At 42.6% G+C, this 1,112,899-nt stretch overlaps 8 protein-coding genes, 6 long non-coding RNA genes, 1 other non-coding gene and 1 pseudogene across 31 annotated transcripts in view; 8 read left to right on the top strand and 8 right to left on the bottom strand.

Annotated features, from left to right (window-relative positions):
- LCP2 (lymphocyte cytosolic protein 2) overlaps nt 1-47,125 on the top strand; it is a 51,676-nt gene extending 4,551 nt beyond the window's left edge. The window contains exons 2-21 of the mRNA XM_003900500.5: nt 895-957; nt 6,324-6,370; nt 18,297-18,362; nt 18,806-18,837; nt 19,835-19,872; nt 23,556-23,754; nt 26,292-26,389; nt 27,704-27,770; nt 27,888-27,971; nt 31,755-31,780; nt 31,886-31,905; nt 32,005-32,112; nt 33,538-33,568; nt 35,766-35,778; nt 36,478-36,607; nt 38,052-38,101; nt 41,986-42,080; nt 42,691-42,768; nt 44,318-44,473; nt 46,388-47,125. Of these exons, the coding sequence (XP_003900549.1) occupies nt 895-957; nt 6,324-6,370; nt 18,297-18,362; nt 18,806-18,837; nt 19,835-19,872; nt 23,556-23,754; nt 26,292-26,389; nt 27,704-27,770; nt 27,888-27,971; nt 31,755-31,780; nt 31,886-31,905; nt 32,005-32,112; nt 33,538-33,568; nt 35,766-35,778; nt 36,478-36,607; nt 38,052-38,101; nt 41,986-42,080; nt 42,691-42,768; nt 44,318-44,473; nt 46,388-46,510 (1,524 nt within the window). The 3' untranslated portion in view covers nt 46,511-47,125. The remainder of the gene's footprint in view (nt 1-894; nt 958-6,323; nt 6,371-18,296; nt 18,363-18,805; nt 18,838-19,834; nt 19,873-23,555; nt 23,755-26,291; nt 26,390-27,703; nt 27,771-27,887; nt 27,972-31,754; nt 31,781-31,885; nt 31,906-32,004; nt 32,113-33,537; nt 33,569-35,765; nt 35,779-36,477; nt 36,608-38,051; nt 38,102-41,985; nt 42,081-42,690; nt 42,769-44,317; nt 44,474-46,387) is intronic.
- A 2,146-nt stretch (nt 47,126-49,271) lies between these two features.
- C5H5orf58 (chromosome 5 C5orf58 homolog) lies at nt 49,272-56,829 on the bottom strand. Its single transcript, XM_031666597.1, is given in 5 exon segments — nt 49,272-49,461; nt 49,463-49,545; nt 54,712-54,805; nt 55,574-55,657; nt 56,747-56,829. Coding segments are annotated over 4 exon segments (345 nt in total). The 5' UTR covers nt 55,637-55,657; nt 56,747-56,829; the 3' UTR covers nt 49,272-49,356.
- A 32,827-nt stretch (nt 56,830-89,656) lies between these two features.
- Nucleotides 89,657-99,193, top strand: LOC101017723. Of its 3 annotated transcripts, XR_002522868.2 has the most exons (4): nt 89,657-90,399; nt 92,530-92,676; nt 95,149-95,239; nt 96,912-99,193. It is a non-coding gene; the product is annotated as an uncharacterized LOC101017723 (long non-coding RNA). The 3 variants fall into 3 exon arrangements; XR_001903961.3 differs by having other exon boundaries at nt 89,657-92,676; nt 95,154-95,239; XR_001903960.3 differs by having other exon boundaries at nt 89,657-92,676.
- A 17,449-nt stretch (nt 99,194-116,642) lies between these two features.
- Nucleotides 116,643-119,694, bottom strand: LOC103885575. Its single transcript, XR_648721.3, has 3 exons — nt 119,542-119,694; nt 119,087-119,191; nt 116,643-116,816 (listed from the first exon to the last, which is right to left on the bottom strand). It is a non-coding gene; the product is annotated as an uncharacterized LOC103885575 (long non-coding RNA).
- An 18,747-nt stretch (nt 119,695-138,441) lies between these two features.
- LOC110743577 lies at nt 138,442-148,460 on the top strand (annotated as a pseudogene).
- Nucleotides 148,461-171,250: 22,790 nt separating this feature from the next.
- Nucleotides 171,251-177,559, bottom strand: FOXI1 (forkhead box I1). Its single transcript, XM_003900499.5, has 3 exons — nt 176,911-177,559; nt 174,830-175,392; nt 171,251-173,876 (listed from the first exon to the last, which is right to left on the bottom strand). The coding sequence occupies exons 1-2, from the start codon at nt 177,482-177,484 to the stop codon at nt 174,830-174,832; spliced, it is 1,137 nt and encodes a 378-aa protein (XP_003900548.1). The 5' UTR covers nt 177,485-177,559; the 3' UTR covers nt 171,251-173,876.
- A 22,342-nt stretch (nt 177,560-199,901) lies between these two features.
- On the bottom strand, nt 199,902-633,270 carry DOCK2 (dedicator of cytokinesis 2). 6 transcript variants are annotated; one of them, XM_017960117.3, is made up of 52 exons: nt 633,138-633,269; nt 615,973-616,056; nt 601,686-601,726; nt 600,421-600,476; nt 599,842-599,938; nt 596,693-596,841; nt 589,296-589,431; nt 586,812-586,966; nt 581,750-581,831; nt 574,957-575,092; nt 572,461-572,536; nt 571,445-571,521; nt 570,764-570,889; nt 568,458-568,582; nt 562,318-562,416; nt 558,568-558,640; nt 558,352-558,455; nt 556,367-556,550; nt 556,120-556,217; nt 554,290-554,379; nt 553,119-553,219; nt 551,811-551,945; nt 524,336-524,444; nt 514,169-514,239; nt 512,327-512,433; nt 470,505-470,653; nt 440,193-440,288; nt 298,621-298,719; nt 295,863-295,957; nt 285,116-285,194; nt 274,164-274,264; nt 274,015-274,073; nt 264,006-264,154; nt 254,688-254,773; nt 248,306-248,462; nt 246,309-246,349; nt 241,738-241,828; nt 240,747-240,866; nt 237,024-237,113; nt 235,333-235,437; nt 232,507-232,648; nt 227,519-227,600; nt 226,135-226,219; nt 225,238-225,324; nt 215,575-215,751; nt 214,053-214,136; nt 207,211-207,348; nt 205,468-205,595; nt 204,178-204,349; nt 203,014-203,134; nt 201,314-201,456; nt 199,902-200,488 (listed from the first exon to the last, which is right to left on the bottom strand). In XM_017960117.3, exons 1-52 carry the CDS (start codon nt 633,178-633,180, stop codon nt 200,426-200,428), a joined length of 5,493 nt encoding a protein of 1,830 aa, XP_017815606.1. In that variant the 5' UTR covers nt 633,181-633,269; the 3' UTR covers nt 199,902-200,425. The 6 variants fall into 6 exon arrangements, with proteins under 6 accessions (XP_017815606.1, XP_021795939.1, XP_021795940.1 ...); XM_021940247.2 differs by having other exon boundaries at nt 201,314-201,369; XM_021940248.2 differs by lacking the exon at nt 440,193-440,288.
- On the bottom strand, nt 343,094-355,436 carry LOC110743622. The gene is made up of 2 exons (XR_002522963.2): nt 355,216-355,436; nt 343,094-347,539 (listed from the first exon to the last, which is right to left on the bottom strand). It is a non-coding gene; the product is annotated as an uncharacterized LOC110743622 (long non-coding RNA).
- On the top strand, nt 395,384-420,307 carry INSYN2B (inhibitory synaptic factor family member 2B). Its single transcript, XM_031666596.1, has 3 exons — nt 395,384-398,976; nt 400,084-400,158; nt 417,164-420,307. Exons 1-3 carry the CDS (start codon nt 397,631-397,633, stop codon nt 417,348-417,350), a joined length of 1,608 nt encoding a protein of 535 aa, XP_031522456.1. The 5' UTR covers nt 395,384-397,630; the 3' UTR covers nt 417,351-420,307.
- A 41,023-nt stretch (nt 633,271-674,293) lies between the features above and the next one.
- Nucleotides 674,294-695,257, bottom strand: SPDL1 (spindle apparatus coiled-coil protein 1). Of its 5 annotated transcripts, none has more exons than XM_003900497.5 (12): nt 695,093-695,257; nt 690,564-690,745; nt 687,915-688,091; nt 685,604-685,798; nt 684,857-685,006; nt 684,658-684,756; nt 684,469-684,579; nt 682,458-682,598; nt 680,485-680,588; nt 679,909-680,096; nt 677,450-677,795; nt 674,294-675,019 (listed from the first exon to the last, which is right to left on the bottom strand). In XM_003900497.5, exons 2-12 carry the CDS (start codon nt 690,720-690,722, stop codon nt 674,872-674,874), a joined length of 1,818 nt encoding a protein of 605 aa, XP_003900546.3. In that variant the 5' UTR covers nt 690,723-690,745; nt 695,093-695,257; the 3' UTR covers nt 674,294-674,871. The 5 variants fall into 5 exon arrangements, with proteins under 5 accessions (XP_003900546.3, XP_017815604.3, XP_009207811.3 ...); XM_017960115.3 differs by lacking the exon at nt 695,093-695,257 and adding an exon at nt 694,737-694,927; XM_009209547.4 differs by having other exon boundaries at nt 674,294-677,795.
- On the top strand, nt 695,136-935,687 carry LOC103885573. 4 transcript variants are annotated; one of them, XR_004183892.1, is made up of 8 exons: nt 695,136-695,211; nt 700,295-700,359; nt 851,374-851,541; nt 852,533-852,917; nt 857,989-858,038; nt 934,285-934,390; nt 934,840-934,931; nt 935,479-935,687. It is a non-coding gene; the product is annotated as an uncharacterized LOC103885573 (long non-coding RNA). The 4 variants fall into 4 exon arrangements; XR_001903947.3 differs by lacking the exon at nt 695,136-695,211 and adding an exon at nt 695,331-695,418; XR_004183893.1 differs by lacking the exon at nt 695,136-695,211 and adding an exon at nt 695,483-695,669.
- On the bottom strand, nt 727,284-727,390 carry LOC116275054. The gene has a single exon (XR_004184027.1). It is a non-coding gene; the product is annotated as a U6 spliceosomal RNA (small nuclear RNA).
- A 39,673-nt stretch (nt 935,688-975,360) lies between the features above and the next one.
- The window catches only part of SLIT3 (slit guidance ligand 3), a 636,360-nt gene continuing 498,821 nt past the window's right edge, over nt 975,361-1,112,899 (top strand). The window contains exons 1-4 of one of the 3 annotated variants that reach the window (XM_017960112.2): nt 975,361-975,983; nt 1,024,294-1,024,365; nt 1,030,977-1,031,048; nt 1,082,954-1,083,025. In XM_017960112.2, coding sequence (XP_017815601.1) covers nt 975,787-975,983; nt 1,024,294-1,024,365; nt 1,030,977-1,031,048; nt 1,082,954-1,083,025 — 413 coding nt within the window. In that variant the 5' untranslated portion in view covers nt 975,361-975,786. Of the gene's footprint in view, nt 975,984-1,000,595; nt 1,003,630-1,024,293; nt 1,024,366-1,030,976; nt 1,031,049-1,082,953; nt 1,083,026-1,112,899 lie in introns of those variants that run through there. The other 2 variants (XM_017960114.2, XM_017960113.3) reach the window with 2 other exon arrangements.
- Nucleotides 975,992-991,287, top strand: LOC110743574 (keratin-associated protein 10-1-like). The gene has a single exon (XM_021939947.2). The coding sequence runs from the start codon at nt 985,624-985,626 to the stop codon at nt 986,575-986,577; it is 954 nt and encodes a 317-aa protein (XP_021795639.2). The 5' UTR covers nt 975,992-985,623; the 3' UTR covers nt 986,578-991,287.
- LOC103885571 lies at nt 1,079,591-1,081,438 on the bottom strand. The gene is made up of 3 exons (XR_648717.4): nt 1,081,336-1,081,438; nt 1,081,090-1,081,235; nt 1,079,591-1,079,697 (listed from the first exon to the last, which is right to left on the bottom strand). It is a non-coding gene; the product is annotated as an uncharacterized LOC103885571 (long non-coding RNA).
- Nucleotides 1,097,722-1,112,899, top strand: part of LOC110743575 — a 62,659-nt gene continuing 47,481 nt past the window's right edge. Inside the window, exon 1 of the long non-coding RNA XR_002522865.2 lies at nt 1,097,722-1,098,167. This is a non-coding gene — a long non-coding RNA (uncharacterized LOC110743575). The remainder of the gene's footprint in view (nt 1,098,168-1,112,899) is intronic.

The raw sequence follows: 1,112,899 nt of genomic DNA, 5'->3' as shown, positions 1-1,112,899 counted from the left end.
TGCCATGATGGTCTCTATTTTGATTGGGATGATGTACCCAAACAAATGAAGCTGCTTCGCCTTGCTCATTTTACTTTACCGTATATAAGTTATACTGATATTAAAAGGGGAATATTTCTGAAAGAGACATTAAAGCCTGTTCTGAAACCTGTCACCTAAAAATCCATGGAACCTCATGTGTTACTTGTTGTCTGTGTCTCTATTCCCATCTGCAAAATGTGAGAGGTAAAATGATTGAAGACTAGTTTAACCACTTGGACCACAGTGCCTGCCATACAGAAAGCTGATAATTGTTAGCCATTTTTATTATCATTATTGAAATAGCAGTTTGGTAAATAAACGTCCAGCAATAAGGAATGATTAAATAATGTTAGGTCATTAAAATATTGTTTAAAATGAGTTTAACACTAGGCAGTGTTTATATTATCCTTTCCAGGTAATTTAAGAGAAAAAAAAAGTCAGATAATGAGACTGAATCTAAATCATAACCTCAATTATGTTTAGAAACATACTAGGAAGAAAGCATTGAAAGAAACACTGAGGTTGTCTCTGGGCATCGAGACAATGGATGGTATTTCTTTTCTTCTTTCAGCCCCTCTCTACCTTCCTGAGGAGCATAGGGCAGAGCTCTGCATGCCTTGAAGACAGTCTTTCTGGAAGGGTTGGCCCCAAAGCCTTAGAGCAAGGCAATTTCTCCATTTCAGGCAGTCCCAAGGGGGTAGTGAAAGCGAGGCTGAGGTGGGGACTGGGCCCTCTGTTAGCCAAGGGAGGGCAGTGGGGAGCCTGGCTAGCCACAAGTACCGCAAAGTGCTAAGTTTCTGGGGCAGACAAGGGAGAGGAACCAATGGTATGAGCCTGCCCGTCAGTGACAACACCTTCCTCTTCTCTTTGCAGCTCAACTATAAGGACTGTGAGAAGGCAGTGAAGAAGTACCACATCGATGGGGCTCGCTTCTTGGTAAGCTCTGGCTAGTCCAACACACTGAAACCAAGACTGTTCAGCACTTTTCCCCACGGCTGCAGGGCCAACTGGCCTACCCTTCCCCCGGGGACACCCATGGTCAACGCCTGTCTTTAGGATCCCCACACAGCCCTTTGCCTTCTCCAGAAATTTGGTAGGGTCCCCTCTCTCACCACCTCTCAGGATCCTACCATCCAGAACCCCTCTCTGATCTTCTACTTCCACTTTAAAGAGGAATCCAAGTATAGTAAAAAAATGATCTGGAAAATCTATTTAAATGCCATCCATCCTTTGAGAAGCCCAAGGGGAAGAAGGACCACATAGGCGAACAGAAGCTTCTCACCTCCCATTTCTCACTCTGGAGCACATACTCATGAGTGAAATAAAGGATGGCATCACCCCCATTGTTTCAATTACTTCCTTCTTTCTCACTACCAGATTCATAAAGCTGATATTGTATCAAACACACATGTGATATGGCTGTCTCCACTGTATTATACTTCAAAAAGCTTGAAGTCTAAGACCAAGGTGCAGATGTATATTAAAGACTAAGCCATTAAAGGGAAAATGATGCAGCTTTAATGGTGGGGACAGAGGTGCTAGGTTGTGGTCGGGGAGGTGGTTTGAGCATTTTCCCTGAAATGACACCTTTGCCCACGGGTTAAGAAAGACCCTGACTGCACCAAACCATCCTTTCTGGGAACTTTTCTTTACTCTTTGAAAACAAGACTTCAAGGGTCTCATGGGGGTAGATGTTCCTAATATAAATTCAGAGTGAGGACAATAAGCTAAGTTGTGTCTCCCTGTAAGACATTGTCAGTAAGGGAACTTGACCATGAGACTTCAGGCCATTTGGACAAGACCAGAGAGATCACAGCTCCAGCTTGCCCCCAGAGAACACCAATCCATTTCTTCTATTACATCTCTGCTACCAACATCTTCTTGAATTCCTTCAGTGATGGTGAGCTCGCCACTACCCACAGTCATCTGGCCCTTTCTAGGCAGCTCTCAAGTCTTACGCTGAAACTAACCTGTGCTCCTATTTGTCTGAGTTTTGCTTCCAGGTGCCATGTAAGACATGTCTACTCACTGTCCACCTAAATCATTCATTCATTTGCCTATTGGTTCACTTGACAAGCAGTTTCCTGAGCTGCTTTTACATACTGGAGAGCATTATAGGTGGTGGGGATAGAGAAATGGTTAAGATGCGATTTCTGCCTTCTAGAAACTTGTTTTATAGCAGAAACGTATGTTCAGAAAAGTTTCCAACTACCTCATTTGCAGATGAGGAAACACATGCAGAGCTGTGATGTGATTTGTTCTATGTCACAGACCTCATAATTGAACTAAAGCATACACTTAATTTAGTCTAATACCACTTGAGTTTTTAACAATATTTTTTTATTCGTAGTGAGATTTGAGTCAGTAGAATTCCTGGAGTTTTAGTGCTATTTTTGCAAATTACTGCTAAACCCAAATATTTCATTCTGGTGCTATTAGCACTGAGAACAGAGACTTATCACAGTTGAACGGAAAGGGAGGAAGACATCTTTGCAGATGGTGCCTGCGAGGCCCTGTTGCCTCGGGCACAGGGTCTTCCTCAGGGTCACCCTGAGCAAGCACTTGCCCTCTCTCAGCCTGCCTTGCTTCCTACCCTGTTGACTGAGCACAGTGGACTGGGTCATAGTGGGTGATGACCCCTCCCGGCTCTGTGATTCCCCACAACAGTCCCGGTGGGAGTGTCAGGCCTGGTAGAACAGGGTTGTTTGAGAGATAGTATCTAGGCAGCTATGTTTCCTCTGCTCCAATCAGTCCTCTCTCAGTTCTTCAGACAATGTGGCACATTCTGTTCATTGTATGAAGAGGAGGAAGTGGAAAGTAGGGTGATAGGAACCAGAAGAAAGGAAGCAGAATCCAGTGCCTGTCCCAGCAACTGGGAGATGTAAAGGCAGCTTCTGCTGAAACCCACCCTCCACCACAGGTGTGCTGGATACAATTGGGGATGCTTGATCTAAGCTCTAATTACTCATCTATCACCCTTTCCAGCTCTGTAATTCCAGGGCCACTCTGCTATTGAAGGCAAAAGTGAAAGGCCCTAGTTATTTTTCTAACTTCCTTTCTTCCTTCCTTCCTTCCTTCCTTCTTTCCCTCCTTCCTTCTTTCCTTCCTTCCTCCCTCCCTCCCCTCCCTTGTCCTCCCCTCTCCTCTTCCCTCTTTTCCCTTCCCTTTCCTTTCCTTCCCTTTCTTCTTTCTTCTCCCTCTCTCTTTCTTTCCTTCCTTCCTTCCCTCTCTCCATCTCTTTCTCTTTCTTTCCTTCTTTCTTCTTTCCTTCCTTCCTTTTGTTTCTTTTCTTCTTTCTTTCTTCTTTCTTTCTCTTTCTTTCTTTCTTCTTTCCTTCCTTCCTTTTCTTTCTTTTCTTTTCTTCTTTCTTTCTCTCTCTCTCTCTCTCTCTCTGTCGCTCTCTCTCTCCCTTCTTTCTTTCTTTCTTTGCCATTTTTGTTTTCTACTGAAAAGGATAGATCCTTATCTGGTAGAAGCTATGCTTCTACAAGGTATAAAAAGAAGAGAAAAGGAGCTTGAGACCTGTGTCAGTTGGGAAGGCATGTGACTCATGTTGCAGAAACCTGACCACAGTGGCCCAACCAAATAAGGGTCAGTCTGTTTCAAGTAATAATAAATGTATAGGGGGGTGCTTGGCGATGGTGAAGGAAGTCATCAAGAACCCAGCCTTCATCTAACCTATGGAAAAGCCTGTGGCTTCTGTCCTAACAGTTATGAGTTGGCCACTTCACCTCTAGGCATCATATCTCCAGGGAGATATGAAAGAAAGGCAGGGAGGAGGGGAGAAAGGCAAAGAGGAGAAAGTATATGGTGAACGGTAAATGCATGCTCCCTTTTTTCCAGGAAAGTAGTGACTTTTCCAGGAGCTCCATCCAGCAGACTGTGGTTGTATCTTACTGTCCACAGCAGAGTCATGTGACCTCCACCCTCTGCAAGGGAGTCTGGGGAGTTAAATATTTTGAGCAAGCACATTTACTGCCCTGAATGAAATCCAGGTCCTGTCAGTAGGAAAACAAAGGGACAGTGGGTATTGGGTAGGCAAGCAGCCATGTCTGCCACATTGCCTCTCCCACCAGGCCCAGTTTGTGGCTTTCCTCTTTCTGTACCCCTCTTCTCAACACCCACAGCATATAATCATACTCCCACAAAGCCACAAATCTTAACTCCAAAATCATCATGCAAATAACCCAGAGTTTGCTGAAGGCTTTTGGAAGAGGTGGAAGAGGGGGTTACATCACATAGCAAAACTCTCCAAAAATTCTCTTTCAACATCTCTCATCTTTCCTTACAGTTCTTGTCCCTGTTCTGAATGTCTTCCTCTTTCCTAACACTCTGCTCCTATGTGTCTCCAGCCATGCTCACATCCTCCTCCTCCTCCACAATCTTCCTGAAATTCCCTCAGCTTACGCCCTCCTCTCAGCAGAGCAGAAGCTGGTGGCCAGCTGCCCAGGGCTCAGCTGCCGCCCCTCTGGCAGCCCTTAGGAAGGCTTCAACTCCTCACATCACACTCAAAACATGAGTCTTGGTACCTCCCTGAGTGGGGGTAGTTCAGAAGCAGGGAGATGCTGCTGCTCAGTGATGAAAAAAAGAAAGAAAATCAAAAAAAAGAAGAGAAAGGAAGAAAGGAAGGAAGGAAGGAAGGAAGAACGGAAGAACGGAAGAAAGAAAAGAAAGAAAGAAAGAAAGAAAGAAAGAAAGAAAGAGAAAGAGAGAGAGAGACAAAGAAAGAAAGAAAGAAAGAGGAGTTAAGAAGCTTGGCCAAAAGCCTGATGCCCTCAGGACTTCTGGCTGACTCCCTTCACCAGCCCCAACCCTGCCTCAGGTGGTCTGACCTGCGTCCAAATCAGAAATCATGACTATGAGCTGGATCAGATGGGTCCAGTGAACATGTTGCTAAGATGCCCTAGCCCCAGCCTCTGTGCCAGCTGATCTCAAAGAATAGTGCCCAGATCTTTCCAATGGTCAGAAAACCTGACAGGCAGCTCCCAGAACAGACAAGGAAAAGAAGCAAAAACACTAAACTCTAAGACTCACACAGACCCCTGCTGCTTCCCCACCAGGGGTAGAAATTCCTCTTCTTACTCCTCCATTTCTCCGTCACACACTGTGCCAGGCACTGTGCCAAAACACATTACATACACCATCCCACTCAGTCCTCACAACCCTGACAGATGGGTATCATTATTATTGTTATGGTCCCCATTTTACAGACAAGGAAACTGAGGCTCAGAGAGGCAAAGTGCATGCCCTAAATGAGACAGCTGCTAAGTGAATGAACCAAAATTCAAACCCAGCCCATCTGATTCCAGAGCTCCCACCCTAACTACCCAGCCCTCTGGCCTTAATTAGAATGGTGGTGGAGCCCTTTGTCAGCTCATCGTTGGTTCTATGGAAAGCATGCCCAGTCTCTTTTCTGTTCCCAGTTCTGACGTGCTCTCCTCTCCTCCTCCATCCCAGATGCCTTCTTTCACCCTTCCCCCCATCTTCCCCTCCAACATGGGGCACGGGGGCCCTCAAAAGGATCAGACATGGTAGGATGGAGGTTTGCAGGAAGAAAATAGACTGTGGATGTCCTAGAGTGGAATTCCAGCCCCAGCTCATTCCCCACAAGTGGAAATCCCCTTCATATCCCTGAGCCTCGGCTTTCTCACTTGCGGAATGGGAATGCTGGTAACTCCTGCATCACAGAGTTGATCACTAAGGTGTTAAGAGGCAGAGGCCCAGAGTTAGTTCTTGACAAATATGAGTTTCTTTCTCCTCTCCCTTCTCAGTTCCCAGCCTTTGCATGGCATCCCCATATCTTAAGAATTCTACCAATAACGCTGGTGAAAGAGGCTCTCCGGGGTGTGATGTCGGTAAAAGAGGCACACAGTGCTCCAGGCTGGCTTCTCTGCAGCTGACCTTGTGGAGACTGAGAGGGCCTGAGGTCTGGGGTATAGGGAAGAGGTCACAACATGGCCGAATGCAACCCACAAAACGAGTCGTTTGGTTTCACAGATTTAGCTCTCACAGTGCTTAAGTCAAAATTATTTGTCAACATTTAGAACTCAGAGCATTTTACATAAAACCCAGATTTAAGGATTCCTTTTGAGAAAGCAGCTCCAGCAACACCAGGCCCACAGGCTTTTAGGCAAAACATCTAGAGGCTGCCCACTTTGGGAGGGTGGGTGGGCGGGAGGTTTCTCCTCTGTTTGCCACAGTCCCCACCACTCCCTATATTGTTTCACATATCACTCTTCCCCTCCTACTCAAAGCCCTTTCTGTGGGTTGTAACCTGCCTGCCGTATGTGTCTTCATTTCAGAACCTGACAGAAAATGACATCCAGAAGTTCCCCAAGCTCCGGGTGCCGTAAGTACTCCTCCAACTCTATGGGTGATCTGGGAGCAGAGGTGGGAATAGGGAGTAGTGTGAGTGAGGGCTGGGTCAGTTCTATGTCACTGTTGGCTTGAAATAATAAAGCAAGTAGGAAGGATGAGGGCAAGGGCAGGATGTGGGGAACAGAAGTTACGAGAAGATCTGGAAAACAGAAGGCGCAGATCCAGCCCAGCTGGTGACCTGGATGCTCTTGCCAAAAACAAGCCCAACTTTGGCCCGTGTTTTCATTTCCTCTCTTCTCATGGGGTGCTTGGGCCTGTGAAAATAGCACCAGTGTCAAGGTTTCATCGTGGCATCACCATTGACTCAGTGATGGCTTAAGTTTTCTTGACCTCCATTTCTCACACAGTAAAATGAGAGCTGAACCAGATGACGGCAATGGACATGATTATGTGTCGATACTGAGTGCTTGGGAATGGCTGCCAGGGAGGTTATGTGGAGAAGAATCCCAAGGAAAGGGAGCTGTGATTGATTATTCATGTCTGCCGTAGGTGCTGAAATGGGAAGTTGCAGTATGCGTGTCATGCCATGTATTTTTCACCCCTCTAGTAAAGGTCTCACACACTCAAATACCTGCAGGAGCCCACTATAAATGTGTAAAATTGGCACACAAAGCCCTGTTGTTTTGTTTTGTTTTATCATCATTGGACAAAACAGTGGTAAACATTCTGTGTGATGAAATATTTCTCCATTATAAGAAAAATAATAGCACAGTTGTCATATGATGAAAAAAGTAACCATTGCAAAGCCTCATTGTTGGTGAAACAATAGAGAATGGTGGGGACTGTGGCAAATCAGATATCATATGTTCCATTCAAAGAGTGCAGCAGCTCCTCAGCTCCAGCCAGTGTGTACCCAACAATGTCCAATCTTCAAATTTATCAAGAATAACTAGAAATATGGGTTTCACATGATATATCTCAATTTTTAAACATTGGTTCAAATGTTTTAAATATTGTGAACGCCACAGTAAACACACCTAAGGGCTACATATAGTCTGTGTGTTACCAGTTTGAGTTCTCTTCTCTGGACATTCTATGAGGACCCTTCTCTTACTCTAAGGGTCTCAGAGCTCATCATAATAAAAGGGAGTAGGCCAAAGGACTAGGAGGTGGGGAGATCTCATGAATAGGTAAGAATGCTGGCAGCTCAATTAAGGAGAATATTTTTAGCATGGCTATAGGCTTTCCCTTGTCTGGAAGAGGGAAGGAAAAGAGAGGAATAAGGATTTGCCTTTGGTGCTGTCTATCTCCAGGGACACATGTTGTTGAAGATGGCTTGAGCTTTCTAAGGATATCCTCTAACCACATGTGGCTACTTCAATTTAAATTAAATTTAAAATTCATTCCCCTGAGGCACTAGCCACATTTTAATAGCTATGTATAGCTGGTGACTACTATGCTGGAGAGTACAGATATGGAACATTTCTATGATTGCAGAAATGTGATGTTGTAGAGATAAACCATAGTTATTTGCAAAACAGGGATCTTTACACACAGGTATGAGAATTGGTGGCTGGTGGGCCAGTCCCAGGCTGCAGATGTGTTAAGTTTGGTGACCACTGTGCTTTGAAATCAGGAAAAGTTTCACAAAATCCAGCCTCTTTAGAAACAAGTGAAAGATGTGGCAATTTAGGGCATATATTCTACTGTGGCAATAGTCAGCCGGATCTGATGTCTGCTGCCTGTTTAGTTGGGATTTGTGCTCCCCAGTTCACCAGGGTCCCATCATTCCCTGAGGGATCATCCTAAGGTGCATCAACCATTTATTTCATATCATGGGAACTTTGGCTTTCGAAAAAGATGAAGCAACAGGGATCAGATTTACTTTCCCACCTGAAATAACCAAATAACCAGGCAAAATACATGAAAGAGCAATTTTCAAGACATTGGGCATCAGACACCGAGGGATGGAAAACAAAGGCGGTGAAGTCTATGGTTGTTGCTGCTTTGAGAATCTCCAGGCCATGGCACAGGGAGCAGGGAACACAGTGCCGGGTCTGGTGGACGACTTGAGCTGAGGAGGCAGCAGAGAGTCCAGGAGCCTGGAGTTCATTCAACAGGTGTCAGCGAGGAGAGAGCTGCATCGAGTCAGCATTCTGGAGAGCTTCAGAGGGGCCCCTCTTTAGCAGAGCACAGATCAGTCCATGCATGAAAGAAGAGACTACCTGTAGGTGGCAAAAGAACTACCCAACAGTACTGGAGGAAAGAGTAGCCACTCACAGGGCTGGAAATGGTGCCTTTCCAGCCTGGCTAGAAAACCTGGAGATTCACAGTCACTGGGTAGCACGCCTGGAAGGATCTTGCCTTAGCAGTGGGCAATAATTAGCCCTAATCTAAAAACTGTTCTGATCCTGGCTAGAAAACCTTAAAAGCAAGACCCAATAGAAACAAACTGCTTCTAAGTAACTTAACTACATCTCAGAACAAAACTTAAAACTATTTATAGCAATGCAAAAATATTCACTACCCAACAAATTAAGTTTATGATATTAGGCATCTAATCAGAGACTAACAAGCATGCAAATGAGCAGGAAAATAGAACCCACGACGAGGAGAAACACTAAAACATCAAAACTGACCCATAACTGACACAGAGATTAGAATCAGCAGACAAAGAGAATGTTGAGTGTATTTCATGTGTTCTAAAAGTTAAATTTGGGCATAGGAAATTTAAAAAATACAAAACAAAAACCCAAACAGAACTTCTAGAAATGTAAGCTATAAAATCTGAGATTAGAAATACACTGCTTGGAATTAACAGCAGATTAGACATTGCAAAAGAAAATAGTAGTAAACACGAGGATACAGTAATAGAAATTGTCCAAATTGAAACACACAGAGAAAAACACCTAAAGCAAAACACTGAAAAGAGCATCAAGGGGCTGGGTGTGGTGGCTCACGCCTATAATCCCAGCACTTTGGGAGGTTGAGGTGGACGGATCACCTGAGGTCAGGATTTTGAGACCAGCCTGGCCAATATGGCAAAACCCCATCTCTATTAAAAATACAAATATTCACCGGGTGTGGTGGCAGGCGCCTGTAGTCCCAGCTACTCAAGAGGCTGAGGCAAGAGAATCACTTGAACCTGGGAGGTGGAGGCTGCAGTGAACTGAGATTGCACCACTGTACTCCAGCCTGGGTGACAGGGCAAGACTCCATAAAAAAAAAAAAAGCATCAAGGAATTTTGGGACAATTTCAGAGAGCCAAATATATGTCTAAAGTCCCCAAAGGAGAGGAAAGAATGTGCATGTGAGTGGGGTAGGAGAGACAGAAATAAAACACTTGAAGACATAATGGCTAAAAATGTTGCAAACTGGATGCAAATTATAAACCCACAGATCCAAGAGGCTCAACAAATTCCAAATGTAAGAAACAGGAAGAAAACTAGCTCTGAGGTACATCATAATCAAATTGCTCAAAACTAATGATAAAAAGAAAATCTTAAAAGCAGTCAGAAAAAAAAAAAAAGACATATTACATACAAAGGAACAAATGTAAGGATCACAGCAGCTTTCTTGAAAGTAAAATAGCAAAAGAAAAATATTGTCAACCTAGAGTTCAATACTAGGCAAAAATATCTTCTAAAAATGAAGACGAAATAAAGACTTTTTCAGACACACAAAATCTGAACTGTACTGCCTTTTAAACTGTAGGTGCTTTTTAAAAGTCCTTCAAGCAGAAAGGAAGTGACACCAGATATTAACCTGGATGTGTATCTAGGAATGAAGAATGCCAGAAATGGTAACTATGTAGGTCTATATATGTACGTGGCCCTTGAGGGCATTTGAGTTTGCATCCTGTGGTCCCTATACAAGATTAATAGTTCCATAATACTTTATTCATTTAGTGAACTGCTATTAGATAACTACAATGTGTCAGGCCTTTGTTAAAATTACTCAGGCTACAAAGATATGGGACAGAATCCTCATCCTCAGGACACTCACATTCTAAAGGGAGGTCAGATAGACAAGCAAAGCAACTATACTACAATTACAACAGTGCAATGGTGCATGCATGCACAAGTTCAAGGGCTAGTAGGAAGGCAGGAGTAATTTTCCCTAGAGTATTCAGGGCAGACAAGGGAGGAAGGGACCGTAAGTTAAATCTTGAAATAGGAAGGATGGATTGGAGGACATTCTAGAAATGGGAACATATTACAGAGGCACCACCCAGTGTGCCTGGCGGAACGGCCAGTGGGGCAGAGCAGCTGGGGCGTATACCTAGGTGAGTGGAAAGCAGAGGCTGAAGTGACTGGTTGGGGGCGGTGTGCCACAATTTATAAAGGTCCCGTGAGCAGTTCTCAGGAGCCAGAGAGTGTTGGTGAAGTAAGCATCAAGGTAAATTTGTGTCTTATCTCTGTCCAGGACATGTAAGTGATGATCTGGAGGACAGCCCAGCTGGGGACATGAGACCAAGTTAGTTGGTAGTGACCAAGATCCTGCCAATGAGCTAAGAACCTCCCTTAGCACTGTAGCTATGAAGATGGGAGGATGGAAGAGATTTAATCAGAACAGTGGAAGGACAGAGATAAAGAAGTCACTTTCAACTTGGAAGATCCTTTTTCACCTTAAGGCTAAGCTCAGCTGATGTCTTCTAGCTTTTTTGAGAGCCTGGAGAAGGTGGTAGGGGTGGGAAATGGCTTCTGGTTAGCGTGAACAGGAGAATTATAAACATGTTGCGAATGGACTGGGGTGGGATATTTCTTTAGCTCTCTGAAAACTGAAACAAAAAATTGGCCTGTGAGGGAATCCCCTCCTCCAATGTGTTTGAATGTGCACCCTAGAAAGACTATGAGGCCTGCCTGCCCATAGAACATGAAAGGTTAATATGGAGAACGATGGAGAAGATATCAAGGGAAGGTCCAGGCTGCCCTAATGAGGTGACTTAGGGACTCACTGTCCCTCTTGGCAGAAATGTGTAACAAGGACCAATTCCAGCTCTACTTCCAATGACTTATGTGACCTGGGACACATCCCTCGACCACCCTCAGCTTCCTAAACTATAAAAGGAAAGAATGGGTTACAGAGACTATACAAGCCCACGAATTTTAAGTGCTATTATTTTGGGTATAAACAGGCAGAGAGGAGAGCTTAGTGAGAAAAAGCTCAGGCTTTGAGGTCAGGTGCTTGAAATCCAATCCTTCCATTCACAGGCCGTGAGACTTGAGGGCAAGTTAGCTCAGTTCTCCGAGCCTCAGCTTCCTCATCTGTATAATGCAAATAATGTTAGAACCTACCTCAGAGGGTTAATGGGAAAATTAGGGGAAATAATGGGAAAATAACAATATGCACTGAATAAGTGTTGGCTATTCTTGCTTTATGTAAAATCCCAATTAGAGCAATTTTAGTTTTTTAACTCTTCTGTCTTTCTGGAGAGGAGAGATTAAAGAATAGAGAGGACATAGGGTTTTGGAGTGAGGGATCTCCAGGCTCTGAAGCTGACTTTGCCTCCTGCCAGCTGTAGGACCTCGGAGAAGTCATTTAAGCAATCAGCCTCAGCTTCCTTGTCTGTAGAAGGGAAAAGAGCTAACTTCTAAGGAGTGGGGAACATTGAAGGAGGCAGCAAACATAAATTGCCTGGTGCTGTCCTTGATACTTACAGGTGTTCAATACTTTATTCATTCCAGCCCTTGTACACAGGTTTATTTGTCTTGATCATTACCCCAAAGGCCTTTGGAAAAGAAATTGTGTTCATGTACAGAAAACCAAAACAATATTACACTCCTCTGAATGTCTCTATTTCCTTCCCTGACGCTTACAATATAAGTATTAAATAGATTTTTAAGAAGGTAAGTTGTGGTGAGGAAGGTTCTCTCAGCCTGAAAATACTGTCACTCTCTCAGGACATGGTTGATCCCAAGACACCTCCAACATTGTAAAGGTGGAGGATTTTTAAAGAAAAAAAATAAAGGCTCCCTTTATAGGGCCTAGGTTGACCCTCATGGTACAGCTGACGACAGTCTGGTTAAATCAATAGAATACATGAATACGCGTTCAAATCTACTGGTGCCTTTTCGGAGTTCATTAAAGGAGCGGATGTTATATGTTTTGTATTTAAATCCACAGTGTAACTTTAAAATTAAGGAGAGGAGAGTGACAGGTGGAGGCAGCAGATAGGTATTGGATAATACTCTTTCTGCTGGTTCTCCCTGTAGCCATTACCAATAGTGCAATTAGGTTGGGAAAACTTACGATTCAAGCTGAGAAATAATGCAGAAGTGTTTGTCTGTCTTCCCGAAAGGCTGTGAGTCTAACGGCAGAAACAACCTCCTGAGGCATCTCCTTTGTGCCTATTTCCCTACCAGAGACAGAGAAGACAGGAAAGGTGTGGGGGAAGGGACACAGAGGCGAAATGAATATTCTTGTGCCTGTTAAAGGATGTGGCCACTCAAATGCCTGTAATCCCAGCACTTTGGGAGGCCGAGGAGGGCAGATCATGAGGTCAGGAGATAGAGACCATCCTGGCTAACACGGTGAAACCCCATCTCTACTAAAAATACAAAAAAAAAAAATAGACAGGTGTGGTGGCGGGTGCCTGTAGTCCCAGCTACTCGGGAGGCTGAGGCAGGAGAACGGCATGAACCTGGGAGGCGGAGCTTGCAGTGAGCCGAAATCGCACCACTGCACTCCAGTCTGGGCAACAGAGCAAGACTCTGTCTCAAAAAAAAAAAAAAAAAAAAAAGAGTATGGCCAGCCCTCAGCAAAACCAAAAGAGTGACAGGGCCTCTCTCCAACATGGTCCTCCCCTGTCCCATTCAGTGGCTAATTGCTGTCCAGGGACCCAGGTCTCGTCAGTCCTCAAGGGCCCTCCCACAGGAAAGGTGCCTCCGTCGGCTGTTGCTCCTTCTCTTCCAGTGCAAGCCCACAGCTCTCAAAGTGAAGCCTCCTCTCCCCATAAATGCTGGTCACGTGCCTTTTGACAGCTGCGTCCCTCAGAGCCTCGCCCATTTTTTTGAGTTGGAGTTTCACTCTTGTTGCCCAGACTGGAGTGCAGTGGCGCAATCTTGGCTCACTGCAACCTCCATCTCCTGGGTTCAAGTGATTCTCCTGCCTCAGCCTCCTGAGTAGCTGGGATTACAGGCATCACCATGCCCAGCTAATTTTTATATTTTTAGTAGAGATGGGCTTTTGCTACGTTGGCCAGGCTGGTCTCAAACTCCTGACCTCAGGTGACCCACCCGCCTCGGCCTCCCAAAGTGCTGGGATTATAGGCATGCAACGCAGCTGGCCAGCCCTGCCTTTTTTATTTGTAAAAATGAGAATAATTATATTTGTATACCAGGAAAATGATCGTGAGGCACCAGGAAAACACTCCATGTAAAACTGCAGTGGGACATGGGTGACAAGTAGGGAGTACACCCTGTGTCCTCAAATTATTATGTCCTACTCTTACGCTGTTGATCGAGGCCTCAGGTGATGGTGAAAGGCTCCTTCCTGAGTCTTAAAACATCTGGCTGCCTCTGGCTTCTCAGGTAACAAGGATAGAATTTAGAAGGTTTAGCTCTTGGTTCAAGGGACGATCTTTAAAGACGGAAAGAACATTTTGTTCCTTAGAAGAAGGATTGGAATGCAGAGTGAGAGCAGGATTGAGCATGGGAATGTGTGCAGGGAGGAGGGGTGGGGAAAAGGAGAGGTCCAGGGTCCCACTGCGAGAACAGCGAGAACAGCGCTGTGGAAGAGGCATCTGCCCTACCCAGGGCCTGGAAGCCTTGTCCTGGGAGGGAGCAGCAGGCAGTCTGAAATCTGAGCCCAGGGAACAAGGCTCCTACTGTGGGAGGGCCCCATAAAAGGAGTAGGTCAGAAGTTGGCCAAAGCTGTGGCAAGAACGCGCTCTATATCCATAAGCCAGTACACAGCTACACGTGCCACAGTAGAGGAAACGAAGATGGAATTTTCACGGGACAATGGATGCTTTGTGAGCTGATATTTTCTATTCTGTACCCCTCTCCTTCCCTTTCCTTTCCTTCCGTTCCCTTCCCTTCCCTTCCACCCTCCCTCTCTCCCTTCTTTTCCGCCTGCCTGCCAGCCTTCGTTTCTTGTATAGTTTCTTTCGTCTTGTGTCATCAGCAAAGTTGATTTCTAGACCCACTAGTAGGTCTTCCTTCACAGTTGTTCAAGCATGGGGGAGAATTAAGGGCTATATCAAAGGCCAGCTAAGGCCTCGTATACCCCCACTCCCCTACTTCACTCCCTTTAGAATCACCAAGTTCCTTCTCCTGCCTTTCCTTCTCCTTCTCTTTAAAACAAGCAAACAAACAATTTCATCAGTGTCAAGAATAACAGGATTTATTTCACAAGCTTTTTGGATCATCATAAAAATCACCTGGGGGCTGGTTGATGTCACTGAGCCTCAGGCTTCTCTCCGGAGAGTCTGTTCAGGTAGGTTTGGCTGGGCCTGGTGATCAGTGTTTGTAACAGGTAGAGCTAGGGAATCATGATGATCAAGCCCATCAGGGATTCACTAATCAGGTTTAACCCCTGTATTGTGCTGATAAGGAATCCGGGGCCAGGTGAGGGCAGCTGCCTTGTCTGAGGTCACACAGTGGGCGCCACCCTTGGGGCCAGACATTGCAGTTAGACTGTCTGTGCCTGCAGCCCCTGTACCTTGTACATTACCAGGAGAGCCCTTAGACTGAGAAGATGAAGACTGGCCCCCACCAGGCTGCAAGTTAGGTCATTGTAGAGTGCCACCTTCCTACAATGGGCTGGCTTCCTCGGGGGAGCTTCAGCCCATTTCCAGGGCCAGCTAGTTCCTTAAACGAGGGCAAGCAGAGAGGACTACTGTCTATGGCTGCCCAGCCCCCGTCACTTCTTGCTCTGGTCCTGAGTGAGGCGTGGGGTTTATGGGGTGAAGGGAGAATGAGTCACCTCCCTCCACTCACTGTCACTTGGTCCTCTGGGGGTAGGGTGTAACTTGAAGGTTTGCACCTAGTGATAGCCATAGCAACCACCTCCCTGCTGTGCCCACCATCACTGTTGCCCCGTCCACCAGTCCCTGGCAGTGGTCCCATAGGCTTGGAAGGTTCTTCCTGTAGCCCATTAAAGCAGGAGAACCCTAGGAGCCCACACTTTGCTGCAAGCCAACTGTCAGGCCCAGTTCTGCCCACCCCCCGCTCAGCTCTTTGCTGCTCCTCTGCTGAGGCCTGCGGTTTGGCATTTCCTTCCTCACCCAGTTCGAGCCCCAGCAGCCTCCAGCCTGGCTGTAGAGATACTGGTGAGAGGCAACACCACAGAGAGCAGGAGGTTCTTTCAAGATCCAAAGCAGCGCTGTGAGCTGGTCAGAGCGCCGTCAAGCTCTGTAGGAGGAGGGCGTTGAGGTGAGCTTCAGTCCCACCTCGCTCAAGTCATTACTGAAATGTCACCTCTTCAGTGAGGCCCGATCATTTTAAATGGCAACCGCACCCCACTCCTGCACTCCCATTCCCCTCCCCAGCCCCCCACGCTGCATGCGCACAGTGCATATGCATCACATTTCCCCTCCTTAAAGCTTCCTCTCCACTAGCAGGGATCTGTCTGTTTTGTTCATTGATGCACTTTGAGCACTTCTAAGTTCCCAGCACTTAGAAGGCCCTCAGTGCACATTGTTGAATAAACAGGTGACAGAATGGGAGTGGCTGCTGCAGCCAGCACTGCCTGACATGGCAAGGACACAGAACACTAATGGGGCTCCCTCGCCCGCTCTGTAGGAGTCCTTCCATCCCACATGCCCATTGCCTTCTCGAAACAACCACTTAAAGGAACCAAAAAGAACCATGTCACAAGCACTCTGACAGCATGGTCAGGAGGCGACTGGGAAGCCCCCACTGCTGCTCTTAAAACCTCTCTCTCTCTGCGCAGTCACAGAAGCCTGGAGTTGTCAACAATATTATTACAGAGAGCAAACCTTTCCCTTTCTCCTTCTTTTTCCTCTTAAGTACCCAATGTGTTGATCAAAATTTGTTTATCCTATTATTCTAATGAGGTAGGAGGTTTGGATCCCATTTCTTTTTTTTTTTTTTTTGAGACGAAGTTTTGCTCTTGTCCCCAGACTGGAGTACAGTGGCGTGATCTCGGCTCACTGCAACCTCTGACTCCCAGGTTCAAGTGGTTCTCCTGCCTCAGCCTCCTGAGTAGCTGGGATTACAGGCATGCAGCATGCCCGACTAATTTTAGTATTTTTAGTAGAGACGGGGTTTCACCGTGTTGGCCAGGCTGGTCTCGAACTCCTGACCTCAGTGATCTGCTCACCTCAGCCTCCCAAAGTACTAGGATTATAGTCATGAGCCACTGCGCCCAGCCTGGATCCCATTTATTGGGAGAAATGGGGGAGTTGAGGGGCAGGGGAGGTGATGGAGGAATCAAGAAATGGTGGCTGCTAAGGACTTCCTTTGCTAACTTAGCAAGTTTATTTTACGCTAAACTCGTTACTTTGAGATGGTCGTTAAGCAGAAAGAGTAGAGATCATGAGCCACTCTCATACGCAGGCCAGGGACTCAACAGTGTCTGCCTCCAGAGAGCTTGCAGCAGAAAGGGAACTGACACAGGGGTGTGTGCGTTGAAAGGGCGCTGGCTTGGAAATTAGAAAGGCTAGCTTTTGGTGCTGGTGTGAGTTGTGGGAAGAAGGGTGGTCTTTACCACTAACTACTGTGTAGATTCAAGCTAGTCCTTTTTTTTTTTTTTTTTTTTAAATATGGAGTCTCCCTCTGTCGCCCAGGCTGGAGTGCAGTGGTATGATCTCGGCTCACTGCAACCTCCACCTCCTGGGTTCAAGTGATTCTCCTGCCTCAGCCTCCCAAGTAGCTGGGACCACAGGCACGCACCACCATGCCCCAGCTTTTTTTGTATTTTTAGTAGAGACAGGGTTTCACCATGTTGGCCAGGATGGTCTTGATCTCTTGACTTCATGATCCGCTAGTCCCTTCTTTGTCTGGGCCTCTGCCACCTCCTCTGTAAAATGAAATTGGACTGATAATCTGAGGTTCCTTCCAGTTGCCCCAAATCTTGAGGAAACACTAAGCCTGTTGACTACCAAGGGTCTTGTTGGTCTCATCAGTGACCAATGGGGCTGGAGTCTCAAGTTCTGGATGTTTGAGAGACTGGAATGGATGCTTGTTGCTAGGGCATGCTGGAGATACAGTTCTGACAGCAAAGCCCTCTTGCCCCAGCTCCCCCAGCTCTATCCTGGGATTTGGGGATTTACTAGTTCTGACATGAAGGAACCTGGGGACTAAGAGTATCTTCAAGTGTCTTCGTCAAAGCTGGTCTCAGGGACATGAGTGATTCAGGGAGTCTCTCATTCTACAGCCCCTGCCATTATAGAGAATACCTCCCCAAGCTTTTATAAAAATCCACATCACCGAGTGGGAGTCTGGGAGGGGAAGATGGAAGGAGATGGCAGCCCACAGAACAGCCCACTAGAGGTTGTGATAAGAAATCTCCAAGGAGTAGCTGATTCCTGTGGGTCTAGATGATGGTCTGAAGATTCTTGGGAACAAGACAGCACTGCCAGGTCATGCAGAGCCAGGGGACCTCAGCCCCAGGAATAGTAAGACAAGAAAATACACAGCTATTGTATCCAGATCCTAAGGCTCCTGATTTTCAGAGGGAAAGCCAGGTGTGAGCTGACAAGTCTTAAAGGGGAGCTCTGAGCTGGACTCGGAAGGTTCAGCCAGACACAGATCAGCAAGGAGGAAAGAAGGCTTCCTGGGCAGGAGGAAGGTCTGGCCTGGAGAATAAGGTGGCAAATTCTGGGAGGAAGTGAGGAGCAGAGGGTCCCTGCAGAGGTGACAAAGAGGAGGTTGGCTAAAGTTGGCCCTGGTGCCCCAAGTTTCTATAGACCAGGGGACATCAAGGGTCGGGGGAAGGTTGAGACTGAGAGAAGGTGGTTTTGTCTCTTCATCTGTCTCTTTATCTTGCAGGATTCTCAGTAAGTTAAGTCAAGAAATCAACAAGAACGAAGAGAGGAGGAGCATCTTCACACGCAAGTGAGTGGGGCTGGTGTAAGGAAACGCAAGGTTTTTCAATCCCAAGTTGAACCTTAAAAGGGAGGCACAGAACTGTTTTTGCCTTACTTTTTGACCTGCATTGGTCCCCTGAATCCCAGGGGTCTGGAAGATGGTGTCCAAGGAGAGGAAGGGGTTTCTTCCCCTGCCCTGCATCCTGTCCCTGGGTCTGGGACATCAGGGGAACTTCCCTCTAGAGCATCAGACAGTCATGAGCTTCCAGTCATGCCACTCATGTGGCTTGGTGATTTCCAGAATTTTCAGGGTATCCTAGCCCCAGTTGCTGAGCAGCAAGGACACAAGCCCCTCTTGAGCAGTGAGACATGTCCTCCACTGGGGCTCCCTCTCGCTGGGCCAGATTGAGGAACGAGGGAGATCGCCTTAAATCAACAGGACCGTTAACGCAATGCTATTTGCCTTTGCAGACCCCAAGTCCAGCGGTTTCCTGAAGAGACAGGTAAAGCTATCAGGGCTGAGAGGTGATTGCTTTAGTTGGTGATAGGTATTTCCGTTTTCTTGCCTTTCTGGTTCCGGGGGCTCCTTGAGTTCATTCAGGTGACCTTACTGACTTGTCTGTCAGCCATTTCTTACCCAGAAAACAGTTTGGGTCTAGATGGAGGGGAGGAGATGTCGCTCTGCAGGGCACCTGGCTTATGGCCCCTGTTCTGCTGGGACCATCTTCAGAGACACACTGAGGAACTCTGGGGGCTCTGTAGAGGAAAACAGAGGGACCCCGCCTCTGAGTGAGCACCTGAGCTGAGCTAGTCCCCCTGCATCTGAGTCTTTAAAGCAGCTTGTCTTTTTTTTTTTTTTGAGACAGAGTCTCGCTCCGTCGCCCAGGCTGGAGTGTCGCCCAGGCTGGAGTGCAGTGGCGCGATCTCGCCTGACTGCAAGCTCCACCTCCCAGGTTCATGCCATTCTCCTGCCTCAGACTCCCGAGTAGCCGGGACTACGGGCACCCACCACCGCGCCTGGCTAATTTTTTGTATTTTTAATAGAGACGGGGTTTCACCATGTTAGCCAGGATGGTCTCGGTCTCCCTGACCTCGTGACCGCCACCTCAGCCTCCCGAAGTGCTGGGATTACAGTAAAGCAGCTTTTCAACTGTTCAATCGCACAAGTGTTGCAATGCAGATTCCTGGGGCCTGGCCTGTCCTGCTGAGTCAGAAGCAGTAGGCACAGGCCCCCAGGTAACTACAGGTCTTAAAGCACTTCCTAAATCACTGTTACACATGTGAAAGGTTGAGAACCATTGCTCATGCTCAGGTAGAATGAGCACCTTGGGCAGGGTCTCTGGAGCTCACAGTAAGTGGCTCAACCCCCAGGGGTGTGGAAGGTAGGTGGAGGCCGGGGAAGGGGCATTGGTGAGGGAAGGCATCAAATGGGGAAGCTTTGACTTTCCTTCAAGCGGCGGCTTTCTTCAGTGCTGACGGTGGTGTCATCTCCTTCCACAGAAAGCCACGAAGAGGACAATGGGGGCTGGTCGTCCTTTGTGAGTATGGTGTGGGCTGTTCTTGCACCTTTACAGCAGTGTCCAGGGCGGCTTTGTGATATGGACCCAGCATGGAGCCAAGTGGAGTGGGGCTCTAACATGGTGCCAGCACACCCACCCAGGGCCCAGAAAAGGTGCTCTGCATAGGGCCAGACAGGAAATAATTTTGGCTTTGGGAGCCATGCAGCCTCTGTCTCAGCTACTCAACTCTGCTGCTGGAGCACAAAAGCAGCCACAGACAAGGAGCAAACAAATAGGCTTGACTTTGTGCCCATAAACTTTCATTTACAAACACAGAGGGTGGGCTGCACGTGGCCCTAGGCTGTACTTTGCTGACTGCATTTTACCCACTGCTACCACCCCCCACTCACAACCCCCATCTCCAAAAATGGACACTCCTAGAAATCTACCCTCAAGTAGCTTTTCTCATGGACTTAAGTCCCCATTGGTGGCACGGAGGGAGAAGAACTTCAGAACCCACTGTTAGCCCGGAAAAGACCTCAAAAGGGTGCGATCCAGTTGGTTTTTACATTGCAAGGTCACAGTGCCCACTCTGAGAGTCTGATGGATTGTACGGCCCCTCTCCAGGAACCTATATACACAGTCACCACCCACGAAGCAGTCTCAGGCTAAGAACTCTATTGTGGACTGTAACCCAATCTGTTCATTTTACAGATGAGGCAACTAAGCCCACAGGAGAGCAGAATGTGACTTGTGTAGAACACAAAGCTAGTTAGAGGCAGACCTAGGACCCAGGTAACCAGACCCTCAGTTATGTGGTCCTTCCCGTAAGAGGCTGCCTCTAGTGCCTTTAGAAAGCAAAAACAGGCCGGGCGTGGTGGCTCAAGCCTGTAATCCCAGCATTTTGGGAGGCCGAGGTGGGTGGATCACAAGATCAGGAGATCCAGACCATCCTGACTAACACGGTGAAACCCTGTCTCTACTAAAAATACAAAAAAATTAGCTGGACGTGGTGGCGGGTGCCTGTAGTCCCAGCTACTCAGGAGGCTGAGGCAGGAGAATGATGTGAACCTGGGAGGTGGAGCTTGCAGTGAGCCGAGATCACGTCACTGTACTCCAGCCTGGGCGACAGAGCGAGACTGTGTCTCAAAAAAAAAAAAAAAGAAACAAAATGTCCCTTGTCCTATTGGGATTCTGGTAAAAGAAAGCATTTAATTTGGGGGGAAAAAAAGTTTTAGCTAAGTTTATGCTTTCTACCTGAAAATGAAGGAATCTCACAGATTTCTTTGGTACAAAGGGAAAACAGCCCAGAGTTTCCGCTGAAAAGCTTCTGTTTACTCACAGAGGCGGAATCCCTGCCGTGCAGACTCTCTTGTGCTGTGCCTGAGGCTAGTCTCCAATCCTCTCTGTAAACCGAGGGCTTCCATTCACCAGTGGCTATAGAGCTTGGCAGCTCCATCATGTGCCCAGCTCTTTGCAAGCACATACAGGGAAAGGAGTGGAGATAAAGGACCCAATCCTGAGCATTTCACAGTATGGATACCCCATTTTAAAAAGATAAACTGAGGCATAATGCAATTTTTTTTTTAAAGGAGTTTATTTGAGCAAACAGTGATTCATGAATCAGGCAGCACCAAACCAGAAGGAGGCTTTGCTGAAGAAGGATGAGGGATAAGCGTTTATAAAGTGAATGTGGATATAATACAAAGAAAATATTTGGGCTGGGTGCAGTGGCTTACACTTGTAATTCCAGCATTTTGGGAGGCCGAGGTGGGCAGATCACAAGGTCAAGAGATGGAGACCATCCTGGCCAACATGGTGAAATCCCATCTCTATTAAAAATACAAAAATTAGCTGGGTGTGGTGGTGTGTGCCTGTAATCGCAGCTACTCGGGAGGCTGAGACAGGAGAATCACTTGAACCTGGGAGGCGGAGGTTGCAGTGAGCTGAGATTGCACCACTGCACTACTCCAGCGTGGCGACAGAGTGAGACTCCATCTCAAAAAAAAAAAAAAAAAAAGAAAGAAAGAAAGAAAGAAAGAAAATATTTGATGGATTATAGTTATAACCGATCTCATTCAGTCTATCTTGCTGGAAAGCTCCTAGTTATATAATTATAAGTTTGCTGGCTACTTCTGATTGGTCGAGCTTAAGTTCTGTTTTTCTTTAATATAAACATTGACAAGAAATAACCCAAGTTAACTTTTGCTTATGCTTGCAAATCAAGTAAGGTTTAGGTCACTGATGAGACTCAACTGGTTTTGTCTGCTCAGGGATTCTTCAGGCCTTGTCTCCATTTTAATTTACTTTAACACACATATGGCAGAATATAATTAGCAACACCACCATGCATACAAATTTAGAAGCCAAATGATTGGGAGAAAATGATTGTTCTAGAAGCAGAGAGGAAAACTCTGTCATTTGAGAAAGGTTGATAGGGTAAAGAGCTGGTGTAAAGTCAGGAATCACGGGCCTAGGGCAGACAGGGTGAGGGAGGGGTCGGCAGCAGCTGGAGGGAGGCCACGTGCCTGCAGACCTCCATGCTGAGGCTCTTGATCTGAAGCAGCATTCCTCCGGGGCTCTGCCCACCTGCTCCTAAGTAATAACAACACTGACAGGGCAGGACAAAGTCATTTTTTGGAGTTGGGAAGGCACCCAGTGCTCACTTTGCCACTCTATTGTTGATGTTTTTAATATTCCTCAAGTCAAAAACAAACACAGGAATCTTTCAACAGAACAACTTAAAGACAGTCTGCCTGAGACCACCCAAAGCTGTCAGGATTTCTAGGACATTGGAACATCTCTTTCCTCAAAAAGTGGCCACTTCCCATTGCTTTTTCCCACACTGCCCTTGAGCGTTGAGGTCTGGGCTCATTGACTCGCGCCCTAGAGTTTGGCATGACTGTGATGAGCACTCATCACTGTTGCTGATGCTGCTGCCTCTGCTTGGGAAGTCAATGCTCGTTCACCTTCACAGACTGCTTCAAAGGCAAAAGCACCCAGCACCTCAGGCTTACTTTCCCTGAGACCCAGGAAGAAGCAAAAATTAAATACAATAAAAAATCTAAAATTTAGAGATTCCTTCCAAGAGAGCAGCTTCACACTCAGTGTCAGATTTCATGAATAATGGATGTGTTGATACACTCAACTCTCAGCAAAAAGAATAGCACAGGCTCTGACCGTCCCCTCCTAGACACAACCTAATCTGCCTTCCACTTAACAGGCTTTGTTTATCTGTTTTCCCCATTTGCTAGGCCTTCAGTGCTGCGCTAGGTTATAATGAGAGGACATTTTCTGAGCACAGGCACACTTGAACAGAAGTGGCAATTAACTACTATCATCACAAATGCTCCAGGCCTTTAGTCTTTCTCTTGGTGATGCCTGGAGCAAAAAATGTGTTAACTCAAGACAGAGTCTATTCCAGTACCCTCTATTCCAGCATCCTTCTCCTTTCTTCTCTTTTTCTCTGTGGTGCAAAAAGGTGTTGTGTAAAATGATTGTCTGAAGACATTCACCAGGTCTCAAGTCCATGACTGGCTGCCCCTGTGATACAGTGCTCCCTGACCTCAGATTCCTCATCCGTAAAATGGGAGTAACTGTCTTCAGGCTGCCTGGCCCCGGGTTATACTGTGATGAGGCTTGGCAGGGAGAGAGTGGGCACAGGCACATCGAGGGCTGCATAGCCTCTACAAACTGCGCTGTCCCTATCACTGCGTTGGCAGGAAGAAGACGACTATGAAAGTCCCAATGATGACCAGGATGGGGAGGATGACGGAGACTATGAGTCCCCCAATGAGGAAGAAGAGGCACCCGTGGAAGACGACGCCGACTATGAGCCGCCACCCTCCAATGACGAGGAGGCTCTGCAGAACTCCATCCTGCCTGCCAAGCCGTTTCCCAACTCCAACTCCATGTACATCGGTAAGGGCCCATTTCTGGATTTTCCGGCCCCAGCAGCCCAAAGCCAAGCTCCCCACTGCTGCACGGAAGACCGATGCCCCAGCTTGCCCGTGTAGCAGAAAGCTCTGGGTGCCGATACCTGCTCGGCTTCTCAACAGCTATGTGGCTTTATTCGAGTAACTCTGCCTCTCTGGGCCTCAATTTCCTCATCTGTGAAATAGGGTAATAAATGTACAGACCACATAGGTTTGCCGTGAGGACTACTAATACTGCAACCAATTCTTGCCTGCGGTGGCTGCTATCAGCATTGAACTACCACCTAAGGCTGTTTGGCAGTTTCAACTCATTATGCAGTTTACTCAGGTACTCCAAGAGTACTTTCCTGTTCCTCCTCGTCTTTTTTTTTTTTTTTTTTTTGGAGACGGAGTCTCGCTCTGTCGCCCAGGCTGGAATGCAGTGGCCGGATTTCAGCTCACTGCAAGCTCCGCCTCCCGGGTTTACGCCATTCTCCTGCCTCAGCCTCCTGAGTAGCTGGGACTACAGGCGCCCGCCACCTCGCCCGGCTAGTTTTTTGTATTTTTAGGTAGAGACGGGGTTTTACCGTTTTAGCCAGGATGGTCTCGATCTCCTGACCTCATGATCCACCCGTCTCGGCCTCCCAAAGTGCTGGGATTACAGGCTTGAGCCATCGCTCCTGGCTGTTCCCCGTCTTTTGACCAAATTACAGTTACATGGCATTATTATGCTAGAATAAACATGAAGATATTGAGTAGGGTTTGACTGTGACTTTTAAAAAACTAGACAGTATTTACGATTTTTCTTGTCTATCTGTCCTTTTGGCCCATTTCTCTCTCCATTTGTTCATTCAACAAACATCGTTGATGTGCTGGGAGCCCAGGTCCCATTCTCAGTGCTTAGAAATGATCAGGAAAGAAGACACAGCCCCTGCCTCCTCGGGCTTACATTCTAGTAGTGGTGTTGACAGAAAATAAACAAATATATACGTGCATAATATACTTTCAGGGAGTAAGCTGAAAATGGAAGATCAGTACCACAGAAAACGAATACCATTTAATCCTTTATGTGGTATAACCCATTTCCATGTTAAAGCCCTTTCACAAAATGCTGTCTCAATGTCTCATGGTGGTTTTTAAACATCTGTGTAATAAGGATAACCATGATCAAGTCTATTTCTTATATAGGGAAGTGGAGGTCCGGAGAAGCAATGGATAAGTCAGTTGTTGAGTGCCTTGTGTGTGCCAGTCATTAAGATACAGAGTGAATACGACAGCCCTTGTCAAAGGACTGACAGTCCGGCGGGTGGGGCAGCCTCCAACAGATGAGCCATGAGGTTACTTAGTGAAACTGTGACACAGAGACAGGAAGACAAGTGCAGGAGATGAGGCTGGAGCGTTTGCCTGAGGGTGTAATCTTTAAGCTGTGATATTAAACCAAGATTAAAGGATGAATACAAGTTGGCCAAGTGGAAGTGGATGTGGTAAAGAAGAACATTTGAAGCTGCAGAAATGGCCGTGCAAATGCCCTGAGGCTCAAAGGAGCACAGCCTATTAGAGAAGCTGAGAGATGGCCAGTGCGGGTGGAGTGGGGTGGGATTAGGTCAGGCTGGGCTTGCTCCTACCCGCTTCCCTGTGGAAGAACCGCACCTCTCCAAGGCTGGGACTAGAGTCAGGCAAGAGAGGCACCCAGGGCACAAAGCATTAGGAGGCCCTACCCACTCACCCCTCTTGCTTGATGATCTTGTCCTGGGCTTTCCCTGTCAAAGGGGTAGGAAATTGCCAGCCTGTCAACCCGGCCTAGGGACACTTCCCTGGAGATCTGGGTAATGTGAGTTTCTACCCAGATAATGTGAGTTTCTGTTCAAGGCAAATCTAGCTTCCACTTAAGAGTCTGTGGTCTGGTAAGAGAAGTTGGTGACCAGCTCCTCCCTTTATGGGAAGAGATGAGCAAAAGGAGGAAGTGTCAGGGAGGAGAGAGCCCAGGACATTGGAGAGGGGAAGGAAGGGCAGACAGAACAGGATCCCTATGGCAGTGAGAGCTTCACCCTGCACAGGCAACTGGGTGTGCCTGTGAGATTTTTGGCATGCGTATGTGTCTCTTGTGCACGCGTGTCTCTGTGTGTGCAGGTGTGTGCATATACATGTGTGTGCGTGCATGTGTGCACATGTGTATATTTGTGTGTCTGCATACAGAGGCATGTGTATGTATACTTCTTTACAAAATTGTCTGAAAATCCTCCCTTCCAGTTTTGGCTGAGCTAATTGCAAAGAGGCCTTTCTTGATTGGCAAAATCTCGGATAAATACCTATTCCTGTGAAGTGCAAAGAGAGCCGAGCCTGCGTATAAGGAGAGTGACACAAACTAGGACAGAAAAAATGGGCAGGGAAGGGTGGGTGAGATCCAGGCTGGGTCTCCCCGTGGCTGGGGCTCCTACTGACACTGGTGTGGGCCTGGGAGTCCCGAGCTGCATATCTGTTCCTGGAGACCCCTGAGCTTGGCTCACACTCCCATTTCACTTTAATAACCTTGTGTTTCCACAGACCGGCCCCCCTCTGGGAAAACCCCCCAGCAGCCTCCTGTGCCCCCCCAGAGACCGATGGCCGCCCTCCCACCCCCGCCCGCTGGCCGGAACCACTCGGTAGGCCTCCTCCCGTTCTTTTACTTGGTGTCCACTGCAGTTATTTCCTCCGCCAGAGAGAAAAATAAAACTATAAACATCTTTATCTCATTCTAATTTTGTAAGAAAAGATTATAATGTTTTCCCTCGGCTGGGGAAATGCATACCCAAGCACTCACAAGTGTTTCTTTTCTGGGGTCAAATACTGGTGGTTTTTGTTTACTTCCCACTATTTGAGAGAAGTGAAAACTGTAAAATAAACCCAAAGAGAACTGAATTAAGCCCGTGGCACCTACTGGTGTTGCGTGGGCCTCTCGCCTGCAAAAAGACTTGCGCCACCTTCTGGCCGACACCTGAAATTCCAGGGACAGGTGCCTTCCGACCGGAGGAGACAGAGGTAGCAAACCCCGTTTTCTCTTTCTTCAAGCATACAGCCTAGCTCTTGTGAATCTGATAAGTTTCCAGAGTGACCCTGAGATGCTCAGACTAAGGAATTGATAGTTACGAATGTGTTCTCTTCACAAGTTTATCCACAAATGCATATTACCTTTGACATTTGAAGACCTTCTTTTGAGATTCAGGATTCACTTATTTAATCAGCAAATATTGACTGAGCAGCTACTATGTGCCAAGCAGAGTTCTAGGCATTGGGGATGAAGTGGAAACAAGATAAATGAGGTCTCTGCTTTCTTAAAGCTCAACTAGGGCTAGGGGGAGACAGGTCGTCAGATGGTAGACAGATGTCTGAAAGAGATCATTTGAGTAGTTATGTGTGGTTGGGGGGACAGAAGACCAGGTAACATGATGTTGTGGAGGGGGGAGGTGACAAGGAGCTGGGACAGAATGAGCCAGTTGTAGGAAGAGCTGGGAGAAGAACATTCTAGGCAGAGGGAAACAAGTGTAGGGATGCCAAAGAGGGCATGACCTTGAGATTTTCCAAGAACTGCAAGAAGATTCTAAGGTGGAGACCCCATGGGTACTGAGAAGGGATCACAGGAAAGAGTTGAGAGAGCAGACGTGGGCCAGCTCAGGCAGGGCCTTGCAGGACATTAACGAGTTTTAATTTTGTTTCTAATGTGGTAGGAGCCACTGGAAGTCTTATCAGGAAAGTGACATGCTCACTCCGCTGCCTGCAGAAAAGAGCTTGTGTGGCAGAGTCTAGAACAGGGAGCTCAGATAGGAGGCTACTGCAGTAGTTCAGGGAAGAAATGGTCATGGATGTTTTTAGGCAGAACATGAAGATAAGGAAAAGTGAGCAGATCCAGACAGGTTTTGGGAGTGCCAGGTCTTGCTGATGTATTGGAAATGCTTCCTAACGTTTGGATCTTTATGCAGCCACTACCACCACCCCAGACCAACCACGAAGAACCCAGCAGAAGCAGAAACCACAAAACGGCAAAGCGTGAGTACAAGGGCTGCTCTCTCTTGCCCTGTTCCCACCAGGCACTCCCCTAGCCCCACCCCATCCCCAGCCGACTGCTTTCTTCTTTTCATTGATGTCAGCCTTTTCCCCTTCCAGTCCCTGCTCCTTCAATAGACAGAAGCACCAAACCTCCCTTAGATCGTTCATTAGCTCCGTTTGACAGAGAACCCTTCACACTAGGTGGGTATGATTCACATTTAATGCATAGTAATAATGATAAGCTGTTATAAAGTGCTTCCTGCATGCGTTTCACATGCACCATCTCATGTAACTATGGCCACAATACTAGGAAATGGAGACTAGTAGAATCATCCTCATTTTACAGATGAGGAAACTGAAACACAAAGAGTACCTTCCCAAGATCACACAGCTACCAAGTGATGGGGGTAGAGACCTAAACCCAGATTTGCCTCATTAGAAAGCTCCTGCTCTCTGCTTCTGGGGGTGGTGCTGCTTCTCTATGTGATGTGTGTGATCTGTGTACAGAAATCCCGTTGTCCTTCAGCCAAGAGGCTTTGGGGTACAGAGAGAGGATCTGAATTGAGACAAGGGGGTTAGGGGAGCTGCTGTCTGCTGCCTTGCCTGCTACTTAGTAGCTCACAGACCACTGGGATGTTGGTTTTTCAGGGCTCAATCTCCTAATCTGTAAGGTGGATGTTCTGTACATAGAAAATGCTTTATAAAATCCCTAAGGTGCTATTCAAATGTCAGGGATGTTTTGGTTTTAGGTACACAATTGACCAAACTTGGGTATACCACAGTCCTTTTTCTTCACAATTTACACGGAATATTCTTGGATTGCAGTTACCTTCATGGGGAGCTATTTTCAATTCAATTCTAAAACTTAGCTACCATTTATTGAGCAACTACTATGGGGCAAGTGCTCTACATACTGCGAATACACCTACAGTATCTCTAATCCTCACACCAACTCAACAAAGGACATGCATTTTTATCCTCACTTCTCAGATGATAAAATTAAGGGTCAAAGAAGTTGAATAATTTGCCTACATTTAAACCCTCGTCTTTCTAACTTCTAAGTGGGGGCTCTTTTCCACCATATCACGCTGCAGTTGAGGACCCTGGGTTTTAACTTGCTGTGAACTACATGAGTCTGAGGAAGGAACTCTGCAACTGAACGGAAAGGAGCTCAGAATCCCAGCTGCCCCCCACCCCTTTCTTGGCTGTGCTCTGAGCCAGGCATTTAGCTTTCTGTGGCCTCAATCCCTTTTTGTCTGTCAGCAAAATGACTTTCAGTTCTTGGATTTGAGGCTGCTGCTCACTGCTCCGAAGTACATCACAGCTCTGCTGAGTCATGCAAAGCTGTGCTGGCTGTTTTGGCTTGGAATCGTCTGCTATAGAGAGCTGCGTAATTACATGGAAATGAAGACAGATTTGACTTTAGATTCCAACCCTGTTCACTGCCATGAGCCAAGACATCAGAAAAGTGGAACACTGACATCAAATCCTTCACAATCCCCTCCTGACACAAAAGTTATTATTTTAAAAGATTCTTTTTTTTCTATATTTAAAAACATTTTTAAAAGACACACTTTTCTGACAATTTCTGTTTTACCCTTGAATTAGGCCCTTTTCTGTGATGTTTTGGAAGGATTACTGACTTCTTAAAATGTTTACACTCCACATGAGACTTTTAACGTACTCAGAGAATATGTAAAAATTGGCAAATTTTAACATACTTATTAGAGGTTCCACCCCAAAGCAAAGTTTCATAAACAGCTTTTATACCATCAAAACTCTCCCCACTACCAGCAAGTTCCTTTTTTTTTTTTTTTGAGTCAGGGTCTCACTCTGTCACCCAGGCTGGAGTGCAATGGCACCATCATAGCTCATTACAGCCCCAAACTCCTGGGGTCAAGCAATCCTTCTTCTCCAGCCTCCCAGAGGGCTGGGATTACAGGTGCATGCCACCATGCCTGGCTAATTTTTAAATATTCTGTAGAGACTGGGGTTTCCCTGTATTCACCAGGTTGATCTTGAACTCCTGGCCTCAAGTGATTCTCCTGTCTTGGCCTCCCAACAGGCATGAGCCACCACACTCAGTGCCAGTAAGCTCTTCACAGTGAGGCAATATTCTTATCATGGGCCTGGCATATACTTGGTCCTTAAAGAATAAATCATGTTGTGAAAATACAACTCCACACCATTCGCCATAGGGCATTAGCTGTGCCTGGGTGTGGAAGGAAGGGAAAGAAAGGCGAGTTCACTAACAATCGTCAGCCCATATGACCATATCAAAGTCAAAATAAAAACGTAGAGGCAAATCTCTAAATTTGTTTTATTTAGGAAGAAAGAATTGCAATTTGGGGCAATTGGTCTTCAGGGTCTTCAGTATGTCTGAAGAACATAAAGAAGATTGGAGGTTTTATTGAAAAGAGAAGTGTTACATATCGCTCATTGACAAAGTTCATTGGTTATAGCCAGGCGCCGTGGCTCATGCCTGTAATCCCAGCACTTTGGGAGGCCTAGGCGGGAGGATCACGAGGTCAGGAGATTGATACCGTCCTGGCTCACATGGTGAAACCCTGTCTCTACTTAAAAAATACAAAAAAATTAGCCGGGCATAGTGGCGGGCGCCTGTAGTCCCAGCTACTCAGGAGGCTGAGGCAGGAGAATGGCGGGAACCCGGGAGGCGGAGCTTGCAGTGAGCCGAGATCGCGCCACTGCACTCCAGCCTGGGCGACAGAGCGAGACTCTGTCTAAATAAAAAGAAAAAAAGAGACAAAGTTCATGGTTCTGGGGGGCTGGCAAGTTTTGATTGGTGAGCGATGGCAGAGGGCAAATTAATCTTCAAGTGGCAGCAGATTATTTCAGCAACTACCAGATAAAAGTGGTTTCAGGTTACAGCAGGCAGTTTCAGCAGCCAACCTCGCACAGAATCACATTTCTGGAGCAATGATATGTGTCCTGAGTGCTTTTCCCTCTGGCTTCTCGACTGTTTTCCTTGGATGTGATAAAATTCCCAGTTTGTATGATCAGCTTTCACAATCAAGTGCCTGATCCTGCATACAAATTGTCACCCAATTCTTACGGCAAACCTATAGAGTTTTAATCTATAATCTTCATTTTAGAGATGATAACGTTGGGACTCAAAAACCTTAAATAACTTGCTCATGGTCATATAGGATTTGCTTCTAGACCTGGTTGAATTCTGTTAGTAATACTTTTATCACATTGAAGACAAAGGACATATTTATTCTAAGGGACTTCAGATAGAATACAAATTAAATTGCTTTGAATAACTTTGTGATGCAGAATTATCAAGTACACCTGGCATTTCTTCAGGGAGCCTGAATATCAACTGTGCTAGAAGAAAAGCAAAACAAACAAATACCAACAAAAACCAAGCAGACAGAAAAGATTTGCAGCATACCAGGAGAATCTCCTGAAATGCTCTCCCCAAGTTAAAAGTTTTTTACAAACTAAGTGGAGTGTTTCATTTAATTTCAAGTGTTTTACAGAACTGGATAAAAATTAACCTCTCCGTGGCAAGTGGGTTTATTTCAGATATGAAAAGAAAACTTAGGCTGCAGAAGAAATACTTTGACCAATTAAAGAGGCATAAAATCCCAAAGAAAACATGAATCCTTTTGATCATCAGTTATATAAAAGAAAATTTTTTTTTTTTTTTTTTTTTTTTTTTTTTTTTTAAAGCACAGAATCCGCAATACTACTGGTATGTACACAAAGCTGTGTGACCTTAAATGTAAATGGTCAAGCCATTTAATTTCTCTGAGCTTATAAACTTTGGTGCTCTGTAAGGGACTCTTCCTAGTCTAAAGTTTCTGCTTAAACCCCATCAACCCCCAAAATGCTTTGATGCTTAATCCTCGTCAACCTCCAAAAGGGTTCAGACATAGTTTCATCAAACTGTTTTTAAACCTCATGCTTATGAAGTTCTGAATTCATGGCCCATCTGCTGTCTGTCATTTTTATTTACAGGAAAGAAACCACCGTTTTCTGACAAGGTAAGCTGTGACCTTGATTTTTGGTTTTGCTTGTTTTTTTCGCATCTTGTCTTTATTATTTGAAAAGTGCTTGGACACTCATACATCTTCCCTCCTGTCTTGCAGCCCTCAATTCCAGCGGGAAGGTAAGAACGTTGCATCTACATGAGGGTACACGGGACACTCTGTAAAACTCTGCCTTGGCAAAATTTGTTTCTCACACATCTTTTTCCTGAACTCCACAGGTCTCTCGGGGAGCATTTACCCAAGGTTCAAAAGCCTGCTTTACCACCGACCACGGAAAGACATGAAAGAAGCAGCCCCCTACCGGGGAAGAAGCCACCTGTGCCAAAGTAACTGTCTGGTGTTGCTTGAGCTTGTCATTCGGAGTGGCCGACAGACAGGCTGTCCTGTGCTGACTCTGCAGTGGGAACCGAGGCTCCTTGGTGCTCCTGGGCTCCACGGTGCTCTGGGGCGGGGTGGGCCTTTTTTTTGCTGTGGCTTGAGGGATGTTCAGGCTTCACAGGTTGGCTATGAAGGATCAGGGTCTCTTTGAAGGAAATGGACTCTACTGAGAAATGAGTAGAGCGGCATCTAATCAAAGGCGTGGGTTGACTGCTGTTTTTAGAGATTCCAGTCAAATATTTCATTGAGTTTTCCTACCTCGTCATAGCAAAGCCTTCACAGTGCCTAGGAACTGTACTCACCATTTTATTTTTCAATACAGGTAGCAGAGAGGAAATGACTGGGGGAGGTTTTTAGGTCACTGCAAGTGTCTTCCTTACTGCTCAACCACATTTTATAATTGCAGAATACTGAGCTCTGCCTTAGTATTTTTAACTTTGCTATGAAGTAGTTTTCAGCCTATTTACCAAATGGCACACATGTACCTGGGGTTAAGGCCAACCTTGCTGCTTGCAAAGGATACAACCAAGGCTTCCATCTCATTTGTGAATCAGGGATCATAACTATCGCCCTTGCTTGGCTGTTGTGAGGATTAAATTAGGACCAAGGCTAAAGTGTGTGCCAAAAATCTCCTCAGTAATGGAGTTTGATAACATTTTAGTGTAATATTTTTAAAAAATCAAAATAAATGCAACAAACTCATAAGGAACAAAGTTCCAAAATTTTAAATAAACACAGGTTGAGATGATGATGTGTGAAGCAACAAATTGTCCCGCTCTCCCCCATCTCCCCAGAGAGGACATGATCAGCCCAGGCAGTGCCGATGCCTGTTGCAGCCCTAAGGCAGCTGTCCACAAATCTGTTTGACTGGCTCATTCATCTGGGCACACCGTATCAAGCCCCTTCTGGAATAGTCCCAAAGCAGCAACATTTTCTAATTGTGTTCTCTTTACACCTAGGCGGGCCCTGAGAGGGCTGTTTTAAAACAACAGCAAGGGAGAATATTACCGAAAATGTTTTCATTTCTTGGGAGAAACAACAGCTCAGTGAAATTTAATAGCTCCTAAAGAGTTAGTTTGCTGACTAAACCATATATATATATATGTATTATATATATACGCATAATTATCTGCTGCATTGGTTATGCAGAATAAAGGTTCGCCTAGCTCAGCTTGCAATGACGACGGAACGTTGAGTAACCGGATGTCCGTTCCACCCCTCTCCCCTGCTCCTTGGGGGTTTGTTGCTTCCCATCTTCCCTGGGCTCCGTGGGTTCAATTTCTCATTATTCAATGAAGCAAAACTGTACTCTGAGGCTGGCTCTTGGAAACGCTTCACGCTCAGTTCTTTCTCTTTGCCCTAATTCATTTCAGGCATGGATGGGGAGCAGACAGAAGAGAGAATGTAAGTACAAAATGTCAGTTTGTAAGTGCTTGATACAGGGAAAAGCCTCGTAGGCTCTGAGGAGGTTGGGACTCCCTCCACCTCGGCCTTCGTCCAGCACCTGGATCTGGTCCTGCACCCAGGACACTCTTAAGGGCTGGTGCCTCTGTCTTTGGGCCTTGGTCATTGTCTGGAGTCCATCATGCTGTGTTGTTTAGCTCATGTCTCTCTAAGAGCTCCCAGGGTGGCTGGGTTAACTGCAGCCCCATTACCAGGGGCTGGTAATTAGAGAGCGCAAGGAAAAGAAGAGGATAAAGTGAGGGATGCCCAGAAGTTTGGGCCATGCCTAAATTTCCAAGGCTACTGTCTTCCTTTTCAATACTTCCTCAACCTGAAAAAGAGGGGAAATAGCATTTCTTGAATGCCTATCACATGCACATTGCCATGCTACTTAAATATGACCAGCTGTCCCTTGTTTGCATGGGATGCTCTCAGTTTTAGCACTGAAAAGCCCCATGTCCCAAGAACTGCCTTCATCCCAGGAAAACCAGGAGAGTTGGGTATTACTCACTTTACATATGAGTATATTGAACCTATAAGGAAACATCTTTTCTCTTTTACGGAGAGGAAATTGAGGCTCAGAAGGAATAAGATACTCTTTGCAAATTGCGTGCTTGTAAAGAGCCAGGATCTAAGCCCAGATCTGCTGAGTTTCTCTTCACCATAAATCCTCTGAAGGCCATCAGACCCCTGCTCTCATTCAAGGGCTCAGCCCAAAAGTGCCTGCTATTTTTGCAGCTCTGTGCTAGACTCTGCGCTTCTTCCAATGAAGTGCTGAGATCTTAAGGAGACAGGTGCACCCACAACCGCACATGCCAGACAGCATGCAGTCATGGGATGCTCTGTGGAGCTGAGGGAAGAAAGTGTCCCATGTGGCTCAAGGAGCCAGCAGTGACTTCCTAGATGAGGTGAGATTTATGCTGGTCATTGAATGATAGGAAGGACACAGAGTCATTCTTAAAGAAAGCCCATAGGGATTCCCCTGAGGAGTGTCCTGAGCAGGTGGATACCAGTGCCCACGGAGGCTGCAGATAGTGAGAACAGTAGCTTGGCTGGAGAGATAGGGACAAGGCGGAGGTAAGGCTGGACAGTGAGGATAACATCACATTCCAGGTTCCTGGGCTCTGGAAGGATTGACACTTGTGCTTAGGAGAATCTGGGAGTTGTATTTTCTGGAACCAGAGGGGAAATACTTGCAATAGTATTGAAGAGTGATTTTGTCGTGTGGGGTTTGTGAGCCCATGTGCGTTTATTTATGCAGCTCTTTCCTGGGACTCCCAGTTGGCCAACTGAGATGAATAATTTTGACTGTGGCCTTTTTTGCCTTCTCTCAGTGTGTGGTAGGATTGTTGATGGCAAACTTTTATTAAAGAGCACTTAACATAAGCCAGGCACAAGTAGTAACTAATTTAATCCTTTTAACAACACTTTGAGAAAGATGCTATTTCATCACTACAGATCTGGCCTAACTAAACAAATTCAAGTTAGCCCTTTTGGTCTACTAGTTGGTGGCAACATTTTTTCTCTTCGAACCTCATTTCTTATCTGAGTAGAAGATAAAGTAGTCCCTCCCTTGTCTAATTTCCCAAGGTTGCTCTGAAGATAAAAATGGTGAGGATTGTAGATAAACCTTGTAAGCCACTGTATAAATAAGGTCTTATTGCTCTTAAGAAGAGTGACCATTGCAAAAGAGAGCCAAAAAGAAGGCTGAGCTTTGGTCGGACATATTTGGGGTTGAATCCATCTCTGTAACTCATGGCAAGCTAAGAATTCTTCCTTAGCATCATGCTTTTGTAAAATGAGGATGTAAAATTTTTGGAGGGTCACCACAGGAACTGAATGAAATCTTGTGTATGAATCTTTTGGACACATTGTAGATATTGTCAATATTATTTATATCTTTTAGGCACCTCAGAATTTATTTGATGCTAAGTATATGAGAAGAATCTCATACTGGAATGCCCTTAGATGATTGTTTGTATTAAGAAATTATAAACCACTTAGCAAGTTCTATTATTCTCCACAGTATATTTATTATAAGGATGTATAACTGCCAAAGACAGAAGCAGATACTTATTTGATGGAGAAATACAGTTTTTATTTTAAGAATTGTATTTTGATGATAGCTTAATATCTTTTTTTTCCTTCCCCTTCCCAGGATGAAGATGATGGTACGTTCGGAAACACATTCTTACAGCTTATAACTCATTCTTTCATTTTCCTGCTCAGGCATTCAAACAGAATTGTTTAGTACAGGAACCCCATAGAATCAATTACAAGTCTTAAATTAGTATTAAGTAGACTTATGTCAATTGGCGTACCGCATAACTATAGTACAATGGAATTACTTGGTTGGATTACCAAAGAAGACGAAATTCTTGTGTAACAGTGCAGATTACTTAATCATATCAGAAAATGTAAAATTGCATGCATGATTTGATGGAAAAATTTCTCACATTTATGTCTTCTAACACGCTTGGGTAAAAAATCAGTAACTACCAATGAATGAGATAGCATAAAATTTTGACTTTCATAAAACAAAACTTGTAAATCACTTCTGAAATTTATAAGGTTTCCAGCTGACAATTTTCTGCCAAGTTAACATTTCAAAAGTGAAAAACCAAATAAATGTGTATTTTAGAGTATTATCTAGATCTGCATCCCTTTGTAAATGGATTCTGTGGTGGTTAAGTCATCTAGAAACACCTTGAGAGCAAGATTCCATCCTACTACTGCCTAATTGGATGTGATCTGCTGGATTTTTGTGACCTCTTTATACTAGCTGTTTCTAACTGGGGGCAGTTATGGAATGTTTCTTAGTGAGAGCTGGGATCTGACAATCATATTCATTGTTTTCTACCTCTGCACAGTGCATCAGAGGCCTTTGCCCCAGCCAGCACTACTTCCTATGAGCTCCAACACTTTCCCTTCGAGATCTGCTAAGCCAAGCCCCATGAACTCTCTCCCGTCCTCTCACATGCATGGAGCATTCTCAGAAAGGTTTGTGGCTCTGTCGTGAAATTCTAGCTGAATATAATGTTTAGGTCCATCTAGTACTGAAGTAATGCCAGGTGGATTGAGAAAGAAGGAAATGATCAGGTTGATAGTAGGGTCTGAACATTTTGGGTCTTAAGACATAAAACCAAGCTGAGCATTTAGAAGGGTGTGTTAATCCACCAGTGTCCTCTGAGTCTCTGCTTGAGATGAGAGGGGTGAGGAATTGACTTCCTCCTTGATCCCTCCAGTAGAATGGGCCTTTTGGTAGAAAACAAAGAATATTTTCACTTTATGAGTTCAAAGAATCAACAAGGATTAAGAAACCCAGTTGGTCTAAGTACTTGAAGTTCATCTGCATCTTGGCTGGGGAGACTGAGAAAATGCGCCTTGTGCTTGGCTGGTGTTAAGAATTCATTGCAGTCTCTGTCCCCCTGTTTTCTCAGTAGCAGCTGTGTTTCTCAGGGCTGGTATGAGGCTGCCCAGGGGCAGAGGCATGAACAGGAGAAAGGTCCAGTCATTATCCCCAAACAAGCCCAGGGACAGCCTGTGGTGTTCCCCAAGTCCTCCAGCCCTGTGGGCTCACCTTCTCTCTTAATATTCAAGGAAAGAAGTCAAGATCATTCCCTAAAATTGTAGAAAACTCAAGCACCGACAAGGCTCATCCACCCCTGCCAACTCCTAGCAGGATTCTCACAATGTTTCCTCTGCCCTGGGACCCTCTGCCCCTGAGTTTCCACTGCTCTTCTCTCTCTTCCCCCTGGCCCCTGCTGCCCTGTCTGCTGACTCTCCTGCCGCTTTCCTCCACACTAGCCTGAACCCCATCCTTCATTCGCACAAAATCCCACTTGCACAAGGTTGCCGTGCAGGGCAGGCTTTTCCCAAAGGCTTGGACTGATGGGTGCAGGAGTTGCTGCTCAGCATGGAGGGAACAGACAGCATTTCAGGGCCCCCCTGGGCCCGCTTCCCCACCCCAGCCCTGCAAATACTATCACCCTCTGCTGCAGAGCCCACCTGGCCTGCACTTCCCTTCTCACCTGGCCTGCTCTCTCCTTGCAGACCCTAAGCCTGGGGATTCACTGCTCACTGAAGACATGCCTATTAATATAATTTCCGAGCAAAAGAAAAGTCCTCTGAGAAGAGGACTTCTATATTCTCCCAACTCAAAGAGCTCAAGTTGCAGCCAATGTTTAAAGTAACTTTTAAGTGCCCTTTACACAGTTGAATGTTGTTGTTGTTCTACTTTATAAAGCTTGTTAGACTTTGGCATGGTCCACAGTGGGATGTGGTGAAGTTCTGTCCCTGTGCCCAGCCCCCATGGTTTTGGGGGCAGCAGGGGAAGTGATACCAGATCAAGAAACTTTTGCCGTCTGGCTTCCCTAACCAAGCTCCCCTATCTGGCCCCATCACCCCAATCCAAATAAATTTTGTTCTTTTTCTGTCTCTTCAGTAACAGCAGTTTTCCACAGAGTGCCTCCCTGCCGCCATACTTCTCTCAAGGTTTGTACCCTGGGCTTTTGTGACCTGCTTCAGCCATCACGCCTTTATGACTGGATCCCTAACCTGTCCCAAAAGCTTTTGACAAGGGTTTTGTTGCTTCCAAAAAGCATCTGATTTCCTCATTCAACGTTTAATTCAGTGTCTGCCGTGTGTCAAGGGCTGTCAGACTGATAGGATAGTACCTAAAACACAACACACACACACACACATATATACACGCCCATACACACATGCACATATACATGCACACGCACACATACACACATACACATATATACATGTACACACACATATACACAAACACACACATATACACACATACACAATACATGCACACACATGCATATACATACACACATACACACATGGACACACCTACACACACTTCACCAGGAAGCCAGCCCTCATCCCCAATCTTCTCGTGCAGAACTTCTTCTCCGGCTGCTGTTTCCCTACAGACCTCGGAATCGTGCTTGGCTTTCTCTGCAGTTTTAGATTTCCATGATTAATCTGTCCATGGTTGTAAGTTGGGAGCATGTTCAAAATACAGACTAAGAGAACTTAACCTCACAGATGCTGATTCAGTAAGTCTGGAGTGAAGTCAGGGACCTGTGTTTTTAGTAATACCACCTCTGGATGTCCAGGATAAGTATTGGCTTAGGGTGTTCTGCAGCTTGAACATGCATACAAATCACCCGGGATTGCAGATTCTAATTCAGGAGGTCTGGGATGAGGCCTGAGTTCCTGAATTTCTAACGTATTCCATGCGACACTGTGACTGCTGGTTCATGCACCACTTTGAAAAGCCGGGGCAGGACTAATTTGTGTTTTTTATCCTTAAAGACTTGCAAGTGACAGGCACTTGGTAGGCACTTTAAAAATGCTTGTTGAATGAGCATCAAATGACTGTGGAAAGTTACCCAACTCTAGTAAGTAGATCTTTACCATTCCAGGAAACTGGCTTAGCATTGCCAGATTTTCCAATTTTTCCTCAAGAAAAGTGAAATTATTTAATGTTTAAATGTTGTCTTAAATTTAAAAAAAAAAATGCTGTGAAGAACAACAACAACAAAAAACACTTTTTGGCCAGGCGCAGTGGTGCACACCTGTAATCCCAGCACTTTGGGAGGCCGAGGTGGGTGGATCATCATGAGGTCGGGAGATCAAGACCATCCTGGCTAACGCGGTGAAACCCTGTCTCTACTAAAAATACAAAAAATTAGCCGGGAGTGGTGGTGGGCGCCTGTAGTCCCAGCTGCCCAGGAGACTGAGGCAGGAGAATGGCATGAACCCAGGAGGCGGAGCTTGCAGTGAGCCGAGATTGCACCACTGCACTCCAGCCTGGGAGACAGAGCAAGACTCCGTCTCAACAACAAAAAAACAACAACAAAAGCCACTTTTTTTTGCAGTCATGTTCAGTGTGTGCACAGGCCAGTGTGCATTCAGTAGAAAACTATATTAGTAAATTTGAATTGACAGCCTGAGAATCAAGAGCACATCTAAGGTATTCAGTTGGATGCATCATTCCATAGAGGGGCGAGATCCCACTGCTGACACCAGTGGCACCCACTAAGTTTTCAACAGTTTCTAAGCATTTGAGGTTATGGTGTCCACGTTCACCACATGATTTTCACAGTTTCCCACCCAACCCCTAATTTTTTACAATCCCCAAAACTCACTGTGTTTTGCAAACACACATTTGTGTTACCTTCTTGCCTCTGTAGCCATCTGGGTTCCAGACACATCACAGCAGTATTTTCCAAAGCAAGTTCCACAGATCTCCAGTTTTATGAGTCTGAGATGGAGCTTATTAATGCAAATAGTTAATTATTTCTGGAACATTAGCTTCATCCAAATTGATCCCTTTTGCCCTAAGACTGCCAGGACACCTGGTCCTCGGTCTTCTCCACTGGTTGCTCCAACATCAGAAGGGTAAAAGTTGTGTTGTGCATTGTCCAAAAATCTGTGACGACTCCCTTGAGAGTCTAGATATTAAGGGTGGTAGGCGACTACAATAAAACAGTGTATGTGCTTCTCTGTTGTGAATTATAACTCTATGACGCTGACCTGTAGGTACAGAGGCAGAAAGAGAATCATTTCTTAACTGTAGAACAGCCATGCAATGCGGGCCTTGGTTCTGTTACTCTCCTGTATTGTTAGGTTTCATTCATTCAACAAGCATTATAAAAGTGCAAGTGTTTGACTACAAAAAAAGTGGGATGGGGAAGGTCTGTCTAGGCACTGGGAACTTGAAGAAGGAAGGTACTGGCAGCTCTGGGCCAGCTTGTTTAGAAACAGGGAAGGGGCGTCTTAAATAATCCTGGTGATATGGCTCAGGAGACTTGTTTAGAAACAAGGAAGGACCATCATAAATAATCTTGACGATATGGCTCAGGAGGCTTTAGCCCTTCCAGGTGACTCTCCTCTCCTCAGTGGTGTAACAAGGTAGACATAGTGACAATCCCTGGTGTAGAACCACCAGAAGTACTTGCTAACATGCAGATTTCTGGGCCCTAGGTGCTTGAAAGTCGCCCAGTGATTCTGACTCATGCACAGTAACATTTGGTAACCACAGGTTTAAGTTTTGGCTTTGCCACTGATAGCACATGATTTGCTTAGCCTCTGAGCCTGTATTTCCCCATATGCAAAATGAAGACAATACCTACCTTGTAATGTTGCTGTGAGGATTAAAAAAATGTACACACAGTACCTTACTCAAGATCTGGGCAGAGTTGTACTGAATACATATTTGTTGAAGGTATTAATGAATGATGGATGAATAATTAAGAGAACATTCGACTCACAGAATTTTTCTGTCTTTAACCACAGCCTGGCACACAGAAAATACCCTGGGCAACCGCAATAAACACAACTAAACCTTTCCTGAGATTCGGAAACTTTCTCCTAAAGTTTCAAGGAATTGTAAATGAGAAAAAAGGGAGACATAAGTGCTGAGTAATTAATAGGTGCCTAACACAAACTTCCTGATCTGTAGAGCCTTCTATGTGAGTTGAACAGTTCTACCTGTTTAGTTAGAACAGCAGGTAGCAATCTTTGATTCTAAAAGCTAGCAATATTCTCAAGGTAATTTCATCTTCTCTTGGGTCACTTACATTTCTTTTTGTGGAAACATTAAGAACGTAATTATCTTCATTACTGCCTGTCCCTTCATCAGCTGTTGGGAATCCATTCTGCTGAGATTATAAGAATCTATGAAAGATATCTCTTGAGCATTCATTTTGATGTTCACACTCATTAAAAGAATTGCGAATTTTTTAGTAAAGGGATCTAGTCACTTTATATTATGTAACATGCACATTTAGAAAATCACTCCAAGTTGAGGTTCTCTTCTCAAAGTTTTACTGGCATGATTACAGAATGATGCCTGAGTAGCCTCCATGGTTTCAAACAGAAGAAAATTATTTTTGGGCCGGGCGCGGTGGCTCAAGCCTGTAATCCCAGCACTTTGGGAGGCCGAGGCGGGTGGATCACGAGGTCAGGAGATCGAGACCATCCTGGCTAACATGGTGAAACCCCCGTCTCTACTAAAAAATACAAAAAACTAGCCGGGCGAGGTGGCGGGCGCCTGTAGTCCCAGCTACTCGGAGGCTGAGGCGGGAGAATGGCGTGAACCCGGGAGGCGGAGCTTGCAGTGAGCCGAATTGCGCCACCGCACTCCAGCCTGGGCGACACAGCGAGACTCCGTCTCAAAAAAAAAAAAAAAAAAAAAAAAAGAAAATTATTTTTGAAGCCCTGGTTTCTTAAAATGCTAACTGTAGGACCAATCGCAAGGGTATTTTTGGGGGGGGGGCGGGGGATGTGTTTTGATAGCAGTAAACAACAGCTTACAGTAAATTAACTTTCGGAATTCTATACTGTTGAAGGCCCTAGCAACAGACCACCTATCAGAGCCGAAGGCAGAAACTTCCCCTTGCCACTTCCAAACAAACCTCGGCCCCCATCCCCCGCGGAAGAAGAGGTAAGAGAGTATATGTTTTTATTTTTGTTTGTTTGCTTTTTCCCTGGTAAAAGAATCACCAGAAACTCCCACTGAATGTTCTTCTATACTTTTATCTTCCGTTTGTTTTATTTTATTTATTCGAAAAAAAAGTTAAAGGAGAAGATCCAGATGAACAATATGTTCTTTTTCCTTGGCATTCTTTCAGACTCTTTCAATGGCAAACGTGTGTTTTGCATTAAACGGCAAGAAAAATAATCCTGTTTTTTATGTTTATGACCTTGATTCGTCACTTAACTGCTCGATAAACCAGTTTTTTTATCAAGCAGGTTATTATGCTAAACTGAAGAAATTACTGTATCTGCATCTTTCCTGATTAGAGGTTCCATACTGTAAGGAACACTTATTCACAGGTATTTTTGCAACCAGCGTCATGATAAAAGCAGTTCACACAAAATGTCTTCTATTTAGCCTCAGCTAAATGACTCCGAATGCAAATTAAGAAAACAAATGTTTCAAACCTCCTGGAATTGAGGTGGTGATTTATGGAAATGATTACTCAGAGGCTTTTCTTTTCACGTACATCTGTAACTGTAAAATTTATTCAGTTTCTAAAAATTTACATTTTCAGAATTCATTAAATGAAGAGTGGTACGTTTCTTATATTACCCGACCAGAGGCAGAAGCTGCTCTTAGAAAGATAAACCAGGTATTGTGCTATAGTTTATTTTAACATACTTATAAATATTAATGGCAGAGAAGGGAACTGACTTGTCCTGAGTACCCATTACAGGCTAGTAATTCTGCTAAGTGCTGTTGCTAACTGTGATACCGAGGAGACCCATTAGTGCCAGCTTCACAACTATCAGCACCCATAGCAGGGATTCCTAGGTTCGGGAATCATTAGGCTGGCAGAAGAATCTCAAGGCAGTCATTTGACTGGCAGAATCTTAGGAGATTTGATTAATGAAAGAGTTTGTCTTGTCATACGAATCACATGGTGTCAGAAGGAGACTCTCTTTCCCCCAAAGTTCCAACATTGTACCAGTTCTATCTTTCTCTTAACACAGATGTGCCATCCTTGTTGGTGTGAAAGGACCGATATTAAAGAGATGGCAGCAACTTTTTGCTTTTTGCCCTAGACGTTTCTAGCTAGTCCTTTAATACATAACGTCTTGAACGTATTTCCCGTAGCCAGTGCCGAAACCTTACCTTAAATTTATTTATCGGAAATGGGAAAGCAAAACTCTTTCATCTTTCACATTTAAACTCCACACCAGTAGTTCTCAGTAGTAGCTGCACATTTAAATCACCTGGAGAACTTTTGAAAATTCCGGATTCCTGAGTCTCGCCTTGAGATTCTAATTATTCTGGGGTGCTGTGTCAGCTCTGGAGTCTTCAAAACTTCCCAGGTAATTCTGATTTGAAGCCAAGACTGTGAATCACTGATCCAGAAGTATGTTTGTTTAGCAGAGATGTTCTGACAGGCTCAATTAACTTGCAACAAAAGGAACAAAGGAAAGCCATTATTGCCAACTCATGGCTATTTAAAGCTATCCTGATTTGGTATGAGGAGAAGGGAGTAGTTTAAAGGAGTCCTTTCCAATTAATTCTATCTTAATATTAGATCTTTATAGCATTAATATTATGTAGCAATAATTTATTGAATGGAAATTTAAAGTACAGGACAATCAAAACAGTAGTTTAGCAAATATCAGAAAAAAAGAAAAGAAAAGAGAACATCTGCATTCAATTTTGTTCAAGTGTCTGATGAAGGAAAGACTATCTAGGGATCACAAGGTTTTAAGAAGGGTGAATTTCACGGCATTTGGGTCTTTTCTGACTTTGGATGTGGAAGAGAAAGGTTAGGGAATTAACTCACAGGAATAGTAGGAAGATATATCTTGAGTTAACCAATAAAGTTTTTTATTTCTCCTGGCCTTTTATCCACTCAACCACCCATTATTTATTACTGAACAAAAGATTCCATTTTTATAAGAGACTTTAATGAGATTGACTTGGAAATTTCTCTGATACAATCTCTGTTGCCTTTCTTAATAACAAAATAACTCGTAACACACGGGATCTGTAGCTGTGTGGAGAACTGAATGTTCGTTGAATGACAGGTTTTGCACTCAAGAAGCTGCAAAGTGCAACTGACATGTTTGTCAGATCCCTGGAGGCTGGTCTACTATTCTTGCAAGCAACAAAAATATTGACTTTTACTCTCCCATAATAACAGGAATTTATCTTTTTAGGATGGCACATTTCTGGTTAGAGACAGCTCTAAAAAAACAATAACCAATCCATATGTCCTCATGGTGTTGTACAAAGATAAAGTTTACAACATCCAGATCCGTTATCAGAAGGAAAGTCAAGTTTACTTGTTGGGAACTGGACTCCGAGGGAAAGAGGTAAGGATTTCAAATTTCAACACTTTCCCACAGTCTTTAAATATGCCACTCTGCATGCCTTCCTGGAGCAATCTTTGGGAGTCCATGCTGTATGGCAAATTTACAATTAAATCACATTAGTGAGAAGCCCTTCATTTATTGGAAGAGAAATAAAGCAAAATCTTTGCAACGGTTACTTCTGCCACAGGATTCTTTCTTGTATATCTTTTATTCCAAATAATCATATGTATAATTTTCAAAAGCAAGAAAAAGTATGTTAACTTGAAAAAACCTATTTAGATGGTGTCAAAGGCAAGTTCCTGCTATTATTCACCTCTGTGACATAATTTTAATGTAGGTTGCATTTTAAGTTGACACCACCTGGAAAAGAGGAAAAATTAGAATATTTGCTGGGGTGATTATTCAAATACTTGGCTCATTTCTTAACAAAATGGAGCTTTGGCCTTGTGAAGATGGCCAGATTGCCAAAGAAATTCTTCTCTGTTAGGCCAAGGTTTAGATTCTCATGCCGTCACTTTTTGAGTGATAATCAGAACTGATGGAAAAAAACCCTCAGGGCTAGTTTTTTGCAAAGGAAACTAACAACTGAAGGTAATGCCCCAAACAAATTCTAAGTTCAAAGTTCCAAGAGGAGGACCAGCTGAATCAAACATGTCCAGAATGAGAAACAGCTTACCCATAACTTCGGCTTCACATACTTCTGTCATGATAATGATAATGAATAGAAAAAAAAATGCATACTTGTGGTCAAATGTTTGAATTACTGCTTGGCAGTAGATAGAGCTGCACAGACCCTATAGAAGCAGAGGTATTTGCCCTTCAAGATGTATCTTGGTACAGTGTGGAAACACACAAGTTCAGGCCAACCACTCATTGCAGCTCCCATGGAGGCAGGCACCTAGCAGATTAGTCTTCAAGGAAGTGCATTATCCTGTTAGGGTTCCTAGGTGAGTTGTGACCCATGTCTAGAAAAATGAATTAGGCTTTTCCCTCTCTAGCAAGCAATCAAGGCTGGGGCGATCCAGGCTATGGCTGCAAAGACTTGCCTGCTGAGCCCTTATGAGTGTGAAGGTGGCAGTGAGGACACAGCAGAGAGATCAGGAAGGAACCCCTGTGCCATGCTGCATATCCCACCTCTAGACACCATGAACTGTGTCTGACCTCCTGAGTCCTTATACTTCCTAACACTATTAATGACTGGGGGTGAAACAGAGATACAGAAACCGAAACCAAACCCAAAAACAGAGCAACCCGAGGCAAGAATATTGTAATCGTGACTATGTACATGACCCCTTCATATGAAGTTAAAAATATATGTGTTTCAAATTACATATATATATAAAAATATATATATATACACACACACACACACACGCACATATTTTCTTTTTTTTTTTTTTTTTTTGAGATGAAGTTTCCTTCTTGTCACCCAGCCTGGAGTGCTGCAGTGGTGCAATTTTGGCTCACTGCAACCTCCGCCTCCCAGGTTCAAGCAATTCTCCTGCCTCAGCCTCCCAAGCAGCTGGGATTACAGGCGCACGCCAGCAAGCCCAGCTAATACTTTTGTGTTTTCTAGTAGAGACAGGGTTTCACCATGTTGGTCAGGCTTGTCTCAAACTCCTGACCGCAGGTGATCCACCCGCCGTGGCCTCCCAAATTGCTGGGATTACCAGCGTGAATCACCGCACCTGGCCCATATTTTATCTTTTATCTATGGTTTGTTGGATGTTTATGGGAAATTTTTTTTCAAAGTTCTATAGCAGAAATCATTAAACTAATTGCCACATTTACATTTTTTCCCACAATCCTCATCACTTGAAGAGGCAGGATATATTAATGCAGATAAAAAACTGAAGGTGAAGTTCCTGCTTTTCATTCCAATGTTGACTCATCTCCCTATCTTGACTCTTTCAGGACTTTCTGTCTGTGTCAGATATTATTGACTACTTCAGGAAAATGCCACTTCTGCTCATTGATGGGAAAAACCGAGGTTCCAGATACCAGTGCACATTAACGCATGCAGCAGGGTACCCATAGCAAGTTATAGCCGAGCAAATGAACCATCCTCCTGCCTCTGTTGCCAACATGAGATCAACCAGCCTTGGTCAATGGACAAACACTTAGGACTGAACTGAACCCCTCCCCATGAACACAAGGGTTTTATCCTTCCCTTTAAAAACAGTGTTTGAAATGAAGACTGTCAAATATCCCATAATTTATTTATTCTTCTTCAATGTTTGTAAAGTGCATAAGTCATGTTCACACTTGAAGTCTAGTAGTGCACTGTAATAATTCATTTTTTAAAAGTTTTTTTAATGCCCATTTCAAAATACAATAGTTTACACAGCTACAGAAACAATTTGGGGCAAGTTTTAAAACACTGAAACAGTAATAGTTATTGGTATCACATAAAACTGATTTTCTTACAGCCAAACCTCTGTCAGTCAGAGGCATTCATTAGTTTTATACATGTAATTTGAAAATTACTAAACCTCATTTTCTCAGCAGCAATAATTTAAGAGGCTTCAAAAATATAATTTCACTCTTACTTATTTGGTATTTTTTTCCTGGGGGGATTTTTATGTAATTTTTTAATGAAAAGATAAATGCATGTTGAGATAACTTCTGGGATTAAAATAGTCTTTTGCTTTACTTTTTTGGTTTCCTAAAACAACTTTATTGACTTTTAGTCCATACTGTTACATTTTCATCTTAAAGAAAATTTAAACTACAAATACCAAAACATTTTAAATTTAGGGATGAGACTTTGGTGTATCGTGGGTCTATGTTTAATGAATACATCTGGGGTTAAATTGGCGTTTCTTCACATCTCCACACCCACACTAACCATTACACCTCCCCACCAACCTTCTCTCAACCCCAAAAGCATTGTCCAGGGACATAGATTTTACCAAAGGCTCCCTGGGAGGATGAGGGAGCAACACTTTAGATAAATTTGATCAGACTTTCTTATTAGATATGGCTCTTCTATCTCTTGTTATCCCCCTGACAGCTCTGCCATAAAGTCCCTTCTCCTCATCCTTCCCAAACAGTGCTTTGAAGTAACTAAACTCTTTCCTTCAGTTTACAAATCTCACTTAACAAAAAATATAGGCATTCAGCCAGATTAAAAAACTGGTATTCAGTCAAATAGTGACAATCAGTTGTTCTTCAAGTTTTTCCCTTTGGGACCTTGGTTGTTATTGCACAACTTTTATTAGCAACAATTTTTGGTATCTCTGCTTAATCTGCAAGTTTTCGAAATGGAAGAGTATCTTGCATCTTCATTTTCATGAGCTAATAAAAGGGGTATTGGAAGGAATCTAAGAAGTCACCATTTTAAAACTGATGATATGTTAAGATAAGGAGTATGCGGAATGTAGAGACTTTTAACTGGTAAAAATGATGTTTCACAAAATCTCATCCTTAATAACCAGAAGTTCTCAGTTAGGGTCCAAAACTTGGGAGTTCTAAGACTGAAAACTCTGCATTCATTTACATGTCTATACAATAGGCTATTCAGCAAGTGTTTACTTAGTGGCTCTTCTGTGGTAAACAAGTGAGCTAGGTGCGAGGTAATAAGGATAGCATACACCACAGGTTCTAGTATCGAGTAAGCTCAACTTGTCTTGCTTCACCGTATTCTATCCTTACGATTCAAAAATATCTAAAATGAAGGACCTGATCGATTTCAAAGCAACTATTTGGTAGTGAATCATGTTTATAAAACAAACCAAAGCTCATTTTAAGTCTCTTAGTGGAAAGGGCCATTAGGATTAAGATGTTCTATTCCACGGCTATGACTGAAATCAGTATTGGGAAGCTAATGTTTTCATGACTAGCATTCTCTCTCTGTTCAAGCACTGGCAACTCCTTTTTGCCGGGCCTTGCCTCTTTTGGCCACAGGCCTGTATATGACCCCAGGTGCATCAATCACAGGTGCTCAGAACTCTGCTCAGTGATAAATAGCTTACTAAAGCTGGGTCAGTCAGGGTCACTCTCTGGAATGTTAAACATGAAGCCTGAGACAAGATCTCTCTTCTTTTTTTTTTTTTGAGACGGAATCTCCCTCGCTCTGTCACCCAGGCTGGAGTGCAGTGGCATGATCTCGGCTCACTGCAACCTCCACCTCCCGGGTTCAAGCAATTCTCCTGCCTCAGCCTCCTGAGTAGCTGGGACTACAGGAGCCTGCTACCACGCCCAGCTAATTTTTGTATTTTTAGTAAAGACGGGGTTTCACCATGCTGGTCAGGCTGGTCTTGAACCCCTGACCTTGTGATCCACCCACCTTGGCCTCCCAAAGCACTGGGATTACAGGCATGAGCCGCTGCGTCCAGCCAAGATTTCTCTTTTATCTGGGGTCCCCAAAAGGCAATGCTGTATGTACACTTGGAGCTGCCTGCTGCCCTGCAACTATTCCCATTTACCAATTATCTGGAAGAACCAGTCTACAATAGAAGAGAATGAAGCCAACACACAAAAACACAGTAAAAGGATAAACAAATTAGTGGGATCCCTGAAATCTATTCCAACCATGGGCTTCCAAGTCACATGACTCAATATAATGCTTCAGCTGGTTGAATTGTGCTTGGCGTTCACTACCAGGAGAGTTCTGACTAATACGAACTCATACCATCAATTAATAATTTAGTAGCTCTCTTTCAACCTGAGCCAAAATCAAGCATAAGCTAAAGGATAAGCAGTGACCCACGGCCAATTTCCTATGTCATACACTTGCCATTACTGAAGTAAGTTAAGCCATTCTTCAAAACATTAAACAGCCTTCAAGAACATGAACTGCTTGTTTACAACATTATTTTTATTTTGTTTTAAATTATACATATACAAATTAGTAAACTCAACTCTCCCAAGTATTTGTTACTTCAACAATAAAAACAGAAACTTGTAACAAATAAGAAATCAGCAGAAAACCTGTTAGAAACAAGGGATATATCTGATATTTTAGACTCTTCAAAGAGGGGGTTGTTTTCTTTCTGCTTCTGTTAAGTTCTCAGTCTTGATGGGATGATTAAAATGTAGGATAAGGTCACAAAGCAATAACTGGGAGAGCTCTGTAAAACAAAACAGGAGATATTATATTGTAGCACATATGTCATAAAAAAAACTACTATTGCTTTACGTAGCTATTTCTTCCTAGTTCCTAATTTAGTTTTTCCCAAGTGATTAGTGATAAAACCACAATTTAAGTGTGTCTCATTCTGACTTAAAATAAGATTTATGTATTAGAAAATAAGCGTGACATAAAAACTTACTAAAAGTGTGCTCTTTAACCCAACTTCTCAGCTATATTACTAAACTGCAACTTGATTTTAACAAATTTGATTTATATGGTTTTAACTTATTTTTACCTGTTATACATGCATATAGTACCAAGAATCAGGTAAGTCTAAGGCACGTTACAAAAAATTGCAGTTCCAATCTCCCAGAGGCAACCAATTTCAATTTTTTGTTTGTTTGTTTTTTAAGCTCATTTTGTTTTTGTTGCTTTGGTCATTTCAGTGTGTCTGTTTTGACTACTGTTATTGGGGGGAGGGGTGCGATGGTGTTTACCTCCGTATCTCTAAATTTTTTGCGATTTTTTTTTTTTTCAATTTTCAGTGTTACCTGCCTCTGACACAGAAGATTAAGAGACAGCTCTTTAACACACCCTCTTCTCTCCTGATATACTTTAGGAAAAATTTTTGCTTAGCTCAATTATCTAATGTTTAAATGTTAATTATACAAATACTCTTCACAGCTGAGTCTTGTCATATGACATTTTCCTTCCTGCACGCAACCCACCAGAGTTAATAAATGTGTTTTTTCATTGCTGCAATATCAGAAATAATATTGCTGCATTATCAGAAATGTCCCCCAATTGAGTAAATTTGCTCTTGGGTTATTCAACACCTTAGCTATGCTATTGTTAAACGTCTCTCCTCTCCTGGAGCCTTCTGATTTGCTCCAATCTGAACTGATTGCTTATTAGCACTGCTGTACAGTTGGTATCTTGGGAACTCCCTTCACCAATATCCTTGAGACTCCTTTTATCCCTCCATTCTGTGGAGTGCCCTTTCCCCCAAATTCCTGTGTCTCTTTTTGATCTATTCCCTTGTTTGGTGACACATAGGCTCAGTAATTATCAGAATAAAATTATATGTCTGAAAATTTCTCTACACTAATCCTTAATTAGAAGGTTGACTCGCTATGGAAATCTAGATTGGAAATCATATTTTTTCAGATTTCCAAAGGCACTGCTACATTGTTTTCTAGGTTCCAGTGAAGCTGGAGTCATATGAGAACTTTCAAATGATTGTTTTGTTTTCAGAAGCTTTACAGATCTTTTTGTTCTCTCAGTAGACTGAAATTTCACAACACTCTGCCTTGGTATGAACTTATTTTCATCCACTGTGGTGGACTCTTTCATTGTAGAAACTCATGCCCTTCAGCCCTGGAAAATTTTCTCTATTTCTTTAAAGAATTGCCCGTCATTCATTGTCTACGTTCTCTCTTTCTAACACTCTTATTTGTTGGATGTTGGACTTCCTTCACTTATCTAATCCTTCTCCTCCCCATCATCAACACTTTCCATCTCTGTTTTGTTTACACTCCAGAGGAATTTCTTCATTTTACCTTTCAACCTCTCAAGTTTTTCATTTCTACAGTCACACTTTTAATTTCCAAGAGCTCCTTCTTGTTCTCTGAATATTTTTTACAGTATTTGGTTCCTTTTTCATGAATACAGTATCTTCTCTTCTCTCTGAATACTAATAATTTCTTGAAGTTTTCATCTCCCCTCATTATTTCTGTTTCTTCCTCATTGAATCTGTTGATTTTTTCTCTGCTTTTTATATAAGATATGCTTCTCAAATATCTGTTGTGTCTTAGTTGCCCATATTTAAGACTGTGACACTAAAAAGACAATTGGAAGTTCTGCACCTGTGGTACTCAATAATGTGGGATGATCTGGCTGGGTTATTTTGTTGGGAGAACCTCTGCTATTAGTATCTTTAGATCTTTTACCTTGGACTGGTCAGATTCCTGAGAAAAAAATCTACTTGGAGGGTATAAATCTGGCTGTCAGTATTTTGGTAGCCCAATGAAGAAAAAAAATTCTGGGAGTCTTGTAATTTGGTATGTAAACTTTGTTTCAATATCCTTCTTTACAGTATAGTACTTTCTCTCAACCTATGACTAGTGACTCCAGGGTAGACATCCTTGTTTTAACCTCAAGTCTTTTATCACAGTAAAGGGATAGCTGCCCAGCTATGCAGAGGGCAGAAGAGACCTCAGGGATCTACAATTCTTATATATTTAACTAGTCCTCCTGTTATTATTCAAACTTCAACCCTACTTCCAGAAGATTCTGGTGCCACCATGAATTGAGTCATAGGGGCTATTTTTGGCTTTACCCAGCCAGCTTAGGGTTCAGATTTTCAGACTCTGGGGTTCAGACTTGTCTATTTGCTTCTCCATTTGCCTTTTGTTTTGTTACCTCTTATTGGAATCTCTTTACTTGTGGATTTTTGTCTCTTTAAAAATCAGTTAAATTTAAATCTCAGGTCTACCACTGACTAGTTGCTTGACCTTGAAAAAGTTAAATCTCTCTATTTACACATCTGTAAATGCCAATGGCAACAGTTCCTACCTTATACGATTATTATGAAGACAGTTCATTTATGCAGAGTTCTTAGAAGAGTCCTGGATTACGGTAAATGCTGTAAGGGTTGGCTGCTGACATTATTATTTAGGGGATGAAGTGAGGGTGCACAGAGTGTTCATTTAATCCTCTACATTTACCAGAAGTCTACCTTCCAAGTGTAGCTCTACAGGTCCCTCAGAGCCTAACTGCCTGACCTACCATACAATGTCTCAAGAAAACATCTCTCATAGTTATTACATTTTATTTCAGGAAAGATTATTCTCCAAACTAGAACAATTAGAGTTTGGGGGGAATCTAAAGCTTAACTGTTTTAAATGAGTTCAAGCATTCAGAACCATTTATTCATTTAATAAACATTTTTTAAGAATCTAATCAATCGAGCCACAGTGTTAAGTACTAGAAATACCCGTAAGGAGCTTACAGTTGAGCAGGGATAAGAAAAGTAAGGAAATATGCAATTATAAAATAGTATAACAGGTGATAGCAAAGGGCAGAAAGGATAACATGCTGGCTCAAAAAAAGTTTTCCAATGTAAGTGACCTTGACTACTAATAGTTAACCTGGTGTGTTGGAGATGGGGTATAGCAATGGGATTTCAGAAGGACAAGTATGTGTTGAAGCAGATACAGAAAAGCACTTGTGGATATGCAAATAGTTAAGTATGGCTAGAGCACAGAACATGCAGGAAGAACAGAGTGAGAGACTAGAGAGGAAAAGAGGGGCGTGATCTGAGCAGGTCATATAGTCCATTCTAAGATGTTTAGACTTTATCCTAAGGACAATGGTGAGTCAGTGAGGGTTTTCTGCAGATTGACATTTTAGAGGGAGAATCTTCACTGTGGTGTTGAGGCTGGTTTTGAGAAATGATGAATTAAAGGTAGTCAGATTTCTTAATATGCACTGCAAATTTGTGAAATACATAGCATAAAGCACTTCCCAAACTTATTTGGCCATAAGAACATGAACTCTGTTCTACTGTATACCATCTATTAACATCTCTTGAAACGGCAGGGTTCTCAGATCAAAGTCCAGGAAATGCTATCCTAGGGAGAATACATGGAAAAAGCATAATAGGCACTCACTATTTGGTGCCTAACTAACGGCCACGCCCTCTTCTTCTTGGTGTCACAGCTTGATTTCGTTTGAGGTGTTCCTTTCCCCAGCTCCTGTAGTAAGTTCTGACTGGTCCAAACTGGTCTTGGCAATCCCAGTCCCCTTAGCTGTGGCTGCTGTAAGCATCAGCATATGATGCAAATCTGGCCAATGAAAGGGAAATGTGCTGGAGGGATCTGGGAAAAGACTTATAAAAAGAGACTGTCTATATATCACCACCTCTGAAGGTAATGACCATGAGGAGTGATAAAGAGAGTGAACATGACAGAGCAGAAAGATGGAAAGATCCTGGTCCCTGACAAAATCTTTAAACCTCTTAATTAACTTTAGGGCTGGGCTACCTTGAATCTTCTTGTTTTTCTTTATTGTATAAGTCAGGTTAGTTTTTTGTTATTTACAGATGTAGGCCTCATAAAGACACAAGCTATCTTTAAATACTCAAGAGTTGTTTTAAAAAGAATAACTACATATTCAGTGTAGTTTTCATGGTTAGAAACAGGACTCTCAGGTGAAAGCAATAGGAGAACAGATTTCAGCTAGCCCATGAGAAGGAATTGTTTAAAATGGAATGGATTGACTAGTGAGACAGGAAGTTCCCCAGAATAAGAAATGTTTGGTCAGGGATAGATAATACCTAGAAATCTTCAATCACGGCCGGGTGCGGTGGCTCACGCCTATAATCCCAGCACTTTCGGAGGCTGAGGCAGGCGGATCACCAGGTCAGGAGATTGAGACCATCCTGGCTAACATGGTGAAACCCCGCCTCTACTAAAAATACAAAAAATTAGCTGGGTGTGGTGGCGGGCGCCTGTAGTCCCAGCTACTCAGGAGGCTGAGGCAGGAGAATGGCATGAACCTGGAAGGCAGAGCTTGCAGTGAGCTGAGATGGTGCCACTGCACTCCAGCCTGAGTGAGACTCCATCTCAAAAAAAAAAAAAAAAAAAAAAAAGAAATATTCAATCACAGAGGTTTTCTTGGGATAAAATGACAGAATATGTCTGTGAGGTGAGCGACTAAACATCATGACCTATAAGGTCTAATCCTAGTATATGAATCTGTTTAAAATGAAGAAGCTTTAAGTCACAGAATCTAATTTATATTTTTAATTTGGGATGAACCTTAGGGGCTTAGTAAGAATTCACAAAGACAATGAATTTTGCTGAATGTGACATAGTCTTATAATGGTGTGTTGAAGGGAAGGAAGGGAAGTAAAATTTACAGAGGTTAGACAACCTGATAAGCTTGTTAGTGTCAGGGATGGGAATTCAGGTCTGCTAACTCCAAAGTCGAACATAATTCATCTTTAGAGATCTAGTTCACTTACACTGAAAACATTTCTTAAGAAATAGAGAAATCCTAATTAGTGGGCAAAATTTATTTATACCCCAGCAGAAACATAAATTGGCTCTACCATTTATTTTATAACAATGACATGCAAACATTTTAGTGATTCAATACTTACCTTTTATCTTCTTCAACTCCAAAGAAATTGTGTTAATATTTTTAATTACTTTGTCCACATTTAGCTTATGATCAGTAGCACTCTTCTTACCCATCTGATTTTAAAAGAAAAACAGAAACAATGTATAAATCAATATTTATGTGTACTTTTAAAATATTTACATTTTCAGTATTTCTATAAATCTGTTATTTCAGAAATAATTATGAAACAAATCTTTATAAATGGTAGAAATCTAACATCAAAAGGCATCAATGTGTTATGTAATATTTTTCCAACTGAAAACTCCAACTGGAATTCGTAGGATTCCTCAATCAAACCATATCCACAAGAGAGGGCTTACAATAGAAATAAATACGTCCCCTTTTCAGAAAGTCTCAGCCCTTATAAACTACCTTACAATTTAGCATTTGTGTTAAGATCTTCTCTAATTTTGTTTATGTAAGTCCATGTCTTTTTCTAACTTATTTTTGAATAACAGGGCCCACATATGATTTAGGTACACAGTGAAACTCAAAAAAGAATTTGATTATAATTCGTTAAGAGGATAACTCAATTATAATCCACTAAGAGGATAGCAAATGGCTAGTTTGGTTTTGGGAGTTAGGGTAATAGACATTTTGATTTTGGTTAACCGAAACGTATAAATCAACGCATTACTATGTTATACAGTACCTGTATATAACCAATTGTGTCAGATACAAACATACAGAGAGGTGGTTCACTAGAAACTAGTCTTAAGCTGTTCAGTCTCTCAAAATGACTTGAAAAACTTGATCTCAATTACCATACACAACTCCAGCAGTGGGAAAGGTAGGCATTTGTGGGTCAACCCGCTTCTCCAAAATAATGAAAACAAACTAACCTTTAAGTCAGTTCTTGCCTCTACCTTTTCCTGAGCAGGGAGAATTTCTCCAATTTCTCTCATTTCAGAGCCACTGTAAAAGAACTAATTTTGTTTCCCAGACATTAGTAAAATGTGCTTTGCATCTACCCACAAGACCCTATTCTCCGGGATGTCAGTTATCTTCCCTGGGCATGCCAAACCAAGAGTCAAGTTGGAAGGAAAAAGATGATATTTTAACATGGGGTGGAGTGATGGAATTAAAGAACTTCAAAAACGAGGGAAAAGTTTTCTAAAAAAAGTAAAGTAGAAACTAAATGGTTTTAGAGCCCAAGACAGCGGCCTCTCTCCGCTCTGGGGTCCGGTTCTCCAAGGCCCTCGAGTGCCCAGCGGGTGGCTGGGGTGAGGGCACAGCAGCATGTGGCTGGGACTCGACTGGAGGCAGGACAGGGTTGGGTCAAGCCCTCCCCAGGGAGCTCGGCCAGGCCACTACCTAGAAAGGAGAGGCGGCTCCAACAGCAATCCACCGGGAGTGGGGAAGCGGAGACCAGGCTGTAGGGGCCGAAGGAATGGAGGGTCAGAAGCCAGGATGCCCCGACTCAAGGCCTGATACCACTAAAGCGCCATCTCCCGGCCACAGGACGCCGCCCAGGCCCTCAGCCCCGCGGAGCCATCGTTAGCACCGCAGGTTCTACTCCGAAAGCCCAGCCTCCCCCTTGGCCCAACCGACACCCGGGAGGAGCCCCAGATCTTTGGGGCCCTCAGCGACCCAACCGCCCATGAAGACCCCCCAGATCTTTGGGGCCGTGAGCAGCCCAACCACCCGCTCAACGGCCAAAGATGGAGTCTGAGGCACCTGGAAGTTTCCACAGTCCTCGCCCTCCCACACAGGATTTGGAATGAACCTTAGGGGCTTGCTAAGTTTCTTGCCAAGTGGACAGGATTAGGGCAATGTAAAATGGCCTCAGAGTGACTCTGGCCTGGGGAGAGACACCAGCCGCCCGGCCCACCCAGCCAGCTGCCCCCTTCTCCGCCCAACCGACACCCAGGGAGAGGCCCCGAGGCCAGCCTGGCCCACTGCCCACCCGTTGGGTGGTGGAAGATAGAGCCTCGGGCAGCCTGGAAATTTCAGCGGTCTTCACCCTCCCAAACCAGATCCGGATCCTTCAAGACAGAGCAGCTGTCACTACCCACCCAGCCAACCGTCACCGAGGTTCTGACAGGAGCAGGGAGTCGACTGGGAAGGCGAAGAGGCGCCCCCTGATTGGCCAGCTTCTCCGCCTGCGGCATCCTGGGAGTTGTAGTCCCAGGCAAGGCCCCTACGGAGAAGGTTCTGGATACCGGGTTACAACGGACTCGCGCTGCCACTTGGGCGGAAAAAACACTGACATTCCCTGCCCGCTATGTGCCAGGCCTTTGCAACCCTTATCTCCATTTAAGTTGCACAAGATAGCGGTAGCGTTAAGTGCGGACTCTGGAATAAAGCCGCTTGGGTTTGAATCCTATTCTGCCACCTGCTTAGTTGTATAAATGCAGATAAGCGATTAACCATTCAGAGTGCAGATGTCCTCACCTATCGTGTGGAACGATAATAACTGCCTTCCAGTATTAGTTTGAGGGTTAAGTTAGATAATGCATCAGAGGTGCTTGGCAGATAACAAGGGCCCAGAACTGTTAGCTATTATTATTCCTATAACATTTTATAGGAATGATAATAGTAAAGAGTAGAGTAGCATGAATAAAGAGATGGAAGGTGGTTTTTTTGCTAAGCCGAGAAGATGGGATTCAAGCCGTCTTTTGCTTGACTCCAGAGGAAATCTCTGCCACTGCAACCTTTGAGGCAGGCCCAAAGATTTTTCTTCGTGCTCTGAGAAATTGAGGAGTTTAGGCCTTCAGCACAAGGTGCTATACGACAAGTGTTCGCTGTGTCTATGCCTCCCCTATAGTACACACCAGCCTCTGGAACCATCACCTTCTTGAAAGCCCACATCACAATTGTTGGGTATATTATATCCAATTTCCTTCACTTTAACACTGCAGAATTTGTTGTCGAATGCAATTACCTAGATGAGGAGGGACAGAGGAGAACAGAGCTTAATGATAACCAGTTGTATGATCTTAGAAAAGAATATCTTCCTTATTCTGAGTCTCTGTTTCCTCATTTGTTTTCTTATGAGAGGGATGGGCTAAACCAGTAGTTCCTAAATTGTACTCACTGCTGGGCCACTGTTAAGATTCTGTGCTTATGGCACTCATATTATTATTACCTTCTCCTAAACACCTTATTTTCTCCTGTGGTTATCTACAGGGAGTTTCTAAAAGTGAAGAAGTTTTTAATGATAACCAGCTTCATAAAATACGAAGCTATATTATTACCTTCATATTTTAAATCTACTTATTTTTAAAATTTAAATCTACTTAAAAATATTTATATCACTAATGTTAAATAGAATAAAACACAAAGTCAGGCGAGGCACGGTGGCTCACGCCTGTAATCCCAGCACTTTGGGAGGCTGAGGCGGGTGAATCACGAGGTCAGGAGTTCGAGACCAGCCTAGCCAACATGGTGAAACCTCGCCTCTACTAAAAATACAAAAAATTAGCTGGGTGTAGTGGCAGCAGCCTGTAATCCCAGCTACTCGGGAGGCTGAGGCAGGAGAATCGCTTGAACCCGGGAGGCGGAGGTTGCAGTGAGCCGAGATCGCGCCACTGCACTCCAGCCTGGCGACAGAGTGAGACTCCGTCTTAAAACAAACAAACGAACAAAACTCATAAAGTCATTGGAAAAATAAAGACAGTGAAAATAAGGCATATTTTAAATCATGTATATATGCTCGCAGCCAGATACAGTGTTTTCTGCAGCCTGATCTTTTTTGTTAAAATGGGTTCTTGTTAAGTGTTAGAGAAGTGTTAAAGACAGTCTAGCACAAACCAAGACTTTCTTCTTGATATAATTAGAATGACTGAAAGAGTTAGAAGAGGAATACAAATATGGGGAGAACCAACATAGGGTAAAGCAACATTTATTTCCTAAATTAAGGACATTAATAATATAAAACCAAGCAAAAAGAACTGTCCTCGTTGTGTAATAAAAGCAAGGATAATTTAACATCAAAACAGAGGGAAGAAAATAAAAGGAAGAGGGTCTTAACTTCAGAAAAAGACTAGCTTGACAGAAAGCTTACAGGATATATCCTTTCTCCCCCTCATTTATTTTGATGATGAAGAAGTAAAAAATTCTTCACTTTTAGAAACTCCCTGTGGATAACTGCAGGAGAAAATAAGGTGTTTAGGAGAAGTAGGTGGGTGGAGATAGCATTAAGACTGAGAATCCTAACAATCAAGTGATGGGCACTAGGGTTGGCAGGATGGAGCATCCCCTTGTCCCAAGCACACTGAACTCATTTTTGGGTTCATTGAGTGTTTGCAGGAGCTATCATAGCTCTACTACCTGTGAATTAGAATCCACAGGATTTTTTTTGGCAGAATCTGAAGGTCTTGGATCCATCCAAAATGCTGACTGCTTCTTATGAATACATGCAAACTACTGCTATTTGGAATATATCATCATTAAGCCATTAGTTATTCACAAATAAAAATCAACTTTGTGTTCCTTTTAAATAAGAGTTCTAAGGAGGAAAAAAAAGAGATTTAAAAACTCAGAAAAATATAGATTTAATAATGTATTTCTCTCTATAAAACTGTCTTGGAGCAGTAATGACTAATTATTGCAGTGTTTTCTCTCCTTAAGTAACTATAGATTTTGTGTCTTTGGATTTTTTTCCCCCCTAATAAAATGAAAACTTAAAAGCATGGTTTGCTACTCAGGGCTAGAGACTGTTACAGCTAAGGTCCTAAAAAAAAATCTGTCTTCCTTAATAAGTTTGCAAAGACAACACTATACTGGAACCCAACACAGGTTGCAGTTGTTGATTCTAATGTTAATCAAACAAAAGGATTTAAAAACTGGTAAATGCCCCCATAAAGAGAAAAAGGTGCTGCAGACCAGCAAGGTGATCAAGCATTTTATGGAGTTGCGTGTGTGCACCTTGGCTAATTTTATTACAGATTCTTGACATAAAGTCTTCATTTCCAGGAAAACAAATAGAGTAAATTATCTCACTTCTTCCACTAGATCTCAGGGTTCCCATTTTCCTCCTGTCCATTATCAATTAAGAATGCTGGCCTCTGTGTCTAGGGACTGGCTCCCTGCTGGAGCATCAACCCCCTTCTGAACCTGACTTTGTATACAACCCCTGTGTGCGCTAATTTGGGAGGCAGCAACATAAGCACGCGTTGGATCATTACCTGGGGAGCATGACCAGCATTTGAAAGTTTAAGCAGATTCCTGTGTATCTGAACAACTATTGTGTTTCCCAAAGTCAATCACTTAAGGAAAGCAAGAAGCACGCTGACTTCTGCTACCCTGGTGTGAACTAAAAGCTGGAGTCCTTGTCCACTGTCTTCTTCGAGTAGCTGATGTTATATTATCCATTTTCTTATTATCCATTTTCTTTTTCTATATCATCCATTTTCTTTTTCTTTAAGAGAAACACTTCTGAAACACAAAAGGATATCATTAATGAGCATCCACATTGCTCCTAGGTTAACTGGAACGTTTTCACTTCTAATTAAGAAATTACAGTTCTGTATCAATATTTCCCTCTGAACAGGGTCATGAGATATAATATAGAACACGCAGTTAAATTTGAGTTCCAGAGAAACAACAGATACTTTTTTAGTATAAGTATGTCCTGAATGTTATATGGCCCCCAATTATACTCAAAATGTATTCGTTGTTGATCTGAGATTCAAATTTAATGGGAAATTCTGTATTTTTATTTGCTAAATTTGGCAACTCTTTACCCTAAACACTTCAGTCCTGAAGAAAGAAAAGCAAACAGTGTGAAACTTTGTAGATTCAGTAAATATGAAAGCCAAGAGAATGTTGAAGTTTTCCACTGTGATGTCCAAAGTAATAAAACAGATACACTTACTGTGCCGGAATCTGGCTCTCCTCCTCCGTCAGCGTCCCTGGAATGCAAGAGAGAAGCTAGGTTTTTGAAACAGCAGATGGAAGGAAGCTGACAGTATTCAACATGGCACTGTGTTTTGACAGTTGCTTGCTATGCCTTTTTGTTTGAAAACTCTTTGTGCTTGGCTTTTTAGAAGATGCCTTCATCTGGCAAGGCATATTTATGATACAATTTGTGTTAATTTCCAGAGATCCACCAATCAGAGAATACCTGTCTGTTCCAAAATAAAATATGTTTCTAATTCTCTCATGTCAGGCATCCATTCCCCCATAATACCTCCTCCGATTATTAAAGACATAGATCCTGGTGGGTGTCATTTCCCTCTGGGCATTGCCCCACACCCCTACACTGTGCCCTCATCAGCATCCAGGCAATGAAGAATGAGCATCTTTATCAAAAGACATATTGTGTTCATGAAGTCAATTCCTATAGAATATAAGGGTGTACTCACGTTTTTTATGAAAAAAAGAATGCATATGTGCATAAAAGCAAATCTGGAAGCGTATCTACCAAAATGTTTACAATGATTGTTAACATTAATGATAATGAGATTTGAGGGTGATTTCATTTCTTTGTGATTATTTATTTAGCCTAGTCATAATTTTAACCCCATTTCCTTCTCTATATTTTAACCTCACAGGTCATTTCTCAGCATGATACATCAATCCCTTTAAAGCAGAGCTTCTCAGACTCTGCAGCGCACAACTTAGGGAGCTTGTGAAAATGCAGATTCTGGGGCCCACCTCAAAGACTCAGCTTTAGTGAATCTAAGGTGAGGCTCCCTGAATCTGCATTTTTAATTCCCTGCCCTCCCAACTCCTTCTGTGTTAACCTAGGAGGTCTTTGGATCATGTTTGAGGAACACTGGCTGGCAGTTTCACTGGGCATCTTACACAAGTCTCAAACAATGGGACCGTGATTGAAATGTATTTTAGTTACTGATGCCAGAATTCAAGTGGGTTTTTTTTTCCCTAAGTACTTATATTTACAGTCATCAATAAGAACCTCTTAATTAGGAAAAAATGTTTGGGATAGAACACGCCCCACCCCAGCCCAGCAGAATATGAAGACTCAATGTCTATATTCTCTAAAGTGAGAAGAAGGAGATGGGTATCCCAGTTTCAAGTTCTTTCTAATTTAGGTCTTTATTTCTTCTACTTCCTAGTAATTTTATTTATTTATTTATTTATTTATTTATTTATTTATTTAAGACAGAGTCTCGCTCTGTTGCCCAGGCTGGAGTGCAGTGGTGCAATCTCGGCTCACTGCAACCTCAGCCGCCTGTGTTCAAGCAATTCTCCTGCCTCAGCCTCCAGAGTAGCTGGCATTACGGGTATGCGCCACCATGTCCGCCTAAGTTTTTTTTTTTTAGTAGAGACAGGGTTTCACCATGTTGGCCAGGCTGGTCTCAAACTCCTGACCTCAAGTGATTCACCTGCCTCGGCCTCCCAAAGTGCTGGGATTACAGGCATGAGCCACCACACCTGACCGTATTTTACTTTATTTTATTTTTTGGTCTCTAGTTTCACTTGCCATCATAATGGAAAGTCTAGCTCTAAGATCTGAGATGTTCGATGATTTGTAAAATATTTATGTTTTTGTGTGTCAATTTCCATACTCAAAAGCCCTCTCTACTCCTGCTTCTACTCCTACTGCCCTGGTCCTGCCCTGGGTTGCAATAACATCCTTCCTGTCTGCTCCCACCACCTACCACCCTTGTCCCTAAGAGCCACTCTCCATGCTTCAGCCTCTACTGGGAAGCTTTTTAAAACGTAAATGGAATTGTGTCTTTTCCCTGCTTTAAAGCCTCCCAGGGGTTTCCAGTAATAGAATAAACACCGCACTCCTGACCCTGGTCCGTAAGGCCCTACAGCTCCAGACTGCCTTCCCCTCACTCTCCTCTCAGGCCTGGCACAGGCCGGCAGTTGTTTGGCATCTGTTTCCTTCTGAGCCTGCCATGATGGCTCCTTGTTTTGCTTTAGGGTTCAGAGAGGCCTTACTCTGATATCGCCCCATCCTCTCTCCCAGCCCCTTCTGTGTTTCCATGCAATACTTGATATAATTTGTTATGCTTTATTTATGTTTCTGTTTACTTTTTGGTTTTGGTTTTGACCTGGCTTTTTCCCTATAATATAGTTCCTGTCAAGGGCAGGAACCAAGGGTCTAGTTCACTGTGCCTAACACAATTCCTGGCACATGGTAAGTGCTCCATGCATCCTTGTTCAGTAGCTGAATGAATGCAATGGGCCCTGCTATAGTGGTATCCTGGACAGTTGGAGACACCCAGATGCAAATTACCCCCAGACACCCTGATGGACTCAACAAAGCTCTGAGGGCAGAAGTTGCACCTGCATGCCTTCTAGGTCCTCTGAGAGAAGGACAGACAACCCCCATGGTGGCCAGGGAGAATGTGGGGCAGTGACAGCAGTCCAAACTAAAGGCATTCTCCTTTCATCCCGTCTGCTTTCTGATTCTGTGGCACAGACCAGCGATCCAATAAAGCAGTGGCAAGCCGACTCAGTACTGTTCCAGAAGGCCATTGCAGGCCTGGAAGCTTCCACACAGCCCCATGTGGGAGGGATTACCCAACCCTGGTTTCTGATAAAAGAACTATCTCGGCTGTGGATCATCATTTGAATAAAAAACCAAATGACTTAGGATCTGTCCAAAATGAAGGATGTTTTAATACTTTGTGTGTAAAAACACTGATATTTTGCTTCTTTTTTATTAAACAGATTTTATTATTTTTCAGAATCTTGTCAGCATAATCATTTTATGGGTGGATGAAATATTCAGCCCTGCTGCTGCAGGAGTTCCTTCACAGCAATTACCTTGTGGCACTTTTGCTGTAATTAGGTTTTCGCCTAGGATTTTTCCCTGGGTCTGGGTAATAAATGAAATATGACCAGAATTTAAATTTGTCAATTACAAGCAAGCATAGTGCATAAACACACAACAGAGCCATGAATTCCAAACCACAGGCTGTTGCTGGGGGGCAGATGCTCGGAAAATTAAAATGGAAATAAAACTACTGACTGGAAAACGAAAAGTGGCCCCCAAAGAAAGCAAATCTCCCCTAACGCTCATGCCTGATTCTACCCAACTGTGCGAGCTCTTGACTACAAATTCTTAAGCGTGAAACTGACAACTCAAGAAGCAAGCAGGGATTTGCATTAAAACAGTCTACGCAGGGCTCTGATCTCCTGCCTTATGAACTCCTGTTTCTTGAGGCCAGATCGAATGGTTTTTGGACATAGTGGGCCAGGGTTCTGTGGTGCTGACGTTCTCTCCAAGCTGCTCAAGGACTGACAGAGATTTGGGCACAGGATCGGCTTTCAGCAGCTGCTGTTTCCTCTGACCTGACTTCAGTAATTGCTCCTATGGGGCCCTCTGCTGACCATCTTTTGCAGAAAGGAAAATCCTAGGGATCTGCACTGTTGGAGACTTTCACAAATCATCTGTTTCATTAAAACAACCACCAAACAAAAACATTTTTTTTTTAACTTTCATGTATAAGAAGCCCTAGACAAGGGAAAAAGAAGTCGCAATTTTATAAACTTCCCAAGTGCCATGCATTTAATATTTATACAACAAACCTTTCTTGAGCATCTCTTGTGTATCAGACACCATGCTAAGTTTGAGGCATGTAGTGATGAGCTGTGGAGTTCATGGTCTGGTGAAGGAGACAGCCTGGAATCCATACACCACACAAATGCATATTAAGTGACGATTCAATTAGATGCTATCAAGGAAGGAAGGATGTCCCAGTGGGGACAGTGACACGGCTGGGGCAGCTTTCAGGGAGGGCTTCCCTGGAAAGGGAACATTTGGGCTGAGATGAGAAGGAAAGACATGATAGGCAGAGGGAACAGTGTGTTTCAGGCCCTCATGTCAGGAGGCATCCTGGCAGATGGGAGAGCTTGAAAGAATGTCATCAAGGCAGGGGTGCACGGAGCGATGGGGAGCCCAGGGCAAGATGAGGCTGGAGAAGGACTGAGGGGGAGCCCAGGGCAAGATGAGGCTGGAGAGGGAGTGAGGGGGAGCCCAGGGTGAGATGAGGATAGAGAGGGAGTGAGGGGGAGCCCAGGGCGAGATGAGGCTGAAGAAGGAGCAGGTGCCAACCACCCTAGGGCACAACCCTGGGGGCTGTGTAGAGGGTTATGTTCTCTCTCCTGATGCCTGTAGGAAGCCACTGAAGGGTATTAAGCAGGTGACGAATGGGAATGGTAGTGGGTGATATGCTCATAATTGGGGTTTAAAAAGGTGACCCTGGCTTCACGATAGAGAACAGATTGGACAGGAGGAAAGAATAGATATGAGAAGTCCAGTTGGGAGTGTACTGCAGTCATCCATGGGGAAGATGATGGGGCCTTGTTTCACATGTTGGCAGAAGAGATAGAAATGACATTAGAGAAATGTTTAAAAGTAGAATCAGCATGGACTCCGTGATGGGTGACATCTCGTGATGGAAGAATGGGATGCTAAGCATGGCCTCTATGATCTCATTTAATTGTGAGAGCCTTGGAAACAATTCATATTCCCATTGTATGCCTAAGAAAATTGAGACTCAGAAAGGCTCAGGGTTGGACTTCAGATTATTCAGCTGGGAAATGACTGGACTTTATGCCTTATAAGCCAAAAAATATCTGAGACAGATCTCAATCAGTTCTCAATACTTCAGAGGTTTATTTTGCCAAGGCTGAGGACACAACGGGGAAAAAGAGACACAAGCCACAGTCAGATCTGCGGCCCTATTGCTTCCGAAGAGAATTCTGAGGGCTTTGATATTTAAAGGGGAAAGTGGGTAGGATGAGAAAGGGGAAAGAAAAAATAGAGGGAGATATGGTCACATTCCACATGTTGTAGTGAAAAGGAGGAGGTAGAGGGAATAGTCAATTACATGTTTGTCTCATGCTCAGCAAATCTGCACTTTACATAAGATAAAGTAAACATGAAGTAGAGGAAGCGGTCAAATGCACATTTGTCTTGGGGTGGGGAGTGGGGACAATTTCTAGTCTCCTCCTGTCCCATACCCAGGAAGATAAGCTGTTAATTTACATTGTCAGGGAGAGGAAGGCCTCCTGTGGAGACACGCAACCTTCTGTCTGTAGCTATCAGTTTAGGAACACAAGCAAAGGCAGGTCTTTTTGTGTTTGTCTTTTTGTTTTTGTTTTTTGTTTTGTTCATGACACAGATTCCAGGATGAACCCTTTCCCTTTGGCACTTTGTATTTGGGGATCCTGAGATCTTATTTTCCTTTCATAGCCTTCTACTCCTCTGTATTGTTTCTAGGGTTGCATAGGACATTTGCTTAGAAACTCTTCTCCCTGCATCTTTTCATCTATCCCCTCCATTCTTGAGACTACCCTGAAAGGTCTGCCATGTTTGTTTTCCAATCTGTCTCTCCCACTAGACTGAGCTTGTTGAGGCCTGCAGTTGGGTCTAGTTTGCCTCTGTTCTGCAAGTGCTTAGTTCAGTGCCTGGTTCACAGTGAGATTATTTACTGAGTGACTGAGAAACTTTCACCAGTCTCCTAAAGAAGACAGACATTTAGAGGGCAGGGTGTGTTTAAATTTTTCTCACTGGCCTAATTCTCTCTTGTACCCAGACCACAGTTTTGGGATTTTTGGCTGGAATGCCCAAAAAGGACTTTTAAGAAGGAACTGGAAGTTTCTAGAAGCCTAGTGTGGCAAAACAAAACAAAACAAAACAAAGAAAACTGGTTTTAGAATCATGAGGCTCTGGATCTAAATCCTAGCTCCTCAATTAATGAGCTGTGCATCCTAGAGTTACTTATCATCTGTAACTCTTCAGGGTCCTCATGCATAAAATGAGGATAATTTGAGTAGCTGTATTTAGTTAATAGGGCTGTTGGGAGGATTGCATTTGATCTGTGCAAAGGGCTTGGCACATTGATATATGAATTCTCTGTTTTTGTAGAAAAGAAGGATAAGAATTTTTATGGCTAGCCAAGAAAGTGGATGGGGCTGGGAATTTGTCTCCACTTGACCTTAAAGTTCCCCTCACTTACTGACTCCTCTTCTTGTGGTTTATTCTAGAATGAGGAAAGAGAAAGTTGGCTCTCTGGGGGTCCTCAACAAGCTGACAGATGTCCCTTAAGGCAGCTTTCAACAGAGAGCTCTTTATTATTATTATTATTCTTTGTGATTTACAGTGTGTGTCTATAAGCCTCTGGGCACAATCATGGAGCAGGAATGGAACTAATAAATTGGATCTGTTTCCAGCTTAATTCATGGCTCTGACAAAAATAGAAATTGAGACAGGTGGGAGAGCCTAAATACACAAAGTGTCCCTATGCCTAGGTTCTCAGGTGCACGAGGCTGCAGGCAGAACACTCCCCTGCCAGAACTGCAGCTGGTGCAAGACAGATCACATAGATGGAGCAGAGGAGACGTGGACACCCCAGAAAGCCACAAATCTTTCCATTCCGAAACTGTTTGACTTAAGGATCCAGGCCTCTGGGATAATAGATGCATGGGTTCAAATCCCAGCTGCACTGCCTATTTCTATAAGCTTGAGTAAGTGGTTGAAGATCACACAGCTGGCTATTGCAGTACTGGATTCAGAGGCAAGACTGATCCCAAGCCTGTGGTTTTTAACCATTATATGTATTATGTTGTTTATGAACATAGTTTGTCATATTATGATTGCACAACTGTGAATTAATTCCTTCAAATGAATGCATTGTATGTGGAAGGAACTCAAGAAACACAGGCTGAAAGTTTTGCTCAGATTATTTCCCCCCTGAAATTCCTTTGCTCCCTCAATTCCCAACCACAAAACAATTACATTAATCACTAGAAAAAGCATTTTAGAGAAATGCATCTTAAGATCTTCATGAATTATCAAATTCACAACCTAAAGATAAAGATCCTGACTGTCTCTCAACTCTTATTTTCTTCCAAAGCCATGAGCTCCCTGGACAAACCCTCACGTCTTCCATTAACTGCTGCCTGTTCTTTTCCATTATCCTAGACCCACTTGTCACAAACTAACAGGATGTTGATTTCCCAAGTTGCTCCATAGGTGCTGCAGGGTCAAGTGGTGGTGAAATGGGAGAATGGGCAGTGGTGGGACTCCCTCCCTTCCCCCATCCCAAGGGCAGCAGGATTCAAATTCTCACATCAGCCAGGTGCCAACTGGCCATGCCACTCATTAACCTTTGGGGTGCTTTCCCATAGTCAAAGCCAGCACAAAACCAGCAAACACCAGGAGCCCACTACAGTATTGCAAATTCCCCATGGGCCATTCCTCCACCAAGGCCAGGCCCCATCCTTATTGGGTCACAAGCACCCTCTTCACATTTCCAGGCTTATATTTTATCATAGTTAATTTATTATTATTATTATTATTATTATTGTTATTATTACATATTTTGCGATGGGGTCTCACTCTGTCAGTGGTGTCATCACAGCCTACTGAAGTCTGGAGTACAGTGGTGTCATCACAGCCCACTGAAGTCTCAACCTCCTCTGGGTTCAAGTGCCTCAGCCTTCCAAGTAACTGGGACCACAGGTGCGCACCACCATGCCCAGCTAGTTTTTTTAGTTTTAAAATTTGTATAGGGAGGAAGCTTTCCCATGTTGCCCAGGCTGGTCAATTTGTTTCTTTTAATGGAAATTTCTCCTAGTTACAAAACCAAAACCATCACGGAAGACTCAGAAAAGCACTCAAAAAGAAAAACAGAAACATTACCGGTAATCTCTCCACTCAAGGAATGTAACTGCTAACATTTTAGTTCAAAACCTTCAGTCATTTTTCCCCTTTTGTTGTACAGCTTTTGAAAAAGGATTTTTCCTCCAAATGTTCTTAGGTTTAAGAAAAGGGGAGAAAAAAGTACTTATGTTATCCTTCCCAGAAAGAACTCGAGTAATCCCTATTATGTAAACTCTTTCAAAGAAACAGTGTGTTCAGTACAGTTGCTAAGTCATTTGTTGCTATAGCAATGCTTGGCCCTAGAGCGCCATAAACAACCATCCTGTCTCTAGTCTCCAAATACAAGGCACCATTATCTCCCTCAGAGCTCTTCGGGGGAGCTCATTTTGCCAAAGCTATTCATTTAAATTAGCAACTCCCTTCTTAATCACTTGAATTGCTTGTGCTTCACACCAAGTCACACTAGGGGGCTAAAAAAGCAGTTAAGGCAATATATTGGGAGGCGGAGAGTTGGGGTCAGTACGCCTTTGATTGCACAGATCTTTCCTTCCGGTGCTCTTCCTCAGCCGCTGTCAGTCTGCCATCTTGGATGCCGGCCACCCAGGGCAAAGCAAGGTTAGGCTAGGGGCTCCTGGGTGCAATGCCATTATAGTGAAAATTCTGGCAACACCATATTTAACCAACCCCGGGTAACTTTGTTGCATTATAAGTACTAAAAAAATCAGAGAACATTCTGGAAAGCTCCTTGTAATGTTATATTACAGCTGCAGAATATCGTAACTAAAGGAAGATGTTCTAGGTGCTCAATATGTATTATTTAATTTGATTCTGGCAACAACCTTATGGGTTCAGGCAGCATTTTCCCTTGGTCTTATAGATGAAGCAGTGGGGGTGAAACTAGGCCTCATAAAACTTAAAAAATTAGCACCAGGTGGCCCTAGATAGGGTCCCACCCTGCCTCGATAGGGTCCCACCCTGATAGGGTCCCACCCTGCCAATTCTGGGAAACAACCTCATGGGGTCCCACCCTGCCAATTCCGGGGGTCCCACCCTGCCTCGAAGTTCCCAGAATCAACAACTCCAGGAAAGAACCTCATAAGGTCCTGCTCTAACCAATTAGAACAAGACACCTTGCTCAGGCCATAGCTAGACCCAATTATTTTGCGCCTTAAACTTTGTTTGAATTTCGCGCCATAAGCGGTGTTTGAACTTGAGTTTGCCTATATAAACAGCCTGTAACAAGCAGTCAGGGTCCCAGGGCCAACTTAGAGCTTGGGACCCTAGCGCGCTAGTAATAAATAACTCTCTGCTGTGAACCTCGTGTCGGTGATCCTTCGCGGCGACCCCTGCCCAGGAGGGAATCGAGAGTTCGGTTCTAACAGGGGCTGAGATATTAAGTGACTTGCCCAAGGTCCCTGACTAGAAAGTGGTAGAGGCGGTTGGTTTCAAGCCCATGACGTGTACTTCACTCAGAGCCTGTTCTCTTGACCTTTATGTTACATTGCCTTGCAGCAAATGGATACACATGTGTGGAGATCTGACTCTGCACAAAATACAAGGGATTTAACATGCATTGTCTAAATGCTGTGATTGGTCTGGATAGACATTACCACTTACATTGGTAGGTAGGGGAGCTAAGACCCAGAGATGTGGTGTTCCCAGGGTTGGCCAGCCAGCTGTGGTATAGAGGATTTGAACTCACCTCCCCCTGCTTCAAAGTGCTTCTTCCTCTACACAGCATGATTTGGTACCTAGAAATCACTAAGCCTCATGCTCTCTTTTTACACATGAGGAAACTGAGGCCTGAAAATATTAAATGGCTTGCCCAAGGCCATTTCTCCAGGTCTAGAGCATAACTCCCTGCAGCCTGACAAGGAAGATGGAAGAGAATTCATTTGTGCTTAGCTGTTCTGGTATGCAAATCGCCCCTTTTCATTCAGCCAAGTCCCAGGGGTATCTGCAAAAGCAACTGCACTTGAAGAGTGCCCGTTTAATGTGAAATGACAGTGAAATCTTCAACCACTTCTAGTTTGAACTGGGCCATCTCGTCTTCCTAACCTGGCTTTGTCAAGCTGTGTATGCAGAGAAATCCACGCTGGAAGTGCAGCATCTGGTGGGCAACCTGGGGGAAGAATGACATCTCTAACGTTTGGTCGCATGTGTTACTCCTACTCCCTCCCTGCTGATGGCTGTGGCTCCTGTGGAACAGCCCTCCAATTTCCTCTTGTTACGTCTTCTGGGAACTGCTTTCTCCCTGTGCCCCTTTCAGGCCTAGAGACAGCAATGGTGCCCTACTGTTTTTAGCCTTGGGGTCGGGGATGGGGGCGTCCCTATAACTTTCTCCTTTATCCAGTCTTGCCCACACCCTGGTAAATTGTCTCTTTAATAAATTACCCAATTTGAGCGTGCCCTCTCTTTTCTGCTGGGACCCTGACTGAGTCACTCCTCCAGTATTCCCTGATTTGTTACCCCATTTATTTTCTTCCTAACTTACCACAATCAGGAAGTGTTTCATTTATTATATATTTGCTTTTTATTGCCTTTCTGTCCTCCAGAATATGAGCTTCAAGAGGATCTAGAAGCTCACTGGTTGATTACCAAAGATTTTCCTCTAAAGTCCGGATGGCCACATTCACATCCCAGCTGTGACAATTTACTGCAAAGCTGTGAAATGACTCATTGCAACTGAATGTAAGGTTGGTGGCTGCCTCAACTGAACAGTCCCTTCCAAAGCTCTTTTCAGGGTGAGAGCAAAGGTTATAATTTCAGCTCTACATCCTTAGACCCTGGATGCTATTTCTTTTTCTGGATTTTTCCTGGATAATTTCCACTGCAACAATGACGACGGTCAGGACTACAGTGATCATGTTGCTGAACTCACATTCATTTCAGCCAAGAATTTGCATCCAGCTAGTGTGGGGGTTGGATGGTGCTGTGGCTTCCAGGAAGGGGAACCCATCTCAGACGGATGCTCTCTACCTGGCTGGGCACTTTTTGAGGAACTGAGTGAAACTTCCATTTGCCTGACGAAAGAAACAAAAACCCACCCACGGGTTCATCCAAATAATGTGTCAAAGGCTATTCAGGAGGAGCTCTGGGCTCCATTTGTTTGGTGTCCCCTCCTCTCCCATTTCCTCCCACTTTCTTCTCTTCCCTTCCTTTCTCTCTTTCTCTTTCTTCTCTCTCTCTCTCTTTTTTTTTTTTCCTTTTTTGGAATAGGTGTGCTGAGGTTGGCAATCAGATGGGCAAAACAGAGCAGTTTTTGCAGGCGGAACAGCTCCTGGCTGCTTTCATAACACTCACAAGAGAGCAATGATCCTGGCAGGTGCTTTTGACATTTAGGGCCTGTTTGGTACTGTTCTTGCTGCTCAGTCTTTGTCATAGCTGAAAAGGCCTCCAAGACACAGCCTGCTTGCCAGCCTCTCTCTCGCACCTCTCCAGCCTACCCAGCCAGCCATCTGCCAGTCACCAAACACACCAGCTTGCTTCACGTGGCTCTGCTTTTGCCTTCAGTGCCCTCCTTGCCTGCTCTTTTCCCCTTGTCTCCTGGCTGAATGCCACTTATTCTTCCAGACACAGATACCGTCGGTGGCTCACTGAGGTTCTCAAATACTTGCCTCTCAAAGTGTGGTCCTTGGCAGGTGCCAGTTTGCAAACTCTGTCCACAATGAAAGAAGTACAGTAATAGCAATTTGGTGGAGTGATTTTATGACTGTGGAATCCAGTAATCATACATTTGTGCTATTATTTCATATGTTCTGTTTATTTTATTTTTATACTAATTCACATTTTATTTATTTTACAAAACTGTTGGTATGTGTGGGGACAGAGAAACAAAATAAACAATTTTGTATATTATTGTTATACAAAAATCAGTATATCAAAGGGATACTGCACCCCTCTATTTATTGCAGTACTTGTTCACAATAGCGAAGACATGAAATCAATATAAGTGTCCATCAACAGACGATTGGATACAGAAAATGCAGTATATTTTTCCAATGGACTACCATTTTGCCATAAAAAGAAAGAAATCGTGTCATTTGCAGCAACATGGATGGAACTGGAGGTTATTATGTTAAGTGAAATAAGCCAGGTCCAAAAAGACAAATATCGCATGTTCTCACTCGTATGTAAGAGCTTACAAAGTTGATTTCAGGGAGGTACAGAAGAGAAAAACGGTTACCAGAGAACTATCCTGGAAAGGATTTGGGTATAAGCGGGGGGATGAAGAGAGGTTGGTTACTGGGTAGAAACATACAGTTAGATAGAAGGAATAAGTTATAACATTTGACAGTAGAGTAGGGTGACTATAGTTAACAGCAATGTATTGCGCACTTGAAAGTAGCTGGAGGAGAGGACTTGGATTGTTCCCAACACATACAAATGATAAATGCTTGTGGTGACAGATATCCTAAATACTCTGGCTTGATCATTGCACATCCTATGCATGTAACAAAATATCACATGTCCCGTGTCAATATGTACAAATATTATGCATCCATTTTTAAAAAGCAGAGTTTGTGCTTCCCCACAGCTAGTTTAGGAAATGCTGCTCCAGGGCTAAAATTCCATATTCTTAGCTTTGATTGATTGCCCATGACCACTGCCCGGCTTCACTTTCCTCCCCATGTCTCCTTTGCCCAACATCCCTGCTCCCGACAGCTCCCTGACGTGAACCTTCGTGCCTGCTACCTCTTCTGCTGGGCAGCTCTTCCATCCTTTCTCTGTTTAGAGAGAAAGTGCTCCTCGGTGCTCCCCAGCCTTCTAGGGCAGCTCAAATGCAACTTACTCGGCCAGGTCCTCCAAACACACCCTCATCTGACTTAAGGCACACCTTGCACTCCTGTAGCACCCTGCTATACCTTTCTTGAAGGGGTGGCCTGCCCCTCCACACCTGTGGGTGTTTCTCGTTAGGTGGAACGAGAGACTTGAGAAAAGAAATGAGACACAGAGACAAAGTGTAGAGAAAGAAAAGCGGGGGCCCAGGGGACCGGCGCTCAGCTTACAGAGGACCCACGCCGGCACCGGTCTCTGAGTTCCCTTAGTATTTATTGATAATTATCTTTACCATCTTAAAGATAAGGGAGTGGCAGGACAATAGGATCATTGTAGGGAGGAAATCGGCAGTAAGACATATGAACAAAAACCTCTGTGACATGAATAAGTTTAAAGGAAAATGCTGTGCCTTGAGATGCATATGCAAACATCTCCATAAACCTCTTAGCATTACTTCAGCCTATCACATGGGGAGAAACCTTGGACAATACCTAGCTTTCCTAGGCAGAGGTCCCTGTGACCTTTGGCCGTGTATGTGTCCCTGGGTAGTTGAAATTAAGAGAATGGTGAGACTTTTAACCAGCAAGCTGCCTTCAGGCACTTGTTTAACAAAGACACATCCTGCACAGTCCAAAATCCATTAAACTTTGAGTCACCGCAGCACACGTCTCTTACAAGGGCAAGGTTAGGGGTAGGGTCACAGATTAACAGCATCTCAAATACAGAACAAAATGGAGTCTCTTATGTCTACTTCTTTCTATATAGACACAGTAACAGGCTGATCTCTCTTTCTTTTCCCCACATTTCTTCTCAGCACTTGCACCCAATCTGAGAGGTTGCTGGGAGTTCCACTGTCAAATGCTGGAACCCCTTATCCTCCTGATTATAGGCTGCATGAAGACAGGTGTCATTATATTAGCTTGGTCATTACCATCTCCCTGGTTTCCATATCTAACTCATAGTAGGTGCTTAACAAACATGTTTTAGACTCCTTTGATGACTGAGGAAATGAGTAACTGACAAAACACCCAAATCAGCAACTGTTGTAGTGAATTACCTGACTGCCTCTATATGGAATTGCTTATTTCATCTTCTTGACCCCCTCTGGGGCCTGAATAAAACTTTTTCTTTTTTGTAATAATTTCTTCCAATATATCCTCTCAAAAAGTGTGGCTTTGCTATCAAGGAGAGCTGAGTTTAACTTCCAGTTGCTCTGCCAACCTGCTGTGTAATCTTAAGCAAGTCATTTGAACCCTCTGAGTCTTAGTTTTTCTCACCTGTAAAATGGATGTATAAAAACGTACCTCCCAGGATTGTTGGAGAATGAGATGAAATTGCCCAATTATAAACACCAGGCATAGTGCCACAGACTAGATGTCTAATCAACATTAGTTTTTTTCTCCTCTTGTTCTCCCTCCTTTCTCTGTTATGACTTTACAAAGACAAAGGCAATGCCTCATTCATCCTTGTGCCTCTAGAGCCTGAAATGCAGCAGGTGCCCAATACAGGTGTGTTGTGTGAATAAATGTTACATTATTCAATAAAAGTAATTGTGCCAAAGGATCAATGTTTCCAGTTTCTTAACTTTCCATTTTATGGAACATGGATATGGTAATTTTTATTGTTGAGAGATTTGAATAAAATAATGCATGTAAGTGCTTGACATAATACCTGGTTTGCTAATTGTTGTTATTATTAGTAATAATGATAAGAATGTGTCAGATGGCATCCCCAAATTCTCAATACCAATTTCATTTCAAATAGATTGAACAAACAAAAGAAATGAACAGTGGCCCAGGTGGACTTCTTTCCAGAGGGGTAGTGAAGGGGTGTCAATCCAATCTTGACACAGCTCAGATAATATATAAAGCAAATCTGTATGTAGTCAGGAGTGACAGCAGGGGACGCTGTTTCCTTAATAAAGAGGAAGCCAACTTGCAGCAGCTCCCAGTAGCTCCGATGCAGCATTTGAGAGCTCAGTTCACTTGGAAGCTTGAAGGGCAGTAAGTTTCTTGTGGCAGGAACTGTGTAAGTACTGAACAGAAATCTATTGACTAACACTCCAACGTTTGGAACCCTGAATACTCTTTCTGTCTTTAGCTGGTTTTTGGACTGTGGGCTAGTCACTTGCCCTCTCTTGCATTACCAGCATAAAGGGAAGTTGTCCATATTTATGGATGAAAGGAGAGAGGCAAAGAAACACAACCCTAATACCTCAAGGAACCCTTCAAATGCATTTGAATTCTGCTTCTCTCACCAGGCTACGCTGCGGGGGAGGGAGGAAGGAGAGGAGGAGGAGTGCTGAGGCTGCTTCCGGCTGCCTTTTTCTTTTTTCTTTTCTTTTTTTTTTTTTTCGAGACGGGGTCTTGCTCTGTCGCCCAGGCTGGAGTGCAGTGGCCGGATCTCAGCTCACTGCAAGCTCCGCTTCCCGGGTTCCCGCCATTCTCCTGCCTCAGCCTCCCGAGTAGCTGGGACTACAGGCGCCGCCACCGCGCGCGGCTAATTTTTTGTATTTTTAGTAGAGACGGGGTTTCACCGTGTTAGCCAGGATGGTCTCGATCTCCTGACCTTGTGATCCGCCTGCCTCGGCCTCCCAAAGTGCTGGGATTACAGGCGTGAGCCACCGCGCCCGGCCCCGGCTGCCTTTTTCTAATTCCTCTGCCCACAGGTGCATTAAAAAAAATGCACAAAGAACCCCTATAAGCTAGCAGCAGCTTTCTAGAGCATGTCTGCTCTTCATCAGGGTAACTTTCTTTCTCAGGTGGGAATGTTTTCCTGGTTGCTACAAGACTCAGCTTTGGCTCTGTCCCTATGATTATTAATAACTTAGAGAGAGACATAGAAGCTCATTTATCAGGTTTAATGATGCACATATCTGGTCATCCCTCTCTGATCTCCATATCCTTGATAGCTCCTCCAGAAGCCTTCCCTGGTCCTCTGGTCTGGGTTAGGTTCCCCTCTATGCCTCAGTACTGACATTTTTCTCCACACTCAGTCCCTTGTGCAATTGTCAACTATTTACCAGCCTGTCTCTTATACTGGACCATCCCACAGATCTTCAAGGACAGAGACCAAGTCATTCATTTCTGTACCCTAAGCCTCAGAACAAGTGCTCAGGGAATGGGCATTGATGAATGAATAAGTGAATGAAAACGAGGATTGGGAAAATAACCTCCTCGCTGAATAATCAATAAGGGCCTTAAAAAAGATGATACTCAATTTTAGTCGTTGTTGAAAGAAACAAGATCAAGATTAAATATGAAATCATGCTCCCAGTCTTAAGAAATCAGCTTGACAGATTGGCCTAAGGTGGAGAGAGGAGCTGCTAGTAAACTAGAAGTGAAACCCTAGGCAGAATTAACAGGAGTATTGTGTTCAGTGCATGGATGATGGCAGCCCTTCCCATAGTCCACTCTGGTTTGATCACATCTGGAGTACGAGTACAGGAAGATGCAAAAGAGAGATGCCTTACTGGGCAGGGCTTAGGGTAGAGCAAGAGAGGTACCCAGTGTGCAAAATATAAGGAGGAGCTCACTCTTGGGCTCCTGAAAGTGCAAGTTGGGCACCTGAGACCTACTGTCCTTTTCACATGCTACAACCTGGATGCCTCTCTTGCCTCCCCCTAGCTCTAGCCCTGGGTGCATTGGAGTTAGCTCTGAGAAGTGAGGTATGTTAAATGTTCAAGAGCTGTTTACTCTGAAGAAAGAAAACTCTAAGACGATCAGATAACAACACCTAGTCAATTAATTTATTAAACGTGTATTTATTGGATACCCACTATGTACAAGGCACCATGCTAGATACTGGGGAGGAGTCTTCAATATAAACAGGAGTAACACAATGCCATTGCCTTCGATGGGTGGAACGCCTTTTACCTCCTATTCATAAACAAATCTTGTGGTTGTCACTTTCTTGTCATTGCTTGGCATGGTGGCCTGGAGCTCTGGAGTCTGACTGCCTTGAATCATAGCCTCCTGGCTGGGAGTATATTAAGAATATGACCTTGGGCCAGTTCCCTTCTTTGTAAAATGGGGATAGAGTGTCTTCATAAGGAGGAAATGATGCAGCACCTGAAAAAGCAGTAGAAGAGCATTTTGTGCATGCAGGTGCTCAGTAGGTACTAGTTAGTTTAGTGTTATTATTCTTATTGTTGCTGTTTTTGTTGTTACTTTGGTATCGTAAGTTGTATTTGTCCCTTACTGCTACACTCTGTATATTAAACAGATGGAAATAGAGTTGTCTTTACTGCCACAGAGGAATGTGCTCTCTCAGATATTTTATTGAGACACTCACACTTCTGTGTCTACAATTCATTTTCTCACTATTGATACAGTTGCAGGTAAACATTCCTTTATTATCAAAAAAACCCCTCCAGCTAAACAATGGTGATTAATAGCCCCATTACTGGGCCTGCTGTGGGGCATGGGATAGAGGCTAGGAGAGCTGGATGAATTAAAGGAGACCTAGCCCATCTAAAGATGTCCACCACCCTTCAGCTTGGGTCAATTTTTGCATGGCAGATGCAGACTCTGTGTTGCTCTATTTTGCAATTTTTCAAGAAATTTAGACATTCAGATTTTGAAGTAAAGTCTCCTGCATTTTTTTTGTCTTTTGATGTTGGGTCAATTAAAACACATAATAAACACACACACACACATACACACACACACACACTAACAGGCCAAAGACTACATCAGCCTATGGATCATCAATTTTCTTGTAACTCTGGCTTACTTAAAAATCCATCCTTCGCATGAGAATCAGACTACCCCTAATTTTCATTGCCTAATTGCCGGGACTCCTCTTACACTCAACTTCTCATTCCTCTCAAGTATTCTAACCTTTTCACCTCTCCACAACCTGTAACTAGACCACCTTTCCTCTCCTATCTTGATGAAAACCTATGCTCATCCTTCAAGACCCATTCAAATGTTGCCTGCTTTCCTATTCCAGAAGAATTACTCAAACATGCTTACCTACTATATTCCTTTTATCCAGTGGTGATGTTGGCTGGCTCTTGAGAATAATAAACATCAGCTGCCAATACTGTTCTATAGCTTGTCTCCTCTTACTTTCATTTGGAAAGATTCTCATTCTTACCAAGTAAAATCTTAGGCAGTTAATTTTGTATTATGTTTAAAAAGCTTTATTATGGAAAACTTTCAAATATACTCAAAATTAAAAAGATCAGTATGATGAACCTACATATACCATCATACAGCTTCAATAAGTATCAACTCATGACCAATCTTCTTTCATTTATATCTTCCCCAACTCCCTCAATTGTTTTGAAATAAATTTCAGACATCTTATATTTTCATGTGTAAATATTTCAATTCATCTCTCTAAAATATAAAGCTCTTATGTATAAAGCTCTTATTGTTATCATTAATAGGAAAATTTAAAAATTTATAGAGAAATATACATACTACTGTAATGAACCTCCATCTACTCATTATCTGACTTCAACAATAATCACTTTATGGGCAATTTTATTTTATCTATATTCAGTTCTTCTCTTTCATAGATTATTTTGAAACAAATTCTAGACATTTCAGTTTGTAAATATCCTTATGTCTCCTTAGAAGATAAAGACTCTGAAAATTAAATAATTCATTTGCAAAATAATAAAATTGGACCCCAACCTCACACCATATACCAAAAAAGTAACTCAATATGGATTAACGACACAAAAATAAGAACCAATACTATTAAATGGAATAAAACATATGGGTAAATCTCCATTACCTTGGCTTTGGCAATGACTTATAGATATGACATCAAAAGTATGAACAAAAAACAAAAAAATAAATAAATTGAGAAATTAAAAATGTTTGTGCATCAAAGATCTTCAAGAAAGTGAAAAGACAACTTACAGAATGGGAGATAATATTTGCAAATCCTATATCTAATGAGTCTTGCATATAGAATATATAAAGAACTCTGGCAACTCAATAATAAAAAGACAAACAATCCAGTTTTAAGAATGGGCAAAGGACTTGAATGATCATTTATCCAAAGAAGACACAAAAATGGCCAACAAATACATGAAAAGATGCTCAACATTATTAGTCATCAGGGAAATGCAAATCAAAACCACACTGAGGTATCACCTCACACACGCAAGATGGTTACAATAAGAAAAATGAAAATCTTTGTACACTGCTGATGGGAATGGAAAATAGAACAACACCTGAGGAAAGCAGTTTGGTGGTTTCTTAGAAGGTTAAATGTAGAATTACCAAGCAATTCTACATCCAGGTATATATCCAAAACAATGGAAAACAGGTATTCAAGTACATACACGCACATATTCATATTCATAACAGCATTATTCACGATAGCTAAAAGATTGGAGCAACTCATATGTCCATCAACAAACGAATGGATAAACTAATTGTGGCACACACATACAATGGAATGTTCAGTCATGAAGAAAAGTGAAGTACTGATACACGCTACAACATGGATACATCTCATAAACATGTTAAATGAAAGAAACCAGACACAAAGGTCGTATGTTGTATGATCCACACAAATGAAATATTCAAAATAGGTAAATCCTAGAGACAGAATGCAGATTGGTGCTTGCCAGGGGAAGTAGGGAGGGGAATAGGGATAAATCGTTTAAGGGGTATGGGGTTTTCTTTTTAAAAAAGAAAACTCAATAGCTTTTGGGGTACAAGCGTTTTCTTTGTTACATGGATTAATTATATAGTGGTAAATTCTGAGATTTTAGTGCACCTGTTACCCAAGTAGTGTACATTGCACCTTAAGGTTTCCGTTTAAGGTGATGAAAATGTTTTAAAACTAGATAGATGTGGTGGTTGCATGTCATTTTGAATGTACTAAATGCCACAGAATTGTTTATTTTTAAATGGTTAATTTTATGTTTTGTGAATTTCACCTGAATTAAAATTTAAAAAGTCAATACCATTTTCACTCTAAAAAATTAAGAGTAGTTTCTTTAATATTAAATATCCAGTCAGTATTCAAATTTCCCTGTCTTTTTTCTTAAAAAAAAAAAAAACAAAAAACAAAAAACAAAAACCAGATTGCTTCAACTGGTATCCAAATAAGGTACATAAATTCTGAATGTTTGATATATTTTTTTATCTCTTTTAATCTATAAATTTCTTCCTTTCTTTTTCTCTTCCAATTTTTTTAATTGAAGAAACTGAGTCAAATGTCTTGTACTAGACAAATATCTTGTAGTTTTTTTTTTTTTTTCTTTTGAGAGAGGGTCTCTCTCTGCTTTCCAAGCTGGAGTGTAGTGGCTCAATCATGGTTCATTGCAGCCTCAAATCCCTGGGCTCAAGCAATCCTCGCAGCTCAGCCTCCTGAGTAACTGGGTCTACAGGTGTGTGCACCATGCCTGGCCATAGATTCTTAATTTTTCTCCCTGTATCTGTGTGGTGGTGTTTGACATAATCCTTTGTTTCTTGCATTTTCTGTAATTTGACAATTAGATCTAGAAGCTTGACAAGAGTCTACGTTTTGTTCTTTTGAAGAGAAAGCCTACTTCATAGGCACCAACTGTCTCTCTATGGTGACATGAACAGACATAGATGATCATTGACTAGATCCATTAATTCTTTAGCTGTGTACAAAATGTTGATATTCTACTATTCCCTCTGCATTTGTTAGCTGGAACCCTCTCATACAAAGCAACATCTCCTATTTAACTGTTTGATTATGCAGAGGAGCAGTTTATACGGAAGGAGTAGAATAAATACTTGATTTTCCCCGTATCATTTATACTCATGGATTTGAGCATAGTTGTTATTTTTCAATTCTTTGCGGTTATTATCTCTATTAAGGCTCACATTGTCCTATTTTTGGTCGGTAGGAGTCTCTCCAGGCTGTCTTCTGAGTCCTTTTGTCACAGCCCTGGTGGCCTTGATGGCTCCTTTGCTGTCTGGTGTGACAAGATGGCACATTTCCTGCCCTAGACCTGGAATTCGCCGTTTTTCCCAGGCAGGCTTGGTTTGTTTTAATGACATTTAGAGGCTGCAATCTGAAAGGGCCTGTTTTCAAAAGAAAACCTTATTATCATTATCATATGTAAAAATTAAACAATCGTTCCTTAATATGTGAATCCCATTTAAAATAAATTCCTTCAGTGTAATATTTTCAAAGCACTTCCATGTAACTTAGTTTTCACACTCTAGTCTCGTAATCTAATCTTTAGAATCTATCATGTGAGGCAATAATACTAAAAATATGTGCCACTTGCCATGCGAGGGGCTTTACATAGTTAATTCACAGAATACTTAAAATACACCAGAATGGGAGGAATATTACCCCTACCTTGTCTGTTCTATAGACAGGGAAACTGAGGCCTGGAAACATGAAATCATTTGCTTATGAATAGAAGCTTGTGCAGAATGATGTAACTTACCTAATTCTAGGCCACTTGCTTTTTATTCTGCAATACAAGAGGGATGGCACATATGTGGGAGGCAACCAAGATATACACATAAGTTTTGAAATCTTTAAAGCATCATGTAAATGCATGGTACTTGTTGCTGTTACTTTTGAGTGCTGCTACCATATTCTGCATTTGAACAACTTCTCATAAAATCAAGTTGCTTTGGCGCAAATGTAACCAGTCTACCTTTTTAAAAAGTATTACTGTTGTTGGAAATAATACAATTTCATCTTCTACCTCAGAGAAAAGCCTGGGTTTATTTTTGTCTTTTTTTATAGAGGACTTGAAAGTCAAGGAATCTTAGCGGAATCAATTTTTGAGATTTGTCAGAGAGGGTTGCAAACTGTTTATCAAATTCTCATTGATTTCTTCCCCACAGGAATTGCCGATGACACAGGCAGAATAAAAAGGATTTTCTTTCTGCCTCCTTCTTGCCCTTCTGAACAGATACTTTTGAAACAAAAATACAGAAATAAATACACACATCGATGATCCCCAAGGCTCTGAAGTGACAATCTATAATTTTTCTCTGTTGTTTGAGTTGGCCTCACAGTTCTATTATTTACTTTATTTCACAAACACGTAACACAGTTTTCTCTTCTATTTATTTTGCAAATGCTAACTCAATTCTCTTATAAAACCTCTGAGGTAGATACGCTTATTAGTCCCATTTTACAGGTGATGATACTGAGGTAAATAGAGGTAAAGTAATTTGCCAAGGTGGTACAACTAGTCAGCTGTGGTTCTGGGGTCTGAAATCTGTGTGCCTGACCACTATGCCACATTCCCTCTGCATTCCTGGGCCTCTCCCACTGGGACATTGATGCCCACAGTACCGGATGTAACTGAGACCTGCAAAAAGTTAATTTCAAGACCCAAGAATGACCTTGCCTCACTCAATGTTTCCTACCAGATTGAGCAAAATACACCTGTTATATTCTGAATGCCAGGGAACAAGGAATTTGAAATGATCTGCTTTATTTTTTCCCTTATCAGGTTTGATCTTGACAAAGGAAACAAAAATCTTATTTGTAGACGTAGATTCTGTTTGAGGACCCGCAGATGCTGTGGTACATGCAACATCTGGCTGAAGAGCCAATTATACTTTGCGTGCTTAGCCAGGTTTCTATGGCAGCAGCCCTCTGAACATCTATGCTCGATTATTTTGCTTTTTAAAATATGGCTTTAATAATTACAATAACATAGCAAATCCTAATCATTATGGTAAACATTTATCCAGTGTTGACCAGGGCCAGCGACGGTGCTAAGAGCTCCATGTGTCTAATGTTGTTTGATCCTCAAAATAACACTATGGAGGCAGCTTAGGAAATAAATAAAGCTTAGCTGTATTTTACAGATGTGGAAACTGAAGCATAAAGAGGCTAGGTCACTTGCTTAAAGTCACAGAGAGTTGCAGTTCTTGGGTTTGAAACTAGGTCTGTTTGGCTGGGATCTGAATTAATTTTCTAAACTGCCTCTCACGTTACAGACTCATGAGCTCAGATCAAAACTCTCATTCGTTAGGCTTTCACGTGAAAATTCAGTTTAATTTCAGCATATGTGTTGCAGAAGCCAGCACAGACATTCAGCTTAAGATTATTCCTTGGTGCTCTTTCCTTCATTCACTCATGAAAAAAGTGGGGAAATAAGATATAGACCCTGCTTTGTGGACTACAAAGAGCTTATAAGGGAGAGCGATGTGCCATTATAAGGAGATCAAGAAAAACCCAGACAAAGCTAACACCTCAGTGACTGGCAAGCCCATTGACTTTCTAACTTAGCTTAGGATTCAGTGAAGGCTTCCTGGAGGAAGTGGCTTAAAATTCAGGGAAAGCATCCTAGACAAAGTGGCATCTCGGTTGGGACAAAAAGGGACACACTAGAGTTTATCAGGAAAAACTGGAGTTAGGACAAGAGGCATTCTGGGAATAGGGAAAATTACTTACCCCAAAAGTGAGATAATATGAGACACTTTTAGAGAAATATAAGAAATGCAGTACAATCTGAATTGGGGATGGGGTGGGAGCAGCCGGAGCTGAAGCTAAAGAGTTAAAGACTAGCTCATTCTGGAGCTTTATATGCTGTGGGAGAGTTTATACAACACCGGATTTCTGGTGGGGTGGGGGAAGCCTTCCAAAGATCATTCTACGATTTTTGGAATTATCAGGAGCTGTATGCCACAGAAGTCAGCCTTTTCCAACCCACTTAGGAGGCGCTGTGGTCTGATGGTGGGACAGACCATTTGTTAAGGAGGTCACCCTGAGAAAATCAGAATGCTTGATGATGTTAGTGACAGCACTTGCTCTGTTGAAAATGACTTCTTTCCTGTGGTTGCTCAAAAGCCAGCTGATGCCCCAAGGCGGAGAACCATCAACGATGCCTTTCTAAAGACGCTTCACCAGAAAATAAGGTTACTGCCCTTGCACATGAGAACAGTGCGTGGGACATTGAATAAAGATTAGGAAATTGGGTGGGCATCTTGGGAAAAATGCAAACTGCAATAGCCATTTCTATCTGGTTGATTTTTCTGCTGCAAAGACAAACTGTTTACTTGTTTGAAATATTGTACTTTCATAGAATTGAAGACTTTGGGCTTTGGACTCAGACAAGTCCCAGTTCCAACCTGGGCTTAGTTATCTCTTTACTGAGGAACTTGGGGCCAATGACAACCCTCTCTATGTCCAGGGTTAGAGGGTCTAAAATGGTGACATACCTACCCCTTAGGGTGTTTGGGCCCATCAGGTGAGACAGTGTGCATAAAGTACTTACCACGGTGCCTGGCACTTGACACTCAGTCAATGATGGTGAGCCTGAGAACTTTGATCACTCTTCAGGCAGTCACTATACCTGACATTTATATCGTGAAAAGAGCAATCAGGAAACCTGAATTTCCATTTCCTCCTATTGTTGTAAGCACATCACAAATACCATTTTGTGTTAAGATTTTTTATTTTTCGCTTAACATTTAAGCATAAGAGCATTCTATTATTCTATTTAGCCTGCCATAACAATGTATCACAGGCTAGGTGGCTTAAACAACAGAAATGTATTTCCTCACAGTTCTGGAGGCTGGGAAGACCAACATCAACTCAATTTCTTATGAGGCAGGCCATGTGAAAGCTCTTCCTGGCTTTCAGATGGCCAGCTGCCTGCTGTGTCCTCACGTGGTGGGGAGAGAGAGAGTACAAGCTGTCCAGTGTCTCTTCTTACAAGGTCATGGATCTTATGGAATCAGGGCTCCACTCCATGGACTCTGTAAGCTGAATTACTTCCTTACTCCAGATACAGGCACAGTGAGGATCAGGACTTCCACATATGAATTTTGAGGGGAAAATAACTCAGTTCATAGCAAGTACATTTACTGTAGTTGTTATTTTAACACCCCATCAACTGTCCATGCCATAATTTACTTTTGTCCTATTTTTGGACATTTAGGCTATTTTCCAGATTTTTAAAGAACGTAAAGAATACTAGCATGCACATTTTCACGTATTTAATTGTTTGCTCTTTTCGGATGAATGACTTAGGCTAATTCTAGGAAATATTACCATTATGCCGAACATTGTGAACATTTTTCCTAAGACATATCACCAGTTGCCATCCCAGAAGCTCTTATTTATTCACCTGCCATGAGCACTGAAGGAATGCACCTCCACAATGCTATGGGTTATCATTACCTTTGATTTTTGTTAGTTCATCTACACAAAATTATTACTTCATTACTTTATTTATTTATTTATTTAATTTTTGAGACGGAGTCTCGCTCTGTTACCCAGGCTGGAGTACAGTGGCATGCAATCTCCACCTCCCAGGTTCAACTGATTCTCCTGCCTCAGACTCCCGAATAGCTGGGATTACAAGCGGCTGCCATCATGCCTAGCTAATTTTTGCATTTTTAGTAGAGATGGGGTTTCACCATGTTGGCCAGGCTGGTCTCGAACTGCCCTCAGGTGATCTGCCCACTTTGGCCTCCCAAAGTGCTGAAATTACAGGCATGAGCCACCACGCCCAGCCATTACTCATTTTATTCCATTTCCTCCATAATGAGTACAATCAAAAATTTCAGTCTGATTCTTAACATGTAAAATCTTCTTTATCAATATTAGATGTTATTCTTATTTATAATTTTTGCCTCTATAGAGGTATACAGTTATTTCTCATCTATGCTTATTTCTTTTTCTAGAACTGCCAAGATTAACCCAAAGACAAATACAGTGTGATAATGAGTTTAGTAACCATTGGAGCAACATTTGCTATTCATTTTTAAGGCTGCATGTTCATATTTCAGAGACATGATACCTCGTCAGAGGAGACCAAAAAAAAAAAAAAAAAAAAAAAAAAAGATGTGAACTACTACCCATTAGAAGGATGTTTGGACCAGCCCTACATGACTTGAGAGGTGAAGGTTGTTCACAATAGTCTGCTATCTCGTTTTCTCTGTTTCCCCCTTCCTCCTCTCCACAGCTCTATTAATGACACATTTTAGTACCCAGTGACTTTCTGTGCTATGCCATGGGCACTGAGCAGCTTTCTTAGGGATACCTTGCACTTGGCGTCACTTCACACCACAAATACTCTTCTCTCTTCATTAAGCAGATTTGCTCAGCAATAGGGTCTCAGTCAGCAATTAATAAAAACACTTCAAGCTCCATCTCCTCAAGATCTGCATGACAAATAACTCTAAGGGCGTATGCATTTAAAAACTGGACAGGTGGCCAGGTGCTGTGGCTCACGCTTGTAATCCCAGCACTTTGGAAGACCACGGATCACGAAGTCAGGAGATCAAGGCAGGCGGATCACAAAGTCAGGAGATCAAGACCATCCTGGCTAACACGGTGAAACCCCGTCTTTACTAAAATTACAAGAAAATTAGCCGGGTGTGGTGGCACGTGTCTGTAATCCCAGCTACTCAGGAGGCTGAGGCAGGAGAATCACTTGAGCCTGGGAAGTGGAGGTTGCAGTGAGCCAAGATCACACCACTGCACTCAAAAAACAAACAAACAAACAAACAAACAAACAAACAAAAACTGGACAGGTACATGTGAAAGATTGAATGAGTGATGGTGAAATTTCATACAGAAGGGAAGAATTAGGACACGGAATTGAACCAACCTTGAAGTAGGACTCAGGAAATACCTAGAAGCTCATACAACAGCCGGCAATTCTCTCTCTCTTTCTCCTTCTCTTTTAAACATTTTTATTTGCAAATAATTTCAAACTTACAAAAAAGTAAGCATACCCATTAGATTAATCTATTGTTAATGTTAACATTTTACCCCATCTGTTCTTTCTCTCTTGGCACACACAGATGTGCATACACACAATTTCTTTTTCTGAGACACATGAAGAAGTTGCATACACCATAGTCTTTCATCCCTGAATGCTATGAGCTTCCTAGAGAGAAAGATATTTTCTCACATAATCACAGTAGGGTTATCAACAGCCTAAATGCAAAACTGATACAACTCCTTTTATCTGACCTACGATTTACATTCCAATTGTGTCAGTTGACTGCAAAATATCCTTTATAGCATTTTCCCCTTTAGTACAGTTTCCAGTCTATGATCAGGCTTTGCATTTGGTAGTCATGTCTCATTAATCTCCTTTAACATGGAACATTTCCATCGTTCCCTCTCTTGACATCAGCCTCTCTGAAAAAAGAGGGCATCAGACATATTTGGGTTTCAATCCTGGCTTTATCACCTCGGAGCTGAAAAACCTCAGGCAAGGTACTTTACCTCCCTGGACCTCAGTCTTCCCATCTGCTAGATGGGTATAGTAATATAATGAAATGTGGTGAGAAGTCAGTGAAATCATGCACGATCTGAAGGAACCGAGCAAGGTGCCTGGAACCTGGTAAGTAATCACCACATTCAATTCATGTAATAAATTGGTTCTGGTTCTGTCACTTATTTGCTGTATAACCTTGTGAAAGTTGCTTTGCCTCTCAGAGACCTAATGTCCTAGGTTGTAAAAGTGGGACTTTTAATACCTTCTTCCTGGGATTGAAGGAGATAAACCAGATAAGGCATCTAGCTCAACGTTGGTGCATGGAAGTGTGCAGTCAGTGCTAGTTCCCCTTCCTCTTGCAAATGCTGACTAGTTTCTTAGCAATAAGGCCTCCATTTCCCTTATCAGTGTCCCTTTCATACAAAATTCTCAAAAGAGAAATACACACTTTGTGAACATTAACTCCAGCGGCAAAACCCTTACAGGAGGTGCTATCCTGTGAGAAGCTCTGAACATCCAAAGATCCCTTTAAAGGGGAAACCAGAAACTTCACCCTCCCCATGGATGTTTTTACCAAGTGTATTTTGGAATAATCTTTTCTCTGTTGGTCAAACAAACTGCCCTTGTAGGTGTGGTGGGTGTGGTAGAGGTCTGGGGAGTGGGGTGCTGGTGCTCCCAGGGTGGCCATGATTCATTGTTGATTGAAATTAGACTCTGGGCGTCCATGTGACCTTTGTGTCATCATGGAAACTCTGATGAGAGTGACTGCCCAAAACAGAGCTCTCCAGGGCTCAGCACCCTCCCTCCTGGAATGTGTCTCAAGGTCTTTCCAGGGCCAGTCACGCCTCAGCTCAGTGTCGCCTGTTCAAGGAAGCCTTCCCTGGGCTCTGCATCTAATGTTGACCTCCTGGTTTTAATGTCTGCTTAGCACTCTCTGGTCTGGCCTATCTGTTTATCTGATTCTTTTCTGTTTGCTCCATTATCTGTAAGCCCCAGATGTCAGGGAAGATGCCCGTGTTACTCTCCACTGAATGCCCAGCCTAGGTCATCAATTTCACTGGGCACCAATATCTGTTGCTTCAATAAATGAGTCCTCTTCTCCCTGTGTGCTCTGTGGTAATGAAGCCCAGTGAAGGCCTTCAGCCCCATCATGACTTGAAGGGTGGATTGTGAGAGCTCAAGAGTGTGTCTGTGTAGGATGCATTAGGACTGAATTAGGGGGGTGGTGACATTTGATCTCTGAAAGCAAGAAAACAGCTTCCACTCTAGGATACGGTTTGCTGTTTTCCTTCTTTGATTGCAGCTGGTTGTCATGATCCCTCCAGTCCATCTTGGGTGCAGAAGCCCTGGGGATTGCCAAAGGCTCCTTTCTGAACCATCTTTTCAAACACGTGGGACAGTCCCTGTCCAAGGGAGCTGCAAGGACAAAATAGAAATTTGTGGATGCAAAATGAGATTACTGATGTGGTTGCTGAAACTTATAGAACTCACTCAGTGATAGGGTGTGTGGTGGTCTGTAAAGGGGATAACCATGACACCTTCAAGCTCTCCTTTATACCCCACAGCAGGTGGAGTCAGGACTTAGGTTCGAATCCAGTCAAGCTATGTACAGCTGTGTGACTTGGGCAGACACTTTTCCTCTTTTAAGTATCAGTTTCCTCATCTGTAAAGCAGGAGTGATAAAACCTACCAAGCCTGTGAGATGTCCCCATGACAGAGCACCCAGCACGGGCCACATAAGGGCTTCCCCGATGTAAGCTTAAGCAGGACAGGCTCGGGCTCAGGACCGAGGCCTCTGGAGCTACTCTCCTACAGGCTGGGTGATCATGGACAATGCATTTCACCTCTCTGAAGCCTCTTTTTTCTCACCTGTAAATTGGCCATGTTAATACCTAGGGTATATTTCCTGGGGCTATTGGGAGAACCAGTGAGAATATATTTTTCACATAAAATGTCATTCAGGTAATTATGGCGTTTTAAGCCTTATAAACTTAGATCTTGCCCTCGTAGACAGAAATGAAACAATTGCTGGGACTGGATCAGATATCACAGCCAAACCCCTACACAAAACAACAGACTTACCATTCAAACCAATCAGTGAAAATAACTGGTCTTGTAAGTTGTCAATATCCTGTGCAACAAAAGCGGTGGTGGAACAACCTTGAGCATTTAGGGGGAGTTGTAGGGATACCTCCTAGAGAAAAGATGGAGTTGTTGCCTCCCATGTGCTCTGCTACATCTTCTCTTTAAGTTTTCCCTTTGCCCAAAGCAGCATGGACCATCCGTTTAATCAACCTCCACCACAACTCTGTTTAGTTCCTCAGGAAGCCAAGTCAGCAACTGCTCAAAGGCCTCATTCTAAGATGTGCTGATGGAGTATGGCCTGCCTCAGAGGGCCTCTCCCTTCAAATAAGTCTAGAGTGTCTGGTTTGTTTGTGAACAGAGCTAGGTAGGTGCCGAGTGGCTCAGAGAGGAGGCTGGAAGTGACCTTCCATGACTCAGTTCCACAGGTTTGTTTGCAAGAACACAGACACACGAGTGACCACTGACATTATGTGTTCCAACATTATATACGGGGTATATTTTGCTCAGAAACATGCCCTGTTAGTTGTTGAAACCTTTTTTGCATCCCCTGAAACAAATGACACTATGGTGTATTTTCTTTTGGGGGGCAGTAAATAAAAGTCTTTTATGTTGACAATGATAATATTATATTCTACAATCTATTTGCATTTCTCTATCCTGTGGATTTTATTGCTTAGTATAAATCCCTAGGTTGAGGTACATTAAGCTCCACTCAGAGAGAAACAATGCATTTTATCATAGGGCCAGACAGCTACATGCACAAGATGCTACCTGCAGAGAGTGGTTTCTGCCCAGATGTGCAGGAGAGATGCACAGAGAGGAAGAAATGCATACATGTGTGCAGGTTTTGGCATGTGCACAAGAAGCCTGGAAGGATTTTCTTTGGATCTACAGTCAAAACGGATTTCCAAGAGGAAGCGGTCTGAACACACACCTCTTCCCTGTGCTACATTCGGTCCCATCTCCGCCAGCCAGGTTTTCAGGAAAGTGGTCAGCACTGGCTTCAGCTCTGGCTAGAGCTCTTTGGCCAATGTGATGGGCAGAAAACTGGAATGAGGACAGAAAAGCACCTCAGAGGTTTGGAGAGTCGAGTCTCTCACCACCTTGCTGTAGGTTTTCCGAATACTTCTGAGTGTAGGAGCATTTTTTCTCAACAGGCAAGTCAGGAGCTGCTAGGATAAACCATGTCAGTAAGCTCGAGCCAGGGTTAGTATTTACCATTAATCGGCCACCAAGTGCTTGCTATGTGCCATGCATTGTGCTAAGCACTATCTCATTTAATATTTACAGCAATCTTATGAGGTAGATGCTACTGTTATCTCCATTTTACAGATGGGGAAACTGAGGCACAGAGTTCCACAGCTGGTAACTTGCAGAATAGGAATTCAGCCACTGGAGAGTCTGGCTGTAGTTTTTTTGTGGCAGGAGAAAATATGCCGTCTAAATTTGCCTTGGGAAACCATGATGGTGGTCACAAAACCACTTCTACGGCTTGCCTTGACCTAGCAAGAATGAAGACATAAAGAAAGAATGAGTGCATCGTGGCTATGATGGATGATGATGTCTGTTGTGTTGTTTGGTGTCAGTTTCTGTAACTCCTTTCTATTTCAATCAAGGCTATTATCTTTCCCTCTCTTTTAGTGAAGTTTCCTAGATGTAGAAAATGGGAGTGTATTGGGTATCTCAGGGTTTTCAGCTGAACTGAAGGGTCTGATGGTAACTTTACCCACAAATCCCTGAGAGAAAAGTAGGGAGTCTCTGCTTCAGCTCTGCTCAGAAGAGCTCCCCGCATGTGGCAGTTTCTGTGTCACTAGACTGGTTAGGTTAACCAAATAGGTCTTCTAAATACCCAATTTTAATAGAAAACTTCTGTGGCTTGGGTTATTAAAGTCATAACATGCTTATTTAATCGCATTTTAAGTCCATCTATCTTTTTTGAGTCTAGGGAAGACTCACTCAGTCAGAAGGAGTAGAGGGAAGAGGATTAATACATGATTTTCTCTTTTTCCCCTTTTTCTTTTAACTTAGCCTGAGACTTATTTGAATGCCTGTTTCATATTGAGCTTTTAAGTATAACATTTGTGAGTGAAATTGCCCCTTTTATTTTCAAGGTAATTGAATTCCATTTTTCACTTTCCATTTCCCTCTAGAAAAATCAAAACGTTTTCAGAGCTTGGCTTCTTAGTGGGTGATTTTCTAAGGTGGGAACTTCAGAATCATGAAACATTCTAGTGCGGCAAAGGCATTCAGGAACCGGATGGCCAGTCCCCTCCTCCACAGCTGAACAGCCTCCACCAGCCAGTCTTGGAGAACATATTGATTTCACTGTGTTTTTATTTGAAACACCAAAGGAATGCCCATGTCTTGTCCTTGGGCTAGGGCTGTGGGTTAGGGGAGCTGGATTTCTGTCCAGAATCTTGTCTTCTGTAGGGCAGCTGAGGGGCGTTATTACTCAGAGGTCCCCGGAACCCTGTGCTAAATTGGTTTGGATCAGTGTCCCTGAAAGTGTTGGACAAAGGAGAGTCGATTTTAACTGGCACCTGGACACGACTTTAAATAACACTGTATCACAGAGTGACACAATGATTGTCTTTCCAACTCCTTTTCGGTCTTTCCGATTATATCAGGGACAAAGTCTCAGTCTGGTGCTGTTGTGTCGAACTACCTTCTCATCTCTGTTTTTTAAAGACAGACAGATCAAGCCTTACTCTTAGGGCTTTAGAAGGTAATAGTTTCCGATTTGGATTTCATCACATTGTTTTATTTCTTTTTTAACATTTTTATGACAACTTTTGCTTTATAGCAGTTTTAAAGGTAGGATAAAATTTTCATTTGAAAACAAGTTGGTTTGAGATTTTTTTCACTTTTACATAAAAGACCCACCTTCACAGCATATGAGCTTCTAAAGTTGGGGAAGCAGTGGCTTAGGTGGTCAGGCAGGAAATTCAAGGAGGTTGGTTCCTGCCAAAGTCAGAGATGATTGCCACTTACCGGAAGGCTGTGTTGGAACAGAGTGGGCACAGGCATTGGGAGCAGAGCTGATTTCCAATCCTCCCGCTGCCCTCACTGACCGTGTGTGTCCTGGCCTTCTTGAGCTTTGGTTTTCTCACCTGTGGAACGGGTTTCATGAGTAGTTGGAAGAGAGCAAATGAGCTTCATTTTCTACAGCAGGGTGGGTGGTGTGATTGATATTCATCCCAAAGCTGCAGGCTCCGCACTTCTGTTTTTTTTATTGCCAGGGCTCCAAGTTTGCTTCTGGATGGAAGGGAAGATGGACTAGAGCTGATACCCCCTGCACCCTGGTGAAGAAATGCACCCTGAGGCCAGAAAATAGTATAAACGCATCTGGCTGCAACATCCCAGCAGCTTGAAGAGCAAAGTCACGTGTGAGTTTTGTGCACGGGCAGCCTTTCCTCTTCTCAGGCTGCAAATCTTTGGCAATCGGAGGCAGGCTCTGAATTAAGCTTAATTAAAATTCACTCTTAATTAGGGCCATTACTTAAAATCAATTCTACATAATAAAGCTGTGTAATCATAATTAAGCCCCAGAAATGGGATTAGGAAGCACAGAATGCAAAAGCCAAACATGGGTGAGCCTGGTGCTGGCAGGGGCAGTGGCAGAGACTTCTCGAATTAACAGAATTTTTAAATAGCCAAGGCCCCATGAGTGCTCTGATGAGAACCTCGGTGGCAGGCAGCACAGTGAGCTAATCAGAAAAAGGATTTGAGATGAATAGGCCCCGAGAGGCAAAGCTCCATGGTGTGGTGTTACGGGCAAGAGGAAGGAGCGGCATAAAACGGAGGGGATCAGATGAGTCTCCTCTCCAGGCCCCGTTTCCCCAGCTGTGAAATCAGGGTGGAGGGCAGCTGTTTCCCAAGCAAGGATGTCTCTAATGACTGTCTGCAAACTCAGGACCCCTGATGTGGGGCTCTCTTGAGGGAATTTCATGGCAGCAAAGTCAGGATCGATGCCATCTGCTTGTAGCTTGAGAGGGGTCCTGTGGAGATGAGTTTTGTAATTGTTGGCATCATTGCAGTTACGGTTGTCTATTTTTTAACTAATGAAGTGGGGGTGTGAAGTAATATTTGACAGTCTCTTACTTCCACACTCATAAGCACATAACAATTAGGAGCTTGGTTTTGGAATGAGCCAATCAATTTTGAATTTTGGATGTGCCAATTATTGGCCAAGTGGTCTAGGGCAACATTTACTTCACTTTTCAGTTTATTCCACTGTTGTATGAGAATTATAATAATGGTAGATACCTTGAAGGTTGTTCTGAGAATCATGCATGTGTGTATAGCACAGTGCCTGGCAAATAACAACTAATTTTATATTGTTTCAATGTATTTACAGTGTTAATTATATTTACATTTTGAATTTACTGTGCATCAAGCACTGTTCTGTTTTATATGTATGAGCTAATTTTATTTTCACAATCACTCTGAATAAGCATTATTATTTTCTCTGATTTCTAGATAAGGAATCTGAGGCTCAGAGAGGTTAAGTAGCTTGCTGAAGGGCACACAGAAAGTAACTAGCAAATAATAAGAGCCACATAAATAATAGTTATTATTATAAGGATACTATCTGTCTATCTGTATGTGCTCAGAAGCACAGTGAAATCCCAGGGGAGGTCACTTACCTGTACTCATCCCCCAGAACCCAAGCCTGTGCTTCTAACACTGCCAGAATAAGGCCAGGCATTTGAGTTCAGAGCTAAAGGGCCTGCCAGGTGCAGATTCCAGAGCTGTGGAATTGGAACCAGGAGGGAAAGCCAGAAAGAGCTCCTCCTCGTATCTATTTTTCTTTAATTATTTTATTTTATTTTATTCTATTTTATTTTATTTTATTTTACTTTATTTTATTTTATTTTAGAGATGGAGTCTCTCTATGTTGCCCAGGCTGAACTCAAGCTCCTGGGCTCAAAGGATCCTCCTGCTTCTGTCTCCTGAGAAGCTGGGATTGCAGGCGTGGGCTGCCATGCCCAGCTCCGTATCTGTTTTTTGATTTAGTGTTTTAGTTCGGGGGGTGCCTCGCACCTCTCACGCCGCGTATGTGAGTGCTAACTGTGTGCCTGATGCTGAGTTGGTCCAGACATACACTATCTTATTTAGTTTTTACCACAGCCTCGCAAGTCAGGAAGTATCACTCCCATTTTGCAGATAAGGAAACTGAGGCTCAGAAAAACAAAGCTCGTTGACAAAAGTGAAATATATCATTTGACCCCAAATTGGCACTGAGCCGGAAATTGAGTTTTCAATCCATTTCATCAAACACTATGCAGTTCCAGGAAAGCTGCTCAGGGTGGGGTGCCTCCCAGACTCTGCCTCTGCTCACAGCCAAGTCAGCTCGGCTCAGCAGGAAGGATTTTTTTGTTTTTTTTTCAGATGGAGTCTTGCTGTTATTATCCAGGTTGGAGGGCAATGGCACAATCTCGGCTCACTGCAACCACCTCCTCCAGGGTTCAAGCGATTCTCTTGCCTCAGCCTCCTGAGTAGCTGGGATTACAGGAGCGCACCACCACGCTCAACTAATTTTCTGTATTTTCAGTAGAGACAGGGTTTCACCATGTTGGCCAGGCTGGTTTTGAACTCCTGACCTCAGGTGATCCACTTGTCTCCGCCTCCCAAAGTGCTGGGATTATAGGCATGACCTGTCGTGTCCAGCCAGGACCTCTCTACAACTAGATTTGGAACCAAATATACCTTGGTGCTGGCGATGTCCTGCAGTTCACATTTCCCAGACAGCTTCAGGCCTATGCAGTGATTCCCTCAGTGGTATCCATTCTGCTTACATGCCTCCAGTGAGGAGGACAGCACCACTTACTAAGCTAAATTCTCATTTCCTTTGACAGAGTAGAGCCAAAGAGAAATTTGCCCTGGGCCTGATATTCATGAAGGCTTTCCAATTCAGACTCGATATCGTTGCCAAGTCAGTGTGTTTGGGTGAGTATATGTTGAAAGCATTAAATTGTTAAATGCAAGAGTTTCAATTGTATCACGATTTTTGCAAATCTGTATTAGAATTTCCTCATTTATTAATGTGTCGGGAACATTAATTGAAAAAGAAAATAGGTTGGGGTCTGGTCCATTGTCCATGCCTAGGGGCCCTGAGAGTTAGCAAAGACATTCCTCATTGAGCTCAGATTGGTACATTTGTGACATTTCTGCTCCCTGGCAAGGGTCCAGAGAGGACTGGCTCAGGGAAAGCGTCTTGTGCTGCTGCCACCCTTGACTCGACTGTGTGGGAATGGAGGGAAGTCTTGCTCTGATAAGGAAGGATACACCATTACTGCCCAGTGCCAACCTGATGTAGCCAAGGGCCCTCCTGTGGTTGAGAGGAGGGTAAATGGTGGACGGTAGCGGACTTGGTGGCCAGTTCAGGTTTCCTTGGATCCTAGATGGTCGGCCCTGTAAGCAAATGGTGACCACTTCCTTGTGCCTGCACCAGGCACCCCGCTACACAACTCCAGGGGCACCACTCCCATGGTATTTTATGTCAATGCCTCCCTGAGGGGTTGTGCTACATGGAACCCCTGAGGCAAACCCCAGCTCCAGAGAGTTGAACCCCACATGGAAGTGCTGGGCTCCCGGTGCCCATAGACCTTGACTCCTGACCAGAGCAGGCTGCCGGCCCTCTTCCTGCATAACCTCTTTGTCCTTCAGCATGAGAGTATTTGCCTCTATTTACACTAAATAAAGCCAGCTCCACTTGCTGGTTCCTGTATTTTGGGCAAGCTGAGCTGGAGGCCCCTGAAGCCAGTCCAAGCAGGCAGCACAGGCAGCCGTGTGTCCTGGTGGTGGTCATGCGGATGACTCTCCAGGCCAGGTCCTCCTCCAACAACGTTTACTAAACACCGTATCTCCCTGAAAACACGTGAGGTAATGTTTATGAAACATCACCCTGTCCTTTCCACCAGGCGGTGGGGGAGCCAGGGGGGCACTCCCTCACCTTCTTCGCTTCCCTCTGCCCTCTTCTGCTCCCCTCATTTGGGTGAAAAAGCACGCTGGGTCTTCCCTCACTGCAGGCCTGAGCGGAGAGCAGCACCCTCCACGGGCCTTTCCAGGCCTTTCCATCCACTCCATGTCTCCACTTTCCAGGGCACATTCACCGCCCCCTGGGAGTGTTGTCGGCCTCATTTTACACAGGAGGAGACAGGCTGAGAGCAGCAGAGCCTCTTGGCCAAAGTTACAAAGTGGGTTGGTGGTGAGCTGGGGACCCACACTCCTACCTTCTAAAGCCCCCTCTGAAATGCTGTATTTGTGATAACTACTCATTTAAACATTCCTGATTTTTCTACAGATGGATGACTGGGTGGATCAATAGCTAGTTACATACATAAATCGAAAGATAGCTGAACAAATGAATAGGTGGATAGAGATGATTGTGTGAGTGGATAAAGAGGTGACTGCAGACTCTTCTGGAAGAAAACAGGAGAAACTGTGGGCAACAGCTGCCTCTAGGAAGGGAATAAGGCATCTGAGGAAGAGGGAGAGAGATAACTTTTTTCTTTTTTGCTCTCTCTAAACTGTTGGAATGTTTTTTATGTGCATAAATTAGTTTTTAAAAGTCTCTTTTTCTATTTTTTGCCCTCTATTTCTGTGTGTCTACCTACAGGAGAAATCAGAAGCCAACACACTAGAAAAGTTGCAGGAGATTCCTAGGAGAACCCACAAAGTCAGTTCCTTGCCGGAAACCTATTCCTCCTCCAGATGAATCCAGTGCATTGGATGGGCTCAGATGCACAGGTGACGCAGGCAGACCCCTACTGAAAAGAACAACAGTGGGAGGCAGATGAAACTCAGACTGTGGAGTCCGAGAGCCATGTGGGCCCACTCCAGTTACCTCTACCCCTGGTCTGTGACCACAGAATCCTTCAGCAGCAACAGCAGGGATGTTTATTTCACTGGTATGTATAAAGCGACGGATTGAAAACAACTTGTATGCCCAACAAGTTGTAACTGGATAAATGATTTTTGGTTCAGTCACACAGTGGAATATCATGCGGCCATTACGAATAAATAAAAAATCCTATACTTTCCATATTCCACTTTAAACTGAAAATAACTCAACAAACACCTTCATAATTAGGCTCCCTGAGATTGGAACATGAAGTGAAGTCCACGTGTGTCAGAATGTTAATAACAGCTAACTCTTGGTTGTGATATTCTGAGTAACTTGTATTATTTTTCAGTTTTTTTCCCCATTCCTAACGTGCAAATGTACTATTTTTACTGTAAAAAATACACATTTGTAAAGAGCAATAACATAAATCTCTGCACAGGCAGATTGGAAGGACATCAGACAAAATGATACCTTTTGGTAGTGAAATTATAAATAATTTTTTTCTTCATTAGAGTTTCTGAATGTTCTGCATTTGATATGTTTACCTTTATAAAGGGTCAATCATATGTAAGACGATTTTTTAAAAGACAAGTAGACAGGGAAAGAGAGGTCTGCTGTTGCAAAACCAAAGCTGGGGGCTCTCCAAAGCCCACTTATGTCAGTCAATTGATATTTCATGAACCTCTAGAATGTACAAATCACTTTCCACTGGGATTGGGGGCATGAGAAATACAGAGATGAAGGAGATGCAAACACTTTAATCAAAGAAATCACAGTCCAGTTGGGAAGAGAAGGTTCTGCATTATATAAGTAGCAAGGTCTTATCTGAGAGGTTAGTCTGTCAAGAGTAATAGCAATAATTACACAACAGTATGTCAGAGTGGCTGGGAGCTCCAGCTTCAAAGCCACCTCGCCTGGGGGGAAACTCATTTCCATTTCTTAACCATATTGAGCCTGAGCCTCAGTTACCCACCTCTTCTGTAAATGTAAACTACCTCTTGGGGTCGTTGTGAGGATTAAATGAAGTTTGAGCCTAAAGGGGCTGAGCTAGGTGCTTTGCAAATAGTCCAACCTCAGCATGAGGCACGTTATCGTCGTTATGGCTGTGGTGTTTGTGGTCACCTGTCTGCAAGTCACGCTTTCACAGATATGCCAGAGCTGGGATTGGAAACCACATTAATCTAATTCCAAAGCCAATGATTCTACCACAACCAGGCACTGCATTTACTCTCTCTGCCTAACTGAAATTTGTTCTAAATCTCACCCTAAGGTCTTGCCAGAAAGAAAAGCTAAATTTTCATTAAAAGATGAAAGGAGAAATGAATCTGTTCCAAAGGACACGAGAAGAAGAAGAAAATATCCCTTCTTGTAGGATTTTGCAACTTTGTCCAAACTTCTGCAGTGTGTAAAAGCAAAAAATCCTATGCTTTCCATGGTCAACGTTAGATTTAAAACAACCAAAAAGCGCCTTCACAATTAGGCTTCCTCAGATTGGAACGTGAAGTCAAGCCAGTATGTACCTCTTACTGCAGATTTCTGCACTGGGAATGTGACAGGATTTGCCTCCTTACACAGAGGGTGTTGGTTCTTCCTGGCTGGAGGGTAGAAGGTCATGAACAGAGGACAAAGCGCAGGGAAGCGGCAGCATGTGGGGAAGAGCCCCAAGGATCTCAGTGTGAAAACCAAGAGGTGTGAGCCAACTGCCCAGGGTTTGGGCTAAAAGTCTGGGGAAACTGATTCACAACCAGTGGAGGCCCAAACAGAGGGAAAATTCTGTTTACGGACTTCCATATCATTCAGAAATGTTACCTCCTTGAAAAGAGTTAATATATTTTTTCTTCTTTTAAAATTTCAATAGATTATGGGGGACAGGTGGTGTTTGGTTCCATGAATAAGTTCTCCAGTGGTGATTTCTGAGACTTTGGTGCACCCATCACCTGAGCAGTGTACACTCTACCCATTGTGTAGTGTTTTATCTTTCAGTCCCCTCCCACTTAGAATCATGGTCTCCAATTCCACCCAGGGTTGCTGCAAAGGCCATTATTTCATTCCCTTTTGTGGCTGAGATGTATTCCATGGTGTATATATATATATATATGCCACAATTTCTTTACCCACTCATTGATTGATGGGTATGCTGGCTCGTTCCACACTTTTCCAATTGCGAATTGTGCTGCTCTAAACATCCATGTGCAAGTATCTTTTTCGTATGATCATGCATTTTCCTCTGAGTGGATACCCAGTAGTGGGATTGCTGGATCAAATGAGAGTTCTACTTTTAGTTCTTTAAGGAATCTCCACACTGTTTTCCATAGTGGTTGTACTAGTTTACATTCCCACCAGCAGTGTAAAAGTGTTTCTCCCTGTCCCTTTGGTCATCTGTCTTTTTAAAGGATCAACCTAAACTCAACCATAACCCATCCCATACCACCTCATCCTGCCTCAAGCTAGGAAATAGGAGTACAGAGAAGAAAACAGTACAGATAAGAGTGCTAGAAGGTTGTGTGTTTGAACAAGAAGGAACACAGGTAAATGGATCAGGTTGCAAGTACAGCACCTGAGGCAGGTATGAGGTAGTAGCTAATGTGGTGAGGCAGAAAGAAAAGGCTTCCAAAAAAGCAGATACTTGAGTTGGGTCTTCAAGACCATAGTCAGTGGTTTCCCAGTGGATCTGAGAAAGGAAGGTGAATTTAGGGAGAGGGAAGAACCCGCAGAGAGGCATGAGAATGCACATTGTGCATTCAGCGAGCTTGGTGGGTGGCAACACCTGGATCTCAAGTGTGTGTAGAGGAGACTTGGCACAATAAGGCCACTAGGCAGGTGGGGTGGCCCCCAGAGGGTCTTGGCTGAGTAGCTGAGGGACATGCTGTAAGGGTAAGGGCCAGGGGAAGAGATGAACTCTGACTGGCTCCCTGGCAGTGGGTCCCCTCTGTGGTCAGCAGTTCACGGGTCACAGAGAATAACAGGCCCGTATCTCCATATTGCCCAACATGTTATTGTGTTATCACGTCTTCAGTTTGGAGAGAAGAATTAAATTCGTCTAAGTTTATCACTTACCAGATGACTTTGGATAAGCACATATTTGGAACCTCAGATAATTCATCCATTCATTTGGTCATTCAGAACAGTTCTTGTGCATCACTTTATATTCAGTGCTGCTGAAATTTCTTTGGGGACTACACAAGTCACTGAGGCTCGGTTTTCATCTCAGGAACCTTATAGCCAGAACAAGGGAGAGGTGAGTACTAACTCCATGGTGTTGTCCCAACAACTTCGCTACTCGTTTCCCTTACCACCACCCCTTCAAACACTTCAGTGGACTTTCATCTCTCAAGAAAAATGCAGACTTTCATCTGGGCCTAAGAATCTCTATATGCACTACCCCTGCTCACCTCCGGGGAAACATCCCCTTCCGTCCCCACTCCCCTCCTTCTACTCCATCCTCATTGCCCCTTCTTTCAATGGTTCTGACAGGATCCCCTTCAGCCACAGGCCCTTAGCAAATGCTGTTCCCATGGCCCAAGTCATCTTCCCTGGTTCATGCCTGCTTCAGGTTAAAGTTACCCCTCGGGAGAATGTTCCTGATCAATCTGAATTGACCAAGTCCTTATTACACTCTCAAACTCCACGAGATGTCCTTCATAGCTCTCATCCCAGTTATAATTAGTTTGCATTTATTTACACAATGGCTGTATTAATATCTGTATTCTCCACCAGAATGAGAGCTTCATGAGAGTCAGGACTGTGTGTTTTCTCAAAATCAGCTTTATTGTGGTCTAATTTATGTATAATAAACACACCCATGTTAGATGTACCAATCAATGAATTTTTAGAAACTTATTAAAAATGTCTATATTTGTGTAACCACCACCACCACCACAGTCAAATACTGAACATTTCCATCACCTGAAGAGGCTCCGTGGTGCCTCTTCTCAGTCTGTCTCCACCCTCAGACAGCCATGGATCTGCTTTCTGTTCTTATACACTGGGTTTGTCTTTTCTGTAGCGTTGTATGAATGGAATCATATGGTAGGCATTCTTTTGTGCCTGGCTTCTACCACTCGACATGGGGTTTTGAGCGTCATCTGTGCAGTGTGTATCAGTAGTCTGCTCCTATTTATTGCTGAATGATACTATTTTCTGAGTGGCTCAAAGGGGTTACCTCTGTCTCTTAAGGCAAGCCATCAGCTTCCTGAGGGCAGGGGCCACACGTCTTGATAGTCTGACACTGGTTATGAGTCTGACACATAACTGACTTTGGAGGTGGCATACTCCATCTTATCTGACCCAGGGTGTGGGAGTGACTGTGTCCCCACACTCAACAATCACCATGACACACACAGCAGCCCTTCCCTCCAAACCCCACAAGTTAAACCTCTGGGCCCAGCAAACCCAAGCACGTCTGCTTCTGTTCAGAGTCGTACTGATGCTTCCAATAGCCACAGGGAGAAGTTCTGGATCGGCCACGGTGATGAGGGGGCAAGGCTAGGTGATCATGGAGGAGTCCCTCTAGCACTATGAACTTTGATTTCCTTCTTTGTCAAATGGAGACACCGATATCTACCTCACAGGATCATTAAGGGGGCCCGTGTGTGTGAAGGTGCTGTGCAGAGCAGGAAATACAATGTGGTACATTGATGGTCAACTTCATCACTTAATTTCACCCCGTCTTGACTTAACTGCCTGTGCTACCCTTTCTCTCCTGGACCTTCAGTTTCTGTTCCTGTCAGGTGAGGGGTTGAACTAGAGTTCTCTATGCTGCCTTCCATCTTGGACCCTCTTGGATTCTAAGTTGTGGGGCAAGAGAGAAGGGGCCTGTCTGGTTTTCCAGCATTGGAAAAATTGGGGTGATTTTTTCGAAAACAACTGACTGCTCTGAAAATTCTCTTCATGGATAAAGAAAGTCAGCCCCTAGTTTCCAGATCAAGCCAGTGTTTTGCATCCATAGGCTTAAATCTGTAGCTATTTCTAAGCCCATTAGGGACAATAACAGAGCTCCTTATTTCCGGGTGTGCTGACTGGTGCAACGAAGCATGTCCTTTGCTGGGAACTGGAGCGTTAATGGGGATAAATGTGTCCCAAGTCACTGGCGGAACAGGAACAGCATTTCATTTTGGAAGCCAGTAGTTAAGTTAAAACCACCTCTATGTGGGCCTATTCAACAGAAGATCCCTGCGTATCTACTGTGTGTTAGATGCCTTATATATATTGTCATTCCCAAAAGCTCTATGATAGGAACATTGGGCCACATTTCAAGATGGAGAAATGGGCTCACTGGGGCATGCCTTTGCACATTCCCTCAGTAAATAGCCAACTTGGGGCCAGAATGCCAGGTCCTTTCCACTGTAATAGGCCCTGGACTAGACAAAGAGGCTGTAAAAATAATTCAGAGACACTTGAGTTCTTTGTGGCCAAGAAGAAAAAGCAACAGTTTAATATTTACTAAAGAGAAATCCAAGAATGTCAGGACATCCATAACTTAACCATCTAATTTAACTTCCTCATTTTACTGGGGAGCAGATGGAGGTCTAGAGGGGTGATCTGATCTGCCCAGGTGATAGGCGGCTGGCCGCAAAGCCAGAGCTGTAACCCAGAGCTCCTGACTCCCAGGTTAGAGCTTTTCACTGCTGCAGCACCCAACTCCAGGGACAGACTGAGGCACTGTTGCCAGAACAAGGAAATGGAGAAGGAGGAACAAGGCTAATTCCAAGTCATCTGCCTCCGTATTCAGAGTTCAGAGTAAAGAACAGTTCTGGGAACCCGTCAGTGGAGACCTTTCCATAACCACACTTTTAAAATAGCAAAACACCATGTTCTTTTCCTGTGACCTCCTGCAGACTCAAGGACAATTTCAGAACGACCATTTAGTGAGATTCTGGTTCCTTACTCCCGACCCTTGGACATCTCATTTATTAAGACCTTAAGAGATCCTCACTCACTAAGGCCTAAGTACTTCTGAGCAGAAATCCCCATTTTGGAATTTTCCCATTTTTATTCCCAGTGGTACCAAGGACTTCATTTACTATTTTGCCCCAAACACCCTTTGTTTTGAAAGGGTAATTATTAAGTTGTCTGTATTCATCAGTCACAAATTATTTTTCCCCATTTTATCTTAAAGACAAATGGAAGCTTTGGATCAGTGTGAGATGGTCAGGGAATTGATGGTTCTAATGATAGCTGCCCTTGACTGAGCCCCAACCACCTGTCAAGTGTTCTGCTGAGAAAGCATGTGACTGGGCTTAGCTCATTTGACCTTCCCAACAACTCTTGGAGGTTATACCATTATCCTCATTCCACAAAGGTAGGGACCAGTGTTCAGAGAAGGCCATCTCAATAGGAAGTTGCAGGGCTGGGGCATCTGAGTCACTGAGCTATACTATACAATTTTCTCAGTCTCTGCAACTTGTTGAGGTCAAAAGAGCACTTGTAGACACATTTGGAACCTAGGGTCCTTGACTTCCTCCAAGCATCCTGAAAGAGTGGGCCTCCTCCGAGAGGTTGAGGGGGCTGAGAAGCTATAGAGGGTGAAGGTAAGATTCAGGTGGATCTCAGCCATCCTGGGAGCACTTGGCCAGGGCCCACTGGACCCCTTAACATTGTGCACAGTGACTGTTCACTAAACCAGGACCCAAGCATCCCACAGTGGGAAGGGTGGGTTGCACGACACATGAGGCAATATGATAGATGGGTTTGCATGCCAGGCAGACCCCCATCTGGTCTGAAACTCAGATTCTTTTACTGAAGAGCTATGTGATTTTGGGCAAGGGTTTTCATGTCTTCAAGCCTTGGCTTTCTCACCTGTCCAGTGGGGCCAGTACAACCGACCTCAGTGTTACTTCAGAGGATTCAATGAATGCCGACATTGTCCGATGCTTGGAAGACAGTAAGTGCATAATAATTGGGAGCTGCCATCCTTGCTACTTTCCAGGTGGTGCTCCAAGAGCCCCCTCGACTCCATACCTGAAATATTCTATGTCTGCCTCACCCAGAGTCTGTATTGCACTGAGACTAAGCTGTGACTTTAGGCATCTCTTGCACCAGCGTCCAGGGCCAGAGCGGCCTTCTGGGCATCACTGTTCCCCACTTCACAATCTGGCTAATAGCTTGCTTCCTCATGCAAAGACTTGGGGCTCTGCCATCCAGGACAGTGGTGCTGGAGAGTGATCTGGAGACGGTGACAAGCAAATCAGTTGAAGGCAACAGAGAACGGAGAAAAGATGGAAGAGAAGCATGGGAGAGAGATGGGAGAGAGATGCGGGAAGTAATCTGAACTCCAGGAGACAGGACACTATGGTCGGTGAAGGACAGGGTCTGGTGTCCCACAGACCTGGGCTGAAAACCTGGCTGTCCTCTGCATTAGTGTGTCACTCCGGACAAGTCACCAGCTCTCTTTGAGTTTCAGTGTTCTCATGTGCAAAATGAGGACACTAATAGTTCCTCCTTCAGAAGTTTGTTTTTTGAGAGGATTTAATGAGATAATATATGCAAAGCACAGTGCCTGGCTCACAGGAAGTGCTCAATATGACAGCCATGATCATCACAGTGATGATTATCTCGTACTAGTCAAGTGATCAGCCAGTTTTCTCAAAGGCTGTGTGGGGGTGGTATCATCATGGTTCCCATTTTACAGATAGGGAGGTCAAGGGGAGGGGCAGAGACACTCGAATAGATAGATCTTTTTGCTTGCACACACTGCCACCCAGGTGGGCTCTAGCTGGGCTCTGGGTGCTTGTTGGCCAGAGGTGCCATGTGCAGGAGCAAAGCCATTCCCAGCCTTTTGACCCTCTTCCCTCTGGGACTGTCCCACACTGAGAAGAAAAGTTGCAGGAGCTGACCTCAAGGGGGCAGCATGAGCTCTGGAAACCCCAGGCTGGCTGCCGGGACTGGGCGGAGCCAGCTGCAGGCGGGGAAGCAGGTGCATCCAAAGGCGATCCAGGGAGCCTGGGGAGGGGCTGGCCTGCTGGGTCCCAGGCTGCCTGTGCTGGGAGCTGAGGCCAGGGCTCGGCTTTGAAAGAGAAGGAACTAGAGGGACACTGAATTACGATGCTTGGCCCCCTCCCTTGCAACCCCCTCTCCCCACTATTTCCGTTCAGCGAATAGAGGCTGAACATGGCCAGGCGACACGGGGGATTGAGTGGGACGCGTTTCCAGACCTTCAGGGAATGGGGGAGCCCAGTGCAGCCTGGGGAGTGGCGGGGCGCGGTGTCATGCCAGATGGAATCTGGCTGAAAGAGTATTTCCCAAGCCACTAAGGGCCACGCAGAGCCCAGGACATTTCTTAGGCCTATGCTTGGACCCCTCTGGCCTCTGCTCACCTTGAGGCCCACTGGGTGCCCTATTTCTAGGCCCTTCCCAAGTCCCTGAGTCAGAATTTCTGTCTTTTTGGCCAGCAGTTCAGAGGATTTCTGTACAGGCTAGCTAATAACTGTGCTGGTGACAAAAAAAAAAAAAAAACAATAAAAAGGCCATGAGGGAATATTGGGACTGTATATTGATTACTCCTTGCTAGGCCCTGAGCTAAGTGCTCCACAGATATTGCTTTCTGCATTTTCCCCTTCACAATACTCCTGCACCTGCTTCTTATGACGATGGACTGCACTGGCTCAGAGAGGTGAAGTAACATGTACAAGGGCACACAGCTGCCAGACCTGAGGCAGATCACAACCCAGGGCCGTCTGGTTCTAAAGCCTGGGAGTTTCACTCCCAAGTAACTGGGTGTGGAACTGGAGAGGGCAGCAAGGCTGGCACCTGGCCCACGGTCTAGGAAAGAAACTGGGATACCCCCGGCCTTCAAGAGCGGTGCCTGTCATGGATCCTGCCCCTTGCATCCTGGCACTTGTTGAACACTGAAACACGTAAAACTTAAAAAACAAAACAAAACTGGTAAGACAGGAGAACTAAGCCTTCTGTTTTCTCCTCCACCCTGGCCTCTTCCAGAGATGGCTCAGTCCCCATGGTCAGACCAGAGTCCACATGGCTGTTGTACCTTGAACACTTTGGCAGGAAAGGGGCTGGGAGTGGGAGGAGAAGGGCTGGGTTTGGGGATCCCTGGTAATTCTGTCTTTAGACTCCTTCAGCTTATCAGATGCTGGGCCTTCCAATTCTGCTTGCCTTTGCCCTTGGATTTGCAACCATAGTTTCCTTATTTGTAAAACGGGTCTCCTGCTTCTGGCTACAAGGGCAGTTTGCAAGGACTCTGTGAAATCATGTGGGAGAAAGGAGCTCCAGGAACCCGAATGTACAGTATGAACATCAGTAATTACTTGGGACAACTGCTGAGTGCTTCTGGCTTTCAGAAATTGTGATCAGTTCAGTGGGATTCTCTGCACTGTCTCTGGATCCTGCTAGTCAAATTAGGCTCAAATAGTCTATTTGAATGATCCCTGTGTGCGCGCACTCTCTCTCTCTCTCCCCCTCATTGTGTCTCCCCATCCCATTCCATCTCTAATCTGTCTCACTTCTTCACTATTCAAATTAGTTATTTGAATGACTAGAAGCCAGAAGTTTCTTCCCAGGCCCCACGGCCCAGAACTCATTGAATTTTCAATCAATAGAGGCCCCTCCGTCAGGCCTCTATTGACTGAGAGAGGGACCTCTATTGATTGAGAAAAGCCAAAGTTCTCACCACCTTCTGTCCAGTGTTTTTACCACCTAAGATTTCAGCCGGTTCATGCAGCTTGTCTACAGGCATCAGTGTGTTCCCCAGTTTGCAAAGAGAGGAGAGAAGGAAAGAAGACTTATGAGCGCCCCTCAGAGTTCCAGACAAGCAAATTCCTTCATTGGTTAAAGGTGCCATTTAGCCAGAATACTGATGGATTAGTAACAGGGAGAAAAAAAGACAGCACCATTAATAACACTGACCATTCCTGAGCAGGGGTGGCCCTGCAACGGCATCTACTTGCCCTGACACCAGACACCTCTCATTTTTGAAATTGTGCCGGTCTTCCCACACAAGATATCATCAGCATATGGCTCAATCCACAGCAGCGACTGTGAGACGGCGATGGCTCTTCAGCTCCACAGAGTCAGGCTGAACTCTCAGAATCCCCCAGTTTGGGCAAATGCTTTCCTCTCTCTGAGCCTACATTTCCACTGTACCTGTATAATGGGCACTTCCCATCCCTGTTCCCTAATTTTCAGGGTTAAGGGGAGGATTTGATGAGATGAGATAATCCTTAGAGGCAGGGTGCTTGGCACTTAGTCGACGTGTGCTGCTCCATCCTCCTGACAAACCTCCAGGCTCCCTAGAATGTTGTTGCATTGTAGGCAACAAGTCTCTGACTCCTCAAATAAGGGTACAAGTGGTACTGACATTTTGGCTTGAAATGGCACTTCGGGGACTCTAACCAGAGAAAAATGAAAGCTTGTAAGAATGCATATGCACGTCGATGATAATTGCTGCATTGATTGTATTTGTCAAGAGGGAACTGGAAAATCTCCCCAAGACGAATGTGTCCAATAAGGGAGAGTCTGAATAAACTGAATACACTATGGCACTCTACTCTATCAGACTAAGCAGCTATGAAAAATAATGAGGTTTTAAAAATTGGTCTGGAGAGATGGCCAAGATGCATTCAGCGAAAAAGCATACAAAGAAATATATATATATACTTATAGTATGATCTTTTAAGAAAAAGCAAACCACGTTTTGTTCCCTCCACTCCTATGTGTGGACATACATCTTTCCATGACCCTAAAGAGAAGTACGGAGTGATTTACACCAAGTGTCAACCTTGCTTATCTCTGAGTGGGTACAAAAGGAAGAGACGAATGGGAGAAATGAGGTTTAAGAGTCTATTGAGGGCCGGGCGCGGTGGCTCAAGCCTGTAATCCCAGCACTTTGGGAGGCCGAGATGGGCAGATCACGAGGTCAGGAGATCGAGACCATCCTGGCTAACATGGTAAAACCCCGTCTCTACTAAAAAATACAAAAAACTAGCCGGGCGAAGTGGCGGGCGCCTGTGGTCCCAGCTACTCGGGAGGCTGAGGCAGGAGAATGGCGTAAACCTGGGAGGCGGAGCTTGCAGTGAGCTGAGATCCGGCCACTGCACTCCAGCCTGGGCGACAGAGCCAGACTCAGTCTCAAAAAAAAAAAAAAAAAAAGAGTCTATTGAGGCCGGGCGTGGTGGCTCACGCCTGTAATCCCAGCATTTTGGGAGGCCAAGGTGGGTGGATCACGAGATCAGGAGATGGAGACCATCCTGGCTAACACAGTGAAACCCCGTCTCTACTAAAAACACAAAAAATTAGCCTGGTGTGGTGGCGGGCGCCTGTAGTCCCAGCTATTTGGGAGGCTGAGGCAGGAGAATGGCATGAACCTGTGAGGCAGAGCTTGCAGGGAGCAGAGATCACACCACTGCACTCCCGTCTGGGCAATAGAGCAAGACTCTGTCTCAAAAAAAAAAAAAAGAGTCTATTCAATGTATTTTTTGTCTTTGAATTGTTCACTTTTTTCTAAACACATGCATCTTTTTTTTTTTTTTTGTAATGAAATGAAGTTGTTAGAAGGCCACTGCACAAACAAGTCCTCAGTGAATGAAATGAGTAAATGAATGAAATCTGATAATCCTACCATTTGCAATTCACTCTTTTGAGACAGGAGGTGTTTTCCTGTTCCAGATTCTCTACCAGTATGCAAATACCCCTGAGTGGAGCTGATAAAGCCGAAATTGTCACTGATCACTAATCTGGGCTTGTCAGCCTCGGGCCAAGATCAAAATAAGAGTGCGTGTGTGTGTGTGTGTGTGTGTGTGTGTGTGTGTGTGTGTGCGGGGAGGAGGAGAGAAAAGTATCAAGTTAGACATCTCTGTGTGCCTGGCAACATGCTGGGTGTCTTCACACACACCAGTGCACTGAATACAAAAACAGTCCTGCAGGAATTCAATTCACTTCTTTTTAAGAACAAGGCCACTAGGGCTTAAAGAGTTTATGATCATCTTGCCTAAGGTTCCATAGCCAAAAGCTGAGCTGGATGCACATGTAGGCCATGAACATCAAGACAAAGTAGAAAGCTTCCAAAGTCTCCTTATATAAGCAGACTTCTGTTTAGAAAACACTCATGATCGTCATTAACATAGTGATGACGGCTCATATCCGTTGAGTCTTAGCTTTGCTCCTTGCTGTCCCTTTGCTGAGTACTTCAAATGATTTTTTTCAATTAATCCTCACAAGGACACAAGGATGAGAACCATTATTATTCCCATTTTATAAATGAGGAAATTGAGGCACAAGAGGATAAGTAATTTGAGGAAAGAAACAAACTCAGAAAGTGAAGAGAAGGATTTTGAACCCACACAGTCTTAACTGTACTACCTGCCCTTTCAACCCCCAGGAGGACAGAGCTGTTCATTACAACAGCCCTGACCCTGGAACTGAGGTCTTGGAACTCTGGTCCAGGGCTCTTTGCAGTACACCAGACCTATGTCAGTCCCCAGGCCTTGCTCAGAAACAACAGAGTCCTGAAGAGAGAGAGGCTGAGAGACTCACTCTGTGTCCTCGAGTTTGCCCTGACCGACTTTACGGAGCTTCCAGGAGTAACTCTGGTCCTCTCTGGGTCGTCACAGGGCATTTTGGTTTCACATTTTCCTGGGCTTGCTGCTGCTTATTCCTCATAAGTCCAGTCACTGTGCAGCTCAGGCGGGACACTGCATGCCTCCAGGGTGGCTGGACAACCTCTTTCAGGGCTTTGTTAAGAAGGCCGTCCTCATCTAAGACAGCGGGTGCCAGAATCCAGCCATTTCCTTCCCAACAGAATGATTTTTGTCATTTCTATCAATCAACTGAAACATTATTTATTTACTATTTTAATTTAAACTGAAGAAACCCTCAAACTTTATTTCTAAGAGGAAATCTCCATCACCGGTTATAAGTGGACAACCAGCACGGCTTGCCATAAATAGAAGGCTACTGTAAAATGAAGATGATAGAAACAGAACCAAGCCACTCAATTATAGCTGGGCATTGTGGCTTGCAGAAGCGCTAAGACTTAGCAGGCCTGCCTTCTGCTTGTTAAAATGAGAGAGCAAGTGTTGCGGAGGTATTGAGACATCCTAGCAGCTCTCAAGACTTTTCAGCTTGATACTACCTGAAGAACTGAGAAAGAACTAGAGACACCTCCCTCTGCCTAGGGCTGGTAGTTCTGACCTAGCCACAATGGGAAGCACCACCTTGGACATCTTCCTCCTCCCTGATGCTCGGGTGTTATCTACGCAGCTCTTGCAACCCCTTGGAGGTCTTCTATGGTCATTGGCTTCTTGGGAAATGCTCTTGGCCAGAGGACTTGTCTTGCCCAGTGATGGTCAGCTCAGCCCCCCTGTGTCTCAGACCAGCCCAGGCCCTCAGCCAGCTCCTGGGGCAACTTTGAGAACGTTCCAAAGAAAGGGTCTATAAGGGACCACGTGCAGTGGCTCATGCCTGTAATCCCAGCACTTTGGGGTGTTGAGGTGGGCAGATCACCCGAGGCCACGAGTCTGAGACCACCCTGGCCAACATGGTGAAACCCCATATCTACTAAAAATACAAAAAAAAAATTAGCTGGGTGTGATGGTGGGCGCCTCTGTAATCCAAGCTACTTGGTAGGCTGACGTGGGAGAATCGCTTGAACCTGGGAGGTGGAGGCTGCAGTGAGCCAAGATTGTGCCATTGCACTCCAGCCTTGGCAATAAGAGCAAAACTCCAAAAAAAAAAAAAAAAAAAAATGGGGGGTCTATAAGGAGGTAGCATTACCACTAATAATAGTATTGTACCTAAGAAGGGAGTGGAATTAGAGGAGACAAATTCTTTACCTTTTCTGTCACTTGATTTTTTATAATGATAAAATATTTATATATTGCTTAATAATAAAGACTTTTCTAAGAAAGACAGCCTGACATTCCAGCTCACTGTCCTGCAAGCGTTAAGATGTCCTCTTTGGGCATTTGGGAGACAGTTCAGGCGAGCAGGCAGGAGCAGTGGCTGCCCTCCACGGTGTGGCAGAGTGGGTCTCGTGACAGCAGTGCCATCCTCACGGGGCAGGAAACAGGTGTGGGTTCCAGTTTTTTCGGTGCTAGGGAGACAGTGTGACTTATCCTGGAATTTGAATCCAGGCTAGGAACTTGCCAGTGGGTGACCTTTGGCAAATGGCTCGTCCCCTCTGAGTTTTCATGGGGATTATACAGCCTACCTTGAGGAGGAGCTGCTGTGTACATACATGATGCCCTAACCCACAATGGGTGTTTTGGTGTCTTGGCAGTCAATACTGCGCCAGGCTGGCCAAATCACTTTTCCTTCCTGGTCCTCAGTCTTCTCATTAACAAGCTGAGGATGCGATTAGATCTGTGGTCCACAACTAGGGACACTGGTCAAACCCAACTGCCAGACTTGTTTTTTATAGGCCACAGGGTGTTTTCTGGTTAGCTGCCGACATTTACAAATGAGGAGATTGTACGTAGGAATCTAGGTTTTGTGTGTCTCCTGAGAAATCTACAAATCTGGCAGCGTTAGGCCCACATTATGGCATTCATTGGGAACTGGCTAGGGGCTGCCCCCAAGACAATACTCACCTACTTGACCTGTTTAGCTATTTAAGTTGCTGAGTGTTCAATATTCACAGCGGCTGCAATTAGGAATAAGGTTAGATAGCTGGCCCCAGGTCATACAAATATGAACAGGAGAGCCCGGACTTGAACCCACGCATTTTGGCTGTGTGTGTATTTACTTCCCCATGCTGCCTCCTGGTCAGGAAGCCAAGAACTGTACCAGGTACTGCAGGGACAGAGGTTGAGGCAGCCTGAGGCTCTCGGTGCTTTCTGCAGGCCTGTTATTTCCTTTCTGTGCTGGGGAGGCAAGGGTTAACCTTACCCTGCTATCTCACCCACGCCAGAGGCTGCCAGGATGAACTGTGCAAGAACTTGCTGGAGGTGGTTGAAGCAAAGCCTCCCCTTCTAATGACAACTGGTGTTCACCCTGATAGCAACCGCAGGCCCTCAGTGGCCCCCCAGGGTGTGCGGGAGCCCTGCACTGACTCTGTTTTGCTTTGGCAGCGGAGCACACCCGCCTCCCGTTGCTCCAGCCCTCCTGTTTACCCTGCAAACAGCCAAGTGCTCCACACCATCATTTAGAGGCCAGGGGGCAGCTGCCATGGGGCACCAGGCAGTCCAGGCCTGTTTGAGCTGTCCTGGGACCTGAGGACTGCACGCGCCCAGAGCCCATTTGCCTAGGATTTAATGGGCCCCCACACCCCTGCTAGCTGCTGACAGGCAGCGAAGGGGAGGGGAGGGGGGTAAAAGGGGAGGGTGCTGCTGGGCTCTGGGTGACTTGGCTCTTATTGAGCCCCATGACCTTGAGCCTCTGGCTCTCAATGTCTCAGTTTCCCCATTATAATCTGCCCTTCCAGAGCTCCAGAGAGCAGCAAGCTCCTGGACTCAGAACATTCTGGTTCAGCATCTCTTGGGAGCAAGACCAGAGGACCCTGACAATCATTAGCATTCATTGTTGTTAGCAGAGCTCAACAAGAGGCATTGGACGAAGACTTTCAAAACTTGTCATTGAAGTATAACATACTTTCAGAGAAGTGTGCATATCGTAAATGTGCAGCTCAATGAATGCTCACACCCCAAGCACACCTGTGTAATTAGCACCCAGATCAAAGGCAGAATACCCCCAGCACTCCAGAAAAAGCCCTCATACTCACCCTGTAGCCACAGCCACCATTTGACTGGCATCGTCTCTTTAGTGCTCACCACAATTCCATGAGGTTCGTATGAAATCATTCCCATTTTATAAGTGAAGGAACAGGGCCTCAGAGTGGTCGACCACACCTGCTAGTGATTGGGCCAAGATTTGAACCCAGGCCCTTCATCTCCAGAGTCCACACCTGAACCACTGTGCTGGGAAAAGGGGCAGGCCTGGGTTAAGGTGCAGATGGGGCCTTGTCACACACCCACCCTTGCCTTCTAGGAACTTCCAGGTCCAGGGAGCTGAGGTAGAAAGTCTTAACCACCCCCCACGTGTGTCAGTGTTGTGTTATTTCTCACCTGTCTGCCCAAATTGATAGGACAGGGACCATGTCTTGTTTGTTTGCCACTCAAAGCCCTGCCGGATGCCTGGAACACAGCGGTGCTCACTAAATATTTGCCACACGAATGAATGAATGAATGAATAAATGAATGAGGGAATGAATGAGAAAGAAGGAAAGGAATGACGGTAGAAGGGAGAGAGGAAGTAGGGGAGGAAGACTGAGGGCAAGCCCTTTCTCCAAATTTTAAGCTCTGCCTCTCTCACCTGCCCCATGCTCGTTACCACACCTGAACTTTTGTTACAGACTTCCATTTCTAAAATGTCTTTTCAGCTCAGCCCTAGGCCCCCTAAGGCCACAGTGGCTACTATAATGTTTTCTCCACCTACCTGATGGTGGGCATGGGTCAGAGAGGGTAAGGGAATCAAGGTCGCCTCCAAGGGCCCCCTGAGCACAGTCTCCCCATTGCCGTCCCCACACTTAGGCCTCCCTCTTCCCTAGCTGTATCCCAAGTATTGCATCTCTCACCTTTGCTCCTGCCCTCCTTCTGCCTGGAGAGAACTTCCCTCTGGTCCTTCCACTTGGCAGGAAGGGCCACACTTCTTTTTTGTTTTTCTTTTCTTTTCTTTTCTTTTTTTTTTGAGATGGAGTCTTTCTCCGTCGCCCAGGCTGGAGTGCAGTGGCATGATCTCAGCTCACTGCAACTTCTGCCTCCCAGGTTCAAGCAATTCTCCTGCCTCAGCCTCCCGAGTAGCTGGGATTACAGGCACCTGCAACCACACCCAGCTAATTTTTGTATTTTTAGTAAAGATGGGGTTTCACCATGTTGGGCAGGCTGGTCTCGAACTCCTGACCTCAGGTGATCCACCCGCCTTGGCTTCCCAAAGTGGGGCCACACTTCTGATCATTTGAGGTTCCACTTGTATCATTTCCTATCTCTTAAAAATATATATATTTTAAAATTTTGTAGATTTAAGGGGTAGAAGTGCAGTTTTTTCACTTGGATATTTTGCATAGTGGTAAAGTCTGGGCCTTTAGTTGTAACCATCACCCAAACAGCATACATTGTACCCATTAGGTCATCTCTCGTCCCTCATCCCCTCCTAAAGACCATCCCACATTTCGTCTCTCCTTGATTCCCTTCCTCTATGATCTCACCTCCCCCGAGGTAGAAGGCCTCACTCCTGCACCGCCTTCCTCTGGTGCTGTAAACACACCTCCATAATCATTCGCATCTAATGAGCTCTAGTGATGGATTCCTGAGTCTCTGTCCCTCATTAGACTCTGTGCTATGACAGCAGGATGCAGGATCAAATTAATCGTCTTCACGCTCTGTGTTTGTCATAGTGCTGGGCGTAGAGCAGATCCCAATAGGCGTTGACTCCACCAAGTAATTAAAGGGTAGCTATCCAACTCAGATCCTTGATGCATCAACTTCTACCATCCAAGCATATTCTTTGTAATAAACAAAATTCAAATGCCCACCATTCCTGCAACTCGAATTTATTCTTTCCTAAGAACAAACGTTAGAGGGTGAGTAGGGAGAGGATATAGGTCATTTAGAAGAACTGAGAAATTGACACTAAAAGGGCGAATAGAAGAGAGGGTCATCTTCCTGTCTTCCCCAAGGACTGGCCCCAAGTTAGGCTTAGTGTTCTCCAACCTCCTTCTGCTTCTCTTCCCGATGTTTGACAGCCAGAAAACTGAATTGTGTCTATTGCTAACTCTTAACACTTTTGCTTTAGGATTGTATTACCTGGGAAGTCAGGAGGTCTGGGCCCCTGCTGTGTGACCTTGGCCAAGCTCTTTCCCTCTCTGAGCTGCTGTTTCCCTGTTGGTGAAATGAGGGCGGCAAGGATCAAGATGCTGTTTACAGGGCCCTCTGCTCTGACATACTGACTCCTCTACAGTTTCTTTGGATTGTGGAGATATTCCCTCCTCCCCTATTGGAAGGTGTAGGTCTAACTCTTAAGTTAAAATAATTTTTGTCAGGAGGGTTTTCTGAGGCTTTCATGGAAGATGTTTCAATAAGACTGGAGATTCCCTAACAGTGACAAAAACACAACAAGAAAAATAGCTACTATTTATTGTTTTTTTTGTGCCAAGAGTTCACCATAGCTAAGAGCAGTGACTCCTGATCGTGCCCTGTGAGACAGGTGCTGTGTGTTCCCAGTCATTTGTGTGAATACTGAGGGCCAGAGAAGTAAAGTCAAATTTGTCTGGATTTACTCTGTAAACAATTGGCAGAGTCAGTATTCCAAACCAAGTCTGCTAGATTCCAGAACCTGGGAGCTTAAGGATGAAGCTGGACCCCAGCCTAGACCTCCGTCTGTGGTAGCACGTATCTTGAGGGAGGTCTTAAAATCATGACTGCTCAGAGTCTTAGCCAGAACCAGTGAGGCCACCTGACGAAATTTAACTAGCTGCTGTCTCAGAGAAGGAAACTGAGACACAGAAAGATTTAGTGACTTGCACAAATTGGTGGTTCCCAATACTTCCGCATTCATGGACCACTTTGGAATATTGAAGCCTGAAGGACGTATTCAAAAGGATGACAAAGCAAACACCACATTTTATTAAAATAACTTTGGGGGATATATTGATGTTTTGGGTAAGTGTTAATTAAATACATGAATGAACACATGAGCAGAGACATGCATTTTTAGCTCTGCCTCCTCATCACCTTCTCCAGGGTTGGCCACTCTGTAGGCCCCAGAGTCTACTTCGTTGATGGAAGGAGTGACAAACACACTGAATGACACCCGAGATCTCAGCAACTCACCAGTTTCTGCCTGCAGGCTTGGGATGCTGGGATGTGATGTGTGGTCTCAGACCCAGCTTTCCATGACTTCCTAAGATTTGCAATTACCACCAGGGCCAGATAAAGGCAGTGGGAGACTCTAGGAACACCTGGTTTATAGCCCCAGACCCACAACTTTTCAAAATGTCTTTCTCAAGCTTAGAAAGCTTGGTGCTAGACAATAGCAAAGACTTGGAACCAACCCAAATGTTCATCAATGACAGAATGGATTAAGAAAATGTGGCACATATAACACCATGGAATACTATGCAGCCATAAAAAAGGATGAGTTCATGTCCTTTGTAGGGACATGGATGAAGCTGGAAACCATCATTCTGAGCAAACTATTGCAAGGACAGAAAATCAAACACTGCATGTTCTCACTCCTAGGTGGGAATTGAACAATGAGAACACTTGGACACAGGGTGGGGAACATCACACACCGGGACCTGTCATGGGGGAGGGGGAAGTGGGGAGGGATAGCATTAGGAGATATACCTAATGTAAATGACAAGTTAATGGGTGCAGCACACCAACATGGCACGTGTATACATATGTTACAAACCTGCACGTTGTGCACATGTACCCTAGAACTTAAAATGTAATTTAAAAAAAAGACAGAGAGAGAGAGAGAGAGAGAGAAAAGAAAAGAAAGCTTGGTGCTAGAGAGCTTTTTGCTTCAAATAACAGAAGGCCTGCCTAGAAGTGGTTTAAGCAGTGAGTTCATTTATTCTCCCACATTACAAGAACTCTGAACCATGAAAGTTCCAGAATATCCCTTCCATCTTTCTGATCCTTTGCACATTGGTGTGGTCTTGGCTCACCCCCTCATGGTTGCAATGGGGCAGCTGCAGCTTCCAGCATCACATCCCCATGTCAGTGTCTGGCATGGGAAGGTTGTTGGGAAAGAAACAAAGAAGGTTGTTTGTTTCCATGAATAAATTACATGCCCATGTGTAAGGAAGCCTGGGCAAGACAGTGTCTACCATTTTCAGCTTCTAAGATGGAAAGCGAGTTCTGCCTGCAAGGAAGACGTGCTTTGCGTTGCGGGAGGGTGGCTGCTGGTTGGTTAACCAGATGTACCTGCCACAGCTGACAAACAGGAGTCTATCACCCACTCCTCCAATATAGCTCTGCTGCCGCCTCTCGCGTGGGACATGGAGTGATGGAGGCAAGGGAAGCTCCTGCTGGGGTCACAGGTCCCAGCAGTGGCTTGTTCTCCATTCTCCCCACTTGCCCCTCATCCTAGGCTGCCCAATTCTTTCTTGTCCCTAATCTGTGTGAAGATGGGGAGTGCACGCAGGGATGATCTCTTACCGCAAAGACAAAACATCCATAACATGCCAGGTCCTGGGCTGAACACCTAATCTTTTGTCTCATTCATCTTCACTATAATTCCCATTTTACAGGCGAGGAAGCTGAGGCTTGGAGAAGGGAAGGGACTGGCTCAAGGTCACAGAGTAAGGGAAGAAACTGGGGTTGGGACTCAGTTGTTGACTCCAGAGCCTGCCCTCTCAGAAGTTATTATTGAATCACCTTCACTTAAACGCTCTGGGCTCCAATTCTAGAACCAATGAGCTGGAGCCCTAATTTTCATTCTGCCAGCATCTCCTTGGCTCAAGACCAAGCCGGCAGTGCCCCTTCTTTCCCCACCTGGCCTGGCCTCAGCTGGTCCCTAATCTAGGCTCTGTCGCTTGCCTGACTCCTTCTCTTCTCCTAGTTATTTCTTTGTATGTGTCTGTCTGTGGCGGGGAGTGGGGCTGAATGGGAGTCACATCCACCTGCCACCTTCAGGAGAGCTCTCTCTGGACAACTTAGACCCACAGCCTCCCCAAGGTCCTGCTCTGCTCCCAGGCAGGCCTTAAAAGGTACGCAGGCAATCAGACCCGATCTTGGAACCACCAGTGTGGAAAATCCAGGGGAACAAATCCTGTTGACTCCGGGCAGGTGCAGCTGTCACCATCCCCAGCCCCAGGTTCTGACTGGCTGGCCCCTCAGGCTCAGGGACAGGCAGAGGAGGGCAAGGGTGCTGCGGGAGGACGAGGAAACAGGGTGCTGTGTGCCCTCAATGGCCATCGCCATGCCGGCCCCAGCAGCCCCTCTGCTGGAATGAACCTGTTCCCCACCATGGAGGGAAAACCCACTGAACAGAGTGAGGTTGCACCTGCCAAATAAACACAGTGAACCTTCTTGTCAGTGTTCCCTAAAATAAAGTCAGTCAGATGCTCCCAGTCTCCAGGGTCTTGTTCTTTGGGAAGTGATCCCCTCCTCTAACTAGTTCCTATAAGAAAAGTCCGACTCAGAGGAGAGCTGTGAGGCACATAGCAAATAATCTACTGTATCCTGTCCATCTCGCTGTGCACATCCCTGCCTCAAGATGTAAAATGCCCATATAGGAAGGGCATTCATCTTCCTCTTACAGTGGAGAACCCCTTGAAGTTGAGCATAGAAATCTGTCTCCCCACAAATATTTCTGGAGCCCCTGCAGTGGGCTCAGGATGTCATCCCTAGCTTAGAGTACTGCACAGGCCTGCACCACGCTCCACCCATCTATCCATTTATTCATCTGTCCACCCAGTGAGTGCTTGCTGAGTGCTGGCTGTGTGCATCCCATGCTGCACACTGAGGGTCCAGGGACCAAGGCATCCCTGCCTGAACAGGATGTACTATGCAGTTGAAGAGACAAACAGGGCAGCTCATGATCAGGGAGCTAAGAGCCTGGAGTGAGGCCTATCCCCAGCTCTGCCTGAGCTTAGAGTTTAACCGGGCTTTGCGTCATTTCAATGCTTTCAGGAGCAGAGGATGCTCTCAGAAAACACCCAAGGCAGGGAGTGATCAGATTTGTGTTTTGGGAAAACCACCTTGGACTTGAGAGGGTGGGTTGGAGGCAGACATTGTCTGAGAGGCTGATCCAGAGGTGAGACACGGCAGCCTGAACCGAGGTAGGAGAGGAGGGGGAGGGGGAATGGAGGGGATGGATTTGAACAATAATCAAGAGGTAGCGCCAATAGGACTGAGTGAGAGATAAGGTGAGGGTGGTGAGGAAGAGAGAAGGTCAAGGGTGATGCTCACATTTCTGAGTCGGGTAGTTTGGTGGACATTGGCGCCCTTTGCTGATGAGAAAAGGGATCCTGACAGAGGGGGTTGACTCACCAGGTCATTCTCAAGTCAGTGGAACTGGAGGAGAGTTCAAACTTCTTCCCGAGGTACTCCCGTCCCAGGAGACGATGGCCTTGGTATGCCCATGGGAGAGGGCTCCTGTGGGTTTGGGAGAGGGGAAAGGTGGTTTTCAATTGAGGGTTCTCAACCCAGGGGCCATTTGTCAGTGTCTGGAGTCATTTTTGGTCATTGTGACTCTGGGGGTTGGGGGAGGTCATGGCATCTAGTGGCAGAGGCAGGGATACAGCTAGACACCCTACAGGGCACAAGACAGCCGCCCACAGCCAAGAACCATCTGGTCCACAAGGTCAGTTGTGCTCAGGCTGAGAAACTAACAGGCCTTAGGGAAGCTGAACAGTGAAGATGAGTCGTGACAGCTGTGGAACCAGATGCTCGCATTCAACTCTCAGCTCTGCTGATTAGTAGGTGTCTGATCATGGGCAAGTTACCTGCCACTTAAAGGAGCCCACCCAGGTCCTGGTGTAGAAGAGGTTGGCATTTAGTAAATGGTAGGAGGTCTCCAAGCTCGTCCATGAATCAGCTCCAATGGCCACACCCTGGGAGTGTGTGGAAGCTTACCTGCAAGCCCTGGATACCAGGTCAGAAACCTTTATGTAGTCGTTATGATCACAGTTGCCATCATAGGGCTTTTACGAAGGCAAGGCACCGTGCAGTGTTTCACATGTATTGACTCATGTTACCTTCAGAAACCCTGCCAAGTAGGGCTTTTATTCCTCAATAGGGGGAATAAATGGGGGAAACAGAGACTCAGAGAGGTTGAGAGTGTGCTAGGCACTGGGAATGCATGGAAGAATAAAGCTCATCTATCTGTGTTCTCCAGGACCTCAGTCTAGTTGAGGAGACAGGAGGATAAATCAATACTACTAACATGACAACAGTAAGTATCATTTCCACTCAGCCTCGTCTGACATGTATTCAACAAATAACTGATGAGTATCTACGGCGGGCCAGGCCCTGTCTTGGTCGCCTGAGTTCCTGCCCTCGAGTAGTTCAGTCTAGTGGGCGAGACAGATTATAGGATGCCCAAGCGATGCGTGCCCACCAGCAGCTGAGTGGCTTTGCGTTTCCCAAGCACCAGGTACTTACAGGCTTTGGCTCATTTAATCTTAAAATGTATCATGATGAGACATTATTGCTAGGCTCATTTTGTAGTTTGGGAACTGAGGTTGTAAAAGATTAAGTAACTTGCCCAAAGTCTTAAAACTGGTTTGTGGTGGAGCCGAGTTTGGACCCCTGAGCTTTCATACGCCAGTGCTCAAGGTCTTAACCCCTCCAGTAGATGCCTGCCCTGTTCTGCTGGGAGCCCCTGCTCATGCTGCACCCAGCAGCTCGTCTGCCACCTGAAGTCTGTTTGCTCCAGATATCCCTTTGAACTTCATCCTTCTGGAAGTGACTGGCAATCAGCCCTGTGCCTGCTTAACATTGAGGAGAGGAGCTGTTGCAAGGTGCAAAGGCGGTGAGATCCTAAGAGATGGCAGCCAGAAGCTTGCTCCTGTGGGGCCCAGATGCATGGTAGACATCTCCCGGTGCACTTCCTACCCATCCAGACAGGATGTCCTTGCACTGATGTGATCTTCAATGAGGAAAATGGGGTTCAATCTGTTCTCTGAGAGAGGCTGTGTGAACCAAAACAAAAGGAAGAGGAAATTCGAAATGACAGTTTCATAAAAGGTGCTCTCTGCAGGAACCCAGGGAGGCTAATTTGCCTTACCCAGTTTCCGTTTTCAAATGTCCTTCAATGAAATTCAGTCAAATGGACCCAGGGAACTCATCTTTTAACAAAATACAGACCAGGGGTTCCCACTGTCCTGGAAACAGACCCCAGGGCCACATACAAGTTGTTGCTGGGCACCAGCATCCCAGCCGAAGCCCCACTGTTGCCTGCACATGGAAGAACTGTAAGTCCTGCACATTTTTGTTCAACTCTCTTTGGATTCTGTTCATTCCACAAACATTTATTGAGCATCTCTCAGGCACTCTACAGCAAACTAAAGACACAATGGTGAGGCAAGGTGGTGTCTGTCCTCAGGGGACACACTGAATGGAAGCTATTTTCAGGGCTCCCGTTACTCTGGGGGCTTGGTCGCTTGCCTCCAGCAATAGGCAGTGCTTTTAGAGAAGCTAAAGAACGGATACACCTAGCTAGGACATGGAATGTTCTAGAATGAGAGTGTCAGGCAGGTCTCTACATTCAGCTGTTGGGTTCCCACGAGGACTCTCAGAATTGGTAGCCATTGGCCAGACAGGATCTTCACTAGTGGAGTTGGAGAAGTTCTTTCAGTGAAGAAAAATGGTCAGGCTGATATCATGAAGACTGACGGAAACTTGGGAAACTTGGCACACTCTGATATCAATATGAGCTCTACAAATCATGGATGAAATACAGAGTTTTAAATGGGGCTGGAGCTGAGTTGCCTCCCAATCATTCATTCCTTCACTCATTCATTCAAAAAATGTGTTGTATGCCTGGCACCATGCCAACTGCTTGACGTGGGCTATCTGAAGCTGCAGAACATCTCATGAGGTGGTGTTATTAGTGCCACATTGTACAGATATAGAAACTGAAGCCCAGAGAGAGGAAGGAAGTTACCCAAGGTTGCACAGCCAGAAAGTAGTACTGAGCAGAATTAGGTCAAACCTTGACTCTGCCACCTTCAGCGGTGTGATCTTGGAATAAGATAACTTTACAGAGTCTTGTTTTTTGCTTTTTCTGTGCAAATTGGCTATAATGATCTTTACCCCAAGGCTGCTATGAGGCTTAAATAAGATAATGTTCCCAAAGGACCTGGTCTATAGATACCCTTATACACTTTAATTCTCCTTCCCTCTTCTGTCTCCAAGGGGTTTGAGCTGCAGCTCCCTCTAGAATCAGGTGGGTTTGCTCTATTTCTGAGAATTGGCCCTCAGATCTCAGCCCACCCATTCCTGGCCTTCTGAGGGCATCTGGAACAGCTGCTCAGAGAGCACTGGACAGGTCCGGTTCCCTGGTGGGTGAGCTCCAGGGGTGCGGCCCTGCAGAACAGTGTGTGGGAAGGGCAGAGGCTTCCCTCAGCTGAGAATGTAAGGACCCAGCAGCTCTAGTTCCCATATCTCTGTGCCTGGGCACTGCTGCCAGAAACTAGCAAGGCGATACCTGTTTTAAATGTAAGTTCATCAAGATTAGGGGGAAAAAAAAGTGGAAATTCTGCCTCAGTGCTAGCACGTAAAAGGGCCTGCTTTTCCTACGTGGAGCCCCGTGAGCTGGTTTTCTTGGAAAAGCTAGTGTCAGTCAGAGACCTGACTTGGCCAGCAAGGGGTCCAATGGGCCCCTAACTACTTGGGTCTCAGTGTCCCAATGTCAGTCAGGAGATGGGGTGGGGACGGATGCCGTGGGTGATGGGGGGAAATCTCCCTGGGCCCTTTTGGACTAGAAGACTCAGAAACCCAGTTTGCAGGGTAGGAATCAGATAAAAGGTTAAGAGATGAAGTCAGGAGGTAAAAAATTTCCTGTGACTTTGCACTGTCTCTTGCCAAGTGTTGCACTGGATGCTTTAATAAAAGCATCACCTCCAATCCTTGCAGCATCCCTATAAAAGAAGAATGTGGATTATGACATAAACTACACCCGATAAAAGTTATTAGCTCTGTGATGGGACTGGCAGAAGGGTAAGAGAAGAAGGGTACCATGGCCACCATTTAATGAGGCCTTTGCTCTCAAGATTGTTATTACCAGGCCATTTTATAAATGAGGAAACTGAGGCTTAGAGAGAGAGATCACACAGCTAGTAGGCAGAACTAGGTTTGAAACCAGGCTAGCATGAGGAGTTTAGAGTGAGATAGGGATGAGATGAGGCCCTTGAACTGAGGCCTGGAGATAAGGTGAAAAGGTAGGACAGCTACAAGGGGAGGTGGCTTGGACTGGGTTGGCAGCAGCGTTGGAGTATTGCTGTCAGATTATGGGTCTATCATGAAAGTGTAGTGAACGCCTTCGAGAATGTGATGGAAGCTAGCAACCATCTCCCCAAAAACTGCACCCTCCACACTCCCATGACCTGCTGCATACAATCTCAGGGTGGTTATGGACCTCTCTAGAGCCAGTCTTGGTCTCCACATGCAAGACGCTCATGAGTTTAGGAGTTTTATATTGCGTGGGTGCAGTGCAGCGTGAGTCCTGGCCCATCACTTTTTATGCCTAGCTGTGCTCACAATGTATGCCTATTGCCCCCTCTCCCTTCCCTTCCCCTTGCACTGCCCCTTATCTTCCTGCTGGGACATGCTTGGATGGGAAGGCAGAGCCACTGGAGGTGCCTAGGGTTTCCCAGTTCTCCTTGATCCCCAGTTGGGACACTGCCTCAGTGAGCCGAAATGGCCCAGTGTAGATTCTGCTGTCATGAGCAGCACCCTGGCAGCTCCTCCTGCTACAGGCACTGCACACACTCGTGGGCCAGCTTAGGTTACAGAAATGGAAATGAGTAATGTAGAACTGGCATGTACCAGGAACCCAATAAAAGTGTGCAGAATCTGCGCATACTTTTTTCCATGGTCCTGATAATAGAACGTTGTAGTTATTGGTATATGCCCCATGCCTTCCCCATTAGACTATAAGATCTTTGAGGACAAAAGATAGCAACCTTACCTTATCTACATTGGAATAAGAGGTGGAAAGAGGGATCGAAGGAAAGAGAAAGTATGCTGTGGACATCACAGTTTCATTTGGTTCAGGTAGAACCTGTTTTATTAACACGTTAACTAAGCTGAGAGAATATGAAATTAGAGCTGAAGATTCTTGGATGCAATCTGGTAGGAGACAGTGATTACAGCACAGTGGGATGGAGAAAGCAAGCATTGACCATATCATTTGAACCCCTGGATCTAGCTGAACCTGAAGCCCCTTCTTGGTTTTGTAAGTCACTGTTTTTTGTTTTATTCTTTTATATTTTCTCCTAATACTAGTGTGTGCAGTATATCTGTCACTTCTAACTAAGAGTGTTGACTACTACAGAAGGGTGGAAGAAGTCAAGTGAACAGGAGGGAGGGAGGGCAGGAGAAAGGGATGTCTCCAATGTGTAGGGGGCACAAGAAAACTTGTGTCAGTTTGGATACAGCAGACTCATCCTAAGACCTCTGCAGCTCCCCTTCTGAGGATCTGGGGCTAGAATGCAGCCTCCAGGGTCAGCCCTAGACGAGGGCTTTAGGGAGAGAGGGAGGCTAAAGGTGGCCTCCAGGAGCTTTGGGCCAACAGAAGCCCTGGGAGGTGGGAGAGGGTTAGTGGAAGCCTGAGCAGCAGCTCCTCGTGTTTACAGTAAACAGAGGCGGGTGGCCCAGCCTTCCCTTGGCCCTCAGAGGGGAGGGGAGCAGTTGATGGAAAACTCCTCCTTCCCGCCTCCTCTAGGTAATTGAACAGGGGTTGGGTGGTGGGGTGGAGGACACACGGGACTATGAGGTGGTGCAGATTGCACAGTAGGTAAAAATCAACTGGGCTGGAGCGTGGGCTAAAGAAGAAAGCACCCACCCAAAGGCAGGCACTAATGACAACCACAGAGTGGCTGGCAAAAGCCTGCCCCTCCTCCCTTGGCTTTTTTATGTTCTAGGGAAGCCTGACTTCCATATAAGACAGTGCTACTGTGTTTTCATCTCTTGCTACTCAAAATATGGCATCACTTGGGAGCTCGTAGAAGTGCAGAATCTCAGACATCATCCCACACCTACTAAATCAGAATCTGTCTTAACAAGCCCCAGGGGGTGATTCTTCTGCACGTTTAAGTTTGAGATGCACTGTTATACTCCGACGAGTAGCATGAAGTAAGGACAGGTGGTTCTACAGTAACACAAATTGGCCCAGCATATGTATTTAGATGGGTTATTAAATATTTGGTGTCAAACACATTTTTTTGCAAATTAGATCTTATTGGAAATCCACCAAAGGATTAACTTGTTAAAACAGAACAACAACAGCCGCAGGAACAAAGAGCATGGAAGTCTCGCTTCACAACTTCCTCTAGGAAGTTTATATCTTTAAAATTAAATTTACTTAAATTGAAGCCTGACTGTCATCTAATGTTCCTCACTTGTCATATAGTTTGCATTAGTGGAGCTGTCGTAGTTACAGGAGCCACTGTACTCCCTGCTCCAAGGTGCTCCCAGGACCTTGGTTGTCCTGGACTTGGACAAGGTGACATATCCAGTTAGGTGATGTGTGCAAGTCTGGGGAATTCGGAGAATTAGAAGACAGTTCTCCATGGGTCTCCTGTGTCTCTTACCAGCTGGCTGCCTTTGTCTTTTCAAGGATGTTTATGTAAGGAGTAGCCTTGGAAGACAGAGACAGATACAGTGTCTTTCTGCAGAGCAAAGTGCAGATTTGTTTACTATCCAGAATGTCTCCCTCTGGGGTAAAGGTCAGATAGACTTACTGCTCGGTATAAAATATTTGCGTTCTCTCATCTTGGTAACCTCTCCCGGAACACACTACCCTCTGTTACCTATATGTGCAAAGTTACCTGGCCCTTTTCACTTCATTCTGTGGAAATTGGGGCAAGGGAAACTGACATAAATATGAACTCATGCTACTTGCTATGCTTTGAATAGTTGTCTTTTGTCTCTGACCCAAGAGTCTTGTATGTTCTGACAACATCCGTGAGACTGAAGTAGATAAAATTATTAGCATGAAAGCAGAGTAAAATCTTAGATCCTTCACAATTCTTGACACTAAAGTCTTTTGGTTCATGGAATTAAATATATAACCACTACTCGGAAGACCAGACTCGATCCCCTCACTAAGAAGGCTAAAGAAGCTGTCATGGTAGTAAAGAGTAGAAAAGCAAGGAGTCTGGGGCCAGATGGCCTTGGTCGGAAATCTGGCTCCTGACTTAAGGTGGTGTTTCAGCCTCACTGAGCCTCAGTGTCCTCATCAGTAAAACCGGGCTAAAAATTATTCCTGCTTTATAGGACTGTGGTGAAGAGTAAGTGAGATAATGAGATAAGATTAAAGAGTAAGCGATCTACAAATGCCAGGTGGTGTTGTTGCTATTGTCATGATCATTTGTAAACCTCTAGTCAGTCATTCCCGTAGAGGCAGTTACTGAGGGTGCATGGAACTGCGGACAGTGGCCCTTGACCGTCAAGATCCATTCAGACCAGCTGTGAGGCATCACCCGCTGTGACCCCAGTAGGTGGTTCAAGGTTATAGTAAACCACGTCACCTCTGTGCTAGGTGTTCTCTGTAGGTCCCTTGCCCCCATTTTTACCATACGTATTAGTCATCTCAGCTCCAGAACAAAATACCATAGATTGGGTGGCTTAAACAACAGCCATTCATCTTCTCACATTTCTGGAGACTGGAAGTCTGAGATCAGGGTGCCAGCATGATTGGGTTCCTGGCTCATGGTGCCCTCTCATGGTGCCCTCATATGACAGAGAGAGCACGCACTAGTGTCTCTCTTCTCATTAGGGCACTAATCCCCACCTCATGACCTCAGCTAAACCCAGTTATCATTCAAAGGTCTCACCTCCAAATACCATCACACTGGAGGTTAGGGCTTCAACCCATGAATCTGGGGGACACCATTCAGTCCACAATATTATCTCTGCTTCCCCATCCTGCTCAAGCCCCAGGAGACCGGCTTCCTTGGACTGCACCATCAGGATCCTTTCCCTCTGGCTTCTGGCTGGGTCCAGCCAACTGGTGGCACCAAAAGGAGCTTGAAGGGCCAAAGGAGAAAGAGTTTGGTGCATTTATTATCTCAGGATTTTCTAGGCCACAGATTGGTGGTAGCCGTGCTTCACCATTCAAGGCCACAGTTGTGGCACTGCAGGTCTATTCTACCGCTACAGACCTGGCTCGGTTCAGGTGATCACCCCCTCCTTTGCCCATTCTGGCCCCGGGAGTGGCAATGGCATCACACAATAAACAACCTGGGTGTCTTCTTACCTTTCTTGGTGTCTGTCCTTACGCCTGGTCCAGACTTTAGTAAGTAGGCCATTACATTTTCCTGAGTGAACTCTTCTGAGTCTGCCATCTGTTTTTGGCCAGGACTCTATGCAAAGGAGCCTCCAAGTGCTCTCATCACAGCCTAAGCCCAGAGAGACAGGCATTTACAATCCTGAAAGGGTCTGGGCACAGCTGGGCAATACTGGAGCAATGCAAGCCTCCCTTCTTTACAGTTGGCAGTGGTTCTCAAATATTTTGGTTTCAGGATCCCTTTACATTCTTAGAAATTATTGAGGTTCTCAAATAGTTGTTAAGTGACTTATATGAATCCGTAGCTACTATATAGAAATAAAATTGATACATTTTAAAATATGAATTTATTCATATGAAAAACAATAAACATGATACATGTTAAGACAGTATTTTATGAAAAATAACCTGATTTTTCTGAAACAAAACAATAACATTGTTTTACATTTTGCAAATCTTTTTAAACATGTGGCTTACTGGAGGGTAGCTGGATTCTCATTGGCATCTGCATTCAATCTATTGTAATATGTTGCTTTGGTTGCAGTATATGAGGAAATACGAGTGCTGCTGCACTGAGTTATTTTGAAACATTGCCTTTGTATAATATATTTTTTAAAGTAGTTAAGAATACCCCTAATGTCGTCAGGAGATTTTAAGTACAAGCTCACAGTGGCAGAAATAAGTTTTCCAAAATTCTATATATATTGCATAAAGCTCTAATTTTGTCAATGCAACACATTCTGTCAGGTTTTCTTGAGTTGACAAATTTATTTTGTTTCATTTTCAAGAATGTGTCTGGAATACTCAAGACTGAAAAGCTATAGTCATCTGCCAGTTGTTCTTTCAAAGTAAAAATGATGTTCCGCTGAAAGTAGTAGCAAGTTCAGCTTGCAACTGAAGTCATGGCAAATATACTTTGCCTACAGCCAAGCCAAGTATGCAGCGAAACCTCATATGCAGCATGAGTACTTTATGCACACTTCCTGTTTCATTACACAGAGTATTAAAAACATATGAACTCCAACTGCTTCGTCAAGGGCATTCTAGAGTGAAACTAGCTTTTTGTCCCATTCAGGTGAATGGTGAAGAATACAGTGATCACTAGTGCAGTTTGGTGTCACCACCTCCATTCCTGCTAAGAGTTGGCAGTTTTACCTTTCATTACTTTTGCACTATTAGTACAAATGTCAGTACAGAAAAAAGAAAAGAAAAGAAAACCTTATTATTATCAAAATAATTTTGATCCTACAGATCCCCTGCAAAGGTCTTGGTGCCCCCAGAGGTCCTAGAACAACATTTTGAAAACAACTACTGTACAGCATAGAATATAAAGTAATAGGGAGTGTTGAGCGTATCTTTATTTTGCCCAAAGACCTTTTCTAATCTGAAACTCACTTGAGCCTCTGGAATTTAAGCTCTATGAGAGCAGGAAGTCTTCCCTCTCAGAATTTATTAGTGCTTGCATGTGAAATGCCAAAAAAAATTTATTGACTTAGCAAGAGGATTTAAATTCAATATAAACCAAGAAATGATATGGCTTCTGATTTTTTTTAAAGGCTAAGTATCAGTTAAATGGATGTAACAATGCTTAATGAAAACAGTACCTCTGAGCCTCAGTTTTTTTCATCTGCAAAATGGACTTGATTTAATCCACTGCTTATCACAATTTTCCATTGAAGAACTTTAAGGAGCAAAGGGAAATGAATGAATATTTCTTGGGGGAGCCAGGAGTAATCTGTATCCAACCTATTTTCTTTTTTTGTTGGAGTACATGCGATAATCTAATACATTCATATAATTTGTAAAGGACAAATCAGTATATTTGGGATATCCATCAGCTTGAATATTTGTCTTCTTTAAATGCCAGAAACATCCCCAACCTATTTTCTGAAATCGCTTCTATTTTAATTTCCATAATTTTGGGTACCACGTAATTCTAATCCATAAAATATCAGTGTTTACTTTAATAGAGAGCAATGTTTTTAAATTACTTAGCAACAGCAAGTTTTAAAAGATCGATGCTCTATTTATCCAGACGCAAAGTTGGGTCTCAAAGGTTATGGTATGTGAATTTAAGTAATAGTCCTGAGTTTTGATGTTGGTTCTGCCGCTTCCTCTTTGTATGACCTTGGGCAAGTCTTTTGAGTCTCAGTGTCCTCACTTCAAAAAATGAGAATAATGGGGATCACAATTACAATAGTAAAACTATAATCTATAAAAAATAGTGCCTCCAGCCTGGGCACGGTGGCTTACACCTGTAATCCCAGCACTTTAAAAGGCCGAGGCGGGCAGATCACCTAAGTTCAGGAGTTTAAGACCAGCCCGGCCAACATGGCGAAACCCCATCTTTACTAAAAATGCAAAAATTAGCTAGGCGTGGTGGCACATGCCTGTAGTCCTAGCTACTCGGGAGGCTGAGGGAGGAGAATTGCTTGAACCCGGGATGTGGAGGTTACAGTGAGCTGATATTGTGCCACAGCTCTCCAGTATGGACGACAGAGCAAGACTCTGTCCTAAAAACAACAGCAACAACAATAACAACAAAAATAGTGCTTTCAACATGGCGAAACCCCGTCTCTACTAAAAATACAAAAGTTAGCTGGGCATGGTGGTGTGTGTGCCTGTAGTCCCAGCTACTCCGGAGGCTAAGGCAGGAGAGTCGCTCAAACCCAGGGGGCGGATGTTGCAGTGAACCAAGATCACACTACTGCACTCTGGCCGGGCGACAGAGCGAGACTCCATCTCAAAAAAAAGAAAAAAAAAAATAGTGCTTCCAACTCCACAGGTAGAATTCCCAAGAGAAAAAGACAGAAATGTACCTCTGAGTGTGTACAGAAGTTTTAAGTGCCGTGAAGTCATCTCATCCCTGGCTCCCTACCAAAACTCTTGGATTCTCAGAGCCGGAAGCACCCAGAGATTTTCGCACAGTGTTGCTGGTACCCTAGGATTCCTTAGAGATGTGTCAGAGTCCTAGTGAGCTGTGTTAGAGAAGAAAATTATTCTGACACATTAACATGGTCAGGAAGACTTAAATACAGCAAAGACAGAGGGATTTCTAGTCAATGAGCAGAGTGAGGGGGTCATTGAATGGAAAATTATTAAGAGGAGACATCAGGGATAGGGGATTCGTGCTAAACCAACTTAACAGAATTTCTGCTGAAGGCAGGCCAAAGACTTAAACATCAAAGATGGGGAATGAGGAATTTGAACAGATAGTGAAGGTGTTCAAATAGCAAGCATATGGAGATTCTTGGAAAACTGACTTAGCAGGATTTTTGCTACAGCTGGACCAGGAAGGCCAAAGACAAGGCCTGAGGATGAGGCCTGGTCTAAACGAGGGCACAGAAGAGCCTGTTTGAAGTTTGGTCAAGGACAGAGTTTTAATTGGCTGGGCTTGGGCACCTCTTCTCCCCACCTCCCATTCTTATGCACCTGATCAGCTCTGTTTGTATCTGTTTTAATTTGAATTCATGGTTCTTCAGGGAAAAACACATTGAGTAAATAGAGAGATGTTCCATGTTCATAGAAAGAGCGTCTCAATATTGTCGAAATATCAGTTATTTCCAACTTGATCTATAGATTCAATGCAATCCCAAACAAAATTTCAGCAAGTTGGCCAGGCGCGGTGGCTCACGCCTGTAATTGCAGCACTTTGGGAGGCTGAAGCAGGTGGATCACCTGAGGTCAGCAGTTCAAGACCAGCCTGGCCAATATGGTGAAACCTCGTCTCTACTTTAAAAAAAAAAAAAAAATACATGGGCGTGGTGTTGGGCACCTGTAATCTAAGCTATTTGGGAGGCTGAGGCAGGAGAATTGCTTGAACCCAGGAGGTAGAGGTTGCAGTGAGCCAAGATTGCGCCATTGCACTCCAGCCTGGGTAATAAGAGCAAAACTCCATCTTAAAAAAAAAAATCAGTAAGTTATTTTGCAGATATCAGCAAACTGATTTTAAAGTTTATATGGAGAAGCAAAAGGCCCAGATTAGCCAACACAATATTAAAGGAGAAGAGCAAATTCAGAGAACTAATACTATCCAACTTCAAGCTTACTAAGAAGGATCATAACATTGTGTATTGGTAAAGGCATAGACAAATAGATCAATGGAACTGAAAAGGGGATCACAGAAATAAACTCACACAAATATAGTCAACTGGTCTTTGACAAAGGAGCACAGGTAATACAAGGGAGAAAAGATAGGCTTGTCAAAAAATGGTGCTATAAAAATGGATATTCACATGTAAGATAATAATAATAATCTAGACGCACACCTTATACTCTCCACAAAAATTAACTCAACCTTGTTCATAAACCTAAATGTTAAATGCAAAACAATAAAACTCCTAGAAAATAACATAGAAGAAAATCTAGATGACATTGAGTTTGGTGATAACTTTTTAGATATAACACCAAGGGCTCATGGTGGGGACTGCATGGCTATCTATAGGGAGCAACTGTTATTCAGGGGCTCAAAATGCAGGTCTAGTCTTTCCAGATCTTCTGGATATGCCTAGATCCTTTTCAAGCAGAAGCAGGAAATCTCTTTTGTTATGTCAAACCCCTTCATTTTTGAATGATGACAATTCATTAAATGTATTTAAAAGACCATATGGGTCAAAGGCAGTGGGGGGGGGGCCACCGTAACGCCTCAATGTGCCTTCTTCTGAAAAGTAGAAAGGATTTATGAATTATGCTATAGAGATAAATGAAAACTCTTGAAGATTATGACAGTCCCAGTAAGTGAGGAGTCTTTGGTCCAAAGCAAACTCTGCCTTTTCTTTCTCCAAAACTAATGTTCAAAAACATTGAAACAAATTTAGTAACTGGGTATGCCCGAGGGGATAGATTTCAATATTCAGGCTACATCAGGCTACAAACTAAGCTTTGATCTAGGCAGAAACAGGAAGAGCTTGAGAAAAGTCAAGTGAAAGTTAAGAGGCCTTTAGTGTAGGGTAGAATTAAAGCTGAACAGCAAAGGATCGAATGCTGAGGATTTCCCACTCAAACCAAAGCCAAGGGGTGAGAAATGGCAAACAATAGCAAGTCAGTCTCTGGAAGTACTGAGGAAAGTCCATAGAAATGAACCCATCAAAGAAACTTGAACATTAAGAAGAAAAGCTGGGTTGGTGTAGCCCCTAATTTAGCCAAGCAACTCCAGCAAAGCTCTAACCCACCTCATCCTGGCTCTTAGGGGAGGAAGGTTCAAATCCCAGCTCCTCCATCTGGTAGCTGTTGTGATCTATGGCAGTGTTTGAATCTCACTGAACTCTGGTCTCTAGCAGACAAAACAGGAAAGATAACACCTACTGCAAGGGCTGTAATGAGAAAGAAGTGATAAACACCCTAACTCTCCATTGCTGCATGCTTACTGTATGGCACACAACGTCCCACTTAAGCTCATTACGTCAAGTCATCGCCATTGTCGTTGCCATCAAGATGTGTAGAAGCCCCCACATACAAGAGAAACTGAGTTAATGATAAGCGTAATGGTGCCATTTATGGCATCACTATCATTTCTATTACAGGAGATGTGCACACTTCGTAGTCCTGGGGTAGGTGGAAGCTTCTCTGAATCACATTATCAACCATCTCGGGAAGCCTGCCCTGAACAATCTGTGACACAAGAATCATCCTGTAAAACATACATAGTCTTTCTTGTCCTTATTCTCTAACCCTTGAACATATTAAGCAGCTTGAAATGAAAATGGATTGTCCTTGTTTTGTAAGTAGATTTGAAGATTTTTCTTCCATATCTATTACCTCTCACACAGTGCTTGCCCAAGTACTGGGCACGTTAATATCTGATAAATTTTGTAAAAAAATAAGTTTACTGTGTTTTCCCATTCCAAAAGCAATTTAGGCTCGTTACAATGAGCTTGGAACCTATAGGTAGGCAGGAAGAAGAAATAAGCTCTGAAGGGCGGTGGGCAATGCTAAGTTGGGTCTTTGGAGAGCAAAATGCAAATCCCAACCTGCAAACTATATGACTGGAGGGGTGGCTGCTTTCTTTGCAAAACCCTAGCAAGTTGGAACACATGACTTATTTGGTTTTCAACTACATCTTGCTCAGCTCAGCATCCCCTGGGCCTAGCAGAGCGCCTGGCAGAAAGGAGATATTTGATCTGAACACTGTATCACTAACCTCCCCATCCCAGGGTGAGTCCAGACATGTTGGGAGCAGGGGAGCTTCTGGTTGCCGTAAGAATCTGAATGTGACACTGGCAATTCATAAGCGAGAGCTCACTATGTGAGGGGCAGTCCTACACACCCAAATGCCATGAATGCTGCCCATGGAGAAATACCACGGCTAGTGAAAGTAGCAGTAAAAGGAAACCAGTTGCCCGGGTGCAGAGACTCATGCCTATAATCCCAGCACTTTGGGAGGCTGAGGTGGGTAGATCACAAGGTCAAGAGATCGTGACCATCCTGGCCAACATGGTGAAACACCATCTCAACTAAAAATACAAAAGTTAGTCGTGTGTGGTGGCACGTGCCTGTAATCCCAGCTACTCAGGAGGCTGAGGCAGGGGAATGGCTTGAACCCGGGAGGTGGAAGTTGCAGTGAGCCAAGATCGCACCACTGCACTCCGACCTAGAGACAGAGTGAGACTCCATCTCAAAAAAAAAAAAAAAGAAAGAAACCAGTTAGAAAGCAATGTGCTTGACAGTAACACAGAGTTCCATGTGTCTGAATGCACGGGGTGAGTCTGGAAGATCTCACAGCCCCAAAAGTTAATAGTGGTAACCCTCTGGGCAATGGAATTAGGGGAGCTTCAGAGTCATTTTTTTTTCACTTGGCAAATCTCTATTGTAATTATTTTTCCTGCAAAGATGTTTTGTGATGCATGTGATGTGATAAATAAGAAAATAAAGATTGTATTTACCGTCAGATTTTTTTTTTCCCTAGAGATAGGTATTATTTGTAAAGACAGTTGAAATATTGAAGGAAGAAATGACTGAATGGAGTGCTTAATGATCAATGGAGTAATGGATCAACTGAGGGAAACCCTTTTTAGGGGCAGCAGCACCCTCACCCTGCTCCTCATGCTTGAGCTCCCTGGGATCTGGAGGGACATAAAAAGTCCTTTATCTTTCTCCAGGTCCCACCAAGTCTCCGAGTTTCTGCAGGTGGCTTGTTAGTCACAGAGGCACAGGTGAAATGGAGAAAGCTGCTTATCAGCCTGGGCTGGTGCAGATGCTATCACTGAGGTCCAGAGCCACACAAGAGCCTCAGTCTGACCTGTGTTTCTCTCCTGTTCCCCCTCAGATCCCCTACGGCCATCTGATAAGACACATTTAGCTGTCTAGTTTGCATGGTCCTGACAATTTTCATTCAAAACATATGCAAATACTCAGGGCAGGTTGCTGAGGACAGAGGTTGTGGTGAAATGCTTCTAAACTTTTAACCAAATGATTCGATTAACCCCAAGAAGAGGAGCCTTTGATTTAGGCCTCAATTTGCATCAAAAGGACAGTTAGGCCTCTGTTCATTTCTACCTCCATTTGGCGGCTTATCTCCTCTCTGGGAAAGTGGAATTAGCAACGTGACACAGTGACTTTCCCAGAAGCACTGGGCTCATTGGTTCCTAGCGAGGTGGCCACTGAAGCCCCCTTCACTCACCAGCTAGGCCCTGTGTGAGATGGAGCCTGGGCAGGCTCCGGGCAGGTTCTCAAGCCACGGGCCAGTGGTCAGAGCCAGCACTTGCCAGAAGCAGTGGCAGGGTCAGCTGGGCAGGCAAGGCATTAGCAAAAACTGCTGCACAAATCCGACTGATGAATGAACGCTCTGAAAACAGCACCTTTGGAGTGGTAACCGGATACCTTACCAAGGGAAGCCGCTGATCTCCAGGAAGGCTATGGGGAATTCTGCAGAGGCATTTCCTGCTTCCTCACCCAGGCCTGGTGGACTCAGGCTATCTTCTTCTAATCCCAGACAGAACATCTGTTCAGACCAGTGGTCCTGGTGGCATCTGCCTAATGGGCACACAACTTGTGCGGTCACATGGGGAACTGTGTTTACAAGAACCCTGTCCCTAGTTTAATGCTCTGCTGTTGCTGTCTTGAAATTCCTAATTTTTTTATAAGGGACTCCAGATTTTTAGTTTGCACTGGGCCCCATGGACTATATAGCCAGTCCTAGACCTGGGTTACAGCATGGCACTGACACGGTCCTCGGCAGTCCTGGGGAAGGCTGAGGTAGCTGCTGTGCCTGAATTTGGCATTCAAGGCCTTTTCCAGCTTAGTTTTCTGACTGCCTTTCCAGTTATCTCCACATCCCACACTCTTGGGAACATGTGGCTTTCCGACAAAGATTCTGCCCTGCTCCGCCCTGCCTTTGCGCTTCTTATTCCCTGTGCCTGATTGACCTGTCCCTCTTATCTCCGTGGAGATCCTCTCACAGCTTTCATGACTGCAGAGGAGAATCTTTCTTTCTGAAGATTTTTTTGACATCCTGCAGGCAGGGTTAATGGCTCCATCTTCTTGACACCTCCAGTTGGAGCTCTTAGTGAATTCCAGAATGATCATGCATCTGTCTCCAAAGAGTCTTATTAAAAGTATTTAACAACTGGTATGGCAGAAGCACCAATCAGAGCCAATGGAAGGAGGCCAGGCACAGCCCCGGAGCAGGGTCCCTGCTGGATTTGGGGAATCAAGATGCCCTCGGGGCCCAGAGTAGCAGCTGTATACCAATCATTAAGGAGTATTTCAACTTTGAAAAGCAGGTACCACTCTCCGGGTGTGGCCAGGCTGACCAGAGAGCACCCCACTCCACCATGACCCTCAGCAGGGGTCGTGTGTGGTTCCTTTCTCTATCCTGGTGTCTAAGACAGGGCTTGGCCAGAGTCAGTGCTCAGAGAAGGAGGATGGATGGACTGGGGAAAGTCTATGGTAATGGGTTTCTTCCTGGCATCCTTCACAAAGGGAGGGAATGATGAGACTGTTTGGGAAATCTGGAGACATTCATCTCTCCAGTTTTGTACATGCCATTCAAACCCACCACACACTGCACATGCTACATACTCCCCAATACACCCTCATGCCCCCTAAAGCCAGGAGCGACCCGTGCTGGGTTAGGAGAATGGCCATGGGGTGGGGCTGCATGGGCGCTCTACAGGGAGAAGGGCCCTGGTGCTGGGAGGATTTGGAGAGGAGAGGAGGGAGGCTGTGGGCATAAAGGAGACAATGGGCAGCAAGGCCTCATCTGGCTGGGGCAGAGAATGGGTCTTAGGACACCAGGGAGAAGGAAGGTACAGCCAGGCAGGTTCTCATAGTGGGAGGGAGGAGGAAACTCATATGTGGAGAACCTTCTGCTTGCCAGGCATACACTAGAGATACTACAGGTATCATCCCTGCTAATTCTTATACCTACCCCGTGAGGCAGATGTACCTCCCTTACTGCAAGGGGGATGATCCTCTTGTTTCACAAATCAGGCTCAGACTGATGAAGTGACCTGCCCAGGGCTCCACAGCTAGGGAATGGAGCCCAGGTGCAGACCCAGGTCTGCAGGATTCCAAATCCCCTGTTATGTCACCCTTGCTGTCCATCTGGTAAAAAGGTGTGTCTTTTGGCCTTTATTCCCACCCTGCACTGGGCCACACTTCTTGTCTTCCTAAAGGATGCACCTGAGCAGCCCATCCTCCCTTTTTACATTTCCATGAACTCTAGCTGGGAAAGCGTGGGCGCTCGATGCAGAGCGTGGGATCGAGGCCAGCTCCAGGCTTCTCAGCCTCAGCACTACCGACACTTGCAGCCAGACCATTCTTCATTATGAGGAGCTGCCCTGTGCCTTGTAAGATGTTTAGCATCTGTCTTAGTCCATTCGGCTGCAATACAAAAACACCATACAGCTCGTGGCTTCTAAACAACAGAAACGTATTTCTCCCAGTTCTGGAGGATAGAGGTCTGAGATCAGGGTGCCAGCAGGGTCAGGTTCCCACGAGTACCCTCTTCGGGGTTGCAAACTACTGACTTCTCTTTGTATCCACACACGGTGGAGAGAGAAAGAGAACACTCTGGCCCCTTCTTATAAGGGCACTAGTGGCAATTATGAGGGCTCCCCTTCATGACCTAATCACCTCCCAAAGGCCCCACCTCCTAATGCCATCACATGAGGGGTTAGGATTTCAACATAGGAATTTTGGGGGGACACAAGCATTCAGTCCCTAGCAACAGCATCCCTGGCTTCTGCCCACTAGATGCAAGCAGTACCTTCCCTTTATAAACCCAGTTGTGACAACCCAAAATGTCTCTAGACATTGCCAAATGTCCTCTGGAGGGAAATTCACTCTCAGTTGAGAACTGCTGGGCTGGATAGATAGCTGGTTGGGAGGACACAGAGGGGATTTCCAAGTCTTTGTCTCCTTCTACAAAGATGTGTCAGCTCTCACGTAAGCACCTGTCCTTCTGGCCTAGGTGCTGAGGAGTCAGGCTGAGTGGCAGGGGCTGGACAACATGACCTCTGGAGGGCCTTCTGCATGGGCCCAGCAGATCTGGCAGGGGGCCAGTCCCGCCCTCCCCCGGGGGTGACTGGGGTCCCATAAAGACACTTTGTCCGACAGCTCCCTTCCGCCAGTATCCCCAGGACGTGCAGACCCAAGGGCCAATTATAAAAATGAAAAATCCAGGTCTCGGCCTCAAATGAGTAGTTTCCTTTGGCACTTTGATTCTCTTGTAATAAGTGCCTAGTCACCAAGGAATCCCAGGAATGTGGCCTTGATAATGAAAATAGGCGCCTGGCCCGGAGGGGCCCACTCAATGGACTGGCAGGCAGGCCTGAGCAGGTAGCCTCCAAATCTCAAGCAGCAATTCCCCTGCTGGGCAGGGATACTTGCTGAAATTGGCTGTCCCCACTCGGCCCTGGGACTGTTTTCACATCGCTGTTTCCAGCTACCTGGCTGCAGCACCCGCCTCCTGAAGAAAGCAAGAATCCCTATGAATGCCTGGCTCCATATCAGGAAAAACAAAACATAACCCAGCCTCCAACCTAACATTTTTTTTATTGTTTACTATTTCATTTAATATCCCAACAATGATACTATTATTATTCCCATTTTACAGACAAAATAGTTGAGGCACAGAGAGGCTAAGTCACTTGCACAAAGGCTCAAAGCTGGAAGGTAGAGTTGCTGAGATCTGAACCTGGGCAGCTATCTTTGGAGTTGGTGCTCTTAAGAATTGCATTTCTGGGATTACAGGCTTGAGCCCGTGAGGCGGGTGGATCACCTGAAGTCAGGAGTTCGAAACCAGCCTGACCGGCATGGCGAAACCCTGTCTCTACTAAAAATACAAAAATTAGCCAGGCATGGTGGCAGGTGCCTGTAATCCCAGCTACTCGGGAGACTGAGGCAGGAGAATCGCTTGAACCCGGGAGGCAGAGGTTGCAGTGAGCCGAGATTGTGCCACCGCACTCCAGCCTGGGCCATAGAGCAAGACACCATCTCAAAAAAACAAAACTGCACTTCTACTGCAAAGTGACCAAAGTATTTGGGCCCTCAGGGCTAAAACCTTACTATATCCTGTAAAAAGCAAGGATCTTGGAAGAATTGAGGAAGAAGAAGTGCTACTTGTCTGGCCTGGTCAGGGAAGCCCACCTTCTTTGGGGCTCCTCCTGAAGCCCTGCATCTTTTGTTTTACTACAAAACAGCATGTCCCAATTTCAGGATGCTAATCCCCAGAAATCAGTAGAATGAGGTTGTTTAGGGCACCGGCTTGAGTCCCGAGGGACTAGAGATTCAAGACCACCTCTGCTAACCAATGTGTGCTGTCAGGCAAGTGACGGAACACATCAGCATCCTCATCTGTAAAGTGGAGAGGACAATACTGACTTCATAGCATCGTGACACTTAATGAGAGAGTGAACATAAAGCCTGCCATCCGGGGGCTCTGCAGACCTCTTGACTACTATTTTGGTGAATGACGTGGGGGATCACCTAATGCCCTTGGAAGTGAGATGCCACCACGTCACCTAGGGCAGGTTGCCAAACTTCTCTGGGACTCAGTTGGCTCACCCGTAATATAGAGGCAAGAAGGAGATCCCATTTCAGGGCCCAGGGCTGGAAGTGGAATATGCAGGGAGCGTCAGGGGTGATAATGACAAGTACAAAGGCTCAGAGGTGAAAACAGCATTGGCTGACTCAGGATTCCAGGCAGTTCAGGATACTCAGAGAGGGACAGCAGGTGGGCCGTAGCTGAGACTACAAGATGGGCAGGCTCCAATTCTGAGGCTGAAATCCTCTCCTGGCTTCTGAAGCCCAGGGATGTTGGAGGGAAAAGAAGTTCCGACACCAGCTGAAATGATTGTTGACTGTGCCCTTTTGTTCCCAGCACCCCTGGGGCTTAGAGCTGGGTTCTCAGAGGACTGAAGGTTAGCAGAGGGAAGGAAACAGCTTGGCTGGACTGGGAGGAAGATAATTCGAAGGTGCAAGGCCCCAGGGCAGTACCTCCTCCTCTTCCCCTGTACTCTGGTCCCTTCTCACACACACACACACCATTATGTGGCACTCACAGTGGGCTGATTGTGAGCACCAAGGACCCAGTGCAGGGGCCGGGCTGGAGCAAAATTCTACTAATAATAGCCACTCTTCATTAAGGGCTTGCTGCACACCAGCTGCAAGGCTAAGGACTTCCCCAGCTTTATCTCACTTAATCCTTACCAGGCTCTGCAAGGTATGGATGATGCTTCCTCTTTCATGAGGAACTAAGATTCAGAGAGGCTGAGCACTCTGCTCAAGGTCACACAGCTGCCAAGCGGCAAACTAGGGTCCAGCCACCGGTGATCCAATCCCAAGGCCTTCACTAATGTGCTCTCTGTAGCTCTTTCAAACAGCTCTTCCCCTTAAACAGGCGATGGAAGTAGGGTGGAAACCCCAAAATCTCCTTTTCAAGCTCCCTTAAGAGTTGATCCCTCTTCAAGTCCAGTTAGTTCAACATTTAAATGAGTGATTTCTGTAAACACTGTTTTTTACATTCAATACTCTAAGATATGTCACCTATCTGAAGATGCACCATTGGTTTAATGATGCCTTTCAGAGAGGAAATATAAAGGAGGAGCACATTAGTGTAATGGACTCGGATTTCTCCCACTTTAAATCATGGGAACGTGAGCATCTGAGAGTGGAGGAAATGTCGGGTCAGACTCTGTGTTAAACACCAGCGACAAAATACAAAGAATAAGACTCATGGGCAAATTCATGCTGCAGCTCTCCTTTCAAGTAGCCAATACATTTGGTACCTACTTTTTATTAAAATGTCATTTACATAGAGTGTCATCCACACATATTAACTGAGTTATTTCATATCCCCACGTAGTTATTTCATACACCCACATAGCCACCATCTCTTCAATGAATATTTATTAAGCACTATTTTTCAAAGGCCAGAAATACAATTGGGAGCATCATTGGCAAGGCCTCCTCCCGCAATGCAGTGGAAAGTGCAGGGAGGCAGAAAGATCAGGTACGCAAAGACGTTCACAAAATTATTGCAATTGTGCTGGTATCATGAGAAAACCAAGCGGTGCGCAGAGATCAAGAAGAAAGGAGCTTCCATTTTAAATAGGGTGGTCAGGGAGAGTCTGTCTTGTGCAGGAAACTGGAACCTGAAAAATCAAAGTGTGGTGTCCCCAGGGAAAAACATCCCAGGCAAAGAGAACAGAAAGTGTGAAGTTGCTGAGAAGTCAGAGAGCTGGCATTGGAGAAGACTCATGTAACTGGTGGACATGGGCAATGGTGAGAAGCACCTAGAGAGATGGGCACTGGCCAAGTCAGCCGAACACGGGGGGGCATTGGGATTTGCTTCTCTGCCAGGTGTGTGCCATAGAGGCATTGGTGTTATGGGCAGGAGAACAGAGAAGATTTCATGAGGTGGTCACTTCCCACTGCCAGGTCGGCTGGACATGGGAAGGGCATTCCAGGGAGGGCACTGTGTGTCCGAGGGCACAGTGGTAGGAAGCAATGATGCTTGTTCAAGTGCCTCCCCAGCGCCCTGCATGGCTGGAACCTAGAGGAAAAGGGTACACAGAGGGGAGCCGGGTGGGCAGTGTGAACAGTGACGCAGAAGAGGCACCCACAGACCTGTCCCTGGTGGGCACGAAGGGAGTTCAGATATTATCCAGAAAGCAATGTTTCAAGAAGATCCTCCGTGCAGTATGTAAAGCGAATTGGAGACATCACAGATGTGGCATAGGATGAATCCCTAGAGGCACCAGGCGATCTCTGAAAACTGCAGTGGGTGGGTCTCCTGTGAGCATCATAGTGTGTGCAAAGAGTCCCATAGCGCCTGTGCCTGTTCCTGCTGCCCTATTTGAGGAAAGGTGCTGTGTTTCATTTTGAGATCCACGGCGCCTGGACATAGCAGGTGCCCAGGAATAACTGAATGAGTGGATTCCCATCTCACATGTGCTCTTACCATCTCCTCTCCCCAGTCCATCCCCAGACACAGTGTCTCCTCCCTGAAAGCACTCAACACCCCAGATGCCCAGCCCCCCACCTCACCCAGGTGTACACAAAACCCTTACTGGTCACAGCGTTTAGACACACTTCTGCTCAAATCTTGGCTGTGTTGTATACTTGCAAGGTAGTGAACCTCTCTGAAGCTCAATTTCCCTATTCTCTTAAGTGGGGGTAATGATAGTGCGAACTCCCAGGGTTGTGGAGAAGATTCAACAAGTGAATGCAGACTTCCTGGCCACAGCGAGCTCTTGTTAGGAGAGTAAGATGGCAGGGGGAGCTGTAGGCCTTCCCCGTCCAGTCCTGGCCTGCCACTGCCACCCATAACAGAATAGAATCCACTGGAAAGGCAGAAGCACAGGCTGTGGACATGGGTATATGATATCTGTGTCTCCTGTGTCTAGTACTACAGGTTGGCGGTTTTTCCAAACCTGGTATTAATCTGCAAATCAATCCAAGTGATATAATGAGAATGGGACTATCTATATACCCCCAGAAGCCAGGACTCAATCAAATGCTTCTATTTTTGAAAGAAGCACTCTAAGCAACTTTTCTTAGGACTATATTAAGACTAACAGGCTGGTCACTCCTCACCATCACCTCCTGCAAGTCCTTGAAGGTCTCCCTGGCCTGAAGTGAGTGACCCAAAATGTGTGAGTCTTCCTTGGGCCAGTAGGGGCACCCAGGGCTGAGCTGTGGTCACCAGGGATCCAGTGCTGGGAGAGAAGGTGGATCCTCATGTGACTTCTGCGTACAAGTCATATGAAGTGTCAAATGATGGACTGGTGCTAAAACCCTCAAGGCTGGACCCCCAGCTCATCCAAATACATGTGCACATTACAGAGAGAGACATTTAAGAGTCCTTTGGGATGAGAGAGGCAGGGTTTAAATACCAACCTTGCCCCTTATTTGCCACCTGATTTTGAAATATCAGTTGGGATTAAGGTAATGTGCAAATTAAAAGAGGTCCCAACTAATAGTGACTAAACAAGATAGACATTAATGTCTGACGGGCAACAGTCCATGACCGATATGGCAGTCCTTAGTGCCAGAAACCCGGGCTCTGCCCTGCATAGATCTTTCCAAAGATCTTGCACCTCACAGAGCAAGATAGCTGCTGAAACTCCAGCCCTTATGCTCACATTCTAGCAGGCAGAAAGAAGTAAGGAACAAGAAGGGAAAGCCTTCCCCTCCTAGCTCCTTTTAAGGACACTTCCTGGAACTGTATACATCATAGCAACCCAAACCCCCTTGGCCAACCTTAATCACATGACCACATGTGGATGCAAGGGAGCTTAGGAAAGGTCATTATTCTGGTTGGCCATGTTTCCAGATAAGAATCAGAGAGTCTAGACCTAAGGAACAAGGAAGATCATGTATTGAGGGACAGCTGGCAGCTTCTGCCATCATGGGGCAAAATCACATCCTTTCTGATCTCTGCTTTTTCAATCTGTAAAATGGGATGAATACTAGCATTCATAGGGTCATTATGAGAATTAACTGAGATTCTGTAATATACCAAAGACACTGTCTGGACTATGGTGAGCATGCATTATCTTTCAAGAGATACTCACATTCTTGTGACTCATGACTCTCACCTTTGATCTGCAATAAGAACCAGGAGAATTGCCGTTTCAAAACTCATCTCAGGCTGATTTAATGTTGTGTTATCTTAATGGCAATACCTGGTTTGCAAGGGGGACAGGGAGGGAATTCACAGGGGCACCACTGCGGGGTTGCCATTGTCCTTCTTTTACAGATCAGCACAGTGAGGTGCACAAATGTAAAAGACAGTTGCAAGGTTACCTAGTTAAGAGAAAAAGCTAGACTTTGAGCCTGGTCTTCTCTCAAGCCTGGGCACCCAACACTGCATTAGACTGCCACTCTTCTGTGAATACCATGGGCAAGCATCCTTGTGCCCAGGAGATTCCAATGGGAAAGACTTCTCTTGGAAGGCATGTTTCATGCTGCAGGAACTTTCATAGCCAACCCCGTGGGCCCTAGCAGGATGCTGCCCAAACACCCCCCAGCAGATGAGCTCGGGCGCCACATTCAGTATTCTCTGGGGAAGCCTGCAGCCCCTAGGCCATGGTGGGAGGCTACGCCTCCCAGCGGGATGGGGGTCTTCTAGTGGTCAGCAGCCACCATGCTTCTTGGCACACAGTGCTGCAGTGCAGGTTTACTCCAGTCCCAGCCTGAGTTTGTGTGGGTAATTGCTCAGCACTATTCTTAAGATGTGACATCACAGGGCCTTACTTTTTCACAATTGCTACCTGTGGGTGCTGGTGCTGTGGCTGCAGTTCCGGGTTGGCTGAGATACCCAGAAGGAACCACAATTGCTCAGGGGCCTTCCACCTACAGGAGCCAAGGAAGCCAAGCCAAGGAGCTCTGCCAAGCCTGGCACCAACTCTGTCCACGAGGAGGGTTTGGTGAGCTCTGGACACTCATGCGCCATGAGACCTCAGCCCGAATGCAGAGGGTGCGGGACCAGACTTTCTTTGCAGTTGTGGCCTGGGAAGCTCTGAAAGACCTGCAGGGCAGTGGGTTAGAGGGACTGTAGGGGTATGGAAAGAAAGATCTGCTTCTGAGAGTCCTTCCTTGGGCTTTTGTCCTCAACTATCTCCTGGTGGCTCAGCCTGACTGAAGAATAAGGTGCCAGGAGGGGGAGGGAAGAGGAGTCAGAGGGAATTGGGGAAAGCTGAGGCTGAAGCATCCACCAGGATACCATTGTGTGTGTGCGTGTGTGTGTGCGTGTGCGCGCGCGCGTGTGTGTGTGTGTGTATGAGAGACAGAGAGAGGTATTTAGGCAGAATTTGATGCTGCAGCCTTGGGGCAGGGAGACATCTTCTATATGCTATGATGTACACCCACAGTCCCTGGCTTCTAGAGCTGGTCATGCTTCTGAACTGTGGGACAATTTCTATCCAAAGCCAACCTTGGTCTGGGCTTACCTACTCCTTCTGTGACCCCCATCCCACCTCCTTTCTGTGCCCTGCAACCACTCTGGCCAGCACTCATCAATATGTCTTCTCTGACCTGATTAAACTGCAAACTCCTTGAAGGCAGAAGCCATGTCTTATACCTGAGTCCACTGCATTAGCGCAGCACCTTGCATGTAGTAGCAGCGGCTCAATGATGGCAAAAGAATAAATTCTCATCTGGAGGCTGTTTCAGTGTCATGTATATCTCTCTTCACCCTCACCCTGTAGACCCTCTGGCAGACCATATACCCTTGTAGGACAGGGGTGTTGACAATCTTTGGTACAAAGCAGGCCTGGGGCTGACTGGTGGTTCTGACATTTACATGCAATTGTTTACAAAAAAAAAGTTGTGATTGATTGATAGTGTCATTCACTTATATTTTTTTCTTCACTTGCCCATTCATTGAATTCTCATGGGGTACCTATGTACCCAGGCTCAGGGGCTGGTGCTGGGTTCACACAACAGAGAACAGGCTATGATCGCTGCTTGGAATGAATTCACCATCGGAAAATGACCACACAGCACATCTCAAGGGCAGCGACTGCAGGCTATGAGAGGAGCAGGGCAGGGACACCTAACCCAACAGGGAGAGGACCATGTGGCGTCTTGCTGGACATGGCAGCTGAGCTGAGCCTGGACAATGTGTGAGAATCATCCAGGACACAACCGGGGAGCAGAATGAGGCTGGCAGGGAGAAGACAACATGGGAAAGGGGTCTGTTCACTCCTGTCAGGGCAGCCCTGGAGTCCAGTGTATGACAGGGCAGAGCTGTCCCAGTAGAACAATTCTTCGGCGCTCTGGCTGGGAATTGGGTATTTTTCCTCCATGACTTTTGAGCATCCAGGCTCCCTGCTCATCTGGTTCTTGCCATAAATAGTTCACCTTGTACCAGGTTGAAATGAGGCCTCCCTCCTCAACTGCCCCCATTCCTCCCCTCTTTCCTCCTGGTTTGGCACATACGTCCTTCAGGGAGCCTGAGGCAAGTAGGGAGGGGCCTGAGGAAGGCAGGAAGGATGGTGTGGACAACCACAGCAACCTGGTTGCTAGGCTCTCCTCGTCCACAGAAATCCATGCCTGTCAAATGCAAGCTTAGGTGCTCTGCCTTGCTGTTCCCACCTGTAAAATGGGGGTTAGATAACCACACTTCAATTAAATGCAATCTAACACCTATTTATTGAGCTCCTTTTATGTGCTAGGTACTAGGTTAGTTTTTGGGGGGACAGAAGTGAACACAGACATAGTTTCTACCCCACTGAGGTCTCAGTTTATCTTCTTCTAGCTCACTGCTTGGTCAAATCCTATCATCTTTCAGCTTAAATGTTTCTTCCTCAAAGGGGCTTCCTGACCTCTGATCTGCAGTAGAGCCTTGCTTCTCTCTGGTAGCGCTCCTTCTTCCCATTAGAGTTGTAGTTATATCTTGATTTTGGTTGAATATCCTTACAATCCTGTCTCCTTCAGTAGGCCATGTCCCATGGGACATTGGCTTAATATTTCATTTCTTGAGCTTGGCACATAACTGATCAAGCTAAAACATACATGTTGAAAAAAAACGAAAGAATTGGGGAAGACAGATGTTAAATATGTGATTTCGAGTGGGAGGAATGTTCTCTCTACAAAAGAAACTTCCCTCGGGCTGCTTCCCTTTAGGATCTCCTGAGGTTATGTTCTTACCAGTGGTGCTGCTAGCTTCTTCTTTAGGGCAGGGACTATGTCTTATGGGACCCAGCAAGGTGTCTAGAAGAGTCAGTATTCAGAATACTAACTGAATGCCACCATGTGCCAGACACCATGTTAGGCCCTTTCTGATACATTCTCTCTTTTAGTTTTCAGTAAACGGTCCCTTGCACAGTTGAGATACTGAGAGTTTTCCATAACTGGCACTCCATAGAAGTTTATAGTTGATGAAATCACTAGGGTTGATCTAGTCTCGAGATTATAAAAGGCTTGGTCGACAAAGCCTGAATCCTCTCCTCTTGCTCGCCTTCCCAGACTGCATGAGCTTCAACACTCTCTCCACCTTCTCTACCAACTACCAGTCCCTGGGCTCCATCCAGACTCCCAGCTACGGTGCCCGGCTGGTGAGCAGCGCAGCCAGCATCTATGCAGGTGCTGGGGGCTCAGGCTCCCGGATCTCTATGTCCACCAACTTCCAGGGCGGCTTGAGGTCTGGGGACCTGGTTGCGGGGATGGCCAGGGGTCTGGTGAGAATGAGAGGCATCCACAGTAAGAAGGAGACCATGCAAAGCCTGAACGACCGCCTGGCCTCCTACCTGGACAGAGTGAGGAGCTGGAAGACCGAGAACCGGAAGCTGGAGAACAAAATCGGGGAGCATCTGGAGAAGAAGGGACCTCAGGTCCCATTACTGGGGCCATTACTTCAAGACATTGAGGGCCCGAGGGCTCAGATCTTCGCAAATGCTGTGCACAATGCCTGCATCATTCTGCAGATCAACAATGCCTGTCTTGCTGCTGATAACTTTAGAGTCAAGTATGAGACAGGGCTGGTCATGTGCCAGTCTGTGGAGAGCAACATCCGTGGGCTCTACTAGGTCACTGATGACACCAATGTCACTGGGCTGCAGCTGGAGACAGAGATCGAGGCTCTCAAGGAGGAGCTGCTCTTCATGAAGAAGAACCACAAAGAGGAAGTAAAAGGACTGCAAGCCCAGATTGCTAGCTCTGGGTTGACCGCGGAGGTGGATGTCCCCAAATCTCAGAACCTTGCCAAGATCATGGCAGACACTGGGTCCAGTACAAGGAGCTGGCTCAGAAGAACCGAGAGGAGCTGGACAAGTACTGGTCTCAGCAGATTGAAGAGAGCACCACAGTGGTCACCACGCAGTCCGCCGAGGTTGAAGCTGCTGAGGTGACACTCAACAGAGCAGAGACATACACTCCAGTCTTTGGAGATCGACCTGGACTCTATGAGAGATCTGAAGGCCAGCTTGGAGAACAACCTGAGGGAGGTGGAGGCCCGCTACACCGTGCAGATGGAGAAGCTCAGTGGGATCCTGCTGCACCTGGAGTCAGAGCTGGCATAGACCCGGGCAGAGGGGCAACTTCAGGCCCAGGAGTACCAGGCCCTGCTGAACATCAAGGTCAAACTGGAGGCTGAGATGGCCACCTACCGCCGCCTGCTGGAAGATGGTGAGGAATTCAGTCTTGATGATGCCCTGGACAGCAGCAACTCCAACTAAACCACCCAAAAGACCACCACCCACCAGACAGTAGACGGCAAAGTGGTGTCTGAGACTAGTGACTCCGAAGTTCTGAGACATTAACCCAGGAGAAGCAGGGTCCACTTTGGGGAGCAGGAGGCCAATAAAAATTTCAGAGAGCAAAAATAAATAAATAAATAAATGAAAGGCCTGCATTTCATGGGCCAACATCTTTTTCTGTGTGTGCATCAACTAATTTGAGCACTGCGCTGAGAAAGATTCTGTGGCTGTAGTGGGCTGGAGGTGACCCCCAAGACATATGTCCATGCTCTAACCCTTGAAGCCTGTGAATGGGACCTTATTTGAGTTTAAGAATTGGAAGATGTGAAAACTCGCATTTGCAGATGTAATAAGTTAAAGATCTTGGGATGCGCTTATCTGGGTTACCTAGGTGGGCCCTAAAATCAATGACAAACGTCCTTTTAGGAAACAGAAGAGGAGAAGACATGGACACAGAGAAGGCGAGAAGGCCATGTGATGACAGAGACAGAGATGGGAGTTATCAGCCACGAGTCAGAATTCCATGAGCCACCAGAAGCTGGAAGAGGCCAGGAACAACTACCCCGGAGCCTTCGGAGGGAGCTTGGCTCTGTTGACACCTTGGTTTTAGACATCTGGCCTTCAGATCTATGACAGAATAAACTTCTGTGTTTCAAGCCACCCAGTTTGTGGCAATTTGTTAAGGCAGATGTAGGAAACTAATCCAGTGGCCTCTCAGCTTGGTGGGAAGCAGAGCCCTGGTAGATTTTATGCCTGCGTGGGCAAGGGAGGCCACATGGCAGGGCATGTGCTGGGGATCGGATGCCTTTGACTTGAATCGACCAGGTCTTCTGGCTGGGGCTTCCTCTGTGTAAACAGACACCAGATCACTCCATCACCGAGTGATTCAGCATTAAATGGTGCATAGATGGAGCAGGATAGAGTTCCTTTGTGGGAGTGGGAGCAGCGGTGTGGGGAGCAGTGGCAGCACTAGTAGCTTTGTCATCATTGACTGAATAATAATGAAGGGGGAAAACATTTGGGGAACTTGGGGAAAGTAAAGACAGTGGCTGGTCATCTTTTTCATCCCCTGGCCTGCTGCCTATAGGTAGGACCACTGTGAGTTGTGAGTCATCCAGGAAGATGGCGGGGAAGTCATCCTGGCAAGGGGTTCTGCTTCTGTTGGAGTCGCCCATTCCAAGGTTTAACAACCCTTCCCATCAGGGCTTCCCCATCACATTTGAGCCATTCACTGCCCCATTTGAACCTTGGTTTTCCTGCCCAATCTACAGCCAAATATCAACCAAATCCCATCCATCATGTAACAAAAGGGAGACCAGGGTGGAGACAAGCAGCCCAGGACGCTGACTCACATCCTTTCTTGCTGTGTGATTTTGGAGAACTTCTCATTACTGATCCTTAGTTTTCTCATCTGCAAAATGGGAAGAAATTAACAATGCCTATTCCAAGAAGTTGCTTTGAGGATTCAACTAGATCATAGGTATAAACAAGGCCAGTTCATACATTTAATAACTGTGCAAAATGTTCAATTTAAAAGCAAATCTTTGAGATGAACAAAATAAAGCAAGCAAAATTAGCTGTGTCATTGAATTCCAGACCCTTTAACCTTTCCTCATGGGTTTTCTTTAGTAATCATTGTTTATTGAGCACTGACTGTGTGCCAGACACCTTCCATGTCATCTCATTCAGTCCTCGCAACAGCCCAGTGAAGTCGGTACTATTGTTATACCCACTTAACAGGTGAGGAAACAGAGGAGAGTGACTTGCCTAAGGCAAAGTGTTAAATGGAAGATCCATCTCTTAGCTATCACATGACTGAGTATCTGCACAGAACACTCCTCTCCTAGTGCTCCTTTGCTGTCTTGGTTTGGAAAGTGGACCCCAGTGAATCCCCTAAGACCACAGACTCTTTGAGAAAAGGGAACGCAATCCTGTGTTCTTACACCCCAAGCACTGGTGTGAGAGTCTCATGCAGGATAAGTAACACTGCGCAGAAATCATGAATAAGTGAGTCAATAAATTAATAAATAATGGAGAGTTTTTAGAAGACAACTTTATACTAAGATGAGGGACATTGACACTATCGTCTACCTTCCTGTGTGACACTCTGTGTGACAGCTCTTTCCTCTGTAAAATGGATACAATAATATGCCCTCTGCCCTGTCATGGAGACTGTCAAGGGACTGTTCAGCTTGAATACAGCCAGATGACGCGGTTTTTGCCCACGTCTGTATCTTCATCAGTGACTGGGTCAAGGGACTGTTCAGCTTGAACAAAGCCAGATGACGTGGCTTTTGTCCAAGTCTATATCTGCATCAGTGACCAGTGTAAGTACGTATTCCAAGGTTATTTGCTGAATGAGTAAATGATTCAGAACATTTTTCCCCCAGCCATTTCTAAGTTATTAAAAGCTGCCAACCCAACTTTCCATTGGATACACAATGAAGAGGTGGAGTTGTCCTGGTTTGGAGCAGGCTTCTCCCCCATCCTATAGGAATTAGCTGAAAACTGTGGTTTGGTTAGGGCTGGCCCTTCAGTTGGAGCCATGTTTATACATTCACTTGCTGGAGCCTAGAGAGGGTTAAACCTTGGGCAGCATGGCCTGAGTGTTCTCCAACCCTGCCTTGCCCCATTACCTTGCCTCCAGCTGAGATTAGGCCATTAGTTTACTCATAAATAGGTGGCACACTTCACCTGTGTGTCTGGAGATAAGGGCCACTTTGAAGCTGTAGCTCTGAAAGCGACACTCTGCACCCCCAGGCCTACCCACCGCTTTGGTCTCAGCAGTCTGGGAGGTTGTTCTTTGCAGGCAGCTCTGCCCTGTCCTTTGGAAACCTCTGTGCTTGTATCAAGACCCAGAATGGCCACACAGACAGAAATGGAATCCATGATAGGGCTTACAGAATATAAAGAGTCTTGGGCCAAGAAGGCACGGGTCAAGTCCTACAAACCCCAATCAGGGGAAGGTTGGAGAACCCTCATTCTAGGACTCAGACTGAAGTCTTCCAAAGGTGAAACTCAAGTAACGCCCTATTTCTAGTCCCATCTAAACTCTTTGGCCTTCCTCCTAGGTACTTCTTCCTTGCCAGGCAGATATTAGGAATAACCATACAACATCAGATTTCCTTTGACAATCCTGATTATGAATGGTTTAACTTGACTCACTAAGACACACTAAACCCACAGGACAAATCTAGTTTACTGCTTGTTTTTGGATGGCCCATGGGCTAAGAATGGTTTTCACATTTTTAAATGACTGAGAAAAAAAAAGAACATTTTTGACATGTGAAAATTATGTGAAAGTCAAGTTTCAGGTCCATAAATAAAATTCTACTGGAATAAGCAAGGCTCATTCATTTACATATGGTTTGTGTATGTAAATGATACATACATAAATGTATGAGTAGGTCTCATCGCTTAGCACTGCTTCTTGGTGCACGGAAAATCACAATGATGCCACACCTATCAGCTGTCAGTGTGAAAGATATTTTCAGAAACAAAATATGGTAAATCCATTGCAGATCAGCACTAACAGATAAACGTTTACAATTGACTGTGATGTGACAAAATACTAATTTTGAAATCCAATTAAATGAAATATTATTCCCCCCCAAAATAATTCCATCTTCTCATTAGCAAACCTGTATTTCAAGAAAATGGACTCAGTTGTTATTGTTTTTTAATTTTCATCAATAAGAATTTTGTGGTCTTTTCTTTTCTCTCTTGCATCTTCATAATATCCTAGATTTTGCCTCTTAGTCTACAAAGCCTAAAATGTTTACTATCTGGACATTTACAGAAAAAGTTTGCTGGCCTCTGACCTAGGCCATTGAACTATGTCAGAAATTGCATTATTTTAGTCTCCCAACTCCATGTCCTCAATGATCCTATATCCATGGAGAGGCTAGAAATCCTTTAAAGACCACGATCAAAATTTTTGGATTTCCTGCCTGATCACTCTTAGGAAACCATGAAAAATTAACAGGAAGACCCACTCACATGCATTTCTTGTCCTGGTTTCCTGGTCCACTCATCTCCCTTCCTGGCATAACCAGTGCCCCCTTGATACTCTCAGAGAAGTCTCTGTGACCTATCTAGGGCTCATTAATTTTCCTCTCCTCTGCTCTAACTTCCCATAGGAGAAATTTAATTAATCCTGGTCCCTTGATGGATCAACTGATACCAAACCAATGGAAAATTAACTCCCTTATTCAAATATTTATCAAGCATGGTGCTAGGGGCCAAATCAGTGAGAGATCCTACTTGGCATACACCCCAAACCCCAAAGAGCAGGATGGCTTGGGGGAACTGGACTGGAATCAGGAATCTTGAGCCTAGGTTGAGCTTGAACTCCACACTTCCTGTCTGTGTGACCTTCTTAAGTGGCTTGATCTTTCAGCCTGCACTTCCTCATCTGCAAAAGACAAAGCTCAGGCGGAGTTACCTCCAGGCTAGCTTGAAGATTTATTTTAAACTGGGTAAGTTGGCAATGAGGCACTCATCAGCAGGAAAGGCTCTGAGGGTTGCCAATGGCGTCCTCGCTACCAACCACTGAAACCCAGTCCTGTAGATTTTTCCCATCACCAGTCTGGGACAAAATGTCTTTTTAAACCTTTGCAGCCACCATCCCCCCTCCTTCCTGCTGGCCCCTCAACCACATGCCCCCAAGGAGTTCTGGAGCAGGACTTACCTCCCACAGCCCTGGGCTCAGCCAAGCCCAATTTCTTCATCCAGGATCAATTATTTTTTTTCTCCTTACCTTAAAGAATAATAATGAATCATACTGCCAACCCCATAGTCCTTTCTATTATTCTCTCTGTCTGACTTTGGATTTCCTCTTGGGTTGTGTAATTTGGCCTTTACAATATCCTTTCCATGCTAACAAAAACGAAGCACTTGGGAGGAGGTGTTAGAGGAACGTTTGGTCCCCAAAGCCAGGAGTTTGGTGATTTCTTGCCTCCTACTCAGCCACTTCAGTCACCAAATCCTGCTGCCCTTTTCTTTCTAAATTTCTCAATTCTACCTCCCTCCTTCCAAGGCCCTTAGCCATTGTCTAGGTTGATTGAACCAGCATCTGTCTCTTAGTTTCTTGGGACTCCAGTTTCTTCCCTGCTCCTCTCAGCAGTCACAGGGATCTTTCTCAGTGCAGGTCTGGTCACATGTTTCTTCCCTACTGCTTAAATCCTTCACAGCTCCCAACTACCTAAAGAATAAAATCTAAGTTTCTCACATTTTGGTAGCTTACAGTTGAATCTCACATGGTTTGTCCAAAGGAGTACTTTCTGAAACTGAATGGGATGTTTTTAGTAGGGACACATGCTCAGTCAGCCCTGAATCTGAGTTTAGGGTCCCTATAGATTGTTACTCTGCTCATCTCTTGAAATGGACATTTGTCATGTGTTTGCCAGCCATTCAAGCCCCATTTTCTTTTCTTTTTTCTTTTTTTTTTGGTAAGAATTCCATGTGAATCTTAAAAAGAGTCGGGGCTCAGGTACCACCTCTCCTTATCCAGGCAGAGTGAAGGTGTAGGACCTCCACCAAATCAATTGGACATTGCCCCTTGGGCTTTGAGTCTTGAGGGCAACATGCAGGCACAGGTAAAGAAATTTCTGCTGAAGGAGTGACAAGGAGCCAACACTGGGGTTCTAACCACAGTGTCCCAGTGGTGTGATGCAAAGTGCAATTCCTGCACCTGGTCTTCCTTGGCCCTCACCTTTTTCTGAACACAGTTTTATAGCCTTACCTTTGAACCCACGAAACTGAAGAGCTTTCCCTTCTGTCATTTTCCACTTACGGTTATCTAGAGTGACTTTCTGTTGCTGCAAATAGATGCTGCCATCTCTGTCTCCTCTGTTCCTTGAGCTCAAAGCTCTGACCATCCTTCTTTGCATCGCTATAGACTTCTACCTACTGTTGATGGTGGGAGAGCAGCAAGTCCCATCATAGAAATGTTTTGTTACACAAGTCAATTAAATTCTCTTGGGTGGAAGTTTGTATCATTTGCTACCAAGAGTCCTGAACTAATACAGTCATTAAATAATAACTGTTATTAAATTTAGCAAACATCTGCTGAGTACCTACTATGATTTAGGCTCAAGGAGACGCCAACACTGAACCTCATTGGCCATGAGTAATTTGCTCACCCTGGAGCTGTTTCCCAAGGGAAAAGTCAGGGTGCTGTTACCAGAAGGAGGAGGTGGGCTCTAGACGCTGAGCAGACAAACAAAACAATATCAAATGCATGTTATCGTCATTGTTGTTTTGTTAATTTTGAAATGAAGAAAATTGCTTTCATCTGGAGATAAGGAACGCTGGAGTGGTAGCAGAGAGAAGCCAAGCTGTGGACGAGGTTTGGGCATGTGCCTTCCCCAGGGGAGGTTGATGCCAAATTCTCGGTGCTGGGAAGAGGGGACATGCTTGGTCATTCACCGTGAGGTCTGCCATCAACCCACTTTCTGCTCACATCTACTTGGATTGCCCCACTGTAGGAATATTATCAGGGAGATTTGGGGAAAGAGAACATAGGATTGCTTTTAATATCCAGTTCCTTATACACCTTCCCACACTCCATTTATTCATTGATAGATTCAGGTTGCTCTCAAGGCTGAAATGCAGAGTTAAACACTTTGCCCTGTCTGGCCAAGTGGCTTTTATCAAGCCCTCCCTGTGTCCCTGTGCCTGTTTTCTCATCTGTAACATGGGGGAGAGTTTGAACTGCACTATTGGCCTTGCAAGATTGTGTGAAGATCGAACCTGTGATTTCAGTTTTGAACACACTGATAAGAGCCTCATAGAAACATCAGCCAAAGTGATATCTAAGGATAAATGTGCTCCTGTCTCCACCTGACTGAAACCATATGGATGGTATCACATTGTTTGTAGAATGAATATGAGTTCTTCCAGCGGTCCACAAAGCCCTGCCTGGCCTGTCCCCTGCCAAGCCTCCAATATCGTTGTATGTCTGCTTCTCCTTCATCAGCCTCCTTTCTGATCTTCAAGAAATGCAACTTTCCCAGGACTGGGTCTTGTGCTGGCTGCTCCCTCTGCCTGGCTCAGAGCTTTTCTCTGTTCTCATCTTTCAGGTTCAGCTCAAACCTTGTCCCTTCACAGAAACCTTCCCTGACACCTGGACCAAGTCAGATGCCCTGATGAACATACTTGTAGCATCTGTGCTTGTCCTTCTTAGCTTTGATTTCAATTGCAGTTAATTATTTATATGATGAGTTGATGTATGTATGTCTGTCTTTCCTACTAGAATTTAAGTTCCTTGAAGAAAGGGACTGTAGGTGACTTAACCTATGTTGAGTCCCACCTTTCAAATGGAGATGCTCAATAAATATTTACCAAAAATTAAATTCCCTAGTTAGTAATAAATGCATTACTTAAGGGCATTAATTTAATTCCTTCTCCATAGTAGGTTTTGGGATAGATACTAGCCAATGTCATCTCTCCTGTCCAAATTAGTAGATTGGGTAGAAAATTCAAAGGCAGGTGGGATGAGTTAACAGGTTCACAGTCAAATGTGCACATTCAGAGAGAAACTGACATGGAAATAACCATCCCCTACTCACCTTCACACAGACAAATCATGCAGTAGCCATTTGGGCCTGACAGAGAAAATTCCTTTCTGGTAACATTCAGAAACTAAAAGTTCCTGAAGCCATATCCAACATTCTATCTGCAGATGGTTAATAAGCAATACTCTTTATTAATTCAGCAAGTAATTGTTGAGCACACCTACGGGGTGCCAGGCTCTGTGCTCTGTCCTGAGGTGGCTGCAATGAACCAGATGGACAGGACCCTGCTGTCAGGGAGTCTACAGGATGGTTGGGAAAACAGAAAACAAACAAGTAAATACATTAACTGGTCCTGAGCAAAATGTTTTCAAACAACCTGATCTTGATTAATTATCATAGGCCTCCCTGTAAATTAGGCCTGGGTAGCCCCCTTGTACAGAGAAGGGTCTGAGGTGCAGAGAGGAGGGATTCACATAAGCGAATGGGTGAATGGCAGGGCTGGAATGTGTCCACTTTGTCACTCAGGGACATTGTTTCCCTCTTTGTCCAGCACATCCTATAGCCTGAGATTCAGATAGAATGAGTCAGAGGTTTTGGTGACTGAAATGGAGCTGAAATTTTACATAAGCAGGATTTATCGAAAGCAGACCAGATGTCATCAGCATCCTGCTGCAAACCAGGCTACTGCCATCTGTGTTTTGGAAAAAACAACCACAATTAGAGCACTGCTGCCTGCACTTCAATTGACACACTATTCAGGAGGGTTGCCGGCTGCTCCTGGGGTTGAGTGCTGAGCCCTTTGGTTGCCCTTCAGAGAGTCCTGAGCTTATTGTCTCCCATCTCTCCTTCTGTGCAAATTCTCAATCTCCTTCCCAAGGACTGTGAGGTCATACCAGCTTCTTCTCCTTCACCCTCCCGACCAGACTAGTCTTTTGGTCGTTCCTCAAACGTGCCCAGCTCATTTCCTCTCCAGGGCCTTTGTACTTTGCTGTTCCCACAGCCTCCAGGAATGCCTTTTTTTCAGATGTTTCCATGGATGGCTCCTTCACATGTCTGGCTTCGCATGGCTGGCTGCTCAAATGTCACCTCTTCAGAGAGCCTTCTTGGACCTCCCTATCTTAAATAGTGTCCCCAGTCACTGTCTGAGTCTTTACCCTGCTTTGGTTTAATTCATAGTAATAATCATCACTTGGCATCAGATTACATTTTGATATAATTGTATAACTTGCTTATGTTTTTATTGGTTGTTTCTCCCATTTGAAGGTGAGCTCCATGAGAGCAGGGAATGTTTTCACTGCTGTATGTTCTATACCCAGATCAGCACGTGGCATAAAGTAAGTGCTAAGAAAATGTTGTTGACTGAATCAAATCAGAGCTAGAAGGACCCTCTCCCCTCACTCCGCAGAGGAGCTATTTCATCCTTTTCATCTTATAAGGAGAAACTTTCCCTAGTTAGCATAAAAGGCCACCATTTGCATTGTAGCGAATGCAAGTGGCAGCTCCTGGAGCCCACACAGCTCAGGGGACTGCAATGTGAATGGCTCACGGAGTTGTGCAATAGAGTGTCCTTGGACAAGCACAAGCCCTAAAATCAGACAGTTCTAAACTCCGACAGTTTAGATTCTGACTCCACCACTTATTGCCAATGAGGTATGAACTTCAACTCTTTGTGTGTCAGTTCTCTCATTTACAAGATGGGGATGGTAGAATTTGTTATGTAGGATTGTTCTAAGGATTTGATAATATACACAAACTGCGTAGCAATGCAACTTACATATAGTAAGTGCTCAAATATAAAAATAAAACTACGTGTATCTATGCCTGATAAGAGTGTAAGTCAGATGCTGAGAGATACACGTAGATGCGATAGCAGGTAAATTAGTAAGTGGTAACCACTACTAACCCTAGCCAAGTGGTCACAAAAACCTTCAGGGCTAGATGGGTCACTAAGTGAGGGAAGCAGGCAGACTGGCCACAGGAAGGGGGTGCTCCACTGAATGGGTTAGCTGCTGCTCAGCTCCTGCCCTAGTTTACCAGGGGAAGCTTGGTTCAGCATGGCCAGAGCTTCCTACTTTTCAGAGATGCCTAAGTCCTGATATTTGCCTGAAATCTCACAGGTTTCAAATATTGGCGGCTAATTCATTCAGTGCTCTGGAACCAGCCCCAGCAAGTGTTCTAACCAGCTTTGTCACTTCTAGTGTGAATTCCAAACATCTGCTTTTCTTTTAATCAACTTCACTGAGGTGTAATTTACCTGCAATAAAATGCATCTACTTTAAGTGTACAGATCCATGAGTTTTGGCAGATGTATATACTCACGTAATCATCAAAATAATCAAAATATAGAATGTTTCCATCATTCCAGAAGGTTCAGCAGGGTCCTTTCCCAAACAATATTCCCCTCTGCCCCCACCCCAGCCCCAGACAACTACTGATTTACTTTCTGTCACTAAAGATTTACTTTGCTTACTCTAGAATTCAACGTAGATGGAGTAATACAGAATGTACTTTTTTGTGTTTACTTTGTTTTACATAGCATGATGTTTAAAAATTATTTTTTGATTCAATTAGACTTGTTTTATGGCTCAGCACATGGAGGATATACCATATGCCCTTGAAAAGAATATGTATTCTGTACTGTTAGATGCAGTGTTCTGTAAATACTAGGTCAAGGTGGCTGCTAGTGTTGTTCAGATTCTCTGTCTTTAGTGTTTTTTTGAGCTATTTGTTCTGTTGATTGGTGAGAGAAGGATGTTAAAATCTCCAAGCGAGTATGTGAAATTGTCTGCTTCTCCCTTTCATTCTGTCATTTTTTGCTTCATGTATGTAAAGCTTTTCTATTTATGAATATAGGCCCACCTGATGAATTGGTCATATAATCATTATGAAAGTCTCTTTATTGCTCTGGTAATACTCCTGGTCTTGAGGTCGATTTTACTTGATGTTAATATGTCCACTTCTGCCTTCTTATGTTACTATTTACATCCTCAACCTGTGTTCTTTCTGTTTAAAGTGTGTCTCTATAGATAGTATATAGTTGAGTGGTTTCTAAAAATCTATTCTGAAAACCTCTGCCATTTAATTGTAGTGTTTAGTTCGTTAAAAATTAAGGTAATTATTGATATGATAGGATTTAAGGCTACTATTTTATGGTTTCCTCAAATTTTGGGTTTTTTAAAAATCATTGATTTATAGATCAGTTTCTAAAAAAGATTATTTGAATATTTTTAAGAATTCTATTTCAGTGTATCCATTAGCTTTTTAGTTACACTTCTTTGCATTATTTTTCGTGGCTCTTCTAGGGGTTGCATCCTTAAGTTTTCACAGTTTATTTAGACTTAAGATTGTATCACTTCACAAAATATGTACACAATAACCTTGCACTCATAGAGACCCATTTACCTTCCCACCCCAGCCCCATGTTTTATGAAATACCGTAATTTGTATTATATCTACATACATATAGTGTATGTAATTTGTATTTTATCTATGTGCATTATAAATTCTATAATATGATGGAGTTTTTTTGGCTTCAGTTTGTGCATTTTTTAAAAATTAAAAAGAAAAAGTAGACTTTCATATTTACACAGATTTTTTTTCCATTTCTGATGTTCTTCATTCCTTCTGAAAGATTTGAGTTTCCATCTAGTATCATATCCCTTCAGCCTAAATAATTTTCTTTAGTTCAGATCTGCTGTCAATAAATTCTTTTAGTTCCTTTTATCTGAAAATGTCTTTTTATTACATTTCTTCTTTTTCAAAAAAAACTTTATCAAGATATAATTCACATATCATACAATTTACCTGTTTAAAGCGTACAATTCAATTTTTTAGTATATTCACAAATAAGTGTAATCATCACTACAGTCAATTTTAGAACATTTTCATTACCCCAAAAGAAACCTAATACCCTCTAGTTATCACCTCCACATCCTCCCAAACCTCATCAGTCCTAAGCAACAACTAATCTATTTTCTGTCACTATAGATTGCCCTGTTCTGGGCTTTCATATAAATGGAATCATAAAATATATAGACTTTAGTAACTGGCTTCTTGCAGTCAGTATAATGTTTTCAATGTTCATCATACAGGTTGTAGCATGTATCAATGCTTTATTTATTTTTATAGCTCAATAATCCATTGTGTGGATATACCACAGTTTGTTTAACCACTTGCCCATTAATGGAGATTTGGGTTGTTTTCACCGTTTGATTATTATAAATAATGCTGCCATAAATATTTGTGATACAAGTTTTTGTACAGACATGCTTCATTTCTCTTGGGTGATATCTAGGATCTGGTTCATATGGTAACTCAATGTTTAATCATTTGAGGAACTGCCAGACTGTTTCTCAAAGTAGCTACACCATTTCACATTCCCACCAGCAGTATACGAGGGTTCTAACTTCTCTACATCTTTGCTAACACTTGTTATTATCTGACTTCTTGAATCTAGCCATCTTAGTGGGTATGAAGTGGTACCTCATTGTGATTTTGATTTGCATTTCCCTGATTACTAATCGTATCAAACATCTTTATGTGCTTACTGACCATGTGTACATCTTTCTTGGAGAAATGTCTATTCAGAGACTTTGCTCCTTTTTAATTGGTTATTTGTCTTTTTAGAATTGAGCTGTAAGAGCTCTTTAGATAAGCTACATGCAAGTCCTTTATCAGATATATGATTTGTGAATATTTTCTCTCCTTCTGTGCATTGTTTTTTTTCACTTTCTTTTTGGTGTCCTTTGATTCACACAAGTTTTTCATTTTGATGTTGCTCGATGTATTAATCTTGTTATTTCCTGTGCATTTAGTGCTGCATCTAAGAATCCTTTGCTAAATGGAAAGTCACGAAGATTTACTCCTATGTCCTCTTCTAAGAGTTTCATACTTCCAGCTCTTACATTTAAGTCCTTCCATTTTGAGTTAAATTTTGTACATGGTATGATACAAAGGTCAAATTTTATTCTTTTGCATGTGACTTTCCAGTTGTCCCAGCACCATTTACTGAAAAAATTATTCTCCCCCATTGAATGGTGTTGGCACGCTCGTCAAAAATGAGTTTCAATTAGATGTATAGGTTTATTTCTAAACTCTTAATCCTATTCCTTTGGTCCTTATGCCTATCGTTGTACTAATAGCATGCTGTCTTGATTATTGTTGATTTGCAGTCAGTTTTTCAATCAGAAAGTGTGAGTTATTCTACTTTGTCTCTCTTTTTTAGAATTGTTTTGGCTATTCTGAGCCCCTTGCAATTTTATATAAATTTTGGGATTGGCTTGACAATTTCTATAAAGGAGCACCTAGGATTCTGATAGGGAAGCCATTGAATCTATAGTTCAATTTGGGGAGTATTGGCATTTACCCGTGTTAATTCTCCTGATCCATGAACATAGGATTACATTCATTCTTGAAGGAAGGATAGTTTTATTGGTTATAGAATTCTGAGTTAACAGATTTTTTTTTTCTTTCAGAACTTTAAAGATGTTGTTCTACTATGTTTTGGCTTCCATAGTTTGTGCTAAGAAGTCACTATTCATGGCCGGGTGCAGTGACTCACACCTGTAATCCCAGCACTTTGGGAGGCCAAGGTGGGCGGATGGCGAGGTCAGGAGATCGCAATCATCCTGGCCAACATGGTGAAACTCCGTCCCTACCAAAAATACAAAAATTAGCTGTGCTTGGTGGCACTCACCTGTAGTCCCAGCTACTTGGGAGGCTAAGGCAGGAGAATCTATTAAACCTAGGAGGCGGAGGTTGCAGTGAGCCAAGATCATAGATCATACCACTGCACTCCAACTTGGCAACAGAGTGAGACTGTGTCCCAAAAAACAAAACAAACAAACAAACAAAAACAAAAAAGAAGTCACTATTCATTTACATAAAATGTGCTATTTTCTCTGGCTAGTTTCAATTTTTTTGTGTGTCTTTAGAGTTCAGAAGTTTGACTATGATGTGCATAGGTAAGATTTTATTTGTATTTATTTTGCTGATGTCTGGAACCTGTAAATTGATGTATTTTACCAAATTGGGGGGAAAATTGGCTATTACTTTTTCAAGTATGTAGTTTTGGATCTACTTTCTTGCTTTTCTGCTTCTGAGACTCCAGTTACACACACGTTAAATCTATTGTTATTGTTCCATAGGTCTAGAAATCTGTGTTCATCTTTTCTCTTCACCTCTTTCTTTAGATTGGAAAATTGTCTTCAACATTGGATTGGATAATTATCTTCAAATTGACTGATTCTTTCTCTGTCATCTCCATCCAGTTGTTATGACCAGCTAGTGATTTTTAAAAGATATTTTATATGTTAGTTCTAGAATTTCTAGAATTTTGATTTTTCTACGCTTTCTCTTTTTTGTGCGTGATGTCCTAACTTTCCATTCATTACAATCGTCTTTCTCTTTCCTTGAGAAAAATTACTGTGTTAGTTTTCTATAGCTGCTGTACCAAATTACCACAGACTACTTGGTGTCTTAAGAACACAAATACATTATTTCACAATTTTGAAGGCCAGAAGTCTGAAACCAGTTTCATTGCACTAAAGTCAGTGTTGGCAGGGTTGGTACTTTCTGGAATATCTTGGGGAAATTCCATTTCATTGACTTTTTAAACTTGTTGAGCTGCCTGCATTTCTTGGCTCATGGTCCTTTCTTTATATCACTCTAGTCTCTTGCTTCTGTCTTCACAGTTCACACTCCCTCTTCTATAGTCAAATATTCCTCTGCCTCTCTCTTACAAAGACACATGTGATTGCACTTGGGATGTACATGGGTAATCCAGGAAAATTTCCATATTTTGAGATCCTTTACTTAGTCATGCCTGTGAAATTTCTTTGTCATATAAGTCATATTCAAAAATTCCATGGATTAGGACCTGTGGATATTTAAGCAACATTATTCAACCTGCCACAGTCTTTCCTCTGGCACCTAATAATTCACATTCATTCCACATGAAAAATGCATTTAAGCCATCTGAACATTCTCCCAAAGCCTATTATAACCACAGTTACAATAGCTACTTATCAATTCTAGTCTAATAATTCCATTATCGAGTCGTATCAGGTCAGCCTTCTTTAATTATCTTTTCTTTTTAGAGTGAGTTACATTTTCCCGCTTCTTCATGTGATGAGTAATATTGGATTCTGTATTCTGGACATTGGAATGTTGTGAAAACCCTGCATTTTTGTATATTCCTCTGTAGAGTTTTGAGATTTTGGTTTTCGTTGTTTGTTTGGTTTAGTAGGCAATTAACCTGATTTGGCTCAAACTGCAAATTTTGCATCTTGGGCTGCAGCTAAAATCCAATACGTTCTTTTATTCTCATCTGTCTAGAGCCCATCCTGTACACACATGGTTCAGGAACCAGCCAGAGATTTGGGTAAAGATAAAAGATACAATAAAGGCCTATGTATATACCACAAAACAGGTAACTCACCATGCAGATCCCTTTTTAAAATTAACCCCACTTGAGAATTTGCCTGTTGTTTACTCTTCAGTGACTTTAGATTGTGGTGTTGTTTTGTTTTTGTTTTTCTCCACAGAGTTTAGAGTTTGTTATCAATTCAAAGGTAGGATCTGGTAAGAGCAATTTAGCCAGAGGTAGAGGTGCATAGTGTTTTTAAACTTTATCCATGTCATTGCAAATATCAGAATACAGATACTCTAAATATTTGTTTACAAGCACTGTTTTTGAACACCTACCCTTCTCCAAGCACTTTGCATGATAATTTGATCTTACCAGATATGGGAGGCCAGGATTATTACTCTCAAGTTACAGATGAAGATCCTGAACTCAGTGGAGTTCTCATCGATCAAGGCCATACCCTCATGCTTGACTGAACTGGGTCTACCCGGTTCCAACGTTCATGCTATTCCCACTACATCTTGCTAACCTAAAAGGCAGGTTACTCTCTGAGATCTCCCTTCATACTTTATAGGAAATGAAGGAGTTGCAGAGGAGGCAAGAGTAACAGTACCACATGAGATATTTTCATTTAAACACTAAAACAGTATCTAGTGCTTAATATTAGGTTTGCGCAGAAGTAATTGTGATTTTTGCCATGACTTTCAATGGCAAAATCTTCTGTGCCAACCTAATAGTTGTTAATTCCCTTCCCTTTTCTGATTGCTTTATATACTGGGGCCTGGGAGGCTCACATTTCTACTATACTTGTACATTGAAAAACTCTCTTCTGGAAATAGGTAATCCTAGCTAATGATTCAGGATGCTAGAATTCTTGTGCTAGCTCTGCTGCTAACTTGCTGTGTGGCTCTGGGAAGTCCCTTTCCTTCTCTGGGCTTGAGTTTTCTCCTTTGCACAGGGAAGGAGTTGGAAACCCTTGAAAGTGCCTGCCAGAAACTGTGTTCTGTAATTCCTGGAGACTCCGTTTTTTGGCCTCTGAGGGAAATCTAGAGTCAGGCGAACCTGCTGAGACAGCGGGACAGGTGGCCCTGCCACCCAGGTCTTGTCTTTTCAGTCCAAGCAGCCCAGTCAACAATGCCAATGCTGTGCTTTGCCTGGGCTGGTCAGAAAATGGTGAGGGGGGCTACTGCAGACCTTTGGGATGGTTAGAGTCCTTAGGGTGGTTTGAGCTCTCAACTTTGAGCAGGGCCAGGAAGACAAAGTCTTCTCTGTAGCCTCTTGCTGGGGACAATGTAAACCACTTCACTCAGGCTAAAGGTAGAACCCCTGCAGGTGACAAGGGACCAGCCTTGCCTGAGGGGAGAGCCTAAGCAGCTTCATTCCCCTCTTATGCCTGTCAGCAGCATCTCCCACAGGTGCTGGTCAACCTACTCCTTCCAGAATGCAAGTCTCTCAGCAGCCCTGATGGAGCAGACACCGGAAGGCCTCACAGGAGGGACCAACTGCTCCAACAGAGGCCGATGGTGCTGTCTCCCGTGGAGAAGAGAACAGGGGGGATCTGCCTTTTCCAAGTAACACACATTACTGTTTCTAGTAAGTTTTTTTTTTTTCTGGCTGCCCGTGAATTTTTATACAGGAGAGAACACTGTTTGTAAAGCATGAGATTGAATGGATCGCGGACTGGATCTTGAACACAAGATTACAACTCCAGAATAAAAACTGTTGGCTGAGCAGCATGCAATTGTATATATGGTTATGTAATGTGTTTCCATTTCCTTACTACACTCCCATGAAGTCCTTGTTGCTTTCAGGGAGACCAGCCTGGCCTTAACAATTTGCTTCTGCTAGTTCAGATGTGAAGTGATTAATGTTTATCATATACTTAAAACCTCTTTATGGTGACTGGTACAGGCAGTTATTTTCCTATGTACACAGAATGTATCAGGAAGATGAAAGAACTCTAACAAGAGGCCCCATTTCCAGTTAACAGGTCTGAGTCTATTTGTGTTTAGATTGTAAAACTTCAGGAAAATCTAATGTGCTTGTTTCCCTGAACAAGAAATGTGACTTCCTAGTAATATCCTATGATTGCTAAGTGACTATTAAGGTAGCCAAATATCATCTTTTACTGACGCTTTACTTTAAAATTCCAAAGAGAGGTTGGTCAGATTGATCAATGTGATTTCCTCTCTAAGATTCTGTCTTCCAGGGGAGATTCCTTTCTCCTGTGATTTTCTGCCTCGGGGAACCTCAAGATATCTATGGTACAAAAACCAAACATCTGTTTTAGCAAATAGCCAGATATCACAGTGAGGAGTATGTAAATCATCTTGATTATTTTACCATTCATCAGGGCAGAGATGGAAACCTTGTGAGTTGGGAACGTTGTTTTATTTTTACCAGTATCCTTGCCTTTTAGAAGGTATCTGTTAGGAGTACTTAAAGTAAAATGGGTTGCTTCTAAAATTGTGAGATGAGCTATAGGGCAGCTTTTCTACTTAATTAGCTTTTTTCATTTTGTATTTTCTGTTGAGAAAAGCTGAGTGGGACCTGAGCTATCCATTCATTGAAATATGCAGGTTGCTTAGAATCCTTTTAGAACTTAGCTAAGAACACTGTTTCTAGCCATTCCAAAAAGTGGAGCTAGATAATTTGTAAATTCAATGTCATGTTAATTATGATCAGTTTATTGTGTTCCTTTCTGTACTATGGGGATTTACCAAGCTCAACCACAGTTTATACCTCCAATAAAAGATTAACAATTAAAAAATTTTTCTACATACAAGTGAGGATAAAAACCTCATTATCTTCCCTACTCCACCCCCAATGCACCCGGGCTCCAAAATCCAAACTCATATATTCATTCTCCAATTCCAATCTGATATTAAATCACATTGATTATGTTTCAACAATATTTTTCTATTTGTTCCTTATTTTCTATTACCATTATCATTATATTAGCTCAGCCTCTCTTATTTCATTAATTAAGCATTTCTTTATTATACATTAAGTTAGTAATTCAGCAAACATGTATTATTCACCTAGTAGGTACTAGGTGTTAGCAGGTGGAAATACCAGCAGTAATCAAGACGAAACCTTATATTGGTACAGTCTTTTCACTCAAGTCACTGAAAAGCCTTTAAATAGGTCCTTTATGTATTTTCTGTCTCTACTCCAATACGTTAAAAACACTATTGCAAAATTAATTTTATTTAAAGCTTCATTATAGCTCGAGGTAGCCTAACAATGTGGTCATAGTCTTCTTTCTAAGGTTATCTCACATTATTTTCTTAATTTTCCTACATTTTAAATAAATGCATCTGCTAAGTATACATTACCACGATCTCCAGCCTTTCCTTCAGTGGTTATGTTGTTTTTCTTCTTCTTCTTCTTTTTTTTTTTATTTCAGTAGGTTTTGGAGAACAGGTGTTTGGTTACATGAATAAGTTCTGTAGTGGTGATATCTGAGATTTTGGTATACCCATCACCTAGGCAGTATATGCTTTAGGTAAGGTTCAGTCGTTCTTGGGTGATCTGGATTTTCAGGTTCCCCAGTGAGGATGTGTGTTCGGAGGTGGACTTTCCCCCCTCACACTTTGGGCACTCACCGTTTTTCAGCTGTCTCAGCCTTTGCAGTGGCAACCCCCTTCTTTCAAAGGTTCTGCGTATTCTTTTCATTTTCCTGGTATGCTCCCACAGTGGTTCTTGGAGCAAAAGCTCACGATGTGAGTCTCCACATGCTGTTCTGTCCATCCAAGTGGGAGCTGCAAGTCAGTCCTACCTCCCATGCCCATGTTGTTCTCTCTGGGTCTGGTACTTTATCTCCAGCAACAGAGTTGCGCCAAATTCGGTCACTCAAGCATTGCTCTTGCTGAGCGGTTTCTGTTGGTTGGTTTGTTTTAGCCATAGTCACATCTCACCTGCACTATCATTGACTTGCTATTATTTCTTTAAATCAGCTCTTTTTTTCTAAAATAAATTTATTTGAAAAGGAAACTTTATGTCATGACTTTAAAAAGTAAACCAGCCTCACTTCCCTTATAGAGAAGGTAATTGTAAAAATAAATGCAAACTCTTCTTCAATTGTTGTTGGATACTATTTCCTGCAAAGGGCTTAAAGCCTTTGTGGAAAAGGGAGATTGGCAGGTATTGGGAGGTGCTGATGACATGTGTGTATCAAGCTGGACTTTTCTCTTTGGATGAAAAGAGGAACGCCTGAACCCAGTTAGAAAAGAACGGCTTTCTCCTCTGCGTCGGTGTTGTCTAACGCCTTATCCACAAGTCACCTAAAATCATCTGTGTATGCCAGTGCCGTGTGCCCCACGTGCCCAGAAAACTCAGCCTTATCTCATTTTGTCTTCACAGCCACTTGATGAACCTGTGGGGAGCGTCCAAATACCTCCATTTTAGACATGAGAAACCCAAGGCCTCTCGAGGATTTGCCCAACAGCATGGTAGTAGCCAGGGTTTGAACTGGGAAAGTCACTCTCCAAAATATGTGATCTTTTCATTGTCTACTATGTCCTGTTTCCCCTAGAAGTCCAGTTTTGGGGACTTGCACATGGAAGAGCTGCATTCAAGAGCTTCCTCTCAGTTCTGTTGGCCCTAAGTTCATCCAATGTCTGTTTTTGCGCTGGTTAGTTCTTTCTCTCCTGCATAGCCACATGCTGTGAGCTGAATGGCATCCACTCTCCCAGCACCTCGGCTCATTCATTTGTTAAAGCTCTAATCCCAGTGTGACTATGTTTGGAGACAGGGCTTTTGGGAGCTAATTAAGGTTAAATGAGGTCACCAGGATGTCCTCCTAATCCCATAGCATTGATGGCCTTGTAAGCAGAAGAACTATCTCCCTCCCTCTCTCTCTCAGCCATGTAAGGACATAGCAAGAGGTCTGCCATCTGCATGCCAGGAAAGGTCCCTCACCAGAATCTGACCATGCTGGCATCCTGATCTTGGATTTGCAGCTTCCAGAGTTATAAGAATATACATTTCTGTTGTTAGGCAACCTGGTCTGTGGTATTTTATTATGGCAGTCCAAGCTTTCTCACATACCAAATTTGGGGAGTTTTTAAGTCTACATGAGCTCTGACATTTCCTCACCTGCACTCCATGACATTGGAGACAGCTCACATAACTACACCTGGTCCCCAAACCTGCTGCTTCACTAACAAAAGGCCTCAATTCTGTGTATGTCATCTGGGGAATGGAGATATTCCCTGTCCTCATTTACTTCTCAGGGTTCTTTGGGGCATCAAAATATGACCACGAACATAAAACAGATGGTCAAAGCTAAAGGAAGCCCAGCTTTCATTTTATTCTGCTCTTTCCTCTTCCAGTCAAGTAAACCAAAGTCCATAAGTGCCAGGACTGCATTAAATAGTGATAGAGTCAGCACTCAAATGCAGAGCATCTGACTTCCAATCCAGTGCTCTCTCCAAGGCACCAAAAGAAAGGAAGAGCCACTGGAGAAACTGGCATGTGACCAGGCGTGGTGGCTCACACCTGTAATCCCAGCACTTTGGGAGGCCAAGCAGGCAGATCGTGAGGTAAGGAGTTCGTGACCAGCCTGACCAATATGGTGAAACCCTGTCTCTACTAAAGCTACAAAAATTAGCTGGGCATGGTGGCAGGTGCCTGTAATCCCAGCTACTTGGGAGGCTGAAGTAGGAGAATCGCTTGAACCCAGGAGGCGGAGGTTGCAGTCAGCCAAGATTGTGCCACTGCACTCCAGTCTGGGTGACAGAGTGAGACTCCCGTCTCAAAAAAAAAAAAAAAAAAAAAAAGAGAGAGAAAGTGACATATGACTAGTTTGTTTGCGGTAGCTAAAGAAAGATCATCTATGTCCTACCTCACCCTCCCTACATTAAGTAACGCATAGTATATATCCACATATCTAAGACATTTGACCCATCCTGTTTGGTATCTTTCTCCCTGCCCTCTCCCTGTGCAGGATATCATTGATATCACTTCGGTTAGTTCTGCTAAATCTCTTTCATGCCTTTTCAATAGCTGCATAGTCTTTCTTCAGAATTATTATAAACCATGTCATGGTTTATTTATTCCATTTTTCTGATGGTAGACATTCAAGTTATTCCTGCATTTCACTAATATAAGCTTTGCACTAATATAAACATCTCTGTGAGGCACATCTTGCACATACATCTTGGCATATTCAGCCTCAAAATTAAACTCCTAGTAGAGAGATCCTCCAGTCAAAAGACATATACATTAGACATTTCCATGGTCATTATTGAAATCACCCTTAAGATCGTTTTGCCTTGTTCTTCATCCAAGAATATATGAGACAAGGGCCCCTATTTCCTCCTATCCTTGACAGTTCTAGGCTTTGCTAATGTGTCGGTGGGAAGGATATAATATCACTGTGGTCTTTTTTCTTTGATCATTTGTGAGACTAGGCTTCTTTTCATGTGTCTATTATCTATTTGCATTTCTTTGTTGGTGAAAATAGATTTGCCCATTTTCTGCTGGGAAAGTCTTTATCTTACTAATTTGCCAGAGATCTCCCTATAATACAGTTATTAAATTTTTGACACGTATACTGTAACACTTCTCTCCCTTTGTGTTTACTTTCCTACTCTGTTGATGGAGATTTTGCCGTGCAGAAACAACTCATTTGTATGTAGTCGACTCTGTGCATTATTCTTTTATAGTTCCTGCCCCCGTGGAAAAGTTACTCAATATCTCTGAATACTGGTTTACTTCCATACCAAATACAAATAATGATAGTGTCAGCCTCAGTGGCATTGAGATTGTTAAGCAATCTATAGGAAGTACATAGGCCTGGCACGGTGGCTCAAACCTGTAATCCCAACACTCTGGGAGGCCGAGGTGGGTGGATCACCTGAGGTCAGGAGTTTGAGACCAGCCTGGTCAACATGGCGAAACCCCATCTCTACTAAAAATACAAAAATTAGCCAGGCATGGTGGCGGGCGCCTCTAGTCCCAGTTACTCGGGAGGCTGAGGCAGGAGAATCACTTGAACCAGGGAGGCGGAGATTGCAGTGAGCCGAGATCACACCACTGCAGTCCAGCCTGGGTGACAGAGTGAGACCTCATCTCAAAAAAAAAAAAAAAAAAAGAAGTACACAGTTCGTCCTAAACATGCAACAAATGTTAAATGTTGCTGTTACCTCATCTGCCTGAACTGAAAGAAAGCAGGAGAGTTCCCCCAAATAGTTGTATGACTTCCATGACACCCTGCATTTTTGGCCTTCTGCTTGGGATTCCAAAGACTTCTGCAAGGGAGGAGCATATGTCCAATGGGTCATGTGGGGGCCCACAAGTAAAAGGAAGCAAATGGTGCCTGCAGCATTGCAATACTTCTGCCCCACAAGAACCTCAAAGAAGCACTGAATAGAGAAAGTCAGAGACAAAGGCCAATTTCATTGTGTTTTCACAGCAGCTCCTAAGGAGAATATCAAAAGGCAGGTCAGCAGAAAAAGCAGCCCAGGTCTCTCTCCTTCTGGGCTGAAGGAAAGCAGGGGGCAGGCATGAAGTCCGTGTCTAGGGCAGGGGGTTGAGCCTCCCACAGAGACAAAGCTTGGGCCTGCTGTGATGTGCTGGCCGACGTGGCTTTCCTGATACAGATGCTATGTCCCTATGCTCTCTCTAGCAAGGAGAATGATGGTTCACTTGATGGCCTCACAGTGCCCATTTACAGGGGTGTGGGGGAGCCTAATATTTAAAGCGTGTAGACTGTGGTCTGAGATCTTGAGAGGCTGCGTAAACCCTGGGTGTCCCAGTTTCTGCATAGGTCAAATGGTTAAAATGTTCCCCCTGGCCCAGGGCATTGTGAAGATGACAGGAGACAACTGCATGTTCCATGAGTCCCCAGGGCCTAGTGCATGGCAGGGGCTCATAAATGCTGGCTACTTCCCTGCGACCCCTCCGCTCTCTCCTCAAACCCCCCTTCCTTTCCAGTCTTGTGCCTTGATCTCTGCTGGACCCTCCAGGAACTCCGAGGAGAGCTTCTGCCACCTTTTAACTCCCACAACACTCTCACCAGCTTGGCATTAGCTTTTCAGTAAGTCTGAGCATTTGTTTTTCTGACTCTCACGATTTATTTTATTTTATTTTTTTGAGACAGAGTCTCACTCTGTTGCCCAGGCTGGAGTGAAGTGGCATGATCTCAGCTCACTGCAACCTCTGTCTCCTGGGCTCAGGTGATCCTCCCACCTCAGCCTCCTGAGTAGCTGAGACTATGGGCACACGCCACCACACCTGGCTATTTTTTAAAATCTTTTGTAGAGATGGGATTTCATTGTGTTGCCCAGGCTGGTCTCAAACTCCTGGACTCAAATGATCCTCCTGCCTCAGTCTCCCAAAGTGCTGGGATTACAGGTGGGAGCCACCACACCCAGCCTTGAATCTCACATTTTAGATAAGTCGTTGGTCTCACATTGATTCCCCTTTCTTTCAATGGTGGCTGCCTAAAAGCCATGTCTGTGCTAAGGGGACTCATTCCTCAGCCATAGCAGAAAGACCTCAGCTTGGGTCAGGTGTCCGTCAGGATGAGTCATCTGTGCTGGCGGGGGGACCATGGGACAATATGGCAGGTCTCTTGCACCCCTGTCACTGGAAGCAGTGGTATCTAGCTGTGGTGGCCTGGGATGACAATATGGCCACTGTACACAAGAGATAAACACAATGACCAAAAGCCACACCTAATATTTTATTAGCCACCAGACAATGACTGCTAGTATTTTATGTATAGTATTGCCCAACTTTTCCTCTTGCAACTTTGCCTACTAAAATAAATGGGATTATGAAATGTACGTATATTATACATATATATTCTGCTTTGAGGCCTACTTTCCCCAACCTCCACGTCACTTGGAAATGGAGGCACGCTAACTCAGGGCTTGGGGAGGATTCGAGTTTGGCTGTTGGAGGGTGAGGGTAAATTAGTGGTTTGAATCAGGTCACTTTCACCATCCTTCAGCTCCAGTCACATCTCCTCCAGGCAGCCTTCCAGGTGGCCCTTTTCTCAGACCCTTTATGGATGCTGGACACCATGGCTTCAACATGGAGCCAAAGAGTAGGAGGCTAATCATGCAAGTGTCCATGCACAGCACTGCACACACGATTAAGTGCTTGGTAAATAACCAGTCCTTTACCCCTCCCTTCCTCTATCCCACCTTTTCCTCCCTCCTTGCCTCCCTCCCTCTCTCTTCTTCTCAGAGGAAGAGAACCAAAGGAGGGGCAGGCAGCCACCATGGAAGCTACTGGGAGACCCCTTCTTGGCCTGCGACTCCCCTCAGCTGTGCCCTTCTGGGTGCTTGCAGAGCCACGCTTCCCATGAGCTCCTGGCGCTGCTACCAGGAACTCCTTGCAGGGCCACAGGCAAGAGTTGGCAGGGTCTTTGTGTTGTCAGAGTCCTAAACACTTTCTCCTTTCTGCATGTGCCCATCATTGGATTTTGTGCTGAAGAAGACTGGCGACTTGAGGTTGTGGGCCTTGGTTCCCTTGGCCGGCTCCCTTCCGGGTTGGCTTGGGCTCTCCCTGGGCCCCTTCACACCTCGTTTCTGGCCCAGGCCCTCGCCCATTGCAGACCCACCTGGGGGAAGGAGTAGGAGCTGAAGAGCAGGCAGTGAGATGATCAATGGAGAGGGTGGTCTGTTTGGGCAAATTTGGTGACAGAGGGATCTAGTGTGATAAAGAATCCTAGTCTGGGCTTCAGGGACTTGCATGTTAATTCTGACTCTGACCTCACTGTCCTGGTGACATTTGTGGAGTGCCTTCCCTCCAAGCTGTAGGCTTCCTTTCTCTGCAGAAAGGGGCAGGCCTATCTTGGGTTTTCTAACAGTCTGACAGTCTGACACCATGTCCCATCCTTTTACTTTCATAGGCCACATGGAATCTGCCAGAAGTATCCCTGCGGAAAAGGACTCCCAGGGAAAGGGGCTGAGGGGTTCTCAGGCAGCCCTGCTTCTTTTTCTCTTGGTTGTCATGATTTTGCTGTCCTGTGGTAAGTCCTGGGCTCCCCATTGCTAGATTCTGTGGAGAAGCACTTTAGCCAAGGCATCAATGGAACTGCTTGAGTCCTGACTGTGGCTGCTTTCTATCAAGGTATGAATCTCCCTGGGCCTCAGTTTTCTTACCTATACAATAATGGTAATAATAATACCTATGAAAATAATGGTATTGAGTGCACTGGATTATTTTGAGGATTAAATACAATAAAGCAGGTCAAGTCCTAATGCAGTGCCTTGTACATGGTCAACCCATGATGAACGCTCTTATCATCATCATCACCATCATCGTCATCATCAATCATCATTGTCATTGTTGTTGTTATTTACCAGCTCCCCTCTGTCACTCCAAGGAAAGAGAGGCCCCAGGGTTTGAGTAGGCAGCAATGCAAATGGCCAGCTATTCCTGGTTTAAGCCCTCTCAGTGCACACCTAAAGAGAGAACTCCTAACAAAATATCCAGCTTCAATGCACAAGTCCTGCAGCAGGCATTGTGTCAGGGACCCCAGGGGATCACCAGCGTACACACTTATGGGCTGCTGTAAGGATTAAAAAGGTCCCACCTACACAGCACTTGACCCAGGAACTGCCCACAGCCCTCAGTGAATTGCAGCCCATAGTACTGTTGTTACTGCCTCTAGCATTGGTCACATCTGAGACCATCCTGAAGCATGATGAGGTGCAGGGTCAGACAAACCTAGGTATGGACTGGATGTGGACTTCACGCGAATCTCTCAACCACTCGGACCCTCAGTTTTCTCATCTGTATAATGAGACTAGTACCCCCCCTCTTCGCGTGGTTGTTAGAATTAAATGATCATAGCACAGTTAAGAGGTTTGCATGAACTATAAAGACTGGGATACGATACTAATGGATTCCTTCCAACACCCTATCCTCCCTTCCCAGACTCCCCTCTTTTCCTTGGGGGCTTTTGTCTGGGCTCCACACCAATGCAGAGGTGAAAAGAGTCTTGAGTCTTGATATGCATTCTTTCTCTGTCTCCTGTCCCAAATGCCTTCAGCTCCAGGCAGCAGTTGGCCCCCTGTTGAACGCACCAGGCAGCTGAGAGACAGGAAATCTCATAAAGAAGGCCCACGCTTCTGCACCACATTTTTTTTTTAATTAAAAAGAAAATAAAACAAACAACACTTCCCAGGGTGTTCTGTGATGAAACATCACCGGCATAAAAAGTACTCACAAAAACAAGGAGAAATCCAGGAGATCACGCAGAGACCCCGTGTGAGGGTGGCCCGAGTCCCTCCCTTGAGGCCATTGTTTCCTCAGACAAACATCCACCTCTCCTGGGCTAAAAAAAAAAAAAAAAAAAAAGCAGCGCTTATCCAGCCTTGTTTCTCTTGGAAGACTCAGCCATCTCCAGCTCACTGGCCCATGACATGCACACAGGAAACTGGGCTTTACAAGATTTTACAGATGGGCACTGCTGGGGTGGAAGGATTTAGGGGTACACACCACTCCTCTCACTGAGCCCTGGATCTGCTCAAGGTTTCTGGGGGGCTAGGGAGCAATGATGTCTCTCCATGGGGATGCACTGCACATGTTAGATGCATTGTTCTGCAGGGCCACCAGGGCTGAGTTTCCTGCACTAAGGCCACTGGTGACTTCCTTCCTTGAGTGGTAGCAAAAGGAGTGTCTGCAGGGAAGTTGGGGCAAGCAGAATAAGGTCTTGGACCAGGACAAGATGTGCCGGGGCTGACACTAAATGTTGGTGGACAGAAAGCAGTGGAGAGATTTTGCTCTATTTGCCATAGCAAGCTTTTCACACTGACCTTCCTTGGCTACTCAACCAGTTCTCTATCCCAGCCTCCAATCTCTGAGGATCACATAGAACTGGATTTGACTCTTAGCTCTGCCATTTACTAGTTTATATAACCCTGGAAATGTTACTTAACCTCCTTGAGCCTCAGTTTCCTCATCTGTTCAATGGGGAGGTTTGTGAACCTTACAGGGTGACTGTCAGTAGTAAGTGTGGCCAGTACAGAGCCTAGTACAGCACTTGCCACTGTTATTGCTGCTCTGCAGGCACCAGTATTTCCATTGCAAAGTTGGTGATTCTGTGTGTGGGCCTATGTGTGATAAACAGGAGCCTTAACCAGTGTTCTAGAAAGAGGGTGGATTCCTCGGAGGCTCCTGCTTATGTCTGGGCAGTTCCACAGTCATGGACCACCATGGGGCTGGCATGGAGGACCTCCACTGCTTTTCTTTCTGGCATGTCCATCTGGCTGAGGAGCTGTTCTGTACCTAGACCTCAGTGCCCTCCCTGGGGTAGAGGACACCATTGGTGTTGACACTGTTGTAGAAGTGAGGGCTGAACTGGCCGAGCACAGATCCTCCGTAGCCGAGCGTGTTGGTGGGCATGGAGTTTGCCCAGTCACCCCCACCGCCGTGGCTGCTGAGGTTGGTGAGCGGGGAGAAGGAGTTGAAGCTCAGTGAGTTCTGCCCCGTCTTGTCACTGGGCTCAGGGCTCAGTCCTGGTGTGGCCAAGGGACGGCTCGTGGGGCTCCCCCCGCTCACATAGGCTGTCATAGAGGAGAGGAAGCTGTGAAGGCAAGGGGTGCCCGATGGGGGAGGGGAGGGCTGCTTCTCTGGGGAGCTGGTGGTGCCCCCTGGTGAGGCTCCATCCAAGATGTCCTGAGGCTCCGTGGTCTTGGGGCTGCCTGCCAGGAGACTGCTCTCTGTCTTCTCTAAGGCCAAGGTGGCTGTGCTGGAGGAAACATCTGATTTTCTCTTCCTTTTCCTGCGGAAATTTCCATTGTCGAACATCTTCTCACAGTTGGGGTCCAGGGTCCAGTAATTCCCTTTGCCTGATACAAAAGTGAAAGGGGGTAAGTAGAGAGGTGGACAAAACCCTTTGCTTCTGTTCCTTCTTATTGTCATAAACTAAAAGACAAGGTGACAGATACAGGAAGACAGAGACCCAAAGACAGGGACTGAGGAATGAAGGAATTCCATCAACTGATGGACCACACCACCTCCATCTTTCATTAAGCAGCCCATGACAGGGCCCTCTGGGACTGCAGCCGAGAGGCACAGGCATTAAGGAGTTTGCAATGTAGGTCTCTTTAAGAAGGATGAAGTACCGGGGGCAGGGATGCTGAGAGGCTGGGGGATGCAGGATGGAGGGCTTTCAATGCTGAAGGAAAAGAAGACTCAGGAAAAACTCTGGGACTCCCTAATAGTCCTAGGCTTGGAGTCTGAAGACAGACTTGAGTCCTGGCTTTGCTCCTCACTGACTGAGAGGCTTTGGGAGAACCTCAGTTTCCTAGTCTGAAAAGTGGGCCCGTTGCCCCTGTCTTCCTCAGGCTCACTGAGAACGATCGATACTGGATATGGAAAGGGGCTTTGCAGCTGGGAGGTACTATCTCGAGGGAAGTCCTGAACTCTTCCTGCTACCGTCTCAGCCTGAGGGTGACAGCAGTCCTTGGACAGAACACTTGCCCTCTTCTGGGGACAAACAGGCCTGGCGCTTGCCAACCTCAAATGGGGCAGAGTTGGGGTTCCTCTGAGCTATACCTTGGCTTCCTGCGGTGGAACAAAAATGGACTTTAATTCTGGGAAATGGATGCATGACTATTTAGTACACGCCTCTCTGCAGGTCTCTGAGTTTTAGAAATGCATCATTGGAAAGGAAAAGCTCACAATTTCTGATGTTAGAGAAAACTGAGTTTAAATTCAAGCTCCATCATATCACTTCATCCTGTGTCACCTCTGAGTGTTATTTTCCTAATCTGTAGAATGGGTTTAATAAAAGCTACCCTGCAGGGGTGTCATGGGGTTAAAGGAGGTTACATAAGTAGAAATAGGGCAGGCAGCAAAATGGGCCAATAGTGGCTGTTTAACCCAGGTCAGATCCTCTTCTCGGCAGTCTTGGGATGCCCTTGGGCTTTACTTGGTCCAGTCATTCATTCACCAAAGACTTTTTATGTGCTGGGTGCTGGAGATGCAGATGATCGTAATTCCTGCTGGCGATTAAGCGCTTGATAACACCAAAGACCTTGTGTACATTATCTCATCACCTCCACTGTAGCCTGCAAAGCAGATGCCATCACTATCCCTGGTTTTCTGATGAGGGAACTGAGGCTCTGAGGTCTAACCTGCTGGAGGTCACTGACTGGGCAGGACCACAGCCAGGACTGAAAACCCAATCTTCCCCCACGTCCACGTTCTCCTCCACTGCTGAGCTCCCCTCTGCCCTGCCTGGTAGCATCCCCCAGTCTCGGGGGGCACAGCCCTAGTCAGAACTTTCTAGAATGGGGTCTTGGGAAGGAGGGAAGGAAGTGAGCCTTCCTTGGGGACACCCCCCACACTCAAAGCCTCCTTACCCGGGTCGTCATCATCCCGGGGCACCTTCTTGAAGCAGTCGTTGAGCGACAGGTTGTGGCGGATGGAGTTCTGCCAGCCGGCCTTGCTCTTGTTGTAGAAGGGGAAGTTGTCGGCCACGTACTGGTAGATCTGGCTGAGGGTGAGGCGCTTGTCGGGTGCCCCATGAATGGCCATGGCGATGAGAGCCGAGTAGGAGTAGGGGGGCCGCACCAGCTTCATCAGTTCCTCCTGCGAAGGGATGGGCAGCCAGCCCAGGTCGCTCCCCCCAAGCCCCGATACGCTGGGCAGCAGCGACCTCTGCACGCCATAGGCCTGGGGCAGGAAGGGGCTGGCGTTGGGGCCGGGCAGGTAGGGTGGCGGGGTCATGGTGGGCCCGTTGAACCAGAGGTAGGGGTTGGGGGTGGCCCCATACTCGCCGCCCCCCTCGAAGGAGGGCCGCTGAGGGCTGGGCACGCCCTGTGGGTGGAAGAAGTTCTCATAGTAGAGATTCATCTCGGGGGGCTCCTGGCCAATGCTGGGGAACTGGGGGCTGCAGCGAGGTGGGGAGGGCGCCGGCAGGTCGAAGGAGCTCATGCTGGGGCTGGGCTGGCCGGAGCCACCTACCTGGCACCTGCACCCAGGAGCTGCCCCCGACAGGTGCTCAGCAGGCCCGGCCTCGCACTTATACCCCGAGGGCTTGGCCGGCCGGCCCCACCCAGGGGCGGCCACCTGCCTGCGGATCCCAGCCCAGGGCCCGCCCTCCCTCAGCCTCCAGCCCACTGGGAGGGGACTTTCCCACTGGCGCCTTAGATCCCCACTAATGACCTGCTAGACGGCTTACCAGAGCTGACATGCAGCGCAGCAAGGACACCCCTCTAGCCTCTCTCCCGGCTTTCCCTCCTGTCTTTTCTCACCATCCTCCTGATTCCCCTCTTTTTTCCCTTCCTTTATTCTGTCTTGCTTCATCTCATTTTTTTTTCTGTCCTTCTCTTTCCTCACATTTTTTACCCTCCTCGCTTTCCTTCTCTCTCCCTCCTCTCCTCTTTGCGTCTCATTCTGTTTCTTTCTTATTTTCTTTCCTCCCTTCTGCTCTGAACTGAGTTTCTTTTCTATGAACTGCTCTGGCCACATCACAGCTGCTCATTCCTGTTCTCTCTTTCTCTCTCTCTCTCTCCCGCTCTGTCTCTAGGCTTCCAGTTCTTTCCACTTCTGTCTCTCGCTTCCATCCTCATTATCTCCCCAGCTTCTCCCCTTCCTCCTTCTCTTCCACTCTGTCCCTTTCTCTCTACCTCTCATTTTCTCTGAGCCTCTCTTCCCATCCCCTTTATTCTCCCTCCTCTTCCCCCCAATGTCCGCTCATTCTCAGACCAACTGCCCCAGCCTGAACTGGGTGGGACACTTTATCAGAAGCCTTGTTTCTTGGTCTTTTGAGGTGAGGAGGCACTTTCTGGAGTTGCCAGGAAAGAGCCGGCCCTGGAGACTCAGAAGAGGGCACAGAGGGGCCTGGACTGGCCCCTGGTGGTGTTCAAGGGGGCAACCGGTCATAGGCTCCCCACCCTCCCCCAACACACACACACACGCACACACACACATGCACACACACGCATACACACACATGCATATGCATATATGCTGCAGACAGGCAGAGAACCTGAGAATGTGCCTGCAGAGTAGCAAGGCTCTTAAAAAAAGTAATAGCAAAAGGGGAAAATGGGAATCGGTCTTCAGGGAAAAGTGAGAGAACTTGAACAATTTAAGTTTCTTTCCAGCTGCAGGGCAAGCAGGCTCCCAGCTCCCTCTGATCCAAAGACCTTTCATGTTTCAGCTCGCAGAGGCCCCTGGCATGGAGGGAGCCACGGCATGAGGAGAGCCCCCGACTCACCATGCCCCACACGTCCTTTCTCTCTCCCTCAGGCTCCAGAAGCAGGAGGTGCAGCTCCTGCTGGCTTCTCCCTGTGGCTCAGCCAGCTCCTCTCCTATCTGGGCGCCATCCTCCATCTTGTCCCAGCCTCCCCTGGTGCCCCAGGTCAGGTCCTCAGCTTGGGCCATGGGTGGTGGTCTCTCTACTTAGAGGGTAGGCTGGCCCCTGACCAGGTTCTGGTAGCAGCTGAGACTTCTCTCTGTGATCAAGCATATGGGAGAAAAGTTGGGGTCAGCCTCTCTGGTCACCACCTTGCTCCCACCTGCCTCCTTCTACTTCTTCTTCCCATCCAGCTTCCTCCCACTTCCTGCATACCCTACGTTTCTTTGAGGCAAGAGAAAGAGGTCACTGACTGTCCCAACTGGAGGGGATGCTCCCCAAGGAATTCTCCCCCTCTCTGCTCCTCCTTTACGGTCATGTGGGGATACATGTGGCAAACATGAATGAGACTGAATACATTTCATTTTCAGCATATTGGTGTCGAGAGGATGAGTTCCAGGTCCCAGAGGAACCTGTCCCCACCATAAAATAGTGATGAAATGTGACTCTCCGAAAGGCTCTGGCTGTTCAGATAAGGCTGAGAGTAAGGCACACTTTGCAGAGTCAAGCCAGAGGCAGAGTTTTTGTTTAGTAGAGTTTCTCTATGAGGAGGCCTGGCTTGCAGAAGGTAGAGCCCTGACTTTTCAAACAACAGTCACATTGGAGTCCCTTAGTACAGACTCGAAGCCTTACAATTAACCTAGCAACTTCACTTTTCAAAGCGTGTCTTACAAAATTAACCAGAGCAAAGAATTAGCCATAGGGATGCCCACCACAGCATTGTTTATAGCGGTGACAAATTGTAACTAATCTAAATGTCCAACAGTAGGGGATTGCCTAAATAGTGTATCATCCAAATGATGTAAATGATGTAATATTATATAATATTATGCAACTATGAAAAATAGATTGTGGAAGAATAACTAACAATATGAAAAGATGTTTATGTTCTCATATTCTTTGGAGAAACAGGCTGCAAAATGCCATGAGATATTTTTAGTACAAATATATATTTATAATTGTATATGAAATCTAGGAATATAAATATCAAACTGCCAATTATTATTTCTGGATGAAGAAGAATTGGATGCAATTTTTGTTGCTGCTTTCCTGTGGTTTCTGATTTAAATGATTAGAGAAAGGCAAGCACACAGGTGACTTGCTTTTGGGGTTAAATGTGAAAGACTGAAAAGAGATGATACAGCAGAGACGTAGCAAACAGGCTCTGAGATCAGGAGGACCCAGCTGCAAATCCCAGCCTTGATGCCAAATAACTGCAGGCCCTGACAAGTGGTCCCGCTTCTCTCAGCCTCAGTGTTTTCTGGTGAAAACGAGAATGATGCCAGTACTTAACTCACGAAGTCGCTGTGAGCATTCAGTGAGGTAGTCAGTGTAACCAATGTTAATCATTTCACATGGCACATAGAGGCCCACTCAATAAATATCAGTTATTATAGATTATAGTCAGTATACGTTTGCTGTGTATAATCAAGCACACCTACGTTTGCTACCCTGAGAGTTAATCTCATGCAGCGGGGATGTGACAGGGATTACAATTCAAAAACACAGGGAGAAATATTCAGTGTAGACACCGGTTCTATAGCCAGACTCTACATTTACAGATGATGATCAGAGAGGGCCCAGAGTCACACAAGTTCATGGCTGGGTCAGGACCCACTCTGCCTTACTTTGGCGTCTCCTGCTTTAGAGGCATTTTCTGAGGAACGCTCACCTGAGCCTCCCTAGCTGCACGTGGGCCCCAGTTCCTTTCCCCCAGTAGATCAGAGAAAGCCTGGCCTGTCTTAAAAGGCCTTATTCACAGGGAGCCTCTGGCACCCAGAGCCCAGTAGCTGGGGATCACAGCTTCCCTGCACTTGGTCACAAGGTTAAACCTTCAGGCCAGGGGTGTCCAAAGCAACCCCAGAGGACCCTTCATTCCAGATTTGTAGGAACACTGGCGCCAGCCCTTGGGGTAGACAACAGGAGCTAGCTGTTCCCACCCCCCAGTGAAGTTTGAGAGTTACGGTCCTGCAGCCCCCTTGACCAACCTGGGGCCTCTGGGAAAAGAATCAAATGTGTCTAACAACTAGGGTCATTTTGTGAATGAAATTATTTTAAACTTTTTGAAATTTCTAGAAGTGAAAATTCAAACCTGAGAAGATGCACTCTGCCCAGCGTCAGGGAAATAATAATAGAATAATAAATAAAAAATAAGAGTTGGGCGTGTGAGGGCCTGAGCCTGCCTAGGGAACGCTTGGGCTGCCGTTTGCATACTACGGTCCAGAGGGAGGACTTCTTGGACGTGAAAGACCATATATTCTGTATATTCTGAACCCCAAATTGGGACATTTGGGGACAAAGCAATAAACCATGAAACCCACAGGCCTGAGGACTGGATAAAACTGGGTTCAAATCCCAGCTTTGCTCTTTGATAGCCGTGTGGTCTTGGCCAAGTTTCTTAATCTTACGAGGCCTCCCTTTGTTTATCAATAAAGTGAGGATGAAACTAGAATCTGTCTCACGTGGATTTGGAAGGAAAAAGTAATATACGTAAAACATGGAACCTAGGGGCTGCAAAAGCTACAGATCATGAGGATGATGATGAATGCAAGGGTACTTGAGGCCAGATATTGACACGGGAGAGGGCTCTGGGCAGGAGGCCTGGCATCATATCCTCCTCCAAGCGAAGCTCAACCATTTGCTTTCCCCTTGGGAAAATCTTGCCATCTGGGAGCCATGGCCCCGAGGACATATCCCAGCAGTCAGCTGTGGCTCTTGCTGGGCCCAGAGGCCAATGCTGACTCAAGTCCTGCAGAAAGGGTAACTGTACACAGGCCCCCAGCCTGACTGTGATCAACCAGCACTGCCACTTCTGGCCTTGACTTTCAAGGATGGAGAATCATACTCTTTTAGAAGTCGGATCTCAGTTCACCTGTCTGGTAGGAGGTGGTGTGCATTTTCACAAACATGAACTCATGTAGGGCCACAGTGCAGTAAGATTCAGTTTCCCTGTTGAACTCTGAGGAAGCAGGCACAAAGAGGGTGACCAGCCACCGAGATGAAGGAGGCAGGTGGGAGCCAGCCTGTCTGCCACTCCTCCTTGGCTGGAACTGGATCACACAGGCAGTGCCAGGAGCAAGGAGTTCCGGCCCTGGAACCAAACTTTCTGGGTCTCAATCCTGTCTCTACTCCTTAGGCACTGTTATACCTTAGACAGCAACCGTTTGTTTTGGGCCTTAGTTTTCTTATCGGTAAAACCAACTACTTCCGGGTACTGCTTGGGCACTTCCTGTCAGGCGGTACTGTACATATCGCACCTGCTCAATACATTTCGCTCTCATTAGGGACTCGGGAGTCCGAGGTGATGGGAGATGCTGGTGGTTCACCAGCTGGGGCTACAATATCCCCAGCTCTTGGACCCTAGATACCTCCCCCAAATCCACATTTGATTAGAGGTTTGATTTATGGACTCTTTCCCCTCTCTCCACATAATACACAAATAGTTTCTAAGTTCCAGGATTCCCAGGAGCCTAGCACGGTACAAAGGTTTTTGAGGCGGGGAATCAGGGGATTAGGGACTAGTTGGCCTCTAGCTTAACTCTCTGCCCCAGGTTCCTAATCTGTAAAATGGGGATAAATTATTGCAGTACTACCTACTATCTATGGTAGGGGTTCTCTGTGAGTGGCAATGAGCCCTCGTCTGCCTGCCTGGGCAACAGTGTTCACGAGAGCCGTGTCTTGGGGTATTTGGGGCTGACAGGGGGATGGCTTCTTCATCCTGAGCATGGGCTTTGTGGAAGTCTGGCTGAGGCATTAGCCAGGCTGAAGGTGGTCTTGGTGCTCTGCGGCTTTTTGGCTTCTGAGGTGCTTGTCTGAGGAAATGTAGATCAATACCGTCCTCTGGCGGCCGCCTGTTTAAAAGCGGTAAGTAGATTGCAGGGCTTGGATGAAATTTCAGGGCAGGCAGGCGAAGAGTTTTCTTTCGGTTCCTTTAAGGACAGGAGACAGAGTGAGAGATTTCAGCGTCAGGTTCCTGGGAGAAACAGTTGCTTAGAGAAAAAGAATTTACCTCTGCTGCAGTGGGAATAGTGAGAGCTGGGTTGGAAATGGGAAAAGGTGTCTTAGAAGGCAGCTCAGCAGCAGGCAGACTGACCTGAGTCAGAATCTGACTCCTCCAGCTACGTTTTCTGAGAGCCTTGATGTTTAATCTCTGAGTCTGTTTGTGGTTATGGAAAACAGCTGCTGCAAGGCCTGGATGAGGTACTATAGGAAATGCCTCTGAAACAATGCATGGCTGTAATTCATTCCTTCGTTTATTCAGCAAATACCAGGCTGTCTTCCCAGTACCAGCTCTGGGCTGGTGTTCAGGACACCGTCACGGCCACACAAACTGAGGCTCCCTTTGCTTGTGGTGTTTGTCATCTCTGTGTGGTACCTGAAGTTTTGATACACCATACTTAAAAGTTCTCATTGGTTTTCTTGCTCTGTTTCTGATTTGTACTCAGCAAACTTGTTTTAAAGATAGATTCTATATAACTTCTGGAAATGGATCATCGGTCATCAGGATCACTTGCGATAAATAAAATCAGTTAGTATTTATTTAGTGCTTACACTGTCATGGGCAAAGCCTGAGCACCTTATCTGTGTTATCTCATTCAGCCCCCACAGCAACCCTAGGAGACCCAGATTATAATTGTCCCCATTTCATAGATGAGGACACTGAGGAGGCGTCAGTTGTCTGCTGAAGGCTCTGGCCTGAGTGTGCTCACTCTGCTCGAACACGAGGTCAGCAAGTATTAGTGAGGTGCCAAAACACGCTGGCCAAGGACCGAGACTTTCTTTCTGGAGAAGGCAAGAGAATTGAAACAAAATTGGAAAAGAAGAGATTTTCTGATCATGAGAGTGGTAGGCAGAGTAATGAGCCCCTCCCTCTCCAAAGGCTTCAGTCCAAATCCCCATAATCTGCCAATAGGTCATCTTCCAAGGTAAAAGACACTTTGCAGAAGTGATTAAATCCATGACCAGTTGGAGAGGTTATTCTGCATTATCCAGGTGGGCCCAATGTCGTCATAACTCTCCTTATTAGAGGGAAACAGAGGGAGATTTAATGACAGACAATGAGGTGTGAGAGTGAAAGATGACTGGAGTGATGTGGCCACAAGCCAAGGAAAGCTGAATGCCTTGCAGCCTTTAGGAGTCAGAAGAGCCAAGGAAACAGATTCTTCCCAGAACCTTCAGAAACAGCAAGCCCTGCCAACACCTGGAGTTGTACCTCATCTTATTTTAAACTTCTGAACTCAAGAACAGTAAGAGAACACATCTGTCTTGTTTTAAGCCGCTAATTTAGTGGTAATTTGTTACAGCAGCCATAAATAACTAACACAATGGGATTCAATATTGTGTGTGGCTGTGATTCCATGCACTGAAGGTCCCCTCCCATACCACCAGTGGCCTTCATCCTATACCTAGAGAAGGTGTCTGCTCCATAAAGAGCTCCTCCTCCCTCCCGTCTTCCCCTTCCCTCTCCACGCTCTGGGTGAAGAATGCTGGCTGGAGGAAGTGTCTCTAGGCTGGGCACCATCATTTTGTCCTCATCTCACTCATGAAGGCTTTGGTGGGCTTGGGCTGTGGTGCCCGCCTGGGTTTCAGTTTCTTTGTCTAGCAAATGGGAGGCAGAGCTGGGTGGTTTTGAAGGACCTCAGGCCCCGCCTTTGGGGCTTATTAAAACACACTCTCCTGGACCCAGGCCTCCAAGATTCTGATTTGTAAGGACCAGGTGAGGCTTGACAGGGGCTCTGATGCACACCCAGCTTAGAAACCAAGTGATATAGGCATCCAGGCTCTGTCCCCAAAGTTATCCCTTGGAAACATGCCACTTGACTGCCTTTTCCTCAAAGCCTGCAGCGGGAAGTCCCTGTTCCACCACTTCCGAGCTCTGTGACTTGGGAGAAGTGTCTGTGCCTCTCTGTGCCTGTGTCCTCACCTGTAAATTGGGTAGAACGATAGTCTGTACTTCAGAGGGTGGTTGTGAGCTTTCAGAAGGTGTTAAGTGTAGGTTGCTAAGAACAGTGTCTGGCACACACTAGGTGCTCATACGTGCTGCTTGTCAATGTGCCAGTTTCTCAGCATGGCAGTCCAGACCCTTATGCACTAAGCCCCAGCTGGACCTCTCCTATCAGTTTCCCATCCACCCTCTGCACCCCCTGGATTGTGGCCACGAGAACGTCTTCCTGATGCTCCGGTGCCTGCCTGGCCCCTTGCAGGACATCCTTTGTCAGGAGTGCCCTGCCCCCTCCGCTTCCTGGAGGACTCTCGCTTATCTTCAATGCCTGCTGAAACGCCACTTCCCCGAAAGCCTTCCTCCTGGTTTCCAGGCCACTCTCCATGTTTCCTCCTTACTCTGAACACCCTTCAGGCCTAGAATGGGTTTCATTTTGCTGCTATCATCAGTTTATTGCCTGACTTCACAACTAGATCTGGAGTAACCCTGAGGGCAGAGACAGTATTTTCTCCCAGACTTTGGACAATGCTAGGAGCAAATTACGTTCTTAGTGCATTTGTGAGGGAGGGAAACAGGGCTGTGTGCTGTTCTCTTCACTTTGCGTTGTCCTGTGGAAATCAGGACCACAGTGGTGGCGATCTCATGGGTCTCTATTCACTGGACATGGGAAGCCATCTCTGCGAACCACAGTCAGCTGCGCTGCCCCGTGTCCAGCTGGGTGGATTTTCATGTGACCAGCCCTGTAGGCAGTTCCCAAGAACATGGGAATCACACCTATTCACTTGTCAGTGTGCTCAAAGTTGAACGCCAAGCAGGGACAATTCACAGAAGCTGACTGATTTTCCAAACGTTCTTTGGTTTGTACTTTTGTAATTACTGTTAGATTTTCTACACATTTAACACCAAATACGTTTCCTATTTTTAATTTTAAACTTTGAAAGATCAAAATGAATTTTGGGGGTCTGTCATAGGGGCATACATTTCATAAAATCTACTTACCTTTTCCCAATTTCATAAACAGTCATAAAATAACTGTGTATGCAACTCTCAAGGATTTTCTTACTAGAAACATAAAGAGTGCAATCAAAGAAAAACAATATGGTTCATTGTGCTAGTCATAAGAGTTTGAGTTATTAACCCTTACTATTATATGGGTTAATTATTATAAACTTCTAAGCGTATGATATTTGATAAACCATGATTAAAGTCTTCCAGAATAGTGCCAGTTCTGTGTATTTGGTGGGTTTCAACTCTTGCCTTTCCTGTGCTCTGTCCTGACTCTCAGTGAACAGAAGCCCACACTAAACTCCCTGCCTCACGCCCTCAAAGGGGACAGTTTCCTTTACTGCCAATCCCTCTATTCTTCACCTAACCTGCAACTCTGCCTTCTAAAATCTACCTCTGGCAAGAATCCTCTGGAGAGAAAATTCGGCTTTGGAACTGGTTTCTTCCTCTGCTATCAACCCTCGTTAACCCATTTTGAAACTTCCTCATCTCATCCCACCAAAGCATTGGAGCTTCTCAACTTGCTATTCGTGGTACCGCACAATAGCGTGTTCCCCATGTTAGGGGCATGTGCATTCTAGAGACCAAACTAGTGGAGGCTGTGTATGAATAGCTCTGACGCGTCAGATTCTGAGCAGGAGGTTTGCCATTCTCGAGCCCTAAATCTCAGGATGATTTAGAGGTGCAAGGATGGGGAACCCTCCATGGACTCTTTCTGGATTATCTTTCCTTTGGGAAAGGGAAAATGACAATTATTCTGGACCCAGTGGCCTTGGCAGTACTCCACTTTGCATTGGCCAATAAATGCTTTCAGAAAAAAAAAAGCGTTTTAATTCCTTCCATTAGTAAACATTGTTTCCTTAACCAAAGGAAAAGAAGTGGAACCAATGGTAATCTGGAGCCCCTTTCTACCGGGTGGGTTTTAGGAATGAATTAGCCAATGATCATTAAGCTCTCACTTGTGCTTCAAGTGTGAGGAAAGAGATTGCCTTGGCTGTTGTGGTATCTCTAGTGTCTAATACAGCAGCAGACAATGACAGGTACTCACTGAATGTCTGTCAGTGTTGGAGTGGCAAGGCCTGGAGTCGTGGACCTGGGGGACACCGTGGGGAGGTAGCATGCACTGTGATAGTCTGGGACCTCTGAACAGGACACATTCGTCCTCTTTGCTCAGTGCCTGAGATATAATATATCCCTTTGATGTTCTCTGGAAAATGCCTTGGCTGGGACTCAGTGCAGACAGGTCTAGAGCTGAGGTCTGTGTGTGTCTATGTGGGTGTCATTGATCATGCAGCTGCCACCAGCCGTATGCACCCTGAAGGAGACTTCCGTATCCCAAACACACGCCTCCTCAGGGTGACGGTGGGAGACTTGGGAGGGCAGGGACTGGTGCCACTTCCAGGGCTGTCCACTATAACCATTACTAGAGAGCCCCTTATTATTAAGAGAGCTCTATGTGATCAGTCTATGGGGCTGACTCAGGGGGAATTGGCAGACACCATTATCCCACATCCTTAGTTCCTCTGGCTGGCTTAATGCCCATCTGTCATTGTCCTTTGTCGCATATGAGGAAATTGGGCTTAGAGAGGTCACATTCTTTTTAAAGGTCACAGTTCTCTGATTACATCTCTGCAGGAACTGGAGATTCTTCTGGAATGAATATGTCCTCATCAATGTCTGCAGGGATTTCTGGGTGCTTCCTAGGTAAAAGGCCATCTTCAAATTGGGGACTGTGTCCCTCTGCACGTCAGTGGGAATTTGCCCTCACTCTGCAGAAAACAAATCACAAACGATCAAGCAAACAAAAAGTGGCAGTGGGGATGGTCTACCCAGCCTCTTAGACCTCAGCCAATGCTCTGAATATTGGCTGGTCTGAGCCTGGAGGGGTCATGCCTGGCTGGGATGATTCAATGCGTTCCAGTGAGAAGGGGTTGAAGCTACTTTACTTGGGTCTTCGTGGTGCACTTCCTAGGGCTAGTGAGTCATTTGGGTGAGAAGGCTGGACCACTCCCCTGTGGTGCTGCTGCACAGCCAGGCCGACCAGCTGCATTCCCTGAGTTTCTTACTGAACCTGATTTGAGCAAAAGATAGATCTGGCTTCCCAAGTGATGCCAGAGGGGCTGGAGGATGCAGCCTGGAAGTGCAGGGAGTTAGTTAATTCTCCCTTTGGCTGTAAGAAATAGGAGATAGAATACTCTATATATCCTTTCCAGGGATGTCAAGAGTAGACAAGCAGGCACCTCTGTGACCAATAAGCTGGCTCTTTGCAGCTTGTCATGAAGCAGTGTCCAGCACCGTAATGCTTTGCTTTCAATTGCTCCACACCTTTCCCTGCCTCAGTTCCATTTCCCTCCTGGTGCCCGGACCTGCACTCCCAAGTAAGCCATCAGCTTCTAATCTTTGGGTTGTGTTTTCATGGCCAATACTTTTAGATTTTTTTTTTTTTTTTTTTAGGCAGAGCCTTGCTCTTGTCACCCAGGTTGGAGTGCAATGACACAATCTCAGCTCACTGCAACCTCTGACTCCTGGGTTCCAGCAATTCTCCTGCCTCAGCCTTCTGAGTAGCTGAGATTACAGGTGCCCACCACCACTCCCGGCTAATTTTTTTTTTTTTTTGTATTTTTAGTAGAAATGGGGTTTCACCATGTTGGCCAGGCTGGTCTCGAACTCCTGACCTCAAGTGATTCACCCACCTCGGCCCCCCAAAGTGCTGGGATTACAGGCACAAGGACAGTAGAATTTTTGTTTGTTTGAGATGGAGTCTTGCTCTGTTACCAGGCTGGAATGCAGTGGCACAATCTCGGCTCACTGCAACCTCCCCCTCCCGGGTTCAAGCGATTCTCCTGCCTCAGCCTCCCAAGTAACTGGGACTACAGGTGCCCACCACCACACCTGACTACTTTTTGTATTTTTAGTAGAGATGGGGTTTCACCATGTTAGCCAGGATGGTCTCGATCTCCTGAACTCATGATCCGCCCGCCTTGGCCTCCCAAAGTGCTGGGATTACAGGTGTGAGCCACTGTGCCCGGCAGGGCTGTAGAATTTTAATGTGCATTTGAATCAGTTGGGAGTATGGTTCAAATACAGAGTAGGATTCAGCAGGTCTAGGGTGAAGCCTGAGATTCTGTATTCCTAACAAGCCCCTAGGGGAGGCCCATAGTGCTCTTCTGCAGACCACTCTTCGAGTAACAGATTCTAGGAGACTCAGGGTGTCATCAAATTGGGAACGGAAGAGAATTTAGAAAACAGGCTCTCAGGATGGGATTTTGGAGTTGCATTGCTCAAGTGTCCCAAGACAATAGAACTCCCCACTGCTAATAGTAAGTGGGATGGAAATTGCTCCTTGCACACAGTGACATCATCATTCCTTATGCTTTTACCTGCAAAATGCACTGGGTGATGAAATAGCTGAGGTGCCTTACAGGATAATAACAATTACAAAACCTGTGGAGTAGTTTTGATTGTCCTGGAGGTCTTTCAAATAGAAACTGTGAGGCTAGGACAGCCGAAGGCACGCTCCCAATATCAAAGGGCCTCTCTGTTTGTTTCCTGTTGCTGTATTGTGCACAACAAATGATCAACCACTTCATGGCTCAAAACAACACAAATTCATTACCTTAAGTCTGCAGACCAGAAGTCTGACACAGATCCCACTTGGTTAAAAAGGAAGTGTTAGCAGAGCTATGTTCCTTTCTAGAGCTGAATCTGTTTCCTTGCTTTTCCCAGCCTCTAGAGCTTCCTGCACCGTTGGATTCATGACCTCTTCTTCCATCTTCAAAGCCAGTAGCAGGCAGTGACTTCCTCTCACATGGCATCCTCTGACTCTCCTTTGCTGCCTCCTCTTTCCACTTTTAAAGACCCTTGTCTTTATGTTGGACCAATCTGGATAATCCTGCGTAATCTCCACGATCTTAAACTCAGCTGATCAGCAAACCTTAATTCCATCTGCAACCTTAATTCTCCTTTGTCAGGTAACCTAACATATTCACAGGCTCCAGGGGTTAGGATACAGACATCACTGAGGGGTTATTATGGTGCCCATCACAGCTGGTTTTAGAGACCTCATCACATGCAGTTGCAGAGCAGACTGCTGAAATTGGGTTAGAGACTGGTTAAAAGGGTGAAAGACTTGCAAAGACATGAATGCAAAGCCTCAACAGCCTCCTGTAGTAAAGTCAGGGCCCTCACAGGAAAACTGCAGCCAAAGATCTGATGTAGAAACCTTCAGGCCTGTGAGCCTGAACATTTTGAATCCCCCAAACATCCTGCCTGGTGGAAGCAGGCCCTTCTCTCTTATCAGAAGGGAATGGTCTCCCCTTTCTTGGAGCTCTTGCTTGAAACACATGCCCTGCAAGTGGATGCTTGTTCCTCTGGAGAATTGGCTCCACCGCCCCTTACTGCCTCCACCCAGCAACCAGAATCAGGTCTGAGAGGGGAGCACAGCCTGGGAGGCAAGCTGTGTCTCCTGTCTTGGGGATATATAGCTTACATGGAATTGCAGGATCTGTCTGGTGGTACTGGGAACAGGCATGGGAGTGGATCTGAGGGTGCTAAGGCTTAGGAAGTTTTCAGAAATAGGATCAGATAGAGAATTCATTAGCATGGGGCACTTGTTCCTGGTTTAGGATTCAATGTTAGGGCAGACGCCCAGTGCTGGTTTTGATAGTTTTCTGAGATAGTTCCTTGAAGCTCGGACAGAGGGTGGCCTATATTGAATGGAGTAGACACACCAGAACTTGGTTTATTCAACACTGTTAGTTCAGAAGGGATCAGACAGCTCAGGGAAGTGGGTATTTCAGAAGAAATTTATTATGTCTGACCTGAGATTATGTTCCCTGGAAAAGCCTAAAGGGTATATATAATTTAGGACAAAAAGTGAAGGGTACCTGCATTATGGGTTGAATTGTGTACCCGAGAATATATGTTGAAGTCCTAACTCTGGGTAACCTGGGAATGTGATGTTACTTGGAAATAGGGTCTTTGCAGGGGTAATCAAGTTAAAATGAGGCTATCCTGAATTAGGGTGGTCCCTAAATCCAATGACTGGTGTCCCTATAAGAACAGGAAGAATTGGAAACAGAGACACGAGACACAGGCACACATGGAGAGAAGGTGGCCAAGTGAAGTTAGATACAGAAACTGGAGTGATGCTGCTGCAAGCCAAGGAACACCAGGCATCGCTGGCTGCCAGAAGCCAGGAGGAGGCAAGGGAAGATTCTTCCCTGGAGCCTTCAGAGGGAGCACGGCCCTGCTGACACCTGGATTTCAGACTTCCAGCCTCTGGAACTGTGAAGGGACACATTTCTGTTGTTTAAAACACCTGAAGCTTTTTGTTTGTTTGGGTTTTTGTTTATTATTTGCTAAGGCAGCCACAGGAAGCAAATAGAAACACCAAGCATGGGAGTGGCCGTCCTCTCTAGGTCAGTGTTAATGGCAGGAGATGCGGGCATGGAACTGGGCTCCCTCATGTCAGTGGGGATGATGGACTTCTAGTTTAGGAAAGGCAGGTACCTACACCCAACTTTCAGGTCCTAGGTAGAGGTAATTATCATGAGGAGCAACAGGGCAAGAGAGAGAATCAGGGTGCCTTAACCCACAGGGATCTATGACACTGACCACTGTAGGTTATGGTATCCCAGAGGCCAAATAGATGAACAGCTATGTAGATTGTTGTTTTGTTTACATAATCAGAACATCAGCCATGGTTATGGGAAATTGTGACCCCTCACTCAGCTTTCAGATCTACACCAAGGCCCATTGACTGAAGGGGAGGCTGATTCTTTAAGACAAAACCCTGCAATGTACTCACAAGTATCTTCGGGAAATAGTTCTCTAAATTTTCCCAAAGGGACTTATGGCTATTTCCAGGATAACTGTGAACCAGGGAAAAGGAAATATCTGGATCCCTCAAAGATGAGTAGATATGAGATCTGAATTAACACCAGTATCAGGGAATGTAAAACTCTGTGATGGTCCTCTGGTTGGAGTGTGGACCATTGGAGACCGAGTGATAGGGGTCTTGGCCTGATTCCTGGATGCAGAACATACTCACATTTGCGTCTGTTTATTGACTTGGGCAGTTAGACCCATTACAGTAGGAAAGTCTGAGTGGAAGCCCCAGAAACTACCTGTTTTGTCAAGATCAGACGGAAGAATTGCAGAGATAAACACAGCTGTTGAAGACTTGAAGAATGTATGGGCAGTGGCCCCTATAATATTCCCATTCAATTCACCTGTCTGTCCTCTAAATATGAATCGAATCTTGGCAGGTGATAGTGGACTACCATTAATATCACTAGATGCTCTGTGGGCTTTGGTATCTTTACAGGAACTGGTCTGTACAGCCTCTGCTCCTTTGGATGTGGTTATTTGTTTCATGAATGCTTTCTTCTTAGCATCCATATGAAAGGAACATGAAAAGGCAGGTTGCTTTGCTATGGCAGGACAACAGGATATCTATACTGTGTAGTCTCGGTACTATGTCAACTCTCCTTTTTTCTGTCCTAAGATAATCCATAGGGACCGTGCTTATAGTGATATTCCCAGAAACATCACACTGTTCCTCTGCACGCATAACATCATGTTCACTGGCTTGGTGATGAGGGAATGTCAGGCACCCTAGATTCCCCACCAAGACACATACATGCTACAAGGGTGGGTTGATAAACCTGAGTGATTTAGGGGCCTGATATATGTCACCAATATGACTGTTACCAATTTTGGGGCTCCAGTTGTCAGGGCATGCTGGGACATCACCTTTAATATAAAATCAAGCTGTTGCATCTTACTTTTTTTTTTTTTTTTTTTTTTTGAGATGGAGTCTCGCTCTGTTGCCCAGGCTGGAGTGCAGTGGCATGATCTCAGCTCACCACAACCTCTGCCTCCTGGGTTCAAGTGATCCTCCCAACACAGCCTCCTAACTGGCACTACAGGTGTGCAACCATCACACCTGGCTAATTTTTGTATTTTTTAGTAGAGGTGGGATTTCACCATATTGGTCAGGCTGATCTCGAACTACTGACCTCAAGTGATCCACCTACCTCGGCCTCCCAAAGTACTGGGATTACAGGCATGAGCCACCGCACCCAGGCTGCATCTTACATTTTCTTTTACTAAAAAAGAAATAGAAGCTGAAAAGTCTTTTTGGATCTTGGACAAAGAAACTGTGGACTACTGTTTCCAATTTGTTATCAGGTGACTCTGGAGTATGCCAATTTGAGTGAACCTAAAGACAAATGCTCTGCAGCAGGTCTAGGCTGTGGTTCTAGCTGCTCTGCCTCTGAGGCCATATCTGATTACCCCAGAGATACTGATGGCAGATGTGGATGCTGAATGGAGATGCTAACAAGACCCTATAGGATAATGACAGCACATACCTCTCAGAATCTAAATCAAATTTATGTTCTCCTTGACTCTCTGTCTGAAAAATAGCTCTCGGAGTGCTACTGGGTCCCCTCAGAGGTTGAGCTCCTCACTATGTGACACCAAGGGACCATGCGACCTGAGATGTCCACCATGGTCGTCATGGTTGTCTCCACATCATAAGGCAGAGCGTGGCAGACATCCATCATAGATGGAAGTGGTATCTTTGACATTGGGCTCAAGCAAGTCTTGAAGGCATGAGTAAATGATAAAAACTGATGGCGCAGAATTCCATGGTACCTACTTTTGCTTCATTCATGCCTGTCCTTCAACCCATACTTTTGGACTTATGGAGGGATTCTACATGGCCAACTTATGGAGAAGGCATACTGTGTTAATGCTAGCTGGAAATGGACTGCAGCTGTGTTGCAGCCCAATGTTAGAGCTATGAGCAGTACACTTGGCTGTCTTCCTTAAAAAGAGGGGAACATGAACTGAGATAGATATTTATACTCCTGGGCAATAAAGAATGGCTTTGTTGATTGATCAGAGGACTGAAAGGAATAATACTGGAATATTGATTACTGGGGGTCTGGGGAAGAAGTATGTTCATGATCCAATGGGAGTAGACTCAAAATGTGCAGATCTATATTTTACTGCTCACCAGAAAGACCACAGATCAGTCTTTCAACCATCAAGGAGTTGGATGACCAGTCCTATAGCTCAGTTTTGCTCATCTGCCATCCATCGAATGCACAATGGGCCTGCGAAGCAAGTGGTCATGGTGGCAGAGATGGAGGCTCTAACTAGGTTCCACAATATGGAGTTCCTCTCACCAAGTGTGATATAGCTATTTCTACTGCAAAGTGTCCACCTGCTAGTTGCAGAGACTGACACTGAGTCTATTACGTGCATCATTGCTTAGGGAAACATGGGTCACTTACACTGAGACCTCTCTACCCTGTAAAGAACAGCAATTCATGATGACCATGATCAAAACATCCTCTAGATGTGGGGTTGCCTTCTAAGGTCCATGATGTTTCTGTCAGTATTATCATCTAAGGGCTTACAGAAAAACCTTGTTCATTGAGTTGGGATTCCACAAACCTTCACTTGGAACAAGGGACCCATTCTTAGCAAGGAACTAAACATAATGGGCTCAAGGCCATGGGATTCACCAGCTTTACCATAAACCCCATCATTCAGAAGCAGCCAACCTGATGGAACAGAGCACAGCCTTTTAGAGGTTCAGCCAAGGTTCCAGTGGGGGACACTACCTCTCAGGGAGCCGTCCTCCAGTCTGTAGTAAATTCAGTGGACAGTGGGTGATGTATAATACTATGGGTGGTATGTAATACTATGTCCTTAAAATCTCCTAAAGCTGGGGGCCCAGTGTGAGAGTACAAAAGCCCTTCTCACTATCACACCAGTGACCCACTCATGGGATTGATGCCTCCTGTCCTTGGGTTTGTAAGATGTGAGTTCCCGGTCTGTATTTGTTTGCTAGGGCCACTGCAACAAATACCACAGACTGAGTGGCTTAAACAACAAAAGTGTATTGTCTCACAGTTCTAGAGATCAGAAGCCTGAAACTAAGGTGTTGGCAGGCCGGTTTTTTTTTTCCCCTAGGTACTGAGAGAGAGAATCTGTTTATGCCTTGCCCCTAGCTTTTGGTGGTTTGCTGGCAATCTGGTGTTCCTTGGCTTGCAGACGCATCCCTCCAATCTGTACCTTTAATCTTCATGTGGCGTGCTCCTTGTGTGCACATCTTTCTCTAAATTTCCTCTTTTTATGAGGACACCAGTCATGTTGAATTAATAGCCACCCTAATGACCTTGTTTTAACTTTATTACCTGTTTAAAGACACTATCTTCAAATAAGGTCACATCTTAAGGTATTGGGGGTTATTATTTCAACATGTAAATTTTGGAAGGACACAAATCAACCCATAACATGGTCACAAGGTAGGGACAGAGTGAAGCCCCCATTGAACTGGAATTGTGACTACCACTTGGCCACTTTGGCTTATCACGCTCATGGACCAGCAACTGACCCTGATTACATGAGGACTTTAGATGTTATGATTCAACAGGGGCAGAGAGGAGCATGTCTGGAACCAAGGGGATCACTGGGCCCTTTCTTAGTACACTTATGCCCACTGGTAATGGTCAATAGGTAATTACAACAACCACAAACCAAGAAGGGTGGAGCAATTAAAAACTTAGACCCTTTGGGGATAAGAGGTCTGAGCACTCCAGCAGGCAGGCAACCCAGTCCAGATGAAATGTGAGCTGTGGGTCAGAGACACTTAACTGGGTGGTGGAGGAAGGAAATGATGAGTATCTGTCATAGTCTTGGTCCAGCTACAGCAGCTATCGTGGCTTCTTTCACAAATCTTCTTGCTGTAGGTTGTGTGGGAGATCATAACTGAATGCCACCTTGAAATGGACTCTGTGACTGATTGGACTGGGACATCCCTTCTCGGGAAAGGCGAAAGCACATGAATTTGGACATCTCTTAATGGGAAAGAAAGCACATGGTCTTGGACATCCCTCCTAGGAAAGGAAAAAGCACATGAACTTGGACATCCCTCCTAGGAAAGGAATAAGCACATGGACTTGGACACCCTTCCTAGGAAAGGAATAAGCACATGGTCTTGGACATCCCTTCTAGGAAAGGAAAAAGCACACGGACTTGGACATCCCTCCTAGGAAAGGAAAAAGCACATGGACTTGGACATCCCCTCTTAGGAAAGGAGAAAGCATATGGATTTGTTCATCTTTTTGTAGGAAAGGAGAAAGTACATCTTACACACACACACACACACACACCCACACACACACACACAGAAGATTCATAGGAGCAGGAGATAACAGAAGGGGCATGTGAGGGTCTGAATGTCTCAGACAATCTCATATGCCTTCTTGGCTCCTTCAGAGGCCATGGTTTTCTGGGCCGCCAGCTGTCTGCTCTACCTCAGTAGCCACTGCAGCCAACTTGGGTCCACATGGTCCTCCCACCTGGGGTCCACCAGTTGCTTGTCCAGAAAGGCTTGGTCTTCCCTTTCCTTGCTGCAACAGAGCCCAGACTACTGTCTTAGTACCTGAGTTGCTGGTTTCTTATACAAATTCTGCCCTTGGATGGAGTGCCACTTTGTGGGGCACGGGATATAGCTTCCCAAATAGCTACTGAAAGGGCTAGATGATGCAATCCACAGGTAAAACCATGAAGGGTTTTACCACACCCAATAGGGGGAACTTACCACTAGAAACAGGAGACTGAGATAGTGGCAAGCTGGGCAAATACATTCCCTTTTCTTTCTCCTTTTTTTTTTAGACAGAGTCTCACCCTGTTGCCAGGCTGGAGTGCAGTGGCATGATCTCGGTTCACTGCAACCTCCACCTCCCAGGTTCAAGTGATTCTCCAGCCTCAGCCTCCAAAGTAGCTGGAACTACAGGTGCGTGCCACCACACCCAACTAATTTTTGAACTTTTAGTAGAGACAGTGTTTCACCATGTTGGCCAGGATGGTCTTGATCTCTTGACCTCATGATCCACCCGCGTTGGCCTCCCTAAGTGCTGGGATTACAGGCGTGAGCCACCACACCCAGCCTTCTTCCTCCTTTCTACAGACTCTCCTGGGGTCTGATTTCTCTATTATACCCTGCCCAAAGATATCCTGCTCAATGCTGCCTGACAAGTTGAGTCTCTGTGGCTTAGTGTGAACCAGACACAAGTAGAGTTAATACCTCAACTTCTATTGCTTCCAATCCCTTTTCCCTCTTTCCTTCACCCTAAGATTGTGCAGCCCCAAAAGAGCATGGCATTCAATCATTGCCTGAGGATCTGTTTCCTAGGGAACTGAAGCTATGGCAGGGAGGCAGAGGCACCCAGGATTCAGCCAGGAGAGGCAAACAGATGTGTTACAGTTTAGTATGTCTGGAAAGCAGAGCCCATCCTGATTTTGGATGCTGGAAAGGCCATTTGTTTCCCTCAATTTCTCTTCTACTTGCTGACATAAGCCTGAAAGCCTAGAAGAAAGAAGGAAGACTTCTACTCCATGCTTAGCAATAAAGGCTAAAAATATCCCTCCCTTAAGGAAAGGAAGGGAACTTAGTGCTCTAGATCAAACTCAAGTATGAATGGCAGATATCAACCCTGTCTTGAAGACAGAGAACAAGGGTCACTGGGTGCTTAAAGGTGAGAGAGTTCCACTGATGGGAGATTACCTGGACGAAGACCTGGATTCCAGATTGGGTCCTGCTGATCACAGCCATTGGAGAGATCACCTAACTATGTAAAATGAGAGCATTGGATGAAGTAGTCTCTAAGGGTCTCAGAAAACAACATAAAGAAAGGAAGACTTATAAAGAGATCCTTCCTCCCACCCCATCCAATGCTACCTCCTTCTGGAAATTCTGAGGCATACACCCTTCCTTGAGACTACTAGCTTGTTTTGGACAGAACTTGTATACAATGAGGGAACATCGGTGGTACCAGGAGGGCTATGCCAAATGCCTAACCCTACCTTCATTTTTCCAAGGTGCCACCATTGGCATTGTAGGCAAAGACTTACAAACAATCATGGACTGTGAAATAGAGTCTGACATTGAGCTGAGTTCCCAGGTAGAAAGTGAATGTGTGGATTAAGATCACGAGGCTTGATGTGGACAGAGATGGCTGTGTCTCTTACTAGTCAGGTGACAAGGCCACATCACAAACTCCTCAACCTTGGAACTGAGTTTCACATCAGTGTGGCTGGGACCCTAGTGTCTAGCTCATAGGATTGGTGTGAGGATTTAAGGAAATGACATACAGAGTAAGTGCCTGGTAAGTGGCAGCTGTATTATTATTGTTGTTTGTTATTGTTATTACTACTGGCATTGTTGTTCCTGCCATGTAATGGGAGCATCTAAAATTTTTCTGGCAAAGGATTAAGTGGGCTGTCAACCTGATGACAGTCTTAATTGAAATGAGATTTGACTTTCAACCCCTGTTTATGGGTTTAACTAAGTCTTGCTCCATTTATGTGGGAAAACAGGAAAGTGCCAACGGTCCCGTTCAGACTTAATAAGAAAACTCATAGATATTGATAATCTTCAGAAAATGGAACTCAGAAGTATTATTACCAGGGCCACACAGTATTAAGTGAGGAGATTGATCAGTTACAGAATTTTCAGAGGTTAAAGCTTACTTTCCCAGGACGATGTAGCAACAATCTCTGAGTATGGGTGTCTTTCAGTTCTCCTGAGTGAGGGTAACATCTACAGTTTCAAGGCACAGGATCATACCTGTTTTTCTGTAGTTGTGGGAAAAGGGAGAACCATTTTCTTTTCCTTGTTGAGATTTGCCCCCTCCTCCCTGGCCCCCACTGCCCACTGGTATTTGGAAAGGCTTACATGTCAAGGCTAAACACTAGGATTTTATCAGTTCATAATGAGAGAAAAAGCAGGCATGAGAAGGCCAAGCTTGTAACTGAGTCCAATCCTCTGGGTGCTGCCTACTCACCTTAGGCAACCCAAAGGTGTTTGGTGTAGCCCAAATCCCAACAATCATCAAAACAGGACTTTTTGGCCTATTGAGGAGACTAGAAGCTGAACTAGGCAACACATCTTCAAATGGGGCTTGCAGCAGGGACACAGAGGCCACCAGGGACAGGCTGGGGTGGATAAAGGCTACCAAGACTCAGGATATTCTGTGCACTAAGGCATCCCAGAGACAATGTAGGGTAGTGCCTAAGAGTCAGGCTCCCCACCCAGCTGTCTGGGTTTGGATCCCAGCCATTCGTTACTAAGTGTGTGGTCTTGGGTCACTTCACGCCTCTGTGCCTCCATTTCTTCATCTGGGTAATAATCGTATCTACCTCCTAGGGCTGCTATCAAGACTTAGGAAGTTAATTCTTATCATGTCTATAACACTGTCCCAGACACCATCAGGGCTCAAGAAATTTGAGCTACCATCATCATTCTTTCTCCTCTCTTACTCTACCCCAGGGACTCAGCCTGTAAATAAGCATCCACTCCAAGGTTTCCAGATGGCTCTACTTCTGAAATTTGCACTGTCATGCACTTACCCAGTATTAATTTCCTTCTCAAGTGGGTCCTCAGCCTCCTTCTGGAACCCTCCCCTGCACAGCTCCCTGCTCGCTGTCGGATCCAGAGGTGGGACTTTGCTCCCATCCTCTCTTGCTGCTGCCTGACAAAGCTACTCACCTCCTTTGGGCCTCATCTGAAAAACCTGAGAATTCCTCCAAGAAAAGCCACCACTTTGGAGCCAGTGACAAGATCCAAGAGCTCAACTATGAATCTGCTGGACCTCAGACCCCTCTTTTCCTAACTCTTTGGCATTAGGTTTGGTCTTTACTAGAGTGACCAGGCTTGGGTGGTCTTGCTATCTCTTTCTAAAGGTGGAGAAAGGAGATACGACACTCCACTATTCAGATCCATGAGGAAGACCAGGCCAACTTTTTTAACATGCTGGTAGCCCAGGGTTGGGCACCTAAGGAACCAGAGTCATGGAGATTCTTGAAGAATCTTCTCACAGATGAGGTGGGGAAACTTGGCATTGGGCAAGGGCATCACCAGGCTCCTTCACATCACTGCAGTCCCTGGGCCTTCCTTCCAGGGAGCTTCCTGCCCAGTCCTGGGCCCAGGAGAGTCAGCCAACAGAATCAGGCAACAAGGCTTACTCGAACCAAGAGAACATTTTTTATTGTCAGTAAGAAACAGCAACTCTTCAGAGATGATTGGCTAGAAAAGAAACTGGTTGGTTGTATTAAAAAATGTAAAGTACAAAACTGTTAATCTAAAATAAAATTAAAAAGAATATTTAAAAGGCTTTCTTTTCTGTTAAGTTCTGGGACTTCATAAATGAAACAAAAACAGTTTCTTACCCCTAAGAAACTGGGTTATGAAAGCTGTGCCTAGGATGTTGGGGAGAGCACACTGGGAGAAGGCATTCTTGCTGGTTCCTTGCGTTCAGGAATCTACATTGAGGCTTCCTCATCCACCATGATCACAGCCCCAGGGGATGCTGGGCTTGTTAGCACTCAAGCTCTGGGACCTGACTGGCTCCTCTGTCTCCTCTAAGTGAGGACAACTGATGGGGAGAGTCTCCCACTCTGTGAGGCTTTGGTGTTCCACCCATGGCTCTCCTCTTCCAGAAACTCCCCTCCCTGGCTCTCCCACGCAGCCCTAGTCAGCAGCAGCTCACAGGTCCGTGGACAGCGGGTCTGGAATCTGTTTGCCTTCTTCAGCCGATTTGCTGGCCAGCTTTTGAGAGAAGAGAATAAACAAGCACAAAACCAAGATGGGATGATCAGATTAAGCACCAAAATGGAGCTTCCCAGTCCTAATCACAAGGGCCCCAACACTGACCCCTGCCCAAAAACCAGTGAATGTGAGCTGCTATGACCTTGGCTTTGGCCAGAAAGGCAGTGGTAGACAGTAGAGTGAGCCCAGGCTCACTAGCCGTGTGGACTTGGGCACATCGCTTACCAAACCCTGTGAGCCTCCCATATAAAATCCTAAGAGTGGGAGCTCAAATGGCACCATGCTTGGGAAGTGCTTAGCACAGTGCCTGACTCATTGTGAGCTCACGGTACACTTGAGATATTTGTAGTAGCAGAGTCCCGATTACATATTACCTTGAGGATCAGATGTGTTATGGGACCTTCTTGATCTTGAGGAAAGGCCAACAAGTAACGATAGGAGATGGGACTTACAGAATCAGTGCTTGGAAACTAACGTTCAATTTGTAGGATTTTGTGATATAGGTTGAATAGGAAAGTGCTGCGGCACTAAGGGGCAGTTTAGGTGAGGGCAGGCCACTTACTGCTTCTGAGGTCCTGGGGCCCTGCACATGCCTAGCTGGGGTCAATCCTGGTCAGAGGAGCTGCCTGGGGCCCCAGAGGAGAACCGCCCTCTGGGCATTGCTGCACAGTGTCCCAGAACTCAGGCCTCCTGACTAGGCCTCCCTAGGAATGACAACGTATGCACACACATGCACACACGACCCCCCATTTTCTTTTCTCTGCATTGCTGTCTTCCCTTTTTCCTCCCAACGTCTTCCTTTCCTTCCACCCTCAGTGTCCTCACCATCGTCTTGAAGAACTGATTGACCTTCTTCCGTGTGAGTGTCTTCTTGTCACCATCTGAGAGTTGGAGGAAGGTCTGGCTGAGGCGGGGGGATGTGTTGGCCTCGTCCAACCCAGGGATGCCTGCCACTGAGAGTGTCAGGGCTGGAAGGAGAGTAGAGCTGGGGCATGAGTGGGTGGGTGGAGGAGGGGCAGTGCCTTGGGGGAGGTAGACAGGGGGAGGGCTGGGAGACAGAGCCAGCATCCAGGGATTACACATTGTATGCGCCAAGCAGGAGGCAGGAAGCCTATTTCCTGCCACGCCAGGGGGCGTTGAAGCTGTCCTCTTGCAGTGAAGCTTGCCCACCCTACAGACAAGGGTTCAGCCTCCTGGCTCCTGGTCAAAACCTTGCCCCAAAGCCCTGATATCCCCGGGAAACACAGAGCTTTCTGCCCCAAGGCAGGGGACAGTGTGAGCTTACTCTTCCTCCAGCTCCCAACACCAACACCCTGGATTTCTCTCCCCATTGCAGGAGACACTGGGAAGAGAGTCTCAGACCCACGTGTCACCTGGTGGAGGGGCCAGATGGCCTAGTGGTTACAGCCCCAGCCTGGAGTCACAGAGACATGAAAAATTAGTTACTCTCTGACTGCTGCTTTCGACACTGGCCAAATGGGAGAAAGAGCCCAGACCGCCTGGGTGTCATGAGACCTGCAGAGAAGATACCAGTGAAATGGCTTGAGCCAAATGTTGCAGGCGTGGGGTGGCAGGGCAGTGGGCAGGTGCCAGTGCCTGGTTCCAGGGAAGAGGCCCTGGGTCTGAACTCAGCCTCTGCCATTTGCTGGCTGGTGATAGGCAAGAGACTGATATTCTCGGTGCCCCAGTTTCCTCATCCATACAATGGGGTGGATGACATGAACTACTTCCTGGGTATGTGCAGTGGTGTAAATGAAATAATGAAGGAGTAGCAGTTGGCGCAGGGCCTGGCACCCCAAACATTCGGGAACCAGTAAGCGTCTTCACCATGATCGGCCTGCTGAGTTCCACAGGGCAGCACTGGCCCTGTCTTCTTCCCTTCTGACCTGGCCCTTACCACACAGAGCCAGGCACATAGCAGCAGATGCCAAGGACTTCTGCATGCCAGATGGAGTGCTCTCAGGCATGCCATGTCCCCTGTCATGTCCCCTGTTAGGGCCTCAGATTCTCTTCTGTGAGTTAGGACCATCAGCTGTGTTCTAACCTCCTCACTGGACATTGCGTGACGAGGATGGCAGATAGGGAGCATCTATGCACCCAACACTCCGCAGCTATAAGATGTGGTGGCCATTTTTGTAAAGCCAGAAAGAGTCTTCCGGGTCCATAAAGAAGCCACAGGTCTTAGGGACATACCAAGGGCAAACTTCTGGCCCCTGGGGAGGCCTGGCTAACTGAGAACAAGGGGCCACCTAGTGTGACAAATGGATACCCAGTGAATTCTGAGGGCCCAAGAGACAGCAGGCCTCTCCCTTGTCCCTGCTGGAGCTTGCTGGGATGGTGTCACCGCTAGGAAGTGGTGGGTGTGGGGAGAGATTAGAGGGTGGGGGGCTGTGAGCACAGCCTCTAACTCCAGGATGCCTGGCCCACTTTGTTGTGTAGACACAGTTCCCATCCACCCACCACCCACAAGGCTGGTGGTCTGCACTATCTCTAGTCCCTCATGCTGGTGGCAGCAGGGGGCATACCTGGGATGGTAGGCATGGACTGGCTGGCAAAGCTCATTTGAGAGAGGACAGACGCCTTGAGGGGGATGGCCCCATGCTCCGAGAGGTTGGTGTCACTCATGAACTCGTGCTTCCTGGAAAGCTGGAGGAATACACCACACACACACACACACACACACAAATACACACACACACAAAAAAAAAAAAAAAAAGAGAGAGAGAGAGAGGCTTAGCATGAGGCAGATCTGGGCCCTGAAAGATCAGGGACGAGGGTGTGGCATGGTTTCTATGAAGCTGGCTCCTAGTTCATTTATTCTATTTTATACCATTCCATGCCAGTCTGCCATGTATGGTTTCACAAGTTGCACACTACACAACTACGGGGTGGAGGGGGTGGCATTCATTTAGACTATCATGTGAATGGTGTCCCCTAGAATTGAGACACACAGAGGACATTTCCATTCTTATCCATCCAGGCAAGAGTAGCCTGTGAGGCCCACTGGGAAGTTTCTGGAGGGCCCTTTCTTCACCAAGGTATCTTGGTTGGCCCCTTGCTCTTTCATCTGGCACCCCTCCCTTGCCAGGGCAGTTAATCCGTCTACCCCTCCCAGGCTCCCAGAATGCTTTTGACAAACCTCTTTTCCAGCGGGAAACTAAGAAGGCTGTCTGACACCAAGTCTCATTTTTAAAAAGTTATTAGTTTACGAGACCAAAACTCTCAAAGCCAGGACAGTGAGATTTCATCTCTGCATCCCCAACTGGACTCCTGGCTCACAGGAGGGGCTTGCAGGGGTCTGAGATGTCACTGGTTAGAACAGGCCTGGGGCTGGGGGCTATAGAAACACCTAGCCCAATACCAAGTGGGCTGCTCTCCCCTTTGGTGGGAGAACAGGTGGCCTCTCCCCCGCCTGGAAAAGCCCTGTGTGATGGTGGAAAGGATACACACAGGCTCTGAAGTGCAAAGGTCAGGGTTTGACTCCCAGCTCTGTCATGTCCCAGCCACCCCAGCTGCCTGGGCAGTAAGCACTTCACCTCTCAGCTCCTAGGGTGCCGCCTCTGCAATACCCACAGCACCGCAGAAGCGGGCCTCGGGGATCCCGTATCTGGAAGCCCTGGGTTTTGTGCCCAGCATGTAGTGCAGATTTGCTGACAGCACTGGAGAGGCAACCTGCCTCAGCCGCTCACCCGCTTCAGGTCCGACTCGGCAGCCGCTTTCTCGTCTGCAAACACTACGCTGCTTCTCTTCGTCCTCTTCTTGGACCTCCGCAGCTTGACCTCAGGCAGGGTGCTCCCCGGGGAGATCGGCTCCTCCTGCTCCACTCTCGGAGTCTTGGGTGGTGCTAATTCCAGGTCAAAGCTGAAAGGCCAGAGGGGCAGCAATAGAAACTGCAGTTAGAGCTTCAGTGGAACTGCCTTGCAAGGACCCAGGAAGCTGAAGGGGACCTTCGGGCTACCTGAGCTGTCACTACAGGATCTAGAGTAGATCAGCAAATCTGGCAGAGGATCTGGGGAGCAACTTGCTCAACCCACAAACACTTAAATGTAACGAGTAAAGTTCACTTTATTTTATTCATGGTAAAATGAAATTGAAAGAAGTGAGCCATAGCAAAGAAACTGGTGGTGAGGAGAGAAGACTGGTTGAAAGCATGAATGTGGATTCAAATCCAGGCCCGGCCAGTTATTAGCTGAATGAATAACTTTGGGTAAATCACTCAACCCCTTCCAACCACCATTTCCTTTTCAGTAGACGGGGGTCTTTGCAGAGACCTTGCAGAGTGGCTATGAGATGAGGTTGGAGGAACCACTGGCACATTTTTGGTATATGGTAAGTGCTGGGTAGCTCATAGTGTCTATGATTAGAACAGATGAGTTGGTCAGGGTGAATGGTGGCCCCTAGAATTGTGAAACACAGAAGACGTTTCCATCCTTTTCCCTCTGGGCAAGAGTAGCCTCTGAGGTCTGCTGGGAAGTTTCTGGAGGGTCCAGCAATGATGGCCAGAGGGCTCCAGGAAGGCGGAAGGGGGCAAAGGAGGGAAGACCCCCGACAGAGGGGTGGGTAGGTGGTGCAGGAGGAGGAGCTCTTCAACGGGGACATCCCATTGTGATTGGGAGGAGCTTCCTTGAAAGGGAACAGATTCCAGTGAGAGGTGACAATATTCTAGAAAGATGCAGGCTTGGTGAGGAGCTCTGGCTGGCTGACAGAGATCACTGGACTAGAAGTCTGGGGGCTGCAGGTGAGTCCTGCTGGGCCTCAGGAAAGCTGCCTTGCCTCTCTGAGCCTCTGATAATCCCCTACAAATGATACTAAACATGAGCCTCCTAGGGTAGTTGTGAGGCTCCAGATGGGAAAAGGCTTTTAAACTGAAAGGAGGAAGGGGAAGGTAGAAGGGATGTTGCTGGTGAAGAGAGAGAAGGAGAAGGGATTGAGCCAGGGAGGCAGGGGTGCGGGGGGCTCCCTGGGGTGCAGGGACTGACCTCTCTGAGGTGGCCTTGCTGGGGGTGCTGCAGTCAGAATTCATGGAAGTCAGAGAGATGATGGACATCTGTCTGTACGAGCGCAGCATAGACCTGGGGCGGCCCACTCTCCTGTCGTCAAAGTCAGGCTGTGGTGGGAGAACAGGGTGGTTAGCAGCTGTAGCCTGGGGAAGGTGGCCCCCACCTTCCTGTCACCTTCTCCCTCCACCTGGGCAGGGCAGAGTTGTGGGGCTGAGTGGAGCATCAACACAAAAGTTCCTGGCTGGCTGAGGCTAGGGGTTCTTGTAGAATAAAGAATGTGGCTGACCTTTACTCCTGGTTCCTGGAGGAAAATATCTAAATCTTTGGCATTTCCTATGTGATAGGAGTATCTTTGTTATTATTCATGGTGGCCCTCTTGACCATACTTGATTTTATGCTAATAAGATGGCTCCCGATGGCCAGAAAGACCAGCTCTATGATTATAGGGCTGGGGCTTTGAGCCATGTAATACCAGCTCAACTTCCAGGGAGTGGACAGGCCCAGAGACTGATTTCCATCACGTGGTCAATGGTTCAATCTATCATGACTGCATAATGAAACTCCAATAAAAACTCTGGACATTAGGCTCCAGTGAACTTCTCTGGCTGGTAATCATACATCAGTGTGCCAGAAGGGGACGCATCTGGAACACATGGAAACTTCATGTTTGGGACCTTCCTGGACCTCACTCTGTGTCTCTTTATCTGGCTGGTCTTGATTTATATCATAAACTGAAGTTGTAAGTATCATGCTTTCCTGAGTTCTGTGAATTATTCTAGTGAATTATGAAACCTGATGGGGTAGTGGGAATCCCCCAATTTGTAACCAGTTAGGCAGAAGTGTGGGTGGCCTGGGTCCCTGAAGCTTATGGTTGGTGTTTGAAGTGGGAAGTGTCTAAGACTGTGCTTCTAACCTGTGAAATGTGATCTAACTCCAGGGAGTCAGCATCAGAATTGCATTGCAGGGACTTCATGTAGGGAGTATTGAAAGTGACAACCTGTCTCACGGAAAAACATCTTTGAATCAGAGAACTGAGTGTGCCTCTAGGCTCTTCCAGTAACTCACTGTTCTTCTCCGGGTCTCAGTTTTACCATCTGTAAAATGGGAAGGCTGGACCAGATGGTTTTAAAGGAATTGCATGGCCTTGACATTTTATAACACCAGTTAATAAGGAAGAGGATGAAGAAGCACCCTGTAAGCACCAGGCTCATGGCCTCTTTAGGCCAAGGAGCTCAGTGGCCAAAACTACTGGCCTTGAACTAACACAGCCAGATGCAAATTCTGCCGCACACTCATTTGCCACATAGCCTCTGGCAAGTTACCTGACCTTCTGAACCTCAGAAGAAATACAAGCGGTTAAAAATCATTCCTGCCTCTCAGGCTTGTGGTGATGATTAAATGACCTAGTAGATGTCAAGTGCTTGAATCAGGCCAGGCATATAGTAGATGCTGCATCAATGTAGCTTTCATTATTATTACACAGTCCCTTGAGTAGTTGGTATCTGCACAATCCAGTTGTAACTGGAGTTTGTCTGGGGGTTATTTTTGCTGGACCAAGTTTCCAGCAGGGTTCCCCTGGATGGGATCCAGCAATGCTGGCCATCACCATCTTCTTTGGAAGCAGCTTCCTTTGCTGGGTCCCTTCCAACTTCAGCCTCCAGCATCCTTCCCTGCCCCACCCTGCCCAATCCCACCCCTCCAAGCCATAGGAACCACCCATACCATCTCTCGGACACCGTACTCCTTCTCCACCTTCATTTTCAGGTTCTTGAAACATTCCTCCATCCGGTCATGGAAGGGTCGCAGGTTATCCGACACCCTTTTCTCATGGATCTTAATCCCAGCTCCCAAGAAGGGGATCTGGAGAGAAAGTGGTAAAGAATGAGCCAGAGGCTGGCTGGTGGGCCTCAGCCTGGCACCCAGCCCATCACGGCAGCTACAGTCAAGTCTGCCTGCGAAGAATTCGTCAAGGGCTTCAGGGTCCTCAGAAACCTGCACACAGGGTCCCCAGCTTTCCCCCTGGGGAAAGTTGCAAACAAGTGGTTTGCTCTGGAAAGGGGAGAAAGACCCTCAGCTTCCCTTGCCTCATAGGAGGGTTGGACTCTCCCATTCCCCATGAGAAGCCACATGCTTGGGAAAATGGCCCCCTTAAAGAATCTACCTGGGGGCAAAGTGTGGGGATCAGAGCAGGGGAATCTCTGTTGCATTGATTTAAAGTCTTGCATAAGATGTTCTTGGCAATACTAAAGTGAAAGGATGAATGTCAGAAGCTGGGAGATAGAGGAAGGCAAGAGCTGAGAGAAAACAGAGGAGGGGGCATAGCCTCATCTTACCACATGGAGCCAATTGCACTTTATACAGGTGCTGAAGAAGGATATAAATGTGCTAATATCATAAAGTGAACCCACCAGTTGGGAGCTTTGAAAAGTGATGTAAAAGCCTTAGGAAGATGAGGGAAGAGGAGAGGATTGATGTGAGGGAGTTGGAGTCTTATTTGTCCCCGTAGGAGGTCAGTGGACACTGTCTAAGTGGCAGCTATGGTAAGGGAGAGTAGCAGAGCCATGGTGGGCACTGTTAGAAAGAGAAGCTGAGAACTTTAGTTGTGTGGTCTCAGGGAAACATTACCAGGGGAGCAAAGGGGTAGACTATGAATTATTTGGGGAAAAATTGCTTTCATGGTGGTGACATAAAGATATTTCTGCTTACTTCTATTGGAGGTCCCCCAGAAATGACAAGGTGAAAGAGAAACTGAAATCTTCAGTGAAACTTGAAGACATTCATAAACTTGCCCCACAATGTGTGCAGGTGCCAGGAGATGGGAGGACATAACTGACCTTCCAGAGCAGAGGAGGGAGGTGGTGATAGAAGAAGCCAATCTGCCTCCATGAAGCCAGGAGGGCCTCAGGGATTGGAGGCACCAGGCACCACAGAGAAGGTGGGTGAGCTGAGGGGCCAAACACAGAGGAATGTGTTGAAGTTCTTTATCAGGAGCAGTTAGATTTTCTGACTGCCTCACCCTGCAGCCAAGTGTTCTGTTTTCCAATTTTCTCAAGAAGGAGGAGCTTATCATCTAGAACAATTAGAACAAGGAGCTCTGGGCTTAGGGGCATCAGGCACAACAGAAGGCAGAATGAGGAGCCAGACTGCAAATAAGGAGTTGAAGAGAAAGTCTGCATTTGGATCGTGAGACCTCCACTTCCCAATTCCCAAATGGCCAGCAGTGTAGCAGCTGGGACTCTCTTTCTATAGAACAGCTTGGAGGGTCTGACTCTGGAGAATGTGAACAGTCCCATGTAGAGAGAGGCATCTGTGGGTCATTCCATTAGCACACAGCAATGCTACCCAGTTGCCAAGGCCCTCTCTCGTGTACACAGATTTTCTTTAGCCTCACTCTTAACTAGGAAAAGAACGCCAAGCATCACCAGACATTGGAGGAAAGTCTCCAATATGAAAGACAGAGACCAGACCGACAGACAGGGAAGAAACAAATAAGGAAGAAAATAAGGAAAGAATAAAGGAAGAAAAAACAGAATGAATTTGGAAGAAATAGAATAAAGAGAGCCTACGAAAATATGTTTTTCTAAAAAATTTAACTAATATATAGGAACAGAAAAGATCCTCCATTCATGAAAAAGACAAAGATTTTATATAAAAATGAATGCTAATGGAAAAACTACATATAAAAAGTAGTGAGATAAAGTTGTAAATGGAGATACATTTATGGCTTTAGTTTTACATATCAGAAAAGACAGAAAATAAATTAGCTAAGCATCCATCTCAAGATATTAGTAAAAGAACAGTGAACTAAATTCAAAGGGAGAAAATGAATGAAAATAATAAAGGTAAGAGTAGACATGAATAAAAATAGAAAACAAATTTACAACAGAGAGGATCAACAGAGCCAAAATTTGTTTCTTTGAAAGATACATTAATAAACTCCTAAGAAGACTAATCAAGAAAATACAAGGTACTAACAACCAATATTAGGATTGAAAAACATAACTATAAGAAGTACAAATGTTATAAAAGATCATAAGACGAGTGTATTATGAAAAGTTAACAAACAGAAAATAGCATTTAAAAACAATACCATTTACAATAGAATTTAAAATATCAAATACCTAAGAGCAGATCTAATAAGATATATGAAAGAAAAAATATGTGAAAACCACAAAATTTTGCTGAGAAAAATTAAAGAACTATATAAATGGAGAGATATTCCATGTTCATGGATGAGAAGATAGCCATTCTCTCCAATTTAATCTAATATTTAACGTACACTTAATCCAAATCTCAATGTGTTTTAGAGAAGTACGTAAACATTGGCAAGGTTATTTTAAAATTTACAGAGAGATACAAAGGACTTAGAAGAGGCAAGACACACTTGATGAAAAGCAACAATTGGGGTGCACTTACTATTAGAGTTCAAGACTCAAGATGGTATGGTACTGGTATAAGCATGGACATAGACCAATGGATCAGAATAGAAAGTCCAGAATAGACAAATACATATATGGTCAATTTTGGGGGTCAAAAGTGGGGGAAAATAGTCTTTTCAATACATGGTGCTGAAGAAATTGGAAATCTGTGTAAGAAAATAATCTGCCTCTTACTTTACATCAGTCAAAATGGATCATACACCTAAATGTATAAGATTAAACAATAAAAACTCATAATGAAACATAGAAGAATATCTTCATGATCTTGGGGTAGTTGCGGTTTCTTAAAGTGGACACAAAAGCACTAATCATTCAAAAATATGATAAATTAAACCTGACCAAAATTACAACTGCTGTTCATCAAAATACATCATTAAGAAAGCAAACAGACAAGCCAGACTAAGAGAAGATATTTGCAACACATACATTTGACAGAAGACGCATATCTAGAATATATGTAAACTCCTATAAATCAATAATAAAAAGACAACTCAATTAACAACATAAGTAAAAGATTCGAAAAAGTATTTCACAAAAGGGCAATCCAATTAGCAGTAAGCATATGAAAAGGTGCTCAACATCATTGCTCATGAAGGAAATGCAAATTAAAACTAAACTGAGATATCATTACACATCCACCAGAAGGACTAGAATTAAAAAAGACTCCCAGTATCAAGTGTCAGGGAGAATGTGAATCAACTGACTTAGAAGTTGTGTGGGAGTGAAAATTGATTTAGCCACTTTGAAAAACTGCTTCTTGTGTCCAGTAAGGTTAAATGTGCATGGCCCAGCAATTCCACTACTACACGTATACTGAAGGAATTGAGTGCTTAGGTCCACCAAAAGGCATAAACATGAATGTTCATAGCAACTTTATTCATAATCAAACACCCGAAAAAACCCAAATGTCCAACAGGATAAATAAATTGACATATTATTGGTAATTTAGATACACATACAATAGATGACACTTAGAAACAAAAAAAGTCAAACCTCTAGTATGTGCAACAACCCAGAAGAATCTCAAAGGCATTATGTTGAGCAAAAGAAGCTACAGATACAGTAGTACATACTGTACTGTATAATACAATTTATAAGAGGTTCAGGAACAGGTAAAATAACCTAACCTATAGTGATAGAAGATTGGCAGTACCTACTAAAGCTGAATATCCTTATATGCTATGACAAAACAAGTCAATGCATAGGTATATACCCAACAAAAATTTTGCATATGTGTACCAAAAAGACACACACAAGGAAGTTCAGAATAGCATTACTTGTAATAGCCCCAAACTGAAATAAACCCAATTCTCTATTAGTAGAAAAATAAAGAAATACATTTTGGTATAGTTACATAAGCCAGCTGTATGGACTACTACATAGCAATGAAAATGAATGTGAATCATAACTCTGTACAACAAAATGAATGACTTTCACAAACATAACATTGGGCAAAATAAGTTAGATACGAAAGACTGTATATTATGTGATTCTGTTTACATGTAGGTCAAAATAAGAATGAGTGTTTGGGTGGTAAAGTACTTTTTTTAAAGCAAGGAAATGATTACTATAAAAGCAGAACAGTGCTCACTCTTAGGGAAGGAGGCATAAGAATAGGGTTAGGGGAGCTAGCAGAATTCTATTTCATCTGCGTGGTGGTCAAATGGATGTACGTTTTTGATAAATAAGTGGGTTATATATTTTTATGTGCACTTTTCTGTACATAATATTTCACAACAAAAGCTTTAAAAGAGCATACTATAGACATCTTTTTATTCCAAAAAATAGAGAGAAAGTCTTCACAAAGAAATTAACAAGCTATCGATCCTGAAATCTGCAAAACGTTGAACACCAAATGTACTTTGAAGGCTTCAGCATTTGTTCGGTTGCTAGAGGTACAAATACATTCACTCCCCTTGCAATCTAGCCTTCTTGTGTTTTAAGTAAATTCAAAGTGTATTTGGCTTTGCAAAACCAAGATCCAATTTAGAATTAAGCTCCAAGTGAGCAGGGAGCAGGCCCAATTTCGTCCATCACTATCTCTGTTGCCTAGGACTATGCCTAGGACACAACAGAGGCTCAATAAATGTAAGTTGCAAGAACAAATGGAATGACACAGGTAGGGAAGAGCTAATCTGCTGCGTGTGATAATGTTAAAAGACTGCCTTTGCTATGAGCAGGGCTGCATCTTTTGCATGCAGGTGTCCATAGTTAGGGTGCCTGGGGTCATAGTTAGGGTGCCTGGGTTCTGGGTGGGAGGGATATGGCTCAGGTCAACCTCGTTTGGGGGTTAGGTGGGCCTCTGTATAGGTGGTCCCAGGATCAGCGGGTGGTGCTAAGGAGAAGGCAGCCACTAGGGGGCGGTGTCTGAAGGCGCCTAGCTAATGGGCTCTCAGAAGCTGTCACATTTAACAGAGTACATGCGTTCAAAGTCTTCCGGCTTTGTTGGTAATGTCCCTCTAGTAAGCTCCAAGACAGTAGTAGAATTTTCTTAGAAGGTACAGCTTGATATTTGCTGTGCTGTGAAGCTGAAGTTCATTTGGGTACAGCAAACACAGCATGGAGAAGCTGTTTCCAGATGAGAAGAGGTCCCCAGTGGAGAGGACCAGGGCAATGGTATGGATTCAGAGTGACATCCAACAGCTAAGCAAATCTGTGTGACATGTTAGCCTTCCCTGAGGCTTCCCAGCAATATCTGAGGATGGGAACGAATCAAAGCCTGGCCTTCCTGCTTCCCAAGTTGGGGGTGCTAAGGGAGAACATCATTATTTGAATAATAAAGGGCATGATGACCGCAGAAGGCTGGGGACCTTGGGGATATTTGGGCTTCACAGGTGGCACAAGGTAAAAAGAAAGAGAAAATTCCAGACAGACACACAACATGCATTCGGGAAAAGCGCGTCTGTGCAGTGCTTGGTGTTTCATTTTTAAAGCCCCACTTTGCATAAATTGGCAGAGGCAGAGAAGGACCTGAATTAGGAATTCTTATTTTAAGAAAAGAGGCTGCACCCAATGCTTCTCATTCCCTGATTTCCCTAGAGTAACAAAAACTCCCAACCACAAAAGCTTGCTTTTCTTCGCACAGTGACTGGCAAGAAGAAAGCGAGGGAGGGCAGGCAGCTGCAAGCTGCTCCACCTGCCCCTGCACCCACTGCTCACCTCCTGCCAGCTCCTGCCCTCTGGAGCCCACCCCTGTGTTCTGCTGGGTGGTTTTCTGACAGCCCAGAGTAGGCAAATGTCTGAGGAGGGGGCTGCTGTGGGCCTGGAGGGGAAGCCTAGCCTTGGGTAAGCCTCTATGAGAGGGATCCAGCCGACTGTTGCTTCTGCAGGGAGAGGGAGAACAAGAGAGAAGAGGAAGAGAAGCCAAGACAGGAGTAAGATGTGCAGGGGTGGGGGGCAAAAGACAGAGAGGCAAGGAATAGAAGTGCAGGCTTCTAAGAAAGAGAGGGAAAGATAGAGACAGGTGCACGGAGAGAAGGAGAGAAAGGAGGAAAGACAGTCCACAGGAAGAAGAGGGATGCAAGCAGAGAATGGAAGGAGAGGCAGGTAAGTGGCCAGCCCGAGACAGCAGGGTGGTGCCTTCTAAGCTCATGGGCTGAGCAGCAGCTTGTGCAGGATGTAGACCCTTTGACTCACAACCAACCACACAAAGGCCTCACTTATTTTCAAAATCTGATATCCATCTGAGCATTATTGCAACAAACTGGGTCAGCTCTAAAAGGAGGAGAAGTGGGAGTAGGGGCTCAAGTCTTCTATTATCAGATTGGCCTGTGCTGGGTGTCGGGGGAAGGTGCTGGTTTGGAATGTGGGGGCCTGGTGTTCATTTTCATCCCGCTGTGAAAAGCCATCCCCTGAATTCAACATCAAATAAGATAATCTTAGCACCATCCAGCATAGCATTGCTGCCTTGCACCATGCAACACCCAAGAGTGCAGTGCCCCAAATCTCTGTTCCAGGATGAACCTGCTCAGGTGTGATACAGAGTTGGAAGAGGGGCTGAAAAGCAAGGGACAGGAGGCCATGTGAATTTAGGCTGCCTCAGCCAGAGCTTAGCTTGGGGCAAGTGAACCATGGTGGGGGGAAAGGAAGAAGGGCAGGATGCTCCCCCTGCCAGCTCTGCTTTACCTGCCATGCAATCAGGTCCTTGAGGTGGGTCAGCTTGTCCTGGTCCTCAGGGTGGTCCCTGACGTACTCCTCAGTGAAGAAGGCCTGGGGAGGACAGATAGGAGGTCAGGGTTTCCTGTTCATTTGGCATTTCACAGCCAATCTCTTTGCCACTGGGAGAAGATTCAATTTGAGAGGGGCAAGGATGAGGTCACAGGCATGTGGATGGAACACAAGTGAGAGGTCTGGAGAGACTGACAATGTTTTATCTGCTTTGAGGTTCAGATCAGTACCCAGTGGGAATGGGCTGCAAACTGGGGAAGTCGTTCTCAAAGTCAGGTTCCTGAGCCAGTAGCAGCAGCAGTACTTTGGAACTTGTTAGAGATGCAAATTCTCTAGTCCCAGCCCAGACAGCCTGGATCAGAAACTCTGGGGGTGGGGTGAGGACCTGTGTGTCAGGAAGCACTGTAGGAGATTCTGATGCTCCTTTCAAGTTTGAGAACATTGCTCTGTGGAAAATAATTCAGTAAGGAATCTCATTGGGTGGGTGTTCCAGCTCACCTCATGGCATCCCTCTTTGCAAGTGACCCTGGCAGCCCCTTTCTGGGGCTCATGTCCTTAGTGTGTGCGCATGTATAAACAGACATATCCTATCACTGCTCAAGGTTGCACAAAGGGTTACCAATGATGACTGCATGGGTATCGGAGGGTAGCTGGAAGGATTGATTAGGTGACTGGAATTACTGTCCCTGAATTACACTACTGTGTGGTATTCTTAGTTTTACATCAATTGATAACATAGGAAAGATAATAGGAAATTCATCAACAGATTTGTTAGAATGAGGAGTTCATTTTTCCTTCAGTGTCTGCTAGGTGAAAAGCAAGTAAGAACTTTCTATTCTATTTCAATGCCAAGAAAAGCTATGTCTCCTTACTGAGAAATGGGTATTTTCCTTCCAGTGGATAATGTGACTCATATAAGTGATGCTATCTCCCTTTTTGCCATGAACACCGGGAAGCTCAAAAATAAAATCTGTGGTTCAAACGTGTGGGGCTTTCTGGAGGGAACTTATGACCTTGATATCTAGATTATAGCTCCCCTCTTGGAGTTGATCTTTTAGTTTGTATGTCTTTTCACAGATTCTGAGTTTCATTTCTTTTCATTTGTACACATCATTTCACATCCTTTGTGGAAGAGGTGGGTTTATACAACTGGCATGTACTTTTATGGTCTGGCTCACACTCATCCCAGAGCCTTTCCTTAATAGAGCCACCTGAATCTGCCCAGTGAGATAAGGGGCTCTTATGACCCCTGCCCCTTCCTGCCCCAGCACAAGGTGTGGAAAGGAGGGTGGGAGGGAGACAGGAGCTCGCTAAGACATGAGGCTGTAGAAACACGAGGGCCAACCAAGCTGAGGGTCCCTTTGGGGACAAGGACAGCCAAAGTAGGATAAGTGACATGTAGCTGCATCTGCCCCCTGGGTCCTCCCACCACTGCTCTGTTCACTGAGCTCCCGTGGACTTGGAGCACAGAAATCCTCACCTTCTCATACTTGGCGAAGCCTCCCATGACAGCAGGGTCCACAATCCCGTTCAGGAGCATGGAGAGTGGGTTGATGGGGAGAGTCTCATCACTCTGATACTGGTTTATCATCATCAGGATCTTCTCATTGGCCGTGGACATGGTTTCTATGGCATTCTCCAGAGGACTAATTGTGGTCTGTTGAAAATGAGATCACCAGGAAGAAAAGGCCTTAGTTAAGTCACTTTAAAAACAGGTATTACTGGTATTGATTTCACTTGGGGTGGGAATTCAAATGAAGCAATGCTCCCTAAAGGGCTATAACAGAATCTTGTAATTACTGAGCTCTGGAGGCTGTCTGCTCTCTGGGAAGAGACAGGCTGGCTTTCTGCTTAGTGACAAAGGGATTTCTTTGGGGAGGCAGAAGCAGGAAATATCAGGTACTTGCTGAGGCTTCAGATGCTGAGTGTGCCCCAGAGAAGGTCTTCTCTTCTTATTATCTGGGTGAAACACAAGCCAATTCAACCCTTTCAGTATTGGTTGGGCAGATACTATGTGTGAGTTACTGGCTAGAGAGATTAGAGCAGCTTGCGATGTGGGCACCCAGCCTGGCACATAGTAGGTCCTAAGACTGGTTGTTAGATGGGTCACTGTTCCAAGGTAGATTCACTTTAGTTGGGAAAATTAAGCTGAACACCTCTCCAACACCTCTTGGAAGGCAGAATAAACAGAGTGCCATCCAAAGCTAACTGGCAAAAAGTGCAGTTTGCAAGAGCATGAGATCTGGAGTAGAAACCTAAAGTAGAGGTCGGCAAACATTTTCTGTAAAAGGGCCAGATAGTAAATATTTTAGGATTTGCAGGCCAGATGGTGTCTGCTGCAACTACTCAACTCTGTTATTGTAGGGCAAAAGCACCTACAGGCAGTATGTAAATGAATGAGAATGCTGTGCCAATAAAACTGCAGAAATAGGTGACGGGTGGAATTTGGTCCATGGCCCATAGTTTGCTGACCCATGAACTAAACTGAAACAAACTAAATAAAAATCTTAAATTTGTTAAGACTTGTTTTGTGGTCTAACACATGATCTATACTGAAGAGTGTTCCATGTGCACCTCAGAAAAATGTGTATGCTGTTGCTGTGGGGCAGATTGTTCTATATATGTCTGTTAGGTCCACTGCGCTCTAAAATGTAGTTTCAGTTCAATGTTTTCTTATTGTTTTTCTGGCTAAATGGTCAGTCCAATGTTGAAAAGTTGAAAAGGATATTGAAATACCCTACCATCATTATGTCTCCCTCCAGATCTCCTAATGTCTACTTTATATATTCCAGTGCTCCAACATTGGGTGTATATGTGTTTACAATTTTTATATCCTCTTGATGAACTGACCCCTTTGTCACTATAAAATGACCGTGTCTTTTTTTTTTTTTTTTTTTAACAGTTTTTCACTTAAAGTATTTTGTCTGAAATAAATATAGCTGCCCCTACACTCTTTTTAAAAGTTTTCATTTGCATGGAATATATTTTTCCATCCCTTCACTCTCAGTCTATGAGTGTCTTTAAAGGTGAGGTAAGTCTCTTGTAGGCAACATATCAGATAGTTTGGCTCTGTATCCCCACCCAAATCTCATCTTGTAGCTCCCGTAATTCTCACATGTTGTGGGAGGGACCTAGTGGGAGATGATTGAATCATGGGGGCGGGTCTTTCCCAGGCTGTTCTTGTGATAGTGAATGGGTCTCACGAGATCTCATGGTTTTAAAAAAAAAAGGGAGTTTCCCTGCACAAGCTCTCTCTTTGCCTGCTGCCATCCACAAAAGATGGGACGTGCTCCTCCCTGCCTTCCTCCATGGCTGTGAGGCCTCCCCAGCCCTGTAGAACTGTAAGTCCAATAGACGTCTTTCTTTTGTAAGTTGCCTAGTCTCAGGTGTGCCTTCAACAGCAATGTGAAAATGGACTAATATACAATACCATTAGGTTTTGTTGTTGTTGTTGTTCACTCTATGCCTTTCGATTATTGAATTTAATCCATTTACATTCAGTCATTATTGATAGGTAAGGACTTACTAATGCCATTCTGTTCATTGTTTTCCGGTTGTTTTATAGATTCTTTGTTCTTTTTTTCCTTTATTACATTCTTCCTTTGTGATTTGATGGCTTTCTGTAGTGATATGCTGTGGGTCTTTTATGTTTTGTACAATCTATTATAGGCTTTTGCTTTGTAGTTACCCTGAGGCTTACATAAAACATACATATAACTGGCTATTTAAAGCTGATTAACAACTTAATTTTGATCATACACACAAACTTCAATTTTACTCCCTCTCCTCCCATGTTTTATATTTCAGATGTCACAATTTACATGAAAAATAATTTGTATCTTTAACAAACTATTAGAGATTTAGTTGTCCTTTTATATATTTTTTGCCTTTAAATCTTTATACTAGATAATCGATTTGCCCACCATCATTAAAGTATTAGCATGCTTTGGATTTGGCAATGTACATATTTTTTGCCGCAAGTTTTATATTTTCATGTTTTCACATTACTAACTAGTATCCTCTTCCTTCAACTTGAAGAACTACCTTTAGTATTTCTTGTAAGGCAGGTCTAATGATGCTTAACTCAGCTTTTGTTTGTCTGAGAAAGACTTTTGGGTCTCTTTGGATTTATGTTATGTGTTGTCCTTTGGACTTTCTGGATCTAGAATTTCTAGTTTCTTTCCTAGATTTGGGAAGTTTTTGTCATTTCTTTGGATATGTTCTCTGTTAGTTTCTCCCTCTCTCTTATTTTAGTACCTCAATAATGTATATGTTGTTACACTTGATGGTGTCCCATAATTCTCTTATACCAGCCTTGTTCTTTTTCATTCTCTTTTCTTTTTGCTCCTCAGGTTATATGATTTCCAGTGATTTGTCTTCAAGTTCACTAATCCTTTCTTCTGCTTGATCTAGTGTGCTATTGAACCATTCTATGGCATTTTTCAGTTCAGTTATAATATTCCTAAGCTCTATGATTTCTGTTTGGTACACTTTATGCTTTTTCTTTGTTATAATTCTCGGTTTGTTCTTGCATTGCTCTCCCATCCTTGGTGAGAATCTTCATGAGCATTATTTGGATTCCCTGCTGAGTAAATCACATGTCTTGACTCCACACATTTCAGTTTCTGGAGATTTATCTTGTTCCTTTACTTGGAATATATTGCCCTGTTTCTTCATTTTCCTTTGGTCTCTGTGTTAGTTTCTCTGCATTAGATAAGACAGTTCTCTCTCCCAGTCTTGTCAGACTGGCCTTATGTAGGAGAAGGATCTGACCAATCCATCCAATCTGAAATGTTAGGGTTCCTCTCAAATCTCTGTTTGCCCAGACTGCTGTCTCTGTTTTTGGTAGACCCCTATTGCTTAGAATGTGTCACTTCCTGTCAGTACCCTGAGACAGATAAGGCAGGGGCTAGACTCTCTAGATGTAGCTGAAAAGGTTGGAGTATTAAATGTGTGTTCCAGTTCCTTCCATCTTCATTGTGAAGCTGAGCATGGGTGATTAGCTCTCACTCTCTCTGCACTAAGCTGGGGAGAGAATCTGTGGCAAGTGCCTATACTCAGGTTCAGGCTGCACCCTCTGATTCTGGGGATATAGTTGTTGAAATTGGACCCATTGTATATACACCTCTTTTTGTGTGGTCTAGGGCCACTCAGGAAGACAAAATCCCATTGACTCCCAGAGCTACATCATTAAGAGGACAGTCCCTTGGGTGGGAGCTCTAGTGTGGCACTTGGTATGTGGCCAAACTCCTTGCAGGAAGAATGGATTGACCTGGATTTATCACTGGGTTGAGACAGAGGAAAGGCTTGTAAAGTGCCAACCTCTGGCTCTGGCTATTGGAGAGCTATTGTTTGTTTGCCCTATTAGCTTCCTGATGCAAGATTGTTAGATGCCAGGCCATCAAGCAGCCACTGGAAGTGTGTGCCCCTTCCAGAAAGAAAATGGGAGCTGTTCATTTCTGCCCATTCTCTGCACTGCTCCAAGGGGATGTAACCCCTGGAAGTGTCTGTGCACCCATTTAAAACCATCTCTTTGTTCTGTGATCTAGGGAGACTTGCATACACCTGCTCCCTTCTGTTCCCAGAGCTAAGAGGTTTAGATGGAATCCTTTTAGAGATAGCTCTAAAAGTTGGGACACTCAATGCATAGCATAAACCTCATCTAGGGAGGAATAGGGGGTTGCAATTTTTTAAGCCCTTTCTTTGCACCACTCTCAGGGAATGAAGCCCTGGAAGTGCTTTCATGCCTGTATAAAACTGCTGCTTTTTTTTTCTCCTGTGGTCTTTGGAAACAGGCATATGCCAGTCCCCTCTGCTCCCAGAGCTAGGGTGTTTAGGATACAGCCCTCAGGTGGAAGTTGTAAAAGTTGGGAAACTCGATGTGTGGACAAACTCCTTCCAGGAAGGATTTATAAACCTGTCGTTATTGCTGGGGTGAGCCAGGAGGGAAGGCTTGAGAAGTGACAGCCTGCTTCTCAGGCTGCCAGTGGGTTAATATGTGTTTGCCCCTTAACTCCTCAGTGGAAGTTATGTAGAAGCCAGGCTGCCACGTAGCCACTGGAAGAGTGTGTCATACATGCCTTCTGGGGAGAAGCAGGGGGTTCCATTTATAAAAGACCCTTTACTATACTCTCCTCAGGGGATGGAATGCCTGAAAGTTCATGTGCACCCATATAAAACCACTGATTTTTTTCCTGTGGTCTAAAGAGACTTGCATGTGTCTAACTCTGCACAGTCTCAGAGTTGGTAAGTTAAGAGCCAACCAATGAAGAAACTCCAAATTAGAATGGTATATGTGAGGTCCAAGCTCTCCTCTCCACAGGGATAGAAGATGAGTACTGGGAATTTCTTTCTCCATTTTATGGCACAGTGTCAGAGCAGGGTGCATGCCTGAGTGTGCCTCAGCTTTTCGTATCGATTCAATGTGGATGTTTACTCAGTGCCTGGTAGGTAGAAGTCCCTCACTTCATCTCTGAGTTTCTCTCAGAGGGAATCGATCCATGAGTAGATGTTTATCTGGTGCATTTGGGGGTAGAGGGAGAGCCAGGAGCTTCCTAGTCTGCTATGTTGCTAATTGTCTTCTTGGTCATCTTTTTAAACCGTTTCTGTGAAATTACAGCCTCCTCACTCCGTTACCCTGTGTCTGGATGTTTTTGAAGATGACTGATCTCTGCAGTGAGATCAGAGATCAGATCTCTGCCCTGGGAAATGACTGACTGACTCTCTTTCTCTCTCTCTCATATACACACACACATAGATACACATACACATGCATGCCCACACACCCTACACTTGCACATGCACACACATATAATGTTAATTGAAGGAGAATGCTGTCCAACTGGGCTGCAGCCATAGTCCTCCAAAGTGAAACCTATGGTCTAGTATCTGTCAAGTACACAGACCAACTCTGTGGGGGCTCTGAGGAGCCAAGGTGTAGACTGAGTTGTAAGGAAAATCTATCACCACTGCTTGGATTGAGCCCAGCGCCACACCTGCATTTGAACAATAGCCTGCCATATCTGAAAGACTCAGGCTTTAAGACGAGTCATTAAAAATGGAAAGAGCTATTGATTGGCTTTCCTCCTTGCTTTTGAAACTATTTTTAGATTCCCAAAGTATTATCCTCATTATAGCCATTAGGAACAGAGAATGAGAATGAAAATAATTTTGGTTTCTCGCCTATGGGCATTTGTGTAAACCAAATATGTAACTTTCAGATCATTACAGGAGTTATACAGTTGGTGGGAGGCCTAGATTTCAGAAGCTAAACCTATGGTTTAGCTAATAACAGGAATAAAAGTAATGATCATGATAATGAGGATGACTTCACTGATCGACTGCCTCCCATGTGCCATCCCATGCTGGTCACATTACACCCATGCACATTTCATTGCCCCAAGAATAAGTTAAGTCACTTATCCTGGAGCCCCAGGGCAGAGCTGGAAAGAGAACTCAGGTATTTCTGATTGCAAAGGCGGGCTTCCTCCACTACATGTGAATCAAGCTTTGATACTACACTTGCCATCAATGGGCTGTTGGGACTTAGTCTAGCCCTCAAATCTCTGGTCTTTTCCCTAAGCTGAGCCTCAGTTTCTCTATCAACATAGTAACCCTTGCCAGGCTTGCTGTGAAGGGAAAATGAATTATTAGGGTAGGGTGCTTTACAAAAAAATGTAAAAGTGTGTGTGGATGGGTGAGGGAACATAAGATGAAAGTGATCTTGATCCCTGGCAATTAGGTGGCATTTCATTTATTTATTTGTTTGTTTGTTTATTTTTTAGATGGAATCTTGCTCTGTTGCCTGGGCTGGAGTGCAATGGCATGATATCGGCTCACCGCAACCTCCGCCTCCTGGGTTCAAGCGATTCTTCTGCCTCAGCCTCCTGAGTAGTTGGGATTACAGGCACATGCCACCATGCCCAGCTAATTTTTGTATTTTTAGTAGAGACAGGGTTTCACCATGTTGGTCAGGCTGGTCTTGAACTCCTGACCTTGTGATCCACCCACCTGGGCCTCCCAAAGTGCTGGGATTGCAGGCATAAGCCACCACGCCCTGCCCAGCATTTCATATGTTTCAAAGCCATTTTACCAATATTGCCTTCTTAAGTCTAGCCAGGAATCCTATGAGCTGCACAGGACAGGTGCTCTCATGACCTCTGAGTTCTGCCACAATTGCTTTGGCAGTTCACATCCCATTGCTGGGCCTCATTTTCTCATATACAAAATAACGCAGGTAGACAAGAACCAGGAAGAATCAGGACAAAAAACTTGGAGAACTACAAGCCAAACCAGGTGGCGGAGGTCTGTCACTTAGCTAGCACATTGATTCTAACCTTTAAAAATGTAATTCAACAGAGATGGAGGAGGGGGCTGTTGCTACTGCACTTTGCCACAGCCCTTACTAGGCTATGAAGGTATTCGAGTTTATAGCTTTTGGACTAAAGGACAGCTAAGGTCCCTTTAAGCTCTAAAGTTCCATCATTTTGCAATTCCTATTTATAGATGATTAAAACTAAGAGCCAGAGATATACAATCCGTATCTAACATGTATAACTCATTAGTGACCAAGTTGAATTTGGATCTCTGACCCCTAGATCAGGGCTCCTTGTAAAAACTCCATTTCTCAGGGCCAAGAACAAGAAAAAAATAAAACCCCAATAAGCAGAACTTATACTTGAAGCTCATCAGAAAATGCCTCTCTGTATAGACATTACTGTAATGATGACAATTTATGGAGGAAATAACTGAGAACAAGATAAAATTCATATAACACCAAAACAATCTTTGGAAATGAAGTCACTTACAAGACCATTAAACTTTTGTATCTGAGACACCCTGAAATTCCTGCTAACTCATCTGAGAGAGGCCATTAAAGATAAATTCACTCTGGCCAACTTTTTGAAGGTTTCCCCAATGCCTTCTATGAAAAGGCATCAGGATAAAAGAAACAAGCCAAAATCTTGACTATTTCTTTCCTAACTTCAAAATGCTGAGTTTATAAAATAAGGTAACCAGTTTAGAAATTATGGGTGTCTGCATATTGATTGACTGATTAATTTATGTAAGTATTCTTTAGTTAGCATCAGCTGTGGGCCAGGGACTATGTTTAGCACTTGGAGGTATGGCAGAAAATAAAATAGACAAAATACCTGTCTTCTTGGAATTTATATTCTAGTGCAGCTTATAGTCTAATGTTACATTAATATTCTCTTAATACTAAAAATAAACAAGAAAATTATGTAGTCTATTAGGAGATAAGTGCTTTGAGCTGACACACAGTAGCTGAGGGAATGGGAAGTACAGGGATGGGCTCTCTCAGTTTGTTACAGTTTGGCAGGAATGACTGCAGAAGAGACGCCTTGCTGAGCACCACCAGGTGACAGGGCTCAGTCAGGGCTAATGGGCAGAGGCTACAGATTGGTAGAAAGTTTCTGATTCCTTACCTCCTAAATAGGGCTAATAATAGTATGTACCTCACGGGGGCCTATGAGAATTAAATGAGATATTGCTATAAACCTCTGACACAGCACCTGGGGCACTTGTTAAAACTTATCATGTGCCATGAAGCAAGGGCACAGACACTTCCTTCCTTTTGGGGGTACTACTTGCTGGGGTGGGCTGGGGTGGGCTGGGGTGGGCTTCTTTTTCTTTTTCTTAAGGATAAAAAGATAAAGAGTCCAAGCCAGGTACCTGACAGGGGAGGTTAAAGTCATACCTTATCTCTTTTACTAACCTTGAACAATGCACTAATTAACTCTGCCTCTCAGTTCCCACATCTGTAAAATGGGAAGAATAATAATATCTACCTCATAGGGTTGCTGAGGGGTTGAAATGAGATCATGCATATGAACAGTTGAGCCCATACTCACAACAATGTTTTTGCTCTCACCATCATTGTTATACTTTTCCAAGGTCTAAGTCATGCCTATAAAAAGGAGGCAAAAGGGCTACTGAGCTGCTGGGTTCACTGAAAAGAGAGGGTCATTAAGGGTAGAACTGACTATCTCAATGCTATCGTCTGATACAATAGCCTGAAAACGCAAGTCAGACCACATCCCTCCTCTGCTCGTGGCTCTGTGTCACTCAGTGGGAAAGTCAAAGTCCTTATGGTGGTCTACAAGGTCCTATGTGATCTGGTATCAGATGACTGCTACTCACCCTCACTTGTTCTGGTCTGGACACAAGCATACTCTGGCCCCAGGACCTTTGCACTTGCTGTCCCCTCTGCTGGAATGTCTCTCTCTTCAATGTCAGCATGGACCCCTTCCTCATTTCCTCCAGACCTCTCCTCAACAGCCAATATAGAGGGAAGCATTCTCTGATTATCCTACTTAAAATAGCAGTCCCTCATCCATCACCCTTCTGCTTTAATTGTTTCCATCACAGTTATCATCATCTGTCATATATTTACTTTGCCTTTTTAGTCCTCTTTCCCACTAGAATGGAAGCTCCATTGCAGAATCTCTAGGTCTTAAAACAGTGCCTAACATGTTAGGTGCACATTAAGTATTTTCTGAATAAATAAATAAATAAATAAATAAATAAATAAATAAGACATCCTAAATATGTCCATTTATAAAGTTTCCTCACAACCACAATGACCATTCCTCTGTATCTTGGGGACTGCAAGATCTTTAGCTGTCTGAGGACATGGAGACCCTGAGCTGTGCTGAGAAGCAAAATAGGTGTTTATCTGCACAAGGGAGTTCAAACATTTGGATTCTAGCCAAATGATTTCTCTCTTCTGAGCCTTGGTTTGTCCAACTATAAAATGGGTTCATATTGGGCTACTGCACAGGTGCCCCCAAGGGGGTACTGAGATGACAGGAGTATGAGGGGGATGCAGATGATTGTCCATCCTCTGCGACACCCCACCCGCCCAACAGAAGCTCCCCATTCACCAGCTTTATTACTGGAAGCCATGGAAAGTTTCATTTGCAGGGAACAAAAAGGTTATCTGACACTTAAAAAAAAATCTGAAAGGCATTATTCTGAATGCTGCCTGCATGGGAATTCTGGGACTCACACAGCAGCTTCAAAGAAAAACATGTCTCCTTTGTAAAGTCAAAGGGGCCTTGAGACTGGTTGTGCCCTGCGCATCGGAGGAGGGGTGGCCCTGCCATGAATGTCCCAGACTCACCTGCGACATGTGCACCACCTCAAACCAGCGCAGGATCCCCGGCAGCTTGTATGCGGTCACGAAGGAGGTTCTCTCAATCCACATGGACTGTCCATGGGCAGGGGGTGGCAAAGGCGGGAAAGCAACAAACACATTTATGAAACCTGGGTATCAGAGAAGCTTGGCAGAAACCCAGCCAGGTCCCCAGGCCTCCCAGCTACCCAAAAGCAGAATAAATATTGCAAGACCCAGAAACACGCTCTCACCTTACCCTTAAGAATTCTTTCCCAACATAAACTGTAAGCTCTCCCTGGACTTAGGCCAAGTAAATTTTAACCTCGGTTTATTAGCAGTCTGAATTTTTAGGCAATATTGAATGTATCCATTTGTTTTCTCGGGGGAGGGTTCCCAGTGTTCATTAGATTCTCAAAGAGGCAGTGGCTCCAAAAATATTAAGAATTACAGTCCAAGCCAAAGAGCTGAGACTTGGAGACACCTCCTTATTCCAGTCTTGTTTGAATCCTAGCTGGACACACACAGAGGAGACTAGCACTCGGGGGACAGCGATGACTAAATTGCTGTGACCTCTTACTGGTGTTTGCTGGAAGGTTTGATTTTATCAACACCCCTTCTTAGCCTGAGGGTTTCTACCTGCTGGCAATGCCTGAATGCCCTGTGGTTGAAAAGGTGCCTCTGACATGAGGCCTGGGTTCTGTATTAAAGGGAAAAAGGCTCAAGAAATAAGGGCACAGGCCCTAATGGAAGAGACTGGGGAATGGACGTCATGGTATCCATGGAGGTTAGCTTTATTTTCTCTGGCTTTGGATCAAGTTCCTTCCCATTCTGAGGTTGGCTGATGCATGCTCTGGTTCCTCCAGGTGGCCCCAGGGAATGATCAAGAGTAGGGAAGATACTCACGGCAAACTCATTCTCCGGGTCTACGGTTCCCCTGCGCACGGGCCGGGAGTAGTGGAACCTTTGTACGTAGTTGGATTTGTAGAAGCTGAAAGACAGGAAGAGGCTAAGGCTCCTGGTAGCTATGGCCGGCTGCTGACACCGGATCTGACCCTGCACTGTCCAGGGAGGCTCATTACAGTAAACTTCAGGCCTAGTAGAGTCCCTTGTGGTGGCATTTAAAATCAAGGTCTGTGCTCTGGGCTCCATAAGAGTGACTTTTGCACAGGTTTTCCTGACAAGGCAATTTAGAAGGTAGACTGGTCTTATGCCCCTTTGAGAACATAGTACCCCTAGAGTATCCAGGCAATTGGAATTCTAACACTGATGGTCTAGGTCATGATTTCCTGTGATCCGCAACAAAGGAGCTGAGGTCTGAGCCTAATTTCCCAGGGGTGTCCTCAAAGGATTTCTTTAGGTGTCCCAGCCAAACCCCCAAATCAGTCTTCTTGAATCCTTGGTGAGATTCTAACATCAGGGCCAGCAGAACACCGTGCTAGCTGCATAGTTATTGTCCCCTGCTCATGGGTGCCTGTCTGAGAAGGTGAGAAGGTGAGGGGAGGCTGAGACCCAAGCTGAGCTCCACTTGCTCTGCTGTGGCATTTCATGAGGCTGCTGGGAGGGGCTGCCTGTCCCTAAAGGGTCCTTCATCTTGCAAAGCAGATCCTGTTTCTGACTGTCCCACCCAGAGGGGAGGACCTACTTTAAGACACTCAAGTGCTCCATTAGAACTTGGGCATGGGATAGGGGGAATGAGCTGGGCAGCTGGGAGGCATACAGCCTTGGGTCCCTCAGAGGCCCCACCTTGTGGCCTCATCAGTGACTTTGCAATCTGATCCAGAACAGGTGGACATCAGCCTTCATGGCACTTCCTCTAGTGTACCTTTATCAGAGCCGGAACACACCATTGTCAATGTACAACCTTCACACATGCTGAGAAGATGTCCCTCTGGGAGCATGTGCTCAGCATGGCCAAGGTCCCCTGTCTCCACCCTGCCTATCACTTGCTCAGTCACACTCTGTTTGTGGACTCCCTGGGGCCACTCTGAGATCAACCTGAGCAACAAATAGGCTGAGTGCATCCAGTTGAGCAAATGCTCAATGCTTGCTGAGGATTTGCTGAGCCATAACCCTGGCCCTCCCATCCTTCCTGGCTTCAGCCTTGTCAGGGGCAGAGCCCAGCTAATTGGAGGGTGATTCTTTGCCCAAGAGGAAAACGGGGGAACAAACTGGCTAAGATGGAGAAGGAACTAGAAAGACACTGGGGTCTGTTCTGCCACCAGCCCAGTTTGGTGGTCCCAATGGGTTCTCTTCCCCATCCTTCTTCCCTGTGGACAATGAGTCTTACTTTATAATCTGGTCAGGCACTGGCTTATTCTTGAACCTGGGGTGTTCATCCAAGACAGGCTGGACAGTGAAGCACTGGATGTCTGAAATCCATGTAGTTAAGGACTTATATCTGTTGGCTGCAGGGACAGTTTTAAGTATAGCTGGTCCTTGCTGAGACCTTCCAGGCCAGCCTTTATGGAGCCACATTTTTACTGAATGATGAACCTCAGGTTGCTGCTGCCCACTAGGCACTAATGACTAGTTAGTTACTGAGGTCCCTATCAGTGCTGTCACCTTGCAACCTTATGCCAGGGCTCAGCCCCTATAAACAGAGTTGGCTAGTGGTGTTTAATCATCATCATTGTTATATTATCATTAATAATAATACCATTGAATGAATTTATAGCTCTCAAATCAATTGCAGAGTACATCTCCTCATGATTTCATTTGATCTTCTCAATTCCACTGAGTGCATTATTAACCTAAATTGTCCCCTTCGAGGCCAGAGAAGCCAGGCCACTTGTTGAAGGTCACACAACTTGTAAGAACAGATCCAAGTTTGTATTCAGGTCCTTTAACTCTAAGCTCAGAATTCTTTCACTCTGGACTGGCTACTCAAAGGTGACCCTCTGACCAGTAGTATCAGCATCACCTGTAAGTTTGTTAGAAGTGGAGACTCTGGACTATCTGAGAACCAACTGAGTCTGGACCTGTGAAAGATCCTTGGGTGATACATATGCATGCTAAAGTTTGAGAAGCACTGCTATAGAATATGCAAATAAATGTCATTTTGCACTCCAGCTCTGAAAATTTGAAAGCAACTCCCTGCAGCAGGATGGTAAGGAGCTGTGTTCAGACTCAGTGGAAAAGAGTCCCATGGTGGATGAGTGATGTCTGCAACAGGCCTAGATACTGGAGAGGCACTATGTGGGTCAGACCCTTGTCATGCCTCTTCTAGATCTGTCTTTAGTCCTTTTAAGCTGACAATATGGCAAACTGGATGAACAAAGTCAGCGGTCACTGGTCCCATTCCTGACCCTCTTCCCTTTCCCTACCTCCCATTTCTTCTTTACCCACATCTTTTATTTAGGTATTCAAGGTCTTTTCCCTCTATTCTACCCAATGACCACCATGACTCCAAAAAAATCTTCACCTGGGCCTGACATGTCTGCCAACTAAGGAATCAAGAACTCCTCCGGCTAGCATTCAAAGCTAGGCCAACATGGCCTTCACCCATTTTTTCATCATTATCTGGATATCCAATGGATCCTACTACTCCCTTTCCTTGGAACCTTTTCCCTCATCAGCATCCCTCTCTTGTGAGCCCTTTGGACAGATGTCAAACACCACAGTCCATGAAAACAAAATTCACCCCCCAGTTGGGAATTGTTTTCTTTCCTTTGGTTTTCCACAGCCTTTGTCTGTGCTTCTCTTAGGATATACCCTCCGGCTCCCTGTCGGCTTCCTCCTCCCCCTAGCCCACCTCACACCCTCCATTCCTGCCCAGATTGTGAGCTTCTTCATGGCAGAGACTATGGTTCTTTCACACATAAGAAATGACCAAAACCTAGTTCCAGATTAAACTGAATTGCCTCTCTCTGATGAACTTACTCTATGCTAATATGTTAGGGTTTTCATTGATTTACTTCTGATGCCTGTTTCTGCCTTAAATAGATTTCTCTTCGTGAGAGAGGAAAATGTTTAACACGAATGAATAAATCTCAGTGAAAGTATTTCTACGATTTTCAGGAAAACCCTATTCTTTCTTAAGCCATGTGGCCAACAGCCTGCTCTGGGAAGAAAATCACTCTGGATTAAGTCTAGGGCAGGGGTTGGCAAACTATGGTCCTGTGGTCAAATCTGGTTCACTGCTTGTTTTTGTAAGGCCCAGAGGCTAAGAATAGTTTTCAATGGAGGGAAAAAGAGTATTTTGTAACATGTGAAAATGATAGAAAGTTCAAATTTTAGTGTCCATAGAGTTTTATTGGAACACAGCAATACCTGTGCATTTTTGGGTTTTCAGTGGCTGCTCTCCCACTACAACAGCAGAGCTGAGTAGTTGTGACAGAGACTGCGTGGTCACAAAGACTAAAATACTGCCCATCTGACCCCTTCCAGAAAGTTTGCAGACCCCTGTTTTAGAGAAAGTTCTAGGTCATGTTTACTGATCTTGGCCACTGGTCTTGGCCCAAGAGGAGAATCCAAACCTGTCCTGGGGAAGTCTGCGACACGAGTCCCCTGAAGCTGTGCCAGGAGGATGGCTGGTGAGGTTGTTATGCCACATGCTGAATGTATGTGTGGAACTGGGGCCCCAGAGGGCTGGGCAACTGCAGACCCCCTACAAAGAGACTTTGGCTTTCAATGATCGTTCCCTACTTGGATACCTAAGTGAGAAATGAGATCTGTCACCCTCTCAGACTGCTTATCAGCTTTTTCGCAAGTGAAGGCAAGAGAAGAGAGCATTAAGAACTCAATATTTTGTCAAAAAGCAGGCCTGGGTTCCAATCCCAGCTCCATCACTTCCTAGTTGTGACCTTGTGCAAGCTGCTTAAATTCTGTGAGCCTCAGTTTTCCTATGAGCAAAATGCAGAAAGCAATAATACCTAACTTGTAGAAGTATTGGAGGGTAAAACAACAATGCATGTAAAATGCCTAGTACATGGTAAACAGTTAATAAGGAGAATGCTGTTCATCAATCTTTTAAAAAACAATGGTGTACCAGAACATAGGTTTTCAGACAGACAGATCGTGAGGTTTAAGTACTGGTTCCATCACTAACTAGCTTTGTAACCTTAGGCAAACCACTTTACGTCTCTGCCCCACATATTTCTTCTCCATGAAATAGGGAAAATCAACACTCCCCTTAGAGGGTTTTATAGGATATAAAGCCCTCAGTTCCATGAAAAGGACAGTTAGCAAATAATAGCCCTTCCCCTTTTCTTTTGTACCTGCCTCCTGGCACTGAACGGGGGGAGAGCTATGTCCCAGGAACACGTACTCTCTCCCTAGCCTCATGTTAAAAGGCCACAGAGCTGTTCAATCCCAGTAGGTCCACTTAGAAAGGCCTTAGAACTAATCCTATGTCTCACCTATAACCAGACTCATATTTGTAACTAGCCCAGCCCACCACCAGTTGCGTTTCCTCCTGCAAATAACCATGATAGAGCAGGTACGCAGGGCAGGCAAGCATAATGAAAAGGTTACAGATGAATATTTACCACTGGAGAGAAGAATATTTGGATTAAAGTACAGCAGACTGAGCAGACCAGCCATGCAACCTGTTAACCCCATTTTAAATGCTGTAACTTAATTTGTGCTAAAGGGTGCAATGCTGGGAGCTAGGCTTAGTTAATGCTCTCCCTGGCTCAGCAGTTGGCCGTATTCTTGCATTTATATGCTCCCTACCATGCGAATCCTGTCTGTTGCCCAACACCAGCTGCTGGCCTGCTAAACACCATGCTTGGCCGCACTGGCACTCACTTATACTGCACCCTAGCATCACCCCATGTGACTTCTGTGTACTGTGTACTCCAAGCGAGCTGGCTGCTTCTCTGCCTCCTTCCTCCCTTTCTCTATTTATTTATTTCTTTTCTTCTTTCCTCTTTCTGTGTTGTTTCCTTTTTATTTCTATTAATCAACAAATATTTACTGGGAGTCCCTTTGTACCAGGCACCAGGGAGAGGGGGACTTAACTGCAGCGAGCAAGCCAGGGCAAGCATCTTCCCTCATGGAGCTTACATTCTAGCTCGCCTCCATGCATGTTTAAAAAGAGCCAGAGATAAAGGCAAATTGAGACAGATTTTCCAAGGAAAACGGAGCTTAAGATACCAGGGTCATGAAGAGTTCAGAAAGGCCACATTTGACAATAGAAAAACCATGGCAGGCCTCTTCCAGAAGGTGACGCCAAGCTAGGGTCTGATAGGTAAGAGACAGCTAGTCATGTAAGGAGCTGAGGAAGGGCACCCCAAGCAGAGGGAACAGAGAATATGAATGCTCAGAGGCGGCAACAAGCTGGGCACATCACAGGAACAGAAACAAGACCACTGTGGTCAGAGGGATGTGATAAAGGGAAAGAAGGATGGGGAGTGATGACGCTGAACAGGCAGGCAGGGGTCAGATCATGGATGGCCTTGCAGGCCTTGCTTAGCAGTTTTGATTTTATTATGATGGCAATGTGGCATCATTTCAGTTCGTGGAGACTGCTATGCTCCTTACTGCCTAAGGCCTCTGCACAGAAGCATCCCTCCTTCTGTCTGGGATATTCTCCCCACCTCCTGCTAAGCTTTGGTTGTTTGTCATCTCAAACGTCACCTTCCTCAAGGATGCCTTCTCTCCTTTCCCAACCACAGTACTCTGCATGGCTTCCTCGAGGCACAGATTATATTTTTGTAAATAAATATGGAATAGAGGAGTTAGTCACTTAATGCCTCTTTTAGTTGCTACACTGTAAGCTCCCTGAAAGTAGGACCATTTTGTGAATGAAAATCTCCAGTCCCTTGCACCTTGCTTAGCATAGAGTAAGGGCTTGAGAGTATTCAATATAAGAATGAATGAGTGAGTGAGTGAATTAATCAATGCATACAACATTTACGATGTATTGAGATGGGTTCTTTGGATCTCATCTCGAATATTTACTGAGAGTCACTCTGTACCAGGCACCATGGGAGATGGGAACTTACTGCAGAGAGCAAGCCAGAGCAAGCGTCTTTCCTCACGGAGTTGACATTCTAGCTCACATTCATGCACTTTTTAAAAAGCACCAAAGATAAGAGGAAATGGAGACAAAATTTCCAAACCAAATAGAGCTCGAGATACCAGGATCATGAAGAGACCAGAAAAGGATCCAAAGAACATGGATCCAAAGAACATGTTGCATGTTCCTGCGACACGGCACCATTGCAATGATTCTGGCAGCAGCTCTGAGCTCTAAGGTGGGTCTTTGTGGGCTGCAGCCCCGGCAGGGCTGCTCAGGTCTGGCCCATTGGCTAGGGCATTCTCCAAGGATACACTGGCCTGGAGCATTCTTCACATCATCTCCCGGGGCAGAGGTGGTGTTCATCTTCTCAGCATTGGGGAACTGGGTCATCAGCTGCATCTGGAAATCTTCTCTTCGCTCATACTCCTTCCCGCGGTAGATGAACACTTTGTTCTACAGAGAAAGGATGCTCATTAGAGATTTGGGGACTCAGGTATGAAGAAAGGGGCCAAGCAAAGCTGGGGAGCTTGTAAAATGACCACAGTCTATGGGGACCTCCAGTGCATCGCTCTCCTCTTGGTTTCCCTACAGGGGGAAAGGAAGAGCTCAACTCACTGACCTAGCAGAGGCCATCACTACTCTAAAGAGTCTAGAGGAAGGGAAGATCATGGATGCTGAGAACTTTCTTCTTACCATCCTATGTACAGTTTCCAGGATAATTACTCACTCAGGTTTCACTGTGTCACACCCACTCTCCTATATACATGGCCACAACATTTCCTCGTTGCCTGTAATGGGCCATGTGGGCTGGACCTGTGGGCTGGAAGGACTCAGCTTTCATATCCTCATCACCTGGCTTCTGGCTCTAAGCCTGTGAAAACACACTCTTTATCCTTCCTGATCATGTTCGTCTCTTATAGACCAGTGATTCTCAACTAAAGGTGATGTCCCCCAAGGGATGTCGGCAGTATCTGGAAACATTTTTTGGTTGTCACAACTGAGAGTGGGGGATGCTACTAGAACCTTTGGGGTAGAGGCTAGGGATGCTGCTAACATCCTACAATGCACAGCACAGCCCCACAATGAAGAATTTTCAGGCCCAAAATATCAATAGTGCTGAGGTTGAGAAACTCTGCTCTAGACATCTGTGCCATCCATACTGCCTAAAATGGCCCCTAAGTTCTTCTATCCAAACACACATCTGTCATTTATCTCTACATATCAGTGTTTCCAAACCTAGCTGATTGTCCAAGGAGCCTAGAAGACTTTTAAAAATTCAGATTCCCAGTTGGGTGTGGTGGCTCACTCCTGTAATCCCAGCACTTTGGTAGGCCAAGACAGGCGGATCATGAGGTCAAGAGATAGAGACCATCCTGGCCAACATGGTGAAACCCTGTCTCTACTAAAAATACAAAAATTAACTGGGCGTGGTGGTGCGTGCCTGAAGTCCCAGCTACTTGGGAGCCTGAGGCAGGATAATAGCTTGAACCTGGGAGGCAGAGGTTGCAGTGAGCTGAGATCAAGCCACTGCACTACAGCCTGGGCGACACAGCAAGACTCCGTTTCAAAAAAGAAAAGAAAAGAAAAGAAAAACATTCAGATGCCCAGGGCCCACTCCAGATCTGCTGAAATGGAATCTGTGGGAGTGGGGCCCAGGAGTCTGCACTTTAACAAGTTCCCCAGGGGATTCTGATGTACAGCCAGGTGTGGGAAGCCGCCTCTACTTCCTCCATGAAGCCCACACCCCTCTCTGCAGCTCATGGCAGTCACTCCTGCAGGCCCACTCTCACCTCCACATTGATTGCTGACCAATAACTGTGAGTGATTTATCTCCTTGACTAGACTAAATCAAGTGAGGTTGGAGACCAGATTTGCCATTTCTGTTGTATTTCCCTCACCCCAGAATTGAACCATAGACTCCCAGACTGAAGGAAGCCTACTGGTGATCTAATCCAATTCATCACATGATGGGTAAATAAGCCACTAGAGCAGCGGTTCAGAAACTGTGCTCCAGGGACACCTGAGGGTCCCAAGACCCTCTCAGGAACCACAAGATCACACTGTTTTCACAATAACATGAAAGCTGTTATTTATCCTTTTCATTCTCATTCTCCCATGAGGGTACAAAGGAGCTTTCCAAGGCTGCGAGATGTGTGATCGCAACAGATTGCAGAAGCAGATATGAGAATCTAGATGTCTTAAGTCAGACATTAAAGAGATTTGCAGAAATGTGAAGCAATCTCGTGATTTTCACTGATTTTTTTTTATTGGAAAATAGAGGTATTTTTCCTAAAATTGCAGTTTATGTTAACATGTAATGGGTCTATTATTGCTATTTTTATTTTTTTTAATTTTATTTATTTTTTGAGACAGGGTATCTCTTTGTTACCCAGGCTGGATGGAGTGCAGTGGCTCCATTATGACTCACTGTAGCCTCAGCCTTCTGGGTTCAAGTAATCCTCCTGTCTCAGGCCCCAAATAGCTGGGATTATAGGTGTGCATCACCACGCCCAGCTAATTTTTGTATTTTTTGTAGAGACAGGGTTTCTACCTAGGCTGGTCTTGAACTCCTGAGCTCAAGTAATCTGCCCACTTCAGCCTCCCAAAGTGCTGGGATTACAGGCATCAGCCACCATGCCTGGACCATTTTTGTATTTTCAAATACATGAACACTTTAAAAAACATCTTCTTAGTTTTAATTTCTCATGTGGTAAATGTAGATAGAGATTATCTTTATACACACAAGTTCTTTGGGGTCCTCAATCATTTTTAAAAGAGAAAAAAGGTTCTGAAACTAAAAGGTCTGAGAATGACTGCTCTACAGTAACTCCTGGCAGCAAACCTCTGCCAGCAAACGTCCTCCAGCCACTCTTTGAACACCTCATTCCAGTGATGGGAAACTCACTACCTCACAAGGCAGCTGTAGTTGCTGTGTAGTTAAAGAAACACAGTAGATGAGAGATGTTGGTGATTAGGATGGGAGCATTGACTGGGGAGTCTCCTGGGGATGGGGGCAGCACTCAGACAGAGAAGAGCACCGCTTCTGAGCACAAGCAAATCCTCAAAGCATAGAGGGACCGTTGAGATGCCGAGGCCCCGGGGCTCTCGCCTGGTGTCCAAGTCACCCCCAAACTCACCCGCAGGAAGGAGGGGAATCCCTGTCCGTAGTACCCAACAGCAAAGTAGTCTGGTTTGGGCCTGAGGATTTTCATGATGCTTTCATAGAATTTTGCCTGCTGGATCTAAAGGAAGAAAACAAGGTTTGTTGCAACGCAGATGTGTATCAAAGGCACATTCAACTCCAAGAGGCCTTAGTGAAGACATTATTATACCAGAACCAATGAGCCATGTGCACATATTTGTATATCTGTGCTATGTCTATAATCACAATAGTAATAGCTACATTTACAGTATACCAGGGACTGTGTTAATCACTCTACCTGCACTAGCGTGGTTACTTGAATCATCCTTGTAGTAATCCCATGAGTATCTCCATTTTGCAGATAAATAAATGGTATCTCATAAAGCAGCCAGTAAGCATGGAGCTGAACCCAGTAAACTGCATCCAGGGTTCCCATCATTGCATCTCTGCTCCCACCTCCATGCACACTTGGGCATGGATTTGTGAGGCTATGGAATGAATAAATGTCCCCGGATACAGATGTTTTCCTGTGCATGTATATCTAAGACATTTCATCTATTCTAAGAGGTGTGTGTTTTCCATATTTTAACATCTCTGGAAACAGTCTGAATCTTACTTTACACCTAATGGCATCTTATAACTGCAGTTGGCTCTGAAGGAATCATGACACGGCACAATAAAAAGAATGGTGTATGATCGATGGCATCTTCCATTTGATACAATCTGGAAGATACATGTGGATCTAGACAGATGCCTGTGTGATGTGGACTCTGTGCAGGCAAGTACACATACATTAGTGTGTGTCTGAATGTATCCTCTGTGTGTGTGTGTGTGTGTGTGTGTGTGTGTCTTGGGCATAGGCATTGGCAAACATCTACGTGGAGGTACACGTGGGGTAGGTATCAGGTGTCTCTTGGTGTGTGTATTTGCATATCATCTTACAAACAGTGAAAACAGTTAACAGCTCAGTTGTTTTTAACAAGATCACCATACCTTCCCCCTACCAAAAGCTATCAATCCTTTTCTAACATTCTGACTCTGTAAGTCGCTGGCCTGGCCTCTCTAAATGGGCTAAGAGGGTCCCTGGGGTCCTGCTGCTCAGGCAGCCAGAAAATATGTGGGGAGTGTGGGTGGGAGGGAAGCAGCCAAAAAGTTCTGCATTTCCCTGCAGAGTCCAACTCCCCGCCAAACCCAGGCTTCTGCAGTACAAGCAGGATCAGCTGGGCTGGCTTCCCCTGCTCTCCACTTCCCCCACCAAATCGTGAGCATCGATGCTAATGGGAGTAACCAGATGGGGAGCATTTTAACGTGATTTATCTGTTAATCAGAAAGCACAAATTTGTGTTTTTATTTAATTGGTTTAGTGATTTGTGGAACTTTTACTGCAAATGTAGCACAGCGTTTATTGGGGCTGTGGCGGCGGCAGCAGTTGCAGCCCCACGCAGGTACTCAATGCTCCCTCTGAGACGCTGTCACCGAAGCATTTCCCCACGACATCTCTCTTTGGAAATACTCCGAACGGGAAGGGAGATGCTCAGTACAGCCTCGCTCAGGTCCTCCTTCCATTCATTTTCTATTTCCCCAACCCCGCCTGGCCCTCATCCCCATCTCCCCAGGATCTTGGGTGAACTGAGGCCCTGAGCACCCAGCCTGCAGGGCATTCAGCCTTCCCAGGGGATGCCTTACCAGGTTCTGGCTGAGCAGCTCATAGTCAAAGATCTCCATCTCGTACTGTTCCGCCAACTCCTTGCACAGACTGATGGCCTCTTCCCACATCTACAGGAAGGTCACAGGGACAAAGGTGAGGCAGCACCTCCAGGTTTGCAGAGCCCTTGCTGAGGAAGGGACCCCGGCTTAGCTGTACTTCCTGGGACTGAGTGGAAACCTCGCTCTGATCCAGACCCACCCCCCATTCAGAGGGATTGGGGGGCTTCCTAGAGAGGACGACCTTCCTCTGGCCTCTCACCCGAGTTTCTTGATAAATAATTGAGCAGGCACAGATGAGGCTAAACCCTTTAATTACGCGCTCTCTGATTCTTCACAACCACTCTGAGAGGTAACTGACACCATCTTCATTGTCCAGGTTAGAAACAGAGGTTCAGAGAGGCCTGGCAACCTGTCCCGGGTCAAACGTCTCACTAAAAGCAGAGTCGGGATGCAAGCCTCCGTGTGTGTCTCCAGGGTCTTGCTCTTCAGTCCTTGCCTCCCACATGCTCGTGTTTAGTGAATGAAACCTTTGATTCCCTCACCTCCTCAGAGAAGTATTGGCCCCCTTTTCCAAAGATAAATGGTTCACAGAGAAGTGAACAAGGTGGCCCAAGGTCAGAGTTTCCAGGGACAAAGTTGGGGCCAGGCCCCAGTTCTCCTGATATGCGGTCCTGGGATTCTTCTACTCTGCCAATCCTGACGCTTTTTATTGGGATTATTTGACGTGTGGAAGTAAGGAGTCAGGTAGCATAGAGGTGGGAGGGGTGGTGCTAGAGTATTAAAAAAAAATCAAGACTTTTTATCCCTAAACACAGTGGATACTTCTCTTCTCTGTCTTAGATGAGAGTCAATAGATCACGTCACTCTCTTAGACCGAAGGAGGTCAGGATGGTCTGCAGAGTCAGGGGAGATGCAGGGCGGACCGGAGGCTGGCAATCTCAAGGGATACCCATTACATTTCACCTTCAGTTTAAAATGGAAAATGCACCTAAATGGAGAAGCTGGGGGAGGTAGGAGGAGGAGAGAGGGGAGGTTGCCAATATGCAGTGTGAGCTGTGTAGCAAAAGTGCTCTCTCCGCATCCAAGCATAAAAATAAATAAAACCAAGTGCTGAGTGGAGACGCCACGGCTGTAAACCCACGGACAGCTTAGCAAGCAGCATAAAAATGCTTTATGTGCTAGGAGGAGGAACCAAGTGTACGGGCCAGGCTGAGGTTTTCTCTTCACCCTGAACCAGAAGGTGGGGGTAATCCCCCTGGGCTGAGGCCAGGGGACTGTTGGGCTCAAGTATAGGTCTTTGTCTACTTGTCACTGTAATATGAACAGGGAGAAGAAAGGCTCTCCCCATGGGTTAAGAAATCACTAAGAGACCAGGGAAGTGGTGGGGCAGGAAGTCAGGTGCCTGGGATTTCCTCCCAGTTCTGCCTGTGTGGCCACTGGGACCTCTGACAGTCACTGATTTCTCTGAGTCTTACACATTCATTTTTAAGCACACGCTGGGTTCTGGGCATGGTGTGGTGTGCAGTAACGAAACAGATATAAAGATGGACAAGACAGACTCTGCTCTCATGGAACATAACTGGACAAAGTATATACATCAATAGATGAAATCGTTTGGTTTTGAGCAATTTAGAGGAGTCCGTCGGGTGATGGCAAGATGAACTTATGAGTAGAAAGCCAGCATGTGTGCCTGGAGTAATGAGCCTCCCTGAGGAGGTATGGGGAAGGAAAGCTGACGGGGTGCTGAGGAGTTTGGGCTTCCTTCTAGAAGCTTTCATAGCAGCGGCTTTCAGGGTAAGCTGTACCCATCTGCTCCCTCCTCTCTGCTCCCAAAGTACTTTGGCACCACCCTGTTCCCTTGCCTTTTTCCCTGTCATTGCATAATGCCAAAGAGCAATGCAAAAGAGATTATTATTGGCATGTCTGTTTTGCCCACTAGACAGTAAGTTCTTTGAGGCTGGGGATCATGCCTTTTTCCTCTCTGCTCAGCACAGAGTGCGCTGAATTGAATATCTTGCTGAGGACAAAGCTCAACATGTACTTTTAGGCTCTCACACTGCAACCTACTTAATCAGCTGATAAACAAATAGTAAGCTCTGACTTGACACCCAGCAGGGCAGGAGGTTCAAGGGATGGCAGCATCTCTGCCCTCAAGAGGCTTATAATTGTAAATTATGAAAACAGTGCTCTCCAACTGCTTGAGTCTTGGGAATTTATAAGCCCTTCCACAGACATTACCTCATTTTATCTTTCCAGAAAAGGTAGAGGGATCCGACTAAGACAGATGCAATAAACTACAGCGACAGGACAGGCCCAAATTAAGTGCTAAATTACGTCCTGATAAACTGTAAGAGGTCTTGCAATGCAGAGGAGAGGGAGGGCTGCAGGTAAGCCAGAGGACTCAAGAAATGCTTGAGAGAGGAAGTGGTGGAGTAGGGTAATGATGACGACTACTGACATTTCACCAGCTATTACCATGCACTAGGTCCTACGCCAGGTGCTCTACCTGCATTTTCTCACTCTATTTCATAGCACAACTAGAAAGAAGGTACTATTAGCATTTCACTGTTATGGGTGGGGATTGGAGTCTCTTAGGTCAAGGGAAAGGTAGGTGGTAAAGAAACAAGGATTGCAGCTGGGTCATCTGGCCCCAGAGCTTGAGCATGTGGCCACCGATCTATGTTCTCTATAGGGTGCATGGAAGTTTTGGGGCTGGTACTTCCTGAAGGTCCACCAGAGGCTGGAGCTGGGCAGCAGCTGGTCTGGCCAATCTCCTGACCAAATACAACCAAGCATCCTTGCTGTTTAAAGATCAAGGATGACAGTGCATGTCATTCATCCATTCAGTTCATTCATTTATGAATGCCCAGTGATTAGAACAGAACCTAGGACACAGGCCTACATATTCACTGGGGACTTCCTAGGTTCTGTCCTAGTCACTGGGCATTTAGCAGTGGACAAGACAAGTCTCTGATCTCATGGCATTCTAAATTGGGGAGCCAGAAAATAAACAAGTAAAAGGAAAATGAACAAGATGATGTCTCATAGGAACAAGTGCTTTGAAGAAGCCATAAGGGTAACCTGGTGCAGAGGTGCTGCTGGTTTGTCTAGTGGTGGTCAGGGAAGGCCTCCTTAGCATGTGGCATCTGAGTGAATCCCAGCCTTCCAGTGGGCAGCTATGGTAGAGGAATGCTTCCAGCTGGGAAAAGCAAGTACAAAGCCCCTGAGTTTGAAAAGAGCTTGGCATAGAGCACGTGAGCAAGAGGGACCCCAGCAGGGATGAAATGAGAGAGGCAGCCAGGGCACAGCTCATGGGGAGCCTCATGGGCCATGGAAGGGATTGTGTACTTTGTGTTAAGTAGATTGGGGGAGCCATTAAGAAATTGTGAGCAGGGGAATGGCATAATCCAATCTATGTTTTATGATCATCCTCTCTTCTCTATGGAGGATGATATGTTGGGGGTAGTAGAGGAAGCAAGAAAATTGTGTAGGATCCATTGCAGTGCCCAGGTGAGCCATGTTGGTGCCTTACATGGAGGTGGAAGGAATGGAGATGCAGAGGAAGTGGAGAGAAGTGATCAGAGTTAGGATTTGGAGGGATATCTGACAGAGCTGAGGATAGATTGGATATAGGGTATGGGAGAGAACCACCCTTCCAGTGGCCAGGTTCCCCACAGAGAGAGGGCGGCAGGGACAGATTACCTTTCCTTTGTCAAAGTAGCCTATGATGATCTCATAGAGCGTCTCCTTGAGCTGCCGGTGTGTCTGGGGGTGTTGCTGGCCCGTCTGCATGACCTGTGATGCACACTGCTCATCCGACCACTGCAAAGAGAAGACACGGGAAGTCACACAGGGCCAGAGGCTGCCGAGAGCAGGTATCTTCCCAGGATTAAAGGCAGGAACCGCCCTCCCCACACCCTGTCCTTTCGGTCTCTCTTCCTTTCTTGAACTCAGCTTACTTCTGGAAACTTGGGGTACCACTGGAGAGGCTGCCCTTTTGAGGCATGAGTACCCAGGATATTTGGAAGTTGCCCTCCAGGCAGCACTAATGTCCCAAGTTCCAAAACAGACAAATGAGGGGACATGAAATATTAAAACCACAGTGATTAGGAGTCCGATGAAGCCCTGCAAACGCCCTCCCCTCTGCTAGCTTCCCCGGGCCTGTCCTGGGTGCCAGTGGTCAGTCAGAGAGATGCTGGGCTGCAATTTCCACTTGTGAAGCCTCTTGATTTTTGTTGAGTTGCATTTATCTTACTCTTTGTTGGCTCTCTGTGTGCGCTTTGTAGGGATTTACTTCGAACCCCTAAGAAACATGTCCCCAGCTCTCCCAAAGCCAAAGGAAATCATTCTGATTTTTTTGCCAGCTACAGCTAAGTTCTCAACAGAAGGCATAGCAGCTCAGTGGGCATGCCAATGATTTACTGTTAATAGCAGTTTAGATATTATATAAAACTGCAAAACATATCTCGGAGGGGTGTTGTTGTTGCTAAATGTAAAGATCACTCAAAACCACATGTGATCAGGGAAGCAGTGCAAAAAGTACCCTGCCAGCTCAAGAGTTTGGAGACACAGAGCAAAACAAAATGTATTTGGATTATTATTCTTTTTTTTTTTTTCTTTTTTCACTCTTTGACTTGCTGTGAGGCCCTGTCAGGATCCCAGAATAAATGCCCTTCACCCAAAGTGACAGTACCTTGAGAAGCCAAGTGTGGAGAAGGAGCGTATAGGCAGCCTCTGTGTAATTGTCACAGTCCAGGTGAAGATCACGGAGTTTGTACAGGTACCTGTTTGAGGGAAAATATGCTGAGCTACCAGGCGCAGTGACAAGGAGACACCTGGCAGGGACAAGCAGAAGCCCAGAGAACAACTGGGTACCTCTCTGGGTGGCAAGAAAGTCCTCCTTCCTGGATAACCAGCCCTTTGTGTGGGTGATAATGACAGCACCTAGTGTGTGTTGGGTACTTAGTGCATTCCAGGTACTGTGCTAAGTATTTTAAATTTCTTAGGTTACTTAATCTTTATGACAACCCTGTGAGATGAGTCTCAGGAATTCCTATTTTCAGATGAGAGAACTATGGCCTGGACAAGTTAGGTGCCATCCCAGATAACATGCAACTTGATAATGAATGTTCTGGCCAATGCAATATGACAAGCAAGAGAAATAAACAAAGGAGAGAGAGACAATTTATCTAGAGTTCTGTGCTAATAAACAGAAGAGTCAGGACATGATCCCTACTCTTAATCATTGTATCATTGCAGGAGTATGAACAAGCCACAGCAGCTGTAAGGGACAGTTCCCACCCCTCTCTACAGAGTTCTCTGGGTGTAAGTAAGTGCATTTTTTGGTAATGAAAGGAAGTGGATCGGGGCTGGAGAACAGATATTCACAGGGAGACCTTGAGCTGTCAGTAGGAAGAGTTAGCTATTTGACTACAGTCACATTTTAACTTCCTGTCCCTTTGAAAAGTGAGATCCCAGTTATGAAGCATGAGACGGCAATATAACTGAGGGGTACTGAGGATGGGAACAAGGACAAAGGCAGGGTGCTTTGAAAAATTCTTAGATAACTGATTCATAATAGTAGTATTAAGGAGTGAATTAATTTCTCTGTGCCTTAGTTTGCTCATCTGTAAAATGGCAACACTCACAGAACTTATCTATAAAGTAACTGGGCATATAAAGGGCCAAGGAGACCATGTGTGTCTTACAAAAGGCTCAATACATGACAGCTCGCATCGCTGCTAAGAAATGCAAGTATGCTCTGAAAGTGATTAGCCTGTAGCTGACACTGAGCAGCGGCAGCTGTTATCTATTATCACTGTGAACTAGATTCCTCTACAAAACATTCTCTCCTGCCACCGTTGGAAACAGAATCCAGAGGCAATGAACCACTGTACTGGTGACTTGCATATCATTAGGAGGATTTATTTAAACCCAACTCTAAGTAATGTGGTGAGGGGAGATGCTGATTTCTTCCTGGGAGAGGAGAGGCAGGGAATGCCTGCCATGGTGCCAGCATTCCACCCTGACACACGGTCTCACACCAGGCAACACAGGATTTCTCGGGCATCTCCACTCAACGCGTGTCTCAGTGCTCAGGTTTATGTTCCTTTCGAGAAAAACGCTTTCTGCACGAAGCTCACCAAAGGAGCAGCGAATGTTCAGGGTTCCTGGCCACATAAAACGGGCCAGTGGGTCAAATGTAAGCCGCCTGAAATCAGGGTAGGGACCGCCAAAGATTTTGAGGCAAGGAATGGTCACCTAGTGGTGATTTGATAGCCACTGTGCTAGGATGCCCTGTCAGTATTTTGTTCATTCACTTATTCTTTCAGCAAAGCTGTACTGGGCATCCAGGCTATTCCAGGCCTTAGAGATAAGCAGTGACAAAAGCAGGCACTGTTCTCAGGGTTTGGGATTTAAAGTCTAGGAGAAGAGACAGGCATGAATCAAATCATCAGATACGTAACTGCAAGAACACAGCGATGATATGTGTTGTGAAGGAGTGGTCTATGGTACTAGGAGAGCAGCCTTTATCCAGGTGGGGAGAAGAGAGGCTTCTAGAAAGGTTCCCATGGCAGAACAGTTGATCTGAAGGGGAAGGGGATGAGTTGGGAGAGCTTCCCAGGTAGAAACATTCATTCGTTCGTTCATTCATTCATTCATTCAACAAATGGGTGTTTTATTATCATGTATTTTTATCAATTCATCATTCCAACAATGCTATTAAAATGAGAAAACTGAGATCCAGGTTAAAAGAGCCAGAGCCAGAAGCAGATTTCAGGCTCAGTGATTTCTGCTTTCACAGATGCGGCCTTTCCACTCTCCTCCCGCCTAATGTTCTGCTAATCAGAGTTAACCGTGAAATTGCACATGACCTCCATGTAGAGAGTTTGGAATTTAGAAACATCTGTGTGTGCATACATAGCTTAATTCTGCCTTATCTCCTCCTGCCCATCCTCCATGCCTCAGACCCCTAGATGGCTGAGTTCAAAAAACTTGGGGAGAGCAGCCCAGGGGAGAGCTTCCTTGCTACTTTCAACTCCTCCTTTGGCACCCTCTCCTCTTCCTTGTTAACTCAAGGGTCTGATGATCTGCTGCAGAACCCAAAAGAAGACACCCTAATAAAAAGAAGACATCCCTCAACCAGGGATACAAAACTCAAGCACCTCCAGGTGCCAGGTGCTTGAGTGAGGTGGGCGGGGAGTAGCACAGTAGGGAATAGAGATGATGTCATGACGACAATGTTCCAGCCGTGTCCAGAATGGCTGCCACCACCCAGTTCGGCTAACAGTCATCAGAATAGGACGAGGGCCCAGTGTTGTCACGCCTTCTGAGTTTTCCAGGAGAAAAAGGAAATTTTGATTTTTATGTAAAATCTCCAGATTTTTAAATTTTGGCAGCCAATTAAAAATGTTTTTAAATATTCTGCCTGCCAAACAGAACAGATTTTCAGACTATACCCTGTTTGCAGTCTAGACAAATATGGTTTTCCTAGATTACTACGGGCCTTAAATTTCCAAAGCTTGTGGAGGTCTGGGATTTGCCGTCTGTGTTTCTAAAATGAGAAGGGGAGAAACAAGGTTGGATGGAGGAAACCATGGGGCAGCCATATTACTTACAGTACTTCATTTAATCATCAAAACAGAAGGCAGGATGGAAACATTCTACAGGTAGGAAAACCTCAACCCAGAAAGATGAATTTATCCAAGGTTACAGAAAACGCGAGGCAAGGACTGAGGTCCTTCAGACCCTAAAGCTTTGTGCTGCTACAATAAGGTATGACTAATGATGTTATAAATATCCCAAACTCAGGACAACCTGTAAAATTATTTTTTCTCCAAATGATAGCTCCTATTTCTGGAGTAATGCTAAACTAGGTACCTAGATATATCTGCCATAATAGCAGAGTGAGTGTAGACTTGAAGTCTCTGCCCTCTGACAGAATGTGACAAAAGCCCTGTAAATACCTTACTCCTCAATCTTCTGGTTGACTCTACCTCAAGGGTTCCAGTCTCATAAGGATGTGCATAAAGGTGTATGTTCAAGAATTTTGTTGTTGTGGCCGGGCGCAGTGGCTCACGCCTGTGATCCCAGCACTTTGAGAGGCCAAGGTGGGCAAATCACCTGAGGTTGGGAGTTCGAGACCAGACTGGCCAACATGGTGAAACCTCATCTCTACTAAAAATACAAAATTAGCCAGGTGTGCTGGTGCATGCCTATAATCCCAGCTACTCAGGAGGCTGAGATAGGAGAATCCCTTGAACCCAGGAGGCAGAGGCTGCAGTGAGCTGAATTGGCACCACTGCACTCTAGCCTGGGCAACAAGAGCGAAACTATGTCCCCCCCCCACCAAAAAAAGTTGTTATCCTTTTTATTGTAGAAGAAAGTTGGAAACAACCTAAATGTTCAACAATATAGGATTGGCTATATAAATGATGGTATATTCTGGAAAAAAATTTTATAGTTTCATTAAAAATGATGTTGATATACATCCATCGATATGGAGTTCTTGTCAAGTTAGAAAAAGCAAAGAATAAATTACAAGTAATATAAAGCCATTTTTGCAAAAAATATGTATGCATAGAATTCAATGTATATATAAACATAAAAAGGTCTGGAAATATATATGGATTATGGGAATTTATTTCATTTTTTGTGTTGCTTGCCTGTATAAGTTTATTTTTGTTTTATAATAAGTACATATTTTTATTATAAATAAAAGTAACAATACTTTTTAAATTGCAGAAAAAAATATGAGATTCTGAGAAAAACTGGCAAAGGAGTTCTCTGCTCCAGGCTAATGTCCCCAAAAAACCCTTCATGATATATTTAAATAATATCGTTTAAATGCCTACAAGGATGCAGACATCATGCATCTTCGTATTTTTTTTTCCCCTTCAAAACTGGGCTAGTCAATGGTCTTACTACATGTCTGGACTCGGGCTTCACAGTAATTTATCCAAGGTCAGCCCTGCAACAGTACAAATGCACCCCAACAGCTCAAATCACAAAGTATTCGCTCTTCAGGAAAATATGAGCTGTGGGAACAACAGGACAGCGTGGAAGGCCTAGACGATTTCAAGTGGTTTTATGGGAGAATGAAGGAGTTGAATCTGGAGAAATTGACAGGAATCACAACACAGGGGGCCTGAATGTCAAGAAGAGAAGTTTAAATTTTATCCTGAAGGCAGCAGGGGGCCATCGATGGATACTGAGCAGGAAAGTGACACAGCAGATCTGGATTTCAGAAACTATGAATCTTACCTTATGTACATCTCCTCCCTGTTGTTATCTTTGTAGAAATTCTAGATAGGGGAGGAAAAACAATGATGAGTGTTGTTCTTTGCAGTGTCACAGAGGTCAAGGGTGTGGTGATGAAGATGAGAGGAAGATTGCTGTTTACTATCTGGGTACCCTGAGATAGGAATAGGAAATTTATTATCCTGGATGCACCAAAGATGCATCAAACAGCCTCACTGGAAGATTCTGCTTTGAAAGTCACTTCCCTGACCCTTAGACTACAAAGGAACAGAGGACCTGATGTGTCTCAGCCATCACATATCAGGAGGTGCAGATCAGTTTTTGGCTGCATTGAGAGGTGGGCTGCCAAGACTGGGGTAGTCTACTTTGACCAAGTCCACGTTGAAAGGCAGCCCAGCTTGAAGTTTCGAAGCTCAGGCCTTGCACAGGAAAGCACCTGAGTTGGAAAGTGAGTGACAGCACCTCAGTAATAGTAGGAGATCAGAATTCCTGATAGTGCAGAACTATCAGGAGTTATATGGGATTCTGTAGCCAAAACATTTAAACTTGGCAATACATAGGAATCTAGGTCCCTATTCCAGCTCAGGGGCCATTTACACTAGTAGTTACTCTGGACTTCACCACCAGAGATCCTAATCCTGTGGCATTTTTTAAAACAAGTTCTTACAGATTCTGAGCCAGGTGGTCCTGGTCCAATCCCTGAGCCATACCAGGTGCATATCCTGGTTTAATGCAGCACACCCATGTGCACCTGAGGTTCAGAGAGGGGCGGTGACATGTTCCAGAGCACACAGTCAATGGGCAGCAAATCATACTGGACATCATCTGTCCTGATACCACCTCCATCCCCACCCCCCTCCTTGACACCATATTTAAGCAACGCACTGAAACCTAGTGGTGTCTAAGTGCTTGGAGAACTGTCTGTTCCAAGCATTCTCCCTGATCCTAGCTGGCTGTTAAAGGTCATTTTCCTCAACCAACTCTGTCTCTCCTTAGAGAGAAGCTGCTCAGCTTGTGGAAAACACCTCTGCATGATCTTTATGTAAACTGGGCCTGGTGGAGTTATTAGCAATGAATTCCTTTCTGCTGTCATCAGGATTTTTAAACTCTCCTTGGCATTCTGGGAAATCAAGGGCAATATCTAGGCTGTTAAAAAAAAAGTCCATTTAGGGTAAAGGGAGGCCACACAACAGAGCTATGGGGACAGGGTTTGTGTTTCAGGAACCTTGGGAATGGTAGGGAGGTTGATGTGAAGGATGCCACATGACCTTTTGGTCAACTTCATTCTTTTAAACCGTTTTAAGGTGGGATGACATGGTGAATATGAAGCATTACGGCTGCTTACCTACCTGTCTCTTGATTGAATCACAGAGCATGTGAGAGAGGCTGTTTGGCAGCCAGCCCATGGGAGCTCATGAAATATAGGGGTTAATAACTTGGATCTGGGGTTAGTTTTTCTGGTTAACCTGGTTCATAGTAACAACAATTCTAGTTATCAGTGTGACTCCATTCCATAAGAAGAAGGAAACTAACACATATTGAGCATTTAACCATGGGCCAGGACAATACAACCTAATGAAATTGGAACCATTATTTTATCCTTGTAATAGACAAGCAAACTAAGACTTCAGAGCATTTCCTTAGCTTGTCCATCCTATTAATTATCAGACACAGGATGGAAACCCAGAGGCTGTGGGACTCCAAAGCTCATACTCTTAGCCAGTCTACACTGTCATCTCCCTTCCACATGATGTGTTGAGTGCTAAAGGTAATATGCATTAATCCCATGTTATAAATAAGGAGACTGAGGCATAGAAAGGTGAAGTGACAGCCTCAAGACACAGAGCTAGCAGAAAGCACAGCAGACGTTCCATTCCACATTTGTCTGCTTTCCAAAGCCCTTAAGCACCGCTTCCCTATGAAGAACAATCGTGAGACCCAAAGAAAGCCCAGCCCCATGCAGGGTTCTGGTCTGACTTGGACCCGCCAGCCCCACGCACCAGCAGGTTCACAGTGCAGCTCATGCGGTTGTCTTTGCTCTCATCCGTCATCACGCCCCGGTAATCCAGCAGCTTCTCCAGGAGGCCTTTGACCAGGTTCACGAAGTTCTCCACTGACTTGGCAATGGTTGGGTGCTCTGCAGCACACTCCATCAGGCTGTGGCAGAGACCAGAGGGCAGTGAGCTCACGGCTGGGGATAAAGAGTGTGCTGGGGCCAGTGGGTAGTGGGATAGAGCACATGCAAAATCAGTCAGTCAATCCAAGTTCCCTGACTGCTCCTTTTGTTCATTTATTCATGTATTTATCCATATAGTGCAGCAAGTGTTTTTTTTTTCCTAACATCAGAATGGGAAAAAATAAAAATAAAATAGTTTCCAATATGGGTAATGATGGTGGGGGAGATGGTCACTTTTACCCACCCCTGCTGAGAATAAATCAACAAAACTTTTTTGGGGAAGCAATTTTCATAGTATCTGTCAAAATTGTAAATGTGCATATCCTCTGACCCCACAACTCTACTTTGTGGAATCTGTTCTATAGAAATATTCCCAGAAGTATGCAAAGATATAATACTCACAAATTGTGTCTAATAGTGAAATAGATGGAACCATCTTAAATGTTCATCAGTTGGGAAATGCCTAAGTAAATTACAGTACATTCACCAAATGGAATTCTATGAAGACATTAAAAACATTAGAGAGATTCAATATGTCTGGGTATGAAAAGCTCTATAAAATATAGAGCTAGGTGAGAAAAGTAAGTCTCAGAACAATATTTGTTTTTCAGTTAACCAACTGACACAGAGCTTAGCATGGCCTGGGTGTTATTGTAGACCTCATGCAAATGGTAACTCATTTAACCTCCTGTCACGGTTTTATGAGATGGGACTTTTGTAGATAGGGAAACGAAGGCATGGAGAGGCCCACTAACTTGTCCAAGAAAGGCCCAGGAATATCAAACAGTCTGGCCCCAGCATCCGTGTCTCTACCGCCAAACACTGCATGCGTGTGTGAGTGCACATGGCTATCATGTATCTCCGTGTGCTTATAAAGTGCCATGTACAGTCAGCAAGGACAGACACCAAACTCGTAGTGACGGTTGTTTCCAACAAGCCTTTAGGTAGGAAAATAGGAAAGAAAAGCCTCCAATTTTCTATTTAAGTATGTGTAAATTATTTTTTTTAATTACAATATTTGTTTTAGTATTCATATTCTAAATTTTAAAAACAAAAATAAAAATGTAACATCTTTAAACACCTATTAGTTGCTAGGCCTTGTGTGGTGGGGAGAAAGATATCAATATACAAAAGAACCACATCTACTGTCTAGCAGCCCACAGGCTAGGTGGGGAGAAACAGATGGGTTAAAATTTTGTTTGATGACTGTTTCTTCTTAATTACTTATTCTGTGCCAGCCACTGTACTAGTTACTTTTCCTAAGAAATCCTCACAGTAATTCTGATAAGTGAGAATTATTCCCCCTATTTTGCAGGTGAGGAAATGAAGGCTGAGAAAGATTAAAGGACCTTCCCAATATCGGTCTGATAGTAAGCTGAAGTGGTGACCTTAAGAACCAAGCCAATCATTGTTAAATTTAGGGGAGATATTTTTCCACAGAGAAACACCACAGCGTGTTCTCAGGCATCTCAAGTAGACATTATGCAGGCCACGCGATTTGTATCTGTCTCCTCTCCCCGTGGAACTGTAACTCTCCAGGGGCCCTTAGGAAGGTAAAGGTAAGAAAAGCAAGGACTTCTGAGGGTCATTTCCTCCAAGAAGCCAAGCCAGGCTGCAAGAAGGCGACATCTCAAACTGTGGCTGTGATAAGACAAATCCATCTTCACTCTGGGAAAAGCAACTGTTCCCCGGCTCTCAATGGGAGATGCAAATGGCTCTGTGATTTAGACCTGTCTGGCTCAGCCACAGCTGTGCATGCCTCCTCCTGGGACAGTCACTTCTAGCCCTGTGTGCCACCCTAATGACAATGCAACAAAGCTTCTTCCCAGTGTTCGGTGTGTGACTTTGTAAAGCTTTCCAGGGCAGGAGACATCTCAGGGTCTGAGCTTGGCCACATCTGAGGTTCTCAGCTCTGGTCACATGACAGAATCACCAGGGGAGCTTTTACAAAGCCCAATGCCCAACCTAGGTCAGTAACTTCGGAATCTTTGTGGGTGGACCCAGGCAGCAGTGCTTTACTGTTTACATTCTCTAGGAGATTCCGACATGCAGCTCACATTAAGAACAACTGGTTTTGTTCAGGGCTTTGCAAACTTCCACGTGCATGGGAATCACTGGGGCATTGTGTTAATAGATTCTGATTCATCACATCTGGGCTGGTTCCCGAGCAGCTGCCTCACTAACAAGCTCCCAGGTGATGCCAATGCTGCGGGTCCATGGACCACACTTGGAGAAACCAGGGTTTAGATGAAAAAGGTCTTGACTTGCTTTCTTTCTCTATTCTTTATGCATGAAGCCAGAAAGGTGCTCAAACCATCTAGGATTGTGAAATGGATGGGAACATTGGCTAGAAATGACCCATCCATCCACTGTCCATCCTTCCACTCAACATGTGGCATTCTAGAAACTGTGGATTCAGAGTTGCAGGAGATCACAGTCTAGCATGGGAAACATAGATAAAAATTAATCATAATATATAATGATACAACCACTTATTCAGTACTGCCTGTGTTCCAGACCACATGCTAAGCCTGTTTAATTGCCTACCTTGTAATCCCACAACAGAGTATGAGTGGCAATAACAAAAGCTTTGGTAATCATGAGGGAATGTAGCTAATTCCTCACGCAGTGGAATGAAGGGTGGAGCCACACTGCTTCTGCTCCTGTCGGGGGAGGACTAGAAGGGGCTCACTCCTCCCTGCAACTGATTTGCACTTGGCATTGGAGGCTTTTCGAGGGAGGATCCCAGACTCCCTCTCTCTGTCAGTGCTAATGAAACTGGACTTTCTTTCATTCTTTGCAATGAAATGACCCGTGACAGGTCCTCTTCCAAGGATTGAAAGGGTCTAGGTAGGATAAAGGCCCAAGAACATACATCCATCTGCTTCAATCTTCTGGTTCCCTCACCACTTCTAGAACTATTCCCAGGAATAAAATACAGAAAGGCAGGGGAGTGTCTTATGACTTCATTCAATGTGAGACTTACACTTTCAGATATACGTGGATCAATGAGCGGGAGTTCCAAGGAGAGTTCTGAGGGTCGGGAGAACTGGAGTTCTGTGTTATATAGCTTATGCACTGCACAGAGCACATGAGGACTGAAATGCAGCCCCACTCCATGCCTTAAACCTTGTTTTCCTATGCAAGGCTGCAGTGGCCACAGGGAGAATAGCTCACCAAGGCTCCATCCAAGCCATGTGCCCACAGGACTGTATCTGCCCAGTGGGGGCCCTGTGTATCAGTGGAGGACCTTAAGAATCAAGCCAATCATTGTCAAATTTAGCGGAGATATTTTTCCCACAGAGAAACACCACAGCATGTTCTCAGGCATCTCAAGTAGCCCAGGGGAGAAAAGATAGGTAAGCTCATGGCTTCAAATAACTACCATGCTATCCACCTGTAAGTAATACAAGTTGACTGTCCCCTATTTGAAAATGTGATATTCAAACTTTCTGAGCACTAACATGACACTCAAAGGAAATGCTCACTGGAGCATTTTGGAGTTTGGATTTTCAGATGAGGGACACTTAACTATTAAGTATAATTATTTCAAAATCTGAAAACCAAATCCCAAATTCAAACTACTTCTGGTACGGAGCATTTCAGATAAGGGACAATCAATCTGTACTACTAATAATTAATATTGCTAGACTAACCACTCAGTATCAGAAATTGTGCTAAGCACGTAACATGATTTTTCTTATTCAATCCCAACAAAAACTCTAAGGGCTCGGTAATATTTTTATCCCCAGTTTTGAGATAAGAAAACTGAGGCTCAGAGAGGTGAAAGGAAGGAGCAGGCACAGGGGCCCCATGGATGTTCTGATGCGGCCCTGGCTCCCTGTGTCAGACTTGATGCGTTTTGTGTAAAAATCATTCACACGTCTACTTCAGGAGAAAAAATAATGAGCTGTCTTTAATTTATTTGACCTCTAAGGACTCCTTTTATAAATAATCACTCAGGAAGGATTTGAAAACCCAGCTGATCATCTGAAGACCGCCGCAGAGCCCCATCCGCTTATAAAAATGGAAATTGCCAGCACTGTTCATGGCTTCACTTCTGGTCAATATTTTGATTTTCTTGTTTAGAACTTTAAGATAAGCACTGACTCAGCCAGAACATTGTTTATTCCCTCCCGGATACATCAGTCTCCATATCCACCTGAGGGGCAGACAGTGGGTTTCTCCTTCTGGCCAAATGGCATTTGCATTCTAAGTGTTTAGTGAGGGCCATGCACAGTGACAGGAAGGGGACAGGGGCCAGCTGCGATGGCACTGCCTGGAGCGCCATCCTGTCCTCGGGGCTCTGGCTGGTTGGGCAGGGTGGAGAGGCTTATTGTAGGGGTCAGAACAAGGCCTTCAGTTTTCTTTTCTTATTGAAATTAAAATATTCAAAAAGGATTGAAGAAAGAATCCAAACCAGAGTGATCTCAGAGAATCATACAAACCAGAGAATATACAGTTAGCGGGAAGTGGGGATGTCTGAGTCACGTTCCTGAGCCTCAGGAGAAGGCCTCACGGGAGAAGGGGGCAATTACCAAGCTGTCAAACACAGAAACTGGGAGCAAGGCCTGGAGATGGAAGCATATTTATGAAGCATTTACCTGCTGTGTGCCAGATGCTTTATACTTATTCAGTTCTCAGAATAACCACAGGAGCTTTATTATTCCCATTTCAGAAATGGGGATACTGAGGCCAGACATATGTGATTCCTGTGAAGTCTTACAGCTGCTAATCAGTAGAGCCAGGATCAAAACCCAATGTCCTTCTCCAAAGATATACAAGCGGCCCATACGCACATGGAAAAGCGCACAGCCCTGTGAGTGTACTGAAAATCAATGAATTCTACACATCGCGGAAATGCGATTCAAAACCACAATGAGATATCATTTCACACCCCCTGGGGTGGCTGTAGTCAATAAGACAGATATTAACAAGTGTTAACAAGAATGCAGAGAAATTGGAACCCTTATACACTGTTGGTAGAAATATATATGGAGCTGCCACTTTGGAAAATAGTCGTTGTTTCTCAAAAGGTCAAATATAGGTACCATATGATCCAGCAATTCCATTTCTAGGTATATACCCAAGAGGACTGTAAATGTCATGTCCACACAAAAACTTGTACCTGCATGCTCACAGCAGAATCAATACTCATAGTCAAAAGGTAGAAACAGCCTAAATACACATCCACCGAGAGATGAATAAACAAAATGGGGTACATCCATATGGTAGAATATTATCTGGCAATTAAAAGGTATTAAGTACTGAAACATGCTACAACATGGATGAGCCTTGAAAACATTATAGGCAAGACAGAATGCACAGTAATGGTGGCCTAGGGCTAGGGGAGATGGGGGAGTGTTTGTGAGTGTGTGTGTGTGCGCGCGCGTGCGTGTGTGTGTGCTGGCAGAAGCAGTGGCTAAGGGGTGCAGGGTTTCTTTTCAGGAGTAATGAAAATGTTGTAAAATTGATTGTGGCAATGGTTATATAGCTCTGTGAACATACTGAGAGTCAATGATTGTACACTTTGGGTAAATTGCATGGCGTGTGAATTATATCTCAAGAAAGCTGTTAAAACAATGTCCTGACTCCAAGTCCAGTGGTCTTGGGCACTGTTCTCTGTCCACTGTCTGCCCCTGGCCTGGGCACTGGAGTCAGGCAGAGCTAGGTTCAGGATGCAGCTTGTCCACTCCACTAGCTTGTCACAGTTTCCTTGAACAATGTGCTTACTTCCCTCAGCCTCAGGGCCCACCTCTGTGAAATGGGCATCAAAGAGAGTAAGTGTGATTAAAGGAGGCATTACATAGCACATTGCACAATAGCATGCTAAGTTAGTATGTGTGCTCAATAAATGTAGGTCATGACCAACATCTGTCAAATATTTAAACAGAAAATAAAGGAAAAATAGCAACCATATTCCACAGTTAAGATGTGATGAAAGTAGACATTTTGGTGGATTATTTCCCTCTTCCCGACACAGCAAAGATTCTTTTCATCTGGCCCATTGTGTCAGCTCCAAACAAATGGCCACTCCAGAGAGAAATGTGAGGTTTCTTCCAAAAATGGAGCTTTGCTGATACCCATGAGCCTCTAGATCGATCTCCAGGGGAGGACACAACCACTCAGAGCCCCCTGGAGTTCTGAGCCCTCCCGCCTCACCTGACCTTCACAGGCTGTTCCTGCACACGGGGCACTGAACTTACATTGACTCCAGCAGCTGCATGTACTGCTCATCGCCTCGGCCCCCTTCCACCTCATGGTCCAGCTTCAGGATGATTTCGTTTTCAAACTGAAGATGCAGGAGGCAAAAATCAACAATAACGTTAGAAGGCTGAGGGCTGAAATTAGTCAATTCATTATTTCAACCAAAGCTTTAGGGGGCACTCATTATCTCCCAGGTTGAGTGTTGGGATCTGGGAATGCAAAATGGAACAGAATACTATGTCTGCCTTTTTGGAGTGCCCAGAGAGTGAAGGGGAGCCATAGGTGATGAGAGAGAAGAAGAAGAAAGAAGAAAGGAGGAGGAGGAGGAAGACGAGGAGGAGGAGAAGGAGAAGGAGAAGGAGAATGAGAAGGAGAAGAGGTCAGGGAAGACTTCTCATAGCCCATGTTATTTGAGCTTGTTTTCAAAGGTTAAGTAGAAATTTTGCAGAAAGAGGAAAAGGGAATGGACATATTTCCTGGACAGCTATTGTTTCTGCCTGCTTGGCATTCCTTCATTCCTTTCTCCATATTTTGGTGATCACACCAGTCTTAACAGTAGTCCTTGGGGCTCTGGTGGGCTGAACATCCCTCCCTAATTCCAGGTGTGGAGACCTGACACAGGCCTAGCTCCTAATCAATATATTTTATTGCCCAGGTCCCAGCATTAATAAAGGTCTGGACTGAGACAGTGAGACGCTAAATCTGAGGCTTTATAGGAACTCTTAGCAAAATGAGTCTTTCTGTTCAACCTAAAGATGGAAGGTCTTGAGCCTGAAGCTGCTGCTGACCACAATGAAAGAGGCTGTCTGAGAATTACACCAATACAGAGGCAAGCAGAGAGCAGAAGATACAGAGAAACAGAGGCCTGATGCCATTTGTGAGCCCCTGCATTCAGTCACATCTGATGCTTTCCCATTCATATGAGCTGATCTGTGTATATATCAGCCAGTTTGAATTGGAGTTTTGTTCCCTCCAACCAAAGAAATGATGAAAAATACTCATAAGACATGGAGCAAATGTCAGGTCTTAGATAAGTCAAGACTGGTGACAATTGTAATGATCAGAGATCAGATTAGGTAAGTGATCAGAAAGCAAGTATCCGTCTACAGTTCCACCAACTGGCATTGAAGCCACAGAATGTTTTGTCTCCCTACTTTCCATGTTAAGAAGCATTTCACCCACTGGAGTGCATGGCTTATTCAACACATTGTTTTGAAGTCATCCTGTGTCTTTTTAACATGATTTTGATGCAAAATGGTTTGTACTGTTTTAGTATTATACCCTGAAGAGTCCATCCAAATCGTGCAGTCTGCTCTTCCCTCATTTTACCATTAAAAAATAAACTGGCACCTGGAGAGGGAAAGGGGAGCTTGGCAAAAGAGGACTTGGGGAGTCCTGGCTTCTAACGTGACCTGTTGACACCCGGTCTTCATAATACTTCATGAAGTCTGGAGGTCACGGATCACCTTTAAATGTGACAATGCACGAAGAGTGGCCAGCCCTTGCTTGGTACAACCCTCGGTGTCAGTTATTATTACAGGTGAAGAAGTAGAGACTCAGAGAGTTTAAGTGACCTGTCTAAAGTCTCAGATGAATGGCAGATACCTTTGGCAGGCTCTTTCCTGTGCATAAAGGACAGAGCTCCATGGAATTGGAATCTTTAGGTGATGATAAGGCAGGGACCACATTTTCTCTTCCCTCTGATTCACACATCATCCGTGATGCCATTGTTCCCTCACTTTTGTGCACAAAGGGTCTAAGGAAGGGACCAAAAGCTTGTGCTGATACAGCACAAATGCCAAAGAATTTCTCATGAGTTGCCTCAGTTGGGGAAGACTTATTGAAGGAGATATACTGGGCCTGGAAAGATGGGTAGGACTGTGGTAAATGTGAAACGGAAGGCATTCCAGATGAGGGAAATGGTGTCAGCAAAAGTGTCAAGGTGGGAATGTGGAGAAAGATGAGGACAGCCATTCAGCTTAAGCAGAGAAGGATGGATGGATGGACAAATAGAAGGAAGGAAGAAAGGAAGGAAGGAAGGGAGGGAGGGAGGAAGGGAACAGACACCTAGATGAGGCCCAGTGTGGCAAGGGTCTAGACTGCCAGTCTGCAAACGAGTCATGCCCCTTCTGTGGTGCATCCTGTCAAGCATTATGTGTGTGTTGAATATTATCCAATGTCAAGGGCTGGGGACTATCATGCTTAGAGATGTCTTCTCTGCCAAGCCTAGAGCAGGAAGAAATACAGCTGAGGGACTACACAATGAGTCTGCTGTGCGGCTGTCTGGCTTTAAATCCCTCCCTGCCTCCCTCTGCCATCTTGGGAAAGCTGGTAGGTCTTTCGAATCCTCAGTGTCAGGATTTACATCAGGGACTGGGAAACATTTTCTGTAAAGGGCCAGACAGTAAATAATTTAGGCTTTGCAGGCCAGATGGTCTCTGTGACAACTACTCAACTCTGCTGCTGTAGCACAAAACCAGCCCTAGACAACACGTACACAAATTGGCATGGCTGTAGTCCAATAAAACTTTATTTACAAAAGCAGGTGGAAGGATGAATTTGGCCTGTGGGCCAGCATTTGTCTACCCCTTATCAATACAACCGGCATAACAGTAGTACCTACAGTGTGGAGTAGTTACAGGGCACAGAGATTTTATATGTAAAGCACAAGCAAAGTGCCGAACCTTAAGTGTGCGCTGTGCTCTATCGACTTGTCATCACCACTAATGTTATTGTTATTACTGCTGAATGTTACCAGAGAGCAGCGCAAGGGGAGAAAAGCAGTATTTTTTCTTGTCTGAGGGGTTCACTGGGAAATGCTGGCATGATTCTTCCTGGTGAGCTGAACTTTTCTTTGGAGCAGAGAAGTGGTTGAGGTAAATAAGCACTTGTCTCAGCGTCACAAAAGAGCCTGCCAGGAGGGAAATTACAGGGTGCCAGAGAGTGTGCAGAGACAAATGATACCACACCACCATGCCTGAGCCCTTGGGGTGAGCTGGAGGGGTAAGGTCTCAGTCAGGCATATCCCAGGGTCAGTGCTGTGCTCAGAAATGGCTATGATCACAGTCCTCGGCATTGAATAGACTTGGTTTGAGTCTTGCTTTGACTTTTTTCCCAGCCCTATGACCTTAGCCAAGTTAATAAACATTTCTGAGGCTCAGTGTGCTCATCTATTAAATGGAGATTTGAAACAGCATCTCCTTTGTAGTGGTACTGTAACAAATTAAAGGGCAAACACGAGTAAAAGGCACTTGGCACACAGTAAGTGCTCAATAATTGTTAGCAAAGCTCATCATGCTATTGTCGTTGTGTTGTCATTGTCATTATCACGGGCATCATACTCTCATTTAATCTTTACAACAGCCAAGGGAGAAGAACATCATCATCCCCATGTTACAAATGAGGAGGCTGAGGCAAAGTAGGACTTTGGTCTGAAGTTCCAACGGATGGATGAACTTGAGCTAGGGTAGGCCCAAGGTCCAACACAAGAAGGTGCTCCTGGCTGGGCACGGTGGCTCACACTTGTAATCCCAGCACTGTGGGAGGCCAAGACGGGTGGATCATGAGGTCAGGAGTTCAAGACCAGCCTGACCAACACAGTGAAACCCTGTCTCTATTAAAAATACAAAAATTAGCTGGGCATGGTGGTGGGCACCTGTAAACCCAGCTACTTGGGAGGCTGAGGCAGGAGAATCACTTGAACCCGGGAGGAGGAGGTTGCAGTGAACCAAGATCATGCCACTGTATTCCAGTCTAGGTGACAGAGTGTGAGACTCTGTCTAAAAAAAAAAAAAAAGGTAAAAAAAAAAAAGGTTCTCCCAAACATACACTCCATCATGACACTGCAACAGTCCTTACCCCCAACACCGTCACCATCCAGAGCTGAGGATGTATCTCTGGCTTCTCCAAATTACTGCCATTTTCATCCACAGCTACACGACTGTATCATATCATTGACTTCTTACCCCACTGCTGTGAGGTGGATGCTTGCTAATGAGTATCCATCGATTTCATAGGGCCACTACAGAAGTCAGATTCTACAGAGGCCCAATACAAGTCTTAAGAAGCTCTAATCAAGAAAAAAGGAGTGGACTCCAGGAGCCCAAACCTCCTGCCTGGGCCTCCCTCTTCCAGAAGAATGACCTGATATGGGCCTCGTGTTTGCTTCATGCCTTCCCTGCATTGCTTCTCTCACCTCTCCTGGCTGCTTTAGAACATTTTGGCTATTTTTATCATCTTGTTTTCCTAGAATGTTTTCTGATTGGAGCCCAGCCCTGTGGAAGTGTGAGATTTGGGGAATGATTGCTCTTCCTCACATGTCTGGTGCTGACTTTGACATGGGAAGGGCAGAGATGGTTTTAGAGGCCTGGATGTCAGGAAGATGATGACGATGACATCAACACCAGTAAGTCTGCTTTTGACCTCCTCTGTTATGAAATGCCAGTTATCCTGGGTGGAAAGAAGTAGAGTTTGGAGGAATCTGGAAAAGAGAATGCCATGTGAGAAGGGGTGTCTGGAAGTCAGTGCAGCTTTCTAATTTTCTTTGAGTTGTCTCTAATTGTTCCAATTCATCCCTGCAAAGAGCTTGGGATGGGAACCTCTAATGGCAGTTTGATACCCAATTTACAGATGAAGAAGCTGAGGCTGAGAGAGGTTCAATAACTTACCCACATTTATTCAGCTTATAAGAAGTAGGTCTATCTGAATCCGAACCACAGTACCCAGAACACAGTAAACACTCAATACAGATTTATTGAATTGACGTAATCTTTTCCACATTATGTTCTAAACAATTTAAATCACCAACTTACTCCATGCCAAGATGCAGTCTCAGTGGAATCTGCCAACATGGCTATCTCCATGAATCATTCATTCAGTGAGCAATGATTGAGCTCCTGTGGTGTTCAGGCACTGTTCTAGGTACTGCTGTCAGATGCTATCCCCTCTTCTTTCTCTGAGAGAAGAATTCTCTCTGGGAGCTCCTGTCTGCTGAGGGCGCAGATCCCCATGCTGACTGGTACACAGTTCTGTTCTACCATCTGAATCTAGCTAACCAGTCTCCAAGGTCTCTATACCCCAGGACTCCCACTCATTCCCACCAACAGCATCCAGAACACCTACGTCCCCTCCTTCCACAAAGAATTGGCCAGCAAGACAGCTGGTCTACCCAGCACAAGGGGATTACTCAGTCATGAGCAACCCCCATTATTCTATGTTATAAAAACATTTGCTGGAATGTACCCCCCTGTGCTGATGTGGTTCCCCTGAATGCCTTGGCATGGGGGTCTAAATGCCTCTATCCATTCATTCTGGGAACACTGACATGGTGCCCACAACATGCATCTCAGACACCTGACAGGGACTGGGAGTTCAGGACTGAGAGACCAGCTTTGGCTCTCAAGAGCTCACAGTCTGCTGTGGAAGACAGACCTATGAGCAGGTAATTGTGCTGTGTGGGACAAGTGTGATGACCACTCAACCCAGGCAGGACGGGGTACATTTCACTCTGACTAGCATGTGTGCTGGCCAAGCCAGCCACAGTGGGGTCCACCTAAGGCCCTCTTTCTGAAACTGTCCTTCCACAGCTCCACCAAGGGAATCATGTGGTGTACCAGGGATGGGACATCCAGTCCTAGACAATGGACAGAGACCCCCGAGATGATCTGGGATGAAGCGCTGCACTCATGAGGGGTAAATGTCATCAGTCAAACCCATCAGCTGTCTATGAAATTTAGGTGAGAGGCAAGACAGGGAAATCTGGCATGGAGGTTGCAAAAGAAACCCAGAGTAGAGAGAGAGATTGCCCTGGAGTCGCCTCCTGTTCAGCCCCCAGAACCCCGAGCCACTGAGAGTCTAACACCTTCCTGTCCTAGTTCCAGCCTATGTATACTTGGCTTGAGCAAATCTTTGTCTCTTGTACCCAGATGAACCACTGCCTCAGGAAGAAGGAAAGCCTTTCCCAAAATGTGAAGTCTCAGCTGAAGGGTGTCTAGGATCTCTTCAGGCAAAGATATGAAAGGAAGAGCCCATACAAAGGCATGAGAACTAGAGAACTTCAAGAAACTGGCATCAGGCCAGAGGGTTTGGTATGACCTGGGAGAAAAGCCCCTGCTTAGTTTCTTCTGTCCCTTAAGCAACCCACATTTTAGAAAGGGAACAACGTGGTCTTCTGGGGGACCTGGTTCTTCTCTCATTGGATTATTTTAGCATCATGAACTAATGCCACTTTGCACACCAGCCCTCCTGGATTCTACACCCCAGTCCTGGGGTTCACTCTTGTTCTGGCCATCGAGGCTGCTTGAGATTCAGCAGGGTGTCACCACCTCCCTTTCCTGGAGACGCCTTCCATGACTGCTTACTCTGAACCAAAAACCATGCCTGGGCCCACGTATCCCCCAGCTGAGCTCCTATGAAGCACGCTGGCTGGTTTTCACATGGGCATCTGCCTCATTAGTCAGCCTGATTGTCCTGTCTCTTTTGATAAGGGAGCAGCGAGGAGAAGTGATTGGGGAACATGCTCAGAATGAACGCACACTGGAGTGAGGAGCCCAAGGAATGACTCCATACAGAGAAAACAGGTGGGTGCATGCTACAGAGAAACCAAGATACCAGAATCCTTTAGGGAAGGAAAATCACACTAGAGTGAAACCCTCTGAGGCCGCCAAACACATCTGTCAGGTCACAATCCAGGCAGCGACCAGGTCTTATTTCTTTCTGGGACATTGTACACCATCAGGCACTTGGTGTGTTTCTTTTACACACCTGTTCCCAGGAACTCTTCTAAGGCACCTGCTGGCCTCAGAAGTGGGTCTTAGGGTAAGTCAAGTGCCCTTCATCTCATGGTGTGTGCCCTTCACGTGGTCCCAAGCTGCATAGACCTTGCTCCCACTTAAAAGGCAGCAAATTCCAAGCTGCCTTCAAACATTCAATCCAAGCTTTCACCCTCCACTCCCCCTATCCCAACTGCTCAGATATGGCCTCTTTCTCCATTTGACCTACTCAGCCTGATTTTTTTTCAGGCTCTTCACAAAAAGGCAGCTGGTCACTAGCCCTTCTGGCACTAAAGTCCCTATAATGCTACCTCTTACAGTGGTATCATCATAGCAAACTAGTCTCTTATTCCTCTCGAACAACTTTTCTTTTTCTTTTTTCTTTTTTTTTTTAAATTTTAATCTGAATCCTGGGCAACTACTCCAACATTAAGCCTCATTTAGGTTGAAAGAAAATTCATTTTCTTACTGCTTTCCCTCTCAGCTCCTTTTCTGAGCTTTAATCGAAAGCAGCCGTGCCAGGCCACACGCCATACCACCTGAGTTTCTGCACCCTGAGGTGCTCTCTGCCCCAGGCGAAGACCACAAATGTTCATCCTGACAACGGATAAATTTAAGAAATAAATTTAAGAAATGACAGATCTGTTTGCCATGGAATGTCTCAGTGCCCTGACTCTGTCAATATGCCCTGGGAATCTCTAAGAGGGGTTCCAATATGCACTGGGAATCTCTAAGAGGGGTTCCAATATGCCCTGGGAGTCTCTAAGAGGGGTTCCAATATGCAGTGGCTTCCAAAGGTATTTAACCTTGAAACCCTCTTCCCTGGAGCATCTTGTTGGATCAGTGCTCCATGGATATATTTAGGGAAAGCACTGCTCTAGCGAATATCATTCAGCCAGTATTACTGGGAGATACTGGTGGCTGGATAGTGCGGGTTGCAGCATGGGTTTAGGAATTGCAGTGACCTGCTTGTTGCAGCCTTTGTTCTGCCACTTTCTTGATGGTGACTTTCAGCAGATGACATCAGCTTTCTAAGTCTCAGTTTCTTTTCATCTTTAAAATGGGTAAGACAAGATAATGTTACCTACTTCATAGAGTTGTAGTTTAAAAAAGACTGCATGAACTAATAGAAAATAGGTGTCATATGCCTGATACGTAGTAAATATCTAAAGTCAGTCATTATAATCATCATCATCATTATCGTCATTAGATGCAGATGAGGAAGATGAAAAATGCACAGAAATGAGTATAAAACAAGGCAGTACATAACAGTCATGTCTTAGAAATCAAATGGCAGGAATGCGGAGAAAAGACCTCCTAGACGACATGGCATTTGGATGGGCTTCGCAGGATCAGTAGGAGTTTAGAAGGTGTTGGGAGGCAGGGTTGTGACTGTGCAGAGAAGTAATGGGATGAAAAAAATGCCCGAAGGACACCCACAGAGGCAATGCCATTCAGATGGGCTGAAGGGATGGTGGAGAAGAGGTGAGGCGGGGAGAGTTGGAGAGGATGGCTGAGACATTCCTCAGAAGGCTGGAGCCGGGAGGGCTGGGGATGCTGCTAGACGGTGTGTGCTTTATTCTGTGGGGGTTAGGGTATTAATGGGTAAAGGAAGGGAAATATCCCTAAGGATCTTAAGGAAAGGCAGTTTGGAATCTGCTGCCTTTTAAGTACCTGTTTTAAGGCAGGACATGGTAGGAATAAGAGGTAGACGCACTGGGGGAGAGAGGAGGGTTAGAAGCTTGGTTAGAGGTAAAACTAAGTGAGGATGTGGGGCAGAGAGGACAGAGGGTGAGACCCGAGGGAACTGCTCAGGCAGCCTTGATAGGACTTAAAGACCAACCTTCCTAAACAGGGTAATGTCACTGAGCAGTGCCAGGAGCCAATTGTGGCACCTGGTGCTTCTTCCACTGCCAGAGCTCCCAGCATGGCCAGGCCCAGGAAATGGACCTCATTCTTCAAGTTTGACCAGATATTCAATGACAATATTTGGGCAACGGCTCTTATGTTTCACAGAGGTTCTGACGCCCTCCATGCTGGGGTCAGCATCCTATTCCCTCACAGATCAGAGGTCCCTCCTGAGCAACATGTCCCTAACTCCATTTGCTATCAGATTCGATGTGTGGACAAGTGTGACACCCAGCAGTGTCGGCTTTTTCTGGATAACACAGATCTGCAGAGTCAGCCCAGAAGACGAAGTACTAGACAAGAGTGGGTGAGAGAGTGGGACTGCTGGGAGGAGCGGGCCCTGGGAGCACATTTTTAGGGAATCATTAGGTAGAGACGTGGGGTTCTTAGACTCTTGAGAAAGAGACTGAGCAAATACACAGCAAGAAAGTGCATTTTAATCTTGCCCTCGGACGGAAAAGCTTGATAGAATAGTGACCAAATCTGATCTGCCAGCTCATTCCAGGCCTATGAATAAATGTCCCTATCCTGCCGCCGAGCCTCTCAATGAAGCTCAGGGAGATGGAAAGACGATATCATTATGGGGAAATGGGCTGGGGATTAGGGATGCTGGCATGAGTTTCCGGCCTCATTTTTTACCTTTTTGAAATCCCCACTTCTTTGATATTCACACAGCATCATGTCGAAGAAGATTGGTATGGTAGCTTTCCGGAGCTCAGCCTCAGGGATAAGTGTCATCTCTAATATAGGGCCCACCATGCCTGGGATGAAGCAGATTTTGTTCTGACCTGAAAGAGAAGAGGAACGTGAACACATATAACAGTTTGGCGAGGCACAGATCCTCCCCCGACCAAGCCTGGGGAAAGAAAAAAAGGGAGGCATAATAGTAAAAACAATCGTGAACACTTATATAGCTGTTTACCACGAGCCAGGCACCGTTTTGAACACTTAACATATATTAACTCCCGTTAGAGTGCATGCATTATCCAAAACAAGCCCGATTATTAAGGCTAATACCACGGGTGCGCGTGTGGAAAGCACGTCACTGTTTACAAGGGTTTTCACCTGCACCGTCTGCTCTGCAAATAGGACCATGATTGAATATGTTAGAGATGGCAAAGCACAGCACATTTGAAATTATGCCTGTCTGCAATACACGCCGTGTTGCTGAGAGTTTTTAAATGGGCTTTTACCAACTGTTTTATGAAATGAGAAAAGCAAAATTTGCTGCTAAGAACCTGCTATAATAGTGTGGTCAGTGGAACAAGGAGATTTAACACATAGCTTGAGGATCAGATGAACCACAACTTCTCGTCTCTTCTGCCTCATTTCAAGGCATTCCCTCCAACCCCTCCCCTGGCTCCTGGCATTCTAGCCTAGCTAGGGTGGCTCAAATGTCACAATTTCACCTTGCTTCCCCCACAGCAAGGCTTGTGCACTTTACGCCCCTTTGTTGAGAATACTTTTCCCTGCCTGCTCCCTAACCCGCTACCCATTACCACGTAGCCTCCCCCAGATGGGTGCTATCTTAGCTTAAACACTCCTTCCTCTGGGAGAAAAGCCTCCTCTCTACACCTCCCACCCTTAGCTAGAAAAGATACCTTGCACGGCCTCTATATGTTTTGCCAGTTTGAAACGATGTCTTTATATGTCGAATCATTTGATTAACATTTGCCTCCCCCACTAGAGACCAGGTCTGTTCTCCTCATTGTGTCTATGTATGGCACTGAGCACAGGACTTATTAGATGATCAGTAAACACCTGCTGAATGAGAAAATACATTTTCCAGCTCCTACATTCTCTGGCTGTGGGACTTGTATATACGGCTCATAAAAATGCAATAGCAATATTCAGCTGTTGAGAAGATCTTGTAAAAATATGTCTGCATGTACTTAGCACAGAGCACAGAAGAATCAGTGCCAGGGCAGTGTTGCCCAGTGGTTAAGGGCACCAAATCTGGAGCCAGATGGCCTGAGTGTGTAAACTGACTCCACTATCAACTGTAGCTGTGTCATGTTGAGCAAGTTTGTCTCACCTCTCGGGACCGCGGTGTCCACATCTGTAACTTGGAACAGTAACAGTATTTATCTTATAAGGTTGTTGTAAAGAATCAAAGAAAAAATGAGTGATTATTTAGCAAGTGCCCAGGACAATGCTTGGCACATCACCTACTTTCTACAGCATTAGCTATTAATATTATCTTTGTGATGTTTGGTCAAAATGAACCATAAAGGGGAAACTTATTGAGCAGAACTGAGCAGAATCTTCAGAAAATATGCATCAGAAGGGGCAGATAGGGAATAAAGAGGAGCACTTAGGAATCACAGGGATTTCCTGGGAAGTGAGGGTCAGCATATTCAAGTAACCCTATCATTGAAGCTGACACCTCTATATTTCATCAGCTGCTGCCTCCTTCTCCTTCTGAGTTTTGGTACCCACCCCATTTTTATCCATTGTCAGGATGAACATTTGTGGTCTTCGCCTGGGGCAGAGAGCACCTCAGGGTGCAGAAACTCAGGTGGTATGGCATGTGGCCTGGCACGGCTGCTTTCGATTAAAGCTCAGAAAAGGAGCTGAGAGGGAAAGCAGTAAGAAAACGAATTTTCTTTCAACCTAAATGAGGCTTAATGTTGGAGTAGTTGCCCAGGATTCAGATTAAAAAAAAAAAAAAAAAGGCTTCATCCTAGGACTATCCTCAGTTAGTGAGAATGAAACAGTGGAGTCAGGCAGAGTTGAGTGAAAACATAGACACTTTTCCAGGACATAAGCTTCATTAGATGATGCATTTGGATTACACTTAAGCCTCAGGTCTTTGCTTTGGCCCAAATAGAAAACAGTAACAACAACAACAACTTCCTTGCTGGCAGGTGTATAGTAATTGCTTATCTAGATTTCTGATTTCATCCTTCAAGATCCTTTAAGTCTTTTTCAAACCACAGTGGGGTTTTAAAATTCAAAGTCGAGTGCAAAAATAGGTAGAAGGTAAATGGGAAACTGTCAGATAAGCCACCACGGAATGGAGAAATTGCTTACGCAACAAAGGTCTTTAAAATACTGGAGGGCATTGGGCATGATAAGGACAAATTTTAGATGGTTTAAAATAAAGGGCAGACATGCTGTAGACTCGTGATTTCTTACATACTTTTCATCTGTATTCTTTACAGTCAGTTGAGGAGATATTTGGCAGAACAGGGAAAGCAGAGAGAGAGATGGTGATCTCCAAATACAGTGTGACCTCAATGGCCCTTACAATGCTCCCTTAAGAAATGTTATTCATTTACATAAAAAAGGAATTTCAGCACATTGGATTTTGTGTTCAAGTAATACAAATGTGTATGTATTTGCGTATCTTTACATATGTAGATGCATACACATGCACGCAGAACATATTTGTGGCTAACTGAATACAAACTCATTTGGGAAAAAAAGTGCTCAAGCAAGACACACACCTACTGCTGTATTTGAGAAAAGGCAAAGAAGGGCGTTTACTAAGAGGGTCTTTTTCATGTAATTGAAGCTGAACTTCACTGGGAACAGATACCAATTAGAAAAGGCTATTAAAGTGCCAATAAGCCAGCAGGAAAAACCCAAATGCCAGATTACACAGGTTTTGGGAGAGGATCTGCTGATAATGAGAGCACAGAGAAGAGCTCAGGGGGTGTGGGTGGAAAGGGGTCCCATGAATTCTCTGGTCTTGGTTTCTCATTTGTACAGTGACCTCCTCTGTCAGTCCTCCCGGGAGTGGACTGTAGGGTGGAATGCAAAGGGTCTGAGGGCACTGAGGAGATGACCTTGAAAGAAACAAGAAGGAAGGAGGGAAGGAAGGAAGGGTGAAAGGAAAGAAAGAAGGGTGAAAGGAAGAAAAGGAGGGAGAGAAGGAAGAAAAGGAGGGAGGGAGGGAAGGAAGAAAAGGAGGGAGGGAGGGAAGGAAGAACGAGAGGAAGGAGGGAAAGGAGAAAAGAGGGAGGAAGGGAGGCTTTTGTGAACTTGGCTGAGAATTAAGTTGGGTAAGCCACGACTTTCTGAGGCTGACATGGGACAGAAAGCCCTCTCCAAAGGCTGGCACAGACCCTGAAATGAACAAGGATGAGGCAAGTTATGACTCCCCGGATTTCAGAGTCCAGCAAGCCTCCTGGGGACTTTGAAATAAAGCTGAGCTGATTTAAAAAAAAAAAATCAGTTCAAAAGGGGAAGACAGAACACAGATCCACAGATCTTTGCTCCTCTGTCTTAGGCTTGGAAAAGCTCCCTCCTGGCAATGCTCTGAGACAGGCAATCAATTCTCTCCTCATTATTCAGGACTTGCCCAGCCTCAACTTCCTGCCAGGCCCCATAGAGTCTCTGAGTCTGACAGCCTGGGTCGGTCAGGTCCTGCCACCGCCACTCCCTGGCTGTGTGGCATTGTGCTTGTCATTTACCTTCCCTGAGCTTCCATGATCTCATCTGTAAGATAAAGATAGTAAAATCTGCCAGGATTGTCGAAGCTTTTGTGCAAACGAAGGGCTCTGCACAGTGTCTGGCACATTGCAAAAGCTCAGTAAGTGCTGCTGCTGTTGCTGCTGCTGCTGCTGGTAAGTACTTTGGCTTCAGCTCTATGCTGAGTTTTAGATTAAGCAATATGAAAAGACAAGGTCTAACCTCATGGAGCTCCCTGAAGCTTTTCATGGAAATTTTCAGGCCGGTCATTTCATTTGTTCACTTTTAAAGCAAACAGCTAAACTGGGAAAGGGTCAGATGGATTTATCTTCCCTACCATGGCTGACACTCACAACCCTCCACTCTTCTCTGTCTCATTGAACTATTTTCTCATTCGTCCTCAAAGATGTTTGAAAAGCCCCAATTGGATCATGCTTATTCACAGCATTTTTTCCCTATGACTTTCCTTGTTCACAGGATAAAGTGTTGCCGGCCGTCTAGTCCTGTGCTCTCTCCCCATACCCATCTTGTGCCTCTCACCTGGTTACCCTCCATCCACCTGCCTGGCTCCCACTCCTCCAGCGCACCCTGCTTTTCCCACCTTGGGCCTTCCTCTGGGAACGAGCTCTTCTTCCTTCCCTTTCCTGGACCCCCCTCCAAAGTCTATCCCCACCCCAAGGGTCTCTGCAAATAAAACCCTTTCTCACTTTCTAGGGCTGTGCTATTCAGTATGAAAGCTACTAGCTGCATGAGTCTTTTGAGCCCTTGAAATGTGGCTAGTCCATTGGAAATGTGCTGTAAGTGTAAAAACTCCACCAGATACCCCAAAAAGGAAAAAAAAAAAAATCTCAGTAACATTTTATATTGATTACATGTTTAGTATAACACTTTAGAATATGGTGTTCAATGTATTGTTAAAATTAACTTTATTGTTTCTTTTAATTTTTGAAAAATAAAGACACTAAAGCATTCATAATTAGGAGGCTTGTATTCTATTTCTAAAGAACAGCACTGCTTGGAGCTCAGGGGTTCTGGCTCTTCCTCATGGAGGCCATCCTTGACTTACTCACTAAGCAGGAGTCTGTCGCCGATTCTGTGGGTGCCCCAAGTTTCCATTCTACAGCTATTTCCCCTTCACAACTGTCATTAAATAATGCTGTAGTTAGTGTGTAACTATTCAGTGCAACGATCACCAGTCCATGAAGTCAGGGGCTATATCTCTAATCCGTTTCGGGCTTTAACCCCAGCTACTGGCATAGTACCTGGGATGTAGAGGATGTGTATGTTACTTTCCTACAGCTGTTTGTTATAAATCACCACAAACTTAGTAAATTAGAACAGTACACATTTATTTTATTACACTTCTGGAGATCAGAAGTCTGAAAGGGGTTGCATGGAGCTAAATCAACGTCTGGGAAAGAATGAGTTCGTTCTGGAGGATCTAAGGAAGAATCTGTTTCCTTGCCTTCCCCAGCTTCTTTTTCCAGCCTCTAGAGGATCCTGGCATTCCTTGGCTCGTGGCCCCTTCCTCCATCTTAAAAGCCAGCAATGCAGCTTCTTTAAATCACTCTCTGACTCTGATTTTCTCCAGCTTTTGTTTTTCACTTATAAGGGTGCTGTAATTGTACTGAGCCCACTTGGATAGCCCAAGACACTTTCACCATCTTCAAGATCCTTAACTTTATCACACCTGAAAGTCTCCTTTGCTGTGTCAGGTAACATATTCCACAGGTTCTGGGGATTAGGACATGGACATCTTTGGGGAGCCTACCACAGTGCTCGATGTTGGTTATTAAAAGAATGAGTAAACGAATGGATGGATGGCCACACTAATCCCGTTTCCCATTTATTCCCAGCAGCCACTCCCCAACCCCAGGAAGCCATGCTCGCTTGGGCTGGTTGCTTCCCTGGAATACCTACCCTTTCCCTGTCTTTCCTTCAGTCCTGACATGGTCCTCCTTCCAATTCAGAAGCCATTTCCCCATCATACGGAATCATCCTTACAGTCCTCACTTATATCCCTTTTGCCTGAACTCCTGAGTCCCCACTACACATTTCACTTTGTTACTTTTCCCTACTTGACAGTGCCACTCTCTGGAGCTCTGCACCGAGCTGGGCGCTCTGTAGGTGCTTAAACAGTAATGGCCAAATTGCTCTTGAGGTTTGGCCAGGCCAATCTCCCTTCATGGGAGGCTGAGATGCCAGGCTCTGGAATGTGTCTTTCTTTCCCACAACGAGTGTTAACACAGCAGCTCAATGTTAACCCAAGTGAACGTGGGAGGGTTAAGTGCAAAGTCATTTGCGCAAAATGTGCATTGCTTCATGCCAAGCAGAAATCAAATGTTATGATGCTACACTATTGGGAAAAGTACATTCCATTTGGCGTCCACCCAGGATCCAAAACAACAAATGGCATTAACCCCTGAGTGGCTGGCTCCTTAACAACATGTTGTCCTTCTCGCCATGAAGACCTCCCTGCCCATACCTCCTCTCCCAAAACAACACACACACAATTCGTCTAGACTTTCCCCTGAAGAATGTGAAATAATCTTCAAGCCTGAGATTATAGATTTGCAATTAGCTATCTTATAATCACAGGGTTGCCCGAGTTGTTCTTGATGAGAAGATGATGATGATGATACTGATGATCGTGATGATGATGCCCTGATTGCTTCTGGCCTTAAAACAAAATTTAGAAAACTAACATGCATTATGATTTACTCATTATCAGTAGTCTTTGAAAAAACATAGATCATTGGTTATTTCATGCCCTTTGAAACAATTTGCATACACTTTGAAAAAAAATTATTTGTAAGAACATTGCACTTGGGATCAAGAGACAGGCTCTTCTAGCCTCAGTTCAGTCACTGACTTGTTTTTGACCTTGGCAATGTCCTTGTGCTTCTCTTGGCCTCATTTGGCAGCTTTACCTGTACAATCAGCAGGGTTGAATTAGATGATGTATCAGGAATGCAACAGAAATCTGACTACCATGACTAAACTGAAGCTTTAATTTTCTTGTTTAACAAGAAGCCAAAAGATGGCTGGTCCAGAGCTGCTCCTTCATCCTCAGAATGTGAGTTTTGTCCTCATGGCTTTAAGATGGCTACTGCCCCTCCAGCCATATTGTCGTTTTCCAGAAAGAAAGAAAGGGGAGGCCTATGGGCAAAAATGTGTTTTGTTCATTCAATCTGTCCTCTCCTTGCCTCTTGGTTTTTGTCTTGTTTTGTTTTTAATTGGAAAAAAAACTTTCCTGTAGCCGTAACAGGTATGTTTCTGCTGATTCTCATGGGACAGACTTGGGCCACGTGGCTGCTACTTGCTACAAGGCATTGTTAATCGAGCAAATTGCAATCCTAAAACACTGAATCCTGGATTCAGGTAGCCAGGAATAAGAGAAGCCTGGTTCTTCAGCTCCTTCTTGCTCTTCTAATAAATACCTTCTCTGATTAACGCAGCTGCAGTCAATGCCTCTTGTTTGCAACCAACTCCCAACCCCTGACGGATATGTCTTTTAATTGCATTAATTCATCCTACAGGTTTTTGCTAACAGCAGGGAGTCTGTGATGCTTCAGAGCAAATACTCTGGCCAAGGTGCTCGTCCAGTTTCTGCCTCTAACCCACTACATGATCTTGTACAAACCCCTTCTCTCTGGACCTCAGTTTCCTCATTAGTAAAACAGTGAATTGGACCAGATCAGTTGCTTCCAACTGTTCTCTGCAGTGCTCAGGGCTTCCCCCTAGAAAACCCTCTACAAGGGAAGTTCAAGAGAAGCCTGTTATAACGGGCTCTGGGTCTCCCACCTCACTTCAATTACAATAGCTCTATTTTCATCCAATTTACTTATTAAGCATGAGAATTTTTTTTTATTGGTCCTCAGCTAAAAATAAATGTTTGAAAAATGCTGGACAGTACGATCTCTGAAGGGCCCTTCTAGCTCCAACGTTCTGTGATTCTAAGCAGGTGGAATATTTGGTAACATCTTTTCATTCATCAGCATAATTGGGAGTGCAGGAATGCCTGCCAAAACATAATCTATATCTAAATAAAATCTTCTGTGTGCAAAACAATGGCAATGAAGGACATTCAGAAAAGAGCAGGCCATGTGGAAGGACTTCAAACAAACAAAGCACAGATCCCTGTTTTGCAATTCTGGCAGTGCCTGGGGTGTCGAGCTGGGGAAGGAAGCCTGCCACAGCTTTATCCAGCCTCTGCTGTTGTAGAACAGCGAATGCAAACTTGGAAGTGAACTGAATCTGGGTCCATCATGTGTTGAGCACATCTGATGTTTTGAAAACTTTCAATTAGTTTTCATTAGTATTCATAAATTGGAAAATACATTGAAAAACCCAGTCTCCTGGCTTCTTTCGAAAAACTGAAAGGTATGAAAACATTGGGATTGCATTTCAGTAGGACAGCAATTAACTGGAGAGGAACAGCGACTGTCTTTTTTCTCTGCATGGGCATGTCATCTTCACTTTGCTGCAGGCCCTTACTCCTTCTCATGTTCCTGACCCTGAGGTCAGGTGCCGGCTGTCGTATGGGCCTGTGCTTACACGATGTCCCCCCATTCCCCTATCATTGCAAAGCAATGGTAAATGAAACATCAATTATTTCCTATATCCCAGTCCTTACCCAGTGTGGAGAAACAAAAGATAGACTGAGAAAGACATGCCTTTCTAGAAAAACAGGGAAGAGGTGGTACCCCTCCTCCCAGGGGATATTTGGCAATGTCTGGAGACATTTTTGGTTGTCATAACTAGGGAGGGTGCTACTGGCATCTTAGAGGGTAGAGGCCAGGGAGAACAGAAAAATTAGGTTCCATCCTGATGGGGCAAGGATGACAATAATGATAAAAACTCTGATGTGGGGGTGGTGGCCTCCATGGCTCCACTTGCCCCAGCTGTGCTCTTATGACCCTCATAAGCCCCCTGTGAGGGTGCTTATTTCCCCACCTTAGGCCTGGTGATGCTAGGCCTCACAGCCTGTAAATGTCAGAGCAAGGCCCAAAGCAAAGATGTGGCAGTCTGTTCTGGGCTTGGGTCCTCGGCTCTGCCTTGGGCTTTGTGAGCCAACCTGCAACCTCCCTGTTATCCAGCCTGTACTTCTCTTAGCTTGAGTCTGGTGCTACCAGCAACCACAGAACCCAGACTGATAGTCTCTCCACTGTACTATGCTTCCTCCACAGTGGCTAGAACTTGCTGGAAGGGGCATGCAACTACCGCCTAAAAAACCCCTGGGAACTGGCAGACAATAAGAGGTCTGGGGAAGCAAGAAGCATAGTCTGAAGAGGGAACAAAAATTAAATCCAAGAGATGGGCACAGTTAGTACTTGTAGGAAAGTCAACAGTCACACCCAGGGCAGAGCAATTTAGAATCAGAGAGTCAAGGAGGGACAGAAAAACAAAAAAATTCATTACTATTCATCCATCCATCCATCCATCCATCCATCCATCTATCCTTTCAGCACATATTTATAGAGGAGGATGCAGGCCATGAGCAAGGTTTATGGCCCCTGCCCTTGTGGAATCAAAACCATACTCGGAGGCTTCCAGCTGTTTGATTTCAAGCAAGTTACTTCCTTTTCTGAGTTTCCTGATCAATAAAAGGATGGGGGAAGAGTTCCATCTTACAGGAAGTGATGTGAAGATTAAATACAATCTTCTTAGCATGGGACTGACTCAGAGTCTCAATAAATGCCTCCTTGGTTCCATCCCTCCCTCCACAGGTATCATTCAGGTAACCATACAGGATTCCTGCAGCTCCCTGAGGCAGAGACAGCTTATGGGGTCACTTTTCAGCTAAAAAGACCCTCTCATATTTCAGAGAACCAATTATCCCCATGACGTTGGAGTATGTTTTGTGGACCATGCTATACAGGATGCAGAATGACCCTCCAATCAGCAGCAAGCATTCGTGTGATGTGTGAGCACATGAGTTCCCATGACAGTCCTGGTCCATCTTACAAATTTCCATTTGGATCTGTAACCCACTGGAGGCATCAAGCAGAAGCATATTCACAGCTGCTTGCAGGGTTGGGGGTAGGTGTGCGTGTGGGGACCCCCTCTCATTCAGATTACAATCAGGCGCTTATTAAGAACCGGGGTACACACAGTAATGAACTGTTATTTCCTGCTCCCACTGCTAAAACCCCTGTGGCCCTCCAATAGATGGTCTTCAAGGAGTTTGGTGCATGCCGATGTGAGTATCTGGATGTGTGTGCCTACTTACCAAGCTTGTACCACATATCACGGATGGAGAAGCCAATTAGCCGTCTCATGTCCCCATACCTAGGAGGAACAAAAACCTCTGCTTCAGGCACCAACTCAGAGGATCTCATGGACCTCCCCCTCTTCAGGAAATCCAAAAATGCAACCTACTTATTCAGGATTTTGTTGTACTTGGCGTGCGAGAACTGCTCCAGCTGCAGAGAATCCTGGGTGATAAAAGCCACTGCCAGATGAAAATAGTTGTTCCACAGCTGTAAATGAAAGAGCAGAGAACAGTTATGGAGAGGGTCTGAAGTGGGAAGGCATAAGCGCTGGGTAGTGTGAATAATTTATGAAGATGGCAGAAGATAGAGGCAGAACCAGTTTAATTGTGCCCACTGCAATTTTCTAACTGGCACTGACTCTGAAATTAACATCCTGGCCAAAGTGAGGACAATGGATGGATTTCTCTAGGCACTACCATGTCCACTCTCAGACAACAGGATTTGGGAGAAGAGGAGAATTTTAGTTTTTTTTGTTGTTGTTGTTTTTGTTGCTGTTTTTTGTTTTTTGTTTTTTTGTCCTTGTGCTTTGTTTTGTTTTTTGAAAGACAACTTGCCCCAGCTGAGTGCCACGGAGAGCTGTTTCTTGCCCTGGAATTAGAGGGTGATGAAGGGTAAGACAGTTCAGGGATTCACAGCCTCTCTGGTAGTCCTCCCTAATTCACCTGACAGCTTGGAGGACCAACCTGCAATCCATTCTGTCTTAAAATATTTTGCCTTTTCTTTCCCTTTAGTTCGATGGTTTCAAAGTGTGGTTGCCAGATCAGCAGCAGCAGCAGCGCCTGGGAACTTGTTAGAGATACAAATTCTCTGGCCCCTGCCCAGACCTACTGAATCAGAACCTCTAGGGGTGGGACCTAGAAATCTGCAGGTTAATAAGCACTCAGGTGATTCCGATGCACGGTTCAGTTACAGCCCCTGCTGGCCCAGCTGAGATGCAGGCTTGTAAGGATTTTTGCACGTACCTGATCTGTTAGTGCTAAATGTGAGGCACTGATACTAGAACCCACTCCACCAGCTTGCAGTGAAATAGAGCAGGTAAAGGAGTCAGCACATGGTGACTGCTCAAAAGATTGGCCACACTGATGGCAATATTGATACAGGCTACAGAACCAGAGATATTATAGGTCCAAACCATGGATCTACAATCCATGGATTCATCACGGAGCCTCGGTGAACCTGTCTGCAAAACTGAGGTGACTCTGGTACCCACTGCAGAAAGCTGTGATAAAGATGACACAAAATGAGGTGTTTAAAGACATGAATCACAGTAAGAGCTCAAAAATCCTTGCTAGCCTCATTGCTGTTGTGCTTTTCTTTATTCCAGTGGTTCCTTTGGTACCAAAGCCAGTGATACCACCTAGGGTTTTGGTGCTCAAGGGCAATTGTTGCAAGATGCCAAGGTCCTGCAAGGAGCAGGTGGGAGACAGCTTTGCTGAACAAAGCCCACCCACTTTCGGCCCCTCTCAACAGTGTTTGTAGCAACAGGATAGGTAACATTAGCCAGAGAAATCATCCTGCCATTGAGACCTTCATCCTTAACTCAAAGATGTTCATTCGTGTTTGCAGATGGCCAAGACTATAAAAGAGGCAACTCTTCCACTGATAACATAACATCATGATTGCTGCCCAGAGTATGACTTTCAAATGGGTTTGCGGTTCCAGCCTTTGAAAGAAGCAACACAAGCACTCTAATTTTACTATGGGCCAGGAACTTTCCCATACATCTTCCTTTCATCGCTCAACACTTGATAGCTCTCATTCCTCATCTCAAGCTTCCTTCAGATGAGGAGACTGAAGCTTGGAGAGGTTAAGTATTTCGCCTAAGTCTCTCATCTTGTTATACACACAGCAGAGCTAAGATCTGCATCCAGACCTTCCAATTGACATCTGGGGTTCTTTTAACACACCACGGTCAGTCTTCAGCTGGGGATGCATTTAACAAATATTTCTGGAACATCTGCTAAGTGCCCAGGCCTTGCCACAATGTGGTGACAGAGCAGCGGTTACACAAACAGTGATCCCTGGCCTCATGCAGTTTACATTTTGTTGAGTGAATGCTTTTTTCTTTACTTGGACCTTTATCACCCAGGGCCCCAAAAACCAAACTGCTCTTGGGATGCAGTGAAGTGGCCTCTTGGCTCATGGCCCCCTTAAAGTCAGCTCTCCATGCAGAGACCAGAAGAACCTTTTAAAACACATCAGATCATTCGAGACCAGCCTGACCAACATGGCAAAACCCCGTCTCTACTAAAAATACAAAAATTAGCCGGGCATGGTGGCACATGCCTGTAATCCCAGCTACTCAGGGGACTGAGGCAGGAGAATCCCTTGAACCTAGGAGGTGGAGGTTGCAGTGAGCTGAGATCGCGCCACTGCACTCCAGCCTGGGAGACAGAATGAGACTCCATCTCAAAACAAAAACAAAAACACATCAGATCATGCCACTCCCTTCCTCAAAGTCCTCCAAAGGTTCTTGTAACATTTGGAATCAAATCTCCTTGTTTCCATAGCAACTTTGTTTATGTAAACACATGTGGCAGGTTGGGTCTCCTGTCCACACCCCTTCAGACTGCCTTTCCTCCCGGCACCCCAGTGACTTAGCAGCTTCTCCAGGGCTTTGCTGTGAAAATGTGCAGCTCTGGTCTGCTTATGTCCGGAGCTTACACCTTCTCACATTGAAGATGAGAATTTGAAACAACAAGCCAGGGCAAGAGAAAACCGTGGCCACAAGACATGGAAATGAGTGTTTCCATGAAAGTGAGAAATCTCTGATTTTAGCAGACAGCAAAAGAGTAATCAAGGTACATCGGAAATAGGTATCCAACAAAGCAAGTCAATCTATAATTACTCGTGAGAATAATTTCAGAAATGCCACCTAACACGTAAGACATGTCAAATATGGTTGAGCCTCTTGCCATTCTCTATTCTACCCTGAATGAATCCATCAAAAAAGCATTTTCTCTGTCATCCCATTCCTGATTTTCTTTTTTTTTAAATCTGAGATATAATTTATATACCATAAAATTCACTTTTTAAAGTGCATAATTTAGTTTTTAGTATATTCACAGGGTGGTTCAACCATTACCACTGTCTAATTTTGGAACATTTTCATCGCGCCAAAAGAAACCCTCTACCCATAAGAGTCAGTCCCTCTTCTCCCCACCAACATCTTCCCCTACCCTGTCCCTGGAACATATACAAACACGAGGCATCCACCACAGGCTTGGCACACACCAAGCACTCAGTAAATGCAATGGTGGTGTTGATGTTAGCACGGGGTGTAGAGTATTTGTATGCCCTGTCTTCTCCAGCTGTAAGCTCCACAAGTACCCAAATCCTGTCTTGCATTTATTTGTATCCCTAATGCCACGCTCAGCACAATGACTTGAATACAGCTGGGCTCCAGAAAATATTTATTTATCAATTGCTATATTGTTACAGAAATTCTTCAAAAGGTCCCAGATTTTTCTGTCTGCACTGCTAAAAACTGCCTGGAAACTGTTAATACTAATGTACTGTCTGTCTCTGTGGATTTGCCTATTCTGACAGTTCATATAAATGACATCATAAAATATATGACCTTTCATGTATGATTTCGTGTACTTAGTGTAATGCTTTCAAGGTTCATCCATGTTGTAGTATGGATCAGTACTTCATTTTTTATTGTTGAATAATATTCAACCATATGGATATACACATTTTGATTACGTATTCATCCACCGATGGTCATTTGGGTTGTTTCCAGTCTTTGACTATTATGAATCATAGCATTGACACTATGCTGCTATGAACATTTCTGTACAAATCTCTGGGTGGACATATGTTTCAAATGTCATGGGAGTGGACCTTGTTTTGTTTTGGTTTTGGCTTCCATTCTGGAAGACCTTTATGAACCATGAGGCCATAGCTGTGCCTCATCTTTTTAGTGGATCAGAAACGGCACATCCAAGTACCTCACCCACAGCCCCTGCCCAGTTCTGGCCATGGGGCTCTGTGGGAATGCCTTCTGGAACTCAGAGGAGGTTGTCACAGTATGTGGCTCTGTGCAGTGCTCTTAGAGGTGAGCCGTGGTCACAACTAGATATTGCTGAATACTTATAAGGCCTCTGCCCCAAGCCTTTCTTCACTCTTGTTCCCAAAGAATCAGATCCAAATGCATTCACCTGGCTCTTAAAGTCTCATACAATTTCCATGGTCCCCAGTGCTGTCTCCTTCGACAACTGCCCACTGAGGTGGGCTGGTCTGCTCAGACTCCACAGAGATCACAGGAGCATTTTGGTCTCCTTGGCTTCACTCACAGTGGTTCTCATACCTGCAGTGACTGTGTCCTATTCTTACATCCAAGCTGGGTTCAAGACCCGCTTCCTTCATGAAGCCTTCCTAGACTGCAGGGCATATTGGGTCTGCCTGATCACTTCCTGATTTGAGGAGCACTTATTGTGTGCTATCATGGATGTTAGTCCACTGTTCTGCACCTGGCCTTGTGCTCCATTCGTTTCTCATGACAGCACTGTCTGATGGTCAAGAGGACATGTGTCAGTGTGTTGCAGACCAGGGTGTGAAAACCATTTCTATTGCTTATTAGCTGGGTTGCCTTCTGCTAGTTACTTGACCTTTCTGAGCCTCATTTTCCTTTATGTAAAATACCCAAAATAATGGTACCTACCGTAAAGGACTATTGTAATTACTGGATCAATAATATGAGAATGAGGCATCCACTACAGGCTTGACACTAAGCACTCAGTGTATGGAATGGTGGTGTTGATGATAGCATTGGTTGTGGAGAATTTGTATGCCCTGTCTTCTCCAGTTGTAACCTCCACAAGTACCAAAATTTTGTCTTCCATTTATTTGTATCTCTAATGCCATGCTCAGCACAAGGACTTGAATACAGCTGGGCTCCAGAAAATATTTATTTATCAATTGCTGTATTGTCAGAGAAATTCTTCAAAGGGTCCCAGATTTTTCTTTCTGCCCTGCTACAAACTGCCTGGTGATATTTCTACTAAATGTCTACCTCAGCTGACTAGGGGAAGCTACAGTGTCTCTTTAGCAAAATGCACAGGTCTCTTTGCCCTGGGGGAAGGGATGAGGTGATTTCTGATTGGGAATTTAATATTCTGAAATGATAGAACAATAGAGGGTTAGAACTGGAATAAATTTAAGTGTCATCTGTTCTGACTACCATATTGCACAGAGATAAACAGTAAAGTCCAGATAAAGTAAAAGACCACCCAAAGTCATACTGCTAGTGGGTATAATGAGAATTTAGTTACTTTTAATTAACTCTCAAGAAATTATGAAAGTAATATACACACATAGTTTTAAAAAATGATAGAAAATATTAAATGGGAGAAAGTTATTTTCCATCCTACCTTGGATCCAAGTCTAATTCCCCAGAAGAAAATGTTAACAATTCCTTGGGATAGCCTTTCAGAATTTTTTTATGCATAAACAAATGTATGTATAGATATCTTTTTTAAAAGTCTGCTGCACTTGGCTTTTTTCTCTTACCAATATATCTTGCAAATGTTTCTATATTAGCATATACAGATCTGCTTCATTCTCTTTTATTGCTACATTGTATTCTATGAGAATGTACTTTAATTTTAACCAAATTCCCTATTTATAGACATTTAGCTTGATTCCAATTTTTTTTTTTCCGCTAGCAACAATGCTGTAATCAACACCCTTATTTAAACATCTTTATGCATGGGAAACTACATTTGTAGTATACATTCCTAGAACTGGAATTTCTAAGACATAGGGTCTGTGCATGTTTAGTTGTTGTTTTTTGTCTTTGTTTTTATAGACACTGTCAGGTTGCCTTCCAGGGTTTCAATTCAATTACCACTTCCATTATCATGGACAAGGTACCCTACCTTTCTGAGTCTCAGTAACTTCACCTAGAAAAGGAGGACAATAGTATCTAAAGGGTGTGGTTGTAGGGACTAGACGAGAGAATCACTGCCTAGTAAACTCTTAGTCTTGCAAAAAAGCCTTCTCCACTCATCCAAGCAAAGTGAATTCACCCATTATTCACCCATATTATACCCTGTTCACAACATCTATGTCATATTTTCAACAAAATTAATTTATTTTCTGTCTCCTCTACTGGTTGTCAGCATCGAGAAAGCAAGAACCTTCTTTTTAAATTTACTCTTGTTTATATGGTATCGCACATTATGTCTGAGCCAGCATGTGCTTGGGAAATTATTTTTTGAATGAGTTCATTAATGAACCAAGCACACTGCATGCATTCTGGTTAAAACCCCCTAAAAAAAACTATGAGATTTGTATAATTATTCTCCCCATTTTAGAGATCAGGAAACTGAGGCCCAGAGAGGTTCAATATCTTGCCCGACATCACAGAGCTACAAAATGGTGAAGGTGGCATCTGAATCCAGTTTATCTGACTCCAGGTCTTGCATTCTTCACCGCCCTGCTCTTCTGCTGAAATCACTCTTCTCCCTTCTCAGTGTCCTTTCCACTTTGTTGTTGGTTACGGTTTTCACTGGTCCATCTGATGTTTATAAAGACTACAGTCCTTATAGCAGAGAGATCAAGGGTTTTTAAAATAAGAATCAGGATTCTTTCTCAGTGACCTGGAATCATTATTTATCTCAAATTTCAGTTAAAAAAAGAAAGCAGCATGCAGTGGTGCTGAGATGCAGTCAGCCTGCCCTCCTCTTTGGGGCAGAGGCACAGCTGTCATGACCACTCTGCGGATGCTTCTGGTTCTGGGAGTCGAAGGCCCCAGGTGTGGACTCAGGTGAGAAATATCAGACTAGAGGATGTCTGGGGCCTAAAAGCTGAAGCAGGCAGGGCTGGGGAAACTGCACCCAAGCATGTGCCCACCGTTCTGCCTGTGGAACCATCCCACCATGAGTCCCCCTGTGGGGGCGCTATGGGAGGCTGCAAGGCTTTGATGACTGCTCCCTCTGTGTGTGTCTCTCCTTCGCCTGTTTTTGGCATCACCGGTTACATTTCCCATTATAAAGAGCAAGGTGGCCCTCACGCCTCTACTAAAGGCTAGAGATATTTTAGAAGTTTTTCATTTCACAGGATATCAAAAATGGTTCCCAGGATAGGCTGGTAATCCAAAAATGCCTCAAGGCCTAGGCAGAAATGGCCACCACCTAGAGCCAATTAGAGCATCCCCAAATAGAGAGAATCATCTCACTACCAAACACAGCGCTGCCCAAGACAGAGTCTTTCTGGAGTCCAAGTATAATCTCTGATTTCAGGGCCAATCAGAGATTTCAACATGGAGAGTCTCATCTTCCGGCCAATCATCTCAGAGCTCTCTATCCCAGTGCCAGTAAGAATTAGAAAGGGCAGAGAGTGCTTCTGGATCTAAATAAAGCTGTCTCCTGGAATCCAAAGGCACCCAATTCCTAAGAGACAGAGCGGAAGAGTGAAAAGAGGATGTGCTGTGCAGACAAGCCTGGGGTTAAATCCCAGCAGCCCCATTTATTGGTTAGATGACCTTTAACCGAAAAGTCAATCAATTCTCTGAAGCTCAGTTAATTCACCAGTGAAATGGGTATATCCCAACCTAACAAGATTATGATGACAATCAAAATTTTCTAAGTAGATGCCCAATAAAGTTAGTCACCCTCTTCAAAAGCCTGGATGCTAGAAGATGGATTTATATAGCCTTCTACCAAGATTCCAAGATCCTTGAGGGTAGGGCAGTGTTCTTTGCTTGAGTTCCCTGAAGCGTGTTGCAATAGTCTGGGCCCATAAGAATTGTTCTTGAACACAATTTCTTGCTGATTTGAATTTGAAATCCTCTCTTTGTCTTCCCTGACCACGTGAACTGATGCAGACACCAAGGACCAGCATCCTGAATAGGGCCTAGAATGCAAGTGATCTCAGCCGCAAGCAGAAAACACCATTTTTATAATTCCCAGTTCTTGTCACCTACAGAGTGGCAGTCACCAAGCTTCTTACTTTCTGCCCTTTGAATCACAAAACCACAGTTCTGGGAAAGATATTAGGGATAATCTCATTGCACCTGCCCCTCCTCTGGTCAGTGGCTGCCAAGACAGGCAGCAGTCAGTGATGGATGCTGTTCCTGCTGATATTAAATGCATAATTAATGAGACCGTAAGAAGGAGACAAGGCGTGTTCCAGGCAGGGTACAGAGAACAAATCCATTCTCACACAGAGGGAGGAAAAGGTAGGAGAACAAAGATAAGGTTGGAAAATGATCCTGTTCTTGGGTACTTTTCAATAAATAGCTATGGAAGCCTCATTAGGAAAAGAGACTTACTTTATTGTGTAATGTTGGCCACTCTTCTGTTTTACAGAATCTTGTGGGTGTGACAGCCCCAGGCAATGTTGTGGTAACCAGAAAGAGGCCTCCTGTCCTTTTATCAAGGACTGACATCCATTCCCAGCCCTGACACATTTAGGGGCATGATCATCATAATCATTATCCAAATAATAAAATTACTATTATTATAATGAGCTAACACTTATTAAACGGCTGCTATGTTCCCAGCACTGTTCTAAATGCTTTATGTGAATTCACTTAATCCTCACAACCATCCAATGACATAGCTGCTATTAATATCCTGATTTAATGTTGAGGAAACTGAGGCACACAGAGATGAAGTAATTTGTCTAAAGTCACTCAGCTTGTAAGCCCGTACTTCTCATGTATGAAACGCTCAATCTCTGAGCATCTCTCAAATACAGATTTTCTTTCAGGAAAACAGGATATAAACCTAAAGGAATGCCCTGAAGGAATGAAGTTGAGCTTCTCTTGGAAAATTGCCATCTAAGAGCATGGAAAAGAGTGAAGTCGGAAAGCAAGTTTGAGGCTGCAATTGCTGACACCCACGGAAAGAGATGAACAAACTAGCTCGCAGTTATATGGACCAAACCCTGTCACCTCTGGCCCCTAGGTATGGTGTTCCAAGTTGCCCCTCCCAAAAAGCAGAAACTTCCCTGAACATACCCGCGACCAGGGCCTGCAGGCATCTCAGCCACATTTGGAAGGAAATCGAGCATCTCTCCTGATTCAAACCAGCTAAAGAGATACTCTTTGTTCCCGTGTCGAAGATTTATAATGCCAGGAGAAACTCTCACCCAGACCCAGTCGGGCAGTCAACCCCCTGCAGGGGTGAAAGTCTATATCTGGCACGTGGTTGTTGTCATCTGTGTGGGCCTTGGTGTCAGCCACCACTGAGTTCTGGTCCCAACTTTGCACTGATGTGCTCGGTGACACCAGGCTGTCTCCTTATTATCTCTGAGTCTTACTTCCTGCCTCCTTAGAGCAGAAAAAATATTAGTAATAGTGGCTAACTTGTAGGGTGGCTGTAAACACTGAGAAAGATAATGCCCTTAAAGTGCTTCTTGTGAGATCTGGCATGTATTAATCATCAGAAAATGGCTGCTACTCATTTTATCATGGCTCTCATTGTCGCTCAGTTGCCTGATTTGAATGCAAGGTAGTTCAAGAGAATCTTCTTCAGAGATCCTGTTCATCCTCTCAACAAATACTCATAGGCTGGTGCTCTCAGCAGGGTGAATCTCACAGTCCTCAGCCCAGACATCACCTCCCCAAGAAGACCTACCATGTGCCAGGCACAGAGCATAGAGTTGTTGTGTGTTCAAGGTCTTTATAATCATGAGGCTTAAGTTCTATGGGAGTAAAGAGAGGAAATACGCACGTAGAGAAGAAAGATGATTTCTTCTTTTTTTTTTTGAGACGGAGTCTCGCTCTGTCGCCCAGGCTTGAGTGCAGTGGCCGGATCTCAGCTCACTGCAAGCTTTGCCTCCCGGGTTTACGCCATTCTCCTGCCTCAGCCTCCAAGTAGCTGGGATTACAGGTGCCCGCCACCACGCCCGGCTAGTTTTTTGTATTTTTTAGTAGAGACGGGGTTTCACCGGGTTAGCCAGGATGGTCTCAATCTCCTGACCTCGTGATCCGCCTGCCTCGGCCTCCCAAAGTGCTGGGATTACAGGCTTGAGCCACCGCGCCCAGCAAGAAAGATGATTTCTAATGACATTTAGTGGTATGAAGAGACTCCAGGAAGCCACGTGGTTTTGCATAATGACCGTGGGGTCAGTGGGGGTGATCCTCAGAGAGGAGTCAGGCAGGGGAGGCCTCTTTAAGGAGGAAACATTTGAACAGAAACTTATGGGACCTTACAAGTGGGTTCTCCCAGCAAGCCCCTTGTCACATTCCAGTTCTGGAAAAACCCTTTGAAGTAGAAAGGGTAGTTGCTGCATTTTACAGATGACTCACTTGAGGCATGGATACAGTCCAGGCCTTGCCTGAAGTTGCTCAGCTTCTGAGAGGTGAAAGCCCAGACAGGAACTGAACAACTTAGATGAGCAAGGAAAAAACAGCATCATTGCAGTTCATGAGCTCAGTGTCTCCTACGTGCTAAGCCCCCACTGCAAGAGATGCAAGGGATCAGAGGCTTCCCTGGAGGGGATCCTCTTGTAGGGGGCCTTCCCTCTCACCTCTCCAGGCAGAGGCAGCAATTTGGACTTTCCCACAGAGTTTGTTCTTCTTGGGCCTGAACCTGGGCAGGTGTGTCATTCTGTTTGCCCCAAGCACATACTTTTAGGGCCCTGAATCTCTTAGAGGTCCCAGGTCTTGGCTGAGCACTAAAACTGACTTTCGAAGGAATCAGGAAGCCACAAAGTTGTACTGAAGAACTTGATTGTAAATCATTTTTCATTGTCTATGACTGGCTGCTCTTTTGGCTCCAGGCAATAGAAAAGCAAAAAAAAAAAAGGTGATACATTTTTAAAAGGTGGTACCGACTCTGACAATGAATGAATGCAAGTCTCCTTGTTAGCATAAGATCCATTATACAGTCACATTTGCATATGATGATCAGTTGGTGACTATTTAATCAAGGACCTGGTTGAAAGCCTGAGAATTTTCTCCCCAGCCACAACCCTCTGTGGAAATCCCCGGAAAGACTAGGACAGCTTCTGTAGGCTTTGGGATGTGTCTGATGGAGCGATCAGCCCAAGATGTCAGAGACGCCCTGGGCAGCTCCAAGGGTAGCTCTGGTGCCTCATACTCACCTGGAACTCAAAGTTCGTGTGTTCTAGGAACTTCTGGTTCATGGTTTCTGCAAACTTGTTGATAGCTCTCAGGAAGACCCTGGAAGAGGGCAGAAAATTACCAGACTATCTGAGCATGATGTCTTACATTCCTTTGTCCTTGTGCCAGACTGAAATTCCCTTACCCTCTTTGGGGAGAGGCTCAAAGGCCAAATTACCGATTTAGAGAGGTGAGCTAATGTAGATTAACAACTGTTCACACTCTAGACCTGGGGCTGTTTACCTTGCAAGAACTCAATAACTGTTTGACTTCTTTTTGAAAATTTGCATTGTCTTATGTTTAAGATATTACAAGCTTATGGCAGAAAATTCATGCTAAAGAGAAATCACCTCCCCACCCCCAAACAAACAAACAACATGCTACCACATCCTATCACCGATCGAAAACTGTCATCCACGTTTTGATGAACATAATTTCAAAGGTCTCCCTAGATGTATGTAAACAAATGATATTTTAAGGGTATCATTTTGATAAATGGGGCTAAACAACAAATGCTGTTTCACAGTCTGTCTTTTTTACTCAACAATAAATTGTGTGCTTCTTTCATGCCAATGAATGTAGATACATCTCATCCTTTTTAATCACTGAAGAGCATTCCACTGTATGGATGTATCACAGTTTGTTTAATCCATTTCTTATTGATGGATCTTTTTGGGTTTTTTTTCTCAGTATTTTTCTGTAATAAACAATGTTCTAATGATCACTCTTCTGTGTATATCATATACCTGCTATATATACCCCTTCTCCACTGTTCTCCTCCAAGTAATAATACTGGTCAAATGGGCTAGGTGCGGTGGCTCACACCTGTAATCTCAGCACTTTGGGAGGCCAAGGTGGGCGGATCACTTGAGGTCTGGAGTTCAAGAACAGCGTGACCATCGTAGTGAAACCCTGTCTCTACTAAAAATACAAAAATTAGCTGGGCATTGTGGTGCACGCCGGTAATCCCAGCTACTTGGGAAGCTGAGGCATGAGGATCCCTTGAACCCAGGAGGTGGAGGTTGCAGAGTGATCTAAGATCATGACACTGCACTCCAGCCTGGGCAATAGTAAGAGTCTGTCTCAAAAAAAAAAAAAAAAAAATACTTGTCAAATGTCATGCACATTTATAATTTTGGTACTTGTTGTCAATTTGCATTTCCCCTTAAGTGTCTTCCTGTCCATGTTGTTCTCTCCTTCCTCCTTGCCAAGCCCTTCCGACTGGTCTTGCAGCCTCCTGTCTCTTCATCCTGGAAAGCTCATTCCTCTAAAGGACAGCTCCGTCACATCAATCACTGACTTGATGGCTCTCCACTGCCTACAGGGTGAGTCCAAGCTCTTTCTCTGGACAGTCCCTCCCCTCATGATGGGACCCCAACCTTCTTTTCTAAGATTATTTCTTGCTAGTACCCTGTGTTTCTGGTATTTCCCAAATCCCTGTCTATGTTCTTTCTTTGTGTAGAATGTCCCTCACCTTCTCGTTTCTGAAAGTCAGGATTCTTCATGGTCATTACCCTTCCTGGTCCAGATCGAGAGCCTTCTTCATTTAGTTTTCCATCATCCCACCAGCCTTAAGTGACTGAGACCACCCCCATTCTCTGAGGTTATTTCTGGCACCCCTCGTATGAGCACACTTTATATCCAGCTGTCTGTGTGCAGCCGTATCTCTTCTTTCAGACTATGAGCTTCTGCAGGGCAGGGTCTGCTGCACTCATGTGTACCCGAAGGGATCCTCATTGCAACTCCCGTTCCCAACGTTCATCATGGTCTAGGATGATTCACTTGTATGACTCAGTAACATCTCTCTCCTTTAGTAGATTCTACTCTTCTGGGAATCACAGATTCCCTCTATGCTCTCACATACTCCCCAGTCCACATGAATTTAACTCCTAAATTTTTATCTCCATCCCTGGCCTCTCACCTACACACCAGCTTGCACTCCAGCTCTCTCATCTATATCCATACTTGAATAACATATAGGCATCTCAAACTTACATGTCAAAAACTAAACTCCGACCACTTGCCCTCCCCACACCCACCCTGAAATACTTCTTTCTGTAGTCTTCCCATCTAAGTTAAGGACAATTCTATTCTTCCAATTGCTCAGAGTCGGGGGAGAAAAGGAAACAATTTTGGTAACGTCCTTGACTATGTCTTTCTCTCATATCCTACACCTGGACTTTACAGAACACATATGCATATAAGAAGCGTCCCCTCCCAGGGAACAAAAAGGCTGGGCTATTTATGCCTTAGCAGCAGCCCCCAGCCCCCTCACTGGTTGAAAGTTGCTCCAATGGGCAGGAAGTCCCTGTCACTTCTGGCCTGTCCTGTAGGTGAGCTGAGCACTCTGTAGCCAGACAAAGCCCAGGGAAAGAAAGAAGAAAGAAAGCCTCAGGGCGCATGGGAAATGTCCACCGAAGCTGCCGGCAGATTTTGGGTGGTTCAAGAGATGGTGGGTGGAGGATCTGCAGCATTTGCTACATCAGGCACTGCAGGGCCAGGTGTTCACTAAGATACTTTCATGACTGTTGAACACAGAAGGCAGTGCATCCTGGCACTGGGATCACAGGATTTGGACACACACACACACACACACACACACACACAAATGGGTGTGACTTCTGGCTTTGTTACTCTCCAGCGGTGTGGATTTGGAGCATGTTAATATAACCCCTGAAGTTTCAGTCTCCTCCCTTGTGAAATAGCAGTAATGGAACCTTTTTCACAGGGTCGCTAGCTGAGGTAGCTTCAGACCCCTCTGGACTGCTTTATTCTTCTAAAGGCAAGAGCCAGACAACAGGGCAGACAGAGGACAGGGCTCAGTTAGCAGCCAGTTTTGAGGCAGGCAGCACCATACAAAAACAGAAATAAAAATCCCACAAAATCTGCCACCCCATCAGGCTGTCACAAAGGGAGATTTCTGTGGTTTTGTTAGTCTGTTATTCACCAATACGCCTTTGAAACAACATCGTATTTTGTATTCTCTCCTTAAAGATGAGTTATCTGATCCCCCAGATGGAAATGCATTGGGTGGCTGTCACATTATATGTAAACATCTCAGAACCTCGAATACAATACCAAAGTGAGGGCTTTCACACACTCTCAGCAGCAACAATGCTATCAGTCATTCCAGGAACAGTCATTATTTTGGTTGTCAGCTTAAACTTGTCTCCAGCCTCAAAGGCCAGTCTAATGACCACAAACCGATTTGCCCCTGTGCTGACGAGGGAGATTAGTAGCAGGTAAATCAAAGTTCCTCCCTTTCTCTAGAGCCTTTCATAGCCACACACTGGAAATCACAATATCACTTCACTCTGGGTGCCCATGCTTGGGTTTGGAAAAATAAGGCATTTTTCTTCTCATTTTTCTTATTTTTTTAAAAACAGTAATAGGCCAGGCACAGTGGCTCACGCCTATAATCCCAGCACTGTGGGAGGCCAAGATGGGTGGATCATGAGGTCAGGAGTTCGAGACCAGCCTGGCCAACATGGTGAAACCTCGTTTCTACTAAAAATGAGGAGAGAGAGAGACCCTCTCATATTGTTTTATATTGTTTTATACTCAGTACCTGTTTTAAGAAAAAAACAAGGAAGTAAAACCAAAGACAGGCAGCCTAGTGCCAGGCCCAAAACCAGGCCTGGGCCTGCCTGGCCTAACCCCAGTAGTTAAAAATCAACTCATAACTTAGAAACCGATATTATTCATAGATTGTATAAAAGAACATAGTGAAACTCCCGGCCCTGTTTTGTTTCTCTCTGACCACTGGTGCATGCAACCCCTATCACGTACCCCTTGCTTGCTTAAATCAATCACGATCCTTTCATGTGAAATCTTTAGTGTTGTGAGCCCTTAAAAGGGACAGAAATTGTGCACTCAGGGACCTTGGATTTTAAGGCAGTAGCTTGCCGATGCTCCCAGCTGAATAAAGCCCTTCCTTCTATAACTCGGTGTCTGAGAGGTTTTGTCTGTGGCTCGTCCTGCTACAAAAATACAAAAATTAGCTGGGCATGGTGCATGTGCCTGTAATCCCAGCCACTTGGGAGACTGAGGCAGGAGAATTGCTTGAACCAGGGAGTTGGAGGTTGCAGTGAGCCGAGATCACGCCACTGCACTCCAGCCTGGGCGACAGAGTGAGACTGTCTCAAAACGACAACAACAACAACAGCAATAACTGTACTTAAAGCCTAAGCACTCATATGGTAAAGTGGGTCAGGATGAAAACACACTCAACTCTATTACTGTCAACAATGAACCTGAATTGTTGAAAACAAAGTTCATTATCAAATCTCAACCTAGCACTTCCTGTGTCTCATCTGTGTTGCTTAGTGGCTATAGAGGAGGAAGAACAATCCCAACCACGGTTTTCAACTGCCTGCCAGGCTCCACGCTAGGGGCTTTGCATGGATTCTTTCCTCTGTTGCTTTTGTTTTTCTAATGCTCACCTATCTCTGAATTAGATACGGTTTCCACTTTAGAGACATGAGTTTAGGTAACTTTCCCAAAAGCCCAGGCAGTACATGTAAAATCAGGATTTACATGTAGTTACACTGTCTGCAGAATCTAGGTATTTAACCACAGGGCAGTTCTGTCCACAGGACATCTCTGTAATTCTGTTCAATCCAAGCCGTGAGCTCACTTTATTAATAATAACAATGATGGAAGTATCAATTGCCACCATTCATATGGCCTGTGCCAAGAGCTCTACAAACGTTATTTCACTTAATTCTATAAACTGAAGTAGGAGCTACTGTTATACCCATTTAACATAAGAGGAAACCGAGCCTTAGAAAGAGCAAATAATTTCCCCACATTCAAACAGCAAAGAAGCAGAAGAGTCCAGACCTAAACTCAGGTTTGTCTTTCTCTAAAGTGTTTCCAATTAACCAGAAGGACACACTGGCTCCTTGAACTTCCGGCACTGGCATGCTTCCACTCATGCCTGCCATGCACGCAGCCCTTCGCACTTCGTCCACATCATTCTGCTGCCTGCCCACAGCTGACTGGGTCCAGGGCCAACACGTGACTCAAAGCAGTCGTGCATGGGCTGGCCAGCAGCCCATGGGTGGTCTTATGGGTATAGTACTGTGCAATGGAGATACCCAAGCCTGGACAGAAGTAGATCCATCCTTTCAAGCAGCCCACAAGGAGGGAGAATGCAATCTGAGCCTTGAGCAGAAGCCATGGGCAGATGATTCCATGAGGAACCAGAAGCCATATGCAATAGAGCAGGGAACAGATAAGTCAGCTGTCGTGAGTAGGAAGAAGCTGGCAGAAAGAGGAGCCAAACCCAGGCTTGCTATCCTGAAAACTGTTCCGTGTGAGGCCTCACAGAGCCTGCTGGCTCGAGTCCCCAGCTTCCTACTTCTCTTCATGTGGCAGAACAAATCCTGGGGTCAGGAGGCAGCCGAGAATAAGCCTATACACACTACATGTACTACTCCCTGGCCTGGGCCCAGGAGTGGAAGGTGCACAGAGTCCTACAGGTGCTGCAAGCCAGCCAGGGTTACCTTCCCACTCAGCCACTCTGCTGAGCTGCAGCCGTGGGCTGGGTGGTTGACCTCTGTGAATCTCAATTGCCCCATCTGTAAAAGGAGCCATGTGTGAAGACTAAATGAGATGCAGTACAGGAAGCAGGGGCCCAGTGCCTGCACATAGATGTCCTCAGTACATGTCAGCTGTTGTTGTTATAGTTATCCTTAACTGCCCACTGCCTCGAAGTTCTGGGGCAGGAGGATACGAGGCTGATGATACTCCCATGTGACAACACAGCATGGACCCATGCCCACAGGCAGTATCATGTGAATAAAAGAGGGGAGAGGAGGCAGATATGCCCTATCTGGTGAGATTCACCAAGGGAGAGAAAGGGCCTCTCCAAATTCCAATCCCCTGTTATTCATCCAAATCACAATCCCCTGTTATTCATGGGATGTAGTTGATTCTACTGGTCAGAACTAAAGATGAAAGCATTGGCTGGACGACATAGACATCCCTCCTCTTGAGCCACTGGGATATCCATTCTCCCACAGAGCCTTTAAGTGCCTCCTTTACAACACACAAAATGCTCCATGGACCAAAAGGTTAGAATGAATCAGCATATTCCAGCTCAGTGACAACACACAGTTCACCCCAAGTGCCCGCAAACATTTTCTGCATAATTTGGGATTCCAGTTAGGGATGCAGCAGGCTCTCGGGATCGGGATCCTGCAGCCAGCTGGATGTCAGGATTAGGTGTTCTTTGCTGATTAAGGAAACCATGAAGAGGTAAGCTGGGCATGGTGGCTCATGTCTGTAATCCCAGCACTTTGGGAGGCTGAGGCGGGTGAGTCACCTGAGGTCAGGAGTTCGAGACTAGCCTGGCCAACGTGGCAAAACCCTGTCTCTGTTAAAAATATAAAAATTAGCCAGGCATGGTGGCGTGCACCTGTAATCCCAGCTACTGAGGGGGCTGAAGCAGGAGAATCACCGGAATCCAGGAGGTGGAGGTTGCAGTGAGCTGAGATTGTGCCATTGCACTCCAGCCTGGGTGACAGAGTGAGACTCTGCCTCAAAAAAAAAAAAAAAAAAGAAAGAAAGAGGGTTTTTTCTTTCTGGATTACATGGAGGTGAGGACCCCAAAAATGAATGATCACTACAAATTAAGGTAGTAGGATGAAGGGAAAATGGGTGTCAGTGATTCAACAGCACATTGATGGAACCACCATATGAAAAGGTAGACAAGACCCAGCCCAGATTTGCGCTTCAGTGAAGTAGTTTGGATATATCCAGACCATAGAAATAGAAAGAGAAAGCAAAATTAACTAACATCTATGAAGCGCTTGCTATGTGTCAAACACTATTCTAACTACTTTCTACATATTATTTCATTTTAGTTCCCAGAAATATCCTTTGTGGTATCATTATTAGCCACATTTTACAGTGAGGAAAACGGAGTCCAGAGTGGTGAAGGAACTTGCTCAGATGGAATTTGAACCCAGGCAACCATAAGTCCTAACTGCCCTGTTCTGCCTCTGGTCTCTCTCTGGGCTCCGAATTCATGACAGCAACTGCAGCTTACATTTCCATGGGAATATTTACTGTTTCCCTAGCTAGACCAGAAGCCCTCTGCCTTCTGGGACCATAGCTTAAATTGGCCTGTCCATTGCCTAGAACCTTGGATGCCCATGAAATTCAATAAATATTTGGTGGTTAACTGTATTTAGGGTAACTTTAGGGATGTGTATAAATCCTAAGCCTCCTTAAAATGTTGGATTTCTAGAGTGAGGTGCAGATGGAAGAGAGGTAAAAGAGGTTTCCAGGCATAATCTTGTTCATTTACAACATTATAAAGAACTCGATCATTTAAAAATTAACGACATCATGTAAATCAGATCTTACTCAGTGTTGCAGCTTACCAAAAAGAAAAACGCTGTAACAGGAAGTATTTCTTGCAGGAGATGTGTCACTATGTCTGCATACACAAACAGTACACAGCTGGGGAGACATTAAAATCTAGAAAACCCCACTCCCTTTTCCAACAAACAGATAAGTAAATAATAGATGACTAATGCATACATAATACAGAAATCATAAGTGATAATAGAAAAATTATAAAAACAGGCCAAATATAATAGCATGCGGATCATGGAAGGAAGGAAGAAAAGTTAGTTGGAATGTCCAGACACACTGACAAGTGAAGCTGGCCCTGACCACATGAATAAGTTGCATCTTTTTGGAGAAAAGAAAATGGTATTCTGGGGAATACTGGTCTGGGATAAGTCATGGTATATGTTCTGTTTATCTAAATTGGGTTGAAATTGTTTACTAGTGGCATGATCTTGGAGAATTGTTTCACCTCTCTGGGCAAAATGCACTTAATAATATGGAGATTACTTTGGGAGGCCGAGGCAGGCAGATCACCTGAATTTGGGAGTTCAAGACCAGCCTGACCAACATGGAGAAACCCCTTCTCTACTAAGAATACAAAATTAGCCGGGTGTGGTGGTGCATGCCTGTAATCCCAGCTACTCGGAAGGGTGAGGCAGGAGAATCTCTTGAACCTGGGAGGTGGAGGTTGCAGTGAGCCGAGATCACGCCATTGCACTCCAGCCTGGGCAACAGGAGCGAAACTCTGTCTCAAAAATAAATAAATAAATAAAACAATAATAATAATACAGAGATTAAGAGCATTGGCTTCAATGAAATGGCTTCTGTTTCTTTTCAGCAATGCAACAGGAAGTATGTTACTTATCTATTCTGCACCTCAGCTTCCTCCTATATAATACGTGAATTACAGTTGTTCTACATTATAAAGTTATTGGGAGGATTAAATGAACTAATACATGTGAAGCCTTTGCAACAGTGATGGATCTAGGTACTTAATAAATGTTAGCTATTATAATATCATACAAAATGCAAAAATAGTGAGAACATTTCATGTGTTCTATAAATATAAGAGATCATTTTGGCTAGAAGATGAAGAAAATCTTTGAACTAAGCTATGTGCCTGCAAGGAGAAAAAAGTAATCTTTTCTGGTTGACATTAACACATGCTTCTTTAGTCCAAGGCTAAGTTTGTTGTCATCACCTAGTGATATCAATGCTATTATTATTGAGTTTTTCCTTGATACTGGCACTGTGCTAAGGAGTAACTCATTCTATCCTTATACACACAACGCAATTTTCATGAAATAGAAACTACCATTATCCCCATTTTACAGACTAGGAAACTAATACTCCAAGAGGTTAAAAGACTTCCCACGAAAGAGAAAGTGGCAGAATTAAAGAGTCTGAAGCCCAGGCTGTGTTCCGGAGTCTAACTTTTTTCTTTAATGTAAAAAAAAAATAAGTACTTGGCTGACCCTTAAGAGATACAAATCTATTATTTCTATTTAGGAGAGATTTCCAATTTATTAAGTCCCTTAGGAGATTACATTCTAATTTTCTAGGTATAAAGAAACAAGGATTATTGTATCATTTCTAGGGGCCTGTCCCCAGAAATGGCTAAAGTTTGAATCAAGCTGGGATTTCAGGAGGAGATATTCCTTCAAAGCACTCCCACGGGGCCCAGCATATGTTTCTTCCAGAAGGACCATTAGACATCTCAGAAGGAGAAGTTGCCTGGCCAGGGCTCTAGTCCCAAGACCCTGGATCAAGGCTGGATATCTGTGCATTCAGCTGCCCATCATTTAGTCCTCTTTCTGGTAACAACTTCTAGACTTTCCTTTGAAGAACTACTCTCCCTGCTTCTTTCCTTATCCCCTGACTTTGTGGTTTTGGTAGAACTGACCACACCACCCACCCCTAGTTCCAAAGGCGGGTCATGAAATCCAAGCCTGATTTAACAGTACATTTCATTCGGCTGGCCGCAGAGGTCTATGGATGGGCATGTAGCCCAGGCCAGACCTTTGAAGACTGGCCTCAGAATTTTTTCTGTACCTATAGAAAAAGAAGTCTTTTCATTCTATCGTCATTGAAAATACAACAAGGAATATATCTGCAACTTCTAGAGTCCATTTTCCCCACTATGAAGACAGCATCTGCCTGAGAATAAGGTAAACAGAAAAAGCAGAGAGAGACACACACACAGATTCTCTTCATTGCTCTTTGAGCACCTAGATACGTCCATGCCTGAAGCCACACCTCAGGGTTCTTTCAGTTATCTGTGCTAATACATTCTCTTTTTGCTTGGGCAAATTTGAGTTAGTCTTTCCTCTTTCCCTTTCACTTCAGAGAATTCTGATTTTGTCTTTTTAACTTCTCCCCTTATTCTGCCCTCTAGAGATATTTCTATCTTTGCCAGCCCAATGCTTGTTTTTTTGACATAAAACAAGGGCAATAGGTAGAGGGAGATAAAACTAGACACCAGTATAATGTGAAGGACTTTCCATGAAAGAGTCTAAAACAAATAAAAGAAGCCAAAGGAAAGCAGGGAGAAAGAAAAGAGAAGAGCCAAGAAGATGCTGTTTTAAAGGAATTGACGGACAGGATTTGGGAATCAGGTTCTGAGAGAGGCTTGGGAAAATCCAAGGAATATTAGAAATAAGCCCAAGGGAATATTAGAAAATATTAATGAATGTTATAATTTGGATTTTACTTTGGTGAAATGATATAAGAGATCTAGCAGCAAAGACTGAAACTGATTAGAATTACTTTTATCTCTTGATGCGCCATAGGACATCTAAGTTATACTTGGGTTACACTGATAGTCTAGGAGTGTTAACAGGTATTATAGATATACACATAGACACAGCAAATGCACATTCTATGTGCAAATGGATGGGCACATGGAATGCTGTATCCTAAATCCTCTTCTTAGAAAAAAATCACATTAGCATATTAAAAGCTCGGAGAAGTCCTGCAGCATGGAAATCTATTCAAAGCCATTTAATTAATGCTTCCTAAACTTATTTTATCATGCCACAGAATATATTTTATTATTTTTTTAAAAATTAAAATAATATATTTTAAAATGCTTTTCTAAGATCTCCTGTCCCAAGAGTTTAGGAAAGGCTTCAGAGATGAAGTATGATATTCTAACAGGGATTTGAAAAATGGAGAAGGTGGCGAGGACTTTTTGAGTAGCTTCAAGATTGGTGAGGAGTCTTTCCCTGGGTTTAAAGATAGAAAGGATGCCTTAACACTTTAATTTCTTTTCAGCAGGGAGAAATTGTCCCTACTTTAACTCGAAATAAGTGATCTTTGAAGCGAGGGCTGGGTAAGGTAGCTTTATAGAAGCAGGTAGCAGCTCACCTGTTTTGAACCATGCTCATGGCCATCCAGTCTCCAGGGTACACGTTCTTTCCAATGAGGTCCTTGAACATGATGAACGTCTCCATCAAGAAGTCCTGAAACAATGAAGCACAGCACACATGTCATTCTGTTTTACAGGAACTCAGAGCTTGTCGGCTCTTTAAATTTTTTCTTTATTATATTTTGGAGGGAGGAAAAGGGAAAGGACACAGCCTTTCATTAACTACATTAAATGGAAGCTTAAAGATTGAATGCTGGAATGCCGTTTCCCAAATATCAGTGGAAGATGAATATGGGATGTGAAAATGCTCTCAAAATAAAGCACTATTAATTTCATATTTGGGAATAAAGAAGTAAATGTACCATTGATGTAGCAATTTTATAATCATTTTCCCAAATATGTATTTGAGAAGGAAATAATCTCACTGTATGAAAGCATCTCAGGTCATTGAGCAAATAAACTCTTATTAAAATGAATCTAATTAGCAGTGCTGTAAATACAGCTAATTCATATGTCTCTCTCTCTCACACACACACACACACACACACGCAGACTGGATGAGACACAATGACAGGAACCCTTCCTCTCCTTTGAAGAGGTTCAAAGTGGACTTCAGCACCCTCCCTAGATTTTGCAGTGAGCCAAACTTTTTCTTCATCTTTGGAGAACACAAATTAAAGACAAATCCGGAGGCCGGGCACGGTGGCTCACACCTGTAATCCCAGCACTTTGGGAGGCCGAGAAGGGTGGATCCTGAGGTTAAGAGATTGAGACCATCCTGGCCAACATGGTGAAACCCTGTCTCTACTAAAAACACAAAAATTAGCTGGGCGTGGTGGCGCACACTGTAATCACAGCTACTCGGGAGGCTGTGGCAGGAGAATCACTTGAACCTGGGGGGCAGAGGTTGCAGTGAGCCAAGATCGCACCACTGTGCTGCAGCCTGGTGACAGAGCGAGACTCTGTCTCAAAAAATAAAAAATAAATAAAGACAAATCCAGATAGCTAAGACCAGAATCACTGGCACTGAGACCCTTTTGAGCTGGAGGTAGTGAAGTCATACCACCAGTGTGCTTTAGGTAAAATTCAAAATCTACAGGAAATCCGTCCAGAGTTGTTTCCTTAAATTGGTGGTTTTCAAATTATTTTAACAGCAGAATTCTTTGTTCAAAGAAAGTCTTACCTGGAGCCCAACATATAAAATATATAAAGGTAGAACAGCTCTGGTGGAACTGTGTGTGTGTGTGTGTGCAGGTGTGTTTGTGTGCATGCACGCGTGTGTGCACATTTATGGTAAAGCATAGTGAGGATAGGAGGAACATAATTTGAAAATCACTGCTTTAAGCTAAGTTGCAAAATTCTGGAAATGGCATTTATTCTTTTCCAGGAATCTTTGTTGCTAGGGAAAACTACCTCAATACTTTAAGTCCTTGTTTCTACATCAGCAGAATGGGGATAATATCTACTTCAAAGGGTGACTGTGAGGATTAAGTGTATACTGCCAATCAGATGCTTAGTACAGAGCCTGGTCTCTTACAAATTCTCATGACGTGATGATGATGATGGTGAGTATTATTATATTATTCATAATTGATGTCACCTGGGGAAGTGTGGCTCTCATCACAGGCACATCCCCTTCTTATGGAAATGAAGAAGGTCCCTGGCTCATAGATGGGAAGAGTGGCTTCTTAATGAGAAGAGATAGCATGGTATAAGGGTTACAGTCAATGTCCAGACCTCACCTCCGCCACATACTAGCTATGGGACCTTGAGCAAGCAGATTGTAGACTTGTGAAATGTGACTCCTAATTCCCATGTCATACTTTTGTGAGGGTTATGTAAGAAAATGTTTATGTTCAATCAATAAGAATTCCATTTCTTACCTTCTTCCCCCAGAGACCTTTCCTTCCATAGAGGATCAAAAATTAGGAGTCCAGTTTTTCTACTTCCATGTCTTAAGCTATAGGGAAATTGGAGGTTGAGAGAAAGGTTCCATTTCTTGCCAATCTTGCTCCAATGGAGAGAACATCTCACTACTCAATGGATGAAGGGGTAGGGCATTGACTTTTTAATGATTCCTTTTTTTTTTTTATGGGCCTCTCTCTGAGGTTGATCCAATTTTGGTGGCCCGGTCTCTCTAGGGAGAGTTGAGAGTGACCTCAAGCAGTGGGACTCCTGGACCTGGTAGCGACAAGACAGTGAGAAAGGTGGCCACACTGAGGGCAAAGGGTGCTCTGCTCCACCCTTGGGGCAGGAATAGCCTGGGCTGGGCTCTATGTTAATGAAGTCATCAGCTTCAGAGATAGAAGCCAGAGGCCACGGGCAGATGGTCTTGCAGCAAATGCCTCCTGAGAGGCTAGAAGAAGGAGGCCCAGAGGCCAACTTCCTCTAGGCATTTGTGATTTTAATAAGAGCTATATTTTACTGAGCACTTACTACATGAGAGCTATTGTCTTCTCATGCAACCCCTTCTTAGCCGTATGACATAAATTATATTATTCCCACTTTACAAATAAAAGAGATTCACCTGCCCATGGTTACAGAGCTAGCAAGTGACAAATCCTGGATGCAAACCTAAGACTATATGACTCTAACACTCACGCTCTTAAACCCTGAAACGTCTGTGATTCATCAGTACATATTGGTTAAGTCATATCTAGATTATGTGGTAGACATTCAGGTCTCTCTGACAGGGACAAAAGGCATGTTCCAGAGATGAAAGAGTTCTTCCTCGCCCCCAGCATCCTACAGACTCACCACAAGTTCAGAGCTGGTCTGGAAGGTCTCAATGTAGAAGGAGTAGTGCTGGTCACCCATCTGGTTTAAGATGGCTGTCATACATGCCACAAAGTGACTCTGCAAGAAATGAAGAAAAATACCACAAATAGTTGAGAGAGGACCATGGAAAACTTCCCTGTGAGAAAATGTCTCCTTATGGCTCATTCCTCAAAAAAGTATTTACTGAGTACTATTATATGCCTGGGACTATAATAGGAGTGCCAAACATAAACATAACACCTGATCCATTACCTCTCCTGCTGTTCGCACACTGGGGAAAGAGCACTGTACTTGTGTCAGGAAATTCAGCCTATATCAAAATCATGGAGACAGTTTCATTTTACGACAAATAATTTTACATGTGTTAGTCCCAATTGTCTCATCTGTCAAATGGGACAATAAATCATCTGAATCTACCTCTAGAGGAGTATCAAACCAATCAGATGGCTCCTTTGGCACCTTGAAATGCACTAAAGTTCTCTGCAGAGGAATCCGTAGTTGGATCACCAGGAATCAGTCAGTGGCAACCCAGCACCTCCTGGGACCTGCCAGTTGGTAAGGGCTGAGAGGGATGAAGGAAATGAGAAGAGATGGCCCTTGCTGTTTGTGAGTTAATATCTAGTCAGGAAAGGAAGATTAACCCATGAGAGAAAAAGAGTAAGACCCTCAATTTGCAAAGCCAGCTAAGTACCAGAAAGATTCAGACAAGAGGGCAATCAAAGCAGGGACACAGAGAGGAGATCCTGGGAGCAGAGGAGGAACCACACCCTTTCATGCACCAGAAGACATCAGCATAGCCTTTTCTGCTTCCTCTTTCCCAGATTTTATCAGTCCATATCAGGGTGAGTTTTCAGTGTCTGCAAGCAGCATTCAGGGAGATCTATTCTGGAACCTAGTAAACAAAGCACTAGCCACGAATCCACCAGGGGTGAGAAGTCATTCTTGACTGTCTCTTGCACATTTCCACTGGGACTGCCATCTTGGCCAAATGAAGTTCCACTGTGGTCCAGCCAAGCACGGGCTTGTGGAAGATGGCGATGGCCTGGCTGGAAGTACTATGTTTGAACCAAAAAAAAAAAAAAAAAAGCATTTTTTTACCATAAACTGTTGCCTTTTATATATATATATATATATATATAACGTTCTTCTTTTGTTAATAACAAATATGAAATATATACAGGCATACCTTGAAGATATTATGGGTTTGGTTCCAGACTACCACGATAAAGTGAATATCACAATCAAGCCAGTCGCATGAATGTTTTGGCTTCTCAGTGTATATAAAAGTTATGTTAACGCTGTATTGTAGTCTATTAAGTATGCAATAGCATTATGTTTAAAAAAACATAAATTTTAATTTGAGAACATAAACCTTAATTTAAAAAACTAAATGATCTAAAAAAACTCTAATGATCATCCGAGCCTTCAGTAAATAGGAATCATTTTGCTGGGGGAGGGTCTGGGCTTGATGCTGATGGATGCTGACTGATCAGGGTGGTGGTTGCTGAAGACTGGAGTGGCTGTGGCAGTTTCTTAAAAAAAGAACAGTGAAGTTTGCCTTCGTGAAGTTTGTTTATGGTGCCCTAAAATAATTGTAATAGTAACATTAAAGGTCATTGTCACAGATCACCATAATCTGTATGATAATAATGAAAAAAAATCTGAAATATTGCTTGGATTTCCAAACTTGATGCAGAGATATGAAGTGAGCACAGACTGTTGGAAAAATGGTGCCAAGAGACTTGCTCAATGCAGGGCTGCCACAAACCTTCAATTTGTAAAAAACAGGTATCTGTGAAGCATAATAAAACGAGGTATGCCTGTATGTATATATACATGTGTATATATTTCCTCCCAGGTTTACAATTTCGTTCCAGTGGTAGAGAAACAGGAAGCCTTTTGGAAAACTGTTTTGTAAGCTTACACTCCCAAAAGTAGCTCCCATGATATGGATTTTCATTTGTTTCTAGGTTCTTTCCAATTGGGAAGTTAGGGATAGCATGCTTTCCTTGTCAGCAGGAAAAGCTATATAATTAGTAGGTCTCAGAACAAAGTAAAAATGCAAAGCCCTTGTTTAAAATTATTCCGTTTTGAAACAGCCATGGAGCCCTTCTAAGCAAGGTGCCTGTCATGACTGCGAAGGTTACAAGCCCAGGAAGCTGGCTCTCCCTGCCAAGTGACCACCACACCCACACACCATAAATGACTAGAAAACATGCAAATCCGGAGGAGATCACAAAGCTGAGACTCTCAGAGACAATGGCTGATGATGCTTTGTTGATGGGAACTTGTAGCCTCTACACCGAGTGGCACCTCCTTGAAGAGCCAGAGTCAAATTTGTTTTCCTGCTCAGGCCCCCAGGAGGTAGTAGTGAGTGTGTGAAATTATCCCTTTCAAACTAGACAGAACACCGCCGTCACTAATTTAACCGGCTCCCACTTACATCAAGAAATAACCATTATTCTCGTTTCTACCTCCAGCCAGGCCAAATGCAAGAAAGGAGAAACCTTAGCATTTGAGGGGTGTAGGAGTGTGTGTATGTGCATGTGTGTGTGCCTGCATGTGTGTGTGTGTGTATGTGTCTATACACACACGGGAGCGTGTGTTTCCGCTGCTCCCTCCATCTCTCCTCTCCCTTCCTTAAAGAATTCAGCCTGTGGCCACTAGAGGTCTTTTCTTTTCACATGGTAGCTGCCGAGCAGTTTGTTCGGCTTTTTATTTATTCCTACGTGAGCAGACCCACTACACTTCTTGCATATAAACAGTGAAAATTACAACATAAAGGACTTATTATTCCTTCTTTTGGAGTAATTTTGCTGCTGGTCAAAGCCTGGCTCATTGTGCAAGGAAGGGGGACCATCCTTTGCAGGTAATTCCACTGCTTCAAGGTAAGAGATGTGGGTAGGTTTTATTTTTTATGATCGATGGTCCTCTAAGAGAAAATGCGATCATCTCTTGGACAATAGTTTACTTTTAAAGCTTTGACTTGAATGAACAGTGAGACTGGGAGCTTGTCTGTGTGTGTGTGATGGTATGTAGCGGAAAATCCACCACTGTCAGAATTGCAGGCTTCTCAAATGCATAGACATGGAATGCTTGTTATTTCCAACGGCTTGATTTGAATTCGAAAGGGGAAAAAAGCAAAGAAAAACAAACCTTGGCTCTCAAGTTGCCTGGAATTGGCTTGAAAAGGATGCATTGTCTTAAGCCTTGTTTAGAGAAACTTCCATTCTTCATTTTAGAAGATAAAAAGGGAGGGGGATTCCAGTCCCCATCTAGAGAGAGTGGCTATTTTATGAAAGAAACCATTATCTTTTCATTAGGAGTTGGTCGGTGTGTTGTAGTTCACTGATCAATCAAAATTACTTTTACCAGCTTGTTAATTTCTTAGTTCTCACTACCACGTAGAAAAACCCGGTTGCATGCCTTTCAGTACGATTTGTAGTGCAATGTGACTGAAGTTTGGACAAGTTACCTGCATTTGGCTGTTAATGAAAAGTGACAGTGTTTTACTTCCGACTAGAAGCATCTTTTTTTTCTGCTATGGTGTCTAGCCCACTTTGGTATCAGATCTGTGGGAAATCATACCGATGCGACTGATAGATAACCTGAAATGGAGTGAGACACTAGCAGCAGCTTCGTGTTCAGAAAAGTCTCCTTTCTGTCATTTGGATTTTAAAAACCATCTCTTTTGTCACACAGTGATAGAATCATGGAATAACATTTTGCTTCTCTGACGTGTGTCTCTTTTTCAGTAGTTTCCTCAAAAATGGCATTTGTGTCCTGCCCCTCTGTAAAAGTTTGAGACCTTACTTCCATATCCACCACGTCTTAAATTTTTAGAAGGAGACATAGGAATAGGGGGTGAGGGGATGTTGATCAGACTGCATTTGCCCTAGCAACTTAGACAGCCCTAACAGTGACGTTGTTCAAACTTTATAGTGTAGGAGCTCGAACTCCCAGCCCTGTCAGAAACCTGGAAAAGCCTGAATGCTACATGGGGGACAGAGGGGTGGAGGGATCCCTTGTAGTCTCCAGGCTAGCAAGAATCCCCCTCTTTTCATCCCTGGCAGAAATTCTGTAATCGACATATTTACTACCTAGGAATGAGGCAGCCACTCATCCATACCCAAGCAGCATGCCAGGATGGGAAATTGCTTCTTAAAACAGAATTCCAGGGAGACTTGCATATTAAATTCCAGGGAGAAATTGTATCTGAGACTCTGGCACAAACCAGGCAGTGTCACCTCGCCCCGATTGGGATGGTTTAAAACGTGGCTAATGAATCACAGCATGAAGAGACACGGTTTGAAACTAGGTCAAACGTGTAAAAATAAGTGCAATCATCACAGGCACTTGGCTGATGAGGGGCTACTTAACACCTTGAGTGGCAGGGCTTATTTGTTGTACAGAACCCTCTTCAGTGATCCAAGACAATCAATCCTCTCAATTAATTCAGCCCATCGGGACATAGGGAGGTCTTGCACACTTGGAAGCTCCAAAGGGAAAGAGTGAGGGTCTGTTCACTGTGTGACGATGAGGGAAAAAAAGAGAAACCCAATATTATGTGACCAGAATTAATTAGCTGGGATACTAGGTGATTGTGATCAGGAGATTAGCTCTTCCCAAATCATTCCATTCTTTTGTTAAAAAAGACATCATCATCATCATCATCATCATATTGATAATGCCAATAATTTTAGTGTACAACATTCAACTTAAACATATCTATTTAACAACCTCTAATGCAAACACACCTACACATACACACACAGCCAGGACCCCTGCAGTGCCAAGGGAACTGAGGGAAAGGCTACCAGTTTGCCCTGCCTTTGGAAACAAACAAAATAGGGGCGAGGGACATGGGTGCTGCCCATGCATTCCCCACTCACCTAAGATTAGTAGGAGTGATGAGATCGCAGAGGGAGAAAAACAGCCAACTTCGGAAGCTTGCTACCTAAATGCCAACATTACTATGTGATACCAGCTGGTGACACGTTGCTATAGTAACTTCAAATAATGCGCACGACCAAAATAAAATAAAATATAGAAAGCACCAACGAGAGGAGATGAAGGAAAGTTTGCATGCCGAGGGAGGCTCAGAGAGAGATGAAAAGTTCTTTCTAGGAGCTGTGCTTTGGCAACTAGGAGTGGCCGAATGCACTCACAGGTTGCTTCTGTATTCACCCCCATGTCTGCCATCTGGTTATGTAACAGATTTTATTCTTGGATGAAATTGGTGCTGTCTGTGTGGTGGGTCCAGGAGTGGAAGTGGGAGGCTTTGGTGTCAGGAAAAACAGGGACTCTAAAACCCATTCATTTTAGAGCTTTATCAGGCAGTTCAGAATTGTAATTGGGAGCACTCTCTGAGAAAACTAAGGTATGCTGTCTGTCCTTGCGTTCTGGGCTCTGTGCTAGGTGCGAGGGGTGGAGCAATGAGCAGGACAGATAAGGCAGTACTCTAAAGGGCTTACATCTGGCTCTGCCAGGATGCAAGCATGAGAGTGGGGACTTAGGAGCCAGAAAGCCTGAGTTCAAATCTCAGCTCTATCTCTTACTAGTTTTGTGACCTCAAGCAGGGTCTTATGCCTCAGTTGCCTCATCTATAAAAGGAGATAAAAATATTCCTTACTTCACATGGTTTTGGTGAGGATTCAATTAATTTGTGTAAAGGACTTAGAGTACAGAAAGCCTTCGATAATAGCAGCTATTATTAGTATTGTCTTGTTGCTGACTGAAGTCCAGATAAGCTATGCAGATTAGCTCATTGAAATTCCTGACCTGGACAGAGGAAATGATGACTCCGCCTACCTATGACTATCTATGGACACAACAAGCGCTCCCAATCACAGCTTGGGATGAACAGCTAAGAGGCTCTGCCACTGAACATGCTTTTGGTTAACAACATGCCGCTGTTCAGTAAGTCCAGTGTGTACCTCTTGGTACAAAGCATGCCGGGAGAGTTCTTTTATTCAGGAACAGTTGCTGGCAGGTAGGAAAAGTGACAACAGTGCCCACATTGTTCAGAAGCATGAAAAATAACTGTCTTCATCGAAAACTTAGTTTCCCAGTTGTTCAGCTTTAAGAAGGTGTCTGTCTGTCTTTGCGTGCAGTGACACTCTTTGGTTACTCAGGGCATCCTGCTGTGCAATAGAATAAACCAAATCACCTTCTTTCCTAAGAAGCTTCTTGATCCACAAGGTTCGTGTGGACTGCTACATGTCAAAGGCATAACATCACAGGAAAACAGAAAGATGCCACTTGGATGTTGCATATGCTGGGTGTGCCCTGACATGTTCCATCTGTATAACATGGCAACTCCAACAGAGTCAGCCAAGTGCACCCCTGCCTGACGCTGTGGGCATTAATGACAGATCAGCTCTCAAGCACAGACGAGGGGCCAGAAGCACAGGCCGCTTTGAATCAAGGCTCGAGGAGGAGCCTGAATTCATTACACACTCTTCATTTGAAACTAACACCTTCTGATCCTGGTTGGAGCCTGTGCTTGTGGCTCTGTGGTGTGAAATCACTTTAAATCTTCTTCTTTTTTTTCTTTTTGAGATCACCTGAAAACTTCTAAAGTATATGATGAGATGTTTAATCACAAGGGGAAGTGGAAGGAAAAAAAATTCCATTAATTCATTCCTTTTGCCCAGAGCCCTACATTCATCATCTCAATAGCGACCACCAAGTGCTAGGTGCCAGGGGCACAGCAATTACTGAATCCTCTCAAGAATCTCATGAGGTCAGCTTTATGCCCATTTTATAGAGGAGGAAAGTTAGATGCCTGGAGGTCAGGTAGCTTGCTTATGCAGACTTTTGGTATATGGTGACATAGGGCCTAAAATTTAGGCCTTTCCGACTGTAAGCCCTGTGTTCTCTTAAAAGCCTGCCATGTCTTCCATGTCGGCACTCTCATGGGCAGAGATTTGTGTCCATTTATTCATTGTTCTTTGTCAGAAGCTAGAGTTGAACTTGCATATTGCATGGGTTCAATAAATATTTGTTAGATGGGAGATTGAATTTATTATAGAATTTCTCATCTCTAAAATAATGTTACAGGGACCACCCCCTCCATAAACTCTGAAAAGTTAGGGTCCTGTGTTGACTACCTTTGCCTTAGGAGAGGCCAGAAATGAAAGAAGTTTTGTTCTACCTCTGAACGCACCCTATCTTAAATTGTATTCTAGTGAGCCAGAGTAAGATACTTCTTTCACACATTCCTTAATTCAACAAATATTTCTTCAGCACCTACTATGTGCCAGGCATGGTTCTAGATACTGGGGATACAGCTGAGAAGGCTACCAAAGGTTTTGTTCTTAAGAAGCTCATATCCCAGTCGGGAAGAGCTGGGAATAGAGGGAACACACTTTAAACAAGGAAATATATATGTAAGATCATTTTAGATAATGGTATGTGCTACTAATGAAATATTACAAAGCAATAGCATGGAGATGGAATATTTGCCCTCTTTTCAATAGAATGGATTGTAGTGGCTTCTTTAAGAGTTGACATCTGAGTAGAAACCTGAATGATGAAAACAGGTCATGCAAAAATCTGGCAAACCAGTAGATGCAAAGGCCCTGAAGTGGGATGTGCTTGGAGTGTCGGAGGAGCTGAAAGAAGTTCAGTGTGGTGGAAAGGTATGACTGAGGGAAGGCTCCGTAAATGATGAGGTCAGAGAGACAGGCAGCAGTCCGATCCCATGGGCCCTTGGAGGTCAGTGCAAGAATTGGGGTTTTCTTGTTAACTGCAAAGAGAAGCCATTGATTTGGACTTTGAGAAGCTTGCTCTGGCTGTTGGGTGTTGGAAAGCTCTCCTCTTTAGAGAAGCGGTTTCCATGTCTTTCCACACCAGCCCATCTCCAAGGCACTAGACTGGACTTGCTCCCAGGGTCAGGAGTTTGTGAAAGGCACAAATTAAGTTTTAAATGTTGACTCTTCCTCATTCCTGATGGTTGTCACTCTTCAGCAAGCATTTCTTGCTAAATGATTATTTTCTAGCTGAGTCTGGCCCTCCTTTGGCAGGTGTGGGCATGGACTTTAGTTTTACGTTGACTGTTGATTCCATTTGTCTTCAAGTCCAGTGGGCTCATCTCCCTGTCATGCAGAGTTGAATGAACAGAAGCCTAATTTTGGAGGCTCCCAGTCTCTGGTTAAAGCCATTCAAGTCTGGGGGCCTACCTGAGAAGCCTGCTTGCCAGGAGAGGGGTTATCATTTAGGATACCCCAGTTTTTAATGGAACAGAACATAATTATCCTGTTTCTAACTCTCTCCATGGAAATGTGTGTGTGGGTGTTGGGGGAGGGGATCAGAAATATAACGCAAAAAGAACAGGTTCAGAAACAAGGATTTATTCCCCATGTATACAACAATGATGGGCTTCTGTGCCTTACACTGAACATCTCAGGAAAGGCTGTGCAGGAAAATATGGTACATTCCTCAGTTCACACCTCCCCGAGAAAAATCAAAACCAGGAACATTGCTAGGGTGTAGACCTCTGGATAACGATCCTAAGCAGCTCCCACTCTTTCCTGCAAACATGTACATCCAAGGTAAAATGACACGAAGGTCAACCTTCTATGGGAAAAGTTGTCCCTAAAGGATGTGAAGTCTTGGACAGGAGGTATTGTGGGCTAAACAACAGTAATAATAATCACCATTTCAAGGGCTAAATATGTGTTAGATACAGTGTTAAGCCTCTGTTTCCCATCTGAAAGGACTTTTTATAGGGTCATAACAAGGGAAGAAAAAAATCAGAAGAGTAGTATTAGTCAGATGTTTACGTGTTGGAGGCTGTTAAAAAGTACACGGATGATCATAATAGCTGACAGTTACAGAGTACTTACTATGCATCAAGCACTCACTGTGTATGCTTTATCTTAAGTAATCCTCCAAACTTTCAGTAGATGTTGGTAGTACCATTTGTACTTTATAGATGAGGAAACCAAGGAGCAGAGAGGAGATATAGCTTGCCTAGATCAGCTTGACTTCAGAATGCTTTCATTTAATTTAGAAAGAAAGGAGACTATCATTTTTGCAAACATATTATCTTATTATCATTAAAATTAAGCTATACCTCAAAAGACAATGAAGAAAAGAAAAGTGTGCCATCGTTCACTTCACCACCTCTCCCCCTGCTGAATTAGCCTTGAATATTAGGAAACATCATTGACATCTCTTGTGCCTATTTAGAAGTGGAGGAATGGATGATGGATGGATGGACAGATGGATAAATGAACAGATGAATCAATGAATGAATAGATGGATATATGCACATATGGATAAAGCTAGCTAGATGATATACACAGATAGACCAATTGGTAAAGTTACACAGTTACATAGACAGAACTAGCCTTCTTAATGACTCTTCTGAATGGCAGAGGACACCCCTTCTGTTTTCTGCAGTATTTGGGATTTGAAGGCTAAGAAGGGTTCTGTATGAGGTACCAATACCACATACTAGGAAATATATCTAGTTTCTCATAGATGTAGCTTTTCTGGCAGGCACTGGACACATCCTAAGTCCTGGGATCAATGCCAGCTCTTCTTGACATGCTCTGGAACTCTGGACAAATTGTTTTACCTCTTAGACCCTGTTCTCTCATTGTAAATGGAGATAACCATTCTGGCTCTTTAGGACTGTAGTGAGGATGAAGGTAGAAGACACATGCAGATGGTCCCTTAAAGAGCCTAGCACACATAGGTATTCAAAAGACTTCTTGCAATGCTCAGTCTCAGTTCCATTCCTGGTTCACCAGGAACAGTCTGTGATCAACCGGAGATGTGTAGAGTTCGCTTCTGGTTCACTCGTGAAGGATGATTTAAACCCCCCTGCAGAAATGGGGGCAGCTGCATTGCGGGTGAAGATTTATAGTTTCTTCCCTTTTTCTCCCTTTACAAAGTCTCTATTGTTTAAGGGAGTAGAGGGGGCTGACAGATAAATATGTTCACAGAACATCAGGTGACCAAGCCAGATAGCTTCCAGGAGGGAAGATTACTTTGTGGATAAAAGGATTTCTTCAGTTTACCTCGTTTTCCTTCTTGAGGAGTGAAGAGGAATGAAGGTCTCTCACATCATGTTTTAAAGTTCAAGCCAAACGTATTATCCAGGCCTCTTTTAGCACTTCCTCCCTCTTCTAGTTGTTTCTGCTGCAAGAGATCTGCTAGTCACAGCACACTCAGGTGCTAGGATCTGCTAACAGCTTATTGGGGAGCGGGATGGTTGCATGGAGGTGGCCCCTTTGCAAACTCTGCATTGCTCAATTCCACAGTGCTTAACTGCAGCAAGGACACACTGAAGGTGTAATTCTTAGTCCACAGTGGGGAACATTTTTCCCCCTTCCTAGACAATTCCTCAGTCCTCATTTCCAATTAATCAATCAGTTATCAAATATTTATTTAGCACTTATTGTGTGTAAGGAGCTATGTCATGTATGATCCTGGTCCACACCCTGAAGGTCTCAGACTAACAGGAGAGATTTTATCTATCTATCTATCTATCTATCTATCTATCTATCTATCTATCTATCTATCTATCATCTATCTCACGGTGAAATATCAACTGCAGGGCAATTTTGGCCCCTCAAGGGCATTTAAATGGTTGAAATATTTTCCGTGTCCAGAAAGTGGCGGAGAGAGGTTTGCTGCAAGCATCTATTGGGTAAAAGCTAAGGATGCTGCTAAAATATCCTACAATGCATAGGATAGCCCCCACAAAGAAAATGATCCAGCCCCAAATGTCACTAGCACTCATGTTGAGAAGCTTTGATCCATAAAGAGGAAGATACATTATGATCTAAATTATAAGTGCAAAATGCATGCTATAGGTAAGGTTTGCACTAGGCTTTTAATAAGCAGGAACAATCTATGAAGGTAGAAATACTGAAAATTTCACAGAGCCTGTAGGATTTGAGAAACTACAAGATTGATAGAGATTGAGCTAAGAATGGGAAAGGACATCTTAGATCAATAATAGAAAACACATTTTATTTTATAATTTGATTAATTTAATTGATTGGTAGTGACTGTATGGGGAGCTGTGTTGGAAATAATTCTAAGGCCAAGACCTAGCTCAGCAGGAAAGAGTGTGGTGATCGATTAGTGATGTCTGCCATGGGCAAGGGCAGGAAAGTGGTAGTATATATATTGAGAAATTGCTGCCTCATATTTATATGTTGGAACAGGATGAGGAAAGTGGCAGAGGTGGAAATGAGCAAGGTGCCTGGGTACAGCAGAAGTTCATGGGTGACTATGAGAGATATTTGGAGGGGAAGACTATGGAAGGGCCTTGAATGCCTGGCTAAGGGCTTTGATCCTCAAATCTGTAGGTAATAGGATGCCATGCAGGCACCTGCCTACTGTGTTGCCTTCAGGGCAGCTCTGCTGACGAGTTCTTGAGAACTAAAGAAAGCTACCCAAAGTCCTTGCTCTTCATTTCTATAAAGGGAGTACTATTTCATCTGTTAACAGCAAAAACTGGCAGAATCATCACACTCTGGCTTTTATGAAGCTGATCCCCATGATGAGAAAAATCCTATGAAGCTGAACTCAGAGATAACTGTTTGAAAAGCTGACTCCAAGGGTTCACATTAACGAGCTCCTGTAAAGCCCCTTTGGATAGAGCATTCTTCTGATGTCTTTCGTGGGGGAAAAAAAAAGGCTCTAGGAGGAAAGGGGCAGAAGAAAGTAGAAGTCCATTCCTAGGGCTCACGTGCCAGCTGTGGCTGACCCCTGGCTAGGGCACTGCATAGCCAACCCAGCTTGTGCTTCCTGTCAGGTCCCAGCTCCCGGCAGCCTGGCTCCTTCTCTGGCAGCTTCCTCCCTGCTCTGGGAATGATACTTCATTGATTCATTGGTTTGCAATTTTCCAGATGACATCATACTCAATTTTTTTTTTTTTTTTTTGCCTTTCTCTGCCTCTGTTCACCTCTTGCCTCTTAAATTCCCATTTATCCCACTTCCCTGTCCTTTGGAATGGTAGCAACACCTCTCGATTACCATCCTCTGCAGTCCGCATTAGCTGCCTGCTGACTCCCTCTCCCCGTCATCATTAATAAAGGTGACACTGCAGCTTGGCATGAATGCAGGTCCTCCCCCACCTGCCCCACCTCCCCTCTCTTGGAGAGGATGGCTCCCTGACTGCAAAACCCCTGCCTTTGAAGGTTTCTTCCTGCACCCAGCTCCCATACCTATAGTCTTATCCACACTTAATTAAAGAAAAATCAAGTGACACAATGAAAAATGCCATTCAGAGAGCTGGCCTGGTGAAGCCCAGATATCAGATCAACTTATTAAAGCCCCATATCTACTAATTCCATCTAGAAAAGAAAAAAGATGTCACAGTTGTCTGGACTGATTTTTTCCTTAAAATCTCCCTTGACTCTTTCACCCTGGCAGGGCCAGAGAAATCCCAGCAAAAGTCAAATCAAAGTTAAAGCTTAAAGAGTTGATGGGGAGGATGCTTCTTGGGAACTATCCTGCAAGCTAGCCTCCCTGCAGCACAGATGGGGAAACCACGGACCAGAGAAGTTAGGTGGTTTCTCCATAGTCACATTACAACCCAGTCACAGGAAGACAACGTTGAGTTAACTCTATCACCCTCCACCACCTTCAAACAGCAGTCCCCTGACCTTCCAAGATACGCACAAAGTGATTGTTCTTTCCTAGCCTTATTTCAGCCAGGGGGCTGCCCAGATGCCCAGGATAAATAAACCTTAAGGCTGATATTTGAGAAATACATTCTTATTTTTCTGACCAAATAGGTTTCCAGGTTTGGGACAGGACAAGCCATTGAGCAATTATTTCATCTTTCAAAAAAAAAAAAAAAAAAAAATGGAATGCATGTCCCTATTACCACTACTCATTGCCGCTTTGATCCATTACATTCTGTGCTCAGCATCCAAATCTGATTAAGAACATCAAATTAAAAACTAAACGATTGATCACTGAAGTCACTCTGCATAATGAAAGTCATCTGAACATGCCTTTAACTGGCCTCAGGGCAGGAACAAGGTGGGACATGGGAGGCTTTACTTACATCACTGTAGCCAGAGATCCTCAAGAGGGCAGCCTGCAGGCCTCACACAGCCCACAGAAATGCTTGGTTTGGTCGGCATCATGTTTTTAAAACATTTGAGTTTGTTGTCAACGTTTAAAAACCAGAAGAACTTGCATTAAATTTCGGATATTCAGTTTCTCTTGGACATTTGGAAGATCCAGCAATCCCAGTCTACATTTCCAAGGAGCTGCCCACTGAAGAGAGCAGGCCCTTTCTAGGCAGGCAAGGCCTGCCCTCATTCTAGGGTGATCAACTCATCTTGGTCTGCTGGGAGACTTTTCCTGGGAAACCCCTCAGTCCTAGGTAACCAGGACAGGTGGTCACCCCACCTAGTTCTCTCACTGTTGTTTTCTGCCTGGACCCTGTGGACACTGCACATGTGACCTCTCCCCTACAGCCTCTGCCATTCCCCTCTGGGGAATGCCTCCACAGAATGGCATGCAAAGCTGTCCACTCTGTGAATTCTCCCCACCCTCCTACATACCACCTACTCTCAACTTCTCTTCACTACTTGGCATTTGCAAAAGCCATGGATGCTCTCTCTGACACAAATGAAGTCCAATCCATTTTTTTCTTTTTTATTTGTTTTTTGAGACGGAGCCTCACTCTGTCACCCAGGCTGGAGCGCAGTGGCATGATCTCGACTTGCTGCAAACTCCACCTCCCGAGTTCAAGTGAATCTCCTGCCTCAGCCTCCCAAGTAGCTGGGATTACAAGCGCCTGACACCAGCCCCAGCTAATTTTTGTATTTTTAGTAGAGACAGTGTTTCACCATGTTGGCCAAGCTGTTCTTGAGCTCCTGACCTCAGGTGATCTACCTGCCTCAGCCTCCCAAAGTGCTGGGATTACAGGTGTGAGCCACCACCCCTGGCCATTTTTTCTTTTTTGAAACAGAGTCTCACTCTGATACCTAGGATAAGTGCAGTGGCATGATGGTGGCTCACTGTAGGCTTGACTTGCTGGGCTCAAGCAATCCTCTCACCTCAGCCTCCAGAGAAGCTGGGGCCACAGGCACATGCCACCACAACAGGCTATTTTTAAATTTTTTTTTGTAGAGACATGGTCTCGCCATGTTATTCGCGGTAGTCTCAAACTCCTGGACTCAAGTGATTCTCCTGCCTTGGCCTCCTAAAGTGCATAATTCATTTTTAAAGACCCACACAAGTGCCATTTATTCCCCCGGGAAGCCTTCTCTATTCTACCTGGTACGGGTAGAACAGGGCAGTCTGTCTCTGTGTTCTAATCACACTCAATTCGTCCTCCTTTTATTTTGCTCATCACCATTAACACAGTATCAAGTGAGTTGACCTGGGGAGTGCCCTTCCTAATAACTGGAGAGAGTCAAAATTGTGATAACATTGAAAAATGTGAAGATTTGGAAGCTTAAGTTGAAGTCTCAGTTTCTCTGCAGTTGTGAGCTTTGCACATCATTTATCAAAATGAAAAACGAAAACCATCCCACAAGTATCTGCACCAACTCCATGGTGATATTTACCACACTGAAGTCGAAGAGCACTTGGGCCCACTGAACATTGACCCCCAAACGTTTCTTTCACCTGTAATGTGGTATCTTAACCATATGCTCATGTGTCTGCCCCCACTGGCCCTGGAGATACTCAAGGGCAGGAACCTTCTTCCCAGTCCTGATCCTCAATGCCTGACACATAGAAAGCACTCAGTAAAAATATCCCAAGGAGGGGAGTGGCTGGACTCCCATCAAAGAGGTTAAGAGGACTGCCTCATTTGCTGTGATTTTAAAGGACAAAGGTCTTCTCAGCTGTCCTGTGCCCACAGGGCCACTGAAGCTTAGCTGAGTGCCCTGAGCCATATTAAAAGCTGAAACAACCAGTCTATGATTGGGGTCAAGCTGTCATTCTTTTGGCCATTTCTCATGAGATGACAAAGTGTTGTCAGCTTTGGGGTCTTTTCTGATAGGAGAGAATCCTTGAAGCTTCAGACTTATACATCCAGCATCCAACTTCCTCCTGGACATTTCCACCTCATGGGCAGCTCATATTAATGTGTCAACATGATCCTGCCCCTCTCAGACCTTTCTTCCTCCTCCCTCTGTGTTCCTTTTCAGAACCAGCCACTTTGACCAGGACAGTAATCCCCCCATAGTCCTTTGTTCCACCCTTTCTCTCGCTCCTCCCACATTCAATAAATCACCAAGCCCTGGGGATTTAGATATTTGTCTTGAAAAAGAAAAAGAAATTTGTCTCGAGTTTGTTCATTTCTCTCCCTGCACTCTTACTGCACTGATTGATGCTACCATCATCAGTACCTGGATTATTGCAGTAGCCTCCTAAATGCACCCCCTGCTTTCCACTCTGGCCCCTCTAATCAGTTCTCTCTGTTGCAGTCAGAGTGTGATCTCTCTACAATGGAAAAGAGACTAAGTCTCAATCCTACTTAAATAGATCCCACTTACTCATAGAGTCAAAATTTAAACCTCTTAGCATGGTGGTCAGTTCCCTGCATGACCTGGTCCTTCTTCCCTTTCAGTCTCATTTCTTCCACTCTTCCTACTCTACCCTTTAAACTTTGCCATCTGGCCACACAGAACTTCTACTAATTTCCCTCCAACCTGCACATCTAGATCATATTCTGATCACCTCTGACAGCCTGACCACATGCTGTTGCCTTTACCAGAAGCCTTGTTCAGCATCTGAGCCAACACACATATCTACCTACCTTTTAAACAATTGACATAGTCACCTCTACTGAATTTCAGGTCCCGTATTTGAAATCACTTCATCTGGAAAGGTTTCTGGTATTCTCTCCACTCCTAGTTGGGGTCAGGGCCCTCCTCTGAGCTCTCATGTCCCTGTGCATATCACTTTCATGGCACTGATGGCAGTTTTCCAGAACTCACTTTATCTATCTCTGTCTACTTCAAGACCAGGAAGGCAGAGACTGGTTCAGTGTCCTACTTTCTCCTTATCTCTTTATCCCCAGCACCTGGCACAGTGCCTGGCACATAGGAGGTACTTCACCATTACTTGCTCAATGAATGGATATATAATATGATCCCAGATGGAAGAATCAGTGGGACACAGATTGTAGTTATCTATGTAGCATGTGTTAATTTAAGTCTAGTTTGATAGGACATGGATTGATGAAGGGCTCTCTTTAATTGAATAGGTTCCTCAAAAACATTAGACCAAAGTCTGGTCTGTATGGAAAGTAACCTCCTGATTGCATGATGGCTGGAGCCTGAGTAGGAGGGGGAACAGTTCATGGAGTCCCGGCCAATCTTTCTGGCCTCTTTTCCATGGATGTAGTAGGAAACAACACTCATCCCAGAGTGAGGAGACCATAGTCTCAGCTCTGTCCTGCCACTTGCTGTCCCTGTGTGGCAGGATTGCTTTTCCTGTCTCATCCTCACCTGTAAAATAAAGGTATGGAGCCAGCTCCTATGCCGAGTGTGGTGATTTGAATTCACTCACAGCTGAATTTGCATCCCAGCTCCTCCAATTACTGCTGTGCAGGCCTCTGTAAGTAATGCTGACTTCATGGGGATCTTATATAGATTAAATGTGATTACATTCCTTAAGTGGATAATACCATTCTGCTCATAGAATAAGTGCTCAATAAATGGTTACACTTAAGCATACCAGCACATCATAGGGCTAAGTTGTCAATGGGTTATATGGTAAAGCTACACAGGCACAGCTAACATTTGGGGCTCTTAAACTTTGAGTCATGCCATTCCCTTGACCCCCCCACCCAAAATCTTATTGTACACATTTGTAGCCCATTATATCTTTGTTATGAAGCAACCAACCAATGTACATTATGTTATGATTAAAACAATAAATCCTTATTACACTAAACCAAGCCACCAATTATGCTGCTACCATAATGGGATTATATATTTCATCTTGGAATTTTAAAGGCCTTACAACTTCAAAGTATGTTCTGTTGCACACTGCCATTTCAAGATTGGCAGAATATTGCAAAGGAAACCCTCCTGTTCTTCTGAGGGTAGTGGATGTTTCCCTGGTTCATCTTAGGGAAACCTAAGTCTCCTTTGAGCCTCCAAGTTCCCAGCTGGCGGAGGAGCATGCAGATGGCTTTCCAATGGATACTCTGTTCCTGGATTTCTCCTCCAGCACAGGAACCGGGTCAAAGGTGAGAGCCCAGACACCTGAGTTCTAGTCCTAACTTTGCCATCAATGAGTTAAGTGATTTTGGGTGAATATTTTAACCTCTGTAGGCCTCAGTTTCCTCATCTGTAACATCAGAAAGAGGCCTAGACCTCCAAATTCTGAAAGTCTATAATTGGCACCTGAAATTAGAGAGATGTCAAAATTCTTCTCCTTTCCTTTCTTGTACCTTGGATAAGGTTGGACTCTGAGGCCATGGTTCCTAAACTCTGCTGCACATTAGAATTACCTGCCACCCAGCTCTCCCGACATCGGGATGTTTAATTCTCCCTGGGTGATCTTAATATGTGGCAAACATTGGGAACCACTGCTCTTAGGGTGAGTGAGCTCAACAGACAAAAATGAGGCATGCTGACCTGACTCCAACACTAGCCAGCTGTGTGATCTTAAGCAAGCTATTTAATCTCTATAAACTCTCATTGCTAAGCTCCCATAAGGTTTTGCAAGCAGTAGTGACATAATGCACAGGAGTGTCTATCTTGCTACTCAAAGTGTGGCCTGTAGACCAGAAGCATTAGCATCACCTGGGAGCTTCTTAGAAATGAAGAATTGCAAGTCCCAGCCCACAGCTGAAGAATCAGAATGTGATTCTAAGATCTGCAAGTGGTTATTAGGCCCATGGAAGTTTAAGGAGCATTGCCTTAGCATACAGTAGGAATTCAATAAAATGTATCTTTTGTAAGCCTTCTCTGCAATCCTCCCCTTTCACTCACTAACCATCAAGTAACACTTACATACTATGTGCAGCAATGGATGATGGGCTACTAGCACAGGAAGTGGCACACAGTCCAACTTTAACAGATGCTTGGTGATTGAATGAATTGATTCAAAAGGGAATCAGACCTGGCTTCTTCTCTTAAGGAGCTCATGGTCCATGAGGAAAACTGAGATATGAATGCCAATATCCAGAACAGAGTAATAGTCATGAGCAATGGAGACTCACCTTTAGTTGCACATGTGCTATGTGCCAGATACTAGCTAAGCAATTTCTATGCAGTTCCCCTTCGAATCCTCCAAGCAACATTGGGAAGTAGATGCCATTATTAGCCACCTTTTACAAATGAGGGCACTTTGGCTCAGAGGGGAGAAGCAGCTCATCTGAAACTTGACTCAGTTAGTACATGGCACCAATAAGATTTGAAGGCAGGGCAGCTCCAGCCTGATCACCTGGTAGTACTGCTGCTGGGAGATGAGGCGGAAGGGCTGACTTTTGGCTTACCAACTTCGACCATGGTCCCTTCAAGGGCAGCCCCGTCTCTGGGCACTGAGAAAAGTGCAAAAGGAAGCCCTGCAGGCAGAGATGTTGGGTCTCTATTCCAGCAGAAGAGCTGGCCAGAGGGCCGCCAGCTCCCATGGGCCACTTGTCTGACATAGTTCACCGCGTCTAGCTGCCCCCTCCCAGGCCTCCCTCCTGCTGCTTGAACATTTTACTTGCAAATACATTCTGCAGATGATGCCAGTCTTCTCAATGACAGGCCCAGGCAACAGAAAAGAAATTTATAGTCTGAGCTTGGGGATGGGAGCAGAGCAACTTTCCAGAAACGGCCTGATGTGGGCCAGAGTTTGGGAGTCCCAGACCAGAAGTCCTGAACTCCAGGCTAAGAAAAGGCCTGTGGTCACCAGGGATAAAGCGCAAAATGTAATTCCCTTGGGTCTCCCTCTGCACACAGATAAGTTCCCCCAAATCCGCACCTGAATCATGTCTTGGTCAGTAGAATTTCATCATTCAACAGGAGGTGGTGGATGGCACGGAAGCTGGTGGAAATATTTATTTGTACCTCAACCTTTCTGGAATTCTCTTCCCCCTTCTCCCTCCCCTAATCCTGCCACGTCCATGGGGGTAGGACTTTTGTTCCTTCCCGTTAGAGCAGTGTTCTCTTTGTGCGGGCCCTGGAGCAGCAGCAGCAGCAGCATCTGAAAACTTGTTTGAAATGCACATCCTCAGGCTCCACCCCACACCCACTGAATTAGACAATCTAGGGGCAGACCCAGCGGTCTATGTTTAACCAGCCTTCCCAGGGACTCTGCTGGGTGCTCAAGGGTAAGAGCCAGGGCCTTAGAGAGCATCTCTAGTGAGTGAATGATGCTAGGGGGAAGGAAGAGGAACAAATGTTGCTGGTAGGGAGGAAGAAGCAGAAACTGAGGCAAAGAAAGGGTGAAAAGAGACTCCCAAGACCGGGTGAGGGGATGGGTTAAGATTCTGGGTAGCAAAGATCAGTAACACCTGCTTTGGCGTGTTCCGGAGGGGAATGGCTGTGTAAGTGCCCCGATGATGGTTGCCCGCTGGGCCCAGCACTACCAAACCAGCAAAGCCTCCAGCTCTAAGGGACATGCACAATTGTACAATGAGAATATCAGCAGTGACCACAATGGGCCTAGGACCAGAGGAGTCACCATGAATGCACTGCTAAGCAAAGGTCCCCAGGGACTTTTGTATGACTCTCTGGATGGGGAGGGAGCAGAGAGGGATGGAGGCGTAATCGAAGGCTGAGATTGAGTTCCTGTGAATGCCAGCCAAGTCAGGTCAAGGCTGCTGTGGGTTAGATTTAATTTTATTTAGAGAAAATAGAGACCTGTCATCATCTATCTTGTCCGTTCATGGACATAAACTGATACCCAGCCCACCTGGACCATTTTAAAGAGGCACCATTGTGAAGAGCATCCTCAGGCCCTCCCAGACTCTCTTTTGGTGACAGCACCTTATGAACACAGAGCAGGGGGTGGAAGGTGTTGTTTCCTGATACACATATTCCAGGGGAACCCAGTAGCTATTTCAGGGATGGGAGCTGTAACTGTAAAGATAGCCCCAAAGCCCCACTTAAGCATCAAAATGTCAATTCTTCCACACTTAGCCTTAGCCCAGCTAGAGCTCCCACCCTTACCCTTCCACATCCCACCCTGCACCTGGCCTAGGGATATCTGCAGAATACAGCCAGGCAAGAACAGGGGAGCTAAGGCTTTCTCTGTTCTGGGCAAGGATAATTCTGCCTCATCCCCAGTCTGGCCTCGATACCCTTTCTCCTTATTTTGAAGTCTACCTTGACACTTGCCATCTCAGCAGAAAGTGCTTTCTTCCCCTTTCAACTCCTATGGTAGGCCCTGTTTCCTTCTCTTTCTCTCTAAGTGTTATCATTCCCTGTTTCTTATTACCGTATTTTCTAATATGTCATTTCAAGCAATAGACAATAAGTTCCGAGAGGTTAGGAATCTTGTCTCACCTCTTTGTCTAACCCACCATGGAGCCTGACACAGATTAGGCTTTCAGAACATATCTGCAGACGGAGTGACAGACACAACTACCTGTCTGACAACTCCAGGTGAATGTTTGCAGGCATCTCAAACTCAAGATGCTCAGTTGGTATTCATCTTCACGTCTTTGCTCACCCCAAATCTAGTTCTCTTCCTTCTCTTGGGAAATGGAACCTCCATCCTCCCCCACTTTCCAGTTGCCTCTATGGAAACCTTTGACATCTTTACTACTTTCTCTGGCCACATCCAACTCTTGATCAAGTTCTTTCTGACTGCACCTATAACATATGGCCAGACTCTCCCCTTTTCTCTCCACCTCAGGTCAGTCCGCCATCATGTCTCCCTTACACTACAGCAATAGCCTCCTAACTGTCCTCTGTTTCCAATCTTGCTCTCTCCCCTCCAGGGAGCAACCAGAGTAGGCTTTTTAAAAACCCAGTCCTATTACTCACATCTCTACTTAGCCACAATAAAGCGTGAAGCCTTTAGCTCAGGTTCATCAGCCACCACTCTGCCCAGACACATTGACTTTCTCCAAGTTGGATAAATTGGTTTGTTCTAGTAAGTTCTGGCCTCTATTCTTCTTCTTCTTCTTTTTTTTTTTTTTTTTGAGACAGAGTCTCACTTTGTCACCCAGGCTGGAGTGCAGTGGTGCAATCTCAGCTCACTGTAACCTCTGCCTCCTGGGGTTCAAGTGATTCTCCTGCCTCAGCCTCCTGAGGAGCTGGGATTACAGGCACCTGCCACCACACCTGGCTAATTTTTTGTATTTTTAGTAGAAAAGGAGTTTCACCATATTGGCCAGGCTGGTCTTGAACTCCTAACTTCAAGTAATCCATCCACCTTGGCCTCCCAAAGTGCTGGGATTACAGGCATGAGCCACTGCACCTGGCCTGGCTTCTATTCTTCTTACACAACTTTATACTTTTCCTTCTTAGCACTTGTCACAATTTTAATTAGATATTTATTTATGCAAGACTTGTTTAGTGCTTGTCTCCTTTCCTAGGTGGAGCTCCTCGAGGCAGAGAAATGTCTGCTTCGTTCACCATGTTTTCCCAGCATCCAACGCAGTGCCTGAATTTAAAAGGTGCACAGTCAATAGTTTTAAAATGAACACATGTTTAAATTTCAACCATTATGCTCAGCATGCTATACTTATTCTTGCTCTGTTGTTAGAGTTGATTAGCTAGCAAAGGTAATACATTCCCCTGATGCAAGGCAAGACTAGGCAATTCAATTTAATTCTGTTCAGTGCAGTTCAAGTCACTTCAATTATATTCCATTCATCTTAATTTAATTCCACAAACCTTCACAGATACCAGAACTCTGACAGCCTTTATCCTAGGTGTGGAAACATCAAAAATGATGATGATCCATTAATTGCCCTTGGGGGGGCTACCCATTTATGTCCCCTCATCTATGGCCAATAACAATTGTAGGACATATGACTGATCTCCCTACATGCATGAAGTTGCAAATGGGCAACAGGTTGACATAAGCAGTGTGTCACTACCATCACTCACTCATGTAATACACTGGGGTGTTTACCATGATAGCTACAGTCATCTTTCTTAGTCCTCAGTGATATGTTCCAAGACTCCCAGTGGATGCCCAAATCCATGGATAGTGAACCTATATATACTATGAACCCTAGTATATATATTCAGTTCATAGTCTATACTGAACCCTATATATACTATGATTTTTTTCCTATACATGCATTCCTGTACAGTGAATATACTGGACAAAGGGAGGATTCACATCCTAGGTGAAGAGAGTAGGATTTCATCACATGACTCAGAACAGTACACAATTTAAAACTTATGAATTATTTATCTGTGGATTTTCCATGTAATATTTCTGGACCACAATTGACTGCAAGTAACAAATCATGGAAAGTAAAACCATGGATTGTGGGAGGAGGGAACAACAACACAGAAGCCCAAATATGCACAACACCAGTACAGGTGACTAATGATGGCCAAGAATGTGGAGTCAAATGACTGGCCCTCCATTATTGGTCATTTTAAGTGATAGAAATCCTCCAATCCACCTTGAAAACCTATCCTAGAACCCCATGTTTCTTTCCAATCAATAATTTTCCTTTTTATTCCATTTCATCTTGAGTATATGAGATTTGAGCCTACTCACTTCCCAAAAGATGTGAGATGAATGGCAGGCTGAAAAACAAGACATATGAACATTATCAATGGCCTGAAATGAGTTCATCTGCTACAAGAATCAGAAATAGCACCTTTCAGGCACCTGAACTGAACAGATGTAAATACCCAAGGATCTGTCTCTGAATTCTCTAACACTAAGAAAAAAAAGATACCCATATATACAGTTTTTATCTTTTGACATGGAAGGCATACATAGCTTTCTATAGGAACCACGTTATTTTCTCGTCTGGCACTATACACTGGTGGAAATTTATCATGGGTCCTTACGAAGGAACTTAGAGAGGTAGGGTAGACCTTGCCCTAATCAGTTTCACAAAAGCATAAAATGCTCCTCATCCTGACCGTTCCCTCATCCACCTTCAATAAAGGCAATTCTTTGAGGGATTGATAGCCTGAGATCTGACACTCCACCTCTGATGATCCAGCTTTACATTGGTTAAATTTCATTTAACCTATTTACTCTTATCTGGACCTCAACAGAAACCAAACAAGCTGCCTGCACTCCTTCCTAATATTGCAGGCTCAGCTCTCTAAAGTGCTTCTGTTTCCTCTTTTCCTGGCCAAACCTCTTTTCCATCCTATTGTTGTACTTCCTATTTTGCCCTCTGAGCATTCTATCCGGTCTCCACAGAACTACTTCTAGATCTTTCTAGATCTACAATGACTCTAAGGATGTGGAATAACTAGGATGGCACCTGTTAGTAAAATATCTAGTCAAGGCCAAGTAACATACAGTCGGGGACCTCAGAACTGGATGGACTCTCTGAGGTCCTTTAGTCCAACACTTACCCTTATGCATGATCCTCTGTGAAGCATTCCCAATAAAAGATCCAGTGACCGCTGCTTGCAAGATTCCAAAGAGAGAGAGATCTCTACCTAATCAGAAATTCCCTCACCCTGTGGACTATTAAAAATGCTAGAAAGTTCTTCCTTATGTTGAACCATAAACTCTTTCTAGTAACATCAAGCCATCAAACCTGTTCTACTTCTGCAGAATGATCTTCTGATTCCCCTAAAGTTGTTAGGAATAGTTTGTGCTTTTTTTTTTTTTTTTTTGAGATGGAGTCTCTCTCTCTGTTGCCCAGGCTGGAGTGCAGTGGCGCCATCTCGAGTTCAAGTGATTCTCCTGCCTCAGCCTCCCGAGTAGCTGGGACTACAGGCATGCACCACCACGCTTGGCTAATTTTTTCGTATTTTTAGTACAGACAGGGTTTCACCGTGTTAGCCAGGATGGTCTCAATCTCCTGACCTCATGATCCGCCCACCTCAGCCTCCCAAAGTGCTGGGATTATAGGCATGAGCCACCATGCCCAGCCAGTTTGTGCTTTTTATACATGATTTCTACTCATCAGAATATTCTGCAATGCTACCTACATTTTCAAATGTTGTTTCTGCCCAGTCCTAGGCTTAAAGACTTTGTTAAGTTAGTAATTTACTAATGGAAGCTGTTTGATTTGGATTCTAGGAACCTGCCTCTTTCCTTAACCAACCATGAGTTGCTAGTGCTGATAAAACACATTGTCTTTGAGAGACACAAAGTGTACTAGGCTTTTCCCCGACTCTCTTAAGTATTTTTGGCAAAACAGAGAAGCATGAAAAGGTGAGACCCCTTTGCCCTGAACCAATTATGAGGATGACTAGGTAGCTGATGAATGACAGCCCCTCCTGCCTGAATGTCCTTTATTGCTGGGCATTGCTGCACACCAGCTTTTTTCCTGGATTTAATACTTACTTAACAATCTTTAAGAGAGTTCCATGCCTACATTGCATCTTAAAATGTGACATTGTTCCTATACAATCAACATTTAAACCACATTTTATAAATTTATACCAAAAAATAAACCCAGGAAAAAAAGCACCCCCTTTGTCCTCTATTTTAATAATAAGAGGGAAAGGGTGCTGGGCTAATGGTAACAGCTGCCTTTTCTGTGTATGGAAAGCTGTAATTTAAATATGCACACCAGCTTTTCAAGCAGAATGTTCTAAACCATCTCGGATGATGGAGTTTGCAGACTTTCTGTTTGCCCTCCTCTTGCTTTTCCCACCTTTGGGGCTTTTCACTGTCCCCAGAAACCCAAGCTTAGAATGGAGAAGGAAGGCAAAGACCATATCTAATAGATTCATAAGCTCCTTATTAACAGTGCAGTTAAGTGTAAATGGGGTAGGTGCCTTTTTTTTTTTTTTTTTTTTTTTTTTTTGCAAAACAAAGTTTCCAGATTCTCTGTGTTCCATTTAGCCAGGCCCTCATTTCTCACCACAGGGGAGACAATCAAGTTGACAAAGACTGTGTTTTGTCCTTCTCTGTGCAGGTGGACGTCATGTTTCACACTTGCACTCATGTCTGCTTGGTTCCACACAGGGAACGTATCCACTGGGTGAATTTTAAATGTTCTTGCACTGCTTGCGTTTTCAAAAGCACAGGATATGAGCATCTTGGTCAAGGTGAGCTGGTAGGACCTCTCCTGACGCCTTACACCCTCACAGTGGACTTCCCACTGGAAACCTCCACTTTTGCTGCTTAGCTCAGTGTGTCTCTGCAAATAGGCATGTGTAAGGAAATAATAAATGCCTAAGGCGATGCAGGTGGGGAGCAAGGGAGAGTCAGGAAGACAAAGAACAGTAACACCACATGGAGTTCTACCAGCTTTTGGGCTAACAGGGTCATGAACAGATCAGGAACCTGAGACAATCAAAGGACTTCACTCCACAGAGCCAAGGTACTCTGGGGGCTGGAAAACTCAGAAGGGTTTCCATATATTCCTGAGACTTCCTTGTACATTGCCTTTAGTGTCCCATTACCAGGAATGAGTCCTTATGTGGTTTCACCAGACTGTTTAGCAGTAGAAAGAGGACAGACCAAGGAGTCCCAGTCCCCACCTGTGACCTCAGGCAGTCACCTGACACCTCTGAGCTTCAGTTTTCTCATCTGTTCAGTGGGGATAGCATACTTCTCCTTACAGGGCTGTGGAAAGGACAACATAGTCTTACATAGAAAAAGTAGTACTAAGCTAACATTGGTTGAGTGCCTATTACGTTCTATACAATGCGCTAAGCACTTTGTCTATTTTGTCTCATTGAATCCTGATGACAATCCTACAAAGTAGGAACTCTTACTATCCTCATGCTATGGATGCAGAAACTGGGGCTCAGAGCAGTTAAGTACCTGGCTAAAGGCCAGAAAGGCAACTAGAATTGATGTGTCCATTTAAATTCATTCATTCACTCACCATTATTTATTGAGTGCCCTCATTCCATGCCAGGCAGTGAGAAGCAAATCACACATAGTCCCTGCCCTCATGGCGCTGACAGTCTTATAACTGCAAAGTACAAGGTGCAGAGTAAATGGAGGTCAAATCGGATTCCAAATTCTACTCAGCATCTAGTAGGCCCCAGAACAAACTCTCCAGAATAACGGTATTGCTCCTGTGGTTTTGCCTGGTGTTCATGATTGAGACATACTCAAGGAAGACAGTGCTGGCTCTGCAGGTCCTCCAGGGACACAAACCAGTCATGTTGGCCAATACAGAAACATCATACACATTTTCCTTATAGTTGATGCATTCCTGGACCCATAGGTCTAAAAGGAACCTTGAGAATGAATTCAATTTATTTCTCTGCCTCTGAGAAAGATTACATTTGAACTTTTTATGAGAGAGATCCAGATAGGGAAACTTCACTTTAAAAACCTCGTTCAACAAAGCTTGTATTTACAAACAGGTGAATTTAAGGGCATCCCCGTGAGTTTAAATAGTGAACACTCTGGTGCATTTTAAGCAGGATTGAGTCAATGTATTTTCTTAGCACATCACTTTTCAGGAATGCAAAATATACCTGTGCCCAGCATCTTAAGGCTTCTAAAAAGTAGATGATGCCTTTCTCTCTGTTCACTTGCAAGCTCATGTCTTTAAAAGCATTTGTTTGGAAGTCCCTCCTTAAATCTAACCTGAATCCAACCTGTTGTGCTTGAGGTCACTTCAGTAATCTTTCCGATACAACCCAAGAGAGAGGGACTGGAGGAAAGAATTTAAGACCCCCATGAGATCAGGAGCAGCCTCTTAAGTTAGCAGTATCACTTGTGGCTAAATCTTCGCATCATTTCCCTAATTTTTTCTAGCTGCTCCCAGGCACTCCAACTGTCTCTGAGAATTTTCTTCTTGGACACACTGAAAGGAGCATCTGAAATTTGTGCCATGCAGCTTAGCACTTGCTCAACCAGGATGAATCTTAGAGACCATCAAGTTTTGCCCTTGCAGGAGAGAAGAGGAAACTGAGATTCAGAGAACTACTGTGACTTAATCAAGGACATGTAGCAAATTAGTGGCAAAGCCAGGAAGATAACCCAGACTCCGGAACCCAAGCCTGGTGCTCTTTTTTTATTTTTTTCAAATCTATGTCTCCCCCACATCTGACTCTGTTTTCTTGAGCTCCAGAGCCACGCCCTGTTCCTTTTTAGGACTCTCACGACCCAGGCTTAGGTACATTAGCTGCCCAAAGCACACTTGGCTTGCTCTGACTCGAGCAGTACAATGAGCTATGTCTTAGTTTCAGGCAAGGCCACCTTGACCATGAGACATGAAAAGGAACTGAATCTATGGAACCTCTGCTATGTAGCAGGGACTCTGTTGGCACTTTGCTAAAGCCCTGGGAGGCAGGAATTCTTAGTGCCCATTGCCCAGATGAAGAAACTCAGTTTCGGATTGGTTAAAGAATGTCTCTGCGGTTCCACAGCTATGTAGTGGCTAGGCTAGAATTCGAAACCAGGTTTGCCTGCCTTCTTCAGGAGAAGAAGTATGATACTGTTTCATACACAGTCCCCAGAACATTAATGACCAGCTGGAAAGAACTAACAAAGTCATACTGAAATTGTACACTGGTGCCCTAATGACCAAGAGAAAATACATTTCATCCAATTCAAAGGTATAAAGATGTACGGTAGAAGCCACAAACTGGCCTTGGAGGAGCCTCAGAGTGACAGCACCCACTGTCCAGGGGCTCCTCCTCCTCTTTTCTTCCCTCCCAGTCTCTCTCTCTCTCCCTTCCTTTAACACTTATTGAATATGCCAGCTACACAGTAGGCGCTCAGTAAGTGTTCGGGCCCAGAACCTTCCTATGGGAAAGGCCTTTCACTTTCTGAACATGGCCTGGCACTGTCCAGATGCCCTTCTATCCTGTGTGGTCCCAGGCAGGGGCATCTCCCCTTCTCCTCCAGGATCACTCTGAATCCTAACTTGATGGCAGCTGCCTGGCGATCTCATCATCCTCCTGACATGGCCATGTAGCTCCTCAGCTTCCATCATTCCCGAATCTCTGCAAAGTTATGGGGTTGCCTTGCTTCAGAGGGCATAGAAGTGCTTAGCTCTGCTTGGGTTTGCTCTTGGCTGGTGGAGACCTGTGACTGCTCTTCCGCTCCCTTGAGCCTTCCGCATGGAGGTTTGCCAAGTCACAGGAGGCACAGTCTGCGATTGATTCCTAATGCCCCTGCTAGGTTTTAACAGCTGGTGGAAACGTCTGCTCATATTTCACCCACACTCCCCTGGCTGCGGGTTCAAATCACTGTCGATTTGGTCATTGCGTTACACACATGTGCAGCCCGGGTGGACCTGTGTGAGCCTTCCCAGCATCAGCTGCCTTGACCTCTCATGCGGTTCCTCCCCTGGGTTTTGAGAGCCACTCCTTGAAAATCATCTTGGAACATGTAGAAACAAAGAAACAACAACAGCAACAAGTTTGAAAGGGCCCAAGATTCTGCGTTTGGAGAATCAAACTATACTATATCCTGGGCAAGTCACTCCCCTCCTTGGACCTGAGTTACCCCTTTCATAAAATGGAAGAACAGAGATAGATAAGTGTACAGGTCCCCTCTGTACCCAGGCTCTGCCTGGGTCTGCTGAACCACAGCTTCAGGAGGGTGGCCAAGAGGCCTTTCTGGTCCCTGCCTGACTGCCTTCATCTATTCCCTTTCCTGAGGTCTGAAAACACTTTTTTGGCTTTAAAATACAAAAAGAGAAAACTGAAAAATCAAAATAGAAAAAAGTTTAATTAAATGTCTACATAAAGGAATGTTATGTAAACATCATTAATTGTTAAGTTTGAAGTTCATAAAAATTTTATTACACTTAAAAACAATTTGTTCCTCACTTTGAAAGGATTTTCAAATATGTCCAGCGATTGCTAAGGCTTCACAGCCATGAGTTCGTCACAGCCAAACACTTCCAAAAGCAAAATCATTAAAACCTCTTTTAAACATACTACTGCAAATAATAATAATAATTAACGTGAAATGTGGGTGACTTTCAGTACGTTTGATAAAATGTGGGGTGAAATCTCCAAAAGGAAGAGTGTTCAGGGTCTTTGAAAGTCTTAGGATTGGTCTAGAATCAGAGTATAGAATATGTTCTCATATTTATAAATCACTTACTCTGTGCCAGGCTCTTGTGAAGCCTTTCCCGTGCATTAACTCACTTAATTGGTGAGACAATTCTTGAGGTAGATACAATTACCATTCCTATTCTACAGGTGAGAAAACTGACTCAGAACAAGTAAGTGGCACAGCTGGAATGGAAAACCAATGGAGCCAGGGCTCATGCTCTTAGCCACCTAACCATATACAATGCTTGCCATCCCGGGTGTTTCCCGAGGAGAAAACAAGTGCTGGCAGGTGGAGAAGGGAGGGAGCTGCATCTCCCTAATGAGGAGTGCACTTTACACCGCATTAAATGGAACCCATTCCTTGCTTGGCTCTACCACTACTAGCTACCTCCTCTGTGGTTCTCTTCTGCCCACAGACGTCTCCTCTGTAGTTGACTCTCAGCCTCTTCTAATGCTATTAATAATGCAAATAATAGTAATAAAAAGCTGATGTTATTGACAGCTTCATCAGCATTTTATACAGGACTTAATCTCATTCAATCCCCATGACCTCCATTTCATAAACAAGGGAATTGGGGGTTTAGAGATCTGAAACAATTTGCCCACAGTCACATAACTCTCAGAAATAGAGGAAGCTAGGACTGACTCACACTCCAGTCTTATTCTAAAGCCCAAACTGTCTCTCTCTCTTTTTTTTTTTTTTTCTTTTGAGATGGTGTCTTGCTCTGTCACCCAGGCTGGAGTGCAATGGCGCAATCTCGGCTTACTGCAACCTCTGCCTCCTGGGTTCAAGCGATTCTCCTGCCTCAGCCTCCTGAGTAGCTGGGATTACAGGTACCCACCACCACACCCAACTAATTTTTTGTATTTTTAGTACAGACAGCGTTTCGCCATGTTGGCCAGGCTGGTCTCAAACTCCTGACCTCGTGATCCGCCCACCTTGGCCTCCCAAAGTGCTGGGATTACAGGCATGAGCCACCGTGCCCGGCCCCAAATTCTCTTTTAATTAGAAAGATATACATATTGTTTAAACCATTCAATAAATAAGTATATTGAATAACAAAGTGAAGCCTTCCCTTTACCACAATCAACCTACTGTTCTCTCCCTATCTGAGGCTCTCTTCGTATGTTCCACTGTCCCAGACTTCTGCAAAGTATTTATGTGTCTATCTAAGTATCTGTCCATCTTTCCATTCCTTTCTCACTTATGTATTCTGGTGGCTTCACTCTCCATGTGGCAACTCTACACCCAGGATTGAAATGGCATCAAAGGAAGCTTGGAACAGTGACAACCCCTACCTGAGATGTCTCCATTCCAGGGGCAAGGCTGGCTGGAGCCTGATATCCATGGGATTAGGAAAAGTAGGTGGGGTGCTGTGCACCCCTTCTATTTCCGAACCCTTAGCAGGGATTCTGTGGCCAACATGCTAGTTGTATAGACTCCTGCACAGTCTCATGTGCTGAAGTGCCACACTACATTCTCAGCCTGGGAGGTTTCTGGGCTCAGCTGGCTCAGATCCCATGTGTGGGGAGCGTTACGAAAAATAGGTTGCCTGCATAAGACTAGTGGCAAAAATCTGACTCAGTGCTACTTCTCTGTTTGTCCTTTACTTAAAGGGGAACCATAATTAAAATGATCCAGAAAAGAAAACCAAGCAGTAGATTGAGTTGCTTGGAGAGAGGACCATGCTGCACTGATTTTTACATACCCTATGCCAGCAGTGCATCGGGTACACAACAGGTTCTCAATAAATTGTTATATGGACAAGTTGATAGAATAAAAAACAAGGTCTCTTCCCAGTGCTGCATGCAAAAAAGCTCAGTTAGAGTGAATTCTTATTTGCAAAGATGAGAGATTTTTAGTTTTCTGATGGGTTTTTCCTCCTTTCTGTTTTCTTAGTCACAGTTCAGGGGCAAAGAAAAGCTTCCATCTCTCTGAAATGGTAGGAGAAGCCCTTGGGGCTTAGGTAACAAATCACGAGGCTCTCTCTTTCACATGCTGTGAGGATAGAAATATTTAACCATCATCACCAACAATGTCATTTGTATAAAAGGGAGTGACTTCCTGGCTGAGAGATGGTCAAAAGAACATACAGCCTAGGAGTGAAGGCAGCGAAGTTTGTGAGCCCGGGGCTCTGGTTCCGGTGTCTGCTTCTTGGCTGTGTGATCTTGGGCAAGTTTCCTAAATTTCCAGCTTCTCAGTTTTGTCATCCATAAAATGATGATAATAATAGTACCTGCCTTAAATAGTGTGTGGAAGAGGCTTAAACAAGCTAATGTAAGTCAAATCTTGAGCACAGTCCTTGCTGTAGCCACACATATGTTTGTCTATATAACAGAAGCTCAAAATTATACCATTATTATTAATAACATACTCTGGATCCTCATCATAATGCTATTCTCAATATCCAAACACTTGATTTCTATTGACAACTATCTGTTCAATGAATGGGTGCACTGGACTGATCAGGGTGCGATACCAAGGCAGGTGTCCACATCCTCCATCTCTGAACCCCCAGAGCTGAGCAGGCAGCACACAGCAGTCTTTGAGTGAATGAGCCAAGAATTCCTAACCCAGGAGACTACGTGGGGAAGGGGCAAGGGCTCTGCAGTGGTATCCAGAAGATCTGGATTCAAGCCCTGACTCCGCCATGTGTTGTATTATTTGGAAGCATTAAGAACCCTCTGTCTGGGGCCACATATGCAGCTTCAGAAGGAATGTCCATGAAACAAATCAGAGGACCAAAGAAGGTAAGCAGGGACGGTCCCTGAGACTGTCCACGCTAGGGAAGGTAAAACCTAAAGTCTTCCACATTTGATAAAGGAATGAGTATAAGAACCATTCCCCTTTTCTCTTGCCCTGACTCTATCCCTGCAAGAGTGAGAATGACAGAGTAGCCAGGGAGGGAAAGGGCTGGTGGGGACTGTGTCCCAGATAAGGCAGGCAGCTCTCATCAGCTCCAGCCAATCACTGCGGTGTGGGAATGCAGGCCCGGTGATGCTGGCTAATCTGACTTCGGAGCAGCTGGAAATCTAAATGTTTACATTCAGCCTCCTGAATTTTACATAGTCTCATCAAATTCAAATTAATTTTATAATTTTGAGTGGGCCAACACCATGAAGACCAGTCAAAACATCACAGGCCACATCTGCCCCGTGGGCTGCCAGTGTTTGGCTCAGCCTCAGTAAGAACCTGCGGCCCAGATTGTGAGAGGAGGCTGCTGAAGCTGGTGGTTCATCACATAGAGTTGGGGACAGAATCTGGTCCCGATACACCCTAATCTTAAGAGATCAAATGATGCTACGAAAGAATGTGGCTGTTACCAGGAATAATGACAAAATTCCCAGAGAAACACAACACTGGACAAAATACTTCATAGGGGAAAACAGTACACCTGAGGCCTCCTGTCACATGGAAAAATCTGTAGCAGGATCCAGGTGCAAGAACCAAAACCAAAAGAGAAACTGACACAACCCTTAGAGAATGACTCCTTTGCTACAAGACAGGGGCCATGCTCAACCCTGGTTCACACAGCGATCTCTATTTCTGTTTACCTAGATCTGTCCTGAGAAAGCTTCTGTTGTTTGAAAGTCTGAAGACTGTTATGCTGAGATAACACTACTGTTTTTTGAGTGCTTCGTAAATGCTAGACACTAAGCGCTCTGCATATATCAAGGCTCTTAATCCTCAAACAACCCTATGAGGAAGGTCTACGTGTTCTCTTGTGAGGAAAGTGAGGCTCAGAAAGGTTAATAACTTCTCTAGGGGCATGGAGCTAGAGCTGAGGTTTGAACCCAGACAGGCTGGCTCCAGCGACCAAGTTTCCAACCACCTTCCATGATGGTTCCTGTCTCATCTCATGATAGCAGAACAGAAAGAGGGAGAGAAAGGCCACCACCACCGAGAATCGTGCAAGATGGGCTTGAACGTGCTTCAGAACAGATGGCACTGGATCCCTCAGTGGGAAGCATCTGTGACCCCTCAAATGCAGAATGCTCCTTCATTGTGAGGTTGTTTTTTTTCTGGTAAATGTGAATCCTGCCAGAGGATAATCTAAGCCAGTATTAACTATAAAAGAAAATTGAGAAAGAAGAGTTACTAACTGATATGAGCATGTAGGTATGGTGAAGTCTATTTGCATTTGCCACTTCAAAAATGAAACCTCTGGCTCTTCTATCAAAAATTCTTAAATGACAGGGTGACAACCTTCTCAGCTGGCTCCTTTAATTAAATGAATCCGAAATGCTACACCTCTGTGTACACTCAGAAACTCTCCTACTCTGTTCCCTTTTGATCTCTGTAATTTATTTTAAAGATCACATTGAACATGCTATTTACTCTGTGAGCCACAGCCCAAAGAAATCAAATTCTAACCTGATCACAGTATTCCATTTCATATCACCCCCATCATTAAAAAGCTGCTATGCTCCCCCGCCTCTGGATACCAACGCCTCCAAATTCAGTCTCCATTCAATATGGAGTTTCAGGCTCCAGCTACTTTTACAAATTATTTCTCACTTTTCATTGACTCCTTCTTTCCTTCAGCCAAACTGGGCTAATGGGCTATCTCCTTCAAGAAAAATTTCAAAAACCGTCCCTTCAGGCAGCCCCAGGAACATGGAACGGGATCTCTCCTCCCATGGGCCTCCATGAGGCTTTCCAGGTGCCTCTATTTACAGTTCTGTCCACATTATTATGATCTCCCTCCTGGGAAGTATAAAACAGGAGGGCAAGGACTGTATCTTCAATGAATCCCTACCACATTCTGCACATAGTAGTTGTGCAGCAAATGCTTGTCAAGTTGAATTGACAATCAGGGAACTGATTCATAAATGGAACAGTCTTTGACTTAAAAGATGCCAAGGAGATTCGAACACAGGGCTATACACCTTTATCCATATGCTCTGCTGCTTTTCATTTAATAATCATCCTTCATATCGGGAACACAGTGATTCTAAGGTTGGGAGGGCACGTCGAGGCTTCTATCACACCTTTGTAATTGGATGCATATAAAAATAGTATAGGATATTCTTATAATTTGGTGATTTCACAAATGCTTGTTATGCTCGCCTTATGCCAAACAGTATGTTCATTACTGAGGAGGCACGGACAAATGACCAGGTGCCAGTCATTGGGGAGCTGAAGGAAAAAAAAAAAAAAAAAGACAAACCACCCTGAGGAACTGGCCCTGAGTGGGTGTCAGAAATTAGTTGTGAGCCAGGTGCAGTGGCGCACATCTATAATCCCAGCTGGCTGGGAGGCTGAGGCGGGAGGATCAGTTAGTCCATGAGTTCGAGACTGCAGTGAGCCATAATCACACCACTGCACTCCAGCCTGGGGGACAGAGAAAGATCCTGTCTCAAAAAAAAAAAAAAAAAAAAATTGTGGAAGGAGGTGTAAGAAAGGAGAGACGGAAAGGAGGGTGGGAGGAAGACAGGCCTATAAAAATATATAAATGTATATGTGTTTGTATGTGTGTGTAGGTAGACGATAGTCAAATACACAGATAGAGAGATGTAGGGGATGGATGAATGAATGAGTGGACAGAGAAAGGGAGGGATGGATGAATGGGTATGAAAAAACAGAGAAAGGTGCAAATAATCATTCTCCCCCTACCCATCTCTTTCTGTCATTACTGTGTTTTATCTTTTTCATAGCACTTATGTGTATTTGCTTACCTTTTTAAAAAAAAGTTCTGAATCCTTCTACTAAAATATAAGCTCTGTGAGAGCAGGGCCTTTATCTACACTGTTCCCCAGAGTATCTTCAGAGCCTAGGTCACAGCAGACAAACAACTACCTTTCAAGTGAATGAATAAAAGAAGAGGTGGGATGAAATTTTCACACCTAGAATTTAAGCTAAGAAGTGAAGAGGGTGTGTACCGAATGGTGGCGTGGCTCCTCTCTCGGTGCCTTACAACACGAGCTCTCTAGGTCTCCTGAAGGTGGGATCAGCCCCAGGGGGAAAGGCCTGAGAGGAATAAGAATGACAAATCCTGACCCTGCTTCTGGCAATTGCGAGGACCCCCGGGTGAAGCTTTGCAGAACGCACGGGCACTGCACGGTGTGACATTTACTTTTTATTTATGGAATGCCTGTGTGCTCATGCTCACCCAGCAGGCACCAAGACCATGAAGGATCCGGTCCTGCTCCTCCCCTCTAGGTAACAGGTAATTTGAAGAACAATACATGCATGCCGACGGCCCGCCATTCCCTCCACCCTAAAGCAGGTGCACTTATTGTTAGGATTTTTACATTTTGGGGGATATTCATTTTCATTTTTGGAAGGAGAGGAATAAGAAATAACGAGACAAAAAGGAATCAGCTTAATGTGGAGGGTTAGAAAGGACCAGGTGCCAGGGCAGATGCCCTGAACCCTTACTCGGGCAATCTGATATTAGTTGCATGGCCTTGGGCAGGAAGCTTCATTTCTTTGAGCCTGTGCTTTCACCATCTGTAAAACAGGGCTAATGAAGTCTACTTGCAGGGTTAGGATCAGAATAATGGATGAGAAAGCATGCAGCCCAGTGCCTGGCACTCAGCCTAGGCACCATCAACAAATGCCAGGTCCCTTCCCACTCCCCTTGGAAAATGTTCTGTCCTATTCCAAGACTCATCTCCTCTTCCCAATCTTGCAACATTTTGTTAATACATTCAAGTGAGTTTACAGTGACTGTACAACGTACAGGTTAAAAGTACAGCTTCCCCTATCAGAGTGCTTGAGTTCATATCACAGCTCTATCACTGATGAAGTATGTGACTCTGGAAGTTTGCACAATCTCTTTGAACTTAAGTTTCCAAAATGGTAACAGAGAGTCATATTGTTGGGTAAGGATAAATGCATGTTGCAGGTTAGGCATTTAGAACAGTTCCAGATACATCGTAAACTCACTCCAGCATGGGTATACTCACTGCTTCTCTCCAAACCCTCTGGCCTTCATTCATTCCTCCCATATGGCAACACTCCTTCCTGACTCAGGGCCTTGCCCATACTCTTCCCTCTGCCTGGAACACTGTCCCCCCAGATCTTTGCATAGCCAGCTCCGTCTGATATTCAGGTCCAGCCTAAAGGCCCTTTCCACGGTGAAGTCTTCACTGCCCACCCAGTTTCAAGTACTCTCCCTCAGCCCTACGTCACTCTCAATGACAGGATCCTACCGTGTGACTTTCAGATTGCCTATCGCTGTGTGAAATTACTTTTCTATTAGGTTTGTTTATTGTCTGTCCCCACCCCATTAGAATGTAGCTCCAAGAGACCAGGAACCGGCCTTTTTCCTTGAAACCGTGGCTGATACACAATGAGTCCTCAGTAGATTGGTGGAATGAAGAAGTGAATGAATGAATGAATGAATGAATGAATGAATGACTATGCCAGATCCCCCAGTTCTTTGCAGTGTTTTGCTGGAAGTCTGCCCACCTAATGCCCAACACAGGAGCTGGGGTAAAGACCAATTTCCAAAACATTCTTGCCCTTTCCTCCAAATATGAAAACCAGCTAAGAATACACACAAAGAAACATAAAGGTAGCTCCTGGGAGAGCCTTCTTGGACTTCCTGTGACTCATCCCCCTCAGTGGCCCAGTTAGAGAGCAAACACATCACTTCCCTCAGATGCCTGTCTCCGGCTACCCCTGGCTGGGCTGGATGAGGGGGGCTGGAACACTACTTTCTTCACTGTGGCAGTCAGGAATAATCCTACGGGGCTGGAGGCTTGGCCTTCTCTTCAAGTGACTGGAAACTCGAGGCTCCTCCCCTGTCAAGGGCAGGGAGACTGTGGAGCGCTCCTTCCTCATATTTGCTGTGCTGAGATGGCCTGCCAAAGTGAACTGGGGCTTCCTGGGTAAACACAGCTTTGGCTCTGAGGAGCTTTGCTCAGCTGATGGTCTGTGAACGGATGCAGGGGAGTAGAGAGGAGGGGATGGCATCGGGGTGTTGCACCAGGGCTGGAGCCTGCCTGGCCTGCTCATGTGGTTTCGTGGAGCCGGCAGTGTGGGGGATGCTCACTTTGCTGGCAAAGAGCCACATCAATATTCTGGGTGACTCCTATGCAAATAAGGACGAGTCTTAGGGCCTGAAGCCAGGAGAAATCAGGCTGCACAAAGGACCGAGGCCATGGACAAATCAAAACAATAAACAAAAACCAGAGGGGCTGGCGGCTGAAGAAAAGCCTTGGGGGCTGAGAGCCCCAGAGGGAAGTGTTCTGCAGGCTGAAAGAATGAGTGATTTCTAGGTGGGAGGAGCACATCCAGCCTCCCTTTTACTCCTTCCTAGCACACGTGGGAAGAGGCCACTGCAGATGCAGCTAAGCCAGTTGGTAGCTGTGAGCTCTGGGCAACAGACTTCACTTCTCTGGGCCTTGATTGTCTCATCTTTGAAATGAGCATAATAATATCTCCCTAATTAAAAAAGAACGCCTGGGAAGACTGCATGAGAGAAACACACACAAAATGTTTGGCACTGAGCCAGGCACAAAGTAACAGCTCAAGTAATAACACTTGTTAGCATTTCTGTTGAGTTGATTCTCACTGATTTTTCACTCTGAGACCCAAAGAGTTCAAATTTGTTCTAGTCTCTCCCCTTGAGCTCTCTGCCCAAAATTATATATGTCCTCTAACTAGAGGAGGGAAGAGAACTACCACTCACTGTATGCCTGCTAAGGCATTAGTATGGTATTATTGACTCATTGTATGAATGATGACACAGTGGAGAGGCTGCACGACTTCCCCAAGGTCACCCCGCTGCAGCAGAGCCAGCTGTCTGCTTTTAACCCACCCCTTGTTAACCATGTCAGAGGATTCTTCTGGGGTCAAGAGAAAGGAAAGGAAACCACAGTCTGCTCCCTAATCTGAGAATTGAGGGTCTCTGTGAATGCTCTTTTGTCCTGGTCATGCTAAGAAGACACCTCTGAAGTTGTAGTCAGGATTTAAATCCTCCTAGAGGCATTTGCCAGCCATTCTCAGGGTGGATAGACCCCAGAGAGGATTTCTGAAGGGAAAAAGAAATTAGAACATGTAGCAGACAAGAGACAGGGTAATGAAACAAGGTATCTGGAAAACGAAGCATTCTGAGCAACCGGACGGAGCCCACCAGGCAGATGGAGGAGGAAGGCTCTTCCCATGGTCAGAAACTGTTCAGCCTTCCCATCATCACAGACAACAGCACAAGGTGCTTCTAGAGCTCTTCAGAAAGGGCAAGCAAGGTTCCTAGCACTGGCGAAAGCCACTACATATTCAGCTGTTTACAGCATCCCAGATGCTTTTCATGAACCTGTTTGCTCCCAGTCACTGGAAGTGGGGATCATCCCCATTTCTCAGATGAGGAAATCAAGGCACAGAGTGTTAAAATGCTCTCCCAAGGTCACTCCATAAGGGATGGCTGGGATTCCACTGAGGACTGGGGAGTTTCAAAGCCTCACTGGTAGTCACTGCACAGATATGGCTGCTCTCCCTCCTTCCCTCTCCAAATCTCCTACCTCCTTCAGTATCTCTCTGCAGGGTCACAGCTGGCTCCTTGTTACTGGGGCTGGAGAAGGCCACGGCTGCCATGTTCTATTTTTGATAATCCTTCCTATTCAGCAGAACATGCCTCTGCCTGCCTTGAAGGACCTGCCAGCTTTGTTCTGAGGTGCCGGCCACACTGCCATCATCACCTCTCAGATACCTCTGTGCATGGGCAGGTCACAGGAAATAGAATATCCGGGAGTTGGGGCTCACCAGCTGTCAGTTACATAAATCTAGGGCACTCCAAGGCAGGGCCTTTGATGTGGCAGCTCACCTCCCTGAGCCTCAATTTCTCCTTCTATAAAATGAGTCCTCAAAGGGAGCCATGGTTAGTGTTAAATGACATCATCCAGGTAAAGTGCTTACCCCAGTCCTGGCACATGGTGAGTGTTTTATAAATATGAATTCTTAGTCCATAGACCTGGAGAATTATAGAGTCACACCATGCTAAGGCCACAAGGTCCTTGGGAGTCAATTAGCCCACTCTTACCACTTTACAGAGACAGTAAAAAAGCAAAGTGGCTTTTCTAAACTTTCCCACTGAATTAAGTGGCAAAGATGACATTAGAAACAGTTCCCTTCATTTTCCATTGCTTATCCCTTATCCCAGGGTAAGGATTCTCAAACTTAATGAGCGTCAGAGTCACTTGGGGGGCTGGCTAAACCACAGGTCCCTGGGCCCTACCCTCAACTGTTCTGAATCAGTAGGGCTGGGCAGGGCCTGAGAACGTGCATTTCTAACAAGCTCCCAGGTGATGCTGATTCCACTGATCCCAGGACCACACCTTGAGAACCACTGCCCCAGGGTCTGCAAACGCTAATGCCTGGTGAGGCCAGGCAAATAAATTAATATAATAGGCAAGCCAGGAGGTGAGGGTAACCAAACAGCAAGCCTAATCTTGTGAAAACAGCTACTCTTCATCAACGTGCGATGGCCTCTTGTGGGAACGTGGGACCTTCTGTTTTCTCAAGAGAAGTCCTAAAATCTTTTTATGTGAAAACTCCTAGAGTTTAAGTGTTAGCAAAGGATTCACATTTTTTAAAAGTCTGGGCCAATAAATCATATTCCTGTGTAGAATATGGCCCTTGGGCCACAGGTCCAGGACCTCAGTATTGCCTGTCCACAGGGCCTGGATCTCAGGGTGGGATCAACCTTTAGACAGCTACTGCTTATTCCTCAAGATAAATCCAACCCAGAATCCTGGGTTTGCTTCAAAGGAAATGTACCAATGAATATTTTAAAACCTATTCATCCAATTCACATTCCTGAAGCATGCTCCAAAGCTGAAACTCAACTTCACACGGGTACTTCAGGAAGCAGGGACATTGATGGTCTGGGTGTGGGGAAAACTCACTGATATTTCCATTGAATGGAATAGAGAAGCTGCAGAGTGTTCCAAAGACCTGCAGGTTCCTCCAGCCCAGCCCAACACGTTCCTATACTTATTCCTCTTTTTTAGCTATTGGTATCAACAACCATGTTTGTCCCGTGCATACGATTCGCCAGGTGTTTTACATAGAGTCTCTCATTTAATCCTAATGACATTATGAAGGGATTACTGTCATTCTGTATTTCAGCTGAGTAAGAAAATCTAAGTTCAGAGGCGAGCACACACAGTGGTCTAGGCTGAAAGGAAGAGTTCAGACCAAGCCTTGGAAGCAACAAAGACAGTTCCTGACAGTTAACCTTTGAGCAGGCTAGTTGGTGGTCTCTGTTTCCTGAAACCTTGTGGCCTCTCTGACCAATGTGAAGGGCAGGAGCTGTGCCCTCTATTTCTCTGTATTGCTTGCAGGGCCAAGGCTAGCTCCAGACGGCCCTGCATCCTCAACTCATCAAAGCTGCTTCCAGCAGAGCCAGCACCATCTTGGTGAAAAATTCCTCCTCCTCACAATGGAGGGAACTTGGGAGGGAAAATTACAATTTTCTGTAAAATATGGAAATAGATCCTTGCAAATGAGTTCAAATTTATGATAATTTCCCAATACCTCAAGACAGCCCACTTGAACATCTGTGTGGCTCATGGACGAGTGCATGAACTGTTGCTAATCAGAAATGAATTGTGTCAACTCCACAAACCTGTGTTTCTGGGCATCTTTAGATATTTCCCCTCCTACCCAGTCTCCCTCTAAGTTAATTAGACCATGGGAGAGGCACGGATCCACTTCATGATTCAGAGAAGTCAGAAGTCACTGGGGAGACAGAATAGACCAAGGAAGATAATATTTTTCTTGCCTTGACAGTTGATTTTTTAACTCCCTTCTCCATCACCCATATACACACTGCCATAAATAAGATATACTACAGACTTTCTCAGGTGTCAACATCTTAATGAGAGAATCTGCTTTCTGACACCTTGGAAAAGGTCAATAAAGAGAAAAGAAATTAGAGATAGGCCCACATCCTTCTCATGTCGAACTGTTTTCGTTCAGGCTAACGACAGCAGTGGAATTGTTATTTTGCAACTACAGAACAGATGTGAAACCGAAATGATATGATAGAGTTTTACGTCTGAATGGTGTGAGTTTTTTAAATTGGGAGAAAGGATGGGATTGACATTTATGGGTGATAGAGTTCCTGATGCACTGCGACCCTGCTGTTAACACAAACCAAAATTGGCAGCCCCAGGGAAGCGGGATTCTATTCTGGAGGGGAACGTCCCTGTCCCATCCCTGCAATGCAAGAAAGTGTGTGGTATTCAATGTCTGCTAGTTCCCTAGGGCCAGTCTTGCTCCATTCAGTTTGTTTTCCACATAACAGTCAGAGTGATCTTTTCCAATTCCAATAAAATCATACCATGCCCTGCTGGAGGATCCCCCATGGTCCCCACAGCTCTTAGTTTAATCAAGTCCAGACTCCTTAAGATGGCCAGTGTTCTGCCAGATTTGGTTCTTCCTTCCCTCATTGTGTAGCCCACCTCTTGCACTGCCCTTTCTAATCCATGCGCCTTCCAACAGACACTTGCCCTCGCTCCACGGGGCCTTTGCACCTGCAGTGACCTGTGCCTACACCACTCCCACTCCACCTGCCCTCTGCCTTCAGACTGAAGCCTCTCTAACCCACCTGACCAATCCAGTCTCTATCAAAAATACAAAATTAGCCAGGCCTGGTGGCACACGCCTGTAATCCCAGCTACTTGGGAGGCTGAGGCAGGAGAATTTCTTGAACCCGAGGCAGAGGTTGTGTTGAACCGAGATTACCCATTGCACTCCAGCCTGGGCAACAAGAGCAAAACTTGTATCCAACAACAACAACAACAAAAAGCACCTTCCTGGACCTCACAGACAAGGAGTCCTTGTTATCTTCTATCCAGACACCCCATGTTTTCCCTTCAGGGCGCTGCTTCAGTTTGTGAGATTAAGGACTCAGCATGGGTGACTGGATTAATATCTACTTATCCCCACTGAAGCACACTTCATGAGGGCAGGCTTTCTGTCTGTTTTTCTCACCTCTGTTTACCTAAGAATTAGTATGGAACAGGGTCTCTCAGCCGTGGGACTATCAGCATTCTAGGTTAGACAATTCTTGCTCACTGTGTGATTAGCAGCAGCATTCCTGGCCTTACCGACTAGATCAGGGGTCCCCAACACCTGGACCATGAACGGGTACCAGTCTGTGACCCATCAGGAACTGAGCTGCACAGCTGCACAGGTGGTGAGCGGCAGGTGAGTGAAGCGTCATCTGTATTTACAGCCGCTCCCCATCACTCACATTACCGCCTGAGCTCCGCTTCCTGTCAGATCAGGGGTGGCATTAGATTCTCATAGAAGCACAAACCCTATTGTGTACTGTGCATGTGAGGGATCTGGGTTGCACGCTCCTTACGAGAATCTAATGCCTGATGATCTGTCACTATTTCCTATCACCCTCAGAGGGGACTGTCTACTTGCAGAAAAACAAGCTCAGGGTTCCCATTGATTTTACATTATGGTGAGTTGTATAATTATTTCATTATAAATTAAAATATAATAATAATAGAAATAAAGTGCACAATAAATGTAATGTGCTTGAATCATCCCGAAACCATCCTCCTCCCTGTCCATGGAAAAATTGTCTTCCACGAAACTGGTCCCTGGTGCCAAAAAGGTTGGGGACCGTTGCGTTAGATGCCAATAGCAACACTCAAGTTGTGAAAAACAAAAATGCCTCCAGACACTGCTAAATGTCTGCTGGGAGACAAGATTGCCTGCGGTTGAGAGTGACCAGAGTCTGGCACACAGCTGGCACTCCATAAAGACCACCAACTTCTCAGCACAGTTCTACCTTCATTGTTAGAGCAGCAGGTCCCTTTTAAAGATCAGTAGAATACACACACAGAAAACAGTGGAAGAAGGCGCTGCTTCAACAGAGGGAGGGGACCATGGGACCCTAATCACCCCTCCCCCCACCCACAGCCATCCCCAAGGCTGTAGATGACACAGTGAGAAAACTCCCACGGGAATGGGAGGTGTTGGGGTGTGGGGGTAAGATGTGAAAGATGACTCTGCCTCTTCATAGCCAACTATGCTTGAGCAAGTCACCTAAACACTCAGAATCTCTGTTTTTCCACATATGAAATAGGAAATGATCAACTCTTGTGGTAAGAAATTAATGAGCTAAAGCAGGCAAAGTACCGTATTCAGTGCCTGACATAGAGAAGGAGTTCATTCTAGGTTGACTTTTTTCCCTTTCTTATATTTTTTAGGGACTTTAATATAGAGCTGAGTTCCTTATAAGAACTTTAAGTATCATATTAATTTTATATGAAAACAAATAAATTCATGTACTGCATAACGATGTTTCAGTCAATGATGGAATGGAGCTGAAAAATTCCTACCATCTAGTGGCATCACACCCATCCTAATGTCAGAGCACAATGCATCACTCACCTATTTGTAAACAAACCTACTGTGCTACTCATTATATAAAAGTACAGCACATACAATTACATACAGCACATAATTGATCATGATAATAAATGACTGTTACTGGTTTATGTATTTACTTTGTCATATTTTATATCACAGTCTAGAGTGTATTCCTTCTACTAAATTAACTATAAAACAGCCTCAGGCAGGTCATTAGGACATATTCCAGAAGAAGGCATTGTTATAGGAGGTGACAAATTAATGAATGTTATTGTCCCTGAAGACCTTCCATGAAACCATATGTGGAGGTGGAAGACAGTGATAGGGAGGGTCCTGACACTGTGTAGACCTAGGCTACTGTGTGTGTTTGTGTCTTAGTTTTTAACAAAAAAGTTTAAGAAGTAAAAAAAGAGAAAGAACAAAAAATGCTTGTAGAATAAGGATATGAAGAAAGAAAATATTTTTGCACAGTTATACAATGTGTGTGTGTTTTAAGCTGTGTTAGTACAAAAGAGTGAAAAAGTTAAAAAATGAAAAGTTTATAAAGTTACAGTCTGCTATGGTTAATTTTCTGTTGATGAAGAAAAATATTTTTTAATAAATGTAGTATAGTCTAAGTGTACAGTGTTGATAAAGTCTCCAGTAGCGTACAGTAACCATCCTACATCTTCACATTCACTCACCACTCACTCACTGACTCACCCAGAGCAACTTTCAAGCTGCATACATGATTAATGTTCTATACAGGTAGACCATTTTTTATTTCCTATCATATTTTTGGCATGCTTTTTCTATGTTTAGAAAAACACATTATGTTTATCAATGTGTTCTCATTGCCTACAGTATTCGGGACTGTAACATGCTATACAGGTGTGCAGCCTGGGAGCAATTTAGGCTCCACCTTATAGCCTATGTGTGTAGTAGGTAGGCTCCCATCTAGCTTTGTGTAAGTACACTCTGATGTTCACACAATGAGAAAAATGCCCAGTGATGCATTTCTCTTAACATATCCCTATCCTTAAGTGATGTGTGACTGGGTTTGGACACGGACACCCCAGAAAGAACACATTTACTTTTGTGCTAAAAAAAAAAAAAAAGAAGAAAGAATCAAAAGAAAAAGAAAGATTTCTTTAAGGTGGCAGCTGTGCGGTAGCTGTAAAGTTTTCCTGAATAGACTGCAAGCTTTAGAGAGGCAGGGAGCATTTTGTCTCGCAGGTATAACCTCCATGGCTGGTGCATGTTAGGCACACAAGAGATGTATGCTGAATACATGTATATCTGGCTGTTCCAAACCTTAATGGCTCCTAGGATTTCTGAGTTTTTACCTGCCTGAGTTTTCACTACCTGCCTGGCCGTACCTGGGGGTGATGTCCACCTCCTGTTACACTACAAAGGCCAGGAGAGGATATGAAAGACAAAGAAGGGAGGCTGGGCAGGCAGAATGGAGAAAGGGACCCACCACTCATGTGAGAGAAGAAATATTTGATTTCAATGTTGTCAGTGACCAATAGAATGATCAATGCCTTCAGGTCCAGGGTCCAGGGACAATGAGGACCCTCAGGACCTTCCCTTGAGCAGCCTGCCAGCCAGGAGAGCAGTTACTACTGGGCAAAAGTATTACTAAATGGGTAAATATGAGAGAATTTAGAAGAATAGATAAAATGATAATAAATACTCTTTCTCCATTTGTAAAACTAAAATAATTATAATATCTCCCTCATAGGTTGTTGTGGGATTAAACTAGTTAATATAGGTAAAGAACTGAGCACAGTCTGGAACATAGTAAGTACTCAATATATGTTCCTATTATCATTGCTTTTACTAATCTCATTAGCCCTTTGTGGAACACTTACTATGTGTCAAGCACAGATAAGCGTGCATCATCTTACCTAATTCTTGCAGTCTCAGGAGATAGTCTTTGTATCATTCCCATTTTACACGTAAGAAAATCATAGGCCAGGGATGTGGGAAGTATCTATTCAAGGTTGCACACCCAGAGAACCACAGATCCAAAGTACAGTCCAAGTCTAGGGGTTGGCAAACTTGTTCCCAAAGGGTCAGATTGTTTTCTGAAAGGGCCAGATAATAAATGTTGAAGGCTTTTCGAGCCATAAGGTCTCTGTTACCACTACTCAACTCCTCAAATTTTTGACGGTGGTATGAAAGCAGCTCTGGACAACGATATAAAGAAACAAGCATATCTGTGCCCCAGTAAAACTTGATTTACAAAAACAGGCAGCTGGCTGGAAATCTGTTGGAGAAGTCACCTACCAGTTACCCTGCCCAGAAGCTGGCCAGCCCCTCCCTGCTCACCGAATACCAAGCCTCTCCTCCACAGGGTCCAAGCTGCCATTTTTGCAAAGCAGTGGCAGGAGAGGTGGTGGGAAACCCAGTGTGGGATGGAGAAGCTTTGTTTGATTTTTCTCTAAGGATGTTTGAATTATTAAGTGTCTGGCTCATTAAGTGAAGGGAGTCGTTATAATTCTATCACTAGAGACAAAATTGCTATTTAAATTGAGTTTTGTCACTTTAGCTAATTTACTAAGTGGGCATTGCCACATCTTAATTAGTATCCTCTGATCAGAGATTATTCATGAGGTCGGTGCAGTGTTGGTGCACCAAATCTATATAGGCTGGAGCATGACCCCCACAAGCAGGTTTTTGCTCTCTGGGGAATGCTAGATTCTCTAATGGATCAGTAGCCACACTGGTTTCTCCAGTGAAATCCAAGGATCTGCTAATTCATAAAAAAAAAGGAGTCTGAGAACCACCAATGATTCTCCCCAACATGCCCACCGAAATACACACAGGATAGAATAGGTGTGTTTCTTCATTTTGATTATCTTATAACCAGCTGTTTCCCTCCCTGGGTACTGGATCTGCTATTGACTAGCTGTGATACCTTTGAGAAATCACTTCACTTCCTGGAGCCTCAGTTTCCCCTCCTAAAATGACCAGGTAAGTTCAGAGTTTGAGGATGAGGCATCACCATCCTAAAATATTTTGCCCTAGGAACGCCTCGCCCTTGCTGCAGCCTCGCCCCATCGCTGTCGTTGAAGCACAGACACTATCTTGTCTGTAAAACCACGCATGGCAGTGTTATCACGCTTGGGCCTCAGAAATGCCTGTGCTTCTACGGATTAATTCTGTGTATGGTCAAAATGCAAATATTGTTGATTTTGTTCTCCATCTCCTCAAGGGCAGACAGGTGATTCTGTAACATTTTCTAACAAGTGGGGAACTATTTTGTTTTTACTGGCAAAATACTTAGGAAACAGAAACAGACTTCTTTAAAGTTGATCCCCCCATCTCCATGCCACCTCCCCAAGAAAAAATTTATGTTAACTTCCTAAAGGCTGTGTGCCTGGCCTTTCATTAGTTGTGGTTAGAGGCAGGAAACTGTAACCATCTGAGGATGTAGCTGATAGAGAATGTTGTTTTCTTCCTGCTCTGTGGGGTAAATGTCATTGCTAATTATTATTTATCTACAGGACTTTTGAGTTATAATGTCTCGTTCTACCAGAAATGTCTGATTTTTGATATTTTTAGACAACCCGTTTTTTCTCCTATGAAGTCAGTGCACTGTGCACAACTTGACAAGTTTTAAGACATAATGTAGCAGTTGGAGCTCTAAGCAGAATAGCACGGTGATGAAGGATGACTTCGCCACATCGGCAATGTTCATCACCGTCTCACTACGAAGACCTTCATTTCACCGCAAAGTAGGTAGGACATGATAAAACTCCGACTTCTCCACTAGCATGTCTTGGTGCTGGCTTCTTAATAGTCTTCCGAACCTTGACCTGATATCCAAATGTGTGCCGTTCAGAGGTGGTGGCGGTTTTAGAAATCAGCTCTCAACCCGAACTCCACCACTAAGTTGACCATTCAGCATGTCAGATTTTGGTGGCTTAGCACACAAGAAGAGAAAGAAAGCCAGGGCAATCTAAGTCTCTGCGATGGCTCCGTGGGAACAGAAGGGCACATCTGAGATTCAGTTTCCCTACACAGGCATAGGAGATGAGACCTTTTTTAGGTCGAGTTAAAATTTTGATCTGATAATGTACAAAAGAGAGGATCTTGGCAGTGACTCACAGATCTTAGTTCCTGCAAACAGTGTACAAATTTACTCAGAAACGGCAACGGCATGCTGCCCTGCGGACTGTCTTTATACACAGCTGCTCCCTCCAATTAAGACGGCTCTCCACAGTGCAGGCCAGTCCTTCTATCCAAACCTTGCCACGCTGTCTTGACTGTCGCTTAGCTACCTGCCCACATGGACTCCCTCTCCAGTGCTCTTTCTATGAATTTTCCTGCCTTCCCAATAATCTTAGATGGCTACAGTCAGTATGTTGGCTGCTAACATTTGCATTCTAGCTGATATTGTATCCAGCATAGCACAATCACTTTATATACTACTTTCTCAGGTCATTGTTGTTTAATCTGAATAAATATCAAGTCTGAGGTGGTTAAAGTTCTTTGGCAATGTATAGTACTTTATTTACCTATTTGCAGATGACACTACAATCAATTTATCATACAGATAATAACGAAACTAGCATTTACTGAGCACTGATCCTGTGAGCAGCCCTGTGCTAACCCTTGGCAGATACTATCACATTTAATACTCCATAGCACCCAATCGGTTCAGTCCTATCACCAGCTCCATCCTAGAAAGGAGGGAGACAAAACTTAGCAAGGGGAAGTATCTTGCCCAAGGTCAGACAGCCCAGAAGCAAAGGGCAGGATTTAGATCCGGGTGTGTGTGTGAATATAGTGCATACAATTAGGCTGGAAGAAAAGTGGGTGCTGAAAAGCATTCCATCTCCTAGCATATGTGCATGCACCTCTTACTACAAAACAAGTGTGGTGTGGGCACTGGGGACACCCTGCCCTTGAGGGTTTGTGATTCACGGGCATGTGGATAGGTAAATTAGTGGGAACAACCCAGGGTGGTACTGGCTATGATCCACTCCAGGAACAACTACCAAAGTACCTAGGAGGGGAATGCAAACCAGCCCAGAAAATCAGAGAAGTCTTCCCGGGTAAAGACAGCAGAAGGGACTCCTCTTGTTCCAAGGAATTCACAATCCAAGTCCACTGTTATTACATGAACAATAAAGCAAGTGGCAGAAGCCCCACCCCAGTACGTGGTTACTGCCAACCCCTAATTGGGAACACTCAACCCCCTGCCTCAGCAGTTCTCAACCCCACAGCCACTCCCCACAGACATGAGGTGTGCTACAAACGTGACCACTGACCAATGAGCAGCATGGATCAAGGGAAGATTGGCGTGCTGTGCCCTAAAATCTTTAACCTAACATTAGCAATAGATGCTGGTCCTGCTGAGTGAAGAACAAGACAGACAGACACATGAGGTTCCGAAGTCAGCAGCATTAACGGCGACACCAGTAGTTTGTTCAGGAAGTGCTGCATGTCCCCTGGAGCACACTCTGTTCATTTCTCTCTGGTTACAGTAAGTCTGGACGCCAGCCACCCCTCACGCATTCTTTGCCTCATAAATCTGCATGTTGAAAGAAATCCAAGAAGGGAAGGCAAAGGTTGGCAGCTGCCTGGAAGTCTGAGAAGTGGGTGTCTGACCCCAAAACTGCTTGAAGGCTGATACACACACACAGGTACTCTCTTAGTGTGGCCAGTAAGGTCTCCTAACTTCTACAGCTGTTACTCCTCACAAGCAAGAAGGCTGACAGCAGGAAGAAAGGGAAGGGGCTGGACTACAGATTCATTGTTTCTGAAAAGTGGGCAAATGAGCAGGCTCCTTCCCCAGGTGAGTGCAACATCAACATTAACATAAGACACAGTTCCGAATTTATTTATGCAGACTCTTGATGCTCAGGATAATGACTGATTTACCAGAAAGAGCTCTTCTATAGCAGCTGCTCTCAATCTTTGCCTTCACATTAGAAGGACCTTGGATGTCAGCCCATCTCACAAACTAATGAAATCATATGCTTAGGGGTGGGGCACCGGTATCTGTATTTGATTAGCCCCAGGAGATTGCAATGTGCAGCCAGGGCTGAAAGCCACTGTCTTACAGGCTACCCTGATGCACTCCAAGTAGGGAAAGCTACTAGTAAACAGAACCTGATTTCCATGGCAACATATCACTCATCTCCTCTCTCTTTCAGGGTACACCAAAAGGTGAATCATTTAGTTTCTGCGCCCTTCTCCTTACCCTGTATCAGGTGAGAGGGTCGGGAGTAAGGGGATCTCTCTTACTTAATGACTGCAGGATAGGTGGAAAGACAAAGATACAATCTTGCCTGCCAATACCTGCCGGAGAAACCATTTCTTTGCAGAGAATGGCAGGCAGAGGCAGAGTGCGCCGAGAAGTTAGGAGGGCTTGACAGTGGGGGCAAGAGAAAGGCCTTTTTGTAGAACCGCTACAGTTTGAGGATGAAGGATTGGTACTAGAATATTCTTGTAGTTGTGTTTTTTTTTTTATTTGGCCCCTGCAAAAGTATGATATCACATCTCTTTTTTAAAAAGACAAGGAAACCATTATTTATTTGTAAACAATATGCATAGGTGAGTGTTTGTATATTTACAGGAAAAGATCAGAGAGGATTCACACTTTCCTTTGAATATAAGTCACTTGTGGAGACTGGAATGTAGGGAACAGTGAAAGAGCCTTGGGCTTTCTCCGTACGTGTGTTTATAAGGTTTAGATTACTTAAAACAACAAACATACAAATCCAGCCTGGCGCTCACCCTGTGGTCAGTGTCAAGCGTCCCAGATCTAAAAAACCCAAAACTGATGGCAAAAGCATCAGCAAGGCACGCACATGGTTCCTGAGGCTCCATAAGGACACCCAGAAGCGTGTTCCATCAACCGAGAGATCTCCAAAACCTCCCTCTCTCCTGCCACATGGCAGCTGCCATCCCTCTTCCCCGTTCTCTCCCTACTTCATGTCACTTACCTGTCTTTTCCCCTTTTCTTCCTCAACTACTCTGCAGCGGGTGTAGTTCCAACCACTACCCACCTCTTAGATCCCACTCCATGCAGTCCCTTCATATGAGTGAGTGTCCCCCTCAGTGCTCCTTCCTCATAACAGGGCTTTGTAAACTAAGGGACCCACCCTCCTTACTCTGTGTGTGTATGCAGGTGATGCTAAAAATCAGATACTCACCATTGATGTTAATTCACCTCCATCATATCCTCTTACTATATAGCTCACTATATAGCAGTTACTGTCACTGGATGTTATATCTTCTTTGTTTATTACATATGTGCCTCACTCCCCACTAAAATATAAGCATCATGAGGTCAGGATTCTGTTTTGCTTATGTTGTATTCCTAGCACCTAGAGCAGTTCCTTGCAGGCAGCAAGCTCCAGAGGTATTTGTTGAATACATGCATGAGTGAATGAATGCATGATATTTTCCCTGACCCCCAGTGAAGAAAGAGGAACAAAGAGAAGGGCAGGCAGGAGGGAAGCAGTTCAGAAGGCTATGATCCCTGGAGGAAGGATTCTCGTTATTTCTGGGGCTAGCTGGGAATTGTCCTCTGGGCCACTTGACTGTGCCTCCATCTCCTGGAAAGACAGTGCCAGCCACCTTCTCCCATGTGAGCTACTGTGCTGGGAACTTCACCTTCCTCACTTATAACCCTCACCACCATCCCACACAGCAGCATTAGCCCAGTTTCACAGACAAGGAAGCAGGCTCAGAGAACTTGTGTCACTTTGCCAAAGTCAAACAGCGAATAAGTAACTGAAATGAAATTAAAACCCTAATTGGTCTGACCTCCTACCCCCAAACAACTTTCCACAAAGCCACACCACCTCATAAAATAAACACTTGTAATTTTATATGCCAGGAACTTAGTGCACTTGGATAGGTGGAAAGAGTTTCTTCAAAGAAGTCTGAGGGTTCAGGCAAATGGGAGAAGTGGTCAGTTGCTGAGAGGCGGTAATATCAAGGCAAAGCCCTTTGAGAGATGCTAGTGTTTGTCACTTCCAACTGACCCACTGTTGGAAGTAAGACCTGTACTTTGATGGCTTGTCAGCAACTGGGCTGGGTTGAGCCAAGCCTTCCTCACTCTCCTGGTCCTCTTCGGGATGCACATGTATTGTAAGATGGTTTCCTAGAGCTGGGCTCTGTAGGAAGGAATAATCCTTCATGACTCACAATATCCCATACAATGCTTAATCCTGAGATCAGGGGTGTTAGTAGCATCATTAGTTTGGCCAATGAGTCAACCAGACAAGCAAAGCCACTTTCTCTTTACCTGGAGGAAAATGACTTCCCACAAATCCACTTTTCTTAACTTAGAAATTCCCCTCTGTCTGGTGCGCACATGATTACCTGCCATGGCTGTGCAGGAACAGCTTGTAAAAGGGAGTGGCCTACGAAACGTGATGAGGATGCTTTTTCTTGGGACAGGTCTCCTTTATTTTGTTTTATTTATTTGTATGGCTAATTTGTTGTGAATGTGAGAAGAAAATGAAAAGCAAACCCCGATGAAGAGCTGAAAGCATAAGGAAAGAAACGAGGAGAGATGGTTTCTCAACAACCTGGAAATGCAGGCTCACCCACAGTGCTTTCCACCCAGCTCTCAAAGGGTGAAGATGTAGACTGCAGTGAGAGAAGCAACCCTTCTTGAAATTAATAATTCAAGGCAAAATTACAAAACTTAATTGCTCCCTGTCAGCCACAGCTCATCCTTGTCTACCGTTATTTTGCACAAATTGATTTGGCAGCCACCACATTCATTTTTAAAGGATTTTCTTATTATCTATAGCCTGTTAATATGTTCATCCTTCACCCTCGCAAGTAATTCCAGGCAGATTTTTACTCATTTTCCATGAATGAAGCTCGCATTTCAGAGGAGGAGGGAATGTCATCCCGGAGGACACACATCACCCTAAGAGGCTCTGAGGTCCCTCGAGCCCAGACAGACAACCCCAGTCGTGAGCACATAAAGAGAACTAAAGCCAGAGTGTCTTCGGATGTCCTCCTTTAACCATCACCCATATGTTGTTATTTAAATTTAAATTAGGCAGGGCGCGGTGGCTCACACCTGTAATCCCAGCACTTTGGGAGGCTGAGGAGGGCGGATCACGAGGTCAGGAGATTGAGACCACCCTGGTCAACACGGTGAAACCCCGTCTCTACTAAAATACAAAAAAATTAGCTGGGCATGGTGGAGTGTACCTGTAGTCCTAGCTACTCAGGAGGTTGAGGCAGGGGAATCACCTGAACCCAGGAGGCAGAGATTGCAGTGAGCCCAGGTCACGCCACTGCACTCCAGCCTGGCAACACAGCAAAATTCCATCTCAAAAAAAAAAAAAAAAATTAAATTAAACAAAGTTCTATTCCTCAGTCACATTAGCCCTGTTTCAAGTGTTGAATAAGCATACATGGCTAGTGGCCACAGTCTTGGAACACAAAACAAGATTTCTATCATCATAGAAGGTTCTACTGCAAAGTGCTAGGTCATGCTTTCAGACTCCAGCAGGACAGCTTCTTCCTCTCTCTCTCTTTTTTTTTTTTTTTTTTTTGAGACAGGGTCTCACTCTGTTGCCCAGGCTAGAGTGCGGTGGTCCACTCTTGGCTCACTGTGACCTCCATATCTCAGGCTCGAGTGATTCTCGCGCCTCAGCCTCTCAGTAGCAGGGACTACAGGCATGAGCCACCACACTCGGCTAATTTTGTTGTTGCTGTTATTGTTGTTGTTAGAGACAAGGTTTCATCATGTTGCCCAGGCTGTTTTCAAACTACTGGGCTCAAGCAATCCTCCCCACTCAGCCTTCCAAAGTGCTGGGATGACAGGCGTAAGCCACCACGCCTGGCCACAGGATGACTTCTTACCATCTTATCTCATCCCATGGCAAGATAAGCTAGGAGTTCTATGTATCATTTGCCAGGATTCGCTTTGGAAAATCCGGGTGTAAAAAGCTATGGGATTAGTCTGAGTTTTACGCATGTGAGATGATCTTGTTGGTGGCAATGGGGAAAGGAATGAGAAATGTTTATCATACAGCCAAGGATGCTGGAGGAAGAGATTGGAAAATGTTGGCCCTTGGGGCCCTGGCTTATAAATGTGTCATGACTTGAACTTGAAAACATCTTTAACCCCCTGCTATGCCTAAGTGCTATGTGCGTGGGCTTCCTGCATAGGCACGCTGGTTCCCTTTCAAGGCAAGGCATGACAGAACTTCAGTCTACCAGGCCAGCTGTGGGCCCAGGTTGACCTCAAGCTTTCCATCTCCTCTTCTCAGGGCACAGAGATGAACGGAACACGTAGCTCCTCCTCATCCTACATGTTTGGCCTTTTAGTCTATCTCAAAGCAAGCTTTGGCATAATTAATAGTGCAGTTATCTGCTAATTATTCCACTATTCAAGCAGGACTAGAAACACCCAGGGCATAGAGTGAGCATCATGTGCGCAATTAATAATTTTCACCACTGAGTAATTACTTGTGTAGTATTTAACCTAATAACATTAGATGTGCATTATTGGGCTGTGATTGCTATTTTCTTCCACCCACTCACTGCTGTATAACTGTTCTCTATGAAGTTGTCATAACTTGTTGACAAATCATATTTTTTTTTCTAATGTCTTACACTTCAACAGCTGGACATATTTAGATCTCTCCGCCTCTTTTAAAAGTTTGTCTCCCACTAGGCCTCCATGACACTGTCCTTTCCATGGTTTCTTGGCCTCTCTTTTGGATAGACTATGCTTCATGTCACTCACTGGTTTTGGCCTCCTGCTCAGCAAGGTTACTCCCATAACTTGGATTCACTCTCAGCAGCACTGATGGATGGGGAAGTGAGGAGCTGGCTCTGGTAGAACTAAGCCTGGGAAACTTACTCAACTACATGAAAGCAGTGGGGCATCCTGGGGCAGAGCAGTGCAAACTCAGACCTGGTTCATTCAGGTGGATATTGAGCATCCCTGGTAAGGCAGTACTGCCACTGGTCAGAATAGGGCAAGAACAGGCTGAGCAAGAACAGGCTGGCCCACCAAGGGCCATCTGGTGTAAGACCTGTGGCAGCAAGAATAACTGTAGACCCCACCTGCTGGTGCATTGAGGCTGCTGTCAATATTGGTTTGGCCTTGGGTGGGGCGAGCCAGTGAGGCAGCTGACCCTGAGTTGCAGGGGGAAGGGTTTTGCTGGGAAGGCCTGGAGGAACCCCAGGTTGACAGTATCTTATCCTGCTTCCGTGCACTTTCTCCCCTACATTTATACCCTCTCTACCACCTGTTAAAAAAAATGCACACACACACACGGGTCTGTGAGTTAATTCCCGCATCCACTGAAACCCAGGATTCCTGCTGGCTCTACCATCTCATCATCCAGCCCTGAATAAAGAATCTTTCCTATATGTTTTACCTCCTGATCACACAGGACTGTACCTTTAGAATTATCTTTGAATATTTTCCCTCTTTAACCCTACACGCCATCAGTTACTAAAACCTGCAAATTAATTATATGAAACATCCTTCCATTAGGGTTCTCACTTCCTTGCAGCAGTGGTTCTCAAAGTCTGGTCTCTGGCCCAGTAGCATCAGCACTACATGTGAACTCATTAGAAGATCCCCATCTCTAGGGATGGGGTCCAACAATCTCTATTGAAGGAGCCCCCCAGGTGATTCTGATTTATGCTAGAGCTTGAGAACTCTGCCTTGCATTACAATTCAAACCCCTTACTGTGGCCTACAAGGCTCTAGAGGATCTGGCTCCTTCTACCTCTCCAAATTCATCTGAAGCTGCTTCCCTTCTTCTGTGACTCTGCAGCCTGGGGCCTTTTTTCCAGTCCTGGAAAGGGCCGAGATCTTCCCATCTTCAACTTTTGCAAATGCTTGCTCCTCCAGCTGGAATGCTCTTTTGTTCCTCCCACTCTTCACGTGGCATATTTATGAAGAATATACCATATTGGTCTGGCACCCTGGGAAGCACTTTACATGGCTTTAATTCTTAACAGAAATGTCAGAGAGGTTATCCTTGGCCATCCCACCTGAAGTAGGAGTGTACCTGTAGTGGTACACAAGCTTTAGTTCTTCCTTATTCTGCCCCAAGCTTCAGTTCTTCCTTATTCTGCTCCTTTTTTTTGGTATCACAATTTACAATTATTTTTCCTTGTATGGTCTTTTTTTTAGAAGACCTAGAGGGAGGGGCATTGTCTAGTTCACCCCGTGTTGCCACTGCAGTGCCTGAGATGCAGTAAAAGCTCAATAAGTAACTAGTTGCTAAATGAATGCATCCAGCCAACCTTCACCTCTATTTACAGAGTCACAAGCCTTAAAGGCATTGGTTTGCTTTTCTTTAAATAATCTTTGTGGTCCCCTCTAGTCCTACGCCATGGTAAGTGGGTGACATATGGCATAATGCATTCTAATGCATTCCTTGCTTAAACCCTATTCTGTCCTGCCTGGGTGAGCTGATGTGTCACATCACTGCCCCCACCTTCCAGGCTCATGCAGTGCCCAGATTCATCTTTCTCAGTCATCATGTTCACAAGGCCCTCTTTGGATATGGCCACCTGAGCTCACAGAAGATCAATGCAGACCATAATCTGAGGCTCATGCGATCAGGGAAAAGGGCCTATTTGTTAACACTAATGCCAGCATGTGTATGACAGTTGAAAAAGGTAGAGGATAAGAGGTTCATTTTTCAGACATTCATCAAAAGTAAGAACAGTGCTCTCCTATGCAAAACGACAATATTTCTCAAACAGCAAGTAAGGAGCAGGGTCTGCAGGTGGCGGGTGACAGACGATCAGGTGAGTGGCTTCCCTGTGGTCCCCAAGTCAGGCACTGGGCCTGGGTCTAACTATCCGTATCCATGCCAACTCTAGGAACTCCTACTCCTGGATCCCTTTGGCTTGACTGGCGTCCCAGATCTATGTTTTCCCAGAGCATCCCACTTGTCTCTAAGAGAGAAATTCTCTTTTCCAAGCTCAGCTCTAAGCAAGACTCAGAGAGTAACCGGAGCGGACGACGTGCTGCCATGGAATGAGGGCCATGTTGTGAGCTCCTGGGCACACAGTTATGCTCAGAGATGATACTCACAAAGCCCCTTTAAGAATTTCACAAGAGTCTCTGGGGGAAACACAAGACCTAAAACAGGCCAGCTGCCAGGGAACAACTTCTCCCCAGGGAACCAGAAATTGCTAAATTTCAGGAACAGTGATAATAGCAGCAATAGATAATACGTATGAAGGACTCACCATTATTGGTCTGGCATCCTGGAAAGTGCTTTACATGATCTCTTTTAATGCTCCCAACACAACCCTATATGACAGGTGCTATTGTCACTCCATTCTACAGATGAAGAAACTGAATTATAGAAGTCCCACAGGTCACACAACCAATCAATGGCAGAGCTGCTGGGATTACACCCCAGGACAATGCTTTTTTTTTTTTTTTTTTTTTTTGACAGAGTCTTGCTCTGCTGCCCAGGCTGGAGTGCAATGGCATGATCTTGGCTCACTGCAACCTGGGTTCAAGCAATTATCCTGCCTCAGCCTCCCAAGTAGCTGGGATTACAGGCATGCACCACCACGCTTAGCTAATTTTTGTAATTTTAGTAGAGACGGGTTTCACCATGTTGGCCAGGCTGGTCTCTACCGCCTGACCTCATGATCTGCCCACCTCAGCTTCCAAAAGGACGATGCTTTTACCATGACCCATCTTTCCTGTGGTCTTACCTGCAGTGTCTCAGTCACCTGCCCCCAAGGCAGGTTTGACTTCTCCACTTTACAGATAAGGAAACTGAAGCTAAGCTAGGGATGCCTGACTGAACTAGGTCCTCAGCTCCCTACTACAGAGTCCCTTTTCCCCTCTTTACCATGCATTACACTTTTTGGCCTTCCATAAAAGGAACAGATGAATGGGGGGCTGGGGTGGATAGTGGAGAAAAAGAATAATAGAGAAAAAAAACCAAAAACAAAAAGGAAAAAGGGAAGTCTAATATTATCGATGGTTAAATTACTTGAGTCAACACTCTGAAACAAAATTGAAAACTGGTTGACAAGATTGGAACATCCCCAGGAAGACTGGGAGAAGCAATTGTGCCCAGACACACACTCCCATTTTCATTTCTGAGGACTTCTAGAGGAAGCAGTTGTCAGGGAAGTCACAAATTGAAAAACTGCAGTTCAATCTTTGACAATATGCCTACCTACCCATGTGCCAGGCCAAAGAGCATCCCAGGATACTTCAAATCGATGAAAAAAAGAAAAGAAAAGAAGGTTGGAAAAGAAGTGTCCTGTTAATTATTCAATTTTCAGCCCTCCTTCAGGAAAAGTCTCTCAGATCTGCTTTAATGGCAGAGGGGAGTCTCCATTTTTTAAGCAAGATGGGGTTGCTAATAGGAAGTCTTAGTTCGTTCAAATGAACTTCAACGTGATTGAATAGATCTGAAGAGATGAGATGGGTGTTCAGTGAGAGTCTAAATTGCTACCCAAGAAGCAGCCAAAAGATCATCAAGATTCTCAGATTCCTAATTCTTCTCCGGAACAAATGAATGAGAAAAATCACTCCTACTTGAGAAAACACACAGGGAAATGTGACTTGCCGACAGGATGGTCGCAGGAAGTAAAATGGGTCCGTGGATACCAGGAAACTGACTAAAAAGAGGTTAGACTTTTAGGGAGAAAAGGTGACAAGGAAAGAGTATGAGGACAGAGACTTCCTATTTATTTTGCAAATATATATTTGAAGCTTGATGTCTCCTAGCCCTGACCTCATTTACTCCCAGCTCAGGATCAGAGCTAGTGTGTATGCTGGTGTAACTCAACCCAATACCAACTCATCAGATGGCTGTGGCCCCCTGGCACTTTCCAGGCACTGTGCAGGGAGAAGCAGAGTGGGAGCATGCAGGTGCCTCTGCCTCTGGATTTCAGGGGGCACAGCAGGGCGGGGAGGAAGAGGGTGGCAGGAGGAGGCAAGGGGCATCAGCTAATTACCAATTACCAGGTCCTTTGCAAACACAAAGCCTCCACCTGAATGATAAATGTTATTACTCCAGCTCCATTTTGCCAACTGCAATGTTTCTTCTTGCAAATTTAAAGAATTCTCCAAGGGAGCAGCAGATTGCTTATTCCACAAAACTTCCATCTAGCTCATACCCTGACTGACTGAGGGCTGCAGGATAAAATCCTCCTTGGCAAACTCTATCTGCAACACAAGTTGCATAACGTTGATGCAAATAACAGAGAAGGGAAACTAAAAAACATGCCATATATGTTTTTACCTAAACACAGTCACTCACATTTTTAAGGCACTTTCAAACTTATAAAATACATGCATATTCAGTGTCTTACTTAGTCCTACTGACCTTCTTTGAAGCAATATTATCCTTCTTTTATCAGATGGGAAAACAGTGGCTCAAAGAGGTATAGAGATGTGTCCAAGGTCACAAAAGAAAAGTGCACAAAGGAATGAATATGGGCCTACAGATCAATTTCTGGCTCAAAATTCCCCTGCAAAGAGAGTGTGTGTGTCTGTGTGTGTGTGCGCGCACGTGTGCTAACACGCTGCCAACAAAGAGGTTGCCAGTATGTCTGTACCAACATCTATAAAGGCTGAAATCCGATACTAGAACCAATGCATTTTCTGCGTATGCCCTTTCATTATTAGGAAAGTAACACATAAATACTGTAGGAAATTTAGGAAATATGTGAAAGTATAAAGAAAAAAGTAAAAACCATTCATATAAGCTTACCAGCCAGACATCTCATGTTTAGACCAAGAAAACATCTCAGTTTGATTCACCTTCTATCCAGTTTTTCTACCCAGTCCCATGCTTGTGTAAACAGAGAATTTAGATGAAGAAGGAGCCCAGCACAGAGGTGAGGAGCATAGGCCCTGGAGCCTGAGAGCCTAGGGACAATCCTAGTTCCACGAGGTGGTGGCTCTGTGTCCCCCAGGAAATTATTTAGCCTCTCATATTAGTTTCCACATCTGTGAAATGCAGTAAAATTATATCTGCCTGTGGGACTGATAAGAGAAATTCACAATTTGATATTTACAAAGTGCTTAGAAACTTGCCTGTAATAACAATAAACACTGTAATGTACAGGTGTTTGTTAAATAAAGAGGTTATCTAACCTCAACATACAAATTTCAAACTCCTTTTCAAATAATTCCCCTTGGAAAACCACCCAGCATGTATCAGATACTCAAACAATGTAGGTTATATGCAATCAAACAGCTTTGCCTGAGGAGCTCTGTGGAATGAGACAGCGCAATTTAAGGGAGATACAAGGGGTTAGTATCTGGCTCCAGCTCAACTATACGTTAAGCTGTGTGACCATACACAAATCACTTAACCTCTCTGAGCACTATAAAACTGTTAAATGAGGTAACTCCATCAGCCTAGAAAGACAATGTAGGTGATATTCTATAAACTGCAAATCCTCAACCATTAAGGGTTATTTTTCTCATTGCTGGTATTATTCAAAGGTGATGGCCAAGATCTACCTTACTGAGATAATTAAATGTATCAAGCCTAGTCTGGATACAATACCAAGGGAGTTCAGAAAGCTCTAAACTGACCAGGTGAACCAGTTCCAGATCGTCCAGCTAACAGCTGCAGTGCATTGACATGATTTACATTATTTTTATGTATTAACATTATTTCTTGGTATTCCAGGTGAATATTATCATGGGTTCTAGCCTACATAAATTAGAGCTCATCTCCTCTGAGCCCCCATCTCTTCCTCCATAAGATGAGAGAATTCATTCTTTGGAAGCAATAAATACCTTTAGGCAACGTGGACACTGTACTGTAATTTTTTTCTGGAGAGCTTCTTCCAAAAGCTGCACCCTAGCTATGCAAATATTGACGAGTGACATTACTGCAGTTTATGTTAATGTTCTCTCTCAAATGTGGAATGGCATTAAAGCTAAAAAGAAAAGGAAATGAGCAGAATAGAAAGAAGGTATTTGAGTCATGGCAAAGCTCTTAAATAATATTTGCCCAGGACCAGGATATACATGGGATTCTGACAGACACAGATAAAAGTAATTCTCTCCTCCAACCTCTCTGGAGCATTTTTTTTAAAGATCATCTTTCTCCTGTCAAGGGGCTATCACAGTATTATTTACTATGTTCCTTCAGCAAAAGGGTAAAATATCGTATGTGCGCACTATTCAATTGAGAAACTTAAAAGTTCGATTAAGATCTCTGAGAAAAGACTGTCATAACACTGCTTCCAGCCTGTTCTCATCAGTGGGGCCTAATCCTCAAGAAAGCAATCATTTCAATGTACTCCGGGATGCAATCCCATCTCCAAAATTGGCTTCTCCCAAGCACTCCTCTCCACTGCTCTATAAGGGCTCTTCGATGAGGTGAAACTGGAAAACACTGGGTTAAACAAAGTTAAACAGACATCTTTCCTGGATGCAGGAATGCTTAGAACCACAGCAAATTCCTAAGAAGAGGATGAAAGAGGCAACGTTTCCCAAATGTTTGACTACAAAACTGTTGATCCATGTGCTTGGTGTTCCATGGAATGTGTTTGGGAAAATTTGGCTTGAATAGAGTCTTCATCTTTAAAAGAATATCACAGCAGTCCTCAAAAATCTAGACTCATTGATTTTTCTGGAAAACCCCTATGTTGAGAAAGAACAATAACATAGTAAATACAAATACAGATTATACAGATTTCCTATGTTCCTATAACGATTATGAGATTTCCTATATAATATTAGGAAGTGATGATCTTGAATATTCTAATCAAAAATCTTACATCAGGAGGAAACACAATTTTCTGAGTACTTTCCCTATCCATCCAGACACTTTTCCAGGCTAACACTACATTCATTCCTACTGACCATCACCCTCCATGCTTTTCCCTTATGGAAGCAAAACATTGGGATTGAGATTCTTTAAAAAAATGTGTAGAAGGAATTGGAAAATAACTGAGGAATAAAACATATTCTTGCAAGGGTAATTAGGAAAGTGCCCTCATGGACTGAGGGAAGATCTAACAATATGAATCTCAGTTCATCTAATAAACTGCTTAACTATATTTTTGACAATAAGAGCTGCTGATCTCTAGGAAAAGAACTTTCCACTACTGGGCTTGGAGGAGATCCAGGTGTCCTAAGGTGGAGGTCAGAAAGATGAGAAGAGCCATCCACATAGATCATGATGAGCTCAGCCATTCAGCTCTTAGGCTTTCCTGTAAGTCCAAAGGAAGGGCCAAGTTCCAGCTATAAATTACATCTGCAGAGACAGGAGATGGGAACGAGCACAGAGCTGATGTGCTCTCAATGGCTATACTGTCCATCACCTGCCACCGGGGCTGAGCTATCACTTTTATGACATCAGTGGAATTCTTCAGCTAAGTTACAGCCATGCCCTCTTTCCAAACCCATCAGTTATTCAACAAGTGATGTGTGACCTCTTGGAATGGTGTGAATGGTGAGATCTCGGTTTGCATTTATCTCCCAAGTATGAATGCCAGCCAGCAAACTGTTGAGCCAAAAAGGAAGGGAAAAAAACCACCTTACAAACTTTGCCAAACCCACCTAGTTTCTGGAATACAATCAACAACTCTCTGAGAAAGTATTTTGTTCTCTTCCCCTTGGTGTTTCTGAAATCAAAGTATGCAAATGAGTATCCACACAGCTAATTGCATGAGATTATATCTTACATAATATTATATTTTATTGTATTACATTATTTTTGTACAGCATAATAACTGCATAATCATTATTATGGTGCCAGCAATATGGCATGGTGGTGAGGAGCTGAGTCTCTGAAGATGGACTGCCTGGGTTTGAACCTAGCTCTATCTTCTATTGTGTTATCCTCCCTGAGACGCTAAATCTGAAAAAGCCAATCTCTTGGTGTTTCTTTATTCACTGGAGATAAAATCATTATCTCATAAAGTTGTGTTGTGGATTAAATGACATAATTCATGTAAAGTGCTGGGTTCTATATTCAACAACACGGACAACATATATCACTAGAATACGTGTTCATTAACACAAAATGTAGCTATCTGGCATAATTTCAGAAAAATTAGGAAGGCAAAAAAAGCACAGTAAAATCCTTTCCACTAATACTAATCTGCTGGTTAATGTCTAAGTTTCCACCTTTAAAGCATCATCAAATTTAACTTCAGGTCCTGATCTCTATTAATATGTAAATACTCCAGGGAAGAATAAGGGTTTAGTTGCTTCCAGTTGCCCCCACATTAGCAGGTCTCGCTGGGACTCAAAGAATCGCCAGGGAAAGGCCATGAGTGCACTGCTTACCTGAGGAAAGGCAATGACACAACACAAAGCAAAAGACCCCGTGATAACCATCATAAAAATATACCAGGAAAATTCTTCTCACCATACACTTACCACTTCTTCAAACCGTTAATGATCACTTTAATGTCCACATCAAAGAAACACATGCTAGAGAATTAAGGTCAAAACAAAACCAGATGGTAGATTCCAGAGAATAAATCAGGTGGCTGTCATTCTGGAGTCAATTAATGATACTGACCGTTACTTTTTAGTTGGGGACTTAAGGGAAATAAAATTTGATGAGTGTGAATAAGTTTGTGTCCAGCCATTTATTTCCATCTATGGAGTGAAGGCAACTCAGTAAATCTTCATAAACCTTTGTCCAGATGGTGAGAAAGAAACTGGGTGTCAGGAGACTCATTTGGGCCCCCTCTGCCCCATATTAATGGCGTGACCCTGGAAAACTTACGCAGCTTCTCAAGGCCTCAGTTACCTCAATTCAAAACAATGAACTGAGCAACATCACCTCTGGAACATAGTTTTAAGTTTTATATTACATTTAAAATAAATGATCAATTCCACAAGCAATCGAAGATTATAGTGTCCTTAGGAAAAAGCTGAAATAATACAGTTAAAGTTGCCCTTGACCACTATATTGAATCCAAACCCATCACTTCTATCCAACATAACCCTTGTTTCTAGTTTATAAATGCCTTTTCATTTTCCATCTTACATATTCATATACGTGGACCCTAAAATATCTTTTAAATGAGTTTGTATTTTTTTGAGACAAAGTCTCCCTCTGTCGTCCTGGCTGGAGTGCAGTGGTATGATCTCAGCTCACTGAAACTGCCTCCCAGGTTCAAGCAATCCTCCTGCCTCAGCCTCCTGAGTAGCTGGGATTACAGGCACCTGCCACCACACCTGGTTAATTTTTGTATTTTCAGTAGAGACCAGGTTTCTCTATGTTGGTCAGGCTGGTCTCAAACTCCTGAACTCAGGTGATCCTCCCGCCTCGGCCTGCCAAAGTGCTGGGATTACAGGCATGAGCCACAGCACCCAGTATAGTTTGCATTTTTAAAGTAACCTAAACAGTATCACATTGGACAATATTCTAAAGATTGTTTATTTCCCCTCAGGACATATCTAGGAGATTTGCCTATTTCACCACATATGGATCCATCTCAGTCTTTTAACTGTGAGATGATGCTCTCAGCATGAATATTCTGTAGTTCATTTGGCCATTCTTCTAGTGTGCATGTATGTGGTTTCCTATATTGTGATTTATAAATAGTGCTACAGTAACCTCCTTGTACATGTGTGTGAGTAATTTTCTAGGTCAGATACTTAGCAGAAGAATCACTGGATTATATACAGGCAGAGTATAATTTATTAGTCAAACCAGAACATTTTGAGAGATAGTAATAATTATACCAGTATCACAAATATAAACTGGTTCTGTCCTAGACAAAACAGGATGTGCGGTCTCCCTAGACAAGGATCATATATGGTTTCTGTATTTTTAAAATTTTAATAGTAACGAATGCCATCCAAAGCAAATTGAACAGGATATTTTTAAGCTTTCAAATTCTACTAAGGTTTGACTTTTTCCCCCAAAATAGGAAGGGTAGACTATCAGAAGTTTATGCTAATCCTCAGATCCCAGCTAAATACCTTTCCTTGCTGAAAGGCAGAATTCTGTAACAGAGAACACACATTAGCTCAGGGCTCCTTTCAGTCCTGGTTTTGATAGTTTGTAAGTCCCTCTCCCCTGAAATGAGACACCATTCTTTATTTAATGCCCCATTTCAGTTTCCAGAATGAAATACCAGTGGAAAGGAAAGACCAGCTTTAGCACAATAACTCCTCCTTAATTACCAGTCTTATCTCTCCACTGCAAGGTCATCATTTTCTGTGTGGTAGGGCCAGAAAAAATCCCTTTCTGAGTGTGACATTATGTCTTCTGTCATCTTCAATTATTTTCCCTGTAGACCTCCCCTATGAACATGTTCTCCCCTTCATTTCTCTTTTTATGCATATCTGGTTCCTTTGGGACTTTCTAGTGTTTTCCAATCACTAAAAAACAGCAAGCAATCCCTTAAAAAGCATCAACAAACAATATTCAATTTTCATTTTATCCTACACTTCTCTCGATGGGAAGTCAAAGGTCATCCACAGAGCCTCAGCTATGATGATTTCATTATCAAAAAATAATCTGCTCCACTGATAGTCACAGGAATTAAAAAGCACTAGAGCTCAAACTTTGCACCAAAGGAAACTCTAGAATCCCTACTTTTACTACTGGAAAAAAATCTCTAAGCAATGAGGGCTGTTGGTGTCAGGGTGCAAAACAAACAAACGGAGTCAATTCATTCAGTGGTATTTGTTGAAACTCTGAGTGTCCAACACTTCGGTGTCATGGGAGATGAGCAATTATATTGGCCTGGTCTACTAGCAGTTTATAATGTGGTTGTGGAACCAACACTAGTGAGAATGACTGAAAATGAGGTGGCAAGAGTCACCTAGAATCCCTAGCCAGATTGGTTGCTGTTAATTTTCTTTCACTAAAAATGTTGTCTTTTGCCCAAAGAAATGCTGAGATTTGGTGGCTTGATCATATGTCAACTCCACTGACTTTAAGCTTTGGGTAATAAGAGAGGCACATAGGTAGGTGCCCATCTTCCGCCTCAGGCTCTCTGAGATCTACCATATTTGCAATGAATAAATTCAGTCCTGGATTTGGAAGAGTAATGACAATAGCTGTTTGCATTTCTTTACAGCATAGTGGCTAAAATTATGGGTTCCAGAGATTGTTGCTTGCTTTCAAATCTAGGCTCTATTACTTACTAGCTATGTGACTTGGGCATATTACTAACATTTCTATACTCCAGTTCTCTCAACTGAAAATAAAGGTAATAATATTACCTTGTATATTCTGAAAATCAAATGACTTATATATGCTAAATTCTTGGACTGGTGCCTGGCACATAAAATGGATCAAAATACTGGTTGTTGTTATTAAAAACAATATCTCATATTTTGAGAAGTTACTTACCAGTCCCTAACCTAATACCCACTATGTGCCAGGTACTATTCTAAGCACTTTAAATGTATTAACTTGTTTCATCCTATGAAGGAGGTACTATCATCATCTCCACTTTATAAATAAGGGAACTGAGGTGCAGAAAGGTTGCCCAATAGCTAGTCAGTGGCAGAGCCATGGTTCCAATTCTAGCGTCCATCCCCTTAACCACTTTGCTATGCTGCTCTCACTCTCTAAGTGCCTTTGTCCCCATGGCAAGGTTTCTTCAGCTCCAGAACAGGGGTAATATGTGGGCCAGATATTGACTAAGACACTGAAGAGCCTGATGAAAGGCCACCTGTCAAAGTGGCTCTTTCCTTAGATCCATGCATATGCAGACACAAATCCCAAGTCACAGGCTCCTGTTGGACTAACACACCTAGAATTATTTTGTCCCACATTTCAGAGGCAGACAGCTTGTTTAGAAGAGGTTCTGTGTGAATCCCACACTCTTAAAAGACTCTATTTTCAGAATTCAAGCAGCTTCTGCTTCTGCCCAGTAGAGTAAAGCCTGGGAATCAGGAAGACCTCAAATCCAGTCTGAATTCTCATTCACTGCCTGGCAACCCTCTGTTCTGCCCTCTGAGTTCCCATACTTCTAATCTAAACATGAGCAAATGAGAAAGGGAGAATCTGAGAACATTTGTAATATTTCTGGTCTAGTGTGATGTGTTTTTTTATCATCTTACAGAATTCAGCATAACATTTTTTAAGAGTAGGATTTTCCCTGATACATGGTTTTTCTAAACCAATGTAAACCCTTTAATCAGATTTCCTATGGGGATCAAATCGCAAGTCACCAATCTCACACCTGCATTTCTTGGATTTATGTACCAGCTCAGTTTTGGGATATCATTGAGTGCCATACGTAGACTCTTCAGTAAAACACTTTGCTCATTGGCCCTTGATGGTTTAAAATGGCTGAAGTGACCATGCTGACAACTGCCTTTAAATGTTGAAAATAGATCTAAATAATGAACATCAGTGGAGAAATAATCTGTTCAGTCTCTGTCTCTCTCTCTCTCTCTCTCTCTCTCTTTCCCCCTCCCTCCCTCCCTCTCTCTCTCCCTCCCTCCCTCTCTCTCTCCCTCCCTCTCTCCCTCCCTCCCTCTGTGTGTGTGTGTGTGTGTGTTTCCTGTCAATTCCTCAAATATTTTCTCTATATGGCCAGGTAAATTGGAAATGAGTCAAAATCATTAAAACATCTGAGACTCAATACATTAGTTACATGATCTTGGGTAAATAACTTAATCTCTTTGGTTTTCAGTTTTCCGCCAGTAAAATGGGGGCAGTGTGTTAAATTAAATGAAATAGACAAACACAATAGGCCTGAAATTAATATTAGTGGTTATTGTTGCTTTTGCTAATGATTTTGAGTAAAGATTTTCAAAGTACCAAAAAACAACTTTAAAATTAGTAATAATTAGCATTATTCCTCCAAATATTACACAGCCTTTATTTGCTTTTACCCAAAAGTTCTCTCCTTATTCATTTCTGATTTGTTTGGCTTCCACCAGAGACAATTTCTGATTTTCTAGTTTTGTTAGTTTTATCTATTTGTGCTAAATCTCTTGAAATTTTCAAGCAGTGGGGCCTCAACATCAAGGCCTCGAATTGATTCTAAGCGGCTCTGGGGTGAAGACAGCTGGTCGCTGTCCAGGGGCTGACTGTGCTGTGAGTGTGCATTGCGATGACGGAGCCTCCTCTGGGGCCAGGCAGATTCTCTTTGTCTGGCTGCCAGTTCTGGGCAGGCGCTGCCTGTGGGAAGAGGCCACAGCAAAGCACAGGAAGCCAGACAACAACAGCTATGTCAGAGTGTGAAGGGACTTTGTAGATCATTTACTCCATGGGACACAAAAGTGTCTACAGAGGTCAACAGATCACCTACATGAGTGTAGCTGGCTGGGCACGAAAAGCCATGGTTGAGGCAAAGGTGACTAAAAAACCCTGCCCCACCAGAAGGCCATGGAACTGCTCCTCCTGCAGGGATTGGTGCCTTATGGGGATGTGGACCCAGGTTACTACTAAAATGCCTGAAATCCAGGTTGTTTTCTATGTGGAAATTCTTGATCTTAGAATGCTACCAATGAATTCAATTTTTAAGACAATGTGCAGGCCAGATTAGATACAACCATTTCCCATATCTGCCAGTTTTAACGTTCTAATTTAGCCTTGGTCTTTTGAATCCAAGTTCCGTGTTCTCCAATAATCAATCCCTCCACCCAGGACTGAAAGCCCCGTAAAACAGGAGCCTGTTGGTCTGGTTCACGGATATTCCCCAAGAGCAGCTCCTGGCTCAGAGTAGGCATTTAGTATCATATTCTTTTCTAAATGAAGGAATCAGTGAGATTAACCAAAGAAAGGTTTAGGAAGAGAATATCTATATGGATTATAAAAGAGTCAGAAAGGATGGGGTAAGGCTACTTGAGTTTTAGGACACAGTATGAGGAAAGCATCAAGTTGAAAAATCCACAAATTTTGGGAACTGGTGAGAGTTAGGTCAAAGAGAAGAAAGGAGTTTTGTTGGAACCAAGGTTTGCTTTGAAGGGTTGTCTTCGGGATGTATAGTATCTATACAAAAGGCGTTCTGAGGGACCAGAGCATGCATATTGTTTCTTCAGTCAAAAGCTTCATTTGAAAGAGCATCTTTAGTAAACATCTTTGGTGTCCATCAAAGTCTATTAGTAAACTGCTGTGTGATATGAGTCAGGACACGTGAGTTTTCTGAGCCTATTTCTTCATCTGTGGAAATGGACACAATCTCACTTTCTTTACCATCTTGGCAACTGGAATTTAGGATTAAAAGAGATAATGTCCTCAAAGTTTCTTGCTCAGTATACAAAAAGTTCTTAAACGGGATCAACATTGTAGTTGTTATTCTAATAGCTAAGCATCTAATTCCTCATTGATCAAAAATGAGAGGGTTAGACCAATTAGATCGTTTTGTAGACCTAATTTGGCTAGAAAACGTCCAGGCAGAGGGCATGATAAGACTGCACTTTCCCCACTGAATTTAATAACAAAGTGTGAAATAGCCCTGCTCATAAGCTGCATACTCCCAGAAAGCCAGGAGCATACAAACCACTGCACGTATCAAGGAATTTCAATACGTTTATTTTTATTTTTGTTTTATTTCAAATTTTCTAGAGCTCCTTTTGAGTAATACATTTAAGCATCATCTCCCAAAAAATCAAAGAAGCCAGTAGAAAATAGGACCAAAGAGTACTTTACTGCCAGGGAGTTTCCTTGACAATGAGCTTGTTTTATTCCTAGGGGGTTTTTGGAGAAAGAGGAGGGCAGGTGAATTGTAAACAGGTTCTAGGAAGCTTCTATATAGTTATAGCCATAGATCAGGCTGATAAATAAAACTCAGGCAGAGTGGAATTGAAGTGACACAACTTTCTGTACAAAGAGAAAGGTTATCTCTACTCTTGGGATGAGTAGAGCTGAATAGTTTCCATCAGGAACTGCAAAGCTCTATAAACTTCAATAGCACATTCTGACTCTCCTAGAACACTAATGAAATTGTAAAAGTATAGTTGTCCTTTAAATGTTTGTGCCTGAAGTTATGACCTGTTTCAAATGACAGGAAACTAGAAACAACACTTTAATGGTTATGAATGCACTTAGAAAGAAGCCTTGCTGTCTAATGAGTGTTGAGAAGGCACTACAATTGAGGAACAATTTACTACCAAGAAATCAATTTGAAAATTCTATACAAAATTATCACCCATTAAATTGTCTCTCTTCAAAACTGCAGGCCCTAAAATGTTACTTCTGGACAAGGAATTTTACAAACAATAAATGCTAATTAAGTAATCTATTCAAATGAGTTGATTGAAAAAAATTTTTAAAAAGTACCTCCTAGAAAAAAAAAATCTCAACACTCTGGTTATACTGCGGCTGCTGCTGCTGCCACTCTGCTATGTTTGATCCTCCTTTCTTTACAAAAAACCACATGGCATTGGACAATAAGCTGGACCACTCCATTTTCCTACTACCTTCATACATTATGGGTATAATGCAACATGAATGAATGTACCCACCTGCAACACACACACACACACACACTCCACCACACACAACTGCACATAAAGAATTCTGTTTACGACATAATGATTTTAAGTGAACAGAAAGAGTTATGTATTAGAGTAGTTATTAAGATAGGGAGAATGCTGATGTCTCAATAAGACCCTAAGAAAATACATATGTGCACACACACATACACATACCAAAAGATGAATTTGTGTGTGGCTAAAACTATTAAAGACCCTTTGCAAGTAGAGCAACAATCCTGAAAGCCAACAGACAGCGATAAGAAAGGGCATGTACATAAGAGCCACCCTTCAACCAGGGAACCCAATGCACTTGTAAATAAAACATAAATAACAGCTTGGGCTCAGGAGTTTGACATCAGCCTGGGCAACATAGTGAGACCCCATTCTCTAAATAAATAAAATAATAAATAAATAAAGGCCTGGCCTACAACTGAAAGACAAAACAAAAGAAGAAAGGAGAAGAAAAAAATAATAATCGCTTTCCTTTTTTTATACCCAGGGTCCCTTGTATCAACAAGAGTGGCTCAGTAGATGCCATTTTTTTCAAAGAGCAAGGTGCTTTGGTTGGTCAACAGCCTGAAGTGCGTAAGTACTCAGTTAGCCCATGCCCTCTAGTGTTAGGGATCTTGGCCTATACCATCATTCTAGAGAGAACAATTTCAACCTAGGAAACATCATGGAAATGAAAACAGAAAGACATTTAATAGCCCTATGAGACTCTGGTAGTGAAGACGACAGTGGGGCATTATTTTTCCCAGCAGTTGGTAGAAAACACTTCCCTCCCTTTATTTTCTTTCCTGGCATCTAGGCTTTCCATGGAACCTGCTGATGCAACTTGGTGACCCAATATGTCACCTGTCTTGTGTTGGTTTTGCACAATCAGATAAAGGGTTTGACGTCAATTTTCACCATCTGTGTAGCACCAACTTTTTGGCTAATTATATAGGAAACTTTAATATTGTGGCCTTTAACTTGAAGGCAGACAGAAAAGAATTGAACATGAGTATTGATTTAGCATCATGTGAAATTAAGCCTGAAGGGTATTATGTCCTCATAAAGTATAATTACTCCGAAAGTTTTATCTCAAATTGTCTCAGGAACTCTCACCAGCAGGTAATAAACAGACTTGGAAAAATGTCACTGGCCACATTAAACATCCCCAGTCTGGACATGGAGGGCAATCTTATGTACAGCTCAGTGTAGTGGGAACAGTTCTAGGTTCTAAAGGCTCCACTGGCTCTGATGTCCTGTGAATGTCACAATATGAAAAGCGAAGCGAAGGAGAGTTCTCTAATAAACAGAAATTCGTACAAGATTGGTATGTGTGTGGAATGCAGCAGAGGCTTAATAAGGATCTGAGAAAGGCATGGAACTCTAATAATGATCATCCTTTTTTTCTAATCCTCTGTTTCTAAGCACAGCGCATACCTGCCCTGTTAAATCAACTGGCTGACTAGGGGCCATTTTGTCAGTGAAAAATAATAAAATAAAACAAAAACATTAATGAGGAAATAAACCTAGAAAAGAAGTGATGTCACTGAGATTTAGTGGCCAGAACAACAGCTGCCTGCTAGTGGACCAGTGAGCATCAGCAAAAGTAGAAATGCTTTTCCTGGAGCCTTGGAGGCACCTGAGCGTTTCGCTTATTATTCTCACTTCCAGGTGACTCATACCCCAAACAGATGAAGGACTCAGGAATTGTGCCTTGTGAGGATAGCATTCTGAGGACAAATGGTTAACCCGCCCAGCATGAGAAACCGACCAGGTGGGCTGGAGAGAGCCTACTGGGGGACTGGAACCAGTGACCGACCTCACCAGAAGCAGAAGGGGCACCTGCCATTTCTCAAGAAAGCTGTGACCTAAAAAGTTTAGTTATCAGTCCAAATTCCTCCAGGAGACCATTAGAAACTGCCTCTCTGTTTCCCTGAGTCTTGTAGCTAGAGATGTAACAGGTCATTTTGGGGACTTCATTGCCGTGGCCCCTGCTGGGTCATCTGCTGCGAACATGGCATATCGTTTTCACTCAGTGCCAAACACTTAGTGCAGTGAACCTCGGAGGAGCTCCCTGGGCACACAGGGAAAGGACGCTGGAAACAGGTCAGTCATGTTTTATGAATCAGGTCTGAGACAAGGTAAGCACGTCTCCAACCACAGGCAGCACAATCAATCTGCTGATCTTTTTAAAAAGTTAAGAGAGTAAGCAATAAATCAGCACTGAGGGGGTAGATCCTCTGCCATCGAACTGTCTGGAGATGCAATTTTAAATGACTTTGTAGTGACCTTGCTTACGTAATTACAGGGCTCAAAAGAGATTATCCTTACATATTCCGTGTGGCGGTGACCTGCTTGGAACAATGTCCTGTTTGTCTCAGATGTCCACTTCTAACATGAAAGGCCTGCCTGATGACTGTCCTCTTCCTTGCAAATGGACAGACTTGGGATCTGGATCTGTGGTACTAATCATCTAGAACTGAGAGCCATCTGGGCCAGGAACATATGGCTCAGCTAACACCAGGCCACAGACATGGAAACAAGCCTGGTTTTGGTGCCATTCAGAGTAAACATTAAGTGTCCTCATGGCAAATTTGTTCCAGTGGCTGAGAGAAAGGCACCCTGGTGACTTGCAGAGTCATTAAAAAAATGTTGGTGCAGAATTTGAGCGGCATTTTGTGGCTCCAGCTGTACAAGGGTCAATTGTTGGACTGGGAAGAAAAGAGGATTAGTCCCAAGGAAATAACTCAGTGACATTTAGCATAAAAGTATGCCTTAGGTGATTTTTCCCACTGTTTATCTACTCAGACCATTCTAGAAGTTCCAAGTCTGGATGATAATAATCCTCGTAAGTGATGATCTTGGATTGTATTTTATTCACAGTGACATTGGCTTTGGGGGTAGAACCAAAATTCTTTTTGTTGAGGACTCACGGTGCAGAGTAAAGTAGACGTACATAGGTTCAGAAGGCAGACTTGAGTTTGAATTCTTGCTCTGCTACTTAGAAGGTATGTATGTTGGTCAAGTAACTAAACCTGTTCCTTAATCCAAAAGAAACATTTTGCAGATAATAATACTCACCTTGCAAGACTGACATAAAGATAAGCACAGGGAAATATTCCCATCCTGGTACCTGATGGAGTGTGGATCCAAAACTAAATATTTAGACCAAATATTAGAGGAAGAAACCTCACAAAGCAAAAACTTAGATTTTTAAAAATTCATTGCAAATTGAATAGCATCTCTCTGAAATATTCTATGTCCCACTGATTTTATTTCCTTAGTCACTCTGATCCAGTGCTACTCAATAGAGAGAAATGTTCTGTACTGTCTAACATGGTAGCCACCAGCAACACTGGGCTATTAGCACCTGAAATGCAGCTAATGTGACCCAGGAAGTAAAATTTTAATTAATTTAAATTTCAATAGCTTCATGTGGTACATGGTTCTCATATTGGACAGCACATCATAGCTGAGCCCTGATAAAGAATGAAGGCTTTAGAAACGGAGGCACAGCAAAGGTGATGAAATCATCCACAGACTCTCCTCATATCAGCAGCAGCTACTGAAAGCAGGCAGACTGGCTCAGCCTCACTCACATTCACTCTAGGGACTGACAATTACGACAGAAATAGCACCAGACAGCGGCTCTCTCTGCCAGAGGCAAGTTCTGTGACCTTGGACATATTTCCTAATTTTTTTGAACCTGTTTTCTCATCTGCAAAATGGGGATAATGCCTCAGGGTTGTTTTGAAGGTGAAATGCAATAATGTTGTGGGGGCCTGTAGTCCCAGCTACTCGGGAGGCTGAGGCAGGAGAATTGCTTGAACCCGGGCGGCAGAGGTTGCAGTGAGCTGACATCGGCCACTGCACTCCATCCTGGGCGACAAAGTGAGACTCGGTCTCAAAAAAAATAAAAAAGAAAAGAAAAGAGAAAAATGCATTGAAACCTGTAAAATGAAGAACAACTACAAACATAGTTCACTGTATCCTTAGTTTTCCAACATTGGTCATGATTCCATATTGCAATATGTTGCTTGGCATTTATAGATAGGCAAAAGCGTCCAGGACCCATATGCTTTAAGGATTTATTTTCCCCTAGCAGGTGGGAACCTATTTGTGTTCATTTCTCTATTCATTTTGGTCCTTGCCTATCTCATAACTTGGGGGCCATACTCAGAAGACCAAATGTCGTGATTTGGGGATGAGTTTTAAAACATGGAGGAGGGAAAAGCATATTCTTAGAGCATATGTGAGTATGCCTATATGCACGTGAGGAACCAGAATTATATTTGCACATAGTACAAGAATCACATGTGCTTATATACTTTATTGATTTGCCTCAGCTGTTAAAAATGTCCCAATAAATCCAGTTGCCACCAAGGGACCAGCTATAAAAATAAAACTGAGTTTAAATTAAAGGTGAAGCTATTAACATTTGTCCTGCAGCCTGTAAGGCACTAATGAATTCCTTTCTGGCTTTAGTGAGCTTGAACCTTAGCTGAAATGGGGCTGCAGAATACATTGGGCTTTCCCTAGCTCTGTTGTTCAATGAAAGCTTTTCCTGGGGATGGCTTGATGTAAATTGTTCCATCACAGCTTCTAGATGAAGGCACAGCAAGAGAGGAGGTAAAGACAACACTTCCGTGGAGATTGGGAATATTGTATAAAATGCAAAGTGTTTTGGCAAGAAGTGCCTGCACAAGAGGTGTTTACGGATAGGGACTGGCCAATGGTACCTGTGTAATGTAGGATATTTAGAGCATCCCTGCCCTCTACCCACTAGATGCCAGTAGCACTCCCTCCCAGTTGTGACAAACAAACATGTCTCCAGACTTTTCCAAATGTCCCCTGGAAGGTTGCAGAGTGGGGGCAAAGTCACCGCTAGTTGAAAACCACTGCTCTAGAGAAAGGCCTGGTTCATTTCCCCCTTTGCCATTTTCCAGCTGTGTGATCTTGAGCAAGAATTTGACTTCTCTGAGTCTTAATTTTCTTGTGTGTAGAACAGAGATAATTGAACTTTCCAACATACCGGGTTGTTTGTGAGGATTCAATTAGATAATGCCTGTAAAGCGTCTGCCACTATGACTGGCAACTAGTCTTCGCTAAGTGGTAGTTACCATTATCATTAACTACTTTGACTTTCTAAAATGTTTCAAACAAACAAGCCACAGATTTTAGGTGCTTCTCTGCAGGAGCCCAATTATCAGCCACTTAAACCAAACAGAGAGTAAACAGGAACTAGACTAGAACTGGCCAGAGGATCTTTCCAAGAGCTCCCTTCTAGAAATACATGGTTACTGCCTCCAGATGAAAGCAGAATCTTCTCCTAAAATTGGGCATGTTCATCTGACTTGGGCACATTGCTGTATCTTCAGTAGCCCTAAGAATGACACAAACCAAATGCAAAATCAAGTTGCCTGCCAATAAGCAGAAAATATTTCATTGGTGACCAATGAAGGCCATAGCAGCCACCAGATGTGGGTCCCAAATGCATTTCTGCCCATATCTTTCCATTCATTTCAATTGGCATTCCTAAGACCTCATATTTACATTTGGCATCTTTTCACCTACAGGATTAGGACAGACCATAAGCTCAGTGAGAGCAGGGACCCTGCTCTGTTCACTGCTGTAGTCCCAGTCCCTAGGACAGTGCCTGACTCATAGCAGAGCTCAATAAATATTTATTGAATGATACTATTTCCCTCTAGACAGCACTTGCTTTCTCAGCACCATCAGCACCAGCCTCATGCACATTTCCAGCAGGAGAGAGGTGGCTGGCCGTCTTTCTACCTCAGGCCCTAATTTCCCTGTAGACTTTACAGAGCTTAAACTAGAACCACCCTTCAATTCTTTCTGACAGTAAAGCAAGGAGGTCAGGAATGATCATCCCTATGATTTGGCAGAAAGATAATGGCTTAGATGACTGGTCAATCCCAGCTCCAGCACTTGCTCAGGTGTGTGACTTTCATCAAGGTAATTTGTCACTGCAAAACTCAATTTTGGCCAGGCATGGGTGGCTCATCTCTGTAATCCCAGCACTTTGGGAGGCTAAGGCAGGAGGAGAGCTTGAACCCAGGAATTTGGGATGAGCCTGGGAAACAAAGGGAGACCCTGTCTCTACAAATAAAATGAAATAACCTAACAAAATAAAATAAATTTTAAAAATCTAGAAATCTCAGTTTGCTCCTATGTTAGAAGTGGGGATAATAGTACCAAGCCCAAAAGATGGTGGTTTTGACTGAGAAGAATGCTCATTTGCTGGCTAATGCTTACTGAATGCTGGTCGTGTGCAAGCACTGTCTTGTGAGTCTTTGAAATAATCATTAGTCAGTACTATGATCATACTCATTTTACATATGAGGAAACTGAGGCTCTCTTAGCTGGCAGCAAAGCTTGCGTTTGATGTCAGAAAGAACTTTCTGACTATCCAGGGCCCTAGGCACAATGCCTGGCATGCAGTAATCACTCATTGAGGATTTACTGAACGAATGAATGTAAAGAAGGTCGAACTCAGGACTGTTGGTAATTCTTAGTGTCAGAAAAATGTCTTCACATTCATTTATAATTAGTACCCCATCTACTTCCAACCAGTCAACACCGGCTGAGATGTTAAACCTTGTGTAAGAGAAAATGTTTATGGGTAAAGAGGAATAGAAGCTTTCTGAATGAAGGCAGCAGACATTTTAGATATAGTCAGGTTAAGAGAGTTGCTTTTAGGAAATTAGCTTGACTGTGAGTGAATGTTTAGACATCCTCTTGTCAGAAAGTAAAAGCTTCCTGGCTGCTACATTTGCCCCAAAGTGTTCTCACTTTGTTTAAGTCCAAAAGGGACAGAGGACCAATCGCAGTCGCAGTGAGCCCTGCTCACCTGGGTGGTTTGCAGTTCCTGGGTGCAAATGCTGCCATTTAGTGACCGCTCCTGGGGGTGCTCTATGACAGCACACAGTCTGGATGGTTTGTCCAGTCTCTGCCCATCCCTCTCTATTTCAGTTCGATTCTGGGCATCATTCAAGCCCGTATACAGGACTTGATGAGCTAGTGACATTACCCTCCGAGAGGTGGGGGCATTAAATTACTTTGCCACAGACTGTCGTCTCCCAACATACTCTGCCAGGCAACCTCGAGCTATTTATACTGAGGACCCAATTTTAAACCACTTCTTGCAGAAAGAAAAAGCAAGAGGTTGCCAAGGGGCAACTAGCTTTCAGATGTATTTAGTTTGCCCCCAGATGATTTGAAAAGCTTAATTCAGTCTCCAACATTTAAAAGTTGGGATATCTAACACCGAGTTCTGGCTTCTCCTGAAGAAAACACTGGCTCTGACAGTACTGCTCCTGGGTTTCATTCACCAACTGAGGCTGCAGTTGACAGCAGGGGACCCCTTTGTGGCATGTTTCTCTCTGCCTAGCTTGCTCTCAGCTGGCTTCACCCATTTGTGTTACCCTGAAGCCATGCGAGTTTGCAGCCCTTCCTAAACCCACTGTAGAAAATACATGCCAGCACCTCGTATCTACTGAGCACTCTGCACGGCCTCCCTGAATTCTGACCACAGCCCCATGAGAGTGTCGTGACGACTGTCTTCATTTTCAAATGAGTGACTGAGGCTCAGGGAGGTTCAGTTGCTTACCCAAGGTCACGCAGCAAGGGAGTGGCAGAGCTGGGATTCAAACCTGGGTCTCTTGGGTTCCAGAGCTGGTTTCTTCCCTCACACTGAGCTGCTTCAGCTGTGCAGCAACTGTGAAGGTGCCATAGTCTTCTGGGCAGGCACTCCCACACAGAAACGTGTTCTTATTAGGAGTGACTTGGGGATTAACAAACCCACAAATTAGCTCCATACAGTGTCACTGATGGAAATTCCAACGTAGCTAATACAGTTAATGCTCGCTGAGCTGAGGCCACCCTCGGTATCTGTCAGACTTATCGTCCGTTTAAATGATGGGAAGCCTTCTTAAAGGACTGAGGGGCCCTCACTAGGGGGAGAGGCTGGTTGAAAGCTCTCCATGTGAATGAGAGAGAATGAGCTGATGGTGCTGCTGAGGTCGCCAGCACTCTAAAGGCTCGTGCTGTCTGCCAACCCCTTCCCACCTCACTCCCTCAGGCCCTCCTCTGCCTGTCTGCACCCTTCCCCACCACCCCCATTAAAGGGAAGCTGCCCAGAAGTGAGACCTTGGAGATGTGTTTGAACACACCGGTAGAAATTCCATAGACAGGTAGGTGATTTAGAGAGAACAAGTTGCTCTTTAAAAAATACAACACAGCTCAGCTACTCAGCAAGCCCAGCGTTGCAAGAAAAAGGAAGGGACAACTAGCATTAAGACCGAGAGGGGAAAGCCCTCCTTGAAACCAAGCAGTACTGCCTCTTGGGTACCAAATCATCAGGCTTCTTGCCAAAGACTAGGTCAGTAAGCCACTTTCACCTGAGAAAGTACAAAGGATCCAGGCAGCCCCAGAAACTGTCTTACCTTCTCCTCCCCTAAACATTGTTTTTTCTGGTTTTTTTGTTTGTTTGTTTGTTTGTTTGTTTTTTTTGAGCCAAAGTCTTGCTCTGTTGCCCAGGCTGGAGTCAGTGGAAGATCTCAGTTCACTGCAGCCTCTGCCTCCCAGGCTCAAGCAATTCTCATGCCTCAGCCTCCCAAGTAACTGGGATTACAGGCACTCGCCACCACGCCCAGCTAATTTTTGTATTTTTTGTAGAGGCGGAGCTTTGCCATGTTGGCCAGGGTGGTCTCAAATTCCTGACCTCAGGTGATTCAACTCCCTCGGCCTCCCAAAGTGCTGGGATTACAGGTGTGAGCCACTGTGCCCAGCCTTTCCTCCCCTAAAACCCACTGGAGGCTTCCACTGCTCTTAGGGTTAAGTCCAAACTCCCTGCTACGGTGACGGAGCTCTCACCCACTTTTCTCCAAACTCACTTCTTTTCTCTCCCTGCCCTGAGTAAGTTCGACCCTCTAGGAACTCTGAACTTCTCTCAGTTCCACAAAAGAGCCTTGCTCCCTCTTATCTCCATACTTGGAGGCCTTTGTACCTACTGTGTCCTGAAGTGACTTCCTTTCTCCCATCTCCCTACTTGTGCCCACCTGAACACCCCCCACCCCCCAGCCCCTGCTGGCTCCTACTCTCTTCCAAGCTCACATTAGACAACCCTGCCCTTGAGGAGGCTCCCTTAGCCACCACCTCTCACACTCACACCACCACAGAAACATATCAGGGATGCATGCTGCTCCGAGGGACTCCTGCGGCACCCCGACTTCCTCTTGGTGGGTATTTACCACCCTGCTCTTAACTTTTTCCTTCTCCTTTTTTTTTTTGCTGTTGTTTTTTTAGAGATGGGGGTCTCACTGTATTGCTCAGGCTAGAGTGCAGTGGCAGTGGCTATTAATAGGCACGATCATAGCTCACTGTAGCCTCAAATTCCTGGGTTCAAAAGATCCTCCCGCCTCAGCTTCCCCACTAACTGAGACTACAGACATCCACCATGACCACCTTACATTGAAATTCACCCCCACCCCGTTTTTTTTTTTTTTTTTGAGATGGAGTCTTGCTTTGTCGCCAGGCTGGAGTACAGTGGCATGATCTCAGCTCACTGCAACCTCCGCCTCCTGCCTCAGCCTCCTGAGTAGCTGGGACTACAGGCATGTGCCACCACACCCAGCTAATTTTTGTATTTTTAGTAGAGACGGGGTTTCACCATGTTGGCCAAGATGGCCTCAATCTCTTGACCTCATGATCCGTCCGCCTTGGCCTCCCAAAGTGTTGGGATTACAGGCGTGAGTCACCGCGCCCAGCCTCACCCCTTTCTTTTATGTCTCCCTCACTACTCTGTGGGCTCTGGGAGAATGTCTGAGCTCACTGCCGTGTCCCTAGTACCCAACCCATTTTCTGTGGATTACGGGTGCTCAGAAGGATTTGAGGACAAAATACGCATTCAGGAATGGGGCTTCCCTCTCTGTGGAACACTCAGCATCACGCCAGGAACCCAGCTTCCCAAATGACCCCAGGGAGCCTCAGCGGGGTGCAGTCTACAGAGCAGCTGACACTCAGTATTTCCCACTTTTCTCAACCCAGGTCAAGGCTGTCCCTTCCAGAAACCACTCTACTTGACCTTAATAGCCTGTGGCCTCTTGCTATAGAATCACATAGTGGCTAAGAGCATGACCCCTGGAGCCCAAGGCCCTGCTGGACCATTCACTCCTGTGGTGGCTGGGCAAAGTCACTAAACTTCTTTGTGCCTCAGCTTCCTAAAATGGGGCTCACTGGGAACATGAGGATCTGTGAAATAGCACTCACAGCCTTAAAAAGATGGCCTCGTCCACAGTAACCACCAACTGATGCTGGTTATGATTGTGCCTCTTTGCTCCTGTGACAGCTTTTCTCGGCAGTTCATCAGCTCTTTTGTAGGGGAGTTAAACAGGACTAGACTACCTGGTTATTCCCCTCCTGGACTTTCCTTGATCTTTTCAGTGTTTTTGTGGTATTTCTAATAGACGGCATTAACCCTACAGATCAAGATGCAGCCTCATTTGTGTTTTTGGTCTCTGTGGTTTCCTTGGCACACAGAGATGGAGAAACAAACCGTTTGACTGACTGGACCTCTGGGTGATCTCTTACTTCTGAAGGCCAATGCCTGATATGGTGTGGTGTACACCACTCATGCTCCAAACTTGAGGGTAGGAGAGGGCATTGTGGTCCCAGAGCCATGTGTTCTTGCAAGGTGGCCACTATGCAGAGGAAGGGGTGCCTTCTTCTCCAACAGATGCAAGCAAACATGGTGGTCACATCATAGCACATGGCTGAGGGTCCAGAAAACCCCTCCATATGGCTCTGGGAAAGCCTATTAGAAGCCATCATTCTAGGTATCTCAAAATGTTGCCTTCTAAGTCAAATAGACTCAAATCAAATTAATTTCCTTCCTCTACATCTTTCCATCTCACACTACAATTCTAACTAATCTAATATCCAGTGTTTTTGAGTTGATCCAGTTCTCATCATCTTTACTATTACCACCTTGCCATCATCATGTGTCACCTGGACTACTGTCACAGCCTCCCCACTGGTTCATCCTGCTTCCACTTTTGCCCCGTCCAGTCCGTTTTCTCAGAACCAGAAAAATTACTTAAAAATGCAAATGTGTTAATATCTCTCTCACACACACATGCACACACACACACACACACACACACACACACCCTTCTTAAACCTCTTGAAGTCAGTCTGTTTTCAAAAATCAACCAAAAGACTTAATGTAGCCTTCAGGACCAATATCATCACTCCTGCCTAACGCTTCAAGACCAACTATGGCCTGTTCTCTGGATTCTATCCAAGCTGGCCTTTCTGTAGCTGTTACAAAGGCCAAATAACTTTCTTGCACCACAGCCAGTGTGCACAATGTTCTTTTGCCTGGAACACCTTCTTCTCATGCCCATCCCATCACCTCGATCACGCCCACCGTACCCCCTAAATGCAAACATCCCTTCCTCAGAAGGCACTTCCCTTACCCACAGTGTAAATTATGACTCATTATTCTCCCACCGGCCTCCATTTTTTGGTCACAACATTTAGCACGTTTTATAAACCCATATTTACTTGGATGTTTGTTCATTTAATATCAACCTCTCCTACCCATAACTAAGTTCCAAAATAGACAAGACCTTGGCTGTTTGGTACACCAGTTGTATCTCAAGGTGAAGACAGTGCTAGATATATGGCAAACTCCTAATCAATGATTTCCTGGGTTTCATCACTTTACTTAAAGTCAATTCCAGGCAGGCTGTATCTGTATCTTGGTAATAGGAGGAAATATTTTTCAGTTTTTTCAACACCAAGAGCCTCTTTGCTGCTCTCCCTCTCTGCACTGACTTGGTGTATTGAAAGATAGTGGGTAACAATTGTACACATTAAGTCATAATTAGCTTATTTTATCATTTTGTTCATCCAAAGCGTGTAATACTGCTAATCAAAGCTTCTAATTAGTAGTAGTGCATGAAGGAGACAATACTTTTGATATAATTACAGCCCAAAGGAGAGAGACTGGACATTTAGGTTTGTTTTGTAAATGTACAGCTTGCCTAAGCTTTAAGATGTTGAAATTACTCCAGAAGATCTGTCTGGCCTACAGAGTCCTTCACGCCATGCCTCCTGCCAGTCAGTCTTTTCCTGACATTTGCCACTATCCCGTCCAGTCACAATAATTAAGTTTATGTGGAAGGAACAACTTCCATTTTACTGTCTAGACTCAAGGCACACCTTTAAACCTGCTTCTTCCTTCTTTCAATGACTTGAACTCCTAGTCATTGTAGAAAGCCTGGCTCAGATGTCCCCTCCACCAGGCGACAACAGGTTAGGGTTGTCTAAAGTCCCAACAGGTTAGGGCCTGGGATGGTGGATTTCTACAATACCTGACCTTGCTTAAAGCTTGCTTCTTACCGTGCTGCCTATTACCTGCCCATCTCCTCCTTTAGATCTGAGAGCTTGGAGGTGTTCCTGATGCCCAGTACAATGTTTGGCACATAGTGGGTGCTTAGTAGAAGGAAGGGAAGAAAGGCTAAATGGAGAGAGGGAAGGAGGAAAGAAAGAAAAGACAGCTTGTGGTTTCTAGTGTTGGAGATCGTGAAGTGAATACAATGGACAGTTTGTAAGACTCTCATGATCTTAGTGGAAGGAAATGACATAACTGAAAATCAATATGAATTAATATATGATTAGGGCAGATGCCTGATAGCATTAATTAGGGCTGTAAGCATCTGTTTAATTTTTTTCTGGAAAATCTGAGAGTAAAGAAAGAATAAAAACTTATGGAGTCAACAAAAGGCACAACACTATGAACACATTGGGGACATCCATTTGTTATGCAGTCTTTGTATGCCAACAAGAAACGGAAAGGAACATTGAAAGTCTCACTGTGGATGGCAATCCATCTCCCAACAAAACATGGTATGTAGAGAGGTCTAGTTCCAGGACACTAACATCGAACAAAAGCAATCCAAAGCCCAGGGCCTTCCTAGTCCTGCTCCAAACCTGAGTGCCCAAGCAGCTCTGAACAGAGAATGACAAACATTTATATTCTCCATTATTGATCTTTTGGCCCTTCTATCCTCAAGTCCATTTGAGGTGAGGAAGACTGAGAGGCCAAGTCTCATTTTTGACCTGCAATCATCGATGCTGGTGCTGACTTGCCATCCTATTTATAGGTAGGTGGTAGGCAGGCTCTCCCTCCAGGGTCTCATTGAACTTGATTCTTAGGGAGAAAGAATGTGAATTGGCTGCACTTTACAGAGAGTGAGAGAAGTTTCAAGGCAGGAAGTCAGGCACTCTGAGGATCTAAGACTCTTGCTCTTCCTAATGAGCCACACCGTCTGGGTATGCTGAAGGCAAAAGAAGGCTGTGGTTCAATTCAGTTTAGTTCACTTCAGCAGCCACCTTGTCATCATCCTCCTCTTTGCTAACATTTTTTGAGCTCTTACTAGAAGCCTGGCACCATGTCTAATCTCTCTTTTAACCCACAAATCGGTCATTTGAGAAAGGTCCCTTTTACTTGCCATCTTGCACTTTATGTATTAGGAAGCCAAGGCTCAGAGAGCAAACGCCATTCACCAGCCAGGTTTGAAACCCGACCTGTTCTGCTTCACAGACTGAGTTCTTAACTTCTGAGTGCTACTGTTGAATCCACCATTCTACCACCTTTTGCTTCTTCCCTTTAGTCTCTGTGGTGGCTCATTTCCATCTGGTTCTCTGACTTGCTGCTTTACACAAGGGCAGCAAACTACAGTCCATGGGCCAAATCTTGCCTGCTACCTGTTTGGGTAAATTCAGTTTAACTGGAATATCACTATGGTTGGTCATTTACATACTGCCCATGTGTGCTTTCAGGCTACAATGGTAGAGTTGAGTACTTGAAACAGAGACCACATGGCCTACAAAGCTGCAAATATTTACTGTCTAACCCTTGATTGAAAGAGTTTTTTGACCCCAATATAGTAGATAAGATAGACACTATGTAAAGAGCTTAACTGTCATTCTTTCATTGAACTCATACTGCAATCCGGTGTGTGTTGTTGTTGTTGTTTTGTGTGTGTGTGTGTAGAGGATACTCCTATCAATCCCGTGTTACAGATAAGAAAACTGACGCTCAAAGAGTTGAAACATCCTGACCAAGGTCACAGAGCTAGTAAATGAGAGAGCTGGATTTTAAACCCAGACAGCCTGGCTCTGGAGCCCATGCTCCTAACCATACAGTACACCTGGCTGCTGCAGGCCCAACTCTGTGCAGGCACCAATCACATGGTGCTGAGCAATATACGGCCCTTCCCAAGCAGAGCCTCCATGAGAAAGGAGACCATGGCAGCCAGTTGATGGGCAGAGGAGAGCTGGGGTAGGGCTGTGGGAACCCCAGGCCCCAGGGACACATACTTGTTCATGCAGCCCCAGTCAGCCCCAGAATCTCAGAACGTATGGATGAAAGCTGGGACACACAAAGGAAGAAGAACACACAAGAAGGTTGGGGGCAGGTGACACAGTCACTTCTGACAGGGGACTCTCTCCCCAAATCCACCGACAATTGCTTAGCCAAATTATTTCCTAACACTCTTCATCTTAAAGAATCATTTTAAAAAGTGATTTGATTGCTCTGCCTAGCCTGCTCCTTTATTTCTACGGGAGCAGCTTTGTAGGAAATGGGTTTTATTAGAGTTGTTCATCCGCGTTCAAGGGAGGAAAGCTCAGCTCTCCTTTTGAGAGTCCACTCCTCTATTACACAGACCTGGAGAAAATTAAAGTATCCTGGGATGAAGGAGTCATCTCTTTGCTCTCTAAAAGTGCAGTGAGAGCTTCTCCATGTGGCCCTGATGATGACCTTCTAGACAAATGCTTGCATGGACAGGGAGCTCACCCCGTCACAAGGCAGAGTTGCATTATTTGAGTATGAGGAAACTTCTGCCTTTAGCTGAAACTCAGTTTGCATCCTCAAGGCTCTCAACCATGGGGCTATGGTTCTGTCTCTGGAAATATCACGGGACGACCCGACTTCCCACTTGATACAGTAGTGAAATCTTTAAAGGGACCATCATGTCTTCCCGTTTGCTCTTCTCTTGCTTAAAGAGCTCACATTCCTTGCCAAGTGTGGTGGCTCACGCTTGTAATCCCAGCACTTTGGGAGGAAGAGGCAGGCGGATCATGAGGTTAGGAGATCGAGACCATCCTGGTCAATATGGTGAAATCCTGCCTCTACTAAAAAAAAAACCCCAAAAATAATTAGCTGGGTGTGGTGGCAGGTGCCTGTAATCCCAGCTCTTTGGGAGGCTGAGGCATGAGAATCGCTTGAACCCAGGAGGCAGAAGTTGCAGTGAGCCAAGATCGCACCACTGCACTCCAGCCTGGTGACAGAACAAGACTCTGTCTCAAAAAAAAAAAAAAAAGCGCTCACATTTCTTCAACCATTTTTATTGTGATACTTTCCAAATCTCATAAGGATTCTCTTTCTCATAGAGAAAGCCTAAAATTTTAGATGTGTAAATAAATTCATAATAAATATTCTTAGGATAAGTTTCTCTTAGAGTTCAAGGCTACAAAAAAGGTTGTTACTCATGATGAAATGTCTCAGCACTAAGCACTAAGTAATGACAAAAATATGTTTTACTATGATTCCCTTTCTGCCTTGGTTTACTAGGAAGCTCAGTCAAAGTTGATGCTCAGTTTTTCTCCTCTTTTTAACTTCATCTTTTACCTCTTATCTTCGGTCATCTACTAATTGCTTTTAGTTTTGTGGCATCTGCATTTTATTATAAACATGCATCCTCTTGTACATTATCAATCGGCTCCCACGCCCACTGTAAGCAGTGGGTAGGGGCTATATCATAAATACTCCTGCTTCACAGATGAGAGTTTGAGGGGCAACTAGTGGGTGATAGAAATCTTTGCTGGTTCTCACACTTTGAAAATAATAATTATGATACTGCCTACAGTAATAATGCTAGTAATCATAATAGGAACCAATGTTTATTAAGTAGTTCCGGCCTGACAGGCACTTTTCTGAAAGCTTTATGAGTGTGTCACCTTGTTTAAATCTTACAGCCAGCTTCTTACGTAATATTATTAGCTACAGCTTCTTAAGTAATATTATTAGCCACATATTACAGATGAGAAAATCAAAGCCCAGAGAGGTTAAGTAATTTACCCTCCAACAGAGATACAGAAAATGGCAGAGCCAGCATTGAAACCTAAGCCGTCTGTTTTCAGAATGCAAGCTCTTGTCCACCATGCCACACTACTTAAATTATCAGACCACCCCCAGCCACTCCACATGGGATTTAAAGGGTCCTGGTACTTCAGATAAACTCTGAACCCATAAGATTCTGGATCTCATCCAGAACGGGGAATGTTGATGTCAGCTTTAAGAAGTTGCTCACTGCTGACTCCCTCCCCGCACCCCTAGCAGCAATGGTTTCCGGCTCTCTCACCATCTGCCTGCATGCTCTGGGTGTTCCTTCCAATCCCTGTGCCCCAGCGCAGTCAATCAGGCTCAGACATTGGGCTGGGAAACAGAGAGGCTGTCCTAGTCCTTGGCCCAGAAAGGATCATGGAGGGTGGCCAAGGCCAGGCTTGAGATCATATCATTCGCATAAAGGTCCCTGTTCAGGCAAGACAAGGGTAGTGGTAATCAGGGGACAACTTCAGGCCAGAAAATAGGGAAGAAGGAAGGAAGGTTGGAAGCCAAGAGGTCTGCTGGCTGATTCTTACTATATCTATTATGTGCCAGGCACTGCGTTATGTGAGCCAAATGCTCCTTTCATTTTCAAATGAGGAAACTGAGATCCCAGATATGAGATGACTTGTCCTAGGTCATTCAGCAAGTTTAGGTGTAAGTGTATGAATAACTCTTTGTAAGAGAAAGGCTTTGCCAAGTGCTGATAAGTATTTCATTCCAGGAGATGGAATGTCATCCTGCTCTTGGGGGCTTTGGTTACAATAGGTAACATGGAGGGAAGGTGGAATCCCCAGTGGCTGGAGTCAGGGTGAAAGTATGGGGCATTGCAGGAGCTTGGGGAGTGTGATCCTACCCCCAAAAGGAGAGGATGCATGAATGCTGGCTGCTTTTCTCTAGGGGCAGGGGAGAAGACTCAGGTGAGTATAGGTGGCTAGGAGTGAGACCACCCCTTGTCCCTGGATCTCCAGGAAAGGTCTCCACTCAGCTCGGTACCTTTCCTTGTCTCCTATCCTGGACAGTGAGAAGTGGGGTTGAGGCTGGGTGGTTCTCTCTACCCATATGCTCTTCCCTTTGCAAGAAAAAAGAGAGGGAAGGAGGAGGGAGAGAAAGGAAGGAAGGAAAGGAGAAAGAAGGAAGGGGGACATTTAAATATGAGCTTTTATACTTTTGGATTTGACCAGCATCCATGAGAAACAGGACATCCCTTGTCATTAGGCAAACATCGCGAGCCCATAAGTGAGAGGCGATTAAAGGTGTGCTACGCGGCCTGTGATTTGCATGGGAGGTGGATGGGGCTTCACAGCTTGCACAGGCAGAGAGCTAAGTCCCAGAATGCAACATCAATTCCAGCAATGGTCTGAGATCCCTGCATGAGAGGAGGAAATGAATGACAAAAAGCCACAGAGATGTTCTTGGCCCCTTAAGAAATGGCAGACCTCACAGGGAACCACAACACCAAAACCAGCAGACAGGGACATTTGGCAGCATTTTCTCCTTGAGTTTCATTTGTATTACTTCTGCCTTTTAATGTTATTTGAGATTTGCCACAACCCCCGCATGGACTCTGAAATCCTGGCATTTTGTCCCGTTTCCGTGTAACTTGGGGCCCAATGCATAATGGTAATCATGGTAAAGATAAGAACAATGGAAGCTACCATTTACTGAGCACCTACTGTGTGCTGCACATGCTGCTGGGCACACCATTTACTCATCTCAGAAATGAAGAGTGGGCTCTTTAATGGCACTGGAGTCATGCGCTTTCGCAAGCTGCTTGCTGCCACCAAGCTCTCCGTTCATCTGTGATTAGATCAGACCATAAACTTCCCCCCTTCTCTTCCCCTTGTGAAAATTCTGCAGTGTAGGCAGGGATCCAGAAGTGGGAAAACCTTCATTGCAGTTGCCTGCCAATGCTTTGCTGTACCAGGGTGGATGGCGCACTGCAGAGTCCAGGGCCCGACAGTTGTCCTTGGTGGGTGTGCAGTGTGTATCTATGTCAGGAGAAGGGGGTACTTCCAAGCCATGCTGTGGGCCAATCCTGCCAGCCCCCACCCAAGGCACCTCTTAGAGGCACCCAGCTTCCTCCAGCCTCCATTAGAAGCTCCCTGATCTAATGAAATTTCTGCTGTCCTTTTGGTCTGGCCAGACCACATTCATCTTGGGCAAATCTCGCCCCTCTCTACCAGTTCCCTCATCTGCAAAATGGGAGTGATAATGCCTAGTCTTGGCAAAACTTGTTGTGAGGTGGAAATGAGCTAGTAAATCTAAAAATGCTTTGAAAACTTTGGCCGTGCTATTGACAAATAAGGGGTCACTGGAGTCTGTCTTGTTTTTAGTACCACGACTAGTATTTTAATCAGCCAAATGTGTGTGACTGGTCTATATTGGAGCATAGGTCCCTTCAGAATGGACAGACTTTTCCAATTGTATTCATAATTGCTTTAGACAATCCATAGGAAGAGACTGTCAAGTGTAAACAGAGTTTCCAAGTACCACAAAACGACAGAAAGTGATGCTGAGATGGAAAAGGACTTTCCTGCCTTCTTCCACTCCAACTGGATCCCTCTCCCATGTGGAAAATGCTGACACCTCAACATTGAAAAAGAACTTAGAAGTGGCCTGTGCCAACTCTGTACCCTATGAGTCAATCTGTTTACAGCAATGCAAATCACTGGCTGTCTGGCTTCCTGTTGTTTTTTTCTGGATGGAGCTGATGGAGAAGAGGGGTGAGACATGACCACTCACCTCTGCTCTCCCACTTCCATCTGACCCACAGAGTTATTCCTCTGACAATAAATCCAAAAGATTCTAGATTCTTCTATCTGTCTGAGCAGGCAGCTCCCCCAGTGTTTGACCCCAGGAAAAATAAGTCAAATTATTTAAAGTCAAAAAGTGGTATAACCTAAAAAAAAAAAAAAAAAAAGGTAAGAAAATGTCCCCAGTGATATAGTGAAAAAGAAATGTATTGAGAAATATCAGAAAAATCTCTGGAAAGAAATCAAAATGCTGAGAAATATAGAGATAATATTAAGCCAATGCTCTTTCCTCTATGAGAAGCTAGATGAATTGGCCAGCAGTTGCATCTGGTGGTAGTAAAGGTTTTCCCCTGGAGAAAGCAAGCTGGAGGTGACCTTTCAGATTCAGCGGGCAGCAGCCAATGCTTCTGGCTAGAGGGATGCATGCACCACAGAATTATCCCTGCAGGGCAGGTGCCCTGAGGCTCACAGGAGAGGAAATTCAGGAGATGCTGATTCCTCACCCTGAATGAGCCAAAGGAATGAATCACTGACCCTAAAACATTTATAAAGATGCAAGAGAGAAGGAGAAGGCAAGAGAAGGAGCCAGAGAGGAACAAAAGAAATGGAGAAGGAAGAGGAAGGGTAGGGTGTGGAAAGAGGAGGGCAAGTAAGGTAGTGAGACAAAGAGCAGGGAGGAGAGGGGAGAAATGAAATGGGGAGCCATGCTGGAGAACAGAAGGCAAGAGGGGGAAAAGAAGCAGGGAAGACAGAGGGAAATACAATAAAAGGAGAAAGGAGAGAGGAAATCCGCAGGATAATCCGGCTAGATTTGTAACCTTTCATGTCTTAGGCTGGTCATGCTTGTTATGTTCACTCTACTGTCCTCTGTGCTGTCTTGCATACCTGAAACATTTTATTATTTTTTTTTAAAAAAGGAAGAGAAGGCAGAAGAAAGGATAAAAATGAAGAGGAGGTAGAGGTAGATGGTAGTCGTATCTCCCTGGGTGACAAATGCAATTAGAGGGCTAGAGTGGTAGAAAAAAATAGCATTAGTGGCTTGCCCATCCATTGGAGAGGACCCTGGGATCAGAAAGCCTGTCTTCTCCACTAGGTCTGGTTCCAAATGAGGCACCTGAGCTGGAACCACATATGGGCCATGGCCCTCAACCTTTCTCCCTGGCATACTGGAGAACAGGAGACCCTGCACTGACGTCAGTTCCACTTCTGCCTTCAACTCAGTGTGTCACTCGTGCAGTTCCACCAATGCTCCCCCAGCTCCTGCTCCATGCTAGAAGCTGTGCTGGGGTATGGGATGCACACCAGTGACTTTGTTCTTCTTGAAGCATTTGCAAGCAGAAGACAGCTGCTCAGAGTCTCAGTTTCCCCATCTCTAGAATGAGGGGGGTTGTCTTCGGTTTTTAGGTTTGCTTTGAGTCCCAGGATTGAATCCCCCACATTTTCTAGAACAACTCCACTTTTATTCTGTTTTAGATATTGGAATTGTGCTTAAGTTTGGATTTGGAAAGCTGACTTTACTGCTAAAGGAATTTTGAAAATCATTAAATAAGATTCTCCCCAAGGTCTAAAGTTTTAAACTTCTCTGTTCTATTTCTAAGGTTGTATGATTCCTTGATTCCTTGAAGCCTCTAACTATAAGAATTTACTCTTTATTCATTCATTCAACAAATACTAAAGTTCTTCAATAAATGGGGGCAGAGACAGAGAATAAACAAATAAGCTAATAGGACAGGGTTTTGCTGCATAGAGGGACATGGAAGGGGAGAGGGGATCAGGGAGTGTCTCCTGGAGATGACAGCCTCGGAAGGATCTGGGGAAAGAGGAGTCCTAACAAAAGAATAGCAGATTTCAAATCCAGATGATGAGAATGAATCTAGCATGTTCAGGGTCACAGACCAGGTCACAGAAAAGGGAGAAAGTGGCATGAGATGAGATGGGACCAGGAAGGTAGGCAGGGGCCAGATGACATAGGGTTGTGGCCTCTGTTCAAGGTTGTGGCCCTGAAAGTTATGGAACTAGTTTGGATTTTAATTTAAATGTAGTGGGACACCTTTGCAGGGTTTCAAAGAGGGGCCTGATGTGATCTCATTAAATATTATCAAGATTACTCTGGCTGCCGTGTGGAGGACAGATGGCAAAGAGGACAAGAGAGGGGGACACTTGCAGTGATACAGGTGAGAGATGACGGAGACCTGGGTATGAATACCAGAATTTGTGCAAAAAGGTCAAACATGGTATATAGGAAAGTGAGAACAAGATTTCATGATCAGTACGTATCCAACATCTTTCAGGGTCCCAAATATATAAGTCTGGATTTTAACCTCACTTTTTGGTGCCTAATTCTTTCCTCAAGTTCACCCATGCTTAGTAATCCCAGGTGCTAAAAAGAAAGTCAATTCCCTTTGTTTCTTTGACCACTTACAACAAAATGTAGATTTAGGCAGACCCCCAAAATATACCCTTTTCCTTATTGAGAAAGCTGCTGGAAAGGGGTATATTTTTGGAATATATAATTTGGAAAATTATCTTTCCAAATTTCAAATTGGAAAGACAAATGAAGACTTGGACCACAAGCATTAACCCTTTGATTTCAGATGAGTATGGAGTAACCCTTACCAACAGATTTGACCGAGCAATTAACTGAATACAAATGGAAGGAAAGCAAACTTTGAACCACAAGGCCCAGAGGTGAATGATCAATAGTAAATGGCTCCTTAAAGACTCACCACTGTGCTTAGGACTTTGGAGGATAGAAAAAGAGTGGAAGACATATCCCCATACCTTAGAAATGCACCCTGCAGCTGAGGAAACTGGACTAACACATAAAGTAGTTAGATGTCTGGCCAGCTAAAGGGAGGGAAAGTCGGGGTCTCCACCAGAGCCCTGAGGCTGGTAGCAGGAAAACAGGGTTCCAGTCTACCTCTGTGACTTAGGACAAATCATTGAATCCTTCTGGATTGAATTCCTCTTCTTTAAAACAGGGATAATGCTTCCCAGCCTCCCTAGTGGGGATTACATGGGATTTGAAAATGCTTTGTAAGTTGTAAAGTGTGGCATAAATAGTAAAGGTTATTATTACTAAGTTCAGAGAAGGGAGATGGCAATGTGTCAGCAAACAAAGCCTCCTCTGAAAAACAACCTAATCAAGAGCCTCCTGCTCAAAAACCACCAATGACTTCCCAGTGCCTAAAGCGGAGGTTGTCGAACTATGGCTCCCAGGTCAAATCCATTCAGTTGCATATTTTATAAATGAAGTTTTATTGGAACACAACCAGAGCCATTTGTTTACATATTGTCTATGACTTATTTCTTGCCACAATGGCAGAGCTGAATGGTTGCAACAGAAACTGTGTGGTCAGCAAAGATGGAAATATTTACTATCTGGCCCTTTAAAGAAAAAACTTGCTGACTCCTGGCATGAAGGACAGTCTGAACCCCAGTTAACATGTAAAGCACCCTCATAAGTAAGGTAGAATTTGGATGCATGAAATGAATCAAATGCCTTCCTCTAAGTCCTCCCCTACCCTGTACAACATTGTGTAGCAATTCTCAGGAACAGATTCCATATGAGGTTGGCATTGCAAGGTCCTTTCTTAGAGCTACAATAGGGGTCAGGTCTTATTCCTCCTTGGAATCTCCACAGTATTTATTACAGTGCCCACCTCACAGCAGAATCTCAATAAAGTCCAACCAAATTAAATCTGTCATAAAGAGAGAAAGCATAGTAGACTAGAGAACAGACATGAGACCTACTGATAATAAATCTTTGAAAGAAAAAAAAAATGTTGGAAGTGAATTAATTCCTTCACTCTTAGTTATGCAAATATTTATTCTATGCGACTGACTATCCAACTATTCCATGTCATAGAAGCTAAGGCAAATTAGATAATACAGGATTATATTCATTTGTTTTACAAGAATTTATGTAAGACCGACCCTCTCTGTGTCAAGCGGAGGATAAGGACTCGGAGTAGACCATCACCACCTGTCTCTCAAGGAGCTTATAGTCTAGTTGAAGAGGCTAGAAGTCAGCAGATCATCACAATATAGAGAGACAAGCACAACGCTAAAGTACACAAAGTACAGAGACGGCAGGGAGATAGGACTCCTTGTACATTCCTCGTAGAAGGGAATGCCATCTTTGTACATTCCTTCCCATGAATGCACCTACAGTTTACTATCCCAAGGGAAAGAGGAGGGCCCAAGACCAATTCACAAGTATCTCATGGTTACCAGCTGGGTTCTATCTGAAGAGTGAACACTGACTATCCTGACCATTTAATATAACTATTTCATTTAATTCTCACAATCAGTCTAGGTGGTTTTACAAAGATCAATTCACTTGTTCCAGGTCAATAGTCAGAAAGTGGAAGAGTCTCATCTAGGTAGATAATAAGCGAAATCCTATGTACTTAACCCCTCACTGTATGGCTTAAATACACTGAGAAAAGAGGACTGGGCAGGAACTCCAGTGAAAGCCCACAGTGGGCAACCTACAGAGATATTGTCCAGTGTTTCTGTATCTACTGAATGGACACTGATTCCATGAGGACCATTTGATGTGGGCCAAAGGCATAGATGCAACATAAACCATTGGTTCATGTTCACTAAAGTCAATAATCACAGGAGGACAGAATAAAGTGTTGCAAAGATCAACAATAGCTCCAGCCGTGGGGCAGCTGTGACCACCTCTAGGGAACGATTCTGGATCCTGGCCAGGATATTAATTTAGCCCTAACCTCCAATGCCTAGGAAAATGTGAATTAATGGACAACTGGGAGCCCATAAAACTTAAAGGCCTCCAGAGGGTGCTTTTAGCCAGGTGTATTCCCCAAGATGTGTCTGTACAAGGGTCATGGTGGACATCAAGGGCAGAAGAGTTGGGACACAAAATATTTTTGACAACAGAAAATTTTGTATTTCCTAAACTTCCTAGGTTCTGTCTAAAACACGAGAGTTTCCACATTTCCTTGGCTATTCAAATTTTCATTTTCAACTTTTCAGCCTTTATTTGTATCAAACATTGTGTAAAACCAATATATGAAAAAAAGTCCACTCTTATATAAATTCCCTATCGAGAATAATGAGATACAATTTCTTTTGTACTTTATTGGCAATGACAAAAACAATTATCATAAATTGACCAAGCACAGTAACAAAGAGGTTCTGGTGAAAGGTCTTCTCATGCAGTAATGGCAGCGTTGCACATTAGAACTTTATAGAAGGATGAGTGGTAACATGGTAGTATCAACAAAATGTAAAATGCACAGCTACTTTAACCCAGTAATTCTTCTTCAGGCATTTATTCCAAGGAGATAATTAGACAAGTGCTCCAAGATTTACATACAAAAAATGTTATTTATAGACTTTTAAATAATACCAAAAATTTATAAACAACCTAAATGTCCACAAAAATACTATTTAAATAGATAATTGTATAACTAGACAAATTCATGTTAGCCTACTTAAAAGGACAGTGTGACCTGTATGCCATAATGTGTAACTTTCTCCAGGTTGTTCAGTGAACAAAAGGCTTTCTGTCTATAAGCTTCTCTGTGTATGCAATTTCTGTGCAAGCATTGCACAGGGAGATGGCTAGAATGAATGTCACCAAATTGTTGGTGTATTGTGGCTCTTTCTGGGTGGTAAGATTTCAGGAGATTTTTTTCTTCCTTTTGTTGTTTATTTGTATTATTTGAATTTTTACAATGAACAAATAATATGTTTATAAGCAGAAAACCAACTGCTTTTAAAGATTAAAAGAAAACATCTAAAGGATACATAAACTTCCTGGAGAAAAGGCAGGGCTAACACCAGAATAATGACTGACTTTCAGAATGAAAATGTGGAGGGAGTTTGAAACCTGCTTGCTAGCCTTGCACAAAAATATTAATCTTTCCAGTCCTGAAGAAGGCAAGAAGGCCCAACGGTGAGAAGCCTATGCTTCAGGGTCAGTCTGTGGGTCCAAATGACAGCTCCATCACTTATCAGTGTGAACAACTTGGTACAAATATGTTCATCTTCTGTGCCTCAGTTTCCTCATTTATAAAATGGGGAACTGATCGCACCTGCCTCTAAAAGTGTCATAGGATTAAGGAAGAGAGTAAATGAAACATACCAATCACAATGCCTGGCACATAATCAACACACTAGGCATTAGCTCTTATGAAAACCAGCCTCAGACAATCGTAGCCTGTGTGAGTTATCATTCCCAGAATGAAGTGCTAATAAGCAGTTAAGAAGGCAAAAAATAATTAGTCAAGGAAACCCACAAAAGTACACATATAAATATCTAGGCTCTGCAGTACAAAGATGACGAGTATGAACTGTGTGTTTTCAAGCATGTGATCACCTCACAAACTTCAACTGCGTACTCTGCAAAATGGGGATAATATACAGAAGGTCATTTTGAGGATTAAATGCCAGGTGCTAACATAGCATTTAACAGTGAGTTTTTAATACATATTTGCTATTATTAATGAAAATAACTATTATGGACTAGGGAATTGGGTACTGAGCTCCCCATCATCACAGGCATCCAAGCAGGCTTAATTATTATTTGAGGAAGAAGATGCAGAAAGGATTAGTCATGGACTGAGGAAATTGTCTACTGGATTCTCCCAGACCTAAAAGTCCTATACAAAGTCATTGAAACATAGGACCAATTTTAAAAGTTCCGTTGTTTGGAATTTTTGTGTAAAGCAACTCGGGATCAGTAGGTTCATCTCCTCAGAGAGGTAGGTGACAATGCCACTTTTAGAAGCCAACCCTGCTCTTCAAACAGGCAAGGCAAATGAGGAACAACCTGCTCATGAAACTCTGCTTGTTCTGTCCCACGATGGCTCTACCTGCTCTGGAAAAGCTACAGATAGTGGTTCATCCACCACTGGGGCTCACAGAGCTCCATGAGCTTTGCTGAAAGTTATCGTCCCTCTCCCTAGATACAGCACATCCACACACATCCTGGCATTCACAGCAAGAAGCCCTGGCTGCAGGTGATTGCAATACTGATAACAGCAATGGTAGAAAACACACACCGATTGCCTAATGTGTGCCAGGCTCTGGGCTGAGAGCTTTGCATATATTGTCTCACTGACTTCACATCAGACTCATGAGTCTGTGTCTACGCTATGTCATCCCCACTTTACAGACGAAAAACACACCAAGTCCTTCAGCCAGTAAGGGGCAGGGTTTGAATCAGGTTCTAAGGTACACTCAGAATGCTAGCAGTAGTTAGTAGAAAAGGTTGATGACAAGTTGACAACTCATTAGCATTTTAGATGAATCCAAATATCTTCCAGGATGTGCCACACACTCTCCCAGCACTGCTGGGTTAGTTGGACCCTCTCAAGGCATCTAGGATCAGGAAAAGCCAAAGTTCCTATGAACATTATCTAGCAATTCTTGGGGAAAGCAGAAGTCTGACAGACAAAGTTTAGGCTGCACTCACAATGAACACCCCAAATGGTGTGATGGAAAATGTTAGTAATAGTCTCCGTTTATGGAACCAAGGTTTTTATCTGTATGATAAGGCTGGCTGGCAATATGGTTTGGCTGTGTCCCCACCCAAATCTCTAATTGTAGCTGCCATAATTCCCACGTGTAGTAGGAGGGACCTGGTGGGAGGTAATTGAATCATGAGGGTGGGTCTTTCTCATGATAGTGAATAAGTCTCACAAGATATGATGGTTTTATAAAGGGGAGTTTCCCTGCACATGCCCTCTCTCTTGCCTGCCACCACCACGTAAGACATGACTTTGCTCCTCCTTTGCCTTCCACCATGATTGCGAGGCCTCCCCAGCCATGTGGAACTGGGAGTCCATTAAACCTCTTTTTCTTTATAAATTACCCAGTCTTGGGTATGTCTTTATTAGTAGCATGGGACCAGACCAATACAGCTGGGTTCTAAGACAGACTACTTTCTCAGAGCCAGCCAAATACTTGTGGGCTATTTTATTACTTTTATTTTCTTTTAAAATCCCTCGGTCAATCCGGACAGGCTTAGAACTCTCCTCATTTCAGTGCCATTGTAATCCCTCTGACTTGCAGCAAACCCTCTGGTTTGCTTTGCCATGGCAAGGCCAGGGGACAGTTCCCTGCATCTCTCCAGATCTGCAAGGGTCTTTTACCCTTGTTCTTAGCAACTGTCAACATATCATGCAGATCCCAAAAGCGCAGAGTCATAACTTCATGATTAAGAATGTGGACTTTGGAATGACAGACATCTAGGTTCAAATTCTAGCTCCTCTACTGAGTACTTACCCTCTCTAAGCTTCAATTTCCCCATAAGTCTAAGGGGGATAATGGCACCTCATGGATTTTTTGTAAGGATTAAATGAGATAATGCAATATTGGAAAGGGAGTAGGATATGTTTAGGCAAGTTACTTAACCTTTCTGGGCCTCAGTTTATTCAACTGTAAATGGGGACAAAAATATCATCTACCCTTATAGAGTCATTTGTGATTAATGAATGAGTTATGGCTTGGAAAGTGCTTAGAACAGCATCTGTCACATTAGTTAGTACTGAGTAAATATGAGTTGTTTTAATTAATGCAAGTAAAGTCCTCAGCATGGTAAAAGTAGGTATTCAATAAATGGTGGCTATTATTATTATGAGGTAGCTGTTCCTCAGAGAAGTTCATGCACATTTATCTCCTGGAAAGCAATAAGAAATGAAGACATCAGGGGAGAATTTTGTCCTTAAATAAAGTTGCAGTCATAGCAGAACGAGTCCACAGATCCCGTTTCCCTAGCAGGATACTCTAGGACCTTCACTCCTCTTCATGCCCAGGCTCTCTTTTACTTCAGAAGGACCTGCCCTTCATCCAACCATCCACTTTTTCAACAGATTCTCCTTAAGCACCTATAGTGAGCCAGAAAGAGGGCTGGGAATGCTCAAGCAGTGAATGAGATGGTTCCAGTCTCTGCCCTCCTGGAGCCTACAGGGTAGTGGAGGAGATGCACACTAAATAAATACATACACAAATGCTTATTGAATAACAGCTACAATTTGTATTGTGAAAAATGTGACGAGGATGTACAATGGGTCTTGATGTGGTCTTGGCACTGGGTGTGTGAGTAAGGGGGAGTCATTGTAAAGGCTCCCTGAGAAATTGCTGGGACTCCCAATTGATGAATAGGAGTTGTCTGGGTGATGTGCGGAAGTGTAGAGAGAAAAGGGTCCAGGCAGACAGGCATTTTGTTCCAAGGCCCTGCACCCACAAAGTGCCTAGCTCACAAAGAGAACCGAGAGAAAGGTCACATGGTTAACTTACTCCTAGACCCTCCACTCAAAATACTCAGCTAGGAAATTAGAATTGGAAGAGAAATCCAGGTCCACAGAAACTGCGTTCTCAGCGGCAACTGTTGTCTCTTCCCTTTCAGGTGCTCCTCGCCTGCTTGCAGATCTCAGACCCCAGCTGGTCTCAGACCTCAGCCCCTGAGGGCAAGCAAACACACGTCATCCTGGAGGCTGCAGACATAGCTCACCGTGCCCACATGTGAACTTCAGCCAAGACACCACAACAGGGACTCTGCCCACTGAATCCCCTATGATTCCTCAATCCTGTCCTGGTCATACCCCACTGGGTTTTGTGAGGCTATTTAGGAAGATAAGTTTCCCTCACTGAAGAAAAGAGAGACAACATGAAAGAAAACAATGGCCCCAAAGGAGGAATCTGTGATTGACCTAAATGGGAGTGTTCCCTTGGGCGCATCATGTATCATCAAAGTAGCAAACCCCCAGGTCATTTATTTCTCCACTTATTTACCTGCTATGAAAAGAAGATGCTTTTAAGTTTCCTGCAGTTTCACACTGGACATTAATGCTCTGGGGGCGGGGGGAGAAAAAGCCGTATGTTCTAGATGTAGCAGGTTTCTTTTGGAATTCACTCACTGGGAGTCTGGCACTACCCCCTAAATGGTACTTTTGTTGTCTTTTTGTTCAAGACAACCAGATCTTCCAAGATCAGAACTGCATGCCAGCCTCCCTTGATAAACAGCCTACCAGCTCTCTTGGTAGATCAGATGTTTAATAGTTAGCCTAACTCATTTGTTTTTTCAAGGAGCAATTATACTACAATGAATTAATATTTTAACTGCAGGGAAAGCATTACAGCTAGTTCCTACGTAGACTCTAGAGATTGGGAATGGCCAACAGGATTTCCCATACTAAGAGGAGAGGACAACTCCATCCTGGCCAGCAGTTCTCTATGTTTGAAATACCATCATTAGATACTGCTCCAAAGACCTAAGGGGAGATGTGCCTAGGAGAAGTGTATGGTCCTGATCCTTCCCACTGAGGCTCAATGGCCCAGCAAAATATGAAAGTGAGACCTGTGCTTCTAAAGCGTAACAGTCTAGAATCAGTAGAGTTTGTGAAACAACCTCACCACCGCAGGAGCAAATCCCAGCAGGTGAGATTCAAGGAAGATGGGACCACTAAGAATCCAGCTGGCCTAGCTGAGGTTGATGTCCGAACTCCAGAAGACCTGGCTGTGATGGGGAAAACTCAAGCAACCAGGCACCATCATCCCCCCACCTACTCGCTGTCCTTCCCCAGGTCCCAGAAGGCAGGGGGCTTTCGCAACGTTGCGATCCAAACTTCCCCCAGTCTCAGGAAGCATTTCCCAGTTTTCAAAAGGAAGAAACTCACAGCCAGCAAGTCCCTGGTGGAAATGCCAACAGCATCCCAAAGTGCCATCCAGGTCAACGGCAACCTCTCTGAACAGGACATTGTGTCTTCTGACCTTGCCTACTTAAGGTTGGCTCAGCATCTTGAGGATGGGCCTCGAAGGGTCAAGGTGTCCCACACATTCCTCCCGAGGGTCCCCAAGGTGCAAAGCAATGGTCCTGTTAGCATATGCTTGGAAGCAGGAACTTGGAGGTCCTTAGAGAAAGCCACAGCTGCCATTCAGGTTCCAGATGATATTTATCACAGTCCTTCCTGGGAAGCTAGAGAGTCTGCTCTCAGCCCAGACAGGCCAGCTGAAGTAAGTAACTCCATACACCCTTTGGGTGACACATGTCCAGGTGATGGGAGAAGGATGACTCTACCAGATTCAGAAAAATCCACCTCCTGCTTAAATGCCACTAGCGTTGCCAGCCACACACCAGGCACAGAGAAACTTAAACCTGAATTGCTTTTGCCCAAAGACAACTCGGATGACAAAGACTTTGGCCCACTGTCATCTCAGTCAAAGGAAACGTGTGTTCCTTCACCTCCACGGACTCACAGTTCCCCCTCATCAGGCTCCCACAGCCAGTCAGCCTACCCAGGAAGAGCCTCAGACTGTCCTTCATCAAGTAACAATCACCAGAATCTGGTGTCACTCAAAATTAACAGTGCATCGAAATCTGCCCCTGGGTGTCAGGGGCAGACGGCAAACAACCCCACTGAGTCAGACACCCTGGAGTTTCCAAATTGTCCAGGAAGTGATCACCTCCCATCCTCTCTTTCAAAGAGTGAGACCAAACTTCAGAGCAACAGGGAGATTAGTGACATTAATCAAATTCACCTGGCACGGGGTGAACTCTGCGACCTCCAAGGCCGACTGCAATCCGTGGAAGAATCTCTGCACTCGAACCAAGAGAAAATTAAAGTCCTTTTGAATGTAATTCAAGACTTGGAGAAAGCTCGAGCTCTCACTGAAGGGTAAGGAGATTTTTTTTTCATATTAAAAATGACTGGGTGAAGTCATTTGCTAACACAGGGGCAGAGACAGCTTTGGTTCTTTTAGTAAAAATGTCTCCAAAATGTTTGAAGTACTGTTGTTTCTCCAAATCATAACCACAGACCTCCCTTTTCTCTAATGGAATTTCATTTAGTTCTAGGCTTTGGTGGATTTTTGTGGATTTCTACTGCTGTTTGTTTTTGTTTTCAGGTGTTAACAGAATGGGAAAAGGCAGCAATGAAGCAGTAGGATCAAAAATGATTTTTATGAAGATGAGGGTTCCGTTGATATATGATGGGGGAAAACGATAGCAGGAAGGCACTTCCCCATCCCCCTCCTCTTAGCAAGTTACTGCATTTGTACAGTATTTCCGTTCTTCGTGTCATTGTGACAAAGGACTTGAGGTGGCCACTCAGCTTACTATTGACCTTCCCCTGTACTGACTACTTTGATGACTTGGGCTGGTCCATCAATGACCAACTAATTGGAACTGAAATGAGATCACAGTTCATTTTGCACAATTCATTTTCTGAAAAGAGAAAAAAGTCACAAAATGCTGTCCTGGATGACTCAGCACCAGTATAGGAGGAAAAGGCAGTTATTTGTTTAGATGTGAAATGCTCGTCCTTCCAGAAAGTGCTCTCTAAAGACAGAGAAGAAGTAATGGTTAAAGCTCATCAAAAAGGGTAGGAGAGAGAAGTCATTAACTGGCATTTGCTGTATGAATCAGAATCAGCACTGCCATATAGGAGAGAAACACTGTGATATGCAGAGTGAAACGTACTGAACTAAGAGGTCAGGAGTTTTAATAACCTCCCTTCCATTCACCTGCAGAATCCCTCATCTCACAGGATTGTTGTCAGCATGAAAAAACTCTCAGCTTGGGAAGTCTTTAAACATGTATGAAGCCTTCTAGAAATGTGAGCTCCTATTGTCATGACTTTCTTGTTTCCTTATTTGTAATGGCCATGCAACTTAAGAGCACCATGAATGCTGTGCTATAGGGACTAAGGGACCAGTAGGTTGAATGTTTGTGGCCCATGTGACTTTTGCCCATAGATTTATCCAGCAAATGCTCTGTCTTGCAGGCGCAACTTTTATCGAACTGGCCAAGATCTCAACAATTGCAGTACCTGCCAGAACACGGCGTGCATCATATACAGGTACCTGGCCACAAGCGAGGTCTGCTCTGTAGACTATAAAGCCATAGGGTTCACTGAACACTCTAGCAAACTTTTACATGCAGAAAGTCAAGAGAGGCAAAAACAGGAGGCCTCTGAATATCTGAGACCAAAAAAACCAAGGTATTTAACTATGAAATGTTAACATCTGGTTCCAAGGCAGGGATTGCTTTGTTTCCTTACAGCAAAGTCTATGAGCATACCCTTTTGATGTAATCATCCCTATACTCATCAAACACTAAGTGCAGGCATCATGGTAAGCTTGGCACACACATTTGCATCTCATTCCACCCTCAGGGAAGTTAAGGCATTCGGTCTCGCTCACATAGAGCATTTTCTGAGAGCAGAAAGGGCCAAACTCAGGACTCACATCCAGATTTTTCAAATCTCAAACCTGTGATTTTAATTATTCCACCACACTGCCTCTTCCTCAACAGCAGCTATGCCATGCCAAGCACTTACTTGGCACAGTGGAGAACCATGATAAGAACTTTATGTTCATTTCTAAGTATGTCATTTCCTTCTAGCACAGAGTAAGTTTGCTGCAGTAGATTTTTGTAAGTGACAAAATGGAAACATGATATACAGTGTAAACTTAGAGTCAAAGATCTGTGTTTTAATCCCCAAGTCTGACATCAGCTAACTTAACCTGGGCTTACTTTCCTTATCTGCATAGGGAACGATTATCCCTATTCAGAGTTGCCATAAAGACCAGATGAAATCATATATGTGAATGTCTTTTGCAACTGCAAACCTCTGTACAAATCCAAGGGCTTATACCTGTTTTTACTGGAAAGATCAATGCCCCCTTAGCTGGAAGACCACTTTCCATGGCATAGTAGAAAAGTGGTCAAAAGCAGGACTTTCCGTTGACGATATCTAATTTTGTTGCCCAAAGTGAACAGTTTTGCTTTCTCTATTACATTTCTCTTTTTGTTGAAAACTGGCAGCTCAGGGCCCGAGCAGACTGGAGCCTAATTGGGTTGCCTATGTCTTCTTTTAAAACTTCTCATTCTCTCTGGCAGAATCCTGAGATTTCATTGAGTAAGAGACCTTGTGCCTGGAAGGCAGGAGGTGCTTGTACTTACTTACACAGGGCCTTGAGCATCTTTTCATGGAACCCATCAGCTCCTTATAAAGAGGAGCCACCTGTTTTTAATCAAATAACAGAAGATGCAGGACTGCTCACAGATAAATGCCTTTCACCTCAATGTGACGTTTTCCTTTAAAAAAAGAGGGTCCTGGAAGAGCCCTGCAGCATTGGAAAGCCTAAGTAGAAGTTTCATCAATTGCTCTCTTTTTCCTGCTTCTTTTTTTATATCTCTCAATTTGAACAAATTTTCTAATCATTAGGAGGACAAAAATTATTAAATGTCTAGACAGTTAGAGAGGATAAAACTATTCATCATAAACAAGAAGAATCAATTTGAACTAACCTCCATTTAAATTTTGGATAGTTTCTCTTCTCTTCCGGAGCCAGATAATGTATTTTCTACTACCTTAAAATGATTTTTTATTTGGCCTATATGAGTAAAAAGGGCAAGATTTCCAAGTCTACTATGAGTTTCATGACCTGGCCTTGGGCAAATCATTTTCCCCATCTGAAAAATGAGGGTCTTTAATTAAACGGTCCCAAGAGTCCCTTTTAGTTCTGACATTCTGATATTCTAAGCCGAATTAAAAGTGACAATATTTGGCTAAACTATGACCTTCCAACACGTCTGAGAATGTTTGCATTTTTCTAGCACTTACTTCAAACATCTCCAGCAAACATTCTAAATTAAGTTACACCCCTGGATGGGTTAGCAAACCTTCATGCACACCTTCCTTTCCAGAAGAAAAGCAATTGTATGCATATATCCCTCATTACCATTCAAAGCCAGACTGTTCTCCCAGACAGAATCTATATCCTTGTATCTAAGCCATTGTAGGGAATGGGCAATTAATTTGATGAAAGCAAAGAGATCTGAACAACAGCCCCATCGTTGCAACAGTGGGAAGATGAGAGTTGTCATTTTTTTTTAGAAAACATTCAAATGACTTCAAACTTGCACTGTGTTCTGGAAAGTCAGATCTTAGAAACGAATGAATAAGTGATGTGAAATACTCATCCCCAGGCCTTGTTAAGCCGCAATCTCTCTCCCAGGTGATGGATGTGCTCAGTGCATGTCACTGTACATAAAGCAGATGGGCGCATGATGGATTGCTCACTGGATCTTCTTCTCTGGAGATGTTGCTGCTAAGTTAGCCATGCATATGGTTTCCTAAGTGGTATTTCCCAGAGGCTCCAGCAGCTGGAGGCTATGGCTATGCTGCTTGCTCTTATCAAGACATGTGGGGTCATCTGGTTCTATCAAACTCATTCTCTCTGCTCCCTGAGCCTCCTTGACTCTCCTCTTACCATTGAACACTTGGATACACCCTATCTCACCAAGAGCACAGTCCCAACACCAGTGCCTAGAGATTCTATCCATGGCTCTCAAGAGCTTGCAGGGAATTATGTACATCAAGGTGAATGGAACCTTTTGTTTTGACTACCATGGTCTCCACAGGAAGTGAGTGGCAATTGGCTCTAAACCACAAGCTGATTCCAGCCTGTTTTGGCCCCAATCACTTCCTTCACTCCTCCTTAGCATTAATCCTAGTACAAGTTACCCAAAGGGTTGAGTGAATGCCACCATAGTATCCAAGATTAAATAACATTAAATTACTTAGTACGAAAGTTGTTATCTTTTCAAATTTATTTCAATCTTTCCAATAACCCAGAGGGGAAAATCTGAGTTTGGTACTAGAACGTCTTTAAAACCTTCCTAATGCTGGCTTATCACATTTCTCTGCAAAGAAAGAGCAGGTCTCAGGTTCACAGCCCTGAGCAAGCAATAGTTATCTAGCTAGAATACAATCATTTTTACTTTTTCTATTGAAGGCTTTAACTTTTAAAACTAGCCCTTTTAAATATTTCTGTAATTGATGCAGGTCTGCATTTCCAAAAGTGATATTGCCTGTTTGATATAAAACATGTTTTTAAATTCAAAAAGTGGATGGATTTAGAGAAAAAAAAGTGAAGTGAATAATTGTGTAGATGGTATGGGGAATCTTGCAAAACCATGAAGGTGGAGAATGAGTGATTGAAGTTTGGGAAATGGTGCCCTAAAGAATTGGCTCCTTTTCACCTTCTCAAGGGCATGAGGTCTCTCTAAGTCGCTTGCTCCTCCTTCCCTCACCCGCTTCTCTACTTTTCCAGCCATATCTCCAGCATTCATCTTTACACTCATGCTAAAAATAGTCAGCAGTGCTTCTTTAGAGGTCTTTGACTACAGAGATCATGCATTTCTTTTCCAGACATAACTCCCAGGAAAAAACTGCTTGGTTTAAGTTGTAAAATGTCTCCAATATGTTTTAAAGGAAAATAATAAGAGGTCTTTCCCAGAAAACTTTTCATCTACCATCCAAGCATGCTGTTCTGGAATTGGAAAGACAGAGTTGCAAGCTTACCATTTTCAGTGGGTGAAGAGACAGATTGGCCATGTAGGATTTAAAAGGTGCTAGAGAGGTGAGAGAAATAGAAGAGGTATTGTTCATCCAGGGTCCACCTGGACAGGCTGCTCCTCTTCTTATCCTTAGTCTCTTCCCACCACTTCTTCAACTGCACTCATGGACTTTATTTCTGTGGCACCACTTTCTGCTACCTTTTATCTGATATCTATATCAATCTATCTTTATATCTAAAATTTTCGACCAACTACCTACAGACATTTCCACTTCATATCCCAAGGCAACTCAAATTTGTCATATCCCCAAACACACCCATTTCACCACAAAATTAATTTTCTTCGCATATTTCTCACTTTGTTCAACACCATTGACCAAGAGGCAACTCCATAAAGATATCACAGTCCCCCTTGACTTTCTCTTCATACACCAAATAAGCTACTGATTCCAACTGCTCAATCCAACCCCTTCACTCCAATTCCTCTGCTGCAGGTTCAAAAAAGGCTGCTGTCATTTGTCACTTCAATGCTAATTGACTTTTTTGACACAGGTCTCTCTTCCCTTATCTCAAGTAATCCTCCATGCAGATTGCTAACTTGCATCTGAAAAATAGAATCTGACCATGTCACTCCCCTGCTAAACAATCTTGTCCTGGTTCAGGTAGTCTGTGGCTCCTCTCCAGCCATGGGGAACTAGGTGCTCAGCTGGTGGTTCTGTCATTCCTCAGTGCCTTTGCATAAGTTCCTTTGCTTTCCTGGATGTCTTTTCTGCCCTGCTTCGTGTGGATATTTCTTAGTCTTGCAGCTTAAATGTCAGTTACATGGACAACCTCACAATCCAATCCGTCCCCAGAAGGACCCCCATGCCATGAGCCCTTGTCTGCTAGGTCACTGATCCTACTGCAGTGTAATAGAGTGTTTATAAGTTTCTTTCCTTCAGCAAATGGCTAGTCTCTCAAAGTCATGGATCATTGTTTCATACATACTTGGTGCTCAGTAGGTTCTTATTAAGGAAAGAAATGACTCTATTAACTAGGAGAGGAAGGAAAAGCAGTAGTGGACTTGAGACAGCTACTTAGATTGTCCAGAAGTAAAGTCATTGTTAATATTAGTGTACACCACCACCCTTGGGTGGGGAAATGAAGGATTAAACAAATATTCTCATTAGGAATGAGGGCTTCTATGTAGCTGGTTCTCAATGGATCTTTTTAAGCTGAATGTAAGCCCATGGGTTGCCAGTTTTAAAATAACTCGAATGCCACATACTTTCAACAAGAGAGACCCTTTCTCTGATGACTCAGAGAGCTTGCGGCACTTTCATAGGACATTGAAACCCTTGTTCTTCCAGGCCATATGACATTATTGCCCAGGACTTCTGTCCTGGCTGCGGTGGGAAAGCAAAGTTTGACTGTGGGGAACCACAAAACTCCAGGTGAAAATATCTCCTTTCTCTGGTGTCTGAACTGTCCCAGTGATCTCTTTGGCAGAAGGAGTCAGAACATCAGATCTTCAGGTTCTCTTGCTAAATATCTAATGCTAAATATCAAAACCCAGGTTTGCAGGCACAATAATGCCTAAGGTGTCCACATCCTAACTCACGGACCCTCTGCATGTGACCTTATTTGGCAAAAGGGACTTTGCAGATGAAATGACTTCAAAGGAGGAGAGCAGGGTGGGTTGTCTGGATGGGCCCAGTGTAATCACAAGGGCCACAGAGAAAGAGGGAGGCCAGAGGATCAGAGTCAGAGAAGGAGATGTGATGCCAGAGGCAAAGGGCAGAGTGCTGTGGTCACAAGCCAAGAGGCATGGCAGCCCCTAAAAGTGGGAGAAAGCAAGGGATGTGTTCTCTCCTAGAGCCTCCAGAAGGAGCACAGCTCTGATTTACAGCTCTGGAGGACTTCTGCCCTCCAGAACTGTAAGAGTAAAATCTATGTTGTTTTAAGCCATTAAATTTGTAGTAATTTCAACAAAAGGAAATAAGTACACTCAGATACACTCAGATTAAATCCTCATAATTGGGGGCTAGTTTATTTGACTTTCATTGATGATTTTTACAATGATAACAGCTGACGAAAGAGATCTGTGGGGCTGAAACTTAAGGGAAAGAAAGAAGAAAGCTACCACTTACTGAGGATTCATCATTTACTGATCACTTGAAGTACCTTCTGTTTTCACACTTAATCCTCACGACGATGAGATTGATTGAAGTGCCCCCAAGTTACAGATGACGGAACTGATGCTCAGGAGGGGGTCAGGCACTTGCTCAACATTCAGATTAGGCAATTGAAGCTGAGAGAGGTGAGGCACTTGCACAATTATTCTGGAAATAGTCATTGCAACCGCCACAGCAGCACACAGTTCTGTCTTCCAGCAAGCCAGATTCCATAGCATGCTGCCTTCCAGATGCCAGACTCATCTGAAGGATATTAGGGCTCAGGGGAATGTTCGATCGTCACTGATTTCCACTCAGCCAAGGGCATCATGAGGGTTTGCACTGAAGATGCAGGCCCCAGACAGTGCTTCCAAAGTATGGTCATGGACCATCTGCATCAGAACCTCTGGGTGTCTGTGGAAACTGGTTGCTGGGTTTCAGCCCCAAAGCCACAGAATCAGAGAGTGGGGGGTGGAGGATAGGAAGCTGCAGTTGCAGCAAGCTCCCTGGGAAAGGCTGGTTCAAATAAAGCTTGAGGATCTTTTTAAGTAAAAAATCAGGGTCTTAAAAGAAGATAGCTGATTTACTAGAAAGTTTTGTGACAACCAGCCCATGGATAAAAAATACTTGCTTGTAAAGTAGCCCAGAAAGTAGCTTTAGTTCTTCGTACATCTTTGGAAAGATGAATTACCTTTCTGCTTGGCTTTGATTTTAGGGTTAGATGATCATATATAGACCTAATTATATATGTTGGGTACAGGTGACAATGGAGGCAAGGGCGAGGAAAAGAAGAGAGAGGAGAGGATTATTCATGGAGTGGGCATATCTTCTGATGCCTCCTGTTTCCAATGAGAAGAGAAAAGGAGTCCCTCTCAGGCCACTCTGGGGCCTAGGCTTGCATTATGCAATACTTAGGGGATTCAGCTGTAACCTTTCCTTTCTCCCACCTCTCTCAGTTCCTCAGGCCTCATCTGAGATCAGAAACTGATTGGCAATCCAGGCTGACATTTTTCCTCCAACGAAAGTTGAGAGTAATTAAAGCCTAATTCTGCTCTCTGGCCAAGAGACCAAATGCTAAGAACTACCCTCTGGTGAGTCCTAGAGGGTCAACAGCAGAACAGCAGACACACGTAAAAGGTGGGTTTCCAAGTGCTGACCATTACCGCTACATCCCCACTTCAGGACAGGGGTATGGTCACCCCATGCTTGGGAACCAAGGACCATGCATGAAGCTAAATGCCATGCAGAATCTGCCACCACCACCCACATATTTTCTCAAACCACAAACCACTGGTTTTTGTTTTGTTTTGTTTTTGAGACAGAGTCTCGCTGTTGCCTGGGCTGGAGTACAGTGGCACAATCTCGGCTCACTGCAATCTCTGCCTCCCAGGTTTACGTGATTTTTCTGCCTCAGCCTCCTGAGTAGCTGGGATTATAGGTGCCCGTCACCACACCCAGCTAATTTTTGTATTATTAGTAGAGACGGAGTTTCACCATGTTGGTCAGGCTGGTCTTGCACCCCTGACCCCAAGTGATCCACCCACCTTGGCTTCCCAAAGTCTTGGGATTACAGGCTTGAGCCACCACACCCAGCCACTTTTTTCTTTTAATCATTATTGATGCAGCCACTCATAAATTCTTCTGGACCAAAGAGAGAACTTATGGATTTTGTAAAGGAGACTCTCTGCAAGAGCCTCCCTTTGTATCTAGCAACCAGCATTCTCGTTCCTAGCACGTCCCCTTCACAGTTTTCATATTCAGAGTATGACAAGGAGGCTCCCTGGAATGCAGGCCAAAGCCTCACAACTGTGCACCTGGCAAGAGGAAAGCAAGGGCTCCACATCACTGAGGAGAGAGTGGCTCCCGAGAGCTGAGTGAACCTCCTGAGGTCACGCGGTTGATGGGCTGAGAGTGCTTCCGGGAGTTTCCTTCTTGGTTAAGCTATTTGGCCACTGAGCTCTGGCCTTGCCTGCCACTTAAAGCTATTACCTAACCAGAGAAAAAGGCATTTCTCTAGAAATGCAATATGCACTCAGTCCTATGGGTTTAGTAGTCAACTTTTCACTTAAATTATTTAGTATTTTCTTTTTGTCTGCTTATGACTCTCTCCCAGCGTGGAGCCACGTGAACTCTTGAGAGCCTTGTCTTTCAGCCACAGATCCTCCCTCTGGCCAGCAATGAAGTCCACAGTAAAAAATAATGATAAAGGCACACAGCAGAACTCTTCTTTCTAGTAATCACGGAAGTATTTGCAGCTTTCATCAAATTGCAATATGGACTGAGCCACACTATTTCAAATGCTGGGCTGTGGACGTCATGGCAACACCCTCGAGCATCCCCAAAACAACCAATAGCAAACACAGCTTCAATTGTCTCTTTGGGAAACAGCCATGAAGTTTGGGGTACATGTAAAATGTAAAAGGTAAAATTTCTCTGAGTCCCAACAGGCTGATTCCCAAGACATTTTTCTCTATTCCCTGATTCTCTTGAATGGCATTATCCCTTTCTTTTTCTCCCTAGAGTGTAAAGGAAAAGAAGTAGGATTTACAGCATCAGCAATTTATCCGCAATAAAAAATGAAACCTATTTTAATGCATTAATAGCGAAAGAGGCTGATACATGCCATAAATATAAAATTACACAAGTTGAATATTTCAGAGGAATAACAAATGAGTGGCTGCCGGCACAGAGGCCACAGGTGACCACAGAGTGATCCGATCTTTATTTCTCCATCAAGTAAGTGTAATAATCATTACCATTTGTTAAGCCAGCCACTGCACTAGGCATTTTGCCCAAGACTATATGTCTATCGTTTCATTTCAGACTCCTAACAATCCTAAAATGTGGATAGGATTAACATTCCCGTTTTACAGATGAGGAAACTGAGACTCAGAGAGGTTAAGTGATCTGTCCAAGATCCAAGGGAGCCAGGGCTCAAAACTAGGTCCTACTTTCAGGAGACTTTCCTGTCCCTTCCCCTCTTTCCTTGTGACCTTGCATCGTCAGTGAATAAGTGTGTTAACTTTCCCGGAGATGATCTACGCCTTCTGAGGGCTTCACAGGCAGATCTTCCTGGCACAGAGTCACAGAACCCAAAACACAGATTTCTTTCAGAGACAGCTATCAGCAGAGATTTCTGCAGCTTGATCCCATTTATATATGTGCCAAGAAGAGAACCTGTGATTTTCTGAAGACTCAACAGCAGATAGATGCCCTAGGAGAAGGGGTAGACTTGCCAATTTGAAATAGCTGCAAGTTGTGAAGCTCAAAATTAAACCCTATAAAAAATGAGCAAACTGGTCATTAGGAGAAAGTTTCAGGAACAATGTCCCTTCCAGGCTGGGGCGAGAAAAACATACAAACTAAAGTTCCTGTGATCCGAGACTGTAATTCTTCCCCAGAGACGCCTTCCTAAGTGTCATGATTTATCCAAATGGACAAGAACCAAACTACCCTCACTGCATCCATTGATTCTTACAGCTAATTCTTTAAAAGAGAAAGTTGCAGGAGGTCAGTAAATCAGTGGTGCACCTGTGTTCTGCAGAAACAGGGACCACAGAAATGCTCCAACAAGAGATGAAGAAGAGGTGGAGGGGAATTTGGAAGATGGTTTGTCTTCAGGGAGATGCCATGAATCATTCACCTCTCGGCCAACTTGCTTAGAGTGTAGTTGAAGGCAGTGGCTTGTCGGCATGTCTCTTTATAAAAGAGCAGGACCCACTGCTGAGAAGGAGGTGCAAAACGGCTCACTGGAGATAGCAGCAGCCTACACGAGACCCAAGATTGCTGACCCCAGATATTATCTTCAATACGCTGCCTCCTTAGAAGCTGAGCACCTTTTTTGGGTATGCAGCCTCCCTATCAAGGCTGCCCTGAAATTGAGAAAGAGTATTCCAAGGCGAACTGATCAGCTGGTCCATAAAGAGTCCCCCATGCACCCCAGCCCCAGTTTGGGTCTGGTTCCACAGGGGACTGTGAGGTCATCCAGGAGCACCAGGCCTTGGTCACCACCTCCACCCCCACCACCCTACACATTTTGCAATCAAGATTTCATACAGATACAGATTACTATGTTCTTTTGGTCCAGTACGTCTTACTGTATACGCTTTGGGGCTAGACTCTCAGGGTTCAGATTCTGACTCTGTCACTTACATTTGCATGCCCTTGGCAGAATATTTAACCTCTCTTTGCCTCAGTTTTCTCATTTATAAAATGAAGGTAATATTATTTATCCCGGCCGGGCGCGGTGGCTCAAGCCTGTAATCCCAGCACTTTGGGAGGCCGAGACGGGTGGATCACGAGGGCAGGAGATCGAGACCATCCTGGCTAACACGGTGAAACCCCGTCTCTACTGAAAAATACAAAACACTAGCCAGGTGAGTTGGCGGGCGCCTGTAGTCCCAGCTACCCGGGAGGCTGAGGCAGGAGAATGGCATAAACCCGGGAGGCGGAGCTTGCAGTGAGCTGAGATCCGGCCATTGCACTCCAGCCTGGGCGACAGAGCGAGACTCCGTCTCAAAAAAAAAAAAAAAATGTTATTTATCCCATGGGACTTGAGAATTCATGAGAGAAGGAATGTAAACTTGTAGCATAGTGTCTAGCACATAGATTTCATTCCATAAATGACCATCATTCTTTTTATCTTAGTTATTATTTTTGCCCATTTAAATTACCATGTGTCCTAATCGAATGTGGTCCAGGTACTCTCTTTTTCTTTCTTCTCCTTAGAATAAAATGCTGGAAAGAGTTAGGTCCATGGCTAAAACATTGGATCCTTCTTTAAACTGAAAAATCAAAGGACCAGGTGTGAGGAAACCAGGTGAATAGACTGAATGTTTGTGCACCCCGCAAATTCAAATTAATTGCTAATGCCCCATGTGATGATATTTGGAGGTAGAAGCTTTGGAAGGTGATGAGGTCATGAACTTGGAGTCCTCATGAATGGGATTAGTGCCCTTATAAAGAGAACTCAGAGAGGTCCCTCTCTCCTTTCTGCCACGTAAGGACACAGCGAGGGAATACAGCTGTCTATAGACCAGGAAGAGGGCCCTTACCAGATACCCAACTAACAGCACTTTGATCTTCAACTTACCAGCCTCCAGAACTGTGAGTAATAAAATATATGTTATGTATAAGCCACCCAGTCTGTAGTATTTTGTTATAGCAGCCCAAGCAGACTAAGACATCAGGTTTAGATTCTGCTTGTAACTTACAGTGTGACTTCCCTTTGCCAACTTGCTTGTCTGTTAAATGGGCAACAACCTTCCTATCTTCCTGGGCTATGAAGAGGGTAAAATAAACACACAGATCTAAAATACTCTGCAAATTCAAAGGGTATATACAACTAAGAGGCTTCTGTTATTTGTTTGTTTCTACATCCATTTTTATCTCCTTTTGGTTCACCCAACTTCAGTTTACCCAGCCAAGATCTTGCATCCAGAACCTTGCTCTGTTGTTTGCTCATGTGCTTATCTAGTTTTTGCTATTTGTTACTCACTGTTTCTTCTTCCAGACAAGTCATGACTTGGGGCTCTTGCTGCTTCCAATTACCGAGAAAAACAGCTTTCTGCTTTTCAGCAAGCATGATGGCTGGAGCACTGATCTGTAAGCTAGATTAGTGAGGTGCCCTCAAGAGGGAAACCTGAAAGTTCTTACCATTTCTGATTTACACATAGCTCACTCTCTAAACGCAGTGTGGCTCCGTGTTCAGACATCTCCTTGGATGTGAAGGGCTCTAAGGTTCCTCAGGCAATTAACTGAGCATCCCTGAACCACAGGTCCTATGTCCCATGCCTCCTCAGGAGGACCAACTCACATACCTTGAATGCTCTGGACTATCTCAAGGGCTCCTGTCCAGAATCTTGCATTGTAACAATTTCTTAACTACTATTTACCCTCCACTGTAAGCCAGGGTTCTGCAAACTCAGCACTCTGCACCTGTCTTCCTTCTTATGATCCTGCATGGAATATAGAGCATATGTGAAATACGAATGGTGGAAGATAGTAAGGATGGGAGGGTACAGAGAGTAGGTGGAAGCAGTGAAAGGGAGGTGAGGTTAGAAAAGTTACTGGTGTGCTATTTGGATCCTTGAGCTGAAACCCAAAGCAGAGAGTCTTCCAGTATCTGCAAACAACCCTCTGCTAAGAATTGACTTCAATTTTCACCAAGCTGGCAACTTATTCCTCTTTGCAAGGGGTTGCTGAGCACGGTGTAAGTAGCTAAGTAGGAAACAGAAACTCATCTTCTCTTTTCTACCCAGCCCCAAGACACAAAGCAGATGACAGGGCGCTGTCCCTCCCCATTTATAAGGTAGCTGCCACCAAAGCAAAATATACTCCCTCTCCTCCCTTCCAAACTCAACTGCAGTGTGTCAAACGGATGAATAAAAAGAAAAGTGACAATTTTCCTTTATGTTAATAAATTGCTTTGGCCTAAAAAACATTAATAAATTTCCTTCCAAAGCACACACACTTCTCCATACTCTGCTATTTGCCTGGTCTTGAAAAGAAAGTTACTTTCGATCCCCTTTAAATTGTTCAAGACCAGTGGGGGCAGTCACAAGAGGGGAGTGGGGAGCTCCCTAAATCCCAGTGATTATAATGGAACCCTGCTGTGTTTCCATAGAAACACAAAGAGTGTATTCTTCCCTGAATGTAGATGGTGGGGAGGGGTGAGGAGTGATGCTGCTGGTAAGGTGTGCAGCTACTGAAGAGCTGAAGGCTGATGCAAGGAGCTGAGATGGGAAGGCAGAGGACCTAGTGAGGAAGAGTGGAGTGGGCCGAGACGGTGTTCTGTGTGCAGTGATTTCACCTGTTATTGTGTCCCATCTGCACAGCCAGCCAGCGAGGCAGCTAGTGTAACTCCCAAGTTCAACTGAGCCGTGTGCAGAGAAGAAACTTGCCCAGGGTCACCCAGCCAGGAAGTGCTTCAGCCTCCATTCAAACCCAAGAGTGTTCAATTCTGGGGCCCTCACTCCATCCTCTATATTGGGCTGGGCGTCAAGTTGTGACAGTGAGACAAAGTTTCCGTTCCATCTCCTGGTCTTTTCGACCCAGGCCTGCCAGTTCTATACACATTCTGGAATCATCCAGAGCATTAATATCATTTTCTTTTTGAGACGGGGACTCACTCTGTCACCCAGGCTGGAGTGCAGTAGTGCACTCATAGCTAATTGCAGCCACAATTTCCTGGGCTCAAGTAATCCTCTCACCTCAGCCTCCCAAGTAGCTGGGACCACAGCTGCACACCACCACACATGGCTAATTTTTTATTTTTTATAGAGATGGGGTCTCGCTATGTTGCCCAGGCTGGCCTCAAACTCCTGACCTCAAGCAATCCTCCCACCTGGGCCTTCCAAAGTGTTGGGATTACAGGCGTGAGCCACCGCGCCCAACTTATTTTTCTTAAACAGGTATTAGGACACTTGTAAATCTTGTCAAATTCAGCTGATTTGTTGTCATTGTTTGTTTGTTTGAATTACGGAGTCAGAGACACTTCACATATAAGGAGAGGAAGGCAGCTGGTGCATGTGTGTGTTCATATAATTTGGTAGAAGCATATGGATGAAGAACTGGAAAGTAGGAGTAGTTGAAAGAAATAAGAAGTATATTTTGAAAGCAATTGTTATTTAATCACCTATCTCAAACACACTGGGGACAGTATCCACATCTGTCTAACTTACTATTGTGTTCCTGGAACCTGGTACAGCGTCAGGCCCAGAGCAGGATGGACTGATGATGGATGGAATGTTTTGTACAAGAAAATCTTAGACTCCTAAAATCCTAGAGGGGGCACCCACTCTCTTTGGCCCCATCTGGTACTCTATGATGAAGATTGTTTTTCTGCCACAGTAGGGAGGGCAGGGCTATTTCAGGAGCTAGGAGCATTGTGAATATAGATGCTCCCTATCTGTGAACTATGTGTGTTCCCAGTGCTACAGGGGTGAGAATCAGAGCTTGCAACTCACCATTTTAAAGTCCTTCCTTGCTGAAATGCAGGGGTTGCCTAGGCTCTCAATCCATCTCCTTCAGTTTCCACTAGGATGAATGAGGTTCAGGTGGTACAGACAGAAACCCACTCTACCCTACCCCAGACAAACAGGGGTGCAGTACCAGGTGATGCCTCCTGGAAATAGGAGACTGTGATGTTATGATTATATATGTGTGTATGTGTGTGACCTATCTGTGTGGGGGAATGAATAGATAGAGACAAATAGATGCTAGAGATAGATAGATAGATAGATAGATAGATAGATAGATAGATAGATAGACAGATAATGACAGATGATAGATAGATAATGATAGATGATAGATAATAGATAGATAATGATAGATACATAGATGATAGATGATAGATTAGATAGATGATAGATAGATAGATAGATAGATAGATAGATAGATAGATAGATAGACAGACAGATAGATAGACAGACAGACAGATAGGTTTTCACCCATGGTTCCTGGCTTATAACTCCCATAGCCCTTGTTACAATCTTTTGTTATCATGTTGGGTGAGTTAGGCCTCAGGAAGCAGAGTCTCTCTCTGACCTTCTCCTGTCTTCCTGTCACCTGCCTAAGGCAGGACTCTAATCTGATTGTGGATCAAGAGACTGATTCCAGAGTGGGTTCTGCCCATACCCCGGAGGAAGGAGTGCTACACAGGGGGGCTGAAGCCCCCACACTTTGCCCCACGCATCCCTTCGTCTGTATCCTTTGCAATATCCTTTACGATACACCAGTAAACGTAAGCGAGTATTTCCCTGAGTTCTGTGAGCCACTCCAGCAAATTAATCAAACCCAAAGAAGGGGTTTTGGGAACCCCAACTTGAAGCTAGTTGGTCAGGAGTTCCAAGGGCCCGGACTTGTAAGTGGGGGGAACAAGGGGGAAGTCTTGTGGGAGTGAGCCCCCAGTCTGTGGAATCTGATGCTCTCTCTCGGTAGATAGTGCTGGAACTGAATTGGAAGACACCAACTGGTGGCCACTGCTTGGTAGTGGGGAGAAACTCCCACGCCTTTGGTCATAGAAGGCTTCTTCTGTGTTGATGATTGTTGTGTGAGAGCAGAGGAAAAACATGGTTTGAGAGTTTTTCCTGAAATAGAGACTCCTGAAATAAAGAGTCAGTATGTGAGTCTGCAGATGCTTCTGCCCACTGGCCTGGCAAATTCTGGGCTTTGGCGAGAAGGTCTCTAACAGCTACTGATGCCAGCACTGAGGACACAGAGTCACTGGATTGGCAGTGCCAGGAGGCTAGGGAGATTGTCTGTCTACCATTCCTTCCTCAGGAGCCAGAACAGGGCCTGCCACAAAGAATATGCTCAATAAATGTTTGTCGAGTGACTGGCTGAATACTTGGTGCCTACTCTGTGCTGCATGTTGTATATGCACATAGCATTTAAGCTTCACTGAGATCCTTTGCGTAGGCACCACTCATTTTGCAGATGAGGACACAACAACCTGGAAGTGGGAAATGACTTCTCCAAGATCTCACAGTGAAACTGTAGAGCTTTGCTTTAAAAAACATAGCCTATGTTTCATCCATAATACATAATTCTAATTTAACATAATAACGGCCTATAGGTCATCCAGCCAGGATTATGTTCCCATAGAGAAGGCAAGCGAGAACAGAAAGAGAAGGGATGTAAGTGGAGGAGAAGAAAGTCTAGATGAAAAATACAGAAACAAAACAATCAGATACCCTTTCCTAGTGCTCCCTAAGAACCAATACCCTGTCAGTCTGGCTATAAAACGGGCCCCCTCACCCCTCTGACTCTTCAGCCCTGCCTCTTCCATCTCAGATTCCATCTCAGAATGCTCAGGGACAAGGCATCCTTTGGGGCTTCATCCGTCATGCATGGCAACGGCAACATGCGTTTGCAGCAGCACAAACTTGGGTTCCCGGCCCTGGGGATAGGTAACAAGGGCAGATGTCCCTTTAATGACAGCTGTTTTTCAGCCCTTGCTGGGTATAAAGTCATTGGCCAGTCATGCCACATCGTAAACCAACATGGGGTCTTTGGTCTACCAGATGCAACATTTCATTTTCCTCCTGGCTACACAAGGAGAATGCACTGTTTTCATAACCACGTTTCCTCCACTTTCCACACTCCCACACTGGCTCCTCATCCTCGGGCCTTCTGAGACCCCTGGTATGAAACCAGGTAACAAACACATCGAAAAGCTTAAGAGCTTTCTTATAAGCATCTTGGCACTGAAAATTCCTCTGTAAGTAAATCCTCCTCATGGAGGAAAGTGGACAATCAAGGACAGAGGGAACCTGTGCTCAGCCCACAGGGATGTCTAAGAGGATTTGTTTTTCCTGCCCCGGCTCTCTGGGTTCTGGGGAGGGTTAGCCAGAGTGAGGAAGCAGGCTCAGCCTCTGAGTCCTGCTGGCCTGACTCCCAGACACGCAGAGGTCACAGACAGCATCAGCACCCACTCCCCACAGGCCAGGCTTCTGCTCAACACCCATGTCCCCTGACCTCAAGGACCCCGGGTCTGCGACAAATTCATTTTCACCTCCTCGATGTTTGTGATAATCAGCACAGGACAATGGAGTCTGTATGTTAATGACACCAAAACACACAAGTAAAATAGCCAACAACAACAGCAACAACGAAAAAGAGCATGGGAACGTCCATCCATTAGTAGAGGAATATTTAAATACATCATATTGAGGAATACTACAAGGCAGTCTTACATGTAAAGCTCTCCAAGATACATCTTTAAGTTGAGATGCAATTCAAAGAGCAAGGCATAATCTATTGGTAGAAATTATGTTAATGATGATGATGATAGCGGTAACAGAAGCTAATACATACAGAGGACTTAGCACACACCAGGCCTACTCTGAGCACTTCATTTATATGATCTCAGTTTACACACATTAATTCCAAAGAAAGCCTTTGAGATAGGTGCTCATATTACCTCCATTTTACAGACGATGAGACTGAGCAGTCAGTTTTCTTATCTGTTCCTCTGCATTATCTCAATTTTTTAATAATGGTTTTATTAAAGTTTTCATGCATAACACATGCAAAGAAAACCCATTAATGATTAAGAGAGAGACTGGAGCCAATATTTACAGAACACTTGCCATCAGGTCTCACTGACCCTCAATAACATCCCTGTGAGGAAGGCATTACAGGTGCCAATTCAATCAATGAAGAACTAGAGGTTCAGAGAGGTGGTATCACTTTCCCAAGGTCAAACAGCCAGTAGGTACCTAAGGATCTAGGATTTGATCCCAAAGCTCTTGTTCTTCCATGTTAGTTGGGGCTGAGTGATGCTAAATCAGTCTGTGCTGATTCGAATTTACTTTCCTTCCTTCCTCTCTGTGTTTTTCAGTGTAGAGTATGATTTTCGGCAGCAGGAAGGAAGGTTCCATGAAGTTTTGCAGAGTCTGGAGGAAGCAGAGCCAGTCGAGGTGGCATCGCCCCCACCAAAGTCCCCAGCAGAACCCCCAGCCCTGGAAAAGCAGGACTTAAGGCGGAAAACCAAGAAGGTGAAAAAGAAATGCTTCTGGTGGATCTGAGCTGGTTGGGACCATCCCCCAGCCCCCCATCTCCACGTACTTCCCTGAGATGGGAAATCCACTGCACTTAAGGTCTGCCCCACTTCTTTGCAAAGGCCCTGGGCTGTGAGCCCTTTGGTCTGTGAAACAGAAGAGCCTTGGAGCTGATGTAGCCGCTGCTGGACATCTGACCGCCATCCTTACCTGAGTGCGTGCCACTGCTTGCTGAGGGCTTCACGGACACTAGGGTGACCACTTGCCAAGTTCCCCGTCACATTCAGCCAGAACTCAAGCTGAGTTGCAAGTCCAGATTCCCACCACGAGCAAAACCCCACACTATACCTTCCAACACCTCCACGATGCTAAGCACTTCCTTTCCATCCTGGGTTCATCAACCCAAAAGAAAAAAATAGTGTTGTGCAGAGCCGGAAGATAGAGGGATGTTATAGGTTATGCGCAGGTACCATAGAAAAAATGAGATAAACTGGCAGTTTTCTAAGATATCAGCATAATAAGCACAAGAGAAGTGGGCAGGGCATAAAATGCAGGTTCACCCTGGTATGTTGGGTTGTTTTCCTTTCTAATTGATCCCCTTGATCCCAAATTAAGGCTCTGTCATCTCACGGTGCATGCACCTTTCTGCCTGTGGCAGAGTCAGGCCACCCCAGGGTATAAACTTGTTGGTGTGTGTGCTGGACAATTGTAATTCAAAGAGGATTTCAGCAGTTGTAGCTGTTCCAGGGCCCACCCTAAACCATCATGCTTCTTCTCTGCCTGGGGCCTGAGACCACCTGGCAATTCGGTGGAGTCTGTTTTCGGTGTGAACTTTAAGATTCCATAGTTAACTTACCTGCAACATTTAAAATCATGACATCCAGCAACCTGTCCATCAGTTACATCTTATGAGTAACATAGATATGGCTAAGATAAAACACAACACTGTTTCTCATCCCTTCATCCCAGAAACAGCCATGTAGATAGGTTCAAACATATATTAATCAACACAGACTCCCTTCCTGGTGACCAGGCAATGGTCACCTGATTGAAAAAGTAGCGGGACTGGGGATGAGGATATAGTTTTTTCTATTTTAGTTTTAAATACCTTTCTATCCCAAAGTCTGAGTTCTTCAAGGTCTGGCTCATTCTTTTGACAAGACCTGCATACATGTGGACCCAGTCAAGTTTGCATGGCTGAACAAACGACTAACGTAATATAATTAAGTAATTGCCACATACTCTTGGGGATGAGGGGTAGGATGGAAAGGCTCAGATACCTTCTGGTTGAATTAAATTCTCCATCAGCATGTGGTTAGATTGACATTGCTAGAAAGGGATCCTGAAACTAAACATACATTAAACGAAGAAGGTATTTTGTAATCCCCTTGGCTGAAGATCCAGTGTCTAAACTAGAATCTTTGTAGAGCACAGCGTCCTGTGTGTTTGTGGGATGTACCTACCCCACTGTAAATGGAGCCTAATTGAGCAAACCACTCTGATGGTTTCACCTTCCCCTGTCATAGCAATGCAGTGCACAAAGCTATTTCAGTGAGAATGAAAGGGAAATTTGGCAAGGAATATCAGCTTGCACTATTTAAGTCTTGGAATGTCATTCAAGATGTTCTTGTTCTGTTTCTAGTGTAATGTTTAAGCCCACAGAATGAGACCGGAATATATAACGTCATGTTAGAATTAAGATAAATACACTTGTCATACTTAAGAAGCCACATTTCAGTAAGATATGCTACCACTATCTAAAAGCCACAGATTTTTTTTTTCCTGTATCCATACAATCGACTCTCAGTTGGCCCCAGCAATGGAAAAGAACAGAATAGAGGATAATCCAATAAAGTGAAATCATTTGAGATCTCTTATGTAATTTTATCTTGTAGTAGAGCTTCCATCTTAATTTGCTTTGCTTACACTAATTTCATATGAATTTACATTCTCGGGCATCATGCTAGAATGTAAAAACCCCGTTCCTAGAATTAAGAGACCCAGGCAACCAAGCAGTCTATCCCACTAGCCTTTGGCAAATGGCTTAAATTTCCAGGGTCTGTTTGTCCATTCTTGAATAGAGATAAGAACATATGCTTTCCTACTTTATAAACTCTTAGCACGTTCCGCATTACGTGAGCTGAGTGACTCAGAGCTGAGCTGGATTACTGGCCAAAGTTAGCCTGGCAAGATAAAGAGATGTTTGAGGTACCTCACACAAAATTAATAAGCTCATGCGGTCATAGATATGTTTCCAGTTGGGGCCCTCACATGAACCCTTAACGGAATTAAATAAAACTGGGACTAGAAAATGTTGACATTTTGTGCACTTCCCCAACAAACAACAACAACAAAAAAAAAAAAAAAGAGAGAGAGAGGAAATGTTGACATTTCTAGAAATACAGCCAAACAAGGCTATACTGATTCTACACTAAAGCACAACACCACATTGCTTGGGCCACTGAGCTGGAACTGGGAAGGAGTTATCTTCTGAAAAATTGATACTTAAAATCATTATGAGGAAACAGGATTCCATAAACATTTTCCTGATGAACAAAAATGATTGTCTCTATGTTTAAAACACCATACACACATATGCCAAAACTGCATACTCACTTGTTCATGTGAAAATCACTGCTTCTTTGTAAAATATTATGTAACATCTACCATGATATTCTACAGAAATGCTGTACTTGAGGTGATCTGGTTATCTGGAGAGGTATTAATTTAGCAAAAATTACTTTTATAAAATTGAAAGGAAAAAGACCAATACATCAACTTAAATTGCAGGAGTTTATGTAGCTGCTTTCTCTGTAGTTTAAAAAACAATGCATAAATGCGTACTCACTATCCTTGGAACTTAATACCAGCTCATCTATAGAGTACCTTCTTAAAGACGATGTACTGATGTAAGGTTTTGTAAATTTCTAAACTGTTTTAAATGGGATATTATCTTTTGCAATAAACTTACATATTTTTTCTAGGTTTTAAGACTCCATTACTAGCTTGGGTTGATTTCGGTTACAAAATGTATGCTTAAGAAGCACACCTCAGTGGTCCTAAGGGCAAGTATGGCTTTCGTTATAATTGCTTCTATATATTTCTAAGGGAAATAAATAAAGAGCAGATTCAGAACTTAGTGTCATGATGATCACATGAAGCCCCGTGTATCCTGTGAGCGAGGGAGGCAGCATGAATCAATGGAGAGCTGCTCCCAGCCTCATTCCCAGGGATGCACATGCATGACCTGTATCATTATGCTCAGACACCTGAACTCTAATTTATTCAGTACTTTTCTTTAATTATTTCCCCTTTAATTTTTTTCCTTAAAAGTCAAATTTATATCACCAATGTGAAGAAAAACAATATCATGTTCCAAAAATAGAAGATGAAATAAAAATATATCTTATTAAATTCTTGCTAAACCTTGTTGCTATTGAGGCTACTAAGCCTGAGACCAGCTCTCTGTTAAGAGGGGATATTAGCAAATATTCAACACATACTAAAGCCGCATTCACAGCAAGCCCATTTTCTACTTGACTAATCAGGATGTTTGAGAGAACTGAAAAGAAAACAACTTTCCTGTCATGTGATTCAGTATTCTTTTTCCTGCCTTCTCCATGAACCATTTAAAACCAGCTTGGGTTTACACCTGGAGAGTGAGTCTCCCATTCTGGGAAACCCCAATTTAGAGAAATAACAACAAACACAAACCCTGGACATAGAATCAGAAATCTCGGGTTTGACAGCGTTGTGCTACCTTCTTTTTGCTGCATAACCTTGAGCAAGTTACTTAGCCTCTGTGAGCCTCTGATTCTTCTGATATACCCCCTGCCTCCCAAGAGTGCCTTGACAATGAACTCAGTGACAGCCAAGAGCACAATGTAGGGTACACATCGGGCCAGGCCCTCAATAAATGCATATTCAGTCATTTGTGGATTGAAGTCAATTGGGAGACAGAAAGGAAAGTAACTCCGTGAAGCTGCAGTGGTTTTCAGAAACAGGTTTTTCTCGGGGCAAGGGAAGAACACTTCCTGTGGGCATGATGGCTCACACCTGTAATACCAACACTTTGGGAAGCCAAGGTGGGAGGACTGCTTGAGCTCAGGAGTTTGAGACCAACCTGGGCAACGTAGTGAGACCCCATCTCTAAAGCAATTAAAAAATTAGCCAAGGGTGGTGGCTTGCACCTCTGGTCCCCATCGCTCAGGAGGCTGAGGCAGGAGGATAGCTAAACCAAGACAGGGAGGCCTGGAGTGAGCTGTGATCATGCCATTGCACTCCAACCTAGGTGACAGAGCAAGAGTCTGTCTCAAAAAAAAAAAAAAAGAAGGATCCACCAGAAACCATGACAATGAATGTTAAGTAATGTTAAGTAATAAAGTTGTCCATGATTCAAAAGAGCATATGGGCACATAAAATACAGCAAAGCACTCTGGGAATGAAAGATTCTTGTTGTGTGGAATCAAATATCCTAGAGGTGAAAGGGACTTTAAGGGCCATGTCCCTTCCATTTTAAGCATGAGTCAATTAAGGAAGGCTAAATGATTTGACCAAGGGCTTATAGCAATCCTGTGGGGAAGTAGGTGTTGGGAGCAATGTGGTTGGTGGGTGGAATGTGTGAGGGGCCGGGGCCATTCCAGGAAGCATGAGGCTAGACTTGAAACCCGTTCTTACCTTCATTAGCTGAGCTGAATCCTCAATATAACCTTCACTTGAAAAGGCTCTCATTTTAAGCTGCTCAAGGCAACTTGCTGTATGCTAAAAATGTATTTCTTTTTATAAATGCCAAGAAACAAAGATGTTTTATGATCACTACGCCCATCAAGCATTGCTTGCAAGAAAAAGTGCGGGGGACAAATCCTAATCCAACACTGTCGGCATTCGGCGCAAACCACGTTTGACTGCTTTAATGAACATAATCCCATTTTTTAGTACCTTCACCTCAACTTCCTCCCCATCTTCTTTTCACCAATTTACAGCCTAAATTTCTATGGACCATATCATACCACCCCTACTCCTGAGGTTTTGCAAATGTCTAATTTCTCTCTGCCTCCTACAGAACTCTCAGCCCATAAAGAGCAGGGATGCATCCGTTGGCAATACACACAGTTTGGTCCTCTCATTACCAAACTAAGCCAAGTTCTCAGGTCGGCGTGCCTCTCCACTGTGGGCATCCTGTTCTAAACCCACATCATTTCTCAACTGGCCTCTGCAGGAACCTCACCAATAGGTCTCCCCACATGCAATATCTTCTCTTACACTTATTTCTTTTAATATATTTTGAAGCAAGGTCTCACTCTGTCACCCAGACTGAAGTGCAGTGGCACTATCCTAGCTCACTGCAGCCTCAGACTCCCAGGCTCAAGCAATCCTTTTACCTCAGCCTCCCCAGTAACTGGGATTACAGGTGCTTACCACCACAACCCCCTTATGTTTTTTAAAAACAATTATTTTCTGTAAAGACTGAGTCTTGCTATGTTGTCCAAGCTGGTCTCAAACTCCTGGCTCAAGTAATCCTCCCGCCTCAACCTCCTAAACTGCTGGGATTACAGGTGCACGATACTGCTCCCAGCCCCTCTCTCACTTCTCAAGTATCTTCTCCACATAGCAACCAAAGCAATCATTGCAAAATTTGGATGGGAATAATGTTACACTCTGACTTAGTGTTCAGTGGCTTCCCGATATACTTAGGAAGTAAGACCAGGTCTGCTGCTGTGGTCCGAAGCCCTGCACATCCTGCCCTGCTTCTCCTGTACGCTCCCACCACAGGCCCTTCTGGTGTTTGTCCTCCAGTCTCAGCCAGCCTTCTTGGCTTTCTTGGACCCACCATGCCTTCAGTCCCTAAAGGCTCCCATTGCTCCTGCTTGCAATACTCCCCACCTACACCACCCTCCCTGCCCAGCCTGCAGCTCTGTTGGAGTTTCCCAGGTCATGCCTCCCATGACTACCACTAACTCAGCCCAGACCATGCCAAATACCCCTCTTAAACATTTGCTGGCACAAGGGACCTTACCATTGAAATCCTTGGCACAGTTGTCCTTGTACATATATCTGTGTCATTCTTTGATCAAGGTACCTATCTAGACTGTAGTCTCCCTAAGGAAGGAATCTTGCTTATTCTTGCTTGCCTTTGTATCTCCATCAGGTACCATAATGGGGTTTAAATACTCGTTGCAGAAATAAATTAATGAGTACACTGGATTCAGTGGGGATACACTAAAAATTAATCCCCAGTTTATCCCTGGTCCTTCAGTACTCGTATTAGGATGGTACCATAGTGGGTACAGTCCCGAATGATATATGGTATAAATCTATACATATCTGCATTCAAGTTATTTCATAGTATACTCCCAAAATGATTGATGGATTATTTAATTCCTAGAATTAAATGACCTATTATTGTGGTTTTGGTTTATGTATGTGTGCTTTTTTTTTTTTTTTTTAGTTTTGTTCTCAGATCAAATAACCAGTCTTCCCCAAAGAGAAACTTAAGTCCCTGAGGAACAGAAACAGCAATTTTTCCACCTTCTCACCATCATGCCCTAGTCTCAGATCTTTACAGAAATTAGGATCTGCCACTGGTAATGTGCCCAAGGCTTCTAACTCTCCTGAGGTCTACACGGCATTCAGGACCCAGGAATAAAAAGACACTAATGTTTGCTCCCAGTACCCTTCCTCCTGCCAAGATCTTTGTCCTGAATATTGATGGTCCAGTTTAACATTGTTTCAGAATAAATTGTCATCATAATTAAATCCCAATGCATTCTGCACATTTTACCTAGATACTGCTTTATCATATCAAAGAGTAAATGACTTTTGAAATTAAAGCAGATTGTTAACTATTTTCCCTGTAATGTTTCTATTAAAATGCCAGAATTTATTACATGTGACCTAGTCCATTCCATAGAAAATGCAATTTAAAAGAGACAAGGTCTAACTAAAGGAACATTTTGGGCAAAGCATTTTGCCTTGGCTCAAAGCAGAACTAAAGTGAAAAGGCAGGAAAATCACACCAAAGGATGATTTGCTTGGAAGCAAATAAGAGTTTTATTATCATAAATGGCTTTCACAAATTCTTAGAATCCGCAATATACTATATTAGATTTTACTCAAATGAAACCTGTATGTTTGCTTCTGACAAAAACCTTTATTTCTTAAATCATAAGTTAAACATGGTGACCTGTACTCGGCGCTTCATCTTGGTTTCCCAGGTAGCAGACACGGTGCTATGATACCCTGGTTATGCTGACAGAAAAGCCTTCTTGCTCATGAACCAAGGGCTGAGTCATGTTAATTGCTGAACTTGAGAGTGATTCACAGTTTTTCCACTGAGCACACCAAGCCCGATGAAATTCATTTCCACAAACAGAAATCACAGATGGGTGATGGAGGTGATGAGAAGTTACTTGCTGGTGTCATTGTCTTTGGTGTGCTTTTTTGTTTTAATATAAAAAACCATATACCTTCGGTAGTTGAGAGTCAGGGATCAAAGGGAACAAAATCAAAACAACACAAAACATCAGCACTCATCAACTCAGGCTGCTGACCTGGAGTGCGTTTCAAGGATTGAAACTCTACCTCATCTCCACTAATATGCACCCCTTGGCTCCAAAAATCTCAGATGAACCTCAGTCTGTAATCGCTTTTTTCAGTAAACAGTCATCAAGCCCCTTATCTCTGCCATGCAAGGTGCCAAGGATACTGAGCGGAAAATGCAGTGCAGACACCAGCCTAGTACCAAATAGCTCAAGGGCTGGTGGGCAGCTTCTGACAATAAGCAGGTGTCCTTTTCTGATTCACCCCACCTGGATGTCCCATTGCCTCCTTTTGAACCCATCCAAATGCTGTTCTTGTATTCTGATATGGTTAGGCTTTGTGTCCCCACTCAAACCTCATCTTGAGTTGTAATTCCCCAGATTTTGACGGAGAGACCTGGTGATAGGTGATTGGATCATGGGGCCAGTTTCCCCCAGGCTGTTCTCGTGATAGCGAGAGAGATCTCATGAGATCTGATGGTTTTATAAGGGGCTCTTCCCCCTTCGCTCCTCACTGCTCTCTCTCTCCTGCTGCCATGTGAAGAAGGTCCTTGCTTTTCCTTCGCCTTCTGCCATGATTGTAAGTTTCCTGAGGCCTCCCTCCAGTCACATGGAACTATAAGTAAATTAAACCTCTTTTCTTTATAAATTACCCAGTCTTGGGTATGTCTTTATAGCAGTGTGAAAACAGACCAATACGTATTCTCTTGTGGCTCTTTCTCATTATCTTCCCCTTTTCCCACTATATGTTAAACTCCCTGAGAGTAGGAGCAGCTTTCCTCATCTTGTAATGTCCAAATCCAGGAAGTGTCATTTAGTTTAATTGAAAGACTTCACGATCGGGATCCCTTGTCTCTTCCACGTAGACCCCTGCACTGTTCTTCAACATCTATGTTCTCTTATCATTTTCTACCCCCTTACAGCTGCCTGGGGCCTCTCTCTAAGACACACATCTAGCAATGTCATTCCCTGGTTTTTATATCTCTAGTTGCATCCCACTACCATCCTAGAGCATCAAAATTCCTTCCCCTACAAATAAGTCTCCTTATAATCTAACGCCAACCTAGTGCTTATAACCTAACTTCCTACTGGTCTACTTCCCCCAACCCCATCTCCTTGCCACTTTCCAAAAAGTAAGAAGCTGTTACATATCAGTGACTTTGCAAATGTTGTTTTCCCTACAAGGGACACCATTCCATTACCTATCTACCACAGAAAATAGTTTTAATTTAGAGGAAAGAAAAGGAGATTAGCATTATTACTACTAATAGTGATAATAAAAGCTTTAGTTTCTTGAATTTACAATGAGCTATTACTAAAGGCTTTGCCTGCATTATCTCATTTATTCTTCAAAAAACTTACCACAAGGTAGTTTATGATTACCCCCATTTTCCCGAAGAATAAATGGAGGCTTAGGGGGAGATAAGTAATCTGTCAGAGTACACAGGTAGGAGGTGGTGAAGGCTGGAGTTCTCTGAGGGTCTGCCAAGCTTGGGAGCCTGGGCTCTTAACTCCGATGCCAGACAGCAAGTTGCAATTTAAATGTCACCTCCTCTCTGTAACTTTTTCTGATCATCCTCCGTTGCTGCCATGGAATTAGTCACTGCATCCTCCGAGTACCCAGAGCATGTTGTGCAGGCTGCCACTTTTCATGCTATATTGACATTTCTTTTGTCAATCTCTCATGCTCATCTCCACCAGAAAGAAAATTCCTGGGGGGACACAATTGTCATTTCCATCTCTGGGACTCTCCAAGGGCTTCTCGAATTGCCTGAGATGCTGTAAATGTTTTGTATATGTTTGTTGAATGAATTGGGAGAATATATGACAATGGAGACATTTCAAGGAAAAACATTTCAAGGAAAAGGAGAGACAGACCAGGACAGGCTGGGGGTCCTGACTTCTGCCCTTGACTTTCTGCATAATTTTGAACAATATCTTCACTTCCACACATCACCTCTATCTTTAAAATGAAACCCTGTGCCTCTCTGTCTTTACAGACTCTTCAGAAGAAAAGTGAAATTATATATATGAAAATGTTACAGGACTGGGCGTGGTGAATCCCAGAACTTGGGAGGCTGACGCAGGCAGATTACTTGAGATCAGGAGTTCAAGACCAGCCTGGCCAACATGGTGAAACCCTGTCTCTACTAAAATACAAAAATTAGTAGGGTGTGGTGGTGGGCACCTGTAATCCCACTTACTAGGGAAGATGAGGCATGAGGATCCCTTGAACCTGGGAGGCGGAGGTTACAGTGAACTGAGATCATGCCACTGCACTCCAGCCTGGGCAACACAGTGAGACTCTGTTTCAAAAAAAAATGTTTCAGTAAGTTTGACTGTCTCATTAATTCCTATTTTTAAAGAAATAGTGTTAAAGTTATTTTTCCTGATTATAAAAGGAAAGTGAAATGATTTTTTTTAAAGTAAAACTCCAGAAATGTGCAAGTCATGTGTCCTTTAAGCAGAAGATACTAACATAATGTGAGCCTTAGAACATGTTCTGAGCTCTGAGAGATCAAGGCCCTCTGGTGAGGGACCATATTTCTTTCCTCTCCTTGAACTTCAGTTTCCTTGATGACTTTATTGTTATTATTTTTGTTGTCATTGCTGCTACTTCATTCCTGCAACCCTCTCTCTATATAGAATTCATAGAACAGTCTTGTGTTGTTAAAAATCATCATAAATATAATTTAATGGCTACACAAATGCATCACTGAATGAATGTAGCATAAATCTAGAAAAATGGGTTTTGATTTTGAAGGATCATTTGACAGAATTGGTTCCTTTGAGTCACTTAAGGCCAGTGCCGTGGACGACAGTGATGGGCCTGAGATTTGTGGGACAGCCTATTTCATCAGCAGTTGTTCCCACGGGATTTTCCCAGGGGCAGTGGATTAGTCCGTTTTCATGCTGCTGAGAAAGACATACCTAAGACTGGACAATTTACAAAAGAAAGAGGTTTATTGGACTTACAGTTCCACTTGGCTGGGAAGGCCTCACAATCATTGCAGAAAATAAAAGGCACATCTCACATGGTGGCAGACAAGAGAAGAGCGCTTGTGCAGGGAAACTCCCCTTTTTAAAGCCATCAGATCTCATGAGACTTACTCACTATCATGAAAACAGCACGGGAAAGACCTGCCTTCCTGATTCAATTACCTCCTACCAGGTCCCTCCCACAACACGTGGCAATTCAAGATGAGATTTGGGTGGGGACAATTCCACATCAGGAATTGTCAGATCCTCAATGCCCAGGGAAGGACACTCATGATAGGATTTCTCCTCCCAATGTGGGTTCCAGGCCTTCACAGCAGACACAGTGTGCCTCATTGTATTTCACAGAGGCTTTCTTCACAGCCCAGCCATAGCAACAGCTGAACATTACTTCACAAATCCAGGAAAGATTGAAAGGCAGGGCTGTAAAATAATTTGTAATCTTATTCCTGACACCTGTGTCAAAGCAGGGAGAAGACAGCCCACAAGGGGAATAATAATGGCTATTATTTACCAAGGGCCTACTATGTGTTAAGCCCCGTGCAGTGAGCTTCACGCATGTTTTTATTCAGTCTTCACCACAAGCTTGGCAGGTAATGACCATTACTAGCCCCACTTTACAGAGAAGCAAAATGGGGATCTGCACTGTGAACAGACTTTCTAGCTGTGGAATGAGGAGACCTCCTCCCTTCTTGAGGAAAGGAGGACAATGGCTCCCAGCTTGTCAACTCCTTTCAAACCACATAGATTGTCCCCAGTTCCATAGCACTTAGAAAGCAATGTCAGGGATGGAGGTGCTCAGCCAATGCCCAAATGGCAGATATGCTGTTTCTTAAGTTCTCCAAGGACCAGAAAAAGCTGGCCTCTCTTCCAGTGCCAGGAAATAGGACAAAAGATACAGTGGAGTCTTACCTTTAAGAACACCCTTAAAATTATTTGTCTCAAATCAGATTTGTCCAGCTCCACTAACAGAAGCTGAAAGGCACTGAGATATTTGGAGGTAATTTCATTAGGATTTGATGATGGACCAGTCATCCTGTGTGACTGCATTTACCAGCACTTGCTGAATAATTTCCAAACTCTGTTTCTCTTTCTCTTTCTCTCTCTCTCTCTTTCTTTCTCTCTCTCTCTCTTTCTTTTTCTGTCTCTTTCTCCCTCCCTCCCTTCCTCACTCCCTTTCTCTCTCTCTCTCTCTTTCTTTCTCTCTCTCTCTCTCTCCTGACAGCTGTAGTCCCTGTGTGACCAGTGAAGGCCCCTGCTTGAGCACCAGCTTCCCCAGGGCCTGAACTTACTTACTTTGCAGAAACATGTTGATATGGTTTTGCTGTGTCCCCACCCAAATCTCATCTCGAATTGTAATCCCCATAATCCCCATGTGTTGAGGGAGGGACCTGGTGGGAGGTGATTGGATCATGACGGTAGTTTTCCCCAGGCTGTTCTCATGCTAGTGAGTGACTTCTCATGAGATCTGATGGTCTTATAAAGGGGCTCTCCCCCCTTCTCTCTCTCTCCTGTCACCATGTAAAACATCCCTGCGTCCCCTTCCACCATGATTGTAAGTTTCCTGAGGCCTCCCCAGACATGAGAAACTGTGAGTCAATTAAACCTCTTTCCTTTATAAATTACTCAATCTTGGGCAGTTCTTTATAGCAGTGTGAAAATGGACTAATACATATATGTACTGAGTCAAGTGAAACTTTCATGGCAACAGCAGCAGCAGCAACAGCAGTGGCAGCAGTGACATCATCATCATTATCTAGGAGCACTCCCTATCCATAGCAAAGGTCTGCTCCATTGAACACAGCAGGGAGAATGCAGTAGCTATCCAAACAAATCGAGGAATCTCATATTTCCTCTTAATTCTCATTTCTGCAGCAGCTAATCATGGGATGGAAGAAAGATTTGGAGAATGAAGCATGCTCTTTTATGCCCCAGCTCTCATATTTCAGTTTGCCTGAAAGAATTCTGTCACCCAGAGCTAGTAAGGTATTTGGGAATTTTATGTTTTAAAAAATCTTTACAGGAAAGACTGGCATGAAACAAAACTTTATTCACATTATTTTTAAAATTGAACTTTGTAAAGCTTGTCATTAATTTGTTCCTTCAGTTCATTTGTTCTTTAAGTTAATTTACTGCCATAGCTTGAATTGAGTGCCTGCTACACACCATGCCCTGGATGGAAGGATGAATGGAAAGATAAAAGGATGTGGTCACTTCCTGCATGGGTCTTACTTTCCTGTGGAGCATAGATAGGTAAAGAGAAAATTCCAATACACGTGGTAATGCTGTAACTGAAACAAGGACAAAGAACAACTGGAAAGATGGCCTAGCAGAATGATGAGAGTTTTGCAGACTGCAAGAAGGGATAGGGCAAGAAATACTCCTCCCACTTAAAATGCACCAAGCCTTCCTCTCCACCCATTAACGTTTTTCATGGCATTCAAGACCCAGTTCTAGTTCTGCAAAGTCTACCTTGATAAATGACTTCCGTGCAGACATGTTACAGGTCCTCTGAAAGTTGAGATATGAATCCATGTTTTGCATATATATTTTAGGCCTAGTATGCCCTGATATGTGTTCACCAAAGTCCTTATTAAGGCAATGCTTCCCCCTCCAAAAAACTTGCACACCATCCATATTATCATATTAAGCTGCAACCAAGCTACCCCAAGCTCATGATGCCACCTTTTGGCTACAAACTGTCATTTCAAGTCTTTTGTCTAATTTTTTTTTACTATTTTCTTTCTTAACTTGATTCTCTCCCTGATCTCACCTTAACACACATATGCATACACACAAACAGGTATACACATATATGACACATACAAACATACGCATGCACATACAGTTTCAGGAATTTTCTCAATTAAATTAATTTTACCTCAGGAAAACAAGTTCCTAGACAAGTACAGTGAGCTGCTTAAGAAGATGGGCTTTAAGCCCTGGCAGACTCGGATGGAATACAAATCCTAGCTTCCTCCTTCCCAGGCTTGCAATGCTGGGAAGGCGTTCAAGCCCTCTAATGGCCATTTCCACTTTGAGATGAGATAGTAATTATTGCCAATCTCACGGACTAAACTAGATAATGCCCTTAAAGTGCTTGGTACCATCTTGGTCACACAAATTCTCCATAAATGTGAACTGCTAATACTGACAGTGCATTCTGTGGAGGTGATGCTTCCTCTCCCCACCCCTAGCCTTGTCTTTTTCCACTCGATCCAGTTACTCAGCAGCAACTCTTTCTCCTCCCTTACTCTCCACATCTAATCATGACATAAAGCTAACAAGAATAACACTTGCATATTGAGAAAAAGAATGACGGTTTGTGTGGAAATACAAGTAGACAGTAAAAATCTTTCATTCATTTAGCAGGTGTTTGTTGACATTGTCCTGCAGACCAGGGACAACCATAAGAGTTGGTTGCGGCTAGACTCATGCTAGCGGTCTCAATGGGAAGGAAGCATGTAGAGTCCAAAGGTCTTTAGGGACCAGGATGAACAGTGCCTGGAGATGAGCTAAAGGCAGAAGGAGAATCCTTTGGAAACTCCATGCCAGCCTCATCCTCTTATGTTAAGCCTGCTATTTCATAAGTACCAACACTCACATAAACAAAGTGTTTTTGTGGTTTAATTACCAGAATTTAGGAGATCAATCCTAAACATATCATTGTCATCATGAAACCACCAGAAATTCTGTGCCATTTTATATGTTTCTGCAAGTTGCCACATAGATGATCTCATTAGATTCCATGATCCAGGCAAGGTGGCAACTGAGTTTCAGGTGCTCATTATTATCCTTAAAATATTTGATTCGTAAAGAATAAGCTTAGTTATTCATAGTGTAGGAGCGTATGATACACTATTTAAGGGCAGGGACTCCAAAACAGTACTCCCTGGGTTCAGATCCTAATTCTTCCACTAACAAGCTGTGTGGTTATAGGCAAGTTGCATGACCTCGCTGTGTCTCAGTTATTTCAGATGTAAAACATGAGCATCTGATGCAGGTGAAGTAAGGTAAAACACATCAGGTGCTTAGCTATTTGCCTAGCATACAGGATGTGTGTGCCATTAAATGATAGCTTTATTATAAATACTATTTTCCAATAAGGTATAGGGGCGCTGAGTGAAGGCCAAGAGCCAACTAACCACTCCTGGCTGGGAATCACACCTCCTCATGTCCTAGACTGTCCTCCTGCCTGCTTGTCACAGACCGGGGTTGGGAGGAGTTGGTACTGTCCTGCTGCAGTCCCTGACTCAGTCTCTATGCTCATGGTCTGGCTCAGAGTAGTTGCTTAGTTGGGTCATTTCCAATTTGGTGTCCCAGGAGTGAAAAGTGAAGTCAGAGCTTCGAAGCCCAGTCTGTGATGACACAGATGCCTCCCGGAGTCTCCAGTACTATTATGAGGTGAAGCAGCAGAGGACGGGGTGACTTCCAATTTCCTTTTTTTTTTTTTCCTTTTTGAACAAACTGCTCTGAATGTCTGGAGCTGGTGTGAAGCCAAGCATTTACCTTTATTTAAACACTCAATAGCCTCCTCTGTGAAAACCGGGGTAATTAGGCCCCAAATATATCATCCAGAGGCTTATTTTAACTACCCAAAATAAAGGCTAGATCCCAATTTCAACAAAATCACCAGATTGTTTTCCTTCCAAGAACTTCTGGCAGTGTTCAAGTTCCCTGCTTGATTCTCCCTATGGGATTGTTCGTCCCCATGACTGGGGTGGCGGGAGACAGGGGACAACCCTCTCTAGAGCAGTCAGTAACAGGATGCATCAGCCAGGAAGTGTTTTTGAGGCATGCCCTCACCACACATAAACAAGCCTGGGCATTTTTCCTCAAGCTGCTCTAAGACCTGTGAGACAGGACAATATCTTCCTAGAAGGGAGCGCAGATGACTAGAGACATACACACTCCGGTGTCCCTGGTTCACATCCTGCTTACTCCTACCAGCAGCGTAACTTTAGACATGATGCTTTCATCCTCTGCTACTTAATGTGCTCCCCTAAACAACAGGAGACAGCAATAATTGCCTACCTGTGTGTGAGGGCTCAAGATGCAATCCATTACACAGTAGGCATTTTGAGTCAAACTTTTCAAATAATATATTTTAACATCTCTGAAGATTACAATCTGTGTCACAATATACTTGGTAGCAAATTTTCTTTCTTATGGGCACATAAAATCATGGTACATCTTACATTTGATAAAATATGGCATGTAGCCTGAGGAAATCATTCCCCAGGAAAGGCAGGCTCTCCAAGACTGTTTTTTCCATTACTCTTCTGCTTTTATACCACAGCTTATTTCAAGGAACCAAGAATATGTACAAGAGAATCTTGTTGATACAAGAGTTTCTGGACTGAGCCAGGAAAACACCAATGGTTGCAGTAAATACATAATATTTGCAAGTATCTTGCATACATCTCTGTTCTCCAATCGCAGGCCATGACAGACAGCACTAATCAATTCCCCAGTTGTTCCCACTGAGCCAACATGTAGCCTCTGCATCCTCCTCAACACAGTTCTACAGGCAGCCATCACCAATCAGCCAGGGCTGGCACTTGAGCAAAATCTATTTTAGGTCTCCGATTCAGGAGCTTGGGAGATAGAAAAAGAGAAGAGGAATTGTCAGCCAAGTCAGGAAACTCAGATATAAGAAGAAGATTTCAAATATGGTACAGTTTATTGCACCAAAAAAAAAAAAAAGGTCTAGAGAGATTAAATTGGCAAAAAGTCACTAGCCAATTATCTGCAGAAAGAATGTAGAATTTTTTTCCTGTTCTTCCTGATAAGGCAGAATATTCTATCTAAATTCTCAATATCACTAATCATCAGGGAGATGCAAATCAAAACAATAAGATACCGCCTTACTCCTGCAAGAATGACCATTATTCAAAAGAAAAAAAAAAATCGATGTTGGTGTGAATGTTGGGAAAAGGGAACATTTATACACTGCTGGTGGGAATGCAAATTAATACAATCTCTATGGAAAACAGTATGGGATTCCTTACAGAGCTAAAAGTAGATCTACCGTTCAATCTAGCAACCTCACCACTGGGTATCTAGCCAAAGGGAAAGAAGTCATTATGCGAAAAAGACACTTGCACATGTATGTTTACAGCAGCACAAATCTTAACTGCCAATACGTGGAACCAACCTAACTGCCCATCAGATAATGAGTAGATAATGTGGGATATATGCACCATGGAATACTACTCAGCCATTAAAAGGAATGAAATAATGTCTTTTACCACAACTTGGATGGAGTTGGAGGCCATTATTCTAAGAAGTAACACAGGACTGGAAAACCAAAAACCGAATGTTCTCACTTTAAAGTGGGAGCTAAGCCATGAATAGGCAAAGGCATACAGAGTAACGTAATGGACCTTGGAGACTCAGAAGGGGGAGGGTGGAAGGGAGGCCAAGAATGAAAAACTACATATTGGGTACAATGCACACTACTTAGGTGATGGGTGCACTAAAATATCAGAATTCACCACTATATAATTCATCCATGTAATAAAAAACCACTTGTACTCCAAATGTATTGAAATAAAAGCATATATATAGATATGTAGATATATAGATATCCTTTCTATCAAACCATGCTCCCTTTCTCAGCACCAAAGTCAAATTCCTTAGGACTTAAGTAAACAAGAAGTTACCTGACAAATTAGACCGTGGCAGAGAGAGGATGAAAGGGTACTAGTCATGTAAAAGTCATTTGTTTTTTGTTTTTGCAAAATTCCGTTTTGCTCATTTGTCACCAACAATTCCTTGCTCAGGGAAGTGATCTATAGAAAAATCAGGAATCATCATTGCAAAGCACTGAGCCCAACAAGCAATCCATCCTAGCCCTATGGTTCCTGTGATTTTAATGGCTAAACCCTTTTATTGCAAGTTCCTATCCATGAAAATAAGAAAAAAAAGTGTCACGAATCCTGTATAAGAATGAGAGTTGCAACCAGTCATCCTCTACCCATTTGGGGTCCTCTTGGGATTTCGAAAGTACTTGACATGTATGGTGTTTACCACCAATATTGATTAATATTCCCAAGCAATGGAAACTAACCAATAAAAATCACATCTGGAAAATTAAAAGTGACAGGTGGAATGGGGATCTCTCCTCCTTGTCAAATTTTAATTCAAAATTAGATTGGGGCCTTCAGTGCTAAGACAGGGACCCTTGACCTCTGAGTAATTACTTTCCAACATCATTTTCTTTAATTTGGAGGAGATATTTCTATTCTAGGAATTGCTGGAAAGGCTCATTTTATGAAAATGAAGCTATATCTTAAGAAAACCTTGTTTGTTGCTTCCTTCTGTTTCAGGTACATTTCTGCTCCTAGTGAGGTATGCTTGCCACAGGCCTCTGGCTCTCCAGCACTCTCAGCAGCACTCTTAGCATTGTAATTACATTAGTAAACTCCAAAGTCATTGATACTATGACACAGCTTGCAACTTACAACCTCTGCAAGGCTTCAGGGATGAGCCAGAAAGTCTTAACAGGCAATTCTTTACTCCCTGAAATGTGGCTTCCCATATTTAGAAAACACATTTGTTGAATAAGGGAAAGCAATCTGAGGGGAAAGCGCATTCAAGAATATGAAGGTAGGAAATGATAGCATTTTTGGTGATTATTTCACTCATTCACTCATTTCATTTCATTAGTGCTTTCATTTGCTCAAAAAACTTGGGTACCCACTGCATGCCAGGCACCCCACTGGGTATTGAGGATAAAAGAGTAAAACAGGGTGCCTGACCTCAGGGGGTCCACAAAATATGGGGGAAGCCTACAAATTACCTTACAATGTCCTAAGCACAATGAGCACAGTGACCTAGGCATGCACAGGGCCTCGGAGAACACAGGTCAAGGGACAGAGGAAGGGTAGCTTTTCCAGCCCAGGTGGGGAGAGAGTGGGGACAGGTGGGCTGAAAGCAGCAGGACTGGGTGAGTGAATGGAAGGGGCAGGCAGGTGACAGAGAGGGAGGGGCAAGGGCAGCTCGAGATCTAGGATGGCAGTCCCATAAACTGAGATCCCGAATTCAGGTGGAGTGTGGAGTGGGCTTCAGGGAGCTGGCAATGAGTTGACTTTGGGGCACAATGCATTTGAGATGCCTGAGAGACATCACATCAGAAGAGGTCTGATTTTCTCCAGGCACAGACCATGCCTAACTCATTTCTGAGTTTTCGTGCTGAGTATCTAAGAGGTTCTCATAAACTGCTGAAGGAATAAATAAATGAATACTGTGCATAAGAAGCACATCTACAAATGCTTATCCTGTATTATATTATTTAATTCATGCAGGAACTCTATGAGGAAGATCTATTATTACTCCATTTATTTCACAAATAGGCACAAGCCTTAAAGTCTTACAGTTTAAGAGAGGAGCTGTGACAAGTTCACAGATAAAAATGACTCAAAAAAAAAAAAAAAAAAAAAAAAGCAGAGCACATGAAAATGTGCTCAATATCATTCATCATTGTGGAAAGGAAAATTAAAACCATAGCAAAATACCACTAGGACTGTTATAATCCAAAGGACTGACAATAATAAGACTTGGTGGGAATGTGGGTAAACAAAACCTCAAACATTGCTGGTGGGAATGTGAAGTGGTACAGCCACGTCCTGTGATGGGTCACCCACCGGGTTACTTAGGAGCGTATGTACGCTGCTTGTCTTTAAAGGCTGGGCGGTGAGCCAATGCCAAGGTGCCCAGCTGAGAAGCAGGTGTCCCTAATAACTCAAACATCCCAGAGGGTAGCTGAGAATCTACCAAGGAGAACAGACCCATCGCGCACACACAGTAGGCAAAGCGCCAGAAAATTAGCTTAAAAGCAGCTTTAGGTTGGGAGGTTGCGTTGATCTCTAAAGCTGTCCTGCCGCCATCCAGGAGTACCTCATATGTAAGTCGTAATAAACTCATCTACTGGTCAAGCTGGACTCATCCAAGTCACTCTTTAATCACTTTGCTCCCTCCTAGTTTCAGGGAATGTTTTTAAAAATATATAATTCCAGGATTTTCTCATTATAGCTACTATGGAAAATAGTATGGCAGTTTCTTCTAAAGTTAAACATACACTTCCCATATGCCCCAGCAATTCCACTCCTAGATTTCTACCCAAAAGAAGTCAAAACACATTCATACAACACTTGTTTGTGAATGTTCAAAGCAGTATTATTTATAATAGTCAAACATTAAAAACAATCCAAATATCAATCCACTAGTGACTGGCTAAACAAAAGGCGGCAAGCTCATATAATGTAACATTATTCAGCGATGCAAAGAAATGAAGTATTGATATGTCCTAAAATACGGACAAACCTCAAAAACATGCTAAGGAAAGAACACAGACACAAATGACCTCAAATTGTATGACTTCATTTGTATAAAATTTCCCAGAAAAGGTAATCTATGGAGACGAAAAGCAGATTCGTGGTTGCTTAGGGTTGGCGAGAGGAGGGAAAGAAAGTGACTGCAAATAGGACTGCAAATGGAACTTTGGAGAGTAAAAGAAGTACCTAAACTGAATATCGGTGATGGCTGCATAACAATAAATTTTCTAAAACTCGCCAAACTGAATACTTTCAATGGTTAAATTTTAAAGTGTAAAATCTATACTTCAATAAAACTGCATTTATTTATTTATTTATTTATTTATTTATTTATTTATTTATTTCTGAGACTGAGTCTCGCTCTGTCACCCAGGCTGGAGTGCAGTGGCGCCATCTTGGCTCACTGCAAGCTCCACCTCCCTGCAAGCTCTGCCTCCCGGGTTCACGCCATTCTCCTGCCTCAGCCTCCCGAGTAGCTGGGACTACAGGCGCCCGCCACCATGCCCAGCTAATTTTTTGTATTTTAGTAGAGACAGGGTTTCACCATGCTAGCCAGGAAAAACTGCTTTTTTTAAAAAAAAGGTAAAGAGAGCTTGGTACATTTGTGCTGGACCTGGAAAGCTAGGTAGTATTTCAACATGTTGAAAGGTACAAGAAGGAATTTCAGGCAAAGAAAGAAGCAGAGGCTATGCCTGCAAGTAAGACAGTGCCAGCATGTTTGGGCAATATCCAGATATCCATTTTGGCTGGATATTTGGATGGAAAAAAGTTGATGAAAAGACTGAAAAATGTGGTTGTGACCAGATCAGATCACAGAAGCTGAAAATGATTGGGCTAATGCATTTACGACCTAATTTGGTAGACAGCGGGGAGCTACTGTACATCCCAGAGTAGGGGAGTGTCCTGGTAAAGATTGATGGGGCAACAGTGAGGAATGTGTGTTAGAAGAGCCAGCTACAAAAGCAGAGCATCAAATAAAAAGCTCATAGAACTGGCAGTACTGAGTAGTTACTCACCTGCGTAGATAATGCAAAAGAGAGAGAGCCTCACTCTACCAGATTGAAAGGAAAATAATACTATACAGCACTTATTTAGTGCTTCCTATGATCCAGGCCCTGTTTAAAAGAATCACTGTTCTACAGGAAAGGAAGTTAAGAGCCTGCTATGTACAGAATGACCCAAATGAACTGATGATCATCTTTAGGTTTACTCCAAAGAGAAGGAAAAAAGATAAAGGAGGTTATAAAATGCTTCACTTGAGGTCAGGAGTTCGAGACCAGCCTGATCAACATGTAGTGAAACCCTGCCTCTACTAAAAATACAAAAGTTAGCTGGGCATGGTGGCTTACGCTGGTAGTCCCAGCTATTTGGGAAGCTGAGGCTGGACAATCACTTGAACCCAGGAGGTGGAGGTTGCAGTGAGCTGAGATTATGCCACTGTACTCCAGCCTGGGTGACAGAACAAGACTCTCTCTCAAACCAAAAAAAAAAAAAAAAGAAAAAAGAAAAATGCGATACTTCAAAGGTGGAAGGATGGTAAGTGAGACAAATGACAAAGACCAGTTTACATGGCTCTCTGTCCAAAAAAGGCAAGAGTAGCTGGCACCACTGATGCTCCCCATAGATGTCACCACTATGTAAAGCAGGAATGTCAGAGTGGCTTTCAGAAGAGAATCCAGCTGTTTGTGAGTCACAAAGTGTGTATAAACATTATTTTTTAAATGAACTTCCAATACTGAAATATCAGAAAATTTCACATAAAACATGGAAATTTTCAGTTTCTCTTGAAATACTGGGAATTCTAGCAACTACAGGGTCCAGTCTCACATGGTATCAATCAATCAGGGCTGAGTAGCCCTCATCCTCTTTTAAGCATTAGAGTCCCTGCCTGTCACATGTCATGCATTTATTCATTCAAAAGTATTTATTGGGCACCTACTATATGCCAAGTGCTGTTATAGGACCTAGAGACACAGCAATGACAAAACAGACAAATATGCTTACTTTCCTGGAGCTCATATTCTCATGAGGATAGCTAGACAATAACCAAATAATATAATGTGTATTTCCAATTATAAGTAATGAGAAAAATAAAGAAGGTATGATTTTTAGTGGATGGAGAGGTACTGGGAATTGTAGACAGGGTGATCAGAGAAGGGAGGCCTTTATGCTTAGGTGATACCTGACTCAAAAGGAAACAGCACATCCATCATGTTTTATATGTGGGAGGAACACATAAATCAATGAGCATGGGGCAGGGGCATTCCAGGCCTGGCAATGGTTTGGATTTTATTCTGAGTGAGATGGACAACCATTGGCAGGTTTGAGCAGAGAAGTGACATGGTTGGGCATACTCATTTATGTTGGTGACTGGCCCCTGTAAGCATCTGAAGTTTGAGTCCTTGGTTTAAAGCACAATGGGCAGAGGTTAAAGGGTTCGAGCTGGGTTCTGTGTCTGGAGAAGAAAAATAATCAGATGATGGGGCAGAAATTTCCTGATCTTCAGAACATAGTGTTTATGCAGAAAATAGCTCAATATGTAGTAATGACCTTGAATAACCGGCATCTATGAGCAGAGTTAACACACAATGAAGCCCCTTCAGAAACCAAGCTCACAGGACCCTGAGACTGGGCACCACTTGAATGTAGGCCAGAGGAAAAGTTTCCTAGTGGACATGCATCTGGGATGTTATACCTTGTTCACTTACAAAAGCTGCTCTCCCTTCTCTGTCTTCAGCAGTGATCATTCATCCTTGCTGGTGTACTCAATTTAGTGCCGGTACACTCAACTAGACAAGTCCTAAGCCTTGTTTTATTTCAACAACTTGAGTTAATTCTCAAGTCCTCCCAACTCAGACAGGAAAAATCTGGTCCTTGTACTCCAAAACAAAGCAATGATCAATGCTGGGAGTTCAATGTGATCTGCCCTTTCAACAAATCCATTTTTAGATGCTGAAGAGCTTGCAACATTTGATAAGAAGAAATAATCTACTCACAATCAGAGTGTGATCCCGGCCCATGGTGATGACTGTCCGGTTCACTGTCCGCAGCAGTTGGACCATGATCTCCTGGATGTGGTGGTAGGTGAAGGCCTGTAATACAGTCAGAGACATCTATGTGACAACTAGGACACTGTGTCTGCACAAATGTCCAAAGGACACAGACAATAGTGGTCAGACATGGTGATCTTCAACACCATCACCAACACCACCACCACCACTGCCGTCATTATCATCATCATCATCACCACCTGCGCTGGGCATAAGAAATTCCACCAGTCACCTGAAATATAAGTTCAGATCTCTTAACTTAGGCTTTGGAATCAGGAACTTTGGAGCTAGAATACTAGCTCTGACATAACTAGTACTGCATTGGTTATTATATGGTTTGGATCTGTGTCCCCGGTGAAATCCCATGTTGAATCATAATCCCCAGTGTGGGAGATGGGGCCTAGTAGAAGGTGACTGGATCATGGGAGTGGATTCTCCTGGTTTAACACCATCTCTCTTGGTGCTGTCATCGCGATAGTGAGTTCTCATGAGATCTGGTTGTTTAAAAGTGTGTGGCAACTTCTCCCTTCTTTCTCTTCCTCCAGCTCTGGCTACGTGAAGATGCCTGCTCCTGTTTTGCCTTCCACTATGGGTAAAAGCGTCCTGAGGCCTCCCCAGAAGCCTAGGAGATGCCAGTACAGCTTCCTGTACAGCTTGTGGAATCATGAGCCAATTCAACCTTTTTTCTTTATAAATTACCCACTCTCAGATGTTTCTTCATAGCAGCGCAAGAACAGACAAATACAGTTATATTAACTTTTCTAATCCTTGGTTTCTTCATCTAATAGTCAGGATCTGAGCCGGAATAAGGAGGAAATTTAATGCAGGGAATTGGTTATACAGGTAACAGAAATGCCAGCACACCAAGCAAGGTAACCTAGAGTCAGCCACAGCAGGAAGTCACTGTCACCTGGAGGCTGGAGGGACAAATCGAGGAGGCAGTGTTTCTGGAGCCCCGGGTCTAGGGTTATATAATGGAAACTATGGTTACATAATGGTAAGCACATCATGCTTGTATAATAGAAGCCACATTATCTACCTTGGGTGGAAATTTACAGTGAGTCAGGTTGTAACAGGTATTGAGTTCTGTCCACTTTAAATACGGGTCCCTAAAATTTCTGTAGGATTTGCTGATCCTTTTTGAGCTTTTGTAGTCGGCAAGGGTTTCGAGCATATTCCTCTATATCTTGGATCATTTTACCAGCATGGCTTTTAGGCACAGAGTTGCATACCATGCATATGCAAGGGTGGCCATGGCCAAGTGGAAAGGCCGTGGGATCTTAACTTCAGAAGCTCTGGGTGTGAAGTTCAATGCTGTATTTGCCAGCTGTGCAACCTCACTTATCACTTCTCTGAACCTCAATTCTCTCATCTACAAAAATGTAGGTTTTCTCAAGGTTGATATGGACATAAAAATGGCATGTGCAATTCTGGAAGAACATATATGCCTGGGTCCTCTGCTGGAGGTTCTGTAGTCTGAGACAGAGCCTGGGCATCAGCAATTTCTGAATTTTAGGTGTGCTATTTGGATGGCTAAGAACTATGATGTGACACGCTGTTTAGCTTTGGAGATGGGGGCTTGAGAATAGCCTTGTGTCTCCAGTACCTAGCCAGAGCCTGGCATAAAGAAAGTGCTAAATGGATGGTGGCTGAAAACATGGATGACCACCCATGCTCATTTACAAGTATGCCAGCAAGCTTTACTGCGATAAACTTAAGTGTGGTTTTTGTCCCTTAATGTGAGAAATTGCAGGAAGTTGGTTATAAAGTGAAAGAGAAGTCGATTTGCAGTTTGGGTAGGGCCAGAAAAAGAAAGAAGATGTGCTTATTAAAAAATGTCCTCCCCCTGCCCCAATGACTTTCAATGACTTTTGGCATCCAGAGATGAATAACCCAGAGCTTTCTTTCTCTTTCTGCCTTAGACTCACTTTGTCACTTTGGCTAGCCCCAGACTCTCTAGCTCTGTGGAACCACCAACAGAACCTCTGCCACTGGACCTTTTGTTAGAGCATTTATTTTACAGAAACAAGTTCCTCTGCTTCATAAAGTGCAGCCAGACTTCAGTCTATTGGAGACTGGCTGGTGTCTCCCCACCAACCAGCCCTTTCTACTCCTGACACTCAATGCCAGGGAAGACAGACCTCCCCATATTTCTGGCCCAAAGGTGAACCTCTCTCCTGATTTCCTTCTCATTTATTTCTCCAAGCCATTTTGCTGACTTACAGTCTCCTGTTTCTTATATTACGTGAACATGATGTTCATGGTTATAACAACAACCACAGCTGACAGTCTTTAGTGCTTCCTAAATGCCCGGCACTCTGCTAAGCACTTTACCTCGCCTCACATCCAGATGAGCAACATTACCGTCTCCACTGTTCAGATGAAGACACTGAAGCCAGAGTGGTTAAGTAATGTATCCAGGGTCACCCAGTGAGGAAGTAAGCAAGAAAGGATTCAACCCAACGGCTGTCTCCAGAGTATTCGCCTTACCCAAACGCACCCACACAGACTGGAACACGATCATAGATTTCTGGTGGCTACTTGGGGGGTTTCATCCTCCTCCTTCCATCTGTCAAGATGGATAGACCCTGCCTTCGATTGGACCAACTTCTAACTCCTTCAGTGACTTCTGATCTTTTCTCTGCCTTTTATAAAATCTTCAATGCTATGTATTCCCCCTCCTTATCTTTTCTGCATTCCTTTGCAATTTCATCAAATGTATATAATGTTTTTCATTTTGATGCTATTTTTTTTTCCAGGATTACATCTCTCCCCTTGTGAATACAGATATGAAAACCCCCTTTCTTGACCTCCTGCCGCTTGCTTCTTTTAAATAGCCATTTTTTCTTGTTCCAAAGAGCAGCAATTAGACTGCTCAGGAAGTCTGGTATTTAAAAGTAGAAAACTGTCAAATTCAATTCATTTCACTCGGAAAGCTCCCAGTATTGGGAGGTTGTAGAGCAGAGTGTTTTGAGATTAGAGATACTTGAGTTTGAATCCCAGTTCTGCTCATTTGGGCTGGGTGACCTTGGGCAAACTGCTTTTCCTCTCTGAGTTTCTGTTTCTTTGTTTATAAAATGTGGCAAATAATAGTAACCTCAAGGTTTGAGGAATAAACAAGGTAATGCAGGTAAAGCCTTTGATACTGGGGGTTGGAATATAGTAAGCCCTCAGTGAGTGGTGGCTGCGACTCACATTCCCCTTGGTTTGCATCAGTACTCTGGCTGGGCTTGCAGATTCCCAGCACGTAGCAGAAAGTGCAGTACAAGGCAATGCATAATCTAAACTCTGGGTGATATCGAAATGTCACCCAAAGAATGTATAGCATATATGCAAATGGAAAACTTTCAAGATGATAAACCTGTGCTAAGCAGTAAAAGTGCAGCCACAAATCACCCACTGTTAATTGCTCCAGTACCAGGCAAGTGGAGGGAGACTCTAGGAAAGTGACTTCCGGGCTCAAACTAAACGGTGGCTTGTAATTGAAATGACAAAATCAGTCTTCCCATTACGGCCTTGGCAAAGAAATTAATCCATCCAACCTAAACACACTGCAAATTGTAGTGATTTTTTTTCTTTTAATAATTATAGGCGCTGGTATCTGGAAGGGACTTGAAATGAAGTCTTATGCGGAGCTCACTACATAACACAGCAGAAGGTGAGCTGGGAGTGGATGGGGATCAGGCAGGGTCGGGGCTAAGGGAGCCAAGCCCTCTCTTCTTGACTCACTCTTGGCCCTAGGCCAGTCCTAGGACTTTGCCGAATGCAGTGCAAAACTACTGATCTCCTGCAGGATTTCTAGAATAAGAGAGCACACCAAATATGAGAATATTTTAAGTAACAATAGACAAAGCATTTCATAACACTAAACCAAATTATATAAAAAATGTGGCCTTTTTTTTTCATTTTTCTTTCAACACTTCTCATGATACCGGGTAGAGAAATCTCCTTTTGGTGATACTATGTCTTTAATACCTCTCTAGTTCTTGTAAAACCCCTTTTCTAACAAAGAGGAAAGTCTTCAGGTCAGAGCAGGCAGCAAACAGCATCTACCTAGAACTTAATGACATTGTTTTGCTTTTATTGCGTTTATTTTTTGAAGTTGGTTATATTTATGGCAAGTGTGCAAGAAAAAGCTCCAAAACTTGGAAACAAAGCAAAATGAGGATTGCATGATATTTTTAATAGAACGTTTGGAAAAACCACACTGAAGGTCCTTTTACCCTCTCAGGAATACAACTTTGTTTGGATTAACCATCCACAACTGATTAGAAACTAGAAATTTTATAACCTTGCAGAGTTAGTAGTTAACTTGCAGAAAAATGATACAATGTGATGTTTGCAGCTTTGCTAAAACTCATAGTTTTATCACTCTGGATAACATTTACCTGTTTTATACCTAATGACAATTTTATACAAGTATCTCTTCTCTCACAAAATATCAAGAAACCTGAATGCTTTTGAACCAGGTTGTTGTTGTTCAGCTTGTTTCCTAGTTTATCAGTTAAATAAAACTTGGACATGCTCAGTGTCTAATTGCATAGGATAACATATTTAATAATTTGAGAAATCTACTTTTACACAAATGATGCTACTTATGGTTTTGATATAAAATTTTATTTGTATCAAAGTTATAAGTGTATATAGTTCTGAAAATTCTTCAAGCTTCATTTAAAAACAAAACAAGCTGGGCACAGTGGCTCATGCCTATAACCCCAGCACTTTGGGAGACCAAGACGGGAAGATTGCGTGAGCCCACGAGTTCAAGATCAGCCTGGGCAACATGGCGAAATCCCATCTCTACTAAAAATATAAAAGATCAGCCTGGCATGGTGGTGCACACCTGTAGTCCCAGCTACTGGGGAGGCTGAGGCAGGCTTGCACCCAGAAAGTTGAGGCTGCAGTGAGCTGTGATTACACCACTGCACTCCAGCCTGGGCAACAGGGAGTGAGACCCTGTCTTAAAAAAAGGAAAAAATAATCCAAATCCCCAAACAAACAAAATATAGCAGTCTCTGATGATCCCCTTCCCAGAGGAACCTTCGTATCTCTTTAAGCTGTTGTAATTGTTATTTTGGCATTTATGAACATGATGCCAATAATATGTTTATGTTACTTATTTTTTAAACATTTCTTTTTACTTTTTGGCATTGTCTATTAACTGTCCACCATAAAAAAATAAGCATTTTGGCCAGGGGCACTGGCTCATGCCTGTAATCCCAGCACTTTGGGAGGCTGAGGCGGGCAGATCATCTGAGCTCAGGAGTTCGAGACCAGCCTGGCCAACACGGTGAAATCCCGTCTCTACTAAAAATATAAAAATTAGCCAGGCATGATGACGCATGCCTGTAGTCCCAGCTACTTGGAAGGCTGAGGCAGGAGAATGGGTTGATCCCAGGAGGTGGAGGTTGCAGTGAGCCGAGATCGTACTATTGTACTCCAGCCTAGGCAATAGAGCAGTCTCAAAAGAAAAAAAAAAACAAGCAAAAAAAAACAAGCATTTCACTCTTTCCTCCCACTGTCCCATCAGGCACATGCATCCTTTCCATTTCTCCTTCCTCTCATACACTTATGGTATAATTTTGCTTTGATCAATATCTATTATTTAAAATATTTTGAATATGCAAATACCATTCTCATCCAAGTTGTAAACTATGATGGATTCCCATTTCTTGTACACTCCTCATTTCCTGCCCCACCCCCCACCCCAAAAAAAGCAATTTGGAAAAATCCAAGATTCCTTTTAGTTCTCTGAGTGTTTAGTGTTTTTAAGTACTATCTCCCGATTTACAGTGGTCTCTTCCGCTGTTTTTCTAAGTTCTCTCTGCCTATTTTCTAAAGTTTGCTTTGCCTCACAGAGTCTGTGTCCTCCAAGTAGCTTTTCTTCTGTTTGCTTGTTTTGCACTCTCTCTTCTATGCGAGCATTGTTCCTTAGTTCTCTTTAATCCTTGGGGCTATGTTCTCATTTCAGTGTGTGTGATGCTAAGGTGATCACCGACTGAGCATGTGAGTAGGGCTTGTGGTCTGTGAGCTTACTGCAGGGTGATGAGCTTGGGACATTTAGTTGGAGAGATGCCAATATCAATATATGCAAGTCTTTCTTCTTGGACTGCTTGGATTTCACTAATAAGAATTGTCTGATCCCCGCATGATGTGTGAAGGCCTGGCCACCAGTGCTCTAGGAGCTGAATGGGAGGAAAGTGCTGGAGGTTTTAGCCTCCAGGATGCATATTTTGATTGAAATCTGCTTTTGAGTAAGGTATCACTGTCTTCAATTTTGTCTGGCATTTCCTAGGCCAGATATCCTCTATTTTTTCTTCTTTATTGTATACACCTTCAATAACTCAGCCCCATGGAATCAGATTGCTTCCGTAACAGGCTCTCAATTGATCCTCCTTATTTGAGCTCCTTCCTTTCATTCACCCTGACGTGCAGGGGCACCCGGTACTACCACTTCCTGAAACTTTGTTTTAGATTGGATGAGTCCTCAGGGTCCTCCACTGCTGGCTTATGAAATACTTTTCTCAGGTCTGCTATGTCATGTACCAACTTTCCATATGATTCCTACCTTTCTTTCAAAGAAATTCTTTTATTTTTTTAGGAGGTTTTCAAGAGGGAGGAAAAATAGGTACCTATTGTAATTGACCATCTTTACAAGGGAATTCTACTCTAATCTTTTCACATTTGAATATTTAGAAGTGAGGTGATTTTGTTAAATATATTAAACATGCATCTGATAGTCATACATTTTTAAAAATATGATTGTGTCATGTAAATGTCTAAGGTTTCAAAAGGAGTGATAGTGCAATCCCTAATTTTACAGAAAGAAAAACTTCAGCTTTAGGAAGCGGTTTGCACATGGTAATATGACCAGTGACATGTGACAGGATATGTCATCAGAGCTAGAATGAAGGACCTATTCTGCTGAATATTGTGGGGGCCACTGCTTCCTCCAGTCCAGCACACAGGCAGCCTTGGCCCTGTGTTCATGCCAAGAATAATCTCACCTCCTCCACCTGCTTTGTCTTTAGGCCTTTTCAGTACTAAGAGGAAGATCACAAGGTCACAGTTACAGAGTGAAATCCAAAGGTCTACTTTTTTTTTTTTTAAGCAAAAGAGAAAGAATGCATATTCTTACAGTGAAAACAGCAGCAATCTATGGCTACTACTGTTTTTTTCCACTCTGTGTTCTATGTGAGAGGTCTTTTCCATTTCTTTCTTATCTTGAAGGTACCACAAACACCTGGAAAGAAAATCTCTAACTTTGAAAACAGTAACAGAGATCATCTACAGTACAGTCACCTTCTCTCTCTCTGGCCCTTAGAGGGAATGTGATTTTTGCATGAGTTCTGGGTTTAGTGCTGTCTTCTTTCTTCCTGTTTGAACTGGTTTCCATCCTGAAAGATTTTACTGCACTGACATCTCATTGCATGAAGCAAGCCTCAGAGGCAGCCAGGGACAGACACAGCTCAGCAAAGGGGAGGCAGGAACAACAAGGTAGGGTGGGTGGCACTGCTGTATCCCATCATCTCTGCTTCTCCCCACCCACTGGGTGAGCATCCCCACCCCATTTGCCAAGTAGGACTTGGGCAATGCATTCATGTTGTCACACATGTCTTACACTTTGTATTAGCCTTCTCTAGAAGACAGGGTTGGAGTTAGCAGCAGCAGGATACAATCAAAAGGAAAAGAAGATGTGGGTTCTAATTCTGACACTACTGCTAACACAGATTTCAACGTCTTATTATATGCCAGCAACTGTGCATACAGACTTGACATAATCTCGTTTAACTTTTTATGAAACTGCACTGAAATCCCAGATATACAACACGAGAATTAGAGAGATTTAGTAACTTGTCCAAGAATGCTCCATTCACAGATGGCCAAACCTGACCCTAAGCTCATTTCTGCCTGATTGCATGCTCCTTCCGTGATCAGAAGTGTGGTGTCAGTGGCACAATGGAATGGTGCTTTAGGCCCTCTCCAACTTCTCTGGCAACCTCTTTCAATATTATGAAAAGTGCTCTGCAAAAGTGTCTCCTTGCACAGAGACTATGAAGTTGCCATTAACTATTCTCTTTCCTTGTTGGTCATTGGCCTTGACCCATCTTGCCTCTCTGAGCCTCAAGTTTATTCATCTGTATATTGGATGCATTGGCATCCACAATATCAGAATTGTTTTGAGGAACCATAGCTAATTCCAACACTGAGAGTTAATATCTTAAAAACGTTTTACTATGTGGCATGCACTTTTCTAAGTATTTTACATACATTAACTTAAGGAATCCTGCAAGCACATATAAAATGGGAGAAATACTTCTACAATTCCAGATTTAGAGATGAGTGAAGTGAAGTACTTGGCTGTGGTCTGCTGATCCAAGTTCCAGCCCAGGCCTGCCTGACTCAAGTCCAGGCTTGTGACTGCCTCTGCCTCCACCTCTTTGGATCACATAAATGGATGGATGTGGCAGCACTTTGCAGATGGTAAATCATTCTGTAAATCTGTCCAAAGAACATCATAAGACAAACAGTTGTGTGCACAGCTGCTTGTAGCATATTGCATTGTTTATAATACCTAAATGCAGGAAGCAAGATAAATGTGGTCAAATCAGGAATCCTATTATGTACATGATGGTTTATTCACACAATGGAGGAGAAGGTAGATAGATCTTGACCTGGAAAGATATCCTAAATATGTTCATTAAAAAGAGATTACAGAGCACCATATGCAATATAATCCTTTTTTTTTTTTAATTTTATTTTCTATGTCCAGAAAGTCTGGAAAAAATGTATTGCACACCATTAACAATGATATCACTGAGTGGGAGGGAGGAGGGACAGATGTGAGGTTAAAGGGATAATTTTATTTGCTTTGTTTTGTTGGAAATGTTCATCATCATATATGTAACAATGAAAATAGAAATCTTTCTCCATTGGAAAGAAATGAAAGTCAGGCTGCAATCCTAAAGAACCATGTCCATAGGAGACTGAGTGGATACATCCCAGGGATGTACACCCAGGAAGCACTGTGTTCAGGGGTGTCAGGCTGCTGTGGGAATGGCTCTCCTCCTTCCCCATCCCCAGCAGCTCTCCCACCCCATGCTGGGGCTATAGATGTAACCTTGGGGCTCACGAGCTGCATCACTGTTGCCAACATTACTAAATGGACAGAAAAGCACTGCAAAGTAACATGGGTTAACATTCTTTTAAAAGGCACAACTATGAAACCAACTCAACGAGCAAAACACTTTTTTTATTTAGATCCTCTAAGTTGCTTTGCAAGGGTTTTTATTAAAATATACTGGAACCTCCAACCTGAAGGCTAGAGCAGAAAAAAATTAAGCCTCCTAAAGCCTGTATGTTAAATATCTTAATGCTGATGAATAAAGGCTGGTTGGAGACACTTATGAAGATGTGCCTCAGATGGGCTCCACTTTACTATTTTGTTCTTCAAAACAGGAAAAATTTATGAGGTGCAAAAAAATAGATAAAAAGCAAAACTAACATTTGTTGAATTCTTACTATGTGCTGGGCAATGGGCTGTGTGCTTTGTGTTCAATATCTCAATGAGTCTTGACAAGAACCCCGGAGATAAGTATTACCCCATGTTAAGATATAAAGTAAGATACATTCTAATTATTATTATCATTCAATATTTATTGAGCACTTAATATATGCCAGTCATTATGATAAGTGCTTTACATGAGCCACCTCATTTAATTTATGGAATAACCTTATAAATCTGCTACCCTGGTTCTTCCCATGTCACAAATGAGGAAATCTAAAGGTTTATGCAACTTGTCCAGAGCCATAGAACTGTAGGCAATGGAGCTGGATCTGCTCCCATGTCTTTTTGGTTGCAAGGCTCTTGCACTGTGTGAGGCTATTTATAGCAACATTGTATTATGTATAATACCCAAATGTAACAAGCAAGATAAATATCCCCAAATCGGGGATCCTATTATATAAATGATGGTTTATCCACACAATAGAATAGGAGATAGCAGATACGTCTTGCCCAAGGGACCTGCATCTCCAGTCTACTTTCCAGGAAGAACAGGGTCATCTGCTTTTAGATCTTAAATTATACCACTCAGTCTCCTTTCTTGCAGCTCTTTAGACAAAAGAGCAGGCTCTAGACAAGGTGACTTTTGAAGGCCCATTTCATATCACGTGTCAAAGATGTTAAAAAGAAAAAACCTCTCCAAATAAATACAATGTAAATATAATTGCAAAACTGTTGAGTTGTAGTTGACTAGCTAATATACTGTTCATTTTCTAAATACTTAAGCAATTATTTGAATTTTGATATTTAATAGTTTAATGTCAATTAACAAATATTCTGAGCCAATAAAGTCACAGGCCCTGTGTTCTGTACCTATACCATCCTAATGTGTAAATTTTCAAAGCTTAAGTGAAAATTGAACTACATGAACAAATGGCCCTGCAGCAATGGTCTCAGGTAAGGTTTTTACTGCAGAAATGGGGGTACATGAGCTATTTGCAATATTTCAAAAAGCTTAACAGAAATTGTACACCCACTCGTCTTCAGTATTACTGCATGGGCTAATGAAAATGCCAAGATTCCTTGTTTGAATGACAACAAGATAAACTCTAAGTAGACAACCTGTTTAACTCTGTTGGTCAGAAAATTCTGAATTATGTTTCTATAGTATTAATTAATTTAAATGAGTAACCACATTAATCAATGTTTAATGCATGTTGCTTTTCTGAGAGACAGTGTATTTTAAAACATGCATCCATGGGCATAGGATAAGAAAAGGACTCCATGGTGGTGAAAATCTTTGCAATTATTTATCCAGAAAGCCATCCTAGATAGGACAAGCTCCCTCCCTCCCTGCATGACTTTCCTTCCTTTTCTCCCCCATCTAATGGCAAACTAGTGTTTCCTTTTATTCATGCCTCTGCATCATCACCAGTCCTGAATGAGAGCATTAAAATTCTGGACTATAAGCTCCTCTGAGGTAGGGAGTCATAACATAATCCACTCGGACCTGCCCCCGCTTACACTGTTAAACAAACAGATTGTGAATTATTGGTAAGTTACTTGAGAACAGGGATTAGGTCTGTGTCACTACTTTGGGCTCAACACCTAGCACAAGTACCTGTCACAGAATAAGTAATTGCTGTGATTTAACTAAGTGGATTTAAGTTCGAATAGGAGACGTCATGTAACTGTTGCAGAGAGAAAGCAGAGATTCTTAGATGAGGGGGTAGAGCTAGAATAGAGGATCTGGAAGCTTCTGGGCACAGATTTCTTCAACTGTCCTGACAACACAGCTTGACCACATACAAAAGACTAAGGGGTTCTTTGACAGGGAATGAGAGAAACCAAAGAATATATCCAACATTCTATCCTCCTTCCTACAGTGAAAATACCCTTACTTATCCCACCACCCTCCAGAAAGAGAATACAGACATCAGAGGCTCATTCAGTGATGACTGATAGTTTCCTCAGCAGGTTTCCCCAAATCAAAACTCTACTATCGGCATTTTTCAAAATGGACTCCTCCCACAAATCCCTTCCAAGTCAGGCAGGTGCGAAACCAGGCTGGGAGGCCAATCTCATAAAACATACAGCATCCTGTGCCTCAGCCAGAATTCAGAGCCCACTCCCACTGACCGGTCTGCTTAGGGATTAATTCTATCAGAAACTTTAGAAAAATTACTAGCAAAGGGAGGTTTTTAAATCTCACCCTTGAACCTCTTTTCCTTTGCTAAGAAAGGACAGAGGAAGTATGTCAGTCTAAAATGCAACGGAATTGGCCGGAAAAGACCAATAGATCTAAGGAGTGAATTTGTATCCTCTGATCTATGCATGCAGTTACACAGACATCAGGGTTGCCTTTGTCAGTTCAGATTGGATACAATCAAAATCCTCCCCAGAAACCCATCTGTATAAATAAAAAATAAGCAAGAGATAATGTGTGCCCTTCTCCATGGTGCTGGCAAAATCACGGCCTCCTAGAACAAGGGCATTTCTCCTTATCTTGGGAAATATGGATGCTCTCTCTCTCTTAACCCCGCCCCCCGCAACAGAGTATGTGCCTCGGTTTTAACATTGAAAAAGCATGGGTGTTGGGTTTTGTTTGTTGTTGTTGTTGTTGTTTTTTACTGTTTTCTAATTGTCACCAATGATTTCAACATTTTTAAAGTTCTGTCACATTTCTAACACCATCATCCCCAGCTCTTTCTGGAAAGCTTAGGCTGTGTGCTCCCTTTTCCTCCACTAAATCTCCCAGATCCACCTATACAACTACAATAAATTTGGGCAAGGGAGAACTCGTTTATTTTCCTTGATTTATTCCAAATTTCCCAATTTGATCTACAGTTTCTGGTGGCTTTTCTGGATGGTAGAAAGATGGCCACTTCATTTTCCAGTTTCTGTAACACACTCGGTGCCCCCACTTTTAATCCGTAGCTCTGAGCCTTCCCCAACAAGCTGGTGAGCAGGAAAGCAGTTTCTATGAATGCTCGGTCACTTTCCATTCTCAACAGTGACAGCCTAGCTTAGCTGGTTATTATAACCACGTCATCTTGAAGCAAATCCATGAGCTTATTCCTGGGAGCACATTAAGGTTTTCTTTCAGATAAGTATGCAGCATCTCGAAGTAGTCATCTGCTCCCAGGTTTCTGTGGCTTGGAGTGAATTGAGATCCTTGAGAAGCTGCCTCAACAGCAGGTTGCAGCTCCTCTCCAACCCTCTGCCTTACCAAAAAATGAGGTAATATCTGTTATATCTGTTATAGTCCAATACCTCAAGAAGCATTATCTAAGCATCTGCTTCAGTGGTCTATAACCATGGCTGCATTTTTAGAACAAGCTGGGGATTTTCCATATATATATAAATATATTCATGCCCAGGTTCCACCCAAGACAAATTCTAAGTCTCTGGTGATGAGACTCAAGCGTTGTTATTCTGTAAAAGCTCTCTACATAAATTTCAATACGGAGTGGTACCGACTCACTACATGCCACGCTCTGTCCTGGATTCTGAGGATTCAGAGACGGAAAATCTAGCCCCTGCTTTTAAGAGAGCACAGTGTATTAGCAATGTAGGACTGGGGAAGAACCACATGGTAAAGGAAGGATCCTGACAGTGCTATCACAGGGAGCTGAGAAAGCTCAGAAAAAACGTCATCACCCAATCTAGGGAAATGTGAGAAGGTGTCCTGAGGGAGGTGCTGCAGAGCCAGCTGGGAGAAACATGCACCTGATGTGTTCTTTGCAATGTAGTAAGTAAGGCTTTATAATAACAGTGCCTCTCCATATTAAGAGTGGAGCCTAATAATACAGAATTAACTCTCATATATTCTTGCTGCCAACCCCTTTCCTTGAAACTGTATCGTCTCACTTGCAGTGAGTCAGACCAACCACTCTTGGAATACTACCTTCTCCCTAGAATGCTGATTATGATCTTCCCACAATCATGACGGGAAACAGAGTTCACCACACCTTCACCTTGGACTACAGGCATCTTCTTCAGAGAGTTCAGTCCTTGGGGTCTGGACAGGTTTTGTTTCTCCCAAGCCCTACCCCAACCAGTCTTGGTCAGCTCATCCTCCCCAGAGATGAGAGCCACCAGAGATGAAAGCATGTTTTTCTCTGTGTCTGAGATGTCCTTCTCCCTTTGATTACCTGGTAATATCCTGTTCACCAGGGAAAAACTCAGCCCAATCATCATCTTTGGGAACTCAACCACTCCAAACTTCCACCTTACCCCAGGCAAAGTTGCATATTCTTTTTGAGTACCCACAAAACTTTGTTCATATTTCTTGGGACCACACCTTTCCATTTTGAAAGTCCAAAGTGTAGTGTCACGTTTAATACAGAGTAAACACTAAGTACATGTATAAATGCACAAAATGAACGTGTCAATGGAGGGATGGATGGATGGTTGGATGAAAGAATGAACAGATGGGTAGGAACATTGTCTAAACTACTTTACATCTTATCAATTCAGAGTTTGATGAAAAATAATAGATGTGCTAAGTCATGTCTTCTCAAAAAACAAAGATGCTGGCAACTTCTTTACTTATTCCCCCTATATGTACCATCTCCTCTTCTTTCTTCACTTTTCACCATATAGCCAAGAGGGTGTGGTGTTGTGACTCGTCTTCCAGGATAGGTTTCTTTTTTTTTTTTCAAGACAGGGTCTTGCTCTGTCCGCCCAGGCTGGAGTGCAGTGGAGTGATCACAGCTCACTGCATCCTCTAGCTTCTGGGTCCAAGCGATCCTCCCACATCAGCTTCCTGAGTAGCTGGGACTACAGGTGCATGCCACCATGCCCAGCTAATTTTTTAATTTTTTGAAGACGTAGGGTCTTGCCATGTTTCTCAGACTGGCTTCAACCTCCTCAGCTCAAGTAATCCCCTAGCTTTGGCTTCCCAAAGTGCAGGTATTATAGGCGTGAGCCACCCTGCCCAGCAAAGGATAGTTTTGTTGTTGCTGCTGTTGTTGTTGTTGTTTGAGATGGAGTTTCGCTCTTGTTGCCCAGGCTGGAGTGCAATGGCGTGATCTTGGCTCACCACAACCTCTGCCTCCCGGGTTCAAGCGATTCTCCTGCCTCAACGTCTGAGTAGCTGGGATTACAGGCATGAGCCACCGGGCCCAGCCAAGGGTAGTTTTTAAGCAGATAAGTAATTGGTCTCCTGGGGGTATTTCTGGAAAGGTTAACTACACTTACCCTCACTGAATCATGTCATTCCTTGCCCCCAGATATAAAAGCGAAGGCATTTTTGTTAATATATTTGATGACTGTGGGAAGTCTCTGTTTTTACGTACCCTTTAATGAAGTATAAGCAAAAAGTTTAGATTCGGACAAATTAAATTCTGGCCCTGCCACTAACTTGCTCTGTAGCCTGAGTTTACTTATTTCAACTCATATAAGCCTCAGTTTGCTCAACAGTAACATGGAGATGATAACAGCTTACTCAAAGAATTGTGATAGAAATAAACTGACTTCTGAATATAAAGGGCTTAGGACAGAGTTGGGCTTATAGCAAGCATTCATTAACCTGAATAACATTATGTCAATATTTTTAAAACAAGTACCCACCATGAATTAGAATATAAAGTATGCATGAATAATTAAGATAAAACGTAAGACTGAATTCAAATAAATTCAGCCTCTGGACTCTGCCCCCAGAACATTGAGCATTTATATTCACTCACCTGAAATGATTAATACTTATGTGGAAAAGCCTGAAAATAACTTAAATCGCTCACTGCTGTTTCACAGATATGTTTGCGTGACCTATCTCAGGTCACATGGTCTGTTAGAACTAGAGCTGGAAATAGAACCCAACACTTCCCAAAAGCTGCGAAAAGGCCCTAGCATCAAATACTGCCTTCCCTGTCACCACCACCTTAACAAATAGTGTACTAAGAAAAGACATCATTAATTAATTAATCACATGCTTTTGAGAGATTAAGGTAGTAAGGAAGGAAAGAAAAAACATTTTGGTATTAACCACATGCTCAGCAACTTGGTGTTATGAATTAACAAAATATGGAGAGATAAGCTGAGGCTCAGAGAGGCCCCAATACCACTCAGCTAGTCAGTGATGGCATTAGAATTCAAATCCATGCCTGTGTGTCTCCAAAGTCCATCATCTTTCAACTAGAATTTAACTCAATCCAAATCAACAAGTACGTACTGACTGCTCAATAAATGTGCTGGGCACTGTGCTAGGATGTGGAAGTGAACAAGACCGATGTGGTCTTTGTGCTCATGGGGGTTACTATCCAGATAAGAAAACAGACATTGTAAAGCTGGGCACAGTGCGGTGACTGTCAGGTAAGGCGAAGCGCATACAACCTCCACACTCTTCAGGCAATGAGAAGAAGAAAATGTGAGCTCTAATCTCTGCCCCAGAGTTCAAAACATTACAGGTTAAACATGTCCATGTAGGCTGGCCTGGGGGTGTGACCAACCCCAAGGCATTATTTCTGTGGGAAAATGCAGACTGAATTCTAAACTGATGTATAAACAACTTTGGGAGCCCAGCAGTACTCAAAGTTGGAACCTGCTTTTTATGCGATGTTTTAATGCAAAAGCAGCAGATTTACCTTTCTCACTGGATTCCACTGAGTATAAAAAATAAAATTAGTGTCAGCATGTATTTCTTGAAAGTAGACTAATTGAAGATGGGAGGATCAATCAAACCATGGAGATTAATTATTGAATATCTGCTTGGAGTCTGGCACTATGGCCACGCAGTGTGGAAATACAGGAGAAATGTAAGACTGGATCAGCTCTGTCCTTGGAGAGTCTGTAAACCACATATAGGACACCCACAGAACAACATTTTCTATAAATGATGGCCTATGTCAAATTTCCAAGAGACAGAGGTGGACACATGTCTGTGAAACAGACCAGGCAAGGCAAATATAAGGAAAACTGACTCAGGCTTCAAAAGACAAATATGATTTAAATATTCAAAGAACGTTTATTGTAGCAGTGGGAGGAGTGTTAACCAGGCAGTGAGGCTTAGGAAGCACTAGATGTGCTCTGAAATAATGAATAGACCGCTGAGGCCAAGTGCTGGGAAATAAGGTCTCCAAGTTAGTCTCTAGTAAGAGAGGAGCTTGTCTTCAACACCTTTGCATCCCAAAGGCCTAGCATGGTACCTAACAGATCATAGGTGCTTAGGTAATGTTTAGTGAGCTATTGGATAGAAAGATATTACTTCAGTTGAAAAGAGAAATAACAGAAAGTGTTAGTCTTATCCCAACATGTGCCAGAAAGGCCTACCATGACAAGAGCAAATGTCAAGCTGCATATAATTAAGTGCTAAATTCTATGATAAGGCTGAAAGTTTTCAGAATGCAGGAGAGGTGGTGAGTGAGATGGAGCTAAAAACCTGGGGTGATTTCTTAATTGAGGAAGAATTGGGTTGGGCCTATTAGGAAGGGCAGGGTCTGGCTCTCAGAGGTCACAATTCAGATGTCTACATAGGCAGGATGGATAATATAAAAGTGTGGACCCAGTCATCTAGAAAGCAATAGGAATGAGTGGGACTGTGGGTTTTATGAAATAATTCTGCAAGCCAGACACAATACATCTGTGGGCTAGATTCAGGTTGTAAACCACCAGTTGAAGGCTTTCAAGACAGACAGAAGGGAGAAAAACAGGGTGACTGTAGGCAATAATTTAATTGTCACATTTTAACATAACTAAAAGAGTATAACTGCATTGACTGTAATACAAAGGATGACGGCTTGAGGACATGGATACCCCATTTTCCATACTGCAATTATTACGCATCCCATGCCTGTATCAAAATATCTCATGTACCCCATAAATACATACACCTACTATATACCCACAAAAATTAAAAATTAAAAAAAAAGAAAAAGAGGGAACAAAAGAACCTCTTCCAGATGTAAGGAACAGGTTAAATGACAAAGAAAGAAGAAAGAGCATGAAGGCTTGGTGGGAGAGTGCGAGTCTGGCTGTGCTAGAATGTAAACTGCAGGCTGAAAACAGTTGGAAATGTGGTTGGAGAAGAAAAGGAAGCTGAGTTTGGATTTCAGGCCAAAGACAAGGTAATAAATAGAGGGTCAAAGATGACTTTAGCATGCTAGGTGGCTTGCAGAAACTGTGCTGAAATTCAACTTCATTTGCCAATCCAGACTGTTAAACCGATTGTGTTTATCTCTAAGACAAAACTGATCTAAAAACCTCCCTGAGACAACGTCCATTCTAGAACTCTTAGATCATTTGCTGGAAGCTTCCTCGCGGCAGTCTTTGGCTGCTGCCTATCAGATTGTGCATGGCAGGTGGGGCACCATAGACAGAGCTGCTGATCAAACACATCCTTAAAAACAGAGCGCCTCCTCCCTAGCTTAACTCATTTCACTTAAGGATTTACATTTATACCAGGAGAGCAAATCAAAGTTATAGTTCCCTCAGCAACTGTAACCTGGACCAAACATAGCTATATTTCTCTGATGCTGAGAGGGTTTTTAACTCATGCCTCCCAACTTCGAAGGGGAGATTTAATTCAAACATTATGCAAGAAATGCTTTTTGGAAACCAAGTGGCTGCCCCAGTGAAGGTTTAGAGTGTAAATGGCTGTTCCTTTCAACTAGTACTTTTATGCAAGGGTTCCCAGCAGATAGAAATCTTTCGCAGCCCCTCCACAGTCTTGGAGGGAGAATAGAAAGGTACCTTCTCCATCCCTCCAAGCCGCCACGCTGTTTATGGGTCAAAGCCCAGCTTTGTTACTGCAGGCAGCCAGTGTTGACGAGGACTGTGCAGGCAGCCAGTGTTGACGAGAGGACTGTGCAGTCAGCCACTGTTGATGAGAGGACTGTGCAGGGGCCAGGACTAGGGGGAAGAGTGAAACAAGTGAGACACTAGCCTAGGGAGCAAAATTGAAGGGGTCCCAAAAAACTCAGTAATCAAGAAAATTAACAATGCAATGTTTTGTTTAAAAAATTAATGCAAAAACTCATGGCAAACAAAATAACAAAATATTGATTTTTAAAAAAATGTCACGGTATTATTTGATTTGATTACTGAATTTTGGGTGCCCCATTACATTCTGCCCTTCCTCCCGGGCCATGCCTCACCCTCATCCTGGCTCTGAGAGGCAGTGAAGAAGGATGTGGAGATTAAGGACAGGAAGGAGGGAGTGTGTGAGGCCATTGTGGATTTGGCTGTGGGTGAACTTCTTTAAACTTTGGTCATGGCAAATGATGGAATATTAAAGAATACCTGAAGAAGTATTTCTAGTTGGTGCTCATGGAACTGAACCTGGTGGATCATAAACTTTACTAGGGATAGGTCTAGTCAACTGTGAGAAAAAGCTGTCGTCTTATTTTCCAGATGAATTCCCTGAGAATACACAACCCAAAGACCATCCCTAAGCAATGCCAAACCAACCATTTTCCATGCTCGCTAGGCAAAGATCAGCTGACACTCAAGTCCTATACCCTGGCCTAGGACTTACCACATGGCTAGGGCTGTCAAATAGCCCATGTGAAATACTATAGGCTGCAAGGTCCCTGAGAACAGGACAGGCTCCTATGCTCCTCCAAGTCCCACGTCCCCAGAGCCTAGTCCTGGATTAAGGCATGCTAAATGTTGGTTTAGTCATGCAATTACCTAATCATTCATTTGGTGGGAGGTTACATTGGCCTCCTAATTGGTTGAGGCAGTTAGGAATTTTGCAAATGGAACTTTCTAGTAAGGCTAGTCCTTTGTGGATTTTGTTGTCTTAACTCATAAAGCAGAAAATCCTGTATCCATCAGGTTTTTACACTAATTTCTATGTGTTATTTCCCTTCACATAGAAATAAGTATACTTGGCAGAACTGCTCACCTTCAAACCTCATTCTTCGTAAGTGAGTGATCATCCCTTAAATACTTCAAAAATAAGCTTTTTAAAAACATTTTAAATTTTGAAATAATGTTAGATTCCTAGTGAGTTGCAAAGATGGCACAGAGAGTTCCTATGCACCCTTCACCCAGCATTGGTTAATGCTAACCTCTTATATTACCAGATTACAATAATCAAACCAGGAAATTCACATTGGTCCAATGCTATTAACTACACTGTAGCCTTTATGCTAATTTTGCCAGTTTTCCTTCTAACATCCATTTTCTGGTCCATGATTCAATTCAGGATCTCACATTGAATCCAGTTGTCATGTTTCCAACCTGTAAGAGTACCACAGTCTTTCATGACCTTAACTTTTGAAGAGGACTAGACTGGTATTTTTCACTCCTCAGTTAGGGTTTGTCTAATGTCTTCTCATCATCAGATTGAGGCTGTACATTTTTGGCAATATTCCTATAGAAGAGATGTAGAGTCCTCAGTGCATCCTGTCAGGAGGCACATGACATCACTATGTCTCCCTGCTGGTGGTTTCCCTTTGCTCATTTGGTTATGATAAGGTCTATCAGGTGTCTCCACTGTAAAGCTACTATCTTTCCCTGTGCCATTAATCAGTGGATACTTTGGGAAGATACTTTGAGATTATGCAAATATCCTGTTTCCTATCAGACTTTTGTCCATGACTTTTAGTAACCATCGATGGTTCTTGCAGCAATAAATCTGAGTGGTGTTTGTTGAATCAAAAATCAACTTTTCCTAATTTTTATGTCCTACTTAAGGCCAAAACCTACTGAGGTGAAAGATAACAATCTCCCCGTCACAATGACCTTCCCCACATTTTGGAATTGGCCATCTAGTTTAGGCATAGCAAATCCATGATACCCAACTCATGGTCCCCACCCCTCACCTACCGCAGGAACCAAAGTGTCTTTCTCACTGCCCTGCAGGAGACTTTGACATTCTCAACACTATCAGGAAAGAAGCCACAGCAGACCAATGAGAACTGTCGTGAGAAATAAAACCTATCTCCCCTCCTTGGTCTATGTTGGGTGTTTTGTTTGTCTTAAAAACACTACACCCCTGGAGCATACTGGCTTTGCCAAGTCCCTCAAGAACCCTTAGAGGATGGCGGATTTAGGGTCCACCAGGGGAAGAGAAGTGCACAGGCAGCTCCCTTGGGTCTCTGGATTTTTCTTATTTGGGGCCATTTTTTTGAGTCCCTGGAAGGGGTGTGCTGGTAGATGTTTATCCATTGTTTTTCCAGAAAGAAAAAAATAAAGTCCTGGATACATGTAACGATTTCCAGTTTCTGTGGCATTAACATTCCCTTCCTGGTTGATTTCAAGGCACAGCAGCAGAGCTTGAGACACTGTTTCCACCGCACAGACACAATAGATGTAAACAACCTCAAGAGGGTAGACAAAAATGAAATGGAGCCAGCTCATCAGGAAGTTGTTGAGTTTTGAGATCTTATTACCTTAGATTTTAATATAGTTTATTTAATTAGAGATTTATAACAATTTTTAATAATGGCAGTTATTTAACAATTGCCTCACAAAATTCCTAAACATTTCATACTTGGTTCTTGTGAGCTGGAAAGAGCCAGCTCCAGCTCACTTCCCGGTACAATGGTGATCAGGAGCTCTGAAGTTCTGGAATTCCCCACAGGAGCCCCTGAAAGGACAGGACACCTTTCTCCAGTCACTCCAGGAATTCCTGCGAGGCCCAGACACCCTGCGGGGAAGGCCTGCCTCCAGCAGCAGCATCTGCCGCTTCTTGGCAAGCCTTCTGTGGGGCCTGCGAGGGCTCCAAACCATCTGGCTGCCACCAGGGCTGGCTTGGGGGTTGCCCTCAATACTAACGGGGCTACAGAGTTCTCTCCAGGCTCAGTGCCTGCCTTGCATTTTCCCAGGCAGCCACTTGGCCCTGTACTGTCCTTAAAAGAATTCTAGGGATGTTTTAGAAGCAGCCTGGGACAGCAGAAAGAGCATATGAGCGAAGCGGAACAGTGAGGGAAGAAGGAGAGCCACGTGCATAGAGTGCAGATTATGTTCCAGGCATAAGGCTGGATGTTTTCACAGGTGCTCTTGTTTCCTGTCATTCTGCCACACCTGGGAAAACAGTATCCTCATCATACAGACAGCTTAGAGCAGCCATCCCTAGCCTTTTTGGCACCAGGGACCAGTTTCATGGAAGACAATTTTTTCATGAAAAGGATGGTGGAGGAGGTGGTTTTTGGATGATTCAAATGCATTACATTTACCGTGCACTTTATTTCTATTATTATTACCTCGTAATACATAATGAAATAATTACACAACTCACCATAATGTAGAATCAATGGGAGCCCTGAGCTTGTATTCCTGCAACTAGATGGTCCCATCTGGGGGGGATAGGAGACAGTGACGGATCATTAGGCATTAGATTCTCATAAGGAGCATGCACCCTAGACTCCTCTCATGGGCAGTTCACAATAGGATTCGCGTTCCTATGAGAATCTAATGCCACCGCTGATCTGTAGGAGGCGGAGCTCAGGCAGTAATGCAAGCCATGCGGAGTGACTGTAAACACAGATGAAGTTTTACTCACTCTCTGGCTGCTCACCTCCTGCTGTGCAGCCTGGTTCCTAACCATGGACCCAGGGTTGAGGACCCATTCTGGGGTTGAGAAGTTAGATGACTTCTCAATGTCCCATAGCTAATAACAGCAGAGCTAGAATTTATCCCCTGCTCTGCTCACGGACGGCCGTAGCCCCAGCACACAGAATAGAGCATAGGATAGGTACTTTCTAAATATTTCTGGAATGGATACAAGATGCGGTCTGACTTAAAGCCTGTGCAGGCTCCTCCAGGGAACTGGTGAGGGTGAAAGTGCTGTTAAGGGCGATGTGTAGATGGGGAGTGGGGGGAGGCAAAGTGGTGCATGAGAGGCTGTTGAGTTGGGAATGTCACCTAGCCTCTCTGAGTCTCAGCCTCCTCACCAGTTAAATAGGGGTAGTAAAATCTACCTTGCCACTTTGGGGCCGGAAACAAACAACTGTGTTGTATAAGAACACACGCTGCCAGTTAGAAGGTGCTGGGGAAGTGTGTGGTACACCATCATCCATGGAAGTTGTGCCATTGGCCTCAGGAGGGCATTTCTAACTCCATGGAAGCCAGAGGAAAAGCAAGGGGTGAAAACAAAGCAGCCTTGGGCACAGCAGAAGGTACAGCGATCTCATGTATTTCAACCTCAAGTTTGGGGCTCAATTAGCTGCTCTCTGGAATGCACCACAGACAAAAGAATTTCAACAAGCCTTGTCTCCCTGCCTTTTATTTGAAATATGAGGGAGCAGATAGGTTAGAAAAAAACCCTGCTGCTCTTGCAGGGTGGTATTGATTCCTGGGAATTAAATAGTAATACAAACAGGCAGTGGCAGGCTCCCTTCCACCCTGCAGCAGGCAAACTGCCTGGGCTTATCAGAGAACCCAGAGCTCAGAGTGGCCACAGAGGATGCACTTCAGAAGAAGGCGCCCACGCATAGACCGGCAGGGTGGACTGCTTTCCCACACAGGTCAGGGGCAGGACTCTACCAAGAATGCCCTCTAGTCTGGAGGACTCCTGCTCATGCCACAGTCCCCTCCCCTCCCATCAGGATTCTAACAAGTGGAGATGCTAATGCCCTTTGCTGTCCATATCTGATCCTCTTCAAAGGAGAGGCATGAGTGCATGTGTGTGTGTCTGTGTATGTCTGTGTAAACATACATGCACCCAAAACCACACATGCATATTCAACGCATTAGACAAATCATTCATGGGGGGTGGGGAGCATGTGGAATGGGAGTAGAAGATGGGGATAAAGGGTAAGAAATTGTTAAATAAAATCACAAGAGTCCATTGTTTTGAACTGAGCTACTGCACTAGGCCCAAGATCAAACCAAGATGGAGTCACCTGTACTAAGTGTGTCATACTAAAATGGTAACTTTAAGGAAGTAGGAAAATCCCCCAAACAGACCAATTTTTCATAAAAACAGAAGGTTCACAGCAATCAGATGGAAAGGGCATGGTCACCTGAGCCGGCATGATAAGGAAGTCCCCCTGCTTTAACTCTTACAAGTAACCTGATGTTAACCAACCCACGTTTTTGTATCATCCCATTTCCTTCTTCCTGCTCAAGCTACCTTACAATAACCAACTGCTTTGCTGCACCCAAGAGAGCTCCTTCTGTCTTTTAGATACGAATGCCTGACTCATGAATCACTAATAAGAGTCAATTAGAACACTAAAATCAATCTGATACAATTTTGTTTTATGACAGAATACACACGCAAGTACACACACAGAACAGGGGAGGAGCTTGCACAGACCAATGAAGATGACCTGTCATGAACTCAGGAGTGTGATTAATTCAACCCTCTGCACCTGACATCTAAAGAAGGCAAAAAGAAGAATACCCTGCTAGCACTCAGCGCAGAAGACCCCAGGGAGAAATCAGCCCCTGCCATTAATTGGAGTGAGACATATTCATTCATTTATTCCTTCCTTCACATAGCTTCGAGAGCCAGGCATTGTGCTGGGGTGGGGTGGGCGGGGGGTAGACCAGCAAGATCTCTCTCCTCACAGCACTCCAGTTTCTGCAGACAGACAGAAAAGTCCACAGAGGGTGACAACACAGGTGCCACAATGGAGCAAGCATGAGCTGCTCCTAGGACCACAAGAGACGTAGGGGAGAGGATTAGAGAAGGCTTCCCAGGAGAGAGATATTCAACCTGACTTCTGAGGGTAAGGTAGGATTTAGCTAGGCTAAGAGCAGAGGTGATGCATTCAGGCAGTGTGAACGGCACTCCGCCGCAGTGAGAAGTGAGAGAGTGCTGCACAAGCAAGGAATTGAAAGAATTGTCATGGAGCCAGAGCATAGACAGTACAAGTGGGATGGGAGAGACTGAAGCTGAAAGCATAAACTCTGTGAAGTCAGGGGGTATGCTTTGCTCTCTGAGCTTCCCTGAGCTTCCTCACTCAAAGCCTTCTGTTACACAGGAGAGAACGACACAAAATGATTAGTGCTGGGATATCAGGGTGCACACATGGTTGTGAAAACACAGACAAGGAAGTCCCTAATTCTGCCTGCGGGCAGAGGGGAAGGGAAGGAAGAGGGAATGGAATTGAGAAAATCTCAGAAAGGAAGTATTATCTGAGCTGAACCCAAAACGAGTTTAGGATTCTACCTGCAGAGAAAGATGAGAAATTGGAAGAGCCTTTCAAGCAAGAGACACTGCATTCAGCAAAAGCAAAAGCCTCCCAACCAGTGTCTAAGTTGTGAATAAAAATATCAAAACCTGGCCGGGTGCAGTGGCTCACACCTGTAATCTCAGCACTTTGGGAGGTGGAGGTGTGCAGATCACTTAAGGTTGGGAGTTTGAGACCAGCCTGGCTAACATGGTAAAATGCCATCTCGATTAAAAATACAAAACTTAGCTGGGAGCAGTGGCTGGCACCTGTAATCTCAGCTGCTCAGGAGGCTGAGGCACAAGAATTGCTCGAGCCCAGGAGGTGGAGGTTGCAGTGAGCTGAGATCGCACCACTGCCCTCCAGCCTGGGCAACAGAGTGAGACCCCATCTCAAAACAAAACAAAAAATAATCAGAACCCTCAAACCATTCATGACTAATAGAGTACCTTGGTAGCCCCCCCACTCAGGCTTAGCCAATAGACTCAAATAATTTTTTTAAAAAAGATGATTCTGGGGATTCCCTATGTCCACAATTCAGATACAATCGACACCTTTTCCTCTTGAGAATTAGGAGTCATCTTTACCCACTTTAAGACTGCTAAGCAGAGTAGAAAACAATGACTCTCTTTTTTCTTGAGGAAAGAAACATAAAAGCAACAACCCTGTCTTAAGAGGGGAAAAACCAACTCCCTCCGGGTCTGGAGCAATATTAAATTTTATCAGTTACTCAGCAGCCAGCAAAGCACAGAACGAAGCCAGTGTGAAACCGCCCTTCAAAGTAACTGGAGTTGACAACTAAACTTGCTCAGTGACGGGGGAGAAAACGAGTTAATAGAGGAAGAAGTCAGGCCTTTTATCCTTCACCTGAGCTGGTCCCTTTCATATGCTAAGAGGCCAGGAGCAAGCTGGGTGAGACAATTCAACACTATCATTAAAAAAAAATCAACACCCAGGCTAAGGCAGACATCTCCCCTTGAGTCCTACCATGACACCCAGGGTTTCAAAGAATAAGGTTGGCCTGCTGCTCTGAGCTGTAAGTACCCAAACAATGACAGTATTGAAGACAAGCATCCTCTCCCATTCCCCAAACACACAACGCCCCCCAAAATGGAAGCTTGCCATCCTGCACTATAATTGCTAAATTTCCACATGTGGCTCTACCGTGGGCAACGGCTCCAGCAGGTGGATGTAGTCGCTATGCTTGGGGTGGGACAATGTGTTGTTCCATGATGTCAACTAAAAGCCAGTCAAAATGGCTATGCTGTTGTCAGCAGAGAAGGTCCAAACAACCAGGAGAAAAACCCAGAACATTTGGTCTGGGGGCCTTTTTTATTTGTTTTCATCTAAATATTCAATTTTTAGAAGTTGGCACCTGTAGAAAGCAAACAGCACATTCTACGGTCTGAATTTTCAAAGTTGGATCTTTGCATATTCCATGCCCCTTCTATCGCATGAAAATGAATTTATGGGTACAAATTAATGTGTTTGAAATATTTGCCATTTTATGGTTTATTAAATGCATATTGGAAGATGCTAGATTTTATAGACTGGACAGGGCTCTTAAATTAAGAAAGTAAAGAACTGAGAATGAGCCCAGCTATTCCTCTATTTCCAGTGAATACCAAAGGAAAAAAGAAAATAGGTCAAATTAGAGCAATGGTTTCTGAGCATGGTCTCTACACTGGTAGCATCAACAGCACCTGGGAACTTGATAGAAAAATAAGTTACTGGACGCCTGGACCCCACCGTCCAGACTAATGATCAGAAATGTGTTTTAACAGCTCCTCCAGGTTACTGGGGGTGCCTGCTCAGGTTTGAGACCTGCACTACAACTGTGGCTCTTCACATTGGCTGACAGTTAGCATCACCTCATAATCATCACCTTCTCATTGCAATGCCCCACCAACCCCAGACCAATTCAATCAGAATACTTGGGACAGGGGCCTAGGTATTACTGCTTTTGATGCAAGACTTTTCTTCTCAGTCACTTTGCAAGCTGGGGACCCCCAGCCAGTGACGCCCTGCCCAGGCCTCGCTCAGCCCATCCAGCTCACCATCTATGTTATAGCTTGTACCCATGTTCAGCGGTTCCTGATCTCTTGTGCCGCACCCAAGAAGAATGAGGATACGTGGGACATTGAAGGGTGAGGGGGGTGGAGAATAATTTTCTTGAGCAGTGAAAACGGTTTTCAGTGGGGCACGGGGGACATAGTAGGGGGTGGGGGGGGCACTGGTTCCCCTACCCCAAGGTTGGAAAGTTGTACCCGCCCCGTCCCTCCCCACACCTTGTGTGACTGGCTCTGGGGCTTAATGGACTCAGAATGGGGACTGCCGATTGGTTTGTGAGTAGGCAAAAAAAGGTTAAAGTGAAGACAACACTCAAAGGTGGGCATGACAGTGTAGAAAACCAATTAGGAAAAGGTAAGTTTATGTAAAATGAGTGAAGGGTGGGGATTAATCAGAGGAAAGTGTGCCAAACACTAAGACAAGTTCTCAGTCCAGTCTGAGGATTTAACATATAGCTTGGCTTTCAGGTTTTAAACTGTCTTTGACTTGGAGATGGGGTTTCACCAGGGACCCGCCCCTATGTGCCTACCCATTTGGCTGCCTCCTGCTGGTTTGACTTTTAAAAAGCTCCCCAGGTGGCTTGTAATCCCAGCACTTTGAGAGGCCAAGGCAGGAGGATCACTTGAGGCCAGGGGTTTGAGGCCAGGGGTTTGAGACCAGCCTGGGCAATATAGTGAGACCCTGTCTCTACAAATTAATTAAGTAACTAACCAAGTGTGGTCGCTGGTACCTATAGTTCTATCTACTCAGGAGGCAGAAGCAGAAACCTGGCATAAAAATAAATAAAATAAAAACTCTCGAGGCGATATGACTATGCAGGCAATGAGGCAATGTTGAGAGCCGCTATATGCTAGAACATGAGAAATTTAGATTAGGTACTTTTGGGCCTCTGATTTTCAGTTTAGCTCAAAGTAATCATGGCTACTAAATGCCTCCTATTCATTGAAGAAGCTTTTGAGAAGAGAAGAGAGATTTCCATCTTCATGAGCTGGAGAGGTGAGATGTGAAGCTCACCAAAAGCATCAAAATTTGTACCAAATTCAATGGTGATAACAGTATTTAATAACCCATCCAGCAAAGACAGTTGCTCACCCGGAGAAAGGGGTGGGTTAGTCCCCACAGTCAGAATTCATTATAAAAGCACTGCACTCAGAGGCGGGAAAGAGTGACACGCACCTCCCACACACCTCAAGTCCAGATGCCACAATCCCCCATGGGGAGCTCAGAGCCTCCCACTCACTTCTTGGCTTTGAAGCCCTAAGTACTGAGGGTGTGTGAGACAGCAGCCTCTTCTCACCAGTGTCTGATGTCAGGGAATGTGCAAAATGATGACAGCCTGTCAGGGTAGAGCTCTAGGAGGCCACTCCCCTGGGATGGACAGAGCCGCAGCATCCTGCTTCACAAATAACCGTGAACTTGGGCCATCCCTCTACCAAACCAGGAACTTGACAATTAGCACATCATAACTGGGTCCCTCAAACTGGGGGACACTGGCATATTCCCAAGGATCCACATTTTTCTCCATTAAAAGGGATCTGAGCATTACTAAAATGTAAAAAACATTGTGGATTGGCTTTTCAACAGAAAGAGGCAAACTTTTTTTAGAGAGAGAGACAGGGTCTGCTCTGTCACCTGGGCTGAAGTGCAGTGGCAAGATCACAGCTCATGGAAACCTTGACTCCTGGCTTCAAGTAATCCTCCTCCCTGGGCCACCCAAAATGCTGGGATCACAGGCATGATCAACCTCCCTGACTGAGGCAACATTATATAGGATGTTACCACAGAAATCATCGGCAAACCCTCATGTTTCTACACTATGAGTAAGACTGAAATCTCCCTTTAAAAAAACAATTTTTAAAAAGATCAAATAGCTAAGACTGGAACCAGCTCAACAGCTAGCTACTGAATGTCCTTATAGAAACATCATCCTAACATCATCATCTGAATGAATCTTGAATATCTAAGCTCTTGGTTATTATACTGTCTTTCCATTACATGAGGTAGGAGTAGACAGAAAAAGAGAAGAAAAAGACCATGACTTTATATGCCCCATGCCTGTGATTACTCAGAGTCTGAATCAGACTGACCTCGGTTTGAATTTTGATCCTGACATTTATTTGCTCTATTTATTTGGCCTCAAATGTTAATGAAGTCTATGAATTTCAGGTTTTTCATCTCTAAAATGGGAATGATAAGCCTTAGTATCTAGGATCAGGGTGAGCAGACAGAATGTGCAGATTGCATTTAGCCCAGTGCCTAGAAAGCAACAAATAAAGTAGAGCTCTGATCATTAATTATTCACCACTGAACACTAGCTGAAGTTTCACCTCCTTTGTGTAGGCTTCCTTGACAAAAATGCTTACACATAAACACATACACACACATATATCCTTTGTAGCTCTTGTACCCCAAATACGCATCTAGATTTTAGTCATTATATATCGGGGACAGGTTTTTTTGTTCCCAGTGCCTAGTGCACACTGGGTATATCATATGTATTAATATTTCTGCATGAATGAATGAATGAATGAAGCAAGCTATGCATATGTAATAATAAGACAAGAAGCAGCTTAACTGGGATGGTGAGTGTAGAAAGGAAGAGACAGGAGAGGCAGCATGCAAGGAAATTGATCATAATGGTTGACTATGGATCTGACCAGTAAAGGAACATTGCTCTGCAGAGTTTTTGAATTACAGTCAATCATAGACACAGTTCATTTAGAAAGCTCTTCTCTGAGGATGTTCTAGGGAGGAGACAGAAAAAGGCAAGGCTCACACCAACACTTAGAAAAAAGTGTATTGGTTATTTGGGTCTATGTAGTCCTCTGAAGCCAGTCCCATCTAAGGACTGAGTACCTCCTGGACATTACCCAAGGACAAAGAGGAGCTGCCAGAGGAACCTGGGTCAAATCAAGCACCCTCCTTCCATCTTCCAATGCTTAAGAATTCCAGGCCTGGGTCTAATCACTACCTCTCAGTCTTCACCACTTCATCTGGCTTACCTTCTGCAGATTCAGCCCTTTGGAAGCCCTCCGCTTACTCCCACTGACACTTTCCTTTGGTTTCCATCCCCAGCTAATCTCTGAATGATGTCTACAAAACATACAATGACTTCATGGCCACCACCATCCCACTCCATGCCCTATCTCTGGAATCTGAGCCCTGGCAATTTGCTCATCCAGGAAGAGGCTTAATCATTTTTGCCATTTCAAAAGGTAACTGAAGAAACAAAACCCAAGTAAATCAGCTAAGAAAGCAGACACGAGAGTTTTCTTGGCTGTCTAGGCATAGGAAACTCTTCCTCCCATCCCTGCAAACTAGGGCATGAGTACATGGACAAGCCATCTAAAAAGGCTGCAATAATGTCTATACCCACATTCTGAGAAAGCCTCGCCGACAAGACACACAGTGACAAAATGCTACATGATTAACTCTAGTCCCCTAGCCATCCTTCACAGCAATGGGGGTTAGTCACAGGAAAAGTAGGCCTGCTGAGCAAGCCGTTGACTTTTATCTTTAGACTCTAGCTGCTATCCATCAGCATCAATATTTCACAATTTAATCAACTTAGCCCTAGTCTGAGTCCAGGATATCTACATCATCAGGAGGACTCACCACATCCTGATAGCTAAGGACTTCCAAGATGCTGTTGAGCAATTCAACGCAGTACTTCTTCTCCAGGACCTGGTGTTGCATCTCATCCTTCTGCTCCAGCAGCTCCTTTAGCTCTTTGGTGATGACAGGAAGCAGAATGTCCCGGCATTCTGGAATAAAGACAGTTCAGAGGCATGTAGAATTCCTCATTTTTTAGTTTCTTTTCTTTCATATATGCATATAATTTTTCATTAAATAAATAGTTCATGAAGACATTCTCCTTGTAAAAAATTAAAATATTAAAGATTAGGTTAAGATTTCCTGAGAACATCATTCATAATTCTAGTCCCTTTTCTAACCCTTTCTACCCAGGGGCAACCAGTTATTCTAATATGTATATTCTAATATATTCTATATATTTTATATATACACATACATATAAAATGTGCCATATGAAATATCTAGTGTTGTTTCAACTTTGCATTTAAGTCATATACTGTGATTATAAACTTCCAAGATCCTTTTATACAATTTTACTTATCTGTTTATCGGTATAAAACATATAGTTATTCTGGCTTTGTTTCCATTTTATACAAGGGGACCATGATGTATATATTACTCTGAACCTTGACTTTTTTTCATGCACTAATATTTCTTGGAGCACTTTCTGTATTATTACCTTTAGGGACAAACTTAGTTACCTTTAACTGCTTTATAGTGCTCTTTATTATGGATGTATTTTTCTATTCAGCCCGTACCTGTACTACTGGGCATTTTTCACTGGTACAGACAGTACAAAATGAACAACCTTCCATTTGCACCCTTGTGCATATTGCTTTCATTTACCAGCCTGGCTAACATGGCGAAAACCCATCTCTACTAGAAATACAAAAATTAGCTGGGGATGGTGGCGTGCACCTATAATCCCAGCTAGTCAGGAGGCTGAGGCAGGAGAATCGCTTGAACCCAGGAAATGGAGGTTGCGGTGAGCTGAGATGATGCCACTGCACTCCAGCCTGGGTAACAGAGTGAGACTCCATCTCAAAAAACAGAAAGAAAGAAATGAAAACTCTTGCAGAGAAGGGTATGTCTCTTGATATTGCTGTTTCAGGGAAATTTCTGGAAGATTCTGAAGCCCTTCACAGCTTTGTCTCCATACTTCCCTTGAAAACTGAAAACCTTGAGGGAAAAAAAAAAATCCCAAAATGTGTCAAGCTGCCCCCACTCAGATGCTGCTTGAGCTGCAATGTGAATCATACACACCAGGATTTCATTTTAATTCAATCTAACAAATAGATATTGGACATCTTTAATGTGGAAGATACTCTCTTTATGGAGGTACAGAGATAAGATGTGGTTCTTGCCCATTAGGTACTTAAAAAGTGACAGAGGTGATTACAGGAAAAAAAAAAAAAAAGCAAAATCAATGAACAATGGTAGAAATTAGAATAAGACTAAGTTCAGAAGAGGTAGAGGACATCTCTTATTCTGTCAGCCCAAGAGCTACCACCCACTCCTTCTGGCACAGCACCCTGACTGTACGTGGGGGAGCCATACTGTCATGGGCTATAATCCTGAGAAGCTGTCATAGGCTGCCTGCCTTCCCGTGGAGAAGGGCTGGACACCTGGCCCCAATTAGGATGGCCTCCCGAAATCTGAATCTTGAGGGAATGTTCATAACGATAACTGCCAATGGTACTAATACACAGTATTTTGAGTGCTTACAATGTACCAGGCACTGTTGCAAGTGTCCTGCATGAATCATCTCAGTAAATTCTCCTAGTGACTAAGAGAGGTAGATAATATTATTTCCCCATTTTGCTGATGTGGAATCAAAGGGACTTGTCATGTGTACACAGCTATTAAGTGGTAAATCCAGCCCGACTGCAGAGACTGCTCTTATGCACTACATGAAACGTGCAGTCTTGGCTGGGCATGGTGGCTCACACCTGTAATCTCAGCACTTTGGGAGGCCAAGGCGGGTAGATCATGTGAGGTCAGGAGTGTGAGACCAGCCTGGCCAATATGGTGAAACCCTACGTCTACTAAAATAAATAAATAAATAAATAAATAAATAAAAGCTAAAACTAGCTGGGTGTGGTGGGCACCTGTAATCCCAGTGACTCAGGAGGCTGAGGCAGGAGAATAGCTTAAACCAGGGAGGCGGAAATTGCAGTGAGCCAAGATCACAGCACTGCACTCCAGCCTGGGCAACAGAGCAAGACTCCATCTCCAAAAAAATAAAAAAGAAAAAGAAAAAGAAAAGAAAAGAGAAATGTGCAGTCTCTCGGGCTCTGCTGTCATCACAGAAGTGCCCCAAGGAGGCTGCCCGGGGGGCATGCTGAGTCCCCTCTCCCTCCAAGATTCGGAGTCTCTCCTCTCTGATAACTAGTTTCCCAGCATTTCCTCTGATTCTATGGATTGTTCCCTTTCTTCTAAATACATTTGTGTTTACTTAAATTTACCAGAGTAGGATTCTGCTGCTTGAAACCAAAGAGTCCCAACTGATAGAGTCACAAAACACATTGAGTGCTTCAGAAGCCCTCTCATGAGCTCTGGTCAGAAGGTTCATAGAAGACTTTATAGGATCTAACAGAGTATGTCCCTTCTCTCAGAGCCCAATCTCAGTTTTTAATTAAATTCCAGTAAGTGTAATTCATGTCCATTCATCCCACTAAGGAGTAAGCTCCAAGAGAGCTGAACTAAAATTCAAGTGCCTGATACAGTACCTGGATCATAGGAGTGAGTCAGTAAATCTTGGCTGAAGGAATGGAGGAGGTGGCATTTGAGATAGTCCGTGACACGTGGATAACATTTCAATAAGAAGAGTGAGGACTTAGAGAACACTTGGTGATTTAGAGAACATAAAACTAGGGTTATATTCTCTTGGAAGGAGAATAATGAAAGATAACATTTAAAAGAAGTGTTCTTAATTGCAACGAAGTGTCAGTTCTATGGAAACAGAAAATTATAGATGACAAAAATTTTGATTCTGCTTTGCTTAAAATTGTAGATAAAATCATAGGTCACAGCTTTAATGACACTTTATGAGAAATTTGCACTGAAGAAATATATTGTTGGGGCTGGGCATGGTAGCTCACACCTATAATTGCATCACTCGAGCCCAGGAGTTCAAGACCAGCCTGGGCAACATAGGAAGACCCCATCTCTACCAAAAATTTAAAAATTAGCTGGGCATAGTGATACATGCCTGTAGTCCCAGCTACTCAGGAGGCTGAAGTGAGAAGAGCAGAGCCCAGGAAGTAAAGGCTGCAGTTAGCCATGATCACACCGCTACACACCAGCCTGGGCAACAGAGTAAGACCCAGTCTCAAAAGAAAACAAAAAAACAACCACTTGTTGGTCTAAGGACTTTTGAGAGTACAATACATTGATTAGCCACTACCCTTTATTTAGAATGATAAGGGAGAAAGTTGGAGAAAATATATTAATTTATCAATTACCCTATTACTTAAGTTAAATATTCAGTCCATATCTTGCCATTAAAAAGTTGAGATTTTCATCCAGATGTATTTATTAAGCAGGGTAAAAAAAGTCTTACAATATTCATTAACAAGTTTATTTTAAAAGTTGTCTTCTCTTTATTTCCTTCTGCCTGGCTAAAAGTTATCTTCAAAAGGATATGAACTTGTAACTTTGCAATGTTTTGTTTGCTAGAGGGAAATTAAGTGTTGAAATTCTTGTTGTAGAAAACTAGGTGAGTTCATCTGAAGTGGTAAATGCTTTGTCATTGGAAGACGAATAACTTCCCTAACTTAATGATACTTCCCAATTATGCCTTCATTGATGTGATAACTAAGCCCAACCAGAAGATAAAAATTGTGCATTATCTTATTAAGTTAGATAAAGGTGGTAAAGTCTTCCTCTTTGAAAAGTGAAATAAGAGATTCTAAAAAAGGAGATTTAAAATACAACAGAAAGTCTTGTTTTTCCACAGTCCTCTGGGTAAAAGGGAGTCACCAAAAGATGTGCCTTCAGGAAATCTGCGTCACTGCAGTGAAGATGCCATGGTGATGACAATCCAGGTGATAACAATGAATATAAGAGCGTGTGGGTTGTCCCCTAGATTCCTAGCTTCTGACATAACGAATTTGGATTCTGCCGAAGCTAAAGATTTGATAAGCCCTTGAAGCAAGGTAGTAAAAAACAAATCAAGCGTGGTCAATTGCCTTGAGCTTAAAGTACAAGATGATAATGTTTTAAGGCTTAAAATAGCTTTTTGTGACTCAAGATTAAAAATTATTTAAAACTCTCCCCACCTGTAAAATAGGGTCAGTAGGACCTACAGGAAGGAGCCATGTAAAGGCAGATCAAGAACTAACCCATTCACACATTGAACTAATTCTTTCAGTCAGTCATTCTACACATATATTGAAGGCTTACTATGTGCCAGTCACTATTCTAGGGTGGAAAGGAATGACTAGGGGTTAACTCCCCATCATTGCACAGAGCCAACGGAGATAAGAAGCAGACTTGAGTAGACAGGAAAAACACTTAGTACCTTTACACCTTAGGAGTGGCAACCTATTAGGAGCGGTCATAAAACAGAGCTGTGGAATAACCGAGGTCAGGGTTTTCCTTAAAAGGTCATTCTGTTAGCACTCTAGTTGAGATACCTCACATAAATCCCATTACTAAGATATGAATCCAAGGAAAAAGCCACTCAGGAGATTTTAGATATGAAAGATCTCCTTGGGAAATCACGGACTTTAAATCCTACTTAAAATTGAACTAAGCTAGTAGATTTTTCATGGAAAAGTCTGATAGTAAGTTCTCCATCTCTAGAAGTATTCAAGTAGTAAGTTGCGTCTATAGATAGGCACGAGGAAGAGGTAAAGTATCAGATGAAGGGATGAAGTGAATGATTATTAAAGCCACATCCAAAATTCTAGGATTCTATAAAACATAGGTTCCAAGGAAGTTGCAGGAGGAAGGATATATTTGCTAGGTGGAAAGACAGTGGATGTTTGCCTTGCTCACAAAGTACTGAGGCTGTGGGAGCTGCAGACCAGGCATCAGGAGAAGCAATAGTTTATCAAGCTGAAAGGCAGACGCTTTACAGATTCTCAAAACCAGCATCCCCATAAGATGGAGGCTCATGGTGTGGAGAGTCAGCAAGATTTTCACTGAAGTGGCCATTAATAACATGGTCTGTTTTTCAGAAGGTACTCTGTCTTCTCTTTAACCATGATTTCTCAGAAATGTCTGGCTCCTCTGTTTGTAGATGAAATAATTTTTCTCATTTGTAATTGGAGCTGTGAAATTATATTAGTCTGTAAAGCTCCAGGAAGCAGCATTTCTAAATTGCTGCTTGATTGTCAAACCAACAAACACAAATGGTTTTGAAGATAAATAGTGCAAACCCTGAAATCAATCTTCATAGGCAGAGGTAATGAATGTCAGAGACCTGCACACCCAGGCTGGGTTCCTGCCTTAGGTATCCAATGTCTGACAAAGGCTGGGAGACTTGCCACCAAGTGACAAGTCCAAATTATAATTCAGACCAGCCATGGGAGAATCTGCAGAACTACTCAACTCCTTGGGTTTTAATCGAAAGGGTTTTCTTTGTCCAAGTGACTGCAGAGAGGAAGACGCAGTATTTCTGGGTTCTGGGTCCTCCCTTAGGAAAGTTTTGTCATGCAGCAGTCAGTGCTACCTACCTGAATGCATAGCCCTCTTGAAGTGTGGTGTGCTTTTGCAATTATTTGATGGCTCACGGACACTTCAAATAAGAGGACCCTTTTCTTCACCTGCTCCTCACCAGTATCAGCCCCATTGGAAGAACTAAATGAAAATTCTTTGTCAGTTTGGAAAACCACCTTGACGTGCATCCAGCCAAAATCACATCTGCGACCACAGCCACAATCCAGCTCCAGCAGGAAACATTCCTAAAAACCACATCTGAATTGACCCTCTTCCCCTCAAGTCTGTTCTTTCTCCTTTGCTGTCTTGAGAGTGAGGACAACCCCAGTCACACAGTCAACCAAGCAAAGAGATTGTCTTTGAGTTCTTCTTCTCTTTACATCAGCATCTAATCCATTATGAAGTTATGCCCATTCTACCCTCAAGCCAACTTCCTCCACTTTCTGTGTCAAGTCTCCTAACCGCCTTCCCTGCTCCCTGCACAGGAGTCCCTTGTGGTCAGGAAATTCTTCAGTAACTTCCTATTGCCCTCAGGATGAGTTTTCTCAACTCTCTGGCATGGATGGAGGCCATCTGTGAGCAAGTTCTTCCCTCAACTCATCGTGGGCGCTCACCACTTGCCACTTCTCCACCTCCCTCTCTCTGTTCCAACCACAAACTCTCTCCTTCTCCTGAATTTTCACATGTTATTTTCTTTGCCTAGAATGCTCTTGTCCCGCCCATCTTCTCCTGACTTCTTCCCTTCTAGCTCCTAACTTAGACGTGAAATCCTCTAGGATGATTTTCCTGACACCCCAACTTTGCCTTGGGTGACTCTTCTTCATTCCTATGGCACCCATAATATATTTCAACATATTTCCATCTTACCATTTATCACACGATACAGTCATTTTCTATGTAACAGGAAAACCAGTGAGATTCTTGCTGTCATCCCATAAATGAAAGTAAGGCCCAAGCGGTAGTTGGGGTACACCATCATCCCTCCAGGTTTTTTGAGAGGTGCCAGTTCAGGACCAGCCCTACACCAATCCACATGCACTCACTCAGAACTAACAGAAGGTCAGCAGTGGCCTTTGGATATAATGAGATTTCCATGGGATATGCCATTACCCCTCTCCTCCATGAAACTCATGTTGAGAGAAGGAGAACCCAAAGAGTCACTCATAAAACATAAGACAAGATGGACACTATATCCCTGCTAGGGAAATGCTTGCCAATCTGTGAACCCAGGTACATCCTGGTCCCACCATCAGAATACAGATTTTAAGACATTCTGGAGTATAGTGCACTGTACTTTTCTAGCCTCTCTCTTACTGCAGGGGAAGAAGGTTAAACATAAGCAATGCATCTGTGTCAGGGCTCAGTCACATCCTCAGCATGAGTGCCCATGTTTCCAAGCCTGACTATGGCAGCCGGCACTTGGAATCTCATTCCACTCACATCCAGCCCCTGACTTTGTCACCAGTGTGTGTTAATCGACTCTTCAATCCTGTTCCATTTTTCACAGACTTTAAGGTGAAACTCATTCGGCTTTGGCCAAGTTCCTATTGACTGAAAGTCGAATTCCTCTCAGCTCAACTCTCTCGGAGGACTGGCAATGGGGAAGCGGGGGTGGCCACAGATGTCACAGCTCACCCTGCCCTCCCCCTGTAATTGAAACCCCAAATTCTCCCAGGCAGGGCTGCCCAGTGTAAACCCAGCGCTGCTCTGCCAGGCTGCTTTTCTTCTGTTCGTTTTGTGAGCATTTGCAGATGTTGAAAGCCACTTGCTTGGATCAACTGGACACAAAGGGAGACCTCCACAGACACGATTCTAGTCTGACAGTTAGCGATTTGTTCTCACAACCTCCCTCCTCCAGCCAGCATATCACAAAGAAAACTAATTCCGCCCACTGGGAAATCAATAACTACCCACAAATTTCATATTCCAGATCAGGTTACAAGCCTTTTACAACTTCACTAGCATTTCCCCCAACGCATTCTTCAGCAGCTCCCCATGAGTCACTTGCCTCACCCCCCGAAGCACACCTCATTGCAAAACCCAGAATCACCACCCGCAGCCCTCTGGCCACCCTCCGGCACCATCTATGTCTCCACTTTACGAACCCCTATGGGGCCAAAATATATCTCCCAGCTAAACAAACAGCCTATTTATAAATGTTAGAACTCAGCGTCCAGTTAAAATTCTCTCCAAGTATCTTAGAAGGGAGAAAATACAGTTAGGTGGTAAATCCTTAAGGAAAAACGTACTTTCAAAACTTTATACTAGATATCCATTGAAAGTCCGAACCAAGCTCTTGTTTTTACCATATATCCTTTATACCGAACACAAAAAGTGATTTTGCACTAAACCTAATAAGCAAATACCCTATAATAAGTTGGCTCCTGCCATTTAGAAGCACAGAGACAGCAGGGAGGGTTGGCCGACACGGAACTGCTGGAACTGTTATTGTATATGTATGTGTGTAGAGATAGGATCTTGGTATGTTACCCAGGCTGGTCTCAAACTCCTGGGCTTAAGCAATCCACACACCTTGGCCTCTCAAAGTAAAGAACTTTTAACAGGATGTGAATCTGTTTATATCCAAAAAAGTCACACTGATCATAAATATAATTTGAAAGCTCTGAGAGTCGACATGCAATATATTCATATCCTTAAATATGTATGTTTAAATATATATACATATATATGCATACACACATAGTCAATACTCACTGTTCTCATGGATATTATATTCTAGTAAAGTGCTATAAATAATTAAATAAACAAGTTAATAGTTGTCTTAGGTTAGATACTCCAGAAGCAAACTCTAACATGAAGTTTGGGTGAAGAGGACTTACTAGGAGATGTTCCAGAAAAATATGCAAGGGGAGTAGGGAAGTGGAGGGAAGGAGGCCAAACCGAGTACAAAAATCAAGCAAGCCTCACAAAAGATAACTTTTGAGCTCAATCCTACGAGGAGTTCTGGAGGCAGTGTAGACTCCAGGGGTGATGAACCTGGAATGTTCAGACCCAGGGTGTCGACAGCACTTTGGGTAGTTCCAGTCCCCGGGAAAAGTAGGGTCCTGCAGCCTGAGGGCAGCCCTGGGAGGCAGGTGCTGGAGTTGGGGGCCATGAGAGCTGATGTGACAACAACGGGCACTGATAACTACCAGCAAGGAAATTAACCAGGTGACAGGATGAAGAGAATCCTCTAGGGGCCTGTGAAGACCACTTCATACAGAGCAGTCAAGGAAGGCCTCGCTGAGCCGGACACACTTGAGCTGGGACCTGAAGCGAGAGAAGGGAGCTGCATGCGCTGATCTCAGGGAGGCACACTTGCAGAGGAAAGGGCATGGAAAGGCGCTGGGATGGAAATCTGCAGACCTTGGAGGAATGAAGTGGACATGAGTGTGCCTGGGTTGCAGGAAACAGGGGTTTAATGTGAGATGATAAATTTGGAGAAGTTGCCAGGGCCAGGTCTCATCAGGCCCTGTGGCCCATGGTAAAAAGTTTGATTCCCGGGTAGTGATAAACACTTCTCGTTTTTGTGTTTTTAATGGTGGCCCTAGAGAGAAAGGTGAGAAAACACTGAGGAGGCTTTCTGTAGAGGTAAAGAAGGGGGCTTGTATTTATTGCACCCTCACTGTCTATCAGGCATTCTCTCTACAAAGTATATCATTATACCTATTTTACAGACGAGGGAACTGAAGCTTAGAGAGGTTCAGTAACTTGCCTAAAATCATACAGCTAGTAAGCAGAGCTGAATTAAACTCAGGAAATATGATTCCAGAGCCCATATTCATACCTATTAAGCTATCCTTCTTCCTTACTATAACAGTGCAGGGGAGAGAAGATGAAAGCTTGATTCATTTGCGGCAGTAGAGACAAGGGTGCAAGTACAGAGGGAAGTCGACGAACATGGGTTATGTTTTGAAGGCAGAGTCAACATGACCTGCTGATGGATTACACGTGCTACATACCTATGTAAGCATATGCATTTTGAAGCATTTGAGTGAGACAGCAATAGATTCATTTTAGGGTTTATCAAATTAGAGTGTAATCATGGAGACCATTTCCTGGCCTCAACTAGCAAGTAATGAAAGACTCCCATCAACATTTCTCTGATGGTGGGAAATGGCCACTGAGATAGCCTATCATCACACCTTTTGAAAGCTATTTAGGACATAAATAGTGTGTTCTGAAAGGTACTTGCACCCTTAGTTATCCCACTGCACTTGCCTGCAACTGCTGACTGGCCTCCTCATTGCTAGCTTGCTCATTAAATCCAGCTCCTTAGAAAGTGCTTTTGGAAAAATAAGAAGCCAATCCAGCTCCTTAAAAGTGCTTTTGGAAAAGTAAAATTGCAGATAAGGCCAATTGAATTGGGACCCAAAATTTGATTTGTTTCCTAATGCTTAGAATGATTCCATTTGCAGTGCCGCACCAGATGAATGCGGTTTGGCCTGTCAGAAGACTGTGCACCCACCTCTTCATCCTGGTGACGAAAGGAGTAGCAAATTAAAAAGCTTCTGGCTGACCAAGCTGCCTCTGTACTGGATAATCTTGACAATCTTTAAAGAAGGATTCTTAGCTGGGTGCTGGGCATGCACCTGCAATCCCAGCTACTTGGGACACTGAGATGGAAGGATTGCTTCAGCCCAGGAGTTCAAGCCCAGCTGGGCAAGATAACAAGACACTCATCTTTAAAATATATATATATACACACATACATGTATACATATATAAATATATATACACACACACACACATTACATAAATAAAGCGAAATATTTAGGAAAGTGTTCTACTTCAAATTCATGCAAGAGGAAAAATGAGTCCACTAACGTGGTGACTATGAAGATCTGTGTCTCACATCCTTTGACACCATTTCCAATTCAGTGACATCTGAATCCACATTGATTTATAAGTGCTCAGGACACCTATCAGATTGGTCAGCACCTCCTACACCCTTCATCGTCTCTCATTTGCATCACACCATACAGAATCCCTTATTCCCTCATGCCAGTCCCCTCTGGAGACTCATAGAATTCCATGGCTTCATGACTCCCAATCTGTACTTAACCAGGAACTCCTACACTTTTATCTCTTTATTAGCTAGTCCATGTTCACATACTCAAATAGAGTCTTCTCAGCAGCCAGGGTCACTATAACATATTTTTTAAAAGGGGACAGAAATTACTGGCATGAAGGGGAGTGGGAGAGTGGAATATTAATTGTGAGAGATATGCAATGTACATTGAACTCCTGCTGGATTATAGACACCATACTGAGAATTAATTTATTCCTTACCAAAATCTATTCAATGGATTGCATTGTTCCCATTTGACAGATGAGAAAATAGGAGCTCCATGCAGCTCACCCAGCTAATGTGTCTCCAACAGAGGCAAGGCCCCAGCACGGACCTGTCTGACTCCAACACCAGTGTCATTCCAGCCCCACTCACTCCAGCTCATGAGTGCAGGGCAATTATTACCAATTCCTAGATTCTGCTAGCTTGAGGCAGCCACCCTTTGAGTTTATTAACTCCCTTAAGTTGGCCTTAAATAGAAAATCCAAGACTTGGATTGCTTGGTCTGTTTAATAATTGACTGATGTTTGTTGTGTGGTGTTTTTTTTTTTTTTTTTTTTTGGTCTGCTTAATGATCGATTGATGTTTGTGGTGTGTGTGTGCGTGTGTGTTTTTTTTTGTTTGTTTGTTTTTTGAGAGGAGTCTCACTCTGTTGCCCAGGCTGGAGTGCAATGGCCCAATCTCGACTCACTGCAAGCTCTGCCTCCCGGGTTCACACCATTCTCCTGCCTCAGCCTCCCGAGTAGCTGGGACTACAGGCACCCACCACCATGCCTGGCTAATTTCTTTTTGTATTTTTAGTAGAGACTGGGTTTTACCGTGTTAGCCAGGATGGCTATGATCTCCTGACCTTGTGATTCGCCTGCCTCGGCCTCCCAAAGTGCTGTGATTACAGGCGTGAGCCACCGCGCCTGGCCTGGCTGTTGTGGTTTCATAAGTTACAGTCCAAGGGGGGTGAAAACAAATCTGAGTCCTAGAACCCCAGAATTAAACAATAACGAGTGTTAGTCAACTCAGTGGTTGAGTCTTTAGTCCAGTCATTCACTTCTTTCATTTTTTTATTCAACTATAGTCGGTTGGGCTTCCCCATCACATAGCAGTTGGCTAGCAAACAGCAATCGTGACTTCAAGCCATTTGCTACCTTTCCTCATTAGACAGCGAGAGCCTGGGGTGAGATATACAATCTCAATCAAGTCATGTCTCCTACAGTTCCTAACGCAATGCCTGTTTTCCAGTAGGATCTTAATAAGTGTTAGATGAATGAGTGTTTGCTGAAGGCAAATAAGGGGTCTGTATTCAGGGCAACTCATAGAATCAGAAACTTGTTTAGTGTTGGGTTGGTCAATATTCATTTTTCTGTGCCATCCTCGAGGAAACTAAATGATAGCAGCTGCGGGTGGGATGGGAGGTGTAGAAGGAGAGCTGTATGTGTGTTTCTTTACCTTCACCACCTCCCCTGAGCCATTTTACCTAATCATAGAGGAAGGCATGGCATAGCGAGTGGAGCTTTGGGTTAAAGGTTGGGAGACCTGGGTTTGAATCCCAACCTTACTACCACCAGGCTTGGATGAGCCATTTTACTTCTCACCCTCCAAAAATGGAGATGAGAATGACTCTTTTGTAAAAAGATCAAAATAAAACATGATACAAATTCAGTTGCAGTTATTAAGTGTAATGAGGCTTTGGGATCCAACGCTATGCACAAGTTTTTCAGCCCAAAGCAGAGCGTGTTAAAGCTTCAGTTTTCTTCCACTGTTGCTAACTTATAAATTGTACAAATGCCTGGTCCAGACAGGCTGGAATAAAGTGGACTTAAAGCTGTTATCTGCATCATTCAAACAAACTACACTTTTGTCTGAATACCAAACTCAGAGAATTGAGTTCTAAGAGGTGGGTATAAATTGAAATAATTGGGATATATGCCTCAGATTTCCATTTTCCCTTTTGTATGTGGACAGACTAATGGAGGGCTCAGGCAAGCGTTCTCTGAATGTCCTTTTTCATTTCTGTTTGCAACTTAGAATAATAATAGCACTTACTGACAATCCTCAAGCTGCACATGAACAATCCTGTATCGTCGCCATCACAAAACTTACAAATACCAAAAAGAACAAAAGCCAACAGCAATGTTTTGGATCAATATGAGCAGCTAGCATTCCATTTCTGGGAAAATCATGCATTAAAAGCCTCTTGTTTACATTTTAAGGCTAACAGAGGGGCCCTTCATTTCAGAGAATTAAATGAGAAAATTATCCTGGATTCAAGCATTAGCAAAATGGAATGGTTGTCTAATTGTTTCCAATCATCATCTGATTCTCCTCTTCCCTCACCTTCCCCATATCAGCTCCGAAGGAGAGGAGGCTGGGGCTCCTCTCATTTACAGCTCCACAGATTTAAAACCTAGTGTTGTTTATTACAAAAGGAAAACCGAGAAGTATACTATATTTCAAATAAACTGAAGAACGGGAAGCAAACTTCAAAGAGGAAAGGAAAAAACCACAGCCATTTTTGTCCCTGTAAATAAAAATGGAAATGGGAAGAATTTATCCTCTGGCCTGTTTTTCTTTTCTAAAAGCACTCATCTAAGAAGGTAGAGAGATGAGACAGACTTGAGGAGCAGGGGCTCTTGCCTGCTTTATTTCTTCACTTGTAAAAAAGGGCCAAGGGGAGCCCTTCCCTAAAAGGCCCAAAGCAAAGAGTGATTTAATAAATGAATCATACACTTAGGCCCAATATTTAAATAAGAGGATCAAAGAGATTTTGCTTGGACTCTACAGCAATAAAAGAAGAACTGGGGAAAGTATGAGATGGTAGGAAATAAAGATAATAAATAACAGTTAAAGACATGTAATGAGCTCTCTGTGCAAAGAGAGGACAACATATGCTCCTTACCTTTGAACAGTCCATGTGTACTAAAGGAAAGGAGCAGTGAGGTGATGGGAACAGTGAGAAAACATATGTACAATGAAACATATTGCATTTCACAGAACTACCATTTGATCCAGCAATCCCATTACTGGGTATTGACCCAAATAAATATAACTCATTCTATTATAAAGACACATGAACACATACATTCATTGCAGCACTATTCACAATTGCAAAGACATGGAATTAACCTAAATGCCTATTAATGAAATACTGGATAAATAAAATGTGGTACATATACACCATGGAATACTATGCAGCCATAAAAAAGAACAAGATTATGTCCAAGGGTATGGGTGGAGGCAAGGACATGGATGGAGCTGGAGGCCATTATCCTTAGCAAACTAATGCAGGAACAGAAAACCAGATACTAGTGTTCTCACTTATAAGTGGGAGCTAAATGATGAGAACACATGGACACATAGAGGGGAACAACCCTCACTGGGGTCTATTGGAGGGTGGAGAGTAGAAGGAGGGAGAGGATCCGGAAAAATAGCTAATGGGTATTAGGCTTAATACCTGGGTGACAAAATAATCTGCATAACAAATCCCCATGACACAAGTTTACCTGTATAACAAACCCACACATGGACCCCCAAACTTCAAATAAAAGTTAAGAAATGAAACATACCACATTTCCAATTATGTTCAGTAGCCCCCACATGAATCTCCCATTGTACTCCTATGAAATTGCAAATAATTTTGCACATTATCTGTTCATGTGTTTATTATTAGTTATAAGTATTTCTTTATACATTACCTTCATCCAAAAAGAATGAAAGAAGAAAGATGGCATCCCAGTGTAAAAGATAACATAAACTCCAACTGCCCTTATTGGGGCCATAAGGGCAGCCATCCAAGTTCTAGAGTTTGTTGATCATTAGGATAGAAGAGGACCAATTCCTTGCAGGAACCATAGCTTTTTCTGGCACGAAATTCTTAAAGAAAATTTTCATATTGTATTTTAATGTTAACGTTCTACATTGAGCTTAGTAGTCATTTGTTGCTTTTGACTCAAATTGTGAAATCTTAGCTCTGAAAAGAACTGGAGAAAAGCTAATGGTTTCAAGTCACTTGACTGTGTTTTGTGATCTTGTGAAATATAAAAAAAAATAAAGGGAGGAGGTTTCATGAGTGTGTGCTTGTCCCTCCATGACACTTCCATTTCTCTATTCACATGAAAAAGTATGTGTCGAGCATCTGCCAAATGCCAAGCATTCCATATGACACACGGGTGTTACAGGACCAGCGTGCAGGTGATAAAGAGAGAGATGTGACCGGATCCAAGGCATAGATGAGAAAGATTCAAAGGCAGAAAAGTCATGGAAGAAGAGAAGGTGTTCTTGAAAAGAATGAGTACAGTTTTGGAAATAATGAGTTTGAGTATCTATAAGACACCCAAAAGGAGATGTCAAAGGAATGATTGGCTAAATATGTCTGAAAATAATCTAGTACAAATGGGTAAGCATCAGTTTAACTATATGAGAGATACAGTGGACGTGGCTGCCTCCTACAAAAAAAAAAAAAAAATTCCCATGGGCAACTACAATGCATTTAGCAGAGAGTGGTTTCTTAATTTTATTTGGTGGTGCTCATGAAGATCATGATAAAATGAAAAAGAGAAGAAAAAAGAGAGGAAGGACGAAAAGAAAAAGAAAAAAGAAGAGGTACAAGAGGAAAAAAGATGGAGAAAAAGAAGAAAGAAAAGGCAAAGTAAGAGAAGACAGACAGAGAAGAGGAGGAAAAAAAGGCAAAAGTAGAGGAGGAAAAGCAGTAGCAACTGGGCAAGAATGACAACTGACAGAGGAGACATGAGTATGGGAAGCTGGGACAAGGGAGCCACAACAGGCCCAGAAACAGGAGGGATTTTCACTTGAAACTTTTAGACTATCACAAGGACAAGGTTAAGACTGAGCCCAAAGGTGGCTAAGCAGCCCAAACTGGCAGGGGTCCCAGTGAGCCCACCTGTACATTTGTCAAAATTCTCACTTTACCAAGTAATGCCAGTTAGTGGGGAGCTGGGGGACATGATTTTCTGGGAGTAACAGTCAACAACTAGTTCTAGAGCACCAATCATGCATCTGAGTATTGAAGGTAGGGATGGAACCATCTTTTCCCTCAAAGACTCTGCTAGAGTACCACGCACAGCCCGTCAGCCCGAGACAAGGCGGAATGATAAACTGGACTATGAAGAAGAGGAATGGAAGGAAATGTCGGCCATCAGGGAGGCTCCATTCTCATTCCTCTAATGCACTTAGTCAGTAACAGACCACATGGTAAGTGCTATATAGACAACAGTGAGCAGAGTGTGGAAGTGGAATATCGGTTATTGTCTGTGTGATCTTGGAGAAATCACTTAACCTCTCTGTGTCTTTGTTTCTGTATCTGTAGGGTGGAAATAATAACGGCACCTCTCTCGGTTGAGAATGAAACAAGATAACATAAAGCACTAAGATCAGCATACCTGGCCCGTGGAAAGCATTATAAAAGTATAAGCTACTGTTATTTAATTTTTAAAATATTTATATGTAAATTTCTGGGTAATGAAAATATACTGTATCTTGATATGGGTGGTGGCTAATAGATTTACATATGAAAAAATTCATGAACTATATATTTAAGATGTGTGTATTTTTCTATATGTAAATTATACTAAAGTTCTATTTAATTTTATATAAAATATAAATGTGTGTGTGTGTGTATATATATATATGGTTCATATTATTTTTCCTGTTTAAAACAGACAGTAAGTCTTGAAAAAGTCAAGTAAGTTACTCAAGGGATTTTGCTGGAACTTGTAATCAAGTACTTGGACTCCAGAACCTGTGCTCTTAAAGACTGGGCAGGCTATGTTTCTATGTCAGCTGAGCCTTGGTACTCAATAGGGAAAAGATGGCAAATAGTTGCCTGAAGATGCTGTGCTGAATTCTTCTTGGAGAATATCCTGCCATCAAGAGAGGGCAGCTCTTTTCTTACCTTTCCCATTCTTTCTCCCACCTTCCACGCTCTTCTCATTTCAGCATGGTTTCATCATCTCATTAAATATTAAAACCAAGATCCATGCCAGTCAACAAGATGGCTGGTAATGGAGTACACACATCCCAGCAGGTAAACACCCAGCAGACAGGCAGTGGTTAAGAGCTACAGGGCACACGCCCCAAGCTTCCCAAATTCCTCAGGGGCCAAAGATGCCCCACTACTAACAGAAGTGTGCCCACTTTAAGTACACATGCAGCCCCTGCCAAGACAAAGAACACCAGCCAAAGAAGAGTGAGTGATTGTCATTTATGAGGTGCTGTAGAAATTAATTTTGTATGCCCCTTCCATTAGCAGTAGGTCTGAATTCACTTTAATATGCAAGTTATCATGTTAATCTTTGATACTAAAAAAGAATGTATCATCATTAACCTTTCTAGCCCTGAATTTAGCAATGCAGTCTTTTTATTAGTGGTAATAGAAGTAGCATCATTTCTTGGCATCTCTGTACTCTACCAATTTGTATGCAGTTCCACCAGTCACTTTGTAAAATCTCTGCTGATTCAGAAGCCCATTTTTCAAACATTTGACTCTAACTGCCCATAAGTCACCAGAAGTTGACTCTACCTTCTTTTTTTTTTTTCAGGTTCCTCTAAATGAGAATAAATTTTCCACTGAAGGAGCAGTCCACAAAAAGCACTAATGGCCAGCAGAAGAAGCCCACAGGAAGAGCGGGCATGAATGAGTTCTGTGTAGCATTTAGGAAAGGCAAGCTCATCTTAGCCAAACCATAATGGAGGTCTTCAGAGCTCCAGGATCCCTAGATAACTAAGTCACAGCTAAGAAGAAACTTCTGCTTTAGGGAGAAGGGAAACAAATTAAGCAATACTGGAGAATTGCTATTAAAGATAATGGGAAAAACACTCAAATATTGCAATCTAGTACATCTTTCTTTCCAAGTATTCATTTGATATTGGTAAATTATAGATGAAAGAAACATGTGGAAAGTTCTACACTCCATTTTAATGAATAACTTTAATATTCCCATTCCATTTGTTCTATATATGCTAATCTCTAAAATGTGTTAATAGTGAGAAAATGTTTGATAAATTGCATTTTGCCATCTTTTTCTTCATTCACACTCTCTGATGGGATGGTGATCAGAAGGTAGAGAACTTAGGAAGGAAAAAAAAAAGGCAAGAATAAGGTATAAAATATCTTAAAATAGAGCATCAGTCCCTGAAGAATGAAACGAGTTTCTGTTTTCAAATGCATTCACATATTGTTTATAATGTAAAATATAAACAAAACTACCTCCTTACTGAAACTAGATTGGTTGCTGATCCAACTTTTTGGCTTGTAGGGAAGCTGCCCATAATGAGGTTATCGACACACGAGTTCATCTCATACACGGGTAGTTTTTATGTTCTTCTTTTAGATCTAATGATTGTTTTTCTGACTGCTCCTTAAAAAGGACATGACATGAATAAGAAGGAAACTGGGATTTAGCCATATCTATCTTCAGAGAGCTTAGAGCTTTCTAAAGGGCAAAATCAAATTGAGTATTTTCCAAGCTTTAGTTTATCATTATGTTTTTTCAGTGGAAACCTGCTATGTACTCATCATAATTTCCACCTGCACTATTGTTTACTTAATATTTTTCGTAAAGTAAATTCATTTGAATCTGCTTAAGTTTATTTTAAAAGAAAACTTTGCTACCTCAACCAGAAAACCAGTATCCTTTGCCATAAATGGAAGATATCATAACAATCAATACAATAAAAATAAACACTTTTATTAAATTCTAAGAGAAGCTTAAGCCTGAGGTCTGCTCCATCTTTGTTATCAAAGGAGATTATTAGAGAAAGATAAAAACAAAACAGCAAAGATACACAATCCTTGACATAATCAGAAGGATTGAAAGGGAACTGAAAGGAATGAATGAACTTCCCTTCTGGATACAGTCCTCTATCTGTACACACCTGAAATTATCCTTCATGCCAAAGAAAATAGTTTTGCTTACTCGGCAAATGAAAGAAAGAAACTAAAATCTGGATTCCTAACTTTTAATTCCAACTCTGCCACTAACTTGTGGTGTGACCTTGGGCAGGTCATATCCCCTCTGAACCACAGTTTCCTGGGCTGAAAATGAACAGGTTGGATTACGCAATTTCTCCAAGAAGTCACTCAACTTTTCCCATCTATGTTTTGTGAAACCGTTAAACATGTTCAAAAATATCTCATCATCATCTGAAATGTGTGGTTGTTAATTGCCTTTACACTGTTATCTGAAAGTCTTACCAGGAAAAAAAGAGCAAAGGTTTGAAAAGATCAGCTATTTGGGGAGCAAACGAGCCTTTTGAAACTGTTGTGTTGAGAAAAAAAGAAAAAAAAAAATCAATGAAATTGACTGCAATCCATGCACAACAGAACCTGACTGTCCAAAATATATACCTGCACATCCCTGGACTTTGGAAGCCAGTGGGCAAGACACTGATTTAAATTGGCCTTACAAATCATCACCTCGTCACTTGCCTGGGTCAAACAGTCTTTTATGCTGGTTGAGTAAAAGAGGGTGCTAATTTCAAACTATCAGCTGTATCTCCCCCTTCCTAGGAGACAGTAGATTGTGAGGGGAAAAAACAAATACATCAAAGTTAAAAATTAGTTAAGTATCTGCAAGCTTGCTTATTTGAAAGAACTGGCACATTTAAGCGAGTTTCTCCATCTGCAAAATAGTGATAACAATCTACTTTGTAAGTTTCTATAAAAATTATTAAAAGTAACTAGTATCATAATTATTATAGTACATATGAACACTGTCTTTCTCCCAAAGCTTTTTCTTTCTATCTATATTCTAAAAAGTCAATTTAAGCAACTTTTGATTTTTAATGCTCTACAGTGGCTCTAGCTTCAAACCGATAATAAAAATTGGTATAATAATTATTAATGAATAATTAAAATGGAAATCATAATCATACTAACTTCAAGCTATCATTTATCTAGCATTTATTGCCATTCAGGGACTGTGTTGAGCATTATGTAATCTCATAATAATTAAATTTAATAATTTAATAATCACATTGAACCCCACTATCATCCAGATTTTACAGATCAAGAAACTAAGAACCAAAAAAATGACATGACTTTTCCAAAGTCACTGATGAATACAATTCAATTATGAAACAAAATGAAAAACCCTGAAATGGCTCTCTAGAACTCAAGACTTTGGCAAGGAGATCATCCAACAAACCTTCTTTGTACATTTGGGGCCAAAGTCAAGATCATGAAAAAATCAGAGGTTACCAAATCTAATATAATAAAAGCTGAATATTTCCAATTTCTGAAGTTCTTTGGTGTTTCTTGTTCATTTTAAATAATCTTTTGGAGGTTTTAAACTACAAGAATGACTTTCATCCTCTGGCTCTCTCCTCTGAAGCCTCAGGGTGCTTTGCTTATTATCTCTACTATAAAATATTCATTCTGAATCATAATAAAGAATGCCTCATTTTGCAAATAAAGGCAAGCTCCTTGAGGACATCACCATATTTCCATCATCTTCGTATTTTCTAAATGGTTACAAAATGTTTTGCTTATGCCAGAGAATCAATAAACATTTTTTGAATTGAAAAACCTGTTCTAAGCATTGCCTCTCTTCATCAAAAAGGTGGCTCCATCTATCACGTGTGGAATTTGATATGTCAGAAAGCCAGTTAAAGATACAGGTTTTGAGATGAAGGCAAAGACTTAGACTAAAAATTAAGTTTTGTGGCTGTAGGCAGCAGGATGGGATTGAGCCCGCAGAGTGGATGAAATCCCCTAGGCAAGGATGGGTAAAGCAAACCTGGAATGCAGTTGAGAACCGAAGACCTACATGGCTGTTGAATTTCTCCAAAACAGTTAGGTAGTCCTGCTCTCTGTGTTCCCCCTATTTCTGACCCTAAGGCATAGAAATGAGGACCTGGAGACCTGCAATCACACAGCAGTGCATTCTGTGGATGTACCCATTTCCCAGGATGAATCAAGAAATAAAAAAAAAAAAAAAAAAAAAAAAACTACAGAGGAAGCTGCCTAGTGTTCTCCCACTAGGCTGGCAAGAGACAGAGAAAGGAGTAACTGGTCAGCTTTAGCCCTGGAGATTAATGAGCTGCAAGGAACCTGATCACAAATAAGGAGCCTACAACCACAGTTTCCCATCTTCTTGGAAAAAGAACAAGAAATAACCCTCTCTCCTGCTTGTACCCCAAACCCAGGGTCTATCTCTTGATGTATGTGGATATCTCCTGATAAACTAGAAGAGGGAGCAACACATCTTATGCTCAGGGAATTATTCTCTCCTTTTCCTGCTGAACCACGATATAAGCCAGTCTACTGTTTGCAGACAGGTCCCACCACCTATCAAGATTTGTAACTCGCTGTAGTCCCCTGAAATACCACAAATTTTCTGAGAGGTAACTGGGACCTGCTTCATTTCTCAGCACAGGCCTTGAACAGACAGCAGAGTGCTGTGGCGAACCTCCTGTTACCTGGATTGTAACTGATTTTAAAACCTGCCACTGTACCCAGAGACAGAGCCCAGAATCCCCATAAACCAACAAACAAAACAAAGCATCCTGCTGCAGATGGAGGTTCTGGCAAATCTGGGACATTGGCAGGGATGAGCCTGATGAAAAGCAAATTTTTGAGACCCACACAAACACTTGCATGGAGAGAAACATCCACCTGCAAAGGGGGCAATGCCCTAACTGCGGCCCCTCTCTGCGGGGGGCTGGGGAGGGGCGCGGAGAGGGGCAGAAAGTGGTGGAGTTCCAGGTCCCACACCAAGAAACATAGACCTAGTCCTAACAGGCCTCTCAGTGACACACTGGATTCACACACCATGGCCTGTGTGGACGAAACCCTAACCTGGGTACATCCAAACACAGTGAGTCCTTCCGTGTGTTCATGTCAGGCTGACACTAGTACCCCCAGAACCCCAGGAAAACAGAATGCCTTTCAAGCAGTTTAAATAGTACTTGAGGCCGGGCGCGGTGGCTCACGCCTGTAATCCCAGCACTTTGGGAGGCCGAGGCGGGTGGATCACGAGGTCAGGAGATCGAGACCATCCTGGCGAACATGGTGAAATCCCGTCTCTACTAAAAATACAAAAAAATTAGCCAGGCGTGGTGGCAGGCGCCTGTAGTCCCAGCTTCTAGGGAGGCTGAGGCAGGAGAATGGCGTGAACCCGGGAGGTGGCGAAGCTTGCAGTGAGCGGAGATCGCACCACTGCACTCCAGCCTGGGTGACACAGCAAGACTCCATCTCAGAAAATAAATAAATAAATAAATAGTACTTGAAGCTGCTGTCTCTTGTTCTCTGCTGTCCTGGCAACAGAGACTGGCTGACCATCAGAGATGAACAGGATCTCAGAGATCCAACATTCTGATTATATAAATGTGAAATGAAGCCCAAAGAGGTTAAGTGGTTTGTCCAAGGTCACACCGCTTGTTAGGAGCTTTCCTGGACTAGAGTTTAAATTTTCCAGCTCTTAGCACAGCAGGTCCTTGAATAACAACATCGTTTCATTCAATGTTGTTTTGTTATAACCTTGAGGAGAAAAAAAATTAATTCCCAGCTGGGGCCACTATCTGTGGAGTTTGCACATTCTCCCCATTTCTATGTGGATTTTCACGGGGTACTCCAATTTCCTCCCACATTCCAAAGACATGTGCATCAGGTTCATTTAGTGTGTCTACATGGCCATCGTGTGAGTGAGGGTAGGTGTGTGTGAGTGTACCTCGTGATGAAATGGCATCCTGTCCAGGGCTGGGTTCTGCCTGGCACCCTGAGATGCCAGCATGGGCTCTAGCCACCAGGACCCTGAACTGGAATAAGTGGGTAAGTCATGATCTTACTTGTTTTTATTATTCTTAAATGTATGTACAGCTCACATGTATTTTAATGTATAATATTAGAAGTGTTTTGGTCTTTATTTAGAAGTATGGCGATATTTTATGGTGATATTTTAAGTTAGGAACTTAACTCTTGTTTATATCAATTAGCCTCTGGCAAATTGGTTTTGTTATATATCATTTCCCTTAAAGTTACAGCTTCCAAGAACCGAGGGATGACATAAGTGAAGACCTACTGTGCAGCGTTTTCTTCAATAGACGATATTACCTTCTTTCAATGAAGGTAACTGCTCCTTTCACCTTCAAACACCTATCCCAGTGCCAGTTACTGGGAATACAGAGAGAAAACACACACTCTTTACCTGAAGTCAGGAAGCTGGTGTAGTGTAAGTACAAAGAAAATCTTAGAGAAGGAGGAGAGGCCCCTGAGATCCCGAATATGTGGATTCTCAGTGCTTTTGTTTGGCTTACGATGAAACAAATATGAACAGGGAGGAAACCGTCAACCTGCCCAGAAGCTGCCAGCACACAAGGCCCAGAGGTACTTTATTGGATGCCAAATTATTTTAACTCACCATGAGAAAAGAAGTGGACACCTTTCCCATCCATTTTGGGGAATCCTTAAAGATTTCACCAGGAGGTGTGTTAGAATGGCTCACCACACATTAAACACACACATCCACACACACACACACCTTCATTGGGTTGGGGAAGTCTTAAAGCTTACAAATCTAATCAGAGCTACTCTGTGCCTCCTCAGTCATAGAGGAGAGTTTACAGCTAGGGGAGGGTGGCAGTGACCAGGGCAAACTGGGCTCACACTGGATGGGAAAGAGCTAAATGCTTCTTAGCACAGTAATGCCAAGGTTGCTAGATCCAAAAGGATCAAGGCCAAAGCCATGGTGGAAGGGAAAATACACGACCCCCAAATTAGATTAGAAGAGACTGGGTCTGAGAAAAAATAATGCTCACCTTGGCAAGGTGTGCCTTACTTCTTCGGTGACCCAGAAAGAAAATTGGTTAGAACGCTCTCTGGGAGGGCAAATGCAATGGGATGAATTCCTGCAGCCTACCTTCTCTCTACAGGGCCTCAGTCAGTCACTACACCTACCCCACACCTGGAACCTGAAGGGACTGGGTGGAGAACTGCCTCCCTAGGAACTGGCTGGTGTCTGAAGCTGATGAGAGTTGTTCAGGCTTAAGAAGAGAGCGAGGGGAAAGGGGGAGTTCCTCTAGGGATGGAGTGAAGCAGAAGATTTAAAAAAGGGGCTGCATGGGATGATGTGGGGGTGAGGTGGGGACAGAACAAATGAGAGGCAGAGTCAGACAGGGAGACAGTTAGACCTGCATAGCTTGAAACTGGTGGGGCAGGAAGCCTGAGCCCACCTGAACCTCAGCCACCACATAATCATCTTATGAGTTCCTCTAGAGCTGGCCCTAGGAAATTATCTCACTGTCCCAGCAATGAACCAGTGTGAGCCACTGGACACCACCACCAATAGCTCACAACTGCAGGCACAGTGATGCCAGACAGCCAGCAATGGCAGAGATGTCCCCCAACCACAGGCACCACCATGGGCACAGGCAGTGAAACGGAAGCCCCGCCACCACCTCCCTAAGGCACTGAAGTGTACCGTTTAAGCCAGGGAGGGAGAAGGCCACACTTCCAGTGCTAATGATTGGTACGTAAATTGGTATGTGGGCAGCAAACGCTGAACAAGGGGCTCTATCTTAACTCTTCTACTCAGTAGCCTTAGAAGAGCTACTTCCTCCTTCAGGGCCTTTTTTGCCTCCTCTGTAAAATGGATTGGAGGTGGCAGTAATTCAGGTCAATGTTTATACTGCATAGATATTTTTTTTTGAGTACGCTTGTTTAAAGAGCAGCTTTAGGTTCACGGCAAAATTGAGTCAAAAGTACACAGTTCCCATATATCCCCTGTCCCCACCCACACGCAGCTTCCCCACTATCAACATCCTTATCAGAGCCAGATCAATTTTTCATGTGATGCTAGGTGAAATAAGCAAAGCACGGAAAAACAAATACCACATATTTCTTTAGACTTAGAATTTTTTTGCTCAAAATTTTCTTGGATATATAGATAGATTGGTAGATCAAGAGATTGACAGAGACACAGATACAGTGAACTATTCTAAGAAGCAGGGAGAAGTGGGCCTGCTTGTTATACACCCAAGGTGAAGCCTCTTCAGGGTTTCTCTCAGTTGCTGAATTTGACTATCTCTGGGCAGCTGGTGGCTAACATTCCTTTCAGCTCAAACGTTCGATATGCCCAATGTGCAAATTCTTTAATGCGCACACGCATATACAATCATTCGTGTAACTCAAAATGACTCTACCAGGCAAATAGGCAGAGCAACTGTTTTTCAGTCCCATTTTACAGAGAGGGAAAGTTAGACAGGGCTGAGGTAGCAGGAGCTGCCCCCAAGATCTTACAGGTGTTGCCTTCCTGCCTTTTGTGCCTACAGTTTTGAAAGGACTGAGTAAAAGAGAGAAGAGTACAATATGAGCACACTGCTGAGTGGTCCTCTCCATCCTAGTTCTTCCAAATCCTCAAGTGCAGCTCAACTCATATTTATGAGAACAAAAATATTACTAGTCACTATTGAACACGGTGGACACCGCAACCATTTAGTATGGGTGTTAGGAGCCTATGGTTAAATCCCAGCTTCCTATATAAGTCTCAACGTTAGCACCTGCAAAGAGGTGATCATGACAGCCCTTGTAAGACAGGGTTGATGGGAGGATTCGTAAAGGTAATGATAGGTACTTCTCAGCACAATGCGCCCCTGTGTGTTAGTAAGAACTCTAGCAATAGTAACTGAGGAGCCGGGTTCCCAGCATCCAGGAGCACTTGTGGTAGCAGAAGGTGCTAAGTGCTGTGCACAGAGTAACTCAAACCCTGAACCTTAGGTTACAGTTAGCTTAGGACCACAAACCTTAGGAGGGAATGTGTGCCCGTGTATCCCCCTCATTCAAGCTTCTTCTTTGAGAAACGAGGAAAATGAGATGGAGGGATTAATTCATTCTCTAAGTTGGAATATACAGGAAACTGCAGAGCTGAGACTCCAGCTCTCCTGACTTCCAGTTGTACCTTCTATGATGCTATCAGATGACTACAAATAATGGTAACACTAGTAATAGTTACTGATGATGAAACTTGGTTTATGAGTCCTTACTAAGGACCAGGTCTCTCTATGCCTCTCACCAGCAGCATCGCATTCAATGCTCACAGTAAACCAGTGAGGTCAACCTTCTATATTGTTTCCATTTCACAGATGAAGAATTGGATGCTTCCAGAGGTGAAGTATCACAGGTAAGGCAGTAAAATCAGGACTTGATCCAGCCCGCGGTTCTGAACAACTGTCCTGTGTTTTGCCTACACCAGAAATGGGAAGTCTCTCCTCAAATAATTTCCCACTCTTTAGCTGAAGCTGTAATTAGAGTCTCATTTGCCTTTGGATAATTGGCTCCCCTCTCCACTGTGGGAGATCTTGGAGTGTCTGAGTGGCGTCTGGTTCCATGTGGGCAGTCTCTCCAGCCTGGATGGTGGCATGCTCAGCAAATCTACTTTGGCTGCCTAGGGCTAATGAGGGCTCTCAGTGTGGTCGCATTTAAGTGCTTGGTATTTCAGGGAACGTCCACACAGACACACCCCCTGCCATCAAGGATAATGCAGGGTTGTGAAAACATGTCCCTCCGAATTGGATCTTGTTACTCCAACTCCTTAACTCGAGGACAACACAGTCTGCTCCATGCTGAGTCTATCACACAGGGAGGAAGCAAAATCCCCTGTGTGTGTATGTGTGTGTGCGTGTGCGTGCACATTTGTGTGTGAAAAGAAGGGAAAAGGTAAAGTCAAAACCTGGACAAACACGAGTAAGGTTGGGTGAGACTCACGTCCAATGGTAAACAAATAATAAGTAAAGAGAAAAATGATTTGTCTGTTAAGGCTATGAATTCCAGGAAGTTTTTCTAGCACACAGTGAAATGAACCTAAATATCCTTAAATAAGAAAATATTAAAAATGGTTGTATTAGCCCATTCTCATGCTGCTATAAAGAAATACCCGAGACTCAGTAATTTATAAAGGAAAGAAGTTTAACTGACTCACAGTTCCGCATGGCTGGGGAGGTCTCAGAAAACTTACAATCATGGCGGAAGGCAAAGGAGCAGCAAGCACCTTTTTCACAGGGCAGCAGGACGAAGTGAGAACGCGTGGCGAACAAAGGGGGAAGCCTCTTATAAAACTATCAGATCTCATGAGAACTCACTCACTATCATGAGAACAGCATGAGGGAAACTGCCACCATGATTCAATTATCTTCACCTGGTTCCACCCTTGACATGTGGGGTTTATTATAACTCAGGGTGAGATTTGGTCAGGGGCGCAGAGCCAAGCCATAAAGTTGATTATAGCCAGTGTCCTACGAAGAGTTGTGTGAAGCCCTTAAAAACAGAATGGGAAAATGTTCTCAATAATTCTCAGTAAAGAAATGAGACTACAGAGCATGTAAAACAAAATCCCAATTATATAAAATATATGATACAGGTGAAGTGTGGTGGCTCACACTTGTTATCCCAACACTTTGGGAGGCTAATGTGGAAGAATCATTTGAGGCTAGGAATTCAAGACCAGCCTGGGCAATGTAGTGAGACCCTGTCTCTACAAAAAATATTTTGAAATTAGCTAGCCATGGTGATGTGTGCCTGTATTCCTAGCTATTTAGGAGGCTGAGGTGGGAGGATTGCTTGAGCCCAAGAGGTCAAGGTTGCAATGAGCCATGATCATGCCACTGAACTCTAGACTGGGCAGCAGAATGAGACCCATATACATATATGATATGATTCATATTATATCATATCATATACATGATACAAAAGAGAGGAAGAATAAATAATGGTTTCCTCTAAATCGTGAGATCATGGACATTTTATACATTTCCAAATGTCTTACAATCAACTTACGATATTTTGATAATCCTAACTTTCATAAAGAATAAATGCCATTTTTCCCATCTCTGGGCCAAATCTCCAGAAGCATGCCTAGTAGAGGTCTCGGTGTGGTCCAAGGCCCCCCTTAGCAAGACAGCATATCAGGCAAGGAGGAATCCCAAGTGCTGCTGAGGTTGAGAAGCAGGCGTCTTGCAGTTCAGACACTCCAAGATCTCCCACAGGCTGTTGTCCAGAGAGGGCCCGTGTCACATACACTGGCCTTTCATGTTCAGCTGACATCCCGCCTTCTCCATAAAACTGTCCCCAAACAGCCCTGTTTCCACTGAATTCTGGCAATAGTCATTCTTATAGGGTTATTTACAAACATAATAACTTATAAGTTATATTTAAAATTCTATAAAACTTTATTATAAAATCTATTTATAATAAATTTATGAAAACCTTATAAATTTATTAAAACTCTATAAACATTATATTTACACCAGAAACTACTATTCTGGGTCCATCTGTAGGTTTTGTTTGTCTTCTATATCATTTAAAAATAAATCAGCAGGTCTCTACTTTGGAGACTTATCTCAAAAAAAATTAAAAAGAAAGAGTGAGAGACTATCAAGCAGCACTGAGTCTGCATATTGACATGGCCCTGCCTCACTGCTGTCCTGTTTACCCACAGCACAGACTCTGCCCCAGTCCTCACCAATCCCTATAGTCTCTCCTCCTAGAGCTGAGTGGCCACTGATACCTGTTACTCTTGCTTCCTTAGTAGCAAAGAAACATTTCACTGTATACTTGTCTCTGTCATACACAGGCATATGGCTGGGTGCAGTGGCTCACGCCTGTAATCCCAACACTTTGGGAGGCCAAGGTGGACAGATCACCTGAGGTCAGAAGTTCTAGACCAGCTTGGTCAACGTGGTAAAACCCCGTCTCTACCAGAAACACAAAAAATTAGCCAGGCATGGTGGCTCACGCCTGTAATCCCAGCTACTCAGGAGGCTGAGGCAAGAGAATCGCTTGAACCTGGGAGGCGGAGGCTGTAGTAAGCCAAGATTGTACAACCACACTCCAGCCTGGGTGACAGAATGAGACTGTCTCAAAAGAAAAAAAAAAAAAAAACAGCCATGGGGATATGGATGACTAACTAGATGGCACTGTGTTTTAGGGAGGAAAACAAAAGAAATCAGATTTCTTTTTGAAGTAAAGAAGGTTCCCTCATGTTTAATAGGCAAGTAGAAAATCTGAGTTGTAAAAATACAAGTGAAGGTGACACTAGGACTATCTATTCGAAAAGGAATGATTATCTTAGCAAATCTCGTAATAACTATGACCCTGCCCCTTCACTCATTTATATTACCTGCCCAGCATGTGTGAGCTCAAATTGAAAGAGATCTTTGGGTAAATCTTTTCTTCTCCAATCATAAGCTCCTGGAGACAGAAACCCTTCTCTTCCAGAAGTCATCCAGCACAGCAGTTCAGCATGTGCTGGGGAATCAGACAGACCGCAGCTGGAATGGTGTCTCAGCTGTTACTTGGTGTGCAACTACTGGCAAGTTTTAAAACCTTCTTAACCGAGAAGTTTTTAAACCTCCTTATCAGTTTCCTCACCTGTTAAATGAGAATAGTGATACATACACTTTACAGGGATGTCATGATAATGAAATGAGTTAATTATTTTGGGCCTGGCACAAAATAATGGTTAAATAAATGGCAGCCATACATTACTTATTACTGTATTTTGTTAATAGTCCTCACAGTACAGTGCTGCCACAGTTTTAGATTTTTAATAAGTAGTATTTGAACTGAAATGAATCTGCAGCTAATTTTCAATTCAACCGTATTGTAGTTTTCAGGAAATTTCCTTCTATTCTAAGAAGATGTTGGGGAAAAATAATCTAACAACATCAAATTTCAACAGATCAACATAAAAGTCTCAGGACACTTGTATTAGCACATTTTCACACTGCTGATAAAGACATACCCAAGACTGGTAATTTATAAAGAAAAAGAAGTTTAATGGACTCACAGTTCCATGTGGCTGGGGAGGTCTCACAATCATGGCAGAAGGCAAAAGGCACGTCTTACATGGTAGCAGGCAAGAGGGAATGAGAGCCAAGAGAAAGGGGTTTCCCCTTATAAAACCATCAGATCTCGTGAGATTTATTCACTACCACGAGAACAGTATGGAGGAAACTGCCCCCATATTCAGTTATCTCCCACCAGGTCCCACCCACAACATGAGGGAATTATGGGAGCTCCAATTCAAGATGAGATTTGGGTGGGGACACAGTCAAACCATATCAACATTCTAAAAGCCCTCCTCAGCATAATGGAAATCATTCATGATTGCAATTTCACAGTGAAAACAAAATTTTGGAGTAAATGCATAACCTTATAAAGATTTATATAAATGCCCTCATTATGTGTGCTTACATTAATGCAAAGAATCATTCCAAAACTAGGTAAGAATCCCATGGAATGTAGATTGAAAGGTATGAGAACAGAGTGATTTTGTTGTTCTCTATTTTTAATGAGGTAAATTACACATACACACACACACACACACACACACACACAGAGTTTACTGAGTCTATTTACATTGCTATTAAAGAAGTGATCTGGAATTTTTTTCTCCCCCAATTAAATTGTAGTTCATAATGCCATTGAAAGCTGCTATTCTAAGTATTTTGGTAAGTTCAAGAGGGATTTTTTTCCTTGATTGTATGCCAATTTTTTTTAACTTCAGCACACCCCCACCCCCAATAGACACTTTCATAAATCTCTCTTGGACTTGTTCTGCAGCACATTAAATCACTGTCTTCTCTGATTCTGGATCTGAAGGTTTCTTTCTGAGAATGAAGTCTGCAATCCATCACATCAGAACAGGAAGAGAGGATGTGAGGGAGAGCCCCTTCTCAGATCTCCAGAGTGTGGAAGGGACGTTTTGGTGCTGGCTATGGCTTTGTAACACTGCAGTTGAAACGGGCAAAATGGGCTCCTCACTTGAAGATCCTTGATGCCTCTAAATGCTCTGATGAGAAAAAACTTGTCCTCAAAATCCATGGTACTTTCTTGAAGAAATGAAATGCTCCAGCACGTGAGGCGTTGTTAATGACCAGCTGTGTAACCTCGAATGCATCATGTAAGCACCTGCCATTCATGTAAAGTTCTGTAAAATGGCCTCATCCCTTGTCCCCGGCTCAGGCAGGATGCTGAGATGTACTGGGGGAATGCTTCTCAATACTTCTCAATACAGTATTGGGAGAATATTTTTCAATGGGAAGAGGAGGGTTTTTAAGGCACTAAATGATATTATGTGAAAAAGAGTCAGAATTATTATCACTGTGAATCAGAGGATGACTTTTTTAAAACATAGATTTTCATTGTTGGTGGAACACTACAAAATCTTGTTCAGTGTCATCATTTACAGAAAGGGACTTGCCCAAGATCTCACAACTGTGCACTAAATGAGATAATATACCTAACTGTTTAGCACAGTGCCAGTGCATAATGAGCAGTCAATAAGTGTCAGTTGCTGTTGCAACTGCTGATGTTTTTGTTACTAGGATTCAGGTCTCCTCACTCCCAGTTCAGTGCTGTTATTATCAGATACAAAAAGAAACTACAGGAAGGTAGCTCTATGAGCCTAAGCAACTTCTTACCATAAGGAAAATTATTTCTTTCATAATTGAGAAAATGCAAGCCTAGAGAAGGTAAGTGCTATGCCTTGGCACATAATTCCCAGGATGCTAACATCACACTGAAGACCAATTCAGGGGCTTGACTGGAGGAGGAGAGGCTACTCCTTTTTCCTAATCCTTCAGCTCTCAGTGAGCAATAGCACAGAGAACCTGCACGTTGTGGACCAGAGATGGAATCCAGTCTACAGCAACCCTGTCCTCAGCACCAGAGATTCAATCTAGGCTATAGCAACTCAGCCCACAGCCTGTAGGAAAGAGCAATGTCCTGAAAATGCAAAATGACACTGGCAGGGAGAAAGGAGAAACTGTCCAGCAGATGAAGTTGGGAAAGAGGTGCGGTCAAATGGGAAAAAAACAAAGACGAAAGACAAAAATCAGATTGCTACTCACACTACATATAAAACATAAACTCTGTAGATAAAGGATTTAGGTATCAAAACTAAAATTATAGAATTCTTAGTAAAAATAATGGACATATTTTAGACTTTGGGATTGAGAAAGATTTCTTAAGGCATGCACAAAAATGTGACTAACAAAATGATTCATTTGATTGTATTAAAATTAAGAACTTTTGCTTATGAAAATACATCTTAAATAAAAAGACAAGGTATAAACTGGGAGAAGATATTCACAATACATAAAATTAGCAAAAAATAAGTAGAAAGAATATATTAAATATCCTATAGATCAATAAGAAAAATACAACTAATCTGATAGAAAAACAGACAAAAGTCTGGGCACGGTGGCTCACGCCTATAATCCCAGCACTTTGGGAGGCTGAGGCAGAGGGATCACAAGGTCAGGAGTTCAAGACCAACCTGACCAATATGGTGAAACCTGTCTCTACTAAAAATACAAAAATTAGCCAGGTGTGGTGGCACACACCTGTAATCCCAGCTACTCAGGAGGCTGAGGCAGGAGAATCACTTGAACCCGGGAGGCAGAGGTTGCAGTGAGCCGAGATCACGCCACTGCACTCCAGCCTGGGCGACAGAGTGAGACTCCATCTCAAAAAAGGAAAAGAAAAAGAAAAAGAAAAACAGACAAAAGACACGAACAGACATAGCAAAGAAACAAAACACGAGTGGCAAAGAAACAGAAGAAAAGATTTTCCGCATTACTGGTGATCAAGGAAATGCAACTAAAGACAGTGATGACGTAGTCTAAGCCCATTTTAGTGACAAAGATTAAGAAGTAGGGCAATATCTAGTGTTAAAGAGACTGTGGCTACACAGGACCACTTCGGCATTGCTGGTGGGAGTGTAAATTGGTACAACCACCTTTGGAAAAGAGTGTTCACTATCTCTTAAAGATTCTGATCCCTTATGGCCAAGCAAATCTACCAGTAGTTCTATCCCCAAAGGAGACTCTTGAACATTTACAACAAGAGACATGTATAAGAATGTTCTTAGCAGCAGTGCTTACAATAGAAGAAATACTGAAACAACCCAATGCCTGAAATTGAAAGCATGAATGAACAAATTATGTCTTATTCACACAATGGAATTTCCTATAGTCATCAAAACATGAACTCCAGCAATCAGTAATATGGATGATTCTTAGTTTAATATTAAGTAAAAAAAAAAAATAAATTCCTTCAAATTATTGACAGTTCAATACACTTTTCATAAAGTTAAAATAACTAAAACACTAGGAATATACATAAATGCAATACAACTGCATGAAAAGGAAAGCAGTAGAATGATTAACAAAAGATTCAAGAGGCTGGGTGCAATGGTTCATGCTTGTAATCTCAGTGCTTTGAGAGGCCAAGGCAGAAGGATCACTTAAGCCCAGGGGTTTGAGACCAGCCTGGGGAATATAGGGAGACCCTACCTCTACAACGTTTTTGTTTAAAAAATTCACCAGACGTGGTGGCATGTCCCTGTAGTCCTAGCTACTCAGAAGTTGAAGCAGGAGGATTGCTTGAGTCCAGGAGCTCAGGGTTACATGAGTTATGACTGTGCCACTGTGCTTCACCCTGGGTGACAAAGCAAGACCCTGTCTCAAAAAAAAAAAAAAAAAAAAAAAAGACTCAAGAATGTGGTTACCTTAGGTGCAGAAAGGTAGTCATGTGGTTACATGTAAGTGATTGTTAACTTCCTAGCTTTTGTTTTGTGTGGCGAGTGCGTGGATGCTACATTTGTTATTAAAAATAACAAATATAACATTTAAATAAATAAAAGCCTGCCTTGTGTGGATCAATAATAAGATGTATTTTGAATTAATGGCCAGGACTGCTCCAGCTGTGTAAAATTGAGGTGTGCTCTTTTCTTTTCTTAAAGGGACATTGGCCATTGAATAATGGTGAATTTTACTACCAAGGCCCACAGATCAGCCTCTGAGAGACCAGGCACATAAACATGTGTACAGACCAGGAATGTAAATAAAACAAAACTTATAACTTCCCTTATCCTTAAGGAGTTCACTCCATCAGTATAGACAGTCCCATAAACAGAGAATGCTAGAATGACATGTCAAGTGTCGTGATGGAGGTTTGCACTCTGCAATGGGGGAGCTGTGTCCATGCCCACACTGCTTTCCTTTCCCTCCTCAGGCTCCTGGAGCTATGCCTCCCATTTGAGAGAGGTCAAGGGCCACCTGCATCCAAAGCCCCTTGGCGGGCTGACACCATGCACAGCCCTGGCCCCCTCCCCAGATATTCAGAGTCAATCTTTGGAGTAGGGTCCAGGATTCTGCAATCTTAACAAACTCCTCAGGGGTATCTAAGCGTTGAGGTTAGATGCGTTGTTTTGCCCCCTTTGGGAATCGGGTAATATCTGCAATGTATTCAACCCTCTACTTTCACATCTTTCCCCATTCATCAGGTACCCTGGCAGCCATTTTGTTTCCACCACCTTAGGGACAGAGATGAGGACAGCCTCCTCAGAAAGGAAGGTGATAGGATGGAGGGGAAGGGTCAGCTGCCCCTTCACCTGGCATTGAGACCCAAGGCCACAAAATGTGTGTGTACCACCAACATCCCCTCTGGGGCTAAAGTCCCAAAGGGAGTCATTTTAGATAAACTGATGGAAACGCCAAAACCTGTGCTTTTCTTCCCCTTCCTATTTGAGTTCCTGGGAGGCTGGGGACTGTTTTGAGTCAGAAAGACTGGTTAAATCTAGAGCCATAAGATACCATGTATTGAAATTTTTAAGTTGCCACAGCACAAAGTAGAGACTCCAAAAGAAGATTAAATTAGATTAAAAACAAACAAAAAGAAGCAGCTTCATTTTCTTTGCACAGAGATCATGGTGCACAAGTTTACTAACTCGCCACAGCTGTGTCCACATTGCTTCCCCAGGGACTAAGTGTTGAATGGAATTGAGCCGAAATGCCTGAGCCATCAGGGAGGACTTATTGCAGGCTTGAGGGCTACTTTGGTTCTTAAAGGGATGAATAGGGGTTGCCTGTTGAGCATGTCTTGGGGTTGGGGTAGGGAATGGGAGGCAGTAGAAGATATTCCAGGCACTATATGCAATGAACTGAATTTTGCAAGGGCATGTAAGGTGCAAAGAGAGATGACAGTCCCACTATGAGAGCAGAGCACATCCTGAGAGATAGATGCTTTGTTCTCCCAACTGCCTTTTCTTTCTGAACAGTCTCAGAAGCAGACCCTCATGTCAACATCCCAAGTCTTGGACAGCCTGCTAATACCCTGGCTTGCTGCAGGAAAGCTGTGCCCTGAGAAGCCACAGGTGACACAGCAACTGCTGGCAGCAAGGGCCTCATCTCCCTTCCAGGCAAGGGTTCCTGTGCTCACCTGTTAGAGTTCATGTATAGCCTGGCATTTGGGGGAGGAGTTGGGAGCGGGGAATGGAAATAAACAAATCCTTCAGGATGAATGATGAAGCACTTGTTCTCACACGGAGAAGGAAGCATTACCAAGTGAATACACCACTATTTGCTCCTTTTTAGTCCTCATAAGAATAAAGCACAGTATAGTGAGAAAAAGGTGGGTTCTGTTATTCAAATGACTTGCACTCAGAACCAGTTCCAGCACTTACTACCTGTGAGTCACAGAGGCAGTGCTCATCAAATATTGCATGTGCATGTGCTTAGTTTGCATCCCAGATTATCTGGCATTAGCACATGTGATGTGTTCTGGCCAATGGACTGTGGGTGGAACTGGCGGATGTCACTTCCAGGCCAAGGTCATTAAGAGCCACTGTGCTCCTTCCCTCCCTTCTTATCTTTCCTGCTACAGGGAGGCCACACGCACCAGCTGGCACAACTTCAGGAGGGACAAAAGGAATATGACCTTCATCAGACTTTGCAAAGGAGAGAAATAAACCTTTCCATTATCAAACCACTGGAGATTTGGAGATTAATTTGTAACCCTAGGATCACACAGTCCAAAATATTAATACCTTAATACATTGTGTAATATTTGGTCTCATTGGAATGAAAATTACTTAACTTTCTAGGCCATTGCGTTTTTGTAAAAACTTAACATATATTTACGCTGTATATAATACCTGATACAGAGCTGGCATTTGATAAATATTAAGTCTCTCCCTTTAAGTTGCTGTTGATGTCATTACTATTGTTATGGTCAGTACTGTTACACAACAGACAAAATAGATGCATTTTAATAAGCAGCAACTGTGTCTCTGGCACTCTGTTAGTTGTTTTTCATAAGTTGTCGCATTTCTGTAGCTAAAGAAGCTACAGCTCAGAGAGGTTACTTATTCCAAGGAACACAGCTAGTATGCAATCAAGCTAGGATCCAAAATAAGGATATCCTGAATCAAAGGTCTCTTATTCTATGACACTCCTAATTCACATTTTTCAAATTTTTCAGACATGGAACCCGAGGCTCAGAGATGTTACATAAGCTCACCAAAGTAATAACCACTGGAATAAAATCAAAAAATTGATTGGGTGGGACCTAATTAAACTAAAGAGCTAAAGCAACTATCAACAGAGTAAACAGACAACCTATTTGCAAATGATGCCTCTCACAAAGGTCTAATATCCAGAATCTAACGAACTTAAACAAATTAACAAGCAAAAACAACAACCCTATTAAAAAGCGGGCAAAGGACGTGAACAGACACTTCTTAAAAGAAGACATACATGCAGCCAACAAGCATATGAAAAAATGCTCAGCATCACCAGTCATTAGAGATATGCAAATCAAAACCACAATGAGACACCATCTCACACCAGTCAAAATGGCTATTATGAAAAAGTCAAAAATTGGCCAGGCACAGTGGCTCATGACTGTAATCCCAGCACTTTGGGAGGCTGAGGCAGGCAGATCACCAGAGGTCAAGGGTTTGAGATCAGCCTGGCCAGGATGGTGAGACCCCATCTCTATTAAAATACAAAAGCCAGGCACAGTGGTGTACCTCCCAGCTAGTTGGGAGGCTGAGGCAGGAAAATCACTTGAACCCAGGAGGTAGGGGTTGCAGTGAGCTGAGATCGCACCATTGCACTCCAGCCTGGGCGACAAGAGCAAAACTCAGACTCAAAAAAATAAATAAATAAAAATAAAAAGTCAAAAATGAACAGATTCTGGTGAGGTTTTGGTGAAAAGGGGATGCATATACACTGCTGGAGGGAATGTAAATTAGTTCAGCCATCATGCAAAGCAGTTCGGAGATTTCTCAAAGTACCTAAAACAGAACTACCACTCAACTCAGGAATCCCATTACTGGATATATACACAAAGGAATATAAATCATTCTATCCTAAGGACATAAACATGTATAAACACATATGCCTGTGTATGTTCATCACAGCTTTATTCACAATAGCAAAGACGTGGAATCAACCTAAACATGCGTTGATGGTGGACCGGATAAAGAAAATGTGGTATATAGACATGATAAAATACTACGCAGCCATAAAAAAGATTAAAATCACATACTTTTGCAGAGCAATGATGAAGCCAAAGGCCATTATTCCAAGCGAATTAACACAGGAGCAGAAAATCAAATGCTGCATGTTCTCACTTATAAGTGAGAGTTAAACATTGAGTCCACGTGGATGCAAAAAGGTAACAATAGACATCGGGGCCTACTTGATGGTGGAAGGTGCGAGGAGGGTAAGGATCAAAAAACTGCCTATTGGGTCTATGCTTATTACCTCGGTGACAAAATTATCTGCACATGAAACCCCTGACATGAAATCAATTCATGTAACAAACTTGCACATGTTCCCCATGAACCTGAAATAAAAGTTGAAAAGAAAAAATAGAAGTAGTAACTGCTAGAGTCAGAGGGTTGTTTATTCGCAGCCCAATGCTACAATGATACGATGATTAGAAAAGATATGGGCAAAATTATTTCCATCCCTCTTTCCCCCAACCATTGTCTAGCCCCTTGTACACTGTGAATCGAGGACGCAGCATCTCCAGATACTGTGGGCAACAGATGAGAGGGAAGAAGGAAGCTATGCTTTAATAAAAGGGAAACTGGATGCTTTGCTCAAAGAACAGCTTCTCAATAAAGTTCCCAGTGAAAAAAAAATCCACCAGCTGAAAATAAACATTGAAAGAGTTTCCAAATCTCTGTCAGGTGTCTGTCTCTCTCTCTGTCTCTCTCTCTCTCTTTCTGTCAATCTCTCTCCGTGTTTGTTTTGGAAATTTGAAGAGAAAGCTCTAGCAATGTGGATCCTAAAGCAGTTTACACTGAACCAGATGGTGCCTCTGATTAGCATCAGACTAAAAAGACACATTTCTTGGAGATGAGGTTCTCGTAGGGACAAATCTGTTTCAAAGGCACAGAGGGTTTGCTTTTCTCCTAGACTCCCCTTGGAGCTTTCTCCGGGCATATCTGTGCATCCTTTCTCCTGTCATCACCACCAGGTAGGTCTCAGCTTGTGTTGGAGAAGACAGCAAATTAGTGTTTGTAAGTTTCTCAGTTCTCCTCTCACTGAAACCTGAAGTTATCCACATGGACCAAACCATTCCATGTGGGAACCTGGCTGGTGGTGACTCCTTACTCCTGCAATTCTCAGGCTAACTAGCCACATGTGCCACTGATGCACCAGCAACCCAAGGAGACGCATTCTGTGACTATTGCCATTTTACAGATGAGGAAATTAAGACTTGCAAGGATTAAGTAATTTACTCAATATCATAGGTCAAATCAAAGTTGAGGCTAATTGCCTTCATAAAGAAAACAAGGAAAAAACCGTGTGTGTGTGTGTGTGTGTGTGTGTCTGTGTGTGTGTCTGTGTGTGTGTGTTTGTGTGTGTTTTAAAAGAGCCCTGAGGGGTAAATCATCAGAGAGGAGGGCTGTCAAGTGTCCAAAACTATGTAACTATGCTGGAGCCTGTAGTAACACAAACAATGAAGTGAGAAATTGCAAACATTTCACCTTGACCTCTACTTCTTTTAGGCATACATAACACGGCCCCTTTACAAAAACACTCTAGGGAAATAAAAATTGAAAACAAAAAAAAAAACAAAAAAACCCACATTCAAAGCCAGAATGCAAAGCATGTACCAACCAAGGCCCTTTTATTCATTAGGTCCTGTGTTTCTCAGACCCTGGGGAAAACCACGCAGCTTAGGGTTATGTGCAACTATCAAACATTAATGAACTCCCTTATTGCAAGGAATTTAAAGGTCAGCACAGAAATTGGGATCAGCAGGAAAAATAACCACAACACCAATAATAACAATTACTGCTTAGTATGAGACATTATGCAGAGCCCAGCGCTGTGCCAAGTACTTTAAATGCATCATCCATCTCATTAGCCCACACGATCACCCTCTAAGACAGACGTTATTGTTCTTATTCCCATTTTACAGATGAGCTTACTGAGGATCAGAGAAGTTTAGAAAATTACCCATAGTCACATAGTCACGTAAAAAGCTGAACCAGGAATTAAACTCAGGTCTAGTGTGGCCCAAGAACCACCGTCCTTAACCAATAAACCCTTCTCCACCATCTCCATAGGATCCTCCTGACGACAGGCCAATAGGGTAGTCTGCCAAAATCTCAGAAAGTGCTTAAAAGCCTTCTGGCCCCTCTGCTTAATGTCAATACAAATGTTCAAGGCTGTGAGTACAAGCAAATGTCACTGAAAATACTCCAGGCAATTTGCACATCTGGCAGTTAAATGAGTGCAGGCTCAAAGCAAATCACGTCCCGGAGGCACAGGACACTTCACAGGGAGAATAACAGGAGGAATTTCATTACTGCTCAAACTTGGCCAGAGGAATCACACTCACCTTATTTAAGAGTATAAAGAGAGACGCTCACCCAAGGGCAATGGACACCGATAAGCATAATGAACTCAGGTTTTATTCATTGGGAACGTGAGGATTTAAGACAGGGGATGAGGTGAAGTTTCCCTTTGGGACTATTTTGGTAAGAGGGCTCACTTAGCAAATAGATGGTGAGAGAGGAGTTATCTCTCAGCTGTGAGTAGGGGCATACAACTTTCACATGTGAGCCGAGTGTGGCCACACTAATTACACTTTGCCTCCTCTTTGAAATGGGTCCCCAAAGGACACTTTGTCTACCTCTAGTCTCTGTGTGTATTTAAAGGTAAGAAGTTTGCTTTCTTTTATAACTGTGTACAACGCCAGGGCGGGCCTTCTGTCAGTTAATATTAATCAGAGGGTTTTTACCGAATCTGAAACCCAGACACACAGCAGGACTGAGAAGTAGCAGCTGTCCAGCCTGCCCTGCCATGATGCTAACCCTCAGAGGCCTCCTCCCAACCCTGGAGATGTGGCTGCAGTAAAGGAATTACTCTGACTTCCGTGAGGCTGGAATTGACACCACATGCCCAGCCCAGGCCCGTGCTATCACTCCATCTGGCCTCGATGCCAAGCTGGGCCCCTGACAATGACAGCAGCTCTGAACAATGAAGGAGAGCCAGGCAGTCCACTCCCTGCTGCCTGTGCCACACCATACGCGTAGCTAGAGTTGTCCTTGTCATGTCCCCAGGATGGGACTCAATTTGTCTCTGCAGTGGCAGCACCTGAAATCCTGCGAAGGGCTTCCGGGGTAGGAAGGGGCAGACATATTTCAATGCTTTTGGGCTAAGGGCAATTTATTTAGAGGTGGAAATCAGAACTTTAAAACCATGGAATTCTCACTTTAAAAAGGCACAGTCACACAAGAAATGCAACAAGACTTACCAGAATTAGTCTCCATAGTCTCACAAAAACCACCTTGCTCAAATAAACTACATATTTATTGGATTAATCTGTTGTCACACATCTGTCTAAAGGGTCAGGAAACCACACACATAAATGTTAAAATCACAAAAACATTTTCATCCCCACATCCTCCTCCTACCCTTAACTCCGGGGATAGGATGCAGACAGCAATTTTGGATGCACCATGTTAACCGGCATTGGAAAAAAACATCTTTACAGTGAAGTGGTTCCTGAATATTTCTGTGATTACCAGGCAATTTGCATAAATATTCAGGCTTCACTCCCTGAATAAATTCCAGTCGGGTGATGGCTGATCCTCTGAATTCTAAGACCTTTTGTTTCTTGCACAGTTTGCTTCTCATTTTATTATTGACACTAATGTGGATAGAGAAATTGAAAATTGGAAAGGTTGGGTCTTAGGATACAGAAAAAAGTACTGATTCTGAAAAGTCATTTCTTCACCCTTACAGATAGGAGTGAAGGAATGCAGAGTTTCTGAACAGGTCATTCTTTTACATGGAACAAAAGGCATGATCCATTTTGAAAATCTAGGCATGCAGAGCATTCCTAGAGATGAGGTAGAGGATGAATATGAGCTTCCAAATCCTGCCTGATCAAATCTGGAGGAGCTATCGACATCTAATTGACTGACCTTGAAGATAGGGAACTCTAAGTCTTCTGCCAGTGGGGCCCAGTGGTGACCAGTTTAGGGTAAGCAGAAGCTCTGATCATAACTTCTGTGCAAATCCACTGTCGTTCCATGATCTCCCAAAAATATACACCATTAAGTGAAGAAAGGCAAAGTGCAGAACAGTTACATACCATGCTACCATTTGCATGATAATAATAAAGAATATATAGCATATACGTAATTGATTCCACATCCACAGAGTGTGCCTAGAAGCAAACACAAGAAACTGGATATGCCTTTTGCCACTGGAGAAGGGACTAGGAGTAGCCACGCACAGGGTCTGGAGAGACCCTTTCCACATGGCACTCTTTCATACCTTTGCATTTTCATCCATGTAAATGCATTACCTATTCCAAAATAATTTACATTTTTCTAAAAACTTCAAAAAATGTTAATTCCTACTCAATCAGACTCTTCGAGCTAGGTCTCAGGAATTAGCATTTTAATAAGCTCTCCAGTTTATTCTTACACACTCAAAATTTTAAGAACTTCCCTGCGAAAGGCTCTTTCTACTAAAAGGAACTTTATCCATTTCCCCTTAAGTTAAAGACAGCAATAATAAACCATACAGGGGGGGAAAAAACCTCATTAAACTTTCTCAAGAGAAATAAACAATGCAACCTCAGCTTTCCTAAAATCAATTTAGATTCTGATCTAAGTTGTCAGCTACTTTCTACTTTTTGCATTTATGCAGACCAAGGGAGTTGTGAGAAAAGAGATGTTTCAGTCACTGGACAGGTTGCCCTCTCCTGCCAAACTTCCCCAAAATGATGTGGGGTTTTTTGGCCCCTTACCCCACCCCAGCAAGGGTGCTGTGTACTCACCTTGCTTTTTAAAGAGGTTACTCTGGACTATCTCATTCATAGACTGTACTTTCTGCTTCTGGAGTTTCACAGGAGGGATGCAGGTGTAGAACTCATACAGGAGTTGGCTGAGGGCAGGAAAAATAGGAGCTGGTAGGGCAAGGTAGACCAATGTCTCCCACCTCATAGCACTTACAGTCCATCCCTGGACCTGTAGCTCTGGGAAACCCCCAAGTCCGGGCAGAGCATGAGGTGCAAGGTAAGCCTTCAGTAAAAATGTACAAGTTGTTCTTGGTATAGAATATTAGTAGCATTAAAAGAGATGTAAAAATCTGAAAATAATACCAATAGCCCTGAGCAGTTACTGTATACCAAGCACACACTTTGCATTTTGCATTCATTATGTCATGTAAACTTCATAACTCTACAAGCTATACACAATACTTATCCCAATTTTATAAGTTGGAAAGCTCAGGTTTAGAAAGGCTAACTTTCCTAAGGTTATGCAGCTAGGAAGCTAAAGAAACAAGAGTTCAAAACAAGGTTCTGACTTCATTACCATACCATTTTACTTACAAATGTTTTATGCTTGGTAATGTTTGATGATAAGTCTTAAAATCAAAAAGGTCTCCAATTTTTTTAAAACACTATGAAAAATTGTGGATTAGAACCAGTTTGGGACATCAAAAGGGAGACAGCTCTTCCCAAATACGGTGAGAATCAAAATACCCTAAAACAAAATTATAGTCCTTGTTGACTTCCCAAAATAAACTTATTGTATTCATTCATTCTTTCAAGGACTTATTAAACATCTACTTAATATGAGACAGGCAAAGCACAGAGAAATGGGAATACAATGGGAACAGACTGGGTCCCAGTTGGCATGGAACTTAATAGAGGTCATCAAATGACACAGAAGCAAACAAATCAATACACAGCGATGTATGTAGTGGAGGAAATAAATAAGGAGCTGTGTCAGAGAATAATGGCACAGGGGCAGGGGGAGAAATTTAATTTATTTACAATATCCAGTGGTGGCTTTTCCAAAAAGATAACATTTAGCCTGAGGGTCTGAAGGATGAGAAGGAGCTAGCAAAAATCTTCCATATGAACAGAAAAAGGACATCCATGAAAAAACTGGTGGCATCTGAATGAAGTCCAGAGTGCAGTTAAGAGAACTGTATCCATGTTAATTTCTCAGTTTTTATAAATGTGTCATAGTTATTTAAATGTTGACATTAGGGGAAGCTGGGTGAAGGGCATATGATAACTCTCTGTATGTAATCTTTGCAACTCTTTTCTATATCTGTAAGTATTTAAATATAAAGTCTTTGAAATCTGTTATCTGTAAACTACAATACATTTTTTAAAAAGAAGAAGGTATATCTGATTGAAATGCCCCTATTCCAACAGCATAATCACATTAAAATAATGTGTTCATCTATGAGCTGAATGTAGTTAAGAAGGAGAAGGGAAAAGGGAGCCATCTCCATTATCTCTTTAGCTATGCTTAGGTTGTTCTCCATTTGCAACTGTGGGGTCTACAGGGCAAAGAGTGGAACCCAAAATAACATTCAGGCCCAGGTGAAATGAAAACATTTATTCCAAACATCAATTTTTTAACCTATATGATTAATTTTCATATCATCAGAGGGATGCTTAGTACACAGTTGGTTCTCACCAAAGTCTGGCACAAAAAAACCAAAAGGTAAAAATACCACACTGAAAGCCCTGAAAACATCCCCTGCCACAGGTCTTCCCCCAAGCTGAGTGCCCATCTGGAGCTCCCCATAAGAGCCCTCCCCCCACTCTGAATCCCTGCCTTGCCAACAGAGCCCAAGAAAGTACAACATAAGCTCTCACCTGAGTAACTTCGCATCGAAGACCGTTTCTACATCATGGAGGACAGATGGGATGTATTTCAAAGCCGCCACCTACGTGGAATTTAAATACATATGAGTGATCCTCACATCAACAAGTCTGTGCTGGCAAAGAGGGTACTTTGCAGCATGACACAGATCCAAGGAGAATGACCCTGCATCCCGGACATTACAATATTGATGCAAGCCTCTGTATGTACACCAAAACGTAAGCACGGACTTCTTTGGATACAAAAGTGAAGTCACAACTTCTGTCTTCAAGGAAGCAATAACATAGACTAGAATGACCACAGACCTTGTAGTTTTATAGATCTGCAAATTCTGTTTCCACACCTTATTAGCCATGCGGCTTTGGACAAGACACTTAACCTCTCAGACATTAACATATCTGTGAAACAGACAAAGTTATATGTATTCTGCAGGATTGTGAAGATTAAATAGAATATATGTGAGGCATCCAACAGAGCACCAGGCCTATTTTAGTGCTCAATAAATGGTGACTTATATTATTAATGGAAGATGGTGTACTCGAATTGCTTTGCTGGTGGCAAGTTATTCATATTTCCTCTCCCTGGCCACTTTGTGAATAATAGTGGGCATGTCTTGGTCCACTAGCTGGGTTGGGAAAGCTGAGCATTGTGGTGGATTGGTTCCTCTCTTCAAATAACTGATGCATCCAGACGTAGGAGCCATACTCACCTGCTGCATACCTACACCACTTGCTAAGCAGCAGGGCAGACTACAGTTTCAGCAGAAAGAACTGTAAGTCACATGAACGGAAAATAATGTTTAAGAATCTAATGGAAGTATGCATTTTTTATTTATTTTCTATATATTCTAGGTGTTCTGTTATTAACATGTATCACCCTTTAACAATCAGACTGAAGTAAAAATCGTGAAAATTACTTTCCTACAGAAAATCTTCCTCCTAGCCATATACAACTGAGATTCTTACTTAACATAAATAATGATTACGATTATTCTCTAAGAATTTACAACAGGGCAGACTCTGTGCCAAAGACTGCTAATAGATTATCTTATTAGTTACAACCCTGCAAAGGAAATATTATTTTCATAAATAAGGAATCTCTGGTGCACACAATTAAATAACTAGCCTGGGGTTGAAAAGTTAGCAAGTGGAGAGCCAGGATTTAAATTCAGGCAGGCTGCACTTAGAGCCATTTCTTGTAACCCTTAAGCTACATGGCCACCTTACTCAAATAGCAACTCTCTCTCTCTCTATGCCTCCATCCTTTTTTTTTCCTGCTGTTTATAATTTTTAAAATTTAAAAAGTCAATACTATATGTTCAATGTAAAAACATTCATACCAGATAAGGCATTAGGGTGAAAATGGTTTCCAAAGTCCTATATCACATCCTCCTCTCAGCCCCAATCTCTCCTCCCCAGAGAGGGGAGTTCCACTGTTAGTTAACATGGTGGTGAATTTCCTTCTAGACTGCTTTCTATGCATGAACGTATATGCGCATGTGTGTGTATGTGTGTGTATGTAAATATACAGCTCTGCAACTTGCTTTCTGTAGTTAACTACACACCAGTGGCATCCTGCCTTCTCATAGAGTGGATTCTTTTCATTTCTAACCACTGCCCAGCACTGCTCAAATGGGTACATTGTACCTTCTTCAACCCACCCCTGCTAATAGGCTCCATGCTATTGTCAGTTTTTCTTTATTATAAATATGTGGTAAAAAAAAATGCTGTTTGTATATCTGTAAAGATCCTTGCAGGATAGATTGTTCAAAGAAGAATTAGTGCATGAAAACATATAGACGTATAAATTTTAGGAGAGATTGTCAATTACCTTAGAAGATACAGTAACCAATTTCCCTTAACTAACTGTTCCTTTCCCCATAACCTTGCTACCATTGGACATACAATCTTGTAGATTTTTGTTGATCTGATGTGTAATTTGCAACTGTTTGGTTGTTAGTATGGTTGGGCATCTTTTCCATATTTATTGAACATCTATATTTACTAAATTGCATGTTCATATCCTTTTTCTGTTCTTATTTTGGGTTTTTTTTCTTATTGGTTTATAAAATTTTTCATGCATCAATAATATTAACCCTTTTACAGTAACACATTTTACAAGAATTTTCTCCCACTTATCCTGTTGTTCCATTGCATAGAAAGATTTTAATTTGTAGGCTGTCATATTTGTCAGACTGTTTCTTTATAGTTATTGGATTTTGTATCTAGAGATTTATTCTTTATTCTTTTAAATGTAGATTATAAGATAAAACAACATTCCAAAGCCATTGTCTCTCAGACTACGTTCTATTGGAACCTCTTGTCCCATAGGATGGTGTTAGGTATTCTGTAGAGGAAAAGAGTTTGCAATCAAAGAATTTTGGAAAGCATTGGTTTAAGCAAAGATAAACCAGTGAGTTTTTTTTTAACTATAGAACTTTTCATAATTTTAATATACTAAGAAGCATTATGACATTCCTCCAGGCAGTCACAGTATCCAGTACATTCCAACCTAGTTGGTCAAGGACCATCTTTATCAGGGAACATCAAGCAGATGTAGCAAAATCAGATGACTGCAGGGCTAGGCAAGCAACAGAAAGAAGTGATATGGAATGAGGACAGGGCAGTGGGAAGTGATGAGGTGTGTGGATTCCATTCTCTGCCTAAAGACTCAGTTATTCCTATTCAATTGTTTTAACACTTTGATTTAATGCTTTGATTTGCTAGACAAATCAAACACAAATGCAGGCAGCATTTCTCCCGGAGGTGACTAATTTACAACCTCTAAAATCTAAAGGGATACCATATACTGAGGCATGTGCCCTGAAAAAAGGCTAGTCCAAGCACTTTTTTTTTTTTTTTTTTTTTTTTTTTTTTTTTTTTTGAGACAGAGTTTCGCTCTTGTTGCCCAGGCTAGAGTGCAATGGGGTGATCTCAGCTCACTGCAACCTCCACCTCCCGGGTTCAAGCAATTCTCCTGCCTCGACCTCCTGAGTAGCTGGGATTACAGGCACCTCCCACCACGCCTGGCTAATTTTTTGTATTTTTAGTAGAGACAGGATTTCACCATGTTGGCCAGTCTGGGTTCGAACTCCTGACCTCAGGTGATCCACCCGCCTCAGCTTCCCAAAGTGCTGGTATTATAGGCTGGAGCCACCACGCCCAACCATTCTATCATTTTTACTCTCGTTATTACTACCATTCTTCATAAAATAATATTATATCATTATTACTTTCATTCCATAGTCTATATTGTGTATACATTGTGCGTAATACTTAAAACACACATACATATACATATGTATACACATAAACATACACGTGATGCATATATACATGTACACATATAATACAATTACGAATTATAGGGTTTTTAAATGGGAATCATGGCTGGGCATGGTGGCTCATGCCTATAATCCCAGCACTTCAGGAGGCCAAGGGATTGATCACTTGAGCCCAGGGGTTCAAGACCAGCCTAAGCAACATGGTAAGACCTCATCTCTACAAAATATATATATATATAAAATAGCCAGGTATGGTGGCATAGGCCTGAGGTCCCAGCTACTCAAGAGGTTGAGGCAAGAGGATCACTTCAACCCAGGAACTAGAGGCTGCAGTGTGCTGTGTTTTGCCACTGCACTCCAGCCAGGGTGACAGACAGAGACGCTTTCTCAAAAATAAATAAATAAATAAATAATAAATAATAAAATAGGAAGCATTATTGGGAACTGTATACATGCCAAATACTTGACATGCATGACCTCATTTAATTCTTCCAACAACTCTGTGAGTGGAAATTGTTAATCCCATTTTACCAATGAGAAAACTATGGCATGGAGAGGTTAAATAACTTGCCAGAAGCCACGTAGCTAATGAGTAGCAAAGCAAGGATGTGTACCCAGCTCTGTCCAGCTGGCTCTGATCCAGTATATCCACTACTGTCCGTCACACTATAGGAAAGGCATTCTATCTCGGCAAGTGGGGAGGATTCAGCAGGGGCAAGAAGGCTAATTTGGAGGAGGAAGTGGAAAAAGAGCTTCCCCTACCCTTTGTAAGAATAGTTTTTGAAAATAAAATGCAGTTCTTCTGACATCCCTTAAGTTAAGGATCCTCATTACCACATATATAGGGGTTGCAAGAAAGGCCAACAGGAAAATGTTTGCTATCTCACTAATTAGGTGATCACGTGGCACTGAGTAAATTTCCTAGATTAATCGTCCACTCTGAACCCCTCTGCCAAAGGCCAGGTACATCCCTCAAGAAGAGAATCAAACCCAAAGCAACCAATAGTGGTTTTACTGTCCCAGAGGTAAATCAAGGGAGGACGCTTGACATCATTGCTATCTAGATGGACTTCACCAGAATTAGAAAACAGCGAGTGTTTAAACATAACAACAAAAATCAAAACCAAACTAGCATGCCTCCAAACTCAAAGGGACTTGTCTGCTGAGTGCTCTCAGGCTTTCTCGCTCTCTCTCACACTCTTTCTCTCTCTCTCTCCCCTCCCTTTCTCTCTCTTTCAAACAGAGTGACCAGTGTTGGTGCCAGTAGACACAGACTTCTGGCCAAAATGAACATGTCTTGAAATGATACACAGCTATGCAAGAATGCTACCAGACATCTTCCTCATTCAAGAGCCACAGGCATTCAAAACAAGTACTATTCCCATCAATTTTTAATCCTCTTATTTTAGCCAAGCAGTGGATGATCAAGGTCCATGGAAACTGGAAAAACGATGTTGCAGGAATTCCCCATAGCATGACCATAAGAAGGTAGTTTACTTTGAGATGCTGAGTTGTTCCTGGGGGTAAATAAATGCAGCTCTCTCAGGACATTCAGCATCATCACTAATCTCTCAGGCAAACTGAAGGGAAAGGGATCAACAGGTTCTAGACTATGTGTGCTTCCATCCTTTCTGTAACTCAACTTTATGGGGACCCCTGAGTCTTATCCACCTGGCGTTTTGCCAGAAGACTTGGGTCTTAATGAAATTATGCTATTGCTTGGTGGTGATTAAGAACTCAAACTCTGGACTTATACAGCCAAAATTTAAATCCAAGATCTACTAATTTTCAGCCAAGGTAAGTCACTTAACCTCTTTAAGCCTCATTTTCCTCATTTACAAAGCGGAGATAAAGACTATATGCAAAGACAAATAGTCTGTACCTCTGCTTTACACCAAATGTTCTCACTCATAAGTGGGAGAGCAACAATAAGAACACAGGGTGGGGAACGACACACACGGGGGCTGTCAGGGCGTGGGGGGCAAGGGAAGGGAGAGCATCGGGATAAATAGCTAATAAATAACACGGGGCTTAAAACCTAGATGACAGGTTGATAGGCGCAGCAAACCACCATGGCACATGTATATCTATGTAACAAACTTGCACATTCTGCGCATGTATATCATGGAATTAGAGTAAAATTTTTAAGAAACCACTATTTGTCCTATAAGGTTGTTGTTAAAAAGATCAACTGAGCTAACAATATATGTAAAGCTTTTAGCTCAACACTTGACACTTAATAAACACTGAAACATCAAACTAAACAAAATGAATTATTTATTTTATTTTATTTTATTATTTTATTTTCAGACAGAGTCTTGCTCTATCGCCAGGCTGGAGTGCAATGGCGCGATCTTGGCTCACTGCAACCTCCACCTCCGGGGTTCAAGTTATTCTCCTACCTCAGCCTCCCGAGTACCTAGGATTACAGGCGCCTGCCACCACACCCAGCTAATTTTTGTATTTTTAGTAGAGGCGGGGTTTCACCATCTTGGCCAGGCTGATCTCGAATCCCTGACCTTGTAATCCGCCCTCCTCAGTCTCCCAAAGTGCTGGGATTACAGGCGTGAGTCACGGTGCCCGGCACTATTTATTTATTTATTTTAAGAGACAGGGTCTTGCTTTGTCACCCAGGCTGGAATGCAGTGGCACAATCACAGTTCACTGCAGCCTTGATCCCCTAAGCTAAAGTGATCCTCCTGCCTCAGCTTCCTGAGTAGCTGGGACCACAAGCATACACCACTAGGCATGGGCAGGCCCCCATGCCTAGCTAATTTTTTTTAATTTTTTTGTCGAGACAGGGCCTCACTATGTTCCCCAGCCTGGTCTTGAACTCCTGGGCTTGAGAGATCCTTTCGCCTCAGCCTCCTAAAGTGCTGGGATTACAGGCATGCACCATTGCATTCACCTATATTCATTCATTCATTCATTCATTCATTCATTCAGACAGTAGATATTTGAGCACTTTCTGTGTGGCAGCCATTGTTCCAGACAATGGGGATGTAAATGGCAGAGTCCCCTGCCCTCCTGGACACTCCAGTGGCTTCATTAGCATAAGTGGCATTCACAGTGGCCAAGAGAGCATGTCATTCAATACAAACTGTTCATTTAATTCCACTTGCACCATCAAATTGGAGCATTATGAAATACCATGGATCGTAAGGAGAATGGGACAAATTGGCCTGCACAACATCACCATATGCCTTTTACTCACATTTGAGCTCTGTCTAATTTACAAGTGTCTGGTGTTGACCCTCTGAATCTGCCATCAGTTTTATCAACACACTTACAGGGCTGGCACACATAAGGACTTCCGAGCACATGGCCCATTGTTGAAACATGGGAACCCCTGGCCTAAACCTTACCTGTGGCATAGAGAAGAATAGCGCTTTGGAGGCAGATGACCTGGGTGAATTCAAATCCTAGCTCCAGCTCTATGAATACGTGTAATTTGGGATGAACTATTTAACTTTATGAGCCTCCTATGGACACTGAGGATAGTGGTTCCTTGAAGATCTCTGGCGGGATTTAAAACACTGTATATGAAGAGCCCAGTTCCATGCCTGGAACATGGTGGGTACCCAATCAGTGGAAAGTATTTTTATTGCTCCTCTCCTCTTTGAACAACTGGCTTTCAATTCTCCATGGTCTTGGTGAGCTGCTTCCGTGCCAACTCAGAACAATAAGAAAAACCACAGAAAGCAACTCACAAAAGCTGGGTGAGCATTAGAGATGGGCAATAACTTGCTTAGGTTTCAGAATTCACAGTGGACACAGCTGAGATTTGAACCAGATCTGCTCTACTCACAATTAAGCTGGTCACAAATGAGGGTTTCCAACATAAGCCGCTACCCAGCTGGATGTGAAAAGTTTGAACCAGGAACATCAACCATGGGCATTCGTATCCTCTGCACCCACCCGGCACTTACGGCTGATGTTACTAATAGCTCACACCCTATGCAGGCTCAGAATCAAGACTCCAGTCACCTCGTACTATTTCACTAGCTGAAACTTTGCCATGCATGTTTTCATACAGTCACTTCTTGTGGATTTATTCTCTTAAGAATGTGTGTCTATATTTCTTTATCGAACTGAATAATTGAACATCCTAACACTATTTAGTCTTGTGTAACAAAATTAGGAACACAAATAACCCGCCTTCTGAATCCTCACTAGTAAAATACCCAAAAAGCTTCTGTTTTTTGATGAAGTAAAGGAGGAAGAGGTATAAATGATTAAAAATGATTTAAACCAAACTATGGAAAAGGCTTTATACTTCATGTTTCACATATATTACTTTATTTCACCCTCTCAGTAATCCTCTAAATTATACATTAGGCCTCCCATGTTACAAAGGATAACCCGAGGCCCAGAAAGCTAAAATGATGTGCCCAAGGCTACATGCCCAATCTCTCTGGTCAAAAGCCAAAGCTCCATCTCCTGCAGCAAATCTCAAAGTCTACAGAAGATTCCACATGTGGGATTTGGAGACATCACAGGGACTTGACCCCTCTGCCCTCATCATTAAGTTCTCTTCACATGGTACTGCTCTCCATATTAGAATATAACTTTAAATTCTTCTTTGATAACTTTTCAACAGCTATGTAAATAGGTGGAAAGCATCATTGGTTTTATGAAAATCCCTGAGGCTAAATTTGACCCTTAGAGCAAAATGAAAAAGAGATGAAGCCCCTTTCTATGTCTCTGAGGTGGAAATCTGCAAGAACAAACCAACAAACCTGGCCCAAATTACAAGGAAAGCAAGGCATTTCTAACACAGCTACCCAGACATGAACCACCTGGGTAAAAAGACTTATGCCAAAACCATAATAATCGTATCAGTTCACTGCATTTGCATAGCATTTTATAACTTGTTCTTCTGCGGAGAATGTTTATTTGATCCTCACCCGCACAATGAAATCTTATAGATGAGGAAACTGAGGCACTGAGAAGTGACCAATGTAAGATCACGCAGCTGATAAAGAGCATTCCTGTTGACCAGATGTCTTCAGAGCGGCAAATGCTCACTTGCTCCTCTTTGTTTCCCTTCTTTCTTTCCCTGCCTTCTTACTCTCTCTCTCCCTTTGTTCCTTCCCCGAAGACATTTGTGGCCCATCATAGGGAAACAGGTGCTGAAATTAGAAAGAGTAGCTCCACAATGACCTACTCCCTCTTCCACTCTTCTCTCTCTCCATGGCACCTCAACTTCTTTGGGGCATCAGCGCCTTTCTCCTCTGGGATGAGAAACTGGCTTTATCTATTTGCTCATCATTTCTGCTCTTTCACACTTCAGCTTCCTTAGAGCTGATTTCACACCTGATTCAACCCTATAGCCCCTCTCATGGCAACTGGCCATTCTTGGCTCTCTGCGGATATCCCAACACTGTGTGGCTGCTCACTGGAGGCTCAGTTGCTTCCAGGTGATACAGATGCAGTGGCTGGTGGGGGCTCCTGCTGCATCTCCTCATGCTGTCCCCTGCTCCTGTGATCCCCTTTGTCAGAGAATGATGAGGGTGTTAGGAATACGAGGAAGATGTTTTTGGTTTGTTTTTTAACCAGCAGGGGATAAGGGAAAAATGAAAACTAAAACAATGAACTTCCAACTAACCCAAGGGAAGACACTGATCCCCAGTAGGGGCTAAAGAAACAGTCTTGTTACATAAGACCAAACAGTGTTAGGACATTCAGCTGTTCACTTAGATCAAGAAATATAGGTACATATTCTGAGGAGAATAAATGTTAGAATTATCCAGATTATTCTGAGTGTTGAAGACACATGATGAATAAGACAGTTGCCTTCCTCAACACACAGGTTTCCACTCTTTGTTAAATTAAAGGAAGCTGTCAGCAGAGTGGTTCTCAAACTTTGCTTCACAGTAAAATCACCTGGGGAATTTTTAAAATCCCCTGGCCTGGGTCACACTCATACCAATTAAATCAGAAAGTCTGGTGGTTATAACCAGGCATCAGAATTTATTAAAGATCCCCACACAATTCTAACGTGCACAGTCTGGAATCCATAGTGTGAGAAGCAAACATTCCCCAGGCTGACTTCTGCCTCTGCTTCCTCACCTTCATTCTAGCTAAACACTAGTACCTCATTAATTCTAACCAGTGCCTGGGCATCCCAGGCATAATGGATCTTTAAATTAGCAACTAAAAGAATAACATTGATTTAAACAAACAAACAAAAAAAAAATAAAAGCAGCAGCAGCAAAAATCTGCATTAACTCATTGATTTAGATAAATGGGCTTCCTTTATTCACAACACATCAGGCACTCCCACCTTCCCCCACCTGCACCCCCAGTGCCTGCAAGTACATTCTGTGAAAGTTCTGAAGTCTCCCTGAAACAGCCTCTTCATTCAGACTCTTGGCTGCTCAACTCCTTCCCGAACACAGGGCTAGGCCTCACAGTTTCTCAAAGATTTGCAGACTTCACAGATTAGCATCATGGACCACACATGAGAGGACTCATTCTCTCCAAAGTACCTCTTGTTTATTGAGGAGCCCTCTTTAATCCCAAAAGGGTCCCTGCCTTTATGTTGTCGAGAATTAAACTACTGGAGACTCAGTTTAAGAGACTGCCACCGTAACTATTCTCTCCATCGGAAGTGGATCCGGTTTGACTAATTTCCTTCTAGGTAACAAAAATTTCAGAGCTATTTTAAAAGAAGGCACTGCTACCTTCATGGGAAGCAAATAATAAATACATTTTCTCTTGTCCTGAGGAGCCCTTGGTATTTAACCAAGTGGCCAGCCCAGGCCTTCACTGGACACAAGTTTGCATATTTCAGCAAAAGAAGATATTATCTTAGCATGCTGTTACTTACTGGATGGCCAAGGAAAAGACAGATTTTATTGTAGCATAAACCAACCTGCAAAAGGATGGTAGTTTTGTATTGACTCTTCATCAGATTGTTGATGGATTCAAAGAGCCGTCTCATGGATTCTTCAAACTCCATCTGTTCTTTGCCTTCATAAAGCCTGAAATAAGATACATCTGGGTCATTTCTCAAGCTAACAGACAATACGTTTAAAAATGTGTACTAGGCACAAACTTCATTTGAAACTTAAAACAAAAAGAGTGGGAGGTGGGGACTTCAAGGAGGAGAGGATTCTGCAGATGCTGTGTGCATCATTCTCTCAAGGGTAAAGCCCCACATCCACCATACCCAACAGAAACCCACCGACTAACAGGGCATACACCTTCTGCTGTATTTTTTTAAACCCCAAGGAAACCCCAAAGGAAGGAAATTTGTCCTAGCTGAGGAGACATTAATAATTTCACCCTTCTGCAAGAATCAGAGGAAAAACATTGTGGTCATCAGATTTTCAAAGTATCTTGGAAACATCCAGGAGAAATATTTTCAAATGCACTGCCATTTCCACCACCCATTGTCTGCTTGTCAGATGAGTCCCAACAATCCATTTTATGCCAAGGGCCATTGCCTTCCCTGCCCTCATTTCAGGAGTGTAGTTATTATCTTAAGCCTTTGTTTCTCTGATTATGAAGTACCTACACTGTTAAACATGTAAACCTAATTGAAATACATAACTTAGAAGGTGAGATTCCTCATTAATCCAACCAGGGAGGTTAGCTATTGTCAACATTTTAATGGGTATCCTTCTAGGAACTTTCAATGCCTATGATAATATACAAGTGTAAAATTGCATAGAACCAGTCCCTCATGTAAAACCAGTCTCCAGGTACCTGCCTTTTATCAACCCCTTCCCCAGCCTTAGGAGTGTTGTTCAGCTCAAGGCTTCTCCAAACAAGCATTTATCACCAACCGTGAAATATCCACAGCCTAATCTGTGGCCTCCAGTGTGAAATGCACAGAAGAGCGCTGCTGTCTCCAATTCAGATAAAGAGACTCTCTCCTGTCACGGCCCTACATGCTCAAAAAGCTCCTCAGTGCACCCGGGCCTTGGCAAAGGTGGTTTCCTAGATAAAGCACTGACACACTTAACAGGTTTGTTTACCTCTCAACCACAGAGCAGGCCAGCCAGTCACGGCCCCCTCAGCACTGTCTCCGCAAAATCCCCATCCTTCCCCTCAGCCTTATTCCCTCTTTCTACTTCATTTCTCTGGCTCTAAGTGTGTGCCCCTTCTGTTTATTTTCTTGAGTGTTAATCACTTTCTTTCTCTCCTTGGACCTCTATGTCTTTATATCTAGTTCTCTCCCCACCCCCGCCACCCCCTGACTTTGTCACTCTCTTTCTGTCTCAGTCACTCTCTGTCTCTCTTTCTTTCCTTCTTTTTCTAACTAACCCCCTCTCTAAAGCCCTCCTGAAGTAAGAAGCATAAGTGAAGTCAGTGCTGAATGTTCCGTTGGTTACGGGGACTCAGCAATTGCTGCTGACCTTCTGGGTCCAGCTCAAGGTCACAGAGACAAGGAGTGTTGAAGTGGCCACATGCCTAGGGCTCGTCATTCTCTTCCTCTCCCTAGCTCCATAGCTCCCTCTGCTAACTCGCCCCCACCCTGGCTTTTACACTGCTCACTGCTGAGCCTTCTTGTCCTGCCATGAGAGATAACTGCCACAGCATATGTATTCTAGAGCCAATCTGCTTTGGGTTCAAATCCCCACTGCCCGGCAGGCACTTTATTACAAACAGCAGCAAACATTACAGAGCACCGCTCTGCTCCAGGCACCTTCCTGAATGCGTGTGAAATCACTCACTCCTCACAACCACAGCATGAGGCAGGCACTAGTATCACATCCACTTTACAGATTAATGAAGCTTACGCAACATGCCAGAGAACACCAGGCCAGTGAGTGTCAGAGCCAGAATTCAAAACGGGCCATCGGCTCCTGAGCCCAGCCTCTCAGTCTCTTTGCACACTGCTTTGCTCTACACTTTACTGCCTCCTTAATTTCTAGAAGCCTCGGACAAAGTGTAAACCGTAACAGTACTGTGTCAGAGGATTGCAAGGACTGACCCACATGGGAAGCGCTCAGCATGGGTACCTGGCCCTAGCGGCTGTTAGCACCTGCCGTACTGTTATCAACTAGAAGAGTAGCATGATTATCATTGCTCTCATTCCTACTTCACAGATAAGGAAACAGAAAAACTCTCAAGAGGCTGAAACTTGCCCAGATGTCATCAAAGTGGAAAAGATGGGACCAGAGTACCCTGTCCTTGACCTAGCTGAAAAGAGAGGATCTTAATCCAGCATAGTGCTGGTGGTCGGCCTCCCCATGAGATCACACTGTTTGTCTTTCTTTGTGCCCACAGCCACCAGCAATCCCTAACGGACAGTCCACCCATCACGCCTTTTGCCTTGAAGTCTGTTACTCTTTCCATGAGGCACAGATGCCTGAAAACGCTGAATGAACTGCATCACTATGGCTGCTACTGCTCTAGAGTATTGAGCCTGCCCACTCTGTCTCCCACCCACATGTAACACCCAGACCTGGCTGCCCAAGCATTTACAGACACATGGGCTCTTTCTGCAGGGTGTACCTGTGTGTGTGGTGAGGGGTTCTGCCCAGGTCCTCCTGGGAACCACCTGCTCCTCCAACAAGGCTAGGCTCCAGCAACACTTTCCTGCTGATTGGTCTGTCCAACCCTACCCTCCATAACTGAATGGCCCCCTGGCAGTGTTCCTTCTGGAATTTGTCATTTTTAAAAAAGAAACATAAAAACAGACTTTTTTGGAGTCATCTGAATGGCAGCACTCCAGAGGGAAGGGTCATGAGCTCCTGCTGAAGAGATCTCTGAGGCTGTCCTGGTTCCCAACGTCTCTGTGTCTCATTATTTAACTTCTTTTGGATTTTATGAGCTGCACAAATATCTTTACGATAAACTCTCCTTTTTGCCTAGACTAGCCTCTGCTGGTTTCATTGCAAACCCTCGAGAGTCAGAACTTGGCAGAGTAGAGCCAGCTTCTTCCTGCAGCTCCCCTGAGTTTGATACCAAGAGCTGCTGGGAAGTCTGGTGAGCATTTAGTTCTTGCTCTTACTGTACAGATGAAGAGACTGAGGGCCACAGTGGGCAAGTGACTTGGCTTCACCAGCTTGTAAATATTACGTGACTGAGCTGGAAGGAAAAAAGATTTTTAGTCTGTAAGACTAAACCAAGGCTCTCTGCTCGACATTAAATTTTGCAGGAAACTAAATTTGATTTTCACGAGAAAGAGAGCAGGGATGTGCTCTAGGTCACAGACGGTGCCAGTGACATAGCTTGAACCAGAACCACGTATTCTTCTTCTGTGTTCTCATCATCTAACAGGGGAAGGCAGATAACACAAATCCCAGGAAGCCATGATTAGGGGCCTCCACCCCAGTGGGAATCCAATCTGCTCCCTGCTATCCACGTCACAAGTTAAGGAGCTTGACACCACAGTGGAGTCCAGGGATGAAAATATATCCTGCACCTGCCTAAGTCTTATAAAGGATAAAAAACAATTCTAGGAGGAAAATGGGGGAAAATTATTTTTTATATATATATGTTACATAATATAAATCTTAAATTTAAAATTTAAATATAAATTTATATAAATTTAAATATAAATCATAAACATAATTATATATTATGTATATAAATCTCAAAATATATATATCTAAAATAGATATACATATTTAAAAATATTTACTTTTTTTTATCTGAGGAATGGCTGGGAATGGGAAGAAGAGTCACAGGACATGACCACAGCTGGGAAGAAGAAAGGAAAGAAAAATCTATTTCATATAAAGGACTTTGCTATCAAGCCAGACCCCTCCATATACTTGCTGTGTGGCCTCAGTTAATTACTTCTCTGAAATTTCACTTTTCTTCCTGATAAAATGTAGTTCTAATGCTCATTTGAATGGTTATTTTGAGGTGAAAAACATGAGATAATTCTCTTCAAGTGCTTAATATTGTAGTTGGCATTTAATCAGCGTTAAGTAAACTTTAGAAATTCTTGTTCTTGATTCCTAAGCACAGAAGTGATTATTTGGGCAAACTCTCTGATCTGAGCATAAGAGGAATATTTTGTAAGATACAGGGTCTCAATATGTTGCCCCAACTGGCCTCAAACTCCCAGACTCAAGTAATCCTCCAGCCTCAGCCTCCTGAGTAGCTGGGACCACAGGCACATGCCACCAATGCCCAACTATAAAAAGAAATATTTCAAGTAAGGAGTCAATAAGGAAAAAAATTCATAAGGGTTTTAGATTATAAGGAAGAAGTAACGTGATGATAGCAGGGTGATTAAGCATTGCGGGACCCCCCTTGAAAGACCTGAAAAGAAAATAAAAATGCCTGAGCTGTCTGCGATTCTTCAAATGCGGCCTTGAAGTCAAGGGCACAGCAGATGTAGCTTCCAGGTTCTTTTTTAGTGCTTGGTCTCTGTTATAGTTTCAGGATGTAAACATTTTTTCTGGCCTAGAACGCCTGGAAAGATACTTCAGAAACCAGCAGATTTTGGCAGGGAACAAGTTATTGAAGGGCCCTAAGGCCCTGACCACAAGGAAAACTGGAACAACCTGCAAGGCACTGTTCTGGGGCATGCAAGTCGACCACAGCCAGCGCTCCTGCTCCCAGGGCTTGGATAAATATAGCGATGCTCGGCTTGCATGTGATTCATTAAGGAGACACTGCGCACAGCTGAGCACTCACTAAATGCAAATGGAGCCCCATATGTTGTGTACAATGCTCTGCACCACCTCTTCCACGCAGGTACATAAAGCCTCAGCCTAAAACTGAGATGCCAACCTCAGGCTAGCATCCCAGGGGAGCAGAATCTAACCAAAGCAACCTCAGGCTGCAGAAAGCAAGTGGGAAGACTCCCTTTAGAATCCAGGGGTGGATTCTAACACCCTGACCCTCTTTCATTTTCTGTACCTCGATCACTTCCACATTGAAGGCATCCATCCCTCCGATTCCTTCTCTGCCTCTTCTAGGCATTAGAGAAATTTAGGCAGCACTGCCTGGGTTCATAGCCCTGCTCTGTCACTTATTAGTTGGGTGACCTTGGCTAAGGTACCTAATCTCTCTGAGACTCAGATTTCTCATTAGTAAAATGGTATTAGCCCCATAAGGTTGCTCAAATTTCAAACAACGCATGTGAAGCCATTAGCAGTGTCTAGTACATAGTCAACAATAGATGTTAGCTATTATTACATCATATCATTTTTCTTTTGGATACACCCATTTTTACTTCCTGAACTGTAAGAAGAAAGAAATCAGCATCTTCATAAAGACAATTACCATTTACTGAGCACTTACTACATGCCAGGCACCGCATTGGAGATAAAAATGAGTAAAAGGGCTGGGCGCGGTGACTCCCACCTGTAAATCCAGCACTTTGGGAAGCCGAGATGGGTGGATCATGAGGTCAGGAGATGGAGACCATCCTGGCTAACACGGTGAAACCCAGACTCTAACTATATAAAAAATACAAAAGAATTAGCCAGGCGTGGTGGCAGGTGCCTGTAGTCCCACCTACTCAGGAGGTTGAGGCAGGAGAATGGTGTGAACCCAGGAGGTGGAGCTTGCAGTGAGCTGAGATCACGCCACTGCACTCCAGCCTGGGAGACACAGTGACACTCCATCTCGGGGGAAAAAAAAAATTAGTAACAGATTCTGGGAGATAAGTGGCAGCTAAATAATTTATGACCCCAGGAACAAGAGCAAGTCAGTGGGTTGGGAGGCATCCGTTACCCAGGGGATGATGCTATGGGACTGTCGGAGGGAAGTTAGAAGGCTGGCTCTAACCTTTTTCTATTCCAGCTCTAAAACCAAGGTGACTTGGCTGGTGTTCCTTCCCCTGAGCCAATAATTTGCTCTATTCAGATAAGTGTAAATTAGTGACTTTACAAAAAGAACCATTGAATCTTTCCTGGTTTCAAAAGAGTGATTACTCTGGGAAAATCACAATATACTTTAAGACAAGAGTCAAGGGGTCAAGTGTATTCTCTCTCTCTCCTCCTCCCACCCCACAACCCGGGACCAAGAATAATTCAAGCTAAACCAGCAGCTGAGTCTGTCTGAAGATCATCCTTGCACTTCCCAATCCTGCTCATAGAATGAGGCCCTTCAGTGCACTAGGCAGGCACATTTAAGTCATGAAATAGGCAGGCAAAGGACTTGTGAAAGAGACAGTTCCCTTCCTAATTCACCCCTTCCCTGTATGGTCGCCGCCACCATCCCCACCTCTTCCCCGCTATCAAGGTGTATGGACCTGAAACAAATAAGAAATTGCAGACTAAGACACAGAATCTGAGAGTTAGCTGTCTTATTCAGCAGTGGTCAGAAGGCTAGGTGCAGGGGCTCACACCTGTAATCCCAACACTTTGGGAGGCCAAAATGGGAGGATCACTTGAGCCCAGGAGTTCAAGACCAACCTGGGAAACATGGAGAATCCCTGTCTCTACAAAAAAATACAACAATTAGCCGGGCATGGTGGTACATGCCTGTGGTTCAAGCTATTTGGGAGGCTGAGGCTGGAGGATCACCTGAGCCCGGGAAGTCAAGGTTGCAGTGAGCCATAATCAAGCTACTGCACTCCAGCCTAGGTGACACAATGAGACCCTGTCTCCAAAAACAAAAACAAAACACATACACAATGGTCAGAGAAATTCTCCTCTAAAGGGTAACAAAGTTGAAATGGAAATATGTCTTCTGTCAGAAGAGAAAGGCAAAGCCTCATGAGAAAGAGAACACGTAAGGAACAGTTAGAATGACTACAGTGTTGCCAGTGTCAACTGTCAAGCAGCCCTAGAGGCCACAGAGCTGACTGTGCAGGCTTTACTTCATTGCATACCCCCAGCAGCCCACAGGCGGGGTGCAGATCAACTCCTGGTGCCAAGGACTTTTGTCAATGACAAAATCATTTCTATTGAGCTGTTACTTTTCCAGAGCCTGACATTTGGGGTGGGATCATTCCTTAGGGCAAATCGCAAAGGAGTTTCACTAACATCTTCTTCCTGTAAATAACACCAGGAAAGAATGATTTGTGGATGAGAGAAAAGAAGACAAAACTTAACATGTGGAGATTCTGTTTGAAAAATGTCTAGAATGAACACATAAAAATTAATGCAATCACTGAAGAAAAACTGCCTCTGGTGGAAGTATAAACAGTCTAAATTAAAAAAAAATAGAAGTTAACAATATGGAAGAAATGAAAGAAAAACAATCCATCTGAAACATTCACTTTACTTTTGAAATATGGCAACCCTGTGTAATAAATTAATAGTAAGTAGGTAATAAGATGCAGGCAAAAGCCTTGAAAAGAACTTTAAGTTATGAACAGTGTGTGATGTGTGCCCGTGCCATCCTTCATTCTATTCAGAGGAGCTGCACACTTTATGTAATTGGGCAAGAAAACTAAGTTGCGTAATTCTGCACTTAAGTAAATTTCTCCATTAGCATGAAAAATGGTATTTAGGGTTTTCCCCCAATATAATTAGAAATTGAATGTTTCCAAAACAATATTCCTAAAGACAGAAAAAAGCACACACATGCACACTCTCTATCTCTCTTTCTTCCCTGTTTCCAAGACACACAGAGAAATATACAGATTGCATCATCTATTTGAAAAAGTAGCTAATATTCAGCACACTCCTTCCAGCTCTTTGTCTATGGCCCAGTCGGTATAAAAGTCTGGGTGCCAAGAAGAAGTTGGATTTTGACCACTTCTCTTATCATTTCTTCCCTCAGTGTTTTTGTTTGTTTGCTTGTTTGTTTACAATCTAGGAGGTTTCCATATAACCGAAAATATATAACAGAAAAAAATGACTTGCCGAATGATTATGGAGACACACATGCAAACTTAATAAAATCTGGAAATCTGTACATTAAATCAATAATTTAGTTATCTCTTAGAAAAGGGGATTAGGTATAACATGCCCATTATATACACTTATTTTATATTCTGATTTTTAAACACAAGTGAAATTTCCATTTAATTTTAAAAAGAGAGATCTACTCTTTTTCTGGTGTATTTCCTGCCTTATAGCTCCTTCCTACAACAGTCCATTTCTCCAAAGCCTGTCCTGAAATTTCTCATTCTCATGTGGGAATAAGGCTGGGGCTAGAGAATCTAACTGAAGGTCACATACAACTAGAGGCCATTTTCCCTCCACAATTACAGAATCAAGATGCTGATTTTTCACCTGCCTCCCAGTTTCTGGCATAAACTGCAGCTAGAGAGACAGTGGCCCAAGAAATGCCGAGTTATTATTACTCTAAACTATGGTCATGCCAAGAGCATTGAACTTCGTCCTTTGATTCCGTGGCTTCCTGAAAAGGCAAATTAACCCCAGGCTCCCTGCTCTTCCACTGAGAGCCCTGACATTTAGTGTGTGTAGTTTAGTGATTTTTTTTTAAACATTTTCCTTACTAATGGCATCAGTTTTAAAAATGCATATGCAATAAAACTCTTTGTTTTGAAATTTGGGAACACCCAAGGAGCGTGGAGATCAAACACATTGAGGTTTGAGTGCCTGGAGACCTCTTTGTGCAGTAGGATGACCAAGGGCCCACCAGGCTGCCAGCAGAGGACAGGGAAACAGAAGGAATAATGGTATTGGTCACAGGACTGAATCAATTCTAAACCAGACTAGCATTTACAGACATTCAGACCTTTGGAACACTCCTCTCTGGGCCCTTGCGTCCTTATATTTAGGTAACTATTTACCATTGAGGTAATTCTCCAGGATTCTTATCTGGCTTCTATTGTCAGAGAGTTCTTTCCTACATTCAGCAATAACACATTACATACACATTCCATACTATACTGGCCCATAAGACTTAGGTTCTTTTTTAAGCACCTGAGTTGAAAATGAACATTTCTATCTGTTTACAAAACACCCTCTAGTTTCCAAGCACAGCACGAAGGGCCCCACAGGTGCCCAAGTCAAAGCCCTGGGCTAAGAAGGAGCTATCTTGAATTGCTTGAAAGTTATTCAGTCATCAAGATCCATTAATTCCACCCCAAAAGCCATTTCCCTCTCTCTGTCTTCTTCAGCACTACGGAGGACCAAGCCTCCATCTCCTCTCACCTCTGGGCATCTCTGAACCAGTTCCCCTTGCCTCTCTCTTATTCTCTTTCAATCCAGTTTCTACATAATAGCCAGAGGGACCTTTCTAAAAACACAGATGTGATCATAGCATTTTCCTGTTGAAAATCCTTTAATCACTCCTAAGTGGAAAAAACACACGCTATTTTCCCTCTGCTCCCATGCTACAACCATGAACACGGAAGACATCTGTGACCAAATGTGTGAGAGTTTCTCCCCACCACCAAGCAAGCAATGAATTCTGCAGTGGACACAGCTGGGTGTCCTCTAATTCAGTCCAAACCCAACACTATCTACCTGGAAAGAGTCAGATCCCACAGAGTGAGGGCTCAGTCCCCAAGACTGCCCCCCATTTCCAATGCCAATCATAAGCCCAAGTTGTTTTATCTGTGCCTCTGACCAACTGGCTATTAATTCAAGTTCCCACAACTCCCTCCTTGGGTTTGATTAACTTGCTAGAGCTGCTCACAGAACTCAGGGAAATACATTTACCGATTTGTTATAAAGAGTATTTATTACAAAAGATACAGGAATGGGGAGGAAGGTATGCGGAGCTTCCATGCCCTGTCCAGAATGCCACCTTCCAGGAAGCTCCACATGTTCAGCTATCTGGAATTGCTGAGTTCTCTCAGAACCCAGTCCTTTTGTGATTTTATAGAGGTTTTATTATGTAAACACTGGCCATCAGTGATCAAGTTAACTTCAACCCTCTCCCCTCCATGGAGGCTGTGGGTGGGGCTGAAAGTCCCAACCCTCTAATCCTGCCTTGCTCTTTCAGATGGCCACCCCTCATACTGAAACTACCTAAGGGTTTCCAGGCTTCAGTCAATTCATTAACATGCAAAAAGACAGCACTCTGTGGAGATTCTAAGGATTCTAGGAGATGTACGCCAAGAAAAAGGATCAAAGACCAAGTACATACTTCATAATATCACAGCTCCCCATTTCCCTAAGATCATTTCTAGAGGTCATGGCCTGACACTCAAGGCTCTTCAAGAGTCACCCTTTCCTACCCTTCTAGGCAATGTCCAGTCATTCTATCCCTTGGTCACTGAATTCCAGCCACCCTAGACTTTCCACAGTTCCTTTGGGTCAAATTCCCTCCTATCTTAGGGAGCGCCCCCTGACTTTATTTTCACCTACTATACCCTCCTCCTCTTCACCTGCCAACTCCTACTCATCATTCAGGTCACAGCTTAGATGGTACTTCCTCAGAGGAGCATTCTTGACCTTGTGATAAAAGCTGATCTCTTCATCGCATGCTCCCAGGGCACCTCACACACATTTCCCCTTGATTTTACATGCATCCACATGATTATCTGCTTCATGTCTCTCTTCTCAACTACACTAAAAACGTTCATACCTTTGTCCAATTCCACTAGGCTGTCCAATTCATTGTTACATTTCTAGTACCTAGTATAGTGGCCTACTCAATATGTGTTGGATAAACATGTGATTACTAATGCAAACCAAAGTTCTACCTCTAGACACGTATTTGAACTCATCTTGAAATAGAAACTTTCATTATCGACTCATGTGCTTAAAAAAAGAAACTAAGTTTTACAGCCCAGTATGCGTGGGACGGGTACATGATGCATTGTTGCTGAATGTAAGGATGAATAAATCCTGAGTTAAAGGTGTGTTGGAAGCTATAGGCTTTAAGAGCAATTTGTTAAAAGTTGAGAAATACCTATATACTGAAAAGTTGTTCACCATCTTTAGATTCCAGGCTGAGAAACCCATAGATGCCTTCCAAAGTGGGAACACCATGGCAAAAGTTCAGGTAGAAAATCTGGGCATGCAATGCACACAGCAGACAAAGACCGGGGTGCAAACCAGTGCAGGGGATTTAATACACCCTGTGTAGACTTCTAGGGTTTAGGAGAGGTCACATTCTAACACTTACTACAATGGAGAGGCACTTGACTATTACATTAAAACATGTCAGAGGAGGAAAAGTTGATAAAAGAAGAAGGTCCCTGACCCAAACAGGTGAGCTTTAAAATCCAGTGCTGCATTTCAGGTACCAGACTCTGCTGACCCAGCTGTGTACACCTGGCCTGAAACCAGTAAAAAGAGCCATCACATTAGCCTAGGAAGCAAGCCACGAGGGGTGATATAAATAAAAACTCAAAAATCATGGACTCGCAATTCTAGAAGAAGGGCAGTGATATGGTTTCGTTCCACATCCCCGCCCAAATCTCCTGTCAAATTGTAATTTCCAGTGTTGGGGGAGGGACCTGGCAAAAGATGATTGGATCATGGGGGAGATTTCCTTCTTGCTGTTCTCATGAGAGTGAGTGAGTTCTCATAAGATCTGGTTTTTTAAAAGTGTGTAGTACTTCCCACTTGGTTCTCTGTCATTCTCCCTCTCTCTCCATCTCTCTCTCTCTCTCTGCCTCTCCCCTCTGCTCTGCCATGGTAAGGCATGCTTGCTTCCCCTTCACCTTCTGCCATGTTTATAAGCTTCCTGAGGCCTCCCAGCCATGCTTCCTGTACAGCCTATGGAACTGTTGAGTCCATTAAACTTACTCTTCTCTTCATAAATTACCCAGATTCAGGTAGTTCTTTGTAGTAATTGAGAACGGACTAATACCGGCAGCTTTTACTTGGCTCAAGTAAGTGTGCTTAGGGTCTCCATAAGATAAGTTATTCAACTAATGAAAATGTGCTTTTGTTATTGTGCAAACGACTGTGCTGAGCACCTACTATGCACCAGTCACTGTGCAATTAAGGAATTTATACAAAGAAATAAAAATTGACATCTATACATGTAAAACAGAAACTGTGATATGTACTTCAAACACAAAATACGTGGGCAATGAAAAGGTAAAATAGGGAGCTTTGACCTAGCCAGAAAATACAGGGATAGATTCCCTGAGAAAGTGATTCTTGAGAGGACACAGGAGAGATAAATAAGAGAAAATTAGGTGAGAAGGAAAGGGAAGAACAGTCCAGGTTGCAGGAACAGCAAGTGCACAGGCCCCACAGCAGAAGGGAGCTGAATCAGAGGAGCTGAATGAAAGCCACCAATTCCACAGTGAAGAAAGACCTCTCCTTTCACCTAGGGAAGTCAGGTCAAAGGGGACCAGAGGGGCTACAGGGCAGACCAGGAGACCCTTGCAGGACACATTAGGTCTTCTACCTAAGAGGAATAAAAAGAAATAAGAGGATTTTAAGAAGGAGAGTACTGTGATCCAATTTGAACTGTGGAAAGATCGCTCTGGCTGCAGGGTAAAGTTTAAAGACTTCCATTCCTGACAGTATGGTGAACAAAATATCCTGGAAAACCTGTCAGTGAAAACAATTACCAAAGCTGGATTTTAAATATGAGTCACTGAACTGTCAAGAAAGTAAGGAATCCACAGAGGACAAACACAAAGCAAAGCGGGTCTCTGGTTACGTCAGAGCAACGCAGCCAGCTTTGCTCTGAAGGCATCTGCCAAGCCCTCATGTCCTTAAACTTCTATTTTGATGCCTGCCTGGGGAATAGAAGAAATGAGATCAATCCTAGGACCCGCATATTGGAGACCCTCATATAAAGCTGGTTTCCCAGTTTGTTGCATCTTCTTCAAAATGGAGGAAAAGAAATAAACCTATTGCACAAAAGGAAACAGGAAGGAAATGCCCTGGTCTTTGATGCTGTGTGTAGAAGGAAAACATATCTCCATTGAGAATTCTTAACCACAAGCCAGTCCTAACCTGTGGTTTCTTTTTGTTTTGTTTTGTTTTGTTTTTTCCCCCAAATTCATGTTCCTTGCTTGTATCCACAAAAAGAAATTTTAACTAATGAGGTCTCTGTTTGGTATTGCCCCAGGTGAATGAAAGAAGGAAACTCTGATTTTCTTTGGAGGAAAATTAAAAACTTTAATTAAAATATATATACCAATTGATGAAGTTCCAAGGACAATTAGCTTCAGGAAATAATAAGAACAGCAAAATGCATAAGGAAGCGGGGTCACCCAAAACAGAGAGGCAGAATGAGATCCCACAAAGACTCCCACTACTGGAATTATGCAACAAAGTATACAAACCCAGCACATTCATTATGCTTCAAAACATTAAAAAGATGCTTGAAAATATGATCAAGAAACAAAATATTATAAAAACAAACAATTAGATTTGAAAAAGAACAAAATGGAGTTTTTGAAAATAATATTGTAATTGAAAGAAAAAACTCAGACAGTTAAAGAGCATATTGGACAAAGCTAAAGAGAGAACTTGGTAAGCTGGAAAATGGGTTTAAAGAAATTAGGCAGAATGAACCCAGAAAACAAAAAAGACAGAAAATATGAAAGAGAATTTATGAGAACCAGAGAATATAATGAGGTCTAACATATGCCGATTGATATTTCAGAGAGATGATAAAATATACAGAGAAATGCAAATATTTAAAAAGGCAAGAATAATAATCTTTTTGGAATTATTGGTATTAAATATTCAAAACTTCAAATCCAGGAAAACTAACTCCTAGTAACATAAACAAAATCATTCCTAAGTACATCATGGTGAACCTGCAGAACATCAAAGAGAAAGAGATGATCTTACAAACCACCAGAGAGATAAAACCAGAATGCCTATAAAGAAACAATAGTAAGACTAACAGTTAACATTAACAGTAGATGACAGTAAACAAAAAATGAGCTATAAGTCTATACCTAGAAAAACTTCCTTTCAAGTTTCAGAATAAAATCAGATAATTGAATTTGAGGGATTTTACCAACAGAATTTCTTAAAGTTAATTCTACAAGATTAACCCCAGAAAGAAAGTAAGCAAATACGAAAGGTCTAAGATAAGAGAAAGAGTGATGAGCTTTTTTTTTTTTTATTGTGGTTAAAAACATAACATAAAATTTACCAAGTTAATCATTTTTAAGTATACAGTAGAATAGTGCTGATGAACTTTTATTGGTAAAAACATAAATACTAACTGTTTAAAACAATATCTAGAATGTGGAGTTATTTTTAGAAAGTAAAACTAAAATGCAGCATAATTCTAGCATAATATTTAAGAAGGAGGTGACAGAGCCTTCTGAAATCTTATTACTCAGGGAAATGTTAAAAATGCAACTTTAGGCTTTACTCTGTTAAGTATGTATGATAAAATATGCAAGTAGCCACTAATAGTATTAAATACAGAAAGTAACTTTCAAACTAATGAAAGGGAAAAAAGGGAATGAGGAAATGGAAAATAATCCCAAAAAAAGAAAGGGAGAAAAAGGACAGAAACATTTGTTTATGTTGCTAGAAGTTAGTTTTCCTGGATTTGAAGTTTTGAATATTTAATACCAATAATTCTCTTATCGGTGGTGTGGAGGATGCACAGCTAAAATGGTAGAAATAAATTCAAAATATCAGTCATCACAATTAAACCTATTATCTCTCCATAATGGACATAACTATTGACTTCCTTAAACTGATGGAAAGCATCTACAATAAATATCCAAAGCACAGTATGTATTACCATTTCTATTCAACACTGACCTAGACTCCTAGCCAGTACAGTAAAATAGGGAGAGAAAGAATTAAGATTAGAAAGGGAGTTACAAAATGTTCTATATTTATAGATACTATAATTGTCTATTTAGGAAATCCAAAAACCTTTATAGAAAATAGACTGTAGGAAGGCAACAATGGATATAGTAAGACCACTGGAGAAAGCGAATACAGTAGTCCATATGTGAGAGGGTAAGAACATGGAATAGGAGGTTAGCAGTAAAGATGGAAAGATATAGGTAAATTCAGATACATTTCAGGGAGAAAGGTTTGAGACTTCACTGTGGATCATATGTGGAGTAACAGAATGAGGTGTCAAGAACAAGTCCCGCGGATCACTAGGTCAGGAGATCGAGACCATCCTGGCTAACACGGTGAAACCTCGTCTCTATTAAAAAATACAAAAAACTAGCCGGGCAAGGTGGCAGGCGCCTGTAGTCCCAGCTACTCGGGAAGCTGAGGCAGGAGAATGGCGTGAACCCGGGAGGTGGAGCTTGCAGTGAGCTGAGATCCGGCCACTGCACTCCAGCCTGGGTGACAGAGCGAGACTCCATCTCAAAAAAAAAAAAAAAAAGAACAAGTCCCTCTTTTCTGTCTCATGCTACATGCTGGTTTGTGGGTCAGTGAGATAGAGCACATCATGAGTTTGATTCTGGATGTGTTAGCTTGGAGTTGCCTTTGATATACTATAAAAGAATATATCAAGTGATTGGATATATGGATCTGGAACTTCGTGAAGAGGTGAGGCTGGATTTCTGTGTTATCTGCATAGAAGTGATAACTGAAGCAATGGGCATGGATGCATTCAGCTAGGGAGCGGGAAGCGAGTGAAAGGAGGAACCAAAAGCATTTACGACCTCCAGAGAGAAAATAACAGTATGAGGAATACAAAAAGAGTTCTGTGTTAGCGAGCCAAGGGAAGAAAGTGATTCTAGGAAGAGACAGAGATCAGGAGAATAAAATGCTGTGGCTCATGCTATTTAGGGTATTCTTAATTGTTAGCATGAAGTGTTATCACCTGTGGCTCATTCACAAAATATGGTTATTGTTTTTGTTTTGTTTTGTTTTGAGATGGGGTATCTCTCTGTCACTCAGGCTGGAGTGCAGTGCTGCAATCTCGGCTCACTGCAACCTCTGCCTCCTGGGTTCAAGTGATTCTCCTGCCTCAGCCTCCCAAGTAGCTGGGACTACAGGCTGTGCCACCATGCCAGACTAATTTTTGTATTTTTAGTAGAGATGGGGTTTCACCATGTTGCCCAGGCTAGTCTCAAACTCCTGAGCTCAGCAGATCCTCCCACCTCAGCCTCCCAAAGTGCTGGGATTACAGGCATGAGTCACCACACCAAGCCCAAAATATAGGCAAGCTCTTCATTTTATCACTCCTAGGGCACTCAAGACATGCAAGTTTGCCCTTTCCCAAAGAATGTCCATCTGATAGGAACTCAGGAAAAAAATAATTAATACCCTTTAGCCCAGCAAATTATACTTTGGAAGAACTTTCTTCTGAGGAAAAGTACACTTGTGCACAAGAATGTACCTGGGCACAATGACTGCTAATAATCACATCAAATGGCTTTGATAGCATCTGTTACTTTGAGGAATAAGGATCTGTATTAGTCCGTTTTCGTGTTGCTGATAAAGACATAGCTGAGAGTGGGCAATTTACAAAAGAAAGAGGTTTAATGGACTTACGTTCCATGTGGCTGGGGAAGCCTCACAATCATGGAGAAAGGCAAGGAGGAGCAAGTCACGTTTTACATGGATGGCAGCAGGCAAAGACAGAGCTTGTACAGGAAAACTACAGTTTTTAAAATCATCAGATCTCATGAGACTCATTCATTATCATGAGGACAGCACAGAAAAGATCCACCCCTATAATTCGATCACCTCCCATTGGGCTCCTCTCAGGACACAGGGGAATTGTGGAAGTTACAATTTAAGATGAGATTTGGGTGTAGACACAGCCAAACCATATCAGGGTCTTTAGGCCCATACATTAATGCAGTATTGAGAAGTGGCAAGGCTGGGTGTGGTGGCTCACACCTGTACTCTCAGCACTTTGGGAGGCTGAGGTGGGAGGATCACCTGAGGCCAGAAGTTCAAGACCAGCCTCAGCAACATAGTGAGACTGCATCTCCACAAAAAAATTTAAAAATTAGCTGGGCATTAGTCCTAGCTACCTGGGAGGCCAAAACAGGAAGATCACTTGAGCCCAGGAGTTCAAGGTTACAGTGAGCTGTGATCATGCCACTGTACTTCAGCCTGTGCAGCAGAGCAAGACCTTATCTCTAAAAAAAGAGACAGAGAGAGAATGGTAGCTATAATCATATACTTAAAATTTAAAAAAAAAAAAATTGTTCAAAACTGTAACAAAAAATTCACGGTGGCTGAAACATAAATGGCTCTTAAAAATAGTAAGTGTGGTGACTGTAGAACAAAAATGCTTAACGGATGAGCAATTGCTAGAACTCTAGGGATTGCTCACTGATTTGAGGAAACATAGGATGTCCATCTTCCATCTAGCCTGATTAAAGAATGGACAGTTTATGTCCTGTGTATCTTATGTGAGGTAACTAAAGAGACGTGTAGGGGTTGCAACACACATGTGGTCCATGACACAAACCCTTCTTATCACCCAAGTATTAAACGTGCTACCTGACATGCAAGCATTTTTAGTTAAATGCCCTCTGAGGACTTTGCAGTGTGCCTAGAATAATCCCTGAATGATAGCCTCTGTCTCGCTCTCCAAATTCATCTTTCTCCTGTTCTCCACTCTCCAAATTCATCTTTCTCCTGTTCTGCCCTGTGCTCACCATACATCCCCCAGCACCAGTCTTCTCCAACTTTCTGAAAAGCTTCACCTTGTGAGAGCGCTTGCTCATCATAACTTTCCTCCCTGCACCTCCTTCTCCCATCCAGCACTCAAGTGGCTGATTCATTTGCATCTTTCACATCTCGGTTTACGGGGCCGGGAGCAGTGGCTCACACCTGTAATCCCAGCACTTTGGAAGACTGAGGCAGGCGGATCACCTGAAGTCAGGAGTTCGAGACCAGCCTGGCCAACATGGTAAAACCCCATCTCTACTAAAAATACAAAAATTAGCTGGACATGGTGGTGCACACCTGTACTCCCAGCTACTCGGGAGGCTGAGGCAGGAGAATCACTTGAACCCAGGAGGCAGAGGCTGCAGGGAGTCAAGATTGTGCCATTGCACTCCAGCCTGGGCAACAGAGTGAGACTCCACCTCCAAAATACAAATAAATAAATAAATATCACATTTTCAGAACCCTCACAATAACACTCTGAGGTAATCCCCACTTTAGACCAGGAAACTAAGGCCCAGAGGTGAAGTGACTTTGCCCAAGGTCACAGTCACTGGGATTCAAACCCAGGCAGTGTGGCTCCAGAGCCTCAACACTCTGCTATACCCTGTATTCCGCTACCCCCTACCCTCCCCACCCCTGTCTCAGCCACACACTTGCTTATTCCTTCACTGGCATTAATTACCGTTTGAAACGACTTGGTTTATTCATTTCTTTATGTTTTTCCGTCTCCCCCAGTATAATATAAAGGCAGCATGTGGCAGACACTCCGTCTCTCTTATTCACTAGAGTCTCCTAGCATAGAACTTGGCCAAATAGTAAGACTCAAAAGTGATTACTGAATACACGAATGAATGAAATCAATGTGTCTCTGTAGCAGGCTATATGTCTCTCCTGTATGTGGGAGAGTAGATCTGCCAGGTGGAGGGACCAGTTTAGAGACTTGAAGGACAGTGACTATATGTGCCTCATGATAAAGTCCTTTTCCATCTTCCTTCCACCCCAAAGACACAATAAACAGCAAGCCCAACAAATGAGCAATATATTATTTTCTACTAAGGAAACAAATTCTCCTTCGGGGTGATGCCTGCCTCAAGTACATTTGACGAAGATCACAAAGTACATCTAGTCATCCCAATTGCACTCAGCATCCCTGACAATTGTGTTAGCATGGCAAATTTCACCCCTCTGGCAAACTAGACCCTTCTTATCTGGTATGTTCATATTTCGTTACAGGGGATTTGCAAACGCAGTTTCTAAGTCTATACGTTTATTCAGTAAATTGCTCTCCCGCCCAAGTCATTCTCTGAGCAACTGTCAGCCTCAGCATTTGACAGAAACAGCCATCTTTGCTCTTAGGCAAGGGTTCAACCAGCAATCTAGCTCCCAGATTTCCAATAATGAGTTAACAATCAAAGGAAATAGTTTACCAGTTCAACCTAAAAGAATGAATATCTGTGTCCTCCACAGCTTTTCCCTTAATGGTCTACAGCACAGGATAGCCTCGTTCTGCACCATTTAAAGGGAGGTGGAAGCAGACAAGACCAGTGTCTTACACTTTGCTGTGAGCAAAGTATGAAATTTTCCCCAGACTCTGAAGGATGGATGGGGGAAGTCAGTCTAGGACTACACCCTGGAAAAAGACAATCCAAATGCAGGTAATTCACAAACAGATAAGAGGAAATCAAATGCACTTCAAACCCTGACCCCTCTGCTTTCTCTGATGGCCTCTGGACTAGATGTTAGGAAAGATGCTAAGCTCTGGGAAAGGGTTGGCTAACTCAACAATGACCTTCTGTTGCAAAATATCATGCCTCTAATCAGTTTCCATTCCCATGGCCTCCCTGTAGCACCTGACACTGCCGACACTCCCTCCTTGAAACACTCTCCTTCCTGGTTCCTGGAACGACAATCCTTTCTGCTTGTTATCCTATGTCCCTAATCCAGCTTTTAGTGGGACCCTCTTTTCACCCATCCCTTCAATGGGCTGACTCCCTGGGTTTCATTCTGAGTTTTATAGTATTACTCACCTTGTGCTATAGCTTCAAATGTCTCTTTGGATCACTTTTGACCAAAACTATGTCTCCATTCTCCTGAACTCCTAATCTGTATCTGTATCTAACTGCCTGCTATACATTTTCATCTGGCTCTGCCAATAAACACCTCAAATATTTTATGTCCCAAGCCCACTACACTATAAAAACCCACTACTCCCCTGTATTTCTCATGCTGGTTTGCAATGCCAGGACAAATGGACCAGAAAGTCGAGTCAGATCATCTGGCTTGGCCCTCTCCTTGAATTCCACTCCTATATTCAATTAGTTCTGGCCATCTCCTCATCTGTAAACCCTTATCTTCCTCCTCTCCTCTTCCACAGTACCACCATGATTACCTTAGTTCAAGAGCTCTTGCCTGAATTATTGCAACAGCTTCACCATTGATAGCCCATCTCCATCTCTCGCTTTGCATCCCGTCTTCCACGACCTAATCTTTCTTCCCCAGTACTCTATCTACAACGTGAATCTAATCATGTTAACCCCCTGCTTTAGCACTTCAGTGGCTCCCCACTGCCAAAAGCAGCAGTTTCCAAACTGCTCTTAGGAGAAATTTGGTTTTTTCCATTTTAAGCATGAAACTCAATAGATGCTTATTTATTTATAAATGATATCCATCTGCTAGTCTAAATTAAGTGTTTATAAGTTTAATTTCTTCATGTGAGATAAAATAATTTTAACATTGTTATCTGATCCCAATGGCTTAGTGTGTACACCTATTGGGGCACTCACTGTGTGCTCTCTGAGAGTAAAAGGTAGGATCTACATCAAAATCCCCCTGGATACAGGATGACGTCAAGCTGCTGGCTCTGACAGTCAAGGTGTTTCACAATTCAGCTTCAAGCCTCCTCTCCAAATGCCTCAGGGCCCCTCCACCACCACGGCTTCAACCACTAGCTACTCTTCCCCACAAACATGCTGTTCATGTGTGGGCACGGCACAGCGGCAAGAACCTCAGCTTGGGTGTCAGATCCCAACCCGCCGACGTCTAGAGTATGACCTGGAGTTACTTTCTGTACCGTTCGGAGCCTTGTTTTCTCTTTTATATAATGAGCATCATAATACCTATGCTTTGCATGGTTGTTGTATTAAGCGAGGTGGAGTTTTTAGAAAAGCACTGCAGGGCCAAGCACAGAGTGGGGGCTTCATAAATGCTACTGTAGAGTAGCAGGAGTCATTGGAAGTTCTATTTCATAGATTGTATTTAGAACTTGAGAGTCTCTTTCGTCCCATGGGCTGGCTCCTTTTCTTTTCTTTCTTTTTATTTATTTTTTATTTTTATTTTTTTGTTGTTGTTTGTTTGTTTGAGATAGGGTCTTACTCTGTCGCTCAGGCTGGAGTGCAGTGGCACGATCCCAGCTCACTGCAACCTCCACCTCCCAGTTCAAGCAATTCTGTCACTTCAGCCTCCCCAGTAGCCACCACGCCTGGCTAGGCTGGCTTCTTAAATACATTTCAATGCCCAGTTTGAAACATCACCTCCTCTGAGAAGAATTACTGATCCTCCCAAGGTAGGGTTTGTCATTCAAATCTGTCTGCTCCCACAAGAACCATTTCCAGGGCTCCACTGTGATATTGCATCACTGATCATTGCTTATCTCAGGCAACTGTGATTTGATTGCTGGGATGCATGTTTATCTTGTCCACTACATTGCCAATACTTGAGGAAGCCTGACTTCCTAACTTCAGGGTCCTCATGACTTAACAAAGTGCCTGGCACATAATAGGTGCCCAATAAATGTTTACTAATATTTCCATAGGCAAAGGGAACAGAGAACTATTTAAAAGTTCATGCACAAGACTTCATGACTAAAACACCAAAAGCAAGGGCAACAAAAGTCAAAATAGACAAATGGGATCTAGTTAAATTAAAGAGCTTCTGCACAGCAAAAGAAACTACCATCAGAGTGAACAGGCAACCTGCAGAATGGGAGACAATTTTTGCAATCTACCCATCTGACAAAGGGCTAATATCCAGAATCTACAAAGAACTCAAACAAATTTACAAGAAAAAAACAACCCCATCAAAAAGTGGGCAAAGGATATAAACAGATACTTCTCAAAAGAAGACATTTATGCAGCCAATAGACATATGAAAAAATGCTCATCATCACTGGCCATCAGAGAAATGCAAATCAAAACCACAATGAGATACCATCTCACGCTAGTTAGAATGTCAATCATTAAAAAGTCAGGAAACAACAGATGCTGGAGAGGTTGTGGAGAAATAGGAACACTTTTGCACTGTTGGTGGGAGTGTAAATTAGTTCAATCATTGTGGAAGACAGTGTGGTGATTCCTCAAGGATCTAGAACCAGAAATACCATTTGACCCAGGGATCCCATTACTGGGTATATACTCAAAGGATTATAAATCATGCTGCTATAAAGACACATGCACACATATCGTTTATTGCAGCACTATTCACAATAGCAAAGACTTGGAACCAACCCAAATGTCCATCAATGATAGACTGAATTAAAAATGTGGCACATATACACCATGGAATACTATGCAGCCATAAAAAAGGATGAGTTCATGTCCTTTGCAGGGACATGAATGAAGTTGGAACCATCATTCTAAGCAAACTATCACAAGGAGAGAAAACCAAACGCTGCATGTTCTCACTCATAGGTGGGAGTTGAACAATGAGAACACATGGACACAGGGTAGGGAATATCACACACAGGGGCCTGTCAGGGGTTGGGGGTTGGGGCAGGGATAGCATTAGGATAAATACCTAATGTAAATGATGAGTTAATGGGTGCAGCACACCAACATGGCACATGTATACCTATGTAACAAATGTGCATTTTGTGCACATGTACCCTACAACTTAAGATATAATTTTAAAAAGGAAAAATAAATAAATAAATAAATAAATAAATAGCTCATGCATATGCACAATTTCATGTTATAATCACACAACTCACTTAACAGTTGACAAACCACTTTCACATATGTTCATGAGAAAGGCTGTTTAGCTTTCCCTGAGTACTGCGGCAATTCATAAAATAAATAATAAATTAAAGAGAAGTCACTGTTTGATGATATCCTTTTGGTGACAGTTTTCTCTTTCATCCTGATCTGATGCCAAGCTAATGCTATCATAAAATAGTTCCATTAACTGCAATTGTTCAGTTTACTAAGCCATTACTGTCTTCAAAAAGTGAAATTATATTCAAAACCAAAAAGAGGCTTACACAGAAATAAATGGCATTAACATGCAAACAAATTACATGCAGAAGAAACAGGAATCGCAATGTCACAGACATTTCAGCTCATGCTCGGCATAAACAGATTATTACATTTTAATATTTATTCATACATGAACAATAAAAACAAATCACACTGGCAAGTACCTCTGAGTTAAATTCGTATTTGTTTCAAAAGGCAGAGGCTTATGTGCTCCCTCTGACTGCAAGCTACATTGACTTGCCCTGAGCTTTATTCAGACAGTCTTGCTGCCTAACATATTCATGACCTGGAAGGTAAACTACTATATAATATTTACATAGGAAGAAACTAAGCTGGTGGGAGGGGATAAGGTGGAGGTTGATTGGTAGGGTGGCACGGAATAAAGAAATATGCAAATAAGAAAAAAAACAGAAGGCAAAAGAAAGTACCAGAAAGCTGGTGTCTGGGTTCTGGACATTGATGCTGAAGGCAATTAGAGAAAGGGCAATCATGTCTGGCCCTGGGTGAGGGGAGCTAGACTGGAGGTGTCACTGAGCTGCGAATCATGCTCCTAAGCCCTTGTTAATGCAGTGGCAGCTCCAGTGCAGGCCAGTGGAACTGTGCACACCAGGGCAGGCTTTCTCGGCTCTCTGGGGTAGGGAGCGGAATGAAGCTTCCAGCTGGTGAAGCTCCCATCAGGACACAGAGTGCAATTTTTCCCTCCTGAACCAGTGCCTTGTTTCCAAGGAGTGTGAGCTCACCTGGCCTGTCCTATGTCAACTTTTCTTTATTCATTCCCTGGGGATGAAGATAAAGTCACAGTTGCCTGGATAGCTTCACTATAACAGCAAGGATGCCTTTCCTGACCACGCCTGCTCCCGCTCGTGTTGTGGTTGCTGCTGTTGTTGTTGTTGTTGTTGTTGTTGTTGTTTGTTGAATTCCTCCTGAACTCAGGGATGGTACCATGCTTCCTAGCACTGAAACCCAAGCAGCCGTGTGCCTCTCAGCAGCCGCGGATGTCGCTCAGTACATCCACCCCTCCAGGCAGAGTCGCCCTCCCTCAGGACAGCCCCTCAACATGGCCAGCCGGACTTCACACTTGCATGGCCCAGAAAAAATGACCAGGTTCTCACATTTGCTTCATCAGATGAGGTAGAGTGCAAAGCCTCACTATGCTGTATTTCTTAGCTGTGTGATCGTTGAGCTTGAATCTAAGCCTCAGTCTCCTTCTTTGTGAAAGGGGGCTATAAATGGTGTCCAATTTCATACTTAATGAGCTCTTACTGTGTCCTAGTTGCCTTAGTGTACCGCGGTGTACAAAACAGTCAAAGGTTCCTGTCCTGACAGAGGTGACATTCTAGCAAGAAAGGGACAGTCAACAAAAGCATGATTATTATATAGTATGCCATGTTTAGTTCTATGGGGAGAAAAAAAGACCAAAAGGAAGAGATAAATCAGCAGTGCACGGGACAGGGGTTGCAATTTTAAATAGGGTAGTGAAGGAAATGTTTGAGCAAAGATATAAAAATGGTGAGGGAGTCAACAAACGGATCTGGGGAAGAGTGCAAAGGCCTTTAAGTAAGGAAGGAGCTTGAGCCACAGCAAGTCCAGTGTGGCTGGCACAAAGTGAGTGAGGAGTAGTAGGAGATAAAGTCAGAAAATGGGCTCCTCTGTAGAATTTTTGTGGAGACTGCTGAAGATGATACGTGAATAACCATGTATACTGGCTATGTGACCAGCACTGCTCTAAGTAAGTACCTTACATCCATTGGGCTCATTTAGTCTGTACAACAACCCTGCATGTTAGGTACTATTATGACTGTGTTACATATGAGGAAACTGAGCTTTAGGTAGATTAAATAATTTGCCCAAAGTTGTAAATGCTAGTAAGTGTAATGGCAAGATTCCAACTCAGAATTCACACCCAAGCAGCCTTGGCTCTAGAGACTGTGCCTTTCACCTCTGAGCTGGAAGTTTCTCATAAGCAAATGAGCTGGGGCTGGGGCTGGTGAAGGAGGAGTTTGTGGAAGGCAGAAGATCGGGGTTAAATGGAGATGGGGGAGGAAGCAAGACCCAAATAAGCAGGTCTGTAATAAGAGCAGAAGGCAGGATGCAAAGAAAAGCCAAGCATAGCAAGCAGAGGCCAGAGACCTGGGCACCACAGCTGCTCTGGCCAGAGAGGCCTGACTACACTCAGAGGAAATAAGAGCAACACACACAATCAGGACTACCCAGTGAGGGCTAGCAGTAGACCAAGGTGAATTCCTGGGGCCAGGAGAGTCCCACACTGTGGTCCTCAAAAAGCACAGACACCTGGTAAAAGTTATCCCTGCCTCCAGAGAAATAAACAGTAGAAATCCTATACTTAGGATAGTATAAGTAGTAAGTCAAATTTTAAGCTTGAATCAAGACCCTGGAATTTCTTCTTAATAATTTAAATCTGAGTTTTAGAGAAAAGCACCCTTGCTGTTTCTCCTAAGTGAAAACATGATACCAGCTAACATTTATTAAATGTATGAAATAAGTACCAGATATTGCATAGAGCACTTTGTACCCATAATCTCATTTCATCATTGAAACACGATGAACTGGTTTATCCCCATTTATAGATGAGGATGCTGAGGCTCAGAGAGGCTGATTCAATCACTAACCCCAGTACTTATAGGGGCAGAGATACCACTCTACTCAATGTCTGTCCTGCATGAACATCTGCTCATAACTATTACTCCATGCTGCCCCCTGTACTCTAGCCTGGGGCAGCATGAGGATCCGTGAGGAGCAGAGACAAGTGGGAGCAACTCCTGTTGCAGCACCATGTTCTGGTTCTTCTCTCTTTTAGAGAGTTATCCTAACTCTGCAGTCTGATTCTCTGTGCCTGTCAGTAGGACAGGGAGCTGCTTAGTGTCCATCACATGGAACAGGGAAGCACAGTCTGCTCCAAACTTTGTGTAATTCCACAAGCTCAGAAACCTTGGGGATCTGCACAGTTGGTTGTCTGAGCTTCAGGCACTGCAAGAGGCTTTGTAAAGAAGCTCAGTCCTTGAAAATGGAAGGAAAAAATGGAAGAAAGGAAGGAATGGAGGGAGGAAGGGAGGGAGGGAAAAGGGAAGAAATACAGGAGAGGCGAGAAGCAATAAAATAAATACACCAAAAGGAAGAACTGAAGAAAATCTCTGATAAGTAGAAAAGACATATTCTTCTTATAGATAAAACATTCTCACTTGGAAGATGGGATAAGATATCCTTGACTTTTACGCTGTAACTACAATATCTGAATTCTTGAACTCCTCCAAGAAAATCACTCTTAGACTCACTGGAGTCTCCTATTGGTTTTCCCAAATCACTGACAAGTATCTCTCAAACCTAGAAGAATACCCAACTCAGACTTGACTAAATGACAAGCCACAGGAATCTGAAACAGACACTTCACTTTCAGAATGACCTAAGTACATTTGTTCTGTGGCATGGTTCAAGACACTCACATCTTTCTATTCATCACCTGAAATCTCAAAGAATGTGTTAAGAGAATCCCAGATGATTGCCTGTTTCAGGTGCACTGTCAAGTATAAAGCTTTAACAGCCCATCCATTGTCATGATCATAATCACAATGATGGTCTTTTTTTTTTTTTGAGTCAGGGTCTTGCTTTGTTGCACAGGCTAATTGAAGTTTGTTTTGAGAAGTCATCTCTCCAACATAACAAGTCCACACCATAAGTGACTGACCTGACCATGACTCCAGGAATGCACAAGTGACTGACCTGACCATGACTCCAGGAATGCACACGTGACCACAACTACACAAGACCCAAGACAGTTCTTGACACAGGATTTGCTAGGACAACAAGGAACGTAGAGTTGCTTCCACTGGTAGAATGTAAACTTGAGGATTCTAGTGGCCTCTGCATTGGAAAACTTGCCTCATAAGACAATCAACAAAAAGAAGCAGAGTCCAGATCTAGACAGACAAAGACTATCCCAACAACACTGAGCATCTGGACTCAGCCATGCCTGAGGCCGACTACACCCTTGGTTTTTCAATGATGTGAAATAAAGTCTCCTTTCTCCCTAAGTCAGTTTCAGTTGAGTGTTCTTTGTTTGCACTAAGAATCCAGATAACACTTTCCTTGAATGTTTTTCTTATTTTCCATCACACACAACAAACCTGATCACACACAAACAGTCCTCTATCTAACTTTGCCCTATGGTCAGGATGAACATGAATTGTTCTTTTGTAGATTGCATTTGAATGCCTTCATCTCCAAAGCCCTTCAAAAAGGCAGCTGGCCTCTGTGATACTGACCATCAAAATCTTCTAAGGTACTCTAATGCATCAGTTCACTTTTTGGCTACTAGGATCTCAAGGACAGACAGGTCAACTGCAAATACCAGCTTACCGGCCACGTACAACCTACAAGAGCCACATAAACGTCAAACTCCCTGAGTTCTGCCCTTCCTGCTCCCAGGCCCTCTAATCTTGAATATAGATTCCTGGAAAATGTTCACCGTATTTCAAATCAAATGAAGAATGTTAGATGAAACACAGAAGAGCCTCAAATCACATTTACTGGATAAAAAATAACTCTGCAACATGTTAAGATTTCTTTTTTTTTCCAAATGAACTTAGAGGTACGATTATTACATATTCATTACTCTCTAGGTTGGATTCTTGAGCTGTTTTTGATCGACAGCTGGTTATAATTTTTTAAACGAGTTTCTCCTACAGTAAAAATACTGTTGTATCCCAGAGGAATTGCAGAGCTAATCAATCACTCTTACATAACAAGTACTCACTGTGAAAATAATGTCCTCGACCGAACAATGAACTTGAACACATATTCCAAAGCCTTCAGCGTTCTTAAGATTGGCTCACATTGCTCCCCTCTGCTGGAAGTATCCAAGTAAGTCTTCAGCACTGTCATCAATTTCCTGAATAAGGGATAATATTTTCTAAATACATCTCTTTCATCATGGTAATTAGTTTGCTCAGTAAATTATAAGGCATTCAATCAAAGGTTAAAGGTGGTAGTAGAGCCAAGCTCACTTACTCGTCTGTAAGCATAAAAATAATTCTGCATAAAAATTATATTTATTACAGGGAATTAATAAGTATTTCCTGCTCATAAAAAGCCAGCAATGAAAAAGATAGGGAGGAAAAAAAAATCTTTTGACTAGGAAAACTAGTCACAATCAGGCTACAAGTGGGAATAATGGGGAATAATGGTGGCAATAATGTCTTTTTTTCAGCTTTTTCTTTCTATAGAACATGTTCTTGTAATATCACAGAACTCTAAGTTTGCTTAGGAACTTTCTATGTTTCTTCTTTACCATAGGGCAGACTTCAAATTACTTGGCCTGCCTTTCAAGGCCCGTTCACAATCTGGTCCCCACCAAACTCCCCAGCATCAACTCCTATCTCTCACCCTCTCCCTACACCCAAGCCAGACCAAGCTACTTGGCATGTGCACTTTCTTCTCTGTAGCCCTTTTTTTTCTTTCTTTCTTTTTTTTTTTTTTTTTTTTTTTTGAAATGAGTCTTACTCTGTCGCCCAGGCTGGAGTGCAGTGGTGTGATCTCTGCTCACTGCAATCTCCATCTCCCTGGTTCAAGTGATTCTCCTGCCTCAGCCTCCTGAGTAGCTGGGATTACAGGCTCCCACCACCATGCTCAGCTAATTTTTGTATTTTTAGTAGAGACAGGGTTTCACCATGTTGGCCAGCCTGGTCTCCAACTCCTGACCTCAGGCGATCTGCCTAGCTTGGCCTCCCAAAGTGCTGGGATTACAGGCGTGAGCCACCATGCCTGGTCTTCTCTGTAGCCTTTAAGTCCTGGTGTCCACTCAAGAAATGAGAACACACAAGCTGAATGGATGAATAAGCAGTTCCAGGTACCACTGCAACCATAAGGCATTCATCCAAACCTATGGGTATTCCACATTTTTAATGATATCCAAATAACCCAAGCATAGGTTAGATTTTGTTAGAGAATGGAGAGCTCACACAGATTAGTGACAAAAGAAAATTACTCAAGTTCTTGTGCCCTAGGCATCCTGGCAGGGCAAGAAGGTAGTAGACAAGAAGTCCCCAGGTACACAATTACTTACTTGTAAGCCAAGGTTGCACTGAAATGCTGTTGGATGTAAGCCTCCAGAACAGTGTTGAAATGCTGAAATTTCCGGTCTGCAATGAGTCCTATTATGTAAATCTGAGGAAGATGCAAGGCAGCAGTATTTTCAGGGCAAACCCAGGGCAGGAAGCCATCTTTACCTGGCATAATTTAACCCCCATTAAAATCCTTTGCCCAGGAATTAGCTCAGTAATACATAATGAGTCCTCTTTATTAAAGTAGCATCTTCCCCAAAAAAGCGTTTCATGAAGTGTGCTGCAGGGTGTTCTAAGATGAAAAGGATTTCATGGTCAAATAAGTTTTGAGAAATGTCAGGTTATCATTATCAGACTGTCTTCCTTATTGCAAAACTTTTTAGAATCTTTAATATACTTATGTACATTGTGAATCTCTAAAAGGGTCATGCAACATTCAACACTTCCCTAAATTAATTAATCAAAGCATATATTTGTCATGAAACATCTTTTCTGAGAGGTAGCATTCTAGGGTACTCTCTGAGGAAGCACTTGATTAAGCCACCGTTGTCTCTCAGTAACCTCTTTAAAAATGCAAATATCCATGACATGAGGGGTTAACACATAAAAACTTTGTTGGGCACTGATTCCCTAATGCAGATGTTTCTTATGTTTATTTTGAGAAAACACTGAGAAAATCTGAGTTGAGATATGGAGAGGACAAAAAGACAACAGGGGAGGACTAAGAAGATTTGGATGGTATAGCACCATGGAAAGTTCTGGGTGGGTAGGAGAAATGTAATGATTAGCGAGTTGGAGGAAATGGGGAGAAAAAGGTGAAAGGAAAGCTAGGAAACATTTTGGGTGCTTCACAACCTAGCCAGGGACCAGCTCCCGACATTGATGGAAAGCAGAGGCAATCATTTACAGTATCCAGCCTCATGTACCTTCAGCCAGCGTCAATCTGACATCAGCATTTAAAATTCCCCTTTCACCCACCATGCCTCATGCTTTCAAATGAACTGGTAAGAAGCAAAAGGAAACAGCAGCTCATTATTGGTCTTGTTGCCAAACATTACAACACCTCCAAAGAATTCATGAAAAAGGCCATGAGGGCCACGAGTTCTCAGTATTTTCACAGTAAGACACACATTAATGCCTGTTGTCACTAGACACTTTTCCCCTCTCTCTTACCAAGGCATCAAAGACGAGGATGTCATATTCATCACTTTGAGAATGCTCCATCATGATGTTGAAGAGGGCGTCCAGAGTATCCTGGAGAAACTGGAAGAAATAACAAAGGTTACACTATTTCAGAAACAAGACACAGTGCAGGTGACCCAGCAATCCCACTCCTGAGTGTCTACAAGAGAATGAGAGCACACATCCACCACATGTCATGCTCAAAAGGTCTAGAGTAGTTTTACTCATGACAGCCAGAGGAACCCAACTGCCCATCAACAGCAGAATGGATACACAGATGGTAGCATTTTCACACTAGAGAATACTACACAGCTGGACTAAAGTGCAAACTACTTCCACAAGCAGCAATGAGGATGATTCTCACAAGCATTATATTCAGTAAAATATATGAGGCAGAGAAAGTACACTCTTCACTACTCCATTCTTATGAAATTCAAGAGTAGGCAAAAACCCATCAACGATGATGGTAGACAGGACAGTGATTACCCCAGGGGACTACTGGCTGAGAAGGGGTAAGAGGGAATCTACTATAATGCTAAAAATGGCCTGTATCTTCTTCTGGGTGGTGAGTACACATGGTGTGTACGTGTGTAAAAATCCATTATGCTATACTCTTAAGATAACTGCTCTGTATCTATTTCATCATATGTATATCATATTTAAATAACAAACTTTAAAAAAAAAAAAGAATGCAAGAGGAAGACAACAAAAGTCTCATTTCTTCCATGACTTCTCCAAGCTACCAAAAGGCTATAGACTTTATAAGTGGTGTCTTGGGGAGTTACTCTGCCATTGCTGAACGAGGTAGATGGGAAGTGGTATACATTTACGGCATCTGGAAATTCTACCACTGCTTCTCCAGGTAGAGGCAATTAAATAAAACTTGATTTTCCTCCCTCCTAAAGGATGGGTCAGTATTTCCTATAATCCCTCAAAACACATAGCTGCCATATAAAGATGTTTAATCTTGGAATTTCTAACTGTATCATGGAAACAAGATCTCCAGGACCATTGGGAAACACTTGTCCCAATTCATAAGGCTGGAGAGAAGGGTTGCTTTAATTAGATTTGCACTTCAGACACTTTCTATTCTCCACTACCATGTAGATGCAATAATACATCTGACATTTGCATTGTTTTCTGCTTATTTCACTTAAAATGTAAGCCCTGATGTCTTTCCCTTTCTCATCTTTAATACATAATACTCTCCAAGCAGCAGAAACCAAGAATACTTTTTATTTCTAACAATGATGTGTGGGTAGTACTAAGAGATCATACTACTATATATATACACACACACACACACACACACATATATGTATGCTCACACACATACATACATATATATGCATATACATATATATCAACATATGACAACAAAAATAATTAATTATTACCATTTATTGAACTTTGTTTTATATGCTTTGGTTTAATTGTTGTGTACTATGTGTAAGAGACTATTGAGTAAGTTTTAAATATTATCACCTTGAATGTTCATAACAGCCCTGAGAACTATGTCACACTTACATTATCACATAAAGTTGGCAAGTGGGAGAGCTGGGATTTACACCCAGGCTCATCTATTTCCAGAGATTGAACATAACCATTGTCTTCTGGCACCCAACATTCAGTGCCATTGAACCAAGTCACTCCCCTGGATTTCCCAATAAAGATTCCTCAAGGCAACTTGGGAGAATGTGTCCCATTGTTGGAAGAAAAGTTTCCCCATGTCCTTCAATACCTTGTTTCTCCCCTGAAGCCACCCACATGGAGAGTTCTGTCACTAGTGTAAGAATACAAACAAAATGAAGCCCCACTGACCTTCACCACTTCCTCTCCATCCACAATCTTCAACTTTTCTAAATTCTCCTGTAGCAGTTGAGGCTTCATACGCCACTTCAGCAAACCCAGCAAGCCCACTAAAATAGAGTCCAGACATTCAGAAGTATCATTACTGGCCTAACTGTCCATATCAGGACCTTCTTGGGCCTGCAAGCACATGCATACGTGCACGCACACACGGACACACACACTCCCCACAGACACAATTCTTGATGACCCCCATTACCATTCTGAGTGAGCTTTGTGGAGCACACCAGGGTGGAAATGGAGAACACATCCCGGGAGCTGACAGAAAGCCCCCCAACGCTGCTGGAGCTCCTGCTCAGCGTGGCCCCCTTGTTTTCCACATGGTGTCGATAAGAAGGAAGGGTCAGGTATGCACTGGCATCCTCCATCTTCTTGCTGTCCCCCTGGAAACAACACTTGGTTACTGTCCCAAGCCAAGGCTTCACGTCCAATGCTACACAGAGTTTGCAGCAGATAAATTAGACACTGTGAAGTGAAGAGAGTCATAAAGAGTGAAGAAAATCATCAGAGATGCAATAGACATTGGCTTGTGTGGCACGGCTGTTTTTCCACAATACAGGTAAGAATTCAAAGACATATGAATGGAAAGGGGGTTGATCCACTAGGTGAAAGCTCTCTGAACTTCATTAATGGCAAAATAAAAATGGAATCGAAAATTCCCAGACAGTCCATTTTAATTCATCCTTTTTTGAGATCATAATATATGCTCACCAGCAAAATAAGGAATCTAGCTTAAAGAGGAATTTAATGGCAAAGGCACTAAGTAAGAATGTGCTGGGATCTGGACCCTGTTTTGCCATTCACAGGTCTATGCTTTTTTGAATACATTATTTTGCCTCTTGGTGTCTCATTTTATTTTTCATTAGTAAACTGAAGATAATCATCATCCCTACTTCCTAGAATACCTGAGCAAATAATATAGAATAATGCATACAGAATGCATAGCAGAGTGATAGGCACATAAGTGCCTTGGCATGCTAAAATGAATGACTAGAGGTAGGCATTACAGAAGATAATATTTATCTTACTCCACACCAGGAGTGGTACCAAGTGTTTTATATGCCTTGGTTCATTTCATTTAAGCCTCGTAACAATCATATGAAGCAGATACTATTATTATCCTCAGTCAAGGAAACTGGGACCTAATGGGGGTAAAAGAAAATTGACTGCAACTGGGCCTCTGACCCCAAGGAGTTCACATTCTGTCAGGAAAGAAGGGCTTTCAAGCCAAGAACTCTATGTGTGATAAATGAGAAAACAGAGGCTGTACAGAAGAAAGGAGGTTTTCTGGGAAAGTCAGAGAGACTCAGAGAAGTGTACAAGAGTACCATGAGATGAAGCCTTGATGAGGCTGTGTTTGCCATGCATCCCACAGGCAAAAGGGCAATTTCAGCCTACAAGGCTAAGAAAGCCAAGGGCAATGGTGTGATCCATGTGCTGGCTACTCAACCTTGCCCTACCTCACAGCCATACACTTGCCTCTAGCCAGGTGCTAGTAGATGTATTCTGTTGTCATAAGAGGGCATGTGGGAAAGCAGCAGGTAAAACCAGACTAACACTTCTCCACTTCTCAAAAACCATACAAGTCTCATAATGTAAAAATAAAAATAGTGGACATCTGCACTCCCTTTATAGTTTAGATGGCCCTTTTGCATGGGTCATCCTAGTGAGTTGTCATAAATATTGCCATAACTGCTTAAGAAAAAAGAAACTGAGACTCAGGAAGACATGTGAGATGAGTACAGGCTTAATCAGCAGCAACACGATCAGGACCACAGGTTTTAATATTTTTCCATTAGCTACAATGCAGCATCTCTCAAATGTTTATTGTACGTCCTCTACACATGCCATAGAGGTCCTTACAGAATCAAGAGTACATAACAGTCATAACGATAACCTCTCTGTACATAACAATAACCTTTTCCATGTATTGAGTTCTTCCATGTACTCATCATTGCCATGTTTACATGCGCTGTCTCATAATTCTCACAATTATTCACTGAGGGCACAAAGATGAGGAAGCAGAGGCCCAAAGAAGTCAAGATTTTGTAAGAGGCCACAAAGTTGGTAAACCCTGGTGTGTGTGATTCTGGGGTCCCTGCTGTTGACCACTAAGCAATTTTGCCATCACCCTCTTGCTTCCTGCACCCCCCTCAGTGCAGAGCTCCTTCCAACTCATGGTACCTTGAGGACAACCAAGTCATGGAATCCATCATGTAGAGTAGTCCCATCTTCTTTCATCAGCTTCACATAGGACATGGCAAAGTTCTTTTCTCCTTTATCTTTAGCTGGAAATAGCATTGTGGGGTCAAGAAAGAAAATGATACATGGGCCACCCAGCTATTCCATTCTTCTCCCCTTAGAGGGAGGTGCAGAGATGCCATTCAGTATGGTACTCACATTCCAGAGATGACCGATGTCGAAACATGAATCGCAGATGGATCCTCTGCATGTCTTCAATAGGGACAGCCACCTCAAAAGACAGAAACCAGAGCTCAGAACACAATGAGTTAAAGGGCCCTCCCCACTGCACCCCCACTCTTCCACGGCAGCCTGACCATTTAACTGAGAGAGCTGCCTGCTGATTTACAACCCATCCATCGAGCCTGATGAACTGTAAATAAATTACATAAGAACTAGCTATGAAGAGAAAATAAAGTACCAAATGTAATCCATTTGGCAAATTGCATTCCCAGCCAATGAAAAGAGGTCTGTAAATTATAGTGAGGAAAAATGAGTCTCCCCAAATTGATATAAAAGTCACATAACTTTAGCACAGGATTTGATGCACTGCAAACTGCACAATGCACATTTTCCTTACACACTCTAGGAGTTCTGGCAATTGCAGCAGGGCTTAGCAAATTAACAATGGTTGTTAGGGGGGTTGCTTGAGGATTCTCATTTATGCAAATTAATAAAAATGCTTTAATCCGATAATATTTGGAAAAATCCTAGGGCTCATCTCACCCTTGATTGGACACATGTCCAGATGCTTTTGATTCCAAGGACACTGAGCTAAGACAACAACCCACTGGTCACCTGGGCATCCCTGTCCAGTGAATGGCCCACTGGCATCACTGATTATGATGCTTTCAGCCTGGCTCTGTGCAGGCCACCTCCCAAAGTCTCACAGCTGCTCTGCAATCTGAGATTCAGGCCAATGCAGAGAAGCTTAGCTACCTGAGAAAAGGACACTTTTTTTAAAAAGGAACACAATTTGTACTGTACAGATGCCTATTAAACGCAAAAACAAATGTATACTTGGGGGAACTTTCTGTTGCAGAAAATGAGAATTGAGCCTGAGGAGGTCCACCATCCTGTCCATGTTTCAGGCAGAGCAAAGGAACTGAGGGCCTCACGGGTAACTGCAGTCCAATTCATCCTTTCCCTGCGTGTTGAATGTTCACTAGAAACTATAATCATGTGGGGTGCTGGTCATGCTGATACAAGGCAGAGTCCTCACACTCAAAGAGTTCATGGTCCCATGTTACACAAGGGGCAATGTGTAACAGCCCTGTGACAAGGGCTGGCAAGGAGATATAACCAAGGTGCAAGAGAGAACAGAGAAGAGAAACCCAACATGGTACATCAACTTTCTGACCTCAAAGTTGACAAGGTCATCAATTTGAAGGCAATGGGTATGAGGAGACACACTGAGGAAAGTAATAACATGTGTAACAAGTGGAGAACTGCTGGGGTTTGAATAGCTATCGCTGAAAAGGAAGTAATGTGTACGTCTTGTGTTTGGAGACAGAGCCCAGGGGAAATAAAGAATGCTGCTAATGATAAGGCAGAGATATTTGAAGCTATGATCAAGCTTCAGTGTTCACTGAATTGATTCCACATCCTTATTCCAATGCAGGTTATTCCTTTCTGCTTAGTGTGACGATCTGGTAATGTGAATATTTGTGGTTAATGTCACTTCTGTCAAGGAATTATCCCAAAAGGGCATCTTTCAGGCATTATGCAGCCTGTGATGGGCTCACATTGGCTTGCAAGCTCTGCCACTCCTCACCGCTGAGTAGAACAGCGCAGCTTGATGAAATGGGCACCACCCACAAGAGGACTATTTGACAATTCCATTTTGGTTACATCCTGCACCAAGGAAGGGTGATCAAGGGAACCAAGGTGCTCACCCACCAGGCCTCCATTTCCACTGGCTGACAATACCACCAGACACACGCTAGGGGGTCATTTCCGATTCAGAGAGGTGCCTCCAAGGACCCTAAGACCTTACAGATGGTGACTTCTGCTATAACCTAGAGTCAAAGAAGTTCTTTCTGTCACCCTGTGCCCCTCCAATATGTTCATGACTGGCTTCAGAATTTAGCTAGATATTTCATGAAGATAAACATAATATATTCTCATATGTTGTTTACAATCACATTGCTCCATCAAGCCTCCTACCTGCTTTGGTTAAAACCAGGAATTTCTAAAATATGTTCAACAGAATCCTAACTCCAGGATATGACGCTAGGAAAAAGGAAAATGCTCTGTAGTCAATGAGTTTTGGGATGTGCTCTGCATCCTTATTTCCTTTTGCAGATCTGCAGAGCACATTTACATCTCAAGGGCTCTAAGAACTTGACATAAGGAAGCCTTTAACTTCTATATTTGTTCAAGTTTCTCACATTTGATAAGGAAATGTTATTTTAATACATTTAATATATGATTCTTTTTTTTTTTTCCCTGAGACGGAGTCTCACTCTGTTGCCTAGGTTGGAGTGCAGTGGTGCAATCTCAGCTCACTACAACCTCCTCCTCCCAGGTTCAAGTGATTCTTGTGCCTCAGCCTCCTGAGTAGCTGGAACTACAGGCACATGCAACCATGCACAACTTATTTATTTATGTATTTATTTATTCATTTATTTTTAGTAGAGACAGAGCTTCACCATGTTGGCCAGGCTCGTCTCGAGCTCGTGACCTCAGGTGATCCACCCACCTTGGCCTCCCAAAGTGCTGGGATTACAGGCATGAGCCACTGTACCTAGCCTGAAATGTTATTTTAATAAAAGACCACTTAGTATTCCACAGAACATTTTGCGGGGAGATGCCATATGAGAAGGACCTGGAGGGATACTTCATCAGATATCTGGAACAACTATATCTTTCCTCTGCCTTCCCCCCGCAACTACACAGAGAGGCGCAGAGCTGCCTGCCACTACCAATTAGACTGCCTTGTAGAGGGGTGGGTAAAAAATAGGCAAGGGTCAAGTGTTTAAAGGGCATCTTGAAGGAATGTAAAATCTAGTTCAGTTTTGCAGACTGAGATAACTGCCAAGTATAATCAGGAGTTGTATTAACTGAATAAGTACTCTCTTCCAAGGACTTGTCTGACAGTGTTATGTGTATTAAATCCTTTTACTTCCACAGTCAACCTATTGCTCCCATTTTACAGATGAGGAAACCAGGGCACAGAGCAGGTGAATGACTTGCCCAAGGTCACACCATTGGTGAGCATTAAGGCTGGAACACGAACCCAGACTCTCTGGGTCTAGGGTCCATGTGCAGAACTGCCTTGCTCGCCTGCTCTCATTAAAAGGAAGAAGGCTGGGCACGGTGGCTCATGCCCATAATCCCAGCACTTTGAGAGGCCAAGGTGGGCAGATCACTTGAGGTCAGGAGTTTGAGACCAGCCTGGCCAACAAGGTGAAACCCCGTCTCTACTAAAAACACAAAAATTAGCCTGGTGTGGTGGCGCACGCTTGTAATCCCAGCTACTCAAGGGGCTGAGACAGGAGAATCACTTGAACCCGGGAGACAGAGTTTGCAGTGAGCAGAGATGGTAACACTGTACTCTAGCCTGGGTAACAAAGTGAGAATCTGTCTCAAAAAAAAAAAAAAAATGCTAATTGCTCCAGTCAGTATTCTGCTCCCTCAGGTTGCAGTGATGGGCACAGACCCAGAGCCAGACTGCTCACGTTTGAATCCCAGCTCTGATGTTTCCTAGCAGTGTGGTCCTGGTCAGGCTACTTACCTGTTCTGTGCCAGTTTCCTCAGCTATAAAATGAAGGAAATATTAGTACAAACCTCACATGGCTATTGTAAGCGATACATAAATTATTTAAATAAAGCACTTAAAACAGTGCCTGGTTCATGGTAAGAACTAGACATGTGTTCGCATCTATTATTATTATTATTAATTATTACCTTGACTGTTTCCATCCAACGTGGCTGTTTGACTTGATAGTACACGACGGAGCGATATTCATTCATGGGCTTGTCCCCTGCTCCCACGCAAATTGCATTCTGACCCAAGAAAGACAAAGTGAGAGAAAACATTACAGAATTGCCATTTTCTATGCTTGCACAGGTTTGGTCCCTAGGCTACCACTAGCCTTAGGGACTGGGTCAACCCTGCCTTCCCTAGCCCCCATGCCAGGTGCCCATAATGACTCCTTCTCTACTACAGATTTACACAGAAGCGCCCCAGCCACCGGACTGACAGGCGCTTAACTACAGAAATTCTATTACTTCCATTCTGGAAACCACTGGAGTGCACCAGGGCATTGATGTGACTGCCTTATTGTAAGTGATAACCAGCCTTGGAGTTACTGCACACTGCCAGTCTTATTAATCCTATTTGTTTCCTAAATGCGAATGTGCACAAAGTTTACAAGCAGGCTCAGATAAGTCCAGTAGCAACTCTTCTGATGAATTTCCACAGCTAACACATCAGGGCGGTGGGCAGTGCTGGGCAAAAGGAGAGAGCATAGGCTTCAGAGAGACTCCTGAGCACCTGCCTTAGAGAACAAGCCTGGAGCGAGGGGGTTTCGGGGAGGAGGCTCAGTTCAGGCCACAATAACAGAACATCTTCTGGGTACTCCATGCTGAGCACTGGGGTATGGGAATGGCTCAGATACTGAACCTGATGTGAACTCACAGTTTAGTGCAGGAAACTTTAGGGAACACATCATGACAGCAATGCAACATGATGACAGACACGTGTACACACTACTGTCGGGCACAGAAGAAGGACACAAGGACAGGTGAGGAATCAGGGAAGACTTCTTGGAGGCAATGACAGTTGAGTATCTTGAAGAAAGATTCCAAGTTGGCTCAGAGCAAAAATGTGGGAGGGGCTTTCTGAGCAGAGAGTGAGCACAGAGCACACATGCCCAAGTGGGACATTTATTCTTTGCCATAAAAATCACCCTCAGAGGTTCAGAAAGGAGCTGACTAACAAGGAATGATCTCCTAGTCGCATGTAACAATGCCTAATTCTATGTTCATTCCAGCCCTTTGGCCCCCAAACAAGATCCAAGCTAGGATTACCCAGAAGGGGCCCTAAGTATGGTTTTTATACCAGGCCAAACAGTTTTCAATCCTCAGATTGCCAGATTCATAAGATTGGTTCTGGAGCCCCAGCCCCTGCAATTGCAAACTGCGTGCCTCTCGGCATGTTGATGGCAAGTCATGCCTCTCACAAGATTCCATCAGATTCTCCCGTGGATCCTTGACCTTCCGCAGGCTGCATCACCAGAGCTGGCCACACACAGACACTCCGTGAGCCCTGGCGAACCCCGCGAACCTGGGGAAAGGAAGACTGCCCTTCGCACTGGAAATCTCCCTATGTGCTTCCGAGGTATGGAAAAGGAATGAGCTCAGTTTCAATATTGACTGACAGTACTTGCAGCCAAATCGATCCATTTGAAAACAGAATACGCAGTAGTCCTTTCAGAATGTATCTTTAAAAGAAAAACAAGTGTAACCAATGAACCAGAACTGAGTGAAGACACACAACTCTCTTGTTTTTCCATGGGATGAAGCCTTCCAGAGCTTCTGAAGGCACTAAGCTAAAAACACATGCTTCCAAAGTCTTTCTAACCATTCAGAGTGGGTTTTGTGTCCGGCATCATGCTAAGCCCTGTACACACACCACCTCGCTTAATTCAGTCCTCATAACCACCTCTGACGCTTACTATCGGCATCCCCATTTCACAGCTGGGTAAACTGAGGCCCTGAGAGATTAAGCCACTTGGCCAAAAAGTGGCAAAGCCAAGACTACCTCACAGACCCTCTAACTACTCATCCAGTGTTCCTTCTGTAAGAACCTAGATGCCTTCCAGCCTACAAAGATTTATATCTGGTGACATTTATGGGCTTAGAGCTTCTGTAGTTACAGTAAATCCCATGTAGCTTACAAAATCAGAAACTACACATATATCTCTGGTGAAAGTAAAACTGCTGTATGGCAGGCAACTGAATCTCACAAAACTGTACTGATGATGAAAATTTTTGATCTCCTAAGGCTGGAGAAAAAAGTCTCAGTACCAGTCAGAGAAAAGCCAGAGATAGTGCCCTAGCCCTCAACACTTCAGAGAGAAAACAGTGTTGGGAAGTGCCCCCAGACAGCATTGTGACCAGGGACTGAGCCCAGTTCGAGGGAAAATATAGAATGGTATATATCTCAAATCACACTGTTCCATCATTTTCTACATTGCCTATCCCCATGGCCCCCAATTAACAGTGAGAGCCCCTCATAGGTGTGGGAGACTTCAGGTCAGTAGAAGAAAATCTGAGTAAGGATCAGGAAGCCTGGAGGCTTTCGTGTTGGCTTGGCCTTGGAAGAAACATCTCTGCAGGAGAAAATCCAGGCTCCTAACACATGCCCTGTTTACTTGGTAGGAATCAGGTGAGAACGAGATGATCCCAGGGAGGTGAACATACTTTACGAAAGACAGTGTTCTCCTCTCACAAGACCACATCATGGGAAGATGCTAATCAGCATTCCTAAGGTGGGAATCAGGCCAGGAGTTCAGTATACCCTTCTAATAGTAATAGCTACATTTAATGAACACTTATTATGTAGATTACCTCATCTGATATTCACAAGAGCAAAGTGCCATTGCTGGTCCTATTTTCAGACAGAGACTCTCAGGCTTAGAGAGGTTATGTAACTGCCTCAACGTCCTCTTACTAATTCAGGCTGAGCTGGGCTTTGCACCTGGCTGTCTGGCCCCAGGGGTCATGGTCTTAACCACTATCCCATATTTCCCCTATCCCCTGCCTCCACCGCCTCAAGCTGGTTGGTCTCAGAAGAACAGAGGTTTCTTGGCCCAGCATCTGAGCCTTTCTCTTTCACCAGAACTTGCTTCTGGTTGGATTGCCTGTTTGACTCCCTCAGGTCCCTCAGAGGGCTTCACCCTGCACTTGTCCCCTTCTCTGAATGTGACTCTCCTTCCTGTTGCTGGGTACTTACTGCATACCAGGTGCCTTATACCTACAGTGTGTTTTGTTTGTTTGTTGAGAAAGGGTCTCACTTTGTCGCCCGGGCTGGAGTGGCTGGGGTGCGATCTCAGCTCACTGCAACCTCTGCCTCCAGGGTTCAAGCAATTCTCGTGCCTCAACCTCCCGAGTAGCTGGGATTACAGGTGCCAGCCACCGCACTCAGCTAATTTTTGTATTTTCAGTAGAGAGGAGGTTTCACCTTCTTGGCCAGGCTGATCTCAAACTCCTGACCTCAAGGGATCTGCCCTCCTTGGCCTCCCAAAGTGCTGGGATTACAGGTGTGAGCTGCTGTGCCGGCGGCATGGTTTTTTTTCTTTAATTTTTTAATTTTAATTTTATAATTTTTAATTTTTGTGGGCACATAGTGTGTGTGTGTGTGTGTGTGTGTGTGTGTGTGTGTGTGTATTTATGGAGTAAATGAGATGTTCTGATACAAGTATACAATGCATAATAATCCCATCATGGAAATGGGGTCCATGTCCTCAAGCGTTTATCCTTTGTGTTACAAACAATCCAATCATACACTTTCAGTTGTTTTAACACCCACTCTTTTGTTTAACCTGCGACCCCATGAGAAGAGGTTGTTATTTCTTTTTACACATGAATACACTTGCCTAAAATCACACAGCTAATAAGAAAGGGAGGTTGCAATTTGAACCCTGTCTGCCTGACCCCAGAGCCCACCCCATTAACTTCTCTGTATGACCCCTCCTGAGCAAGGCCCTTGACACCCCCAGGGGAGCCATGGGCAGGCCTAACCTCCTCTGCCCTCTGGTCCTGCCCTGCCAAAGACAGTGTGCACGCACCTAGAGCAGGAGGAGAAATCAGTATTTCTAAAGGGGACCATTCTCACAGGAGCCCGCCAATATCAAACAGAAGTGTTTGAATGTGCTGCCTGACACTTAATTAGGCGGTCATATTTATTTCTGCAAATAAAGAAAGAAAAGCCTCCCACAGGCTTCCTAAGCAATTTTCAATAGTCAGTCAACTGAACTCCCTCAGAATTTCCCTAACAGAGGAAACCACAAATTATCACCATGCCCCATGGTTCGTTTCCATGCCAGGCCCCAGAATCCCTGCTTATCTACTCATCTTTGATAAGTGCATCTGCTCAGCCTGCTCGGAGTGACTTGAAAGGGTGACAAAAGTGGAAGAAAGAATGGTTCAGACAAGAGATAAGATGGCTGCTTGCCTGTTAACTGTGTCTTTTAATTTTTCCTTTGGCAGCATCGCAGGTAAGTGTATCAATGTTTCAAAAATGAAGCTGAGGTTAAAAAGTTCTCCAACAGGTTAAGCTGGATAAGGGGCCGGGCGCGGTGGCTCAAGCCTGTAATCCCAGCACTCTGGGAGGCCGAGACGGGCGGATCACGAGGTCAGGAGATCGAGACCATCCTGGCTAACACGGTGAAACCCCGTCTCTACTAAAAAATACAAAAAACTAGCCGGGCGTGGTGGCGGCGCCTATAGTCCCAGCTACTCGGGAGGCTGAGGCAGGAGAATGGTGTGAACCCGGGAGGCGGAGCTTGCAGTGAGCTGAGATCCGGCCACTGCACTCCAGCCTGGGCGACAGAGCGAGACTCCGTCTCAAAAAAAAAAAAAAAGTAACTTCAAAGCGATGATCTCTACACTTGGGAATTGCAATTTCCCTTTCAGATAAAAACCGTCGGCTCCTTTATGCTCCTTGGAGCCAAGGGTTTCTCACTTATTTTATTTTTTGGAAAAGTTTCAGATTCCAACAAAAGGACGATGCGTTCAGTGCTTAGATTTTGTTCAAACAGATACTAATTAACATGACCAGTCTTTGGGAACAAAAAGGCAACTGTGAGGATTTCTTTACATTTAAAAAATGATTATGAATCTTCCCAAATTTGTGAGCAGTGGTTATTAGCCTCATTTTTTAAAATGAGAAATAAATTGGAGAATTTTGTTACATGTACAGGCATTGTAGTGAAGTGTCCCAGAGGGTCTGGAACCAGTCAAACCCCATCTCTGCCATACGCTAACGTTATGGCTTTGGGCGAGTTATTGTAAGTGACAAAGGTTTTGTTTCCCTATCTGTAAAATGGGGCATAATAAAGGAAATGTGTCATACTATCACACGGCCTGATACTTGGTAATTCCCCTGTGAATGTTAGTTATTCTTGGGTACAAAGTATCAATCTGATCTCCAGGCCCCAAGGACAGAACTGATGCCTCTTCCATCTTCACACCCTCTCTCTGATGAACACACCCGCCCTACTTGGCTATTTGATCACTCACAGTGGCCTAGGAGGAATATTCGCCCATGCTAAAACTTCTCGTGAGAGCTGATTTTCTTTTCAGCTAACTACTCTGAAACGAGGAATCGAGAAACAAAACCCTCCTACGCACTGGGCACGGCACTGACAACCTTAAAGGAAATACAAGCAAACAAATATAAACACACATGACAAATATTGGACAGGACATATGCTGTATAAATATAGCAATGCGCTTTGCATTCCTGAATACACCCGGCTAGCTCTCTGGAGGCCAATTTACGAATAAGGCTTTCCACCAGCATTTCTGGCTGAGCGCTGGGGAGTTAGATTAAGTGTTGAGAATGTCTGCTTTGAGCACATCCTGAGCCTCCACACCAGCCCAAGGCACTGTATTGATCCTCTTTCTTACCATGGACTTTGCCTGAATAAACCAGCTCAGGTTTCCATGAGAACATTTTAACTGCAGAAAGCTAACCTCTAAGCTGAGACCAAGCAAAAATACATACATATATGTATGCATACATACAACATGTATACATACATGCATGCATATATATACATACATACATATGTAGAAGAAGGAGTTGTGAAAGGAAAGGAACAGACATTGAAAAACTGCTTTGGATAAGGAAATATCACAAGGTCTTATTACAGAACACTGCGCTAACCAAGCTCAAAAGGTGTAGATCACATTATTCAACACCATCCCAAAGGCACCTGGCATTTAGACAACAGAATCACGGAGAGGAAAAGTACATCTCTACAAGCAGAGGCCCCCAAGGGGGACCCTGTCACCCAGAGCAGCAGCGAGTCCCTTACGGGCAGCGTTTTGCCGTCCTCCGCGCACACACACATGATGACTTCCACATTCCTCTGTGTGGTCTTGTTGTACTTGTCAAAGTCACCTTGTAAGAGAGTAATGTAGATGTCGTTCCTGACATCCCCTGAGGCATAAGGAGAGAGACAAGAGTTAGCGTGGATTGCAGCAGGAGAGACGCTAACTAGAGGGGATGGAGGGTGAGAAGAAGCTCCCCCACCTGGATTGCTATTAATTAAAATCAGAACTGCTTAGAGAAAGCATTTTTCCCTCATCAGGGAGGCTGGAGAAGTAGGTAACAAGGGGATGAAGGGATGCTAGGAAATCAGTTGCAAAAAGGGAAGTAGGGACACTCAAAATTGGCCATGTTTTTCTCAACATTAAAAATCATTTAATTTTCATCCTCTAGTGACACCTTCTGGGAAGGCAAAGCAAAGCTCCAATTGAATTGATCCTGTCCCATGAAAACAACCAAACATACACATCTGCCGATGTTTTACTGTATAGGAGCAGAACAGAGCAACTTTCCATGTATCCTAGGGACACAGGGTTAGGAAGGAGCTGCAGAGGATCTTCGGGAAGGGAGGCAAGAAAAATAGAAAATCCGTCAGACACAGGTAGCCCATGCCTGTAATCCCAGCACTTTGGGAGGTCAAAGCGGGCAGATCGCCTGAGCTCAGGAGTTCAAAACCAGCCTGGGTGACATGGCGAAACCCTGTGTCTATCAAAAATACAGAAAAATTAGACGAGTGTGGTGGCACATGACTGTGGTCCCAGCTGCTCAGGAGGCTGAGGTAGGAGTATTTCTTGAGCCTGGGAGGCAGAGGCTGCAGTGAACCGAGGTCACACCAGCGTACTCTGCACTCCAGCCTGAGTAACAGAGCCAAACACCATCTCAAAAAAAAAAAAAAAAAAAGGAATAGAAAATCCTACAAGGGGATACACAAGTAATTGAAGTCTCAGGTAAAGCATGGACAAATAAATGACAGCACAGGCCCTAGGAGACCACCACCAGAAAAATGTGGAAAGAAAAGGCAAGTCAGTGAGAGCCATCGTGAACAGAAGTCCAAGACACAGGTTTAAGACACAAAAGAAAAGTTTCAAAAGAGTATTACTATTGTCAAAAGACAAAATTACAACAAATTTAGTTTAAAGACCTCACTTGGCTCTATTGCAATTCTAGAATCGGGTAATGCTTCATTCCATAAAATAGATTCAGTGTTCCAAAGAGCTGAGCAGAAGAGGTTGGCTTTATAGACAGAGAAGGCCTGAAGGAAGTAGAAGCAAGACAGAGCGAATTGGTTATTTCAAAGGTATTGCTCTCATAAGGATGAAACAGGGAAACAGAAAAATAGAAAAGTGACTGATTGGTTAACATCAGGTTACTTCAGATTACCCTTTGCTGTGAGGATTAAAGCAAAGGGAACTTCGTTATGCCCATTGAAAACTGAAAATGGCCTGTCTGGAAAATAGGCTGTTTCTCTTTCTCTCTTTTCTTTCTTTTTCTTTCCTCTCTCCCTCCCCCTCTCTCTCTCCTTCCCCCCACCCCGCTCTCTCTCTCTCTCTTCTCCCCCATCTCTCCCCACTCTCCCAATTTCTTACAAGATCAGATAACAATTTACTTTAGGTTTGGTGACATGAAACTTTAGCATGGCTGACTCCATTTTGATTTTCAGTCTGGTATGTTGGGGGCTGGTGCAGGAACTTAGTCTAAAACAATGCTCTCCTATAATTTTTGTTTAATATTATATAAACTCATTTTTTAAAATTACACACACATTTGAAAATGTACTGGCTACTTCTGGAGATAAAGATATGAAGGAGTTTTTAACATTTCACTTTATACCTTTTCATGCCATTTGAATATTTTACAATGAACATGAATTCCTTTGGTAATATTAAAAAAAAAACAAAAAAGCTTAAAAATATAAGAGAATGACAATATTCTCCCAGAAAGAGTGGAACTGTCCTGCATGTAGTAAAATAGAAATGATGTCCACAATAAATTATTAAGTGATAAAACAAGTTGTAGAATACTATATAAAATATATTAAGTAAAGGAATATAAAGTATGACCCCATCTGTGGGGAAAAGGGGTATGTGTGTATATTTACGTGCATGTGTCTATTTTGTTAATGCATAGAAGCTTTCGGATATACAGAAATCAGTTTTAGTGGTTACCTTCAGGGAGAGAAACGGAGAGAGGCAGTAAAAAAGGAAGGAGTTGACTCTTTAAAAGGAAAATGAATCAGACAAGCTGAATTGGCCCCTATGTCCCCAGGGGAAGGTTAGAGCAGCTGTGTCTCACCTGGCATGATGATCTCTGGGAAGCCCAGCTTCCTGGCCACCACGGTGGTCCTGTCCACCAGGTGTGGATAGTCCTTGCGAATCTGAATGATGTCACCCACTAGCATCTTCATGGTCACCCAGAGGCCTGGAAAGGAATGGCTCACGGTGAAGAGCCCACTTTTGCAAGTGTTCTCTCAGTCGGCCCTCCTGCCACCTCTCCCCTCTGTCTTTCTGGAGATGGCTGGGAACAGAGCCATACAACCACAGATGCAGCCACTCAGCCCACGGGGCCTCTGCAGCGGGAGATCTCTGGGTCTGAATCCCACTAATTATTTCCAGCAGTGTCAGCCTCTGGCAAATTATCCCGCTTCTCTAAGCCCAAAGTGAGGATGACACCACCTATCTCATGGGCCTGGAGTAAGAATGAAATCAAACAAGGTAACTTATTAACGTGCCCCTGGAACACAGGAGACATGCAGGATGTATCAATTCCTCTCTTCTTTTGGGCACAAGGACAAGCCTCCAATTTGCTTCAGGAGATGTGACTTATCCCTATAGATCATATGTTCCCATTCTTCCCAGTGGTCTGTCGGGAAAGAAAGCTAAGCATCCCAGGGTTGAGGATTTTGATTCATTTGCTGAAGAGTTAGGGGCTCCCAAGCTGGAGCAGGCTCAGCCCACTGGCACATTGGCATTATACCTTGCCCGCCACTGTCCCCCTTGGAGGCTATGACTTTGCCCAGCAGGCTGTGTAGGAAGTCATTCTCAGCTGTAACCCTGGAAAGGAAAAGAGAGCATGAAATGTCCGCATCGTGCCCTCCTTGTGTTTCAAGGTGCCCCAGGAAGCTCCCCAGACTCTCCACATGCCTCAGGTGAAAAGCGAGCTTGCGTGTGTCAGCTCAGGGTATATACATGCTATCAAGAGGTACATCACTTTTTATCACAAAGCAATGTGGCTCTGAAATTTTGGAATATCAATGCTACAGGTAGAGGCCATTTCTTATTCTCCAGGAAGATGCTTAAAAAGGCAGGATTCCAAAGCTTTCAACATGCATATCTGCTCAGCAAGGGTAAAGCCTTGAGTTGCTCCTGCTAAGTCGTAATCACACGCCTTCAGCAAAGTCACTAGCCTCATTAGCTGGACCATCCTTAGGGTTGTTAAGTACTGATGATGCTCTCAAACTGGAGCCCTGCTTTCTGGAGGACTCCTTTTGGAACAGGAGAGGAGAGGATATTCGCCTTCCTTATTGCCCTCCTCGTAAGTTACGGATATGTCTACACATGAGAGCAAGGTTAGGATTCCCTGCCACACGCTTCTGAAATGCTGCTGCTTCACAGCTTTGTGGTTTCTGCTGCACTTGTAATTAATGCATTAATCTTTTGCTGAATTTCTGTTTAATTCCCCATCTATATGACGAGCTCCATGAAGACAGGGCTCATCTAGTTCACTACTTCATCCTCCATGCTTAGCACAGTGCCAGCCTCTGCCAGGCTGCCAATAAATGTCTGTGGCATAAATAACATCTGATGAATGAATGGGTGAAAAGCTGTTTGGTTTTGAGTGCCTGGGCACTGAGCCAACGATTCTCACCCAGCACTCCCCTTGGGAGGCTCCACCTGCCTATCACTAACTCAGGGAACCAGTGCCCTCTGAGCTCCAGCAGCTCTTAATGACAAAGGATGTGGCTGAATAGAAAGAAATGGGAAATGTCTTACGGATGAAAAGGAATGAAGTGCTGCTTTTCTTCATCACTCTCTGCTTTCCCCTTGATGATGTCTGTTATATCCATAACTAGAAAGAGGACAGAATGAATTAATGGTTTAACTTCCTCCTGCTCCCACAAAGGGATGACAGTGGGATGAGCTTGTGGGACAGGAGGTAGGGCCTGGGATGCCTGGGGGTCAGGGAAGCCTAAAATGGCAAGCAAGCCAGTGCTGCACAATACACAGACGGCAGAGGTTCCTTGCATGCAGCACCACGGCAAATACCTCTAAGCAAAGCAGACTAGGACATCAGTGGGCCAGAGAGGCATCCAAGAGCACCATGGCTTAGCAGAGGACAAAAGGAAAGGGTCAGAGCCATGGCTGTGGAATTCAGCAATTAGGTTTGGATTTGACATGCATGTATTGAATGTCTACTGTGCCTACAAAACCAGAGAGCAGTGATTGGGTCTCTGTAGGATCTGAGAATCTCATGAAATATTCACCCTCTTTTCATAAGCGTACCCATATGTACAGATACATAACTGAAGAATCTTCAAATCCTGTGATTCCAGACAGATCCCGTATCCTCTGAAACCTTTCCTTAAATCAGCCACTAAGGGTCCCAAAACCAAGGTAAAGAACTCCTACACTAGAATGGAGATTATAGAAATGGGAGTGTAGGAGAAGGCTGAAAAAAGCTGCTCAAATCAAGCCCATACCCTAGTTACAGAAAATACCTCAAACACTCCAGGCACTGGGCAGGGGGCCATTAAAATTGTTTGGGTAATAACCAAGCACTGACTGCATCTAGATCAAGAGGGGAGTCAGAGAGCAGACAGGAGAAATTGAGCATCTATTCTCTCTAACAGACTCTCCTCATCCATCCTCAGTGCTGTGATTAGGGCGGGGCAATTTCCCTTTGGCTCCAGAGTTATTCAGAGGACCTGGTAGATCAGAGAATCATCTCTCCCTACCCAGAGTAAATACTATGGAGATGAGGACATGACCTATATTAAAGCTCCTGGGGCTTCTGCTGAAATTAATGGGAAAGAGGTACATTCTTTCCACTGGGTTGCTAAGTTGGTAGGATGCAAGCTTGGAACAGCTGGCTGATAATTTGCCAACTAATTGGACAGCCACCTTCTTAGTAAGCCAGCATGAGGACATAGGGACTAAGCAAGAAAGAGACAAATTCTTCATAGTAAGCCAGCATGAGGACATAGGAGCAAGAAAGAGACAAATTGATTTGAGTTCCTGGATCCGGCTATGCCTGAAGCAATCTATTCATAAGCCTTTCAGTTACACCAATAAAGTACCTTTTTTCCTTCTTCTACCAGTTTAGATCACATTTCTGTCACCTCACACTAAAAGAGAGGTCAGGCTACAGCTGAGGACAAAGACACACTTTGCAGTAAGGTTGGAAGACCCTCACTGCCTTAACGGAAACACCGTGGTGTCAGAAACGCCCCACAGGTAGAATCAGAGCATTTTAGAGCAGTAGAGGACTTCATGAATTAATCAGGTGCAAGTTCTTCATTTTGCACATAATAAAACTAAGGCCCTGGGAAAAATGCTTGCCCAAGATCACTGGCTGGCTAGCTAGCCGCAGTCCCAGGTTTAAAAAAAAAAAAAAACAGTGAGCTTAGTAAAATATCCTCCACTCCACCACCTTGCAAGCAGTGCCAAGGGACTAGTTGGAGAGTAAGCAAGTCTGCAATTACAGGTCAGAGCATCTTGAAGTGAGAAACCTGAAACACTGAGGTTAGCTATGGTATGGAGGAGTTATAAATGGTATACTCTTACAATTTTATATTTTAATAAAAAGAATAAAACTGGCATATCAAATCACCATTTTCACAGGTATTTAAATTGCCTTTGACGAAAAACATACATTATGTAAAGTAGGTTGATTAAAAGAAAATATATTAGGTAAATAACGGTATAAGTGGTAGCCAAACATAACTAAAACCATAAAAGTGGGGCCTTAGAAACCCCAAGAGAGCTAAAGCTTAAGAGGAATGCAGAGCGGATGCTCCTGTACAGCAGCCTCAGGCAGGGCTCTGCCTCGGGTCACACCAATTCTCCAAATGTCCGTTTCCATCTGGAATGTAGATGCGTGGTAGGTGACTCATTCTGTGTAACTGCATTTCCTGTCCTAGATATATTTTTTAAATGATTTGCTCCTCATAATTAGATCCTGCCTGTATTGTTTTTCCTTTTTCACAGAGCTGGGGAGCAAAGGCGTCAACTGCTCAGACGGCACCGGTCTCCCAGTGCTCTGCTCCAGACAAGAGGAGCCCATGATTCACTGTGTTCATCATAAATCTGGACTTAGTCACCAATTATTTCGATTTAGTCACCAGAAATATAGTTATTAAGGGCTGTCTGACATAAATTTTGCAGGGGTGGGGGCAGCAGGAGGAGGTTGGGAAAGAAATCATCATTACAATTCAGCCACATAAAATGTGCGCTCCAATAAAAATTAATGGTGCAGAGTGTGTCCCTTACCTGCCACCCCAAACGGCCTCCTCAGCCCCTGCGTGCACTTCTTTGCACCAGTATCCTTAAGATCCATCTTGCCGACCCGGACTATTTGACAAATCAAGTAAATTTTATCCCTGTTGAGGTCTTTGTTTCCAAGATCCTATGGGGAAAGAAACAAAAAATTACCCATCATGTGCTGAATGGGGGGGGGGGGGAAAAAGTAGACAAGAAAACCCAGTAATAGTCATTTCTAAGGGATGTACCTAATACTTGCTATACACGGACCAATCATACAATAAGACCTGGAAAACACAGAAAACAAGGCTCTCACACCCATTTTACAGCAAGGTAAAGTTTGCAAAGAAAAATGAGTGATAGAACTCTAGTGTTTAATCCCAATTCTTCCCTCTCAAAATGATAGGACGAGAGAAGGGTAGAGGTGGAATATCAGCTGTACAGACAGGACTCTCCGTATGCTGAGGTGATGGGTCCAAAAGTAGCATTTGCTACAGACGACTCGGATGACACCATCGGTCACGTCATTGCTCAGAACCTCTGAGAGAGAAGGCGAAAGGAAGAGAGAAAAATCATAACAGCTACCATTTCCTGAACATCTGAAGTGTGGCCATCAGTTGGGCTGAGGGGGTGCTAACAACCCCAATATCTCAGAGCTTGTAGCACAGCAGAAGTTTACTTCTAGTGCAGTCTACGGGGCCAGTGCAGAGGGGTGGGGGCTCTGATTACTTACTTACTCTGGGCCCCTGGCTGGCAGCTCTGTCTCAGCACAGCTGCTCTCATTGTCTCTGTGGCAGGGGAAAGGAATGTGGCAAATCACTTCTGGCTCTTAAATCCTCTACCCAAGAGAGGTGCACATCATTTTTGCTTGCATGTCATTTGCCAAAGAAAGGCATATGGCCGCACCTGACTTCAAGGGGTCAGGAAACTGCAGTTAACTATCTGTGTGTTTGTTTATTTATTTACTTTATTTGAAGACAGGGCTTCACTCTGTCACACAGGCTAGATGGCAGTGGCATGATCACAGCTCACTGCAGCCTCAATCTCCCAGATTCAAATAATCCTCCCACCTCAGCCTCTTGAGTAGCTCGGATTACAGGCACGAGCCACCATGCCCAGCTAATTTTTTTGTTTGTTTGTTTTAGAGATGGGCTCTCACTATGTTATCCAGGCTGATTTCAAACTCCTGGGCTCAAGCAATCCTCCCACATCAGCCTCCCAAAGTGCTGGGATTAAAGACATGAGCCACCAGACCCAGCTCAACTGAGTCTAGAAAAGCCAAAAGTGGTGAAATGCACTAATGTCTCATCCACTATGCTAAGCGATTCATGCATCATCAGATTCAGTCCCTCACATCTCTGAAGTACATACAATTATTGCATCCCCATTTTACAGATGGGGAAACTGAGACACAAAGAAGATAAGAGGCTTCCCCAAGGTCATGACCATAGCCCATGAGACTCTGGGCTTTCAGCCCAGTTCCTGACACCAAAGACCACAAACATAGCTACTACAGTACAGCTCTCTTGCCATCAGAAAGGCATGCAGGAGGAAACTCCTGACTGCCTGCTCAAATCTAAAAACTTCAGTAATCCCAGGGCCCCCTGCCAGTGAGGATCAGCTCAGGAAGAAACAACAAGGCATGCTGTTGGCATCAGAGTAGAATACCCTGGGCCAGGTCTCAAAAGGGAACAGTTTATTCTCCTTCGAGTTAATTCTCCTGTGGGCATATGCACTGGGAACAAGCTGTCGGCTCACGTCAGATCCAGGACCAATGCACAGCTGCCATCCCCAAGCTCTCACTATGCTGGTATAGGAGGAAAGGAGTGGGGCTGTGATAAATCTCTGGGAACAAGGCAAGGCCCCAGTGTGGTCCACACCTTCCTGCTTGGGGACCGTGATGGTTAAATTTCATATGTCAACCTGGCTAGGTTGTGGTGCCTAGCTGTTTGATCAAACACCAGTCTGGATGTTGCTATGAAGGTATTTTGTAGACCTGATTAATATCTACAACCAGCTGACTAAGTAAAGGAGATGACGTTCTATAATGTCTGTGGGCCTCATCCAACCAGCTGAAGGTCTTAAGAGCAAAAACTGAGGTTTCCCAGACAAGGAGGAATTCTGCCTCAAGACTGTGGTATAGAAATCCTGCCTGAGTTTCCAGCCTGCCAGCCTACCTTTAGCATCTCAAACTTACATTCCATGGGTTCTGTTTCCCCGGAGAGCACTGACTGGTACAAGGGCTGTCCATCCACCAGCTGCAGCAATGGACATCTGCTTTTCAGGCTAAGAAAGACGCCCCACCCCATCATCTGCGTCCCTTGCCTTGTTCTGCAGGCATTTGAATTTGAGATCCCAATTATCTCACATCCAGATGGTTGGAACAGCCTTGTCTCTGGCCTGACTCCTTCTTCCAAACCACCCTGAAATCTCTTACGAATTCATCTTTAGACATTGCAGCTATTATAACATTTCTCTCCCCCCAACAACACTAATAGCTCCCTATTTCCTACCCTATTAGTTCTACTCTTTCCCAGTTGACATGAAAGGACCTAGACATAATATATCCAGCTGTCCTAGCCCACTGATTCCCCATGACTCTCTGAATATAAGTAGGTTATTTTTGTCACAAAGATTTCTTTATTGCTGTGTAAACACACAATGCTCTCTTCCAACTCTGGATCTTTCTTCCTGACCAGCCTGTTCCCACACCTCCCCTCCAATGCTTGCCTCTTCCTCCTTTACATATCCACATCCTTTCCATCCTTAAAACTTGAATCCTGCTTCCTTCATAATGACCTCCATCCCTAATACCTTCTCTCCTCAAATTAGGATTCTTCATATTTTTGAAATACTTACATTGGTGCCTTTCAGAGGTATTTCAGAGCCACAGAGGCCCTGATACCTGAAAGCTTCCTAGACACGAAGGGGCTGATTTGCCCCCCCCTACCCCCACCACACACACACATACCCCAAATTCATATATTGAATACCTAATCTTCAGTGTCTCACAATATGACTGCATTTGGAAACAGGGTCTTTAAATAAGTAATTAAGTTAAAAAGAGGTGGTTTGATCAGTATGACTATTGTCCTTAGAAGAGGATATCAGCGCACAAACAGAGAGAAGACCACGGTGAATACTCAGGGAGAAGACAGACATCTGCAAACCAAGACAAGAGGCCTAGGAAGAAAACCAACCCTCCCAACATCTTAATCTCAGACTTCTAAACTCCAGAATTGTGAGAAAATACATTTCTTTTGCTTATATGAACCAATCTGTGATAGCTATGGCAGGCCTAGCAAACTAATATACTACATAAACCTAGAAGATTCCTAGGTAAGCCCCCATTCCACCCCCTTCTCTTAAAAATTTTTTACTTGCTCAAAGGAAGATATCAGACCTCTTAGAGCTGTCTCATCGGACGGTGCCCTCACTGCCGCCCCCCACACATACCTCCACACTAAAGAATCTTAAAGTGTAAAAAATAGCCAAATGCTATATTCACATTATATTCTCTGGAGGGTGTGTCAACTGGCAATCCTTATACAGAATTTTGCTCCAAACCATGGTGTCTCCCAGTCATTTCTGCTTTGGCCTTATAAAACTCGAAAGTGTTGGGGAAGCAGGACAATGGAACTTAACAAGTGACACCTGATTTAGGAACTCATTAGTTCTTCTTTTATTGTTCACTCTTGTTTGCTGTGTGTTAGCAGCCACCCCAAAACAGGGCTAAATCTTAGAGAACCTCATAGTATATGCTGCTTTCCTCTTACATAGCCTTGTGGGGTAAACCCTTACAAAACAGAGGGAAAGGGCCGGGAGCAGTGGCTCATGCCTGTAATCCCAGCACTTTGGGAGGCAGAGGTGGGTGGATCATGAGGTCAGGAGATTGAGACCATCCTGGCCAACATGGTGAAACCCTGTCTATACTAAAATACAAAAAATTAGCCGGGTGTGGTGGCATGCGCCTGTAGTCCCAGCTACTCGGGAGGCTGAGGCAGGGGGATTGCTTGAACCCAGGAGGTGGAGGTTGCAGTGAGCCGAGATTACACCACTGCACTCCAGCCTGGCGACAGAGCAAGACTCCATCTCAACAAATAAAAATAAAAATAAAAATAAATAAATACATACATACATAAATAAATAAAACAAAACAGGAGGAAAGTCAACAGTCTACTGGACCTACATGCCAGGCTCAGAGAGGCTCAAAGAGCTGGAAGCCTTCCCCCAACATAGGAGACCAGGAAGAGCTAACATCCAGAGAGGGAGGAAATAAGGCCAGCAAGACACATGCTTGCCAAGTCTTATCTCATCTCTAATTTAAATGTCACCTCACCACCCAGTTGAAAGTAACTTCCAGTCACATACCATCACATCACCCTGTTTTAATTATCCTGCGTTGCTTGGATTGCTTTCTGACATTGCTCTTGTTTATTTGTGCATGCATTTTATTATCTGAATTTAACCCCACTGCATCATGAAAGCACTCACTGCTGTATCGCCAGTGCTTTGCACAGAGCACATGCATAGTAGGCACTCATCAGCTAGCTCTTGGATCGATACAAGAAGTGAGAGCACCATCACCTTCCTTGCCCCTGATATGGTCTGGATCACTGTCCCCACCCAAATCTCATGTTAAAATGTAATCCCCAGGCTGGAGGTGGGACCTGATGAGAGGTGACTGGATCATGGGGGTGCTTTCTTATGGTTTAACACCATGAGAAATGATGATAGCACCAAAGGTGCTATCATGATAGCAAGTTCTCCTATAGCAAGTTCTCCTAAGACCTGGTTGTTTAAAAGTGGGTAGCACCTCTCCCTGTCTCTCTTTTTCCTGCTCTGGCCACATAGGACAAGGCTGCTTTCCCTTTGCCTTCTGCCATGATGGCAAGTTTCCTGAGGCGCCCCGAGAAGTCGAGCAGATGCCAACATCATGCTTCTCGTACAGTCTGCAGAACCATGAGCCAATTAAACCTCTTTTCTTTACAAAGTACCCAGTTTCAGGGATTTCTTTATAGCCATGCAAGAATGAACTAATACACCCCCAAATCAGGACTCTGATCATGTCAACAGAGGGAAGCATCCGCCTGTTGAGCCTGTCAACCAAGGCGCTCAACTCCACTTGTTCTGAGGAGCCGAGGCGTGGCCCAGGCAGAATTCCATGAAGGTAACATTACATTCTCATTAATGCTGTGTGACACAAATTTACTGATGCTCTTTCCCCCATGTTTACATCATGAATTGGTTCTCTGCAAAATGAACCACTGATTGATTCCCCGTCCTTCTCCCTTTCACGAAACATCTGTCTTGTGGTTTAATCAGGAAGGCCTGTGGGACTCTCCTATTTATCAAGAAAACAAATAGGCTCCTCCTTCTAACTAATAACAGATAAACAGGATGGAGGCACATCTATATATGCCAAGGCAACTTTGCCTAAGCAATTAGAACCTATGATCCTATTCCATGCCTCTGGCCCATTTTTTAAGAAAATAACAAACAAAATTAATCAGCTATACCTCAGTCTAATCACAACATAACATAAGACGTTGCAATTAATGGGCTGTAACTGGAAAATTATTGTAGAGCAAGGTAGGTTAATCTAGCATGTCGGTCACTCCTGGATCCAACTCATCTGTTTGGTCAATGTCCAAATCCCTCCCTGACTCCTTCTCTGTAATTTCCCTTGCGGATACAGGCAATATAGTGGAAAAAATCTCATAAATAATGTTCTCCCCAAAGGAGCTTACAGACAATGCTAAGATGTTTAGGTGTCTTAAGATCACACTTGCTGGGCGCAGTGGCTCACACCTGTAATTCCAGCACTTTGGGAGGCCGAGGCAGACAGATCACGAAGTCAGGAGTTCGAGACCAGCCTGACCAACATGGTGAAACCTCATCTCTACTAAAAATACAAATATGAGCCCAGTGTAGTGGTGTACGCCTATAATTCCAGCTACTCAGGAGGCTGAGGCAGGAGAATTGCTTGAACCCAGGAGAGCCGAGATGGTGCCACTGCACTCCAGCCTGAGCCACAGAGCGAGACTCCATCTCAAAAAAAATAAATAAATCCATAAAAAATCACACTCTTAGCACACACCCTTATGGAGACAGGATGAGAAATGGGTCTGTATCGGAAATTATAACCTTTACTTATCTCCTTCTTTCCCATTTCCACTATTCAGAGCTAAAAAGCCAGCTTCACTCTCAGAAATAAATCATCCAAATAACAATTGATTTCAACATTTCTATGTACATGTCTTGCCCAGTGAGTATTGGTATTTAGAAGGATGATCCTAAGGACCCACCAGATCGTTAGTCATCTATGACTTAATTATGTTCAGAATGTCCAATTTACCAAGGCAGTCAATGTTCTAGGAAGGTCCTATTTTTTTCTGATATATTTTAGAAAGATTTTTCAGAAAGCCCTGAACAAAGAAAGGAACTCAGGTTAATCATGAATGAACTGGAAAATCAAAATAGCTGTTGTGCCCAGTTCACCTGGGCATTATTGCTCAAAGAAGTTGGTGCTTGTTTATGTAGCATTCTGCATCTGTTCTGTGTGTATGCAGGAGTCAGACAGATAGGGAGAGATGAGGAGAGACAGAGGTGAACATCCATCTTCCCAAAAGCTTCCTCAAGGCACACAATGTCCTTTGTCGGCTTCGGATTTCTGCATGAAGCCCAGAACACAGCTCTGCAGGAGAGCCACACTCCACCCTGAGCTTCTGACCAGCCTTATTTCCAAGGTTACGTTTTCGTGGGTGGGGAACACGGTAATGAGAAGAGGGTGCACACTCACCGTGAAGACCACCTTCAGGTTGTTGAGCATCTCAATCTCCTTAGGGAAGCCCCGGCTGCCCCATCGCACTAGGTAGTTCTCACTGTGGGAAGAAGAGTGGCAGCCTGTTACTGACAGGGGACCTGGCATCCATTTAATAAAAACATTCACCAAGCATCTACTATGTGCCCAACACATTACTGGCTGCTGGGTGTAGGCAGCTGTTTAAGATAGAAATGGTCCTTCCCTCCGAGAGATCACAGTTGTGTTGAGAGACAGACATTAGACGGGCAAGAGCAAAGAACTATTAACATATGTGTATTTCCCACTTCTGTCCCTCTCCCATCTGCTAAGCAAATTCTGGCACAGCTGTCTAATATTTTTGAAGAGCATCTGCATACTGATAGAGGTTACTGAGAATGGCAGAGATGACAGGGGAAAGGACTTTAGTATATTTTATTGGACATTAAGAATATATTTACCCTTTCCGGCCCATTCCCCATTCAACACTGAGTAAAGATCTGAATTACTTTAAGTTACCCTTTGAATGTAGAGCTGTTTCCTTGAGTGGAATGTCATACTGTGATGGGTCATATAGGGTCTCAGCCATTATCTAAGATACAATTAAATAACTGTTTAAATGCCATTGTGACACTATTTATATAAAATTGTGCTACAAGCTAAGAACCCTGAATCTACAAATCCAAAATATGAAATGCTCCCAAACCTGAAAATTTTTAAGTGTCAACATGATGCTCAAAGGAAATGTTCATTAGAACATTTTAGATTTCAGACTTTTGGATTACAGATGTCAACATGATGCTCAAAGGAAATGTTCATTAGAACATTTTAGATTTCAGACTTTTGGATTAGAGATGCTCTACTGGTAGGTATATATAATGCAAATATTCCAAAATCCAAGAGAAAATCTGAAATCCAAAACACTTCTGGTCCCAAGCATTTTAAATAAGGAATAGTCAGCCTGTATAAAGGAAAAGTTCAGGATGTTGTCTTAATGTATATCAAATGGACCTGACCTAGTGGGTGGTCAAGGAAGGCTTTGCTGAGGAAATGACATGAAATAAAGTTGGTCAGGAAAAGAAGGTAGGAAAGGGAAATGTTTCAGGCAAAGTCAACATGAGTAAAGGCCATGAGTCAGGAAGGAGCTGGATGCATCTAAGAAACAGATTCAAGGGGGCTGGGCGCAGTGACTCATGCCTGTAATCCCAGCACTTTGCGAGGCCAAGGTGGGCAGATCATCTGAGGTCAGGAGTTCAAGACCAGCCTGGGTAACATGGTGAAACCCCATCTCTACTAAAAATATTTAAAAAGTAGCCAGGTGTGGCGGTACACACCTGTAGTCCCAGCTACTAGGGTGGCTGAGGCAGGAGAATCACTTGAACCTGGAAGGCGGAGGTTGCAGTGAGCAGAGGTTGTGCCACTGCACTCCAGCCTGGGTAAAAAGGGAGACCCCATCTCAAAAAAAATAAATAAAAACAAACAGATTCAAGGGAAAGTTACAAGAGAAAAATTAGAGGGAGATGCTAGATCACATAGGCTTTGTAGGTCATTCAAGGATTTTGTCTTGATGCTGAGAGTAATGGAAACCCATTGGAGGGTTTTATGAGGAGCAGCTATGTGGTTCTGACATACGATTCTTTACCATCTCACATCTCCTAGCAGCCATCATGCAGGTCAGTCCCATCACTCCAGGAAGACAGAGAAGTCTAGCACTTATTTAAGTTAGAAGAAGCTTAATATAGTTTGCTGAGTTGAGTCATCAGACTTTCCATGCCATCTAGGAGCATATAGTCGGTGCTAAATAAGTGCCCATTACTTTGAATTAAAAACAAGATTTTTAAAAAAATTTAAAACTCAAGTTAGCCTAAGAAGGCATAAAAGAATTCAGCAAAATTAAAGGGACGTGACTTCCTTTTAGAGCTTTTTTTTTTTATCTCTAATGTCTGGTTCCTCTCTCTCCAGTCACCCCTAAAAGGTTAATGAGAGCAAACTGAGCAGAGTTCAAGCAGGCAGTGGGGCCAATAGCAAAAATGAACATAGTCCCAGATTAACCAATGCTTAAAACTCAATCAAGTTAAGTGGATCTTTTCATCTTTTGTATTTTTTTCAGTAAGATCTAAAAATTGTAGTGGAGTTTGCAGTAAACTAACCAGGAATGCTCCATCCAAATTTTTTTTTATTTTTAATTCTTTCTCGTTGGTAATTTCTGTACTGTTGTTAGTGAAATGCTTAGACACATTCCAGTAACTTCCATCATATGTAGGCAAGCCCCTCAGTGACCCAGCTTGCTACATCTAAACAGCAAGCATCAGCAATTTTCTTCCAGGAGAAGCACAATCATAAATAAGGACAGCAATTTGGAGGGCTGAGCTGGCCCCATCCGTCCTCACCCAGGAAGATCTAGGTGGTAGAATCTGAAGGCTACGGCACCAAGACAGGTAAGACCTCCTCCAAATGACACCCTCCTCAGAGGAACGAGGAGTACTATTCCAACTCCTCATCACACAATTTTTGGGCATAAGACTTACTACTAGACTGATACCTGAACTGCTTCTCTTTTGTCCTGTAAAAATTTACATTAAATTTCCCAAACAGGATCCCTTCAGGGACCTACTGGGGATCTGACCATGATTCAGTCCAACACTGAAACATCGATCCCAGCTATATTCTCCCCAGTCCACATCTGGGCCACACTGAAGATGTCTTAACATGCCTGTTTTTCACTGTATGTCAACCCTGGCCAGAGCAGGCAGGAGCCCAGATTTCTTGCTTAGGGGAAGAGCAGCTCTTCAGAGTGAGACTGACATTGGGAGTGTTCCCAGATTCCCCTCCCCACTTCCTGCATTGTGCCTCTTCTCTTTTTCCTTTGCTTTCTCCTCTTTATGCGATTGCTGGTTTCTGCCCGCTTTGTCCTCCTCCCTCTGCTCATCCCCACTTTCCCAGGGCTGGCTCTCATCTCCAGCACTCTCAGAGATGTCACTCAGGCACACCCCATTGAGCATGGCATGCCAGGTGGCACGGCAGGGAGCACAGCTGCCACCTTGCTGATTCATGGCCTCCCTCCACAGAGATGGTCCAGCCATCCATCACTGAGATGGGGCCAGCCAACCACACTCCCTCATCAATGTGGCAGGCAGTAAGCACTTTTAGGATCTGCTTGTGAGCACTTTCAGATCTGTTGTGTGTCATAGGCCCCATACTATTCCCTCTCAGTTGCTTCCAAGGCTCCTGAAACTGCAACCAGTGAGCCTTTCAGGAACCTTGGGAGTAACTGAAAGGAAACAGCAAGGGGCCTCTGCCTCTGACACCCAAAGCAATTCAAGGTGGGCCTAAGGGACCAGGGACACTCATTCTCAGTGTCCACTAAGGCTAAGCCAGGTGAATTGGGCTGACTCTTTAAGGTTAGGGACTTTGGTGCATAATAAATACCTTTCCACCACAATGGTACTGAAACCCTGGTGAAAACGGTTTAGAATACTTGACACAACTCATTCCTTGGTGACAGACTTAAGTGGGAAATAGCTTGTCTTTGGAGTCAGATGGGCCTGTGTATAAATCCCAGCTCTGCTCTTTACAAATATTTGTGACTTTGGGCAAGTTGCTTGACTTCCCTGAGCCTCATTTTCTCATCCTAATGACACAGAACCGTGAGGATTAGATGGGACAATGTACAGACCCCAGCACATTCTTCCGAGATGGACAGCCCCTCCAGTTTTATGCATGTCTCCAAGAGGCTGCTGTTTACTGAAGCACCACTATTCACCAGGCATGGTGTACTCGTTCATTTCATCATCATAGCAACAAGCCAGGAAGACATCAACAAGCCAGGAAGACAAAAGCAGAGAGATCATGTTCTAGCTCCTTTCTAATGTGTGTCTCTACAAAAAAATTAAAAATTAGCCAGGCGTGGTGGCGCACGCCTGTATTCACAGTCAGTGGCCTCGAATATGAGACCATGTCTTGGTCTAAAACCCTAATGGAGGGGACAGGCAGTGGTTGCTTGAGAGGAAGGATGGTCTGAGCAGAGGCTAGGAGTCTGGCAGTGGGAGCTGGAGGAGCAGCAAAGTCTCTTCCCTGGAGATTCCCAAAAGTATTTTCCCTTCCTTGAGCCAAGGCACCCAGAAGTTCCCTCACTTCCTCCATTGCCAAGAACAACTTATTAAAGTAGTAATGATAACAGCCACTGCCCCTTGCAGTACAGGCACCATGTGCCAGGCCTTGTGCATCGCAACTCTTTCTCATTAAAGCCTGAAGGAAATGACCCTGTGAGGTCAGCACTCACATTGTGCAGATGGGAAACTCAGGCTTAAGAAATATTAACAACCTGCCCCACGTTAAGAAAGAGTAAAGGCTGGGGCCAAGATGTGAACCCAGACGAATCTCAGAGCCTATACCCTTAGCCTATTGCCGCTACAGAGAATTTGGAGCATTCATTTCTTAACTCCTATTCTGAAAGTAGATACTGGCAGGGAGCAGTGGCTGACACCCATAATCCCAGCACTTTGGGAAACCAAGGTGGGAGGATCACTCGAAGCCAAGAGTTCAACACCAGACGGGACAATGCAGCAAGACCCTGCCTCTACAAAAAATTAAAAATTAACCAGGTGTGGTGGCGCATGCCTATAGTCCCAGATACTCAGGAGGCTGAGGTGGGAGAATCGTTTGAGCCTAGGAGTTCAAGGCTGCAGTGAGCTGTGATCGCACCCATGCACTCCAGCCTGGGCAGCAGAGTGAGACCCTGTCTCAAAACAAAAAAGAAGTAGATATTTTTATTCTAGCCAATGCTACTTGTCTGAATCTTGTTATTTCTGACTGTTTTCTGGTAATCAAAATCTATTTTAGAAAACCCTACAACCATAAACTCCACTGTGGGAAAAAACTGGTGGTAAATAACACTTCCACTCAACTCCTACACCCTCCAAAGAAGTTATTTCCACATTCTCACTAAGGCACAGTCTCTTTTCCAGGTGGAAATTGCTCCATAAGTGAGGATGGAAGGAAAAGATGCTCTGTGCACTGCTTCCCACAGTCAGAGAAGTAGGGCAACACTGGACATACCTACCTTATGACCGTTTGCTTGTTGGGGTCATAGAGAGACATGAAGAGCTCAGCATCTTCCCCAATTCTGCACACAAAGTTTCTCACAAACACATAGAGGCTATGGGTGGGGGATGAGGAGATCCGGGAATACATTCCATAATCTGGCTGGTCTTTTGACTGAAAGGCAGAAGGAAGAAGGAAAGAAGATAGAGAAAATTAGCCTAGCACCACTCAGAGCAACACAGAGATAGTCAAGGACATTGGGTTCAAGCCTGAAGTGTTGGACATTCCACCCAGCTCTGCCATCAAAAGCTTCTGCAACCTGGATCAATTCACTTTGACTCTCTTGGCCTGTATTTTTCTATCTTGGGAAATGTCGCCACTGACCCAGACTTCCTCATAAAGTTAGTGTCATAAAAAGCAAAAACTGTAAAAGAAAAATATTGCTTAAATGGATTTTATCAAAACTATAAACTTTTGCTCTTTGAAGGATGCAACAGCTAGGTGCAGATTTGGAGAAACTAGCAAAACATATCTGACAAAGAATTTGTATCTAGAATATACGAATGACTCTTACAACTAATTTTGAGGAAAATAACCCAATTTAAATGGGCAAAATGTTTGACCAGACACTTCCCAAGAGAAGGTACAAGTGGAAATGACAGGAATCACATGAAGAGATACTCAACATCACTGCACATCAGAAAAATGAAAATTAAAACTACAATGAGATACCACTACACAACCGCTAGTATGCCTAAGTTAAAAAGTCTGATAATATCAAGTGTTGACAAGGAAGTAGAGCAACTAAAACTCTCATATATTGCTGGTAGAAATGCAAAATTGGGCTGGTGTCGTGGCTCACACCCGTAATCTCAGTACTTTGGAAGGCTGAGATGGGCTGATCATTTGAGTCCAGGAGTTCAAGATCAGCCTGGGCAACACAGTGAAAGCCCATCTCTATAGAAAATAAAAAAGGTTAGCCAGGCATGTTGGTATGCACCTGTGATCCCAGCTACTTGGGAGCCTGAGGTGGAACAATCACCTGAGCCCAGGGGGTCAAGGCTGCAGTGAGCCGTGATCACACCACTACACTCCAGCCTGGGTGATAGAGTGAGACCCTGTCTCAAAAAAACAAAAAAAAAAACCAAAAAATTGTACAGCCATTTCAAGAAATAGCATGGCAATACCTTAAAAAGTTATATATACACTTATCATATGATCCAGCAATCCCACTGCTAAGTATTGCCCAAAAGGAATCAAAACATGTCCAAATAAAGATTTGTTTCCCAATGTTCATGGTTGCATTAGTATAATAGCTCTGAACTGAAAACTTACCCAAATGCCCAATAATTGGTCAATGCTATATACCATTGGTAACTGGTCAGTGGTGTACTGACTCAGTAATAAAAGGACCAAAATGTTAATATGCACAACAACATAAACCTCAAAAACATCATGCTGAGTAAAAGTCAAACACAGAAAATTAATACTGCATGGATTCCATTTATATGAAACTCTAGAAAAGGCAAATCTATAGTGACAGGAAATTATAGGTTGCACAGGGTTTGGGGCTGGAGACGGAGCACAAAGAAACTTTTAGGATGATGGAACTGTTCTTTATCTTGATTGTCATGACGTTTATCCAACACAATATATTATTACGATTCATTAAAGCATAATTTAAAATGAGTGAAATGTACTGTATGAAAATTATATCTTAATAAATCTAAAAACACAATTGCTTTCAAATAATACAGAGCAGCTAAAATAAGTTTTTTAATAAAAATCAGACTGTTAACCTTTCCTTGAAATCTTTCACTGATTTCCCATCAGTGGGAATAACATCAAAACTCTTTTCCAAAACCCCTCAGGCCCTTCGAGATCTGGCTCCACCTACCTGCCTCTGCAAATACGTTGCCTGAACTCCCCGACTGTTCACCACACCTCATCCTTGTTTGGCTTTCCTACTCCTTCAATAATCAGAATGCAGTCCTACCTCAGGGCCTTTGCACCTGCTGTGCCCTCTGCCTGGAACACCCTGTCCCAGATCGTCCCAGGCCTGGTGCCTTCACGTGATTCAGGTGTCAGCTCAAATGTCACTCTTGAGAGAGGCCTTTCGTGGCTGTGCCTTTTAACATAGCTCCTGAGTCACTTTGATTCACATAACCCTGGTTCATTGCCTTTTATAAACTCATCTGGAATTAATATTTTCACTTATTTATTTAATTTTTTATCGCCTTTCTTCTATTCTCCCTTCTGGAAGCTACAAGTGCCAAGAGATCGAGAAACTTGCCTGGCATTTAACTACCTGTGAGATGGATGTTGAATGAATTACAGATGTGGGTACAAAACCACAGTTAAACACATGTGGCTGCTGATCATCTCAGGCCATAGACAGATCCCCTTGAATAATACACAGTCTGGTTCATTAGCCCATTGTTTTAAGTTTATGATGTGCTCAATGATTGGATGACTTGGCCAAAGCCTATTTAGTAAAGCTCACCATTTCTTCTTTGATACGCTCTGTGATTTTACCAGTTGCTTCCTCATGTGCATGGAACAAGCTGATGACGCTGGTATTATCAGGGTCCAAGATATTTCCATCTTCATCTCTGACAATCAAATCCAACTCAAGGATTCTGTAAAGCAAAAACTGGAGGTGAAGATAAATCAGGGGAGAACTTTAGGTCACTGATAGGTGAGAAGCTTTTTACCAGAAAGTTCGACTGATTTCAGGGGATCATACAGTCACAAAGAAGAGCTCTACCCTGATAGCCTGGGACACTGCTAGTGAGTGCATATTGGTATAGTAGACCCCCTTTGGAAGGTACTGTAGTAGTGTGCATTCAATTTTTTAAAAAGGTGTATTTTCCACGGTATTAAACTGAAACACCCAACACTTGAACTAGGATGTGTTGTAGCCTTGACCGCATCAGCAAGTATTGAAAAAAAAAAAAAAAAAAATGTCGGCTGGGCATGGCGACTCATGCCTGTAATCCCAACATTTTGGGAGGCCGAGGTGGGTGGATCACCTGAGGTCACGAGTTCAAGACCAGCCTGGCCAAGATGGTGAAACCCCGTCTCTACTAAAAATACAAACATTAGCTGGGCATCATGGTGAGCTCCTGTAGTCCTAGCTACTCAGGAGGCTGAGACAGGAGAATTGCTTGAACCCGGGAGGCAGAAGTTGCAGTGAGCCGAGATTGCACCACTGCACTCCAGCCTGGGTGACAGAGTGAGACTCCATCTCACCAAAAAAAAAAAAAAAAAAAGTCTAAAAGAGAAATGGCTAAATCAACAGTGACCTATCTATCATGGAATACCATATAGCAGAGCTTTTAAAATAGTAAATAGTTTTACTATATTTAATAATATATTTCAGTGCAAAAATCAAGCATGGAAAGATGCATATAGTGTACATACAATATTTATTTTTATAAATAAATAAATAATAAAACAAACAAAAAATAGGCCAGATATGTTATCTGGGTGCATGTATAAAAGTAAGCTTATGTATGAAAGAAAGCTCTGAATGAAAAAAAGGACCAAACTACCAACACAAGTTATCCGTGGGACAGCTAGGGGCCTAGGGCTGGAGGAGTAAAGGGGTCAAAGGTTACATGTGCCTTGTCTCAATTTATTTAATTTTTTTTTAATGAGTCAGGGTCTTGCTCTGTCTTCCAGGCTAGGGTACAGTGGCGTGATCATAGCTTCCCATAGCCTCGAACTCTTGGGCTCAAGCAATCCTCCCACCTCAGCCTCCTGAGCAGCTGGGACTACAGGCACATGCCACCATGCCCAGCTACTACCGTACCTAGCCTTTTTAAAAATATATACACAGAGGAGGTATTTATATATTATTCAATAAAAATTTGAAAATAGCAGTTGGGGAAAAACAATCTCAGACATATTGACTGTTACCCACAGCTTGCTTTCAGCTATTTGACTTCCAGGCCACAAGCTTTTCCCTGTTTGGTACTGATTTGTTTCAATCACACCTGTCATCCTGACCAGCATCAGTGACACTAACAGCAGCAAACTCACACAGCACTTACAATAAGCTCACATAGGATAAGTGTTTTACATAAAATTAATCCATTTAATTCTCATAACAACCCTATGAAGGAGATACTATTAATAACCCCATTTTACAAATGAAGAAAAGACTGAGGATATGAGGACTAATTAATTTGCTCAAGGTCATATAGCTAGTGAAAACTAAGAATACATCTCTGTCCACACTCATAACCTCTCTGGTATGCTTGCTATAATAGATAGGAGGAGCCTAGGAGCAATGTATGGGTTGCAGGGTGGGGTAGGGTATGTTTGCAGAAACCTTAACTTGAAACTGCTTTTGCACTTGATATTGAGATGAAGAGCCTCAGTGGTCCATACAAAGATAGGAGGAGGTGGGCTGATGGATTCTGAGAAGGCCAACCGTAGTCCTGCTTGGTTGCCACTACTAAGATTCTGGAAGGGCAGCAAGACAAATGAAGGAGACTACGTCTTCATCTCTATCAGAGAATCGAATTGAGAGGCACATCTCTCATCTTGTCCAAATGTAGTCGGAAGGGAGCCAAGGTTCACCCATTTGTGCACATTCATTAGGAAATTAACTCCCAACTCAATATGACTCATAATGGGGCACAGCCATGCTGCCTAACGGCAATGCTAAGGGGGAAGAAACACATTCAGCTAATGCTTAGCAGAGGCTCTCCTGACCTTGGAAAAGATGGAGCATTGCCGATACATAATTTAATGCCAAGATCTCTCTGGCTGTTCTCCTCAATATGTATCGAAGTGGATTCGGTTCTAAAATACATGAATAAAACATTCTCCTAGGTCTGGCTATCTTGGGATGTGGAGAAGTCATTTGAGGATTCCTCAATCCTTGGACATCAAAATCACTTGGAACTTTGGGAGCTTCAGTAGGATTGACAGGACTCCTGTGACCTAGGGGCAGGAGAGGCTGTCCTCCACAGCCTCTGAATGCAGCCACCATGCATTTTGGGGAGCAGAACATTTAGGCATCCTCTCATCAGGATGTAACCCCACTGCTCTCATCTGTTCAAGGAAGTGATCAAATGAAGCCAAGATGAGGGAAGAGGGAAAAGCCCCCACTGTATGCGTATAAAATAAAATTTTTAAAAAAGGTAAACTCAGCTGGGCATGGTGACATGCACCTGTAGTCCCCGCTCCTCGGGAGGCTGAGGTGGGAGGAACACTTGAGCCCAGGAGATGGAGACTGTAGTAAGCTATGATTGCACCATTGCATATGCCACCTAAAAATCTGTGATGGCTCCCCACTGCTGTCTGGACAATCCAGACTCACTTGGCACTAAAATCCTCAAGGTTCCAGCCCCAGTCCACCCATGTCTTCCTCTCCATGGTCACGTGAACCTTTCATCTCCCACATTCTTTCCCTCTGAGTTTCTCTTCTCCATTTCACCTAATAATTCCTGCTGGTCTAGTTAGATTCAGAGTGGTTGTCATCTCCACCCTGACTCCCACCCCCACATCCTCCAACCTTCTTGCCCATGCTTCCTGCACTCCTAATGTGTATGACTTCCGACTGAAAGTGGCTGTTTACTTCTCTGCCTCCCTTATTAACCCACATGGCTCTTGGAAGGCAGTAGAGTGCAGCAGTTAAGCACTTGAACTCTGCAGCCACATTATCAGTTCAAATTCCACTGCATCTTGAGCAAAATCACCTGCTGTTCAAAAGACCACTGGGATGGCTAAATAGTAGAAAGTGTAACCAAGGAGCTCAGCTTCAAAATGCATTTTAAAACTTTTTTCTTGGCTAGGCTCGGTGGCTCACACCTGTAATCCTAGCACTTTGGGAGGCCGAGGTGGGTGGATCACAAGGTCAGGAGTTCGAGACCAGCCTGGCCAATGTGGTGAAACCCCATCTCTACTAAAAATACACAAATTAGCCAGGTGTGGCAGCATGCGCCTGTAGTCCCAGCTACTTGGGAGGCTGAGGCAGAAGAATCACTTGAACCCGGGAGGTGGAGGTTGCAGTGAGCTGAGATCATGCCACTGCACTCCAACCTGGGCAATAGATGGAGACTCTGTCTCAAAAAAAAAAACAAAAGCAAAACTCAAGACGTAGCCTTGAGAAAAACTGTAGAAACCTTTTTTTCCTTAGTCTTAAAATATACCCTTGAAACCTACTTTGAAGCTCCATTCCCTTCCCTCTTCTACCATATACGCTCTTACTCCATGCACATTTACTTAACTCTATGCTTGTTAAGAAATTCCAGGGGCTAATTGAAAACAAACTAGGCATGAGGGTGCAGCTACAGAATTCTCCCCCACTTAAAGACTGCCTCAAGATGGATCGACAGCCTGGCCACTGTCAAGATGGCACCGGCCTGTTCTCCAGACCGGCATCAGGCCTAGACACACAGCCCCTGCACCCTGCACAGCCCCTGCATGCCTCCCACATCCAGCTTCCCTTTCTGAAACCCTTGCCCTCAGCCCAGAGTCTTGAAGTGGTTTCTAGAGGGGTGAGCCTGTATGTTTCCCCATGACTAGCTTTGGAAATAAAGTCACTTTCCTTACAATGCACTTTGTCCCTGTTACTGGCTTTGCAAGCAGCGGGCAACAGAGCCTGCGCTTCATTACAAAAGGAGAACCTTACTGGTGACATTGGTTTGCAAACTTTGAAGAGAAAGGAGAACCTTACTAGTGACATCGGTTTGCAAACTTTGAAGAGACAGTCTCTGGTATGTGTGGAAGGTGCCCTTTCTTTGAAGAGGGGAAGGACGTGTTGGGTTTTATGCCTCACAGAGCCAACATCATACATAGTCAGCAGGTTTGGGGAAAAAATTAACATATTTATGGAGACAAGAGCATACACTATGGGTAAACGTGTATGTAACATACAGCCCATGTTCACTTTGGGGTGGGGTTTATTATTAAAATGAGGTGAAACTTGGCACTTTACATCAAAAGGTGAACTACTGGACACAGTTTGTGGACAGCCTTAAGCTAGCTGAAACTGGCTTAAGGTTTGCAGTTCTCTATCAAAAAAGAATGTTTAGCAGGCCAGTCCTCTGTCCGCTTAGAGTTATAGTGGTGTGGATGTAAATCAGAGTTAGGAGGGGTCTGATAATCTGCCTGATGGCTCCTATTGTTAGGGAGTTTGGCAAGAGGGTGTTTTTCTCGTAGCTGTAGGAATTTAGGGAGTTGCCAAGCCAGCTCCCCTGAACGCTCAACCTGACCCATAGGTAGCTGTTGTTTCCTGAACCTTAGGGTCCATCTTAGTTGATAAAGAGGCATCTAGGTTTGTTTCTCAGATCACACACCTAATCGCTCTTGAGCCTCACTTTCCCCACCTGAGAAACAAGATGAGATTAGTGCCTACCTCATAAAGTTGTTGTGAGACTTCACAGAGTTAATACCTGGAAAGGGCTTTAAGCCGTGCCTCCGGAAATGAGTGAGCACTCTGGAAGTTATCATTATTTCTCATTGCTTGCTTTTTGATTGTTGCTAAAAACAGAGGCTGTATTTTGTATGTGTCTGTACCCCGTACTCTTGGGGCCTACCAGGTGTGTAAAGAAAGTTTGGTATCTGAATGAAGTAATGGAATGAGAGAAGAAACAAGCTCATTCTGACCATTCCTCCAAGGTTCAGTTCCACTTTGTGCCACCCCCACCCACTCTCCCAGCTGCTGGAGGTTGGAGGTAGGCAGTCCCAGGCTGATCCGACACTCGGCCCAGACGGTGGGCCTCCTGGATTTGGGGGAGCTGCCCATCCCATACCAGAGCTCGGAGCACCCGAACTATCAGGCCAGTGATAAGATGCCCAACTCTCTCGCCTGCAGCTGAAGTAGTCAGGTAAATAAGGGGGCCCCTGAGCTTGAGGTCTCAGCCTGTGCCACAGGGCATCTCTCACTTCCCCAGAGGAAGCTGACAGAACTAAAAGCACGGGGCTAGGTCAGAGGATGCTGCAGAGGGGCTGGTTTAGGGAGGACCCTCTTTCTTCTTTTTCTCCCATCACCACCATTCACCCACTCACTCAGTTATCACTCACTGAGCACCTACTATGTGCACACCTTGTTCCAAGCACAGGCATAGAGGTGATTTAGACAGTCAACATCCTATAGGAGCTCCCACAACAGGAGGGAAGCCGGGCCAAAAAGGAGGCAATTACTACTCAGGGCCTTCAAGAGCACCTACCCCGGCCCAAGGAGGGTAGTGGAAAATCAGGGAAGGCTTCCTGTGAGTGGCGACCACTTTTTCCATTCCTGGTCCTTCTTCTTAGGAGCCCCCATTAAGAAAACAACATTTGAAGGTCGTAGATGTCATTGTAAAGCAGCTCTCAATTCCCATACACTCAGCTGCAATTGTTCTCAGCTAAAGACACCATGGAACCAACGGCAGTAGCAGCTGCATGGCAAACCCTTCCTGTCACTTTAGGATGATGTGCTTTATAAGCAGATTTGGACACGCTTGCCAGATGCCAACAGAGGCACTGGCAGAGGGACTGTGTTCCTGGATCAGCTGTGAGTTGGAGCCACTGACTTTCCTCTCAGAATCCTCCTCCTAGTGCTTATGGCAGGACAAGAAAGCCTGGCCTGACTGCTGGGGAAACTTCTTTTTATTCCCATTAAATGGGCTTTTTACTTCCCCCTCAGGCCCTGTGTTCCAGCCTTCAGACCTGCTTTGCAGTTCCTTGAGTATGCCATGCTCTCTCATGAGCCCCTGACTCTCCTTCTTGTTTTGAGCCTCCTTAATATCCCTTTATCCTTCAAACTTCAGTTCAGGGGTCACCTCCTTCAGGAAGTCTTCCTTGACTTCCTTCTCTAAGGTTCATTAAAAGTAACTCTTGCTTCCTGAGCTATCGAACTTATCACAGTACATATCAGCAGTTTACTTGTGGCTTACTCCTAATTGGAACTGTGACCCTTGAGTGGACAGGGACTTTTATTTCTACAGCCCCAATACCTAGCAGGAAATCCAGCCAACTATAAGTGCTCAATACATGTCTGTGGTTGGAATGAATGAGCAAATGAACAGAATGTTTGGAGGCCATTCAAAAGATCAGGAGGGAGGGGAGGTCCTTATAGTTCCCAAATGCTATCCAAGTAGCAGAGTGGTGAGGCCCATGGACCCTGGAGCCAGACTGCCTGGGTCTAAATTCAGGTTCTGTCATTTACTAGCTGTGCAACTCTGGACAAGTTACCTACCCTATTGAAAACCCTCAGTTTCTTCATCTGAAAAAAATGGGGATAATAAAACTGCATGCCCCATAGAGTTATTACGAGAATTAAATGAGACAATGCCTGTAAAACACTTAGCAGCAAGCCTGGTGTACAACGAGCTCTGATTAAGAGTTACTTATAATGTTATTATCAGTGGGTTGTCCCACCTCAAATAATTGGTTCATTTTCTCCTTAACTCGATAGCATTCAAATCCCAACCAATTTTTACTTCTCTTCCCTTTTGAGGAAACATTTTTGTAATTGTGCATTTGAGTTAGCTGATGGTGTGTGGGTTGGATACTTTAGGATGGGGGAAGAGACATTAAGTCTCACACTGGGATTTAAGGGAGAATTTTGCAAATGCAGGGATAAAACGACAACTAAGCTGAAAGTGAACCAGCATGACTGTGCTCCCTAGTCCATCGGAAGTAGGTTAAATGAGTGTCCTAAATCTCTCAGCCTGGTAATAACACCGCGTAAGCACGAGCCTTCTCTCCACCTGCGTGTCCCTCGGTCCCCCGGGGGTGGTAACAACAGCACACAAGCACAGCCATTGGTCACAACCTTCTCCCAAACAGAAAGTGACAAACTTGCATCTAAAAATGAAACCAAGCTTCTGGGGAGAGAGAAAGGGAAGAGAGAGGATGGCTGGGGGAAGAAAGCCTCTTTACAGAGGAAAGAGAGGTTACTTGTTGCCATAGTCAATTTTGGACGTGACTTTCTGCTTCAGTTCCTTCAGCTCGTCCTTGGGCAAGGTTCCTGAGAGAAGCTGGGACCTCCACTCCATCAGATCGTACATCATGGACTGCACCTGCAGAAAACGCTCCTTTTTGCTGGCCTAGGAGACAAGAAACAACCCATAATCGCCTGCGTTAAGGGGCCTGACCATCTATTTGGCAGGCTGTGCCAAAGTCAGGCGAGTGTGGTCAAGGGCCGTGGCCTGAGGCTCTCTCCCAGCCCTACCCACTACAAAGTGATTAGGCGGGGGTCCTAGTCGTTGAAATATTTATTCCCCGTGGGCCACAGGGATTTCCCAAAAGCAAAAATAAAAATCTCAATCACTTCTTGGTTAAGGAATGAGTGATTTCTGACTTTATCCAAAAAGATATTTATTGAACAGGAATGCTACGAACATCTGCCCTAATGGAGGTCCCAAAGCTCAGGCCCTTTGAGGCTGGGAGCCAGGGCCATTTCTCTGATGATAAAGGACTGCTTCTAGGGCAGCATTCCCCAAAGTGTGGCATGTGTACCACCTATGGAAAGCAAGATGGCTCTTCGTGGTACAAAGATACAAGGTCAAACAACATGGACCCCTAGGGTGATTCTCTTCCACTCCGTTTCCTTCCTTCTGTGTAAGGGAAAGAGAAAGCTGCAGTTTTATAGTAATATGTCTCTAACACCTCCCACACATTGTTAATGTCTTTTTTAACAAAGAGAGAGTAAAGGTCTTGGACTCAGAGCTTTTGACGGGTACAATAGCAAGTATGTTCCAGAGGCTGAGGCGGGAGGATCGCTTGAGCCCAGGAGTTTAGAACTCCAGTGAGCTATGATGGCCCCACTGCACTCCAGCCTGGGTGACAGAGCGAGACCCTGTCTCCGAAATTTTTTTTAGTAAAAATAATGTTATCTTGTTTTCATTGTATTTAGTTGAATAACGTTCTTCTAATTGTGCCAAGTACTTTTGTCTTTCCATTTGGGGAAGTGAGGGTGGTACAATTAAAAAAATATATATACACACATATGTATACACACACACATATATATACACACACACATATACTTTGTCCTTGGTTCTTGAAGCAGTGCTCCTAAAACTCTTGCAATATCCAGAGTGATAAGAATATATTTTCTTATTCCTAACAATAGCCTTTCAATGATACCTGAGTTTATGCTAATGAGGTGACTCTAGGAGGGCCCCCTAGATAGCTTCAGGATGAGGGGCTGGTTGCAGAGGAACCAACCAGGAACCAAACCCCCAACCACATGACTACAGGGCTAGAACTTAACAGCCCCATTCCCCTCCACCTGCCCCACCCCAACCTCTGGGAGGGGAGGGGGACTGAGGATTGAGCTCAAGCACCAATAGCCAATAATTTAATCAATTATGCCTGTGTAATGAAACTCTGATTAAAACTCTTGGTGAATAATGTTTGAGTGGCTTCCCAGAAGGTGAACACATCAATGTGCTGGGAGGGTGGTGCGTCGAGAGAGGACATGGAAGCTCTGTGCCCCTCTAAGCCTTGCCCTGTGTCTGTCTTCCACGAGGCTGTTCTTGAATTACACCATTTATAATAAAACCGTAATCATATGTATAGCACTTTCCTGAGTTCTCTGAGTTGTTCTAACAAATTATGAAACCTGAAGTGGGAAAAGGGAGTGCCCAGGCAGGGAGGGGTAGTGAGAATCCCTGAATTTATAGCCAAGTCCAACAGAACTTCAGGTAGCCTGGGCACCCAGGACTTGTGACTGGCATCTAAAGTGAGGGCTATCTTGTGGGATTGAGGCTTTAAACAACGGAGTCTGGCACTAACCCTGGGTAGTCAGAGTTGAACTGAATTGTGGGGCATCTAGTTGGAGATGGGGAATCGAGAACTGCTGGAATGATGCAGCATGCTATCTCATTCTTTATGTCTATAGATTCAAGCTTACTGAAAAGAGATCCAATGCAGGTGTTAAGTAAATGTTACACAGGTTGTATGCAGATATGGCAAGAATCAGGAATGTGATACCGAAGTACTAGATGTTTAAGGACCTCCTGACTAGAGCAAATGGACTTACTATTCAAAGATTTCCTAAGGGAAAATGCCAAGCTTCAATGGTACATGTCATTGTGATGTTTTAAAACGGCTAATGGGCTGGGCACAGTGGCTCATGCCTGTAATCTCAGCACTTTGGGAGGCCGAGGTGGGTGGAACACCTGAGGTCAGGAATTCAAGGCCAGCCTGACCAACATGGTGAAACCCTATCTCTACTAGAAATACTCCATCTTAAAAAAAAAAAAGAAAAGGAAAAAAGAAAAAAGGTCGAGAGTAGTGGAGATGAACAAAAAATTGCTTTAGCCAAAGGATGCTCTTTGCCCCCTAAACTTTTCTAAAGCAAATAAAATTGAGTGTGCCAATTATGTCTTCATAATGGACATTATGAAATGTCCACATGGGAGTCAACATTTAAGACCATGAAAGGTAAGTCTACAAATCCTGTGCATTCACCAGCATGTGTGCACGTAATAAGCATGCAGTAAGCCTTGGTTGACATTTTCACTCTCAGCTTAATGGTTTGCTTAGCTAATTGCTTTCGTTAGGAGCTTGAGAGCATCAAAGGAGGATTTAAAATTAGATTTGCTTCCAAACAGGGAAAAAAAATGCAAAAATATGTTCTTTGTTTTTCCAGAGTCAAAACTTCTTCATAGATCTGAGGACAATAGCCATTGGTTAATTAAAGTATTAAGAACAGTATTTCTCAAGGTGTTATCAGCAGACTAGCAAATCAAATCCGAGTTTACTAAAAATGCAGATTATTAAACCCCTTGGGAGGAAGCTTTATTTTTAACAGTTCTCAAGGTGATTCTTATGCATGCTCAACTTTGACAACTTCTGTACTAAACACCTAAGGTTCACAGCAGACACCACTGATTATGGTTCTGTCACTAGCTAGCTCTGTGACTTTGAGAAAGTCCCCGATCCTCTCTAGGCCTTGATGTCCTCATACGTTAACAGTGTGCGCTCTGCTATGTCACCAAAGCCACCTCTACCTGCCTGACTCAATGCTAAACTGAAAACTGGAACCAAACTGAAGACTGCAAGAAGCTTCCATCTCAGGGAGCAATTCTGAGTCTCACCACATAGAGTTGTTTCCAGATGCTTCCCCATTCCCAAAGTGTCGTTGTCACTTCTTGTGCCAGAGGAATTTCTGCAGGAATGATGTTCTCAGTATTTCTATTTAAGGTGGGAGAAAAAGTGGTGTGAAATTGAGACCCAGGTGCTGACCAGATAAAACACGAACAAATTTGCATTAAGCTGCAGCTGCGAACAGGGCCCTTCCTGACATTAGACTAAAACGCCTCCAATAGCCACACCAATTACGTTATGCAAATACAAGGGACTTGCTTTGTTATGTCCTCCTTTGCTAGGGTGGGCTCATTATTTAGGATTAATCTACTTTAATACAGTTCTAAGGTAGCCGCCAGCAAAAAGTTTGATTCCCCAAACTAATACCCCCTCAGAGTCAGATCTGAACATGAATCAACTTGCATTAGATCTCCCATTGAGGGAGAGAAAGGAGATCCACAAATACACACAGGCACGAGGAAGATTAGCTGAGCACCCCTCAGATCTGCCAAGTCAGATTCTCAAAATAAACAGGACAGAGACATCCATGAGCCACTGGAGGGTCAAGTGTGGTGAAGAATGGCAAATACCTTCTTTTCTCAACTGTCACTTCCTTGATGTGGATAAATGACTTAGGAAAAATGCCCTGTTGGAAACAAAACAAAATGAAATAAAAAGATATATCACCGCAGAAATGAATGACCCTAGGTCTTTATAATTTTTTTCCAAAAGCTACTGGCTTATAAAATCCTCACACTTTAAAGGAATAAACCCAGAGCCAGATAGAGCAGGGGCTGGATTCTAAATCTACTTATTTAGATCTCGCTTTCCCTCCAGTTCTCCATCAGTTGCTCCAGATCCCACAATAACCCTAGGTCTCACAATAGCCCTAGATCCCAAGGGATGCTCCAACCCATTATGGCCACTCATCCTACAGGTGGGCTATAAGACAGTATCGTTTGAAAGACAACCGAAACCACTCACTGACTTTAAGCGAGACCAGGAGCTCTGCTTCTCCCGTCACCTGCCCGATTCCAGAAAGCAGTCACCCTTCACGGTCAGGAAAAACCGGAAGGTCAGAAATAACTGGTCCTGAAGCAACAACGTTCCTAGGTGCATTTGGGCTAGTTTGATTTGAGACCTATTCTGCCTGCATTTATTCCATTGTTCTTTGAGAGAGCAGAGTAGGGGCATCCCTCCCAACACAGCATGTCAGGGCAGAAGGAAGAAGCTTCTATCACTTCCTTGCTCCATACATTTGGCTCAGTTAACAAGGTAAGTTTATCAATTACTTGGAAATCCCTTCCTTCATAAATGCAACCAATGTACATACTGGGGACACCTGGTCACTGTGCTAGATGCTGTGAGAGAAAATGAGGCAAGCAAAGCAAGCATCTGCTCGCATGGAGACGACAGTGAAACATGAGGTTAGAACAAGAGAACCCCTCGAAGGTAGAAACCAGGCCTGTCCTTTCTGTGTTGACCTGGATATACGGATGATGAGATGACTGAATGTCACAAACAACTCTAAAGGAAGGCAGTAGAATAAATTTCAAATTTATCAAGGCACAACCCCCCAGAGACTCGAGGGAGGGATAAATCAAGTGAGTGGCATATAGGGAAATGTTGCAGGGAGAAGATGGCACCAGAGATGAACCTTAAAGAGTGAGGGAAACGGGAGGGAGCTGAGGCACAGCAAGTGCCAAGGCACAGAGGTCAGAGAGCACAGGGCACAGGAGGGAGGGTTGGGTTCCCTTTGCTGAGGAACAATGGTGGGAGAGACATGCTCAGATGGGATAGTAGGGCCATATGAAGACATCTAGTACTGACCCAAATAAAAACCAGGTGACCTTACCTGTAACATTTTGTGCTTTATGAGGTATCCCCTATACCAGTCTGCAAAGAGAAAACAAAGAAACAGGTCCCTCATTTATTACAAGTTTGTTGTTTTTCTGTTTTGTTTTGTTTTTAACTAGTAAAACTACTGCAAATTGCTTTAGACCTTGGGTAGAGATCAAACTCTGGAAGCTCATAGTCTTTGAAATCTGTTGAATTGGTTGCCACATCTCAAAATAACATCTAAAAGTAAACTTCATATAAAGGTGCTCCTGATTTTGAAAAATCAGGAGCTCTAGTTGTGCTGGCCAGTGCTCCCAACCAGCTGGGAGGAGAAGAGCAGCAGGGCTCACCAGACAGAGCATCTGCCTCCAGTCCGCCAGCCCCAATGCAGTCCCTCCCTCGTGTCCACTGACTTCCTGGGCCCTGTGATCATCTGCATGTTTTCAATTCCTGCTTTCAGGACATAGAAATGCTCCTGGATTTGGGCAAACATCCTAAAATAACACTGACAGTTCTAACAGCAGCAAATGGTGTCTAAAATGTGATTTACAAAAGTTAGTCATTACAAAACAGGTAAGTTTAGGGACAGATAAAGGGACAGGGAATTAGGGACAGATAAAGGGACAGGGATTTTAAAAGATCTTGCCTTTGCGGGAATATTAAAAAATGTTTCAATGAACAGAAATCCAAATTACACACAGCCAGACAAAATACGCCCGGGTGCAGCAAGTCCTGATGACCATAATGAGTCCACTGGCCTTTGAAATGATTTGAACACAGCCAAGGAGTGGCATTTGTCATCTCTGTAAATAAAACGCGTCTGTTGGGAGCCTCATTAGCAGACCCTCATTACTGGGCTGACAGATTGTTGATGAAATATGTTCCCAACAGACATATAAGCAAGCCCCAAAACAAACAACTTAAAATGCAAAGTCACCCTTCATAGTCATGAGTCAGCCTGACGGCCAGGTCCTAAAGGAAACTCTGAAGCAACAGGCGGCCATGAGTGACAGAAAGTGAGAGGAAGGAGAAAAAGAGAAAGGAAGGAGAGAGGAAAAACAGAAAGGAAGGGAGGTTAGAAAGAGAATCTCAGGTGGGAAATAAAAATACCATTCTAAGCACTCTTTGCATATTAAGCCCTTCAATATTCGTAACAACCGTATGAGGTATGAACTGTTATTATCCTTTTTTACAAATGAGTGGCCTACCTGAGGCACAGAGAAGTTAAGTGACTTTCCAAGGATCACACAGCTAGTAGAGGTTGCAGTGTCAGGTTTTGAACATAAGCAACGATCATGCTATGCTTCCTATATTATGAGGGAATGATTTGATGGTTACCTAATATTAATATTTCCAGCTTCTCAGTGTCTGAATCTCCAAAACTAAATCTCCACTAAGTTACTTTCCACCTGAATACTTTCAGTGATGGAAGATGTTCTACTTCATGAAGCATCACATTCTATTTTCAGTAGCCTATAATTATTTGTCAACAACTATTGAAAAATAATCCATAATTAACAATACTGCTTATACTTTCTAAGTGCTTCCTATGTGCTGGTAACTCTGTTGACATTTTTTGCTTTGTTTTGTCAAATTATAAATTAATCTTTACAACAATCCTATTAAGTAGGTACTATTCCTGCTTCAGTTCTGCAAATGAAAATAGACAGGCACAGAGATTAAGCAGCTTGCTGATGGTCACACAGTTAGTGGGTGATGCAGCTGAGATTTACACTCAAGCAACACCCTGCTGCACTGTGATACAACAGCCTCCTTTATTTGCCCCTTTTCACCAACTAGATAGAAATGCAATTTTGTTATATTATTATTACCTGTCTTTCACTGGTCAACTGCAACATGCAAAGCTGTATGCTAAATGTTGTACAGGCATTCTCTCATTTAATTCTCAGAGCAACACTGTGAGCTAAGTATTATCATTCCCATTTTATAGATGAGAAAACTGATATTCAAGTAAATTGATGGGCTGGGCCAAGATCAGACAACCGAGGTTCAAACTCAAGCTTATATGACTTTGAAGCCAATCCTTAAAGCTGGTTGGTCACATTGTCTCCCATGTGATGGGGTGAGAGTGCAAATACAGATAAAGTCATCTGGTAGCAGTGACTTGAACCCACATGATGGCCAAGTCCACTAAAATCCACCAAAAAATAGAAAAACAATCAAGGGACTAATAGATGGTCCCTATACAAAGCTCATGTCCACATCTGCATCTCTGTGACAGGGACTCCATTAGGGTGCCTAGTCTTCCTGGATCCAAGGAGTTTGCCTGCTCTGAACCTCAAAACTCGCTTATGTGTATACATCTTATAGGTTTCCTAATTCTCAGAGTTGTAGCTCACTCCTGACAACAGGATTCTGCTGACACTTACACCCAATATTCTTATTCTGGCTCCCAGGTTCAAGTTCAATCAACATTAATTGTGCACCAACTATATATATTGCACTGGGCTACATGCTTTCAGGAACAAATCCCCAGGGATTCATTGCAAGAAGGCTTTATCTCCACCTGCCGGATGGTGACACTGAGATCAAATAAGTGGGGAAGAAATTCCAACACATTATTCAGCAGAAAAGCAGCCAAACCAGAATCCAAACCCATGCCTAGTGCATCACCTGCATCAGGACTATCCTTATGACTTTTTTCTGGCATTTTCACTTCTGCTAGGTCATTTATCTCCGACCACTGATGTTGGTTCCCTAATATGGTCACCAATCAGCTACATCTGTCTATGCTCCAAGACATGACTGGGCAGATAACAACAGTTGGTACAAAAGAGAAAAATTGCTGGACAATGGACACCATGATCAAAAGCAGGCTCAGTGTAACATGGCATTTACCATGTCCCAGAATCCGCTCCTGAGTTCAACACTCTTTTGAATTCAATAATAACAAGGGTTTTTTGCTAACCCTTTCCATGAAATAACCACTTTCTTTAACATAAAATTCACCATGCGCATTGCTATGGCCTGAATGTGTCCTTCCAAAATTCATATGTTGCAATTCTGACACCTGATGTGATGGCATTAGGAGGTGGGGTCCTTAGGTCATGAGAATGGAGCTTTTATGAATGGGATTCGTGCCCTTACAAAAGAGTTTGCTCCCTTTCTCTTTGCTCTCTGCCATGTGAGGCTATGACAAGAACTCAGCCATCTACAAACCAAGAGGCAGCCCTCACCAGAAACCAGATCTGTTGGTGCCTAGATCTTCAACTTTCCAGTCTCCGTAAGTATGAGAAATAAATTTCTGTTGTTTAAGCAGTTTATGATATATAGCAGCCCGAACTGACTAGACATGCATTCTGGAGGAAGATGAGAAAAGGAAATATTTGTACAATTCTTTTGGAAAATTGTAAAGTGCCAGTTATTCAGATAATCCTCTCTTTTCACATCTCAAATACCAATATGAAATATATCTAAATTCTCAAATCCTGTAAGAGTCAGGGGAGGCAGGAGATTTAAAATATCCCACACCATCAAAAAAGAATCTGAGGTCTGGAGATCCAGTCCTCCCTATGCCATTGCCAAGCCACAGAGCCTTTGGTCGTGTCACTTAAACCTCAGTGTTTTCATTTGTAGAGTGAGGGAAATAACACCTAGCCCCAGAGGAGTGCTACAAACACTATTTGTTAGACAAGGTTAGAAAGTATATGCATCTGGCAAAAGTACAAAAACTTGGATGGAAAGAAAACATACTGATTTCAGGATAAGTGTTACCTACATATGGACAAAAGAAAAAAGAATAGAGGAGGGGTAAAAAGGGATTTCAATTTCATTCGAAATTTTTGTTTCTTAAAAACAAATGTCTGAAGAAAGTATACACATATGTGTGTGTATATACATATAAATGTGTATATACATATAAACACACATACATAAGTTTTCTCGCTACCATATTTATATGTAAACATATATAAATATGTTGATATTCATCTGAGTGATGAGTACTTAGGAGTGCTTTTTCTTTCTTGTGTGTTGAAATATATAATAATATTGAGATCAAATGGAAGCTAGTACCTATCACTGGTTGATATGATTTGGCTTTGTGTCCCCACCCAAATCTCATATCAAATTGTAATCCCCTTGTGTCAGAGGAGGGACCTGGTGGGAGGTGATTGGATCATAGGGGTGATTTCCCTCATGCTGTTCTGATGACAGTGAGTTCTCAAGAGATCTGATGGTTTCAAAGTGTGGCACTTCCCCCTTGCTCTTTCTCTTTCCTGCTGCCGTGTAAGATGTACCTGCTTCCCCTTCACCTTCCACCATGATTGTAAGTTTCCTGTGGCCTCCTTAGCCATGCAGAACTGCAAGTTAATTAAACCTCTTTTCTTCATAAATTACCCACTCTCGGGTAGTTCTTTATAACTGTGTGAAAACAGAATAATACAGAAACTTGGTACTGACAGAACTGGGGGACTGCCATAAAATACCTGAAAATCTGGAATCAATTTTAGAACTGGGTAACAGGCAGAGGTTGGAACAGTTTGAAGGGCTCAGAAAAAGATAGGAAGATGTGGGAAAGTCTGGAACTTCCTAGAGACTTGTTGAATGGTTTTGACCAAAATACTGATAGTGATATGGACAATGAAATCCAGGCTGAGGTGGTCTCAGATGGAAATGAGGAACTTCTTAGGAACTGGAGCAAAGGTCACTCTTGCTATGCTTTGGCAAAAGACTGCGGCACTTTGCCCCCGTCCTAGAGATCTGTAGAAATCTGAATTTAAGAGAGATGATTTAGGGTATCTGGCAGAAGAAATTTTTAAGCATCATAGCATTCAGGATCTGACCTGGCTGTTTCTAAAAGTATATAATCATATGCACTCACAAAGAGATGGTCTGAAATTGGAAATTTTGTTTAAAAGGGAAGCAGAGAGTAAAAGTTTGGAAAATTGGCAGCCTGACCATGTGATAGAAAAGAAAAACCCATTTTCTGTGGAGAAATTCAAGGAAGCTGCAGAAATTTACATCAGTAACAAGGAGCTGAATGTTAACAGCCTAGGTAATGGGGAAACTGTCTCCAGGGCATTTCAGAGATCTTCATATCAGCCCCTCCAATCACAGACCCAGAGGCCTAGGAGGGAAAAATGGTTTTGTGGGCTGGGCCTAGGGCCCCGTTGCTGCTCTGTGCAGCCTCAGTACTTGGCGTCCTGTGTCCCAGGCACTCCACCTCCAGCTATGGCTAAAAGGGGCCAAGGTACAGCTAAAACTGTTGTTTCAGAGGGTGCAGGACCCGAGATTTAGCAGCTTTCATGTGCTGTTAGGCCTGCAGGTACACGGGAGACAAGAGTTGAACTTTGGGAATCTCTGCTTAGATTTCAGAGGATGTATGGAAATGCCTGGATGTCCACGCAGAAGTGTTCTGCAGGGGCAGAATCTTCATGGAGAACCTCTGCTAGGACAGTGCAGAGGGGAAATGTGGGGTTGGAGTCCCCACACAGAGTCCCCAGCGAGCCACTGCCTAGTGGAGCTGTGAGGAGAAGGTCACCATCCTACAGACCCCAGAATGGTAGATCCACCAACAGTTTGCACTGTGTGCCTAGAAAAGCTGCAGGCACTCAATACCAGCTTGTGAAAGAAGCTGTGGGGGCTGTACCCTGTAAAGCCACAGAGGCAGAGCTGCCCAAGGCCTTGGGGGCCCATCCCTTGCACCAACATAACCTTGCATAGATGTGAGACATGGAATCAAAGGAGATTTTGGAGCTTTATGATTCAATCGCTGCCCTGCTGGGTTTTGGGCTTGCATGGGGCCTGTAGTCCCTTTGTTTTGGCTAATTTCTCCCTTTTGGAATGGGAGAATTTACCCAATGCTTGTATCCCCACTTATCTTGGAAGTAACTGACTTGTTTTTTTGATTTTACCGACTCATATTTGGAAGGAACTTGCCTTGTCTCAGATGAGACTTTGGACTTGGCCTTTTGAGTTAACGCTGGAGTGAGTTAAGACTTTGGGGGACTGTTGGGAAGGCATGATTGATTTTGCAATGTGAGAAGGACATGAGATTTTGGAAGGGCCAGGGGAGGAATGATGTGATTTGGCTCTGTGTCTCCACCCACATCTCATCTCAAATTGTAATCCCCATGTGTCAGGGGAGGGACCTGGTGGGAGGTGATTGGATCATAGGGGCAGTTTCCCCCATTCTGTTCTTGTGATAGTGAGTTCTCACAAGATCTGATGGTTTAAAAGTATGGCATTTCCTTTCTTATTCTGTCTGTCTTTCCTGCTGCCATGTAAAACATGCCTTGCTTCCCCTTCATCTTCCACCATGATTTTAAGTTTCCTGAGGCCTCTCCAGCCATGCAGAACTGTGAGTCAATTAAACCTCTTTTCTTCATAAATTACGCAGTCTCAGCTATTTCTTTACAGCAGTGTGAAAACAGACTGGTAAAGAGTGTGAATCCTGACTAAAAACCTTCTGCATACTAAAGAAAACAACAAAATGAAACAAAAACGTGTGAATTAGGGAAAACATTGTAAACTATACATTTGATAAGGAGTTAATATCAAAAATTTTATAAAGAACTCATATAACTCAATAGTATAAAAATGAGTACAAAATAAGCAAAGAACCTGAATAGACATTTCTCCAAGGAAGACATACAAATGGCCAACAGATACATGGAAAGGTGCTTGACATCATTAGTTGTTAGAAAAATGAAAATCAGGCCGGGCGCGGTGGCTCAAGCCTGTAATCCCAACACTTTGGGAGGCCGAGACGGACGGATCATGAGGTCAGGAGATCGAGACTATCCTGGCTAACACAGTGAAACCCCGTCTCTACTAAAAAATATACAAAAAACTAGCCGGGCGAGGTGGCAGGCTCCTGTAGTCCCAGCTACTCGGGAGGCTGAGGCAGGAGAATGGCGTAAACCCCGGAGGCAGAGCTTGCAGTGAGCCAAGATCCGGCCACTGCACTCTAGCCTGGGTGACAGAGCGAGACTCCGCCTCAAAAAAAAAAAAAAAGAAAAAGAAAAATGAAAATCAAACCAGAATGAGATGTCACCTCACACCTGTGAAAACAGCTATTATCAAAAAGTCAAGAGATAATAAATGTTGGAGAGGGTGTGGAAAAAAGGGAACTCTTTTACACTATTGGTGAGAATGTAGATTGGTACACTCATTGTTGAAAAAAGTGTGGCAGTTCCCAAAGAAATTAAAAATAAAACTAGCATATGATCCAGCAATCCCTCTTCAAGGCATAGATCCAAAGAAAATGAAGTAACTGCCTTATAAACATGTCTGTGCTCTCATATTCATTACAGCATTATTCACAATAACCAAGATATGGAAACAACCCGCATGCTCACCAATGGATGAGTAGATAAAGAAACTGTAATGTACATATACAATGGAATATTATTCAGCCTTTAAAAAGGAGGAGATCTTGCCATTTGTCACAGCATGGATGAACCTGGAAGACATTATGCTAAGTGAAATAAGACAACATAGAAAGTACTGCATTATTTCACTTATATATGGAACCAAAAAAAAGAGTCAAATAAACAGACATAGAGAATGAAACAGTGGTTACCAGGGCAGGGTAGGGGATGGGAGGAATGAAATGGGGAAATGTCGATTAGAGGTTACAGTGTAACAGATATGTAGGAAGAACATGTCTAGAGATCTAATGTACAACAAGGCATCTATAGTCAATAAAATTGTACTGTAGTTGAGATTTCTGCTAAATGATTAGATTTTAGCTGCTGATGCCACAAAAACAAAAACAAAAAGAAAGGTAACTATGTGAGATGATGGATATGTTAATTTGTTTCACTATCATAACTATCTTACTACCTATGTGTATCTCATAATATCATGTTGTATACCTTAAATATATATAATTTAAAATTTTTTAAAGAGTACGAACTCTGCAATCAAAGTCTGAATTTGATGGAGATCTGCTACTTAACTGTGTGATCATAGACAAATTAATACTTTCCTCTGAGCCTCAGTCCACTCATCTATAAAATGAGAATAATAGTGCCTCAAACTCAGAGAGTTTTCCCAGTGTCCAAAAGAGTTAGTAGATACCATTCTTTAAAAAAATCAATTAATAATAATGCAGAGAAAGTTGGGCACATTTTCTGTTTTATTTTCAGGACATATGGATTTATAATATCATTTCTGTTTTTTCACTAAAGTCGTTTCAACATATTTCCATCACAACAAAGCAAATAGACATGCCTCAAATGAAACATAATGGAAGTTTACTGATGTCTTAGCCTCATCCTCATTCAGAAGGGAAGAAAACTTCATATACACACTGCTGATAATGAAGCAGCCTTACTGAAGAAAATGGAGTCCTTTTCAAAGTGACCTGTCACTACAGCACACCTGAACAAAAGACTATCACCTGCAAGGTGGTGCTTTAAAAAGATTCCATGTTAAGTGCTCATAATGTCCTCACTTATACTAAAAGCAAATAATTTGGATGGGTCAAGATCACCCTGAAAAGAGTTATTAGCAAGGAAGCCACTGTGTATGGCTCTCGGTGTACCCTACTCGGTGAGGAGTACATTCAAAATCTCATTGTGCCAAGCTTTTTGCAGCCAAACCAACAATGTGGTAATAAATATGTGTTCACTTAGAAAGCACTCCAATATTTTCAAATGAGAACAGAAGGTCTCAGAATAGTACATAGAGTATGTAGTTGCATTTCTGGAAAACAGCAACAACAAAAGCAATGCGTTATTTTTTAAAAGCAGAGGATGCTCTATCCATCTCCTCCCTCACTCCTCTGATTTTATTTGTTTATTTATTTATTTATTTTTAGAGACAAAGTCTCACTCTGTTGCCCAGGCTGGAGTGCAGTGGCATGATCATGCCTCACTACAGCCTCGAACTCCTGGGCTCAAGCAATTCTCCCATGACAGCCTTTGGAGGTAGGAGGGCATGATACAGTTCCTCCACCCCAAAACTACATCCAAACACAGTATGAGTGCATTCCAGGAGCTTCACACAAAGATGTCAGGGGCATCTGGCATCTCAATCCCCAGCTAATTGGCTATTTCTACAGTGGACTGGCTGATCACAGAGGGCTTATTTCAGTAGAGAAGAAAGAATTGGAAAGAAGGCAACCCAAACTCCCTCCTTCCCCAGGTCTTGTTCAAACCAGGGAAACAGAAGAAGTAGGTGAGCTACACAATTGATATATAAGATGGAAGTCTTCCGATGTCATCAAATATCAGGAAAGATGTCAATCAAGTATGACTGGAGGAAGTGACTGGGGGGAAATAAACTAGCACTGCTTTTTTCATATTTGTCCCTTCTATGAGGAATTCCTATGCTCAGTACACTTACATGTGTTTTCCACATCTAAAACACAGAATGTTTATGCCGCCTCTGGGTAAAAGAGGCAGTATGAGAAATATAATATGGATAATGAAGTCAGCATTTCATGTCTAAGGCGTAGCATGAGTACCATCTTGAGCTATGGGAGTTTTTATCATAACAATACGTTATCTTTATAATAAAAAGTGAAATTCACCCATGTTTAAACTTCCAGGTTAGGGTCCTGTTTTCCCTCTTCATCCAGCTGAGGAAATTTAGTACATAGGCAAGGAAGGGCTAGCCTCACCCATTCCAGGCAAAGATTCAGCTTCTGGGCCATGTTGTAAAAACATACATCTGCGAGTTTCGGTAAAGCGCTACATAATGGGGGAGAGGATGGAATTAACAAACACAGAGAACCTTCTATGAGCCAGGCTGGTGCTAGACAGTTTCTTTACTTTTTCTCATTTTATCCTCGTAACAAGCCCAGGAGCAAGGTGAAAACAACCCACTTGACAGATGAGAAACCTAAAGCTTACATACCCAGGATGACTCCACTAGTGAGTAGCAGAAGCAGGGAATAAAAGCCAGTGCTCTTTTCATTTCTTTACTGGAGGTGGCGGGGAAGATTTTAAAACTACTGAAAGCCCGACAGGGTGACACGCATCTGTAATCCCAGGTACTTGGAAGGCTGAGGCAGGAGGACTGCTTGGGCCCTGGAGTTGGAGACCAGACTGGGCAACAAAGTGAAACCCCCATCTCAATAATAATAATAATAATAATAATAATAATAATAATGCAGTCTTGTAGATTGGAAGCAAATATCCTCAGGTGTTGGCAATGATTAATTATGGGTGGTTGGGATGTAAGTGACTGTTATTTTACTCTTCATACTTTTTTTGCCTCATTTTTCAGAGATAGAGTCTTGTTAGTTTTGAACTCCTAGGCTCAAGAGATCCTCCTGCTTCAGCCTCCCAAGTAGCTAGAACTATAGGTGTACACCACCATGCCCAGCTTAAAGACTGTATTTTGTTTTGTTTGTTTAAAACTAATATATGCTATTATAAAGAATTTAAACTAAACAGAAAAGTACAAACATAAAAACTTAAAGAATTATCCTGAATCCCATTACACAGAAAAATACTATTAATATCATTCCAGGCAACTCTTCATTTATTTTTATGTACATAGAATGACAGATAAAAAGACAAAATATGATTTTTAAAATACTCTCATAAAAATGAGCATATAGTGAGGATACTATATAAATAAAAATTTTATTTAATCTTATTTGTATTTAACAGAAGAAAAAGAAACCAAGTGAAATTGAGGGACATTTGAACTTCGATTCAATGTTACTTTATCACTAAAAAGATTTCTTAAAAACTTCTCTAAAATGAAAATTGTTATGAAAAGCATTCAAAGATAGAAGTGGTTTTTTTTTAATTCCATGTTTTATTTCCAATTAATATTCACTGACTTCGTTGTCAAAGTGATGTCATTGAGTTAGCTATTCTCTTCCATTCTCCTCCCAAGTCTCAATTTTATTAGATTTTTAAAAATACTGTCTAGGTTCCCAACAGTAACATTCTTTTGGTAGCCATAAATATGATGTCAGGGGCATCTGGCATTTCATTCCCTGGCTACATGACCATTTGTATGGTGGGCTGGCCAATCATAAGTCTTATTTCAGTAGGGAAGACAAAGAATAGGAAAGAAAACATCCCAAACTCACTCCTTCCCCAGGTCTTATCTGAACTGGGGAAAGGGAAGAAGTGGGTGAGCAGCACATGGATATGAGATTAAAGTCTTCTGATGTCACCAAATCCCAGGAAAGATGTCAACCAAATATCACTGAAGGAAGTGATTGGGGGGAAAAATATCACACTTTTTTTTATGTTTGTGCCTTCTACAAGAAATTCCTACTGTTTTTAATATCAATTTTTATAAACCGATTCATTTTGACCCAATATTGGCCACTATTTCCTTTTATCATAGCTTTTTAATCCTATATTGCTTTATTGTGATTCACCTCTCAATTGGCTGGATTTTGTTTTTGAAGTAGTTTTCTATAAGAAGGTTTCACGGGTACACCCATATTCTTTCTACTACACAGTTTTGACTAATTTTGGACTAACATTGTGGTTTTCACATCTTTTATATTTTTGGAGGAACTCTTTTTTTCGATCAGAATCACAGACCACACACCCCATCTGCAAAGTGGACAACACCAGACCTGCTCTCAGACGCCCTCCAGCTCCATTTCCTTCTGCCACTGAAGGCACCCCAAGAAGCCTTTGGATCCCCTAAATTCCAGTTTGAAAACTCTGCATAGCCATAAGCATATGCATGAGAAGTCCTAATAATTTGCATACCAGGAGATATGATATTTCCTCAGATAGCTAGACTCATTCTAGCAGACTTCTGAACACCGTCTTTTCAAAGAATTAATAAATTATTAGCCACTTACCAAATGAATATATCCAGCTTTTTCCAGCAAGATATTGTGACTAATTTACAAAGATACATTAAAATAAGACTAATTGAATTAGAAATGGAAAATCAGAACCAAAGAAAGGATAAAGGTGTCCCAGAGATGAATAAAGGTGTCCCAGAGATGAATAAAGGTGGCTTGAATCCACCAGAGTAGCCTTCGTAAAGGTCAGGGCGCCAGGCCAGGAAAAGGTACTGGCAAGGCTCTGACTATGGCAGCCTGTGGGGGAGGTTTGCTCCCTCAAGCTTTCTATCCAGGGAAACTGCATACAACGAAGAGAAAAATACTCATCTGGATTTCACAATGTAGGACACAGAAAATAATGACCAAGGCCTTGTTATTGTTTTGGCAGGCATGGGTGGAGGAAAGAATGTGGGCTTGGCCATCAGAAAAGAGCCACTGGAGCCAGGCGCGTTGGCTCATGCCTGTCATCCCAGCACTCTGGGGGGCCGAGGTGGGCAAATCACCTAGGGCCAGGTGTTCGAGACCAGCCTGGTCAACGTGGCGAAACCCCATCTCTATTGAAAATACAAAAATTAGCCAGGCATGGTGGTGCATGCTGGTAATCCCAGCTACTAAGGAGGCTGAGGCACAAGAATTGCTTGAATCTGGGAGGCGGAGGCTGCAGTGAGCCAAGATTGCATCATTGCACTCCAGCTTGGGAGACAAGAGCAAGACTCTGTCTCAAAGAAAAAAAAAAAAAAAAAATCCACTGGCTCACTGTGCGACTTTAGATGAGTCATTTCCCATTTCCCTGCCTCCATTTCCTCATCTGCAAATATGAGGTCTCATACCTGTTTCTCAGCATTAGCATCCAGTAGCATGAAAGAGGCACTGAGGAGAGTTGCTGCTGTTTTTATTTTCATTCTTTGCCCTTGGTAGTCACCTACAGTTTGCTTGTCTGCCACTGGGCAGAACTAGATTTGTAAAAGATCGGGTTATGCTGTGGGCAGGGGGCAGGGTGCTTGGAATCACAGACCCAGTTCTCTAGGACAGTGTCCCCACCCCTCTCCTCCAGCCTTGTCCACTCCTTGTGTAAAAGGTTTCAACAGGGCCGGAGTGTGAACTTTGTAGGCCCTGGTATCCCCTCATCTACAACCCCAAGTAAAAATAATACTAAAGAATAAAATAAATATAAGGAAGATGAACAAAGTTCTCATCTCTCCCATGACCCCTTTTAAAGTTATCTTGAAATATCAAATTTCAAATTATTTCCCCTAAAAATGGTTTTCTGTATGTTTTTTTGGTTGTATCTATGTGCACAGGTATGCATATGTGTATATATGTACACACGTATGTTTGTGTGTGTCTGTGTGTGTGTGTGTATGTGCTTACACAAGCATCCTTGTACAAATCTTCAGACCCAGCTGGGGATTCCATTGCCTAGGAGATTGCATGTGGCTAATCCAGTACTGGAAAGGACACCGCTTGTCCTATGGGTTGTGGTGAGGAGTGACTAGGATCATGTGTTATAAAGAATGTAGCACAGTGTCTATTTTGTGGAAAGGACCAAAGACGGCTACTCCCGCAAGTGACCGCCTTTCCCCACGGAAGGCCTCCTTCACAGTGGCACATGTGCCTCCTCCCTGACCCTCACTCCCTCCCCAGGTCCTCATCTGATGGATTCACTGGGGGCAGACTAGGCCTATGTGCTCAATCCACTCTCTCTTCTTCCTCTGCCTTTCTACCCAGACACAGGAAGCCCATGTTCTGTGCCCTCCATGTAGCAGGAGCTACCAGCAGGCCCAGGCAGGAGGGAACCGTGATGGGCCGACTGGACCAGTGAGGGGTGGAGCATGCCTGACTGCGGGTAACAGATCAGTAGCTCATTTGGTTCTCATGCCCAAGCCATGCTCCCAATATCAAGTTTATCAGTGACATATTGATTTCCAACTGCCTGACTTAGGAGTCCAAGGCCATTATTAGTCTTGGTGCAAATTTTAAAAAGCACTCCCGACCACCACACTACCATGGGTGGACACAGCCCAGTAGACACCTGGCTTCACAAGGCAATGGCACCTTTGTAGGAGAAAGAAAGAGATACCACCGCACTGTCCAAGACAGGGCTCCCAGCTTGGGGAGGGCAGTGAGCTCCTGCTCCCAAGGCTGGGTGCCTTCATGCAGTAAACAAATTACACGACTGTGCACATCAGCTCTCCTGGAATTAGAGGTGTGATTTATGGGACCCTTCCAAACCCTAATGATGCTTATTTCCCTTTATCATGATATTAATACTAATAAAGAACTGTATCTAGCAAGAGTCATGGGCTGAATAGCCCCATGGCTGAGGCAAATGGAGAACATAACAAATATCGAACCACCCAGTTAGGCTTTCGCTATGAAACATACATTCCTAAAATGAGAAAACATTTCTGTTTAGCACATTCTAATTACTAGCGTTACCAAAACGTTTTTAAACAGACCACACAGTCGCAGGTGCAGAGAGAGGGCTGAGGGGCCTGGGTGTACCATAGGCTTCCACCAGCCAAAGGTCCAGCACCTGGGGCATGGGCCAGCAACTCACCTCCACATGTCTCCTGTATTCGCACCACATCACCAATCTGCAGGGAGAGCTGGGGGGCTCCGCTGCCTTGGAAGTTGTATATGGCTGTGAAATAGAAAGAAAGACAGCTAGGTGAGACCTCTGGATCTCTTTAGTCTCTGCTCCTTCCTGCTATCCCTGCCTCAAGTCCATTCCACGCCCATGCAGCCCACCTGGGCTAAACAAAACTGACACACAAACCTATTGCCTGCCACAAGAGTCATTTCAGAGTCAGCCTGGCTCCCAAGACCTTCTGTTAACCAAAGCTCGCCTCTCCTCAACACAGGCCCTGCATTCAGCCTGAGTGACAAGGAGGCTGCTGATATTTACTACGGACTGTCCTCTTACTGTACACCAGGCAGTTAAAATGGTACATCGTTTGTTATGCATGTTTTGCTACAATTAAAAAGAAACTCCATACTAAGCGCCTGAAGTGTTGTGAGGTGTTATACTAGGTGGGAGAGATGAACTGGTGAGCAGGATGGCAGGAGAGCCAGGCAGCTCTGTCCTCTGAGAACCTGAGCCCCTCCTTCAGCCAGGCCTGGGGTTCAGTTCCAGCTCAGGCACCCCAGGGATCTATGACAAGTTATTATGAGAAAGAAACAGAGTCCTAGCACGTGAAGAGCCTACCATGTTGTAATGCTTCATAACCAGTAACCAGATGGTAGAATTAGACAGCCAAGGCCTTGTATTCTAATGGGAGAAGCTGACAGGTTTCCCTGCAATGACCAGATGGATGGTCTGGGCTCAGGAAGTACAGGTGCTTCGAGAGCACGGGAGATAGCATGCTGGAGCCATGCATGGGGGCCACAGGAGGCTTCCTGGAGACAGGGCCAGCTGAGTTGGGTCCATGCTCCTCCCCTACTGGCACAGACCACTGGGATGATGGAGAAGGCTATGCAAGGGAAGGAACCTGTGTAGGAGATTTACCAGGAGGAAGGCCCCGGTGTGAGCTCCAGTCCCTCATGATACCCTCGGTCCTGCTGCTGCCCACATGACAGGGAGCAGCTACATCTCCAGACTCCTCCAAACCCACTCTAGCTGGTGACCGCTACAAAACAGACTCATTTTCCCTCTAAATGTGTTTCCCCACTTGTAAAGTGGGCATTATTGTGCTACTCTTACCCACCCCACAAGGTTGGGTGGGGAGCTAAGATAAGAAGATACCATTGTAAAAAGGTTATTATTCCTAAACAGGAACTAAACGTAGGCATGCCCCACTTTTCTGGAAGTGGCTTATCATTGTGGATCCTAATAAGAACTAGTACGTAGCAATCACTTATATCCCAGACATGATTCTAAGTTCTCCATGTGCCTTTACTCATTTAATTCTCACAATTATCGTTGGAAGTGAGAAGTCTTACTATTTCCAAATTTCAGATACAGAAACTCAGGCAGAGAGAGGTTACTTGCCTTGCCCAAGGTCACACAGTGCTGGACCTGGGAGTACAGGCCCATGCTCTTTCCCACTCCTCTACTCTACAGGTCCGCCTCTTCATAATTACCTCCTTTTAACATTGAGGACACGGACCATAGACTGAGCCACTAAGTGACCAGGGTCTAAATGACCAAAGCTGCTCTGTGTCTAACCCCTATGTACAAGCTGGGTGAAATGCCGCTGGGTTCGGTGCAGATTCTTTTGCATCACAGACACCACCTCCAGTCTCTAACTCTCATTCATCTCTGCCTCTTCCCACTTATCTCCTTCCCTCCCTCTTCCATCCTTCCTCCTTCCCCTGGTACTATCTCCCCAGCACGTCTGCCTAAACCACATTAAAAGACCAGAGCGGTTCAGAAGGAACCCCAGTTCTGCCACTCACTACTGTGTTATCTTGGGCAAGTGACTTCACCTCTCTGGGTCTCACTTTCTTACAATGGGGATGTTAACAGTACCTATCTAGCAGGGTTTTTAGGATGCTTAAAGGGAGAGGAGCACAGGCTGTCCCCTCTGCTCCCAGGTGTCCCCCATATCCCTAACTCCCTTTGTGTGCATTCAGAGAGATGAAGTGTCCATCCTGAAAGATGATAAAGCTTAGGAGTTAAGAGCTAGTTGTCTCTGGAGTTAGACAGATGTGGCTTTTGAGGCCAATTCTGTCCTTTCCTGGCTCTGGTCTCAAGCCTAGGGCTGCAGTGTACAACTGCCCAGGCTGTGGCCTGCACAAGGCCACCCAATCAAGAGAGCAGTGAAGGCTGGCACCCAACCTGTGATATGCTTGCCAAGGCTTGCACACTGCCCTCACACTGTGCCCACCAGAGGAGAAGTATCTTTTTGTAATCCACAGAAAGGCGCTGTAGGAGCCAGGGACAGGCTGCTTGAGCAAGAGGCTGCATCTCCCTAAGCCTCAGTTCCTCCAACTGTAGAATGCAAGAAATAATGGTCCCTACCTTATTGGGTTCCTGGGAGGCTCAGCTGATATTAATGCCCATACACGACTTGACTTAATGTCCAGCCATAGTAAGTGCTCAGTAAATGGTAGTCACTTTTCTTTTTATTAGCATTATATTATCTCCTGAACAAGGCTCACTCCTTCAGAACTTTGTGTCACTTTTAAATCTACTTTCCTGCAGTTTGCAACCAACGGCTCTGTCGACCAACACTTAACCAAATTAACCCTGTGTCTAAAAGCAAACCTTGAGAGGGCCCTCGGGGGACGCCGAAGCTTCTCTCTTCCTGCATAAATGCAACCTGTTTCTTCATTCCCTCCGCACTTGGCCTGACTTCAACCCCCTTCCCTTTATAGGCTGCTGTGGCCTGGACACACTCCAGTTTGCTGGTGTCCTCACTGGGCAGACTCTGCTCCCTGCTCTTCCAGCCCAAGTGGTCTGCCTGAGGACTTGGCAGTACAACTGGACAGGATGGTGGAAGCAACGGAGGCTTCCAACAGAAGAAAACCATGCGCAACATGCGTTAGTCTCTGGAGCATGAGCAAATCAGGTGTGTCCATCAGATATCTGGAGGTGGGGCAGGACTGTATGTTACTCCCTGACCAGCAACTCCCTGCTTTCCTCGGGAATCTTCCCTCATCCTCTGCCCAGCAATGTCAGGTGAGAAGGTGCCAGTAGATTGGCTTAAGATGTCCTGGACAGATCTTGAAACTGGGTATTCAAGGTGAAGATGCGTATTCATTCTAAGTACTCACTGATTACAAAAATGAAAGTAACTGACTTTGGCACTTAATTTATAAATCTATTTCTGCCTTGCATAAGGGCTTCTTAAGGCTCCATTTGAAGAAAAGCAGGCATGACTGACAAAGGAAGTGGCTTTGCCTATGAATACCCAATTCTGTTTAGTCTTCTAGATGACTAACAGGAAGCTCCAAGCCAGAATGCCCCTCTGCTAAGTTTGATGGCTTATCTCTGTCCTTCAGTTTGCTTCTGACCAGTCTAAGATGGGCCTAACCACTCTCAACTTTTGAACAAGGGATGAAAAAGGCAGAAAAACAAGAGGAAGAAATCACAGCTGGGTCCACTCTGCCCAGTGCCTGTCCACAAAAGACAGACAAATCGGGGAAGCCTACCCACAGCCCCTCAGGCCCTTGGCCATTCCCACAAATAACCATTCCAGCTTCCCCATTATGCAAGGTCGCCAAGCCCTGGGGAATACTGATACACTCCCTATGAAAGACTTGACCTCTCCTTGTGCCAAAGCACCATACGTAAGAACCAAAGCAGAAACCAGTATCCTGACAAGCCCACCCAGAACAAAGCATTTATGGCCAAGGATCAAAGGGATGTTCCCAAGTACCGAAGCCATCTTGGGTCACTGAATCCAGCAAGGACTCATATTGGAAATCCCAGGTTGGCAAGCCACTGGACTGCTATTTTGAGGCAGATGGAACTTCTAGCAACCCTGGAAATCAAATCCACTGATTAGTTACCAATTCTACCTAAACATATTGAAGTACTCTATTCATCAGGAGTCCAAAGAGAGGGAGCTAAGGTGAAAGTAAACACCATTGTTCTAGCACAGTGGCTCATAAAAACAACTAAAGAAGGGTCTCTGTGCTTTGTGCAATTTTAGGAGATAAGTTCAATGTTTCTCTTTGATTTACATATAAGGAAACTGAGGAAGGGGTTGGTAAACAACTGCTGCACCTAGTAAGACATATAGATAGATCTCAAAGTCTAAATTCTAACTACTGTACACCCTGCTTCCTAAGAAAATGGTAAATATTTAAAGCACATTTTATACGCCAAGTACATACTGCATGGTGTTTTCAACAGATATTCATGTGAACATCTAGTGTATGCTAGATACTGTCCTAAGTACTGCAGACACAGTATGTAGTACCTGCTGTGTTCTAGGTATTGCTCTGAGTACTACAGTCACAGTGATAGATAAGACAGGCAAAATCCCTAGCACTGCCAGGTGTAATGGCTCACGCCTATAATCCCAACATCATGGGAGGCAGGTGGATCATTTGAGGTCAGGAGTTTGAGACCAGCCTGGCCAACATGGTGAAACCCCGTCTCTACTAAAAACACAAAAATTAGCTGAGTCTGGTGGGGTATAACTATAGTCCCAGCTACTTGGGGGTGCTGAGGCAGGAGAATCACTTGAACCTGGGAGGCAGAGGTTTCAGTCAGCCGAGATTGCACCTCTGCACTCCAGCCTGGGCGACAGAGCAAGACGCCAGCAAAAAAAAAAAAAAAAAAAAAAAAGTCCCCAGCACTTTACTTGTATCAGTCCATTTAATCTTCATAGTAACCTCAAGTTATTAGTCTTCCTGTAACATACAAGAAACTCAAAGAGATGTTAAGGAACTTACTCATAGCCACATAGTAAGTGGCAGAAAGCAAATTCAAACCCAGAGTGGAGTCCAGAGTCCCTGCTTCCTCACCAGGCCATTGCTGGCATCACACTCTATTATACATACTGGACTTGTTTATATCCTGTCTTTCCCTCCAGCCTCAGTAAGGATGGAGACTGAGTCTATCTTGTTGACCACTGAATTCCCAGCACCTGGCCCACAGTAGAAGTGCAATCGATATTTATTGAACTTTTAAGAAACGCTCACTGGACTGAAGGGATGTGAATGAACACGAAGGGCAGCTATGTCCCTTCTTCTGGCTATATTCTTTCTTGCATTTCTCAAGATTGCTTCAAGAGACGCTGACCCAGCTTAGCTGCCAATTTTGATTGCAGCCATCAAGTGCCGTGTGACCCTTTGAGATGGATTCGTACCTCATCTGGGGCCCTGCCATCTGCTGACATGTTTGAAAACACAAGCTTCAGCCAACACCAAGTGTTAATAGAGTTTGGACAAGTGACTGTATAAGAGGAACAAAAGCAATAATGGAGAAAGAATGTAATTGCCCGAAGCTCACTTCTCCAGTCCCTGAGCTGGGTTTTGGAGAGTCTCCACTCCAGGGGGAAACAGAACTAGCCGGCAGGTCCACTTTGGATTCAAGTGAAATGCGCTCACTGAAACGCGCAAGCAGAGGAAGTCTCTGGACAGGTGTTGACAGCCTGAGCACTGAGGCAGCATCCTGACACTGCATCCACAGGGCGACTGCAATGACCCAGCAGAAGCCTCTGGCAGCCACCCCAGAGCTCAAACCCGGGCGCTAGTCAGCAGCGAATGAGGCCAAAGAATTATAGCCAGAGGGAACCTAGAAGGAGGAGGTGTTCCTCCACCCACCAGGAGAGAGCAGAGGAATCACAAGAACAGCTAACCTCTGCCAAACACTTACCGCGTACCAGACACTATTCCAAGGGCTTTACGCACAGTCACCCATTTAATCGTGAATCTGCAGTTCTTGGGGTGTGTATGATTATTATTGTCTCTGTTTTACAGGTGAGGAAACTGAGGTAGTGCAAGATCAAGTAAACATCCTGGGGTGAACACAGCAAAGAAGGGGCCAAGTGAGGATTTCACCCCAGACAGGCTGGCTCCAGAGCACACGCTCTCAGCCATGCACCACACTCACATCGCCTCTCATGAGTGGAGATGCATTTGGCCCCGGCACTGTGCCAGGTGCTTCAGGCCTCTTGCTGGACCATGATATCAACTTTATGGGCTGCATATTGTAGTGGTCAGTTTTTAACGAGTCAATGACATGCCCAGTCAACAAGAGGAAACTTAGGATTCCAATGAATTCTGTAAAACAGTGATTCTCAACTGGGAGTGAATTTGCCCCACTGGAAGAGACATTTGTTGATGTCTGGAGACATTTTTGCTTGTCCCAACCTCGGGGAGGGGAGTCGGGGGTGTCAGTGCTACTAGCCTCTAGTGACTAGAGGCCAGAGATGCTGCTAAACATCCTACAGTGCACAGGACAGCCCCATAGCAAAGACTTTCCTGGCCCACAGTGTCAATAGTGCCAAGGTTGACAAATCCTGCTCTGAAACATCATGCTGGATTTCACTCTCTCCATTCTAGTACTCCTATAGGCACATTCACACTCACATTCTCACACACTCCCGGACTCACACATGCACACACACACTACAGAGCTGGAAGAAAGTTTATGGTGAAATCAACCAAATCAGCCCTCCAGCCCCAAATGCAGAGAGTATCTGGCGCTCTGCAGGATCCTGCAGGTCAGAAAAGTGGGGTGAGAGGGGGTGACTCCTGCTCTCCTGAGCTTCCGTGAAATCTAGTTGAAGAGACAAAATAAACACACAAGAAACAAAGAGCTGTCTTCAGAAGTGAACGGCTAAACTGCAAGTCACAGCAGCTGTGGGCTCTCAGAGGGAAAAAGAGGCCCCACTAAGGAAGTGAGACTGGAGGGAGAGGGAGGGGCAGAGACTGGCAAGGGGAAGAACTGGACTGAGAGCCCCCAAGGAGGTGGGGAGAGGTTGTGACAGCAGGGAAGAGAGGGGGGAACCAGCTTGATGTGCGAGGGATGGATGGCAGGGCCATCTGAATGGAGTCCCAGGGAGACCTGGTGAGCTTAGAACAGCGACCATCTGCAGGGGTCCACCGTTTGGAGACGAGTTCAAGAGTACTCTATTGCTGTGCTAGGATGCTCTCACAGGACCTCGCCTCCTGACAGGGAAAGGGATGGGGTGGGAAGATAAAGGCAAGATGGGGCAACTCAGTCCATCTGAATCCTGTAAGGTCACCAGAAAATTTTAAAACCTCCAGCCCCTACCCTTTACCCATGCCCTTCCCCCTCCACTCATCCACCCAGCCATTCATCCAACCATCCATCCACTCACCCACTACCCACCCATCCGTCTAATCAACAACTATCCATCCACCTATGAATCCACCTCTTCATCCATCCAATCAACAACCACTGGGCACCAGCTCTGTGCTGAAGAATAAGAACAGACGTGGCCCTGCCATCATGGAGCTTACATTCTAGAGGTGCCCAGATCATTCAACGCAAGGCTGCAAGGAAGTATGAAGGGAATGACAGCAGCTGTAGTAACTTGAAGCAAGGGTGGACTGCCCCCAACCCATCCAATGGGGACATCAGTACTAATAATGGTGCTCTCCGCTGCCTCATACAGAAAGAGAGGTTATGACTGAACAGTAAGCTTCCTGAACTATTGTATTCACCTCTGGGCCCAAATACCCAGCTAAGGACCATCAGTCAGCGCAGGCTTATTGAACTTAATTCATCTGAACAGACTATAAGAATTGTTTTCTGACTCTTGACAAGCTTCAAGAATTCATACCATGGGCAGAACGCTTTGGCTATGTCTATTGTATTTGTTTATTAAATAGTTACAGAGTAAAATGAGCACGTTTTACCAGGGACCTTAACTGGCTTCCATGAATGACTTTTGGTGACACTGCAATGCAGAACTGCCCATGTGCATATTTTTGTGGGAAGAAGGGCTTCTAGCTGCCACAGGATTCTCAAGGGGATGTAGGCTACAATAATGATTAGTTTCTCTGACCTCCCACATTCCTGCTATTGCATTGATGCTGAATAGACTCAAAGTTAACCCTCCATACAGCTCTGCTCTCCAACAATGTACCAGCTAGTGGGGAAGATGACATACAGTTGACTAACTAAAAGACAAAGTGAAAAGGGGCAACTTCCATAAAATAGAGGGGGTGAGGTATGATAGAACTGCCTGGAACAGGCTGCATTTCAGTGAGACCTCAAAGATCTATGCCTCAGTTTCCTCACCTGCGAAATAAGGACAGAAGTTATTTTTCTTAGAGTGTCTGTGAGGGCTAAACATGATAACACAAGGGCTTTGTAAATGTACCATGTACTATGGTACTGGTACCAAAACAGACATATAGACCAATGGAACAGAACAGAGACCTCAGAAATAACACCACACATCTACAACCATCTGATCTTCGACAAACCTGACAAAAAGAAGCAATGGAATACAGTGGAATGGTGCTGGGAAAACTGGTCAACCATATGTGGAAAACTGAAACTGGACCCCTTCCTTATATCTTATACAAAAATTAACTCAAGATGGATTACAAACTTAAATGTAAAATCCCAAACCATAAAAACCCTAGAAGAGGCTGGGCGCGGTGGCTCATGCCTGTAATACCAGCACTTTGGGAGGCCAAGGCGGGCGGATCACGAGGTCAGGAGATCAAAACCATCCTGGCTAACACAGTGAAACCCCATCTCCACTAAAAATACAAAAAATTAGCCGGACATGGTGGTGGGCGCCTATAGTCCCAGCTACTCCGGAGGTTGACGCAGGAGAATGGCGTGAACCAGGAGGCGGAGCTTGCAGTGAGCCGAGATTGCGCCACTGCACTCCAGCCTGGGCAGTAGAGTGAGACTCTACTCTAAAAAAATATAAATAAATATCTCAAAAAAATAAATAAATAAAAATAAAAAACCCTAGAAGAAAACTTAGGCAATACCAATTAGGACATAGGCATGGGCAAAGACTTCATGATGAAAACACCAAAAGCAATTGCAGCAAAAGCCAAAATTAACAAATGGGATCTAATTAAACTAAACACCTTCTGCACAGCAAAAGAAACTATCATCAGAGTCAACAGGCAACCTACAGAATGGGAGAAAATTTTTGCAATCTACTCATCTGACAAAGGTCTAATATCCAGAATCTATAAGAAACTGAAACAAATTTACAAGAAACAAACAACCCCATCAAAAAGTGGACAGAGGATATGAACAGACATTTCTCAAAAGAAGACATTTATGTGGCCAACAAACGTGAAAAAATGCTCAGCACCACTGATCATCAGAGAAATGCACAATGAGATATCCATCTCATGCCAGTCAGAATGGCGATTACTAAAAAGTCAAGAAACTATAGATGCTGGTGAGGCTGTGGAGAAATAAGAATGCTTTTACACTGTTGGTGGGAATGTAAATTAGTTCAACCATTGTGGAAAACAATTCCTCAAGGATCTAGAACCAGAAATACCATTTGACCCAGCAGTCTCATTACTAGGTATATACCCAAAGGAATAGAAATCATTCTACTATAAAGACACATGCACACGTATGTTTATTGCAGCACTATTTACAATAGCAAACACTTGGAACCAACCCAAATGCCCATCAATGATAGGCTGGATAAAGAAAATGTCGTACATATATACCATGGAATACTATGCAGCCATAAAAAGGAATGAGATCATGTCCTTTGCAGGGATAGGGATAAAGCTGGAAGCCATCATCCTCAGCAAACTAACACAGGAACAGAAAACCAAACACTGCATGTTCTCACTCATAAGTGGGAGGTGAACAATGAGAACATATGGCCACAGGGAGAGAAACATCACACACCAGGGCCTGTCGGGGGGAGGGTAGGGGGGTGTGAGGAGGGGAGAGCATTAGGACAAACAGCTAATGCATACGTGGCTTAAAACCCAGATGATGGGTTGATAGGTGCAGCAAACCACCATGGCACATGTATACCTATGTAACAAACCTGCATGTTCTGCACTTGTATCCTGGAACTGTCAGTAAAATTTAAAAAAAAAATGTACCATGCTACAAAAGGTGAGGCAATGGTATGATTTATGCCAACGTCGATGACTACTTAGATCAAGGTTTTCACTAGGGAAGACCTCGATGCAGTTCTCATTCTTCTAGCTATTCAGACCAGAAACCTTGGCGTCACCACTGGCTCCTCTCTCCTTCTCATACCCACATCCATTCCAAGAAGAAAACCCCATTTGCTTGACCTACAACACATACATCCCGAATCTAAGCACATCTCACCGTCTCCACTGTTCCCTCCTGCTCCAAGCCACCGCCATCTCTTGCCTGAGTTATCACTGTTGCTGCCTAACTGGTCCCCCTGCTACCACATTTAATTCCTCCTGATTAATTCATCATAAAACTACTATGCTCAATCCTTTTAAAACATAAGACAGGTCGTTCTACAATTCTACTTCAAACCCTGCAATGTCCCCCTCCCTCATTCAGAGTAAAAGCCTCACAATACCTACAAAGTACTGCTCCCTATGACCTCTCTCAGAGAATCCATTTCCTACTGCTCTGTGCGTTGCTTACTCTACTGCAGCCACACTGGCCTCCCACACATCAGAGAGGCTTCCTCCTCTTTACATTGGCTATCCGTTCTACTTGGAAGGGTCCTTGCCTGACTGCCACCACCAGGGAAGCCAGCAGCAAAAACCCACTTTCCAGGAAACCCCTCAAGGTTCAGCTGACACTGGGATGGCCCTGCTGCTGCAGCCCACCATGTCAGTCAGGGTGTCACTAGGCCTGGCATTGCACCATTTAATTCAACCAAACAAATGCCTATTGCCCCACTCAGACCCTGTGCTGTGACAATGTGCACATCAGACTGTCCACCTATGTCTCCATCCATCATCTTAGCTTAAGCTGTGATCCAAGGGGCCATGTGCTGTCAAGGGAACTGAGTGCCCTAGAGCAGGGGTCCCCAACTCCCCAGGCCACATACCGGTACCAGTTGGTGGCCTGTTAGGAACAGGGCTGCACAGCAGGAGGTGAGCAGCAGGCAATCCAGCATTGGCCTGAGCTCCGCCTCCTGTCAGGTCAGCAGGGGCATTAGATTCTCACAGGAGCAGGAACCCTATTGTGAACTGCGCATGCGAGGGTTCTAGGTTGTATGCTCCTTATGAGAATCTAATGCCTCATGATCTGAAGTGGAACAGTTTCATCCCAAAACCATCCCTCCCACCCCGCCCCACCTCCTCATCAGTCTGTGGAAAAATTGTCTTCCACCAAACCAGCCCCTGGTGCTGAAACGTCTGCAGACCACTGCCCTAGAGTGATGAACGGAGAGGGCTCTGGGAAGTGCCCACGTTAGCAGTCATACTTTCTCCAGCCTCAGTTTCTGCCACCATGACTTTAAACCAAAGCAGAAGCTGACCCGGTGGGGGGCAGGGAGACAAGGAATGACTTTCTCCAAGGAGAACTAACAACAGAGTAAGACTTAAGCAGCCCACAAACTCAGCCTGTTTTTCAGTTCACACCCATTAAGGGAAGGGGGAAGAAAGGAGAAAGTGCCTATTAAAGGGAACATTTGTGGTGTCTCTATCCAGACTCCTCTGGAGTTGCGTGGTGATAAGCACTATCATTCCCCATTTGCAGAACGTATGCTGCAGAGCACAGACTGCGGCACCCATGTGTAATTGACTATTAGATTAAAGGCCTGTAAGCTTTAAAAAAACAAACAAACAAACAAACAAATCCAAAGGTCCAGAAATTAGCAAAGCAGTATGGTGACTACATTTCCTCTCTCAACAGACAGCAGCAATAGGATGCTGATCTCAGGAGGAAGCAGAGCTTAGAAAACACAATCTGTCTTCAAGGCTCATTCAAATGCAAACATTATGGTTAGGGGCAAGATGTCCACAGACTAATGAGGTGCCCATATAACTACGGATTAGGACAGTCTCCTTACATGAACTCAAACAGCCAGCCCAGCAGGCACTCCTAAACAGCCTCAAGTTGCTGAAGCATCTGAAAGTAGGAAGCCCCGGCACCTAAGAATTGGTGGTAGGAAGGAATTAGATGTCTAATCGGTGTATTTTTGTTTCACCAGACTAATTTCTGGAGACCAGTCCAAAGGTACAGTCAGCCACTGTAGCAAAGATGGATGTATTAATATCCCTCCAAGCACTGGCTTTGGAATTCTTTTCCCCATTGCGCCTGAGAGGCCTTCTCACATCATCTAATTCAAGACCATTCCTAATATTCTCACTCATACTACAATAGCACATATCACAATTTGTAATTATATGGTTACTGATTTATTCATGAAGTTCTCTTTCATCTTCCCTACTAGACTATAGGCCCCAGAAGGATAGGGGCCATATTGGCCTAATTCTAGTAATCTCAGTGACTAGCATAATGCCTGGCACACAGACCCAACAAGTATTTAAGAAGTTAACGAAGAATGAATGAGTGAACAAATGGACAAGTTAATGAGTGAATGATGCTCTCTTTTCAACTGTTGCTTTTGGCAATAAAAGCAGGATAATTGGTCCCTCTGTAGTGAAGTTCTGCCCTGGGTGTGTTTGGAATGCAGGTTCCACTCAAAGATTCAGTCCCCACCCATGGTTCCTGCTAGATGAGTAGCAAGCCACGTGACCCCACCTCATAGTCACAGAGAATTAGACCTGCCTGGGGCAGCATCTTCACCAGAGTGAGGCCCATTCTTAGGCTGGCAATGACCTCTGATTTGGGTGGTCTTTCTTACAAAGGGAAACCAAGCTGCCACTCCCTTCTATTGGGACTTTGAACAAATAAACACACAGAAGATTAAGTGGATGCTTGACTTGCAAGGTTGTGCAGAGAGGGGTGGGTTGCATCCTGGGGTCACCACTGTGGTGTTAGAGTATCAGCTATGAAGAGCAATACAATCAAAGGGAGGTGGTGGGGAGAGAAAGGAGACCAGAGCCGGCATGCTCAGAGAAGCTGAGAAGCCATGAGAGGAGAGGCAGAGGATTCGAGGGTTGCCTCAGTTCAAGCCCTTTCCGAGGCCTGGCTCCTCCTGTTTCCTGGATTTCCATGTGATTCTTCTGACCCTAAAATACACCACTTCCCCCTGCTCTCCCACAGATACATACCACACACATTTTCCTTGAACTGGTTTGACTAGATTTTGTTCCCTGCAACAAAAATCCATGCTGCAAATGACGCCAGCACACATTGCCCACTCCAAGTCTGTCAGTGTGCATGGATCAGCTCTGTCCAGGGTACTGGGCTATGACAGCATCACCCACATCCCTGGACCACGGGCTGGTCATGGATTCCTCCATATTCCCCAACCAAGATGTGAAAAAGATCCCTTCTCTGCTTCTGCAGAGCCTGTTATAGTTTGAATTGTGCCCACCCCCTCCAAAAAAAAAGAGACATTGGAGTCCCAACTCCCAGTACCTCAGAATATGATTTGGAGACAGAGTCTTTACAGAGGTAATCACATTTAACTGAAGTCACTAGGGTGGGCCCTAATCTGACTGGATATCTTTTTTAAAAGGAGAAATGTGGAGACAGACACGCACACAATGAGAATACCACGTGAAGATGGAGGCAGAGATCAACGCGATGCTTCTGCAAGCCAAGGAATGCTGAGGATTGCCAGCAAACCACTGGCAGCTGGGGGAGAGACCTGGAACAGATTCTCCCTCACCGCCCTCAGAAGGAACCAACAGATATTCCTCAACACCACACACTGGTGTAAAACCATAGCTAGAGAGAAGCTGCATACAGAACAGGTTTCTGATCAAAACGTGATCAAAATATGCCACTTCCATAGGGCATATTATTTTGAGCTGGATGCACATAAGAATCAACAGGTACAGAAAGAAGCTTTCCTGGATATTTATTTATCTGAAGAAACTCCTAAGAAATAAGGACTGCCATAAATCCCCTCTCCCAGGAAAGTTTTATGACCATGAAGAAGACAAAGTTGGCTCCAAGATGGACCTGCACAAATAATCCTTTATCTTCCATTAGATTCCCCATATATTTCCCTTCCCACAGTTTGCTGCCCTTGGAAGCCTAAAACCCTCCTTTGTCTTGCTACTTCTCTAAACCTTTATTGTACTTTTGCTAAGATGCTGTATAAGCTCAAGTTCAAACCAACCCTTTGAGTATTCCATATGTAAGCAGGATGTACATGCTAATAAACTTGTTTGTTTTCTCTTGTTCATCAGTCTTTTGTTAGTCTAATTTACAGAAAACCCAAGATGCAGTAGCAGAAAGAAGTTTTTCCCTCCCCTACAAGAATAGCTAGAGTCCCACACAAATCTGTCTGGGAGGCTCAGCTTCAGGGTAAACAACTCTTTTCTACCCTCACCCTTTGTCTCAGGACTCCTGCCTTGAAGCCCTCTTTATAGTCCCAAAATACCATGCCAGAAGCCACAGATTATTTGTCACAAACTTATGTCCCCACCAAAATTCTTATGCTGAAGTCCCAGTATCAGCATCTCAGAATGTACTCCTATTTGGAGGTAAGTGCATATTCAGAGATAAAGGGGTGATTAAGTTAAAATGAGTCCTTTAGGGTGGGATGCTAATCCAATATGACTGGTGTCCTCATGACGGGAGGAAGAAGCAGCAAGGGTGTGCCTGCACAGAAAGCAATGAAGAGGCAGCAAGACAGCCATCTGCAAACCATGGAGACAGGCCACAAGACAAGCCAACACTGCTGGTACTTTGATCTTGGACTTCCAGCCTCGAGAACTGTGAGAAAATACATTTCTGTTGTTTAAACCACCCAGTCTGTGGTATTTTGCTATGGCAGTCCTAGTAAACTAACACATCATCCTCAATATTCTTCCTCCTCTCCTTAGTTATGAAGAGAACTCCTAATTTTTAGCTGGGTACATGGCTGCCTACATTACAGACTACATTTTCTAGCTTCCCTTGCAGCTATAGTCAGTCATGTGATTACATTTTAGCCAATAGGAGGTAAGAAGAAATGTCAAGTGTGCCTTCAGGTAAATGTCTTTAAACGGAAAAGTCATGACCTTCTTTTTCCTGCATCCTTTTTGCTGGCTGGAAGTTGGACCTGATAACCGAAGCTTAAGCAGCCTGTGTGGCTCAGAAGGCAGAAGTCACATGCCAAGGATACAGTGTGAGATACAGAATGAGCCACCTTACCACCTCTTCACAGACCATTTCTGAGCTTTCTATGCAAGACATAAATAAACTTGCAGTTTAGTTAGGCCACAATTTTGCAAGTTTACTGTCACCCTTAGTCACACTTAACCCTAACTGATACTGTTAGTTTCTCTTTCTACCTCCTCCTTTTCTACCCTTTCCTCTCTCCTGAAAGGAGAAAGCTCTCTTCACTGACAAGAGCCTCAGGCAGAGTGGATTAACCTAGTAAAAGTTAACAGGAAATGTTGATTATAAGTGACCTCCTGCTAGATTAACCAGGCAGAAAGTAGACAGGTAAAACTGTTACCCATTTTCCTTCTATTCTAAGTCCAATCCCCACTCTTGTCCTAATTAACTATTTAACTTCTTCCAGATGACACTGCTCAAAACCTCCAGTGCTCACTGAAGGAAATCCAAACTTCGAAGCTTGGCACTCAGAGCCCTTCACAATCTAGCCATAATCTACCTCTGCAATTTTTTTTAACACTAAAAGCAATACTAAAACCAAAGCAGAATACTTATTGTTTGACCCACACACTGCAGGGATGCCAGCTCCCTGCCTTTACCCATGATGTTTCCCTTCTAGATGCTTTTCTGGTGCCATGACCTAGGGTCTGAAGACAATTGAATTTAAGGCCCAGCTTCATTGCTTCCAAGTGATGTTAACTTGGTTACTGCATCTGTAAAGTGGGAATAATACACTGCCTCACATGCGGGTTCTGAAGTCAGACACAGACTGCATGACATTTGGTCTTGCAAACCATGAAACACTACAGTCTCATAAGGCATGACTGTCCTGAATCTGGCATTAGGGTGCATCTTGGTGCTGGTGTCTCTTGGTTCTGAAGCTGCTAGGTAAGCCCCTTGACCTCAATCTCTAATTCTCATTGAGCCAGCACACTACTAAATGCTTTCCATGCATAACCCCATTCAATCCTTACAAGAGTCTCATGAAACCTGCATTATTATTAACATTCCCACTTTATAGATGAGGAAACAGACCCTGATTTCAACTCAGTTCTGACTTCCCAGTCTAAGCCTCTAGCCTTCCACATAACTCCTCAAGGGCAGAAGCTGTATCCTTCCTTACTTTGTAACTGCCCGTTGAGGATATGAATTATTATTTGTTCTCTGGATGGGAACCATTCATATCAAAATGCCCCCCACTCCATGCCCGGTGCCCAGTAATTGAGTGGATAACTACTGATCTCTCCAGGGCAGTGTTTCCCGAACAGCGGCCTGGGGACCCCCTGCATCGAATCCCTCTGGGCGCTTGGGTCTTCCAATGCCTCACCTGCTAAATCTTTGTTTCTGAGATGGTGTCTGGTATCTGCCTGTGTAGGAAGCTCCAGAGTGACTTTTTAATTGATATTGAAGTTTGAAAACCACAGTGAGTCCATGAAGATTGCACCACGGATGCCACTCAGAGAGAGTAGCAGCACCTGAGGCCTCCCTTCCCCCAGCCACCACTTCCGCCCCTGAGCTCCAGGCAGAGGCCTCTGGGAGTTTAGATGGCTGAGGCTGACAAAGCTAGCTTCTGGGTTACCCTCAGACCACCTGACGGGAGCCTTTTTCCCCAGAGGCTCTTAGGGGCTGAGTAGAGAACCCCACCGTCCAGCCCCATCCCCCAAGCTTGAGCTGCCCTCTGGATGCCCTGCCAAATCGGGAGTCACCTGACCCAGAAGGAACAGACAGGGGAAGCAGGCAGATGGGTGTCGCTTTGGAGGGGGTGGAAGTATGCATGGTGGGCAGGCCAAGGCTGAGCCTGAGGAGAGTGGAGCTCCCTCTATAAGGCCAAGTCTCCCATGCGGCGAGTTGGGGCACTCCTGGGGACGATGAGTCTGGCGAGAAGAGCTGAGTTGTCAAGCTCAAGTCTTGACCCTATCTCAAAAATGCCTCAGGTTCCCTCGGCAGGCGAGAGGGCGAGGGCTGTGCTTAGCGCGCGGGGTGGGGTCCCGCCGTCCTCTCCCCGAGCCTCGGCTTTTCCGCCCCGGGGCCCCGCCGCAGGCTGCGCCCTCTGACCTGCAGGCGGCGCGCCCTGCCCACCCCGCGCGGCCAGCCCCGCAGCATCCTCCTGCTCGCGGCTCTCCCGCCACCTGTCCCGCTCCCTGCCGCGCCCTGGCGCCCGAACCTACCCACGCCGTGCCGCTCCTTGTCAGCTTTACGCCAGGGGGCCATGACTGAGCCGGGCCTCGCCTCCTCCCGCAGGGAAGCCGGCAGGGGGTAGCTGGGCGCCGCTGGGCCCCACTTCCTTCCTCTTTTCAAACTCCTCTCAGGGCCCGCCCTCTCCTCCCTCCCCGGGACTCCCCGCTCCCTCCTCCCTCCCGTTGGGCAGGGGCACACTAGAAGGCTGGTGCCCCGTAGGCTGGGACACGCCACCCCACCCCACTTCACGCAAAGCTTGGGGACCACTCCCACCTTGTCTCCTCCCCAGGCGAGGGGGCAGAGGCCAGTCCCCACCTGGGGCTCCCCAGACCGCCACCGCAAGTGCAGAGAGTTTTCTGATTGCCCTGCCTAGGGGACTGAACAAACCATTTCCTTAACTCCCCTCAGCGTGAGCTTTGGTGTCAGATCTGGGTTCGAATCCAGACGGGGACAAATGAATTCATTTTTCTAAGCTTCAGTTTTCTCATCTGTGAAATGAGATACTAGTACCTACTTCATATGATTATTCTAAGGGTTAGAGAGGCAATGTACACAGCAGGTGACATGGAGGTGGATCGTTTACAGCCGACTTTTTTTTTTTTTTTTTTTTTTTTTACGGAGTTTCTCTCTTGCTGCCCAGTCTGGAGTGCAAACACGATCCCGGCTCACCGCGACCTCCGCCTCCCGAGTTCAAGTGACTCTCCTGTCTCAGCCTCCCGAGTAGCTGGGATTACAGGCATGCACCACCACGCCCGGCTAACTTTGCATTTTCAGTAGAAATGGGGTTTCTCCATGTTGGTCAGGCTGGTCTCGAACTCCCGACCTCAGGTGATCTGCCAGCCTCAGACTCCCAAAGTGCTGGGATTACAGGCATGAGCCACCGCGCCTGACCCATTTACAGCTTTTTATCGTTTTGGTGCCACAAACCCGTTGGAAAATCTGGTATAAGCTCTAGAAGTTTTATTCTGAAAATACGTAAATACACTATTTACCAACATCACTGCAAGGTGAAGGGTGCTGTCACAGCCAGCAATAGTGGGCCCCAGGAAAAGAGCCCTAGAGTTAGGCTAATGGAGACATTTCCTCGAAAAATCTCATTTTTTGCTCTGGGAACAGATTCTGTCCAGAAAAAAAATCATGTCTGATCCACAGTGATAAGGCTGAATTTAAGTTTTGCTGAGTTTTCTTTCTTTATTCATGACTCTCATTACCCCTTTCTGCCTTACACTGAGAGTCATTAAGATACATAGGCAGTATCACAGCTGAACTGGAGTGACAAAAAATTATTTCGTTTTATCTGCAGTTATTTTCTTTTCTGTTTTCTAGCAGCGTAAGTTAGGTAATAATGTCTTGTACAGACAGCAGTGGCATTAGGGTTCCCCCAGATGACCAGAATAGGAGATTATATATACACATACATATATATACATACATACATAAATGCATACATATATATTATACATATACATATATACGTGTGTGTGTGTGTGTATATATATATATGAGAGAGAGAGAGAGAGATTGGGGATTGGCTAATACAATTGTGAGGCTGTCAGGAAGAGCAGTTTGGAAATTCACAGGCAGGAGCTATCCTCAGGAGGAATTTCTTCTTTTTCAAGGAACCTCAGTTCTATTCATAAGGTTTGTCAACTAATTGGATCACACCAACCCAATTTATTGAGGATAATCTCCCTTAATTGAATTTGATGGATGATAGAAGATGTTAATCACATCTACAAAGTACTTCACAGCAACACCTGTGAAGATTGTGAAGCTTGGTGTTTGATTGCATAACTGGGCCACAGCCTTGCCAATCTGACTCACAAAACTAGCTAACACAACAGCATTACAAATTGGGGCTATACAATAGAGGTTGGCAAACATTTTCTGTAAAGGCACAGATAGTCAATATTTTAGTCTTTGCTGTCCGGAAAGCAAAATCAAATATATATGTAAGATGAAGATACTTATGTAAAGAAAGAAAACAAGCTTCTAAAAATTTTTATTAATAAAATTCAAAATATGAGGTGAATGAATATTTTTTGTAATACTGGCTTAGTAGGGCCCAAAAAAAATACAATGGGAATGATATCACATTTCACCTTATTGGAGTTCAAAGTTAATGTGCCTTATTGAAATTGATTCAAATGTTCATATGTTAATGCTGATCTGACAGGATATTTACTTCCTATTTCTGAAAAAAATGTTTATTAAATGGGCAATGGTTAAAAGTCCAGAAGAGCTAATAAAATTAACTTTTGATACCACTGATTCAATAACATCACAGATTTAAATATTTTCCACAAAGTACCTGATGGTGAATATTACAATTAGTAATCATAGGCTTTAAATATCTTACATTTTCACCCACTTTCTAAATTTGTTCCAAAAGCCTTTTTCTGCTCCGTAGATATTTTTTACTATGAACAGTTGCAACACATCTTGGCAGATTCCACTTCAGGTCGTGTTGAATTAGTGTTTTCTCATTTTCTTTTAAAATAATCTTGCCCATAGTTCTTCTACACAGGCTCTTCATAGAAGCTATTTCTTCATTCACTTCAAACTCAGCACTGACTCCTCAAATAAACAACTGAGCTGCATTGGTAATATTTGTCAACAAGAGCTAAGGAAAACCACTAGAAGACATTTTAAAATTCACTACTGATGCTGCTGTCAATGTTCTTAACCAAGCAATCAGTGTCACCAAAAGGCTAATAGTCTTAAACTAATTTATTTTCACTGGATATATTCCATCTGCTGCTATAATCAAACATGATTTAATGAACTCAACATCAATAAAATATTTTGCCTTGCTTGCATAACAAGCCACTTGGAAACTTATTCTGGTTGTAGTCTCATTTTCATTTTTTATTATTTTAAAGAAATTGTGCTGTGATGAGATATTGTTTTAAATTTTCTAATTTTTCTGGTCATTGCTTTTGTGTGAGTTGGAAAAAATGTGATGAGTGCTTAATCTATTATATTGTTTGGAGTGTCAACATGTAATAAACACAGTGCTTTCTCTTCTGCTTTGTTTGTTTTGTGCTGCTATAACAGAATGCTACAGACTGTGTAATTTACGATGAACAGAAATTTATTTGGCTCACACCTCTGGAGGCTGGGAAGTTAAATATCAAGGGGCCAACGTCTAGCAAGGGCATTTGTTGCTGTGCCCTCTCATGGTGGAAGGTGACAGAGAAAGAGCCAGAGAGCAAGATAGGCCAAACACACCTTTACAACAAACCCACTCTCACAGTAACTAACCACTCCCTCAATAACTAACTCACTCCCACGATAACAACATTAATCTATTTATGCAGAGCCCTCATGATTAACTAATTACATCTTATTAGGCTCCACCTTCCAACACTGTTATATTGGGGATTAAATTCCTAACAAATGAACTTTGGGGAGGTCACATTTAAACCATAGCACTATTTAATTTGGTAAGAAAACAATACACACTCCACGGTGCCTTAGAAGCATGATGTTTGGAGCCCACTATGCTTTCTTTTCTTTTTGACATGGTGGCTATAGCACTAGTAATTTTTTAAAATGTTACTATAGAGAGTGATATGCACTTTAAATGCTGTGGAGTTGTAACCTCATCCTTGTGATTAGTGGGTTGCTGGACAGCACTATGAAGCAATGAAAACACCATATACAGTCCTTGTTGCAAATAGTCAATTCTGCCATTGTAGCATGAAAACAACTGTAAATGATGCATACATGAATGAGCATGGCTGTGTTCCCATAAAATATAATTTTTACTTCCTACAGTTTTCATATAGCATGGAATATTACCTTTATTTCTATATTCTTCAGCAATTTAAAAATGTAAAAACCAGTCTTAGTTCATGGGCCGTACAAAAACATGCAGCAAGCCAGATCTGATCTGTGAACCATAGTTTGCCATCTCCCACTATGCTATACACAGTTGTATTGTCTTCATAAACTTGTAGCCAGGTGATATAAAATACAATTGTTTTTTTTTTATTTAGGTTTAAGCTTCTGACATACAAACAGGCAACTTCACATCAACAGTCTGATAAAGTATCTGATGGGAGGCCAAGAGTGGGTGGTGGTGCCAGAAAGCAAATAAGATCAAACTTGAGGAGCACTGAAGATTTTTTTTCCCCATTCAACTTGTGACACAAGCTATAATAGGAATCTGTTCCTTAAATAATGTTAAACAAACAAATTATTCAGCATATTAAAAGAGTTATAAAACTACTTTCAGTTGAAGGAAATGAAGTTTAGAAATTTTGACTGAGGGTTAATTAACTTCTTAATGGGGTAGCTTTTAATGTAGAAATCTTTAAACTTCATATGGTTAGGATATGGCTTTTATGTTTCTGAAATATGGGCTTTTCATTACAGTTAACAATTCTATGGCACCATAAAAATTTTTTGGCAAGAGAGATCAATAGTCAAACATAAAAATCTGACTAAAGCCACTTAAAGAATTTGCAATAATCTTGGTCACACAATTTTATTAAACATCATCTGTCAGTTACTTGACTATTAGGTAGTACACTCTCGATGGCTATAACTTCACATACATTGTGAGGGATGACTGTGGGTAAAAGGACATCTCTAGCCAAGATTTCTTTTAAGTTCAGTCCCATGTGTCCAACTACCTACTAGACATCCCCTCCCCACTCCATCAATGTCTCCATATTTCAAAACCAAGCTCATCACATAACTGTTCCCTAGACTTGTCCCCCTTCTGACTGCTTCTACCCGATGTTAACAAGTGAAGTGACCAGACTGTGCTTTAATGAGGTGCTAGAACCCCATCTCCATCACTTACCTAGCTTTGTGGTTTGCAGCAAATTCACTGAACACTTTCTAAGCCCCATTCAGTGAATGCTTACTGCCTGTCAATCCCAGACTTAAACACTTGGTATGCATTATCTCGTGTCATCCTAAAAGCAGCCCCATAAGACAGGTACCATTATTACCCCAATTTTACCCCCATTTTGCTAATAAGCAAACTGAGGTCAGAGAGATGAAATCCCTTATTGTAGCCAGTATCCACTATGATTGCCTATGAGTGCATCATTATCCTTCACTTCACTCGGGTCAGAAGCTTAACTCATCCCAATCTTCCTTTCACTCCAAATGATAATCTCAAAAACAGCTGTTGAATCTGCCCTCTTCCCCATCCCACGAACTTGTTAACTTGGATTAGAGATCCCTTCCTCCAACCTTGCCTCCTTCCAATCTCTTCTCCATGTTACTTCTGAGACCCTTTGCCCAAGCAGTTTTGGTCTTCTCAAGCTTCTGGAATAATCTAGAAAAAAATTAAGCAAAGCAGGTTTGTAATAACTTGAGAGGTTTTACAACTTTTGTGAAATAAAGACATTCCACAGGAAAGAGCTATGCAAAGCCTCAAGCATAGCCCAGAGAAATCTAATTGAACTCATGGTTTAGGTAAATTGTAGAAGACTCTTTCCCTAAGGCACAGCAGAAGGGGAGGTTTCTCATGTTCATCTTTTTCAGAGTCATATATTCAGGTCCAAGATTTGGCTAGATTTCTCTAGCATGCCTGTAATGATTACTAAATATTGGAATATTTCCATACAGTTGCTAAACAGCTACATCTCAAGGCATTCGAGTGCCCTCCTCCCATTCTTGCCCTGGAAAGCCCTCACTGGGCACCACTGGTGTCACTATAGTGCCTGTCAGCTTGTTCTGAGTAGTTCATGGGGTTTGGTCCCCTTCTACATATGTCCCCCAACTCCCAGCCAGAGTGCTCCTGGGCCCAGATAGGGGAGAGGGCTACCTGGAGGTAGCACTGGCATGTCAGTAGGTGGATGCCTACAGGCTTCTCGTGTCCCATCCACCTGTGTCCCTCACATGACTGCCTTTGGAAACTCCAGCCTCCACAGTACTAGTCAACATTTTTCTCATTTTCTTTTCTTGTGTTACCTGTTACAGTCATGGCAAATAGCCAAGTATATTCTGAGCAGCTCAGATAGTCAAAAGCAAAAACTTGTACTTACCTAAATTTTACTCACCAGAGAGGAGTCCAGGTCCCTATCAGGACCATAAAAGGCTCTAGGTAAGGATATACACTCCCAAAATCAATTAGCTACAGTAAAGGAAGGAGGCCCAACAACAAAGATGACATGTAGATAAGTAGGCATTCAAATAATTCTGCCTTCAGGTAACAGACAAAACTCTAGAAGTGACTGTGGGTGTGAGGGTTGGCTATAGGGAGAACCAAGAGCTTTCCTGCTTACCTAGAGTTTGCTCTATCAGATGAAACGTTCATAGCCTCATCCAGGTCACTGCAAATGCCATTAATTCATTCTTTTTTATGGCTGAGTAGTATTCTGGTAGTATTTCATCATAAGTTTATTCTAAGTGAAGTAATTCAGGAATGGAAAACCAAACGTTGTATGTTCTCATTCATAAGTGGGAGCTTAGCTATAGGATGCAAAGGCATAAGAATGACAGAATGGACTCAAGGGGAAAGGGTGGGAAGGGGATGAGGAATGAAAGACTACAAATAGGGTGCAGTGTATACTGCTCAGGCGATGGGTGCACCAAAATTTCACAAATCACCACTAAAGAAGTTACTTATGTAACCAAACACCACCTGTTTCCCGAAAAACTACAGAAAGAAGAAAATTTATTTATATATATATAAATTATATTATTATTATATTCTATATTATTATATATTAAATTATATTGCTATTAAATATATATATTTGAAAATGTTAATAGCCTCAAACCTACTGCTAGTTAATGCTCTAGGTATCTGCCAGTGGGATTTACCTCAACTGTAAGACTAAGACATCAAAGCCCAGAATAATATCTCTCAGTGCATCCTTCAAATAATTTTGGACACTATTTAAAGTCTTAAGAATATCATGTAGGGCTGTCATTCCCCTCGACAGCTTCATTTCCTGCCTCCTCTGCCTCTTCTTATACCACCTCCCTGCACCACATGCACAATCACCCTACACTCTTACAAGATGGTGCTGTTTGAAGTTTCCTAGAAGTGCCACAAGTTCTCACATCTGTGTGTGCTGTAGCCCTTCCTCCAATAGGAATACCCCTTCTTGCCCTCTAGGTTAAGTAGTTCTGGGAAGACTTACTTGGTCTCCCCACCTCCCAATTCCCCCTCCAGTTAGATAACCCTCCTGCAGCAGCCCATGCTCATGAACTACTGGTCTGTCTGGTAGTCGCAATGGCTTCTTCTGCAAAGCTGCCAAGGATCACACTGGGTGTAGTGACATCAGCCCTGCTCCTTTTCCACATCTTGTTGGCACTGACTCATCTAGAAACAATGATATTTGACAGGGGCCAACCACTAGCAGTCCAAAGGTCAAACCTGGAAGATGACATATTTGTTTAACAAGCATATTTTATTTTCACAGTGTTTAATGTTTAAACAAATTGCCAGCAATTAACAATCAAGAGATTTTACCTGAACTTCTAGATTTCTAGTCTCTCTCTAAATAAATATAGACACTGCATTTCCACAAGGCAGGTTCAGCTGGAGGTAGCTTCGGCAGCTGTCCTTGAGCTTGAGCATGCACTCCAGTTGCCACAATCTCCGATGCTGAGGCCAAATCTCAATTGCTATTTACCATTGTGCTTACACAGTTGTTTTTCTTGAGGTAAAAACAAAAATGAAATACTGCTTGGCCTTGTGTTCCATCAAAAGTGGGAAAATAGGAGAGACTGACAAGATACATGTTTCAGAAAACATGGGAGAGAATGTATATATTTACAGATGTGAGGAATAGTCATAGATGTAGGTCTACATAGAACAAGTTCTTCTTAAGTTGCCATAACAACAACAAACCCAGTTTGCTTCACTCATTTGAGTTACCTGCCTAGTCCCCATAGACATTGAGTTGTGACCTTGGTGGGTGTATTAGAAACGAGGAAGGCCAACAGTTTCTGGCCAATAAGGAGGCTTTGTATTGGGTGATAGCAAACCAACCCAGTTAGGTCTTCTCATTTCAGAAGTATAAGTGGTAGACACTACTGCAGAAAGCAAATTACTTGAGCCAAGAGTGCCTCTTGAACAATCTCAATCTCTTGATTTTTTGGAGAAATCAATTATCTGGTTTAGAAAGAGGCAATAGATTCCTCATAAGCCTTTGTGTTTTAGCAATAAGCCTCCAATAATCTGGGTGTATCTCTTCTCTAAGTCCAACACACATCTGCATGCCATGTTGTAATTGTGGCTTTCCTGGATTTCCACCCATTCCTAGAGGCTGAGTGCTCCTTGACTTCATAAACGTCTACAGAGAACCCATCATGTGGAAAGCTCTGAGGATATATCTTGGGGAACAGCACAAACAAGATTGCTGCTCTCATCAATCTTGTAGCCTAGAAGGGAAGGCAGAAAGTCCACATGTACATAATACATTTTAATAAAGAAAATACATTATATAAAGAGTACTGTGGGAGAATGGAAAAGGGGATGGTCTGGGAAGGGCTGTCTGAGAAAGTAATAGTTAAAAAGTGACTCTTGAGGAATCACCACACTGTCTTCCACAATGGTTGAACTAATTTACACTCCCACCAACAGTGTAAAAGCATTCCTATTTCTCCACAGCCTTGCAAGGATCTAGAACCAGAAATACTATTTGACCCAGCAATCCCACTACTAGATATATACCCAAAGGAATAGAAATCATTCTACTATAAAGACACACGCACACGTATGTTTACTGCAGCACTATTTACAATAGCAAAGACTTGGAACCAACCCAAATGCCCATCAGTGATACACTGGATAAAGAAAATGTCATATATATATACCATGGAATATTATGCAGCCATAATGTAAATGACGAGTTAATGGGTGCAGCACACCAACATGGCACATGTACACATATATAACAAACCTGCACGTTGTGTACATGTACCCTAGAACTTAAAGTATAATAATTAAAAAAAAAAATGAGTTCATGTCCTTTGCCGGGACATAGATGAAGCTGGAAGCCATCGTTCTCAGCAAACTAACACAGGAATAGAAAACCAAACACCACATGTTCTCACTCATAAGTGGAGTTGAACAATAAGAACACATGGCCACAGGGAGGGGAACATCACACACTGGGGCCTGTCTTAGGGTGGAGGGCAAGGGGAGAGAGAGCATTAGGACAAATACCTAACACCTGTGGGCTGAAAACCTAGATGATAGGTTGATAGGTGCAGCAAACCACCATGGCACATGTACACCTATGTAACAAACCTGCACATTCTGCATATGTATCCCGGAACTTAAAGTAAAAATTTTTTCTTAAGAAGTGACCCTTGGGAAAAACATGTTCCTGGGAGAGGAAACCATATTTGTACAGATACCAGTGGGAAAACAAGCTTACTGCATTTAAGAAACCAAAAAGGGCCTGTGTCATGGGTGTGCAGTGACTGTGCAGTGAAATTTAGGTTGGAAGTTAGGTAGGAACCAAATTATGTAAAACCTTGAAGATCACACTAAAGAGGTGGAATTTTACTCGAAGTGTACTGGGAAGTGAGAAAGACAGCCAGGTGCTGGCTGGGTCCCCACAGGTAGGCTGTGGTGTTCTCCTGTTGAACATGAACAATTTCTTGAACATCAACATCAGACAAGGCCAGCCTGTGACTGTGATGAATCTAGACAAAAATAAGACAACTCTGTAATCATCAGTGAACACAGACAAAACATGAACATTGTCCAAACCAAAAATGACCAAACATCATTCTTCTATCATGGCTAACATGAACGACTACCGATTTTTCCTTTTAATCAGTTTCAGGCTTAGCCTCATTCTAGTCTTCCATTCTTCTAGATGAGATGTATTAAGCTACCTAATCACAGAATTAACACTGCCTTCTTAAACACTACTGCAAATCACATAACACAAGTCCAAGTCCTATCCATAGCAAAGCCCCTTCTAACATACTCTTACTGGAACATCCCATGACTCTCCATGGTATGCAGCCACAAGCAATAAACCTAACATTTTTTTTTCTACTGCAGGTACATTGCTGGTGGTCTTTAGGTGGAAGGCATTGACAATGTCACTAGAGGATATTAAGCACGAGGTAATGTAATCTTTTTTAAAAAATATTTCAACTAGAAAATAAATTCTGTAGGTCAAGAATAAAAGTGACAAGACCAGTTAGTGGTAATTTCAGCATCCAGGGAAAGATGATGGTGGATTGGACCAAGTGGTAGGGGCACAGCAGTCAAATGCAAAATATATTTCAGAGATGGTATCCATAGGACTTGCCTACCAAGAGATGAATATGTAGATCAAGTAGGCAGCCAAAGCCAGAGACCCAAAAATAAAGTAGCCAAAATAAGACAGAAGTCCAATTCTTTTCTGCATAGTTGGTATTGCAGTTCTATGGCATTGTCAAGGGTGAAGGCTCTTTCTTTCTTGTTATTCCATTATCCCCCAGGTTCACAATCATTATGTGCATAATCCACAATGACTCACCACCGTATTTCCATTCCAGTCAGCAGAAAGGGAGTTAGAGGGAATTAAGAGCATGGCTCAGAGTAGCACTCAACACTTTTGCTCACATTCCTTTGGCCAAGAATTGGTCCCATGCCCACATCTAGCTGCAAAGAAGTTTGGAAAATAAAGACATACTTCAGATATATTGAGGGTTCAGTTCTCGACTGCTGCAAAATAAAGCAAGTCACACAAACTTTTTGGTTTCCCAATGCATTTAAAATTATATTTATCCTATACCACAGTCTATTAAGTGGAAGTAGTATTATGTCTATGAACACAGATAATGTGTATACCTTAATTTAAAATACTTTATTGTTAAAAAATATTGACAATCATCTGAGCCTTCAGTCAACCATAACTGTTTTTGCTGGTGGATGATCTTCCCTCAATGTTGATGGCTACTGACTGATCAGAGTGGTGATTGCCAAAGGTTGGGGTGGCTGTGGCAACTTTATTTTTCTTTCTTTCTTCCTTTGTTTTCTGATATAGAGTCTTATTCTGTTATCCAGGCTGGAGGGCAGTGGTGCGTGATCGTAGCTTCCTGCAACCTTGACCTCCCAGGTTCAAGCAATCCTCTTGCCTCAGCCTCCCAAGTAGCTTAGACTACAGGTATGTGCCACCATGCCCAGCTAATTATTTTTTTAATTTATTTATATTTTTTGAGATAGAGTTGCACTCTTGTTGCCCAGGCTGGAGTGCAATGGCATGATCTTTACTCACTGCAACCTCCGCCTCCCAGGTTCAAGTGATTCTCCTGCCTCAGCCTCCTGAGTAGCTGGGATTACAGGCATGCACCACCATGCCCAGTTAATTTTGTATGTTTAGGAGATATGAGGTTTCTCCATATTGGTCAGGCTGGTCTCGAACTCCTGACCTCAGGTGATCTGCCCACCTCAGCCTCCCAAAGTGCTGGGATTACAGGCATGAGCCACCATGTCCAGCCTTATTTTTTAATATTTTTGTAGAGACTGGGTCCCAGCTGGTTGCCCCAGCTGATCTCAAGCTCCTGGGCTCAAACAATACTCCCACCTTGGCCTCCTAAAGTTTTGGGATTATAGGTGTGAACCACCACACCTGGCCGTGATTTCTTAAAACAAGACAGCAAATAAATTACCCCACTGATGAACTCTTCCTTTCATTAAAGATTTCTCAGTAGCATATGATACTGTTTGATAGCATTTTTCCCACAGTAGAACTTCTTTCAAAATTAGTCCTCTCAATCCCTGCCTCTGCCTTATCAACTACATTTGTGTAATATTTCTAAATCGTTTATAATTACTTGAACAATGTTCACAACATCTTCACCAAGAGTAGACTGCATCTCAAGAAATCACTTTCTTTGCTCATTCATAAAAAGCAATTCTTCATCCTTTCAAGAGTTACCATGAGATTGCAACAATTCAGTCACATCTTCACTTCAGGTTCCACTTCTAATTCTAGGTCTTGCTATTTTCACCAAATCTGCAGTTACTTCCTTCAGTGAAGTCTTGAATCCCTCAAAGTCACCCATGAGGGTTGAAATCAACTTCTTCCAAACTCCTGTTAATGTTGATATTTTGACCTCCTCTCATGAACTGCAAATGTCCTTAATGCCATTAAGAATGGTGGTGAATCCAGTCAAAGCAGTGTTAAGAGGGAAATTTACAGCACTAAATGCCCACGTCAGAAAGCTAGAAAGATCTCAAATCGACTCCCTAACATCACAATTAAAAGAACTAGAGAAGCAAGAGCAAATAAATCCAAAAGCTAGCAAAAGACAAGAAATAACTAAGATCAGAGCAGAACTGAAGGAGAGAGAGACACAAAAACCCTTCAAAAACTCAATGAATCCAAGACCTGGTTTTTTGAAAAAAATTAACAAAATAGACCACTAGCTAGACTAATAAAGAAGAAAAAAGAATTAAATAGAGGCAATAAAATATTATAAAGGGGATATCACCACTGACCCCACAGAAATACAAACCACCATCAGAGAATAATATAAACACCTCGACACAAATAAACTAGAAAATTTAGAAGAAATGGATAAGTTCCTGGACATACACCCTCCCAAGACTAAACCAGGAAGACGTCAAATCCCTGAACAGACCAATAACAAGTTCTGAAACTGAGGCAGTAATTAATAGCCTGCCAATGAAAAAAAAAAAGCCCAGGACCAGATGGATTCACAGCTGAATTCTACTGGAGGTACAAAGAGGAGCTGGTACCATTCCTTCTGAAACTATTCCAAACAACTGAAAAGGAGGGATTCCTTCCTAACTCATTTTATGAGGTAAGCATAATCCTCACACCAAAACCTGGAACAGACACAACAAAAAAAGAAAACTTCAGGCGAATATGAACATCAATGCTAAAATCCTCAGTAAAACACTGGCAAACCAAATCCAGCAGCACATCAAAAAGCTTATCCACCATGATCATGTCGGCTTCATCTCTGGGATGCAAGGCTGGTTCAATATGTGCAAATCAATAAATGTGATCCATCACCTAAGCAGAACCAATGACAAAAATCACATGATTTTCTCAATAGATGCTGAAAAGGCCTTTGATAAAATTCAACATCCCTTCCTGTTAAAAACTCTCAATAAACTAAATATTGATGGAACATATCTCAAAATAATAAGAGCTATTTATGAAAAACCCATGGCCAATATCATATTGAATGGGCAAAAGCTGGAAGCATTCCCTTTGAAAACTGGCACAAAACAAGGATGCCCTCTCTCACCACTCCTATTCAACATCGTATTGGAAGTTCTGGCCAGGGCAATCAGGCAAGAGAAAGAAATAAAGGTTTTCAAACAGGAAGAGAGGAAGTCAAAATGTCTCTGTTTGCAGACGACATGATTCTACATTTAGAAAACCCCATTATCTGAGCCCCAAAACTCCTTAACCTGATAAGCAACTACAGCAAAGTCTCTGGATACAAAATCAATGTGCAAAAATCACAAGCACTTCTAGACACCAACAACAGACAAGCAGAGAGCCAAATCATGAATGAACTCCCATTCACAATTGCTACAAAGAGAATAAAATACCTAGGATTACAGTTAACAAGGGATGTGAAGGACCTCTTCAAGGAGAAATACAAACCACTGCTCAAGGAAATAAGAGAGGACACAAACAAATGAAAAAACATTCCATCCTCATAGACAGGAAGAATCAATATCATGAAAATGGCCATACTGCCCAAAGTAATTTATAGATTCAATGCTATTCCCATCAAACTAACATTGACATTCTTCACAGAATTAGAAAAAAAAAAAAAAAACTACTTTAAATTTCATATGGAACCAAAACAGAGCCCTTATAGCAAAGACAATCCTAAGCAAAAAGAACAAAGCTGGGGAGACATCATGCTACTTGACTCCAAACTATACTACAAGGCTACAGTAACCAAAACAGCATGGTACTGGTACCAAAACAGACATATAGATCAATGGAACAGAACACAGACCTCAGAAATAACACCACACATCTCCTACCAACTGATCTCCGACAAACCTGACAAAAACAAACAACGGGGACAGGATTCCCTACTTAATAAATGTTGTTGGGAAAACTGGCTAGCCATATGTAGAAAACTGAAACTGGACTGCTTCCTTACACCTTATACAAAAATTAACTCAAGATGGATTAAAGATTAAAGACCTCAGACCGCCGGGCGCGGTGGCTCAAGCCTGTAATCCCAGCACTTTGGGAGGCCGAGACGGGCGGATCACGAGGTCAGGAGATCGAGACCATCCTAGCTAACACGGTGAAACCCCGTCTCTACTAAAAAATACAAAAAACTAGCCGGGCGAGGTGGCGGGCGTCTGTGTTCCCAGCTACTCGGGAGGCTGAGGCAGGAGAATGGCGTAAACCCGGAAGGCGGAGCTTGCAGTGAGCTGAGATCCGGCCACTGTACTCCAGTCTGGGCCACAGAGCCAGACTCCTTCTCAAAAAAAAAAAAAAAAAAAGACCTCAGACCATAAAAACCCTAGAAGAAAACCTAGGCAATACCTTTCAGGACATAGGTATGGGCAAAGACTTCATGACAAAAATGCCAAAAGCAATTGCAACAAAAGCTAACTAAGGAGCTTCTGCACTGCAAAAGAACCTGTCATCAGAGTGAAAAGGCAAGCTACATAATGGGAGAAAATTTTTGCAATCTACCCATCAGAAAAAGGTCTAATATCCAGAATCTACAAGAAAACAAATTTATAGGAAAAAAAAAAACAACCCCACCATAAAGTGGACAAAGGATATGAACAGACACTTATCAAAAGAAGACATTTATGTGACCAAGAAACATACATGAAAAAAAGCTCAACATCACTGATTATTAGAGAAATGCAAATCAAAATCATAATGAGATACCATCTCATGCAGTCAGAATAGCAATTATCAAAAAGCCAAGAAACAATAGAGGCTGGAGAGGCAGTGGAGAAACAGGAATGATTTTACACTGTTGGTGGGAATGTAAACTAGTTCAACTATTGTGGAAAACAGTGTGACAATTCCTCAAGAATCTTGAACCAGAAATACCATTTGACCCAGCAATCCCATTACTGGGTATATATCCAAAGGAATAGAAATCATTCTACTATAAAGACACATGCACACATTCAATGATAGACTGGATAAAGAAAATGTGGCACGTATACACCATGGAATACTATGCAGGCATAAAAAGGAATGAAATCATGTCCTTTGCAGGAACAGGGATGAGACTGGAAGCCATCATTCTCAGCAAACTAACACAGGAACAGAAAACCAAACACTGTATGTTCTCACTCACAAGTAGGAGTTGAACAACGAGAACACATGGACATAGGAAGGGGAACAACACACACTGGGGCCTGTCAGGTGGAAGAGGCAAGGGGAGGGAGAGCTTTAGGACAAATGGCTAATGCATACGGGGCTTAAAACCTAGATGATGGGTTGATAGGTGCAGGAAGCCACCAAAGGTCATGTATACCTATGTAACAAACCTGCACGTTATGCACGTGTATCCTGGAACTTAAAGTAAAATTAAAAAAAAAAAAAATGGTGGTGAATCTTTTCCAGAAGGTTTTCAATTGGCTTTGCCCAGATCCATCAGAGGAATCTACAATCTACAGCAGCTATAGCCTTATGAAATATATTTCTTAAACAATAAGACTTGAAAGTCCTAATCACTCCTTGATCCATGGGCTGCAGAATGGATTTCCTGTTAGCAGACATGAAAACAACATCAATCTTTTTGTACATCTCCACCAGAGCTCTTGGGTGACAAGGTGCACTGTCAATGAGCAATAACATTTTGAAAAGAATCTTTTTTTTCTGAGCAGTAGACCTCAACAATGGGCTTAAAATAATGGAGAGGTGATTCTCCCTCCTCAGCCCCCTGAGTAGCTGGGATTACAAGTGCATGCCACCACACTCAGCTAATTTTTCTATTTTTTGTAGACACAAGGTCTTGCCATGTTTCTCAGGCTCATCTTGAACTCCTGGGCTCAAGCGATCCACATGCCTCAGCCTCCCGAAGTGCTGAGGTTACAGGTGTGAGTCTCCTTGCCTGGCCTGTGCTTTCGTTCTAAAAGGATGACTATGCTGGTAGTTCACTTACAGAGAACAGAATCTACTCTCACTAATTTAAGTAGGAAGCAGAGTACTAAGTGGATCACAGAATTGATGAGTGGGCTGAAACAACAGAAACGGGATTTCCAGGAATAACTGCCAAAGCTATGCTATAGAACTGAAATGGGAGAGTTCCCTGATTCCCCTTGCAGGACATGCAACAGGAGTGTGGCTCGCCTGTCCAGTTGCCCCACAGCTCAGACCCCTGGGGGACCATGCAGACGGGCAGGTGCAGAGGCCGGGACTTGTGCTTTGGGCTTTCAACCCCACAGTAGTGTGTAGTGGTGAGTGCCTGCAACCCCAGTGTTACATAGCTCTTTCAGCTTTGCCACCTGCAGATGGCTTGAGTGTTAATCAGCTCAATGGACCCTCTGCCTTACTGCAAGGGCAGAGGGCCAGTATGACAGCTTTCTGTATCCCAAGCTCTTGCTCAGTGTCCAGGAAGCATCGAATCACATGTGGGCTCAAAGGTTGAGCGCAAGGTTTTATTGAGTGGTGGAGATGACTCTCAGTGAGATGGATGGGCAGCGGGAAGGTGGAGGGTTGGGAGAGATAATCTACCTCTGGAGTTCAGCCATCCGCTGCTGAACTCCTCTTGATGTTCAGACACCTCTTCCCTCCTCCTCTGCTGTGCCGCCCCGCTGCTCTCTGCCACTCTTCACTGCTCTGTGCTGCTCTGTTCCTCTGCTCCTCTCAATATTCAGATGCTTGTGTACATGCCTGCCAAGGTCTCAGGTTTATACGGGCACAGGATGGAGGGGGACATGGTGGGCCAGAGTGGTCTTAGAAAATACAACATCCAGCCATGAAAACAGGAACGTCTGTTCTCAGTCAGGTCCATAGGCACAGGCCCAAGGGTGGGACCCACCCTTCTTTACGCAGCGCTTCCCTGCCCCACTGGCATATCAGAACTGGGCTTAACAATTTCTGTGACCTCCATTGTTTTGTCCTCCTTGGTAAATCAGCAAGACAGAGCAAAGAGAACCATCACGTAAGAGAGGTGCTAAACATGCACCAATGTAACCGTGTCATCTTATGTTTCTGATTAGGTGAGATAGAAAAGTGCTAATAAGTGTTAGAAACTATGTTTTATTGTGCAAGGTGTCCATAAAGTTGAGAAACATGGAACAAATTTAATTTTAAAGAGTTATTGGTTTCTGTGTCAAATAATATTGCTCAATATACTACTCTTCATCATCCTGATGAAGAATTTTCAGGTCGAATACCTCTAAATTAAAGAAAATGGTTCAATTGTTAATCTAAAAACAGTTCAATAAATACTATTTTCCCAATTATACTCGCCCCCCCCCCCATTCCAGGTTAGCAATTAGACCTAATGCTGAAACTTTGTGGAACATATTTTTTTAATGTAAAATGTGACTAATATATTGTCTGAACAATTTATCCTACGTTTTCCAACTTTGTGGATAGTTTATATAGTAAAAACAGTTCAAAAATAGCTCAGGTAAACTCTCTTCTCTTTTGATGCACAAGCACCAATTGAAACTATTAGAGGGTAGTGGGGGGTGGAGATATTCAGTAACGAAATCTAGAGGAAATGTGAATAATAGATTATTCATGGTAAAGAATTCATTGTAACCAGATAAGAAAAATATTGTTTCAAATGGCCATCTGCTCAGCTGAGGGAAATCACTCTTTTAGGTTTTAAATTACACTATCCTATTCTCTTTTTAATTATTCTTTATGTGTGCTTCTTTTATATTTCCTTTGCTGACTTTTCTTTGTCCTCTTTTTCCATATAAGGTATTCCTCAAGGCTTATAAGAAACACTATTATATATTAAAAAGAACACTCCATGAGGTCAGAGATTTTGGATTTAAAACTGAGCTCTGAAGGAAAGTTACCCTGCCTTACATTTATATCTGCAGTATATTTAGACTTGATAGTTGCATTCGGTTGAGATAGGGATCAAGAGTAACTTTTTTCTGCATACATTATAGAAATTGACCCAGCATTATTTTCAAAAGACTATCCTTTCCCTCTTGCATTTGCAGTGTCATTTTTTGGTCAAAAATCAGATGAGCATACATGTTTGACTCTGTTTATGGATTGTCTGTTTTCTTCCTTTGGTCTATTTCTCTATGTTCGCTTTTATACCACACTGAATTAATTATCATTTCATAACAGAGCTTTAGTTCTGTTAGTGTAAGTGCCCCACCTGTGGTCTTCAAGATTTCATTGGATATTCCTGGCCTTTTGCATTTCCATATACACTTTTTTTTTTTTTTTTTTTTGAGACAGAGTCTCACTCTGTCACCCAGGCTGGAGTACAGTGGCACGATCTCAGCTCACTGCAATCTCTGCCTCTCAGGTTCAAGCGATTCTCCTGCATCAGCCTCCCAAGTAGCTGGGATTACAGGTGCCTGCCACCACACCTGACTAATTTTTGTATTTCTACTGAAGATGGGGTTTTGCCATGCTGGCCAGACTGGTCTCAAACTCCTGACCTCAGGTGATCTGCCCGCCTCGGCCTCCCAAAGTCCATATACACTTTAGAATCAACTTACATGATCCAGAAAAAAAAAAGTATCATAAATTTTATTGCAATCGTTTCACATCTTTAGCTCAATCTAGAGACTAATGATATCTTTAATATGGTATTTTCTACTACTTATATACATGTTCTTCATCTCTGTGATGTTTTGTAGTTTTCAGTGTAGAGATTTTATAGATCTATTTGTTGACTTTATCTCTAGGCATATGATGTATGTACAATAACTTAATTTTTAAAAAATCTTCTCTATTTGTTTGTAGCTGATATAATTGATTTCTAAAAATCGACCCTATCTGTGATAGGTGCCTTTAGTAAATTCAGTTATCAATTTTAATAGTTTACCAACAAAGTATTTTAGATTTTCTACACAGACATAGAACCTGCAAATAATGACATTAAAAACTTCTAATTTTAACATAATTCTGTTAGTGGTAGCAGAGAGCTGACTTACTGGAGGCAAATTCGTAGGCGTCCACAAGCAACTTGTCAGTCCTTACCTCCTCCTCAGAAGAAATTTGTCTGAGGGGCAAAAAGCAGAAAAAGGCACCCAGGCAACTTTCAGAGCAGGAGTGGAAGTTTATTAAAAAGGCTTTAGAACAGGAAGGAACCCTTGGGAGAGACAAGTGGATACCTCCATGTCGAAGACAGAAAAGAAGCAAAAAAGAGCCCTTTAACCTTGATCCTGGGACTTTATAGGCTCGCCTCTTTCCCGGTGATTCTTTCCGCACGCGCAGTGCTTTCCTTACGCTTTGGAATTGAGCACGCGCAGTGTGTTTAGGGCGTTACACACATGCCCGTCTGAGGCTCTTTTCCTTTTTCTGGTGGTGTGTGTCCCCAGAATGTCATACTTCGCCGTTTTCTTTCTTATCACACATGCCCAAGAAGCTGCTTCTCCCTGGGGTCTGCATTCAAGTAGCACGTTTAACGTTAACAGGTGTGGACCATCAGGAGATTTTTCTCTCCCTGGCTGCCAAATTATCATTTTTAGAGAGGCAACGCGAGAATTGCTGAAACACCATCATTTTTAGTGGGTTGGGGGAGAGCCCTCTCCTGTGCTGCTCATGCATAACTACCTGTAACAATTTCAGGCTTAAAAAAGAGTCACACGAATACAAAAAAAATTTATGTAGATTCTTCACCCAGATTCCTCAAATGTTAACATTTCACTATATTTGCTTAATTACGCCCCTTTCAATATATAAACTACCTTTTTCTGAACCATTTGAGAATAAGGTGCAGAAATGATACACTTTTACTTCACAGTAAACTATTTACTTCATTGTGCATTTCTTTGAAAACAAGGACAGTCCAACAACCAAATTCAGAAAATTAACATTGGGACAATACTATCAGTTAAGGTCCTCCTTCAGATTAACAAAAGAAAATTCCATATCACAAGTTGCATTCACTTGTGATATGTCTCTTTCATCTCCTTTAATCAGAATCGGTTCCTCCACCTTTATTTACCTTTCATGATCTTTGTTTCTTTGTTTTAGAGACAGGGTCTTGCTCTGTCACCCAGGCCAGAGCTCAGTGGCATGATCATAGCTCGCTGTAACCTCAAACTCCTGGGCTTAAGTGATCCTCTGACCTCAGCCTCCCAAGTAGCTAGAACTACAGGCATGTGGCACCACCATACCTGGCTAATTTTTAAAATATTATGTAGATATGAGGTCTTGCTATATTGCCCAGGCTGATCTCAAACTCGCAGTCTAAAGCAATTCTCCTACCCCAGCCTGCCAAAGCACTGGGATTAAGTGTGAACCACTGCTCCTAGCAATCTTAGCATTTTGGAGAGTACAACCCAGGTATTGAATAGAATGCAACTCAGGATTTTACAATGTTTCCTTATTGTTAGATTCAATCTATGCAATTTAAGACAGGAATACCCTATAAGTAATGCTCTGTTTTTCCTCACAGTTTTATATTTGGAGATACATTATAACAGTTATGTTAACTTTTATTATGAATTGAGGTGACATCTGTCAGATTTCTCCATGAGAGGATTACTAGTTTTCCCTTTGTGATTGATATATATTTGTGAAAAGATGCTATAAGACTATGTAAATATTCCATAACTTATCAAACATTACTCCACTCATTTTGTATCTACTGATGATTTTTGCCTGAATCATGTGTTAATATAATTACCAAATAGATTTTTAAATTCTATTTTTTTTAATATTCATTACCTGAGATTCTACTGTGAGAAAAAGTTTTTCCTTCCTTCCTTTGTAATAGTATGAACTTCTGGTTTTTTATTTTACTCAATAGGTTATAGCCCATTACTATCAGTGATTTAATTGCTCAAATTATCCCTGATTTGGCCAGTGGAAGAAACTTTAAGTTGGTTCTCAAGTCATTTTGACATGCTCCCATCATTCTTTGGGCACTTTCTTACATTCTGGCACAAGGTGTTCAAGGCTCATCTCATACATTCCCAGGCATAGTCCTGGAATGAGCCATTTCCCAGAGTCCTGGCTCATTATGGTGGAGAATGGTGTTACGAAACCAAGACCTGGGTGCTATGTGTTCTCATGGCTGCTGGGATGCTATTGCTCCTGGGACCACTCAGTAGATAGAGCTAGGAGTTCATACTCCGATTCCAATCCAACACCACAAGGTTCATTTTAGCCTTCCTCCTTTCCATATTTTAAGTCCCCTCTCCAACAGTGAGAAGCCTTGTTCCAGTTATGCACAATGTATTTAGCTCATTTGTTCATTCTTTAAATCCCTTTGCAAGAGTTTCCCGAGTCATCTTGTGTTGAAATGATTCCTCTCCAAGAGATTCTTCAAGGAGGATCTGTGGGTACAAAATTCCCTAAGTTCTCAAGTGTTTAGAACTGTTTTATTGTAGCCTTGATGAGTAAAGAATAGCTTTGATGCATATAAAATCCTTGGTTACATGGAGGAAGCTTAATTGCAGTTTCCTTATTTTTAAAAAGCTGTCTCATTAATATCTTCCTCTGCATGTTGTTTTGGGAAAGTTTGATATCAGATTATTTCTCTTGTCTTTGCAAGTGACTTGATCTTTTCGCTTAAGTTATTGAGGAATTTTTGTGGTTGTTGTTTTTTCAGACAAGGTCTGGCTCTATTGCCCAGGCTGGAGTGCAGTGACCCCATCACAGCTCATTGCAACCTCCGCTTCCCAGGCTCAAGTGATCCTCTTGCCTCAGCCTCCTGAGTCGCTGGGACTACAGATGCCCACCACCACACGCAGCCAATTTTTGTGTTTTTAGTAGAGACAGGGTTTGCCCGCATTGCCCAGGCCTGATCTCAAACTCCTGGACTCAAGTGATCTGCCTGTGTCAGCCTCTGAAAGTTCTGGGATTACAGGTGTAAGCTACTGTGCCCACCCAAATTACTCATTGTTTTAAAAATCTAATAAGGTGTTCCCATTCAATTTTCTCTATTTAGAGTGTTGTGCCACGGTTTACTTCTTCTTCATTTTGGCTTTTGTGGGGGTGATGGGAGGAGGAGCTCATCAGCTGAGTTAGTCTTGTTTTCTGTTTCTTTCATATAATAGTTTTGTATAGCTTTGGTTTGGTTTTGCCTGTTTATGTCATAGAAATTTGGCCTACAGCAATCCCCCCAGTAGTCTGTAGGGGACACATTCCAAAACCCCCAAAGCCATAGATAGTATCGAACAGGGTTGCTGTCAATCAAAACACGATTCTGTTCATGTCTTCCACCCACAGATTTAATGCCTTTTCCATGTTAACTAAGCACTTATCCCGTGCTATGGCTATAACGTTTGCAGTTTGACGTGTGACAGCAAAACTAGTATGAATTTCTTTTTCCTTCATGACAAATAATTTCACAAATTGAAGATTTGTTCCTAATGTAGATCTAGAAACTTCAGCATGTGACTTTTTTTCCCCTTGAGAACTTTCACCTTTTCACTTAAAGGAAGCACTTTATGGCTTCTCTTTGACATATCTGAATTGCCATCATCACTACTCTTGTACTTTGGGACCATTATTAAGTAAAATAAGGGTTACTTGAATAAAAACGCCAAGATACTGCAACAATTAATCTGGTAACCTAGATGGCTACTAAGTCACCAATGGCCAGATAGCGTCTACAGCGTGGATATCCGGGACAAAGGGGCCCAGGGCAGGACAAAACAGGATGACAAGAGATTTTATCATGCTACTTTGAGCAATGTGCAACTTAAAATTTACGAATTGTTTATTTCTGGAATGTTCCAGTTAATATTTTCAGACCATTGTTAAACCTGGGTGAATGAAACCATGGAAAGCAAAACCCAGATAAGGGAGACGGGGCTACTGTATTTTACAAGGTTCCAGGTTAAAGTGCTCCCCCTTCTGTCAGTACAGCAAAGCACAGTCTTTAATAAATAATTTTTGTTGTCTGTGGGTGGGGACATGGGAGAGGAGTTGTGAGTCCTCTGATATTTTGGTTCTGTTTCGTCTTACAAGATCCTAACATAATACACTATAGGAGACATTTTATGTCTATAAGATTAACGATGGCCATCAGTCCACTATAGTACCTTCTAGAAATTTTATAGCTGTGCGTTTGATATTTAGGTCTAAGATCCAGTTTATTTTTCCATGAAACATATGAGGTCTATGTCTAGATTCATTTTGTTTTGTTTTGTTTTGTTTCACATGTGGATATGCAGTTGATCCAGCACCACTTGTTGAAAAGACTATCTTACCACTGCTGAATTGCCTTTGCTCCTTCATCAAAGATCAGTTGACTTTGTGTGGGTCTACTTCTGGGCTTTCTAATCTGTTCATTCATCGACTTGTCTATTCTTTCACCAACACCACACTGTACTGATTACTGCAGCTTTATATTAAACCTTGAAGTTGGGTAGTATCAATCCTCTGACTTTGTCCTTCTTCTCCCATATCGTGTTGGCTATTCTTTGTCGTCTACATAGCCGTATAAACCTTAAAACCAGTTTATTGACATCCATCAAACAGCCTGCTAGAATTTTGATTTGGATTGCATTGAATCTAAAGCTCAAGTTGGGAAGAACTGATATCTTAACAATATTGAGTCTTCCTAACCATAATTATGGAATGTTTCTTCATTTATTTAGATCTTCTTTGATTTCCTTCTTCAGAGTTTTGTAGTTTGTCTCACATAGATATTGTACATATTTTGTTATAACAATTTCATTTTGGGGAGTTGATAGTGTAAATGGTATCATGTTTTAAATTTTAATGTACACTTTTTTATTGTTATAATCGTAGATAGGAAAGCAGTGGACTTTTGCACATTAACCTTGTATCCTACAAACTTGTTATAATTGCTTATTAGTTCTAGCAGGGTGCTTTTTGTTGTTGATTATTGAAAAAAAGAGTTTTATTTACTTCTTTCAAGACTGCAAGGCTCTTTATCTTTATTTCCCCTTTTTTGTCTTATTGCATGAGCTAGAACTTCCAGTGCAATGTTCAATAGGAGTAGTGAGAGGGGGTATCTTGCCAAGTTTCTAATCATGAGGAATTCACTAAGTTTCTTACCATTAAGCATGGTGTTAGCAATAGGTATTTTGTTGATGTCCTTTTGCAAGTTCAGAAAGTCCCTCTCTATTCCTGGTTTGCATGAGAGTTTTTGTCATAAATTGGTGTTAGATTTTGTCAAATGCTTTTTCTGCATCTATTGATATTATCATGTAATTTTTTTGTCTTTAGTCTGTTGATGCAATGGATTAACTGATCTTTTGAATGTTGGACCAGCCTTGCATACCTAGAGTAAATCACATTTGGTTATGACATATTGTTCTTTTTGTACATTATTGGGTTCATTTTGCTCATACTTTGTTGAGAAGTTTTGCATCTTTGTTCATGAGAGAGATTGGTCTGTAGTTTTGTTTTGTTTGTTTTTTTTTTTGGTAAGATTTTTGTCTGGTTTTGGTATTGAGGTAATGCTGACCATGTAGAATGAGTTAGGAAGTATTCTGTCTGCTTCTATTCTCTGTTTAACTGTTTGTTCAACTGAATTCAACCGTTTGAATTCTACCAAAAGTTTGGTGCTTTCTGTTTTGGAAGGTGATTAATTACTGATCATTTTATTTAACAGGTATAGGCCTTCTCAGATTACACATTTTTCCTCATGTGAATTTTGGTAGGTTGTGTCTTTCAAGGAATTGGTCATTTTATCTAAGTTTTCAGATTTGTAGGCATAGAGTTGTTTGCAATATTCCTTTATTATCCTTTCAATGGCCATGGGATCAGTGGTGATAACCCTTCTTTTATTTCTAGTACTAATAATTTTTATCTTCTCTCTTTTCTTTTCTCAGTTAGCCTGGCTAGAAGTTTCTTAATGTATTGATCCTGTCAAATAACCTGCTTTTTGTTTCATTGGTTTTCTCTACTTATTTCCTGTTCTTAACTTCACTGATTTCTGCTCTATTTATTATTGATTTTCCTCTGCTTAGTTTGGATATAATTTGCTATTTTTTTTTTCTAGTTTCCTAAGGTGGAAACTTAGAGCATTGACTTTTAGATCTCCTGAATGTTCTAATATATGCTTTTAATGTGAGAAATTTCCCTTGAAGCACTTCTTGCATTGCATCCCTCAATTTAAATCAACTGTGTTTTCATTTCCTTTTAGCTTAAACAATTTTTAAATGTATCTTAAGACTTCTTAAACTCATGTTATTTAAAAGTATGTTGTTTAATTTTGAGAAATTTCCAGCTGTCTTTCTGTTATTGATTTCTAGCTTAATTTCATCATGATCTGAGGGCATACTTTATATGATTTTTATTCATTCAGATTTGTTACTGTGTGTTTATGACTTCAAAAATGGTCTATTAAGGTGACAGTTCCATGTGAACTTGAAAAGATTGTTGTATTAGTCCATTTTCACACTCCTATGCAGCTATTACCCAAGGCTTGGTAATTTATAAAGGAAAGAGATTTAATTGACGCACAGTTCCGCATGGCTGGGGAGACCTCAGGAAACTTGTAATCACGGTAGAAAGGGAAGCAGGCACCTTCTTTACAAGGCAGCAGGAGAGGGAGAAGAGTGAAGGAGGAACTTCCAAACACTTGTAAAACCATAGCATCTCATGAGGACTCATTCATTATCATGAGAACAGCATATGAGAAATCACCCCCATGATCCAGTCACCACCCACCTTGTCCCTCCCTTGATACATGGGGATTACAGATCAAGATGAGATTTGGGTGTGGACACAGGGACAAGCCATATCAAATGTGTATTCTGCTGTTGTTCAATAGATGTCAGTTAGATCCAGTTGATTGATGATGCTGTTCAGTTCAACCATATCCTTACTGATTTTTTTCACTACTGGAGCATCTGTCAATTAATGGTGGAGGGGTGTTGAAGTCTCCATCTATAAAAATGGATTTGTGTATTTCTCCTTGACATTCACTTAGTTTTTACCTCACATATTTCGACAATTTTAATTTATCTGGGTCTTTAAACTGGGATTCTTGCAGACAACAAATAATTGGGTTTCAGCTTTTTATCTACTCCAATAGGCTGTCTTTGAATTGTATTTTAACCATTCAGATTTAAAGTTATTTTGATATTGTTGGATGAATAGTTACCATATTTGTAGTTGTTTTTTATTCATCACCCTTGTTCTTTGTTTCCTTTTTGTCTTCCATTCTTTTTCTGCCTTCTTTTGTTTTAACTGAACATTTTGTATGATTTTAATTTCTCTCCTGTCATCTTAGATTATCAAATTAAACTTTAAAAAATACTAGTGGTTACCCTAGAGTTTGCAATATATATTTACAACTAATCTAAGTCCACTTTCAAATAACACTATAGCACTTAACAGGTAAGGCAGGTACTTTATAACAGAATATTGTCAGTTCCTCTCTCTCATCCTTTATTACATTGCTTTCATTAATTTTACTTATCCATAGGCTATAATCACCCAATACATTTTGTTGCTCTTATTATTATGAGCAAACTGTTATCTGTTAGATCAATTAAAATAAGAAAAAAGGTTTTATTTTATCTTCATTCCTTCCTTGTCTAAAGTTCTTTCTTTCTTTATGTAAATCCAAGTTTCTGACCTATATCATTTTTCTTCTCTCTGAAGAACTTCTATGAATATTTCTTGTAAAGCATTTGTACTGTGATACATTCCTTCATTTTTTGTTTTTCTGAGAAAGTATTTCTCCTTCACTTTTAAAGGATAATTTCACAGGGTGCAGAATTCTAGATTTTTTTCAAGACTTTATTTTATGCCACTCTTCTTTTTCTTTGCATAGTTTTTTTTTTTTTTTAATTTTATTTCCATAGGTTATTGGGGAACAGGTGGTTTTTGGTTACATGAGTAGGTTCTTTAGTAGTGATTTGTGAGATTTTGGTGCACCCATCACCTGAGCACTATACACTGCACCCTATTTATAGTCTTTTATCCCTCACTCCCTTCCCACCCCTTTCCCCTGGTCCCCAAAGTCCATTGTGTCATTCTTATGTCTTTGCATGCTCATAGTTTAGCTCCCACTTATGAGTGGGAACATGTGATGTTTGGTTTTCCATTCCTGAGTTACTTCACTTGGAATAATAGTCTCCAATCTTGTCAAGGTCGCTGCAAATGCCATGAATTCATTCCTTTTTATAGATTACTAGTATTCTATCATATGTGTGTGTGTGTGTGTGTGTGTGTATAGTGTATATATATATATGATGTGTATATATATATGTATTATGGGAGAGATAAGGATCCAGTTTCATTCTCCTCCATGTGGCTAGCCAATTATCCCAGCACCATTTGTTGAAAAGGGTGTCTTTCCTCTCTTTATGTTTTTATTTGCTTTGTCAAAGATCAGTTCGTTGTAAGTATTTGGGTTTATTTCTGGGTTCTCTATTCTGTTCCATTGGTCTACATGCCTATTTGTATACCAGTATCATGCTGTTTTGGTGATTATGGCATTATAGTGTAGTTTGAAATCAGGTAATGTGATGCCTCCAGGGGAAACTGAAATTATATTAAGCACTCCCTCAGACCACAGTGGAATAAAACTGGAAATCAACTCCAAAAGGAACCTTCAAAACCATGCAAATACATAGAAATTAAATAACCTGATCCTGAGTGATCATTGGGTCAAAAATAAAATCAAGATGGAAATTTAAAAATTCTTCAAACTGAACGACAATAATAACACAACCTATCAAAACCTCTGGGATACAGCAAATGCAGTGCCAAGAGGAATGTTCATAGCCCTAAACACCTACATCTCTTTCTCTTGTCTGATTGCTTTAGCTAGGATTTCCAGTACTATGTTGAATAACAGTGGTAACAGTGGACATCCTTGTCATGTTCCAGATCTTAGAGGAAAGACTTTCAGTGTTTACCCATTCAGTACGATACCAGCTGTGGAGTCTGCCATATATGGCTATCATTATGTTGAGGTATATTCCCTCTATGCCCAGTTTTTTGAGGGTTTTTATCATGAAGATATGTTGACTTTTATCAAATGTTTTTACAGCATTAATTGAAATTGAATTTTTGTTATTTATTCTGCTGCTAAGATGTATCACATTGATTGATTTGTGTATGTTGAACCATCCTTGCATCCCAGGGATAAATGCACTTGGTCATGATGAATGATCTTTTTAATGTGTTGTCGAATTTGTTTTGCTAGTGTTTCCTTGAGAATTTTTGCATCAATATGCACCAGTGATTTTGGCCTGTAGTTTTCTTTTTGTGATGTGTCTTTGTCTGGTTTTGGTGTCAGGGTAATACTGGCCTCACAGAATGAGTTTGGAAGTCTTTCCTCCTCCTCTATTTTTCCAAATAGTTTGAGTAGAATTGGTATTGGTTCTTTAAATGTTTGGTGGAATTCAGCAGTGAAGTCATCAGGCTTTTCTTTGGTGGAAGACTATTTTTTTTACAGCTTCAATCTTGTTTCTTGTTATTGGTCTGTTCAGGCTTTGGATTTCCTCATTGTTCATTCTTGGCAGGTTTTACATATCTAAAAATTTACCAATTTCTTCTAGATTTCCCAATTTATTGGCATATAGTTACTCATAGTTGCCATCAGTGATCTTTTTAATTTCTGTAATATGGATTGTGATATCTGTCTTTTCATCTCTAATTTTATTTATTTGGGTGTTCTCTCTTTTGTTCTTAGTCTAGTTAAAGGTTTCTTAATTTTATTCAGCTTTTCAAAAACTTTTTGTTTCATTGATCATTTCTATTGTTTTCTTCATTTCAAGGTCATTCATTTCTGCTCTGATCCTTATTATTTCCTTTCTTCTACTGATTTTGAGATTGGTTTACTCTTGCTTTTCTAGTTATTTAAGATGAATCATTAGGTTATTTGAAATTTTTTCTTCTTTTTTGATGTAGGTTCTCATAGCTATAAACTTTTCTATTAGTACTGCTTTTGTTGTATCCCATAGGTTTTGGTATGTTGTGTTTCTGCTATCATTTGTTTCCAGAATTTTTTTTTTTTTTTTTTTTCTTTTTTGTGACACGGAGTCTCACTCTGTCACCCAGGCTGGAGAGTGGTGGCATGATCTTGGCTCCTGCAACCTCCACCTCCTGGGTTCAAGCAATTCTCCTGCCTCAGCCTCCTGAATAGCTGGGACTACAGGCATGTGCTGCCATGCCTGGCTAATTTTTGCATTTTTAATAGAGACAGGGTTTCCCCATATTGGCCAGGCTTCTATCGAACTCCTGACCTCATGATCCACCTGCCTCAGCCTCCCAAAGTGCTGGGATTACAGGCGTGAGCCACTGGCGCCCAGCCCAGAAATTTCTTAATTTCCTTCTTAATTTATTCAGTGACCCGCCGGTCATTTAGGAGCATATTATTTGATTTCCATGTGTTTGTATAGTTTCCAAAATATCTCTTGTTATTGCTTTCTAGTTTTTTTTTTGTTTTGTTTTTTGTTTTTGGTTTTTTGCATTGTGGTCAGAGAAGATGCTTGATATTTCAATTTTTGCAACGTTTTAAGACTTCTTTTATGACCTAACATATGGTCTATCTTTTAGAATAATCCACGTGCTGAGGGAAAAAATGTTTATTCTGCAAATCCCAAAGTGCTGGGATTACAGGAGTGAGCCAAATAAGCTGTCTTCATGCTCACTCATTGTTTCCTTTGGCTTGATCAATTCTGCTATTAAAAGACTCAGATGCATTCTTCAGTATGTCAATTGCATTGTTCAAGCCCAAGATTTCTGCTTGATTTTTTAAAGTTATTTTGATCTCTTTGTTAAAATTATCTGATAGAATTCTGAATTCCTTCTCTGTGTTACCTTGAATTTCTTTGTGTTTTCTCAAAACAGCTATTTTGAATTCTATGTCTGAAAGATCACATATCTCTGTTTCTCCAGGATTGGTCCCTGGTGCCTTATTTAGATTATTTGGTGAGGTTTTCCTGAATGATGTTGATGCTTGTAGATGTTTGTCAGTGTCTGGGCATTAAGGAATTAGGTATTTATTGTAGTCTTCACGGTCTTGACTTATTTGTACCTGTCCTTCTTGGGAAGGCTTCCCAGGCATTCAAAAGGACTTGGGTGTTGTGATCTAAGCCATGTCTTCATTAGGAGGCACCCCATGTCCAGTAAGGCTGTGGTTCTTGCAAACTCATAGAGGTGTCATCTTGGTGCTCTTGGGTAAGATCTGGAAGAATTATCTGGATTACCAGGCAGAAACTCTTGTCCTCTTCCTGTACTTTCTCCCAAACATAAAGAGTTTCTTTGTGCTGAGCTGCTTGGAGCTGGGGACGGGGGTGACACAAGCACCCCTGTGGCTACCACTACTGGGACTGCACTGGGTCAAACCTGAAGTCAGCACAGCACTGCTTCTTACCCAAGGCCTGCTATAACCACTACCTGGCTACCACCTACATTCACTCAAGGTCCTAGGGCTTGATAATCAGCAGAGCTTTACAATCAGCAAGTGGCAAAGCCAGACAGGCGTATGTCCTTCTCTTCAGGGTAGTAAGTTTTCTTAGGCCCTGGGTAAGTCCAGAGATGCCATCCAGGAGCCAGGAACTGAAATCAAAAACCTTAGACATCTATCCGGTGTTCTATTATACTGCTGCTGAGCTGACACTCAAAGCATAAGGTGCAGTTCTTCCCACTCCTCCCTCCCCTTTTCATAGGCAGTGGAGCTGGGTGGTCACCCCATGGGCATCACCTCCATAGGCCCACAGGCAGTACTGCCAGGCTACTTCCAGTGTTCACTTAAGGCTGAAGGGCTCTTCAGTCAGTTTGTGGTGAATGCTGGCAGGCCTGGGGCTTACCCTTCAGGGCAGTGGGCTTCCCTCTGGACCCAGGACAGGTCCAGAAATGTCATTTAAGAGTTAAGGCCTAGAATTGGGGATTGCAAAAGCCTGCTTGGTGCTCTATCCCCCTGTGGCTGAGCTGGTACCTAAGGTGCAAGACAAAGTCCCTTTTAATTTTCTCTCTTCTTTTCTCAAGCAGAAGGAGTCTGTCACTGTAGCTACTACAGCTGAGAATGTGCTGAGTCTTGTCTGAAGGCAGAGTCTCACCCAAGGCCCACAGTATACTATCTGGGTATCACTAGCAGTTAGTCAGGGCCCAAGGGCTCTTTAGTGAGCAGATGATGGGTCCTGCCATAACTGGGTCCTTCCCTTCAAGGCAGTGGGTTCCCTCTGGCTCAGGATGTGTCTAGAAATGTTGTCCAAGAGCTAGGGCCTGGAATGGTGGCCTCATGACTCTGCCTGATGCCCTGTCTTACCTTGTAGTTGACCCAGTATCCAAGATGCACAATGAAGACCTCTTTGCTCTTCCCTCTTCTCTCCTCAGGCACAAGGAATCTGTTTTGGAGCCATGAGTTCTATAGCCTGTGGCTGGGGGAGGGGTCATGCAAGCACTCCCTTAACTGCTTTGGCTGGTATCCCAGTAGGTCATGTGCCCCTCAGTCCACTGGCTCTGAGTCCTGGTTAGCAGTAGGACTCACCTAGGAGTTGTAGTCCTTGTGACTTAGTCTGAGTTTCAAGTTGACTTAGGATGCCAGAATACTTTAGCCTGGTGGTAAGGCTTGTCGGAACTCAAGTTCTGGCTGCTTGGATATGTAATTCCCCTCTGGCTAGAGCTGGTCTATATGCTCCCTCTGTGGGTGGGCATCAGCTGAGTTAAGTCAGTTTTGCTTTCTACTGTGACAGAGCAGCACTGAGTTTAATGCAAAGCCTAATAATTGCTGTGCTTTTCTTCCCCAAGCACCCAGATTCTTTCTCTGTGCCATGCTGCCACTGTGGAGGATGGCAGAGAGGAGGCATCAGCAATTCAAGATTGTCTTTCCTACCCTCTTCAGTGCCTCTTTCAGTAATATGAAGTTAAAATCAGGTCCTCTGAGTGCTCACCTGATTTTTAGTTGTTATGAAGGTTCTTTTTTTGTGTGTAGATAGTTGTTAAATTTGGTGTTCCAGTGGAAACTTCTGTTTGCCATCTTGCTCCCCACCCTTCTGTGGGATATGTTTTTACCCACTTAATTGTGTCATTTGATGCACAAAAGTTTTTAATTTTGATGAAGACCATTTTACCTATTTTTTCCTTTGTTGCTTATGCTTTTCATGTTATATCTAAGAAATCACTGTGAAATCCAAGGTAATAAAGATTTAGCCCTATGTTTTCTATTAAGGGCGTTATAGTTTACTTCTTACATTTGGGTCTTTGATTCATTTTTGAACTTATACTTCCATATGAGGTGATGTAAGGGTCTAACTTCATTCTTTTGCATGTGGTTATCAAGTAGTTCCAGCATCATTTGTTGGAGAAACCATTTCCTCCCCATTAAATGGTCTTGCTACCATTGTTAAAAATCAATTGATCATACATGTACAGGTTTATTTCTGATTTACTTATAGTCTCATTTATTTCTCAATTATATTCCATTATCTATGTCTATCTTTATGCCAGTTCCACAATACTTTGTTTCCTGTCTCTTTAGTAAGTTTTAAAATAGGACTGTGTAAGTCCCCTAACTCTGTTTTTGTGTGTGTGTTTGTTTGTTTGTTTCAAGATTGTTTTGGCTATTGGGGTCTCTGGCAATTTTGTATAAATTGTAGAATCACGTTTTCATTGGGGTTTTGATAGGAATTGTATTGAAGCTGTAGGTCACTTTGGTTAGTGATGTGGACTGAATGTATCCCCCTGCCAAAATTCATATTTCAAAATACCAACTCCTAATGTGATGGCATTAGGAAGTGGAGCCTTTAGGAGGTAATTAGGTCATGAGGGCTCCACCCTCATGAATGGGGTTAGTGTCCTTATAAAAAGAGACACAAACTTATTCTCTGTCTCTGCTCTTCACCATGTGGAAGATACAAGAAGATTGCCATTTGCAGACCATAAAGTGAGCCCTCAGCAGGTACTGGATCTGCTGGCATCTTGATCTTGAACTGTCTAGCATTAAGAACTGTGAGAAGAAATGTTAGTTGTTTAAGCTACCCGGTCTAGAATAATTTGTTATGGCAGCCCAAACTGACTAAGACGGAAAGTATGGCCATCTTAACAATATTAAGTCTTTCAATTCATGTACATGAGATATCTTTCCATTTATTTAAATCTTTAACTTCTTTCAATAATACTTGGTAGTTTTCAGTGTGTAATAGTTTCACTTCTTTGGTTAATTTATTCCTAAGAGCTTTTTCTTTCTGGTGCTGCTTAAATAAAGTTATTTTCTTAATTTCATTTTCCAATTGTTCATTGCTAGTGTATAAGAATACTACTGATTTTTATATGTTGATTTTGTATACTGCAACTACTGAAATCATTTATTAGCTCTAATAGATTTTTGGGGAATTCTTTAATATTTTCTGTGTGAAAGATGATCTCATCTGTGAATATAGGTATTTTTACTCCTTCTTTCTTGATTTGGATGCCTTTTGTTTCTTTTTCTTGTCTAACTGACCTGGCTATTAATTTCAGTACAATGTTGAATATAAGTGTCAAGATCAGACATCCTTTTCTTGTTCCTAATATTAGGGGAAGAACTTTCAGTCTTTTACCAGTAAGTATGATTTTTTCATACTTTCATTAATTTTTTTCATTAATGCCCTTTAATTAGTTTAGAAGTTCTCTTCTATTTCTAGTTTGTCGAGTGTTTTAAAAATCATAAACAAATACTGGATTTTTTCAAATGCTTCTTCTGCATCAACTGAGATAATCATGTCAGGGGTTTCCCCGTCTTTGTTCTGTTACTACGGTGTATTAGTTCAAATAGTATACCCCCAAAATTTATCCATTTAGAACCTTAGAATGTGGCCTTATTTTGAGTATGGTCTTTGCAGATATAATTAGTTAAGGATCAAGATGAGATCATACTTAGTTAAGGTGTCCTTATAAGAAGAGGAGAGGACACACAGGGATGGAGATGTGGGCTGTGTGAAGACAGCCAGACATTGGAGTGATGGCTAAGAAGAATGCCAAAGATTGCTGGGAGCCAACAAAAGCTAGGAAAAGATTTCTTCCCTAGAGCCTTCAGTGGGAGCAAGACCCTGCCGACAACTTGATTTCAGACTTCTAGCCTCCAGAACTATAAAACAGTACATTTCTATTGTTTTAAGCCACTCAATGTGTGATAATTCATTTCACCAGAAACTAATACAGTATATTACATTGGTTTTCCTATTTTTAATTTACCCTTGCATTCGCGGGACAAATCCCACTTGGTTATGGTATATAATTCAGTATGCTGCTGGATTGAATTTGCTAGTATTTTGTTATGGATTTTTGCATTTATGTCCATAAGGGATATTGGTTTGTAGTTTTCTTCTGATGTCTTTGTCTGGCTTTGGAATCAGGGCAATACTTTCCTCACAGAATTAGTTAGGAAATAATCTCTTCAATTTTTTGGAAGAGATTGAGACATACTAGTTTTAGAAAGATCAGCTCTTTTTTAAGTATTTGGTAAAGTTCACTAGTGCAACCATCTGGTCATGAGCGTTTCTTTTTGAAAGTTTTTTTGACTACTGATTTGATTCCCTCTTTTATAGCTCTATTGAGATTTTTTATTTCTTCTTGAGTAAGTTTTGATAGTTTGATTCTAGGAACTTGACAATGTCATCTAGTATATGTAATTTGTAATTGTTTATAGCATTCTCTCATAACCCTTTTTACTTCTAATAACCCTTTTTACTTCTATAAGATTGACAGTACTGTCCCCACTTCCTTATTTTAGTAATTTGAGTCTTTTCTCCTTTTCCCTTGATCAGTCTAGCTAAAAGTTCATTAATTTTGATTTTTTCAAAGAACAAACTTTTGGTTCCGTAGATGCTATTGTTTTCATGCTCTCAATTTCATTTCTTTTTGTTCTCATCTGTTATTTTCTTCCTTCTGCTGGCTGTGGATTTAGTTTTTTAGTTTTCTCTTTTGGTTTTAGTTCCTCAAAGTATAAAGTTAGGTTATTAGTTTGAGAGCTTTCTTTCTTTAAATGCAGGCATCTGCAGATATAAATTCCCCACTGAGGGCTTTTGCTTTCATTACACTTAACAAGTTTTGTTATTGTTGTGTTTTGATTTTCATTCATTTAAAAATATTTAAAAATTCATCTTCAAAATATTTCCCTAGTGACTTCTTCTTTGATTCATCTGTTGTTTAAAGAGTGCATTGCTTTATATCTACATAGTATTTGTGAATTCTCCAGATTTTCTTCTTGTTGATTTCTCATTTCATTCCACTGTAGTCAGAGAAGATACTTTTTCAACTTTTAAAATTTATTGAGGCTAGATTTGTGGCATAACATTGGTCTGTTTTGCACAATGTTCTATGTACACTTAAGAAGGTGTATTCTCGTCTTGGGTGGAGTATGCTACATATTTCTATTAGGTCTAATTGCTTTGTAGTGTTATTCAAGTCTTCTATTTCTTTGTTTATATTTAGTTTATATTTATTATTGAAGAAAGTCTCCAACTTTTCTGATGAGTGCTGGTCTCTATTAAACTATTATTAAACTGTCTATTTTCACTTCCATTCTTGCAGTTTTTGCTCCAGATATTTAGGGCTCTTGTTAGGCACATATGTTTATAATTGTTTCTTCTTGATAGATTGACACTTTACTGTTCTATGTCCTTGTTAGATGTATAGGCTCATGTTTGTGAGAGTTCCAGGATTTGGGGGCTGATCAAGGACAAAGATATGGCCATGAGAAGCAGTTCCACAAAAGCCGTATTGAGTGGTGCATAGACAGAGTTGCACGAGAAGTAAGTCTCTCATAGCATGAGATTGCCCAGAGCCCACAGCAGGGCTGGGGCCATCTTCCAGAGAGGAAGAAGGCAAGGAAACTCCTGGGAGAGAAAGGGGCCAGAGAGTGGGTTCACATGTCCAGGTGAAGCAGCACAATGGGAAGTTTCTGGGTTAGGGAAGTCTAAACAGTAACGGTAGTTTAGGACCTCATAACTGCAAGATTCTCTCTTATCAATAAGCAAGAGCTGTTGTGGGTGAGGTTTTGCTGGTTATGCAAAGCAGGTAGGCACTAAATGTCTAAGAATACCCTTGTTTGGGCTATTTTAAAAATAATAGATTGTGTAAAAACTTGGGTTTGCTGCTGACAGCCTTTTGAACTTCTGGGTCTCAACCTGCAGTGAAGAAATAAGCTGGGGCCCAATACACAGAGGCCATCTTTTATATACTAATACAAACAAGTGCATTTTATATACTAATGTTTTTGTCTTTTGTTTGTTTGTTTTTGTTTTTGAGATGGAGTCTCACTCTGTCGCCAGGCTGAAGTGTAGTGACGCAATCTTGGCTCACTGCAACATCTGCCTCCCTGGTTCAAGCAATTCTCCTGCCTCAGCCTCCCAAGTAGCTGTGATTACAGGCATGCACCACCAGGCCCAGCTAGTTTTCATAGTTTTAGTAGAGATGGGGTTTCACCATGTTGGCCAGGATGGCCTCGATCTCCTGAGCTCGTGCACCTGCCTCAGCCTCCCAAAGTGCTTCATACACTGCGCCTGGCCTATATATTAATGTGTTTTATCAAATACATACTAATGTCTTTATATACTAATGCAGTATATACTACATTATACCACTATACTACTCAGTATATACTACTGAGTGTCAACTGGATTGGATTGAATGATGCAAAGTATTAATCCTGGGTGTGTCTGTGATGGTGTTGCCAAAGGAGATTAACATTTGAGTCAGTGGGCTCGGAAAGGCAGACCCACCCTTAATCTAGGGGTACCATCTAATCGACTGCCAGGGCAGGTAGAATATAAAGCAGGCAGAAAAACGTGAAAAGACTAGACTGGCCGAGCATCCCAGCCTACATCTTTCTCCCATCTGGACCTTTTCTGCCCTCGAACATCGGACTCCAAGTTCTTCAGTTTTGGGACTTGGACTGGCTCTCTATGCTCCTCAGCTTGCAGACAGCCTATTGTGGGACCTTGTGATCACGTGAGCTGGTACTTTATAAACTCCCCTTTTTATCTATCCTATTAGCTCTGTCCCTCTAGAGAACCCTGACTGATACAGATGGGGTTTCACCATGTTGGCCAGGCTGAGCTTCTGGCTCTGGGTGGAGATGCATTTAATGGGCTTCCACTGGTTCTGCTTAGAGGAGAAGAGGCTCAAGGCCTTAGATATGAGATAGGCCAAGTTAGGTGACTATATTTCTTTAAATACACTTTGTTTTGTAGATTTAACTTTGGATCCACATATGTATGTAATTATAAAAAAATTAAAATATTAGAAAAGCAGTATCTATACAAACTATTTCCGTCATAAACTTGCCTAGGTCTAACATTTATATGGAAGAGGTGAGATTTGGGTTCAGATAATCTAACTACGATCTTGACCATTATGCTAAACTATGTAACATTAAGAGGCATAACAGGTAAAGCACCTAACAAATCAGTAAACATTAGCTCCCTTCCACCAATGCCTTACTTGGGGAGACAACACACATTAACAAATGGTTTGCTACCTTCCTTCTAGGCCCATACTAAGGGTTCAGTATGTTTAATAGTGGAAACTGAACAAATCAAGGCTATGATTTTAAACTTTCGACCAACAAGGTCACTTTTTGAGTGATAATGGGGAAAAAATGTGCCTACTGGAATAGGGTAATAAGTTAGTCTTACATTTTCCTTACAAAAACAAAGATTTGCTAAACAGACCTATTTTTGTATACCCCTTGGGTACTTGAATAAAAGTGCTCATCAAAATGGAAATACCTCTACTTCTTCTGTTTTCTGTTCAGATCACTATGTATCCACAAACATCAGAGTCCCACATCTTATTTGTCAACAACTCCTGACAACTTTGCTTTGCTTAAACCGTATCTTGAATCCAACTACCATTCTATATTCCCACTACGACTGTTTCAGTTTGTGCTTACATTTCCTATTTGGACTATCAAATGGTCAAACTAGTCTTTTTTTTTTCTGCCTCCATTTAAATCTTTTTCTATATTTATTTTCTATTATGTCCTTGGACTTTTACTAAAAATAAATTGAATGATGGCACTATTTTGCTAATATCAATTAACAGTTGCTTCCCATCACTTACAGGGATGATTTTTCAAAATACATTCCTAGAAGACTCAAGACTCAATAGAATACCTGTCTCTAAGGGAGGGAAGGCAGAAGCTAGATGGATAAGGTTCCCTTGTCATCCCTGTTCAACCTTCAATCACAATTGCTTAGTTTGTTTATGTCTGTGTTTTTGTTTGTAAAAGGATTTCCCAAATTTGAGCTCTTCACAATGTTGCTTGTAATTTATTCAGATTTAATTTACTATTGATTGCTATTCACAAGTCCTAAACTTCCAGTCATTTCTAAGTCTTCAGTTTGCTGAATTAGAAATGTCGTTTCATGCCTTTATGTTTTGAGGAGCCATTTCTTCTACTTGTAGTGCTATTCTCTATTTGGCTCAGGAAACTTCTTAAACAACCTCTTCTTGGAGACGACAAAAATCTCTAATGTTCCTAGGCAGTTTCATTTCCCTCTCTCTGTTCCTATAGCACTTTGTACACAATGTCATTATAACCTCTATTTTTTTCATCTAATTTTTTCATCATTTATGAGCACCTGTGACTTTGGATGAGTAACTTAACCTCTTTGGTTTCATCGTCTTTAAAATGGCAGTAACTGTAATATCTAGCTCAGATATGTTGGGAGGGTTTAACATGGTAATACATGAAAGGGCTTGGAAGAGTGCCCAGCACATTAGGTTGATTCAAATTTCAGATAAAACAATTACTAGTAACACCACCACTACCACTTCTTATCTACGTGGGTGTTTTAAACTGTTGAGTTTTAAGGGCTTGGTTTTGTATCCCTAGCACACAGCTCATGTTGGAAGGAATTGATCTACATTCTCTAATATGCTGTGTGAATATGATCACTCATTTGATATCCTCAGCTTGAAAATACTTGTTCCTGATATGGTTTGGATTTGTGTTCCTACCCACATCTCATCTCAAATTGTAATCTCCAGTGTTGGAGGGTGGGCCTGGTGGGAGGTGATTGAATCATGGGGGCAGATGTCCCCCTTTCCTTTCTTGTAATAGTGAGTTCTCCTGAAACCTGGTTTTAAAGTGTGTAGCACCAGGCCCTTCTGTTCTGTTCCAGCCACGTGAAGATGTGTCTGCGTCCCCTTCGCTTTCCACCTGATTGGAAGTTTCCTGAGGCCTCCCTAGCCATGCTACCAGCCTGCAGAACCAAGAACCAATTAACCCTCTTTTCTTTATAAATGATCCAGTCTCAGGTATTTCTTTATAGCAGTACGAGAAGGGACTAATGCAGTTCCCTAGTGCCTTCAGCTTCTTTTTGCAAGACATATTATTTAATATTTAATATGAATATTCTACTTAGAGTATGTTTTTTGCAGAAAATTCAAACAAGTTTATTAATTTATGTAGATTTATGTAGTAATTTATGTTAACTTATAAACAAGCTTATGTAATTTAATTTCTTTTTATCTATGTTTCAATAGACTCTTTTTTTTTTTTTTTTTTTGAAGACAGAGTCTCACGCTGTCACCCAGGCTGGAGTGCGGTGGTGCCATCTCAGCTCGCTGCAACCTACGCCTCTGAGGTTCAAGTGATTCTCCTGCCTCACCTTCCAAGTATCTGGGATTACGGGCATGAGCCACCATGCCTAGCTAATTTTTTTTTTTGTATTTTTAGTACAGACAGGGTTTCACCATGTTGGCCGGGCTGGTCTCACTCCCAACTTCAGCTGATCCACCCGCCTCAGCCTCCCGAAGTGCTGGGACTACAGGCATGAGCAGCAGCTTCAATAGACTAATTGGAAGAGATGCCCATTGTGAATGTCAACTTAGCTGGCCCACAGTGCCCAGATACGTGGTTGAACATTATTCTGAACGTTACTGTGCAGATGTTTTTGGATGAGATCAGCATTTAAATCAGTGACTTAAAGCAGTTGCCTTCCCTAATGTGAATGGGTTTCATCCAAAGAATTGAAGTCCTAGATGGAAAGACTCAACTCCCCCAACAAAGGGAAATTCTGATGCAGACAGCCTTTGAACTTGAACTGCAGTGATCTCCCTGGGTCTCTAGTGTGATGGCTTTCGGACTGGAACTCAACATCAGCTCTTCCCTTCCCTGGTCTCCAGTCTGCTGGCCCACCCTACAAGTTTGGACTTGCCCCCACAACCATGTGAACCAATTCTTGAAAATAAATCTTTCTCTATACACACATACACACCCTACTGATTCTATTTCTCTGGAAAGCCCGAATTCTCCTACCTATAGAATATATGAAATTAAGTTGTAAAACTATAATCATTTAAATGAAAGAGTATTTGGAAAGTTTACAATTAAATATATCTTCATACATATATATATATATATATATATATGTAGATGCTCCTTGACCTACAACGGGGTTATATAATTTGATATACCCATCATAAGTTGAAAATATTAAGCCAAAAATGCATTTAATACACCTAACCTAATGAACATTATAGCTTAGCCTAGCCTGCCTTAAACATGCTCAGAACACTTACATTGGTTTACTACTGGGCAAAATCATCTAACACAAAGTCTATTTTATCATAAAGTGTTGAATATCTTATGTGATTTATTGAGTACGGTACTGAAAGTGAGAAACAGAATGGTCATATGGGTACCTGAAGTAGTTTCTACTGAATGCATACTGTTTTTGTATCACTGAAAAGTTGAAAAATCATTAAGTCAAACCATTATTATGTCAGGGACCATCTGTATATGTACACATAATTAACCATAAAATTATACATAAAACTATACATAAGGGAATTAAGAATTCCTGACATTTATTTTTTCTCCTTATTTATTTTCCCCGCTTTTTTTTTGAGACAGGGTCTTGCTGTGTTGCCCAGGCTGGAGTGCAGTAGTGTGATCACAGCTCAACTACAGCCTCGGCCTCCTTACTGGGCTCAGAGGATCCTACCACCTCAGCCTCCGGAGTAGCTGGGATGACAGGTGTGCACCATCATGCCCAGCTAATTCTTTGTATTTTTTTTATAGATACGGGATTTTGCCACGTAGCCCAGGCTAGTCTCGAATTCCTGCGCTCAAGCGATCCACCCGCCTCAGCCTCCCAAAGTGCTTTTTATTCCCTTTTGATAACATCCTGTTACCTATACAGAGTAAGAAATTTAAGGATAAATCATTGCAGTTTTATTTAAAATTTTAGACACAATTTAAATCCTGTATATAAATACAAAGATGAACATCGGTTCTTTAAACACTGACAAAATCCTGAAACAATATAATGTATATTTTTTAGCCACGTTTCCTATTTTTACAACATAGTTTACAACTTTCCTATTTTTACAACACAGTTTAAGGCTAAGTTTATAAAAAAAAAAGTACATAGGAAAATATAATGATTTGAGTGTTCTCAAATATATGGCTCTGAAGGTAGATTACTTAAGTGTTTTTATTATTTAATCCATATACAATGCAGCAAATAGATACATTAATTATAACATTTTCCTTCAGTTAACAGTTTATTCACTGCCACAGAAGCTCCATGAAGGGTCATCACTTAAGAAGCTCTTCAGGTTAGAGTCAAGCAAATTCTGAACACTTGGCCAAAGGAACATGAAAATGCCAGGTCCTGGCACAATGAATAAATAACCCAGAAGGTGATATATGTCAGATAAAGACAATCTTAAGCACCACAGTAACTTTTGAGGCAAGTGGTACCATACTCTTATTAAAGAAAAGTCTTTACTGTTGAGGGCACTGGGTCTCTGGAGTAGATTTAGAGGACACATATAGAATAGGGTGTGATTTCTTACAAGTTTCTTTTTCCAATTTGCTTGCAGTTTCTTTTCCTTCTTTAACTTCTGTTTGAAGCTTTGATTCAGCAGCTAACCTACAGGCATTAAAGTATCCACTCTGAATTCAAATGTGGTTATGAAGGATGGAAGAAACAAACCCCCAGTATAATGGGCCTCCAATGAGGCATGGTATTCAAGGAAAAAAAATATAGTTGATTCTAATACTGTTAAGAATATTAAGTCACTGGCTCTCTAAAAGAGTCTTTTTAGATCAATAGGTTCAATTATTATTATTATTATTTTTTGTGATAGAGTCTCACTCTGTCGCCAGGCTGGAGTGCAGTGGCATAATCTCGGCTCACTGCAACCTCCACCTCCCGGGTTCAAGCGATTCTCCTGCCTCAGCCTCCCGAGTAGCTGGGACTACAGGTGTGCACTCCCACATACAGCTAATTTTTGTATTTTTAGTAGAGACAGGGTTCTACCACGTCGGTCAGGATGGTCTCGATCTCTTGACCTCGTGATCCACCTGCCTCAGCCTCCCAAAGTGCTGGGATTACAGGCGAGCCACTGCGCTGGGCCGATTATTTTTTAAGTCTAAAGAGTATCGTTAAAAAGTCATGGCAAGGCCTAAATTAAAGAATTAACATATGACAGGGCCCCTATCAAGATAAGCACACCTAACACAAAAACTGAAATGTTACAGCAATATTTTAACGTTAACATGACATACAAAAGGCAAGACAAAAACAACACGGAATCTTGAGCTGCCTGAATAGATGTCTATTTGTCTCTTATTAAAAAATTGAGTTTCAACTAGTAGAATAATAAAGAAAAGATAAATAGTAGAGAGATATTCTTAAAGGCATGTAAAGATTCTTAGCAACAAGAACACTCATTAGTTTTGTAAAGCATACAATAGTAAAGTTCCCAATAAAAGCCGTATTTATTGTACCAAAATTATCTTAGGATTGTGTATCTAAGTTAAACATGCAGAAAACAAAGAGTTGGAAACATCTTGAAGTTAGCAGATGGACTCACACACACACACACAAACGTTTTGTGGTATTTTATTTTTTGTTTAACTAACAAGACAAAAAGTTTCCAACGTGCTACTTGAGTCAATTAGCCACATACATTTGCTTAAGTGATTTTTATCAAGCAAAAAAAGGCAGAAAAAGGAATGAAGACAATACAGATAGCAAGGCTGGCACTTATCAATTCTGGAAATTCACCTCCAGAAATACACAGTGGTCAAGGATGTTTACACAATGCATCACATACATATACACAGGCATCATCTGCTGGATTCATTTCAGAACTCTTTGAAACCATGTGTATGTGGCAGATACTCATTTGAAGTTACTTTTTCCTTAAGAATAGTAAGCTTTTATTTTATGTGACTCAGAGGTTATAACATTATATAAAACTCCAAGGAGGGAGTAATAAATTACTATCCCTTATAATAATAGTAGCTAACATTGTTAAAGTGCTTTTACTGTTGAGTATTACATTTAGTAGCACTGAAGACTTGGAAAGAAATCAGATAAAACATATAAGGAAGCCCTTTTACACTGGGCTGTGTCTTACTCTCTCTACTCAAATGCACATTAGTAAAATGTCTTATTAATCTGTCTCTACTCTCTAAGACTAATGTAGCCCTAGTAGCACCTTCAAGATCGCATTTCATACGAGATAATCCAGGCTAGCTATTGGCACATCTTTTTGAATGTCTAGATATTTGTTTTAAATGCTTCTAACAATTCCATTGCATGCATCCTCCATCTTTCACTTTCTCCAATTTCCTCATTCGCTTCTTCTGCTGTGCACATTCAGAACTCGAGCCTCAGCCACTCCTACTTACCTTTCCCTTCCATTCACTTTCTCTTACCTTCTGACCTCGATTATTTTTAAAGGACAAAGCCCTTGGGACATTAATTCCTTCAGACACACATATCTGACACTATTTCTTTCAGTCAAAAACTCAATTATGCAGAAACTAGAGGCTTTCAAGTTTTGGAAACAATGAAAAGCTTTGATATGTAAAAATGTCAAAATAAGTATTAAAGCCCATTTTTGAAAGCCTAGGATAAACAACTTCAAAAGACATAAAAAATTCACCTAAGTTTTCCAGAAGGCTGAAATGTCTCAGACTACTAGAAAGCCCTTTGAGAAAGTAAGTTGATTTTTCTTTCATGGCCATGCTTGAACCAGGAGAAAAATAACAGAACATTTATTCAAACTGATAAAACATTCAGAGATGTGTTAGACTGATATTTCCTTTCATGAAACAGAAACATGTAACTTTTTAATGTGATTCCCTTATTCAGGAGTCCTTTCCCTTTGCAATCAGTTTAGTCTTTCTTAAAGTTCTGGAAAAGTTGAAGGTAGGTAGATGAAATTGAGGAATTATACTGCATGCAATAGTAAGAAAGTAGATAAAGAAACAGACAGCACAGTTCATGCAGCGAGAGAGGAGAGATGGAGAGGTCTGCTGGCTGCCTGGAGGAAAAGAGGACACTGACCTGGGAGAGTTAAGGGTGTTTCCACTTCTTTCACTTAAGGCCTCAGCGTCAGCTGGAACTCCTACGAGTTTCACACATTTCTTTTCCTTCTTCAGCTGCATATCCACGGGCAGATTTTTGTGAGGAGAGAGACTGACTATTGGTGTGTGTATAGAAACTGATTTTTCTAATTGCAAGTTGTTATCTTCTAAACTGTTAGGACAGGACTGTGTCTCCTCTTTCTGAGGTGGTAATCGATAAACTTCTCCCCCGACAGCACTGTTGTTGACACATGTATCTTTAGAGGTGGTAATATCCACAGGCAGCACCTCACGCCTCTTTTTCAGTACAGGCACTTCAACTGTCTCTGAGAATAAAAATGAGTGGCGACAAGAAAAAAATCTAAGAAAACAAAGACACAATCAACACAGGAAGCCAGAACTAGTTATACGTATACCTTTTTCACTTCTCTTAAAATCAAACCATCTCCTCACTGAAATGCATCGTTTGTTTCTACCTTTTATTCTTTATCATGGAATCTATATAAACTCTTTATTTCAAAGTTTATTTGGCTATATATTTTTCCTTGGGAATTCAACATTTTGACTCTAGGCATGAAGGCTTCAGTATTCTCTCCTGGTGTTTTGATAAAGGTGGTTCATAAGATCTCAGGGTGGCGATGAAGAGGCAGTGGCAGAGTCCAGGTTCAAATTCTAATACTCGTATTTGACAGCCATGTCTTTTTAACCTCTCTGAGCTTCATTTTATCTGCAAAATGGGGATTAAAAGCACCCACTTCACTTGGTATTGTGTGTTAGAAGGATGAAATGGTAAGAATAGGCCAAACTTTCTGAATATTGGTAATATATGCCTGCTAGCTCTACCTACAAAATATAAGCAGAATCGGACTACTTTTATGATGGATACTTCCCTAATCCAATCCTATCATGTCTCATCAAAGACTACTGCAATGCCTTCTATCTTCATGGCCTAATATCATTCTATCTAAGCAGGTCATACACACAGCCACTGAATTAACTGCTCTGATAGTTTTTCCCTATGCCCATTACCAATGTGTTTCATTTTCAAAATCAAAATGTTCGTGGAGTCTGAGGAACCCTGGTAGCACAAGGGGTTGCTGGTTTTGCTCTACATTGTTGCTTTTAGACCACGATTTCCCCTTTTCTGGCACTGCTCCTTTGAAACCCACATTATCAGGATTCACTACCCTGCCTCTTGTCTATTTGCTGTGTTCAGTTCAACAGATGTTTGAAATTCATAATGGATAATTCTTAATCAGGGGAGCCTATCAGAATCATGGAAGAAAAACAAAGAGTAAGAGCAAGAGAAGCCTTTTAAAATTGTGTAAAAACCTTCCAATTTTTGGCAACCTCCCCACTATCGCTGAGAATCATAGCAGTTCACTGAGACAATATGAGAGACTGAGGCATGTGCAGAGTGCAGGGACAAAAACTTGTTGAGAATCCTTAACCTAAAACACGTAACACTCTTTCAGGGAAGGGGTGTTGTAGAACCATCACATTCTTACACTCCTTCACACTTGGCCTTTTGTTTTTGAATTTATGTACAGTAAACTTCACTCTCTGTAGTATATAAGATGCAGGGACTGTACGGTTAGGCTACTTTCTAGCTCAGTCATTAGACTTGCTAGATGTTTCCTAATATGTTTCACTGTTCTTTCCTTTTTCCCCCTACTTTTGGGGGAGAATGTGGTCTTGTTATATTGCTCAAGCAAATCTCAAATTCCTGGGCACAGTTATCCTCCCGCCTCTGCCTCCCCAAGAGCTGGGATTACAGGCACGAGCCACCAGACCTGGCTCACTGTTCTTCTTTAATAAAATAATTACCAATATTTAGTGAGGAACATGGCCCCTGAGAATCAAGACTGCATTTCTCAGCCTTTCCTGTCGGCAGGTGAGGCTGCATGACTAAATTCTGCTCAACGGGATGGCAGCAGACCAACAAACACAAGAAATCTGAAATCTGGATACCATGGAGTGCTTTCCCAGTCCTGGAAGGCCTCCTCCAGACTTCCATCAGAGGCAGAGATAAAGACCCACCTTCTTAAAGTCTCCATTACTTTAGATTTTCTAAAAACAGTCCTACCTCGTATAGCTTCCAAACATCAGCTGCTTCAACATAATTAAACTATGAGGTATGACATAAAATACTGTAATCTTAAAATGGGAAAGTCTCAAATCTCAAGTTTCTACTATACAGTATGATGAATTTTGATATCCAAAAAGGATACATGTTATATTCATGCACACCCAGTATCCAGTTCTCTCTGAATTTTCCTACACATTTTACATAATAAATTTGCTTTATTAACTATAGGTATATAACTACAAATGAGTTTGTAAATAGGATTTGCATAAAACTACAGTAAAAAAAAATTTGGTATAATTTCTCAGGATTACTCATGATTTAAAAGACAAAAATATATGAGACATATATACCTTCAGGTTCATATTTTAGTTTTAATTCATCTAGTTTAGCTCTCAGTTTCATATTTTCACTTTCTGAAAGCTGGAGGCATCTTTCATTCGCAAAAAGTTTTCGCTCAATATCCAGAGCCCGTTGGCTCTCAAATAATGCTTTCATTCGCTGTATGGACAATTCACCTTTAGTGCTTTCAATTTCTTTGCTATGATAATAAAAAAAGGAGAACCAACGAGTATTAAAACAGCATATAATAAGTGTAGGGGTATAAATATTTCACCGCATATTTGAACTCTTAGTTAAAAATACATTTTTCTGGGGTTTTTAGTAACAAAGAAAAAATAAACAATTTAATCCTTAACAATAGTAGTGTTAAATTTAACAAATACTCATGCAATCTTGAAAGGAAACAGACAAGGAGGAAATACTCTTTCAAATGTATTCATGCATAAATATCTGCACAAAGATATTTTTGTTACCTTTCTTTTTGGAAAATTTCCTTTGGCAATTTCAAAAAAAACTTGTAGTCACTGACACCACTATTATAAGCAAGTGACACGTCCATCTTCCCATCTACCAACCCAGACACTTACTTTAAGTTATCTAGCTTCATCTGAAGTAAATCTGTATAATAGGTGTTATCTTCCAGAGCACCAGAGTCGACTGAAGGCTTAGATTCCATACTTTCATATAAATTCTTAAAAAAGCAAAAAAAATTGTATTACTTAAAATAAACAACAAATAAAGTTCGTTATGTTTATTAGTAACGGCACCATCACTTCCTTGGCGTGTACTACGCTAAGAACTACCCATTTAACTTATTTGCCTTCTGAAGTAGGTAAAATAATTACCATTCCTCTCTTACAGATAAGGAAACAGGCTCCAAATGCAGAGGAAAGTAAACCAAGAAGAGATGATCTGAACCCAAATATGACTCCAAGGCCTAGGCTTCTAGCCTTACCTATATGCTCTGGCTTCCTTCCCTCTCCTGGCTTTTAAAATACAAAAATAAATGCCTGCTGGATTGAATTCTGGCCTTTGTAACAAAATCATAAACTGGAAAAATATGAAAGAAAGATGAGAGCTTTACATTTATATTTGGTGTCCCCCTCTTCTGAGGTTCTTCCCCCCACCCCAGGCAAGAATGTAGTGCAAACTCTTCTGAGACTGATGGAAACTATACATTTCTCTAGTGGGATAAAAAAGGTAAATGTGCTTAAAAACTTGAAACAATTTCAGAGGTTATAAATAAAATTCCCCCGATTTAAGGCCATAATTTTCAAAGTACAGTTCTGAGCCCACTGATGGAACACATAAGGCTGCCAATTTAACCAAATTTGTAGTTCTTTCAACAGTTTTTATAAGACACAGAAATAAAATTTTGTAAACTTAATTAAGATTTTATGACATACTAATGGCTATAATTTAGAATGCCTAAGAGGTTATTAACATTTACAAAAATTTGTCATTTATAAACTTTAGTTCATTAGGAGGTTAATGAAGATATCGATGTTCCCTAAGTTAATTTATAAAATCTTAAATTGCATGCAATTTTAATAGAAAGCCAATAAGCTTTTTTTGGTGCTAGACAAGATGTTTGTAAATGAAAACTAACATTCAAAAATAGGCAGGAAAACACTGAAAATTAAAAAGTATAGTGAGGAAATAGTCCTACCAGATAAACATACTTTAAAGCCTTTATAATTAATAAAACAGTGTGGTACTGACACACACAGAAGCAGACCAATGGCATACACAGAAAATTTAGAAACAGACTCAAGTATACATGGAAACCTGATGTATGATAAAGGTGTCAACTCAAATCACTGGGCTCAAGATCGATTTTTTAACAAATGACTCTGGGACAAGTGCCTACTTATTTATAGGAAGATAAAATTAGATTTATACCTCAAATTATACACAAAAATAAACTTCAGCGGTGATCAGATATTTAAATGTAAAAAATGAAACCACACACGTATTAGTAGAAAACATGGGTGAATTCTTATATACACACACACACACACACACACACACAAATGCTTACACAAATACCATTATCCACTAAAATAAACCAATGTTCCTTGAAGAAATGCTAATCCCAGGGCTGGGGCAGATGAGCTAGGAAAACCTTGTTGTGCCATAGAGTAAGGAAGTATTCAAGTAAGAGCACTTCGACTACCAAATCTGGGACAATTTGAGTATCAGAGTAAACAAAGCAAGCAATGGATTATAACTCATAGAATAAAGAATCCATAGCGCTATACTGATATAAATTAATGAATGAATAAGTAAGGGAAAAGATTTTTCTTTTCTGTCCCTTTATTAGAATTCCAACTAATAAATATAGAAGTGATGGAATTACCCATTTAGCAATCATCACAGAATTATATTTCAGGCAAGAATCACCAATGGATGTTTAAGTATAAGGAGAAACAGGCATTTACTTAGTCTCAAAGTATCTCCCACAAGATACTTATTAATATTTTAAACTTAAAATACAAACCAAATTTTAAGGTATTCAAATCAAAATTTGGATGTGTGTTTTTTTAAGTGTTACACATACCTTAAATTTCTCCAGATTTCTAATTTCACCTAAAAGATGTTTTATTTCACCATTCTTCTGTTCCAACATGGCAAGCAACCGTTCCTGCTGCTCAAATTCAGTTTGAGACCCTTTCATCTGTAGCAACGTGGCGATTTGTAACTAGAAAAATAAAAGTAACCCCTCTAATAAAATTGAGAGAAAGATTCTGATAACTATTTTTTTGATATAATTCATAGTTTATACTACATTACTTTGAACTCATTTTGGAAACAAAACTAATTAGCTATTTCTAATCTAATAATAAACTTTGTTGTAGACATAACATTTGAATACTTATTCTGACTACTTATGAATGATAACTGAAGTCTGTAACATAATTATTTGTACTTTTGTGAAACATAAAACTGACCTGCATGATTGTGGTCTGAAAGGACACCACTGAACTGGTAAGTAAGCCCGGCCAAATGCTGCAGACTGCTTATCATAAGCACTCGCTCTCATTAAGGTTCTGATGGGTTTCTCAAAAATTTTAATTAACTTTAATTAAGTGAGGAAAACTAAGCTACTGACAGCCACAAATGTTAGATTCACAAATGACATGAAAAGCAAAGATAAAAGGCTATCTTGGGATAGTGGGGCAATCTTCAATACACCATGTTTTAATTTTTTAAGAGGAGCACTCAACTTACCTAATTATACCTATCCGCCCCCCCCAAATCTGGAGTTGCAAAGCTATCAAAGGGAAATTAAGTAGACTCTAAACCTAGCATTTCTTTCTGTTTTTGGAAATTTCTGGAGTTGAAAAGAGTGCCTATTAGTTTAAATATAGTTTTGAGTAAAGCAAGCAAAGATATGAGGTTGCAGATGACTTTTAACATTTTAAAGGATATCCTTTTTGTTCCTGTTTCAGATTGGAGGCTAGGCCCACTTAGCCTAAGATTCAGAATGCTTCTAGTCTCTAAAGATAGTTTGGGACATCATGCAACATTGGCAGATTAAAAGTATCCCTGACAAATACTGTAAGAAAACTAAAGTAAATATGAGAAAATTTATAAAGAAATATTTCCCAGACAGGAGAGAGTCTCAGGAAATGAGGCAGCACGGTTTGCCTTAGAAATAAAATTCACAGCTGTTGTTCATTAAACACTCATTTGCCAAGTAGCAGGTAAGTATTTTACTACACTTTCATTTAACTGTAGGACAATTCTAAGAGGGGGTTCTATCATCTCCACTTTATAGATGAGGTACTGATGCTTTGAAAGTTAAAATATTTGTCCAAGGTCACAGAGCTAGAAAGTGACAAAACTATGATTCAAACCCAAATCTATCTAACTCCCAAGTTTAATCATTAACCCATTTCTTTGGCAAAGCCCATCATCTGAATAAAAGGAAGGAAGCCTTTCCACATTCCAATTACTACTTCAGTAGCGCAAGGCACAATGGATAAGGGATCAGTATTCTAAGGATGGTTAAAATACTGAAATCTTTCTAATTTCCACATTTTTCTGCTACGTCTTATTTGGCTAGAATGACAACCAACAAAATCCGTAAAATTAAAAAGGTCTGTGTGCTTGACTTGAGGGGCTACAAGGAAAGGGAACCCTGAATAATCCAAATTTCACTCCACAATAAGCCTTGGTGAAAGAGCGAGGAATGGTGAGGCAGCGAGTTTCAGCTGAAGTAGGAACCCCAGGGCTATGCTTGGAAAGACATCAGGCCAAGAATAAGAAATAAATACTTTTCTTTCTTCTACTCCATAAAGAAAGATTTAAGTCAAAGCTAGTGAGTAACCAACAAAACAAACAAAAAAAATTGCTAAATATACTATTACTAAATATTTACTCCAAGATTTTTAAAGTATAAATGAATCTTTTGATTAATTTCAAAACTGATTTTTTGAAATCATGCAGTTCTAGAAATAACTATATGTACACTCCTTGTAGGAAAAGATAGTTTCTTTGATGTATTCAGACATGTAATGCTGACATAAAATTTGTTTAATAAACCTTTGACAGTGATAGTTCTATACCTTCATTCTCTGCATCTGTTCCCTGTTAAATACATTTTGCTTCTTTAGTGACTGATACTTGACTTTCATACTGATAAGCTGACGTTCCATTGCTGCCCTTCGATCTTCTACCTACAAAATATTAACATGCTTAATTGTTCTGGTAGTAAAGGAAAATGCCAATTTAGCAGTTAGAATACTTGTAAGTACCTCTGCAAACAAAGAGTTGCCTTTACTATTGGGGTCCAAAGCTTGCTGGAGTGCCTGGTCCAACTGTACCTGAAGATCTTGATTTGCTACACGAGCTTTCTAAATTCAAAAGAAAACAATTTAGGCAATAGACATTAGATTAGCAAAAAAAATAAGTTATGATAAATTGGAAAAGATGATGTTACTATAATCATAGTACCTCTAGGGCATTATAGTAAGAAACTGCTTCTTTCTCTCGCTCCTCTTTTTCCTCTTTAAGCCGGTCTACCTGGCGCATTAGGTTAGTAATAAGAAGTTCTAGCTGTTCTTGTCTGTATTGTAGTTCATTCACTTCTTCTTTGAGGGTGGTCTATTTAATAGGAATTGAAAAGGAGGAAATTCTCTTGAATAATCTTTCATTTGGCAGCTGCTCAGTTTATCTCAGTTGTGGTTCACATCCAAAATTAAAACTAAAGAACCAGTCAAAAGTTGTCAGGTACATACTAAAATAACAGAAATTACTATTACTGTTAAATTTTTCACCAAGGAAACAAATGATTTTAGAGACTGCCCTTTTTCCTCTATGAATTGCAGGCTTTAATTTTTAATTAAACTTAGCTTTCAACAAAAAAACTAAGTTCACATGCATTTCAGCTTCCACTGAGCCAACATTTTACACTGGGCTCTTAACGATAAAAACCAGGATCAGAGTATATGCCTCTAAATTCTTCCAGAGGTTTCATTAATTTAAAAGAAAGGCTGCCCTACATAATCATACAATCTAAAGCTATATTATGATTGAAGTCATCCACCTAAAAAAAATCCACTTTTTAATTAGTTAGATGCAAATTAGGTCAAAAAATGTTTCAGCCTTCAAACTAGCTCTTAAGAATTACTACCAAAACATGTAAAAATATGCCAGAAAAAGAAAGAGAAAACCCTGAGAACCACATGCCATAAAAATTACCTTCATGCTCCCCATTTCTGTCAGCTCAATTTGAAGAGCCAGCATCTCTGAAGACATGCTTTCCTGCACACGTTCAGACATTACACGTAGTTCCTCTGATTTACAAGAGAGGAGTTCCTTCTGATGATCTACCTGGTGCTTCAGCTGCTTTTCACTAAGCCTAGCTTCATCTAATTCCACTTTCAGTTTTTCTATCTAAAGCCAAATAAAAAAAAAAGTCATAAATTGAAAGTTATTTTCTCTCTAAAAAAACATCACTGATTGAACTGATTGAACCAAACTTACTGAATGATGACATTATTGCAGTTTCCTATTTGCCTAAGGTTAGGCATCTTTTAACAGATAGTGACACACCTTGTTTAATAAACATAGAAACAATCCATGAGTAATCAGGGTGGGTCTGGATGCCTCAGAAGCAATCTGGAGGCACTGTGATGCTGACCAATTGGCTACTGTGTGAATAATGAGTGGCATGAAGAGAAACAATGGAAGCAAGCAACCTGGTCAGAAGGCTACAGCAGTAGTCTAGGGAAGAGATGATGAAGGTCTGGATTGGAGTGGCAGTAGCGTCATAGGTGTTTTGTAGGTCAAGTTCTTAGAACTTGAATTAATGTGAGAAATAAGAGAAGAAAAGGTATTGAAAAAAACTCCAAATTTTGGCACAAGTGATTTGAGAAAATCAGTAAAACAAAATATTTCACAAATTTACTCTTTGCTTCACCAAAAAAAAATAAAAGCCATCTCTATAATAATTAGCCTTACCTCAGTTGCTGAATACTCCCTATATTACTCTCTTGTTTAGGTAATGAAAGCTATTGCAAAAATAAAAATAACAATCAGAGGGGGGAAAAAGCACATCATTATCAGTCATTAGGGCCTCAAATCCGACTAGTTTCAGACAAGCTGGATGATATTACCTGTCAGAGTGGTATGCAAGATGATTATATATTACACAAAGGCATATTTAGATAGCCATGTTTGTTTTAGTGTATAGTAGGAAAAAATAACCAAGCTTAAATATGTAATTTCGGCCAAGCATGGTGGCTCAGGCCTGTAATGCCAGCACTTTGGGAGGCCGAAGGGGGCGGATCATGAGGTCAGGAGTTTGAGACCAGCCTGACCAACATGGTGAAACCTCGTCTCTCCTAAAAATACAAAAATTAGTCGGGCGTGGTGGCGCACACCTGTAACCTCAGCTACTTAGGAGCCTGAGGCAGGAGAATCGCTTGAACCCTGGAGACGGAGGTTGCAGCGAGCCGAGATCAGGCCACTGCACTCCAGCCTGGGCGACAGGGTGAGACTCCATCTCAAAAAAAAAGAAAAAAAAAGTAATTTCATTGATGTTTCTTAAAATCAGTAAACATTTAAAGAGAGTCAATGAGAAATTAAGTAATAGTATAGGTGGTATACAGAAAAGGAAAAATCTTAGAAGCTGCTATACAAAAAACTGAAAATTGGATAACAGACTTCTGAGAAAGGAGGACAAAAGTCAGGCAAGTTTTGGTAGAGAGGTGTCTGGAAAAGTCAGAGTACAGACTATACACAAAGCAGATCCATGATAAAAAGTTCTGGATTCCTTAGAAGCAACCTGAAAGCACTGGGTAGCTGGAAAAAGGGAAAACCACTGACCAATCATTTATCTTGCTTTTATGTTTGAAATGGAGCCAGTGTTACATGTTGGTAGACTACATAGAGTGATTCAGTAACACAGCCTTTGGAGTCAGACAGCCTTAGTTCAAATGTAGATGGAGATTTCTAGCTCTTGAATTGTGTCCAATTTACTCAGTCTGTCTAAACACTGGCTCTCTCATCTGGTATATGGAGATAATAATGGTACCTTCCCACAGAATTATTTTAAGAACTGGATCGCATATATTAGTTTATCTTCAGTAAACAAACTACAAAGTGTCTTCTGTAATGCATATTAACTAGTAAGAAACTACTGGTCTGTGTTACAGAATTACAAAGCATACCACTGACTGCAGGGAAGGCTAGGAGACCAGGCTTTCTGCAAGGGGACTGCTGTACTCACTATCAGCAAGGAGGCCATGCTAGTCACTAAACTAAACCTTCACAAATATCCAGCAACCAAAATTAAATAATTGTATTTAATTAGTAGGATATAATTTATACAAGTCCCTTAGACAAACTCTTGCATCTCAGTGTTCCCACCCCTAATATTAAGATAATGAAGACTTAGATCTTGGCTATTTTGCAAAGCTGACACTTAAGAAAATCTTTATCATCTAAAGTTTACAGATGGTTGCATAAATATGGAATATTTTGCACTGAAATACACAGATATCCCAACCTTCGATTTTAGTTCATTCACTTCCTGTCCATGGCTTCTGCTTAGTTGTTCTTCCAATTTCTCCAGGTGCATTTTTTGTTGTTGTTTAATAGCTTCACATTCACAGCTCAAACTTTCTAACATTCGACTCTTGAGTTCAACTTCTCTTTGAAGGGTATATTTTTCTTGTTCATAACTCTGAAAACAGATTCAATTACAATTCAATTACATAAAAATAGCCCAAAGCCATTACATATAATCAGTTTTCAACTTAAATTGTTTCATTCTTATTTCAAGCATTTGCTGCTTTCCAAATAACGAAGACATGTTAAACCTGGAATAACCTTGGAGTTAATCAGTCTTACTAAACCCCTGAGGTGTATTTCCAGACTATGTTAAACCCATGCAAGGGACAGCTTACTGCTTCCGTGCCCTGTCGAGGAAGTAAAATGTGCTCCATGGTATGTCAACATGTCAAGTAATCTCTGCTAACAACAAAAAAACATTTAACAGCACTTCAGCTTTCCTCATGAGAATTATTAGTTTGATAATGAGATGCTCTGCTTGTAGCTCTGAACACAATGTAGTAGTAGTAACATAGTTGAAAAAAATACTCGATTAGCCTTTACTTTCAGAATGTAGTCATCTGAGAAATGTTCACAAAATGTCTATCAGAATGAATGCAGTGCTGAGACAAAAGGAGTAATTAAAAGGGCTTTTGCTTACTCACAGGGAAGTTTAGACATTAAAAACATTACAAGTATGAACTCTTTCAACAAGCTTTAAAAAATGATAAAATATTCCCCTCCAAACCCTTTTTATTTTAAAGGAAGGCAAAGAGTATTAACTGCTAAACACTGAAATTTGACAAATTATGACTCAAAATAATTAAGTATAACAGTTTTATTTTCTACTACTAGTGATATTTGTAATCTTTACCTTGCCTTTAAGACTTGGCACTGAGTTCTTGGTTTACAACAGTACTATGTAGAAACACAAAGGTTGCCATCACTAGTTATTTTTACCTGTTACAGATATTTTTTACCTGCCATATTTACAATGTTGAGATTCAAGTTTAAATATGTTACTGAGCATTTGCTAAATTACCCAGATTTATTTATTCATTCTTTTAAGAAATAATTGTGTGGCAGGCATTGAGGATATAGTAGTGAACAAGGCATACAAAATTCTCTCTCTCATGGAGTTCATAATCTAGAGATAATTAGCAATGCAGATAATTAAGAGTGAATGAGGGCTAGGCACAGTGACTCATGCCTGTAATCCCAGCACTTCGGCAGGCTGAGGCGGGCAGATTAATTGAAGCCAGGAGTTCAAGATCAGCCTGGCCAACATGGTGAAACTCTGTCTCTACTAAAAATACAAAAATCAGCCGGGTGTGGTGGCACACACCTGTAATCCCAGCTACTTGGGAGACTGAGGCAGGAGAATCTCTTGAACCCAGGAGGGGAAGGATGCGGTGAGCCAAGACTGCACCACTGCATTCCAGCCTGGGCGACAGAGCAAGACCCTGTCTCAAAAAAGAAAAAAAAAAGAGTGAATCAGGGTAACTTTACATTACATAGTAAGGGTTGGCCTCTCTGCTGAGGTGACATTTAACTGAAAGCTGAAGTTTGAGGACTCAACCCAAGAGCACTGAGGGGTAAACAACTCAAAAAAAGGCAATAGCTGGCGTAAAGCCCATAAGGGAGGACTAGTATAGTCAAAAATAAGGCAAAGCAGTTTGAGATGATGTCAGAAGGTTGGCAGGGGTCAAATCACATAGGGATCTACAAACCCAAGGAAAGAGCTCAGATTCTGTTGTAAATGCAATCAGAAGCTGTTGTATGGTTTTTAGCAGGGCTGTGGCATGACCTTTGGTGTATTTTCCACGACCACTTGGACACTAAGTGAAGAATGAATGGCATGAATGGCAACAATGGAAGCAGGCAACCTGGCCAGAAGGCTACAGTACTTGTCTAGGAGCAATGATGGTGATCTGGACTACAGTGCCAGTAGCAAAGATACCTGCTTTGTAGTCCAGTTCTTAGAACTTATTAATGAATGAAATGTGAGAAATAAAGGGAAGATATTGACTAAAAGTTCTAGATTTTTGGTATATAAAGAAACCAAAACTATATATAAATCTTTATATACCAAAGATTTTTGGTGTTCAAGAAACTGAATGCTATTACATTTACTAAATAAGCTAAAGAAAATCATAAAAGAATATTTGGGTAATGGACAGGGAATCTACTCTTCTGTGTTAAATGTGAGAAGTCTGTTAGTGGGCAGTTGAACACACAAACCTAGACTTCAGAGGAGAACTAAGGGCTTGGTGTAGTGTCATGGGGCACTTAGATGTTTAGAGGTCTGAAACAAGCAAGGTCATCTAGGAAGTGTGCAGACAAAGCAAAATCGGGTAGCAAATGTGGCAAAGAGAGTAATGATAACTTTAATGATAACTTCATCTTTCAAACTCTGAATACACTAGGTTGGAAAGAATAATAGGAATTCATTTAGTTCATTCTTTTTTAACAGAGATGGGGCAGGGTGGGAACTAGATCTAAAATCTTCAGAAAAGAATAAACTACTACTACTATTAATTGCTAAACAGGACAAATCTTCAATAGCTAAGCACACTCTTGCAGACAGAGGAGTCCAGAGTCCTACCTCAGTCATGGTCATCATTTCATTACGACATTTATCCAATTGATTCTGTAATTCATTTTGACTCTCCACAAGTTGTAAACCATACTGTGCAGCTTTTAGTCGCTCTTCTTCAGCCTCTTTGAGCTTGCATCGAAGATTTATGACTATATCTGCCTCCATGTTCTTTTCCTTTTTTTAGCCACCTGTAAATAGAGGAAATAAAACTACTTAAGCTTATACAAAAAACTCCATGCAATAATATCAATCATAGAAGAAATATATCTACTCAATTCTACTGCCATATAAAAACATTACAATTTTCTTTCTGACTAGTAAGTAGTCAAATTTGCATTCTTGTTCCAACAGCAAGAACTGTTCTAACTATTCTGTTACTGATTTGGGATCAAAAATTAAAGAGTGGAATAGAATACATTTAATTTTGCTTCTAAGCAGTTCACCATCAGAAAACTGTTCAGTTGTTGTACGCTAAACTTCCTTAAATGTTAAGGTAAAGTTGGTCTCATAATTGGACCGCTATCCATATAATCAAAATTAAGGGAATAACAAAAAAAGTAATCAAGAAACCTCATAGTAGCAGGTATGGTGGCTCATGCTTGTAATCCCAGCAGCTGGGGAGGACTGCTTGAGGCCAGGAATTTGAGACCAGCCTAAGCAACACAGCAAGACTCCATCTCAATCAATTAATCAATAGAAATAAGGTGGGGATAGTGCATGCCCCTGTGGTCTCAGCTACTTGGGAGGCTAAGGAGGGAAAACTGATGGAGTTACAGGCTTCAGTGAGTTATGATCATGCCAATGACAGAGCAAGACACTGTCTTGAAAAATAATAACAACAATAATACCGCCAGAAAAGGAAGATCTGGGTACTATAAATAAATAAAATATAAAAAGGCAGCTGTGAATAAGGCTCATAAGGTAAAGTAAGGAATATCATGTCTGTAATTTTTCACAACAGTGTTAACTTCCTGTATATATTAAATCTGCTTTCTTGGAAAGAGATTCACTAGTATTTTTCTAGTTATTCATAAAAGTATGCAAAAATAGAAACCATATCGACAAGAATTAGAGGATGTTGCTTTCATTCCAGATTTATGAACACTTAAACATTATATATAGAAACATTCTACTTTAATCAACCTTACTAATTATCCTTTACTATTTGGTCCCAGCCTCTTAAGCAAGACTCAAACTCACCTTTGCCTTCAAAGGGCACCAGGCCATTACAAATGTTCCCCCATGTTTCAAGTCAATTTAGTCATTTGCTGAACAAGTATTTCTTGAATGCCTCATACACTAGGCTCCACTCTGGGCAGTTCAAATTCATTAGGGAACAAAATGGACCAAAAATAAGCTCCTCCTTCATGCAACTTACATTTCAGGAGGGGAAGATAAACAATAAGTCATAGAATATTAATAAATTAGAAAGGAGAGATGAGAAAAAAATAGAACAGAATAAGAATCTGGGAAGAAGAGACAGGTGATGTAACTAGAAGGCGGAAGATGAGAGAATCGGCCATGCAGCTATTTAGGAGAAGAATGTTCCAGCAAGAGGGGAATCTCTAAGGCAGGAAGAAGCCCAGGGAGTGAAATCTAAATTTGGGTAAGAGATAGTAGGGAGTGGGTAAATCAGGTCATCATAAGGACTTTGGCTCCTACTCTGGGTGACACGGGAAGTCATTCCAAAGTCTGGAGTAGAGGATCTGATATAATTTAAAAGGATCATTCTGGCTGCTATGTTGACTAGTTAGAAGGGGAACAAGGCTGGAAGCAGAGACCATGTGAAATGGCTCAGACTAGGGTGGTAGCATAGGAGGCTGTTAAGAAATGGCCAGATTGTGAAGGTTTTGAAGGTAGGGCCAGTATGATTTTCTGAAAGATACAACGTGGAATGTGTGAAAAAGGGAAAAGTAAAAAATGCCTCCAAGCCTTCTGGCCTGAGCACCTTGTAAAACGGAACTGCCATCAGCTGAAGCACTGATGTAAATCATGTTTTGGAAAGAAAATCAGGAATTCAAGTTTTGAACATGAACTACATCAAGTAGGCAACTGGATATATCATAAGAGGAATCTTGGCTGGAGATGTAAATTTGAGAGTTATCAGTCTGTAGAGGATAAAAATATTTAAAGAAAAATGGACCAAGGATTGAACCCCATTATGAGGTAGGGAAGAAGACAGCAGAGAATCAGGAGTGACCAGTGAGGTAGAAGGAAAACCAGGAGTATGTGTTGTCCTAGAAGGCAATAAACAGTGTATTAAGGAGGTGGGAGTAATCAATCATGTCAGATGCTGCTGCTAAGGCAATTAAGGTGAGAACAGAGAACTGGCCATTGAATTTGAATTCCTGGAGGTCTCTGGTGACAAGAACAGTTTTGATATACAGGTGGGGGTGAAAGCCTAACTAGAATGTCTTTGAGAGAAAATGGTAGGAGATAAATAAAGATAGCAAGCACAGGTTTGCTGCAAAGGACAACGGATAAATGGAGCAGCAGTTGGAGAGGAAGTAGGGACAAGTTTTTTGTTTATTTTTAAGATGGAAAAAAATAACAGTGTTTGTAGGCCATGGGATAAATCCAGGAGAGAAGAAAAACTGATGATCTAGAAGACACTGGAGAATTGCTAGTGATGTCCCTGAATAAACAGGATGAGGTTTAATGTAGAGAGACTGGTTTTAATAGAAGCATGGATATTTCATTTAAAGAAAGCAAAGTATATGAGTTCAGATGCTGATATGCAGGTATAGTGGTGGAAATGTGTCTAAGTAACCTTTTAACTGTTTCAATTTATCAATGAATTAGGAAGCAAGGTCTTTAACTGAGAATGAAGACAAGGGAAGAGATACAGGGTTTTAAGAGAGAAAAAAAGGTGTTCTAGGTAATCCCAGTGTGGCAGTCACTGCTCTAAAATGCAAGACCTTTTCAAAATCTGTACATAATAGGGCCAGCCAACTAAATGTTGTACTGTTTACAATAACTCACATTCGTTGAGGATTTACCATTTGCCATGCTAAGTGCTTCAAATATATTATCTCATCTAATTCTCTTGATGAGCCTGAGTTAAGTAAATACTGTCATCTCAACCACCAAAATAAAAATAGGGTTAACCTCAAGACATTCCAGCCAGGCATTATCTAGAGAAGCCAAAAAAATTTGCTTTCATTTATTCAAAAGATTTGCTGGAATTCTTACTGCGTCAGACATTGTGCTAGTGCTGACAACACAACGGTAACACAAAACAATATTCCTGTCTTCTTGAATCCTGCAGTCTATTAGTAAAAGACATTAAATCAAGTAATTGAACTATCAAGTTACAAGTATGATAAGCGGAAGAGAGAGATGTATGCTACCTGGGCGTGTAACAAGGGGGAGCTGTCCTAATCTGGGGGGCAGCGTGTAGAAAGGAACACGGACAAAAAAAAAAAAAAAAATTTCCTGAGGAGGTAACTTTTCAGCAGAGATCTAAATGGACGAGAAAGAGTTAACCTATCAATCTACAAAGAGAGAGAGCCGTGGTTGATTAAAAGCTACAGCTAATGTGTGGCAGACATTGTGCTTGGTGCTTTATACACATTCTTATTCAATCTTCTCAACAAATTCAAGAGGTTGAAGGTATTTCCCTCATTTTATAAATGCAAGCTGAGGCACAGAAAGTTTAGGTAACTTGCTTAGCGTTACCCGCAAGTTAAGAGGCGAAGTGAGGTGGGAACTAGAATCTACCTACAAACCCCGGTGCTGCAACCATTTTTCTGTCCTGCTTCTCAAAAATACAGCACACACTAAGTATTTAGGAGATAGGAAACTCTGGGAATCAAACTGCCTGAGTTCCAACCCCGCCTCCACTACTCACTGGTTGCATGAACTTTGACAAGTTATTTAATGTTTTGTTTAATCATCTATAAAAACAAGCAAAATAACACCCACGTAATCGGTTATTGAAAGGATTAAATGAGATAACGAAGGAAAAGCAATTAGGGTAGAATCTGACACACGGCTGGGGCAGTGCTGTCCAGCAGAAATATAACGCGAGCCATGTACGTGATTTTAAATGTTCTAGGAGCCATCAGGTTTTAAAAAGTAAACACAGTTGAAAAATTAATTTACATATTTAACCAAATACACTCAAAACACTATCATTTCAACATGTAATCATTATAAAAATTATTAGTGAGATATTACTCTTTGTGCGCTCTCTCTGAAATCCAGTGTGTATCTCCCATCTGCACATTTCTCAGTTCGGACTAGAGGCTACCGTACCGCACAGCGCAAATCCAGTGGCGGTTATCGTTTTGAGTAACCGGCAACCGACCCGGCCTTCCATATTTGAGCAGAATCCTTGAGGGCGGCGAGGCGGTCCAACGGAAGATCAGACCGGCTCGGAACCCAGTGCGTAGGACCCCAGGGTTCCGGGGAAGGAGGTGTTTCAGCTAAAGGCCTCGGCCAAGACCCCGGGCCCCTAGCTTTCTTCAGGGCCTATTCGACTCTCCCCACTACCGCTCTCCACACCCACCATCCACCAGGCCCCTTGCCCCTACCTCTCACGCCTGTCCCCTGCTGCCGCAGCCAGCGGCTCCTAATGGGAGCTCAGGGCGTCCACATTCATTCAGGACGCTAACTCCACAGTCGCCATCCCATTCACTCAGCTAGTTCTCGGGTAAGCGCCAGGGCTTTTTGAATGCAGTTCCCGCGAGAAGTCCCACGTCTCACGAGATGTCCGCCCAAGCCGCGCGTAAAGGAAAAACTAAGAGAAACGCCCAATGCAGCGTCCCGCCCCCTCCTAGAGCTACCGGCGCGCCGTGGGCTTGGCGCAGGCGCAGACATGGCTCCTTAACTTACAAATTGTACCTTGGGCTGGTTTCATGTATGTCTTCTAAGTATCCGCTTTTAGTTTCCGTGTTTTGGTATTTTGTTTGTTGGTTTTTTTTTTTTTTTTTTTTAACGACAGTGCCTTCTAGGGGAACAGTGTCGCTGGGCTGGACGGTAGAGAATCACTTTTGGCACCATCGTGCGATCTCATGCACCCTACCAGTGGTAATACTGGCGTTAACATTTGAGTTCCCACCATGTGCTAAAGTTTACAGATTATCTCAGTTAAGCCCGCAGCCTTATGAGGTAGATATTACTCCTCATTTTCTGCAGAGTAAAACAAAGGCCGAAGAGAAAAAGTGCCTTGTCCGAGTGGTAGAACTAGAATTGAATGCAGTCCAAGCTGTTTGCATGTGTTTTTAATAATAATGTTTTGTAAACTTGATGCCTATTATTCAAAAATTGAAACAATCAGAAATAATAATAGCTAACGTTTAGTGAGCACTGATGAGTCCTAGTAACTGTTGTAGGAATCATGTCGTTCTTTCGAGCCCATCTTTTCTTGCCTATTTGAGGACTTGGCTCTAACTGCTCTTTTTGGCATCTTCAGTTTTTTCTTCTCTATTGGATCTTCCCTATCAGCTCATAAACTTCCTGCAATGATTGCCATAAAATCATTTCATGATTTCATTTTTTAAAATAATCCTCCTTGACCCCAATCAGCAACCACCCGATTTGTTTTCTTCCCTTTATAACAAAATTTCTGGGGGAAAAAAAAATCTTTACATCCATCATCTCCATTTTCTTACCTTTTGTTCTTTTGTTTGTTTTTCTCACTTTAACCAGGATTTGGTCCCAACCAATACTGTGAAGTAGCTCTTGTTAGGTTTACCAGTGATTCCTACCTTGCAAAATTCGGTAGTCAATATTTAGTCCTCACTTCTGGTGAAATTTGACAGAGTTGCTTGCCCTCATTGATATGAGTCTTTATGTATTGGGATGTCACACTCTCCTTACCCTCCTCTTCTCAGTTTCCTTTGCAGACTACAATTTCTGCCTGAGCTAAGCCAGACTGAAAGGGTTGATATGAGCTTTAAGATTGGCAACAAATTGCTCAGAGTGTAGTCTCACAGATGGATCTGGGGCTCCAAAGAACCAGACGCTCATTCATTTGTAATCACGCCTATGTTCTTGGATAAATGAAACAAATTCCATTTTCCCTGTCGTTTAACAAAGATTCCTTAACTCGGGAGCCAGGAAAAGATTGTTCTAGCTTAGGCCAGTCATGACTGGCTGCAATTAGGTAATCTAAAATCGATCTGAACTTATTTTTCCTCCTTTGTAACAAGAGAAGGTATACCCCATATTATTAATGTTTCTTCCTATCCTATTTCAAAAATATATATTTTAAACTATTAATAAGTGACCGCAATGTGTTAGGCATAGTGGAGGAATTCAGAGATGTGGTAAACTCGACTATTGCCTAAAAGATGCTCGCAATATAGTAGGAGATTTTAAAAAACAAATAGAACTTACAGGGCTGTAAATGCTATACAAGTGGTATGTGCCCCACACTAAAAGAGTTGTGTGAAGGTAGAGGTATATTTTGTCTGAATGTTCCTTTAAAACTTCCCAGTGCATGTGACACTTCAAGCAGGGCCTTGAAGGATGGCAGAGCTAAGGAGGGGTGCATTCTAGGAGAGGGGACAGCATTAGCAAAGGCCCAGAGGCTACCCATGTCATAATTAAGGTCATTCTTTAGGGATGGCCTGAATACAAGGCTGCCAATACCACCACTGGACGCTAGATGTCACAAGTGAAATGAATTCTAGATGGGTTACATGGAACTTCTGATTCACAGTACCAGATGCAGATCTCTGTACTCAGGCAAGGTCCGCATACTATGGCCTAAATACCAAAGGTCAGGAAAAAGCAAAAAACAGCAACCTTGTATCCGTTATTTTCCATTGACAAAAGGAGAGATGGGACTTGGCCTCTTCACACGGTAGAGGATTCACCAAGCATAGGATGGGAGTTTCGATTCTGGGAAACAACACCCCCCTTCCAATTTTGTGCCCCTCAATTACAATTCCTAATACTATAGCTGTCCAGAACTGGGATAGACTCCTGTAGTGAACTTGTCATCATTTCCTTGTGACTGTTCCAGAAGAAACAAGAGGATTAGACTGTTACATGGTATTGAAATCTACATATATTTTGACAGGAACTTATTGAATGATCATTTGTTTTGGGCACTACAGATGAATAGTCTCTGTATTAAACGAACTTAGAGTTTAGTGGAAGAGACATTTACCAAACAGTAAACAGTAAATCCTTACTTAGAGGATGACTTAGGCTTTCTTGTTCCTTCACATTATTAAGTAGAGCTGCAAGCTAGTCTTCGCTGGGATCAAGCAAAAACAAGCTCAGGACTCTGAGACACAGAGTCTGCAAATAAGAATGAGATTAAGCTGTAGAGCTCTGTGATTTATAGTATGGTCTGGAATATGAAGTTATGAGAGTTACACTAAAGGTTGTGGTCACTGAAACTTGGGGGATGGCTGAGATGAAGAAAAAAAGCTTCGAGAGAGAACAGAGGGGTGTGTGCAGGACTTTTGAGATTGTCCTAATCCATGGCACAGGAGGAGAATAAGGATCCACAAGAAAAACACGAGCCATATGAGAAGAGATCAGGAAATTGAATTGTCACAACTTCTACTGTGATAATTAGATATCGAATGAATCATTGTACCAGGCAGGTGGATTTGACTGTAATAGTAATAATGATAATGAAACCCGGTCTGCGATCTCTCCTGTACTAACAATGTCTAGCACCAGCTTGAACTCTGAGTGAGCCTTATTGCTGTACTATTTTTTCTTTAAATAGGGGAAATCTTCTCTCAGACAAAGGGTGCACCATCCCAATACAGTAGACATTTATCAGCTAACATCCTAGCATGAATTTCTTCCTCCTATTCCCACCAAGAGAATTCTGATGATTCTTTAGTGTAATTCCTATTTTCTCAATTTTCAGCCATATGAATTCTTTAAAATTGATGCTACCTTTCATCTCTAGGATAGCCCATCACCCTGGTTACAGTAATTGGTTCGAAGATGTGCATGTGATGGAATCTAAGCCAAAGAGATTTTCCACTGGGACGGCTAGATAAATGGATTTTGTTAACTGCCTCTGTTACAGTCTGAATTGTGTCCTTACCCCCATCGCCACCTTCCCCCCATATTCATATGTTGAAACCCTAATTCCCAATGTGAACTGTATTTGGAGACAGGGCCCTTTAGGTTAAATGAGGTCACGAGGGTGAGGCCTTAATTGATAGGGCTACAGTCCTATCAACAAGAGGAAGAGACATCAGAGATAGATCCCCTTCCTCTTTATCTCTCCCTCTCTTTCCCCCACTACTCCCAAGTGCACACAGCGAGAAGGAGGCTGTCTGCAACCCAGGGAGAGAGACCTCACCAGAAACCAACCTTAGTCTTGGACTCCCAGCCTCCAGAACTGTGAGAAAATGTCTGTTATTTAAGCCACCCAGTCTGTGGTATTTTGTTACAGTTGCCTGAGCAGATTAATACACCCTCTGTACTTAAACTTTATAACCCAGAGCTTCCAGCTGCCAACTTAGGGCTCATGAAAGACAAATCTGCTTGAAAGAGAGGGAACAGAGAGTTCTGGTCATGCCATTTGAGCCCTGTATCAAGCTGTCATGAAGCTAGAGCTATCCCTGGACTGTTCAGTTTTTGCTCCAACCCCAGAGCTTCACTTTGAGTTTTCTGTTTTCTGTTGTTTGCAACATAAAGATTTTTTGTTGTTGTTGTTTGATTGTTTGTTTGTTTTTGAGATGGTGTCTTACTCTGTCACCCAAGCTAGAATGCAGTAGTGCGATTTCGGCTCACTACAACCTCTGCCTCCTGGGTTCAAGTGATTCTCCTGCCTCAGCCTCCCAAGTAGCTGGGATTACAAGCGTCCACCACCATGCCTGGCTAATTTTTGTATTTTTAGTAGAGATGGGGTTTCGCCATTTTGGCTAGTCTGGTCTCGAACTCCTGACCTCAACTGATCCACCTGCCTTGGCCTCCCAAAGTGCTGGAATTACAGGCGTGAGCCACTATGGCCAGCCAACAACGTAAAGGGTTTTAACCAATACACATAGTAATACTTATGTCTCATCTTGAGTATACTAACCTGTGACGTTGAACCTGTCAAGTTCCCATTCTACATTTAGGCTAAAATGGAAAGTTGCTAATTTCCAGAGACTGGATCTGGCTTCTTTGAGAAAAAATGCCTTAGTTGAATGAAAATAAAGTCTTATCCTAAATAAAGGGGCTTAATGGAGGAAAATAAAGATTCAAACAGCTTACATGGAATCCCTTTCTTCGTTCCACTTCAGACTACCACCACACCACCTCTAAACTAACTTCTTCAGGTGATTTTAGCACCTAAGCCAGTTAGAATTAAGACTGCATGTTTGTATTAGTTACGGTTTTTACTTGCTAAGAAGTGTACTCACTCTGGTTGGTTTAAGATATACATGTATATTAAAAACGAGAGTCCTAACTTTCGCAACCATTTAAAAGACTGTAGCTGTTATGTATTCCTCCTCTCTAGCACCCATTACATATCCCGTATATATTTTGACAGTCCCTCAACTACTTGGAGGCTCTTTATCCAGTAAAGCAACCCCAAGCTTCACTCTCCAATAAAACATATTCGTAGCCATGATTTAGATTACTCACTATTCTGTTGGCCCAAATTTATTTGGCCCAAATCAGAGGGATAGGATAAAACTTGGGGTCTTTTTCTGTCTCTGAGGGCTTGAAACTGTGACACCGTACTCTTCTGTTTGTATCTCAATTCAGTTGAAGGAAATGGTTGCTGATCTCATAATGTTTAGGTTAATGTATTTTATTTCTAGGAAAATCCACTTGGGATTGCCCAGTGCACACGGTAGACATGGAAATTGAGCATCAGCATCCCCAGGTAAGCAACTGGATACCCCTACTCAGAACTACCAGCCCAAAACCCACCTCCTGCCTGTTGCCACTAGGTGACAGTCTTTGCAAATATTTTGTTTGAAGGAACCCTCTTTCTGTAACAGAAATTAGATTCTGTTGGGAAATGTTTCTTTGCTAGTTTCAGTTAGATTTGCCAAATGCCCATATTTGTTATAATATACACTCTTAGTCATTTGAGATCATAGTTATTTCTCATCTGGAACACTCTTTTCCTCCCTTTATTTAGTTCACTCTTCTCATCCTGTTCGCTGGAAAGGTCCTATAACTAATGGTTAAGCACACAATACATGTTCTGGAGTCAGCATCTGGGTTTAACTGCAGGCTCTGTTACTTCCTAGATGTGTCTACCTTTGACAAGCCACTTGCTCTTTTTAAGTCTCAGTTTCCCCATGCACAAAGTGGCAAAATCAAAGTGTCTAATTCAATGGATAATCACTAACACTTCTAAAGCTCCTTTAGCATAATGTCGGTAAATGGGAGCTGTTATTATTAAGAGCGCTGTCTTAGCTTAAATGTCACTCCCTCCAGGACTCTTTTGCTGAGTCCCTAGTCTAGGGCACGTCCCCTGTGCTTCTCCTTCAGGCCACTTATAATAGCTTGTAGTAATTTGTGTAATTTATGTCTGCCTCCCTCGCTAAGCTGTATCTCCCAGCAAGTACCATAGTGCCTGAAACATGCCGAGGGCTAAAGTTAAGTTTGATGAATGAATGAAAAAATGCATACTCAAATCACTAGTATCAAATGAAATTCATTGATTTAAGTGGGAAATCTGTGAACTTTTTATATCTGTTAGAGATCAAAGTAACTTGTAGAGGAATTGTTACTCTTAATTCTGAGTGAAAAGTGCTGAGCATTTATTAATCAGTTTACATGAAATCCATGAAATGTTCCTGAGTATACCAGTATACCAAATAACTAGTTTGGGGTATTGCTTCATTCACTTATGACAATGTAAGTGTCCCTCACTTGAACCAATTTTTTTTCAGCAAGAATTTATTTATTGATGTACTGTCTGTAATTCAAGCATTTTTAAATGTACTTGGGAACGTAGTATGTAAAATAATTGAAGAGGCCTCGAAAGTAAAGAATCTTTGGCTGAAGTAAATGTTCACTTTTGTGTAAACACTCAGTTTCATGTATTAAGTTATCTTAAAGCAAGAGCTACCCTTCATGAACTTAAAGCTTTAAAACATATATTTCCTAATATTTTCTCATGTCATAGACAGATTTTATGCATATCCTTCAAAACAAATCTGGCCCATGTTGTCCTATGAATATTTCAAACTAGAAAATATTGAAAACATTGCATAATTTCAGAAATCTTTTTTTTTTTTTTTTTGAGACGGAGTCTTGCTCTGTGCCCCAGGCTGGAGTGCAGTGGCGCGATCTCGGCTCACTGCAAGCTCCGCCCCCCCGGGTTCACGCCTTTCTCCTGCCTCAGCCTCCTGAGTAGCTGGGACTACAGGCGCCCGCCACCTCGCCCGGCTAATTTTCTTGTATTTTTAGTAGAGACGGGGTTTCACCGTGTTAGCCAGGATGGTCTCGATCTCCTGACCTCGTGATCCGCCCGTCTCGGCCTCCCAAAGTGCTGGGATTACAGGCTTGAGCCACCGCGCCCGGCCAATTTCAGAAATCTTTAAAGTCATTTAGTTATGAAATGATCAACTGAGCAAGTAAAAAGGCCAAAAGTAGTCACAAGAAATGTTAGATGTTTGTTTTTAAAAAATAGTTTTATGTTTCCGAAGTTTTCTCAAAATATGAAGAATGAGAAGGTTTTGTGGCCTTGAAATACCCCAAAGAGACAGCAAAATCTCCTTTTCTTCCTACCATGGTGGTAAATAAAACTTGAGTGGCCCTGACAGTAGATGTGTTCCTTTCTTTGTATTAATCATTGCTTTTCTGGCCTGTTTACTTCTCCACTGCCTGGCAAGATGCTGGGACTCTGGCTTCATCACAAATGAATCCCATCAACTCACCCATGACATGCTACACACTACTAGCAGTATTTGGCCACTTTTGATAAATTGTTTAGTTGTGTGAAATACTTCCCTAAACTGAAGTTCTGGAACTCATCAGGTGTCTTCTCTGACACTCATATCTTTCTTTGGCTCTCAGATTACCCAAGCAGCTGGGGTAAAGCCCATATCCTCCCACAAAGCATGCTGCTTTGGAAATTTGTATCTATTGGCTTTGGCACTCAAGTAATGTTCTTGCATTCTCCGTCAAGTCAGGGATGAATAATCTCTTGAGGGTGAGTAACCTTTTAAATGTTGGAGGACTCACAGTTCCAGGGATCAGTGTGCATTTAGCAATTTGTAAGAAAGGTCAGCATCCCTTATGACCACATTTGTGTTAGCAAGGCACAGATTCTTCTTCTCCTTCTTTGACTTAGTCTGGAGGTTGACATCACACTCTTCTCATGTCAATCCATCAGTTTGTGCAATCTTGATATACAAATGAAGTATGACTTCTGAGTTTCATGGGTGTGTAATCGTTATCATTATATATGATTGAAAACAGGCAGTTATAGAAGGGTCTTGGGTGACTGTCATTCTCCCGTCTATAAAACTCCTGGCAAAGGGATTAATACACATCCTATAAACAGAGCCAGAGTTAAGTTCCTGAAAACAACATCCCATTAATAAGGTTTAAATCTTGAAGTCAACATGGGAAAAATACGTTTAAAAAGTAACATCTAATTTGTTTTTCAATACGGTTGGAAGGTCAGATTTCATTCCTACTCCCATGAAAGTAATTAGAGCTGCTCTCATCTTAAGAAACAGAGGTATATTAGGGTCACACAGTGTTTTCCACACTTTGTTCTGTATTAGAAACACCTGAGGAACTTTTACAACTCCTGATGCCCAGGCTGTGCCTAGCACTAATGAAACCGGAATGGCTGGGGTGGGTGCCAGGTGTCAGTGATTTTCAAAACTCCTTGTGTGAACCCAATGTGCAGCAAAGTTTAGGAATCTTGAGTTGAAGCAATCATACATTCTCTACCACACTTCAGCTTTTCTTCATTGCCTCTTTAGCTCAGTGCATCTTAACCTGACTGCTCTTTAGAATCAAGGAGCATCTTTAGAAAATTCCATTCTGATTCATTAGGTCTAGGGCAGGGTGTACGCATCAGAAACATTCAGCTTTCCCATGTGACTCTAGCATGCAGCCAGGCTGTAGAGTCTCTGGATCAGCAGATCACAGAAAGAGGCACATAAGGTGGATCTTTTGGCATTTTTCTGGCAGTTAAGAGCTTCGTACATTTTAAAAATTCCTCTTCACTAGCTTTGTTGAATGAATTTTCTTCTTCAAAGCACTAGGCTGTAAAGTCCAACCATCTTTCTGAATCTGTTCATAGCAGGGTTACCTGATAAAATACAGGATACCCAGTTAAATTTGATTTCAGCTAAATGAATATTTTTAGTATAAGTATGCCTATGTGATATTTGGTATTATAATAAAAATTATTTACTATTATTTGAAATTCAAATTTAACTTGTACCCTGCAATTTTATTTGCTACATCTGGCAACACTAATGGTGGGAGAGCATGGCTTATTCTTGGGAAAGTCAGCAGCTGAATTTGGGTGGAGCAGAGCACCATCCCTTGAAACTTCAGGGTTTGTGGCCTTTTAGCACTTACTTTTTGCTGCGAAGGTGGTAAATAAAGAGCCACCAGCAGTTTTGGAATTAAAAACTCCTAAAATCCCCCAGTGAGCCAAGAAGATGAGGAGGTTTACTGTGCAAGAACTAGGATGTGGAAAAAGGTGAAGACCTGAATCTTGAGTATAGGTTTTGGTTCCAGGAATCCCAGCTCTGTACTCTCTAAGGAATCACTATTTTGCCACTTTGAACTTTTTTGATGATTTCAAGTGCCTCAGACTTGCTTCCATACTCCCCAACCCCTTTCACATTTTTTTACACGTTATTATTTCTTCTTAATCTCTCTGAATATCAGATGCTTGTGGCCTTGGCTGAAATTGAGATAGTTTCCAGGTGGAACTGCTCTCATAACTCAGTGAGTCTGAACTAATGGAAACTTTGGAAGTCCTTTGCAGTGTTATAAGCACCCCCTAATCTCAGGAGGCTTCCCAAGCAGTCTGGATACTTTTCTGCCTCAGTCTCTAAGGACTGTTCACTACTAGCTGATTCCTGAAATTTCCTTCCTTCCCTGCATCCCAAATAGACCTTGAACTGTAAATAAAAGTCGTGGGTGGGTGGGTGGATTTCTTAGCCAACAGCAGGTTCTCTACAAAGGGAAAAGGAGTGAGATTTCACGATGCTTCCCAGAAAGCAGGTGTTATAATGATTTTACCAAATTGGAGCCTGACATTTTGATGAATAACTCTTGAGAACCCCTTATAATTTCCTCCATGGAGGAGATAGGCAAACAGGTAATATGTCAAATCCCCCTTTGCTGGTCCAAGTTTACTAATGGACGGAGGTGAAACAGGTGAAGCACATTAACTTTTAACCTGTTAACATTGATTGTTTTCACTAAGCATTAGATACTCAAGAGAGAAATGCACACTGGCAGAAAGGAGACAAGACAAAGGGTGATAGGAAGGGGCTGGAAACTGGCCTGCATCTCGGAACATATTTGCAAGCCAGCTGGGCCCACTTTGCACAGATGTTTTTATAGGAGCAAGAAGGAGGGAAAAGTGTGCTAGTGTTGGATGCATTAGCACAGCAGTGGAATATCTTTGTTAGCATTTTTCCTTCTTTCTCACTGTGGCTGGACAAGGGTGGGGGCTTGGTCAGAGGCTTTGGGATAATTTTATTGCTCAACCTAAATTCAAGGAAATTATATACACTGACAATAAGACTTTTTACCAAGTTCATTTAAAAATGGTTAGTTTGTATTATTTGGATGTCAACTCTGAAATGCAAAGAGTTGCATGTTTATTTGCCTGTGGATAAAACAATCCAATCATCATTAGCTATTTGGAGAAAATATACTCAGAATTTATCTCCCTAGGCATAAATGTTGTGGTGGTTTTATTACAATATAGGTTTACTCTTCCCCTCCACAGATGATTGGTTTGGTCTTCCACTGTTTGGTGCTTCAGTTGCATGTCTATGTGATTAAGTGATTAAGGAGCTTGTCTGTAAGAAGGTTGCTTCTCTGTCTCTCTTCTTCCAGAAAATGGAAGAAGTCAGTTTTTTCTGTATAATTTGTAGGTTTGCAAATTAGTGGCCCACCATTGTACTGTTTGGCCCACACACAGTGCAGAAGAAAAGAAATATTTGATTCAAAGTTAGAAACTTGGGAATTTACACACACGCGCACACACACACACACACAATGTGGATTTCCAGCATATTTTGAAAAATCAGATTTGGCTATTTTGTGCCCATACTTCTCATGTCAACAATCCACCAGTTCCTTGGATCTCATACGGGGTATGCTTTTTACAGTTCACCAAGGCCTGTCACTTTATCATTGGGTTTTCTCAAAAGGGCCAGATACAAGGAGACATTTATATAGCCTGTGTGTATGATTCCTGTATGCCTTTGAATTTGCCATCCATGCCATGAGGCAAGATTCAATTATGTTATCACTCCAATGTCCTCCAACCTGATTCTGGGATTCTTCTCCTTTATACAAATGAAGTTCTTAATATTGCAATAGACTATCTGATACTCTACTTGAGGAAAAATTTGACTGTGTGGTAGCTCTAAAAGTCATTTTTGTTGTATTTCAATTTAGTCTGCTTAGCGTATGAATAAATTTATGACTAACGTAGTAACTCTTAAGTTGGTTTACTTCTTTGTGTTCTCAGTGATGAAGAATTAAAGTATCATCTGGATAAGCTCATCTATAAATGAAAAATAGAATTAGTAATTTGAATATTTAGAAGTGATTGCCTATACAGGTAAAATATAGCAAAGAGGTGCTTAACTTTGACTCTGCTTCAGCTGATGTCAGACAACTTTAACGCTAGAAGGGACCTTAGGAATAAAATCTGGCCCCTTCATTCTGCAGATAAAACTGAACTTAAGAGAGGTAAAGTGATTTATTCTTTTTTTGTTTTTGAGACAGAGTCTTGCTCTGTCACCCAGGCTGGAGTACAGTGGTGTGATCTTGGGTCACTGCAACTTCCGCCTCTCGGGTTCAAGAGATTCTCCTGCTTCAGCCTCCTGAGTAGTTGGGATTGCAGGTGCCTGCCACCACGCCTGGCTAATTTTTGTATTTTAAGTAGAGAAGGGGTTTCACAATGTTGGCCAGGCTGGTCTTGAACGTCTGACCTCAAGTGATCCACCCACCTCGGCCTCCCAAAGTGCTGGGATTACCGTGCCCAGCCAAGTAATTTATTCTTGGTCACACTATGGGTTAGTGTCAGAGCTGGGGCCCAAATGATATCTCTTTTGACTTTAACCAAGGCTTATTGTATTTTAATTACCCTTAATTGCCTGTAATTACATAGATACTGGTTTAGGTTTATTTCTTAGTTTTCAGTGTTGTTTATTGTTTATTACAATAAGCATTATTTACAATGAAAATTATATTGTCATAATTCTATATTTATAAGTATCGGAATTGTGATGAAATTCTAAATTATTTCAAAGGCACTTTTCTTGAAAATATGAAGATGGCCCTTAATAATGAAAAATTTTTAATTTATATTTTGAGAAAGGCTTCCAGACAACAGGCAATGCTAACAGTAGTCGTCTTTGCATGTCTTTAGATGGCTTCCTCTGCTTCTTTGCTTTTATTATCTGTATGTACACGTTTCCCATAATGAGTCTGCATCACTTGTAGAATTACTGGAATTTTTAAGCAGCTATGCAAAGGAAACAAAAGCAAATCCAGCCTGATAAAGACATGAAGCATTTGTATGAAATTAAAATGTTCTCACACCTCATTCATTCCTATGAGTGGGATATAAAGACCATTTCCTGTGACTCAAATATGCACACGCAAAGAGAAAAGATTTGACACTTTCCCACAGTGAGAGAAAAATGTCTGGTGGCCGTGATTGCAAGGAGGCATGTGCTGAGAGCTGTGACCTAGAGTGCATTCCAGGCTGAGTAGCACCAACTTTTAAGATTAAAAACCCAGCAGTTCCAACTCTCTTAACTATGATCCCTTCATAGTATCTGGCTGACCGACCTTGCCTGAAATTCTGGTATAGACTTTTGGTTTCCTTGAAATTCTGAAAGCTAAGGAAAATTCAAATTCTGATTTACTTTAGCCTAGTTTCAGGGAACTTAAAGATAGGAAAGTTAGCACCCGCAGTCCAGCCTCCCTCCAAAGGTGACAGCTGTGTGGTTTCCAGGGGAAGAGTTTACTTGGATGGGGAGAGAAAATGCTTCTTGATAAATCATGTGTTTTTATGACTCCTGTTTCTGGGAAACCTGATATGTACAATGCACCTACACAGTTGAAACTTGACCTCTATTACTGCTTTATGTGTGATTGTGATTGTGATTGAGTTTGAAACCTGAGTGATTAAGGAGCTTGTCTGTAAGAAGGTTGCTTCTCTGTCTGTCTTACTCTTTTTTTCTCTTCTTCCCCTCTATCTCTCCTTCTATATTTTTATATAATGTTAAATTTTGTAATCAGCTGATTCTACTTTCTCATGCTCCTTAATTTTGATTTCTTAGAAAGATGAAGCATTGGAAAGCACTGCATAACTCCATGTTATCAATCAGTTAATGTCTTCAGTCCTTTAATGTCCTCTCTGCACAGCTGGGATGCTTGAGAGAAGACTGTTGACAAGTCTTGTATGTGTGGAAGACACCATTTTACTTACTTTCCCTTTATCGTGGAAGGAACACAAGCCCATCTTACAAAAAGATACCTAGGACCCCGGAAGAACAATTTTTATTCTGAATCTCAATAAAATATTCTGTCACATTTCTTTGTATCAGTAACTCCTGGAGTGAACGTTCTCTTTTTAAGTTTTGGTATGTTTCTAAATAAGTCATAAATCCATTCACACATACACAAACACATACACCTCTACTCTGCATCTATAGACCTCTCCGTTGCAGTTGAGATGTGGTGTTGCTGCTGATGGGGTTGGACAAAGGATCCTTTCAGGCAATGCCTAGTGCTATTTCGTATGACATGGGAGTGAAATCCCTCCACTCCAATTTTCCTGCCAAGTATTTTGGTACATTCTCTCTCTTACTTCCTCAGAGTCTGGAGTGACAAGCTACAGCCTCAGGCTGGAGTGGCTGAGGCTCTAACACATAGACAGGAGAGCATTTAGGAGTAGCACAGAGTATCTTCACTCTGAAGGAAGAGTAATTGAAAAATCCCAAGCTGCTCCAGTTGGTTCTTAGGTCATTCCTGGAAACAAACTTTGATAGCCCCAACTCCCACTTCATGAGTCTTCTTGCTTTTCCTCCTACAATGATGATTCTCGCCCCACAATTCTCACCCTAACTAAAACGTGCTTACACTTGCAGATGTTGGTATGGACAGTTCCAAAGGAGAGCCTTACCACAAGATTTAGCTTCTTTGGAGAGTCTTAAAAATAATTTTTCAAATAGTTGTTCATCTAAAATGCTACTTATGTTGTAGAACAAGTGAACCTTTCAAATTACCTTACAGTTTATAAAGCACTTACAGATATATATTTAGTAGAAGAAAATAGAGGTATTCCCCCTATGGGAAATGGGCTGTGCCATTAGTCAGATCCTTATTGAGTGTGGGGTATTAATGCGCAATGTGCAGATTTGGGAAGGGAAATTCAGACAGACAGTATACCGAAGGAAAATGACCTGGGAAGCACTGGCTCTGAAAGTCCTGGCCTAGCACTGTGGAGTGGGAGGTCCTGCTGCTGGAACCACACAGAACTTGATTCTAATCTCAGCTTTGCTTCTTCATAGAGTGGAGGCTTTGAAGCCACATTTCTTGGATCCAAATCAGGCTTTCACTACTTATTTTGTAAACTTGGGCAGCTTTCTGGTGTTTCTTATCTTAGGAATGGAGACAATAATGCCACCTGATGCATAGTATTGTGAGGACTAAATGAGATATGATATACAATGTTGCAAAGGTGCTGGTGCATTATATGTCTTCAGTAAATATTAGCTATTATTCTATGAGTGATATTAGCAATAGCCAGTCACATGACTGCCTCCTATTCAATGTCCACATATGTAAAAGGGAAAAAGATAATTGTTATAAGGATTCATAGAGGGCATGTGTTTTGTTAATTTAATTTTAACCTTTTAATTTATTTTTTTTTATTTTATTTTTTTTTTTTTGAGACGGAGTCTGGCTCTGTAGCCCGGCTAGAGTGCAGTGGCCGGATCTCAGCTCACTGCAAGCTCCGCCTCCCGGGTTCACGCCATTCTCCGGCCTCAGCCTCCTGAGTAGCTGGGGCTACAGGCGCCCGCCACCTCGCCCGGCTAGTTTTTTGTATTTCTTAGTAGAGACGGGGTTTCACCGTGTTAGCCAGGATGGTCTCGATCTCCTGACCTCGTGATCCACCCGTCTCGGCCTCCCAAAGTGCTGGGATTACAGGCTTGAGCCACCGCGCCCGGCCACCTTTTAATTTAAAAAATTACAAATACATGCAAAAATAAAAAGACTAATGTAAATAACCCTCACGTGCCCATCATCAAGCTTCAACACTGATCACTTTTTGCCATTTTTCTTTCAATTATTTTCCCACCAGTTTTTGTTTCTGGGATGTTTTCAAGCAAATCACAGATAGTGTATTATTTCAACTGTAAATTCTTCAGCATGTAGGTGTGGAAGATTGTTTTCGAGATGGCCACAGTGATTCTTCCATGAGCAGCCCCTTTGCAGTGTGACTTTGCAGCTCATCCCATGAGGAAGTAGTCTGTTTCTCAGCACCCTGGAATCTGGGCTGGCCTTGTCATGCACCTTGACTAATGAATGTGGCAAAAATAATGTTATCGGATTCTAAACCCATGCCTTGTAATTCCTAGGCAAAAGAATCTGAACCTATTCCATGTTGCTGACATTACCAATTCATAAGTAAATAACACCACAAAGTTTTGAGTGGTTTATGCACTGACAGCTACCTAATATAGTAATGTGTTTTTAAAAATCCCTAACACAGATCTTCATATATAACGAACATGAAACTTTTAGTTTCCTGTCCAAAGGACAGAACTCACAAGGCATGAGACATTTTATAACCCTGAGAGTGAGTTTCAGTAGCTGGGGTTTGTGTGGAAGTAGTATTCCATGACATTCATTCTAACCAAGAACCTTCTGTGGCTGAATTGTATATTCCAGCTCAAGATCTAAAGGATACTGATCCTTGCTCTAAGATGATAGTTCGTAAGCTTTACTGGGTTACCGTCTCCTTTGAGAATCTGATGAAATCGGTAAGAATTCTTCACAGGAAAAAATAGTGTACTTGTACACAGCCTCCTTGCTACACACACACAGATCTCTATCTACCTATAGATAATGTGTGTGTGTGTGTGTGTGTGTGTGTGTGAGAGAGAGAGAGAGAGAGAGAGAGAGAGAGAGAAGCTTGCTTACATCATAGGGTTTGTGGACCAGCCAGTACATGGATACCAGTTAAGAAACTATGCTGGGTGCTGTGGCTCAGCCTATAATCCCAGCTACTTGAGAGGCTGAGGTGGGAGGATCACTTGAACCCAGGAGTTCAAGACCAGCCTGAGCAACATAGCAAGACCCGTTTTCTTAAAAGAAATTTTTTTAATTGGCTGGGTGTGGTGGTGCATGCCTGTAGTCCCAGCTACTTAGGAGGCTGAGGCAGGAGGATTGCTTGGGTCCAGGAGTTCAAGGCTGCAGTTAGCTATGATTGTGGCACTGCACTCCATGTACTCAAGCCTGGGCCACAGAGCAAGACCCTGTCTCTTAAAAAAAGAAGAAGGAGAAGAAGAGGAGGAGGAGGAGGAAGAAAGAAGCAGAAGAAGAAGAATAGGAAGAAGGAGAAAGAAGAGGAAGTACAAGGAGGAGGAGAAGAAAGAGGAAAGAAGAAGAAAGAAGGAAGAAGTAGGAGGAGGAGGAGAAGAAGAAAGACGGAAGAAGAAGAAAGAAGGAAGAAGAAGAGGAAGAGGGCAGGAGGAGGGGAGGAAAGGGAAGGAGAATAAACTCTAGTCTTACTTGAACAGACCTCTACGTGTATACCCAAAACTGCATAGTCAACTCTAACTGCCAGATAATCTGTTTGTCCGATTTCCACTGCTGTTGCTGTTGCAGCTACTTCTGAAAGAGGAGTAACTGTGGTATGGCTTTCTGGCTGCATTTTAGGTTTAGGGTCTAAAAGCTCCTTGACCAGTGCTTGGTTTAACCAGATTTGTTTCAGAGTCTTTCGAAGCTCTGGGTTCATTCTTCCACCTCCCACCCCTTGACCCTCGTTTAACCCAAGCATTGAGCAATATAATGCTCAGGAAGTTAGTTGGCAGCTCCCAGCAGGACCTCCGCAGCTATACCTTACCATGCTGCTGGCGCTGTCCGATGTGCTGGATGCTTCCACCATGTCTTGGCCTGTGTGTTTCTTGAAGATTTCAGTTGATAATTTATTGGGCGTAGGTAGACTGTAAATATTGCCTTGGTTCATATTTTATCACTGCTTGATTGCTGTCTAGGCTATTTATTTACCACGCATTAGTTTGTTCATGGTCCTATTGATGGAGAAGGCTAGCCCTTTGGCCACTGAGTCCATCCTTTGCTAATACCCCATAGGGCCAGAGGTCCCCAGGAATAGGTGAGGGTGGAAGGAAGCAAGGATATGTTGAGGACAAGAGAGCCAGCCCCAAACTCAGGTGAACTGAGAAGTTGGAATGCCTCTAAGATTGATATTAAGGTAACTTTATTGTTCAAAAAAGAGACAAATGAAAGTTACAGATTATTAATAAACCTACAGAAGTACTCACCCCACATCACTGTCTTTCCCCTTACTTTGCTTTAGTCTTTGTAATAGCACTTACCACCTTGCATAATAATGCATGTTTTTTGTTGTTGTTTGATTTCCTCCATTATAATGTAAGCCCCATTAGACCATGGGGTTAATTCCCTGTTCCATCTCCAGAACAGTGGCTGGCACATTGTAGGTGCTCAGTAATTATTTTAATTACTCTTTGAACAAATGGATGAACAATTGAATGAACTGTCATTACTAAATGGGTATTCTCCAAAGTTTTTTTTTTTTTTTTCCCTCCAAAATTGGTGCATGTAAGAATCTCCTAGAAAGGGCCTTTACAAGATGCAGCTATCTGGTATATATCTTTAGAGACTCTCATCTTTAGTGTCTGGAGGATTGAATTCCAAAATCAGATATTTAAGCTCTTCGAGTGATGCCAAGGCAAGTGGTCCTAGGAAAGTATTTTGAAAAAGTTGACTTATGTGATTTATACCCCCACAAAGATGTGTACCAGGAATACTTAGCAAAACAGTAGAGTCTCATTTTTTCTCCTTGCCAATTCAGGACATGTCAAAATAATAAGTCAAATATAATCAAAATAAAAAATAATCAAATAGGTAACTCAGTAACTCATTCTCATTTGAAATAGCTTTCTTCTGTTTTTTTCCCCCACATCTTTTTACTATTTCCTTTTCTTTTTTTTTTTTTTTTTTTTTTTTTTTTTTTTTTTTTTTTTTGAGACGGAGTCTCACTCCGTCGCCCAGGCTGGAGTGCAGTGGCCGGATCTCAGCTCACTGCAAGCTCCGCCTCCTGGGTTCACGCCATTCTCCTGCCTCAGCCTCCCGAGTAGCTGGGACTACAGGCGCCCACCGCCACGCCCGGCTAATTTTTTGTATTTTTTAGTAGAGACGGGGTTTCACCGGGTTAGCCAGGATGGTCTCGATCTGCTGACCTCGTGATCTGCCCGTCTCGGCCTCCCAAAGTGCTGGGATTACAGGCTTGAGCCACCGCGCCCGGCCTACTATTTCCTTTTCATAGATTTTTCTAAACAGATGCACATCTCACAAAAGCTGAAAATTCCTCTTAACCAGCTATTTCTTTCAAATTGAGAAGAAATTGGTAGCAGTCATTGAGAATGCAAAAAGAAATGTTTGAAATATTGTCAGACTCCCTTTTGCTGTTGGACTCTTTAATTTAAAGGGCATATAGGTCACCTAACCCCTACAACAAAAAAATCCATTAAGCCTCTAAGGACACAATCACATGATTCATTAGAAATATGAATGATTGGCTGGGTATGGTGGCTCATGCCTGTAATCCCAGCACTTTGGGAAGTTGAGGCGGGTGGATCACCTGAGGTCAGGAGTTCAAGACCAGCCTGACCAACATGGTGAAACCCCGTCTCTACTAAAAATACAAAAAAAAAAAAAAAAATAGCCAGGCTTGGTGGCACATGCCTGTTATCCCAGCTACTTGGGAGGCTGAGGCAGGAGAATCTCTTGAACCCGGGAGTCAGAGGTCGTAGTGAGCCAAGACCGCACCATTGCATTCCAGCCCGGGCAACAAGAACCAAACTCCGTCTCAATATATATATGAATGATTAAAAAACACTTAGAAAATTTTAAGTCTTTTTACATATTAAAGAAATATGAATTAAAAGAGTAATAAGAATTCTCACTGCTGGTTTGGAAAAAATTAATGTCTAGAATGGGAAAACAGACCTTCCCTTACCCTAAAACAATCACTTCCTACATGGATTGGAACAAGCTTTCTAAAGAGCAGCTTGGAAATAAGTGTCAAAATTTAAAGTGTGGACATCCTTTGGCCCAGCAATTATATTTGAGGGAATGTATCCTTAGGACATTATTTGACCAAGATGTATTTTCAAGGATATTAATGGATGGGCCATTTATTAAATCAAATATTTTGAGATAATTTGAATGTCTACCAATTCAGGGTTAATAAAATTAGTTGACATATTTCCATACAATAAAACTGGCTGACATTTATCCAGCGCTATTATTTGCCTGTCACTCTACTAAGTGTATTACAGGGATTAACTAGCTTAATTTTCACAACAATCCTCTACATAGATAGTATTATTATCTCATCTTAAATATGACAAAATTGAACCACAAAGAAGTTATGCAGCTGGTAAGTGGTCACATTGGGGTGACACCCAGACAGTCTGGGGTGATCTGTGTTCTTAACACTGATATTTCATAATGGGATATAACACAGCAACCATATGCAGAGGGAATGAGGATATATTCAGTAGATGAAAGCAGATCTCAGGAGAACTTAGCATAGTTACAGAAAGAACAGAGTGGAGAAAGGAAGAAAATATGTGGAACACTTACAAAACGTGTTTTAATGGGAATATACCAAATATGTTATGTAGGGAGTTACTTTTAGATGACTTTCACTTTCTTTTTATAATTCCCTACAATAAAAATTCTTGTTAAATAAGCTTATATTTCTTTTACAATTAGAAAATATGTTTTTTAAAAATCAGCCAACCGCTAGCCTTAATGTATTTTGGCAAACCTTGAGGCGGTCTTTCCTGTTTGAATCAATTGGTATTGTTTTTTCCTGCTAACATTTCCTATAAGCCAGTGCCTTGAAAAATCTCGATTACTCAATAGTTTAAAGTTGGCTCTATGTCCATATTTTAGTGAAACCCTAGATAACTATCCTGGGAGTTGTAATTAAGGAGATGTGTAGGAATATGAAGATACAATACAGAAATTATTGTGGTAGACATGGTTGCTTGGCTGACCCAAAAACCATTGAAAAGACTGAGATTTCCACAATTCAGGCTGGAGAAGCAAAGTCATAGGCACTTTGGACCTAGAGTTGGTCATGTAACACATGAAACCAAAGGAGTTGGCTGCTGCAGGAGCTTCTATAAAATACTTTTTTTTCCCCCCAAATAGAAAGATAAACCTGGATGGCACGCCTCTTGCCTCTACTAATCTTCCAGCTCTTCAGTCAGTCATGAGGATATGATTTTTGCAGTTGTGGCAGCCAGTTTGTGAACTTGAGGTGACAAGATAAGGGAAAGACCAAGGGATATGCAAGGGATACGCTGACCGTAACGTTGTGATGCTGCTGAGCGAAAGCCAGCTAAAGTCTACCTCCAGGCTTCTTGTTATGAGAGAAAAAGAAAGCCTTATTTGTTGAAGCCACTGTTTACTTTTTCATTAGTTGCAGCCATGCATATTCCCAATGGATACAGTGCTCAAAATGCTCAGATATTATTCTTTCTTGAATTTCAGCAAATGTTTTATATCTTCCCTTGCAAGGAAATATTGTTTGAATCATTTTTAGGAAATCTAAAAGACTAAAATTCAAATTTAGAGTTCATCCAGTTAACTTTCTTTTTTGACATGCAAAAATTAGTATTTAGGGAGAATAAAGGATTGCCACAGGGTTATAAGACTAGTGGTTATTTTCTTTTCTGAACAGCAGAATTTTGCATGAGGACACCTTCAGGTGGCTATTTGTGTTGTCTACAAGTCATAAGCCATAAGAGTTATGGTATATGACGTACAAGATGATAGATAAGAACATTTTACAGCATCTCAATAGATAAATTTACTGACAAGAAATATGTCTGCTCCTTACCCTGAGCATGGGAACTGCTGGCTGATGGATTCACAGAAGATATGAGTGTAAAAATGCTTGTCTGGGTGTCCTGGTAGCTGTTCTTCATCATAAGCACTTAAGGAGTCATTTTGTTGGATGATTTTGGTCACTGATAGAGGCTGAGATATGCAAGCTGATGGCTGTCGACAAAGCAATGACCTCATTATTTTTGTCTAAAAGACCAGCTCAATCCCTGCTGGAACATCTTTTTGGGATTTCTGTATCACTTATAGCTAACGTGTCTAGCTTTGCCACTTACATTTCTAAAATGTCATTTTAGAATGAAGCTTAAAAAGAAAGTGGGAGGAAGCTGAGGGTATAATATAGAACCCTGTCCACCAGTTGTATATTCTAATCAGTTCATTTAAATGTGTGTGAAGGAGCCACATCACAAAATGACCTGAAAAATCAGACCATAGCGCTATATCCTGAACACTTGTGATTCAGGTCTCAGCTCATACGTAACCTTCAATGGCGCATTCCCTGATCCCTCGATCTGATGCAGTCCCACATTTGCTCTATGACATCACTCCATTTTTGTTTCTTCTTGGCTTTTACCACTATCTGACGATTATTTTATCGATTCTGTTCTTTGTTCATTGTCTTTCTCCCCTCTAGCACTTGAGAGGTAGCAGGACTCCCTTTGTCTTGCTTGCTGTAGCATTCTGAGTGAAGATGTCAGGCCTCAGACTAGAAGTTCCATAAATATTTGTGGAATGTACAAAAGATGGTCATGATACTCTCTGTGACAATTTTGTCTACTTAGTCAGGTGACTACATTGTCTTTTAAGGGTGGGAGGGATGATAGATTACCTCTCCTCATTTTCATTGGTATGTCAGTCAAGCGCTTATGCACCTTAGTCCAAAGAGTTACAATATAAATATGTAAAGACAATGTGGGAATGATTAGAACTGGCACATGCCTCAGTCACAATCAAATTCATATTTGTGCATGTGCATGTATGTGTGTGTGTGTGTAGGTACATATACAGGTCAGGTTTATTTGTTTTTGCCTGAGTGGCCAGTGGTCTTGGTTACTGAGAAAAAGATAGATGTTTAAATTGTACCAGAATTATACAGATATTTTCACATTTCACTGAGTAATATGTTATACAGATATTTTCACAACCTACAATTGATCCTGTGCTCTGTGCATGCATATGAATTGATCGGTGAACCCAATATAAAATGCTCTGGAAATAAGGCAAGCATTAGCCTAGCTTAGGAAACCTGCAGCAAGATTGATTGGAAGGAAACCTAGGCATATATGCAACCACTACATAACTAGATCAAGAGCTTGACATTGAGCCCAAGAGAAAAGAGCCCATAGAGAGTCCCAGAGCTCCCCAACCCACTCTCAGGATAGAAAGTCATGTGGGATGTGGTGTAGCAAGAGCCTTACTCTGCTCCAAAGAGCAGCTAAGCTGCCAGCAAAGTAAACTCTCGGAGTAAGATAAAAACATTAATTACGGATGTCAAGATTAGAGTTTGCTTTTTCTGCAAATTCCATGGGGTCTCTAAGCAACTTGATCTTTGAATCCCTGGGGTACTAAAAATCTACAGAGAAGAGATTGTTATCTTAATGTTGCAAAAATCCCCACCTTGAATGCTGCCAAGTAAAAATCCAGCTTAATGACACAAAGTAGAAGGAATATTTCTTGTCTTTTCTTTCTTTAAAAGAGGACTGATATTCGAACACAATTTAAGCTGACAATTATAACTGTAAATTCTTCCAAAATTCTATGAGTATACAAAGTGCCTTGCCTGAGCTTAAGGAAACAACTATGCAATCACAAAAATTGGATTTTGATTTTGGAAAGCCTTTCTACATACTACTTTTAAAATGTATTGGCCAACTTAAAAATGTTTGTCACCTCAGCAGAGAGGCACTTCCCAGAAGAAGAACTTGACTGCTGGAAGGCAAAAAGCTGAGCCCTCATTATTTGATATTCATAAATGTAAAGTCGCCTTCTTCTCTCTTTTCACCCCAGTCCATTAATACTGATCACAGGGGATCCCTGGGAAGAGAATACAGATTAAATTACCAGTGTTCATAGTAGATAATAAATTACTACTCTCCAAACAATATGTGTTAGAAAATATTGTTGTGCGTATAGACTCTCATATCACAGAAACACTGGTATGTAAAAAATGTAACACTCCATTATTTTTTCTCAAGCACAGAACTTCCTATCAATCCAGAGCCCCCATTCTGTGGAATAAATTTAGTGGAGTGGAATCAAATTAGTCAGTTGTGGGTAAAATCAGTCTTTCCAGATTAAACTCAGTAGTTTGAGCATTTCTTTCTCTCTACCCTTCTTCCTGGAGTGGCAGGTAGCATCATGGCATCAGGGAGAGAAGACCACTGTCAGCCATTCACTAATTCCTCTACGGTGAGGGAAATGATGCAAAACCTTGGGTGATGTGGTTGGCTGCCCTCAGCCCTCTTGGCCCTCAACATCCCATGCAGCCTTCTTTACCTTATTCCTCTGTGCAAAGTTGCTGCCTCCCATGAATCCAGGTGAGAAGTGGAGTACAAATTCCCTCTACCATCATATTCCCAAACATACTCTAGTACTTTTCCTTTTGCAACAAACACTATCTCAAACACTAGCTCGTTTGCTGAGAGTCCCCGACCAGCATCTCACTGTTTAGTTTTTCTTTCTGATTCTCTTGTCTCCCATATAAAAAGTGTGTTTAGCTTTGAAAAACCTCAAAAAGTCTTACAACCTTCACAAAAGTTGTAAGACTAATATAATGAACATTTGTGTATCTTTTATATAGATACAGTAATGGTTATGTTTTTTGTCTTATTTGCTTTGTTTCTCTCTATCCTCTCTCTCTCTCTCTCTCTCTTTCTCTTTTTCCCCTGAATCAATGGAGTTAGTTACCTACATCATGCTATTTCACCCTGAAATACTTCACTATCTGTCTCCCTAGAATAAAGCATTTTCTTACCTTATCAAATTTGGGGATTTAGTATTGATGCAATGCTATTACTAATATACATACATACCCAACAATTTTCACTTGCCCTAGCAATGCCCTTCTTAGAATGTTTTCTTTCTCATCTAGGATCCTATCTGAAATCGTTGACTGCATTCAGTCATCACGGATCTTCACTCTTCTTTAATTGAGAATATCAGCTCCAAGAATGACCTTGTCAGAGTGCAGCAAGGCTGGGGAGGTGAAGGTTGGGAGGGAGAAACTAATTTTATTCTTTAGGTCTAGTCCTTGGTTTTTAAAGTTTAGAATCCAAGAGATTAATTCTTTTGTTGTTATTTGCATTTTTTCATTTAGATGTCTAAACTGTGAGCAGTGAGTACCAGCCAAAGAAGACTGAAGGGGGAACAAACCATGCTAGTTAATATTAATATTACACTTCCAATTATTGCCCTGCCCAATGTATTTGTATCTTTCATTGAAGTGGATTCTTCTCCTGTGAGAGTTTTTGACAGTCCCCCCGTGTCATCTTGTTCTGCCTTTCAGAACTCAGTTTCTGGAGGACAATGTCCTTCCCTCTCATCTTGGTCTCCCTGTCCTCTGATTCCCTCCTTACAGGTGTATTATTGCAATTGATGCCAGAGGGCGAATTCTTTTAGCTGGCTTTTGGAAGGACTTTTTGGACACGGCCTAAAATTTAAAGGACAATTATGTGAATCAAGTATGAAATCAGTGATATTGCAGAGGAAAATTTGAAGGACCCTGGTAATGAAGTGAATTGCTTTCGCACAGGCCTAATTTAGCTAAAAGCCTCAGTAGCAGCTTCAAATTAAATATTGCAAGTTAAGAGTGTCTTTGTGTTTTGATAGTCTCTGAAAATATTTTTTTGGAGAATGAGCTCAATTTATTAATTACAGCTGATAACTTCTGAACTTTAAATCAGTCACAGGCTTCTAGCTTAACAATGTCACTACTTTTGAGATGCTTGTATTAGAAAACTGACAACTTTATGACAATGAAATAAAAGCCCTTTGTGCTATTCTAAACAATATTTTATTTGACACCAGGGAGATATTGTGTGAATACTTCATTGGTGGAAACACAGAAGAATAATTATTCTTTTTCAAATAATAGCATAAACAGTTGAGCTTGGATTCTGGGGTTTACTCAGTAACTCTCAGAGCGTGATTTGCTGCTGCTGAGATGTACAGAAAAAAAGAAAAGAAAAGAAAAGGAAAAAGAAAAGAGACCCTTTTCTTTGAAAGACAAGTCACAGACTGGGAAAAAAAATTATCTATGTATCTATATGGCAAAGGGCTATGTCAAGAATATACAAAGAACTCTTTTTTTTTTTTTTTTTTTTTTTTTTGAGACGGAGTCTCGCTCTGTCACCCAGGCTGGAGTGCAGTGGCCGGATCTCAGCTCACTGCAAGCTCCGCCTCCTGGGTTCACGCCATTCTCCTGCCTCAGCCTCCCGAGTAGCTGGGACTACAGGCGCCTGCCACCTCGCCCGGCTAAGTTTTTTTTGTATTTTTTAGTAGAGACGGGGTTTCACTGTGTTAGCCAGGATAGTCTCGATCTCCTGACCTCGTGATCCGCCCGTCTCGGCCTCCCAAAGTGCTGGGATTACAGGCTTGAGCCACCGCGCCCGGCCAAGAATATACAAAGAACTCTTACAGTTCAGTAAGAAGGCTAACAATTTAAAAAATGGGCAAAAGGTGTAAACACTTCGGCTAGTAAGTACACAAAAAAGTGCTCAGTAATGTGAGTCATTAGGGAAATGTAAACTACAGTGAGATATCACTTCACACCCACTAAAGTTAAAAAGAGAGTGTTAGCAACCCAAATGTCCATCAACATGTGAATGAAGAAACAATTTTTATCATGTTCATGCAATGGGTTCCTACTCAACAGTACAATAAGCAAGGATGAAGCAAGAGCAAGCATGGATAAGCCTCAAAATAGTTATGCTGAGTGAAAAAGTTAGGTAAAAATGAGTCCATATTGTATTATTCCTTTCATATAAGACTCTAGAAAATGCAATATGATCTATGGCAACAGAAAACATACCAGTGGGTGCCTGTGAATGGGCATGGAGAGGAGGCAGGGTGAGGGGGGATGGATTACACAGGAACATGAAGAAACTCTTGAGGGGATAATGCATGTGTTCACTATTTTGATTGTGGTGATGGTTTCATGAGTGTATAGCTATGTCAAAACTCATCAAATTGTACATATTAAGTATGTATGCACATGTGTATACATAAATATATGTAATTTATTATATGTCAATTATACCTCAAAGCCATTAAAACAAGAAAAGCATAGGTTGGGAGAAGACATTTGCAGTACATAAAACTGGTAAAGTACTAATATTCAGAATATTAAAGGTGAAAAAATGTTGCTACAAATCAATAAGGAAAAGAGGCAACTCAATAGGAAAATGGAAAAATTTCTCTAATGGAATATATATCTGAACACAGTAATGTGAAAGTAAAAAGCGGGAGAAAGGTAAATAGAGTTAAAGTGCTTGCACATCTTTGAGTTTCTTGGGAAGTGGCCAAGATACTCATTTGTGTTAGACTTGGATACGTAAAGAATGAATATTGTAATTTCCAGGAAAACCACTATCAGGTGAGAATGTATGACTAATGAGACAATAGAGACAGAAAAGTTAATAATAAAAATATTTAATCTAAGGGAGATATAAAAAGAGAAAAGAGAAAATAGAATGGGTGAGAGATTTTAAGACTGTTGACTTAAATTTGCAATAAATTATTAGTTTATAAAATTTACAATAAATTATTAGTTTATAAAACTAGGACATATATATATATATATGACTTAGTTTGTTGTGTTTGTGTGCAGATTTTTTATACTTTTAAACTATTTCAAAATAAAAAAAATATAAGTAGACAAATAAAAAAGACAAATTACTCACAAAGAAGCCAAAAACAACACTGACTTCTAAACATAAACGATGGAAGTCAGGAGACAATGGAACTATGTCTGGAAAACATGGAAAGGGAATAACAGTCAATTTGGAATAGAATGTCAAACAAAATTTTATATGAAGACAAAATTAAGACTTTTTATACAAATAAATACTAAAAGAATTTTTGAGCAACAGACTCACTGTAAAAGACATAATAAATTACTCAAGGGGAAGAAAAATGATCCCAAATTGCAGCACAGAGATGAAGGAAGTAGTGAAGAGCAATAGGATGAGAAATGTGTGTGTGTGTGTGTGTGTACAGATCTTTTAGAATAAATTGCACATGAATTCATTGTAGAAGTTTGGGTTTGCAGTTTGGGTTCCCTGGGATGCCAGGTGTGAGGACTCTGAGACAGTGTGTTGTACAGGATGTTTATTAAAGGGTTCCTTTGGGATAAAAACCTGTGAAAGTGAGAGGGAAAGAAGAAAGAGTAGGCAGAGAGATTACCTTAAACACACTATTTTGTCATTGTTGAAAGTGTAAATCAAAACATTTTAAGGGTAGGGATTCTATCTTAAAGGTAGAGAAAGAGTCTTTGTTTTCATGTCCCTTGACTTATAGTTACAGGGTTACTTAGGGAAGCAAAAATCATAGAGAATTAAAATATACAATAAAATATTTGTTAACAAGCTGACCATTTATAAAATTTGTTCTAACTCAGAAACACATTTTATGCTAATTAGTTTGCCAACAACTCTGCCAATCTTTTACAATAGAGAACTTCTCTGAACATTTAACCAAATAATATAAATACTTAAAAAATGCAAGCGTATTAGCTTTCTATTGCTGCATAAGACATCACCACAAACTTAGTGGCTTAAAACAACACACATTTACTATCTCACAATTTCCATGGGGCAGGAGCCCTGGCATGGATTAGCTGGGTACTCTGCTCAGGGTTTCATGAATCTCGTAAGTCTGAAATTGCAGTGTTAGCTGGGACTCTGATCTCATCTGAGATTTATGGTTGTCTTTCAAACATACTAGTTGTTGACAGGATTCAGTTCCTTGTGATTATAGGACTCAAGTCCCCATTTCCTTGCTGGTTGTCAACAGGGATCGTTTTCAGCTCCTAGAGGCTACCCTCTTGTCTTTGCACATGACCATCTCCATGGGCAGTTGTCTTAGTCAATTTTTGCATTGCTATAAAATAATATCTGAGACTGGGTAATTTATAAAGAAAAGAGGTTTATTTGGCTCACAGTTTTGCAAGCTGTACTAGTATGGCACCAGCATCTGCTTGGGTTCTGGTGAGGCCTCAGGAAGCCTTACTTATGCTGCAAGGTGAAGGGGAGCAGGCATGTCACAAGGTGAGAGAGGGAGCAAGACGGAAGGAGGAAGAGGTGGCAGGCTCTTTTTAACAATCAGATCTTGGGGTAACTAATAGAGTAAGAACTCATTACTGGGAGAATGCACCAAGCAATTCATGGGGCATCTGTCCCCATGACCAAAACACCTCCCATTAGGTCCAAACTTCAACACTGGAGATCAAATTTCAACATGAGATTTGGAGAGGACAAATATTCAAACTGTATTAGCAGTTCACACATGGCAGATTGCTTCTCCAAGGCCGACAAGAGGAGCTCATGCCAGTTGGCTACAACAGAGACTTACAAAAAGAATGACATATTACAGGTGTGACTATCCTGTCATATGTACAGTCCCCACTCTCACTCATGAGGAGGAAATTATACAGTTCATGTACACCAGGGGCCAGGAATCTTGGGAGCTGTCTTAGAATTCTACTTACTGCCACAAAATTTAATGACATCAATGAAAATGATGTTCAGAGAACTGCTTGATTCCTACTCAGATCTATTGATCAGAGAGTAGGCCAGCTAACAAACAAAACCAAACCAAAACAAAACACACAGTAATTATAATGTTTCAAAAGGGAATTATTTGGCTATCAAAGGATTAAGAGATGCCCTTGGGAAAAAATTGTTAAATGCCCTATTTTTACAAAACACTCAGATAAACTGTCTTGAAATCAAGGCTGTGGTATTATTCATTTCCATTCAATTTATTAGACAAATTTTGTTTATCTAAATACAATTAAAAGCTGATTCTTTTCTGTCCTAATAATTTAGAAGGTAATTATAACTTAAATTTTATAAATTATAAAATAAAAATGGAAGTAATTTCATTTTTTAAAAATTTCATTTTGTAAAATAAAACCCCAATCACTTTTCCACTCCCACTCATTTATTACAAAATTTTGGTCCCTTTTTATACTACTTCATGTGGGCTTTATCTGGGAACAATTTTCCTTGGGTAATGAATGCCTACACTTGAGAAATGCATGATTTTGAGGGAGATGATTCAGTGTATCATATTTGGGGACTTTTGCCAGCTAGTGGTTAGCTATCATTCAAAGCTGCCACCTAGTTAAGAGGACTAAAATACCATTTTTAATATCTATGGGTATCAGCTCAGCTAGTAGACTGAGCATGAAACGATTCATTGAACCATAGTTTTAGTTTGTCCCAGGGATAATATTCAAAGTTATTTACAAACAGTAAGGTATGGTTACTGATTAATCAAAGTGGATATCTGCCATAAACAACCAGTAGGGGCATACTGGGGCATTTCAGGCAAATATCATCTAGTTTTGGTTATTGCATTTCACACTGGGCCAATGTCTTACTGCATTCCTAACCCCAGCTAATTTTACAAATTATTATGCTGATACCACACTAGCTAAAGAAAGAGGGTAAATTTCCTGTCAAACCATTGGAGAGTCCAAATCTCAGTACTCAAGTACTTTAAAAGACTCATAGAAACTCTTCTTCTATCCCTAAACAATCTCCTTTCTTTTCTCAGAATGACATCCCTAAAGGGAAGACAGAATAAGGAGGGAGAGAGACTTGTTCAGTCTGCATTCTGGGAGACTGTACATGAGATACCTTAGATTGAAACTCCAGATGTTAAAAATAAATTGTTATTATTACTATTTTTGTCTTGTAAAAAGAGGTGAGGAGAGAAAGAAGTCTATACTATATGGTCAGAGCAAAAGCTTTGTGCAATACTGGCTGCTAAGAAGCAGGTGCTTTGACTTTGGTGACATTTTCAACATAAAGTTAGATCAGTGCTAAGCCTAAGGGTTGTGCATGTCATGGCCCTAAAGGTGGGTGCCTGTTAAAGTTTTTTGTACTCAGCACCTCATCTGACTCATTGTAGTCCTGTGCTTGTATTAGACCCTTGACCTTAATAAACAGAGAATTCATACATCTCCTTTCCTTGGAAACAGATTATTGAAACACTGCAAACATTCATATGTTCAGACTTCTTTTCACTGTTCTTGTTGATCCTTTACTTATCTACTTATTTTCAAAAGTACATATATTTAAAAGTATATATATGTGTGTGTGTGTATATATATGAATGAGTTGTGTTACAAACTTATATGGGTATATGTTTGTAGATATATATATATATATAGAGAGAGAGAGACATATGTTTTACAAACATAGGTGTATGTTTGTAAACAACTCCTCAAATGTAGAGATATAGAGAGGAAGAAAGTGAAGATCTCCTTTCAGGTCTTCCTGTTATCAGATTCCTCATTCCCTTCTCCAGAGATGATTGTTGCTATTGCCTGGTGCTTCCACACTCTCTTCTATGCATTTGTATACATACAGATGCACATCTGCCTACACGAACTCAAAAAATTAAGAGGATCATCCTTTACATATTGTTTTGCAACATTTTATTGCCTCACAGTATACTTTAGAAAGTTTTCCATGGGAGGAGCTATAGCTGGATCCTAGTCTTTTATTTCCCTTCAACTTTTATTTTAAGTTCTGGGATACATGCGTAGGACGTGTAGGTTTGTTATACAGATAAACATGTGCCATGGTGGTTTGCTGCACAGATCAACCCATCACCTGGGTATTAACCCCAGCATCCCTTAGCTGTTCTTCCTAATGCTCTCCTTCCCCTTACCCCACCCTCAATAGGCCCCAATGTCTGTAGTTCCCTCCCATGTTCCTGTCCGTATGTTCTCATCATTTAGCCCCCACTTATAAGTGAGAACATGTGGTGTTTCGTTTGTTTGCTGAGGGTAACGGCTTCCAGCTCCATCCATGTCCCTGCAAAGGACGTGATCTCATTCCTTTTTTTGGCTGCATAGTATTCCATGGTGTATATGTGCCATATTTTTTTAGTCCAATCTATCATTGATGAGCATTTGGGTTGATCCCATGTCTTTGCTATTGTGAATAGTGCTGTAATGAACATAAATTTATGTTATAACAGCATGGCTTATATTCCTTTGGCTAAATATATCTCATAACGGGATTGCTGGGTCAAATGATATTTCTGCCTCTAGATCTTTGAGGAATAGCCACACTGTCTTCTACAATGGTTGAACCAACAGTGTAAAAGCATTCTTTTTTTTCCACAACCTGACCGGCATCTGTTTTTTGACTTTTTAATAATAGCCATTCTGACTGGCATAAAATGGTATCTCATTGTGGTTTTCATTTACATTTCTCTAATGATCAGTGATGTTGAGCTTTTTTTCATATATTTGTTGGCTGAATAAATGTCGTCTTTTGAGAAGTGTCTTTTCATGTCCTTTGCCCACTTTTTAATGTTTTTTTTTTTCTTATAAATTTGTTTAAGTTCCCTGTAGATTCTGGATAGTAAACCTTTGTCAGATGAATAGATTGCAAAATTTTTCTCCCATTCTGCAGGTTGTCTGTTCACTCTGATGATAGTTTCTTTTGCTTTGCAGAAGCTCTTTAGTTTAATTAGATTCCATTTGTCAGTTTTTCCTTTTGTTGTAATTGCTTTTGGCGTTTTCATCACGAAATCCTTGCCCATGCCTATGTCCTGAATGGTATTGACTAGATTTTCTTCTACGGTTTTTATAGTTTTGGGTTTCACATTCAAGTCTTTAATCCATCTTGAGTTAATTTTTTCATAAAGTGTAAGGAAGGGATCCAGTTTCAGTTTTCTGCATATGGCTAGCCAGTTCTCCTGGCACCATTTATTAAATAGGGAATCCTTTCCCCATTTCTTGTTTTTGTCAAGTGTGTCAAAGATCAGATGGTTGTACATGTGCAGTCTTATTTCTGAGTTATCTACTCTGTTCCATTGGACTATGTGTCTGTTTATGTACGAGTACCATGATGTTTTGGTTACTGTAACCTCTTAGTATGGTTTGAAGTCAGGTAGCGTAATGCCTTCAGCTTTGTTCTTTTTGCTTAGGATTGTCTTGGATATGCGGGCTCTTTTTTGGTTCTATATGAAGTTTAAAATAATTTTTTCCAATTCTATGAAGAAAGTCATTGGTAGCTTGATGGGGATAGCGTTGAATCTATAAATTACTTTGGGCAGTATGGCCATTTTCATGATATTGATTCTTCCTATCCATGAGTGTGGAATATTTTTCCATTTGTTTGTGTCGTCTCTTATTTCCTTGAGCAGTGGTTTGTAGTTTTCCTTGAAGAGGTCCTTCACTTCCCTTGTAAAAATATGGAACACTTCATGAATTTGCACTTCATCCTTGTGTAGGGACCATACTAGTCTTCTCTGTATTGTTTCAGTTTTAATATATGTGTTGCCAAAGCGAGCACCTCTAGTCTTTTTAAATGCTACATGATAGTATTTTCAAAATAGCAACCATGCTAACATGAATTGTGTACCTGTTATGTCAGGCAGTGTTCTGGCTCTTTAAGAGTGGTATGTCATTTAATTTTCACAGCAACTCTACAAACAAGAAAATCTGATCATCTTCTTTTTACATTTGAGGGAAATGGAATCACAGAGAAGCTAAGCAATTTGACCAAGGTCACACAGCTAGTAAGCAGTGGAAGTGAGTTATGAACCCAAGCAGGTGAAATCTGGAGGCTTTGTTCCGCTTTGCTCCTAATATAAACATACCATACTTTATTTAATATTCCCTTGTTCTTGGATACTTAAGTTACTCCAATTTGATTATTATACATAATGTTGCACTGGAAATCCTTGTTTATGGCTTTGTGTCCATGTACAAATATTTCTGTAGGATAGAGCCCTAAAAATGCATTCTCTGGGTCAAAAGACGTGCACATTGCAAAGTGTTATCATTCAGGTAAGAGGAGGCCTATGGCATTAGGTTAATTATTTACCTTGACTGTGACCGAATTCAGGGCATGATATAACGGGCATGTCTTCAGGACTTGAGAAATGCCTGAGCCCTCAAACCCCATTTATCTTTTATACCATGATCTCATTCTTTGTTTCCCGAACTCTCCAATACTCCTCCCCGATTTGTCTCTAAGAAGGAGTTGGCTAGTCCAGATGTTGCTATGACCCAAATTACTGTTTATTTTGTTTGTATTTGACTTGTCTTATAATGGTGCAGTTAGCATGCCTAGGAAGTCCTTTTGCCCAGGGGATTGGGAGTAGGGACCAGAGTTCTCCCTCACTGGGACCTCCTCAGGTCTTGTTGGTTGAATCCTAACAGTGCTGTTGGTTATGCTTTCTCTTGTGGTCACAAGAACATAAACACATCTTCTCTCTTATTTTGTTTACTGAAAGGTGCTGTCAACTTATACTATTTTTTCCTAAAATTTTTAACTTTGCTCATTTTGCTTTTACTAATCTTACTACGTTTTTCCCTTCCACTGTAACATATTCACTTTTTAAGCAATATTGAAACTCAACGTAGATGTCATTTGTTCAAGGTCACACGTATCTATATTAAGTGCCTCATTTAGATGGGTGCCTTAACTGGGTACAGACAGCTAAAATGTCTGAATAGTGAAGTATTTTTATCTTGATTTGCTGTAAATGCAAACAGAAATTCATATCTGAGTGCCTTAGACATGGAGTGAAAAGGGGATATGTTACCAAGAGTATGAAATCATGTTTAATATGAACACTTCTCTTTCTTGGGAACCACATGAGAGTCCTCACCTGGATATACAAAGGGACTGTTTTTATGAGGCCCTGACTCTGTGATAATTTTCAGAGAAGACAGAATTTGAGCTTGTAGGTAGAATTGTATACTGCTTTCCTAGAAAATATTCTTTCTATTTATATACCTCAAAAACAGTCCATACTTTACTGGATCTTTAATAAATATATGATACTGTATTTTGTTATTTGTCCCGTAGGTAAGCTGATATAGAATGTCTAAATCAGGTGTTTAAGAGAAATTCAGTTACAAGCCTCCTTTCATTTTTACATCCACCCTACAACTTAGTCAAATACATTTTGTTCTGTATTTTAACTCTCCATTGCCTGTTTAAGAAAAGACCTTTCTCACCCTCCACAATGACGGAAATTAATCCAAAAGTCTTATCACTGAGTTAAAGTCAATTCCTGCAATATAACTGTGACCTCTTTATAGATTCTTGTGAGTCTCCCCCATGAGAATCTTCCCTGTTCTTGAGACAAGGGGGTCGTGAGGACAAGGCTTCCCACCCGAAGGGGGCTCTGCCAGTGAGCAGTGCAGTAAAGTGAGTTGCAGTCAGATGTGAACCATCAGTGGAGATGTTGAGGGGTCTCCCGAAAATAGTATCTTCTGTTATCACCAAGTCTGCCATCACACAGAATAAGTCACTCAGGCATTTCGAGTTCTGGAGCATTTCCCAGATTTATTCCATCTCTTCTGCTCTCCTTTTTAGTAGGAAATGCACAAGGTTAAGTAAACAAAGCACAAAGGCAGGCTGCTGTGGACAATAAACTAGAGGGAGTAAGTGAAAGTTCTTGCATTTGTTGATTAGATTTGAGACACATAATCTGCTTTCTGTTAAAATATGATGTCCTAGCAAAAGCATTTCTGGGGAAAAACACCAGACAAAATACTAACAAAGATGTATCTCTTTTAGTTGAAATGTCTACCTTATACTCTCTTGGCCAACCAGCTGTCATTAGATTGATTAATTGGAAAAGGTGAAATATGTATATCATCTAGTTTCTGTTTAAGTTTCAAACATTTCCCTCTTTACTGGTAATTAAAACATCATTTGAGTCTGTACTTTGAACTTATTTACACCTGATTGCTGAGAGCTCCTATTTTCCACAGAAATAAGTGCCTTGATAAAAGCTGAGTTCACCATCCTCCTCCTCCTCATTGTCATATGACAGCACATTCTTACTGAGCAAAAGAACATTTTGATGTTGTAAGCATCTCTGAATTTTCATAGCTCTGCCTTGCAGTTTCCATATGTTCTAAAAATGCATGGAAATTTCCATAGGAGACACTAACCCTGCCCATCACTTTGGTATTTGGGCAAGTATACTTTGTGGAAACTGTTTCCTTACAGAATTCATAGTCAGAAGAATATATCTCACTTCCCTGTGGGATTTGATTAAATGGAATGAAGGCACAATATATCTCTTACCATCTATTGACATCGTAGGGTAAATTAATTATATTCATGACTCACTTTTAGTACAATCTAGCCACATCACAGAGATGTCTGAATAGTTGTAACTACAGCCACTATGAGGTTTCATTTGAAGTCACTGCTACATATTTACAAATAAATACATTTTTGCTGCCTTACCTCTGGAAAATATTATTAAATGGGGAAGGAACTTGTCTGAGATGAATTCCTTTGAGCAGGAGAACATATTGAAACTACTATGAATTCTGAATTTGTAGTATTTTTCAGGCTAAGGTCCATCTAAACAGAGATTCCTAGTTCATTTAAGTGTGAGATGTTATGATGAAGTTGTTGGTTTCTTAGACTATTCTGTTGAAAGGAAGGGGAAGATTTAAAACATACCTGGAATTGCTTTAATTTTTGAGACTGTGTCTATACTAGAATGAGGTTGACTTCATGAGCTCCATATAAAAATCACCTTCAGCTTCCTGCCATTGAATGCAGCACCATCCTGAACTTGAGACAGCTACGTTGCTGCGCTGACATTTTGCTCATCCCAGGCTCCCTTGCCCCAGCTACTGACTAGGAACCCTCCTGGAGTAGCCTGATCCTGTGGGACCTTGAGTGAAGAGCCCACCTAACGCTAAGGATTGTCTTTGCCTGGAATGCTGGACAGACAGACTCTACTACCAGACTGAGAACCTGTAGATATTAGTTCAAGCCTGGACCTAGGCCGACTTTCCCACATTCTTTTAGGCTTCCAATATTGGGAGCCTAAAATAATGAGCCTCTAGTCTTGGGAGCCAGGTCTAGAGTTGATTAATTCTCTCAGTCCTGGTCCTATCTATCGCCACTTTCCTTCTCCATCTACCAGCCTATGCCATTGGTAGACATCACTGGAATTATAACAGACATCATGTGCTCAGAAAAGGAAAAAAGACAAATGAACTTGAATATGAGATCTCAAACGAGATAGGCAAATCTACTTTAATAATCTCCCAAAGTAAATCTAATGAACGATTGTCTAAGTTTTATCTTCTGTTAAGAGTTTTATGTGTTGCGCTCCTTTCTATTTGAAATGATAATAGAGAGCTGGTTAGATTTCCAGATGTATTACAATGAGTGATTAAATTATAAGCCACTGGATGTCACTCTTAGGCTATGCAAGTGTAGCTAGCTGCAGTGGAGATTTTCCAGAGTAAACTGAAGGTAGAGAGTTATAGGATATATCCAGGGATAGAAACCAATTGAACTGTTTGGATAGGTACATTTGCAATGTCAGTGAATTACAGCAAAGTTTACCCTTAGCTTGCTATATATTTTCTCTAGACTCATTTCTCAATGGCAGTTAAATAGGACTAATAATCAGAGAAAAATCCCCTTAGTGCCAAAAAGCCAAAAAGACATTCATTTATCCATTCAATACCTCCATTAATCACATGCTATAAGCAAGGTATTGGGCTAATGAACTATGGGATTACAAGAAAAAGTGAATTCATAGCATGCGTACATTTAACTTACTGGAATTCAACTATGGCAAAAAAAATGAAAGAAAAATAATATAAATATTGTAGGAAATTCTGCCTGTTATTTCACTCAATGAATTTGTGCCTCGGAGTAATTGTACCTACTGTCTGCCTCTCAGCCTTAAGCCCAAGCTTTTATACTCTGCTCTTTGACACTGGAGGCAGGAGTCTGCGGACTGCATTTCCCAGACTTTTTTGCTATCTAGCTTCTGGTTAGGTTCTGCCGACTGGAGGCACTAGCAGGAAATTAGAGGGTGGTAGGAGGGTAGAAGGGGTGCTCTTTCTGTTTTCAGTTCTGGTCAGAGTCCTTCCCTCAGTAGTATCACATAGGGCTCCAACTTATTTTAGCATTTTCAGCATTAATTCCACAGTGGCTCCTTCAGAGGTACCACTAGGAACTGCCATGTTCCCTCTTAGCACTCACCACTGGAGTCCAACTAGCAATCACGTGACATCCCCTCAGAGGTTGCTGAGCCAGCTGTGCAGTGACACCTTGGTGGTTGGAGAATCTGCTCTATGGAGACCCTTCCCCCAAGAAATGGTGTCCTGGTAACACCATTTATTCTCTTTTACTCTTCCAGCCCTAAGAGTTGAAGCTGCTTTCTAAACTACAAATACCAGAGGTGCCTGAACACTGTTTTTTGTTTGTTTTTTTCTTTTTGCTCTTTCAGCCCTCCAGTTGCTGTATAAACTGATCTCCTATATTAAATCACCTCTGTTTGAAACACTTGGCATGATTTCTGTTTCTGTTTTCCTGATGGGATCCTGACTGCAGTAAGAATGAGATGAGAGGTCAGGAACAGTGGCTCACGCCTGTAACCTCAGCCCTTTGGGAGGCTAAAACAGGTGGATCAGTTGAGGTCAGGAGTTTGAGATGAGCCTGGCCAACATGGTGAAACCTGATCTCTACTAAAAATACAAAAATTAGCCAGGTGTGGTGGCATGTACTTGTAGTCCCAGCTACTAGGGAGGCCGGCAGGAGAATCGCTGGAACCCAGGAGGCGGAAGTTGCAGTGAGCCAAGATCATGTCACTGCACTGGATCCAGCCTGGGCAACAGAGTGAGACTCCGTCTGAAAAAAAAGAATGAGATGAAAGACAACAGTGTTCTCTTTTCTTGTCCAGTGTCACACTTTGTGTACCTTTCATAGTTGAGACATCTTGTAACACTCATGTTTATATTTATATTTTCAGACAATATAAGCCTACTCACCAGCCAACTGGTGGTCAACCAAAACCAGTAGAATGTAAAGCTTCATAAAAATAAAGGATTTAAGGATACACTGGCCTGTTCCAGCACTGAGAGAAACCTGGCCATGTTGGACTTAGTGACCCATGGTTGCCAAATTGCCCCTTTCTAAGAGATTTCCAAGGATGATTTGGCCAGATAAGACTTTTGCCTTATATCACTTTAGAAACTGAAACTTTAACAGTGATGTCTCCATAGCATACCCTTGCAAAGATGAGCAAGACTAGAGTTCTTGCCTTCAAAAGCTCTCCAACTAGTAGAAGACATAAGGCATGTATAAACAGACAATGCATGGCAACATTTGATGGGAGCCAAACACACAAGGATCAACCCATTTGTCACTAGTTAGCAGTGAGAGTTTATTAAATAGGTTAGAAGAGGAGGAAAATGTGATGCACTGGTTCTGCTAGAGACTTTATTCACTGGCTTATTCAGAGCAAGAAATCATCATTATTTCAATTTTAAAGACCTATTTGGAAGAAGATGCTAGCCTGATCATGAAGCATTGCTTAATATATAACTTATCTTCTCCCGATCTATCGATGGCATTTTATTTTATTTTTCTCAATGACCATGGAGAATACAGGTTTACTTCTTTAAGGACTCTCAATAATACACTCTTGCAAGGTTTAATACATTTGTGTTATTTTTTCATTTTGTGCTGGGTTTCTTTTTCAGTGTGTTTGTTTCCTTTTCTCTTCCTAGAAAATATGTGATTATATTCCTTAGTTCCAAGTTCTATCAGCCCTAATTCTTCATGTCTCGCTTCTGGAGTTGATGAAATAATCACTCTCTTTTTAGCATAGAACACCAGCATAAGAAAGGCAAGAAAAGGGACCTTCCAGCTATAGTGCTGGGACCATCAGACCATAGGAGCTTTTGAATCTCAGTATGTTTCATCTTCTTACCAGGTCATCCACCTCTGAAGGTGGTGACACACTAGGGTGAGAGATGACTTACTGATGAAGATGTCTTCACAAGTTCTCATTTGAAGTGGCTTTTGAAGAATAAGGAGTAGATGTGGGAGGCGGTTAGCAGTCAACTCTTTTCTTCCATTATTAAATCTTTTGAATTTCAGCACTTTTAAAAATATATATTTGCCTAATATTCTTAAGGATTCATTTAAAAGAGAGAAACAAGAGGCAAAGAAAGAAGTTTGAAGCTGAAGAGAGAATACTTGTTGCCCTTTTTCCTCATGGCTTGAGCTTATTCGAACAGTTTTTGTCCTGCCATGTGACTTAGCTTGAGGAATTTTTTGCTGGTTTTGGACAGTGATGGGGATGTAGAACAAATTTTCCTGGAAAATGCCCCTCCTATTTCTTTGAACTATATCAAAGCACACTCCATACATAATTCCGTGCATTTATTTCCTCTTTTCATGGCAACTCATTCCAGATGAATGTGACAACCTGATAGGTACCAATACAATGGAAGTAATAAGCTTATTTAAAACGGATTTTACTTTACCCTAAAACAAAATATCTATGTAACTATAGCTTGCTGAGTAGAATGTAAAGCTTTTTTACAAATGAAGGATCTAATGAGATACTGATATGTTTTGAATATTGGTCCGTGAGATTGCTGGAAGAACTTGGCTGCCTTACAACATTACGTTATAGACAAACTTCAGCATGGAGTCATATAATTCATATACACCTTAATGGGAACCTCCTGGCTCTGACTCACAGCAAGAAATAAAGCCAAACACTCCAGTCTGTGGTGCTTGTTCAAGTTCCTGCATTTAAATCTGGAGTCATATTTACTTTCTATTTATTTTCTAAAGCGAATGATATTGTGGTGACCAGGATTCCAGGTATGATTAGGGGATGCCTCACCTTACAAAAAAAGGCAATATTAGATTTTCAGAAGGTAAGCGAAAAGAGAGACTTTATTTTCAAACAGAAAAGACCTGGGCAAGAGCCCATAGACAGCAATCCAATGGGGGAATTTAACTTTATTTAAAAGTCATCTAAGCAGGATGTGTGAAGGAGGCAAATGCGATATTATTTAAAAAAAAAAAAAAAGGAAAAAATAATTAAGGAGGCTAAATCTTAACTTGTAGCACCTAGAATATAAGTATCTAAAAGAATTGCAAACTTGCCATGAATTAAATAAAAATGTCAAATCAGCTGTTGTTATCATCTGAGTTAGGCAATTGGTTGATTGACTAGTCATTTTGCTATCATAAAATGAAACTGGGAGAAAAAGTTTAATGTTAGTCATGTCTATGTAATGTGGTTAAATTGCTTTAGGACAATGAAATTAATTTGCTTTACTATCCCCACAACTGATTGTGTTAAGGGTCATTTGATCCACAGTGATGCAGCAAAATTCTGTTTTTGAGACAGGCCTCCGTGGCTGGTTCAACTATAGTTATTTTGGTTGTGAAAACACAGTTTCAGTCTCCATGACCTAACTAATACAGGTGGTTGGGGCAATTCTCCAAGTACTCTAATTCAGAGAAAACATTGGCTTTTCTGGAAATTACCTGGGTCATCTGACATGTGTTTTGCTTAAACTAGTTCAATAATTTTTCCAATTCTCTACTTTGCTTTGGCCAGAAAGATACAATCTACAATGCCTGGACACAAAATATAAACTATAGATGGGGAATTTTCTTAACTATAGGGCTTTAAATAGTTTTTTTTTTCTGAACTGATAGGTGCAGTCTCACCTAAAAGTAGAAAAAAATAGTTGATGTAGTTCTGTGTTACCTTGGGGGTGCAGTGGGCTGAAACAACAGAGATCTGTAGCTCCTCTGAATCAGGAACCAGAATGCCAGAACATTAGCTTCGCAATGAGAGTTACAGATACAAGATCTTCCACACAATGATTTTCAAACGTTTCACTAACCATTCTATCCAATAATCAGGATTGCACTAACATAGAAAAAATCTGTTTTCTAAACAGGGACATTTATATGATTAGAGTAGGAATTGCAAACTTAAATGCCAAGACAAGATGGCTAAATTAAATGACTGGGCGTAAGGTAATATGGAGTGGTGGAGACTATGGCAAACAGGAGAATTCATGTCCCATATAAAGGTGATATTCATTACTCAGCTTCACCCCAGTTGATACTGTGTTGAAATATGTCCCAGCCCTGCCAAATCATCCATTTTTTAACATGTCAGAAATCTAGATCTTTATATGAAATTTCCCAGTGTTTAAATGCTGGCAATCTCTTGGAGCTTGAGGCAGCCAATTAATAACAACAACCTCCTTCTCCTCTTGAGTTCATTATGAATTAAGAAATGACACAGGAGTAAGACAGATGGAGATCAAGATGTCAGCATTATTACTGATAAAACTGGAGAACAACGCTGCAATCTCTAGCCAAAATATATTTTCTAATTACCGCTCTCAGAAGAAATTTTGGGTATGCAAAACAGCCTTGTCAGGGGAGAAAGGGTAAAAAAGAGAAATCATCGTGCTCTCAGATTGTTAATAAGTTTACCCAATAAAGAAAGGACTAATGAATGTCAGAAATAACCTCCTACCCATCAGGGAGAGAGTTCAGAGGGCTCCTAGAGTGGAAATTCCTCCTACTTCAAATCACCACACTACATACACGAGAATACCTCAAAGATTTTGCAGGTTTGGTTACAGACCACTCCAATAAAACAAATATCATAATACAGCATATCACATGAATTTTTTGATTTCCCAATGCTAATAAAAGTTACACTTACACATAATGTAGTCTATTAAGTATGCAATAGCATTATGTCCAAAAAGACAATGTACTTCATTAAAAAATACTTTATTGCTAAGAAATGCTAATGATTATCCAAGCCTTTACTGAGTCATAATCTTTTTCTGCTGGTGGAGGGTCTGGCCTGGATGTTGACAGCTGCTGACTAATCAGGGTGGTGGTTGCTGAAGGTTGGGGTGACTGAGGCAATTACTTAGGATAACAATGAAGTTTGCTGCATTGATTGACTCTTCTTTTCATGAAAGATTTCTCTGTAGTATGTAATGCTATTTGATGGCATTTTACCCACAGCAAACTTCTTTCAAAATTGGAGTCAGTTCTCTCAAATGCTGTCACTGCGTTATCAACTAAGTTCATGTAATATTCTAAATCATTTGTTGTCATTTCAACAATGCTCACAGCATCTTCACCAGGAGTAGATTCCATCTCAAAAAACCACTTTGCTCATCCATGAGAAGCAACTCTCATTTGTTCAAGTTTCGTCATGAGATTTCAGCAATTCAATCACATCTTCAGGCTGCACTTCTAGTTCTCTTGCTGTTTCCACCACGTTTGCAGTTACTTCCTCCACTGAAGTTTTGAACCCCCTCAAAGTCATCACGAGGGTTGGAATAAATTTCTTCTAAACTCCTGTTAATATTAATATTTTGACCTCCTTCCATGAATTATGAATGTTCATGGTGAATACTTTTCAGAAGGTTTTCAATTGATTTTGTCCAGATTCATCAGAAGAATCACTATCTATGGAATTTTTAGCCTTACAAAATGTATTTCTTTCTTTCTTTGTTTTTTTTTTTTTTTTTTTTCCTGAGATGGAGTCTCACTCTGTTGCTCAGGCTGGAGTGCAATGGCGCAATCTCGGCTCACTGCAACCTCTGCCTCCCAGGTTCAAGTGATCCTCCTGCCTCAGCCTCCTGAGTAGCTGGGATTACAGGTGCATGTCACCACACTCTGCTAATTTTTGTGTTTTTAGTAGAGACAGGGTTTCACTATGTTGGTCAGGGTGGTCTTGAGCTCCTGACCTCATGATCCACTGGCCTCAGCCTCCCAAAGTGATGGGATTACAGGCATGAGCCACCACGCCTGGCCTACAAAATATATTTCTTAGATAATAAGACTTGAAAGTCAAAATTATTCCTTGACCCCTGGATCCATGGACTGCAGAATGATGTTGTGTTATCAGGCATGAAAACAACGTTAATCATGTTGTATATCTCCATCATTCTTGGATGACTAGGTGCATTGTCAATGAGCAGTAATACCTTGAAAGGAATCTTTTTTTTTTTTTTTTTTTTTGCAGCAGGTCTCAAAAATGGGCTTAAAATATTCAGTAAACCGCTGGACGTGGTGGTGCATGTGTATAATGCCAGGTACTCTGGAGGCTGAGGCAGACAAACCACTTGAGCCCAGGCGTTCAAGACCAGTCTGGGCAACATAATGAGACCCTGTCTCAAAAGAAGGACAAAAATTCAGTAAATCATACTGGTAAACAGATGTACTTTCATCCAGGCTTTATTGTTCCATTTCTAGAGCTCAGACAGAGTAAATTTAGCTTCATTCTTAAGGGCCTTAGGATTTTCAGAAAGGCAAATGAGCATTGGCTTCAACTTTGCAGGTTACCAGCTGCATTAGGCTCTGACAAAAGAGTATCCTGTCCATTGAAGTTTTGAAGCCAGGCATTGACTTATACTTTCTAGCTGTGAAAGTCCTGGATGGCGTCTTCTTCCAATGAAAGGCTGTTTCAGCTATTAATACATTGACAATCTGTTGTGTAGTATAGCCACCTTCATCAATTCTCTTCCTTTCCTTCAATTATCAGTTGTCCCTTTCACTTTAACACTTAGAGGCAATTGTAGGGTTATTAATTGGCCTTAATTTCAATTTTGTTGTTTCTAAGGGAGTAGGAAGGCCCAAGGAGAGGAAGAGAGATGGGAGAGCAGCCAGTTGGCTGGGCAGACAGGACACACATTTATCAATTAAATTTGCTGTCTTATATAGGTGTAGTGTGCAGCATCTCAAAACAATTACGATAGTAACATTAAAGATCACCGATCACCATAACAGATAACAATAAAAAAATTGAAATAATAAAAAGTTTGAAATACTGTGAGAATTACCAAAATGTAACATAGAGACCTGAATATGTTGTTGGAAAAATGGCTCTGATAGACTTGCTTGATGGAGATTTGCCGCAAACCTTCAATTTGTATTAAAAAGAAAAAAAGCAATGTCTGTGAAGCTCAATAAAGCAAAGTGCAATAAAATGAGGTATGTCTGTATAAAATGTAGAGCCAGAGGAATGGAAGTTCCATTCTAACTGCAAGTAGTTCATTTTAAAAAACACTGTGCAAGGCAAGCACAGATAGACTCAGTCCATAGATACCCAATCTGCAGCCTCTGGCTTAGTCATTCTGTTTTTAAATTTCTCAGTTAGTTTCAATTTTTAGGACTAAAACTTGCAGTAATGTTGTAGGCATAAACACTAACATTGAAAATTTTCTTTACTCTTATGGAAATTCAGCACACCACTTAGAATACTTTTGGATGGCTTTGTATAATAATTGAGTCTTTCTCAGTAAGACAGGCTTTCCCAACAATGCATATCAGGAAATAGATTTTAGTTGATGTCCAGCCCTATATTCTTTGTTTACCCAACCTCATAAAGAAAGGTGGTATGCCCTGTTCACAGCCCCAGTTCTGACTTCCCACTTCTCTCCCACTTATGCTTTAGGTTCATGTCTGCTAAGGCTGCTACTCACCTCTCAATTTCTTTCCTTGTCTTACCCTTCTATTTTGACATCTGCAGTTGTTTTGCCGGTGACTATTTTGACTCCCCCATGATTCTGATTCCTCCTCCCCTACCCACTTCCAGCCATCCTCCCTTGAGATATGCTAAGTAGACATTCCACCAAGTTCAGCAGCAGAGACCCTCCTCCACTGTGTGGGTCTCCCATTTGGTTTCCTGTAGACCTTTGAATGGGAAATGGCATTCATAGTTTTTCCATTCTTAGTGGTTCTGCAAATGTTTATTATTAAATATAGTTTGCAGTGAATAGTCTGTAGGCCAGGGCAACGATATTTGCCATAACAGGATCAGTTTTGGTATCCTGGTTTGGCATTGTAAATGGGTTTCTTACTCAGCAGTGAAAGTAAACAAATGCCAGGCGCGGTGGCTCACACCTGTAGTCCCATCGTTTTGGGAGACTGAGGCAGGAGAATCACTTGAACTCAAGAGTTCAAGACCAGCCCGGGGATTGTGGATTGTGGTGAGACCTCTTCTCTAATAACATTTTTAAAAAAAATTAGCTGAGCGTGGTGGTGCATGCCTGTAGTCCCAGCTACTCAGGAGGCTGAGGGAGAAGGATCACTTGAGCCTGGGAAGTGGAGGTTGTAGTAAGCTGTGATTGCACCACTGCACTCCAGCCTAGGCAACAGAGTGAGCAAAGTCATCCTTGATGGAAATGTCTTTAAAAAAGATTCCCACCCACCCCTGCAACATGACTGAATTTCAATAAGTGGTTTAAAGTCTAGCTTTCATTTAAGAAATCTCCTCTCCTAGAATCATAATTAATTAAAAAGATATTTTAAATTTTGTTGTAGCAGTGGTCTGGGGCATTTTTGATGTGCAGCTCTAGTTTGCTGTTTTTTGGTTTGTTTCTGACTATTCAAAAGCTGTTTCTTAGGCAAATGACATCCACTTATCAAAATGATAATCCTTTCCTTGCGTACTATTTCTTGCATTTCCTCATTTGGAGTTTCTTCCACCAATATTCAAGGGAGATCTAGAGGGACAGGGTACTTTGAAGGTGGCACTAAACAGGATGTTGGAATTTATGCCTGGTTTTGTCCTTTTTTGTTCAAAGGTGACCCTATTGGATAGATTTATCTATGTATAAGGGCATGGAGAAAAAAAATCTCAGCCCTGGCTTTCTCAGCCTGCTCAGATATGGACCTTGAACTGCAGCACAACCCAATAGGGAAGTTAATCTCCACCCAGGCAGACAGACAGCCTAGAGGCTCAGGTCCACCAGCCAGGACTGGGCAGTGATCCAGGTATAAAGTTGTAGGTTCTAACTAGAGTGAACCCTAGGCACGTGTCATCTACCAAAACTCAGCTACCACATAGCTTCTATTTATTGAGTACCAACCATGGTTTGGAACTGCACTAAGTGTATCTTACACATTCTCTCTTTTAATTTAATCCTTGCTACCTCCGTGAGTTAAGGAGCCTCATAGATGAGGAAACTCAGGCTCAGAGTTGTTAAAGTCACACAAAATCACACAGCTACTGAGAAGCAGAGCTAGGATTTTACTCTGGATGTCAGATTTAATGCCTCTCGAGCCCTGTCCATTGGCCTGTTCCTGCAATTTCACTTTTACGTAGGCATTTTGATTAGCATTCTAGTTCTCTATTTGGCTGAGAGCCATGGCATCCTGCCTAGATTTTAATAAGCCCTATCTAGGTGGATGCAGAGCTCCCAGCCTTGAGGTTGACTGTGCATCTCTTACTCTGAACCATCAGGTAGGGACAGTCTTAGTTTGCTGTGTCATCACAAAGTAGCACAGACTGGATGGTATAAACAACAAACATTTATTTACTCACAAATCTGGAGGTCAAAAGTTTAGGATCGAGTGTCAGCAGCTTTGATTTCTTCTGAGGCTTCTCCTCCTGGCTTGCAGATGGCTACCTTCTCACTGTACCCCCACATTACCTTTTCTCTCTAGTTGCACATCCCTGGTGTCTCTCCTTCTGTTCTCAGCTCCTCTTCTTATAAGGACACCAGTCCAGATTGGATTAGGGCCCACCTTAATAGTTTCATTTTCACTTAATTGCCTCTTGAAGGCTCTATCTCCAAATACAGTCATATACTGAGGTACTGGGGGTTAGGGCTTCAACATGTGCATTTTTGGGGGGAGTGGAGAGACAATTCAGCCCGTAACAGAGACTGAAGGGCCTGCTGCCAATAAACTGATTACTTGGGTCTCTGGTAATATATCTGACTGCTTTTGACCATCACTCTTGGCCCTGCTAGACGGCACTACTGCCATGAACTACCCTATAGGAGGGGACCCCTTTGAATGTGAAGACAGCTGGAGATTTAAGTCTTCTTTTTTATGCTCCATTGCCCCATATTCTGACTTCTACCATGTATAGTCTGAATGTCTGAATCTCCTCAACTTTCATATTTGAGAAGCTAATACCCAATGTGATGGTATAAAGAGGTGGGGCCTTGGAGTGATTAAGTCATGAGGGATCCACCCTCATAAATAGGATCAGTGCCCTTGTAAAAGAAGTTAGAGCGTACTCCCTGGTACCTTCCACCATGTGCTCACACATAGAAGGTGCCATCTATGAGATATGGGCACCCACCAGACACCAAGTCTACTGGCATCTTCATCTTGGATTTCCCAGCCTCCAGAACTCTGCGCAATACATTTCTGTTGTTTATAAGTTACCCAATCTAAGGCATTTTGCTAGAGAAACCTGAACAGACTAAGACATATTCCTTCCCTACTACCCATCTTGCAGAAAAAGATTTGAAAACACCAGTTTTTGTGGCTGGACTGAACAGACTGATGCTCAAGGCCATGCTAACATTCTCTTAACATAGAAGACTCCAGTTGTAATACAGATTAAAGAGGCTCTTTATTTTCACATTAAGGCCACCTTTTAATCTTTACACCAATAAGGTGACTCAGTTACCTTTATAGCTGGTGTTTAAAAGTATCTTTGGTAGGGGGTGGGTGGCGAGAGATTCTTAACAATAAAATGTAGCAGTTAAGCACTCAAGCTCTGGGAGATCAGATTGCCTGGGTTAGTATTTGAGTGCCATCTTATTACTGAGTGATCTTGGGCAGTTTTCTTGACCTCTTAATGCCACACTTTCCTCATCTGAAAAAGGAAAAAATAGTAACAACTACCTGATGGATTTGTGGTTAGGATTAAATGAGTTAAAACATACAGTGAAGTTAAAACAGGGCCTGACACACAGTAAGTACTCAATTTCAGCTCTAACTTTTATATTACTGTGACAATTTACAGAATTGCCTTTATTTCATCCTTTACTATTAGTTTATCCTGAGTAATTTTTATAAAATGTACATTCATGTCATTTATTTGTCTATAAAAGACAAAAATTCAACCAAAACTGGCTTAAGTATGGGAAGGAATTTATTGTCTCTTGTAAGTCAAGCAATTTAGGAACATAACAGCATCAGATATGGCTTGATACAGAGCCCAAGAGCCCAAATGTTGTCACCAGAACTCATTTTTTTTCTGTACATTTCTCAGCTATGTTGCTTTTATGTTTCTCTATTCTTTGTGATTTCTTTCTTATGGTTGAAAGACTACTGTTATCAGCTCTTGGAACTGCATGATTCTAGGTTAAAATCCAATTAAAAAAGTGAGCATCTTTATTCTAGTATTTCCAGAGAAAATGCCACTCTTAATTGGAGTAGGTTAGCCCATGTGCTTAGCTTTGGTTTGATTACTGATGCCACAAAACATCAGGACTTTGATTGGCCAGATCTGGTTCATCCACCCCACTCTTGAGTTAGGAACATGAGTTGAAAGTGAGGAAATTGGGGTATCACTACCAGAAAAAAGACTACAAGATTCCAGACAGCAAAATAATAGATGTTCACAGCATGATTGTGTTTTAAACAGATTTGGAGGACTTTGGGCATATGTGGGGGCTCTAGCACATATCACAGTTTTTTCTGTTCTACTATGTGTCCAAATCCACAAATTGGATATGAATTATGTCTGGCATTATATAAAGACAACACTAATGCAATTGAGATAGTGGGTCTCCTAAAGAAAGCAAGAAGACATATGTTAACATATACAATTGTGAGAATATGAAAGATTTTTACATTTTAGTTCTAGGATTGGAGAAGAGCTCATCAACTCTTCTCTCATTCATGCCAGCCCCTTTCCTCCACCTGCCAAAAGGGGAATTATGGATAGGGTCAGCCACTTTGGGCGGAGTGAGTCACTGTACAGCATGAAAAGCTCCATCTCCTCTCCTTCTGGGTGGTACACTGACCTGGTCCTGTTGCACTGGGAGAAGATGCAAGCATCTCTTTTTGGATGCTTTTCTCAACTAGATCCTAAGAATGCCCAGTTCAGCTTTAGGCACTGAAGGCTTCCCAGGAATAAACATACAACTAGTTAGGCTTTGTTCAGACAGACTCGTCTTTCCACTTGCTCCTAGTCCATTCAAACCTGTCTTGCTTGACTACAGAAGCTCTCTATGGATTCTAGCCCAGATGGCTTGAGTTCCACCTTGGCATTTGGGGTCAAAGCCCTTATACTTTGTCTGCTTTGTTTAATATCTCCCTTGGAGATATTCTGAAAGAAGTAATGGTGTACCCAAGGCAAGAATTTAGGTAGTGCTAAGGTCCTTGGCTAAAATACCACCATATTATCTTTCTATTACCACTTAATTGCACCTAATTATACATTCCAAACACAACTTTTGAGAACATTTAGTTTAATCTCATTGTCTTTAAGGTCCACAATTAAAGGTCCAAAGAACTAATAAAGGGGGGAATCAAAGGCACATTGTATTGCTCATGTGCTTGAAGAATATGGATCAGTAGTCTGAACTTGGCTGTCAAAACTCTTCTTAAGAATAAAAGAATCTGGCTCCGAGAACTAAACTTGAGTAAAACATCTTAATGGAACCAACTGTTTACTAGTATGATTTTCATGGGAGGATCTGGCCCTAGCTCAAAAAAGATTTTTAATACAAACTAATCTACTAAGGGGATTTGTTTTCTTAACCCAAAGCCTGAACACCATGTCTGTGAAGTATACCACTGTATATAGTGTAATTGTTGTGTATTCCCCTCATTAGGAGAAAGAGTGGAAAATATCAAATCCTGTCAAATCAAGCAAAGGAAAAAAATTGGTCTTTCATTTGTAGAAGAGAAAATAACACCCCAGGGACTCCAAAGCCTGCTCTGTATTACCCAACATTCTCTAATTGAACCCTCCTTAAAAAATCCAACTTCACAAGTGATGTCTTAGAAATTCCCTCTAATTTAAAGTACTCCACAGTTCAGCATCTGTGAATGTCCCCTTGTGAGCTAGAAGGACTAATGATCAAAAAGAAACCGGTGAGATATAAAGATATTTAACTTCTCTCATGTGAGTTTAGTGATTCAGAAAAGACTGATATGCCAGTTTTTTTCTTATTTTAATGACCTTTCCCGCATGCAGCCTCCCTGATTCCCATAACACTTTGTTTATACAGATAATTTTCTTTCCAGCAGGAGCTCTTACATGCTTTCATAACCTTTTTTCATAAATCAAGTCAATGCACTGTGAAGTTTGATGGGACACAGGGGTCAGGAGTCTTCCCCTTGAGTCGGCCAATTGGGACACTGATTGCTTCGTTGCCCTTCCTGGATTTCTAAGTGGGCTGATGCTGGTGCAGGGACCTGGGGGCATGACTTGATTGGGCAGGAAGGCCACCCCACAGTGGCCCAGGGGTAAGTGCAAACTCTCTGAGAAATAGAATGTCTGAGAAGGTCCCCCATGAAGAAGCCAAATTCCGAATGTGTGTCCAGATTGTGGAAAGCTTAAGTCAGAGATTCTTGGGTTGAGCTTTGGTTATCTCTTAGGAATGCCATAATTTTTATTTACCCAAGCGTCCATTTAAAATTAAAAATAACTTCACTGAATGACTCAAGCAAATCAGATGGTATTCTTTTGGTAGCACAAGAAAAAAAAAAAAGCGAGCCCAAATTGATGTATACATATAAGAAAAATTAATGAATGTTGTTACTGGGATATGCAAGGAGGGGCATCAGATACAGTCTGATCCAGGGGATCAAATGCTATGAAGGAGTTTTTTCTTTCTCTCATCTCTTGCCTTAGATTCCCACTAGATGTTTTCAGGTAGGCTTTTACACAGACTGAGAAAGATGGGAAAGACGGCAGCTAGCAACCTCCTGTTCTCATCTCATCCAAAGGAGGAGAGGAGCCTCTTTTCTCTTGTCATGTCTTTATCAGACTTCAAGGAGTTCTATGACCCTGTGATTCATGTGTATGGGTGGGTTTCCCAAAGATGTAGTAGGAAGGAAAATGCACAATTTCACTGGACTGACCCGTCTTTGTCAGCTCTCTACTCCTTTTTTCTGAAACCTGACCTGCCCCACTGCAACATGTGTGTGCATGCACATGCACTCACACCCACCCCTTGCTAAAATATTCTGAAAGGAAACCTCATTATGATAGACATAAATAAATATGGCACGACCAACAAATTACAGTCATTTAGGATCTCATCATAACCCCACAGACAGTTGCCTGATGCCCTGATGCCACTTACAATATGTATTTCACAAACACTGTTTTATCTAACATATGTGCCAGGCATGGTTCTAAGTATTTTACAAGTATTAACTAACTCAGTTCTTTCTTTTTTTTTTTCTAAGATGGAGTCTCACTCTGTGGCCCAGGTTGGAGTGCAGTGGCGTGATCTCGATTCACTGCAGCCTCTGCCTCCTGGGCTCAAGAGATTCTCCTGCCTCAGCCTCCCAAGTAGCTGGGACTGTAGGTGTGCACCATCACACCCAGGTAATTTTTCTATTTTTAGTAGAGATGGGGTTTCACCATGTTGATCAGGATGGTCTCAAACTCCTGACCTCAGGTGATCCGCTGGCCTTGGCCTCCCAAAGTGCTGGGATTATAGGCGTGAGCCATTGTGCCTGGCCAACTAACTCAATTCTTTTAACAAACCTATGAGGTAAATACTGTTGTTGGGCCAGGCGCGGTGGCCCACACCTGTAATCTCAGAACCTTGGGAGGCCAAGGTGGGCGAATCACGAGGTCAGGAGTTTGAGACCAGTCTGGCCAACATAGTGAAACCCTGTCTTTACTACAAATACAAAAAATTAGCTGGGCGTGGTGGTAGGCACCTGTAATTCCACCTACTTGGGAGGCTGAAGCAGGAGAATCGGTTGAACCTGGGAGGCAGAGGTCGCAGTGAGCCGAGATTGCACCACTGCACTCCAGTCCAGGCGACAGTGCGAGACACTGTCTCAAAAAAAAAAAACAAAAAAAAAACTGTTGTTATTCCCATTCTACAGATTAGAAAACTAAGGCTCAGAGTGGCTAAGGCACTTGTACACAGGTGATAGGTGTCAGAGCCTGGATTTGAATCCAGATGGCCTGGAAACATTTTCTTTGAAAAGAACTTAAATGTATTAAATACACTCTCTCCTATTTATTAGCCCTTGTGTTATGGAAGTTACTGCATTAATGCTTTCTGTGTCCCTTTGCTTGAACCACACTTCAGAGTTACCAGCACACGTCCTGTGTTCTCCACTGCTTTCCGATCCATCTCCTCATCAAGTGCAGATAGCAAGGCTGGCATTGCTTTTAAGCTAGCCAGACCTTAGAGATTCCATGCAAGGAATTTGACACATGGTGGACTCTCAATATGGGTTCATTCCTTCCACCTGTACCGTATATTTTCCAGCAAATATTAACTTTGCTCATTTATTTATTTATTTATTTATTCATTCGTTCATTCTTTTCTCTAGCTTTGATCTTGGAAAATGAGTAGGTTATTGCATCCCATTTGAAAAAGCCAACACCTTGAACTTCAAGCAGTCAGGAAGAGCTTTGTATTCTATTTTTTCAACTTTTAAGTTCAATGGTACGTGTACAGGATGTGCAGATTTGTTACATAAGCAAACGTGTGCCATGGTGGCTTGCTGCACAGATCTGCACAGATCATCCCATCACCTAGGTATTAAGCCCAGCATCCCTTAGCTATTTTTCCTGATGCTCTCCCTCCCACCACCCAAGTGCTTTGTATTCTTAGGGAAATACAAATGCCTTTTTTGTTGGGATCTGCTATACTATTGACCACTTACTCAGACAGATAATCCAGTGAATGAAGTCTCACTCCAGCCCTGGGCTCCTCCTGGCTTCCAACCCTGCCACAAAAGACTAAAGCCTTTGTATTAGGTTCAGTAGTGTCCTCTCCACAATTTCTGTCTGCCTTGGATCACAGGATTTGACTTTATTTGGAAATAGGTCTTTATTTGATAGATGCTCATTAGTTAAAATGAGATTATATTAAATTAGAGTGTCTGATAACTGATATCTTTATTAGAAGGCCAGGGGAAGACGTGGGCATACAAAAGGAAGATGGCCATGTGGGCAGAGGCAGAAATGGGATCAATGTAGCTACAGGCCAACGAATGTCAAGCATTGCCCGCTACCACTAGAAGCCAGAAGAGGCAAGGAAAGATTCTTCTCTACAGCCTCCCGAGGGAGCATGACACTATCAACATCTTGATTTCAGACATCTAGCCTCAAAAACTGTGAGAGAATAAATTCCAGTTATTTTAAGTCACCCAATTTGTGGTAATTTGTTATGGCAGCCCTGAAAAGTTAACATGCCCTTTGCACTTCTTACTGTCTAAAGCTTCAAGTACTGCTTTCCGTGTTCTGCTCCATGATGCTGTGGCTGGGACTTTGAAGTCACATTTCTATTTTGCAGCAGCTCCCTTTGCTCTTTGCCAATATGGACACTGGAGGGCTGCTTCAGAGTGGGTCAGAGTCATAGGACATTCCTCTACCTGTTTGTCCCTCTTCCTTTGTGTATCAACACAACGACGCTTCTGTAGCCCACATAGACAGTTGGTCCCAATAGTGGCAGTTGGTGATGTTTGCCATCGTGGCTGTGGAATGATGCAACAGCTCCAAACGTCATGGGAAGGGTGAGCATGTGCAATGAAGGAAAGTGCATACTTTTTGTTAGGGAGTAAATCTTCATACAATCCCCCAAGAGATCCCCCTCAGGTCATATCCGCGGGAACTGGGGCACACACCAACACTCTAGGTGGGAGAGGTGTTGAAAGTGAGCACCTGGCATTTGTAGTCTCCTATATGAAGGGCAGTCACTACCAGCTTCCTTCACTTGCCAAGTCCTGCTCCAATCTGAGCCTCAGTTTCTCATCTAGTTTTTTTAATTGTTTGTTTTTGACACAGGGTCTCACTGTATTGCCTAGGCTGGAGTGCAGTGGTGCCATCAGAGCTCACTGCAGTCTCAAACTCCTGGGCTCAAGTGATCCTCCTGCCTCAGCCTCCATCACACCTGGAATTTTTTTTTTTTTTTTTTTTTAAGAGATGTGGTCTTGCTCTGTTGGTCAGCCTGGTCTCAAACTCCTGGCCTCAAGGAATCCTTCCATCTCAGCTTCTCGAAGTGCTGGGAATACAGGTGTGAGCCACCACACTCAAGCTTCTCTTTTATTAAGTAGGGCTGGTAATACGTACTCTTGCAGTGGTTTTGCAAAAACTAAATGAGGTAGGTGGGTAAAAGATTTCTAGCATAATGTGTGGCACTCAGTACACATTCAGTAAAAGCAGATCTGTTCTCCTGTTACCTGGCTACTTGTCCAAGGGTACTGTCCATGCTTCATAACCAGCTGCTCTTGGTTGACTGAGGTGTATCTGGGAATTAAGGGCTCAGGTCTCCCGCTCTAGCTTATAGATGTTCCATTTATGTGGCACCTTGTCTTTTTTGAAACATTGTCACCTCAGGTATATTCTTTACTCACAAAATCCCTGTGAGGAAGCCAGTATCCCTCTTCCAAGTATGTGAAGCACCAAGAAGGAAAGGGTTGGGATTCCCGTCTCCAACCTATTCACCAGTATGGGTTTTCTTAAGCCTAGAGCTGTGGAAATCATTCCTTCTTTAAGAATGGGTCTATATATTCATAGTTATTTTGCCAGGAATAATGTAGATACCCCTTCTGTGGTAACAGGGCTCCTGGTCAAGGTCTCAACCAGTGTTTTTTTCTGAAGATTCCTGGGAGAAATATTTCTGTACACAGTTGCAAATGCATTCACCTACAGCCTGAGAAATATTTTTATCTTTGCACTTTGATTTTGACATCCAATCCCTCTGCCTTGTTCATCCACACAAAAGACCTTCTTTTAATTCCGTCTGCTTTTGCTTAATTCACTAGCACATTGGAAGCATCAGGGAGAACATGAGGCAGTTGGATCTGGAGTAATGGGTTCTGGGAAAGGCAGGATGTACAATATGAAATGGCCCAGGGCAGCCTGTGGGACTAAGGGCTTCTCAGCTAGTCTCTAGGTCTTCTTGGGCATCTTCATGTTACAGCCTTGCAGGATGTTGGGAGAATTACTCCTCTGAAAAATTAGGGATTCTCTGCCTTCTCCTTTCCTGTGTTTTGGCCTGTGTGTCATGCACATATCCCGCCTGGCATGGGCTAAGTGAACAGATTTATTTACCGCAGTGGATCAGGATGCAAAGAATATTCAAATAGATTAAGTGAGAGGTAAATTACCAATTTGCCTTGAATTCTAAGTATCCCTCTGAATTTTTCAGGAGTTTTCTATGGCACTAGTTTCCTTACCCTACCTTTCCCATGTTACTGTCGCCCTACCTCTACAGAAACATTTTTTCTTTTTAAACGATGAAGACTCTTTTGCAATGCAGTCACTCTCAAACCACAATGAAGGTATTGGGTTCTACCACTTCACGTCTTAAAGGACAGTTTAGATGCGATCTGGTATGTGTGTGCACACACATACAGTATATGATGCATTGGAAGGTAGGCAGTAAAATGTCACATTCTTCTCTAGGACAATGAGAATTTCTCATTCTCTTGTGTCCTCTGCAGAAAAAAAGCTGAAGTCCTCAGAGTGGCTAGAAGCATCCTCTTGCCATTTTTAATGGGGCCCCCCGCCTGCCTTTCTGCAGTTAGTACTTGAAAAACTGCTTCTAAGTCTGTGACTATTCTTTAAAGGAGACAGAGAGGGCAGGAGGTAGAAGTGGTGCAAGTTTGTGAAAAGCTTCCCCTTCAGTCTGCAGGAAGCTTCTTGTCTGCTCTGTGGACCTCAGAGCCCAGCTAGCCGTCTATAGAATCTGTGGGAAGTGTTATCAGGAAGGAAACTATTGACAAGTGAGGATTAAACTAGTCTTCTGAGTGGTAATTGGCATTCATGTATGTGCAGTGATGAGGTTATCAGGTGAACTTGTCAGGGCTCCCTTTCATTTGAAGAAAATGCAAACAATGTTGCTGAAGCCAAATAAAGACGGGCTCTTGAAGCATTCTGAGAAGTAGTGGAGACAAAACAACAAATAAAAACAAAGCATTTCCTTTTCAGAGAATTGCATACAAAAGCTGCGGAGAAACAGGAAACAGCCTGATTAGGAACAAAGATTTTTCTTAGGTTTGGGTCCTGATCTCAACCCTGCTGCTCACCCAGAGATCATGAGCAGGCCACTTAACCTCTTGGGGGATAAGTCTTTTCTTTTGGGAAATTTCAGAAGTGCAGGGGCATCCTGCTGTGAGTTCTGGGGCAAGCTGGCATGGAGTTTCTGCTGGCAATTAAGAGGAGAAGGGCAGAAATGGGACATCCACTTACAACTACTGAATTTTGTTTTGCAATTTGGAGTATCTAACACTTGGTGTATTGGTACACGTACAACATATCTCTGTATTGCATGTTAAGCACAGACAGTCGCTCTGAGGCAGCGTTAGATTTTGGAATTCTGTGCTTATATGGCTCATTTGTAAAGAGTCTGAAATGAATTATTCTGCTTACCAAAAATGTTTTGGGGGAAAAGGTCAAACCTCAAATTTCTCTCAGTTCTTCTTCCAAGGAAGAGACCCTTTGGAGTTGAATATGAAGTCATAATTTCTATACTTCTAAATTAATCTAATAATTTCTCAGACTCAACAAACATAGTTCTCTGCACTGGAGACAAACTTTGATGATCAAAAGATGGAGGAAGGGAAGGGAGATAATCACGGATCTTAATCTATAAGCTTTTCATTTTCTATCAATCTGCCTCTTCTGTCACCTCTGCCACCCCTTCCAACCTCTGACAAATGAATTCAGATACCTTCTAGCTAAATTGTGAAGACATCAACCATGTTGATTTCAAGAGTTAGAGTTTAGCATTAAAAAACATTTTGTCTAAAGACATGATGCAATCACAAAAGCCACACTCTTGCCTCATACCAGTCCAAATTGCTTTACTATTAATAAGATAGAGAAAACCACTTTTTCATAAGTCTTTTCCTAGGTAAATAACATGTTAACTAGTTCAATAATAGTTCAGTCAGAGATAGGGCATATGACTAATCCCCAAGGTCAAAAGTACTTCATTACATGCTATTATGAGCAAGGCTTCTATGAACATTCTTGCATTGTCTTCTGGTGCATGTACACAAACTTTTGGTGCATGGGCTTAGGAGAGAAATTGTTATTGTTGGAAGGTAGCAAAAGTATTTGTTCAATCTTACAAAACAATGTTTCACTGTTTTCCAAAGTACTTGTCTTAGTTCGTTTTGTGTTGCTATGAAGAAATTTCTGAGGTTATAAAGAAAAGAGGTTTATGTGGCTCACAGTTCTGCAGGTTGTACAAGGGCATCTGCATCTTCTCAGCTTCTGGTGAAGCCTCTTGTGCTGTGTCAAAACATGGTGGATAAAGTCAAGAGAGAAGCAGGCACACGCAAAGAAGGACCAAATTCAAGAGGCATCTTGACTTTATAACAACCTACTCTTGCAAGAAGTAATCTATTCCCCTAAAAACCAATCCAGCTTCACAAGCATGAGAACTCACTCATTACTGTAAAAACAGCACCAAGTTATTCATCCAACCCCATGACCCAAACACCTCCCACTAAACCCCACCTTCCAGTACCACCATGATATGGTTTGGCTGTGTCCCCACCCAAATCTCAACTTGAATCGTGTCTCCCACAATTCCCACATGTTGTGGGAGGGACCTGGGGGAGGTAATTGAACCACGAGGAGGGCTGGTCTAGTCTCATGAGATCTGATGGGTTTATCAGGAGTTTCCACTTTTGCTTCTTCCTCGTTTTCTCTTGTCGCCACCATGTAAGAAGTGCCTTTTACCTCCCCCCATGATTCTAAGACCTCCCAGCCATGTGGAACTGTCACTCCAATTTAACCTCTTTTTCTTCCCAGGCTTGGGTATGTCTTTATCAACAGTGTGAAAATGCACTAATACAGTAAATTGGTACCAGTAGAGTAGGGCATTGCTGAAAAGATACCTGAAAACATGGAAACGACTTTGAAACTGGGTAACAGGCAGATGTTGGAACAGTTTGGAGGGCTCAGAAGAAGACAGGAAGATGTAGGAAAGTTTGGAACTTTCTAAAAAGTTGTTGAATCACTTTGCCCAAAATACTGATAGTGATATGGACAATAAGGTCCAGGCTGAGGTGGTCCCAGATGGAGATGAGGAACTTGTTGGGAACTGGAATAAAGATGACTCTTGTTATGTTTTAGCAAAGAGACTGGTGGCATTTTGCACCTGCCCTAGGGATTTGTGGAACTTTGAACTTGAGAAAGATGACTTAGGGTATCTGGTGGAAGAAATTTTTAAGCAGCATGGCATTCAAGATGTGACTTGGGTGCTGTTAAATGCATTCTGTTTTATAGAGGAAGCGGAGTATAAAAGTTTGGAAAATTTGCAGCCTGACTATGTGATACAAAAGAAAAACCTATTTTCTGGGGAGAAATTCAAGCCAGCTGCAGAAATTTGGGATAAGTAGCAAGGAGCCTAATGTTAATCCCCAAGACCATGGGAAAATGTGTCCAGGGCATGTCAGAGGTCTTCATGGCAGCCCCTACTGTCACAGACCTGGAGGCCCAGGAGGAAAATGTGGTTTTGTGGACCAGGCCCAGAGTCCCTGTGCTGTGTGCAGCCTAGGGACTTGATGCCCTGTGTCCCAGCTGCTCCAGCCATGGCTGAAAGGGGTCAACATACAGCTTGAGCTGTGGCTTCAGAGGGCAGAAGCCCCAGTCCTTGGCAGCTTCCACATGTTTTGAGCTTGCAAGTGCACAGAGTCAAGAATGGAAGTTTGGGAACCTCCGCCTAGATTTCAGAAGATGTATGGAAATGCCTGGATGCCCAGTCAAAAGTTTGCTACAGGGGCAGTGCCCTCATGGAGAACCTCTCCTAGGACAGTGTGGAAGGGAAATGTGGAGTCGGATCCCCCACATAAAGCCCCTGCTGGGCCACTGTCTAGTGGAGCTGTGAGAAGAGGGTCACTGTCCTTCAGATCCCAGAATGGTAGATCCATCAACAGCCTACACTATGTGCCTGGAAAAGCTACAGACACTCAACACTAGCCCGTGAAAGCAGCCAGGAGGGGGGCTGTACCCTGCAAACCCACAGGGTTGGAGCTGCCCAAGACCATGGGAACTCACCCCTTGCATCAGCGTGACCTGGATGTGAGACGTAGAGTCAAAGGAGATCATTTTGGAGCTTTAAAATTTGCCTGCCCGGACTTGCATGGGCCCTGTAAACCCTTTGTTTTGGCCAATTTCTCCCATTTGGAGTGGCTGTATTTACCAAATACCTGTATCCCCATTGTATCTAGGAAATAATTAGCTTGCTTTTGATTTTATGAGCTCATAGGCGGAAGGGACTTGCCTTGTCTCAGATGAGACTTTGGACTGTGGACTTTTGGGTTAATACTGAAATGACTTAAGACTTTGCGGGACTGTTGAGAAGGTGTAATTGGTTTTGAAATGTGAGGACATGAAATTTTGAGGGACCAGGGGCAGAATGATATGGTTTGGCTCTGTCCTCACTCAAATCTCAACTTGAATTATATCTCCCAGAATTCCCATGTGTTGTGGGAGGGACCTAGGGGGAGGCAATTGAATCATGGGGGCCAGTCTTTCCCATGCTATTCCCGTGGTAGTGAATAAGTCTCATGTGATCTGATGGGTTTATCAGGAGTTTCCACTTTTGCTTCTTACTCATTTTCTCTTGCTGCTACCATGTAAGAAGTGCCTTTTGCCTCCCGCCATGATTCTGAGGCCTCGCCAGCCATATGCAACTTAAGTCCAATTAAACCTCTTTTTCTTCCCAGTCTCAGGTATGTCTTTATCAGCAGCATGAAAATGGATTAATACACACCACACTGGGGATCAAATTTTAACATGAACTTTAGTAAGGACAAACAAACCATATCTAATCCATAGCAGTGCTTATACTAATTTACATTATTACCAGCAGTGCAGGTTGCTGTAAATTCTCACTGATACTTGGTATTGTCAGACTTGTTAATCTTTGCCTAATACCCATCTACATGTTAAATCAATAATATGCTAAAAAGAGTCATGAAAGATGACATATGGTATATTATTTATATAAAGCTCATTTAAAAATAAAATAATACATTATTTAGGGATACATGCATAAAACATTTTTAAAAATTAATGATAAGCCTAAAGCCCAACAATGGTTACTTTTGGGATAGGATTGAGCAGGAGCACATGAGTGTTGGTAATGTTCTAGCTTTACTATTGTGATGGTTAATTGCAACCTGACTGGGTTAAGGGGTGCCCAGGTAGCTAGTATGACCTTTTATTCTGGGTGTGTCTGTGAAGGTGTTTCTGGAAGAGTTTAGCATTTGAATCAGTAGAAAATCTCCCTTGTGAACGCCACTGGGCATTCAAAATTGAACCGTAGTTCAAACCATTGTGGATCTGAATAAAACAAAAATAAATAAGAGGAAGACAATTTGCTGTCTCTGGTTGAGCCAGGACTTCCATCTTCTGCTGCCTTCATATATTAGTGGTCCTGGTTCTTGGGCATTTGAATTGAGACCAGGACTTAGGACCAGGGCCATCACACCTCCCTCTTCCCGATTCTCAGGTCTTGGGATTCAGATTGAATCACACAAGCAGATATCCTGGTTTTCTAGTTTGCAGAGTGCAGGTCATGGGTCTTCTCAACTTCTATACCACATGAGTCTGTTCCTATAGCACATCTCTTCATTTTATACACACGCACACACACACACACGCACATCTTTTCATTTTATACACACACACACACAGACATATATATAGATGTGTATAAATGTGTGTGTGTATAAAATGAAAATCTATAGATATATATGTGTGTGTATAAATATATAATCTAATGCTTCTGCTTCTCTGGTGGACCCTAATACAACTGCTATTCATTGTAACTTATATGTATGTTGCATATATTCTTTTGTGTGCATATTTCATAACAATTTAAAAGTTAAAAATACATTTTTTTCCATTGAAGTTGAGATCCTGGAGAGGACTCAGAGGTTTAACTTAATTAGCTTTTTTAAACTTTTAGGGTCAGGGGTGTGTGTGCAGGTTTGTTATAAAGGTAAATTACAGGTCATGGGGGTTTGGTGTACAGATTATTTTGTCACCCATGTAATAGGTAACTTTTAATGCAACTAAGAAAAAGTGCAGTGGCAGGGAATGAGGAGCAGAGAAATGGCACTGAAAGGATTTGTGAGGCAGCTCAATTTGGACAGAAAGAAGGCAATTGCCACTTCTGAATTTGCGTCTTGATTCTGTCACTTAATAAGAATGTGGCTTTGGAAAGGTAACTTTACCTCTTGGTATTCCATTCTTCCTCTCTGTAAAATGGGGCTAATGAAGAGCATGTGTTTCTTAAAGTTGTTTTGAGGACTAAATGAAAAGATGGAAGTAAAGCCTTTTCTTTATAGCTGGCGCCTTGAAATATTTTAGTGTTTGCTTTGCCGGAAGAACACTTGTTGGAGCTGGAAGGCTTAAATAATAGGATGGGTATATTTGCATTTAGAGCCTAAGCACCTTTTGGAAGGAAGGCATTTGAAACTTTTCTTACTAGACACTCACAGGAATTGAACTCAATCAGGATAAGTTGCAGTTGGTCTTTGCTAAGTCCTTGGGGCAGGAATGCATTATTACACCCTGAAGTAAAATCGTCTTGGTGTTAGAATGATTTGGGGCCATTGGACTGGTGGCTAAAAGAAGCTGTGACTTGACAGGTGCACCAGAACTTGTCCTGATGCATGCATTGGACGTCAATCGTAGAACACAGATGGCAGGAATGAATTGAAACAGTCAGAATCAAACCACCACCATGACACTGTGATAGTGATTGGCAACACTTGCGGTGTCAGCAACACAAACAGGAAGCTCTGCCCCAGTCACATTTCTTCACACTGCTCGGGTTCCCTGAATTTTGACCTGGGCAGCAACAAATGGTGACATCCCAGGCTCTTGTGACCCTGTTCGGATGCCTATTTCTGGAGTGAGCAGGACTCCAATGGGTAACACTCTAGCTCCAACTAAGGCATCTGTGGCAAACAGGCATTTCTTTGGCAGTGGCTGGGAAACCCCAGCCTCAATTGGAGTTCTGAGGAGAGAGCAAGCAGGTCTGGATCCTGGAGCATGACGAGTGAGCACCATACAGTTTGCATTTATGGACATGACAGAGGAAGAGAACCCCATTTAGGGGAAAGACAGCCATGGGAGGGCTGAGTGGTTGCTGTACTTTGGACTATAACTGGGTAGGGAGTGAGGACCATTCACGACCCAACTTGTAAAACCAGATACTTCAACATGGATTAAAATAAGATGGCACATCTTCAAGGGACCTGCATTACACAGGCTGCAGCTGCTTGAGATAGGTTCTGCAATTATGCTTTGCCATCAGGAAACTGGTATGTGTCCTCCTCTTGCTTAGATATTGTGGGATGGGAGGAAAACTCTTTTCAGATGATGTATGCTGGACAACTCAGGACCTAAAGTGATAGGTTTAAGTCTTCTAAGTTACATTAATAGGTTTTTAAAAAATTACATTTATATAATTAAAAAAAGATAATAATATAACAAGCACCCTTATTCCCACCATATAATATTGTTGAGATCTCTTCTACTTGCTTAATTTTTAAAAAAGGGACAAAACATTACAAATAGATCAAGTTTAAGTACTGTTTGCTCACTCTTTCCATCTCACTTCTCTCCTACTCTCCCTAAACCCACAGAGGCAACTAACTGATAGTGAAACGGGAAAGGTTCCGTTACCCCGCTCGCAGAGTGTGCGATGGAGTTGTGACTCGCTTCTGTAGTGCCCCGCTGCTCAAACCTCTAGGGGAGCATACAGATGGGCAGGTCATGGGGCTCTGACCCCACAGCAGTGTCTAGGGGTTTACAGCCAAAGCCTCAGTGGGTGTGTGTTACAGGGTGCTCTTTTAGTTTGCCATCTATAGTTGGCTTGTGTTAGTCAGCTCACTTAGACCCCTGCCTTATTGCAAGGACAGAGGGATTTCTGTGTCCTGGGGTTCCTGCCGTGGTGTACCAGAAGAATTGGATCACAGGTGGGCTTGGGGAATGCATGCAAGGTTTTATTGAGTGGAAGTAGCTCTCAGCAAATAGGAGAGCCAGAAGGGAGATGGTTTTCCTCTAGAGTTGGGCCATTCGGCGGCCGGGATCTCCTTTGACTGCCTTGGCCAAACTCCATGTCATTCTGCCAGTTGGTGGTCTGCCAGCATGCTGCTGTGCTCCTATGCCAGTGCATTCCTCTCCACATCCAGCTGTCTGTGTGTCTGCCTGCTAGGCTCTCAGGGGTTTTTATAAGCATGGGATAGGGGCATGGCAAGCCAGGGTGGTCTTGGGAAATGCAACATTTGGGCAGGAAAACAAAAATGCCTGTCCTCACCTAGGTCCCTGGGTACAGGCCTGGAGGTGGAGCCCTAGACAGGGACTATGCCCTCCTCTACTCAGCCCTTCCCTTCCTCTCTTCTGTAGCATTTAAAGGGACCACGCTCTTCTCTACCCAGCACTTCCATATCAGTAGCACAATTTGGGAGGTACTCTCCCCCTCCATGTTTGTATACCTTTACTACACATTGATGGATTCATAAATAATAGGTTTGTGTTCTTTTTGTGTTCTTTGTTTTATAAATCATCATCTGTGCATTTTCTTAAATTTTCCTTTTTCACACTTTTTTTCTTATTCTTTTTTGTTTTTGTTTTATGAAATGAGGTCCTGCTCTGGAGTGCAGTGGTATGATCTCAGCTCACTGCAACCGTGAACTCCTGCACTCAAGTGATCCTACCTACTCAGCCTCCCGAAGTGCTGGGATTACAGATGCACACCACACACCTGGCCCATTTTGTTTTAGAGACTATCCATGTTGATGTATGTAGAGCTAGTTAATGCATTATCACTGTGGCATGAAATGAATTCCATAATACAAATATACAATGTTTTATTTATTGATTCTTTTGTCACTGGGTATTTAGATATATATTTTTAAATCTTCACAATTATAAACAAGGCTGTAATGAATATCCTCTTTAAAGACCTGCCTACTTTACAGGAATATATAGACTTCTGTAGCATCAACATTAATAGCAAGGACGACCAGCTGCTCTGTGATCACACTGTGGTATGCTGAGGTCAGCTTGTTTGGTCTGCAGGAGGTAATTAAAATTTCAAAAATATTGCGAGCCATTTACTAACACAGACATGAAAAATAAAATTTTGTAAATGTATAATGGAATAATTTATATTTTAAAAGGTAATAATGACTTGAACCCCATCATTTCTCCTCCTCCTATTTTATACTTCTTTAAAAATGGGAAAGAAATAAAAAAACAGTAAGCTAATGAACTTTCCAAAACTAGGAGCCCATGAGCTATAACTGGCTAGTGATAGAGAAAATGTTAATAACGCAGATTTAACTTAAAAGTGGTTGTGGGCTGGATGCAGTGGCTTATGACTGTAATCCCAGCACTTTGTGAGGCCAAGGTGGGTGAATCACCCAAGGTCGGCAGCTCAAGACCAGCCTGACCAGTATGGTGAAACCCCGAATTTAGTGAAAATACAAAATTTAGCCGGGTGTGGTGGCACACACACCTGTAGTCCCAGCTGCTCAGGAGGCTGAGGCAGGGAGAATGGCATGAACCCGGAGGACTTGCAGTGAGCCAAGATCCTGCCACTGCACTGCAGCCTGGGTGACAGAGCGAGACTCCATCTTAAAAAATAAAATAAAATAAAATAAAATAAAATAAATAAAATAAAATAAAATAAAATAAAATAAAATTAGCCGAGATGCTTGGTAGTGTCGCCTATAGTCCCAGCTACTCTGGTGTGAGACAGGATAATTGCTTAAGCAGGGAGGCTGAGGTTGCAGTGAGCTGAGATCGCCCCTCTGCACTCCAGCCTGGGTGACAGGGGTGGGGGAGGGTGGGAAGTGGGGTGGGGTGCGGGGCAGGAGGAAGTGGTTGCATTATGTAGTTTTACATTTATAAATATATAGAAAAGCCTGAAATATTCTTCCAATGTTTGAAAAACTATTGCCAGTTCAGCAAAAAGTTACTCAGATCTTCACAAACAAATGAAGTTTGACATATATTTTCATTATATATTTCACTTTCATCTTACTCATTAGTGTAAATAAAATATCAACCTTACTCATCAGCAACTACACCTGGAAATCTAGTTGTTAGAAACATTCATCAACACCACTGGGTCACATGCATTAAATTTATGCAGAGAAAGCCCTCATTCATCGCTGAGATGTCATATTACACTTAAATTGCATCTTTACCCTCGCTCACATACACACACACCACTCACTTACTTAAAATCTTCACCATGTATGTATAGTCTTCTTATTTTTTACTTAAAACTGTATTCAAATGATGTTTTATTATTAGTATTATCATCATTAGCAGCTGCATCACCGTTTACATCCTAAACCCCACCAGACCATGAACTGCTCAAAGGTAGGGCCCATGGTGCAGTTATTCCTTTGTACTTCAGTGTTCTCATTAGAAAAATGGGTTTAATAATAATAACTACCTCATAAGTTTGTTATGAGGGATTCAATGAATAATATATATGTAAAGTGCTTATAATGGTGCCTGGCATATAGTAAGCACTCAATTACTATTAGCTATTATAGCAGCTATTCACTGTAGAAGTATTAGTATTATCCTCATCATCCTCCAATATTATGGTAGCTTTAAATCTCCACAAAATTCTGGCCTACAGCAGGCACATTGCAATGTCTGGTGTGAATCTGACCTCTTTTTTAGCACGTAGGAATGTGACAATCAGAAAAATAAATCAAGCTAAACCATACTCATGTCTCTAGGACAGGGTGCTTGATGTGGTGGTGCTAAACTGAATGGGACACCCTTCACTTGCTCCTACAACAACAATCTAACTTCTGGGAGGCTGACCACCGTAAGCAGTAGAAGGAAAGTACCAGCAGAATGGAATAGGCTCTAAGAGCCAGGGGAAGCCAGTGGGGTGTTAAAGATGCCCTGTTATAATTAATAAGTTCTGTGGCCAGAGCAATCAGGCAAGAGAGAAATAAAGAGTATTCCAGAATAGGAAGAGGAAGTCAACTTGTCTCTGTCTGCAGACAACATGAATATATATATTTAGAAAACCCCCACCATCTCAGGCCAAAATCTCCTTAAGCTGATAAGCAACTTCAGCAAAGTCTCAGGATACAAAATCAATGTGCACAAATCACAAATTATTCCTATGCAATAACAGACAAACAGAGAGCCAAATCATGGTGAACTCCCATTCACAATTGCACTAAGAGAATAAGATACCTAGGAATGCAACTTACAGGGATCACGAAGGACCTCTCTTCAAGGAGAACTACAAATCACTGCTCAAGGAAATAAGAGAGGACACAAATAAATGGAAAATATTCATGCTCATGAATAGGAAGAATCAATATTATATTGTAGAAACAGCCATACTGCCCAAAATAATTTATAGATTCAATGCTATCCCCATCAAGCTACCATTGACTTTCCTTCACAGAATTGGAAAAAAGAAACTACTTTAAACTTCATATGGGAACAAAAGGGCACACATAGCCCAGACAATCCTAAACAAAAGAACAAAATGGAGGCATCAGGCTACCTGACTTCAAACTATACTACAAAGCTACAGTAACCAAAACAGCATGGTACTGGCACCAAAACAGGTAAATAGACCTATGGAACAGAATAGATAGGTAACTCAGAAATAAGACTGCACATGTATAACCGTCTGATCTTTGACGAAACCTGCCAAAACAAGCATTAGGAAAAGAATTCCCTATTTAATAAACGGTGTTGGGAAAACTGGCTGGCCATATGCAGAAAACTGAAACTGGACTCCTTCCTTCACACCTTATACACAAAAATTAACTCAAGGTGGATTAAAAGACTTAAATGTAAGACCCTAAAACCATGAAAATTCTAGAGAGAAAACCTAGGCAATACCATTCAGGACATAGGCATGGGCAAATACTTCATGTCTAAAACACACAAAAACACTTGACTTAATAAAAAGCCAAAATTAACAAAATGGGATCTATTAAACTAAGAGCTTCTGCACAGCAAAGAAGCTATTATCCAAAGTGAACAGGCAACGTATAGAATGGGAGAAACTTTTGCAATCTATCCATCTGACAAATGGCTAATATTGTTATCTACAAATAGCAAACAGATTTACAGAAAAAACACATAACCCCATGAAGGGTAGACTAGCTTGATATGAACAGATGCTTCTCAAAGAAGACATTTATGCAGCCAACAAACATATTTTAAAAGCTCATCATCACTGGTCATTAGAAAATGCAATGAGATGCCATAGAGATACCAATGAGATACCATCTCATGCCAGTAGAATGGCAATCGTAAAAGGTCAAGGAAGTAACAGATGCTAGAGGATGTGGAGAGAAAGGGAATGTTTTACACTGTTGGTGGGAGTGTAAATTCGGTTTCCAACCATTGTGGGACAGTGTGGCGAATCCCTCAAGGATCTAGAGACTAGAAATACCATTTGACCCAGCTATCCCATTACTGGGTATATACCAAGGATGATAAATCATTATTCTATAAAGACATACGCACAGATATGTTTATTGCAGCACTATTCATAATAGCAAAGACTTGGAAACCAACCAAATGTCCATCAATGATAGACTGGATAAAAGAAATATGGCACATATACACCAACGGAATACTATGCAGCCATAAAAAGAAGGATGAGTTCATGTCTTTGCAGGGACATGGATGAAGCTGGAAACCATCATTCTCAGCAAACTAACACAAGAACAGAAAACCAAATACCAAGTGTTCGCTCATAAGTAGGAGTCAAAGAATGAGAATACATATGAACCCAGGGAGGGAACATCACATGCGGGCCTGTCAGGAAGTGGGTCTCTGCGAGGAGGGATAGCATTAGGAGGAAATGTAGGTGATGGGTTGATGGGGTGCAGCAAACCATCATGGCTTTGTGTATACCTATGTGACAAATTACCGTTCTGCACATGTACCCAGAACTTAAAAAGTATAATAAAACAAGTCAAATAAATTAAAGAAGTAAAAATAAAATAAGTGCCAAACAAATACATACTCACAAGTCTTATGCATTGTATGAAACAGTAGCAAAAACCTGAGATAAAAAGAATGATGGGAGGCATTTAGGCATTTATTTAGTTAGTGAAGAAGAAGAGAGAAGGAAAAGAGGGTCTCTTTGGAGATTGCCTTCAGTTGAGTCCTAGACAGTAAGAGACAAAATTGGGAAGGGAGTAGAAGACAGGATAACAGGGTGTGAGAGCTTTTTCTAGGCTATCCATGGGATTGCTCAACTGTTTGTTGGAGACAGAGAAAGCAGCCTAAACCACCAATAGGGACTAGCCTCTTGGTTTTCTCTCTTTGCAATGCTGAAAAAATTGGTAGTGGCTTCCCAGATTGTTGTGTTGAAAGAACTTTTGAGTTCCTTAATGGCTTATTAGAAAAGTGGTCCATAAAAATTTGTCATGTCTGCCATGGGAGTGGAGGGTTCCGGGGGGGCATATTTGCTCTTCTGGCTTTATTTGTCCAGTGGTCTGAAGTCCAAATTGAGCTGGGAAGACAATGGAGATGATGTCAAGCCCACTGCTATCCACTTTATCCTTTAACAGCAGAAGGGTCAACAACTCATTTGGAAAACAATTGTAATGAGCCTCAGGGTTGAACATACCTGACCCCATCTTACTATTCCATGTCACTATTCCGTAGCTCTCCTATGTGTCACTCACAGCAGATAGACAAATCCTACAGAAGAGAGAGATGAATGAGACCCCTGCTTTCCCATTTTAGAATCTTCTTGTAGCCACTACTATATATAGAGAGCTGGGTGGGCTGTTCCTGTGAGTTGGAGAGATGCTGAAATTGCTTTGCAGTACTGGATCTTTAGGAGCTACTACCTCTTAAATTAAATGGAATTTGCCTCATTTTAACAAAATACTCATTGACAAATGGGATCCCATCTCATGTGGAATGTGTGCAAACCTGCATACTCATAAACCATTTGGTTGTGTTTCCAAAACAGTGATATGCAGCCTGTGGTGATACAGGAGATAATGTTAGTTATGAGAACTTTTTAATTTTCATAATTATTTTGCTTTTACATTGGAAAAACATTGGCTTACCATTCATGCAACAGATAAAGCTACTGCAACATAAATCTATTTTATGAAAACAAGGTGATGTATAAATATTAAAGGTGAAGTCACATGCATGGTATGAATAGAAGTAAAAAGTGTGATGATGATACGCAAATGGCTGAAATTTGGAAACACTGGTTTAAAAGTTTGTTATGGGGTTGAACATGCCTCCCTCCCCTCTCCAAATTCATATGTTGCAGTCCTAGCACTCCAGTCCCTCAAAATGCCGTCTTTTGGGATAGGGGGCTTTACTGAAGTAATCAAGTTAAAATGAGGTCATTAGGGTGAGCCCTAATAATTCAATAGAACTAGTATCCTTAGAATGGGAGATTGAACACAGAGACAGACACACATCAAAGAGACAGTGTGGAGACACAGGGAGAACCTGACCAACAACAAGCCAAAGGGCCCTAGAACAGAGCTTTCCCTCACAGCCCTCAGGAACCAACCATGTGCTCTTGATTGAGAACCTCCGTGTCCATAACTGTGAGACACTCATTTCTGTTACTTAAGCCACTCAGTTTGCCTTAATTTGCTGTTGCAGTGGCCTGAGGAAACTAATAAAAGAATTTATTTTCTATGCTTGAAGCCAGTTGCCTGGTGGGCTGACTGTTGCTATCCATGAGATGTGGACTTCTAATGAATGGGACCTTCTAAGTGCCTCTAATGCTCAGCAGTAGGTGCAGAAGATGGATTAATAAATCCTGTTTTCACAGAATGTCAATTACTCCATCAAGAAGTGTGGAAAATATGGCAAAAATGTTCCTCAGTGTCCAAGCCAGATAGTAGAAATGGCATTGGCTTTGGAGTTGGAAGACCCTAGGCTCAAGTTCTTACTCTGTCACAGACTGTGAGGGTCTTGTGACAGGTTCTCTCTCCCTTGTGAGCCCTTCACTTAGCAGGGAGGGTCCCATATGGTCACTTAGTTCTCCCCTCTCTACCATAGCTACGATTCCCATGCAGTTACCGTCCCTCAGGATTCCGGAATGTCAGTCATCTCCACAGCTGGGGAGGGAGGCAGGCAGGGGCTCATGGGGAGATGTAAGAGGTTTGCCTAGCTGTCTAGACAGATGGCCTCAATGTTTAAACGACTGCACATCTGTTAATTATCCAAGATGCTGATGCTACTGGCCTGCAGACGGTCACCAGGGGCTGGCCACCAAAGGTGTCGTGTGATTGTGAAACTTAGGGGCCACAGGATAGTTAATCACAAAGACACTACCTACAGCCTACTGAGGCAAGTCCTAAGTGGCAACTAGGAACTTACTTGAGTTGCTAGCTCTGGTCTACCGCATGAAACTCAGTTTCCTTCTGACTGACAGGATTCCAGGCTAAATGCCTCATCACCAACTGTTTAGTCTGGATATAGAAAGGTAGGTAAATTTATCCTCAAAAAGTAAGTTATTTAGATTGGAAACAGTATCTCTTCCTCTAGTCTTTCCTTGGAGAGATGCCCCTTCCTTCAGCCCTCCCAACTTATTCTGATGATATTGGATATTATCTCCTGATTCCTGGTTGTTCTCTCCCCTTGAATGTGGCAGGGTGGGGGTGGAAATAAGAAAGATTTGCAAATCAATCAGATGAAATCAAATTAGTAAATTAAGTAGGTATCAATCAAATCAAAGCAAGTGTGTAGCATGTGCTGCTTTGCGGGCCCCATCTTGGGGGTAAGAATCAGACCAAGGCTCTAGTTTGGTTGGCGTGGGTTAATTCCTATCTCCCCATACCATGGCCTTCCTGAAGCAGTATAGAAAAACAGGATCTTTAGGTAGGAAGAAAGAGGCTCTCCCTTGTAATGTATTTAGTTGGCTGGCTTCAAATAAGGGGAGAAGGTGGTCTGGGAGGATGAAGTCCCTTTTCCAATACCATAGTATCAATAACAGCAATAAATATTTTCTGAAGCACCAGGTAAGAAGTTGGGGAGCTACTGATTATTAAATGCAGCGATGGTCCCTGCCCTCTTGGAATTTCGGGTCCAGTGTGTCCAGGAGAGAGAATCTAATGTTTGTAGGCTCTCCAGATGTGCTGGTGAGGTGGATTATCTTATTAAATACTCTAATGAGCCTGTGGGGGAATATTATGATCCCTGTTTTATAGTTAAGGAAACTGAGGGGTGCACATGGTTTAGCTTTGCTTATATTCACAAATCACAGATGTGGTGATGGTGGCATTTGGTTTTTAGGTACTCTAAGGCAGAAGGTAGTTCACCTGTCTATCATGTTACCCCACCTCCCAATGGTCTCTTAGACAGAGTTAGATGTCTTACCTCTGCCCTGTTTCTGTGTGCTGGTGCCAGGGAAGCCGGGACACACACCTAGAAAACTTTTAGCTCATTAGTGCGTTTGCTTTAGCACATTCATGCACGTTGCCCTCTCCCTGTAGGTCCTGGAGTTCAGGCTCCAGCATTCTGGTTTGAACTCAGCTCTGTCCTTTGAAACGTCAGTTGTGGAAATGTTTTCAGTTTGCCTTACACTTTTCTTCCTTCTCTCCTCTGACCTCTCGTTCTCTCCCAACTAATGAACAATTTGATGAAGACGTTATGCTGAACGGGCTTGCATTTCTTCCATGGTTTGGTTCTGTTTTGAGGTTTGAGGATGCCCATTAGCAATTTATTTTCTCTTCTGGGTTCTTTACTAGCAGCCAGCAGGGTTGAAGATAATCAAATTCCAGGATCAGTATCCAATTTTATGAACTCCAAATTTGGGGCTGGATGATAAGAACTTGAAATTTGAAGTCCTCATTGTTCCTAATTCAAATCCCAACTAGTCTACTTCCTCTTTTCTATGCCCCAAGAAGTTTAAAATTTGGGTATGCTCTCAGTGTCTGTACAGCAGATATTTAGGCAGACAGCTATCTGGAAGGCTGCAGCAAGAACTACCTGGTGATTGGTGGGACAGGAAACTGAGGAGGGGGCTAAAACTCCAGGTCTTCCCTTGGAGGCAGATGCACAGCTGGCCTGGCATGCTTTCTACCTGGCAACAGGAGCAGAGGGTGCAACCCAGGCTGCTTGCCGGCAGGTGGGATGTAGTGAGAGTGGCCTGTGTACCATTGTGGTAGAGCATCTCCACTCATTAGATCCAGGACCTGGCCTTTCTGAGAATTCACTGGGCAGGGGGTTAGTGACCACATTAGTGGGTGGAGAGAAGCGAAGCATGGGCAGAAGTCCCCTCTTTTCTGAAAGAGTGAAGGTAAGAGGAATAAGCATTTCCTTCAACACTGAGATGTGTGACACGTGATTTCTCCAGGTAGTAATAGACTGTAAAACTCTTCTTTCTGGATAGGAAAAAGAACCAGAGAAACAGAGGTGCAAGAGGCAAAGTCTTCATGTGGCTGATGAGAGAACAGAACCTTGGTGACTTGCCCAAGGTCACATGTCTGCTTAGGAACTGCATCAAGAAACCCAGAAGTCCTTCCTTCTAGCACCGTGCCCCTTCCCTGAGAACATCCACATTCCTGCACAGGGTGTCAGCTTGCTCTTGATAGCCTCACATAATAGCTGAGATATCTTTGTTCAAGAGTTTTGATCAAGCGGCCTGAGGCAGTACACAGCTCATCTCATTCTCGATTCAAGGCTCATCTCATTCCTGATTCAATAGGCTGTGTCTGTTGACTGTCACCTTCTTCCCAGCAGCCTTTTGTTTTATATGAGGAACCCTAAGGGCACAGCTGGAAAATCAAAGAGCCATCTTGGTAGGTGCCGTGCCACTCTGGACCCGAAGGGGACCGAGGAAGAAGCCTCATTACCCTTCTTCCTTATCCCCTCCTGCTTCGGGAAGTTTTAGTTTGAATTTCTATTTATTGTACAAATAATATTAAGACTATAAAGAAAAGATTTTTTTTTTTTTTTTTAAATCACTCCAGAGAGGGATAGAGGTAAAGCTCAGGCTTTGAATCAAAGAGGCCTAGATGCAAATTCCAGCTGTGCTGCTACATCAACTTATAACACTGAGCAATTGACTAAATTTCTTTGAACCAGTTTCTTCATCTCTGAGTGGCAATAATAACAACTTCCTGTTTGTGTGTGTGTTGAGGGGGGTGGGGGTGGTAAAGAAATAATTTATTATATAAGATCCTGGACATGTAAGTTTAATAAGTTTAGTTCCTTCTCACTCGCCTTCCTCAATGTAACTGTTAAATTTTGTTGTTCTCCTCAAGTTCTTATCCAAATGCAAAGATACTTTCACATATTGTAGACGTAATTTTGCTTCATGTATTTTTCATCTAACATTATACCATCATCTCTTTTCCTCTGTTACTCTTAAGGTGAATGGCATAAAATTGCTGACACACAACTATTTTGAGCTAGAAAGAGCAATTTCATTATTCTACCTAATACATAGTTTTGAGAATCATCGTTGTAAAGGAACGAATAATATTCTTTGGAGTTGACGTACCATGATTTATGCAAGAACTTCTTGTTGTCGACCATTTTGGTTATTTTTCATTTTTCCCTATTAAAAATAGTTCTGTAATAACAATCTTCACATATATAAATTATTTTCTTTCTTTGAATTATGTTTCTGGGATAGATTCCCAAAAGTAGCTCCACTTTTATTTTGAAGCCCAAGGTACTGTATTCATTTCGCCCATATTAATCACTTCCACAATCTGTTCCTTAGGTCTGGCTGGGAGTTAAATTTGTTGACAGAACCAACTCAGAAAACAATGGGAATTCTAGAAACCAGAACCTGGTGCTTGTCACAGCTGAGGCAGAGGGGCAAAGAGCAAAGATATTGCAGGAATTCTTCTCTGGAGGCCTGTTAAATTTCAGCAAGAATTAGAAAAAAAGACATTTCATTCATATTGACCTGTGAAGGAAGTCAGGAAAAAAAAATGCACAGAAAGGAGAATCTAGGAAGTCACTTACATGTCCATCAATGGACTAAATCTATATATAGCAATGTAAAAATTCTAAAAAAAGAATGAATTTAAAAAATTAAGTCATAGTAGCACATGGTATATACCATTTATGTAAGCTGAAAAACCGCACACAACAATATTTTGTATTTTTCATGAATATCAACACACACATTTAAAATATTCAAAATAAACTGGGAAGATACACATTAAGATTATGATCCCTTTTGCCTATGGAAAGTGGTAAGGGAGGAGATTTGAATTTTTCTGTACTATTTTTCACTTTTTAAACAAAACTACAAAAACAAATATGACAAAAAAGTTAATAATATGTAAATGTTTGTTTATTATTATTGACTCTTTTCTGCATTTGTTAAATGTCACAAATCATCATCAGTGTCAACAACAACCACTCCAGAGCATCTAAAGATGAGAAGTAGCATGGGTGGCAGACTGGAGGGAAGGACCATCCCAACGGAAGCAGCAGCCCTCCAAGGCAGCCATGAATCAGCAGGCTAGTACAGTCCCCTTGCTGTGCTTTGTTAAGTCAGTTTTTCTTTCCACATTAAGTTAGCTCTATCCTGTTGTTGGCTTCTCAACATTTCCAAGTCTTTGGACAGCCGGCGTTTCCGAGAAATGCTGAAACCCCAACGCTATCTTGCCAGTCTTGTTTCAAATGGACCATGGAAGCTGACTCTCCTGGGAGGCTCTTCACTGGAGATTGCAAAAATTATTTGATGGGTCAGTTACTTGTCTGATTCCAGAGCAAGTGCTGATAACTTGGACACTGACCAGTTACTGGTCCAGTTAATAAACAGGTTTTGATTCTTTCTTTTTGATAAGTGGAATAAGAAACTGCAAGGAAGGGAAGATTTGTGAAGGAGTAGATTTTTGATCTACAAAGGAACACAAAGTCAGATTAAGCATATAGAACACAATAACCAGGGAATAGAATGATCCCAGGTAGAGCTGAGTGTCAAGCACAGAGGTTAAGATGAAAAAGTCAATAGCTCCTGTTGTCATGAGCTGGATGATACTGTGGTAGAGTTCAGACTCCGCCTTTAGGAATAAGGCACTCAGTCCTCTAGCTGCTAGGTGTGTTGGCTCCTGACTGCTCACACCTGAGTCCCTCCTATGGAATTGCCAAAAGCAGTTGTCTTGCTCAAAGTTGTTTCCTTTCCCCAGGTACACCCCACATCCAAAGAGTGGTCTTAGTGGACATACAAAGACCTGATTTCTTTGCTTCAATTGAGACAATCTGATGATCACCCCAGGTCCAGAGCTCCCTATGAGATTGAATGAAGACTGTTAAAACTACATCACAAATCAACTTCTTACTTTTTTCTCTGCCTCGTCCTTTATCTCTTGTCCATCATCCTCCAGAGGTGTTGATCCCAAGCGTGGTAACTTTCTGAATGCACATTTCAGAATCTCAAAACATCATCATCATCATTAATAACAACAACAACAAAAACCTCAGAATCTCATGATCTATTTTCCAAGAAATCTGTTCTATAACACCTACCAATCTTGAAATCCAACCTTTTCTTATACTTTACTTATTGCCATTTAGATAGTGTAAATTAGTCTTATAAATTGACATCCCTGGTTCCCATCATCCCTAGTAGTCAATCAACTCCTGTGCTTGCGAGAAGAAGAATCAGATACAAGTCCTGATCTTGAGGAACTTGAAGTCCAGATTGAAAACCAAGATTTCAAAAAAAAAATTAACTAACCTCCTTTCAATTAAAATAACAATATACAATTCTAGCTGAAGGAATACCACAAATTTCTTTGCCTACTGAGTGGAACAGACATGCTCCGTGACTTCAAAAGAGTGAGAACATGTGGTGGGTTAGGGATGTTAGCAAAGAGATTGGAAAGATAGTAACAAATTTTTAAAGAATTAGGAAATTGACAAAGAATCAGAAAGTTTACACATTATCTGCAGATTTAATGATGAATTTGATGGTTGAGGGGAGAATGGAGGTAACTTCTTATTGGAGTTTGGATAGAAGCAGGAAATAGAGGCCTAGATGGAAGAATTGTCAGGAAAATGATGAGAAAAGTATGCTAGGAGACATAACTGAAAGCAGTTCAATTTCAGATTCTGAAGAATGTTGACTAGACTAAGGAGCTTGGTTTTGCCCTGAAAGCAATAAGGTAGGAATAGAGGTGGGGATGGAGACAGGGGGAACAGACAAGCACTGAATACTTAGAAGCAGGCTAGAGACAAGAGGGCAGCAGTGTTGGAAAAGGCTGACCTGGGGGAGGGTGTGCAGGATATACCGGCCAGGATGAACCCAGAGGTAGCCTGGGGCTTGTGTAGAGGCCCACCTAAAGGTATAAGGCACAGGATTAGGGTAGTAGGAAGCCAGTCACAGCACTGACCACTGAAAATTAGTGCAAGATGTTCAGTGCAACATATGTCACAATCATATCTGCCTCTCTGCTTTTGTTGCTGTTTTCCCAGTAACCTCCTCCTCTATTTGTTCTTCTATATCCTACTTGTGCAACACTGCCCAGGACAAGTCATGCCTCCTTCATGAAGTGTTGTCTGCTCCTTCAGTTCACGGTGATCTCTCTCTCTTTGAACTTATAGACAACCTGTTTAATGATTTGTTCTAAGTTTAACCTAAGTTAGCACTGTCTTGCAAGATATTGTATTATAAATCTAGAAAAGTACTAGGATCTGACTTGGTACCTCTGTGCTGACTCTTAATTCTTAAGCAGTTGGTGAGCTTCTCTTCTTCACCATCATCCCTAAAATCTTCTTTTCATTAATCTTTTCATCTTCTGACTAACCAAAGACTTGTGTTTGGCACATAAGAGAGATAATTTAAATTCATTAAGCACTTACTGTATATTGAAACGCTGTTCTAAGTGTTTTGCATCTGTAACTCTCTCTCACAGCAATCCTAAGAGGTAAGTCTTGTCATTATCCCCATTTTATAGATAGGAAAAGTGAGGTCCAAGAGGTCAAACAACTCTGAAATTTACACAGCTAGTGAATAATAGAGTCAGAGTTTCAAATTAGGCAACCTGATTCTGGAACACCAATTTAACTTCCACCTTATTCAATAAAGATCTCAAAAACAGTAGTTGATGGATGTATGGATGCATGAGGAATGAATTCAGCAAGTGACATGTCCGAGTCTTGCTGCACAGTGAGAGATGAGGTCCTCAAATACTCTATGAATGTTTGCAAGGGAAGAAACTGCTACTGATTTCGGGTATTCCCATGGTGAATCTAACGTGGTATATATGAGCTGCTGCTGACCTCTTAGGCCCTGTCCGGTTCTTAAAGATTAAGAGATTGTAAAACCTGCTTTCAGAAAGGATATAGAGACTTTGGGAATGCAACAAAGTGTGATTGACTTAGGGGTGTATTTACATTTAAGGTGCTAATTCACAAACCCTTTAAAGTATTGTTCGTCTTCATCTGTAGCTTCAAATCCTCATAAGCCTCTCCAGATACTAGATAGTCCTGTAGGGTTTGGGATTCCTCTGGGGGTCAGTTAATTTAAAAAGACTGAGGCAAATATCAGCCCGGGTGTTTATCATCAGCGCTCATCATTGTTTCCCACTTTCCTCTTTCTTATCAGAAGTCAAAAGCAACATGTAAGATATGTGACTATCAGAGGGTTATCGCTTGTTGCCAAGTGAAAAAGCACAGCTGAGTTCGGTTTAGCTTGATGGCCCCTCTGTTGAAATTCAGGATCTCTTATCTTTGCTTCCACTTCTCCTGTCTAGACACTTGACAATGATTTGCAGGAAATTGAGGCACTTACCCCTGCTGAGAAGCCAGAGCTAAAACATTTCTAAATATAATTTTACTGTGTATGTGTGCATGTGTTTAATGCGAGTTAATGTTAATTCAAAAAGAAAACACATTTTTTTTTCTCTCTCTGGGAGTGGGATTAGCTGACCCCCACTCAGGCAGAACTATGTGATTTTTCAGTCTAGTCTTTCTAGACTAGTAAGCTTGTCTAGTCATTCAGGGCACAAAACACCAGGCTCTCTTCTCTGACAAAAGAAAATTGTAGGATCTAACATTCTTGTATTCAAACACCTTTTCTTTTATTTCCGTTCTTTTTATTTTCCTTCTCTCGTATAGATGGGGAAATTTTATTCTCTCAACACTTGATATCGGAATCTCTTATTTGAAACATTGGCTTTTGTTGAGAAAATGCTCTGATAAATTCACTTTAGGATCTCAGGGCCTTGGTATTATCATCTGGTATCCAAGTTCTGAAAGAGTGAAAGAGAGGCTTTGCTACTAAACAGAGGAGAGAGGGACTGGAGATTTAGCTTTCCTGGGGGCAGCTAGAGGGGATGAGCCTTCAGGGTGAAGGCTGTTGGGGAAAGAGAAGGGTAATGACTTTCAAAGTTGGCAATTTTAAGGAAAAAAAAATGGAGAGAGAAGAAAAAGGCTGAAGGTAAATTTTAAGATTTTCTCTGCAAGATGATTAGTGTAAAGTACTTCCATTTCATTCCCCATCTCTCCTGTGAAACGTTCTGATTTTGGGGCTGGGGAAAAAAAGGGGAGCTAAGTCATATGTCCTTGTTGATGACCAAAAATGCTTCCCTAGATTCAAGAGCCAGAGTGTGGAGTGGGGGAAGCAGCTGCTTGGACTATGTTTTAGGGCTGTTTAAAGGATTGATTTTTACACAATGTACCCAACTGGCCTCAGAGTTGATTCAGTTGAGATATTTGGAGCCTCAATGACATTAGCTTTCATTCCATAACACACTCAGGAAGGAGAAATTAAGGGCAAGCCAGCCATTTGTAAAATATAAATGAAACATTCCACATCCAGTTTTATCTTGTGCAAATTGGTAAGTATATTAGTTTGTTAGGGTTACCACAACAAATACCACAAACTGGCTTAAACAACAGAAATGTACTTCCTCACACCCCTGGAGGCTAGACATCCAAAATCAAGGTGTTGGCAAGGTTGACTTCATTCTGAGGCCTCTTTCCTTGGCCATCTCCTCCCTTTTCTTGATGTGGTCTTTCCCCGGTCTGTTTTCTCTATGTCCTAATCACCTCTTTTTATGACACTAAGTTCTACAGGAATAGGGCCCACCCACGTGACCTCATTTTACCTTAATTACTCAGTTAAAGGGTCTATCTCCAAATACAGTCACATTCAGAGGTACTGAGGGTGACAATGAACATACGAATATTGGCGGGGGACATAATTCAGCCCCTATCAGTAAGGCATCTGCAGTTTGGGCAAATTTTTACACACATATACACACATTTAAATGCACTGTCTACATTTGAAGACATACATGTTTTTAGCTGTTGCATTAAAAAGACACATACATCTTCATGAAGCTTGAAGGAGCTCTGCCATTGCTGGAGGCATAGTGGTGGGGGACATCCAGTAAATTCTACCTAACATAGCACAGTGTAGCCCACTAGGAATGCTCCTCTTTTGCAGCACTCTTTACAGTCACACTGGGGCTTCTTTCCCCATGTCTGTAAAATCCAGATGGTGCTACTTTAAGTAATGCTACACTTGTGAAACTCAGACCATGACCTTGTCTCCTGCAGGAGCCAATGCTTTTTTTGTTTGTTTCAACTCAGCTCCCAGATTTCCTTAGTGTTTCTACAATTGCTGAAGCAAGACACTTATTCTAGTACCTATCAGTGAAATTAGCAAGTCGTTTAAATCTCCAGCTTCCCATCTTGCTTTTCTAAGAAACCCATCAACATGACTGTGCCTCAAGATGTTCCATTTATAGCTAGAGATGAAGTTAGCTGTAGTGTGGCATACTTTCTGTCAGAGTTCAGACTTGGTTTGGATGCCTCTTTTTGTGGCCATGTGCTTGAGAAAGAGAGAACCCTGCTCTTGGGGAGCCTGTGTGAATCCTGATTTGCTTAAAGTCATTGTGATACTTTCCATTCTTCTTACTAGTGATTAACTGGACCATGGAACCTTAGAGAAAGTCTGCTGGGTGGCTTCTGGAAAGGAGAAGCACACGGTAGACAGCACCCCTTCTCTTTATTACTGGTTCTCTTTTGGTCTGCATTTGGTACTTGGCATTGTTGAAGACCCTTGTGACAACGAAGGGCCTCTACCCACCTCGATATAATGGTATCTATTTCATAAGAATGTTGAGAGGACCATCTAAATTAATGATTGTAAAACCTTTAGAATTGTCTGGAATATAGCAGGCATTCAACAAGTATTATTATGAAAACAAGGGATAATATTATCAGCTATGTTGAAGATAGATAGCATGGTTGAGTGAGGGAAATCACCTCCTATAATGATATTGCTGCGTTGCTGAATTAACCCTAACCTAGCCTTGCAGTTGCCTGGCCACTGGATATCTTGTTTTGTGAGATAATACATACCCTCCTTATTGATGATGACACTTTTAGTTGAGGCTTATGTTACTTGCAGCAAAAATCATCCTTACTGTTAACATAGTTACTGACATCAATAGACTCTTTTGAGTAGAGACATGATATCCATAGACGCTTCCATTGTTGCCAGTGTTACTAACCGTGCTTGAGAAATTAGCCATTTGTTAAAGGTTAACCATATGAAGGGAAGTATTTTTAGTCTCCCAAGTTAATCATGCCAGGTAGTCTGGGATTTCAAAAGCAATTGGCTGGTTGCTCACACCTTTAATCTCAACACTTTGAGAGGCCAAGGTGGGAGGATCATCTGAGCCCAGGAGTTCAAGACCAGTCTAGGCAACTTAGTGAGACCCTGTCTCTACAAAAAATAAAAAAAATTAGCTAGGCATGGTGGTGCATGCCTATGGTCCCAGCTACTTGGGAGGCTGAGGTGGGAGGACCACTTAACCTGAAGAGGTTGAGGCTGCAGAGGTCGAGGTGTGGTTGTGTCACATCACTTCAGCCTGGGCAACAGAATGAGACCTTGTGTTCCCCCCCACCAAAAAAAAAAAAGCAATAAAGTCTGTATTTCTTGAAGGCTGTAATAGTGTACTAACAAGGGCATGGAATTTGTAGTCTAAAATAAATAGGTTTAAGTACCTAATATGGCACTTACCGGTCTGTAACATTGGGCAATTTAATTAATGTGTATGTGTCTCAGTTTCTTTATCTGTAAGATGGAAATAAATAATCCTCATGTACCAAGGTTAGTGAGAGGACTACATAAAATTACACATGTAGTATAATATTGAGGTTTTCCTACGTACCTCCAGTCACTTTGTTAGAATAGACATTTTTTTCCTATTCATGAATCTGCATAAAACTGTATTAAATATTTTATCAAAGCAGGGTTCCATTTTACCCATAGAAGTTTCAACTACCCTGAATGAAATTCTTGACATTAGGGCTCTTGAGCATTGGAGTGAAACCAGTTATAGAAGAGCCTCTTTGTATTTTATTGCAATTTGTGACATATTTGGAAATGGACATTTGGTTTTCAATGATGTGCTGAGAAATGAATTTTCCTCCCACTTGACACGAGTGCCTTAAAATTGTCTCTCTAGTTTTGCTGTATCAGAAAGGCACTTATTTGATTTTAACATCCGTGAGAATGCTGCCTACTGAAAGGCTGTGGATCAGAACAATTTGGATTGAACAAGGTCCTGATCAGGCTAAAGGAATGCTTGCCAAATACAGTTTACCTGGGAAAAATGTGTGTGAGGACTGGCTCACTGTCAGACACTCACGTCACTGCTGCGTTGTGAGTTCAGGTGAAGTGAGTGACAATGTTTCCATTAGGTTAGCCATTATTCCTTAAAATACTTTATAAATGAATTCTGATTTCATGTTCTTCTGTTTAGGCAGAAAACAGTATGCTTTTCTTATATCCTCATAATAAAGTTTACTTTTTATACCTTAGATACCAGAAGTCCCAGTGTTAGAATTTCCCAGTTAAAATTTCAATAGCAAATACATGGAATCAACCTCAATGCCCATCAATGGTAGACCAGATAAAGACAATATGGCACATATATACCATGGAATACTATGCAGCCATAAAAAAGAATGTGATCATGTCGTTTGCACAACATGGATGGAACCGGAGGCCATTATCTTAAGCAAATTAACATAGGAACAGAAAACTGAATATCGCATGTTCTCACTTATAAGTGGGGGCCAAACATTGAGTACACATGGATTGCAAAGGAGAGAACAACAGACACAGGAATCTACTTGAGGGTGGAGGGTAAAGGGTGGAAGGAGGGGGAGGATTAAAAAAATTACTTACCAGGTACTATGTTTATTATCTGGTTGATGAAATAATCTGTACACCAAACCCCTATGATATACAATTTACTGATATAACAAGTCTACGTATGGACTCCTGAACCTAAAATAAAATAAAAGGCAGCTCTTTAAAAAAAATGTATTTAATAGTGGTAAGCAGCTTCAAGAAAGGGTTATGAGCAAATTATATTTCCCTTCTCCACCATTACATGGATCTTAATCAAATGTCCTTAAAACAGTCAGTGTATACTTTATGGTGAGTCACCTCAAATCTTCTTCTGGAAGTAGATATTATTTGTGCATTTATTCACTCACCCAACTACCCAACAAATATTTATGGGTGTACATTATGTACTGTGCTATTTGCAGAAAAATCAGAAGTAAATAAGACCCTCTGCCTCCATTTTCATGATTCTCATAATCCACTGGATATTAAATAATATTACAGATAATTTTTTAAATTACCGCAAAAGGAGAAGGTACTATGAGAATGCGAAATAGGATTTATGGGAATACATGGTCTTCACATACACATTCTCTATCAAGGCTTCCAGTACTCCGTGAGTCTGAGTTGTAGGTATCACTAAGCTCTTTGGTTGATACGTATAGACACAGATGGAAGGAGATGCTTTACACATTAAGAATTGGAAACTGGCCAGGCATGGAGGCTCACTCCTGTGATCCCAGCACTTTGGGAGGTCAAGGAGGGAAAACTGCTTGAGCCCCGGAGTTGAAGACTAGCCTGGGCAACACAGCAAGACCCCATTTCCATAAGATTTTTTTAAAAAAAAGAATTGTATCCTGATCATTATTTGGCATTTTTAAAAATTTATTTATCTTTAGTTTATGACCATCATCAACAAATATAATCTTTGAAACCCCAAAACTGTAATATATACTTGAAAAAAATTTAGTTGGGGCTGGGCACGGTGGCTCACACCTGTAATCCCAGCACTTTGGGAGGCCAAGGCCGGTGGATCACGAGGTCAGGAGATCAAGACCATCCTGGCTAACACGGTGAAACCCCATCTCTACTAAAAATACAAAAAATTAGCTGGGCGTGGTGGTGGGCACCTGTAATCCCAGCTACTTGGGAGGCTGAGGCAGGAGAATGGTGTGAACCCGGGAGGTGGAGCTTGAAGTGAGCTGAGATGGCGCCACTGCACTCCAACCTGGGTGACAGAGCGAGACTCTGTCTCAAAAAAAAAAAAAAAATTTAGTTTGCATACATTTTCTAAACACCTGGGTTCTGCTGTTGTGATCCCTTTTCCCTTTATCTGCTAATAACTTGGAATGAAATATAAGTTCTCAGCAGGAGGGTTCCACATCTTCCTCCATCATTTTGCAGCATATAGTGCACCCAGTATGTGAGCTGGTTTCAAATAGGCATTTTGATCATTTTATTTTGAGATATATTTTCTCTACTAAGTCTTTGGAGACATGGTGGGCAGAAATCACAGCCAAGCGTGTATGTTGACAGAGGCATAGGGAAAATTATCCAAGAATTTAGAAATGTAAAATTTCAGAATTGGAAGGACCGAAAACGTTATCAAGACCCAACCCCTCATTTGCATCTGGGGAAACTGTGTCTAGATAGGAGAAGTGACATAACCAAGAACACATTCTCTCTCAGGGCACTGCTTATATCGTATTCCTGGAAGACTCCAAATTTCTTATCACTTATGATCATTTTTACTGAAGTCATTGAACTGATGAAGGGGTGATGGCAAAGGCATTCCAATAATATTAGGCCATGAAGAAGGTTGCATTTGATTGCAGTATTTAACTTCTTTTCTGAGCAGTGTCTTACTCTTTATCCATATATAAATCAGCATGCAATAGATTGAGTATAAAATGTAAAAAATGAAGGTTTGTACAAGGAAATACATTTATAGGAAAAGCTTAAGGAGTCACTTTATGTTTTGGTTTCATCTGGATACACATGGTTAGAGCACAATTTATGTGAAGAAAATAAAATGTGACATTGTTAGTTTTGAGGAAGGATGTGCCCTCTAAATCCAAGACAGTGAACTGATTATTACTTTTTCAAAAAAGACCTATTTAGCCTGACCGAGAAACCTGCCGTTTCTTGCTACCCTTTGCAAAATTGCTGTTTAAATGTAGCCTAGTAGAAAATTTCATTGTTTTACATCAAGAATTTCTGTGGCCTTTGGCTAACAGAAAGTCAAGGTCATAAAACGCTTGCAGAACCTACTTTGAAATAAGTTAAGTTTCTGAGGCACAATGGCTGCCTAAGATGTTCTTTCAGGTGGCTTTGTCATTTTTTACTGAAAGGAGAAAAATGGGGCACCATGATATGAAATTTGCACCAGATGGTTATTTTGGATGGGAATTTTAAAGCAGTGGTTCTCAATCCTGGCTGAACATTCCAATAATCTAGGGATCCTTTAAAATACTGTAAGTTCCCAGACCTTCTGATTTAACTGTTCAGGGGTGAGATAGGGTCAGAATTATAATGGACACAAACTTTATGTACCTTCTAAGCTTCCCTTGATCTCTCCCATCTTTTTGAAGGCTCTTCCTGGCTCTCTGACCATGTCCTACTGCTTTTGTCTTTGCTGACCCTTACTGACGACTCCCCCCACCCCCTCCAACCCCCATCTCCCAAGAGGTGGCTGGAGCTCAAGGCAAAATCCTAGGATCACAGCTCAAGACCCATATTCTGAGCTCATGGTACCCCAAGTCATGTCTCTTTTGATGTAGATTTTGATAAATGTCCTACTTCAAGGCAGGGGATCTGACTTTCTGAGAGCAGCCATTAGCTAGATGAGGCAGGGAGCAGCTCACCTTGACTGAAGAGAAAGTGGGGACAGGAGAGAACTGGGTGATAGATTACTCTCTCTTTCTCTTCTGTGGACTGTTCCAAGGTGTGGCTTCTCCTTGCATATATCTGGAGAAGTCCTTTTGAGCAAATGCTGTGTCTCTGCTCTGTCTCTTCCGTACTTTTTATGAAGTGTTGGCCAGCAAAGAAATACCCCATAACAAAACTTAACATCTTTCCTGGCCCATGTATTTCCTTATCTTTATTACACTTGGCTTATGCCACCCAAATAAAGTGTCAGCATTTTAATCCTTGCCTCAGGGTTGCTTCCTACAGTACCTGAGTTAAGATAGGTTTTTCCTTTATTCATATATATATATATGAATATATATATATTCCCCAATATATTTCCTTTATTCCCATATATGCGTGTATATATATATATATTCTACAATATAGCCAGAATTGAGAAACACTGCTTCTGAAAAACACCTGAACTCCCATTTCTTTAACATCACATACAACAAAATTTTTCCTGCTGTCATTTTCTTTTATTTACCTTTCAAAACGAGTTTAGAATAAAACTGAAAACTCTCTTTTTTCCCATTCCCCTTTCTGACCATTTCGTATCTGTTCACTTGCTCAGGGTTCCAGAGTTAACCACAGTAAACAGTTCAATGTGCTGCCTTGCAAAGATGCATTTCATACATAGACATAGAATCTCAAGGTTCTTTTATGTTTTGCATGAGCATGATCGTCTATCTATCTTGCTTTGTATTGGCTTTTGTCATTTAGCAATGTCTCTCAGAGATTGTATATTACAAAGGGCTTCTTTATTCTTTTCAGTGTCACATGATATTTCATAATGTGGATGCACCGGAAATAATTTCCTCTTAACCTTACTACTAGAGATTTAGATTACCTGCAACTTTTTGACATTAAAAACAATGCTGACATGAACATCTTTTTTTTTGTTGTTGTTGAGATGGAGTCTCGCTCTGTCGCCCAGGCTGGAGTGCAGTGGCCGGATCTCAGCTCACTACAGGCGCCCGCCACCTCGCCCGGCTAGTTTTTTTGTATTTTTTTTAGTAGAGACGGGACATGAACATCTTTACATGTGTATTTTTGTACACATATGAAAGTGGTTCTCAAGGCTAGATAGCTAGAACTGGAATTGTTAGGTTGAAAGGCATACACTCCCATTAGGTTTTGACAGACACTTCAAAAATTCCCTTTAAAAATGGTGCCCCAAATTATATTCCTACTAACAGTATATGAGAATTATTATTTCTCCATGCCTTTTGCCAACACTAGATATTATCCATTTTAAAGCTTGTCAATTTGGGCAAATGATGCTATCCCATAGTTGCTTTAATGTATTAAACATCGTTTTAGAATCTTTATTTTAAGCCACTTTTGGCCTTATATCTCCAGTTTGGAAGAATCTATTAAACTTTATTAGACTAGGATGTGAGTACCATGTAGCTGCTGAGAAGTTGGACTGTTCTTTATAACTAATAGTCTTCTAAGCCGGGTCTGATTACTTCACACTCTCTGTAATGCTGGGTCTTGGAATTTGGAGGGCTGAGCCATTCCAGCTCTTCTCTGAGAGGAACCAGACCTGGGCACCAGACAAGATGATTGAAAAGACTTTCTAATATTTGGGTTACTGAAAGAAGCCTTCACACCTGCTCGGCCTGCTCGCCAAATCCCCTGTTGATTCTAGCTCCACCCAGTCAGTTTGAACAGAAGCAGAACATGCTGAGAACTTTCCCCAAAGACAGACAGACATGCTCTGCCAGGGAGTTTGTGTCCAGAGGAGCTGGGCCAAGATTTCCCTGGCAAACAAGCTTTAGGCAAAGCTGAATTAGATTTGCCATTGTGGAGCAGCCCAGCTCCTCAGTGTGATGGGAGTAGGATTGTTACATGAATAGGGAAAGTGTGGTGAAATTAGGCTTATGACCAGCTGTGGCTGCAGACCTCAAGCCTGCCCTGCATCGCCACTTCTTGCATAGATAATCAATACTCATGGGCACTACCTTTCCCCGGGAGAGTCATGGTCCTTATACTTGGGATGCACCTGGTCTCTTAAGAAAGCCATGGTCCTTGCTCCTAAAGTCTTTCCAAACTACCGAGAAAATGGGCATTGTTATGTCTAGTTGGAATTTATAATATGATTGATGAGATGAAATGTCTTTGCCTAAAATGACTCAAAAACACTTCAAAAAGCAATGTATAATGCATTTGGTATAAGCATATTCAGCACAGAAGGGAGCAATAAAAGTGGTTAATTTGGACATGGTTCTAAGCAGCAATGTTTATCATGTGGGAGCCCAGAAAGTTGGCTTCCTTCCATTCTTTACACTTAATTTTCTATCCTTGCTTATTCTGAGGTATCTCCTTCACAGTGTCCAGAGACAGGAAGTCAGACAGTGCCCCACACTGGATCTCCTTTCTAATCCATCCTTTCAGGAACAAGGCAGATCCTGTTCAGTGTGATAGAGTTTCACTTAAATTATTTCTCTCTCCTCTCTCTGACAGTTTCCCTTGTATGTAGGATTTAATTTAATTCAACATATTCATTGAGAAGCTCTTTAGTTCAGGAGTTGTGCTAGGTGCTAAAAAAATGATACAAACATAAGCTCTGCTAACAATCTAAAGACAAAAAAGCATTAAAAATAGCTGAAAATAGTGTGATGAAAGCTACAGGGAGGTTTAAATACAGGATGGTAGAAACTTGTAGGAGGGGGCTATTTATTTTCTACATATTGAGTTCAAGCAGCTTATGGGAATCTAGAAAAATATGACTAGTAAGTCATTGAATAAATAGGTCTAGGAATTAAGATAGACTGAGATGATAATGGAAATTTGAGATTCAACATATGGGTTTGCTTGAAACTTTGGAATAAGATCTCTCGGGGAGAAAGAGATGAGGTGAGGAATAGTTGCATGGAAAACATGAAGTTTTAAAGAGTGAACAGAAGCAATACCCGTGAAAAACTGAGGAGGCACAGCCTAATTGAAATCCTATAATCGGGAACATCCATGTTCACTTAATGGAGGATAAATGTGACCAAATTTGCCCTCCCATGTGAAACAACAGCATAAACAAAACAGAAAAATATTATAAAACAAAATTTAAAGACACTGAGTATCAGGCAAGAAAGGGTGATGATTCATGTGGGATAGAAAACAAATGAAGCAAATCCTAAAATTGCACCAAGTTCCTGCCTTGAGAAAGTTTCTAGGGCTTCATCCCAGAGGAGGGACCTCTGGAGACCCTGGCAGTGCCTCTGGAGTCTATGAGTTCAATAGATGGAGTGGAGAATCTGGGAGACGAGGCGGCTAGGATTCACAGGACAGAATTACCGGAGGGAGAGAACCGCACAGAAAAAGAACTTCAGAGGGTGCCCCTTGAGTATTCAGAAGGACACTAATCAATGCATGCAAGAAAACTACTCCCAAACCAAGGAAAAATTCACCTGACACCAGGGCTTATATATACAGGGCTGGAAGTAGTGTCAGGACTACCAACCAGAGTGAAAACCTCATACTTAATTGTGTATTAACATGAGGGAGAGTACTCAGAAGGAGTTTATCTAGTAGTATGGTAAATTAGCCCTACAATCAATGGTGATCTGTTTTCACCTAATACATATTTTTTCAATTCTTTAATTATTTTTAGTTTTAATACAGGCATGCAATGTGTAATAATCAGATCATGTAAAGTGAGATAGTCATCCCCTTAAGTATTTATCCTTTGTGTTACAAACAATCCAATTATACTCTTTTAGTTATTTTTCAAAGTACAATTAAATTATTATTGACTATAGTCACCTTGTTGTGCTATCAAATGCTAGGTCTTATTAATTTTTTCTACAATTTTTTGTACCCATTAACCATCCCCACCTCCAACCCCTTACTACTCTTCCCAGCCTCTGGTAACCATCCTTCTGCCCTCTATCTCCATGAGTTCTATTGTTTTGATTTGTAGATCCCACAAATAAGTACGAACATACAATGTTTGTCTTTCTGTGCCTGGCTTATTTCACTTAACATAATGACTTCCAGTCCCATCCATGTTGTTGCAAATTACAGGATCTCATTCTTTTTTATGGCTGAATAGTATTCCATTGTGTTTAAGTACCATATTTTCTGTGTCCATTCATCTGTTGATGAACACTTATGTTGTTTCCAAATCTTGGCTATTGTGAACAGCGGTGCAACAAACATAAGACTGCAGATATCACTTCAATATACTGATTTAGTTTCTTTTAGATTTATACCCAGCAGTGAGATTGCTGTATCATACAGTAGCTCTGTTTTTAGTTTTTTGAGGAACTTCCAAACTGCTATCCATAGTGGTTGTAATAATTTACATTCCCACTAACAGTGTATGAGGTTTCCCTTTTCTCCACGTCCTTGCTAGTATTTGTTATTGCCTTTTTAATAAAAGCCATTTTAACTGGGGTGACATGATATCTCATTGTAGTTTTGATTTGCATTTCTCTGATGATCAGTGATGTTGAGCACCTTTTCAAATGCCTGTTTGCCATTTGTGTGTATTCTTTTGAGAAATGTCTATTTAAATCTTTTGCTCATTTTAAAATTGGATTATTAGATGTTTTCCTATGGAGCTGTTTGAGCTCCTTGTATATTCTGATTATTAATCCTTTGTCAGATGAGTAGCTTGCAAATATTCTCTCTCATTTTCTGGGTTATCTCTTCACTTTGTTGTTCACTTCATTTTATGTATTTATTTTTATTTTTTCTTTTTGAGATGGAGTTTCACTCTTGCTCTCCAGGCTGGAGTGCAATGGCACGATCTCGGCTCACTGCAACCTCTGCCCCACTGGGTTCAAGTGATTCTCCTGCCTCAGCCTCCCAAGCAACTGGGATTACACTACCACACCTGGCTAATTTTTGTATTTTTAGTAGAGATGGGGCTTCACCATGTTGGCCAGGCTGGTCTTGAATTCCCGACCTCAAGTTCATTTGGTGAGGTCATGTTTTCTTGGGTAATGCTGATGCTTGTAGATGTTCTTCAGTGTCTGGGCATTGAAGAGTTAGGTATTTATTGTAGTTTTCTCATTCTGGGCTTATTTGTATGTGTTCTCCTTGGGAACACTTTCCATATATTCAAAAGGACTTGGCTGATGTGATCTAAACTGTATCTGTTTTAGGGGGAACCCCAAGCCCAGTAATGCAATGGCTCTTGCAGACTTGTAGAGTTACTGCCTTGATGGTCTTGGACAAAATCCAGAAGGATTCTCTGGATTATCAGGCAGAGACTCTTGTACTCTTCCCTTACTTTCTCCCCAGTAAATGGTGGCTCTGTTCTGAGCCACCAGGAGCTGGATGTGGTATGACAGAAGCACCCCTGTGGCCACAACCACTAGGACTGTGCTGGATCAGATCTAGAGCTAGCCACAGCACTGGGTCTCACCCAAGCCCTGCTATAACCATGCACTGGCTATAGCCTATGTTCACTCAAGGCCTTGGGGCTCTGCAGTCAGCAGGTGGCAAAGCCAGGCAGGCCTGTGTCCTTCCTTTGAGAATAGTGAGTTCCCCCAGGCCCTGGGCATGTCCAGAGGTGCTGTCTGTGAGCCAGGGACTAGAGTCAAAACCCTTAGAAGTCTGTCTGGTGTTCTATTATATTGTGGTTAAGCTGGCACTCAAACCACAAGATACAGTCCTTTCCACTCTTCCCTCCCCTTTCCAAAGCCTGAGGAGCCTCATCCTGTGGCCATTGCCACCCCAGGCCAATGTGGAGTCCTGCCAGACTGCGACCAGTGTTCCTGTAAGGCCCAACGGCTCTTCAGTCAGCTGTGGTGAAGGCTGCCTGGCCTGAGACTCACCCTTTAGAGTAGTGGGCTGCCTTCTGGCCCAGGGAAAGTCCAGAAATTCCATCCAAGAGCCAAGTCCTGGAATTGGGTTCCCCTAGAGCCACTTGTTGCTCTGAGCTCTGTGGCTTTGCTGGTACTTGAAGCCAGCAAGTCTGAGAGTCTTACCCAAGGCCCTAGATACAGTATCTGGGCATTGCTGCTGGTTATTCAGGGCCCACAGGCCTTCAATTAGCAGGTGATGAAAGCTGCCAGGGCTGTGTCCTTTCCTTTGAGGCAACAGGTTCCCTTTTGGCCCAAAATGTGTCTAGAAATGTCATCTAGGAGCTAGCGCCTGGAAAGAGGGCCTCGCAACTCAACTAGTGTCCTATCCTGCCGTGACTGAGCCAGTATCCAAGATGTAAGATAAAGTCCTTCCCACTCTTCCCTATTCTCTCCTCAAGCAAAAGAGAGAGCTCTCTATTGGAGCTACAAGCTGGGATTAGGGGTGAGGTGATGCCAGTACTCCCTTAGCCGCCCCAGCTGGTGCCTCAGTATGTCACATGCCCCCCTCAGTCCACTGTCTCTGGGCCCTGTTCAGCACTAGTCCTGGCCTAAGGGTTGCAGTCCTTAAGGCCTAGATTGTCTTGAGGGTGGGCATTGGCTCAGCTGAGTTTGGTCCGGTTTTCCTTTCTGCTCTAACAGGACAGCCCTGATTTCAATGCCTCACAATCGTTGTGTTTTCCCTCCCCCTGGGGACGAGAGAAGCTTCCTGTACCATGTTGCTGGGGGTGGGGAGGGGTGGCATTGGCAATTTAAGATTCTTTTTTATACCTCTTCAGTGCCTCTTTCAGAAATATGAAATTAGAACCAGGTACTGTGGTACTGTGAGTACTCACCTGATATTTGGTTCTTATGAAGGTGCTTTTTTTGGTGTGTAGATAGTTGTTAACTTGGTGTCCTTGTAGGAAGGACAATCAGTGGAGCCTTCTATTCCACCATCTTGCCCTGCCTCCTGAGCCTTCACCTAATAAATCTTAAAACCAAGATTAAAAGGATCAAACTCTCTTCAATTAACCTAAGAATTTCACAGAACAAAGCTCAAGAGTATTTATAGGAATACAAAAATATCCAATGCCCATAAGGTTAAATTCTCAGTGTTTTATATTCAACCAAAATTACCAGCTAACCAATTGAAACTGCTTCAGAAATGACACAGATGATAACAATAGTAGACAAGGACATTAAAACATTGTTATAACTGTATCCTGTACGTTCACAAATCTAGAGGTAAGATTGAACACATCAGTTAGTTAGTCATAGAAGATATTTTTAAAAGCCAACTCAGATGTTTAGAGATAAACACTACAGTGTCTGAGATGAAAATACAATGCATAGGATTAATGTCACATTAGACATTGTAGAAGAACTCAAAGACACAGCAATAGAAATTATCTAAAATGAAACACTAGGGAAAAAAGAATTTTAAAAATAAAGGGAATATCAGTGAGCTGTGGAAAAAGTATAACAAGCCAGCATACATGTATTTCAAGTCTCTGAAGGAGAACAGGAAATATCTTTTTAAGAGTTAATTAGTGGCCAAAACTTTTTGAATTTTGATGAAAACTATAAACCCAATGAACTCAAATATAAAGGTATGCAAAAAATGATATCTAAGTACAACATAATTAAATTGCTCAAAACTGATAATAAAAATGCTAAAAGAAGCTAGAGAAAAGCACATTATATATAGAGAGAGATAGATAAGGATGACAACAGGTTTCTTAGTTAAAAATGTAATAATGAAGACAGTAGGATAATCTCTCTAAGCACTGAAAGAAAAAACAAAAACTTTTAAAGCCATAATTATTTACCCAATAAAAATATCTTTCAAAACTAAAGATATAATGAAGACCTTTTCAAACATGTAAGAACTGAAAGAATTCATCAACAGAATACCTGCACTACAGGAAATTTTAAAGAAAATAACTTAGGATAAAAATGATACCAGATGGAAATTTTTGCACAAAGACATGAGAAGAATCAGATATAGATTCTAATGGATAATTATATACAGTTTTTCATACTAAGTAAATGTCACTTAAAAAATGTATTCTTTAAACAATGATAATAGCTATGTATTCTTGGATTTGTTACATAGCTATAGGTAAAATGTATGACCAAAATGGAAAAAAGCCTGTAAGAACAGAAAGAAGTATACTATTGTAAAGTCTTATGCGTAAAGAATTATAATGTCAATTTAAGGTAGACTATAATAAATGAAACCTGTATGTTATAACCCTAAAGCAACAGACAATTAAGAAAAGAGTTATAGCTAATAAGCCAACAAAAAATAAAAATGAAACAAATGCAAATTATAAAAATATTTATTCTGAAAGAAGTGTAAAGAAAAGGAAAAGGGGAACAAGGAACAAGTTAAACAAATATAATAAAAAACAAGTAGCAAGATGACAGACTTAAGCCTAGCTGTATCACTAACCCCATTAAATGTAAATGATCTAAACACACCATTTAAAAAGCAGAGATTTTTAGATTCAGTAAAAGACAACTAGATGCTGTCTATAAGAAATATACTTTAACTATAAAGACAAAAATGCCTTAAAAGTAAAGGAATAGGAAAGATATACCATGCTAACACTAGTCAAAAGAAAGAGTGACTATATTATTGTTAGACAAAGTAGAATTCAGAGAAGATAATTTTGCCAGAGATAAAATGGTCATTTTATAATGATAAAGGGGCCAATAATTTAGAAGCTATAACAATTCTCAGGGTATATACCCGTAATAATAGAACTTCAAAATATAGTAAGCTATTAAGCTAGCTGGGTACAGTGGCTCACACCTGTAGTCCCAGCACTTTGGGAGGCCAAGACAGGCATATCACTTGAGGTCAGATGTTCAAGGCCAGCCTGGCCAACATGGTGAAACGCCATCTCTACTAAAATTACAAAAATTAGCCAGGTGTGGCAGTGCATGCCTATAGTCCCAGCTACTTGGGAGGCTGAGGCAGTAGAATCACTTGAAACTTGGAGGCAGAGGTTGCAGTGAGCCAAGATCATGCCACTATACTCCAGCCTGGGAGTGAGACTCTGTCTCAAGAAAAAAAAAAAAAAAAATGCATGAAGCAAAACTTGTAAAAAAAATACTAGGAAAAAAAAATTCTCCCAATTACACTGAGAAAAACCACTCAATCTCAATAATTTTAGAACAGGTAGACAGAAAGCAAGCAAGTATATAGTAGACTTGAATAACACTATAAACCAACTTGTCCTAATTGACATTTACAGAACACTCCACTCAACAACAGCACAATGTATATTCTTTTCAAGTGTTCACAGAACATTTATGAAGATAGGCCATATTCTAGGCTATAAAACAAGTCAATAAATTTAAAAGCATTCAAATCATATGTAGTATGTTCTTTGACTACAGGGAAATTAAATTAGTTACCAATAATCAAAAGATAAGTGAAAAATCACCAAATATTTAGAAACTACATAGCACTATTCTAAATAACCTATGAGACAAAGAAGAAATAAAAGGAAAAATTAAAATGTATTTTGAACTGAAGGAAAATGAAAACACAACATAGCATTTGTGGGATGCATTAAAATGAGTATTTAGGAGAAAATTTATAGCAACAAATTACTACATTAGAAAAGAAAAAAGTCTCAAATCAGTGCATTCAGCTTTTCCCATTAGAGACCTGAAAATTAAGAACAAGTTAAAACCAAAGTAAGGACAGAAAGGAAATAATAAGGATTCAAGCAGAAATCAATGAAATAAATAATAAATGGAATAAACAATGGAGAAAATAAATGAAAACAAATTTTTTTGAGATCAATAAAATTGATAAATTGTAGCCAAATTGCTCAGGGAAAAAAAATCACAAATTACCAAATATCAGGAACCACTGAGGTAACATTACTATAGATCCTACAGATATTCAAAAGATTATAAAAGGGATATGATGAACAACATTAAGCTGTACATTGAATGACCTAGAAGACTTGGACAACTTTTATTAAAAGACTCAAACTACCAAAGTAGTTTCAATCAAGAAGCAATGGATAACCTTAATATCTGAAATATATTTAGAAAATAGAATTTATAATTAAAAAATTTCCCATAATGAAGCCATCCAAACCCAGATGACTTTATTGATGAATTCTACCCAACATTTCAGGAAGAAAAAAAATTACAGTTCTACACAAACTTTTCAAGAAAATTAAAGGAGAGGGAATACTTCCCTACTAATTCTTTGATGCCATTCTTACCCTGACCCTAGAGTAAGATACAGACATCATAAGAAGAGAAAACTAAAGCTTGGTAAGTTCAACTTCATCAACATTAAAAAACATCTGCTGTTAACAGAATGAAAAGACAAGCCAAAAGCTGGGAGAAAATATTTACAAAGCATGTATTTGATAAGTTACCTGTATTTAGATCATAGGACTCTCATAACTCAACAATAAGAAAAAAAATCAACCCATTTAAAAAAATGGGTACAGATTTGAAAGGACATTTCATCACAGAAGATATCCAAATGGCAAATAAGCACATGAATAAAATGCTCAATATTATTAATCATGAGAGAAATGCAAATTAAACCCATAACAATATACCCCTATTAGAATGACTAAAATTAAGAAGACTAAGCCTTTTTAAGTGTTGCCAAGAATGTAGAGGAACTGGAACTGTCACGCACTCTTGTTGCAAAATGCAAAATGCTACAATCACTTCAGGAAAACATTTGGCGTGTTCTTAAAAAATCAAATATATGACTTAAATATTAAGCTATTTTATTCCTAAGATATTCCCCAAGACATAAAAGCATATGTTCGTATAAAGACCTAAACATGAATGTTCATAGCAGCTTCATTTGTAATAACCCCAAACTGGAAACAGCCCCAAAGTTCATCAACAGGTGGATGGATAAACAAATTGTCATATATACATACAGTGGAATACTAATTATCAATAAATGGGAGTAAACTATTGATACAGGAAACAGTACTGATAGGTTTCAAAATAGCTATGCTGGGTTAAAAAAAAAAGCAAGCTAAAATAAAAGTACCTTGCATGTTTCCATTTACACAAAACTCCTAAAAATGCAAACTAATCTACAGTGATAGGAAACAGATGAGTGGTTGCCTGGGCAGGAGGGGTCAGGAGGGTAACAAAGAAGGATTACAATGCAGCATAAAGAAGTATTTGCGAGATGGGAGAAAAAATGGCAGATAAGAGGCAGGACTAGATTGCACCTCCCACTCAGAGCGATGTGTGGAGACTCTCATTGTGAACTTTTGCTCCAGAACGACTGCAGGAACATACCAGGAAAGGCAAGAGAACCCATAGACACTCTGAAGGAAGCAGATTGCCCCTGCAGGACCCAGGAGACTGCCCAAATACTGTGAGTGCCCAAACTGTGAAAGTGGGAAAGGGGGATTATCTGCCCCCAAACACACACCCTCACTGGGAAACATGAAGATCTAGATCACAGGAGAAGGATTTGATCTTAACTGGGGCTGAGTCAATTTAGAGAGCCAAGTGAAATACAGGGGTAGAGGAAGCAGTGGGAAAGGCCCTGTGAGCTCTCTGGGTCCCCAGGACAGCCATTTCAGACTTGTCTCACAGGGGTCTTTGGGGAGGGCTGCCAGAGGTACATGCAAGGTACAGAGAGAAGGAAACCTCCAGCTGAACTTTGTAACAATTCCAACCGAATGTGAAGTCTCCTGGCCAGAACTTGGGGGAGGGTGTGAATTCAGTGTGCAGACTCGACAAGCAGAGAGGCGCAAAAGCCCTGCTTGCTTTCACAGCTGGGAGGCCTGTATACCGGGGCAGGTTTTCAGCCCTGCTCACCCACTGCCTGGAAACAAACTCAGTGCTATTGTTGGAGGGCACAGTGGGAGTGAGACTGGCCTTTTGGGTTGTGTGGGAGCCGGATGAGACCTGTAACTGCTGGCTTTTCTCCACTTCCCTGACAACCTGCATGACACAGCAGAGGCAGCCATAATCCTCCTGGGGATAGAACTCCATTGACTTGGGAACTCTCCCCCATCTCCCACAGCACCCACACCAAGCCCCACCTAAGAAGAGTCTGAGCTCAGACACGCCTAACCCTGTCCCCACCTGATGGTCCTTCCTTATCCACCCTGGTAGCTGAAGGGTATATTCTCTTGGGAGTTCCAGGACCCGCCTACTGCCTGAACCTTCCTATACTAACACAGCTGATGCTCTCTTGAAAGCCCCACCTCCTGGCAGGAGGCCAACCAGCACAAAAATAGTGCATTAAACAACCAAAACAAGGAACCCCGACAGAGTCCACTTCACCCTGTGCCATCTCCACTAGAGCAGGTGCTGGTAGCTACGGCTGAGACACCTGCAGACAGTTCACATCTCAGGACGCTGTGCAGACAACCCGTAGTACCAGCCCGGAGCCTGGTAGTCCTACTAGGTGGCTAGATCCAGAAGAGAAATGACAATCACTGCAGCTCAGCTCTCAGGAAGCCACATCCCCAGGGACAGGGGGGAGTACTACATCAAGGGAATACCTGGTGGGGCAAAAGAATCCGAACAGCAGCCTTGAGCCCCAGATCGTCCCTCTGATATAGCTTACCCAAATGAGAAGGAACCAGAAAAACAATTCTGGTAATATGGCAAAACAAAATTCTTCCACGCCCTCCAAAAATCACACTAGCTTACTAGCAATGGATCCAAGCCAAGAAGAAATCCCTGATTTACCTGAAAAAGAATTCATAAGGTCAATTATTAAGCTAATCAAAGAGGCACTAGAGAAAAGTGAAGTCCAATTTAAGGAAATTTAAAAAAATAATACAACAAATGAGGGGAGAAATCTTCAGTGAAATAGATAGCACAAGTAAAAAAACAATCATAACTTCAGGAAATAAAGGATACACTTAGAGAAATGCAAAATGTTCTGGAAAGTCTCAGCAATAGAATGCAACAAGTGGAAGAAAGAACTTCAAAGCTCGAAGACAAGGTTTTTGAGTTAATCCAGTCTAAAAAAGGCAAAGAAAAAATAATTTTAAAAAATGAACAAAGCCTCCAGGAAGTTTGGGATTATGTTAGATGACCAAACCTAAGGATAATTGGTGTTCCTGAGAAAGAATAGAAATCTAAAAGTTTGGAAAACAATACAAGAAGCTCAAAGAACACTGGGAAATTCATTGTAGAAAGATCACCACCTAGGCAAATTGTCATCAGGTTATCTAAAATCAAGACAAAGGAAAGAATCTTAAGAGCTGTGAGGCAAAAACACCAGGTAACCTCTAACGGAAAACCTATCAGATTAACAGCATATTCCTCAGGAGAAATCCTACAAGCTAGAAGGAATTGGGGCCCTATCTTCAGATCCCTTAAACAAAACAATTATCAACCAAGAATTTTGTATCCAGCAAAACTAAGCTTCATAAATGAAGGAAAGATACAGTCTTTTTCAGGCAAACAAATGCTGAGAGAATTTGCCACTACCAAACCAGCACTACAAGAACTACTAAAGGAAGCTCTAAATCTTGAAATAATTCCTGCAAATACATCAAAATAGAACCTCTTCAAAGCATAAATCTCACAGGACCTATAAAACAACAATACAATTAAAAAACCCCAAGGTATACAGGCAACAAATAGCATGATGAATGGAATAGTACGTCACATCTCAATACTAATGTTGAATGTAAATGGCCTAAATGTTCCACTCAAATGATACAGAATTGCACAATGGATAAGAATTCACCAACCAAGTGTCTGCTACATTCAGGATACTCACCTAACACATAAGGACTCACATAAACTTAAGGTAAAGGGGTAGAAAAAGATATTCCATGCAAATGGACACCAAAAGCAAGCAGGAGTAGCAATTCTTATATCAGACAAAGCAAACTAAAGCAACAACAGTTAAAAAAGCCAAAGAAGGACATTATATGGTGATAAAAAGCTTTGTCCAACAGGAAAATACCACAGTCGTAAGTATATATGCACCTAACACTGGAGATCCCAAATTTATAAAACAATTATTTCTAGACCTAAGAAATGAGATAGACAGCAACACAATAATAATGAGGGAGTTCAGTACTCCACTGACGGCAGTAGATAGGTCATCAGGACAGAAAATCAACAAAGAAACAATGGATTTAAACTATACCCTGAAATAAATGGACTTAACAGATATTTACAGAACATCTACCCAACAACTTCAGAATGTAAATTCTATTCATCAGTGCATACAACTTTTTCCAAGATAGACCATATGATAGGCCACAAAACAAGTCTCAATAAATTTAAGAAAATTGAAATTATATCAAGTACTCCCTCAGATCATAGTTGAAAAAAACTGGAAATCCACTCCAAAAGGGACTTCAAAACCTTGCAAATACATGGAAATTAAATAACCTGCTCCTGAATGATAATTAAGTCAACACTGAAACCAAGATGGAAATCTAAAAATTCTTCGAACTGAACAATAATAGTGACACAACCTATCAAAACCTCTGGGATACAGCAAAAGTGGTGCTAAGAGGAAAGATCATAGACTTAAAGGCCTATATCAAAAAGTCTGAAAGAGCACAAATAGACAATCTAAGGTCACACCTCAAGGAACTAGAGAAACAAGAACAAACCAAACCCCAAACCAGCAGAAGAAAGGAAATAACCAGTATCAGAGCAGAAATAACTGAAATTGAAACAAACAAAGAAACAAATACAAAAGATAAATGAAACAAAAAACTGGTTCTTTGAAAAAATAAATAAAACTGATAGCCTATTAGCAAGATGTAGCAAGAAGAGAGAAGATCCAAATAAGCTCAATTTGAAATGAGACGGGAGATATTACAACCGACACCACAGAAATACCTAAGATCATTCAAGCCTACTATGAACACCTTTACATGCATAAACTAGAAAACCTAGAGGAGATGGATAAATTCCTGGAACATACAACCCTCTTAGCTTAAATCAGGAAGAATGAGAAACCCTGAACAGACCAGTAACAAGCAGCAAGATTGAAATGGTAATTGAAAAAATTACCAATAAAAAGTCCAGGACCAGATGGATTTACAACCGAATTCTACCAAACATTCAAAGAAGAATTGATTGTAGACGTGTGGTATTATTTCTGAGGGGCTCTGTTCTGTTCCATTGGTCTATATCTCTGTTTTGGTACCAGTACCATGCTGTTTTGGTTACTGTAGCCTTGTAGTATAGTTTGAAGTCAGGTAGCGTTATGCCTCTGGCTTTGTTCTTTTGACTTAGGATTGTCTTGGCAACGTGGGCTCTTTTTTGGTTCTGTATGAACTTTAAAGTAGTTTTTTCCAATTCTGTGAAGAAAGTCATTGGTAGCTTAATGGGGATGGCATTGAATCTATGAATTACCTTGGGCAGTATGGCCATTGTCACAATATTGATTCTTCCTATCCATGAGCATGGAATGTTCTTCCATTTGTTTGTGTCCTCTTTTATTTCATTGAGCAGTGGTTTGTAGTTCTCCTTGAAGAGGTCCTTCACATGCCTTGTAAGTTGGATTCCTAGGTATTTTATTCTCTTTGAAGCAATTGTGAATGGGAGTTCACTGACGGTTTGGCTCTCTGTTTGCCTGTTATTGGTGTATAAGAATGCTTGTGATTTTTGCACATTGATTTTGTATCCCGAGACTTTGCTGAAGTTGCTTATCAGCTTAAGGAGATTTTGGGCTGAGACGATGGGGTTTTCTAAATATACAATCAGGTCTTCTGCAAACAGGGACAATTTGACTTCCTCTTTTCCTAGTTGAATACCCTTTATTTCTTTCTCCTGCCTGATTGCCCTGGCCAGAACTTCCAAAACTATGTTGAATAGGAGTGGTGAGAGAAGGCATCCCTGTCTTGTGCCAGTTTTCAAAGGGAATCAGAAATAATACCACACATCTGCAACCATCTGATCTTTGACAAACCTGACAAAAACAAGAAATGGGGAAAGGATTCCCTATTTAATAAACGGTGCTGGGAAAACTGGCTAGCTATATGTGGAAAGCTGAAATTGGATCCCTTCCTTACACCTTATACAAAAATTAATTCAAGATGGATTAGAGACTTAAATGTTACACCTAAAACCACAAAAACCCTAGAAGAAAACCTAGGCAATGCCATTCAGGACATAGGCATGGACAAGGACTTCATGTCTAAAACACCAAAAGCAGTGGCAACAAAAGCCAAAATTGACAAATGGGATCTAATTAAACTAAAGAGCTTCTGCACAGCAAAAGAAACTACCATCAGAGTGAACAGGCAACCTATAGAATGGGAGAAAATTTTTGCAATCTATCCATCTGACAAAGGGCTTTTCACATATATATGATGAAATACTACTAAGCCATAAAAACGTATGAACTTATGGCATTTGCAGTAACCTGGATGGGATTGGGGACCCCAACCTGGATGGGATTGGAGACTATTATTCTAAGTGAAGTAACTCAGGAATGGAAAACCAAACGTTATTCTCACTCATAAGTGGGAGCTAAACAGTGAGGATGCTGAGGCATAAGAACAACACAACGGACTCTGGGGATGTGGAAAGGGTGGGAGGGGGATGAGGGATAAAAGACTACCAGTTGGGTTCAGTGTATACTGCTTGGGTGATGGATGCACCAAAATCTCACAGATCACCACTAAAGAACTTACTCATGTAACCAAATAACACCTGTTCCCCACCAAACCTATGGAAATAAAAAAATTTTAAAAAAATTGTTTTTTAAAAAGAAATATTTGGAGGTGGTGGATATACTGACTGTTCTGATAATGGTAATAGTTCCATGGGTGTATACATGTGTCAAAATGTAATAAATTGTAAATGAGTAGTTTATTAATAATGGATAGTTGATTGTATATCAAATCTTAATAAGGCAGTTTTACAAAACACTGTAATCACTTTTCTGGATTTCTATAGGTAACATTCATGCCCCATGTGAAATGTTGGATGAAGGGATCTTTAAGGTGCATAACAATTCTACATGCCCTGCTGTCCAAACACCATCACAAGTCAAAACAACCCACCATTTGACCATGATGTCTAAAATGCCTTCAGTAGGTAACAGAGCCAATATTCCAACTCAGATAAGGCTTAAAGCTTCCAGGGGTACTTTGCGATCTCCCACAGATGTGCCATATGAGAGGTACCTCCTTTCTGTGTTTAGTAGATGTAACTTGGGATGGTATAAAATAGTGAGCAAGGAAGAGCATTGGAAAGAGATTCTTTTCTTTGCTAGTAACTAGCTGTGGAACTTCAGGCAAGTTACTTTCCCTCTCTGTGCCTTTCTTAAGCTTTAAAATAAAGGAGTTGGACAAGATGGTGTGTAAGGCTCTTTTGGGCTGCAAGATTAAATTCTTAACTCGCCCTACTGTCACAGAGAGGCCTTTAACACTGTTTCTAGCATGTGGAGCAATAATTTCACCTGTTATCCTTTAATAACCTGATCCCACAGTTCGGTGGATTCACTGCTTACTACAGCCACCTCCTGGTGTATTGCCGTGCAATGCAGGGCACATGAGCATTTCAAGGCCTTTGGGGTGTCCTGCAGAGAAACAATGAATTTAATTGTATTAGCTCTGTCTTCCCATGTTTTGACCACAGAAAACTTGTGGTCAAAGTTTTGACCACAGAATCATGTTTCACTGAACACTTAATAAATATCTCATGATCCAGGGAACACTGACGTTGCAGGTTGTCTTCTAGAGAGCAAGAATTAATGTGGGGAGGATGCTCTTGGAGGGCTGCTGGTGCGCCAGCCCTTTGGGACCAGGAGAGGGACAAGTTGAAAAGGACGTGCATGAGAGTGACCAAGGATGTGGAAAGGGACAGCTGAAGGATCCCAAAAATGAGTAGACATTTTGAACTAGGCTGTTGGGGAAGGAGGAGAAAGTGACTTCCTCCGGGGTGCATATTCTGAGACCTACAGAGCTGCCTTCGTTCCCTGCCTCCCCCAGCTCCATGCAGAGCTGCTGCAAAGTAGTTTCTGCACATCCCTCAGTCTGCATGTTCTACTTGGCTTTGAATCTCTCTAATTGGATTAATAGCAGTGGGAGTTTTTCTATTGCTTTGGCTCACTATCTCCTATTGTGTACAGAAGAAGAGTGTTTGGCGGGAGGGGCATCTAGTCAGTACAAAGTTCCTCTGAGGCTGCGACTCCCGTCTCTCACAGACCTTTCAGATCCAGTGCTTCAGATACTTGAGGGAACTCAGGTCTCACGCCCTACTAAAATTGATGGTTTTCACCAATGAAACAAGCTTTGTTGCTTTTTGCTGTACATAAATTTGCTTTTTTTTTTTTTTTTTTTTTTTGAGGTAGAGTATTGCTCAGTTACGCAGGCTGGAGTGTAGTGGCTCAATCACGGCTCACTGCAGCTTCAATCTCCTGGGCTCAAGGGATCCTCCCACTTTAGCCTCCTGAGTAGCTGGGATTACAGGCATGCACCACCACATACAGCTAAGTTTTTTATTTTTTTTTTGTAGAGCTGAGGTCTTGATACTTTGCCTAGGCTGGTTTCAAACTCCTGGGCAAAATAGCAAGCAATTCTCCCACCTCAGCTTCCCAAAGTGCTGGGATTGCGGGTGTGATCCACTGCACTTGGCCAGATTTATAAATAATCAAACAGATAAAAAAACTGCATAAAAATTTGAGAAAACATGAAGTGAATTGACTTCTACTCCCTGTGAGAACCACTATAATTCTGATGACTCATCCTCCACTTTATCACTTTGCTACTTTACATATATATACATGCATTTCCTCTTTGTCACTTTATGTATCTATGCATCCACATTTGTACAAATGGGATCATAATGTATAAAAGGTAGAATAATGGCAGCCTTAATTCCATCTGCTACTTTAACTCCTGTCACCATGAAATTTAACATTTTCATAGGTTGGGGGACAGGGACATCCTAATGTCATCCTGATGACATCACTGTCCTAATCTCCAGAACCTGTGAATATGTCACATTGCCAGGAAAAAATGTAATCACCTGGATCTTTAAATGTGGAAGAGGGAGGCAGAAGCATTGATATCAGAGTGATGTGATATGAAAAGGAGTTGACTAGCGAGTGCTGGCTTTGAAGACGGAAGGGCCAGGAGTTATGGAATGTGGGCAGCCTCTAAACACGGGAAAATCCATAGAACTCTATATATACCGTAAATACCGTTATTATCAAGAACTTTTCCTCTCCTGAGTCTTTTGCCCTCCTTTCCTGGTCTTTACTTCCCCACCCCTGGTAAACAATTTTAATGACCTGATATGTATCTTTTCCTGCATTTTCATGCATATACAGTCACACACATGCATGCACATATAAACACATATACACATACAGTTGGATGATTTTAAGATTATTTTATAGAAATGGAAGCACAATTCTCATTTTCATCATACTTGTACTTTTTAGATTACTTTCATAACTAAATACAGCTGCAAGTGACAAAACTGGGGTGGGAGTATACATGCCTTACAATGACTTTCTCAGTGGTCTGAATGGGGCACAGGGATGAAGCTAACACCATAGAAGATGAAAAGAGAGATGCAAGGTTCTAAGTTGTTGGTGACCGTTTTTGAGCTCTTGGATTAAGCTTTGCTGTCTGTGTGTGAGAGTCACCTTGGGACTTTTCAGCTGCCTGGGCCAATGTATTTCGTTAATTTTCAGCTGTTTTGAATTGATTTTTTTTTTTTTTTTTTTTTTGGTAACTTGGCAATACATTGCCTTACTTTAGATATCCTAAAAGTCTATCCCTGTTTAGCCACTATATTCTACAAGGTTTAGGGGGCTAGATGGCTTACTTAATAGTTCCTTCCCTGCCACACCACCACATTTCCAATGCTGGCCACTAGTCAAACAACAGAAGCCCAATTCAAACAAATTTCTATATTCAAAAAGGGAGATTTATTAGCTCATGTAACCATGAAATGGAGAATCAGGAAACCACAGAAGTCATCCTCTCAGCTTGTTATCTTTCCATTTTCTCTGACCAGCTGCCTTCAGTGGACTAGAATGGTGGCTGCAAGCACCTAGGGAAAGGATTCTGATTGGCTGCCTTGGGTCATGTGCTCACCCACTGACCTAACTTCTGTGGACAGGTGATATGCTCTGACTGGCTTAGCCTAGGGAACCCATCCACCCCTATGGCCGGGTCAGGGTCCGTTCCCAGATAAAAGAGACAAAACATAAACATTTCCACAGAGGATTGTCATGAGTCCATTACAGGGAATTGAGAGGTAAAAGGAGAGAGAATCAAAGAAAGGTAAATCAGAGAACTCTCAGAGTTTCAGATTCTGTCTCTCTTGGGTCTCTGGGGTTTCTTGCTAAAATATGAGTAAATAGGACAAAATGAGGTGTTTATTATGCACCACTGAGAGAAACAAGATGCATACAAGTGACATAAAATGCATGATTTCTCTCCTACATTCAACTTCTGGAAAGGTAGGCTGAGACCAGTGGCTAATGAGGAAGACCCCTCTTGCCTCATGAAAGATTCCTTAATAGGCTGGTAATTTTCAGAGGTCACAGCGTCACCTGTGGGCAGAAGCACCTCGCAGATGCTCACGTTCCTAGAGCTCTTCTGGCGTGAGGGCTCTGGCTGTCGTGCTTTCTGTCCCTCTCTGCTGGATAAGTCCTCATGCTTCCCCTGGCAGCCAGACTGGATGGCATTTTGAGTCAAGCTGTCTCTTGGAAGCTGAAACCATTATGAGAGCCTGGGTTGGGATGGAGGGACAACTGGCATTCGGCTGAGTGGGAGGACAGGGAACAGCTTACCAGCTGCTGGGGAGTGTGTTTGCAAAGTATGAGAGAGGGGAGCGGCGGGAGAGAGAGCGAGAGAAGAAAAATTGTGTGTGTATCTGTGTGTATATGTCTGGGTATGTCCATGTAACATTCAATTTATTATTACAAGTACTTTGTTCTTTCATAACAGACTCTTCTGTGTTCTGAATGTTTCTAGAACATATGCTGACTTCCTTAACATTATTCTACCATCCAAGCCTGGGAAGGAAAAATGTCATGGGAGGCTCAAACCTGTCAGGAATGGAGTAGGATCCCTGGGGGCTATGAGGCCAATGCCTACCTTACCTCCTGGAATAGGCTGTTTTACATTGCTATAAAGGAATACCTGAGGCTGGGTAGTTTAAAAAGAAAAGAGATTTTATTTTGGCTCATGGTTTTGCAGACTGTGCAAGAAGCATAATGCCAGCATCTTCTGGTGAGAGCCTCAGGAAGCTTTTACTCATGGCAGAAGGTGAAGGGGGAGGCACTGGGGGAGAAGCGTGTCACATGGCAAGAAGGAGCAAAAGAGAGAGAGAGAGGGAGGAATTGCCACACTCTTTTAAACAACCAGTTCTTACATGAACTCAGAGCGAGAACTCACTATCACAAGGAGGGCAATGAGCTATTCATGAGGGATCTGCCCCCAAGACCTAAACACCTCCCTCCAGGCCCCACCTCCAACACCGGGGATTACATTTCAACATGGGATTTGGAGGGGACACCCATCCAAACCATGTCACCTCCATTGTCTGTGGAGGACTCTGTACTCCTCCCTCATTTACATTCCTGATGTGGGTATGTTGAGCTGTTTTGTGGGTTGGTCCTGGTGAAAGATCCCTTCCAATCACGTCAGCTACCAGCCGTCACGATGATATAACAGACCCTCTTTATTGAGCTCCTGTTATGTGTCAGTCATTTTAAATCAGAGAGGCCATGGAGCGCAGTGGTTGGGAGTGTGGACCGTGCAGTCAGATGCCTTGACTTCAAATACTGGCCTTTCCGGCTCCTAACTTGGAAGCATCTCTTCAATGCCCTGTTTCCGATTTCTCACCTGGGACCTGGGGCTGAAAAAGTAGTACTCATTCCCGTAGAGACGCTTGGAGCAGTTAATAAGATAATAGGTGGAAAGGACCTAGAAAAAGTGTTTAGAAAACTTGCAAAAAATGTTAGCTGTTGATGCTAATCCTCATAACCTTCTTGGAAAGGAGGTATCTTATCTGCATTTTGGAAAGGAGAGAAGTTATTCTCCAGGACCAAAATAATAACTAGTCTGGATCACAAGAAATCTAAGCGGTAGAGCCAGAATTCATATTCTTCCTTCCAAATGGCAAAGCTGCACCCAAAAAAGGGGGGACCCCTTAACATGCATGAGCTTTTGGGAAGACTCATTCTAGCTACAAGATTTTGAGCAAAATATCGTATATAACCTCTCAGACCCTGTTTCCTCACTTGTGTGAAATGGATGATAATACTTTTGCATAACAGTTGTTATGATGGCTAAATGAAATAATGTAGTAGAGATAGTAAATATTCATTTCTTTTCAGCCCCCTTTCTTGCTTTTTTATTGAAACAGAGTCTCACTTTGTCACCCAGGCTGGAATGCAGAGGCAGCATCTCAGCTCACTGCAGCGTCAACCTTCTGGGCTACTGAGTAGCTGGGACTAGGATAATTTTGGTATTTTTTTTTTTTTATAGAGATGGGGTTTTATCATGATGGCCAGTTTGGTCTCAAACTTCTAAGCTCAAGTGATCCACCTGCCTTGGCCTCTCAAAGTGCTGGGATTACAGGCATGAGCCATCACACCCAGCTTTTTCTTCCTTTTTATTAAAACAGAATAAAATATGGTGGACAAGGTAGGTTTCTTACTGAGAATATGTTCTCAAACGTTAAATGAATCCTTGTTGGTTTATTCAGTATTGGAGGTCATCTGCAGTCCCACTCTCTTTGTGCTGACAGAGTCAGCAGCTAAGAATCAGCATTTCCTACCCAAACAGCCTCTTTCCTCCCTGGAAGGACATGGGCTACGTGTGCACTAGTAAGTGGCACAGGGCAGTGATTAGCACTGGACAGGGAGCCAGAACATTGGAGCCACAGCCTGGCTATAATCACCCATCATGTGTGACCTTGTCAATCAATGAATATTGTTTGGATTTCATTTCCAATTATAAAATGTTAGTAATGACGTGTCCTCTGATGTCCTCACATGGTTATTATGAAAGACCTATGAAAGGATGAGGATGAAATATTAATATTGAATATGATATTTCATCCTCAAAATCAAAACGAGTAACATGCTACACAAATCCAGGGATCTTGATTAATGTCAGACCCAAGCCTATCACTCTTCTTGGGAACTTCAGATAGTCCCCAGTTTCTCCTCGGTAACCTCATAGTCAAGCCTGGCCCTAAATGGAGTTGGGCCCTGGAGGTCAGGCCATTTGGAGATTCATAAGGCCTCAGGTGATGGCCATCTGGCAGCCCCTCTGTGGTCCCTAGGAAAGTGCACAGAGAGAGTGGTGAGCTGCTGGTATGAAATTTAAGCAGCCTGGACCCTCTTCAGTCTGGGAATGGAATTCACAACTGCCAGAAAGAGCAGGCAGGAAAATGAGAAATGCAGAACGTGGTAACAAGTGCTCGTTCCTAACAAAGCTGGGCTTGGCATCTATGCACCACAGTTCAAATCTTAGCTGCAGGACTCAGCAAGTCACATCTCTTCTCTGGACTTATATTTCCTTTTCTGTGAAAATAGAATCATCACCCCTGCTCTGCCTACCAAAAGATTTGGCATGAAGATCAAGTGAGATCATGTGTGTGAGTTTTACAAACTGTGTGACATCACATAAACTGTACAGCACCCAAAACAGGGAGTCATATGGATTTTTTTTTTTAATGTGAACAAAAAGGCTTCTGGTTTTTCTTCTCACCCTCAAAACTTTACAGTGACCCTGCCCCATTCCCCCACTCTTTCCCAGCCTGTCCATTGCCTCCATGCCCACACAATCCCCTCTAGCTATGATCGTTTTGAGTACAGGGCAGTGAGAGCATGGGACCAAAGGCAAGTTAACTGCTGACATCAGACTGACCTGGTGACTGTTGTTCTCAGACCATCAGATGCTCAACCAGTGACAGTTAGGAGTGAACAAAGAGAGGAAGACTAGGGAGAATGGCAACCTCATTCTCAGGCTGCAGAATAAGGATTTCTGCACAGGGGTGATATTTAAAATATTTTACAACCTGTAGGGCAGGAAGATTGGCCAATGCCCACTTGGTACTGGAGGAGGCCCCGGGAGCTCCCTGCAGTATTAGGCATTCTCTTTTGGTTGCAGGGTGGTGTGGACATCTTGGTCATGGGGGATGGACCAAGCACCCAGTGTGATGGTAGAACTCTCATGGGGCTGGGAGCAATGGATATTAACCAACCAGTGTGCAAATCTTTCAGTATTTTCAGTTTACAACTATTTCAGTACTGACTTAACTGAGACTACCAGATGAGTATCAGACTAGCTTTGTTTTATTCAGACAAGTGAACAAACATTAACTTTATCTCCAAGGAGTTGGGCAAGGTGCCTGGAGCTGCCTTCACTTCTTCCTCCTCCTTCACTTTTCCTCCTCTCTCTCTTATTCATCCCTTTCTCTTTCTCCACCCTTCCCTTCATCTTTCTCTCCCTCCACACTTTTAACGCAGTGTATAAGAAAAAGAGTATGAAAAATAGTGGGTGCTTTCATGCACATTTAGACCTCATCAGACTTTGGCTCTATCCCTTCTCAGTCATTATATTGAAATAATTTAATTCTCTCTTTAGCCTTAAAAAAATTGTTTATATTTCAGCCACAGGGTTAAGTAAACAATCGATTCAAACAGGAACAAGATCCCTCCTTTTCTCCCCCAGCCTTCCTCTTAGAGCCAGATTTGAAGGTTTTCGTTTTAGAGAAGGATTTGTGGTTGCCACAGAGAATAATGGGGGAACCAAAGAGATGATTAATTAGGTCCTGTGTCAAGGCCAGGATGCAATAAAGAACATTCATGGAACAAATTCCTATATATTTACATGAAAAAAGTTGTATGTAAAACTGTTTTTGTAACACAAATAGTGCTGCTTGTTGGTTTTTTCAAGAAAAGAGAAGCTGATTTGAGAACTAAAAGGTTATGCAAAGAAATTCTCGGGTGTGTGGCCCCTGGGCTAGTCTGTCTGAATCCTGCTCTACCCTTTCCTGACTGTGTCAACTTAGGCAAGTAACTTAATAGCCCTGTTTCTCAGTTTCCTCATATGTAAAATGTGAACGAGGAAATAGTCCCTACCTCAGAGTTGGTGTGAGGATCACATGAGATCCTACAAGAAAGCACTTAGAGCATTTTCTGGCATATAGTAATTGCTCAATACAAGTTGATTTTTTTCATGTGCTCTCATTCCTCACTGTGGTAGAGACAATACTCTGTGCCCATCAAAACCATATTTTCTTTCCTCTTGGGCACACAGCTGGATGTTAATACTCAACTGTTTTTTTTTAAGTTTGGTTCAGACATATGACTGAGTACTGCCAATGAAATGTGAGTGGAAGTGATGTGACACCTCCAAACCAAGGTGATTAAGAGAGGGGTACTTTGTCTATGTCCTTTGCAGTGCTCCAGAATCTTAGGCAACTATGTGCAAGGAGCCTGGGTCCCTGAATGACTGCGTGGATCGGAGGTCCTCCCTCCACCACCATTCTGTTTTTGAATTGTGACACAAGCAAGAAATAAACTGTTGGTGTGTTTTCTACTGATATTTGGGTGTTTGTTATAGCAGTTAATGTCCCCTGACTAATGCAAAGTAAACCTCTTTGCTTAAAATCACAGCTTTGTTTTCCCTTCTTCTTTCCCAAAGGAAAAGAAGTTTTCTTTTTCTCACATGTCTATTTTTTTTATTTTTCACAGTGAAACACTTTCTGAAGAGCAGGCACAAGTTTAATAAAATGCAAGGATGTATCTAATAGGCATTGGCTGTGATTCATGCTATCTGGGTCTTTCCAGATAGCATGATATAGTAGCAAACACATGGAATCGGATAATTTGGGTTTGAATCTTGGGTCTGCCACTTACCAATTGTGTGACCTTGGTCAAGTTTCTTAACCTCTCAATATGTTTTCTTATCTTAAAAACTAGAATAATACAACGTTTAAAATTTACATGTCCTTGGTCCAGAAGTCATCATATCAAAATACTTCAGGAATTGATCATATAAAAATACTCCTACATGTGTCCAACAATATAAGTATAAAGATAGTTGTTGCAGCATTATATGTAATAGCCTAAAGTTAGGTCCATCAGTGAGGGAAAAACTAGATAATTTCATGGTTTATCCATACTTGGAATACCAAAAACTTTTTATAAAGAAATGAGTTAGCGGCCGGGCGTGGTGGCTCACGCCTGTAATCCCAGCACTTTGGGAGGCCGAGGTGGGCGGATCATGAGGTCAGGAGATCGAGACCATCTTGGCTAACATGGTGAAACCCCATCTCTACTAAACATACAAAAAATTAGCCGGGCGTGGTGGCGGGCATCTGTAGTCCCAGCTACTCGGGAGGCTGAGGAAGGAGAATGGTGGGAACCCGGGAGGCGGAGCTTGCAGTGAGCCGAGATCGCGCCACTGCACTCCAGCCTGGGTGACAGAGTGAGACTCGGTCTCAAAATAAATAAATAAATAAATAAATGAGTTAGCATCATATGTGCTGATACAAGGGACCTGTCCACAGTATATTATTAAATGCAAAAGCAAAACGCACAAAAATAGTATAATTCCATTTATGTTCCTTAAATAGCTATATATGTGTAAATATAGAAGTATTTCTATATTTACAAAAAAACTGTGAGCACAAAGAAAAAGCTCTAGAAAGGCATAAAACTTCAGTGATACATCTACAAAGATGTAGCACACCAGTAGGCACTTCTGAAATGGGGAGAATAATTGAGTTAGGTAGGGAAATCTTTATTTTCACTCTCAGATGTCTATTTTTTTTATTTTTTACAATGAAACTCTTTTATGATAAAAGATAAAAAGAGAACATGGTGATAAAAATGGTAAATATCTCACAAAGTTATAAAGTTAAATTGAGATAACATAAATGAAAGTTTTGGGGACATGGTAATCCTTGAGAAAAAAAAGTTATTTTTGCACTGTTTTATTCTTCTTAGGGAATCAAACTTACAGATTAGAATTTTAAGCAATGTATTATATAACTTGAAGACTCTTCTCATATGGGCATCTGGTTCTCTCTGCTCTTTTTTCTGATTCCACTATTGTGTACCCTTTCCTTAGGAGGCTCTTCTCTGCTGTATGACCCTACTTTCTTCATTTTTTTTTGTTGTTGTTGTTGAAATGGAATCTCGCTCTGTCGCCCAGGCTGGAATGCAGTGGCACAATCTCGGCTCACTGCAACCTCCACTTCTTGGGTTCAAGCTATCCGCATGCCTCAGCCTCCTGAGTAGCTGGGATTACAGGCTAACACCACCACACCCAGCTAATTTTTGTATTTTTAGTAGAGACGGGGTCTCTCCATGTTGGCCAGGCTGGTCTCTAACTCCTGACCTCAAGTGATCCACCTGCTTTGGCCTCCCAAAGTGCTAGGTTTACAGGCATGAGCACCGCTCCTGGCCCCTCTTTTTTTTTTTTTTAAGACAGGATTTCATTCCTGTCACCCAGGCTGGAGTGCAGTGGCATGATTTCACTGCAGCTTCTGAGGCTTCTGAGGCTCAGGTGATTTCCCACCTCAATCTCCCGAGTAGCTGGGACTACAGGTGGACAAAACCATGCCCAGCTAATTTTTTTATTTTATATTTTTTGTAGACATGGGATTTTACCATGTGGCCCCAGCTAGTCTCAAACTCCTAGGCCCAAGGAATCCTCCTGCCTTAGCCTTTGAGAGTGCTGGGATTACAAGCATGAGCCACCATGCCTGACCACGACCCTACTTTGTGCTACCATGACACTCTTGACTTTCCCAGTTTATGCCCCTTAAGACTCTCTTCTAAAGGGGCAAAAACTTACTAACTCAAAGCATGGCCTCAATTTTCTTCCAGCCTGAGCTAATGCCTCTGGTCATTTTATTCACACATTGCTGAGGCCAATACAATTGTGATCGGATACCAGCAGAGGAGTATCAGGACACTACTGCTTTTGGTCCTTGAGATTTTTGAGATTCGGAGTCTGAGTTTACACACTAACTCTGCTTTCTTGTAGATTGAATGGGTTGGGAATTTGGACAGGGCACAGAAGGGGTAACTTGCTCTGTGCCAGGATGTCTGGGGCCTCAGCTGGGAGACTCATTTGTTGGGAGCTGGAATCATCTGAAGGCTTCTTCACTCTCATGCCTGGTGGTTGATGCTGGCTGTTGGCTGGAGGCCTCAGTTCCTCTTCACATGGGCGTCACCAAATGGTCTCTCCACATGGGCTTGATTGGGCTTTCTCATATAGTGACTGGGTTCCAAGGACAAGCATCTTGAGAGAGGCAGCCTTTTATGAATTAGCCTCAGAATCCACAGAGTGCCATTTTCACTGTATTGCATTCATCACATCAGTCACAAGGTCTTGCCCAGTTTCAAGGGGAGGAGAAAAAGATCCCACCTCTTGATAGGGAGTTACAAAGTTCTGGAAGAGTATATGGGACCAGAAATATTGCTGTAGCCATTTTTGGAATTATAACTTGCCACAGTTTATAAGCTCTGAAGTTGCTGGAATGGAAGAGACCATTCCATACTTGGAACTTCTGGACTGACTGCTAATTGAAGTGGTCTGGAACTTCTTGGGTTGATGGTTTGAGTTTATGAGCTGTGCTAAGGGCTGAGTGTGGGCCTGGATTTTAGGGTTTCTCCCAGTTGTTTCTCTGGCAGCAAAATGAAGACCTACAGCAGATAATCTTATTATATGTTCCCCACCAAAATCTAGGCTGCAAACCTTCCAAAAATAAATTCAGCTCGTAAAAGTTAAAAGAGTCAACTGAGAACATCTTCTACCTTTTTGATGAACATGTTTTTGGTACTTAACCTCCCAACATTTGGATTCTAAAGTCCTCCCAGTTGATGGCATGGACCTACATGCTTCCTTAGAACTTCTTGTGGGGAAGAGCCCAGAGTGGAGACCTGAATAAATATCCCAAATTAGAAAAACAATCTTTCTTCTTGTAGAAAAGCCGCTAGTAAGAAATAGCTGTCTCTTCCTCTTTACACATTCAGGTCTCTGCCTGGAAACATTCCACATAAAGATTTTAACCTGGTGGTGGTGATAATGAACTCTATTTTTCTCTGCCCTAAGAGGAAAGGATTCTGTCCTAGGGGCCAATTGATGTGCTTTTCTATCTTTGGTACTCAAGCCACTGAAGATTGGCAACTGAAATTAATCTATAATGAAGTTGAATGAGATACGTCACTCTTTCTGATTCCATTGGTTTCATTACATCTGCAGAAAAGTCAGGAAATATAAATGTAGTTATGACTGTGGTGGTGATAGCGGTGGTGGCAGATTAGTGGGGGTGTATTAGGCTGGGGGGGAAGCTGTCTCTTTCTTGGGGCTGTATGTTGTCTTAATCAGTTTGGGCTGCTGTAACAGAACACCATAGACTGAGGGGCTTAAACAACAAACATTTATTTCTCACAATTCTGGAGGCTGGAAAGTCCAAGATCAAGGTGGTAGCAGATCCAGTGTTTGGTTGAGAGCCCTCTCCTTGGTTTGTGGACTGCTGCGTTCTCATTGCGTCCTCATATATCAGAGAGCAGAGAGAGAAAGAAGCAAGCACTTTTGTGTGTGTCTCTTCTTATGAGGACATTTATCCCATTCAAGAAGGATAGCTCCATCTTCATGAACTAATCCCCTTCCAAAGGTCCTGCCTCCTAACACCATCACACCTGAGCTTAGGACTTCAAAATATGACTAAAAGGAGAACATGTTCAATTTATAACATATATCTTGTCTAGAATATCAGGTTGTGTCTTCTTGTCTTCAATGCATTTTTATTGTCATTGAGATGCTCACTGTCCAGGCTGAAGGCTCAACAGCTATCCAAAGGAAGCTCTTTTCAAGACAAGAGCAGGAGCACAAGATGGCCTGAGCTCAGAACTTGTGCACTGCCACTTCCATTCCATCCAATTACTCAGGCAAATATCATTGCCAAGCTCAGAGTCAAAGGGAGGGAAGTACACTCCTCCCATAATGAGGCTGTGGTATAGGTATGGGTGCAGGAAGGGATGAAGAATGGGAGCCAATAATTCACTTTATCATAGTCACCCTTTGTTTTCTCCCTCCTAATTATTTATTTGTTGAGGAAACCAAATCATTTGTCCTATGGTATTTCTCACATTCAGGATTTTTCTGACTGTGTTCCTGTAGTGTCATTTGACATATTTCTCTGTTATTTGTGTTTTCTTTTCTTTCTTTTTTTCCTTCCTCCCTTCTTTCCATTCCCTTCCTTCCTTCCTTCCTTCTTTCCTTTCCTTTCCTTTCCTTTCCTTTCCTTTCCTTTCCTTTCCTTTCCTTTCCTTTCCTTTCCTTTCCTTTCCTTTCCTTTCTTTTCTTTTCTTTTCTTTTCCTTTCTCTTCTCTTTTCTTTTCTTTTCTCTTTTCTTTTCTTTCTTTTCTCATGGAGCCTCACTCTGTAGCCCAAGCTGGAGTGCAGTGGCATCATCTCTGCTCACTGCAACCTCCGCCTCTCAGGCTCAAGTGACTCTCGTGCCTCAGCCTCCTGAGTAGCAGGGACTACAGGCATGTGCCACCATGCCCAGCTAATATTTTTGTATTTTAATAGAGACTGGGTTTCACCATGTTGCCCAGGATGGTGTCAAACTCCTGAGCTCAGGCAGTCTGCCTGCCTTGGCCTCCCAAAGTCCTGGGATTACGGTGCGAGCCACTGTGCTCGGCCTGTTCTTTGCATTTTCTGTACATTGGTAGTTAAATCTAGAGGCTACATCTGATGTGACAAAGATCCTTTACAGGTAAAGTGAATGGTACTTTTATCAAGAGAAACATAATGTCTCAATGTCTCTCTTTTTGTGTTGTTAGTGGCCATCACTGATCCTTGCCTGCATCTCTTATTTAGTTAGGAGTTTGCAAAAGGGTAATATAATTTCTTCTTCATTTATTTTAGAGAAGTCTTCCATCACCTGTTTAGTATTTGAGGTGCAGTTCTACAGGAGAGAGGTCTGGATGCTTGGTTCTTCCCTTTATTTACCAGTTCTCAGGGTAACGTATTGGTCCCCCAGAAGCTCCAAAGAGGACAATGAATATTGGTTTTAGTATCCTTATGAACTCATGGATTTTTGACGTATTCAAAGTGTTTTAATCTCTTGGTGTGATATGATTTATATCAATGTTCAATTCATCCCACTTTAGTCAGTGGAAGCCTCATTGAGTTGACTCCTGACTTTCTAACATGACTCTCAAGCTTAGATGGTGTTCTTGCCATCAGTGTGACAAGACATTCCAGGGTCTTGTTGTAACATTTTCTTCTATGTTCTTTTTGTTGTTGTTCTGAAGGTTCTTGGGTAACTCAGAAGAGCAGCTACATTAGTGTGCCAAATTGAAGATGTGTCAGACTGTCTGGGGTAAGGCAGGGAAATTTAATGAGGAAATGGGCATTGTTGGTGGATAAGATCATGTTTTTTGACTAGGCTACAAAGAAGAAAGTGGGAGGAACACACTGAGGAGGAACCCTGGGATTTCAGGACTCTGACATTCCTGTTTATCCCTTTTGGTCTGACTCCTACAGACCCTGGGCCCGATATTCTCGACATTCTCAAGGGGCTTGTGGCTAGAACAAGTAATGTGTGTAACAACGAATAATGGGTGTAATGTATTCGTCCCAGGGCAAGGCTGTTTCTGGACAATAAAGCATAGCCTTCAGGCCCTGAGGCACAGCTTCATTTTGGAGCTGGCTCCCTGGTTGTTCAGATAACCGTTTACAGATTAGCTCTTCATTCTTGGGTTATGGACAGCTGGTAGCAATTTTCCTGCACTAAAGAACTGCTAATTATCCTATACACCACACTTAATTCATTCCTTGTTGGCTGAGTTGCTAGTTCACCTACTCATTGTAATTACTCCTTACTCTCATCCCTTTTTTCATCATCCTCTTCTCTCCCACCTTGCATCTTCAGTACCACAATACAGCCAAGTTTGATCCAATTGAACAGAAGTCCCTTAGCAATGATGAGAAAATGAAGGCTCCAGGGAGAAATTGTCATCTCAGCATTATGATGGGCTCAAAAGGGTCACAAATGGGAGGCTGACACCATGGGATCTAGTACCAATTCTGCTGTCATTGTGTATATCTTTGATTGTGTCATTTAATTTTGTATCTCAGTCTTTGTTTTGTTTTGTTTTTAATCTCTAAAATGAGATAATAGTTCTTGCCCTGCCCACTTTGCAGGCTAAAGAGGGATAATGTATATTAATAGAATTATGATGTCCTATTAAGTATCCCAGTTGACAATTTAAGTTTTATGACATACTACTATATCCTCACAGTAAATGGTATGGAGAAGAAACTCCTCTAGGCATGTGAATAATAATCTATTATTTCTAAAGAGTTTTTCCATGTATTATCTTAATGGGTCCTTGTAATAAATGATGAGATGGATTGACAACTGGAATTATCCCTGTTATGGGTTGGGTGATGCACTCCCAAAAGCTATACTGAAGTCCTAATCCTCAATATCTCAGAATGAGACTTTACTTGGAAATAGAGTGGTTGCAGATGTAATTAGTCAAGATGAGGTTATACTAGAGTAAGGTGAACCCTTAATTCAATATGACTGGTGCCCTTTTAAGAAGAAGACACAGAGACACACAGCAGAATGCCATGTGATGACAGACAGAACTTGGCATGATGCAGCTACAAGCCAAGGAACACCAAGGGTTGGCAGCCAACACTAAAAGCTAGGGAGAGGCAAGGAAGGATTCTTCTCTACAGATTTTAGAGGGAGCATGGCCCTCTTGACACTTTTGTATTGGATTTCTATCTTCTAAAACTGAAAGAATAAATTTCTATTATTTTAAGCCACCTTAGTTGGTAGTACATTGTTCTGGATGCCTCAGAAAACTAATAAAATCCCCTATTTCTGGTCAGTACGCTGAGGTTCAAAAAAGTTTAATTGGCCAATGTTAATTAACAAGAGCCTACTATGTGCTGGGTGGTCTTCTAGGCCTTGGGTATTCAGTTCAAAACCAAAGTTAAAATTGTACTGAGGGGCACATGGCTTTTTAGAGACAAGTAATGTGAAACCCCAGTCTCTAGGCTTCCAGATCAGCATTTCAGTTTTGTTTTATTCCAGTTATGTCCTAAGTGAAGAGTGACTTTAATATTGACAGTGCTTATACTGACCATGAATGTGCCTGAGTTGCAGACATCTCACTGAACTCCTTACTAATGAACTTATATTTCCCCATAGATACCTTGCATGTATCATTATAGCCTTTCTAGACCTAGAATGGACACCCTTTCTCTTTTCCTTGACCTAGAATTTGGGTTACAAATAATCCAATGGGAGAGCAGCTGTTTATGATAGGGCATTTCTGAACAGAGGGAGGAAAAGGGGAATTCCAGATTGCTACAAGATTTCTAATTGTGGAATGGGTATTTAAAGCCCTATGAAGGGTTGGAAGTCATGGGCTAAGGGACTTCTGCAGAATAGTTTCTATGGAGCACCTGAACTTACTCTTCCAGGTATGGGGAAGAACAGATAAGGGCAGAGGGTGACCTGACTGCACCCCTCCACTGTCCTGTCCCCTGAGAAACTGCAGAGATCAAAATTTGACTCCTCAGTTCCCTGGCGATGAGGGCTAAATGACTTGGTTCTTTCATCACTTAAGGTGAAGAAAAAGTAAAATAAGTGTGTACAGGAACCCTACTCCATAAATAAAACCAACTATAGCAATAGCCTTGAAAGACTTATTTCAAGACCTTCTCCCTCCCTCCCACCTTGACATTTTAATGGGGCCGGCAGTTTGAGCTTCATTGTAATGGAAACCAGAAGACAATCTTCAAAAGTGAACGGCTACAATGGAGGTCCCAGCAGCCTTTGTGTCTAAATGTATCAGCTTTGTCCTCAGCAAATGGCAATGTTGCCTGACAGGCAATTACTGCTGTTCCTAATTGTTTCCATCAAACTCAGCTGTTTGAAATACCTAGCGCCCCATACCAAGCCATGTTTCAGCCAACACTGTTTTCTTGGCTTTGGTTAATGCTTTATTTTTGGCACGCTGGTTTCTCTCTGGCAATTGAGTCATTTAGACCTGTTAAACTTTCCAAAGACCTTCTCTGATCAAAGCCAGAAGACAGCCTAATTAGGTCCTGTCTTAAGTGGAAGATTAGCAAAGCAGAGTGTCTCCTATGCAGCTTGTCAGTACTGGGGGAGAAGATGAAAGCTGTACTTAGAACTCTGCTCATAGATATACAGTCCACAATAGAGCTGCTTGATAGTGGCATTTTCTTGAGTGCATGTAGAAATGGGTATTTGTGTGGGGAACTCTGAGTCCCATGAGAAAAGATAAATGGTCTTATATTTTAAAGTATGTAAGTTTTGATAGCTTGCTATAGGAAGCATAATTTTTTTTCTTAACCTAAAAGGTTTCCAGTGTGATTAAATTAGAACTCTTATTTCCCTCTACCCCACTTCAGTAGAGTTCACAACCATCTTCTGTTACCAATATACCTTAGTTCCCACCAGCTTGCACTTGGACTAGGATCATAGCATTCTAATTGTTTCTCACTGCTTCCTCTCTTGGCTCTCTCCAATTCATTCTCCACAATGCAGAGGAATGTACTTTAAAAAAAATGTATATCCCAAAAAGAACTACCTACTATATGGTCCTGTGTATATGACATTATAGAAAAGGTCAAACTAAAATGAAACAATGTTTTCCAGGACTTAGGTCTAGGAGAGGGCATTAACTGCAAAGCAGAAAAAGGGAACTTTTTGGGGCTAATGGAAATGTTCTATATCTTGATTGTGGCATTGGTTATATGAGTGTAGGCATTGTCAAAACTTATTATTCTGTGCACTTAAAATAGTAAATTTTATTATATATGAATATGCCACAATAAACCTGACTTTAAAAAAATATAAAAAGATCCAATCTTAGGGCTTGTTTTATTTGTCTAATGCAGAGCTCTCTTCTATGTGGACAGCCTTATCTTTGGGGGAATTTATCAAAAACAAGCAGTAGCAATTGATTGACATCACAGTTGCCTGAGGTGTCCATACCATTTGGGGCTAACAAGAGACTACAGAAAACAAAAAAACAAATAAAAAACAAAAACAAAGAAACCTTAAAATGGAAAATTGGGGAATGAGACGTTTATAGAGAAATTTAAAAGACCTGACGTATTCTTGGCTATGCATATGCAGGGCAGTGCATATGTCTAGGAAAGACATGAGAAGGCACTAACCTCACGCCTGTGGCTCACAATCAAGATCAAAGGCTAAAGCAGAGTTGTAAGCTAACTACTAGGGTGTTGAAAACATGTCCCAACACAAATACAGAACCTCTTGATGACACCTGAGGGATATATTGGGTCAAGGCATTTGAGGAAATTTCTATTGAATCATTAGTTGAATGCTAAGCTAACCAAGTAGAGACCTCAGGAACTGCACACAATAAAGAATACAGATGTTACAGAATTAGTCCTGGAAAGTCATTAAACAAAAACATAGAAACTGTCTGGGAAGGGACTGGAATCCAATTTCCAGAGTTGTTATGTTATATTATTTTAAATGTCTAGTTTTCAAAAAACATTATGACATATGCAAAGAAACAGGAAAGTATGGCTCATTCATAAGAATAAAAGCAGTAAATACAAACTGTTCCTGAGGGATCCCAGACATTAGACTTACTAGACAAAGACTTTAATCAGCTGTTATAAAATGGTTCAAAGAAATAAAAGAATCCATATAAAAAGTAAAGAATGAAAATAATATCTCCCAACTAGTGAATATCAATCAAGAGACAGAAATTATTTGTTAAAAAATAGAAATCCTGGAATTGAGTACAGTAACTGAAATGAAAAGTTTACTAGAGGAGCACAAAAGTAAATTTTAACTAGGGAAAGAAAGAATCAGCAAACTTGAAGATACGTCAAAGTTTAACTACTTAAGAAAAGGAAGAAAAAAGAATAAAAAATATGAACAAAGCCTCAGAAATCTGTGGGGAACTTCAAGCTTATCAACATACCCATTATGGGAGTCCTAGAAAGAAGAGACAAAGAGAAAGAAGCAGAAGGAACATTTGAAGAAATAATAGAACAAGCTCTTCAAGCTTGGTGAAAAACATTTAAATCTGCACTTCAAATATGCTCAACAAATCTGAAGCAGAAAAAAACTCAAAGGGGTTCATATCTAAACACGTAATAGTCAAGCTGTTGAAAGACCAAGAGAAAATCTTGAAAAAGGCAGGAGAAAAACAACAAGGGATTTTCAATAATAATTAAAACTGATTTCTCTTCAGAATGTATAGAGGCCTGAAAGCATTGAGATGACATATTCCAAGTGCTAAAAGAGGAAGACTGCCAACCAAGATTTTACAACCAGAAAATTATTCTTCAGAAACAAAGGAGAAATTAAGACATTCTCAGATAAACAAAACCTGAGAGATTTTGTCACTAGCAGACTGCCCTACAAGAAATATTAAAGAAAGTCATTCAGGCTGAAATTTAAAAACATTAAACAGTAACTTGAATTCACACATGCAAAAAATATAAAGAACACCAGTAATGATAACTACATAGCCTACATAGCTACCACTTACCTTGGTAAATATAAAAGAAAGTATAAATGTATTTTTTGTTTGTAACTCTTTTTTTCCTATTTGACTTAAAACACAAGCGCATAAAGCAATCATTGTTGATGGACTTTTAATACATAAATACGTAATTTTGGTATGATGATAGGAGCGTAAAGAAGGGAAAATGAAGCTTTATTAGAGAAAAAGTTTTCTTATATTATTGAAAATATGTTGATATTAATCTGAACTAAATTATTTTAAGTTTAGATGTCAGGGCAACCACTAAGACTAACTTAAAAATATGTATAGTTAAGAAAATGAAGAGAATTAAAATGGTATTGCAGCAAATATCTATTTATCACAAAAGAAGGCAGTAATGGTAAATAGATAAACAAGAAAGACACAAAACATGTAGAAAACAAGTAGCAAAATGACAGATGCAAATCATGCCTTGTCAGTAATTACATCAAATGTAAATTAACTAAACACTTTAATCAAAAGACAAAGATTGGCAAAATAGATTAAAAAACATGTTTCAACTGTACATTATCCAAAAGAGACACACTGTAGAGTCAAATACGTAACTAGGTTGAAAATAAAGTTATAGAAAATAGATATTATACAAACAATAACCCAGGAGAACTGAGGTAGGGGGACTATACTAAAATCAGACAACATAGGATTTATGACAAAAAGTGTTACTAGAGACAAAGAAAAACATTTTGTTATTATGAAAGTGTCAATAGATGAGGAAGACATAACAATTATAAACATATATGCACCTAACAACACAACCTAAAACACATGAAGCAAAAAGTCATAGAAATGAAAGGAGAAAAAGGTAATTTGTCAATAATAGTTGGAGTTTTCAATATCCTATACTAGCTAGAACAACTATACAGAAAATCAAAAGGAAACAGAAGACTTAAAAAACAGTATAAATTAAGTAGACATAATACATAATTATAGAAGTGTTCTACCCAATAGTAGTAGAATAGATATTCTTCTCACGTGCACGTGGGACATTCCCCAAAGTAGATAATATTTTAGGCCATAAAATCCCCCAAATTTAGAAGGATTAAAACCACACAAAATATGTTATCTGGACATTATGGAATGAAATTTGAAATCAGTAATAGAAGGGAATTTGGAAAATTTGCAAATATGTGGAAATTCAGCAACACACTCCTAAATAACCAATGAACCAAAGAGAAATCACAAAGGAAATTAAAAAATACTTTGAGGCTGGGCATGGTGGCTCATGCCTGTAATCCCAGCACTTTGGGAGGCCAAGGCAGGTGGATCACTGAGGTCAGGAGTTCGAGGCCAGCCTGGCCAACATGGTGAAACCCCATCTCTACTAAAAATACAAAAAAAAAAAAAAAAAAAAAAAAAAAGCTGGATGTGGTGATGCACACCTGTAATCCCAGCTACTCAGGAGGCTGAGGCAGGAGAATTGCTTGAACCCAGGAGGTGGAAGTTGCAGTGAGCTGAGATCACACCACTGTGCTCCAGTCTGAGAGACAGAGCAAGACTCCATCTCAAAAGAAAAAAAAAAAAACTTTGAGATGAATGAAAACAAAAACACAGATCCCAAAACTTACAGGATGTAGTGAAAGCAATGCTTAGAGAGAAATTTTACCTGTTACTGTTGATATTTAAAAAGATCTCTAATCAAGAGCTTAAATTGTCACTTTGAGAAGCTAGAGAAAGAAGACCACACTAAATGCAAAGCTAGCAGAAGGAAGAAAATAATGCAGATGAGAGTGGAAATTATTAGGAAAAAAGGGATTAAAAAAAGAAAAGAGCAAAACAGTGAAATCAAAATTTGATTCTTTGAAAAGATCAATGAAATTGACAAACTTTTAGCTAAATAGAGCAAGAAAAAAGAAGACTCAAATTGCTGAACTTAGGAAAGAAAACGGGCACATCACACTGAACTTAACAAAATAAAATGTATCATAAAGCAATACTACAAGCAATTGTCTATCAACAAATTAGATGACATAGATGAAGTGGACAAACTTTTAGAAATAGACAGTCTGAGTAGACTTACAATAACTAAATGGAGTGAATTAGTAATAATAGTATATTCCCACAAGGAAAGGCCCAGCCCAACTGGATTCACTCTTTAATTCTACCATATGTCTAAAAATAATTAGTATCAACCTTTTGCAAGCTCCCAAAATTTAGAGGAGGAGCACATTCTTAACACATTCTGTAAAGCCAGTATTACTTTGATACCAAAACCAGGCAGAAGTATCACAAGAAAACTACAGCCCAATATCCCTTATGAATATAAATGAAAAATTCCCCAACAAATACTTGCAAACTGAATCCAGCAATATATTTGAAAGAGTATATACCATGACCAAGTAGGATTTATCCCAAAAATGCAAAGTTGGCTTAACATATGAAAATCAATGTAATACATCATATTAATAGAATAAATAACAGAAAACACATGATAATGCCATTGACTCAGGAAAGGTATTGACAAAATACTACACCCTTTCATGACAGAAACACCTAACAAACTAAAAATACAACAAAACTTTCTCATTTGGATAAAAGACATCTAAAAAATACAGACTTTTTTTTGAGACAGGGTCTCAAAAGGAGTGCAGTGGCATGATCATGGCTTACTGCAGCCTCAATTTCTGGGACTCAAGCAATCCTCCCACCTCAGCCTCCAGCGTAGATGGGACTACAGGTATGTACCACCACACCTGGCTAATTTTTAAATTTTTTTAGATGGTTTTTTCCATGTTGCCTAGGCTGGTCTTGGACTTCTGGGCTCAAGGAATCCTCCTGCCTCTCAAAGTTCTGGGATTACAAGTGTGAGCCACTGCACTTGGCCTGTACTTCTAACATCATACTTAATGGTGAAAGAATGAAAACTTTACCCCTAAGACCAAGCACAAGAATAGTGTATACTATTAGAACTATTAAATGAGTTCAGGAAGGTTGCAGCATATGCATATTTCTATAAACTACTACTGGACAATCCAAAATGAAATTTTAAACATTCCACTTGCAATAGCATCAAGAAGAATAAAATACTTAGAAATAATCTCAACAAAGAAGGCAAGATGTACACAGTGATAGGTATAAAACACTGTTGAAAGAAATTAAAGAAGAAAATTGGGGACTTACATGTCTCAAAACTAATCTATGGTTATCTAGACTGTGTGGTACTGGCATAAAATAGGTTAATTCAATAGAATTCAGAAATCATAAATAAACGCTCATATTTATGGTCAACTGACTTCTTTTTTGCTGTTTTATTTTTGAGACAAGAGTCTCTTTCATCCAGGCTGGAGTGCAGTGGCACAATCTCAGCTCACTGCAACCTCTGCCTCCTGGGCTCCAGTGATCCTCCCACCTCAGCCTCCTGAGTAGCTGGGACTACAGGAGTGTGCCACCACACCCAGCTAATTTTTGTCTTTTATGTAGAGACAGGGTTTTGCCATATTGCCCAGGCTGGTCTTGAACTCCTGGGCTCAAGTGATCTGCCTGCTTTAGCCTCTCAAAGTGCTGGGATTACAGGTATGAACCAGCACACCCAGCTAAACTAACTTTTGACATAGATGTCAAGACCATTCAATGGGAAAAGAATAATCTTTTAAACAAATGATGCTAGAACAACTAGATATCTACATGCAAAAAATAAAGTTGGATCTCTTTCTCCCATCACATACAAAAATTAATTCAAATGGATTAAAGGCCTAAACATAGAGTTAAAACCATAACATTTTTAGCAGAAAATATAGAATTAAATCTTTGTGACCTTGAGTTAGGCAAAGCCTTATTACATATAACACTGAAAGCATCGTAGACCAAAGAAAAAAATAGGAAAATTGAACTTCATAAAAATTTTAAAAATTTGTGCTTCAAAGAACACCATTAAGAAAGTGAAAAGACAACCTATAGAAAGGGAGAAAATATTTGCAAATTATAAATCTGATAAGGAACTTTTATCTAGAAAATATAAAGAACTTTTCCAACTCAAAAATAAAAAGATAACCCAATTAAAAATGAGCAAATGATTTGAATAAGCATTTCTTCTAAGAAGATGTAAAACCACCAAGAGACACATGGAAAGATGCTCAATATCATTAGTCATTATGGAACTGAAAATCAATACTATGGTGAGATACCACTCTATATCCACTAAGAAGGCTAAAATAAAAAAGACGGACATTAATAGGTGTTGGCAAGGATGTGAAGAAAGTAAAGCCATAGTAGGTTGCTGGTGGGACTGAAAATTGTGCAGCCATTTTGGAAAATGGTTTGGCAGTTCCCCAAAATATTAAACATTGAGTTAACCACATGAGCCAATAATTCCATTTTTAAACCTATGCCCAAGAGAAATGAAAACGTATGTTCACAAAAAAACTTGTATACAAGTGTTTATAGCAGCATTTTTCATAATAGCCAAAAAATGAAAACAACACAGATGTTAATCAGCAGATGAATAAAGTGAACTATTCATACCATATAATATTATTCAGCCATAAAAAGGGATGAAGTACTGTACTGATTCATGCTATAACATAAATGAACCATGAAAAATGTATGCTAAGTGAAAGAAACTAGACACAAAAGGTCACACATTGTTGATCCCATTTATATGAAATATACAGAACAGGCAAATTCATAGGGAAAAAGGGAGATTAGCAGTTGCCAGCATCTGGGAGTAGGAGAGAATGGGAGAGACTGTGAATGGGTATGGGTTTTCTGTTTAAGATGACAAAATGTTCTAAATTAGATAGCGGTAATTGTTGCCCAAGTATGTAAACATACTAAAAACCACTGCATTATACTCTTTAAAAGGATGACTTATATGGTAGGTAGATTATATCTCAATAAAGCTGTTATTTTAAAAATATATAACTCATATTATTTGACATTCATAGTTTAAGTTGTGCAATAGCTTCTCACTCTTTGAATAAAGCCCAGATCTGGGCCATAGCCACACTGTCCTGCCCATGCCTCTGACCTGTCACGCTCCACAGCCTCTTGCTCAGTGTGCTCTGCTCACCCCGACCCATAGGCCAGATGTTCTGCACTTTGAACAGAGATTGCTCTTTTCTACTGCAGAGCCCTGACATTTTCTCTTTCTTCTGTCTGGAATTCTCTTCCCTGCTTTGTCCGTGGCTTTTCCCATCTCATTTTTTCAGTCTGTCTAGTGGTGTTGCTTTCCTGTTCATACTTTTAGCATCTCATGTTGTCTATTTTCTTTATTCACTTATATCCCAAGTTGAGATTCTCTGGCTTATTTATGTATTTATTTCTGTATCTGGTTTTTGGCCCCTAGCAGTACTCTTTACTATTAGGATATACCGTCTGCAGGGGAGGACCTTCTCCAGCTTATTCTTCACTGTATCTCTAGTTTTGAGAAAAGCATTTGTCCAGTAGTTCGTGTCCAGTACATGTTTCTTGAATAAGTGAATACATTCCCAAGTCTGATGACAGATATGACTCTAATTTTCTTATCAAAAACAGTACATTTTACTTAAGAGTCTTCTTATAGGCAAATTCCACAAATGGTTACTGAGGAACTGGATGGGTGGTCCCGCTTTTCTACTTGATGGGCCAGGGAACTCCTAGAGACTTTGGCTCTTAACTTTACTTGGCATTTAATCCATGAACCCACATTCAGGTGTTTTGTTGGACAGTAGAATACATAGGTGTGGAGGCTACCCTTGAGGAACTTACATTCTAGAGAGGAAAACAGACTCACAATTGTGAAATAATACAATAAATGCTCCTAGAGAGCAACACAGTGCTAGGGAAGTAGCACATTGAAGATGGTTAATTTTGGGCTGTAGGAAGATAGTGTTAGGGAAGACATCACTGAAGAGGTTCAATTTATGTTTGGCCCTTGTGAGATAATGGCTCTAGACCAAGTGTATCTTAAATTGGGGGTGGGGAGATGGGTTGGGAGGTGATTTTGCATATTTGGCGATGTCTTAGAGACTTTTTTATTGTCCTATCTAGAGGCAGGGAAAAGTGTTGCTGGCATCTAGTAGACAGAGAGCAGGGAAACTGCTAAGCATCCTGTAATGAACAGAACAGCATCCCGTAACAAAGAATTCTCCTGCCCTAAATGTCCATATACTCAGGCTGAGAAACTTGTTTAAGACAATAACTATGAATGGCTGCTAAGACTGTTATGTGACAGTCTGATAGGTAGTTTTAGGATAAATGGATAAAGCTAACAACATCTGGACCCATTGATCAATCCTAACATTGCACACACACACAAAGACAACCTCATTCTGTGTCCCCTGGTATAATATATTAGAGAGTACACACAAGATATTCTTGCCAAAGCATCAAATCTGAACCCGATTAAGGCTCTCACATAGTGCTGGTCAATAAAAATGTGTGAGCCACATATATAAATTTAAAGTTTCTCATAGCCACATTAAAAATAAAAAGATATTAGCCAGGTGCAGTGGCTCATGCTTGTAGTTCCAGCACTTTGGGAGGCTGAGGCAGGCAGATCACTTGAGCCCAGGAGTTCAAGAACAGTCTGGGCAACATGGCAAAACCCTGTGTCTACGAAAAATACAGAAATGTTAGCCAGGCGTGGTGGAGCATGCCTGTAGTCCCTAGCTATTTGGGGAGCTGAGGCAGGAGAATCGCTTGAGCCCCAGAGGCCTAGGCTGCAGTGAGCCATGATTGCGTCACTGCACTCCAGCCCAGGTGACAGAGCGAGATCTTGTCTCCAAAACTAACTAACTAAATAGATAGATAGATACAAGTATAAATTAATTTTAATAATTTTATTCAACCCAACACTAAATGTTATTGTTTCAACATATAATCTGTATAAACATTATTAGTGGATATTTTACTTTTTTTGAAACTAAGTCTTTGGAATCTGGTATGTATTTTACACTGACAGAACATCCCTATTTAGACTAACGGTATTTCAAGTGCTTGATAAGCACCTGTGCCTACATAGTGGACAGAACAGCTCTGGAGTTAAACAACAAGTAGAGAACAGAGGAATATGTTTAATGCACACTGCAAGAATGCAATCGAAAAAGACCCACAATGTGGGTAAGTCTTCAGGACAAAGAAAGGACACGTTTCTTTCACAAATAAATTACAAGAAAAAGGTGGGGGAGAGGACAATGGATTACAAATTACTTACGAAGATACTAATCAAATAGGTTATGTGAATCTTGTTTGGATCCTGATTTGAACAAAACAATGGTAAAAAGTTAGGTTTTGAACACTAATTATGTTATGATATTAAGGAATTTTTAGTTTTGTTGCGACCTACTGGTACTATGATCCTAGTCAAAATAAAACTCGTTCTAAAGACACATACTGAAATCCTTACAGGTGAAATGAAACTGTGTTCGTGATTTTGCCTCTCAGTAACACACTTGGGAGGGAGAAATGGGTGTGAGTAAAGATGAAGCAAGATTGGCCATAAGTTACTAATTGTTAAAGGCAGGTGATGGGTCCATGAGATACTATTCTTTTACTTTTGTAAAAGTTTGAATTTTCACACTGAAGATTTTTAAAAATGTGCTTAGTTTTGATGAATGTTGGCTATGGTTGCTTGGTGGCACACGCATGCCTCTGCCATTCAGTGATACCTGTCCAGAGAGAATTCTGTCTGCTCTTCTCCCATGTTACTTACAGTAGTCACTTACAGGTGGCACTTTCTGAGGAAGTTGAAGAGTTCATAGTTTCTTATGCTTTTCAGAAATAAGATATTCTGGTGATTTTGTATATTCCTTTTTTAATATTATTTTTTAGATAGAGCGTCATTCTGTCGCTCAGGCTGGAGTACAGTGGCACAATCATGGCTCACTGCAGCCTTGACCTCCTTGGGCTCAGGTGATCCTCCTATCTCAGTCTCCCCTCCTGAGTAGCTAGGACTACAGGCATGCCACTATGCCTGACTAATTTTCTTGTTTTTTGTAGAGATGGGGTTTCACCATGTTGCCCAGGCTAGATTTTGTACATTCTATACTTGAAATAAGAGCAGCAATTGGAAGTTGGCTTAAATGTTTATATTATAAGCAAAAAATAAAAGAGAGAAGCAGAAAGGGAATCTTACTTCCCTACCTTCTTAGAGAGCATGCCCTCTATTAAGTATAAGAAGTGGGGTTTTCCCCTAAAAACTATGCTCTTAGGGTATGATGTTAGGTGGTACAAAGGCCAAAACTTTTAAACTATAATATTGTGTTTACTTTTTAATGCAACAAAATTAAACAATCTGGCTAGCATATCAAACATAATTTTATGAGTGCTATCAATTGGGGCAGGTAGAAAGAATTTTAAAATAATAAGTCGGTTTAAATAAAAATATTCAGTAAAAAAGGACCAGGTGCAGTGGTTCTCACCTGTACTCCCATTGCTTTGGGAGGATGAGGGAGGAGGATTGCTTGAGGCCAGGAGTTTGAGACAAGCCTGGGCAACATAGTGAGACTCCATCTCTACAAAGAAATACAAAATTATCTGGGCATGGTGGCACGTGCCTGTAGTCTCAGCTACTTGGGAGGCTGAGACAAGGATACTGCTTGAGCTCAGGAGTTTAAGGCTGCAGTGAGCTGTGATCATGCCACTGCACTCCAGCCTGGGCAACAGAATGAGGCCTTGTCTCTTACAAAAACCAAAAAGTGAAAAAATAGTAAATATGAGCCACAGATATGGCAAAACCTCTAAAGTTAATCCACAAATCAGTGAAGTTTGGGAAATGCTGGGGATGGGAATTTTCCTCTCCTATTAACCTGGATCAGAGAGAATGGGAAATGCTGAAAAGCACATGGAGAAAGAAGAACATTGTATGAGTCAGGGTTCTCTAAAGGGCCAGAACTAGTAGGACAGATGTATATATGAAGAGAGTTTACTAAAGAGTTTTGACTTTCATGATCACAAGGTGAACTCCCTCAATAGGCCGTCTGCAACCTGAGGAGCAGAGAAGCTGGTCCAAGTCCCAAGACCTCAAAAGTAGGGAAGCTGACAGTGCAGCCTTCAGTCTGTGGCCGAAGGCCTAAGATCCCCTGGCAAACCACTGGTGTAAGTCCAAGTGTCCAAAAGCTGAAGAACTTGGAGTCTGATGTTCACAGGCAGGAAGCACCCAGCACGAGAGAAAAGATGAGGGCCAGAAAACCTGGCAAGTCTTCATTCCACTTTCTTCTGCCTGCTTTATCCTAGCTGTACTGGCAGCTGATGAGATGGTACCCACCCAGATTGAGGGTGGGTCTGCCTCTCCCAGTCCACTGACTCAGATGTTAATCTCCTTTGGCAACACCTTCACAGATACACCCAGAAACAATACTTTGCATCCTTTGATCCAATCAAGTTGACAATCAATATTAACCATCACAAGTCCACCCCTTGTCAACCTGAATGTATTACAGATCCCAGAAATCGCACATAATCTTCAAATAAAGACAATAATAAGGTCACAATTATGCATAACATAATACGGCTATCCTTCATACAACCGGAAGTGCACTAATCCTTAAACTAAATGCTGTTACGTAAAGTTAACAACTCTTAAATGATGACATAAAGTCAGTAATCTTATGTCCCATGATACAGGAAAAATAAAGGAAATAAAATGAAGATATTTTCTTTGTACAAGTGTATACATGCACAAATGTTCTTAACAAAATAAGAAAATACTCATGACAATTACAGTCCTCATTTTTGCAACTGGTCACATAATTGTAGCTGGCATTGATAACTACCTTCTTCTACTACCCATTCTGTATTTCCTTTCCCTTCAGCAAGCACTTCAGTGGGTCATGGTTTTTTATGTGGTGGAGTGACCCAAACCTTCATTCCTGAAGGGTCTGGGCCATTTGTAGTCCTCCCTGGATTGGGCTGTTGTAGTTTCCTGTTGACCTTAATCACAGGGCGTGGTAATACTGAGACGCCCTAAGAGATCTCCTGTATTCCACGTGTACTCTTCCTTACCTCCATTATGGAGTAGTAGGCTGATTTCATCTTGATAGTCTGGGTCAATCAGCCACAAAGTAACTGGCTGATCACCCCAAGAAATGGTACATATCGAGGGCTCAGTGTTGGTCTCTGCTGCTGGCAAATTGGGCACTCAGTGGTGGCTGTAGCCAGGACAGCCTTGGTGAATGGAAGCCCATGTTGCTGAGCCTATGCATAACCTCCGTCCCTGCCACCATGGCCACTTTATTCATGGGCCTATTGGGCAATGACAGGGGTGGCTGGGGAAAGAGGGTGAATGCTGTTTACAGAATGGGTCATCCTATCCACTTGATTATTAAAATCCTCCTCTGCTGAGGTCATCCTTTGGTGAGCATTCACGTGGGATACAACTATCTTTACAACTTTTGACCACTCAGAGAGGTCACATGCCTCTTCCCCAAATTTTGTTGCCACCAGTTTTCCAATCATGCTTCTCCCAGGTCCCTGACCATCCAACCAAACCATTGGCTATAGCCCATAAATCAGTATGTAGTTGTACATCTGGCCATTTCTCCTTCCAAGCAAAGTGCACAGCCAAGTGCACTGCTCAAAGTTGTGCCCACTGGGAAGATTTCCCTTCACCGCTGTCCTTCAGGGATGTCCTAGAAAGGGGCTGTAGTGCTGCAGCTGTCCACTTTTGGGTGGCGCCCGCATATCGTGCAGAACCATCTGTGAACCAGGGCCTGGTCTCCTCTTCCTCTGTCAACTGATCATAGGGAACTGCCCACAGGCCATTGGTACAGGCTGGGGGAGAGAAGGCAGGGTGGCAGGAGTGGAGACCATGGGCATTTGAGCCACTTCCTCATGTAACTTACTTGTGCTTTCATGACCTGCTTGAGCCCGATCACATATATACCACTTCCATTTGATGATGGAATGCTGCTGTCATGACCCACTTTATGGCTAGATGGGTCAGAAAGCACCCAGTTCATGATAGGCAGTTCAGGTTGCATGGTGACTTAATGACCCATAGTCAAATGTTCAGTTTCTACCAAAGCCCAGTAACAGGCCGAGAGCTATCTTTCAAAAGGAGAGTGGTTATCTGCAGAAGATGGCAGGGCCTTGCTCCAAAATCCTAGAGGCCTCCACTACGATTTACCTGTGGGGGCCTGTAAAAGGCTCCAGACAGCATCCCTGTCTGCCACTGACACCTCAAGCACCATTGGATCTGTTAGGTCATATGGCCCAAGGGGCAGAGCAAGTTGCACAGCAGCCTGGACCTGTTGCAGAGCCCTCTCCTTTTCTGGACCCCACTCAAAACTGGCAGCCTTTTGGGTCACTCAACAAACGGGCTGGAATAACACACCCAAATGAGGAATGTGTTGCTTCCAAAATCCAAATAGGCCCGCTAGGCATTGTGCCTCTTTCTTGGTTGTAGGAGGGGCCAAATGCAGCAACTTGTCCTTCTCCTTAGAAGTCATATCTCAACATGCCCTACACCATTGGACCGCTAGAAATTTTACTGAGGTAGAAGGTCCCTGAATTTTAGTTGGATTTATCTCCTATCCCCTGGTACACAAATGTCTCACCAACAAGTCCAATCTGTTTGCTACTTGTTGCTCACTGGATCGAATCAAGTTGACACTCAATATTAACCATCACAAACATAAAACAACTCAGGCCGAGAGATCATTTTAATCAAGAGTAATTTTCATTATGAGAGCGACATATTCATAGATTAATTCCTCTGTGTTATGCCAAACCCTATTTTCCTATATGCAGTGCCTCCTAGAAGCACAAATCTGGTGAGAAAATAGGAGAGAAAGGATAGCAGCTTTTGTTTTAGGGACATGTGCTGGTTGAAAAGTCCCAAATAGGGGTGGAGAGACCCGTGCTTGCATCTGCTGTATGACAGCCATTGAGTCCTGTTACTGTTCATGCTTCCATTTGGATTAGATAAAACCCCTCACCCTGGGCTCCAGGGTGAGCCCTGGACATACCTGGTCCCTACTCCTCTTCAACTTCGCCATATAAGCTCGAGTTTTCTGCTCTCTGGCATACCAGGCTTGCTCTGTCTCAGTTGCACTTGCTGTTTTCTCTGTCTACCTTCTCAGAGATCTTTGCTTGACTAGTTTCTTATCATTTAATCTCAGGACAAACATTGCCTCCTCTCAGCATCTTCTTATCTAAAGAACCACTTCTTCAATCACTCTTTAGCACAGTACGCTATTTTGTCTTCTTCAAACAAGTTTGCACTCCCTGAGATGATGGTATTTGTTTACTTACTGCACGAAAGTAGAGCCTTGTCTGTCTGTTCGGTTTGCGGTATTTCTCCATCGTGCTGAATGGTGCCTGGCATGTGGAAGCAGCTTGGCACATATCTGTTGAATGAATACATGAATTAGATAAGCTGGGGTTTGGACTAGATCATCTCTGAGGGTCTCCTTCCAGCTATGAAGTACTGTGATTTTCAAAATCCATCACAAAAAGCATTTGTCTTTCCAACTGAGAGCTTTTCTTCACATATCGGCCAAGATAGGATTTCCCAGGGCTTAACTGCAATGGTGGGTAAGCAAGCAGAGTGAAACAGATGCCTCCGGGTGCCGACACAGCTTCCTCTGAGTTTCGAAGCAAAGCAAAGGGCAATCATCATAATCAGTACAGAGGTGGATGAGAGTTGCTAGGTCTTCTGCCAAATTGCCTTTGTGGATATCAGAGCCAGCTTCTCTGAAAACAGCCCTTTATTTAAAACATTACTGCAAGTGGAGCTTGCCCTCCACCCCCTACCCCCTTTTCTATTACTTGGGCTCTCCAACTTGTCACATATGTGTTCAATTGCTTTCTTAACTTCAGTTTGGGTAACCCTGATGCAAGGGAGGTGTGAGAGTCGGCCATTGGGTCTGTGAAGGTCTGATGAAAGCAACTTTAACACATAACCCTTTGCTTTGGCAGGAGCTTGGGCCAAGAGCAAAAGTCCTCTTGATGTGTCAAATTATAGATAAACACAAGTTTCAAAAACATTAGTGATATAACTGCAAATAAATGCTGGTAACTGGCAGGGTGCTCCGTTTACAAATAGTTCCTGTCATCCAAACAGTAAGAGGATAAACTTAAACACCACTGACTTCCCAAACATTTGAAAGCACTTTAATAGCAAGGCTCCAAGACTGCAAACATAAAAGAATAATAATTAAGGCTTAAAATACAACCCAGCCAACAGCAGAGCTGCACAGAGCTGTGCTGTGGGATCTGGGGTTTATCATGATGATTCATCTTCTTCTTAGCTTGAGATTTTTCCTGGAGTTCCACCCTATCTTTTGAAACCCCTCTGAGTTGCCCACACGCCTGATTTTGGCTTGAGTTGCCCTGTCCTCTTCAGGTCCAGAGTCCGAGAAGCATGACTTTGGGAACTGGCTGGAACAGTTGATACTTAAGAAGAGGTGGTACATTTCTTCTTTAGATGGAGAGCTTCAGGCCTTGATAGAATAGTGTATCTTGCAGATTCTCTTTAAAGGACTAAAATCAACAGGGACCCTTGTCCTCTGTGTAGCTCTTTGGTGTTAGTGGTGTGAGGAAAGAGAAATGGGGATATATCTCCTTTTGCTCATTGGCCACTGCAAGCTTTCATCCACCCATGTATCTGTGTGTCAAGAAATACGTATTGAGTTCTTCTGGAGTGCCAAGTACTATACTAGGCACTGGAATACTTTAGTTTAAAAAAAAATTGGTTCTGGGATCTGATCACTATGATACAGAAAAACTCTGAACAAGGAAGCCAGAAATTTAGGTGCAAGTCTGAGTTGGCACTAACTCTGTCATCTGTGTGTTACAGCAGGGGCTTCAAATTCTACCCCTGATCAGGTAGTAAATAACTACAGCTGGGAGAGTGGAGACCCGGCTACTCTGGAAATTTCACACCTCCCTCTGCAAAGGTGGCGGTGTGACCCACCTTTGGTGAAGTGTTTTTCCACTGGAAAACAGCATGGGTGTCCAGATTTTCAAGACAAACAAGAAAGCTGACCTTTAAAATACAAAATTCCCTAATTTTTAAATATTAGTAATTATAGTAAAAAGTTTTTATTCTTTCTAAATCACTGATTAGGAGGAAATTAAACAAGCCAGTTTTTAGCTCTTAGGGTAAAAACGAAGTCCTTCCTTCCTCTCAGCTTGATCATGGGTAAAATAAGAGCTCTAAGTCAGTGGAGTCTGGCATCTGCATAGTGACCTCAGGGCTGCCATTAGGGCAGGAGGGAGGCCATCCTGATAGGGGACTGCCCCACCCATTTCAACCAGAGGAGCTCTGCTTCCATCAGGGTTCCCAGACGTCATTTGGGTTTTCCTTGCCTCCTGAGATCTTGTTTAAATTGCTTAAAATCCACCAATTCCAAAGTTCAAAATTCTGTGCAAGACTCTCAGAGTTCCCAGAATCAGAGCACATTTTTCATGGCCACTCCTATCTCTCGGGTCACTGGATCACCCTTTGACATTGCACTGGGCCCAGACATGGGTCCTTTCTTTGGATTCCATAAAAATGAACTCGATTACCCAAAATATGTGCAGATTTTACAAAAGGCATTTTTTGATACAGGTGAGGGGGAAGAAGTAAAAACAGTTTTATTTTATAGAGCAAGGCAAATTAACTTCAATAGCTGACATTTGTGGTTTTAAGATGCCATTTCCCCTACTCCTTGACTCCTCCATATTTGCTAGTTGTGGGATTTGGGCAAGTTACTTAGCCTTTCTGTGCCTCAGTTTCTCATATTTAAAATGAGAACTATAGTATTATAGTATCTGCTTGAATTCATATGAAGATGGAATGAATTAATATAAGTAAAACGATTGGAAAAGAGCCAGATATTATAGCTTATATATGCAAATAGATAGATACATGATGGATGATAGATAGGTAGATAGACAGATAGATAGATAGATAGATCTCATATATGTGTACATGTTAGGCTATTACTTCTATTATTTTAATTTCTGGTTCTTCTCAGTCCTGTCTCCATTTTTCCCCCCTCACTCACCAGTCCTCCTCCCATTCAGGAGCAAAAACAAAAATTTGCCCTTGTCCCTCCTCTGTTCTCATCCAGAATAGTTTGTCTTCTTTCTCCTCTGAGGTCTTGGCTCCCACTGATGTCATATCCCAGGCATGTTTACCAAGGTATTTTTTAAACAATGATAGTTTCCTCTCTTAGAGGGATTAAGATGTCAAATGTCAAGATAATATTTTTCAACTTGTTATATTTACACATGCACACAAAGGGTTCCATATCCTTAAAAAAATATTAAAAACACCGGCCAGGTCTTCAGGGTGTTTACCCTCTCTAACTATCCTGTGATTCTGGGGAAATAAAGCTTCCTGGTGGTATCAGTTGCCTCAATACATGTCTTATGTTAATGAACTCAGGAGCAGCATAGGCTGAGGGCCCAGGCTGGCCGAGCCTCCTCCAGCTTGCTCCTAGGAGCTTCAAAATACTGTTGCCCCTTTTTAAAGAGTCAAGGAGGCTGCAGTATTGGAAGGCCAGAACCTAGAAAAATATTCAGATAATATGCTTTTCCCCTCAAAACAGTATTTTTTCTCTTAACTCTCAGAGTATTTCTAGTCTTTTTAATCCACCCCACTTCCAAAAAAAGTCAGTCACACAGATGACACAGATGGGCAGAGACTTCTCTCAGTAAAAATAGAATATTATTATAGAGTTTCTCAATCTTGCTTTATGTATTGATGTTGGCTTGTAGCTAGAATAAGCAAATACCGAATCCCCAAAGATCCATTCTTTTCTCATGCTCCAATGAAGCTGATAATCCCATATATATATATATATATGTATGTATATGTATATACACATATATATGCTTTATAATTTTATGAAGCATATTTACATCTGCTAGAATATTGGTAGAAAACAACATTAAAAAGAGAAACCTCCAAACCCTATCTCAGTTTCAAATCTACCCTGTAATTTCTTTCCTCCTCTTTGCCATGGCCCAAATAAGAGGATGGGCATCTGATTTCTTCAGCCATTCAGTCGCTGTCCTTGGCATTTGTCAAAGGGAGAAGTTGACTTTGGAAGCATAATAATGGAAACATAGTCTATTGTACATTTGGGAAATAAACATTGACAAGATTAGAGGGACAGAAAAGGTGTGTTCTGCAATCCGTCTCACACAGGTGTGTCATGGCCAGAGCACAGCAAACCTGGCTTTGAGTCTCAGCCCGATGCTAACCAGCTTTATGCTCTTGGGCAAACCACATTAATCTGTCTGAGCCTAGATTCTTCACCTGCAACACGGGAGGGACAGCATTGGCCTCTTGGTGCTGTGAAAGCTTAATAACGCTTGTAGCAGTGTTTGGTGCTCCTCTGTGAAACATGTTCATCTCTCAGAGTTTTCAACACCATCCTCTCTTGCATTTTTGTTCCCACCTTTCTGGCTCCTCCTCTTCAGTCTCCTTTGCTGCCTCCCCAGCCAGCTTGAGTTGAAGCTCCTTAAGGCTCAGATCTAGAAACAGTGATCTTCACCCTTGATATTCTTTTCGTGGGCAATTCTGCCCATACTATACCCATTTTTACTCCACTGGAAAGAGTGGGGAGATGGTTTTCCCATTACTTCATGGAACGGCACCAAGGGAAAGAAAATATATAGCAATATTTTGGCATCTCTGCTGGTTTGCATGTTTGGGATTTTTTTTCAGAAGACGTCATTCTTGGTAGGTCAGAGCCTACCAGAGGAGCAGTGAGGGTTGACTGGATGGGAACATGCCCAGCTGACAAACTCTGTATTCATGACAGCAACATCCCAAGAACATGGAATTCTCATGAGACACTGCTATTGACTCCCAGGAATAATCAATCTCTGAGTCTCTGCTTCTTTGCCAGGGGTGGTGGGGACACTGAGCTGCAGATGTGGCTCCAAATGTCAACATGGTCACATCTGTACTCCCAGGCTGGTGAGCTTAAGAACACTAGAGTGTTAGAGTACTTAGCCTATTTAGGTTCTTAATGCATTTTAAATCTCTTCATCTCTCCTCCACTTATTGGAATACCAGAGGCTATAAGTTCAATTTAGAACTAATCATCTTCCTCTAATGATTGAGTGATATTGAAGACTTCATAGAATTTTGTAGTTGAAAGAGACATTAAAATGTCAGGTGACCCAGCTCTTCCAGAGAGACTGAAGAAACAGCTTCAATCACCATAAAATAAACCATTCAAGCGTAAAAGAAAACTGGAACTGTCTGAAGGATTCAAAAGAAGCTGATGGCTTTAGGCACCTGATTGGGGCTAATTATAACACTTGGGTAATACATCTTGGCACAAGTTTTCTGGCAGCAAAGAAGGAGTGGAAACATCTTGGGTTACTTAGTTTTGGTTGTATGACAATGGAAAACATACACATTTTTCTGTAGAGACAAACTTTTTCCTGGAACCAGACTTAGGCATTTATCACATGAGTCATTGTATAAAGGACACTGAGAGACAGAATGGACAGTATCTTCTTCCGTGGTTACCTACAGAATTGTGCAGTTTTTCTTCTGGAGGTTCTCATCTTGGCCACTCATGAAGGTATACATTTCCTAGTAACCAGGAACTCTCTTTCTGAGGCATTGAAAAAGTCTGAAATAAACCAAAAAAGAGAATCATTGATGCTGCCTGCCCTCCTCACCGCTACCCCATGGAGACAAGCTGCAGAGGCAATTCTTTTTTGATATAATCTGAAGGCAATCATCATAATAATAATTCTAATCATAACTACCTTTTATCAAGTGCAAGTATATTGTTAAGTACAAGCAAGTTAACTAGGGCTTCGTAAGATTTAATAACTTTCCCACGCTCATACAGCTCATTCAGGTCTCCAATTCCACCTGATTGGTGATGGGTCCCAAAAGCTTGGTGCTGAGGAAGATTCTGAGATCACATCTGATCACAGTAGAAAAGAGAACCATTATATTTGCATGTGAGAAGGGAGTGAGACATGGCTGTCATGAATTTGCCATCATTGTGTGATTTCATTTTCCTGCTAGCAAAGCAAATTTCATATGACAGTAATTAGCAGATAAATGTGTTGCCTATAATTCCTCTACACTTGTTAGTGGAAATATCTTAAGATGCAAGTGACTTGACTACTTTTTATTACACACCACTTGGAACTTCAGAGCTCCCAGAAGCTGATTATGCACATTGGAGGCAATCAAACCAAACAAAAATCCCAACTTCCCCTTCCATCAAAAAACAACCCCTCAAACCCACAATGCAAATTGGAATTATTAATATGTTTGTGTAAGTCAGTTTACAAAAAATAGTAACTTTTAAAAAGTCTTACTTTATAGCTAGTGACTGTTTTGTTGTTGTTGTATTTAACTAAGTAATAGAATTTGTTAAGAGTGCAAGGGTCTCTGTGTGACATTTTGAATGATCCAGCAATTGCAGGCTGCATTCAGCAGCTGAAATATAGTGAGTCTATATCTGGAAGGGCCATAGCCCCTCAAGATAAATGCTTGATTCCAAGACTGCAAGAGGAAACTGGCCAAGGTGGCTGTCGACTGCTTTTGCATGCCTAGCCTCTCTTAATCTGGTAACAGAACCATCTCTTCCCCTACTCTGAGAGCATAAGGTTTTGGTGGAGCTGACTCCATCTCCTTGGATAAGCGTGTGACCCATGCTGGTACCACATTCTCTTGACCAACAAATGAATGATGCAGAGGTAGGTGACATTACCAGTCCTACTTTGGAGCTTTGGTGGAGCTTGATAACTAAGGCCTTCACTATTCATTGGGTTGCTAAGCTGTTGGAATCAATGAGGCAGGTAGACATTCTCAGGGAGTACCCTGAGAATGAGTCCAGCACCAAAAAAGGTAGTATTGAATAGAGAAAAGGAGATTCAATGGCTTTGAGTGTATTCACAGAGTTGTCTATCCATCGCCACAATCCCTTTTAGAATATTTTCATTAACCCAAAAAGAACTGTTGCTCTCCTTAGCCATCATTCCCAACCCCTCCAGTCCCTCTCCTCAGTGCTAAGCAAGTATTGATCTATTTTTTCTGTTTGTTCAGATTTGCCTATTCTGGACATTTTTAATAAATGGAATCATATAATACATGGTTTTAGTTCCCTTTTTATGAACTTTCATAGCTCCCTTTAATTCTCCTTGCATCCCTTATTAGAATTAAAATGAAAAAAAATATATGTATATATGTATATAAAATCATTTACTTAATGTTTGTGTCTCCCATTAGACCATACAGTTTCACCAAGGTAGGGACTTCATGTATTTAATTGCCATTACTTAACCCAATGCCTGTGCCCCACAGAATAGGCACTTAATAATATTTACACAATGAATAAATGAATAACTGGATTGATGAATGGATGGTTGAATGAATAAACTTGGTACTCATCCTACTGCCACCACTAGGATAGATCCAGAAATACCAGTATATTTAGTGCAGTGAAATGGGCTGATCTGATTAACTTACTTCCAAACTAGTTCCCCACGTTAGAAGAAAGAGAAATAAATATCTATTTAACAAGAGAGAGTGTGGTTTCACATGCAGATGTGTAATATTTGTAAATAAAAAGTAGATTGTTTGTGTATCGGAGTAGAAGAGACAGACTCAGTAGGCTGGAGCTAAGTTAAAGTAAACTATTTATTGCACTAACTAAGCCACGGTGTGGCCGCTGCCAACTGGTCACAACTGCAGTTTTTTGGTTTGTTTTTTTTTTTTTAAAGGCCTCAGTGTCCATAAGATGCATGTTGAGTAGTTGGAAAAGAAAGGGTCCTAATGCTTGGAATTTTCTCGTGGCATCCTCAACTGTTTAAGGCCTTACCTATCAGTGTTTGGGTTGGATTGTTCTCTGCCTGTCCCTATAACCAGACAGAAAAGAACGAGAAGGGAGAGAAGTCAAACGTATGCCTTGTTACTTGAGCAAGCAGCTTGCAGAATGGGACACACACACTCCCTGCTTGGATGACTTCTCGATTCTGGGGTTTGGCAAAGCTGTTGCTGAAAACATTGAACAAAATAAACTGCAAAATATAGAAGGAATGCAGAAAAAGTCATGAAAAGCAAATTGGTGATTCATACAGATTACGGTCTAATGGCTACAAGATTTCCCCAGCTTTTATTTGAACTTTTTAAAGAAATCAGTTGCAATAGAGGCTCTGTTGGTGGTTTGACAAAAAGGGGATTTTCTATAAATAATGAGTTTATGTTTGGGGTGTTGATTCTATTTTTAATAAAGCAAATATCATTTTTATTTCTTTGCTTCTCTATTGAAGACATAAAATCCCAAAGTAATCCCAGCTCTTAGATGGAGAAAGCATAAAGAATACACACAAACAAAGAGATTATTTCAGAGATGGGCCATTTTTTCTCTTTTGGTCATTCATAAAGACCTCAACAATGATATACAGAGTTATAAATGCCTTATGTGGCACCAGGAGGTGCATAGATATATTCCTTTTCTTGGGCACAGCAAATCCTTAATTAGAAATGCAGTGAAATTGATTTCTTGAATGAAGATGTCTATGATGATCCATAGGTTATAATTGATTTTTTTAAGACTCAAGATTCAAATGAAGAAGTAATCAGGGCCACTTTAGAGAAATCCTGACCAGTGGGGTGCTTCACAATATAGTTTCAGAAGTGTATACTCCAAGAATTACTGCACAAAGTTCAAATATCCAATAAAGCTCTGGCCAATGAAGGGATATACACACATCTACCTGGTGTAATCAGTAAGAGGAGACACTTAGTGTTTGGCTTTCCTTCCTTCCTCCCACCCTGCAGCCAACTATCTCCCACTTGTCTGTAGCTTTTGCTATCAGAATCACCATTTATTTCTAATTTCTTTCAGATAATTCAGTGCCGTCTAAATTCTTCTGATTTAACAACCTGGCAAGCTTGTTAAAATTACCAATTCTAGGTCCCAGTCATGGAAACAGATTCGTCAGAGAAATCTCTCTTTGTAATAAGTGCCCCAGGTGATTCTTATGATAAAAGAAATTTAGGAAAAAAGAGGCAAATGATAATTTTTCAGTTTCACTTTATGATAGCAGAGTACTTTCATGAAACCCTTTCATGAGGTCCTCACAATGGGTCTGTGACAAAAATATTATTTTTTCCATTTTAGATAAGAGGAAACTAAGCCTCTAGAAGGTAAAGTAGCATGACCAAGGTCACGTGGGGCTGGCCTTTGACTCCAGATCGCTGGCTTCTTGTCCAGGCCACCTCCACTCCCTACCCCATCCACCAAGCTCCACTGCCTTCCCAAAGCTTATGGTGATGGTAGTGGCATTGGCACAGAGAAAGTCTTGTGCAAACAAAGAAAGGAGAGAAGAGAATTATGACGGAGGCTCTGAGAGCACCTAAAGGATCTCAAAGAAAGACAAATCATTTGATAGTTAAAGATGAGAGAAGAGAGTAGGTGAATAAAGTCATGGAAATCTGAATGGTAAATTGATCACTGATTAATGGGAAGCTATTGAAAATAGTTGGAGCCTCAGTAGCATTTTATAAATCTCTTCTTTAGAATACTAATTCTACAAGATACTCCATGAAAGGGATTCTGCACTGAAATAAATTTAGGAAACATGGTGAGCTTCCCTCCAGTGAATAGATTCCCAAAGCACATCTGCATATCGAAGTCTCTGAGAAGTCCTGCGGCAAACACATCTAATTAAAAATTTAACATTAAATATTCCAAACTTATTTGACTATGGAACTGTTCCTCCATTTTTCCATAAAATATGCATAAACAGCTATCCGAACACACTTTGGGAAATGCTGGCCTAGAACAGAGATTTAGAGTTGGGAATATATCCATGCGGAGTGTTTAATACTATGTGCAATATTATAATTACACCCAAATAAGAAGTTTAATGTCCTACGTTTAGGGCCCAGCTTCTACTAATTTCTTTCCCCTACTTAAAACTTGAGATTCTGTTCTTACATGTTTTTCTGTTGTGTCTTTGCTCATTCCGAAGGCAGGGAGGGGAGAGGAGAGAAAGACAGAGAGAGTGAGCATAAAATAAGCAACAGAGTATGCCTTGCTCCAAAGTTTGTAGATTCTTTCTTGTTGCTAACACAAAGCAAGTGTGTGGCATGAGAACCAAGTGGGAGCGGAGCTAAGCCCTGGAATGTGGAAACCCAGCCTGTCTGGAGCCCCTGGCTCTTTCCAGGCATCTGGATTGGAGGCCCAGCCTGTCTTCCTTTCTGCCCTTGCCAATCTGCCTCTCTGGGGATGGGACGACCTAAAGATGTTGCCTCGTTGTGTTTCCTGCTCTTCATGCATTTAACCGTAATTGAGAAGAACTCTTCATTCCATGGACCTCTTGGGCCCCATGGCTGCCCTAATCATGGTCTGTGTGGCCTCTAGTCAGAAAGAATAGTAGCAGAAGCAGTCTTGCAACTGCATCAGTCTTTCCAAGATGTAGCACTACTCTGGCAAGAATGGGGATACTATCTGCTCCTGGTTATGAGTCCCATATGTCAGAGCCTGGTGGCACCCAGAGATGCCTCTCAGCTTGGGTGGGTAATTGGGTGGAGATGGGAGTGAATGTTTAATAGTTGAGATGATGGAATTAGGCTCACAAAGGGGGTGGGTGGGGGTTAGGGAGGAATGATCCTCTTCCTCCCTTTATTATTTTTAAACTTAGCCTTTAAGCAGAGATAAAACTTATTTCAGTTTTTTGTGCTCAGATGCTTTGGAGATGATTGATTTCTCAACAGTGCGAGCTTGGTCATTATTACTCAATGGGGCCCTGACTTTGACCTGTCCTAGATCTGGCATAGCAAAAGAACAGTTGGAAGACAATAGGTGAGAAAGTTTGGTTTGGAAGAACAGTGTTTAGAAAAGTGAATTTGTATGCATTCTGAAGAGGTGGTGTACCACTCTTTCACTGTCTCCAGTGGTTTGCTGATAAATATTTAATGACCAACTCTCCAAAAATGAAAAAGTGTGTATATACACACATAGACATACACATGTAAGTTTATTATACGTTTTACTGATACAAAGGATATGTTGCAAGAAATTTATAAACAATGCCATATAAAATACTCTTTATTGCAATTCTCATATAGCCAGTTGATTCTTGTGGAATTATTTTGATGATTGCTATCAGACTTTTATATCCACAGACAACCTTTCGTTACAACTGACAAACAAGCATAATTCCAATATGACTGCTGATGCTTTTGGTTATGTTAACAAATACGATGAAAATGAAACAGTAAAGATACATGTCTAGGATTGCCAGATTTAGCAAATAAATATAAAGGGAACTCCACATTTGAATTGCAGATGAACGACTAAATTTTTAGTAGGAGTGTTCTCTGAACGATATTTGGGATATACTTATACTAAAAATATTATTTGAAATTCAGATTTAACTGGGCATCTTGTCTTGTATCCAGCATCGAAGAACTTCACTTGTTCTTCAGTGACATAACTTCTATGCTGAATCACATGATGGTTTTTGAATGCTAGAAGAACATTCTCTCCGTATTTTTTGTGTTGTTTGGAATGTAACAATTGTACACATAAGACAATTTTAAGTTGCATCTTCATTTATGACATTTTCTTCATCACTCTCTTGAGTCTAGAGAATCAAAAAAACTATAAACCATACCCAGATTAATGGTATTTACCATTTTCTATAATGTACATACTCCCACCATAGCCAGCTTCAATCTACCAAAGTGACATCCCTGAATGAGGAACTGCGAAGACACATGAAGGGTTATATAGCATCATACAGCATGTCCATTATACAGATACAGTACACACAAATGACCTTCAGAGCAACATTTAGTAAAATAATTAGGAAGTGGTGACTTTTGAGTATTTATTATCTTTGTTTTTAATGTAATTTATTTATAATATAATATATTTAATATATGTAATTTATTTATAATATAATTTATTTAGTGGTAAGTTAATAAAAGATTTGTTTAAACTGACTCACAAAGTTCCTGACGCCCCAGCTGATAATGACCTGATAATGACCAGCTCTTGCAAGCGATGAACAATCATTCCAGCACATTACTGAATCTGTCTGTATCGCCTTACTGTTTGATCCATTTCTAAAATATGCTTGGCTGCTAGAGGTGATTGAATCGGTGACCTTTGTAAAGTTGCTGGGGAGATTTGAAAGAAAAGAAAAAGCTACTCAAGGGAACACTGAACATTTATTGAGCATTATCTCTACTTGAGATATTGCTTTTTCCTAAGGATTTAAGATTATAACCTTATATGGCCCCATGAGATGTAAAAGCCAAAAACATAGAGGGATATGCACTCTAGACATAGACATAAAAAGTCACTAGCATTGTAAGGCAGAAGGTTAGGAGATGAAATCAGAATTTCTACTGTGATTGTATTACTGATTATCTATATATACCTACAGTAGAGGATTAGAAGGGATGGTTGTAAATAATTGTTTTTTTAGGGCAGTAGTCTTAACGGGGTGATGCATTTTCCTCTATGTTTTCCTTTGATCTTATGAAGATTTTTGGAAGATAAGAACTAAGTCCATGATACAGAGACAAATGCATTAAATTCATCGAAGAGGCAGGTTTCACAGAGCTCATGGGGAGCCTGCAATAGGCCTTAAAGAATGGGAGGGATTTATGTAAGTAGAGAAAACATTCCAGGTGGGACACACTACATCAGTAAAGGGTTAGAGATAGGTATTTCTCTAATCTATCTCTAAAGGAACAATTAATAAAATTGTATGGCTAGAGAAGGTTCAGATTTATTTATAGAAGTGAAAGCTATTTAAAACCGGGCTCTGCAAAGTTCACTCTTGGCATGGAATCAAATTCAAAGAACAGATGGAAATGTTGAAACTAATTTGAATCTTTACTACAACTTTTAACTTTTTATTTATTTTATTTTAATTTTTATTATTTATTTACAGAGTCTCATGCTGTGGCCCAGGCTGGGGTACAGTGGCAAGATCATAGCTTACTACAGCAATGAACTCCTGGGCTCAAATGATCCTCCAGCCTCAGCCTCCCAAGTAGCTGGGATTATAGGCACAAGGAAGCATGCCTGGCCAATTAAAAAACAAAATTCTTTTGGAGACAGAGTCTCGCTATGTTGCCCAGACTGGTCTTGAACTCCTGGGCTCAGGCTATCTTCCCGCCTTAGCCTCCCAAAGCACTGGGATTATAGGTATTAGCCGCCAGGCCCACCCATACAGCTTCTTAAAAAAATGCAAGAACTGGACTACTTTTGTCCCTCACCACTGATCTTTCTCTCTCCTTAGGTTCTTATCCTTCTGGTGAATTACCCTTCCTCTTTCAGCGTGTCTCTGCTTCACTGATTACCTCAATCTTAGCATTAAGTCTCAGGAAGCAAAGGCAAGGGACAGGGTTGGGTGGCAACCAGAATTTTCTTTGGTGGGTAAAGGAGGAAATTAGACTATGCATACTGTAAAAATGTGTTTTGTCTGACACATTTAATAATAATAGTCATACCCATATCGAACAGTTACATCAATAAGTACCTATTTTATTCTTTCTTCTCTATCAACACTGCAATATTAAATTATGTCCATTTCTTGATTTCTTTCTAGTATTCTCCTTAGACTTAGGGCTTTGTACTTGCTGTCTCCTCTGCATATACTATTTACTTCTTCTGTCTTTTACCCACTCAATACCTGTTAATCCTGAAATATTCAGTTTAGAAGTGACTTCACCCAAACTTCACTCGAACTGGATTTAGTTGCCTCTCCTCTCAGAAGCCACAATACTGGGTACTTTCTCCTGTTTAAGCAGTCATTACATTACCTTATAATTGCCTATTTTACCCATCTTGTCCCCACTGGACTATGAAAAATTTAAATATAAGCCCTAGATCTTATTTCTCATTTCTTATATTTATATATATATCCATATTTTCTATTTGTGATATTTATATATAACAATATAGATATTTTTATGTAATATATATTTCTTACTTGTGTATACATACATATTATTTGTTTAGTACTGCTTTTATATTCTTGGGTAAATGAATCCATTTACTGGCAACATCTATATGACAGGCACTATATTAAAGCAAGTAGCAAATTTATCTGTTTTCATGCTCTGACCAACCATATAAAGGAGTTACCCTTAATTCTCAAGAGGGAAATTCAGGACAGAAAGAGGTGCAATGATTACCCAAGGCCACATAACGAAGTCATGGCAGCACCAAAACCTGAACCCAGGGCTAGGTAATTGGCCCACGTGTGTGCTGAAGCTTAAGAAGCCATCATGGAGCCCACCTCCGGTGGGGTGAGGGGAGATGTGTGTCCTCGGAGGGAAAGGTGGAGGCTGGGGCTGTGAGCCAGGCTCTTGGTTGGCCACAGGGAGAGAAGCTTGTGCCAGCTGCTGCTGCTGATTCAGTGACATGGTGAGAAATGGAAGGCAGAGAGCAGAGGCCAAGCACACATCCATCGTCTGTAATTAAGAGACTCTCGTTTATCTGTTTCTTTGCTTCCCTTATTCTGAGACATTTGAATACAAACAGCATTTCTCGTCAATAATCATTTCCTGCTCTCCTTCAAGAAGCCTTTGTTCTGGGCAGAGTAGTCATGAAGCAGGCAGGCAAAGGCTGTCATAAGCTCACTGAGGGCCTGGATAACCGTAGAAGACCATAAATAAAGATGTGTAGCAGGCCTCTTAGGTGACAAGCACATATTCTCTTTTGAAACTTATAACAATCACATAAAGTTGTATGTGTCTTCTATTGCTGCTGTAACAAATTACCACTAATTTAGTGGCTTAAAACAACACAAATTTATCTTTAGGTCAGGAGTCCAGCACAGGTCTCACTGGGCTAAAATCAAGGTTATCAGCAGCGATGCACTGGAGACTCTAGGCAAGAACCAATTTCCTTCTCTTTTACAGCTTCTAGAGACAGCCTGAATTCCTAGTCTTGTGGCCCCTTCATCTTCAAAGCCAGCCACAGTGGGTCAAGTCCTCCTCATGCTACTCTCTCTCCATACTTGCTTTCATTGCCACGCTCTAGGACTACAGCTGGGAAATGTTCTCAGCTCTTAAGGTTCGTATAACTAGATTGGCCCTCCTGGATGATACAAGATAATATCTTCATCTTAAAGTGCTAACACAGCTGCAACATCCCTTTTGCCATTTAAGATAACATGTTCATAAATTCTGGGGATTAGGGTGTAGACATATTTAGGGAGCGATTATTCTGCTTTCCACAAATCTTTTTTTTTTTTTTTTTTTTTTTTTTTGAGATGGAATTTCACTCTTGTTGCCCAGGCTGGAGTGCAATGGTATGATCTCAGTTCACTGCAACTTCCACCTCCAGGGTTCAAGTGATTCTCCTGCCTCAGCCTCCCAAGTAACTGAGATTACAGGCGTGTGCCGACGTGCCTGGCTAATATTTTGTATTTTTAGTAGAGATGGGGTTTCACCATTTTGGTTAGGCTGGTCTAGAACTCCTGACCTCAGGTGATCCACCCACCTTGGCCTCCCCAAATGCTGGAATTACAGGCGTGAGCCACTGTGCCTGGCCTGCTTTCCACAAATCTATGCCACGTAGCCCCGTGCTGCAGATGAGGAAGCCATGACCCAGAGAGGCAAAGTGACTTTCCCACAGGCACAGAAGTAGTAACTGATGGACCTAAGATTCAGACCCAGGTCTGCGTGACTCAGAGGCGCCTGCTCTTTCTGGAATAGCAAGCTGGCCCCCTCACATTTCTGTACCAGCTGTAGGTGGCAGCTGGTAGAATGTAATGAATGGCTAGCTTTTCAGCTTGGAGCAGGGAAGCATCCTCCATTAATGAGAAAACACAGACCCCATGATGATCAAAAGGATATTGCTCCATTTCATCTCAGTTGTCTTTTTATCATTTCCCAGAACAGGTTACACCAGATGTGATCACTATCATGTGTTAGCTGTTGGACTGTGGCACATAAGAGACACTCAGTAAATATTAGCTAAACAGACAAGTGAATGAATGAATGAATGAATCCCATTGGTTGAGCAAATATTACCTATCAGATATTTACAGGGACTTAAAATTCTTTGTTTTTTAAGTTCTTACAACACCACTATGGTATAATTATTGCTATCTGTAGTTTTCTAGGGCTTGGTATACTAAGCTGTAATCCAAGGTAGTCTCTTAGTTTCCTTTCAACATTAAGAATCTGTGATCTCATTAATGGCCTGCTGTGGGCCATTCAGGGCCCTTTTCTCCTGGCACCTCTGAGCAGGAGTCAAGATTGTTAAGAGTCTTGGCTTCTACTAAACTAGCCTTTAGGTTATTTTCCTCAATCTTGCAGGTAGGTCAGCCTTCTGTGAAAGATGAAATAATATTTCCAGACTAGCATTTTCAGTGGCTCAGAGGTCAGTGGAAGGACAGACAGCACTGCCCCAGAGCATATTACCCAGAGTGGTTATGACAGAGCCGATTCACAGAAGCAGAGTTGTGCACTGTATGCACTCCCATCTGGTGCCAGCCCACACACATGCCTGCTTTGCACTTACTCCAACAATCCATTGAGCATCTGCTGTAGTTTGGGTGTTTGACACCTCTGAACCTCATGTTGACATCTGATCCCCAGGGTGGCAATGTTGGGAGGTAGGGCCTAGTGGGAGGTGTTTGGTTCATGGAGGCAAATCCCTCATGAATAGCTTGGTGCCATTCTCATGGGAGTGAATTCTCACCCTGTTAGCTCCCATGACAGCTGTTTGTTAAAAAGATCCTGGCCCCTCCCCCACCCTCTTGCTTCCTCTCTCGCCATGTGATCTCTGTGGTCTCTGCACATAATGGTTCCCCTTCTCCTTCTGCTGTGAGTGAAAGCAGCCTGAAGCCCTCATCAGAAGCAGATGCTGGTGCTATACCTGCAAAACTGTCAGCCAGTAAGTCTCTTGTCTTTGTAACTTAGCTAGCCTCGGGTATTCCTTTATAGCAACACAAATGGACTTAGCATCCATCTTGCACCAGGTGCCAGGACTATAGAGATTATTCTACCCTTATGGTGTTTCTAGTCCAGCCAGGTAGATGTATATGTAAGTCAGCAAGTGCAACATAGCATGCTAAATGCAACATAAGAGGGAAGGGCAAGAGCTGCAGGAGTATAGACAAAGGGACACATAAACCAGTCTGGAAAGACAGGGTAAGGCAGGCTGAGTATGGAAGTATGAGAAGGATTTAACCAAGGCAAGAAAATAGAGGTAGGAAGAAAGGGTGTTTGACTTATGACTGTGCCATACCTGTTTGTGCACATTCATAGCAAGAAACAGGGCAATATATATCAAGGTTCTTCAAAACGAGTGTAACTCTTGACCCAGTAATTCCACTTCTAGGAATTTGTCCTGAAGAAGTTATCAGATGTGCACATAAAGATTTATGTACATAGATGCTCAATGCTGTGTGATTTGCAATAATAAAAAATTAGAAACAGCCTAAATGTTTACAGTGAATTGGATAAATGAATCCATATGATGAAATATAATATAGCCCTTAGAAGCCATCTTTAATGAGGGAAAAGTGCTCAAGCTGTATTAAGTGGGAAAAAGTAGTTTAAAATATGACTCCAGTATAGTTAAAATTGGATATAAAGCGGGACAAAATGAATATTATAAGTTATGCATGACAGAAAAGACTGGAATGAAATACATTGAAATGATCATGGATAGTAGAAGTATTGATTTACAAAACTTTTATTTGTACTCTTCCAAATTTAGGATAATAGCGGCATTCATTATGTTCATAATGTTAATGTACATTGAACTCTTTAAAGTTGCAGACCATTGTTTAGGCCACTCATGCATACCCTGACACCCTGCCAGTGCTCTATCCTCCACTGGTACTTGTGTCCCTGTCATTACCTGGGCCTGTGCACTTGTCGGCAGCTGATCCCCGGGGCCCCATTTGAAGATGGCCTTTCAATTTCAGTGTCCCCAGCTTTTCTTTTTTTTTTTTAATGTATCCTTTTCTACCTTCTTCTTCGTTGCTTTTCCCCAGAAGGATCCTGTTCTGCCTAAGTACAGTTCCTGATTAGATCCTACTTTTAAGGAATAGAATAAGTACATTTACCTACAACACCCTGTAAGATAGATATTACTATCTTCCATTTTACTGATGGGGAAACTGAGGGCCAAGGAAGTTAGGTGAACATTCCCGACTTCATCTAATTAACAAGTGCTGGAACCTGGATTTGAATGCAGACAATCTGCATACGCAGTACAGATTCCCAAAGAGATGCTGATACCGAACCAGGAACAGAACCTTTCCCAGGAAGGCATGTATTTTAGTGGAAAGACAAGTTCTCAACTGGCTTGAGCCAATGCCTGGGGAAGTTAATGTCTAGGATATGTTAGGTCTCCCATTCCAATGAGATTCCCAGGGGCTTCTATGGACTTGTTGATATGTGGATCTTTATGATCTTATTTCTTTGAAGTTCACTTCTTGGCAAAAAGCCCTGGGAACAACGAAGAATTGGGCTCCTTCATGAAGCTGAGAGGGTGTGCCTGTAGAAAGGGTACAGAGAATTGCGTTCCATGATTTTGCAATTTCACGAGCTTCTCAGTTATTGTTTTTCCTCGTATCAAGGAGGGAAAGGCTCAAATCTGTAAATGGTTATATGCAGAAAAAGCCTAGCTTACAAAAAGGCCTGACCAGAGCTTTTGTTATGTTGAGAACTCTGGATGGATAGGTTCCCATGTGAACAATTCAGAAGGAGTCTCTCAGTGGGACAAGCTGGGTCAGCGTGGGCTGCAGAGGTGGGGGCCCAGGCTTGATGGTGAGGTGTACTGCCCAACATGCAGAAGCTGAAGTTGCAAGATCTCCAGCTTATTGACATTTACCAGCTTGGCCAAGTCCGACGGTGACCTTTTGCATTTGCACCAGCGTGGTCCATCCAGCTCAGACTGCCTGGTAGTTTTATCCTTCCAAGGGAATTCTTTGGCCTGCCTGAAAAGGAAATCAATTGTTGGAGGGGCTGGCTTCTGGACAGAAGATTCATTTTAAGCTTTAGTTTAATAGACTACAGTAGATAATAGTTGCAATAATATTGACAATACTCAGTTCTCTTTCACATATATCACCCAGGGGTAAAAAGCAGCATTCTAAAAACTACCTTGAGGTTCTTGGCCTGTTGCCTTTGTCACAGGGAGGTATTGCTTTGCCAGTCATCTTGGTTTCCTCTCTACATTTGAGTCAATAAGACAAGATATAACCCTGAAGGCTTGTCCATCCTCCACCTTGTTCCTGTCACAAGGCCTGAGTCACCCACTGCAGAAACAAGAAGCAAAGCCCACAAAAATCTATGCTATATATTTCCAAAAGGTGAGATGGAAGGAAGTTTCTAGTGGATACCTTTAGATCAGTTTTCCTACCTTAAAACTAAAGGCAGTTGGGTTGAGGAAAAACGAGGGAGACCCCACAGTTAGAGAATGATGAACTAGGAGCTTCCAACACAGGCAACACAGCAGAAACTACCCGTTGGCAGAGTTAAATAGCAGCCAAGGTAGCACCCATTTGTCTTTGTCACTGTCACCCAGTGAGGATGACCAATCATCAGCCAGAAAGTCCCCATAATCAAGTAATAATTGTGCTTAAGATGTTGCCTGGCCTCCATTCAAGCACCCCATGCAGACAACCCTTATTTAATGGGTTCCCAGGATTCTCATGTATCCTGAAGAGAAGAGTGGATGCTGCACTCTTAGAGGCCAGCTTCTGGCATGAGAGGGAAGCCTCTGCATTCTCACTAAGGTAGGACTAGATGGAACCAGACCTGGAATTCTGACCGAGCTTGATCAGAGGTGAAACTCCTTGTCATAGTTGTGATGTTTTCTTGCCATCTGCTCTCCCTGTCTCAACAGCATGAGGTGTCTGAAAAGAATCCCAAACAGTGTGTAGGAACTTCAGGTTGAGTACTGACTCACCAGTCTGTGCCTTGGGGAAGTCCTCCCAGAGCTTTCCTTGGGTATCAGCTGTTTCAAGTAAAAATAGCAGGCTAAGTGAGTTCCATAAGGTTTGGGGCTACATCACTTGCTCTCTCACTGCCTACCTTATGGCCTTGGGCAAGCTGACCCTCGCCTCTTTGAACTTCAGTTCCTTATCTATGCATGGAGGATTGAAATACATACCTCAGATAATAAAACTGGACTTGCGTAAAACAGTCCTTTCCAACCCTGGCATCATATTGGAATCATCTGGGAAGCTTTAAAATTCACCGATGAAAATTATCAAGAATTCCATCACTGCAGGCCAACCACTGTTAATAATTTGATGCATTTTCTTCCAGTTATTTTTCCACCATGCTTATGCTCAGCAATTAACTTAATCAACAGCTATTTATCACTACTGATTGCATATCCACTATGTACCAACCAGTGTTCTGGGTGCCACACTAGGTTATTACAGTGAGCATGACAAATGTGATGATAATTTTGCATTCTGCCTTTCCCACTCAATGTTTTACGTTGTGGAAGAAAATCCCACCTTATTGAATATTCTTGCCAATCCAGGGTTGTTAGTGACTAGATTATAGTCTACTTCATGCTTATACCATGATATAACTGCTGCTGAACATTTATATTATTTCTCATAACTATTCAGATCTCAGAAATAAAATTTTAAAACATTTTATTGAAGAAATACTGAAACATTATTTCTGCTTCTCCACTGGCTGACTACTTCTACCTTCTGCCAAACTAGGGGTAAAACTCAGCCACTTCTCCCAAAACACACATCCCCCATATCCACACTGGGCTCACAATGTCAAAGGCCCTCTCTGCTGCCCTCGGATTTTCACCAGAGCTTCATCTTTGGAGTGAGGCCTCTTTCTGGCACCTCCTGTCCACATCTCTGCTTAATTTTTCTCCATAGCACTTGTGTCATCCTATATATTTAAATTTTTTTATAATTTATGAGCAGAGTTGTTTCCTACTTGGATCTCTTTACTACTGTATCCCCAGTGCCTGGACCAGGGATTTGCTGCATGAATAAGTAACACTTATCACAACCCATTCCCAGTGGAGATGGAAGGAGGGAACATATGCGTTGGCCGTACTAGGAGAAGTTTGAAAGGCCAAAGCCTAGAGAACTACAGAGCCTAATTTCAGAACAAAGTTAAGGTACAAAATCTCTTCTACTCTTGACTGTCCTGTCACCAAATTTGTCCTGGGACATGGAACTACCAGAAGCCATTCTCTAATGCCTTGCTCCAGGGGGCTGGGAGCTGGATTTCCTGTATCAGTATTGGTGCCGCTCTTTCTTCAGAAAGTTTGACCCTGAAGTTATCTACAGTGATTGGTCCAGTTCGATATCTATGAATATAAGCAACTCCCAAGAATTAAATGGTTCTGAGCAGACACAAAGGCATGGGCCCACAATGTCAACTATTTGCAGGAATTGTTGACTATCAGCCATGTGGAGGCCTGTGTGTTTTTAGCTCATGGGTCCCTGGGAAAAGTGTCAGCTGCCTGTAGCCCAGGTGAAAAGATGACTGGTATTTCCTATACCTGAGTCAGACAACTTTGGGGGACCCTTTGTTATTTGTGCTCAGAATGGCAGACAGATCAATGAAATTCATTTTCAATCCCTAAGCCTTGTTAAACTGTAGCTACGGTCCAGCCTAGGACTGAGGCATTGAGTGAAATAGCCTAAAGATAGGAAAAGGGCAGGGAGGGTAACCTGCAGTTATGACATATCTGCCAGAGCTGGCATCTGATTTATTTATTTGTTTATAATTTTTTATAAAATAGAACTCAAATAATGCACACATGGGGTTAAAAAAAAAGGACTTAAAATTGAAAGTCATCCTTCCACAGACAGCTATGAGTCATTTCTTCAGTCTGTTAGTTTTCCCCACCCAAAGGCACCACTTTTAGCAGTTTTTTGTGCATTCTTTTAAAAAATGTGTGTATGCATACACGTTTAAATACATGGCGGTGTACTATACCTGCTTTTCTGCACCATGTTTTTTCACTTAATATATCTCAGCAAATGTTCCATAGCAGATCAGATAGATCTTAATTTTTAAATGCTTCTTCATAATCTATTATTTGACTGAACTGTAATTTTTTACCGACTCCCTCTTGTAGATTTTAGATGTTTACAATTTTTGCTATTACAAAAATTACTGTGATAAACATCCATATATTTCTATGTTAAATAATCTTCTTAAATTGATTATTTAAAAATTTACTCATCTGCATAGAGAACTAAAGAAATATTAAAAAGCACAAAGAAAACAATAACATTAATGTAGAGATAGCCGTCATTAATATTTTAGTATGTTTCCTTTGTCTGTTTTCTTGGTACTTTATTTTTATATTAATATTAATAAAACAGTGCAATTCTTTATCCTTTACTTCACTTTAACTTATTGTGAGAATTTTCCTGTATCATTAAATACTCTTCAAAAGCAACACTTTAGAACACGAGAAAATTATCCCTCCTATGGCTAGATTGATTTATTTAAGAATTACCTCACTGTTAGATGTTCTGATAGTTTCTGTTTTTATTTTTTGTTTGTGTATGCAGTGCTTCAACATACATGTTTGTACATAAATCATTTTCTGAGTCTCTACTTCCTGAGGGTTTAACATGAAGAAGCATATAAACTTCCCTTTAGTTCCTTAATATGCACTGCCAACTTGCTTTCTCCTCCTTTTAGGCATAATGTGAAGTTACACTGCTCTGCTGCCTTGAAGTTAGAAGTGGCTGTGTGACTTGCTTTGGTCACTAAAATTCCACTGAGTGAAATTGACATATGTCACTTCCAGGTGGAAGCTTACGTGGCCGGGTGAAAATTAGTTTTTGTCCTCCTGCCCTGACAAACAGGGACATTCTGGATGGTGAAAGCTCTATGTGCCTGGGTCTCTAGGGGAGGAGACTTGGGGCAAAGAAAACTCCGCATTAACCCTCACTGGACACTTTGCATAAATGAGAAATAAACCTTTGTTTTTAAAAAGGACTGAAATTTGATTATTGTTTTTGATGGGGTTCATCAAGAGAATTAAGTCTAAATGCCCCCAGACATCCATTGTAAGTAATGAATTATTTTCTCTCCTATACATCTAAATAGTACTAATTATGTACCAGCCACGAGAGAATTGAGAAAATTGTCATTCCGTCAGAGAAATCACACCCACCCTTGTTGCTATAGAAATAGTTTATCGTAACCAGACCTAAGGCAATCATCATGTGGTATTTTCTTAGAGGAACTGATTCAAGGATGCATCTGAAAAAGAGCGTGCTTTCTGAGTTAACACAAGCTAAATTTTTTCTTCCCTCTAGATACTGTCATGTCTGGATGGGAGTCCTGAGATTGCGGCAGCCCTCCCATGATGAGCCAGAGGAGGAAGCCTCATGTGGAAGAAGGCAGGACCCACAGCCATAGTTGCACAGATCTATTCAAGCCACACTGATCACTGCCCTAACCTCCGGATTTGTTTGGTTACACCAGTGAGTTTTCAGTTACTTACAGCCTAACACATGTGTTGCTTGAGGTTTAGCTTTTCTGGATCACACTTTTTCTTACTCAGCCCTCTACTCCCAGCCCAAGGTGGCAATAGAGAAGGTCAGCCTGCTACCCACCACTCCCTTGCCTTCCCCTCCTCACTTTGAGTGGGCTCTTTCCCTCGCTCGATTCTTTTTTGGCAAGCCTCCTATCCTGGTGACCTGAAATGAAGACGAGTCCTCATAATTAATCATTTTGACCAACTGTGACTTTAGCTCTGAGGTTTGCGTAGAGCCCAGCCCTTCCATGGGGGAATCTAGTGTGTATGCCCTAGCCTTTCCCAGAAAAATCACCCTTTGAGCAGTTTGCTTGACAAGTTCAGAGTCATGAGTATTTTTTAGGTAGAGTGGAGAGGACTCCACCAGACTGTTTCCCCCTAGGACGCTGAGAGAGTGAGAAAGAGGATTGGTGCATACTCAACTGAAAGGAGATGTAAAGGACAACTGTGCGCTCTTCCAGATCCATTGACCCTTGCTCTGCTCTTTTTCACCCTGATCTGTGCCCTGTAAGACTGAGCTCTGCAGACTACACCACCCAAGCTTGCTTGCCTTCTGGCTTCTAGATTGGTAGGGCCAATAAGAGGCAGCAGCAGGAGATTAGAAGGAGAGACTGTCAGGTAGGGGTATTATTCCTTCAGCACTGGCAGGGTTGGCATTCCTTTAGGACCACAGTTCCTGCCAAGTGCCCTTCATCTCTCACCAGAATCTGGGATCTTTTTCTCCCTTTACTCCTTCAGGCCAGGCGTAGTAATGGCTCCCTGGTATTTCTAGTCCCAGGCTGTTTCATCAGCTCTTAGACATTCCCCACTGACCTCTGTCTATGCCTCTGTCAATAGAACAATTAAACTCCTTCACTTGAAACCTTTGAATGTGCACCTGCTTCCTGCCAGAACCCTGTAATGAATAACAATTCTATGATTTTATTCCTGTTTTACAGATTTAAAAAAAGGAGGGGGACTCAGGAGTCCAAATGACCTGCCTTTAAAAAGTCACCTTACTACATTGGTAGCAAAGGGTGAAGCTGCTTTGAGACCATGTCTTTCTGATCCAGGTTTTGTAATTGATCTACTCAATCCCTCAATGCCCACTAATCCCTACTGGACATCAAGAGTGAGAGTCACAAGCAGATGTCTCTCAGATGGGAACTGGTTGTCACATATGGTTAGTTTGATTTGTTCCAGGTTTTAAAAATCGGATAATTTCACAGAATTCTAGATTTTTTACTTCTACTGAAAAACCAGAAAATCTGGAAGCAATGACATTATATTCTTTTGTGGAGACAATGGCCTGGAACCAAACAGCGGCTTCCTCCTTTAGATGAGGTATGAGATTTCTGGTCCCCACAGTCCATGCCATTCCCTATTGCCTTGCAACTGGATCACTCTGCCCGTGGCTGTTCCCTGTCCAGCCCCTGGATGTATTGGGTTTATGAATCCTGGCCTTGAATCTCAATGATGTGTTCTGCATTAGCCAGGCAAGGATGCCTCACTAGAATGTAAGCTCCATGAGGGCAGGAATTGCCATCTGTTTTCTTGACTGTGTCTAACTGTGCCTTAGAGCAGTGTCTGCAGTGTACTTGACCTACAATACAGATTTGTGAATGAATGAATGAATGAATGAATGATATCTTTGTGTGGCCTAGGTGTTTTGGGGCTGATGGTCTGCTGAAAATGCAGGATCCTAGGGAGCGCTGAGAAGTATCAGAAGCCAAGAAAATTCTTCTGACTGAGACATATTTGCAGGGCCATCTTGTTTTAAATCTCTATCAGACTATTTTGGTCTCTTCTTTTGCTTTTGTGTAGTTTAATACCATGGAGGTTCCAGCTCTTCCCCTTGCTGGGTTTGGGTTTGGGGACAGACACCCTGAATGTTGCAGGCTCCACTTCTCTTGCTGTCTACATCCTGCCCACTGGAACATTCTACCCCATCACCCCAAGGCCCCACAAATATAAGCCCATCAGGCTTCTGGATCACAGCCAGTCTTCAGGCTATCTCTAAGGGTTCTTTTTTTTCTCCTTCCTTAATTAGATTCTAGCATTCAGTATACCTGCTTTACCTTCAGAGATCCAGATGTTTTGGGTGGATTCTTGGCAAAGAAAGGACATTTGGGCCTAGATGAAAGGTGTCAGGAATAACTGGGCTTGAAAATCACTGGGCTGTGCATTACTGGAGATGAGATGGTTGGATTCAGAGATAGGGGAAAGGAGACCTTCAGTGACTTTCTCTTCCTGTTTGGATCCACATGGAACCTCGAAGAGGCAAATTTCATCCTCCCGGCTCCACTGTGACTCCTTAGGAGGGAGTCAGGCACGCTCAGGCAGCAGATGGTCTATCTCCCCTAAACAGTGTGACAGAAGTGGGGCGTGCTCACTTCTTGGCATCTGCTGGTGGAAGTCAGTTTTGCTGCAATGCGATGGCAACTTTCTATCAACCATGCAGAGACTTGCTTGGGAAGAAGTGAGCCGCCAGTCACTGGCAATTCTCAGGGCTTGTTTCCCCAGAGCTCCATGTTGAAGCATGGTGTTGGAGTTTGCCAGGCAAATGACAACTCTTGCTGGGATAGCTGCATATCTGTTGTCTCTTTTCATCCTTGCTTTATTTTATAAATACAGAAGCTGAGGCTCAGAGAGTTTCAATGACCTTCCCAAAGTCACATAACCAGTAAATCGTAGAGCTGGAATTTGAACCCAGAATCCCAAATTCCCTGTTGTTGATGGCAGTACTTTGCTGTAAAAAGGTGGAAAGACCATCTGTGAAGAGCATGATGTGCATATACAGGATAAAGGATGAAGCGCCCTTCATTTAGGTCCTGACGTGGCTGGAAACCAGTAAGAAGTTCACGGTGGCTAGGCAAGTCGAATTCAGTTGGAAACCAGATTGACCAGATGGCAAATGGCACCAGGGTAACTGTCCTGGGGAGAGAGGTCAGTTTTTTTTAAAGACAAACTTAATCATATTTTAAGAAATATGATGAACAAACACATAAACGGTCCTTCTTGGGTATTGGAGTAAAGAAGCTGAAAGATGTTAAAATCTAGACAATGAATAAGGAGCCCGTGCTCACTTAACATTTTCACCACTTAATCCTTAAATCCTCCGTTTGCCCGCCCACACTCTGCAGCCAGGGCCAAAAGGGCTTTGGCTCCTCTTACACAGAAACTGTAGCTGCTTCTGTGGTGAGCCACAGCTCCCCAGGGCCCGGCCTCTGATGAGGGTCAATGACGTCATCTTCGGCAGGAGTTTCAGACAGAGAATTCCCCCAAGACCTCGAAATCAATATGTCTCTGCGCCCCTTTGCCTTTCCAGCTAGAAAATATGCCCATTACTTAAGTTTTGTCTGCTGCTTTAAGATCTCAGCTTGCCACCAAGCTTGACATGCCTTCTTATTCTCATCTCCGCCCACCCTCACCCCATTTAATTGAAGTCTAGCTCAAGTATGGTAAACTTCAGAGCATTTCAGCAATATAAATTCTCAAAGTTAGCAAAGTCATTTTCCATTTGTCCTCTGTGGATGCTTCAGTTCCTAGCGAAGAAGCATCGGGGCTCTAGAGTACCCTTCCCCCACGTCTTTTTGAGCAGATGCTCTTTTATCTGTTTTAGATTTTGAGTTTCTGCATGTAATTATTTTTGAACTGGGACTGAAACAGTTCAGAACACACCTCCTTATGGCATACTTCCACCAAGGTGGTGGAGGTGCTTGGGAAACCATCTGATTGCATGGCCTCTCTCAGTCTTTTCCCTCCTGTTTTTCTTTTTCTGGGAAAGGCTGCATGAGGCCCATATGGCAGGGCAAGTGGGAGCCATAATGTGGGTTCATGGAAGGAGCATGGATAATGGTCACTTCACAGCCTCACTTTCATTACTGAGAAGGTGGATGGGGGAGAATTACCATGCATCTCATTAAATCAATATTTTATTTCCTTCCCTACTCCCAGCTGCCCTCCCAGCTTTGATCTCTCTGCCTCTGGGGCAGAGCTGGACAGGTGACTTTCATGATGCAAATCAGGGTCGGCAGGCTCTCTGCCCAGGCTTTGATCTCCTACCTAAGAGAAGGCTGGCAGGGAACTCCATGGGCCTCAGCTCCAGGTTCTCTGTAACCTTGGGCGAGGTGGAGCCTGTGGAAGGACTGTTCTTTTGTTTTTGTGAAAAGCAGCAGCCCTTAAACTACCTGAGTTCCAGTAATGTACACCATGTGAGGTGTTGGAGGAGCTAGATGGGAGAGGGTTTCTTGTTTAACAGATATCTATCTATTTATCTTATTCAAATATAGGTAAAGTTCAGAACAAGGCCAAGGCATTGAGAAATAATAGATTCTCCACCTGTCATACTGGGGGCTTCTTTTTTGATTCTGATAAAAGCTATGCATACTATCCCTTTCCCCAATATTTGTTTTTCCTTTTCTTGCCATCTGCTATTGATGCCTAGCCATAGTTCCGGGGTAGAGAGGAAAAGGGACATAACATAGCAGAAGTAAGAGTTCTTCCCTAAGCAGAGTACAGGCTGACCACGAAGGGAAGGTAAAAGCAATTTTCAGCCGTTGCATTTCTGGGACTTATAGGGAGAAAAAGGAAGATAGGGGGAGGAGAGGCAGGGAGAGACATAAATGTCTCCATCTCTTGATGACCAGGAATCTGATGAGTAACGCTTGGTGCTGGGGATCTGATGCTCTTCTGCTTCATATTTCAGACTCTCAGAGTAGATCACTTTACAGGCTGCCTTTATTAGTGTGAATAAAGTTAGGTTCATGAACATAAATTCTTACATTGTTTTTATATTTCTTATTACATTACAGAGTTGTAAAAACTTTGTTTGTACAAGTAATTATTCATAGACTAGCTTCCAGAAACCACTGTCCTAGACTCTCTACTCACTAGGTATCTATTTCTGTCTTGTTCCAGTTGGACTTTAGTTGGTTTGTTTATGTAATAAGGAAAAGAGATCCCCTCAGATTGCTTCAAATAAAAGAATGCTGTTTTAAAGACAGATGTGGCTCTGTTGAGGACTAGAACTCTTGGGCACCAATATCTGTCTTGGAGAGTGTCTTCTCTCCATCCATCCAATATCATCTCTTTTTTAAAAACATTTTTTTGGCCGGGCACAGTGGCTCACGCCTGTAATCACAGCACTTTGGGAGGCCAAGGCGGGTAGATCACGAGGTCAGGAATTCAAGACCTGCCTGGCCAAGATAGTGAAACCCCGTCTCTACTAAAAATACAAAAATTAGCTGGGTGTGGTGGTGGGTGCCTGTAATCCCGGCTACTTGGGAAGCTGAGGCAGGAGAATCACTTGAACCCAGGAGGTGGAGGTTGCAGTGAGCCAAGGTCACACCACTGCACTCCAGCCTGGGTGACAGAGTGAGACTCTGTCTCAAAAAAAAAAAAAATTAATTTTGTGAGTATAGAGTAGGTATATATATTATGTTGGTGCAAAAATAATCCTGGTTTTTGCCACAAAAAGTAATTGCAGAAACCACAGTTACTTTTGCACCAACCTAACATTTATGGCGATTTCCTTCTCTATGGTCCTGTTGCTATGCCACAAACCACTCCCAGATGGAGTAGCTCAAAAGAACAATTATCACTATTTCTCATGCCTCTGTGGGTTGACTGCACTCTGTAGTTCTTTCTCAAGGTGTTTCTTGTAGTTGCAGTCAGGTGGCAGCTGGGGCTAGATTGATTTGAAGGCTCAACCTAGCTAGACTTGTAAGGTGTCCTACTCACATGACTGTTGGCTGGGAGTTTAGCTGAGGCTGCCAATTCCAGTAACTGTGTGGCCTCTCCATGTGGCTTGGATTTCTCTTGGCATGGCAGCTGCGTTCTAACAGAACATCCCAAGATACCCAGGTGGAAGCTGAAAGGCTTTTTACCGCCTATTTTTGGAAGCCATGCTCTGTTGTTTCTACCATGTTTGACCAGTTGTAGGGTGAGTCCCAATTCAAAGTGAGAGGACTATGAAAGGGCATGAATGCCAAGAGGACTGGTGGACTGGGAGGGCCATCTCTGGTACCACAGGACCACTCCTTTGCTCACCCATAGCTTATGCTCCCTCATAGCTTTAATTTACTCATGATCCACCCTGACAATTGCCCCTGGACTCTCTAGACACTTTTCCAGGATACTGTTTCAGTTCCTGTCCCTACTCTTACTGGCTTAATCATCCAGTTCTCAAATTTTAAATTCTTGATGGAGGACTCTGCTTGGTCCGAGATTCACTGGAAAGCACATGGATTGCTCTCTCGGACCCTGTCCCATCAGTTATGGCTAGATTCAGGTGGAGCCTAATGGCATTCAACATAGCGACCCAGGTTTGCCTTCTCAATACAACCATGGGTAGGGAGGTCCCTCTAGGAGACATGTCTGATACAAATTATTTTTCCTTTCCTCTTGCCCATAGGATTTGATAATAAAGTAGTGCAACTCTAAAGGTACCAGGAGTCCAGAGAGGTAAGTTTCAGTCCCTCTGTCTTATTATGTCTTATATCTAGTTTGCAGCTTTTTAAATTCTGCCACATATGAGTTCTATTAGAATAGACTCTATGAATCCTGGAATTTAACCTTGGCCTTTGTTGTCCATGACTCAGAGAATACACTCATGTATCTCAGTGCTTGAAAGGAGAATGGGTTATAAATTCTGGACCCCTTACTTTAGAGATGAGGACACATAGACTTTAAAAATGGATTGATTAAAAATTTTGTGAGTATGTGAAGTCAGAGACCCACAAAACTCATCTCTCAGTACTCCAAATCCAGCACTCCCCACTTCACTGCACTGCTTCCCTGGGAGGAAGAGGCAAATTAGGAGCCAGTGAAAGTGGACACATGGAGCTCAAAAGATAGCAGGTGGGCTCATGTTGATGCCACCAAGCCCCATTCAGACAGAAAACACTGCTCACCACCTGAGAACAGCCAGATTTCTGCTGCCAGGTTGGCTGCTGGCATCTGCTTCCAGCTGACCTGCCTCTAAGATTGAATGCAAGTTTCACTCAGCCCAACTCTCTACCCATCCCAGTGACCAGCATTGGCTCAGAATCTTCCATTCCCACCCTTGTTTCTCAAAGGGAAAGAGGTCAGCATCTTGGCACATCTCTTTAAAGCCATGGTTCACATGCTGCAGTAGGCTCTCTGGGGAGCTGGGTAATATTCTGAGCTCAGTGACTTCAGCCTGTATAAACTCATGGAATATTTACTTATATGGGATTTTTCAATCCTACTTTCCAATGTGGGCTGAAGAATTAGGCAAAATGCCGTGCATTTATCCTGGGAATCATAAAATGGATTCTGCAGAGTGGTATTGGTTGAAAAATAGTTCTCCATATGGAACGTTGAAGAGTGCTGAAGAACCACCTTCCTGGAAGTTTTTTTTTTAAAGATAAAAACAATAATGCTTATGGCTTAGAGATAAGTTGGGTGACAGGAAGAGCAAGATTTCTCAAGGTTCTGTTCAGGTGCAGCTCTTAGGAAGTAGTATCTTTGTTAAGTATAGTAAAGAAGAAGATATATTTCCCAATGTCAGATTTTTTTTTTTTTTATTATTATACTTTGAGTTCTAGGGTACATGTGCATAATGTGCAGGTTTGTTACATATGTATACTTGTGCCATGTTGCTGTGCTGCACCCATCAACTCGTCAGCACCCATCAACTCGTCATTTACATCATGTATAACTCCCAATGCAATCCCTCCCCCCTCCCCCCTTCCCATGATAGGCCCCGGTGTGTGATGTTCCCCTTCCCGAGTCCAAGTAATCTCATTGTTCAGTTCCCACCTATGAGTGAGAACATGCGGTGTTTGGTTTTCTGTTCTTGTGAAGTTTGCTAAGAATGATGGTTTCCAGCTGCATCCATGTCCCTACAAAGGACACAAACTCATCCTTTTTTATGGCTGCATAGTATTCCATGGTGTATATGTGCCACATTTTCTTAATCCAGTCTGTCACTGATGGACATTTGGGTTGATTCCAAGTCTTTGCTATTGTGAATAGTGCTGCAATAAACATACGTGTGCATGTGTCTTTATAGCAGCATGGTTTATAATCCTTTGGGTATATACCCAGTAATGGGATGGCTGGGTCATATGGTACATCTAGTTCTAGATCCTTGAGGAATCGCCATACTGTTTTCCATAATGGTTGAACTAGTTTACAATCCCACCAACAGTGTAAAAGTGTTCCTATTTCTCCACATCCTCTCCAGCACCTGTTGTTTCCTGCCAATGTCAGATTTTTAAAAAAATTACATCCTTGAGGCAGAGCTGAGTCATTAAGGTCAACCAGTTTTGGGTCTACTTAGAAAAAAATTGTAAATTCAGGCAATCTTGCTTTCCCTAATCTATCATTTCTTTTGATACCTTTTCATTCCCATTATGGAAGCTCCTTTCTTTCCCTTGAAGTGGAATGCCATTCCTTTACTTCATTACTAAGATCTGCTGGACATGATGCATAATCTAATGTGTATTAAGTGATGTTCATCAGCCAATATATTAATTAATTTAGGAGAGGAACTTCTCTAACATTTCTGACATTGTTGCAGGCAGGAAGGCTCCTCTTTTACTTTATTTATGCATTGACCCTAGAATAGTCTCTTGGCCTAGAGTAGTATCATGGAAATAGCACTGTCTGTGGAGCCAGAAAGACCCATAATGTATTTCTGACTCAGCCACCTACTAGCTGGGTGGCCCTGAGCAGTTACCAACTTCATGAGCCTCAATATTCTCCTTTATAAAACAATAGCTATTAGGATAAACTCTATGAAATTGTCATTCCAGTATCTCACCCTAATATCTCCCAGGGTTGTCATGAGATTTAAATGAGGTAATGTGTGCAAAGGGCAAAGTGTGGGCACATGGCTTATCACATATCAGATGCTCCCTTTGGGTTAGTTTTCCTTGTTTGTTCAGTCTGACAATGGTATTATTTACTCTTTCTTTCTAAATATGAAAAACAGTGAAAAACAGATCACCACCCATTTTCCATGGAAAGTCCCTTCATCATTTATTTCTGTTTCTGGTTCTTGTGTTGAAATAACAGAGAACTACTGAACTGGTAGGATTTCTTTATATCACAGCTTTCTTATCATAACTAATAATGGCCTCTTCCCCTCCGATCTTTTTTTTTTTTTTTTAATATTCTCCTCCAAAATATGCTTTGCCCCAGAAACTGGTTATTTACACTACGTATGTTCCAGAAATCCCTTGTAATGAACCATACAAATCTATTTGTCCTGCTGCTACTATAATTGCCTATATCTTATTATAACTTAATATGTAACAGATTTTTTTGGCGAGACCAAAAGCAACTGAGCATTCACTGAAAACGCAGACGCTGAAGGTTGTTGAGGAGCCAGTGAACCCACTAATTGGATAAAGGGGGGATGGTGTGGAAATTTAATTAAACTGGCATTTGCTCTAGCTGCTGAAAATATTAATCAGAAAATGAGTTGTATAAAAAAAGTAAAAGACAGGAGATGACATTAAAAATGCCTTCGGTGCTGTTCTTCCTGGCATTGATGAGAACGGGCTCCGCTTTCTTTCAGGAGGTGTTGGTCATCTGTCCATTGAGCTCTGCCGACAGCTTGCTTGGGCAGAGATCACAAAGAAAGACACTTGGAAAGCTGTGAGTTGGGAGGAGGAGTGTGAGATTCTTGATTTGGGGACCAGATGCATCTCTTGGCAGCCCTTGATACAAACATAAAGATAAAATATGTGTCTGAAAAAAAAGAAGAAGAAAAAAGCCAATTTTCCCCCTTCTTCTAAAGAAGTACTCCTCCCAGCAAAAGATGAGCCGAACATCTGCATCCAGTCAAGCAATAATGCTTAAACAATTGTCAAATTTGAGAGAGGTGGATGAGGTTTTGAACCAGGCATTTAAAGACATTCCATAACCCAGGAGCCTCTGGACAGATACCACCCTCCCTAGGCCTGAAAACAAGAGTGGAGGAAGGCAAACGCAGATGGGAACGCTTGTGTTTGGTCCAGGGGCTGCTCTGATAGGGCTGTTTAAGCGCTCTGAATGGCCTGCACAGTGGTCCCCCTAAAGACCATTGCCCCATCACCACTGGGGACAGCTGGGCTCTGCCTGAAACTTAAGGTTAATGAAGGCAGCTGAAGAGCCTGTAAGGCAGAGGAGGGTAATTCTTCACCCAGAAGGCCACAGACCCTGGAGTTTTCTTCTCAGTCTTGGCCATCTGGGCTTAGGTTTCCAGAGGAGCCTTCCTGGTCCATGGGATGTTTCAGTTCAAGGGCGCCTTGCTTCAAGAAAATCTACTACGTGAAAATGGGAACTTGCACAGTGTTCTTGCTGTTTTGTCATGATTGCTTGTTTTGTTTTGTTTTGTTTTTCACCATTTGGGAAAACTCTGATGACCAATGCTGATCTGGGATGAAATTTATTGCAATCCTTTTATGTAAATTTCTACTTCTTGAGAGTGACCAGAGCCCTGCAAACCTCTGTCCCCACATATGACTCTGCTGAATGGGCACACTTTCTTGCAACCCCTGTTGCTGAGACCCCTGGTTACCTTCCCTGCTCTTCTTTTTTTGACCACGTAGCAAGAAGACAGAGCAAGGAACTAGAGAGTGAGGGGCTATTTTTCCTAGCTTCTTTAGTTCACTCAGGATAGTCTTGGCATTAGTTTCCTAGGGCTGTTGTGACAAATTTACTATAAACTGGACAGCTTAAAAAAAACCAGGAAATTTGTTGTCTCATAGTTTTGAAGAGCAAAATTCTAAAATCAGTGCTGATAGGGCCATGCCCCTTCTGAAGCTTCTAGGGAAAACTATTTTCCCGCCTCTTTGTAGTTTTTCGTGGTTGCTGGCAGTCCTTGGTGTTCCTTGGCTTGTAGACCCATCACTCCAATTTCTGCCTCCATCTTCACATGGCTGTTTTTCCTCTGTGTGTGTCTCTGTGTCCCCCTCCCTTCTCTTATAAAGACCCCCTGTCACTGGACCAGGGCCCACGCAAATCCAGTATAACCCCATTTTAACTTGATGATATCTGTAGAGATTCTATTTCCAAACAAGGTCACATTCACAGGTGCTGGGGATTGGGACTTTGCCATATCTCTTTGGGAGATGGAATTCAACCCACAACAACGTTTATTGAGAGAAATGGTATTATTAGGTATATCGCTTCCACTGAGGTCCACATGCCTATGTCAACCTGGATTTTATTTTACTTTTATTTTTTCTTTTTTGAGACAGAGTCTCACTCTGTGGCCCAGGCTGGAGCGCAGTGGCATGAGCTCAGCTCGCTGCAACGTCTACCTCCCAGGTTCAAATGATTCTCTTGCCTCAGCCTCCCAAGTAGCTGGGACTACAGGCACGTGCCACCACACCCAGCTAATTTTGTATTTTTAGTAGAGGCGGGGTTTCACCGTGTTAGCCAGGATAGTCTCCATCTCCTGACCTCGTAATCCACCCACCTCAGCCTCCCAAAGTGCTGGGATTACAGGCGTGAGCGACTGTGCATGGTTCAACCTGGATTTTAAATAAGGTCTATGATAAAAACAAAAATTGAAGCTTTGAGCTTCTATTTATGTACTTCTGGTGAATGTGTGTTCCTAACATGATCACACTTGTACCAAAAAAATAAATTGCGTTCAAAATAACACCACAAATTAAATGTATCTTGCAATTTTTTAACATTTAAAAACTTTTAAAATCTCTATTTAAAAACCAGTGCACTAATGCCAATTGTCATCTCTTAATTCATTTTGAGATTATAGGCTTTTTGCATTTCGGTGTTAAGATATCCCATCTATTATTATGAAATAAGGATAACTGCAAACGGTATTTATTTGTTTTTTACGTTTATTTTATAATATCCTAACTTGGCAAAATAAAATGTTGGCAGTCCTCTGTCAGTCTTAAAATATTTGAGGCCATTTTACTGCTCAGTAAAATCTAAAAGTGTGGGAATCATTGTAATAGGAGATATCTATTTTCATCGCTTATGCCTAAAGAGTTTCCTTTATGAAAGTAATCTGTTCTTTAGTAGAGGCCACCACTAGTTTCACAAAGTTTGGGTTTTTATTGTTGTTTTTCATAAAATTAACTATTCATCTAGGAATGGGATGGAGTGAGAATTTGGAGAGAAACCTAAGACTGACCACAATGAATCAGAAATTTAGGAACTTTGAAATGTGGTTGTCAATCCATATGGGAAATTAATTCTGGTTTCCAAAAGTTTTGCACGTTCCCAGCTTTGCAGGGACCCATCTCCTGCATCAAATTCATGATGCCATTTTCAAATTGTGATGCTGATGCCTGGGTGCGTGGAAGTGATTCAGTATTTTGTTTGCAAAACCTGAAATGCCACCAGGCTCCATCAAAGTGGCCTGAACAGCTCTCTGTCTCTTGAGTGTGATTTTGGAAGGCTCAACTTGGCTCTAGTCATCCTACAAGTTAGCAGGTCACAGATAGGATAGTAGAATGAATGAGTAGTTGAAAACATAGATTTCTAGATTTCCTAATGAGAAAAACTAGTTTGTATCTCCACATTTCAGCAGGAATGGCCTCTCATAGTGCAAGGGAAGTGAGGCGAATCTTAGACCTGACAGTCAGACAAGATTGACTCTGGATATTGTCACTTAAGCTTATCAAAGCCCTCAGAGCTCTCAAGAGAGGTTGATTAATTATTGATAGGGGGGATATGAGGAAATGCTGACTGGATCATGATTACCTAGTGACAGGAGTCAATGCCGACAAATGGCTTAATAAAGTCCACCCATGCTTTCCAGCAAGGACTTAGGGAAAGGACATGGATTCCCATTGCAAGTGGACAACTGGAAGAACTTCCTCTCAGGACACCGAGGAGAGTTTTCAAATGAAATTGTGATGTCATTTTCCCAGAAATATTTTAGGTTCAAATGAAAGGACACATGTCTGAAATGGGTAGACAAGTTATTTCCTCATGGGGTCGGAGAGAGTCACTGAGCTGTATCCCATTGCAATGGCTGAGCTTGAAGTTCCTCTTTGGAGGTAGAGGAAAACCAAGTGCCGAGAAGGGGCAACACAGCTTCAAAGACCTGCCCCAAATCCATCAAAAACAGTTCTTACTCTGTCCCCTAGGCTGGAGTGCAGTGGCATGATTATAGTTCACTGCAGCCTTGACTTCCCAGGCTCAAGCAATCTTCCCATCTCAGCCTCCTGAGTAGCAGGGACCAGAGTTAGTAGAGTCTGCAGATGTGGAACCTCAGGTTGTAGAGGGCCTACTGTGTGTGTGTATATATATATACACACATTTATATATGTATATATACACATTTTTATATATGTATATATACTGCATATATATACGTATTTACATTTGTAGTACACAGACATTTTCATCCCCTTCCCCGAAGATGAGGAGGTGGAGATGGCTACACAACAGTCTCATGGCAGGTTAGCTGGTCTGAGGAGAAGGTGCTAGAAGGAAGAGGGCTTCTCAATCTTGTGACTCAAGCACTCCCCACTGCTCTGCTTGTATGGTGTTAATAAATGCTATATTTCACGCACATAATAAATGCTATTTTTCATATAAAAAACACTCTTCCTCCACAGTCTCACTGTGTGTTCCTGTGAGTACAGGGAGTGAGGGCTTGGCTCTTTTTACCAAGGCACTGTCTCTCTCCAGCTGTGTTCACAGCACACGTGTAGGTGCAGTTACGTACAGACATGCCCTATCTCACTGACACATGACCCAGGGTCAGTTTTCATTTTGGTGAAATGACAATTTCTAGATTAGGTCGTTTTCAAATGGAGTTTGCCTATTGGGGCATCCTAATCTGAGGAAAGGCCTTTGTGCAGAGAAGAAGAATTTCACCCTTCTTCAAAATTCTGCCTAAGTCTAGAGGAAAGGAAGTTCTCTACTCCCACTCCCACCCCTACATATATACATACTCACCATAACAAAGCGCTGCTAACTCAAGGGGTTGAGCAAGGGACATTTGCTAGGCCTCTAATGCTAGTGGCAGTTACCTGCATCAAGCCCCAGATTCCTTCTCCTCCTTGGGCCTCCTGATGCTACTCACAGGGGGATATTCTCACACTCACTCACAAAGAGATGAAAGATCTCTACAATAATTGGATATCATCCAATAGGGTATTAATATCTAGAATATATAGGGAACTCAAACAATTCAACAGCAAAATAATAATAATAACCTGATTTTTAAAATGGGCAAATGGTCTCAAAGGGACATTTCTCAAAAGAAGACGTAATAATGGCCAAGTATACGAAAAATGCTCATTATCTCTAATAATCAGGGAAATGCAAATCAAAACCCCACTGATTTTGGTAGGAATGTAATTAGTACAGCCACTGCAGAAAAAAGTATAAAGGTTCTTCAAAAAACTGAAAATAGAAATACCATGTGATCCAGCAATTCCACTACTGGCTGTATATCCAAAGGAAAGGATGTCAACATGTTGAAGAGACATCTGCACTCCCATGTTTATTGCAGCACCGCTCACAATAGACAAGATGTGGAATCAACCTAAGTATCCATCAGCAGGTACATGGATAAGGAATATGTGGTATATGTACTCAATGGAATATTATTGAGTCATAAAAATAATGAAATTCTGTCATTTGCAGCAACTTGGATGAGGCTGGGACATTATGTTGAGTGAAATAAAACAGGCACAGAAAGACAAATATTAGATGTTCTCATTCATATGTGGTAACTAAAAAAGTTGAGCTAATAAAAGCAGAGAGTAGAATTGTGGTTAGCAGAGTCTGGGAAGGGTACTGGGGGATAGGGAGAGGTTGGTTAACAAGGACAAAATTACTGTTAGAGCAATAAGTTCTAGTGTTCTATAGCATAGCAGGGTGACTATAGTTAACAATAATTTATTGTATACTTCATAGTAGTTGGAAGGGATAATTTTGAATGTGCCCAACACAAAGAAATCATAACATTGATTTCATCATTACACGTCATATACATGTATCAAGTATCATATGTGCCCCATAAATATGTACAGTTATTGTTTGCCAGTTAAACATAAAATTTTAAAAGGTGTTTATAAATGTCCTAAATTAAAGACACAGCCTTATCCTATAGGAGTCTCTGAAGCTGGCTTCCACATTCTCTGTTCTCCATAGTTACAGGACAGGCTGGCAGGGACAAGACTCACTGGGGCCCAAGTAGACATGTATATTCTTGATGTCAGCTTTATATCCCAAACATATTGATTTTTATTCAGGAGTTTACCTAAATCATTTTTAGAGTTATTTCTATATGCACAAGCTAATGAATCCAAGGATTCCTGCCTGCTTTGTAAAATAGCATTTTTAGCTACTGCTGATCTGACCCCTGGAGGTCTAGTTTTCTGGAACTGTATGAACCTATCTCTGTTCACTCTATCAACGCCCAGCACGCTATTCCACACCTCTCTTTAGTTCTTTCCTACAAGAAAGAATTTCTTCACAAGTGCAGATACGTTTTTAAAGAGCCACTCACACATCTTCCTTCTCATCTCTTTGGTGTTCTAGGAGAAATGGAAAGGCTCTAAATATTGGATTATCTTCCTTATTGAATCTTAACTCCACTCTTGGTTAGGGTGCCTATACCTCCAAGGGCAGTGTAACCTACTGCCGAAATATATGCCTCAATATCTCATTATCCAGGTTCCCTCAAGTGCCGGGAGTATGATTCCTCCAACCATAGGTCCTTATCTAAATGGGGATGATAATAATAAATTGTATACCATAAGGGCTTTACACGATTTAAATAAAACAAGTAATGTAAAGAAATTGGTATAGCATCCCAAATCACAATAATCCTCAACAAATTAGAATTAGCATGAACATTAGCAATTGGAATTGAAATTAGAATTAGGACAAATATCAATATTAGTACCCATGTGTTTGCACATTTTTTGCCTCTATCTGTATTGGCCCTTCCCCTTGTGAAACTGGTAGAAACCAAATCGTCCTTCAACATCCAGTTCAAATGCCATCTCTTCTAGGATACCTTCTATGCTCTCCCAGGTAGAATGTATCCACTCCCCTAGTACCTTCTAATCTTTCTCCATGATAATACTAGTCCCTTTAAAAGGCATTCATGTATTAATGTGGCAACTCACCTGCTAGACTGTCCTTCTGAGAATGGGCATGAGTCTAGGTCATGTCTACACCACCTGTCGGAGAACTTGACAGAGCTGGTCCTTCTTAAATGTTCTGTGATTTGAAAAGAACTGCAAAAACTGCCTATGAGACAAGCAGATCCAGAAGTTTCCAGAGGTCTGATTAGTGGGAAAAAAAATCAAGGTGGAACCCTCCAACCCAGATGCACTCTATGAATTACAAACAGTGTTCTTTTCATAGGAGATGGGCTAACTGTGCTGGTTTTGGGGGGCATTGAAAAAAGTCTCTGCAAATTGCACCATGTCTCTGCCAGAATGACAGGAACTGGTGAGTGTTTCTGCCTTGCCATGTTGTCAGATGCAGTGAAGACACCTGGGCATGTGACAGGGAACGTGGATAGAAGGCACATCACTTCTAGGTTGTTGGTATTGCTTTATTTATCTCTTTCATAGAAAGGAGAGTTGGGTGCTTTATGCTGGTCCTGATCCTTCCCTTTTATTTATGGAGGGCTCCTTTCTTCTTGGTATTTATTGCTGTGAGTCACTTCTCTGTGAACCAGAAGGAAGATTCAGAAGCTTCTGGCTGCCTGTGAAAAAACATGAAGATTGAGGTGGAGGTTCAGGCTGAGAGTGGGGAGAAGAAGAGGGCCTGGGTGGGGGTCATCTAGATTTGTTTTTGGCTGGCTTTAAGCTCCCAGTCTCCTCCCTCTAGTCCCACGAGGTTTGATTTGATCTCTAGAGATGGTTACTCTCACGTGTTTTCCCACTTGCTCCTTGAGGTCATCTGTAAATTTGCAGAAGAAACTTAATCCATATGGATCATTCATTCGACTCATTAAGCTATTGTTAGATTTGGTAGAAACCAAATCATCCTTCAACATCCAGTTCAAATGCCATCTCTTCTAGGATACCTTCCATACTCTCCCAGGTAGAATGTATCCACTCCCCTAGTACCTTCTAATCTTTCTCCATGATAATACTAGTCCCTTTAATGTGGCAATTCACCTGCTAGACTGTCCTTCTGAGAATGGGCGTGAGTCTAGGTCATGTCTACACCACCTGTTGGAGAACTTGACAGAGCTGGTCCTTCTTAAATGTTCTGTGATTTGAAAATAACTGTAATTTTGTGGCAAAGTTTATTCATGGCAGGCATGATTTCCTATTTGTGAAAAACTTGGGTGCTCAGGTCTGAAATGGTTGTTCTCCAGGCTGCTTACTCTGAAAATAAGTCTTACCTTTGTTTCAGAGAGTGCTGAAGAGGCTGTCTCTCCAGGCTACCAGATGCAACACTGGCATCATATTTATCCTTTGAGGTTAGGACGAACACATCCATACAACCTGGTAGCTTTGAGAATCTAAAGCTGTGGCCATTTGGACTTGTACATGCTATATCCCTTCCAATAGCTGGGTTGATACGATCTCTTCCTCTGTTTGGTTCTCCTTCTACCTCTCTGATATCACTGTCTCTTTTCTTTCTTGTATTATAGATATAACCAGTATCCTTTACTAGATGATGACCAACTTGTAGGTAGTGCTTGAGAGTGCAGGCTTCAGGGGTTAGGAAAACCAGGGCAGCCTTGAGTTGATGCGTGTATCTCCTTTGAAAACTCAAAATCTCTGAGCATTGATTTCCTATCTTCTTTTAAAACCCCTTAAAACTGTATAACGTTAAATAGACATACAAAAAACATATAAAACATACATGTACATAAGTATACAACTTAGTGAATTCATATAAAGTGAATGCACCTAGGTCACTACCAATCAGGGCATGATATTGAATTTTACCGGTACCTTAAAAGCCTTCTCTGTCCCATTTATCTATTACACTCTGTCCCTCTTTCCTAAATACACCCACAATTCTGAATTATATGGTAGAATTCCTTGCATTTCTTTAGTTTTACCACCTAAATATTCCCAAATACTGTAGTTCGTTTTGCCTGTTTAGAATGTAGTTAAGTGCAACTCTGCAACATGTATTCTTTTGTGCATGGCTTATTTCCCTCTATGTTTATGATTCAGCCTCCTTTTTGTATGTAGTTATAATTCATTTGTTCTTGTTATTTGTAGTACTCCATTGTATAAATATACCACAATTTGTGTAGACCTTCTACTTGTAATGGGTATTTGGGTTATTTTCAGTTGGGGCCATGATAAGTAATGCTGCTGTGAATTTTGTCCTGGTCTCCTGGGGCACTTGGGCATGGATTTCCAAATTGCTGGGTTGCAGGCATGCATTATGTCCAAATTTTGTTGATAATGCAGAAATGTTTCCAATGTGTGCTAATTTATAATTCTACCGACAGTGTATAAGAATTTCTGTTGCTTTCCATTCTCATCAACGTTTGATATTGCCTATCTTTTACCTTTTGGCATCATCTTTTCTTTTCTTTTCTCTTCCCTTTTCTTTTCTTTTCTTTTTTTTGAAACAGAGTCTCACTCTCTTGCCCAGGCTGGAGGGCAGTGGCTGCCATCTTGGCTCACTGCAACCTCCACCTCCCGAGTACAAGTGATTCTTGTGCCTCAGCCTCCCAAGTAGCTGGGATTACAGGTGCACACCACCACACCTAGCTAATTTTTGTATTTGTAGTAAAGACAGGGTTTCACCCTGTTGCCAAGGCTGGTCTCAAACTCCTGGCCTAAAGGGATCCTGCCTTGGCCTCCCAAAATGCTGGGATTACAGGTGTGAGCCACCGCAGCTGGCCTAAAACATTATCTTAATTACTGTAACTTTATAATAAATCTTAATGTCCAATAGAGCATCTTTCCATTTTATTTTCCTTGTGTAAGTTGTCTTACTCTTCTTGTCCCTTTGAAATTCTATTTATATTTTAAATCATATTTAAAATTTCCACAGAAAACAATTTGGATTTTTTTAATGCAAAATCAATCTGGAGAGAATTGAACATTTTTGCAATAATGAGTCTTCTAATTCACAATCAAGGTATATCTCCATCTGTTTAGGATTTTAAAAAAATTCTCTCATAATTTTCTGTGAGGAGATTTTGCAGATATTTGTTAGATTCATTCCTAGAAACTTGATATTTTAAAATCTATTATGAATGGCATCTTTTTATAAGGTTGATTTTCAAACTGCTGCTTGAATTTAGAAATGCGGTTGACTTTTTTATATTGATCTTGTTAATTTTTTTAGCCATTTCATTTAGATTATCTCACATATTTACCATTTTCATTGTGCATTGACCCTTCCTGCACATTATTTTCCTTCTGTCTGAACAGCAGCTTTTACTATTTCCTTTAGTGCAGACCTACTAGTGGCAAATTCTCTCCATTGTCTCTTTGGTCTGAAAATGTCTATATTTCATCTTCATCTTTTTCCAGTTTGTTTGTTTGAATTAGGATCCTAATGAAGTCTATACATCATAATTAGTTAATAAAAATTTTAATTCTTTTAACCTGTAGTTTTATCTCCATAGATCTTTTCTTTTCTTGCAATTTATTTTTTGAAGCTACAGTTACTAATCCTGCATAGTTTCCCATTAACTTAGCTTTTGCTGATGGCCTTTCTGGAGTGTCACTTCCCATGCTCCTCTCTCCTTTGTATTTTCCACAAATTGATAGTTAGATCTAAAGAATTTATTGGATTCAGATTCAATGATTGGGCATAACAGAAGCAGAGCTGCACAATACATGGCTATTTGATTTGTGTCCAAATGTCATTGCCGAGCAGGGAGGAAAGGATGGCATTTTCAATAAGCAATGCTGGGATAATTAGATATGTGCATGGGGAAAAAGGAATTTGACTCCTATCTTAACACAATACACACACACACAAATAATTCTAGGTGGATTGTAGACCTAAATATGAAAACAAGCCTTCCCAGTTAGGCATGATATTGAGTGATAATGATAATATTCATTAAGAGGTGCATAATATCAGATTGCCCTTTTTTTTGATGACAGAAGTTACAGATGATCAGTTCCATCCGTATTATGCCAATAACTCTCTCTTAATTTTGGTTATTGCTTCTCATCTAGTACCTTCTTCAAAAGTACCAATGAGAATAATATTCTTACATGCTCATGGTTTGTTTGGGGCCTTTATCATTGAAAGAGAGTTTAACTCGATACATAACCAGCTCACATTCTCCTACAGGAGAATTTTAAATATACCATTGTCTTCTGGCATAAAATATAGCTATTGAAATATCAAATGACAGTATGATTTTTTAAACAAGTGACTTCATAATTTTGTTTGGATGTTCAAAGGAATTTTTCTGTTTCTATAAGGTTCTATTGTTTTTCTAGAATACATTTGGTATTGGTTGTTCAGGTTTGATTTTCCCGGCTAAGTAGAGTGTCATTTCAATATGTGTTTTCATGTCTCTTCATTTCAATTTCCACGAAGTTTTCTTGAATTACAGTTTATTTTTATTTTTTTCTGTTTATTTAGAGATGGGGTTTCACTATGTTGCCCAGGCTGTTCTCAAACTCCTGGACTCAAGTGATTCTCCCGCCTCAGCCTCCCAAGGTGCTAGGATTACAGGCATGAGCCACTGCGTCTGGTAAATTATAGTTTAATATGATTCATCACCTCCATTCTCTTATTTTCTGTCAAATAATTTTAGTCTTTTCACTTTAGATGTATTTTTCCCCCTTTCACCTTCTAGTTCTCTTGAGCCATTATCTATTTTGTTTGCTCTTGGGTTCCTTCTAGTTTAATCATTATTTCTGAAATACATTTGTTTTCATTTTTTATTCTTTCTGGAATTCTATCAGTTTATTTCTGAGTTTTAAAATTTCTATTATTTGCTCTTCTTTCATGTCTTTGATGGTTTTCTTAATCTCTTGTAGTTTGGTTTGATATATTAGGTTACAATCTTTGTGGACATGTCTTTGTGGTATATTTTCAGCATCTGTAGAAATGTTATTATACTCTTCATTTTATTTCTTTCATCATAACTTCATATGGATAATGATTAATGTTCTCTCCTGTTTTTCTTCTTTTTATATGAAATTTGTGTTATTGAACTTTTAGGAAGAAGAGTGAATCAGTATAGTTTTTCTAAGCTTACTACTCAAGAGTTCCTCCTTCCGTTGCTTTGTAGAGTGTTAAAAAAAAATGGCCTCATATTTCCTGAGACCTCCTGGCTTTTTTACCCTTCCCCTACTTTCTGGCTCTTTACTTTCCTGTGCCCTTTTTGATCCTATTGTATTCAATTTGAAATCTTTTATAGAAGTTTTACTCTAGTGTGGGGTTTCATCCTGACAGAAACCTTGAGCTGGTTAGTTTTGAAAATCTGTAGGGGTCTGGCTGTTCCAGCTATTGAAATCTGACCACACGTCCCTTGCCTGCAACTGTCAATTGTAATGTGAAAATTCTTCCCAGTTAAAGCTCCTAAATCTCAAATTGGACTCACACTTTTCAGAGAATAACTATTGGGGATCCTGTGGTTTTCTTTTCAGGACAATCAAATGCCCTGTTGCTTCCCTCTGATTTCTCTTACATACATGCTACACCACACATGTCCAGTAGCTAACTATCCAAATCACTTGTGTCTTGGGTAAGTGAAGATACCTTATACTTTATTTTTGTTGTAGATATTGTTCTTGGTCTCTTAGTTTTGCAATCTCACTTGCTCTATTTTTTGTAAAATGATTTAGAAAGACTGAAAAACACTCACTGCCATCACTATAGCTATCTTCCCAGAATTCCTCTCTCATCTTTATTCTTGAAAATAATTTTTGCTGAAAATAGATTTCTATAATGGCATTATTTTCTTAAAGCAAATAAAAGGCTGTCATTCCACTCTGCTGGCTTTCCTGATTGCTATTGAAACTTATCTGTCACTCTTATTGATATTCTTTTAAAGCTTATCTGTGTTTTCCTTTAGTTATTTTAAAAAATATTTCTTTTCTAAAGGTTCAATATAATGTGTTTTGGCATGGGCTTACTTTTATATTTTGCTTAGGACTTATTAGTATATCTCAAATCTGTATATTAATATTTTTATCAACTTTAAATCATTCTCAGCCATTATCTCTTTTTTCCCATTTCTTCTGGGTCTTCAGTTACAGGTATATTGGATCTCCTGACTATATCCTTGAGGATCCTACCTGCTCTTCTCTGTGTTATATACTCATTTTTCCTCATGCTGTTTTCTGAATAGTTTCTTCTGACCTTTCTTCCAGTTTATAAAATCTCTCTTCAACTGTATTTAACAGACTGTTGAGTACAACCAACGAGTCCCTTTTTCATCTCTATAGGTTTTAGTTATTTTCCAAATCTGCTAAGCCAGCTTTCATAATTTCCGGTTCTTTGCTAATTATCTTAAATTCAACTTTCATATCTATAGAAATAGTAAGCTAATTGTTTTTAAAGTCTATGCCTGAAAATTGCATCATTTGAAGTACTTGTGGTCCATTTCTGTTGTTCTGCTTTTCTTTTTTAATGTTTTCTTATCTCTTTCTGGCTTGTTATCGATTGTGGTCTGGCTATTGTATATAATAATTAATTTATAAAAATAATTTGATGACTATCATGCTGTTGTCTTTGTCCAGAGAGGAGTCTCACTTGTTTTTTTCCAGGTACTTGTAGGGGTGGGGGATAATAGCAATATAAAATCATCTGAATTCAATTTTAGGGCTTGAAATTTTCTAGGCCACCCAAATGACTTAAAACCAGGGTGCACTCTGTATGAATGTGATTTTGTGATTATTTCTAGGATCAAGTCCTTCCAGGTCCCAATCCTTGGTGCAGAATATTTTATAAGGACTCCTAACTTTGGCAAGCCCTGGATTTCAACTTTTGTTTCCCTAACCCTATATGATACTGTGAAAAGTACTGCTCAGCCTCTCATCTACTTCTCCCACATTAGTAAATATCCTCTGGGCTAAAAGAGGACCAAATGTAGGCTCACTTTTCAGATGTCTGTTTTCTCTCATATCTTTGCCTAATATTTCTAATCCAACTTGATTGCTCTTTGATGTTCTTAGAGGAATGTTTTACATTTTCTTCTAGAATTTTAAAAAATTTTCTTCAGCAGGAAGATTGCTTAATCTACCATTACCCAACAAAATTTTATTTCTTCATTTATAAAATAGGGTCCGTAAATATTGATCTGTGAGAACCCAAATGATATATAAACAGAATATTTAGCAAAATATGTGGCACATAATGAACTCTTAATTAAAAATAGCTATTGTTATCATCATGTTATTAGCAAGGACTACATCTTACTAATTGTTACATCTATGCAGCAACTATTAAATCTCTTTTGCAGGAGGAGAAATTATCATATAATTAGCACCTCATTGAGAACTTTAAGTTATGCAAATTGAAAGAAAACATTTTCCTAGTTCAGGTTTACTTCTGCGGCTAAAATAATCAGGAGGGATGAGCAGAAATCATTAAAGAATGGTTTGAACCCTTTTCTACTTCTTAAAAAGTTTTTTTTTTTTTTTTTTTGAGACGGAGTCTCACTGTGTCTCCCAGGCTGGAGTGCAGTGGCGCGATCTCGGCTCACTGCAAGCTCCGCCCCCCGGGTTCACGCCATTCTCCCGCCTCAGCCTCCCAAGTAGCTGGGACTACAGGCACCCGCTACCGCGCCCGGCTAGTTTTTTTTTGTATTTTTAGTAGAGACGGGGTTTCACCATGTTAGCCAGGATAGTCTCGATCTTCTGACCTTGTGATCCACCCGCCTCGGCCTCCCAAAGTGCTGGGATTACAGGCTTGAGCCACCGCGCCCGGCCTAAAAAGTTTTAACTAATTATCCACTGACTATAGAAGAGATATTTGTCTGGTTTATTTTTTATCTCGTGTTTTATTTTTTGTGTCTGCTGGAAAATAAATCCTATTGGTCTTTCTAGTCTTCATCTACTTAACACTCTCCAAGATTACATGGTCTATAGGAGAGGCAATGCAGTGTATTAATTTCTCAAAATATGGAATAAATGAAAGGTCACAAAGCTTATGGGGGTACTTTAATTTCTTCCCCTTTCATCTTTCAGCTGAGAGCTCTCTGTTGGCAGGAGTGACTGCCAAATTTAGTGAGACTTGAAATGAGATAATATCAGTTTGGAGATTCAGATACCTGTCCTCCCATATCCAGTGACTTTTGCTTTCCTATTCAAGAGAAATAAAGGGTTCCAAGCTCTTTCACTGCTCATCCTGCCCCATTCTGTGTGAGGCCAAGGCAATCTGAATGCATTAGGCTTATGTTCCATTTAAGTTTCACTATTAAAACTATGCAATAATGACAGTAGTAAAATATAATTATAATCACCTACATGAATTATTAAATACTTTACATGTTTAAACTCGCTATGATCACAACAAATCCATGAAGTAATAGATGCAAAGAAAGTTTAATTAGTCATCCAAATTGACACATTTAGTAAGTTCTTACATAGCTTTTAAACTTTATATTCTCCACCTGTAAAATGGTAAATAGTAATTAGCTGTGATGGGATGATTGGGTAAGGTAATTATGCAATATGCCTGGCATGCAGTAGTACTCAATATCATTACTTGGCTACAAAGGCAGATACATTTATGAACAGACACCTTTCAAAAGAAGACATACATGCAGCCAACAAACATTAAAAAAAGCTAAACATCACTGATCATTAGAGAAATGCAAATCAAAACCACAATGACATACCATCTAACACCAGTCATTATGGCTACTATTCAAAAGTCAAAAAATAACAGATGCTGGTGACGTTGTGGAGAAAAAGGAGCACTTATACACTGTTGGTGGGAGTGTAAATTCGTTCAGCCATTGTGGAAGACAGAGTGGCAATTCCTCAAAGACCTAAAGACAGAAATACCTTTCAATCCAGCAATCCCACTACTGGGTATATACTCAAAGGAATATAAATCATTCTTTTATAAAGACACATGCACACATATGTTCATTGCAGCACCATTCACAATAACAAAGACATGGAATCAATCTAAACCTAGTTTATCAATGATAGACTGGATAAAGAAAATGTAGTACATATATACCATGGAATACTATGCAGCTATGAAAAAGAATGAGATCATATCATTTTCAGGGACATGGATACAGCTGGAGGCCATTATCCTTAGCAAACTAACACAGGAACAGAAAACCAGATACCACATGTTCTCACTTATAAGTGGGAGCTAAATGATGAGAACACATGGACACAGAGGGCAACAACACACAGAGGGGCCTTTTGGAGAGTGGAGGGTGGAAGGAGGGAGAGAATCAGGAAAAATAACTAGTGGGTACTAGGCTTAAAACCTGGGTAATAAAATAATCTGTACAACAAACCCCCATGACACAAGTTTACCTATGTAACAAACCTGCACTTGTACCCCTGAAATGAAAATAAAAGTAAAAAAAAAGAAAACGTAGATTCTAATAGACCATTTTCTTCTTTGGGTAGGCTATCTCGACTGTTATAACATCTCAGTGCCTAACACAGTGCCTAGTACAGTCCCAGATAAATATTTTTTAAAATGAAATCACCTAAATCTTAGAGTTATAAAAGGACCTTAAAAGTCATCTAATTCAACCTGACTCAGTGAAGGATTCCTCTCTGGGGGAACATCCAAAGAGGGACATCAATTAATTGATTCACCATTTTTGCAAGGCAACACAGTCTATTGTTGAAAATTCTTGTTCTTAGAAAAGTCTTCTTTTATGATAAAGCAAATGATCTGCAAATTCAGAGTGTTAGCGCTGATTCTACATTCTGGAGGTACATGGAATATGTCATGTTTTTTGTTTGTTTGTTTGTTTTTCCCTTAGTCTTTTTTCAGATATTGTACTACAGCTCAAGCTCATAGATCTACTTGATACCTTCCATTCCAGGCCAGATATGCCAGCAACTTGCATTATTACTCATGTAAACCAGATGTCAACAGAGGATACTTTGTCCTTTGAGATTTAAATAAAATTGGCTAGAGCCTCCTATCCCACATCCTGCGGGAAATCCAAAGCTCAAACCAACATTTCTGTGAATTCCTGGGGATTTATGTTCTTAAGGTGACCCCTTGTTTTGAGTTCCTAATTCCACAGAGCTCATGTGTGGATTTTTATTTTTATTTTGCCTTGGATTTTCTCAACTTTCCACATGGCCATCTTGACATAGTGGTTCCCTTGAATCTCTAAACTGTCCCTTGAATCTCTAAACTGTATTCACAGAGCCTTTGGGTGCATGGCAGAGTTTACCAATGGTGGTAATAGAGGCAATTTCTGCTGCCAAATAATTAATTTGAAAATAAAATATTTGACATTACAGTTCTTCAACTCCCTTATCCATTCTGTCACCAGGAATTAGTTATTTGCCCTTTTCCTTAGGCCATATCATCTAGCAAATTGCCCTAGTTCCCCCTCTCCATTACTCTCCCCACTTCCTATTCCTTTCTCTAACAACATTCAAATTCCTGCTCATTACTTACACAGAGCTCTCTCCTTCAAAGCTATGCCCACAGGGTCTTATCTTCAATACCAAAGCTATTTATCAAAATATTTTCCTAAACAACAAAATTATCTTCCTAACAGGGCCCCTGCCACATATTTATGACATGATTTCAACCCTTTTGTCTCCTGGATGTCCTCATTAAACAAGCTTTATTTGTTAATATCTATCTCGGAATAGAGCTCCCAGAAGGAACATGGCAAGATCTGAGAAAACAGTTTTTGTAATGTAAAAAATGTACCTGATAGAGTTCCAGAATGGTGCTTAGATAGAGCCCCGCATGTAATATAAATGCTAGACATGAATAACATGGTGTCTGTTATTTCTTATCCCTCAAGGTGTTTCAGGCAGCTAGAGGTTTAATTTACATATGTGTGCACCAGTAGGATCCTTAGTCGTTAGTCCAGCAAATATTCTGCACCAGGGATGGGATGCAGACACCTTGGACACATGACTCCCATTCTAAGTGATGAGCGTGTTTTCTTAATCTGCATGTTGTTGGAGAAAGTTCTATTAATGTTTCATTCTTACTTTTAAATCTATACTTGATTGCTTATGGATGTCAAGATATGACTTGGACTTTTTAAAGCGTCAGAAAGCAATCAGAGAGCTTCAGAGTGATAATAGTCACTTGAGAAAGCCCCAGTTTTGGTCCACCAGTCATCATTTCTGTAGACAGCTTTGAAGGTACCTAGAATGCTAATTTGAGATTATATCCATAACTGATGACTTGAAAGACAAGGAACTTGGGACATTTTCAGCTATAATCGTGTATATTTCCTGAGTACTTGTTTTGGGGCAGGTACTGTGCTAAACACATTGCATACACATGATCTCATGTCCTCCTCCCAAAAGCCTTAGGCTATAGGTAACTTTATTCTCTGCATTTTATAGATGAGGAAACTGAGGTATAGAGAGATGAAACAATGTGCTCAAGGTACCATGGCTAAGAATCAGCAGAGCAAGAAGCCAAGCCATGCTGGCTTGAGACCCAGTGTTCTTAACCACTACACTGCTCTCCTGTCCCACCCAGAGGCAGGAGAAAAGAGACCAGCTAGAACATTCTTCCTTATAATTTCTTTTTTTTTTTCCCACCGTGCCTCAATAGCCTCCTTTTGGGTCTCTAACATACCATTATTGGCAAATCAAAACCTGGTGGCTGGTGGCTTTTTTTTAAAGGGAGCCTGGGAGAGGAACTGCTGCTTTGTGGGAGCCAGCTGCACAAGAAGTGATGGGAGAATTCACTGAGTCTTAAAGTGGAGTGAGGCTACAGCTCAGAGAGGGCATGAAGAGGTGACCAGAAACAGGCAGGGGGTCACAGCTATCAGAGATGAACTAGCCCCCACCTTGGTCTCTGCGGAAATGTCAGTCTCATTCAGAAAGGATTATTTTGAATCTTGATTAAAGTGTCTCAAGAGATGAACCTCATTAAATAGAACCAATGGGTTGAAAGTGTGTAATTAAATGAACCCATTTTTGTTCTTAATGCCTTAAATACCTGTCTGTGTGGAGGCCTGAACATTGAATAACTTCCTCGGGCAAGACAGTGGGAGCCATGCAACTACAGTAGTGATAATTCTCTGAATGACCAAGAGCCCTCATATTGGCCCAGGGACTGGGTCCTCCCTCCAAAACTCTCTGCTCCTATGTCACATAAAATACAAACACACATGTGGACACCCCCAGTCTGGATTATATGCATGAGAGATATTTTTGGCGATTTCATCCACTCATTGATTCATTAATTGGTTGATTCATTCATTCATTTATTCAATATTTGGTAAGTGTGTGTCAGGCAATAGGAGCCAAGGAGTATATAAGATACAGTGCTTGACCTTGGGGAATTTACACTCTGCGTAGAAAGCACAGCAGGCTTCTTTGAGTGTTCTGCAGGGATGCATCCTAAGTTCCTTTCCTGTGCTTCTATTTTCCCTTTCTATTCTCACCTAGATGAGCTTGGTCGTCCTCACAGATTCGCACCATTTCTATGAAGATGACTGAGAAACGTGTATCACCTGTCCTGTCCTCTCCCTGGAGCTTCACACCACATACTTAACTGTCTATATGTTTTCTCAACTTAGTGACTCACATGAATCTCCAAGTTTACATGTCTAAAACTCAACTTTTAACTGCCCTCCAAAACCATTCTCCAATCTTGATAAATAGACCCATATTCCACCCAGGAGTCCAAACCAGAAACCTGGGAAACATGCTAAGCTGCCTTTTTCCTCTCACCTGAAATGTTTCCACAAAGCTTCCCCATGCTTCTTTCAAAACTCATTTACTGAGACAATGTCTATGCATCTTTCCTGCCACTGCCTTCCTCTGAACCTCGGGCATTTCCACCAGAACTACTACCCTAGCCCCCAGCTTCCATTCTCACCCATCTCCAACCTACTCATCACACAGCAGCCACAGGGGTCTTCCCAAAGGGTAAATTAGACCTCTCCATACTTTGTATAAATTGCATGCTGCTCCTAGTAATTACAGTGATATTTTCAAATCTACCTCAAATCTAGCCCCTGCCTACCCCAACTTCTTAGAAATCTCAGACCCCACAGGCCTGGTGGGGAGATTATGTAAGAGAATCTAAAGTCCTTGTAATAATAGCTACCATATGCTCAGCCCTGAACTTACAGAATTTATCATCTCAAACCACAATCCTCTGCGAGAGAGGAATCACATACCCATTCTACAGATAAAGAGATGTAGATGTGAAGTCACACAGCTAACGGGTGACTAGAAGAACCTGGGCTCCACCCCAGGCCCCTTTCATTTCCAGACAGATCCCATGTCTGGTTTGTCTCTGCCATGTTTCTTAGTACCCAAGAAACATAATGCCGAAATTATACAGTATACAATATAACTATCTGAACCAGAATTTAAACCCAGAACTCCACAGGCTGGGCTTTTTTCAATGCTGCTGTGATGACCCCTCCTCTTCTACTAGGAAGCCTTCCATAGTGACCAGAAAGCTACGGGAATAGTCCTCGCTGTGCAGAAGGATTTTTAAGTTTGTCTATCAGTGCCTGTCATCATAAGAGATCACCTGGAGAGCTTTTATAAAAGAATGGTGGTCCTACCCACAGGAAGTCTGATTTAATTGGACTGTCATGGTTTCTGGGCTCCAGCTACAGGTTCAGATGACCCTCTTGGGCTCTTTCTCATCTCCCTTTATGGTGAGCAGGCAGTGTCAGTGTTGGATGACTAGAGTCTGATGGGGAGACCACAGCACTCCAAGTGCTGTTCTTGGACAAGGGAGTTCTTTGAGAAGCAGCCACAGTAAAGAAGGTTTTCTGGGGGCTTTTTGGTTACACTGGATCATGTGAACTATAGCTTTAGATCTACTCCAAAAATTCATTTCATGCTGAGAAACCCCAAGCGAATGCAATTCACATCTCTCTTCCTCCCATCCTCCAGCAATTTGTTTTCTAGCAGGAGATGACTGGTTCCTGGAAGTCCATCTCTAGGGGCTCCAGTGGCAGCAACTTGGTGAGCCTAGTTGCTTCCTGCGGGGAGTCTTGGGGAGGATGAGGAGTTTAGGAAATGGGTTGGATAGGGGAAGAAGATATTAATAAGCTCTCTCACTTTCCTATTCCACCGAGCTGCCCCTGTGTAGACATCAGATGGTCCCTCAGCACATTAAGCTGGGAGTTAAAACACACCGTTTTCATTTTAAAGACTGGGAATAGCATTCATTTTGTTTGCAGTCTGTAGATCTTATCTTGTGGTGCAGAGATTGTCTTCACAATGAGCACCATCCTCCTCCTTCTCACCATCACATCATCATTGATCACTGTCACCAGCATCTAAATCACTGAAGTCCCTATTTGCTCCCTTTGTAAGGGTAGAGCTGGGTGGTTAGGCGTCTGAACACTGGGGCTTGTTCCTCTGACTCATGAGAATCTGCCCCTTAAGAATTGAATGACTTTAGGCAAGTTACTTTGCCTTAGTTTCTTCATCTATAAAATAGGCACTCTGATTTATCTCATAAAGTTGTTAGGGGATTACAGACATTAATATGCATAAAGGAATTACAGTAATTCCTGGAACTTAGCAAATGCTATATGAATATTTGTTGTAAAATATCATAAAATAAAGCCCACAACCAAATAGACTAACTGCCAACTTGCCAAGCTCCTATGAGGAATCCAGGAGAATGTTTGGTCTTTGAGTTAGGTAGCATTTCCCATCTCATCCACATTCTGCTGTGAGGTAGAGAGTGGAGAAGGCTTCTTGTGCCATCCAGCTCATCTGACAGGCCTGGGATATCAGCTATAGGCTGGGGTGCTCCATGGAGCATGTCCCGGTGGTCAACAGAGGCATCTCACATCCCTTTTTAGGTGCCACTTTGTCTGTTTGCTCCCATATTTTCTTAATCCTTTCAATTCTTTTGTTTCCCCTATGTTTACTTCTTATCTTTCACCAAGATTCTGCCTAATCATTTGCTCTGAGCAGCACAGTCAGTCACATATACAACTCTTTTGCTTCCAACATTGCTTACAGGTAGGAGGTTAGATCTTGAGAATGGAGCTAGGAAGGGAAGAAGATGCCTTTACCATGATTTAGCCACAGAATGAGTTTCTAAATGATCAGAACTTTCATCCATCAATATAAAATCTTTGTAGGTATATGTTTTATTTGGTATTGTAATAAAAGTTTTTCTCTTTCACTTATTATCCTGGCTTACTATATGCCAGCTTCCATGGGAGGTATATCTGTCCGACCACAAAGTCATAACTAGTAGCTATTTGTTGAGCACGTACTATGTGCTACATATGAACTATCTTGATACTATACATCCTAAGACCCCTCAAAAGGAGGCAGGTATTACTATTCTAATTTAGAGTCAACTAGATCAAGAATCAGAAGAGCTGGATGCGATGGCTCATGCCTGCAATCCAGCACTTTGGGAGGCTGAGGCAGGCAGATTGCTTGAGCCCAGGAGTTTGAGACCAGGCTGAGCAAATGGGAAAACCTGTCTCTACAGAAAAATACAAAAAATTAGCCAGGCATGGTGGCATGCATCTATAGTTCTACCTCCTCGGGAGGCTGAGGTGGGAGAATCACCTGAGCCCAGGAGGTCAAGGCTGTAGTGAGCCATGATTGAGCCACTGTACTCAAGCCTGGGTGACAGAGCAAGACCCTGTCTCCAAAAAACAACAAAAAAAGTCAGAAAGGATTCCTTTTTCCATGTGATGTTGCTTTTCAAGATGTCAAAAAGTGAGTCACTTCAAGAACCACAGCCACCACAAATGAAAGACTACTTTAACCGCATTTTACATTTATTCTTTGAAATATCACAGTGAAGCATTTATTATCTTTCCCATTTTGTGAACAAGGAAACAGAATTGCAGAGAACTTAAAGGGCATGCCCCAGGTGACACAGCCAGTTTAAAACTGTGACCAAAAGCCAGGTTCCTTGATTTGAGTCCAACATCCTGTCTACCCTACCAGTTACTGTCATCATGTTGTGGCCTTTCTTAGGACAAAATTGGAGACTACCATGCAGTAGGTGATCATCAAACGTTTGCTGAATGAATGCATGAAAAAGTGGAACCCCTTGAGTCCCTTCTTCATTCCTTTTTCTGTGTACTCCCTAGAAGGCTCATCTTGGTTGATACTCAGGAAATATCTACCCTGTGACTTCCAGGAAGCTTTCAATTCCCCAAACCCATAAAAAACTAGCCATATTTAGCTATATTTTATCCTACTTTTACTAGGTTATAAGAACACAAATTATAAAACCAGTGAATAATTGTTGAGTTAATTATACAAACTATGCATTAGGTACTCCCTTATCTATCTATTAAATTATTTTAGCAAATATAAAGGTTTAGGATCATTATGTTCATTTACAGACAAAAAGAAAGAGAGAGACCTCAAAAATTACACGATTTACAGAGCTAAAAAGTGTGGAATTTGGTATTCTAACTCAGATGACTCCTAAAGTTGAGGGTCAGCCTTGCTGCATTCTCTTGCCTCCACACAAAGCTGTCAGTGACTGCCAAGAGTTTATATTTTTACTCATCCCTTCTAGATGACATTTGCATTTTAATAAGGTTCTTCAACACTTTAGCTCAACGGTTATCAAAGTACAGTCTGGGGTCTCCAGGGCCCTAAAAACCTTTCAGGAAGTCTGCAAAGTCAAAACTATGTTCTTAGTAATACTTAGATGTTATTTGCCATCTTCACTGTGTTAACATTTGCACTAATGGTGAAAAAGCAATGGTGGATCTAACTGCCAGCTTAACAAATCAAGGTAGTGGCACTCAACTGTCATTGCATTCATCAACATCATCCTCATAGAGGAAAAAGTCCATTTTTTTAAGAATATTTATGATGAAGCAGTAAACATTATTAATTTTATTGCATCTCTACCCTTGCATATGCTTTTTATTCTGCAACAAAATGGGATGCAAACATAAAGCACTTGTGCTGCATAACAAATTTTCGAGGGAAAGCACTTGTGTGATTGAGTTGTGAGTTGAGCTAGCCACTATTGTCATGGAATACCATTTTTTTTTTTCATGAAAAAATGACTGACAGGCCAACTGGTTATTCAGACTTGGGTATTTGGCAGACATTTTCTCAAAAATAAACAAAGTGAGCCTGTCGTTTCAAGGAAAGCTACTGACAGCATTCGATGTCAATGATAAAATGTGAGTGTTCAAGCAAAAATTAGAATTTTGAAAAATTTGTATCTGCCACTGTGAGCTTGGCAGTCTCCCAATACTTACAGATTTTTTTTTCTGGTAAGATCAGTGGTGATATTAATAGATGTGATTTTTTTATATTATACAATGAACTGTGTCAACATTTAGAAAATCTACATAACTCAGAAAATCAGTAATTTTCAAATGGTCAGTGTTTGATGTTAGAAAATCATGCATGGGTAATAGGTGCAGCAAACCACCATGGCACATGGTTACTTACGTAACAAACCCACACATCCTGCACAGGTCCTCCAGAACTTAAAAAAATGTCAAAAATAAATACCCTGCACTGAACTCCAGCACATTCATAGTGCAAAGACAAACCTGAAGAAACAAACAGGGAAAGGATAGGAATAACAGTTGAATGGGAAATCCAGAGAGCCAACAAATACGCTTAACATCATCAATACCATTCTGCCTCACAAACTTAAATACCATTCTGTCTCACAAACTCAAATTAAGAACAAACTCATAGCCGACGGAAAGATGCTTACTAGTAAACAGGACAATACAAATTAAAGTCACACTAAGATGCCATTTCTTATCCATCAGACTGGTGCACATTAAAAAGACTGCTAACTACAAGGGCTGGTGAGGATGTGGGAAGAGGGGTGCCCCGATCCATCATTTGTGTAGATGTGAATTTGTATAGCTGTTTGTGAGAATTTAAAAAACAAAAACAAAAACATGTCTTTGGTCCAGCAGTCCTACCTCTGAGATTTTATACTTGCAGAAATCCAAGTACCCATTCATAGAGTTTTTAGTACAAAATATTTATGGAAGTGTAAACCAACAATAAAATTCTAAGCCCCTCTCCCCAAAAAGGATTCATTCACAGTTCAAGACAGATCAATAGATTTTATTTTAAACTAATAGTTCTCATTTTACTTATTTATTTTATTATACTTTAAGTTCTAGAGAACAAACCACATGCAGGTTTGTTACATATGTATACATGTGCTGTATTGGTTTGCTGCACCCATTAACTCGTCATTTACATTAGGTATTTCTCCTAATGCTATCCCTCCCACATGCCACCACGCCATGACAGGCCCCGGTGTGTGATGTTCTCCGCCCTGTGTCCAAGTGTTCTCATTGTTCAGTTCCCACCTATGAGTGAGAACATGTGGTGTTTGGTTTTCTGTCCTTGCGATAGTTTGCTCAGAATGATGGTTTCCAGCTTCATCCATGTCGCCACAAAGGACATGAACTCATCCTTTTTTATGGCTGTGTAGTATTCCATGGTGTATATGTGCCAAATTTTCTTTATCCAGTCTATCACTGATGGACATTTGGTTTGGTTCCAAGTCTTTGCTATTGTGAATAGTGCTGCAATAAACATATGTGTGCATGTGTCTTTATAGTAGCATGATTTATAATTGGGTTTGATGCCCAGTAATGGGATTGCTGGGTCAAATGGTATTTCCAGTTCCAGATCTTTGAGGAATCACCACACTGTCTTCCACAATGGTTGAACTAGTTTACACTCCCACCAGCAGTGTAAAAGTGTTCCTATTTCTCCACATCCTCTCCAGCACCTGTTGTTTCCTGACTTTTTAATGATCATCATTCTAACTGGTGTGAACTGGTATCTCATTGTGGTTTTGATTTGCATTTCTCTGGTGACCAGTGATGATGAGCATTTTTTCATGTGTCTGTTGGCTGCATAAATGTCTTCTTTTGAATGGTGTCTGTTCATATCCTTTGCCCACTTTTTGATGGGGTTGTTTGATTTTTTCTTGTAAATTTGTTTTTCTTTGTAGATTCTGGATATTAGCCCTTTGTCAGATGAATAGATTGCAAAAATTTTCTCCCATTCTGTAGGTTGCATGTTCACTCTGATGATAGTTTCTTTTGCTGTGCAGAAGCTCTTTAGTTTAATTAGATCCCATTTGTCTATTTAGGCTTTTGTTACCATTGCTTTTGGTGTTTTAGTCATGAAGTCCTTGCCCATGCCTTTGTCCTGAATGATATTGCCTAAGTTTTCATTAGATTTTAATGAAACAAAACAGAGTTTTAGAAGTTCACCAATATGGATGCAGATCCCACAGTGCAACTAACCTGTTTGGTGTAGTTCAAGAAAAAAAAAAAAAAAAAGAATCTCCACAGTTACCAAAGAGGCTATTGAAATACTTCTCTCTTTTCCAATTACATACCGTGTGAGGCCAGACTTTCTTCATAACCTCCAACCCAAACAACATATCACAACAGATTGAAAGCAGGAGCAGATATTCAAATCCAGCTGCCTCCCATTAAGCTAGACATTCAAGAAATCTTCAAAAATGTAAAACAATGCCAGTCTTCTTGCCAAATATTTTTGTTTTGGAAAATATATAGTTATTATTTTTCTGAAAAAAATAATTTATGTTTACATATAATGGTGGATTATTTTTAAATGAACTAATACATTTTTATTTTTAAAATTTCTCAGTTTTAATTTCAAATATGGTTAATATGGAGAGATAAAACTCATGACACAAAAGTCCTTTTTGGGGTCCTCGATTATTTTTAATAGTAAAAAGGGGACTGAGATGAAAATGTTTGAGAACCACTGCTTTGACCAAGGAGGTGATTATTTGAGTGTTTGTTTGTTTATTTAAGAAAAACAGTGGGGTGGGTGTTGAGCAAAAGGGCCTTTTTATACTCCCTCCAGAAACCAACTGGACAATCTATGCCTGATCCTCTGAGAGCACTGGCTCCCAGGGATCCCCCCACTCCCACCCCAACGATCAAGCCTTGAGTTCCATGCTCTGTACATCACCATTTCCACGACACCAGCTAATTCTGTGCTCAGGCATCACCTTGGGGTGGTAGGCATTCGATTCAGACTTTTTCATGGATCATGACCTTTAGACTACAGGAGAGGGCAAAGAGGGAGGCGATCTATATAGTGCTGCTGGCAGGATATCTCTAACCCCCCATGTGAACCTCAGTCTGAGAACACTTCTTGGCTGGGTCTGCGAGTCTGTATCTAATTAATCACCTCGTCAGTCACTCCAGTGGATGGCCCTTAGGGCAGGAAGGGAGAGGCCTGGGAGGCAGAGCAGAATAAACATCTTTATCCAAATCAAGACTGAGGCCAGCTGTCCAGGCTGTTCTTGTGGCCACAGCTCCTGGGGCTGCTACCCACTGCTGCCTCTGTTCTGTTCCACTGTCCCTTGAAGGTGCCTCCTTTCCTGTCCTTCCCACAAAAGCAGCCAGCCCAGTGCAGGAATTTGTGGGTTGAACTCTAATTGCTAGCTGCGCTGGGAAGCCTGCCTCCCTCTAATTCAGCTTTGACACAAATAGCTAGAAAGCTCACTTGCAAAGCCACAACTCCCACAGCAATGCACCAAGTTGGTCCCCTTCTAGAAAGTGGAGTTCTATTGCACTCAGGTCAACAATTGCTTACTGATTAGCATTGAGTTGGTGTTCAGTACATCCTGTGAAAAATGCATTCCAAAGACCAAATGGACAGAATCATAAAGGCTAGGAATTTCCAAGTATCTCAGTTTACAGCTCTACCCACACACAGGGACCACCAGTCTCTACTTGAACCACTTGAGACATTTTTTAAAAGATTTCACTGGTAGAAAATTCTTTGTTTCTCTGAGAGAGGCAGCATAGCTCAGTGGTTAAATCAAATAGTCCTGGGTTTTAATCTGACCTCAGTCACTTACTATGAGCTTGAGCAGGTTGCTTTATCTACCTCTGTCTCAGTTTTCTCATCTGTACAAAAGGGATAAATAACAAAAGCCATCACAAGCCATTGTTGTATTCAAATATATTATGCATGTGAAATGTATTGCCCATGTCCTAGCACCAATTAGCCTGTTTATTAAGCCAGTTCCATCATGTAGTCCTTTGGCCTTTGGCAAATTTGGTGGCTTCAGGCTCTTTTGTAAATGAAATAATGCCTACATCACAGGGTTGTGAGGCACCAACTGACCAGCCCGGAGCACTTTGAGACCATCGACTTCATTATATGTGATGCAAAGCTTCTTAGAATGCAGCCAAAAGTTAAATGGTAGACATGCCATATTGGTGATTCATACTGAGTTTGCAATCAACTTAAATCCCAAAGTCATTTTCACATTTACTGCTGATAAGCCATGTCTCTCCAATTTTATTCTCATGAAATTTAATGTTTTTAATTATAAATATGGGACATTTTCTCTTTTTTCTTTTTTATTCTTTTCAGCTGTATCAAGGATTCAAAGTGTACAATGTGATGTTTTGATATGTGTATGCTTTGTGAAATGATTACCACAATCAAGCAAATTAACATATCCATCACTGCACAGTTAACCTTGCACATGTGTGCATGTGTAGGTGCACCTGCACGTGTGTGTGTCCAGTGAGAATACTTAAACTCTCTCTTAGCAAATGTCAAGTACACAGTACATTATTATTATTTTTCATTTTTATTTTTTCAGATAAAATACATTTTACTTCTTTTAAATTTTTTATTTCCATACATTATTGGGGAATAGGTGGTGGTTGGTTATGTGAGTTCTTTAGTGGTAATTTGTGAGATTTTGGTGCACCCATCACCCAAGCAGTATAAAGTGCACACAATTTGTAGTCTTTTATCCCTCACCACCTTTCCTGCCCTTTCCCCCTGAGTCCTCAAAGTCCATTGTGTCATTCTTATGCCTTTGCATCCTCATAGCTTAGCTTCTACTTATGAGCGAGAACATTCAGTGTTTGGTTTTCCATTCCTGAGTTACTGCACTTAGAATAATAGTCTCCAATCTCATCCAGGTCTCTGCGAATGCCATTAGTTCATTCCTTTTTACGGCTGAGTAGTATTTCATTGTATATATGTATACCACAGTTTCTTTATCCACTTGTCGATTGATGGGCATTTGGGTTGGTTCCACATTTTTGCAATTGCGAATTGTGCTGCTAAAAACATGCGTGTGCAAGTATCTTTTTTGTATAATGACTTCTGTCCCTCTGGGTAGATACCTAGTAGTGGGATTTCTGGATCAAATGGCAGTTCTACTTGTAGTTCTTTAAGGAATCTCTACACTGTTTTCCATAGGGGTTGCACTAGTTTACATTCCCACCAGCAGTGTAGAAGTGTTCACTGTTCACCACATCCATGCCAACATCTATTATTTTTTCTTTTTTTTTAATGGCCATACTTGCAGGAGTAAGGTAGTATCACATTGTGGTTTTGATTTGCATTTCCCTGATCATTAGTGATGGTGAGCATTTTTTCATATTTGTTGGCCATTTGTATACTTTCTTTTGATAATTGTCTTCATGTCCTTAACCCACTTTTTGATGGGATTGTTTTTTCCTTACTAATTTGTTTGAGTTCCTTATAGACTCTGAATATTAGTCATTTGCAGATGTATACATTGTGAAGATTTTCTCACACTCTGTGGGTTGTCTGTTTATTCTGCTGACTGTTGCTTTTGCCATGCAAAAGCTCTTTAGTTTAATTAAGTCCCAGCAATTTATCTTTGCTTTTTATTGCATTTGCTTTTGGGTTATTTGTCATGAAATCCTTGCCTAAGCCAATATCTAGAAGGGTTTTTCTAGAATTTTCTAGAATTTTTCTAGAAGGGGGGTGAGGGATAAAAGACTACAAATTGTGTGCCCTGTATACTGCTTGGGTGATGGGTGCACCCAAATCTCACAAATTACCACTAAAGAACTCACGTAACCAACCACCACCTATTCCCCAATAACCTATGGAAATAAAACATTTAAAAGAAATAAAGTGTATTTTATCTGAAAATTTTCTAAATTTTCTGGAATTTTTAGTTTCAGGTCTTAGATTGAAGTCCTTCATCCATCTTGAGTTGATCTTTGTATAAGGTGAGAGATGAGGATCCAGTTTCAGTCTCCTACATGTGGCTTGTCAATAATCCCAGCACAATGTGTTGAATAGGGTGTCCTTTCCCCACTTCATGTTTTTGTTTGCTTTGGAGAAGATCAGTTGACTATAAGTATTTAGGTTTATTTCTGGGTTCTCTATTCAGTTCCATTGGCCTATGTGCCTATTTTTATACCAGTACTATACTATTTTGGTAACTATAGCCTTATAGTGTAATTTGAAATCAGGTAATGTGATGCCTACAGATTTGTTCTTTTTGCTTAGTCTTGCTTTGACTGTATGAGCTCTTTTTTGGTTCTATATGAATTTTAGGATTGTTTTTTCTAGTTCTGTGAAGAATTATGGTGGGGTTTTTTTTGTTCATTTGTGTTTTGTTTCTTTGTTTGTTTATTTTTTGACGGAGTCTCATTCTGTCGCCAGGCTGGAGTGCAGTGGTGTGATCTCAGCTCACTGCAACCTCCACCTCCCAGGTTAAAGTGATTCTCCTGCTTCAGCCTCCTGAGTAGCTACAGGCACGTTCACCATGCCCAGCTAATTTTTGTATTTTTAGTAGACAAGGTTTCACCATGTTGGCCAGAATTGTCTTGATCTCCTGACCTGGTGATCTGCCCACCTTGGCCTCCCAAAGTGCTGGGGATTACAGGCGTGAGCCACCACGCCCAGCCGATGGTGGTAATTTTATGGAATTGCATTGAATTGGGAGATTGCTTTTGGCAGTTTGGTTATTTTCACAATATTGACTCTACCCATCCATGGGCATAGGATGTGTTTCCATTTGTTTGTGTCGTCTATGATTTCTTTCAGCAGTGTTTTGTAGTTTTCCTTATAGAGGTCTTTCACCTCCTTGATTAGGTATATTCCTAAGTATGTTATTTTTTACAGCTATTGTAAAAGGGGTTGAGTTCTTGATATGATTCTCAGCTTGGTCACTGTTGGTGTATAGCAGAGCTGCTGATTCGTGTACATCAATTTTGTATCCAGAAACTTTGCTGAAAATTTTTTTTATCAGTAGGAACTTTCTGGAGGGTTTTCTAGGTAAACAATCATATCATCAGCAAACAATGACAGTTTGATTTCCTCTTTACCAATTTGGATACCCTTTATTTCTTTCTCTTGTCTGATTGCTCTGGCTAGGACTTCCAGTACTATGTTGACTAGAAGTGGTGAGAGTGGGCATCCTTATCTTGTTCCCATTCTCAGAGGGAATGCTTTCAACTTTTCCCCATTCATTATTACATTGGCTGTGGTTTGGTCAAAGGTAGCTTTTATTACATTGAGGTACATCCCTTGTATGCTGATTTTGCTGAGAGGTTTTTTTTTTTTTTTAATATACTTTATGTTCTGGGATACATGTGCAGAACATGCAGGTTTGTTACATAGGTATACACGTGCCATGGTGGTTTGCTGCACTCCTCGACTCGTCATCTACATTAGGTATTTCTCCTAATGCTATCCCTCACCTAACTTCCCACCCCCAATAGTCCGCAGTGTGTGATGTTCCCCTCCCTTTGTCTGTGTGTTCTCATTGTTCAACTCCCACTTATGAGTTAGAACATGTGGTGCTGGGTTTTTTTGTGTATGTTGTTCCTGTGTTAGTTTGCGGAGAATGATGGTTTCCAGCTTCATTCATGTTCCAGCAAAGGACATTAACTTATCCTTTTTTTATGGCTTCATAGTATTCCATGGTATATATGTGCCACATTTTCTTTATCCAGACTACCATTGATGGGCATTCGGGTTGGTTCCAAGTCTTTGTTATTGTGAGCACTTTGCTATAGTGCTGCAATAAACATACGTGTGCATGTGTCTTTATAATAGAATGATTTATAATCCTTTGGGCATATACCCAGTAATGGGATTGTTGGGTCAAATGGTATTTCTGGTTCTAGATGCTTGAGGAATCACCACATTGTCTTCCACAATGGTTGAACTAATTTACATTCCCACCAACAGTGTAAAAGTGTTCCTGTTTCTCCACATCCTCTCCAGCATCTGTTGTTCCTGACTTTTTAAATGATCACCATTCTAACTGGTGTGAGATGGTATCTCATTGGGGTTTTGAGGTTTTTTTTTTTTTTCATATGTTTGCTGGCTGCATAAATGTCTTTTTTTGAGAAGTGTCTGTTCATATCCTTTGCCCACTTTTTGATGGGGTTGTTTGTTTCCTTCTTGTAAATTTGTTTAAGTTCCATGTAGATTCTGGATATTAGCCCTTTGTCAGATGAATAGATTGCAAAAGTTTTCTCCCATTCTGTAGGTTGCCTGTTCACTCTGATGATAGTTTCTTTTGCTGTGCAGAAGCTCTTTAGTTTAATTAGATCCCATTTGTCAATTTTGGCTTTTGTTGCCATTGCTTTTGGTGTTTTAGTCATGAAGTCTTTGCCCATGCCTTTGTCCCGAATGGTATTGCCTAGGTTTTCTTGAATGGTTTTTATGGTTTTGGGCCTTACATTTAGTCTTTAATTCATCTTCAGTTAGTTTTTGTATAAGATGTAAGGAAGGGGCCAGTTTCAGTTTTCTGCATGTGTCTGGCCAGTTTTCCCAACACCATTTATTAAATAGGGAATCATTTCCCCATTGCTTGTTTTTGGCAGGTTTGCCAAAGGTCAGATGGTTGTAGATGTGTGATGTTATTTCTGAGGTCTCTGTTCTGTTCCATTGGTCTATATATCTGTTTTGGTACCAATACCATTCTGTTTTGGTTACTGTAGCCTTATAGTATAGTTTGAAGTCAGGTAGCGTGATTGATGCCTTTAGCTTTGTTCTTTTTGCTTAGGATTGTCTTGGCTATATGGACTCTTTTTTGGTTCCATATGAAATTTAAAGTAGGCTTTTCTAATTCTGTGAAGAAGGTCAATGGTAGTTTGATGGGGATAGCACTGGATCTATAAATTATTTTGGGCAGTCTGACCATTTTCACAATATTGATTCTTCCTATCCATGAGCATGGAATGTTTTTCCATTTGTTTGTGTCCTCTCATTTCCTTGAGCAGTGGTTTGTAGTTCTCCTTGAAGAGGTCCTTCACATCCCTTGTAAAGTATATTCCTAGGTATTTTATTCTCTTTGTAGCAATTGTGAATGGGAGTTCACTCATATGGCTCTCTGTCTATTATTGGTGTATAGGAATGCTTGTGATTTTTGCACATTGATTTTGTATCCTGAGACTTTGCTGAAGTTGCTTATTAGCTTAAGGAGACTTGGGGCTGAGACAATGGGGTTTTCTAAACGTACAATCATATCATCTGCAACAGAGACAATTTGACTTCCTATCTTCCTATTCACATACCTTTTATTTCTTTCTCTTGCCTGATTGCCTTGGCCAGAACTTCCAATACTATGTTGAATAGGAGTGGTGAGAGAGGGCATCCTTGTTTTGTGCCAGTTTTCAAAGGGATCGCTTCCAGCTTTTGCCCATTCAGTGTGATACTGGCTGTGGGTTTGTCATAAATAGCTTTTATTATTTTGAGATATGTTCCATCAATACCTAGATTATTGAGAGTTTTTAGTATAAAGTGATGTTGAATTTTATCGAAGGACTTTTCTGCATCTGTTGAGATAATCATGTGGTTTTTGTCATTGGTTCTGTTTATGTGATGGATTACTTTTATTGATTTGCATATGTTGAACTAGCCTTGCATCCCAGGGGTGAAGCCGACTTGAAAGTTTTAATTATAAAGGGATGCTGGATTTTGTTGAATGCTTTTTCTGCATCTATTGAGATGATCATGTGATTTTTCTTTTTAATTCTGTTTATGTGGTGTATTACATTTATTGACTTGCATATAAACCATCCCTGCATCCCTGGTGTGAAACCCACTTGATCATGGTGGATTATATTTTTGGTATGTTGTAGGATTCAGTTAGCTAGTATTTTGTTAAGGATTTTTGCATCTATGTTAATCAGGGATATTGGTCTGAAGTTTTCTTTTCTTATTTTTTTGAGATGGAGTTTCACTTTTTCACCCAGGCTGGAGTGAAGTGGTGTGATCTTGGCTCACTGCAACCTCCACCCTGCAGGTTCAAGCGATTCTCCTGCTTCAGCCTCCCGAGTAGCTGGGATTACAGGCATGTGCCACCATGCCATCTGATTTTTGTATTTTTGTAGAGATGGGGTTTCACCATGTTAGCCAGGCTGGTCTCGAGCTCCTGACCTCAGGTGATCCACCCGTTTCAGTCTCCCAAAGTGCTAAGATTACAGGTGTGAGCCACCGTGCCCGCCCGTAGTTTTCTTTTTTGGTTACGTTCTTTCCTGGTTTTGGTATTAGGATGACCCTGGTTTCATAGAATGATTTGGGGAGGATTGCCTCTTCTTCTATCTTGTGGAATAATGTCAATAGGATTGATACCAATTCTTTGAATGTCTGGTGGAATTCTGCTGTGAATACGTCTGGTCCTTGACTTTTTTTTGTTGGTAATTTTTAAATTATCATTTTAATCTCACTGCTTTTTAATGATCTGTTCAAGGTATCTAATTCTTCCTGATTTAAGCTAGGAGGGTTGTATCTTTCCAGGAATTCATCCATCTCCTCTGGGTTTTCTAGTTTACGCACATAAAGGTGTTCATAGCAGCCTTGAATGATCTTTTGTATTTCTGTGGTGTCAGTTGTAGTATCTCCCATCTCCTTTCTAATTGAACTTATTTAGATCTTCTCTCTTCTTTTCTTGGTAAATCTTGCTAATGGTCTATCAATTTTATTTATCTTTTCAAAGAACCAGTTTTTTTGTTTGTTTCATTATCCTTTGTATTTTGTTTGTTTGTTTGTTTGTTTCAATTTCATTTAGTTCTGCTCTGATGTTAGTTATTCCCTTTCTTCTGCTGTGTTTGAGTTTGGTCTGTTCTTGTTTCTCTAGTTCCTTGAGGTGTGACCTTAGATTGTCATTTAGTGCTCTTTTAGACTTTTTGATGCAGGCATTTAAGGCTATGAACTTTCCTCTTAACACCACCTTTGTTGTGTCCCAGAGGTTTTGATAGATTGTGTCACTACTGTATTTCAGTTAGAAGAATTTTTAAATTTCCATCTTGGTTTCATTTTTGACCCAATGATCATTCAGGAGCAGGTTATTTAATTTCCATGGTTTTGAAGGTTCCTTTTGAAGTTGATTTCCAGTTTTATCCCACTGTGGTCTGAGGGAGTACTTGATATAATTCCGATTTTCATAAATTTATTGAGGTTCATTTCGTGGCCTATCATATGGTCTATCTTGGAGAAAGTTTCATGCGCTGATGAATAGAATATAGATTATGCGGTTGTTAGGTAGAATGTTCTGTAAATATCTGTTAAGTCTATTTGTTCCAGGGTATAGTTTAAATCCATTGTTTCTTTGTTGATTTTCCATCTTGACGACCTGTCTAGTGCTGTCAGTGGAGTACTGAAGTCTCCCACTGTTATTGTGTTGCTGTCTATCTCATTTCTTAGGTCTATTAGTAATTGTTTTATAAATTTGGGAGCCCTAGTGTTAGGTGCATATATATTTAGGATTGTGATATTTTCCTGTTGGACAAGGCTTTTTTGTCATTATATAATGTTCCTCTTTGTCTTTTTTAACTACTATTGCTTTAAAATTTGTTTTGTCTGATATAAGAATAGCTACTCCTGCTCACCTTTGGTGTCCATTTGCATGGAACGTCTTTTTCCACCCCTTTACCTAAAGGTTATGTGATTCCTTATGTGTTAGGTGGGTCTCTTGAAGGCAGCAGATGATTGCTGAATTCTTATCCATTCTGCAATTCTGTATCTTTTAAGTGGAGCATTTCAACCATTTACATTCAACATTACTATTGAGGTGTGAGGTACCACTCAATTTATCGTGCTATTTGTTGCCTGTATGCGTTGTGGTTTTTTAAATTGTATTTTTGTTTTATAGGTCCTGTGAGATTTATGCTTTAAAGAAGTTCTGTTTTGATGTGTTTCCTGGATTTGTTTCAAGATTTAGAGGTCCTTTTAGCAGTTCTTATAGTGCTGGCTTTGTAGTGGCGAAATCTCTCAGCATTTGTTCATCTGAAAGAGACTGTATCTTTTCTTCACTTATTAAGCTTACTTTCTCTGGATGCAAAATTCTTGGCTGATAATTATTTTGTTTAATGAGGCTGAATATAGGGTCCCCGTCCCTTCTAGCTTGTAGGGTTTCTGCTGAGAAATCTGCTGTTAATCTGATAGGTTTTCCTTGTAGGCTACCTGGTGCTTTTGTCTCACAGCTTCTAAGATTCTTTCCTTTGTCTTAACTTTAGATACCCTGATGACAATGTGCCTAGGCAATTATCTTTTTGTAATGAATTTCCCAGGTGTTTTGTTTTTTTGTTTTTGTTTGTTTTATTTTGTTTTGTTTTGTTTTTACGACACAGTCTCACTCTGTCACCCAGGTTGGAGTGCAGTGGCGTGATCTCGGCTTACGCAAGCTCCATCTCCTGGGTTCACACCATTCTCCTGCCTCAACCTCCTGAGTAGCTGGGACTACAAGCATGTGCCAACACACCTGGCTAATTTTTTGTACTTTTAGTAGAGACGAGGTTTCACCATGTTAGCCAGGATGGTCTCGATCTCCTGACCTTGTGATCCACCTGCCTCAGCCTCCCAAAGTGCTGGGATTACAGGCGTGAGCCACCGCGCCTGGCCCCAGGTGTTCTTTGAGTTTCTTGTATTAGGATGTCTAGGTCTCTAGCAAGCCCGGGGGAGTTTTCCTCTATTATTTCCCCAAAAACATTTTCCAAACTTTTAAATTTCTCTTCTTCCTCAGGAACATTGATTATTCTTAGACTTGGTCGTTTAACATAATTCCCGACTTCCTAGAGGCTTTGTTCATATTTTCTCATTGCTTTTTCTTTGTCTTTGTTGAATTAGGTTAATTTGAAAACCTTGTCTTCGAGCTCTGAAGTTCTTCTGCTTGTTTGATCCCATTGCAGAGACTTTCCAGAGCATTTTGCATTTCTATAAGTGCATCCATTTTTTTCCTGAAGTTTTGATTGTTTTTTATTTATGCTATTTCATTGAACATTTCTCCCTTCATTTTTTTGTATCATTTTTTGACTTCTTTACACTGGGCTTTGCCTTTCTCTGGTGCCTCCCTGATTAGCTTAATAACTAACTTTCTTAATTCTTTTTCAGGTAAATCAGTGATTTCTTCTTGGTTTGGATCTATTGCTCATAAACTAGTGTGATTTTCTGGGGGTGTTAAATAACCTTGTTTTGTCATCTTACCAGAGTTGGTTTTCTGGTTTCTTCTCATTTGGGTAGGGTCTGTCAGACCTAGGGTTCTAGGTCTAGGGTTCAAGGCTGTTATTCAGATTCTCTTGTCCCACGGAGTGTTCTCTTGATGTAGTACTCCTCTTTTCCTAGGGATGTGGCTTCCCGAGAGCTGAGCTGTAGTTCAGCTGATTATTATCTCTCTTCTTGATCCAGCCACCCAGCAATTCTACCAGGCTCCAGGCTGGTACTGGAGGTTGTCTGCACAGAATCCTGTGATGTCAGCCATCTGGATCTCTCAGCTGTGGATACCAGCACCTGTTCCAGTGGAAATGGCCGGGAGGTGAAATGGACTCTCTGAAGAGCCTTAACTTTGGTTGTTTAATGCACTATTTTTGTACTGGTTGGCCTCCTGCTGGGAGGTGGCACTTTCAAGAGAGCCACAGCTGTGGTAGAATGGGGAGGAACAGACAGTTGGCAGGACCCTGGAACTCCCAAGAGTATATGCCCTTTATCTTCAGCTACTAGGGTGGGTAGGGAAGGACCATTAGGTGGGGGGCAGGGCTAGGTGCGTCTGAGTTCAGACTCTCCTTAGGCACAGCTTGGTGTGCCTACTGTGGGGAATGGGAGTGTGGTTCCCAGGTCAATGGAGTTACGTTCCCTGGACAATTATGGTTGCCTTTACTTTTTCATGCAGGCTACCAGGGAAGTGGGGGAAAGCCAGCCAGCAGTCGCCCAGTATCCATGCAACCCGGAGGGCTGGTCTCACTCCCACTGTGCCTCCAATAGCACCAAGTCTGTTTCCAGGCACTGGGTGAGCAGGGCGGAGAACTTGTCCCAGGCTCTACCCCCCTCCCAGTTGCAAAAGCAAGTGGGACTTTCCTGCTACCCCACCTGTGGAGTCGGCACACGGGATTCATGCCCTCCCCTGAGTTCTAGCCAGGAGACCTCTCGATTGGTTCAAATTGTTACAGAGTGCAGCTGGAGGTTTCCTTCTCCCTGTGGCCTTTCCCCAGTACCTTGGGTAGCCCACCCCAAGGACCCTGTGTGAACAGCGAGAGCTGAAGCAGGGCGAGGCATCGCCTCACCTGGGAAGCGCAAGGGGGAAGGGAATCCCTTTTCCTAGCCAGGGGAATTGAGACACACAGCACCTGGAAAATCGGGTAACTCCCACCCCAATACTGCACTTTACCAAGGGTCTTAGCAAATGGGCACATCAGGATATTATATCCCACACCTGGCCGGGAGGGTCCCACACCCACGGAGCCTCCCTCATTGCTAGCACAGCTGTCTGCGATCTAACCGCAAGGCAGCAGCCAGGCTAGGGGAGGGGCGCCCGCCATTGCTGAGGCTTAAGTAGGTAAACAAAGCCGCTGGGAAGCTCGAACTGGGTGGAGCTCACAGCAGCTCAAGAAAGCCTGCCTATCTCTGTAGACTCCACCTCTGGGGACAGGGCACAGCTAAACAACAACAACAACAACAACAACAACAACAACAACAAAAGCAGCAGAAACCTCTGCAGACACAAACGACTCTGTCTGACAGCTTTGAAGAGAGCAGTGGATCTCCCAACACGGAGGTTGAGATCTGAGAACGGACAGACTGCCTGCTCAAGTGGGTCCCTGACCCCTGAGCAGCCTAACTGGGAGACATCCCCCACTAGGGGCAGACCGACACCCCACACCTCACATGGTGGAGTACACCCCTGAGAGGAAGCTTCCAAAGCAAGAATCAGACAGGTACACTCACTGTTCAGCAATATTCTATCTTCTGCAGCCTCTGCAGCTGATACGCAGGCAAACAGGGTCTGAAGTGGACCTCAGGCAATCTCCAACAGACCTACAGCTGAGGGTCCTGACTGTTAGAAGGAAAACTAACAAACAGGAAGGACACCCACACCAAAACCCCATCAGTACGTCACCATCATCAAAGACCAGAGGCAAATAAAACCACAAAGATGGGGAAAAAGCAGGGCAGAAAAGCTGGAAATTCAAAAAACAAGAGCACATCTCCCCCTGCAAAGGAGCGCAGCTCATCGCCAGCAATGATCAAAGCTGGACGGAGAATGACTTTGACAAGATGAGAGAAGAAGGCTTCAGTCCATCAAACTTCTCAGAGCTAAAGGAGGAATTACGTACCCAGCGCAAAGAAACTAAAAATCTTGAAAAAAGAGCGGAAGAATTGATAACTATAATAATTAATGCAGAGAAGGCCATAAACGAACTGACAGAGATGAAAACCATGACACGAGAAATACGTGACAAATGCACAAGCTTCAGTAACAGACTCAATCAACTGGAAGAAAGAGTATCAGCAATTGAGGATCAAATGAATGAAATGAAGCGAGAACAGAAATCTAAAGAAAAAAAAAGAAAAAGAAATGAACAAAGCCTGCAAGAAGTATGGGATTATGTAAAAAGATCAAATCTACGTCTGATTGGGGTGCCTGAAAGTGAAGGGGAAAATGGAACCAAGTTGGAAAACACTCTTCAGGATATCATCCAGGAGAACTTCCCCAACCTAGGAGGGCAGGCCAACATTCAAATTCAGGAAATACAGAGAACACCACAAAGATATTCCTCAAGAAGAGCAACTCCAAAACACATAATTGCCAGATTCACCAAAGTTGAAATGAAGGAAAAAATCTTAAGGGCAGCCAGAGAGGAAGGTTGGGTTACCCACAAAGGGAAGCCCATCAGACTAACAGCAGATCTCTCTGCAGAAACTCTACAAGCCAGAAGAGAGTGGGGGCCGATATTCAACATTCTTAAAGAAAAGAATTTTAAACCCAGAATTTCATATCCAGCCAAACTAAGTTTCATAAGTGAAGGAGAAATAAAATCCTTTACAGATAAGCAAATGCTTAGAGATTTTGTCACCACCAGGCCTGCCTTATAAGAGACCCTGAAGGAAGCACTAAATATGGAAAGGAACAACTGATACCAACCATTGCAAAAACATGCCAAAATGTAAAGACTATCGAGGCTAGGAAGAAACTGCATCAACTAATGAGCAAAATAACCAGTTAATATCATAATGGCAGGATCAAGTTCACATATAACAATATTAACCTTAAATGTAAATGGACTAAATGCTCCAATTAAAAGACACAGACTGGCAAATTGGATAAAGAGTCAAGACCCATCAGTCTGCTGTATTCAGGAGACCCATCTCACATGCAGAGACATACATAGGCTCAAAATAAAGGGATGGAGGAAGATCTACCAAGCAAATGGAGAACAAAAAAAAGCAGGGGTTGCAATCCTGGTCTCTGATAAAACAGTCTTTAAACCATCAAAGATCAAAAGAGACAAAGAAGGCCATTACATAATGGTAAAGGGATCAATTCAACAGGAAGAGCTAACTATCCTAAATATATATGCACCCAATACAGGAGCACCCAGATTCATAAAGCAAGTCCTTAGAGACTTACAAAGAGACTTAGACTCCCATACAATAATAATGGGAGACTTCAACACCCCACTGTCAACATGAGACAGATCAATGAGACAGAAAGTTAACAAGGATATCCAGGAATTGAACTCATCTCTGCAGCAAGCAGACCTAATAGACATCTACAGAACTCTCCACCCCAAATCCACAGAATATACATTCTTCTCAGCACCACATCACACTTATTCCAAAATTGACCACATAATTGGAAGTAAAGCATTCCTCAGCAAATGTACAAGAACAGAAATTATAACAAACTGTCTCTCAGACCACAGTGCAATCAAACTAGAACTCAGGACTAAGAAACTCAATCAAAACCGCTCAACTACATGGAAACTGAATAACCTGCTCCTGAATGACTACTGGGTACATAACAAAATGAAGGCAGAAATAAAGATGTTCTTTGAAACCAATGAGAACAAAGATACAACATACCAGAATCTCTGGGACACATTTAAAGCAGTGTGTAGAGGGAAATTTATAGCACTAAATGCCCACAAGAGAAAGCCGGAAAGATCTAAAATTGACACTCTAACATCACAATTAAAAGAACTAGAGAAGCAAGAGCAAACGCATTCAAAAGCTAGCAGAAGGCAAGAAATAACTAAGATCAGAGCAGAACTGAAGGAGATAGAGACACAAAAAACCCTCCAAAAAATCAGTGAATCCAGGAGTTGGTTTTTTGAAAAGATAACAAAACTGATAGACCGCTAGCAAGACTAATAAAGAAGAAAAGAGAGAAGAATCAAATAGATGCAATAAAAAATGATAAAGGGGATATCACCACTGACCCCACAGAAATACAAACTACCATCAGAGAATACTATAAACATCTCTACGCAAATAAACTAGAAAATCTAGAAGAAATGGATAATTTCCTGGACACTTACACTCTCCCAAGACTAAACCAGGAAGAAGCTGAATCCCTGAATAGACCAATAGCAGGCTCGGAAATTGAGGCAATAATTAATAGCCTACCAACCAAAAAAAGTCCAGGACCAGATGGATTCACAGCTGAATTCTACCAGAGGTACAAGGAGGAGCTGGTACCATTCCTTCTGAAACTATTCCAATCAATAGAAAAAGAGGGAATCCTCCCTCACTCATTTTATGAGGCCAACATCATCCTGATACCAAAGCCTGGCAAAGACACAACGAAAAAAGAGAATTTTAGACCAATATCCCTGATGAACATCGATGCAAAATCCTCAATAAAATACTGGCAAACCAGATCCAGCAGCATATCAAAAAGCTTATCCAGCATGATCAAGTGGGCTTCATCCCTGGGATGCAAGGCTGGTTCAACATATGCAAATCAATAAACGTAATCCAGCATATAAACAGAACCAAAGACAAAAACCACATGATTATCTCAATAGATGCAGAAAAGGCCTTTGACAAAATTCAACAGCCCTTCACGCTAAAAATGCTCAATAAATTTGGTATTGATGAAACATATCTCAAAATAATAAGAGCTGTTTATGACAAACCCACAGCCAATATCATACTGAATGGGCAAAAACTGGAAAAAGTCCCTTTGAAAACTGGCACAAGACAGGGATGCCCTCTCTCACCACTCCTATTCAACATAGTGTTGGAAGTTCTGGCTAAGGCAATCTGGCAAGAGAAAGAAATAAAGGGTATTCAGTTAGGAAAAGAAGAAGTCAAATTGTCCCTGTTTGCAGATGACATGATTGTATATTTAGAAAACCCCATTGTCTCAGCCCAAAATCTTAAGCTGATAAGCAACTTCAGCAAAGTCTCGGGATACAAATTTAATTTGCAAAAATCACAAGCATTCTTATACACCAGTAACAGACAAACAGAGAGCCAAATCATGAATGAACTTCCATTCACAATTGCTTCAAAGAGAATCAAATACCTAGGAATCCAACTTACAAGGGATGTAAAGGACCTCTTCAAGGAGAACTACAAACCACTGCTCAGTGAAATAAAAGAGGACACAAACAAATGGAAGAACATACTATGCTCATGGACAGGAAGAATCAATATCGTGAAAATGGCCATACTGCCCAAGGTAATTTATAGATTCAATGCCATCCCCATCAAGTTACCAATGACTTTCTTCACAGAATTGGAAAAAACTGCTTTAAAGTTCATATGGAACCAAAAAAGAGCCTGCATTGCCAAGACAATCCTAAGTCAAAAGAACAAAGCTGGAGGCATAACGCTACCTGACTTCAAACTATACTACAAGGCTACAGTAACCAAAACAGCATGGTACTGGTACCAAAACAGAGATATAGACCAATGGAACAGAACAGAGTCCTCAGAAATAATATCACACATCTACAGCCATCTGATCTTTGACAAACCTGAGAAAAACAAGAAATGGGGAAAGGATACCCTATTGAATAAACGGTGCTGGGAAAATTGGCTAGCCATAAGTAGAAAGCTGAAACTGGATCCTTTCCTTACTCCTTATACGAAAATTAATTCAAGATGGATTAGAGATTTAAATGTTAGACCTAATACCATAAAAACCCTAGAAGAAAACCTAGGGTAAATACCATTCAGGACATAGGCATAGGCAAGGACTTCATGTCTAAAACACCAAAAGCAACGGCAACAAAAGCCAAAATCGACAAATGGGATCTAATTAAACTAAAGAGCTTCTGCACAGCAAAAGAAACTACCATCAGAGTGAACAGGCAACCTACAGAATGGGAGAAAATTTTTGCAATCTACTCATCTGACAAAGGGCTAATATCCAGAACCTACAAAGAACTCAAACAAATTTACAAGAAAAAAACAAACAACCCCATCAAAAAGTGGGCAAAGGATATGAACAGACATTTCTCAAAAGAAGACATTCATACAGCCAATAGACACATGAAAAAATGCTCATCATCACTGGCCATCAGAGAAATGCAAATCAGAACCACAATGAGATACCATCTCACACCAGTTAGAATGGCGATCATTAAAAAGTCAGGAAACAACAGGTGCTGGAGAGGATGTGGAGAAATAGGAACACTTTTACACTGTTGGTGGGATTGTAAACTAGTTCAACCATTATGGAAAACGGTATGGCGATTCCTCAAGGATCTAGAACTAGAAGTACCATATGACCCAGCCATCTCATTACTGGGTATATACCCAAAGGATTATAAATCATGCTGCTCTAAAGACACATGCACACGTATGTTTATTGCGGCACTATTCACAATAGCAAAGATTTGGAATCAACCCAAATGTCCATCAGTGACAGACTGGATTAAGAAAATGTGGCACATATACACCATGGAATACTATGCAGCCATAAAAAAGGATGAGTTTGTGTCCTTTGTAGGAACATGGATGCAGCTGGAAACCATCATTCTCAGCAAACTATCGCAAGAACAGAAAACCAAACACCACATGTTCTCACTCATAGGTGGGAACTGAACAATGAGATCACTTGGACTCGGGAAGGGGAACATGACACACCGGGGCCTATCATGGGGAGGGGTGAGGGGGGAGGGATTGCATTGGGAGTTATACCTGATGTAAATGACGAGTTGATGGGTGCTGACGAGTTGATGGGTGCAGCACAGCAACATGGCACAAGTATACATATGTAACAAACCTGCACATTATGCACATGTACCCTAGAACTTAAAGTATTATAATAATAATAATAAAGAAAATATGGTACATATATACCATGGAATACTATGCAACTATAAAAAGGAACGAGATCATGTATTTTGCAGGGACATGGATGGAGCTGGAAGCCATTATCCTCAGTAAAGTAATGCAGCAACAGAAAACCAAATACCACATGTTCTCACTTATAAGCAGGAGCTGAACAATGAGAACACATGGACACAGAGAGGGGAACCACACACATGGGCCTGTTGGTGTGGGGCAAAGGGAGGAAGAACATCAGGAAAAACAGCTAATGCATGCTGGACTTAATACCTAGATGATGTGTTGATAGGTGCAGCAAACCACCATGACACACATTTACCTATGTAACAAACCTGTACATCCTGCACATGTACCCTGGAACAGAAAATAAAACAAAACAAAACAAAACAAAAGAAACAAACAAAAATGGCCATTCTGGCTGGGGTAAAGTGGTATCTCATTGTGATTTTAACTTGCATTTCCCTGATCATTAGTGTTGTTGAACATTTTTTCATATGTTTCTTGGCTATTTGTATATCTTCTTTTGAGAAATGTCTATTCATGTCATTTGCCCACTTTTTATTTGGATTTTTTTTTTCCTATGCTGATTTGAGTTCCTTATAGATTCTGGATATTAGTTATTTGTCAGATGCATAGTTTGTAAATATTTTCTCTAATTCTATAGGTTGTCTGTTTACTCTGTTGATCATTTCTCTTGCTGCATAGAAGCTTTTTAGTTTAATTAGGTCATACCTATTTATTTTTATTTTCATTGCATATGCCTTGGGGGCCTTAGTCATAAATTCTTTGCCTAGGCAAATGTCCAGAAGAGTTTTTCCTAGGTTTCTTCTGGATTTTTTGTTTCAGATCTTAGATTTAAGTCTTTGATCCATCTTGAGTTAACTTTTGTATAAAGTGCAAGATAGGGATCCAGTTTCATTTTTCTATATGTGGCTGTCCAATTTTCCCAGCACCATTTATTGAATAGGGTGTCCTTTCTAGAGTTTATGTTTTTTTGTGCTTTGTCAAAGATCAGTTGTTTGTAAGTATTTGGCTTTATTTCTGGGTTCTCTGTTCTGTTCAATTGGTCTATGTGCCTGCTTTTATGCCAGTACCATGCTGTGTTGGTTACCATAGCCTTATGGTATAATTTGAAATTGAGTAATATGATGCCTCCAGATTTGTTCTTTTTGCTTAGGATTGCTTTTGCTATTTAGGCTCTTTTTGATTCCATGTGAATTTTAAGATTGTTTTTTCTGAGTCTGTGAATAAATGACATTGGTATTTTGATAGAGATCGCATTGAATCTGTAGATTGCTATTGGCAGTGTGGACATTTTAGCAATATTAATTATTCCAATCCATGAGCATGGGATGTATTTCCATTTGCTTGTGTCATCCATGATTTCTTTCGGCGGTGTTTTGTAGTTTTCCTTGTAGAGATCTTTCATCTCCTTGGTTAAATATATTCCTAGGTATTTTTGTGTGTGTAGCTTTTGAAAGGGGGATTGAGTTATTGATTTGATTCTCAGCTTAGTCCTTTTTGGTATATAGCAGTGTTATTGGTTTATGTACATTGATTTTATAATCTGAGACTTTACTTGATTCATTATCAAGTCTCGGAGTCTTTTGTAAGAGTCTTTAGAGTTTCTTGGTATAAGATCATATTGTTGACTTCCTCTTTTCCAATTTGGATGCCTTTTATTTCTTTCTCTTGCCTTATTGCTCTGGCTAGAACTTCCACTACTATGTTGAATAGGAATGGTGAAAGTCGACATCCTTGTCTTCTTCTCTTTGTTACAGGAAATGCTTTCAACTTTTTTCCATTCAGTATGATGTTGGTTGTGTGTTTGTGATATTTGGCTTCTATTATTTTGAGGTATGTTCCCTCTATGACTAGTTTTTTGAAGGTTTTATCAAATGCTTTTCTGAGATTCTGCATTTTATCAAATGCTTTCTCTGTGTCTATTGAGATGATCATATGGCTTATGTTTTTAATTCTGTGTATGCGATGAATCACATTTATTGACTTGGGTATGTTGAACTATCCCTGCATTCATGGGATGAAACCCACTTGATCATGGTGAGTTATTTTTTCAATGTGCAGTTGGATCCAGTTTGCTACTATTTTGTTGAGGATTTTTGCATGTATATTCATCAGAGACATTGGTCTGTAGTTTTCTTTTTGTCGTTGTTGTTATATCCTTTCCTGGCTTTGGTATTAGAGTGAAAGAGGCTATAGAATGAGTTGGAAAGGATTTCCTCCTTCTCAATCTTTTAGAGTAGTTTCAGGAGGCTTGGTCCTATTTCTTCTTTGAATGTCTGGTAGAATTCAGCTGTGAATTCATCTGGTCCTGGGCTTTGTTGTTGTTGTTGTTGCTGGCAGATTTTTTTTAAATTACTGATTCAGTCTTACTGCTTGTTATAAGTCTGTTCAGGATTTCTATTTCTTCCTGATTCAAGCTAGGAGGTTGTATGTTTCTAGGAACTTATACATTTCCTCCAGGTTTTCTAGTCTGTATGCGTAGGGGTATTTATAGCAGTGTCAAATGATCTTTTGTATTTCTGTGTTGTCAGTGGTAATGTCTCCATTTTTATTTCTAAATGAGATTATTTGACTCTTCTCTCTTTTTTATGGTTAATCTAGCTAGTGGTTTATCCATTTTGTTTATCTTTTCAAAGAACCAACTTTTCATTTGATTGATCTTTTGTATTTTGTTTCAATTTTAGTTGGTTCTGTTCTGATCTTTGTTATATCTTTTCTTCTGGTAGCTTTTGGGTTTGGTTTTTTCTTATTTCTCTAGTTCCTTGAAGTGAAATGTTAGGTTGTCAATTTGTGATCTTTCTGCTTTTTGCGGTAGGCATTTAGCATTATAAACTTTTCTCTTAGTACTACTTTTGCTGTATTCCAGAGGTTTTGACAACTTTGTCAACTGTTATCATTCATTTTGAAGAATTTTTAAATTTCCATCTTGATTTCATTATAAACACAAAAATCATTCTGGAAGAGGCTGTTTAATTTCCATGTATTTGTTTAGTTTTGAGGATTCAGTTTGGAATTGATTTCTAGCTTTGTTCGTCTGTGATCTGAGAAGATACTTGGTATAATTTTGGTTTTTAAAAATTTATTGAGACTTGTGGCCTATCATATGGTCTATCTTAGAGGATGTTCCATGTGCTGATGAGAAGAATGCATATTCTGAAGTTATTGGGTAGAATGTTCTGTGTATATCTGTTAGGTCTGTTTGTTCTAGAGTATAGTTTAAGTCCAGTTTGTCTCTGTTGATTTTTTCCCGTGATGATCTGTCCAGTGTGGTCAGTGGAGTGTTGAGTCCCCCACTGTTACTGTGTTGCTGTCTATCTCTTTTCTTAGGTATGACAGTAACTGTTTTATGAATCTAGGTGCTCCACATTTACATTGTTATATCTTCTTGTGGAATTGTCAGTTAATTAAATTGTTGAAGAGGATAGGTGAAACCAGAGCTCTGTGGGTGAAAGAGAGCCCACCCTACCCACATCCAGGTGGGTTTTGATCGACATTATGGGGGTCTGGTCCATGAAATGGCTATAAACCTTCCACCGTTTAATGACATCCAGCTCATAGGTCTCAACCATTTCACATACTCAGTGATTGCAAAATGAAGAAATGAGAAGGTGATCTCATTTCCCCATGGCATAGGAGAAAGAGTATAGCAGAGAACAGGGATGCAAATCTCTGTTCTTTAACACACTTGTCGTGTGTCTTGTAGAAAATTACTTTAACTTACCCTTGACTTGCTCATCTGTAAAAAAATGCAACGCTAATCCCTTCCTCACCATTTATTGAGAAAATTAAGAATTGATAATAATTATAATAGATTCTCCATAAAATGCAAATACTGTGTTTCAGTAACTAGACTGGAACATAGATTATCTTTTATTCTTGTATATGATTTGAAGATCCTATACAAATGAAAAAAAGAGACTCAGAGAAGTAAAGCACAACAAGACTCAAACTCATATCTGTCTTGCTTGAAATTCCATCATCTTTCCACAAAGCCATGATACCTTGCTAAGATAATACATGTGAAAGTGCTTTGTATTGTATTATAAAGCCCCAAATTGATAGGAATTATTGTTATAATTTAGTTTACTAAGTTGGAAATTCTACTGAAAAATAAAATTAGTTTTATTGGCTGTAATTTGTCCTCAGTGAACCTTGTGGCCTCCTGTGAGTTTCTTTTAAAAATATACTCACAAATTATCTTTCAATAATTTGTTTGTAGAAATGATAAGTTTATAAGTTCTAGAATCATCTCTTGTTTCTTAAAAACATCAGCACATTTATTCTTCTACAGGTTTCTGGCACCTCTCCCATTGAGAAATATGGCATTTTTGTCGTTTTTGGTTTTGCCTACAAAATGCTTACATGAAACAGAGAAACTAGACAATAAGTAGAAAGTTATATAAAATATAGTCAAGTACTAAAACGAATGACAGAGAAATGTTCAAGATAGTCAGGAAAGGGGTCAATGTGGGCTATAGGTATCAGCAAAGGCAAGGACTCTAACCCTAAACTCTTAAGAGATGAGTCTTTGAGTGTAGACTTTTCCATAATCAAGCAAAGAGACACTCTTTGTGCTTCTTGGAGATCTCAGGAATCTGTTTGCGTTATTCTGTGCCTGCGCAGTCTCCTTTCTCTGTGAATTGGTGCCTAACAGCAAAGCTGAACCTCAAGGCTATCTGGTTACCCCTGTGAAGCTGTGGTCAGTGCCCTGAAACACACTGAGCCAAGAGAAGCCGTCAGAGGAGTCTGTGGGGAATCCTATGATGACAGAAGAGCAGAGGAGTAGTCATTGCCCAGAATGTCTGCAAAATGGAGCTGCAACAAGCCCAGGCACATGTGATTTTCAATTTATGAATATTCCAAATGTGTATTGAGACTTTATACCAGGCACTGGGCTAAGTGCTTCAGATAGAAAGTCAAGCTAAACATGTTTCCTAGGATGTTTCTCACAGAGACAGAGCTTGAGTTGACTTTTGAGCAGGCACTAGATATTGGTTGTATGAAAAGGACTGGTAAGGGGAGGTAAGGCATGCCAAATAGGGGAAGCAGCTGAGGGAAAGGAAGCAAAGATGCATCAAATAACTTGTCAAATTTGGGAAACTGCAAATGCTGCTGGATGACCACATAATATGTTTACTGTAAGAGAGCGATGGGGGCAGAGTGGTCAGCAGCCAGATGGTGAAGAACTTTGATTGCTGAGATAGGGAGTTTGCACTCTTATTCTGAAAATGACAGTGGTCATTGAAGGATTGTAATCAACAAAGTGAAATGATTATAACTGTCATTTAGAAAGAGGGCTGTTATAAGTGGTATGGAGGATTAATTGAAAAAGGACCATTCCAAACCCAGAGTCCAGTTAGGTTGCTGTGGCAGTAATCAAGGTTAGAAGGATGGATACTAACTAAAGCCATAGTCAGTGGTGGAAATGGGGCAGAGAAGACAAGTACAAATGATATTGGAGGAGATGGAATTAGCGACCTTGGCAAGAGGGAGGATGAGATGAGAAGAACGTGGTTGTGGTAGAGGGGAGAGTCTAGAGTGATTCTCACATTTTTTATTTGGTTCATGGTATTGATGAAGTTTCATCTTATGATAGAGCATAAGAAGGGAGGGTCAAGTTTTGGTGGTAAAATGATGTCTTCCATATGTTGAGATTTGGGTCTGCAGGGTTTCTAAGTCATATTTTTAGGTGGCAATTTTATATAAGAATCTAAATCTCATTTGAGAAATGAGGAGGGTAAGAGTGGGGAGACAGATATTCACCAATGTTTAAAAATGGTGGTTTGAACTTACGGATTGACTTGGGAGGAGCAGATACCAATAACCAATATTTTGAAGTATCTTTTTCTCTAAGAACTGTCTCTCACCTAGCCCCTAAGTGGCATGTTTGTGCTGTGTGACTTTACCATATGTTCTAAGAGTCATAGCCAATTGGCCCAAGCTGGACCAATAAAATAATGTCGGACAGGGAATCCAAGATTGAAAAATCCTTGCACAATAACTTGGTAAGCTTTTGACTGTGGAGATATAAAGTCAGGTACTGTGTGGCAGTCTAGTTGGCTATAAAAAAGCTAAACAATTTAAGTCTAGAGGAATAGGATTGAGGCTGGGGGAAAAGACGAGAAAGAGAAACTGCATAATTCCTTATAGCTTTTGAGGCTCTGATAATCCTTCATGAAGCCTTGGCGCCTTCAGAAACCTTAGAATCCTTCCAATATGTGCCACTTCACTCCCTCAAACATCCTTATTTTTTTCTTAAAGTTGTAGAAAATTAAAAGTGCTACATAAACCCAGAGGAAAAATTAGAATAATACCATTTTTAAACCCCTAATGAAATGATGAATTTATGCAATATTAATAGCTGCTAACATCACAAAAAATAAGCCATCTCCAAATGGAAGTACACAGTATTATCATGATATATTACTACCAGAAAATCAAACTTGAGTCCGATTAAGTATCTAAATCTCAATAGTTTACAGGAAATACAAAGTCCACAGGATCATGTTAAACTATACCAAGGGAATGAAATTGGGAATATTCAGACTATGGAAAGCACTACCAGACACGCTATCCAATTTCATCATGTAAAAAAAAGAGATGTTGATGTGATCCAATAAGTTAAATGAGACTTAAGGGACACATGAATAAATTTTAACATATAGACCTTATTTTGATCTTGACTCACAGTTTTTAAAAGTTGTGAGATAATTAGGGAAATTGGTTCATGCACTGCATATTTTATATTAAAGAATTATCATCTTTTAATACAAGGATGCTCTTATGACTATGTATCTCTTAAAAGAGTCTCATACATTTGATACCTATACTTAAGTATTAACAGATGAAGAAATATAATTGCTGGGATTTCCTTCAAAATTATCCAATGTGGCAGAGCAAAGTGAGGAGTATAGATGAATAAAATTGGCTCTGGAATTGACAATACTTGAATCTGGGGGTCCATCATATTATTCTCTCTACTTTGTATATGTTTTAAATTTTCCATAATAAACGTTTTTTTTTGTTTTTTTTTTTTTTTTTTTTTTTTTTTGAGACGGAGTCTGGCTCTGTTGCCCAGGCTGGAGTGCAGTGGCCGGATCTCAGCTCACTGCAAGCCCCGCCTCCCGGGTTTACGCCATTCTCCTGCCTCAGCCTCCCGAGTAGCTGGGACTACAGGCGCCCGCCACCTCGCCCGGCTAATTTTTTTTTTGTATTTTAGTAGAGACGGGGTTTCACCGTGTTAGCCAGGATGGTCTCGATCTCCTGAACTCGTGATCCGCCCGTCTCGGCCTCCCAAAGTGCTGGGATTACAGGCTTGAGCCACCGCGCCCGGCCAATAAACGGTTTTAAAATATATATATAAGAGCATTGAGGCCAGGTGCAGTGGCTCACGCCTGTAATCCCAGCACTTTGGGAGGCTGAGGCAGGCGGATCACGAGATCAGGAGATTGAGACCATCCTGGCTAACGCAGTGAAACCCTGTCTCTACTAAAAATACAAAAAATTAGCTGGGCATGGTGGTGGGCACCTGTAGTCCCAGCTACTTGGGAGGCTGAGGCAGGAGAATGGCGTGAACCCGGGAGGTGGAGCTTGCAGTGAGCTGAGATCACACCACTGCACTCGAGCCTGGGTAACAGAGCAAGACTCCGTCTCAAAAAAAAAAAGCATTGACATACCTATGAATGCAAGACCAGATTAACATCTGAATATCAAATAATGAAATATACATATCAATAGAATAAAAAACAAAAATCATAAGATCATCTCAATAGATGCAGAAAAAGCATTTGATGAAAATCTAACACCACTTCATGATAAAAACACCTAACAAACTGGCAATAGAAGGGGACTTTCTCAACCTGATAAGGGCCATTTACAAAAAGCTCACAGCCAACATGATACATACCTGTGGAAAACTTAGTGCTTTCCCTCAAAATATTAAGAACAAGACAAGGATGTCTTCTCTTGCGTCTTTTTTTTTTTTTTTTCCTTTTGGAGACAGGGTCTCTTTCTGTCACCCAGGCGTGATCTCGGCTCACTGCAACCTGTGCCTCATGAGTACAACCAATTCTCATGCCTCAGCCTCCTGAGCAGCCAAGATTACAGATATGCACCACCACGCCTGGCTAATTTTTGTATTTTTAGTAGAGGTGGGTTTTCACCATGTTGGCCAGGCTGGTCTCGAACTACTGCCTCCGGTGACCTGCCCGCTTGGGCCTCCCAAAGTGCTGGGATTACAGGTGTGAGCCACCGTGCCCAGCCCTCTTGCCCCTTCTATTCAACATTGTACTGGAGGCTCTAGCCAGTACAACTAGACAAGAAAGTTAAATAAAAAACATACACAGTGTAAAGGATGAAATAAAACTGACTCTCTTTCAGATGATATAATCTTGTAAACAGATCTTATAAAATCCTAAAGAACCTGCTAAAATTATTAGAATAATATGACAAGTTTAGTAAGATTGTAGGGTATAAGAGCAATATACAAAAATCAATTGTATTTCCATGTACTAGCAATGAACAGTCTGAAAATGAAATTAAGAAAATTCCATTTATAATAGCAGTAAAAAATAAGTCAACTAAAATACTTAGGAATTAATTTAACAAAATAAGTGGAAAACTGTACTTGGGAAATGACAAGACATTTTTGAAACAATTAAAGACCAAATAAGTATAAAGACACATCACATTCTCAGATCAGAAGACTTAAAATTGTGAAGATGACAAAACAGCTCAAAGTGATTCATATATTCGATGCAGTCACTGTTAAAACTCCAGCTTGCATCTTTTCGGAAATGGACAAGCTGATTCTAAAATTCATATGAAGAGGCAAGGGAACAAGAATCACCAAAGAATCTTGAAAAAGAGCAATGTTGGAGAACTCACACTTTCTGATTTTAAAACTTACTACAAAGATACATTAATCAGAAGTGTGGCACTGGCATAAGGATAGATTTATAACTCAAGGAAATAGAATTGAGAGTCCTGCAGTAAAACTCTCACATTTACAGCCAGTTAATTTTTTAAAAGAGTGCTTTGGAATTTAGATCTTAAGAAAGAATCCATATTTTCTGACTCCCAGTACGGTGCTCTTTCCACTAAACAATATTCACTGAAAGAACAGGGCAGCCTCTACTGGGTTGGGGGAGGAGACAAAGGGGGGTGGTGGCCCTACTTAATTTTGGTGACTTTAATATAGCCCATTCTACAACAGAGTTAAAATCTTGCAAACATGTAAAAAGAGTCCATGAAAATCAGAGCTTGTAAAAAGAAAAAAAAAAAAGGAATGGAGGAAAGGAAAGAAGACACTAACTACAACTCCTGTGATGCCGATCACAACAGCAGTCAACTCTCATGTGACATTCACTAAATGCTGGGCATATTTCTAAATGTTTTAAATTGATTGACTCATTTAATAGTCACCAAAACTATAATAAGTATCATTACCATCTCATTATATAGATGAGAAAACTCAGCACCACGAGTTTATATAACTTACCCATAATCAGAGAGTTGTAAATATGAAGACAGTGATTCTCAGTCCTGATTGCACAGCAGAATCCTCTCAGCAACTTGCAAAACACCAGTGCTCTGCCTGCCCCTCAGAGCAATTCAATCAGACTCTATGGTGGGTTTTTAAATCTCCCCAGGTGATTCCAGTGTGCAGCCAAGGATAAGAACAATTGTATTGAGCTGCAGTCAATTCCTTCTCATTGAACAGGGTGAGAAGCCTGCTCACCTGATATACAGAACCTCTGGATTGAAAGACAGAAAGTGGTCCCAGAATCTCATCCCATGAGAACTTAAAAATAAAAATTCTCAGGCCTCAATCCACACCTTGGATCAGTCAGAAACCCTTTGATGGGTTGTCTCTAAGGTGACATCTAATGTTTAAACTCTGCATTCCCCTGATTGCTCCCTAATTTTCAGGACTGATTTAAGTTCCTAGTGAAAGGAGATTTTCTTAAACTACAGACAAACACATTCTAATTTCCAGCTGTGAGAAGTCAGTATAGCAAACTGACTTCAGCAGAGCTGAGAAAGGCACCCAGAGGCATTCTTAGCTATGAGGAGGCAGTCAGTATGGGATACTGAATGCTCGAGGTCAGAGGCACGAGAAAGAATTGTCAGGTGCAGAAAGCAGATGTGGAAAGGTTGAGAACGAATTTTATCCTCTTCACAGTGTCATGTATTTCTCCCCCTGGTTTGTGATAATCTGCTACTCTCTCAGAAGCAGAGGAGGATGAAAAGTAAGAAACACTAAATCATTGCAGTAAAACACTTCCTTTTTTTGAGACAGAGTCTTGCTCTGTCGCCCAGGCTGGAGTGCAGTGGTGTGATCTCGGCTCACTGCAACCTCCACCACCTGGGTTCAAGCAGTTCTCCTGCCTTGGCCTCCTAAGGAGCTGAGATTACAGTCATGCGCCACGACACCCGGCTAATTTTTGTATTTTTAGTAGAGACACAGTTTCGCCATGTTGGCTAAGCTGGTCTCAAACTCAGCCTCAGGTGATCCGCCCACCTCGGCCTCCCAAAGTGTTGGGATTATAGGCATGAGCAGCCGTGCCCAGACAAAACACTTGTTTTAAGAAACAGCTGTATTCGTTTCCTGGAGCTTCCAAAACAAAATACCACAAACTGGGTGGCTTAAACAACTGAAACATATTGTCTCACAGTTCTGGAGGCTGGAAGTCCAAAATCAAGGTGTCAGCAGGGGTGGTTCCTTCTAACGGCTGTGAGGGAAGATCTGTTCCAGGCCTCTTTCCCACCTTCTGGTGCCCTCAGGTTATCCCTTGCTTATAGATGACACTCTCCCTATGTCTTCATATCTCTCCCTTCTGCACGTGTTTGTCTGTATCCAAATTCCTGCCCCACTCCCCTTTTTTTCAAATCCTGACTTTGCCACTTGCCAGCTATGTGTGTGCCTTGGGCAAGTCACTTCATGTCCTCAAGTCTCAGTTTCCTCATCTGTAAACTGGGCAGAATTAAGAATACCTATTTCACAGTATCATTGTGAGAAGAAATGAAATAATATATAAAGTTCATGGCACAGAATCTGGCATGTAGCCAGTGCTCTAAAAATGGCAGATGTCATCATTCTTAATGGTTATTTCTTTTAATCCTTATGAGAACCACGTAGGACAGGTTATTATTATCCCCATTGTACTGACGAAGAAATGGGTTCAGAGAGGTTGAGTAACTTGCCCAAACTCACGTAGCTAGTGAGTCAGTCATAGAACTAGAGTTTGAATCTGTATTTGTTCCTTAACACCTGCTACCAAGGTAAGACTCCTACGAGCTGCTTTCTGTAAAGGGCAGAGTTGTAATCTTTTCTCCTTGGGGCTGGATCCACCTACAGGAAGCTTTCTATGGCTGGCAGATTTTTGTTGTTGTTGTTGCTTTGTTTTTCCTGTTTTTGAATTTTGTTTTATTTATTTACTTGTATGTTTGTTTGTTTTGAGACGGAGTCTCGCTCTGTCACCAGGCTGGAGCATAGTGGTGCGATCTCGACTCACAATAACCTCGGCCTCCCAGGTTCAAGTGATTCTCCTGCCTCAGCCTCCCGAGTAGCTGGGATTGCAAGCACCTGTGACCACGCCCAGCTAATTTTGTGTATTTTTAGTAGAGATGGAGTTTTGCCATGCTGGTCAGGATGGTCTCCATCTCTTGACCTCCTGATCCGCCCACCTCGGCCTCCCAAAGTTCTGGGATTACAGGCATGAGTCACCACGCCCAGCCTATTTTTAATTGTATAAACATATGGAGTACAATTGTAATTTTGTTACAAGCATAGATTGTGTAGTGGTCAAATCAGGGCATTTAGGGTATACATCACCTGAATAACATACATTGTACCCAACATACATTGTACCCGTTAAGTATTTTCTCTTTATCCACCCTTCTCTCACCCTCTCACCCTTCTGAGTCTCATTGTCTGGCATTCCACTCTCTACATCCACATGTACACATTTTTAGCACCCCCACTTGGAGTGAGAACATGCAGTATTTGACTTTCTGTGTCTAACTTGTCTCACTTCAGATAATGACCTCCAATTCCATCTATGTTGCTGCAAAAGACATGATTTCATTCTTTTTATGGCTGAATAGTATTCCAGTGTGTAAATGTACCTCATTTGCTTTATCTAATCATCTGTTGGTAGACATTATGTTGATTCCATATCTTTGGTATTGTGAATAGTGCTGTGATAAACATGCGAGTGCAAGTATATTTTTGATGTATTGATTTCTTTTCCTTTGGAATGATAGTCAATAGTGGGACTGCTGGATCGATGGTAGTTCTATATTTAGTTCTATGAAAAATCTCCATACTATGGATAGAGTTCATATTATGGGTAGAGGTTGTATTAATTTACATTCCCACCAACAATCCAACAGTGTTCCCTTTTCTCTGCATCCTCACAAACATCTGTTTGGTTATTATTATTATTTTTTTGTCTTTTTAATTATAGTCATTCCTACTGAAGTAAGGTGATATCTCATTGTGGTTTTAATTTGCATTTCTCTGATGATTAGTGATGCTGAGCATTTTTTCCCATGCCTGTTGTCCATATGTATGGCTTCTTTTGAAAAATGTCTATTCATATCCTTTTCCCACTTTTTAATGAAATTATTTGGATTTTGTTGTTGTTGTTGAGGTCCTTATATATTGTAGATATTAGTCTCCTGTTGAATAAATAGTTTGTGAATGTTTTCTCCAATTCTGCAGTTTGCCTGTTCACTCTGTTGATTTTTTTTTTTTTTTTTTGCTATGTAGAAGCTTTTTGGTTTAATTAAGTCTCATTTAACTATATTTGTTTTTGTTGCCTGTGCTTTTGAGGTCTTAGTCATAAATTATTTGCCTATATCAGTGTCCAGAAGAATTTTCCCTAGGGTTTCTTCTAGTATTTTTATAATTTCAGGTCTTATGTTTCAATCTTTAATCCATCTTGAGCTGATTCTTTTAGGTAGTGAGAGAGAGGAGTAGTTTCATTCTTCTGCATATGGATATCCAGTTTTCTCAGCACCATTTATTGAAAGGGGTGTCCTTTTCCCCATGTATGTTCTTGTCTGCTTTGTCAAAGATCAGTTGGATGTAAATATGTGGCTTCATTTATGGGCTCCGTATTCCTTTCCACTAATCTGTCTATTTTTATATTGGTACCATGCTGTTTTGGTTACTACAGCCTTGCAAAATAATTTGAAGTCAGGTAATGTGATGCCTCCAGCTTTGTTCTTTTTGCTTACAATTGCATTGGCTGTTCAGGCTCTTTTATGGTTTCATATGAATTTTAGAATTATTTCTTCTAATCCGTGAAAAAAATGAAGTTGATATTTTGATAAGAATTTCACTGAATCTGTTGTCATTTTATTGATATTAATTATTCTGATCCATGAGCATGAAATGTTTTGCATTTGTTTGTGTCATCTACAGTTTCTTTCATCAGTGCTTTGTAGCTTTCCTTGTAGAGATTTTTCATTTCCGTGGCTACATTTATTCCTAGGTATTTTGTTTTTTGTATCCATTGTCAATGTAATTGCTTTCTTGATTTCTTTCTCAGCTAGATCACTATTGGTGTATAGAAATACTACCGATTTTTGCACATTGATTTTTGTATCCTGCAACTTTACTAAATTCATGTATCAAATCTAGGAATTTTTTAGTGGTGTCTTCAGGTTTTTTTCATTTTATTTATATTTATTTTATTATTATTATTTTTTTTAGAGATGGGGTCTTGCTCTGTTGCCCAGGTTGGAGTGCAGTGGTGTGATCATAGCTCACTGTAGCCTTGAACTCCTGGGCTCGAGGGATCCTCCCACCACAGCCTCCCAAGTAGCTGGGACTATAGACATAAGCCATCATGCCCAGCTAATTTTAAAAAATTTTGTTTTAGAGACAAGGTCTTGCTGTGTTGCCCAGGCTGGTATCAAACTCCTGACCTTAGTCATCCTCTTTGCTTGAGCCTCGTGAATCTGAAATTATAGTCACAGCCATTGCACCTAGCTAGGTTTTTCTAAATATAAGATCATAACATTAGAAAACAGGGAGAATTTGACTTCCTCTTTTCCAATTAAAGTACCTTTTATTTCTTTGTCTTACCTGACTTTTCTGGTGAGGACTTGTAGTCCTATGTTGAATAGGAGTGGTAAAAGTGGGCATCCTTGTCTTGTTTCAGTTCCTAGAGGAAATATTTTCAACTTTCCCCATTCAGTATGATGTAGGCTGTGGGCCTGTGATATATGGGTTTTATTGTGTTGAAGTATATTCCTTCTATGAGTAGTTTGTTGAGGGTTTTTATCATAAATGAACGCTGAATTTTATCAGATGCTTTTTCTGCATCTATTGAGATAATCATGTTTTTTGACCTTACTTCTGTTTATGTAATGTATCACTTTTATTGGTTTGCACATGTTGAACCATCCTTGCATCCTTACTATAAAACTCACTTGATCATGGTGTATTCTCGTTTTTGATGTGCTGTTAGATTTGATTTGCTAGTATTTTGTTGAGGATTTTTGCATTTATATTAATCAGGGATATTGGTCTGTAGTTTTCTTTTTTTGTTACGTCCTTCTCTGGTTTTGATAACAGGGTGATTTACTGGCCTTGTGGAATGAGTTAGGGAGAAATCCCTCCTCTTCCATTTTTTTGGAACAGCTTCAGGAGGATTAGTCTTAGTTCCTTGTACATTTGATGGAGTTTGTGAATCCATCTGATCCTGGGCTTTTCATCAACTTTGGACAAGAACAAATATTCTCTTTTTATAAGAACACCAGTCATATTAGATTAAGACCCACCCTAATGACCTCATTTTAACTCATCTGCAATGACCCTATTTCCAAATAAGTTTCATTCACAAATACTGGAGGTGAAGACTTTAATAATATGTTTTGTGGGGGACACAGTTCTATCCATAATACAACTCATGCCTTGCTCCCAACTTCTGGTTAACATCAGACCTGCACAAACTTTCCTTGGTCAATAGATTTCTTGAGCTTTCAGTTTTCTGTCTCTAATTTAGGGCTGTGTGCCCTCCAGGCACATTCCTCAGTACTTCCTACCTGGAGAAGAATCAGGGAGTACTGCAGCTTCCTGCAGGAGTTCTCTCCAGCAAAGAAAGGCCTCAAAGACATCTTGCTAGAGATAATTGTCAGGCAACTATTGCATGGAGAAGAAGCAGAGCTGGGAGGACCCTCAGGGGTCATATGGCCATTTTACAGAGGAATGGACTGGGTCCCAAAACAATTAAGTCATTCTTGTCCAGGTATATGTCAGAACCAGGCTGCCAGCTCAGTCTTCTCATTTGAAGTCTGATACTTTTCTCATTCCACTTATGACAAGCTCAGCTCTGTCCTAGACATTATGAGGGAACCAAAAATATATGTAATATTTCATTGAGCTAAAAGTGCACATTATTTCACATTTTTGAATCTCCAAAATAGAGATGCTATTTCCATTTGATGGCATGTCTAATCGGCAGCATTTTCACTTTTTTAGTAGAACATAACAACAAACATACTTCTTACTTGGGAGTCTTAAACCCAAGAAAAATTTGGTTTAAGGAGTATCCCCAACCTCTAGGGAGTCTCCCATCTAATTTGGAAAATGAGATTGTGTCATTTGGTGTCACAAGAAATAGTGTAAGACAGAACATAATTGAGATGTATGTGTGAACAGCTTTGACTTATATAAGGCAATACAAAGACTGAAAATTCACTACCAGTTTTTCCTGAACCCTTCCCATGACTTCCTCTTGCTCTTCAGATTAAGGCAATCTCCTTACGGGGGCCTCAAGCCCTGGCATGCCCTGGATCTTGCTAGTTTCCATTCTCATCTTTCAGCACACGTCTTTACTCCCACTACAGTGGTCCTTTCATGCTCATTCCCACCACATAGATTTTGCTCATGCTGTTTCCCTTTCCTGGAGTGCCTTTCTTCCAGTGGGGTTCACTTCCTTGGAGAAACCTTCCCTGAGTCTCTGCCCAGGTCAAATCTGTTCCTTACAGGGCCTCAAAGCAACATGTCTCTTTCCTTCTTAGCCCTTGCTATGGACACATACAGTTCTACATGCATTTGATTATTTGATTAATACCAGTTTCCTCCATTACACTTGTAACTCCTTGAGAGTAGATTCCTGTCTTGTTTTCTCATCATTTATCCCAGAACCTAGCAGAGAGCCTGGTATGTATATGATGTCAGTAAGTATTTGTTGAATGAATTAATGATGAATATGTACATGTGTAGAGAAGATGTCATAATGGCTGTATGATTTGACCTTCATCTTGAGAAATGGTAGGCAGTAAAAAAGCACATATTGGGTCACACAAACATAAAGTAAAATCCCAACTCTGCCTTCAAAGGAATTATTGGAATAATTAAATTAAATAATATATAAAATATGTATATAGTGTCTAGAATGCAAATAATACTCAATAACTCATAGTTTTTCTTACTGGTTTTTGTGCACATCTGTAATGGGCTGTTCAGGGTGGGGGCATGCCTGATTGAATACTTTTGTCTATTTCTAGTGCCTTATACTTACTAAGTGTCCATCAATGTATATTGATGGAGTACCCTGCATTAAGGTTAAAAATGGTTTTTTATGTTGTTTGTTTGTTTTATGTTGTTTGTTTTACGTTCTGCTGCACAGGCTGGAGTGCAGTGGCACGATCTGGGCTCATTGCAGCCTCTGCCTCCCAGGTTTAAGCAATTCTCATGCGTCAGCCTCCCGAGTAACTGGGATTACAGGTGTGTGGCACCACGCCAAGGTAGTTTTTGTATTTTTAGTGGAGATGAGGTTTCACCGTGATGACCAGGCTGGTCTCGAACTCCTGATCTCAAGTGCTCCACCTGCCTCGGCCTCCCAAAGTGCTGGGATTACAAGCATGAGCCACAGTGCCTGGCCAAGGTTAAAAATGTTTTTGAGGAAAAGTACAGGAATGATTGAATTTGCTTTGTACCTAGATCCATATCTAACTAGGAACTATAAAAGTCACCTTCATTTTTTTTTTTTCTTTAAGCCCCATGCCAGCCTGGATACCTTTGTCATTTTTAAAGAAATTATTTATGAATGGTAAGAAATCATTCAGAAATGATTTAGGGAAATTTATCCAATCTCCCTCTCAGTGCAAATGTTTCTCATGCAATACCTGTGATTCAGCATCTTTTTCAGGTTTGTCACCAGTCCAGAGCTTTAAGGGGGAAAGAATCCCCTAAAACAACTGATGTAGTCAAGGGGTCCATCAATACTACTGGCTACGAGATTCCACTGTAGCCCCCAGGGCTGCCCACGGGGCTATCTTGGTTCTTGGCTATTTTCTCTGGTTGTCATTTTTGTCTGCAATCCCTATAATACAGAAAGTTTGACTCAGTGTGTTTAAGGATCAATTTCTTTTCTTTCATTATGCCTAGATTCTAGTGAGTCTTTTCAATCCTTGAATATTGACGTTTTTTTCAGCACAGAAACATTTAAGTCTGTTTTTACCTTTGACCATTGCTTCTAGCTCCATTTTACAGCACTCTTTGTTCATACCTTGAATCTCTAATCTCTTGTCTCCAATTCTCTCTTTATGTCTTTATGACTTTGTTTTCTTTTTGTTAATTTTTAAATTTTGAGATCATTGTAGATTTGCATTGTAGATTCACATTGTAATTGTAAGGCATGATACATACACATCCCATGTACCCTTTGCTCAGGTTTCTCAGAGTAATATCTTGCCAAAATACAGTACAGCATCACAACCAGGATGTTTACATTTACATGATCCACTAATCTTATTCAGATTTTCTGTTTTACTTGTACTGGTGTGGGTATGAGTATCTGGGTGAGAGTGCGTGAAAGCATATGTACTACTTAGTGTAATACTTAGTTATGTGTAACTTTATTACATATGTTGGTCCATGTATACGCCACCACAGTCAAGACAGTTTTATCTCCACAAATATCACCCATGCTGCTCTTTTATAACCACATCCATCTCCCTTCTGCCCCACTTCATACTTTGTTTTTGTTATAGTTGTTGTTGCTTTTTGAGACAGAGTCTCACTTGTCTCCCAGGCTGGAGTGCAATGGTGTGATCTTGGCTCACTGCAACCTCTGTCTCCTGGGTTCAAGTGATTCTCCTGCCTCAGCCTCATGAGTAGCTGGGATTACAGGCACCTGCCATCATGCCCAGCTAATTTTCGCATTTTGTAGATACAGGGTTTCACCACATTGTCCAGGCTGGTCTTGACCTCAGGTGATCTACCAAAGTGTTGGAATTACAGGCGAGCTGCCGTGCCTGGCCCCCAACTTCACACTTTGCTCTTTTTCTCTGCATTAAAATTTTGTACTTGTCAACTCTATTATTGATTTGATTTTCTGCAATATTAATTCTACTCTTTACTGCCTCTAGTAAAAATGATAATTCTACTGTCATATTTTGTTTCCTCACAATCCTTTTTTAAAAATCTTATTTGTAAATCTTTTTTATACATCTTTATTTTTCCAGGTTTATTGATGTACAGTTCAGAAATTGTATAAATGTAGGTTATAAAACATGATGTTTTTATATGTATACATTATGAAATGATGACTACAATCAAGTTAATTAATACCTATCATCTCATTAGTTACCTTTGTGTGTGTGTATGTAGAACACTTGAGATCTACTCTTTTAGTAAATTTCAAGTATACAATACATTATTATTCATATATCTTGTTTTATTGTCCTCTTTTCCCTTTGTGGCTGTTTTCATATAAACATAAAATTGTGTAGAAGCCTGGAGAATCATCTAACCTAGGGAGGCAAATATGCTGACACACGTTTCTCTCCAATGGCAGACATTTCTGGTCAAATTTTGCTTATGGGATGCAGTACACCCAGCAAATACAACTAATTGATTGAGTATGGCCTGCAAAAGCAAGCCTGTTTGCCATTTGTGGTCTCTTCCAGTCCTTCATTTTACAGATGGAGAAACTAAGGACAAACAAGAGAGTGTGTACCAAACATGTTCAGGTAAGTTAGTGCTAGAATTCGTACTATCTGAAAACTGATGAAATGGAAAACCAGTGCCATTTGCATTCAGATAGTTCCAAGCGACTTGGCCTCAGGGAAGTTACTCATCTGTGTTGGATCTATGGTACTTCTGGAAGGTCAAGAACTCTCAGGAAGGATCTGCTGACAAAGCTATTTTTCAAAGAGGAGAAGGAAGGATAGAGGATCCCACCTCTAAGGCTTTACTATACTCGTTCTATTATTGGAGACTTCTCTTTTCAGCCTTTCTCTTCTGCTAGTCAAATCATGCTTTAAAAGCAAGTAGGATTTGACCAGGCGTGATGGGGATTACACGCCTGAAATCCCAGCACTTTGGGAGGCCAAGGTTGGCAGATCACCTGAGGTCAGGAGTTCAAGACCAGCCTGGCCAACATGGTGAAACCTCATCTCTACAAAAATACAAAAATTAGCTGGGTATGATGGCAGGTGCCTTTAATCCCAGCTACTCGGGAGGCTGAGGCAGGAGAATCACTTGAACCTGGGAGTCAGAGATTTCAGAGAGCCGAGATACAGCCACTGAACTCCAGCCTGGGCAACAGAGCGAGACTCCATCTCAAACAGCAACAACAACAAAAAAGCAAGTAGGATTCAATTAGGCTGTGTGTGATTAAAAATACAAAATAGCACTGGTGAGAATGGATATTGAAGGACAATTTGCAATCTCTAACCCAAAGGATACTACCATACTACCATACGTGTAGACCTCCCTTCAGAAGAGAGGCAGTTTTACTTAGTGGTTGGAGCCGTAGACTCTGGGTCCAGCTTACTGGGTTTAAAGGCTTATTAGCTGTGCTTACCTCTAGAGCTTATTAGCTGTGGTCCTTGAGTAAGTTACTTTATCTGTTTCTACTTCAGCTTCTTTATCTGTAAAATGAGGATTATAACATCAGTACCTACCTTATAGCAATGTTGCAAAGATTAAATAAATCAACATATGCAAAATGCTTGAAAGTGTTCCTGGCATAAAGTAAGCAATATGTAAGTATATAAATATAAGTGCAATTACCATTTTCACCATGTTCCAGACACAATGCATATATTGGTCTTATGAATTAGATATTTATTTTCTCATAAATGAAACAAAGACTTGGGAAGTTATATAACAAAAACTAATAAATACTGATAAAGAATAGAAAAGAGAAGGTTACTATTGCCAGTCTGGGGAAGTCCTTGAAAGCTTTGGGGAAGAGCAGGCAGATGAGTACAGATGAAAGGAAGGGGAGCAGTGAAACATGAATAGATGAAGAAAAAGAAAAACATTCCATGCAGTGTTGTGGGTGCCAGGTCTCCTGGGAGGGGATATTAGATGCCCAGACTTGGACCAGCAATGACATTCCATTCACTATGCATTGAATGAGCATCCATTAAGTACATACCATGAAGCAATTATGATGGGAAATGTAAGATAATACATGTAACCCTGGCCTCAGTATGTATTCTATATGTTCTGCCAAAATAGAATAAGTAGGGGAGGTAGAGATTGGTGACTTTCATGCCCAACCTTTTATTGAATTATTTTCTAATAAATTCCTGAGCACTGAGCAGATGAAATTTGCCAAAGAGATAATACTTTGAGGTCCATTCCTCTGTTACCAAAACTGTCATCAGAGTTTGTCTCCTCATTGGTAGCTTCAGAACAGACTTTGCAAACACAAATGCCATAGGGCCAAAAAGACCTTTGAATGTTACACAAGTGAAACATTCTGGATATAAGTGCAGAGGCATCAGAATGTAAAAATTGGGGTGAAGACTCTGGAAACCTAAGGAGCACACCGCCTGTACCAGGGATATCCATTCTTCACTTGCAGTGGGTTATTGCCCTGTCTTTCAATGCTTTAATAGAATCAGAAATGTAGTATGTAATGTAAAAGCTCCTTATTTTTAAAATACTGCATCAAATGTTGTAAACAAAATAGGTGTGCCAAACAAAACATATTCGAATGCCATTTTTTTAAACTCTTGGCTACCAGCTGGAGCTCAAACAATGACATGCAGTGAATGATCTTATCCTTTCCAGGTCTCTAAGAAAGCCCAAAGTCCCTGCCTCCCACCTTCCTCCCCTACAAATACCCCCACTACATCCCCTTGCTCCTACTGGCTCCCCAGACAACGAGCTGGACAAAATGACCCAAGAATCTTACTGCCAAAGGTATTGCTACCGAGGTTTCCGAGTTTCGAATCCCCAGTTTAGAGTGAGTCATCTCAAATTCAATTAGTGGAGAGTTCCTCTGGGTTCAGTCACCATTGGCAGAGGGGAAATGACTCAGACAGTGGAGCATGCAGTGCCTAATGGGTCCAGCATGTGGGGGCTTTTGAGATTGTTGGGCACGGTGCTCATGGTGCCCGAGGGGAGTACAAAGGGGGGCTGGAGGTTGCAACATGCTCTCAGCTCAACTCATTGTTGGCTCTTTTGGACTGAAAGATATTTGAGATATTTGTATTTGACCTCAAACATATGGTGGATCTAGCACCTCAAGGACATATATTATTACAAGCCTGTTGGCTCCTACTCCAGCCTCATTTCCTTCTGCCAGCCTGAACTGCACATTTTGCATTCTGGCATTACCAAACTATTGTAGTTCCCCAGGCTCTTTCTTGCCTCTATAACTTAGTGTCTGCCATTTTGTTTCCCTTGAATACCTGTATGTGCTTCCAGCAAACTCCTATGTGTGCTTTAAAACTCCAAACAGACATCACTACCTTTAGGAAAATATCTCTAACACCCCCCATTTGTTAAACTTGTATTCTTCCTTTGTCCATCTATAATTTGAACTTACTTTTCACATTATATAAAAACCATTTGCTTATCTGCCTGTCTGCCTAGTTAAGGAGAAGCCTTTAAGGTCAGAAAGCTTGTAATATTCTCCTTTACATATGAAAGTACCTTGTGCATGGGCAGGCAGTCCATCATAGTTCACAGAACAATCTTGGATTGAAATACCACACAGCTCTGAAATAACTCTGCGTGGCCTATCTCAATCCTATGGGCCAGACCAAAAGTATCATTAACTCAGGCTCTACCATGTAAGCCCTTTTGAGTTGTCTGTGGTTATAAGTAGAATAGTTAGAGCAGGAAACACAAGAATGCACAGATAATCCAAAAGTCAATAGTTTAACCTAGCCCCATCATTTACTCAAATCTAGTAAACATCTTTTGAATAACTGCTCTGTCAGGCACTGTTCTGGGCACTTAGGATATAGCAATCAATAAGAGGAACCTTTTTCCTGCTCTTATAAAGCTTATATTATATGTGGTGGGGAAGAGAAATTAAACCAGTAAATATAAAGAAGAGAATACCAAGTAATATTAAGTGCCCTGAGGAACATCATACAGCATAATGTGATACAGATGTTAAGGTGGGGTGGGATTTTAGATGGTGTAGCAGCACTAGTCTTTCTAGGAACACTGCATTTGTGCTGAGATCTGAATTATGAAGACCTAGCAATGATAAGATGTAAGGACAGAGAGATCATTTCCAAAGAGCAGTGAGCAGTGGTCTTCAACCTTTTTGGCACCAGGGACTGGTTTTGTGGAAGACAGTTTTTCCACAGGTGGGGGCGAGGGTGGGGATGGTTTTGGGTTGATTCCAGCACATTACATGTATTGCACACTTTCTTTCTATTATTATTACATTGTAACATATAATGAAATAATTATGCAACTCACCATAATGCAGAATCATTGGGAGCCCTGGGCTTGTTTTCCTGCCACTAGATGGTCCCATCTAGGGGTGATGGGAGACAGTGACAGATCATCAGGCATTAGATTCTCATAAACAGCACCCAACCCAGATCCCTCACATGTGCAGTTTACAGTAGGGTTTGCACTCCTATGAGAATCTAATGCTGCTGCTGATCTGACAGGAGGTGAGCTCAGGTGATATTGTGAGCCATGGGGAGCGACTGTAAATACAGATGAAGCTTCACTCACTCACCTGCCGCTCACCTCCTGATGTGTGGCCTGGTTCCTAACAGGGCATGGACCAGTACCATTCTACAGCCTGGTAGTAGGTGACCCCTGCCATAGAGGAAACAATAACTGAAAATACTTAGCACTGGAAATGAACTTGGTATGTTCATGGAAGAAAGAAGGCCAAAGTGGCTGGAGCAAAGTGAGAGAGGGTAAGAGATAAAATGGAAGGTGTAATCAGGTGCCAAACCAGGAAGTGCCTTATAAGGCCATAGTGAAGAATCCAGATATTTTTTATGTGATAAAAAACCAATAGAGGGTTTTGTGCACCTTTCTTCTATTCTGTCACTTTCTTCCCATGGGGATGTATGGCTCTATGAGAGAATGAGGAGAAACAGTAGAATGGAGTAGCTGAGGCTGAGACTGACCACAAGATGTCCTTGTGCTTATGGGCCCAACTTCCAACTAAAAGGCATTTATTATTAGTACTGGGGTCAAAATCTTGGCAGTGCTATTAGGACACTTGCAGACTTCTTGAGATGCATCATTATTGGAAAGATTAGACCACCTCAAAGTGCAATGTCCTTTCTGATGGTTATAGGAATCTTTATGGACCTACTAAATCCTTTTGCCCTATTAAATCGTCTAGAACATTGCTTCTCAACCTTAACATGTATACAAAACACCTGATGGTTGTGTTAAAATATGAATTCTGATTTGGTAGAGTTGCTGCATTTCCTGTCATTTTCTAGGTGATGATGAGACTGCTGGTCTGTGGTCTACCTTTTAAGAAGTCACAGGACTAAAGTCAAAGTCCCTGGACTGCCTCCAGTTCTACTGTTCAGATTCAATCCCATTGATTTGAGGGCTGGAGTGTCCTCATATAAATAGAGGTAGAAGATGAAAAGGAACCGAGATTTGAAATCATATCTAGGCCACTGAACCCTGAACGAGGCAGTGAAGCCAGACGGACCACGCCAAATCAAAGCCCTGGAAGTTTCATGTGGTCACTCCAGACATGCCCCTGAGGCCACCAGAGCCATTTGTTCCAGAATCACTTGGAAGACAGAAAACAATTTGAAATCATGCCTGAGCCCCAGGCACCCAGGGCTGCCCAGTGGGGTCAGCTGCCCCTGATTGAATGGCACTCCATTTCTGCCCCCAGAAACACTGGGGTCCCCAGCCTGTTCCTTCACGAAGGTTCTCTTTTTGTATTGTTTCAGAGTATTGCACAGGATATTAGCCACTTCCTTCTCCTATAATTCATCCTTCCACTTTGCCATCTGGAATATTTCTCTTTTACAAGTGCCTAAGTTGTTACAGTTTGAGGCAGTTGAATCCTAACTTTGCCATTTGGGGTAATTTATTGTTTTTAATGCTTTCTTCCAAAAATTCAGATTATGTGGCTTGAAACAGAATCCAGCCAACATTTTTGCTTCCTAGTTGGACATCTGGTTGTCTGTCCTTTCCAGGTCTTCTCTGGGTTTATTTTTCAGCTTCCCGCAAGTGACTATCAGCTCACTCCTCTCACTACATCCATTATTTTCCCCATTCCCAAACACAAAGCCCTTGTGTTTTGTTATTATTGTTGTGACAAACACTGTCATGGCACTGTCATTGACTGTCCTCAGTGTCATGGTCACATCCCTTACGTGGGAACTAAGAAAGTTCGTGGGGACCAGTAGGCTGTAGTTTCAGTTGTAACAAAAAGGTATTGTTTTCCCTAAAACACCTTCCTACTGACACCCCAAATCCTAATAGATATTTTTTGAGTTACTCATCACATTCTTGATGTCTGGGAGACAGACAATAGGTGGAAATCAGTAAAAGGTGAACAATGAGGTTGGAGGAAGGGGACCAAACATTTATTCAGTATTTACTATGTGTCAAAACTGAAACTGAATAGAATGGGTAATATCACCCCTACTCTACAGATGAAGAACCCAATACTCTGAAAAAGTTTCCCAAGAAATCCTGAGTTACAGAGCAATGGAGTCAAGATTGAGCAAGTTCTAACTCAAAGCCCTTGTGTTTGTCATTATTTAATGCCATGAGGTTAGTACTGGAAGGTTAGATGAGGAACAGGACACCAGGCAGAGAGATGAGAATTCGATTCTGGGAGTATTTGAGTGTGGGATAACTGAATCTAATCAAGCAAGTAACCAGAGTGGGCACAGAATTTCAGGACCAGGCACCAGCTACTAGACAGAAGCTCCATCATGAGCTAACCTTGGCATTATTGCAAGATTTTACAAGCTTCTTATTTATGGGAAGAGCCACACTCTGAATTTGGTTACCTCGAAGCTTACAAGTCAAAGTGAATGGCAGTAACTTGCTTTTTGGAAACCCTGAGTAGGAGTGGAGCAAGATGAGTTTATCCCTGGAACCCCTTCCATGATCTTATTTGAAGAAGTATTCTTAGGTAACAGCACCCCTATGGTTCCCAACCCATGGGAGCTTCTGAATAGTTAGTACACCTGGGATCCGTTCAAGACCAACTGAGTTGGGTTTCTAGGTGTGGGGCCCTGGCATCTGTGCTCTCTGAAGTTCTCCAGACCTGATGAGCAGCCAGGGTTGAAACCACAGCCTCGGATTAAATTAGCTTTCTATAATATATGTTCTTTCTCTGAGAGGCAGGACAGAGTTGCCTTGCTGCAGAATTCTAAGGGGCAGAGGGAGAGTGGGGAAAAGTTTCTGGTCCTAAAAGTTGAAAAACTGAGTTTTTCTCTTTTGGAAGAAGATAAAGGCAAGTTTTAACCACCTCACAATTTTGCCAAAGAATGGGCCACCTAGAGGTTCTCTGTCCCATGTTTGGTGAGTCTAACTTCTCATGTTTCACCTCTACGTAGTCAAAGTAAAGTTTTACCATGGTCATATCTGAAGCCCACTTTAAAAGCTTAGCTTTAAAATTCATTGCACTACAGAGTCTCCCATTTGTCTAAAGTCCTAGCAGCCAGAGAAAATGGCATTTTGTCAGTTTTAGACCAGGGAACCCAAGGGATGGCGTGGTTATTTGTTCTGACCAAGGTTGCTTACTGAGTTATCAGGGAGCCAGACCTAGCTCTCTGCCTTCTCAGAGCTACTGTAGCACCACTTCAGATAGTTTTGGTATGTGATGAGACATACAATCATGCCTATAAAATTAACAACAGGGGGTTCAGAGGAGGGATAGTTTCTGTGTGCCCGGCTCAGTCTGGCCTCAAAATGGCTACCAGAGGACCCATGGGGGCACTATGGTTATAGTTTTAACTCTTTTGCCAGTCGTTTTTTTTTTGTTTGTTTGTTTGTTTGTTTTTTGTTTTTTTGTTTTTTTGTTTTGGAGTTGCTTCAAGACCCCAGAAGGATGAACTATGTCCTACTGAGTCAGAAATGAACTGTAAAAAATGATGGGAACTTCAGAGAAAGATGAATTCCAGCTAGCATTTACCCTCTCCTGATTTATCCTGGAACTGTTTCTTGGGATCTATTTCAACTCATAAGAGAAGAAATGAACTAGAACTACTGTATCTAAAGAAGCTCTTTTCCTAAGAGAAGATAGGGCCAATAAAGGAAACATCGACATCCCACAGAGTTGGATGAGGCTTGAGAGATCATCAAGGTCAGCGGATCATCAGGATTGAGCAGGAAATGAAAATCTCTCCCCTCTCTTGCATGAGTACATCTAAGTAGCAAAATCTAATCCAAATGCAGAACCCTAGCTGCAAGGAAGCCTGAGAAATAGAGTTTTTATTCCTAACCTCTCTAAACAGAAGGATGGCAAAAAGCGAGTTGAGGTCACAAATTCAAGTATCTGCCACAACCATTTCTCAACCTGCATACCAGAGAATAGCGAGAGAATGTGGCTAGATTGTTTTTGAGATGTTTTGTTTCAAATTTATTTGAGCCATGCTGGGCAAAACAAAAGTTAAATATGTGTCTTCTCTGTAATATATCTCAGGTTTCTTAATACCCACATGCACATCCCAGTTCTTCATATTTAAGGAACATAAATCGGGCAAACATTTTAAGCCCATTTTACAGATGAGGAAACTGGGGTCCAGGGTAATTAAATAACTTGCCTAATGTTGAACAACCGGTTACTGGCAAAGCTTAAACCACTTAAAACATCTATGCCTCTTGACTAGTGAAGAATGTCCTTTCTGCTAAGAGGGGATGCAAAGAAGGCCAGGGAGGCAGGCAGGCAAGAAAGAAGAAACCCGATAGGAAGGCAAGAAGGGCTGGAAACCTAGAGGAAGGCTGTGGGTCTGTTTTCCCCCTAGTTATTGAAAGTAGAAAACACAAAATCACTCTGTCTCTGTCTCTACCCAGAGCCAGAATGAACTCAGTGAAGAGGTCAGAACCCAGGACCCACATCTCGATTGCTGTCCACTGGTGCCTGGGATATGTTGGTAATGTGGACTCAAGTAGTAACAAAGAAAACTGGTTCTGTAGGACATATCTTTGTAAATAGAACCACAGTCCAGTGGTTTCCAAACAGTCAGGAGACACGCTGTCTTCCAGCATCAGCTATTTATTTGTATCTCTGCTTCATGGAATTCATTCTTCTGCATTCCAGGCTTTGCCGCATTCAGCATCTGCTCTCCTGCCCTGGATGTGTTGTACAGATTTCTTGGCCTCTTGACTCAAATCCCTGGATTGAGGACGGGGGGACTTTCACCTCTGGTCTCTGCCAAAGTTGGGGCCATGGGGAGGATGTTTGTGTTTGTCAAGAAGTTGGGAGGACTTTGAATTTTGGCAGTAATTCCTCCCTAGATGATGCGCTTAGACAAGAGGAGAAAGAAAAATACTATTCTCAGCAACCACGTCTCTTTCTCTTAATGAATCTGCGCACACTTGATTCTTTTTTTTTTTTTTTTTGAGATGGAGTCTCACTCTGTCGTCCAGGCTGGAGTGCAGTGGCGAGATCTCGGCTCACTACAGCCTCTGCCTCCCGGGTTCAAGCCATTCTCCTGCCTCAGCCTCCCAAGTAGTTGGGACTACAGGCTCCTGCCACCATGCCCAGCTAATTTTGTGTATTTTTAGTAGAGACGGGGTTTCACCGTGTTAGCCAGGATGGTCTCTATCTCCTGACTTTGTGATCTGCCCACCTCGGCCTCCCAATAATTCTTTTTAACCACTTTTGCATATGTGTCAGTTCTCTCTGGTTTGGGTTAATTTTGTCCCTCACCCAAAATGCAGAAACTAAATAGTCATTCTGAAATAAAACTTTAGGCTAAACAGACCAAGCCTTTATTAAAAGCCTGCTGGGCAGTCTGGTTGATATTATGATACAGATTTCCTCCCTCACTCCTGCCTTTCTTTTTTCCTTTTTTTTTTTTTTTTTTTTTTGCTTCAGGTAGTAGCCTCATTTCCAGCTTCAATCAGCAAGGCTACAAGGACTTAGGGTTCCCCAGTAACAGCATTTCCTTCTCTGATAGGCTAGTGATTTTATGTGACTCATGTTGGAAATGGAGAACTCCATACTTTGTGAAGGATCCCGTCCTATGGTCAAGACACTTTAGGTTGCAAGTAACAGAAAAGTCAGCTCAGCTGGTTTAAATGCTGCCCACCTCAAAGTAATTTATTGATTACCTAAAGAGCAGATAAGGGAGAAACGCACTTCTTATACTGCTGGATCCAGGAGCTAAAACAATGTCGTCAGGACCCAATTTCTCTCTCTCTTCAGCCCCCAGTCATGCTTTCTCTATGTAATTTCATCTTCAGACAGAGTTTGTCCTTGTCACGTGGCCCGCAGATTCCCCTGGCTGACATTCGACAGCTCCAGGTCCAGCAGAAGGTGAGATTGTGCTCTCCCACCACTCAACCAAGTCCCGGGATGTGTCTCACTAGAACAACCTTAACCACTTCCACTCTCCTGAACCAATAGCTGTGGCCAGTACCTGCTCAATTGTTTGACTGGCAAAGCCTGGGCCAGAAGCCCACTTCTGGAGCCGGGGTGAGGAACTGTTACCAGCAGTAGATGCTGATTAGGAAAATAATACCCTCAGTCACACTCTGCTTATTCATCTTCATTCATTCATTTTTCAGAGATGAACTGGGAACTTAGTTGTGCTAGAAACTAGAGCTAGAACCCCAGATAACTTCTGTTCTTCCTTCACAATGTCGCTCAGGAGTCATCAGTTCTATGATGAATTTTTTCATTGCTGCCCCCTCGGCAGAGTCAGTTATTCCCTGCTTGATGCTCTTGCTTTTCGCAGGATTATGTTGATATCTCCCCATCTTTCTCCCTAACTTACTGTGAGCTCCTGGAGGACAGGTATTGTATCTTACTTATCTTGGCCTCCCCAGATACCAACAGCAGGCACAGACAAAGCATTCACAAACCTTTGTTGAATAAATATGTGAATGATGAGTTAATTATTTAATTAGTTAATTAATGCATCTGCTCCTAATCCTGCAGGGATTTTTGCAAACTATCAAGGGAAATAAATCCGTAAATAGCTGGAACACGGTGTGATCCACGGAGTGACAGCCACGTGAGCAAAGGCTGGTGAGCTCAATGGAAGGTAGCGTGTGTTCAATCTGAAGACAGAATTCTTAAATTTGTTAAAGATATCCTTTGCTATTTTAAATCTAAATCCTGCTCCCTGTGGCTTCTGTTCACCTATTCTTAGTTCTTCATTCTTGAACACCCTCATATAAATCTACCTACTACTGTAGCATCTGGGATGATTCCTGACAACATATAAGCCATTCAGTAAATATTTCTGAAAAGAATGAATTGCTTCTTCTTTGCCATGCAGCATTCTCAGTGTATAAAGATAGATATCTTATCCTCCTTTTTGGTATTCTCTGATGATGGCTGTGCCATTGTGAGAACCGAAATACTTTATTGTTGATGATCACCTGAGTTTGAATGTCTGCATCCCCCAAAGGCCAATTGAAAATTGATTGTTTGGAACATGAATCACATTTGCTTTTAGGTAAAATGTAATAAACGATGCATGCTTTCCAGGCTAGCCTGCAGTAGTTGAACTAGTGGATTCTCATGCTGGCCCGGGATTCAGGAATCAGAAACCTGACAAGAGTGGCATTCTTCATTTGAAAGTGAGTTGAGCCTTGATATATAGTGGTTAATACTATGCATTGTGAAATGTGAGTTGGGCCCTCGGCAAAATTGGGTCATATTGGTCTTTGACCCCCCGGCATCGTGCTGGTATCTCTCTTCCTCCCTCCCCTCTCCTTTTCATCTGTGGGCTGCTCCTGCAGTGTGGCTTCTACAGCTGCAGTGGCCATGAAAATGTACCACTCAGATCTCCTTCTGCACCGTGGAGACCATAACTGGCAGACACCACTAGCTGCTCTGCTCCAAATCCATGACAGTGTATGCTCTAGGCTTTACTTCCCTGGGGCTGCTGTCTGCCAGTGGTTGAGCACAAGAGGGATATGAAGGTAGACCCATTCCTGTGAGATACTGGATAAGTTGCTCTAAAACCCTCCATCACTGGTGAAACTTCCCTAGCACTGTGCTGCACTGTGAGACTCTGTCTCTCAAACCCTGCTTCCTTTCCTGTCTCCTTCTCAGGATCAGACCTGTCTTGCAGTCTGGCAGCACTCACTGCCTCCTCTTATTCTTCCCCTGTTCCCCTCACAGACACTTCCTCAATAAATCTCCTGTATGTCTAATCCAAGCTTGGCTGCTGCTGCTTGGAGGACCAGGAGTAACACATCTGTGATCTGGAGATTGCACATAGGAAACATGCAGCAGGGAGACTTCCCCAACCCCAACGGCTGGAAAGTCTAATACTTCCTTATTTGAAGAGGAGAAAAAGAATGATTGGCCAGAGAATGAAGGAAGTATTGACTAGAGCAGGAAGAATTGGATCTATCTCACAGAGCTGAAAAAAAAAATCCAAGGTTCTTATTCATGCCATCAGCACACACTGTCTCTTAAAACCCCAAAGCCAAATAGATCATCTGCTGTTGCCCACTTCCTGGCTAATATTTGAGGCTATTTCTTGTTTTGTTTTACTTCATTTCCATGTTAAATTTACTTTGAAGATTTACTTTGATCTGATTTTAAATGGAAATAAATGCAAGTGGAAAGAAAATATTTCCAGCACAATTTCCCTGAATTTCTGCCCCTCTGCCTCCCAGCACTGCATCCAGGCCAGACTGAGACACGTACATGTGAGGTGAATAACTTGGGGCCCCTTTACACTATTAGTTCTTGCATGTCTGTTCAACGTTTAGTAGGAATGGAAACATGTAATAAAAGTATATGCTTTTTATGTTCAAAATAAAGATTTATTTTCCATGTACATATTACATGTGATTTTCTGAACTAGACAGTTTCTTGAGAGGCATATTAAACTATTTAAATTCAGACATTCTAATAAACTATTCCCACTAAAGAGCATAGACAGCATCATGAATATTTTAGTTTCAGTTTGTCAGCAGGCTAAACTGTTACAGAGAACTCTCAGAGGGCCATTCTCAAAATTAGTTGTGAGGCCTTAGACACACCATGTAAATTGCATGCACCTAACACAAAAATATCAACAGAGTTTGCCTGGTAACCATAGGGAGTGTTTAATTGCAGCCAAACCAATTTATGTTTCAACAGTTTTGTCAGCAGTCGGGTAGAGACCTGAGTTAACTGGCTCCCTACATGAATTTTATTCCAGGGACATTTTGGTTGCCCCCATAGATTGGTACTCTGAAGAGCTGCCCAGCAGCTCACTTATTAATCTGATCTGTGTCATCCTTAGCCTGGGGCATAGAATGGGCTGAACCTGCAATATCATATCATGTCCATGAGATGCCCTCCTCCAGAGAGCTCCAGTGCCATCTGGCTGCAGGGAGACTGGGGACAGGGGAGCCTCGTGGAGACAGATGAGGGAGTGCCATGCTGATTGATGCACCTGGAAAAGCAGATGAAGGAGAACTGTACCTTACCTGTGAAGAAGGAGGGGGAGGCAGAGAGGTGTGGACCAATGAGCTCTCATTTTCCCTGACTGACCTCTGACTTGCATACTGAGACCCTCAGAGGAAGCAAGACCCCTGCAGATGAAAGAAGGAGGCTGGGCTCAAGAACTAGTAGGATGCACATTTGTGCAGAGAAGGGAAAACTACCAGGAAAACAGCTTTATATTAACAGTTTCTTGGGAGTAGAAGTGTATGTGTGGTATGGTTATGTTTCATTTGTCTACATATTGTTTCCACAAGAGACCGTACCCTGGGTCCTGACTCTGTTAATGCATAATGAACCACATTTAGGTGTCTGAAAGCAAAATTATTAGTATCTCCCACAGTTCTTGAGTTGACTGGGCTTATCTGGGTGCCTGTCACTTGGCCTTCTCAATATAATGATAGTCAGATGGTGGCTGGGGCTGCGGTCATCTGAAGGCTTGAGTAGCTGCCGGTGTAAAGTTCGGCTAAAGCTATTACCTGGAACATCTGTGACTATCAACCACCTCCTACTTTTTGATGTCTCCAACCAACCCACTCAACCTCATACCACAAACAGGAGCACCTAACATAGTGCTGTGCCATGTATGTGAGAGGCAGTATGGTATAGTAGTTACGAACATGGACATTTAGAGGCAGGCATACTTGGGTTTGAGTCTGGGCTTTTCCACTTACCAACTGTGGACCTTATATATGTTATAAGTTGTTGAAACATAATATATATATATATAAAATATCTAATATATTTTTATATATATATATATAATCTCTATGTATGGTTGTGAAATTTAAATGTTGCGCAGAGAAGAGTAAACATCCAATAATTATTTACTAATGGAAATAAAGATGGGAAGAGGCTGCTCACTGCTTCCTCAGCACTCTTTGCTTATCCTGATCCAGCCATTGGGATGAGCTCAGGGTGTGCTGCTCTATGAGGCAGCGAATGTTCAGATCTTCCCAGCAAGGAGGCCATGGAGTACAGAACCTACAGTCAGGAAGATAAAGTCAAGTTTCTAGGAGTGGGTATTGCCAAGGTGACCTTCAGAGGACTTAGATAAGGAAGGAATTTGTCCTGGAGAATAAAAATGAAGAAGCAAGGTATTATCCAGGCAAAACATTTTGATAGAGGCTATGTAGTAGAAAAGGTGAGGGAAGAACTCTACCTCTGGCTCAAGTCTCTTCTCTTGTCTGAGCCTCAGTTATCTCACAACAAAGGATGGGTGCAATTCGAAGACTGCCAAGTTCCTTCCAGTCTTGGCCAAGCTCTACCATGTGAGAAATCCTTAAATTGGTCCACTTCTTTCCATCTACTTGGTCCCCACTCTGGCTTAGGCTGCCATTCATAATTGCTCCCTTGATTGCTATAGATGCCACTTTACAAGTCCTCCTGCTCTTAATCTTTGTTAGTTCTCTGCAGAGCAGTCAGAATGATCTATTTTGTAATACAAATGTGATCATGCCACTCACAGCCTGAAAGCCTTCTGTGCTTTTTATTCTCTACTTGCCCATCCAATGCCACTCCCCATCCTTCTCTGCCCTGCTTTACACCCTGGTTGTTGGGGGAGGGCTTGCTGATTTTAATGGCTCCTTCTTTCTGGTTTCTGTTTGGATTCAGCCAATAAAAAGATCCAGCAGGGACTAGAGGGCAACAGCAGAAAGAATGTGAAGTACCTACTCCCACCAGAATGCTGCAGTCCTGATGTTTGCTGTGAGCCTCCCTGACCACAGCTCCTGCAGAGTGGGCCCTCTCCAGCCCCAGCTCTCTGTGTTTCCTTGTCTTGCTTCTTCAGGCCAAGAGGTGAGCATGGTTTCTCGATGTTGCTTTGCTTGAGTGCTTCAACATTCTTCCCGGGTTCCTTTAATTCCACCCACACCCATGAAAATAATGCCTTCTTGAAATTATCTCCAACACATCACTTAAGTATGGTTCGAGGAAACCAGCAGTTTCCCTCTGAGGCCTTAACTGCTTCAGGCTCCAGTGGCTTCCTGTTGGTCTCAGGATGAGGACCAAGCTCTTCTTCACATAGCCTCCTGCTATGGTTTGAATATTTGTCACCTCCAAAACTCATGTTGAAATTTCATCCTCAACGTAGTGCTATTAAGAGGTGGAGCATTTAAGAGGTGATTGGATGATGAGGGTTCTTCCCTCATGAGTGAATAATCTATTCATGAATTGATGGACTAATGGGTTAATCACTGGAGTGGAACTGGTGGCTTCATAAGAACAGGAAGAGAGACCTGGGTTAGCATGCTTAGCCCCCTCACCATGTGATACCCTGTTCCACCTTGGGACTCTGCAGAGAGTCTGCACTTGCAAGGCCCTCACCAGTTGTGGCCCCTCAGCCTTGTATTAAATACTTTTCAGCCTCCATAACTGTAAAGAATAAATTTCTTTTCTTTATTAATTATCCAGTTTCAGATATTGTGTTATAAAGCAACAGAAAATTGACTAAGACACCCCCAAGCCCCTGCTAGGTCTAGACCCTGCCTCCCTTACTGCATCAAGTACCCTGTCCTTCCCTGGGTTCTTATAATGCATGATGCTCATTCCCACCTCCCAGTCTTCCTAGAAATCTCTTCTTCTTCTTCCTTTTTTTTTTTTTTTTTTTTTTTGAGATGGAGTCTCCCTCTGTCGCCCAGGCTGGAGTGCAGTGGTGCCATCTCGGCTCACTGCAACCTCCGTCTCCGGTTCATCAATTCTCCTGCCTCAGCCTCCCGAGTAGCTGGGACTACAGGCACGCGCCACCACACCCGGCTAATTTTTGTATTTTTAGTAGAGACAGGGTTTCACCACGTTGGCCAGGAGGGGTCTTGATCTCTTGACCTCATGATATGCCCACCTCGAGCTCCCAAAGTGCTGGGATTAGAGGCGTGAGCCACCGTGCCCCGTCCTCTGGATTCTTGTAATGCGTGATGCTCATTCCCACCTCTTCCTAGAAATTTCTTCTTCATTTACCCTTTTCCCTTGCCGAGTTAGCTTCATTTACCCTTGGTGTCTCAGCTCAGCTGCTGTTCCTAGAAATCTCTTCTTCATTTACCCTTCTCCCTTGCTGAGTTAGCTTCATTCACCCTTTGGTGTCTCAGCTCAACTGCTGATTAGGAGCATCTTCATGGATCACTAGATTAGGCATTTTACTGGTTCCTTCAATTTCCTTTATATCCCATATAGCAATTTTTGTAATAATTTGAGCAGTCTGTCTCTTCTACTGGACAAAGAGACAGGAAAGCAGGCACCATGTCAATTTTGACTCACCTTTATGTTCTTAATATCTAGCATGGTGCCCTAGTACATTATAGACCCTCATAAGTAATTTGCAAGTAAAAATATAATCCAAAATCCCAAACAAATATAATTGCAAAATATATATCTTCAATAAATATACAAAGATATAGAAGTGTGTCTTCAATAAATTATACGAATTTATCTTCAATAAGTAGAATTCAAGATCCCATATTTTATGGCTGGAGGTCAGAAAATGGGTTTGTGCTCGATTTTTTTTTTAATAGAGACTATGGTTAGGGCTCAACTCATCAAATTTCATACAACTTAACTTGCACTCCCCTCCCTCATCAATTTCTTTTGGATATTTTTAGAAATCTTGCATCCAAACAAAGCTCTGCAAGGAAGATGTATACCCCCACCACCACCACCACGTGTGTGGTATGCAACAGAGCAGAAAAACAATCAGAAATCACTTGATGAAGGGGAATACAGCAGAACCTGAGTCCCTGGGCGAAGCATCTTGGGGAAGCCAGCCCAACAGCTGCTTGCATTAAAAATGATTGCTTTACATTTATGGCGGCCAGGCAACAATAAGTGGTTTATAGCCTATAATCTAACACAAATGACTTAGGAAAATATTCTTAATAGACAGTTCAGCTGAGTGTCCCAGTGCGTTAGGAAGCCCAGCAGGGAATGATCACAATGAGCCTTCGTTGATCTGACAAATCCTCCCTGGCCAGCTGGATGTTATACTAGCTCTCTTTGCAATCCTACATTCTCCCATTTAGGGAGACCCTGTAAAAGAGTTACCAAACTCTGAGGGCACAGACCCTGCCAGATAGTCCCCAGTGTCCCCACAAGCTTCTTAGAAAACAGATTCTCAGCCCTGGGCTGCATCAAACCAGGAAAAATGAAGTGTGACCTTGTAAAATATCAGTTCTGGTACTTTTCCCCCCTAATTTTGGGGATGTTATCATGGCAGAAGAAAAAAAATACCGTTTTTTTCCACACTCCATTCTGGAAAATAGTATCCATCTGTGAAAATGCTGAGCAGGCATGATTGCTGTGGCCAAGCGTGGTATCAGACTGACAGACTGGGAGGGAGTTTGGGTTCTGCAAGGGGTCAGTTGGAAGATAGGAAGTGGGTTCTTGGGGAATTCATGTTCTTTGTGGCATGGCCACATGAGAGAGAGGAACTGAATAATCAAAACAGCTGGAGGCCAAGTGGGAAGGAGGCAAGTTGGAATGCTGTGCCCTTGCTGGCTTAATGGTGCCCCTTCTTCTTGCCCTCTCCCCAATGCCCTGGGCTTTTCTGCTGCTTCATGATGCCAACTGGAGCCTGGAACACTGTCTTATATTGTTGGTTCCTGTATTCTACACATTTATCACTCACTGGACCACATGCTCCTCAAGGTCAGGTCCAGATCTCACACCTCTTTGTCCATCCTGGACTTAATTAGCACAATCCTTTCTAGAAGAAAGCATCTACTCTCTTCCTAGAAAGGAGTAGTTCTGTCTATTAGAAAGAACACTGCCTTGTCCCACTGACCACAGGTAATATCTTGCGTGGCTCCTTTCTCCAGTTCCGTCACCTGTGTTAAATGGGTCTGCCTCACCTGTCCTTCTTTTCCTTAAGAGTTAAGAACTTAAAATCCAGAATCAGGGAGTCAGGGGCTGGAGTTCCAGCTCTCATAACAGTGTGATCTTTGGGAGTTATTTTACACCTAAGAGCCTCAGTGTTCTTGTTCTTGTGTATAAAATGTGATAACAATGACAGCTACTTGACAGGGTCGTTGTAAAGATGGAGTGTGATGCGTATCATGTGTTATTGCTGCTTGCATGGTGCCTGACACATAGGTGGCACTCAATCAATGTCAGCTTCTCCTCCTCCTTCTTTCCTCTTTCTTTCTTTCTTTCCTTTCTTTTCTTCCTTCTTTCCTTCCTTTCTTTTCTTCCTTCTTTCCTTCCTTCCTTCCTTCCTTCCTTCCTTCCTTCCTTCCTTCCTTCCGGCAACTAATCTCATCTTGGTCTACAAATACTTACAGAGTTGCCAAAAATGTAGATGCTTACTACTAGAAAGGATTGTCCTAATTAAACCCAGGAAAAACAAGGATGTCTGAGACGTGGCTCCACCCTTGAGGAGAGTGCTGTCCAGTAAGTGATAAATGTATACAGTGTAGGTACCAACAATATAAGACAGGATGCTCTAAATTCTCAGCCAAAGGAGGCATAAAATACTTTGAGCATAGAAGAAGGAACAAGTTCCATGAGTTGAAGAAATCTTGTCACAGAAGCAGGGTCTTCAAGTTCTCAGAGACGTGAAGAGAAGGATAAGTATTCTGGAAAATAGTGTCAATAAACATCTTCACATAATAAATAGTGTAGCAAGCTCAAAGGACAACAAATAGACCATCTGACTGAGATGTCCTGTGTATGTCCTAGAGAGTAGCAATACAGATGGCTAGAGAAAGCCTTTGCTCCAGAACCATAGCCCCATGGATATTTTTATACACTAACTGGAGGCTATTCAAAAGATATACATGTTGTCTGTTCCTGGAGCTTCAACTTACCTGAAAATTAAATTTCAAATACATCATATTGTCATTAAGTCAAATCCAGACATAATAGGGAGTAGACTACAAAATTCACTTAATAATTTGAGATAAAACATGATAATTACAAATGTTTTTTATGACTATAAAATACTTAGACCTGTGCCCCTGGACCTCATAGGAAACCTGTTAGAGCACTTTGTGACATACGTTTGAGAGTCAGAACTAAACCAGAGAAGTGTTTCTAGTGATGGAAATTGCATGGGACAAATAGGGACATATGGATCAGAGGAAAAGAGAACAGTAAAAAGATGTCAAATCTTTTTATCTGTAGAGATAGTGAGGTTTTGGAGAGAAGAAAGAAGGCCTTTGCCTGTGGCTCTCTGGTGCTCTTTAAATAACAACCAAGAAATACCTTATTATTCTTTGGAGTAAAAATTGTTCCCGCACATCTACGACGCTCTCTCAAAATGAAACCATACAACTTGTGGTAGAAACCTAGTGCAATGGTTTTCATGACTTGTAATTTTCCTGTGCCAAATGAAAAGCTTCCTGTTCAGTGGTCCTGAATTGAGACACCATTTCCAGTCTGTAGAAGGCTTGTAGTTTGTCTTTCCCTGGCTGCTAGTGAGCTGTGGCTCACGTTGTGATTTTTTTTTTTTAAGCCTCCAGCATTTTTTGCTTTCACTCTGATGGCATCGGGTGAAGTGACTTCAGCAAGTCTAGGGTGACCAGTGGTGTACCCTGGATCCTCCTAGCAGTCACGAGTACCAGAGAGATACAAGTCAACGAAGTAAACCAATCCAGCTACAAGTGCAGTGTCTGTGTGGACTCTAGGGGAGCATGGAAATGTCACCTGCACCACACCATAGCAATGTGGGAAAAGCATGAGCAATAAATTATTCGCCAATGAACTCCAGACGTCTCAACCAAGTAAGGGTTTCCTAGGACTCTAAGGATGGTGTCCAAGATAAAACACTTAAAATACGCAGAGCTGACAAAGGACTATAAAAATAAATGTAAAACTTCCTCATAAATCAATAAAGGAAAGTCCAAGTCATGATAGAAAACTCGATAATTTACAGAAGAAACCTGGAAAGCAAATAATAATGGAAAAAAGCTTAGCCTCATAGTAACCTTATAACTGAAAATTAAAACTACAATGAAATAACATTTTAAATCTGTCATATGGAAAATAATTAAAAGGTTGAACAAAATCAAGTTTTGGCTTGGATGTTGAAGAGACAACAAACATTATATTCTCTATTAAAATGCTTATGACTATAAATTGGCACAACCAGTTCGAACAGTAATTTGTTAATAAAGTTAATAATCTCTATATCCTATGATCCAGTAATTCCATAACTAAATATAGAGCCTAAATACCCTTCTACAAATGTGTACAAAGAATATTTATTCAGCATTATAAGTTATAGCTAAGAATTGGAAACAATTTAAATTCCAGGCTGAGCACGGTGGCTCAGGCCTGTAATCCCAGTACTTTGAGAGGCCAAGGTGGGCAGATCACTTGAGCTCAGGAGTTCAAGACCAGCCTGGTCAACATGGTGAAACCCCGAGTCTACGAAAAATATAAAAATTAACTGAGCGTGGTGGTGCACGCCTGTAATCCCAGCTACTTGGGAGGCTGAGGTACAGGAATCACTCGAAACCAGGAGGCAGAGGTTGCAGTGAGCCAAGACCATGCCACTGCACTCCAGCCTGGGCTACAGAGACTCTGTCTTAAAAAAAAAAAAAAAAAAAAAAAAATCATTAACAGAGAAATGGAAAAAAGTTGAGTTACAGGGGAATACTACACATGACTGAAATGAATGAGCTGGATATATATTTATTAGCATGTTTAAATCTTGAAAATATATTTATAGGAAAAAAGCAAGTTGCAGAGAATAACCATAATATGTTGCCATGAGTACAAATTTAAATGACATATCAATACTATATACCATTTTTTAGACACGTACATAAATAGTAAAAGTCTAAATACATCGATGGGAAGGATACAGCCCACCTTCAGAATACTTTTGGGAAGAGAATTGGGAAATGAGATTGGGAAGGCCACAAAAGAGGCTTTAACCAAATGTCCTGTGACTCAGAGAGGTCAGAAGTTTTCAATGGGAAATCAAATCCGCAACTGGTGCTTAGGGGAGTATGAGTCTAAATTTACACCACCTGCATAACATAGACATCTCCAAATAAGAAATTGATGTTTAGAAAAAAACAGTCCTGGACTGATGGATTCCCAGAAGCACTTGGCAGAAACACTGTCACAATTTGGGGTACATGGGACTAACTAGCACACCCACACAAGCGTAAATCCTACTGATGATCAGCTCACAAACAAAACTTACACACAGGTAAGAAAGCAGTCCGTCCTGAGGGAGAGTCAGTAGACACCATAAATGGGAGAACTCACCTCCCAAGAACCTGATATTATGGAACATTCCTAAGAAAACTATATAACAATCAAGGAGTTACCATTCCCATTGTAGGGCCCCTCACAGCATCAGCCCAGTGCCATCTCAGAATTGCTACAGACTGATGACTGCTGTGTGTCTCTCTTCTCACCCCTTCTGAATGAATGATTTTGTTGAGATTATCCTGCGTGTGTCCTGCCACTCTGTTGAGGAGAGGGGCAGATATTTGTATTTGCATGGAGGGGTAGATATCTTGTCTCTGTGGCTCATAGGCCCCCAACTCAGAGGAGCCATGTCTAGATCTGATCCCATTCAAGCAGAGAAGGGCTTGACTGGGAAGAAGCAGGCAAAAGAGTATTTGGTAATTAGAAGAGCAGAGACATTTACTGCTCACCAAATATCTATGTGCTCCCCCACGTTTCTGACCATGTGCAATTAGCCAGGATCATGTGACAGTTTCTAGGCAATGGAATGTAAGTGACACAAGTCCCTTCTGGACTGAAGCATAGAAGAGAAGGCATGGGATCTCCCACTTTCCCTTTCATTCCTCAGTGACAGTGGCAGCTGCATCTTGAGAGAGTTTAGCCACTAGATGGAAACAGCTGGATCACAGAATCACTTGCTTGGAAGGCAGCCTCAGACTTTGCATGAGAGAAAAATAAACTTTCATGTGTTAAGCCAGAACTCATGTTGTGTGTGACTCTTATACATAAACACGCACACACAAATGCTCATTGAAAATAAATTCACATACAGGCTAAGCGTGGTGGCTCACGCCTGTAATCTCAGCACTTTGGGAGGCCAAGATGGGTGCATTGCCTGAGGCCAGGAGTTCAAGACCAGCCTGACCAAAAAGATGAAGCCCCATCTCTACTGAATATAGGAAAATTAGCCAGGTGTGGTGCTGCATGCTGTAATCCCAGCTACTCGGGAGGTTGAGGCAGGAGAATCACTTGAACCTGCTACTGCACTCCAGAGCAAACTCTGTCTCAAAAAAAAAAAAAAAGAAAAGAAAAAAGAAAGAAAGAAAATAAGCTCACATACAAAAATTAAAACTACACAGGGAGGCAATCTACTATGAGGGGAACAGCCGAGACACAAACTGAGAATTAGTGGCCCAGAAGCCCAAATAATAGAACTATTTGATAGAGAGTATATTAAAAAGTGCATTTTGAATATTTAAAGTGCCATTTACAGAAACACAGGATACCATTTGGGAAATATGAAAAAAAAACTATTTGAAAAATAAATTAGTAGATCTTGTAAATTGAAAAACATTGCATTTCAAATTGAAAAGTCAGTGAAAGATACACACATCTATGTTTACTTCTTTATGGCAAAGATAAAACTGAAATGCAGTGGGAATTGAAGTGTATTTTCAAAAATTAATTTTTCATCAGTTGGATACCCATATGAGAAAACTGAATTTTAATTTATACTTTGTATTATACAAGAAAGTCCAAATGTATTATAGATCTACATATAAAAATTAAATTTTCTAAAGGAAAACACAGAAGAATATCTGTAGGTGAAGATTTCTTAGAATAATCATAAAATACTAACAATAAAAGAAAGTTGGGCTACATTAAAATTAAGAATTTTTATTTGTCAAAAGACAACACTTTGAGAGTGAAAAGACAAGTTATAGAGTGAGAGAAGATATTTACAGTACATATGTCTCACAAAGGATTAGTATTCATAATACCTAAGGAATTCATACACATTGATAATAAAGATATAAAACTCAATAAAAAAATGGGCAAAAGATTCAAGTAGGCACTTCAGAAAAGAAGATTTTCAAAGGCCCATTAGCTTTGAAAACATGTTTAACATCATTAGTCATTAGAGAAATAAAATAGGGAGACTGTTCTATTATCTGGGTGGGCGCATTTACAAGGGTCCTTAAAAATGGTAGCAGGAACCAGAAGAGAGAACAAGATGAAAGTGAGAAGAATTCAGACCAAAATTACTGGAGAAAGTCAGCCAAAAAGTCAGTGAACCAAAAAACGCAGGTGGTCTCTAGAAGCTGGAAAAGGCAAAGAAACACATTGTCCCGTAGAACCTCCAGAAAGGAGGGCAGCCCCGATGACACCTTTATCTTAGCCCAGTGAGATTCTCATTGGACTTCTAATCTATAGAACTGTAAGACAGTAAATTTGTGGTGTTTTAAGCCACTAAATTTGTGGCAACTTGTCACACCAGCAATGGAAAAATCCTTCTGTTCTGTGACCCAGCAATTCCACTGCTAGATATATACCCAACAGAAAGGCAGAGATATATGTACCAAAAGATGTGTATGACAATGTCTGTATGACCTTCTTCATAATTAGCTTCAATGGGAAAATACCCAAATGTCCATAAATGTGCGATAGATAATCTGTAGCATCTTAATATAATGGAATATTAAACCACAACGAGAAATGAATGCTACACACAATATGATGGCTCTCACAAACATAATGTTGAATAAAAGAAACCAAAGAGTTCAGATTGAACATTCCATTTATATTAAGTTCAAAGACTAGTCAAACTAACATATGGCGTTAGAGGCAAAATTGTTGTTGCCTTGGCAGGAGGTCTGAGAGGGAGTGCAAAGGGGGTCTGCAGGGTGCTAGCAACATTCAGTTTCTTGATCTGGGTGCTGATTTCACAGTGTGGCTTGTGAAAATTATTTGAGTTGACATTTATGATTTATGCATATTTGTGTATGTATGCTATATTTCAATAAAAGTATTACTTTTAAAAGGCAATGGCATGGTTAAAAACCAGGTCAGACACAACCAAAGTGAGAATTGAAAATTGAGAAATAGATCTGAAGAAATTCTTCAGAATGCAACTGGAAGATACAAAAATGGAAAATCTAAAAAGGATTTTAAAAATGTGAAGAATAAATTTCATCTATAATAAATGCTCCATAAAGAGAGAATAGAGAGAATGAGAGATAAAATATTCAAAGAGAGAATGCTTAAAATGTTCCCCACTTAATAAAATATATGACTCCTCGGATTTGGAAAGCAGGATAACAAACATGAAAATAAATACATACCTTGAGATCTTATAGTTAAACCAACAAATACCATTATCTACCATGATAGAGGATAAAAGGCAGTTGAGTAACAATTTTTAAGTGCTGATGAAGAAACATAGCAGTCAAACAAGATAATTTTTTTTTTACTCAGGTATGTTGAAGTATAGTTTCCATAATGTACAATTCTCTTTTCTAGTGTTTGGTTCCATGAGGTTTGGCAAATGGATACTGTTGTGCAATCTCTTTTATAGTCAAGATTTAGAATATTTCCATCGCATACACAACATTTCCTCATGCCGCACCTCATGCCACATTGTGGTCAACTCCTCCTCCCATACAAGTCCACAGCAACCCCTGATCTGTTTTCTGCCCCTATAATTTTCATTTTCTAGAACGTCATATAAATGACATCCTACAGAATATTGCCTTTTTGCACACTCTTATTTCACTTAAAGTAACGCATTTGAGATTCGGCTACGTTGTGGTGTATATCTGTAGTTCATTTCTAATTGCTGAGTAGTATTCCACTGGATGGATGTAATATAGTTTATTTACCTTTTCTCCAGTAGAAAGGCATTTGGATTGTTTCCAGTGTCTGGTATTTATGAATAAAGTTGCTCTAAACATCTAGATAGAGAATTTTGTGTGAACATGTGTTTTCATTTCTTTGGGTAAATAACTTAGGAGCGATAGTGCTGGGTCATATGGCAGGTATATATTTAACTTTACAAAAAACCTGGATAACATTTTTCTAAAGTGGCTGTATCATTTTTGCATTCTCACCAGCAATATATGAGAGTTCTGGTTGCTCCACACCCTTACCAGCACTTTGTATTATCGACTTTTTCCCCAAATGGTGTGTAGTCATATTTAAATGCAGGGGTTTTGTTTGTTTGTTTGTTTGTTTTTGAGACCGAGTTTCGCTCCTGTTACCCAGGCTGGAGTGCAATGGCATGATCTCGGCTCACTGCCACCTCCTCCTCCAAGGTTCAAGCGATTCTTCTGCCTCAGCCTCCCAAGTATCTGGGATTACAATAGCCCACCAATATACCTGGCTAATTTTTTTGTAGTTTTAGTAGAGACAGTGTTTCACTGTGTTGGCCAGACTGGTCTCGAACTCCTGACCTCAGGTGATTTTCCCACCTCAGCCTCCCAAAGTGCTGGGATTACAGGCATGAGCCACCACAGTTTTAATTGGCACGTTTCATGTGCTCGTTTGCCATTGGTATACTTCTTTTGTTAAGTGTTAACAAGACCCATTTTTTGTTGGGTTGTTTTCTTTTTTTAAAACTTTTATTTTAGGTTCAGGAGTACATGTGCAGGTTTGTTATATAGGTAAATTCATGTGATGAGGGTTTGATGTATAGATTATTTTGTCACTCAGGTACTAAGCCTAGTACCCAATAGTTATTTTTCCTGCTCTTCTCCCTCCTCCCACCCTTCACCCTCTGGTAGGTCCCAGCATCTGTTGTTCCCCTCTATATGCTCATGTGTTTTCATCTTTTATAAGTGAGAACATGCGGTATGTGGTTTTCTGTTTCTGTGTTAGTTTGCTAAGGATAATTGCCTCTAGGTCCATCTCCTGTAAAGGACATTACCTAATTTTTTTATGGCTTCATAACATTCCAGTGGTGTATGTACCACATTTTCTTCATCCAGTCTATCATTGATGAGCGTGTAGGTTGATTTCATGTCTTTGCTATTGTGAATAGTGTTGCAATGAACATATGTGTGCATGTGTCTTTATGATAGAATTTATATTCCCTTGGGTATATACCCAGTAATGAGATTGCAGGGTCAATGGTAGTTCTGTTTTTAGCTCTTTGAGGAATCACCATACTGCTTTCCACAATGGTTGAACTAATTTACACTCCCACCAACAGTGTATAAGTGTTCACTTTTCTCCACAACCTTGCCAGCTTCTGTTATTTTTTGGCTTTTTTATAATGGCCATTCTGATTGGTGTGAGATGGTATCTTATTGTGATTTTGATTTACACTTCTCTAATGATCAGTGATATTGAGCTTTTTTCATATGCTTTTTAGCGACGTGTATATCTTCTTTTGACAAGTGTCTGTTCATGTCTTTTGCCCATTTTTAAATGGTTTTTGTTTTCTTGTAAATTTGTGTAAGTTCCTTATAGATTCTGGATATCAGACCTTTGGTGGATTCAACGTTTGCAAATATTTTCTCCCATTCTGTAGAGTTGTTTTCTCCTTTGATTGCTTTAACTGTATTTTGAAGGACAGAAGTTTTACATTTAGACAAAGCCTAATTTTTACATTTCTTTCTTTTATATATATGATGCTTTTGATACCATATCTAAGATATCTTTGCCTAATCTAAGATCACAAAGATTTTCTTCTATACTTTCTTCTAGCAATTTTATAGTTTTAGGATTTACATTTTAGTCTATGCTTACTTTGACTTCATTGTTTATGATGCAATGTATGGGTGGTTTTCTCGGTCTTGATTTTGTTTTTTCATATGGATGTCCAGTTATTTTAACACAGTTTGTTAAGAAGACTATTTTTCTCTACTGAATTGCCTTTACACCTCTGTGGAAATCAGTTGATCATACATGTGTGGGTCTGTGTCTAAACTCTCTATTCCATTGATCTATGTGTCTACTTTTAAACCAATAGCATGCTGTCTTAATTACTGTAATTTTATATTAAGTATTTAAATTAGGTAGTGTACATTATCTAACCTTGTTCTTTTTCAAATTGTTTTGACTATTTTCATTCCTTTGCCTTTACTTACAAATTACAACTTCTATCATTTTCTACTAGAATGTCAACTGTGATTATATTAAATCTACATGTCAATTTGGGGAAGGACTAATATCTTTAAAATGTTATGTCTATCAATACATGATCTTGATATATGAATATTTCTCTAAGTCTTTTAAAAGTATTTTAAAGTTTTTTTTAGTTTTAGCATATAGATCTTGCACAAATTTTATTAAATGTCTATGTATTTATTTCATGACTTTGACAATATTGTAAATTATACTCCTATTAAGATTTCTAGTATATAGAAAAAGAATTGATTTTTGAGTTCTTTTATCCTGTAACAACATATTAGTGTTAGTAACTTTTTAATAGATTCTTTGACATTTACTAGACAGCAATTATACTATCTGTGAATAGAGATAGTTTTACTTTTTCTTTTCTAATTTGAAAACATTTTTTCTTACCTTACTACACTGGTTAGGACATTTAATACGGTGCTGGATAGGAGTCATGTGAGTGAATATGCTCACTTTGTTCTTGATAAAACATTGAGTCTTTTAGCAATAGTGCATCTACAAAACTCTCCAACTAACCTCACATTTATTGGGAAGAAATGAATACAAACATTAATACTGTGAACCACTATCTATTGAGTGTACTATGTAAATGGCACCATGCTAAGTTCTTTGTATATATATTTTTTACAACAGTTCTATGAAGTAGGTACTATCACTATCCTTTTTTTGCAGATAAGGAAAGTGAAACTCAGAATGGTTAGGTAACTTGCCTATGTCGTTTAGTCAGCAAATGACAAAGCTGGGTCTCTAATCTAAGTCTGATTAGTTCCAAGGCCACACTCTGAAGGATGCCCCTGACTGCTTTCCTGAGTCCTAGGCTCTGCTCACTAAGGACTCTGCTCCCACACTCGTGGAGCTAAGATATTTCCAACTCTGACTCCAGTCACCATAACATATTTTCTGACCTATACTCCATTTCGTGGACAACCAATCTCACATGCCTGAGTTCAAAGATCAATGGGTAGAAATGTCATCATAAGCTCCTTCCTGCGTACGTGATATGGTTGCAATGACCTAACTTCAGAATCACAAAGCCTGAACCCAGAGTTAAAGATGTGAAGAGACTTTTCCAAAGCACATTTGGAGTGAAAGCAGAGTTTTCTAAGGGTCTTTTGAAATATAACATGCCTGTCATTCTTTTTAAAGTTTTATCTCAATAAATGGTTTCTGCTGAGTATATGAAAAACTTGTCTTAGCATGGGTTTAATGGAGAAGCTTGGGTTTTAGAGTCAGACATACCCACCTTTATTGCCCACCATGTGAATTCAGGCAACTTGCTGATTAGATTATTCATTCAAGGACACTAGTTTGAACACCTACTACATGTCAAAGTTTTGGGGCAGAAAGACTAGAAGGATGGAGTTGCCATAATCTGAGATGGGGAAGGTTACAAGCAGAGGAGGTTTTAGAGGGGAGCCCAGGAATTCAGTTTTAAATATAAGTCTGGAATTTCTGTTAGATATCCTAGTGGAAATGTCCAATAGGACATCTGTGTTTACAGTATTGAAACCAGAAGAACTAGCATCAGACACCAAAGCAGGATATTCAGCATGAAAGAAGGAAAACCCAAGAGTGTGATGGAAGACAGTGTATTGAGAGTAATCAACTGTGTCAGATGGGTCAAGATGAGAACTTAAAACTGACCATTGATTCAGCAACACATGGAGCTCATTGCTGACCTTGATGAAAGCCTTTTTCAGTGCAGCAGTGAATGAGTTGCTTTCGCAGGAAGAAGTTTTTTAGAAAACTTCTTTTCAAAATGGAGCAAAGATGGTGATGAATGGTAGAATCAAGAAGAGTTTGATGGGATGAAAAAAAATGCATGTTTTTCTGCTGAAGGGAAAGGCCCAGTAGATAAATTTAATTATATTGAAAAGACAGAAGAGAATTGCTAGAATGATAAGGGAAGAGAGGAGATGAAATCTGGTATGCAGGTAGGGGGTGCAGGGCTCAGCTAGATGAGAAGAAGGCTACTTCAAACACAGGTGAGAAGTCAGAGTCCATGGATGGAAATCTAGCAAGTGGCTGGGTATGCTGGAAGGAGCCTGTAGACGTTCCCTTGTGATGGCTTCAGTTTTCTCAGTGACATAGGAACCAAGTTGGGACAACGGAGAGAAGAGAGGGGAGATGTGTTTTTAGGGCATTTGAGGTGAGAGAGGATGTGAAAGTCACATATATCTTTTGACTCTCACTTATAAATAATAATTCATAACTTGCACAGATTTTATAAAATACAAAAACCAGTGTTCAAAACCTCATCATCATCGTTATCCTCAAATTTAGTGTGTATATCTGCTTCTCCCTCAGACTGTCAGTTCTCTGAGAGAATGAATCACGTGATACTATATTCTTTGGATGCTACCCGGAAAAATATGAATTCTATTTGATTTTTTAATGTTGTAAACCATAAGAAATTAGAACAAAAAATTACAAAAAGAGGAAAAGACAAACCATCCATAATTCTCTCACCTCTCCTAGAGTTTTGCTTTATGTTAATTTTTACACTAGTTTTCTCATAATTAGATATCACATCTGTGTCCAATATTACATATTGTTTCCTTCATTTAATATTAAGTATTAAGCATTTTCCGTAGAGTTAATCTCCAAAACCATCAATTCAATGGTTACATAATTTTTCATGTGTCCATTTACGTGAATAAATGTACTCTATGCTACACAACAATTTATTATTGGAGATTTAAGTTACTTCAAATATGTTATTAAAATATATTATGATGAATGTTTTGAGCATGTTTAAGCATAATTGATGAATTCATAATATAGCTATCCACCATTTAATGACCAATTATTGGCTGCCAGTTATGGTGCACTGTGAAAATGACTCTTCATACATCTCATTTGATCTTAATAGCACACACAGTAATGTCTATGTTGGAGTAGTTTGGCACATATAAAAATGTAAACATAATATGAAAACACTCTTGAACTGATTGATCGTTTTTGCTAAATATTAATATTTAGCTACATTTGTTTTAGAACTCTTTAAAAAGTAAAATATTCTATATAGAGTTAAAGCTTCTCATCCCATTGCCTTCCCACCTTCTCAGCAGGTGACTACTATCCAGAACTTAGTGTTTACACTTCTATTTTCTAATTCTTTTGCTCATATGAATGTGCCAATAAAGAACACAAGGAATTAAATGTGCTTCTTTTAAGATTTATGTAAATGGCATAATATACTGTCATATTTTTGAATTTTGTTGTTCACTTGTGTCTTAAAATTATATTTATGTTGATACATGATGCTTTGGTTAATTTAAACAGCTGCATAGTTTTCCACTGTATGTATCATCACAATTTATTTATGTGTTACTTTATGGACATTTAGGCTTTCCCAATAATTTGCATTTGCAAGCAATGCTATAATTAACATACTTTTACATGTCTTCTTTGTGCACATATGTATACTTACATCTAGATGTGGAATTGCTCAGTTCTTTGGGACATATAGCTAGATGTGAAATGTATTAATCTAGAATGGTGTTTGGGAATCTGCATTGTTTAAAGGCTCCCTTAAGTGATTCTAGTATATAGTCAGGGTTGGGAACTGATGCCTAGATTTTATCTTTCTAGGTACAGTCGAATTCTTGCCCACCTTTTTGCTTTGCACATATAGAACTAGGTGCATACAATCCTGGTTGCTTGATACTGCCTCAGTGTTCTGGGGACTAACAGATCCTGAGAGCAGCTGTATGAACAGAATCTCTGAGAAGAGAGGTTTCAGAGTACACTAGTCCCAAGATGACACCTCTCCAATTCACCTGCCACCTCTCCAATTTACCTGTAGAAGGCAAGAATCAAAATGCAAGCCAAACAAGTTCCTCTAGGACAGAGACAGTAAGTGATTTTTAACTTATCTTTCAATGATAATCAATTGCCGGAAGCTGTTTTAGCAGAATAATGAGAATCACTGGGAACTAGCTATGGGCTCTATGGCAGAGATTGCTATGATTGATTACTGATGTCTGCCATGGATTGCATATAGGTAAGGGTCATATGTGTGTATAATTGCCAATCTGCCACCACAGTTGCCCAATAGCAGTCATCAAGGAAGCAGTTGTCTGGAGACTGGGCTCTGTTGTAATTGAAGAGGGAATCTTAAGGTTGTCAGTGGCTAGCTTAAAAAGTTTTGCAAAGTAATTTTTCTTTTTTTAAAAAAACTTTCTTCTTTGCCATGAAACATAGGAACAAAGTACTTTTTTGAAGTCTCATTTATTTTTCTTCTTCTAAAAGCTTGGCCCAAATTAATTCCTGGGGCCAATATATCCTTGCTTATAGGAAGGGTGAGCTCTTGATCCTCCTCAGCCAGCAAAAGAGCATGAACTCTGTGGTCAGACCTGTGCTGGAGCCCAGATCAGCCCTTCACTGGATATGTGGTCTGGGCAAAGCTATTGAGACACACCATGCTTCAATTCCTCATTGTGAAGTGGAGAGCATACCTATGTCGTGTGATAGTCATAAGGGCGACGTGTAAGTGTCCAGGATTGTCCTGAATCCAACTTTCAATTAATGGTCATGGTTGCTATAGTATTATCATCATTATTATTGTTTATATTATTATTTAAAAGCAAAATAATGATCATGGTGGTACAGTTTCCAGATAGGTCTGATTTAGAAAATCCAGATTTGGGTAGGGTTAGGTATTTGTCTCCTGTTGAAATAAATGAGTGGCAATTTGGGACCATAGAATGAGACAAGTCAGGACATTTGGGGGCTGAACATTTGTGCAGGTGTTAGATACTAAGTTTAGGCAACGAGAATTACTGTTACCATTGGAATAGGCTGCAAACACAGGTTGAGTTCTCAGGGCCAGTGAGGGAGTAATTCCAGGGAAAATGAAAGGGAAGAAATCACAAAACAGACTCAATTACTGAGAGTAATTATTATCAGCTATGAAAATGCATTTACAAGTCACACTGCTGTATGTCAGCACCCTGATACCTCCTAGGCCGTGAGAAATAAACAGTAACATTTTTTAGAATTCTTCTTCAACCCAGTCAACAAACATTCCATTGCAAAGTAAGAAAAGAGGGCAGGGCATGAATTCAAAAGCAAATTGTTCTCACCATGGTCTGGAGTCTGGCGTCTGCTGGTATTCTGAAAAGATTATTGACTCTTTTCTGTTTCTTTTATTAAATGTCATATTCATTTAAGTGTTATGCAAGTTACCAGTATGTATGGAGCATAGTAATAGATGTTTGTCATAAATGTGTTTTATCTTTATTTATCAGTGACACAAAATGGCAAATGATAATCAAAGCAATGACTTAGGAATCCTGACCAAGACAATATTTCCATGGAAAAGGATCATTTTTAAGAAAATAATAATAGTGGCTACAATTTTTAAAATGAGAAAACTGAGGCTTAGGTGAGTTTTGTTTGTTTTTTTCGGGTTGATTGAAATATTTACAGATGGGAATATGTGTCCTTTTTAAGAGTATAGTGTGATGAATTTTGAAAAATGTACACAGTTGTGTAATTAAAATCATAACTAAGCTATAGAACATTTCCATCACTGCAAGTGTCCTTGTGTCTTTTTATAGCCTATTATCTCTCCTCCCCACCACTCTCTAGCAAGCAAAAATCTAGTTTTGGGTCTGCTTTTCACCTTTTCAGAATGCAATATAAATGTAAGAGAATTTGTAACTTTTGTGCCTTCTTTCTCTAACAGAATGTTTTTCAGATTCATCTATGTTGTTGCCTGTATCAATGCTTTATGTTTACTGCTAAGATATGTTCCATTAAATTCATGTACCACAAATTGGCTGTCCACTCACCAGTTGATGACCATTTGAGTTGTTTCTTTTTTTGAGGAGAAGGGGATTGCGGGGGACAGAATCTCACCCTGTTGTCTAGGCTGGAGTGCAATGGTGTGATCTTGGCTCGCTGCAACCTTCGCCTCCCATTTTCAAATGATTCTCCTGCCTCAACCTCCTGAGTAGCTGGGCTTACAGGTGCCCGCTACCATGCCCAGCTAATTTTTGTATTTTTAGTAGAGACAGGGATTCACCATGTTGGCCAGGCTGGTCCTGGTCTTGATCTCCTGACCTCGTAATCCACCCGCCTCAGCCTCCCAAAGTGCTAGGATTACAGGCGTGAGCCACCGCGCCCGGCCTGAGTTGTTTCTATCATTTAATTATTATAAATAAAACATCTATAAGCAGCTCTATTCAGGTCTTCTGTGGACATACGGTTTTCATTTTTTCCTGGTTAAAATACTAGGACTGGGCTTTTTGGGTCATATAGCAGCTGAAAGCATAACTTTACTAGAAACTGCCAAAGATGTTATCACTTTGCATTCCCATTAGTAATGTGCAGGAAGCTTCCAGTTACTCTACATCTTCAATAGCACTTTTAACATTTTAGCCATTCTAAAGGGTATGTGGTGGTATCTCACTGTAGTTTTAATTTGCATTTCCCTGATGACTAATGATGTTTAATTTCTTTTTATGTGTTTATTTGCCATCTATATTTCTTCTTTGATAAAGTGTCTATTCAGACTTTTACCCATTCTTTTTATTGAGTTGCTTGTCTTACTGATTTTTGAGAGTTCTTTATATGTTGTGGACACAAATCGCTTGTCAGATACATGTTTTGCAAATATTTTCTCTTGGTCTGTAATTTGTCTTCTTATTTTGTAATATCTTTCAAAGAACAGATGTCTTAAGTTTTGATTAACTCCAGTTTATTATTTTCTTTATTATTTTCTTCTGCTTTGATTTGTGCTTTCTGTATCTTATTTTAAAAATCTTTGCCTAACTCAAGCTTGAAAAGATTTTCTGGGTCTTCTTCTAGAAGTTTTTATACATTTAGCGCTTAGTTTTCATGTTGGATGTAGATCTCTAGACTTGTTCAACCTACATATCTACTACTTTGCATTCTCTGACCTACATCTTCCTGCTTCCTCCCTCCAACCCTGTCCCTAGTAACAACTGTCTTATCTCTGTGTATTCGACTGTTTTCTTTTGTTTTTCAGATTCCACATGTGAGTGAGATCATGCAGGATTTTTCTTTCTGTGTCTGGCTTATTCACTTAGCATAATATCTTCCAGATTCATCCTTGTTGTGGCAAATGGCAAGATCTCCTTTTCTAAGGCTGAGTGATATTCCATGGTGTATACATATATATATGTATATATATACACACCCCACATTTTAAAAATCCATTCATTGATGAACCCTTGGGCTGTTTTCACATTGTGGCTGTTACTAATAATGCTGCAATGAACATGGGAGAGCAGGTATCTCTATGAGATGGCGATTTCATTTGCTTTGGGGATATGCCCAGAAGAGGAATTACTAGGTTATGTGGTGGTTATAGTTTTAATTTCTGTAGACATCTCTTTACTGTTTTCCATAATAGGTGCACCAATCAACGGTCCCACCAAAAGTTCCCTTTTGAGAAGGGTTCCCTTTTTTCCACGTCTTCTTGCCAATATTTCTTATCATTTGACTTTTTGATAATAGCCATCCTAATGGGTGTGAGGTGGTACCTTACAGGGTTTTAATTTGCATTTTCCTGAAGATTAATAATATTGAACACTTTTTTATATCCATGTTGACCATTTTTATGTCTTCTCTGGAAAAATGTCTATTCAGGTCCTTTGCCTATTTTTAATTGGATTATTTGCTTTTCTACTATTGAGTTATATATGTTCTTTATAAATTTTAAATATTAAACCATTACCAGACATATAGTTTGTAAATACTTTTCCCAATCTGTAGGCTGCTATTATATTGGCTTTATTCTCTCAATCTCTGTGTCTCTCTTTTAGCCAATACCACACTGTCTTGATTACTATAGCTTTATGATAAGTCTTAAAACCAGGTAATGTGAATCCTCTAACTCTGTTCTTCTTATTCACAATTACCTATTTTAGTTCTTTTGTTCTTCTATATAAATTTTAGAATACCCTGTCAATTTCCAAAAATAAATATTATGTTGGGATATTGATTGGAATGGCATTGAACATATAGAGCAATTTGAGAAAATTGACATTTTAACAACATAGAGTCTTCCAACCCATAAGCACAGTTACATCAATCATTTTATAAATTCATTTTAGTTTCATCAAAATTTTGTCATATTCAGCATCAAATTTTGCACATATTTAGTTTTCCCCTAAATATTTCATGTCTTTTAATGCTATTGTAAATGACACTGTTTTGTAATTTCAATTTCCAGTTATTCACTCCCAGTGTCTAAGACGGCAATTTATTTGCATACATTGACCATATCTTCTTATATACAACAACTTTACTAAACTCAGTAGAATCTTTTCAAAAAGTTTTATTTGGATAATTTTAATGAACACAAGAGCAGTTTTGTTACATGGAGATATTGTATAGTAGTGAAATCTGGGCTTTTAGTATAACCATTACTTGAACAATGTCCCCATTAATATCTCATCCTTCTTCCTGCTCCCATCCTGGACCCTTCTGAGTCTCCAGTGCCTATTATTTCATATTCTATGTCCACATGTACTCATTATTTAACCTCTACCTGTAAGTGAGAACATGCAGTATTTAACTTTCTATTTCTGAGTTGTTTCATTTAAGATAGTGGTCTCCAGTTCTAGCCTTGTCACTGCAAAAATACATGATTTCATTCTTTTTGTACAGCTGTCACCTAGCAGATTATTTGGGATTTCCTATGTAGATCACTGTGTTGTTTGTAAATAGAGATTTATGTATTCCTTTCAAATCTGTATGTCTTTTTACTTTTTCTCATATTAATACACTGGCGAGAACCTGAAGTATGATGTTGAAAATGAGTGGTGAAATTAGACATTCTTGCCTTTATTTCTGATTTTAGGAGGAAAGCCATCATTCTTGCATTATTATATACATTAGCTGCAGGGTGTTCTATAGATATCCTTTATTCAGTTTCAGGATGGTTGCCTTTTCCTTTAGCTTTCTGAGAATTTTTATCATGAATACATGTGAAATGTTGTCAAATACTTTTTTTGCACCTATTGAGATGATCATATGCTTTTTATTTTTTTTAGTCTTTAAACGAACTAAATGATATTGATTCGTTTTCAAATGTTGAATCAACTTTTCACACCTGGAATAAACATTGGATCATGATATATCATCTGTTTTATTTATTACTGCATTTCACCTTCTAACATTTTGGTGAAGGTTTCTGAGTTAATTTTATGAAGGACATGGGTATATAATTTTTACCTTTATGATGTCTTTGTCTGGTTTTGATAGGGTAATTCTGACCTCATTTAATAAGTTGAAAGGTGCTCTCTCCTTTTCTGTTTTCTGGAAAAGTTTGTGTAAAATTAAGTCTATTTGCCAGTGAAACCATCTAGGCTTGGATTCTCTTTGTGGGAAGGCTTTTAAACTATAAATTCAATTTCTTTAATAGATAAAGGGCTAGTATTTATTTCTTCTTGAGTGAGTTTTTGTAGTTTGTGTCCTCTGAGGAATTTTTCCATTCCATCTAATGTTTGGCATAAAACCTTTCATCATATTCTCTTATTAGTCTTTTAATGTTAGTTGACAATGTAGGAATAGTCCCTATTTTATTCCTGATATTGATAATTCTTTCTTTTTTTCCATAACTACATTGGTTAGAATTTAAATTTTTTTCATTTATCTTTTCAAAGAGCCAATTTGGATTTCATTGCTTTCCAAAACCATTGCATTTCTGTTTCAATTTTAGTGATTTCTGCTCTTTATTCTTTCCTTACTTCGTTTACTTTGAATTTAACATTCTCTTCTTTATCTGGTTTCTGAATGTGGAAGCTTAGGTTATTGATTTTAAACCTTCCTTCTCTTCTAATATAAAGATTTAATGCCTTAATGTTCCCTCTAAATGCCATGTTAGCTTCAGTCCACCAATGTTAATATGTTATATTTTCATTTTCATTCCATTCCAAATATTTTCTAATCTCTCTTGTGATTTCTCCTTTGTCCGTGATTTATTTAGAAGAATGTTATTTAATTTTCAAAATTTTTGGTGATTTTCCACATATCTCTGTGGTTTTGATTTCTAGTTTAGTTCTGTTGTGGTCAGGGAACATTTTTATATAATTTCACTCTTTTTAAATTTATTGAAACTTGTTTTGTGCTTCAGACTATTATTTATCTGGATCTTCCAAGTAGACTTGAAAATAATGTCTATTCTTCTGTTGCTGGGTAGAAAAGTTATCTAAATGTCAATTAGGCTTATTTGGTTGCTAGTGTTTTGCAAGTCTCTCATATAGATTCTTACCAATTTCTTGTCTACTTGTTTCAGTAATTACTGCAATAGGAGTGTTGACCTCTCCAAGTGTAATTCTGCATATGTCTATTTGTCCTTTTTGTTCTACTAGTTTCTCTTTTCATGTGTTTTGAAGCTCTGTTGTTGGATGCATACTCATTTAGGATTTGTGTGTCCTCTTGGTGAATCGACTCCCTTATCATTATGAAACGTCCTTCTTTATCCATAGGAATGGTGCTTATTTTAAAATCTAGTTGTCTAATATTTGCCACTCTAGTTTTCTTTGACTAGTATTTACATGCTGTATTCTTTTCCATACTTTTACTTCTAACCTATATGTGTCTTTATTTTTAAAGTGGATTTTCTATAGACACCATGCAGTTGAGTTTTGCTTTTTTATCCAATCTGACAATCTCTGGCTTTAGATTAGATTGTATAGATAATTTATGTTTCATAACTATTGCTATATGGGTTTTAATCTACCATCTTGCTGTTTGGTTTCATTTGTCCTGTTTGTCCTTGCTATTTTCCTTATTTTCTTACCTTGTTTTAGGTATATTGAGAACTTTTAATGTTTTCATCTTATTTCCCCTATTGGCTTTAGCTATATGTCCTTATTTTATTTATTTATTTTTTATTGTTTCCCTAGGGTTTACAACATATGTCTTTAACTAATCATAGTCTACTTTCAAATAATATCATACCACTTTACCTACAGCGTAAGAACCTTACAACAGTATACTTCCATTACTGTTCTCCTGTTCTTTGTGCTGTTATTTTCATATACTTTATTTTAACACCTGTTATAACCCCCTTGGTACATTGTTACTTTACTTTAAACAGTTACCTTTTTAAACAACTTTATTATAAGGTAAAATCTACATGTAATACAAGTCACTCATTTTAAGCCGAGTTTGATGAGTTTTAGGAAATTTTTATACTCGTGTGACTATCACCACAATCCAGCCTTAGAACACTTGTGTTGCCCCAAAGAGCGCACTCATGCCTGTTAGCAGTTTCCACTGTCTGTCCCGCCATCCCCTCGGCCTCAGGCAACCACTGATCTGCTCTCTGTCTCAATAGTTTTGCCTTTTCTTTACATTTCAAATAAATGGAATTCTATGGTGTATAATCTTGTCTCTGTGTCTGGCTTCTTTCACTTAACATCATGCTTTTGAGTTTCAGCCACATTATTCCATGTATCAAGAGTTTATCCCTTTTAATTGATGAGTAGTTTTCCATTGCATGAATAAATCATTTTTAGTTTTTCATCCAGTCATCAGTTGATAGACACATAGAAGTTTTCCAATTTTTTGGCTATTACGAATAATGCTACTATAAACATTCATATATAACTAATGCTACTATAAACATTCATATATAAATCTTTGTGTGGACATATGTATATATACTTTGTGTAGACATACATACATATATACTTTTTGGTAAGGACTTAGAGTGAAATGCTGAATTGTATAAGTGCATGTTTAACATGCGATATCATAATTGAAACTGTTTTTCAAAGTAGTAGTACCATTTTCATTCCTACTATCAATTAATGGGGTTCCTGTTTCACCCAAACTTCAGTCTTTTTGATGCTGGTCCTTCTAGAGGTTATGGAGTGGCATCTTACTGTGATTTTAACTTGCATTTCCCTAATGGCTAATAATTTTGAGCATCTTTCCATCTGTTCATTATTTGTAACTCTTCATATCTCTTCTTTGCTAAAGTGTCTCTTCAAGTCGTTTGCCAATTTTTAATTTGTCTGTTGGTCTTTTATAATTAAGTTGCAAGATGGGTTTTTGGAGTTTTTTTTTAAACTAAATCCTGAATTCAAGACCTTCTGCTAGATTTGACCTGCTGTAAATTCTATCCAGTGTAATTTATTTTCCTGTGTTGTATTTTACATCTCTAGAAGTTCCATTTGGTAATTTTTTTATTGTGATAATAGAAACACATAGCATGAAATCTACTGTCTTAACAAACGTTTAAGTGTACAGTACAGTATTGTTAACTATATGCCTATTGGTGTATGGCAGATCTCTAGAACTTTCTCAACTTGTATGACTGAAACTCTATACCCATTGAACAACAATTCCCCTCACCGAGTTCTCTCTACCCTATGCCCCTGGCAACCACTATTCTACTTTTAGCCTCTATGAGTTTGGCTACTTTAGATTCTTAATATAAATGGAATCATGCAGGATTTGTCCTTCTGTGACTAGCTTATTTTACTTAGTATTATGTCCTCAAAGTTCATCCATGTGTTAGCTTTGACAGGATTCATTTGGTTCTCTTTTGTATCTTCCATTTTTTCTTACCTTCTAAGTTTATGAAGAATATTTATAATCGCTGCTTTAACATCCTTGTCTGTTAATAATGTCATCTTTACAATATCCAGGTCTATTTCTATTTTTTTCATTTTAATAAGTTATATTTTCAGGCTTCCTCATATTCCTGATAATTTTGATTGGATGTCAGTCACTGTGAAATTTAAATTGTTGGATGATCTTGCTATATTTCTTTAAATAGGAGTATAGAGTTTTGTTCCATCTCACAGTTAAGTTACATGAAATCAATTGCATCCTGTCAAGGCTTGTTTTTAAATATTTTTTTTAGGATGTGTCCAAGGTGTCTTTAACTCCACTACAAGGCAACACTCTTCTGAGGCTTTTACCCAATACCCTAAATATTATGAGGGTTTCTCACTATGGTGGTGAAAACACGAACTATTATCAGTCATGTGTGAATTCTGGGAATTATTCAGGCTACTGATCTTAAGTGTCTTTTCTTCCCAGGCTCATAGGGTTTCCCTCACACATATTCAGCCAACACTCAAGGGAACCTCTCTGGAGATCTCTGGAACCCTCCTACCACTTAGCTCCCATCTTTCAGGTATGCCATCTTACAATTCTAGACACACTGGACCCTCTGATCTCTGTCTGCTCAACTACGACAGAATGCTGAATCCTCCCTGCACTGCATCCTGGGAATTATTTCTAGACAATAAGCTATTATCATCATACAACTCACCTAATTTGTCATGTTAGAGAGCTCAGGAATGCACTTCCAATTTTCCAGCATTTGGAAAATAAAAACAAAAAAACTTTTTTTCTGTATAGTTTGTCCAGTTTTTCTTCTTGTTTAAGGTGGAAGAATAAATCCAGTTCCATTATGCCATCACAGCTAGAAGCAGAAGTCTATATTGAAAGCTTTGGATCAGAGGAATGACATGATCTGACATATATATTATCATGACAGGACTACTGGGTTAAAAGTTGACTACAGAAGGAAGGGAATGATGGTGGCAGGAGTTGGGAGTTTATTACTATAATCCAGTCCAGGAATGACAGTCACTTGTGGTAATGACAGACATGAAAATAAATGGTTGGATTATGGACTTGAAGAAAAAAATAAACAGGATTTGCTGATTTTTTGGATGTTGAGTAAGAGAGGAATGGAGAAATGAGGGGTAATTCCAAGAATTTTGGCCCAGTTTACCTAGAAGGATGGGGAGGTCATTGAAAAGAACAGTTTCAGTAAAGTGTTAGGGAGAAATTCTGGAAGGAGTGGGATCAAGAAAGAATGAGAAGAGAGGAATTGGATCCAGTGAGGATGGACAATTCTCATGAGGAGTTTGGCGAATCACATCTCATTTCTCAAGAGACTTACAGTCTAACTGGGGAAGGAGGAAGATGTGTAAGGATTAATGGAAGAAGTGTAATGATAGAGGTTTATATAGCCACAGGTCAAATGAAGAAGTCTCTAATATGGTAGGGGAGTTAATAGGGAGGAAAGTATAAAATGTTTCACACATGTGTTGATGCATGGGCCGCAGTGGGAAGGACCAGGACACTGTGGTCAGAGGGAGGAGGTGGGCAAGGGCATCCATAAAAGAGAGAAGAGCATGGGGGAAGTTCACAGGTGAACCATCAAGCCCTCAACACTTTCAGGAAACGTTGAGTCTCCATAGCTCAGCCTAAGGTGGGAATAGGAATTGGTGAAGAACGAAGCAGGAGATAAAGGCGGGGAAGAGAACACTTGACAAAGATCCTTCCTTACCATGTGTGTTCCTCAGACTTTAAGTAATGTAAGTCATGGAAAGCCCTCAGAGGCTCTGGAAAATATGACTGGACAGGTGTTGGGCAGGGAAGCCAGTTAAAGGGCCCAGATGACAGGTATGGGGCGGAGGGGTGGATCTTACCACATATGAAGTCAAAGACTTGGAACCAACCCAAATGCCCATCAGTGATAGACTGGATTAGGAAAATGTGGCACATATACACCATGGAATACTATGCAGCCATAAAAAAGGATGAGTTCATGTTGTTTGTAGGGACATGGATGAAACTGGAAACCATTATTCTGAACAAACTATCGCAAGGACAGAAAACCAAACACTGCATGTTCTCACTCATAGGTGGGAAATGAACAATGAGAATACTTGGATACAGGGCCAGGAACATCACACCCTGGGGTCTGCCATGGGGTTGGGGGATGGGGGAGGGATAGCATTAGGAGAAATACCTAATGTAAATGATGAGTTTATGGGTGCAGCACACCAACATGGCACATGTATACATATGTAATAAACATGCACATTGTGTACATGTACCCTTGAACTTAAAGTATAATAATAATAATAATAATAATAATAAAATCAACAGGTCTTGGTGAGCTGATGAATGTGGGATAGGTTAAGAGGAAAAAAGGGAAGAGCTAAAGATGACATTTAAGTTTTTGGTCTAGCCATCTTAGTAGATGATGGTGCCATTAGCTAAACTTTGCAAATGGAAATGTATACAATAAAATATTTTATAGAAATGTCCATGCCTTCAATGAGATGGCAGCTCCAAGGGCTAGAGGGGCTTTAACCTCCTACCGCAGTGGTCTTCATCAACTCCAACCCCTTGCCCTGAGCCACATCAAAAAGCTTAAAAGTTGTGGGAAAATATCATGCTCCTATACAAGATAGCTTTCATAGCAATCCTCTAAGTAGAGTGCCTTTGATCAGCCCCCTGTATTCAAATACTTCTAAAACTGCAATAGACTCTAAGTCAAGTCAGATTCATCCAAAAGTTTAAGCTTCTCTTTTTTTTTTTTTTTTCTTTTTTTTTGAGATGGAGTCTCGCTCTGTCACCCAGGCTATGAGTGGCACAATCTTGGCTCACTGCAACCTCTGCCTCCTGAGTTCAAGCAATTCTCCTGCCTCAGCCTCCCAAATAGCTGGTACTGCAGGTGCCCACCACCACGCATGGCTAATTTTGTATTTTTAGTAGAGACAGGGTTTCCCCAAGTTGGCCAGGCTTGTCTTGAACTCCTGATGTCGGGTGGTCTGCTCGCCTAGGCTTCCCAAAGTGCTGGGATTACAGGCGTCAGCCACCGCGACTGGCCAGGCTTCCCTTCTTATACACAAATGAACGGAGGAATGTCACTCACCAGAGTACTTCATGTATACTGGGCTCAATGCAATAGTGAAGGAGAAATAATTCTAACCTTCCCAGAACAGATCTCCTTCCCTTTCTAGGATCTAACCACAGTGCCTTTCCTATGTTTCTCCAGCTATCAAAGTCATATTTTAACGCCTTTGCATGTGCTGTTGTCTCTCTTAGAATAATGACCTACTCGCTTCCATATCTCACACATCGTAGCTAGATTCTTTTTATACTTTAAGTCTCCTTCCCTGACTACTTTTTTTGAAACTTTGCCAACTTCTATTTATCTTTATTACATCACCCTATTCATTCCCTTCCTAACTTTTATAATTTGTAAGTATGTATTAATGTTCTTGTGTAATTGGTTGGTTTACATCTGTTTCCCATAAAACATTCTACGAGAATAGCAACCATGTTTACTTTTTCATCACCATAACACTTCCAGGATTATCTGAACCTAAAAACTATTCCACAAATATATGTTGAAGGAATGCTAAGGTAAGTAAAGAACAGATAATGAGGGTTCCTATTTAAAAGCATGTCAGTGATTAACCAATAGGAGGAGGTATTATTTTGGGATGGAGGAATTTCCTGAAGTTTCTGAAATCATACCACATAGGTAGCAGCTTTCTCTAAGATTGGTCCTGTGTGATTTGAGGAAACATAATTGCCAAGATTGCATCAGTGATTCAAACCTTCAAATCTCAGTGGGAAGTTTAGTTTTTTCTCATAGTACAGACTGTTTGGCCACCATCTTCTATGTGGTGATTTAGGAATTCCAGGGCCTTTCTTTCTGTATCTCTGCCATTCTCTCAGGACACCCTGGGATCCTTCCCTGAATCCCCTCTATGTGTCCAGCTAATAGACAGAGAGAGAGAGCACTGTACTGATTGCATAAGAAGTTTCCAAGACCAAGTCCGGAAGTGGTATGCACCACTTTTGCACATGCTCCTTTGGTCAGAATGAGGCACATGGCACCAACCTCACTGCAATGGAGGCTGGGAAATGCAGTCTTCCCGTGTGCCCAGAAGAAGAAACTAGATATGTGAGCATCACACTAGCCTCAGCAAAAGTAGGAGATTTCCTTTGGTTGTTGTATTAGAGACTTAATGTATGCAAAACACTCAGAATACTGGCCAGCACTTTCACCAGTATCCACGATTCAAGGTAAGTTGCAAGAGGAGTTCTCTGAGTTTTTCACTAATCACGGCTTGCTAAACAAGGCTGGTGTTCGGAAGCCTCTGTCAAGCCCAACAGCTGGCTGGAGAGTATTGTGAGCCTCAGTGCCCAAGGAGGCCAGCCAAGGATACAGATGCCACAGCTAAGTCTGTGCAGCACATCCTCATGCTTTGTTTAACTTGATTCCCTGGGTGGGACCATTTTTATGAGCAGGTGTTCTGGTTAATTAGGTGATTAATGTTCCTCAAATTGGAGAGCCATCTCCCTAGTGACAGTTCTTTCTTTGCTCAAATATGAGACAAATCTTCCCTGTACAATTTGGAGAGGTCCGTGATCACATTCATCTGTCTGCCAGGCCTCTCGGGTCAGCACTCTGGCTCTGAGGACCAAGAGCCTGACCCCACACCTGGCTGACTTGCCTCTTGCTGCACCAGTTTAGAGAACCAAGAGCTCCCAAATCATCTGGCTTCCTCTCAGACCAGGGCAAAGTTGAACTGGGGACATATTTCTGGTTCCTTTCTGAGGATTCCAATTTGTATCACCTCTCAAAGTCAGAGCCATTGCCTCTACACAGAGTCCTCCAGTTTCTAAAGCAAGGCAGCCAAGCCACAGTCACGGGCAAATTAGGTATCAAAACTTTTTTTTCTCCAATTGTCTCTTAGGCAAATAGAAATGTGCTCCAAACTCTCTTATACTCCACATTCTCAAAGCCTTCTTCGCAGCTCAAACACTATTCTATTCCTACCACCCTGCCTCTGTTTCTCTCAATGCCAGAACCCTTCTCCCTCTCATTGACATTAGCAAACCCATGCATCCTTCAAACGCCAGACTGAATTATTCAGCCCTCCTTCCCAGCTTGAAGTGATTTCTCCCTCTTCAGAATTTGTGTAGCACTTACTACGTGACCCATATCACTTAGCATTTAGTTATATACCATATCTTTCCTCTTCATTCATGTATCTTAATTTTGTCTTCCCAATTGGATTTTTGTCAGCTGTGGTTGTATCTAAAGTTCTCAATAAATGTTTATTTGATTGGTAAATTCCGCTGAATGCCACTTACACTTCTGGAAGATGGATCGAATTTAGTCTCTTTCACCACGGTTAGTCTCGACTGGAACACATGGTTGCTCACTCCTGTTCCTCACATGCTACAGTTTTAGTGCCCCAGAACGACTAGATCTTTTCCTCCAGTTTCAGCTTGAAAAATCCCAGGAAAGGACTCTGCTTGGTCCATTTCAGTCATGTGCCCACCCCTTAAAAAAATCAGTGTATTGAGGAAAGCAAGCTCATATACAAACAAGACAATTCGGAACCATAATCACACAGTTAGAGCAGAAGGCCAATTAATAGGTGTCCGCTACAGTTGAATATAGATTTTGAAAGGTTTTATTGCTCGATCTTCTTCCTCATGATAAGTGTATGAGTCTGTTTTCATGCTGCTATAGAGAACTGCCCGAGACTGGGTATAAAGGCAAGAGGTTTAATTGACTCACAGTTCAGCATGGCTGGGGAGGCCTGGGGAAATTTACAGTCATCATGGAAGGAGAAGGGGAAGCAAGGCACCTTCTTCGGAAAGCGGCAGGAAGAAGTGCGGAGCAAAGGGGGAAACAGCCCCTTATAAAACCATCAGGTATCATGAGAACACATTCACTGTCATGAAAACAGCATGGGAGAAGCCACTCCCAGGATTCAATTCCCTCCACCTGGTGTCTCCCTCGACACATGGGGACTATGGGGATTAGAATTCAAGATGAGATTTGGGTGTGGACACAAAGCCTAACCATATCAATAGGTTACTTATTTTAATATTCATTTATCAAATTTATGTTACATATTCATTCGTTAAACATTTTTGTATTCAGAGTAGTTCTTATCCCTTGGGGAGGCTCAATAGATTAACTGGCAATAAACCTTTATTGTTCATTCTCTTTCAGGGGAGAAAGAGAGAAGTATTTGCATTGAAAACAATGTCCTTCAGGCTGGGCGCTGTGGCTCACACCTGTAATCCCAGCACTTTGGGAGGCTGAGATGGGCTGATCACCTGAGGTCAGGAGTTCGAGACCAGCCTAACCAACATGGCAAAACCCCGTCTCTACTAAAAATACAAAAACAAATTAGCTGGGTGTGGTGGTGCATGCCTGTAATCCCAGCTATTCAGGAGGCTGAGGCAGGAGAATCGCTTGAACCTGGGAGGCGGAGGTTGCAGTGAGCCGAGATTGCTCTATTAGACTCCAGTCTGGGCGACAGAGCAAGATGATTCTGTCTCAAAAAAAAAAAAAAAAAAGAAAAAAAAAGAAAACAATGTCCTTCTGTCCTTCTAGGTCCAATGGATGGTATCTTTTCCTAGGCCACTTCCTTACCCCTTTTAGGCCATTTCTCCAGAAATGACCTAAAATTTACATACATGAGTTATTCTCTCTCCCAGGAAAATGTAATAGGGATCATAGCCTTAATCTCAAATTGGGGGTTTCATTTTCTCTCTTCCCGCTTCCTGTTTACCTACTCCTTTGAGATCTGCCTCAGCAGCTCAGTGAGGTGGTGTGTCAGTTTCAGCGTCCCTGGTAGGAAATGGATAATTCAAAGGAGCACCTGAAGAAAGTCTGGTAAAGGGACTATATGGAAAGGTGAGGCAGGGTTAAGAAATCAACGAGGGGGCAGGGTGCGGTGGCTCACGCCTGTAAGTCAACACTTTGGGAGGCTCAGGTGGGTGGATCACGAGGTCAGGAGTTCATGAACCAGCCTGGCCAAGATGGCGAAACCTCATCTCTACTAAAAATACAAAAATTAGCCAGGTGTTGTGGTGGGTGCCTGTAATCCCAGCTACTTGGGAGGTTGAGGCAGAGAACTGCTTGAACCCGGGAGGCGGAGGCTTCATTGAGCCAAGATTGCGCCACTGCACTCTAGCCTGGGTGACAAAGTGAGACTCCATCTCAAAAAAAAAAAAAGAAAGAAAGAAAAAAGAAAATAAATCAATAATGGATGGAATGCCCAAGGTTTAGCAGCAGTGGAAAGCTATTTCCATTCCTGTCCTCTGAAGGCATAATGGGATGGCAGTGATTTCCAAGGAGACCCATAGCTGAAGAAGACAGCTGTTGGACATGACCTATGACCTTCAATAGGGAAAGGCAGCCATTGACAAACTGTAGTCCTATGGAGGAAGCCTTGGCCTCTCTCCTCTAGCTCTCTGAGCTAGTTCCCCATATGGCTGGATCCAAGGGAGTTGAGGTGATGCAGTCTGTAAAGGTTAATTTCCTGGGGAACAGAACTGCCTCTGACAGTGGGCAGAGAGTGGATCTGAAGAATCAATTGGAGAATAATGAGCTCAAATTGTTAGTCTTGATGGGGTGAAGCAAATATATCAGAATTGGGGGTGGGGGTGGGCAATGTGTATCATTTGCAAGAGCATTCTAGAAGAATGTAACCACCCCTTCCCCCAAAAGATTGAGTAACACTGATGAAAATGAATAAAAATACAATAGGAGAATGTAAAATAAGCTGGCTGATTGGAAGATCATTCATTTGTTTATTCATTCATTCATGTATTCATTTATTAATCATCAAGATACCAAGATTTGCACCTCTAGATATCAAGATTGCAAAACTTGATTAGACATCTCTATACGCCTGAAACTTTTTATAATACAAGTTTCAAAAAATTGGATTACACAGGGTTACAGGGTCACTATCTCCAAGAACCTAATAGTATGGACGAACAAGTCCAGAGGATTCAGCTTCTAAACCGGAGGATTTGGCTGCTACACGGACTCTGGGGTAGACAGACTCTGGAGTAGGAAAGGATGTTCTGGGATGGGTATTGAGTGGATGTGGAGGAGTGGTGGCAGATGAGGTGGAAGAAGCAGAAAACAACCCCAGAGTTCAAAATTACATTGTCAGGTCTGTATTTAAGATCCTTGGATCATCAGGGCAAAGGATGGATTGGTGGAGCAAAAAACTAAGAAATAAAGTTAGAGAAATTATGTGGGGGCCAGTGAGCAATACCTATGCATGAAACTAGGATCTGAACAATAGCAGGAGGACCAGAGATGAAGAGGGGATACAGTCAAGAGATGGTCATGGGGAAGAATGAACAGAACTGAAGAATTAAATGGCTGTGGTGTGTGAGAGAAGGAAAATTCCTTGAGCTGTTTTGCCTTCTCAATACTCCCATCCACTTTTCAGCTAATAGCTCCTGGATTTTCCTTTGAGAGCAGGACTCCTACCTGCCCAGCTGAGTGCAGTTTCCATAAAACTGTCACCCATAGTTCTTGTGTTCTCTGGCCAAAAGGGAGATCACGTGACTCAAGTCAGGACAATCCATTGCTCCCTCCTGGGAATTTGGAAATCTTGGGTTTGGCACCTAGATCCTGTCTTGGGTCTTGTCTTTGTTGAAGCCTCCATCTTCAATTTTTCCCTTAGATTCTGTATGCTATCCATGGCTTTCTTTAAAAGTCTTTTTTTTTTTTTTTTGAAAATTCAATAAGCTAAAGTTTTTTGTTTGTTCTGAGGAACAGAACTGCCTCCGACAGTGGGCAGAGAGTAGATCTGGAGAATTCATTGGAGAATGGTGAGCACAAATGGTTAATCTGGCTGGTTGGAAACAGAAAACCTCAGCTGATTGTGGTGGCCACGTGTAGGGTGGTACCTTACACATGGAGATAAACACAGGTCGACGAGAAAGTTTGAGATGGGGTTTCTTAAAGGAATGGGTGAGTAGTTTGCTTTTGAGAAACACAGGTTGAGGAGAAAGTTTGAGATGGGGTTTCTTGCAGTAATGGGCGAGTAGTTTGCTTTTGAGAAATACGGGTTGAGGAGAAAGTTTGAGATGGGGTTTCTTGCAATAATGGGCGAGTAGTTTGCTTTTGAAAAGCCTACGGAAAAGTAAAGGGAAAAGTTCAAAAGTTGTCCAGGGACTTTGTGGAACTGTAAAAATGACACCACAGAGTGTAAAACCACCTTTGGCCTTTGGACATAGAAAGTTCTAAACAATAGCCTGACCTCCTAACGACATACCCAGTCTTCTCCAAGGAGGGTAATTCCTCCATGGGGTGGCTGCCGCCTTCTGCAGATGCCCCAGAATCAGCTGAGGGAGTGGACGGAGCCACATTTTCAGCACCGGAAGCCCCGAGTCCTAGCTCTGGTTATTTCACTAATTAGCTAGGCGACCCTGCATAAATGCCCACCTTTCTCTGAAACTCAGCTTCCTTGTTAGTAAAATACAAGAGTTGAGCTATTTGGGGTCTCAACATATGTTCCAAGAGAATTTCCAGTTTACATGAAAAGGGGTCCTGTATGCTGGGAAATTGGGTTAAATAAGTCTTAAACTGGTTTCCTTATTGCAGGACTTCTCAGGGTCTTAAAAACACTCATCTCTGATGCAGATATTGAAGAGGGGTGAAGGTGAGTAGCATTTCTCAATCTATCTTTCCCAAGGAAACTTTTTTCTCCCCCATGATGAAACATGTGGAACCAGTAGTCATCAGAAGGCACTTGTAGAAATGTTGGATTAGGTGATTTCTAAGGCTGTATCAGCCCAAACACTCCATGATTCTGTGTATCCTGGTGCTCTGGGCCCCTCATGTATTTCCCACTTGCCTCCTCCTAGGGGATGATTGACTCTGAAGGACCCTTGCCATCTGTTCTAAGGGACTTCTCCCAGGAAAAATCACACTTGAATGCCTATAAAGCCCTTTAAAGATATAGTCTGGCTCATGAAACCCTCTGAGCAGCTTAAATGGAAAACACAGTCCCCCACTGCGCCCAGAGCACAGATCCAGGCCCAGCCCGAAGGGATTGCAAAACATGCTCTAGCATGCATTTGGGAAAACAAAGAAAACCCTACTCTTTGCTGCTCCAGACAGTCTGAGACGCTTTGTGCCCTTGGGCCCTTGCCCGGTTCTCTCATCTGCCTCAGTCCTGGTACTAAATTGGTTCAAGGTTTGGAGGAGAGCTTCAGAGCAAGGGGGGAAAGGATGTTTAGAGTTCTTAAATGCTGAAGTCACCCTGAGGACCGGAGCATAGACCCTCGCCGGCCACCAGGGGGCGATGACAACAGCATCTGTGCAGAAAGCGGTTCCCAAGAATAACAGCAGTAAATTGCACCTAATGTGTTTATGAATGATGAAGGGACTCGAGTGTGTGTGTGTGTGCGCGCGTGCGTGTGTTTGAGTGTGCGTGTGTGTGTATTTGAGTGTGCATGTGTGTGTGTGCGCGCGCGCGCGCAACTGGGTGCCCGAAGCTAAGACTGAAAATCTGCAAAGTATAATACAATAAATGTGCAACTCTACTATATATTCACAGGATATGGTCAAGTAGTTCAAAGTTTCCTTGAAGGAAAATGAGGTAGAAGAAATCAGAATAGCATTCTTATGAAAGAAAAGAGAAGCGCTCTCAGGAGTATAGTTGTCACTGTGTGTGTGTATGTGTGTGCGTGCGCGCGCGCGAGCATGCATGTGCACGTGTGTGTGATTGCGTGTGTGTAAATGGGTGTGTGTAAGCCTGAGTATGTGAAAGTGTGTGAGTGGCTGTGAATATGTAGATACCAGTGTGTGTGTATATATATGCAGGGCTCATTCAGGCCTTCTCAGTGTGAGCGGACCTCAAGGAAATCTGGGCAATACTTCCTGCAGTTCCTGCCCTTTCCTTTCAAACAAACAAACAAAATCATTCCTACAAGTATTTATGGAGCCTCTAACGCACGCGCCCCTCCCCACTGGCATCTGGAAAAGCTCAGACCTAGTCAATTTAAAGCGGACGCTGGAAGAAAGAAGGCGCTGGGGACAGAAGGGATGCCTCATCTGCGAATGACTTTTGCAAAAACACGTTATCTTCTGTGATGCTCCAAACAACCCAGGGAGATGAGGCCAGGCAGGACTGTGGCCCCTGATTTGAGAAAATGAAGGCTCAGAGATGACACGATTGGCCCAGAGTCACCCAGTCAGGAAGCAGAAACCCAAGGATGGAAGAAGGCATTGTCAATCCAGGGGTCCGAGTCGCTGCCATCACTACTTTCAGCAGCCCACCAAGCGTTGGGTCTGGGCAAAGCAGGGCAAGTTTCCGGGTAAGGTTTGCCACCAGTGACCTCAACAACATGGACCACTGTGTGTGTGTGTGTTTGTGTGTGTGTGTGTGTGTGTAGCTGTGGAGTACATTGGTGTCAACCGCAAAATTGCGGATCTTTGCCATGAGTACTAGGTGCAGTAGGGAAGCGGCTTCGTGGGCGACAGTGCCATGGTTTGGCGTCCCTAGCAGCTGTGCGATCTCCAGCAAGTCGCTTCACTTCTCTGAGCTGTTTTCAGATGCCCCCTTGGAAGATCGTGGACTTAAGTAAAGAATATGAGTAGAGTGCTCAGCTCAGTGCAAGAATTAAAAAAAAAAAAAAGTGTCAGGAGCCTTATCCGTCCTTGGCTCCTAACAGTGAATGAGTTTCAGTGTTTCTTTCCCGGGGCCCTGCTGGCCGAGCCCCTTTCCTTCCCTGGTTCCTTCTCTCTCCCTCCTCTACTGCCTCCTCCCTCCAGGCTCTCGGTCGCTCCAGCAAAGTTCTCAACTTAGTCGACATGACGCGCGGCGCAGCCAATGGGAGGCGGAGTTGGCGTTTTTTTTGAGGGGGGGGCGGGAGGGGTGGGCCCCGCGTCTCCGGTGTCTGCCCTGCTCAGTGAATGGAGAGAGCGAGCGCCGGCCAGCTCACCCGGCCGCCCCGTGCCCCAGCCGCAGCCGCCGCCGCCGCGCTCCGCAGCTCAGCCCCAAGCCGGACCTCCCCGGGCGCCACGCCCCACTGCGCTCGCCCCAGGTCCCCAACTGGGCCCGCGGGCCAGCGGGGCCAGGGGGCGCTCCGCACCTGGGCACTCCCAGCGATGCGCAGCGGGGCAGCGCCGGCCCCGCCGATGGAGCTGCTGCTGCCGCTGCCGCCGCCGCCGCCGCCCGGCGCGCCCCGCTCCGCCCGCGCCCCGTGCGCCTGAGCGCCGAGCTCGCCCCTCCTCCGCGCCAACTCCGCCGCCCGCTCCCCAGGCCGCCCGCGCTCCCCGCGCGACTCCTCGGGCTCCACGCGTCTTGCCCCGCAGAGGCAGCCTCCTCCGGGAGCAGGGCCCTGCACACCATGGCCCCCGGGTGGACAGGGGTCGGCGCTGCCGTGCGCGCCCGCCTAGCGCTGGCCTTGGCGCTGGCGAGCGTCCTGAGTGGGCCCCCAGCCGTCGCCTGCCCCACCAAGTGTACCTGCTCCGCCGCCAGCGTGGACTGCCACGGGCTGGGCCTCCGCGCGGTTCCTCGGGGCATCCCCCGCAACGCTGAGCGCCTGTGAGTACCCCTGCCCCACCCCATGCGGGCCACCCACCTGGGTCCCACCGAGGTGGCCCCAGGCGCCAGATCCCTCCTTTCCTTTCGACCTCCCTGGATGCAGTCTCTATTCCCATCCCTTCCTGGATAGGATCCCTCGCTCTCCGAGCTGGGAGTCTGTAGGCTTGGTCCGATCTGGAAAGAGAGGTCTCCAAACCCCCCGCGATGAGCCAAGAGCAGTGCTTCTCCAGGGGTGAGGGTTCCAGACGCAGGGCCCGCTGACAGCTTCCGAGGAGTAGCTGGCGAGAGGCGAGGGGAGGCAAGAGCACTGCAGCCTCAAGGTCTTAGGGTGAGGGTCAGGGGTCTGCGCTCATTAAAAAGGGGGGCGGGCGAAGGAGAAAGCTATAGGATGATGGGCCGTCAAGGCGCAGAGGCGGGAGAGAGGGCCCGAGACTGTTGACCTGCTTGGAGATCAGAATGGGCCAGCCGCTCTCTGGCTGCCCTTGCAAGGAAAGTTGAGAGTGTGGGTGAAGGTTTAACTTCTGAGGAACTGGACAGATTCAGAGTGGGTGCTCGCAAAACCCGCTTTGCCTGGAAAGCAGTCTGGGAGATGCCAAGTTGCAGCCCCGGGTGAATTTTTTATGGCTCGGTTATAAATGCCTCCCCGAACGAAGGGGCCGGAGAATGGAAATGCTGACAGCTCTTCAAATGAGACCGAGCGTTATAATCTTACAAACCGCACTCAGCCTCGGATCCTGGACTTGGCAGCGAATGGAGAGGCGCTTGCAGAATGGGGTGGATTGACCCTAGTTTTAGCCCCAATTGCGCAACCAAATATTTACTTTTCATATGTCAACGTTTTGGAAACATTTATCATTTTGATCCTCGGACCAGATTCAAAACTTGGACTCCGGGGTGGGCTCCTCTTAGTCCGCAGTTGGGGTGGGGTAAGGGAGTGGGGGAGAAACGCTGGAGTGGGTGGGAGCCTTACTGGGAACCCAGCCGAGAAGTGGGTGAGGGTTTGCTGTAGTGTGGTGGATTCCCTCCGTGTCTTGCTCTCCCTCTTCTCCCCTTCCTCACGTGCCTTAGGGGTAGGCGCCTGGATCTTCCACTCTGCTTTCTTGACTTCAGGCTGGAAGAGAGTAGTGATGACAAGCATTGTCCTAGAGTGTGTTATTCCTGTTAGTCACCTCCTATCACCCCACCTCCTCTTCTCTTCCACTTCTTTGTGCGTCTCTGGGTGGAGATTCAGCAGAACTGTCTTCCTTATTCCTGATGCTCTCTTTCTCCTTTGGCTGAAAACTTTTTTTTTTTCCTCAAGTGCAATGATTGTTTTGTTGGGTTGAACCACAGAATCCTAAAGGGTGAGAGCCGAATTATTAACAAATGTCGAAAACCAGGCTTGGAAGTATAAAATGACTTGCCCAGGAAAACACAGCAAGTTGATGGCAATAAAGGGGCCAAAATCCAGTTTTTCACACCTTAATTCAGACATTATGTTAGTCCATAGGAGTGCAAAACTTGTTTTAGTGGTATTTTTAGATACCTGCACCTTGTAAACTAAGTTCCCCTCCTTGTCACACCAGTGCTAGCCACATGACTTAGTGAAATAATAACTATAGCTATTGTTTGATAAATGCTTTGCATGCCTTGATTTGTGTACATGTATTATCTCATTGAATCTCTCCAACAGTCCTGTTAGTTACATAGGCAATGCTTATTACTCCATTTTACAGTTAAGTCGTCTTGTCATTTACTCAAGGTCATGCAGCTAGTGAAGTGTTTGAATCCAAGCCTGATTGGTTCCTAAGCCCACAGCCCTTATCACTCTGCTGGTCATCCTTGGAACAAGGGTCAGTTTGGACCACAATCTATAAACAGACAGTCCTGGGAGGTTTCTGGCTGGGCTTGGATCTTAGAACAGGCTGCTGTTGCTTCTGCTTCTGGTATACCCTGCAAATGTTCAGCTCACTTTGATGTTAGCTCTGATGCTTGGGGTCTTGAAACTACTTCTTCTCCATCTTCAAAACCGTGCTCCATGTTTGGGAAACCAAGGAGAGTAAGTAAGTCCCTTTCCTCCTGGTATGTAGGACGTTTTCCAGAGCTGCAGGAACAGCACCCATGCCAGCACGCCACCCAGTCATCTCCTGTAGGAGATCTGTGCAGCTCAGGGCAACCCATCAACTCTAGAACTGGAGAAACAGGGCAGAGACTGGAGTCCTGGTCGTTCCCATAGGCCCCCTGCTGCAGTCCTTAACAGGCAGTGGGAGAGCAGGAGCTGCTTTGATATCTCTGGTCTCTTCTGCCTCAGTTGTGGTCACTGGTGCCACTTTGGCTAGGGTACATGGGGGTGCCGCGATGGTATCTCATTCTAGTCTCCTTCCGCCCTGGGAATCGGGGACAGTCTTTAGGAGCAAGCTGGGTCAGGTTCACTTCAGGGTTTCAGGGCAGTCCACCAACAGTTTTTCACCACCAAAGTCCTGCACCACACTCTCTCTCAGCCAACTCAGATGTAACATTTCAATTCTGAAAACTCTTGGGGGATATTTGGCATTTTTATGCTCTGCCAAGGATTTCTTCAGAGAAGAATCACTCATTTATTCCTGCCTTCATTCATTCAACACACATTACGTGAGGCCGGGCGCAGTGGCTCATGCCTGTTATCCCAGCACTTTGGGAGGCTGAGGTGAGAGGATCGCTTGAGCCTAGGAGTTTGAGAACAAACATGACTTGAACCTCTACTGCATTCCAGAAACTGTATATAGAATCATTGCATATACAGAAGAAAACCAGCACTTCAATGTAAAGAATGTAAGCAAAAGATAGAAGGAAACTTGCTTTGGTGAGCCTTTTGAACTTCCCAGGGTTCATTTTGCCATAGGGCACGTTTTGTCAGCACTGTCATCAGATGCTCAGGACCTTCCTAAAATCCAGTTTTCTGATCTCAAATGTTTAAATTGTGTTTTAAAACAAAGAAACAGCATTTTCTCCGTTCTCCATTCTTGGTACTCTGCCTCCCAAAAAGCCTTTGATGAAGGGATTTGTGTGTGTGTGTGTGTGTGTGTGCGTGTGTGTGTCTGTGTATATTGCTTCTCTGGATGTTTCTGACTTCTGAAACCTTGTGTTACGACATTAAGGAAAACCTGAGTGGGGATAATGTGCTCAGCATTTGGACTTTGCTTCAGGCCTGGAATGGGGCCTGAATTGTTCATAATTAAGCCAGAATCAGAGTTGGGGGTCCATGTTCCAAGGTATTCCCTATAATGTCAGCACAACACGCAGAAAAAGAAACTCTCTGTCTTTTATAAACTACTGACAATTTTTCCCCCTCCATGAGGAGGTGACACCCACAAGAAAGCTAAATAAATGCAGAGAAGAATTCAGTGTAATTTATTATCCGTGCAGCAAAGATAGAGGACGAGAGCAGAGGAAGTGGATGGCGGTGCCTGAAACCAAACATTTACCATGGAGCACAGAGTAAACAGATGTTGCACTTACCCTTCTGACTACAAAAGGAGCCCACAGATGTAATTCTTCTCCAACCACAATCTCAGCCTGGAAAAAGAGGAGGCAGATGAAAATGAACTCTCATGTGGGGCCACTTCTCCCCATCTTGCCCTCCTGCCTAGAGGCAGGCAGAGGCCCACTTCTCACTGCAGTGAGGGGTGGCCTGAACGGTGGAGTGGGGGCAAGAGTGGACATCTTTGGTTTTTCACTTGGCTCTGGAACATGCTGGAGACTGCTATATTTAAATAAACATTTCCTGTTTGCGAAGGAGAACGGGCGAAAGGCTGAAACGTGAGAATGTGGTAACTTAATTTTCTCCATCACTCCAGATGACGGCTAGCTTTGCCGGTGGTTTGGTCCAATAAAAACTGACACCATGTCATAGGCTTTCCCTCACTTGACCACAGAGGTCCTGAGGTCAAGTGGGAGACTTTCCAAGATGCTCAGTAGCCAAGGCCTGTGTCCTGGTACTTCCAGCCCTCAGGGTCAACTTAGAAGACAGGGACAAGCTAGTGAATCATGGGGTCTCTCTGGGTCAACCATGGTGATGTGACCTTTTAGGGAAACAGTGCCCTTCTGGACAGACTAAGGAGCGGCTGAGTGGACCTGCCTCCAGTGGACCGGTCTAGCCTCCAGGGTGCTGTGCAACTTTGGACAGATTGCATTACCTCTCTGGGCCTCATTTTCGTGAAAGTAGAATTCTTGCATAGTCTTAGTGGTTTTCTTAGGGGTTATAGTCCACTGGGGGACTGTCAGTATCTGCCTCCCTAGTGTCTAGAACAGTGCCTGGCACACAGTAGGTTTTCAGCAAATGTGTATTCAATAAAGGAATACTGAACCTCAAAACTAGAAGTCTTTCTTTAGTTCTTACAAGTGAAGGATGGGCCATTACATATCTGCATTCTGGTGTATAACTAAGGGATCCTTACTAGTAACCTATGTCATGAGTTATTAAGGGTATCTAAAATTTGGATTTTATGAACTAATATTTATTGCCTTACTAGAGTTACCAAGGACTCCTGTTGAGTGATCTGCTCTGGAGTCTGGTTGCCAGGCATTGCTTAGCAACCTTGCAAAACTCCTACTGTGCACATGCCCATGAAAAGAGCTGGAAATCCTGAGCACTTAAACCATAGGGCTTTCTAATCAGGAACTCATCAGCGTCATCCTGAGCGCTCTGTGGGTTTTGATTGCTGCTCTTCTTGTATTAATTGATAAGTTCTGCTTTTGTTGATCATCTGGATTTTCTAGTATTTCTGCGTTTTTGCCATTTTGATTGTTATGTTGTTTTCTCTCCGGTATTGTTTGTTGTCACAGAGTTCTGTCTCCCCAGGAAAGTGAGAATGAATAGTGGGTTGCAGCTGTAGGATCTCTCACCTTGGCAATGTGGGCTGTGGCAAGAAGGTTCCCAACCCCTAAGCATTGTGGTTAGGGCAGGCGCTCTGGAGACAGACAACTCTGGGCTTGAATTGCAGCTCTGTTACATCTTGCTGTTGCACTGTGGGCGTGTTACACTATTGTTGACTGCAGTGTGTTTAATTCTTTTGTACCTGTTTCCACACCTGTGATACCAGGACGACAAGTGCACTGTCTTCATGGGAATGCTGTGAATGTAACCTGAGGCAGTCCCTGTAATGCGCTCAGCACGGTTCCTACAACGGTTCCTCCAACAATGAGTGTTGTTCACTCATTGCTGTGATTGTTTATCCCTCTGTGATTTCTTAACTGTAAAGTATGTATGATGAATCTTCCCTATTGGGGGGATTAAATGAAATAATATACAGGAAAGTGCTTAACACAGTACAGTCGTGTGCCACATAAAAAGACATAGTGGACAACATAGAGGATGGTGGTCTCGTAAGGTTAAAATGGAGCTGAAGAATTCCTATCGCCTAGTGATGTCGTAGCTTTTGTAACATCATAGTGCCATCACTTTATTTTTAATACATGTAGTGTCACCTAAGTGTATAATGTTGATAAAGTCTCCAGTAGTGTGCAGTAATGTCCTAGGCCTTCGCATTCACTCAGCACTCACTCACTGACTCACCCAGAGCAACTTCCAGTCCTGTAAACTTTATTCCTGCTAAATGCCCTATGTGGATGTATCATTTTTTATCTTTCCTACCATATTTTGATTGTACCTTTTCTATGTTTAGGTATGTTTAGAAACACACATACTCACGATTGGGTCGCAGTGGCTTACAGTGTTCAGTAGAGTAACATGCTATGCAGGTTTGGAGTTTAGGAGCAATAGGCTATCCCATATAGCCTAGGCGTGTAGTAGGCTAGACCCTCTGGGCTTGTGTGAGTGCACTCTATGAGGTTTGCACAATGACGAAATCGCCTAATGATGAGTTTCTTAGAACATATCCCCATCATTAAGTAATGCGTGACTGCACCATAGGAGCCCTCCCTAAACTATTCCTGTTAGTGACCATGGCTATTACTTTTATATCTTCATCTCGGGCCCTGTCCAGCTGGAAGGTTTGAGATGCCCACCCCAAATTTGCTCCAACCCAGAGCCCTGTGGAGGCAAGTTCCTTGCCTGCCTGTGGGCTGTGCCCAATACCCTCTTGGCTGGGCCCCTCCTTTTCTCTCTCTGCTCTTGGTCCTGCCTCTACAGCAAAGCCCAGGTTGGCCTCTGTTCCACAGAAGGGGAATTATGGTGAAAGTGGTTTAGGTCTGTCCCATGGGTGTGTTGCTTTGTGGTATATTTAAATAAGGAATGTATTTTATTTATTTATTTTTTGGCGGTGGGTTTTCATGGGGAATTTTTAGCCCTGACTTTTTTTTCAATGTTCATTCCTTCTATCTTCCCCTAAATACCTCCTTTTACTGACTTCCTATGTCTGCCTCTATTACTGCTTTTACTTGAGACAGCTGTATTTACTAGCAGGCTCCACCCTCATTATGTAAGGTGGTCTTAACCCTTTTTAGAACTGCTGGAAGGAAAGGAAAAACAAGGGGTGGAGGCGTTCCTAGAGAGCTAGCTCCTCTGGACCACTGCTAATCCCAAGCTGGATGGCTGCAGAGGGTGCCCTGGCACTGTGCTGAGCTCCCTGTGCTCTCCGTTCCTCATTGTTCCCCATCCTTAAATTCAAATCAACCTTGCCAAGGTTGGATGCTCATGAGTCCTCTACCTCTCTGCTTTGCAGGCCTGGACTGTGATCTGTAACTACTGTGACTGCTGGCCTGTTGAGAGGCTAGCCTTTCTTCCCCACTCACTGTGGTCTTCATAGTTGTGTTGTCAGTACCATGTTTGATACAGTGAAACCCTGGCCAAAGGGTGCATGATTAGAACCTTCTGTACTGAGTGGACAGAGAAGATGGGAAAATGTGCCACTAGAGCGAGACTCTGGGACCCAAATCCCGGTTCTGTCATCTACTAGCTGGATGGGCCTCAGTCTTCCCATCTGATAAATGAGAATAATAGTAATACTCCCTTCAAAGGATGCTGTATTAATCCACATAGGCTGCCCGGAACCAAGAGCTCCCTCTATCAATATTCCTGTTGTTATTATGATCAAAAGTCTTACTGAGTGTAGACCTCCTATCAGAGCATGATCAGGATAAAGCTTCATGAAGAAAAATATGGATCATCGGGGTTGGAAGAGGTCCTTTTGTCCAAGTTCCAACCACACAAAGGTTGGTCTTCCATCAGCACAATTTCAGGGAAGGTGGTCAGTTAGCCTCCTTTGCTTGATGATATCTAGTGATGAGGAGCTCAGTTCTTCCTAAAGCAATTTATTCCATTAAAAAACACAGTCCTAATAAGAAAATGTCCTTTGTGTGGGAGTTGGACTTATCTCTTATTGATTGTCATTACCCAGGGCAAGTATAATCTTTTTTCCAAATGACAAGTTTTTGGAAGTCTTATTGCTGTGGTGTTTCTCACCACCCATTTACCCGAGTCTCCTAACATTTTTACAATCGTCTCAACTGTTCTGTATGTGATACGGTTTGGGCATAGGCCTTGTCCTCCATGCCTACTTCTCTTCCTCTAAATAGATTCCAATCTTCTCGGACTGCATTAGTTAGAAGGAGACCTTCCACGCCCTCACTGTTTTATTTGACTTCTATCAGCCAGCACATTCAAAAGAACCTTTTCACTTTGGACAGCCACAGCCCTGGGTGGGCTCATTTTGACCAAGCTGCCTGACACCCCCATATCTCCCCAGCCTTCCCTGCTGTTAGTTTGTTGTCCCCCCTTCTAGACTTGTGCAGTTGACTTTTTGGAGTCTAAGTGCAACACTTTGCATTTATCGTAATTAACTTTTGGCAAATCATTTCATTTCATCAGCTTTTCAGGAGCATTTTCTATTTCGATTTCCTCATCTAGCAATTAACTACTCCTTTCCCCATCTCCCACTATTTATTTCCTCTGCAATTTTAATGAGCTTGCCCTATGGATCCTTATCCAAGTTGTCAATATAATCAGCAGAGTTCTCTGTGCGTTTTTTTCCGAAATCTTTCTACAATCTGGCATTTGGATTACATAAATATATTGCCCCATTCTTTCTGGCTGGGATGGAAAAAAAATGTTGAGGTCTTCTTGGCTTGTAACATCTTCTTTCCCTGGGGTCCTGTTGGTTCATATTTTCTCTGGAATAATTTCCCATTAATGCTTAATTCTTCAGCTTGCTAAATTTTCTCTATACTCTTGGTTTCTCATGGAACTTTCCATCATGACTTTAGCTTCATTTTTGTCCTATTAGGCTAGTACCGCAAGTCCCACCAGCACAGGATATGACGCATGTATGTGTGTGTATGTTGAACGTGTATGTATATATATATTATTCTCTCCTGGTAAAAAGTTTAGCCTGAGGGACTGAGCCTTTCTGCCAATAGCAGAGCTCAGGTAGCTTCAGGTTTTTAAACACAGTGATTTCTCTTAGCATCTTGGGTACCCACTGGCATCGGGCACATTTTCTGGAGTAGTTCTGGGAACAGACATGATGGAGCATGAAGCATAGGGGACCGAGGCCTACGGGGTCCCCAAGCCTCTATAAACAACAACAACAACAGTCATCACCATAACAATAGCTGGCATTTATTGAGCCATTCTTTGCGCCTGGCACTGCTCTTACACTTTATATGCATGGAGTCATTTCCTATTCGAAGAGTTATGTGAAGTAGGCAGGAGGACTGTCTGCATTTTATAGATGCGACAACTATATGAGAGAGGTGAAATGACATCCCCAGTCGGGAACAGGAGAGGCAGGGTTCATCCAGCCAGGCTGGTCTCAGAGGCTGCACGCCAACCCCTGGTCATGGCATCCCTTCAGAATCTTTCAAGTCAACCTCCTTTTCTGTCTTCTAAACTCCATTCTCAAGTAACAACTAGAAGAAGAACATGATGAGTTCAACTTAAATCAAGGAGCCCCTGTTTGATGCAGAGCATCTAGAGGAATGTCAAGGATGTGATCTGGACACCTGGTGAAACAGAGCCATCATGTCCAGTTTGGGGAAATAGGTGGCCTTTGTATCGGAGCTTGAAGACTAATAGGGTCCCTGTACATAGGAATGGGACCGTGGTACAGTCACGGAAGTTCATGATTAGATGCTCCTGAGCCCAACTTAAAATGATGGCAGCAGCACTTTGGGAAGTTTTATCTCATAGGGATGTTTAGAACAGAATCCAAATCTTGGGAAAAAAATCTCCATGGTATGTGTCCACTGACTGTTTTTTAAATTTCGGGTTTGAGGGGATACACCCTCCAAGAGTAGTTCTGATGAATCTTGCTGAGTAGTATTTTCCCCCTGAAGCATCTACTCAAATGTTGGCAGGAGTCATCGTCCTTTGCCGTTAGATGCACCACTTGTTTTCTCTTAGTTGGGATCTCTGGGCTCCACCTGCCCTGGCATCAGGTCCTGTTCCAACAGGATGTACATAAGATGGATCCTGGCTGGAGTCGAGTGTGACTGCACTTATCACGGCCATATCACTGCTTGTGTGGGCTCAGACTCCTCTTCTCTTGTCCTAAATGCCAATCTGGTTCCTGACCCGTGATTCATTCTGCACTTTGGCAGCAGTGTATCTTGTGGCTCCTGAAAGTCTGCCAGCACACTTAACCACCCACCTTGCCTCCCTCTTGGGTTTTTCTACCTCTCTAGCTCCTGTCTGTTACCAGGTATACCCATCCTTTGCCCTAGCATGTGCCCTAGTGTGTTCCCTAGTGTACGCCCTAGCGCATGCCCTATGTGTGCCCTAGTGTGTGCCCTAGCATGTGCCCCAGTGCGTGCCCTAGCATGTGCCCCAGTGCGTGCCCTAGCATGTGCCCCAGTGCGTGCCCTAGCGTGTGCCCCAGTGCGTGCCCTAGCGTATGCGCCAGTGCGTGCCCTAGCATGTGCGCCAGTGCGTGCCCTAGCGTGTGCCCCAGTGTGTGCCCTAGCGTATGCCCTAGTGTGTGCCATAGCATGTGCCCTAGTGTGTGCCATAGCATATGCCCCAGTGTGTGCCCCAGCATGTGCCCTAGTGTGTGCCATAGCATGTGCCCCAGTGTGTGCCCTAGCATGTGCCCCAGCATGTGCCCTAGTGCGTGCCATAGCGTGTGCCCCAGTGTATGCCCTAGCGTGTGCCCTAGTGCGCGCCAAAGCATGTGCCCTCCTGTGTGCCTTAGCATATGCCCTATCGTATGCCCTAGCACATGCACTAGTGTGTGCCCTGGCATGTGCCCCAGTGTGTGCCCTAATGTGTGCCCCAGCATATGGCCTAGCATGTGCCCCAGTGTGTGCCCTAGCATATGCCCTAGCGTGTGCCCCAGTGTATGCCCTAGCGTGTGCCCCAGTGTATGCCCTAGCATGTGCCCCAGTGTATGCCCTAGCGTGTGCCCTAGTGTATGCCCTAGTGTGTGCCCTAGCATATGCCCTAGTGTGTGCCCTAGCATATGCCCTAGTGTACGTTCTAGCATATGCCCTAGTGTGTGCCCTGGCCTGTGCCCTAGCGTGTGTCCTAGTGTATGCCCTAGTGTGTGCCCTAGCATATGCCCTGGTGTATGTTCTAGCATATACCCTAGTATGTGCCCTAGCGTATGCCCTAGCATGTGCCCTAGTGAGTGCCCTAACTCAGGTATGTCTGCATGCTGTGGAGTCCATGATCCTCTTCTAATCGGAGTGTTATGACTTGGCCATGGAATTATGCATGTTTGCATCTCTCCCTGAGCTTTAGCTGCTCCTGGCTCCTGCCTTAATCCTTCTAGCTTGGCTTCTTGCCCTCTACTGCCCGCTATGTAGTTCTCCATAGTCTTGGTATTGAATTTGGACTGTCACCATCAGAACCCCACGTCCTGAAATTGGATTTCATGGCCTGGACCTTCACTGGAGACTGGAGACTTGCAATGAACTCAGAGCTCTGCCCTGGAAACAACCTCAGACTTCATTTTTATGGCTATTTGAAATCTTTTATCATGTCCAGGGTAGCATGCAAAGGTGCCCCAGGGCTGGACTCTTTAAATGATGAATTACTTAGACATACTCCTGAACTCCCTGTACCCCAAATAGGACAGAGCATTTTGTAATTAAAAAGCACAGCAGTGATGATCTCATTGGAGAGCTGTCCTGCTCAGAAATGTGTTGCAGAAATTTCTGGACTATCTAGTACTTTGCTGACATTCTTTCTTTCTCTCCTCCTCTTCTCTCCCCAGCTCTAGAATATAGGTAGAAAGTGTTCTGAGTATGGGGATTCTAAGTGGAATTAGTGGGAAGCCAATGGGGAGTACAATTTGGATGTAGTAGAAAGACCTAGGCTGAATCCTGGCTTCTGTCACTTTCTAACTGCCCCACCTGTCTGAGTACTTTTGCGGTCTCCATTGTCTCATCTATAACCTTTGGAATGGGGGAAATAACACTCATCTCAGGGGGCTGATGCAAGGTTTAAATGAGATCAGATGTCTCCAAATGCCTTCTAAATTTAGTGCTATGCGAATACCTTAATGAGTCCACCCACAATATCTGAATTGAACCACTAAATCCTATATCTGGAAGATGATCAGGATATATTTTAGAAGCTTTCATTTACAGATGAAGAAACTCAGGGAGCTCCAAAACCTTGCTCAGAGTCACCCATGTCTTCAAACTCTTGTTCCAGTTTCCTTTTCATTTAACAAGATGCATCTTTTACAAATTAAAATATAACCTCTCACCAGTCATGTCAGCAGCTTAACCAGGTGGAGTTTAGAGCACTGGCTTATTAATAAGTGACAGTGTCTAAGACAGTAGGACCAAATAAGGGAATCCATGAAGGATGGAACCATTTAAAGGGGCCATTTATTGGGTGTCTACCACAAAGAATAAAGCAAGTGAAATGTTCTGATAACTACAACAGCTCAAACTAACTTCAGAGTTAGTCTAGACTGTCTCTCCCTCCAAATGACTGACAAGGCAAAGGCTACCATGCTAGGTTCAGAGCAGGGAGATTTGTGGATTGGGAAAAATGCTAGAACCATGAAGGAGGTAGCACCAAACCCTCAGGAATCAATGATAAAAGCAGTCCCCCTCATCCATTTTAGTGGGTACAAATATATAGAAAGCCTCACACATCATAAAAAAATAGTACAAGTGGAATTAAAAAAAAAACTCATGGGGAAAATATTAATCTGAGAACAATTGTATCTGAGAAAGCATTCAAGTATGCCTCTGCAGCTAGCTGGCGAACAGCACAAGTTCTGCATTTTATTAGAGTCCTAACTGTGTAGAACACTGACCTTATTTGAGAAGCATTTCATAAACACTGACACACAGCACAGCAGCATTTGAGGCCATGAGGAGATACAGGGCCTTCTTTAGGGGGCCAGCTTCCCTTCCCCTCCTGGGCTGCAAGGGACCGCTAGGACATCGTTTCCCTGAGGAGGTATTATCTTTATTTTTCTCTCTTAGGTTTAAGTCAGCAGGAGGAATTTTCCTTGGTGAAGATGAGGGAGAGGGATTTGGAATAAAATTTGTGCCTTGGTCAGGTTTGCGTAAGCATGGGGTAGGCGATGGGGAAGACCCTGCTGTGGGGGAAAGGGTCTAAGAACCTTCACTTGGTCAGTGGAGTTTCTTTTTGGAGATCTCACCTGGTGCCTGGAGACCTATGCTGTGGCTGTGTCAGAGGCAGGTTCTCAGGCAGCAATTCACCCAGTCCTTTGGAATGCAAGACTTGTGGCTTGCAATCGCCCTGAGAAACGCGTCCACCACATCCCCTCCTGCTAGAAGCTGGCACCTCCCTTTCCATCTGCTGCCAGCGTACAAGTTCTGAATTTGTGCCACAGAACTTGGTTCTGTTCCTCCCCCTCTTGTTGCCTTCCCTAGCCAAGAGATTTTCAGGCTTTTGAGGTATCTCTGGAGATCATCTGGTCTACTCCCTCCCCACTGATCTCAGCCCATCTCCAAAGGGAAATGCATTAGGAAGGTCACCAGAGAGGACCTCAGCTTCCTGGTGTGGTCTGCCCTTGTGAAAAGGTGCCTTCATTTCTGCCTCATCCTGTGCAATGATCATGCAGAGCCATGGGAAGCCTCTGCCAGTCTGGGAAGCTAGGGAGACAGAAGAGGGACCACATCTAGTACAAAAAATAAGGGAATCATGTGGAAGCAGAGGGGAGAGGCACCAGATGGGTGACTCGGGATGGCAGATCATATCCTGAGGGCTCTCAGCACCAAGCCTGCAGCTTATTTAAAGCCTAGAGAGGGAAGATCCCAGCTGAAGAAAACGGCAAGGGAAGGAACACTGGGAACCAGGACTGGAGCAGGAATTCAAAAATGGGAAGGCCAGTTGCTTCATGGAGCTTTTAATGACTCTAGTTCTCCACCAACACCCCTCCCCTTCTAATTGCTTCATAGCACAAGATGGTAACCAATCTGCTCTGTTTACTCTGTTTAGGCGTACATTTTAGTACTTTCTGAAACATTTCCCATAAGCTTCCCCCTGCCGTGTGCCCTCCTTGTATATTCTAGAAATTTTGCAAAGACCCAAGTCTCCTCTGGGTTCTTTCCTGACTGGAACTGCATGCTGATTCAAGCCATGTTCAGTCAGGAAGCTCTCTTCCCGTCTTCAAAACAAGAAACATCTTCTTCCAAGAAGACTGCACTACAGTTTTCTTTGTCTGTGTTGCTAACGAACAAAGAGGCCCCATTGCAAAACAGCATTTCATGAGCAGAGCAGGGCTGATAGCACCTCTTGCCAAATGTGACTGTGTGTAGTTGTGTGGGGGGAAAATAGCTTTGTCAAGAGGAGGGCCGAGGGAGGCAGCTCTGGGGAATTTTTAGCAACTGCAGCATGGTGTAGTGGAAGGAATGCTTGCCTGGGAATTTGGAGACCTGGCCGTACCTCTGACACACCGTGTGACCTTGGACAAGTCATTTGACCTCCCTGGGCCTCAGTTTCCTGATCTTTAAAGGGGATGAGGGAAGTAGACTGGATGATCTCCAAGGATCCTTTCAGCCCTATGCATCCTCACTTCTAGGGGCTGGGATTTGGGGTTTAGACCTGAGCCAATATCCGTCTAACTCAAGAGACTTTCTAGAGGCAAGAGAGAGGCCAGGACAGCTGCTTCGGGGAGTGGCTGGTCCTTGATTAAGGCTCAAATAATTAGCTCAGCTCCACAGTAAGCCTTCTGAAATTAAGAAAAAAAAAAAGATGTTTAGTTTAAAAAAATAGCAGTTAGTGTTTCTTAAAACTGATTGGCTTGGGGCTTTGTAGGTTATTCAGAGACAAAATTTTGCTTCCTCTGTAGTATAGCAGTTTAGATTATTGATGCTTTGATGCTGGAGTTAGTGTGACCTGGTTTTGAATGCCATTAGTAGCTAAGTAATCTTGGGCATGGTCTTTAATAGTAACCTGCTTCCCTAGCTTATTAGGAAGATCAAATGAGGTAATACATGTCAAGCTTAGAGGACAGTGTCAGGCATTAAATAATCACTCAAAAAGCCATTATCATGGCTATATTTTGCTGCTTAACAATCCACCCCAAAACTTAGTATTCTAAAGTGACGACCATTTTATCATGCTCAGTGATTCTCTAGGTCTGGATTTTGGACATAGTGCAGTAGAGACAGCTTATTTCTGCTCCATACAGTCTGAGGCATCATCTGCAGAGTCTGGAATGACCAGGGGAGACTTGAATACCTGGGTGCTAGAATCACGAGCAGGCTGTTCACTCACATGTCTGGCACCTAGGCTGGGATGACTTGAAGGCTGGGCTCAGCTGGAACTGTTGACCTGGCTGCCTACACATGTGACCTCTGTGTGGCTTGAGCTTCCTCATAACATGGTGGCCTCTGAGTATTCTAACTTCTCACATGGTTGCTCCACACTCCGAGAAGAGGTGTGCAGCAACTCAGAACAACTCAGAAGTAGCATGGCTTTTTATGAATGAGCCTTAAAAGCAACATAGTACCCCTTCTGCTCTGCTCTGTTGCTCTAAACAGGTACAAGCTTGCCCAGATGCAAGGGTAGAGGCCATCTCTCCATGGAAGAAGTCTCTTAGAAGTTGCAGCTATGTTTTAAAACCTCCACAGCCATATAGTTATCATCATCATTTTTCTGTACCGTATAATCTAATCTCTTAAGTAGACAAGAAGTTCCTTGAAGACAGGAGCTGGCATTTCTCTATAGAAGCTTAGTACAATGCTTGTGAAAATAAGGCAAAATTAACATATTTTCAAAAATCAAATAGAATTGGATAGGCAGCAGGTTTGGTGGAAAGACCAGGAGCTTAGTGCCAAAGAGATCTGGATTCAAAAGTTTGTATTCAGGGCCAGGTGCAGTGGCTCACACGTGTAATCCCAGCCCTTTGGGAGGCTGAGGGGAGGATCACTTGAGCCTATGAGTTTGACACCCACCAAAATATAAAGATAAAAAATTAGCCTGGCATAGTATACACACCTGTGGTGCTAGTTACTCAGGAGGCTGAGGTGGGAAGGATCACTTGAGTCTAGGAGGTCAATCTGCAGTGAGCCATGATTGCACCACTGCACTCTATCCTGGGTGACAGAGTGTGACCCTGTCTCCAAGGAAAAAAAAAAAAAAAATCTGTGTTCAAAATGTGCCCTTTGAAAAATTACTTGTCTTTCTCATAAAAAAAGACATAAAGGCAGTAAAACTTATCTCAAGGATTGTTGTAAGAACTAAGGATAATAAATGCAAAATGCCTAAAACACGCAGTCAATGCTCTAACTAAATTACACATATTGTGAGGCAGTGTAGCATTGTGGCAAGCACCTGGATACTCCAGTCAGACAAACTTGGTTTCAAATTCCATCACTTCTCATTGTGTGAATGTAGATAAGTCCCTTCATCTGTTTGGGTCTCAGGATCCTCATCTGTAAAATGGGTATTATAGTAACTGTCTTGTAGGGTTATTGTGGAGAGGAGAAAAGCTTCTATCTCAGACCCATCAGGTAATGCTTCTGTCTCAGACCCTGGCACATAGTAGGGACTTGAAATAGTACCTATATTAGCCACAGTTAACAATTTTTGTTCTTTTGTTTGTATATTGATTTGTCCATGAATTTATGCACCAAACAGTGACTCATGTAATACTAATAACTCACAATGGCTTCATTTATCAAGTTTCCTCATGGCAGTGTCTGTTGATGCCTAGATCTGGGAAGATACCCTCATGGGATAGAGAACTAGCCCTTTGGAAAGGAGCTCAGGGTCCCAAGTAAGCTGCCTGGGACAGTACTCTATTTTGACACATCCACAGCTGAGTTTTAATTGTCCCTGTTGGCTTCTGACCCTAGAGATCCCCTGGCCTCCTCCAGTTATAATCGTTTTGCTCAGAGGTTCACATTTTCTTTCCTCACCGGATAGATCCTGTCCCTTGCTGCCATGCGACCGTGGGCAAACATGTTAGCTCTTACCTTGTGTCTGCTTTTGTCAGTGCCTTTTTTTTTTTTAAGCATTGTTCTATTGGCTCAAATTCAGCAAACTGTACCAGCCTTGTCTTTGTGCTGTCAAGCCAGGTCATGGGGGCTCATTTTCCGGGGTAGTTCCTGGGATCTGAAGCTCTCTTAGGAACCATTGCTACTAGCTTCTCGTTTTCTTCCCTAAGACCTCCCAGGAGCCCCAACCTTATCTTTTCTGCTTTTTAAGAGTCTAAATAATCTGATAAAAGACATTTATCTTGTCTTTAGAAAAATGCACAAACCTCACAACATTTTGCAAACGATTTTGAGGCCATTCCATGGCCACTTCTCCAGTGGCATATTTCTTCTGAATGATCCTTATCTGTCTTAGTGACTTTGATTGGATGAACCTCTGGGTTTTTGCTGAGTTTGACTTTGGGATCATCACGTAGCTGTGAAATTGTCATCAGTCTCTCAGTCCCCTCCATTGTAGTAGACATGTATTGTTTTCTGGCTGCCTAGGACTTGTTCCCTCTCTCTTCCTAGCAGCAGCCCTTCTTTCATTATTGGGATGTCATTTTCTGCACCCATGGGATACAGTCTGGTAGATTTTTGATCAGGGCTTTTGGCCTCTGCTAGTCAAGGGCTAGTTTATGACCCAAGTCAGGTCAATTGGATCCTTTCTTTCTGGAACTGAAATCTTGACCAGAGGAACAAAGAGATTGGACATAATGGTTTTCCATTTCATCTAAGCACCTTCAAGAGCATAGACAAGACTATGCCTGCTTCCCTCCCACCCCCCAAGACCTGTTCTTAAGATACACATTGAATCCAGGAGTTCCTGATAGCTTTTTAGAGAATTCCCTTTCACTCAACTTCACAAGATTGCAACCAGATTTCCAAATGAGCGAGAAAGCCACAAACAACAAACTTCTGGGGAGAAAATGGCACAATGAGAAAGATTATGCATGGCCTTTGGAGAAAGGCAGACCAGGTTTGAATCACAGTTTCACCATTCACCAGCTGGGTGCCCTTAGGCAAGCTCATTTTTCCTTTAGGATGTCAGCATCATTGTAAAATAAGGATAATGAGTCATGAAGCCCTGGTTCTCAAACTTGCCTGCGTATTGCAATCATCTGGGGAGACTTAAAAAATTACTGATGCCCAGGCCGATCCCCAGAGAGTGGGATTTAATGATTTGGGGGTGCTTTTGGGATGTTGGGATTTTGTAAACCTTGCAGGTGTTTCTGATGTACAGCAGTGTTCGAGAAAATTGACCTCAAGAAATTCTTCAAATTATAGGGATGAATAAATGAGGTAAGATATGTAAAACATTTAGCATAATGTAAGGATGATAGAAGTCACTCTGTTCTTTCCTGTCCTTTCTTAAGGTGAACCAGAATCGCTTGCTGTTGCTTCTAGCACAGTTTTCTTTGTTTGGAGTAGTCATAGCAATGCATGAAAACCACGATGCAGTATAACCTCACCATTATAGGTGAAGGACAATCATAAACATAGCCAGAATTATAGAATATACAAAAATGTGATTACTTTCACATCCCTGGAATAACTAGGGCAAGTTCAACAATCCTTTGTGAGAACGTTCTATGGAGTAACTGCTTTAATGGAGAGACAAAATTGATTTATAATTACCATGGCAACAGCAAAATGGAGTGATGTCTTCCTGAGGGACCTGGACCAGGACCCAGGAGAATTCTCTCCCAGATCTGCCCTGCAACTTGCTGAGTGACCTTGGCTCAGACGGTTCATCTTATAAGTCCACAGTTTCCCCAGAGCCTATTTTCTGACCTGCGCATCTTCAACAGATTTTTTTGAGTGAAATATATTGAGGTGACAGTTGTTAAGACAATGACGAGAAGAGGCTGTAGGAGGCAGAATGAAAGCAAGGCCTTGAGCCTCATAGAGGAGATAATTATAGATGCTGGTTCTCCCACCTGCCGGCTTCTCCCATATCCAGCAAAACCTATCCAAGTCTCTATCTTCAAAAAGTTCTTTCTGTAGAGAGGATGCAAGGGGAAGCTTCCACATAGCTCAGGCTTTCTCACTTCAGTACTATTGACATGTTGGGTTGGATATTTTTATTGTTTGGTGGGCTGTCCTGTTCATTATATTTAGCAACATTTCTGACCTCTGCTTCTTAGATTCCAGCTGTACCCTTGTTTCATAACAACTCAAAAAATGTTTCCAGACATTGCCAAATGTCCCCTGGGGGAAAAAATTACCTCCGGTTAAGAAACACTGGCTAGCCCAATGTCAATGAAGTATGCTTAAGTTAATAAAGCAACATAATTGTGTGTACACAGTGTTTAATCTCTGTAGTGCCTTCAGAAATTTTTGCAGATGTCCATGGAGCAGACTGTTATCAGGAATCTTTACATCCATTGTTTCAGATGGGGGTTCTGAGTTACAGAGAAGTTAATAGTAACAGTAATAATGACCAATGCTATTGGCTTATGTAATTTTTTTATGTCAAATTCCCCCCACCAATTATTTATTTATTTAGTTAGTTAGTTTTTGAGACGGAGTCTCACTCTGATGCCATGCTGGAGTGCAGTGGCGCCATCTCAGCCCACTACAACCTCTGACTCCCTGGTTCAAGCGATTCTTCTGCCTCAGCCTCCCAAGTATCTAGGATTACAGACACCCGCCATCACACCCAGCTAATTTTGTATTTTTAGTAGAGATGGGTTTTCACCATGTTTGCCAGGATGGTCTCAATCTCCTGACCATGTGATCCACCCGCCTGAGCCTCCCAAAGTGCTGGGGTTACAGGTGTGAGCCACAGCGCCTGGCCTCCCCCCACCATTTTATAATAAGATTAGGTGAATACATATAAAAATCTATTTCTAGCTTCTTTTCTAAAATAAAATCCAGCAACAGAAGCTCAGCCTGGCTCTATGGCGGTAATTGACTGGTGTTTAGATGGGTGTGTCTCCATTTCACTGCAGTCCCCACCACTCCCTATTGTGACCCCAACACTGAGACAGTATGTCAGCTGCCATTTGACATTATGTTGATTTTCTTTTGCTTGATCCAGCTTCGCTCATTGATCTCATCTGTCCAGTTCCTCTTGGCCATTTTATTTGTGGTTCCTTTCTTACAACCACACTGTGTTGTGTGTATTACTGTTCTCATTTTAAAAATAGAAAAACTGAGGCTCAACAAAAGAAAAGCTGTTGCCCAAAGTCACACAGCAAGTCATCAGCAAAGCTGGGAGGGAGACAGACCTGAGCCTCCTACCTGGCCAGCAGAGCCCTGCCCGGCATCACAGAGCAGCCACTGGCAGAGTCTCCCTGCATTCTGAGACGCGCCAGCGGATCTTTTGCACCTTAGGGTTTCCTTGAAGAACCAAATCTCAGTGTCCCTTTTGCTCACCAGGAAACCCACATGTCGCCAGAATGGCAAGAGTGTCCTCTGAGTGTAGCTTCCCAGACTGCATTTTTCCTGTGTCTATGCCACTCTTTGGGCTGTGTCCAAGGGCTGCTCACACACTCCCACATAGCCGAGGGGCCAGCTGGTGTGTGTGCTTCTGCCTGAGACGAGGCCGCTTGCCTGTGGGGAGGATGTGATTGCTTTAGGAAATTAAGTGGGAGTGATTAATTAGGAAATGTACTGAGGAGGCTGGAAAGAAATAGCAGAAAAGAAAAAAAAAAATTGGAACCCTCAATATCGAATGTTTCTGGCCACATGGCTAAGGATACTGTGCTCAGTGGGACCAAAAGCATTTGATCCTGTTATTTCTGATGCTGCTGCTTTGATATCACCTCCTTGCATGAGGATTTTTGGAAGGAACCATAGAGTCAGCTGGTCCAACTTCTCCTTTCATTGAATGGCAAATGAAGGCACAAGGAGACCCCCAGCGGAAGCTGGGCAGCTTACAAGAAACAGCAGGATTTGGGACTCAGAAAGACCTGAGTTTGAATTCCTGATGCATCCTTGCTAGATGTATAATCCTGGGCAAATCTCCGAGTCTCAGGCTTCTCACTGTGAAATGAAGGTAGCATTGATGATTGCCAAGGATTTTTGCAAGGAATTAGTGAACAAAAGCAAGCGTGATGACTGCTAATAAGTAACATGTGCCAGGCACAGTTTTAGCACTTTGTGTTTTCTTAATTCTTACAACCATTCTGTGAGGTTGGTACTATTGTTAGTTCATTTTGTAGATGAGGAACAAAGGCACCAGAGGAGACATTATTTATTCCATGTCCCGAAGCTCGTAAGTGATGGAGTCAACTTTCCCATGAATCTGATTCAAGAATCCACCTTGTCAACCAACCACTAAGCATTATCCTCTTATGCATATTATATAATTTATAGATAACATTATAAAATGAATAAAATATGACATGGATGATATACTTTATATCTAGCTTATTAAATTATTTACATAATGTTATGTTAGGTTGAAACCTGTGGAATTGTCATTTTTGTTGTTAGAAAAGGTGGAATAGTAGTAATTTCAGAGAGTTCATCCTAATATGGAATATATGTAAGTCACAGAAATTTCTCTTTCTCTTCCTTTTCTGTATGTATGCATACATATTCAGCTAGTTCTTAACTCAGAACCTCAGTTTCCTCCTCCATAAAATGGGGTTAACACTGCCTAACACAAGGTACTGCTCTTCCATGCCGATGAGACAGGGTATGGGGAAAGCATCTAGCCCCTTGCTCAATAAGTAGGATCTATTGTTACTCTACACACACCTGCAGTGCCCTGCTATTTGATACTCCTTCCTTCACCACCCTTCACTCACACTTGGTTTTGGTTAGAGGGTCTCCATGTTTAATAAAGCTTTTAAGTTACACACAGGTAAAGTATTGGGCCCAGAAGCTATAATTTTATTCCATGGGACTTTGATATTTCAGTCTAACACTAAGCTTCAGTCTAACACTAAGCTTCCTGTCAGGCCAAGCCGAATGCTGCTGTCTTCCCTACATGTAAGAATTATGGTGCTGCCAACATGAAATACCACCTTGCCTAGCCTCATGGCTCATTCCTCCTGGATTTTCTCCCAGGTCCTCATGGTACAGCCCCCTGTACCATGAATTCTTGGCCTGTCTGTCCATCAACCTTCTCTTTGGAAACTTTAACCGACTCCAGTCTCATCTGTGGGTTTTAATGCAGTGAAAGTTCTCTGAGACTCCTTGAGGTGTGGGTTCTGGGCCTTGCAGGAGAGGCTGGTGGTGATGGCCCCGCTCTCTCCCTAAACCCCTTGCCAAAATGAGCTTTGAGGGATGGGTAGCCCATGTGAGGAAACATGGCGGAGGGGTTCCTTGTCTCAAACCTTGGCTCTGTACCTGGAAAATAATGAAGGAAATGAAGTTACGAGTCTGCCCTCTCATTCTGGAGCCATTTCTGTTTTCCCATGGATCTTGGGGGGTCAGAGGAAGTAGCAGAAGCAGGGTTTTCTTTGGGTCTGTGCATTAATACTGGAGCGTTATAGTAACAATAACAGCTTTTACTGAGAGCTGACAATGTGCCAGGCACTGTGCTAAGTGCCTTTATTGATTCATTTTAGTGCTCACAAGAATAGGATTAAGTCCAAGTTAAGGCACAGAGAGGATGAATAGTTTTCCCATGAATCCACACATGGCAAGAGGCAGAACTGTAATTCAGGACAGTCTGTTTAGCCCACTGCTTTGGTTTCTTAGTCACAACACTCTATAGCTTATCTTACTTTTCAGGTGTTACCAAGTGGGCTTCCTGATTCTAAAGCAGCAGGTTTTACTGATTTTCAGGCATGGAAACATGCAGAAAGATGGAACAGATGGTCACTGGAGGAAAGCCCCCGATTTGTGATCTGAATTGCTGCCTGGGTCTCTTCTGTGTTGCTGGGCTTCTGTATGGGAGTTCCAAATCCTGTCAACAGGCGAGTCAGGGAAAAGTTGAGCAGGACGTCAAATCCAAAGGAATGTTACAATATTGCAAGCAGGAGAGGCCATTTATTCATTCACCAAAGCTATATTCCATGTACCCATGTGCACCTCGTGCACTGGTGAACAAACCGCTTCTTACATTTGCTCTTACAAAAAACAGACTCATCACATCTACTGTGAAGGCTATAGTCAAAGACAAAACATAACCCAGAAAATCACAAGTGTGATTGGAAACTGGAACCCTCCTACATTGCTGGTGAAACGTAAAATGGTGCAGCTGCTATGGAAAACAGTAAGGCAGTTTCTTAAAAATTTAAACATAGGATTACCATACGATCTGGCAATTCCAATCTTAAGTATGTACCCAAAAGAATTGAAAGCAGGTACTCAAACAGATACTTGTATGCCAGCTTTCATTGCAGCGTTATTCTCAAAGCCAAAATGTGGAAACGACCCAAGTGTCTATGAACAGATGAATGGATAAACAGAATGTGGTATATACATACAATGGAGTATTATTCAACCTTAAAAAGGAATGGAATTCTGATACATGCAACAACACGGATGAACATTGAAAACATGCTGGCCACTTGTGGCAGGTCACGCCTGTAATCCCAGCACTTTGGGAGGCCAAGGCAGGCAGATCGCTTGAGTCCAGGAGTTCAAGACCAGCCTGGGCAACATGAGACCTGCCCGAAACCCCATCTGTAAAAAAAAATACAAAACTTAGCTGGGCATAGTGGTGCAAACCTGTAGTTCCAGCTACCCAGGGGGCTGAGGTGGGAGGATCACCTGCGCCCAGGAGGTAGAGGCTACAGTGAGCTGTGATCATGCCACTGCATTCCAGCCTGGGTGACAGAGTGAGACCCTGTCTCAAAAAAGAAGAAAAGAAAAGAGAGATTATGCTAAGTCAAATCACCCAAATACAAAAGGATATTATATGATTCCACTTATATGAAATGTCCAGCATATTTCCAGAATAGGCAAATTTATAAAGACAGAAAGTAGATTAAAGGTGATGATGGGCTGGGGAGGGGAGAATGGGGAGTTAGGGCTGAATGGGTACAGGGTTCCTGTTTGGGGCAATGAAAAAGTTTTGGAAATATGTAAATGGTGATGGTTGCACCACATTGTGAATGTACTTAATGCCACTAAACTGTGCACTTAAAAATAGTTAAAATGGCAAAACGTATAGATTTTACCACAATTTAAAAAAATCTCATCACAAAAGAAACAAAAAGCCTGCTTTATAGAGGAGGAAAATTATAGAAATTATTTTCTCATCTACCTCAGCCCCTAGACCTTATGTGTAGCACACAGCCCGGCCTATAGTAGATGCACATTTCTGTTTTTGCCAAGCCAAACTGGGAACATAATCATTCTATTTGTAGTTGAAAATGGCACTGAGGCTCCTGAGTGTAAATTTTACTACCATGGCAACTGTGGAACACAAAGATGATAAATATGAACATGCAGTAATATTTTTGGCAGGTGGGGTCAGCTGGAGGTAACACGTCTCCTTGCAGGTAAATGCAAGATTTGAGGGAGGGTAAATTGTTCGTAATTGTTGCAAAATCTCAGAATCCCAACTAGGAAGTATCCTCTTTGTTCCAATGAAGGGCATCCCAGCGACTCTTTGGACCAGTTGAACCAAAGAGGATAGAGGATGAAGTTCAAATTGGTAATGGACTCCAGGAACCTTTGTTAGCGGCTCTCAGAAGAAGATGGGAGGCCAGCCACACTTTTCTCCGCTTATTGACGACACAGTTCAAATCATCAGGAAGAGACGTTATGGGTCTACAGGTCTCCTGGGCTGTGAGCAGAGTCGCAGCTGGCATCTGGGAGAAAAAAGAAAGAAGACTACAATTTGGCCTTTAAGGAAATAGACCTGGGAGGAGATAAAAGGGAGTCATCTGACTGTTGTTTGATGGGCCAGAAAGCCTCTTTCAGAAGAAGAAAATGGTTTCTAAAAGCTGACGTGAATTTTGTGTTGCATTCAATTGCTCTCTTTCTTTGTTTAGGCTTAGCTCACCATTTTTGGATTGAGGAGGCAAGACGTTGTGTCACTCCCCGACCCATCCTACCCCACAGCCCACACACTGACATACACACAGACATGCACCGACACACATGTACAGACACACGTGTACACCCTTTATCACTGGCAAGAGGGACCAGTTTTACAATCCAAGAGCCTTATCTCCTGCAGGCTCCACCATCCTGACCCTAGCCCACCCGTGACTTCCCTCTTCCAGGCTCAGTTCTGAGTTCCATCCCTGATAGGGTTTGGCTGTGTCCCTATTCAAATCTCAGCTTCAATTGGATCTCCCAGAATTCCCACCTGTTGTGGAAGGGACCCAGGTGGAGGTAATTGAATCATGGCGGCTGGTCTTTCCCATGCTGTTCTCGTGATAGTGAATAAGTCTCATGAGACCTGATGGGTTTATCAGTGGGTTCCACTTTTGCATCCTCATTTATTTCTCTCTTGCTGCCGTCATATAAGAAATGCCTTTCGCCCTCCACCATGATTATGAGATCGCCCCTGCCGTGTGGAACTGTAAGTCCAATTAAATCTCCTTTTCTTCCCAGTCTTGGGTGTGTCTTTATAAGTGGCGTAAAAAAACAGATTAATACAATCCCTTCCCAATGCTGTGTGTGACACAGTGACATCAGGACAAAGTCTGGCCCTCTGACACTGCAGCTAGGTGAACCTTGTTTGGAAAAGTTTTTAGGCAGTCTCTGAGGGAAGGCTGGGTGATTTTACAGCAGTAGAAAGGTTTGAGTTTGAGAATTAAGGCTGAACTTGAATCTCATTTTGACACTTTAAGTTGTATAACTGATGGGTCACCAAACCTTAGTTACCTCATCTATAAAATGGGTGCACTGTTACCTGTTGTCCCAGGGTTTATGTGTTCAGCACCTATACGTGAGAAGTACTTATACACAACCGGTGTGTAGCCACCCAAACTCAGCAGCTACTCCTATTAAGAAGGCACCTGACAACCATTTTGTGTTAATGGATCTGGCATTCAAGTGCACTGACATTTGTTGGCTTGAAAAATTTTCAGCCCAGGCTAATTCTGCAGAGGTTAAGGCAGCATCAGTTGTGTGCCATGATACAAAGAGCTAACGTTTATAGATCACTTATTATATTCAAAGGATCAAGCTGATTTATACACATTATCATGTTTAATTCTCACAACAACCTATGAAGTTGGGCCTATTTATTTTATCAAATTTCCAGAAGAAAAAGCTGTGGCTTAAGGGATTTAAATGCCTCACCCAAGACCACCCAACTAGTATGTATTTGAATCCTGATGGTCTGATTGCAGAGCCCAGGTGCATAAGCAACATCCTGGGTTATGGGCAGGAAGGAGGCTGAGCCAGGAAGATGCCAGTCTCAAGACTGGAGATGTGTTCTCATCACTCAGTCTTGGAAGCCCTTATCCTATCATGTAGATCTCCCTATTTGCACAGAGATTGTTGGTTTTCCAGGCTTGCCAAATCCAGTTCCCACCAGTCATGTGTGAATCAGTTCATTCTTTCCTTCATTCATTCCATCAACATTCATGTACTGAACGGCCCCCTTGCACCATGGCTACTAGTCTTAGACATCATTTATTGGCTACTGACTAGGCCCCAGGCACTGTACTAGTGAATTTTACACATTATCCTATCTGTTTGTAATACAATTCTGCATGGTTGGCCTCTAAAACTTACTGCTTACTTCGATTTGACAAAATAGGTGCATAAGGAGGTTAAAGTAGTTGCCTTTCATTTTCCTGAAATGTAAGTGTCAGAGCCAGGATTCAAATCCTTCAAGGCTTTCATCAGTCCCAGCGCAAGGAGATGTCTTCCTTTTCCCAATTCCCACAGCATAAATCAGTCTTCTAGACTAGTGGTTCCAACTTGAGGAGGCACCAGAATCACCTGGAGGGCTTGTTAAAACGCAAATTGATAGGCCCACCTGCAAAGGGTCTGACTCAGTAGGTTGGGATGAGGCCCTACAATGTGAACTTCTAGCAAGTTCCCAGGTGATGCTGATACTGCTGGTCCAGGAACCCCATTTGGGGGATTATGATGCTGTCTGAGCTCTTTGAAGATAGGGATTCTGCCTTTGTTGTTCCCCTAGTATTATACACTGCCTGGTACAAGGCTGCTTGAATTGTTATTCCGGATTATTTTGAATTGTTCAGTGGCACCCTCACTTCTTTATATACCATATTGTGTTTTTGTATCAATGTGAAGATTCTTAGGCTTTGCCATTTAGGTTTTAAGCTCCTTGGCATCAGGAATTTCACACTAAGGACCTTGTGCAGAACCTTGCACACACTACATATTTGGTAAATATTAGCTGATCCTTGTGGCCAAAGGCCTGAGGGTTTACCTTATCTTAAGCCCGATTCAAGCTTGGAAGCTCAGTCTCAAAGCATAAGTTGGTGGATGGAATTTTCCAAGGCTTGCTGTTTACCTCCAACAATGATCCTCAACCCTAGATGCACATTGAAATCACCTGGGGCCTTTAAAATACTATTCCTGGTATCTATCCCCAGAGATTCTGGTTTAGTTGGTCTGGAGTGTGGCCTGGACAGCAAGTTTTAAAGCTCCCTCAGGTGATTCCAATTTGCAGCCAAGACTGAGAATCACTGACCAGAGCATTTGGCTGCATGACTTTCTCCTGCGCATTGTCAGAGGCTGTGTATGTGCACACACATGTACATGTGTGCAGAGAAGTGGGTAGCGATGCGCGCCTCTTGAATGTACAGAGTGATCATCTCTGTCTCTGAGATGAGGATACAAAGCCCTGAAAGCCAAGCCTCAGGTAGAAACTTGGCAAAGCCAGAGATACTTGAGAGCATCAAGGGTGCCTGCCTCCCTCTCCTGTGGCCACCATTGGCCGAGTGCTGGTTGCCACATTCCACGGTGAGGGAGCTCTGTTTCAAGGCTAGAGGCAGGGGGTGGTGGACTGAATGCAGGTGGTATGGCTGTTGCAAGGCCTTTTTGTTCTCTCTCGGTTCAGAAGGGGCCGTCTTCCCAAGGGCTGAGGTGTGGGGCTTAGCATTTGGCACCGTGTGTGTCGGTGCTGAGTTGATTCTTGGGTTTCTTGGTGGAAACACACACGGCTACTTGAGACCCATGAGCTGGCTGAGAGCAACGGGAAAGGTCATGCCTGGGCCCCCGCCCCAGCAGGTTGCTTGACTCAGCACAATCCCAGTGTAATTAAGCATGACAAGAAGAGAAAGGGGAAAGGGCTGGTGCTTGCCTTCGTGCACTCAGCCCGGGTCCCGGGGGACCAGAGGATTCAGAAATACCAGCTGCTCTCAATTTTACTGGAGCCAAGGTTTGGCTCACCTGCAGCCACCTCCGTCTCTGTCCCTGGGAGCTGGGGTCCACTTCAGGAGACCTGCAGGATCAAGTCTGGCAGAGGGATGATGGGGTGAGTGCTTCTTGTTCCCTTCCCTTCTCATTTCTCTTCTCACATGGTCTTGGAAGCTGTGAAAGAGAGACACAGTCACATCAGTGCATTCGAATCCCCCACTGTTGTTTGAGCAGTAGCTCGGGCAAGGCACTGTGCTGGGCACCAGAGTGAGGACTGATTCATGGGCTTGGTTTCTTTCCTAGAAGAGCTTTTACACTAGGTTGGAAAACATTTCATAATTATGAAGTCTGCAGTTAAATCCAATTACCTTCCTGGGCCAGACAGGTACTATAAAGGGGTAAAGTGGGCTGCCTGTGAAATCTTAGGAAGTAAGAAGGACCTTGATGAACTAGGAACTACATGCCCAGCAAAAGGCATTTTTAAAGAACCCTCTTTGCCACCCAAACAAGAGTCTGTATGGTGGAATTCGGTGGTGGGCAGCCAGTGTGACACTCAATGTCCAGTCACTCTGGGTGGCGGGCACCCTGCTAGTGGGCCAAGGGCTCCTTCATGTCTGTGCGAGGCTCTGCAAACTCCAAGTCCAAGTGGACTCACCCTGGAGGGAACGGATGTGTCCTCTTCTGGAGCCAGCTCCCCCTCCAGCAGCTGCTTGAGGAGCCAACATTGCGTAAGCAGCTGAGACATCTCCAGAGTAGAACTAGGCAAATCAAGACTTAACCTGGGATGGTGGGTCAGGGTGGAGGGGTGTGGTCGGGTTGCAAATGGAACAGGGACTTTGCCCTCCAAATGTGACATGAAGGTCCATTCACACTGCAAGGGAAGTGAGGGATGGAGAGAAGGGACGAAGTGGGATCCTAAGCCCCCTTACCCATGGGCCTCCTATAGCTCAGGCACTGCCCAGGGAGAGAACGTTGATATGGAGAGCTTGATGGGCTTCTGTCCCTGTACCTGCCCAGTTTCCTCTACTCTCCCTCTGTCCCCACCTGCCTCCTTTTCCCCAGCACTGTGGTCATTTGCCCATTGCTAGTCTATGGACGCAGATGTCCCTTGGGATACCCTGAAAGCCTCTACCCCATAATGATAGGGTCTATGGCAAGGCCTCTGTAGATAAAAAGGCCTGTATCTGCCCCAAGGGTTCTTCCTCTGAGAGGCTAAAGGAGACTTAGACTCATGGAATGGGAGTGGCAAGTGCTTTTCTCTGGGGTTTGAAGTACTGTGTAGCTCCCAGGGCTTTCTTGCTTCTAGTGTGATGCTATTTTGAGCATCTCTCTCTAGATATGTAGCATACTCCCACAGTTGTTTTCTTTTTAATTGTTCATCCACGTGCTTGTGTTTTCCATAGAGTGTGTTGCAGTGAAATTGTTCCTACAAAGCCCCTGCCTCTTTCCTGAAACCCTCTACCCCCTCGCAATGCCCCATGCACCAGCACCATGGCCCCAGGCCACGCCAGAGTAAACAAACCACAGACTAAAATTGCAGCCATTCAAGAGAGGAGCCTTTAATTTAGGCTTAAAATAGCCCACTGTCTGAGAGTTTGAGGGACCAGGAGTAAGGTGTAATCGCAGGAATGAGTGTAGGAGACTCATCTCAGGATGACTGAGAAGGGGCCGTGAGCTGGGAGAAAGGCAGGTGTGGGCATTGTGGGTCTGCACTGGAGCCCCCCATAGCTCATTTGAAGTTGGCCTCTTTCATAATGGAGTAGCACATGACGTGGCAATAAAAATGCACGGGACCTGCTGCCTCCATCTGGAATGTGTATCTGCTCTCCTGCCTTTCCTCAGAACTCTGAGCATCATTGTAGTATCAGCTACAGTCAGGACCACTACGTTGCTGAATTCCTGGGCCACCATTCACACGATGTACTCCAGGTGTGCCGTTTTTCACTGTATACCATTGAACGATGCCCCCTGGAGTTCTGTGAGCAGCAATACTGGCAAAAATAAGAGCAAAGAGATGGAGCACTTACGAACTAGGCATTGCTCTAACCACTTGACGTGTATCATTTTGCCTAGTTCTCAACCCAACCTAAGGAAGAGGACACCCATTTTACAAATTAGCCACATACTACAGATGAGGAAATAGAGGCACAGAGTTAAAATAACTTCCCCAGAGTCATGTCGCTACTTTTGTCCAGCAAGTGCAGGATAAGCTTCAGTCTGACGCAGAGTGAGAACCTACACTTGTAACCATTATGTTTCATCCACCATACTATTGTTGTGATTGTTATTCTTGTTATTTTTTTGACTGCTACTTTGTTTTGACCCTCCTAGACTATATAAGCGCCTAGATTAGGAGTCAGCAGAGGGTCATGTCATGCATGTATATTTAGGCTCCGGGTCTCTTTGTCCAAGTGGCAGCTCTGCAACTCTGCCCCTGTCGCGTGAAGGCAGCCATAGACAATGTATAAATGGGTGAGTGCGGCTTGGTTCCAAGAAAACTGTATTTATGGATACTGAAATTTGAATTTCATATAATTTTTATGTGTCATGAAATATTATCCTTTTGATTTTTTCCAACCATTTAAAAATATAAAAACCATTCTTAGCTCCCAATCCATACAAAAACAGGCAGTGGGCTGGATCGGGCCTGTGGCCTATAGTTTGCTGACCCCTGTCTTGGTGTGCGGCGATATGGAGCAAGATGTATTTATTTTAATCTGTGCCTTCTTAGAATCGGACTCGATCCTGGCACTGAGTTGCCGTTTATAAACACTGATTGAATTACTCTGTACTCTCTCAGGTGTGCTGGATGAGTTGGGGACACTGCTGCTCTTTGGGGAAAGAGTAAAAATTTTTCTGAGCAAGGGATGGGAATCCAATCTTTGTGGCAATGGCTGAGAAGGCGGCGGGAGCCTTCCTCTTGTGGGTCTTCATGTTTGTTAAAGAGAATTTTCATTTTTATGTAAAGTGTAGAGATCTATTTTTCACAAAGAGACCTACAGAACGTGACTTGTAATAGGAAACAGATTTCCCCACTTAGGATAAATGGAATGTCCCCACCTTCCAAACTGAGAAGAGAATTGTTTCCTCCTTGCAAAGGAAACAAATTGAATTCTCAAAGGAATAATCAGAAGTTTTAAAAATTGTCATAATAAGCAAGCTATGGTTTCGTGGATGATGAAAGGAGGTTTGTCTTCATTGGGAGTGGACATGAAGTTTTGGTTGGAGAAGCAGATGGGCCCTTCTCCCTCCCTAACTCCTGTCCCTTGGCATTTTATCAGTGCCAGATGGGGGAAGTGGCTTCTGCCTGAATGGGATTGGTGGTCTCACTCTGGCCCCGCTGTCTGACTGCATTCTCTTCCTTTACAAATCTTCGTCACTCTACTGAAGTAGGTCCCCATTCCTCAGCCAAGCTTCCTGACATCTGCAGTTCATTTTGATCCATGGGAGAGGGTATTACAGATGGGAGAGTTGCCCGAGCAAAGTTACGGCACTTGGAATGAGCCTGGTGAGTGCAGAGGACCTGCCTGGCTGTTTGGGGACACATTTCCAGGCAACTGGGGCATTAGGCTGAGGCCTCTCATGTCAGTAAAGGTGGAGAACCATAGAGAGTGGAGGAGTCCAGTGCTAAGCACCTGGCCAAAGTCAGCATCAGCTGTGTCATTGGCCAAGGCCCATTGCGTGGAGTCAACAAGAGTTGGTATACACGTCGGAGCGGTTAAGGAGAGGAGGATCTGCAGTCATGGGATCCAAGGGGTTTACCTCCCTAGTTCTTCCCTGGGTCCTGGAGACATGAAGGTGAACCCCCACAGCCCATGCCCTTATTGCTTACAGGTTAATAAAGGAAACAAACTGGGTGCCTTCAATTTCCTGAGAGTTTATAGCACAGAGCAGGGAGCTCAGACCATCCAGGCCTGTCCTCCAGAATCATTACTCTGTGGATAATACTTTGAAGATGTGTGAATTGGGGCAAGTTATTTAACCTCTCTGGAGCTCACTTTCTCATAAATACTATTTTTGGTTTTCATAATAATATACTATGATGGTGATAATAAGAGTACCCCCCTTATAGGATTCCTGTGATGTTTCAGAGATGAACGGTGCCTGATATGACATGATAAATCAATACGTGGGAAAACTATTATTAATCATTATTTTTATAGTTTTCCAGCAGTACAACTTTTAAAAAATTTATAAAATGCTTTCTCTTGCATTGGCTCACTTGAGCATCTCAAAAACGCTCTGAGGTTCTGCAAGTGCTACTAACCCATTTTGCCGATAAGGGTGGTTTGCCCAAAACACACAAGTAGTAACGAAACTGGGACTTGAGGCCTGATGCTACAGCTGCTGTCTAGTTTTCCTCGACTCTGTGCCATGCTGCCTTCTCGCATGGGTATGCGGGCTGTGTCTGCTCTGTGGGTGATGCCCAGATGTGTAAGAAAGGTTCTCTGCTTTCAAGGATTTTATATCTCATTAAAATCGGAAGACCTTTGATCTGGAAATTGGAGAGTTCCGCCTGAAGTGAGGGCCACCTCTGCTGTCTCCAGCAAGGGAAGACAGGCAGGAAAATGACTAGCTAGGAGTCTTATGTGGTGCCATCAGATGACACTCAGAATTTCCCTGGGTTGAACCTGCAGAGACCTGTCTCTGATTTCCTGCATGTCACTCGGCAAATTCCCTCCATGTGTGAAATGAGCAACAAAGCCAACTCTCTGGTGCATGGTGTTAGCACCAAGTTGCATCACATCCCCCCTCTGCCACTCCTCCTTCGCAACAGACCTTAACGTTATTCTGTGATTACTTAGCATCGTCCTTCCCAAATGTGCATCAAATTAAAGAGTTATTAGGGCATGGCAGGACATGTTTATGGGGAAGAATTTCCTTTAAAGTCACAGCTCAGTCTGAACTCACTTTATTAGTGTTTATACAAAGTATGTAGTCTGTTCCAATGCAGTCCATGTTTATATTCCTGCAGCAATCATTGCATTCCTTGGGCTGCTCTTTCGTTTTCTTAAAGTGATTAATGCACCTATATTAAAAGTTAATAGTGTATGTGCTTTGTGGCTGGTTGGACTTGGAGGTGGGCACCATTCAGAGAATGACACTTAACCAAGATGTGTCCTGCAAATAGCTGTAGACTTAGACTTAGAAGTGGTCTTCAGCCCAACTGGACAGGAAGAAGGTCTCCTTAAGAACAAAGACATGGTGGGCAGCCAGGCCCCATGTGAGTACTTCCATTGTCACCCACTCCTGTTGCAGATATTTTGTGGCTCTAGCTGGGAATGACCATTTGTGTTGATCTGCTCAAGACAGTCCCAATCTTTGCCTGTTTCTGTGGTAAAATAATGACATCCCCTTTAACTCACAAAAGTATTCAAGTTTGGATAATAAATCACGTGGTCATTCCAGTTCTAACTGATGCCCGGATTTACTGGTATAAGTGAAGTACATTAACTTTAGATCTCAAGCCATTGTCAATTAAGGGCAAATGTAACTCAGTTAAAACTGTCAATAAAGAGCTCAAGTTAACATCAGTCATTCAACAGATACTGATTTGCGCCTTTCATGTGCCAGGTATTGTGCTGAGCCTCGGGGATTCAAACATAAATCAGATATGGCCCTGGAGCCCAATAAGTTGGAGTTTATTAGTTTAGCTAAAATTTTTGGGTGTGTTACTAAAATTCTCTGACTAGGCCATTTCAATTTCTCTTTTACCCTTTAGGACTCTGTATTTACTTGTTGCAAGTTGATTGCTAAATTTTCAGCCACTAACCCTTGTTCATCTGGTACTTCTCAGCTTGTGACCATAGACAGATGTCTTAATCTCCCTGTGCCTCGATTTGTTCAATAATAAAATGGGACTAATAAATAGCATCAGCCTCATAGGCTGGTTGTGAGGATTAAAAAAGGCCCCAAATGTGAAGTGTTTAGCATAGTCCTTGGCACGTGGTAAACACTCGTTGCAGATTGGCTCTTGCATAGTAAATAGCAGAAAGTGATTTGGACCTTGATGTTGGCTGGGTGCAGCATTTGTACCTCTATTGACTGGAGTTAAGTGACCTTCTTAAAAACATTGCTTAAGGTAATATGTGTTAGGGTCCAAAGCCCATGAGAATTATTGTGACCTTAGGGGATCAGTCAGTTTTTCCTCCTTGTAAAGATGAGGAAGGAAAATTTTACAAAGTCATGTTGTGGATTAGCATGGATAAAGATCATGGATGCTTAACTTGGGCCATTCTTTCCTACTATGCCATATTGATAGGTGTATCAGTTAGCATAGACAAGGCTAAGCTGCAGCAACAAATAAGCCCAGATGTATCAGTAACAAAACACTATAACGCTGTATTGCTTCCTCTTCCTCATATCACAGTCCAGTAGAGCTGCTCTGGGTGGTGGTAGGTGGCTTATGATCCATATTGTCACTTAGGAACCCAGGCTGCTTTCCTTTGGGGGACCCCTCCCTTTATGACACATGATCTCTACATGCCATGAAGACAAGAAAGGGAAAGAGAACGTCATGCTTGCAAGATGTTTTATAGCCTTGCCTAGAAATGGCACATATTATTTCCACCCACATCCGTTTTCTTCAGAACTCAGTCACATGGTCCCACTTAGATGCAAAGGGCACAGGAAATTTAATCTTGCTGTTTGCCTAGGAGGAGAATGGAACAGTTTGGTGAACACAGAGCACTATCCTTGCCATACTGTATTCCCTACACTTCTTGCCACATTTCCAAAGGTTGGCCCTAGTCTCTTCTAGGATTTGTTTCCTGCCTCCCGGTGATTGGAGGAGCCATTTTATCACATGCTCTCCTATGCAGTGCAGGGAAGTGTTTTGAGAACAGGCCTTGCAAGGAGTTTGGAAGAGTTTGAGATTTCTGGGCATGATAATAAGGGACATAAAAGGTGAAACTTTTGGACTACCCCACCTGGAGGTTAGTGCTGAGAAAAGAATACGTTGCCTTAAGTCATCACGGGAAGAATTTAGGAAGGATATTTTATTTGAGTGTGAGGGCTGGGAAGGGGAGCACTGTCTCTGCAGATGCTTTGATGTGCCTGAAGTGGATGAAGGAGATTTGGGGTGGGGCTGTGGGTTAGACCAGGTACACCTTTGTGTTAGAAGCACTGAGGTCCTGCCAACATCATCATCTTACTTGTGCTCACATTTTGTCTGAATAATAATCAGCCAGTTGACGGTTACTTCTTGAGTACTTACTGCATGACCAACCCTGGGCTAGAATCACTTTATACATATCATCTCATTTAATCCTTGCAGTATCCTAGGAGGTAGGTACTGTGATTATGGTCATTTAAGATGGAGAAACAGAAGCTTAGGGATGAGTTAAGTAGCCTGCCTAGAATCTATTTGCTAAGATTTGAGCCCAGGCTATCTGATTCTAGGGCCTGCCGTCTTAAGTGTTATGTTTGGCAGCAGGGATCTCAAACTCTGTTGCCGAAAAAGACTAAGCAGGTAACTTGAGTGAGGGAATCAGATCAGGTGGACTGGTGAATTGCAGGCATGTACCTTATGCAAAGTGGGTAATTGCCTCTTCCTACCAGCCTATGGTAGCCACAAAAACTCCATGGTTATTTGATGGGCTGACTTTTGGAGACAAGCCAGAATTGCAGATTTTTATTTGAATGCTCCCAAATTGGCAATTAATTTGCATATGTGAAAATCACAGTGAGAACCAGACTACGCAGGTCTGCAGGCCAGAACTCGCCGGTGGGCTACCGGTTTGCAAGTTCATTTCTTCTGTTCCCAGCAAAGAGTAGTTGTGTGCTTTTTTTTTTTTTGCTTTTTTTTTTTTTTTTCCTGGAGCATGGAGCTGAACTGAGCAAAACAGGGGCAGGGAGTCCTCCTGCTTCTCCTGCTGCAAGGGATGAAAGAATAGCGACCCCACGCCCACTCCTTCTCTTTACATGCCCTCACCATGACCATATCCAACCACCCGGGTTGCCCCTCTGTTTGGCCCGTTCTTCTCCCTGCAGGTAGCTGTCTGCACAGGGTTGGCTGCAAGCTTTTGCAGGTGTAAAATTATATATGCGAGAGTGTTGCCAAGCCAAAAATTTAGCCCAGAGAGGCTTAGTTCCCAAACAACTGAGGTAGTGTGAAGCCAGTTTTTAAAATCAAATTCAGCTCATTTCTTTCCCAAATGCGTGTATGTTTTTAAACTTGCATGTGGTTATGTAACAGATGAGAACGAAGTGCAAAAAATCAGAATAGTTAATAATGCCTCCTGTGGTGTGAGTCTGGAGAGGTAAAGCATGAGATGGGAGCCGTAGGAGGGTGATCCGAAGGGAAACACTGCTGTCCTTGACCTGGTTGGAAGGTGATTTGATGGTTTTCGAACACATGCTGTTTCTCTCTTTCATCAGGGTAGCTGGGTGGGTGGCATTAGGTCCTTTGGACTGGGGAGAGGAGACAGAAGAAGACACCCATTAGGACAGCCTGATGTGAGCAGTTTCGAAGATCTACCCTTGGGCTCACCAAACAGCATCTTCCAGCCAGGCACGGTGGCTCATGCCTGTAATCCCAGCACTTTGAGAGGCTGAGGTGGGTGGATCACTTGAGGTCAGGAGTTTGAGACCAGCCTGGCCAACATGGTGAAACCCCATCTCTACTAAAATTAGCCAGGCATGGTGGCACGTGCCTGTAATCCCAGCTACTCAGGAGGCTGAGGCAGGAGAATCCCTTGAACCTGGGAGGTGGAGATTGCAGTGAGCCGAGGTTGCACCCCTACACTCCAGACTGGGAGACAGAGCGAGACTCCGTCTAAAAAAACAACCCCCCAGAAACCAAAAAGCATCTTCCTTTGGCCAAATGGCTAAAATTCCAGAGTCTCGAATGGCTTAAACTGCATGGCCACTTTATCTATGGGGAGAGTCTTAGGTTAACTGGACTCCTTTCTTCAGTGCTTTTTTTGGAAGGTAGGCGGTGCATTGAATGATACATGTTTACTCCAGAAAACAATGATAATACTGATAAGCAAAATGTAAAATGTTTAAAAAAAAAACAAACCGTTTCTCCATCCTGAGAAACCTAGTGTACACTTTTCTGAGTGTCTCCACGAGGCCTTGCTTCATCCAAGGTGTCTGGAGGAAGCTGAGGAGTATCCTCTTCAAGGTCCTTTGGGAGACAAGGCAAACACACAGCAAACAGGCAGCAGCACAAGAGGTGCAAGGAAACGTGATGAAAGACCGAAATGAGTTGTGCAGAGAGAGGCTGAATGATCCAGAAGTTCAGAAGTTCAGGGAAGGGAGAAGCCAGCATGAGATGGAACAGCTGGGGGAGGCTGCAGGGGGCGTGTGGGGCCCGACAAAGCCTGAACATTGGGTGTATCTGTGTCCTAGGGCTGCCATAACAACGTACCACAAACTGACGCCTTACAACAACAATCTATCCTTTCAGACTTCTGGAACCTGGCAATCTGAAATCGAGGTGTCATCAGAGCCAGGCTCCTTCTGAAATCTGCAGGGGAGGACCTTGCTCCTTCCTGGCTCCTGGGTTTGCCAGCAGCCCTTGGCGTTCCTTGGTTTGTAACTGCTTCACTCCAGTCTCTGGCTCTGTTGTCACATGACGCTATCCCTGCATGTCTGTCTCATTGTCTTTTTATGATTTTGATGTTTTTTGTAGAGACAGGGTCTTGTTCTGTCACTCTGGCTGGAGTGGTGCAGTCATAGCTACTGCAGCCTCAGTCCCCCTGGGCTTAAGCAATCCTGCCACCTCAGCCTCCTGAGTATCTGAGACTATAGGCAAGTACCACCATGCCTGGCTAGTTTTCTCTTTTATAGAAATAGGATCTTGCTGTGTTGCCCAGGCTGGTCTCTAATTCCCTTCTGGCCTCAAGTAATCCTTCTGCCTCATCCTTCCAAAGTGCTGGGATTATAGGTGTGAGCCACTGTGCTCAGCCCTGTCTCCTCTTCTAATAAGGACACCAGTCCTATTGGATTAGGGCCCACCCTAATGACCTCATTTTAACCTGATTACATCTGCAAAGACCCTACTTTCAAATAAGATCACACTCACAGGTAGCTGGGGTTAGGACTTCAATATATCTTTTGGGGCACACAATTCAGCCCATAACAGAGCAGTAGGATTTAAATGGATGCAGGACTTTGAGGGCTTCTGAGGCCAGCATACAGCAGGAACATATATGTGCCAATGAAGTGCCTAGCACAGTTCCTGGATCTGATAGGTGCTCAATACATGTCTGTGGCTATAAAGAAGGAAGAATTAAATGAGGCAAGCTGAGGGCAGTAATGAGAACCCCCTTCTTATTGAGCTGTGGAATGAAATTGACATTTGGGGGAAATTTCTGGCAGGATTGATGGCAGGGGAATGAGGCTGAGGGCTGTTAAATCGGTGGTTTCACTGCTCGGCCCCTTTTATGGTTCCAGTCCCCAAGCATGTTGTCAGCCCCATAGATGCCTTGCAGTCTGGACACCACCTGCCTCTGTGATCCCATTTGGTGTCACTCTGCTGCCATCACCTGTACCTTTTTGTTGCTTTCTTCTTTTAGGGCCTTTTTGTTTCTGTTCTTCCACCTGGAAACATCTCCCTTCAGCCTGCCCTTCAGCTGGATCCTTCTTTTCCTTCTAGTCTCAGACCAAATCTCACTCTGTAAGAGAGGTTCTTCCTGGACACCCCAGGGAGGGCAGTGCCTTCACTGCCTCTCACCACATCTTTATTCTCTTCACCTCACTCTGTACTGTTTCCTAGCTATGCCCATATTGCAATCTGTAGTCTCCTTGTTTATTTGTGGTGGCCTATCTTCCCCGTGTTTTTATTGTTGTATAATGATCTTGTAGCAAACTTGGTGGCTTAAAACAACACACATTCAGCACCTTCCATTTGTGTGGGCCCTCTGCTTCAGGGTCTCATAAGGCTGTACACAAGGGTTTGGTTGAGGTTGTGGTCTAATCTCAAGGCTCGACTGAAAAAGGACCTGTTTCCAAGCTTTCAAGGTTATTGGGAGAATTCAGTTCCTCGCAGTCTATTAGAGGGCTTCAGGTTCCTGCTGGTTGTCTTGAATTCTTGGTTGGTTGTGGGTAGAGGCTGCCTCCAGTTCCTTGGCATGTGGGCCTCCCAAACATGGCCACCTGCTTCATCACAGCCAGCAAGAGAAAGAGTCCTATAGCAAGACGGGCATTGTGGTCCCATGTAACATGTCACAAAGGTGACATCTGACCACCTTTTTTGTGTTCCTTGGGTTAGAAGCAGGTCTCTAGGTTCTGCCCACTCAAGCAGAGGGGAAGGTGGTGATACTGGGGACCACCTTAGAATCTGTCTGCCACATTCAGCAAAGAAATAAAAGTTCTTTAAAAGGAACTTCTTTGCTATTGTTTTACCATCTATCCTTAGCCATCAGCATAGTGCCAGGTCTGGAGTAGGTGTTTAATAAAGGTTTGTTGTAGGAAGAAAAGAAGCAAAGAAAGGAGGGAGGGATTTTTAAAAAAAGGGAAAGGAGATGGGGAGGGAAGGAAGGAAGGAATTAAGGAAAGGAGAGAGGGGGAGGGAAGGAAAGAAAAGAAGGAAATAGGGAAAGAAAAGGAAGGAAGGAAGGAAGGAAGGAAGGAAAAAAGGAAGGAAAAAAGGAAGGAAAAAAGGAAGGAAAAACCTGTGTTTCTCTTGAAACATGCTATAACAGCCAAATAAATCTGCTGGCAGTTATCCTGAGGCAATGCCTCTAGGCTTTTATACATGCTTTTTTTAAAAAAAAACCTAAAATTCTTTTTCTCTCTTAAATATTCCCATGCCAACCTGAATATAGCCAGCTCTTTCTTGAGGTCTCAATTAAAATGTCACCTTTTCCTGGATGCCTCCCCTGACCCTACACCCCAATTACTCCATACTCCTTCCTCCATACTCTTCTGTAAGCTTTTGTTTATGCCTCTGGCATAGTATACAGCAGGAGTCTATAAACAACAGCCCCTGGGCCAAATCCAGCCTTCGGTCTGTCTTTGTAAATAAAGTTTTATTGGCACACAGCCATACTCATTTATTTATATATTATCTAAGGCTACTCTCACACTACAAAGCTGAGTTGAATAGTTGTGATAGAAAACATGACTGGCGGAAGCCAAATTATTTACTATCTAGCCTTTAAAGAAAAAGGTTGCCAACCTGTGGTATAGAGTGTTTATCATAGTCGATGGTAATTGCTCCTTTATTTCTTCCTCTCTCAACTCTGAGTTTCTTATAGGCAGAGACTATGCCACTATTGTTTATAGATATATACCAGCATTTAGCACAATTTCTGAAACTTAATGGTGAAGACTTGTTGAATGAATGAATGGTATATCAGTAAGAAATAGAGAACAGGTAGAAAATTCAAATTAGGAATATTCCAGGAGAGTTGATTTATTTACACAGGGATCATTTCAGAGGTGTGGATATGTTTCAGATAGATGCTATAGAACCCAAGACCATAGAAGCAATGGAGCAAGTATCACCTCTAAGCCAGAAGAAATAGGAGGAAGAAAAGTGTCCTGGAACCAATGAATGGACATTCATAAAGTGCAACTGTAACCTTTGGTGGCAAAACTAGCTAACCTGGGTGAGCTCTCAGGGAGGATAAATACCCTGTCCTTGGTCTGATCCTTCCCCCATCCCCTGCTTAGCTCACAGGGAAGCAAAGAAGCACAGAACCTTGCCCTTTCTGTGATGTGGTCCATTCAGGTGGAAAGCGTAGTGAGTGCATAACTGAAACTGAGGCCACTGCTTCCTTGCCAACTTGTTCTGATTTGGTTGGAACCTCTTCTTTGCTGGTGGTAAATGAAGGGTCAGGAAGTGCTATGGGGGCCTCTTAATTCTGGCTCCTCGTACCCCTTTCCTGAGTAGGAGTCCTCAAATAACACTATGGAATTTTTTTCAAGTTGGTTTTTTGTTTGTTTGTTGTTTTTTTTTAAGACTAAAGTGCAGTTGTGAGAAGGAGGGGAAAGAGTAGAGCAAGGACTGCAATCTGTAACTGAAAAATCCATTGAGATAGCTATGCTGTGGGATCTTGAATGTGGTGTCGTCACACATTGAAAGGCTTATTCAGGAGCAGGAGGTCTTCTTTCTGACTTCCTGCTTGCCTACTCCCCTTGGTGTTTAGACCACATCCCTTAACGTTTCATTTTGTAACTTCTTGCCTTGTTCTCTAAGAATCTCCTGAATCTTAGCACATCTCCTCAACTAGACTCCAGGCTCCTTGAGAACAAGGACCAAGCTATATTTCATTTTCTAAAAATTCATTTGGCTCTGGGCTCCCAAAAGATGACAGTTACAGAGTTATTGACAGGACTCCATAGGTCATGTAGTTCAGCCTCCTACCCATCACAAGGATCTCCTAGACATCATGCCCAACCTGAGTTAACTTTGCCTGCAATTCCTTGTAATAAGGAATGACTGCATTGTGTGGTAGCCCCTACAGGTTTACTTCATGTTGAGACCCGATCTTCTTTCCTGAAACCCCAAAGGCAGTATTGTAAACACTCAGTGTACAGGGGACAGGTAGTCTTAAAAGTCTGGTCTGAGCAATGGTGTGCTCCCTAACCATCACAGATCTCACCATTACAGATGAACATCTTTTTAAAAGTCTATCCCAAGCTACACCATTGCATCCTCTCCCTACCAGTTGTAGCCCGTGGGTGAAAAATTAACCACTCTGAATGCTGTTTAGAAAGTACTTCCTTGGCCGGGTACCGTGGCTCATGCTTGTAATCCTAGCACTTTGGGAGGCTGAGGCGGATGGATCACCTGAGGTCAGGAGTTTGAGACCAGCCTGGACAACGTGGCAAAACCCCGTCTCTGCTAAAAATATGAAAATTAGCCAGATGTGGTCATGGTGCCTGTAATCCCAGCTACTCAGGAGGCTGAGGCAGGAGAATCGCTTGAACCCAGGAGGCAGAGGTTGCAGTGAGCTGAGACTGCGCCACTGCACTCCAGCCTGAGCAACAGAGCAAGACTCTGTCAAAAAACAAAAAACAAAAAACAAAAACCTTTCTCCATTGAGCCTCTTGGTAATCTGACAGAGGTGGTATCTTGGGTCATGTTTTACAAAAGTCACAGCAACAACTGGAGTTCCATAAAGTTAAGTGCCTTTCTCCAAGCCACATGGCTAAGGAGTAAAAAGGTTGAGATTCAAATTCACACCGTTTGAATTTAGCACATCTCCTCAACTAGACTCCAGGCTCCTTGAGAACAAGGACCAAGCTATATTTCATTTTCTAAAAATTCATTTGGCTCTGGGCTCCCAAAAGATGACAGTTACAGAGTTATTGACAGGACTCCATAGGTCATGTAGTTCAGCCTCCTACCCATCCTAGCCCTTTTCGCCACACTATGCTTTTGCTGAGGGCTGTTTTTTCACTCCTTGCTCTTCCCAGATGTGCCACAGCCAGAAGAAAATTTTGCAGGAATGCCACAGAATGAATAAAAAGAAGGGTATGGATACACATGTGCCAAGATAAGGCCAGTAGCCTGACCTAGAAAATGTCATTTTTGTTTCATTTTTTCCAGTGTTGTTCTGAATTCTTCTTTCTCCCTACCCCACCCAAGGTGTCAAACAGATGTGAAAATACCACAAAGCTCCAAGTCTCAGCATTGGTTTATGATTCACTGATTGGGATGGGGAAAAACAATCCAAATTACCATGGTGAGGCCTGTTTATAGAGGCAACATGGCAGATGCTGACTAACATGACCAAAACCAGATAGGGGCAAACACAGCAAGAAAGCTCTTCCTCCTTGAGCTTGCAGAGGGGCTCCGTCACTTCCCCTGGCCAGGACTTCACTGGGAGACAGGGTAGCAAATGTGCTGTCTTGGCTGGAGTGAGGGAAGCAAAGCTATGTGGGTATGTCTTTGTTTTTCTCCAAAGCACAGGAGCGGGAAATTCTATTATGTTTGTGCATTTATTTATGTATTCTTTTAAAAAATTCAGTGGATAACCTGATACAGTATAAAAAATGCTCTAATGGTAGATGAGCAGTAGGATGTGATAAGTGAAACCATGGCCTTTGCATTCAGAGAGCCCCGGTTCAAACCTTGGCATTACCTACTTCCCTGGTATGTGAACTCATGTTAAATTTCTTTATTGGTAAAAATCTTCTAAGCTTAGGGTGGGGATGGGGGAAACTAAATTTCAGCCTCCTCATGTGAAAAATGAGATAATAGTACCTACCGTATATGGTTGCTGTCTGGATTAGATAAACGAACACAAAGTCCTCAGCACAGTACCTCGTGCATAGTATGGGTCCAACAAATACCAGCTTTTATTAAGGCTGATCTACAGCATTTTAATCTGTTGAAGTAAGATAATACCTACCTTTCAGAACTGTTGCAAAGAGAAGAAGAAGGCATGGAAGGCTGGGCGTGGTGGCTCATGCCTGTAATCTTAGCACTTTGGGAGGCCAAGGTGGGCAGATCACTTCAAGTCAGGAGTTTGAGACCAGCCTGGCCAACATGAAGAAACCCCATCTCTACTAAAAATGCAAGAAAAAAAAAAAATAACCAGGCGTGGTGGCAGTTACCTGTAATCACAGTTACTTGGGAGGCTGAGGCAGGAGAAGAATCGCTTAAACCCAGGAGGCAGAGGTTGCAGTGAGCCAAGATCATGCCACCACACTCCAGCCCGGGTGACAGAGTGAGACTTCATCTCAAAAAAAAAAAAAAAAAAAAAAAAAGCATAGAAAGCTATTGTATCAAAGATACTTTATTTGCCACTGTAGACTGCCATAACAAATAGTTTCAAATTTCAGTGGTTTAGGAGTTATTTCTTGAATAGGTCTGAGTTTAATGTGTGTAAATGATTGTGCGCGGGCGGAGGGGGAGGTGTGGGCAGTGGGGGAACCAAAGGAGGAGAGGCCTCTGTTTCATGCAGTCATTCAGGGACTTTCAATTTCCCATCCCTGGGGTCCTCCAGTGTATCTACTGAATCCCACCCAAGATGAGAGAAGAGAGTGTGAAGGAAGGGGCAGGAGGTTTTATTCCTCAGGCCTGAAGGCAGCATATAGTACTTTCACCCCTGTAACAGTGATGAGAATTCAGTATAAAAGATAAAAAATACAGTATAAAAGATAAAAAATACAGTATAAAAGATAAAAAATACAGTATAAAAGATAAAAAATAGTATACCTAAATAGGTACTTACCATGAGTGGAGCTTGCAGGACTGGAAGTTGCTCCAGGAGAGTCAGTGAGTGAGTGGTGAGTGAATATGAAGGCCTAGGACATTACTATTCACTACTGTTGACTTGACAAACACTGTACACTTAGCCTATGCTAAATATTTTTTAAATTCTTCAATGGTAAATTAACCTTAGCTTACTATATAACTTTTTAACTTTATAAACTTTTAATTTTTTCGTTTTTATTCTTTCATAATAACACTTAGCTTAAAACACAAACTGTATAGCTATACAAAAATATTTTCTTCCCTCGTATCCTTATTCTATCAACATTTTTCTACTTTTACAATTTTTTTTTTTTTCTTTTTTTTTGAGATGGAGTCTTGCTCTGTCACCCAGGCTGGAATGCAGTGGCCGAATCTCGGCTCACTGCAAGCTCTGCCTCCCGGGTTTACGCCATTCTCCTGCCTCAGCCTCCCGAGTAGCTGGGACTACAGGCGCCCGCCACCACGCCCGGCTAGTTTTTTGTATTTTTAGTAGAGACGGGGTTTCACTGTGTTATCCAGGATGGTCTCGATCTCCTGACCTCGTGATCCGCCCATCTCGGCCTCCCAAAGTGCTGGGATTACAGGCTTGAGCCATCGCACCCGGCCTACAATTTTTTTTACTTTTTAAACTTTTTTATTAAGAACTAAGACACTTGTGTACACACATTAGCCTAGGTCTACACAGGGTCAGGATCATCCACCTCGCTGTCTTCGGCCTCCACATCTTGTCCCACTGGAAAGTCTTCAAGGGCAGTAACACACATGGAGCTGTCATCTCTTATGATAACAATGCCTTCCTCTGGAATACCTCCTCAAGGACCTACCTGAAGCTGTTTTACCGTTAACTATTTTTTTAAAATAAGTAGAAGGAGTATGCTCTAAAATAGTGATAAAAGTACGGCATAGTAAATACCGGTAACCCAGTCACTTATTATCAAGTATTATGTACTGTACATAATTGCATGTGCTGTACTTTCATACAACTGGCAGCGTGGTAGACTTTTCACCAGCATCACGTAAACATGTGAGTGATACGTCGCGTTACGATGTCACTAGGAATTTTTCAGCTCCATTATCTTATGAGACCCCCCCATCGGGTATGCCGTCCTCATTGACTGAAACATTGCTATATGGTACATGACTGTTACCTCTTACAGCTTCTGTGGGTCAGGATTTCAAGAGTGGTTCATTCAGTTGGGTGATTCTGGCTTAGAGTTTCTCATAAGTTGCAACCAGATGGTGGCTGAGGCTGAGTCCCAAAGGAATCTGCACTTAATGTGCCTGACCTCTGGGCTGGAAAGACTCAAGCCAAGCCTAGCATCTCTCCCTCCTCCTCCTCCTCCTCCTCCTCCTCCATGTGGTTTCACCAGCATGGAGGCTTCAGATCATCTGCTTTTCTCATATGGCAGCTCAAGGCTGCAGTGCAAGTGAGGGGAGCGAGAGAGCGAGCCCCTTCCCTATTGCCTCTTCTAGGTAGCCTCAGAAGCTCTGCAGCATCACTTCTGCCACAGTCTTGTTTGTCCAGCAGTCTCAAAGCCTGCTGAAGTTCAAGGGAAATTGGCGTAGATATCACCTCTTGATAGCAAGTGTATCAAAAAAAAAAAAAAAAATGACAGACATGTTTGGAGACCACCACACTTCCCACATCCACATCTGGACACTGTCCTTGGCCCCCATCCAGGATCACCCCTCCTGCTGACAGTTCAGAACCCATCCCAGGCTGACATACACTGACTCCCTTGAGGCCAGAGCTGAAGGTCATAAAGGTCTGGAGGAGCCTGGGCAGGGACAGTGGGGGCTGGCCTTGGGACAGGCAGCCTCTCCTCAGGGTGAGTGTAATCCATTCCCATTTCTAACCACGTGTGTTGAAGCCCCAGCTTTGTGTTTCTCATCATCCCGTGGCCTGCAAGTAGGAGACAAAGCTCCTGCAGAGCATACAGGCCTGGAGAAGGAAAGTAAGTTACTCAAACTCACCCAGACCCGACTGTGTGGAGCTGGGGGCTAGAGGTATCTCACCTCAAAGTCCACGTGCTCCCTGGCCTTTCTGGGAGTATGTGTGTTCGGGAGGTGGGCAGAGGCAGGCAGCACAGCTCAGTGGGAGGGGAGAGCCCTTTCCTCCTCCGTAGTCCCTGTGTCACTTGCACTCAGATACCATGGAAAGAGGGGTCACAGAAATGCTGCAAAGGACAGGCAGTGGGCTGCGGGGGCACTCTTGGCCCCATTATTCTATTTTTCAGCCACAAAATAGACCCCTCTTTTTACGTGTAGGAAGAGAGCACACCAACGAGGAGTGTCTTGGGGACCCCAGTGTTCATCTGTAGGCACAAAGTTTGGGGTACGGGGCTGTCAGCTTCTGTTGGTGAACTGAAATTTCAGAGTTGAGATGCGAGAGATGCACTTCAACTAATTACAGTAATAGCTGCCGTGATTGAGCGCTTAACAAGTGCTAGATAAGTGCTGTGTGTACATCATCTCATTTAACCCTCATCAAAGCTCCTGAGGTCAAGATTGTCGGCCTCATTTGTAAATGGAGAAACTGCACCTCAGAGATGAAGTGCACTGCCATTAGATCACTCAGTAAGTGGCAGGACAGGGATTCAAGCTCAGGACTGCCTGCCTCTGAAGCTCAGCTCCCAAACACGAACACTGTGCCAGAGACGGTCCCACAGCACACCCTCTGCCCCCCGCCACATCCTCAGCATTTCAGCAGTGCACTCAGTGTGCTTTGACATAATAAATATTCATTGAAAATATTGGTGCTGCAGATGCTGGCACAAGCTGCTGAGATACCACGCTGTGTCCTGGTAATTAAACCCTCAGTTGCATTGTCATATTCACAGTTGTCAAGGTCCCCAAACATCCATCTGAATTCAGATGGGAGGTAAGAAGAACACGTGTGATGCTTTGGAGTGTGTACAGATTTCTGTCTGCAGGTTTCCCATCCCTGCATGGATAACCCTTTATTTTCCTGGGTAATTCTTGCTATGCTTTTTTTTTTTTTTTTTCTAAACCAGCACTCAGATTAGCCAGAGAAGTCTAAATGCTGCTTTTCTCCATCACAAGCTAGTTCAGAAACAACTCTGATGCTGTTTTAGGTATTGGAAAACTCAAGGAGAAAAGGAGGAGGTACCTGTGCGAGGTTACTCAAGGACTCACTTGATTTTTATTTCAGTATTATGTCTGATATCAGGAGAGTAATCCCTCCTCAAACTCGATTTTTTTAATATATATAAAGTGCTAGAATCTGAAAATTCCTTCCCTGTTCATTTTATGCAACTGTATAAAGGAGGCATAATTGCAGGGTGGCATCTTTAGGAAGCGACTAGGAAAAGCGAAGAAGAGATGAACGTTTGGATGGGGATTCATCGTTGGAAAAATGGCTCTTAGTATAAAAATGTTCAGAAAGAAAAGATAATTCACAGATACCTTGTTGAAAGTCCAAGGGCCAAAACCCTGAAAAGTGAGGGTTAAAGAGGGCATAATCTGTAGACATCAATTATTCAGCATCTATTATTGAGAACTGTAGCGTATTATTCATGGTTCCTTTTTTTGGCATTCAGTCTTGTTAGATTATTTTAGTGAACACGGAATATTCATGCAGTTGTTCACAGGCTCATTCGTGACTTCGGTTTTTCTGAACTGTTTTTCCATCATCCGTGCTGCCCTCCACCCTCACTTAAATATCACCACCACCACTTCAGCTCTTCTATGGCAAATCCTTCTCTTTGGGGCTGTATTCAGGAGCGTAAGCCTGTAAATTGAGGCAGGAGTAATCCATGCAAATGTCTTTACCTAACATGTGAAATGAGTGAAGTTACCTCTGCTGTGTGCCAAGCACATACTCTATCTACTATGTTGGTATGGAGTTAAATGAGATATGTCCTTTGCCCTCAGGGAGTTTGCAAAGTAGCTGGAAAATAGACAATTTTTGTCTTGTTAGTTTCTAGCTACATACCAAAGTCAGGCAAATTCTTTTGATTTTAAGTGATAGAAAATTCAACTCAAACTGGTTTAAATCAAAATATAGGAGAGATGGGATAGAATGGGTCATACACTCTCAAAATACAGAGGTAATTGGCTTCAGGCATGAGTGGGTCTGGACATTCACAGGACAGCACCATCTGCTCACTGTTTTTGTGGTGGCGAGATGGCTTCTGGCTACCCTGAACAGCTTAGCAATCCCAGCAGATAAGCAGTTATTGGGATTTTGAGTCATTTAGGCATTTCTGAAACAATTGCTGTGGTCAGGGAGACTGAAGATACTTACCAGCCTGGCCTGGATCAGATGCCAGTGCCTAGAGCTGGGAAGAGGGGTCAGCCCCATTTGTATGACATGATCTGAGATCTGGGGGAGGGGAAACTTCAACAGAAAAATGTGTTACCTAAAGAAGGGACCACAGAAGGCAGGCAGTTAAACATAACAGAGGTCTGCTATGTGCATAATGAATGGTTTATTCCATACAATATCCTTAAGGTTAGCCGGGCATGCTCAAGGGATATCGTTAATCATCAGAATTGCCGCCTTCTGGACAAGCAACGTCCCTTCAGTCCAAGCCAGTCTGGATTAAATAGACTGTGATTGTAACCCACAAAAATCTGACCTGAATTTGCTCTCCATTGCAGTGACCTGGACAGAAATAATATCACCAGGATCACCAAGATGGACTTCGCTGGGCTCAAGAACCTCCGAGTCTTGTAAGTAGTTGATGGCTCTCGGGTGCGTTTTCATTTTTAGCTCTTCAGCCTTGCAAAAAAAAAAATGTTCCACTGCCCCTGACACCACACTCCCAAGCCCTGGACAACAGGAATTCACCATTCTGCAGCAGAAAACCCCTCATTAGTGTACCCACGTGCTCACGGGTATCACAGTCCGTGTCTAGATGCTGCTGGCTGAGCTGGATCGATGGAAGAACTTAGTTCCAGTGATAGGGAAAGCGGAAGGCTATGAACGAATAAATCAGCATGCCCAGCTTCTAGGATGACAGCGATGTCAGGTTGACTAACCATGCTTCCCTTCCATAGAGATGATAATTTCTTCTCCAGCCTGTGCATTAAAAGAACAATCGGGACAAAAGTTATCTGTCTTGTAGCTTAATGGAGGGGAGGGGAGGAGAGCATCAGTAAGGGTCAGCGCCCTTGCTGAACACCCACAGCTGTGCAGACAGGTAGCAAAATTTGAGATGGGCATTGATGGACTGGGGGAGCAAGGAATATTAGGTTTCATTGCTGAATATTGAACACTTTCATCCATCCTTAAGTCTGTGAGTGATAAGAAACTTCCGAAGTGCTTGTCTGTCGAAAAGTCTAAGACATTTAGAGGTACAGGAAAAAGCAATTTAGATCTTTTTTTTTCCTTCTTTACTTGGTTAATTTTGACCCATAAACATGGCTCCAGGCAAGACGTACAGTCTGGGCCAATTGGCCACCGCCTTGGTATTTGTATGCCATGGAATCTTAGCTGGCAAATTGTTACTAGAAGTAACAGCTAAAGTCTTGGTACCTGAAGCTACCTCCTTTTTACTAATAGCCCTATATAATAAATAGAATGAATGTTGTACTTGGTTCAGAAAGTACCAGGCTCTGGTCCTGATTCAGAATTAGCTACCCATGAAACCTTGGGCAGACTACTTTTCCTCCTTGGGCCTCAGTTTTCTCATTTGCAGTATAGGGAATACGTAGTTAGAAGTATTTTCAGCTCTCGTAGTTATACATGTAGTGCTTCATTGTTGTAACATTTTCTGATTATTCTCAGGATTACTTGTGAAGCATTAATTTTACAACATTGTTTTTCTTTTCTGATTGAGTTGTTAGTAATGATGATGGACCTGATACTTTGATGGGCCCAGCACAGTATTACATAGTGGTAACAAACAAGGTGGGCATTATTATGAGCCCCTAATTGTAGCAGAGAAAACCAGAGGCATGGATAGGGTAAGTGGTCCCAACTCTACAGAGCAGGTGACTGAAGGAGTTGGAATTGGAACCCGGACTCTGTTTTCTAACCTCCATGCAGTGCCACTGTGTATTCGCATTATAGAAAGCTGAGAAAACTAAGACAGTGATAGTCCACCCATTTTGTAAATGCAGCACTGTTAATGTGGGGGCTTGTCTGAGCTTCTCTTACGTACACATGTGTGGAGACATGGGGAATCTGAATCCTGGGCCTCCAGCTTGCAGGTGTTCTCCACATGGACATGTTCTCCATCTTTGGTCTCAAACACTCTCCTCTCACCAACCTCAAAGGGAAGGCACACCCTGTGCCAAGTCTTTTGCCTCAGCAGCCATGTGTCTGTCAAGTGACTGGTAGTTCTGACAAGGTGTGCGTGGATCAGAGTCGAGACTGGGATCAGGGTGGGGGAATTTCATGGTTCAGTTTTAGGGCGATTGTTATTGAAGAGGTATAGGTAACAACAACTGATTCTATGTCATTTGCCAGGTTAACAAATAGACGCTTGTTTACCTTCTCACTTTTTTAAAAATTTATTTCCCCTGCGTCTGTGAGAGATTACAAGTCAGAAATTTCACCTAATGCTTCGTTTTCTAACAAAGTCAAAAACAACCCTTTGATTTTCTTAGCGTTACATCAGAAAGACTAATAAAAACTCCAATTTTCGTGTCTGCTCTCTGCAAATAGAAAGTTTAAAATAATCACAAAAGATTGTTTTAGTATCCCCTGGATGGTCTGCAACATTCCTTTGACTACGGTTTATCTTTTCAGTTAATTGGTACATTTCTCTTATTTTGATAAGCAATGCCAAAAAGCCTTCCCCTAAACCACCCCCCCCCCCCCGTAGACTATTAATACACTCTGTTTCATTATCTTCCTTATCAACTCAAAGACAATCCCATTCAAGTGGCCCTTTATTACTGTGAAAGAATCTGCCTGGTGGAATAGCTGAAATGCTTTCTAACTAACACCAATAAAATATCCAGACATTTTTACCATATTTTTCCTCAATCTATTCTTTTTAGCTGAGTAACCTAGACAACTATCTTTTTTTAAAAGATTTTTTTCACACCTTGGCACATTCCCCATATCTGTTTCTTATTTACAATTTCTAGAGAAGCTAGAAAAGATTCAGTAGTCTTGAATAATTGGCCACCCATTTCTATGTCAAACTGTTAATATGGGCAAAAGCAGATAAAATGGAGATTGAGGCACTTCGGTCTCAACCCAGGGCGATTTTCCCCAAACAAAGAGCATTTAAGGAGAAGACAGAAGAATTGCCCAGGACATTTTTTTTTTTTTTTCTCCCATGGGGTGGGAGTAGGAAAAAGTCTCTTCTGATGGTATAAATTATGTTTCATTTCTTGGTAGTCTAAGGGTTCTGCTATGCTTACAATGTGGGAGCCAGCTTTATCCCAAACGGGGTTAATAAAAAAGTTAAACTCCACCCCAGCCATCATCACAAGGGGGGCGATTTCTGATCCTGATCCAGTGCTAAAGCTAAAAAAAAAATAAAAATAAAAAAAATTGCAAAAGAGCTGAAAATGAACACAGGCTCTGTTCTAATTCAGAACAGACTCCATCCGTGGACAGCCCTTCTGGATGTCCAGCCCTTCCTGGATCCCCTGTCTGAAAATGTGGGGAAGGTATCAATGGCTTTTAGTGCTTGCTCCTGGCTTGCATCTCAGCCCAGAAGTCTGGATGGGAGGATCTTAACTCATTCGTTCACTGATCCATTTATTCATCAAATATTGATTTGTTGAGCCTCTGATTGCCAGGTTCTAGGCTGGACTCTGGTGGAACTAGGAAGTAGATCTGGAAGGGACACAGATACCTGGCAGTGAGCGTCCCAGCAGAAAAGAGGGCAAATGAGGAGAGTGAAGTAAAGACTTCTTTAGAGGTGTGGGCAAGGTGAAGAGAAACCTAGAGGAGATAGTGCAGTTCCTTGAGGCCAGAGTCAAAACGGGGCCACTAGTGTGCCCTGGGCCTCAAGGAGCACAGGGAGGAAGTGGTTATCAGAGCCTGGCAAAAGTAGGGAGCTGTAGCGTTAGGTAGAGGGATGCAGTCAGCCTGAAGTGGCTTGGCAGGGGTGGAGAAGAGTAAATCCCCCAACCACAGTCTTCCTCCACCCTCTGATCTCCTGCTGGTGCCTCTCTTTGGCTGAACCTGACAGGAATTCAGAAGTCAAAAAATTTCTTGATGGTCTTGATGGCTAGATGCAGTGACTCATGCCTGTAATCCCAGCACTTTGGAAGACCGAGGCGGCTGGATTGCTTGAGCTCAGGAGTTTGAGACCAGCCTGGGCAGGGCTCCCCAGGCTGGGCAACATTGTAAAACTCCATCTCTACCCCCCACCAAAAAAAATTAGCTGAGCATGGTGGCATGCACCTATAGTCCCAGCAACTTGCACCACTGCACTCCAGCATGGGTGACAGTGAGACCTTGTCTTGGGAGGAAAAAAAACCCAGCTTCTTGATGAAGCCAGTAAGTCAGCTTTCCAGGGCCTGCACAAGGTGGAAACGGTGTATCTCATATAGATATCCTTGCATCTCTTCTCTTCCCCTCTCTGAAAGAAACTTGAAGTGTTAGATTCATTAGCATAGAACTAAGATTCATTATAGAAGGGGTGAGTTAGGCTCCCTCAGAAACTCAGAGGGAATGTGGTACTTACAATACCCTAGAGTTGATCCTTGTTATCCAGCAAGGAAATAATGACTACAAAGTCTGTGATTGATTTGATTGGTGGATGGATAGTAAAAACTTAGCTCAGGAAACCCCCAGTCACTAGTGTTGAAGTGGGACCCTATTTAGCATGATGTGCTAGTGTGAGACTATTAGCATTCCAAGACCCTCCTTGCATATGGTAGAATGGAAAAGGAAGACAAGAGAAGGGAAAAACTTTTTTTTTTTTTTTTTTTGAGACAGAGTCTTGCTCTGTCACCCAGGCTGGAGTGCAATGGCGCAATCTTAGCTCACTGCAAACTCCGCCTCCTGTGTTCAAGTGATTCTCCTGCCTCAGCCTCCTGAGGTGCTGGGATTACAGGCACATGCTACCATGCCCAGCTAACTTTTTGTATTTTTAGTAGAGATGGTTTCATCTTGTTGGTCAGGCTGGTCTCGAACTCCTGACCTCATGATCTGCCTGCCTCAGCCTCCCAAAGTGCTGGGATTACAGGCGTGGGCCCCTGCTCCAGGCCTTTTTCTTTCTTTTTTTTTTTTTGGACACAGAGTCTTGCTTTGTCACCCAGGCTGGAGTGCAGTGGTGCCATCTTGGCTCCCTGCAACCTCTACCTCCTGGGTTCAAGTAATTTTCCTGCCTCAGCCTTCCAAGTAGCTGGGATTACAGGCATGTGTCACCACACCCAGCTCATTTTTGTATTTTTAGTAAAGATGGAGTTTCGCCATGTTGGCCAGGCTGGTCTTGAACTCCTGACCTCCTGGTCCACCTGCCTCAGCCTCCCAAAGTGCTGGGATTACAGGAGTGAGCCACCGCACCTGGTCAACGTTTCTTAAGCCTCTAATCATATAGCAGAACCTGGGCTACATGATTTCCTTATTTCATTTTTGTTCTCAAAGAACTTTTGCAATGTTATATTTTCTCTATTTTACAAATGAGGAAACTGAATCTCAGAGAGGTTGACTAGTTAACCCACTCTTATATCATCAGCTAATGTGCAAGCAAAACAGGGCTTCTAAACTAAATCTGGTACGCTCACCAGAGTGGGAGTTAGAAGGCCCACCCTACCTGGCTGTGGGAATTGGCATAAATAATTTCTCCTCGGGCAAGTCTTTTAGCCTCTCCCTTCAATCGTTTCTACAGCTGTTAAGTGAGGAGCTTGTGAGGGGCCAGAAGCAATAGAAATGTGAGAAGCAGAGCAGATGAGGACATGGCAAACTGTGGGGCTGGGTACCCTCACCTGACGTTCTACTCCTGGTCAACTGATATTTGGAAATGTGAGAGCTGATTTTTCAAAAGGAGTTTCTTTTGTGGGGTATGGGTGTGTATACATGTGAAATATCCTGATTTTCAACTGTTGGCAACAAATTCACAAAAATGTAAAATATCAAGCCCAAACAAAATACAGTTACCTGTCCCAGACACATATACAGTCAGTATGTGCCATGGCCCAAAGTCTTCTGTAGGTTTCATTCATTCAGTAAGCATTGATGAAGTGCCTGCTGTGCTAGGCAACTGTGTTAGGACTGGGAGTAGGATGATGGGCAGAATGTCTATCTTCTTGCTCCTTAGGCACAGTGGGGAAAATAGACTTGGGAACTAAACACAAGGGTCCAAGTGTTAAGGCTGAGAAGTGCAGGAGGTTATGAAACGTCTAATAGGGAGAGACTGTCATGGAGCATTCAGTTTGATATGAAGATGCAGCCTTCCCAGCTTCCCAGGGTTGCTCTTCCTCTCCATCTGCCATTTGTTTAGGTGCTTGTGCGCACCTCTCCTCCTGTGTGATCCAGAGGAATCCATGGCCCTTCCTAAACTCCACTTTCTAAAGAAACATTCTCTGATCACAATGCATCCCCGCTAAGTCCCATTCAGCCACCATGTGCAATCTGTCATTTCCCAGCCTAAGGTCAGCCCCCAATGGAAGCTGCATAGCTTCATTGCTTCTCTTCTCTGCTGTTCAGCTCATCCATTTAAGTGGCCATTTTTTTTTTAAGTTAAGGAAACAAACATTTCATTATATGCTGAATTCTTTGGATATACTGCATGCATGAACCCAATTCACTTACACAGAGTGTTTAGGATTTGTAATCACCTGCTTAGAGGACTTAGGCAGGTGAGTGAAGCATGTGGCTGGAGGGAGGGAGCCTGATCTTTTAGGACCATCATCATGAGGTTGGGATTAGCTGGACTCTTGGTGAGAGGAGTTGCTGGGACCAGGCTGGTTTTCTTAGGGACAGCTAATCTTTTCACAATAGCCTCACCCTTTCTACTAGGGTGAGCAGGGAAGGCCCTTTTCAATGAAGTATTTTTGAATCCTTGGAGGAGGGAGCTCCCAGGGAAGAGATGCTGAATCTATGTGTGGTTTTTATAAAGAGCAGCTTTTACCTCTTCCTTTTCTGCGCAACATCCTGCAGTGCTTGGGGGGACATTTGCTGAGAACATTCTTAAAATAGAGGCATGGAAACCAATCTGTCAGGTAGAAGTGTGCAGGCGGCGAAACCCTGGTTACCGTGACACCAAGCTGGGATATGAGTTATCTTGTCCCATCAGACTGATCCCAGTTGAAGGGACCCTGACGATCATGGGAGGGGCTGAGTGACCATACCTGCATGGCACAAAGCCTAGTATGAGGGTACTTGAGCCCAGCTTTGTCCTTAGTCATTGCTGTCTCTGTGGTTGTAGGCATCTGGAAGACAACCAGGTCAGCGTCATCGAGAGAGGCGCCTTCCAGGACCTGAAGCAGCTGGAGCGACTGTAAGTACAGCACAACCTCCTTTCTTAAAGTGTTTATTTAATTTTAGTGCTTTTTTCTTTGTAAATTGGCCTTATGACCTTGTTTAAAAAGGTCTCCAGTGTTTTAATAAAATGTTTGCTATTATACTTAAGGCACATTAGATGCATGTTAAAGAAACACTGAGATCTACTTACACTCCTTTTCTGTAAAAGTTTCTAGAATCAGCTTCCAGGGTTTGTTTCCCTTCTTCTCAGGCTTGAGTTCTGTCTTGGTACCTGTATAAGGGGCTGGTTTTTAACCAAGTGTAAGCCTTCCCTTCCACGGAGGAGGGAAGCCTGCAGTTACCCTGTCATGAAATCCGGCATCAGATACTCCCTACTCCTCTGCACGGGCAGAAGCTCCCTCCTGAGGCCCTCTCCTCCCTGAGTGTTCTCTGCCCCACTCTTGTGGGAGAGGAAGGACTGGTGAGTGGGCGCAGCCTTCAGTGCGCTTATATCTCCTGTGAGTGAGCATCAGCCTGTGTCAAGAAGCCCCCACGTTTCCACGAGAGAATGCATTGCCAGTGGTTTAAAAATAGGCCACTGTTCTGACTCAATGAGAGGGAGAGAGGAAAAGGGATGGGAATGGAAGACGGTTGGAGCCTCCATTTGTTTTGTTGATGAATACTTTTGCAGAAAACTCTTGGATGACTTTGAGGAGGGCTGCTCAGATGGTTAAGTAGGCGACTTCACCTTTCCTCTGTTAATCACATCTGGCAGCTCATAACATCTGGATATTTGCTTTCTGCCCTCTGAGCAGGGATTGTCCCCAAGAGCACTTAGTCATGCTGGTGGGTGGCTCTCTTCAAAGTTCTCTCTGAATCTTGGTTGCCCTGACATTTCAGCCTCTTTCTCCTGCAGTCAAAAGGATGAAGCTGTAACAGCTCACAGCTCTGCCGGCTTCCTTAGAAGAACTGTGCTCTGTTTACCTGTCTGGTTGCCAAATCTGATTTACAGAGGTGGGCTTGGGTAAGGTGGCATGCTTGCCCCTGACTACTTAGCTTTGAGATGTGCCATCTTTTCCGCCGGAATCAATTTATCTGGGGCCACATAAGAACAGCGAAGGTCCCCATTGCACATCAATTAGTATTACCCAGAAAAATGCCTTCCTCCCTCTCTGTTGTGTGAACTGTCTCATTCATTGTTCTCCTTCTGGGTCAAATCCCAGCATATGTTCTGCTGGTGTTGGTTTGAAAATATGACATTTATTTCTTGCAAGGGAAAACGGTTTATAAAAAGACTGAATGTTGTCTCTGTTTACACGTTTATTTTTAAGTTTCTTAACTCAAGTTCTTATTTAGACCAAAGAGAACATAAAAGTATTTGTTGAACCTGGTTCCTTTGTATGAAATATTCAGCATTTCTACACAAAGATCAACACATGGTCCTTTGTGAAAAGGCCACTCCTTAGTCTACTGATTAGAAGAGTGAAGAAAATTCCCAATTCATTAATTTCCTTGTTTTAGGGAAGGAACTAATTGAGTACCTTGGACATGCCAGGAACTATGCCAGTGTTTTACATGCTATTTGTATTTTTTATTGCCACAAAATTCCTGTGAGGTGTGATTACCCTCATTTTACAGATGAAGAAACAGACCCAGAGAGACTGAGTCAAGGAATGGTCAAGAGGGGAGCCAAGATTCAAAGCCACTTCTATCTGACATGAAAGATGATGTTATTCCATACTCATGTGCAGCAGATATTAGATGAAGTGTGATCTTCAGTAAGGGCCCTGAGAGTAGCCTCTCACCTAAACATTTAACTCCAGGGAGTATTGGTGAAATATTTTGGCAAAGCCTCTTTTCTTTGGCTTGGTGAACAAGGCTGAAAGACCCATGCATGTCTGGGGAACTGAATGGATTACAGTTGCAGAGGAAACCTGATTATTTCTCCGTGTTGGTGTATTAGGTGGGTAATGCTAGCTGCTGTGCTAGATAAACCCTCAAATCTCAGTGACTTAACACAGTGGACGTTTACGTATTCATCTAAAACTCAATATGGGCATTGCTGATAAGGCCTCCCTTCTCCAAGTGGAGACTCAGGGACAAAGTCGTCTTCCTCTCCTCGACTTTACCCTCCTTAAATCTTGGCTTTCAAGGTGACAATGTTTGTCTGTATCAAGCCAGGAGAAGAGAAAACAGCATGAAAAATTTCACATGGGAGGTTTTCAGATTTCAAGAAGTACATGTCACTTCCAGTCTCACATACTTTGGGCTAGAACTCAGTCATGTGGCCACAGGAAGCTGCAGAGGATGGAGGAAAGATGGTTGAGCTGTGTGCCCAGGAAGCAGAGGAAACAGGCTTAGTGAACAGCTAGCCAATCTCTGACTTCTACTGCAAGTGATCTGAAGAAGTACTTAATCAGGAAGAAGATTGGAAACACAGGCAACTGGGTTCATATACACAGTTGAATAGTCATTCTCATAATACCTTTCAGTGTTAGCAAGAAGGGATGTGTGTGACATTAATCCTGATTGGCGTTAATCTGGTTTTGGTTATTCGTTCTGTTTTCATACAGACGGGGGGATGTGGAATTGGAAAACATAATACATTTGCTATTAACAAGATGACGGTGGATTGTGCCATCTCTAGCTCTTACTCCTGGCTCACCTTATCTGTGTCTCTGTATTTGGTAATAGATAAATCTTTATTGATCATATTCTAAGATAGAGCCTGGAAATATTAGGGGTTATGATACTTCATTTCTGGAGGGTTTATTTCCACTCTGAGTAGTCATTACTGGTTTGTTCTCTTCGATCTTCCTGGGAAAGGAAAAGGAAGTCTGTCCTCTGGGTCTCAATTCAGAATTCCCTTTTCCTCCGTGAAAGGACCCTATGCCTCTGGCGGAGTTAGGTGCCCCTACTCTCATAAAACAGGTGTCTTCCTATCACAGCACTTATGACACCATATTTTAATTCCCTGTTTTCTGGATTGTTTCTTCTCAAAACCATGAATGTTGAGGTCAAGATTCATGTCCCATTTAGCTCCTAATCTCACAGCCTTGAGCAAGGCATGATAGTAACTGCTTGAGGAATATTTATCAAAACACTTGAGTTTTTGTCCTATATAAGTGATTCTAAGCTGGGCCTAATTTTGTCTTCCAGAGGACACTTGTAATGTTTAGATACATTTTTAATTGTCACAGCTGGGAGATGCTACCTAGCAGATAGAGTACAGGAGTATCTCTAAACATTTTTAAATGCACAAGATGGCCCTACAACAAAGAATTATTCAGTCCAAAATGTCACTAGTGCCAAAACTGAGAAATTCTGCTCTTTAACTATCCTACGTCAGATAGCATGTCAGGCACTTTACGTATACCATCTCATGGAATCTATGTGAGAATATTATGAAGTTAGAATTATAAAATGTGATGTGATAAAATATAAAACTCAAAGTATAACCTATGAAGCACTTTGCTTAATATATTTACCTAAACCTAATTTAGCTAGATCTCACTTCTGGCTTCCAGAAAGTGGATGGGATAGAGGAAAAAGTTAAACCAAGAGGAAACAAACACATTTTGTAGGTGGGATATTATTTGAGACAGTTGCCCTGGTCTTTTCAAAAAGTCAATGTCAAGAAAAACATGGGAGTCAACTTTTAAGTTCAAAAAAATCTTAGAATAGACTAGATGCAGTACCACAAAATTGGAAGGGTCAATGGAATTAAAATGTTCTAAGATCCTTAAATTATTCAGGAAGTCATAGTGCTAATATTTATTGCCTTATTAAGTCAAAGATGTATGTTGAAATCTGTAGCATAGCCTCTAAAAAAAACAGTCAAAAAATTATGATAGTCCGAGGGAAAAGGAGCACAGTATGATACAAAATATGTAGTTAATTAAAATGAAGGATAAAAGAGAAGGAAAAGGAACATAGAACAAATAGAAATCAACAGTACGATGATACATTTAAACATAAATATATCATATTACTTTATATGTAAATGCACTAATTCTCCAATTAAAAAACATAGATTGTCAGAGTGTATTTTAAAAATACCAAACATATGCTTTTTACAAAATAATAACATTAAATATATGGATAGAGAAAACTTGAAAGTAAAAAAATGAAAATGATAGCATGAAAACACTAACCGAAAGGTTAGTGTCACTCGATTAAAGATAATATAGAATTTAAAGAAAAAATATTAGATATAAAGAGAGAATTTTATAATGGTAAAATAGGAAATAAACCAGGAGGATATACCAAATCTGTATTTGTATGTGTCTAAAAACATAGCCTGAAAATATGGAAAGCAAATACAGAACTAAAAAAAGTAGACAAATTTATAATCGTAGTTAAGATACACTTTTTGGTAATTAATAGAACAAGGAGATACAATTCTTAGTAAAAATATAGAATATTAAATAACAATATTTTTAAACCTGATGTAATTGATATATAGAGAACACTCAAAACAACATAGAATAGAAATCTTTTCAAGAACATATGAAAGTTTTATTATGAACAGATCTAGAAAGCAAGTCAACACATATCAAAGGATGTCATATGGAGCATGTTCTCTGACAGCAGGAATAATGAAGAAGTTAATTTAAAAAACTAGAAAAATCCAAAATATTTAGAGATTGAGTAATATACCTCTAAATACTCTGAGTCGAAGAACATACTGCAGTGGAAATTAGAACATATTTTTCTGAATGTTAATAAACATACAGTGTATCACAATGTGTGGATTGTAGCCAAAGCTATGCTCAGAGGAAAAGGTAAAGCCTTTAAGCTATATTATTCAATTTATGGTATATATTATGTATAGTACATATTTTAAAAGAAGTATGTATCTTGATTAAAATATTATTCTTACGAAGTTAGGGCAAAAACAACAAAACAGAACAAAGGAAATTATTAAGAGCAGAAGTATATGAAATAGAAATGAATGTATAATAGAAAAATTCTAAAAAGCCAAACTAATTCTTGAAGCACCTAAAATTACAGACACTGACAAGACATATCAAAAAACAAAAGGCTAAATTACCAACATGAAGAATAAAAAGGAGGATGTAACTATGGATATTATAAACATTAAAGTGATAAACTTGTCCAAAGGCTGCTCATCTTATCTCAATGATTTTGAAGAGTAAATGAAATTGAAAATAGAAACAGGAAGGGATAGAAAATCTGTCTTATATCAATTAGAGAAATATTTAAAACATTTCATCAATAGGCTCAGATGGCTTTAGCAAAAAATTCTAACAAAGCTTTAAGGAATAAAGTATATCAACTTAATACAAACTAATTCTAAAAAAGAATGAACATTTGTCTATTTAGCCAGCATAACCTTGAGAACAAAACCCAGTAAGGACATTTCAAGAAAAAAACATAAACCAATGTCTTTCATGAATATTTTTACAAATTTCCCAACAACATACTAGCAAATGAATTCAGTTATACCTGAAAAGGATAATATATTCCAACGAAATTTGGCTTATTCAAAGAAGGCAAGGTTGGTTTAATAGTGGAAATTTCACCTCTCAAAAACATGCTGAACAACTAGGATAGCAAAACCAAAGACATACACAACATCTACAATAAAATTAGTTTGAACAGTAATTCAGTGAATCACCAATAGATGGTTTCAAGACTGTTGCGGTATCTCATCTGTGTGGGAGAAAGCAGAGGGAAGACAGCTACAGTTCTTAGGACCCTGAGAAGAGTGCATACCTTAAATTACCCATCTCTACTCATTGGAAAACACAGTGGCCAATCTGAGAAAAGCTGCCAAATATAGAAGGGAGTTCTATCAGATCCAATTCATGTTCAGTACAAAGGAACCATGATGTAATAATGACTGATAATACTTGGAACATTCTGTGGCTTATACATTCTTCAAATGAAAATGAGGCTCTTTTCCTAGGAAAGGTCTAACATTGGTAAGAAACTTCTGGGAGTAGTTGATCAGAAAAGGAACAATGGTAGAAATAAAAAGAGAACTCCTTGAGAAGTATGTTAGAATTCACCAGAAGAGTCAAATCTTGGAAAATACAAGGCCATGTTTCTCATTGCTTTGCCAAAACAAGAATGAGCTCTAGAGTCTTAAAGCTTAAAAAAAAAAAAAAAAAAAAAAAAAAAAAAAAGCTATTTTACCCCACCATTCTAAAACTACAGGGAAATTTATTTCACTTAAAAAATAAGCAGTTAAAAGGATTATGATTGAAGCCCATATAAAGGTTTTTAAATAAGAAAAGGTATGAGAAGCATAACTTTCTTAGAAACAATGAAAACATAAAAGGAGATACCCACAAAACAAATAAACTGTAATAAAATAGTTCAAAACTGGCTAGAAGTATTTAAGAACATATACATTATAAGAGAACAACACAAATCTAAATTTTAAAAACTCTAATAAGAGAAATGTAGGATTTGAAAGGAGGGGTGAAGAACTCAAAGAACTTAACAATAGAAGTACTTCAAAATAAATACTGCCAGTACAATACTGAAGAAAAACTAACTTGTAGAAATTACACTATCCAGTTTCAAGACTTACTGTAAAGCTATAGTAATCAAGACAGCATGATATTGGCAAAAAATTAGACACACACATCAAGGTGACAGAATAGCGAGCTCAGAAATAGACTCATGCAAATACAGTCAACTGATTTTTTTGACAAAGGTGTAAAGATAATTCAATGGAGAAAGAATAATCTTTTCAACAAGTGGTGCTGGTACAATTGGCTGTCCAGATATGGAAAAATGGATCTGGATACAAATCTTATATCTTACACAAAATTGAAGTCCAGATGATTCATAGACCTAAATGTAAAATATAAAACTACGAAGAAAATATTTTCAAAACATGTATCTGATAAAGAATTTATACACAAAATATAGAAAGAGCTTTAAAAACTCAACAGTAAGAAGATACTGCTCTCCCCCATAAAGGAAAGAAATGGACAAAAGATTCAAATAGACACTTCACCAAAGAAGATATACAGCTCACAAGTAAGCATACAAAAACATACTCAACATCATTTTTCATTAGGGTGATGCAAATAGTTATGTAGTGAGATATACTACTACACACCTATTACAATGGTGAGAATTTGAAAAATTGACAACGCTAATTGCTGGTGAAGTGGAGTAACAGGAATTCTCATTCATTGCTGGCAGTGATACAAAATGGTACAGCCACTTTAGAACACAGTTTAGCAGTTTTTTAAAAAGTTAAACACAGTCTTATACAATCTAGATCTGTGGTTGCTAGGGATTCAGAGGAGAAGAGGGAACTGAAAGTTGAATAAAGCACAGTGGGGGGATGGTGGGGTTTAGGATGTTAAAACTATGCTGTATGATAATGAAATTGTGGATGTATGACACTATGCATTTGTCAAAACCTAAAAAGTTTTACCACACAAAGAGTGAACTATAATGCATGCAAATTTTTAAAAAGTCATGTAGGAGAGTGGGGTATCCCAGAATGGAATGCAGACTGTGATGAATGTATGCATCAGCCTCACTGAAGTGAGGGAGCAAAGGTGCTGACCTAAGCTGTGGAAATGAGTGAAGTCTGTAAGACTAAAGGCAAAAGGAACTGCACAGAAGAACTGTACTCTAGTTGATAAAGTTGTTTCCCCTGGGGGTATGTGTTAACACTTCTGAGACACTGTACATGTATACTGGAATTGAACAATAGATGGTGAATGGTGAGGATAGATTTCTTGCTGTTGAAATGGGTGGTTAGAAACAAACAATGGAGAAAGCTAGAATAATCTATGTGGGAATGGACTAGTTGAGACATCAGTATCAACTCATGTTTAGCCTACTGTAGATACTTTTATTTAATATAGATGAATATATACATATAAACATTTTTTGATATGTGTATTTATATGAATTAATATGCAAAAAAATATTTCCTTGCTCTGGCCGGGTGTGGTGGCTCATGCCTGTTATCCCAGCACTTTTGGAGCCCCAAATCGGTGGATCACAAGGTCAGGAGATTGAGACCATCCTGGCTAACATGGTGAAACCCCATCTCCACTAAAAATACTAGAAATTATCCAGGTGTGGTGGCACGTGCCTGTAGTCCCAGCTACCTGGGAGGCTGAGGCAGGAGAATCAGCCTGGGTGACAGTGAGATTCAGTCTCTCTCTCTATATATATATATATTCTTGTTCTATCAGCAAGAGGGCCTGGAAGCAACAACACTGGAGTAGCAATGAGCATGCCCAGCACCCAGCTGATGGTTTCTAAAATCATTTTCCCACAAAAAGGAATTAAAGCATCTTGGAAAAATGGTTTATTCTAAAGGTGAGGAATGTTGTTGTGCCATAAAGGGAGTGCTCAAAACAAAATGTGAAACCCCACAATTTGGGGAGTATGTCAAAAGGACATAAAAGCAAACAAAGAATTCTTAGTGGCCAAAGCTGCAACAATTTGAATAACAACATAAGTATTGAATTATTAACAAAGTTTAAATATCCATGGGTCCATACTCACAGAAATAAATGAGTGAATAAATAAATGGAATGAAGAGACAGATCCCATGCAGAATAATTCTGATTTGTTGTGTAGGTTCTCTGCCCTCTAGAAGGTTGAACCTAACTTAAATATGGCCTTCCTTAAATGTGGACTTCACATCGACACTTCCATCGAAAGAGTACTATGTGAAAAGGGAAGGGAGTGGGCAGTAGGTTTACAGTGGAGAAATTCGACACACACCACCTTAGCCAAGTGATCAAGGTCAGCGTCAACATTGATAAATCATTTGATACCTTTGATATGATGCAATGAAAATATTACTTTATATCTGTGATTTTCCTCCCCCAAACCCATCATCTCGGTCTTACATGAAAAACATCAGACAAATCTCTATTGAGAAACTTCCTAAAAAAATACCTGAATAGTCCTCCTCAAAACTGTTTATCAAAAACAAGGGAAATCAGAAAAACTGTCAACAGCCAAAAGGAGCCTGAGGAGACATAATGACTAAATGTAATGTGGTATCCTAGATGGGATGCTGAAACAAACACAAAAAGTAAAAACTAAGAAAATCTGAAGAAAATATTGACTTTAGTGAATAATAAATGCAATAGGATTGCTTCATTAAGTATGACAACTGTATTATACTTATATAAGATGTTAATACAGGAAATTGGGTGTGGGCTATATGAGAACTTTCAATACTATCTTCCCAGTTTTTATGTAAATCAAAATCTACTCTAATATAAAAAGGTTTTTTAAGTTGACCCATGAAACCCTGCCTGATTTATAGACTTATGAGCAAAATAAATGTTTTTTATGCCAAAAATACATACATATGTTTTAATCTAGGTGGATTTTAAAAAGAAATAACTGGGATAAATATTGCTTTAAAAGAAATAGAAGATGGAAAGCAGTATTCTTAAGTCAACAAGAAATTAATACAGAGATAAAGGGATTTAAGAGAAAGTGAGAGTTGGGCAAAGAGGTTCTAAAACTTAGGAATCTCTGAAGAAGAAAACAATGGAACGAAGCAAAACTGATAGTACTGATAATTACTATTCAAGAAAATGTTCTTAAAAGTTGATTAGAAAGTACCTTGTGGAAGTGCACTGAATGTTTGGAAAAGTCAACTCTGAAGGGTCCGAACAAAATATGTTCTAATAAAACTATTAAATTTTAAAGGAAAAAGTCCTTAAGCATTCAGTCAGAGACTCATAAAGAAAATTGGATTTCTTGCCTATTTTTTGATACCAAAATCTTATGTCAGAATACAAGTGAATAACTTAAAGAAAATGTGAACAATAGCATTTCTATTTAGCCATGCTGACATTCAAGTCCAGTGACTGCAGACTACCTATTACGAACATTCAAGAACTTAGGCATCGTGGTGCCCATGGACACTTTCTAAGGATTCTGCAAAGAATAAGCCTCAGGCTGGACGTGGTGACTCACCCATGTAATCCTGGCACTTTGGGAGGCTGAGGTAGGTGGATCACTTGAGGTCAGGAGTTCCAGACCAGCCTGGCCAACATGGTGAAACCTCGTCTCTACCAAAAAAAAAAAAAAAAAATTAGCCCGGTGTGATGGCACACGTGTAGTCCCAGCTATTCAGGCGGAAGCCGGAGAATCGCTTGAACCCAGGAGGTGGAGGTTGTAGTGAGCCAAAATTGTGCCACTGCACTCTAGCCTGGGACAGAGTGAGACTTCGTCTCAGAAAAAACAACAAAAACAACAAGCTTCATACAACCAAAAGACTGGAGAGACATTGGTATAAGGACAGACACAGTCAACGCTTCCGAAAATACTAGAGGTTGGATGCAGACATGTGACTGCGTCTGGAATTCTATGGAATGAGAGTAGAAGCGACATGCCCTTCATGACCTCCCATACTTGGTCTCTTTCCCTATGTTGGCTAAATTGACAGCACTCTAAGGAGGATGTAGAGGTATGAAGTAGAAGGATCCTCGGCCCCTGCTGACCTGCATTTGACTGTGACATGAACAACAAATGCACTTTTATTGTTTCAAAAATGATGATGTAATTAATCACATTAACAGAAGAAATAAGTCATTTCCTCTCAGGTACTGAAGAAAGTATTTAATAAAATTCAATACTAATTTGTGATTTAAAAGCATTTTACATATTAAGAATAAAAGGGAAGTTCTTTACCAAAAAAAGCCCTACAACAAACATCGTCGTTAATGGTGAAATATTGAAAATGTTTCTCCTAACAGAACTAGATTCCTGCCATCATAGCTTCTATTAAATACTGTATTGAAAATTCTTGTTCTGGCAATGATTTGAAAATTAGGAAAGAAGGGAGAGAAAAGGGAGGGAAGAAGAGAGAGGAGTCAAAAAAACACAGAACCAAGGAAAAAGAATGGATATAAAGATTGGAATAAAACAAATTTAAATGTCATCATTTGCGGACAACATGATTGAGTACATGAAAAATACAAAATAATCTACAAATTATCATAAATCTTTTTTAAATTTTAAGTTCTGGGGTACATATGACATAGGTAAATGTGTGCCTTGGTGGCACATTAGATTGTAGATTGTTGATAGGTGCACAAAGGCTGCATGTATCAACCCATCACCTAAGTATTAAGCCCAGCACACGTTGGCTATTCTTCCTATCAGAATTCTTAAGTAGATTTCTAAGGTCATTGGACACAAGGTCAATACACCAAAAAAAAAAAAAAAAATACAATTTCTATATACCAGCCACAAACAATTGGGAAATTTTAAAAAACTATGTTTACAATAGCACCAAAAAAATACCAATGCCAGCCTGGCGCGGTGGCTCATGCCTGTAATCCTAGCACTTTGGGAAGCTGAGGTGGGCAGATCATGAAGTCAGGAGATCAAGACCATCCTGGCCAAGATGGTGAAACCCCGTCTCTACTAGAAATACAAAATTAGCTGGGCGTGGTGGTGCATGCCTGTAGTCCCAGCTACTCAGGAGGCTGAAGCAGGAGAATCACTTGAACCCGAGAGGCAGAGGTTGCAGTCAGCCAAGATTGTGCTACTGCACTCCAGCCTGGTGACAGAGTGAGACTGTCTCAAAGTAAATGTATATATATGTGTGTGTGTATATATACCAATGTCAAGGAATAAGTCTAATGAAAGATGCACAGGCCTTAACACAGAAAGACGGACATTACTGGAAGAAATTAAAGGTGAGTCAAATATCTGGAGTGTTGCATGGTGTTCATGTATTGGAATACTTAACATTGCAAATATGGCAATTCTCTCCAAATTGATGGATGGATTCAGTGCAGTCCTAATCAAAATGCCAGCAGCAGGTTGTTGTGGAAATTAAGATGATGCTAAAATTTATATAGGAATGCAAATGACCAAGAAAAGCAAAGGCGGTCTAGAAGACCCAGATATAGATTACTTGATTTGTAACAAAGGTGGCTCTGTGAGGCCACCTGGAATGGATGGTCTGTCTAATAAATTGTGCTAAAGTAATTGGGTAACCATATGGAAAACTCGTTCTGTTGATCCCTACTCATGCCATTCATAAATCAATTACAAGTGGATTGTAGAAAGATAAAATAAAGACACTTCTAGAAAATAACAATATTTTTTGGTTGAGAGTGGTGGTTCACGCCTGTAATCTCAGCACTTTGGAAGGCTGAGGCGGGGGTATCACCTGAGGTCAGGAGTTCGAGACCAGTCTGGCCAACATGGCGAAACCCCATCTCTACTAAAAATACAAAAATTAGCCAGGCATGGTGGCATGTGCTTGTAATCGCAGCTACTTTGGGAGGCTAAGGCAGGAGAATCATTTGAACCCAGGAGGCGGAGGTTGCAGTGAGCCCAGATTGCACCACTGCACCCTAGTCTGGGCAACAGAGCAAGGCTCCATCTCAAAAAAATAAATAACAGAATATTTTCATGACCTTGAGGTAGTTGATATTTCATAAGCAAGGCACAGAAGACACTAAAGAGAAAAGATGATTTGGACTACATTAAAATAAATAACTTTAATTCACCAAAATACATTATTGAGTGAAAGAACATGTCCCAGAGTGGGTGAAGATATTGGCAGTGCATATAACTGACAAAGGACTTATTTTAGAATTGAGAAGAACTCCTACAAATCAATAAGAAAAAGACAAATGACTCAGTAAAAAAAATTGGTGAGAGTTTTGGACACTTCACAAAGGAAGATAGAGAAATGGCTAATGATCATATGAAAAGTTGCTTAGTGTGTAATTAGTCTTTAGGGAAATATAGAATAAAACCACAATGACACATACCACATGCTCATTGGAATGGCTGAAACTTATAATAACAAGTGTTGGTGACAAGGTGAAACAACTGCATTTACCATACACCATTATGGGAGTAATTGATAACAGTTACTCTCGAATATGGGCAGTACCAACCAGAGCTGAACATACATGTACCTTCCACTCCTGGGTACATACCCTCTGAAAGACATTCACAGGAATGTTCATATCAGCACTAATTGTAATAGCCCCAGACTGGAAATAAGCCAAATACTCGTTGATGTTAGAATAAATCAATAGATTGTGGTGTATTCACGTAATGGAATTGACTGGTAGAAAATGAAAACAATGCGCAAAAATACTGCTGTCTGTAACCACATGGTAACTCTCAGAAGCATAATCAGGGACAAAAGCCAGACATAAAAGAATATATATTACCTGATTCCATTTGTATAAACTTCAAAAGCAGGCAAAACTAATCTGTGGTGTTAAAAGCCGAGGTGGTGTTAAGCAATGGGGAGTTGCGAATGGAGAGGGGCTCTAAGGGATTTCTGGGGTGTGTCATCAGCTGTTTCTTGATTTGGGTGGAGGTTTCATGGATCTGTTCAGTGGGTGAACATGCTTCAAGCTGTACAAATTTGATTTGTACATTTTTCTGTACGTGTTATACTTCAAAAAATTTATTTTAAAAAGAGACTCAAGAGACAGATATAACAACCAAATTTCATGCATGACTCTGAATTGAAGCTGTGAGAAAACCCATACAGATATGGGACATTACGAACTCCACAGAGGCAGTGGTCTCAGCTGGGAAGCGATTTTTTTCCTAATCAGTGTTACAATGAAGGGACATTGAAGGAAACGACATTATTCAAGGATCTGCTGTACTTTAAAATGGTTCGGTAAATAAAATAAAACAATGTAGTAAAATGAAAATAATTGTTGAATCTAAGTGGTGGATATGGGATACTCAAAATACATTTATCCTTTTCTGTATATATTTGACCATTTTTGTGACTAAAAACTTTTTGAGATGTATATTTTTTAAAAATTTCATTTTTGCAGAGGAAAAAATCTGAAAGTCAGAAAGTTAAAGAAATTTACCATTCTGAGATTTGAATCCAGGACTGCTGTGAATCCAGGTACCAGGAAAAGAAAACATAACCTTCGGGAGTTGGAAGGAGACTGAGATATTGGATTATCCAACTTCCTCCTCCTACAGAAAAGGAAATAGGCTAGAAAGGAATTTGACTTTCATGAAATTTTAATGTGGCGTGCAACGTTTAAAGTTTAAGTTACCTTGGTGTGTTAGCTCCATTTATCCAAAGAACAGAAAAAGTATGACTTTTTAGCTCTAACCCAGAGTTCCATTTACTCTTTCATTAGATGTGAAACAAATAATCAGATTACATGTTTAAATGCATATGTGTGGTAAATATATTCTTTCAAATTACTGCGAGAGTTATTTTGCTCCCAGTAGAGAGACGTCAGCTTGTGTTATGTGCATTATGTTCCTTAAGCTGATCATTCAGAGACCAGACACCCAAGCAGCCCATGAATGTGGCTTTTTCTCCATTGGGCCTCATTTGTATCAACGTCAAAGCCTAACATTGTTATTAACTCAGAATTATGGACAGGCTTTTCTTTGTGAAATGGATCACCTGCGGCGTCTACACTGAAATTAGTCTAAGTCCATGAAAAATACCCCAGTTTCTCTGTGGGTGTAAGCTACAACACCAGAAACATCACTGTTGACACACATGATTTTTGGTTGGCTTGTTTTCTGATTCCTTTTTTTAAAAAATAAAAACTTCCAGCTTGGAATGTAGTTTCCCTTAGTTCTTTAAAAATTGCAAGTCATAATGAAGGGAAGCCACAAAACTGGAGAAATATTAGAAGGAACATAGAAACTGGAGAAGATGTTCAAGGCCATCAGAAGGCCCAGGCAGGATGGTGGGTCTCTAGTGATGGGTCAGCCCAGCGAGATTCCCTCCCGCCAAGCTCGCTGTTCACTGGGTGCGTTGAGGGCCCTGAGGCAGAGGAAGAGGAGGTTGTTGGAAAACTTAAAACTAAAACCTTCAAAGTGTCATCTGGGAGCTGTCTCCCTTGAGAACAAAACTCAAGAATATAGGCTTAGTGGTAGCAAGAATTTAAACAGCTGAGTAGGAAGTATACCAGGGCAGTAAAGAACATGAGCTCTGGAGTCCTGGCCCACACTTACTAGCTGTTTGACCGTAGGCAAATTAATGACCCTCTCTGACCCTTCATTTCCTCATCTATAAAACATCTACCTATCTACCTCAGAGGGTTGTTGGGAGAACTAGATAGCATACATGCAAAGAGTTAAGGTGGTTTTGCTATAGGCATTTGACTGCAGCCCCGAAGCAGGCAAGACCAAAAATGATTACATGTTCCTGGCAATTCTATGAGACAGGTGTTGTCAGACTTTTACCGCACAACGTCCTCTTTCACCCCACTCCACAGCAGCCCACCTACCTCCAGAGAGGGGTTGCAGGAATTTTGTTTTGTCCTGTGCATTAGACAATTCAATTTCATGTCATTTATTGAGCATCTGTCTACCAGTTATTATGTTAGAGTTTTTGAGAAGAATGCAGTGGAACTCTTGCCCTCCAGGTGCTTATAGTCCCCTGGGAAGACAGGTGTATAAATGCATACTTTTTAACATAGCAGACAGTAAACCCTTGGGAGTACAGAGGAAGTGATCACCTCCACCAGTGAGATCAGGGAAAGCTTCACCGAAGAAGCACTACATGAATCAAATCTTGAAGATCAAATAAGAACGTACATCATGACCACCAGCTTGACGAAGAATGATGAACTTGGGTTCATTCAGAATAGGGAGCAAGAACAGCAAGGGCTGCTCTCTGGAAATTTCCACAGCCCCTTAGATCTTCTAATTTAGAGAGAGGGTTTGGTGGATACTAGTCTAAGTATGTAGAGATTCAGAGCTTGAACTTTAGAGTTAGGATAGACCTGGATTTGAATCTGGATAAATGTTCTCATTTCACTTACCAGTCATGAGACTCCAGGCAACTTTCTTAGCAGCTGCAAGTATCATCTGTTAAATGGGGTTAATTATTGTTCAGTGGAGTTAACTTTTAAAGAGAGGCCTGTTTGTAAAGTTAGCATGGAAGATAAAAATGGAATATATTCAAAATGATTGACAGGTATAGCTCCTATAAACAAGACATGTAGGGGCCATGTATGCTGAGAAGTACCTTTGATTACTGAAATTACACTCCATGAAATGCTCATACAGTGAGCAGCAGATGAGGACTGTGAGACTGCAGGAAGAGCAGATTCACATCCCTCGTCTCAGGGTCATTTGCGGGCACGGGTTCATTGAGAAGAACGGCTGTAGGATCTTTGGCACCTTGAATTTCTCACCTTCTCTTACTCCTTCCCCCTTAATTTTTGCTGGATGCCTATGCTCAGGTTCACTTACAAGTTAAATGCATGTACGCCATGCCTCCATTAACCCACTTTATGAGGCTCTTATGAGATTACCCATATGAAGTGCTTCATTTCGAGATCGGCACAGTCATCACTCAGTGATTTCAGCTCCGCTCCTCTGCCTCATCATCATCACCACGGCCCAAGAGTGATGAATAAGGAGAGAGAGAGAGGAATTTATTTGACTAAGTATGCTAAATACATTTTTACTCATTGGCTTTAGTCCGTCTCTTAGGTCAAACATCCCATGCCAAATACATACCAAACTGGCATTCTTTCCCTGTTCTCCCATCAGAAGCTGCTGAAGCATGCTTCTTCTCATCTGAAAAATGAACTTAATAGTCTTTTACGTCTGATAGGAACGAGGGTGTTGTCAGAAAGTATGTGTTAAAGTACTCTAAAAAGGCATGCAGACAAAATAATGCAAATTATCGTTCTTATTTCTATATTACTATCCTTAGTGGGTAAGCCCACATTAATCTGTTTAGAGTTAGGTCTCGCTCTTTCCTCTCAATGTCGTGAAGATCAAAAAAACGAGTTTTTTAGTTTCGTTTTATTCTTTAGATCCCATTTTTTGCTAGAATTTGAAAAAAAAATAGCTGAAGGATCGACTCCTGCATTTCAAAGCATAACAAGGAGAATTGTTGTGAGCCTGGGTATATGTCAGCCAAGTTTTCTGTCTCCAAATGCTTATGTCTTCCTCTCTCTCTTTCTCTGTCTCTGTCTCTCTCTCAATCTGTGTGTGTGCGCACGGCTTCTCCAAGATGTGAAGGTTTGGAATAAAAATGGTGATTGACCTTTAACGAGAGAGCTGAGAGAACTGCTTCTGTATATTATATGGCTGTGTGCTGGATTTTAAATGTTTGATTAAGTTATTAGAGTGTTTTGCTTTGGCATAATGTACTATAAATTCATGATTTCTGGCCAAAGCAGTTAGTCAGTGGAGAAGAATAAATTATTTTGAGAGGTGCTTCAAAACCAGGATTTTATTCTCTTGGAAAGACAAGGCTTTAAATAAATCACATAATATAAATGAGAATTTCCATAATTAAAGTTCTGACTAGGAAGATTCCTAGGAGCTTTCAGAGCAGGAAGATGAAGGAAGACATTCCAGGATGCTTTAATTCTCTTGTTTAAAAAAAAATTATATTTTGAGTGTTCAACTTCGTTTTAGAGGCCCAGAGACCAAAACGCGTCAAGCAAGCACACATGAAGTATATGTTGTTAAACACTTTGTCTCCAAGATGTGAGTGCTGTAGAGGGATTGATACATTAAATGTATTAAAGCAAGTCCAGGAAGGCTCCAGTGCTGCCTTTCTTCCAACAGTTTGAGGCCCCTGATGACGGCACTCGTGTCATTACTTAGAGAATTTCTCCTGGCGGTCGTCACTCCTTGTCACCCAGTAATTTCATTTCCTGGCAGCTTTTGTGTTTTCAGAATATATTCTCCTGCTTCGGTGACTTTAGAAAATCTCTCTTAAATGGCAACTCCCCTCCTGGGGAGGCCTTTTTGGCTCTTGGCCTCAGGCTCTCTCCCCAAGATTCTTCTAGCAGTTTCCTCAAAGTCCCACAGTCGCTCTTCAGCACTGCTAGGTTTTTCTCCCAGGAGCTCCTAAGTAAATAAAATGCAATTAAATGTATGTGATTGGTTCTTGTACTGCTTTATTTATTTGATATATGTACACACCAGAGAACCGTATACTGTACAATGCACAAATGTACCGTTTATAATTGATTCAGTAGGGCCATCATGGTCATTTCTAGAAAAAGCATGCCATCAGGCCTTCCGTTGGGAACCTGGGCGCTTCCTTAGACACGTTTCTCTAGGATCAAATAAGATAAAGTTGGCACTGAACCCCTCTGGAAGATTGCAGAGTGCTCCCACCTGTATTGCTAAAATGCTGATATTTTAGAAATCATCTTGGAGATGAGGAGCACAGGCTGAGACCTCAGGCTCCCCCTGTCTGAATCTCAGCTCCTTCTCTACCAGCTGTGCAGACTTAGGCACGTGCCTTCATCTCCTCATCTGCAAAAGGGGGTAATAGAAGTATTAGGTTAGTGCAAAGGTAATTGCAGCTTTTGCCGTTAAAAGTAATGGCACAGGGCCAGATGTGGTGGCTCACACTTGTAATCCCAGCACTTTGGGAGGCCGAGGTGGGCGGATCGCCTGAGGTCACTTTGAGACCAGCCTGGATAACATGGTGAAACCCTTCCTCTACTAAAAATAGAGAAATTGGCTGGGCATGGTGGTGCGTGCCTGTAATCCCAGCTACTGGGGAAGCTGAGGCAGGTGAATCACTTGAGCCCGGGATGGGGAGGTTGCAGTGAGTCAAGATCATGCCACTGCACTCCAGCCTGGATGGCAGAGCGAGATTGTCTCAAAAAAAAAAAAAAAAAAAAAAAAAGTAATCACAAAACCACACTTATTTTTGTACCAACCTGATATCTACCGCTGAGTTGTTGAGAGGACTAATTAAGGTAATGCATGTAAAGCGTCTAGCAAAGTGCCTGACACAAAGTAAATCCCCCATGAAATGCATTAACCATTAACTACATCGTCATCCTGATTATCAGATTTATGTGGCATAATTTAGTATATAAAATATTGTCCAAGAATGTAAGCAAGTGTAAATTAGAAGATGGACTGTTCAGCTATTCCCTAACTCATGCTTAAGTCTGTGACTCCCATTCCTATATATGCCAGTGCCCACTAGGGGTGGCCGTGTCTCCTCTGTGGCTTCCACACCTCCCACTTAGCCATTATCTTGTAGACCTGCGGTTGCCTGGAACCTGCCCTTTTCCATGCTAGTGAGCCCCACACACACACACCAGGTGGGGGCTTTAGTGACAGGACTGAAGGAGACAGAGCTGAGGGGTGTGGAGTGTGCAGACGAAGTCACTGTCAGTCTAGCCTTAGTATGTATCTCACTGAAGCATCCACTTTGGTGCAGATGTTAAAATACCCCCCTCCAGTGTCCCACATTGTAAATGTAGAAGTGAATCTAGGTCAGAATTTTAGCAAAAACTGAAAGTGAATCTTACCTGAGTCTTTGAGCCTCCCGAGACCCATTGTTACCACCTCTATAGATAAAGACAGAGTGAGAGAAGGGACTGAGGATAATATGGGGTGGGGGTTTTGATTCTGGCCTTAACTTTGCCCCTAGAATGCATGAATAATGCTGACATTTATTGAACACCTGCTCTGTCTCATGCTGTGCTTGGTACTTTATATCTACCGTCTGTTTGCATTCTCTAAGCTATCCTGCAAGGTGGGGACTATTATCAGCATTTGACAGATGAGGAAACAATGTCAGTGAAGGCACCTGATTTGTTTTTAGTCCCGCAGATCAGAGATTGCTACCTGGGAGCAAAGCTTGGGCCCCTTTTAGTGTGTTCTAGGCCTTCAGGGACTCTGTTTTTGTGACCGGACTGAGTAGGGGGATAGTGGTGATCAGGCCACTTTCTGTTCCATCCTGGAAGTGGGAAGGGTCAGGGGAAGAAAAGGGGCTGCAGAGGAGTCCATCTGCTCACCCAAAGGTATGCCTCAGCGGGAGACTTTCCACCCCAGAACCCCAGCCATTTGGCTTTGCCCCCTACTCCTGTCCCTGGTTTCCTGAGAGCTCTGGTTTCTCTCCAGCTCTGTGTCTCCAGAGCACCCGCTTCCCAGCTGTGAGTGGTTAGTGGGCATAAGGATGGGGATTCCACATCTGTATCACTACACCCAGGGGCTGGCAGAGACTAAAGTGGTGTATGGAGAGCTGAGATGGGGGAGCTGCCTTCTACGGTTGGCCTCTCCCTCTCCCCTTACCTCCTTATCCACTGGGCTGACCTCATCCACACTATTATCCTCTCTTGCTCGAAGGACTGCAGACCTCCTCTCTTCCCTGTCTGCTTCCACTCTGGCCCCACAGACAATGTACTCTGCACTAGAGCAGCCAGAGTGAGCTTCTGCCTCCCTCTCTAATGTCACCTCTGCTTTTCCCTCTCCTGGGAAATCACCGCCCACCCCCGTCTTCTCCTCTGTGGTAACTGCCATTCATTTTTCAACTCAAAACAGTCACTTCCTCAGGGAACCCTTCCCTGCCCCTCGGGTATGGCCCCACTCCGGTCTCATACATTCTTATGGGGCCTTCGTTAGTGATGTTGGCTTGGCACCTCTCTCCCTCCTTAGACTGTCAGGCCTCTGAGAGGGAAACCACATATTTGTGCTAAGCACAGTATCACTGGCACCTAGCGTCGTTCCTGGCCGGAACCCACACTTGGTGATGTTTGCTGTGAGAGTGAGTAGCATCCTGCTTTGGAATCCAGTTAGAGCACTGAGAGAGGGGCAGCCGGAACTGGGAGCCCTGTGTTACCCCCACCATTGTCCTTACATCTTCAGTTAGAGAGATCTTGCTGGGTTATTCTTCAGTCAGCTCTCTTCCCACTCACTTGCAGTGGGAATGGTAAGCATCTAGAACTACTTCTAGTAGTTACCTTGTGAAGCCACACCCCTGTCCCAGTGACGCACCTGTCTGTAAAACACTTCTTACAGAGCCTTGGCCTCTCCCCGGGTTGTCATACAGGACTTGTCACATAGCGGGTGCTTAGGAAATGTTTGCTGCATTCTCAGCAGCCTATCATTTTGAGCATCCTTGTTAGTAGCAAGTACTTTTTTATTGTGGTATAATTTACATAAAATACATGGATTTTAAGAATTATATATTTTAAAGTGTGCATTTAATTTAAAAAATGGGCCAAGCACGGGGGCTCATGCCTGCAATCCCAGCACTTTGGGAGGCCGAGATGGGTGGATCACTTGAGGCCAGGAGTTTGAGACCAGCCTGGACAATATGGTGAAACCCCATGTCTAAAAATACAAAAATTAGCTGGGCGTGGTGGCCAGCGCCTGTGGTCCCAGTTAATCAGGAGGATGAAGCACAAGAATCGCTTGAATTCTGGAGGCAGAGGCTGCAGTGAGCCAAGATCGCACCACTGCACTCCAGCCTGGGCAACAGAGCGACTCTCTCTCCAATAAAGAAAGAATAATAATAATTTAAAAAATGGGCCTGGCTGAGTGCAGTGGCTCATGCCTGTAATCCCAACATTTTGGGAGGCTGAAGTGGGAAGATCACTTGAGCTCAGGAGTTCAAGACCAGTTCGGACCACATGGTGAGACCCCCATCTCTACAAAAACACAAAAGGTTAGCCACGTGTGGTAGTGCGCGCTTGTAGTCTCAGCAAGTTGGAAAGTTGAGGTGGGAGGATCACTTGACCCAAGAGGTCGAGGCTGCAGTGAACCGCGATTTTGCCACTGCACTCCAGCCTGAGCGACAGGGCAAGACCTTATCTCGAAAGACAGAAAGAAAGAAAGGAAGGAAGGAAGGAAGGAAGGAAGGAAGGAAGGAAGGAAGGAAGGAAGGAAGGAAGGAAGGAAGGCAGGAAGGAAGAAAAATTAAAAATGGACAAACCATTTGGAGCAAGGTGGAATAAATACAGTATGTTAGTAAGCTGGGTGATCTCCTGTCATAGTAATTTTCTATATGCCATCTAATTTCTATGATATCCTATTATATGCCTGACAAACATGTATTTCTTGTTTTAATTCTTACCATTACTCTATGGAGTGCATATTATCCCATTCTACCAGTTTAAAAAGAAAAAAAAAAAAGAGACCCAGTGAGCTTAAATGAGACCAAAGTCTCATTGCTGTGAGAAGTGGAGGCAAGTTTGAAAGCAGCTCTCTTTAGCTTCAAAGCTAATGATCTTGCCATTTCCTAATCCGATGTGTCTTCTTAAGACTGCTTAGTAAAAGATGAGGTGTGATTACAATGTCAAAAGCCTGTTTCTTTTGTGTACCTTGCGCACAACCTCTAGAGGCACAAACAAAGGTGAAGGACCCATTTCTCAGCCCTCCCCATTGCCTGCAGCCTCCTCCTTTCCCTCCATCATATTCCTGCAGATGGTCCGGAAGACAGATTCACAGGCATTTCTACAGAAACAGATCTCTGAGTCAGCCCTTGGAAAAAAAAGCAATCTCTTTGCTGGTTTTGTTTTTCCTGGTTGATTTATTTGACAGGGACCCATTTTGTACATCAATTTTGGAATTTCAAAATCTTTTTTATCTCCAAAGGTCTCTCCTGAAAAGCTCAAGGAGAAATAAAAGACAGGCTATGTATATGACTCCAATGTGATGCTTACTCAAGCCTAAGCCCTGCCTTTGCACTTGGTTTTCTGACCCTGAGATCACCCAGGGTGCAGTATAGAGGCCTGAACAGAGCTAAATCCCATCAGCTAGGAGTCCTGATTTGCACTAATCCCTAACTGCACGTCTCTATCACTTTTGTTTGACTTGGCAGGACACCTACGCTGCTAAACGCCATAGAAGAAGAGCACATGAATTATTCACTCTCTAACAGAGGTTCCTTGGTGAGATTAGGTGTTAGAACCAGCCAATAAAAGGAAAGGTCCCCAACTCTGGCTGGCTGCAGACTGCAAATTCAGTCACTCGTTCTTTACCTAGAGGTCATAGCATCCCCACTCCAAGGCTTTCTGCAGAGATGCTAGGCCAGTGTTCCTGGGATCTTGGTTTTGACAACAAGTCATTTACAGAGTTATTTCTCATCCTGGCACATGGTATGTCAGATGCTATCAAAACAGGCACTGAGCTTCCCTGGGAATTCTCTCTGGTTTAACATGTGTTTCAGTTGTGGGAAAAGCACAGGAGAAAAAATTCGGCCTGAATTTACAGTTGCCTTTAATAACCCATGCAGCTAAATTTATTAGGTCACAGTGCCCCTTTGAACTGTGGCGTGGAATTTTCCATGTAGCGTCTAGTTTCTCCGGTGAGAAGCAGACCTTCCCATTTGGTTTTGGCCATCTGTCGCCTTGTTGAGTGAACTCCCATACCTCAGCCATTTTGGTTAACAACCAACTTTGGTCAACAGTGGGCTGGGGAGATTTCACCATGGCTCTTGGTGCTTCTGTCTGGGTGACAGTGGCTGAAGTGCTAACCTGCGTTCATGTGATGGCCATGCGTATACCAACTCTGCATGAAAGTACTGGATCTGGAGACATTCTTCCTCCTGAGGACACTTAAAGCAAACATTCTGCATTGTTCTGCAAGCTAAGCTTTCCTGAGTGTTTTGTTGTTTTACTAAGAGTAAGTTATGGCATAGCTTTGTCAATTTTCTTAGACCCTTCTAGTTGAACCAAGAAGTTTGGGGCTGAGATGTGTTTTTTCAGTAGCTTCCAAGTCTCAAGGCCTAGAAATCAGGGAAATAATTTGCTTAGATTAGATCCTGAACTATCTTTTTTTTCTTTCATCACAATCCTGACAAGTAATTGTCACCTGTAATTGTCACCTGAGAGCAAATCAATAATCACCAGATTGATATTGAGCATGTACTGTGTATATGATTCTTCGCTAGCAATGGTGGGAAATAAAAAGACACAATGGAGTCTATTGACTTCTGAGTCATTGTTTTCCTTCTACGTGCTCCAAGATGTAGCCAGCATAATTTCATGGATTGTTTTTGGTGATGTATGTTAGATACACAGCTTTTCAAACGCATGACCCTATGGATATTTTTGCTTAGGACAAGGGTACAGAAGATATTTAAGTAAAAATGAAATGGGAATTAATTCACAAAAATATATTAAATAATACAGATAATACATAGAAAGAATAACAAGGTAGTATGTGAATGATTAAAAATCTCAAAAGCCGCCATCCTAGGTGTACTTAAACACACATCCCCCAAGGACCCAAGTCAGTTTATTATTCAAGGAGGTAAGCCAAGGGCTTTTGAGTATTTGACAACACCTGGTCATTAACTTGCATGGCTCACCACACAGCCAAGCCATAATGGATTTTTAATGAAATTGTTGTGCTGTACATCCTATGTATTTCCTAGTGTCATTAAGATGTAAAGCAATCTCTCTACATCCTATGTATTTCCCAGTATCATTAAGATGTAAAGCAATCTCTGCAACCTTGACTGTCTGGATGAGGCAGAGACATAGTGGGAAGAAACGAGCTTCCCAGTGAAGTGTGCACATCCCATTCTGTGCATTGGCATTGGAAGAGGGATGCCAAGACCTGGTGAAAGGCAGACACAGCACTAGGAACTGATGGCTGGCAGGGAGTCAGAGGAGGAACGGAGGGTGAACGATGTCTAGAGGCATGTCACACTCCACCTGAGAGGAGCTGGGGTAATGACCACCCACCCGTGCAACAGAAGCAGTGAATAAATCCCACCCTGCGCCCCTGGGGGAGCCTAACACCCACTCAGATGTGTAATACTGTTGAGTGCACTGAGTAGACTAACATTGTCTTGGCATCTCTCTGGTGACTAATCTGTGGGCTCCCTGATTTGGTTCTGAGTTAAGTGGTCTTTATGTTCTAATTCTGGTAGCCCTCAACACTGATATATCATGTCCACGATTCCGCCCAGTGTATTGACACTCACATAATGACAGCCTGTTGAATGGGAAGAAACAGTGCATAAACAAAAGAGCCCGAGCCAGAGAGAAAGCACGAATTTTCTGAGCCATATTTGCTCTAATCGAATCATGAGATTTTCTTCTGTTGGCGTGAGCCAGGATTTCAAACCTCAATGTGTAGATTCGCTTTTGCACTTTGAGCTCTAAAAGAGCTTAAGTTTGATTCTATGAAGAAATCAGAAACTAGCGCAAAGGCAAATTTCCCTGATAGTGAAAATGGATTCTGGAATCCTGAGCCCTTGCAATGACTGCGGTGGGCTCCTATGGGTTAGGGATCTCAGGGATGTCCCACCCTAAGAAAAAGCCTGAGGGCACATCATGGGGCAAAGCACTTTGTCTGGAGAAACCAGATCAGTTGATTAACACGAAGAGTGAGAGCTGGAAATGGGAACCAAGTGAAGGGTCAGATGCCGGAAGGGACTGGTACAGAAGGGAGAAGTTGGGGGTATGATCTCATATACCAATCAGAGACAGCCTTATCCATAGATGGAGAAGGTAATCATTTATTTGGTGTGGTTAAAGAAATTCAGGAGGTCTCCTAGCCAAAAAAAAAAAAAAAAAAAAAAAAAAAAAAAATACATATCCCCAAGGCCTACTGTAGTTTGAATATTTTTCAGCCATTTGAGAATTTTCCTTACATTGATTTTTTTAAACGTCCAAATTTAAGGCTTTTTTTCCCCCCATTTGGCTAGGATCCATCTTCCAGTTTGTGAGGAAGAGGGCCTGTTTGCAAGTGAGTTGATTTTATTATCTTCTCTCTGCCTGGGGATCCCCCCTATGGGACCAGTGCCCAGAGCAATGTGGGGTCCCAAGGACAGGGCAGGGGGTGAATGGGAAAGCCATGAGTGGGGTGGCTTGCAAGAATGAGAGTGGTGCTGGGTCTAAGGAGGGGAGCCAGGAGACACTGCTGGAGAACTGGGGGCTGGGACAGGATCCTCATCATTGGGATTGGCTGCCTGGTGTGTGAGTGAGCAGACGTGAGCTGAAGATGCTGGCATGTAGCAGCGAATCACAGTATCCATGTCTGATTCTGCATCTGTCTCTCACACATAGAATGTCAAGTCTTGGCCACTGGAGACTTTTCGAGATCTCAGAAGGCTTTGAGAGCAACGAAGGAAAATCCACTCACGAAACACTCAGCTATGATCATGTTCCTTTGTTGACAGATGCCTGTCTTTATACTTGGGTAATAAACTGCTTCTGTGATTTCATCTTTTGAATTTCCATGGGGCTGTATCTCAGGATAGGAATAGGCACCCTGGAATGTGTCACCACTGGCTTGTAACTGAGGCTGAGTAAGATGAGAAGCCCTCCCTTGGGCAGGGTCATGCATCTCTGGGTCGCGGGGTGAGCCCCTTGCTGCCTTCCTCAGCAGGGCCCACCCCTGCCACCTCTGGGCAGCTCGGATAGCTCCCCACCCAAACAGGATGGACAGATAGCAGGTGGGTGTTGTTTGAGGAAGGCACAGATAAGGTGAGAGGTGCATTCTGCACCTAACAGAAGTCCTATTTCAGCCACTCACCAGTAGTGTGATGAGTTGTATGGCATGTAGCTTCAGTTTTCCAAGCTTCAGTTTTATAATCTGTAAAGTGAGATTAGTAATGGTCTGTACCTCATAACCATGTTGGGGGGATTAAATTAATTAAAACCTATAGTATACTTATAGCACTGGCAGAATGCATTCAAGGAAGGTTAGGAGTTGCTACTGTTACACTGGAACCTTATTCTGCCTGTCAGCAGAGGCTGTGGTCTGTGCTGGAGTTGGGACAGTCCTCTCCTGTGGTCTTCTTTCTTCTGATCATCAACTACCCCTGGGCAGGGCTGGAGCTGCTTCATATCTGCCTCTGTCCTGGGGGAATGTGTCCTAAGGCAGCAGCCCTGGTGTGTTTGCTGATCTAATCAGGAGAGAGATTCAGGGTCCATTCTGTTGTTTACATTAGCTCTGGACCTAATCTTGTCTGTCTTGAACTGTAAGTCTAAGAGGATGGGCCCGATCTGGTTCACTTACTCTTACAGGATTGGAGCCTCCCAACATTTCAGTGATAAATCATTGCAGCTGGAGACCATGGCTGGGTTGGTGGCAGCCTCATCTTAATTATACCAATTGTATCCCTTTTTAAACATCTCATTACCTAAAGAGTAGTCAGTTGGACCAGCATCCTGCATTCTGCCTTGAATACTGAGTTTTTAATAATCATGGGTAACATTAATTCAGCAATTACCAGCCGCAAGCTCTGTGTTAACCACATCTATAAGCATGATCTTAAGTAAGGCTCAGAACTACCCAGTGAGTTAGTGCTATAAGTTTCTCCCTTTGCCTAGATGAAGAAATGGAGTTTTAAGGATGTTAAATCACTTGCCTAAGGTGAGCTAGTGAGCTGCAGAACTAGAATTTAGGCAATCTAGTTGCAGAGCTCTAAACTCTCAATCCCTTAATGTTCCTGCCAGTCACCTGGAGATCTGGTTGTGACTGACAGGCAGCGTCAGAATCAGCAGTTCTGGGGCATGGCCTGAGGTGTGCTGCATTTCTCACAGACTCCCAGAAGATGCTGATGCTGCTGGTCTCTGGCCCATGTTTTGAATCACGATGCTCTCAACGAGGAAGCCACATAGCCTTGGCTGGCTTTGTTATCTAGTTTGTTTTGCTGGGTCTAAGGTGTGACATCATGCACAATTACCTGGCAGCCATCCACTTACCAATTCGTGGCAAAGGTGATATCACGTGGCTTTCCTGAGATGATGATGAGTAAGCAAAGAACTGAAGTGACTCAAATGAATATGGGGACGTTTGAAGGACATACGGTAAGCAAGCAGCTGGTACAGACAGTCCTTGGTAGAAAGGAGCATGGCCTATGAAAATATCTTCAAGAAAGTCCAAGAGCAGACACCCTCTTCTTTCTTCACTACTCTGAGACCTCCAAAGCATTTTGCAACATGCTCTGCACATGTTAGGCACTGAATTAAATTTCAGGTTTGGATGTGAGACAAAAAAGTCTCACTTTCTGTGAGAGGTCTTGCTTTCTGTGCAACCTCACCCATTTCTTCCTCAGAAATGCCCTAGCTGGACAGCTAGGAAACAGCGGCTGCCATTCGCTCTATGTTCTGTGTGGTTCAGCCAGTGAGGAATGTTGTCTTTTTTGTCTCAAAGATCCTTTTTTACCACATGGTTAATGACCTCCCACCTCTCAGAATTGTGGGTGTACTTTGGAAGATGTGGCCACAGGTAGGGATTAGAATCACAGAGCGGCCTGTGTGTTGTATTCATATGCTCATTGATTCAGCAGTCGCTGGTTTGTTACCTACTGCAGCAGACACTGGTGTTGAGCATGCAGTAAAGAACCCAGGAGGTAAATGCCCCCGATTTCCGGGAACTTGCATTGTACCACGGGCCCCCAGGAATTCCAGGCTGGATCAGGGCCGCTAGCTCTTCATCAGACCTGTAGAGTGTTTGTGGCAATGGTGTCATGTTCTCCTGGATTACTACAGAATTCAAACATGCTTCCCAAACCCATTCATTCGACACTGGGGTCCCAGTCCCTCGGCCACAAAGTCGAGCCCTAGGATTGCCAAGTACTTCAGCTGTGAGCTGCTGGGACCTATGCATAATTTGCTATATATTCTCCCCAGGAACTCTACCCTGCTTACAAGTGGGGAGTGTGTGAATTCTTGAGAGAGTCATTGTCTTTTAATAAGAAGAAACAAATAACTCCTTGTTTACACCCTGCTTGCCGTCCTCACACCAATTTTTTATTCACACCCTTGGCTCACAAAGGAACTTAAAGTTTAGCTCCCCAAGGCTGGGGGAAGGGTAGAAAGTCTATTTTTTTTTTTAACCTACTCAAGGTCTTGTCCAAACGAGTTGTCACCAAAAAATGAAAGCCAGATGTTATTTTAGTGAGGAATAAATATGTGGCCAAGCTGTGGATTGAACCTGAGGTCTCCCTGGATGGTTTCCATGTGTGTCGGTAGCTGGACTCCCAGGTATCAGTGGTTCACATTCTTTCTCTTGTCTTTTAACTGAGGTACAGCACACACAGATGGCTAATGAGCAATTAACATCCAAGCCACGCATCTCGTAGCAATACCTATCGGCTCATAAGTCGGTTTCAAACCAGCACTGCTGCAGGCTGCTGAATTTGGGATGACAGACAAATAAAGACCCATGTCCAAAAAAGGGAGAAAAGACAAACTCAGGCTGAAAGTGCTGCCTCCAGCTTCTCAATGAGGGATCTGCTTTTGTTGGTAGCCCTTACATCCTCACAGGTAGCATACTTCAGATAACCATCGAGGAATTACAGATGAAATCAGGGCTCAGAGCAAAGAGTGGCCCTTTGGGGTTTAACATGACAGCACGTTCTTCTCCAAGTCTGATTCAATGGTGAGCTTTTCAGCCAAAGGAAGTGTTTTCGGTAATTGGCCGAATCTCTGTAGGAAGACTGCTGAGCTTGCTACTGCTTCTATCAGAGCCTTTCTCATCTCTTGGATTTTTCTCACACTTTTCAAGTTCTAGATATAATCCATTGTGCATTAATCTTTGAAATGTGTCAGGTGGGTATTAGAACTTCCTTGGAGGGCAGAAAGACGGTGAGAGAAGGGAAAAGGGATAGAATGGAGCTCAAAGGGTCACTGGGGCCCGGAGCAGTGATGAATCCACTGGACACAGGAAAGCAGTGTCAGACCTGGAGATGGTGGATAAGGGAGTTCGAGAGTTAGGTGAACAGGTGATCTGCACTAGCCATCCGACCCCAGGCTGGTGGCACAGTGTGTGAGCTGATCAAGGCAGGTGGGAGGCATGGATTCAGGCCAGCCAATCAGGGGCTGAATTCCAGGCACTGAGCGAGGGTCTCTAGGAAAAGAGGAATTGGCCAAGGGCAAGGCACAGCCGTGTCTTTAAGAAACCCCTCTAAGATTTCTTCCTGTGTAAATTAGGGGTAATAATAGGCATGAACTCTCATAATAGGTTTGAAGTATCATAGGGTTATTTTGAGCGTGAAATAGTTTAATCAATGTAAAATGTTTAAAAGAGTGGTACTCAATAAATATGATGATGATGATGGGCTTCAGACATGAGGGAACAAGAAAAGACAGTTCCTAAAATAGGAATTTGATTCTAGGAAAAAAGTTTTTCAAATAAGGTTAGCACTTGACCTTTGAAATTTATCATTTATTTATTCAAATGTTTATTCAATCTTTCCTTCTTTATTCAGGAAATCTTTAGGAACTCCTTTGATGTACAAAGCATTCTGATTGGCCCAGGGAGATGGGCAGGGGATGGCAAGCTGCAGCTATGGGCCAAATTCGGCCCACTGCCTGCTTTTATAAATAAAGTTTTATCAGAACTCAGCCACACTACTTTACTGATGTATCGTTTATCGTTGCTTTTGCACTCCATTAGCAGAATTGAGTAGTGCTGACAGCCACCATGGAGTCTACAAAACCCAAAGTAATTACTGTTTGGCTCTTTACAGAAAGCATTTCCTACCCTTCATTCACTCTGTGATGAAATAAACAAATAAATAGAAAATTCTAGTAAAATAATGACAGAGGACTCTGGAGTAGACAGGAAGATCAGACAGACTTCCTAGAAGAGATGCCCTCTTTGGTGAGACCTAGAGGCTGAATTCGAGATAATAAAGTAGAGGAGAAGGGAAAAGTATTTCAGATAGAACAATATCATCAAAGGCCCAGAGGTGAGAGAGTGCAAGTTATGTTCAAGAAGTAAAGGAGTTCATCATGAACTAAAGGAAGTTCATCATGGCTGGGGGAGAGGGCAGAGGACAGACGACACAAAGATTTGCAGGTAGGATTAAAACATTTTGATGATTTCCTGAGGGCAATGGGGAGCTACTGAAGGATTTCCAGCAGAAAAACAACAAAATTAAATTTGTATTGTAGGGAGATCATTCTTTCCTGCAAGAAAGGTGGATTTAAGGCTTAAGTGGAGGGATGAGGAATGAGACTGGAGGCAAGGAAGTGCCCCTTTCAGTAATGCGGAGGGAGGATGGCAGCCTGGACCAGGGGAACGGCCATGCAGTTAGGAGAAGGGGACTGTTTGGAGACATATTTAAAGAGGCATACCTCATGGCATATAACGATTGATTGCACATCATGAATATCAAGTGAAAAGGAAGGAAGCATGAGCAAGGAGCCATTCTCTGAGATGGGGACCAGTTTGGGGATAGAGGGAGATGACAGTGTCCATGGTGAAGATGCCTTTGGGATACCCACAGAAGATGTCACGTTGGATTCATTGCAGAGGAGTATATCCCATTCATTTTACTCTTGAAGACAATGAGGGAGTCCCTGTTAAATGTTGGGTAATACCCAGCTTCAGGATCCTGATGTTAAAGAACTCCACCCACTTCCACCACCACCATCTCCTCTACCCACTTTTTTCACACACGGATTTGCCTCACCTCCCCTTTAGGAACTTTATTTGCCTCTCCAGAGGGCCCTCCCAGCCACCCTGGCCTCCTCCCAGTTTCCCAGACAAGCCTTGGTTGTTCCCACTTCCTCACTGCGGTTCCTGAGTTTTCCTCTGCCTCTTCTCTCTTTCCACGTCCCAATTTCCCTTTAAGGCCCTTATGGGAGCTGTTATAATTACTGCCTCACACAGTGCTTTCTCTTGAGCCCTGACTTCTGCTGTCTGCTGCCTTAGAGCAAACTCTGCCTGGGCCATCTTCTTTCCCCCTTGATGGGCTCTCCATGAAGCGGGTGTTGCCAACTTACTTGGAACCAGATATTGAGCACTTATTTTGTATCAGGCAGAATACAGAGCCACTTGTATGATCTCAGTTAATTCTCACAACTCCCTTGGGAAGGAGGTGTTTGTATTCTTTCCATTTAACAGATGAGAAGGCTGAGACTTGGTGAGTTTAGTCAATTACTCTGAGTAGTAAATGACAGACTCTTCCAATGCTCATGGCTTAGCTCTCACCACCAAGTGGATGATGCCTGCTATCTCCTTAAATTTGACCTATTACTTGCTATCTTGGTAGCTTCATTTGGCCACTCTTACTTTATTCCACACCTCTTTCTCCTTTCAAGTTTCTGAGTCTGTCAAAGCCATCACTATTATGCACATAGTTCTAGAATAGATACATGGCTATTTGTTTGATTTGTTTATTTAATAAATATTTATTGGATCATGTGCCAGGCACTGTTCTTAGTGTTCTGGGAGTACAGTAGGAAGAGAAAAAAGTTTTTACTCACATGGAACTTATATTCTAGTGGGAGACCATAGACAGTAAACACAACAAGTAAAATGTATAATAGGTCAGATCATCACTTTGAAAAAAATTAAGCAGGGGAGTGAGTCAGAGAGCTCAGGGATGGAGTTGCAATTTTAATGGAATGGTCAAGGAAGATCTCCTGGAGGAAGGGATATTTTAAGAGAGATCTGAAGGAAGTAAAGATGTCAGCTATAGTTTGAAGTCAGGTGCCTCCAGCACCTGAACCAAGCTGATGCCTCCAGCTTGGTTCTTTTTGCTTAGGATTGTCTTGGCTATGCAGGCCCTTTTTTGGTTCCATATAAAGTTTAAAGTGGTTTTTTCCAGTTGTCTGAAGAAAGTAAATGGTAGCTTGATAGGGATAGCATTGAATCTATAAATTACTTTGGGCAGTATAGCCATTTTCACGATAATGATTATTCCTATCCATGAGCATGGAATGTTTTTCCATTTGTTTCTATCCTCTCTGATTTCCTTGAGCAGGGGTTTGTAGTTCTGCTTGAAGAGGTCCTTCACATCCCTTGTAAGTTGTATTCCTAAGTTTTTTTTTTCCTTAGTAGCAATTGTGAGTGGGAGTTCACTCATGATTTGGCTCTCTGTTTGTTATTGGTGTATAGGAATGCTTGTGATTTTTGCACATTGATTTTGTATCTGAAGTTGCTTATTAGCTTAAGGAGATTTTGGACTGAGACGGTAGGGTTTTCTAAATATACAATCAGGTCATCTGCAAACAGAGTCTACAATAACCAAAACAGCATGGTACTGGTACCAAAACAGATATATAGACCAATGGAACAGAACAGAGGCCTCAGAAGTAATACCACACATCTACAACCATCTGAGCTTTGACAAACCTAACAAAAACTATCAATGTAGAAAGGATTCCCTATTTAATAAATTGTGTTGGGAAAACTGGCTAGCCATATGCAGAAAACTGAACCTGGACCCCTTCCTTGTACCTTAGACAAAAATTAACTCAAGATGGATTAAAGACTTAAATGTAAGACCTAAAACCATAAAAATTCTACAAGAAAACCTAGGCAATACCATTCAGGGCATAGGCATGGGCAAAGACTTCATGACTAAAACACCAAAAGCAATGGCAACAAAAGCCAAAATTGACAAATGGGATCTCATCAAACTAAAGAGCTTCTGCACAGCAAAAGAAACTATCATCAGAGTGAACAGGCAACCTACAGAATGGGAGAAAATTTTTATAATCTACCTATCTGACAAAGGGCTAATATCCAGAATCTACAAGGAACTTAAATTTACAAGAAAAAAACCCCTCAAAAAGTGGGTGAAGGATATGAACAGACACTTCTCAAAAGAAGACATTTATGCAGCCAACAAACATGAAAAAAAAGCTCATCATCACTGGTCATTAGAGAAATGCAAATCAAAACCACAATGAGGTACCATCTCATGCCAGTTAGAATGGTGATCATTAAAAAGTCAGGAAACAACAGATGCTGGAGAGGATATGGAGAAACAGGAATACTTTTATACTGTTGGTGGGAGTGTAAATTAGTTCAACCATTGTGGAAGAGAGTGTGGCAACTTCTCAAGGATCTAGAACTAGAAATAACATTTGACCCAGCAATCTCATTACTGGGTATATACCCAAAGGATTATAAATTATTCTGTAAAGACACATGCACACATATGTTTATTGTGGCACTATTCACAATAGCAAAGACTTGGAACCAATGCAAATGCCCATCAATGATAGACTAGATAAAGAAAATGTGGCACATATACACCATAGAATACTATGCAACCATTAAAAGGATGAGTTTATGTCCCTTGCAGGGACATGGATGAAGCTGGAAACCATCATCTCAGCAAACTAACATGAGAACAGAAAACTAAACTCCTCATGTTCTCTTTCATAACTGGGAGTTGAACAATGAGAACACATGGGCACAGGGAGGGGAACATCACACATTAGGGCCTGTCAGGGGATGGGGGACTAGGGGAGGGATAGCATTAGGAGAAATACCTAATATAGGTGATGGGTCAATGGGTTCAGGAAACCACCAAGGCACGTGTATATCTATGTAACAAAACTGCATGTTCTGCACATGTGCCCCAGAACTTAAAGTATACTATAATAAAAGATGTCAGCTCTTAGATGTGTTTTCTAGGAATAAAAAAGCAAGGAAGAGGCCCAAAGGAAGGTGCACCCTAATGTGTTCCAGGAGTAGCAGGAAAGCCACATGGCTGGAGTAGAGTAAGAAAGTAGAAGAGTGGTAGGAGGTGAATTTTGAGGGGTAAAGGGATAGGGAGATGGACAGATCATGTAAGATATATGGTCCATTGCAAGCACTTTGACTTTTACACTGAGTGATGTGGGAGGAACTGAGGGGTTTTCGAGCAAAGGAATGAGTTGATTAACATGAGTTTTGAAACACTCACTCTAACTGCTCATGGAAAATGGGATGTAGGAGCAAAGGCAGAAATAGGGGAACCTGTCATGAGACTACTGCAACTCTCAACCCAATCCCTTCTCCTCTGCATTAGTCAGTTTTCCCTTCTAGCCAAACAACCTCAGAATCTCAGTAGCTTACAAAAATAAGCATTTATTTTCTTTGTACGTGGGTCATGGGTTGGCTAGGTTTGGCTGTTTCAGATGGTCTTAGCTGGGCTCAGTTGGGCTTGGATTCAGCCTGTGATTTGGGTTCAGAAATATCCTTGTGACTTCTCCTTCTGTTTGGGTTCTTGGCTATCAAAGGCATATTTTTTTATGGCAAATGGAATAAGAGATAAAATCAAGCCAAGTCACACAAGCACATTTAAAATCTCCGCTCACATCACACTCACCCACCTTCTGTTGACCAAATCAAGTTACATGGCCACACCCAACATCAATGGAGCAAGGAAATATATACTTCTCATTTTAATGGAGGATACTGCAAAATCACACAGCCAAACCATTGGGTGTATAATTCTACTAGAGTAGAATTGGAAACAGTGAACCAGTCTCCACACCCTGTCTCTATTCTAACTGTCTTCATTCTGTTTGCCACTAAGTTTTGCCGTGTCTCCTGTTTCTCCTCTTACTTTCATTCATTTATTCCTACCTCTGGTCCCCTTTGATTCACACAATGGTCTTCATCGTGTTCAACTCCAGTTTCACCCCCCACCACCCAACACATTCTGCATACCACTACCCAAGTTCTCTTCCTACTAGCTGACTTTCTTCATGCCAGTCCTTCCCAGGAAACTTCAGTGACCAGCTCCTGAGCAACACAGCATTTTTCAAATGCCAGTGCATTCTATACCTTCTTCATGGTTTTTGTCAATTCATGCGACACCTTTACTCAAATTATTTTCTTTAATTTGACTTTAAGTCAACTTCCTTTCTTTTTCCTTGGCCTCTCTTAAATAATGACCATGAGAGAGTTATGCATTTTTGTAAAAACATAAAAAATATAATGCAAATAAAATTTTTTGTTCATTTATTTGCCCTCTGAAATCTTGAGAGATTGGACAACTGCATTTTGGAACCCACTGGCTTCCCAGAAGGCCCTATACCTTCATCCTACCTGTCTGGTCTTACCTCTAATCTCTATGTCCATTGCCTGGGTTGTGATGCACCCCTCACTGTGTAGTGCCATGGGTAGCTATTCGCCATAAAGATTTCTCCTACAGCTTCTGTGTTTTGTGGCACACATCACATGTTCACAAGGCACTGAGGGGTTTATCTTGCTTATCTTACTCCCCTGCTAGATTGCAAGTTCCTTAAGAAGGAGGTCTTACTGAATTTTGTATCTCAGAGTATGACACAGAATAGGCACTTAGTAAACATTGAATTTTATCATTTATTTTTTATTATACTTTAAGTTCTGGTATACATGTGCAAAACATGCAGGTTTGTTACATAGGTATACATGTGCCATGGTGGTTTGCTGCACTCATCAACCCATCTTCTACATTAGGTATTTCTGCTAATACTATCCCTCCCCTTGCCCCCTACCCCCGACAGGCCCTGGCGTGTGAGGTTCCCCTTGCTATGTCCATGTGTTCTCGTTCTACTCCCAATTATGAGTGAGAACATGTGGTGTTTGGTTTTCTGTTCCTGGGTTAGCTTGCTGAGAATGATGGTTTCCAGCTTCATCCATGTCCCTGCAAAGGACATGAACTCATCCTTTTCTATGGCTGCATAGTATTCCACATGTAGCATATATGCCACATTTTCTTTATCCAGTGTACCATTGATGGGCATTTGGGTTGGTTCCAAGTCTTTGCTATTGTGAATAGTGCCACAATAAACATTTGTGTGCATGTGTCTTTTTAGTTGAATGATTTATAATTCTTTGGGTGTATACCCAGTAATGGGATTGATTGCTAAGTCAAATGGTATTTCTGGTTCTAGATCCTTGAGGAATCGCCACATTGTCTTCCACAATGGTGGAACTAATTTACACTCCCACCAACAGTGTAAAAGTGTTCCTATTTCTCCACATCCTTTCTAGCATCTATGGTTTCCTGACTTTTTAATGATCGCCATTCTAAGTGGTGTGAGATGGTATCTCATTGTGGTTTTGATTTGCATTTCTCTAATGACCAGTGATGATGAGCTTTTTTTCATATGTTTGTTGGCTGCATAAATGTCTTCTTTTGAGAAGTGTCTGTCCATATCCTTTGCCCACTTTTTGAAGGGGTTGTATGTTTTCTTCTTGCAAATTTAAGTTCTTCATAGATTCTGAATATTAGCCCTTTGTCAGATGGATAGATTGTAAAAATTTTCTCCCATTCTGTAGGTTGCCTGTTCACTCTGATGATAGTTTCTTTTGCTGTGCAGAAGCTCTTTAGTTTGATGAGATTCCATTTGTCAATTTTGGCTTTTGTTGCCATTGCTTTTGGTGTTTTAGTCATGAAGTCTTTGCCCATGCCTATGTCCTGAATGGTATTGCCTAGGTTTTCTTGTAGGGTTTTTATGGTTTTAGGTCTTACATTTAAGTCTTTAATCTATCTTAATTTTTAAGTTTCTAATCCATCTTAATTTTTGTCTAAGGTATAAGGAAGAGGTCCACTTTCAGTTTTCTGCATATGGCTAGCCAGTTTTCCCAACACCACTTATTAAATAGGGAATCCTTTCCCTATTGTTTGTTTTTGTTAGGTTTGTCAAAGCTCAGATGGTTGTAGATGTGTGGAGTTGTTTCTGAGGCCTCTGTTCTGTTCCATTGGTCTATATATCTGTTTTGGTACCAGTACCATGCTGTTTTGGTTACTGTAACCTATTAGTGTAGTTTCAAGTCAGGTAGCATGATGCCTCCAGGTTTGTTCTCTTTGCTTATGATTTTCTTAGATATACAGGCTCCTTTTTGGGTTCCATATGGAATTTAAAGTAGTGAACTCCCATTCACAACTGCAACCAAGGGAATAAAATATCCAGGAATACCACTAACAAGGATTGTGAAGGACCTCTGCAAGGAGAACTACAAACCACTGCTGAAGGAAATAAGAGAGGACGCAAATAGAAAAACATTCCATGCTCATGGATAGGAAGAATCAATATCGTGAAAATGGCCATACTGCCCAAAGTAATAACATATAGATTCAATGCTATTCCCATCAGGCTACCCATTGACTTTCTTCATAGAATATGAATTTCTTAATTTATAAGCTAGCAACTGGAATTTTGATGTTTCAAAACACTACTATGAGTTGAGGCAGATCTTTCCTTTTCTTTTTTTTTCTTCCCTGTTTGCCCTGAGGTAAGCAAACAGTAGGTGCTTGTTAAATTTGACATAAGAATTGTGTAGTCTTAGTCCATTCCAACTGCTATAACAAGATAGCATACTCTGGGTGGCTTATATATAATGGGAAGTCCAAGATCAAGGAAGGTGCCAGTATACTCGGTGTCTGGTGAGAACCCACTTTCTGGTCATAGATGGCGCCTTCTAGCTTATGTGCTCACATTGTGGAAGATGCAAGGAAGCACTAATCCCATTTATGAGGGCTCCACCCTCATGGCCCAATCACTGCCCAAAGGTCCCACCTCCAAATACCATCATCTCAGTGGTTGAATTTTGAATGTGAATTTTAGTGGGGGAAGGACACAAACATTTGGACCATAGCACAGGGGAACACAAGAAGGCAGCTAAGATGGATAATGAACAGTGATGATAATTCAGATCATTTAGCCATTCTTAGTTCTTTTAAGCCTAAGATGAGTTTGAACATCAAACACATCATGATTTTGATTATTGAAGGCAAAGGAGTGTGAATGTGGAGCCCTTTGCCTTCATCCACAGTTTAAAATATGTTATTTGTGTTAGGTAACTACCTCTGTTCATCCTATACTGGCTCTAACTTGGAGATGATGTTGAATTCTTTTCAGGATGGAATTGGTGCCGTGTGTGTGTGTGTGTGTATGTGTGTGTATGTGTATGTAAAACAGAAAGATAGTGGTCCAGAGGCCAACACACCTGGAATCTATTTGTGAGGGTCCCTGCTTCAGTCCACGGCTTGGGCCATTCATTTATTTTTCGCTAAGTGAACATCTGGGATTCAGTTTGAGACGCCAGCAAGTTTGGATGGGATCTCAAAGCTGTGGTTGGGATGTGGAACTGCTCGCCTGAGGTGGGAGTGAGCGAGGTGAGCGGGGGCTCTTAAACTATTTCTGCAGACTTCAGTTCAAATGCAATAGCCAGAGCGTTGAAAAATCCTTCCCATGCTGGAAAAGCATTAAAAAAAATAAAGGAATAAGGAAAAGATTCAATCAGATCGAAGTGACAATACAATCTGAAAAGTGCCCCTTTCCCCCTTTTACCCAGCTCCCTTTCCATCCTACAGTTCTCGTATTATCCAGGTATCTTCCTTTTCTAGGAAAAAATAATAACAAAAAAACCTTGGACCTGAATCGGAGGAAATGCTATGAGAAAATAAAAATTCTAATTAGTTATAGATGAGAATTGGTCACAGATGATTACTCTACGTTCTTTGGTTTATGCCAGAAAAGGCTTAAAAGAACTTTTGTTGTTGTTACTGGATATGTAAATATAAATGTAAATGCCTAGATAAACACACAGAGAGGCACACCATCATTAACAGATCTTGCAGATTTCGAGTGTTGAGAATAAAAACGAAAGAGAAATTTGTCATTCACAAACTAGGAATGTTTGAATCTTTTACTGTCAGGACTTCTTTTGTCACTTTGAACTAACTCAGAACAAAAGAAAAGGCCAATGGGTTCAAACAGGATCATTTTAAACAGCGCACTTCCAGAAAATTGTGCTGAGTTGCACCTGCCCTCTCTGACATCTACTAGCTAGAGTATTTCTATTTCAATTTGCATCTGTCAGTTTCCTACCTGTGGGTCGAAGGGGTTGGAGACCTAGACGAAAGGCCTAGAATAACCCAGAGAGAACATGGAGAATCTGTGGTGGACTGTGCTCATACCATCTGATTTAGAACCAACTTTGCTGCATTGTTTTGGGGGTCTTAAAAAGGGAGAAAAATCCTAAGAACTGCCTAAAGTATTTTTCTCTTAATTCCTAGTAAAAATGAGTAGATATTAACCATAGGCTACTCAAGGCCTGCTTAATGTCTTGATGGAGTGTGCTTTTGCAGAATGAGGCTAACGCATTCTCAGTCCCTCTTCCCTGCCCCCAACATAGCTCTTCCATATTTATTCCCAGGCAGCATGGAAAAGAGAAAGTTAGAGTTTAGGGGCCATCCACTTTTTCCTTTTATTAATAGCACCCCTCACTCTTCTGATATAGAAACCTTATGTGAATGCCCCACCTGGTGTAAGGACGCTCGCCCTGACTCTGGCTTCACTCTGTTCTGAAGCTGCCTCTGCTTCCCTCACCCTACTGCACAAAACTGCTGGCATGAGCCTCTTGCTCCAAACTCTCAGGACCCTCTTTCAAGCAGTATGGGTCCAAGTGTTTGATTTGTGCTATTGTGTTGTGACTGTTCAGTAACCTGGTTTGATACTCTAGAAGGTGCCTAATGAAATCCTCTGGTTTTAACAGCTGAAGTGAAAGCCAGCACAGAGGTCTTGGGCAGCAGCACACAACTCATAGCACTTTCAGTTCTTCACAAAGTTTGCCTTCTTTGGCTCATCTGTTCCTCTAATTCTGTGAGATAAGTGGAGTAGATATTCACTCATTTAGTCATTCAACCAACCAATGAACCAACCAACTAACCAATAAATATTTATTGAGCACCTACTAGTTGCCAGGCTCAAGTGGCAGTGAACAAAACAGATAAAAATCTTTCTTCTCATGGCACTACACATTTGAATGGATATTCTGGTAGGTATCATTTTGCCCATTTTGATGTAAAGAAACCAAGGCATAGGGATATTAAATCCTAAAGCTGTGCAGTACATTAAGAACGGGACTTAAAATTCAAATATTCTATCCAGCTCTCAGAATAAGGAGAATAGAATAGGTCATCTTAGGACTCATCTCATCCAACCCACTGATCCTGTTGGTGGAGGAAACCAGGGCTGTGGTTTACATGAAGTTGCATAGCTCTAGGGTAGAGCTAGAATTATATAGTATGGCCTTCCTAAGTAAGCCCCAGCCCCATGCCCTGTCCAAGAGTTCTTAGACCCTGCAGAGGCATATAATTCATAGATTTTGTCACTTGTCACCATCCCTTACCCGCTTAATGAGGCCCCCTCCCTCATTACTCAGCATAGATTTCATGGCTCATTTTCATAATTACTCTAAGCACATTCCCTCAACTCCTGAGCCCCTCTCTTCCTCCATCATAGTTGCCTGGAAACGCCCTAACCTTGGCTGAATTCAGTCTTCTATTGTTTGCACCCTCTCACCCAGGGGACTTGAATGTTGCTGAAGAAAAACACATGCTTCTGTGGATGAATCTCACTCACAGCTCATGATCACTAACCTCAAATGGGCATTGGCTGCTGCCTGGTAACCCTCCAGCCTTTCCTAAACAGCGATGTCTCACCTTTCCTTCTCAGTCATACCTCTCCTCCTCTCTCCCTGGCCTCTACTGAGAATCTGGCTTTGTTTTTCACTGAGGAAACAGAAGTGATCGGAAGAGACCTTCCACAGATACCCACCGCCACATCTGCCACCCCCTGTCCCCTGACTTCTGCATTCCTGCTGTTGCCACAGGTGACCTGTCTCTGACCCTGCCAAAGGCCACTGCCATCCCTGTACACTGGAATTACCTCTGTTGCCTGTTCAGGAGCTTCACTCTAAAATTTTTCTCCCACCTCCCCTAAATCATCAATGTGCCTCTCTTCTGGTCATTCTCATCAGCACAGAAGCATGTCACAATTTCCTTCATCTTAAATAAATGATAAACCCCCACTTGACCACATTCTCTCCTAGCTATCAACCCATTTTCTCTCTCCTTTATTTTAGATGTCTCAACATCATTGTTCCTTTTTATTTTCCCCCATTCTTTTTTGAACCACTCCTGCTAATAAGTCATGCCCATCTTTGGACCAAGCAGCTCTTTGCAGGGTCACCAATGGGCTCTTCATTGCTAAACCCAATGTTATCCTCATCTTTCTCTGTGTCTCAGCGGAAGTTGGCTAACCAATTCCTCCCTCCCTCCCTACTCCCCTCCTTCCTTGAAACTCTCCCTTCACTTGACCTTCACAACTCTGCTCTCTCTTGCTTCTCCCCCACCACACTGGGAGCTGTTTCCTCCTCGCTCTGGATGGTGTAGCCCAGAACTCAGTCCACACTCCTCTTGCCTTATCTTCATCTCCCATGGTAACCACATCCAGGTTCATGACTTTAAATTACCACCTACATCTCTCTATCTTGGTCTTATCCCTGAGTGCCCCATATTTGTATATCCCATCATCTGTTGGGCATCTATAATTGGGAATATTTGTAGGCATGTCAAATTTAACATATCCAAATCTGCCCCCCACCCCCTGCTCTACCCACAGTCTTCCCCATCTCGGGTAACAGTAGTTCCAAAGTTTTAGATGCACAGGCCAAAATATCAGCCTCATCCTTGACTCTCCTTCTCTCTCTTGCCTTGCCTCCAATCCATCAGCAAATCCTGTCTGCTCTACCCTCAAATTATTTATAGAATTTGACTACTTCTTAACACCTCTGCGGCTGTTATCCTGGTAGCAGGGTAAAGAGCATTCCCAGAGAAGGGAAGAGCATGTGCAACAACTCTGATCCGGGGAAAGCTGCAAGAGTAGAAAATCTCAAAAGAGATCCAGGAGTGATTCTTGAATCTGGGGAGTTGTCTGCCTTGTTGGCCCCATTATGAGATGTCGTGGGGAAGAGGTCACTATAGGGATGGAGCTTTGGTGATTGCCAAGTGGTCTGACTGCCTGAAATGGGTCTGGCCAGCTCTGAAGTTATAAATGACTATTAAGTTGCATGTATATTTTTATCTGCTCTGTGTGTGTGTGTGTGTGTGTGTGTGCACGTTCACATGCATGCATAAATGTGTGCTTTCTTCCACCCTAAATATGTTTTCTTGGAGTCTGAGCCCTCAGTGTACTAATATATACCCATGTACAATCTTCTGGGGATCCCCAGAGACCCATGCCCTTGACTTTAGTGCTGTATAAAGCAACATGTTGGCTACGGCCTCTGGGGTTCCCCTGCATTGTTCTAGGCAAAAATTACTTAGGCCTGTGGGTCAGCCATCCTGGAACTAGAGGACTCACAGTGCCTTTTGGTCCACTCTCTGCAGAGCCAGTGATTTTCCACCGCTGCGTAGACAGGACTCTTGTCCATCTTCTCCCTCACCCCCTTCTTTTCTCCTGAAATCAAGGTCTTCTGGATGCAGGGGCATTTGGGCATCAGGGGCATGTGGAAGTAGCCAGGGCAGGGGTCAGAGGCAAGGCAGGCTCAGACCATTATGTACCCTACATTTCCCTAACAGTCATGTCGTTGGAGAAAAAGTAATCCAATGTGAGGTACAGGAAAGGTCAAAAGAGGTTGTTTGGTATGTGTGTTTTGGGGGTTGCGGGGGGGGGCTTTGTGCTTGTTTTCTTTTCATATGGAGTCCTGAGGTGGATCTCAATAGGATGTGATCCTGACCAAGCCCCCAGAGTTCTCTAGAACCACATAAATAGGGCAGGGATTTCCTGAGACTCTCACAGCCTTCTTCTGAAACCAGAGAGGCAGGGCCAGCAAATATTCCTTGTTTCTATCCTCCCTCCTGGGATTATTGGGCAGCCTTTTGTTGACCAAGCTCCAAAAAGTTAGAGAAGCAGAATGGCAAGGGGGTTAAAATCACAGGTTTTAGTGTCCAAGAGACCTCTGTTCAAGCCTTAAGTTTGGGCTGTGTGATTTTGGAAAAGCTACATAACCTTGCTGTACCTCAGTTTCCTTATCTTAATGACCATAACAGTGTCCGCTTCAAGAGTTGCTTTAAGGATGAAGTGAGATAATACAGATAAAACACCTAACACAACACTTAGCTCATAGTGGTAAGTGCCCTATGTGAACATAAAAAAGGAAGGAAGGATGGATAGATGGACAAGGACAAAGATTTTTTTATTTATTTTATTTTATTTATCTATTTTTGAGACAGGATCTTGCTCTGTTGCATAGGCTAGAGTGCAATGGCATGATCTTGGCTCACTGCAATCTCCACCTCCCAGGCTTAAGCAATCCTCCCACCCAGCCTCCTGAGTAGCTGAGATTATAGGTGTGTGGCACCATGCTCAGCAAATTTTTTGGATTTTTTGTAGAGATGAGGTTTCACTATATCTCCCAGGCTAGTCTCAAACTTCTGGACCCAAGCAATCCTCCCGCTTTGGCCTCCCAAAGTGCTAGGACTGTAGGCATGAGCCACTGTGCCTGGCTGATAAAGACATCTTTGCTGTTTTGATGCATACTGGTTGTTAAGATAGTCCTCAACCAAATATCCAAGTGTTCCTGTAGATTTCCCAGCTTCCTTTGCAGCTAGGTTTGTGCCATGTGACTAGTTCTGGCCAATCATGTGAGAAGCAGTATGAGTCACTGCTGGGTCAAGAGAGTTAAGAGCTGATGTACTTCCTCCTTTCTTCTCTTCCCCTGGCACAGCAGCTTTGGAGGCCACATTTTCTCTAAGGTATCATACCACATGGAACAAGCCCTTTACGTTCGTGTGGAATAAGTGTTTATTGTGTTAACCCACTGAGATTTTGGAGTTCGTTTGTTATTGCCTTGCTGACCAATACAGTCATCTATGAAGGAGAAATAAATCTCCTGAATTTCCAACCTCTTGGGACATCTAGGGATGATTATAATGATAATAACAGTAGCTGTAACAGCTACCACTTATTGAGCCCTTGAGAAACATTGCAAAGCCCTTTACAGATGTTAAACCATTCAGCCCTCTCAGATATCCCATGAGGTACATGTTTTGCTATTACATAATAATTGTGTTCCTAAAATAATCTTTAGGTTATTTTTTAAAAGGGTTTTTGCAAACAACTTCAATGAGGAAAAAAAAAAAAAAAAACTGCTTAGGGATCAGAATTTTAGAATATGACCACAAAATTATTTATCCTACAGAAATGTCAAAAATAAAGGGGTTTTTAATTGCTATTAGGACTTTCACAACTTACAAACTAGAAAATAACAGATTTTCAAAATTAGCGTAAGCTAGTCTAAATGTCATTGAGCAAATACTGAATACCATGGAAGACAAATCTCAGGTCAACTCGCAGCTAAGCCATCAAAATAAATTGTGGGTTGGTCCACGCTTACTGTAAGGAAGCTCTATTATATCTCAATGAAGCTGCTTGTCCCTCCAAAAAAGGGAAGCCACAAAAGTAAAGAATAGCATCATTCAACTAAAATGGCCATGGGTATTGAGTCTGTAAGCCATTAGGCTTTCCTGCCTCACATGTGGGGGCCATTCCTGATCATGACACTGGTATAAACCAACAACCATCACAAATTAGCTTCCTTATTGAATTGCTTAGATTAGATCCAGTTTGCATTATGAAAATTTGCATAGCAGGAAAAAAAGTCCAAACTGGCTATTAGACAGGTGAGGAAACCAAGCAAGTAAGAGGCCTTCAGTGACTACAGCAAACAACAAGTTGAAACAGCCCCACAGCAAGGATCTCTGCTCTTTTGACTCTCCAGAGTTCAAGTTTGCCCGTGATTTATACTGACATCTGTACATCTTCATAGTTGATGATGTCATCTCTGAACTGATGTTTGAGGCCTGCAAAGTTTGATTCTGCCCTTGCCCGGAGCCCGTACCCATCATCCCTGGGGCTTGCTGGCCTGGAGCAGCAGCTGGCAGGAAGCATTGTCCCTCTCCCTCTCTCCACTGGGGGTGGCATGGAGCCTCTGCTCTAGATGACAAAACTGCTTGGGTTCTTGTTGTTGAGACATGTGAGTGTTTCTGAAAGTACCAATAGACTGAGAAAGAATTCAGCCTGCCTAAGAAGCTGCCTGGGGAAGGGGAAACAATTGAGTTCATTACTAAAGCAAACAGTCCTGGTGACCTGTAGGGATTAGCATGCTTTGACTTTCTTCCTCCCTCAGGCCTGATTGGGCAGCTGAGATCCCACACATTTCCCTGAGGAAAGAAGGGGACTTACATGCAGTGGGCCATGCCCAGGCCCTGGTGGCCCCTCACCCCTTCCCTTTCCTGAAGAGGGGAAGTAGTGAGCCCTTCCCCCTGCTCGCTTTGCTTCTCAGTGAGGTTGATACCTCTGAAAGCCAAGTCTCTAAGTAAAGTTTCTGAAGGACGAAGACAGACTCAGGCAGGCACTCTGGGAGCCCTGTTTACCCCCATATAGTGTGACTTCCCAGCTCACCAGGGTTATTGATTAATCAGGCTCCCCTAGCTGGCCTTTCCTACCTTTTGGCTTATTCACGAAATTCAGCAGGCCCTTCTGGAAGGTTCTTTGTGTGCCTGATGCTGTGTTGGCTACTGTTGGGACACAAAGGAATTTTTAATTGTATTTCCCAGTTTTAGCCTTTGAAACGTAGGTGATAAGACAGTTTATAATGAAGGGCTAAATTAAGAATTCTCACTACACATAGTAGGTAAGAGCACAGGCTTAGCAGCAGGCACCTGGGTTCAAGTCCCACCAACTATCACATTGGTCAAGCTTGACTTTGGGCAAGTTCTTAACCGTCTTAGGCCGGTATTTCCTAAATATAGGGACGCGAAGAGCGCTGGCCCTCTGAGTGTTTCCATGGAGATTAAATGAGGTAGTGCATGTAAAGTGCTCAGTACAATGCCTAGCTCATGGTTTTAGTGTTATTACTAGCTGCTGCTATTGGTTGTCAAAACATATTTGAGAGATTTCAGTGTTACAGAAATCCTGAATCTAAACACACACCTTCCGCACGGTGTTCCTCCCTTCTCTGTTCCTTTCATTAGGGATTGGTAATTTGACTGATCAGTTACTCAACCTGGAGCCACTTTTCATACTCGCACTCCTGTAACTCCCTCAGTCCTCACATACATCCTGTCACAAAACCCAGTCGATTGTACTCACCTCTCTCTCCTACACTTCCGCCACACTGTTATCCTTAACCAAGTCTTCACACAGAGACACTGGTTACCCAAGAACCCTGTGAACTGGTTTTCCTGCTTCTGATTTCACCCTCTTCCAAACCGGGCTTACTGCTACTCAGGAGATGTGTGTGTGTGTGTGTGTGTGTATATATATATATATATTTTTTGAGTCGGAATCTTGCTCCGTCACCAGGCTGGAGTGCAATGGCGTGATCTCACCACAACCTCTGCCTCCCAGGTTCAAGTGATTCTCCTGCCTCAGCCTCCCGAGTAGCTGGGATTACAGATGTGCACCACCAAGCCCACCTAATTTTTATATTTTTAGTAGAGATGGGTTTTCACCATGTTGGACAGGCTGGTCTCAAGCTTCTGACCTTGTGATCTGCCCGCCTTGGCCTCCCAAAGTGCTGGGATTACAGGCGTGAGCCACTGCACCTGGCCAGGAGAACTTTTGTAAAATTCAAACCAGAGTATTACTCCCTTGCTCAAACCCTTTCTCTGTCTCCCTCTTACTATCTGTAAAAAGCCAAGCCCAAATTCTTTATTATGGATAAAAAGGCCCCTTATGGTATGACTGCTGCCTAGTTGTACACCTTTATCACTTGTGTTGGCAGGTCACCTCTGCGTTCCAGCAATGCCAGCCTGCTTCCCAAATGCCCCTCTGTCTCCTGGCCCTCCATGGAGTACAGAGCATGTATTGCTCTCTCAGTCTAGAACTCTCCATCCCTGTCTCCTTAAGGAGTCCTAGTCATCCTTTAAAACTAAACTCAAAACCATCTTCCTTGGGAAGTCTTCTTTTAACAAGGACTGGGTTAGCTGCTGCTTCACTGTGTTCCCACGACACCTTTGCTTTCAAGATCATGTCAATTTTTTGTTTTCAGGTCTGTCTTCTACAGTAAGCATATGACATTTTTAAAAGAAGGGACTGTATCTTACTCATTTTTGTATGTTCATATTGAAAAAAATGACTGGAGAAATTAAAGAATGGATAGATGGGTAAATGGTGGTTGGATGGATGAGTGAGTGAATGCTTGGGTAGATGGGTTGATGGATAGATGGATGGTGGTTGGATGTACAGATAAATGAACAGTTGGATGGATGAATGGTTGAATGGATACATGGATGAATTCAATGAAGTGGCAAAAATTTCTAATTATATCTTACACCCAGGTACATCCAGAAAGGCCTTTAGTGGTTCCACAAAGACAAGGGCCTATTTCTTGGTGCTTCTCAGTTCTGGCTGAAAAATCAGTGTGACTTTGCAACTCAGCAGCCAGTTGGTTTTTTTACCTTTGTGCTCCCCATTGTTGTATTAGGAAGGCTGAGAAGGAGTTTTGATCTGAGCGGGAGAGGGAATACCTAGGAAGGCCTTATCCTGTCATTGCCCTGGCCCACATCTCGTTTGCTGACTTTTTCAGTTCTGTCCTCATATGAGTCGCATTCAGTCCTGTTCTCCATTCAGTAATCGTGGATTTACTACCAGCTTGAACTATGGCAGGAGATCTCCACCTCTGGGCCCAGAGTAACAGAACAGCAGATGGCATGAGTGCACTGTGGCCAATAGCCACTGTCTGCACCCGGCACTTACCTGTTTATCAGGAGAACAGCACGTCTCATTCTGTTCATTTTCCTGTTCAGGGGCTGCTTTCATAGCGGCCACATGGGAAGCGTACCTTATACAGCTTGGAGCCTTCATCACCTTTTCAAGGAAGACTTTCCAGGCCGGGCTGTTCACTCAGTAAATATGAATAGATCCTGGAGTTACCTGGAAATACAGTATCTAGCTCCTTCTGATATTGAGAACCAGGAGGCGACCTGCCCAAGCTCAAGTGGAAAGGTCCCAAGGCTTTTGGGATTGCCCCACCCATCTCCCCCAGAATCCTCATTCAGGGTTTATGAAGCAGTGGGCAGCGCACAATTGACTAAATTTGGTTGTATTTTTATTTTTGTCCAGCCACAAATACCGGCAAAAAACAAAATGATTCCTTCCCTTCCAGGAGCCTTGGAGCCAAGCTGGTTTTATTTTTAGCTTCAACTCTGGTTTAGGGTTTTCAGCAAACTGAACACCCTACTCACTGCAGACAGCGGCAGGCTGGGTTTTAGGATTTTTGCCTAGACTGGAGTGTTGGTTCTCTGAATGTAACTCTTATAAGGCTTATACAGCTGTGACAATAGAGGGTGGGTCCAGACAGACCCACATAGAGACCCAGTTCCTGCCTTGGGGACCTCCAAGAGAGTTCTTTTTCAGGGAGGCCCATGTACACAGAGTGGTTCATTGCCTTGGATGGGTTGCAGGAAGTGGCAACTGTGGATGAAAAGAAACAGAAAAATTAAGAAAGGGAAAGGGATAGGGAGCTGTTATTTATTGAAAGGCTTCGAGTAACATGGTGGTTCAGAACTAGAGCTCTGGAGTCTGACCGACTGGGTGCAAATCCTGCCACTACCACTCCCTGACACTGTGGCCTTGGGGATGGCTTGACCTCCCCAGGCTTCAGGTTCATTCTGTATGAGACAGGATTAATAATGACACCTACCGTGAGCACTGCTGCAGTTGAGATCCTGTCTGTGTAGCGCGTGACATGGCGTTTGACATGCATGTAGAACTCAGTCAGCACCATTATCATCACTGTTGCCATGCTCTTATTGCAGTGCTGAACACTTGCATAGACACTGTGTCATTTAAGACTCACCGTAACCCATTTTGCAGACCCAAAACTGAGGTCCAAAGGGCTAGATAGCTTGCCTCAGATCTCACAAGGGCACAATATAGCCAGACCTGTGCCCAGCCCCAGTGAATCCCAAAGACATCACATCAAGCCTTCTCCAGTTCCAATGGCTTCCAACTGTTATCACTGAGAACATGGGAACTACTTGAAACATAAAAATAGATATTGCCTCATCCTGCTCTTCCCAGAGTTCCCCACTTTTTTTTTTTTTTCTACTTTAGTGACAGGAACACACAAAAAGCAGATACTGGCAGTGGTCGAAGAGCACCAGGCAAAATCAGAGACAGACAGTGGAACAGTGGTTGCCAGGGGCTGGGAGAAGGAGAGACAGGGAGTTGTTGTTCAATAGGGACAGAGTTTCAGTTTTGCAAGATGAAAAAGTTCTGGAGATTAGTTGCTCAATGATGTAAATATACTCAACACTACTGAACTAACTACACTTTTAGTGTACAGTTTTTTTATTGCTAAGAAGATAAATCTCATGATATGTGATTTTACAGCAATTTTTAAAAAATAAAGAGAAAGCACTGGGCTAGGAGTCAGGCTTCCCTCAGCCGGGTACGGTGGCTCACTCCTGTAATTCCAGCACTTTGGGAGGCTGAGGCGGGCAGATCACTTGTGGTCAGAAGTTTGAGAACAGTCTGGCCAACATGGTGAAACCCGTCTCTACTAAAAATACAAAAATTAGCCATGCGTGGTGGTGCGTGCCTGTGATCTCAGCTACTGGGGAGGCGGAGGTAGGGGAATCACTTGAACCTGGGAGGTGGAGGTTGCAGTGAGCCGAGATTGCACCATTGCACTCCAGCCTGGGCAACAGAGTGAGACTCCGTCTCAAGCAAAACAAAATAAGAGTCAGGCTGCCCCAGAGGTGGCCAGGGAATTAGAGTTTATCTTATCCAACTTTCCAACCTTTCCTCCTTGCCTCCTCCTAATCAGGAGTCTCGTGAATGGCATCCCTGCCCAATGCTTACCCACTCGCTGCATGGCTGTCAGACTGAGTAGCACCCTCTTGACAGTGAGCTTATTATGTGAAGTCTTCAATGCTTCTCTCTCCCATGCTTTGTCCTGCTTGGCCTCCTTCTAGTCGCTCATCCCTCTAAAGTTGTTGTCCATAGACCTAGGAAGAAAGAGGGGGGAAATGGGAGCAAAATCCCAAATAGGGAAGCATGTTTGCTTGGTGGCAGGGGAAGGGGGCCAGGAGCTAGGGAGAAGCTCACCTTTTCTATTCCTTAGTTTGCTTAGCTCTCAGATGGGGATCATATAGTTATACCATGTAATAAATAGGACACACTCAATTCACTCTAAGTAGAAAAATTCATCAGGCTATGAACTGCTCTTTGGCTCTGAAGAATTCTGGGGACTGTGGGGTGTATGCTTTAACCATGGTTTAGGTGGCTTCCCATTTCCCTTGCTAGGCTGTGTCACCTCACTAGGGCAGAAGGGCATGGGGCTAGCATGCAACAGGGCCTCTCTCTTGGCCTAATGCTCCCAAGAAAGCAGCCTTCATGAGATCATAATGGTGACTCTGTGTCACTTAAAAACTCAGGTGGCCTTTCTGTGGGTGTTTAGCATTGACCATGCTTAAGAGAGACTGATTGGCTCTGTTGGCCAACATCCAATGTGAGCCATCCCTACTGGGCTGATTTTTGCCACAAGCCCCACCTCATGCCCAGACCTTGGTTCCTGACCCAGCACGTACTTCTCCATGAGTCCCAGTGGAGACGGTGATAAGGATCTCTAATACTGTTAGGGGCTCATGAAAATGTTTTAATTTCTTCTAATATTGGAAGACAAAAATGAACTTTTGGGTAGAAATGTTATGTAATGTTAATATATTTGCATTTATACCAACATAGTTATAAAATATAATATGAAAAATTTTTTTGATGGAGAAAGCAGCCCACAAAGGCAAAATTGCCAAGGACCCACAAAACTCACAGTGGAACCCTACTCTGGTCCACAGAGCCAAGATGGCCAGAATTCCATTTTGTTCCTCAATCCAAGGGGATCTGCCATGCCCTCTTCTCTATTCCTAAAGCAACTGCTATCTGCTCCCATGATCACCGTTTAGGATCCTGAATATTTCCTCTGATATTTCATTTATGGTTTCTTTTTCTTCTTTTTCTTTCTTTCTTTCTTTTTTTTTTTTTTTTGGACACAGTCTTGCTCAGTCACCAGGCTGGAGTGCAGTGGCACGATCTCAGCTCACTGCAACTTCTGCCTCCTGGGTTCAAGCAATTCTCCTGCCTCAACCTCCCAAGTAGCTGGGACTACAGGCATACACCACCATGCCCAGCTAATTTTTTGTATTTTTATTAGAAATGGGGTTTCACCATGTTGCCCAAGAAGGTCTTGAACTCTTGACCTCATGATCTGCCTGCCTCAGCCTCTCAAAGTGCTGGGATTACAGGCGTGAGCCACCGTGCCTGGCCCCTTTATGTTTTTAGGGGCATATTTCACATGCTATTTCCATCACTCAGCAATAGCTACATGGAGCTCATGGCGAGAAAAGTTCAAAAGTCTTGTCTGGTCCATGGGAAGGAATATTGTGATCCATTAGTGATGTCTGTCCAAGATCACAGCTGATGGAGGCGTGGCAGCACAGTGCATGTGCTGTGTTTTTACTTTTGACTGACCTTTGCTTTGCGTTCCCAGTCTGACTCTAAGCCCCACCGACAGGGACTATACCTTACATGTGTTGAGCAGCCCATACTGAAAGATGTAGAGTCTCTTAATGCCTACTGATTGATTGACTGATTGATTAAAGCGGTATCTGAATACATTTGATCTGGTTTAATGTCCCCTTGACATCCTTCCATTCTCTTTCCTCTTTAGGCGCCTGAACAAGAATAAGCTCCAAGTCCTTCCAGAATTGCTTTTCCAGAGCACACCGAAGCTCACCAGACTGTGAGTAGAGTTGCCTTGTGTTCTTTACCTTGTGCCTTGCCTGGCTTTGGTGACGCGGAGGATGTGGTTTGTGGAGCGCCGTGCCGTGTGGAGCTTGGCAGTTAGGCCCTGACATAGAGACTTGGAGCAGGGCTTTGACCTGACGTCCACCCCCAAGCACTTCCAGGCCTGACTTCTTGCTCCTTCTCTCAGACATCGGCGGCTTGTGTGATCAGTGAGGACTAGTGATGTGTGGTAGTCGATCAATGGCCTTGCAAGGAGGGAGGAGATGCTTCCATTTACTGTGGGTCTGAACTTACTTCAGGGAAATTCCCTGAGCTGGGGTTTGAGATAGGTTTATTCACGCGAGACTGCCAGTGGTCTCAGAAGACAACGGTTTGGACCAAACACGGCAACCTTATCACCTTACTGGTTGGAGCAGCTCCTGCCTTTTCCTTTTTCCCCACTTCCTAGCGCTGCCAGTTGAGGAACCCTGGGTCTGGGGGTTTATGATTTTGTGGGAAAAGGAAGAAGCATGTTGAATTTTGCTTTATCCTTGTCAGTGGTCCAGGGTAAAATGAGGAGAGGGGAGAGTTGGAGATACCTCTATTATTCAGTGGGAGAGTTTGGAAGCCCAGGAGCTGGAGTTGCAGGTGACAGTGGAGACTGTGATTCATGTATTGCAGACGTCAGGCAAGTGCTAATTAAATTATTGACAGTGAACCCGAAATCATGCTGGTAGTGACTCAGTTCATGGGGTGTACTGGATTGCCCAAGGCTCACCTTTCTGAATGAAGCGACACAGTCCTGGATGGCTTTGCAGTCAGGTAGCAAGATTTACAGCCTGGCTGGGAAGACTCTAACATTGCAAGGAGGCTCCAATGTTTTGGCCACCATTCTGATTCCCAATGGTTGCATTTAATGCCTACTTGTGCAGCCAAACACTGCATACAGGCTCTGGGATAAATTGGGAAACACGAAACACATGTCAGTGTGTGCACTTACGAAGGAGTTCTGAATTAGGAATATATATTTATATATGTCTATACACACAGCCACACACACACACACAGAGACTATATACATAAATTTATTTTAAAAGGGCACTTTGCTGGAACAAGAACAGGCAAGGGTTGTCTGGTATTCCAGTCATGCAGTGGTCTTGCTTGCCTTCTGAACTTTGTCGGGTCTCCTCTTGCTGTGTGCCCCGTTTCTCTGGCTCAGTCGCCCTAGCTGACTTTGCTAAATGTAGGAAAGGCTATACCCTCCTTTTTACTCTTCCAGTCTGGGTCTGCCTGGATGGGCATGGGGGCAGAGGAAATATTGTTCAGCAGCCCGGCGGGTCCAGAAGAGCTGGATCAGCTATGCCAAATAGGCATACCAGAAACCACCCTGGTTTGTAACATCCCCTGCCTTGTATAGCTCTGCCCTTAGATGCTCACATAATCACCATCTCTCCACCCAGTACTGCATTGCACCTTTCAACCTGCTCTTAACTAAGTACTGCAGCAGAGTATATACTATTCATCTGAGAAATGAGCATCAGTTTAAAGGCAAAGGGAAGGTACCTGTGAGGCTGGAATGCTGGACGACTTTATGTGGGTGGGGTCTGAGCATCCCAGCGGCTGCAGGTTGTCAGGTGGGCTAGTTCTTGCTCACAGAAACCTTCCCATGGCTATCAGGTGATGGCCATTTTTTGCAGAGTTGGTCTTGATCCAGGCAAAGTAGGAAGTTCAAGTGGTGATAACGGGTCTCTGAGATTCTGGGAGCCAGGGACGTGGGCATGAGGAACCTATGAGTTATGTCCTCTGCCATGTCCTGAGAGAGCTTGACAGAGTCACTTTTCCTTTGGTATCTAAATATCTTCATCAGTAAAGGGAGATACCCTCTCCTCCCTTTTACCTACCTCGTAGAGGAACTGTAAGTATCCAGTGAGATCATATGGTGTGCATGTTTTTTTTTAAATTGCTGTATAAGTGTAAGCACCAAGGCAACTCTTATTACTCCTACAGTTCCCGTCTTTACCACCTCAGTTTCTGATCTCCTTTCTCTGGGAGGCATGAAGAGACTAGGAGTTGTGATAAGCATTGAGGTCAATTACGCTGAGCTTTTGCGTCAAGTCAGAGAACTGCAGCTGGGAAAGCAGGGATGACATTTGACTCATTTAGGTATCCGTCTCTTGCTGGGTCCCTGTCCGGGGGTAGTTTGGCACACGTAGGCGCTCAGTCAGTGATGGTTGAATGGGTAGATGAATAAATGAATGATATAGGCCTAAGGATAGAAACAGCGCCCTTGGCGAGCTTTGATTCTTTTATCCACTGTTCATTCATTTATTCGTTCACTCACTCATTCAGTAAGGTTTTCCCTGCGTGTCTGTTCCAGCATGGCCTCTGTTCTGGGTGCTGAGCTGTAGACATGAAGGATGTCCAGTTCTCTGTGTGCCCTATTATGACACACTTTGAATGGCTGCCAAAAAGCTGAGAGCTAAATATAGTTTTTTTTTTTTATTGAAGCAGCTATGTTAACCCAAGTTTGGGCTATAATCAGCAATCCCTTTTTCTCTCTGGGCTTGATCTTTGATTTTCCTTAATGGCCCTCTGTGTCTTTGTCTTATTTTGTCAGCCACTCCAGAGCCTTTTTGGAAGTAAGCAGGGTACAAATTAGAAATCAATAACTGTGCAATCATGAGTGTGTGTACATATGCCACTGGCTCTGTTTTAAAAGAGCACTGCATCTCAATAGGCACAGTGAGGCATTTTTCATGCTAAATGTGGGTTCTACGTGGCTGGCTACGCTAGAGTATGCCATGTGGGATAAACAAGTCTTGATACTACTTTTTTAATTTGTCGTACAGGCAAAACTACTTAATATTTTGTATTTATCCAAAGAATATCTCTTGGAAAGTCTATAGTCATGTAATAAAAACAGGCTTTGAATAGTAATGAAAAGGGAAATAATATTTATGAGAACTTATGCTGTGACTATAACACCACTCACTAGCAAGTGACAGAAGTTAGTTTAGCCCAGAGAGGCAATATATTGATTCACATAGCTGAGAAGAGCAGTAGTAGTTATGAATGGCTTCAGGAACAGCTGGATCCAGGGTCTTGCAGATGTCATTAGGTCTTCATCTTGCTCCTTCACTCCCTTGGAACCATGGACTTGTTTGTGAGCTAATGCAAAAGACTCAAAATGCACTAATTCAGAGATCCTGGTGAAGAGGGACTTGGTCAATGTTCCTGTTGGAAAGAACTGAGGGTAGACTCTGATTACTTAGCTTGGTCATATATGCCCATGTCCCAGCCAATCAATGTTGCTAATGAGATGGTGTCCTCTGCTGATCAAGCTGTGTTCATCCCACTTGCTTAGAGAATGGGCTCCCCACAGTAAAGAGTAATTCTGCTATCAGAAGACAGAAGAAGGGATGTGAAATGCGAAAACAACAGATGTCTGCTAGTGTATTGAGCATCCACTGTATATGCAGTTCCCTGTGCTTTGAGTACTTTGGATCCTTACAATAGCACTTCCAGATAGGTAATAGCACTAGCAAACACGTTGAGTGCCAGGTGCTGTTCTGAGCACTTCGTGTCTATTAACTCATTTGATTCTCCTGACAACTCTGTGGGATAGGCACTATGGTTAGTATTGTTCTATACATGTGAAACAGGTACGGAAAGGTTAAAGAATTTGAACACTATCAGACAACTACTTAGTGGCAGAACCAGGGTTCACATTTGGGTAACCTGACTCCAGAGTCTGCATTTGTCTCTACTGGGAGTTCCCTGCCTAATCCTCAATCAATGCTCTCATTTTATAGATGAGGAAATTAAAGCTCAAAGTTTAGATTATTGCATATTACTGCATATATATATATGTATATATTATATATCCCATCTATCTAAGAAGCAATACTGTACTGGGCACTTTGCCTCAATGCTTAGACTTAACCATCACAATGATCATGCAAAGAGAATCATTATTAAATCTATTTCTAAAGCTTAGGGGTATCTAACTTACCCATAGTTGTATAACTAGGATGCAATGGAACTAGGACTTGGTACACATCTGGGTCTCTGCCAATTCCTTATGTTTTCTAGCATACCACACTGCCATGCTAACTACCATGGGCAGCTGAAGTTATGCTCAAAAGGATTGGTGATGGACCTGTCATATATCTGAGGGTTTCCCTTAGGACTTTGCTGGCTACCCTCCGTGTACCCATCGTCACAGCCAGTACCATCTGACCCATGTGTGTATTAGCGGGGTATCTGTCCTCTTATGCTGTTCAAACACACAGAGCATGAGCCATAGAATCCCAGAAATCCCAGATCTTGGAAGTGCCCTGAACTTATATTGCTGTGGTCTGCAAAATGCCCAGTGAGGTCTCCACCATACTTGGGTCACTCAGTAAATATTTGCCCCCTGACATCCTGACATAGATCATGGTCAAGTGTGGAGACTGGGCTTCTGTTCTTTCTAGGCTCCTTGCAGCACCTGACCCAGAGCAGAGGACAGGAGGAGGCAGTCAAGTGAAGGGGTTAAGGGACTGCCCACTGTGTGTCCTGAAACCTTTGGCAAGTTACTTAACCTCTCTTGTCCCAGGTTCTTCATCAGTAACATAGACAATGGTAGAAATGACTTCTCCATGTTGTTGTGAGGATAAATAGGAATTATCTGGGGGAAAAAATTGGCATTGAACAAAGCACATAGTAAATACTGCATGGAAGATGGTCACGGCTGACCTTGACTGGCCAGCTGATGAAAGCAGTGCATACGCTGAGGCGTTGGGCTCTGTGGTATAAACATTGCAGCACCTAGGGAAGGAGTCCAGTCTCCAAATTAGAGGCGGGTTGGATGAGCACTGCACTTGGAGTGGGAAGACCTGGGTGGTCATGCTGGCCCTTCTACCTGTAAGCTGTGTGGCCCTGGGCATGTTACTTGGCCTCTCTGGGCTTCATCTAGCGAGGACAGGATGGAGCATGATCTTGCATGGCCTATAGGCTATTAGTTTCTCCCTTTGCCATCCCCTTCCAGGTTTTTCTTTAACCTACCCATGGGAGAGACAGTGAAGGATTTCTAGTTATTTAAAGGCTGACTGGTTAATATTGCCAGAAATTCTTTAGAAGGAGCAGAAGGCAAGTTGCAAACAGTGATTAAAATCCCCTGCATGGCTGGGTGCAGTGGCTCATGCCTGTTATCCCAGCAGCTTGGGAGGCCAAGGCAGTCGGATTGTCTGAGCTCAGGAGTTCGAGACCAGCCTGGGCAACATGGTGAAACTCCGCCTCTACCAAAAATACAAAAATATAGCTAGACATGGTGGCCTGCACCTGTGGTCCCAGCTACTTGGGAGGCTGAGGTGCAGGGATTGCTTGAGCCCTGGAGACAGAGGTTGCAGTGAGCTGAGATCACACCACTGTACTCCAGCTTGGGTGACAGAGTGAGACCCCATCTCAAACAAACAAAATATACCCTCTGTGTTTTACCAGATTAGAGAGCTTTCATGGGGGCTGAGGGACACATGGTTCACAACTTTTTTTTTAAGAATTTATCATTGCAGTCGGGAGCGGTGGCTCATGCCTGTAATCCCAACACTTTGGGAGGCCGAGGCGGGCCAATCACTTGAAGCCAGGAGTTTGAGACAAGCCTGGCCAATGTGGCAAAACCTTGTCTCTACTAAAAATTCAAAAATTAGCCGGGCATGGTGGTGCATGCCTGTCATCCCAGCTATTCGGGAGGCTGAGGTGAGGATCAATCGCTTGATCCCAGGAGGTGGAGCTTGCACTTAGCTGAGATTGTGCCACTGCACTCCAGCCTGGGTGGCAGAGCGAGTCTCAAAAAAAAAAAAAAAAAGAAAGAAAAAAAGTTTATCTTTGCCATATAAGGATGAGCAGTCCAAGGGGCTCCTTTCGGCCCACCTATCCCAGATTCAGGTTCAAATAGTCTGTTCCATATTTGGTAATGGTTTAAAACTTACAGCTGCCGCCGGGCACGGTGGCTCACGCCTATAATCCCAGCACTTTGGGAGGCCAAGGTGGGTGGATCATGAGGTCAAGAGATAGAGACTATCCTGGCCAACATGGTGAAACCCTGTCTCTACTAAAATCACAAAATTAGCAGGGCGTGGTGGCGCACGCATGTAGTCCCAGCTACTCAGAGGCTGAGGCAGGAGAATCACTTGAACCCAGGAGGCAGAGGTTGCAGTGAGCTGAGATTGCGCCACTGCCCTCCAGCCTGGTGACAAAGTGAGACTCCGTCTCAAAAACAAACAAACAAACAAAAAACCCATAGCTGCATAGGCAGTTGTACTTGCAGCCAGGTGGAGGGCTTATCTATTCTCCATTCCCTTCTATGAGGTATTTGACAGCTTTAAAAAAAAAAAAAAATGCCACTGAGGCTAAACCTGCTGTCGTTCACTTGGGCAGTGGAGTTGCAAGTGACTTGGAAAGTTAATCCCCAGGCACTCAAAAACTGTATGCAATGTGGCCAACCAACTTAGCCCCGAGTCACTGGCACTGTTATCATGGAAGAGCAGATTCCCCACCAGAAAGTTCAGCCTGGGCAACATGGTGAAACCTGCTAGCCTGCTAGTTCAAGGCTGCTAGACTCCAGCTTCCAGGGAATTTGCTTCCCAGAGCTGAGTCCTCCTCTGAACTTTTATCTCGGCTGGTGCGCACTGCCTCTTCATATTCACCATTTTCTGCTTTTATCATAGGTGTCATGTGTACATGCTCCAAGCCCACACAAATTGGAAGCTGCATTCAGAACCATGATCTCATGTTTCTTTGAGGCAGTCCAATATTAAAGCAAGGATCAGAAACTTGGGAACCAGACAGACCTGGGTTTGAAACCCCCCTTCTGGTGACCCTGGGCAAGTGACCTCACTGTTTTCAGTCTTGTGTTGGTTAGCTATACAATAGGAATGCTAATCATAGTTCCTACAATAGCTTGCTCAGCTACCATCACACAATACCACACGCTGAGTGGCTTAAACTACAGAAATGTATTTTCTCACAGTTCTGGAGGACAGAAGTCCGAGATCAAGATGCTGGCTGGGTTGGTTCCTCCTGGCGCCCCTCTCCTTGGCTTGCAGATAGCCACCTTCCCTGCTGCCGCCTCACGTGGTCGTGCCTCTGTGCTAGCATACCCCTGGTGTCTCCTCCTCTTCTTATGAGGACACCAGTTATGTTGGATTAGGACTCCACCCTGCTGGCCTCATTTTAACTTGATCACCACTTTAACAACCTAATCTCCAATATGGTTATGTTCTGAGGTATTGGGATTAGGGCTTCCACATAAGCCTTTCGGGGGTGGGGGGCAGGGGCAATTCAGCCCTGATCAGTTCCCAAATGTGTGTGGTGTATTTGCTAGGGGTCAGGTGCTCTGCGAAGCGTTTCACCTATATTCTCTCACTCCCTCTCAGATGTCAGAGGTAGACATGATATTATCCCCATTTTAGAGAGACTGAAACAGAGGCCTAGAGATTTAGACAGCTTGCTCAAGGTCACAGAGCCAGTAACTGGCTGAGCCAAAGTTGAAACTCAAGCTTGCCTGACTCCAGAGCCCACATTCCTAACCATGATTCCTGTACTGTACTACTGAGAAGTTAGTAACTAAAGTGCCAGGTGCCTAGTTACGAATTCAGTGAATGCCAGCTCCTTTATCTCTATGAAGCCCTAAATGAGCTCCGAGTTGTTGAATGACTGGAGCCGTGCACCTCTAGGTAGTGCTTTCTGCTACTCACAGAGCCCTTTGCAGCCACCTTCGTCTTCCAATTCAGCACTAAACTTTAAAACATAACTACATGCAATATGTGTCCCTATAAAACTCTGCATTGATGTGAAACAGTGCTATAAAAGTGAAAAACCAGTGGAGAAAACAAAAACCATACTACCCAATTTTCCAGTGGAGTTGTTATCTGATGTGGTGAAATGATAATAGCACAACAGAAAAACCAATCCATCAGGCTGGTGGGGGGCTTCAGAGACTGCCCGCCTGCCTGAAGCTGGATGCAGAGACCTGCTCCCTTGTGTGCCGGCCCAGATTTCAGAGGCCAGAGATGGCAAGACCAGCTTCACCATCTCATAGGTGGGGTGATGTTTTTCAGGGACACAACCACCTGAAGCTCATGGAAAATGTCCTTGCACACTGAGTCCCCATTTCCTGATTTTTCTCCCTGTTCCCCCAAACGCTGAATGCTGCAGTGAGGCCAGCCTTGTGTTTGTCTTATGGCACATGTCATCAATTCCAGGGTTTGTCATGCTTTTGAAGACAGGTTTTGCTTCAATCTGTGTGTGGACAGAGAATGGATTATGGTGGGTGCTGAGTCATTCTCTCTGTAGTATCTGAAGCCAGTACCAGGGATGAAGGTCTGGGAGGTGTCATCCCTTTCCTCCAATAGGATGTGTCCAGCTGAGCATAGAAGCCTGTGGACTTACCACAGAGTTGATAACAAGGTTAACATTTAAATGGCCTTGTAGATTCTGCGTTACAGAATTTTTGAGCTGGGAATAGCAATCTAGACCTGTGCTTCTGAAACTTTAGTATGTATCTGAACACCTAAGGATCTTGTTAAAATGTGAATTCTGATGGTGTGAGTCTGGAGTGTGACCTAAGGATCTGCATTTCTAACAGATTCCCGAGTGATGATGCTGGCCTAGGACCACAGCAGAGCAAGGACCTAGCCTATGGTTGGTTTTCAAACTTAGCATATAGAAGCAAATCTCTTGAAACGATGGTTAAAATGCTGTATCCCAGGCCACACATCCAGGAAGTCTGGTTCATTCGATTTGGAATGGACCAGGGGATTTGACTTTATAAATAGGCACCCTAGGTGATTTTGTTATGTGTCACTTAGGGGCATACTTTAGAAACATCGATCTCATACAGCCCCTGTTACTTTATATATTTTGAAGGAAGGAACCAAACATCTTTTGAGCACCTAATGTATGCTAGGTACCTTATGTTGATGCCAACTCCTTCAGTCCTCCCAAGAATCCTGCAGGAAAGGTGTTTTTAGGTCTGCTACACTGATGATGAAACTGGGCTTGAGTTTCACTCACGCACCAGAGGTGAAGCCAGGTCTCTCTGACTTTCTCACCCTCTTACTCCCTGTGAGTTTTTCCCCTACCTTATGGTGTTCTTCCTATGCAAAAACACATCTTGAATGAGAGAGAGATAACAATCGTAAATTTATGAAGCTTTCATGGTTCAGTATTTTGAACTTATATGCTCCTATGAGTATATATGAGCACATGCTCCTATCTGAGATCTAGGATATTAATACTTGAAACATTGAAAGAAAAAGATTTATAGACCTAAATACATGCTAGCAAGTAGACCTTTCTAAATTCCCTACGATTTATCAAAGGCAGAGTTGGGTTTTACGTTTTTTGTCTCTTCAGCCCTGTGGACCAGCAGAAGAGTTTTCTAAAGTGATCAGGCAATACTTGTACTGAGAAGTACATTCTGCCAGCTTGGAAATTGTTTTTAAATTTTTTTTAAGAAGGAAAGAAAACCAAACTGTGACTTTACAATGCTTTGGAATTACAGAATATGCTTGTAATTTTTACAATTCTGCACAGACTTCTTTGCCACATCTGGTTGATATTACTGGCAGGGATATATGGGGGAATAAACCATGGGCTGGAATGTGAAACATCCCACAAAATGAGTTTCTTATAGGTTGCTGCATAAAACATTTTGAATCTCCTTCTCTGTGGAAGGGTGGCTTAAGTGATTTCATGGATTTAGTATTTTCTTTGGTTTGAAGGTAAGGGTTTTTGCTGGTTTACTTGGTGGGCCTTCCAAGATGGTTTTCTGAAGATATTTGTATCATCCCAGAGTCATGCCATGGACCAGACTGAGAAAAGCCATCCTTTAAGGAAATCAGACCAACCTTTGTTGAGCAGCACTGGACCATTAGAGATAGTGGTGAAATCTAGGACCAACTGAATCGCTCACTGCAGGAAAGGAGGAATGTAGGGAGAAAGGGTTGTATGTGTAAGGGCTTCAGAAAAACCTCGTCAATCTTAGCCCTGGTGGTACATTGAACAGCTGATGGCAAGACAAGCTCACCTTCTCGCACCTACAGCTGAAAGCCTTCATACATCAGTACACTCTCCTTTACTACACATGAAAATAGTGAGTTAGGAAAATGGAAAAATAAAACAAACACCCAGCTGATACTTGGAACTCAGTCAATTCCCTGTTAACATTCCTGCCCCATTTCTAGGAAGAGAAGTGTGTGTCCAGGGACAACTAAAGCATTGTTGAACACCTACTGTGTGTGTGTCACTCCAATGTGCTGGTGGTTGGGATGCTGAATATAGAACTCAGAAATGTCTAACCTGAGCCCAGTGGGTGTAAGTGTGGGCTTCTTGCCACCTGGCTCTTTCTCAGACTTCCTTGGCTGGGACCCACCTGCGGAGTTGAAACTGTGACAGCTGAGCCCTTTCTGCACAAAACTAGTGCTGCTCTCAGCACCCTGTGACATGTGGTGGGGTTGGCCAGCCTAGGCAGGGTTTTGTGGCATCACCAAGGGTGCTGAAATAGTCATCTCTTTGTTAAGAATGAGGACCAGAAGCCAGCCTTCACCCATACCATGGGTTCTTCATTCTCTTTATCTGGAGTTAGAAACTATCCATGGAATTAAATATCAGGGAAATACTGCATTGTATATAGAAAAATAACAACCTTTTGAGGTGAGCAGAACCCAAACACACATTCTTCAGTTGTCTGAATGATGCAAAGGTACCCACATCTAATAATCTTGAAATATTTGTTCTTGAACCACATTCAGCATCAACAGAAACATTTCTAAAGAGCCTAATTATCTCTCATTTTCAAGCAACATTTGGGAATCCCTCCAGGGGACAAATAGTATTTTAATTTGATGCCCCAAATTCTAGCATAATTTCAAATCACCAAAAACATCTGTAACTTTGTCTTTCTTCTGGCTTTCCTATGGACTCAGTATCCTGGATTTGAACATTAAATTCCATTTGTAAGGTTTGCAGTTCACTTACAAAGTCCTGGAGGTTGAGGCCTGTAATGAAAGTGTTGACGCAATATTAACAACAGCAAAGCTATGATAACACAGCACTGTCCAAACCAAATAGAAATGGAGACATTTAAGTCAATTTCACGCTCCTTGCCTGAATTTGGTGTGCTGGACCTGAGTTTTTGATTCATGGTTTAGAATAATATTCTAATGTTTTATTCATGATGTTTCTTTCTTCCCATCATTCCTTTTCTAATTCTCCTCACCCTGCTTATGGTGATGAAGCCTGCTTAGAAGTGTGCCCCGCCGCCCCTTGATTAGCACTGCCTGTTGCATAGCCAGAAACTCTCCCCACGGTTGGCCAAGTGGAATATCCTGCTATTGAACTGATGGTTTGGCCTCTCGGTGTGTCTGGGGCTCTGGACTTGAATTTTTAGTCAACGAGTCAGCTTTTGATTGAAATATATGTTGAATCATGCCAACATTTCTCCAGATAAAGGGAGCATCTTGACTTTTGGAGGTAAAAATGCTCAGTCTAAAGAAGAAAACTGGATTTTGAAGAGAGTACAAGGATAACCTAGGACTAATCTCCTCTATCTCAGCCTCATTCCATTTGGGATTCATGACACTGTGTTGTGGATCAGGATGCTCAGATAAATCTAACTTCAATAATTTTTTTTTTTTTTTTTTTTTTTAAGATGGAATCTCGCTCTGTCACCAGGCTGGAGTGCAGTGGCACGATCTTGACTCACTGCAACCTCCACCTCCCGGGTTCTAGCGATTCTCCTGCCTCAGCCTCCTGAGTAGCTGGGACTACAGGCACGTGCCACCACACCCAGCTAATCTTTCTGTATTTTTAGTAGAGACAGGGTTTTACCATGTTGGCCAGCATGGTCTCGATCTCTTGACCTCGTGATCCACCCACCTCAGCATCCCAAAGTGTTGGGATTACAGGTGTGAGCCACTGCACCCGGCCAACTTTAATACTTTTTAAAAGATGAAAACCAATGTTAGCAATCTAGAGAGAAATGCAGAATCATCAGTTTTCTTGATATCATTGCTCAAATAGTCTTCTTCCTATATCTGTCTCCCACTCTGACTCCTTATTGTTAAAAGCACAGGCACATACACCTAACATACCATGCACACACACATAAAACCTTCTCTCTATAGGAGAATCCCAGACCAATAAATGAAAATCCTTTTTGGGCTGCTGAATCAACTCACAGATATAATTTCACTTTAGTGCTAGACACTGACTGTTAAATTAACTCAAATTATTGGGCAATGCTATGGTGAGATATTAGGGATTAGAAAGGCAGCCACAGTGATGGTTGAGAGAAGCTCTTTGACATCTTGGCTCATAATTGGTGTTTTTGGTCCATAGAGATGATAGTGGCAGATCTGTGTCAGAGACAGTAAATTATTCCTGTAAATGTTTTCTGGCCTCCAGGGAGAGCTCTCTTTTCCCTGGAAGAGATGTGCATGGGTCAGGCTTCCACCTGAGACCTTCGCGGACTTTCATTTCATGTTAGAACTCAGAGCAGACTGTTGCCAACCGCCAGTTCTCAAGGGCGTAGCTGTTGAACAACATTATCTTAGGAAATAATTGTTAGGTGTTCTATTGCTAATGGTATTCTCTGCAGATCATTTTCCCTATGTGTGACACTTCCTTTATTTAAATAAAAGTGAAGGATGGGAGATCATTAGGTCTAATGGGGCTGGAAAAGAAGCAGCAGGGAAAGACAGAGTTGCCCAGGGAATATTCTGTTCTCCAGTTCCTCCCTGAGTAGAGGGCTGTTGATGTGAGTGATGTGCATATTGGGTAGAACTTGCCATCTCTGTCTTCACCATGCATTACCAATGTGTTCACCACCTTTTGTCTCTGTTGCCATCACCGTGGACCAGCAGTCCTTCTGGCTGGATTTCAAGGACCTCAGTAATCTTCCTGCTGCGTCTCCTATTCCTGTGTTGTTCACTGTCAATCGAACAGCTGCCATTAGTGTTTTAAGGCAAATTGGATCTCCTCTTTCCCCCAATTAAAAGTTCCAGTGACTTTACGTAGTCCTGAGAGAAGAAATCCTAAGCTCCTGCACTACATCATCTGGCCCCCTGGTACTCGTCCTAGTGCCGTCTCACGCCACCCTCCCCATGTACACCACACTGAAGCATCATGAGCCTTCTTCCTGTTGCTCCAACAATTGCATTCTCTTCTTGGCTTTGCTGTTCCTTCTGCCTGGAATATGCTGACCTCAAATGTCAGTGTGGCCAGATCCTTCCTGAAATTCAAGTCCTGGCTCAGCCATCACTTCCTCAGAGAACCCTCTCCTAACAACCCTGTCTGCAGTCATGGTCCCCTTCCTTATTGGTCACTGCCTACAAGATGATCCTGCTCTATTTTTTCATAGCACTTATCACTACCTGAAATTCTTTTTGCTCATTTATTTGTTTACTTGTTTGTATTTTGCTCTTTCATCCCCCTAGTAGATTGTAAGCTTCTTGAATGCAGGGATTTTATCTGTTCTGTTGACTCTACAGTCAATCATCTACCACTGCATCTAGCACATGGTGGGTACTCACTACACACTCTGGAAATGAGCAAATGAGAGAAGGAACCTGGTCTCTCCAAAATCTGCTATTCCTTCTCATTATATGGTCAAAGGTGCCTTTTGTTCCAAACAGAGCTCTCTCCTTGTTGCCCTGCAAAAGCCCGGAATGACTATTTAACAGCATGTGCGCGCGCACACACACATATGCTTATGTACACTCACACAAGCACACACAAATGAGAATAAAACTAACCCAGTGCGGGAGGATTTCATACTCCAACAGTGGGTCTCCCACCAAAGAGAAAGAAACAGCCCATGCTAGAATCCTCTTCAAGCAGATGTGAGCCAGTGCTTGAGACTGAGAGCTGGGGAGGGGAATGTTGTTTTTGATGCTGTTTCAAAGATCTGGGAATAATATTCTGCGATACAGTGAAATGAAAAGATAAGCTGTGTTGGCTTCATCTCCAGGCCTCATTGATTTTTTGACTTCTAATAGACATTGAAAGGGATTGTCTAGCTATTGGAAGCCTCAACTTAGTGAAGGCTTTACAAAAATAACCTGTGGAGACTCAAACAAAAACCAAACCTTGGTCTGGAAAAAAAAAGAAAAAGGAATAGGTTTCACTAATTTATTGAACATTGACCTAAACCTCCAAATTATTTTTTTTTCTTGATCTGAGATCTAAACCAGAGGTTGTTTGAAATACCTCTGGTGAATTAGTCCAGACCTGAAATGAACCATATCTTCTAAAATAATTGAACCAGAACCACACTGGTGCAACAAAATATTAATGTTTTCCAAACTAACTCTGAGACACTCGGGCTTGGTGTTGTATAAAGCTGTACCACCAACCTACTGTTGGTTCTTCTCCTACATCCTGCCCCCCCGCCATCCCTACCTGTCACTTCTCCTTTCTGCAAAGCTACCATCATTCAATCATGGGCCCGTCACCCACCTTGCACTGAAGAATGTAAGCTCTTGAGACTCTCTTTATTTGCTCAAGAGCAATAAAGTCAATGAGAGAGGCTGCTGTTAGGAACAACCTGACTTCATCACTATCTTTAATCCATGTCATAAGAAAGAGAAGAGGTGTCTTATGAGTGAGGATATATTTGTTAAATGAATCGGGTCGGGGGGAAGGGTTATAGAATGGAAAGAAAGGAAGAAAACCTGAAGAATGGAAGAAGGGGAGGAAAGAAGAAAAGATAACAGCAACAATAAAATTAAACAGGGAATGGGGTGCTAAAGATAGAGATATGGTAATAGAAAGGAAAGAAAGAAAATAAGAGTCGTGTGTGTGTGTGGTGGGGTGTGGTATTTCTCAGGTTTGTTTTAGTCTTTTTCTGGCTCCTCCCAAGGCAGCTGGAAGAATCTCTGATCACACATGTGACTCTCCATTCTGTGCCAAGCTCTGTGTAAGCTCTTGTCTCTACAGCAACCGCTCAGTGGGTAAGAAGCCACCTTCATAGAATGCCAGAGCTGAATGGCACCTTCTGGAACTTCTGTAGCAATGCCCTCATTTTACAGTTGGAGAAACGGAGGCATGGAGCAGTGCAGGACTCACAAACCTCAGCACTCAGATTTCTGGTTTGTTGCTGTGGGCACAGCCTAAAGGTACCTGCTTACCTTAGCCATGATTTTTCATTAAGCGACAGGGGGATCACAGAAGACAGAATCTTAGCTTACAAGAAGTAAAAGATTGACGCTTCCCTGGGTTGGGCCAGCTGGGATAGCAGTTACTTTTTTAAGAAAAGGATGTTGATGATACGGGTGATAGATTTGCTGCAGAAACTAAGGATTAGCCATTCTCACCTGTAGAAAAATTGTGAGTGGTTCTACCAAAGCACTAGGACTGCCTCCACGTGGTTGCTGTCATGATGTACTTTTTTGCTTAAAGAAGGGAACTGAAAGGACAAACCTCACATGAGAGTGATTCCAAGGAAAGAATCAACAGAATAGTCAATCAGAAGGAAAAATTGGAGGATGACTCCCTAAAGATTCCACCCTGCTATTGAGATAGTGGCAGTGCCAGCCAAAGGAAGAGTGGCAGTGCCATCCAAAGGAAGGGAAGAGAAAGGGAGTCTCCTTGAGGTGGGGGTGACAGAGACTGCTTCCCAGAGCTCACAGCAGTTCCAGGGAAGACAATTCATTAGGAGCCCAGTCTCCACCCTCTAGGCATTTGAGAAGTTAAAAAGCTAAAATCAGCTTTGTATCAGCATCATTTTCTTTTCCATCCCAGATAGCTACTTCTCCTTTATAAGGAGCCTTTGTATTTAAGAAAAGACCCCAGCCTGGTACTTAGAATCCCACAACCACTGAGGACCTGACCAGGCTTTCCTGGTGGGTAGGGTCACTGCCCCCTGCTTACCTACCATATATAACTCATTTACCTGCAGCTAATTAGCCAGACTCCAATGAAGAGTCCCAAATTGCTATGCTAATGATGGTAGCCCTCCCCTCCCAAGAAGTGCTGATTTCCCTGCTCAGCATGAGGGACTTCAATAATATCTCTTTCCAGTGATATAATTTCATTCCTCCATGGGATGCTGCTTTGGTCCTAGTTCACTTAGCACTAAATCTCTCGTTAGATACTCTCATTACTTAATCTTTTCAGGCCCCAGATCAGCCCGGGTCTCTTATTTATTTATCTGGGGCCCTGTTTACTTCCCTGTTGTAAATTACTTCTGGCTCCTGGCCGTCTGATTGCTGCAGTGATAGACTAATAGCTCAGAGCTACTGCATTTGCCTTGTGTGATGAGGCAAATAATATGCTTAACTTATGGGAGAGAAATGCACCCTCCATTTATTTCAGTGGGGGAAAATATTACTCAGGGGAAAGGGCCAAATCATTTACCTAATGGCTGCTGGTGGAAGTCGATGTAATTACTGACAGAATTATGTGAAACAAATTGTCATGCCCATAAATCTAAACCTCCAGTTCTCAAAGGCAGAGGGGGGATTTCAGTGGCTTGCATGGGCTCTGCCTCTGGAGCCCCCGAGGTGGATTTCTAAGAGGGTGCTGGCAGAGAGAGGGAGGTTGGCCCTCTGCTTTGCTTGGCCAGGGGCATGCTCTTCACCAGCTCCAAACCCAAGGCTAGGCAGACTGCAGCCTGTGAGCCAGTCCAGCCCACTGCCACCTGCTATTGTAAATAAAGTTTTATCGGAACGCTGTCACACCTATTCATTTACATATGATATATGGCCCCTTCTGTGCTACAGGGCAAAGTTACATAGTTGTGACTGAGACTATACAGCCCCCAAAGTGGAAAATATTTCTAATCTGGCCCTTTACAGAAAAATGTTGCTGATCTCTGATCCTTATTCTACCAGAAAAAAAATTGTCAAATATTTTATATGGAAATGGAAGGATTAATTTAGATCACTCCTCTTAATGTCTTTCAAACAATTCAATGCCATAGCAAGGAAATTTGAAAGGATCTAGGATGGCAGTCACTTAGTCTGTATTGCTTCCGCCTCTATTCATTGCATCTTTTCTCCACAGTCTGGTGGCTAGTATTAGAAACCCATTTGACGGAAGAGAAAATCGAGACTCTGAAAGGTGTTTTAGGCAAGCTCATTCAGCGAAGAAATCGCAGACCTGGCATTCATACCTTGCCTGTCAGCCTTTAAATTCTACCTTCTTTCAGGTAAACCTCGCTGTTTCCTGAGAAAAAGAAGGAAGAAGGCATTGGCCTTCTTGGGGAGAACTTATCCAGGCCTTCCCTCTCTCTGCAAAGGAGCTGCTGAGAAGAGACATGTGAGCAGCCAAGGCAGAGGCACTGAAAGCAAGGGGAGGAGTGGGGGGAGACTTGGTTTCCTTCAATCTGCACTCACTGTGGGCCTGGTGGTGGAGTAGGCCCGGAAGTACTTTAGCTGTTGGGAAACATTACAAATGTTTATCAAACAACTACAGAAAAGCCAAAGAGAAGCAGCCCTGGGTGATAAAGAGCTTACTTCATGGCCTTTGCTGCCTGAGCAGTGCTGACTGCTGGAGAGAGAGCAAGGTCCATCTGGCTTCCTTATGGGGGACGTGGAAGTCACCAGCCCTGCTGCAGCCAACATGGAAACATAGTTGTGGCTCTCACACCCTGCAGGAGCGGTTCTCTAGGCTTTGGGGTAGCCTGGGGCCAGATTCTGTTGCCCTGAACTTTAGAACCGGGTGTAGGAAAGGTGGTGTGCAGGAAAGGCCTGCAGGTGTTACCAGCTTGTCTGTGGAAGCCACAGACATCTCAGGGTGAAAACAGGGACCAAAATATCTCTTGCAAAATAGTCATTGGGCTGTGAACCTAGGAAGACGAGAAGATGTAGTGGAAATGATAGTCAATAACACAACCACGTAGCAGCAACTATCATTTGTTGAACGCTTACAAAGCACCAGGGGCTTTAAATGCCATCATCTTCAGAATCTCATTTAATCTTCATAATTATCCTGGGAAATGGGTATTACCATTTCATTTATTATAGAGGAAATGGGGCTCAGAGATGATAAATAATTTGCTCAAGCTAAAATTTCGATGGTGGCACTGATAACCCAATCTGCCTAACCCATTAACTGTTCTGTGTACTAGGAGTGGGAAGAGGGGAAACCACAGAACAGATATGAAGTCAGACTACCGTATCCCACCTCCACCACATAGGCACATAATTTTGTTTTTCTGAGCCTCAGTATTCACTGCATAAATGGATATAGCAACTGCCAGAGTTGTGGAGATAGTCAAGGATAATGGTGTATTGTAAGCATCAGTCTATTTTCTGACTCATATTAAGAGCTCATCTGGCCCTTCATTTTGTTCCTTCTTCCCATGACTAAGACACAGACCCAAGCTTTCCATCACGGCCGTCATTGTTCATTGTCTACGGTATTCCTCTGAGCTCTGCAGGAAGTGGGATCTGCAGACCCACCTTCTGCCTTTGAGGCATTTGCCATCTAAAATGAACATACATTTATGGAACACACAGTCAGGAGCCAAGAACAGCCAAACAGTTGTGAAAAGAGCGAAGGGTATTTTCATCATATGCATGTCAAAGGGAGTTGCATTTAAGAGGAAGATTTTTTTTTTTTTTTAATCATTCGTCTTTGTTGAGCTTCAGCTCCATGGGTTAAAGAGCAGAGAGAGAGAGATCTGGAAATATGCAGGGGGGACAGGTGAGGACAGGCTGTCACTTTTTTTTTCTTTTGATCACACTGGAAAAGCTCTTAGCTCAGATAGCTCCTCTCCTGGATTTTTCATAGATTGTGACGTACTGATGAGTTGGCCTTCAGTAGAACTTAAAATGAAAGAAAATTAGCAGTGTTTTGTACTATACTATGTGCTGGGCAGGTTCTTTCTCCAGCATCCTCAATTTATCTTCCCAACCCTATGAGGGAGGGTATTAGTGGTATCCCATTTGATGTCAAGGGAAAGAGTTTAAAGAACTTGTGATCTAAGAGTTAAGAGATGAAGACAAAACCAGAACAAGAGTCTTTCCAACTTGGAAGCTGATTGTACATATCAGATGCTCTGTCTTCACTCTGAGAAGGAGAGATGCTCTCTTCACTTCCACTACCTTTCTAATGTCACCCCAGCTGCCTGGAAAGAAACTCTAGGAATTATCGCAGGGGCCGTGTGTGGTCTCATGGAGTCTGATTACTTCCATCCTAGAGGAACTGGGTTTTTTAGGACTCTCAGGATTATCATTGACAGAAATTAAAGAAATGCAGGATGAGGGAAAATGAACCAACAAGCAACAACAATGGCAGTGCCGAACCTTGAAATAGGATGGCCCGAGAGACTCCAGGCTCAGAGCCCACTAGGTCTTGTCTCCATCCAAATCTCACCTCTGCATCTTGCAGCTTCTTTCAGGTGCCTTCGTGATGGAGCCCTGGCAGACTGGCACCATATCCTTACAGGTTTGTAACCAGAGAAGAGTCTTCTCTACTGTTTGTACCAGAAAACCCTCAGGGAAGGACTCCTGTTGGGCCTGGCTTGAGCCGCATGCCTTTCCCTAGACGCTTCACTGTGAATGGGGCCTGGGGTCTTGGATGAGCCGAGTGAGCATCACATGCCCACCTTTGGTTACTAAAGAAAGGGAGATGGATTCTAGGCATACAGAGACTGGAGCAAACACACCTCAGCCAGCAGGAGCTCTGAGCAGGATGCATGCAAAATATGACAGTCAGCCTTCTATCCAGAATGCCAGACTTCTTCAAGCCCAAAGTCAGGCCCAGAGTGCCATACAACTTAATTCCCTTGTCCTCTGAAAACAGGGAAAACACATCTGCAGCTATTCTCAGGAACGACCTCAGGGAGCTACAGATAGGCATTTAATACAGTGGAGGAGATGTCAAGACTGCTGTGGTAACTGCCCGGGTTAGAACATTTGAAATCATAAGACTGGGAAAATAATGTGAGGAAGGAATGTGCACTCAGGAAGGGCGTGCCCTTGTTTTCAGATCTAGGAGACAGCATCCTTGAAGCTTGGCAAGACTATAGGACAATCAAGGGACTCGATGGAATTCTAGATTTCACCTCTTCCTTTCCCTCCAGCTTTCACTCGTTACATACTCCTTTCAGTTCTAGCCTTTTGCCGTTCAGTTACCATGTTTTCTCTTCTCTGCATCTTATCTCTGCCTTCTCATTCATACCTGGAACCATCCTCTCACTTTCCGCTATCCAACTGAATCTCATTCTTTGTTGTTTTTGAGATGGCGTTTCGCTCTTGTTGCCCATACTGGAGTGCAAAGACGCGATCTCAGCTCACTGTAACCTCCGCCTCCTGGGTTCAAGCAATTATCCTGCCTCAACCTCCCAGGTAGCTGGGATTATATAGGCATGTGCCACCACACCCGGCTAATTTTGTATTTTTAGTAGAAACGGGATTTCACCATGTTGGTCAGCCTGGTCTCGAACTCCTGACCTCAGGGTATCTACACCCCTGGGCCTTTCAAAGTGCTGGGATTACAGGCTGAATCTCGTTCTTTAAAATTCATTGCTCATCTCTCCTCTAGGAAGCCCTCCCAGACTTCGCTGGTCTTATTTATTAGAAAGACATCCTCTATCTCTAGCTTCCCGGGCAAACTATTATTGAGCATCAGTCGTACTCCAACTCTGAGACTGGTGCTTTAACTGCCTTCCCCACCATACTATGAGCTACTTGTGAGCAGGGAATTGTATTTTTATTTTTTATTAGCAGGGTTTAGTACAGTGCTAAAATATTTTTTTAAAAAAATGGAAAAAATGCATGAATGGGAAGTTGTGCTGTAAGAGCAGATGTCGATTTTATGGAATTCATTACCTCAGAGGTATTTGAGGCGGCGAATGTGAACATCAGCTTCCCAAATGTCTAGATGTGCGTTTCCCAAATGCGTCCATTTTAATGGGTGTTCAGCAACAAAAGGATCCTGGTCAAATAAATTCAGAAAATGTTGTGCTAAAGGAAGTATGGAAGGCTTCTTGATTGCAGGACTTCTCAGGGTATTTACCATGTTAATATGCACTGTGAATTTCTAAGACGTGAAAGTAAATATGCAGCTAGTTCCCAAACACTTTTTGACTGTAGAGTCTGTGTTTCGGATGCATTTGGTGGGACTTGAGTTTTATAGGACTGGTGTTAAGAAAAATGGGAAGTTACGACTTCTTAATATTAGGTTAATTCATAGGTTAAACTGACATAAAAGAACCCTGAAATGAGTATCTGAGGACAATCTGGTATTTCTCCTGGGAACCCCATGGTGATCAAAATGGACCAAAGATTGGTCAATGCAGGTTGGCAATTCCGTGGTCCCATTTCATTTCAATCTCAACATAGCCTTTGAGAACCTTATTGTTATTATTAGTCCTTTTATAGCACCCAGTTTCCTCTCCAGGACCTTTTTTCCACTCAAGTTGAAAAACATTTCAGAGGCTTTCTTAACCCCCTACCTCCTTCCCGAAGTTTCTTCTGATTTGCTAGAAGAATGGTGGCATATCCCCTCCAAACTTGCCCTCTTTCCTTCACTCTTTGCTCACCACCCTTCACACTTTCTCAACTCTATTTCTGGCAGATTCCTCTAGCCCCAAGGGGACAGAGAATAGCTGTAGGCCCCTTAGGCATTCTGGGTGGGTTGTTGGAACTCAAATCTCTTTCTGAATCCAACATCCCCATTCTCCACCCCACCCCATTTTCCTCTAGGGATAGAGTGAATTTTTCCCAGCTGAGTCCTCTGAGGTAGATGTCTGCAAATGTTCAGCAGCTTCTCCAAAGCAGTGAATATTCGTGTATTCATAGGGTGGGCTGCATTCCAGCCTCAGGGCAGGGATCTTGTTTGCTCTGCCATCGTGTTGCTCAGGACTGAGGTCTGATCTATATACCTCCAGTTGGGAGTCCGCATCCTTGGCTGAAACCTCTTTCCTGAGGCTTTCAGATCTAGGGAGTGCCACACTAGCCTTGGGGCTGCTACGACCTCTGGAATCTTGCTGTTGGATGTTTGTACAAAACACACAAGCACAAAGGACACTTGCAACAGACACTTGTACTTTTTCCCTCCACCTCCCTGCACACATTTATTTTGCCCATTGCTGCTCTACACGTTTGCTCAAGACCATTCTCCCTGCCTGGGATGCCTTGCCTTTTTTCCCAAGGATCATCCAAGTCTAGAGACAGTGCCATATGGTTCTTAAGAGTGAGGGTTCTAAACTAGAAAGTCATTGCAAACATCACATGAAATAATCCTTACAAAGTGTTGAGCACAATGCCTGGTGTTCAGTAAACACTAGCTATGTTATCTAACCCTCGAGATTCGAATCCTCCTCAATCCGTGAAAATGCTGCAGCCGTCTCTCCTCACAGAAGTCTCTCTGTTCATCTGTGCCCTGAATTCCTCAGCATGGTCAACAGAACCACATCAGTCACACCTTTTGTGATATCTTTGGCGTTGTTTTCATGGACTGCTTCTCATTTTGGTGTTATTAAGCAAGATGTTCCCTCTGTTTCTGCCTTTTCTTCCCCAACTACATGGTTGGTAACCATGATGTCTACCAAGAAGACTTTGCACAGAATAGCTGGTTAATTTACTTGTTTTTTTTTTTTTTTAATTGGGCCACCTGATTGGTCAAAGTCAAGGATTTGGAAAAACCACCCTTGTTCTCCCTCTTTTGAAACTGTCCTTTCAACGAAAGAGATTACAAAATGGCAGTCCCACAGGTTGATTCCTGCCAACAGGAATGTTTGGCCCATACCATTTTTTTAAAAAAAGGAACTGATTATATTTAAAAATGGGGAGATTTTATATAAAAATTCAGATTGTTTGTCCCTGTCCCCAAATTGGGAGCTCTGGTGGCAGCAGAAGCACAGGGTTCGGTGTCCTGGAAGGTAACAGCCTGCAGAGTGCCTTTAGAGGGGCATATTGTCTCCAGCTTGCTTCCATTCCCATCAGTCTCACTGTCCCACATGGGCAGTCTTTTAAGCTTGGGGGACACAACCATCTTCATTCCCCAACAGTGCTTCACAGAAGAGGTGACTGAAGCCCGCCAGCCCAGGGCCAGCAATTGACTGCTGAGGCAGGCTGGCTGTTAGGACTCTTCCTTACTCCTCAGGAGGAAGAGCAGGCCTCTAGCAGGGCTCTCTTTTCCTCAGTTGCCTTGGGAAGTTATGACTCTTCTGGACCTCTGTTTGATGTTTCCACAGTCTTTTTACCCCTGAGAAGGAGATGGGACCAACATCACGGTCTTCACCCCAAAGAACAGGGCGCCTAGTAACATTGTGGTCCTCAGATGCTCTTTCCAGGATCTGAAAGCCAGCGGGTGTGGAGGCGGCATGAGGTGTTTAAATGTGGGTGTCGGTGTGATCAGTTGATCTTCATAGCACATTTGCTACCTCCCATCCAGCAAGGCCACATCCCTCATCCGGGTGCATTCAGGAAGTGTCTGGAGGTTCCCTCCATGGCATCCCTCCTGGAAGCCTTTTGTCCGAAGGGACTGTTCCCTCTGCAAGGAAGGGCATTCCTGAACTGCCTGCCCACATCACAGGCTTCCACCCCAGGGGAGGGCTGGACTTGGGCTCTGTGGCCAGTCCCTGCAGCTTCTGGCATCACCCGGTCAAGATCAGGCCTTGAAGCTTCTCTGTCTGGTGGGGCTTTGCAAATAGAGGGTTTGGAGCAATGGGTAGATCTGTTTTGAATTGAAGCAGTTACCTCATTTCATCTCCTCAGTCAGATCATGTTTTTGTGGTGATGCAGCTTCTCTCTCAAGTTTAGTCTTCTCTTGTCTCCAAGTCTTAGTTATATTGTTTCTGGCAAGTAATTTGGGGTGTGCTAATTACCATCTGAACTGAGTAGCAATTCTCTGATAGGGACCAATTTGTGGTAAGGAGACTTTCCTTGCCAGGGATCCCCTCTCTAATTTTCAGAACCATGAAAACTTCTACCATTCTACCCAGTTTGACATCTCAAGGGCCCCTGGGCTCAGACCTTTTCGCATGGAAAGGCTGGGAGAAGCCAGCTCGTTTATTTTCCTGAGTTATGTTATTGAAAACTGATTCCATTATTTATTTCAGAAAAAAATGTGTGTTTTCATACACTTCATATGTAGACAAGCCATGCAATGATATACTAATCTGGAAGTAGCCTTTGAGAGCTTCTAGTTTAGGCCTGGCAAAGAGATTATGTCCTGGATGCCCACTCGGATTAGATAAACAGTGCTCAGGGTAATATATTGAACATGACTCAGAGGTCAGAAAAGCTCAGAAAAGGCATCTGTGGATATATTAGGCCTGAATGCTGTGGACCCAGGACAGGGAACGGAGCACATTCCCTCGGGGCTGTCACTCCCATGGAGCTCATGCTCTTCATCTGGCAGGTTAGGAGCCAGCACCAGAGATTGGAGGCAACTAGAATGCTGCTGTTACTTACAACACCTGTATGTGAGTTAGAAAAAGGTGCCCCGCTCTGGGCTGACCCTGCTCCAGGATCACAGGGCTTGGGATGAATCCTAAGTGAATGCCTCTTAAGCAGGCTCCCCAGTGCTTTGGTGGAGGGAGAGCAGCATAGAGTGGAGTGGTCCCCAGTCTGTTGTCCCAGCAGGGTCTCTGGCCACTGGCCATATGCCAGCAATCAAGGAACTTCTCCATAGTTTGCACCAGTTTGCCCCCATTTCCCCTTGTTCCTCCTGAAGGATGCAGGCAGCTCAGACTTCAGCCATCAGTCATGAGAGCATCCCTGAGAGTTTAAGGCCTTGAAGGGGATCATGTGTAACTGAGTGGTTTAAAAGTATGAAAGCCAGACAGATCTGGGTCTGAATCTTGACTTTGTCACTTTGGGTCCTTGGCCAAGCTGCTTAATTTCCCAGAGATTCGGTTTGGTTTGGTTTTGAAGTAGCAACTCTAACACCTACCTCATAGAGCTGTTGTAAAGATTAAATGAGATGATGCATGTAAAGCTCCCGGCACAGTGCACAGCATTTAATTAACACTGTCTCAGTAAACATTTGCTATTTTTATCATCTGACTAGTGGAGTGCATTTTCCCCTGTCAAAAAGGCTCCAAGGCAGGGGAGAACTTAAAGCCAGATTGTGGAGCAGCCCCAGAGAGCTGGTATTCTGCAGTCGTAGAACAATAGAAGACAAGATTGTAGAATATTTATTATTTTTTAAAGTTATTTTTCACCTTATTAAGAATGATTTGAGTGAGCAGTTTTGGATATAATACTAAATCACAGTCTTGTAAGATGCATAGCCTACTTTCTGGAAATTGTTTTCATTACTACAAGATTGTAGGAAGGGGCTGACCCGTGCTTAGAGTGAAGGGCCCAGGAGGATGTGAGGGATTTGGGTTCTGTTGACCTACGGTGTAGGAGAAATGCTTGAAGAGCTGAGGAGGAGCCCCCACAGGAAATTCTCATGTTCGTGCCCGTCTTTGTTGCCAGAAATCTCAATAGAACATGAAAGTTCAGATCCCCAGAGTGGACAGGCTAGGAAACTCTCAGGTAGAGTTCCGAGAGAGATGTGTGTACCTTCCCTCAGGCCAGGGCACTTTCCAGAATTCACCTACCCTCCGCCCCTCCTCCCCCATTACTCATTTCTAGATAGTGTAGCCAGAGCATCATTGAGTGGGCGCTGGGTGGCAGGTGGGCTGGGCAGAGGGTGCTAGGAAGTGGGTAGAGGAAGCAGAAGTTCAGGTACCAGAAACCAGTCTGCCTGGGTTTCGACCCTCTGCTCCTTACCAGAGCAGATTATTTAGCCTCTCAGAGTGTCAGTTTTGTCATCTGTGAAATGGGCATGACATAGTACCTAGCTCACAGTATTGCTGTGAGGATTAGGTGAATTATTTTTTTAAAGTGCTTAGAACAGGGCCTGGAACCAAGAAGCCATTCAGTTCATGTTGGTCAGTATCATTGTTTTTGTTTGTTTTTTTGTTTTTGTTTTTGTTCTTAAGAGACAGGGTGTCACTGTGTTGCCCAGGCTGGAGTGCAGTGGCACAACCGTAGCTCACTGCAGCTTTGAACTCCTGGGTTCAAGCAATCCTCCCACCTCAGCCTCTAAAGTAGCTAGGATTGTAGGCGTACGTTATCATGTCTGGCTAATTTTTTTAAAGTTTTTAACATGGAGGAGTCTCGTTAGGTTGCTCAGGCTGTTCTCAAACTCCTGGCCTCAAGCAATCTTCTCACCTCAGCCTCCCAGAGCGCTGTGGGATTACAGGCATGAACCACCGTGCCCGGCCAAACGTTGTTATCAACACAGGGATAGGGGAGGTAGGAGGGAAGTCACTTTGGAGAGTATTCTACATTCTCCAAGCGACATGGGGGCGTACACAGGCCTCTCTGGATAGGAGTCATCGTTCTTTTCATTTCTTCCATTCCGGAGTTTCTCTCACCTGTGCTTTTTGGGCAATAACTGAAATAAACTAGAAACTGGAAACAAGGAGGCCCATAGCATTAGGAAGGTGATAGTGGGGATGGACTGGGTGGGTGGAAGAGGGCATGGTTAATAATACCATGCTGAGCTCCCACCCTTCTGGTATGGGCTGAATTAGCCTCACCACAAACAGATGCCAGGAGAGGTGAACTGACTTGATCAAGATCCCACAGCTGCATTATGATGAGGTCTCACTAGCATACAGGCCGAGACGTGTGTGACTCTGGGACTCTCGCTATTTCTGCCACCTCAGCCCACTGCCCTGTTGCTCAAGATGATCTCCACTGCCCTGCAGACTGTAATATGGCTCTCATGTGCCTTGATGTGCCCGCTGCTAAATGAAGCATCTGAGCATGAACACGTTGAGCGAATAATTCACCAGGCAGCAGTTTTCTCATTAAGAACATGTGTCAGCAAATGATTCTGCAGCCCAGCATGAACAAGAACTTTGGGGGGAGTCATTGGTCTCCATGGCAAAGACGGCTAGAAAACAAAGGCAGTGACCCCAGAGGATGAGGAGGAGGAGAACAAATTAGTAGCAGCATTAGTCTTAGGTAGAAAGGTGAAGGAAGGTAGTGCTTGGTTTCTGGAGTCAAATCCTGGCTTTGATCTTTACTGTGTGACCTTGGGCAAGTTATTTAACCTCTCTGTTTCTGTTTCTTTATCTGTAAGATAGGCATGATGATATGAATAGTGCCTACCTCTTAGGTTTCATCCCATCGACAAATATCTGCTGAGCACTCGCTCAGAGCTAGGCACTCAGACACTATTTCGTTCTAGGTGCTGGGGACATGGCTGGGAATGAAAGAACAAAATGCCTGTCCTTAGGGGGCTCCTATTCTAATGGGACTCCCATTCTAGTGGCGGTGCACTTGATAGACAAGGTAAACACATAAAGCAACTCGTGTGTTGGACAGTGATACATGCTAAGGAGAAAACTTACACAAAGCAGTTGTCTTTGGCGGTGGAAGGGTGGGGTGAATTTTAGATAAGGTAGCCAGAGAAGGCTTTACCAAGAAGGTGACCCTTGAGTAAGGACTTGAATAAGGTGAGGGAAGGAGCCATATGCATATTTGGGGAAATATTGAATGAATGAATCTATCAAATGAATGAATCCGTGAAAAAATAGGGTCATATGGATGAAATGTTATCACAATAAATGCAGTGCACTTAGAATAGTGCAGGATGCATAGTACGTGCTTAATAAATGTTAGCTATCTTCATATTTAGCAGATTAGGCGATGAAGTTGTTGCTGTCACTCCCCCTACTTCTGGCTTTCTGAAAGCATTTTCCAGATACCCAGAAAGGAAGGCCACAGAAGTCTCTTCTGATTCTGTTAGCAGACTGCATACAATAGGATCGCTCTTTTAGGTTGGCCTAGGCACAAGTTAAGACTCATCACACACACCTGCATTATAAAAGTTCTCATATGCATGCAGCCCTTCTGAGGTTTCTCATACTTTTGCATAAATTGCATCATTTTCTTCCAACATCCCTGTTGGGTAGCAAGGCAGGTGCCTTTAGTTACCCCCTCCCCTAGCAAAGGCAAGGGATCTAGCATTTCCTGAGCAGCTACTGTGTGCCAGGCACTCTGCTAGTTGTTTTGCCTATATATGTTGCCTCCCTTATCCCTCCCTAGAGTCCAGGAGGCCATGCATTATATTACTGTTTGAAAGATGAGGAAACCTAGGTGTGGCTCCCCAGTTTGGCATAGCAATAAGCCGCTTGCTGGGGCTGAAGCCCAGACGTCCCATTGCAGGGAATCTTCTGTGGCTCACACAGTGAGCCTGCCCCCATCTTTGGCATGCCACCCCGGCAGGGCAGCCCTGCCTGGGAAGCCTGAGAACAGGGCGTGTTGTTGGCTTGCAGTTTAATTGAAGTGGAAAGCAACCCATTGAGACAGGCCCAGATCTGTTAATCCTGCTTGTAGGAATGCTGGAGATAAAAGCAGCCATGGACCTAGAGAACAATGGCTCCACATACCAGCAGGAAAGGGCACTGTCATTGCCCCAAACCAAACAACTGCCAGGGCCTGGAGGGTCTGGCGGGGAAGGCCCAGGATGAGGCTGACTCACAGAGATGACAGAACAGCCCGGAGAGAATGGGAAAATGCAGAAGCCAAGTTTACCCCAGTGCATATATACTTTGGGGCTGAGTAATGTGGTAGACAAATCACTCCCTTCACCATCCCACCCAGAGTGGAAGCACACCCTGAAGCCTCAAGGATAATTTCTACTTACAACAGTTGAGTAAAATGGAACCACAGACTCTGCTGCTTCTTCAGGAAAAGGGGCTGCGGTCCTGAGACTCCCACCGTGTTGTGCTAGAATGGGACCTTGGGAAGGAAAGCTTTCTCCAAGGGACTTGAATTAGCCGGAAATATTTAAGATCCCATTTTCCCTCCCATTGGCTTGTATTTACTGGTCTTGATGGGGAGTCCGAGGATGGTACTTAGAGGCCCTGCAACAGAAATTCTAAAACAATTGACCAGACTTTCGAATATGTGGTTCTGTTTAGATGTCTTGGGTTGCTTTCTCCTGGCTTTGAAAAGAAGCAGCCAAAACATGTTGATTTGCAAAAATCCTTCCAGAACATAAATCACTGGGGTGAGAGTGGGGTTGGAGTCTATCATAGCTCACTGGGAGATGGGCCCACTGCCCATCTTTCATGGTCTCCCCTTTGCACTCTGCCCTCTGCCCTATGGCTGTGCTCACTGGGGGCCCACAAGCGTCACCTCTGCCCAGGCCCAGAGCAGCTAATGGGGCAAAAGTTTGAGGAATTTGCCTTGGTGAGTTTTATAGAGAAACTAGCCTGAAAGTGGTAAGATTGGAAGAGCGCAGGAGTGATCATGTCACCCTTCCTTCCATTGTCCAGTAGAATGAACCTAGATAGTTCCTGGACTTCCTTAGTATTTCCCGATATGCCCTCTGCAATGATAAAATATCCAGATTTTATCTGGGCTGATAGCTCATGCTATCTGTCTAATCACTTTGGTGAGGTTTCCAGCCTCAAGGATAAATCAGAACTGAAACATTTTTCAGTCATTTTTCCACACATATAAGTTGCATTTTGGTTGTTCCTCTGGAGAGACACTAGGGAAAAGGGAACCACTGTGATGTCCACAGCCCTCGTTCCAAACACCCGTTGATTAAACAGAGCCTGGCTCAGAAAGCCTGTGTCGGGCTTAAGATACTTATGTATCTTAAGTGCAATTTGGATTCCCCGGTTCAACCTAGGCTTCATGCATTGGAGTCTGCACGTTCAAAGCGAAAGTCATGTAAATCAGATGAATTTGACTATTAGCCTGGCATACCTTTTCATTTCCTTTTTTTTCCTCGCACTGTGGCCTGGGCTGGAGTGCAGTGGCACGATCTTGGCTCACTGCAGCCTCCGCCTTGCAGGTTCAAGCAATTCTCCTGCCTCAGCCTCCTGAGTAGCTTGGATTACAGGCACACACCACCACGCCCAGCCGATGTTTGT

This window comes from Papio anubis, chromosome 5 (assembly GCF_008728515.1).
Source record: "Papio anubis isolate 15944 chromosome 5, Panubis1.0, whole genome shotgun sequence".
In the NCBI taxonomy this organism is placed as follows: domain Eukaryota; kingdom Metazoa; phylum Chordata; class Mammalia; order Primates; family Cercopithecidae; genus Papio; species Papio anubis.
Note: the sequence above shows the minus strand (reverse complement) of the source record. Positions and strands in the feature narration are given on the sequence as shown.

Excerpts from the sequence above, each read along its gene's own strand:
- FOXI1 (XM_003900499.5), bottom strand. The coding sequence starts at position 177,484 with ATGAGCTCCTTCGACCTGCCGGCGCCCTCCCCACCTCGCTGCAGCCCC. Across the intron at positions 175,393-176,910 it reads CCGGGATGATGACGACCCGG|GCAAAGGGAATTACTGGACC; the intron begins GTAAGGAGGCTT and ends CTTTTGTATCAG.
- INSYN2B (XM_031666596.1), top strand. The coding sequence starts at position 397,631 with ATGGCCCAGCAAAATATGAAAGTGAGACCTGTGCTTCTAAAGCGTAAC. Across the intron at positions 398,977-400,083 it reads GCTCGAGCTCTCACTGAAGG|GCGCAACTTTTATCGAACTG; the intron begins GTAAGGAGATTT and ends TCTGTCTTGCAG. Across the intron at positions 400,159-417,163 it reads ACGGCGTGCATCATATACAG|TGTAGAGTATGATTTTCGGC; the intron begins GTACCTGGCCAC and ends TGTGTTTTTCAG.
- DOCK2 (XM_017960117.3), bottom strand. The coding sequence starts at position 633,180 with ATGGCCCCCTGGCGTAAAGCTGACAAGGAGCGGCACGGCGTGG. Across the intron at positions 562,417-568,457 it reads AGGACGGCAAAACGCTGCCC|AATGCAATTTGCGTGGGAGC; the intron begins GTAAGGGACTCG and ends TTCTTGGGTCAG. Across the intron at positions 201,457-203,013 it reads GTCCATGCCTACCATCCCAG|CCCTGACACTCTCAGTGGCA; the intron begins GTATGCCCCCTG and ends CTCTCCTTCCAG.
- SPDL1 (XM_009209547.4), bottom strand. The coding sequence starts at position 690,722 with ATGGAGGCAGATATAGTCATAAATCTTCGATGCAAGCTCAAAGAGGCT. Across the intron at positions 684,757-684,856 it reads CTTACTATAATGCCCTAGAG|AAAGCTCGTGTAGCAAATCA; the intron begins GTACTATGATTA and ends TTTTGAATTTAG. Across the intron at positions 677,796-679,908 it reads ACTAAAATATGAACCTGAAG|AGACAGTTGAAGTGCCTGTA; the intron begins GTATATATGTCT and ends TTTTATTCTCAG.
- LOC110743574 (XM_021939947.2), top strand. The coding sequence starts at position 985,624 with ATGTGCCCTAGTGTGTTCCCTAGTGTACGCCCTAGCGCATGCCCTATG.